The 925,137-nt window shown below is 35.7% G+C and overlaps 3 protein-coding genes and 1 pseudogene across 11 annotated transcripts; 3 read left to right on the forward strand and 1 right to left on the reverse strand.

The window, feature by feature from the left end:
* The first annotated feature begins 13,322 nt into the window (after positions 1–13,322).
* On the forward strand, positions 13,323–14,898 carry LOC150108761 (uncharacterized). Its single transcript, XM_090416219.1, has one exon. It carries the CDS (start codon positions 13,441–13,443, stop codon positions 14,722–14,724), a length of 1,284 nt encoding a protein of 427 aa, XP_090272345.1. The 5' UTR covers positions 13,323–13,440; the 3' UTR covers positions 14,725–14,898.
* A 24,940-nt stretch (positions 14,899–39,838) lies between these two features.
* On the reverse strand, positions 39,839–247,403 carry Orc1 (origin recognition complex subunit 1). 5 transcript variants are annotated; one of them, XM_090416224.1, is made up of 15 exons: positions 247,347–247,403; positions 230,623–230,728; positions 213,377–213,504; positions 200,045–200,223; positions 176,836–177,043; positions 161,328–161,823; positions 143,914–144,079; positions 132,923–133,008; positions 123,559–123,660; positions 108,077–108,248; positions 93,973–94,230; positions 76,802–76,921; positions 67,193–67,374; positions 62,193–62,317; positions 39,839–40,189 (listed from the first exon to the last, which is right to left on the reverse strand). In XM_090416224.1, the coding sequence occupies exons 3-15, from the start codon at positions 213,486–213,488 to the stop codon at positions 40,032–40,034; spliced, it is 2,364 nt and encodes a 787-aa protein (XP_090272350.1). In that variant the 5' UTR covers positions 213,489–213,504; positions 230,623–230,728; positions 247,347–247,403; the 3' UTR covers positions 39,839–40,031. The 5 variants fall into 5 exon arrangements, with proteins under 5 accessions (XP_090272350.1, XP_090272349.1, XP_090272346.1 ...); XM_090416223.1 differs by lacking the exon at positions 247,347–247,403 and adding an exon at positions 246,585–246,850; XM_090416220.1 differs by lacking the exons at positions 230,623–230,728; positions 247,347–247,403 and adding exons at positions 232,194–232,295; positions 246,585–246,850.
* Positions 247,404–305,121: 57,718 nt separating this feature from the next.
* LOC150108763 (protein O-linked-mannose beta-1,2-N-acetylglucosaminyltransferase 1-like) lies at positions 305,122–908,599 on the forward strand. 5 transcript variants are annotated; one of them, XM_090416229.1, is made up of 24 exons: positions 305,122–305,238; positions 486,523–486,574; positions 625,003–625,293; positions 634,165–634,261; positions 644,401–644,534; positions 663,016–663,081; positions 679,231–679,344; positions 686,938–687,055; positions 701,190–701,288; positions 716,302–716,429; positions 738,168–738,238; positions 755,378–755,453; positions 774,143–774,187; positions 790,617–790,697; positions 809,464–809,522; positions 823,236–823,308; positions 829,145–829,273; positions 833,804–833,994; positions 834,105–834,149; positions 848,128–848,191; positions 866,678–866,749; positions 896,690–896,731; positions 900,594–900,661; positions 907,633–908,599. In XM_090416229.1, the coding sequence occupies exons 3-24, from the start codon at positions 625,117–625,119 to the stop codon at positions 907,703–907,705; spliced, it is 2,022 nt and encodes a 673-aa protein (XP_090272355.1). In that variant the 5' UTR covers positions 305,122–305,238; positions 486,523–486,574; positions 625,003–625,116; the 3' UTR covers positions 907,706–908,599. The 5 variants fall into 5 exon arrangements, with proteins under 5 accessions (XP_090272355.1, XP_090272353.1, XP_090272352.1 ...); XM_090416227.1 differs by lacking the exon at positions 305,122–305,238 and adding an exon at positions 402,493–402,633; XM_090416226.1 differs by lacking the exons at positions 305,122–305,238; positions 486,523–486,574 and adding an exon at positions 534,330–534,523.
* On the forward strand, positions 799,429–799,739 carry LOC150108764 (HIG1 domain family member 2A, mitochondrial pseudogene; annotated as a pseudogene).
* Positions 908,600–925,137: the final 16,538 nt, after the last annotated feature.

Below are 925,137 nucleotides of genomic sequence, written 5' to 3' on the forward strand. Positions count from 1 at the left end.
AATCTCAGTTCAGAACCCACTTTAGTCATTCGTCTCTGGACCTTTATCCAATATCTCGTCATCCTTTTGAAAACCCAGGTAACCAAATTTGTGCACAGTGGAGTAATCAAATATGTGTGGAGTTATCAAACCATTCCGTTTCCACAATTCCTCCCAAGTTCCTCATCTCTACCACTTTCCCCCAGTTATTGCCATTAATTGTATATTCTGCATTACATCTTTGCTTTCCAAAATTGAAAACTTTACACTTTGTAAAATTGAACTCGCAAGCCCAAATACTTGCCCATTTAACCAGCAAAGGTCCTCTTGCAAAGTCACAACATTAGCTTCATTTATGATTATTCTCCCCCAACTCTGCATCGCCTATGAGGGTGATTTAAAAAGTTCTCGGCTTAACAATGAAAAAACGAATTTATAATTTCAAAATTATTTTTATTTTTCTACATAATATCTCTTAAGACTAATACATTTATTCCAGTGATGCTCCAGCGCCATTATCCCATTCCTGTGGTGGTTCTCATAAGATTTGCAAAATACCCCTCTACAGCTGCAATCACCTCTTGATTCGAAGAAAAAACGCTGACCAGCGAGGAAGAGTTTTAGTTTTGGGAAGAGATAGAAGTCAGAGGGAACTCCACCATTGCCGGTCTCCCTGGATGAGTCATCAGACTCCATATAGTTGCCCGTATAATGAAAATAATACTAATAAATCCCTGACATATTACCTCAGAGGAAATATAGGATCTTATGATGATACTACATTAAAAATTACATCATCATTACTAACTTCCTATAAACATTTTCATCCAGATTAGTCTGTTATCTGTCAACATTCCTATATTATCAAATCTTATATTTCTGTCTTCTAAGACAATTTTAGGTATCAATTCACCTTAATCTTGGTCTTTTTCCTGCCATCTTTACAAAGAACACTTATTTAGCTAGTCCCTGTTCTCTTGTTCCACCTGAGATTAGTTCTGCTAATACATTCCTGAATGCAAACAATTCGTTTTTAATATGATACTGCCATTGATGCAATTTTGGTGCCCTAATCTTTCTCAATACTCTCATATCTGTGGTCTCCTTCCGTAAATGATGACATCCATAAATTAAAATTGTTTTGAACATTGTCTTGTGTATAGCTAATTTAGTGTTTTGACTAATCGCTCTTTTATTCCATATATATTTATTCAGTTGTCTTCCTACTATACCAGACAAGATTAGAGGTCACTATGAACCAAATAGAGGTGGGGTAAAGAGGGGGAAGTGACGTCACTCATGATGTTCCTGGCTGTGGTTATCAGGTTTTGGTAAGTGACGTCATTCTAGCCTTGGGACATCAGCTGTTGGTGATATCATCTGTATCCTGGATACGAGTTGTGTGAGTGCCCCTTTTGTTATTTGGATTGATGCATTATGTTAATAGTTTCAGTATGAAATTCTAGATAATGATTTCAGTGTGGAATTCAGGCAAATGCCCTGGTGAAGCCAGTTGTCAATGACGTCACATTGTCCTTTGGTTCAGGTTTGCAATTTAGGATAATAGTAGATAAGTATGAAATGCACAGCGTTCCTTGTGAATCTCGAAACCATCTTAGCGGCCAGCGGGCTTCATTGAAATTATTTTTTATTTAATCGCGTTTTAATGTTAAATAGTTATGTTTTTCAAAATGGCCGGCAGACCATGGCAAAGAGCTACACAGTCCACAGGTGGCCCGCAGGCCATGCGGGCCATCTGTGGACTGTGGTCTTCAACGCATGGCCCGCAGGCCATGCGTAGAAGACCACTGACCTATGGTATTAGTTATTTAGAGAAACTCAAACCTCTGAACTTGTTAGTAATATCGGGTGTTGAGTTGAGTTTTTCGTGTTGAGCTTTACTCTCCGCTTCATAATGCTTTTTAAATGTTTGTGAAGGTGATGACGCTCAGTTGCTTTTTTTGGGGGGAAATAAAGAGTGTTACAGGTTAATATTTTTAATATGTTGGTTTACTTAATATTTATTTCATTTTTTATGCAAATTGTAATTGGAAAAAGTATACATCAGTCGGAGTTTTCTGTTTTGTTATTTAACTGAAATTCAGAATACTTTTGTTATTTACTAAAATAAAGAGCCAAAAATAGACTGACGATATTTCCTTGAGAGAAAAACGGGACATTGGGATGACAAAAACTGGATGGGGATTATGTAATATTCTGTGTTCATGGAAAAGTAAGACGTTAAAAAAGTTTTACTTTGACCAAAATGTATGGTGAAAAAACGTTGGTAATTATTACTTCTGATTTTTTACATGCTGGAGAAAATTTTGGCTCATAAATTTTATTGATCAATGTCGACAAGCAGTCACTTGCACATAAACTTTGGCCGTGACCCACAGTATGATAAGCAACAAGAGCTTCATTTGCTGCAATTTTATCACTTTCGCTATCACCATCATATCTTACCATAAATGAGCTGATGTTTTTAACTGAAGCCAGACTCTTTTCAGCATCCTTCAGTCTATGTAGATGTCGCTTCTCCTCCATAAGCAACGGGAAAATGGACATTTCAACGGTGGCATACCACTTTTATTCCACCACTAGACAGCTTGTCCAGTTTAACAAATTTGAATTCTTTCTGGAGATCGTCATTAAAACTGCAGTTTCGCCTCTTTCTATCTTTTTTGGCTTTAATGTTTCGTCTATCATTAATAAAACCCCTCCCCCCCATTCTGTCATCTCTGTCCTGCCTGAAAATACTGTATCCCTTACATTCAATCCCAATAACTATATCATTCTTGGTTAACCAAGTTTCGCTAATTCCTGTAGTTTTTGGCCAAGTTGTACTAAGTAATGACAAAAATTCTTCACATTTATTTCTAATACTTCGGGCATTAGTATACATAAACTGCAATACTCCCTTCCCCCCATAATCTCCCTGTGTGCGAATTACCCCACTTTGTATACTGTTAACATTCTGCGAACAATTAATCCCAATTTCACAGCAATTAATGACCTTAGTACTATTTACAGCTGAGTGTATCACCTGCCTCCCTATCAAATCCCAATTCCCTGTTTATGACACTTTACTCTGTCCTTTATCAATAAATGTTCTAAATGCCAAGCTCCTAATCCATTTAAGTGCAAACCATCTCTCTTAAAATACTCCTTCCTTTTATCAAACTCATCCCAGACATTCATAAAATGAATATTCAGTTTCATTTCTTTGCAAAACCTTTTACACAATCTTGACACCATTCCATTTACTATAATTGCCCTTCTGTTCATTTCATCACTATCAAATCGTGGTAGCACACTCATGATCTTTCCACTCTCACTCTTTGCATTCATTGCTATCATTAAATCCTTCAAATCCCGTCTTACAGAAAATCTTTCCCAACGTAGATCATTCGTCCCTATAACTGCAATAATCTCACTCACTCTATCTTTCTGCAATTTCACAGCCCCAGTTATATCCTTAATCGTTGACCCTGGATAACACGCTTTAATTACTCTACCATCCTTCACACCCTTAATTATAGAATTCCCATACAGCACAACATCTTTTTTGCTTCTTCCTAACTTGACATTGTTTACTCCCATTGGAATTCTAAAAGATAGAGTATACAATTTGGTCCGATCAAAATTATAAAACATATTAGTCATTTAAAAATGTCCGTTCATTTGTTTCAGGAGAACTTGCACAACACAGTCTACTCCACATGCTTCTATCAGATATATTGGGATATGGCTGTATAAAACATGTATGTTCCCTATGTGACTGATGGTAGCTAACTGCGAAGTCTTGATGATCACTTAAACTTGGGATATTAGTCAAACCAGATGTATCATCATATATTACATTAAAACTTCTGCGATCATACGAGTCAATTAATATAGGCAAAACATTTGATATATTAGAAGGTGTGGAATGGACTGCACAATCTTTCGTTTCTACCTTCACAACAGATTCAAGAGGGGGATACTATAGAAACACAAGATGATAGAGATGTTAAGTAATCTGGATTGACATCCCCAGCAACCACAGAAGAAATGGTTGACTCAGATGACATACCCAATATTGTGACTGGCAGGTGAGAATCAACCGTAGCATCACAAACTGACAACACACTGCCATGCACACATTCACCTGAATTGATGAAAGGACCGTCATCACCGCTAAAGACCATGACTGGAAGGTGAGAATCAACTGCAGCATCAGAAACCGACAACACACCGTTATGCACACATTCACCTGAATTGATGGAAGGACTGTTGTTATCACTACCCAAGGTTGTGACTGGTAGGTGAGAATCAACTGTAGCATCAGACACTGAACAAGACAATACACCCGTATGCACACTTTCACCTGACAGTTGGCCCTCAGCAACCAAGTGAACAATGATCGGTTTCCCTGCTTCTTGACGATCATAATCTAAAGCTCTCTGCTGTATGCCTTCCACAAAATCATTGTACTTATTAGCAACTTCCAAAAAATCTTTCATTTTTAGGAACTCTGCAGATTTTAAACAATGATGGAAGCATATCCCATGAAATATTAATTTCACCATGGTACATATACTGGATCATCAACCTTAAGTCGTTGAACTTCATGTCATTCAATGTCACAACAGGTTGACTACTTGGGTTCTCTAAAAATAAGCTGTAGAGAAGGGGGCTGATTGCAGACAGTACTATTTTGTGAGCCTTAAGGGTCATTCCTTCACATGATAATGTTACATCCACCAAACTTTCACTAGCAAGTAATTTATTAAAAACAGATAATATATTAGGTGCGTGATTGTGCCCTTTCAAACAAATTGTCTGTGATCTTGATACCATATTGAGTTCTGAACCAAGTTTAAAATAAAATACTCATATGAACACCACGTAAATTTGAACCAGGTGGTCATGGTTTATCATCTTTAATTTGATCTCGTATTGTCTCGGTTTGAAATAGGTTTTCATACAAATTTCTTCAACACTGTTTTCCATTGACAAGAAGGATAAAAATAAATGTCTGTTTAAAATATTCCTGGATATCTAACAACAAAACACAAGGAAGAAATTCTGCACTTATGTACTCGGATACAAGTAATATTTTGAGTATAATAAAATCACCCGTGTTGCTCAGAGCTTGTCCGACTTTAATTCCTGAACAAATTACAATCAGCGCGTGTGCTACTTAATCTTCTCTCATTCTTTATTCGTTAAAAATGCACGTCTATCTCTCGTTGCAGACTGCGTATAGGATCACATATATATAGGACTCTCTCTCTCTCTTTATATGACAGTCAAAGCGTGCTTTCAACTTAACTTCAACATTAGCCTTATCTGATTTACGGTAACTATGTGAAAGTCTTGATATTGGTAACAATTCATGATTGTATTTCAAATAAATAACTGCTCAAAAATTATCACTTTATGAATTTTCCATGTGTGCAGTGCAGACCTAGCACATTCGCAAAATACGTCCCTGATAGGTATCTGTGAAGACTGACTGTACTTCAGTACACAAAAGTTAGATCGGGTTACCTAATTAATCCGTATGGGAATTAAAACGCGTTAGGCGATTCCCTACGCCACACAATTACGTTTTCTTCTAGATATATAACTATTATTACTATTACAGACACCTCCAAGGATTCCAAAGACTCATCGAAGGAGGGAACCTACCCTACAACTATCCTTCTTCACCACTTCATCAACAACACTGAACTACTATTACTACCATCATCATTATCTACACTAAGGCCGTCTACTGTCCACCACCACCACTAGTATTTCTTTCTGTAAATTGCTGTGTTCTGAATGCCGATTTTCTGAATGCCGGAAGAAAATCCTTGCTACCGCCGTATGAGATCGGCTAACTCACCTTCAATCAGTAGCGGCCCGTACATAAGCACTGCAGCACCCCCAAGGAAAAAATTAAATTTTGTTTGTGTTTATAAATAATAACAATGCTTACAACAGACATATTCCGGTGATCACACCACATTTGTTATTATACAGTTATACAACATACTGAAATAATCGTTCCCGACAAGTTTCGTAAATAGTAGGATTTACATCTTCAGGGTAAATTGTTTAAACAAGAGAAATTAATAACTACAAATCTAACCGTCTGGATATTCATAAATTCAAATAACAGAATGCAGATATAAAATTATTGACGTTGAACAATACTGGGCGATGTCACGTGTTCTTGTTCTCGTTCATACAGCCCGAGCTCAGATTGAGGTAGATTTTTTATTAGAGCTGACCACACTTGATGGAGAATTAAACCATGATTTTTATTGCATTGGGTCGGGTTTTTCAGCATATTAGCAGCTTTTTTAAATTTTCTTATGTAGCAGTTGTTTTCTATGTATAACATCGCTGTTTCTTGCCAGAGTACATCATGTCCAGTGGAAGTGGTATGGAAAGCAAAACCTGTTTTTTGTTCTCTTTTGTATTGTACGCCTTTTTGGTGTTCAACCATGCGTATTTCTCCAGATCTTGCTGTCTGTCCTATGTAGCAAATCCCACAAGAGCAATGGATTTTGTAGACTCCTGGATTTTTAAGAGGATGATGAGGTGGTTTTGGTGGATGTAGGAATCTTGAGATTTTTTCCCATAGGAAGCAAGACTACTTTTACGTTGTATTTGTTCAATAATTTTGCTAGCTTATATGTAACATTTTTGATAAAAGGAAGCGAGATTGCGTTTTTGTAATCCTGTTTTATTGTTAATGAAGGTTTATTTTCTTGATCCTGAGAATTAGTAATAATATTTTTTGTTTACAGATCAAGTGTTGATCAATTTTATTAAGTTAACCAACTAGTTTCGCCAAATTTTAACTGTTGGCGTCTTCAGGGCACTTACATATATTTTGAAACAATCTCACAATTATGTTTAACTATAAAACGGACAAGAATAACTGCAAAAAACTGCTAGAATAATTACAAATAAAATAGTATCGAACGTGCGTGAAACACGTATCGCGTGTACAAGAATACTAGCCGTTACTAAGAAACTTTCTGTAGTTTGTATTAAAGTTCATTTCTTTTGTTTTTAAAGACTTGATCAGGGTTTTCCATATTTCTGGGAGTATTAGGCCTTGATTTCTGTTAAGGTTGACAGTAGAAAGGGCGACTGTGGCTGCATCTTTGAAAATTCTTGAATGGTAATCTTCCTCTAAGTAAGGGGAACAACTTTTGTCCCACTCGATGACATGATTAGTTGTAGAGAAATGAGACGATAAGCCAGAAATGTCCTGTCTGTTGTTTTTGACATAGCCAATGTGCTCTTTTTGCCTGATTTCAAGGCTTCTCGAAGTCTGTCCGATGTAACTAGAGCCACACGAGCATGGAATATTATAAACTCCAGCATATTTATAGTAAGGGTGGTTGTCTTTTGGAGATCTTAGTAGTTTGCGAATAGATTCTATTGGTTTAAATGTTACTCTTATTTTGTGTTGTTCGAGGAGGCTGGCGAGCTTGTAAGAGATACCACTTACAAACGGAATTGCAATAGTTTTGATATATTGAATATCTTCTTGTTCTTTTTTGCGGTGGTTCAGAGAAAAGGACTTTATTGACTAGTCTTCTTGGATAGCCGTTCAAGTATAGATTGTTGGAAATTAATGTTAACTCATCTTGAAGGGTCTCATTGTCTGTTGTGATGCGAATCGCTCTCTTCTTTAACATGTGTACAATGGTGAGTTTATGGAGGAGCTGATATGTAGGTAGCGACTGTATAGGTCGGTTTCCTGTACACCGATAGATTTATATTGCCATCAATTTGTTTTTTGATGATGCCTAAAAACGGTACTTGTTTTCCTCTTTCAAGTTCCAGAGTATTTTTAATAGAATGATGGAAGGAGTTGATCTTTTTGAGAAAATCATATAGATCATCTTTGTTGTTGTTGTTCCACACGATGAAGATATCTCCGCATATCTGAACCAAATTTTAGGTTTGGGAATAATTTGGGATAGGATTTAATTTTCTAAGTCTTCCATAAAGAGGTCAACACAAGAAGGTGAGAGTGGGCTCCGTATCGTCAAGCCTGTCAATTGTTGGTAGATCTTATTTTCCCACGAAAAGTAGTTAGAATTTAGGTAGTGAGCAAACAATGAGGTTATATCGTGTGGGAAAAAGGTACGTACTTAAGATGTCAATGACCTCCACTACAGGAATGTTTGTAAAGAGAGAGGTGACATCTAGGCTGGCAAGAAGATCATTATCCTATATGTTGATGTTTTTTAGCTTTTCCACGAAATGTTCGGAAATTACCTACAACTAACCATGCCATCGAGTGGGACAAAAGTTGTTCTCCTTACTTACAGGAAGATTACCATTCCAGAATTTTCAAAGAATAAGCCACAGTGGACCGATTTACTGTCAACGTTAACAGAAATCAAGGCGTAATACTCCAGAGATATGGAAAACCCTAATCAAATATTTAAAAACAAAAGAAATGAACTTTAATACAAACTACAGAAAGTTCCTTAGCAACAGCTAGCTAATCATGTTTATGCGATACGTGTTTCACGCACGTTCGATACTATTTTATTTGTAATTATTCTAGCAGTTTTTTACAGTTATTCTTGTCAGTTTTATAGTTAAAGATAATTGTGAGATTGTTTCAGCTTATATGTAAGTGCCCTGAACACGCCAACAGTTAAAGTTTGGCGAAACTAGTTGGTTAAGTTAATAAAATTGATCAACACTTGATCTGTAAATCAAAAATATTATTACTACTTCTCAGAATCAAGAAAATAAACCTTCATTATGAACAGAGTCAATGGTGACAGAAAAATCAAGGTACGCCGTTTTGAAATCCTAAAATGTAAAAAGCCGAGGTTATTAAACCATCTCACTTTTTTAAAACGTTGCCGAGATTATTCTATAATTCCTAAGTTTTTACTTCTCAAACCACTTTTCCGTACTAGACAACGGCTGAAAATATTTATTTCAAGACATCGATGTTACTCATTCGTGAAAGGTTACATCACACAAGATTTGTGCTTAGTCAAATTGACTCACAATGTTATGAACTGTTCATGGATCTCTCCAGCTCTTTAGATGAGGAAATTTGGCAAGTGTTAGATAGAATGATTAATATCACTTTCGCCAATACGAAACATTGGCGAAAGTGATATTAATTTCAACAAAAGTGATAATTTCAACAAAAGCAGACAGACCCAGAATAAAAAATTCAACTACCTTTATACCAACCACAATGAGTCTAAACCTTCTCTACCAGATAACCAAGTTATTCTTACTTTCTCAAACCACATCTTAAAGAAACCTAAAATCTCTATCGCAAGAAATGTTTCAACTATGCACTATCTCCTCAAAAGATTCGTAAGGTGGATTTCATATGTAGCCTAGAAAAAGGAATCGCATTATTACCACCTCAGACAGCAAATGATCTAAGACTAAAAAGTTGTATAATGCTTTCCTCTCCCTATTCCACAAAACAAAACTTCCCCTCATTGGATAGAAGAACTATTCGTAATTTAAAAAACACAAGGACATCATAATACTTAAAGCAGATAAAGGAAACAGTACGCTAATACTGAACCCTAAGGTCTATGAGGACAAAGTAAACCATTTACTATCCGAATTGTCCGTTTATCCTCTTTTAACGAAAGATCCGACATTAAAAAACCACCATGATACAAATGAATTACTTTGCAATTTATCCCACTGGCCAACAGACTTGATTAAAAAACTAAAATCCATGCATCATTTAACTGCGAGACTCTATGGCGTTCCAATAGTGCACAAAGATGGCATTCCTTTACGTTCAATCGTTGATGCAATAAACTATCTTACCTACGTATTGTCAAAACATCTCTCGAAACTCTTACAACACATCCACAACTCAGAGAGTTACATTAAACACTCCGAACATTTTGTGGATAAAAAACATCAACATATCTGATAATGATCTTCTAGCCAGCCTAGATGTCACCTCTCTCTCTCTCTTTACAAACGTCCCTGTAGTGGAGGTCATTGACATCTTAAGTACGTACCTTTTTCCCACAAGATATAACCTCATTGTTTGCTCACTACCTAAATTCTAACTACTTTTCGTGGAAAAATAAGATCTACCAACAATTAACAGGCTTGGCGATAGGGAGCCCACTCTCACCTTCATGTGTTGACCTCTTTATGGAAGACTTAGAAAATTAAATCCTATCCCAAATTATTCCCAAACCTAAAATTTGGTTCAGATATGTGGACGATATCTTCATCGTGTGGAACAACAACAACAAAGATGATCTATATGATTTTCTCAAAAAGATCAACTCCTTCCATCATTCTATTAAAAATACTCTGGAACTTGAAAGAGGAAAACAAGTACCGTTTTTAGACATCATCAAAAAACAAATTGATGGCAGTATAAATCTATCGGTATACAGAAAACCGACCCATACAAGTCGCTACCTACATTTCAGCTCCTCCATAAACTCACCATTGTACACATGTTAAAGAAGAGAGCGATTCGCATCACAACAGACAATGAGACCCTTCAAGATGAGTTAACATTAATTTCCAACAATCTATACTTGAACGGCTATCCAAGAAGACTAGTCAATAAAGTCCTTTTCTCTGAACCACCGCAAAAAAGAACAAGAAGATATTCAATATATCAAAACTATTGCAATTCCGTTTGTAAGTGGTATCTCTTACAAGCTCGCCAGCCTCCTCGAACAAAACAAAATAAGAGTAACATTTAAACCAATAGAATCTATTCGCAAACTACTAAGATCTCCAAAAGACAACCACCCTTACTATAAATATGCTGGAGTTTATAATATTCCATGCTCGTGTGGCTCTAGTTACATCGGACAGACTTCGAGAAGCCTTGAAATCAGGCAAAAAGAGCACATTGGCTATGTCAAAAACAACAGACAGGACATTTCTGGCTTATCGTCTCATTTCTCTACAACTAATCATGTCATCGAGTGGGACAAAAGTTGTTCCCCTTACTTAGAGGAAGATTACCATTCAAGAATTTTCAAAGATGCAGCCACAGTCGCCCTTTCTACTGTCAACCTTAACAGAAATCAAGGCCTAATACTCCCAGAGATATGGAAAACCCTAATCAAATCTTTAAAAACAGAAGTAATGAAGTTTAATACAAACTACAGAAAATTCCTTAGGATCAGCTAGCTAATCACGTGTACAAGATTGTACACGTATCACGTGTACAATCTTGTACACGTGATACGTGTTTCACGGACGTTCAATACTATTTTATTTGTAATTATTCTAGCAGTTTTTTGCAGTTATTCTTGTCCGTTTTATAGTTAAAGATAATTGTGAGATTGTTTCAGCCTATATGTATGTGCCCTGAAGATGCCAACAGTTAATGTTTGGCAAAGCTAGCTGGTTAAGTTAATAAAATTGATCAACACTTGACCTGTTTTATTGTGTTGTTAGTTCGAGGTATTTTAAGGATTCTCTTGATGGTTTTGTTTTGATACCTATTCTGTTGGAGGATTTGTGTTAAGTATTTTAGTTCTTCATTACATCTGTCTTGTGTGCTGGAGATATTCTATGCTCTGTCTCGAAGAGTTTTAATTAGGCTTATTTTTTGTGAAGGATGGTGGTGTGAGGCTGCATTTAGAAATCTTCCTATGTTGCTCGGTTTCCTATATACTGAGAAGGAGAGTTTATTTTCTTCATTAACGTCTAATAGAATATCTAGAAAAGGAAGTTTTCTATTTTCTTCTTGTTCTAAAGTGAATTTTATGGTGTTGTGCAAATTGTTGAGGTAATCTTTAAAATTGATAAGTTCATCTGATGTTCCATACCATATGATGAAAATATCGTCTACATGGCGTATTTTTGGTTTTTTGTGGTAATTCTTTAGAGCATTGTTTTCAAATTTTTCCATAAATAGGTGTGCTAATACCAGTGATAATGATGAACCCATGACCAGTCCTTCTTTTTGTTCCCAGATTCTGTCTTAATAGGTGAAAAAAGTATTGTTTATACAATGTTTAAAAAGATCTAAGATGTCCGGAGGGAAGGGGTCTTCTAGGAGATTCAAAATGTCTTGTATCGGGACGTTTGTAAACAAGCTGATGATGTCTAGACTTGCTAAGATGTCTGTGGACCAATATGTATATCTTTCACTTTTTCTATGAAATATGTACTATTTTTTTTTGAAGGAAGATGTTTTTCCTATATGATGTGAGATCACGTTGGTGAAGTATTTCGCCACGTTTGAAGTCGGTGAATCTCTTCCATCTACTATTGGTCTTAAAGATATATCTGTCTTGTGGATCTTTGGAGCACCATAGATTTTTTGGTATCAAAGTGTGGTTTAATCACCAAAATATGTCTTTTGAACAAATTAGCCACAGAAGTCTATGCCTGCAAATACTTACAACATTATATAAATGCAGTAAAACATGTTAAAGGTTAAAGGTAACAGCTTATGTTTTGACATTGATTGAATAGTTAATAATTGGAATTGTTCAATTAACGCTTTTAATTACGAACCAAATGCACTGCGATATAACGCCGATATTCGTTTGCTCTTGTCATTACACATTACGTCATTCCCAACTGTAACTGCTCAAAGGGCAGTGTGTTTTTAGTGTGCTTACGCGCCTTATTTCTGTGAGATATGAAATGTTAATTATTGGTGCATGTGCCTGGTGAACTGTTTTTTTGTAAATCTTATTTTATTTTGTTAAAATAACATATAATTATTATTTATTATAAATACAAGGCTGAATTATGACGAGTGTCACTGTTGAAAATATGAAAGGAATAATATGTTTTCAATTATCATTACACGAAACAAATTCACTGCGATCTAACGCCGATATTCGTTTGTGCTTGTCATTGCTATTGATACGAAACTTTTATTATTGGTGTTTGTTCGTGGTGAGAATGAAATATTTTTAATAAAGCAATTTTAATATGTAAATTTATTTATTAATAAATTCGTTACTGATTAGGAAAAAAAAAAGCGTTTTTTTTTTTTTTTTTTTTTTTTTTTTTTTTTTTTTTTTTTGTATATGCAGCACCCTCCACTTAAAATTTTCACCAGCCGCCACTGCTTTCAATAGAAACAACCCATCACGACAAGAATCAAGCTTAGGCCTTTTCCAATCGCAGGACGCCACGTACCGTCGTTTTTCCACTTGAGCTACGGAGGCTCTTTTCAGTAGTTATAGAAGTTAGTCTGATAGAAATCATTTGCATTTATTTCTGTTACAGTTTGTTTTGCATTTCAACCACCTAAAAAAAAAAAAAAAAAAAAATGCGAGTTTTTGGATCATTACAATGTTCAAAGTTGGCAACTGTGGCGCTGTGGTTATATTTCGGTATGTGTGTTTCTGCTTAGAGCTGGATCTATGTAGTGAAAGTATAATGAAATAGAGCAGCGTATTTAATGTTGAATAAGGAAACGAAGATATTTTGTATGGTATTTTTTTGAAGTACCTAACCATGTCTCTTCCACAGGAAGTGACTGTAGGGGTTCCTTTAGTGATGTATCAGATGATGTTAATCCAGGCATCGCGACGTCGTCGATTATTATATCGAATACAAAGACTTCGACAGTCAGATTACGGCCGAAGGCAAAGAATTCGACGATTTTATGAACGACAAGCACACGAAAGAATGCTATTCATGATGATGCTTTCAGCATGGGCGTATGCAAGTTGCGCAAGTGAAAGACGATTATTGATTTCACCTCCAAAATCAGACTGGTGGGATAAGATTGCCAAAGAAAGATTCACAGATCAGCAATGGCTCGAGCATTTCAGAGTTAGTAAAACGACTTTTCAATATATTGTTACCGAGTTATGTCCCTATCTTAGCAAATCAGATACAAAACTTCGGCGTTCGATCCCGCCAGATAAAAGAATTGCAATTACACTATGGCGTTTGGCTACTGGGAAAGATTACAGGACTATATCTGACTTGTTTAGCATTTCGAAAGGAAGTATTGGTGCAATAATAAAGGAGGTTTGTGAAGCAATTGTTCATGTCCTCATGCCCCAGTACGTGAAAGTGCCAACAGGAGATACTTTAAAAGAAGTGCTTGAAGAATTTGAGGCTAAATATGGGTTTCCACAGTGCACAGGAGCAGTCGGTGCTCTTTACATTCCTGTTGTGCCACCATCAGAGAATACAGCTGACTATATTAATAATGAAGGTGCATATTCAGTCATTTTACAATGTGTGTGTGATTCTTCTTGCCAGTTTTGGGATCTGAATATAGGTTGGCCAGGTAGTGTTTCCATGTCAAGAGTATTAACAAATTCTAGCCTTTGGTTAAAAGGAGAAGAAAGGGTTCTCTTCCCTGATATGACAAGGAAAGTAGAGGGTGTTGAAGTGCCTATATTAATTTTAGCTAATGCTGCATATCCACTCGGGGAGTGGATCATGAAGCCTTATCATGATATTGACCCAATGCCCAAGGATTTACAGAAGTTCAATGATCATTTTAATTGTGCATATTCCATTTGGGAGGAAGCCACAAAAAGATTGAAAGCCAGGTGGCAGAGTATTTTAATGCAGCATGACTGTATTGATACACTTCCAACTTTTGCTGCAGCATGTTGTATCCTTCATAATTTATGTGAACGATATAAAGAGCCACTGTTGGAAGAATGGTTTCAATGTGAAGGTGCTTCGAAAACATTAATGCCAGTACCAACAAGTTTAGTGTTGGGAGACAGAGCAGATAATATCAGAATGGCACTAACGAAATATTTTTTAGAATAGTCTCAGAAAATCATACGTGTTTCTTTAGACTCAGAGGATTGATATATGCCAGTAGATTAGTGGAAGTTTTGAGAAGAATGCATTTTGTGATGTAGTTTAATTGGCATTTATTACTCACTGCAATCGCATTCTAATTTTATCAGTTTTTATATAAAATCTGTTATTTAATTACAAGCGCATCTACTCCACAATCCATTTCATAATGTAAATACTTTTAATTGTGTGAAACTTTCAGATCATTTAGTATAGCAATTAAGCTTAACATAAAGTATTTTGAAGTTGTGCGATTTATTATATTACAAAAGTTCTTAATATAGGATAACCGTGGCTGGCCATACACACTAGCCTTTTTCGTTATTTATTAATGCAGTTTGTTTCTCTCAGAAATAATATAACATAACCTCTAACCCAACATTTTAAATACTTTAAAATATATTCTAAAACTTAAAATATCCTCTAAAAGCTCCATATCATAACAGTTCTTATAGTGTCTCAGAAACGACACATAATATTTATGCAGGCATTTCCTGAAATGTATGGGAAAGGGATCTACGAGCTTTTAATTTTCTTAAAGTGAATGGGTGATGGATCTTTATCATGATATTGACCCTATGCTAAAAGGGTTACAGAAGTTTTAATTGTACATATTTAGTTTGGGAAGAATCCAAGGAGTAAAGCATTGAAGTATGAACTGCATTGATGTACTTTTTTACTGCATTCTTCATAATTTATGTGAGCATTATAAGGAACCACTTATTATCTAAATTTGTTCTTTGTTTTATTATTATTCTACCATTATGCTCTGTGTCTCACCAATCAGTAGGTTTTTGAATCCTACTATGGCATGGATGTTTGTGAATGTCTTTTGATGAGAGATGATTTTCATTGCTAAGTGAGACTACAATCCTGCTTAGTGGAGCCCAAGTAAGAAGGATTGTAAGCAAGCCTATGTTTCGTCTATCAAGGTTTCCAGATTATTCAATTTTTAGCCTATCTGCAACAGTAATTTATGATATTTAAATTGTCATAATTTGGAACATGCTCAAAGAATGAAAACAGAAAGATTACCAAAACAAGCCTTAAAAGTACAAGCCATTAGGAAAAAGAAAACCAGGACGTCCTCTTAAATAATGACTTCTAAGGCCGGAACAGGCCATGCCAGGCCTAAATCCTTGATACGCATGATGATGAAATTGTCATGAGTGAGGTTATCATTAAACTCATAGCAGAAATTCAATCCTGTGACAATCCACCAAAATGATGTGTTCCATTGTTGACCTACTGATCTTTTGGAAAAAAAATCAGTATTTTATGTACACTAGGAACTGAGAGAAGGAGCTGGTTTTAGGAGCAGATAAGGGCAGCCAGTTTGGAAGCAGTACAGACAACCTCTGTACTGCTTCCAAACACCACTCAAAAGGTTGTATGAACTATATTGATACAGTTCACGTGACTGAAGTTCTAGCAATTATTATTATTATTTTTTTAGACTAACCACAGATATGAGGAACAGTGATAGCACTACTTGAAATTTGCACATAGCACTGACTGTGGATGTGGTGAGGGAGGATTTAGTACTTTGTTAATTCTTTCGGAATTGTAGCTATTATATCAGAATGATGGAATTAAGTTCAGCTGTGAGGAATGGCTATTGCTGCTTGTTTTCTCATTAGATCAGAGACTCTGTTGGAGTCAAAGTCCAAGCTAGGAAAAGCATCCAATACAGAGATTAGTAGAAAGCCTTGCTAGTTACAGGATGATGATGCCTAAGAATTACACAGGTTTCCCCATACTTTGTGTTACTACATTTAGAAGAATAAAACAGAAATAGATAGAGGTTACTGCTACTGGGTTATGGAGATATGGAGAGTTTTGAAAAATAGGCCACTGACATAGCTTCACTTAAGCCTTCCAGCTGGAGCTGAAATGTTTGCATGGCCCAGACACATCACATGCATTCCTCCTTTACCTTAAACAGTCTGCATCCAAGAATCCCATTCACCATAGAAAAAAAAGACAACAACAATAGTCTGGCCATATATATATATATATATATATATACAGAATCTACAATACATTAGCAGATAATAACAAATTTTTCCATCAATTTTCTCAAACAATATGGTATTATAAATAACTTGAACACAGTCTCTGATCTATTCAGAGTCTCTGAATGAGTATGATAATTGACATGAGGAAGAAATGAGCGAGAGAGTTAGTTGTGATTGTAGGGATGAATGATCTAACTCGACATAAGAAGGATATGAGGACAAATATCAGGAGGCTATTGAGAAGAGTGAAAGATAAGTGTAGTAGGAAAGATTGTCAGTGTGTTGCCTAGGTATGATGATAATGAGTTGTGACAGAGAGCCAAAATCATGAATGGTATGTTTGTGGAGCTGTGTGAGAAGGTAGTGGAATTTGTGGATGTATGGCATGTGTTTGAGGGAAGAATGAAATTATACAGGCGTGATGGGTTGCATTTAAATGGCTTTGGTGTGAGTGTGCTGGATGAAAGTATAGTGTGTGGAAGTACAGTGTGTGATGCGTGCCAGAGATCAGAAGGAAGAGAAAAATCAGGAGAGTGGTACTGAAGAGACAGCAGTGCTTGACAGTGGAAACAGTAGTAGTGTGTGTGAGAGAGGAAGAGAGAATGGGAATACAAGAGGAATAGGGAAACAGGGAGACATGGCATAGAGAGAGAGTGAATGTTGAAAGTGGCAGTGAATGTGTGTAAGAAGATGGAGTATATTGCAATGTGGGTGGAAAAGTGGAGACTGAGCAGGTATATGTGGTATGCGGTGATAAAGGTGATTTGCCAGGTGTAGTGAGGAAATCACAACCAACATATGGCTTGGATAGGACTGGCTATAGACCTAAAAATGAACTGTTGTGCTTGTTTATAAATGCCAGAAGTATCAGAAATAAAGGGGATGAAATGGTTTCAGTGATTGAGTTTATTTGCCCCCAAATCATTGGAATAAGTGAAACATGGTTGAATGAAGATGATATTGTAATAACGGGAATATAAATGGAAGGGTACAGTATTTTTCGTGAGGATAGAAAGGGAAGGGGAGTGCTGCTGATGATAGCAGGGGAATTAGTCCACATAAGGTAGACATGAAAGGGGGAAATAGTGGCAATGGTTATGAGGCAATGTTGTATAAAGTGGAGGTTGAGAGGAAGACATATTTAGTTGGATGTTGCTATAGGCCTGGGAATGTGGAAGGTGGTGGTGAAGAAATGTATAAACAACTTGGATTAGTGAACAAAGGAAGGGTAATTATTATGGGTGATTTTAATTATGGCAGTATAGATTGGAATGAAGAGATAGCATTTTGGAATAAAGAAAGTGAATTTCTCAAGTTCTTGAGAGATAACTATCTCAGGCAACAAGTAAAGGAAGGTGAGGATCAAGAGTTCTAGATCTGATCATTTCATCAGAGGATGTAATTGTTAAAGGGATATTTCACATTTTCCTCCAGTTGGTGAACGTGATCATGAAGCAATCACCTGTGTTGTGGCTAGTCATATGCAGGCTTTTGCGAGGAAAGGATATATATGGAATTTATATCCTGCTGGTGATTATGACAAGCTTAGGAGACAACTTCAAGCTATAACATGGAACGAGGAGTTGGGTGGTAAGGAAATAAATGCTGCATGGGAACTTACAAAGAAATACATAACAGCATCAATGTACGAATGTATCCAAAAGGCTGAATAAGGTAGGTGTAAAATGGATGAACGTGGAGTTGAAGCATGAAATCTGGAAAAAGAAAGCACTTTGGAGGAAGTACAAGATGAATAATGGTAATCAGTCACATAAAGAATAAGCCAGGAGAGTGACTCAGTTAGTAAGGAAAACAGAAGTAGAGTATGAGCAGAAATTGGCAAATCAGGCTGAGAAAAACCCTAGAGAGTTTTTTAGATATGTGGCAAGTAGAAGGAAGAATGATCATGGAAAGATGAAGTTAAGGGATGAAAGTGGTAGAATGGTAATAACTGCTGCAGTGATCAATTTATAAGTGTGTTTCATCCTGATCAGGGTGGAATCATGAGGAACTTAAGTGTAGAGGGTATAGGAGAGGATAGCTTAATTGTGAGTGAGCAGGAAATTTAAGGAAATAAATAACCTTGATGTTAATAAGGCGATAAGATTTAATGACATATCACCACACCTTAAGGGAATGTTCCAGGGAACTGGCAGTAGCATTGGCATGCCTGTTTAATAAGAGTTTTACAACAGCACAGGTTCCAAGGGAGTGGTAGGAGGGTAAACCACCGCATAAAGGCAGTGATAAGGCTGTAGCTTCAAATTATAGGCCGGTCTGTATATCTGGAGTTGTGGTGAAGGTCCTGGAGAGATTAGAAGTAGGATACAGAAATGGGTTGATAACAGCAGTATTCTCTGTGGTTATCAGCATGGGTTTGTTAAGGGTAGATCATGTTTCGCTAACTTATGTACTATAACAAGGTGACAAATACCTTGGGCAGAGGAGATGCATATACAGTGGTGTACTTGGATTTTGCAAAGGCTTTTGATAGAGTGCCACATGACAAACTCTTAAATAAATTGAAACCGATGAGATTGGATAACAGATTTCTGTTTTGGATCAGTGACTGGCTGTCAGATAGGAATCAGAAAGAAATATGGAGTGCAGTATCTCAAAAGAGAAAGGTCACCAGTGGTGTGCCACAGGGGTCAGTTGTTCAATTTGTATGTTAATAATATTGGGTCATTAACTAGTGATATCCAGCTGTTTGTGGATGATGCAAAACTGGGGAGAACAATGCACAGTCAGGCTGATGTTAATGCCTTACAAGAGGACTTGAATATATTGCATGAATGGGCAAGTAAGTGGAACTGTCAGTTCAATGTTGCCAAGTGTAAGGTTTTGAGATTTGGTAAGCAACGATGGGATGCAAAGTATACACTTGGTGGAGAAACTTTAACAGAAGTAGAGGAGATGAGAGATCTAGGAGTGATGGTGGATAAGGACCTGAACTTCAGGGGCCACATTGCACAAGTTGTGAAGACATCACATCGAATAATGGCAATGATGCGGAGAACCCTGACATGCAGAAATAGAGGTTATGATTCCATTGTATAAGGCCTTGATCAGGTCTCATATGGATTATTGTGCACAGATCAGATTTGGTCACCAGGTTTTCATGGTGACGAGGATATGTTGGAAAGGATACAGAGAAGATTCACAAAGGTAATCAGTGGTCTTTGGAATGTGGAGTATGAGGACAGATTGAGAGAATGTAAGTTGCAGAGCCTCATGAATAGGAGGAAGAGGGGGATATGATTGAGACATATAAGCTGGTCAATGGTTGTTATCAGGTAGACATGGAAGAGAATTTTCATAGAATGGGAGAGGGGGAGTAGAACAAGAGGCCATTGCTGGAAACTGTATAAGGAGGGTGTGAGCAAAGGAGTGAGAAGCAGGTTCTTTGCATGGAGAGTGGAATGCATTGCCTGAGTGTGTTGTGGATGTGGACACATTGAATCAGTTTAAGATGCAGTTGGATGAGTATTGTATGCAATAGTGAGTACCTCCCAACATGAGTCTCTGACTCCATGGAGGTCAAATGTTGATGATGATAATAATAATAATCTAATGAGAAAACAAGCAACAAAATTTAAAATGGGTCCTTGGACTCCCCGAAGGTTTCACATAATAATAATAATTTTATCTATTCCATGGTGATGTCTCACAGATAATCATAAAATGCTTTTGGATACAGAAGTAGTATCTGGTATTGCATACCTTTTTCAATATACAGTATGTGTATATAGCAGGCAGAGAGAAAACAAGGGATTTTATATATATATGGAAACAAAAGTGTGAAGTCCAATTTTTTTCTCATGACATATGGCGAATGGAGTTCAACTGTGTGTATGTGTGCACCATGTTGATTAAGGGGCTTAACATGATGAACTTTTTCAATTGAAGGTGAGTTAGCCGATCTCATATGGAGCTAGTAGTGATTTTTCTCCCGGAATCTCAGGATTTTCATCCTGCATACAGACAAATTGGCCTTCAGAACACACAATTTACAGATTAAAAATACCGTTGATAGTGATGAAGGGTGGTAGATGGCATTGATGATAGTAGTATTGTAGTGGAAAAATTAAGTAGTAGTTGAGAGGGTGAGATATATTTAGTGAGGCAGAGTAGAGTGCTGTCCTGTGATGAGTCCTTGGACTCCCTGGAGGTGTCACGTAATAATAATTTTTTCTATCCCATGGTGATGTCTCACAGATAATCATAAAATGCTTTTGGATACAGAAGTAGTGTCTGGTATTTTATACTTTGCACCCATGCAAAATTCTGCAACAGATGTTCTGGAATAGTTGGATCACTTGTTTTATTCCCTTGTTACTGCTTGATATCTGAGTTATTTATCCCTTATCAACTCTGTTACTTTATTTTTATGTGCTTTTTTTTTGCATTAATTCAGGATTTTCATAATTAAAATATTTGGTCCTAATTGCTTACGTTGTACACTCAGCTGATTTGTTTATATTATTATTATTATTATTTGAACTCCATGGAGTCAGACTCATCATGGGAGATACACACACAGAGCTCATATAACTGTGCCTTAACTGATTCAATGTGTCTACATTCACAACACACTTAGGCATTCCACTCACCAACTACTCTCGTAAAGAACCTGCTCCTCACTCCTTTGCTCACATCTTCCTTATACAGTTTCCAGGCCTCTTGTTCTAGCCTCCCCACCCTCTACCATTCTATGTAAAACTTCCATGTCAACTTGATAACAACCCCTGACTAGCTTATATGTCTCAATCACATCCCCTTCCTCTCCTCCTATTTACAAGACTTGGCAATTTACATTCTCTCTGTCTGTCTTCATACTCCACATTCCAAAGGCCACTGACCATATTTGTGAATCTTCTCTGGACCGTTTCTAATATATTACTCTGTTTATTCTCTATATCCACACATAAAAGTGACACTCTTTGGCTGAGGACTAGGCTCTAAATTTGAGATGAAATGTTTATAAGGGATTTTCAACTAAAAGGGGAAATAGGTAGTCTCACAGGGAGGTTGCAAGGATTTTTATCCTTGAAACTTGGGTTTTATATCCAACATACTAACATGAGAACACACAATGAACAGATATTTGCTTCATGACCTAAGTCATCTTGTTTTCTGTATCTTTCTCTCATGATGGACATACCTTATCTGTTATCATTAGCAGTACCCATTCCCTTCTGTCTTGCATTAAAATATTAGATGCATCATATTTTCTCTCTCTCTATGAGTATGTTATCTGTTAACCATATTTATCATAAAGCAATAATTTTAAGACAAACTGTACTGACCAGTTCTACAAACTCTTACTCTCATTCTGGCATTACCTAAAGCCTGAATTAATACATCAGAAGTTGCACATGCCTAGTTTCTTTCTGATCTTTCCTCTGTAATGATAATTCATTCACATTCTTCTTCTTCTCCCATAGTCCTAAATGAACCGTTGGGTCATTCATGGCTGGTAGGTGATACTCTTTGCTATCCTACTCCAGTTGTCTCAGTCTCTTGTTCTTGATATCAGTTGAGAAAGGGAGGAATTTGTCCATTTTTTGATGTTATCAGTCCATTTTAATCAAGGTCGGCCCTAACCCTTGATCCCGGAACGATTCATCCATATTAGGCACCAATTATTCTATATGCGCATCAAAATTTTTTATACCCCTCATTTCATAAGCTCTTTGCTCATTCACTTTTTTTTTTTTTTTTTTGTTAAAGACAATCCTTATAAACTCATGGAGCTATATAAGCTCACCCAAAGCAAGGTTTTACAAACATACATACTTGATGCACTTTTTAATGTTAGAAGCTAACAATAGTTTGCATGGGTTTTCTCACAGTGAGTCTTTGAATTTCATGGAATTGCCCATATAATACATAATCAATTTCCTGATATGTATCCTCAAGGGATGTATGAGATACTATGACAGTATTACATGATTAAGTTTCACTCCACCTAGGTCTTGGTCTTCCTCTGGGTCTTTTTTTTGTGCTGTCTTAACATCAAACACCTATTTTGCAAAACTGTCCTCTCCCATTGTGGTTAAGTGACCATATACCTTAGAGCTCTTTCTTCTTGAAAGAGCTCTAAGGTAGAATGGCCACCTGTTCACCCTAATTTTTTCAGAACTCTCATATATGGTCACTAGTCTAGCATCCATAACACTGGTTTGAAGACTGTTTTGTATACTGCAGTTTAGAATTTTGGCTGATTTCTTTCTTATTCCATATAAATTTATTCAACTGGCTCCTCACCCTACCGGCTTTTCTTATTCTGCTGTCTATTCAACTAATGCCTTCTATTCTTCCCCAAAGTGGGTAGATGAGGCTGTTTTAGCTCTGTCTGACTTGAAGATTGAGCATATCCCCCAGTCAGAGGTGGCTACACAAATTATCACTGACTTTAAATATATAACTGCTGCCACCTCATGCCCCCCCCCAATGCAATATGTTATTGTCTGAAACTGTGAGTTCTATGGCAGATTTTCTTGAGTTGTGGGATTAAAAACCCAAGTTTCCATTAGGGGAGAAAAACTACCTGCCCATGCAAGAGATCAACTAAGTAAGGAACCGGTCAAAGAAAGACTCAGAAAAAGTTCATCTAGTTGGTGACTATAATCAAACTTAGAATGATCTTCCTTCAGGTATCCTAGCATTATGCTCTCTATTTTTATATTCGATTTGACATCTTCACTAAAAAAAACTCATAAACAGCTAAAATATCTATAGATTCTCCATTGAGAATACAGACAAAGTTTTCTGCGTACGTATTTTTCACGGTTTTGGTCTTTTGCAAATTTACAAATTTAATGCCAGATTTGTTACAGCTGATTTAGTTAGAGAATCCTGGAGACTTGCACTGGATTTCTTTAGGAATGCAACACCATTTGCATAAAACAAAGAGCAAAGTTTTGATATCTCTGATTCAAATACCAGGTTTAATGCTACTTTCTTTCATAATGCAGTCCATATAGATAATGGATAAGAGTGGAGATAGTATGCAGCCTTGTCTTACACCTGATTTTACATCAGAACTTCCTGTATTTCCTTCAATTCTAACAAATGACTTACAATTAAATTATCCACAACAACAATGGAGCTGTGAATACCCACAGCTGCAGTTGTGGGTGTTCACAGCTCCATTCAGTGAAAGTGAGCCTCAACTCCCCACAAAATCATTCACGGTCATGCAGCATCCAACTCCACTCGAGCAAGGAATTTAACATTCCTTGCTCGAGTCGACTATGAAAGTCATGCAGATGCAACTCTTGTGAGGGGGGGGGGGATACCAGCTCTGTCTCCACCACTCATTCCACCAATGCCATCTACCACCCACCATCACCACTAGTATTTTCAAAGACAACCACTTTGGAATTCTTCCAATAAGTAGCAATCGAGAAGTTAGTAATGGCTGACATGTTATCATTGTTGGCAAAAAGAGAATGTCTTTACAATGAATGGCAAATATCACTGCACACTTAATAAAATGTGAATTACAATAAAAAACCATTAAAATAACTATAACAGTTGTTACAGTAATTTCAATGGTTTTTTATTGTAATATCTGGTAAGTACAATAAATCCGATTAATCAGTAAATTTTCATATCTAAATGATTATACATGGTTACACTAATAAAAGACTAATATAGAGAAATCCAGCTCTGCAGCCATATTAACTTGAAGTTTATTCATTTCTCCATATACCTCCTGCTCACTCACTAGGACTCCCCCCCCCCCCCCAATACTGCACTTTTGCTACTCTTACCAAGCTAGTCACCTTCCTTGTCTGCTCTTTGTACTCCTCATGCAACTGATTATTACTACTCATCTTGTGATGCCTCCATAATGCCTTCTAGATTTCTCGGCCAACCAGGCCAAGAAATCTAGAAGGCATTATGGAGGCAGTAGAGAATTACTGTCAGCAACTCTGCTGATAATTCTGCCTAACTTAGCATCATCATCAGTAAACATTTGAGGATCCTTAATCATTCCACATGAAATATCATTAACAAGTCAGTTAAACAGTAGAGACCTAAGAACAGAACCCTGAGACATGCCACTGGTCTTTCATTCAGAAAGCGAATCTTCAATCCACCTAACCAATCTATTATCTAATCGTCTCCTGGCATACACCACTTGTCATGTGGTAATTATTCAAATGACTTTGAAAAGTCCAAGAATATACTGTAAATGGATCTCCTTTATACGACACATTCACACCTAATAAAATGTAAGCAAATTGTTAAAATAAGATCTGCCTTTCACAAAATCATGCTTACCACCATAGAAATCATCTTATGTCCATCAGTTTCTCCAATACCTTGACCACAACTGCAAATATACAGACCAGTCTATAATTGGAAGCTTGTTCTAGAACCATGCTTATGGAATGGTGCTATTTTCATTGAATAACCAGGCTAATGGAATTACTGCTTTACATATTTCTTAAAAATACTTGGTGATATGTCATCCATTCATCTAGAACATACACAATTTACAGACAAAAAAATTGTGTTGTTGGTAGCAGTAGTGTCATTGTATAGTTAAGTAGGGGAAACAGATGTGTATAGTACAGTAGAGGGCCTTCCCACAATGAGTCATTTGACTCCTTGGAGGTGTCCCATAACAACAGTAGTAATAATTCCAGCAGTATGATATACACTGATAAAGTATTCATTAAACAACTCCACTATTTGTTATGATCACTTTGTTACCACAACTTTTTCTTGCCACATAACAGAATTCCTTTGCATAACATTTGATTTGACTGTTCAATCTCTCATTCTATTCCCCCCCCCCCCTCCCACCATGCTATTACCTTTCTGGCCTGCAGTTCATTTTTCTCACGTATCTGTTCAGTACAAACTGCCTTGTAACTCCTCCTAACATCTTTTCCCATAGTGCCTGTTTGATTTCACTCTTCATCCATCTCATTCCTATTATATTTGTTTACTTAACTCTTATGCATTGCTTGTTCAAGAGACCGCCTTATTTCCCATGCACTGTCCAATATTTTTCTGCAGAGTTCATCCATCCAACATGCTGATGCCAGTTGCTATTGAGCTTCTCATAATCACCCACCTAATAGTTCCATATATATATATACACCTTCTTGACAACCTTTTCTTATTTGACCACTTTCCATAACAGTACCTCATGGTGAGTGATCAGCAGATGGCATTGTTGATATCTCATTCATAACCACATCCTATGAGGATAACCAAATCCAATACCAGAACACTTCATACTGCTTAAGACAGTTATCCCTCAGAAACTCACTCTCCTTGATTCTATACATCTTTTCTTTCCAATCCACATTCCTATAATGGAAATTTCCCATTAGGATAATTTCCTAATGGGAAATTCCTTTTACATGCCCAATTAATCTGTTTAAACATTTCACAATCAGTGTTCTCCTCATTCCCTGGCCTATAATGACACCCTGCATAAAGAAGCTTAACATTCTGACTGGAATATCTGGTTTAATACCATTTTTTTCTTAACGTAGTTCATACAGATTTTTAACAACAGAGATAGTATACAACCAAAATGGTTGTATGCAGTCAGCACACAATCATTATTACTTCCACGTTTACATGAGTTTCTATATAAGTCTGTATTCTTTTTAGCTTTTTGTCCTTTCATTACTAAAAAAACACACACACATACTAACCACAGTGATAAGTTTTAATACATAAATATTTCATCCCAAGTATCTTGGGACATCCTCAGTACAGTAATTCAAACAATACTAGGAATAACATACTGTTAGGGCACATGATTACAATGGAATCTCAATATGCGTGCAGTAACATGTTATAGAAGTAAATTAAAATATAACTGAAAAAAAAAAAAAAAACATATAGACTATTTTACACAATTTTGTATGACAATTTCCCATATTTTAGGAATAGTAAGAATGTCATTGCAGTTTAAATGTGGTCTGTTTAGTAGGGCTTCAGCACTTTCTTTATATAAACATGAACGTTTATATAAAGATCTATGTAAAAGTTTCGACTTTCCCAATGGATCCTATGGTTTGGGTTTTCAACTCTGTATTGAAAGAGACCAGATTTCTGCGGTTTGTTAAGATGAATGTGGTCTTGATGTTCTGAGACTCGTTTCTGAACAGATCTACCTGTCTGTCCAAAGTAAGACAAATTGCAGGAGCATGAGATCTCATAAATGCCAGGTAACATCAGAGGTGAGAGTTTGTCCTTAGGAGAAGGTAACAAGTTATAGATCTGGTTGATGGTTTGTAAGTAGTGGCAAAATTGCATTTCTTCATAATTTTTGAAAGACGTTCGGCGATGCCTTTGACATAAGGTATGGGAATCCTATGGGCTTCTTCTTGTCTAGGTTGATGTGTGGGGAAGTGACTGATGATTTTTTTGAGTTGTTTTAAGATTATATCCATTTAGTATGGCTGTATTTTTGATTATTTCTTAGTTTAGAGATTCTTCAGAGGAGCAGAATGTGTACTCTGTTAACTAGTGATTTAATGATGCCAAATTTCTGAGACGGATGATGAGCGCGGAAGAATTGTGAATGTAGCAACCTGAAAATGTAGACTTGCGATAGACAGACGTGACAATGGAACTATTTTCTTTTCTTTGAATGTGTAAATCCAGAAAGGAATACCCTGGGGAGATTCTTTTTCTAGCATAAAGTTGATGTAAGGGTGAAGAAGGTTTATTTTATCTAGAAAAATTCTGCTCCTCTGAAGAATCTCTAAACCAAGAACTAGAAATAATCAAAAATACAGCCATACTAAATGCATATAATCTTAAAACAACTCAAAAAATCATCAGTCACTTCCCTATACATCAACCTAGACAAGAAGCCCATAGGATTCCCATACCTTATGTCAAAGGCATCTCCAAATGTCTTTCAAAAATTATTTCATAATTTTTGAAAGACGTTCAGAAATACAATTTTGCCACTACTTACAAACCCATCAACCAGATCTATAACTTGTTACCTTCTCCTAAGGACAAACTCTCACCTCTGATGTTACCTGGCATTTATGAGATCTCATGCTCCTGCAATTTGTCTTACTTTGGACAGACAGGTAGATCTGTTCAGAAACGAGTCTCAGAACATCAAGACCACATTCATCTTAACAAACCGCAGAAATCTGGTCTCTTTCAATACAGAGTTGAAAACCCAAACCATAGGATCCATTGGGAAAGTCGAAACTTTTACATAGATCTTTATATAAACGTTCATGTTTATATAAAGAAAGTGCTGAAGCCCTACTAAACAGACCACATTTAAACTGCAATGACATTCTTACTATTCCTAAAATATGGGAAATTGTCATACAAAATTGTGTAAAATAGTCTATATGTTTTGTTTTTTTTTTTCAGTTATATTTTAATTTACTTCTATAACATGTTACTGCACGCATATTGAGATTCCATTGTAATCATGTGCCCTAACAGTATGTTATTCCTAGTATTGTTTGAATTACTGTACTGAGGATGTCCCAAGATACTTGGGATGAAATATTTATGTATTAAAACTTATCACTGTGATTAGTACATGTGTTTTTTAGTGATGAATTCACCACAGGTTTCATTATATAATAAAAATAAATTGTCCTTTGTTTTGCTTTATTTGTTATATTCTTGTTATTTTCTTACATCTATGTACATTTATTGGTTCTGCATTTTCAATCTTATATATTATTTTCAGACTCGTTAAGTTCAGTATTCAGTACTAAATAAAAGAAATCCTTTAAGGAATCAAATTTCAAAATATGATTATTCTTCCCTTAAAGAATATTCTCTTTCAAATAAATTTTAACCATTTAAATGTAAGCTTATGGAATCAGCTCCTTTCTAAGCTTAACTCTTTTGTATAGTGTTAAAAAATTCGAGCTACATGAAAGTAATTTTCAGAAATTCAAACTATTATATAGGAATTAAAGTTCGCATTTGATGGTTTCTGCTGATGACAGCATATGGTGCCATCAGCCTAGGCTGCAATCACAAACCAACAAACAAAAGCAGAGAATATTCATTATTTTCATTGCATGCATTGGAATCCCAGTTAATCCATGACTGTAGAAAGGTTGCCTTTACAATCCATTTAGTAATAAGACTTTTTTTTTTTTTAAGGAATATATATGGCTTTTATTTCAGAAAGAGGATTCTTCAGTTGTTTCAGAATCATATATAACTTTAAAAACTTGTTAGCTTGGTTACTAGAAAGATAATGTCGTGTTCTACATTGTGGAGAAATATCAAGATATGAGAAATGTTTTGGAACTACAGAAAATTTATAACATGAGGAAGTTCATCTTATGTTAATGGACTGTTGGAAAGATTGATAACCCATATGTCAAGTTAATGACCTTTACAAACATATTGAAACATCAGCCTCTAGTTCTGTGATTGCAAGAATATTATCAGCTAAATCCTTTTTTTTGACAAATTCAGTTGACTGCAATTAAAAGGATGTTGAAAATTTATTTATCACTAGGTTAGACTATAATAGATTTAGTTTAATCCTTTATCCCAGTGAGAGCAAACAAAGTTTGCGCCTGAAAATATCTTCAGGACTAAATATAGTGTTGTACTATCTTATCCAGTAAGTAGTGCAACACCAAGGCAACTCGTGGCAAAGGTGGAGCAAGCTACCAGGCACTTCTAACCCAGTATCTCCCATAATGCAAAACACATTTCCTATGTGGATATGTATTTATCCACACTTTAATGCATAACAGTATACATATCCACATAGGAAATGTGTTTTGCATTATGGGAGATACTGGGTTAGAAGTGCCTGGTAGCTTGCTCCACCTTTGCCACGAGTTACCTTGGTGTTGCACTACTTACTGGATAAGATAGTACAACACTATATTTAGTCCTGAAGATATTTTCAGGCGCAAACTTTGTTTGCTCTCACTGGGATAAAGGATTAAACTAAATCTATTATAATTAAAAGGATGGTTTGGCTTTAAGGTAAATATATGATGGCTCCAGAAGTAATTTTATTTTATTTTATTTGCATACAGTATGAATTGTGGTAAAAGGTGTGCGTATACATACATACACATGTAACATCTTTAACAGAATCTTCTTCTTCAACCTTTTGGTTCTGTCCACTGCTGGATGAAGGTCTCCCCATGATTTTCCAGATCACTCGGCTTTCTGCCTCCCCCCCCCCCCACCCCCCCCCCCCCCCACCCCCCCCCCCCCCCACCCCCCCCCCCCCCCACCCCCCCCCCCCCCCACCCCCCCCCCCCCCCACCCCCCCCCCCCCCCACCCCCCCCCCCCCCCACCCCCCCCCCCCCCCACCCCCCCCCCCCCCCACCCCCCCCCCCCCCCACCCCCCCCCCCCCCCACCCCCCCCCCCCCCCACCCCCCCCCCCCCCCACCCCCCCCCCCCCCCACCCCCCCCCCCCCCCACCCCCCCCCCCCCCCACCCCCCCCCCCCCCCACCCCCCCCCCCCCCCACCCCCCCCCCCCCCCACCCCCCCCCCCCCCCACCCCCCCCCCCCCCCACCCCCCCCCCCCCCCACCCCCCCCCCCCCCCACCCCCCCCCCCCCCCACCCCCCCCCCCCCCCACCCCCCCCCCCCCCCACCCCCCCCCCCCCCCACCCCCCCCCCCCCCCACCCCCCCCCCCCCCCACCCCCCCCCCCCCCCACCCCCCCAGAGTTTAAGGCGAGGTATGATAGATACTGTATGAATGTCAAATAGTTGTGATGAATATGATTTGGGGCCTCCCTCGATGAGTCTAATGACTCCCTGGAGTTGCCCGTAGTAATAGTAATATGTTAGGACAGGAAGTATGCACTGGTCAAAAGCTTTCCTTTTTTAGACTCATAGGAATGTCTCTCATTTTCCCATAAGCCATCCATCCATCCAAGGTGAATTCTTCATTCAATCTCTTTTCTTTGGCACTCCTCAAAGGATAACAATTGGCCCAAATACACATATGAAGTAACTTGTTTTATTTCATGGTTTTTAACTTTGACAGTTCTATGGTTAATATATTTATCATTATTTTTGTTTTTTATCTATTTAATTTTAATCCAATTACTCTGGAGGCTTCATTTAGCTGATTTAGCCTTTCTTCCAGATCTTCAAGATTATCTATTATCAGGACAATATCATCTGCAAATTTCAGATGATGCAGCCTTTCTCCATTTATGCTTATTCCTTTTGTTTCCCAGTCAAGGCTTCTAAAGACTTCCTCTAGTGTAGCTGTAAATAATTTGGAGATATGGTGTCGCCTTGTAGGATGCCTTTTTGTATTGGGAACTTTTCATTGTTTTTATATAATTTAATTACAGAAGTTGCATTATTGTAAATATGTTTTAGTGTTTCAATATATGGTTTCTCAGTTCCCTGGGTTTCAAGTGTTTTTAGTGTTGCAGATGTAGATGTTTTAACTGAATAAAATGCTTTTTCGTAGTCTATATAGGCCAGACATAAGGGTTTATTGTATTCAATTAATTTTTCAATTTTTAACAGAATCTAAAACAGGCAAATTCAAATTATATGCAATAATTTGTGAGATCTGGCATGCTTCTTAAATTGCTGCTCATCTCTCTCCCCCCCCCCCCCCCCCCGAAATATGCTACATGCTTAAGGTGATTTCTTACTCATGCCAATCCAGCATGAGTAAGAAATGATGATCCTGCCAAATGCCAATCTGGCATAAAATTTTTCTGCCAAAATTTGTTCATGTTTCCATTACTGAATTTTTTTTTTCGGTTGATGCATATGAAATTTGAATATGAATATGAAATTTTGTCAAACAAGTTTGATAACTCTTTTATTGAATTTTTTTTTTTTTTTTTCAAAAAATTAACATCTCCTCTACAGTCAATTACACTTTTCACTATATAACCTGTCTGAAGTTCTTTAGCTCATTGAACTACTTTTTCCATACTTAAAAATATGACACTCATTTGGTGTAGAATTTAATGAAATGTTCAACAAACCATTATTTTTTAGACCGCTACTGCTCAGTTTAATTTAGAAAAGAATCTCTGTTGGTGGAACAAATTTACAAGAAAATTTTCTCTAAGTTATTTAAAGACAAATCGTTGTGTAGTTAATAGAAGAATTAATCAACAAAGCGAATACAAGGAAAAACATTAAATAACAATATATGGTACGGCTTACTGGCCTGGCTAATCAAATGTTTAGCGTACCTGCTCTCCAACCAATTGGTTATGGGTTCGATCTTACTTCAAGTATGGATGTTTGTAATTGTCTTTAGATGGGAGATGAATTTCATCTCCTGATGTGAGACTACTGCCCCACTTATTGGAGGCCTGAAGTAGCTCGGTTCCATGTTTGGTCTCCAGAGCAAGGTTATTACAGGACTATGGAAAAAAAAATCCTTAGCCCATACACGGTACAAAGTTATAATAATAACATTTCATATAAAAATGTATAATAATAATAAAAAAAAGACAATTTAAAGTGCTGGTAGAAACTCACGTTACTTACACAAAAAAAAAAAAAAAAAAAAAAAAAGTCAAACGTGGACAAAAGACTGGAGTCCTAACCAGGTGGGGTATCCTGTGTGGGCACCTGTTAGTGGCCTAGGATATAAACTGGGATCTTGAAGTATTAGTGTTTCTCATATTTCGGAATATTTAATACAACCACATTTATTTGAATTAAGCTGATTTCTGAGAGCAGCTGCTGATGCCAAAAACAGTCTCTCTCTTCTAAATTTACTGTGACGGAGCATGATGATCTTTTTCCAATCGATTCTATGAACGCTATTCAAAGCATGGTCTGAATGGCCTGATTAACCAATCAATAAATGCAGATGTATTTATTGTGATTTTCCATGCAGATGTTGGTTGATCCTGTTCCTGCAAGTATGCCAAACAGGGCACTTTATATACCCCAGGCAATGAGAGAGGTAGGGAACTGATCTTTAGTAGGGCTAGCAAATTTTCACTGGAGCTTCAAAGCTGTGCTGAGATTGTATTTCTTTAAGACTCTGGCTATTTTTTTTTTCCTGAAGTGCCTCAGACATAGGGGATGATAGCATTACTGCAATCTTTCTGAAGAATAGATACAGGATTGAAGACAGTTTGATTTTTTTTTTTTTTTGATACTGTGGGAGAGGGGAGTGGTAATGGGAAAGTTTGTGAACATATGCCTATGTGCGTGGGCTTCTTATGTATTGAAAAGAACAGGTTGTTACTCAGTAGGCATGTTATGAAAGTGCCTAGAAAGGCTAAACTATTATTAGTTTCCTTTTTCATAGTAAACTGGATTTTAAGTGAAGACTATTGAGGTGAGAGTAAAGAGTAATGTGTCTGGGTAATGAGGCCAAATGGAGAACATATCCAAATATCTTAACCAGATAGAAGGTTTGAGCAGGACGGAGTCAAGAACTTGATTTTCAAAATATTCCATAAAAAAATTGGCAAGGGAGGTGAAAACCCATAGAGGTACCCTTTATTTGGTTATATAAATTTTGTGTTTCCAAGAAAAAAAAATCCAGGATGTACAGTAAAGAAAAATAGATCAGTAATATAAGGGAATGTTGGTGAACTGTGAGGTGATATCAAAGCTAACTAAAATATCTATTATTTAACATTAAATTCTCAATAGAAGTTTAAAAATGGATAAATTTTTTTTATATAGGAAGTGGTATGACCAGTGAGGGGTAGGGGATAAGAGAGCTTGCTAACTGATTTGCCAATTTATAGCATGAGAAATCTGCAGCACCTAGTATAGGTCTTGGGGAGGGAGTGGGCAAGAACTGAAGGGTTTGAGTTTTATGCAACTTCAGTAGGCTACAAAGAAACTTCTTTGAGCAGACTTTTCAATTTTTTGATCAGAGATTTGGTGGGATCGTAATCTAAAAGTTTGTAGGTTGAGTGATCTCTGAGAATAATGTCCATTTTTCTGTTGTATTCACTGGTATTAAGTAGCACTCACCAAAGCTGATAAGGTAAGTGCTACTGTTATTCTTAATACCATTGAATACAATACAATCTCGGCACGGCATTCAACTACTGAAAACTTGTGCAAATTACATCTGCAGTCATGACTGTGGTCATTCGGGCCTTAAAGAACATGCTTTGGATACAGCTCATAGAATCAATCAGAAAAAGACCAGCTGCTCTCAGAAATCAGCATAATTTGAATAAATATGGTTGCATTCAACTTTCCAAAATATGGGAAACACTAATACTTCAAATTCCAAGTTTACATCCTGGGCCGCAAACAGGTGCCTACAGAGGACTTCCCACCTAGTTAAGACTAGTCTTTCATCCACATTTCACTTTGTTATGTGTCGCATTACAAGTCCTATAATGCACACCCTGACTATCTCTCAGTGACTGAGTCAAAATACCGGAAGAATTAAATATTTCTAATCCTTTCTCAATAATGTTTCACTTCATTAAGCCTCTAACATAAAGTAACACTGTCGATAACTCTATTTGCCTTTTGAAATAGCATTGCCACAAATAATTCATCAAAGGACAAATGATATTTGCATGAAAAATACTGTGATCATAAACACTACTTCAGATGCATGCTGGCAAAAAAGTATAAAGTGTTTCAACTTTTGCACAAGATTTAAAAAAAAAAATTTATTAGCATCTTAAAAATGGGACTATTTTTAAAATCTGAGAATATTCTGGAAAATTCAGATGTGCTTCTTCTGTTCCATTGCTGGTCTCCTTACAAGAAGTTGTTTATTTCACTCTCTCAAAGTACACTGCATCTGAGTTTTGGATTGGAATTATGTAAATAAGTGCCTCCTCCAAATTTTATCTATGTATCTCATATGATGGATGAGTTTCTCCTCATTTGCAATATCTGTAGGAGCACCTAGAAGAAGACTCACTACTGAAGGCTCTGATTTCATTAACTAAATTTTGTTTAGCATCAGCAGTAACTGGCACAAATTCTTTAATTTGTCATTTTGATACTTGTTTTGCTACTGGGCATATAGTTTTTGAAGTCAGTAAATTTTTTTATTGAAATTATCTTTATAACAGGCTATATTGAAAAGCACTTAAGGTTTTCATACTTTTTTGGAATTCGTCTAAGTCACAGAAGTGTTATTTTATTTTTATTTTTTTTGTGAAAATTGAACTCAAGGCCCCAAAAAACTTGTAGTAGTAATCTAGAAATTTCTGTCAGTAGTCCTAGGATATTTTTTTTTTATATATTACAGAATGAAATTTTTTCTTCCTAGCAACCACTTGAATTCCTGGAGCCATTTGTCCCCAGTGCTTTTAGTTGACGACACAACAGAACTTATTTCCCCAGGGCTTAAAATATCTTCTGGTCTCTTGATTAGTTTGGCACTTCACAAAACTAAAAAGTGTAGTTTCCATTCTTTTCATTTATTGTCCATAATGAAAGGTCAATGCTAGCAACAGTCAGACTAACTTTTCATGATGCAAAGCCAATAACGTGATTTGGTCTCAACTTGCCTTTGCAAGATACCATGTTTTTTAAATAACATTATTAAAAAAGCCTTTTCATCATGCAATTTATATATAGACAAAAAAATACTGTTGTTGGTAGTGATGGGCAGTAATTGTGTGTAGTGGAAGAATTAAGCAGTAGGGAGATGGGTGTAATGGAGTGGAGTTCCTCCCTTGATGAATCCTTGAAGATGTCACATAATAATAATAATGTATATTCAAGTATATACATTATAATTATAATTATTATTTTTATGTGACACCTTCAAGGATACCATTTAACTAAATGGTATCCTTGAAGATTAGATTCAATACATTACTAAGCTAATTCATTTAATTATGAAAATAAGCTTACGCCAATATCACTGCATAGTTTAGGGTTAAAGGTGTTGGGGGAATTACAGTTGGCAGTTAAATAAATGAAAATTGATCTCGTTAAATAAATTTTTTAAGGATGTTTTTGATTTTTTATAAGAATGGTGATAACTTGCAAGTTATGCAAAATAAAATGTTTGAGAACATGACTATTTAAAAATTAATATTCGGATGCAGATAAGACTTTACTTAATAACAGAGTAAGAGATAAGTAGTGCTACTTGTTGTCATAGATTGAATTACTTCACATTTGGGAAACATCAGCAAGGTATCTTCATACAAAACACTCTACAAAGGGAATTAATTTATTAAAATAATTACATAAGACACTATCTCCCAGTTGAAAATAAAGCTTCTTTATTAGATTCATTAGAGGTTGCCTGTGATCAAATAACTTAATGGTGATGAGATGTTTTAAAATGAAACAAAAAAAATCAATTATGTGAAGAAAATAAGGCAATACATTTTGAATGCATTTAGAATGAGGCTGAAAATTCACTTGTTTCTGATAACTTGCTGATTGCAAATGGATTTTTGGAGCCCTGATATAGGGTGATTCATATAGAACCAAACCCAAAGTTTTCATACATGGCTGCAAACGAGATAATTGAAAATGGAAAGCATTTCAGGAGACTTATATTACCCTGAGTGCCATGGCAATTTGCAAGCATGTTTCAAAATGAAATCATACCACCATTTCTGATTTATAACAGAATTTTTGGGTTTTGCAAAATAAAATGTTTTATATGATGTGTCCATGCTGTTTATATAGTTTTTTTTGAATCTCAGCAAAAGTGGAAATTAACTCGGAAGTACTGCATTATTTTAAAAAAGAAATCCTGGCCAACCCACATTCTTCAGATTCTATATACACCTCTTCTGTCAACCATCAATCCCAAAAATAGAATAAATCTCTATTAACAAAAGATCAAGGCATGTATAATTACATAAGATACTATCTCCTGGTTGAAAATAAAACTTTGTTATTACATTCATATACCCTATTTTGCTGAAGTACTTCTCCAATAAGAAATCTCAACCCAAAATGACTCAGAAATTGACTACTCTCCATATCTTCAAATCTGGATGAAATCCACAGAATTTTATCCTGATTTGAATAATATGTAGATGGCATAACATGATTATATCTTTGATATTTGTAATCCCCAACATCTCTAATTCATTTCCGTTAATTTGTTTCCATCAAATTAACAAATAAAATAAGAGATATAATAATAATAAAAAGAACTACATAGTGTGTTCTTATCTGTGGTGTCATGGCTTCTCAGAATGACTCTCAGTCCATATTTACATTGTAACAATACTTGAAAAGCGCTTCAGAACGTGCTGTGTATATTCTCAGGAAGTTTCAATTCATTACTACTTTCATACCTATCAACCAAATCCTTCAGTTGTTGCTTTCTCCTAAAGACAATCTAAGCTGTAGGATTATTGTCATTATTAGATGTTTATCAAGTTCCATGCTCTTCTAACCCATCCTACTTTGGATGAATAGGTCATTAAGTTGGAAAATAAATTTCTGAACACCAGCATTATGCTTGGCTGATTACACCTTTAAGTCTGGATTAGCCCAACATGGTGGTGAGACTAAGAGTTTTTTTTTTTTTTGAATATTTCAATATTATTCCAAATATCAGGAATATTTGAAATAATATTGCTTCAGTAAAGTATCTTCAAATATAGCTGTGAAGCTAAATCACATTATCTGCATCTTAATTGCAATGTGAACTATCTTTTCCTCAAGTTTGGGAAACTACAATTTCTAACTGCATACATACAACAGTTACTCCCCCCCTCTCCTAATAGTGTTATATAGTTTTAAATGTAGTACACACAACTGTGTCTAAACAAGATAATCACTGAATCACTGTTATAGCACAGTGTGATCTCTGTTGAAACCGAATTTCTCATTCTTCTTTTAGTTTTAATGCACTGATGGAGTTTAGTTATGCTTTAAATCTGTTAATTTAATTAAGTATTTTATCCTTTACATTGTGGTTGAATGTTTCTTTTCAATAGGGAAATAGAAAGAAATTTACAGCAATTAACAATAGAGAGGTAGACAGTATTCTAAGTAATAACAGTTGGGGTATTCATGTTAATGGAAGAGAAAAGCTAATATTAAAGACTACTTTGAATGGTATTATGTTCTTACACATTACTGCATGAAGCTGGAAAATAAGTTTATGCAGTTTAAATTACTACATAATTATGCCACACATTAGGAGGATGTCTCAGTTGTGGCTTAACGAGGATACTGAAATAAATAATGGTAATTAAAATGCTGTCGGAAAAGAATTTGAGAAAAGGGAGAGGGACATGTAATTACTTACCAAAAAAAAAAAAATTAAGACTATGGGATCAGTGATACAGAAAATTTTTTCCCTATTATTATATTAAAGATGCCAAGTAATTTAATAATAAGGTGATACAACTTTTCACTAGTATATGGGAAATATGACTTCTGCATTACTTCAAAAATATCATGCACCTATTATAAGGAAAATCAAAGTATTATTTACTAATAAGGAATTTCATGTAGGAGATGTTGACTGGAAGGATGAATTAGCTGATAATAAACTGGATAATAAATTTCTTGAACAACTTTATGATTGTTATCTGAAGTAACATGTGCTACTGGTGTGAATGGGCATGATAAAATCCATGAAATTAGTGATGGACTATGATAATTCCCCTGAGCTCTTATGTGATCATTGATACTGGAAGAGGATTTAAAACTAAGGTGAGAAGAGGTAATTGAAAAGGCATCAAAGATGGAATTTCAAGAAAGCTAACTTTGAAGATATGATAAAAGGCTTAAGTTTTTAAGTATTAAGGTAAACAAAATACTTTTTAATGAAAAAAGAAGGTACAGCCGTGGGCTTGCTGTTATATCCTCCACCCCATTCTAACTTTCATATGGAAGCTTTTGAGCAATGTGCTCTAGATTCCTTCACTTTAAAACCCAAAGACTGGCTTAGGTATGTTGACAATGTTTTCGCTATCTATCCCCATCGCTAAAAGACTACAGAACCTTCCTCAGCCATCTGAATAAACAACAAAATTCACAATTGAAATTGAAAGCCAGAACACACTTCCATTTTTAGATGCACTTGTCATTATGTCTTCCTTCTGGCAGTCTTTCCTTCACTGTTTACTGTAAGCTTGCACACAATGGCCAATGAGTAAGAACTTCAGCATGAATTAAAAGTTATCAATACTTTCCTAAAAATGGCTATAGCAAAAATACTGTCAACAAAATTCTTCACAAGACTGCTTCTGATAATAAAAATAAACTAGATTACAACAAAACTGTAGCCATTCCATTCATTAAAGGGATATCATATAAAATAAACAGAATATTACACAAATGCAACCTTAATTCCACCTTTAAACTTCCTGCTAAATTAAAGAACTTATTCAAATCCTCCAAAAGTCCGATCCTCCCCTGGCCCACCCTGGAGTATACTGTATTTAATACATCTGGAACCTGCCTTATATAGATGAAACTGGATGCACAATTCCTATCTGGAAAAAGGAACATAAATGATGCATTCAATTTAATAACTGTGGTAAATTTGGCCTTTCTGATCATGCCCTGAATACTCTATATAGTTGACTGAAAAAGGAACTGTTCATTACATTACGTCATACACAAACATGGTATGAGACAAATTTAAAGAGGCCTGTGAAATTGTAACCAACCACCCTAAGCTTAACAATAATGGTCTGAAAATCCCACGAATATGAATGGCACATATTCCACCAATATAATCCTTTGTTCTAAGAGGTCATTATAAATTAGAACTGTAGTACTCTAGGATCTTAGCCTTAATATATGTTATGCTAAATTATTGATTAGGCCACCATTATTGCTGTATTAAAAATATTAAAAGGTAATATGAATTTGTTTAATAATTATTAAAGACTGCAAAGCAAAATTTGAATTACAGCTTGCTAAGTGCAAAGATTGATCTGAAAGCTTTATAGATTAAAAAAAAAATGATAGAAATGAATTAAGCATAACCAACATGAACTTATTCTGTTCCTTGATTTAAGAATGAAAATCTTATGTTCATTTAGGATGCCATTACTCATTAGATACTCTGTTGAACTTATTTTCAAGAAAGTGTACATGGGTGTAGTAGAAAATCATATGAAAACATATGATTAATATAGAAATTAACAATATTTTATAATTAATACAGAACACTGGAGAACAGTTTTTAGAATATTTACTGAAAAACTTTTAATAGTAAGTAAGCCCATATTTCATAGTTTAAAAATATATGTACATAAAAAGGCACTGAGTGGGCAATTTATTTCATATACAATTATGATACAATATATAAATACATGCATGTGTGCTAAGTAGTTAAATTTTTATCTGAATAACTAACTTATTCCATGTTTAGAGAACTCTAAGAGCATAATTAACATCATCTACACTAATGTTTAATCTTATTTTCTGAAATAAATCATTTTTTCCATTATCTATGAGGAGGATTCTGCAACTTCCAAGTTGTCCACATGATGCAGATAAGTCTGATATAGTTGGAGGAGCAAAACCTATTAAAAAAATACTTTTTTTTACATAGATAAGAACTATTTTATCTGCTAAAATAATGCAGTATCTGTTCATTATTTAAAATATTTGATTCTATATAATCAATATATGTGTGTGCTTAAGAAGGGGAATAGTAAGCCAATTTGCAGCTCTTCTTGCATGGATAAAACATAAATACTGAAATATTAATGAAAATTGTCTATTAGAATGAGAATAGATAATTTGGATAATAGATCATTATCGAAACAAAGATTAAAATATTTGATTCTATATAATCAATATATGTGTGTGCTTAAGAAGGGGGACAGTAAGCCAATTTGCAGCTCTTCTTGCATGGATAAAACATAAATACTGAAATATTAATGAAAATTGTCTATTAGAATGAGAATAGATAATTTGGATAATAGATCATTATTCAAACAAAGATTAATTTATTTCATTTATAGCTAACATGATTATCTTGCTTTTTACAGCTGAATGGATTTGCCCAGGATGCATGCACACACACACAGAGAGAGGTTCAAATCCCTTCTGTGACAGTAGGAACTTTATTAGGTCTTTCTTCAGTCAACACTAAGTTAGATATGCTTATAAATGATGGAAAAGCTTCTCCTCCTGCAAAAAATGTGAATACATAACTGACAGCCACAGCATGCTATCTATAGGGTGTCCCAAAATTTACGCAAGATTTAAATTTAGATATAATACACATAGCAAACTGGAATGTAAGAGGAATAGCATATAAAGAAATAGAATTAGACCAGTTATTAAATGAAAGAAATTTTAAAATAGCACTGAAACAAAAAAGAAATTAAAAGGAACTATGAGAACTGAAAATTTTAATGTGATATACAGTGGAGTCGACAGAGACCAAAGAGCACAAGCAGGAGTCATGATTTGGATTCATAACTCCCTTTCAAAACAGTTAAAACATTATAAATTATGGAATGAAAGAATAACAGAAGCTAGAATAAAAATAGATAGAGGCTATTTAACAATAATTGGTTTATATACCCCAGAAGAAGGAAGAGAACAGGAGAATATTGATTTTCATAATCAGCTACAAAACCTATATAATAAAATAAATAAAAATGATTACATAATTTTAGCAGGACTTAAATGCATGAATTGGAAACACGAAAATTAATAATAATATAGGAATACATGGAGAACACACTCTAAACAGAAATGGTAAAAAATTGATTGACTTTGTAGTTTATAATAACCTAAAAATAATGAATTCCTTCTATAAACATAAAGACATACAGAAATATACTTGGGCAGCAAGAGGATGGAAATCAATATTAGATTACTTCATATTAAGTGAAAAGACATCAAAATTTTCACTAGATGTTAGAGTTCACAGAGGATATGAAATAAGCAGTGACCACTTCCTTGTTAAAATAAAATTAAGATTACCACCTAAATGGCTACAAGTAACAAGAACAGAAAGAAAAATTGAAACATTTGTTTATAAAACTAGACTATTGAATGACATAAATGTACAATGGCTATATGAACAAAGAATTAACCAATATCTAGATAAAATAAAACAAAATGAATAGAAATAGAAATAGAATGGCTTAATATAAAAACGATAGTAAATGCAGCAGCAAATAAAAGCTTAGGAAAGACCAAAAAATTCAATAAAAGAAAAAAACTGAAGATCTGGGATGATACAATCAAAGAAATAATCAAAAAGAAAAAAGAAGCCTATCACAAATGGTTAAACAGTAAAAGATTAGAAGATGAAATAGAATATAAAAGAATAAGGGCCATAGTTAAAAGAGAAGTCAGAAAAAGACAGAGAATCATGGAACAAATTTGTTTCTAATTTAGAACATGATTTATATAAAATAAGACCCAATGTATATAAGATTTTGAAACACTTAAATGCAGATACCAAAGAAAACATAAAATCAAACGCTGAATTGATAAAAGAATTTCTAAATTACTACACAGAACTGTGGACAGACAAATATTTTAAAAAAGACAACTGGCAAACAATTAACAAAAATGAAAAGGAAATAACTGAAGAAGAATTAGTAATCAGCCTGAAAGAAACAAGAAATGGAAAATCACCTGGAGAAGATAAGCTAGGTTCAGAACTATAAATACGCAGGAACAAGATTCAAAGAAAGACTCTTATTATTTTTAAATAAAATTTACTCAACTGGTATCCCCCCAATAGAATGGAAAAAAGCAATTATGATTCCTATCTTTAAGAAAGGTAATAGAGATGACCCTAAAAGCTATAGAGGTATCAGTATACTAAATTCCTGTTACAAAATATATAGCAGAATGTTAAATAACAAACTAATGAAATATTCCGAAAACTTTATTCTAGAAGTACAGAATGGATTTAGAAAAGGACGATCATGTATAGACCCAGCCTTTTGCCTAAAATTAATAATAGAGAAAAGAAGAGAATATAATTTAGAAACACATATTGCATTTATTGACTTTGAAAAAGCATTTGACAAAGCTAAAAGAAACATGAACATATTATTTAACATATTAAAAGAAAGACAAATACCAAATAATATCCTAAAAGCTATCACAAGTATATATGAAAATAATCAAATACAAATAAGATTAAATCACAAGCTATCATATACAAGAGAGATAAACCAAGGGGTTCAACAGGGATGTCCCCTCTCAGCAACTCTTTTTAATATCTACTTAAATGAAATAATAATAAAATGGAGTAAAAAATTTACATCAAGGAATTAAACTTTCACCCACAGTTAACTTAAACACTCTCCTCTTTGCCAACGACCAAATAATAATTACAAATTCTGAAGATAACTTACAGAAAGCTATTTTAAATCTAAATGAGATATCCAAAGATTATGGTATGATAATATCAATGGAAAAATCAAAAACTATGGCCTTTAAAGGACAAGATCCAGCAAGAACTAAAATAGTAATAGATAACAATATCTTAGAACAGGTGAATTCATTTAACTACCTAGGATGTATGATCACATATGAAAATGAAAAAGATGTAAACGTAAAAATTGCAAAATATTTAAAAATAACAGGTGAAATTAACTCTATATTTAAACCAAATCTAGTTCAAAAACAAACCAGGTTAAAAGTATACAATACATTAGCCCTACCGGTCTTAATGTATGGAAGCAAAATCTGGACAATAAAACAAAATGACAAACAAAGATTAACAACAGCAGAAATGAAGTTTATGAGAAAAACTGCAAAGTATACCCTATTTGATCACAAAAGAAATGAAGATATTATGAAAGAATTAAACCAAGAACCAGTAATAGAAAAAAATTAAAAAATATAAACATAAATGGATGGAACACGTTCAAAGAATGAAATCAGAAAGATTACCAAAACAAGCCTTAAAGTACAAGCCATTAGGAAAAAGAAAAGCAGGACGTCCTCTTAAACGATGACTTCTAAGGCCGGAACAGGCCATGTTAGGCCTAAATCCTTGATACGTATGATGATGATTTAAATTTAGCGCCATTTGTACGGTAAAGTGTTGCCAACGAGAAAAAAAAGACAGCGTGACAGCTGACAGTTCAGGGTTATTAAAAATGGAGCGCCACACGAAAGAACAACGCATTTTCATTGTTGAGCAATATTTTAAAAATATTGATGGTTTGGCAGCTACAGTTTGCAATTTTCATACGAAATATGGTCAGAATAGTGATTTAACTTCATCAAATGGGAGAAGATTAATTAAAAAATTCAAGGAAACTGTATCAATTAGTGATCTTATACACTCTGGCCGTCCTTCAACAGAAAACATCGAAGCAGTTCGTGAGAGTGTTGCTGAGAGTCCAGGAACATCAATTCGGCACCGTGGTCTTGAATTGGGCATTTCGAGAAGTTCTCTACAGTGTATTCTCACGAAAGATTTGCACCTTTATGCTTACAAAGTTCAATTGACTCAAGAACTGAAGCCTACTGACCACACACAGCGAAGAGAGTTCGTTGAATGGATTATTGAACAACAACAAGTGGATGGTTATTTTTCGAGCAAAATCATCTTCAGCGATGAGGCTCATTTTCATCTTCATGACTTCGTTAATCGACAAAACTGTCGCATTGGGGTTCAGAAAATCCACGAGTGATTGTTGAGAAACAAATGCATCCACAACGTGTCACTGTTTGGTGCGGATTTTGGGCTGGAGGCATCATCGGTCCATTCTTCTTCGAAAATGCGGCTGGTAAGACAATAACAGTTAATGGTGCTCACTATCGCGACATGATAATCCAGTTTTTTGTGCCTAAATTGCAAGATATGGATGCGGACGACATATGGTTTCAACAAGACGGTGCCACATGCCATACAGCCCCGAGAAACAATTCAATTACTGCACGAGTCATTTCCTGGTTGTGTACCCGTTTTGGTGATCAGAATTGGCCGCCCAGATCATGTGACTTAATGCAGTGGACTTTTTTCTTTGGGGTTTTTTTGAAGTCTAAGGTTTATGCCAACAAGCCCACGACCACCTATGCCTTGAAGGAGGAAATTAAGCGCTGTATCAATGAAATTCAGCCACATTTATGCAAAACGGTCATGGAAAATTTCGACAAAAGAGTGCGTATGTGCCAGCAAAGCCGTGGAGGTCATTTACCCGATATGCTATAACATGCATAACCATATACTATATACTTTATGAATCAATAAGAAATTACAATTTTTAATTAAAAACCTATGTTTTCTATCAAAATTACTTCTTGTGTGAATTTTGGGACACCCTGTATTTGGAAAGAATTAACCATCCTACCCTATTATACAAAAAGTTTGTTTACAGAGGAAATTAATTTGGCTGTGTTAGCCCATTTTGCTATTTCCATTCAGTAAGCCAATATTTACAAATGCATTATATTATTAGTTTCAGTGATTATCATAAACAGGGCTCGACAAATGCTCGCTCTCTTGCTGTGGCAAATACATTTTCCCAGCTAGCAAGTAGCTGCATGGACAAAATATACTTGTTTTATTTAATAAAAAATAACGTTTTAAAACAATCTTTTGGTGTTAAAAAACACAGATACAGCACAACTAATCACTTTATGGAACTTCTTATTTACTATTTTCAGACATGCGTTAAAAAAAATGGGGATCTTGGGCAATTACATTTTTTGCATGCCGAGTTGTATAACTTTTGAGGATTAACAAAGCAGGTAAATAATAAATTTCTGTGTGTATGAAGAACCTAAAGGTATAGGTAAATTACTGAATGCTGCATAACTGGAGAAAGATAGAGTATGGAAGTGGATGAATGAATGTAGTAAACATTAAGAAATCTTAAGGATTATAAATATAAAATAGCATGATTAAACAAGATAATATAATGTTTTACAGGAGTGTGTATGGAATGACTAGTACATTTAAATTCAGTATTTAATAAGACTTCTTAAGTAAGGCTCCACAAGAGTGGAAATAAAATAAAACTGTATCCTCCAAAACTGATGTAAAAATAAAAACATCAAATCATAGACCAGTGCCGTTATTTGAGTGGTGATTAACTCAGAAGGCAGCTGAATGCATAAGAATACAACTCTCTATGGAGAACAAAGAATGAGTTTGTTAAAAGACCTCCTTTAAGGTAATATGGTAACAAATTTTCTAGATGGCAAAGATGCAATCAACATGACATTACTAGCTTTTGCAAGAGCACTCTGTAGATCCACACTAGGCAAGGAAGATAACTAGTTACTCATCATCATTGGCTTAACAACCCTTTGAGAGAGTCCTAGCTTTCCTCAGAAGCTTCTGACACTCCTCTCTATTTTTTGCCTTAGTCATCCAATTACATTCCCAAATAGTTTTGAAGTCTTCTGTTGCATTATTTCATCATCATCAAATTAACTATTTGAGAGAATAGTTAATTTGATGATGATAATCGTTGGCTTTTGAGAGCTCCTGAAAAGATTAGTAGTATTTTGTGTAATAATTGGCAATTTTACTAGAATTTTATGTAGTATTGTTTGCGTTTGTTTCTTGGTGTATCTGTGCAATTTTTGTGTGTTTTCTGTGTTATTTTAATTATTATTTTAAAGATAAGATAGCGTACATATGGTACCGATAAAAAAAAAATGGTGCCAGGTCGCCATGTTTGTTTAAGAGTTTTGATGTAAACGAATTTATGCAATGTGCTGTCTGTGAGATGTATGCTTTGTGAAGAGCGGTGGGAGTCTGGTTAAATGGTGAAAGTGTAAGGAGAATGAGAATCTCAAGCGTGTTTCGGGTGGCGAGAGTGATATTGTTAACGATAGTCAGAATGTAGAAAATGGCGGTGTGATAGAGAATTGCGTGGTAGTGCCAGATAGGTGTGAGAGCGTCGGTGAAAGTGTAAATGAGGGTAGAAATACAGAACGAATGGATGATTTGATTGATAATGAAAATGGTGAGATAAATGCGAGTAATGAAATCGCATGTTTGAACAGAGCAATACACAGAGCAAAAAGACAACTGGAGCGTATGGAAAAATGTGTGATGAATATACCAACTAATAAACGGCGAAAGTCTGTGACAACAAATAATAGAATGTTCGTAAACGTCAATATAATGAAGGAACGAGTGCTGTATGGAGATTCGCCATTAAGAGGTGTGTTAGTTGAGAGTTTGACGAAATCATACCAGCCGGGTGCAAACATAAAGGACGTCAGCGAATCTATTCGAGTGCAAAAACAGAGGGTGAAAGAGATGATAATCGTGGCAGGAACAAATGATTTGAGGGAATTACTTGACGTAGCAAAAGAGAAGAATGAGAGAGTTAGGTTGGTGAGTATTTTATCGTGGTATGACAGTGAAGTGTTTAGAAGGAGGGCCATAATTGCCAATGACTTTATGCGTGGGTTATGCATGGAGAGTGGTGTGGAATTTGTGGATGTGTGGAGTGAGTTCGATGGGCGAAAGGATTTATATGAGATGGATGGGTTACATTTGAATGGAGTTGGTGTAACGGAGACTTGAAAAAGTGTTGATGAATGATGTGGAAGTGGATGTACAGACTCAGGGAAATGATTTATTAAAAGGGGTGAGAGTAGATATGCAGACTTTAGGGAGGCAGTTGAGTGTATGAATGAGTATAATATGCCCAAGCGAGTACAAAGGACAATAAATCAGAATGGGATAGTTAGTATAAGGCATCAAAGTAGTGGTGGGACTAATGGGCTTCTGCAATTCATGTACACTAATGCTAGGAGTATTAGGAACAAGAAGGAAGAGTTTTTGGTCTTGGTTGGCACTTCCAGGCCACAGGTTGTTGGTATTAGTGAAACATGGCTGACAGAAGATGATATAGCTAGTGGGATTGAATGCGACGGGTATAGCGTGATCAGGAGTGACAGGGTGAATAAAAAGGGGGGGGAAGGAGTGTTATTGATGATAGCTGATGAATTGCAGCCAAGGAGTATAGAAGTTGAACTGCAGGATAGAGAAAAGAGTACATTTGAGGCTGTTTGGTGTGAGAGAGAATCTAGCAGAACAAAATATACAATTGAGTGCTGCTATAGACCAGGTGATGGAATAGATGGTGGGGATAGTATGCATAGGCAAATAGAAGAAATGAGTGGAAGGAGGGTAATTATTATGGGTGATTTCAATTATGGTAACATTGACAGAAGAGAGGGCACATGGGGGGAAGGAATTGGATTTTATGTGGTTATTAAGGGACAACTATCTGCGGCAGCATGTAGCGGAAAATACCATGGGGCAGAGAGTGCTTGACCTAGTAATTGCAACTGAGAATGTGGCTGTAACGAAGATGTTGCCACCAATTGGTGAGAGTGACCATAAGGTCATGACTTGGGAGGTGGCTAAAGGAGTGGAATTTACAATTAAGACAGGGTACATGTGGAATTACCGGGCTGGTAAGTACGGCAAGCTTAGGTGTGTGCTTGGCTCAGTGCCATGGCATGTAAAACTGCAAGGGCTGGATGTTGATAGTGCATGGGAGGTGGTTAAGAAGTGTTTGCAGGAGGCAATGGTTGACTGTATACCAAGAGTCCGAATAATAAATCAAGTAGGGGTTAAATGGATGAATAACACTATTAAGCTTGAGCTGCAAAAAAAGAAACAATTGTGGAGGGAATTTAAGGAGAAAGGTGACCAGCAGGTGCAGGAACAGTATAAAGCTCAGGCCAGGATGGTAACAAGGGTGGTAAGAAAAGCAAAAGCGGATTACGAAAGAAAATTGGCCATGCAGGCTAAACAGAATCCCAAAGAGTTTTTTCAATATGTTGCAAGTAAAAGGAAAAATGTTCATGGCAGAATGATCTTAAAAAATGCTGAGGGTAGGGAGGTAACCGAATCAGTTGATATAGTGGAATTACTGAGCGAGCACTTTGCAAGAGCATATCATCCAGGTGGTGACATTGCAGGAATGGAAGAACCAAGAGCTTATACTGGAATTGTGATGAATGAAGTAGAGGTAACTAGTCTATTACAGAACCTCAATGTCAATACATCTGTGGGATTGGATGGTATACCAGCTCGTGTGGTACGTGAAGCAGCTAAAGAATTGTCAACACCCTTGACCATTTTGTTTAATTTGAGCCTCGGGTCTGGGTCAGTCCCAAGGGGATGGAAAGAGGGGAAAATAGTTCTGCTGCATAAAGGTAGTTCCAAGGCTGCTGTTGAAAATTACCGGCCAATCAGCATAACAGGACTCATTATCAAGTCTTGGAGAAAATAGTCAAGAGGAAAATGGATAGAAGAAAATGGGATACTGTATCGGGGACAGCATGGTTTTGCGAAGGGTAGGTCATGCCTCAGTAACTTGCTCATGTATTATAACACAGTGACGGCTGAACTGGATAAGGGTAATGGGTTTACAGTGATTCTACTGGACCTTGCTAAGGCCTTTGACAGGATACTACATGGAATTCTAATCAGTAAATTGCAGCATATGGGGATGGATATAGGGTTGGTGAGATGATAGGAGGATGGTTGACTGAGAGATATCAGAGAGTGGTTTATTCAGGAGTAGAATCCACAAGACGGCCAGTAACTAGTGGTGTGCCACAAGGATCTGTTCTTGGACCACTGCTGTTTAATTTGTTCATTAATGATATAGGAAAGGATCTGAGAGGATCAGTTTATTTGTTTGCAGATGATGCAAAGTTGGGTAGGGCAATAGTGAATGCAGACGATGTCAAAATTTTGCAAGAAGATTTGGACAGATTGGAGGTCTGGGCTAAGGAGAATGGATGTCAATTTAATGTGGCAAAATGTAAGGTTATACATTTTGGGGTGAAAAGATTAGCAGCAGATTACTACATTGGTGGAATTGTACTCTAGGAAATTGATGAGGCATGAGATTTAGGAGTGTTGGTGGATAAGGAGTTGAAGTTTAGGGGACACACTGCAAAAGTGGCCAAATCAGCTCATCAAATCACTTGGTTGCTGAAGAATACGTTGACAAGCAGAGACAAGCAGGTTATAGTTCTTCTGTCGAGCCTTGATAAGACCCCATCTCGACTACTGTGCCCAGATTTGGTCACCTAGGTTTCTTCTTGATGGGGAGGAGGTTGAGAGGATCCAGAGGCGACTGACCAAGATGATAGCATATCTGTGGAATGAACCTTATGAGAACAGGTTGAGGATTTGTGGGTTGCAAAAATTAGTTGATAGGCAGAGGAGGAGGGGAGATATGATTGAGACATTCAAATTACTGAAGGGTTTCTATAAAATTAATTCAGAAGATATTTTTGAGAAAAGGGCTGGTTGTGGGAGGACTAGGGGACATCCATGAAAACTGGGCAAAAGTGTGGTTAGTAAAGGTGTTAGAGCTGGGTTCTTTACTTTTAGAGTGGTGAATGAGTGGAATGGGCTGCCAGAGTTTGTGGTGGATGCTGTGACAGTGAATAAGTTTAAGGCGAGGTATGATAGATACTGTATGAATGTCGAATAGTTGTGATGAATATGATTTGATCCTCCCTCGATGAGTCTAATGACTCCCTGGAGTTGCCTGTAATAATAATAATAATTATACTTCCATCTAGTTCTTGGTCTTCCTCTAGATCTATTATCCTGGGTTAGAGTGAAAGACTTTCTTTACTGTCTTCTTAGAACTTCCATTCTTATTAAATGTCTAGCCCATTGAAGGCGACCAATTTTTATGAATGTAATAATATCTGGTTCTCTAAACAAATCATACAATTCATTATTATACCTTATTCTCCATTCATTTTTCACTTTAATGGAAGATTGGGCAAGTACATTTTTTGCATGACGAGTTGGATTTTGCATAATATGACGAGACCTGATCAGACTTTTGAGGATTAACAAAGCAGGTAAATAATAAATTTCTGTGTGCATGAAGTACCTAAAGGTATAGCTAAATTATTGAATGTAGTTCACAGTATTTTCCTTTCGAAAATACTTAATCTTCTTATATCCTGTTTGTTCATGCTCCATGTTTTCGATGCATATACTAATACAGATCGAATTAAGGTTTTATAAGTCCTAAATTTACTTTGAAGAGTTAATAGTCTTGATTTTATGTCTTAAAAGTCCATGATAACATCTATTTGCAATTGATATTCTTTTTCTAATCTCAAGGTTTGCATCATTATCATGACTGATCATGAAACCTAAATATATAAAGTTTTCCACATGTTCAAATTTATAATTTCCAATTGTTATATAAACCTAATAAATTCATGTTATTATTGTTGGGACTTGAAACCATGTATTTAGTCTTTTTTTTCATTAATTGTTAGAACCATTCTTTTTGCTGAGTTTTCCAGGGAGATGAATGCCATCAGCATATGCCAAGACCTGGACTGATTTTTAATAAATTGTATTTGTTCTCTGTATTCCAGAGTCCCTTAAAGCCCTCTCTAATGCTATGTTAAACAACAGGCAAGCTAATGCATCTCCTTGCCTTAGACCATTTGTTGTTTCAAATTCTTCTGACAAATCAGATTAAATTTTAATATGACATATAGTGGATTTCAATGTCATCTGAACTAATTGAATTAGTTAAGGTGGAGTATTCAATTCCATCACTGTCAAAAATAACTGTTGCCTACCAACAGTGTCATAGGCAGATTTAAAGTCCATAAATAAATTTTGAGTAGTTAGTTTGTATTCACATGTTTTTTGCAATATTTATCATAGCATGAACATTTGCTCTCATGTTGACCTGTTTGATCTAAATCTACATTGATAGCTTCCTATTTCTTTTTCAATATATTTGAACAGTCTATTATATAAGATATTAGAGAATACTTTGTATATTGTATATTTAAAAGGCTAATCCCTCTATAATTAGAGCATTCTAAGTGGTCTTTTTTTTTTTTAAATATTGGACATATGATACTAGTAGACCAGTCTTTCGGGAGAACTTCGTTCAACCTTACATAAGCCATTAACTCATGAATTTGTTTGAGGCATTCTCTTCCTCCTTGTTTCAATAGTTTTGCCTGCAAATTATCAGATCCGGGAACATCCGCACACGTTGCAGGAAGTACAAGTAGCATTCTTTAATTTAGACTGCTACTGTACTTCTTGCAACATGGGTGGGTTGTTTCTCTATACCGTTACTATTATGATTAAAATAGTGATATTCATTGCTACCATTATCTAAGATTGTTTCTTTAGATAAAATATTTTTAAAATGCTACTGTCATCTGAGCAATATATTGTCTTTATTGTTTATTATATCAACATTTTCATTCCTGCAATATTGTCAGTCTAGGCTTAAATTCTTTTCTAGTTTTATTTATCTCTCCATAAAACATCTCGACTTCATTCTTAGTTCTAAAATGCTCCAGCTCTTCCATCTTATGGTAATTCCTCTTTTTTAGTTCTATGTACCTTTTTCCCCTTTACTCTTTCTTCATGATACTCATCAAGAGCAGCTCTTGTAAAATTCTTCTGATGCATCCTGATATAACATTTATTCTTTTCTTCTGTAACTACTTCACATTCCTCATCATACCAATTATCTATTTCCTTTTTATTTTCTTTTATACCTAATATCTGTTGTGCTGACTTTTTAATCCCAGTTACTAAGCAAGACCATCTGTTTTCAATGTTTGACTATTCATTTAAGTCAGAATTCTTCAAATATTCATGTGGTTTATTTGCATATTCAGATGCAATTTTAGACTCCTCAAGTTTGTCACAGTATTATTTTTGCACTTCAGTGCCTTGAACTTTTCTAGCATTAGAAATACTGGCTCGTATTCAAGATAATACATAATGATCGGAGTCGATGTTAGCACCTCTATATGTTCTTATATCTATCAGGTCGAAGACATGTCTCTTGTCAATTAGGACATGGTCTATCTGGTAAAAATATAATTTATCTGGTGAGCTCCAGGTAACTAGTTGTCTATCTTCATGTCTGAACAAAGTGGATATATCATCATCAAATTCCTGATATATATCCTCAAGGTGTGTACAGGATATGATAGTACTACATGAGCAATTACATCATTACTAACTTCCTACCTACAATTTTCCTCCAAATCAGTCTGTTAGTTGTCAAGACTCCAACATTATCAGATCTTATATTTCTATCTTCTAAGGCACTTTTTACTGTATCAATATACCTTTATCTTGGTCTTCCTCTGGGTCTTTTTCCTGTCAACTTGGCAGAGAACACTTGTTTTGCTAATCTTTCCTCTCCCATTCTGCTTAAGTGACCATACCACCTGAGATTAGCTGTGGATGCTAATCTCAGGATGCATTCCTGGATGCTGGCAATGTCAAGTTCTTTCCTAATATCCTCATTTTTTAATATGATTCTCCATTCACAATGCAGTTGATATTTTCACTGTCTTTGTCTTTTTAATGCTGATCTTCATACCATATCTATTACAACAGTTATTTACTTTAGTCAGGGAATCTTGCAGACTTGTAGTGGATTTATTTAGAAATATAACATCATCCGCATAAAGAAAAGAGTTGAGATCGACATCTCCAACTTTGATATCAGGTTTAATACCACTTTCCTTCATAATGTGATCCATATAGATAATGAATAACAGAAGGGATAATGTACATCCTTGTCTGACCAGATTTAACATTATACCACCTTCCTGTACTTCCTTCAATTCTAACTGCTGACTTACAACTCAAATAAAGACTAAGTATTGCTTGATATAATGCTCCATTAAGACCATATAACTGTAGCGTTTCGAATAGCTTCTCTCTTGGCACCTTGTCATATGCCTTTTCCAGATCTACAAAACTTAAATACAGATCTTTGTTATATTTCCATGATTTCTCAACTATCTGTCTAAAGTGAAAATCTGATCCTGACAGCCTCTATTTGGCCTGAATCAAGCTTGCTTCAGCAAGCTTCTCTTCCACAATCCTTCTCAACCGCTTCTCAAGTATACTTGCATATATCTTACCAGGAACACTCAGTAGAAAACTACCTTTGTAATTCTCACATTCAGTTTTATTTCCCTTTTTTATATATGGGAGCTCTATTCCAATCATCTGGAATTCGTCCCTCTGACTAGGCCTTCTGAACTATGCAGTGCAGCCACTGTAAGACTTTTATACCTCCATACTTGAGCATTTCTGGTTGAATATCATCTACTCCTGCTGCCTTTCCACATTTCAGGCTTTTTATGGCTTTTTCTATTTCAAGTATGGATATGTATTCCTGATTGCATGCCTGGTCAGTGTTTTTTTACCACTGTGTTGTCATCACTGCTTGTTTCATTTAGCAATTTTTCAAAGTAATTACTCCATACTTCAAGGATATCTTTTTCTCCTGTTTTCATGTCACCTTTATCATCCCTAATTTCTTTTACAGCACTCTTTCCTCCACTTTTGCTTAGCTAGTTTTACACAGTATTTAGCTTTCTTACGTTTGTCTCTGTATTCTCTAAGTGCACAAGCTGACTTATTTGCCAGGAACTTTTGATATGCTTTCTTCTTTTCTTTCACTGCATCTTCAACTTCTTATGTACACCATGGTATGATTTTTCTATCCTTGCAGACAACCTCACCACATGCCTCTCTGGCTGAATCAATCAGTGTTTTCTTCAGGGCTTGCCACTGTCTCCAAGGTTTGGTCTCAAACTCTTTTATTTTTTCTTGAATAATTGTGTATTTTAGTCTTTTGGCTAGAGGTATCCAAAAATACACACATATCTCAGCATCTGATAAGGTTTATTAAACTAATTTTTTGTTATTATACAGAGTAACTCACCAAATTTTCATGAAGGTCAGTAAAGTTCAATCTGGGCACCTTTTGTAGCTCAACAGATGTCAAAAACGACTCGAGCGCTTGCTAAGTGTCTGCACCTGAGTCATTATTAGAGCAACTTCTACAATAATATGTTTCAAATCATCCAAATTTTGAACTTTTGTACACCAGCCTTTAATAAAGCCTAATGCAAAAAAAAAAAAAAGAAAAAAAAAAAGTCCAATGGAGTCATATCTGGAGATCTAGGCAACCAGACAGTTGGATCTTCTCTTCCAATCCAATTTCCAGGAAATGTCTTGTTCAAAAATGTAGTAACATTTCGATGAAAGAGTGGTGGAACACCATCTTGGAGAGTTAATGTGAAATGTCATACTTGGGAAATCTGTGGCAAAGCAAAGATATGCAGCATGTCAAGGTAAGTATGTCCCATCACTGTGGACAATGATGCCATATTTTGTGCACTCTGAATCAGACATTGTCCCTTTTGGTGTCCCTTTCACTTTCAATCACTTAGTGAGGATTCTCAATACCTCAAATGTGGCAACTGTGTCCTTTCCCACAAAAGTAAAAGATTGATTCATCACTAAATAACAAAAGATCAAGATAATTGGGATTGTTATCAATATGGCTGATTATCTCAGCAGTGAAATCAGCAGAGATTATCTGGCTGAATGTGTTGAAGTTTGTATAGATGCAAATGGAGATGTTTGTGAACAATGTTGTGAGCTGTTGAGCAAAGAATCTGCAATTCATTACTAGCCTGTCTAATTGACTTGCATGAGCCTTCTAGAGAATGACATACACAACCAATCCACAGTCTCATCAGTCACACACATTCATCAGTTTGTGAAACCAAACTTCCAGTCTCTTTTAGAGTTTTATCCCACTGAAGAATCGATTTCGATGTGGGAGGATCCACATTCCATTCCAGTTCTCATCATGCACACCACTGAACACACGTATCTGATTTAAATTCAGCTAACGAAAGCATTCACTGCACCTTCCACTGTGGCATCCACATCTGACTGAGACAATAGCCATTCTTATACTGTTTTTGCACATGTGCACTAGTGACCTTGAAAGTGTGACAAAACAAATCTTAGAGAGATTTCCTATTGACTGAACTTTAGTTTGAGAAAAGATAATGAGTAGTTCTTGCATTATAAGCCACCACATTTGGTTACTTCTAGCTGGACACTCAGTATTATAAAGATATGCATATGGCATTTTAAAAAAGAATATCTATAAAAAATATGTTCAGGACCTTTTCTTTTTTAAGAATATATATATATATATATATATATATATATAAATAAACAATTGAATACCCTTTAACATGTTCATGTTGAGGCAATTAGGACTCTTTTGCCACCAACCTAACCATCTGGCAGAAAGAGAGAGAGAGAGAGTAAAATCACTGTCCCATGGCAATTTTATCCTTGCATATTGGAAGATGTGTTGCACACTGTGATGGGTCTTCAATTGTAACTAAATGTGCATGCAGTAGTGGTGGTAGGAGGGAAACAAATGTGTTTGTTTTAGGATATATTAGAAAACAATAATTGAGGAGAATGCTTTATTTCTTTGATATATTTAAATTACTAAAAGATGTGGATATGTGAATCATTAATGGGCTATATGAAGATGGGAAATATAAGGTTGGGAAAGAACAGACATTAATAGAAATATTTTCATTACTAGAAACAAATTATTAATAATTAATATTGTAATATTATTTGTTCCCAAAATATAAATAACTAATCAATAATAAACAGCAGCTGTATGTTTGGTAGCTCAGTAAATAACTACAGGAAGGGACTAATCCAGTGATCAGATGATTCATCTAGGTGTGGCAGGAATACATGCGGGTTGACGGAGCAACAAATCATCTTGTAAAATTTGTTGTGCTTGTTACACGTATTTATTTCCATATTTATATTTCACTTGATTTTCTAAGAATTTTCCTTTGTTCACTGATGATCAGTATACACCATATATAGTATTATATCTAGAGTATACATAGTAATATATACTTAAATAATTTCCAATTGTCAGGATTACCTGACCTTATATAAATGTCCATTTATATATATATATATATATATATATATATAAATGTAGAAAGTATTTTAACTTGGGTGTACTATACATTAAAGATACCAAGAAATTTTATAAACTTGGTTTTAATCCTTTTTTTCCCAAGTAAGAAACAAGCAAGTAAGCTAAGTTTGCACCTGAAGTATTTTCAAGTCTGAGGCAACTCATGGAAAAGGTGGCATAAGCTCTGATCACTTGCCTAAGTATCCCATAATACAAAGCACAGCTCCTTATGGACATGTATTATGGGAAGGGTCACTACCTAGACCCAGAGGTGGTGATACCAAAGTTGAAGTAATGCATAACTTATATTTACGAGTTGCCATAAGGTGTTTAAACCTTATTAAATAAAAATCTCAGGATGAGAGAAAGATGTAGGAAGTTTTTTTACCTTGGGTATACTATATGTTAAAGATACCAAGAAATTTTATAATCTTGGTTTTAATCCTTTTTTTTTCCAAGTAGCAAGTAAGCTAAATTTGCACCTGAAGTATTTTCAGGTCTGAGGCAACTCATGGTAAAGGTTTTATAAGCTCTGATCACTTGCCTAAGTATCCCATAATACAAAGCACATCTCCTTAAAGACATGTATAATGCTTACATTCAGGTAAATATAAGTTCTGCATTACTTCAACCTTGGTATCACCACTTCTGGGTCTGGCTCCCACTAACGAGACCTCAATAAAGGTCTGGGTAGTGACCCTTCCCATAATACATAGCATTATACATGTCCTTAAGGAGATGTGCTTTGTATTATGGGATACTTAGGCAAGTGATCAGAGCTTATGCCACCTTTACCACGAGTTGCCTCAGACCTGAAAATACTTCAGGTGCAAACTTTGCTTACTTGTGAAAAAAGGATTAAAACCAAGTTTATAAAATTTCTTGGTATATTTAACACACACACACATGATATAACCGATTTACTCTGCTAAGAGATATATTTTTAAAAAAATAGATTAAATGACTATAAGCCAAGAGATAAAAATAGAAAGACTATTATAATTAAGTAGACTGCACAACTAAACTTCTTTGGGTGCATAACAAGAGGAAACTACCAACAAACATTGCGAAAGACAAAAAACATCTATACATTAAGCATTAATGTATTAACGTTTGAAGCTGTTCTGTGTCTCATCATTGTTGGGCATGCACATGCATTCAAGGTCTAACAACTTTGGTGCATATCCAACAATGATGATATACACAGAATAGCTTCAAATGTTGGGAAACAAGGGAGGCCTGAGTGAAAGAGAGGTTGGAGCTGTTGACAGGAGCTTTGATAAAACCATATTGCTGAGATGAGAAGGATGATGGGAAAAATTTGCCATAACCCCTCACAGAAAAAAATAGCCAGAACTCTAAAGAAATATAATTCCTACACTGCTTTCAAACCTCATCTGAAGTTGGCTGTCCTTATCTGCTTTCCTAAGGATGCACTCTCTCTTCTTTCTGTTGCAGGTGTTTTTACAAGGTTTCTTGTTTTTACAAATGATCATATTATGGATAAACTGGAAGATCTGCCAACATTTGCCTAGAATAACACAAGAAATACATCTGCTGCCATAACCATGGTCAGTTGAGTCTAGCTGACCACTCCTTGGATATCTTGCACAGAATCGAATGGAAAAAACTACTATGCTTCAATACACCGCAACAAATATAAATTTGAAAGACTTTTCTTAGAATCAGCAGCAGAAGATTTGAAAAAGCAACCTAATCTTAATAAATATGGTTGTGTTCAACTTGCTAAGATTTGGAAAATTAATTCCTAGGCTTCCTACCCAACATTCCCTCTCATCAGCCAAGAGCACCCATAAAGGTACCCCTCACAGGACTTCTTTTTCCAGCTCACTGAATAATTTTGTATGTACGAAATACAGGATCCATTAAACTTGTGCATGTTTCTCTGTGCTGTTTTCATTCCACTAAACTTAATGAGTCACACTCAGCCTATACTGAGTTCAAACAGCTACAAAAGTAGCCATTAACAAATTGAAGTTAGACTTTAATTAGAGAAGATTTTGTAGCTACAGTCTAGTTCAAGGCCAGTAGCTACAAAATCTGCTCTTCCATATCTACTTCTCTCATATCCAGATAGTACCATTGGAATATCACCCAATTACAAGGACAATCTTAGCAAATCTTCACCTTCTTCTTTTCAGCCCTTTTCTGTCCACTGCTGGATGAAGGCCTCCTCCAGTTCTTTCCACCTTTCTCTTTTCTTGGCAATGGTTGACCAATTTTCCCTAACAAAATTTGACAATTCATCACCCCACCTTCTTTTAGGGTGTCCTCGGCCTCGTTTCCCTTCTTATGGAATCCAGTTCGTTAGTATGGTGGTCGATCGCTATCATCTTCTCTTCTAGATAGATATCCAGCCCATTTCCATTTAGTCTCTTATGGTGAAGAATGATGTCATTGATGTGTCTGGCTTCTTATCCAGGTGTTTCTCCTCTTATCTTTTAATGCGATGCCTAGCATCAACCTCTCCATTTTTCTTTAAGTTGTTGCTAGTTTATTTGCCAATGCTTTTGTTAGAGACCAAGTTTCACAACCATATATGATTACTGGAAGTATACATTGGTTAAATGTCTTTCTTTTTAAACAGAGTGGGATATCATTGTTTTGAAAAATGCTTTTCAAAAATGCATTCAGTGGATTTTTTCTGAATGCCTGGAGTGCATTCAGAAAAATGCTTTTCTGAATGCACTCCAGGCAAGTTGAACTCTCCTATTTATTTCCTTTTGGAGTCCACACTTTAGATCAATGAGATGGCCTAAGTATGTATATGAAGAGACTCTTTCCAAGAAATTGTTTTCTATTATTATGTTTTTTGGTATTACAAAAATGATTAAAAATGACTTTAGTTTTTTCCTCTGTTTATTTTTAGACCAACTTTTCTGCTTTCATGATATAGGTCTTCTGGAGTGTTTGCAAAAAAAATATGATATCATCTGCATATCTTAGGTGTGTTAAGTTTAAGTTTCTTTATTAATTTTTATACCAAGTTTGTCCAGTTTATATTATTAAATATTTCTTGAAGGACTGCTGTAAAGATTTTGGATAATAGAGAGTCTCCTTGTCAGACACCTTTTTCAATCATCACCTATTACACCAAAAACAGTACAATGCATGGCTTCTCAGAAGGAATATATATAGCCTAAATTCCAACACAAATCATTTTCTCCTGATTTCTCTCCCCAAATGTGCCTGAAACACATGCAGCTAACATCCATCCTATATCACCCCTACACAGAATGTGTAATGTTTGGTCTAGCATCAATGCTATTCCAAAGTAGCAAAAGTTCAGCAAGTGTTGAACATTTGTATAACCAAGTAAGGTATTCCTTTAGTCCCTATGAGCTTACTTCATTTAGAGTTGATTGTTTCTTACCCAAAACACAAAATTTCACATAATTACACATTACTACACCACGCATTATATATGGTGTGACATTCGAGAGAAATGAATGGCTCCGTAATTAAAAGTTATGGGTTTCAAATTACCAGTGCACTAATGAATATGTCACATGTTCAAATAACAATAATTTAAAAAAAAAAAATCAGTAAAGAAATTTTTTATATTACACATATATTTATGCATATATATATATATATATGTTGTGAGGATTATAAACAATAATTATACTATTTCTCCATTTTAATGTGGGAACCCTGCTACCCAGAGACCAATCATAAGAGATAATTTGTTGTTTCAAAGATACTTGTGACATAAGACTGAATGATATAATCACGTAACCACAAGAAAGATATTTATTTAACCAAATATTTCGTTCTGGAAATAGCAGACCATCTTCAGTGGTATTACAAGAACAGTTTAAAAAATACAAGCTAGAATACTAACAATAGATCGTTAAAATTAGAACACGCCGCGTGATGTTATATCACTAAGTATGAAACGGAATATTTTGAAGTAGAAACATGATTGAATTTGCAATTTAAAAAAAAAATTAATTAATGAGTAATCTTGATTAGACTTTCCCAGATTTTTGATATAGATATACAGGCATTACGATTCAGGTTGGGGCATTCGAACCTATAACAGGATCTATGTAAGAGGCGAGTCCTGGAACAAAAGATGCTGTGGTCAGTTTCAATCCTGTGTTGAGCCAATCTAGACTTTTCAGGTTTGTTGTGAAGAATGGATGATTGATGTTTTTGGATTCTTTTTTCCTTGTACCTCTCAAGGAAACTTTAAAATTACTTGCTGACATCTTTCCTCAAGATGTTATAAAACTATTCAATTTCCTAATACATTCTGGATATTTCGTATGTCAAAACAAATTTTATAGCCAAGTAGAAGGAATGGCCATGGGAAGTCCTCTTTCTCTGGCTTTAGCCAACTTTTATTTAGAACATTTAGAAAAAGTCCTCTTTGCATCTATTTTCCCTCAACCATCTTTTTGGGTAAGATATATAGATGACATCTTTACTATTTGGCCTCACAGCAAAAACGCTTTACCTTCTTTTTTAAACAGTATTAATTCCTTGCATCATCACATAAAGTTTACTATGGAATTAGAAGAAAACAACCAGTTATCTTTTTTAGACGTTCTCCTCATCCAGTCACCTTCAAATATTCTTACAACTACAGTATACAGGAAACCAACATTCACAGGTCCTTATATTCTTAAAGAATCCACCCATCATCCATGTCAAAAAACAGGAATTATAAAATGCCTCATCAAAAGAGCCAAAACTAATTGTTCTACTTTTGATTATCTACAGAAAGAACTTTCTACTATCCAACAACATATGAAACTCAATGGCTTTTCTGAAAAAAGTACTCAACGTCTTCTCAATTCTTATAATCCTCCACAAAACAACAAAGTTTCAATACGTCGAGTGCCTATTCCTTATATCTCCAGTATTTCAGAACCTATCGCAAGAATTTTAAAGAAATATGATTTAACAACTACGTATTCACCTATTAACAAATTGTCTTCTCATTTTCCTTCTCCTAAAGACAAACGCTTAACTTTATCTCTTCCTGGAGTTTATCAAATTCCGTGCAACTGTGATCTCTCTTATTTTGGAAAGACTGGACGTTCTCTTGAAAAAAAGAATCCAAGAACATCAATCATCCATTCTTCACAACAAACCTGAAAAGTCAGGATTGGCTCAACACGGGATTGAAACTGACCACAGCATCTTTTGGTCCAGGACTCGCCTCTTACATAGATCCCATTATAGGTTCGAACGTTTGTTCAAGGAAAGCGTGGAGGCCTTGCTCCATCGCCTCAACCTGAATCATAATGACTGTATATCTATATCAAAAATCTGGAAAAGTCTAATCAAGATTGCTCATTAATTAATTAATTATTATTATTATTTTTAAATTGCAAATTCAATCATGTTTCTACTTCAAAATATTCCGTTTCATACTTAATGATATAACATCATGCGGCGTGTTCTAATTTTAACGATCTATTGTTAGTATTCTAGCTTGTATTTTTTAAACTGTTCTTGTAATACCACTGAAGATGGTCTGCTATTTCCAGACCGAAATATTTAGTTAAATAAATATCTTTCTTGTGGTTACGTGATTATATCATTCATAAGAGATAATTCTTATCTTCAGCCCTCAATAAGTTAGAATAGTGGTCACATACTAAGCAATGAAATAATATTACAAGTGGTAATCAAATACACTGACAACGAATGTTAATAATATATTTTCTAAAACTAATTCTTACTTTAGATACAAATCATGATAACTTACCTTCGAATCTGCAGAGAGCAACATGCTGTTGAGTAACTTGGGAAAAAGTTGCTTCTTCTAATCCAGACCTTTGAAATTCAGCAACTAAAGCCTTAAGAAACATCTGTTCTTGTTTAGAAGCTGATCTATAAAAATGCATTAATTATAACATATTAGATTTGTATTGTAGAATTTCATTTTTTGAAACACCATCAAATTCCTGATATATATAACTTCAAGGGATGTACAGGATATTATAGTACTAAATGAAAAATTTACATCATTACTAACTTCCTATCTACAATTTTCCACCAAATCAGTCTATTAAATGTTAAATTCCAATATTATCAGGTCTTGTATTTCTGTCTTCTAAGGCACTTTTTTACTGTATCAATCCACATCATCATCAAATTCCTGCCATGTACCCTCAAGGGGTGTACAGGATATGACAGTACTACATGAAAAAATTATATCATTACTAACTTCCTATCTACAATTTTCCTCCAAATCAGTCTGTTACTTGTCAAGACTCCAACATTATCAGATCTTATATTTCTATCCTCTAAGGCACTTTGTACCGTATCAATCCACTTATATCTTGGTCTTCCTCTGGGTCGTTTTCCTGCCAACCTGGCAGAGAACACTTGTTTTGCTAATCTTTCCTCTCCCATTCTATTTAAGTGACCATACCACCTGAGATTAGCTCTGCTAACACATTCCTGGATGCTGACAATGTCAAGTTCTTTCCTAATATCCTCATTTTTAATATGATATTGCCATTGATGCCATCTGTTCACGCCTCTAATCTTTCTCAGGACTCTCATATCTGCAGTCTCTAGTCTTTGGTTAAGTGTTTTACTTCTGACCCAGCTCTCATATCCATTAGTTAAAGCTGGTTTGAACACTGTCTTGTATACAGCTAATTTAGTGTTCTGACTAATTTCTCTCTTATTCCATATGAATTTATTCAATTGACTTCCCACCATACCAGCTTTGCTGATTCTGTTGTCTATTTCTATATTAATTTACCATCTTCAGAAAAAATCGTGCCTAAGTAGCTGAAATGTTTTACTTGTTCCACAGGTTCTCCATTCACAACACAGTTGACATTTTCAATGATTCTGCCTATTTTCATTGTCTTTTTATTGCTGACCTTCATACCATATCTATTACAACAGCTATTCAATTTAGTCAGAGAATCTTGCAGACTTGTAGCGGATTTATTTAGAAGTATAACATCATCTGCATAAAGCAAAGAGCTGACATCAATCCACCTATATTGTATCCACCTATATCTAAATCTAATCTAAATGTATCCACCTATATCTTTATCTTCCTCTGGGTCTTTTTCCTGCCGACCTGGCAGAAAACACTTGTTTTGCTAATCTTTCCTCTCCCATTCTGTTTAAGTAACCATACCACCTGAGATTAGCTCTGCTAATGCATTCCTGGATGTTGACAATATCAAGTTGTTTCCTAATAACCTCATTTTTAATATCATATTGCCACTGATGCCACCTGTTCATGCCCCTAATCTTTCTCAGGACTTATATCTGCAGTCTCTAGTCTTTGTTCAAGTGTTTTACTTCTAACCCAGCTCTGATCCATAAGTTAAAATTGGTTTAAACACTGTCTTGTATACAGTTAATTTACTTTTTTGACTAATTTCTCTCTTATTCCATATAAATTTATTCAGTTGACTTCCTACCATACCAGCTTTGTTGATTCTATTGTCTATTTCCATATTTAACTTACCATCCTCACTAAAAATCGTGCCTAAGTAGCTGAAATGTTTTACTTGTTCTATAAGTTCTCCATTCACAACGAAGTTGATATTTTCAATGTTTCTGCCTATTTTCATTGTCTTTGTCTTTTTAATGCTGATGTTCATACCATATCTATTACAACAGTTATTCAATTTATTCATGGAATCTTGCAGACTTGTAGTGGATTTATTTAGAAATATAACATCATCTGCATAAAGCAAAGAGCTGAGATTAAATCTCCAATTTTGATATCAGGTTTAATACTACTTTCCTTCATAATGTGATCCATATAGATAATGAATAAGAGAGGGGATAATGTACATCCTTGTCTGACACCAGATTTAACATTTAACCATCTTCCTGTACTTCCTTCAATTCTAACTGCTGACTTACAACTCAAATAACGACTAAGTATTGCTTGATAAAATGCCCCACTGATACCATACAACTGTAGCGTTTTGAATAGCTTCTTTCTTGGTACCTTGTCATATGCCTTTTACAGATTTACCAAACTTAAATACAGATCTTTGTTATATTCCCATGACTTCTTAACAATTTGTCATAAAGTGAAAATCTGATCCTGACAGCCTCTATTTGGTCTGAATCCAGCTTGTTCTTCATCAAGCTTCCCTTCCACAATCCTTCTCAACCATTTCTCAAGTATACTTGCACAGATCTTACCAGGAACACTCACTAGAGAAATACCCCCGTAATTCTGACATTCAGTTTTATTTTGCTTTTTATATAAGGGTCCTATGAGAGCTCTACTCCAATCATCTGGAATTCAGTCCTCTGTCCAGGCCTTCTGAACTATTCAGTGCAGTCATTGTAGACTTTTATACCTCTATACTTGAGCATTTCTAGTTGAATATCATCTCCTCCAGCTGCATTTCCACATTTCAGGCTTTTGATGGCTTTTTCTACTTCACGTATGGATATGTATTCCTAGATAGACTAAATAGTGATCACTTCCAATTTCAAATCCTCTGTACACTCTGGTGTCCTGCACCAGGGAGAAAACACCACTATCAACAATAACATAATCAATGAGACTTTTCTTATTCCTTGCCTCTTCTCTCCATGTGAATTTGTGCACATTTTTATGTTGGAACATGGTGTTAGTAATAACCAGTCCATGTCCTGAGCAGAAATCCAACAGATATTTGCCATTATTATTAGCTTTGCTCTTTTCTCCAAATTTTCCCAAAATATTTTTGTATGTCTGACAATCATTTCCTACTCTTCTATTTAGATTTCCAACAAGGACCAACTTTTCCTTTTTAATTGTCAGTTGCTTTCTCTAACGCCTCAAAAAATTCCTCCACTTCTACCTTAGTAGAACCTTCTGTGGGACCATAGGCACAAATAAGTCTCATTGTCCAGTTCCCCATTCTCATATTTGCCCACATTACTCTACTTGAGACTGACTGCCATTCAAGAAGATTAGCCTCGTATTTTGTGTTGAATACTATGGCTACTCCTTCTTTTCTTTGATTGTCATTGCCTGAATATAACATTTTGTATTTATTGCTCAGAAAGATCTCACCAGTTTTGGTCTTTTTTGTTTCAGTCACCCCTATTATGTCAATCCAGTACTTATCCAATTCCTCAGCTAGCTCCATTTCTTTGCCATTCAGACTTCTTACGTTGATAGGACAGATCTTGAACTCTGGTGATGTTGAGTTGGGGTAAGTTTTAGGATTTGTTCCAGTAGCTGACTTTTCGCTATTTGCCCTGGTTCCCTGGCAAAAACAACAGGGGCCTTGTTTAACAGGGCTACGCTCCAGCTGGAATGAAATTCTGTCATGTTGTATCATCATTTGAAATTTTAGTTTAAGCCAATAAGAATACAATTCGGTCGGCTAAATCTCAAATTGGCAGCCCATCCTCGCCCGTTCAGTATCCTGGTAGATACCCAACAGGTTGCACCATGAGACGGTGAGGATTGGATATTAGGTCAGAAGCCCTGGTAAGTTCTCCCATTCCTTTGAAGGCTATGTAGAGGTCTCCTCTCAGTTATATAGCTTTGACCCTTAAGCACCCCTTTTATGAAACACACACACACACACACACACACATAAAATAATTTTTTCCAGCAACTACTATATTAAAAATTTGAAGTTTCATTCATTGAAAACAATTAAGCATTTCTCTAATTCTCTTTCTTTCCTCCAATTCAGCTGTTTTATTTAAATAATTCTTTTCTTTTAATGATACACTCTTTACACTTTATATGTTTACATTGACATTTTTCTTGATATTACTTTATCTTTGACATTAATATCCCTTAAAATTTAATATGTTGTGTTTCAATACAGGTTGTAAGCTGTCCAGAAGATATTAACATGTGAAGAAGGTAAAATCATTTCACTTCGCTGGATCTGAATGTATTTTTTACAATTTATTCAAAATGTTCATTTCTTTAAAAGACTTTTCAACATATATAGTGCAGCTAAAAGAATAATAAAACATTGAGAAGGATGGAAAAGACCTATGTCTGAGTCTCTCAATGATATAAGCAATATAAAAGCTCTTATTTCATAAAATAAGAGCTTCTTTTTTTTTTTAATTGATGGTTAACTCAAATGGAAGTGACAGGATTTCTATTCCCAGAATTGCGATTTTCCTTCCACAGAGACAAATCAATCTGAAAACGTGAAGTTTTGTGTGTGTGGTGGGGAGAGGTATATAGTAGGCACAATATTTTTCCAACTTCCATTAATTTGAAAAATAATGCAAAAACACTTTTTCCCCCCACTGCAAAACCTGACAACTTAGCTTTTACACAGATTTGTGCTATTATGAGTTTTTTTTTTTTTTTGTATAGCTTTTTTTCAAATATACTATTTTTTGGTTGTGGCTCTGAATTTACAGGAAAATTAAGGGATAGTATGCAGGTGGGCCCAAGTAAACTTTGTGGAAATGTTCTTATAACTTAATTCTCAGTGTAATTCAAAGTTGATAATTACTTTACTTGGGACTTCTAACTAATCAGCATTTACTATAATATACTTTGAGGAAAATGAACTTAATGCAGCAGTTTCTCTATTGTCCATCAGTTAACTGACCATGAAATCAAATCCACGTAACTGGATAATTATATTACTAGTGTTTAATTTAAGGAATTTAATTTAATGAAAAAAAATCAATGCTTAAGAAATATTCTGGCTTCCATATTCTCTAAAACAGATGACATCAATGATGTTTTAAAGTTAAAGAGTATACTTTATCCTTAAGTCATATTTTTAAACATACCTTATTGCAGTAATCATTGGAGAAGAGAACATTTCCTGAAGTGCAATATCTACATGTGCCATACCAACTAAATGATTCAACCTCTTTTTTGGAGTAAGTTTCACAGATCTATCTTCAGCAATTTCAGCAGCTCGCCTACAAATATCCAGAGCTCTACGTGCATCCCCAGATACTGCTGCTACCTAGAAAAATATAAATATTACATATGTCATTTATTTTTGATCATTCTAGCAGACAAGCATAATTACAAGTGACAAAAACAGTACCTTGGATCACACCCAGTTGTTCAGTTAAAGAGAACTATATAGAATATCTGCTATTTAGCAATGGCAGATTTTTATTTAAAAAAAAAAAAAAAGGAAAGGAAGTTTCAAGAAACAAAACAAAGCATTACACTGAATGTGTAATGCTTTATTTTGTTTTGACAGTAATTCTTTAATAATATTCTTTTTTTAAAAAAAAAAAAAGCATAGCTTAGGCATATTGCAACCCCCCCACATTACATTTTTTGCATTAATATAATCACAACACAATTATGTCACGATATTCATTGGTATCAAACTTGTAAAAGGTCTCACCTCAAATTTTATTTTATTTTTGTAACCTGAAAAATTAAGAAAATACTGAACTTTTTCACAAAGTTTTCATGTTATTAAAGTAGTGTGGCATCATTTACACAATAAGCAATGATTTTGTTTTAGTTTCTACTGTCATGTTTTAACATGCCAAGCAGTAGTGATCTAGCACAAAGTTTACACATCAGAATGTGAAGTATGATATAGTGGGATAGAGAAAAAAATGAAAGCTGCTGATTAGAACAGAATACATTCTAGAAATTAGAAGCTTTAAAGAAAAAATATAATATAAAAAAAAAGGATTTTTTTAAAGCCAAAAAAGGTGGTAAAGAACATTAAATGGGGAGTGGAGAATTCCCAAATTTAACACATGAAATTTCTTTCAGAGGAAGCTAAGTAGAAAGTCTCGACAAAACTGCTAAGAAAGATCATAGAGTTTTTCCAAAATAATGGACAGTTCCTTTTAGATACACTGAGCAGCAAATTTGTCTGGTAAAGTTTTAAACACAGAAGAGATTATTATTATTTTTTTTATTTTGCTGCATGTTTCCAGAAGTAAAAAAAAAAAAAAAAAAAAAAAAAGGAAATTTTATAAAATTATCTTTGTCTTATATTTCCAGAGAAACAGAAGATGAACTGTTACATGTTAAAGGAGACATGAAGGATGAAATATGTTTTTATTTAAGTTTGGAGTTAACTAATTTTGGTTCTTTGTTCTCATCAAGAGAACAAAGATCTTGAAAGGAAAAAATAGAACTTTTGTGTGCTGGCACTTTCTCTTCAAAATCACAGGATTTGATGAGAACAAAGAACCAAAATTAATAATAACTTCATATTTCCATAATATTTCATATTTTACTTAATAATCACTTCATATTTCCAGAGAAACAGAAGATGGACTGTTATATGTTAAAGGATTTTTAAAACTTTTAAAACTTATAAGAAAACATTATGAGTTTTATTTTATAATGCTGATTAGCATATACACATTTTGCAAGACAAACATTTTATGTATACACACTGTTATGATCATGAACACCACAATTTATAATGATAATTGTAAATAAAGATATTAATTTGAATTTGTCTCTCACTCAACCTCTTGATTATTATTATTATTTTGCTTATTGTCATACCAACATCCTGTGTATGAATCTGTCTTATTAACTGAATAAAAAAATTAGTTAATAAACCAGTCATGCACACCTGACAGAAATGAACTTTAACCAGCTACTTGTAAAATCAGAAAATGCACAATAATATATTTACAAAAATAAAAAGCCAAAGGCTTCATTTTGGCAATGCAAAATTATATAAATTAAGTGGATATTAAATCCAACATCATTTCAAAGCCAAATACAGAAACTCTAAAAGTTTCGTGTGAAAATTGACCAGAGAGCTTGTGGGAATACACTGCCGCCATACTACAAGATGCCCTAGCCAAATCTAATAGGAAAAGCATGAACGTTAAAAGCACCTATATGTTGCCTTTGGTCAGTGTGCAAAGTTGTGCTAAATGGCTGTTAGTAAAGTAATAATAAAAAAATCTGTCTTGAATATTATATCAATTGTATAATATTCTAATAACACCTACAGAAAGGCTTAGGTGTTGATTATTCATAATGATGCTTCATGGTATAAACAACACCAAGAGAGGAAAAAACATTTATTAAACTCACAAATATTTTGTTAGTTTTCTACCCAGCATCAGAGCACAATTATAACTGTAACAGGCACACAGACTGAACTAAGTAATTGTGGAAAACAATTCAAATTGTAACTGAAAACAGTTTGGACATTAGTTCGATTTTCAGTTACAGTTTGAAATGTTTTTCCACAGTTACTTAGTTCAGTGCTGTGTGCCTGTCACAGTTATAATTCTGCTCTGATGATGATGGGTAAAAATTCAGTGAAATATTAATAAATTCAAAAACATATCCCCTCCCCCTCTTGGTGTTTATACTGTGAAGCATCATTATGAAAATGGAGGAGTGTTTGTCACAGAATTTTTTTGAAACAGAAATGATCCTTGGAAGAGAGCAGTTGTCTGATAAGATAAACACTTGGTGTCTGTTAAAGGATGGGCTTTTCTTTTGATCTAATATAAAATATACATTGAATGGATGCCTATTAGGTATATATCCCATCATCCATTACTTCAGAGGCAGTCAAGATGCCTCATCTTAGAAAAAAATTCCTGCGTTAAGACTTAAGAATTTTGTAACAACTGGGCCTAGGATCCTGACTGTTGCATTTCAGGAGTTGCTTTCAGATTTTGTAGGAACCCCTGTCCTAGACCTACTGGCACTTAAAGACTGTGCGTCCTGATCATTTTGAGCTCTATTTAAAAAATTTGTGCAGTATTTCTATTATTTCTTGTCTTTTAGTTAGCATCTTTGACAATTAATTGGAACAAAAATTTTAGTTATACACGTGGTATGGGCTCCAGAAACGGGTTCCAAGGTTTTTGAAAAAAAAAAAAAAAAAAGTTAATTGTTTATTAGTTTCTACTTATATTTACTTCTTTAGTGTTCAAAATTCAACAAATTCAGTCAAAATATTGCTATATTGCTTAGATGTTACATAAATAATGAAAATTATAAAGAAAATTTATATGTGTTATTATTAAGATGAAAATATTATTTTACATAGGGTGTACATCACTATACTTATCCACTATTGGCCACAAAAGTTGAGTGGAAAATTATTGAATTAGGCCATTCAGTTTTTGAAATGCCACGACCGTGCATGCGATCACAAACATGACTCGCTGGACGGCCTTGAATTTGGTCACCCCCTGTTTGAAGTTATGCGTCACTGTCGCTTGACTCGGAGCTCACATTTGTGGAGATATCTGCTTCCTCTTGTTCTGGATCACTGTCGGCCCAATTATCTAATTCAGATCCTTCGTTATCAAGTATTTGCTTGAGCATTTATTCTTTATTCTAATTCGTGAGAGAAACATTTTACACCCCTGCTTGGGGTACCACTGGATCATGGTCTGTCCATGGTGACAGAGAAATTCAAACTGATCTCTCAGGTCAAAGAAGAGCGTCGTGAATCCCTTATATTGTGTAGATTGGAGCAGCCAGAGTCATGACGACACGATGTAATATAAACATGAACACGTGAGATTGTACGTGATGCAGCTGATGGGTAGGAGTTACAATATACTAATATAAAACCCTTTTTTATTGATAAAAGTCAACCATCCTCATGGATAATGAAGCTGAAGGTTCAAATTTAACTACAGTACAGTCTGATAATGAATTTCAAGCATATTATTATTATTTTCTGAATTTTTAATTTAGCGATGTAAATATACATCGATGAGATTCTGGGTTCATGTGCGATTGATGTATATTTACATCGACAGGACTCAAAGTGTTAAATATAGACTACATATTGCTGGTCATAACATATTCCACTTACCCCATATAACTATAACATATTTAGCAGCATTTTTCTTGCACCATGTCTTATGCCTTTTCTAGACATATACAACTTAGAGATTCTTGTTACATTCCTGATTCCTCAACTATTTGTCTTAAAGAGAAAATCTGATCCCAACAATCCCTATTTGGCCTGAACCTAGCTTGCTCTTCTCCAATTTCTTCTGATATTAACAATGTTTTCTCAAGTATGCTTGCATAAATCTCTAATTCTCACATTGTTTTATTTCCCTTTTTTGTATATGAATGCTATGGGAGCATTATTCCCATTACGAGGATTGTTTGAAAAGGTTGGTAAATTTACAATGGACGGCAATATAATTCATTCATTCATGCCAGTGTCGGCACATATCATCTTTTTTGTGACCCCTGGCAAAATTTTAGCCGTGTACGATGCATAGTTCTCGTTTAGCAAACATTTAAAATGACCATGTTCACATTTTTCATAAAAATGGAGAAAAACGAGTTTCATGCAGTGGATGGCCCAAGCGGATCAAAGCTGAGTTAGATGCAGTTCATGGGACCCTGCACCAGCTTGGATAAATGAGTTTAAATGTGGTCGTAAGTCCATCGAAGATGAAGCGTGCTCCAGATGCCCAACTAAGGTCACTACAAAGGAAATGATTGACAAAATCCATGGTATCATTATGGAAGACCACCGACTGAAAGTGCATGAGATTGCTGAGAATGTAGGTATCTCAACTGAATGGGTGTATAATATCCTGCACAAAAAATTGCACATGAAAAGCTGTGTGCCGTGACTGTCGATCAAAAAGGCATGAGATTTGGCGATGTTTAATCACAATTTAAAGGATTTTTTTCATAGATTTGTGACTGTAGACAAAACTTGGATCCACCACTACACACCTGAGTCCAAGCAACAGTCAAAACAGTGGACAATGCCCAGTGAAAGAGCACCAAAAATGGTGCTCTTTCACTGGGCCACTGTTTGTTGGGATTACTAAGAAATTATCATGATAGATTAGCAGGGTAGTTATCTCACACTACGGAATAAAATTCATCTCCTTCCATAAGTACAAACATTAAGATCCATATTATTTTGAACCTCACTGTTTATTTTAGGTACATTAACCACCTGGCTAACTGGACTGAGTAATTGGTCTGTTGTTTTAATATGTACAATAAGCTTGTGATAATGACTATATTTATTTGTTGTGATCTTGTTACAGAAGTTATCCATGGCAGAATGAGGGGGCCTTCATTACTCACTGTGATCAAAATTCCCATCCTGTATCCAATTATGGTTTTCCAAAAAAAGTGCCAAGAAAATACAATAGCAGCTTATTGCAAAGTGTTATGGGCTTCAATTTAGGCTGTGAATGCTGGAGTTTTTGTCTAAAACTGTTTTGTTTTCCCCTTATATTAAAAGAGCTAGGTCTGACTTTGAAATGGCTAGATGTAGAGATTGCCACCTGTGCCAATGGCATTTGCACCTTTGGTGACATGTTAAAGCTGTTGGGTCCACCTCTTCATCACCCAGATGGCAGTATTTCAACATTACTTAGAGAAAAAGGCATAATTCTTTTCATCCAACTCCAGAATAGATGACCAAATCATCTCTGTCTTTACCTTAAACATTACACTGCATACCTTCTGGGACCTATTGCCAGAAAGACATCAGAAGAATTTTCAAAAACCTGGATACCAAAAAGGTTTCTGATTCTGATGGAATCCCACCAGTTGTGTTCCAGAACTAACACCTGTTCTTTATCATTTATTTATACACTGCATTATACTCAGCTGTTATCCATCCTAAAGCAGGGAAGCAAGCCCATATACAGCCAAAAAAGTGATGTGTCTACCTTCAAAATATCGACCTGTTGCTCTTGCTTCAGTATTTGTCTAAAGTAATAGAGAAGGTCATCGATAGTCCTGGTGAACTGTCAACTAATTAGTGACTTCCAATATGGGTTTCACTAATCAAGATCTGCAGCAAATCTCATCACCTACCTCTGGACATGTCATGGAAAGGTTTGAAGAAACCTGTGATGTTACACTTAACATTTTCAAAGCATTTGATAGAGTTTGCTATTGAGGGCTTCTCAGCAAATTGCCATCCTGTGGTTTACATGCTAACTTTTAGCAGTTGGATCGCCAATTTTCTCTCATATCATTCACAATGTGTAATGGTGGAGGATGGTCTCTCTCTTCAGATTTTCTTATTAATGCCAGTATTCCTCAAGGTTCCGTTATTTCACTTGCCTTCTTCCTCATATGAGGATTGTTTGAAAAGTTTGATAAATTTCCAATAAACAGCAACACAATTTGTTCATTCATACCAGTGTCAGCACATATCATCTTTTTCATTATCCTTGGCAAAATTTTAGCCACATGTGACGCATAGTTCTTGTTTGGGAAACATTTAAATTGAAGTGTTCACATTTTTCATAAACATGGAAAAAACAACTTTCGTGCAGTGATAAAATACTTTTATTTGAAGAAGTGGACGGTCGCACAGACTAAAGCCGAGTTAGATGTAGTTCACGGGGACTCTGCACCAGCATTAAAGACTATTTATTTTTGGATAAATGAGTTTAAACGTGGTTGTAAGTGCATGAAGCACACTCTAGATGCCCGACTGAGGTCACTATGAAGGAAATGATTGACAAAATCCATGGTATCATTAATGAAGCCCGCCAAATGAAAGTGAGTGAGATTGCTGAGATTGTAGGCATCTCAACTGAAAGGTGTATAATATCCTGCACAAAAAATTGCATATGAAAAAGCTGTGTGCATGATGGGTGCCGTGATTGTTGACTGCTGATCAAAAATGCATGTGAAAAGACATTTCAATGCAGTGTTTGGCAATGTTTAATTGCAATTTGTTTGTTTTTTTGCATCGATTCTTGGATGACTGTAGACAAAACTTGGATCCACTACTACACACCTGATTCTAAGCAGCAGTGAAAACAGTGGACAATGCCCGGTGAAAGAGTTCTGAAAAAAGCAAAGACCATTTTGTCAGCTTGGAAGGTGATGGCCACTGTTTTTTGGGATTCCCAAGAAATTATCATGATAGGTTATTTGGAAAAGGGCAAGACAATAACAGGAGTCTATTATGTATCATTATTGGACCGTTTAAAAGAACTGAAGAAAAAACGGCCAAGACTGGCACACAAAAAAGTGCTCTTTCATCAAGACAATTCACCATCCCACATATCGGCCATTGCATGAATTCCGGTTCAAATTGGTTCCACATCCACCATATTCTCCGGACTTGCCCCGTATGACTTCTTGTTCCTAAACTTAAAAATTTGGCTCGGTGGGAAAAAAGTTTCTTCGAATGAGGATGTCATTAAAGCTGTCAATGAGTGTTTTGCACAATTTGACAAATCCTACTTTTTAGATGGGATGAAAAAATTGGAAACTTGCTGGACCAAATGTGTAGACCTCAATGGAGACCATGTTGAGAAATAAAGGTGATTTTTTCCAAAAAAAAAATGTTTAACTTATTTTTTTACAAAATTTTCAAACAATCTCCTTGTATTTGGAATTTGACCTTCTGGCTATGCTCACTGAATTATGCAGTGCAGCAGGTAGAATATTATTTACTCCAAATGCCTTTTCACATTTCAAATTTTTCATGGCTTTTTCTAAAGCAGGGATGAATGGCATTTGTAGGAAAAAAAAGGTAAACCTCAATAATTATATTTAGCAAATTTATTGTTTTCGTGCACATCTTTTGCACATTCACTTGTTTGATCCTGAGACACCAAGCATTAGCAACAACAGTGCATCCAGGGTTTTGTCAGTCAGTTTACAATTGATACTCATGTGCTATGGAGCTGTGCATTGTGTTCATCCTTTTTGAACATTTGCAGTTTTGTACTTTTTTGAAAATTAAGCCTTGCTTTTACATTCAGTTACCCATCACAGTGCAAAAAAACAAAACAAAAAACAGATGATCATATTCAATGAACAGTGGGAAAATGAGTTATGTATATAGAGAATCTGTCAGGAAAATTATTGTGCATTGCTTATGAAAACACTTTCTCACAAAATAAAAGACATGATCTTAATAGACACTATAAAACACAACAACATAAAAACCAGCCATCTCAATGATCTAAATTTAAAACTCAGGGCAAGAACAAATTGTTTATTAGCTTAGTAAATGATATTAATGCATTCAAGATGAAGTTATAACTGTTTACCTCTCAGTTAGAAAATGAGGATTTGAGCCAGTTTCTGCACTTAAAAGAGCAGAGTGAATGTGCTGAAGATAATGGCAATTTTATAAAATACATTGTAAAAAATATCAGGTTATTGCAAGTGTCAATTGAAAGTTGTTTTTGTGATTTTGCTAAAGAAGAGGACTGCATACTTGCATTTATAAACCCATTTTCACTTAGTGAACAAAAAATCATGAAGATGCCTAGTAACATACAAATGGAACTTAATGACTCGAAAACAAATTCATTATTGAACATGAAATTTGATGAGCTTCTCTCAGTCCCAAATGCTTCTGACATGATTAATTTCTAGTGATCATTATTCTGTAAGCATTTTCGAATTAAGAAAATTTGCCAGAGTTATATCTGTCATTTTGGAACAAGCATTTTCAGTCATTAAATTGATTAAAAACAAAATGAGGTTGCAACTGACTGATTCAAATTTGAAGAATTCTCTGCTGCTTTCAGTGACTAATTCAATCCCAAACATTTTAATGTCTGGGGTTAAAAAGCTTGGCAAAATCAAAACAGACTCAAAAGTCTCATTAGTCAATCAAAAGTTACATGGGTTTAGCAACCGAAATTAATGACATATAACATGTATTTATACTACTACAAACATATAATAAATAAAAAGTTAAAATAACAAAAAAGTAAAATTTTAAGTGTCTACTGTCACAAGCAGAGAAAAAGAAACAATGAAATATGAGAGATTATGTTTATGTTTTCAACTGTCAAGCAAACCTAATACAATTGTGGCAATGTGTTCATTTTATTTAAATTGATAGTAGCGCAACTTTTGGGTAATTAGAAAACTAATAACATATAAAAATGTTACGTAAAAAATGCCTGCTAGCATAAAAACATTGACAATACATAAAAAAATGAAACAAACTTGCCTCGTTGTTTCTACAACAAAAACTGCACAAAGTTAAATTGGTACTGTTTACTTTTCAGAAGTGACAGATGCCATGATCTAACCTTAACACACTTACACAAGCTAAGTATTTATGTTGACTGCTGTACTAGTGTCGCCAGCTTTTTTCTTCGAAAGTCAGGGTTGAAACATCGATAATTTATCACTAACAATTGTGATTTTTTGACTATATCGGTGATGAGGTGTCGAATGCAACATCATTTTCTAATTGCCCCACATTGAGAAACACTGGTCTAATATCATTTACTCCAGCTGTAGTGCCAAGAGTCCCTCCCTGCTTAAACATAATACAGAACTTTTCTCCATCTCTCTCTCTCTTCAGAAAAATGCCTGAATGCTAAATCCATAAATAGAGCACTCTCTTCTCCTTTCCCAATAAAAATTTAAAGTAAAATAATCTGTTAAATATTTTAGGTGTGTGCCAAAATCTTAAAAAGAAGTGACTTTCAAACCTTTCTGGCCACCAACTGTACTGCATCAGGATCAAATGCTTGTAAACTCTGTATTCTAGAAAGTACTATTTCCTGCAACTGTTTATGGGTATATGGTTGAAATGTCATGCGAGTCAAACCCTGGAAATAAAAATGCACATTTTAGAGATATTAAAAAAACACATTATTTTATTTTATTATATATATGTAACAAAAATTCTTTTTTGTGCAGGAAAGTTGTTTGCAAATAATTTATAGCATTTCAAATATAAGAATTAAATTATATAAACCCAATAAAGCATGATTATATAGACAGATGAGGGTGTAAAACTTGCATTACCTTTCTTAGATAAGAACTGATCACAAAACTATATTTTCATAATAACAGCCAACACCATAAACATACACCAGGAGTGCATATTTAGGTTGACAATGCTAACTGCTGCAAATGAAGCATATTATTCAAACTATCTTTTTCTGATTCAAAAACAGAAAAAACAAAACAAAAGCTACATTAACTAATTAACCCAGAACAATGTATTTTAGAAAATACTGTCCTTTGTTGAACTATTAGCTGTACAATTGTAAAATCTCTCATGATATGCAACTTCATAACTTATCATGTTCATTTTTACATGTTTTTTGTTTAGGAGAATGTACTTAGAGAAATGTTAATTTTTGTAATAATCTTGTAAAGAGCCTTTGTTAAAATAATGTGGCTCATGGCATCATCATATAACGATATTAACTCATGTTAAATCAGGTCTAATTATAAAAATAGTGAAGAATTCCATGAATTGTCATAGATGGAAATTTCCAAAGACGAGCGAAGAATGACAATATGTCCAAAGGTCAATACATGACCATTTTCGAGAGAGAGAGAGAGAGAGATGCGTGCATGTGCACACGGGAAGTCTGAGCGTATATGAAGCACGTCATTGATGAGGAAGTTTGTCTTAGGTTTCTCAAACATTCTCTTACTTGGGTCCATCATCATAGGTTTTGCTGTCGGAAATCTAAAGAAAAGTATTGTGGGTTCTGAGACTTCTCCCTGGGTCTGTCGCCACGTGAGAAGTATTGTGTTCACTGTCTCGAATGGAAAGAGCTGTACATCGCTGCCAAGTTAAGGGGCCTATACTGCAAGGAATAATAGACGACTCGGACACGGAAGAAATTTTACGGGGAAAATCAGGAACGAGGCAGCAGATGCAAAAAGAGACAAGATGACTTACGTGTGAACAAAAGGTTAATGTGAAAGGCAGTACTGAACAAGAATTGTAAGTAGTTACAATACTGAACAAGAATGTATGTCAAGTGTTTATGTTTATGAGATAATGTATATTAATGTTGAATTAGGCATAAACAAGGTATGCCTTATATTCAGCTGATGTTATGCTAGATTGTGAATTAGCCTAGAACTAAGGTTAGATTAGAAAGAATTGAGACTAGCAAGAGAACTGTAATGACACTGTATGCATAGTGAATGTGAATCATTCTGTAAACATTTCTGTTTGACTTAAATGGTTTGTGAACAACACACTGGACTGATTCTGTCAATGCACTATCCTAAAAATTTCGAACCTGCATAAGATAGAAGTTTATGGGATTTATAATTAAGGCAGTTGTGCATTCATGAAGTTTTAAATAAGTAAAGAAAATAAAGACAAAGCATGGTAAGAAATAAAACAGAACGTATTTATAACACAATCAGAGCTAACCATTATTACAAGTGGGAGTAGAAAATTCCTCCCCCCCATGCGAATTTAGCTTTTTTTTAATTACATTACTGTGTTTACATTTATTGGTACATTTTGCCTCTTTGTGCAAAGCTGACAAAGCCACGACACTCATTAGTTGTTCAACTAATGAGTGCCATGGTGTATGAGGAGGCAGTATTAGAGCTGTTGAATAAACTGAATAAGAATTCAGCAATAGGGGACTGATGAGACATCAGCACAGGTGCTAAAAGAGTGTTCAGCTAAATTGGCTGAACTTTTAACCAGACTACATAATTTGAGTCTCAGAACAGGAAAGAATGCATGGTAATCCCATTACACAAGGATGATGCAAAGACCGATGTATCTAACTATCAACCAATCAGTATCTCAGGAGTGGTGGTAAAGATTTTGGAAAAGTTGGTTAGGGCTCGCATTCACAAATGGATCGACAGAGAATCTCTACTTTGCAATGAACAGCATGGTTTACTACAGGAAGATAATGTTTCAGTAATTTACTCACATTTTATAATAATGTTAACATCGAGTTAGACAAGGGGAATGGTACACCATGATACTTTTGGATTTTGCTAAGGCTTTTGACAGAATCATGGAAGACTGTTGCATAATTGGATTATAAATTATTGGCATGGATAAGAGGATGGCTGACTAACATATCAAAAAGTGGTATATAGGGAATGCGAGTCTGCAAGATTTAAGGTAACCAGTGGTGTACCACAGGGATCAGTCCTTGGTCTACTGTTATTCAACCTGTACATTAATGATATTGGGAAAGATTTGACAGGCGACATACAGCTATTTGCTGATGATGCAAAGATAGGTAGGATAATCAGGAATGCAGGTGATATGCAGTATATCCAATGCTGTATTATATTGGTGGGCTTATGATAGAAGAAACTGATCAGGTTAGGGATATTGGAGTGTTAATAGATAGGAAGTTAATTGCAATTAACCTCAGATGTTAACTGCAATGCTGAAATGAACTTTGACATGTAGAGATATGGATGTCATTTTGCCTCTTTACAAGGCCTTGATAACATCTCCCTTGGACTACTGAGTGCAGGTCTGGTCTCCCCCGGTTTCCATTGTAATTCTGATATAGTGGAGAGAGAGAGAGTGCAAAGGAGAGTGCTAAAATTTTATCAGGATTGTGGAATACTGATTATGAAGACAGATTGAGAATTTGTAGACTTCAGACACAAGCAATGAGGAGAAAGAGGGGGTGACATGATTAAGACTTACAAACTTCTGAAAGAGTCATACAGGATTTCAGTTGATGGAATTTTTTTATTTTATGAAGGGTGGGGAAAGGACAAGAGGACATCCTTGGAAGTTGAGAATGAATACTGCTAAGAAAGGGACGAGATCTAGATTTTTCTCTCATACAGTACATGATTGGAATGGATTTCCATTGGATGTTGTGTGTGTATATGTGTGTGTGTGTGCAAGCAGTGCGAATGAATTCAAGAACAATTATGACAGCTTGTGCGTGTAGTATGTAGTATGTATGTAGTATGTGTAGTATGAGTTCCTGGCTCCCTGGAGGTCTCTCTTGATAATCATAATAAATGAATTCCTTTACTTTAATTTTCTTAATGCTAATGTTAATAAAAGATGATATGGAAACTGAAAGCAAAGATATTCTGGATGTTTGAAGTAATTACTTGAAGATTGCTAAATGAAACAAAAAGTGACAGAACACCAGGTAGAAAATATTCAAAGAAATACAATTAGGAGTATATATATATCAGTAATAGAGGTAGAAAATGCCATCAGAAACCTGAAACGTAGAAAATGAATTGAAGTAGATGATATTCATCTAGATGCTCAAAGATGTTTGAAGTTTGCATAATTCAGAAGACCTGGTGAGAAGGCCAAATTTTGGATGACTGGAGTAGAGCTCCCATAGTACCAATCTTAAAAAAAAAGGGTGAGAATTTACAGAGGAATTCCCCAACATTTATGCAAGTATACTTCAGAAGAGGCTAGTAAAAATTGTGGAAGGAAAACTTACAGAACAACAAGAAGAAAAAGAACAAGCTGGATTATGCAATTGTAAAATTTGATGCAGTAAGACTTTACCTTTTTTTTTTAGCATTGACTTAAATACAGAGGTCACAACTTGTAAACAAGGTAAATATTTCTGTATTAACAATGTAAATTTTGTGAAAACCCATGTAGCTAACTCTAAGGAAAGTAACATGCAAGTTTGTGCAGAAACTGTAAATATCAAATAATGTTTAAGCTGTATGATTCAAGCCAATCGGCACAGTATTGATGTAGTTCAGTTTTGAAAGAAACAATGTAGGAATTGTATACACAAAGTAAGTGCTTCTAATTGTGCTCGGAGTCAGCCAGATGCAAGCTTCAAGGACAGTGTCATAAAAGGCGGTTTAGATCTTAAGCAGTTCCACTTTTTGTAAACAAGATCATGTGAGTGTTGCGTGAAAATTAGAAGTGAACACTACGGTTGAAGGTCAAGATCGTTTTGCGTGGGAATATTCGGAGCCTCGACCCTTAGTCCAGGGACCTGAGGAGTCATACACAGGAGGTCCTCTAAGTGACAAGGAGGAGGTATGCAGAGAATTCCAGATCCTCTCCTCTCGCCGTGTTCGCTGGCCCGTTTGAAGTCAGGAGAGTGTAGTCGTGGGTGGAGTGAAGCCATTGAAGGAGCAAGAAAGATGAACCAGCATGCCTTGCAGTGGGAGAACCTGCAACATACATCGGACATCTTTGGCTGACTCAGAAACGTTGGTAAAATGTGCTTCGAGCCCAGGGAGTCATCTACATGAGACGGCGGTAAAGACAGAACTGTATGGAAACTAAGCCTGAGACGGATAGACAACCAACGGAACCTGCAAAGGAGCTAGGAACTGGTATAGTGTTTACGAAGATCTGTGAGTACAATTTGTTGTGTTTATCTAAGATACGGAAAATTGACTGAAAGTCCACGGGACATTTTTTTTTTTGTTTAAACATAGTTCATTGTTCCGGACTGAAAAGTAAAACTAAAGATCAATTGTACAAAAATTAGAATAGGAGATATTTTGCCTTAGAATTTTTAGAGCATGATAATCTTAGTTTTGAGAAGGGTTGACAGTTTTCTTTATGTGTCATAATGTTGCATGACTCAGCATATATTCAAATATTGAAATGTTTCAATTATAGTTCTAGAATAGAGCTAAGAGGGAACCCTTTTAAAAGTGTATGAACTTGGATGAATTGTACCGCCTGATTTTTATGCAATGCACTGTTTCCAAAAAAATTACAGACCCCCGTGAATGAAAGTATTAAAGATTAGCCACGACTGATAAGCTTTTCGGATAATCTCAGAATAAACTCTACAGGAAGTTCTGAATATATCTAATAGCACAAAGAGAACCCTGGTGGCACAGTCAACTCTAAATAAATTTTCCAGAGTTCTCCCGATAACAGAAATAGCTAACCTGCAGAGATGAATAAGAAAAAATAAACACACACACAAGAGGGAAGATTACACAATACTTTGCATGTAATCATTCCAAATAGAGGCTGTCAGGATCACTTTCACTTTAAGAGGAAATAGTTATGAAATCATAGGAATATAAGAAGGATATTTTAAGTTTTGTAGATCTGGAAAAAGCATATCATCAGGTGCCATTCAAAATGTTATAATCACATTGCATAAATAGGACATTATACAGAGCAATACATAGTCTATATTTGAGTTGCAAGTCAACAGGTAAATTGAAGGAGATACAGAATGATAGTTGGATATAATACTAGGTGTAAAACAAGGGTGCACATTATCTATATAAATCAAATTATGAAGTGGCATTATGCTTGATATTAAAGTTGGAAATATTCAACTTTGTTCTTCACTTCAGTTGATGCTGTTATACTACTAAATAAATCCAGTGAAGTCTGCAGGATTCTTTAACTGAATTGAATAACTGCTGTAACAGTTTAGTTTTGGAACAAATTTGGCATGAAAATCAACAAGAAAAAGATAGACTATGAAAAGCCAAAGTAGACCAAAATATAATATTGGACAATACCAACTGAATATCATGTGAACTTCAATATTAACAACACTAAAATTTTCTTGTAGTATACTATTACAATTACACCTCTTGGGGGTACATAGGAATTTGATGATGATCATGCTAATGTCTGTATAATTGTTAAATGCCAACTGGTTGTATAACATTCCAGCAGAATTTAATTTGGATACATGATTTTCTTTTATTATGTAAGAATACAGTCAAGTCCTTCTTGAGGGATTTGACCGTATTGTATGTGACTCACAACTACTTGCATTTATGACAGTCATCCCATTAACATGTTCACCTCACTTCTGCAAATGATCAGAGTTGCTGCCTTCAATGCAATGTTTAAAAAATGCTTTTTCCCAGGCTATTGCTGCTACTGAGGGTGAGAAAATTCTATGAAAATTTTGGAAGCAATATAATATCTTGTATTGTACAAAGAATGTAGATGCAGCATAGAGAAGTTAGAGCAAAACTATGAATGGTGTTTGGAAGAAGCTGCTGAAAATATATATTCATACGTATATATTCGATAAAGCCTTACAAAAGGCTGGTGACAAAATAGTGCTGTTATCTAGAGTTAGAGTTGGTGGAAGCTAAGGAAGAAGAATTTGCAAATGAAGACCTTATAGTGTTAGGAGCAGAGAAAGGTGCAGAAGAAGAGAGGAAAAAAGGAAAAGAAGAACACAAATAAGCCGACCCCCCCATCCTCTCATTTCAATGTGTTCACAGTGAAAAAAAAGTGGCAGAGGCATTTGTTAATAAGGCAATTCGGTCGTTTGAGAACATGCAGAGATTTGGCAATGTAGCAAGAATGAATGATGCAATTGCTTGCTACAGAGAAATTTATGCAGAGTGTCTGTGAAAATACTAGTGTTGTGGTAGACGGCATTGGTGTAGATGATGATGGTAGTTGTGGTTTGTTGATGGATTGTGAGTGGTGGAGACAGAGTTGTAGAGTAGGTGCACTCCCTTGATGAGTCCTTGGATGCCCTGGAGGTGTCATGTAATAATAAGAAAAAGGCAAATTATGTAGATGAGGTTGGAAGTAACATACAAATTTTTAAAGCCCATATATTTCACTTATTTTCGTTTTTTTCACTACAAACAAACAAAGAGTAAAATCAGTTAAAAATATAACAAAACAGACCTACACTTAGCATTCGGATGTGCTAATTGTTAACATAGCATTCTGATTCATACAATGAATTCTGACATAATGACAGGATCGTTGGAAGAAGATATTGTCATTGTGGGTGAAGAGATAACATACATACTTTGTTTTGTTCCTAAAAAAATCAGAGAATTGCATTGGAATCCATTTTTAATATCTGACAATTAATTGTTTTTTTTTTTTTTTTTTGCTTTTAACTAAAAGCACTGTAAGCAAATTTTTAAACATGTTACTAAATAGAAAATACATGTAATCATTGTAACACAAAGCAAGGGTTTTCAATGTGATATTGAATTTTTTTGATATTTCAGAATTTTTTTTTTACTTTCTTAATCATTTTAATACATTTGACTCACTAGAGTAAACTCTTAGGAACTATAGAAAGTTTGTTCTAGTAGAGAGTTTGTCACAGTGAATTTTCTTTAGAATTTTTGTGTCTGTGGAAGCTTCAGTACTTTTTGAAGGTCTGTTACAGTAAGTTTGTTATAATGGTGTTTGCTATAGTGATAGTTGACTGAGTTAATTTTTGGAGGAGTCTCCTGTTTGAAACTGATTATTTAAATTGTTTATTTCTTTTTTTTTTCTTTCTATTTATTTTTATTTTTAGCAATAAGTTTTAAGAATATACAACTGCATTTATTTCTCTGATGTTCAAAGCCTGGTGTAATTAGTAGTAAAAGCAAAATTCCATATTCATAGATTTGTGAAACATTCCCAATTTAATGTTGTTATTGTCATGTGGGGTTCCCCCCAATTTTCCTCATCTGGTCCTTAAGACTGGTTGAAGTTGTGCCCTCTAATGAGGGACTTCTAAGTATGTATTTTTGACTGTAGATCTGTGTGTGTGTTCATGGGGCCATTTTGGCTATTCTGAGGGACGAAAAACCCAAGTTTCCAGGAGAAAAAACCCTCTACCTCCCAATTTAATACTATTGCATTTAAAAAGTAAGAAATTCAGAAAATTCAACTGTTTATTTTTTGTTCTAAAATTTAATCAAATATGGTCTTTGAAATTATTCATGATGTTATAAAATGAAGTGATCACTTTTCATTGTATATGTTTTTTTTAAAAAAGGATCCACTCTGCATTATGGCTTTATTATTATTATTACTATTTTTGATATATGGGCTTTAACACCAGAATGTTTGTTTAGGATATCCATGTGGATCAAAAATACAATAGGTACCCCAACTTAAAACACTATGCTTTATGACTAGCTGCTCATAGAGTTTTCATTAACTGTTTGTTTACAACAAACATTGCTTGCTGCATCTCTCTCTGTGTTTTGGTGTTTTCCTGTGAATTATAAACTGTTTATAACTATTATTTTATTCAATTGTTATTAGTAATGGTAGATAAAATTTAAAGTAAGAGTGCTGTTGCTTCCAGTGAAAAGAAGATGTGTAAACCTATTACATTAGACACAAATTAAAATGATTAGATTTAGCGATGCTGGTGTATCGAACTCTGAGACAGGCCAGGCTAAACTTATACATCACACTATTGTTGTTATAGTTGTCAAAGCCACGATTGTATAGCCACCGGTTCAGCAGATAACAATCTTGCCCTTAAAAACAATGCTTTATGTTAATTACATATTGTTTCAGTCTGCATGGTTAGCCTAGTGGCTTTGTGCTTCGCAACCATATGCCTGGGGAAGGAGTGTCCTAGGTTCGATTCCCATCAACGACGTGAAGAGCTCAAGGATCTTCCTCAGCCATAGCCAAGTTAGCCGGTCTTGGGTGTGGACAGCAGGGTTTTTTCCACCAGTTTATCTGGTGTTTTTCATCCTGCAAGCAGGCAAACTGGTACAAGGACACACACGGATTACAGTCAGAAATACTGACCCAGCCATAGGGTCTGATTCGTCATCCCCAGAGCCCAGATAAAATCTGGTGGTGGTGGGAACTAGATGGTACTGTGAACTCCTGTATAAAGGGGGAACACTGTATCATCACACGGAATTTATTTATTTATCTTGTTTCTAATATTTTACTTGACACATTCTCATGTTTTGGCTTTGTTAGATATTTGAATCTATTATCATAAAAGAATGGTATTTCAAATTACTCTTTTTTTTATTATTATCTTTGAATCAAATAGATATGTGTTACAAGTATAGTTTGAATAATCTCTTTCTCTCTTCTTTAATGCAAGAAGAGATTTCATCTAAGAGCCAAAACTAGGTAACTGGAAGAAAACTATACACAGTTCTCCATATTCTTCACAGTAAGGAATGTGGAAGAGCTGTAGGGATATCTTTTTGGATACTAAACAAACAAGGAGGGGTTCACATTCACAGACTTAGCTGACCAAATAAAATTCTTTGTTGTCGTAACCATGGCTAAACATGATGGTCTGGGCATTGCAACGTAAACAGTGTCTCCAGTTTACGTTGCAAACGTAAACTGGAGACACTGTTTCCAGTTTAAACCTGAATAAACAGTGAAAGCTTAGCTACCAGAACAACCTCAAATTCAACAGAATTGAGAGTAGAAGAATTAAAGAAATATATTGATAGAATTGGTGTTACTGGGACAAATATACCTAAAAGAGGTGAGATAAACGATACTTATAGTTATATGAGATTGTATAAGGGGAAAAGTCAAATAATTGGGAGGAGACCTCTGCATCACCTTTAAGGAATGCAGAGAACAGACTGGGCCTTCACCTAATGTCCAATCTTACTTTCATGTGGTGCACCCTGTTAGTAGATATTCACTGGGTACTAAACGATCTGGGACTTAGCAAACCAAACTGTATTCTCTGTTGGCTTAAACCAGAAATACATGTGATGGTATAACATGATGAGATTTCATGCCAGCTGGAGCATTACCCGGTTAAACAAGGTCCTTGCTGCTTTTGTCAGGGAATCAGGTTGAACAGTGAAAAGTCAGCTACTGGAACAAACTCAACATCTAGAAAAACAAACCCAACACCAGAAGAACTGGAAAAGCACCATGTGGACATAATTGGCACCAATGAAACAACAACAGCAATAGCATTCAACACCCAATACGATGATAAACGTCTTGACTGGAAGCCAATTTCAAGTAGAGATATGTGGGCAAACTTCAAAATGGGGAAATGAACAATGAAACTCACTTTGTATGGTCCCACAGAGGATTCTCTGGAGGAATTTTTTTGGTCTACAGAAAATCAACTCACACTAGAAGGTACATCCATCATTTATGAACACTATACCACTCTTATCATCATCATGATGCTATCAAAATCTTAGCAAATAGAGCTATCATCATCTACTCAGATCACACTAACTTCTCCATCAAAATTTATTTTAAATCTATTAATTTATATTTCTAGTATACGCTGTCAATTCCTTTAGTATTTAATAATCATGTTTAACCAGCGTATAAGCCTGTCAATTCCTTTAGTATTTAATAATCATGTTCAACCAGCGTATAAGCCTTTCTACAAAAACTATTCTTATACTATATTCTTATACCTGGCCTGAACTACAGGTATCTTGAAAAGCACTTTACAAGATATAATGATAAAATAATGCCCATTAGAATGTTAAACAACATGTGTTCATTAAGCAATGCTAAGCAAGGGATATTTAAATTATAGTTCATCAACTCTTAATATTTACTTTATCAGAACATGAATTTTGTTTGTGCATGTAAAATATATAGTTATTTGCTCCTATATATTTCATCCTTGCTACAAGGACATTGTCAGAGAGAGAAGAATAGAGATTTTTTATTTTTTTTAATATTGATCCTATACAAAAGAGGTTGAGGGACCTATAAGCATATCAGCGCATTTGTGTGGGGTGCAAATGAGGATTGAGATAGAAGTTTATTGATGTGGATGAAATACTAGGAAGAGGAGAAGCATAAGCTTTCCAAGTTTCCATGTCCTACTGTACGTGCTCTTTGCACCACTGAAGATGATACTGCATGTTGGTTAGGGTAATACCCCATTCCTGTCAACTGTGTTATTTTGGATATATGGGCTATTCATCCAGGAACATCAGGATCAACATCACATCATATGATAGCTATGACATTGGCCATGGAATTCTGTGGAATCAAACCAAGATGCCACCCTCAATTAGATTTAAATTTGATTGTCTCTTTCTGTAAATCACATGTTATGACTCTCTCAACTACTCTGAATGCATGCCTCTCTCAAATTTTTGGGAACTATGGTTAACTGTTCACCCCCCCCCCCCACCAACAATTTATATAACCATTGTATCAAATTACTATAACTAACCATTATTTCTTTTGAATTCTAATAGTCAGTTCCTCTGTTCACTTATTGTGACCAAGATGTGAATTACTAAACACGTCAATTTTGTTTTACTTGTTTTGTTTCATTCTCTCCCTGACATATCCTTGTAACAAGGATGATATATACAGTAGCAAATTACTCTATATATTTTACATGAGATAGAGTTCTAAGGGGATGGATGTGCAATATATGATCCTCTCAAGTAGGATTACCTAGTCTCTCCTCTCCAATCCAACTCTCACCTCCACATGGCAAACTCTGGAACTTGAGCAACTAAGTGAAAGATTGGTACTAACCCCCAGTGGAAAGCTTGAGGCCCTAAGGTGGCAGCCCCACCACCAAACTAGGCTGCGGATGGCTGGTAACCAACCCAGCTGAATCTTTTCTTACTCCAATGTCTTGAGAAAGAAGTAACTGAACTGTCACTCTGGAAAATGACTTAGACAGATTAATGGATATGAGCAGGATAAGGAAAGAAAAAAAAATGAAAATAACAAAAATACACTCGCCGGCATTTATGAGTTGCCCTAGTGCAGACCTTATAGGAGATATGATCGCTTGCCTAAGTGTCCATATATTTGCCTTCTATTGGTCCATTTTGATAAGGTCTATTTTCACTGACCAGCTGTTTTGTTTCGAACTGGTTGGTTCTCCTCAGATATCAAGCAGAAACCTTAAGAGAGCAAAAACTCTCATAAGCGAACTCTCGTTTAGTGCATGAACATTTACTAATAAAGAGCCAAAAGGCTTCATTTCAATGATGCAAAATTATATAAATCAAGTGGATAGTAAATGTGGTCTAATTTTGCATTGCCAGAATGAAACCTTTTGGCTCTTTATTTTAGTATTTTAGTAAATTATTTAACAATATTTGGCAGCAAGGAAAAATCCCAGAAAGTTGGAACAGGGCAATTATCATCCCAATATATATAAAAAAGGTGATAAGTGCAACTGTGAAAACTACAGCGGAATAAGTCTTCTAAATACTGGTTACATTATATGCACGGATAACTTCAAAACTTAAATCATATTGTAAACAAAATGGCTTTCAAAAAGAATGATTATGCATTGACCCAGCTTTTACATTAAAAATCTTAATGGAAAAACATTACGAACACAACACAGAATTGCACATAACATTCGTAGATTACCTTTGGCAGAGTCTTATGGAACAAACTGTGGGCCATACTCAAGAATCTAAACATTCTAAATCAGCTGCTTGCTGCAAAACTAATATGTATCAGAACAACCAAACAGCTGTAAGAATCAATGAAAAAAGTTACAGAATCAAAATCAATAAACAGATTAGTCCATCAAGGATGCCCATTGTCACCACTGTTATTTAATATCTATATAGATAATTCAGTAAAGAAAATGGAAGGAAAACATAAAACTGGCATTTAAACTGGATCGTGGAACTATACTTAATATTGTTATGTTGTGACAATTCTTTGTTTTATACTTTATTGTGTTCTCCCACTTATATCACTTATCTTAAATTATCACTGTGTAGTGTTATCACTTTAACTATATATTTCTATGGTCTATACACGCGCAAATATCAGAACATTGTACTCTCTCATCTACAGTAAAATCTATCCACACAATTGGCTGTTTCTTAGAATGATTAAGTATATTAAATAATTAACAAAGGGTAGACTTCTGAATAGAGTCAGATCCTCAGCAATAAAACGGTCTGAAGTCACCACCAAATCAGGTTCTGGCAATATTTATTTGATCAAGCCAGCCAGATCCCTAGGTTAGAAATTCCTCTTAACCAAGGAGTAACCTTCAGAAAATATACTAAGAATATATAAAATATAAAATATACAAAACAAGTTAAGATATTCAAGATACATTTATTAAATTCCTAAGATTACACATTTACAAGAATATACTCAGTTGGAATAGAGGTATGCTAAGTTTATAAAGTTAAATAGCAACTGTAATTCACACATCTCCAAACATAGGTTAATTTCACAGCACAAAATATTGTTAGCATCTTCTAAATATCCTTACTAGTCTACATACACTGGCAAAACAATCACATAGGTAACTTTATGGATCATTACTCACAACAGTTCAAACTGCAGTTCATTCGTACAAGTACTTGAGAAATAGCCTTTAGATTTTAAACACTGCTATCTAATATTCACTACAGTCCTACAAGTATAGAGTTCTAAAACATAACATCTCTTTTCTTCTATATTACAATATTCCTTTCTTTCTTAACAAAAGAATCATAAAAGGTTTTATATTACCATATTTCTGGAAACTCATTCAGTCAGTTAATTTTTCTTACTTCATCCCACAGAATGTTTAATTTTTTTCCTAGACGATTGACTCACAGGCTAGACTTGGACTTCATTGTTCTGCCTTTCCTTCCCATCATCGACTAGAAACAGCATGGCTCGGATCGACCCCATTGTTCTGCCTTTCCTTCCCATCGTCGACTAGAAACAGCATGGCTCGGATCGACCCATGTGGACGTATATAGAGCCCAGTTCCTTCAAGCTTACTCAGAAGGCTACCGATTCTCTCCTTGTCAATTCCTTCCGTACGACGTCGCGAACCAATGGCAGTGAATAGCTACATGCTATCGATAAGATTCCAAACTCGAACTCTCTCCGATTTCACAAGAAAATCCAAAGCAGACTAAAGACCTCAAGAAGAAAAAGCCTCTCACAAGGGGGCAAATCCCTTTTATACCTTCTACCCTCGGCACCCTCTTTTGCGTACGTCTCGTATATTCTATTTGCATCTTCCTGGAAAAACATCGAGCGTATGCCGTTCCACACGTAAACAATTTACCGTAGGCTACACCAATTCACCTGAAGTTTTCGTTAGTGGACTTTGAACTTCTGTTACTAAGCCCTAACATATATCTCATAAAGAATACTTCTTCAATTATAATTTCTTACAAACAAATGACATCGTTTACCTTTAAGTAATATTACAATAATTGTACTAGAATATGATTCTTTAAATAATTAGTATCTTTACTTATGTACATGCATTTTCGTTATTGTTTAGCTACACTTGTTGAATCTTGAACAAAATAGTCTTTAAGGAAATCTTTTCATTCAAGATCCAACAATACCCTTCTGTTTGCAGATGACCAAATAATCATAGCAAGAAGTGAAGAACTCCAAAAATCAATATATGCCTTAAACAAGTGCACAAAAATTTAGAATGCAAATATCAACAGACAAACAAAACAAAAATCGTGGCTTTTAGAGAACTGTTTCCTGTCAAAAGTAAAATCATGACTGAAAATAAAATTTTAGAATAAATTAACTGCTTCAAAATACCAGGGATGTGCTTTATCATATACAAAAGAAGCTGACATTAATATAACAATTTCAAATTTTCTAAAGAAAACAGAAATAATCAATAATATTTTCAAACCTAACCAAGTTCAAAGCATACAAGAATAAGAATTTATAAAAGTTTTGGCAAGACCTTCTCTACTGTATGGACCATAAAAACTGCAGAAATGAAATTTCTGTGGAGGATAGCAGGCTATACTCTCTGGGACAAAAGAAGAAGCAGCACAGAAATATGTAAAGAACTAAAAATAGACTCAGAATTGGACAAAGTATATAGATACCGAAAGAATGGACAGTTCAAGACTACTCAAAAAATATTATGATCCCATCCAGTTGGAGGATACAGAAGTCAAGGATGACTAAGTATAAGATGGAAGGAGACTGGAACAGGCCACTGGGCCTAAATCCCTGAAAGGATGATGATTTTACATGAGATCACATATTTATTTCACTATTCTACAATGCATGTTCCCTTAAATTTTCATGATTGTTTCATGATGAATAATAGTATAGATTTTATTAAACCCAAAGAATGAATGCTCTTCATCACTTGATGTATATATATGAAACCACTATCAGAATAGGACCATTAAAAATACTGTATTAATTAAATAACTATACCACAGTAGACACAAATGACATATTTAGGTTAGTTTGATTTCTTTGATAAAGTTATCAACAATTCCAGAATTCATATGTCATAAAGTTTCTCATACACAACACTATAAAATTAAAGCTAAGACAATACTTGCATATAGTTGCTGGTTAAGTACTGAATGTAGGTGACATTAAAACTAGATTCAAGACAGCATGGGCAGAAGATGAGAGGAAAAGATTGTTTAATGCTTTATTTGTTATCTATTTAGGATATAAATAAGAGTATGCTGTTTCTTTATCAAATGATTAGTTATTTTGAAGAAATGTAATCGTTAGGAATTAGACCTGGCAGAGGTTGCAAACAAATCAGTACACAACAAGTAAATGAAGTTGCTACTGCCATTGTGGAGCAGGCCATGAATAACAGCATTGGTTCTTGCAGTGCATGTGCTGTGTCAAGACACAGCACATGCACAGTTGGATAGTTGTGTAAGGCACATCCATGTGCCTTACACAACTGTCCGGAAAAGTCTATGGAAGATTCTGCATTTCTACCCATTCAAGATGATCCTGACACAGGAGTTGCATCTGAAGGACTTTCATAGTGTACTGACACATCTGCTTTAACATTCCTTGCTCGAGTGGAGTTGGATGCTGCATGACCGTGAATGGTTTTGTGGAGAGATAAGGCTCACTTTCACCTGAACAGAGCTGTGAATATCCACAACTGGTGAGTACAAACTACACAAAACCTGCATGCAATCCAACAAATTCCTTTGCATTCACCAAAGTTACTGTCTGGTGGTGGTGAATTTTGGAACTACCTTTTTTTCTCTCAGATACTACTTCCACAAGACACACAATGCATTCCTGCAAAGTTTCGCAGTATTTGGATCACTGGGTGGAACTCCACAAGGCAATTCATAACCAATCAGGGTTTACTAATGAATGAAATTACGTTTTTGATATTGCTTTATGGTCAGAAGTTTAAGCTTAACAAAATGTGATTGAGGCAAATGGTTCTAGCTCAATCTGCTAAAGTAATCCCTAGCAAGCTGAGCTAGAACCATTTGCTCAGACCCACTAGTCTCTACACAGAAATCAATCACATCCATGACACTTCAGCCAATGGCTTTCACCTTCCCAAATTCAACAAAACTTTCTGCTTATTCCCTCCATGACACTAAAATCCAGAACACAAAAAATTCCATTGCTATTCCCTACATCCGAGGACACCTCAGAAAAAAATTTCATGAGTGTTAAAAAGGTATGACGTACAGACCTCTTTCAAGCCATGCCAAAAATTAGCTATTCTTTCTGCTCACCAAAATCATCTAGACCATCCTGGAATCAACAGCATTCCTTGCCTTTGCAAACTATCTGACTTTGGACAAACAGGAAGAACAGCAAATATCCATCAAGAGGAACACGAAAACTATGTCTATTACCTGTCCTATCAATTCTGGAGTAGCAGACCATGGTATGGATATAGATTACTGGATCAAATGGAAAAAAACTTCTCTTTTATACAGAAGCAGACATAAATTCTGAGAGACTATTTCTAGAATCAGGCACAGTATTACAATATTTGCCAAATCTAAACAATTCAGTTGTTTCACTTTACCAAAGATCTGGAATACCATCATGAGACCTTCAGCATGATTCCATCACCACACTCATAGAGGGCACCAGTTAGGATTAGGATCCTCTTACTCAGTTTGCATTTGCCTTTCTGCTAGTGTGCCTGAGTGCATGTGCTTTATGCCCACAAAGATGCCTGTAGTAATTGGAGTTGAAGTAGTAAAATAAATTTAGATAGTGAGGCTTCTCCACTAAACATCAACATGATTGATAATCAATGTGTAACTATCCAGCTCAGTTATATACATATATTTAAAAAAAAAGAAAACTCGCTTTAATGAATATTCTGTTTAAGTATTTGGTCATCAAAAAATTAAGTATGGATTACATATAGCACTTTAAAATTACTGTCATACAACTTATACAAACAAACAATAAAAATTTAAAGAAATCAATTTTTTATATTCATGCAAAAAGTATACATACAAGTCTACTTGAAACTCTGTTCATCATAATTCTTTCTGGGAGATCCATGGTATTGGCAATAGCAATAACAATTAATCTGGAATGTGGTCTTGATGGCCAATCAAAAATGTTGTACATCACACTTTGTTTACGCGTCCACAAAAGATCTAACTCATCTACTAGAATCACAGTTGATTTTTGTCGTGGACCAGGTTTAGTAAACATTTTTTCAAGTAATTCTGCAGCAGGTACTGAAGAAGCTTTCTGTCCAGATATGGCCTTTAATTAAGAATAGTGAAAAATTATAAAAATCCAATATTTTTAACAATCTAATGAAATTTACTTTAAAAAAAATAAATAAAAGATTAAAGTTTTTTATTATTATTATTATTTGTCACTTCCAGGGAGTCCAAAGATTCATCGAGGGAGGGCATCTACTCTACAACTCTGCTTCCACCATTCACAATCCACCAACTGACCGCAACTATACCCACGCCATCTACTGCCGACCACCACCACTAGTATTTCCACAGACAATCACAAACATCCATGCCCACGGTGGGATTTGAACCCGCAACCTTTTGACTGGAGAGCTGACAAGCTAACTACTCATCCAGTCAGGCTGGCAGTTGTTGAAGATTAAAGGCAAACTGGATTATGAGAGAAAATTAGCTAAGGAGGCCAAAGTAAATCCAGAATTATTTTTCACTATGTAACTAGTAAGAATGATTATGAAAGGATAACTTTAATCAATGCTGATGTTAGAAACATGGCAGAAGCAGAAGAAACAGTTAAGTTACTAAATGGTCACTTTGCAAGAGTGTATCATCCAAGTGGAGATTTTGCAATGGCTGATGTGACAGACTGATCTGACAATTAAGGTAGACTAACTGGGGGGGGGGGGGGGGGGGGGGTGCTCAGCATATTAAAAAATATCAATGTGAATACAGCAGTGGGACTGGATGGTATGTCAGCCTGTATGCCTTGAGATTGTGGCAAAAGAACTAGTAGTGCTTCTTAACAAAGTTGTTTAATCGAAGTCTATCAAGGTACCAAGGGGGGGTAAGATAGTTCCATTATATAAAGGCAGCTCTCCAAGACAGAAGTAGCAAATTACAGACCAATTAGTATCTCAGGAGTGGTGATTAAAATATTGGAAAAGTTGGTTAAAGGCAAAATCCAGGAATGGGTGGAAAGGTATATGATATTCTATGTGGGCAACATGGTAAAAGGTAGATATGCCTTAGTAATTTACTCGCATTTTATGTGGCACTCTGTCAAATAAAAAATTATTACATATGTTGGAGCAAATGGGAATGGATATGAAGCTGGTTGTATCGATAAGGCGGTGGCTGACAGACAGATACCAGAGAATAGCATATGGTGGAGTGAAATCTAGGAGAATGAAGATGACTAGTGAAGTGCCTCAAGGCTCTGCACTTTTTTTTTTTTTTAATGTTGTGCCCATACACAAGAGGTTGGTTGATCAACCTATAGTACATTAGTGCTGTGTATGAGTAGTGGGTTGGGAAAGGAGGGACTCGTTTACATTTGATTTAAATTACTATAAATTGTATTCCTTGGGGAATACAGCAAGTGGGAGACTGTTCCATAGGTAGTAGTCGCATGGATGAAGGAGGAGGAGGAAAAGAAACTTGTTCTGTTTGTTTCTAGGTGTACTGGGAAGGAATGTTGAGCAGTAGCTGCACGTGTTCCAACGAGCTTAGTACTGAGTGGAGGAATTATTGATGTTATTTCAGATGAGCATTTCCCATGAAAATATTTGTAGAATATACATACTGCAGAAACCATACATCTGTGTGAAAGTGTGTGTGTGTGGGGGGGGGGGGGGGTAAGAGATGGGTCATTAATAAGTCTAATTGCTCTCCTCTGTATTGAGTCAAGCATTTTGAGAGAGCTTTCAGGGGCCCCACCCCATAGGGTAATTCCAAGAAGAGAAAGAGAGAGAGACCTCAAACTGTCTGGAAATTTGGGTATCGTCAAAAAGTATACTGGGAAAAAATGGTTCTGTTTTATAGGAAATAGTACAGAACTGGCTTTTATTAGCATTGAAATTGATGAGGTTGTTCAAACCCCATTGTAGGATGGCATGGAGATTAGAATTGAGGGTGGTGGTGGTAGTTGATGTTCTGTTGGTCGAGGTCAGCTTTGTAGGGTAAGGTTTATCAAATGCAAGCAAGGAGTGTAGTGTGCTGTCGTCTGCAAAACTGTATTGGGTTGGAGGTCAATTGCAGTAGGTCATTGATATATAGCAGGAAGAGGGTTGGTGAGAGAACGGAACAAAACCAACTTCTCCATGGCATTTGTCCAGAGATGGGTGACATGTGAGCAGATCTCCTGTTGATCGGCAGTGACGGAATCCATACTGGTGGTCATTTATTAGGTGGGTGTCTTCAAGTAGTGTAGGAGTTGAGAATTGAGGATTTTTTCCCATTACTTTTGACAGGACTGAGGTAAGCAAGATAGGGCTGTAGTTGGACGGCAGTGACTTGTCACCCTTCTTGGGAATGGGCTGAATACAGGCCAGGGGAATGCCAGGGCCAGGAGACTTTTTTGTGTCTAATTTGGACAGTATTTTTCTGATCTCATTCTGGCAAAAGGATATAGGGGGCATTGTATGTTAGTGTCTGGAATGGTTGGGGGGACATTTACCATCGTCAGTTACTATTTAATTTGTATATTAAATGATATAGGGACTGATTAAAGGGGATATTCAGTTGTTAAATAAACTGGCAATGTGGGCAGTAGAATAATGGTTGATAGCTTAATGTTGCAAAAATCTGGGGCTGTGCACCTCAGGATAAAAATATTACATGCTGTATATTGCATTAATGAAACTGCAATTCAGGAAATTGATGAAGCTAGGTATATGGAGTGATGATGGACAGAGTTTAAGTTTGGAGAGCACTGCAAAAGTTGACAAAATAGCTCAAAGACATGAGATTATCCCTCATTGTAAAGATATGATATTCACCTGTATATTGACACATACACAGATTTAGTCACCTGGCTTTCTTGATCAGAAGGTGGTGGAGAGGATTGGGAAAAGAGTACCCAACCTGATGACAGGTCTATGGAATGCTCCCTGTAAGAAGACTGAAGGTGTGTGGGGGTTGCAAAGTTTAGTTGATAGATTGAAAAGAGGGGACATGATAAAAACATGTAAGTTACTAATCAGTTCTATAAAATTGGCCTAAAACAATTTTTTTCAATATATGACACAGAGAGAGAGAGAGAGAGAGAGAGAGAACTAGGGGATCGCTGCTGGAAATTGTGTAAAAGTAGTAAGTAAGGATGTGCAGAGCAGATTTTTTACTGGTCACTCATGAGTCTCTCCCACGAGGGGGTCATTTGACTCTATGGAGATACCTGTATAATAACAATTTTATTAATAACTGACAGTTTAATGAAGCACAAATTACAATCTTAGATTCACAAAGGATTGATATTAAATGCAGGATTCCTTGAGATATTAGTGTATGAAGTGCCCTGTACTTGTGACCTGGCTTACTATGGACAGATAGGAAGAGCTGTTGACATCCGATTGGGAAAACATAAAAAATACACCTGGCACTATCATTATGGCAAGTTGGGTCTAGCAGACCGTGCCTAGTAGAATAAGCAGCAACTTTAAAACATTCCCCAAACCTCATAATTATAGCTGTATTATCAATTTACCAAAATCTGGGCGACAGTCATTTTAAGATCAAATTACTACTCCCCCCATCTGTTGTTTTATATATATATATATATATATAGAGAGAGAGAGAGAGAGAAAGAGGGTGACAACTAGGACTCCAATTTCTTGTGTTGTGTGTTATAATTTTTAAAACTGGTCTGACTGTTAAGTGAATTGTTGCTGTTCGTGTACTGTGACAAACTGCTTTTGTGCTCTGAAGATGCTGGATATAATACCAGCAAATAAGTTAAATACAGTAAAACCTCGATATAACAGACTAATTTGGGTAAGAGGGTGTCCGTTATATAATAAAGTAGATTTAGACATACATAAACCATTCACTGCGAGTAAACAAACGCACACCACTGGGCGTGGCTTAGAGCACATCGGAACATCAGCTGGAACGCATTAAAATTTCCACAGAAAGGCATGCCACGCGACAAACGAACCAATTACAGGGCGACTGGCGTGATCACGTGCTAATCATTCGGCGAACATGTTTTATGAGCAGTGACTCATTTATGTCGGCTAAATTACTACGGTGTTTTTTCAACATATGATGGCCTATTCGCCAAAATTTGTTAAAAATAACAAAAAATAACCCATTAATTTAATAATAAGCAAACCTTGGTTAAAAGCATTTTAAAATTAACAGGATGTTAATTTTCACACGTGACATATGGACCAGAAATTTTGTCCGTTAAATCCAAAGTCCGTAAAATCAAGGGTTTACTGTAAAGTATTAATTATTTTCTTATTATTCTTGTGTTGTGAATCAATACTGTTAAACAAATTGATATAGTTAATTACTAATACAATTACCCAACATAGCAAAAATGCACACAATGCATGGAGAGAAGACAAAAGAAATAAAGAAAAGTCTCATTGAATATGACAATATAACAAGGATTGGTGTAATTTATGTTCTACAAATCTGGAAAAGAGATATGACAAGATGCCAACATACAAGCTGTTCAAAATACTACATTTATAAGGTGTAAACAGGATATACTATACAGAGCAATAAGCAGTCTAAATTTAAGTTGTAAGCCAGCAGTTTAATTGAAAGAGGGTAAAGGAATATGGTTTGACTTTACATCAAACCATATTCCTTTTATTATTATTACCTTACACCTCCAGGTAGTCCAAAGACTCACCGAGGGAGGACATCTAATCTAGAACTCTCCATCTCCACCACTCGATCCATCAACTACAGCGAATCACATCATCTACTGGACACCACCACCACTAGTATTTTCACAGACAATCACAAACATCCATGGCAGGATTCAAACCCACAGCCTTTTGGCTGGAGAGCGGATATGCTAACCACTTGGCCAACCAGGCCGGAAGTGGTTAGCATATCCGCAATATCTTTACCTATAGATTTTATATGGATTATACTGAGAAGAAAAAGGGACATTAAACCTGATATCAAAATTGAAGATATTAATCTTAGGAATGCTTTAGGATCAAGGGATAACTTGGAGGAGACCTTAACTTTGTCTTTTAAGGAATTCAGTGGACCAAATCAGACTTGTGATCCAAAGTTCAATCCTCACCTTCTCATGGTGAAACTCCATTAGTATTTACTTAGATACTCAATGAACAAGAATGGACAGAAAATTTATAATTACATAGTGGTAGTGGTAGCAATGGTATATTAAAATAATGCTTGTGTTTAATTCTAATTAATGCCTGAATGACATTCAGCTAGCAATAAACATTTGAGGATGTTCGAAATACATGCAACACTGATTTTTGCTCATACCAGCACCACCACCAAGACCATCACCCTTCTGGTGGATGGTTAACAGATAACATATACGGAGGATGTTCAATAAGTTACGACTATATTTATACAGAAAACAGATTACCTTTAATCGTCATCATTGACATGGTCTTTTTCGAAGTAACTACAGTGAGACGCGATGCATTTGTCCCAACGTTGCGTCCACTTCTTAAACATGTGAAAGTCCGTTTTTGAGAGTTCTTTCAAAACCGCCTCTGCAGCTTTTACACATGCTTTGTTGCTTTCGAAATGGCAGCCTCTTAGTGGTTTCTTGAGCTGAGGAAACAGCCAGAAATTGCAAGGTGCGAGATCAGGATTGTATGGAGGGTGTGGTAGGATATCTATGTTGTTCTTCTGCAAAATGTCCACTACACCACATGCTTTGTTGCTTTCGAAATGGCAGCCTCTTAGTGGTTTCTTGAGCTGAGGAAACAGCCAGAAATTGCACGCCGCGAGATCAGGACTGTATGGAGGGTGTGGTAGGATATCTATGTTGTTCTTCTGCAAAATGTCCACTACACCACCAGCAATATGTGGCCTTGCATTATCGTGGTGCAATAAGAAGCCATTCTTCAGCAATGGATGCTTCCTTTTGACGTGCTGTACCATTGTCCGTAAAACATCCACATAGTATGAGCTGTCTACAGTATTTTCGGGTTCTACAGCATGTTGGTAAACAATGCCTTTATAGTCAAAAAACATTATGGTCATAACTTTACCAGTCAATTTTACACTTTTTGCTTTCTTGGGGGTAGACGAAGACGGATGCTTCCATTCACTGCTTTGTTGTTTTATTGTAGGGTCATAGTGATACAACAAAGCTTCATCTGCTGTAATGATGCGTTTTAAGGAGTTGTCGCCTTCTTGTTCCAGTCTTTCTTTCCATTCTGTGCACACATCCACTTGATGCTGCATTTGCTCCGGTGTCAAGAGTTTGGGAATTCATCGGGCACAAACACATTTCAGTCCCAAATGTTCAGCCATGATTGAGTGAACACTTCCCACAGAAATATTCAGGACAACATGCAGCTGGCGTACTGTAATTCTGCGATCCTCCTTGATGATAATCGCTGCTGTGTTGATCATTGTCTCTGTGATGGATGTTGAAGGTCTTCCCTCACGTTCAAGATCTTCCACATTTTGCCTTCCTTCCTTAAGTTTTATGCCAGCGTAAAACACTTGCCCCTCGACATTGCTTCATCGTGGAAAGCTTCGCGTATCATGTTAAAAGTGTCCAATGCCGATTTTTGCAAACGCACACAAAATTTAATCGCATAACACTGTTCCAAGGATGCTTCTTTTGACAACTGGTCGCGCCGAAACAAGCTTGCGTTTAGTCGCGTGACACTCTGGCACATCAGCCCGTATATGCCATCTATCAACCTCTTTTGTTAATACAGACAGCAACATTTCTTTATTCCACAGAAATTAATATTGTGATGAGTGGTTTTGCAACAGTAAAATTAGTCTTATTACTTAATGAACAACCCTCGTACACTGAACAGTATATGTTATCTGCTATAATTCTGTAATTAGTCATGTCAACCCTAAACTTCTACCTATTCCCAAATTGTCTTTTTGAGCAACTTTTCCAGTACTTTTACCACCATTTCTGAGATACTGGTTGGTCTATAATTTGCTACCACAGACTTGGGTCTTTCTTTATGCAAAAGAATTATTTTGCCTTCCATCTACTTTCTCAGGGCTTTGCCAGAGTTGACTTAAATTAAACAGCCCAGTCAAAGGCACATCCTCTTGAAAAGTGAGCCAACCAATCCCACAGCTATACGTATTTGCATTCTGATTCTGCAATATATTAAGTACCTCCAATTCTTCAATTTCTGTTCTCATATCAGTCCCTATCAAATCTGTCAATAACATCTTCACTTGGATGACATACTCTTGCAAAATGATCATTCAGTAACTCAATTTTGTCTACTTCCATTACCTCTCTATCATCTGCACTTATTGAAGTTATCCTTTCATAGTCATTCTTCCTCCTACTTGTCACATAATGAAAAAAAAAACTCTGTGATTTCCTTTCACCTGTTCGGCTAATCTTTTCTCACAATCCACTTTTGCCTTCCTTACCATACTGGTCACTTCACTTGATTGTTCCTTCTAATGTTCATAAGTTAGCTAGTCACCTTTCTCCTTATACACCCTGCACAGCATTTTTCTTGGTTTGCAGCTCATGCTTAATGATACTACTCATCCAACTCCTAACTGATTTGCTCTCCTGCCTTTGGGTGTACAGTGTGATATTGCTTCCTCCAGATACCTATCTTGACTATCCCCCATGCACCATGACAATCCTCCCTTGCAGATCTTTATGCCATGGTACTGCTTCAAGCTGCCTCCTAAGTGTATCATAATCACTTGCCTTGTAGTTCCACATATACCTTTTCTTAACTGGAATTTCCAGATGTTTTCCTACCTCCCAAGTCAAGACCACATGATCATTTTTCAATCGGAGGCAATGTAGCCACCTTGGTCATGGACAGGTCTTCTGATCTTATAACTAGATCCAACACTCTCATACTTCGAGTTCCCTCCGTCACATTCTGCTTCAAGTAGAAATTTATCTCTCAGTAGGTGTAGAAATTAAATTTCCTCCTTTCAATCTATGTCCCCAAAGTTGAAGTTCCCCATAATAATTACTTGTCTTTCACATCATCTTTGGCATCCTCTGGCCTATAGCAGCAACCAATTTTATATTTTGTCATTTATCAGTAGTTTTGAGTCAATCTCACACTAGACTGACTCAAAAGAAGTACTATCTGTCCAACTATCTCCTACTCTTGTTGGCTGCAATTCTTCTGCTATCATCAGCAGTACCTCACCTCCTGTCTACTCTATCCACCCTGAAAATACTAAATCCATCACATTCAGCCCCTGTAATTATGCTGTTAGCTAAGTCTCACTAATGCCTGTAACATTTGGTGAGCTTGCACTAATCAATGCCAAAAACTTCTCCCTTTTGTTCCTGATACTTCTGGAATTAGTATATAGAAACTGCAGTATCCCTTTAGGCCCCCAACCATCTTTACTTCCTGAACTGACTACCCTATTCAATATTTTTGCTTGAGAGACTAGATTCTGCTCTTGTTGGTCATTCTCACACTCATTTGTCCCATTTGTCTACATCCATCCTAATTTCTTTAGTTTTCCTTACTTTGCACTTCCACACTCTCAGTGAACAAAGCTCCCTCCAGATACCTAACTCCAAATCTATTTAAGTGCAATTCATTAGCATTGTACAAATCTTTCCGTCCAAACTCAGGCCATAGGTCCACAAACTCTACATTATTCCTTCTGCACAACTCGCTTATTGATTCATTAGCTATCATCGTCCTCCTTTTCAGTTCGCCTCTATCACAGCATGGCAACAGACTTAAAAACTTCACCCTCTTGTCCTTCTTCTTTGCTTCTTCCAATAACCCTTTGACATCTTTCCTCATGCAATAATTTTCACATCTCAGGTCATTGGTTCCAGACGAAACAATCAATTATTTCACATTCCCTTTCTGCATTCTGGCAGCATTACTAATATTATTAATTTTCACAACAGGAAAACAAGATTTTGTAGTGCTTTCATGAAGAACCCCTGCCCCCTCCATCAATTACTGTAAAAAATTATCTGCTTATGCTCATTCTCTCATTTATTCTTACAATTTTCTATTTGGCTTCAGACCTCTTGCTTTTTTCTCAGTTTGACTGAGAAAAACATCTCTTGCTGTTTCTGCAGCCTTTCAGTCTCATGCCTTGTCCTGTGAAGGATCACATGCAAACAAGCTATTTCTTTATTCAGGCCTTTTACGTTGTCCTGAACTTCTGACATTGCAACTTTTGTATATGCTATCCTACTGCTACTTTCAATCATTTATTTATATTCTCTTTCTCATTTCTTCCACCACCATTTAAATCCAAAACTCCATTCAGTTCAATACTTTGTTTCATGGCTTTCAGTACTAACTTCTGCTACTTCATTCTCTTGGTTTGACAACTCGCATTTCTGATCCATAAAACATGTATAACACACTCAATCTCTCTCCACTGCAACTCTCATACTACAATCCACTTTCTCTTGGCAATGAATACATAGCTCGTATGCACGCACACCACGAATAACACAATTTATTATTGTACATGGTGTAAATATATCAAAAATAAACACATCCAACCACAGTCATACACACGAATATTACAATCGATAATTATCAAAATATCATTAAATCAATATTAAAACAAAGAATTAGCTATGAGCTCATGATCACACAGTCTGTGCCATCACCTTGCATATCTAGGTGGTGTGTTGTTTGGAAGAAAATTCTCTCAAAATTTCTCAGCAAAGTTGTCTGGGAGAAATATTTCTGCCAGTGATAGTGATAAGACCAGATCCAACGCATCTTCATATGAAAAACTCTCATAATTACATTGATGAACAACAATAAACTGTCATTGTAGACTGCAATACTGAACTCCATGTGTGCGTGTGTTGGTGTCATGGGCTACAGCTTACAGAAGTTTTACCAAGAATTTAAGTTAGCTGATCATGAAAGACCAATAGGAAAAGTATAGTGATCAGGAAAGCAGACCAAAACTTGGAAATCTTTTGCTATTGACATGACATTTGGCCAAGTATCTCCAGGTCTATCATAAGTTGAGAGATGATTATTCTGTAATAAAGCTAGAAATGTTTGTGATAAAATATCATGTAAGCTACTGTATGTAATGTTTTTTAAATTTTTTTATAAACATTCATTTCAAAAACTAGACAACAACAACAACAGAATTGAAATAATAGTAATCTTAAGCAATGTAGTTAACACAAGAAAATATAATATTATAATTTAATACTAAATAATACATATATATTAGCAAATCAACTGAAAATAGCAAGGCTTTTATGTAATAAAGCTGTTCCTGTATTCCAAACAGGTTAAAAATTAAGTTTCACTGATTAAAAATTTATATTAGAAAGAGTATTAGTGCAACATACCTAGGTATTTCTGAAGGTAGGTATGACATAGTACAGCAGCTTCATGAATGATCCAAAAATAGTGTTTCAATAAGGAATTACCGTGAGTAGGCATATATTTAAATAATTATAATACCGGAATTAACTCACATAAAATATTATTTATTAGTATAATTTTCACCCGAGTATCACAGGCACCTTCAGTACAAAGCTGACAGAACAATAACTGACAATTCCAAAAGGTGCCACCAAAGTATATAATGTAAGATAACTAAAAAAGGTCATTAAATTTCCTAACTTATTAAAAAATAATATATATATATATATATATATATATATATATAAAGAATTGAATGACTAGAACCGAGATTTAAGTAAAAAGGTTTTGATATAAAAACACGACTAGTTTCAGCTTGTAACAGCCTTCATAAGGTGACATTATAAAAGAAAGAAAAAACACTAAACACCGAAGGTTAAAAGACTATGAACAACATAGAGAGTCTCTATACATAATTAGCATGAAAACGTTGTAGTTGTACAGCTTTAAATACAGCTACAACATTTTCATGCTAATTACGTATAGAGACTCTCTATGTTGTTCATAGTCTTTTAACCTTCAGTGTTTAGTGTTTTTTCTTTCTTTTATAATGTCACCTGATGAAGGCTGTTACAAGCCGAAACTAGTCGTGTTTTTTTTATATTAAAACCTTTTTACTTAAATCTCGGTTCTAGTCATTCAATTCTTTATAAAAATATGTATATTAACCGAGTTAATGATCATTCTTTCATATATATATATATATATATATGTGTGTGTATATCCACACACATACAATTAAAAAAAAAGTTAGGAAAGATTAGCTGATTTAAAAAGTACTATCTCCCACAAAAGGGATAGACATAGACCACCAGATCTGTTTAAGTTAGGAGAGTGAAGTAAAGTTTCACGTTTCTTTATAAAGCCGTTCCATAAGGAACCGACTTTTGTGAAGGACTTTGTCTTGTTCCAAAGAACTTTATGTCTAAACTTTATCTTTATGTCTAGTGTTGATGGCATGCCCTGCAAATCCAGACTGTTTTCAGGTTCAAAGTATTCAATATAAGATGTGTTCTTCTAGCCAAATAAAAGCAGATCGTCCTGTTTGTCCAAAATAAGATAACTCACAAGAGCAAGGAATCTGGTAGACACCTGGATGATTGAGATGTGGAAGCTTGTCCTTTGGAGAAGTGAGAAAGGTGGAGATTTAATATTGAGTGGTTTTAAAACTTTTCCTATGCGTTCACTAATGCCTTGCACATAAGGAATAGGAATACGAATCATTTCTTTTGTATTTGAAGAGGTAACGATACCAACCTGCTAAAAGCTCTTTTGATGAACGAATTCTTATAACCATTAGATTAAAAAGTTGAAAAAATATTTTGCAATTCTTTCTGTAATAACTCATCTGAAGAGCATAAGGTCATTGGACCCACTCTTTATGTTCTTCAGATGAATTCAAGATATTCAGATGAATTCCTTGAACCTGAACATTCTGGACTTGCAGAGTTCATTGGAACAATACAAGAATCCTTCACAAATTCCTCATGGAATGGCTTTATAAAGAAACATGTGAAACTTTACTTCACTCTCCTAACTTAAACAGATTTATGTCAGTGATGGCAAACCTGTGACACACTTGAGGGTTTCAGATAACACACCTTGGATGTTGAAAAATATTGGTATTCTGATGAAAAAACTGTGATAAATCATGTAAGATCGCTCTCAGTTAAGGGCGAAGGTAGGTTTGTTCATTGAAAGAACTTTCTACCAGTAGTCAGCAACAGAAAAGTCATTAAATGACTTGTCTGTATATGTAACGTATAATGTAACGTAAGTTTGTAATTTCAGTTTATTAAATTAATTGTATAATATGAATTCATAGATTTTATATCAATGTCCTATTAAATAAATAGCCTAATATGATATGTATAAGTCACCATCTATGATTATGTAGTTACATTTATAATGCATGTATGCAAGTGGCACATCAACAACGCCAATATTTAAAAAAAAAAGTTTGACACACCTGGGTAAAAAGGTTCGCCATCACTGGTCTATGTCTATCCTCTTTGTGGGGGATAGTACTTTTTAAATCAGAAAATCTTTCCTAACTTTTTTTAAATTATGTGTGCATATATATATATATATGCATATATTATTTTATTTAATTATTTATTTTAATATAATTTATTTTATTAGTTTTTAATAAGTTAGGAAATTTAATTACCTTTTTTAGTTATCTTACATTAGCTACTTAGGTGACGCCTTTTGAAATTGTCAGTTATTGTTCTATCAGCTTTGCTGAAGATGTCTGTGATACTCAGGCAAAAATTATACTAATAAATAATATTTTATGTGAGTTAATTCCAAAAATGAAATATCAAACATAGCAGAAATATTATGTGTGGAGTGTTGCCCTCTATGCAGCTGAAACTTGGACATTGAAGAAAGAAGAAATTAAGATTTTGGAAAGCTTTGATATGTGGATTTGGAGAAGGATGGAAAAAATGAAATGGACAGATAAAATAACTAATGAAGAGGTCTTAAAAAGAGTAGAAGAAGAAAGAAGTCTGTTAAGGAGGATAAAAAGAAGCAAGGAAAAACTGGATCGGACATATTATGAGAGGGGAATGGAATCAATCAGAGATGTCATCGAAGGAAAAATAGATGGAAAAAGACACAGAGGAAGAGTAAGGAAAACAATGCTAGATGACATGCTGAATGGAGACAGGTACACAACCTTGAAAGAGACAGCTCAGAACAAAAGAGAGTGGAAGGAAAGTTTCTGCTACTAAAAGAAGAACCTGCTCAATTGCAGAATACTCAAGATAATGAATAATAATAAAACTATAGATTTAAAAAAAAAAAATAAAAAAAAACCACCAGTAATACTAATACATGACAAAAACCAGCAACATGAATGAATAGTATGCTGGCAATTTTGTTGCATTTGTCACCTGATTTTAGACAGTGAAACCAACTATGAGCATGGTGTATGGTTCACGAAATAATGAACATGTGGTCATCTGATGATGAATCCAACAGAACAGCCAGCACTGTTGTTCATGCATATTAGTTTTTATTTCTATACTTTTTTTAAAGTGCATAGCTTTTTTAATTCGTTATCTTTAATTACTGAGTTTATTTATATGTAATAATTTCTGCTATTTGATATATTTTTCTATGATCCTTTGATTTTTCACAATCAACATTTTTTTTTCCATTCTCACTATTTTCAGCTTAATCATCTGACAGTGCAGATTCGTTGCATTAAAATGCTATATCATCCTACCCAAAAATATTCATGTATTGTAAATTAATACTCTATAATGAATTTTTAATTATTAAATTTTAGCCTATAGATTGAAATACAGGAGCAGCTCTATTACCATAAAAGCCTCGTTGAAAGTTTTTCCACTTAGTTATACTATAAATTAAAGATGCCATGAAATTATATTCTTGGTTTAATCCTTTATCCAATAATATAATTTCTTGGTAACTTTAATTTATACCATAAAAGCCTTGTTATTTTCAGCTGCTTTTCTAATATTCAGAGCTACATGAAAATCTCAGAAAATCCTAAATACTTATACTTTTTTTTTTTTTTGTTACCTGTAAGAGTTGTACATAGAACTGGTGAGGATCTGTCATTTTCATAGCATTAATGTCTATGAACTGAAATGTTGGAAGACTACCATTTTCTCTTTCTTTTTTAAGATACCGAATTACTTCAAGAACAGTTGCAGTCTTTCCTGTTCCAGGCATTCCTGATATATACATGCAACTAATGCAATGAAACAAATTAGTAAGGATAATACTGATTCATAAAGAAAATATATTTCTTGGATTTAGACAAATTAACCCCCCCCCCCTCTGTTGTAACAAGTAAAAAAACCAAATAAATGTCTTATAAGTACAACAGAATACTCCATACAGGTAAATGTCTATTTCAGCAATATTAGTATTTTTTAAGTGATCATTCAAGCTTTAACATGTTGAAAAAGCTCTGTCTCTTCAGCCAAAGGAACAGAGCTTTTTCTCTACTACTTACCAGGATTAATTGTGGGAAACAACAGCCGAGAATTCAAAACGGCAGGAGTATTACATGCATTTAATGCACTATAATTATAACAGATGATGCAGTCAAACTCTCAGCAGCAAATGTCATTACAATGAATTCAGTAAAAAAAATGCCATAAGTCTTGGTCAAAGCCCTACAGCTTCAATGATATTCTAAAAGATATAATGGAAGGTTTGATATAGTGAATAACAAAGTATTCTGTTGATCCCTGAAAGTTTATTATAGAGGGAGTTAATTGTATAATGAAAAGTAGCAGGTTCTTCAGTAAGAATACTGACATAAATATTATTCAGTTTCTCATTGCTAGCAAGCTTTACCGATACTGATTATATAGTTGAAAGTTTATAATAAATTTAGTTTAATCCTTTATCCAAGTGTGAGCAAACAAAGTTTGCGCCTGAAAATATCTTCAAGACTGGGATAAGGTAGTACAACACCGGACAACTCGTAGCAAAGGTGGACCAAGCTAACATCACTGCTATCTCAGTATCTCCCATAATGCAAAACACATCTCCTTGCAGATATGTATAATGTTATGAATGAAAGGAACGGCCACTACCCAGACTAGTTTCGACCTTTATTGAGGTCTCTTCAGTGGGAGCCATCTCCAGAAGTGGAGATACCAGGGAAGCAATGGCGAGGTCATCTTTACCTATAGGAGTTGCCAAAAGGTGTGCCACCTTTTTATTAAATTACTCTGGATTTAGAGAAAGATGTTGAATGCTCATTTTTCACTTGGTTAGACTATAATAAATTTAGTTTAATCCTTTATCCAAGTGTGAGCAAACAAAGTTTGTGCCTGAAAATATCTTCAGGACCGTGGTAAGGTAGTACAACACCGGGCAACTTGTAGCAAAGGTGGACCAAGCTCCTGTAATACTATAAAAAAACTTTATTTGTTATTTGCCTTCTTAATGGTGTCTCTAACTTGATGCAGTAAGAGGCTTGCATGAACAATGACCTCAACAGCAATGACAGGAGTCATTGGTAGCTTTACCAATTCTTGACCTGTCCAGCTAGAACACCCTACTAGTATAATGAAAATTATACTAGTAGGGTGTCCTGAGCTGGACAGGTTAAGAGGTAGGCATGTAGGTGCCAAACTAAGAGAGAGAGAGATGCCCTGATTGAATTCCTCCAGGTTGGGGTTTTGTATAAGGTTGGTTACCTTACCAATGGAAAACGACCAAGAAAGGATAAAGATAAATGATTACGAATTTTGGACATTTTAAAAGAGCCATATGGAATGTGTGAAGCATATCAACACAGGAATTAGAAGTAGTAAAACAACTAAAACAAAAGTGAAATTCTTCTTCTCCTCCTCAGGGATTAAGCATTTGCCTGTTTCTGCTTCATTGGACTTTCCATCATTTCACTGGTCATCCTCTCTCTCTTTCCCTTTGGTCTACCTCTTTTGTTAGCCGATATCTTTCCACCCTAGATAAATGTTCTTCCATTTCTCTCTATATTCCTTGATCTTTTCATTTATGTTACAAATATCTAGTTCTTTTCTGATGTCTTCATTTCTTATATGGTACAATTTTGTGCATCCTTCAAATGTTCTTAAAAAACACATCTCTGCAGCTTGTATTTTCCTTTCATCTTAACTGTCCATATTTCTGAACAATTTAATAGAGTTGGAGTGGCATTATTTTATAAAATTTCAGTTGGGTTTCTTGTCTTTTATTATTATTCAGTGTCCTTTTAATTGTTCTATAGATATTCTGAAATTTCTTTATTTTATTCATCTATATCTTTATCTTTTAGATATATTGTTATGGAGCCTAAATAATTAAACTGTGTCACCTGTTCTATCGTTTATTTTCTATGATTATTTTAGATCTAACATTATCTCGACTTTTAAATGCCATGACTTTTGTTTTCTTTTGTGAAATTTTTAAATTGTGTTGTTGGCTTATTTTGTTTAATTCATAAACTGATTTTTGAAGATCATCTTCATTGTTTTGTAATATAATCTGATCATCTGCATACAGCACTGTATTGACAACAGTTCTTCTGGTTAACTTGTTTGATTGTTTTCCATATTTTAATAATCTGATCAAAAAAAAATATATATATATATATACTGAATAGAGTTAGAGACAAGCTATCTCCCTGTCTGACACCCTGATTTATTTCCATCTCTTCTATTAATTTATTACCTAACTGTTATTGTATTTTTTGTATCTTTATATAAACTTTGTATAGCTTATATCAAATGTAATGTAACGGATACCTTTGTTTTTTCATTATATTTCATAGTTTTTCTCTGTGTATTTTATAAGAAAATTTCTCATAATCTATAAAGGCCATATGAGTCTCTAAAGTAAATTATCTTTTTTCAATAATTTGTTTTAGCACATAAATATTGTCTATACATTGTTGTGTCCCATTCTTGTATATTTATATATTTCCCTTATACTTTACTTTCCTTTATATACCTTATCCTTTTTCTTCGCGTATCGTCACCTCCGTACTAGAAATCTAAGCTCTGGCTCCCCTTAGTATTCTAAAACATTTATTTTTTAAAGCTGAACCATTTAGGATATTTAGTTTATAAAGAATTTTAAAACAAGAAGCAAATTCCTAAATAAGTCTAGAAGTGAAATAATCATAGTCGCAACCTCGATCTCGTAACTTAATGCCCCCCCCCCGCGCCTAGGTTCGTATGTTATAACAAGCGGTGCATTGAATGGCAATTTCAGACAACTGAATATTTGATAAGCAAAAGTTTATTAAACTCATGAATAAATACTAATTCAATACTAAGATGATACAATGTTAATAAGATAAGCAAAATACAAAATATGAAAATTTCACACTAGCACATGGGATAAACTGTTATGCCTCCACAAAGGACTCTTCACATACAAGATAAAAGGGCTTTCCCATCAATGATTAAGTTGGATTAAATCTTTCATCCTCTTAAGCACAATAATATGACACAATAATTCAATTAGACACTACTGGATTACACACATTAATTTACAAGAGTTATGTGGGCTTAGCAATTCCGTTGCTACAATGAGCACCACATTCAATTCTCTTGACCTTTCTCAGTTAAGGGTAAATTATATATACTAGCATCTATACACACTATCGCTCGTTCAGTAATACTGATAAACTAGTTCCCTCTTTCTCTATACTATTAAGTGAGTCATAGTTTAACTCTCATTCAAATCCTTCAACTGTTTAGTAATACGAATTACAATTACAGCCATATTAAAATGTTGAAAGTTTATTTTTCACTTGGTTAGACTATAATAAATTTAGTTTAATCCTTTATCCAAGTGTGAGCAAACAAAGTTTGCACCTGAAAGTATCTTAAGGACTGGGGTAAGGTAGTACAACACCAGGCAACTTGTTGCAAAGGTGGAGCAAGCTAACATCACTCCTATCTCAGTATCTCACATAATGCAAAACACATCTCCTTGCAGATATGTATAATGTTGTGCATTAAGGGAAGGGCCACTACCCAGACTTCCAATGCATAACATTATACATATCTGCAAGAAGATGTGTTTTGCATTATGGGAGATACTGAGATAGGAGCGATGTTAGTTTGCTCCACCTTTGCAACGAGTTGCCTGGTGTTATACTACCTTATCCCAGTCCTGAAGATACTTTCAGTCGCAAACTTTGTTTGCTCACACTTGGATAAAGGATTAAACTAAATTTATTACAGCCATATTAAATTAACAGAATTAACATAAAACAAGTAACGCCAAGTAACTACTAGACATTACTTGTCTACGATTCCTGAAGAAAATCTCCTTCTGTAGTGGGACATATTTGGGGTACTTCGGAACACGAAGGCCATCTCAGTTGTAGCATATCAGGCTTCTTCTAAGGAAACACGATCTATCTGCTGTTCTGCAGTCATCAGATTTGCCATGAAGATATCCACAAATTCCACCGATAGTCTCCTTCCTTTAGACTGGGGTTGGCTTAGTATGCAGTAAATACCTTTCTTCCCGACCATGTGGCGTCCTTTGTTCTTGATGGTAGGAAAACGGGACCTAAATCCCACTTACTAATAATCCATGTCGTGGCGGACGGAGGGGACTCCTGACCGTCACTCAGGAAACTGAATAAGGTAACCTCCAAACGAAAACTGGCAAAAGACCTTGTGTGTGTGTGGGGGGGGGGGTCCCTTACCCTTTTATATTATAACCCTACAGGCACCTCCTGCAATTAATTTTCTTCCCTCCCGACATTAGGATACGTTTCTCGTGACCTATTAGGGTGGTATCTCCCTGCTGAACTTTCCGTCTTTGGTGGGCTGTGTGCACGCGACTGACCCGCGGGAGTGTCTAAATCGGGAACCTTGACCTTGGACTTTACTTTAGTTCTAGGTAACCCTATGAGTCAGCTTTATCAAACTCTATCAGCTCACCCATCATTTTTTCTAAGAATTAGCACAACTTACAATCTCTTGTTTCAAGTGTATAACAAGTAAGCCTTTTACATGCAAAATTCTAGAGTTAATAATTATTCTTTTCAATATATTTATTTCATTTTATACTTAGATGCAAGCACAATTTTCTTATTAAGGTTTCTACTTGTAAAATTGTGATCAAGTAAATTCTCTTATGAAGTTTACAAAAATCACAAATTTAACAACATGATCTTCTATGCCTGAAACTATTTTGTACTTCTGAGAGTAGACCGACTGCCATAATTCAATCATTTTATATTTCAATATATTGCATAATGCAATAATTTTATTCAGGATTTTACTGTCGTTTGTAACCTGTATTTAATAAACTTATTCGTCTGTAATTTCCACAATCATCTCCTTTCTTAAATATAGATATAACCTTAGCTTTTGACCAATCTGACAGAAAACCTCATATTTCTTCCAACAGTTATTTATTAATTTTAAGAATCTGTGATGTAAATATTCTCCACCATATTTCGAAAGCTCTGTATTTATACCATCTAATCTGGTTGATTTTCTATTTTTTGATACTTTTATTACTTCTTTTAGTTCTTATAATTTTATTAGTTCAATATCAGTGCTGATTTCTTCATTATTATTTTATATTATTAAATTTGAGCCATACCATAAATTCTTATAATATTCTACCCATTGTTTCTCTTGTATTATGTTCATTTGTGCTGTATCTCTTTCTTCATTGCTTAACTTCCTTAATATTTTGTAGGCTATGCCTTCTCTTCCATGTATGTCTTCTATTTTATTAATAAATATCTCCCAAGAATCTTGGTGAGCTTTCTGTACTATGGTTTAACTATATTTCTTTTGTTTTTGTATATTTCTTCTGTTTCCTTTGTATGTTTTTGAAGGAGTGATTTGAGTGCCATTTGTTTTTCTTTTATTGCATTTTCTATGTTTGTGTTCCAATTTTTTAATGTTTTTCTTATTAATATTTCATTTTTCTAAAAAAAGAAATTAAAGGGAACAAAAGATATAGATGATAAATTAAAGATACCAAGAAATTATATACTTGGTTTAATCCTTTATTCAAGTGTAAGCAAACAAAGTTTGCACCTGAAGTATTTTCAGGACTAGGGCAACTCATATAAAGAAGCTGATGACTTCACATCCCTTGCCTTAGTAACCCATAATGCAAAGCACATATCCTTTATGGTATGTATAATGCTATGCATTATGGGAAGAGTCACTACCCAGACCGGTTTTGACTTTTACTAAGGTCCATTCAGCAGGAGTCAGACTCAGAGGTGATACTAAGGTGGAAGTAATGCAGAAGTCATATTTTCATATGCATTGCCAAAAGGTGTCAGACCTTATTATTAAATTACTCTGGATTAAAGAAAAGTCGTTGGAAGTCTTTTAGAAAAATTTTACCTATGACACAAGGTGCTTTGACCTTATTAAATAAAGATCTCAGAATGAGAGAAAGATGTAGAAAGTTTTTTACCTTGGGTATACTATATGTTAAAGATACCAAGCAATTTTATAAATTTGGTTTTAATCCTTTTTCCCAAGTAAGCAAACAGACAAGTCAGTCAAGTTTGCACCTGAACTATGTTCAGGTCTGAGGCAACTCGTGGTAAAGGTGGAGTAAGCTCTGATCACTTTCCATTAGTATCTCCCCTAATGCAAAGCACAACCCCTTGCAGAGATGTATGATCCATTAAAGGATAAGGTCAAAGCACCTTGTGGCAACTTGCATAGGTAAAATTTATAAGCTCTGATTACTTCAACCTTGGCATCTCTGGGTTTGGCTCCCACTGACGAGACCTCAATAAAGATCGAAACCAGTCTGGGTAGTGGCCCTTTCCTTTAATGCATAGCATCATACAACATCTCTGCAAGGGGATGTGCTTTGCATTAGAGGGGAGATACTAAGGGAAAGTGATCAGAGCTTAGTCCACCTTTACCACGAGTTGCCTCAGACCTGAACATAGTTCAAGTGCAAACTTGACTTACTTGTCTGTTTGCTTACTTGGGAAAAAGGATTAAAATCAAGTTTATAAAATTGCTTGGTATCTTTAACATATAGTATACCCAAGGTAAAAAACTTTCTACATCTTTCTCTCATCCTAAGATTTTTATTTAATAAGGTCAAAGCTTTTTTTCCAACTTAGATGGCACCTAATTAGGACTTTAATCTTTGTGTTGCATGCTACAATTACTCATACTAGTCCCACTGTTACACTAGATTGCAGTTGTCTCGCTACTGTAACAAACTTGGTTTGTGTGCTCTGAAGATGGGGGATAGAACACCAGCAAAATATTAGCAATTAAGTCAATAAATAGTTATTTTCTTATCAATCTCTGTTCGCATCTATACCGTTAAAATTCAACCAACATATTTATTTAAATTAGGATGATTTCTGGGAGCAGCTGTAGATTCAAAAAATAGTCTTTCTCTTCTAAATTTATATTCTGATTCTATAAGCCATATCTAAAGCATGGTCTGAAAAGACTGACTGACCATATTCATGAGTGCAAATGTGATTTTTGAGTTCTTCTATACAGATGTTGGCTGATCTTTCTGTCTGTCCAACTTACAGGAACAGGACACTTTGCATGCTCCAGGCACAAAGAAAGAACGAAAGAAAGAAAGAAAGAGAAAGAGAGAGAGAGAGAGCTGATCTCTAGTGGAACATACAGCGGTATCTCGACTTACGAACTTAATTCGTTTCTGACTGCAGTTCATATCTCAAAACCTGATTTTCCATTATATCTTATGGGAAATCAATTAATCCATTCCCAGATTCAAAAATTTAAAAAAAAAAAAAATTCAAGAAATGAAAAAACTATTCTCAACTAAATGAAGAAAATGGAAAAGAATGGAGGAGTGAGAAGGAACATCTTTACACTATAAACATGCATTTTGTATACAATTACATATTAATTTTTATTCATGAAATCTTTGATTTTACGATTAGTATGAACATCATCTTCCATTAAATTGTTAAAAAAAAAAAAAAAAAAATTTTCTTGTGGCTAGTTTTGTGGTTCAGGAGTTTTTGATTTGTTGTCATCAGTTGCTTCTTTTTGTATCGTAGGTGAGGAAGGTTTAAAAAACCTATTCAACATTGACTGAATCTGTCTTTTCCTTAATATCCTTCTAAAGTGATTAATGACATTGTCATTGAAGATATTGGTGGCTCTAGAAACAACACCTTGATTTGGTTGCCACTTGTTAACCAATTCTTGCAATTCGCCCCAGTGCTGCAAGATTTTTTTTTATGTCACTTGTTGGAATTGTTCCCTTTTTGTTGCCGTCTTCTTTGTCCTCTGAAGACATTTGCTTTTCCTCCTCATCCCTTTCATTTTCCTGCTCTTTTCTTAACTCCTGTAGCTCTTCAGTGATCAGCTCAACATTGTGCTCCTCTACGTCTGCTTCATCAACTTCCAAATGCATGGTCTTGTCCAGGAAGACAACTGTATCTACAATGTCAATTTCACTTTCAGGTCCTTCCAATGCAGTTCCTCGGACACAGTCGGGCCATAACTTTTTCCAGGCTGATTTTAGAGTTCTCACAGAAACATCTTCCCATGCCTGACTAATAAGACACAAAAAATGAAGAATATTGAAGTGATTCTTTCAGAATTCCCTGAGGGTTAATTCTGTGTCAGTGATAACTTCAAAACATCTTTGGAAAGGAGCTTTGGTAAAAAGCTATTTGAAGTTGGAAATAACATATTGGTTGTAGGAGTGGTGTGGTATTTGGAGGCAAGAACTTAATTTTGATGAAATTAAACTCTTCATCCAAATCTTCTTCCAACTGTGGTGGATGTGCTGGAGCATTGTCCATTATAAGAAGAACTTTCTCAGGTGGACCCTTTTCTTGTAGATACCGTTTCACTGTGGGAGCAAAGACCTCTGTCATCCACTCATAGAAGAATTGCCTGGTTACCCAGGCTCTGCTGTTATCTCTCCACATAACGCTGAGTTTGCGCCTGTTAACTTTCTGCTTTTTAAAGACTCTAGGATTTTCAGAGTGGTAAACCAACAGAGGTTTTATCTTCAGGTCACCACTGGCATTGGCACAAAAAAAGCAAAGTTAGTCTGTCTTTAATTGGCTTGTGTCCTGGCAATGCTATTTCCTTCTTAGTGATAAACATTCTCTTAAGCATTTTCTTCCAGAAAAGCCCAGTTTCATCACAGTTGAAAACTTGTTCTGATTACATCAGTTTCTGAAATTCCTTCACGAACCTTTCAGCGGCTTCTTTGTCAGCACTAGCACCTTCTCCATGTCTAACAACACTATGGATACCTGTTCTATTCTTGAATTTCTCAAACCATCCTTTGCTAGCTTTAAACTCTTCGCCAATGTCTTTGCTACTGCTAGTGGATGGCAAGTTCTACGAAAGATCTTTGTAAATAGTTTGAGCATGTAAACAGATCATGTTATGAGATACATTATCTCCTTTTAGTTGCATGTCATTAATCCAGACAAGTAGTAAAGTTTCCATTTCTTCTATAACTTTATTTCTTCGAGATGACATGATAGATACTCCTTTGGCCACATCCAGTTCCTTATAAAAATTTGCTTTCTTCACAACTGTAGCTATGGTGGATTTGGATAAGTCATACTGCTTGCACAGATCACTTTGCCTGACTCCTTTCTCATATTTTTCCACAATCTCTTTCTTAATTTCTATTGTGATTTTCTTCTCTTCTTTCTTAGTTTTCTTTGGCCCCATGTTGAAAATAATATACTGATCAGTGAAATTATGCTTATCTGGTAGATTACTCAGAAAATAAACGTGAAGCTATAATAAAACATGTCACTTATAGAAAGAAATACATACAGTACACATAATAAATACAAACCTAAAAAAAAATCTTCATGAAGTGTATTGTTTGTTTACACAAATACTGAAATAGATACACAAAAAAGCAAATACTTGCAGCATTCATCGTATTTCAGATAAATACGACATAGTAACAACAATCATTGCACTAGAGACGGTTCAGCATGCACTCAATTAAACGTGCATAAAAAAAGTATAATGTAAAACAGGCTTTAGTTCATTTGAAAAGAAAAGCATCACGGTTTGTATCTAGAGGTTGAAATGAGATATAAAAAAGTTCGTATGTCGAGGTACCACTGCATAAGGATAGCAAGCTTTCAGTGAGATTTGAAGGCTGGGCAGAGATTGTGTTTCTTTAAGACTTGCACTATTTTTTCTGAAGTGACTCACACATAAAGAGGATGATAACAACATTGATGACAAATCACAGATCAAAAAATTAAAAAATCTGACAAAAAAAATTCACTATGGCCTCCTGAAATTAATTATTATTTCGGTTAATTGACATCAGCTTATTGTTCACCAACATTCCCTTAAATTACACTTTATTACTTATAAAGTTTTTCCTCCTGATATTACTGATCTGTTTTCCTTTTCTATCCATTCTGGATATTTTTCTTGGAACCACAAAATTTATAAACGGATAGAGGGTACACCTCTATGGGTTCTCATCATGTCGTATTTCAGATATATACGACATAGTAACAACAATCATTGCACTAGAGACTGTTCAGCACGTGCTCAGCTAAACGTGCATAAAGTTAAAAAAAACTATAATGTGAAACAAGCTTTAGTTCATTTGAAAAGAAAAGCATCATGGTTCCCTCCTGTCAATTTTTTTTATGAAATATTTTGAAAAACTCAGCCCATCTCAAACCTTCTCGCTAGTTAAGATATGTGGATGATGTGTTCTCTATTTGGCCTCATGGCCTAGACACATTACTCTTTCCTCTCTCACCTCAATAGTCTTCACCCTAGAATTCGGTTTAGTTTAACACGGAAAAAGAAATTAATAATAGTGTAGCCTTTCTAGATACCTTGGTAACACCTACTGTCCTTTTCAGCATACAGGAGGCCCACAAGCAGATATATTCACAAACTTTCTCACTCCCTTCCCCATCAACATGTGGTATCATTAAAACACTAACCAGAGGAGCCTATAACTTCTGTTCTAGTGAGTCCTCTCTTACAGCAGAACTTAATCGTATATACCATACCTTCTTATCTGATGGCTACAGTTCCCAAGTATCAAAAAAATAATCAATACTTCCTCCAATCCTGGACTTTCTCTTCAGAAACATTTTAGCAATGTTACCATCATCCTCTATATCTGAGGCACTTCAGAAAAAATATCCAGTCTTAAAGAAATACAATCTCTTCACGGCTTTCAAGTCCCACTGAAAGTTTGCTATTCAGCCCCACCCCCCCACCCCCTCTGTGCCTGGAGTATACAAAGTGTCCTGTTCCTGCAAGTTGGTCTGCTATGGGTAGACAGGAAGTTGAGCAAACAACCATATGAAAGAACACAAAAAATACATTTGCACTCATGACAATCAGACCTTGTGGAGCATGCTTTAGATATGGTATAATCAGAAAAAGACAACCATGCTTCATCACAGTAAATTTAGAAGAAAGACTATTTTTATAATCTACAACTACTGGCAAGAGGGTGAGAACCATAGAACTCTTCACTTCCTAAAAAAATCTATTCCTATCCACAAATATGCCAAGATCCCTTGCCTCCTCAGTTTCTTGTAGCATAACTCACTAATATATGCTACTTTCCTCTAACCACGCCAACAGCCATTTTCGTTTGCCCAAATTTCCAACCTATTCATATAATTTTGTAAGTGCTAAATATCAGTAGTATCCCTGATTGCCCTGCCTATCTTTGTATCATTGAAAAAAAAAAACAATTGCACATCTGATGTTAGACCCTGTATGATGCCATTAATGTATAGATTGAACAATAATGACCCAAGGACTGAACCTGAAGTGCACCACTGGTCACCTTAAATCTGGCAGATTCACACCCACTGTATTCCACTTTTTTGATATCTGTCTGTCAACCATCCCGTGATCCAAGTCAAGAGTTTATATTCCAATCCCATATTCTCTAGTTTATGCAACAGCCTTTTGTGTGGTATCCTATCAAATGCCTTAGAAAAATCCAACATTATAATAGCATATCCATTCCCTTTGTCCAACTCGGCTGTAACACTGTTATAAAATATGAGCAAAATTGCTAAAAGATGACCTTCCAAGGAGCAGCATGTTTGTCTACCCATTTCTGTATATGAGTTATTACAAACTTCTCTAAAATCTTCACTAGAGAAGATTTTAGAGAAGAATCCACACCAGAGATACTGATAGGGCAGTAGATAGACACATCAGTTTTTGCACCCTTGTACGATGGAACTCTCGTATATTCCCGTGGTATCATTTCTGAGCCAAGACTCATATTATACAATTATGTGAAAGGGGTAACCAATTCGGCTGAACATTCCTTTAGCAAACATGCTGATAATTCCATCTGTCCCTTTAGACAAATTCTTATCCAGGTTATGCAAGAGTGCCTCAACTTCATTTTCATGAACCTCTCACTCTTCATCCAATGTAGCAGTAGCACTGTGCACCATGTTATATATACCTGGTTGATATATCTTAGCAAAGTGAGCAATTCATTAAATGAACAATCTCATTAGCTTCCCACACTCAATTACCATCAGCATTCAATAAAGTTATTCTTTCAATATCATTCTTTCTTTTGCTTGCAGCATAACGATAAAATTCTTTTGGATTTCCTTTAGGAAACCAATCGAGAAAATACATTAAGAATTGAGATTGGCAAGTTAACACAGATGCTGCATGATAATTATGTAACTCGTGTGGTAAGAAAAGCAGATTATGAATGGCTAAGGCCTTTGAGAGGATACCGCATGGAATTATAATCAGTAAACTGCAGCATATGGGGATGGATGTAGGGTTGGTGAGATGGATAGGAGGGTGGTTGATGGAGAGATATCAGAGAGTAGTTTATTCAGGAGTAGAGTCCAAATGAAGGCCTGTGACTAGTGGTGTGCTGAAGGGTTCTGTTCTTGGACTGCTGCTATTTAATTTGTTCATTAATGATATAGGAAAGGATCTGAGGGCAACTGTTCATTTATTGCCGATGATGCAAAGTTGGGTAGAGCAATAGTGAATACACATGATGTCAAAATTATGCAGGATGATTTGTGGATGGATTGGCAGACTGGGTTAAGGAGAATGGATGTCAGTTTAATGTGGCAAAGTGTAAGGTCATGCATTTTGGGGTGAAAAGATTATCAGCAGTATACCACATTGATGGAACCATGCTCCAGGAAATTGACGAAGCCAGAGACTTGGGACTGTTGGTGGATAGGGAGTTGAAGTTTAGGGGGTACATAGCAAAAGTGGCTAAATCAGCTCATCAGATCACTTGGTTACTGAAGAATACTCTGACGAGCAGCGACAAGCAGGTATTGTTCCTCTTTATCGAGTCTTAATAAGATCCCATCTTGATTACTGTGTGCAGATCTGGGCGTTGGAGTTTTTTGGTGATGGAGAGAATCCAGAGGGGAGTGACCAAGATGGTAGCTGGACTATGGAATGAACCTTACAAGAACAGGTTGAAGATTTGTGGGTTACAGAAATCAGTTGATAGGCATAAATGGGGTGATATGATTGAAACAATCAAATCACTGAGTGGTTTTTACAAGATTAATTCAGAGGAAAATTTTCAGAGCAGGTCTGGTGGTGGTGGGAGAACTAGGGGGCCATCCATGGAAACTGAGCAAGAGTGTAGTTATCAAGGGTGTCAGAACTAGGTTTTTTACTTGGAGAGTAGTGAATGAGTGGAATACGCTGCAGGAGTCTGTTGTGGGCCATGACTGTGAATAAGTTCAAAGCAAAGTATGATAGATACTGTGTGAATGCTGAATAGTTCTTGACATGTTTAGGACCTCCCTTGATGAGTCTAAGGACTCCTTGGAGTTGCCCGTAATAACGATAATAATAAATAATGAATTTCTCCATTACTTTGAAGTAAACACAAGCAAAACTTAATCTAATCATAAAGGCCTATTAGCATTGTCATACAAATATATTGGATATGGATCAATTTTGAAGCTATAGGATAAATCATCATCATGCGTATCAAGGATTGAGGCCTAGCGTGGTCTGTTCTGGCCTTAGAAGTCATCGTTGAATTGTTTAAGAGGATGTCCTGGGTTTCTTTTTCCTAATGGATAAATAGGTTAAATACCAATGGAAAAAAGTAAAAGAAAACAGGAGTTAAATTTGAAGCAGAAATTAGGATTAGAAAAGACTATACAAGATCATCAATGAAGGAATTTGAGGAAAACTAAGAAGCTAGAAGAATGTTTCCCCCCCCCCCCTTGAGTAATAATGCAATAGAATCATCAAAGTGCAAAAGAAATAGAAGCAGGACTGAACAAAGTTATGGCCAACATGGCCTAAAGCCAGTGATATGCTCTGAGAACCAAGTTTTAAATAACCTTGGTTCTCATTCCTTCAGATAAGAGAATTTAGGGTGTAATGAAAATTGCATCAGTGATCTGTTTGATGTAAATCTTTCCATCTTCCGATGGAAAGATTTACACTGAATCTTTCCAGTGATGTAAATATCTTTGCAATTTATATGCTTATAAATCACAAAGATCATCCCCACCTGGTATTCTTATAATGCTAAATAATATCAGGATAAGAGTGGCTGTGTTACATGAAAAAAAGTTGTGATCTGAATAATCTAGATCCCAGGTTCCCAACCTGTGGGTTGTGTCCCCCAAGGGGGTTGGAAAATGTTTTCTGAGAGGGGGGGGTGTCAAATGCAGCTTACAAATTCTATGTTACAAATAGTAATTTGAAAAAATAAATAAATAAATAAATAAATATTTTTTATGATTTGCATCATAGTGAATATATATATTTTTTTCAATTTACAATTCAATACCAAAATTCATTATTAATAGGTGTCTTGATGTTTGTATAACAGATTGTCAAATAAAGGTAAGCTGCTCTCTTAATTACATCATGTTTGCAATGATGTAATTCAATAATGTCCATGATGGGGCCATCTAATGCAAACTGATGCAACTTAGTTTGCAATAGTCAACCACCTTTAGTTGGTGCACCATCACATTAAATGTTAGGTTAATTAAATATTAGATTAGAATTATATTCTGAAAAATTTATTTTTGATATTTTTTATTTATTTTTTGAAAAATATTTTTTGATTTTTTCTTTTCCCTATTAAAAATGCTTTTTATGCATCATCTCTTTACCATTTAACCTCTGAATGAATGTTATACAATAATACTTGTTAACAAAATACTTTACCTTTCAAACATAATATTCTGAATGCAGCTTCTAGAATTATAGCAATTGACATTTTGCTTACAATTAAAATAAAATTCCAATTAAAGCTACAGTAAAACTGGGTGCATGATATTTGAGCTTTGTAGCAGAGGAAAAGGGGTAGTTAACTATTTTGATTTAACATGACAAACACGTTAAAGAAATGAATATATTATAGTTAAGAGATGCAACACCTCTCTACAATTGGGAGTCTGTAAAACTGTTATAAACTTACTTAGTTTAGCAAAGTAAGTCTCAATTAAGTTACTTAACTGTAGAGATATAACTATACAGATATATTACACAAAAACTTTTTTTTTCTTTTTCTTAGATTAGATATTTAAAAAAAAAAAATTATACCCTCCAGATGACTCTCGTAGTTTTCCTTCAACAAAATTACAAATATCCGCAAATTCATATTCTCTACAAGGAAGTGATTCTGGCACTGATGACACATGCAGCCTAATGAAATTTAATACTTTTCATTAAAAATAGAATTTTTAGAAGAGCAGTACAAATAAAATACATCTTGAATACTACATATATTTTACATGCACATATTAATATTGTATTAATAATTTTTTAAAGAATTAAAATTTCTGTATATATTTAGTATGAAATTTACAACCCACAAATTTAAACATCTTTCAGTTATCAGAATTATATTTAAGTTGAATTATTTAAAATTCTGCAAAACTGCTCTCCCCTTTTTTGACAATTCGCAACCCATGAAAGCTTAGTAATAATCAATTTCACATTAGTATCATGGACAGATCATGAATAAGGAAACAATAATTCTACACTAGAGACAAAGCAGTATTTTAACAGAGCACCTCTGGCCTTCATTAAGTAACACAGTGGTACATAATTGACATAATAGCATTCACATGCACAGCATATATATCATAATAATATGATTTACATTTAAATATTAATACTGTATCAATTAATATAATATTAATATGAGGATAATGTTCACCTTGCTATCCTTCAAAATTACATGAAATTAAAAAAACAAAAAACAAAAAAAAAAAACAATATTACAATACATATTCAAACAAATATGTTAGAATCTTGGCTGGAATAAACCACTAAAAAAAGTGTAAATTTAGAAAACCAATTTATCTGTACTTATTTCAGAATGGTTTTACACTTTTGCAAAAGGTGCTACAAATTCAGAATTTAATTCAGTTTTCGTTATCACCGTCAAACATTTGTAACCTAAATAGAAATTTTTGTGACTCTTTCATATCAATGTGTAAATTTCTGTTTAGGGAATACAGTTTATGTTTTAAAAAGTTTCCCCCTTAAGTGACCTGCAATAGTCTCACCATGAAGTCTTCAAATGCCTTGGTAGCCAGAAACTCAAACTACTGGTGACAAATAAGAGTAGAAAATGGCTTCTACAGATTTCCAAAAATGGGTAATACTAAGAGTTCCACTTACTCCCTTTAGAGAATAAAAAAAAAAAAAAAAAGACAGGTGACAAAAACTGAAGATATGCTAGTTGTCTAGTCTTTCCACCCTGTTAAATGAGATAAATATTGTCAGAAGACTATAGTAAACAGGAGTGCAATCAAGAGTGATTATCAATACATACCTAAGAAAGTAAAAGCCATCAGATATGTGAGAATTATAGGTGAATTTCCACAGAAGTTCATACGATTAATATAAGCATTCTTGAACAGAGGCAAAGAAAAATTGCAGAAAGTAAAACTTGAGGGAAAAAGGGACTGTCATAATGAGATTATGATTATACCTATTATAAAATATAATCACACTCTTACACACCCTTCAGGACTAACTCACTGTTCCCTCCTCTTCAGCCACACATTGAAAAATTTCTTTAACATCTACTCTATAAAGCTCTTTCAGTAACTAATGTTTCCATGATATGCCCTCTAGCCTATCTAATCTAAACTTTGTAATTCACAGACTTTCAGACTATCCTCATAGGGTACACTCCAAATCAAGCATCATTTTGGTTCCTCATACTTGAATCCTCTCCATCCTTCACCAAGAAACCCAGGTGATCAAATCTGTGCACAATACTCCACATGTGGTCATTTCAAAGTCTTATAAAGAAAAATAATAACCTCCTTATCTGTGCTTGTCAGCATTACTCTTATGTTTGTTATATGACTGAAGTGGGCAAAATAGCTCAAAGGATTCAAGAGATCCTGTTATCGGACCCTGCAGTGAGAAAAAAGTCTATGCAACCTCACTGTGTCCGTGTTGGAAAAGAGACCTGAAATGTTGATAACTATTTGTGGAATATATTAATAGCATAATATACTTATTTACCTGCTATTCACCGTACCCCCTGGGGGTACAGGTACCCCAGGTTGGGAACCCCTGATCTAGATCATATTGGTGCCTACAGCATCCCTTGCATCTGCAAACTTAAATACATCAGACAAATCTGGAGAAGAGCAAATATCCACCACAAGAGCACAGAAAACGTATCCATCTATACTTAAAACAATTCCAAGGAAGTTCATGCCATGGATATAGATCACCAAATCTAATGGAAAAAATCTCCCTCTTATACAGAAACAGATAGAAATCAGAGACTGTTCCTGGAATCCCCCCTGCAGCACAACAAAATTAGCTGCAACAAACTACCAAAAATCTGTTTTGGTCCACTGCCATCCCTACAGAGGGTATAAACCTTTTGAAATCATTTCTTTTAAGCTTGCACGGTGATCCGAATGCATTTTTGAAAATTATGGAGACAGCTACCGTGTTTGAATAAAAACTTTAGTTTAATATAACTAAAATCTACATTCGACGTTTTGACCTTTATGTCAAGGTCATCTTCTGGAGCATACAACTATACACAGAAAACTAGCTACACTACAATCAAACTGGTTTGTTAAAGTTACTGACCAACCTCTACAACAATTGTTGGCCTGACCTCTGTTGAAAAAAAAAAAATAATAATAATTATACATTTTATAATTATAAAAAGTATCCACTGTCTAAAGGCCACACACGCGCACATCTTGAGATATTGCATTCCTCATGTGCATTCAAAAATAGCATATTTATTTATTGATATCCTATATATCCAGGACATTTCTGAAAAGAAATGCTGATGAGCCACATAAATATAATCTTCACACCAAGTTCAAACACCACACATCAAATGTTCTTTAAAACGTTCAAGTCATGGAGATCGTCACTCTCTCACCATCAACCTAACTATATAAATTTTATGCTTGCATTTCAGCAGACATGCTATGTATCATGATACTTCTTTAACTGCAAACAAATCGATGTGGAGGAAGGAACGTGTTTTAGAATGTATTAGAAAACAATAGTCAAGGAGAATGCCAATTTTGATTGGTGTATATGTGAACTATCATTAATGAATTCACAAGTGTGAATAGAAATACTTTCATTATTAGCAAACAAATTATTAATAATTAATATTTGTGATATTATATGTATATCCTATACGAGGGTGGTCTGAAAAGTTCTCAGCCTAACAATGAAAAAACAAATTTATAATTTCAAAATTATTTTTATTTTTCAACATAATCTCTCTTAAGACTAATACATTTATTCCAGCGATGCTCCAGCACCATTATTCCATTCCTGTGGTGGTTCTCAGTAAGATCTGCAAAATACCCCTCTACAGCTGCAATCACCTCTTGATCCAAAGAAAAATGCTGGCCAGCGAGGAAGAGTTTTAGTTTTGGGAAGAGATAGAAGTCAGAGAGAGCCAAATCTAAGGAAAAGGATGGATGTTCCAACAATTCACAGTGCATATCCCTTAATTTTCCCATTACCAAAACACCTTTGTGGGCAGGCACATTGTTCTGATGAAAGATGATTTTTTTCTTCTGCAAACCGGGTCTTTTCTCACAAATTTTTTTGTCTAGTCTGGTTAAAAGATCGGAATAACATTTCCCGGTTATTGTTTTACCCTTTTCAAGATAATTAATAAACAAAATGCCTTCAGCATCCCAAAACACCGATGCCATGACCTTTACTGCGGATGGAACCAACTTTGTCTTCTTTGGTGCTGAACAACTGGCTTCTGTCCACTGTTTTGATGCTGTTTGGATTCTGATGTGTAATGGTGAATCCAAGTCTCATCCATAGAAATAAATCGATGCACAAAATCAGTTTTATTCTTGTTAAAACGCTCCAAGCACTGTTCAGAGATTTTCGTGCAAATGCATTTTTGATCTGCTGTGAGCAATTGTGGCACAAAGCTTTTTCAATTGCAATTCTTCATGCAAAATATATCCTACATGTTCTTTTGAAATGCCTATAGTCTCAGCAATTTCACTCTTTGACTCGCCGGTCATCCAATACCATATCGTGCACTTGATCAATGATTTCTGGTGTTGTTACACTTTTTGGATGTCCTTCACGTGGATCATCTTCAAGACTGGTACGGCCACCTTTAAACTCAGCAGTTCATTTCTTAATCGTTGAAAACAAAGGGGAAGAGTGCCCATAAACTTTTATGAACTTCAAATGAATTTCTTTTGGCATTAAACCTTCTTTTACAAAGAATTTTATAATTGCACGATACTCAATTTTATCCATTTCAAGGAATACGGACAATACTTTTGTTTCAGACAGCTGTATAAATCAAACTACTTGATAGAATGACTTGCAATTTCACATGGATGGTTATGACAGATGTACCAACTTAGAAAAAAAAAATCTTGCTGATAGCATTACCATCTATGGCTGAAGCTGAGAACTTTTCAGACTACCCTCATAAGTTGCTGGATGGAGCGAATAGCATGCAATCCTATATGCAATTCTAGACATGCATAAGTGAATTTATGATGATCTAATTAAAAAAAAAGAAAAGATTATTCTGATTTATGTATTTTTTCTTCAAAATTCTTCAAACACTTGGTGTTTGAAGAATTTTAATTTCTTTACTGAGGATCAGTATTAGGATATATAATTTCTACTCATCAGAATTATCCAATTTTGCAAATCCTACATTCATTACTTTTCTTTCTTTCTTCTGTGATATTGTGTGTGCAGAGTGGATTTATTGCTCCTGAAGGATAAGTAACTTTTTTCATATTTTATTTGATAATATTAGGTTAACTTAGATTTTGTTTTAAATGGGTGTGGGATTGACTGAGCCATTTAGTTTGTAAGTAAACATTGTATTTTTTTTTTGCTTAAATACAATATTGTTGAATGGCATCAATGCAACGAACAATGGCTGCAAAGACAACATTGTCATGTGATTTGAATTTGCGGGATTTTTTATGCAGTGCAGTGTGTGCATGAAATGTATTCATTGAGAAAATTAAAGAATATGTGTAAGGAAGTTGAAACTGGAAAGAGAATGTGTATTCAGCATTTCAAAAGTGACTGTCTGTTAGGTGACAAGGACACAGCAAATATTGGTAGAGTGGACAGTAATGATGGTAAGATGGAAAATGATATTATTAATGTTGAACATGTGATTGTGTAAACAGAGGAGACCAAAATGGACATTAATAAAGAAATAGCAGGCTTGAATGTTATCCTTCACAGGACAAAGCACAAAATTGAAAAATGCAGAAGAAAGCAAATGATTAGTAAGGCCAAGAAGAGAAAGAAGCAGGCAGTCTGCAGTAATAATAAAGATCGAGTGAACAAAAAAAAAAAAAGAAAAAGTTAAGGAGAAAATTATTTATGGAGACTCAAAGAAAGTGTGAAAAAATTCAAGATATTAGCCACACCATCCAGATGAAAAAAGGAAAGTTGAACAAAATGATTGTCTTGGTTGATACAAATGATTTGAGAGGTGAGAAGTATTCTATGGGGGGGGTCAAGGAGTGTTAGAAGAGGCAAAACTGAAAAGCGAAAAAATGAAGATTGTAAGTCTCCTACCACACTATGATAGAGGTGAAATGAGAGAAGGCGTTGGTAGCCAATGAGTCTATGTGTAGAAGGAATGATGTAGGATTTCCTTCTGCACAATCTATGGATCTGAGGGGGGGGGGGTCTGTGTTTGATGGAAAGAAGAATTTGTACAATGCTAATAGCTGCATCTAAATGGTTTTGATGTTAGGTGTCTAGAGAGAAGAAGAGAGGGCATTGTTCACCAAGCATTCTGAAGCACAAATTCAGGAAAATTTAAGCAATTAGGGTGGAAGTAACAATTGAATTTGTGTGAAGGCATCCATGAAGCAAGTGAGTGTGAGAATGACCAAGTGCACAATATAGTCTCTCAAGCAAAATTATTGAATAGGTTAGTCAATTAGGAAGTAAAGGTGGGTGGGGGGCCTAAAGGGATGCTGCAGTTTCTATATATTGATGCCAGAAGTATCAGCAACAAGAGGAAGAAGTTTTTGACATTGGTTAGTGCAATCTCACTAAAAGTTATAGGCATTAGTGAGACTTGGCTAACAGAAAATAATGTAGTTACAGGGATAGAATGTAAAGGGTTAGTATTTTCAGGGAAGACAGGATGTGGAAGGAATACTGCTGATGATTGCAGCTAAAAAGAATAGGAGATAGGTGAAAGGGTGAAGCATTCTGATGTGAGAATTAAGGCCATAAGACAAAATATACAGTTGGTTGTTGCTATAGGACAGGGAATTCCATAGGTGATCTGGAAGACATGCATCACCAAATTAGTACATTGAGTACAGGTTGAGTGTTTATTATGGGGGATTTCAACTATGGAGATATGGACTGGAAGGAAGAAACATTACATGGCAGGAAGGAAATAGAATTTATATACCTACTAAGAGATAATTACTTAAGGCAGCTTGTGATGGAGGGGGGACTATGGATGGGAGAGTATAGGACCTAGTCATAGGATCAGAAGAGCTATCCATAACCAAGATGACTACATTGTCTCCGATTAGTGAAAGTGACCATGCAGTCTTGGGAGATTGTAAAACATGAGGAATAATCTGTCAAGAAGGGATATATGTGGGACTACAAGGCAAGTGATTATGACAAGCTTAGGAAGAAGCTTAAATCTATGCCATGTCATAAAACACTACAGGCGAAGGATGTTAGTAATATATGGGATATAGTTAAAGGTCATCTAGAATAAGCAATATTAAATTGTATACCTAAGGTCAAGAAGGGTTAATCACATAGGGTGGGAGATGGATGAGTAATGCCATTAAGCACGAGCTGCAGAAGAAAATGTTGTGGAGGGGATATAAAGAGAAAAGTGATCAGCAGGAGATTCTTAGGATATTGCAGAATTTCAATGTAAATACATCTGTGGGATTAGATGGGATATCAGCAAGGTTTTGTGAGAATGTGTAAGGGAACTGGTAATGCCTCTGACTAGGCTCTTTAATTTATAAATTAAAGCTGCAAAGAAATTATATTCTTGGTTTCATCCTTTTTCCATGTGTAAGCAAACAAAGTTTGCATGTGAAGTCACTTCACGACTGGGTTACTTGTATATAGAAACTAATGATTTCACATCAATTGCCTCCTTAATTTACGTCTCAGCTCTGGTAGCGTTCTAAGGGAGTGGAAAGAGGGCAAAGGCCCTTGCATAAGAGAGGCCAGAAAATACAAAATTAACAAACTTAACTAATTCAGCCATAAATTCAATACAATTTGGTATTTAGGAGGCAAACAAAAATATGTCCACATAGATTAATTTTGTTTTCAAAACAAACAATTTCAATGGAAAAATATATCAAACAATATGAACTGATATTAATTCCACATGATGGATAGAATTTAATGAAAACTGCATTCAGGATCTTTATTAAAATTTCTTGAATCATTCCAATTTTAGCATTAATTAGATTATTTAGTGTGTAATCCAGTGAAACAAAATCTACATATAGATTATGTATACCAAAAATGAACTGAAGTTTCATAAACACATAAGTTTCGTAAAAGTACTGCTATTTCAGACTATCTGGATAATGTACGCTCTCAACAGCCAAGATACCATCTCTCTCACAAAACAAAAATGATATTAGGAAATGAAAATTCAAACTGTACTATATGAAAGTAATTATAAGAGGCTGCTAAATCTATGTGCATACTTTATTAGTGCATTAGTTTTTGTTTATGAACAAATCTTAGGTTCAAGATTGGCTGATAAATGATTCCCCCATCTCCTACTATAAGTGAAATTTTACTGGCAAAATTATTTAAAATAATAATAATTCTTCTCTGGCTTCACTCCTCTTTTTTTCCCTTTTTTTTTTTTACATTATGTTATGCAATAATGAGGCAATTGATATATATATATAATATATATATATATAAGCAAACAAAGTTTGCACATGCTTGGGCATAGGATTAAAGAAGAATATAATTTCCTGTCAAGTATAATAATTTAAATGATGTGATCATGAAAGGTGCCCTGTACAAAAATGCTACTATGAACCACATCCATTTTTTGTCTTTTAAACAGCTCTTTATTTGTTTATCTTTTACTAGTTTGGATTATATAGTCTGCAAGATAAACTTCTCAAGCTGATGAAAATGTACTTAAAGATATGTCATGTTCATCATCCTCTGAAGGTGGGGTGAGGCTATCAAATCTCTCAAATACTTTTATTTTGATTCATAGCTAAACACAGACACAAGCATCAAGACTGCATTTATTTTCATCATCTAAAGAGATGTAATCCTGCAAATTCTGCAGTCCAAACCAGTCAGAAGATGAGAATCCTATATATGTGTGCAGATACTGATTCAAAAAAATATTCAAGGAAAGTTGTAAAACTTTAATGATTAAGCTAATCTTACTAGAAATACTGTATTAATTTTTTGAAATTTTGAGAAACTGTTCTCCTGAAAATAAAAAAAATCAGCTAACGCCTTTTTATTCCCATATATATAGGGAGTAGGCGAGGCCGTTTTTTTTTAGCCCTATCTAACTTTTGGAGACTGAGCGGGCAGTTCAATCCTGAAAATTTAGAAGAGAAAAAAAAAACTGTTTCCATGATTTATAATTTTGCAGCATAGAGTTTAGTTCCACACCTAGTGAATATGAGGACAATATTTTCAAAGAATTCACTTTAGTCCTTATATGCTGAAAGAAGAGAATACCAGGCACTGTATGATTCAGAGGAGTCCTATAAATTAAAAAAAGAAAAAGAAAAAAAATGAAATGAAAATTGACCAGTAAAACAACTTGAAATTATTATAAAGTGATGGCAGAAGAAGGCAGTCACATAAAGATAACACAAAAAACAGGATTTATGAAAATTTCATTCCAGAAAATCTGTAAAACCAAATTACAATGAATGCAAATGGTTTGGAAATATCTAAACAAAAACAAAAAAACAGAGCAAAGGGGCATTATTCAGAAATGGAATGAGAGATACACATGAAATAAACAACTTCTGATACATGAAATGACAAAGCACATACACTGAAAAAACACACTGTTAAGTGTTGATAAGCAGAAAGCAATTTAATTCAATGAATGTGGTGCAACAATACTGTAAGAAAAACTGAAATGTAAAAAAAAAACTACAACAACAATTAGGGATCTCTTTCTGAAGAGTAATCAAGTAATCAATACTACTTGAAAACGAATAAGCAAATTATTTTCTGAAAAGTATATAATTTCACTACAGTATGATCACATGGCATGTTATTTTATATTCTAATTTAGTGCAAATCTCATAATTACATTTTATGCATGGTAAAGACATTTGGTTTGTAAATTTCAATTTCCACCTCTTCAAAAAATGAGAGTAAAAAGATATCAAAATCATAATTTATGAACAAATTAATATGAAGTTATCACCTATTTCTTGCCTCCTGCAATGTGCTCACAGGTGTATAAACTGTTCTTTTATGCAGTGGCATTGATGGTATGAAAGATTTCTTATGCTGCAATAAAAACAAATATTATTAATGAAATATTTTAATTTAATGTAAGCATGCTTACAATACTATATATATATATCCAAGTATATTTTGGAAAAGGCATTCCAGTTCTAACTGCATTTATTTACCAAAATATACAAGATACATCTGATGAGCATTAACTAAGCATGTTTAAGAGAATGAAAGTCAAATGAAAGCATTTTGAATATGCATATATGCAGTAGTATCCAAACAATCTGTATCTATCTTAGGAAATTTTGCACATTTCCAACAATTTGAATCTTCTGAATGCAGAAGTTGGAATCACTTCTTCAAAGTATATTGTATGAGAACTATTTCTGAAGACTGTTGGATAATAAGAATGGTGGTCCAACAGTTCCAGTCACTTCAAACTAATAAGCTAATCTGCTTACTATAAACCTGGCACTTGCATTTCATTCAGAATTTATCCTGAAATTAAGTACTCCACAAATCTGGTAAAACTCTTTTCCAGTACAAATATACACAGTTAGCTTGGCATTAGGAACACACCAACCACCCCCATCCCCCAATTTACATATTCAGTATGATAATGAAGTACCACATGATATCAATGTCAATGAGGCTACTATAAATGGGAACACCTATCCTCTGTATGTAACCAGTAAACATTTTCCAGTAATGGGGAAATGTGGTGACGAAAGCCAATTTGACTATGGACAGATAATTAAGGCCCGAAGGGCAAGTGCCAGTATTTTGGAAAGAATACTGGGAATGGGAGTAACCAGCAAGTTCTGCTGGTTGCTCTCATACTACCATATCAAGGGTGTATCAGGACTGGATTAACCATGAACAGACATCCAGCAGAAGGGCTCACATTGGTCAGATATACGTATCTCTGCAATGAAGTGCAACAGCCCTTCCACAAGTACAACAGCAGTTCAATCCATTTCTACACGCACCATGTGCCTACCTTGCTTCTCCTGGGGTTCCACAGCTGGAGACTGATAAGGGTACACATGATGACAACCAGGCACCGCAAACAACATCTCGCATGGGCCAAGAAACATTGGCAATGGATCCTCGACAGATGGAAGAAGGTCATCTGGAGTGATGAGTCCCATTTCTTGCTGCATCATGCTGATGGCTGGGTTCACATTTGGCATAAACAGCATGAAGCCTTATTCCCTGGTTGCACAGCTGGGGTTCAATAGGCCAATGGAGATGGTGTTATGGTCTGGGGAGGTTTCCTGGCATGTCCTAGCTTCATTGGTTATCATCCCACAAACATTGAATGATGAATGCTACACTGTTATGTAGCAATGCAACCTGTTAGCCAACAATCACCATCTATATCTGCAGAAGGTCTATCCCGACCACAGTGACATCTTTCAACAGAACGCAATGCACACCTTGTTATTGGGGTAGTACAACTACCGAGTGGTTGGAGGAATGTGACAATGAATTCGGCACATTGCCTTGACACTGTCCTGACTGTAACATAATTGAACAGCATGAAGCCTTATTCCATGGTTGCACAGCTGGGGTTCAACAGGCCAATGGAGATGGTGTTATGGTCTGGGAGGTTTCCTGGCATGTCCTAGCTTCATTGGTTATCATCCCACAAACATTGAATGATGAATGCTACACTGTTATGTAGCAATGCAACCTGTTAGCCAACAATCACCATCTATATCTGCAGAAGGTCTATCCCGGCCACAGTGACATCTTTCAACAGAACGCAATGCACACCTTGGTATTGGGGTAGTACAACTACCGAGTGGTTGGAGGAATGTGACAATGAATTCGGCACATTGCCTTGACACTTTCCTGACTGTAACATAATTGAACATGTGTGGGATATGCTAGAAAGGGGTGTGAGACTGCTGATCCTCCCCAACAGAGTTGCTGCAGCAGACATGGGTCGAGTTATGCATGGAGAATGTTTGACACCTTGTGGAATCTGTTCATACGTGTTTGTGAGCCATGATTGCACAGAGAGGTGGACCAACACATTATTAGGTGGGTGTTCCTATTGCAAAGCTAACTCAGTGTAATGTGCTGTACACACTATCATGCTCAGTACTTATTTCATGAAGTCACCAAATATGCCAGGGTGCTTAAGGGTCAAAGCTATATAACTGAGAGGAGACCTCCATGCGGAGAACCGACCAGGGCTTCTAACCTAATTTCCAATCCTCACCTTCTCATGGTGCACCCTGTTGGGTATCTAATTGGATACTGAACGAAAGAGGATGGGCTAGCAATTTGGGATTTAGTCAACCAAATTGTATTCTTATTGGCTTAAATCAAAATACAAAATGATGGTACAACATGACAAAATTTCATGTCAGCTGGGGCATCACCCGGTTAAAAATGGTCCCGTTGTTTTCACCAGGGAAACAGACTGAACAGTGAAAAGTCAGCTACTGGAACAAATCTGAAAACACACCCCAACTCAACATCACCAGAGTTAAAGATCAGAACTAACAATATAAGAAGCCTGAATGCAAAGAAATGGAGCTAGGTGAGGAATTAGATAAGTAACAGATCGACATAATAGGGGTGACTGAAACAAAAAAGACAAAAACTGGTGAGATCTATCTGAGCAAAAAATACAAAATGTTTTATTCAGGCAATGACAACCAAGGAAAAGAAGGAGTAGCCATAGTATTCAACACAAAATACGAGGCTAATCTTCTTAAGCAAGCAGTCTCAAGTAGAGTAATGTGAGCAAATATGAGAATGGGGAACTGGGCAATTAGACTTATTTGTGCCGATGGTCCCACAAAAGGTTCTACTTAGGCAGAAGTCCAGGAATTTTTTGAGGCTTTAGAAAAAGCAACTGACACAATGAAAAAGTGAAAGTTGGTCGTTGCTGGGGATCTAAATAGCAGAGTAGGAAATGATTGTTACACATACAAAAATATTTTGGGAAAATTTGGAGAAAAGAGCAAAGCTAATAATAATGGCGAATACCTATTGGATTTCTGCTCAGGACATGGACTGGTTATTACTAACACCATGTTCCAACATAAAAATGTGCACAAATTCACATGGAGAGAAGAGACAAGGAATAAGAAAGTCTCATTGACTATGTTATTGTTGATAGTGATGTTTTCTCCCTGGTGCAGAACACCAGAGTGTACAGAGGATTTGAAATTGGAAGTGATCACTATTTAGTCTTGAGCAGGATAAAATTGAATTTCATACTGAAAAGAATAACATGTAAGAGGGTTTTAAAGCGAATAAAAGTTGAGCAGCTCTCAGATGTGAACTGTAGACTAAACTACACAAAGATTATTGAAGAAAAAAATGAAAGAGTTTGAGAACAGGAACCAAACCTTGGAGATTCAGTGGCAAGCCTTGAAGAAAACTCTGATTGATTCAGCCAGAGAGGCATGTGGTGAGGTTGTCTGCAAGGATAGAAAAATGAGAACTCCATGGTGGACATAGGAAGTTAAAGAGACAGTCAAGGAAAAGAAGAAAGCATATCAAATGTTCCTGGCAAATAAGTCAGCTTGTGCTCTTAGAGAATACAGAGACAAATGTAAGAAAACGAAACACTGTGCAAAACTAGCTACACAAAAGTCATGGGAGGACTTTGGCAAGAACATATATTCTGGAGGTTGTTGAAGAAGCTTAGAAATGGAGGAAAGAGTGCTATAAAAGGAATGAGAGATGATAAAGGTGACATGAAAACAGGAGAAAAAGATATTCTTGAAGTATGGAGTAATTACTTTGAAAAACTGCTAAAAGAAACAAGCAGCGATAATAGCACAGTCGTAAAAAACACTGACCATGCATGCAGTCAGGAATACATATCCATACTTGAAGTAGAAAAAGCCATCCAAGGCTTGAAATGAGGAAAGGCAGCAGGAATAGATGATATTCGACCAGAAATGCTGAAGTATGGTGGTATAAAAGTCTTACAGTGGCTGCACTGCATAGTTCAGAATGCCTGGACAGAGAGACGAATTCCCGATGATTGGAGTAGAACTCTCATGGTATTCACATATAAAAAGGGAAATAAAACTGAATGTGAGAATTACAGAGGTATTTCCCTACTGAGTATTCCCGGTAAGATTTATGCAAGTATACTTGAGAAACGGTTGAGAAAAATTGTAGAAGAAAAGCTTGGTGAAGAACAAGCTGGATTCAGATCAAATAGAGGCTAAGGATCAGATCTTCACTTTATGTGGAGAAATCATGGGAATATAACAAAGATCTGTATTTATGTTTTGTCAATTTGGAAAAGGCATATGACAAGGTGCCAAGAGAGAAGCTATTCAATACCCTACAGTTATATGGTGTCAATGGGGCATTATATCAAGCAATACTTAGTCTTTATTTGAGTTATAAGTCAGCAGTTAGAATTGAAGGAAATACAGGAAGATGGTTTAATGTTAAATCTACTGTGAGTCAAGGATGTACATTATCCCCTCTGTTATTCATTATCTATATGGATCACATTATGAAGGAAAGTGGTATTAAACATGGTATCAAAATTGGAGATGTTAATGTCAGCTCTTTGCTTTGTGTGGACGATGTTATACTTCTAAATAAATCCGCTAAAAAGTCTGCAAGATGCTCTAACTAAATTGAATAACTGTTGTAATAGATATGGTATGAAGGTTAGCAATAAAAATACAAAAACAATGAAAATAGGTAGAATCGTTGAAAATTTCAACTGTGTTTTGAACAGAAAACCTGTGGAATAAGTAAAACATTTTAGCTATTTAGGCATGATTTTTAGGGAAGATGGTAAATTAAATATAGAAATAGACAACATAATCAACAAAGCTGGTATGGTAGGAAGTCCACTGAATAAATTCATATGGAATAAGAGAGAAATTAGTAGGAACACTAAATTAGCTGTATACAAGACAGTGTTCAAACCAGTTTTAACTTATGGATCTGAGAGCTGGGTCAGAAGTAAAACACTTGACCAAAGACTAGAGACCGCTGATATGAGAATCCTGAGAAAGATTAGAGGCGTGAACAGATGGCATCAATGGCAATATCATATTAAAAATAAGGATATTTTGAAAGAACTTGTCAGCATCCAGGAATGCGTTAGCAGAGCTAATCTCAGGTGGTATGGTTACTTAAACAGAATTAGCGAGGAAAGATTAGCAAAACAAGTGTTTTCTGCCAGGTTGGCAGAAAAAAGACCTATAGGTGGATTGATACAGTACAAAGTGCCTCAGACGATAGAAATATAAGCTCTGATAATGTTGGAGTCTTGACAAGTAACAGACTGATTTGGAGGAAAATTGTAGACAGGAAGTTTGTAATGATGTAAATTTTTCATGTAGTAGTATCATATCCTGTACACCCCTTGAGGGTACATGGCAGGAATTTGATGATGATGACCAAATATGCCATTTTTTTTTCTCTAAGTCTATAAGTTACCAGGTACCCAAACATCATGTATGTCATATTTTGGTAAATGAGCAGAATTAAAACTTAAGTGACTTTTAAAAAACATTTACCTACCTTCACAGGCTGCTACATACAGCAAGATTCAGCACATCATCCATCTCAAAAAAATATGCATCTTCAAATCTTTGCTCAACAGAGCAGGTATTATCTTCTCCAATTCCCAAGCTCTCCAACAAGAATTAAACACCATCCAATGCACCTTACTACAGAATGGTGTCACTTTAAGGAGGTTTAGCATCTTGGACTATTATAAGTCCATCTCCAAAAAACCCTGAACCTGTATGGTGAGTCCCCATTCTAATGGGAGATCTTCAACAAATGCAAGAAGGATATGCTGCTAAAACTGGTCAGTCAGGTCTAGCCAACTATACTTTGAAAACCTTGTACAGAATGAAATGGGAGAAAGAAATCTGCTATGATGCACTGCATATGTATTACAGGCATCTCTGAGACAATTGCTAGGATCCTGAAAAAATATAATTTAGATCCTAATTTTCTCCCTATCAACAAAATTTATCATCCATGAAAGATTAACAGCCCATCCCCCCCCCCCTAGCATTTACCAAATTCAGTGCGAGTGTCTCTGCTCATAAACTTGAAAAATCTGGCCTTGCTCAGCATTAAATGGATACTGACCATGATATCCTATGATCGAGTACTCGCCTTTTACATTGTGCACATTTAGGTTTGAGTGGTTATTTAAAAAGTGCTGAAGCACTTCTTCACCACCCAAATTTAAATCAGAATGACTGCCTATCTATTGCCAAGATTTAGGAGAGTTTCATCCTCATAAATGGCAAGCAAGAATGTTCCCCACACATTTTAAAAATTATTTTTTTAATTTTTAAAATTCAATTTAATATAATGCATGTCATTTCATTATGTAATTAAATTAAATTTTATTTCAAATCACTTAATTTTAAATTTAGGCCTTAATAATAATCACCCACTAAGTGGCATCAGACACATGGCTCAGCTCTGTAAATAGGATTAACATTCTTTATTGTAGCTTCACCTTGTGATTATGTTGATGCACTGGTGTTGACCAGTTAGTCTCTGGTAAAAATATTTATAGTAATAAAATTACTATATTCTTGTGAATTTGTGTGTCTAATAAATGCCAAAATAATACAAGTTTCATTAAAAATTCATTTTAAAACACCCCCCCCCCCCCTGTATTTTATGTTACTGAAAATTAGCTTGTTTGCAAAATTGAGCATTTATCAATAATCCATATGGAATATGGATTATTGATAAATTCAAAGAATCTTTCTAAAGAACTCTCACAAATATAATAAACCAGGATAATTAGATTAATTGTGGATCCACAAATTAGGTGATAAAATGAAATTTTATCACCTAAGATAAAATTCGTAGTAGCAAGGCTTATACGTTGGTTAGACATAACTGGTAATTAGTTTACGGAATTAACAACGCATATAAAGTATATTAATTAAAGGTAACTTTAATGAATAACTTCTATATTTTGGCAAAGTCACATTGCCATCTTCAGGAACATAAAGATATGGTATGTGCACGCAGGCACTAACACAAAGCAAATGAGGAAGAAAGCAAGAAACTAATATTGTTCCTAAAGTCCTAATGGTGCCCTCTTGCGGGCTAATTTGGTAGTCTTGGCAGTTGGGCTGAAGTTCTCATAATGTAAGTCTCCCAAATTTGGGGTAGTTTCATGCACCCAATTTGTTGAGGTTAGGAACGTTTTTTAGAGCTGCTGAAGATTCTTTGAATAATCTTTCGTATTTAAACTTGCTGCAATGAATTATTTTTGTTTTCTTCCAACGAATTTTATGGTGGGTATCTAAAGCATTATTGCCTTATTATGCCTTAGATACCCACCATAAAATTCGTTGGAAGAAAACAAAAATAATTCATCGCAGCAAGTTTAAATACGAAAGATTATTCAAAGAATCTTCAGCAGCTCTAAAAAACGTTCCTAACTTCAACAAATTTGGGTGCATGAAACTACCCCAAATTTGGGAGACTTACATTATGAGAACTTCAGCCCAACTGCCAAGACTACCAAATTAGCCCGCAAGAGGGCACCATTAGGATTTTAGGAACAATATTAATTTCTTGCTTTCTTCCTCATTTGCTTTGTGTTAGTGCCTGCGTGCACATACCATCTTTATGTTCCTGAAGATGGCAATGTGACTTTGCCGACATATAGAAGTTATTCATTAAAGTTACCTTTAATTAATATACTTTATATGTGTTGTTAATTCCATAAACTAATTACCAGTTAAGATAAAATTCATTTTATCTAGTTGTGGATCCACAACTAGATAAAATGAAAAAAAAAAAAGTCTACTCTTCAAAGATCTAAATATCATAAATGAGACATTTTAACTAGCTTTCATTGGTTGAGGCTATCAAATGCCATCTGACTTAGAAAAAAAAGTAATTGATTAATTATTTTTATGATTTGGTCAGACATCCTCTAACAACACCATAAGCTTTAATGGAACACCCAAATTGGCAACTTCTTTTGTACTTATAAGCCACATTCAAATCTGGTTTCAAAACAAAGTCAGAGAACAAGCTATGAAGTGCTTCGAAGTAAAAAAAGATGAGTACACACTCAACTTTCAGTATAGCCAAGTTTAAGGCCAAACACAGAATTTGTTTATAGCAGAAGATATTCTATAATGAAATGTTCTACAGAATAACATTGATGCATACTGCTTCAGTCTTGCAAGTGTCCTGTCAGTAAATATAGTGAGTGAGCGAGTGAAATCACTATAACAGTGTTTGGTATATCTTGGAACCTCCTCATAAAGAGCATGAGGACCACTTGTTTCAAAAGCATAAAAAAGTTGTTTTTTTCCCTCTAAGAGTGGTGACTTTGTGCTTTGCAACAATGTTAATCAACACTTAATTTCAAGGCTGCACATCTACATACTGAAAATACACATTCTAATAATATATGATAGTCCCATGAAGTAACTATAAGAGAACACAGATTTGTTTTTCTTTTAAATATATTGATTACAATGAATACAAATAAAATTGTGTAACCAAAGTAATAGCACTTTTTTTTTTTAATGGGCATGCAGTTAGGTTTCATGGAAATACTTTTGCTTTTTAACAGAGTTTAGGACCTATGAAGAAGAGTATTTGATATCCTCTTCTTGGCATCATGAAAATTTCTCTTTACTGCATCACATTAAACTTAGTCTAACGAGAAATTTCATCATCAAATTCTTGTGGTGTATACCTCAGGAGGTGTACAGGATATTATGATAGTACTATATGAGAAGTTTATATCACTACTTCCTATCAAACTGTACTCTCTACTGGGTTAAACTACAAATGCATATAATGATACAACATGATGAGATTTCATGTCGGCTGAGGAATCGCCTGGTTAAATAAGACTCCTGCTGTTTTCAACAGGGAACCAGGACAAACAGTGAAAAGTCAGCTACTAGAACGGTCTCCAAATCAACACCTAGAAGAAGAAATCCAACACCAGAAGAACTGAAGATAGGAACCATCAGTATAAGGAGTATTAATGGAAAGGAAATCAAACTTGCAGAACTAAAGAAAGAAACATGGACATAATTGACATTATTGAGACAAAGAAGACAAAAACAGGTGAGATCTTACTAAATAATAAGTACAGGATATTATTTTCAGGTAGCAAAATAGAACAGAAAATGTCATACTGAGCACTTGGTTTTAGTTGCATCAGATGCAATTCTAATCAACTAATGTTCTAATTTTTAGCATAATTTAAAATTTACATTATGCATAAACAAGTTCATTTGCTTGATTATTTTTTATGAGAAAAAACAAAATTCAAAGTTCTGTTTAAAGGAAAAGGTACTTGATAAAAATGATGATTATATCACAATCTAAGGATATGAAAATAACATGCAAACCAAGATATACAAAGCAAATGTAATTTTATTTGGTCAAACTGTAAATTTTTTAAATTAGAATACTCTATAAGAAAATGAAGTTTGGAAAAGATTACCTAACAAATGATGTTATACAGTAAAAGATAGAGAATACATGAAAAACTCACATAGTACACATCTAAAGATTACAATTCTTAAAGAGGCTCACAAAAAATAATGCCACCCCTATCCCCCTATGTGGTGTTTGACACTCATTGCAATGTAGGATGATGTTAATTTCTATTTGTCTTACTAGAATGTAAAACCTTCAAATACAGGTAACCCTTGTATAATGCGGTACTTATACAACGCGGTCTACAAATTGTTTTTATTTTTCACCGTGCGACTTAAAAATCAAATTTTATCTTTGTTAAATTTGCATCTGCCCATATTGTGCATGTAGTTATAAGTAGCAAATTTATATTTGAGGAAATGCCCCGTAAAGTGTTTATTTTGAAAATTGTCTTGTTTTCTGCCAGGAAAGTGCATTAAAAATCATAAGTGTGTTAATCTCAAGCTAAGCACTTTATTTTCTGGTGAGTTACATACAATATGTAATGCTTTTTTATGTAAAAATTTTATTTTTATAGTAATGGCCACTTAGAGGGCTTTTGCGATATGGCTGAAAATGAAATTAGTGAATTAATTGATGGGGAAATAGATTTAAATGAGGAGGAAATGGCACAATTAATAAATGACGTAGAATCATATGGCATGGAAAGTTCTGCCGAAGATACTGATTGTGATGAATCCGTTAAAGAATTCAGTTTAAAGAAATTAGCAAAAGGATTGGACTTGGTAAGAAAGTTAGGAAGTTATTTTATGGATAATAATCCCTCAATGGAGCACTCTGGAAAATTCACGAGACAAATGGATATTTGTTTAGCTCAATATTATGAGCTTTTATAAAAAATTGCAGTGTAGTAGTAAGCAAGGTCTTATTACTGACTTCTTGATAACTAAACCAGCTGAAGTATGCAATGAGAATTATATAAATGATCTTCAAGAGATTTCAAGTGATGACAACATCTGGCAACCTGTAAATAAAGAACATCTACGAAATATTCATTTTAAAGACAGTTATGACGATTAAAATATGCACTTTATTTTATTTTGCCTAAAACATTTATGCATTATGTGCAATGAAGTTTACGTAGAATTTGTAATTTTATAAGTTTATGCTATGTATTTGTTTCACAGTTTATATGTTTTCTTAACTTACATGAATTACCTGAATTAAATAAAAATATATTTTTGTTGGGTATGTCATTGTTGTTTATATAATTAAAAAAAAAAAAGTTTTCGGAACATAACCCTACTTTTTCTATGTGATCTGAGGCTCGCATAACGCGATTTATATAACGTGGCATTTCTACAGAACCTAACATCCGTGTTATACGAGGGTTACCTGTCTATACCTACAGATTACCAGTCTCTCATGTCTGTAGGTGCAATTTAAAATAAAATATAATTAAAATAGGTAAAATGAGCACACAAAAGAGATTGGTTACCTGGATCATGCATACTAAACATCACTTTTGAAGCTTATTATGGTACTACTTACCTGCACCTTCTTATGAAAATTTTGTTTGGTTTGTTTTAGTTTGTGCTTTTTTCTGCTAGACTTTCTTATGGGTTGATAGGTGTAATCTTCATCACTTGAGCTATTGTCTTCTTCTGGACTGTAATCACTTTCTGAATCACTAATATCACTCAAAAATCTATCAGTCCTATAACAAATATTTCACAATACATTTTTATTTAAAATTAACATGCAAAAAACTTTCTCTGTGTGCATAATGACAATCCTAATCAACAGTTTAACACAGAATAAATAATTTTATTTATTTGGGCCACTAATGGGCCTGTGAGACACAATATCGAGCATCTCCCTGTCAAGGCAACCCCACCTTCTTGAGGTGTGGTCCATTCCCATGAAAACAGGCTTTAGCGCTATCAGTGAAAATTCTTGCTGTCAAAGGATATCTTTCTAGTTTGAGGAAATGAAATTACCTGTAAAGTGGTAGATGACCTGAAAAAAAACACAGGAGAGTTCTGACATATCTGTTTTCAAAACTGGATCAAATAGTTTTGCCCAATTTCTGTCCTTCTGTGCTCACACATCCTTCATAATCAGATGGAGGCATTGTCACATTACTTAAAAATAAAGTATCCTTTTTTTTTTTTATCCAACTCCTGTGGATTACTAAGACAAATCATCTCCAACATTGCCAGAAATGTTGTATTGCATGTCTCTTGTGGCTTTCTGCCAGAAACTCATAAGATGAATCCTGAAGTAGTTTAAGTCAGGAGAACAATGTGGATACCAAAAGGATTTCAGGTTCTAAAAATATTCCACCAACCATGCTCAAGAGATATGTTCTAGAGTAGCACTTGTCATTTCTACCTCTACACTATATCATATTCAGCTTGCATTTTCATCATACAGCATGGATGTTAGCTGAGTCAAACAAGCAGCAAAATTGACCTAATGACCTTGGTACTGTCTAAAGTAATGGAGGTTGACAGTCAACTTCGACACTTGCATAACTGTCAACTAATTAGTGGCTACCAATACATATTCTGCCAGTTGAATCTGCAGCAGATTAACTGAATCACCAATCTCTGGAAAACATACCATGAAAGGTCTGGAGAAATGCGCTGTTGCACTTGATATTTCCAACATGTTTGCTATGAGCTGACGTCAATGCCTTTGTCTTATCTCACTTATTATTATAATAGTGATGAATGGTTAATATTACAGATTCGTATCCAGGATATTATCATTATAATAAGTTAAGAGATTGAGTGAGAGACAAAGAAAATTCAAAAATAATATACTTCTTTACATTTGTATATAGTGCTTGTACAGTAACATAAAATGTTACTGTACAAGCACTATATACAAATCAGCATTTCATATAAATATATCTCCTAAAGAGAAAAAATCCCCACAAACTTAACACAATTAAAGAACATAAACATAACATAAGATTTCTTCTCTTCAAAACCACAGGATTTGATGAGAATTCACAAATTTTAAACTGATAAGCTATAGTTTCTTCAGCTCTCAATAATGGTCATAAAATATAAATTTATTAACTTATATCTGTTTTTCCTCTAAAACAAGAAAATAATTTTTTTTCAAACTTACTTAAAAATATAACGTATTTCTTTCATATCTTCTCTGCAGTATCAGTTCATTTCCTATTTCCTTAAAATATGAAGATAATTTTAAAGTTCCCTTTTTCCTTGTGGAAGCTTCATCATTATCCTCAAATACAGAGAGTTCATCTCTTTCAGGTTTACAGCACTTATCTGGAATATGTTTGCTGCACACCGTATCAAAAAGGAACTGTCCGCTGCTTTGGGAGAAGCTATATTAATCACTTTTTTCTGTTATTACAGCAATGCTTCATATAAAGGAAATTCTTCTGTCAATTTTTGGATAACTATTTGCTTCCCTCATAATGCTCTTATCCACCTTTTTAGCTTAAGAAATATCTTAAAACTCTTTCTTCCCTAAACTTCCAACTCTTTTCTTATTCAAATGCCCCTACACCTCTCTCTCTCTTTAATGAACACAGCAGCTGTTCTATTATACTCTTTTGCTCATTAATTTAACTTCCTCTTTGGAAGTGCAATGCTCATGCAAGTGCATTACTGCCTGACATGGCAGTGAGATGAAGGTTGCTTGTAAACAAACCTGCAGTTCTTCAATGGCATGAAAACCTAGTTAGAAAGTTTAATATTTCTTCTCTAAAATTTATGTTACAAAAAAAAAAAAAAAAAAAAAAAAAAACTAATTTAGAGGTCATTTTTTTTTGCACATAAATATCATAATCAAAAAGTTTTTGACAGATTGTAAATATATACACAAAGATTTCCTATATATATTTCTAATTAAAAGAAATAATGCTTTTTTTTTTTTAAACATATATTTAGGAAATGTTTAACTACATGATAAATAATAAAACCAAAAGTTATCCTCTCCTGTTTTATTTAATTATTTTGTCCAAATCAGCTGCCACTAAAAAAATTAATGTAAGATGATCTGATATCGCTAAAAAGCAGATATCCTATAACTTCTCAGCAAACTGTTATCTGATCACTGGTTTTCTCTCACATCATTCACTGCACATAATGGAGGATCTTCTCTGATTTTTTTCCCCCACAGAGATCTGTTATTTCATCTATCCTCTTACTTATATATATAAGAACCTTCTAACACTGACCACAAATTCTATTCATATTGATGCTGATAATATCACTCGCATTGTTCCTATTTTTATGACAATTCTTGCAGTAGTCAATATCACAAGTTTCATTTTCTACAACTAGTGCTATAAATGCTAATAATAACCATATCATCCATCAGCAGAGAGATGACAACTAGTCACTTTCAATACTTCTAGAACACAGTTTTGTCTTCTCATATGAAAGACCAAAAGACTAGTTCTTCTCTCCTTTCCTTTGATAACATTTGGACCAGTAAGTCCAGATCACATTTTTTCTCAGGCTGACACCTAGCCTATTCTTAGCATCCTACAGAAGTGATGTCAAATTCCAAAAAAATCTGGCATTCTTTGCACTCGAGATATCTGTTTTCATCCATCCATTCAGCTGCTAATTCTGTCCAAATTCCAAATCTGCCCAATTTTGAAATATTGCTCTAACATTTGGGTGGTGCATCGAAAATCTCTTCTTACAGATGGTCTGTTTCTACAGTGTGCATTTTTTACAAACATTTCTATAAATATGTTCAGCAGAACTGGCATCTACCATGCTCCTTAATTTCTGGTAACCATACAATAACATGAGAATTGGTTGTTGCAAACATCCTTGCACAGTTCTCTGCTGATTCAGCAAACCAACTGCTCCCATTTGTCTTACATTTTGTCCATGTTTGCTGGAACATGCTTCTTTGTGAAATATTCCAAAGAATTCCACAACCTCCAGCTCTTCAAAAAGTATACCAGATTACTTTTCTCTTGATCCCAGCTACAGGTGGCATTGATTTGCTATTGGCTTTATTGATTGTTGTATTTGGAAATGATATGTAGAATATATATATAATTCTTGGTATAGCAGGTAGACTAAAGGCCCATTTAGCTGTTCCATGCTGAATGGAACAGCTAAAGAATTATGATATTATATTTTTCATTTGTGTATGAAAAACAGGAAAGATATTGAAATATTAGTTGGTCTGTTCAATTAAATTATTTTTAATGAGTGAAATAATTAGAAATTAATACCAGGTTTTCTAAAGGAGTTTACCAATCCATTTTTTTTTGGGGGGGGGGGGGGGGGGGAGATTACAAGAAGAAAGCTCATCCAGAGGATGTGGCTAGACTTTTGAACAATCAAATCCAAAGCTTATATGAAATTAAACAGATCAAGTAAAAAATCTTATTCTTACCAACTTATGTTTTAAATCATATTTATTATTATACTAATAATCCCACTCCCCCCCCCCCCCATGGATTCAACGACATTACAAGTTCACAGTAGATCCTACTCTCAATCTCTCTTTCCATGCCTCACTGGCATGGAACCCCCCCCCCCCAACTACTCTGAACTGCCATTCCCTAACTAAACCCTGTTTCTCCAAAAGATGTGCCAAACTACCACAACTGACTCAAATCAAGAACTCCATCCTCCTTTAGAGCTTATACTCAAGCCCAAAATAGATGCAAAAAAGCAATCAATGTTTCCAAAACAGAGCCTGAAAAAGCAAAAAGCAGGAAATTAGTAGCCTGTCCAAATGGCAGCTGAGCTTTTTGGTCTGTCGCCAAAGCAATTGGTAATAACTTCTGCCCGACACTATTCCCACCCCTATCATACCCAGATGACTCTATTGCATTATCACCCACAGAAAAAGCCAATCTCCTGGCTTCACTTTACTTTACAATCTCCTGGCTTCACTTTACTTTCAGGGCACGCATAACTGACAATGGTAAATGCCCCCCCCCCCCCCCAACCATTCCAGATGCCCAACATATGATGTCCCCTATATCCTTTTGCCAGGAAGACATCAGAAAAATACTATCCAAATTAGACACAAAAAATGTCTCCTGACTCTGATGGCACTCCTCCAGTTGTACTGAATATTTGTGCACCAGAACTGACTCCTATCCTATGTCTCCTGTACATACTCTCTTAGTCCACTGGTTTCCATCCCACAGTCTGGAAACTGGCCTATATTCAACCTATTCCCAAGAAGGGCGATAAGTCACTGCCGTCCAACTACCACCCTATCTCGCTCTCCTCAGTCATGTCTAAAGTAATGGAAAAATCATCAATTCCCAACTCCTACACTACCTTGAAGGCACCCACCTAATAAATGACTGCCAATATGGATTCCATCACTGCTGATCAACAGGAAATCTGTATATGTCACCCATCTCTGGACAAATGCCATGGAGAAGTTTGGCAAATCTCAAGTGGCTGCATTTGCAAACTATCATCGTTTGGTCTGATCCAGAACTTCTGTATTTGGATTGCCAACTTTCTGTCTGGACACTCACTACGTGTGGTGGATGGTTCCTTATCTTCCCCCATTCAACTAATGTTGGGGTTCCACAAGGTTCTGTCCATTCACCAACCCTCTTCCTGCTATATATCAATGACAGACTTCAGTTGACCTCCAACCCAATACAGTTTTGCAGATGACAGCACATTGCACTCCTCCCTTTCATTTGATAAACCTCACTCTACACAACTCAACTTAACCTACAGAACATCAACCACCACCACCTCCCTCAATTCTGATCTCCAAGCCATCCTCCGATGGGGTTTCAGATAACCTCATCAACTTCAATGCTAATAAAACCCAGTTTTGTCTTATCTCTCATAAAAAAAAAAAACATTTTCTCCTAGTATTATTCCCAAATTTCCAGACAATTTGAGATTTCTCTTCTTGGAATTACCCTGACATCAAGCCTCTCCCACCCCCCCCCCCCCCCACCCCCCCCCCCCCCCACCCCCCCCCCCCCCCACCCCCCCCCCCCCCCACCCCCCCCCCCCCCCACCCCCCCCCCCCCCCACCCCCCCCCCCCCCCACCCCCCCCCCCCCCCACCCCCCCCCCCCCCCACCCCCCCCCCCCCCCACCCCCCCCCCCCCCCACCCCCCCCCCCCCCCACCCCCCCCCCCCCCCACCCCCCCCCCCCCCCACCCCCCCCCCCCCCCACCCCCCCCCCCCCCCACCCCCCCCCCCCCCCACCCCCCCCCCCCCCCACCCCCCCCCCCCCCCACCCCCCCCCCCCCCCACCCCCCCCCCCCCCCACCCCCCCCCCCCCCCACCCCCCCCCCCCCCCACCCCCCCCCCCCCCCACCCCCCCCCCCCCCCACCCCCCCCCCCCCCCACCCCCCCCCCCCCCCACCCCCCCCCCCCCCCACCCCCCCCCCCCCCCACCCCCCCCCCCCCCCACCCCCCCCCCCCCCCAAGTGCGGGTGGAGAAATGGGTTTTTTACCGAATTCAAACTTACTATACAAAGCCAAATCAACTACTGGAGATTACCATGGGCAAATGAATTCTACGATCTTTGCAAAAATGGGCAGAAGAAAAACTGATTCCAAACCTTCCTAAAAATGCTATTGTTATAATTGATAATGCTTCATATCACTCTATTCGATTAAACAAAGTTCCAAATTGGTCTAATAAGAAGCAAGTTCTTATGGATTGGCTCTGCAAATAACATTTCTCATTCCCCAGATATGCGAAAAATCTAAAACTATTTAAAATCAACACGATGCTCAACGAGCATGGATTTCTAGCTTTGAGGCTACCACCATATCATTGTGATATTAATGCTATTGAGTATGTTTGAGCAGAAGTGAAAAGTTTCATTCGCCATCGCAACTTAACTGAAGATATTGACATGTCGAAACTTTTTAAGCTTTCAGAACAGGGCAACTGAAAGTATTACAGTTCAAAACTGGGGAAAATATTGCTCTCGAGTCACCTCATTGGAAAATATGTATTGGGACAGAGACGGAATTATCGAAGAATTATGTGAACCTTTGGTGATCAGTTTAAGTGAAAGTGATGGCGATTCAGACACTGATTCAGATGACTATGAAGATTAAAAGGATTTGATAATGGTATTTTTTTTTCCAAACTTGAATGGGTTTGTTAAAAGTCGCAAGTCATAAATAATTAATCAGTTTAGGACATTAAAGTGTCTCAGTTCTCTCAACTGTAAGTTTTAGAATATCTAAGTTCATTTGAAAAAAATTTCTGTTTTTCTGTATAATTATTTTTATTTTATAGAAAACTTTCTTAAAAATAAATATCGTTAAATTTTTGTTTTATGCTATACCTTTTTTTAATTTTGTTAATACTCTAAGTACATTTTTCCAACTGTTATACAAGCAAAATAGTTACACTTTAAAAATTACAATGTTCATAAAAGAAAAGCTAAATTTTCTGACCTGTAATAATAAACAAATTCTTCCCAGAAGACGGATTGATTACCCTATTATCGGAATGGATTCTCCCTTTTTTTTTGGGACATGCGCAGAAGTGTCTCTAATCTGTGGGCGAACTATAATGTCAACACTACAAATAGAATTTCAGGTCAGTGAGAAAAGGTCTTTTACACACACACACACACACACACACACACACACACACACACACACACACACACACACACACACACACACACACACACACACACACACACACACACACACGATCTGTGCCCATTTAGGTTGGGTGTGCTGTCGTGGCTTATGACCTACAACTGAATATTTATTGATGTATAAAAGTTTTAAGAGCATCAGCGCTCATCTTAATTGGTCCAATGCAATTAATTGTAGGATAACTTTGAATACTTTAATTTATCAATTAATATAATTTTAAATATGGAAATAATAAAGATCAAATGAACAATAGCTATGCATCATTTGCACCGTTTATGTGAGAAGCACAATGGATTTATGCTTTGTTCTGAGATTAGATTATCATGACAAATACTAGAGTGAGACACAGATAATTTGAATTTCGATACAATTTTTAAATACAGCCATATAATGTGCACAGAAATCAGAAAAAGTAATCAATTTGGAAATTATTTTTCCAATGTTCAATTGGATTGCTTTCCACAATAACCAATCACAGCCACTAATGATTTCTGAGTGCTATTGTCTCAGTGCACACCCTTCCTCACATTCTGAGCCATTTAAAACCCCTGGAATGCTAAGAATTCGACACACTGTGCCATCTGCATGTCTGTTTTTTAATACAGCCATATAATGTGCACAGAAATCAGAAAAAGTAATCAATTTGGAAATTATTATTATTTTTCCAATGTTCAACTGGATTGCTTTCCACAATAACCAATCACAGCCACTAACGATTTCTGGGTGCTATTGTCTCAGTGCACAACCTTCCTCACATTCTGAGCCATTTAAAACCCCTGGAATGCTAAGAATTCGACACACTGTGCCAGCTGCATGTCTGTTTAAAGGGCTCAAAGGTATCAATAATTGTGGAGTATTAATGAGGATGTAATGCAATGTTTATGCGTCAAAAAGTGTCCTCTTCATGAAACATTAATATACTGTTTAATTTTGGGAATCATACAAAGCCAGGAAACAATTAGGGGAGCCTTTAACAGGAATAAATGCAAAAATAGAATATCGACAATATTTGCTATTCCGTGGGAGTGCACCAGGAATATTTGTCCCCGATGCGTGTGGTATGTGAGGAAGAAGGTAGGTGAAATAACAGAGCCCTGTGGAACACCTGCATTAGTAGACAAATAAGAGAGAGAGAGAGAAACATCCTCCATTATATACAGTGAATGACTTCAGAGAAAACTGATTACCATATTACAAAGAGTAGAAGACAGACCAAAAGCTAGCAGTCTGCTAGGAAGTCATCCTATGAAATGACTAACCAGCCCTATGAAATGACTTGGAAATCTGCTGTCTCTATTGCTCCCTCAACACAACCAACCACCCTGAGCTCTTTAATTTCCTCTCCCTAAAAATTGACATTCTGCAATCCCACTTTCTCAAGAGCGAAATCATCCTCCTAGGAGATTTTAACGTTCACAACACTAGCTGGCTTTCCTCCTCCAGTTATACAGATCTTGCAGAGAGAGATCCAGAAACATTTACCACCACTAACAACCTTACGCAACTTGTCCAGATGCCCAAACACCCTAGATCTCTTCCTCACCAATGACCCCTCCAAATACACAGTGAAAGTAGTGAGCCCCCATGGGCAATTCTGATCACAACCTAGTGCTCATCTTCTCCCCATAGTAGTTTGGCACTATAACAGTGCCAAGTGGGACAGCCTCTGCAACTTCCATGCTGCATTCCCATGGTTGGATTCCGGCCTTCCAACCCAAACATATGCACCGAGCTTATTACCAAAGTAATCCTCACTGGCATGAATACATACATTCCACACAGCACTCTGAACTGCCATTCCCTAACAAAACCCTTTTGGTTCTCCAAAAGATGTGCCAAGGCTGTAGAGATGAAACACCAGACATACCACAACTGGCTGAAATCAAGAACCTCATCCTCCTTCAAAGCTTACACTGAAGCTTGTAATAGATGAAAAAAAAAAAAAAAAAAAAAAGCTTCCAAAACAGTTTGGAAGAGCAAAAAGCAGGAAACTAGCAGCCTGTACAAACGACAGCCAAGCCTTTGGTCTCTCGCCAAAACAATTGGCAGTAAATTCTGTCCAGCACTATTCCCACCCCTATCATACCCAGATGGCTCTACTGCATCATCACCCACAGAAAAAGTCAATCTTCTGGCTTCATACTTTGCTTCAAATGCATGCATAACTGACAATGGTAAATGTCCCCCAACCATTCCAGACACCCAACATACAATGCCCCCTATATCCTTTTGCCAGGATGAGATCAGAAAAATACTGTCCAAATTAGACACAAAAAAAAAGTCTTCTGGAACCAATGGCATTCCCCCAATTGTTCTGAAAGTTTGTAATCCAAAACTGACCACTATCCTATGTCACCTATATATACTCTCTTACTCTATTGGAATTTATCCCACAAACTGGAAATTGGCCTATATTCAGCCCATTTCCAAGAAGGGTCACTGCCATCCAATTAAGCGCCATATCTCGCTTACCTCAGTCCTGTCAAAAGTAATGGAAAAAAATCATAAATTCCGAACTTCTACACTATCTTGAAGACACTCACCAAATAAATGACCACCAGTATGGATTCCGCCACTGCCGATCAAGACAAGAGATCTACTCACATACGTCACTCATCTCTGGACAAATGCTATGGAGAGGTTTGGAGAATCTCAAGTGGTTGCACTAAATATCTCCAAAGCCTTTGACCGGGTCTGGCACAAAGGCCTACTAGGCAAACTACCATCATTTGGTCTGACCCAGGATTTCTTAGTTGGATTGCCAACTTTCTGTCTGGACTCACACTGTGTGTGATGGTGGATGGCTCCCTATCTTCTCACCACTCAATTAATGCTGAGTCCCACAAGGTTCTGTTCTCTCACCAACCCTCTTCCTGCTATATATCAATGACCTACTACAATTGACCCCCAACCCAATACAGTTTTGCAGATGACTGCACACTTCACTCCTCGCTTGCATTTGATAAGCCTTACCCTTCACAACTCATCTCAACCTACAGGACATCAACCACCACCACCAACTCTGATCTCCAAGCCATTCTACAATGGGGGGTTGAGATAACCTCATAAATTTCCATGCCAATAAAACCCAGTTCTGTACTGTTTCCCACAAAAAAGAACCATTTTTCTATCCTTTTTGACGTTACCCAAATTTCCAGACAGGCTGAGATCTCGCTTCTTGGAATCACCCTCACATCAAACCTCTCCTGGCATAAACATATCACAACCATTGCATCCTCAGCCTCAAAAAAACTGGGATTTCTCTTTCACTCAAGACGTTACGTCAACCCCGAACAGCTACTAACATTATACAAATCACAATCCCCCCAGCTATTGAATACTGCTCCCATATACGGGGCGGGGGCCCCTAAAAGCTCTCTCAAAATGCTCGACTCAATACAGAGGAGAGCAATTAGACTTATCAAGGATCCATCCCTTACCCCCCCCCACTTTCACACAGACGTATGGTCTCTGCAGTATGTGTATTCTACAAATATTTCCATGGGAAATGCTCATCCAAAATAACATCAATAATTCCTCCGCTCAGTACAAAGCTCATTGGAACACGTGCAGCTGCTGCACAACATCCCTTCACAGTACACCTAGAAACAAACAGAACAAGTTTGTTTTCCTCTTCCTTCATCCCTGCAACTGCTGCACTGTGGAACAGTCTCCCACCTGCTGTGTTTCCCAAGGAATACAATTTAGTCATTCAAATCAAATGTAAACAAATTCCTCCTTTTCCAACCCACTACCCATGCATGGTACTTGACCAACCAACCTCCTTATGTATGGACCCAACATTTAAAAAAAAAAAAAAAAAAAAAAAACCTTATCTGCAACAGCTTTGAAGATTCTCTTCAAATAAACTGGCAATGATTCTGATTAGGCCCTATAAGTTGCAGCTGTGGCAGAATCCGAAAAGAGTGGAAAGAGGGCATATAATTACTCTGCATAAAGGAAGTTCCTAAGAATGAAGTAGAAAATTATAGACCAATTAGTATCTCAGGAGTGGTAGTTAAAATACTGGTAAAGGTCAAAAAGATTAAGAATGGGTGGAAAAGAATAATATTCTTTGAGGGGCAACATGGCTTTGTGAAGGATCGATTATGCCTTACTAACTTATATTACTATACTATTAATTTACTAACTTTTCGTAATAGAGTATAATGATAATTGATTGAATAAATGGAATGGCTACACGATGATACTTCTAGATTTTGCAACGCCGTTTGATAGCATACCACGCGTAACTCTGTTACACTAATCAGGACAAATAGGAATGGATATGACACTGGTTAAGCAAATATGAGACTGGTTGATAGACATATACCAAAAAAAAAGTGGTATATAGAGGAGCAGAACCCAAGAAAAAGCAGAATATTGGTGTGCCTTAAGACCCTAGGACCACTACTATTTAATTTGTATGTAAAATATAGGAAGTAATCTGAAGAGAAATATTCAGTTGTTTGAAATATTCTGCAGGCTGTTGAAAAATCTCAGAAATGGAGAAATGAGTGCTGTAAAAGGAATTAGAGATGATGAAGGTGACATGAAAAGTGGTGAAAAGAGATCCTTGATGTACGAGTAATTACTTTGAAAAATTGTTAAATAAAACAATGAATGACAGCACAGTAGTAAAAAAACACTCAAGAGGCATGCAATCAGGAATACATATCCATACTGGAAGTAGAAAAAGCCATCAAAAGCCTGAAATGTGGAAAGGCAGTGGAAGTGGATGATATTTGACCAGAAATGCTCAAGTATGGAGGTATAAAAGTCATACCGTGGCTATACTGCACAGTTCAGTACAGCCTGGACAGAAGGACAAATTCCAGATGATTGGAGTAGATCTCTCATAGTACCCATATATAAAAAGGAAATAAAACTGAATGTCAGAATTACAGAGGTATTTCCCTACCAAGAGTTTCTGGTAAAATTTATGCAAGTATATTTGAGAAATGGTTAAGAAAGATTGTGAAAGGGAAGCTTGGTGAAGAACAAGCTGGATTCAGACCAAATAGAGGCTGTCAGATCAGATTTTCACTTTACGATAAATAATTGAGAAATCATGGGAATATAACAAAGATCTGCATTTAAGATCTGAAAAAAGCATATGACAAGGTGCCAAGAGAAAAGCTATTCGAAACATTACAGTTGTATAGTGTCAGTAGAGCATTACATCAAGCAATACTTAGTCTTTATTTGAGTTGTAAGTCAGCAGTTAGAATTGAAGTACAGGAACATGACTTAATGTTAAATCTGGTGTCAGAAAAGGATGTACATTATCCCCTCTCTTATTCATTATCTATGTGGATCACATTATGAAGGAAAGTGGTATTAAACCTGATATTAAAATTAGAGATGTAAATCTCAGCTCTTTGCTTTATGCAAATGATGTTATGCTTCTAAATAAATCCAGTATAAGTCTGCAAGATTCCCTGACTAAATTGAATAACTGTTGTAATATATTTGGTATGTAGGTTAGTAATAACAAGTCAAAGACCATGAAAAATAGGCAGAAGCATTGAAAATATCAACTGCATTGGGAATGGAGCACCTATAGAAAAAGTAAAACATTTCAGCTACTTAGTCATGATTTTTAGTGAAGATGGTAAATTAAATATGGAAATAGACAACAGAATAAATTTATATGGAATAAGAGAGAAATTAGTCAAAAAAGTAAATTAACTGTATACAAAACAGTGTTCAAACCAATTTTAACTTATGGATTTGAGAGGTGGGTGATAAGTAAAACACTTGACCAAAGACTAGAGACTGCAGATATGAGAGTCCTGAGAAAGATTAGGGGCATGAACAGATGGTATCAATGGTAATATCATATTAAAAACGAGGATATTAGGAAAGAACTTGATATTGTCAGCATCCAGGAATGCATTAGCAGAGATAATCTCAGGTGGTATGGTCGCTTAAACAGAATGGGCGAGGAAAGATTAGTAAAACAAATGTTCTCTGCCAGGTTGGCAGGAAAAAGACACAGAGAAAGACCAAAATATAGGTGGATTGATACAGTAAAAAAAAGTGCCTTAGAAAATAGAAATATAAGATCTGATAATGTTCTAGTGTTGAGAGGTAGCAGACTGATTTAGAGGAAAATTGTAGATAGGAAGTTAGTGATGATGTAAATTTTTCATGTAGCAATATCATATCCTGTACACCCCTTGATGGTACATGGCAGGAATTTGATGTTGATGATGATTCTGTAAGTTATCTTTAGAATTTGTAATTATTTGATCATCAGCAAAAAAGGAGTGTGTTTAAGTTCACAGTAGGAGAAAGTTTAATATCCTGATAGAAACTTTTATTCCATTCTATTATTATTTCATTTAAAAAATATTAAAAAATTGGTGAAAGGGGACATCCCCATTGGACTCCTTGGTTTCTCTCTCTCAGATATGATAGTTTGATAGTTCATAATTTAATCTTATTTGTATTTGATTATTTTCATATATACTTATGACAGCTTTTAGAATATTATTTGGTATTTGTCTTTCTTTTAATATTTTAAATAAAATACTTCTTTTAACTTTATCAAAAGCAAACAAAGTTTGCATGCAATGTGATGTATCTTCACAATTAGACTACTTGTATATAGAGGCTGAGTAATGGTGCGAAGTACACTTCCTTTCAGAACTGTATATTGCTATGCATGTTTAATGGAAGGTCACTACCCAGACTGACTTTGACTTTTATTCAGGTATGTTCAAGTGCAGGGATGTCACTCCAAAAATTCTGAGTAATCTACAAGATCACTCTAAATCTCACTAAGCGACCCTAAAGGATTGCTACTAAACTCATCACTCTTGACCTGTGAATCACTCAAGGACAGAAAATTCAATGGTGGCTTCATTCAGCGACAGGCAAAAACTAGTCACAAAGCTCCGCTGGAAGTAAACAACCAAGGTTAAATTAATGCACAATTCATATATTTTCCATATACAAGTAGCAAAAAAGTATATCACCTTATTATTAAAATACTCTGGATCAGAGATAGATTGGAAAAACTTTTTTGCACTTGGTTAAAAAGTAAATTATACTTGCCAAAATATTATATTCTTGTTTATTCTTTGCCCAAGTGCCAATAAACAAAGTTTGTGTGTGAAGTATCTCTAATGGTGAGACTATAATAAAGGTTCAATATTGCTCTGGATAGCGACCCTTCTCATAATTCATAGCAATATATGCTGAAAAATTTTACAGTATTAAATACTTTTTAAGTAACTAATCTGTATCATTAATTTAGTTCCTTCATGTCTAAATACATACCCTCCAGAGTTTCAATCTACTTCAGGTCTCCAATAAGCATGGTGTGGTCTTACACTAGATGAAAGTCATCTACCACTTATGGACTTGCATAAAAATTCATGTTACAGTGAGGCTGAAACCCACAACTTGATGGCTGTAAGCAGAGATGTTATCGACATGAATCCAAGGTAGAAAAGGAGTCTTGCTAGATAATATTCACTTCAAACTTTCCTTTACAGATATAGCTGGTGTTGAAGAATTATACTGTTGGAATTTGAACAGGGTTTCTTAACCAAGGGTCCATAAACTCAAGATGGGAAAAAAATTACTTCTTTATTTTCACTAACCTCTAACTGAAATTTAACATCTTCTTCAATTATGAATGTAGGCAACAAACAACAGTAGTCTTAGAAGTACCTGCAACTTTGTCATCAACAGAAATCAAGATATTTTCATATCACATTAAAGTTGTTGCAGTTATATTGATATATCATTTGCTCCCATCACTACTTTATAGACCTCAGTAGTTATTAGACCTGAGATGTGTGCGTGTTCTTATTCAAGCTAAGTAATAACAGCCTTCCACATGGATATTTCTTTAAAAAATAAAATTTAACTTTACTTTGCCTGTATTTTAAATATATTGTCTTGTTATTCAAAGCATTAATAAAAAAGCACATATATTATTATATCACAAACTTTTTTTAATATTTTGATAACTGTATTTTAATATAATTGGTTTCATTTGTAATCTATGTATGTTAGGAATTTAAAACATTATCCTGAGAAAAGGTGCATAGGCTTCAGTAGGCTGCCAAAGGGATCTATGGCACAAAACAGGTTAAGAATCCCTTAACCTTTTTTTTTGTGGCATCAATCTGAATTTTTTGGCCTCTGCTTTAGAGTAAAAAAACATAGCTGCATCACTTTTTCAAGGTGAATTTTTGTGTTTCCAAACATCTGACTGCATAGATTACAGTTTCTAATATAACACTCATTACAAGTAACTGTGAATGATTAAAAAAGTTTTGTTCAATGGATGTCAAATTTTTTCTCACATATATCTGCACAAAATTAGTGACAGAATTAATAGAATATAAAAAATAAAGTTATTAGAAAAGAGCCAGTCAGACATTTTATCATAAAGTATGCATATGCAGAACTCATTTAAGATAGTATGGTCACTTATACTGATTGAGATAGGAAAGGTTAGCAAAGCAAGTAGACCCCAAAAAAGATAAAAATCTAGGTATCTAGATGGAATGATGCAGTAAGAAGGCTAAAATATAAGATTTGACAATACTGGAGCACTGACAACCAACAGATTAATTTGAAAGAAAACTGTTAATAGGAAACTAGTAATAATGCAAAAATAATGTAATATTATGATACTATCTCCTATACCCTCCAGAGGGTACATATTAGGAATAATCTAATGAAGATACTTCTGCACAAGTTATCTTCGTTCAGCATGAATTCAGTGGGAGCCAATGCTGAAAACACGACTTTGTTTCATCTGACTGAACTGCCATTACGAATACTTTCTAATGACATGTTTCAACTGACAGATAATTCTTATTTTTAGAGACACCTGTGGCATAGTATAATTATTAAAAGAACACATAAGACCACAGTAATAACTATTTAATTAATAAGGTACAGATATTTCATAATAAAACTAATAGTAACAGTTATAGGAATTGGAATACAAGTAACAAACATTCAGTGGATCACCTATTAAAATACAACTGTTGCCGTGTGCTAGGAAATGATAGCAAATAATAATCAATTAATATTTAAGATAATTGGTTATACCAGTATTAGTCATACTGGTCTAACACAACACAGTATTAACACTTCTCATAATATCCAGCTATTCTCCTCCATAGATGCAGGTTCAAATATGAATGCCTTTATAAAGAAAATTTGAAGCTATTTTACACTGACCGAATTTGAATCGAAATGATTGTCTCTCTCTCTCGAAGATCTGGGAGACTTTTATTTTATGTAATCAATAAAAAAAAACCAATTATCTTAAATATTAATTGATTATTATTTGCTATCATTTTCTAACACACGGCAACAATTGTATTTTAATAGGTGATCCACTGAATGTTCATTACTTGTATTCCATTCCTATAACTGTTTATGTGACACTGAACATGTACTATTAGTTTTAGTATGAAATATCTGTACCTTATTAATTAAATAGTTATTACTGTGGTCTTACGTGTTCTTTTAATAACTAACAGATAATTCATATAACAATAATCTGCTGTCTTTCAAAAATCAATCAGTTTTCTTGAATAGTTACATGTAATCAGTACTTGGTCTTCCTATCCATGAGTCATCAATCTGAATTTTTCTGGTCTCTGAAATGCTTTCCCACCTTAATATCTTTGATCCTCCCCATTGCTTCTAATCTGTCATTTTGTAACATGTATAATATTTCTTAACCACTTTTCTTAGTTTCATATAATATTCTATAGCACATAATTGTCTTAAAATGTATTAAATATCACTTCCTTCCACAACTGAAAATTAGGTTTTGCATAACAGGTAAGAAACAAATTGAACATGTTAAACTAATGACTCATTGCATGCCAGGTCAGAGGTTGAAAGACCTACTCTTTTAGTTGAAGTCATTACAGCTGAGCATTTGCCAGACTCATTACTTTTCTTACATTCCTTAGTGTATATAAAATATAACTGCTTTTGTTCAGAGGTAAAAAGCAAAGTTTTATTGCTGGATCAGTCACGAGATGCTGGATTTCTTTTATAAATCTGGACTTCGAATTTTAAAATAGAAAGCAATTAATTTCACTTTTTATTTGAGTAGTGTAATGACAGATTACAAATAACCTCTGAAACAGATATTATTCAGCACCAATGCAAATCTGTTTATATTATAATACAGCCAGTCGTACTATTATGAAATAATAAATTAACAACTTATTTTTCAAAAACATTTATTGAAAAATTTGAAAAAATAAAACAAAACAAAACTTGAACATTTTTAATCTAAAAAGAATTAATGTTATAGAATGAAAATATGTTTTAATACCTTGAATCATCTTCAGCACCTACAACTGATTGTATTTTTCTTCTTGAATGATTTCCGTTCTCTCCTGATGTTGGAAATGTTTCCCAACTAAATTTCACCTTTTCTTTAATTGATGAAGAATTTTTTGGTGACACAATATTATGAAATAATTCGCTATCCAAATGTTCAATATTTACTTTTACATCAAATATTTTTTCTTTAAATGGTGAGAATGATGATGATGGCTGTGAAAGTTTTGTGTGTGTTTCTTTTGAAGGAGAATGAGAATAAATTTTCCCAGTTGATGGATATGATATACTTTCTGAGCAAGCATTTGTGTTAGATTCATCTGGAGATTGTTTTCTTATTTTTTCACCAGCTGAAGCATTTTGAACAGATCTCTTAATATCTTCAAATAATTTACGAGAAACAGCATGCTTCACTCTCTTTGTGGATTTAAGATTTTCTGATTCTTCAGCCTTAAGTGATGAAACTTCCCTTTTCTTCTCACTATTACCTGAATGGTATTATTACAATCATTAATAAAGCATACAAGTATTTCCATCCTTTAATAAAAACATTGAATTTTTTCTTAAAAATTTATGAACACATATCTTTTGGTTTGGTTATCCTGTACTAGGTTAGATTTCACAACTTAATAATGTTATACTACTCAATGCATAATTTTCCTGTTGTCGTTATTATTATTATTATAATTATATGTTTTTTTGCACTGCAAATCTTAATTGATCGCATTATTATTATTAATTTTAACATGTATGAGTGTTAATTATCATTTCCTTAAAATGATACATTTTTTTGTATCATTTTTGTATCACATATTTCATGCAATATGAAGTGAATGATAATTCCAAATGTTTGTACTTTATTTTATAGATAAAATAATACAAAAGTTATATTTGCTAAAAAGTAATTCAATTTCTTCCCTTTCCCCACAAATTTTGCAAAACTTAAGTATTGAGATATATCATCACTGAAAGTATGGCTAATTTACTAAGAACCTGTCTGTATGTGAAAGGAGTCAGAGTAGTGGCATGAAGGACATGGTATTTCAAATGTTGACAAAAATCGGTGCTTAAGGGTGTTAATGCTGTATAACTGGAAGGAGACCTCCATGTAGCCTTTTAAGGAATACAGAAAATCGACTTGGGCTTCTGACCTAATGCTCAATCCTCACCTTCTTACTTATGGTTCACCCTGTTAGGTACCTGGATACTGAACAGATGAGGATGGGCTAGCAATTTGGTATTTTGGAAGATAAGCCAGTACTGTTTTGTCTTCATTTCATGATGCCGGCTGGGGGCGTCGTCCAGATGAACAAGCCCCCCCCCCCCACTGTTTTCATCAGGGAATCATTGTGAACAGCGAAGAGTCAGCTACTGGAACAAATACCAGAACATGTAATGACTTAACATCAACAGAGTTCAAGATTTGTACTAGTAACATAAGAAGCATCAATAGAAAAGAAATGTAACTAGAAGAATTAGCTAAGTACTAGATCAATGTAACAGGTATGACTGAAACAAAGAAGACATAAAGAGATGAGATCTTTCTAAGCAACAAAAACAAAATGTTATATTCAAGTGATAACAATCACGGAAAAGAGGGAGCAAGTATTCAACACTAAATGTGAGAATAATCTTCTTGAATGGCAGGCAATATCAAGTACAGTGATGCAGGCAAATATCAAAATGGGGAAAGTGGATAATGAGACTTATTTGTCTTTATGGTTCCACAGAAGGTTCTACCAAGAAAGAAATGGGGGATTTTTTGAGGCATTAGAAAAAAACAGCTGGCTCAATGAAAAAGGAAAAGTTGGTCCTTGTTCTACACAGCAAAGTATGAAATAATTACCACACATATAGAAATGTTTTGGGAAAATCTGGAAAAAAGTGCAAAGCTACTAATGACAGTAAATGGCTGCTGGATTTCTATTCAGGCCACGAATTAGTTATTACTAACACCATGTTCCAAAAAAAATTTGTGCATAAATTCACATGGAGAGAAGAGGAAAGGAATAAGAAAAGTCTCAGTGACCATGTTATTGTTGATAACGATGTTTTCCCACTGGTTTTGGACAAGAGTATACAGAAGATTTGAAATAAGAAGTGATCACTATTTAGTTTTGAGCAGGATAAAAAACTGAATGGAATATTGAAAAAAAAATGTGTAAGTAAGTTTTAAAATGAATCAATGTTGCACAGATTTAAAAGGTGAACTCTGTAGACTGTAGAGTGTAGACTCAAATACACAAACATTATTGAAATAAAAATGAAAAAAAAAATTGAAAACAAGAACCAAACCTTGAAAATTCAATGGCAAATACTGCAGAAAACAAAAGAGTTTAAGCAAAAGAGCCAGGAGGAGAGGTTGTTTGTAAGGATACAGAAATCAGAACTCCATGGTCGACTCAGGAAGTTAAAGAAGAAAGTATATAAAAAGTTCCTGGCAAGTAAGTCAGCTTGTGTGCCTAGAGAATACAGACTAAAATGTAAGAAAGCAAAGCATTGTGTAAAACTAACTAAACAAATAGTCATGGGAAGACGCTGGTGAGAACACAGAAAATAAGGTGGCAAAATATTCTGGATGCTATTGAAAAAGCTTAGAATTGAAGGAAAAAGTGCTGAAAAAGGAATCAGAGATGATAAATGTGACATGAAACTGAAGATAACAATATTCTAGATGTCTGAATAATTACTTTGAAAGACTGCTAAATGAAACAAGCAGCTTCAGCATGGTGGTAGAAAACTCTCAATAGAAATGCAGTCATAAAAATATTCCACTTGAAAAAAACAAAAACAAACAAACAAAAAAAAAGGTGTTAAGGGTCAAAGTTATATAGCCTTTAAAGGAATGTGGAGAACCGACCAGGGCTTCTGACCTAATGTCCAATCCTCACCTTCTCGTGATGCACCCTACTGGGTATCTATTTGGATACTGAATGAACGAGGATGGGCTGGCAATTTGGGATTTACCCAACCAAATTGCATTTTTATTGGCTTAAACTAAAATACAAAATGATGGCACAACATGATAAAATTTCATGCTGGCTGAGGCGTCGCCCGGTTAAACAAGGACCCCGTTGTTTTCACCAGTGTGAACAGCGAAAAGTCAGCTACTGGAACAAATCTGAAAGCACACTCAACTCAATATCACCAGAGTTAAAGATCGGTACTATCAACGTAAGAAGCCTGAATGGCAAAGAAATGGAGCTAGCTGAGGAATTCGATAAGTACCAGATTGACATAACTGGGATGACTGAAACAAAAAAGAGCAAAACTGGTGATATCTTTCTGAGCAATAAATACAAAATGTTATATTCAGGCAATGACAATCAAGCAAAAGAAGGAGTAGCCATAATATTCAACACTAAATACCAGGCTAATCTTCTTGAATGGCAGTCAGTCTCAAGTAGAGTAATGTGGGCAAATATGAGAATGGGGAACTAGACAATGAGACTTATTTGTGCCTATGGTCCCACAGAAGGTTCTACTAAGGTAGAAGTGGGGGAATTTTTTGAGGCTTTAGAAAAAGCAACTGACACAATGAAAAATGAAAAGTTGGTCCTTGTTGGGGATCTCAATAGCAGAGTAGGAAATGATTGTGAGACATACAAAAATATTTTGGGAAAATTTGGAGAAAAGTGCAAAGCTAATAATAATGGCAAATATCTGTTGGATTTCTGCTCAGGACATGGACTGGTTATTACTAACACCATGTTCCAACATAAAAATGTGCACAAATTCACATGGAGAGAAGAGGCTAGGAATAAGAAAAGTCTCATTGACTATGTTATTGTTGATAGTGATGTTTTCTCCCTGGTGCAGGACACCAGAGTGTACAGAGGATTTGAAATTGGAAGTGATCACTATTTAGTCTTTGGCAGGATAAAATTGAATTTCATATTGAAAAGAATAACGTGTAAGAAAGTTTTAAAGCGAATAAAAGTTGAGCAGCTCTCAGATGTGAGCTGTAGACTAAAATACACAAAGATTATTGAAGAAAAAATGAAAGAGTTTGAGAACAGGAATCAAACCTTGGAGATTCAGTGGCAAACTCTGAAGAAAACATTGATTGATTCAGCCAGAGAGGTATTTGGTGAGGTTGTCTGTAAGGATAAAAAAATCAGAACTCCCTGGTGGACACAGGAAGTTAAAGAGGCAGTGAAGGAAAAGAAGAAAGCATACCAAAAGTTCCTGTCAAATAAGTCAGCTTGTGCTCTTAGAGAATATAGAGACAAATGCAAGAATGCTAAACACTGTGTAAAACTAGCTAAACAAAAGTCATGGGAGGACTTTGGCAAGAATATAGAAAATAAATATCAAGAAGGTGGCAAAATATTCTGGAGGTTGTTGAAGAAGCTTAAGAATGGAGGAAAGAGTGCTATAAAAGGAATTAGAGATGATAAAGGTGACATGAAAACGGAAGAAAAAGATATCCTTGAAGTATGGAGTAATTACTTTGAAAAACTGCTAAATGAAACAAGCGGTGATGTCAGCACAGTGGTAAAAGACATTGACCAGGCATGCAGTCAGGAATACATATCCATACTTGAAGTAGAAAAAGCCATCAAAGGCTTGAAATGTGGAAAGGCAGCAGGAGTAGATGATATTTGACCAGAAATGCTGAAGTATGGTGGTATAAGAGTCTGACAGTGGCTGCACTGCATAGTTCAGAAAGCCTGGACAGAGGGACGAATTCCCGATGATTGGAGTAGAGCTCTCATAGTACCCATATATAAAAATGGAAATAAAACTGAATGTGAGAATTACAGAGGTATTTCCCTACTGAGTGTTCCTGGCAAGATCTATGCATGTATACTTGAGAAACGGTTGAGAAGAATTGTGGAAGAAAAGCTTGGTGAAGAACAAGCTGGATTCAGGATAAATAGAGGCTGTCAGGATCAGATATTCACTTTACGACAAATAGCTGAGAAAGCATGGGAATATAACAAAGATCTATATTTAAGTTTTGTCGATCTGGAAAAGGCATATCACAAGGTGCCAAGAGAGAAGCTATTCAATACGCTGCAGTTATATGGTGTCAATGGGACATTATATCAAGCAATACTTAGTCTTTATTTGAGTTGTAAGTCAGCAGTTAGAATTGAAGGAAGTACAGGAAGATGGTTTAATGTTAAATCTGGTGTGAGACAAGGATGTACATTATCCCCTCTGTTATTCATTATCTATATGGATCACATTATGAAGGAAAGTGATATTAAACATGATATCAAAATTGGAGATGTTAATGTCAGCTCTTTGCTTTATGCAGATGATGTTATACTTCTAAATAAATCCGCTACAAGTCTGCAAGATTCTCTGACTAAATTGAATAGCTGTTGTAATAGATATGGTATGAAGGTCAGCAAAAAAAAGACAAAGACAATGAAAATAGGCAGAATCATTGAAAATGTCAACTGTGTTGTGAATGGAGAACCTGTGGAACAAGTAAAACATTTCAGCTATTTAGGCATGATTTTTAGTGAAGATGGTAAATTAAATATAGAAATAGACAACAGAATCAGCAAAGCTGGTATGGTGGGAAGTCAATCGAATAAATTCATATGGAATAAGATTAGCTGTATACAAGACAGTGTTCAAACCAGTTTTAACTTATGGATCTGAGAGCTGGGTCAGAAGTAAAACACTTGACCAAAGACTAGAGACCACAGATATGAGAGTCCTGAGAAAGATTATAGGCGTGAACAGATGGCATCAATGGCAGTATCATATTAAAAACGAGGATATTAGGAAAGAACTTGGTATTGTCAGCATCCAGGAATGCGTTAGCAGAGCTAATCTCAGGTGGTATGGTCACTTAAACAGAATGGGCCAGGAAAGATTAGCAAAACAAGTGTTCTCTGCCAGGCTGGCAGCAAAACGACCCAGAGGAAGACCAAGATATAGGTGGATTGATACGGTACAAAGTGCCTTAGACGATAGAAATATAAGATCTGATAATGTTGGAGTGATGACAAGTAACAGGCTGATTTGGAGGAAAATTGTAGATAGGAAATTAATAATGATGTAATTTTTTTTTTCATGTAGTACTATCATATCCTGTACACCCCTTGAGGGTACATGGCAGGAATTTGATGATGATGATGATGATGAAAAGCTGCATGTTGGATTTTCCCACCTATTTATAGAGGCAATTAACTGCTTCTGTCTAACATTAATGTTATTTTAATGCTATTGTCCATTCCAAAGACTACTTAATATTTATGCCTATAATGTTACATTCATGAAAGTTGTCTACATCAGGTTATCTGAGTGGGTACTTTACAAATATAAATATTACAAATATTAATCACAGAAACAATTCAGTGGAAAATTCTGCAGAAAAAATATCAGTAGAAATCAGTATTGTTTCCACTGTGTACTTGGTTGTAGTTCCTTGTTTCTGATGAATTCTTTTGTACACAGGAGATGCTGGTTTGGATTCAGCATAATATCAATCGAAAGGATATTCTTCACAATTTCTTCCATATGATGGGTGGTACATTTTATGCAGTTGATAGATCTGACATTCAATGCAACAGACTATCTAGAATCTCTTCATGATCGGCTCTAGCTAAAATTTTTTTGGCCACTAACAATTTGTTGTTCTTGTTTGAGTCTTTACCACTATCCAAATTTTGATAACCACTCTAATCTCAGTGATTATCTATTCCTGAAGGCTGATTTTCTACTGTAGTTAAATTTGTTTCCTTTCTCTGACTTCACAAATGAAGGTGGAAGAGATTCCACAGTATATGCTATTAGTAAATAATCTACCACAAATTCTCCATCTAACAACCAGAATAAACAGATAATTCTCATTCTTTTCCCAAACATCCTACACCATTTCTTAAACTCTTCCTCTAAACATAATGTATATGTCAGCTCTCCTGGTAGTAACTCATATCATAACCTTTTCTGCATTTTCTTTGTTAGAGATCAACCTTAACTCAACCAATCTCTGTGCTGAGTCATTTGGCATCATAACATGACCAACTGGAATTATCTCCATGATTTCTATACCTCTTTTCCATGGTCTGATTACTACTTGCTTTCTTAATCCTAACTCCTCTCCACCTAAATAAGTGAAATAATCCTCACCAGAATAAAAGCCCTCATTCACCAATTCACTTATATCCAAAAATGAATAAATGTGCCAAAGGAGTCCCAGGTAAAGTTCAGCAAAACCTAGTAGAAAATGTAGAAAACATACTCCTGATCAAAGAGCAGTCAAGGCTTAAGTGCTGGCTGTTTGAACAGGAATATTGAAGAACCTTAGGCTTCTGCATTAAAGCTACTGAGTGCGATTTTGCCCTTCCGTGCTTCAATCTTTCTTACACCTAACATACCATGTTAATATTACCCAAAAATAAGGCTAACTTCTCAGCATCAGTCTTCTCCTCCAACTCTTGTGCAGATGAAAATGGAGAAAAATTATCTCCCAAAAAAGCATGCTCTGCTAATCTTTTGGCAAAAAGATGCCTAAAAATCCTCAATAATCCAAATACCAATAAGACTCTTAGATTTGCAGTATCAAAATTTGTAATTGACAAATTTTGCCACTTACAAATTAAAAACAGTCATCCTATATCCAGTCCATCACTAAAAAAGGATAAAAATCAGTCATCAAACTATCATCCCATTGCCCACACCTTAATCTTCTTAAAAACAATGGAGAAGGTTATCAAAATCCAACTTCTTCATTGTCCACAGGCCAAACAATTAATGATTGACAAGGATAGGATTCTGTCACTCCACAGACCTAGCCAAACATATCCACATTTGGGTGTAAGGAATGAAAAGGTTTCGAGAAAAGTCATCATTTCATGGTCTGCTTTCTGAACTTCATGACTAGAACTAGAGAGGAAACAGGTGACCCTGTTTCCTCTCTAGTTCATTCACCGTGCATTGTGGTGAATGGTTTCCTAAATGAGGAAACCATTCACCGTGTGTTGTGGTGAATAGTTTCCTCATTTAGGATTTCTCTATCAATGCCAGAGTATTTAGGACCCCGTGCCTTAACACACACACACACTTGTCTTTCCACATATACAGAGTGATCAAAATTAAAGTATCCCTGTTTAAGGCCTTGTAGGGTGCCACCCAGCAATCAACTGCTGTAAAACTTTGCAGGAATACATTGTGTGTCATATGGAAACATATAAATTAAAAAACTACAAGCAAAGGAATAAACAGTTAACATTTCTAGTGAAGAATATTTGAAAAGGTTTAAACAATGGAAAGTGTGTGCATTCACTGTTTCACACGTTTCAAGAATAAAATCATAGAAATATTTCAAGGAAAATTTCCCATGGGACATAATGGATCTTTTTAAACACTGTATTAATAGTATTTTTTTTTTCAAATTTGAAGATTGTTTTTTTTAGTAGATAGAAGGATCAGCTATGGGCGTTCCATGTTAGCTGACATATTCATGGAATGGTTTGAAAAAATAGCCCTCCGGTATCAAGGGACACATCCAAAAATTTGGCAAAGATATGTTGATGATATTTTTATCATCAGACCCAGTTCTATTACCCAATAAGAAGACTTATCTTCCCGAACAACACCCATCCACAAATCAAATTCACAGTTGAATTAGAAAGAAATAAGTCTTTAATGTTTTTGGATACATTAGTTGAGATATTAGAGCAAAACACATGCAACTTCTCATCATCACACAGCACAAAAAATATGCATCCTCCATTCCTTATGCAATGGATCCTACAGAATTTCCAAGAATATAGATAAAAGAAACCAACGACTACAATAAATTAAAGATACCAAGAAATTATATTCTTGATTTCATCCTTTATGCAAGTGTAAGCAAACAAAGCTTGCGTAAACTTTGTTTACTTACACTTGGATAAAGGATGAAATCAAGAATATAATTTCTTGGCTTCTTTAATTTATAGTATAATCAAATGAAAAAACTTTCAACATCTAGATCTAATCCAGAGTATTTTATTAATAAGGTGTGATACCTTTAGATTACTTGTATATGGAAATATGATTTTTACATTATTTCAACCTTGGTATCACTTCTAGGTCTGGCTCTCACAGATGAGAGCTCAATAAAGGTTAAAACCGGTCTGGGTAGTGGCCCTTCCCACAATGCATAGCATTATACTTGTTGCTAAGGGTATATGTTTTTGCATTATAGGATACTAAGGCAAGTGATGTGAAGTCATTAGTCATACAATCAATCACCGATAAAATAGCAAGATTGATTTGCCACAATAATCTAAAAGTCGCTTTCTTCCCAATCAACAAATTCTCCAATCATCTGAAACCTCCTAAACCATTATACTCAACACTTAAAAAACCAGGTGTCTACAATATCAGTTGCAATTGTGCACTACACTATATAAGAAAAACTGGCAGATCTGGAGAAATATGCCAATCAGAATATATCAAGGACATTGAGAATGAAAGAAAGCACAAATTAGGGCTGGCAGCACATACAACAGACATAAAACATCTATTAGAATAATTAGAAGAAACACACGTATAAACCACAGTGAAAATTATTTAATTGTAAATATTTCATCCTAAGTATCTTAGGACATCATCAGTACAGTATTTAAACAAAAATTAGGAATAACATACAGTTAGGGCACATGATTACAATAGAATCTCATGAAAACGTGCTAAAGTAGTACACACACACACACACACACACACACAAAAAAAAAAAAAAAAAAACGTTCATTATTTAACACAGTTTTGTATGATAATTTCCCATACTTTAGGAATAGTAAGAACGTCGTTGCGGTTTAGGTTTGGTCTGTGTAGTAGGGCTTCAGAACTTTCTTTGTATAAACGTTCATGTTTAAATAAAGATCTATGTAAAAGTTTAGCCTTTTCCCAATGGATCCTATGGTTTGGATTTTCAATTCCGTGTTGAGAGAGGCCAGATTTCTGCGGTTTAAGAAGACAAATGTGGTCTTGATGTTCCGAGATGCGTTTCTGAACAGACCTACCTGTCTGTCCAAAGTAAGATAATTTGCATGAGCATGGAATCTCATAAACACCAGGTAACATCAAGGATGAGAATTTGTCCGTAGGAGAAGGCAATAAGTTGTAAATTTGGTTGATAGGTTTGTAAGTAGTGGCAAAATTGTATTTTTTCATAATTTTAGAAAGACGTTCTGAGATGCCTTTAACGTAAGGTATGGGAATCCTATGCACTTCTTCCTGTCTGGTTTGATGTGTGCAGAAGTGGCTGATGATTTTTTGAGTTGTTTTGGGATTATATCCATTTAGGATGGCTGTATTTTTGATAACTTCTAATTCCTGGTTTAAAGATTCTTCAGAGGAGCAGAATTTGTGTGCTCTGGAAACTAGTGATTTAATAATGCCAGATTTCTGAGATGGATGATGAGCAGAAGAATTGTGAATGTAGCAACCTGAGAATGTAGGCTTGCGAAAGACGGAAGTGGCGATGGAACCGTCATCTTTTCTTTTGATGTGTAAATCCAAAAAAGAGATACCCTGTGGAGATTCTTTTTCTAACATAAAGTTGATGCGATGATGAAGAAGGTTAATTTTATCTAGAAACAGTTGTAATTCAGGTTCGAGATGATTCCATACTGCAAATACGTCATCGACATATCTTAGCCAAATTTTTGGTTTGGGTTCAAAAGTGAATATTTTTTCCTCAAGGTGTTCTAGAAACAAATTTGCTAAGTTTGGTGATAAAGGAGATCCCATTGCTGTTCCTTCCTCTTGCTTGTAAATTTGACCTTTCCAGGTGAAGTAACCTGATGAAATAACAAACTTGAACAATTCAACTATATCAGACGGAAATTTTTGAGTTAGTAATTCTATTGTTTCTTTATGGGGAATGTTAGTGAAGAGGGAGACAATGTCGAAGCTGATTAACAAGTCAGTTTTCGATAGTTGAATGTCTTTAATTTTTGTGTGAAACTCAATAGAATTTTTGATTGAAGAGACTGAGTGGCCTATGTGAGGGCGGAGAAGGTTAGATAAGAATCTTGATAACTTGTACGTTGGACAGCCGATACAGTCTATGACAGGTCTAAGTGGAACATTAGTTTTGTGTAGCTTAGGTAAGCCATAAATTCTAGGAGGTCTTGCATGGTATGTCTTAAGTTTTTTGATTGTTTCTTCATCTAAGGAGGAAGTTTCATTAAGTAGCTTATTTAATTTTCTGAGTTGACGATTCGTAGGATCAAAATCCAATTTGGAGTAAGTATTGTTATTGCATCAGGTTACTTCACCTGGAAAGGTCAAATTTACAAGCAAGAGGAAGGAACAGCAATGGGATCTCCTTTATCACCAAACCTAGCAAATTTGTTTTTAGAACACCTTGAGGAAAAAATATTCACTTTTGAACCCAAACCAAAAATTTGGCTAAGATATGTCGATGACGTATTTGCAGTATGGAATCATCCCGAACCTGAATTACAACTGTTTCTAGATAAAATTAACCTTCGTCATCATCGCATCAACTTCACGTTAGAAAAAGATTCTCCACAGGGTATCTCTTTTTTGGATTTACACATCAAAAGAAAAGAAGGCGGTTCCATCGCCACTTCCATCTTTCGCAAACCTACATTCTCAGGTCGCTACATTCGCAATTCTTCTGCTCATCATCCATCTCAGAAATCTGGCATTATTAAATCACTAGTTTCCAGAGAGGGGGTGCTTAAGGGTCAAAGCTGTATAACTGAGAGGAGACCTCCACATAGCCTTTAAAGGAATGCGGAGAACCGACCAGGGCTTCTGACCTAATGTCCAATCCTCACCTTCTCGTGGTGCACCCTGTTGGGTATCTACTTTGATACTGAACGAACGAGGATGGGCTGGCAATTTGGGATTTAGCCGACCAAATTGTATTCTTATTGGTTATACCAAAATAAAAAATGATGGTAAAACATGACAAAATTTCATGCCGGCTGGGGCGTCGCCCGGTTAAACAAGGCTCTCGTTGTTTTCGCCAGGGAACCAGGGCGAACAGCGAAAAGTCAGCTACTGGAACAAATCTGAAAAAAAACCCCAACTCAACATCACCAGAGTTAAAGATCGGTACTATCAACGTAAGAAGCCTGAATGGCAAAGAAATGGAGCTAGCTGAGGAATTAGATAAGTACCAGATCGACATAATAGGGGTGACTGAAACAAAAAAGACCAAAACTGGTGAGATCTTTCTGAGCAATAAATACAAAATGTTATATTCAGGCAATAACAATCAAGGAAAAGAAGGAGTAGCCATAGTATTCAACACAAAATACGAGGCTAATCTTCTTGAATGGCAGTCAGTCTCAAGTAGAGTAATGTGGGCAAATATGAGAATGGGGAACTGGACAATGAGACTTATTTGTGCCTATGGTCCCACAGAAGGTTCTACTAAGGTAGAAGTGGAGGAATTTTTTGAGGCTTTAGAAAAAGCAACTGACACAATGAAAAAGGAAAAGTTGGTCCTTGTTGGGGATCTAAATAGTAGAGTAGGAAATGATTGTGAGACATACAAAAATATTTTGGGAAAATTTGGAGAAAAGAGTAAAGCTAATAATAATGGCAAATATCTGTTGGATTTCTGCTCAGGACATGGACTGGTTATTACTAACACCATGTTCCAACATAAAAATGTGCACAAATTCACATGGAGAGAAGAGGCTAGGAATAAGAAAAGTCTCATTGACTATGTTATTGTTGATAGTGATGTTTTCTCCCTGGTGCAGGACACCAGAGTGTACAGAGGATTTGAAATTGGAAGTGATCACTATTTAGTCTTTGGCAGGATAAAATTGAATTTCATATTGAAAAGAATAACATGTAAGAAAGTTTTAAAGCGAATAAAAGTTGAGCAGCTCTCAGATGTAAACTGTAGACTAAAATACAGAAATATTATTGAAAAGAAAATGAAAGAGTTTGAGAACAGGAATCAAACCTTGGAGATTCAGTGGCAAACTCTGAAGGAAACATTGATTGATTCTGCCAGAGAGGCATGTGGTGAGGTTGTGTGCAAAGATAAAAAAATCAGAACTCCCTGGTGGACACAGGAAGTTAAAGAGGCAGTGAAGGAAAAGAAGAAAGCATATCAAAAGTTCCTGGCAAATAAGTCAGCTTTTACTCTTACAGAATACAGAGACAAATGTAAGAAAGCTAAACAGTGTGTAAAACTAGCTAAACAAAAGTCATGGGAGGACTTTGGCAAGAATATAGAAAATAAATATCAAGAAGGTGGCAAAATATTCTGGAGGTTGTTGAAGAAGCTTAGGAATGGAGGAAAGAGTGCTGTAAAAGGAATTAGAGATGATAAAGGTGAAATGAAAACAGGAGAAAAAGATATCCTTGAAGTATGGAGTAATTACTTTGAAAAACTGCTAAATGAAACAAGCAGTGATGACAGCACAGTGATAAAAAACACTGACCAAGCATGCAGTCAGGAATACATATCCATACTTGAAGCCCTATATCACAGACCTAATTTGAACCGTAATGACGTTCTTACTACCCCTGAAGTCTGGGAAATTGTCATCCTAAATTGTGTAACATAATTTTATATGTTATCTCACTGTAATGTAATCATGTTTTTTTTTTTCAGATATATTTTAATTTATTTCTATAACATGCTACTGCACGCATAGAGGGATTCCATTGTAAGCATGTGCTCTAAAACTGCACTGAAGATGTCCTATGATACTTAGGACGAAACATCTGTCTCATCAAACCACAGAAATCTAGCCTCGCACAACATGGAATTGAAAACCCAAACCATAGGATTCATTGGAAAAAAAAAACCAAACTTCTACACAGATCTTCATATAAACATGAACGTTTATATAAAGAAAGTGGTGAAGCCCTATATCACAGACCTAATTTGAACCGTAATGACGTTCTTACCATCCCTGAAGTCTGGGAAATTGTAACATAATTTTATATGTTATCTCATTGTAATGTAATCATGTTTTTTTCAGATATATTTTAATTTATTTCTATAACACGCTACTGCACGCATAGAGGGATTCCATTGTAAGCATGCACCCTAACTGTATCTTCCTAGTATTGTTTGAATTAACTGCACTGACAATGTCCTATACTTAGGACGAAACATTTACTTATTAAATAATCTTATTACTGTGGTTACGTGTGATTGTTTAGTCATGAATGCTCCACAGATTTCATTATACAACAAATTGATTACAACTTTTACTCAAGAGAATTCAAAGAATCAGCTGAAAAATTGAAGTATCCTCTACCGTGTAACAAAACACAAGGGATGATTTTACATCAAATCTGGTCTTCCTTAATCCATCATGACACACTTGTATCTGCCAACAGTATACAGCAACCCATGAACCAGCAGCCAGCATAACAGCGAATGCACACTTTCCAATGTTCAAAAATGTTTTCAAATATTTTTTATTAGAAATATTAACTGTTATTACTTTGCTTATAGTTCTTTTAATTTATTTCTGCCATTTCATGATGAAGTAGAACAAAGTTGTTTCATGAAACTAGGCAAGTTAAAACAATTTCTTTTTGAGTCTGATCTGGAAAATAGCGATTCTAATATGTCCTTTCTCCACAGAAGCCTACATAATGGGAAAGATCAGATTTTTTTTTCTTGGGCTGACTTATTAATCCAGCCTTTTCTGCCATAAAACATATCACATTAGTAGCCTCTTCATTCTTAAAAACTTCTCTCCCATTCAAGCAACCTCTTACGAATAACTCTTAATTCTACCCAATCTGAAAATTCTCACACTTGGCACACCAAAAGATTCCTTAAGAATGATGTTATACAGAAGATGGTAGTCAGCTTAACTGGTCGTTATCCTCTCTTTCATCCCCAAACACTTTCTCATAAATGTTCTGTTTCTGGTATTGTTTTTTTCTATAGTATTTTCATGGATATTGCTCCAATGAATTTGCCAGTACTATTCCTCCTCTTCTGTCCAAACTTATTAAAACATAAGCAGCTAATAGTTGACATCTATATATAATTTGCTTTAATGAATCAACTTTCTGTCAATCGTTTTCAATCCATCTACTGCTGTTCTTTGAAACAGCTTTCCCCCAGATCATTTTCCCCAAGGATGACTCTCAGCTTGATATGCATGGGGTGGAGGGGAAGCTATGTATACATCAGTATGAATCAGTACTTACTTTCATATTCTAAAAAGAAAATAATAAAGAAAGCATTTCTAAAACAAACTGTATTTAATTTTCCTTAATTCTGTTAAGTCACTTACATCTATATTTATTCTGTAAATATTATGTCATTGCCACATGCATGAAGTGTCATGGAGAAATGCTTTTATCTCTACAGCAGAAGTCCTTATTTCTATTCTTAGTGTATTCCAAACATCAGTGTGTTATAAGTTTCCAAATTAGATGAAATGCCATAAAAAAGTACTAAAACTACTGATGTATATGTACTTATAATTACAAAATTTCTTAGCAGCTACTATTAAAAAAAAAAATTTTTTTTCTGCGTTAAATTTTGGATTTATACATCTCCTTGTATAATTTACCTTTTATCAAATCAGTGACTGGAGATAAATTCTTTTTATAGATTTGCTTCTTGACATTGTACTTTTTAGATGATCGTGAAGCATTGGGTATAACTGGATCAAAGGAACGTCCATTGAATTTCCATCTACAAAAGAATACAGGCAAATTTTGGTTATCTTCCAACTGACATATCATGTCAGATGTTACTTCTTCTGGAAGTAATATTACCTGAAATAATAATAATAAAAAAATTGGTTGCAATTTTAGTTTAAAGATTTACTGGGTTGAAAAATTGAATGATTTAATACTATACATAACAGAAACATGCACAAAGCAGTTAAAAATCTGCAAAATAAAATACTGAATTATTATTATAACAATTCTATTGTGAAAAAAATTTTTATTTATAGCCATATTCTGAATTATCTCAACTGGAGACCAACCAGTATGTATAACACAAGATTTACCACCCAGCATATAGCAGAAATTAAAGACACCGAGAAATTATATTCTTGGTTTAATCCTTTATCCAAGTGTAAGCAAACAAAGTTTCCACATGAAGTATCTTCATGACTTGGCTACTTGTATATAGAGGCTAATGACTTCACATCAATTGCTTCAGTATTCCATAATGTACAGTACACATCCTTTTGGTTGTGTATAATGCTATGCATTACAAGAAGGGCCACTACTCCTGAGAACTCCTCCCAAATAGCAGACAGATAGAAGAATACAATCAATTAAAACACATAATACACTATAATACAATAATAATATTACAAGTAGCCCAAGTTGTGAAGATAGTTCACATGGAAACTGAGTTTGCTTACATTTGGATAAAGGTATTAACCAAGAATATAATTTCTTGGCATCTTTAATTTATAGTATAACCAAGTGAAAAAACTTGCAACATCCAGCATATAGGTTGGCTAGTGTACAGCAATCCCTCGATTAGTGCACCTAATGCGTTCTTTAAAAAAGGCACATTAATCGAAAATGCACTAATCGAATATAATAACCTATGGGAAAATGTATAATTCGTTCCTCAAATTTCTTTTTTGAACCTTAATTTTTTTTATAAAAGAAATAAGGTATGTCCCAGGGCCTAGTTAAAGGAAAACCATGAAGCTGAAAGACAATAAAACATATTCAGAATATAAATTTTATTATTCTAATTCTTAACAAACAATTGAGCTAACGTAGTTTGGTGGGCATTTTGTTTCTTTTTTTTTTTCCCATACAACCGACGGTATGGCCCTATTACCTCTTTTACTCCTGCAAATTTTACTGCTTCTCTCTTCATCAGGGTCAGCCTCTAAGCATTGCTACTTAAAAACTTTGATTGTACGAAAAATATTTTCAAATTGTTTCTGTGAAATCTCTTTTGGCTATCACTGGTTAAATTTTCTTCATATTCTTCAGGATCTTCCCGCTGTGCTTCTAAATTTAGCAGGTCGGAATCACTCAATTCTTCAGAATGAGATTTAATTAACTCTTGGACGTTATCACTGAAGGGGAGAAAGAAACGTACGAATATGAAGTACGTACGAATTGGTTGCCAACACGCCAAACAAAGTGCATTATAGATAAAATTTCCCAACTGTTATACAAGCAAAATAGTCATCACTTTAAAAATTACAATGATCATAAAAGAGAAGTTAATTTTCTGACATGTAATAATATACAACACATCCCAGAAGAGTGATTGATTACCCTATTATCGAAATGGATTCTCCTTTTTTGTGACATGTGCAGAAGTGTTGAAGGGTCTCGAATCTGTGGGTGTACTATAGCAGATGACATAAATTTTGGTAGTAAAAATTTGGAACATAGCATACATAGTGTACATGGAAGTAGCAGAGTATACCATTAAAAATAACTTTGTAAAATGTTTTAAATCGGTAACTAAATTATTTTATTCTAGTGAGTGATTTTTTAAAATAGTTAGCCATAAAAATGTATAGATAGAAAATTTTTAAAATCTGTAATATTTATTTTTAAGATGTATATAGGCGCACTAATCGAATTTGTGTTTAAAAAAAAATGATGCACTAATCGGGGGTGCATTAATCGAGGGATTACTATATATTCTAACTCATAGTTTAACTTCTCCCTATCCTTCATTTTTTCCAATTTTTTTTTTTAAATTCTTTTATTTTATGATTATATTTATATCATCATCATCAAATTCCTGCCATGTACCCTCAAGGGGTGTACAGAATATGATAGTACTACATGAAAAATTTATATCATTACTAACTTCCTAACTACAATTTTCTTCCAAATTAGTTTGTTACTTGTCAAGACTCCAACATTATCAGATCTTATATTTCTATTGTCTAAGGCACATTGTACGATATCAATCCACCTATATCTTGGTCTTCTCCTGGGTCATTTTCCTGCCAACCTGGTAGAGAACACTTGTTTTGCTAATCTTTCCTCGCCCATTCTGTTTAAGTGACCATACCACCTGAGATTAGCTCTGCTAACGCATTCCTGGATGCTGACAATGTCAAGTTCTTGCTTAATATCCTCATTTTTAATAAGATATTGCCATTGATGCCATCTGTTCATGCCTTTAATTTTTCTCAGGACTCTCATATCTGCGGTCTCTAGTCTTTCGTGAAGTGTTTTACTTCTGACATAGCTCTCAGATCCATAAGTTAAAACTGGTTTGAACACTGTCTTGTATACAGCTAATTTAGTGTCCAGACTAATTTCTCTCTTATTCCATATGAATTTATTCAATTGACTTCCTACCATACCAGCTTTGTTGATTCTGTTGTCAATTTCTATATTTAATTTACCATCTTCACTAAAAATCGTGCCTAAGTAGCTGAAATGTTTTACTTGTTCCACAGGTTCTCCATTCACAACACAGTTGACATTTTCAATGATTCTGCCTATTTTCATTGACTTTTTATTGCTGACCTTAATACCATATCTATTACAACACTTATTCAATTTAGTCTGAGAATCTTGCAGACTTGTAGCAGATTTATTTAGAAGTATAACATCATCTGCATAAAGCAAAGAGCTAACATTAACATCTCCAATTTTGATATTATGTTTAATACCACTTTCCTTCATAATGTGATCCACATAGTTAATGAATAACAGAGGGGATAATGTGCATCCTTGTCTCACACCAGATTTAACATTAAACCATCTTCCTGTACTTCCTTCAATTCTAACTGCTGACTTACAACTCAAATAAAGACTAAGTATTGCTTGATATAATGCCCCATTGACACCATATAACTGTAGGGTATTAAATAGCTTCTCTCTCTTGTCACCTTGTCATATGCCTTTTCCAAATCGACAAAGCTTAAATACAGATCTTTGTTACATTCCCGTGATTTCTCCACTATTTGTCATAAAGTGAAGATCTGATCATTGCAGCCTCTATTTGACCTGAATCCAGCTTGTTCTTCACCAAGCTTTTCTTCCACAATTCTTCTCAACCGTTTCTCAAGTATACTTGCATATATCTTACCAGCAACACAGCAGGGATATACCTCTGCAATTCTCACATTCAGTTTTATTTCCCTTTTTATATATGGGTACTATGAAAGCTCTACTGCAATAATCAGGTTGTCCCTCTGTCCAGGCATTCTGAACTATGCAGTGCACCCACTGTAAGACATACCACCATACTTCAGCATTTCTGGTTGAATATCATCTATTCCTGCTGCCTTTCCACATTTCAAGCCTTTGATGGATTTTTCTACTTCAAGTATGGATATGTATTCCTGACTGTATGCCTGTTGAGTGTTTTACCACTGTACTATCGCTGCTTGTTTCATTTAGCAATTTTTTGAAGTAATTACTCCATACTTCAAGGATATCTTTTTCTCCTGTTTTCATGTCACCTGTCTCATCTCTAACTTACAGCACTCTTTCCTCTATTTCTAGGCTTCTTCAACAACCTCCGCAATATCTTACTACCTTCTTGATATTTATTTTCTATATTCTTGCCAAAGTCCTCCCATGACTTTTGTTTAGCTAGTTTTACACATTGTTTAGCTTTCTTACATTTGTCTCTGTATTCTCTAAGAGCACAAGATGACTTATTTGCCAGGAACTTTTGATATGCTTTCTTCTTTTCCTTCACTGCCTCTTTAACTTCCTGTGTCCACCACGGAGTTCTAATATTTCTATCCTTGCAGACAACTTCACCACATCCCTCTCTAGCTGAGTCAATTAGGGTTTTTTTCAAGGCTAGCCACTGAATCTCCAAGGTTTGGTTCCTGTTCTCAAACTCTTTCATTTTTTCTTCAATAATCTTTGTGTATTTTAAATAATAAAGTAACACGTAAAAACCACAGTGATATCTTTAATTAGTAAAAGGACAGATATTTCGTACGTAAATTAATAGTACATTTTCAGTATCTATAACAGTAATAGGAATGGAATACAGGCAAAACGTTCGGTGGATCACCTATTAAAATACAATTGTTGCCTCGTGCTAGGAAATAATAGAAATAAGATAAATGTTTTTTTACATAAGGTAAAAGTCTCCCAGATCTTTGAGAGAGAGACATACAGTTATTTCTATTTAAATAGAAATAACTGTATAATAGAAATAACATACAGTTATTTCTATTTAAATAGAAATGACTGTATGTTATTTTACTAATTAGTAATAATTTAATTAGTTTTAACTTTAATTAGTAATAATTTTACTAATTAAAGATATCACTGTGGTTTTTACGTGATACTTTATTATTTAATTACTATGCCACAGGTTCCACTAAAAATTATTTGTGTATTTCAGTCTACAGTTCACATCTGAGAGATGCTCAACTGTTATTCGCTTTAAAACTTTCTTACATGTTATTCTTTTTAATATGAAATTCAATTTTATCCTGCTCAAGACTAAATAGTGATCGCTTCCAATTTCAAATCCTCTGTACACTCTGGTGTCCTGCACCAGGGAGAAAACACCACTATCAACAATAACACAATCAATGAGACTTTTCTTATTCCTTGCCTCTTCTCTCCATGTGAATTTGTGCACATTTTCATGTTGGAACATGGTGTTAGTAATAACCAAACCATGTCCTGAGCAGAAATCCTACAGATATTTGCCATTATTATTAGGTATGCTTTTTTTCTCCATTTCCAAAATATTTTTGTATGTCTGAAAATCATTTCCTTCTCTGCTATTTAGATCCCCACCAAGGAGCAACTTTTCCTTTTTCACTGTGTCAGTTGCGTTTTCTAAAGAATCAAAAAATTCCTCAACCTCTACCTTAGTAGAGCCTTCTGTGGGACCATAGGCACAAATAAGTCTCATTGTCCAGTTCCCTATTCTTATATTTGCCCACATTACTCTACTTGAGACTGCCTTCCATCAAGAAGGTTAGTCTCGTATTTTGTGTTGAATACTATGGCTACTCCTTCTTTTCCCTGATTATTATTGCCTGAATATAACATTTTGTATTTATTGCTCAGAAAGATCTCACCAGTTTTTGTCTTTTTTGTTTCAGTCACCCCTATTATGTTGATCTGGTACTTATCTAATTCCTCAGTGAGCTCCATTTCTTTGTCATTCGGGCTTCTTATGTTGATAGTACCGATCTTTAACTCTGGTGATGTTGAGTTGAGGTGTGTTTTCAGATTTGTTCCAGTAGCTGACTTTTCGCTGTTCACCCTGGTTCTCTGGCGAAAACAACGGGGTCTTGTTTAACCGGGTGATGCCCCAGCCGGCATGAAATTTTGTCATGTTGTACTATCATTTTGTATTTTGGTTTAACCAATAAGAATACATTTGGTCGACTAAATCCCAAATTGTCAGCTCACCCTCGTTCGTTCAGTATCCAGGTAGATACCCAACAGGATCCACCACGAGAAGGTGAGGATTGGAGATTAGGTCAGAAGCCCTGGTCGGTTCTCTGCATTCCTTTAAAGGCTATGTGGAGGTCTCCTCTCAGTTATACAGCTTTGACCCTTAAGCATTTTATTTATATGTGTATGCTAAATTATACACATATAAATAAAATGTCAACCATATCTCAATAAATTTCAATTAACCCACACTCCATCCATAACCATCACAGTAAACATGTTATCCAGTCACTGACTGGCCATTCAACAGCTAGCTTGTAATATACACATGATGTACAAGGGTGGTCTGAAAAGTTTTTGCCTTAACAATGAATTTATAATTTCAAAATTATTTTTATTTTTCAACATAATCTCCCTTAAGACTAATACATTTATTCCAGCAATGCTCCAGCGCCACTATCCTGTCCTTTTAGTGGTTCTCAGTAAGGTCTGCAAAATACCCCTTTACATGTGCAATCATCTCTTATTTCGAAGAAAAACGCTGACCAGCGAGATTTTTGGTTTTGGGAAGAGATAGAAGTCAGAGAGAGCCAAAACTGTGGAAAAGGGCTGATGTTCCAACAATTCATAGTACAGATCCCTTAATTTTTCTATTGCCAAAACACTTTTGTGGGCAGGTGCATTGTCCTGATGAAAGATGATTTTTTACTTCTGCTAAATTGTAAAACCAGGTCTTTTTTCACAAATTTTTTCGTCTAGTCTGGTTAAAAGATCGGAATAATATTCCCCAGTTATTGTTTTACCCTTTTCAAGATAATTAATAAACAAAATGGCTTTAGCATCATTAAACACTGATGTCATGACCTTTCCTGCTGATGGAACCAACTTTGTCTTCTGAACAGCCGGCTTCTGTCCACTGTTTTGACTGCTGTCTGGATTCTGGTTTGTAATCGTGAATCCAAGTCTCATCCATAGTAATAAATCGACACACAAAATCAGTTTTTTAAACGTTCCAAGCACTGTTCAGAGATTTGTATTTTTGATCTGCTGTCAGCAAGCACGGCACCCATCTTACACAAAGTTTTTTCATTTGCAATTCTTCATGCAAAATAAATCATACAAGTTCTTCTTGAAATGCCTATAGTCTCAGCAATTTCACGCACCATGACTTGCCGGTCATCCAATACCATATCATGCATTTGATCAATGATTTCTGGTGTTGTTACACGTTTTGGACGTCCTTCATGTGGATCATCTTCAAGGCTGGTATGGCCATGTTGAAACTCGGCAACCCATTTCTTAATTGTTGAAAATGAAGGAGAAGAGTGCCCATAAACTTTTATGAACTTTGAATGAATTTCTTTTGGCGTTAAACCTTCTTTCATAAAGAATTTTATAACTGCATGATACTAAATTTTGTCCATTTCAAGGGATACAGAGACAACACTTTTGCTTCAGACAGCTGTATAAAACTAACTACTTGATAAAATGACTTGCAATTTCACATGGATGCTTATGACAGATCTACCAACTTAGAAAAAAAAAATCTTGCAATAACATTACCATCTATGGTCAAGGCCGAGAATTATTCAGAAGACCACCCTCGTATGCATTACAAAATGGAAATAATGGAATTTGGTTTAAAAGTGATGGTGGGAAAATGCGCTGAAAATGCAATGAAAGGGAGGGTAAAAAGTGTGAACAGGTTGTGAGACTGAAGAGGTGGGTGGAACTAAGAATACGTGAAAATGTGTGCGATGTAATAGCAAGATTGAAAAAGAGATTAAAAGTGACACAACTGTGAGAAAGAGAGAGTGTTGACCAAAACAATAGTAGTATGATGGATGTAAAGAATGAACAGTTGGCTGTAACAAGGAAGATAGCTTGGTTATGCAGAATGATGCCAAAACTAGCCAACTTAATTAATCAAATACTAGTAGACAGTTGGATACAAGTATCTCTCAATGAATCGAAAAGTAAATTCTTTAAGATTAAAAATGGCCTACCTCAGGGGTCAGTTCTTGCCCCATTGCTCTTTAACTTATATATTAGTGATATCCCAGAGACAACATCATGGAGATTCATGTATGCTGACAATATTGTCATTGCAACTCAGCATTCCAAAATGCTGAGAACATGTTAACTGAAGATCTGGCTGTATTTGATAAATACTTTAGATGATGGTGATTACAACCTAACCTGAACAAAACTGAAGTAGCATCCTTTCATTTAAGTAATATCCAGGCCAACTATATCCAAAAGTTTACTTCAGAAATAAACAGGTCAAATTTAATAATCATCCGAAATACCTAGGAGTTACCCTAGACCAGGGGTCTCAAACTCAAACGCAGCAAAGGGCAAGTCAATTAGATATATATCAGATGCAGGCCATATTCATTATTATTCTGTGAACCAAAACATAAACTAAAAAAAGAAAGGCCATAACAAAGGCCCTTTTGTTGCCAGGCCTTTATGCCTTACATAAACAGTTACACTACCATTTAAATTTTAAAGTTATAACCATTTTTATTTTTAAATTTTAAAAATATAACAAGTTTAGAAAATATAAGTTCAATTACATTTTATTCATACTTTAAGAAAATTATTTAAATACATAATTTTGACTTACAAAAATAAAGATTTTTATCTACGAGTCCTTTTTTTAATTTGATTTTGATCCTGAAACCTGACATCTTTTCCTCTGTATTAACATGTCAATATCTGCTTTTTCGTTTCGTGTTGCAATATCAAGTATTGCATTTAATCTAGAATCTTTTATCAGTGAGAGGAACTTTGACTTATTAAGTTTCATAATTGAAAATAATTGCTCACATATATAGGTGCTTACAAAGATTGACAACATTTTTGCACAATAAATTTTATATTTGGGATATTTACTGCTGAGGTCTTTATAAAAATTTGGCATGCCAACTTCATTATATTTATTTTTTAGTTCAATATTGCACTGGAGTTCAATCACTTCCATTTGTAATTCTTCGTCAACATTTTCAATATTAATTAAAAAAGGTGAACAGAATAATAATAATCCATTTTCAAACTGGTTGAAATCAGAAAATCTTTTTTCAAATTTAATTTTCAACTCTTCAATTTGAGGAATGTACTTTTCATCATCATTATTATTTCGAGAAATCGATTTAAGTGTAGGAAAGTGAGCTAAATTATTATTTGTCAACTGGGTTTGCCAGAAATGACTTAATTGAATCATACATATGACATATCAACTGTTCACGTCCGTGCAGAGCAGCATTCAAAGTGTTAAGTGGCTTGTTATGTCAACTAAAAAGGCCAAGTCTTTGCACCAATCTTCGTTGGTGAGCTGAGGAATCAATTTTCCTCAAGTAATCATGTTGGAGGCTTAATGGATTGTATACAGCAATCAGAAAGGATTAAAAACAGAATTTAATTCTTCCTATATTTCATCTCAGTCAATGAGACATGTTCAGGGATTACAAATAACTAATGCAATATAAAAACAAATGACAAACAATACTAAGCCCAACCACGTGGGTGACACTAAAGTCCTACCTAGGTGGAGCGGTTGTAGGTGGCCTGGAATGTAAAGTGGGACCTCTGGTGATAAGAGTTTCCCAAATCTTAGGAAGCTTAATGCAACCATATTTGTTAAGATTTGGTTGATTCCTGAGAGCTGCTGCTGATGCTAAGAATAGTCTTTCTCTTCTGAATTTGCTGTGGTGGAGCATGGTGGTTTTTTCCCATGAGATCCTGTGGGTTGTATCCAAGACATGATCAGCCAGGCCTGACTGACCATAGTTGTGCTTGCAGATGTGTGACTTATGTTCCTCCAGGCAGATGGTAGCTGATCTGCCTGTCTGTCCAAAGCACGCCAGTTTACAAGAACAGGATACTTTATAGACTCCAGACACTGAGAGAAGAGGGAGCTGATCTTTTGTAGAGCAGATAAGGGTAGCAAGTTTGCGGTGGGGCTTAAATGCTGTGTGTAGGTTGTACTTTTTTAAAATCTTGGCTATTTTTTCAGATGTGCCATGGATGTAGGGTATTGTTATGGCATTTCTAAACTCTTTTTGAAGAGAAGACCGGGGAATGGGGGAGGACCTAATTATTTTTTTAATGCTGTGATAGCTGTAGCCATTGGAGAGGAAAGTGTTGTGTATGTGGTCAAGCTCAGTTGTAAGGGCTGTTCCATTGAACAAAGATTGTGGGCTCTCTTGGTAAGAGTTTTAATAATGCCATATTGTTGAGCAGGGTGGTGGTGGTGGGAGCATTTGTGGATGTATCTGCCTGTGTGCATGGGTTTTCTATATACTGTGAAGGAAAGTATACCGTTGGGAAGGTGTGTAACTAAGGTGTCTAGGAAGGGTAAGCAATTGTTTTTTTCCTATTCCATCATGAACTGGATTCTTGGATGTAGGCTGTTGAGGTGACTGAGGAAGGCGTCTAATGTGTCTGGGTGATGAGGCCAAATAGAGAACACATCATCTACATATCTTAGCCAGATGGAAGGTTTGAGAGGGGCTGAGTCTATGGCTCGTTTTTCAAAATCTTCCATATAAAAATTGGCAAGAGGGGATAAGAGGGGGGGGGATCCATGGCGGTTCCTTCTATCTGCTTATCAATTTTGTTCTTCTAAGAAAAATAACCAGAATAGATAGCAAAGGAAAAGAGATCTAAGATGTCAGAAGGAAAAACATTTTTTTAAGAGTGTTAAGGTATCAATTAAGGGAATATTGGTAAACAATGAGGAGATGTCAAAGCTTACCAATATGTCTGTGTTATTTAAAGTTAAATTTTCAATGAGGGTTTTGAAATGTTTAGTTTTTTATATAGGATGTGGAAAGTCCAGTGAGGGGGGGGGGGGGGGTCAGAGAGTTGGGTAGCTGTTTTGACAGTTTGTAGCAAGGTGAGTTAGTGGCATATACTATAGGTCATACTGGGGAATTGGGTTTGTGGATTGGATTTTTGGTAAACCGTATATTCGGGGGGGTGAAACAGAAAGGTTTGAATTTTTTTGTGATTTCCGGGGGCCAGGAAGACACTTTTTTAAGTAAGTTTTTTAGTTTTTTAACTTGTGTTTTTGTGGGGGTTGTGTTCTAGCGGGGTGTAGGTAGAGCGATCTTGGACGATAATCTCCATTTTTCGATTGTATTCCGTGGCATTACCCTTATCAGCTCTGGTGATAATGATCCCTTTTTCTTTTTGTGATTTCGTGAGAGCAGTGCGTTGGGAGGATGATAAATTACTTTTTGGAGGCAAAGACTGGGCGAGGATGTTGGCGACATCAAGTCTGATGTTGTTTGCTATCTCCAACATTAAGCCTCCAACATGATGTCCTCACAGCACTTAAGCTTCTACACACGGTTTCCTCAAGTAAACATGTCAATTTCTTTTAAGAGTCCAAAAAATCTTTTTAAAGCGATGCCACGACTAAGCCACTAACCTCCGTATAATATAGCAAACTACTGTATTATGAATCCAATTCATCCAACAAATGAATTGTCGATGATTCAACGTGCGAGAGCGTATCCAGTTTACTGTTTTAATTACTACACTCATGACTTGTTCCACCTTTAGTTTTTTAGCACAAAGTGACTCCTAGTGTATTATGCAATGAAACGATTTAAGTTTGTCCTTGACAACATGTCCTTTTTCATCTGAAGTTTTGCAACAAGTCCGACATTAATAACAACCATAGTAGGAGACCCATTTGTAGTTGCACTTACTAATTTTGACCAGTCCATGTGAGCATTTTCAAGACTTTTCTCAATACACAAATATAAGTCATTTCCTGTTGTTGTTGTTGTTCCTGACATAGGCACTATATCCAATAGGTCTCCAGTCACATTCATATCGTCATCAATGCCACGAATAAATATTGCTAACTGGGAAGTATTACTAAGGACTGTACATTCGTCAACTGCAATGGAAAACCCTACAAAAACTCTTTATTTTTTTTCACACAATATATCTTGGAAGTTATGCTATATCTTCAACAAGCTCCACAACTGTATTTCCTGATAGGCTTTGAAATGCTTGCTTTTCAAAGATGATCTTTTTATTTTTTTATACTTTGAAATGCTTGCTTTTTTTCCAGACATGATTTCGACTGCACTTAAAATACAATTTTTAATAAATTCTCAATCAGTAAAAGGTTTCGAAGCCCGAACAATTTTTTCACTTATGACGTAACCACGTTTAACAGCAGCATCACTTGTGATAACATTCGAAAATATCCTCTGTTGAAACTTCAGTTCATTTTTTAAATCTTTTAAGTTTGTCATCACGCATCTTTTCTATATATTTATCACAGTTCTTATGGTTTGTTCCGTAATGGTGTTTTAGGTTATATTCTTTCACCATGGCGACACTTTGTCTACATATCAAACATGGAATATTTTTTGCTTCCACAAAGAAATATGCCTTCTTCCATTTTTCTTGAAAAGTTTTGCCTTCTTGATCTTTTTTTCTGTTTTTTAACTTTAAATTCAGACATTGTTATAGGGGCAAAAAAAAAAAAAAAATAAGTTATTCGGGTAACTTTTTATTAACACACTATCATATTACAATGGTAACCTGTAACTTATTGACATTGTATCACGTGGCTTAAAATGGCTGCGTGACAAGTAACTTCCATTCAGTTTTGTCAACATTTAATGATAGAAACATGGTACAAAGAATTGTAGTAATAAGTTTTTACTTTTGTTTAAAGCTGTCATAATAGAAGTTTGAATTTTTTTCTGTTTTAATCCCTGCAGGATGTTAGAAACATTGATTTTTAGAAAAGAAATTATTAAGATTGTGGGCCAGATAAGAAGCCTTCGCAGGCCATATCGGGCCGCCAGTTTGCAACCCCTGCCCTAGACAGAAGTTTGCCATTTAAATATCATCTAGAAAATATTGCTGGAAAATTAAAAACTCGTAATAATATAATGCATAAACTTGCTCGTACTTCTTGGGGTGCTGATGCCAATACACTGCGTACTAACGCACTGTCTTTGGTTTATTCTACAGCAGTATCGTGCTCCTGTGTGGCTGAACAGCGCACATGCTTCTTTAGTCTATGTCCAGCTGAATCAAACTATGTGGATAATCTCTGGAGCTCTAAGATCTACTCATGGCTACTGGCTCCCGACTCTCAGTAATACAGCCCCTCCCTCGTTTTGCAGGATCCAAGCCTTAAGCAAATTACGGACAAAAATAATTGGAAACAGTTTCTTGCCTATCCACCAAGACATTTCCTTCCACACCTTCACAAAGACTGAAATCCAGGTGCCCTACCTGGAGGAGTGCAATACAAATGAGCGACTAGAACTTTGACTTATGTGAGTCATGGGGAGGGTATTGGCTTCAACGCATCTCAATCTTCAAATTCCCATTTCAAATCCAACATCTCATCTGGAGGGCTTCGATCTCTCTAGACATGAATGGACCACTTTAAAATCAGATCAGAACAGGACATGGGAGATGTATAAATGCATAAATGGAACTGGTCCAATACTCCGAACTGTGAATGCGGAAGCAGCATCCAGACTATCAATCACATTGTGCTTGAGTGCCCTATCTACTCATTCTCAGGTACCAAAGAGGACTTTTTTAAACTGACTCCAGAATCCCTGGAGTGGATCCAGGATTTAAAAATTAAGCTCTGATTCCTGACTCTTAATTTTGATGTTTAATCATTTCAACTTATTGTACCCTTTTTAATATGATTTTTACCATTGTTTTATATAATATGTATGTATGTAACATCCTAAGACCTGTACATCATACACTAAATAAATAAATAATACACAGGACAAAGCGAGAGCTGCAAAGAATGCAGAAAAGTCTGGCGAGTGCATCAGCTGATATCAGAAAGAAAGAAAGAGGTGTGAGATAAGAGAAATAAGTGCTTGACAAAGAGAGAGAGCGAGAGAGTGAGAAGGAAAAATCAAGGAGCAAATCCTGTGTGGCATTTCTATTATAAAAGGTGTGAATGGCAAGAGATCGACAAAATCTGGGTGCAAAAATTAATGATATTAGTGAGGCTATTGGAGCATAAAAGGGTAAAGTGAAGGAGTTCATAGTTTCAGCTGGAAGGAATGATCTGAAATGATTATCCAGTATGGCATGAGAAAGGACATGAAAAAATTACTGGAAGCAGCAAAAGAAAACAGTGAGAGAGTTAGGACAGTGAGTTTGTCACTGTTGTATGACAGAGTAGAGCAGAGAAGTATAGCCATAATAGTGAATGACTCAATGCATAGGTTATACAGGAGGAGTGGTGTGGAGCGAGTTTGATAGGCAAAAGAACCTATACAAGTAGGATGGTTTGCACCTGAATGGATTTGGTGTTCAGAGTCTGGAAAGAGTGTTCTCGAATGAAGTGAAAGTGGATGTGCAAAATCAGGGAAACTAAAGATTTTTTTGGGGGGGTGGAGCTGTCGAGCAGATATGCACACATCAGTGAGGCAGTTGAATGTAAAAATGTGTATAAAATGCCTATGTTAGCACCACTGGTAAAAACAAGACAAATTGGAGGAATTTTTGGCACTGGTTAGTTCATCCTGGCCAAAGGTTATTGTCATTAGTGACACATGGCTGACAGAAGTTGATATAGTTAGTGGGATAGAATGCGAAGGATATAGTGTATTCAGGGAGAGAGAAGTGGGAGGATATTGGGTGGGAGGAGCTTTACTGATGATAGCCAATGAACTGCAACCAAAGAGAGCAGAAGTTCAACTGCAGGCCAGTGATAGCACATTTGAGGTTATCTGCTTCTATAGCCAGGGGATGGAAAAGATGATGGGAATAGCATGCATCAGCAAATAGGCCCAATGAATGGAGAGCAGGGATTTCACCTATGAGAACATAGATTGAAATGAGGAGAGGATTCAGGGGAGGAAGGAAATGGAATGTATACAGTTACTAAGAAATAATTACCTGAGACAGCATGTGATGGAATATACTAGGAGTTCAAGAGTGCTCGATCTAGTAAGTGCATCTGAGAATTTGTCTATAACCAATCTGACCACGTTGCTGCCAAATGGATAGAGTGATCATATGGTCTTGGCCTAGGAGGTGGCTAAATGTCTAGAATTTTCAGTTAAGAGGAAGTATACATGGAATTACAAGGCTGGTAGGTATGAGAAGCGTAGAAAATTGCTTGGATCAGTGCCATGACATATGAAACTGCAGGGGTTAGATGTTGATAGTCGTAAATGGTATATTAGTGTTTAAGGGAAGTAATGGCAGACTGCATACCTAGAGCCAGAAAGTAAATCAAGTTGGAGTTAAATGGATGAATATCATCATTAAGCTGGATCTGCAAAAAAAGAAACAATTGTGGACGGAATTTAAGGAGAAAGGTGATCAGCATGCACATGAGCAGTACAAAGTACAGGCTAGAAGGGTAACCAGTGTGGTAAGAAAAGCAAAAGCAGAGTATGAAAGGAAGTTAGCAGCAGTGCAGGCCAAAGATAATCCCGAACAGTTCTTTCGATATGCTGCAAGTAACAGAAAGAATGTATATTGCAGAATGATTTCATGAATGCTGATGCTGCCATCAGAGATAACTAAATCAGTTGAAATAGTAGAATTACTAAGTGAACAATTTGCAAAAGTATATCATCCTGGTGGAGATATTGCAATAACAAGGTAGGCATTTACCTCAGTTCCCACATAAGTAGGAACTGAGGTAAATGAAATGGAGGTGCACAGCATATTACAGAACTTAATGTGAATACAGCTATGGGATTAGAGGTTATACCAGCTCGAATTTTACATGAAGTGGCGAGGGAACTGTCAGTGCCCTTGACATATTGTTTAATCTAATTGTTTAATAACCATATTGTTTAATCTAAGTCTCAATTCTAAGTTAGTTCCAAAGAGTGGAAATAGGGGAAAATAGTACTCTTGCATAAAGGTCTCTACAAGACTGATGTAGCAAATTACCAACTGATCAGCATATCGGGAGTTGTTGTCAAGGTACTGAAGAAGTTGGTCAACAAAATACAAGAATGGATAGAGTGAAGGTTTGGTCATGCCTAGCAGGTTGCTCACATTTTATAATACAGTGATACTGTTGGACTTTACAAAGGTCTTTGACAGGATACCACATGGAATTCTAATCAGTAAACTGCAGCACATTGGGATGGATATAAGATTGGTAAGGTGGACGAGGATGGTTGATGCAGAGATATCAGAAAGTAGTTTATTCAGGAATAGAGTCCAGAAGAAGCCCTGTCACTAGTTGTGTGCTATAAGGCTCTGTTCTTGGTTTGCGTTTAATTTGTACATTAATGATACAGGAAATAATCTGAGAGGAACTTTTCAGTTGTTTGATGATGATGATGCAAAGTTAGGTAGAGCAATAGTTAATACAGATGTTAAAATTTGGCAGGATGATTTGGATAGACTGGCATTCTGGGAAAAGAGGATGTCAGTTTAATGTGACGAAGTGTAAGGTATGCCTTTTGTAGTGAAAAGATTACTAGTTTTATACAACACTGATGCAAATGCACTCTAGGAAATTGATGAAACCAAAGATTTGGGAGTGTTAATAGATAGGAGTTAAAGTTTAGAGGGCACATAGCCAAAGTGACTAAAGCAGCTCATCAGATTACTTGGTTACTGAAGAATACTTTGATGAGCAGAGACAAGCAGGTCATTATTCCTCTTTATTGAGCCTTGATGAGACCCCATATTGACTCCTCTGCACAGATTTGGTCACCAGGATTTCCTGGCAATGAAGAAGAGGTGGAGAAGATCCAGAGGCGAGTGACCATGGTGGTAGCAAGTCTATGGAATGAACCTTACAAAAACAGATTGAAAATTTGTGGGTTACAGGAACTGGTTGATACGTGGAAAAGGGGGTGATATGACTGATATAAATTACTAAAGGGTTTTAACAAAATTAATTCAGAGGAAAATTTTCAGAATAGATCTGGTGGATGGAGAACTAGGGACCATCCATGGAAATTGAGTGAGAGTGTAGCTAGCAAGGGTGTTAGAACCTAGGTTTTTTGCTTGGAGAGTGGTCAATGAGTGGAATAGGTTGCCGGAGTCTGTTGTGCATGGCATAACTGTGAATGAATTCAAAGCAAAGTATGAGAGATACTGCACAAATGTTGGATAGTGCTTGACGCGATGTTTAGAGCCTCTCGATGAGTCTAAGGACTCCATGGAGCAGCCCGTGATAATAATAATAATACAAAGAAGATGCAGAGACATCTTTGTAACTGTGTGATCAGGTGATCACACTGAGGCTAGCATTGATAGCACCTTATTTTCATTACCATCTTTTGCATGATTGGTCACATTGATAATCACTTTGTGGGAAGAGCTAGATATACTGAGTGGTTAGATAATTTTTTGCATTCTTTCTTAAAAATTATCCAAATTCATTCTTTTTATAACTTAATTGCTGAAGATTATTTAACATTTTGAGGTTAATTGTTTTTCAACTTTTGTTTGTTCTGTCAATTTTATTATGCTCTTTAGTAGTGTCTGGTTATATAATAAAAATATATTATATAATACAAATAAATGCCTGCTAACCACCTTATATATAAACTTTTTATGAAAATTCTGCTTATAAAAAGTGTGGATGAGCTAAGGGAATTCCTGCTCTAGAGATCAAACATCTTCAATAAGCAAGATGGTGGTCAACACTAAGCAATGAAAACATCTACTATCTAAAATATATTATCTATATATTTTCAGAAGTAGTTATAAATTTTCAGTTAAGTCTCTTTTTCATCCCTTATTCAATAAATTCATCAAATTACAGCTAAATTATCATAATATAACTACCCATGTGATTAGCCAATTCTCTAGAAACTCTTTACCAAAGATGTTAATTGTTAAGTTTTGGTTAGATCACAGAATTTTGTTAAGGTGATAATTAATGTTAAGGCGATAATTTGATGTAATTTAAAATAAAATATTTTTAAAAATTAGCAAAATTCAAATATGTAAATCTCTAAAAGTACTAAAAATAGTGCAGAAGCAAGCTATTTTCATAATCTTACTTCCCCAAAAAAGCAGTTATAAAAGCCCAATAATGTGCAATATTGCATTCTTAGTTGTTTAAAAGTTTATGGCTGTTATTATTCAGTTGAAAAAGACCTAGGTGCGATTCTCATTATGATATGAGGAATCTTTTACAGAGACTTTTTGAAATGAAGGCAATTTAATTGAGGTTGTTTCTCTTGAAAACAATGGAAAGATTTTTCTTGTTCAAGCAGAAAAATTAGCTAGGAACAACAGAACGACGAAAATACACGTAATGGATGGAATGGAGTTGAACCAAATGGCCTCTAATGACAAATTCTGGAACTCCACATGAATAATAATACTGTTAAATTCTGAATGAAAGAGGAATTATTCCATAATTAATTCACTCAGATTTAACAAGTAACTACATTCCTGGAACTAATAATTGTGCATCAGAGAACATAAAACTAATTGTAAATTACCGATAACATTTTAACTTAAGCATTTTTCTTTATCGTTTATACTCTTATTGGTCATTGTTAATTTTAGCAGAAGTTAAAAATATATGAACCTTGTGTTAATATGTAAGTATCTGAGTTATATTGCAAGCAAAATAATCAGATTAAGCATTGAAGACCTGAGGCGAACACGTGCACCAGAGTTGAGTTACGTGCAGAGGTTTCCGGCTAAGCACGCTAGGAGAAGTGGCGGCATTGGGTGCTGGAGGAGTTAAATGCGAGCGCAAGAAAGGAGGGGAAGACTGTGACGCAGGAAGGTGAACAGCAAGCCTTGGATATATAGGGCTTAGCGGCACCAGCTCAAGGCTTTATTTCTCTTCGTTCTACGGATTGGAGTTCCGGAATTCTTGAGGAATGTTGCAGGAGAGTGCGGACATGTCGTTGGGCAGCCCACCAGTCAACCAGTAGTTCAGCGAGTACAGACCTCGGCCCTGCGGAAGGTACAGCGCAGACCGACAAGTTATGCCGGACCACTTGATCTGATAGCAGCAAGCTAGAGTAGCTTACTTCGAAGGAGGCAAATTGTGTCCAAGCCCACCAGTTGATTCCTTTGGATGAAATCATGCAGACACATGGTCAACGAGATGAAAACACTCCAGAGACAAATAAGGAGGACCAAGTATTCCTACAGCCCCTAGTTGTAAATTTTTGTTCTATTATGCATTTGTACAAAGAGGGATAATTCGTGTTTGTGCAAGGAACTTTCTAGTTATTCAAGTTTCATTAAATGAAAGGACTCTAGGGCTTAAACAAGGAGAAAAAGGGGGAACCGTATGTTCTAAGAAAAAAAGATTGTGTAGGAATATGTTAATGCTATATGGGGTACTCAGTCTGTTAATGCATTAGCCTCTAGAAATGTTGATTACTGATTGGAATGTTAAGCTACTAGTTGAAGCTCTAATTTAGTTTCAATTGAGATTTTGAGATATGTTATAAAATTTAAGAGAGTCTGTATCACTTAATTAATTGAACTCAATCTGAAGGATAGTTGTGATTCTAAGCCAGTAACTGATGTTATCTATAATATATCTGATTTGATGAATAAATGTCTTTCCTTTTTATTAATCTAACAACTTGCCTGATTTTGATCTCTTTGCACCGCTCATAAAAGTCAGAACCAATGCAGGAGTTAAGACATTAGCTACGACTGCAATGAAATATAGGTTTTGTAAGATTTAAGTACTTAATGAACTTATTAAGGCATTAGTTAATAGTGTACAATTCTGAGTGTTAATTCTCTGATTATTGAGTTATTCCCTTGTCTAGTATTTAGAATGGCGCAGCATCATAATATAAATTTTTCCTAAATCCAAAAAGGGATTAGCACCAGAAACGAAACAAAAGAATTGGTGCTACTCGAAGGAAATCCTTTTGTCTTCCATACTTTGCACACTCTTCATTAGATTAATTGGCAGCCTAGAATTGAAAGTGTGACTGCATACGATTACTAAAGTTAATATAAACAAGTAGAAAATTATATAAAAAAAAGAGTAAGAAAATATTACAATACTAAGTAGTCTTCATTTTGGGTATAAAATTAGGCTGTTATGAAAACAAGTGACCCCTATACAAATCCTTCAGTAATAACAAGTACAGTTGGCTCTTGCTATAGACTAATACTACAACAAAACTACTGCAAAGTCACAACCAAAACTACATAGCCCATGCTAAAAGAAATTCACCACAGCATATTATTCACTATAACAAGCTATTCCTATAGTCCCTATGAGTTTGCTATAGAGCTGACTGTATATACAACTTCAAACTTCCAAACAAGCTGCAAATCTTATATACTAGATCAATGATTTAATTAATGCACATAAGATTAGTAATTGTAGGATAGCTTACAGTTCTGAAATGTCTGCCCATTTTAATTACATCAAAAAGGAAGCTAAAAGAAAAATAAAACAATAGTTGTTGGTAACAATTTTAAAGCTTCAGAAGAAACTTTCAGCACCAGACTGCTTTGAAATGGAATACCTAACCACAGAATTAATTCACATTATGAAAAACCGATACAAGTTTATACACCACTTGCATGTATGCATGCTGACAATTTCCAAAAAAAGCCCCCCCCCCCCCCCCCTTCCAACATTAGGAGAATATATCTATACAATGAATGGTTAAGCATCTTTGTAGCAAATTTCATTAGGTCCCAATTTTAATTATTGGAAAATGTAATGTTTGATGCAATGCAGGAATGTAGGCTTCAAAATGAGCAGTCAAACACCTTTGTAGGAACTTTGATTAAGTTACAATTTCTCCAACAGGAAAATAACACAGAGAATCCTATATTTATGTGCACATGAAAGGCTTAGCTATACACCTATAGTTTACATTAATTAATACACCGATATTAACAACGGAAGGCCAAGGAGTAGATAATCAAGAATTCACACTCAAGAATATTTTGCTTCTATGCTTGCAGATCAACTATTTTACATTCATAGAAAAAAAAAAAAAAAAAACTCTTCTGGAAGTACAGCTTCAGACCATTCTATGGAACAACTGACATGGTCTTCACTAAGTTACTCTTAAAGAAATGTCACAAACAAAAGCACCCACTTTTCATGGAGTTTATCAATCTAAACTAAATTTAACTCTTCACTATTAAACACTGAAAAATTCTGTCAAAGAAACTAATCACTGAAATGAATTTCGATTATGAGACTGCTATGACAACATGTTAATGAATGTGATCAGCATTCAGGAGATTTTTTTTTAGTGGTCACATGATAGTTTTTCATCTAAAAACTTCCTCTAGAAGTCAAAATAATTTATAGCATAGAGGAAAAACTTTTTCAACTATCAACTTGACAACTTTCTGAATAAAAATAAAGACAACCAAAACATCACTCATGGAACTCCAGTATGCTGAATTGATAACAATGTTATTTTTTCATTCTGAAATTGAACTTCAAATCAGTGCTGACATTTTCAAAGAAACATATAAAACAAATCTTAGTGTAAGCATCAAAAACATGCAAGTCCAACCTGCTCCAGGCAATTCAATCAAATGTTAATAATGATGAGGAAATTCAATTTTTTGAAATGCAATCATAGCCTTTGAATGTTTGAAGAAACAGGTGGCTGATAAAGATAAGATTCCTGCTATTCTTAGTTTAGCTGATACTATCATCTCAACTTTGCTACACGGTTAAAACATTGAAATGGAGAAAGGTGGATGTCTACAGGATCGCAGTATTTTGAAAGAGTGGAGTATAATAAGTTTAGTTTAATCCTTTATCCAAGTGTGGATAAAGGATTAAACTAAATTTATTATAGTCTAACCAAGTGAAAAATAAACTCTCAACAGAGTGGAGTATGTCACAAAGATAGAAAGGAATTTTAAAAAAATGTATAACAAGTTTAGTTTAATCCTTTATCCAAGTGTGGATAAAGGATTAAACTAAACTTATTATAGTCTAACCAAGTGAAAAATAAACTCTCAACAGAGTAAAGTATGTCACAAAGATAGAAAGGAATTTAAAAAAATGTTAGATCACATTGGGAAATGCTTCTAAACTATCAATATCTCCATTGTGACCTAACCCTCATTGGTAGATCAATTCTAGAAGACAATTATGCTTGCCTGGAAGTGACTGCTAATGATGATGAATAAGAAAAAAATGGTAGAAATAAAGTGTAAACTTTATTTCTATGGCTCACAATCAAACAACTGACTAAGGCAATAGTTTTAAACAGCCAACTCTCCCAAAGCAGGATGACCTCCTCCCATATCTGTTACCATCATAACAGTTCTCTGATAATTACTGTTGCTGAATAGATTAATTTAAAAATAAATGCACCTGAATTCAGTGAAGGGAGAGAGAAAACAATTTTGGGACAGAAATATATCTGCCAGTAAATAAAGTTCACAATTTTTGAACTTCCCACTGTTCATAATACTGAGCTAAAAATCTCACTGCTGTTATGAGACTTTACTGAAACTTTTCAATAATTTATAACAGTACATGAATTTGCAGGATAGCATTTTGTATCATACAGTGCAAATTGACTTTATCTCCTATATTATTTTCAAAGTCTTTGTATGCATTTTGTTAAATGCATGTAAAGACTTTCGTTAAAAAGAAGCTATTTTTAAATATAGATTTTCTAGATTTTTTTTCAGTATTCTTAAAAGACAGATAATAAGTTAGTTTCCATGTACTTTCCTCTTTTTTCAAACTAAGGTATCAGTGAGTATTTTTATTTCTTTTATTTTGTGGATAACAACACTTTTTTTTTTGCTTTGCTAAGTTGATTATTTATTTATTTCAGATTGTGATATTTGGTGACATATACAGTATTGAACACCGTTTCTTAACACTCAAAATTCAGTTACAGACAGGGAAAAAAAACAAAAAAACTTGAAAACTCTTCAGAATATCCTCACTATTCCAGCAGCTGTGTGCATATGGAATGGTTCCGTAAAAGATCCATGAGAATCAATATATCATTATAAAATGAAACTATAATGGTTTATTACTATCTTGAATTGGACAGCCATTTCTACCAACCTATGTCAAAGTATTTTAAAAAATAATATGTGCAATTCAGTGTAAATTAAAATGAAAAATCAAAAAGAGAACAGCTATGCTTAGATGGTTTTGACTTGACTTGTCCATTAATTGATAAAATAAGCTTCTGCATAGTATAACTTCATAAAACTCAGTGACTCCTTCAAATAGAACTTAGCCTATAAAGCATGAAGATTTAACTTGTGTTAAAGCGGTGCAACTAAAGGAACACTTTTAACCAGCACATTTACACTGGCTTATTGATAAATAAAATGATTTTTAATTACCTGACAGTGCAACACAGCTACACTATTTTAGTATATAATACATATATTAATTTTTCTTAGTTCATCAGTAGTTTTGCATAAATATTTTTTCACCAAGCAATATATATATTTTTTAAATATATAAATATGTTGGATACTCACTGAACATTTGCCATATATAGTTTCAGCATCGATATTTGCGGACCAGTAACTTCTATGCTCTTGAACTATCTCTAACTTGTAATTCACATCTCCTAAGAGTTTCTGTTGATGAGGAGAAAGTTCAGAGATACGAGAATACCACTTTACAATGGCCCGATAACAGTCTTCTGTACGGTCTCCTGAAGTTTTAGTTCAAATTAAACAATGTCAGAACTTACACCAATGAAAATATAATATACTCACAAAAAAGAATATATACTGTAATGCTTTGAAAGCACCACATTAATTTTTATCAAAAATTTTTGGCAAAGAAAAAAATTAATTTCTTTTCTTTGTAATCAAAATCGCAATTTTCTGTTATTTAAGTAAGAAACAGAATAAAATGCAAACCCTGAGGGTGAGTATATAGTCAGTCCTCGACTTATGCCTGGTTCCATTTCAACAATTCTGTCTTAAGATCAAAAAGGATGCAAGTTGGAAATCACTACATAAACTATAAGGATACCTTAACATGCCTGAATACTAAAATGTGTATCTGTTCAAATTTATTCTTCATTTATGTTGAAAAATTACAACATAAAATTACTAGAGTATACTGTAATGAAACATTAATAAAGAGTATTTCTTTATAATAATCATTAAAATAATCAGCTTGAAAAACATGAAGCAAAAGTATTTCTTCATAGCTGCTTTATTAATTAAACACTTCAAGGAGGAGGCAGGAAAGGCTAAGTGATCAATAATAAATTCTTCAAATTCAGAAATTGCAATTAAGCATCCCAATCATGGATTACCATAAGCATGATTTGTGGAAGATTTATGCTCATCTTCAGGTGGTGAAATAACAGTGGGCTTCTTTAAAATATGTACATTACATCCAACTTAATCTGAGCAGTTTTGCTTTCTTTTCTGAAAAAATTACTCTAAAATAAGTAGAGTTGCAGTATTCGACTACAATTTTTGAAATTGCAGCTTGCATCATTCTAACTACTTTTGCTAAATCTCTTCATGTTAGGATCTATTTCCTCCAAGAATGGAGATGACGTATTAACAGAGATTCTTCTACCAATTTTTTCAATGTAAACCTTTTTGGGGAACTCTAATTCATTGTTTCTCTTGAACCGTTTGCACCTTTGTCTTACATTGTACATTCTTTGTACAATGTAAGATATTATATTCCTTCCAAAGGTCTCTTTCCTCTTGTATGCAATTCACTATGAGTAAATTTGCTTTAATAATAAATAACCAGATTTTAATTCTTACCTGTTTTACATTTTTTTCATTTATACTAGATGTATTTCCTCAACGTGTTTCACTGTCTATAAGGCTAACAGCATCTTTAGGAGGTTGCATAAGTAAAATAGGTAATATAAGTAAAAAAAACTAACAAAAAATATAAACAAACATTTTCCAACAGCTGCTAATATCTATAAATTGAAAAAACCGGAGTGATAGTTTAATCACGAGTATCATTAGGCATGTTACATGCAGTATCTACATTGTTGTGCATGTGATTACTACATAGAAGAGATATCGAATGTTACACATATTAATTAATGACTTCCAAATGTCATAAATAATCCTTTCTTGAACAACCTGTAGAAGTAATTCTCTTCTAAGTAGGGCATGGAGGATGCTGTCAATTTAATGTGTGTGATGTTCTTTGATGATGATGTGTGCTACAAGTCCATTCCCCCCCCCCCCTTTTGTTTTCAACATTGCCTATATGTTCTTTGTTGCAGATTTCGAAACTTCTCCCAGTTTGACCAATGTATATCTTTCCACAAGAACACAGAATCTTGTATGCACCTGGACATTTATAAAATGGAATTTTGTTTTTGTGGGAACATAGAAAGCTTCGTAAGATGTTGACTGGTTTGAAGGGTGTTCTGATCTTGACTGCTTTAATATCTGGGCTATTTTTTTGATATATATGGTATGGCCCATGTATGGTACATATACTGTGCCTTTGCAATTAATTTCTGGGTTATCATGGGATGATTCATTAGAAAATAAAAGATTTTTTAGTAACTTTTTTTTTTTTGGAGTAGCCAGTTGAGTTCATAGTTTTTAGTGTTTTTTTAAAGTTCCATTTTTCAAGTTTTGATTATACCTAATTTTTGTTGAGAGTGATGGAATGAGCTTGCTTGTAGGTACCTGCCTGTGTAGGTTTCTTTCCTATAGACTTCTAATGATAATCCTCCAGGAATGATTTTTTTTTAGAAGGATGTCTAGGAATGGTAATTTTACATTCTTTTCCACTTTTAATGTGAATTTTATTTTTGGATGTTGATTATTTAGAAAATATAAAAAATCTTCAGTCTTTGTGGGATGTCACCAACATATCTGCACCATACATGTGGATTTAAGGTTGCCTATGCTATAGCTGATTCTTCAAATTTTTCCATGTATAAGTTGGCCATTGGAGACAACAGAGGTGAGTCCATTGCCATATTTGGTAGCAAAATTTTCCTTTCCAAGTGAAGAATGAATATTTTAGGTAATGCCGGAAGAGACATGTGATGTCCAGAGGAAACTGGTTTTTAAATAATCTTCCACAAATACATAAGCTAGTTTAGAAACTATTCTAAACTAGCTAATGTATTTGATGGGGTATTTAAATTTTTGAAAGTTTATCTACAAAATGTGTTGAGTTTTTGAAGTAGGAGTTTGTATGTATGATATGAGGCTTGAGGAGATTAGATGATATGTTGGAGAGCTTCTGCCATCAACTATTGGACTTAGAGGGTTGTCCATCTTATGAACTTTAGGCATGCCATATAATAATGGAAAATGGATGTTCTGATTTATATTATTATTTTTTTAAATTTTTTAAAGTCTTCTGTAAATTCAAAAGTGCTGAAGATTAGATCATTAGTTTTTATATGTGATGACCAAGTTGGATCTTGGTCCCTTTCTGAATATGTGGAAGAGTCCGATAAGTCATAAGGGTTATCAGGCTCTTCCACATATTCTGAAGTTAAGAATATCCTAATTTGTATCAATACTGGCATATTATTTTTTAAGAAAATTACAACAGACTAATTATTAATTATAAAAAATTTAATATTTTTGATATTTCAGCAAAGTCCAAAAACACTAATTTCAAAAATGACATATATTGCTTGATACATTACAAAGAATAAATATACCTCATATTTCTTACAGGCAAGTGAATATATATAAATATAAAAATATAAATAAATATAAATATATAGTGAATATATATATAAATATATATAAATAATGATATAAAAATAAATGAAAATATGTCTGAAAAACAATCTATAAACCAAGGAGTAAGACATTGATGCTCTCTTTATTCAATTTACATTAATGAAATACTAATATAGTGAAACATCTGTGGAATTAGGACTGATTATAGACCTAAAAATGAACTGCTGTGTTTGTTTAGCCAGAAGTATCAGAAATAAGGAAGATAAAATGGTTTCAGTGATTGGGTTTATTTCTCCCCAAAATCATTGAAATAAGTGAAATATGGTTGAATGAAGATGATATTGTAACAGGGATAGAAATGGAAGGAAACGGTATTTTTCGCAAGGATAGGAAGGGCAAGAAGGGATGGTGGGGGGGAGGGGTTACTGATGATAGCAGGGGAATTAAGTCCACATAAGGTAGACATGAAAGAGGGAAATAGTGGCAAAGATTATGAGGTAGTTTGGTGTAACGTGGAGGTTGAGAGGAACACATATTGGATGTTGCCATAAGCCTGGAAATGTGAAAGGTGGTGATGAAGAAATGTATAAACGGCTTGGATTAGTCGGTACACAATAAATAACGGAAAAAACTCACGTAGAAAGATTATTTATTAGTATAATTTTCGCCAGTGTGTCACAGGCATCTTCAGTACATTAAGCTCAAAATTAAACACTAACTGACAATTCCAAAAAGCACCACCTAAGTAGCTGGTGTAAGATAACTAAAAAGGTCAATAACTTTCCTAAAAAAAAAAATAAAAAAAATAATAATACAATAAAAAGTTAGGAAAGATTAGCTGATTTGTAAAGTACTATCTCCCATAAAGGGGATAGACGTAAGCCATCGGATCTGTTTAAGTTAGGAGAATGAAATAGAGTTTCACATGTTTCTTTATAAAGGCGTTCCATGAGAAACTGACTTTTGTGAAGAACTCTTGTCTTTCTCCAATGAACTCTGTGTCTAGTGAAGATGGCATGTTCAGAAAGTCCAGACTTTTCAGGTTTAAAGTATTCAATATAAGATTGGTGTTCTTCTAGCCGAATAGAGGCAGATCTTCCTGTTTGTCCGAAATAAGATAATCCACAAGAGCACGGAATCTGGTAGACACCTGGATGATTAAGATGTGGAAGCTTGTCCTTAGGAGAAGTGAGAAAGGTGGAGATTTTTCTAAACGGTCGAAAGGCAACAAAAATATTCAGTGGTTTTAAAACTTTTGCTATACGTTCACTGATGCCTTGTACATAAGGGATAGTAATGCGCATTATTTCCTCTGTGCTTGAAGAGGAAGACATATTAAAACTACTCAAAGTTCTTTTAATGAAGCAATTCTTATAACCATTAGATAGAAAGGAAGAAGTTATGTATTGTAGTTCTTTCTGTAAAAGATCGTCTGTAGAACAAAAGGAGTGGGCCCGATGAACCAGTGTTTTAATAGTTCCTGCCTTTTGACTGGGATGGTGATGAGATTCCGCATGGATATAATGGCCTGTATGAGTCTTCTTTCTATAAACTGAGAAATGTAAGTTACCATCTGGTTGGCGAAGAATTAGAAGATCTAAAAAGGCTAACTGCTTATTTGATTCTACTTCTAGGGTAAACTTGATCCTAGGATGAAATGCGTTTAACTTAGTGAGAAATTGTTGAAGTTCATCAGAAGAGCCATTCCATACAGCAAAAATGTCATCGACATATCTGAACCAATGCGTAGGTCTGGGAGAAATATTGTCAAAGATACGTTGTTCAAAATGTTCCATAAAGAAATTGGAGATAGCAGGAGAAAGAGGATTACCCATTGCTGTTCCTTCAATTTGTTGATACAACTTATTTTTAAAGGAAAAATACTAATAAATAATCTTTCTACGTGAGTTTTTTCCGTTATTTATTGTGTACCGATATGTCTACTCACGGTTTACCTCTTTTAAAACTTATTGCTAGACACGGTAAAGTATTGGTAAAGAAGGCCAAATGCATTAACAGATTAATATTCCTTAAACAATGTAAGATGGCCCAGGTTATTCCAACCTGTTGTAAAATAAAAGAAGTTTTTAGGTCCCCAAAAGCTCATCGGATCTACGTCAAAGCTAGTAAGTCTCTTTTAAATATTCAGCTACACGAAGCTAAAAAATCTCTTGGCATCATAAATAAAGAAATTATGGATATAAAAAATGCTCTGGAATCTGTTTTAACTGTTGCAACTTTTACTACTGTAATGCGCATATCTTCGAGTTCTTACTTAAAGGTCTTTAATGATTCTCGTGACAATCTAAAACACAAATTTGAATCACTAGTCAGCTTACCTAGATCCAGTAATAATACTATTGATATAGATAAAGTAGTCATAAATGTTTCCGGATGTCCACTAACAGACTGTGAACGTTTTGTTTTATCAAGAGGATATGATTTCGCTGTTACGCCGAATAAGGTGCCAATTATGGATTTTTTTCATAACATAGACAGGGGTATTCGATCCTTATCCCAAAAAACAGCCAACAGATTACGTTTTGAATGTGCACAAATTCTTTTTCATGCCAAGCCTCCTCGTCCTAATCTTTCTTACTCTGAGTTTAAAGCATTGAAATCACTGAAGAATAACAATAATTTAATAATTACGAAAGCTGATAAAGGGAAGGCTATAGTGATTCAAGATAGGAAGGAATATGAGAGAAAAATGTTTCTTTTACTTCGCGACTATTCAACTTATAGGCCTCTTACATCAGATCCTACCCGGAGTCAATTGAAGAGACTTAATTCTCTTATAGATAATGTATCTACATGGAATGAAGATCAAAAGAAAAAACTTAAAACCTTCTTCGGTCGTCCACCTAGATTGTATGGTCTTCTGAAAGTTCATAAACCAGGCATTCCGTTGAGACCAGTCGTAGATTGTATAGGTTGCCCCACTTACAAAATCTCACAATTTTTATCTAATTTACTCTCCTCTTCAACTAGAAGAACTGATACTTATATAAAAAATACTTTGGATTTCAAAAATAAAATTTCAGATCTTCATTTGGACGTTTCTGATATCATGATCAGTTTAGATGTTGTTTCTTTATTTATAAATGTGACTCTTTCGGAAAGTACTGAATTACTACAACAGGAATTTCCTTTGGACATTGTAAACATATTTGATTTTGTAATAAATTCTGGTTATTTTTCATTTAAAAATAAGTTGTATCAACAAATTGAAGGAACAGCAATGGGTAATCCTCTTTCTCCTGCTATCTCCAATTTCTTTATGGAACATTTTGAACAACGTATCTTTGACAATATTTCTCCCAGACCTATGCATTGGTTCAGATATGTCGATGACATTTTTGCTGTATGGAATGGCTCTTCTGATGAACTTCAACAATTTCTCACTAAGTTAAACGCATTTCATCCTAGGATTAAGTTTACCCTAGAAGTAGAATCAAATAAGCAGTTAGCCTTTTTAGATCTTCTAATTCTTCGCCAACCAGATGGTAACCTACATTTCTCAGTTTATAGAAAGAAGACTCATACAGGCCATTATATCCATGCGGAATCTCATCACCATCCCAGTCAAAAGGCAGGAACTATTAAAACACTGGTTCATCGGGCCCACTCCTTTTGTTCTACAGACGATCTTTTACAGAAAGAACTACAATACATAACTTCTTCCTTTCTATCTAATGGTTATAAGAATTGCTTCATTAAAAGAACTTTGAGTAGTTTTAACATGTCTTCCTCTTCAAACACAGAGGAAATAACGCGCATTACCATCCCTTATGTACAAGGCATCAGTGAACGTATAGCAAAAGTTTTAAAACCACTGAATATTTTTGTTGCCTTTCGACCGTTTAGAAAAATCTCCACCTTTCTCACTTCTCCTAAGGACAAGCTTCCACATCTTAATCATCCAGGTGTCTACCAGATTCCGTGCTCTTGTGGATTATCTTATTTCGGACAAACGGGAAGATCTGCCTCTATTCGGCTAGAAAAACACCAATCTTATATTGAATACTTTAAACCTGAAAAATCTGGACTTTCTGAACATGCCATCTTCACTAGACACCGAGTTCATTGGAGAAAGACAAGAATTCTTCACAAAAGTCAGTTTCTCATGGAACGCCTTTATAAAGAAACATGCGAAACTCTACTTCATTCTCCTAACTTAAACAGATCCGACGGCTTACGTCTATCCCCTTTATGGGAGATAGTACTTTACAAATCAGCTAATCTTTCCTAACTTTTTATTGTATTATTATTTTTTTTAATTTTTTTTTTTAGGAAAGTTATTGACCTTTTTAGTTATCTTACACCAGCTACTTAGGTGGCGCTGCCCTTTTTGGAATTGTCAGTTAGTGTTTAATTTTGAGCTTAATGTACTGAAGATGCCTGTGACACACAGGCGAAAATTATACTAATAAATAATCTTTCTACGTGAGTTTTTTTCCGTTATTTATTGTGTACCGATATGTCTACTCACGGTTTACCTCTTTTAAAACTTATAGCTTGGATTAGTGACAAAAGAATGGTAATTATAATGGCAGTATAGATTGGAATGGAGAGATAGCATTTGGGAATAAAGAAAAGGAATTTATTGAGTTCTTGAAAGATAACTATCTCTGGCAGCAGATGAAGGAGGGCACACGAGGATTGAGAGTTCTAGATCTAATCATTTCATCAGAGGATGTAATTGTGAGAGGGGTTTCACACTTTCTTCCAGTTGGTGAAGGTGATCACCTGAGGCATGACTAATCACATGCAGACTTTTGTGAGGAAAGGTATATATGTGGAATTATAAGGCTGGTGATTATGACAGAAGACTTTGTTGAGGTACTCAGTGATCAATTTATAAGGGTGTTTCATCCTGATCAAGATGGAATCATGAGGAACTTAAGTGTAGAGGACATAGGAGAGGATAACTTAATTGTGAGTGAACAGAAGGCATTTGAGGAAATAAATAAACTTGATGTTAATAAGGCGATAGGATTTGATGACATATCACCACACATCTTAATGGAATGTTCCAGGGAAGTGGCAGTAGCATTGGCATGCCTGTTTAATAAGAAGAGTCTTGCAATAGCATAGGTTTCAAGGGAGTGGAAAGGAGGGTAAAACTGTTCCACTGTATAAAAGTGGTGATAAGACTGTAGCTACGAATTATAGACCAATCTGTATATCTGGAGTTGTGGTGAAAGTAATGGAGAGATTGGTGAGAAGTAGGATGCAGAAATGAGTTGATAACAGCAGTATTCTCTGTGGTTATTAGCATAGGTTTATTAAAGGGAGTTCATGTTTCATTACCTTATGTACTATAACAAGGTGACAAATACTTTGGACAGGGGAGATGCATATACAAGGAGTGACAATTTAATTCCTGGAACACCCGCATAATGTCACCTATGTGGTGATTTGACTGGAGTCATGTGAGTAATCGTCTTTGTACATGTTTTAACTAATGCATGCATAAACTTCAAGCCAATAGAGCCATTTGCTAGTTGTCTATTGCAAAAACAATAAAGATCTGCTTGTAAACTCCGGTGTAAAAATGTGTGATCAAAATTTGGAGTAGCATGTTAACATCAAACATCAGTAATTACAGGTGATGAAACCTGGTGCTTCCAGGATGATCCCGGAGCAAAATGCCAAAGCATGCAGTGGAAAACCAGAATTTGCCATGTCCAAAAATGCACATATGACATGTTCACAGTTCAAGACCATGCTGGAGTGTTTCTTTGATCAGAAGGGGATAATCCACTATGAATTCATTGAACAGGGACAAATGGTCAACCAACAATGCTATTTAGAGGTGCTGAAAAGACCAAAATTGTGGCCTGACAAGTGGATCATCCATCACAATGCACCAAGCCATAGTGAGCTCATCATGAGAGAGTTTCTGGCCAAAAAATCAATTACCAAATCTGGTCATCCTGCTTATTAACCCAACTCAGCTCCCTGTGATTTCTGGCTGTTTCCAAAATTAAAGACTCTGCTAAAAGGATGAAGATTTTCTGACATTGCTGATATCCAGCATAATGTGATAAAGGAACTCAAGAGTATTCTGGAAAAAGAGTTCCAGGCCTGTTTCCAAAAATGAAACATAGTCTAAACCAGTGTATAAAGGCACAAGGGGGGCTACTTTGAAGGTGACAGTAGCCACTAATGTACAGTTCCGAACATAGGCTTTTGATAGACTGCCACGCGACAAACTCTTAAATAAATTGAAACAGATGGGATTGGATATCAGACTTTTGAGTTGGATCAGTGACTGGCTGTTGGATAGGTATCAGAAAGTTGTATATGGGGGTGCAGTATCCCTAAAGAGAAAGGTCACTAGTGATGTGCTGCAGGGGTCAGTTTTGGGGCCATTGTTGTTCAATTTATATGTTAATGACATTGGGATTGTTTAACTAGTGATATGCAGCTGTTTGCAGATGATGCAAAACTAGGGAGAGCAATGCAGAGTCAAGCAGGTTACAATTTTACAAGAGGTCTTGAACAGATTGCATGAATGGGCAGGTAAGTGGAACTGTCAGTTCAATGTTGAAAAGTGTAAGGTTATGAGATTTGGTAAGCAACGATAGGATGAGAAGTATACACTTGATGAGAAAACTTTCAAGGAATTAGAGGAGATGAGAGATCTAGGAGTGATGGTGGACAAGAACCTGAAACTCATAATGGCAATGATGCGGAGGACCTTGACATGCAAAAATAGAGATTATGATGCCATTGTATAAGGTCTTGATCATGTTTCACATGGATTATTGTGCACAGATATGGTCACTAGGTTTCATGGTGACAAGGATATGCTGGAAAGGGTCTCACAAAGGTGGTCAGTGGTCTTTGGAATGAGAGAGGGGGTAGAACAAGAGGCCATTGCTGGAAACAGTATATGAGCATAGGAGTGAGGAGCATGTTCTTTGCTGGAGAGTGGTTGATGAGTGGAATGTATTGCCTGAGTGTGTTGTGAATGTAGGCACAGTGAATCAGTTAAAAGCATGGTTGGATGAGCATTGTGTGCAACAGTGTGTACCTTCCATGATGAGTATCTAACTCCATGGAGGTCAGATGTTAATAATAATATGTTATCATTTGCAGATAATCAGGTAATAATAATAATAGATAAGGTAAACAACTGATGAAGAGCAATATATAATTTAGCATTATAGTAGAACAGTTTAGAATGAAAATATCTAAGATAAAACTAAAACATGGCTAACAGAAGATGATATAGTTAGAAGGATAGAATGTGAAGGCCAGTGAAAACAGCATAAATGAGGCTATCTGGTGTGAGATTGAGATCAGCAGAACAAAATATACAATTGGATGCTGCTATAGACCCCAGGGATGGAAAAGATGATGGAGATAGTATGCATCAGAAAATAGGCTCAATGAATGGAGGGTAAGTAATTATTATGTGTAATTTCAACTATGGGAACATAGATTGAGGAGAGGACACATGGGAAGAAAGAAAATAGAATTTATGCAGTTACTAAGGGATAATTACCTGAGATAGCATGTGATGGAATATACTAGAGGTTCGAGAGTACTCTATCTAATAACTGCACCTAAGAATTTGCCTATAATAACCAATCTGACCACTTTGCTACCAACTGGTTAGAGCGATCATATGGTCTTGACCTGGGAAGTGGCTAAATGTGTGGACAGTTAAGAGGAAGTATATGCAGAATTACAGGGCTGGTAAGCATGACAAGCTTAGGAGATTGCTCGGATTGGTGCCATGGCATGTGAAACTGCAGGGGTTACATGTTGATAGTGGTAAATGGTAAAAGATGGGAAGTGGTAAAGGAGTGATTGAGGGAAGTAATGGCAGACTGCATACCTAGAGTCAGGAAAGTAAATCAAGTCGGAGTTAAATGGATGAATATCATCATCAAAATTGGAGCTGCAAAAAAAAGAAACAATTGTGGAGGAAATTTAAAGAGAAAGGTGACCTGCAGGCACATGTCAGAAGAGTAACTAGTGTGTTAAGAAAGACAGATAATGAAAAGAAGTTAGCTATGCAGCCTAAAGAGAATCCCAAATATTGTTTAATCTAAGTCTCAGCTCTAGGTTAGTCCCAAGGGGGTGAAAAGAAGAGAAAATAGTTTCATTGCATAAAAGAGACTCCAAGACTGATTACCAAATTACTGACCAATCAGCATATCATAGTTGTTGTCAAAGTATGGGAGAAATTGTCAAGAGCAAAATATAGCAATGGATAGATGGAAATGGGATACTGCTTTGGAAGGCAGCATGATTTTGTGAAGGGTCTGTCAGGCTTCATTAACTTGCTAATGTTTTATAAGACAGTGATACTGCTGGACTTTGCAAAGGTCTTTGACATGATACCACATGGAATTCTAATTGCAGCACCTGGGGATGGATAGGAGGGTGGTTGATGGAGAGATATCAGAGAGTAGTTTATTCAGGAGTAGAGTCCAAAAAACAAGGCCTGTGATTAATGGCGTGCCGCAGGGTTCTGTTCTAGGACTGTTACCGTTTAATTTGTTCATTAATGATATAGGAAAGGATCTGAGCAGAACTGTTCAGTTATTTGTCAATGATGCGAAGTTGGGTAGAACAATAGTTGATCAGATGATGTGAAAATTTTGCAGGATGATTTAGATGGATTGACAGATTGGGCAAAGGAGATCAAAGTGTAAGGTTATGCATTTTGTTGTGAAAAGATTACCAACTGTATACCACATTGGTGGAACTGTATTCCAGGAAACTGAGGAAGCATAAGTAAATAGGAAGTTAAAGTTTAAGGGTAACATAACAAAAGTGACTAAAGCAGCTCATCGGATCACTTGGTTACTGAAGAATACTTTGACGAGCAGAGAGAAGCAGGTTATTATTATTCTTTATCGAGCCTTGATAAGACTCTATCTTGACCACTGTCACAGATCTGGGTGCCAGGATTTTTTGGTGATGAGGAGGTGGAGAAGATCCAGAGGCGAGCATCCAAGATAGTAGCAGGTCTATGGAAGTAACTTTATGAGAACGGGTTGAAGATTTGTGGGTTACAGAAATTGGTTGATAGGTGGAAAAGGGTTGTATGATTGAGACATACAAATTATTGAGAAGTTTTTACAAGACTAGTTCAAGAGGAAAATTTTCAGAACAGGTCTGATGGTGGGAGAACTAGGGTCCATCCATGGAAACTGAGTAAGAGTATAGTTAGCAAGGGGTTAGAACTAGGATTTTTTGCTTGGAGAGTAGTGAATGAGTGGAATAGGTTGCCAGAGTCTGTTGTGGGTGGCATGACTGTGAATAAGTTCAAAGCAAAGTATGACAGATAGTGTACAAATGTTGGATAGTTCTTGACATGATGTTTGAGTCTCCCTCGATGAGTCTAAGGACTCCTTGGAGTTATCAGTAATAATAATAATTATTGTGGACAAACTCCAGTTAGAAATAAAAGAACAGAATAGAAAAATACTTTTATCTTGGATCTGAAATATCATATGAAGGAGAAAAAGTCACACAATTAAAAACTTCAAAATTTTTACAGTTATAGGTCTGATAAATAGAATAATCAATCCAAATCTTGTACAAAAAGAAACATGCTTAAAAATATATAATACTATAGCAGTATCTAGATTATTATATTATATGACAGTGAAATTTGGCCAATAAATAAACAACACAAAGAATATAAGCAACTGAAATGAGATTCATGAGAACTGCAAAATACATTATTAGACAAAAAAAAAAAAAAAAGGAATGAAGATATTTTGAAAGAAGTAAAATCAACAGAAGAAAAACTATACAAATATAAACAAAATGAAATAAAATATGCAAACTGAATGATTAACATCTGATATTTATCCTAAACAATTTATAAATTATAAACCAACTGGGACGAGAAGGTCAGGTAGACAGAGCTATTAGATGATGATAATAAAATTAGACTGGAACAGATCATAATTTATATATCCATTATTAGAGTGATAGTGATGTTTTGCACTCAATAGCAGACTTTTCTTCTTGAAATGACAACCATATAATGAAAACTTATAAACATCAGCATTAAATTAAAAGCTACACTGCCTCTTTTTTATTTTATATTTCAATCACTGAAGAAAGTAAGAATGTCTTAACAAATTACCTGTCTCTTTTATAAACTGAAATATTACTTACCCATGTCAAAAACATCTATCACCTGTGCAACAAAACCATTATCTAGACATTCAGGATCTAGACAATCATCATTCCGGATTAAAACATAATCTTGAAGATTTATTTTTAGCATACCCAATGTAAATGATCTATGTAAAGAAAAACATGACGAAATGAATAATGAAATAAAACAATAAACCAACATATGAAGAATAGAATCTCAACTACCATCAATTCTTTTCTAACTGATGAGTGGCTCCAGAAAAAAAATTTAAATATTCTGGTGAAATCTTTCTTTAATACCAACTTTATACTAAAACTATTCAAAATAAGAAATGAGTATTCAAAGGAAAGGGAACTTCTCTATTTCAAATCTACTCTCATTAAGAAGTTTTATTTGATAATTTTTGTAACTAAGCATGCTTTTAAATTTATCCATGTATTTTAAAGATGACAAAATATCTTCTTCTTTTCTCTCTTCTATCATCTATGTGGATGATGATGAAGCCAAATGAACTCTTTCAACTTCTGTCTATCCCTGGGGAGTCCGAACAATTCTGTCCAGTTTGGTGTCACTTGTAATTTGGTTTTCAGGTCCTCTTTTATTCTGTCCGACAAAATATACTTAATTTTATCCAGCTAATTAGTAAAACAAAAACATTTTGCTGAAAAGGAGTAGTTTTACTAAGCTACACTTCTTTTCCTTCTACTTCTTTAATATCCCAACCTATTTTTTAAACTTCTTTCACCTCTCTCATACATCTATGAACTTTAACTTGGTGCTTGCTTCCTCTGTCTTGTAACTATTCCCTTCTCTCACTTTAACTTTAGCCGCCTGGTTGGCCGAGTGGTTAGCGTAACCGCTCTCCAGCCAAAAGGTCACGGGTTCGAATCCCATCATGGGCACAGATGTTGGTGATTGTCTGTGAAAATACTAGTGGTGGTCGGCGGTAGATGGTGTTGGTGTAGATGATGAACATAGCTGTAGTTGGTGGAGATGGAGAGTTGTGGATTAGGTGCCCTCCCTCAATGAGTCTTTGGACTACCTGGAGGTGCTATGTAATAATAACTCCTATACTTTTATCACTCATATGCAATTTCTAAAAAACATTTTTACATATTCTCACAATCCTTTCCTTTTTTCAACAAATTACACACTTTTGCCAGCCAATGAATATATTTTACAAGCATTATACTGAGTGAAATCATCCATACTGAATTTAACATCTATTATAATAGGTCCTGAACACTAATAATTGTTGTTGTTCAGGACCTCTATGGAGTGACAACTCACTGTGTGAGGCCCATCTTAGACAACATATAAAATCTATCATACCATTCCTTAAATTGTTCACTGTTTGCACTCTCACCATATCAGGCAATATATTCCATAGTTCATCCACACATCATGCCAAAAAGCCATTTCCCACCCTCTTTTACCACCTTCATTTGCATCTTCCAGGAATGACCCCTTGTCCTACAATATGAAAAATTTTTCAGTGTATAACTGGGAAGTTATAATCAACCAGTTGAAACTACCTTTCAACAGTTAAATGTCTCAATCATATCACCTTTTCATATTCTATGCACTAAACTCTGCAGTTCTATAACTAACACTGTATACAGTCCTGACCATTTTTTGTTATGACTTTGTATCGTGTCCAAGGCTAATTTATTCCGTTCATATCCTGTTGACTTGAAGGGAATAAATTAACCTTGGATCTGAGTACAACAATCCAGATGTGGTTTGATCAGGGCCTTATGCAATAGAACCACTATACTTATCTCTACTGATCAACACATTGTTCTCAATACTGCAGCAATCTCTTGCACACGACTGATATCTACGAGACAGCCCATTGAAAAAATAAAACCTTCACATTCTCACACAGATCATTAAGAGAATTTGGATGACCAGTTGCGTTATCTAAAAGCAATGTTCTGCTGTTATTTTTTAAATACAGCAGAACGATTGGAGCTTGTAATACACCCACTCTTAATGCTTAATGGGAGGAATGACATCATCATGCTCATGACGTTCTTTCTCTCGGCCTCTCGTTGAGGCTTGCATGTTTTTGCGTGGTAATTAAAACTCTTGTCGCGTATATAAAGGGATTGTCACAATTAATTTCGCTGTGTTAATCAAATTCCGCGTTAAGCAAGGGATAGCTGTAAATATTTCTTCACTAGCTTCCATGCACCGTCAATATCTCCCTTCTGCTATCCATGGAACTGCTCCAAGCTGATTTCTAAGATTATTATAATCACTTGCCATATAATTCCACATAAATTCCTTTCTCCTTGATGTCTATTCATTCTATAAGTCAAGACTAAATGGTCACTCTCTTGCCAAATGGAGCAAGGAATCTCAGTTACAACCAGATTCTCTGATGCTATGACCAAATCCAGAACTCATGTGGTAGAGGGAACATGAAACCTCTTGTTCCCTCTACTACATGCTACCCAAAACATTTGTCCATCCAGAATTCCAGAAAATTCCTTATTACTACATGCTGTTTCTTCTTCCTGATTTATATTATTATAGTTGTACATCTTCCATAATGATCACTCATTTTGCACTTGCCAAACTGAACTGCCTAAACATCTGCTCTTCACCCTTTGTGTTTCTGATCTATAGCAACATCTCACTGCCCTGCATCTGTCACACACCATATAAATTAAAGATACCAAGAAATTATATACTTGGTTTAATCCTTTATCCAAGTGTAAGCAAACAAAGTTTGCACCTGAAGTATTTTCAGGACTGGGGCAACTCGTGGTAAAGGTGGTATTACTTCACATCACTTGCCTTAGTATCCAATAATGCAAAGTACATCTCTTTGCAGACATGTATAATGCTATGTATTATGTGAAGGGTCACTACCCAAACTTTATTGAGGTTCTCTTCAGTAGGAGCCAAATCCAGAGATGATACCAAGGTTTAAGTAATGCAGAAGTCATATTTTCCTATACCAGCTGCCAAAAAGTGTCACACCTTATTATTAAATTACTCTGGATTATAGAAAGGTTGTTGGAAGCTTTTTTCACTTGCTTATACTAAAAATTAAAGATACCAAGAAATTATATACTTGGCTTAATCCTTTATCCAAGTGTAAGCAAAGTTTGCACCTGAAGTATTTTCAGGACTGGGGCAACTCGTGGTAAAGGTGGTATTACTTCACATCACTTGCCTTAGTATCCTATAATGCAAAGCACATCTCCTTGCACAAACTTTGTTTGCTTACACTTGGATAAAGGATTAAACCAAGTATATAGTTTCTTGGTATCTTTAATTTATAGTATAACCAAGTGAAAAAACTTCCAACAACACATAATATAGTTGCACTACATGTCTCACTGATTTTCACCAGAAAGATATCAGAAAAATCCTGAATAGGAACAACAGCCTTCTGGTTCTCATGTATTTGTTAACTGTAATCAGAATTTTGTTTCAGAAATAAGACTAATTCTATATTATTACTTGGCACTACAGCATGAAAGAAGCAACCCTCTATTCAAACCCTTCCAAAAAAAAAGGAGGGGGGATCCCCCACTTTGAGTCAACATTCAAATTATCATCCAATTAATCTCACTTCATGTCTCAAAAACAACAGAAAAGGTTATCAACAGATAACCACAACCTAGAGGCCCAATGATCAATTAATAAACCACCGACAAATTTTGCCATTCTTCATCCACAACCAATTCAATGTTTAGACACAAGCCATGAAAAGGACTGGAGAAACTAGTAATCACTTGACATTTTATTATTATTATGATTCAGGCCTCCATGGAGTCAAAAGACTCATCGTGGGAGGTCCTTCCTATAAAACACAGTCTATCATACCACTCCTTGAACTCACTGATGCTCTCTCACCACTCTATCAGGCAATGCATTCCACGGTTCAACTACCCTTCATGCAAAGGAACCACTCCTCACCCTCTTGCTCACAGCTTTCTTTCTTAACTTCCAGCGCCCCTTGTCCTCACTCCCTGCCCCCGTTCTACCAAGTGAAAGCACTCCCCCAGTGTCAACTCTGTAACTACCTCTCAACAGTTTAAAAGTCACAATCTATCACCTCTCCTTCTATCTACCAAACTCTGCACTCCACATTCTCTCAGCCGATACTCATAATCAACATTGTATAGTCCTGAAACCATTTTTGTTATCAACCTCCCACAGTTAATTTATCCCCTTCAAATCCTGGGAACCAAATTTGGTCCCCAGGGTTGATGATCTATCAATCATTGTCCCCAGTTCTCTTGTCTCCCCTACTTCCTCCAGTACAACTCCAACAACAGAGTATGCTGTCTCCTATCGATGTATCCCAAACATCAAGACTTTACATTTTGCTTCCTTAAACTGACATCTCCATTTATTTGCCCATGGAGTTCTGTCCAGTTTCTTCAAATCCTCTTGCAGGGCTGCCACATCTACACTATTACTAATAATCCTTCCTAGCTTCACATCATCTGCAAACAACTGAATATCTCCTTGCAATCTATTGACAATATCATTGATATAAATGTTAAACAATACAGGTCATAGTACTGAGCCTGTGGGACCCCACTTGTAACCTTCTGCCTCCTCGATATTGCCCCACCATACACAACTCTCTCTGGATTCAGGATTGGCTATCAGATAGCCAATCCTGAATCCAGTTGACTAATGACATCTAAACCCATGTGCTGCAACTTAAACATCAGCTTATAACGTGGCACCTGCCAAATGCCTATACAAAATCCAAAAAAATGGCAGTATATGCCTTTCCCTCATCAACTACCAGAATATCTTATTACCTTCTTGATATTTATTTTCTATGTTCTTGTCAAATTCCTCCCATGACTTTTGTTTAGCCAGTTTTACACAGTGCAGCTTTCTTACATTTGTCTCTGTATTCTCTAAGAGAACAAGCTGACTTATTTGCCAGGAACTTTTGATATATTTTCTTCTTTCCCTTCACTGCCTCTTTAACTTCCTGTGTCCACCATGGAGTTCTGATTTTTATATCCTTGCACACAACCTCATCACATGCCTCTCTGAATGATTCAATCAGTGTTTTCTTCAGGGCTTGCCACTGAATCTCCAAAGTTTGGTTCTTGCTTTCAAACTCTTTCATTTTTCCTTGAATAATATATCTGTATTTTAGTCTACAGTTCACATCTGAGGGACTCAACTTTTTATTCTCTTTAAAACTTTCTTAATGTTCTTCTTTTCAATATGAAATTCAATTTTATCCTGCTCAAGACTAAATGGTGAACACTTCCAATTTCAAATGCTCTGTACACTCTGGTGTCCTGCACCAGTGGGAAAACATCAATATCAACAATAACATAGTCAATGAGACTTTTCTTATTCCTTGCCTCTTCTCTCCATGTGAATTTGTGTACATTTTTATGTTGGAACATTGTGTTAGTAATAACCAGTCCATGTACTGAGCAGAAATCCAACAGGTATTTGCCATTATTATTAGCTTTGCTCTTTTCTCCAAATTTTTCCAAAATATTTTTATGTCTGACAATCATTTCCTACTCTGCTATTTAGATCCCCAACAAGGACCAACTTTTCCTTTTTCATTGTGTCAGTTGCTTTCTCTAAAGCCTCAAAAAATTCCTCCACTTCTACCTTAGTAGAACCTTCTGTGGGACCATAGGCACAAATACGTCTCATTGTCCAGTTCCCCATTGTCATATTTGCCCACATCACTCTACTTAAGACTGCCTGCCATTCAAGAAGATTAGCCTCGTATTTAGTTTTGAATACTATGGCTACTCCTTCTTTTCCTTGACTGTCATTGCCTGAATATAACATTTTGTATTTATTGCTCAGAAAGATCTCACCAGTTTTTGTCTTTTTTGTTTCAGTCACCCTATTACGTCGATCTGGTACTTATCCAATTCCTGAGCTAGCTCAATTTCTTTGCAATTCAGGCTTCTTATGTTGATAGTACCGATCTTGAACTCTGGTAATGTTGAGTTGGGGTAAGTTTTAGGATTTGTTCCAATAGCTGACTTTTGGCTGTTTGCCCTGGTTCCCCTGGCGAAAACAACGGGGGGGGGACTTGTTTAACCGGGCCCCAGCCCACATGAAATTCTGTCATGTTGTACCATCATTTGAAATTTTGGTTTAAGCCAATAAGAATACAATTTGGTTGGCTATATCCCAAATTGCCAGCCCATCCTCGTCTGTTCAGTATATAGGTAGATACTTGACAGGGTGCACCATGAGAAGGTGAGGATTGGACATTAGGTCAGAAGTCCTGGTCGGTTCTCTGCATTCCTTTGAAGGCTATGTGGAGGTCTCCTCTCAGCTATATAGCTTTGACCCTTAAGCACCCCCATGATTCAGTTTACATTATTATTACTCTCCTATCAACAATTTTCCTCCAAATTAGTCTATTACTTGTGAGCACTCTGATATTGTCATATATAACATTTCATACTTCTAAGGCACTCTGAATGAATCAACCTTGGACTTCCTTTGGATCTCTTTCCTATCATCTTAGCATGAAATACGTTTTGCAAACCTTTCCTCACTCATTCTATGTGTGAGCAAAACTAATCTAAGGTGGTATAACCATCTTAGATTAGTTTTGCTCACACATCTTGAATGCTAATAATGTCAAGTTTCTTTCTAATATCTTAGTTCTTAATATGGTTATGCCATTAATGCTATTTGTTCACTTTCTTAATTTTTATCATAACTCTCATATCTCTAGTCTTTGATCAAATGCTTCATTTCTAATTAACAAAAAAAAAAAAAAAAAAAAAGCTTTTCTTTTTGTTTCAGATCAAGGTCATTCCCAACACTTTTTTTTTAATGGAATGTATTTATCATTGTTCATCATGATGCTCCTCACAAGATGTGATCCGAACCCTTTGTATTATCTGCTATTCCTCTTTTGTCCAATTTGTATATTTCTTTCTTTATTAAGATTCAAGAGCTAATTCAATAGTGAATTGTTGAATCAGCAAAATTATTCTTCAAGATGAGTCATTTTAATTCCACTTACTATGAAGTGAAAGAGAACTGCATCACTTTTTCTAGTTTATAATTTTATTCACAACTATCAAATTCAGGAGGGCCTCCCACAGCTCTTTAAAAAATGTTATACTGCTAAATAAATTCTCTACAAATCCTCAGGGTCTCTGAACTTTGTAAAAATCAGAAATGTAAAAAAATAAAATTAGGCATTTTATTTTTATAGAGAACTTACAGAATAAGAAAAACATGTCAACTGGTTAAGCACAAGTTTTGGTCATCATCATCATGCGTATCAAGGATTTAGGCCTAGAATGGCCTGTTCCGGCCTTAGAAGTTATCGTTGAATCGTTTAAGGGACGTCCTGGTTTTCTTTTTCCTAATGGCTTGTACTTAAGGCTTGTTTTGGTAATCTTTCTGTTTTCATTCTTTGAAAGTGTTCCATCCATTTATGCTTATATTTTTTAATTTTTTCTATTACTGGTTCTTGATTTAATTCTTTCATAATTTCTTTGTTTCTTTTATGATCAAATAGGGTATACTTTGCAGTTTTTCTCATAAACTTCACTTTTCTGCTGTTATTAATCTTTGTTTGTCTTTTTTGTTTTATTGTCGAGATTTCGCTTCCATATTAAGACTGGTAGGGCTAATGTATTGTATACTTTTAGTCTGGTTTATTTTTGAACTAGGTTTGGTTTAAATATAGAGTTAATTACACCTGTTATTTTTAAATATTTTGCAATTTTATGTTTATATCTTTTTCATTTTCATATGTGATCATACATCCTAGATAGTTAAATGAATTCACCTGTTCTAAGATCTTGTTATCTATTACTATTTTAGTTCTTGCTGGATCTTGTCCTTTAAAGGCCATAGTTTTTGATTTTTCCATTGATATTATCATACCATAATCTTTGGCTATCTCATTTAGATCTAAAATAGTTTTCTGTAAATTATCTTCAGAATTTGTAATTATTATTTGGTCATCGGCAAAAAGGAGAGTGTTTAAGTTCACTGTAGGAGAAAGTTTAATTCCTTGATGTAAATTTTTATTCAATTTTATTATTATTTCATTTAAGTAGATATTAAAGAGTTGCTGAGAGGGGACATCCCTGTCAGACCCCCCCTCTCTCATATATGATAGCTCGTGATTTAATCTTATTTGTATCTGATTATTTTCATATATACTTGTGATAGCTTTTAGGATATTATTTGGTATTTGTCTTTCTTTTAATATGTTAAATAATATGTTTCTTTTAACTTTGTCAAATGCTTTTTCAAAGTCAATAAATGCAATGTGTTTCTAAATTATATTCTCTTCTTTTCTCTATTATTAATTTTAGGCAAAAGGCTGGGTCTATACATGATCGTCCTTATTACTAAATCCATTCTGTACTTCTAAAATAAAGTTTTCGGAATATTTCATTAGTTTGCTATTTAAGATTCTGCTATATATTTTGTAACAGGAATGTAGTATACTGATACCTCTGTTTTTTTATTAAAGATAGGAATCACAATTGCTTTTTTCCATTCTATTGGAAGGAATACCAGTTGAATAAATTTTATTTAAAAATAATAAGAGTCTTTCTTGGAATCTCTTTCCTGCATATTTATATAGTTCTGAACCTAGCTTATCTTCTCCAGGTGATTTTCTGTTTCTTGCAGGCTGATTTCTAATTCTTCTTTAGTTATTACTTTTCATTTTCATTAATTGTTTGCTAGTTGTCTTTTTTAAAATATTTGTCTGTCCACAATTCTGTGTAGTAGTTTAGAAATTCTTCTAATTTCAATTCGGTGTTTAATTTTATGTTTTCTTTGGTATCTGCATTTAAGTGTTTCAAAATCTTATATACATTGGGTCTTATTTTATATAAATCATGTTCTAAATTAGAAACAAATTTGTTCCGTGATTCTCTATGTCTTTTTCTGACTTCTCTTTTAGCTATGGCTCTTATTATTATTATTATTATTTGACACCTCCAGGAAGTCCAAGGACTCATCGAGGGAGGGCACCTGCTCTACAACTCTGTCTCCACTACTCAATCCACCAACTGACCACAACTACACCAACGTCATCTACCGCCGACCACCATCACTAGTATTTCCACAGACACTCACACACATCCATGCCCACGGCGGGATTCGAAACCGCAGCCTTTTGGCTGGAGAGCCGGCTTATTCTTTTATATTCTATTTCATCTTCTAATCTTTTACTGCTTAACCATTTGTGATAGGCTTCTTTTTTCTTTCTGATTATTTCTTTGATTGTATCATCCCAGTTTTTTCCTTTTATTGAATTTTTTGGTCTTTCCTAAGCCTTCATTTGCTACTGCCTTTAGTATCATTTTTATATTAAGCCATTCGATTTCTTCCTTTTGTTTTATTTTATCTAGATATTGGTTAATTCTTTATTCATATAGCCATTGCACATTTGTGTCAATCAATAGTCTAGTTTTCTAAACAAATGTTTCAAATTTTCTTTCTATTCTTATTACTTGTAGCCATTTCGGTAGTAATCTTAACTTTATTTTAACAAGGAAGTGGTCATTGCTTATTTCATATCCTCTGCGAACTCTAACATCTAGTGAAAATGTTGATGTCTTTTCATTTAATATAAAATAATCTAATACTGATTTTCATCCTCTTGCTGCCCAAGTATATTTATGTATGTCTTTATGTTTATAGAAGGAATTCATTATTTTTAGGTTATTATAAACTACAAAGTCAGTCAATTTTTTACCATTTCTGTTTAGAGTAAGGCAAGTTTTAGCGTAAAGGAAAAATTAAATATGAAAATAGATAATAGACTAAACAGAGGGTATGGTAAAAAGCCAGCTAAATAAACTTGATCAAATAATAAAGAAATTAGTCAAAATATTAAATTAGCAGTACACAATATTCAAACCAATTTTAACTTGTGGATTTGAAAGTAGAACTAGAAACATAACTGCCAATATAAGAGTTGTATGAAAAATTAAGGAAATGAACAGATGGCATAAATGGCTGAATCATATCAAAAACAAAGATTTTTTTTTTTTTTTTTTAGAAAGGGAAGCAATTTAATTGAATTCAAGAATGAGATGAGCAAAAGTTAAGGTAGTATAATAATTTAAACAGAATAACAGAGAGGGAGGTAACACATTTAGAAAAGATGGTGTTTGATGATAGGAGACCAGGAATATGATGCAGAGGAAGACCAAGATTAGGTGTAATCAGTGGTGAGCTATAAGGGGCTCGTGCAAGCCCTTTGTTAAATTTTTCTCAAATTTGCAAGCCCCTCGTTCTTCTTGTTGACTTTTTTATTTAAAAAAAAATAAAAAAAATTTTTGAAACATATTAAGCGACGGTAACCTAACAAAAAATTAGTCTATTCGGCAGTGTATAGATTATTTGGAATTATTGTTTCAACTCCTCTATAACAAATGCTTCCGAGTTTGAAAATAATATAAGTGCATGCGCTATCTTTACCCTTCTCCCTTCTGGTAGCCAATCGTATGGTAAAACCAGTAGCCAATCAAATGTTTTATAAAAGATTATAAAAGTTTTCATTCTTATTATATTTTGATAGTTAAAAAATGTTTTTCTTATGTAAGATAAATTAACACAGTTGATTGTGTGCAAATATTTCATGTTTAGATCATGAAATATTTGTTTAAAAATGATAGCCTTTAGAGGTTGATTGTCCTCTCATACTTTTTGATTGGAATTTGTACACAAGCTGTATTAATAAAAGTTTTGGTGTGAAATATGGCTGTTTTTTTTTTTGCTCGACGATGCGAGCCTTTTGTTAAAATTTTCATAGCTCCCCAGTACTTTAGCATATTAAAATGTAAAATCCAACAGTACTAGAAGCCAAAGAAATTCAAGATGAAATTTGGAAGAAATCTGTAAATAGGAAACTATTACTAATGCAAACTTAATTATGCAATGCTATCACAGTATCCTGTACACCCTTAAAGGTACAAATCGGAAAATGATGACGATGATGATCTGCAATCAAATAGAGACAGTCAGTAATATACAGAAGGAAGATAGGAGGTGAAAAAATGTTTTATACACCCTCTGTCCAAAAAGAAACCGAACTTTTTGAAAACAGAAGTGAGTGGTGCCACTTGTATCTTTTTGTTGTCAAAAGCGGCAACCTTCATTAGTGTCAACTATTTATGACATCTGTTTCATTAGAAGCCGAGTTATAGTGCCAAGAGTGACAGTGTGTTTTGACGAATGGGTGGAAAAGTTTCAAATGGAGAGTTGCGATTGACTTTTGTGTTAAACTTGGAAAAAGTTTTACCGAAACGCATCAAATGCTTCAAAAAGCATACGGTGATGAATGCTTATCCCATACTCAAGTTTATGAGTAGTTTAAGCAATTTCAAAGTGGTGGTTGTGAGACCCTTGAGGATGACGAAAAGCTGGGCCATCCCAAAACTGCACTGAGCAAAATTAACATCCAAAAAGTGCGTGATTTCATCAAAGAAAACCTGAAATTGTCCATGAGATTGATTGAAGATGAATTGGGGATTCCAAAATCAACTGTGCACAACATTTTGACAAAGAGTTTGGGCCTTCATAAATTGAATTTGTGATTTGTTCACCACAAGTTGACTGACGACCAAAAAGTGTATCGAAATGAACACTGCAAGGACCTCATTAAAACCACTCGTAAGGACTCAAACTTTCAAACATCCTTGAAATGATCATTACTGGTGATGAAACATGGTTTTGAGTATGACCTCGAAACAAAGTGCCAGAGTGATGAGTGAATACCACCAGAAGAGGGGCATCTGAAAAAAAAAGTAGCTTGGAGAATTCAAAAGTAAAGACAATGCTGATTTGTTTCTATGATTCCAAGGGCATTATCCACAAAGAATTCGTTCCACCTGGCCAAATGGTCAATTGTGAGTTTTATCTTGAAGTTTGAAACGATTGATAACGAGAAATTTGTCCAGTATGGCATGAATATCATGATGCAGGCAGCTGGTCACTTTTGCACGATAATGCACACCATCTCATTGTTCAAACATCGTGAGACAGTTTTTGAGCAAACGCCAAGTTTGTGTGTTGGATCACTTGCTGTATTCACCTGATCTAGTACCTTGTGACTTCTTTCTCTTCCTCCGACTTCATTTGATGATGAAAGGAAAGCAATACGACACCACTGAAAACGTTCAAGCGGCAGTAACCACGACCCTCAACCCAAAAACCGATATAAAAACTCATTTAACGAATTAATTGACCATGCCAAATGGTGTATCGAAACTGAGGGAGAGTATATTGATTGAAATAAATGATTTGAATAATTATAATTGGCCTGTATTTTATTTTCTATCAAAAGTTCGGTTTCTTTTTGGACAGAGGGTGTATATCAGCACTGGATGCAGAGGATAAGAATTTTTCCACCATCCTATTATCATCAGACCTCCATGAAGTTAATATCTTAAAGTAGGTCCCTCTGTCACTCACTCACTCACACATACACACACCTCCTCATCTCATGGTGCTTTAAATACACTCATATTCTCTGCAGTCACCATGCTCGAGTAATGCACTCCAATCATTTTCCCACTTTCTATGAGGGAGAGTATATTGATTGAAATAAATGATTTGAATAATTATAATTGGCCTGTATTTTATTTTCTATCAAAAGTTCGGTTTCTTTTTGGACAGAGGGTGTATATCAGCACTGGATGCAGAGGATAAGAATTCTTCCACCATCCTATTATCATCAGACCTCCATGGAGTTAATATCTTAAAGTAGGTCCCTCTGTCACTCACTCACTCACACATACCTCCTCATCTTATGGTGCTTTAAATACACTCATATTCTCTGCAGTCACCATGCTCGAGTAATGCACTCCAATCATTTTCCCACTTTCCATGCAAAAATCTGCTTCTCAAGTTCACTGCTCAAATCATCCTTTTATTGCTTCAATAGATGACCACTTGTCCCCCCCCCCCTGCAAACCCAAACCAAAACGTGATGTTATTAAAAACCTCTTCTACTAATTCAATAAAAAAGCACTTACCAAATTATCTATCATATTCCCACAATCCTTGCCTTTGTTTCCTATCCACTAGACTCAACAAAATACTTTTGCTTAACCTTTTTTCATACTCAACATTCGAGACATCAGAAACCACCTTAGTTAACTGCATCTGGATCGTTTCCAATATTTCTTCATCCTTTTGAAAACCAGGTAACTAAATCTGTGCACAATGAAACCAGAATCGCCTTCCTTCTACAAGTCAGTGTCCTCAGTATCATTGCCAGAATTAATTGTGCTGTCCTCACAATTTTAGTAGAATAGGAACCTAAATTTTAGGTTCCTATCCACTACCAAATCACCACAGATCTCTTAATTCCTCCACCTCCTCCAACATATACCCACTAATTGTATACTCCGTATTCCTTCTTTGTTTTCCAAATTTTAAAACTGCACACTTTTTGGAACATTGAAATTGCAACCCCATACTTATGCCCATTTACCCAGTCTATTTAAATCCTCATATAAAGTCATAACATACTCTACTCCTCACTTCTTCCCAACTCCATATCATCTGCAAACAATTGAATATCTGCATTCAAAGTTTACCCAATATTAACAAAAAACTTAAAGAGCAAGGGCCCTAAAGCACACCACTAGTGATTCTCCTCTTCTGGAATATATTGATTCCCCATGATGATAATAATATTACATTTTGCATAAACCCTCTCCAGACAAAAACATACCCTCTCAAATTCCAGGCCATTCCATTCCTTTCTTATCTATTTATACATTCTTTTTTTTTCTGGCATCCACATTTCTCATGCTGCACCCCCCCCCCCCATTCACCCAGACTATCTTGCACTCCTTTGCATTCTCCTAACTCATGCTATTCAGTTCTCCATTCATAAGCACTCCTTTAACACCTCCTTTCTTATTCATATGCTCCTCCACATCACTTTCTTAGACCCATTCACCCACAGTCATTACTCTTCCTTCCAGCAGCAACCTCTCCAGATGACACACACACCAAAACCATTCAAATGCAGTCCATCACTCTTGTACAGTTTCACTCATTCCACATGTTCACAAACTGTACCCCTTTTTTCTGTATACATTTCTACTAATATAGCAATCATAATCCTTGTTCTCTGACTCATCTTGTCACTGCATACCTAGGCAACACACTGATTACTTTTCCTATCACACTATAATCTTTTAAGTTCCTCAACAACCTCCTGATATCCAGTCTTACATTCTCTGGCTTTCCAATTAAGTCATATGTTCCTACCAACAGTATCAACTGTTTTGTTCACTTACTCTCTGCATCCATCACCTCAATCACTACTTATTCTACCTCTCAGGAAAACAAACCTTGTGCATGCATCTTCTCATCCACCTCACATTAATCTTCCATACATATCTACAATTCTCTTCATTTCACTCTGCCTCCACTCCATCTCTTACTTCATCTTTCAAATCTGAAATCAAACAGGAAATGCAGATAAAAAAGAAAATGTAGAAAAAAGGTAGAAAGCAGTTGCATGAGGAATACAAAACTCATGTTGAGAAAGTGAGTATAGTAATAAAGAAAGAAACAGAACATACATACTGAATAATCACCACTGTGGCTAAACTGATAGGAGACTTGTAGCCAATGTGTGGGGTGGCTTATGTATATTCACTCAGAGCTTATCTTTCCCTTGTTCTTAATTTTCTACATGCTTTAATTTTTTAAAATTTTTATATACCTATTTATACACAAACACATATGCATAATATTCTAGTTCTAGAACCTGATTCAGCCAAGTGCAACAAACTCCTATCTATCCACAGTATATCAGTGGGAAAAAAGATCAAAAGTGTCTGGAGATTGGCTAAGATTATCTAGAATTCTGGCAAGCATACAAATGATTGTTGTGCCAGGTATAATCCCTGACGCTTACTTTATACCTTAGCATAGCTACTTGAAGGATCAGTACTGATGAAAAGGTAAAGCCAGATTCAGTTGTGAGCATCAAAATCTTTGAAGGAGATAACTTCCTTCTTAGGAGTTGGATTAAAGAAAAATCAAAAGATTCAGAGCATCATGTGAGGCTAAGAGAGCAATACAGATAACAACAAAATATGATAGAGCCATTAGATTTTAAACCAAAAAAAAATATGGAGAGGAGTTTCTATGCAACTTTCTTAATGTAGCATGATAGAAAAAAGCATGAATGGTACCTTTGGGACAAAAAAAATTGTTCAACTGGGAAAAGGGTAATGCGATTGAGGAAGCTGAAAGTTAACTCTCATAAAAACACACGGTGATGGTGACATATTCAGTAAGAAAAGCAAAAAAAAAAGTGCAGCAAGAGCACTGCTTAGTCAAACAAGTCAAGAAAAATCTAAAGTAGTTCTTTCAATATGTGAACATACAAGTAAAGAATAATCGGAAGTTAAGTAATCAATGAGCATTTTATTATGGTATTATTACGATGTGATACCCCCTAGAACTCGCTGCAGGAAGGCATTTCATACCACACAACATGACATCTACACCACTACTGAATCCTCTACCTACATACTATATCATTTATTATCATCTTTTATATGGTTACTCTATGGAATCAAGACTCATTGCAGAAGACATGCTCTATCCATTAACACAATACTTATTATATATCTCCTTACACCTTCACTGTTGGAGCACTCACAATCACCTCTGGTAATTCAATCCACTCATTTCGCATTCTCCAAATAACGAACCTAGTCCACACACACACACCTCTACTAACTGCTCTCTTGGACAACTTCCAAGTGTGACCCCTTGTTTATCCCCCACTCCCCCATGTATTGAAAAATTTCTTCTGTGTTAATCTTATAGAATCATTTTGGTAACTTATAAGTTTCTATCATATTCCCCTCTCCTCCACCTGTTAGCAAAATTCTGCAACTCACACAACCTCTATCTATCCTCATAGGGAACATTCTGCAGACCTGTCACCAGTTTGGTCAGTCATCTCTAAATCCTCTCCACCACCTCCCAATCCCCAAGAAACACAGGTGACCAAATCAGTGCACAGTAGTCAACATGTGGCTGAATCATAGCTTTATAAAGAAGGATAATAACCTGCCTACCTTTACTTGTCAATGTGTTCGTCAGCATCCAAGTAATCCTCTGCACTATTTTGCTAACTCTTGCAATATGGCTTTTGAATTTCAAATCTCTATCCACCATTGTGCATTACCTTACATTTTACAACATTGAATTGGCAAACATTGTCCTTTGTCAACACTCTACATCATCTTTAGCAACTAATGCCCTCCCTATTTTTGCATCATTGACAAACAACTGAATATCTCCCTTCAAATCTTCTGCTATATTATTAATGTATTAATTAAAAAGTAGTGGTCCTAGTACAGGACCCTAGGGCACTCCACTAGTCGCCCTCATTTTCCTTGATTCCACTCCGCCATACACAACCCTCTGATGTCTGTCTATCAGTCACCCTCTCCCCCAATCCAAGCCACCAGCCTCATATCCCTTCCTATTTGCTCCAAGTTATGTAAAAGTTTTTCAAGCAGTATTTACTACATACTAATAATACTTCTGTGTGTGTGTGTGTTAGCTCTCTGGTTGATTTGTATGCCGCTTGCAAGACTAGTTCATGGGAGAAAAAGCCCTGCTACCTCCATATGAGATTGGGCTAATTAACCTTCATCTGAAAAATGTCCATATAAATATTCTGCTCATTGTAATGAGAAACTCAGGTCATTTTCAAATAAAATGTCAAGTAAAATGCAGACTCCTCCTTTCTTCTATTCCTCTTGCCCACACACTGCACTATTGTGCTATAGGTCTTGTGGCCTTTCGTGTGTGTAGACCAGATATAAAAAAATAAAATAAAATAAAGGATACAACATCCTATCATTCTTTCAACTACACTATGAAGACGATTCAGTTATTCATCCAAAACCTGAGTAAGGATGGAGCGGTAAGTATGACTACATACTTACTAATGAGCAAGTAACAGAAAAGGTTCATGTTGAAGGGAACTGCTAACTTCTTGGAACAGAACAGAATGCCAAAACTGAGGTTTTAAATTACAGGTCAGTCTGCATTTGAAGTGCCAGTTAATGGTTGGGGCTAGAGAGGTTGGTGAAGGGTAGAATTCAAGGCTGAATTGATACCAGTAGGATTTCTATAGAGGTTAACATGGATTTGTTAAACAAAGGTAATTTAACAATTTATTACATATTAGATGACAGTAATATAAGACAAGTAAAATGCATACACAGTTGTATACTGTACCTACACTTTGCAAAGGCTTTGGATATTAGATTAGCAAGTCTAAGAGGACCTGGCTGTCAGGAAGATTTGAACAGACTGAATGAACAGGAGAATGGCCTACTAATTCATTACTGCAAAATAGAAGATATTTTGTAATTAGTACATTGTCAGTGTGTGTTGTGTAAACAATGATTTTGTTGTATGGTAAGATTTAGAAATTTGGAAGACGAAGACAAATTATTATGTATTCACTAAGTGGCACCTTTACATAACTTAGCATTGATGGAGAATGAAGATCTAAAATTAATTATTATTATTATTATTTAGGCCTCCAAGGAGTCAAAAGAATCATCGTGGGAGGTCCCTCCTAGGAACCACAAAGTCTATCATACCACTCCTTAAAACTCATTGACTGTTCTCGCTCACACCACTCTATCAGGCAATGCATTCCACAGTTCAACCACCCTCCATGCAAAGAAACCACTCCTCACCCTCTTGCTCACAGTTTCCTTTCGTAACTTCCAGGAAGGGTCCCGTGTCATCACTCCTTCCTGCTGTTCAACCAAGTGAAAGAACTCCCCCCCAGTGTCAACCCTATAACCACCTCTCAACAGTTTAAAAGTCTCAATCATATCACCTCTCTTTCATCTATCCACCAAACTCTGCAGTCCTCATTCCTTCAACTGATCCTCATAACTAACATTGTACAGTCCTGAAACTGTCTTTGTTATCTGCCTTTGTACCCTTTCCATGGTTAATTTATCCCCTTCAAATCCTGGAGACCAAATCTGAGAACAATAGTCTAAGTGTGGTCTGATCAGGGTCTTATACAAAGGAATGATAACTCTTTTATCTCTGCAGGTCAGCGTTCTTCTCATTATTGCAGCAATCGTCTGTGTTACCTTCACCACCTTTGCAATATGTCCCTTGAATTTCAGGTTTCTATCAATCATCAACCCTAGATCTCTTGTCTCCCCTACTTCCTCCAGTATAGCTCCTCCAATAGGGTATGCAGCATCCCATGTGTCCCAAACCTCAAGACCTTACATTTTGCTGCATTAAACTGACCACATTTAAGGACTACATTTAAAAAAAAAAACTGTGAGGAAAATACAACAGACTATAGAAGAAATGATGAGGGGAAACACTAATATGCACAATTTCTGAGATTATGGTTCCGGTCTAGAAGCACTGAGTCAGTGCCTTGTACAGTCGAACACTTGTACACTGAGTCAGTGCCTTACTGCAGTTCCTTTGTTTTTGATGGGGGGGGGGAGTGATTATTTTTAACTAACAGCTGCAAAGTAGGTATATAAAAATGGCTTAATTTATAGACAAGGCCCAATTTCTCTCTCTCACATATAGTAGGGTTCTGATAAAAATATCTGATAGTTTTCTTTTCGAATTCTGTGAAATAAAGGTAGTTCTTCATTATATACATCTAGTTTAATGTAATTCAATTCAGTTTTTCACTTATAATTTATTTCAGATTTGTAATTTACATTATAACTTACACACAAATGCTCATTTACCTGGCCGAATCCCTGTGACCACTCATTCATAGCCAAATCATAAGAAAAATCAGAGATGACTTACTTGTAATGTAGTTCATTAGGCCGTCTTCTATCAATAGATCGTCCGTCACCGATCCATTGAAACGATTCTTTCATGTTGACATCAAAACGAATTTATTCTGTTCTATGGCCACAAAATGTATAAAAATGATTAAATGGTAAAACTATGCGAAAGAAAATGTAAACATTTTACAGTTATAAAGATTAAATAAAGCAAACAGATCATATCATTTCCGTTCAGTGACTCGATGTTATTGAATTAGAGAGGAAACCACATGGTTGAATAAAGCGGGAAATTAAGATAAGCAAAACGTGATACGAACTTCGAAACGGAAAAATGTTTACCCAGGCCGATCAAAAGTCCTGGAATGTTTGCTGAAGATCATCGTTTCCCATAGCTCGGAAGAACAGATTTTTTTTTTTTTTTTTCATGTATTTTTTTGTGGCGTCCATCACATTATATACATATACATATACATACGTGTGTGTGTGTAGTTTCCTGGAATAAATAAATAAATTTGTAATGCTAGCAAAAATAATTATATATATATATATATCAGATTTTATATATATATCAGATTTTATTTATATATATATATATATATATATATATATAAATAAAATCTGATGTATTTTACTGATATTTGGCTTTGTTTCTAGAAAACTCAGGTTTTTCATCCCGTAAAACACGCAGTTTAGAGAAAGTACTTGCTTCGGAAGTATTTCCAAACAACCACAACTGTTATCATAATATCGACACAGAAAAATCATCGCGTCTTGGCTAATCAGAACCTGTTGAGAATGTACACACTGAATAAGAAATCTCTATGCAAATGTACCACTAATCCTACCTTTATTCAACTTCCAGGGATGACCCCAAGTGCTAGCCAAGTACTGAAACATTTTCCCTGCATCAATCCTATAAAACCCTTTAAGCAACTTACATGTTTCTATCATTTCACCTCTTTTTCTCCTATCAACCAACTTCTGCAACACACACACACACACACACACACACACACACACACACACACACACACACACACACACACACACACACACACACACACACACACACACACACACACACACACACACACACACACCCTCAATCTATCATCATAGGGAACATTCCACAGCTACTCACTATCTTGCTCACTCGCTTCTGAATCTTCTCCACCACTTCCTGATCCTCAAGAAAACCAGACTTGAGCACAGTAATTCAGATGTGAGCGTATCAACGCCTTATAAAGAGGAATTGCAACTTCTCAATCTCTACGTGTTAATGAATCCTTCAATAGCCAAGTAATGTTACGGGCTATCTTAGCAACCTTAGCAATATGTCCTCTAAACTTTAACTCTCTGTCTACTCCACCCCCCCTCTAAATCTCTAGCTTCATTTATTTCCTGGGGTACAGTGCCATCAATGTAGGCTGACCATATTTCCTTGAGACAAAGACGGGACATTGGAATGGCAAAAACGGGACGGGGGTTATGTAATATTCTGTATTCATGAAAAAGTAAGACGATTAAAAAAGTTTACTTTGCCCAATATGTATGGTGATAAAACGTTGGTAATTATTGATTCTGATTTGGTACGTTCTGAAGAAAATTTTGGTTCATAAATTTTATTGATCAATGTCGACAAGCAGTCATTTGCGCAAAAACATTGGCCGTGACCCACAGTATGATAAGCAACAAGAGCTTCACTTGCTGCAATTTTATCACTTTCATTATCACCATCACGTCTCACCATAAACAAGCTGACGTTTCTAACTGAATCCAAAGTCTTCTCAGCATCCTTATGTTTCTGGTTAAGTAGATGTTGATTGATGTCGCTTCTGCCTTCATCAGCAGCAGAAATATAGACATTACAATGTTGGCATACCACTTTTGTTGCATCACTACACAGCTTGTTTAGATTAATAAATTTCAATTCTTTCTGGAGATCGTCATTGAAACTGCACTTTTCCTCTTTGACATTGCAAGGATAGACTTAAAGGTTTAAAAATTAAAACTTGAAACTTTTAAAATGATGAAATTTAAACCACCGGTATTGAATAAGAAAGCTACCGGTTAACATACAGGCCAACAAAAACTAACGCTACAGCAGAACAGACGCCGCGTCAGAGAATCGAAAGTGTTGCCAATATGCATTTTCACTGCAGATATCGATATTTAGTATCGAACAATGCGACTCCATGGTTATACATATTACTGGTATCCATGATATTGATTAATGATCGACCAATATTAAAGTATATTTATAGGTTTTATTAAAAACGGGACGAAATTGACATTTTTATTAAAACGACGTTTCGGCTGTGAAATATGAAAAAAAAAAAAATTGTACTGTCCCGTTCAAAATGATAAGTATGATCAGCCTACATCAATGTGATAAATGGCTTGTAATCCACTTTTCCCAAAATGCATAATTTTCCATTTCTTCACGTGTGTCTACAAATGTTCAATGGCATGTGTCCAATAGAGGATATGTATGTCTAGTTACTTCAGATGTTGATTTAGAGTAGTAGAATTTGCACAAGTGATCGATGATTAATTGGTGAGACTTTTGGTAGTAAGAAGTCAACTATTCTTGACCCGTTTTTATTATTTTGGAAAGAACTTGAATAGTTTGAAGGTACACTATTATCTCAATTTTGTTTGGAATAGGTAGAAAAGATGCTTGCTTCCATGTATCGAGATGAGTACCGGCTGAGTAGAAGATAGTGTAGAAGCGACATTGAACAGGTTGGTTGTATATATATAAATATCTACCAAATTGCGCTCAAAAGCTCAACTTTTGAGTGCAATTTGGGAGATAAAGTCAGAACCAAGACTTTCTTGGTATATAGTTTATTTAAGATCTGTGATGTATTTTTGGTGAAAGACCACATATGATGCACTGTTTCTGCTATGATAGGAGGTAATCTGCATTTGTCATCTATGCAGAAAGAGAAGAGGTGCCATATCAGAGGTCAGCGCTTTATTTTTAGGTGCGTAACAATAGTGCGATCTGAATGAGAGACGAAAGATAGATAGATAGATAGAGAGAGAGAGAGAGAGAGAGATGGAAGCACAGAAAGTGAGTAGTGAGTTTTTTGTTAGTCTTTTCAAGTTAACATTTAGATTTTCTGATAGTTGTTTTGCATTTATTGGGTGCTTCAATGTCAGGTTAGTGTGAACCTGAAGTTATTTTCCAAGTTGTATTTTTTTCCTGAACTTCCTTGGTACACCTGTTATTAATAATTAGAAAGTGAAAGTGAATTTGATTAGAGGAGAATGAATGCATTCATGCTAATGAGAATAACTTCTGAAATTCGCTCAGATAAGATGTTTGGATCGGAAGAGTGAAAAGTATTGTCTGACTGGTAAGAAGATCAATTCTAAAGGTAATCTTCCTCACTTGGGATTATGAGTGGATGGTGAGATAGAATTATAAGGGGGAAGGAAACTTGCACAGGAATATGGTCTGAGGTACTGGAAGGAGAGGCGACCTAAAGGTCACTTCTGATTAAGAAAAGATCAAGAGACGGTATTGGGGGACTGGAGAAGTTCATGAGGTATTCGGGTTGGTAATGCACAATTTTTATCTGATTTTCTCTTTCAGTCGTTTCCGACTGTAGGTGACTTGTAGGCATTGCACATAAAGTATTCCTGGTGAAGTTTTTACAGGGTAGTTCACCATTGCTTCCCCCACCCCCAATTATATCCGGGCTCCGGACCAGCATATGGTTAGGACTAGGCTTACCATATGTCCCGGTTTGATCCGGACTGTCCCAGTTTGAAGATATGATCCAGACGTCCCGGCCAGTTTGTCATTTTGTCCCGGTTATTTGGTAAAAATTTAAAAGTGCAGAATATACACGCAGTACAAAAAGTGCAGCCTCGGAAAATGGCGATTAAGCAACACGAATACCCCACTTTCACTCTGGCCTGTATGCTGCGTCGAAAGTCATTGTTGAGCATGTGCAATCCAGTGCTCCTCAGAATTTTCAGTGGCTCATGGTGGGCGTTCGGACATAAAAAATCACTTGACATGTGCGAAACATAAGGCTAGTCTAGCAGCGATAGGAACTTCCTCTAAGATATTGTCATATTTTAAAGGTGCCGATCCAAGTGACAAAGAATTTTTAATAGCTGCTAAAGAAGCAACATTTGCATTTAATGTTGCTATTCCCAATCTCAGCTTTAAGTCTGCCGATTGTTCATCTAAACTGATATCAAAGCTTTTTGAAAAAACAAAGTTTAGGCTGGGTTGAACAAAATGTGAAGCTGTCGTTGTTAATGTGATTAAGCCACTGTTGTTTCAGCAACTTTGTGAAGATTTAACAAAACAAATTTTGTGACGATATCAATTGATTCTTCCAACAGGAAAGAAATTAAAACTGTGCCATGTGTTGTGCGGTATTTTGCACAAGATTGTGGAGTAAAAGTTAAACTTTTAGACTTTCAGTCAGTTCCCAGTGAAACTGTAGAAATACTGAATACAGTTATGAAAACTCATAATATAATAAAAAAAAATATTGGATTTTGTGGAGATAACTGCAATACCAATTTTGGGGGTGTAAAACGGAGAGGAGGAAATAATATTTACAGTCGATTGAAGAAGGAACTAGGAAGAAATATTGTGGGAATTGGTTGCGGTGTTCACATCGTTCACAGCTGTCTTCAAACTACAGTTGATGTTCTAACTATTGAAATATTGAGCTTTAGTAGTCAAAATTTATAAATATTTCCACATTTATACGGTTCGAGTCACTCAACTAAAAGCGTTCTGTGAATTTGTAGATGTAGAGTATAAAAAGGTTCTTCAAATGGCAACACCCGTTTTCTTTCGCTACTTTCAGCTATTGACAGAATACTTGAAATCTATGAGGGACTGAAATCATATGAAATCATACTGAAATGATAAAACAGTTCTTTGATAATGATTGTGGTGAAATGTATTTATGGTTTGTGCACAGGCAACTCAAATTGTTTAACAAATCTATCTTGATTATGGAAAGTACAAAAGCGAGTGCAACAGATATTGTCATTGAACTTAAAAAAAATAAAAACAAATCTTGAGGAAAGGCGTGATAATAAATTTATACCTCAAGAAGCAAAAAAGCTTTTTAGAATACTGGAAAATAATGGAAGTATTAATATTAATACAATACTACAAGAGTTTACAAAATTTTATGACTGATGTCTTTCTTACATTGAGCTTTGGGAAAACAGTTTTGGTGGAGCAGAATCTTTTACTTGGATAAACAACAATGAATTAACTTGGTCGGAAATTGAAGCTTTAGGTGAAAAACTTAATGAAACTCTTGCAAATAATGCAATAAACATGGATGAATTGTTTGATGAAGTGGTGATTGCAAAATCTTTGTTCCCCAAACTATGACATTTTGAAAAATACAAGTTGCGAAGAAAAATGGATACAACTATTTAGTCATTTCAAAGAAAAGAACATTTCATTGCCCAATCTTGTGCAAATTATAGAATACATTTTCAGCCTGCTAGGCACATCTTCACCTGTTGAAAGGATATTCTCAATAACGAATAACATATGGTCTGAAAATAGAGGTAGAATGGCTGAATTAACAGTAAACGCTGTTTTGCACTGCAAACTTAATAGTGAACTAAATTGCAGCGAAATTTTCGACGCGATTAAAAATAACAAAGAATATTTAAAGAAAGTTCACGCTAGTGATAAATATTAATAAGTTTTTAATAATAAGTTATGTTCAGTTAAGAGTAATTAAAAATTATTACTACGAAATGTTTTTTGTTAACCACTCCGTTATTTAGCCTTTTGAATCATAAGTACTTAGCATAGAAGGCGTTGCTTTCTGTTTTGAGCAAACTCTCAAATATGTCCAGGTTTGATAAAAATATTTTATGGTAAGTCTAGTTAGGATGTATTCATGACATAATCCATGTGTGTTCACCGAGCAGGTTTGCCTATTCTGGAGGGACGAAAAACCCGAGTTTCCGGGTGAAACTCTCCCTACCACCATATGAGACCGGCTAAGTCACCTTTCGTCGAAACACCATCTCACTAACTCGCCTTCCAGATAAAGTTTCCTCACATCATTGACGGAATCCAACTTAAGTCTTTCCGAGCAAAGGGCTTCGTCTATACTGACTGAGCTACGGTGGCGCTAATGTACAATTTGCGTGAGATTATTGCTTATAGCAAATATTTCTTCATCTCTTCAAGCTTGGGTAGAAATTGGTAACGGAAAGTCATTTGGAGTTGAGTTCATTGAGGATAGCTAGCTAGATGACACGTTTTTGTTAACTAGAATGCAGAAAGTTTAGTTTCAGGAATAAGAAGTTTTAGAGAGCGGAATGGTTTTCAGAATTTGGGGAACAGTAAATACAGAAGAGAAGCGTTACTGAAGAGGGAAAGGTAACCTTAAGCCAGAAGAGATCACAAGCAGAAGATTCTAAATTTGATATTCTCCAGCAATCAATATCGGATCCCACACAGTAAGTAACATGTGTGGCAACACATGTTACTTACGAGATGACAGGATTATGATGACAGAACATGTTACTTATGAGATGACAGGATTATGTGCCAGCTGACCAAGTCACCTGTCTAGTTACTGTTATGTTCTGGAATGTGTAGTATTTACTGGCCATCGTGTGTGACCATTTTGCTGCTGTAAGCTCGAAATGGACAAGGTTTGGGTCTCTACGTTTCTGTAATTCACACTACATGGAATAAAAAGTGGTCGAAAAGGAATAGAAGTTGAAGCTCCCTACTCTGGACACGAAACAGAGCATTGTTTCACTTTAGACCTCCATTAGGTAGGATGGGGATGTTTCACTGGTTGATGAAGAGCAACTACCGCCTAGTGGGTACAGTTTACATTTCCTCAAACTAGGACGATATCATTTTACAGTATGATGCTCTCGTGTTTGTTTATAGGAAAATAGTGATAATAATTAAAAAGCGTTATGTAGTTTTTAAATTATAAAACCAAAATTCTGCCTTAGTAAACCAAGGCATTTTTCATTGGGCCAAAAATAAATGCTCTACACTATATATATACATATATATATATAGTGTAGAGCATTTATTTTGTATGGGGCGCAGTTGAAAAAGACACCAATCGCACTTCCAGTAATACAAAAGCCCAGTTAATGGATAAAATTAAAACAGTTTTTGCGGCCCTTCCCAGGGAGACTGTAGCATCAGCTTGTTCGAGGTTCCGAAGCAGAATTGAAGCTGTGATCGATGCTAATGGTGGTTATTTTGAGTAAATCTTGTTGATAGTATTGTAATTAACTCTGCCTGTAATGTTTTTTTGTCAATTCATTAAATTTAATAGATACAAAGAAGATTTTCTTTTTCCTTACGAAACTGTCAAATTTATCCCGAACACCCTGTATATATATATATATATATATATATATATATATATATATATATATATATAGTGTAGAGCATTTATTTTTGGCCCGATGAAAAATGCTTTGGTTTACTAAGGCAGAATATATATATATATGAGCTGAGTGCAACAGGCCAGATTCTAAAGTCATACGTGATATCCCTAAGGGTACAGTGATTGACCTTACTCTTTCCGTTGAAAATCTCAAAACGATTGTCTCCCTGATTCTAGGTAAGCAGAGGAAGCTATATTTGTTTAAATTCGTAGAAGGCTGTTGTACTCTGGTGGATTACAGGAACACTTCAGATTTTCATTTGCTTCTGTATATTAGGAAGATATTTATTTCCATTGGATCACTGCAGTGCTATTTGCTTGGAATCTCTGAAACAACATGGAGGCTAGTCTATATTCATTCCATCAGCTGGATCGTAATTTTGCACAGGCGCACGAGGTTCTAGCTGGGGATCCCGAAAAGTTAGGGTGAATTTAAGGACCAAAAATTTTGAAAGTGTAAGTATGGCCCTAAAGTGGGAGGGGGGGGGAAATAAATCCACGTTTGAATATACCGTTGAAATATGAAGCAACTCGTAGCTGTTCTTGACATTTGCAGGGAATTTGACCAGATACAGAATAGATGTCTGCTTACCAAAATACCATCATATGATCCCTTTTTCCGTTTTTGCATATGGATTGCTAGTCTCCTCTATGATAGTTCCCTCTCTTTCAAAAAATTTGAACCAATGCTGAAATACCAGAGGATTCTGCACTTTCTTCCTATAAATTAATGCCCATCTCTCACTAACCGCTCTATCCATGGTTTTGCTGATCCTTTTCTTGCTATCCACTAATGAAGTAAGAACAATGACGAAACAGTTCAGCTTATTTCTAATAAAAAGGACCTTACTACACATCACCTTACACTTTTTTTTATAATACTCACATATCCAGTCATATCCAGTAATGATCATATATATATATATATATATATATATATATATATATATAACCACAGATACGAGATCCCTCGACACTTCAGCGCATGTCAGAGGAATGCGATTCCATTCCGATAATAGGGTAATCAATGCGTTTCGTGGGATCAGTGGTTATTATTATACATCGGAAAATTAGCTTGTCTTTTATGAAAATTCTAGTTTTTAAAGTGGTAACTATTTTCACTGTACAACAGTTGGAAAATTTACGTGTAAAGCACGTGATTTTGCGTGTTGGTAACGAATTCGACTGACTGACTGACTGATTTTCCCTTTCAGTCGTTTTCGACTGTAGGTGACTTTGTAGGCTTTTTCCCACAAAGTATTCCTGTGAGATTTTTGCTGGGTAGTTCACCATTGCTTCTCCAACCCCCAATGTTATCCGGACTCAGGACTGGCAATGGCTGGGACGTATTCATGACTGTAATCCATGTATGTTCATGGGGCGAGTTTGCCTGTTCTAGGGGACGAAAAATCCGAGTTTCCGGGTGAAAAAACATCCTACCGCCATATGAGACTGGCTAACTTACCTTTCGTCGAGAGAGACCAGAAAAAGGTTCCTCTCGTCATTGACGGGAATCGAACCCAGGTCTTTCCGACCAAAGCTTCGTCTATATTTTATCTATGACTGAGCTATGGAGGCTCTTTAACGAATTTGTACATTGCCTTATTCCTTTCTCCCCTTCAACATATATATATATTTAATATATTTTAATATATATATAATATATTTAATATATATATATATATTTATATATATATATATATATATATATATATATATATATATATATATATATATATATATATATATATATATATATATATATATATATATATATATATAATTTACTATATATTAATAATATATAATATATAAATAATTTATAATATATAATATATATATAATAATAATATATTTAATATATATATATATATAATTAATTTTAATTAATATAATTTAATATATATATATATATATATTAAATTACATATATATTAAATTATATATATTAAATAATATTAAATTACATACACTTACCTTTTAAAAATATATTTTTCTGTTTAAATTTTTTTCACTATAAGTTTACAATTCACACTTCACTCAGTGACTCATTAGGCACAGAGGGCAAACCAACTGGTCACTGTTCACAAATCAGAAAAAGATGAACCAAAAACAGGAGCATGTGTTTTATTGCTGCAATAAAAGACGTTTCAGCAGTGGGCCGAAAGAGGCCAACCCATAATAAAATTTTAAGATAGACAAAGCGTCCCAGGATCGAGGGTGTAAGATTACACATCTCAATCAATTTTACGATTATAATTTGTGGAATTTATTAATCGATCCCGGGGGTAGTGTCCGTATCCCCCTCCCTGCGGACGCCCATGACCGTGTGATTGCATTTTTATCGATGTATGAAAGTTTTGAGAGTGCATAGAACATCAGCGCTCATCGTAATTGGTCCAATGCAATTAATTGCAGGATAACTTTGAATACTTCTGCGTAGAGTGGGGGGAACAATCTGTTTGTTTTGGGATTTATTAGAAAACAACAGATTAGAAAACAGCAGATAGAAAACACTATATTTGTTTGGTATAGTGGAAATACTCAAGGATGAAAATATGTGAACCATCTTTTACAAGACATGTAAGAATAGGAAAGAATAAGTGTTTGTAGAAACACTTTCATTAACGGTACAAGAATTATTAATAATTATCATTTGTGATATGTACGTCCTATAAGTTGCTGGGTAGAGCGAATAGCACGATGCTATAAAGTCTAAACAGGAATAAGTGAATTGATGGCATAATTAAAAAAAAAACTTATGGAGAGAGAGAGAGAGAGTATTGCAGGAATAAATATGGTTGGATGGAGCAGCAAATCATCTCATAAAATTCGTTGCACATGTTATGTGTATTTCTCTGATTTGTGTATATTTCGCTCCGTTTTCCAACAATTTTATTTTGTTTACTGAGACTCAGTATCCGTAACATCCGATCATCATCGAAATTATTTTCGATGATGATCGAATTTTCGGGAATCCTACATGCATTAGTTTTTTTTTTTTTTTTAAAGTAACAGCGGTTCTTCTGTCTTATCAATCTCACATATGCTGGTATTTTGTTGTAGATCAACAACATCTTATAATACACAGAATATTCATTTTTATTCAGATATAGATATTTTTTACTGGCTTTTGTTTCTTAAGACTAGAATAAAAATGTCTCTATACCGTTAAAAAACTTTGCAACTTCAACAGATGCTATACTGCAAACAAAAGAAAAAACAATTAGCTTTTTTCTCCTAACATCCACTTTCAAATTTTCAGTTCAAGAAAGCATGTGTAACAGCTGTTTGTAATACAACCATCGGATACAGAAAGCGCTCAACTCATGACAAGTGACAACATTCAATTGGATTGGTTGACACAATAGCCAATCACAGACGCTAGGTGATAGGTGAGCTCAAAATGTTAACTCACCCAACCTCACCTTCTCAGTGGTTTAAAAATACTAGAAAGCTAAGAATTTGATTCACTGCACCCTCTTTACATCTTTTAGAAGGGTTCAAAGGTGTATGCATTTTGAAAGCACACTCGGGATATTAACGCAAATGTGACGCAATGTTTATGCATTGAAAAAGTCTGCAAACAATTGGGGAAGTTTTAACGGGAATAAATACAAAAATATAATATCGGTGATACTAATATTTCGTGGATGAGCACCGCACACTTAGCACACCCGGAATATTCGCCCCCGACATATATATATATATATATATATAAAGAGAGAGAGAGAGAGAGAGAGAGATGCCGTTTATCAGCATTTAAAATCCCCATTTTCCTTTTACCCCTCTTCAGAAACTCCGTTCCTTACCATTACACCGGAACATGACGGCCTAAAGTATCGAGGAGTTTATCATCTTTGGTGTAACTGCAATGTGTGTATGTATATATATATATATACATGTATATATATAACCAATCCAACCTTGTTAACTTCGATGTATCAAAACATTGCAATACCTTTCTTGAGAGGAAGGTTTTAGTAATCTCCTCTTACTTGTGGTAGTGCTTATCTTTCAGACTAGAAAAGATTTATTTTCAGGAACTGACAACTAGATTGTTGTTCTTTCTCGCCACACATGACATCTATAGCTTCCTCACTAGCACCCCCCCCATAAAAAAGCTTAGTTTATTTTCAAAACTAAGCTTTTTTCAAAACAAATTCTGAAAACAATTACACATCCTACATTCTAATATTAAGTATCAAATAAAAATATTGATTTTATCAAGAAGAGTGTATTCTAGTTAACAGATGTCCCCTTTCACATAGATTCACTTCAATAATTTCTCATATATATTCAATTTTCACGTTTTGGGTGTTTTCATGGGTTCTTTTCTGCTGAAATGGCTACTTTCGTTCCCACGTTTTGTCCTATGTTGGTACGAACAGCTCTTGGTAGACTTCATCCACTAATCAACATTAAACCTACAGAACCAGTTTCTCTACCCCATCTTTCATTCTCTTTCATTAAATTTACATATCCTTTGGACCAGTTTTCTCACTGTCTTTCTCCAAAGGTTACAACCTCCATCTGTTGAATACTGTAGTATTAAATAATCTCTTGACAGATCATTCGCTAATATTTTGACTCTGGTGGGACTGTAGAATACAATAATATTGTTATAGGACGGAACCTTTCAATTTGGAAAATCTAATGTCCTAATCCCATAAATTAATACTCCAATATATTAAAACGTTTGCTAATTGATAAATCAAATAAGTAGTTACGTATCAAAAATTAGAGTGGATCCCTTCTATTACAGGCGAATGGAAGTAACTACTGTGCAACGTGATGATTTTATGAAGTACAAAGGAGAGATTTGTGGTTTTCTTAGAAGTCATTTCGATATTGCAGTACTCTCAAATGAACAATGAGTATTCTGAAAGCTATTAGCATTTTACAGTGAATAACAGTCTGATATCATTTAGAAAAAAGTCTGATAGTCCTAATCTGCCACAGATAAGTTAAACATTCCCAAGTCTACAATTGTAAATGCGCTGAGGAAATGGGAGTCTCCACGTAACAGTGAACTCAAAACTAGTCTTCTGAAGAGACATCAGTCACAACCAAAGTGACTTTGGTTGTCAGTGATGTCTCTTGAGAAGACTAGTTTGCCTCGACTTCAGAGCCTAGAGAATTTTGTTTTGAAGGTACAAGCAATTCCATAAGTATATCCACAACCAAGTCAAACAGAATGGGATTGCGGAGGAATGAAAATCAGTGCTGTGAGCAGAGGAAAAGTCTTCCATTCTAATGGACGCATTTCAAGACAATGAATGATTTCTGGAGAACTCCTTTTACTTTTTTTTTTTATATGAGTCCCACCCCAAGAAGGGCTGTTAGTTTATGATAAATTAATATTAATACCGATTAGGATAATGGTTAGATAATCTGGAAACGTTTTTGTTAACATCGAACATTTTTCAAGTTATCTCATTTTGTTGATATTTTTGATCTAAACAGGAAATTTTAAAAGTGTTATTACCTGGGTATGATTATGATGGTATGGAGAAAGAGCATTATAATGCACGGAATCATGACTCCAAGGCTCTACATTGATTTTCTGACAGTTGTGCTTGTTTTTTATTGTGACAGTTTTATAGTAATACACAAAAATTGTATGCTGCTATAAATATAGTAATACGGAAAGTATCGTTCTTCCAAGTCCACCTAATTTCAGAGAGGAATTTACATTATTTACAATTAAAACAAGAAAGTCAGCCAAGTAGTCCCATCCAGATTCCAACCAGCCTGTTTTCTTAGTACTTTTCTCGCTTTCTTACGCATGAGATTTTTTAATGACACACACACACACACACACACACACACACACACACACACACACACACACACACACACACACACACACACACACACACACACACACACACACACACACACACACACACACACACACACACACACACACACATATTAAAAGAATTGAATGATATAAATGACTCGGTTTATGTCATTCAATTCTTTTAAAAAATATGTTTAACAGCCGAGTAAATCAACCTCAGTATATATATATATATATATATATATATATTTAGTGAAGTGGAGTAGTCGAGGAATGACTGGTCGAAATCGATTGAACGAAGGGTCAGTAAGAGGTGTCTGCTGCGAGGCAGCACTAGAAGAAAGAGGAACAAGACGCACACGGACTTTTTGTTTGTTTGTTTGTTATTTTCAACGTGTTCCAATTGACTTGATCTAAAGCTTCATATTAATGAAAGAACTAGAACACGCTGTATGTGCTGCTGAATACCTCTGTCGAATGAAGTGACTGACCGATACTATTCGAATAAGAACCAAGTTAATTTGACCTTAGCGGTTCTTGTAATAAAAGCACGCAATGAGTGGCTGAGTTTAAAGTCGCCGACGTAATTTTTGATTTCTAGTACGTAATGCATTATTATTTTTTTATGAATTAACTTGATTTTTATATCTTAATACTTAGTCCTAAATGCTAATTTTTATTAATTTTAGATAAATAAAATTCTTATTATGATAATTATTTCAACATTTTATTTTATAGAAAAGGAAGAAAAGGAGACGAAGTGAATATGTTTCTAAGATTACGAAGCGAAATAAATATGATTTACGGAGAGGTCTACTATTTTTTTAACATTTTCATATTAAGAATACAACATCTTATATTTTCAAAATAGCGAAACATGAATTTTTAACTTACTAGAAGAGATGATTGGAAGAGGTGGAAGGCGTCGGAGAATTAATTGTAGCCACACGTTTCCTTATTTTTCAACAGGTAAAGCAGTGTGCTTGTAATACCCAGCCCAGAAGAGCCCTCTCTCTCCTCTTTTTTTCTCTTTCTCTCTCTCTCTCTCTTATTGATTTTTTCAAACTTACATCATGAAAGAAAGTTTGCAGAATCGACGAACTCTTTCCATAGTAAACAGTAAAGTGGAAGGTGAAACTGTCAAGAGAATGTTTATGCTTACCTTTTCCACTTTTGGAAACTGACTTCATACATCTTGATAGAGAAATACATTTCTGGAATAATATAGAGAAAACTGAAACAGTTTTGAACGTGTTCTGGTAAACGGAAATAGCTCGATTTCTGAAAGAGCTAGCGCATGGCGCTGTTTGCTACTTTCATCAATGATGTACATCTCCCTGTCCCTTTCTGTCTCTTCCTCACGCGATACACTCTCCTCCTCGACTTTATATTGTAATCGAGATCTGGGAGCGGTGTCAGGGAATCACACAGAAAGGAAGTGAGTTGACTCTGCCGGAAGCGGAAGCTATTTAAACTCTTATCTAAGCATAATTTTTTCCCCTCCTTCCTGAAGGTTCTCCACTTTGTTGTTTATCCCTGAGAAGCGATAACATTGTAAAACTGCTGGACTACACGTTGTTTCCACAGGTAACCACTTAATATAGCTCGGAGTGATAATATTGTATACGTTTACATCCTGGGATGCGTCATAAAGAAATACTGCTCTGCTTCAGCACGAAAATAACTTTGCTATGCTTTGGGCAGACTTTATTTTTTAGATTAATTCTCTCTCTCTCTCTCTCTCTCTCCGTCTGTGCACCTTTCAGTATCGTATAATACTGAAAGGTGTAAAATATGCTATGTGCCATGAGCGATTGAATTGAAACGTATATATTACTTTACTGTAACCAAGGGTTCCATTCACTCGGTGAGAAACAATAGCACTGGTTTAAGTTACCTGTCTTTACTAGAATTTTTCACTTACATTGCTGATGTTAATGTGAAACTGGGTCCGCGCGGTTAGCCTAGTGGCTGTGCGCTTCGCAACCATATGACTGGGGAAGGAGTGTCCTAGGTTCGATTCCCCTCGAAGACGTGAGGAATTTGAGGATCTTCCTCAGCCATAGCCAAGTTAGCCGGTCTTGGGCGCGGGAAGTAGGGTTTTTCCCGCCAGTTTATCTGGCGTTTTTCATCCCGCAAACCGGCCCCGTGAACACACACGGATCTACAGCCATAAATACTTAATTCCCCATGAGGGGGCTCAACTCGCCCCAATAGGGACGGGGGAGAAAAGGGAGGAAACTCCATATGAATAAATAAATAAAAAAGTGAAACTGGAATAATGACTGTTTGGTTGGGGGAAAAAAAAAAACACTTAGGTTCAAAGATCCCGTCGAGGAACATCATACGGTGGAAGGTATGTTGACTATTGTCATACGGTCATGTGATAGCCACAGACTTTTCCTATCAGAAACATGAATCGCTTCCTCATCTCCATAATGGACATCGAACCGTTTACTTCTGCATTAATAATTTAACACTAGTAAACAAATTTACTAATACTAAATTACCACAGTCATGTCACAACACTAACGAAGTGCGTTTTATTTTTTATTTGTTTATTTATTTACATGTAGTGAGTCGAAACACTTTTCATAATGTGATCAAGCGATCCACCACAGCGGAGTATCACGAACAGATATGTGCTGAAATATTTCATGACTGTAGCTACTGTTCTTTCAGTGATCATTTCAACAGTTACTGATTTCTACTTACAGTTTTTCATTTATATGTTGGGTTCATGAAATTCGTGTAATACTGTGATAACAATTTCTTAAAGGATCTTATATTCTTTTTAAAAAAACATGACATGGATTTAAATTCTGATGAGAAAGATTGCTGAAACCTATTCACTTTCCAAGGGATTATCTCAGCTACTAAAGACAATTCCTGGTTTATTGTATCACTAATCGATAATTATCAAACTACTAATACTCGTAAACTTCGCAATAAGCAATAATCTTTTTAAATCAGCAATAAGCTTGCACTTAACTCTTAAGTGAAATATTTTAATAAATACAGGCTGATAAAACTAGCGCTTTGCTATTCAACGAGATATAACGGAGCTAGGAAAATTATTAAACTAGGAAAAGATATATATATATATATATATATATATTCATTTTAATATAAACTGGCTAAAAACCCAAGTAACAAATTGAGATTTATTTGAAAACGCAACATGTTTCGTCGAGATTGACTTCATCAGGCGTTATCCAAACGGAGAAATCTATTCTCCTACGTCTCGAGGAGCACAAGAGAGACATTGCTTATAAGAGAACCAGAGCAACTGCCCTGTCAGGCCATGTCCTGTTTTCAATAAACACGAACAACGAAAGCCGCCAGCATGAAGTGTAAAATTGGACATCAACTTCAAACCTACACATTTGCTACGATGAGGTAGAATGCTGCATTGTCGAGTCAAAAGAAATCACCTTGGACCCTCTTCATATGAACAATAATCTCAGCTATAATTTGCCCGACTCTTTCAGCTCTACTATCAGATACTGGAGATCGCGTGGTTCCACACACGCACAAGTGTACAACAATAGAACTTTAACACGGACTATAGCACAAGTTCATAATAACTGTAATTTACACTTGAATATCATAACTTTATAATTGTATAGCTTTAGAGTGCCTCAATGTTTATTTCAGTGTCTTTTAATATCTTTCTATGTTCTTAACGCCTGATGAAGTCAATCTCGACGAAACATGTTGCGTTTTCAAATAAATCTCAATTTGTTATAATTCTCTTGTATTAATTATCTTATATATATATATATATATAAGCTTGGAGACAAATAATTAAAATCAATAAATTTTTATTTATATTTTATTTTTTTATATAATAAAAATTATAATAATAATAAATTATTTTTTAATTTATTATAATAAATTATAATAATAAATTACAATTATAATTTGTGGAATTTTTTACTCGATCCCAGGGGGGAAGGGGGCAAGTGCTCCGTTTGCCTCCCTCTGCGGACGCCCATGTATAATATATGTGTGTGTGTGTGTGTGTGTGTGTGTGTGTGTGTGTGTGTGTGTGTGTGTGGGCGTGAAATGTTTATATACACAATTATATAAATCTCATTTACGTAATGTGTAAAGATTTAAAATAAATAAGCTTTCTACGTCCTCTTCATTTCCCACAGAGAAGCCACTCTTTAAGACTCTTGAAATGGGTTAACGATAAGCCGTCACCAACCATCGCGATAGTTCAGTGCATTCAGTCAGCATATTTAAACGACGGGTGATGACAGAAAATAAGATGACTGCCACCATATTGTGTACCTAATGCTATCTAGGATTACTGCGCAGGCGATTTTTCTTTTTCTTTCTTTTCTTTCTTTTTTTTTTTATATAAGGAGATAAAATCCTATTTAGCATCAAAAATCGACTAATTTGAAAGCTTACTAAATAAAGACTCTATAAAAAAAAGAACGTATAGGCACAGTTGTAGTCACTGGCTAGAACCTTTGAGTCTTACTTCTGTTAATATAGCCCATTTGGAAGTTATCCAAAGGATACGCAGGCACCTAAGATACTGACAGGGCTCATCATCTATCTTGAATATGGAAATATTAAAGGTGAATGCTCGATAAGTGGAATTTAGGTAGTGTCAGATTCAAGATGGTTCCTTTTATCTGACTCTAGATCTCAGTGAAAGGCTTCATGAGCATGCGTTGACTAATTGCAATTGTAACACTACTATGGCCATCACAATCTTAAGTATATTATCAGTGTAAGAATTATTCGGAATAATTATAAATAAATAAGCAAAGAGTTGTAGAGAATTATAAAATGATACTTTTTGTAATAACATTCTCGTATCATTACAACAACTGAACTTGGAGTGTTGTCGTTGTTGTTGTTGTTGTTTTGATTTGTTTTAAAATGAATCTCATCCGTTTAAGGTCTTGAACTTATCGTATATTTAATACCTTTGGCTAAGGAATAGATAACGGAAACTCTTCTTTCAAGACCAAACAGGGAACCTTTTTTCAATCCACTTCATGTCTCCAATAAGCAAAGTGGTGTTTTTACTCTCGGTGATGAAATTCATCTACCAGCCGAAGACATTTGCAAAAATGAATGCCGACGGTGAGCTTCTAACATACAGCGTATTAGTTGAAGCACGAAAGAGTATTCATTCTGCACAACTTGAGTTTCTATAGATATAAATTTCATTTTGCTATTAAAATTCCTGACTTATAGAGAAAGAAAGAAAATTCACCAACCAGTCTTTAATCTAAGACAACGATCATTATACTATAGACATGAGCAAATTATCACATCCGTAGACTCAAATTTTGGGTTGATGACAAGAACTCATATGACATGTTTCCATAGCAACCGTAGATTAGTAGCTGAGTTAGTAAGATCCACGTTACTATTTCCAAACGTTTTGTGCGAGTTAAACTTATGTCAAATATATATTTCTAAATTTGGGACAGAAATGAAAGAATGTGTTAGGGAGAGAATAAAACGAGTAGTATTTTAGTGCGTGAGAGAGAGAGAGAGAGAGGGAGAGAGGGAGAGAGAGATGGCAACATTTACAAAAAGTGAAAAGAATTCAATTATATTAATGAAAAGAAGTTCGGGGTTCTTATCTTCAAACTTTATGGCGATCAATGTTTAAAGAGTTACTTTTGATTGTCAAAATTCCTTTTCCTTTCGTTTCCTTTTAAATTTTTGGCGTATTTCTTCGTTATGTTGAATTTTTGTTATTAACTCATAAGTAGTTGATAATAGTACGAGTAGTATAAAAAAAGGCTAAGACTTTTTTTCCGTACATCGGTTTCAGACTTCATGAACCGCAATCCCATGCTTACGCCACTAATTTGAATATATGATTAATAATTAGTAATACATGATGAGATGTTTCTGTTTTTTTTTTTTTTTTTTTGTCGTTTTATAGTTGACATAAAATGTAATTTGCTAAACTGCATGTGTCATATTTAAATTCATTTTAGTGAGAACAACTCACCGTCCCTAAACAGTTTCATTTTAGATATTACTTTAGGTATCCAGGATTAGTATGCTTGGTTCGAGGAAAGGAATGCCTACGCAGGGATGTTTTAGTATGCATTTGGTAAACTTTTATTTTTTTAACGATCTCTTTACTTTACGGCACATTCAAAAGTGATGTGGATGCAACTTTATCCCCACAGAAACTTAATGAGGATAACTAGATAATAAACATTTGGCCACTGAAAGAGTCTTCCTACGTATATAAAGAGTTTCGTCTAGTCCTCGTACCAAATCCTGGGGGATCTCAATAACAACATCAGTACACAAACGTGGCAACCTCCTCTACTGTCGTAATCGCTGGGTAAGCAAGAAGTGTCCTCTGGATGCAGCGGTTAATCAGGGATAAGCCTCGTGACCTCAGCTGATCTACCGAACCTTCTCCCCACTCTAGGGGAAAGTAACAAAGGCCGCTCGAAGTTCTGAAGGTACACTATTGGTTTTACGGCCACTGAAATGACTGTGAATTAATGAGGCGAGGCGTGCAGAAATGAACTGTACTGGAATGTAATGGGACTTCTTAACGGCGTAAAAGGATAAATCTTTTCGGAAGTCTGCAGGTCGAGGGACGGAGCTCGGAAATTGCCAAATATTTCATCGTGGTTGGGTGGTTGTGGTCATTGAAAGAGACAAGTGACTTGAATTCTCTTCTCTTCATTACTCTATATTTGCCCAATCTCGATTTCTTTTTTTTTTAAGTTTCTTTCTTGTTATTCTGTGAGTGATTCTAATCAGTTTTCCTTATCACCTTATTAATCACTTTCTTTGCATTTTCTACACTTTTAATATGTTTCGTATTAGTAAAAATAGCAGATTTTTGTTTTTCGTCACCAGTCAAAGACATGACGACAAGACAAAGGCTGAAAAAAGGCATAGAGACTTGTAGGTTCCTACTACGGTCTTTTTTCTGGCAGTCTAGCATTATGTTACCTGAAATGTTGTCACAAGGTTACACAGACACCTGAGAAGCGTGTTAAATCTTCTTAGAACTGCTCTTCAAGAATAACAGAACAGCAACAACCAATTCATATTGTGTCTACATGACACACGTCCATGGCGAGGAGGGAGGGAGGGACGAAACTCATCAAATGGTTCGGAGTGTTTTGAACAATTCCACAGGTATTTCCATTCCTTTGTGTTATTTTTCATTTTATTGGATTTAGATTTTTTTTCCCCTTCAGAATGAGGGAATACTTTTTATTCAGTTTTGATAATAATTTCAAAGTCAAAATTTAAGCGACTGCGGTTCACGTATTTAAATATTAGGACTGCTCCACAAATATCAAATTATGTCATATTTTTATGACATTTAGAACTCATATTTATAATGGAGTTCTATAATTTTATATTTTTAGTAGTAGTAGCAGGGCCGGCTCTGCCGACGGTGCAACAGTACATTTGCACAGGGCAACAATATTTTTGGGGAGGCAAAATTGGCCTAAACTATACGAAAAAAGAATCATAAAAAAGTCATTTTGCAACAAGACTTGACAGGATGTCGCTAGTTAAATTTTTATATAATAAAACTTCATTGTACTGTATATTTTTTTAAAAATCATAATCATTTAAGATAATTTAGAATTATGTTGCGTTTAATATCGCACTGTCAGTGTTAATTTCAGACGACAATAGCAGAACACCTCTATCTTGCATTTATTTTCTACTCCATTGTTGGCCGTGAGTTGACCTTGACCTGAGGTTAAATCTCATTCAATCAATGAGAACAAACGACCATTATGAGATAATTGGTTAAGCGTAAACCAATTAAAGAAATAGAATCAAAATACATAAATACAGTTGTGTAGTGATTGTTAAGAATACTTTTTTGATACAGTTGTAAAAGTGAAATTTTAATAAGAATTTGACTTTTAAAATAATTTTAACATTCCAATATGTCTGACGAAAGGAAAAAAAAACTATCAGGCGGAGAATATCGTAAAAAGAACGCAATATTCAGAAACAAAGCTGGACTTTGCATAAATTTCTAAAAACTGAAACAGCTAATGTAGCACAAGAGAAAATAAGCGAAAGGAACGAACCCCAAAATTCTGAGCACATGGCAAGTAGTTCTAAATGCGATCCCAGTAATGTCGATATTAGTAACAATCAGAGCGGAAATAGAGGAGAAGGGGCAGCAAAATATGCTACTGCACAGGATGACAAAATTCCTAGGGTCGGCCCTGAGTAGTAGTAGTAGTATTACGTACACCTCCATGGAGTGCAAGTACTCATCGCGTGAGGACATTTGACTCCACTATACATAACTCACCATCCTCTCCCCCCCCCCCCAACTACTACTAACACAATGCAATCTTACCAATACCAAGATTATTTTTTTCTCTGTAAACTGCATGTATTCTCATGGACACTTTGCCTGTATGTTTCATCCCGAATTGCGAGAAGATATGGTCCGACCAGTCAATAGACTAAAAGTAAATAAATCTGCCGTGGAGGTCGATGTAGTCTGTGGAATTGGCTTTGTTTTTGTAGAGCTAAATCGTCAGAAGAAAGACCGTTATAAAATTAATTCTAGTAACCGACCAGGGCTACTAGACAGGTTTTTAACATTTTTACAGCTAGTTCCCGAATTAGTCCATCACCAGCAAGTGGGTTTTTCCTTCAGGAAACTCGCGTTATTAACCCTATAGCTCAAGAAAATAGACCGCAGAACTCACGCTATGTCAGACTATATATAGTGGTCCATGTTTCGCTTCCGTATAGTAGAGTTGGAGTTGGTTTTGACAAGACATTATATAGTCTGATTCTAGTGTGATTTTGTACTAGGGATGGCTTAAATATATCATTTATTGTGCCACTTACTTTGACAAAGTTTGATATTTTAGTGTGTATATTTTAGACAGTCGAATATTATAGCTTTATAATTGTATTGCTTTAGAGTGTCTCAATGTTTTTTTCAGTGTCTTTTAATAACTTTCTATGTTCTTAACGCCTGATGAAGTCGATCCCGATGAAACATGTTGCATTTCAAATAAATCTCAATTTGTTATAATTCTCGGATTTGTAGTCAGTTTATATGAAAATGAACATATCCCAACTCCGAGTTAATATTAGTAGTCATATATATATATATATATATATATTAAAGATACCAAGCTATTTTAAATATATAAGCCTGGTATTAATCCATTTATTTTCCCAAGTAAGCAAACAGACAAATAAGTCAATTTTGCGCCTGCAAATAATGCAAGTCTGGGTGACCCGCACGTAGTGCAAGTCTTGTAGTAAAGGTGGAATAAGCTGTGATTACTATTCTTAGTATTTACCTTTAATGCAAAGCACATCTCCTTGAGGAGATGTATAATGCTATGCATTAAAGGGAAGGGACCGCTATCAGGCTCATAAATATTTAAATAGCTTGGTATCTTTAACGTATAGTATACCCAAGGTAAAAAACTTTCTACATCTATCTCTCATCCTGAGATTTTTATTTAATAAGGTTAAAACACCTTATGGTAACTTGTTTTTGGTAAAATATTTATAAGCTCTGTATTACATAAACCTTGGTATTTCTAAGCCTGGCTCCCACTGATGAGATCTCAATAAAAGTCGAAACCGGTCTTGGTAGTGGTGGCCCCTTGCCTTTAATGCATAGCATCATACATCTCCTCAAGGCGATGTGTTTGCATTAAGGGTAAATATTAAGAATAGTGTGATCAGAGCTTATTCCATCTTTACCACGAGTTGTCTAAGACTTGCACTACTTTGCGGGTCACCCAGACTTGCACTACTTGCAGTCACAAACTTGGCTTACTTGTCTGTTTGCTTGCTTGGGAAATGAATTAAAACCAGGTTTTTATTTAAAATAGCTTGATATCTTTAACGTATATTATACCCAAGGTAAAAAACTGTCTACATATATATGCAATATATATATATATATTGCAACTATGCTTTTAAGTCTCCGCTGTTGGAATCTGATTAAGTAATATGCATTCTTGAAACCATGAAATGTAAAATACGTGCTTTCGTCCTTCCTCGCTTATCGATAACTTCCTTCTTTGTTTATTCTCATTTAGGCAAACTATTCATTAGGTTCAATACTGGTCTTCAGTAGGAAAAAATATATAAAATGTGTGTGTGCGTGCGCGCATGAAAGACCGCAAGAAATTATTCCTCAAAAACCGATTTATAGAAAATTTAGAGTATTTTTTTGTGTGTGTGGTAATGAAAGAGAATAACTGAGACGGCGAAATCTTAAAAATGTATGTTGAAATGAGGACATTAAAGCGCGAATTATATTAAAATCTTCTTTAAAACATTCCCCGTGTGTGTGTTTTTCGCTTTAGGTGTATTCATATCTGTGCCTATCACCGGAACAAATCAATCGGCACGAACTAAGCGGTTCTTCCTACTCGGCGATAGCGTTGAAAGTAAATTTCTTCCACTATTTAGAATAACGACGTGTGCAGTCAGCTCCGATTTCTACAGACAACGCAGCGGACCCATCTGTGTTTCCAAGCTCATGCGGAATTGCATCCACGATTGAAGATGTAAAAAGGGGTAACTCGAGCAGTACCATCTGCGATCTTGGCATTCCGAAAACATTTGTCCTCCCTTGGGATTTCATTCTCGTGAAAGCAGGTGAACCTCCGCGCCGTGATCGTTGAAGCAGGGAAAACAGAAATTGGGCAATGTAAACAGTTTTCTTCCGCTGGCGATATTTTACTTCGCGACGTCTAAACATTCAGCTTTCTCGCCTCGAGGCCGTTTATTTTGGATCCGAACGGAGGAAATCACATGGAACTGAAAGACAAGAATAGATGGCACATCAGGACCTAGGTCTCATACTCCACAGTGCTAACGCCAATCGCATCTCACTGTTGGTCTTCCGAACAACTTATACGCATCCATTTACGAAATGTAATAATAATAATAATAAAAGAAAAAGGTTTTCACTTTAAGTATTTATTCAAGATATTTAACGCAAATTTCTTTGTTCTCTTGGGTTTATGCGATGGTATGAGAAGATTTCCCCAATGAACTCTTCAGAAGAAGAATAAAATATCGACATTCGTTATTATTATTATTATTATTTTATGGATTTATTTTAGTTTCTAATTGTACTCATCATAAATTTTAATCTCTCTCTATACATGTTGTACCTAAATAAGACCTGAAACGATTAAATAATATCCATTTAATATTCTTTAATTAAAAAGGTTACTAAAACATAACATAGCATAATTAAATGAAACTCTCGAAAAAAAAACGCTATAATAGAATGAAAATATACAGGAGAATAAAAACAGTAATTGAAAACTGGAAAAGATGAATAACTTTCCGTTGATGTAATTTTTAAATCGGAAGAGAAAGACTGTAGAAGTGTAAATGGGATTGAAGTGGATAAGATCGCTAAGCTTTGTGCAAGAATTAGGACAGAATAAATTGCACTAATATATCGTTTCACGAACGTCCATGTTCGTGATTGTGCTCAGTCTACTGACTGATTGTCTGTGTGTGTGTGTGGGGGGGGGAAAGGTGAAGGAGGGAGGGAGGGAGAGATAAACAGTGATCTCAAAAATGATGTAAATCTAACATAATTTACATTTTGCTGAATATCGTTTCTAAATACCTAACACATAATTTTGTATATAAATATAATTGCTCATTAAGTAGTCACAAAACTCACCCTTCAAGGAGAGACCACTTTTCAATCTCGTCCAGTGACATATGATTCCCTCCTTAGGCGAGACTGATTTACCAAGATGGAGATATCTGAATATTTTCCTCAAGAAAATTGAAATTTTTTCTTTCGCAGAACAAACTCCTACGAACCAACTCTGGCGAGAAACAGTTGGATGAATTCAGAACCAATTTCTTGCAGCTTTTTGAACGCTTTATCAACGAATACAGCGTCAACTCACTTTCTCAAATTTACGTCACAATTACTTTAATTAAGACATCATCACCAGAAAATATTCCAAAGCAATAAATATGTATCAAAACAACCATAAGAACGCCCTTTATGTAATAGTATACTTAAAGGATATGACAGCCAGGTTGGCCGAATGGATAGCGTACCAGCTTTCTAACAAATAGCAAGCGGATTCAAATCCCACCCTGAGCATAGCTGTTTGTGAATCGTTTAGATGAATGTTAGTGCAAGGAAGTGTGAAATCGCTGTCTTGTTGATCGGATTCCTGAAGCAGTTTGAAAAAGTTCCACGTTTGGTCTCTAGCGAAGAATTCTGTTTGCCTAATTCACATAACGCATATACCCCTATTCTACTATAAAATCGGGATATATGTAATTAATAAATTACATATTAATAAAATGTTGGTAGCCAGAGATGCTGCCTTAAATCGAAATAAACAATACGAACGAGCTCAAGTTGTTAGCAGAAGCAGTTAGTCGTCATTGACGAGTAACATGAAGTAAAACCACCAAATAAAAGTGAATCGACCCATTAAAGTAAAAGGATAAAACCACAGTAATAGAATTTCTTTTTCGTTTGCTTTCTTTCTTTCTTTTTTTTTTTTTTTTTTCTGGGAGATGAAGTCCTCAATAATAACAATGCAAATATTATAAAAAGAGAATTTGTTCCTACCGAACCTTGCCGTTTGATATTTTTACCAAAAAAAAAGCGTAAAAAATCAGAATGCTAATATTTGTGCTGGAATTTTAAATTTCATACATTTTAATTAGCATTTTATAATATAAAATTATATTTATTTAGCAATAATATGAGAGCCTCCGTAACTCATTTGGTTTCGACGTAGCCATTTGGTCTTAAAAACCTGGGTTCGAATCCTGTTCTACGAGGAACCTTTATCAAGGCTTTTGAGTTAAAGGTGAGTTAGCTTGTCTTATGCAGGGGTGGAGGGTTTTACTCCTGGATTTTTGCCTCCAAAGGCAAACCGACCCTTGAACAAGCATATCTATAGAAATAAAGTACTGTCTCTTAGGGGATGCAGCAGAGGAATGGCAAGCCGGCTGCATTAATTAACCGTCTTGGAACGACGAGAAAAGGATTTCTAATATGATGATTTTTATCCTGGAATTCCCCATGAAGAAGAGTTTGCGTCATCTTATTAGCGTCTATCGACTGCGCATGATTGTCTCCAAGGGAAGCGATTGATGCTTCTATTATGGCGCCGCTTGTCTGTTGTTTTTACTAATCTCTCTCTCTTCTTTTCAAATCTGCTGCGTATTGTGTGAACCCCAAAATCCGACTTTTCCAAATAGGTTTTCGAAAAACAGCTGAAATTATTATATGATTTTACACTTCTCGAAGATATAATAACGAAGCACTTTTCGATACATAAATTACTGTCGGTTCAACCTTACTAATTTAACTGGTAAAATATACATGTACAATATGCGTACTGTAGTCCCATAATTTAATGGACTTAATGGATCCTGTAAATTAATGCGTAGAAATTTGCATATTTAGTATAATATGTTATCGCATATTATTACTGTATGTATGAATAGGAATCAAGATCTGTGGAGAGTCTGTGCAGTATTGTCATGACCTCAAACGCCCAGATCGATATCCCTTCATTTAATTACCGTCTAATCACACAGTAATTACCCTGCTTGGTTGCGTCACGGCCCGTGCAGACTCTGGTCAGTGCCGACTACCATTGCTAGCAATCATCAACTTCCAGAAATGACGTTTGAATGGACGTATTATTACAGAGGAAAAAATACTATTTTAAGGGGGGGAGGTAGATCAGGGAAAGCGTTAAACAGTATTTAAACAAGGGCAAAATATTTTCCTTCTCTTCTTTTACGCCCAAACATAATCTACACTCACATTAAATTCTTCTTTCTGTTATCTCTTTTACAGCGACGATTTCTTTCTTTGTTTACCGCACGCAAGGACTAATTGAGAAAGTACAGGGGGCGCCCTCGGTTTACGCCTCACTTTCTTTCCTGAAAAAACGGGCGTAAACCGAATCGGCGTAAAACGAACCCAATTTTAACGGGAGACACAAAGTGATGTTCCGCGCAGTCAAAGAATATGCACATGAAGTATGTGTAATATTATTATATTTAAAGCTTTGATAATACATACATATAGATTTGTTAAAATAAAATTATTAATAACGAAAACAAAACAAAATTATATACAAAAAAGATGAAACTTCGAAAAGATATTTCATATTTCTATGTTGAAGTTCCTGGTTTCCGATCACCTGCATTTTTTTTTAAAGTATCCAGTGTTAACTGCTTAGATTTTCTTTTTCTTTCTTTAAGGAGTTTAGTGTAAGGTCGAATAGATGCGATTACACGCCTTTTCACGTTCGCACTCCGTTCCCAATCGTGGTCCATTTCGCAGAGTTCATCAGTCAATGTCTCTATGCTTGCAAGGATACGCTGTAAATCGGCTGTTTTCATATCTCTCAGAGGACCTTCGTTTTCTTTCTCCTCCTTTGGATGTTGACTTAATTGTTCGGCTAATTCTTTAAAGTCTTCATTGGAAACCGGTTTATTATGGCTCCCTAAGACTTCTGTCACATCTTCAGCTGTAATATCGTACAATCCCACCTCTCGCGCAAGCTTGGTAACATCTTCAATAACATTCTCCTCTTGCTCTAATTCCTTGAAGTCGTGCATAAATTCTGGAAGAGGTTTTCGCCATGCTCCTTTTAAACACTTTGCTGACACTTCGTTCCAAGCTTCCTTGATGTTGTTAATGCCCTTCAAAATATCGAATGACCTGCAATAGTCTTTAATAGTTTTTTTGAAGTGTCCAAGACCTTACCATTTCCATAAATGTTATACGGAGGTAGTAGGCTTTGAAGATTGACATAATCCCCCCTGATCCATCGGTTGCAAAAGCGATGTTGTGTTTGGGGCATGTAAAGAACCTGACATCCAATGGTGTTATTACTTCAGCAAGGTTTTGAGGATGTCCAGGGGCATTATCCAAGAGAAGCAATGCCAGACCAATAATTTGCCAGACCAGGCCTGGTCTGGCAAATTATTTTCTTTACAGAAGCGAAGCACGGTAGGACCAAAATAATTTGTGTACCAATCTATAAAACCGTCTTGTGTATCCCAAGCTTTCTTGTTCCATTTCCAATAGACTGGCAGCATGGCTTTTAGACCCTTGAAGGCGCGTGGTGTCTGTGAATGGTACACCAACATTGGTTTAAGCTTCGAAGTCCGGAGACAACATTTGCACCCAACAAAAGCGTTAGTTTATCTTTTGCAGCTTTAAAACCTGGAACGGAACGTTCTTCACAGAAAATGAAGGTACTTAATGGTAATTTTTTCCAGTAGGCGCAAGTCTCATCAACATTAAAAATGAGATCAGGAGGATAACTTCCTTGTTCTACACAGTCTTGAAATTCTTTAGGAAAAGCAGCCGCTGCCGCGCAACATCTGCATTTGCCGCCTCACCACATAATTTGACACCGTGGCACACTTCGAGACTTAAATCTCATGAACCAACCTTTGCTTCCTGAAAATATTTCTTAGCCTCCACTTTTTAAGATCCTCAAATATTGTTTTTTTTTGCTTTCTCAATTATAACAGCCTGCGTCAAAGAAATGTTTTTCTGATTCAAGTCATCCACCCATAATGATAATAATTTTTCCATTTTTCCATAAAGTTGACCCCTGCTAAAACTTACATGCTTTGCATTTAGTGCTGCCGTGGATTGTTGCGCAGACTGTTTTATTCTATCTGCATTTTTCGTAATTGTAGTAACAGTCGATGGAGGTAAGTTCATATTTCTACAGACATTAGCACGTGTCTGTCCATCTTCCATTCTTCGAATTATCTTCTTTTCAAGTGTGATTGATTTCCGCGCCTTCTTAACACCAAGTTCTGCTAACTTTTCTGCACTTCTTTACCAGACATGCTACGTAATTACTTACTTTATCAATTTAAATACGTATGGACGTAAAAAAAATGAAATAGAACAATTAGGTAGGTTCAACAGTAAAACTAAGTTTGATACATATACGTCGTAGTCGCTCGGTAAACACTCAAACACTAGAATGCCTGCTTGCATCGTTTCTCAGTCAGACCACACTACAGTAAGAAAGCACGCGCAGGCATCCGGGGGTTATTGTGAATCGGAGTAAAAAGAACCGTCGTAAACCGAGGGCTGCCTGCATTTTTATTTGAGAAACGATGCTGCCTAACAGCGTCTAACTAAATATTTCTGCGCCGGGGGGGGGGACTATATATGTACCCCTTGAAATGGAGAAGGCTGCTTAGAATTTAATTTTTGTTTAGAGACTGTTTCTTCAAAGCGAAATACATGGATAAACGTTAACAAGTAAAATAACAAAAAAAAAAAAACTTTAATTTCCTGTCCATTTTTGTATAAATTTAAGATATAAGTCTATCTGAAGTGACAGTTGTATGAAATATCCAATTAATAGCTTGGTGTACACGAGCTACTATCAAATATGCTCAAAGGTGGTGTTATGTTTGTGAAGGGGAAAACCCGAAAACATGTAAGGGAAATCAATCTCACATTTTGAGACCGACCCACTCGATTCTGAAATAAATAAAATGTAAAAAAAAAAAAAAAAAAGGGCAGGTAAACCAATAATCACTACCAAGTCGGTGTCGACGATGTCCTTAGGTTGGAAAGACCTAGGTTTTAATCCTGTGTAGGAGGCTAAGAACCTTTATAAAAGCTTTTCAAGTGAAGGTGAGCAAGCTGGTCTCCTACGGAGTTGAAGGATTTTTTCTCCTAGTAACTCGGATTTTTCATCATGCAAGATAGCCAGCCAAAAGCACGCACACCCACCCACCCACCCACAATCATAGCATTAGTTGCTTGACTTATCATGATTCCAGAATAAAATAGCAAAAGGCTAAAGACACACGTATACCACGCATATGTTGATATTGGTTGGCTTGTGTTTATTTACTCACAACTGTTAAGCTATGAGTAAATAAACACAATTTATAAAAATTTATGTAAACCATGCACATATATTTTCTTTTATTTTTAAATTATTTTGCACATATTTGTAACACATAACCATACTGACATGATTAACATTGCCTTCTTCTTCTTCTTCCTAACATGGAATTTAGGCCAAGTGGCCTGTTTCCGGTCTCATGCCATCTCTTTCTTGGTCTTCCGATTCTTCTTTTTCCACTTATTTTGTATCTATAATATTTTTGGTAGTCTTCTGTTGTCCATTCGATTTAAATGTTCTAGCCATTTTTGTTTATACTGTCTTATGTAGTAATTAATTGGTTTTATTTTCAGGGATTGTAAGATTTCTTCATTTGTTTTGTAGTCCCACTTGGTATACCCAGCTGTTTTTCTGAGGAACTTCATTTCTGCTGTTTGAATTCGTTTTTCATCTTTCCTTTTCATGGTCCAAGTTTCGCTTCCGTATAGTAGAGTGGGTTTTGACAAGATATTATATAGTCTGATTCCAGTGTGTTTTTGTACCAGGGATAGCTTAAATATACTATTTATTATTCCATTTACTTTGACAAAGTTTGATATTTTAGTGTCTATGTCTTCTTCTTCTTCGTATGATAGATCACATCCCAAGTATCTGAAAGTGTTTACTTGTTCTAGTATTGTATTATCTATCACTATTTTACTTCTTATTGGGTTTTCTCCTTTGAATGCCATTATTTTTGTTTTGTCTTTAGATATTGTCATATTACATGGTTTTGTGATATCATTTAATGATCTTAATGATCTTGGTAAATCATCTTCTGATGTAGCTAATACTATTTGATCATCTGCAAATAGTAGTGTATCTATCTTCATTTGCTGCGTCATTTGTATACCAAATGGGTTATACTTTTTCCAGATTGTTATAATTTTATTTATATATGTATTGAAAAGCAGATGTGAGAGGATACATCCTTGTCATACTCCTCTTGATATATCTTTCCATTCCGAGATATGTTCTAATTTAGCTGCTATTTTATTTCCTGTATATATTTCTTGAATGGATTAACATTGCCAAATTAGAAAATCTTTATACATTAATTTTAAAAAACCTGTCTTCCAGGTTTTTAAAAACAACTAATTTTTCTTAACGTAAAGCGACTGCTTATATCAATCTAATGCTGTAAGCAATTCCACATATTTTTTTACCCTGAGAGTAAACAGCAAACTTCAAATATTTGTTATCACTCACTTTCTTACTCGCTTTGTTATACAAGTAACATACAAAACATTAATTAAATATCTTTTCCGTCTTCTGATGGATAAATGCATCAAATTATAACCATGGCTAACCAACCAGTGATACGAACCTTCTGCACACTTGGTCGATTTTCTCTCAATATCATCGACTGTCTTGACATCCGTTAAAATCCTAGGTGAGTGAATCACAATCCAAAATTGGCGTGACTACAAATGACGGTGTCATAACCTCTTTTGATTAAGCAGTCTGCTCAGTTGATTGACTTACCAACGTTATTCCTGAAGTCAAATTCTCTATTTTGTCCCTTATTTTGCTAGGCAGAAAAGAATAACCACTAGTTTTGTCCTAGTTATGGCGCTTCTGATTAATATCTTTTGAAATTCGATTGGGAAGTTTTCAATGGGTAGCAGCTGAACGCCTCATATTAATTATGAAAAAACTTCTGAAAAGAATTAAGAAATGACTTCCATTAATTATGGAAGTTATGTTCTTCAAGAAAATTTTGAAATTTTATTCTCTCTAAACAGACAAATCACCAAATAAGTTCATCTCATCATCTCATCTCATCCACTTGATAATGGGTTGAGTCCACTTATCGCGATCTTTAGCCATTTCACTCATGACTCTATAGCTGGGTAGATGGGAATGTTCTTTCAGCAACTTTATCCAAGTACTTCTTGGTCTGCCTCTAGGTCTTTTTCTTCCTATATATTCATTCAAAGCTAAATATGGGAGTCTATGATGGGCCATTCTCTGGATGTGACCAAACCATCTCAGTTGATGCTTAATGACTGTGTCTATTATATTATCTGGGAAGTTTAAATCTTTCTGACTTGATCATTAATCTTGTGTTCCATCCAATGGGTGTTATTAATTTTTCTGAGGCATTTCATTTCAAATGCTTGAAGTTTCTTGATTGGTTGTTGAGTTAATCTCCAAGCTTCTGAAGCATAAATAGCCGTTGGGATAATAATTGTTTTATATAATTTTAATTTTAGACTCGTTGGGATTTTTTTATTTTTCCATATTTTGTTTAGTTTATTCATGTTGGTCCAACCTAGGTTTAGCCTGTGTTTTACTGTTTCCATATTGTTGAGGTTACTAGATATAAGATTGCCAAGATATTTATTAACTTGTTCCAGCAGATGATTTTCGAGATTTATAGAAATATTTTCTTCTTCTCTACCTATCTTCATTGTTTTTGTTTTATGATGATTTATTTTCATACCATAAGTTTTACAAGAGTCATTTAAAATATTTTATTTTTTTCTAGCTGTGGTTTAGAATCTGCTAAAATAATGATATGATCCGCGTATTTTATGTGATTAATGTTGGTATCATTGATTTTTACACCTGGTTCATCAGCTATGGTTTTACAGACTTCTTCTAGGAAGATGATAAAGAGTTGAAGTGAGAGAGGGCATCCCTGCATTACACCTTTCTAGACTCAGAAATCCTCGGTTTTAATGTTGTTCATTTTAACAAAAGCTTTGGTGTCTCCATAATAATTTGTAATAAATGTTAAAATATCTGAATCGCCATTTTTATGTTTTTTAGGACAGTAATCAATTTGTTTCTATTAACTAAATCAAAGGCTTGCTTAAAATCTATAAAACAACAGTATATGGGCAGGTTGTATTCCCAATATTTTTCTGCTATATTATTAATGGTAAAGATATGGTCTATAGTGGATCTGTGTGGTCTGAATCCTGCTTGGTTTTCTTCTATGATTTTTTTCTGTAAGCACCTGTGTTCTCTTTTGTATAATTCGAATGAATAGTTTATAACTATGACTTCAGAGTGTTATGGGTCTATAATTTTCACATATTCTTTTGTCTCCTTTTTTTGTGAATTGGTATAATAATTCCTGTTTTCCAGTCAGTTGGGATTACTTCAGTATAAAGAATTTGATTAAATAAATTCATTAAGAAATTAATAGCTTCCTTGCCACCATATTTTCATAGTTCTATAGATATTTCATCTTTACCCGTAGCTTTCGAAAGTTTCATTTGGTTTATTGCATTTATAATTTCTGCTGAGGTTATGGGTGGTGCCTTTTCATATCTCATCTTTTCTGTTATACTTTCCTCCTCCAGTTCTTTTTGAAATAATGTTTGATAGTAGTCCTTCCAAATTATTTTAATATTTTGTATTGACCCAGTTTCTAGATCGTTTTTATCTTTCATTGCTTATGGTTTATCTTTATAGATCTTAGTTAATTCTTTGATAATTTTGTATACCGTTTTATTATCATTTCTTTTATTAGCTTCTTCGCACAGTTTTGCCTTTTCCTCTAACCAGTTATTTTTGGCAATTGTGCACATTTTATCACTTTTGTTTTTAAGATTCTTATAATGTTGTTTATTTTCTTCTGTATTTTTTATATTTAATATATGCTTTGCTGTTCTTTTTTCTTCTAAAGTATTAAGAATTTCAGATGTTATCCATTCATGATTTGGTCTTGATGTTGTACCAAGTATGTTTCTTGCAGTACTTGTAACAATTTTTTACCTTGATTCCATGTATTTTCTATATTGTCATAGGTTAATCGTCTAATCTCATTTCCTATTAGTGTCTGATAGTTATCTCTTAGATTTCTCTTTCAGTTTTGACAGGTCCACTTTGTTGTAGGAGCTCGTGATTTACGATACTTGAATTTTAGTTTAATTTTTGCTGTTAGCAGTTCATGGTCAGTGTCGAAGTCTGGAGTTTTTAAAGTTCTAACATTCTGCACTGATGATTTCCAATTGCATTTGATTAGAATGTAATCAGTACAGTTCTTTATTGTACCATCTGGTGAGATCCACGTATATTTGTGGGAAGGTCTATGGAAAAAAAGGGTATTACAGATAAATAGATTATTTGCTTTACAAAATTCTAATATTCTTTCTCCTCTTTCATTTCTGTTATCAACTCTGAACCTGCCCATCACATCCTCCATGCCTGGGGTGAACTTCCCAATTTTGGCATTAAAATCACCCATCACTATTAATATATCTTTCTTATTGTTCTTGTCTATTAGATATTGCAACTTATCATAGAAGGTATCGATTTCTTCATCTTCATGTGACTGGTCAGTGATGTAGATTTGAATTATTATAAAGTGAACATTTTTTTCTTTACCTTTTAATCTGATAGCGATCATTCTTGGGCCATGTGGTTCTATGGCCATGCCTGCATTTTGTAGCCCATTGTTCACTAAAATGGCGACTCCTCCTTCTCTATGTATACTGTCCTCTCTGCCCGAGTAGAATAGTTTTCCTGAATTTAGGTTTATAACTCCTTCTGCTGTCCAATGGGTTTCAGCCAAGCCTACAATGTCCCATGTAATCCTAGCAAGTTCTTTTTCCATCAAATTTATTTTCCCAGGTTTTAACAGTGTCCTTATATTTAAGGTGAAGCGATTCGAAACTCTATTGGCTGACCACGTACTAAACTTCTCGGCTGCTCCCTGTGATCTAGGATCAGTCGCGTCGGTTTCCTCGGACGCAGTAATATTCTCTTGACACAGTGGAGACTCCTGATTCATAGGGTTGAATGGCAGAATAATGCAGCCGGCTTGCCACTCCTCTGCTGCATCTTTTGGTCCACGACTCCTTATTCTTTATTCGGAGCAACCCATTGGGGGGTTTCCCTCATCCGCCACCCAAGCGACGCGCCTGGTAGGAGTCAGGTCTCCCCCAGTCTCCCCAAATAAGTTATAAGAGAGAATATAATTGGTTCACGTCGTTGGTTGTTTGGTGTGATTCTATTTAACATGAAGCACGTTCCAATAAGCCTTACCGTTCGCAACAGCTCCTTCAAAAAAGAACAGACTAAGTATGTGTAATTTTCCTAGAGCACAACAGACTTTCTCTCTCTCTAGAATCGTTCACTTTTCCAAGCTTCTTTGGGTTGCTGTGTTCTCCAAATATGGCAATTATGGTGGTTAACGACAATGAGAAACGTTGCTTCATCACCAAACAATATTTTCTGAACAAACGAGATGTTATTTTCCATTCATATTTAAAAATGATTAGAAAACTAATCGTACGTGGGAGTCTTCTTCTAAAACAACATTTACTGGACTTGAATCATGCAAACTCACCGCTGTCATTTTGTTTCGAGAATTTTTGTGGACTGTTGCTCTAGGAAGCATTCCACTGAAGCTCGTTTCATTAATTTTCATGGACGCTTTGTCAAAACGTATTCTACATACAACACAGACTCATCTTTCCCCCGCCTATAAATGTATTAATTATCATTAATGGAAGAGACCTTTTAAAATTTTTTTCATCCATTTTGTGGCTCAAGTGTGGGACGCTTCCTTGCTGTGATGAGCCTTAAATTTTCTTCTGACTGCAGATACAAACTTTAGCTAGCTGGCAAGAAAACGAAACGGAGTTTTCTTTAGTTGAAGCTATACATCGTACTGTAGGGTTTGTTATCCGGCAAATAAAAGAAAGAAATTAAGAACCGAATTATCGTTAAAAGTTTTATTTATATCTTGAATAAATTCCCTCTTGCATTTTGGAATATTATTTATATCTCATATAGAAGCGAAATCATTAAAATTTCAAACTGCATAAGAGCTCTATACATATCTGTATGTATAGATTTTTTTTTTTGTGTGTGTGTGTGTGTGTGTGTGTGTGTGTGTGTGTGTGTGTGTGTGTGTGAGACTCGAATTTTAATTTTATTATGGAATAATTAAATTCTTTTACGCAAACAAGTAACTCATAATTGCTGAATAATTGGAGTGAATGAATTTCTGGCTAAAATTCCATCTTTCCACAATATTTTATTTGCTGTTTCATTAAATGCGTTGACGTTGATTTGTTAATTTATAAAGCGATTTTGACTAAATTACTTCTATAAAAATATTTTAAAAAATCATTTTCAACTAAATTCTAATAAGTTATTTATTATTTGCATGTTTTTTATAGGACGATTGGACTAACTTTAAACATTCGCATTATTTCTTACGATCTTATTATAAAAATGTTATAGAAAACATCGGTATCCGACCATCGTTCTTTTTTTTACAGCTTTGTCAGCAAAACTCGTTACCTGATCGAGAACTGTTCTTTATCGTAATCTGCAGACCGCTTCATTTTCCTCCTCATTTTTCTCCTTAGGAAAAACACCTTCATGCGTGCTTCATGGGCGAACAGGTGGCAATTACTACTGTCCGTTTTCTCTCTCCAATAGATAACAATGTATTGGAAAATACAAAAGCTTTGAACGTGCCCTTCGTGCAGTTCGAGCAAGCATTTAATGATCTGCATCGTTTTTTGTGTGTGTGTGTGTGTGTGTGTGTGTCGCTAGACTTTCAGACGTATTTGGAATTTAATGCGTTAGCAGCTCTTTTAGTGTTCGCCAATCAAATCATTTTTACAATTACAGATAATGTCTTGTTGCGATAATTTCCTATTTGTTAGTTTCCGAAAAATGAGCAAGACTTTAAAAAAACACGAACAGACAAAATGGAATTTATTTGTTAACTGTACAATCATAACTAAGTGAATAATGGCATTATTAACTTGGGCTAGTTATTACGAGTATGTGGGAAAGATCCTCTAGTTCTACTCTGCTTATAGGACAGATATGTCATCCTCTCCCCTCCCTCCCTCCCTAAATGCAATTCCTTGCTCCCTTAGCGTAACCCTAAAGCAGTACATTACACTACTGGCTCTTATGGGTTCACTGTACACCCGTGATATTGTTTACACTGAATTTCTGGATGTGTTCTCGAGTGGGTTTGTCTAATTGCGAGATGAAAAATCCGAGTTAAGAGGAAACCTTGCATATGAAACAGGCTAAAGCACTTCGACTGTAAAAACCTTTTATCTCAGAAAAATGCTTCGCACATCAGTTACAAAAATAACTCCGCTCTTTTCCGATAGAAGGGTGCATTAGACTTACCGCAATGCTAGTCGGCTCTACAAGTTAAGCTAGGTAGCATTCTGTAAAATTATGAAAATAAGGTATTATTTTAATCTTTCTAAGCATTATTTATCGAACTCTAGAAACGATTTTAAAATACCAAAGTATGCTTTGTGCAGGGTTATTCTGATGAGGAATTTTGAGGAAGCTTTTTTATCGTTTTTTTTTTCTTTCCTTCATATTATGCTTAAAAAACTACGCTTTTAAATGATTATTCTATTTTATTGATACTAAATTAAAATTTCTGTTTTTGTTTTAAAACTGCTTTCTGAATTTTTTCAAGCGCTTATTCTTCGTGTTTTGGATTTACAAGTTAAATGAGATGACCACTTTAAAAATACACTTACGGATAAGTCCAAGCTGGCAGCAGATCTGTTATGGTTCTGGGAAGCGCTTTGGCGAGGACAATAACGTGCTGTTGTCACGTAGCCTAACAAGTAGATCCGCAAACTGAGTGCAGTTTATAATGACAACAATTCTCTCCGCACAATCGAAGAGGTTTTCTAGATATGACAACCGCTGTATATCGAGCCACAAAGGTTCATAGAGCGTAGGAAGTTCAAATATACATGTCCTGTCCAACTCAATTTAGCGACCTCCCTGAATAACATCGAATTTATCATCAGGAGCGACTGATTACTTTACTCTCTGGCTTGAGAAATTTATTATCGGGACAGTAGTGAAGAATCTACCAACACGATCAATTTCGAACCCTACAAATGAACCCCACCCTACACTTTTAATGCATTCAAGTTCGCCTTATTGATAATCATTTTTTTTTCTTTTCTTTTGTGAATACTGATAAAGTTTTAATAGAGAATGACACGCTTACAAATGCAAGCCTGATGATTAATTCATATAAATGGTATTTGCGTACAAAAGGGCAGAGTAAGTTAGTAAGGGGGTTAACCGAGATGATTGTTCGTTGTGGAAAATTTAAAATTCTGTAAGGTTTTAGGACAAACAGATTATAGATTAAATAGTATAATTATAATTATTGAAATCATTTATTTGAATAGTTAAACAGTTTGAAATTTATCAGATTAAGTTATCCCACAAAAAGTCGTTTTCCTTAACCCAAGCAATAAATAGATTTCCTGCATTTTTGAAGAGAAATAAGTTACATCGTTAGACAAGCAAAATGTTTTCGACCGAGACCGATTCGCAGCAGAAAATATACGAAGATCGGATGTCGTTTGGAACGCATTCAAAATTGAAATAAATATTTTCTGCCTGTTCGTACTCTCATTCGTTAGCGGTTAACTTGGCGAAATTTTTTTAACAGTCTCTCAAAAGACTGCGGCTCTGCCAGCTGATGAATTTCTTCCGTCTCAGTTTATGCAAGACATGTTTCTAGACTTCCTTCGTGACTTCTCGTCTTAAAGTTTTTAATGGTTTACCTTAGAAAGTTTTCTTAGCTAATCCCATTATTTAATCTTTCAAATGTACTCTAAGGAATGCTTTTACATTTATCACTTGTCGCTACCCCTTTTACGATGCTGCACTCGTTTTATTATTTATTTATTTACTGTTTTTACGTTTGTTTAACAGATTACAATCTAACTTGATTTAAATCAAGAATTTTTTTTTCCATGATTTCCTTAGAACGTCGTTTTCTAAAACTCAGTTGCAACATTCACCAGAATGTAATTCTCTCTCTCACTTGTTATATTGGCATGCGATCTAGAAACCACATGACTTTTAGCTCTTGTATATAAAAATGCTGAAATTTCTTCTTCGTTTTCTCTAAGAAGTGATCAATGTTTTTAAAACGAAATTTCGTAGTTACCAGCTGCGCATATAAAAAGTTGCCTCTGCAAGAATCACAACGAGATCTTTATCTTAGTTATTATCTTAGACGGTTTAGTTATTTGATAAATGTCCAAAGAGTGTGACATCCTAACTATCGTACGCCTACAGATGCGAGACCCTTCGACACTTGTGCGCATGTCAGAAGAAGGAGAATCCATTCCGATAATAGGGTAATCAAACCTTATTGTGGGATGAGTTGTTTATTATTACACGTCGGAAAATTAACTTCTCTTTTATTGTTGTTTCAAAGTGGTCACTATTTTGCTTGTATAACAGTTACAACATTTCACGTATAAAGCACGTGATTTTGCGTGTTGGTGACCGATTTGTACATCGCCATGTTTCATTCTCCCCTTCAACATGAGTTGACTCTTCTTGGCAGTCTGCCAACGACAGCTCTTGCTTGTGTGGTCGGACTATGGCTTGCTTTTTTTTTTAGAAGCCTGGGGTGATCGGGAAACTTTCTCCTAAAACGACACCTCTTTGGAAGTAAAGTAGTTTCTGGCTTACCGAATGTTCCTTCATTGCAGATGATCCGCATTGTAAGCACGTTCTTTTTGTTTCATAGGATATAATGAATAAATAATTTCAGTCTGACTATCAAAAATGCATTGTTTCTTCGGAAACGTGGCATCGTCATCGAAATAAAATGCGTTTGAATTGCCCATCACACCTTGTCAATCACCCTCAATAACTCTACCAATTGATTAGTGTAAAGAGTATGCATATCAGCCGCATATAATTCTAGGGCTCCTTCCTGCGTTGTCTTCTGCTGTTTATCACGCTGGTAAACCAGTGCACGTGCCATGAAAACGCGCGTCCACTCAGAAATATGAAAAATACGTGGCAGACAATGGAAATTAACGAGCTGAGAAGCATAGAAATCGCAGAAGTCTGATAATTCTGTAACGCGAATTTCTCTCGTTCTGTATGCCCGACATAAGGCCTTTTTTTATTCAGTAAGAAATGGGGTCTCTAAAGCTGTTTTTTTTAATACAATTAACAGGAGAAACTGCAGTATTTCTAGGAGACCGGAGCGTCAAATTTTTATCAGAATGAATTCCAAAAACTACAAACTATAAAAGGCCGATTGAAGCCGAAAATTTCTTCGTTTTTGGTTTATTATTATAATTCTAGTTCCCTATAATGGAAGAATTTTCTCCTTATATCTTGGATTGTTTTCTATTTAAGAAGGAAAACAACTGTTTTTGGAAAATTAACAAAAAGCACTACTTAAACCCAAAAATTTCGGTTATTCCGATTTTTCTCGTCGGTGGCGCAAGAACCTCTGCATAAAATTTCATTTTCCAATAGCCCAAGGGAAGTAGTGCATAGATAAAGATATCATTTGCTACAATTTCATTTGCAATGGCAGTGCAAATAAAGTGGCTTAACTACTTTATTCCTGACGCTTCGAAAAAACAATTCTTTGATAAACGTTCTGTTTGGGTTTCTTCTCGTTGTTTATTTGTAAGTCCCCTCGCCTCCGCCAACGGACCTCACCGTTTGTATTATTCTTTTAACTGAGAGCAGTGCAATGAAAATTTGTTGTTTAGGCATCCCGTACTAGTAATATTAACCGATGGAGGTTAGCGGTACACTCCGAGTGATTGTAGTAGGCATTTTATAAATTTCTGGTGTCTGTTAAAATAGTTTGAGCATATCAGGAACGATCCACTGAGTTGATATATGAATTCATAGTCGTAGACATAAGTAAACTCACCACACTAACTAACTCCGCCGCACCGCACCCTTCTTCTACGAGAGGCGTTCCGAAAGTAATAGCTCTATCGTAATAGCGCCACCAAAAAATAAAAAAAATAAAAAATAATAATTTCCTACTTGACTTTCATACCCCATTTCTCCACACGATCTCTCTCTCTCTCTCTCTCTCTCTCTCTCTCTCCCTTTCAATATGCATTTTCTTTACAGCGTAACAAGATTTTCAAAGTTGTCATCGTAAAATTCCTCAGGTTGTTTACCATTTTCTCACTTCTGTTTGGATTCTATTTTTGATTATTTATAAAATGATCAAAACAAAATGAAAAAGCTGTCTATAGAAATGCAATTGGAATATCATGGCAGACATTACAAATCGTCTGAAGGCATCTGCGTTTTTTGAAATATCAACCACAGACAATATGCAACTGTGCTCATTGTACGTGGCAACTCTGTGTATGTTATTATTATTATTATTAGTAGTAGTAGTAGTAGTAATAGTAGTAGTAGTAGTAGTAGTAGTCTATGCTATTATCCTCCAAATCGAATAATAAACGGAAAAGAACACAACGGAGAGGATTCCATTCTGGAAATGTTAATCATTTGATATACTAAGAACCTCGCAGTGCACGCCGCCCAAAAAAACAAAAAAAAACTGCTGTCCCCCTTTCTCCCCCACTCTCGTATGACGCTGTGCAGTCAACCTTTGCTGTGTAATGATCCTTGGAGCAAGAACGGAGCGAAACTTGGTTGTCTGGCGTCGCTCTAACTTCCCGAGGAACACCCGAGCGCTTTATTAATGATCGTTACTGGGAAATTTCTAACGCTGATAACAGGGTTTGGGAATACGGAGGTCATGTCAGGTGCGGCCAGCGTGTGTGACAGATCATTAGCGTCAGATGCTGTGTGAAGTTGTCTTAGGTAATTCAAACGTGTTTGCGTATTTTCAAAATTCATTTCCGAAACGTTATCTGTCGAATGCCACATTCTTTCATTCGCGTTCAGTTCGTGGCCGCCTTTTCGAAACTACCAGGGATTTACTCAAGAGATCAATCCCTGTTCGATGGCACGAGTCTCTCTATGGGATTCGCACACGATTCTTTATTTCCCAGTCTTCTTTACGTGATTAAAATAAACGCAGTTTTAAATAACGTTTGTCATTTAACTCATTACCATTCGTGAAAGGAAAGTCTTGAATTCTTTCACGATTTAAAATAAGTAGTTTCAGCAGAATATATTTTTTTAAAACCTTGGCAACATAATTACCTTATTCCAAATCAATTATATTTGAAGCCGATGTTTATTTAAAATGAGCATTTTATTTCATTTTTCTCATTAATAAATCTAATTAAGCTTTCCTTCTCCTTGCCAGCGAATCTGTTGGAAATCACCATTAATTGCTTCAAGATGACGAAAGTATCAGAATTCACTTTTTTTTTTTTTTGAGAGGAACTTTTCGCTGCTGGAAATAAGAGATAATATTTCTGGAATGCTGAATAAGCACGCCTCTATCTATACATTAAAAAATAGGACCTTACTAAAACTTCATTAAATTACGTCATACTTAGAGTTTTACCGTTTTAGTTGTTTGAATTAAACTACGTATAACTAGCACGATTTTGTTTTTATATTTTGAGAAAAAAAAAAAAAAACTGAACCTCCAGAATAAAAGTTTCAGTCTTCGACTAACACTTTCTCTACCTGGGTGTAACATCCGTAACTAGTTTCTCATACTGTTGTTTGATCTTCCTACTCAACGACTCCATTTGGATTCACTTTGGGAAATATTCGCCCTCTAACAAGATGGCAACGCCTAGCGAAAAAAACATTCCGTGTTCTCGAGTGACGTAATCCCATCTACTTGGAAGGACCCTTTTCCCCAGTGCAGCAGGGGGGGGGGGGGAAGGTTAAGCACAAGTGAAAAAAGTCAACACAAATAAATAGAATTTTTCTCGTAAAAAAATTATATTATTCTTACAATTATTACAATTATTCGTCCAAGAGTAATTGCTTTCATTCATTCTTTCATGGGAATAAATGTCGATGAAATATGAAGAATACCATTGACATGCTAAGGATTCCCATTCAACTCTTGTCATTAGAGTCCTTAGCAGTTCACAAATCAATAACCACTGTACAATCTTCGAAAATTTTTCTGTTATTTCTGATTCATTTATTCCCATGAAAGAATGAATGAAAGCAATTACTCTTGGACAGCGATGCCTTTCATTCATCATTCAGTGGGACCAATTAAATGAATGAAATTCCCATTCACGTTTGGCCTCGGTGGAAACAGCTGAGACCAACGAAGCTCTTGGTGTTGTTGTTAACGGGATATACACCTGTTAACGATACTTTAGGACTACTAGCTTCCCATGTTTCCATGGCAACAATATGTTCTGCTGTCGTCTATTACATGGCGGAATAGTGAGTCTATAATTTCGCTGTCGTCCCAGTCGAATTAATATATTACGTCATTATCTTCGCCTTAACGTGTTACGTTCAATAGCCACTCGAGTCAACTAATTTCGCTTCATAAAAACCTAATTAAATGTATGATAGGACGATTAATCCTAGCCACGTACTCTTCTTTGTCTACCAAGTGCGTATAATTTCTGGTCTGTTTGCCTGGCTTGTAGGATGAAAAACTATCAAAGACTTTTGTTAAAAGTGACGCAAGACTCGTCAGAGCACATTAAAATAAAAAAAGGGTTCAAATGGGATTATCATAAAATTTAATTATCATTTAATCCACACAGACTAAACTTCTTTTATGTTAACTACTACGCTTTATGTATTGGAATGAACTATATAAATTACGAATCAAAATCGAAGACGTAAGCTTGACAATAGGCGCTAATTACCACACGAGCCACACGCTGTTATTTGTTTAATATTTGTATACTTTTGGACTTCATAAGAAAAACGTCCAAGTGTGATCTTTTAATAACTCATTTATAAGTGCTTTTTCTTTTCTCTTCTTTGTTTTTAATAAACGGATCGTCATACAGATTATTGTAAAATTATATTATTCTACAATAAATTCTAAATTTCTAGAATTAGTGTGGAATTATATTGCAGAATCATTTCTTTATCAATTTTCTCAAATTCATTAAACAGTTTAAGAGATGAAAGATGGCTGTAAGCTACACATTCTGCAGCTCACAGCCACGATGTTCTCTTCAAGATGTTCCACTGTCATCTTTGCTAGTAGATAACACTTCAAAACAGAAGATATTTTACAAACTCATGAAAACGTGCTGCTTAATACCGAGACATCTATGACTAACAGTTTCATTTTTCCAAGCAAAAATATGATCTGGTGGCATCTATTAGATGGCACAATAGTGATTACATAATTTCGTTGTCACTACATTCAAATTGATATTATTCCCCCCCCCCGTCCCCCATTTTATTTCGCTGTTAGTTCGCTACGGACATCAACGTTATGGATCAATAATAAAGGATATTGTAATTTCTGATTAATAAGGAATAAGATTAGTCTGTATTAATTAGAAGCTTGCTTTATAAATATTATTATTATTATTAAGAGAGACCTCCAGGGAGTTAGAGACTCATTGAGGGAGGCCACATACTGCACGCACCAGCTATCATGCTTATTCTTGAATTTATTCCCACTTCTTGCACTCACAACATCCAATGGCCATCCATTCCAATCACGTACCGCCCTGTGAGAGAAAAATCTAGCCCTCACCCCCCCCCCCTTCTTAGCGGCATTCATTCTTAGCTTCCGAAGATGCCCCCCCCCCCAAAAAAAAACATAAAAAACAAACATAAAATGAAATAAAACATCCTTAATGTCTAAGTAGAGTTGCTCGGTTGGTTTTGACGGAGCCCCTTGGCTGAAAAGATCTGGTTTCGAATTCCCCTCTAAGACGCGAAGAACAGGCAAACCACCCTGATTGAATCACATATCTATAAACACAGAATACTCTTCTTGGAGAAGAAAGGTAACAGGAACCTTGTTCTATAGTAATTCCCTGTAGTAAGTAGCATTGCCGTTTTGCACAATATCAAGATATAAATACAAAAAGCTTTCTTTTTGTATTTATATCTTGATATTGCTTTAACTGGAGATTTTACTGCAAGGATAATAATTTCTTAAGGACATTTATTACCACTTTATGGAGCAAGCAGAATTTTCCATCAGGTACACAAATCTATTTACCACTTTGTCATCCTCGAAGTCGACCACAAGCGGTAAAGCTTCATTTAGGAGGACCAAAATTACCCAATTACGAAACATAACCAGATAAGTCGAGCAGTTATCTTTTCTAGATATGTGAGCATTCAAATCGTCGATTTTGAAATTTAGTCGAAGCTATTGCAAAACCTCTAGAAACCAAGATATAAAAGTGCAATAGAATTTTGCGCTTGGTCTTCCAGACAGAATGGATGCCAATACTCCCAAGAACATCAAGTCGACTCATCATTTTAATGATGATTTCCGAACCTTTAAGGGTTTTTGTTTTTGTGTAACTGATTTGTCATATGACAATCATTATTACTTACCCGAAGTGAACTCTGTTTGGAGATGTGGTTTGAGAAATTCTCACAAATTTCTCAGCATAATTCATTTACGTCTTTACTTAATGAAATTTTCTTGTGTACGTTAAGTATTTTCCATCCATAGCGGAATATTGAAATTACCATTGCCATGACTGGTGGTTGATCTTGCCTCGGCTCATTCGCTAATGGGGTTTTCTAACCGCACGTGGTTGATAACGGACGACATTAAGTGTCATTACTGTCAATATTGGGTCTGTAGAGAAACGTGAGTGCACTTCACCAGCCTTTGGGCAAATGCCTGAATGCATTACAGCTCTTGTCAACCAGTTATAAGCATCTACGTACTGAGTGCTATCGTCATCTCAAAAAGAAAGTTATGCATTATTACAACTCAGTGTTTCAGTTACACAAACTCTCTCTCGTATTTTATTTGGTTTATTGTGCTTCTATGCCTTTATTTTGAATGCTTCAGAGCAATTCCCTACTTCCTTCTGTGTTTAATATTGTTCCTGAATACAGAGATGGAAATTTAAACCAAAATAGTTCTCAGTGAAGTAAATGCCACTTTCTTTATTCGAGGATAAGTCATTTGGGAGGGTGACGGTATTAAAGCAATTGATATAACCACAAGAAAGATCACATCTTAAAAACCTTTAACCCTTATGTTTCATCAAATCGAAATAATTTGTTCCTTTAGGATATGTAAGAAGACGTGTCCTTCATGGTGATTATCGCAACTTTTCAACACATCCTCGTGTTTATATATATGTATATATATATATCATTTATTATTATTATTATTATTATTTGTTGTATGAATATAATGTGATCAGCAGAGTGGTAGGGGGATGAAACTGTTTTTCATCCACTACCACGAAATTTCCACTTTCTAGGAAAGGGATAAAAATGCAATCTCTATGCTGCCAATATCTTTTTTATTAATTTTTTTTTTAATAAGCCCGTATATTCTCCACCCTTGGGTGAAGGCCCTTCCCATTACTGGAGGTTTGTGGGTCTACCTCTCCCATGCTGACCTAATCATCTATTTTGAGAGTATTTATTCACTTGTATGAATGAGTGTATGAAGGTGGAAGACAATCGCAAACCTCCATGCCACGGTAGGATTCGAATCTGCAGCCTTTTGGCTGGAGAGCGGATACGCTAACCACTCGGCCAACCAGGCCGGCACTGAAAATGCCTGAAGTTGTTTTACAAGTGTTCCAATGATTTTAGACGGGATTCGAATTGTATTCTTTCTTAAATGACACGTCACTTTATTTGTCAGAGTGTTGAATTGTTTGAAATCCCTGTCACAGCAGGGATTTCAGTTTATTCATCCTTCATCTAACCGTGGTATTCATTTTCTTAAGCGAGATTCGTATTGAAAAAGACAAAGCAGGTGTAAATATATATGGAGGGCTACTTTAAATATTCTTTAAACATATAATGTTTGTTTAATTTGTTTAAAGAATATTTAAAGTAATTATTACGATTATATATTCATGCGAAAGTTTAAAGAAATGTTTCTAAATAGACGTCTTTCTTCATCATGTAACGTACGCTGATCGATCCGTAAAAAACTATTCAGTTTCTGAAACTATGCTACAGAAGTTTCGGAAAGGTAGAAGGAATGCGATTTGTTGTTAAACAGATGGCCAATTTCTGTATTAAACCTATCGCTTAACTTACGTTATTATTATTTATATGTTTCCAACAAGTAGTTGACAATTCTGCCACGTCTTAAAACTTTCCACAAACCCACGAGTAAGAGTTGACAGAAGAAACAGCAGCGTTAGAGCTAATACATACCGAAGCACGAAATTAATGTTAACTGTGCAGGTTCTCCGTAGGAAGAAGGCTTGAGTTTCTCAAGTTTATAACCACCAAAAAGTGGCACAATCGTATAAATTTCGGCTTCCAACGCATTACTACCAAGAATAAGTGGTAGGAAATGATTTGAGGATCCTTCGAGACACGCCATCTCCCCATTAGCACAACCACATTGTCTCTTCACAGACACACCACATTGGAATGAATTCTGCTCGATATTGTAAAACTTTTCACAAATCTCTGTCTAAGCATTCTGATAGTCAGGAAAGAATGTTCCGAGGTGGAATATATTAACATAACCAACGACATCTCTGGTGCAGATGACGTCATCAATAATCCGTCAACTCTATAACGAGGAAAAGTAAACAATAAAACAAAACGCACACGCACATAGAGAGAGAGAGAGAGAGAGAGAGATCACAATAATCACGATATTCAACAGAAAATATTCTGCAAATGATGCATATTTCAAACCGTTCTTGAAATCTATTTCCCCCAAATTGATTTCTTCTTTATGTTAGCTTTCCTATTCAACTAGCATTTTTGTCCTACAGTTCTTACACATTCCTAAAGACACATTAACATAAATGAAGATTATTATTATTATTATTATTATTATTATTATTATTAGTCATCTCTCTTGCTTCTCTTCTTTCTAAAATTAGTGCGAAATCAACTGTATCACCTTCTACATCGAAACCGATTAAAAATCATCTATATGACACACACACACACACACCCATACAGAAAGAGAAACTTGAGTCGTTGCTCTTAACACATTCTAAGGTTTTAGACGAAGGTCTTGTAATGAGTAGTCATTCTATGGGCTTTCTGCTACCTTGTGCATGCAATAGTTTCAAATTTCTGCCCTTTGCTAGACATTAATACTTAAACAGCATTTTATTGATAGTCTCTATAAGTTCTCTACATGTATCTTCCCCCCCCCCACACACACACAAAAAAAGAAAACATTTTAGAACACTTACCAATTAAATATTGATCTCCCCATTATTGAGAAAGAGATACTTATCTACTTAAAAATTTAACTATTATCTCATTTCTAGCAAAACACACTCGCATTTTCTACTTGATTAGAAGCGAGGAAATTTTTATTCCTGGAATGAAACTAAATTCGACAGAATAGGGTGGTTAATCCTCATTCTCGTAATGTCTATATCTATTGCACGTGTTCTTGTGGCTGGTTTGATTGTTTTGTGAGATAAAACAAGTGTTTTTTGGGAGGACAAAAAAGAAAAAAAAAACTATGCCACCCTCCGAGTCCGGTTCTCGATCGTTGCAACCAAAGGGCATCGCCAAAATCCGCTGAGCTACGAAGGCTCATTAACATGAATGCACGTATCCTTTATACTTCACATTTATTATCTGTTTCTATTTTAGATGTTATTTTACGTTCCAATTTGGAACGCTGTTCTCATATTTGGTTTTAGTACCTTCATAAATGCCGAATACCACTTCAAATAAATAGCAGTTTACATTAAATACTTACAACTGCTAAAAATTAATACTTCTAAAACGAAGAATTATTGTGTTGTTCGCATAATATAAAAGAATTTGACGATGCGAGAAATTGGTGAATTTCCTCAGCCACGTCGTTAAAAATTTAATCGAAAGTAATGTCTAGAGAAGCAAATCGAAATATTTGTTTTAAAAAAATACATTAGTTTATTGAGTTGAATGTTGGTTATTTTCAATGCTGTTCATAATCAGATTGAGCACGTTCTCTAGAGATTGCTTGATTCGTCAAATTTTCCACGCAATATTTTTCCTGTTTACATCGAATAAATGCAATCGAATGCTCCATAAAGAAGCCCACTAATCAATACTGCAGTTTAGGATTGACATAATATGCATATTAATTATCTAATGGGGATGATTTAACCGAGTGAATCAACGGCACCAAAATGTGATGCAGCACTGAAACTCCTGAAATTATAAAACAGTAAAAATCCACAGTGATGTCGTCATTAAGAATTGTTCTGCAGTGTAAAAATATAAAATCTTCATTTACCCCCCCCCTTTTTGTGATTGATTCGGCATATAAAAATGTTTGTAGAATGAAATAGCGCATTACTGTGTCGTGGGATAAAGCCCAGAAAGAAAGAAAGAAGAAACAATCTGATGTTCTTTTAGAACAAGTGATGATTGTAGTTCTGGAACATTAGGCGAAGAAGGTGTTCCACAGAATAGAGACAGATAGAATGAATGAAATGAAGAACTGGTTCGTAGGTATCTTACTTGTACTGTAAAAAATGATGACCGGCTTTCGCTATCGTTCTCATTCAGGAGAGGTCAGCTTAGAGATGCAACTCTCATAGCACCTGTAGAAATGGCAAAACAGAAGGTGAGAGACCTTCGGAAAGCGTCTGTGAGAGGATTATCCGTTAACTAAAGTGTCTTCTTGTGGACAACAACAAGGACTTTTAGGGAGGGGGAGGGGGGGGATTAAGTGTTTTATAAGAAAACTAATTACTGTGCATTCGGATGACGTAATTCGAATGTTTTTTAATGAATTTAGTTAAAAAGAATTACTCCTAAAACAGTTTATTGTAAATTTAAAATAATCTTTTATACGCGCTTTAACTAGATGAACGCATTTCTATAATTATTTCGGCTTGGGATGGTTGAGTCTGGCCTAAACAACTCAGGCTATCAAGTCAGTAGATTAGACATGTTAAATGCGTATGTTTTTATGATCGGTTTGTTGTTTGTAAATGAAATACCGGATTTTCCGAAGGAAAAATCCTATCGCCTCCGTGCGAGAACCGGCTAACTCACCTTCAGATGAAACACCTTTATTCTAGACGGGATCTGAACCTAGGATTTTCCATCGAAAAATGTTGTCAATATTGACTGAACTAGAAGGCTCAGTAATTCTGGCGATGACATGCGTAATATCAGTCTTTGTATACATATTTTTCGAGCTTGTCCTCCCTCCCTCCCTCCCTCCTAATCCTCTGACGTACTTAAAAACGCAGCAGCAAATGCCATGAAACACGAAATTGTCTAGAATATATTGGAATGTTTTAAATGATAGACAAATGAAGTCAGACTGCTGAAGTTATAAACTGCTGGTCTTCAATCAGATTAGTTGCTGAATGGCTTATGATGGATAGAGGAGGGAGGCAGCTGGGCACAAGGAATTAGCTCTCATGAATTTAAGAAAACAGCATATGTCGTTTTTTTTATAGTATGGGATTGAAGTTGAAAGTGATTATGTGAATATCTTAGTCATTATCCTTTGCTACAGAATAAAACCGTGCAATTTAGGAGAAAAGGGACATTTTTATTGTGGCAGTGGGCCGAATAAAAATTTAACCTATTATTTTAAAAAGTAGAAATCATACACAGTACTTAACTAATAACATTGAGAACATGGCCAATCAGATCGAAAACTATTCCATAGTTAACACAGATTCATGTCGCGCAAATGAGACTCAATCCGTCAATAAGAATTAATGGAGGTTTTAAATTTTTCCAAGGATTTGCAGAGCATTCCGTATTTATTCTGATTAGTTCTGAGTCTAACAGTGAAAGAATTTTATTTTATGTGGATTACACCCACGTAAGTCCATTCAAAATTATGGGTGATTTGGATTCGGCTTCGTTTTTAGCCTTTACGAAGCTCGATTCGAATCAGGAAGATATTTTTCGTTGTTATGTTAATTGTTCTTATACTGGCAGCAGGCTTGGAACAATGAATATACGTCACTTCTCTCTGGCCAACTGGATCCAAGGAGGTCATTGTTCCAATGCTTGTGTGTATCTTAAACGTAACAGGGATTGATAGCAGGTTAGAACAAATATTGAAAAAAAAAAAAAAAAAAAAGAAAGAAAGAAGGATCAGGGGACTTACGTCATTCATCGCATTAGATACCGATAACTGACTTTTATGACCAAAATTATGCAAATCGCTTGACTACATTTCTCAGGTCAGAATATCTAATCCAATGAGGATTACAAACACTGAAAGACAGTCAAAGCAGTGTGGTGTCATATATAGACTCTCATTTTTTTAGTTGAAACTATGATGAAGATGAACATTTCCATAGTAAATTATGATAGATTTTGTAATGTGTTAAGTAATTTAGACTATGTGCTCATACACGTTAGCCTTTTAAAAACACACTCAAAAACATGTTACTTAAATATTCAAAGATATTTCTCGCTGTTTACGGATTTAGCGTGGAAGGAATGGTGTATGGAAAGCTTCTAGTGAATGAGATGATATTAAAGTAGGCCATGGAGCTGAATAGTCTGCGGTTTTGTTTTATTGTTACTGAAACAGTTCCACTTTTTTTTTCTTTACCCATAGCGTGTGCGAAGAGTTTAGATCTAATAAGTGGGTGGTCTGAAAAGTTCTCGGCCTAAACAATGAAAAAAAACGAATTTATAATTTTTAAATTATTTTTATTTTTCAACATAATCACCCTTGAGACTCATAGATTTATTCCAGCAATGCTCCAGCGCCATTATCCCGTCCCTGTAGTGGTTCTCAGTAAGATCTGCAAAATACTCCTCTACAGCCGCAATCATCTTTTGATTCGAAGAAAAACGCTCACCAGCGAGGAAGAGTTTTAGTTTTGGGAAGAGACAGAGGTCAGAGGGAGCTAAATCTGGGGAATAGGGTGGATGTTCCAACAATTCATAGTCAGATCCTTTAATTTTCTCATTGCCAAAACACCTGTGGGGGGAAGTGCATTGTCCTGATGAAAGGTGATTTTTTTCCCTGCAAACCGAGTCTTTTCTCACGAATTTTTTCGTCTAGTCTGGTTAAAAGATCGGAATAATATTCTCCGGTTATTGTTTTACCCTTTTCAAGATAATTAATAAACAAAATGCCTTTAGCATCCCCAAACACCGATGTCATGACCTTTCCTGCTGATGGAACCGAGTTTGTCTTCTTTGCGCTGAACAACCGGCTTCTCTCCACTGTTTTGACTGCTGTTTGGATTCTGGTGTGTACTGGTGAATCCAAGTCTCATCCATAGTAATAAATCGACGGTCATCTTTGACGGTCGACTTTGACTCGCCGGTCATCCACTACCATATCGTGCACTGATCAATGATTTCTGGTGTTGTTACATTTTTTGGACGTCCTTCAAACGTCCACTTTTTGGATCATTTTCAAGGCTGGTACGGCCGCGTTTAAACTCGGCAGCAATTTCTTAATTGTCAAAAATGAAGGAGAAGAGTGCGCATAAACTTTTATGAACTTCGAATGAATTTCTTTTGGCTTCAAACCTTCTTTTTTATAACCGCACGATACTCAATTTTATCCATTTCAAGGGATGAAGACAACACTTTAGCTTCCGACAGCTGTATAAAAAAACTACGCGATAAAATTACTTGAAATTTCAAACATCGATGCTTACGACAGATGTACCATCTTAGAAAAAAAATCTTGCCGATAGTGTTGCCATCTATGGTTGAGGTCAAAAACTTTTCAGACCACCCAAGTAAAATCAGATATCATAGCAGCAGGCATTCTTATTTCCGGTTTCCTTCTTAGCTCAATCAAAGAATCATTTGCTCGTTTGTCATTAAAGAGCTGATATATTATAAGAGCAGATGCTTCGAACTGCATTTTATCCTCATGACCCGACCAGACGTTTTTCGGACTCAGAATTTTTTTTTTTCGTTTGGCTATAAACCATTTCTATTTTACTATGCCGGTAGTTCCAGATGGTGTAACAAACAGTTTTTTTTTTAGAAAACTCTTAGTGTTAGCAAAACTTTTCTGAAATTTGAAACCACATAAAGTTTCACATGAAATATCGATTAAATCAAATTGCAACCTCAACGAATACTAATCTACTCTTTCAGTGTAAAAAGAAAACAGCTCCACCTTGTAAACGTCATAGATATTCGTGCCAGTAGATGGCGCTTAATAAGCTTAAGCACATATTCCTTGTAATGTCTCAACTGTGAACCAGAAGACGATCGTTCTACTCTGATGAATCTAACATTCAAGTTATCCAATGTCAAATGAAATATTTGCGACTACAAAACTCCATTGTGTACATCCAAACTATAGTAGATCATCTGATTTCTTAGATATGAGATGGATTGTCAGTTGTGTTGCCATCAACGGGGGTGAAAGTTTCTAATGTTCGAGCAATTCTAAATGACGCATTTGTACCATCAACGATAGTCGTGGTAAAATAGATTCATAAGCAGTCCTTTTCCCATAAAGCAAAGATGCAGCTTCAACTGCGCATCACGCAGGATGTCTGTAGATCCAATTCGTATATGTAAATAGTTTCAGAAGAAGATGAATAAATCAGTCTCATAGAGAGATGATGGATTTTCTCTGGAACCTAGGTTTTTGTTTATGTAAAACCACAGCTCTACGCCCTTCAGTGCATTCGATCTTCAGATGTAATGGAATACTCATAAAACAATAATCTGGTCGGACTACCAAACGACGTTACTGTAGTTAATACAGTCCCTCCACTGGGTATAAGTAGAGCTGAATTCCCTCAAGTCATTCGCCATTTATTTTAAAGTTGCAGCTAAGATTATTGAAACATTCAAATTGTCAAGCATGAGCATATGCTGCTGCGATCTTTGCTATTACCGTTACATCGAAAAGAAAGAGAAAAAAGGAAATATAAAATGAGAAAGAAACAAGAACAGAACGTGTGCATGAAGTTCTACTTCAGAGTGGGCAAAACTGCCACCTTTAAGATGTTAAAATTTGCTTTTGGAGAGGAACCGAAAATAAATGAAACATCTATTGGTTTCTGTGTACTTGCATGGCTGAATGAGTAGTTACAGCATATTCACGACGCAGTCAACGGACTGCGGTGTGAAGAACACCTTAGGCATGGATGTTCGTGATTGTCTTTAAGTGGGAGACGAATTTTATCACCAATGTGCGACCACTGCAACGCTTACTGGAGACCCGTAGTGGCTTGAAAAAAAATCCCTTATTTGTTCTCTTAAGTAGAGGTTATGGATTACATAAATAAAACAAAATATATAAAAATAGAATGAAACAAACCTTAGTCCAGACATGATAATAATGTACATAGTGGTAGGTTTGGAACTTTTTGTGAGTGGAGTCACATTAAAAAGAAAGTTTTTTTCTTTGATATTTGTTTATTTTTTCTTTGATAATATTGTACGAAACGTACAACGCGTGCAAAACTAATGAAAATGTGATGCAGATAAGGAACTTTTTCGTGAAAACAGATGGATCACCAACCGCTAGTTAGATAATCGATTGAGAAACTCATTTCGATCATGCTAAGACATTTTAACAGAAGATTGGATTACTTTGGCCCAATCTGCTCAGTCTGTGTAGGAATTTTTTTCAAAAAAATGCAGGCACACTGCATTTTTTTTTCTTTTAAGAAAACTCAAGTGTCCTGAAAGGAAGAAGATTTGAGAACATTATCCGAATTAAAAAAAATCCTCTTAGGATACATTTCAAAACACAGGATTTCTGCAAATGTCCTTGTCTGTCGAGTGAATATCTCTTCAACTAATACGCCTTGGATTTGAGGGAGGAGATACGGATGTTACCTAATGTTGATTTCATTGCGTGGTATGAGACGACTACTTTACTGAAAGCCTGAAGTAGTTTCGAAAATTTTCCGGGTTTAGTCTCTACGTGACGCCATGGCTTTGGCTGCTGTATTAAATCACAAAGCACCATTTTAAATTGAAACAGATGGAACAGTGTATATCATAACCTTGGAGGGAAAAAATATCGTCCTGACATTTTTTGAAAAACCGTCTGATAAACCATGTTATTCTTTCAACAGTGTCACGAGTGTATTCGTTCATAAAGTTATTACAATATTTTTATTTTGAAATACGCTATTTTAACGGGCATCCACAGACATGGAAAGATAAACGTTTTCCTTTTTTACTAGAATATGAAAAAAATAAAATAAAATAAAATACACGAACTACATTTTAACCTAATTTTCTGAAGGCAAACAGTTTATGAGATCGTTATGTTAAAAATCATTCTGTTAAAAAGTTTTGAACCCTGAAAATATCAAGCTTAAAATCATGTATAATTTAATGCATGCTCGGTGGTTTATGAAATCAAAAGTTGTCATAAACATAAAAAGTTGTCTCAGCACCGTATTATACAAATCTGAAAGTGACAAGAAACGCTGTAAGCATGCGCGTTCTTTAAAGTGCATTTCCTGTTGGAACCGAGACCTGAAACCCGATATACAGATGGAAGACAATGAAATATCTCCTAGAAAAAGGTAAAACTCACTCCCAGAAGATGACTTGAGGAATGTACTAAGAAAGTAAGCTTCATGAAGTGATCACATATATTTATTATACTTTTACCACTTTATATTTATTAAAAATGAATATTTTATACACAGAAACTTTCCCAAAACACATTTGTTTAGACTCTGCAAGACCTCATTGGTAATTGTTTGCCCTTTATACGTACAAAACTTTCTGCAGATGCACTTGAATATGAAGAATATACAGTCGTAATGAAAATGCAGCTTGGAAAGGTATTTTCATAAAGTTTTTAACTATTTATTTGCTCTGAAACTACGTGCTTGCTGCTTATTTTAATCTTTTCACCGAGAAGAATATTTTGTTTTCGAAGTCGCCTGCTGTAAAATGCTTACAAAAATAAAAAGAACAGCATGACAAAGCCATATGACGATTTGTTGGAGCCTCGCAACTTTTTAATGCGCAAAGTTTCTTCGCTTGGCAAAATATGAATAACATATTTTTCAACGAAATACTCAATTCTGCAATTATGGTGCAGTCTTCTTTCAGAATAACTCCCTTTTAAACTGTTTGTGTCTCCTTCTTTGTTGTTGTTTTCTGTTTTAGATGCTACGAGAGCCAGGAAAAAGATAGAAGTGAATTTGTACCGGTTTTGCCGAAGGGTTTCTTTAAAATCATCTTACTCTTTTTCCCTTTCTAACTATTCCGAAAGGCTAAACTATCACTCTCATTGTCCGTTTTCTTGAAGCTATCTCTGTCTGTCTGTTTGCTACTGGCATCCCATCTTTCCAGCTTAACTTATTGACGGCGTTAATAACATCGGCGCCCTACAATGCTACCCAGCACTGAAAAACGGAACGATATTTATCGAAATTAATCTCCTCGTCGTATTGAAGACACTGCAGGCGCCCATCCCCAAAATAAGTCTATTTTTGAGAAAGTGAAAGCCTTGTGCCAGCTGAGAACTTTGTCTCCAGGGCCGTGGATGACGTATGATAAGGGACTTAGGGACTTTACAGGGTTATCGATCCTGCAGAACGGCAAGAGGACCCACTGCTGTCGTCTTGTGTGCGAGGGTTATCTGAGGTAGGTCACATCACAAAGGTCCCTTTTGAGGAGTGAATGCTGGTGTGCGACGTCTCTGTAGCAACTTTTCATTATGAAGGCCACCAGAGGAAAAACCTGGCTTTTGAAATATGGCTTTTAGAAGATAAACTGCTAGACTTGCCATTATTCTTCTCTTGGTTTCTTTTCTACCTGAGTGTGATTTTCATACTTAAAGTGTAGTGCAGTTGAGATATAAAAGAAAGTCTACGTATGTACATTGTGAAAGAATTCGGCTTGGAGAAAGTGATTTTGTTTCATTTTTTGGTTTGTTCCTACACAATTTCTTTGACTCTTTAATTCAATTTTACATTTAGTTACCGCATTTAAATTCATTTGCATATTCATAAATTTTATTCATTTACGCAACAGCTAATGACTTACAAGGCATACAAAGTATTCACTTAGTCTTCGAGAAGGCTTACTTCGGAAAACTTATTATTCTTTATTTTGATAACCAATATGCGTTTTTATTTTTAATTTGACTCATTCCCTTCTTTTATATCTTGAATTTATACCTTTTGGTATTGTAGCAACAAATTAAAGCGAAATACTTAATGTGATAAGTAGGGCAACTTTTAAATGCTGTTAAGAGGGCGGAACCTGTTCACTGCTTTAGCACTCGGAGAGCGGGTAAAGGATAATAATACATATTTTTATTTTCTTTAATTTATATGTTTTCTTCTGTGTTTTGAATATAAATTTTAAAAGATATAAAGATTTAATGCACACCTGACTGCACATGGACTGCATTTTATTCTTATTGGCATCCTACCAGAGAGAGAGAGAGAGAGAGAGAGAGAGAGAGAGAGAAAGCATATTCAGCACTTATCACAAAGTTTGAGAAGTCCTCATTTGGACGGTTGCCTAAGTTACAGCGTTCCAAAGTGTAAACTTGCCAAATGTTCCTGAATTAGAAATTTTATTGCGAAAAAATAATTCACACCATAAATAAATTCTGATATTTATCGAGAATTAGAATCGATGAGTTTAATGTAAGTGGACGAATATTTTGATTAATGCAAACAGTGTCTAACTGCTTTAATTCTAATTCGGTTTGAACCGTTCGTGTAACTAACCCACTGTGTAAATAAAGTGTCTGATGCAAATGAAACTTAACTATTACTTTAATTTCTGGAATCTGAAAACTCGTCGAAGCATATGGTGTGAGTATAGATGCACACTAGAGGAATTGAAATAATCCTCGAAACTCCAACCAGTAGTGCATTTTAGAATCCTTTCCAAATATGAATTACACATATGAAGGGACGAAGCAGACATAAATACATCAGCATCACGCGAGTGACGGTGGTTGATTGAAACTTACTGATCGTCTTCTTGAATAAATGTAGGCTGCAATTTCTTTTCGGAATCTAATCTAGATGAGAAAGACTGTTCCAGAAAGGATGAATTGAGAAGATGAATAATAAAATGCTAGTTTGTCAGTTTTGGAGTTGGATTATGCATAAGTATTGATCTACTGCCTATAATGTCATTTGGTGGAAATTAGGGGAATGATGCTAGAGTGCAATTCAGTTCAGCACCACTCATGAAAGTATCTTTAGAGAAGACATAAAGAAGAAGAAAGTAATCACGTGTGTAATAATAGACGTTAGAGTGAATCTGCAATGGAGGATAAAAGACGAAGTCTCCATCTTTCTACACCATGCAGGGTTTTGATCCAGTATCAGAAATGTGAGAATATTCTGAGGGTTGGTTTTGATTTTGACAGGATAATGTCCAAAGAAGGAAAGAAAGCTATCCAATCATAAGGGACACTGAACAGCACAGCCCAAGAAGAAACTGTACACACAGAAAAGATGGAAGCAGTTTCCTGAGTGCCAGATGTGATCCGATGTCTTGGAAATATGAAAAGTGACAGTGCGTTTCTTGGACCTTTTTAATGAAAATGTCCAGGAACGGGTGACAGAAGCAAGTCGCGAGTCTTTGTTGAATCAATAGTGGCAAGAATTCATGCTAGTATTAACTAAGATTTCCAGGTATTGATGAAGACAGCGTTAGCATTTTCCGTTATTTTAGAGACGGCAATTTTTGTGATGATCTTTGAGTTAAATTCTAGAGGCGATAACAAACGTGTGGGATTTGGAAGAAATTTGCCAGTTTTTTCCTATTAATCGAGAAGGGTTTTATTTATCTGTAATAAAATGTTAAACGTGTTCTATTCTTTGTTTAATGCAGCCTAGCGATAACGTCAGAAGTGGTGTTTTCGTGAGGAACGATATAAATTTAACTAAGTGCTTGATTAATGATATCTGTTAAAATAAAAAAATAAAATAAGTAAAATATGTTCACGACTCTCGGATTAAGAAAAAACGAGAGATTGTAATGTCGCAGAATACATTACGACCACTATTTTATGAGTTCCAGTGATCAATTTTATTTCACTTCTGTTCCATTATTAACCTGCGTAGTAACCCTTGATACAATAAGGAGTACTGGATATAAGTTTATCCTGGACACACTTTCTCCGAAGCAAATATATTTGGTTTTATGTTTTGAGCAGGCTTTGATTATGTTCTAAATTTAGCCGTTGACAGATATTTTTAACGATATCAGAGTGAAAAGGCGTGTGAAACGGATGCCAGGAGATTTTACATCAATAAATAATACACGTAAGTATATCGTACTGCACTTAATAATAAAAGGCGATTTCAAAGAAAAAAAATTCCCTTTCTCTCCTTTTTTTCATTCAAGTTCCGTCCCCCCCCTTCTTTTTATGCACACCGAATTCAGAGGCAGCTATTCACACGCACTTCATTCATTATTGATAGAAAACTTGATCGATATAATAGTGGTACTTTGAAAATCTTCAACTTCTTATCTCGAAGTAAAATATCACACGAAGAAAGTTTGAGAGGAACAAGAGGTCTAAAATAACTTACCCGTAAGGGTCATAAATAACACAGTTCATCTTGGGACAACTGCTCCATTGCTCATACATGAGGTGCGTTTTTTTTTCATGGTGAATTTCAAGCCTGAGGATAACCACACACTGCTATTGTAAGACAAGTCTTTTACGTTCCTGTGCAAGAAATGTTGCAGTTTCTTTAGACTGAAGGGCTAAGTTTATGAACACAAATAAGCAGACTTAGTTCCTTGAAACTTTTTTGTGATCTATTACCTTTCTTTCTTTCTTTTTTTTTTTTTTTTTAAGGTAATTTCTTAAGAAAAATTCTTGGAGTCAAGTGCCAGCGTGTAAATTATGAAACATAAATACATAAAATGTAACTGAGTTATCTAATATTTAAAAGTGTCTGCATATGTTCTAAGCTAAACTTATGTACTTATGGCCTAAGGGGGAAAAAGAACGTTCACATGCAGAAATGGGAAAAATCAAAGCTCTGAAGTGATAAAGAAATAAAAAAAAAAACGTTATTATAGGATGATTACCTATGCAGTGCCAAAACTTCTATAATGAATTCCAGATAACATTAAAATCTGTTTCATTTCTAAGACAGAAATACAACCGTACATTCTTGTTTTGAAGAACACGATTCGCGTCCCTAGCAAGTTCAAGCATTTATTCTCTTCATCATTATTAATGCGAATAGAGAAAAGCTGACCAGCCCGATATGTTGTAGTGATTCATGAATATCTCCTTACGAAGTAAGAATTGAAAGATCGCATTTGTTTGAAATGCGATGAGATGTTTTAATTGTAAAACGATTTGTCTCGATGGGCGATACTATGTCACTAAATTATATATTCCATCTGGGAATTAAAAAATAAACAACATTAAATAAAGTATCATAGATATTATGCGAATTATTGAGCAGCTTTGCATATCCGTCTACGTTCATCATTACAACTGACCATTACAAATTCACTCCTAAACTTCACAGCTGAGATAATGCGCTTGAGTTCAACACGTATTCCTGGCATCTGTCGCAACCACATAATGGCCCATCCCATCCGAAAAGCATGTAACGTGATTTATTTTATACCATGGAGCATATAAGAAAACTTCATGGTTCCGTGGTTTATCGTTTTTCATGGTAACGTACTGAGTTAGTGATGTCGGAAAACATGAAATCTAAATAAGCATGAAGCGTGAATTCATATCTCATAAATGTTGCATATTTATGAAATATGAACAAAAACTATTCGTCCACAGAATAGCTTTTATTAACCGATTAAGTCAATCAGACTTTTTTTCTATCGAATCATTAGATGTAGTTTCATCGGAACTGACATCGTCACCTCATTTGTGCCAATTTGACTGCAATAATTCAGGGACCGCTAATGGCAGACGTGAAAATTACACCAAAGTGAGGGAAAGCTTAGCTAAGATGTATACTTTTGTGTATTTCACATAATTCCTTTCGTTTAAAAAGAGGCATTTTGATTTAATTGGGAAAAATACCGTGGAAATATTAGTGAAATTTACAAATAGCAAATATAGCGCTTGTGCAGTATTGCAAAAAATAATTAATAATAGCTATAAGCAGGGCTTTTTTTCAGCCTGAACGGTCCGGAACGCGTTCCTGTAAATATTTAGGACTTTAATGGTCCCCTAAACACATATTTCAAAACAGGACTGCCTCCATTTTAAATTCTCAATTATGGTCGTTGACAACGTAAATCAAATCTTTGGTTCGTCCAATCTAGTGCTGCCATCTTGTTTTGACACTGAACCTCGATGTTTTCGATTAGAATCGATAGTCGGCCGGAAGTTACGGTAGATACCGGAAGCTGAACTTCTATGTGAACAAGCATACAAGCAGACTTTCTCTACGCAAGTAGACTCGCACTTTTACAACGTAGTTGAGTGAGGTTAACGTGTTTGATGGCAGGTTCACTAGTTTTACGCGATGAATAGTAAAATAACACAATTTTTCTCTTCCGCTCCTTCAACTAAAACGTTAAAGCTCGAGAACAGTAAGTGTTTTTTTAGGTCTGTTTTTGCCCCATAGTGATGGGGCAAAATCAGACCCCCCGATGGACAGTGATAGAAAAACTGGAAGGATAAAACATGTGGCTGCTACAGTTGCTACAACGACGACTACGACGAGTAAAGACGCACAAGAAGATCTGCCCGACTGTTGGACTCTAGACCAAAGAGCTGATTATCGCAACAAAAAATGAATGGCTGTTGGTGGAGAATGAAAACATTGACTGTAAAAGATGTAAGGAAGTCGCAAGTTTGGGAGTAGAAAGGAATAAGCAAGGTATGAATATTTCAAAGCCATGGGCAAATATTCAAATTTCTGATTATGATAGGAATAAAAAAGAGCAAATGACTTCACTACGTAAAAAATTCCTGATCATAAGAACAGTTCAGCTCACATTGCTGCCTCTAAAATTATAGAATCTGCAAAAGAACGAAAACTGGAGGTAGCTTATTCAAAAGCATTTGAACACGAGAAAGAAATCACTTGTAGAATCTTCAGAACAGCATATAAAGTTGCAAAGAAAACCCCAGGCTTTCAGTGACTTTGAATCAGAAATTGACCTCCAAGAATTACATGGCAGTGACATGGGTCGAATTCTACATTCTACAAATTCTTGAATGAATATAACAAATCATATTGGAACTTAAATGAAAAAAATCCTTTTAAAAAATAATAGAGTCAAACTGTAAGATTTCCCTTTTGATTGATGCAAGCACACTATTAGCCAGTTGTCACCATTAATAATATATGTACGCACAATAGTACTTGATAATGGAGCAATACACAAATATTTTTATTGACATTGTAGAGTTAGAAAATGTATCCGCACAAGGTATTTTCCATAGCTTGATGAATACCCTTGATGAATTGGGGTTTCATGATGATTATTTGAAGAAAAATCTTGTTGCCATTGCCTGTGATGGAGCAACTGTGATGTTGGGTATGAAAACAGGAGTAATAGCTGTGATTAAGGAACGTTATCCTCACGTTTTGGTTTGGCATTGTGCCAACCATAGACTCGAGCTGTCTGTTGGTGATGTTCTACAAAAAGCTTCCCAGAACAAATCAACGACTTCAAGTCATTTCTTGACAAACTTTACTGTTTCTATCACCAGTCATCCAAAAATGCCAGAGAACTAGGCAAAGTAGCTGAAGATCTTGACAAGGAAATCTTCAAAATTGGAAGAGTTTAATTAAGTACACGCTGGGTGGCTTCTAGTTTTAGAAGCGTTTCTGCGGTGTGGAAAAATTATTAAGCACTTGCAGCTCATTTTACTTCAGCAAAACAAGATCAAAACAGAGACAAGTCTGAAAGAGTAATGTATGAAGGCCTTTTGAAGAAAATAACAAGTGCTGATTTTGTTTTGGATCTTGGATTGATGTGTGATGCTCTCAAAGAATTGTCAGAGTTTAGTGTTGAACTGCAAGCAAGGGATATTACACTCTACAAAGCTCATAGCAGTATATCAAGGCAGATTCGGCTGTTTGAAGACAGGAAAGTTAATGGCGGGCCTGTTTATCGTGAAGCTGTACAAGCAGTTGAAAATCTGAACTTTAAAGGAGTGACTTTGGAGAAGAGGGTAACCAGCCGACCAACATTATATTATATATATATATATATATATATATATATATATATATAATATCCATTTGTCAAAAGTAAAAGAACGAGAGCTTCAAAGGCCTGGAATGTTTCGATTTTCTTGTGTTATCAGATGAGATGGTAGAGTTCCGGTAAACTTATATTTAGGAAAAAAGCCCTGGATGTAAGATATTTTTTTATTTAAAAATAACAATCTTCTTTACAAAGATTAACCGGCTTTGGTTCTCTGCGGTCAGTCAGAGAGTTTAAAATGCTCTTTGATTGCTGAGTTAAGGTAATAACACAAGTTACATAAGAATAACAGTTGTTATAAGCCGATATTACACTTTTCATACCAACAATAGTTATTATAACATGTTACACGAAAATAATAATTAGAAGACAATATTACATGTTTACATGAAAGTAACAGATGATCATTATTCGCACTGTTAAACATGAAATTCTCTTTTCTCTTCTTCCTTTCTCTGGGAGAGAGCAATGATGTCACTTCTATGTTGGAAAGTGGACTGTGATGTAGTCGTCCTGCTCAGCCAGGAGTTGATTCCTCGGATTCCTGTCTTGGTGGAAAAGGTCCAGGGTGTTGCTCTGCTCGTTGCGAGGACGCTCATGTACGACTCCTCACCTTTTGTTTAAAGGCTGCAAGGAGATGGTCATTCGCCTCTCTCTGTGAAACTGTTGTGCTATCGGGTCTCGTGTGTCGAAGATGGAGATTGTATTTGACTGCTTCCTCAGTGATGAAGAGGTAGTTGCAGATCGGATGGTTTTTTGACTCTGCGTGCACAAGATTGAGATATTCCTCTTCTGTATGGCGACAACCGCCGTTTAAAGCTGCCGTTTCCTGAGACGAACGAATTAATTTGCTGTTAACGGGGCATTCAGATTGTTCCTGTTAGTTAGAAAAACAAACAGTTCTCAGAAGGGTTGAATTTCTGTAATATAGCTGGAGTGGGTAGGGCCTTGTGCCGCATTCTCCACTGAACTGAATATCGGCGTCGGCTTTGGTGGCTCTTGTGCGATATGGGAGGTCCCAGTGAATAACTAAGATAGATAAATAGATAAGAGAGATTTTTTTAAATTATTTAACTTCATAAAATATACATTGGAGGATAGGCAACAAAAATACTATTTACATATTATAAGTATAAATATTACAGAGAAAAAAAAAGTTTTCTTTTCAGATATACACTAGAAAATAAAATAAAAGAGTTAACATTACAATTCAGTATCACTCTTAGTTATCTTTTAGATGAAGTGTATTGTAGTCGGCAATCTAGAACAGGGTACCAGTTGGATTCCACTCCTCCATGAATTTCGCGACAGTTCTTGATTCTTCGTAGTAATCAAGTTTCAGTGAAAGTCTGCTTTGTAGAGATAGAGAGATACAGATAGATAGATACATTTGTAGAGAGATTTTTTTTATTTATTAAACTTGATAAAATATACATTGTAAGATAGACAACAAATAATAAGTAAATTCTATCTACATATTATAAGAATGTATATTACAGAGAAAAAAAAGGTTTTTCTTTTTTGAGATACGATAGAAATGAGGGAAAAAAGATAGATTAATGGTAGGCAGGATTTGTCTTTTCAGTAAGAGTCAGTGATACAGTTCAGCATCATTTTTATTCTTCAGCTGAAGTGTATCGTCGTCGGTAATTCAGAACAGGGTTCCAGTTGGATTCCACTCCTCTATGACTTCTCCGACAGTTCCTGTTTCTTTGTGATAATCAAGTTCCAGTGAACGCCTTCTTTGTAGTTTCAGCCGTAGGCTACACATGAGGGTTTGTTCCGATTCAGTGATGGATGGATGCTGGTTATTTCTTGTGTGCTTAAGGTAGAAGCTGTAAATGACGACCTTGGTGCAGATGAAGAGGAAATTGCATATTCTGTGTTTGTTCTCATCTGTATGGAAGACTAAATTCAAATTTAGTCCATACAGAAGAGTAAACAGGTGCTAGTTGAGGCTATATTCAGGGCGTAGATGATCATCGCTTTGTTTTCAGGACAGGTTAGATATGTGTGTTCCAAGGTTCCCGAAACTTCGCAGAATAGACACTGATCTGATTCTCTTAGCTGAAATTTGTGAAGCTTAGTAGGAGTTGGCAAGATGTTATGCCATAGCCTCCACTGTATGTCGGAATCTGGTTTGGCACACCTCGATTTATATGGAAGATCCCACTGAAAACTGGGTGGCATGTGCAGCTTAGTAAAGGAGAGGGTTAAGGATGAATATACGAAAGGCGAAGTTGGAGGCACTGATATGAGGAAGTGGTATATTTTCTTGTAGTTGGAGGGAAGAATTGGAAGTGAGGCTTCAGATGATGCAAGATGCAAGGTAGGCTCCTCACAGTTTCTACAAGAAATACGGATTCCTGAGGTGTAGCGACATCTGGGAAGACTTTTATAATAGCAGCTTGCATCAGTTGATATTGTTTTTCAATTTTTGAGTTTTTCAATGGTAGACATGTTAGTGTTTTCAGTTTAGCGTCTGGGTCAGGGGGTCCCCCTTTGATTCTTATTCCTGCCCAGTTCCATGTAGGGAAAATGAAGGACTGGCCAGTTGTGAGACTTGTTATGTTTCTGTTCGAAAACAGTGGTTCTGTTAGTACAGCTGACTCTGTTGATCCTGTCAGTGTGTGATGAAGTTCTGTATTTTTCCACCGCTGTAGCACATCTGTGTAAAAATTTAGGTAGTTTAGGAGGTGATGACACAGAACTGGCCATTCGGAGGATTGTGGAACGTGTAAGTCCTCTGGTGGATGATTTCATGATGTAATCGAAGGTGGTTACATAAGCATGATTGGACTGAAGTGTCTTTAGGAGAAGGATTATCCTGAAGGATGTGATCTTGTTTTCAAGGGAAATCAGATCTTGACCTCCCTTATCGAGTGGCTTGCAGAGTTCTGAGTATGTTGTCCAGTTAGTATTATTCCAGAGGAAACGTTTCATTGCGTTTTGAATATGATGGAGAAAGTCTTCAGGGAGTGTTAGTACTTTGAGGGTATGCCATAGCACACTCGCAGTCATCTGGTTGATTATTAGGACTCTTCCTCTGAGTGAAGACATTGAACGAATGCTGTTCTATTTTCCTAGCACTTGTTTAAATCGGTTGTGCAGCTGTGTCCAGTTCAGTGCATTATATATTGTACCAGGTACATTCAATCAGAGAATCAGTTCTGGCCTTCCATCTGCCTGACCACAAACCAATGGTTTTTGCAGAGTTTAATTGGCCCTTGAGGCTTGTGCATATAGTCTGTGTGCTTCCTCGGTTACTGTCATTTCTTCTTCATTTCGGACTATTACAGTGACGTAATAGTCCGAAATCGGCATATGCTGATAAGGTTATTTTTTGATGTGGCTCTATTATGCTGGCTCGTTTGGAGATGATAGTGTCGTGTACTCTTTTTAAGAAGGGTTCTACGGCCAGTGTGTATAATTGTCCAGAGAGAGGACATCCTTGCTTGATCTCTCGAGAGTATGACAAAGTGCGAGTGAGCCTGTTGTTGATTTTTAAACAGAAGAGTGCATCTCTGTATAGCAATTGCACTGTTTCAATGATGAGATGGCCATAGCAGAATGCCTTCGGGACTTCATAAAGGTACTTGTGCTCTACCCTGTCGAAAGCTCTCTCCTGATCAACGCTGACTAGTGCTAGGTTTTCATTTTGGCTGTTTGCAATGTGGATGAGATCTCTTATTAAATGGAGGTTATCATGTATTGATCTTCCAGGAACAGAATAAGTTTGGTGTCGGCCAATAACTTCAGGCAGTGTTGGTTTTAGTCGGTTTGCAATAACTTTGGAAATGATTTTGCAATCTGTATTGATTAGTGAGATTGGACGCCAGTTTCGGATATCTGTGTGGTCTCCCTTCTTTGGTGTCAATCGTGCTACTGAGGTCGTGACAGATTCTGGGAGCCCACTGAGGTAGGCTTCTTGCAGCGTTTTTAGGAGAAGTGGTCCGAGTTGATTCCAGAAGACTTGGAAAAACTCTGTTGTGAGACCATCAAGGCCGGGAGATTTATTCTTTGGCAAGGATACTTGAAGGATACAAGGATACAATCACTCTAGGAGAACTGAAAACTGCAATCAATACAGATTGCAGTTTGTTTATTAAGTACCTTTGTTTATTAAGTTCTTCTAGAGTGATTGGGTTTTCTAAGTGATTTTGATCTGTTGCAGAGATTCTTTTTGTTTCTTTTAGTATTTCGTGAATGGCATGATGGGAGGTTCGTGTGGAGCTGTATGCCTTCTTGTAGTATTGTAGGATTTCAGAAGTGATTTCACTTGGATCTTCTGTGATGCTGCCATCTTGAAATCTAATAGGAGATGCAGTTTGCTGCCTGGTATTTTGTTTTCCAAAGAGAAAAAATATTTTGTGGATGCATCTGAGAAATTTATTTGTGTATGCAGTGATCTAAGTAGGGCACCCTTTGTGGATACTTGTGTGTTTTTGCGTGGCTTGGAGGACTGAATTATATTCAGGGCTTTCTTCTGGTAGATACTGCAGCTGTCCTTCGAGTTATCCGATGCTAATGTTTATCTGTTGATTCTTCTGGTGACTGTAGATCTGTGTGAAGGATTTTATTAGTGATTTTAAAGTGGGGCCACCATGTTTTCATTGGTTCTGAATTCCTTTTCGAGTGAGTGAGGTTAGTTGTTAAAGCCTGGGTTTTTATTATATAATCTGAATCTATCAGAAGGGTATTGTTGAAGATCCAGTAAGCACTTCCTGATTTGGATGCTTCCAAAGTTAATGAAAGTTGCAGTTTTATGAAGCAATGATCTGAGATGTAGGAAGGAATATGCGAGATGTTTTTAACTAGAGGAACAGTGTGTTTGGAGATGTAGTATCTGTCCAGTCATGCTTAGTAGAGAGGCCTATTAGTTGCTGTGATTGCTGACCTCCATGTATAAGACCTCTTATCTAGATGCTGATGCGGAAAGACATCAATGAATTCATTATCGTTTACTAGTGTTTGAAGTTTGTTTATTAATAAGCTACGATGTCCCGCATATCGAAGTCTGTATTTCTCTTGGTCAAGAGTGCAGTTAAAAGTCTCCAGCTATTATGATATGTTCTTGGTCGATACTAGAAAGATGGTTTTGAACGAAGGCCAAGATTTGTGATGCCAGAACATCCTGCTGTGATATGTAGATATTGAACACATGCAGGATATTATGATTGGGTGCTTTTATGTGAGCATACATGGCTTATGCAATCACTTTAAGTTTGTAGGGGGATTGATGATGTACACCTAAGCTAACCCCCTGCTCCATGGTGTTGTTGGGTTGCAGAGTGATGTAGGTGTAAAAATAAGGATTATTTTCTGTTTTGGTTCGTTGTCTCTCGTTTGTAAAAATACTTTTATTTCTCGTTAGTTCGTTGTTTCTTGTTTTCTATTATTATCCTGGGATGCTTTACTTATATATATATTCAGGTGGTGCTGCGACAATGTAATTTATCGTCACTTAATTTTATACGTTCCCCTTTTTATACTCTAGATTCCTACTTTCTGTATTCTATACTCCTACCCGAGAGCAATGGAAATATTTATTTAGATTTTATGACTGCGCCATCCATGCCTCGATATGGTGCAAAAAATATAGTACTTCCAGTAGGTTATTAAATCTTTCACAACAAAATCTCTTTATCATCCCCAAGTTATCAATTTGCTTTGCAGTCCTGGCCCTTTTCTCACTTGCTATTTATATCAACGTTTCCCGCTTAGGTTCGACTTTTATTTTTTGAATCAGTGCATTGCAAAAGACAAGAAAATGAGACCAAACCATTATTTGCTAATATATAAACAAAATTAAATTACTGATATCTAATACTTACCATACAATACATGAATTCAAAACTTCATTCACACAAGAAATTCATTAATCTTGAATAATTACTCAAATGTAATACTTAGTGAACTCGCTTATTTTTTTTCTAATTAAATCTCAGATAACACATTCTATATCACAAATACTAAATATTATTCACACAGAACAAGAAATTTCTAGGTGCGCATGAAATTTCTTGTTCATGTAATTAGTTATCAACCATCTACCACACACACATTATGACTCTTAGATTCTCATCTTAAAGACTCAGTTAATTGACTGATAATCACATTGGCATATTTCATTCCCTTTGATTAAAACAGCTCTATGATGTGATAATAAGCAATTCATTAACACACCTTAATCAAAGGAAATCTTAATTAGCCCAATCTTTCTTAGGGAAATTAACTACGCTCACGTTAAACTCAATAATACTTTTTTCACAAATCTACGAGCGTTCATGTACCTTAAACTGCTATTTTTCTACATTAAATAGTTCAGCAGTTCCTTGAGGAGAATTCTCTTAAATCACAACCATAAAATAATTAACATTCAGACTCACGTGGGTTTCTGACTGTCTTGCATACGCCTTCCCTCCTTGTTTCTTTTCCTTTTCTTTTCTGGGGCTTCAGGGGGTTCTTCTCCGTTCCGTGTTTTCTTCTTTTCCTTGATGGGAGTCACAGGGCACTATTGAGGGATCGCGTCAGTCATACGGGACACAAGACTGGTATCTTCAGGCGTCTGGAACTGACCGGTGAAGAACTGCGTAGGCTGATGGGCATGCACGTACTCGAACAGAGCGGCAAGGCTTCAGGACCAGTAGCAGGAATTCTTCTTAGACTGTCGCCTCCGATTTTATCCTTGGCTTCGAACTGGAAATTCCCTTGGTGGACGGAACTCCGTCTTCCTCCCCCCCCCCCCCGGAACTAACGGCACTTCTTCCTCACGACCTCTCGTGGATAGCTCGCTCAAGATGGAAACAGGAAGCCCTTCTCAACAAAATTCCAAGCCGTATATTCTCAATACCCTTGCACTTTGGGTTAAGTTTATTGGACCCCAAATGTCCCTGTACATGTCTTGCGCGTAGTTACGAGAACCCCCGTACAACATCACGTGACAGGCGGTTCTCGAGCTTTTGCCGACAAATTCTATTCTTCCCCTTTGATGTCCTTAATCCGGCTAGGTGGCCTACGGGACTTTCCGACTGATGGAGGCCGTTCCTTTTCAATACTGACCTTGAAGGTCACCTGCTACAGGACTCGTAAATACGTTTCAAAAGGAACTGCCGACTTACAGACACTACCCTTGGCTTCAAACATCCTACTTCTGCTCTTAAACAATGAGCGAGTTAATTCCCTTTGGGTTTATTTTGATCCTTATACAAAGTTTAAACATACAAAACATAGATACAATAGAGCCTGTGTAGCTCAGTGGATGCGGCGTTTGCCACCCACGGCACTTGACCGCACGAAGGAAGACTTGGTTTCGAGTCTAGTCGGCGACCAGAGGAAATTTTTCTAAGCCTTTTTTCGACCGGTTCCCGAGTTAGTCGATCTCTGGCACGGGCAAGCAGGTTTTTCCTCCCGGAAACTCGGGTTTTTCGTCCTGTAAACTCAAGAAAATCGACCGTAGAACCCACATTATTTTTCAGACATTAAATATATTGTGTTAGGGTTAGGGACCACGAGATGGCGGCACATTTGAGCCGTCTCTCTTCACTGAGTACCGCTTAATTAGTGATAGCCTTGGGCCATCTATCTCTGATTGGTACCAGTGGAGACTGAACTGTCCACTCAGTCTCCAAAAATTAGATAGGGCTAAATGGCCTCGCCTACTCTCCGTATACGGGAATAAAAAGGCGTTAGCTGATTTTTTTTTTTAACATAGATACATTATATACAAGGTTTTTAAGGTGTGCTCTTAAAGTAAAAATCGATGTACTAGAGATTTTATTAATTTTCGTAACATAGTTTTTACACAGGTCATAAGGCCACTCTGCCCATTTTCTAGATAAATTGGATGAGGAGTTGATATTTGTTTCTTGCAGAAATATTAGGTCTATATGGTATTTCTGTAGCTGGTTAAGGACTATTCTATTGCGTAAAGCAGAGATACATCCTCTTGCATTGAGAGAAAAAGGCTCAATAGCATTATGTTTATGAAAGTTTGATTGTAAGTTGAATCTAATATTGGTCCTGATATTGTGTATGTAGCCCATTAATCAGGTAGTAGATTCGCTTACTCCTGTTAACCTCCGTTCTGCTCTTTTTACATTTCAATTTCGAGTGTAGATCCTGAAGTTGAGATATGGGTTCCGTGATATTTGTGGTGTATTTAATGGGCTATAGTTAATTTGTGAGGGGAGCCTCGCACTTTTTGTATGAAGGATGACAGCTGCTTCATGGTCAGAGGACCGTTGGTGTGGGGAAGTTCTCCATCAGCTTCTTCCTCCTCTAAGTCGTCGTGTGGAAGTAGAGTTTCCTCATCGTCTGGAAACTCTGTTCCTCCTTTACTGGCTGCAGGTGATGAAAGGCCATTCTGATTATTTTCTTCTATCGAACAAGGTTTTGAATTAGTAGGAACCTGGGTTGGCGATTCTGGTTGTCGTGTCCGGGGATTGCTTATAATTAGTTCATCCTGATCATCTTTGTTAGGAGGGTCCGTGTTTTCATGCTGTTTGTTAAGTGTTGCATGATGTGAGACTTTGTTATCAGAGCTTTGGATCTCATTACTCTTCTGGCATTCCAGAGCGACGTGAACCATGTCTTTTCCATTTCGGGATTTTCTTGGCTCTGAAATTCGTGATGGGAGAGAGGATTTTCGGTTTACTTTTTCCTATCTTTTGATTTTCTTCATGTACGATGTTGTTCTGTTCAACTGGTTTGTTATTCTGGACTGGGATATTTGTTGATGAATCGTTGGAAATATAGGGACATTGTTTCCTAATATGTTACCCTCTTCATGACAGAAGAAGCACTGTGATGAGAAGGATAAGTAGAAAGTGCAGGTGATTCCATTTATGTCCATGTTGATTAACTTTGGCAGGTTGTGTATTGTTTGGAAAGTGCATTAATGCTTGTCTTCGGAAGCTTTTCACATGGGCGAATTCAGGTTTTTTCGTGGCTGCTGAAAATATGCCTATTTTTCCTGTGAAAGAACCGTATCTTGATAATATGGATCTGATGAGTTGATGGGGAATTTCAGGGCAACGTTTGATACCGTTACTTTTGTCGGGGCCAGAGCTATTGGGGCTGCTTCGAAGTATGATCGCCTATATTGACGCCTTTTTGCAGTACCATTTGTGCCATGAGATGTGGTTGAAATACACCTGCACAGTACCAGCTAAGCGGGAGGCGTCAGTATTGTTTTTTGCAGGTACAATTTTGGTGATCGCCGTTGGATACTCTTCTAGTGCGATGTTTTCTTTGGTGGGAAAATAACAATTCCATTTTCTCGGGAAATGACGTTGCTAACAGTGGTAGTTGTTTTTGCGTTAATCGGTTTACTGTTGTGCCATTCGTGTGTGAGATCAGTGTTTTGGGGGATGATAGGATATTTCCATTAGATACAATATTAACATAAGATGTGGAATTGACTGGCCTGTTTTCCGTGTCTATAGCATCTGTGAACTTTGCCTCTTCCTTCCGGGTGCGAAGTCGTACGGGGCGGGGGTCTTCGTTTTGCTGAGTCAGTGGTAATACAAGAATGTGCGGTTGTCATGGCAGGTAATCCTTCGCCGGTGATAGCCAGAGGTGAGGGGTGCAGCTATTGCAGGTTGCGAAGAAGGAATTATGGCGTCGTAGTTGAAGTTATATAGTAACTCATACAGCAGGAAAAGGAAACTGTCATAAATCAATTATCAATACGCTTACGCGTACACAACTGGTGAAAAGTGAATAGCTCTCAGACTGAGGAATTTATCTATATAAAAGTGCAAGTCCCTATTTGTGGATAAACGTATAAAAGGTGGAAAAAGGCAGGAGCGATATGAACGCATGTACAACACCTTGGCCACCTAGCGGAGAGAGAGAGAGAGACTATTACCACGTCTGTTAAACCTTCTTTTTAAGTCATCACACCCATTTTGCATGTCATAAAGTTTGCAGTGAAATATAAAATGGATGCATTGCCCAAAAGAAACTTATATAAAAAAAGTAAGTTTTTTATTGATCATCTTTCTCTCTTCATAATGTATTTTATTCAAGAAAGCCAATATCTTAAATAAAGCATATTTTCCTTTTAATATAATTTTTACAATTATTCATTCTTAAATATTCTATCTGTAGATTTAAGTTGCCTTTCTTCATAAATTAACTTCGATCTCAGAGAAATGGCATCTCTAAATATTCAGTAACTTGGCATCAGATCACATAAGAGATTTGTTTTTCAGAAATTACTACTAATCACGTTTTGAGAATTATCATGGTTTCGAGAATGTCTTATGTGATATTTAAGTTAATAAGTCAAATATAAGTACACTCCTAATAAAAGTACTGCAATAAAAGTACAGTAGTTTAATATCTGATGACAATAATGAGGATCCCCCCCCCCCAACGATTAAACTTAAAAATCTTACATTGCATCTCATGCTGTTAGAAGCGTTGAAAATTTTCGGTATTCACTGCACGCGCGTGCCTTATGAGGATGAAACTGTAAACCCGCTTCTAAGCAATCGAATTTTAAATGAGATGATAATCGTAAAAGCGACAGTGGAATTCCATGGCTATTTATTACAAGACGTCACGAACTTTTATGATCTTCTTAGGAGGAGGATATGCATTCACAATATTTCGGAATGACTGAAATATCTAAGGCCAGGGAGTGTTAGTCTTCTTCCTGGATTCTTTTATTAAGTGAGCGAAATTTCTGCGGTGAATGTTTGATCTTTTAGGGTGCAAAATAGCTATCAGGTGGATTCAGGTTATGCCAGAAATGCTACTAAATGTCCAGAAACCAGCACTGAAATTACTTCCTGCAGAAAACAAGGAACAGGATCTTTAGCGAGGATAAAGAAATGTGCGTTCATGGATAAAGAAATGGTGAAAAACATATTCTAATTTCAAAATTAACTTTCGCCATAATTCCTTCACTAGAATATTTATTGTCGGGATCGCTATGGAATAATAATAACAATAATACACAGCATTACAGGCTTTTAAGGCATGCGATGTTTCCAAATCGCCTTTCGCGGCATTATTTTATGATGATAATGCGTAAATGCATATTTTTGTGTGTTTATGCAGGTTTGCCAGGATGAAAAATTCGATCACCTGCATATGAGAGTGGCTCACCTTTAACTGCGAAAAGGCCTGATAAAAGTTCTTTACCTCCTAGACGGGATTCGAACCCAGGTCTTTTTAACCGGAGGGCTTTGTCGAAATCGACTGAGCTGCGGAGGCCCTCAGGTGCCCTCTATTAGCTGCAGTATTTCGTGTTGTCGTTTTCCGATTTGAGCATAGTTGAAACGGTAAAGTGGTCTGAAGATCGCATTCGTATTGTATTGCAGGTTTGCGCCGCAGAGCCTCTTCCTTGCCAGCGATGCAAATTAAAAAATGACATACCTTGAGCGTTTTGGGATCTACGATCAGGGCGTGCATGAAAAGTATAAAACGTTAGTAAACAGTATTAAGCACCATTTATTTGGTAAAAAGTTAGTAAAGGGTATTAAGAACACGCTCTCTCTCTCTCTCTCTCACACTCACACACACACACACACACACACACACACACACACACACACACACACACACACAGATACTATAATTAGTATACATGACTTTCCTCTACTTTGGCTTAGCACTGGCTGAAACATGGCTTATCGTAATATAACATCCATTTCAGTTGTGGTCACTTTGCTCTGCCGAAGATTCAGTCAGCCACATAACACATCATAATCTACACATCTCGCAAAAACAGATAAACCTATCAGTAAAACTCACTCCATTTACAAATAGTATAATAGGCCAAAGTAACTAAGGCCTCATGACCTTAGTTACTTTGGCCAGTTGTAAAGAAAAAAAAAGGAAAATCTATTATCATATTACGAAGATTTTCGTTATCACCACATTCCATCGATCCTTAAATTTCTCTGTATGTAATTGTTTCAATATAAGAAGACATTTTTGAATCATTCAAAGCTGTAAGATTATTAAAAATATGTATATTAATAACCTGCTGACAAGGAAACAACGTTGAGAATGAATTGCCTGAGGTCGAATGCAATCCTACTCTGCAACCCGTTTCGCAAACAGATAACTCGTTTCGGACTGATTATTTGCAATAAAAAAGCATAGACTGAATAGAGTTGCTATGTCCCCCCCCCCCTAATCTTTATGATTGCAGAGAAGGATCCCATTCGACCTTAGGCAATTGATTTTCAGATTTATGTTAAACATACCGAATGTGCAATTTGCATAATTAAACTCTCTCCATCCCTGTTATAGTACTACGCCTCAAAAGCAAGCAGATTATTAGACTATGTTGTCAGAAACATTTCCGGTTTCGTAAACAAGAGTATCAGGACTGTTTCCTGCTTTATCGGCTTGGCCATGCTTATCATAGTAAAGATTAGGCATGTTTATGACAAAAATAAGAAGTCGTGGCCACAATGTCGATGCAAAAGTGAGGTTTTGCTTTCGTTCTTCCCACATCGTATTTTCGCTAACTGCTTCATTTACCACAGCAAGGCACTTGACAGATTGTTGGTCCTCGTGATCTAATTACCGCTGATTAGTATATTGTGTATATTTCTTACATGTTCAAAATATTACTGACATTGATTTGGTTTTTACAGTGCACTCGTATTCTAGTTTACTTTAAACTAAATTTAACATCATTATAAAGTTATTTTTACAGTGGCTTGAAGTATACCTATTTGTTTTATTTTAAAATTAGAATTTGTTTACTTTACTCAAGTTTTCTGGTTCTTTTCTCCCATGTACATCAGTTACCGTGTTACATGATAATGTAGCACATCAGATAATGTGTTACATGGTTATGCTAAGTTGGTAAATCGCAAACAGAACAAACGAGACGGCGTTCCACTGTTACCCCGTTGTATAATGAACTTGGATATCTACTTAACACATCTGTGAATAATTAGAGCAATGCATTCAAAACGATAATACGATTCTAAGCCTCAGTCTGTTTGTTTGAGAGAGGATATGCTATCCACTCTGCATGTCAAAATTTACGCGCGAGAATGTTCGCTGATATTGATACTGTTATGCAGTTTATAACAGCTGACATTACATGGCTGTGTTCAGAATATCGAATAATAGGGGAACTCATTCTTCTGGTACAGTATTTAAGAAAATACAATTTTCGGGATTTTTTTCCCTTTAATGTTTTTCCGAAATCATAAAATCGTTCAAAGTGAATCTACTTTGATTACTTTCTCCTTTTATGGTCCAACTAATCATTTATGATTAACAATCCCAGACTCCGCTCATGGTGTACTTTTTTAGTGTTTATCGTGTATTCTGCTATTAACAAATCTTCAATTCACTTGTCCTGTCTTGATGTGTCATCCAGGAGGATGACTATTATGGATTTCTAGCCGAGATCCATAACGTGAAGTAGAGAAAGATAAGATGGTGAGGCTACAATCTCTTTCACCTCGCACTAGTATCCTATGTTTATAGATGTGTGGGTGTGTTCACCGGCCGGTTTGCTTGTGTTTGATAAACGAAAAACCCAAGTTTCCTGGAGAAAAATCCTTCGCCCTCCGTATGAGACCGGCTAACACACTATTTGATTGAAAACACCTGATAAAGGTTCCTGCAGTCATAGAGGTCATTCGAACCCTGGTCTTTCCAACCAAAGGGACTCATTCATGCCAACTGAGCTAGCTGTGAAGGTTCTCATTGGCTCTGTTACTATTAATTAATCAATCACTGGCTAAGGGATTCGAACTTTCGAATACAGTATCATGTATTAGAAAGTTTGAATCACCTTGCCAGAAAATCAATGAAACTCAATTAGCATTTCGGGTCACTTTTTTTTTTTCATTTTCTTTTATTAATTAATACTGAATGTACTCACAGTATTTAAATTATATTTTAAAGTTAAGCATGAATTAATGTGTAAATAAACGGCATCTGTTTTCGGCTATAATTTTTTTCCAAATCGAATCCATCTCGTATTTTTTATCTTCAGCAACGTTTTAGATATATTTTGAAAATGCCTTATTAGATTCTCGTACGTCAGAAGATCGGGTGGTTGGCATGTTACTTCTTAGCGATATCTGGAAGGTTTATAGAAATTCTGGATTTTTGGTCTTCATGATATATTTTTGGGCTATCTTAATTTTCATTTCAACCAGATCATTCGCAGCCACACAGTTTAATAAACACGCTTCGAAATTATACCTCAAAGAGTAGCTTTGATCTGGCTGAAAGGCTTTTAATGATTGGCCGAATGGCTTTTCATGAGTTATGGAGATTTCTTTTGTGTCTCCCATCCACAAACGGTTGTATCCCATAGCATCAGTACCGTAGGTGGGTGGGATTTTTATCGTCATTTCTGCTGTTTTATTTATCTTTTAGTTTTTATTTATTTTCACATTGTCTGGAGACCTTGCTCTGAAGCAAGGCCCGGAGTTTGATAAGTTCCATTTTCGTCTCTAAAGACCAAACATGGAACTCATTCAAACTCCAGGCCTCCAATAAGTGAAGCGGGGGTCTCACACCGCGTGATGAGATTCATCCGCAAACAAGCCATCAACTAGACCGTACACAGATAATTTGCCAGCCAGCTTAACTGATTTCAATCGCACGATGCAGTGAGAATTGACTTCAGTCTGTGATTTGAATGGACAAAATTATTCGAAAGATAATTCTGCTCTGACTAAATGGAATTTAAGGATGTTTAAAATCTCAATCTCGGATCTCAATCTCAATCTAGTTTGGCCATTAGGTCTTGTCAACCTGGATGTAGTTTACAGTTTAGTGAACCAGTACACTAAAGCAGCGGTTCTAGAATATGAAAAAGCATCCAGACTTGGTATGTTTTCCTACGTCTTAAATTAATAAAACAGAAATTATTAGGGATGAAAATTTCTAAGTCATTTCACATAATAGGAGCGTGCAGGAATAGAAAAAAGAATCCGTTGTTCGGCCAAAATAACCAAACGGCGCTTTTCATAGTGTGACTGACTTTCCGGGATTTATTTACGTATGCAGATGGTGCGAGTGCTTCAGTTGCTCACAATCAGGAAACCACACCGCTTTTGCCTCGTGTAGGCCTATTACACCTCGATGATCGTGACTGTTTGTTACATTCCTAAGGTAGCTCTCGTGACCGCGATTTTTCGGTCCAGACCAGTTTGATCTCTGGTCCTTTCCTTCCTTCCTCCGCGTAGCCTTTCAGGTTTGACTGCTTTGCAACGGGGCTCGCTTCCGCTTCGTCTCCTCAGGCTTTAGGTCAGGAGTAGTAGAACTGCAGGCTGTTGACTGCTCATCACTAGTCGTCTATCTGAGCCTGGCATTCCCGTGGCTAAACTGCCTGGTGACCCGGGGATCCAGTAGCCTCTTTCTGTTAGTATTCGAAATCATCGACATCCGTTGTGGGTGGCGGACCTTTAAAGAAAGGATTTGCCTCGTATGTAAACAAAAAAAGTGGCGAGAATCTGTTTATTGGAATTAAGTTTGGACAGCGTTTTCTTAAAGACAACTGAAGTCACCGCACACCGTGGTTTCGCTTTCGGTTTTCCTGGACAGGCGACATCTGTTCCGAGGAGGTAAGAGCCAATCATGAGGGTAATTGCTTTTCATATAGCAACGCGAGCAGTTATTTCATTACTGTCATTATGTCGTCATTACCGACGACAGTGTTAGCAATAATACCAATGAATTCAGTTAAGATAAGCTTTTAGGAACTTCTGTGTTTCCATTAAACCGGGTATTCAAGTTTTTAAAGACCGGCGACAGATTTCATTATCAGGTTTATTTGGTTAAAGACTGTGTATTCAGAGTTGCTATTTTTATTTTGTTTAAAGTAATGCTAGAAGTTTCAGTTATTTTCCTCAATCTTCTTATGTTTGAATACGTTTTCAATTTAAATTAGACACTTATTACTCTTCTAAAAACTCCTAAAAATCCTAGCTTCGTTTTTAGGAGTAATTTTTCAATGATACTTGACTGTTTTCAGACCCACCGAATTTCCATTCTGTCCCAGTGTGTTTTGCCCTCCTTCATGCTGCATCCCAAATTAAAAATTACAAGGAATGATACGTAGTACTTTTGCATTTCAAATTTATACATAATTTCATTTCTATTTTCTCCCTTCAAAAATTAATGTCTCGGTTACCATCTTTAGCCATTAGAAATCAAATCAATAAGTGGGATCACTCGGCAGATGAAAAATTATCATCTGCCATCTGCTCGTCTGTTAACTGTTCGATTTACAGGTGGACGTAAGGATTGAAAAGGTTTATTTTTAAAATACGTTAAAGTTCTATTTTTGTAATCTCAACACTTCAAAGTATTGCTAAGAAAATGCTTTGACTTATTCGGATTTTTTTTTTTTTTTTTTTTTTTTTTTTTGTGTGTGTGTGTGTGCGTGTGTGTGTGTATAATGTAGAACATGACATCATTTTCGGAAACCTTTCGATGTTTTAGTACCAAAGTACAATTCTGAGTCAAGAAAACAAATGAACCCTTGAAAGATATAATGATTATTGAATAAATAAAATTAATTTAACTGTAATATTGACAACAGTTTAGAAACGTAACTTTCTTATATTTATAGGGGTTTTATAAGACATTTTTTAAAAGCCTGTCATTAGATTTTTTTTCTTCTTTCTGAACAAGGAGTTTCTCTTGGACATTTCATAACCAAAATGGTAACCAAAAGAAACCATATTTATACTGAAGCTAACATTTTCACTCGTGCTTTATGAAATCATATTCATAAACTGGATTATTGAAAGTACCTTAATTTAAAATAATAGGATTAAGGTACCATAAGAATTTCTGTTTCTGGTTACACAGAAGATGACGGAAATCATTTCTCAAATTAACTCCATGCGTAAAAATCTTCCTCCGTCGGTCTTCCCTTCTTAAACTCTGATGTTGAATAAGAAAAACTTGAATTTCCTCATCTGTTTAAGAATTAAAAACTCGATATCTTCATTTATGTATTCTCGACATAAAGGGTCGAATTTGGCATCACTTGTTTCTGTTAAGAATAATATCCGATAGTTTTCCTTTTACAGAATCTTTTATTATAAAAAGTGTACATATCTTTAAAATCTTAATATTCAGGAGAAGAAGATGATATTCGAGATGGTAGCGATGTTAAATAAGTGTACCGTATGGATTTCTTCTTATTATTAATTTTGGCGACTAATTATCATGATTATTAACAATTTAAAATTTACGAGTGGTCTGTATCCCCTTTCTACATTCCTCGATAAGAACAAATATTTTTTATGCTCGTTCAATATGATAGGATATAAATAGTTTTATTGACGGTAATTCAGTGATATCTAAAGGTAAAGGTCTAGTACAGCACTGATTTTGTTAATTCGCTGATTTCAAATTCTATTTCTTAATTTGGGAATCACCAATATTATCAAAAATTATAAACCATGGGAAATCGCTACTTCTTTCGTCTTTTAGATATATTTTATTTTATTTTGTTTATTCGTGTTTTGAACAGAATATTTTTAAATAAAATATATTCTGATGAATCTTTTCCTAGAACTCTTATCTTTTCCTAGATTCTTATAACGGTGTTCTCTCTCTCTCTCTCTATAGACTTATTAGGCATATGTTAATAGAAATGTGAAAAGTGTGATGAACTGATCGCTAATGTAAGTTATTTTATGTCTCCCACTCACGAAATGTTATAAACCTATAACATTTCGTGAGTGGGTATTTGCATCAATATCGTTGGCGGCAAAGGAATTTTTTTATAATTTTTATTTATTTTTTGTGTTTTTTAATATAATCTAGAAACCTTGTTCTAAAGACCAAACATGAAAAATTTCAAGCCACTTCCAGCAAACCGGCGAATGACATTCATTTCCCTCCTAAACACAATCACCAACAACCATGCTCAGGGTTCGACCACATTAACCACTATGCTAACTAGGCCGGAAATTATCGCATTATCAATATATATGAGGCTGGCTAATATATAGACTAATAACTAATATATAGACTGGCTAACATATGTGCAGATAGGAATAACATCCCTGTCGGAGCATTAATGGGGTTACTAAGAAACAGCTTTCTTGGTCGTGCAGGAGATTGAACATAACATGGATGGGAAAATCAAACAGAATATTTTCTAAAATGGGTGTCAGTTCAATGTCAGTAAATGTAAAGTCATTCAATTCGGCGTGATTAGATATCCAATGTCATATTATATTGGTGGGATTAGGCTAGAAGAAACTGATGAGACTACGGATCTTGGAGTGTTAATAGATAGGAAGTTAAAGTTTAGGGACCCATGTGACAAAGATTGCAAATACAACTCAAAAAATAATTGCAACGCTCAAACGAACGTTCATATGTAAAGATAAGGATGTTATTTTTCCTCTTTACAAGGCCTTGATAAGACCTCACTTGGCCTATTGTGCACAGGTCTGGTCTCCTGGTTTCCGTTGTGCTTCTGATATATTGGAGAGAGTACAAAGGAGAGTGTTAAAATGATATCAGGATTGTGGAATACTGATTATGAAGACAGATTGAGAATTTGTAGACCGCAGACACTAGCAAACAGGAGAAAGAGGGGTGATATGATCGAGACTTACAAACTTCTGAAAGGGTCATACAGGATTTCAATTGATGGAATTTTTCAATTTATGGAGGGTGGGGAAAGGACGAGAACGCATCCTTGGAAGCTGAAAACGAAGGCCACCAAGAAACGAATGAGGGCTAGATTTTTCTCTCAGAGGGTGGTTGCGTGATTGGAATGGATTGCCTTTGGATGTTGTGAGTGCAAACAGTGTGATTGAATTCAAGAATAAATATGATAGCTGGTGTGTGTGTGTAGTACGTGGTCTCCCTCAATGAGTCTCTGACTCCCTGGAGGCCTCTCTTAATAATAATAATAATAATAATAATAATAATAATATGCGAAAAATGGTATTTATGGTAAATCTGATGTGACGATGAATGCCCTTTTTTTTAAATACATTTCTGAAAAATAGAGAAGCACCAATACAGCAACATTCATTTTGTCTATCCCTGCGTCGATATACTGCACATGCTATTCTTCAGCTATGGCTGAACAAATGTTATCGAAATTGAGTCTTTGGAATCTACACAAAAATTGTGTGGATTCCAAAGGGTCCATGTGGTCATTGTGCAAGTTTAATCCAATCATTTGTATATGCAAACTTTGAAAAATGTATCGAAATTAAATCAAACCAACCACTCCTCTCCGGGTAGATGAAATATAATAAAATGTGGAAATTACAATATCCGATGAGAAATGATGGTTTCAGTGGACTATTTTATTGATTGTTCATTCTAGCTGAAGTAACTTAGGTGATGAGGCCAGTGCATTATATCGAAAAACTGCATGTTTTAGCAGGATTAAAAAAAAAAAAAAACGAATTTTCCGGAAGGAAACCCTGCCACATCCGGATGTAACCAGCTCATTTCATGTGAAAAACATTATAAACGTTTTTTCACATGAAATGAGCGGATATCGAACTACTCTATTTCATTAGTAAAATTTGGCAAATACTATTCGATATAGCAGTAATAAATTTGCTTTAGCTGTCCGTCTAATTTAATGAAGTTTTTATTTACTATCCTTCTATAAAATGTGTTCAATAGCCGCCGTTTTAATTTCATGATTTCAGTTCTTCTTTCATAACGAAAATTTTCAAAACAACTTCCATCTCAATCTAACACACTTGCAGGTCCAAGTTCAATTGTTGTGGAAATAAATGACATCAGCAGACAAGAATGTTATTACTAATTTTTTTCTGAGTCTCCGATCATTATGTTGACCAGCACTGAAAACGTTCTTACAAGTTTTGTGAAGGTATGGTGACGGCTCATTCGGTGGAGCAGCGGTCATGAAAATACCTTAGAAAATAGAATAATAAGAAACAGAAACAGAGCATCGCATCAAGGAGAAAATGATTGGAGAGAGATAAAGAGAATGAGAGAGAGAGAGAGAGGGGTCATCTGTTTTGCGTATTCTTCTCTTTGGGAGACAGCATCGAGCATTCTGAGGGAAGCTTCAGGCCTAGGACAACATCCAAATGTGAAGATAGTTTTCTAAGGTCGGACTGAGTTCATATTTCAGTAGTATTTTGAGTTGAAAAGCTCGAAGCAGCAGAGCCTTCGACGCTCAGTCGGTATAGACGAAGCTTTTTGGTCGGAAAGACTTAGGTTCGATTCCCGTCCATGGTGTGAGGAACCTTCGTCTGGTCTCTTTCGACTGAAGGTGAATCAACCTAAAATTGCTAAAGGTGAGTTAGTCGATCTCATACTGAGATAGGGTTTTTTTTTCACCCGGAAACGCGGATTTTTCGTCCCTAAGAACAGGCAAAGACTAATCGAAGTTAGTCAAACAAACTTGAGTTGTTGATATTTAAAAAGAAGGGGAAAAAAAAAACGTTTTCAGGATCCCAGATACTAGATTTGAATACCATGCATAATCAACAAACAGCATGAATACTTAAAAACTGAAAAAAAAAAACAATCATAAATAAATTTAAAAAGTAAACAAGGTAAGTAAGGAGAAAGTAGCGACTGCAATTTAAAAAGGAACGGCCGCTTGGCTGGCATTATTTTAATCGGGTTTTTGTAGGTCGCATTGTGGGGTTACTCATGTTATTGTGGCGCTGGAGTCTAAGAGAGCAAATCTAGATTCGTAGTAATTTAACACACTCGTGCTATCCAATTCAGTGCTGGTTGCTAACTTTTTTTTATTTTTTTTTCTGTGTGCTTAGTCTACTTTTCTGATCAGATTTTTTTTTAGTAACCATCTCTTTTTTTTTGGAAGCAGTCCTTACATTTTTAGAAGAACGTACCGAAATCATTAAGGCACTAATAATTTCGGTGCATTATCAATACAACCAACATTATGTTTAGGAAGAGAGAGAGAGAATGGAAGTTGAAACGAAGCTAATAAGTTCGTTTCATCATCCTGATTTGAAAGTGAACAAAGTTTAATAGGACGTTTTTTTCACTTTAAAACCACTCTGTTTCTTTAATTAATTGGGGTGAATTTGAAAAGATGAATACTTCCTTGCGGATCGATAATATTCATCTTAAAACCAGCAGATCGAATTTCTGCCTGCTGATTCTGGCAATAATTAGTGATTCAAATGTGAAAAGATGAATAGCAAATAGCATCTCTTGATCACTGAGTGAAGAGAAGAGTTTATTTTTAAGGATGCTCATTTTTGAGAATGGTAAAGATGAGTATACCATACGCTAAAAGCATGTTTTTTCAACGAAAAGAAACTTGCATTATTTCTTTAGCAATAAGCCTTGTATTGCTCTTCCTCCATAATGCAAATCCATCTTAGAATACTAGATAATAATATAAGAAAAATATATTATACTTCATGCCGTACTAGAACATTTCGCCGAGGATTTAATGAGGGTCTTGACTCGCGTTTATCGGCTGTGCGTTAAACAACTGATTATTCACACCACGTATCTTTGCAAAGAAAATTTCTTTACGCACATTTAAGTAACCAGTAGAATTACTTAAATGTTTGTTTTGTTGGTCGTTTAAACTTAATGATTCTTGTGAACAAAGTTCTAAAATGTTTTTGAACAGCTGTCGTTACAATTGAAAATTACTAATATATCTGTATATTAAATAAATTTATGATATACATCCATAAGAGGTAATTAAATTTTTAAAGAAATACTACTCCAGACAAGTCCTAAGATTTTAGGAAACTTTTTAGAAAATACGTAATATTCTTATCACGTAATCCAATAATTTCATCATAGTAACGTCTGATAAGAACTCCGATTCTTTTATTTCATTGTTAATTTGTTGTGTGTGTGTGTGAGAGAGAGAGAGCTTCACTATTCAAGTTAACTTTTCATCTATCAGTAGAAGCGTCTTTAGAGTATCTACCAGAGACTCATTAAGGAAACGCAACTCGGGACAACGAGAATTCCAGTCATAATCAGAGTTCATTTGAACAATTTCTCCTTACACTTGTTTAGTAAGTTTGGGAAGAGAGTTTTCCTTTGTTTTTTTCCTCGAAGGCAATTGCTCCGATGCTGTTTATTTCATTTTTTGTCTTTCTGGCGTCGTATTTGCCTCAAGAATCAACCTATTTGCCTATTTCGTTTCTCGATGGACAACTTGATAGAGACCTCGTTACCTAATTTCTCTTAGACTGCAGTGATTTTTCAACGGCAGTATAAATATACTCGTCGTGATGGAGCGAAAACTAGTAATTTTAATAAGAACCGGAAGAGCAGGCGAGAGAAGTCAGTTAGAACGAAGAGGAAATACGAACTAGGTGACGTCAGTAGCAGGTGCGTAATTAAAGGGCAGATGAGATTCAGGACTAACTCAAAATCTAAAATGAACCATATTTTTTTGAATGTGAGTTTCCTTCTGAATTACGAGAAGATGACTTAGAGACGTTTTCCTATCACAGGAGATGTTTTCTCTCTGACTCAAAAATAAGCTTAAGACGGAAGCTAAACGAAGTGGAACATGAGATAATTCGGACAAAATGCGTTATATAGGTTATCTGATTTAGCACACAAAGCACCGTAGGAGTGCACATAAAATATTCACGGCCCTAAAGGGTTCGTGGGTTGTTACACTTTGCGGGTAATCACCATTGACAATGACCTGATTCCGTCATTTGTGTTGTCTGGCTCTTGAACTCTATTGATGCAAGCAGTTCCTTTTATCTATGCCATTCAAGTTATCTTTTATGTGTCTAAAGGCTAAACAGATCAAAAGACCTGCCAAATACTGTTTGTTGGTATTACACGGGCACTAACAGCGACAAAAACTGTTTTAACTATCACCAGAAAATGATGCTTGTGGTTATTTGAGAATTTAGGAACCGTTAAGCCATTTTAAGGAGGTCAAAGAAAACACAGGCAAATTTTTATTACTTTTTCAGCTTTGTATGAGTAAGGCTTTCATTTTGGTGGGTGAGTCCAAATACTTTCCCGAAGGACTCACAATATTTCATGATTATCAGACTGAAAATGAAACAGTGCGATTTCAGTAGGATGTGCCAAACACATCTCTATTTCACGAGTGTGCAGTTTTAATACACACAACAGTGATATTCTAGCAGAAAAAAGATCACTTGCGACGATATTTTATCTCCGGTGAGAAGAATAACAAATCATTCTTTGGGGTTATCTCATTTTGGATGTCGTAGATTACTAAAAATTCCAAATACACAGTGTCAAATAAAATAATTCATTACTGCAAAGAATTATTATACATACATTACATATACTTGATAAATTTACAAAATTAAACAAGAAATATTTTGTTAATTTTAACCGCCTGGAGTAATCCCATCAGCACAGTAATAAAGAACATGACCATCATCGTCACTGATATCTTATAAAATGGCTCCAGCACTTTGGATGAAACAAATATTTAATATTAAATGTTTGTTTTTAAATGTGAACATTATGTTAAAAGTTTATTTTAAACATTAATGTTATGTTAAATATTAATATTCGTTAAATTTCATGTTATGCTATGTGCTTTATGCAAAATGTTAATATTAATATTATGTTAACTGTTAATGCTGCGTGCTTTATGTTAAATATCGATATTAACAATATGTTAAATATTAATGTTCATATTAGGTTAAACACTAAAGTTATGTTCTTCATATTAAATTTTAATATCATGCCCTTTATGTTAAATATCAATGTTAACATTCTATTAAATGTTTGCTTTTAAATGCGAATATTATGTTAAAGATTTATTATAAACATTAATGTTATGTTATGCGCTTCATGTTAAACGATAATGTTACAGTTATGTTAAATATTTTTATGTTAAACGTTTAACGTTAATTGTTAATGTTATGTGTTTTATATTAAATGTTAATGTAATGCTAAATGCTTTATCTTAAGTGTTAATTATACTAAACATTTTAAGCGAAGAGCTCAGGGTTTCAACGTTGCCCTTCGGTTGGCAAGATCGGGGTTCGCATTCCGTATGGGATGCAAAGAACCATTATATCAGGATTTTCACCTGAAGGTGAGCTAGTCGATCTAATTCGGAGCTGACTTGAACAAAACATTTTCCTCCCGGAAACTCGATTTCCTCCTTCGAAACAAGCAAATTGGCCAGGAGAACACACGAAAATTAGATACAAATGGCCATAGGACTAACCATTCTATCCTGGAAGGATAGGATGGTTAGTCCTATACAGGATGTGCGTAAACGCACATCAAAACCATGGGAAGAAGATGAAGAAATGTTTTATATTAATGTTATGTTAAATGTTAACATTATGTTAAATGTTAATATTATGTTAATTTATGTTTAATATTAAAAGTATAACATTTAATTCTTATATTGTTAAGCGCAATTTTAGAATTTAATATCATTTATTCTTCCTTGCATTCTTTATATTAGCGAAATAAGTATATAATTTGTTAATGTTATGTATGGGTACTGTGCCCATACGTCTTTTATTTAAGAGGACAGTCCTTTATTTCACTGCTCTGTCCTTTAGATTTTTTTTCTTTTCTAAAATGGCCATTTTGTCCTTTATTTTGTGAATTAATTTGAATGTTGTCCCGCAGCACACGGCCCATAGAAACATGAAAGTATCAATTCACTGGCGTTCGTGTGCGTGTGTACATGTTGTACTTGACTCCGTGTGCAGTGTAGTGTAGAAGCTGCGGTAGGAGTGAGTTTGAAGTTGCGACGTTGCGTTGTCACTGGTGTACTAAAAGTGTATTAAAAGTTATGTCACCAGTGAAAAGATCCATGAATGGCGACAAAGTGACGAGTCTTGCCAACGTAGATGGGTTGAAAATTTTAAATATTTCACAGATAAGCACGTATCTTTTAAAAACATTTTAAAAATCGCTGAATTTTGCTTATGTCTCCCTGGATCTAATGCTCCCCTGAACGAGTATTTTCACTAGTGAACGATATGCGGACCTGTGAAAAAAACCAGTTAAAAATCGGAACATTGAAAGCATGCATTTATACCAAATATAACTTTGACATGGATTGTATACAGTTTTATGAATTTTTAAAACACAAACCTGATTTATTAAAAAAAGTTCATTCTTGTGAAAACTATCAAAATTAATTTTTAAGTAATAATATGATTATTTAAAATGTTATGCGTATGCGCATATTTTATAATAAATGTTATAAAACTTTTTAGTTTTAGTGAAACAAATAAACACAACCAGCTTTTTTTATTATGAAACAATTTCTGATTTGTCCTTTATTTTCTCCAAAAAAAATAGGGTCACTTGTCTGATGGTAGTAAATACGACCTACATCGTTTTCTTTGTCCTTCAGTTGTCTGTATCCTCTAACTGCAATTGGGAAAAGCAAAATAGATGAATAGGCGAGTAAAAAAAATCGTTCTACCTCCATATGACACCGACTTAAAAAGATCTTCAGCTGAAACTCCCTCCTAAATGTGCTTCCCGTCCTGTATAAAATTCAAAGACACTTCTTTCGAACTGAAAGGAATTGTCGATTGCTGCGCTATGGGAAAGTTCTGACTGATTTATTTATTTTGCTTGCCAGTAGCCAGTTCACCTCCAAGGATTCCTCTAGGCAATCTTTGGGGATCTCTTGCTGCAGAACAAAACGTTTCAAAAAGACTTCTATAAATAGAGCTTGAGCTCTGAAGCGCCAGTCTTTAGTGTGATTTATGATTATTATTATTTATTATGTATGGCTTGATTTACTTAATGTCTTCATGTATGATAGTTTTTCTTCTGATTCATATACAGCATTCTTTGTCTGAAGAACTGATTTCATGTTATAAAAATAGACACTTTTCTTTGCTATCTGTAATTATTTCATCCCCAACAATAAGTTCTGAAGTCACTGCAAATTTTAGATGCAGTTAGTGGAAAGTATGTTTTCCAACTTTCGGGCTTTTAAAACAAATCTTGTATACTGACAACAGTTTGGATAATAAAAACGAAAGGTTAATCTTCGAGTGGGGGGGGGGGAATTGAAATTTCCAAGAGTAGCTCAAAGTTAACTTGTCGTAGTTATTTTCATAGTCGTGAGTACAGTGAATGAGTTCAAGGCGAAGTATGATGGCCATTGCGTGAGTAATGGTTAGTGTGGGCCTTCCTCGATGAGTCTTGACTGCATGGACATGCTCGGGTAATAATAATAATAATAATAATAGTAATTAATAAATCCCCTAAGGTCAGTTAGTTCCCAAACGGAACAGTCAGAGCTCTTTTGCTTTCGGAAGTCGGAGAGAGAGACAAACGATCTCCATAAGGTCACTTAAGGATCAAGCTGAATAACTGGAAGATGACCTCGTACAGCATTTAAGGCATATAAAGATTTTCCCTCACGCCCTTACTAGCTACACTTTTACACAATTTCCATGGACGACTTTTTGTTCTCTGCTTGTCATGTGTGGACCATTTCTTGTGGTAAATGCCTCACAAATGTTTCAATTATTTTTCTTAAGCATAGTGATACACAGTAAGCTGCAAACCCTTTTAGTAACTTATTGCGTATATTTCTATCATGTCTATTCACAAATTTTTGTACTCCTCAGGTCTTCAATCTGTTCTCATAAGAGTATTTCCCAGATTTGCTACCATCTTGGTCACTCTCCTCTGGATCCTTTTCATCGCTTCCTTATTCCCAAGGAATAATCCAGATGTCACAATGTTTGGCACTTATAAAAGAGAGATATTAACCTATTTATCTCTACTTGTCAGTGTGTTATTAAGCATCAAAGTAATCCCATGAGCTATTCTATCCACTTTTGAAATATGCCCTCTGAACTTTGGCTCCCTGTCTATCATCATTCCGAAATCGCTAGTTTCATAAATCTCCTACAGTCCATTTCCGTTGACGTAGTATTCCACCTTAAGTTGTCGGTATTGACGATGTATTTTGGATGGAAAGACCTGGGTATGAATCCCCTCTAGGAGATGAAAAAACCTTTAGAACGGATTCCCCCCCCCCCGAACGGTGATTTAACCGGCCTCATACAGAGGTGTCAGGGTATTTCATCTTACGAAGTAGGCAAACTGGCCAGACCCGTGTTCTGCTTGCAGACTGGCACATTATTCTAATAGCATTAGCCGCCTCGGCCGTAATTCTTAAACGGTATCAACAACAGACGTCAGTGTAGTACCCAGCTTGTAATCTTTTATTCTTTAAGTGCATAAACCGCACACTTTTTCTCATCCAATGGGCTACCATTATCCATTTCCTAAATTCTCAATTTATTTAAATCATCTGCTGGATCTTCGCATTATTAATTTACAAAATTACATGATCGGACAAAGTACAGAGCATTGTAGACCTTCGCTGATGACCTGCCACCTCCTGTATTCTACGTATTATACTATTTCCATCCGCCACCATCTTATTCATATCCCTCCTAATTTGCTTTACTTCAGTGAATCACTGGTTAGATCCTTCACAAGGTCAATTACAAGAATGAACAGCTTCGATAAAATATTAAAATCTCTAAATCAGCAAGCTGTTGAGTTAATTATGTAGCATAAGTCGCCTGCCAGACAAAACAACTTTTTAAGATGCATTTTCAGTAGTTCATGTAATAGCTATCGGGTATCTTATCATATACATACACGCTGACCTTATCGGGTACGCTGTCCACCTGCCAACCAGACCGAGAAATATTCCATGAAGCTTTTCTAACAACTATCCATCTTCTTCAGACAATGTAGAATAACCTACAACCAATTTTGAAATATTCTCGCCACCTAGTCTCTCAATTTTCAGTCTATTCATCGTCGTATCTAAGCTGTATTAGAACTTCTCCAGCACTCGCATGCTGGATAGAAGAGATTACACCTTTTTTTTCTTTTTTTTTTTTCTGGGGATAATCAAGAATTCTTCAGGATAAACAAGATTGATTGAAAGAAATAGTGCGCACCAACAGTTCTAACTGTGTAAAATGATCAACTCGCTAATGAGTACCTCGTTAAAGATCAACTCGCTAATAGTCGCTGATTAAAATAATGATTGTCATTCACAGTGTTCTTATCTAAGAAATATTAGCGAAAATGCATCTTAAAGATTGAAAGTTCTTTGTTTGGCAGGCGACTTCTGCTACATAATCAACTCAACAGCTTGCTGATTTAGAGATTTTAATCCTTAATTGGAGCTGTTCATTCTTGTAATTGACCTTGTGAAGGATCTCACCAGTGAGTCACTGAAGTAACCTTTCGGTTGTAGACTATCACGAGGGATTAGCGTCGTCATAAGTGCTATTGTGACACAAAACGTAATTTATCGTCACCTGGTATGTCTGTGATGGTGTTGTTCAATAGAACTGAAGTAAAATGAATTGTCGCTGTTTTTTCTGTGCAAGAACCATTTTCTTTTCATCTCCTTTTTTTTTTTTTCGAATCTCGAGAATTTTAATTTTCTTAGCCTTTAACATGTCATACATTTAAATTAATATTTTCTCGTTTTTTTCTTCCACAAACATATAACAACAGAAAATGTCATTTTGTCGTTTTTTTTTTTTTTCTTTCTCGGACATTTCATTTTAGGCGTTACATGTTGATTTTTTATTATTCAGCTAACAACAACCCTTTCTATTTTTTATTTTTATTTTTTTATTCTTGTCTTCTGCATCTCTTCCTAATCCACCGCAGCTTATTTCCAAGTTCTGGTGTTATTTATTAACTTAGTTTAATGAGCGTTACAACGAAGATTAATAATCCTTGTGCAATATTCATTAAAATGAGTCTTTCTCGGCATTCATTTTAAGTAATTAAATGCTATTAATTTTTAAGAGAGACAATAAAAGTAAAAATGGAAAACTTTCATCATTCGAGAAAGATATTAATGGGACGCAAGAGTGGGACAGAATCATGAGGGGATCGACACGCGAAAGTAAGCATCGTATTTGAAATTACAAACATAAATATAACGAAATCACTTTCGTTAATCGTTCTCGTTGCTGTCAACAGTTAAAATACAGCTCAGTTTTTTTTTTTCTAAATAGTTAATAATAAGGATTCCGAGGAAGCCAAACATGCGGAAAAAATAAAAGGTTCTCGTGAACTCGGAAGAAATTAAACGAGCTCGAGTCATAAGGATTTCGGCGAAATAATATCCAATTGGAGTGTAGTGTCCTGACGCTTGAAACGTTCCATGTTTCAAGAGCAGGGTTATCTAACTTGAAAGCCCATATTCATAGTCAGTGGTACACCCAAAGGGGGGGGGGGAGCAAGGGACTCTGCCCCCTAAGAAAAAGAAAAAAAAAACACTACAAAATTTTCTAAAAATCTTTCCTAATTAAAATTCATTTTTTAAAATTTATGTTATCGTGTCTTCTATTGCTATACTACTTATGAATTGGCGATCATCGCAGATGCTGAGTCATAGGTCGTATGCGATGCGTAGTGTGTATTCTCAAATCGTCTACTCAACTCCAAGATTAAATCCTGAGCGCGCTAGAACTATAAGATTAAAACCTTTTGTGGGTCTCTGCGTAAATTAAAGTTATTTGCATTTTAGTAAAGTTATATGTAGCACTGAACCCTCTCAGAACTAAGAAATCGTCCAAGGCCCTTATCCGGATGTTTAGCCGCACGTGGACAAATATAATATCTCCACGCTCCATTGACGGAATGTGGAAATGAGTATAAAAATTTATTCTGCTAACTAAAGGGCCTAATTATAGGCGTTTAGCGTAACAACATTTTTTTTTAATTCTTCGACAAAAAAAATGATTTTTTATTTTCGTTTTTGCATTAAGGCCACGGTCTTGATTTCATCGTATATTTGTCCATATTGTCTCTATAGTAGGCATGGGCTGTTATGCTATTAGTATAACCCTGCATTGTCTTATATAATACTCTTATATAATACTGCTAATGTTGCTGTAACCACATTAGTGGGGTTCTCACAATAATGTTATATAATTTATAACGTTAGCACCGGTGCCACAATAACACACATATCGTACCAGTTTTGCTGATAACATTACCATGGCTGTCACTATAACACACTTATCTTTGTCCTCGTGGTTTAGTTTTATTTGCCTGTTTCGCAGAGGTAACCGGAATGCAGTCATCGTACTGGTTATTCCCGCGCGTTGCTGATTAGCATTAAAAAGAGTAAGAAAAATAAAAAAATCCCCCTCAAACACGTAGACCTGCTTATCCAGTTTTGCTGCTATACAGGACTCGGGTAATCGAGTATCCTTTATGGCGCATCCGGCCTGTTCTTATCTTTAGTGTACGATACAAGAAAATCTTTTAAAAAAAGAAAGAAAAGAAAAATGAGTGTGTGTGTAGGGGGGGGGGAGTGTAGCTTTAAAGAGAAGAAAAATTACGTCTGTTCCAAATATTTCGTGATTTCATATAGCGTGTTACTAAGCCGTGGTGACTAATTGCAGTACACGAGCCATCGTTCTTCCGTTTGAGACAGTGAATGGCCATAAAAGCACGTGACATTATTGAAGCAAACAACATAACCGGAAATCTTGGAATTAAAATTTTTCTGCAAATAATCTAAGTTCAGTCTCGTGAAATTTTATGGTGCAAAATGGTGTGCAGAAAATGTACTTTAATTGCATAGAATACAATTAAAGTACATTTTCTTGTACTTTAATACAAGAATAGAATATATGGAATGCACTTAATAGAATAGATGGAGGTCTTTTATAATAATAATAATTGCTGTTATTTTTGTTCTCTTTTATGTCAGCACTATCCATAAATGTCTGAAAACATAACAAGCTAGTATCACAAACAATAAAAAAGCAAGGTTGTGTCACACCGTGTGAGGAAAATCATCTACGATTTTTGTTCGACTATAGACTTAGTTGATATGATGACTATTCAAATAAAGGCTCCCCCCTTCCCAATTTTGTTGGAGACTGTTATTATTGAAGTTTTTAATTACGTCCAAAGAAAAATAATTAAAATATTAGTCTAAGATTATTAACATATTAATTAACGAACAATTAGAGCAGGAAATCAAAGGATTAGCAAAAATAATTGAAACTAAATATAATTTTAGGACGAATTGCTGCCTAAAATATCAGTAGTACAGAATACAAAAACTCTTTAACACGTTCATTGCCAATCACGCGATATCGCGCCATGCGAGCCACCACCAAGCGGCCGATCACGCGTTATCGCGTGGACGTCGCTAACTAAATAAAAAAAGGGAAAAAAAATTGGCCACCACACGAAATTCCAATTTTCAGCTTGGCAATGAAAGTGTTAAATGAATATGACAAGTTTCACAGAGAAGTCAGAAAGAAAAGATCAAAGGGAAATGCAGGATCCTTTGGCGTGCTGTAGAGACCGCTCTACAAAAAGAATATGAAGCTTGCGAAGCAAATGTTGAAATTAATTTTGTAAACCTGTGACTTTGATATATATGACGATACTGTTGAATGCAGACTTCAACATTCTATTCGAGTGCATTCTTATTCTATTAACGTATTACATATATTCATTAAAATACTTTATAAGAAAAATATAACTTTAAACGATCACACACACACACACACACACACACACACACACACACACACACACACACACACACACACACACACACACACACACACACACACACACACACACACACACACACAAAGAGATTTAGGCAACTATTCGAAGACCACCTTTGGAGTCATAGGTCATTATTACATTTTTTTACATAATCATAATAATTACATTTTTTTAATGTTCTCGTCTCTGCAATTGCAGTGTCTTAGCGAAGTGAAGCACTTTTAAATCAGTGCATCATCTGCACTGAGTGCTTACTTCCAATTAATCTAACGAGTTAGAATACAAATTACACGCACTAAACTGCATCCCACTGTGAAGAAGATAAATTGTTCCCTGTTAGAATAACTCACCGGTTGCTCTGGATCCACACTGTCAAGTCGGTTAATGGAAGATCCTGTCTGTTAACCCATTTTATTTTGAAACTGGTGTCATCTTCATGATCTATTTACTTTTTTCCATTAGAAAGGTGCTTTCACTTCCTGTGTTACCGTGAAACCATATGTCTTATTCATAAAGGTTAGAGAATATTTAACCCTAACTCTTTTATCTTCCAGTTCTTAACTTAAGAATGGGAAGTTTTAGAGATTGAATGACTTTCTCAGATTTGTTTACTCCGTTACCATGATTGTGAAAATAACTATTGGTCATAACTCGATCAACAAATAACTCACACACACACACGCACACGCACACACACACACAGCCGAGTAGAATATGCAACTTCCACTACTAGCTACCGCTATCGATGGATATCCTTTCATGGGCGCGCCAAAATACTTCCTTTCTCAGATTAAGGAAATGGAACTGTTTGAGTTGAAAATAACACACAAGTGGCTGGTGCTCACAGGTTCCCTGTCTCGTAGTATATTCATATCGTATATTACAGCAACGTAGTATCCAAGAAGTCGGCAATTTCTGAAATTTTTTGTGATATTATCGCACTACCTATGAATATACTTTAGCATTCATAGGTTTCAACACTTTATTGATGCTTCATGAATAGAAGAAAGAGCATGGACGACCAAGCCATGCGGTACTTCAGCATTCTTAAGAAAATCTGAAGAAAGTATGCCATCCATCATGACATGCTGTGAACGACCAGAGAGGAAATTGGCAATCCAGTTGTAAAGGGTAGACTGTAAACCATAAGATGGTACTCTGAATGGCAGGCCTTTGTACTAGATTCTATGAAAATTCTTGGAAATATCTCAAACGACCACACGGGTTTCAATAAACTCTTTCAAAGCTCCATTCCACAGATGATGATGATGATGTTGTAAAGGAGATCTGCTGTGGACCGATCGTGGCGGAATAAACCGTGTCACTGATTAACTGGTGGCTTTCTAGGTAGTGAAAGAATTAATTGTCGATGACTTTATCCAATTATTTTCGATAGAATTGATGAGAGTAATGGGATGAGAGTTGGATGTTTGGATTTTTATCGGCTTTCTCCTGGATTAGTTGAACATTAGCTTGTTTCCATGTTTTAAAATAGATGCCAAATGAGTCTAAATGATTGCAAGATAAAATATAGGACGGTGTTAGTTTAAGAGCGCAAGTTCGGCATCAGGACTAGAAGATTTGTTGGTATCCAAGCTATTCAGGATTTTTCTGATGTCTTTCTGATGAAAGACTAGAGAAGAAATGCAGTGCGCAGTTGTTTGTAAGTGTCGGGGTTACTTTGTCTTGATCATCACGGCAGGTATTAGAGCCGAAGAATGACTTCAGGAGGTGGTAGATGACGCACCTAATCCTAAATAGCATACTTATTCGAATTTGTATACTTCGGTTGTTTTAAATTTCCAGTTCCTTCTCAAGAAAATAAATAAATAAAAATAATAATAATAAATAATACCAAAAATCAGTTAATTTAGGATTTTTTTTGAATAATGTTTCAACAAGTTTTCATTCCGAATTATATTACTTTCAATACGATAAAATGTAAAAGTCAATTAGAATATTTATATTTGCTCTTTAAGTGGTAAATTAAAATAACTTTCTGTTTCTGAATAATACAAATAATGCCAGAAATCCTTTTATCCACCCACTGCAATACACGTGAACAAATTTTAAATAACGCACTAACCGGAAATCGACCAATACGTGCAACTATTTGCTAATTATTCCAGACAACAATGTCCTTAACCTCTTCCCCGTCGCGTCAAATATCTAATTAACATAATAAAAGTCGCTTGAAGAATTCAGAAGGGGTGCACTGTTGTAGCCATATTTTTTTTTTTGGAAGTCAGATTACCTCTCGTCACATGATTGTTGCAGTTCAGCGCATTTCTCCTGCTGCTGCACACGAAATCGAAAGGAATGTTCCTAATCCTACCTAGTTTAATATTTATTTGTATCCGAGTGTTTCCTTTAAGTGACTCCCGCCAATGAAAGATTGTAAATCTATAGCATATTAATACCGTTGGGTTGGTTTTTTTTTTAGTATTTTCTTTAATCGTGCTCAAGGAAACCATCGTAATGGATGAAAACAAACCTACAAAAAAATTCCTCTAATTTTCCGTAACTAGAATCGAATATGGAACTAGTTTTCCGTAAAAAATTTTCCGTAACTAGAATCGAACCAATAAGATGCTTGTTCAGCAGCACAGCGTAATGAAAGCTACTTGTGTACCACACAGTAACTTTCATTACTGCTGAAGAATACTTGCAATCAACAGACATGAACCCTCGGCCTTGTTGCCTTAATTGGTTTGGTCGTAATTCAGAACGACCCAATCAGAGGAAACTCTGTAAAGCAGGTAAACGCATTGAAGAAAAGACAGAAAAGTACTATCCTCGGTTATTTTTGCTAACAAAAAAGTAAGCATGGATAGTAATTTTCTGTCTTTTCTTCAATGCGTTTACCTGCTTTACAGAGTTTCCTCTGATTGGGTCGTTCTGAATTACGACCAAACCAATTAAGGCAACAAGGCCGAGGGTTCATGTCTGTTGATTGCAAGTATTCTTCAGGCCGATTTTCCGGTTTGTTTTACAGGGAGAAACACCCCATTTTCGAAGGAAAACACTGCCATCTCATCACTTGAGAAAACTTTATTAAAGGTTTTTCAATTGATATTTAGGAGAATAAAGAGACTCCCGTTTCTTCAGGTAAATCTAATTAAGATGTTTTAAAAGTGTTTATTTATTCTACCAGAAACTCTTTAAAAATGCAACAAAACAAATTCTAAAAAATAACGAATAAATCCTACTGCTCAGCAGGAGTTCTATGGGATTTTTAAGTGACTGTTTGTTAAGAGAAAGGCCCCTTTCCCTCTCAATCCTGACAATTGATCTTGGCAATGAAAAAAACAGATTTAGAACCAGCGCGTAATATTCTGCCTGCAATGACGCACTCGGCAGCTAATTTAAGAGGCAAAAGCAAGTCGTTTCCTCCATTACAAAAATATAAATTTTAAGAATAATAAAATGCTAATCACACACACACACACACACACACACTGATAGATAGATAGATAAATGCTTGTATCTTAATATAGACGATATAAAAGTAAACAAAAGAAATAAAAAGAAAACAGAATTTGTCAAGTAATACCAACACATTTAACACGAAAGTCATTCTCGGCGTGGGTTGGCATATTTAGTCTACGCAGACAGGCGGCTCTCGAAGCTTTTCTGAGCGAAATGATTCTTCATGAAATGTGAAAAAGACTCGGCTGAATTTGTGATGCGAACTCTCTTTATATTTGAGCCGATTAGTGATCGCACCGAATAACTGTTGATAACATCTTAAAATCGTTCTTAAGATTAAATATAATAATAATTTGATAAAGAAGATATAAAAGCTTGAAAAACCATGTTGGCTCATTTCTGTGATACAGGAAATCAAAAATGTTGGTTTGAAAATTTAAAAAAAAAAAAAAATTCCAGAGGCGTATTTTAAATGAAATCTCTTAGTCCTCGATTTGTTATTAAAATGACTGAAGCGTATTTATTCTACAAGAAACAATTTCTTTGTATTTTGCTATTCGAAGTTTATTTTGTTTTCAGCTAAGTAAATTAGCGTTTTGGCTTTCTTTTTGCTCTTGTTTGTCTCTTATTTGTATGGTTCCTAATTGTCTTCTGTGGATTGGAAACAAAAACCTGACGTACTGTAGTTGCACACTGCTCCAGTGATATCATTTCTTCGGTGTTTGTTTTGTCTGCATCCTTTCGTAACGACAATTTCCCGTGACTCTAATTGCGTTTAATGGTGTTTAGCCGATTCTCAGGTGATATGTTTCCAATTAAAGCCCTTTATTCTACCACAACGCGCGTGCCTACCTCCAAACATCGAGTTAATGAGGGATGTCATGTAGTACGGACAAGGTCACAGCTAACGAGAGAAATGCTACCAGAACACAATAAAAAAAAAAAAAAAAAATCTCTGGTGCAGCACTTCACTTTTCTATTGAAGATTTAATTTTCGCTACTTGCGTGTGTATTTTATTTTACTTTTTTTTTGTTGTTTTAGTGACAATTTCAACGTATTATCACGTGCAATCTGCAGATGGATTTTTGACAACAGTAAAGTTGTCCATTTCAGAAAATATTAAATTTTAAAAATTTGACTTTGAAAGAATTAATACCTTTAAAATATTTCTTTAAAAATTTTAAAAGACACTTAACTGACTGCTGTTCAAATATACAGTCGGGTCTCTTTTTATGCGGTAGATACGTTCCACAGCAAACCGCATATAAAAAATCGCACAAAAAAGGCCTAACTTACGTTGAAAAATCAGGGATACGTTCCATAATTTCCTAAAACCGCATAAAACCGAAGCAATGAATTAAAATAAACCTAAAATCATAAAAAAGTTTATGAAAATTCAGGAAAATAAGAATGCCTAAGTTTGTTTTAAAGCTTTATTCATTTAATTTTATTGAAAATGACGATTTTTTTTTTAACATTTTGTCATCAGAATTATTATCTCTATTAGACAATATTCACCAACGTTTGGGAACTGGTGCGAAGTCACGTTCATCACTAGAAGAGATAGTCAGCGCATCCGATCTGTATGGTGAAGGCAATGGTTCTTCACAAACAGAATTAGCTTCACCCTCGTTCTGTGCCGATTTTTTTCTTCTGACAATGTAATCAGTGATTAAACTTTGCGATGATGATGATGATATGACTAATTAATTTTTTTATACAACTCGCGACATCCAGACATACAGTTCTTCAGCTCACGTTGGAATTCAAAGGCTCGTTCAGAATTTGTGTCATTAACAAGAAAATGATTTTCCAATTTATTTCACAGTTCAAGACCTTCTCGAATTATATTTGCAGTGAGGGGGGGGGACAGGTTTTTCTTCCGCTTCACTATCGTTTTCTAGATCTTCGACGATATCTAAAGTTAATCGATATCCAATAATATCATCGTCACTTAAGGCATTATCTACAAGCAATTCGTGTACATCATTCTGGCTAAAAGTATCAAAACCTTCTCCACCAATTTCATGTGCCAATGTAATGATTTCATCTGATAGTGTAGATGTTTGCATGGTTGCACTGTTTGCAATACATCCAGGCCAAGCTTCTTTCCAACAAGCATTTAAAGTTTGTGGTCTTATTTCAGCGATAGCAGATGCAACATGATTTAAGCAGTTCAAAATAGAAAATTTGTTTCCAAACGTCATTACTGTTAATAACTCATTTTCTAGTTTCTCCAATATAAATTGAAAAGGGTGCTTAACGTAATATTTTTCAAAAGTAGCAATTATGCCTTGATTCTAATGGCTGAATAATGCTTGTTGTATTGGGTGGAAAAAAAAACATTACCTGCACATTTGGATGTTCTAAATGCGGATGACTTGGTGCATCGTCAACGATTAATAAAACTTTAAAAATCGAGAGCGTTTTGTTTCATATATGTTTCCACTTCTGGTACAAAGCAATTATTGAACCATTCAGTAAATACAGCAGTTGTCACCCAGGCCTTTGTATTAGCCATCCAATGTACCGGTAGCTGTTTCAGATCTTTGCCTTTTAGAGCACGTGGTCTTAGAAATCGATTTAATAGGGGTTTTCAACATTCGATCTCCTGATGCATTGCTACAAAGTAACAATTACTCGATCTTTGCTTGCTTTAAATTTCTCAGGCTTTGTAATGTAAGTTCGACTAGGCATTTTCTTTCCAAACAATCCTGTTTCGTCAGCGTTAAACACTTGATCGGGACAATATCCGCCATCTTCAATAATTTTGGCTAACTTCTCTTGAAAATTTTTGGCTGCTTCTTCATCTACTGCTGCAACCTCGCCTGTAATCTTCACGTTATGAAGTGCGTTCCTTTTTAAAAACTCGGTTTACCATCCTTTGCTAGCCCAAAATTCTTTATCAGCCTGGGAAGCGGAAGTAGACGGCTCCAATTGATGATCGTCTTAAAACTCTTAAATAAAAGTTCAGTATTTCACCTCGCTGTACAAACCTCGTGAGTGATCCGTGTTGAGCAGAATGTTCTACTTCTTTGAGATTTTGCTCACTTTCACACAAAGATTTAGTTTTTAGAATGGGCTTAAACTCTTTATCCTGATAGCGGACTAAATTGTCTCACAATAGCCAAGTACATCTGGTTAGAGACAGCAATGATCCTTTCAACACTTTGTCTATTCACGCTTTAGGGAATTGACCACTAGACAAGAGATGCAGAAACCTTTTTTTATCTATGAAATTATAATGTTTCAAAAATACTCCACGTGCATACACAATAAGCCTTTGTTGCGCTCCTTGGGAATTTTTGTCTAGTATGCTGAGAGCTCACATTTTCGTCCAGTATTGCAGGGTTTTACCTATTATGGTAGTTATTTATTATTTATTTAGCGTATGGCTCACACATGGAAAGTTACATTACATTAATCGAGTTCATGTGTGCTGTAACCAGGAGATCGAGAAGCTAGTCTGGTTGCCAAGTCGCTCGAGCTCTTTAGCGTTATCCAGGATGCACCACGAGGAGACGAGCTAAGATTGCACCCCTTAATTATGGTAGTAATACGAGGTTCTCCCAAATAGAGTACACGTTCACACAGTGTCTGTATACAATTTTAAGAAAGTTCCCATAACTATATATTCCCGTAAATGTTTACAAGTCGATCTCATATTTTTATTTTCCGTGTGAGTGGTTTATTATTTTAAGAATAGTAAACACTCAAGGAGTTTTTTTTTTTTTTTTTTGGTGCCTGTTCTTAGAAGTACACTCGGGTCTCTTTTTATGCGGATTTGAAGTTATGCTGTGCACGCCCACAGATACGAGACCTTTCGACACTTCTGCGTATGTCAACAGAAGGAGAATCCATTCCTATAATAGGGTAATCCAGCGTTTCCCAAAAGTTTTCCTGCGACGGAACACTTCACAAATCCTGAAATTTTCATGGAATACCTTGGTTATATTGTAATGTATTCATTAATAATTAATTGTTAATTTAGCTGTTTTTTATTAATAATTATTAATTTATCATTAATTAGTCATTAATAATTAATTAAATTTGGCCGAATGGAGGAAAAAAAGCACCAAAAAAATTGCTTTTCTTTGGAAATGAAAATTGCAATTTTAGATCGCTTAGCAAAAGGAGAGGGATCTACGGAGATTGGAACATTTTACTTTAGGCGAATCTACTATAAGAGCAATTAAAAATAATGAATTTGCAATAAGAAAATCTGTGGTTTCTGGCACAAAACTAAGTGCCAAATTATCATCGTACTCAAGAGATACTTTATTAGAAAACACGGAACGAGCGCACGTAATTTGGATTGAAGAATTAACTCAAAGAAGAATTCCTATAAGTGGTTATCTAATTAAACAAAAAGCTCTTCGGAACAAAGAGCTTTCATGAACGCTCGGAATTATCCAAATCTGCATCACTATATTGCTTATATGAGGTCGGATTTTATGCCTTCAATGGAAATGTAGAGAAAACGACACATCTGCAGAGAGCTAACTCTACAACTACAGTCCGATTAACTCAATATTGAAAAAAAAAAAAAAAATCACGTGAACTGTATACCGAATAATCAGTACTGTGGCCAAACCGATACACGAAACACAAAATTCACCAGCCACGTATATAGGTTGCATTTTTATATACATATTTACAAATAAACGTTTTTCCCGCATACAGGCAAATCATCTGGAATACACGCGGGATTTACAGATACAAAATACCGTGATCGGACGGTAGATGGTGCTGCTTGCAAATGGAATTAAGCAAGATGGAGTGCAGATTATATAGAGATGTAACTTAATAATAGTTCTAATAATATAAAAATGCCAATATGCTTTATTAATCAACACATTAATTTGCTTTCCAGCCCTTTTTTTTTTCCTGTTTTGTTTAGCCTTTAGAGAGGTAAATAAAATGCGATGAGTGAACACTTTGAAGTATTTGTGGATTCAAACTTTGGGTGATTAACAGTCATAGTAAGTTTCGTTATTAGAAAATAAGAAAGCATTTTTCACGCATTTATTTATTTTTAACGGAGAGTACCAAAGTATATTTGGGAATTTTTGTTGCAATCATTGCAAATGTTATCTTAGCTCAACTTTACAGATGACTTTCACTTCAAGAAATTCCTATTTATAAGTTTTAAAATAAGTAGTTTGACAAAGAGGAGGTGCTTAGTTCATGTCCGATGGAATGCATATTGGAAACTCCACTAATCACGGGTAATGTGTTTTTGTTAGGTCAGTGTTTTATTAAAGCAATTTTGTTTCAAAAAGAAGTAAAAATCCATAAAGGAGAATTAACGTACTTTTTTAAAATTATTATCAATGTAACTGTCTATTGAAATTTTTATTTTCTTTAATCAGGGCGTGTCGTTCCAGTACGAGAATAACGTGCCGTTTAGGCATAATGTTCAGTCAACATTCTGGTTGGAAACCGGTACAATGGTGCATTTAACGAAAGGAAACTCTTTCATCGGATATTTTCTAATGCTTATTCAAATCGCAAAATTTATAGTATATTTAGTAGAATGGAGAAGTAATATAATCCAGTAATCCGAAAAAAACTGCTGTAAATACAAAATTTGCCATTTCAGGCTACTTTAGGTCCTTAATAGATGATGGCCACAAACCAAGCAGACGAATAATCTTTCACTTAATGACGTTCATTAACATCAATACCATAAGAAATTTTACAGTAGTCTCCACGGTAAAATTCGAAAAAGGAAGATCTTTTATTATGACAATCTGCCTTTCCAAACAATTCTTTCCTTAAGACAATGTTTTTTGGAGAAAAAAACTATTCGGACATTTTCCATAATGAAGTGTTTCTTATTTGACTTTAATCCTCCTTAAAACTGAAAATGCATTCAAAATTTCTTGTTTTAATGTTTTAAATAGATTTCACTACCTCCTTTTGGAAGTTTTGAAAATTTGCAGAATAATATTTTGGAATTATTCTCGAAACCAGTAAGCCCAACTCATATGTCTCAACTTCCAGTGTTCTGTCTGTTTACAGAAAAATCAGCTATAACTCGGAAGTTCATCTGTTTAGCCTTCCTTGCAAAAGATCTGTTAAATCTCTTTCTTGATGCGAATAGCATTTAATTTTAGGGCTTTTTCTTGCGCAAGTGGCGTGCGAACAAACCCAGCTCAACAGATTTGTAGGGGGTGAGAGTTCGGTTTGGCATTCCTACATGAAACTATTGTTCAATAACAATGATGTTTTTTATTTTAATTTAATTATTATATTTTTGCATAAGAATATGAGTGACACACAAGAATACATCGCGATACTAACTACTAAACAGAAGCGACACCAGTACATACTCGTACACTAAGCACAAGTTAATAGAATAGTTTACATAATTGTTACATAATTTACTGGTCGCAAGAGGAAGTATCCGGTATATATCCTTCTGGAAATTCGTATTTTTCATCCTGCAAAAACAAATAAATCTGTCTCAGAACCCACGGAGTTAACAGACAGAAAACATTCATCTCATAATGCAATAATTCTGACGAGCCCAATCATACCTAACATATTGCAGCTTTAAACTAGTTTGATTGTAAGAGAGGGCAATTATTGCGGAGCCCAGGGACCACAGAATCCTTAATCAGTCATTAACAATCTTCGCTTTTTTTTTAGAATTATTATGGCTATTTAATTGTCAAATTTCTTACAGCTTGCTGATAAGAAATTTCTCAAAGTGAGTGCTAATCTGTGTTTATTAATCGAAGAAAAATTATGAGATAACCATAGAAATGTTATCTAGTTAAACAGAAAATGCATTCGTTCTTTACTGGTTAATTTGCTACCTTCTCTCTGAGAATTTTAAAAATAACTGGCGAGCGAAATCCTGTTTACTAATCTGAACAAATTTATACTCCAAGCAAAGCAGTCGGAAAATTAGTCGAAGTAAGCGATGCAGACCACCAAATCACGTGATCACATCTAATTATTGTAGTTAAGTGAATTCAGTCCTTGGAGCTTTCTATAGCTAAATTATTATTAATAGAACTAGTTGACCCACAAATGAACTATATATAAATAATTAATCCGCCACTCTTTAGTTGTGGACGGGTGTGTAAGGAAACTTCGGGACAATTTAATTTTGATTCATTTCTTACTGTCCACCGAATCGTGGCCTACTGAGATGAACTAACTGGTAAATGGGCGCACTTTATTCTTTTACCGGCTTGTTTAGTTACTTTGATAAGGTGTTTTGTTTAGCAAACCCCACTGTATGAACATCTTATTTCATTTTATGTTCCCATTAAGATCGCATCCTTCCTTCGCTTCCCTTACTTCGTTATATAGCATCAAATATTGTCTCAGCCACACGTTGAAAGAATGTGTTGGGTTCCTACAAACCAGTTCGACAAGTTTTTGTCGGACAAGAAGGCATTACGAGCATGGACCGTGACGTCAGTCGACATTAGGAAGACCTGAATAGGTTACAGACAAGAAGAAAGGTTCCTTAACCCTCGAGTTTTACCTTGACCCATCTGCCGTTTGAATATGTGACGTTGTCCTTGAGATGTGAGTGATGGAGAGCGCGCTGCTCTTGGCTATAAGCTTCACAGTCCAGTAACTGCATTCTCAGTTAGCTGATTCAGCAACTCTCAAATGCATCTGCTGTGGCTGGGAGAGCTTACGGCCAGCGGAATAAAGGATGCAGAACAATCGAGTAATCTCGTTCTTCACGAAAAAGTTGAAACAATATGGGAGGCCGTAGATTTTCATTAAAGAAATATGTTTAAGAATGTCAAGTTTGGGGAAATGTGTGGTAGAAAAGACTCTTAAATAAACAATTTAAGAGTTTTTCTAAGTTTTAAGTGTAGGTGCGTTCAAAGAAGGATGGAGTCGTAAAATTTAATTATAGTTACTAGAAAAAAAAAAGTTACCCATACTTTGGTTTTTCGCTATTTTGTTTGCAGATATGAAAAAGGAGAGGTTTAATTTAATACAATTTACGAAACTTGGAGGTTAAATGAATACATGACATCAGGATAGAAATAATTCGCATGAAAGTTGGCGAGTGCATTCTTGCTTTCTTATGATAAAATATTCGAATTTGAACTGAAAGAGCAGGCAAGAACAATTGTCATTTATGACAGATATTCAACTCGCTGCTCCTCGTATCACCTTTTGCTGTCCACAGATGATGATTGTGCATTCTTATGCTATCATTTGCATAAATTCTTTCACGTTCAGATTCATAACAAGATCTCTCGTATTGCTTTCTTCAACTATTGACATTCTGATGGTTTGACTCTTAAACCATTTTATTGTTGTGTTGATAGGAAAAACTTGTTACATTTTTATGTGAATTTTACTTAAGAAACGTTTTACATTAAGAAGACGTTTCCCGGGTTCATGCGTGGATGGGTAAACGGTTAGATAATCCAGAAATCCTACACTAGCAAACAAACAAACATGGGATTTTTTCTAGTGACGTTAGGGATTAAATAAACAAAGCAATGTCTCTCAAGGGAAATAAAATTCACCCGTTTTAATTATCCCATTGTTTAATGTAATAATTAAAACGGGTTTAACTAATTAAACTAGTTAAACATTGTTTAACTAGTTTAAGAAAGCTGCCTTTATTTTTTACTCTGCAGATTTTCTGCACAATTTTTCATTGACGTCATAACTTCAGGGTTAATGACTATGTAAGCACATGAAAAAGTAACTGTTTGGTTTTGTGGCTTAAATTACGCTGTTCATTATTGTCCCCAACTTTCATTAATTCCATTTTCTAATTAATATTCCACGACTCCTGGAATGTGAAGAATGAAAAATATGTAAATAGACGTCGATATAATTATTGTAAATCCAACGAAGAAGCATTTGTATGTCATTGTCCTATAAAACGCATGCAGCATAACTCATAATTTTGCAATAATTACATAAGAATAAACTCTTCATTAGCGAGTACCAATTCCGTGTACAAATAGGTCACTACGCGATTGTGCATCCCGGAAGAATGACAATTATCTGCAAACGATTTCGAACATTTGAATCACTTATTCGGAAGACATATAACTTCGTGTACTGTACATTTCATATTCTGGTTGTCAATAAACAAATGAAAGAACCGACTGTGACCGTGATGCAGTATTAGTTCAACTCGATTAGAAAACGTTGACGAGACTACTTAGCAAGAAGATTCATAAATGACATGAATCTAATTAACATGTATCGACGATATTTTTACTAAATATAAATGAGAATATCCATAGCCATTTTTATTCAGGATTCGCCATTTCAAATAACACACATCGAAGTGTAATTTTGCATAAATAAAAAAAAGAAAATTCGAATGGCAGCAATGTTCTTGTTCTGGCTATCGCATAAAGTCTTCGATAGTTTAGCTGTTCATATATTAATTTTATATCTAAATTTCTGCTTTCATCTAGAAAAAGACTGCGTGCTTTACCGTTAATGATCCGAACGACATAATCGGATAACCATTAAATATTTTATGTGCCATTATCTGGCTTCTGGAGATGCTGTTCACTTCGTTAACGTACATGCCTCGGCCATTAGCATATTCCACAGCTTTGTGGTCGACAAACACGGAGACTGACAATTGTTAGAATGAGATAAGGTAAACGCCAGTACTTTCACTGCGGTTCGTTGTAGTGTAACACTATTGTCGCTATAGCTGCAGGTAAACTAACTCGATAATTAACGACTTTATGGTACGCTATAAACAGAATTTTATGCCTTTTCATATACATAAAGTAAAGCTGTACGGAAAGACTAGAGATAGGATAATTGTCAAAAGCATTTGGTGATAATTGATGGTTTATTTACAATACTGATGGAATTTACACCCTGAGATTAATTAGCACATGAAGATGTAACTGCCATTTAATTATCAAACACTGTGGAAATATGCTTTAATAATAACATTCATTGGGAAATTACTTGGTGGAGTACTCGTGCGGCGAAATGCTATCTACCCTGTTAAAATATAAAAAAGTTCATTTTTATATATTTTTAAAATGAACAAACGAACATAGATTTTACAGTTGATTAATAATTCCAATAAAAAGTACTAATTAAGATGAATATATTCGGGATTCTGGGCAAAGATCGTCCCCTTTTAAATTAGTGCAATACCAATTAATCTCAACAATAATAGTTTGTATTTCCTTCAGATTTTAATCAGTTTCGAAACTTTTTTTATTACAAAATTTTTATTTCATCACAAAATAACAATGGATATGTATCACCTGCGTGTTAGATAAGATAGCTCTGTAACAGGCCTACTGATCTGTTGCAGAGCTATCTTTAGCCCTTCTAAACCGTACCCGTCCCGAGGATAAGGTGGCTAGCCCCATGCCTCCCGGTGTGTCCTATGGCTATAGCTGCGTGTGTTCAGGGGGCCGGTTTCCCTGCTTGCGAGAGGAAAACCCCCAGATAAACCGGGGAGAAAAACCCTGCTGCACACGCCCAAGACCGACTAACTTGGCTATGTCTGAGAAAGATCCTTAAGCTCCTCACGTCGTCGACGAGAATCGAACCCAGGACACTCCTTTCCCACGTATATGGTTGCGAAGCGCATAACCACTTTCTTTTAATCAAGTTTGTTTTGTTTTTTGCTCATATTGTGCTCTTTTGTGAATCAAGTTGTTTTCTTTAAGGGGTTTAATTATTGTTATTATTATGGGATACCTCCGAGGGCCCTCAACTCCACTATTTAAACCTTTAACTTCAAACACACATTGTTCTAACTTACCACCTCCACTACTCCATCCTCCCACTACACACAACGACATTACTACCATCAACCGCCCTCTACAACCATCACCACCAACAACGGCATTTTTTGTCTGTAAATTGCGTAGCTCTCATGGCCAATCTGCCTGTAGGATGAAAAACCCAAGTTTCCGGGAGAAAAAACTCTGCTCCATTATGAGATCTGCTAATTCACTTTCATTCGAAAAAGCCCATATAAAGATTCCTCTCGTCACGACGAGAAGCGAACTCCGGTCTTTTCCAATAGAAGGGTGCAATGATCCGTTGTTCTAATTTTGCTGAATGTCGTAAAAATAATGCGAAATTCTAGCCCATAAGGTTAATTTTATAATGAAAATAAATCAAAAACTTAAGTAATTTCTGTGGGAAATAAATATAATAGTAAAATTAGTTGAATACATTCAAGAGCATTAAACTCGATTTAGTTTTCTTAATATTTTTAACATCAGAAATCAAACTGACTTTATCACTCTTAATTGGTACCAAAATTAATCTTACTCATATTGTTGCACATACCCTTAAAGGATTAGAAGAAAATTTCTCTGTCACTCTTGCTTACTGAGAAAGACTGTGCATAACCAATTCGAGACGCATTTAATTCAAGCCAGAATAAGTTTTTAGTTTTTCAGATTCATCCGACGTTGAGAACAGCTTTCGGTACTGTGGATTATTCAAGCAAATCTTCACCAAGCCCAATCATAACCATCATGCTGGGTGCACTGCGTTGGACTCTTCTGTCATCTATCAGTGAAGTGAAATGCAAATTCACAACTGGATATCAGAAAATTAGTTTGGTACATTATATACCACACAGGTGTGAATGCGTGTCAAAAATAGGAGTAAAAATGTGATCACAGTATTACGAAAGTATGCTACAACATGTTAGATACACTGCACAGTACAGTTTAAGAGAGGAGAAAAGAAAACAAGCTACCTTTTAAATGAAAGTGAATTTATTAATTCAAAGCATTGGAGGGTGTAAGAATGTGATATACCTCGCTTCTGTTTCATCAAAACGTAAGGGATCGAGGGTAACAAACAAGTAACGCTCTTGAATGTATTCAACTAATTTACCTATTATATTTATTTCCCACAGAAATTGTTAAGTTTCGGATTTATTTTCATTATGAAATGAACCGTATGGGCTAGAATTGTGCATTATTTTTAGGACATTAGCACAATTAGAACAACGGATCATTGCACCCTTCTATTGGAAAAGACCTTCTCGTCGTGCCGAGAGGAAGCTTTGGATGGGCTTTTTCAATTCAAGGTGAGTTAGCTGCTTAAACGATCTGGTAAACTTTGCCATGGATTGTTGATCTGGCTCGTGTTTTTTTTTTTTTTTTTTAAACTTACAACTCAACTTAAGTGGCCTTTTTTGTTTGTGTTCGATCGTATGGCCGAATGGTGCTGTTACAGCACTTAGCTTGTAAGCCAATGCGAACATAAAAAACCTACATTTAGGGGGGAAATAAAGGCAAAGTTTGCTAAGCTAAAATTTACAAAGTTTTGCTTTGAAAATTTTAGTATTTTGAAGTATGACTACTTCAGAGCAACAACGTGCTAGTGATGGGCGAAGAGCAATGGGGCCGTTTCATTTGTTGAGTAATGAAAACCAGTGCACACAGTAACTTTGCGATGCGACGCACTTGTTTACGTCAAGATGAAAACAACTGCCGACAGCAATTGCGTTTAACGAGTTAATGTTTGTTCGTTTTCTCCGCATCTGCGAACTTGATGAAGCCTGCTGGGGAAATTCTTTCTCCAAATGTCAGCTCAGTTTCCACACTGATCAGGTTTTGGTGCTTGGTGAAAACTCGATGTAGTTTTTTTTTTTTTTTTTTACCATTTGTTTTATATTTCTAAGTTTCTGTATATTTTTTCATAAGAAGAAAATTTAGGAAATATTTGCATTTAGGAACTACTTCATTGAATACTTCAGCGAAGTAGTTCCCAATTCAAGTACTTGAATTTCAGTAAACATATTTCATTGAATTAGTTCCTAATTCGAAGAAATGCTTCATTGAATTCATCTTGATTTCTTTCATATGACCTTTCCCTGCCCACTCTTCATATGCGATGAGATCTTTTCAGTGTTTAGCCATCTGGCGACGAGAAGACCGGGAATTGTTCTCAGCTTTCATCGATTAGTGTGAATTCTAAAAGAAGAAAAATCATTTCAAAAAGGTACAAAAACTTGAGAAGAAAATAAACGATTTTCTAGGAAATTAACTGAAGTTGAAACACGGTTCTTAATGTGCAAGTCTTATACCGTAAAAGTTCTTGGAAAAGAAGTTTTTCTGGCTGATTATTTGGTGCCTATTATTTGCTGATTATTTGACTTTATTTTGTTTGCAATCAAAAGTATCTGAAAAACAACTGTTGGGTAATACAAATGAAAGACTTCCTGGTAAGTTTTGAATCAGTAGGACAAAATATGGCGTAGTCTAAAATAGAATCGAACTAACATTCTACGAGTGTTTCGTACGTTTGTCGCAACATTCTGTTTTAATATTACAGTGAAAGTCTCATTAGCAATTAATCTCACTATCTGATTCACCTCAGTTGTACGACAAAAATAAATTCTCTAATATTCCAAATTGTTGCAGTGTCATTATTCAATACTTCATTTCATTATCCATATTGTTCAAAACATATTTTAATGACGATGAATGATTTCCGTATGAGTACTAAAGGTAATCAAAATTATCCTATGGACACTATTATGCAAAAATCAACACAAAATACGCAAAAGAAAAGCAGACGACAACTTTTGCTGAATGATGCAAGTGTATGTACCAAGCAACACGAAGATGTGCTGTTTCATGCTGGATCTCTACAGTGTTACTAGAAATAAGTGGAAAACCGAACTGCGTATCATCAATTCACAGATTTATCATTTCGTATAATGAGACTACCTAGTTATGTAAAGTGATACATCAAGCTGTCTAATTGGATCAAAATTGAATTTAGACGCAACGTCTTATTAAGAATCCTTAACACGTCCTATCAAGTCATTTGAGAGGTGAAAGTTGATGTAGACAGACAGCAACGGTCAAACCGAGCCGAACTCAAGCCTTGTTAGGAAAGAAATCTTCAAATTGCATTTCACAAGCCGTTAAAATAGTACTCCTGACGAGGCTGCGAAATGCGTGAGCACCGTCCAGTGCTGAATGTTTCATCGGCCCTCGGAGAATAATTTCCCTGTTAACATCAGAGAGTTTCTTCGCACTGATTTGTGTCCGTTGTAATTTGTTTTTATTTATCTGCCTTGCTTCTATTAGTGACTGTTCGTGTAGAATCTGGTACTAAAGGATTTTTCAGTCCCTTGTGGGTAGTTTGAGCGTTCTTCATACGAAAATTTCCTCATTAAAGTAAATGAAGTTCCGATGCTATTTAACCCAAAAGGATGGGCTTAGTAGTCGGGATTTTTGCCGCTACCTTCACCCTTCTGTGCGAATGTGGTTCTGGAAATGTTAATTACAGAGGTACCTTAATTGCTGCTATAAATTTTCTGGTGATTGCCTTGGTTTATATGTATAAAACTAATTACTACTTTCTTTAGGATGTTCGAATGCATTAAATGACTTCACGCAAGTAAGTGCTTTCTGGAGGCCAAACTTAATTTTGGTATTTGGCGTTACAATGGCAAATTTATAAAGGTGCATTGCCTTAAGATAATTTCATTGATTTTTCTGTTGTGATATTTCGTTTCAGAGCGTAGAGTTGCACAATGAAAAAAGATAAATGAGGAAATTCATTTGTTCTTAACTTCATCATCATCATCATGAAATTCCTGCCATGTACCCTTAAGGGGTGTACAGGATTTGATAGTATTACATGAAAAAATTAGTACCACATCATTATTAACTTCCTTTCTACAATTTTCCTCCAAATCAGTCTGTTACTTGTCTCAAGACTCCAACATTATCAGATCTTATATTTCTATCGTCTAAGGCACTTTGTACCGTATCAATCACCTGTATCTTGGTCTTCTTCTGGGTCGTTTTGCTGCCAACCTGGCAGAGAACAGATGTTTGGCTAATCTTTCCTCGCCCATTCTGTTTAAGTGACCATAACACCTGAGATTAGCTCTGCTAACGCATTCCTGGATGCTGACAATGTTAAGTTCTTTCTTAATATCCTCATTTTTAATAAGATATTGCCATTGATGCCATCTGTTCACTCCTCTAATCTTTCTCAGGACTCTCATATCTGCGGTCTCTAGTCTTTGGTGAAGTGTTTTACTTCTGACCCAGCTCTCAGATCCATAAGTTAAAACTGGTTTGAACACTGTCTTGTATACAGCCAATTTAGTGTTCTGACTAATTTCTCCCATATTCCATTGACTTCCCACCATACCAGCTTTGCTGATTCTGTTGTCTATTTCTATATTTAATTTACCATCTTCAGTAAAAATTGTGCCTAAGTAGCTGAAATGTTTCACTTTTTCCACAGGTTCTTCATTCACAACACAGTTGATATTTTCAGTGATTCTACCTATTTTCATTGTCTTTGTCTTTTTATTGCTGACCTTCATACCATATCTATTACAGCAGCTATTCGATTTAGTCAGAGAATCTTGCAGACTTGTAGCGGATTTATTTAGACGTATCATCCGCATAAAGCAAAGAGCTGACATTAACATCTCCAATTTTGATAACATGTTTAATACCACTTTCCTTCATAATGTGATCCATATAGATAATGAATAACAGAGGGGATAATGTACATCCTTCTCACACCAGATTTAACATTAAACCAACTTCCTGTACTTCCTTCAATTCTAACTACTGACTTACAACTCAAATAAAGACTAAGTATTGCTTGATATAATTCTCCATTGATACCATATAACTGTAGCGTTTTGAATAGCTTCTCTCTTGGCACCTTGTCATATGCCGTTTCCAAATAGACAAAACTTAAATACAGATCTTTGTTATATTCATAGGATTTCTCCACTATTTGTCGTAAAGTGAAGATCTGATTTTGACAGCCTCTATTTGACCTGAATCCAGCTTGTTCTTCACCAAGCTTTTCTTCCGAAATTCTTCTCAACCGTTTCTCAAGTATACTTGCATAGATCTTGCCAGGAACACTCAGTAGGGAAATACCCCTGTAATTCTCACATTCAGTTTTATTTCCCTTTTTATATATGGTTACTATGAGAGCTCTACTCGAATCATCAGGAATTTGTCTCTCTGTCCAGGCCTTCTGGACTGTGTAGTGCAGCTACTGTGAGACTTTTATACCACCATACTTCAGCATTTCTGGTCGAATATCATCTACTCCTGCTGCCTTTCCACATTTCAAGCCTTTGATGGCTTTTACTACTTCAAGTATGGCTTCCTGACTGCATGCCTGATCAGTGTTTTTTACCACTGTGCTGTCACCACTGCTTGTTTCATTTAGCATTTTTTCAAAGTAATTACTCCATATTTCAAGGATATCTTTTTCTCACGTTTTCATGACCTTGATTATTTCTGACTCCCTTTAGAGCACTCTTTCCTCCATTTCTAAGCTTCTTCAACAACCTCCAGTATATCTTACCACCTTTTTGATATTTATTTTCTATGTTCTTGTCAAATTCCTCCATAACTTTGGTTTAGCTAGCAGTATTTAGCTTTCTTACATTTCTCTCTGTATTCTCTAAGAGCACAAGCTGAATTATTTTCCAGGAACTTTTGATATGCTTTCTTCTTTTCCTTCACTGCCTCTTTAACTTCTTTGTCCACCATGGAGTTCTGATTTTTCTATCCTTGCAGACAACTTCACCACATGCCTCTCTGGCTGAATCAGTCAGGGTTTTCTTCAAGGTTTGCCACTGAATCTCCAAGGCTTGGTTCCTGTTCTCAAACTCTTTCATTTTTTCTTCAATAATCTTTGTGTATTTTAGTCTACAGTTCACATCTGAGAGCTGCTCAACTTTTATTCGCTTTAAAACTTTCTTACATGTTATTCTTTTCAATATGAAATTCAATTTTATCCTGCTCAAAACTAAATAGTGATCGCTTCCAATTTCAAATCCTCTGTACACTCTGGTGTCCTGCACCAGGGTGAAAACATCACTATCAACAATAACATAGTCAGTGAGACTTCTTATTCCTTTCCTCTTCCCTCCATGTGAATTTGTGCACATTTTTATGTTGGAACATGGTGTTAGTAATAACCAGTCCATGTCCTGAGCAGAAACCAACAGGTATTTGCCATTATTATTAGCTTTGCTCTTTTCTCCAAATTTTCCCAACATATTTTTGTATGTCTCACAATCATTTCCTACTCTGCTATTTAGATCCCCAACAAGGACCAACTTTTTCTTTCTCATTGTGTCAGTTGTTTTCTCTAGAACCTCAAAAAATTCCTCCACTTCTACCATAGTAGAACCTTCCGTGGGACCATAGGCACAAATAAGTCTTATTGTCCAGTTCCTCATTCTGATATTTGCCAACATCACTCTACTTGAGACTGCCTGCCATTCAAGAAGATTAGCCTCGCTATTTTGTGTTGAATACTATGACTATGACTACTCCTTCTTTTCCTTGATTGTCATTGTCTGAATATAATATTTTGTATTTATTACTCAGAAAGATCTCACCAGTTTTGGTCTTTTTTGTTTCAGTCGCCCCTATTATGTCGATCTGGTACTTTTCTAATTCTTCAGCTAGCTCCATTTCTTTGCTATTCAGGCTTCTTATGTTGATAGTACCGATCTTTAACTCTGGTGATGTTGAGTTGGGGTGTGCTTTCAGATTTGTTCCAGTAGCCGACTTTTTGCTGTTCGCCCTGGTTCCCTGGCGAAAACAACGGGGGCCCTTGTTTAACCGGGCAACGCCCCAGCCGGCATGAAATTCTGTCTTGTTGTACCATCATTTTGTATTTGGTTTAAGCCAATAAGAATACAATTTGGTCGGCTAAATCCCAAATTGCCAGCCCATCCTCGTTCGTTCAGTATCCAGGTAGATACCCAACAGGGTGCACCACGAGAAGGTGAGGATTGGTCATTAGGTCAGAAGCCCTGGTCGGTTCTCCGCATTCCTTTAAAGGCTATGTGGTGGTCTCCTCTCAGTTATACAGCTTTGACCCTTAAGCACCCCCTTCTTAACTTCTTAACTACTGAAATCTGTAGTGTAGAAAATAACTTAGAGATGAAGTTTATTTAATTGCATAGGAAGCGACTTACCTTGAGTGTTTTTTTCTCTTTTGTTCAATAGTTCGTCCATAGTGTTGTCCTTACTTTTTGAGTGTTTGTCCAACCAACTTCTTGAGTAGCAAATAATTCTTATCATCACCATTTCCTAACGTAGATATCGTGACTAGCATCTGATCAACAACTATTTTCTCAAATTGTTTTATTATCTCTCAGGTCTCTAATTTGATCAGCTCTTACTTCTAAAGCAGTCATATTACATTAGTACCCATATCATTCTGGGACATTTCCTACCAATTTTACTAATTTTTCACGCATATTCTGTTTAAGTGATCCCACCTCTTAGCTCTGCTTTTCTATGTGAATCACACACAAGAAAAGTTGTAAAGCTATAGTAAATTATTACTAATCTTGAAACCCTCTTAAAAAGAGACCAAATATACTGTGCGATGGTATTCATTTACCAGCTAAACAAATTCACAAACGTCTATGCTTATGGTAGGATTTGAATCTACAGCCTGTTGGGTGGAAAGCGGATACGCTAACTACTCAGCCAACCAAGCTGGCAAAATGGCTTGCGTGTTCATGAATACCATAATCTCAAGATACAATATCTAGTTCCCATCGTATGTTGTCTACTTCTACAACCGCGTTGTCAACTTTTTCGTCTTGATGCACATTACATGCGATGATGGATGGATCTTTATTCAAACTATGCAGTAGTTAGCACTGGTATTCCACAAGGTCCCGTTCTTTCACTCATTCTGTTCCTCCTAATATTAATTTCTTGCCCATTTGACTGCGAATTCAATGCTGTTTGCCAATAGACAGCACAGTACAGTGTACTCCTCTGTCTCATTTGACAAGCTTTGCACTACACAAATCACCAAACCTTCGAGAATATCAACTTCTATAATCCTAAATTCTGATCTCTACAAACATTTTTTTTAATACTAGTGAAAGGCAATCCTGTTTTATCCTCTTTCCGGAAAACCTTTCTTCCAGTCTGACTTTCAACAACACTCACATCTCTAGACAAGATGAAATTTCTCATTTTGAGATTACTCCAAGATCAAATCTCTGCTAGTATAAATATATAATATTGCTTTCTCAGCGTCCAAAAATTGGGTCTTCTCTTTCGCTCAAGGCTCCAATTTATCTCTGAACAAATTACAATTCACTAATCATAGATCCGTCCAACGATTGAATATACTGTTCTCACATTTAGGATGGTGCACCAAAAAACTCCCTAAAACTATTTGACTTAGTACAGAAGAGCTCATTTAGGTTGATTAATGACCCACCTCTCATCGACTTACACCATACTGTTTCAAATGACGTTAAGTTTCTGCTGGTTGCGCTTTCTACGAATATTTCAATGTATGCTGTTCATCAGAACTAACATCGATAATTATTCCCCTGCTCTATAAATGAAGAAAATGTTCAACGCCTTACTCAGAGAATATTTTTAGACATCTTCATTTATTTGTTTTCTGCTGTCTTTTGGAATAATCTTCCGTCTTATGTATTTCCTGAAGTGTGCGTGATTCTATTGACCTGCAAATCTAATGTTAAAAAGCTCTTATTTCTTATTATCTTTCTGCCCATCCAAGGTATTATAGGTTGAACAGCCTTTTATGGGCCGATTACCAAGAATATCATATATTATTAATTGATTGACTACTTATTTATACGCTAAATACATCGCGAATAATTTTTAAATTGATAATTTCTAGTCGACTTTGCGCTGCATCATCATACAATTATGTGCATGGTTGTGGACAACAACTACGTTTTCGAATAATAACTCTTGCAGCAGTCTCCAACGCTAGGATTTGAATCCATGGTTTTGTAGTACCTTAGCAATCATAACGAGAAGGCATATTGAAATGCGACAAACGTTCACAGAGGGGCATATTACAAAAACATCTTTAGGGTTCTCTTCGTGTGTATCTAAAAAGTTTTTATGCGGTAGATCAACTTTTTCAAAGTATGGTCAAATTGTCCCAGGCAATATCGAAGTAAGGTAGTCTAGCATCCTCGCGCACATATCTTTAGAAGGGGAAGCTTTCATTTAATGGTTTCCAGATGAACCAGCCTGTGATTTTAATAGAGACTATTAAAGAGAAATACTCGAGTTTCTTTTTCTTTCTGGCTTTTTTTTAAAGCATCAAGACAAGTGCTGCTGCTTTATAAAGGATTTCATTTCGTATCGGCCCTTGCAAAGTGGCGCCTTTGAACTGCCCGCGCCTGTAAATCCGACATCGCGAATCACTGATATTTTATAAGTTAGGAAAATAGTTTACAGAAAAACTGGTTATGATAAATTAAATGTATAATCATTTTTAATTTATTTATCACTAATAATTAGTGACAGTACATTACTTTATAAATACTAGTAATAATAATCAGATTTTTATATCGAGGATTTTTTCCTTCGGTTATAAAAACATCGCTAAGCTTCAGGGAGTGAAAAGACAAAGTTTATATGTTTGATAATCTTTTATAGATGACAATGAAAATTATTTTTGCAGAATGCAAATGGCAATTTAGATTCGTAATGCGTTTGAAGAAAAAATATCGATGATTAAAATGTTAGTAGGCAAAATTCTGTACCAACTTATATTAATACGGTCTTTCTATCAGGCACAACATATTTTATTATACTGAGAAGGGCTCGCTGAGAAAAATTAATAGTTGTATAATATAGTATGAAGAAATACTTAAACGAGGACTCAGCTTAGTGTTACGAGGGCATTCCTTCCTTTTGACAAGTCTTCTTCTCTTTCTAACTGGTACAGAATTCTCAATAGCTCTGTCAAGTTGGAAATGTCTCCAGTTATACAAAGTTTCTTAACTTATTATAATAACCTCAATAAATAACTGCTCGTCAATGACCATTCATATATTCGAAACCTGTTTGGAAAGCAAGTCTAGCTTGATGCTCTTTCCATACAAACGTGACTTCTGACAGAGGTAGATCTCTTTCTAAAGATAACTTCCTGACGCACGCCATTGAAAAATTCCTATCGCAGAAAATGAGAAACGTATAACATCGCACGTGCTTATTTGGCCAGAAATGTCTTTCCGAGTTCTGCTTTTCTCGTTTGAAATTGCGATCCGTAACAACTTGTTGACTTCCTCTGAATGAGGTATCTTTGCAAGACAAACAAATACCATCTTCACCTTGAATTAGGTCAAACAGAAAAATTAATCAACTCCCGTTTCTGCTACACTTCCTCACGTTGCTTCGCTGTCTCGCCTCTACACGTAGTCGGTTGCCTATCCAATTTCCTCTCTCGTAAACGCAGATGGTCCCAATTTACTCAGCGCGGCTTACGATGACTGTATCTTGCTTACCGTGAGTATGACGCATGAACGCTGATTAAATTTCCTGTTTGTTACCGCAGCAACAGGTCACCGGTGTTAAGTTTCACAGATGATGAGAACCACCTTGACGCTAACAGTCCGTGATTGGTGATTTTCTCCGAGTTAGTCGTAGGATTGGTTTCGGTAATACTCATCTACCGGTATATACCCTGCCATTTAACCTTGCTCGACGTGTAACCTTGACTTAAAGAGGATGTTTTCAATGAAAAGAAAAATGCGAACATACATAAGACCTATTTCTGAATGCTATTGCTTTGCCTCTTCCTAAATTGTTTAGATGGGTTTATGTTTTAAAAACATCTGTTTACCAATCATTTGGCCACTTTAAATATTTTAAAGAAAATGACTAACTTAAACTAGTAAATTACTGAGACAGTTATGAGTTCTAACGTTTTTATATAAAATAATATTAGAAACAATCAGTGAATCCTATGCAAATTCTTGAAGTACGAACATCTCATCACGGTTAAATGAATTTAGGATGCTAAAAAGGGGCAGAAAAATAAAGTGAGAAACTTTGGTAACAACTAAGTGGATGTCAAAAAGCTAGTCGTAGAACTGTTTGTGGATTGCTGAAAAGAACTGAGGTCCTGCCTCTCCTCAGTAGTTTTAGAAATTAAATCTGATTTCAATTTCAATTGGTAATTGCATTCCCACACCAGACAGACCTTCCTATACCAGGCCTTAGAACCTGTCGATGTATGTAATAGTTCAGACAGCGTTTAGACTAAAGGAGGCCGTTAAGAAGAAGCGTTTAATCTTCTAAAACCAGAATGCACTTTCGGTTCCTTAAAGTTGCCATGTTTTAAATTTACTTCACATATGAAGTTTGCATATAAATTTGTATGAAAGGTTGAAATGTAAAGTTTATGTTAAAAACAAAGTTAGAGAGTATTTCTTTATGCAGGGTAGATCTTTTGATTTCAAAAGAGAGCCTACGAAATCATATCATCGAGTATCTGAATTTCTTTTTTATTGGTTTTATGTAGGGCAGTTTTATGAAAAGAAGTTTTATAACCATTAAACAAAATGCATTCTATGAACTAAACAACAGAATAGTTAAAAAGAACACTCGTAGGGAAAAAAAACGTATATTTTCAAAGGGCAAAAATGGCATTAATCTTTCATTCCTGTCTTAGATTTCTTATATGTAATAACAGTTTTTATAATAGAAAGAAAATGATGTTAATGATGCTAAAGGACTGTCCGATCACAGATGCGAGACCCTTCGACACTTCTGCGCATGGCACAAGAAGGCGAATCCATTCCGATAATAGGGTAATCAATGCGTTTCGTGGGATGAGTGTTTATTATACGTCGGAAAATTAGCTTTTCTTATATGAAAATTCTAGTTATTAAAGTGGTAACTATTTTGCTTGTATAGCAATTGGAAAAATTGAAGTATAATGCGCGTGATTTCGCGTGTTGTTGACGAATTCGTATACATTCTTTATTTCTTTCTCCCCTTCAACAAGAATTGACTCTTCTTGGCACTGTGCTTCGCATCTGTGGTCGGACAGTTCATATGTATCCCTGGGCCGACCTACTTTATTGTGTAAAAATACTTCCATAACTAAATCCTGGTCGAACTGAAGGAAGAAATCCCTGAAATTATCTGAAATATCATCTCTCGTCACTCTGACTTCAGGAAATGATGAAGTCAGCGTGGCAAAGAAAAGACAGAACGCCTTTTCTGTCTTACCCTGCCTTCAGTGACATGTTCTAACATCCACCCCATCAACCAGCACTGCAAAAAAACACACTTTTCCACCTTATTTAGCTTCTGCTTAGCGATGGATTAAGAATATATCGATCGAAGGTATTTACTAGAAATATCTTCCTTTCTGTATATAATGAAACTCAACCAAGACGTTTTATTCAGAACGAAGTTATTAAGCTGTGCTCAAGGATTTGATTAAGAAAAAAAATCTCACATTCGATTCCCTGAACAGTGGTCAATACACCTTTTTTGAGTAGGAAGAGAATTTTTTTTTTTAATCATTTCTGAGTTATTCTACTGACCTGGTTTTTGCGAGTGTTTAGCATCTATACTCTCCGACTGACAGACTGTGGGTCGGAATTCCATGGGCATGGACGTTGGTGAAATTCTTTATGTGGTAAATGAATTTCATCGCCTGTAGGAGACCACATCTTGCCTAAAGTAGCTTGAGAAAAATGCATGTTTGGTCTCTAGAGTAAGGTTTCCGGGTTATGGAATCCTTAGTCCACCCAACCACTGCCCTCATATGATGCGCCATCGATTTATAGCCTTTTCACGGTTGCGAGTAAAAAAAAAAAAAAAGTTATTCTTTGGACTGTTGTTGTCCACAGTAGCTCACTGATTACCTTTATAATTAAGTTTATATTACCGGAAATAGATTTTTCGCAGTTTTTCACAGGTTGGATTTACTGCTCTACGATGGATACCGACGAATATTCGAGCTGGGAATTCTCATTTTAATGTATGGTTTCGGCATCTTCCAGAAAAATGAACGTAAAAATTTAGTTTGATAAATATGATAATCGAACCCGTTACTCGTTCTTTAGTGGTTTTTAGCATGATTAAAAACCACTTTTTAGGATTTAAAACCACTAAATAACGTGCTTGTTTCTTTTCCTTGAACAGGAAAAGAAACAAACAAATGAGGCCGTTGACTAAAGAACGAAACGCTCTTTTAAGATGCTCATCTTTTATTTAAGATTTTTTGCTATTAAACAAATATTAGCAATTGTTATAACGCTGTTTTGTGTTACGTATCTCAACGAAATGAACCCGGGGAAGAAGAGATTGTATATCCTACCTGCACAGCTATCGCAGTTTTTATTTTTTGCTTGTCCGATTAACACAGTTAAGTGACTTGACCGTCTGGGTCAAGGGGAATAATAAGGTAGACGACCGTCCATGAGCACGGGTGGGCGATCAGGAAAGCACTGATAAACTGGGGTATAACGAAGTCACGAACCCCACTTATTTAAAGAAACGAAAAATAAATAAAGGGTAAAGAAACATGAACAGCTATCCTGCATTCAAAAAAGAATTGAAATTTATAATCTACTTTGGCGTTATTTTTTAAATGATAATCGCACTGAGCAAAGTTAGAAAACATCAGTCAAGTCGGTTAGCCATTAGATTCTGTAATTATACTGGTGGTGAAAATCATCGGTCAACAAATATATCAGAATAGGATTCGAAATTGCAGGTTGAATAAAGTAGATCAACAGGCCATCTTATTGGTCAGGTTGCGCCCTCCAAAAGGTGGGGATGGAAATTTTTCTCTTCATCTCAAGAGTTTCAAACTTAAAAAGGATTACCAGAAAAAAATGACATTTTAATCCAAAATATTAAGGTAAGACCTCGTGGAAGCGTTCACGACTAAATTTGCAAGGGGGAAAAGACCTTACAGCAGGAGTGTCAAACTCAAATTGGACTGCGGGCCATTTGCTATAAAACTGTATCTCAAGTGGGCCGCAAAAAATTTTCGACTAAAAAAACCTGCACTAATTAGAATCGAAAGGAAGTGAAAAAATGAGTAGAAATAAATTGGAAAATTAATAACAAAAATTTTATTTATTCTAAGCATTACAAGACATAAAATAATAGTATAATGATTATGACAACTCAAAAAAATATATATATAAAGAATATTTTTATTATATTAATATTTACAATAGATAGCATTTAATCCAAATTAAAACGAAATTAAATTTTATTTAAATAAATCAAATATTTATATATTTATAAATATTTTATAAATATATAAAAAAAGTATAAACTCTCATTAATAACCATCACAAAAATTTACAGAGCCTCCTGCTAGTCTGAAATTTTTTGTGTTTGCGTTGAAATAAAATACTTCTATTTTTTTTTTTTTTGGGGGGGGGGGTACCTATATTTTGAATTTTTAAAGGAATTTTTAAATGTTACCGAAAATATTTTGGGGAAAAATTATAATATTTTCGGATTAAAAAAAAATATATATATATATATACTTGCATAATATAATTATAATAATTTAATTTCAGTATTTTTTTTTTTTTCCCAACACTTGAAGACGTTTATTATTAACCAGCCTGTCAAAATTTGGACTCAGATATTGTGAGCATACGACCTTCATTATGGCATAAAGGTTGATGTCGGTTAATCTTGATCTGTGGGCTGTTTTGTTACATTTCATACATAAGAATAATTGATCACATAAATAGGTGCTTTCAAAATAACATAGAATATTTCCTGCAAACTTTTTTATTTCCGGATATTTTTGACCTAAATAACTGTATATTTTTCGTACACCAACTTGGTATTTCGCTTTTAGAATGGAGTCATTTTGGAAATCGGTAAGTTCCATTTGAATACAAATAGGAGCTTTTTCGAAATTAAAGGAAAAAGGAGCCGTAAAAAGCGAAAAAAACTTCTTCTTGCTCCTTAAAATCTTTAAATCGCGTATCAAATTCTTCTTTTATCTTTTCTAGTTTGGGACAATATTGAGAAAAGGTGCATCATAGACGTGTGTTATTAACTGATCTTTCCCCTGAAGTTTGACATTTAAATCATTCAAATGTCCTGTAATATTAACTAAGAATGCTAATCTTGTCCCCATGTCTGATCATTAAGAAATGCAACATCATGATTTTTCATTTCTAGGAACAATTTGATCTCCTCTAAAATAAAAAAAAAAAGCTTTTTAGAACCTCATGACAAGACAACCAACGAATCTCTGTGTAATAAGGTACCCCTTCAAATTCACTCACCAAGTCTTTTAGAAATTGTGCAAACTGGCGGTGATTGAGGCCTCTGGATCGAATGAAGTTCACGGTATTTGTCACAGGCTTAAGTACGCTGCTCATTTCCAATATTTTGGAGAACAGGACCTGCTGATGAATAATGCAGTAGAAAGACTGCAGTTTTGGAATGTCTGGATACATTTCCTTTAACTTTGCTGGAAGTCTTTACACAAAACCTTTATTTTTGCCTGTCATTACAGGAGCACCATCGGTTGTCACTGCTACGAGTCTGTTCAAAGGAAGTTGATATTTTTCAAAAGTGGCCCACACGGCGTCAAAAATGTCTTCCCCTGTAGTGGTTCCATGGATGGGAATCATTTCCAAGAACTCTTCAGTAATATTCATATTGTCGTCGCAAGCCCGAAGAAACAAAGCAACTTGAGCCACGTCGCGAATATCGAAACTTTCGTCAAGTGCAATTGAAAAGCACTACGTTTGCGGATATTTCTTGCAACTGGTCACGCAGATTATCTGCCATTTCGGTGATTCTTTCAATCACAGTATTTTTGGACAAGGAAATATCGCGAAATACTTGCACATTTTTGGGACATACGTTTTCGACTGCTTTTATCATACATTCCTTAACCAAGGAACCGTCACTAAAAGGTTTGGAATGTTTCACCAATAAATAGCTGATTTCATAACTGGCTCTCACTGCTGATTCATTATCGTTCATATTCTTGAAAATACTTGTGTTGACTTTGAAGTGAATTCTTCATACTTCTTAATTTTTCTTCTCTCAGTTTAACCTCAAAGCGTGAATATTGTTCTTTGTGAATTTTAACGTAGTGCCTTTCTATATTATATTCTTTGGCGACATTAATTGTTTCGTTACAAATAATGCACACAATTTTGTCCTTTGTTTCAGTACGGAAGTAATTTAATTCCCATTTTTCTTGAAATTTTCTGCTCTCATCAGCAATTTTTCCATTTCTTGTTGGCTTGGAAAGCGACATTGCCTCGGTGAATAAATATATTATTAACAATTTTTGTAAAAATGTTTGAATAAAAATGCACAAAACTGTAGACCAGCACGATACTATTGCAAATAAAAAATAAAAAATAATAATAAAAGGGATTCTCTCACTGCTAGGTTGTCGTTGAATCGTGTTCGGTGCATCGACTTCAAAGATCACTGATTGACTGTAGAAGGCAATTATAAACTCATAGCTGAATTCCCATGAGTGCGTATACTGCACGTCACGTGAACAGCTAGTAGCCAATAGAATTCAACTTTTTCAGTACGCTACCAGCAGCGTGCTGTAAATTAACAATGAAAGCATAAATATAGTTTACGATTGATTAGGATCGGATCTAACATTGAAATTGCGATATAAATTTTTATTACTGCAATTATATTATAGCAGGTCGTTGCATCCATATTGTAACTATTAATGTCGTATGAAAACGAATAAATCCATACCGTATTTACTCGAATATAACTCGCTTTTTTCCCCAAAAAATTAAAGCTAAAAAATCATGGTGTGAGATATATGCGGGGAATTTTAGAAACTAAAGTTTTCAGAAAAAAAACTGAAAATGGGGATGACTTACCAAGAATCTCCTCTTCGTTATAGCTACTTCCGGCCTCGAGAGCGGTTTCCTTGTGTGCATTGTCAAAGTCATCTCTCCAAATAGCGTCATCTTCTTTTCCATTATTTCAAGTAAATATTACAAGTAATTTACAAGATTTTAGATACGTAATGAACACTCTTCACGAATGTCTGAGAACTGAAAGCAGAACGTGAATTAGGCAGCAATGGTAGGCCAATAGAGATAGAACAGCTATGAAGATGTGGATATGATTGACGCGGTATTAACAAAAGATCGCGTTACCAAAATACAAAGTCAAGCCGACATTTTTGAGCTGAAACGCTAATTCTTTTCAACCAAATTCCATAATATTTGAAACTGTCTTAACAACATTCACTCTATATGTCTTAGTTTTAACACGTTTACGAATTTTATTGCGGCTTTGTGTTTGAGTTAGTGGGGCACTCACACACATCTAACTAAAAACAATAGATTTTAGTCAGATGCTGTGTTTGCCTGAAACATATGGTTTTACTAAACAGCATGGTTAATGTGAGAGGGGGACATGTGATTCATTAGTTAGTGCCGTTTTCATACCAGTTGTGTCTAAATGCAGTTGGGGAAGGCATGTTGTTTACCGCGGGGAGCGAGTTATTGTTCCGACGTGAAAGTGTTAAACTTTATTTTCGTGTGCGATGTACAGTACATGCAAAACTTTTTAATTTCTTTTTTCATAAAGTAAAATCAGGGTACAGGGGTGTGAGTCACATGCGATGGCGAGTTATATTCGAGTAAATACGGTATTTCTGTTTTTTTTATAAAAATCAATCATCCTTTTTTTGAAATCTTTCCTTGAGGCGTCGGGTGCCGCACGAAATTGCTTTGGGAGCCGCACGCGGCCCGCGGGACGCCAATTTGACACCCCTGTCTTACAGGCTTGATTGTAGTCATTAAGTAGAACAAGTTTTTTAAGGTGTTTTTTACCTGTTTCCTGAGTTATCGTTGTTGACCCTTGTAAATAAGTCTCTCTCTTCTCTCTCTCTCTCTCTCTGAAATTCTGATTTTGAACCTTGGAACGCGCTCAGAGAATCGGCAATGCTTTTCCACAGTCATATACTAGTAAAGCTTACCAACAATATCAATAGCTATCCGCAGTTTTCTGTTGCTGTTTTCTCTGCATGGCAGCATTGAAGGAAGACTAATGAAAAGATGGTGCTGCCTACCCAATTTCCAATTAAACTATATAAAATTTACAAACAAACAAATGATTTTTATCAAAATTTTTTCTAGAACATGTTCGTGGTGTAGTGAAGAGAGGAAGATTGGATCTTCTCAGGCTCAGTACAGATAACTATTTTTATTATTTTTTATTTTTTTAATAGTCTGACAAAGGATTTGGAGTAAAAATTGCTGTTTTGATCTTGGCACTGCGACGCCATTGAATCTGTATTCCAAACTAACAAATCCCAGAGAACACACAATCATCGTAATATGCTGACGCTATTCTCACATAATATTATGTACTGACACACACACACACACACACACACACACACACACACACACACACACACACACACACACACACACACACACACACACACACACACACACACACACACACACACACACACACACACACAAATATACTGACATTTCCATATGTGGAAATGGCGCCTGCATCCTCTGTGCTAGGCCATACGAAGATAGACGTTCAAGTCTAGGCGCCGATTGGAGAAACTTATTCTAAGCTTTTCTTTGACCGGTTCCCGATTAGTCGATCTCTGACACTGGCAAGCGAGTTTTTTTCTCCAGGAAACTCAGGTTTTTCGTCCTGTAAACACTATAAAATCGACCATAGAACCCATATTATTTCAGACAAAATCCTATCCTGTTAGGGTTAGGTATCCAGAGACTTGCCAGTCTCTTCATTGGTTGCCGCTTATAATTTGTGATAGCCTTGGGCCAGCTATCTCTGATTGGCTACTAGTGGAGACTGAACTGTTCACTCAGTCTCCATAAAAGCTAAATAGGGTTAAAAGGTCTTGCCCACTCCCTATAAGGGAATAAAAGACATTAGCTGAAACAGTTCACTCTTGTTCACAAAAGATTAATCACTATCAATGATTGCAAGGAGGACATCAGTTGTATATATGAATGCTGCTATTTTTCTACAGTCCTAGTTGAAAGAGGTGTTAGAAAGTATTCGATGAAGTTTCCGCAAGAAGGTATTTAATGAGATGTATTAGAAAACTGAGGAGTTGTGTTAGAAATGCAATCAATTAGCATGAAAGAGGAGAGAAGAAAAAGATAGAATATGAGATCTCTTTAGCTATTAAGAACTGTTCCCATACTTTCAAAGCGTGGGTTGATATATTTGAAAAAAAAATGCAAGTTATGACAAGCTGTGTGTAGGGGTTGTGCCCTACAAGCTTCTGTAGGGTACAACACGCTGTTGTACCCTGCAGAAGGATATCGACCAAGCAAAACAAGTATGCAGCAAATAAATCCATGAATGAGTTTACGGGAAATTTTGTTGTGTTAATATTCACTGTTTGATGTTAACTAAATATGAATGCTCTTTACAAGTTAATTCTCACATTCCTTGATGACGACGAGTAATATTTATTTCCTTCAAGCACTAAGCTAATAATTAAAGTTCCTTCAAGCACTAAGCTAATAATTAAAGTGCTGTTATAGAATATTAATTTACTGACAATCCAACTTAGTTCTTTGGTCGGACGTGTGAAGCCTGAAGGTTCGAAAGTTGTAGTTTCTTAGAGTTGGATGGTGTATCTCGTGGCTTTTATTGGATAATTGTAATTGGTCATTTCTTTTTTAAGGATAATAGTACAGTGTTGGTGGAAATCGGATGATCTCTATAAAGATCTGTAAAAGGAAGAACCTTCACTCTGGCTAAAAGGTATAATTCACTACGCCTTTTTTGATTGAAATATTCAAAAGCAATTCTTGCTTCTATTATGAGATACGACCAAAGTCTCTTTACTGCAAAGCTCAAAATCCATTTAAGGGTGCAAACATTAAATTGCACTGAGTAGAGCTATGAATTTTTTTTTTCTTCAAAAATTTGGAATTTCAATGATGTTCAAGTAAATAATCCGAGGTAAACACGTATTCAACTTAAATTAGTCTTTCGCTATCCGAAAAGGTAAAAACTAATAACGACAAACGAACTGATCTATAACAATCAAGTCATTCAGCTTACTTTAACCTAATTTTTCTCCAATGGTGCTGTTAATCCTATGCTAAATCTGTTTATGTTTGTTAACATTCGTTTTGAGGCTGATTTGTATGCTTTTGGAATTTTTATCACTCCAAGAAAGAGAAAAACCTTAAAGAGAAGAAAATAGAAAAACGTTGGCATAGGAAGGTAATAGGAAAACCCTTCTGAGCTTAAAAACCTTTATAACATTTCCCATTTCATACATGATGGGACTGAACCCAAGTTTTACCACCCAGTGTACTTCCTATTGCACTACAGAGGCAGCTCCTTAATTTTTTTTTAAATCAAAATTTGCAATATATTTTTATTCCAATGTCTTTACTGTGTTCCGGAAAGATTTCCACTCAATTTGCAAAACTCGTTTCTTATTCTAATGCCCAAACAAAGAATTAACATTAAGGGCGACGTTACTTCCTTCAAAGCATCTTTGAGCAATCAACTTTTGCGTGTCACTGAAATAATTTTTTTTCCTCCACTGAAATACTCTTCGTGTGTGATCAGCATTTCTATTTCTTGCTGGTTTGCATTCCACACGAATAACCCAAATCAGTCAAAGAGTTGTCTATCCCGTTTGGTAAGTGTAACCCATTTCTCAATTCTAACGTCGTTGTTATTTTTTGTAATGTTAGTGTTGCAAGAAGTTACTTTATGTGGAATTTGCTCTGCGCTAACTAGAAGGTCGTGACCTTTCTTGATGCGTGGATGCATGGTAATGTATATCTGCACATCAAATCAAGTTTAAGTTACACCAGAAATCCTCCTCATCAGAAAGTAGTCACATAAAGTTGACGGCTATCTTCACTATTTGAACTATAAAAAAAGCCTGTTTTGGGTCATATGTTAAAATGATTTCTGAATAACATGAAGCATATTTAAAGAGAAATTTTGATGGGCATCTTAAATGTGGAAAAAGCTTTATAAAGTTGGATGGATTTGGGATTATATAATCTTAAAAGCTTTACAGGTGAGTAATAATGTCTTGAACAGGAAAGAACGAAATTTTTGGAGCACGAAGAGTCGGTTGTATATGTACAATTCAGTACGTGCAAAAATTTGGAGGGAGCTCGTGTTTCCCCTTGGGACAAAAATACCTAATCATAGCACTGTCTTCATATGAGCCGTGTTGCAAAAATTAAAACTATCTTAATCGTAACATATTCTGCGCACTCTTTTAAAATGTTGACGAATGAGAAAATTTATTCCGTTTACTTTAAGATGAAAAAATTGAGATGAACACTAAATTAGAAAAGGTTAAAAACAGAAATTAGAAAAGGTTAGAAAAAGTAATAAAGGACGATGTGGGCAGCTACATTATTTCAACACTTTGTTATTCCGTAAGCAACTTGGCATAAAAAAAAATAAATAAAATAACAAGAAAAATTAAAAATTAATAAGAAAATTAAGAAATAATATTTACATAAGTACAATACTCGTGAGGTGTTCAATATTTTAATGAGTTTTACCTTTCTACTTAACATTTAAGCTACGGTAATTTGAATTCTTCGTTAAATTTTAATTATTGTTAATTTCTTTCTTTTTTACTTATATTACTGACAAAATCTTAAAAATAAGGTTTTTTCCGATAGTTTCGTTAAATGGATTTAGGAAGAATTAGAAATGCAACGCAATAATCGGTGACAAAGATGTCCGTATGCTATCGCTTTTCTCGGTTTGTGAAGATATTTTATATTTTAATCTTATTTTTATTTAACTTGACACTTATTTATTTCTTCGCGTTTTTCTGGTAAGAAACACCATTAGGGAATCATAGCGTTTTTGTTGTTTAATCAGTGTTCCAAGAGCACGAATTTACCGGATTTAACCAACCGAAACGTTCTTTATTTTTCAAATAATCTCATCAGTCTTATGACAAGCATTAAGCAAGTTTAAAACGAAGATCTTAACCAATTACAATCTCAAAAGGCGAGTGTGTGTGTGTGTGTGTGTGTGTGTGTGTAAAAAACTGCCATTCAGAGAATATCGCCAAATTTTATCTAAGAACGAATCTGGGCAGAAAAAAAGTTTCCTGCAGCATATTTAATGGTAGAATGGGGTAACCAATAGCGTACCATTTATTGTCAGTAAAGGTCATATCTCAGACAGTAGCGATCTTAAAGATGATAAGGAAAATATCTGAAGTTCGAGATAGGAGAAGACTCATTTAATCCAAATTTAATGAAGCGTATTAAAGCAGAAGTAAGTAGCAGGAAGTAAACCATTTAAAAATTATCACATAATTGTGACATAACGGTATTATGTCACAATTAGAAGAATTAAAAACAGCATATTAGCAGTGATGAAATATTAGGATCAATACGAAAAGTAATGCTCAAATTAGCATCATTAACGTTTATAATACGTAAACTGATGGAAACCAAACGCATTTAATTTTGAAAAGATCAACCCATTCTTTTACAGAAAAAAAAAACAGAAAGAGAAATGAAGTGAACGAGGCTGTTTCGTGAAGGCTGTCTGACCATGACCATGACCAGGTCAGCTGAATTGTTGTACCACACAACACAATCCAACTGGAGATGCCGATGACTGATCAGAAAAAACTCCAGATAAATAAATTCTTGTAATCAATTTAAAGGATGTCGAAGTGTCATTATGTCCCATTCATGGCAAGATGAAGGATATCAATGGTACGAATCATTCTGAGTCTCTAACGCATGTTGCTTTAAGGATATTACGCGATATACGTGTAATAAAATATCGACTTCGACCTGTATATTGACATCCATTTTTCTCTTTCTGCCGTTCTCGCTGACCTATTTTTATGAAGAAATCGTTTCAAAGAGGCCTTCTCTATTCCGTTCACAATACGAAATGGGAATGTTCCACATGTCAAAACTTAAATTTCTGCAATTTCGTAAGTTATTCAAACATAAAAGACAGCCGAGGTTAAAAAAAAAAACATTCCAATACCTGAAAAATACTATAAAAATACGACAGGAGTGTGTTTCAGTATTCCTAATAAGAGTATTTGTATTACTGACTGAACAATATCTTGTAGATAGGAATGAGGACAAGTGACGATATTCAGAATATTTTAAACAAAGAATTACTCTTTGAAAATACAAGTGAACAGACTTTAAAGGCAATGCTTTGAGTGTAAATATGTCTGACATCAATGAGTAGTTCAGTTTACTGGAGTGACACGATTTACGTTCAAATCCTCCCTCCTTAAACTTGTGTGTAAAATGCAGTCGAGTATGTCTGATGACATCACTCCCTCGAACCGATTCATACATGATTTATTACATTCGTTTCATCCTTTTGATAAGCTCGCGTAAAGCAGTAAAATAAGCAATATAAACTAGTAAAATAATTCCTCTTTTACAGTTATTTTAAGACAAAGTTTAAAATCTGATTTATTCTAATACCGTTTAGATTAGACTAGCAGATGAATTGTAGAGTTAGCTCTTTATCTCTCTCTATCTTGTAAGCGACATCTGCTGGTATGAAGGAATACAAATTAGTGACGCGCGAAACTGCAGTGCCACATGTCCTTGCTTCTGTTATTAAAGCAGGATTAATCTGAATATTTTATAGATTCATGGAAACATCTTATTGTACGATACAACAGCGAGTAGCGCTGGCTTCTGTCATTCTCTATCGAGTTGTTCAATTTCATTCTGCTTGCATATTTATTGTAGTATTGTAAATAGAGATAGACATGTTGAGAATTAGAATAGTCAGTTAGGACCGGCTTGCACATTTATGTTTTTTATTTATTTATATTCACTTTTAGTCTTTCCGAACATCAATATTTTTGCCTCGGAGACTAATAAATCATCAATAATAATAAGTTATGGTTATTTATTAATGCAATTAATGTTAAGGGGCCACACGAGAACTGGGAAGTGTTTTTTTTTTTTTCATTTTGTTCCCTTTCATTTTATGCTGTTTTTAATTTTGCCCCAATAATTCTTTATAGAATTTGGGATATTAATTATTCACATTTTTCATTATCAAATTTAAGTGCTTTAAATCGTTATTTGCTTCTCTTTTGCTTCCAAGGATTTAAGAACAACAAGAATGACTGCTAGTGAATAAAACTATTGTCATAAAATATTCTGTGCGAGAAAGAGAGAGAGAGAGAGAGAGAGCAAATACGTTAATAGATTCACAGATGGTAACAAAAATGCTCTGTTGAAAAGAAAGAAAAATCCAAGAGTAGAATCGTGCCAAAATATATGCTATTAGTTTTTAACTTAGAAAAGAGAAACATAACGTAGAGAGGTTTCTGTGCAGAATTTATATATGCAAATCGATGCAGCAATTTGAACATTAAACGAGTACTTTCATTGGCCCTCTCCTTCTCTCTCTCTCTCTCTCTCTCTCTCTCTCTCTCTTCCTAAATTATTGCTCACCAGTATTGTCATTGAAAAACAGTTGTTGATCCATAAACAATAAAATATTAATAATTATAATGACTGATCAGGTGCCTTTTACATCTTGGTACAGCGTATTAGTAATGTAATTGGAAAACTCGGGATGCTGTATGGCTGAAAAGACCTGGGTTCGAGCCATTTATGTAGGATTTTCAAGTGAAGGTGATTTAAACAACTGGTCGTCTCTTACGGACATTTTTACTCCCAAAATTCTTGTGTTATACAGGAGAAAAAGAAGCGAATTCAATTAAGTGATGTATGAGCTTGATTGTCCTGCCATATTAATATATCATCTAATATAATTTATAGATACTCGAGCTATAAAGGGAGCGGCCGACTTGCGCAATGCCACTTGTTCCATTAATAGGTTTGGTTCTAGTCACTGATGAAAAGAATTTAACCTTAGCTTCAACCGATTCCAGAATTAGTCGATCCTTGGTGCAAGTGGCGCTTTTCTCCAAGAAGCAATTTGGATTTTAACTCCACCATTTGGCAAAAATTACCACAGAATATACACGTGTTTAGAAAAATAAATACTAACTAGGATAAAACAACGTTTGTTCTTATCTAGGACGTCTTGAGAATGCACCCAACCACTATGTGATAGGTGTAAACCGATTGGATACAGATTTCAAATAAAAAAATACTCTAAAAAGTGCTATATATATTCCCTATTGGGAACGAAAGAAGATTGACTTTTCTTTTATTTTTGTATTTTTTGAGTGAGTGAGCTGACCGTAAAGAACCGTTGAATCATTATAACGTTAAGCGAAGTTTGCTTCAACAAGATTTAAGTGAACATCCCTTGAGATGACTTTCTCAGCGTCAAAGAAAGAAAAAAGTGACGCTTAAGGAGATCGCATCTGTTGTTATATGAACACTTCTAATCTTTGAAAGTTATCGACAATAAAGATGAACGTAACCCAAGAAAAGCTTTCTTTGTAAGCTACAATTATCCACCTTGACATGTATCGTGTTCTTTAGTTCACGATGAAAAGATGGATGTGTTTGAAGAAATAGATTTGTGCCACTATCCATTGATTTTTAATTTAAATGTGAAAAATACAAGCAGATAAAGCAGTCCCCAAAGAGTTCCTGTTTTAGAGATGAAGTTCATTGTGCGAATTTAAGTGGATCCCGTTGTCTCCGTTTTTCTTTCACTACACATCAGATAGTGGGCTTAAAAATGGTGATAGGAAGTGATTTAGCTTCTAATCACCATATTCAATTAACGTAGCAATGAAATTTCGCTTTCATGGAAATCTTTTTTGTATCTACATGTATTTGTATCCATGTGGAAATCCTTATCACAGAAGCAGAACATCTTTTTGGCTATGTGTTGTCTCTCTCTCTCTGTCGTTTACAAAGAGTGTTCCAATCTGAAATGGATTTTGAGGAATTTTGCTGTATGCAATCGTTATTATCGTATAGGCCAACGAATCAGTTTTGTTCCCGACTAGTCAGTTAGTTTGTCATTTTACATGGATTAATCATTTTATGAAATTCCTCTGTTCTACAAAGCAGTTGTCCACGTGCCTGTATTTATTCTTTGCACTTAACATGCACGAGTAGATATTCCCCACGATGTCTTCTGCTACGATGCCATTAAGTAATTTTTGTGTTTTGTTTATGTGTTTTTGTGCTGCTTTTAGGAATTTATGCAGAAATTCTTTGTGCGACTTAATATTACTATTTGTCAGTGATTAACATGGAATGGGAGCGATGGAGTAAATAAAATTTATAAATCTTATCTGCTCTAACAATTCTTCACTAATTTTATTCTGCCATGAACTAACATAGAAACCTAAACTAAATGTGTTCTCCGTCGTTGGCTAAATTCATCGGATTACAACAAACTAACCTATTCTCATAACCATCACGATATATTCCCTATAAACACTCAGCCGGTCTTCTCTAACAACGCCCCCTTTTTTCTTAATTAAAAAATAATTAAAAACCTTGGTGTGTAAAGTTGAGAATTCAGTATTAGCATTACCTAAGCTTCTGTAATAGTATCATAACTTCCAAGAAGCTTCTTTTAATTAAACCTGCTGAGCTTTTGTAATTGTCTTGCCTGAACTTAAATATGATTCCCAAGTTTAAATTCCAAATTAACCAAAATATTTAAATCCTTTTATTGATCAATTCTTTCTAAAGGCTGTCCATTTAACTTAAATCCATTTAATATTATCTTTTTTTTTTCAATTTTAAGTTATTTTTCATAAACTTAATGAAAGACATGAATTTGTTCATATTTCGTTTAAAACTCTCCATTTCCCTTTCCATTCTTCCAATCTTTTAAGATTCCAATGTAAAGAAACTATTGAAACATTAGCCAAACTTTACTGCATCGGTAAGGAAAGAAATTTTAGCATTAATATTTGAACCCAAATCATTTATGAGCATATTAAACAACGAGAGCTCTAACACCTTATCCTGAGACACTGCCCTCCTAACAACCTATCTTTTTGAATACTCAAGATCTTGTCACATGTCTTTTATCGATCAACTAATTTCCTGTTCACTTGAATCTACGTAGCTCACTTGGAATCCGTTTGCTTGGAAAGACCTGGGTTCGAATCTTATCTAATTCTCGAAGAACTTTTATAAGTGTTTCCAACCGCAAGTGAGCCGGTCTGTGTGGACGTTGAAAGGCTTTTCCTCTCAGAAAATCCAAATCGGGATTTGCGTTGCGCAAAACAGGCACCATAACCTTAGTTGTTTCTGTCCTAATTCCAGACAACAACAACAATGTCCTATTCACCTGAGCAGGTGAATATCTGCCCTTGCTTTCATTCCTAGAAGCAATCAATAAAGCAAGAGAACAGTTGATTAGACAGAAGACTGTGATATTAGGATTAATCTCCCTATCATGACGTTAGATCAAGTTATCGAATTAGAACATTAAATGAATCGAAATAAATCTAATTACATTTATTATAAAATAAAGTTATTTGATAGCGATAGGCCATTCAATTTTACAGTGAAATTGTGTTAAAACTAACACGTCTGTAAATGTGTTAGTCCTAACGTTTCACAAAAAAAAAAAAAATTGGTGCAAATGTACTCATTGTCATCATCATCATCACGGACCCTTCGATCATTGCAATTTTCAAAACATGCGCTATTCACAGAATTTCAGGTGTAATACCGCCACACACACACACACACGCACACGCACACACGCATACGCATAGAAAAGTGCTGTCCATAACGAATATATCTTCGTCACTAAAAAAAAAGCATAAATACATAACGAGACTTTCTTTAAATTGAAAACAACACTTTGGTAGAAATATATTATTTTTTTATTAGATTTCTCTTGCTTTTTGTTTTTAAATTCTCTTTTATCCATTTAGTAAATATAGTTAATGTCATATCGAAAGCATACAGCTAAGAAGAAAGAACCCATTGCGGAAGTGTAGTTTCCTAGCAGGGATTAATATGATCAAATAAATGTTTGAAATTTGACAATTAATGTAATTAAATTATGGATACCTATTAGTTGAGTGGGAAAACTGTCATTCAGTTTAATTGACTTTTATCACTTAGGTGACCGTGACTTTCAGATACTTTTGGTGAACCATATAGTTATTTCAATATCCTTATCACCGACTCTGAACATGGCGCTCAAATGCTACCCTGTGATCATCGCTGCTTATAAGATGTGATTAAAATAACGAATTGAAACTTCAATGAACTATTGTCGACTTTTTACTTTTTTTAATCCGAATCCTACCCACAATTGCGTGTAAAAATATAATACGTTAATTTTAGCACTACCGGTGGGCTGAGACTTAGATAATCTGGAAACCCTACTTTAGAAACCGAACATGGAACCTTTTCATTCCGATTCTGACCTCCAATAAGGACGGTAGTGGTGGTCTCGCATAAGACGAAGCTAACAAATATCATGTCCCGGTGAGAATCGAATCCACAGGCTATTATATCAGAATGTGAATATATATCAGAATGTGACACTAAATGACACAGTTGTGCAATATATTTTGTCCTTGGGATTGAATAAATGCGCAAAACTTAAAAATGAAATGAAAGCCATGATTGCCTTCAGAGCACTATAAATTATTTATAAATTATTTATTTATAAATCTATAGATGACATTTATGCAGTTACTTTGCCGTATACTGATAATAAATTATTAACATAATGCATTTAACTGAAAGAGTCGAAAGATCGGGGGAAGAAAGAATTATAAAGCAACTTACTTTATTTATGTGAACTCTGATGTGAAGACAATGATAATAAAGTTAAGGAATATCAGCAATCAGTAAGAGAACGAAAAACAACCATTCACGAAATCCTTCCATCCATCGAATGCTATTCTCACATCTGAACTGTTTCTCTAACAACTTCTAAAACAGTTCTCGAGTCAGTAGCTTTCGACCGGTGTATCATAACAAAACCCTCAGATGACAGAGAAGGAAGCGTGTGAATTATAAAATGCAACAGCATTGCGAAAATGTTGAACAGTTATTATCGAGGAGCTACTTCGTTAGGGAAGATCTGTCGAGGAAGAGGCATGAATTTTTTCTGGGAACTCAGGTTTCTCCTGCGTAAAGCAGACAAACCAGCAAGATCACACACGCTCTTAATTCCAATCAATTCAACTCGGCGGTCATGAAAATATATCAAATATTGCATTACGTTTTTTTTTTAAATGTTTATTGTTGACTATTACTTAGTAAATTAGATTTATTTGTTTAACTTTTACTATTTTATGTTTTAACTTCATTGGTTTTTAATTACTAAAATCTATTTTACCTGATGTGCCACAACGCTATGAATCCAACACTGAATGTGTCATAAAAGGTGAATCCAACGCTAGGGAGGGAGTGAAGCTACATGAAAATGGTAAAGTGCCACTGGTATTAATGAGGCTGAGCAATGATCCTTTCTCTGTTATTTGTTCACTTCGTCACACAGACGACACAGACGTTCATCTTCTTCTGCAGACATTTTCTAGACATTTCTATAGCCATGATTAACAGAACTGCCATCTCCAGTTCTCCCACTTTCTTTTTAACCTTCAAAACACGCACAACAACCAGACTCTGTCATTTCACATCCAACTCTAAACTTGTCTAACTATCCCTCTCCTTCATTTATATTCTATGGAATTAAATATATTCTCTCATCTACATATCTTAAAAATTACAACCTACAATTATTCCAACCGAATATTAATGTTACTTCTTGCTCTAAATCCATCTGTGGTGACATACAAGTAGAACGTTGTTTGAGTCTTAAAACCGATCTGTTATTCATATGCAATTATAATTGATTAAAAATGCAAACTCCACGAAAACAACTTACTCCTACAATAAACAACGTTCTATTAATTCTTCGTGTGAATTATTCTTAAGGGTTCCCTGTTAATCTGAAGTATCATTGACCTAAATACTGAGAACGAGTTTTTAAGTTCTTTTTATAAAGCTTGTCATTGAATCAGTTTACTGCTTTTTAAGCCCACTCTTTAAACAGCGCCATTATCACGATGCATGCATATGCATCGTGATAATGACTGAGCAAATGTTAAGGTCTCTAAGAACTGTTATTTATGAATGACGTATAAGACAAATCTGGATAAAAACGAGTATTTGGAAAACTCTGTTTTAATTCATGTGAAACTTTTTCAATTCAGAAATGTTAAAGGATGATGTGTTTGCCTGTTCCCAATTTTGATGCATTAAAAGTTCATTTGATTCTGAACTAAAAAACAAAAATAATTGTTTTTCCTCCACATTAATGATCCCCAGTGAGTGATGAAATAATTCGGACTATCGGTTAACCAAATTCACAGTAGAATGCAACATTGTTTATTGGTCGCCACTGCATGCCATGATGAAATCGTAAATACAGCGGAACTCTTGTTATGAACTTATAGCTTCAACTGCTGGTCTTTTCCTGCTTATTCAAAAAAGAGCAGATCACTCGACAGACCAAGGTATTGGTGGTTATTGATACTGGCGCCGGTATCTCGGGAAAGGACGGCTATAACTTCCTCATAAATTTTCCGTCCTCTGCAGCAGACGTTTTTGAGAAGCCCTCGAAAAGAACTTAAAGAGCAGTGTCTTGTCGGGATGATAAGCATGACTCACGATTCTAAAACTCTGTACTTATCTGGAAGAAAATATTGCGTACTTGTAAGTCATAAAAAACTACTCCAATTGAAGTTGTTTGATTTATTATTTTCTATGGGTTGTGTTCAATGAACAGAGAGAGACAGAAAGAGAGCCCTTCTATCCAATATCTGTTGTTTGATGTCAATATGAACACTCGATTTTAGAATAATGATTGATTAATTAATTTGAATAGTCACATTTGAAAACTAAAATAAAATTATATCCTTTTATCCTATTTTATTTTCTTCTTATATTGAAACATTCAAAATATACTTTGTTTGACGTCATTGTCGCTGAAGTTAATTTCTAAATATCCAATGGATGTATTCTGTTAATTGCTAAAATAATTTTAGCCATGACTTTATTAAAGTATACAGAAATTTGGATCCAAGATAAAGTGGTTGCTTGGAACATTACATTTCTATATAAAATTCTATTGTTTTCATTCTATTGAGTTATTTATGGAGCGATTCTGTTGACAAATCTTGTTTGGAGTCGATAATTGTGTAAAGCGATCTTTCAACAAGTCATTGATGAGAACTTTCACCTCTTTTAGAAATTCATATTTGAAGCAGCCATTAGACTTTAGAATGTTGGATTTTTTTAATAAAATAAAGAATGTTTTATTTTAAAAAAGATAGCTTCCTGCTCACAATAGGAAATTTCGTTAAGATCGACGATGCTAATAGCAACTTTTTTTTTTCGAGTAAACGCTTACCTAAAGACTATAAAACTGCAATAAACCCTACGAAAGGAGAGTAACCATGTGTCAGCATGACTTTTAGTGCTGAAAAACGTAGGCTGTTTAGTTGCACGCAAGAGGGGATGCAGTTAACAGGCATTTCCTGGCAACGTTTTTTTGGTGTGTAAAAAAAGACTTTCGACTTAAAAGTGGAAGTGGTTCCACGGTTGCAGTTTCATTACTTGTAGAAGAAGAAAAATGTAGTAAACAACTTGCCTAAGGAAGCGAATCAGTCCTTCATGGATTTTGATAAAGAAAAAAAAAAGCAGTGGGAGTTATTCTTGTTTTTCTTTTTTTTATTCTCTAATAATGTTTTATTACCTTTGATTCATTTGATACTATGCTTATTTATTATTAGTATATCCCATATATTAGAAACAATATTACACTTTATCGAAATGTTTATTTTGTTCTTATTCCCAGTTCTACTGCGTTTTTTGGAATTAATCACATTTCTCTCTTGGATTCACGACTACACAGGGTGCTCATATCGACATCGAATGGTACTTCGTCTTAGAATTATACCAGCATTCTGCCCTTCAAGTTTACGTGAAGGCAAGCTAGAAAAGGCATTTTGCTGTCTGATTTTATACTGGCCGGCGATCTACAGATCAAAATTTGTTTTAGTTAGATCCAGGGGCAAACTGCAAACAAAGGCAACTGCTTTGCTTTAAGAACTAGATTTATAACGGTTTTTTTTTCTGTGTCCGTCTCGAGTAAAATATACTCAATACATAGAGATAACCCTTCACAGAAATATTAGTCTTCTTTTTGAATTTTTAGTGTGCTTCTACCCTCTCTCTCTCTCTCTCTCTCTCTCTCTTTCTCTCTCTCTCTATATATATATGAATGTATTTTCAATTTTCATTAAAATGATCTGTAGTGAAAATTCCTTCGATGGTAACTTCTAGGCTTTAATACATACCTGTAGGCTGTATATTTAATAGTTTATTTTAGCTATGTAAACTCATTTCAGAAAAATCATATTTATTTGTGAAATGGAAACAGTTTGACGAATCAAAATATCTTCGAGATTAATTTATGGGATGTGATAATTTAATTATAATATCAGGAAAAAAGTCCAGTCATCCCTCGACTTGCGTCCAGGTTCCGTTCCATCCGGCAGGACGTAAGTCGATATATTAAATCAACAGAGTTATAGGGGTTAGGGACTTAACCGTAATAAGTATACCGTCATTTTAATTTTTAAACTTTATTATAAAACTGCACTGCGTGTTACTGCCACCATAAAACAGGAGAATAATCACCCAGATCTTCCTTCACAATCACGTCTTCATTACCTGTGTGAATGATCTGGCTCTGGCTCTTCTGGTGCAACCTTTGTTTATTTGTTTTTTGATGAAAATGTCCGACGTGTTTTGCTTATTCCTCTTCTTCTTTTCATCATTAATTTGTTCATAGCAAGCACACGCATCACGTACTTTCGTTTCTATTATTAATTAACGTTCAACATTGGGATCCATGTCTTCAGCCATTCTGAGAACATCGCTAACTGCAAAGAACATTTCTGCAAGACCTTCACTGTGAATTGTTTAACTACCTCTTCCTACTATTTCTCTTTTCCCTCTTCCTTTTCACGTTTTGCCTCTTCTGCAACAGTTCCTCCAGTTCGACCAATTCTTCGTTGGTCAACTCTTCAGGGCAACTTTCTATGAGTTGAATGATGTTATCATTCACTTCGAAATTCAGATTGTTTGCTAGGCCCACTATTACAAACCTCCAAAATCATGCACAAACCTTTCTAATGTATTTTTCCATATGCTACTCACACATTGAGAGGTTACTTCGTCCCAAGCCACAGCAATATTTTAATAGCATGATAAATATTGAGTGTTTTCCAGAATTGCACGAGAGTCTGGTCATTTCCTTCAGTAGCAGAAATGGCTTGTGAAAAAGTTCTCCGTAGATAATAAGCCTTAAACATTGCAAGAACTCCCTGATCCATCGGTTGGATCAATGAAGTAGTGTTTGGAGGAAGAAACGATCTTGAATTTGGTGAAGATCACCGTATAAGACGCACAAGATGGATGACCTGGAGCGTTATCTAGAATTAATAAAATTTTAAATGCTGCTTTTTATTTCACGCTCATAACAGTTGACTGAGGCATCCTCAAACAATTTTTGAGTCATCCACGACTTCTTATTGCTCCGATAATGAACTGGTAGTATGCTTCCTAATGTTTTTGAAGATTCGTGGATCCTCACTGTGCCATATCACAAATGGTTTCAGTTTTAATCCTGCCACATTACCGAAACAGAATCGCAATAAGGGAATTAAGAACTTTGAAACTAGGTATAGATTTTAGCTTTTGTGAAAGAATGTCCACTCTGGCATTTTTTCTGAAACAAGGAGGTCTCATCCATATTAAATATTTGCTGTGGCAAATAATTTTCCTGCGTCATAATTTATCCAATTTTTCCACAAGCTCCTTGGCAGCCTTCTCAGCACTTACAGATTCCAATAATTTTCACATTATGCAGCGCAAAACGCTGCTTGAATCTCATGAACCAACCGGAAGAAGCGATGAATTCATAGTCATAATCGGGTTCTGCTTTCTCCTTCAACATATTGAAGAGCCTCAGTGCCTTAGCGGTTATGGTCACAGTGCTAAGGCGTATGTGCTTTTGGTTCAGGTCCTCTATCTATGATGATGCAAGTAGCTTTCCCATATCACCGATAGGACCTTGTCGTTGCTTCGTCACTATCGTCGATAGAAACAGATCGTTTCACAGCCTCTACGATTTTTTCCTTATTTTTCAAAATGGTCGCAACTCTAAAATGAGACCATCCGAAGTCACGTGCGATCACCCAGCTTCGCGTTGCTTTATAACTTGCAACTTCATTTCAAGATCAATTGCTTGCCTCTTTTTCTGTGATCTTTCTTCATTAGATTTTTTGATTGTGCGTGTAGCGGCCATGTTGCACAATATTTAACGATAAATACACAAATAATCCATTTCTCAAACACAAATTCAACAAATTACGTGCCGATGGCGAGGGAGGTTGCCGCTGAAAGCGCTGTTGCCCCTGTGCATACTGGGTCTTGTTCAAAGTATAGCAGAAAATGTTATTTATTCGCTTATGACAGTGTTTCTCAAAGTGTGGTACGCGGACCCCGGGGGTGCGCGAAAGGTCTTCAGGGGATCCGTGGCAATTTTCGGCTATGCATCATTAACGCATGGAATGAAATTGAAGTTTGAGATCGCAAAACGTTCCTATTGTATCACTGAATAAGGTACAGAGACATCTGCAGGTTGTGTAATATGTTTCTCAACAAACAGTGCAATTAGAGACAACTGGGATAAAAATGGAACTAATGAATCGCATGACCCCTCCCACATAAAATGCTTTATAGTAGACAATCAAAACCATATGGTGCACCGGCAACATATGGTTTTGTTTGAGTGAACGTATTAAAAACTAAGAAATATATAGTGAATGTGTTTCAGATATTATATAAGGAATTCGGTTGAAGAGAATTAGCATTTCAACTGAACTGTCGGCTTGCCTTTGTAAATTAGTAGCGCGATCTTTTGTTAATAAACACACCAATCATATGAACGTCTTCATAGCTGCTTTATCTCTACTGGCCTGCCATTGCTGTCTGTTTCAAATTCTGCTTTCACTAGCCATTTGCTGAAGGACTGTTCGTTAAACATGGTAATTTTTTTAGCTTTCAAATTCTTAAGTATGGATCACTGGTTAAAGACTGGATTTTTAAAATGCGCAAAAGAGAGAAACATAATAGATAAAAGTAGCTGTCGGCAACAAGAAAATGTTGATATTGTATCTGGATCAAGTGAAATTGATAAGTGTGTGGTCTGACATCTCTAAAGAACCAACTAGGAAGAAGATGAGAATTTATATCGTACTTCGTAAGTACGATATAAATTACTTGAAATGTGGATTTTCATGGACAGGAAATGAAGAGGAACCTATTCCATTATGTGTAATTTGCGGAGAAACTTTAAAAAATGAAAGCATGAAACCATGTAATTTAAATCGCCATTTTGAATCGAAACATAATGAATACAAGGACAAACCTGTCGAATTTTTTCAAAATAAACTAAAAAATTTAAAAGAATCTCAAAACGTGATGTCGATCGTGCCAGGAGGTGAAAACATGAAGGCTTTAGAAGCTTGATATCGTGTGTCGCTATTAATAGCAAAAAGTGGTGCAGCGGAAACAATTGGTGAAACTTTGGTCAAGCCTGCAGCAAAAATAATAGCGGAAATTATGATCGGAGATAATGCAAAAAGATCTTTTGATCGGATTTGCCTTTTAAATAGTACCGTTCATCGAAAAATCACTGAAATGGCTGAAAATATAAAACAAACATTGTTATCCGATATACGTAAAAGTCGTTATTATGCGTTGCAGGTAGATGAATCCACTGACATTACAAATTTTGCAAATCTTCTAGTGTTCGTTAGGTACGAAAAAAATCAAAAAATTCATGATGACCTTTTATATTGCCAACCCTTGCCAGAACATACAACAGGAGAAGAAATATTCAACAATATAAATAACTTTATGCTTCAAAACAAGCTTGATTGGAAAAGTTGTTTTGGAATAAGCACGGACGGAGCGAAATCCATGGTCGGATTTAAAAAAGGGCTTGTTTCAAGGATTCAAGCTGTTGCACCAAATGCAAAGTCGACACACTGCTGCATACACAGGGAGACTTTGGCTACACATATGATGTCTACAGATCTAAGAAAAGTTCTTGATGAAGCTGTAAAAATGATAAATTATATTAAAGGCCGTCCTCTAAACGCCAGACTTTTCTCTCAACTTTGCAAAGAAATGGGAAGCAACTATACACAACTTCTTTTCCATGCCGATGTTCGTTGACTTTCTCATGGAAAAGTCCTTACTCATTTATTTGAACTTCGGAATGAACTACAGGTTTTTCTTGACGAAAAGTTTGAATTGAAAAAGCATTTACATAGTTGTAAATGGCTCAGTCAATTAGCATATCTGGCAGATATATTTACTGTATTAAATAGTCTTAATTTATCTTTACAAGGCAAGGAAATTTCTATATTTCATATCCGAGATAAAGTGAACGCCACGTTGGCAAAAATGAAGTTATGGCAAAACCGGGTTGGTAATGGAGAATTTGGCGCGTTTCCATCGCTTCATGAATTGCTCGCAAGTTCAAATGAACAAATTGATGATGATGTGAAAATTACTATCATGCAGCATTTAAAAAGCTTACAAATGAATCTAGAAAAGTATTTCCCTGAATTGGACATTAATATTGAGTGGATAAGATATCCTTTCAATAAAAACAAATTTATGCCAAAGATTTTATCGTCAATAGAAGAAGAACAACTTTTAGAACTAGCTTCTGATACTTTCATAAAAAATAAATACAGCGAGAATACGTTATCATCATTTTGGCTACAAATACAGAATGAATTTCCTGAATTAACAGATAAAGCTCTAAGGTTCATTTTTCTATTTCCAAGTTCATATCTGTGCGAAGTTGGCTTTTCGGCCCTTGTAGATATTAAGACGAAGAAGAGGAATCGCATTATAGATGTCGAACCGCATCTGAGATTGAAATTAACAACTATAGAGCCAAATCTTGCTGAAATTTTATCTCACCATAAGCAATTTCACTCCTCTCATTGATGATAAATTATTTCAAGTAAGTAAAACTTTATAGTATCTTTATAAAGTTTGTTCTATTAAAAATAAATCATATTTTTTGTTTACATGAACATATAAATTCAAATAAATAAATAGATATTTAATCTTTTCATATTTTAAATTAATTTATTCGTTTTAATTAATTTTTAATTTATTTTTGAATTAATTAATTAGGGGTACTTGGTAACAATGAAAATTTAAGAAGGGGTCCGCGGATATCTGAAGTTTGAGAAACACTGCCTTATGGGATCACGGACGTATCTTCGAAAGGACGTAACTCGAACGGACGTAAGTCGAGGTATTTCAAATTAAGGGTCACGTAACCCATTAGCTGGTAGACAGCAATTGTGTATTATCAGGTCACCACCAAGATTACGTAAACAGTGTTATATGAGTCCTTTGCGAAACAGTGGTCGCCACGAGCATTGGCCATAAATCTTTCTTTAAGTAGCGAGTAGAAAAGTTCTTTTCTGACCGAGAAAAAGGTTGTGAGAAGAAGAACCTTCAAGGAAAATTAGGCAAATAGCTACCTTATTTGTCTTATTAGTGAATTTACTTTAATTTCCTCTATGCCTAACACCATAATATTCAGACAGTTATACCACTCAATATATAAATTTCATTTGATAGAATTTTAATCCAACTTGCCATTCGGTATGCTTATTGGTGTTGTTTTACTATTATGTTATTTCACCAAAAGGTGCCAGATTATTCTTCCTGCTGAGTAAATGATAACCCTTTAATTGATAACATTCTAATACTCTAAACAGTTTTCATATACGATTGAACAGGAGTGAATAGCTTTCGTACAGTAAGATAAATTTTAAAAATGAGGAGAAACACGATGAACAAACAGCACATTGTTGATGCGACATCGGTTGCGCTGGACACAACTTGTTTTAGATTCATACTTAATGAGAGGAGTAATCTTATAACTTTATGTTCATAGGTGTTAGCGCCTGGAACATTGAGTATATTTTCTACGGAACCGATGGTTAAAACATTGAATCCAAAATATCTGAAAAAGATAACCAACCAAATATAGGTTTATTGCATAAATAATTCTTCATGCAACTCGAGGGTAGATGTAATCGGATCCCTGCGGGCTCGATTTAATGATTCGTTTAATTATTGTAACGCAAACAGTGAAAGCGATAATCGTTTTCGTCTAGGTAAGATGCAGTTGCTCTCAAAAGATCGATACAGCAAAGCGTGCAATTTTTGCATAATGATAAGAAGAAGCCGAAAACTCTACGCGAGATTACAAGTTCTCAGCCGAGTCCCAGTTTAGTGGTGTTAAACGACTTGATCCTCGATGGAATTTGCTTAGCATACTAAAGGTGAAGTAACTGTTTCGTATTTTTCACAGCACAGACCAAAGAGCCACGAGACGTTTGTTTGTGCTGATAATGTTTCGCGGAAATTTTTTTTTGTCTTTTTCTTCTTTGATTACTTTATAGTTTTTCTGAAAGAAAAACTTTTCTGTAAGGGAATACTCGCATCAAGGGAAGAAACCCAAAGTCTATTAAATAGCGGCCATCAGCCTACCTTTTACTTATGAAGTCTCTTCGGATGTAAAAAGAAAAAAAGAAAGAAACAAACTTTTCTTAAAAATCAAATCTTTTCTTAAACCTTCTGTAAGCAGAACAGAATGTTCTGCTTACAGAAGGTTTAAGAAAAGATTTGATTCGTTATGCAATAAATACATTTTAGTATTTTCCGGTGGATTTTTTGGGGGAAGGGAAGAAACTTGAAAAGTTCTAATTTCACTTGATATTTCAGAAAAATTAAGGGTTTTAAGAGACTGATAAAATCTTATACAGTGAGAGTGAATTAAATATCAGCTTAGTAAGATGCAAATATCTACAATTTATCGACCAATAAGAATTGAAAGCACGACATTCACTTGTTATTTCTTTATAATGTATTACTTAAATAAGATGCACAACTATATAGTAGAAAGGGGAAAGAGCACCAGCACTACTACCATTTAGGTTTTAGGAAATAGATAAATTTAGCTTCCAGATTCTACACTTGTTTTCTTGTCGAAGTTAAAAATGAGTGACTTCATCTCCAGTGAGTCCAATTTTATGACAGTCCTATCCGCGAAGAGATGATAAGCCTCTAAGTCATTACTATCATTGGTGAAATAAAGGTTAGATAATCAAGAAACTCTTCTACGGAGAATAAACTTGACTGTTTTCCAAGTCTCCCCGCCCCATTCATGCCTGCAGTAAGCAGGATAGTGATGATTTCACAATGAAACATGAAAATTACCTACTTAAAGATATTCCATAGTGGACTTGGAATGTACAATGTGAGTCCGCAAACGGAAACGCTATTCGCTCGGCCGACCAGCCGCCGATATCTAGAATAAGGTGGAGAATTCTTCCTATTTTCAATGAGTTAAACAGTCACCAGCGCCTTCTGTGGTGACGCAGCTGCGGAGAACGGCACCTTTTCGTTGGAAAGTCCCGAGTTTGAATTTCACTTAAGATGAAAGAGACCTTTATGAATAGTTTCAAGCTGGAGGTGTTGGAACAGAGGTAGGATGGCTTTTCCTCTTAGGCACTCGCATTTTCCCCCTACAAAACGGATTTATGAGCAGCAGAACATACGTAGAGCCGTAGCAGACTATGGAGATTGACACAGCTGGACTATCTATCAAAATTAGGTTACCCAAGGTACCTAATTTGCTGTATTGAAAATTTGTATTGAGCTTAATATTTTTGTAATTTTGTATTTGAAAATTATTGAACTTAATACAGAAAAAAAAAAGTCACATTGAAGCTCGATGTTCTTATCTTTTTTTTTATGTTACTCCCACCTCCACGAAAGGTTTTAGTAAACCCACAGTATATTTACACCGAGAGTGGGTTAAGGATTATTTTCTATATTTTATTAATTTTATATTCTTTTTGTATTTTTTTTATTTGTTTTTACCTAATCGGAAACACTAAAGACCAGATATGAGACTTTTTCAAGCCACTTCAGGCTTCCGATAAGCGGAGAGGTTGTCGGGAGGTAAAGTTCATCTTCCACCTAAAGACAATCACAAACATCTATGCCCACTGCGACATTAGAACCCGCGATCTGTTAGTTGGAGATCGGATACTCTAACCACTCGGCCGGGCAATCCGTCCTTGATTTCCCTCGTGCTCAGATTGTGCTCATAATTCAGTTATCTCTGATGCTGTTCTCAAACAGCACACATTTTGTTAGCACATTAAGACTATTTGTTGATGAGAAAATGCTTGTGTTAATATTCAGAAAATTGCCTTCATCATCGTGTTTCAGACTTGTGCAAGATGATTTGAACCGTATACTCCTTCCAAAATTTGATTGCATTTCGCAGACTACAAAGCAGATAAATAAATTACTTTTCAGTAGGGTGTCAAAATTTATTTATATAATAATGATGAGTATTGCCGTACTTAGAAAATTAACAAGCGATTCAGTTCACCTAAATAACGGTTTGCTAGTTGGTTTAGTCAGCTTATTTCACTGAAAATAGCAGTGAGTTATGTTAATGACGAGTCATATTATCTCGCATATATTTAGTATCCAACAAAACAAAATAACAGGTTCTTTCCTTCGTTGTAACCATAATGACTAATCTTGTGTCTAAATAAATTTGAGAGGCTTCGCCAAGTGGATTTATAGAATCACCACAAACATCATCAGAATAACAGGATCTGTTGTAAGTTGATATTGCTAAATGGTAAAAAAAATAAAAAGAAATTTGATTCAGTGTGAATAAAGTTTTCTGTAAGAACTGCATAAAGAAAAACGAAAGGCTTATCCCTCTTCTCTCTCTCGCTTTTTTCAAGTTGCTATTTTGGCCACCATGAAAATGCACAACCATTGACTATTTGCAGTGTGAGCAGATGCCATTGTGTTAAAGCCTTTAATGTACAACTTCGTCTTCCAGTGTTTAATAAGCGAACATCTTGACTAGATGAAATGCCACATCTCTGCAGTCACTTGGCGTCTCCTGCAAACCGGAAACGATAGCAGCCATCGACACCGACTGTGCTGTGATAATTTACATTCCTCCTTTGTTTCGGATGAATGTCAGCTTCTCACTGATGGGCCTGGCTTCACACGATGCTAATTGGCTAGGAGGTGTGCGGTGCGTTACGGCCTGTTTAACTCTGTGCTAATGGAATTTAGCATGAGCTGCAGGAGGTGCTTACTGACTGAACATACGTACAGCATTGTTGACGGTAACGAGATGTAATGTGGGAAATAAGATTCGGATCGCGCATCCTGTCAAAGTTCGTTCAGAATCAGTGAAAGAATTGACTAGAAAACTGACTGTATGGTTCTTCAGAGAATAAATCGTTCTACACTAAACTCGGACACGAGATACATCTTAAATACACTAGTTAGCTACACCACTCTGTAAATGAGGGTAACAGATTCTGCTACTTTGATTCAGTTTGTAATATTAATAACACCTAAGAAATCACATTTCTTTACGAAAAATAACTGATCTAGCTCATGAGGGCATATAAAGAAACAATTTTTATTAAATATCTTCTTCCTATGGTTTTGGTAGACCTTTACGTGTCCAAATCCTCCAAGTACCCTTAGATTTCACTGCAAACTGTTCTTCAGGCTGGAGAACAGTTTTCATGTCGCCTCGATACAACAAAAGAGTTCCATTGATATAAAAGAAATCGCAGTGGAAAAGATGGTTACACTTCAGAACAGTTTTCGAAGAACCCAAGTTTTTGACTTACACATTCTTCATCACACGTTCGAGAAATCTCGACTTGTTTGACCCCTTTTCGGCACAAATCAGAAAACAGAGCTCACACATTAACCTCTCTGATGACACAATGAAAATCGGAAACCAGAAAGACATGTTTAGACTTTAGTCATTTACAATAAGCATTAAAATCTGCTGTGCTATTTTTATACCCTGTTTCCTAACGGGTTTTGCTTTCTCCTGGTACCTTATTCAAAATCATAGATTAATCAAGTTATTAAAGTTTCTCTCTCCGTAGAATGTTCAGTATGTTCATGCATTATTTAAGGAATTTGCATACATTCAGAGTATAACAGAAAGTGTAAGCTTCTCACCCGAGTTTGTTTAATTAGTGATATAACTACTCTCTTTCTTTTGAACGTTTTCCTAATTAAACTGGTCTTACTTTCAATCTACTTTCTCGAGGTTTTACCCTAAAATGTTGGTTGTTGTGAAAGCTTATCTTTTGCAATCACGAAGAACTCTTATTTCTCTTTCTAATGTCACACGTTCTTCGATTATAAAGAGCGGCTTGCCAATTTCAGTTCTACAATCTCATTCTGTAATTTATACGCGATGTGTTCAGAGGAAGCACAATGCGAGAATTGCACAATAAATACAAGGAGTGCATCCTCTTATCGTTATCACCAAAATTTCGTAAACGGATAAATATTTATTACAGCACAACATTTTATTTATGGTGTGTGTGTGTGGGGGGGGGGTGCATGATGTTATTTTTGTTTCAAAAAATGTCTTGGAATTTCTACTCGATTTTATTTCGATAAAGAATGTTTCTACTCCACAGATGAGGTCGTAAACAATTCTTTCCAAGAAGAATACACGACACATACACAACTGCTCTGCTTGCATTCATTTGAAGTCACAGTTGTTGAGTTCAAATAATGACATTTCTCGCTCACCACTACAAGATATTCTTTCGCAAGTTCAGTGACTGTTCTGAAGTGTGACCATCTTTTCCACTGCCGATTTCTTTTATATCAATGGAACTCTTTTGTTGTTTCTGGAAAAACGTGTTTCTTATTTGTAATATTTCCGAAATGTACTAGAGAATGGAACATGGGTACCCTAATTCCATGTATGGTACAGAAAAAAAAATAATAACTGTTAAGAAAATAGATTTAAAGGCTTTATTTAGCATTTATTAAAGAACGATTAGAGAGGTAAACTGAGGTTTTAATGAGGTAGAAATTTCAGAAGAAATTTTGAAAAATAATCGACAGCGTATGGAACACGTAATATTCGCCACCAGTTGCCTTGGTATTAAATAATTTGAACACACGATCTCCCAAAAGTTCGTGTATGTTTCATTTCTTTACGATATCTAAATGTTCGAAACTAAGTGCTAATTAAAGTATTAATAAAGCGGAATAATCCAGTCTCCTTGACGATCGCGACCATGTCAGTTCCGTGTAATATCGATCTCATGTCATTTTCTCTTTAACGTGTTAAGCTCAATGGCCCGCCACGGCCAGTAACTTGACTTCTCATAAATCTAATTTATGCTAAGATAAGGCAGTTGATCCTATAATCGTTGTGTCTGTTTTGAGGGAGAAAAATGCCGAGTTTCCGAAGGATAAAAAAAAAAAAAAGAAACTTACACTTCCTAAAAATGTTACTTTTTCCCTTAGATATAGTCCGAAAATAGGTATTAATAATCAAATGCCATCGTCTTAATTACTAATGTACGAAGTGTCGCATATACTATCAGTTTATGTTCGTTAACCTCTTCTTGAGTTTTAACGCAATTTTAGTAAACCTATTTAAATTCCCGTGACGTGTGGATAATTTTATTTCTTACTTTAATGACAAAAAATAAAACAAAATGCATCTTCTAAGGGGCTTATGTTTTATCTCCCAATGTAAGCAACACTCATTCATTAAGCTTTTTTTTTTTTTTTTTTTTTTTGAAATCGGTCGGCTGCGAGGGTTACCGCTAAGATTCAAGACATTCCAAGGGGGAATATATAAGAGGCGATTTTCTTAATCCAAATTTCTATTCACTTGTACGCATTGTGCACTCGTATTTTATGATCCATTTCGCTCAAAATGCGGGATTAACACTCCACGTTTCTTCCTAAATGAAATCTTTGAAAAATCAACAGAAACTGACCAACTGTGAAATTGGTTGAAAGAAGAAATTTTAGGAACTATTCCTCTAGTTGGTCGCTAGAATCGAACCTATTACGGTCGTTTTTCTTTTATAAGACCTAATGTCTTGACAGTTATCATCATAAACACGAAAATATGAGAATCTTAGTAAATTATATTATTCAGAATAACAACGCAATAATTAGAGAAATAGAAGTGATATTGACGTAATCAGATAAGTGTTGACCTTGCAAATAATTCTCCATTTAGGACATCTCGAAGTTTTCACTACATCTATTGATCTCACCCAGTGGCATATTGGTAGTTAATCGGCACTTCCAATAGCCAGTATGATATGTCAGGACTTTGTAGAGCCGATGATTGTTGAAGATCATCGAAATGCTTCCAATGCTCGGCGAGGCAATGCTCCAGATGAACAGTTCAAGTGAAATTGAATGTTCGGACATAACCGAAAATCGCAGAATTTTTCATTTTTCATTTATTGTTGTTTTACCTCTTGACATAACCGTAGTGTTTTCTTCCTGATATTTTGATCTCATAGCAGCCCATGTACTCTAAAAAACTCTCCATACATCAGAGGAATGCTTGATGTATCCTCATTATAGGGGCAGATGGGGATGCGTTTCATCGCCGTCTCACGGAGGTAGTTCGTCTTCTGAGAGCGACGAACAAGCGCAGACAGGAATGGAAATGAAATGTCATCAGTGAAGCTTTAGGGACTGACTACACCATCTTTGAAAACTGTAATCAGCAGAAAAGGTTTCTTAATGACCGAGAAACATCCGGGAACTAAATTTCGCTTTTAGTGGGAGTGGTTTGTGTGGAGCGAAACTGTTATGGGTCAACTTAGGTATCCAGGAGACCCGAGAGACTTCCGCCAGTCACGCTCTCCACCCCCAACAATATGAGGCAAAGTACTCTTCGATCTGTATCCACGTGCCGTACCGCTATTTCGGGAGGAAGTTCATACATTCATAGAACGAACGCCCACAGAAACTGGCTGTGATTAATCTTTTTGTAACCACGGCCAGAATAGCGTGACTTTTCACGCTGCCGCTCCAGGCCACAGAATTACTTTCACTATTGTCGTCAAGCGTGCGATCTATCTCGCATCTCTACGCATGGTTGTCGTACTTTATCAGTTATCTCGGGCATCCCGAGTCGTCTCGTTCTTAACAGCGGCGTGACGGGCTACAGGAAGCCGACTGTTCCACATGGGCATTTTCTGTGCGCAGATGGATCCCCGATAAAGTACACTTTGTGGACGGACAGTTAACTGACACGTGTCTGCCGTATTGAATACCGAAAACTATTTCATAGATGGAGTTGGTGTCAGTGAAGTAGGTAAGTAGGTTCCCCTTTTAATGAATGCAGAAGATGAGCGAAGATATGCTTTCATGAGTGGAGATTTTAGGGCTTCGTAATTAAATCGGATTCAGCTATTCGATACAGAATTCGGTACGCAATACATGCTGGAACAGAAGGGAATTAACTATTTTATTTCGGATATCATTCACGTATTAAAATTAAAGGCATTTCATTCTTCCCTCTCTCGCAATTTACAAATCGTGCATTTTTCAAGAGGAAGCATGTTGAATTTTACTTTCAGTTAAGTGGTCGAAACCTGCTGTCGCCTCCATATCCGGATTCCCTGAAGAAGCTGAATAGCAATCATTAGGTCGTGATTTTATTGCATGTATCCGCAAGGCCTGTTTTTTTTCCTCCTGCAACTTGTAGCGTAAACATTTCGTTTTGCAATCCAGAATTTCTTTGGTCTCCTTTGAGAAACGACGATGATGACGTCACCGGTATTGAATAACACATCCCCACAGGAAGAGTGTGACGTCACTGTGATATATGATTATTGCCCCCGATAGAAGCCAATTCTGGCAGTCGATCAAGTTCCTGAAGTAACAGGAAGTGTACTGAATAAACGAATACTTTTTTCCTGCTTGAAATTACGATGTCACCGAGTGAGGAAAAAACTGTGGATTTAAAAAAACAAAACAAAATGATAAGTTCAAATGCAAAAGTAAACAAGCAAACTTGTTGAACATAAAACTGATTGTTCTTTCAACTATCTAGTCGCATGACGATATAAAGAGATTAATGAAGAATGCAGCGATCAAACCATAAATTGCGTAGCACGTCTTCATTTTTTTAATGAGTGATTAAGGGGTCGCTTAAGACTCAAAGCTAGATAACTGAGAAAAGACCACAAGCATAAGGAATGCGGAGAACCGACAAGGACTTCTCCTTAATGTCCACCCCTCACCCCCCACCCGCACCTTCTCGTGGTTCATTTCACCACAATAATAAGTCTCTACATGGGTTTTTGAACAAACGAAAGTATAGGCTATCAATTTGCGATTTAGCCAGTTTGATTGCATTCCATATTGTCTTTAAAAGACAATGACGTATAACAAGAGGAATTGTCATGCTGGCTGAGACGTCACCCGGATAAACAAGACATCAGCTGTTTTCGGCAGGGAACCAGAGCGAATATTGAAATCTCAGCTACAAGAACAAATTCAAACTCACCACCAACAGAATTTAAGAGAGACACATCGACATAAAAAAGTATCAACGGAAAAGTGACGGAACTGGCAAAAAGGATTTGAGAGGTTCCACGTCGGCGTAATTGGTTTTACCGAAACAAAGAAGGCGAGATTCATCTAAACAGCAACTACAAGATTCAGACAATAATGATCAGAGGAAAGGAGGGAGGGAGTAGTTATGGTATTTAAGGATGAACTTTTTGATGCGGGAAAATATCAAAATGGAGAATTGGACAACGAGATTTATTTATGGCAACAGGAGATTCTAGTAAGAAAATGGAGGAATATTTCGAACGCTGGCAAGAGGAATAAGTTCAGGCAAGCTCAGGACTGGTCATAAATGCTTGTATAGTCTAGGCCAGGGGTCGGCAACCTGCGGCTCCGGAGCCGCATACGGCTCTTTGAATGAATAATTGCGGCTCTTTTCGTTATTAAACAATCTATTTTTGAATAATGCGAAATGAATTTTATTTATTAAATTAGAAACTAAAAACCCGAAATATAGCATTTGCAATAAATTAAGGACATTTTACATTTAATCAAGGACATTTTACATTAAGTCAAGGATATTTTACAATTGAAAATAGTACAGGTGATGTTGAAAAATTTAATACTTTCATGTTTGAGCTCTTTGAAATCATACGCGATAATCCTTCTTTACATTCGTCTTGGATTATCATGGATAATGCAAGAATTCATAAACCCACTGATTTGTCAAATATTTGTTTTAATTATTCATGCCAATTAAAATTACTTAAGTTATGTTTTATGTTGTTTTAATTTATTAAACCAAATACGTCACGCTAGGCTAGCACATGTAGCGTTACGGTAGCGCTTGCCCGTCTCAACGCGCCTATTGTCTTCGCATACAGTGCAGGTGTGGTCTGTAAACCTGCTCACTTCGTTAAAATAAGTAAAGGTTTTGTAGTGGACGTTGCAGTGCTTTCATTTACTGGTGATTGCGTTAGGTAACGTGAATATTGTAACATTAAAATAAATATTAACAAAAATAAAAATATTTTTATAGTATTTAAAATGTCAGCAAAGAAGAGAAAGATAGAACAAGAAAATCGGGAATTTAATGGACCGAAACCTACGCATTTGTAGCAGATACAGCATGATTTCCAATGCGTTTAATATGCCATGAAAAGCTTTCAAACAATAAAAAATCAAATACACTAAGACAGTTTTTAAATAAACACGATACATTTGACAAAGCATATCCACGGGGAGATGAAAGAAAAAAAGCAGTAGAAGAGCGGCAACGCAAAGTAAACCTAACTAAATGTTCATTTTCCAAATGGATAAAAGCATCAAGAAATACAACTATTGCTAGTGTTGTGGTCGCTCAAGAAGTTGCTAAACGAGGAAAACCTTTTGCGGACGGCGAATATGTGAAATAATGTTTTATTAAAATGTCCAAATTTCTCTTCTGCGATTTTAAAAACAAAGCGGAAATAATTAAAAAATAAAAGACACGCCATTATCTGCTAAGATTGTAAGGGAGGGAACTATACGAATGGCAGAAGATATAATAAATCAGCAGGTTACAGATCTAAATTCAATTTAGATCTGTAACCTGCTAAATACAGATCTCCATTGCCTGTGAGGAATCATGCGATGTGGATGACATTGCACAGATTGTACTTATTTGTAGATACGTAAACTCTCAAGGACCTCAGGAAGAATGACTCGATATACTGCCACTTACAGGACAAACTCGTGGAGAAGACATTGAATCTGCTGTTACCACTTGCTTGAAAAGTATTAATATTAACAAAATAATATCTATTGCGACTGATGGGGCGCCGAGTTTTGCATGACGTGTTGTCCTTTCACTGCATAATCCATCAAGAGATACTTTGTGCACAAACGTTTCCAAGAGAAATAACAGTAGTGATGGATTTGGTTGTAGAAATTGTTAACAAAATAATGGCAATACCGCTACATCATCGGCAATTTTGTGAACTTCTTAAAGAAATCAATTGCGAATATTCCGATCTTCTTTTGCATAACAGAATAAGATGGCTTTCCAGAGGTGCGGTGCTGATGCGATTTGCCACCTGCCTTGGAGAAGTTAAGTTGTTTTTAAGACAAAAAGACCTTGAATATGCACAGTTAGAAGATACTCATTGGTTACAAAAATTCTACTTTATGGTGGATATGACTTCCCATTTAAACGCACTAAATAAGAAACTACAGGGAAAGGGAAATACGGCAGTTTTGCTTTTAGAAGAAGTGATTTCGTTTGCACAAAATTATATTTGTTTGCGACAGACTTAGAGAAAGGCACATTATTACATTTTCCTACGTTGAAAAAATATCAACAAGAACAAGCTGATAATAATTCCATAAATTTAACCTTTTTCCAAGAAATTGTGGTAAATATGCGATCTGCAATTAATGGGAGATTTGAGGAGTTTAGAAAGAACAAGGCAACTATGTCATTTTTATTGCGACCACTTGAAATTAATCCTGCCGAATTAAATTTTTCACCTTCTGCTGGAATTGATGAGGCTGCATTTCAACTTGAGTCAGAGGACCTGAAAACCAAGGATTCGTGGAATTCAAAATTTAGAAATCTTGAAGCTGACCCGGAGGAGTTGGATAAATCTACCCTTGCAATACAACACAAATGGTCTGAAATAGACGATTTGTGTTGCCGATCTGTCTTAAAAAGCAAGATCAGATTGTATTTGACACGTGGAATTTTTTACCGGACACTTACATTCAGTTAAAAACATACGCATTTGGACTGCTATTGATTTTCAGATCGACATATTTCTGTGAGCAAATATTTTCTAATATGAATTTTATTAAAAGTAAGTTGAGAAACCTACTAATCTTTCGTCATGTTTGAAAATGAAAATTACGGCTTATTCGCTGCATATTGAGAAACTATCCCAAGAAGATCAACAGCAGAAGTCGCACTAAGAAGATATTTTAAAATAAAAAATTAAAGAAATAGGTATGTTATTGAATTTTATACATATGTTTTTGTAAGGAGGAGGAAATCTTTATTTTATTATTTAATATTTAAAAATATCATAAAATTTCGTGTGATATGCCACCCCTGTGTTTTACAAGTATGATAACGTGTTACTGTAAAAAAAAAAAAAAAATCGAATAAATATTTTAATTATAATTTTTTTTTAGTTTAGTTTCTAAATTTAAAGCAGTGATGAGCAATTAAATAGTAAATGAAATACTCGGTTCGATCCGCATAAAGAATATTTTCTTTTTCTTTGATAAGAAAGTATTAATTTCTTTTCCATTATTTCGGTATCTTTTAATTTTTTAACCTGCACAAATAAATCCACATGTAAAAATCAACATTCGTAAAATAGATTTTAATTAAAATATACTAATTCTGCCGTGCAAAACGAACTCCGTGAACCCCACAAAAAACCTGAGAGGGCCGCATGCAGCCCGCGGACCATTGGTTGCTCATCACTGCGTGCGGCTCCCTAAATTTTTTTTAAATATAATTTTAAAAATGGCTCTTCACTCCAAAAAGGTTGCCGACCCCTCGTCTAGATCATTGCAGCGTTGCTTTCGATAGAATTATTTGCTATCCACATGGTGGCAATGCTATAGAAATTCCTATAACTGTGTAATAATACTATAATGTGCTTTCCAAAATGAAAAAAAAAAAAGTGCGGCTTTGGAATAGGTAAGGATGAACTAAACCCGCCTTGGCAGGGAATTCACAATTACTTCCAAGAATTAAGGAAACAAAATGCCTGTTATCGCAAGGACCTGGAGTGTGTCCCAGGAGGGTCGTTACTTTCACTTAGGTCATTACTTTATAAGTAGGACTTTATTAATTTTCTGGGTAAACACGTGGCCCACTGGAACCCACTGCTGTTCTATTCCACGTGGGTTTAGCGTGAATTCATTTCTGTGCCCAACAGAATAATGTTTTTAAATTTCATACTGAATTTGTGTAAGAGAAATAATAATAAAAACGAAATGAATTATAGGCGGGATGCAGACAAAGAAAATAAAAATTTAATATCACAGAATAAGATTTAATAACTACTCTGTCATGTAGCCATTCCATGATTGTATTCTTAGCAAATGTAAAAACAACATTTATTTAAATTAAGGGGATATTAGATCCCGCATTGTTTTAAAACCGAATAAGAAACTCAAAGATTGGAATCAGAGAGTTTCATGCCGAATATAAAAAACTATAAAAGTATCGGCGAATACCAGCGTGAGCTAATGCAAGTAGTCCTAGACCGTAGTACAAACACGGGCAACTCGTTGCAAAGGTGGGTAAAGTTCTGATCGCTATTCTTGGTATTTTCCATAATGTAAAACACATTTCCTAGGAAATGTATGCTGTTATACATTACGGTGGGAGGTCACTACCCAGACCGGTTTCAGCCTTTATTGAGGCTTCATCAGTGAGTAGCTAGACCAAATTAATACCAAAGGGTATAGCGAAAAGAACTTACATACTCTGCTTGCTATATGAGTTGTCCAAAAGGTGCACGTGGCTCTTTATTATATTTAAGCAAAAACAATTTTCACCTTAGAGCAGATTTGGCCTTCGTTCACTATTTTGAGCCTGCAGCATAAATCTTTAGGTGCATCATTATCGGTGCAAATGAGTAAATATTTTTCTTTTAGTCAGTTTAGAATTCAAAAGTTAAAAAAAAAAACTTTAATTCTGGTTTAATCCTTATATTTAGCGATAATGTGACTTTTTTATTTTGTTTGCCAAATCGTCTATCATGCTGAAAAAGTGATCAATTGAAATCCTTTGAATCTTTGAAAATTATTTTCCCGTTGCTCCAATTAGTTGATACCAATGTATAACACAAATGCAAAGTTTGTTTTCTGGTCAATACTCTTTCTAAAATAAATTTTACTCAGTAAATAAAAACTGATTTTCGGTCATCGTGGGTTGGTTAAAGGGAAGGCAGTTCCTTTCCCATTAAGCTGTGCTGTTATCTTTTGTGATCTATTTGAACTGCTCCAAAATACAGCAAGCACGGAGTTACGAATATACTGTTGCAATTCTCCACGGTTAGATGCATCTTTTGATATTTGCATTTTGTCCATCACGCCTGCAGTTCGTAGTATTTTATTTCAACGTAATGTGAGCGAGAGTTACACTCAGATTCACATCTGGTTATGGATGAGCTCACAGGAATGTTGGTTGCTTTTCTTTAAATGAAACAGCTAATAAGTAAAGAAAACTAATGCTTTTTTTAAAATGCCAGAGAGAACGATAGTTACTGTAAACTTATTTGAAAATTTATCCTGCAGAAGCGATTTTTTTTTTTTTTTTCTGGATGTTATTGTATATCTCCTTTTTGTATATTATTTTCTTAAACAATAAATTGTCATCCGATATCTTCGTCTTAAAAATAGAAATAAACATTGAAAAAAAAAAAGAACCCATAGAATTATAAACTTTTATCGATCAGTTACCTTGGGTAGGATCAGCAGAATTCTTACTCAAGAATATTTGCTTAAAACGTGTATTTTTAGAGAAACCAATATTGACGCAATGTATGCACCGCAGACAAAATTACAATAATTTTTCATCTTTTCACTTAAATTGTAGTATATTTGATTTTATTTTCTTCTCCTTACTTTTTAATTTTAGACATTTCACGTAAGCAACTTTGTCATTGAATGTTGCTATTTATAGGAATTGGGTGAACGTCTGCGTACAGCAAAGAGCAAATAAATGCTTGCTTCGGAATGTCTCAATTTAGTGGATAATTAATCTTCAAACGTTTCCAGATTAATTGGGATCTCGCAAGTTTCTCATTAAATCCAAGGAAAATTAATGATTTAAAGTCATAGATCACAGCGCAAAGGCAACAAAGACTTTGACGAATCCTCAATGTGTCAATTCTTAAAATTCGTTGGGTTTACTTTTCTAGATACTACTTATGAGTTTTTAAACGAGAAAGTCCTACGACTTACGTTTCTCAGCGTATAACCGAGTACCAGAATGAAGAACTTCAGAAATAAACCTGCATACAAATTTCTTTATAAAGTTTTGAAGTTGGGAAGGCACACAAAAATTCTGCATTATGAATGTTCCTGAATGAAAAATATGAATAAAAAAGTCTTACACGTTTTCACCCGTTCTTAGTGCTAATTAATGTTGTTCCTAGTGAGTCGAATGAGTCCATTAAATAATCTTCTATTTCATAAAATGTCTCTTTATAAGGAAACGTCTTATGAAATGTCTCTTGATGGAGATATTTCTTCGACATCGGTTCACATATACGAAAACCCAGTTACACCGAATTACTCTGACAAGTTACTAAGTCACCTCTTCTACTGAAAAAACAGCAACCGTAGTTTAATCGCCCTTCAGATATCTCTTGACTGATTCCATCACGCACTTCGCTTTTAATTCTGAGCACGTCAACCGCTAGGAAAAGGAAGCAATCGTCAACAGGAAATGACGCTAAATATTTAATTCTGACATGTTATGTGTGTAATCGAATCTGACGTAAGAATTCATGCTGATGCTTCAGCATCTGGGAAAATATTTTTGATGTAAGATTTATTAATGATTTAGACCTTAACGTAGTCGCTTGTGATATCGCTTACTTTTCAGAAGCGATCAGAGTACGATTCAAAATCTACCTGGTTACGGAACATAGTTGTTAGTTACCAATACAGGTGTGCTTTCACGTTTGTGTGTGTGTGTGTGCGTGAGAGAGAGAGAGAAGAGTATTTGTATGAACAACAGGACATAATGTGTTTGTTAAAATAAATTATTATTTTATTATATTAAAATTTTATAAAATTTTAAATTTATTTTAAAAATTAATTTTAAATTTCATAATATAGATTTTATTATATAAATTCTTTATATAATAAAATCATTTCTTTTGCTTATTTGTTTGAGACGACGCAATGTGATGATTTCATCTTTCCATGATCACAAGTAGTTTTCTCTCTCTCTCTCTCTCTGTGCGTGTACCCGATGATAGAATTCTTATGCATCAACGACATTGATGTCAGTAAATGAAGTAAGCAATACTTCAGTGCTTAACTCAATCTGAAGCTCAGCTTGTATCTTGAAATACATTTCGCGATCTATCTCAGCAGCAAAACATTTTGCAAGCCCCTTTTCAAACCCCAGTCAATCTAATCACAGCTGCATAACAGAACGCTTTGGAATAAACGAACACTTGATGATGTTACTTACTGGATCTCAAACAACGAAATTCACTCGAACTTCTTTTTACGTGAATTACAAACTCGGAAGGTTGCAAACCTATCGCACTTTTGTATGTGGAGAGCCTAAGAATTGGATAATCCCGCAGCCTTGCTCTGGAGACCGACCAAGGTGTTCTTTCAAATCATTTCAAATCTCCAATAATAAGTAATGGTTTTAGAGTGAACGATTTTGTTTATTTAACAATTGAAGACATTCGTGGACATCCATGCCACAATAGGATTCGAACTATGGGGTTGTCGAAGAGCGGAGGCGCTATCCACTAGCCAACCAAGCCGCGAAGAAAAATTGAATGTAACTGTCTAAATTCAAAAACTCACACAAGGATAAGCGTATTTGAACATAGCCATTGGCATGCGTTGCTAGAGGACAGTACGCTTGCGTGTTACTAATAGAAACCGGCAAATACATGACCAACAGTTGAGAAGCACAGATAAGAAGGTCATGAAGTCTCGAGTGTTGTCAAAGTATAATATCGAGATTATAGTATGGTAAGACTTCTCTCTACCAAATACCGTTATTATTAGAAAAAAAATTAGATAGTAACTACCGTTCGTGTTTTCTCCCCTCGGGAGATTTCTAACCCTCCTCTCCTTTGGCAAAGGTTCAACAAATCAACTGCGATACTCTTGAACAACAAATTTAACTCACTCTAACATCCCACGGAGTGCACCGACTAGTTCACCTTGTCCCTGGGGTGTTACTTCAACGGCTCCCTCTACACGCTTGTCCTTCGTTCCCTTGGTTATTAAGCCCGGTCTCGGTTTGCTAAGAACAAACCCCGCATTCTCCCACTTTGTTAACTCTTTGGCTAATTCCTCTTCCGAATGCAAGCGACGATTATTTTGATTAGTTGCATCTCTGCGACTATGTTTACAAGACATTGCAAGCGTCGCAATATATATCAAAGGACTCTCCCGTTAATACAAGAAGTGGGGTAGCTTTTATTTGAGGCGGTGTCGCTGGCTTTATTGTTACACTGGCTGAAAGAAATGCGGACGACTTTTCGTTCTTATGTGAATGTTTACACTTGAAGGTATTTGAACATGCGTTTGAATTCATCTCGATATATTTACGGAACGAGAGTAGACTGTTACGACGTTGGAACAGTGATTACCAGTGGAATGTGACTTGAACTCTAAACAATATTTCATTGATATAATTTTATGGATGTAGTTCAGTGATTCTTTAGCCTACTAGGTATTTTTAAATCGATTGTGCTGAAGGACGATGTCTATTTGTCCATTTCGAGTCTTTTATTAAGTAGCTTTCAGTTAATCCCTCTTTATATCAGTTTCCCAACGTTTTTTGGATCATGCCCCACCTCAACGCTGATAGTTGAGTATATCAGTGATGAGGTGACGAATGCAACATATTTTCTAATTGCCCCCCAAAATATTCAAATCCCCCCCCCTGTGGGGCGTACGCCCCACGTTAAGAAACACTGATATATATATATAATAAAAATACCACCACTCCAGGCAATCTAACACCACTCCAGGCCTGCAGGTAGTGCAGGACCGGGCAACTCGTGGTAAAGGTGGATTAAGATTCGATCACTTTCCTTAGTATTTTTCCTCTAATGCAAAGCACATCCCCTTGCAGAGATGTATGATGCTATACATTAAAGGCAGAGGTCACTACCCAGACCGGTTTCGACCTTTGCATAGGTGAAGCGGGCTTTAAAAATAAGACGATCCCGAAAGATCACCCAACTCAGCGTTGTTTCACTCAGTGACAAGCTCACCCCCATTACCGAGAAGAACTTCTCAGCATTGGCTCTACTCAGTGGCAGGCTCACCCCACCACCACCAAGCAGAGCCATAATCTCAGCGGTGGCCCTACTCAAAGACAGGCAAGTCTTTGAGTGCCCCCCCCCCCCCCCCAGAGCCTCTCAAATCAGAGCCAGAGCCGCACCGTTTTCGACCTTTTTGAGGTCTCGTCAGTGGGAGCAAGACCTGAAATACGAAGGTCGAAGTGATGCAGAGCTTATATGAATTTTGCCTAAACAGTTTCCAAAAGGTGCTTTGACCTTATTAAATCTTATCTTAAACCTTATCTATCTCTCATCCTGAGATTTTATTTAATAAGGTCAAAGCACCTTGTGGCAACTTGTTTAGGTAAAATTCATATAAGCTCAGCATCACTTCAACCTTCGTATTTCAGGTCTGGCTCCCACCGACGAGACCTCAATAAAGGTCGAAACCGGTCTGGGTAGTGACCTCTGCCTTTAATGCATAGTATCATACATCTCTGCAAGGGATGTGCTTTACATTAGGATAAAAATACTAAGGAAAGTGATCTGAGCTTAATCCACCTTTACCACGAGTTTCCCGGTCCTGCACTACCTGCAGGAGTTGCCTCAGTCTTGCACTACGTGCAGGCGCAACTTGACTTATTTGTCTGTTTGCTTACTTGGGAAATGGAGTAAAAACCAAGTTTATAAAAAAATTACTTAGCATCTTGAATAACTAACAACTAATGGATTGAACACGCAAACCGAATGGCCAACACCCGACATCCTAAACAAATACTAAAATATAAGCCAATTGGAAAGAGAAGGCAGAGTAGACCTCAAAAAGGATATTGGGGGAATAATGAGACCGGAACAGACCAACATGGTCTATACCCGTAATTAGTGTTATGATGATATATAACTAAACCAATATAGGTTTTTAAACATCATCCACGATAATAAAGAAGACGTTATGAATTTCCAGGCTAGATTTTTGCGATGATAGGCAGGAAATTTACTGAAGTAGATCTGATGGAATGCTCGAACAAGTTTTCCTCCAACCATATTACTTATGTAAGATTATGAGGATCAGCTACAGCGATGTTACAAGGAGGTGGAGCAGAGGATTCGATGAAAATCTTTTCTCGCTGGTAGTAAGATTTTGGTGTGTAATCATTTTTGTCTTGTTTCTGAGGCAGTAATGCGGACGTCTTTCTTCTGTATAAATAACACGTTTTAATTGTGAAGAATTTTTTGGGGCTCTGGATGTTATCTCTTTCCTGTCCACAGAATCAGTTACCACCATTCCTGGTATAATAAAATAACAAAATAATACTTTCAGATGGGGATCAGCTTGCCACCCCTGGCATTTATCGACTTTCCTAATTCAACATGTGGGTGCTTTATGACGTGTGCTGCAAGTGGATGGATTTTCGCTGCGTCACTTTAAAATCCGTGACTGTGGAACTCTACCAGTGTACAATTTGAACTATTGCGCTTTAAATAACCGAGGTCTTGAGTTTCTATACAGAACTATTTAATAGAAAACGAGTAATTGTGAGTTACTCCTTGGATACGTGTCATTTAAGATCCGCCGCATTCTGGCAATTAGAATTAACATTACTAAAGATGATTGCCGAGATTAACCCAAGCTAGATAAAAGATTCAGTTAGAGCTTCAAAATTGATGGATAATCCAGCAACAAATCATGTCCCTTTTTGCTTACACAATGTAAACTGTTCGTTATTATCTTAGCACTATACGAAGGTCTGTTGCAGTTCTTAATGGAAATGTCCCCACTACGGCGTCTTGAAGAAACAGCGCTGTATGCTGTAATAACGACAATCGCATTCTACTGGAAGTTCCGCTTTGTTTCTTTTCATTAATGTGAGATGAAATGAAACATCGGAATCAAACACAAACTGAATTCTTTCGTTGTTTGTTTGTTTGTTCGAAGGATAAAAATCGAAAGAATGTCAGTCGAAAAATGTCCTGTAAATTTCACTGCTTATTGGGTATCAACAATTCTTATGGGCCGCAGGATCCGAACAACCTTAATTGAATGAGGCATGCCGTGAGCCACGTTATGGAACCTGCCCCGAGAAAATATCTCCCGCTCTTAATGGGATAAAAGTCAGCTTGGGGAGGGAGGGAGTTTCCCGTCTTACACAATTCTGGGTGGAGAATACAAGTCTCGTGAATGCTCCACGGGATTCATATACGGAGTTAGGTGAACGGTAATTGACATATAGATATCTGACTGAAGAAATCCCCCGATGACTGCTGCACAGTGCGGGCACGTGCCATTTTTGCTGTTGTTTCTTTATCTTTGCGCGATAGCTTCTGGAAAGGGTGGTGCATATCTACTCGTCACATGACTTTTATATGGATTCCCATCACTCCAAAAATGTGAACATGAGTTGTTTTTAACTCCGTGTAATTATTATTTTTTTTTTTGTTAAAAGAAAGTGTTAATATAATATTTAAGAGAAACATTATAGTACTCAAAGTCCTTGTTCCATCTCCATTTTATATATTTGCGAAAAGGCAACGATTCATCGTTCATTAAACTTCTGCTGTCTGTCTGTCTCACTGACTCTCTCTTTCATCTCTGTGTTCATAAATTATCTGGAACGGAAGCTCGAAACATTTATTTTATTATTATTTTTTTGCAATATGAGCCGCAGCCAAGAATGGGCAAATAAGTCAGAATTACGATCACAGTAGTTAGGCTAAAATGCCAGTGTAATATATCCATTTTATTTCGTGTGTCCTCCTGTCGAACTTGCTTCTTCTGTGGAACGGAGAAAACTAATTTCTGGCAGAAAAACTCTTTCACCTTATGACACAAGCTAAACTCGCATGAAAAACAATACCCTAGACAGGCGAAGGGCACGCACTTTCACAATACGCAATGCACTTTCTTGACAAATCGCCTCCAAAAGGACAATAACTCTTGGATGAAAATTCTTAGAACCGAAGTGACCTGAATATTCTTCCTCAACTACACTGCTATATTCGGTCCGATGCAATAATTGAAGTGTCCTGATTATTCTTAGCACTGACACGATTCTGTTGCGTTTCTAGCCATTGGTCTAGGGGTAAATAGACTAGGGGTTCTCAACTTTTGTTTGCTTGCTTTTTGTTTCGGTGATAGAGTACGTAGTTCGAAAAGTTCACTGCACATAAAATACATTCCATTGCCGTAACTATTCATTCGTAGCATCTTATTGTAATTAATTGAATAACATAAACCTGCCTTTCCAGAATTTTCACAGCTGAACTTTTACATTTAATTTTCCTCGCAAACCTAAACTTTTTTTCAGCTTTGGTTGAGTTAGCCATTCACAGAAGGAAGTAGAAAGGCTTTTATCTTCTCCCCCCCCCCCCAAGGAAGAGGAATTGATTGCGAACACACCAAGTACAATATGACGCCTAATGGCCAATTTTCAGTAATGATGACACTTTTGGTTAGAAAAATGTGAATAGCAATAACGAATAGGCTTATAATCTATTCATTGTAGTAAGTGAAGTCTGGCGTTAGTATTAGGAACAAATAAAGCAGCGCATATTTCTGGATGATACGATTTCCCAGGAGAGAGGACTACAGTTCTATACAAAGCTTTGATAATAACACGATGTGGAAGAGAATGCTTTATCAGAAAAAAGCTGTCTGATAAAGTCAAAATAGCAAAGTCCTCAGTTGAAGGATGTGTTGCTAGCAGGGATACGTTAACAGGCTCACATATTATCAAAGATATTTTTTGAAAAGAGCAGAATGCGTTTCAGCCATTACAGATACATGGCGAGAGTTTGCACATTTAAGAAAAGTTTGATTAGTCCCTATATTTTTGATATATCAGCCACTCTTACATTTATAATGCTGTGCGATGGTCTTAGTTTTAATATCCTTTAAACTGAGATGACAATCATCAAGTATAGTCCTGCTCGTTTTCAGTGAATGCTGCAAATTCTCCTAAAACGTGCATATTGCCGATCAGGAAACAGAGTATTCTATACATCGTCATTTGCCACTCGCAGCAAGTGCATGTCCTAGAAATAAATTTATTGTTATTTCTATTATAGACAAAAATTGACCATTTTCGATTCTCGGTGGAGCCAAAAATTAGATAAAATGAAATATGTTAGAAACGTCCGAACTTCCTTGTGACGACCACTTTTTTTTTTATTTTTTAACTAATGATGATTTTTGAAATCTCTTTGACCAATACTATTTTAAAACAAAAATAATTTCCATGAGAATATAAAAGTGTCAGTACTTTGTATAACGAATCTAATTTCCCAGTAACTGAAGAAGTGGATCTGAATACACACCGTGAATCAAGCTGGAGATTATTCCCAATGAATAGCAGAGAATAACAATCAAGAATACCAGGACTGTTTAAAAAAAATCTGTGGCTAAGGTGAGCGAATCGTCATTAAGCAAAGGGTCGAAGAAAGGATGCAAAGGAGTGATAGATCCTAGTTCGCATTTTAGGCGAACCAATGTGAAATCGTGAATCTGTCATGTTTAGTTACAAAAACATTGAAGGCGACAGGATGCTGCTGGGCTGAGAGCACGTTTTTCTGGCATATTTATTTCTCTTGATTCTAGTAGTGCATCCCTTCATGCTGACGATTTATCCTGCATGTCACTAGGATTACGTACCATAGAGGTCATCTATGGATGATTATAGGAACGTGATAGTAACTTTACCTTAATCTATAAGGTTCTAAATCACGTGATTTCGATCATCACCAGAAATGAGAAGTTAATGTCAACGTAACCACTGGGGGGGGGGATGCATTACAGGAATTTATCGTGTCTACCTGGAGTAGGATACCCGTGGAGTATTTTTGAAATTTCCCGAAGCCAATGCCACAAGGGATCAACGTACCCAAGATGGATTTTTTATTGATAGATTTTTTTATCGATGCAATGGATAAAACTGATCATACAAAAATGAAAATAAAACCAATGAAGCGATAATACCAGTGGTTCTCAACATCCGTGGGTGTATATACAATAAAAAGTCTACGAATTTGTGTCTCTCGAAAACGCAAGTTCTTTTTATAAATTAATTAGCATGAAAAAAATATATGCATATTGTCACTAAGGGTTCACATTGGTTTTGTTTATTCTGCCTTCATAATTCTTAATTTGCTCAATATCTATATAATGTAGGATTCCTCCTCCTCCGCTGTCTGGAAGAATCCTCTCATAGTTCTGAACCTTATGTTGAAAACATCTGAATTATGTTAAACAAACCGGTAATTTCGTTGATTATCGCATGACTTAACTTTGTTGCAAATACGTAATTATTGACCGCAAGAAATGCCTGTGTATTTGTTAGAATAACTGGTGATTTTGAATCAATCGTCACTAGTTTTCAGTTAATTAGAATCGCCACAAATAGGTAATGTTGAGTTGCACAATATTTTCATATCTTTTCAGTTGTTTTGTCGGGAAATATTTAAGCCATGAGATTGTCCCGAATATTGATAACAAAGACTAAAGTCCTTCGTGCGTGCGTGTGTTATTCCTTTTGAGTAAAACAGCTTTTCAAGCTCTTTGAGCGTGTAACATGCCTTGAAAAGCGGATTGCTGGGTTCGTCCCGACCAAGTATAGTTGGCGTTTATTAGAATGAATTTTTCCTAATCACATGGCACACTAGGATATCACGGCACTATGGGAAGCACTGAAGTAGAACACTTACAAGTTTCCGAGCATCTGAGGTTAATTTATCCTTAATATGTAGCTAAGAGTTTAATTTGCACGTGTTGAAGAAGTCAGTCAGATTGTCGCGTGCTTTTTCTGTTGGTTGTTTTCCTATTTCATCTCAAGGTGTTCTCTGTGGTATTACTTAAGATCCAATTAACTTTTATTTATCGCGGGCATCAAAGAAAAATTGGCTTCCATTTCATTCTCGGTATGCGATTCGTTCCCTGTTCTCACCCGCTGTGTAGTTGACTCTCCTGACTGTGACGTCACGACGCCTCTTGTCACTTCGTCGAGCAGTGGTGTGTCAGCCGTGTGAAGCGGGTTTGGTGACTGCCCGAAGGCTGTTGTCCGCACTAAAACGTGCATTGTCCGGATGAGGTACGCACGAATACTGGGAACGCAGAGAGCTAAGTAGCATCAAGGTGAGACTGACCTTGTTCGTGCAGCGGTCCAGTAGGCTTCTACAGGTGACGACTTCTGAAGGTAAGTGAGTGTTAATCGCAAACGTAGAAATAATAATAATTAACTAACAGTGAAATTTGTATCAAGATAACGAGTCAGTAAACTTGGAAAACCATTTCCGTTTGCTTGGAGGTGGTGCAGCGGTTGAGCCAGTGTGGATGGCACCGAAATAAATGGTTTGTTGGAAAATTCTTTGAAATTCCGTTCTGAGTAGAGGGGCCACTCTGTTTTGGTTTTTTTTTTTGCAGACATTGCTTGGGAGGCTTTTCGTAGAAGTTCGACATGTTAAACGTTTCTGTTGTTGTCTGAAAATAATACAAAAGTTGGAGATAATTAGAAATTCTATTTTAAAGATTTTAAAAGATGTAAAATGTATGAAGCAGATCTAAAAACTTTACTTAAATTAAGGGGATATTAAATCTCACATAGTTTTAAAACCGAATAAGAAACTCAAAGATTGGAATCAGAGAGTTTCTTGCCGAATATAGTAAACTATAAAGTATCGGCGACATTAGCGTTAGCCAATGCAAGTGATCCTAGTACGTAGTACAATACCGGGCAACTCGTTGCAAAGGTGGGGGAAGGTCAGATCGCTATTCTTAGGTATTTTCCATAATGTAAAAACACATTTCCTAGGAAATGTATTGCTGTTATCGCTATACACTTCGGTATTAGGTCTAGCTACTCACTGATGAAGCCTCAAAAAAGGCTGAAACCGGTCTGGGTAGTGACCTCCCTCCATAATGTAATAAGAGCATACATTTCCTAGGAAATGTGTTTTTACATTATGGAAAATACCTAAGAATAGCGATCTGAACTTCCCCCACCTTTGCAATGAGTTGTCCGGTATTGTACTACGTACTAGGGTCCCTTACATTAGCTGACGCTAAGTGTTCGCCGATACTTTATAGTTTACTATATTCGGCAAGAAACTCTCTGATTCCAATCTTTGAGTTTCTTATTCGGTTTTAAAACTATGTGGGATTTAATATCCCCTTAATTTAAGTAGTGTTTTCATTGCCGAAATGAAGCTTATTAGCTCTATCTAAAAATGTTTTTAAAATCTTATTTTAATATATTTTCAAGATTCACTCGAATAGATTAAAAATTGAATGCTAAAAATGAAAGCATACACGTGAAATAAATGTTTTACTAATGAGCTTGAAAAAATATCGGAATATGTGACGAAACCACGTGGTTAAATTAAGATCGGAATGTTTGTGTTCATTAAGAGACTGCGAGCTTGAACAGCTCGAGTCAATTTTGAAGTTTGCAGCATATTTGCAATAAATAAGTTGGAACGTGCTAGTATTTGTGGATTGTGTGTGTGTGTGTGTGTGTGTGTGTGAGAGAGAGAGAGAGAGAGGGAGAGATAATCCTAGTATCAGATAATGTAAGCCATTGTGCCAAATATGAGGTTTAACATTAAACATTACTGGGGGGGGGGGGACTTTGGCCTTAATTTGTTACCAGCGAAATATATTTGAATAATTAAATACTTATATCGGAACCAACTGAACACAGTTGTGTGCTAACATCATATACTGTTATGTGGATAAATTATATATTCTGCATCCGAATGGCAGAAACTTGGTTTCAAAACAAAAGTCAAGTAAATTCCCCAAAGTAAGCTTAAAATGCATTTCGCTGGCTTCATAAAATAAATCCACGAGTATAAAATAGCCCTTGTCATGCAATAACATTTGTAGATGTTGAGACAGTTGTAGGTGTCCTCCCGCGATGAGTCTTCAGACTCCTTGGAGGTATCAGGAATAATAATAATAATAATAATAATAATAATAATAATAATAATAATAATAATAATAATAATAATAACATGATGATGTCACAAAAGATTAAAATACGCCTGTAAGGTTCAATTAATTTAGATAAATATTTTGTATTTCCTTATAGGATCCGGAACTTGTTGACAAATAACTCGATTTCTCTCACATCGCAGGTATTTTTTTGATAAGACTTTTAGTCAGTTAGCATAACAAGTATATGATGTACACATTCAGTTTCTTTTAAAAAACATAAGAAAATTAAAACAACATGATATTTCATGGAATGGTTTAATATAATAGCGTTATATCATTACTAAAGAAATGGCTCAGGATCTTTCGAGAATGTAAATATTACCCGAGAGGTTTTAGAAGCTTAGTCTATTACTCTAGGATGTCATCAGAAAGAATGAAGAATTTTTGTTTCTTAAAGGGATAATCTAAAGATAAGGTTAATCACTCAGAAAAACAACTTTAGATAATTTATCTAATCAGGCTAACTTAAACATTATGCTCACTACATCATATTTAGAGCAGCAATATGACGTCAACATGCTGTATCACTTCTACCAATAAACTGACCTTTATCTGCGAAGTTCAAAATGAATAAATAAACCTACAAATAGCGACCGTAGAATGTTGAGGGAATTTTGATCCTGCTACGTGTGCAACAAATTCTACTTGTTAATAATACCAATGCATGCACATTTAAAAGCTGTTCTGTCGTTAAATAGTTGAACACTATAAGTTAGCCTTTAGCCCTTTAAATTATTAAAGGATTTTATTAGCCTTTAATGTTGTTGTTGTTACTTTTGAAAGCGTATACAGAAAGATTTTGTAGCAAATGCAGCACTGTTTGTCAATAGATAGATCGCAACCATTCAACTAAGTTGAGATCTTCTTTTAATTTTTAATACTTATGGTATTTGCAAAGCAGCCAAATCTACAAATAAACACTAGTTGGCAACTGAGTCAATGTGTCAACTTTTTCTATAAGCGGAAATTGATAGTTATTACAGCAACTCCACAGGAAACACACGCGACATTCCACTGCAGTTGTCAGCTGACGCTACCCTAGTATAAAGATTTGTGTGTACGATAACTTGATCCCTATAATTACTGGGTGTGGCAAATAGTTTTGGAGAAATCCTGATGGCGAGGTGTTATTAACTCTCAAGATTAATATTTGTTAAATTTTTGTTTACGCACTTAGAGGCTCTTCTCCAGCTTAAAAACTTGGACTGGGTTGTTCGCCAACCTAGTTTTTTACTTTGTGTGTGATATAAATAGTATTATAGGAATAATACGTTATAGGTGAAAACGCACTCCGATAAAAGTGGAAGGTAACCTTTAATAGTTCGTCGAACATCTCAGTATACGTGCTGCATTTTTTGCGTTGACTCTGCGTATAAATATAAGATCTACGCAATTTATGGAAGAAATATGCTAAAAGGATAAGAAAATATGGTTTTTACTGGATTCTCATTAAATAAACCCACGAGTTATAGAATTCGCGAGAGCTCACATGCAGCATATCTCTTTTGGGAATATTTCTTTTTGTCGTAATCGTGGGTGTTTGTGCGTGTGTTCATCTTTATGTTATCATTTTTGAACTAAGTTGCGCCCGACCTGGACTTGAAGGAAAACTTGAAAATCAGTATGAGGTCAAATTATGGATCATTTCTTATAGACCTTCGTTAGTGTCGTTCGGAGCTGTGTTGAATGCTTAGGAAAGCGCTGTTTTTACTGGCCAGTGCAGTGAAGTGCCCTTGGATTTGCAGTACTTTCCTGTAGAGTTTCGCAGCCTTCCCAAATATATAATAAAACGTGAGTTATTCGCGTTTCAAAAATAGTACACTTTAAAGTAAATGCAGAATTGATTTAGATTTAGGCAAAATAATATTAACGTAAGTACTATTTATAACCAATTTTAAAATTACTTAAAAATCCGATTTTTAGTAATGGAAGACCCCTTTTACTAACCAGCAGACTTAATCTTGAGGAATAAAAAGAGGTTAAACGGACACTGAAAATATTTTTTTGGCTGAATACCCGTTGACCCAAACCTTTTTTTGAAGTGAGGCGGGCAACGAGGGAAGCGTCATTGCTATTAATCTCAGCCGTTAGTTTTGTTGTCTGGAGCTGCATGCGATTTGTTTTTCAGAATATTCAAAGTAATTTGATTCCTAAGATCAGACCTCAGTTTTAATTTTCTTTTTTTTTATTGATTTATTTTTATGAATATTGACTCACTGTTTTCACGATTAAATCAGAACCTCTCCTTAATCCCATTGCAATAGTTCAGTACTTCGTATGCATCGATGTTGATTACTCAAACGTATTAACATAAAGCGACAGTCGTGAATAATTGTTGCATTCTCTTCGGCAGTTTTGATTCTGGACCAAAGCCAGAAAAGACCTTTCAGATACCTAACAAGCAGGGTGGGGGTGTCACAGTAGGAAAAGAAAATCATCGCTTTCCAACTAAAAACGTTCACAAACATAAATGCAATAGCTGGATTCGAACCCACGGTAAGTTCTCTGAAAACCGGAGGCGCTGCCCATTTATCCAAGTAAGCAGATAAGTTTTTTTAACAGTCGATCCATACACGTTAATTGGTGAGCCTTTCCGTAGAGGTAATGATCTTGATCCCGTTTAGAGGCGAGGAATATTTGTAACAACTTTACAACCATGGGGCGAGGATGCCGTGTCGTGAGGAAGCGACTGCTGTCCGTCCTCTCTGACAGAGAGACGCAACTGACAGACTGAAGATAGGATGACCTGTTATGTGTTCAGCCTCGTATCTCTCTCTCTCAAACAGACAAACCGGGCGGAGAAGAAGTACCGATAACGGACATGATACTGGTTTAGCTTTGTGATGCTCGTTCGTCAGTCCGATCAACCTGTCCTATTCCAGCAAGCGATTAGATTTCTACAGTCAAGTATGCTGGCCAATAACAGACATCGAACTTAACGTATGCTAATAGCAGATGAGATGAGATAACACGATTTGTATTTTTTTTCACTGAATATTTTTTGCATCATTATTAAGTTTTAACAAAAACTTGAAAATGTTTCACTCTCCCTCGTGCATTCGACAAGCCGTTGTTTATGCCGTACTCTGAAAATAATTACGCGCCATAATTATTTACTCCTTAATGACAGTTGATCGTCTATTTACAATTTGGTGAATTTCCGTGTTGCAGTAAAATGATTGGACTTTTCTCAATCAAATTGAAGATGTTTTTCTTAAGAGGATAACTTATGAATTTTTCTAATTATGGCGGAAGTAATTAAGGCTACGAGGTCCGTGTAATATGTGTATTAATCTGCGCTTGTTTTTGCGGCCGGTTTTTCTACTTTGCGAGATCAGATACCCAAAGATATCCGCTGTACAGTTTTGCGTAAGTAATTAGTCACTACTTTGAAGCATATTTCAAAGCCATGAAAACAGTTCCGTGTTTTATTACCTTTTACAACTAATACTCCAATCTACTATAATGAGTTCGTTTGTTATAAATGTATTTGCTATGCAAGAGCGGACAATATAAAACATTACTCACTAGATATGCTGTTTCTCCACTAAACCTGAAGCGTGGATCTTCTTTATTTGAAATGTCAATCTGTACATATTATTGACCAGAGCGATTTTAGGGATTGATAGTCAGTCCTAATTTGACTCGAATGTTGGAATGAGCAGTTCAAACACTACTTTGCTCTACTCTACTAGCACAAAAAAAAAAAAAAAAGGAACCTGTGTAGCTCAGTGGAAGTGGTGGTGGTTTGATGCAAGATGGTGTTGACGCCTGTGTAGCTCAGTGATTTTTTTTCCTTTTTTTTCCCATACACTAAAAAATAAAAGGTAAAACTAAATGATGGAGTTTAGAGAAGATAATATCATGGTCCCGTGATTTTTGAATAGTTTGGACGGGGACCTTGACGACAGTCCTGTATTGACATTAAGGAGAGAGAGAGAGAGAGAGATCTAAAGTTGGAAGTTCATCTCTCTCTCTCTCTCTCTCTTACGACATTGCTTAGTTTTCTGCAAAGCAAGCCTTCTAACCAATTAACTGGCTACCAGGCTTGTACAAGGTTTGATCCTCAAATTAGTTCGTTTGCGGATCAAAATTTTATGACATAGCCTTGATCGGCATGGCCTTAATCCTTTGGAATATCTATTGGGTCAGACAAAATCCAGTGTCAGGAACTACACAACAGTCGAGTATGAAATTGCCCTCTGTTTCGAAAGTTGAGTGGGAACAAAACTGATGAATAACCTTTCCAAGAGGGTCATGCCTGTTATTATGGACAAATAGAAGCCTACATATCATCAATTTTCTGAATAACTAGCATTGTGCTGGAATACTGTTGAGCATTAGTCTTACTACCCATGTAATTTGTCCTCTCCATCAGTCACTTGGGTTGCGTGTGACTATTCTTTTTCATAAATACTTTGGATGGAAACACAGAAGAAATAAGACGTGAGCGTACTGAAATTACTTCCATGTCTTATTTCTTTTTATTGTTGAACTTGACCCCATTTTCAGCCTATTCATATTGCCCGAGGGGTGCTCGAGACGGGGAAAGCTTCGTTAATTGTGGCACTGGGTCGCCGCTATACTTTCCCTGGATGCATTTACCTACAGGAAGTTCGTGACTGTACACAGTGGCTGTTACTTCCTGTAACCTTATCATAGATGTTTATGAGAGGATTAGATCAGGATGGGTGATGCTGAAGCACCTAATATGAATAGAGGATGCCATTTAAATCATCCTCCATCCCTTTTTATTGTAATACGCACTAATAGCAACCATCTTATTATTCGAGGGAAACGAACCTCCAAACAAATTAAAACCTGATTTTTTCTGTTCGTGTTGAAATGCTTGATCGAAAAGCACGATGATACGACAAGGCGGAGATTTAACATCCATGCGTATCTTTTGCAATGAACAATTTCTTCGTACACTGACGAGGACTCTACAAAGCGTAACTAAACGATCTTGAAAGTTGCGTAAGTGAAATGCAACATTCTTACTATGTTAGGTGCTTTTGGCTTCATTCGCCTTCGGCATATTTCAGGTGCGCCAAAAGTGTAGGCTTTTAAAACCGAGGACAACAACAACCTCTGAGTAATTACAACAAGATCTCTCGTTATTCCTGTAACTAGTTTTTATGATGGAAGAGTATAACCTTTTGAAGGTTTAACTGAAAGTCATTCGTTCTTTGTTTGTTTTCTTTATACTTTCTTTTCTGTTGTGTTTCTTGCTCACTGTGAGTTATGTAAGAAAATAATACCGCAGCTAATGCTGTGGAAGAATGCCCATTACCGAGACTTCTTGATCTACAAGTCAAGTGGGATGTAGTCAAATGAAGCGCTTTTGTTATTGTCCATGATGCGTACACACAAAGAGGGTCTCCAGTGCATTAGTGCCTTTTGTTAGAGCATTCTATTGCCGTAAATGTTTCGTAAAATTTAAATTGCCTATGTTTCAAAATTAACTGTCATCGTATATATATGCAACATTCTTACTTTCTGTGCCTAGCGGGGGGAAAATACCTTGATGACGTAAGAGTTAATTCCATTTTTGTTGTTAGGCTTGTGACAGTAAAAATGAGCGGTAACACACTGCAGATGATCAATATTTCTCTCTCTTTCTTTCTGATTCTTCTTCCATTTTTATTTCACACGTAATCGAAATGAGCTGATTTGTTACAGCAAATGCTTTTCAATTGTAAAGCGATTCCCTTCCTCACCTCCCCTTAACATGTTGAGCTCAATGGCTTGCTGACTTGGTTTCATATAAACGTAATGCCATAATAGGGAGGGTAATCTGTCTATTATACAAAGTCAGAACGTTATTATACGAAGCAATATATTCTGATGGCAGAATTTAGAACATAGTTTTCTATGCCTATCGAAGCGCTTAAGTTTCAGGCTAGTTTTGCAGGATGCAAAACCACAGATTCCCGGGAAAAAACCTTTTTCGCTTTATAAAACCAGCTAATTCATCTTCATTTGCAAATCCCTTACTAAGTTCTTCTAGAGAGTAGTAAATGGCATTTGAAGTTCGGGTGTTTTTCAAATATTCGAAAGACTTATGATCTAGAAGCTCTATATGTATGCGGGATGAAAATCCCGGAAACTCGGGTTTTTCATCCCGCATACAGACAAATCGGCCCTTCAGAACACACGCAATTTACAGACAAAAAATACTAGTTGTGGTGGGCGGTAGATAGCGTTGATGGAGATGATTCGTAGTAGAGGTTCGGTGTAGTGGTTGAGATAGTTATAGGTGTCCTCCCGCGACGAGTCTTCGGACTCCTTAGAGGTGGCAGGAATAATAATAATAATAATAATAATAATAATAAAGAATAAGTATTTAAATAAGTCTTCAGTCAGTACAAGACTCGGTTGGAAAGAGCTCAATTGATATTTTTATTATCCAGATTATTAAGTGCAGAATCCCATCTCTAAAAGTTGTTCTCACGTCACTAATCGAGGCAGAAAAACGGTTAACTTATATAATGTTGATCTTTAGAAACCGCATATAACAAAATTGGAAATGAATGGTAGAAAATGATAACTTTATGGGTAGTACTGCTACTAAAATTTTGGAATATCAGCAAAAGTTGGAGGAAACAAGTCATAAATTTTTGCGTTGCCGTACTTTTTTTAAGCTGAATTTCTCAATAACAGTAAATATCTATTAGATAGTTTTGTGCGTAAATACGAAAATAATTCCTTGTCTATGGCCAGATAGTTTTATTTTACTGAATTTTGATATTTAGAATCCATACAAAACCTTGCTAAGCCACCTCAGTTTTCATTTCAGCCGAACTATTTGCATACACAAGAGCCACCATAGCTCAGTCAGTGAGGAGGATGTCCTTTGGTTGAAAAAAATAATAATAAAAACTGGAGTTCGAATCCATTCTCGGACCCAAAGAACCTTTTATGTTTTACCTCCATCTTGAGTTAACCTGTTTCAAACTGGAGTGGCAGGAATTTTTATCCAGGAATCAGGCATGAAGAACACACACACACACCACTAACAGACATAATCCATTGGTCTCCCAACTTTCGTTGCATAATTTTTTTTTGATATGATAATATTTTTATTGATTGCTAAAATATTTACACATACAATAAACATCTTGAGTGACATTGCAACTTATAATTTTACAGAATTCAGCACAAAGTGCTACGCTACATTTTCTACGATTTCAACTAAAATTTTTAATAGTATTTTTTTGCCTCTACATTATGTATTTACAACACATGTTCTTCTAATATTAACAATAAAGATTATGCAGAATTTTTGAATATAGAATATACATAATAATAATAATAATTTATTTATTTATTTATTTAATTTATTTTTTTATGTCTCAGATAAATTGCATACATAGATGCTGTAATAATTATATATATATATAATATTTATAACACATTACAATCGTGAAATAACAGATACTTGCAAGTTAATAATTTTCTTCCTCGAAGCTTAGCAGAGGAAGATAATAGATGATAGATGGTGGTGGTTTCATGGTTATGTTCCCAAACTGGTCACAAGCCAGGTGTTGATTTTACTGTTTGTTGGCATGCTTGGAAGACTTCGACTGCTATTACAGTTTAACTTTTTTTTTGTGTGTGTGTGTGTGTGTGTGTGCAAATAGAGTTGGATTTAGACATGGTGTGTTTGTTTCTTTGTGTTCTTGTAGTGATGGTTTTTGAGAGGGGGGGTTTGTCATAGGTTTGCGTGTATGGGGGGGGAGAAACAGGAATTGCTCTAAATTTCATTCTCGCTATAATATTTATATAGCACCTGTTTCAGCTCTCTGTATGTTCCTAGGTTTCTGTTGTCGATCGGGAGTTTGTTTATCATGTCAGGTATGTAGAGGTTTCGGGTGGCTTGGCCATTGTGATTGTTGTACTTATATGTTATGTAGTTTGTTGACTGTGGGCTTGTTATTTGATATGTTGTTCTGGTTACTCTATATGTTGGGCTGTAGTAATGTTTTAACATGACTGTGTAGTGGCATAAGTGTTTCACCTTAAATATTTTGTGTTTTGTCCGTGCTTCCTGCATAAGAGTGGGTTGTTCCCAGAATATCAGTTTTACCATTTTATCTTGCAACCATTGTAGCCTGTTAAGTCTATAGTCTGCGCAGAATGCGTATGATGTGATTGCATATCTTAAAATGTTTTCACATAATGCTTTGTAGATTAGTATTTTTATGTGGGTTGGGGCAATGTCTTTTAATCTGTATCGTTTGCTTGCTATTATCCTAAGCTTGGTATGTAGGTAGTTTGTATGGCTATTCCAACTTTGATCAGCATCGAAGTGAAGTCCGAGATAGCGTGTTTTCACCTGTGTGATGGTTGTGATTTTAGATTCTGCGCTTTGTGTATAGGAGGATGGATGTTGGATAGTGAGATATTTAGTTTCTATGGGCAGGGTTTGGGGGTTTTTGAATACCATTAGCTTTGTTTTTCCAGGGTTTATATATATGCCGTTTTCAGTTAACCAGTTAGTGATTTGATTGATGTCATGTTGCATATTTGTGTAAGCGAGATTTGCGTTGTTGTGAATGGATACTATGGCCGTGTCGCCTGCGTACTGGAAGATTTTACTTTTTAGGGGGAATTGGCTTATGTCGTGTGTGTATATGTTAAATAGAATGGGAGATAGGACAGCTCCTTGCGGTACTCCACAGGTTACATGTACCTCTTTGCTGTATGTTGATCCTATACGTGTGGTGTGCTTTCTGTTTTTCGTGTATGCTTTAAACCGCTGGAGTAGACGACCTCCAATTCCGATATGGGTTAGTTTTGTTAACAAGGCTTTGTGTGTTAGTGTGTCAAATACTTTTGTTAGGTCAATGAATACCACTAATGTTATTCTGTTTTTATCCAATGCAGCGTTTATTAGATCTGTGAAATCTTCCAGGAGTGTTGCTGTTCCTTTATTTTTTTGAAAGCCATATTGTGTTTTGGGTATGATTTGAAATTTTTCAACGTATGTGGAGAGTTTCTGATGCACGATGCGCTCCATGATTTGGTTAATTACAGACAACGTGACGATGGGTCTGTAATTACTTATAATGTTTCTTTTTCCCTGTTTGTGTATGGGTGTGATTAGTGCAGTCTTCAGTGTTTCAGGTATGTGTCCCGTTTCGAAGATTTTATTTAACAGTTTTTGTATAACTGGAAGTAGGTTTGGTTGAGTGTTTCTTGATGTCTTTTGGTCTGATTCCGTCTATCCCCGGTCCTTTGTTAAGGTTAATTTGTTGAATTGCCAGTGATAGTTCTTCTTTTGTTACTGTGGGGAACCACATCGACTGGGTTGCTCGTGGACCTAGTGGAGAATGTTCGTTTGTGTGAGGAAAGGTTGTTTCTTGTAGTTTTTGGACAGTCACGAAGTGCTGATTAAAGTTGTTTGCCAACTGTTTGAGGGATTTGGAGTCGCATGCAAAGCTGTGTTTTATTGTTTCTGAGGCAGTGGTTCTGTGTATATTGTCCAGCATTTCATTAATCAGGTGCCAGGTTTCCTGTATGTCATTCTGAGCTGTTGTTAATTTATTGCTGTAATAGTTTCTTTTTGCCGTTCTAATCTGTGTTGTTAGGAGATTCCGTTTTCTTTTGTATTCAGCTTTTAAAGCGATATTGTTCCGCGACTTCTTAAGTTGTTTCCATAGGGCATCTTTTCTTTGTATGTCTGTTAGTATGTTGTCTGTTATCCATGGATTTTGTATCGTTTGGGGGCGTATTTTTATTTTTGTTAATGCTTTGTTATATATTTTGTTAAATGCAAGTTTAAGATTATTATATATAGCTTCAGCAGAGTCTAAAGATGCTATCTCCATCCAGTCTGTTTTTCTGATTTCATCGTTTACTATTGCTTCGTTTAGAATGCTATAATACTTTTTTGTAGTCTCTGTGATTTTTATGAGTTCTGGTTCAGTGTGTGTAACTGTAATGCTGTGAAATAATGGTCTGCCAGTTTGCATGTTATGACGGCTGCTGTGTGGCTGTTTGGAGTGGCCCTTATATTTATATGATCAATGCAGGATGAGGTTGTTGTGTTTCCGACTATCTCTTCTCGTGTATACGACTGTATGGATGGGGTTATGTTATATGCCGATAATAGGTCTAGGTATTGTTCTGTGTTGTTATTTATGTTCCTAATGTTTATATTCATGTCTCCTATTATTATCAAGTATTCTGAGGTGCCTACTTCCGTGGCTGAAAGCCATCTGTTTAGTTCTTCTAGGAATTTTGTGGTGCTTAAGTTGGGTGGTCTGTATATTGCGTTTAATATCAGAGAGTTTTCTTGTTTGATGTTTTTAATTTCGATGCATATGTTTTCTGCATATTCTAATTTATAGTTTATTTCTGTTACTTCTAGTTTATGTTTGGTAAATATTATTATACTACCGCCTCGTTTTGTTTTGTCTGCAGTGTTTGAGGCAGTGGTTCTGTGTATATTGTCCAGCATTTCATTAATCAAGTGCCAGGTTGGAAGTTAACCAGGTTGTTGGAAGTGTGACATTTGGTAGGTTGATGCCTCTTCCTTTGTCGTAGATACTTCAGTCAGTATTAAAATGTCTATATCTTCCTTCAGATAAGCTTGCAGGGTCAGCCAGTATTTTTGAATGCTTCTGATGTGGAGAATAGATAGCCCTTTTTTGGGATTGTCACTTGTTTCCATTCTGTTATTGATTTCAGAATGTGGCAATTATCATGTTCGGGGTGATTACGTCTGCTTGGTGGTCTGCATTCATGTTGGTTGTCAATATTCCTTTTAATGTGGCAGCCCGTTGAGGTCGTCTACGGATTTTATTTCGATTGGTTTTGCGTCTTGTGTCTTTCTAAGGAATATTTTGCTTTCTGAAATTAAATAATAAAATAATTAAAAGCGACTCCGTAATTTGTTCGGTAAATAAAAGCTAGATAAAACGCTGGAATTATACAAAGCATTATATAACTGCCGGCCTGGTTGGCCAAGTGTTTAGTGTATCCGGTCTGCAGCCAAAAGGCTGCGGGTTCAAATCCCACTGAGGGTATGGATGTTTGTGATTGTCTGTGAAAATACTAGTGGTGGTGATGGGTAGTAGATGGCGTTGGTGTAGATGACTGCGGTGGAGGCGTAGAGTTATACAGTAGGTGCCTTCCCTCGATGAGTCCTTGGACTCATCGAGGGAGGGCATTTTTACTCCGGCGGGAGGGCAAAGTTATTCCGAAAACGAAGAAATGTCACAGTCCAGTCCAAAATTCCACTTTAAAACCATCTTTACTTTTAAAAAAAAAAGGTTCTTTGTGTTCTAGACTGGATTTGAATCGTCTTTTCAACAGAAATGGAATTGTCAAGTGTGCCATCTTGAGTGTGCTAGGAAGATACTAAACATCTTGGTTCCACCATCATCCCTCAGACTTTCTCTCATAAACTTTCTTTTCTTTTATTTTTCTTATTATATACTGAATTTTTTTGTTCTAAAAAGTAATTTGTTAGTTTCTATAAACTGTAACGTATATCAAATGTCTGCGAGCCTAGCCTAGGTGGGCATCTCTTAATCTTAAATCTCCGCTCACCGAAGCATCCAAGACGAATATGTTAATTGCATCGGTTTTGCTTTTCGCCGAAGAAAGCAAAGCTGATGGATGTGTGTGTGTGTGTGTGTGTTAACGAGAGGGGGAACTCTAACGTCTGCGACCATTCTAACCCATCTATTTTTTTCTGACGTGATTCGAACCCCAGATCCTTCCAAAAAATGGTACTTGTCACCCTTTTGACGGTATCACGGGCGTTTTTATTGAGTTCACATAACACAGTTAATTTTCACTTGTTAAGATTGTTCATAGATTTGCAAGTTTAATTATTAGCTAACAATTACCAGGGATTGGGGGCAAATATTTCATCTGTAGTGAAAAACATCTCCTTAACAAGAAATGTCTGTTTTGCGTTTAACAATCCTGTAACATTTGATCCTCCCATTAAGCTTCCAACTGTTTTATTTTCCTCGCGCGCGCGCGCGCGTGTGTGTGTGTGTGTGTGTGTGTGTGTGTGTGTGAAGATGCAAAACATTAAGTTTTCGTGCCGTGATTAATAAAAGTATAATTAAGGCACTTACCTACTTTACACGGATGTTATTACTCCAATGATAAAGAAATCAAATTGTCACCTTGCTTTCAAAATAAACTAGTTTAACACGAGAGTCCTCTGTGAGTGATGTGTTTGTTTTCTTTTTCCCCTATTTCTTATAGACTGCAATTAATTATATCTGAACGCACGTGGGTTGGTCTAATAGACTTTTGTGTGTGTGTGTGTGTGCGCGCGCGCGTCTGCTAGATTTCTATCTTCGTTTCCCGAATACCGGTTATAAAGACAGGATCGTGCTATTACGTCCGCATAAAAAATGTCGGTAGTATTTCAAGTTCTGACCACGTATATATCGTCAAAATACTGCAGTGGTCTCGGATGTAGGTAGCAACGCTACTTGGACCTGTATCTGGCGTCTCGGGGGAGCTGTAAAATACACCACAATATTGATTCGTGTGCACACAACATTCCCAGATGTCGCGCTGAAAGTGACTTGTGCCGATGCCTGCCAGACGATAGAAACAAAGAAGAAAATCTCTCTACGGAGGGACAGAGGAGTTCCGGAGGTGTTTGGTAAGACGGAACGAGGTCTAGTTATATTCAGCTCACTCGCTTTAAGACGCAAAGCCACGGTCGGTGTTAATGAATGTGACAGACTCGTTGATTAAATAGGGGTGGTGCTATTATCGAGTCTCTAATGCCGTAAGGAAAAATGACAGATTGCTGGCGAAGCCACGAATGCGTTATACAGCACTTCATAATGCATCCCAACTGCCGATGTACATCAATTTAGAAAACATTGGAAAGCAATTTAATAATCTTGAAAGTGATTAAGGAGACAATGAAAGAGTTTCTGATCGATTACATTCCTGTCACTCTGGGCTATTGGTGAAAGCCACTGCCAAGTTCATTTACCTAACAACGTAGCAAAAACTTGTAGAAACGTGTTTGGGGAGAAGATGGCTGTCTGCATGGAAACAAGGTCTGCTGCGGTTGTCGCTGCTGACATGAGACGGTACCGTGAAGTTTGGGAACCACCTACTCCGTCAGCTTAACTTATCCATCTATCTACACCTGTCCGTCTAATCATTGTCTACGTACCGATTGAAGTTTTCATCTTAAGACAACACCGAAGATAATGTTTCTTTACTCGCATTGCATTAAAGCGTGAAATAGATTTCATAGTGAGCTGATCCAATGCGTTATCGGTTACACTCATTTTGTACGATTTTTGCTGTAAAAATCGTGAATTGGTGCTGTGCCAATTCACAGACTTTCATTCGCGTGAGTTATACAACTCTGGAATGTTCATTTAAGTTTTCTCATACACATATGGAATAGACGTTTTTTTTTTTTCGATGTATTTGATAGGCATATGTACTTGAATACATTACGTTTCAACATTCATTATTTAGAATGAAATCCTAGTTCTTTGCCTTATGGCATGGTTCAGTCGATTTTTCTTTTCGATTCCAGTTTTCTATCCTAAAATTTATCTCAAGGATCGAAGTGAAATATACTTGAGAATCACTTACTTACTATATAAAGACCGGAACTCTCAAGAATTTCAACCTAACTACACGAGTGTAGATTAAATTTTAATAATTGGGATAATGAATGTCCGTAGCTCAGTCTGTATAGACGAAGCCCTTTGGTAGGAAAGACTCTAAGTTCGATTCCCGTCAGTGACGTGAGGAACCTTCATCTGGTTTCTTTCGACGAAAGGTGAGTTGGCCGATCTCATACGGAGGTAGGGTTTTTTCGACCGGTTTTTTGTCCACAAGTGCAGTCAAACCGGCCCCCTGAACACACGCATCTAAAGACACACCGTGAGGCATAGGGCGAACCATCTTATCCTCTGGATGATGGTTTGGAAGGGCTAAGGACAGTCCCGTAACAGGCCCCCCCCTAGGCCTAATACGTAAAAAGGAAGAAGATAATTGGGATAATCGAAATTTATTGAGAGGTTTTTAGAAATTACGAATTCATCGCTTAAGAAAGCGAAGACCAAATCGAATGGTCGTTCGGCTACGAGCTTTTTTATCATTATTATTTATTATTCACTAATACAATAGAAAATTCTACTTTGAGACCGAACGTGGAACTTCAGGTCTCCGGTAAGCAGGCTGACCGATGAATTTATTTACGAATGTCTGAATGCATTCACAAACCTCCACTGCAGGATTTGAACCGCAGAATATTGTTCGGAGACGCCATAATAACTTCCCTGCCATCGTAAACTGTTCTTGTCCGACAAGTACGACAGAGTTAAAATACAAACTGAAATTTTAAAACTGAGTGAAAAGAAACATGACTTCTTTTAAAGATTAATTTTAATAATATAATTTAATGCAGCGTCGGTTATAAGGGATGCTCTGCGTAAATGCTTCATCAAATGCAGTTAAGCTCCATTTGAGTAACACGTGATATAAATAATAATAATAATCCGCGGTACTTACAGGCCCCTGACGTCCACGACCTGCCAAGTATGTTCAGCTTTCTTAACCATAATTTTAGGACAAGGCGGTTAGTCTTATGCTGTATATACTCCAAGGTACTTATATTCCTCAAATCTACAGATAAAATTCATATTGCACCTAAACATAATCACAAACATCAATGCATGTGGCAGGATTCGAACCTGTGGCCTGTTACTTAGGGAGCAGGGCGTTAACTACTCTGCTGGTCTTTTATTTATTATTATTTTTTTTACGGAATTTAGAAAGAATAACACTTCGCTAGTAGAAGCTGGTTGATAAGAGATGGTAAAATATCATTCTCGTTGTAACCTCAGTTCCGTACTTATTCTACAAGCTTTGGTGTTTCAAAAACATGAAAGGCAGTTGCAAATAAATCATTATGTAGCGGTCAAGCATGCGAGAGTTAGACAATTAAGTGAGCAGATAGAAAGGGTAAAAAAACTCACAAGCCACATCGAAGAGCGGAACAGGTTTGCTTCATGAACAACATCTCCCACTATAGATAGATATTTTTTTTTTCACTACTGGAACCGTCCTTGACATAAGTGTTTTATAGTGACTGCTTTATGCTACATATCCGGTTATATTGATACGAGATCGAAATCCCCACCCTCCTGCTATGAATGACACTATGTTCTCACAGAAACCTACTTGAAGTCCGGAACACTAACCCACTGTATTTTAAGAGCAGTATTATAGTGCGTCAGTTTCTCTATGACTGGTTTTTGAGCAACTTTCAAGTTTGCTTCGTGCGCTCTGAATGCCCACAGAGCATTCAGAAGTTTCCCAAGCAATAAGAGCTCGTTCCCCAGCTAAAGAGAAGGATCAGTTCATGGAATAATATTGACACAGAGCGTGTTATGGGTTGCATTCTTGTTCATGATCGTTCTTTTATCTTTCATTATTTCCTTTAAATGAAATAGTGATAGTTTCCTACAGGCATCAATACGTTGTATCTAGATTGGAGAGAACTGAAGTGACTTTCGCCAAGGGGAGGCAGCAAAGACAAAGGTTTATGAATATATTGTTCTAAATAAAAATTATGAACTAATAGACATTCTTTAGGTGAAGATGACGTGTGATTTAATATTGGATTTAGTCCAAAATTTTAGAAGTGTCGCATTTGGAAGTGAAGAGCAAAATAACATTTTGCTCAGAATCTAAATTCTTGTATTTTCCACGTAATTCGAACAACATTTGCTGGTTGTGACACAACAATATTTAATTATAGTGTTGTTCATTATGATCAATATATAACACGACTCACTCTAATTATTTGAATATAGCTTGACGCACGAACAAATAAATCGTATTCCATTTCAGGCAACATTCATCTATGTATAAGTAGTGTTTCTTAAGAAGTGTTCCGCTGAACTCTAGGGTTTCCCCGGAGCATAAGTCGTCTATAAATTAGCCGTTTATGTTAGATGTAGTTTCTAAAAAAACCTTTAGTAAATGTGGAAATGCTAAGTTTTTATTAAATTGACTTATTTCTACAATAGTTGGATTACTTTGTTATTTGTAACATTATGTATCGCATGTTTTCGGAGCTCAATGGTTGGTAGAATAGCAGTGCTGTCTTACTAGGCAATTATTACATAATAAGTGAGCACATACTGGGACAGTTTGACTGTTTGAGAAACGAAAAATCCAAGTTTCCGGGAGACTAACCCATTCAGCTCTGTATGAGATCTCGTAATTCACTTTTGATTGAAAAGCCCTGATAAAGGTTCTTGTAATAAACGGAATTCGAATCCAAGTCTTTCGAACGAAAGGGCTCCATCAAAGCCACGGAGGTCCATATACTATTTAGGATATTTTTTATGAAAATCATCATGGGTTTCGAGAAAAAGAAACATCTTTATGTAAGATTCCGCATTCTAAAAGTTAAAGAAAGACAACGATAGAAATAGACAATTCTGTGTTTTTTTCAGTTATCTATTTGTAATAAGAAAGGATGAATGCGACCATTCTGTTGCTCTTAAAGGCAGTAATTGGGAAAGAAAAGTCTTCGTCATATCAAGCGAGTAATAAATGGCAACCAACAACTGATCAGTTGTATTCTGACCAAAGTGTTTTGGCTGTAGGAGAAAGCTTGGCATCGAATCATTCCATTCGCTGAGGTGTTCTTCATCTTTCAACCGCCATGTCGGGAGGGAATAACATTTTGCACCTAAAACAGATGATAAATGCCATTTTTCAATGCTCTATAAAAATCCGATCATAGTTCTAAAATGTAGAATTCCTCCATAGATTTTCTGTCTAAAATTAGTTATATAGCTGCTTCTAAATATGTTTAGACGAATATATTTATAAGCAATTGTAATTTGGAAAACGGATCTACTTTGTTTGGATTTCTGACCAGTGCATTTGTAGAAAATCTGCTACCGGCTTTCAGGAAATTATCATGATGAATATCAGTGTAAGCATGTCTTATTTGAGCACGCCTCATTAGAGAGAACACAATGATCCCTCGTTGTTCCTCCTTAAGTATACAGTGTTCCTGTTTCTGGCTATTTGGAGGAACCCCGTAGAAACGAGTAATTCGCTGTGGGAAGATAACGAGATTTTTTTGTCGAGTTACGTCTAAAGGCGGAAAGCATGTCGAACAAGGTTGTAAGCAGTCACGGGTGACTTGCCATAAAAATGGACATGACGGATGTCAAAAGAAAAATAGGAAATAAAAAAGAAAAAAACGTACTTTTGCGATGCATAATTTTGGTATTGTACGCTCATTCGTCTGGAAAGTGTGGGAAAAAAGTGGCATCGCTGAGGAGATGCAAACCAAATTATCAACAATGGAGAAAAATGGTGGGAAAAGGCAACATCCTCAATTCTCGCGAAGCTCAGAGACAACTACTACTGCACGCGATGAAATCGGATATTCATTTTGTATGAAAATAGAGTATTCTGTTTGTTATTTTAAAAGTGAAAGTGCTATTATCGATATCAATGCACAACTGCGAGAAATAAATGCATGTGTAGAACGAATTGTATTATCTTGGATGCACAAAATAACTACTGCGCTTTCTAGCCTGCAATGAAAACATCGTAAATCACTGTGGATTTAAAGTAAGATACAAAGAATGCTAAACATTCTTGCGAGCATCTATAACAAAAAGAAGAAAAAAATAGAACTAGAAGAGCGCAAAAAAAAAGATAGTGGGTGGGTGGGTGGGTGGGTGGATGGGGGAATTTGAAGCTTCTGCGTTTGTCTTAGAGTGATTAATGGTAGCCACTTCCAGTGATGCTACAAAATCGTATCGGAATCTAACCGTTCTTGGAGTTAGCAGATGAACTAAGCAGCTCGACTAACAGCAACGTAAACAAAGGATGAGAAGGAAATTATGCTTCACGTAGAAAATAAGAAACTACAATTCAATTTATAATACAAACGTTTCATACAGAAACTGCACCGCAATTTTTTATTTTCACGGTAAATATCATTTACTATAAAAAATAGCAGCACACCATCGACATTCATTAAAAATATATTTTTCTATGATGAAATATCAAAAGAAGGTTGAAATATCCTGAAAACCTGAAGTATTTGAGTTGCTAAAAGACTTGAAAAAAGATTATGGCGATTTTTCGAATGGTAGCAAGTATTCGTTTATTTGTTATGCGAGTATGGCCGCATCATTTTCATTTTTGATAGTCATTTAATATGCATACGAGTGCATATTAGAACATGCATTACGCTCTCTCTCTCTCTGCAAATGCTCATTTGATTATCATGCATGCCATCTTTCCTTTACTTGTTATTATCACTGGATTTTTCTTTAGCTCTTATAAACAAACATGCTACTGGTTTTGTTTGTATTTGAAGTTTAATATTTAAAGTGAGAGGGTGAGCAGGGGAAAGTTTAAGTAGATATTTTGCACGCTGAATAACGTTTACGTTTTTTTCCCTTCCCTTAATTTCTTATCACTGCCCAGTCATAGACAGGACCGAAATCTCTTAAATGGATACGCATATGCATGTATGAAGTAAAAATGAAAAAGAGCTTCCATAGCACAATCGGTAAGCGCGATTTTCGAGTAGGAAGTACGAGAAGAAAAAACTTCTTCTGGGAAAGTCGGGATTTTCATGCCACATAACATTCAGAAAATACACGCAATAAGACACTCGCCTCAAAGTGGTTTTATCTACTTTGCCGCAATATGAACCACCAACCATCTTCACGGACAAAAGCTTTATCTTCGCTTGAACCAAAACTTGAATAATTCTTTCCCTTTCGAAAACGACCCCCATTCAAGATTGTAATTTTAGTTGGACTTAATTTCCGTTTTATTTCATCTGAATTACGAACTGCAAATTAAATTTTGTTTATCATCAAAACGAAATAAAATATAACTGCCAAAAATATCTTCCGTGATACTTAATAAGAATTTTACAGAGATTTCCTATCACATTTTATAATAATCGGAATATTCGCACGACGACGACGATCAACTTGGAAGGCTGCTAACGTTAGACTGACTGTTCATCTCATGCCGTTTGATTAATTTTAGTTTGCTAAAACTGCTCGCTCAGCTGTAACAACCGTGATGGGAAGAGTTAAAAATATGCCGCAGTGATTTTAATTGGATAGCTGTGTGCGTGCTCAATTTCACTCTCCTTCCGGGCTGCACGTGGGGATAGCATCGTAGGCTATGATCTCTGTAGAGATCGTTTCATGCTAAATATAAATTCGCTCATCGACTGTAAACAGTAATCACCTTAATAAAAGAAGGTACCTACTAAAGCTAAAAACCGGGTTCTTCAGTCACACACTTCAATTTATTAATTTTCGATTAGTTTTTTAAATATCAATTCCCTTCTTTTATATGCCTGTCCGAACTGATATTTTAACGCACCTCACTTAGTTAAATATGGAAACTTTCCAGAGGAAATAATTATCTGTTCATCAAAGTAATCATGCTTCATTTATTCATTAAAGATTTTGAATCACGTTGCTTTAATTTTGAAACTACTGACGCACGTAGAAGTTAAATTGACTGCATTCGATGTGAAGGTAATTTTGCCTTGTTACAAAATGCTTGTAGTGAAAACTGAAGAATTATAACCAAAGGATTTTAATGCTAATCCAAGAAAAAAACCCGCTTCATTTGCGTCTTCTTCCTTTCACCTTTGCAATACTAATTGGTCTTCTGATAACACTGGCCAACAAAAAAAATTTTTTTTTTCTGATGATTATGATCTGACACTTATTTTTTACTAATTTGGGTGCGCTGATTTCAAATATCGAACCCATTTTTCTCTATCACGTCAGGTTTTCACTCTATGGCATTTTCTTTTTGCTAATTTGTAAGTTTTTGATAGTTTTAAGGAGGCAGTACTATTTAGAGGATCAAAAAAATCGATTTTTTAATATTATTTTAAAAGTATGTACTTTTAAAAATCTGTTCCTAACTTTTTATCAAGAAATTCGAAAAATTCCCGAAGATATAGCCTATTATTCAAAGCGATGCGTAGATCAGAATCGGAGCGCTCACCGCTCTCGCTTGTTAGTAAACGAATAAATGCGTAAGAACCTGCAAACGGTACGTACTGGCGCTTTAAATGCGAGAGAGGCCGATAACCGACCTAATACATTTAGGTGATGAAAAGTAGGCGATGACAACTGCCTAAAACAAATGAATGCTATATGCGTCATAGCGGACAAAGAACGATCGAAATCAGTCAATCGTTAATTGATCGTGAAAGTATGATGAGCGCTTATAACGTTTCAATAAAGTCTCTGTTTTTTTTTTGTCTTGTTAATTGCATGTTAGTCGGCAGTGAAGAAAATACATCATGTCTACTACTCGAAATTGTGTCAATAGTGTAGATTCCTTCTGCTACATTTTTGGCAGCTTTACTGTTCCCAGTCAAAGGATAAATATTACTGATTTCGTTAAGAAAGTGTACTTTGCATACTTTGACGTAAAAATTGCAGATAAGGACAAGTCATCGGCTCCAAATAAAGTGTGTAAGTCATGTGTAGAAAATTTACGACAGTGGAGCAAGGAAAAACGCCAAAAATTAGCTTTTGGCATTCCAGTGATTTGGCGTGAACCGAAAAATCACGTAGAGGATTGCTATTTTTGTTTAGTTCAGACTTCTGGTTATAATAAGAAGAATAAGAAAAAAATTGTGTATCAAAATATCGACTCAGCAATTCGGCCAGTTGCTCATTTCAATGAAATAGCCATGCCAATTTATAAAAGACTTCCTTTACTTGAGAACGAGCATGATCGGGATATGCCAAATGTTCTTGAGGAGCAAGACCCGGATGTTGATTTAGACAATGAAAATTTAATTTCTAGTTCTGGGCCGCAACGTTTTACTCAAGCGGAATTGAATGACTTAGTAAGAGATTTGGGCTTATCAAAGGAATCATCGGAATTGTTAGCTTCAAGATTAAATGAAAAAACTTACTGGAGCAAGATACGAAGATAACTTTTTATCGTAGCAGGGAAAGTAATCTTGTACAATATTTTAAGCACGAGTGTGGGTTTGTTTACTGTAACAATGTGTCAGGTTTACTAACTGAAATGAGTGTTGTACAATATCATCCAAATGAGTGGCGTTTATTTATCGACAGTTCAAGCAGAAGTCTCAAGTGTGTCTTACTACACAATGGGAATGTATATGGCTCAATTCCTATTGGCTATTCAGTCCACTTAAAGGAAACACATGAGGACATTAAAAAGGTTCTGAAGTTATTAAAATATACAGACTACAACTGGATCATCTGTGTGGATCTTAAAATGGTGAACTTTTTACTTGGTTTTCAAAGAGGATATACAAAGTTTCTGTGTTTTCTATGCTTCTGGGATAGTCGAGCTAGAAACCAACACTGGAGTCAGAAACATTGACCTCTTAGAATATCCTTAAATGTTGGAGAACAGAATGTTATAAATCAACAGAGAAAGAGAGAGAGAAAAAAAAATCATTTTTCCACCTCTACACATCAAACTAGGTCTTATGAAGCAGTATGTTAAAGCTTTAGATTTGCAAGGTGACTGTTTCCAATACATATGTGAAAAATTTCCACGACTTAGTTATGAAAAAATTAAAGCCGGTGTATTTGATGGACCGCAAATTAGAACTTTAATGAGCGACCCAAATTTCATCAACTCTATGAACGAAATTGAGAAAGAAGTCTGGACTTCATTTACGATGGTTGCGAATAATTTTATTGGAAACAAAAAAGCGTGCAATTACAAAGATCTAGTGGAAGCAATGCTTGAAAATTTCCAGCGCCTAGGTTGCAACATGAGCATAAAGCTTCATTTCCTATACAGTCATCTTGATAGATTTCCCGAGAATTTAGGTGCTGTAAGCGATGAACAAGGCGAAAGATTTCACCAAGACTTAAAAACTATGGAAGATCGGTACCAAGGAAGATGGGATTCTCATATGATAGCCGACTACTGTTGGAGTATTCAAAGGGATTGCCAAAACAGAACACACAGCAGAAATTGCTACAAACAAAAATTTATTCCCTGAAACTCATGTGTAAGTAAAATTGTTATTTTTTTTTTATAAATATGCTTGTAATTTTTAATGAATATTGTTAAGTAGTTATCTAATTATCGGCTTCTCTCGCATTCAAAGCGCCAGTACGTGCCGTTGCAGGTTCTTACGGTTTTCATTCGTTTACTAACAAGCGAGAGCAGTGAGCGCTCCGATTCTGATCTACGCACCGCTTTGAATAATAGGCTATATCTTCGGGAATTTTTCGAATTTCTTGATAAAAAGTTAGGAACAGATTTTTAAAAGTACATACTTTCAGAAAATAATATTAAAAAATCGATTTTTTTGATCCTCTAAATAGTACTGCCTCCTTAAAACTATCAAAAACTTACAAATTAGCAAAAAGAAAATGCCACAGAGGAAAAACCTGACGTGATAGAGAAAAATGGGTTTGATATTTGAAATCAGCGCACCCAAATTAGTAAAAAACAAGTCTCATATAAAATTCAGCAAAAATTGTGTTGGACTGTGTAATTAGCGTAAAATGTTAGTAAACAACTAACTGGTGAATCTATAAATCTTCTCTTTTATGGAGAAACGGTTCCATTAAAATAGTGCTTTCGTAGCGCAGGGGAAATTGCAAAGAAACATGCAACCTTATGTTTAAAAAAACCTGCTTCGAATTCGGAACCTTTGTACTCTCTCTTTTTGCAAATCAGTCTGAGAACGCACACAGTTAACAGACCAAACTACATTTAACAGGTTTAATGTGGTCTAATATAAGAGTGCACTATTTTCTACAAATTGTAGAATATAGTGCACTCTGTGAGTACGTTTGCGACTACGTGGAGGTGCCAAATGATAATAACACGCCGTAAAGTTGCGCATTTTCCAGAGAACCGACAGAGAATTCGGGGACCAAGCGGACAGTGTCTCTGCTCCAGCCAGCAGGCAGTAGCGTAGGTTCTTATGAATGCTTATGGGTGATCAACAATTTTCATTGCCCATTTTGAGATCACCACCCTGTTTAATAAGCTTGAAGTAGTCTGAAAAAGTTCCATATTTATTCTAATAAAATATTCTCTAGAATAGGATTTTTTTGGTTATTTAATTCTTAGCACACCTAACGAAATGTGCGTATCATATGTAAAAGAAGGTAAGGAAAAAAAAAAGAAGTCATAACTGAAATGCCGTCATGATCAACGTCTTTCTTCAATCCAGTGCTAGACGATATTGAATAATATATATATATATATATAATTGGAAATAATTGCATACTTAAATATTGCATCTTCGATTATATATATATATATATATATATATATATATATATATATATATATAATCGAATATATATATATATACAGGGTGTTCGGGATAAATTTGACATATTTATAATTAATTATATTTTTCCGTAAGTTACATGTATTAACACACACTTCTCTTCATTTAAAAGTTTGGACCCTTCTTCATTCATATACAAGATGTCAGAAAGGATGGATAGCTGGAACCCACCTGAATCATGGAAGAGAATAACTTGTATCATGATGATTCGTGCCCGCCATCAAAATAAGGATATTACGACTGCTGCCCAATGCTCCCTGAATACAGTAAAAACAATCAGGCATGAACTAGAGACTTGCAATGGTGACTACGAGGATGTAGCAAGAAGAAAGATCCCTAGCAGACGATCTGATTGCGTTTGTACAGCAGAATTCCTCGCAAATCTGCAGGAACAGGTGTTGAAGAACCCTGGCATTGGAATTCGGGCTTTGTTCGTGGAGTTGCTAACTGTAGTCAAGCCCTGGATAACAAGGGTAGCCAATGGTAGGCCGTATGTATGGCAGCAGGATTCGGCCCCTTGCCACACCTCTGGGAAAAGTCAAAAATGGTTGTCTGAAAATTTCTACGACTTCACCAGTCCAAATGTTTGGCCTCCAAACTCCCCAGACCTTAACCCCATGGATTATTTTATATGGGGCGCAGTTGAAAAAGACACCAATCGCACTTCCAGTAATACAAAAGCCCAGTTAATGGATAAAATTAAAACAGTTTTTGCGGCCCTTCCCAGGGAGACTGTAGCATCAGCTTGTTCGAGGTTCCGAAGCAGAATTGAAGCTGTGATCGATGCTAATGGTGGTTATTTTGAGTAAATCTGTTGATAGTATTGTAATTAACTCTGCCTGTAATGTTTTTTTGTCAATTCATTAAATTTAATAGATACAAAGAAGATTTTCTTTTTCCTTACGAAACTGTCAAATTTATCCCGAACACCCTGTATATATATATATATATATATATATATATATATATATATATATATATATATATATATATATATATATATATTAGGAGAACTGTTCATCAATGATCCTTCTATGCAGTATGTATACAGGGACGCAGGACATCATTCACCACTGAACAAAAGTGTATTTGAGTATAATCCAACTGTTAATTGTTATACACTAGTTAATGTTACACCAACACAAAAACGGAAGTCTTAAATTGCTAGTTTGGTACTAGTTAATCGTTTTCAAGAATACAGTCTAATCAGAATTCTATTTCCTTCAGAGAAAGACAGGAAAATCAGAGTTACGAAACAAATTAATGTTTTCAGTGTAGGACTTTTTATTCATTGAATCTATTCGTTATTCTACATTAATATTCAGTACAGCGATATGAAATAATTGCATACTTAAATATTGCATCTTCGATTAAAAAAAAAGGCAATTATACCATAACTCTATGCGCATGCATATCCAAATAACTTTTGTTGTCCTTCCAGAAAAATTCTTATCTGCAATAGCGTTTGTTCTTGAGTATAAAATATTATGCAAGTTAGAAATTCGAGTGAAGAAATTAGGGCATCTATTTACATAAGTAGTTTTCAACTGAACCAGAGGTTCCTCCTAAGTTCGTTATAGTGGCTTTCCCGAACTATTCTACATAATGGTTATTGACGTGCATCTCACAGCTACAGCCACCACTACCACCTACTGTTGGTATGGCCAACAGAAATATCTGGAGATACTTTAGACAACACATTTCAGAAATACATTACCGCAATATTCTCTGTCTGTTTCTTTAGCGAGTACGTTTCTGGTATTGTGATGCAGACTTGCATTTTGAGAGAAACTTGCTTCAGTAATATAAATAATTGAAGTTGAGTGTTTTTATTGTTTTAATTCTTAAAAGAATATTAAAAGGAATATTAAAAGATATCTGCATGGAATATTCCTTGACCATTCGAATTAGAGGAAAAGAAAGCATCCCATACGCAAAAAAAACTTGAAAAGCAACATGTTTTGAGTTCTCTATAAGCTTGTATTATTTGTAAGCCGTACCTACGGTTAAAGATGAAGTCGGCTTTAGGGTTTACTGTGCATAGTGGTGATCATCTCAGAGGCCAGCAGTACATGTCTTCTACATAGAATCACTAGAGCATGTGCTAACCTTTCTAGTGTGGTATGGATCAGCTAAGAGGCGAAATTTAGCGCCACCTTACGTGTAATGAACTATTTTTGCTGTTGTTTAGTTGTATATTAAAGTAAATATTAAATGTGACACTTCACATTTAATATTTACGTTACCGCATAATATCCAAATTTACTTTAGAAACCATCAGCAGCGTAGCATATAAAAGTAACGAGTTTTAAATTTATGGTTAATTTTGCGCTTAAAATGACAGGTGGACACGCCCACGTGTGAGGATGCGAGTGAGTCTACTAAAATTAGGATGCGAGTTGTCTACTGTTATCATTACAACTGTCCACTGATACTTAGCTCTTATTTTAATGAACCTTCATTGTAGTATCATTTCCATTATGAAAACGTGATCGTTATTTTAATCATAAAAACCAAAGCCTCTGAAGAATTTAGATAAAAGATCGCCCATTATCATTAAAACGTGCCCGAGATAAGAGGAGAATAAAATAAGCCCTCTCCGTATCTGGAAGAACACTTTAATTCGAAGATTATGTATTGGCTGTTAAACTAAGTGCGTATTTTGAAGATCAAGGAGGGGTTGGGGGGGTTGCTAAAAAGGATGAGAAAGTCTAAACTGTCATTGCGATATCTACGGCTCATTTCAGAGTTTGTTTCCCTTGAACAAGCTATCGGAGCCAGTCATGCGTTCTCAACAGACCGTGCAATGGATGCGCCCGCAGATAATTAGAGAGCGATGACCTTCATTTTGAGAATTCTTTGTGTTATCATAAAATGGATAAATGCCCGACGAGGTCAAAGTTTTACTTTGTCCGTCTTGCTTATGACCTCTTTCGTAACTATCTTGTCCGGATAATCCCCTTATCGCAGAAGGTAGTCAGGAGGTTGAAGCAGGAACTAAATTATGTAGCTCAGATTAGTAGTGAGGTTTTGAGACGGACGGCAATCTACTTTCACGAGATCTTTTTCTTTCTTCCATGCAAGGAAGAAATTACTGAGTCATTCCCTGTCGGAAGAAAATGGAAAGTGGTTTCGACTAGCTCTAAGAGAGGGAGAAGGTTTTTAACACTTGAGTCGTCACAATTATAAAATCGTCAGTAGATTTCAACTTTTAAAAATTCGAAGAAATCTCATTTAATAAATAAGTTATTATTTTAATGACACGTTTATCGGTCACGTGATAATAGCCAAAATATTAATACCATTAGATTTGGAAGCTTCTTTGAGAAGAAGTTCGAGGTAACCAGTAAATGCTTCTTTCCTTCGCCATAAATATATTTTATATTTCCAAATGTTTGTGGACAGCGTTAACGTTGAGGTAAACGAAAAGCAGATCTTGCTTAAATGGCAGTCGCAATTCTTTGGGAACATTTCCGAGACGTTCTGGTAGTGGCTAGAATTTGTGGCATTCTTGCTTCACATAGAAACTGTTAGGGCAGCAATGAGGCTTTCAACTTGATACTCAGGAGTACCACTGCGATCTTCTATAGTCTGACGGAGCTCACTACGATACTCAAAATTTGTTGGGCACATATATATTGAGCATAGTTGTAAAATGTTTACCTTTGTTTTCATTTATTCTTAATTTGTTCGGATATCTTCTAAATTCTTCGATTGATAATATGAATGTGACGATTGGATACACGAATGTCGCTATGCCATTGGGAAGATTTAATGCTAATACTAAGATATCCGTAGCAATTCTCGAGCTGTTACTTCTGAATAATAAGCATTATTTGATGATCGCTAAACTAAAAAAAAAAAAAAAATACCCGGAATCCTGTACCAGTCATTTTCAAATTACGTGTAAAATTCCAATTGATGAAACATAAACTGGCGTGAATATTATGAATATTCAAGCGAGTGAATATTATCATGCGTAGCGTCATGAAGAATCAAATTCCATATAAATGCCAGCTTGCAGATATCGTAGAATTATTCAAATTGTCAACATGCAATACAATATTTAGAGCATTGAACACCGATCCGGTCAACGATCGCACAAAGTGGCTACTTATGTATATAGCTCAGGTCTGATCTGATTTTCCCTTTCAGTCGTTTCCGACCGTAGGTGACTTTGTAGGCATTGCCCACAAAGTATTCCTGGTGAAATTTCTTTTTTTTTACAGGGTAGTTTACCATGTCTTTCGCCAACTCTCCATGTGTCTTCAAGGGGCCGGTTTGCCAGTTCTGGGTGACGAAAAAACCGAGTTTCCGGGTGAAAAAATCCCCTACCCCCGTATGAGACCGGCTAACTCACTTTTAGTCGAAAGAAACCAGATACAGGTTCCTCACGTCACTGACGAGGATCGAACTAGGGCTTTCCGACCAAAGGGCTTTGTGTATATTAACTGAGCTACGGAGACTCTACAGTTCTGGAAATTATTGTTCACTTCTTAATTCATGTACACTTTTTATCGGACCACTCGCCTTCACTGGGTCCCGTCAAATTTCACTGCTGAGTCGTTTCAGCAGTGAAACAACAGGTAGCGTTCGCTGACCATTCTCCAAACCCAAACTCATTGCCAGACCTAAACTCATAACAATTTTCTCACATTAGAAATAGTTAGGTTTCAGTTTCTGAAACCTAACTAGAGAATAAAAATCGGTATTATCTGGAGAAGGGCTTTGCGATTTGTTTGTGGAGAGTGCGATAATAGCAAAGGTTCACATGGAATGACTGATCTTGTCTAGGACATCTCAAACACATACAGAACGCAGTGGACCAGTCATTCCATGTGAACCTTGGCTATTATCGCACTCTCCACAAACAAATCGCAAAGCCCTTCTCCAGATAATACCGATTTTTATTCTCTAGTATGTGTATGCGATGTTTGGAATACTCAGCTGTCACAAAAATCAAAGCCTGTGAAACTACCTAATAATAGATGCAAGAACTGTTGAATTCTAAAGCTCCAATCTCATATTTGGACAGAAATTTTCAGGGGTGGATTTGCTATGACTCTCCTTGACCTTCCGGGTAATGTTTTAATGACTTTATTAGCGTCGATCTACCCTGATTTAATCAACAGGCATCACTCTAGACATTATAAAAGGTCTAAACAACTGCTACACGCACACGCGCGTCGCCTTTCTAACATTATACAACAAACTCTTTGATAGGTTGAGTTTACAAGATCGACTCTTATGATCAATCGAAAATGTAGGAGCTCCAATGAAACGTTGAGGAACTTTTCGGAATAACACCATTGAGGACTTTCTGGAACAGATGCAATCAGTGTCCTAAATTGGGAAAAACTCATTGTACTGAACTGCCGAACTTTCTTACGATTTCGTAATAAAACTTATGGGAAACCTTTATTATTTTGACAATCTATATTAATTTGAGCGGTAAAATGCAGTCAATAAAATAAATTCTTTTTTGCTGATTTCCTATAAAATTTAACTCGTCAACATATCTTAAAACAAATAAAGTGTGTGTTTTAATTTTATTTTTTATTATCACCCCCCCCCCCGAAAAAAAATGATTTGCTGCACATCATCAGTGCGGTATGTTGCTGTTGTTTGGAAGTACGGTCGGAGCAACTAAGGCTATGGGGCAAATGTATTTGTCTGTTAAGTGAATGTGTTCTTTTAGTCAATGTACTTCTTTTTCAGGTGATAAAAAAAACCCATCGTTTCTTGGAGGAAACCTTTCCTCCTCCTCCTCCATAAGAGATCGCCTAACTTACACCTTGTTAAGCAGTGTGGGCTAATTCAAGTGTTATGAGCTGTAAAACCTCCATTAGAGATTAAGCATCATTTTTATGCCCAAGCGTCCAATAATCCTGCGATGAAAGTCATCTGCTACTTGGCATGTAATTCTGATAGCGAAAACAGAAATTAAACTTCGAACAAATATTGAATTGATTGAGTACGGTGGTTTTAAAAGTTCCTTTCTAGTAATAATCAAATATTATTGAAATACCTAAAGGATCTTCTAAACAAGCATTCGTTATCGACGTGTTCGCACATTTTTCTAAGAAAAAATTGCTCAGTGATTCTTATACGTGCTCCGAAGAAGGATTATTCTCTTCCTTTCGAAGAATTCTGAATGTTTTTCGCCTAGAAAATGAAAAATCCTAGATTTGTTTTTATTCCACGAGTTGCGTGAAATTTAATAAGTCCAGTTCGCAATTATATCAATGTTTGTGTGGAAATGTTCACTTCTGGAAACTTTCTTTACGATTCGGTGCATGAGAATAACGTAAATGAACTTGAATTCAAAGTAGGATGGGAATATGGAACTTTTGTATGCTGGCAAATAATATTTTCTCTTTGACTTATCATTTTTTTTTTTTTTTGGATCATTCGAAGACCAGGTGACGATATTTAGACAAATGCCTGTGGGCCAGATAAGTTCATGACGAGATGGGGAACTGCATCCCTCAGGGGTAGTGTGGTGCACGTGCCTGATAGTTTGAACAATTTTATACAACCAACTAGGAAATGGTGAATTGTAATTCGTCTCTGGCCCAATGACGGGAAGTCAAATCATAAAAACAATTTCAGAGAGCTGAAGTATTAATTTAAATATCAGATTAGAGGAAATACTTATCTTCTTATGATGTGTCGTCTTTTGCCCCCACCTACTGCATAGTCTAAAATCGTTACCGACTAGCCATCCTTGAACTCACGAATCATCTTTGGACGTTCAGTAGAAGGATGTGCACCTGAAATGTTACTGAAACAACGTATTACTTCGGTATGGTAATAATAAGTCAGTGCTATCGCACAGAGTACAAATTATGTTAATTGTTTTCCTGTCAAGAAATTGTCACCGGGCGAAGAATATTTCCGCCTATTGTCCGTTTACAACTAGTAATTTTACGTCAGCGTGATTGCACGCAGTCTTAGAGAAACTTGGGTACAATGAATTCTTCAGCTTTGCGTCGTGAGATTTCGCAGCCATCCCTCTTTCTTTTTTTTTACTTGGTTAAGTCCTCATTAGCCTCTTTGCCAACTGTAAGCCTTGGCCATCCTTTGGGAGCTTCAGTGACCCAATGGATTTTAATGTGACCTTCCCAGAGAGTCTCCTTTTACGTTTCTCTCGTCTTGCGAAATATACTCATCTCAAAAATTGGCTGTTCTCCGGAAGCGGGATGAACCAACTGTCACTCTTCTTGTGGTCTTTAGCCAGCTTCACTTTGTTCTCACCAAAGCAGTGAATGGCAGGAGGAACTGTTATTAGCCTTCTTCTTTTTGATTTGTTTTATTATTTTTTTAACACTTTGTATTTTTATTGCCACCATCTTCATTATCGTCAGACTTTTCTAGCGTGCGGACTACAAAGAAAACGAAAGATTTACATATTTCTCACATCAGACGGACACTTGTATAGTTTAGCATTTTGATTTACGTTTTAGAAGTATACGCAGTCTATGCAAAATGACCTTCTTGTAAATCATATTTCCGAATTTAGGGACACAAAACACACGTGTTGAAAAACGTTTTGTGTCCCTAAATTCGGAAATATGAATGCTGATCACAGCGTAACCTTAAAAGAAAGGACTTTCTTATAAGATTGTCTAATGAGAAAGATTTCCACGTCTTGTATGGTTACATTCATCTTAATGTGGTGATTAACTATTGAGTGTAATTTCAAGTTCGATTTAGTGTAATATGCAAGGAAGCTCTCAGAAGTAGCAGCACGAGTTCATAACAGAAATAAAAATATTTTATTTCTGTTATAAACTGCTCATGTATATATTGTAATATATCAATTAAATACTTGCACGTGTTTTTTATAACATAATATTTAAAAATATTAAATCATCATAGCCTAAATAGCATTCGTTAACTGCAATACTATAAAATGAAAGTAATTTGCATAACATTTTGTTAGCGAAGATGACAATTCCGATAGATCGAGTTCAATGAGCCAAATAATGAATAATATTCATTTAATAGGAAACATTATTTCTTGTATTTATAATGAACACCGTTTTGTAATATATGTTTAAAGGATTCGACAAGTATCTACTGTAACTATTTGTATATAAGCACATAGAATTCAATAGATATAAAATTATATAAAATTAAGTAATTACTAGTCGCGTGAAAGTATTTAAACAGAACCAAAATGGCCAAATCGCATCTTCAGAATGAATGGTTCTCGATTGGATACAAATACCAAAGAACAACTTGGTCATTTTAGACAAATTTCAGATTAAAATCATTAAAATAAAATCGAACTTTAGAATTCTATCATTTTCGGTATTTGCCTTCCTTCTAATCTTTGATTAAGAATTCTCAAACCAGATTATTAGTCTCATTTACTCCGGGATCCAAAACGACTTACCGATGGATGTCGTTTTTGGATGCATATTGTATAATATATGCGTACATTACGATTTATGATTACGGTACATCTTATGGTGCATGCATACTGATGTAACATCATTTCCACTCGCGTCACATCGTGAAGCACTTCAGCAGTGCAGTCCTTCCGCCTGAGTGCTGAGTTGATTTCGAGAGCAAAATCATTTCCAAATGAATCCACAGCTTGTTTATATCGTCACGTGAGAGATAGAATTTAACTGCGATGCTTATTTTGCATCAAAATGTAATTAATTTTTTTACAATCTTTAACATGGCGGGAGTGATTAACTTCCCGATGACATTCCAAGCTGTCATTAGAGTAGCCTGCTTATCTCCCGTGCTTTCAACTGTCGGTATTTTCATCTATGTAAACGTTAAATCATCTATGGGTGCCCAGTACAATTCCTGTAGAGTTTTTTTTTTTTTTTTTTTTAACCATGTGCTATTAGGATTTTGAACGTACCAATCTAGCATATATTTCGTTACGCGGATATGCAGAGATCGAAAATTTATTTCCGGAATATTTGGGAAAGAAGACAATAACTTATTTAATTGGCGTGTGGAACAGGGTAAAAATATTTTCTAAAAACAACAACTTATAATAGGTCTTTTTTTTCCGAAGCATACAGTATTCCACTCTTTTTTTTTTTCTGAGGAGAGAAAGGCCGACTTATGAGAAATGTCTATGATATCACTCGCTGCCTTTCATTCCTATAGTACTTCAACGTTAAACCTCGTGACATATGCTGTATTATCAGAATTTTAGAAAAAAGAAATGAATTTAGTTTATGGTTTATTATTATTCCCGATACCTCCAAGGAGTCCGAAGACTCATCGCAGAAGGACACCTACAACTGTCTCAATCACTACACCGAACCTCTACTACAAATCATCTCCATCAACGCCATCTACCTTCAACCTCCACCACAAACTAGTATTTTTTGTCTGTAAATTGCGTGTGTTCTGAAGGGCCGATTTGTCTGTATGCGGGATGAAAAACCCGAGTTTCCGGGAGAAAATACCCTGCTACAAATGGTTGAATTTGTATTTCCGTGGGCTTCGGTGATGCCCTCCGGTTCGAAAGAAGATCAGTCTTATACGGTGGTAAAAGGGATTTTTATCCCGAAAAGTCGAATTTTTCATTTCGTAATCGGGAAAACCAGCCAAGAGAACGTGCTATCTGAATACAAAGTACACTTATAAGCAAAGGGCTAACCACCGTATACTAGAATTAAGGTTACGAAATCCAAGGATATCTGAGTGGACGTGGGTGCCTGATAGAACTGCTGATGATAATGCTTTTGCAATTTTCCTGAAGTTTTTCGAGAAAAAGAATGCATGAAAAGGAATAAACCAAGCGGTATTTGTGATTTTAATTTATTTTGTTTTGGAGTCTTTTTAAAGATAAGTTTCAGAAATCACTGTTTATTTATTTATTTTTTAATGACAGAATAAAATAATCTTTATATCCGATTATTCCAGAAAATCCAATTTCGCATTCGTACGGGCGTTTTAAATATCGCTACTAAGACTTTGAGAAGTGTAATAACCGGAGATCAATGCGTTAGGAACCGTCTTTAAAGAAACCATGTTTGTTTAATCGCGTTTGAAATTAAAAGGACGAAAACAAACGTTTTTTTATCAACTCTTGCCATTAAAAACACGTGACGTTGCGCATAGATGTTCAGAGTGCCCGGACCAGGAGCGACTTCTGCCTACTTGAGACATGGCATTGATTACACGATAGGAGTGGTACGGAGATGGCAGTCATTAAGTTGTCAAGAATCCACTGGCTGTTTTGTCCGTTTTAGAAGAGCTCCTCCCTTAACAGCATCAGCGCCATCTGTTTCCTGTACAAACTCTCGTTAATCAGCCTTTGCTTTGGCTATTTATGCAATCTGATCGAATCCGATTGCATTGTTCTTGGTCTCGGAATCTCTTTGAGCCGCTACAAGAAATATTTTTAGACAAAATTCGCTCGTCTTTTGAACACCTGTGTACGGCATTATCTCATTTCTCATATTGGGCAATGTCTTGAAACTCTTGAAGAATGCAGTTGGATTTGATAGGCGAGTTGAATTTCATAATTTCTAGAGTTAATTACAATCCCAACTTCTTTTTTTCCCCGTAAAGCTATAAATGTCTGGAATATTAATATCATGCGCGGGAAGAATTTTTTCTTTTTCTTTTTTTAATTTTATATATTTTATTTTACATAATCCGGAAACTCTGCTCGTGAGACGAAACATGGAACTTTTTAATGACACTTCAGACCTTCAATTTAATTAAATTTGAATCGATTTAATTCAAATCGAATTAAATTTAATTCGATTTGGCCAATTTAATTCATCCGCTACCTAAAGAGAGTCACCTGCAATCATGCCCATGGCAGGATTCGAATCCACAGCCTAAATGGATACACTAACCAGTCGACGAATCAGGGAGGTAATTCATGTTAATACTTTTTAAAGTCCTCCTCCCCTTAAACTAGGCCTTTTCTTCTTCTTTTTTTTAAGTAGTATTCTTTCCGAGTCGTTGATGCTGTAGGAAAAACGTGCTTTCTCCGTTAATATTTTTAACGGCTCACAAACACGCACCAACTTCGAAAGAGAAATGGAATTTTCATTATTTTGTGATCAACACATATTCACTGCAGCCTTTTGAAGTGAACTAGAAAGACTTCCTAAAATGACAATTAAAATTCAGTACCGAAGTATTTAGAAGAAAACCTGTTAATCGTAATAATTCATATTAATATTGATATTGCTCAAATACTAAATGCAACGATCATGTCGTGATGATACGGCAAAAAAAAAATAAATAAAAATAAAAAATGTAATTAAAAATACAAAATTGATCGATTAATTAACAAAATAATTAATTAAAATATTTGCTTAATTAATTAATACACCTCTTGATTAATAAAATCAGCAAATGAATTGCTAAAATAAATAATAAAATACAAAATTTTAATTAATTAATAAAAATACAAAATAAATAAAAATAAAACAAGTACGGTCGCAGCATATAATCTGTTTGAAATTGGTTTCCTTATCGCTAGTATTCCGATATTACTTGAATACCCACGACTGGGCGATAAACAAACTTTTGAAATCATTCAGAATATTTATTTTTAATTTGAAAAGAACGTTTTTGTATCCTGATGTAATAATAATGATTTTTTATTTGGTTTGTGTATTTGTCTGGATAAAATCTCTCTCTCTGGTATACCTCACCCCACTCCTCTCTCTCTCTCTCTCTCTCTCTCTCTCTCTCTCTCTCTCTCTCTCTCTCTCTCTCTCCCTCGATGAGTAACTCCAAGAGAGTTGATGTAATAACAATAATAATAATTAAAAGGAATAAAACAAGTTCTTCGGTTTTACGTAGATATATTTCAAAGAATGCTTCCTTTTTTCGTCGATGATTTTCAATCCGTCTGATTTTTTTTTACTGAAAAAAAAATCGATAGACATAGGTTTATCCGCACTAAATGATTCCACTATAAGACCTTTGCTGGTCTGATGGACTGAGTGTCTAGCGTAGACACTCTCTAAACCAACAGCGTGATTGACTTTAGGTGAGGAAAGAATTTCCTCGTCCGGAGGGAGACCTCCGCCTAGTTTATTTGGAGGCCTGAAGTGGCTTGAAAAGATTTCCGAACCATGTAAAAATAAATGAGCAAAGAATATATAAAAATGAAAACCAATCCATGGTACAAACGTGAAATGCACTATAGGTTTACTAATAACCTTTCGTGCATGGGAATAACATAAAGAACCAAAAAGACCTCTTGCGGTTTAGGTTTGTACGTTGATTTCCGGGACTGTGCAGGTAGTACCGCGAACGACTGTTTTCCTGCATTATTATTGGGGTGTCCTAAATTTCTTTATTGCAAATGCATTCGGTGTCTTGAAATAGTCCGTAGTATTCCAGAATTGGATTCGCACGAGCAGATGAAACCTATCTGTGCATTATTCGTATTTGGGGTTAAAATAACCGACACCGAAAGAAGATTTTTCTTTTAATGTAGTAAGATTCGTTGTTCTCTGGGGTGTTTTTTTATTAAATAAATTTATGAAATACTAAGATCATTTGTGTTTACCCACTAAAATTTTTTATATCTTTATAAAAGAGTAAAATGTTTATATAAATTAACGTTATCAAGATACATGGCCAGAATATATTAGAAGTAGCAACACGGACTAAAAGAAAACAAAATTTAATGAGGGGGGGGGGATGACAGTAATTTTGATCAATATACCTTAGACGGAATTAAGGACGATTGTTGTACTGATCCGGGTAGAAATAACTCCCATAAATAGCTTCATCCATGCAGAAAAAGCAAACTTGTCTAGAACGTGACTACAGACCTCGGTTTCATGCACCAATGCTAATAGCTGCGACTTTCTTACGGATAAAACAGCCTCGGTGCGCCTTCGCCAACCTTCATTGCAATCACGAATATTCCTGGATGCACGATTTGCATGCAGTATACGTCCACCATTAGATTCGCATATTGTACAGCAAATCTCTAATATTTCTGTCACATCAGTAGTTTTGGCACTTTGAACCAAGTGATAGCAAAGTAGGATTCATCGAATGCAGCATAGAGAGATGAACAACTCTATATGACCAAATAACAATTCTTTTGCTCTTGACGGTTTGCTGCTTGCCATTAATAGTGGTGTATCAGAATTTGGTTCCGCTGTTGTCATTGTTTGGAATAACATCAGAAGCAACCCTAAGAATATGAGATCACTGTATTTGTTAATTGCGTCTGTGCTTCTGACCAGTTTGCTTCTTTTGTGGGATCAAAAATCCATAGTTTTCGGGAAACTGCCCTGCTACCTCCGCATGAGATTGACTACTTCGCCCTCGTTTGAAAAACTTTTATAAAGATTATTTTTGTCCTGGCGAGATTCGATTTGGTTCAGTACGAGCATTAACCTGCTATCTTACTATCCCACCTTCTTCAAAGGGATCAAGATATTTAACCGACTTATCTTTTGACGCCTCAGTAGTTGTTGTAGCAATGACCTCTCTTTTGTTGAAAACTCGGATTCGACGCTTACCATAGCAAAAGAGCAATAGTTATAAGCGATGTGTTAGCCAATACCAATATCTCAGAGAAACCCCATCATGTCCTTATAAGGAGATGATGGATTTTCTCTCAGGTTTTTTGCATCTCGCAAATATGCAACCAGCAAGTGAACCCCCATAATCGATTGACACAAGGCACTCTCCTAAATGCCGCAGTTTCTTCTGCGTGATCTAAACAGGCGCACAACTAATTTCGCTTCAAACTGTCTGATTCTGTGTCCTTTATGCTACCAAATGACTGTTTGGTTGAAGTGCACTTCGGAAGAGAAAAGACGAATGCGGTAAATTCAGACTACATCAGCGAAATGAAAGGTGATTGGTAAAGTGACATTTAATTAGTAAACCGTTCATGTGAATGTCGGGAGCTTTTTTTCTCTTAAATGGAGAAAATTTCGAAATTCGTTAAAAGGAGCAACACGCGATGCGTAAATAACGCATCGCGTCATACAGAGTTCAATAAAGGAAACTTATCATCGGCGATTGTGAGGCATTTTAAATACGTAAAAAAACTCTTATTTTAAATGATAATGTGCCAATATCAAGATTCAATAATTAATTTTACTCATATAAAAGTCTTTACGAAACTCACCATAGACGAACGCTTAAAACGCAGTGACGCTCATCTCATTTTGCACAGTTAGTGTACTTTCTTTTCCTCGCTATTAAATGAACATAAGATGCTCTTGTCTATTTATGGAATGCCATCTGCTTAATGCCGCGGTCAATTAGTGGCTCACCCTTCCCTCGTTACAATAGGTTTCTACTATCAGTTTCTTTTTTTTCCTTTTTTTAATTTTTTTTTTTTAATTTTCAGATGGGTTGTTGCTATCTGTGAGTTGCCTGAGATTTGTAAGCATATCCTGAATTTCCTTCGCTGTCACTTTCGCCCAGCCATATCGTTCGTGTATGAGTAATTAATGGTGTGATTGCAGTCTTTTTACCTCGCGCTCCACTTTCTGGTGCTGCGAACGGAAGATTAAATTGCGTGCCGACAGTCTGCTTCACTCTAGGGGGTCATTAGGTACGTGTGATCGTCAGATAACAGTTGGCCTCGAGACCGCGGTGGCTTCTGGCACTGCCGGCAGCCGCCTCAAAAACTTTACCGTGCGTAGAGGAGTTTTAGCGAACGATAAGGGGGGAAATGGAGGGGGGGGGGTCAGAGTTGATAATGGATCCACTACTTTTGTTTTATTATGAAAATAACGGGAGGCTTATTGGCGAAGCGTAAAGCGTGGAGAGACGGATACGTCATAAATCTGAGCTCTGTTAACACGAGGGATGAGATACGGGAGCAATAGTTCGTTGTGATGAGAACAAAGTGGCTGCGAACACTGGGGTGGAGAAGTAGAGATGCCTAATGGAGCATTGGATGTGAATATAGGGAACAAAATGACACGTTATCTCGGCGAGCAAGAGCTGCAGACACGTACAGGGAAAGCGCTATCTACATTAGGGTAGATTAACAAAAGGAAGTAAATTAAGGGTTCTGTCTGGGTCTAAGTTGCCGTTTGAGTTTTTCAACTTTCATCTTTCAACTTATTCGAATGTAAATAATATCGACATTTCATTTTCTTCGACTGGCTGCTCGTCAAACATTCTCGATTGCATAGGTCAACAAGCACTGATTCCGCACAACTGGATACGGAGGCCTGTTTAGGAAGAGTTTTGTAAGGTGACTTGAAAAAAATAAATAATTTTCGATTTTAGTGCCCCGGATTATCCGGTGTAATCGAAGCCCGGATAGAATGATGTAAACAGCAATTCTGTATGCAAGGCCGTACCAAACTTCCGACTGTGCACACAAGATCCGGGTCAGAATTTTTTTTTCTCCATGTTATTTTATTTTTTATTAAATTAATACTAAAATAAACAGAATACACAGTTAAAAAGAACATTATTATTATTATTATTGGATATACAGGGGGATGTATACCCAGTTTCATTAAATAACTCTCTTGACTTGATTATTTTCTGTTTTCAACACCGGAGTTTCTACAGAGTGGCCCACAAGTCACGAACGAGTTAAAATGTGAATAACCTTTTTTGATTATTAATGTTTTCATTTTATTTTTTTGAGTACTCTAATTGGGAAATGAATCATGGAAATGGAACGAAAATTGTGCAATTTTATGTTTTGAAAATCAGCATTCGATTATTGACTAGCGAATAATTCCTCGAAGATCTATAATTAATTGGCTATCGTGTTCTGACGGCTCCCAACTTCTTCCTAAGGGGTTACCTGAATAAAAAGGTGTGTGTGTGTGTGTGAACAAGCTCCAGACAATCCAACAGCTGAAGGAGAACAATCGTGCAGAAATTAGGGCGCTGCGGCCGCCAACATAAATAGCTGTCTTGGAACATGCCGTAGAAAGGGCCCGCTTTATAAAGCCGAAAATAGAAGCCATTTACATGATGTGGTTTTACATAACAAATCTCCAGATCTGTATTTCATTACAACAAAAAATAAAAGTAATTAATAAATAAGTTCTTAAATGTTTAAACCCTTTCGTGACTTGTGGATGTTCTGAATATTCATTTTTAAGATGTATTAAAATTTAATAAATTTGTTATCGGAAAACTTTCTAGAAAAAATACTATCATGGTTAATGGAGAATGTGCTATTACAATTTTCTTTTCTTTTCCTTTCTTTCTTTTTTATTGGTACAATAAGGAATATTGTCATTGCTTATGGGAGCTCTGAACTTTGCGGTTTCTTGAGAACTGAAATTAGAAGGGGGACATGATGGCTGAAATTAAAAGATCCAGAAGCATTAATATCACTCAGCTGCCGCAGTATTCCGGGTTTCAGAGAACCAAATGGTTCTCAAGATTACTGCGAATTATTAATAAAAAGCAATGAAAAAAAGTCCAAATAATCACCTTTGAAGTAGTACAAAGACACAAAAACTCTTGCTAAAGGTCATTCATGTTCAATAAGCTATTGTCTACTTTAGTAGCCAGCTTAGTCCATCGAGTGGGCAGTGCCTGCCTCTGTTCTCCCAACCGCAGTTCAAATTCTGGGGTATTCTTACGTATTTTGCATCCTGGAAGGCTTAAACTATTTCCGTGTTTTATCGCTAGAGTAGGGTTTTCTGATTATCTGGTCGTTGCTTGCAATATCAATGTACGAGAGAGTTACAACCTTTCATTGGTGAGATTCGCATTAAAATAATAGTTTATTCTCGTTCTGAAATAACTCTGAAAAGCTATTTTGCATGCATGCTCGACTAGTTATTGAAATCAACGGATACAAAAATAACTCTGCTTGTGATTTAGATTCCTGAGATGTTTGTTACGTTCAACTAATTCAGTAAATCTCAAAACTTTGCGTATAGTCTTGCCATTTATTGCTTGCTGTTTAACTAGATAAAAACCGCTAAACGGGTACGTCTGTTTGACAGTTTCCATCACTTCGATAATGGCTGCAGAAAGAGAAATCGCTGCTGAAACTTCGTTTTTGTTAGTTTGTTTTCGATATAATCAGCAACTTACCAGGAAAATATTTCTAATCCCTGGTGATAGAGGATTTCTATAAAATCTTATCAGTCCTTGAACGACCTTTATTCTCCATCATCCTCATCTTCGCTAAGAGACGTGACCAACATACATCGCATAGTTAGGCCGTAGATCAATTTCTTTCGGTCAGAGATTGGTATGTTTACAATCAATCGTACAGGAACGAGTATTCTGCTTCATCCTGAAAAATTCCGAAGGTTGCCTTTCGGGGAAGGAAAAGAGGAAGAAATTTTAATTGAAAGATTTAATTACAGAATTACATTTCGACTATGTTTAATTATAAATTGATTTAACTGAGAGCTCAGTGGACAAAAGTCACTACCTGCTCTACAGATGAGCTGGTCTTTAATTAATTATATGCTTTTTTTTTCTTCAACTTTCCCGATTTATTTTGTTTTCCAGAAATAATTACTTTAATATTTATGAATAGAAAGAATAAACATATTACAAAATTGTTTTTGTAATATGTTTATTCTCTGTGTATTTAATTGCTACTTAATAAAATAGTTTTATATATTTGATTAAGACAATGCGATGTAAACGTTCGTCTTCATCAACCAAGTGGCACGTGATGGAATAGTCAATGGGAGTTGCCGGGCAGCACAACTTTCCTCGCGTATTTCATTTGAAATACGCGAGGCAATGGCGAACATTGATATGTTTGTCACTACTTACAAATGTTTTCTGTTCGACTTCAACTTCCACCATGAATATTATATATCTCCCTTCTAATCGGTGGGCCAGCTATAAGAGTGACTTTGGTGTCTTACCTGAGATTGAGTATATCATACCCAAATTTCAGGTAAGATTCTCTTTTCTTTTTCCCATTACTGATGGAAAAAAAAAGAATATTCCATCTTACTTTAGTTCTTAGGATTAGTTTCCGGGACGACAATTCTAAATCGCAGAAATCATTCAGATAATATAATCGGAGCACTCTGATATATTTACGCGATTTTCCGTGGAATTTCATTCCTTTTCAAACCGACAGACAGATCTTAGCATGAATGCTACTTGAATGGTCGAATTTGACATTAGATTTATATCACACAGCACAAAAGATTTAAAATTTAATACAAATGGGTTTTCTTGACTCAAACTATTTTATGGATTTGCGAACAAAATACAGACAAAAGTTTTGAAATGACGATGAAATGGCCAAATACAAACAAGTTATTCCAAAGGAGAGGCTTCGGTTAACTTTGGAACTCCAAAAGCAAAGTAAAATTCATGATTCTCTTCACTTGACTAGAACAAAAAAAAGTTTAAGCATTTGTTGCAAGTGGCAGCATCCACCGTGCGTATTGAAGCGTGGATATATATCAGCAGCGAATTGTATTACCACTGAGAAATGAAACCAACTGGGTATCATTAGCAGGTTCCACTGACGACAGCCAATTACAAATACTTAACTTTCGTAAAGATAGGAGAACAAAGTCCGAGAGAATTTAAGCCTGTAGTATACACGCTATTATATATGCGATAAACTAAGTGTAGTAGAGAATTTATCAGAGTACTTTTGCCATCGTAATATTCCAAGATTGTACGATGCGTAGGTATCGGAACATTGCTTTCATTAAAGATAACGGATCTGTTCCAATTGACGAATTTCGAAACTTTCCTCTGAGCTGTGGAACATAAAATGAAATTTCGAAAAGGGACAAAATAGTGAAGTATTATTTATTATCTCCATTTATTCAGCTAAACGTAATGGTCCGAAAAAATATTTCGTGTTCAGTATATTTTCATCTCACCAAGAAATTAGACTGCGTGTGAGAGAGAGCTATAGAACTGCAAACATTAGCACTGAGAATCGTTACTCATTTTAGATCTGTGCTGCATCTGAACAATATTTTCTGATTTTTCCATTCAGAGATTAAGACAGAAAAATAGTTTCCTTATCTTATGTGTAATGACATCAAAACCACGTACATCCAGTCTTAAAATTCATGGAAAGCAGGTCTTTCATTGAAGTGTCATTTCACTGCATGTGCTGTCCTGATAGTTTCTTGATTTTTATGGGGGTTGGAAGAATCGGTCTGCGAGAACATCCTACCGAGTCTAGTGAGACCGGACTTACGAAAAGTCCTTGTACATGTTGCTCACCAAATGGGATTCGAACACGAGTTTTTCCTATTTACTGTGTTCCCCTGCTTATTTGTACCCAGTTTAATTGGGGGCAATTAATTTTATATGGTCTCTGTTTATTACATTATGTATGGAAGTAAAAAAAAAAACACCCTAAATTCTATTTGTGTATTTGCTGCCTATTTATTTTAAATACTTTTATTTATAGTTTAAACATATTCTTTCACGCAGAAGTGTTTTTTTTTTCTTAATGTTAGCAGAGTTCTGAACGGAGAGGCTTATAATTCTCAGAATTAAATATAGGATAATCATCATTTCAGGAATCTTTGTTTTCATCAAATAATATTCCAAAATTATTATTAAAAAATGAGGGTTAAGATTGAGTCTTACAGACAGCCGATTCACCAGACAATTCGCAATAGTAAAGTTCCAAGTCAGGAAAAAATGACTCGCTTTCCAGATAAATCTGAAAATATTTTTATTCCGAAGGTTACAGAATAAGCATCAGAGGCTAAACTCTTTTTCTTCCGGTATACTCCGTACAACAGAAAAACATTCTCCGACTTTTTTTTTACCACACATATTTTTTGACCCAGAGATTACAAAGAGGGAGTGCAAGCGAATGACGAAAACCCATTTCAGAGTAACACAGCAGACATACAGAGAGGAACAACGTTTCTATTACAAACGACTATCCTCAAATGACCATCCGAATGCACCACAAACATCGAAAGATGTTATCATCTGCTCTACGTCCATGCAGAAGCCGTACAAAGATTGGAAAGTGGGTTGGCGAAGAAGAAAAGAACGGTAACTGTGCAGGTAATGTGGATGCAGCGCTCTAGCTTAAAGCCACGTATTTATCACTACGTAGCGTATTGAATTCTCGTTATCGCCACTTCCTCGCTATACCGTACCTTATACATCACGTTGGGGGGAGGGGGGAGGAAGGACCATTGTGGTCGCACGCGCAGGCAGATCTGTGTTCCTGATAGGTGCGTCGTGAACGTAATATCGAGTATCCTCTGGTTTGTTCGTTAATGGACCGTGTCTGTCACCCCTATCTGAGACTCACATAGCGCACATTCCTCTGTCACTTACCGGCTTGTCTTGGCCGTGATGAAAATGTTTTGCTGGCGGCCAGTTTGTAGCTGATTAATGGATGCCTTGGAAGTGTCGTCGTCACTAGCCGCCGAAGGTGTCTGAAAGTGGGGAAAATGTCGGAAAATGCGTCTGACCTTATAGCCTTCGGCTATATCATGGGCATCCCAGCAACTTAATTGGAAGATCGGCCAGACCCTGATGGATGCTATTGAGTACCGCCCGAGACGTCAGGGTTATAAACTGCCTCGTGATATATGGATAACATGATAGGCGTGGGGTTAAGGTTCATGTTATTTCCAGTAGCACGAGAGTAAAGAGGATGTGGAGTGCACGGATATAACGTAGTAAATCAACGGCTGGAGTCGTCGCAAATATCCGCTTGCTCTCATGGAGAGCCGAGAGAAAATTCCACGATTGTAATTTTTCTTTAAATAAAACACGAAGTAGAAAAACGGATGTGTGGTTTGTATTATTGTTTAAAACGAAGCCTAGCGGTGATGCATCTTATAGATAATGCACGAGAATCTAGACCAGTAGGGAAAAAAGCATCCACACATTCTAATCAGAAATGTTATTAGCGTGCCTTAATATAGCAGGTTTCATTAACATTTGGCAATATTCTAATTAAACATTCACTTTAATTGATGTTTTGATTAGGTTTCAAATAAAACCTGATCAATACTAACGGGATAATAAGGCTTTTATTAATCTGCTTCAATGTGAGCTTTATTCATTTTAATCTGATACTTTTGCCTTAATCTACGATTTATCAGCGTCGATTCAGTTTACCATTTTATTTGATATTAAAAAGGGATATGTAATCGAAGATAATTGAAATATTCAAGGATATGTCTTTCTCAAACAGCAAGTTTTTTGAAACTCTAATATATAATTTGGTTAGCAAAATGAAAGGTATAACAAAACTATAGTAATATGAAGTGGGGCGATCTCGGAAAACCCACGACTTTACTAATCATTTAAATTCAAACGATTTAGAAATTTCATTATTGGAACACGAACATTTTAAAACTAATTCATATGTTTTACACAACCTGGGGCATTTTGATAGGAATTCTTGAGGGGAATTATTTTCATACCTATTATTATCGAATGTAGACCAGCTAGTTTTTTTTTTTTAATTCCAGATGAAATTTCATGATTTAATTGATGACTTTAAATTCAAGGAGTTTCATATTAACAAAATACCTGTTATCTGCTAATCTATTATTGAAGAACTTTTTGGCAGAAATTCCCGATCCCAGTGGGACTTGCATTTTGAGCTTTCTTTGATGAACTATAATTGAAGTTACTGTCAAGAGGTTGCAAAGCTTCCCACCCCGTTGATTTACTACTGGATTGAATACAAACATTCGAGAATTACTATTTAATCTGAATTGCAGGTGTAATATTCTGCACTGATAATTACTATGAGAAATGCGTTATATTTAAGAACATCAATTTCCAAATGTTTTATCAGCGCGTGGTCTGGCTGATCTTCCAATTAAGTTGCTCGGATGCCCATGACGTAGCCGTTCTATAACTAATATCTGTAGTAACAGAACCACATTGACCACTTCAGTTAAAGTGTTTGTAAAAGCAACAGATGATTTAGCCCAGAGAATGTTCACAAATTACTTCTGCGCACATATCAGTACAAACTTTTGCTTCTTCAAAGTGGTTTTTAAGGAGTGTACAAGAGGTCCTAAATACTAAGATTTTCTATTCCATTTTTATTTCGACAGTGCCAGTTAAAAAAGAATCGTCTTACAAATTAATATATGCGGTTGCTAGATGAACTTATATTGCAAAGTGTATAAGATAATTTTCACGTGTTAACTATTCTGCCTGTTCTTCCTGAGCACACTGGAAGGAGATTAATTTAGATTAAGCACTGCTGACATACGTAATAATGCGAACGTTAACAAAATTACAGCTTTGATTATATGTTGTAAACTTGTGTAATATTTAAGCTAATGAGAAACTTGGTGGATAGTATCGAGAGAAAGAGGGAAGAATTAATCACTCTCCAGATATTTATCAATGGATCTTAAAAATCTCATTAGTCGAGTCGATCCTCTCTCTCTCTCTCTCTCTCTCTCTCTCTCTCTCTCTCTCTCTCTCTCTCTCTCTCTCTCTCTCTCTCTCTCTCTCTTAATGAACATTACTCTCGAATATCAACGTTTAATCTTTGCAAACGTATATTAGATGAGTTAATGATATTTTGCTATAATTGCCCAAGAGGCATTCACGGTAAGTGAGACAGCAGTAGAATTTGTCTGGCAAGCTAGTTAAGAAAGCATCTATTAAGAAATGAGATCATCATTGGGTCTAAGGAAGCAGAAATTAGTATCATTCGCGGCTGTCTTGTTTTCTCTTTCTTAAAGCAGAGTTTAACGAAATTATTAAAACATGAAAAGCCAATCTTAATTGTTACTATCAAATAGTGTACATAGATTAATTAAGTTACAGAGCATTTATTACAAATTATTTAATTATTACGTTGAAAGTTAACGAGGAACAGCAGTATTGGTTTCATAAATCATAATTTAGTTGATGGTGCGTTGTTAAATGCGATTGTTTTGTCACATTCAAACTTGATTTTCTCGTTAAATGTTATGGAACATTTCTTACCTCTGTATTGGAATATTTACATCTGACAGCTTATGTGTAAACTATTTCATAAATAACTCGGTTTCGCAAACTTAATTTTGATTGCTGCGTTTCTGTATATCAAAACCAACATAATAAATTGATTAGAAAGGTACTTCGGCATCGCTGTGATATTCAAGAAACGATACATTGATTACTAAGAACGTTAATAGATCTCATTTTACCTATTAAGGCACTATGTTCATACGTCCAAGTAACCTGACTTTCCATTAAGCTAAATTATCGTAGGATAGGAAGAGTAATCCGATCGTCATAATCGATTATGGTTTTATAATCACGTATTTTCTTTAGTTCACGTATCTGTTTTGCAGACACTTGGACCCGGGAGGGAGAGATTGCCTCTGCAGAGTACAGCTACTTCACCGTATACTAGTTGTGTTAGGTGGGAAAGCAGCTTTCAACAGTTGATTAACTTGTAGAACTAACGGAATGAAGAAATTGTGGCGTGCGTCATTTTTTTTTGGTTTATTAAAGAATATAAAATAATAATACGATGGTCATTTAAACTGAAACTTTGTAAAATGTGGAAATTGGATAAGTGTTTCTGCGAACTGTAAACAGTGACATTGGAAGCAAATGCTGACCTGGTTGGGTCAAGTGGTTAATTAACGTATACTCATTCCCCAGGCTGTAAGTTCGAATCTCGCAGTGAACATAAATGTTTCTGATTATCTCTAGCTGGGAGATGAATTTCATTGCTGTGTATGAGATAACCGCCTCGCTTATTGGAATATTCGAGTGGCGTGAAAAAAATTCCATGTTGGATCTCTAGAGAAGGGTTGTTCGTGACTACGAGAATTTGGAGGTGCCAATATTCCAGGAAATTTATAATATAGAAACAGGAGAAGACGTATGGATTTGTGTAAATTCACAAAATTTCCATAGTGCTTTTGTTGGATAGCTTGATAGTTTGTTGTTGGAATAAAATGAAGTGTCTTTGGATTAGACATTCACCATTGTCTAATTCAAATCCTGTCTGTATCGGAACAAAAGCACCTCATGAAATCAACCTTACAAATACTATTAAAATAGGAAATGAGATGAAAAAGGATTGATTGCCATTGAAAACGTTGTTGTTCCATATCATGTTGAAGTTTTATAGTACTCGATTAGCTTTGACATTCTTCTTTCAGTTATGTAATAACCACTGTGATGGATATGTCTATAACAAGCGCGGTCATTTTCACATTAATTCGAAGATTTTTCTAAGAAATAAGACTTAGGTTCATATTCATTCAGATTTTTACAGCAAAATTTTTAATCTCAGAAACTTTTGTTGGATATTGTCTCTTCCGAAATCTCGAGATTTTTTTTATTCCAAACAACATGCAAAACGATCAAAAGACAATACGTACGCCTGAAAACATTAGTTGCTTTGGCTTAATGGAAACAACAAACTCCCTCTTCACTGCCTGTTATTTGTAAAAGAAAGAAAGAATATATAATAAGGATAAAAATCAATGCAATTAAAGCAAACCTAGAGACACGTGTTTACAAGTTCTATTTGAATTACTGAAATACTTCATTATACAAATTTTAGTTTTAAAATCCAAATACTTTGATGTGAATTCTCATTATTGCAATGGTTTAGAAGAGAAAGTTCAGTTAATATATACGAGATCACTTAGTCTTTTATCCCATATCTTTATTGTAAGGAAAGCGATTTCTGACCATGTAAGAGTGTTAACGTTTGTAGAGGGTGAACCTCCCATCCTAAATAAAACATTATGCTTGAATCTTTGCAGACATGTTGGTAAAGATAGCGAATGCACCTCTTTAGAGATGCATAGTAATTTTTCTTTGTATGTACATGATAATAAAATTTGGCTTATTTAGTGAATTATGGCGAAAGCAATCGAAGCGCCAATGTCTCATTTCTGTTAATGACATGGAGGTGTGAACCTACTGACTCACATTTATTTGAAAAGTCCTGAAGGAAACCTTGAATCGACAGATTATCTTAGCAGTAGCGAACGAAAAAAGGAATGCCATACCAAAAATGCTATTTATGACCACACTAAAGCAGATTATCTCGAAAACAGAGTCATTTAAGATTTGCTTCAGAGAAGAGTGTAGAGTAAACCAACATTTAGAAATCATAACGTAATCAAAGAATGTGCTACAATCTCCTATTTTGGAAGCACCACGAAATTTTGATGGTATAAAAGATTCGCAATATGTATCCTATAGCTTGCCTCAGTAATAATTTAAATATATATTTTAAGGAATGTTATTTTTTTACAAAGGTGCGTAAAATACCAAACAATCAGTTTCTTTAGTCTATATACTATTGCTTTTTTTTTAGAAATCTGGAAATTTAGTTTCAGCTAAATCATTATTAATTATTAAAGCGCTGTTAAGTGCAGTACTTGGAATGTCCGTTAAAACATTTCAAAGATCAAGTAACGGAATAATCTATCGATATTAATAAAGGAGGTTGTCATCAAAATCTGTGCTCAGTTTTCTGGGAAAAAGGTTGCGTGGTCTTACAATTTGAAGAAGCAGTGATCGAAGTCGTAAATAACACACGAACAGGTGCTTCATTTTACATTTTCCTGAGATTCAGGCTTCATAATAAGTCTTTTTTGCATACTGATTTTAAAATCACATCGTAATTTTTATCTAATACGATATTGCATTTATCAATAATTTAGTACAAGTTATGCTTGCATTAAGCACTGGAAAAAGATAGCGTTACTATTCCTGGTATAACTACTTTTTGGTTATTTCAGGAATAGAAGTAAGCAGAATGGTTGCCCATCTATTAATAAAAAATTCATATTTGATTTTTATTCTTGAAGATAGCTAGAAGCAATAGTTTAGGAATTCTACAATCAAACGAATGATAACATGAGAAATGATAAAAATTCTGCAAATGTAGATTATAAAACTCACCCTTTAAGAACCCCTTTTTTTATATTAAAAAAAACATCCATGATCGTATTTCTGTTTATTTTAAGTCACTTCAAATAAAAGCCAGATGCTCACAGTTCGCCACACCGTGTGCAGCTGAATGTTATTTTATTTCAAGTAGGCGTTTATCAGCGCTGATAAACTTCAAAGTTGTAAAACAGTTGTAAAAAATAGCGTTTATTTTTTTGATAAAAAAACGTATCTTACAGCACTTCGGGTGATGGAAATTTTATTTCCAGTAAGATATGCTCCAACAATATCTTACTAGAAATAAGTAAACGAATAAACATACTAACTTGAAAATACTTGACAAAATCATAAGGATTTTACATCCTTTATAAATTCATTTCTGTTAATGTTCAAACGAACTTTCATATTTTTAACAGATGTAATCGGCATGATTGTTTTCACTTCCAATCCACAAAGAATGAAACTCCCTGAGCGTAATATTGTATTATAGTGAAGGCTTATACTACTGCCCCGACAACAAATTACAATCTCTGGAATCATCTGGAAAATTATGGAATCATTGATCGACAGGTGTGTGATAGTCAGGTGTGTTCTGATCGTAACAACGGCCATCTTGTTCGAGATAGAAATGCAGTAAAGTGAAGGCAAGGTGTAACACGAAATATTGTTGAAGTGTATCATAGGATTTTGTTGTCCCTTCAGGAATACTTGTAATTCTAATTTGTGTCGTTTCCCATAATGCATCTGGAAAGAAGGGTAAAATGAATCCTTATAACCACGTAGTTTTTTTTTCAGAAGCGTCAAAAGTCCAATTGCATCACTATGGACACCAGCGGAATTATTTCCAGTTTTAGTCTTAAACCAACAGTTCGCGAACTTCCGACTGATCAATCTTAGTTACTGCATAGTTATCAATATCGACATTGCCTGATTTCTGTCTAAAACGAAGATATTAGTCAATTACTGAACAGCTGAAAGACTGTTCAGTAATTGACTAATATCTTCGAAGCGATCTGCCTTGATTCTGTCGCTTGCATTTTTCGTTTTCGTCCCAGTTGATTTCACTGAAAGTGGACATGCCAATTTTAATACACTGCGATGATCAAGTTTGAATTTGGACTGTTTCAGTACCTCTTTCTTTGGAATCTTCCATTTATCTGCGACAGTAGTAAAGGAATCTCGTCTGTTAAAATGCAACCATCTCAAACATCAAGGTTAACATGGAATTATCTCGGATGACTTCCTAATTTGCAAATGAGGAAAAAGAGGGATCAAATTTCTGATTTCTGACAAGGCAATGTATTCCGGAAGATAAAATTTGCATTATTATATTGCTGCCTATATATTTTGGCATAGGCGAAAGTAAAAACAATAATTAAAGACGTAAAGATATGCGAGAGTTGAAAGAGAAAAGTAATTCCAAGAGGCCTTTATTTAGTTTTAATTTACTTGATTTCTTGTACTTTGTTTACCACTATATGTACGATATTTTTTTTGCAAAAGTGGGTAATATCATGCGCACAGTATCTTTCGGAATATCACTGAGGAACAGTTTAATTAAATGGCTTCGGAAAGCGTCATATAACACAATGGGCGGAGTGTTTAGGAAATGTCTTGCATTTTAATTGCGGAATTAGCACATTGATATCTTATAATATAAAAATATACGTAAACGAAACAGCATTTATGGCATATAAAATGTCAAATATGTCCTTTTTGCAGTATCATCCACAAAGATAATGATTACGTGGAAAAATTAATCAGTATTAGTCGATTCCACAAGAACCAAAGTGCTTAAGAGAGAAAGAAAAAAAAAAAAGAAACTTAAACAACATATTTAGGAAGGCCTCAGTGGACAACTCCAATCAACACTTGCACGTCCTGCTAATGTAGCGGAACTGAGCACTGCATTCGCTCGCCTGCGGCGAAATATTCCTATGAACGAAGCAGTAATTCGGAACGCCATCAGTGCCATATCTAATCTCGTGCGAGACCTACTGGAAGCACTTAATAAAGGCCAACCTGTCCATATTACATTTATTAGACCTTGTACATAAAGCATTCCTTTCCTGAAAATAACTAGTTATTCTGAACGTAGCAGAGTTTTGCGGCTATTTTTGAGGTTCTCGTTATGTTTTACTTAGAAAATCAATTTGTGTTCAGAAAGCCAACATCGAAAAGTTTAGGATATTAGTAGGCATGAACATTTTCTTTAAAAGTCGCGAGTTTTAAAGAACTTCAAAATGACTAGTAGCGTAGATTAACCTCCAAGAAAACTTGATTTACTTCTGGATATTTCAAAGGTAATATCATCGATAAGAAATTGGTCATTTCATCAAATATCACTTGGCTTTGTTACATTAGAGAACTTATAATTGAGACATTGTATTATAGTCGCATCCTTCTTATCCCTTCCACATATAAAAGGCCATTTAAAATGATTGAAACTAAACGTATGTTGCAGTAATGGTTTCGACAACGTCCTCTTATATCGTCTTCTGAATAAACATGCGAAGCTTCCTTTTAAACCGAAATTTCCACATCTTCTTCCTTTAATCATTTCGGTTAACTGATCGTCTTTTTCGGAGGCCTTGTCAGGAAACCCAAGCAGTTTGTGCGGTAGAATAACGAGTACTTAAAGTATCGAAGAAGAAAGTAGATCGCATAATTAACATTACACGTTAATGTGGCTTTATATCATTATCATGGTAAAGCGGACGATTGTGCAGAAATATGCACCTCATTAAGTGAGGGACGCTCTTGGGAATGAAGTTTACGTGTGTCCTGTTTACCGAGACATCTTTGTTCTCTGTGGCACTTTGTGGGATAACGTATTAGTGGAAATATTGTTCCTCTGGAATCTCCGGAATTCTGAAGTGTAATGGGCCATAGGGCCGCTAATGTCGCTAAGAGAAAATTGCCCTCTTATGCTACAAGAGAGGGAGATTCTTAGTTGAAATTTTGTTCGGAATTAGATGGAATACATAAAGTAGTTGTTGAGGTGTAAAAAAAAAAAACTTTCTGCACTGGGTGGCCAAAATTAACCGATACCCCCACTGTGTTATGATGCCCATTTTTCGTTCCAAGAAAAGCGCCCATTTCAATAATTCTCACTGAAGATTAACGAGGCATCTAATTGCATGTGTTGATAGGGTAGATACTTAGAAGATAATCGACGATGTCTATTGCTAGGTCGGAACGATTCAGATGTACTAACCCAACACTGATTTTCCACTGAGCCCCCCCCCCCCCGTTAACGATAACAAAAACGCCTTCCATCAGATCAGAGGTCGAGTCTTCCTTGTTATTCTGCTATCATTGCATCTTGGTTGCACTGTTAATCTTGATAGCCGCAGTTTTATCAAGAATGTCATTATGTTGTAATTGCCTTATTCCGTTTGGCGTTCTGTTACTCTGATTTAATTGAGTTTTAAACTTTGAGGAGGTTTAATCCCAATGAGATTGCAGCTATCATTAATCGTGTCGTTTCTGCATTCACATTTACACCTAAATAAACTTGGCGAGAAAAAGGGGTTTTGTTGGCTAATGCGAGTTACTTAAATGAGGTTCTTGAATTTCACTTTTATAGCTCCAGGTTCCTTGTCTTTACGACCAGGATGAAGTGACATTTTGGACGCACACCTCGAAGCTTACCGGACTCTACACAACAGTCGATGCGCAGTAACTGGAGCCGAATGGTTTTGCGAGCTCGAAACTGTTATTAAGCGGAAACAAACTTTAAAAGCCGTCGTGTTTTAGACGGAGAATGAAAAGAAACACCGGTATTTATAATGCTAATGCTAGCACATAAACAAACAGCCTAGTTTTAAGGACATCCCACATCTGTTATAATACGAAGAACTGCATACGAAGAACTAAAAGAGAAGAGCTTCAGGCAATTACAATTTCGAGTAATGTGAAAACTTCAAAAGGACTTGCTCGTGAAAGTTCTGAGTTACTATGTTTAGAACTTGCAGGAAATGGGACAAACTAAGTTCGATCTTGCTAGATCTAGTTGTCAATATGTAAAGTAGCCTTGTTACGACTTCAAGATTTTGCTAGTGCATACAGGAGACGAGTTTTATTGGCTCTCCGAGCGCACCACTGGACGAAAACAATGCTATTTAGCACATGGAAATAATTAAGCAGATTTCGCATTTTTTTCTAATTTAAGACATTTCGAATAAGTGTTCTTTAACTTAGTATATACGCACTCTACTATCATCATATTTTGCAATACCTTCCTTTGTGATTGTGGATTGGCATTTATACTTCAACCCAACATTTGGATCCCCCAAGAGCAGGAGCTTTAAACAACTATTGGTTTCTTTCTTTATTAATTGTCGTTATTGAATTCAATTACATAAATGCTTCGAAAGAAGACCTGTTGAAAATTAATCTTTTTCAAGAAGCGATTATCTTATAAATATGGGTCTCCATCAATAAAAAAAGGACCAGTAATAAGACAAAAACAGTCTCTTTGGATCAGCGGCACGAACTGACGACTCGCATGACACAGAACTATTAGCAGTCTTGCAATTCGCGAATAGCTTGCTTCTGCGCGGTGTACTATCAAGGATGGTTTATTCTAGCAACTGATATTTGCTTTAGCAGTTGAAGTTCCGCCAGTCGCCATTTATAAACAGTATTTGATGGCAATTTATTTAATTTAATCCGCATTGTTTCTGTTTTTGTGTTTTAGTAGCATTGCGCTGATGTTGTCAAGAGTTTTTTTTTTTTTTTTTTTTTTCAGTTTTCTCTGTTTTCGGATCTTAACACTGTATAATGCATTTACCAGTTAAACTAAACGATTTCAATAAATTCAATATTGAAACCAAAGCTCTTGTGTTGCTCCTCGAGTGTGAAATTTACTTTTGCAGGACTTTCTGCACCAGTTGGAAATCCCAGAAATTCCCACCCCGACCCATTTCTCTGATGGCAGAGATGAACACAGTACGAGTAAAATACAGTAAAACACTCGTAGTAAAATAGAGTAATTTTTAACTAAATTAACATAAAGAAAAATATTCTTTTTATTTATTTAAAAGTAGAAATTTTCAGGCTACTGAAATTCTGTTATGCGAAACGAAACAAAACTCAAGTTTTGTTTCGTTAAAACAACATTTTTTAAAATTATTTAAAATGTATTTGTTTTAATTATTTAAAACAACATTTAAATAATTATTATTATTTAAATGTTGTTTTTGTTTTATTGACGTTCACCGTACTTTGTTTCACTGTACTTCTTATTGAAGAACAGTTCGGTCGGTTCAGTCCTGTTTTTTCCTCCGAATCAGAACTTGGAAATATTATCTGAATAGAAGAAACTTTTCAGGTAACTGATGGCATCCATAAGGACATTCAATCTGAACCTTCAACGTTTATCTAGCTTTCATTGAATTTCCTCTATTTCTGAAGTAAAGCTATCAAACACTGGGTTCCTATGGGCCTTAGTTCTTATTATTCAAAATGGATTCAGTCAGAAAGGATCCATTTTTCAGAAATACTCATTCTTGTGGAAATTGCTGAATCTCTGAATTTCCAAAGAAAAGTTCAGTTTTATTTTTATGACGAACTTGCCAACGTATATTGATAGAAATCATATTCACATGCAGAATGCCTGTGAATATGACTCACAACACACAGCAAAACATACAAAAATTGTGTGTTTTGCTACTTCGCATGTTTTTCAAAAATAAAAACTCTTCCATTTCGAATGAAATTTACTCACATTCAGCTGGGAAGCCATAATAGCGTTTCTGTGGTACTATCAAACTCCAGTCTATCCCAACAAATAATTGTTGCTACAGAGATGCTAAAAACAGTGCAGAAAATCACATCTAGGACTCGAGAGACACTTATAAGGGCTTTTCATCTGAAGATTGCTGGCCTGGTTGGCCGAGATGTTAGCGTATCCGTACTACAACCAACAGTCTGTGGGCTGAGAAATGAATCCAGTGGGAGACCACCGCCTCCACTGGTTGGAAGCCTGAAGTGGCTTGAAAAGTTCCATGTTTGATTTCTAGACTAGCATTTCAGAACTATGTAAAAATAAACAAACATACAAAAATATATAAAATTAATAATAAAAAAAAAAAAACCTTAGCCCTCCATGAATGCTTTATGGGTTTACAAAAATCTTGCGGGGATGGGAGTCGCACAAAAATCGGGTCAGTTAGCTGATTACACAGGTTTTTACTGGAATGGTTTCTTCTCTCTCTAAGATAGTAGCATTTTTGATTCCTCAAAATAGGCAATGTGGACTGGACTCATGGGCTCACGGCTTTGGTTAGTTTCAAACTAAACCAACGAAACATTGTATATAATATCAGATGGTTACATCTCCGCCTTCCTTTTTAGAGTATGAAAAGACGAGATTTTGGCGTAATTAATTTTAATGATTCTTTAATCACAACTACTTAAAATAAATAATGTCTGTTGTACAAAATTCAATTGGGATTATCACCCCATTTTAATTAAGGAGTATTCTGTATCAGTCATGTCCAAGAACTTGTTATACCTTATGGCTCATTTTCATTACGTGGGTGCGTTAAGCGTTCGTTCGTTAATCTAAGAATTTAGCTCCCGAGACCAAGCATGAAAATGCAAGCTACTTAAGGCATACAATAAGCAGAGTGTGGTTCACGTGGAAGGCGAAAATCCTTTTTCCTAAAACTTTCACAAACATCCATGCCGCAGCGAGATTCGAATTCACAGCCTGCTGATCGGAGAGTGCGGATGCTACTCACTCGGACAACCAAACAGGATGATGAACGTTGGGACCGTCTTTTAAGGGGATCTCCAACCTGTTTGTTTGATGTATTAAAGAAAACAAATTGGCACAATCAATAAAAACATTAGAAAATAAGAAGACATCGCAGTAATTGTAAATCACTCTGAAATTTATTAACTTTTTTATTTTGTTTTCGTAGTAACATTTTAATCCCTTTCATTTCAATTAAAATACCGGAGATAAATAAATCTCGACTATTTGATTCATAACAATGTTTCACTCGATTAACAACGTCATTATATTTTGAAGAGTGAATGTCTTCTTTCTCTTTAGAATCACAGGTTTTGTATATCGAAGTTACCGATTTACCAGCATTAGAAATACAGCATCCAATGGTACTGCACCTATTCATCTTTTTTTCATAAAACAGTTCGTCCGAAAGAGGAGATAAAGTGCTGGTGAAAACTTGAAAAGAATATATCTGGGTCCGGATTCACACAGAATGCATCTTTGGGGAGAGAGAGAGTCTTTAGTGTATTAGCTGTTTACAGTGGGCTATTATTATATGCGTGATGAAAACATGATCACAGACATAAAAAACAAACATTATAATTTAAATTTTACTTTCGCTATGCTACTCTTTTCTATAATCTCGAAATAGTTTACACTTCACTTTATATAATAATTTACGTGAAATGTTTTTAAAAAATTGCACTCTAACGTTTTTGTGACGACCGTACCGTTATGATGCTTTGAGGCAATTTTCAACGTCATCTCATAGGAAATCCGGCCCGGATGTATCACTTTTCTTCAGCTCAGAAATTTAGGAAATTAGTAAAGATCATAATCAGCAATTAACGCAACTTTCTACTAGATTTCAAAGAGTTTTCTAAGCTGATGCTTTTTTTTAACTGCGTAGGTTATTGTACTACGCTTGTTTTCTAAATTGAGAAGTAATAAAATCCATCTGAACATGACCGCATTTATGACTTTAATTACTGATTTTCTTTTTTGTGAGCGCAACTTTTACTTTTCTACATGGTTAGCGTATTCGCTCTCCAACGAATAGGCTCCAGGTTCGAAGCTCATTCTGGACCTGGGTGTATGTGATTGTCTTTAAATAGTAGATGAATTTCATCATCCGGTGTGAGACCGCCGCTATGCTGATTGGCGGCCCGAAACCGGGCTTCCAAATGAATGCATGTGAAAAAATATAAAAAATCAATGAAAATAGGAAAAAATATCCTTAGCACCGTCGCAATATTAATGTCCTATAGGTTTGCAACCTTTCGGGTGTGGCAATCATATAATAAAAAACCACCAGAATGCCATCTATGAGTTTCCTACCCTAACAGGTACTTAAGCGCCCACGACCTTTTCAAGTATTCTTGGACTTCGCAACCGTAACTCGAGGAAAAGGTGGTTGGCCCTATGTCTCCCGGGGTGTTATACGTCTGTCTGTAGATGCGTGTGTTCACGGGGCTGGTTTACCTGTTCTGAGGGACGAAAAACTCGAGTTTCCGGGTGAAAAAAACTCTCTACCTCCGTATGACACCGGCTAGCTCACCTTTAGTCGAAAGAGACCAGATAAAGGTTCCTCAAATCACTGACGGAAATCGAACCCAGGTCTTTCCGATCAAAGGGCTTTGTCTATACCGACTGAGCTACGGAGGCTGCCATCTATGAGTTAGAGGTCACCTTCAAAAAATGTCCGAAATATCGCACATTTTTGTAATATGAAAAAAAATGATGTAATCGCTGTGAACAGAAAAATAATGTTTACTGTCCATGAGTGAGACACAAACTATCTTAAATTTTTCTAGACGTACGTATCAATAGAAATATATCAGGTGAACGTGGTTTGACAAAGGTCAGCAAGCATGGAATAGGGAAGTTCCCAAGTAAATGATAGTGTCAAGAATATTATTTTAAGATTTCAAGTTTCCCAGAAAAATTTTTTGAGACAATCAGGACCCCCCCCCCCCCTACACACACACACTTAAGCGAATTCCAGCTCTAGGAACCTTTGAAGTTCTGGCTCTATCTTCAGCTCCGTGTACGGAGAGCAAGTTGTTTGCGCATCCATCAGCACGTAGAAGTGAACGGAGAACGTTAGGTTAGCATCAACTCTTGCTTCTTCGCTAAGGCACATGCGCAAGTATTTTATTCGCTGTGCTCTTCGATTTATTGTCAAATAATGTCTGTATGAAAATGCATGAAGATTATCAATATGAGTTCTTTAATCAATTGAATTGCTCAGATAGCTCTTATCCACAAGTATAAAGTGCTTTTAAATACAATTCCCAACATGTATGCACGTTTCTTGTTTGTAATCCTTTTTGAGTAGCTGGTTATTAAATACTTGAGCGTTCATTTCTTTCCCACTACAATCTTATTTTAATTGTTTTGATTTTTGTAATCTTTATGAAAAATAAAACTATATGGGCTCATACACGAAGATAAATATTCTCACACTTAACTTCATAAATATATCTAGATGAAATCAGTGAGACATTAGTATAATGAGTGCTCGCGCGCGTACACACACGCATAATAAAATGAATCTTGAATATTCTTGAATTAAAGAGCACTCACTCCTGCAATGAAGATTTCCTATAATAATAATAATAATAATAAAACTACAGAAACGTAAAGCGAGTGATAACAGAACGTTCAGCAAAACAACAAACCCATTCCTCTAATTCAGACTCATCGAGTAAATTTTCTCTTCTGATTAGTATGAAAGTGACAATGAAATAATCATCTTAGCTCCAATCAACAGCTGGATTAATGCAGGCGAGTATTAGCTAATGCAAATTAACCAATAATTTTTCATTTCAAGGCTGCGTTGCTAGTGCAAACCAAGCTCAAGAATTACTACTTTCTCTTTAAAATTTCACTCTACTCTTTTCTAGTTGGAGATCATACGATGCGGAGAAAAATGAATAAAAGGATGTACATCACCATACTTATTTCGGTAAATAATGTCTGGCACTTGTTTCTTTCTTGTTGATGTGCATTTTGTGGTGGCCCTTTCTCGTCATTAAAAATGAAGTGGGTGTTCCATGCCTAGAAAATGATTACAAGCATTCAAAAAAGCTGTATAGCAGTAGCTATATTTTCTTAAATATGTTAACATACCCTTATTTAAATTCTTTGTAAATTTAATGAAACTCCAACTTCGAAACGAGCGCCTTCCCCTTCTGACTTGGTCATTTATTTGCATGAAGTTACTATGACAACGCACGTGCTTCATTGGCATAGCAATCGCTTCGACGTTGTAAATAAGTGGTTTATAAGATATTATTAAAAGTAAATAAATTAACGCATGCAATGATAAAACAGAATAAAGAAAAAACGGAATAAAATGAAAACACAATTATGTAATCTGATTATACAGTTGCTCCCCCAAGTGACACTAATAAGAATTTTAATTCATTACTGATCTATTATACGTACCGCAACTTCCATCAAGATTTCGAGCTTGCGTCATTCAAACTCATTTCTGCATCTTTAATGAATTACGGCTGTCGTCTTAAATAATTTTGTTAATGAAGTTTGAAAATAAAAACGAAAATCAAATGCTTCCTTTGCCCTAATTACGTTATGTTTGTGTAATGCAGACGTCTACGGACTCTTGATGTGCTGTGAAATGACACATTCGCAGTAAGTACAAGAAAAGCGGCCATTAAGGAAGTAAGTGATACAATCAATAAGAATCTGTAATGGGACAACTATTTAAATAAGCCAATACGGTCAAATGATTGTAATTTAAAGACATTATTAGATGGCTACTGTTTTATTACACTCCAATTAACTTTGATAAATGGGAACTTAACATATGAAGAAATCCGTTTAGATAGTGGAATGCCATCTGTTAGGGACACGATGTCACTTCAGGAAAATAATTTCCCTCTTCTACTGAACTTTCTGTGCTATAGAATGACTAATTTTCTTTTTCTTTTCCTGTCAAACCGTTGGCAATTATTGTAAAATACTTTTGATTTTGATGCATTCTGAAGGTTTATTTCTATTTGAATTTATTGAAAATAGATCAATTTTAGGTTTATAGAATCGATTTTTTAACAGTTTATAGAAACCGGCCACGTTCGAATTATAGAAAATATTGTTACTGTGAATGAGTTGAACTCGATTTTAAAAATGATTTAAAACGTTATCAGCAGGATTCATTAATGCTAAAAATTTTAACACCAAAATTATGAACATTAAAATTCTTACAATTAACAAATACAGTTATTTTATTTCTCGTTCTAAGAACATTTGCGCCACTACATATATTTAAATATTAAGACAATGTATTAGTAAACAGTATTGAAATAGGATTGGAATTTGTCCTCATTAATGGTATATTTATCAGAGAATACAGGAAAATCATGGTACTGGATAAAAATAATTTTATTGTTGCCAGAGAATTAGTTTTATTCATGGGACAAATATTCCTTCTCTTTTTTTTCTTTTCTTTGTTTTTAATTTAAATAGTTATTTGCGATTTGCTGAATGTTACCTCGGATAATGCACCCTGAATGGAATGAAGAAAAATTCAACGCATACTGAATAATATATGAAAAATAAAAAGATGTTAACAATAATCCGAGTGGTAATAGAATCTCAAATACTTGCAATTTTGTAATTCTAATATCAATATATCACTATCGACAAAATGCTCTACGTATAGATATGCAGTTGATTTTGAGTTTAAAACGATTTATATACGTATATAAATGACTCAAAAAAGCATTTCATGAAAGAAGCTAAATAAAGGAATTTGACATTGCTGCTAAATTGAAGTTTCTTTTTGTTTACTGGTGTCAAATGTTCATCTAATTTCTCTCCAATCTGTCTAGTGAAGAGATGTGACCTGTTTGACTAAAGCCATTACTCTGCTGTTTCGAAACAGAATTCACTCTACTGATGAAATCCAGAAATAACTCTCTTAATGGAATTATTTTGAGTCAGTAATACGATACTAATGCGAATCAGCAACGAACAGTAATATGCGAAGTTGACCTGTTTGGAATTCATACGATGACCCCCCCCCCCTCATCTCATTGATATCGAAGAAGCCTTTAAATTTCCATGAGAACAATGACAACGGGAACAGTAATAAGTGGACTGTTGCACGTTAACGACCTGGGAACGATTAATCTTTTGTGCGAGCACACGTGACTTCCTTCGGAGACATATTATGCACATATACTTGCAGAGAAAAAGGAATTAAGTGTTTTTCTACAATATCCCAGCTCTGAATTTCGAACTCCAAGAGACTTCGTTGTGAACATCTCGAGCCAAGTGTGCATTTAAAACTAATCGATTATCAATAAGAGATAATGGTAGCGATTTGTGCAAGTTTTCTTGTCGCCACTGTCTTCACATGGCCATACATATTGAATTTTGTTTCTCCCTCTCTCTCTCTCTTCCTTTGGTTGGTTTCACGGAGTAGTTATGCAAATCCGATTCACTTGTGAAGACAATTTGGATATCGGTTATGAATGTCGTTTGGTTTTTCAAACTTTCCAGGCGCCGCGTTATTGAAATAATGATACATCCCGGTTATGGACAAGTGAACGGCTTCGCTATCAGCTACCGGAAACCGATAACACCTCTCCCGGAACTGGTTAAAATGGCTGTAGAGGAAATGGTTTATTGTTTACTGCTACTGGAGCATCCAAATCTTTTAACATTACGTGAGGATGCAGAGCCTGTAAGTGTGCATGCGTTTGTAGAAAAGATTTGTTCAAGTTTCACTGAGCATCTAACTCGAGCGAAAAAAAAAAAAAAAAAGAATTTCTTTTCTTTTAAGTGGGTTAAATCTGATCTTTGGATTCTACTGTCTAATGTCAAGTTAGTCGAAGAATTTGCTGGTTTTCTTTTATAGAAATATAATTAATCTATAAGTTAATATGAAAGAAATGAGAAAACATCTTGAAATATAAAAATGCAAAGAGAAAAAAAATGTAGGAATTCCTTATTACATTGACAATAAATCGCCGAAATGTCGGTTAGCTAAATGAAGGGGTTATTTTATTTCCCGATGCGATTTTGAATAGAACTTTAATGAATAAAAGGACAGTGCATTTTGAGCATCTTCTTCTCTCCCAACAGGCTGGATTTGAATCCCGTCGAAGGCCCAGAGTGGCTAAAAAAGAGTTCCATGTTTAGTCTGTAGAGCCGCGTTTCCGGACTGTGCAAAAAATAAATATAATAAATAAGTACAAAATATATAAAATTACTGAAAACGAAAAAAAATTCTTAGCCCACCCACGCTACAAATATACTATAGGTTTTTTAAAAAAAGCTTTCATGGGTGGGAGCCACATAATAAAAGAAACAAAATATATGTTAAACGCAAATTAGTAATTTTGATCATAAATGTATTAAAAAAAATCTGCTTTTCCGAAGACTTGCATTTTCTTTATATTTAACTGTTCAAGAATTTTGAAAGTTTAGTTTCCAGTTCTTCTCTTCCGATAATTCTATCTAATAAGAGGAGCGTCTATCTAACAGATGACACACTTTTAGTATGGGGTCACATTAACCGGTTCCTGTTGTAGTAAGATGTTCACTTGAATTAGGTAATAAGAAGCTCTAAACCGGTTTATTTTCCAGTCATCATAAAAACTCGTGTTTTTAATCATGTCACACTACGGCCTCGTGCCAAATGAAGTACTGAGGTCAAGGCTGTGTTGGTATCAATATTTTGTCGCTTACTATAATTTCGCTGTTTTTTTAATCGGGGTCACAGAACCTACAGTGCATTAGTAGCGTTGTGGAAAGTCACATCCTCACTATAATGTGATGACTTCTCCATTTAGTGAAGATATGACTTTGGCTTGTAGCAGAAATTAGTAGAAAAAAGAAAGAAAGAAATAGTAATTCCAGAACAGTTATTTTCCTTCGAGTTCTTTTCTGTGCTTTGAAATCTAATATCGCATTTAATCTCCTTCGAATTCGGGAATGTTTGACTTTTTTTTTTAAATTACGGAAATCATTTTATCACTATGCTCCTCGTTGCACGATGAGCCCTTCCATTTTAAGCCTCTAATGAGGAACAAGTAGTGTAAATTGAACCGTCATTTCCCCTTAATGATCTTTATAACTTTTTTCGCTGTCATCTTGTGCGTCACTCACGGACTATCACGCACACAAATTCATACTCACTCGCCTATTTATCGAAGTTTGTCGAGTGTGGGAGGACTTTTTGCACTTTGAAGCTATGCCGAAGCCTATCTAACTCTCGTTAACGCTGCCCCTGGTGGTGGAATATCTTTCTTCGCAATGGCCCAAGCACTAAAATTGTCATTGTAGATAAGGAGCTTCTGAAAATGCGATTAATTACCTCGAGCGGAAAAAAAAACCTCTTTGCAAGCACATTTTGAAAATCATCACATAAATGATTGGGGAGATATTTCACACAGTTTAGTTTCAGCAGCTGATTGTGATACGTAAATGAGAACTCATTGCTCTATATGCAAGCCACATACATACGCAAGTACGCATTTTTGTTCATTATAACCTACTCAATGAATTAATAAAGAATCTAATTAAAAGAAGCAGAATAATATTAAATCTCGACAGAAATCATTAGCCTAAGAGATACAGCGCACTTTGCTTCAGTTCCAGCTTAATGTACAATTGAAAAACGTTCTCGGTCTCTCTCTCTCGCTCTCTCTGGGTGTGCGCGTGCGTGCCTATATTTTTCTCAATCCCTTTTGTAGCGTGATTCATATTTCCGGATACTAAATATAACTTAGACCATGAAATACGTGGTCGTTATAATGACGGATGAGCATAATAAACGATGGACAATAGGTATTGCTCGTTAACAAACAAAGCTGAACTCATAATTTTAGTTGATGGGCGGTTCGTATCGTTAATGACACCTTGTTTAAATGCAAGTCTAACTGAAAAACATGAAAAACAAACTGCAGTCTCCAGAGTAGGATTTCTTCCGGTTATCCCGCCCACGGAGTGGGTTTACTTCCTAAGGTTACCCTCTATATAATAATCCCACCGGCGGTTGGCATGATTCCATCTACTTCATGGTAGATCAACAACATCTATAATGGGTAAGCGATCTATAAAAGGTTTCAAAAGTCTGAGCATGGTTCATAGCCCGGAACGTATACATTTTTTTTTTCTTACATTACTTGGCCGAGTAGATAGCATCTCTACTTCCTAACAGGTTGTAAATTCGAATCTCAATGTGGATATGGATAATATATGTGAAATGCCTTAAGGTGGTAAATAATTTTCATCACTATCCTGCTGAAGTCTGAATCAACTTGAAAAAGAAAAAAGTTCACCTACGATGTCAAAATGTATTATGGATTTACAACCTTTCTAAATGCATTTCGTAATAAAAAAAGCAGACAGTGTCTAGTACAATCCACAATGCAAATAAAAAAATAATTTTTATGGCTTTCAATGTTAAACCAGGTATTATTTAAATTTTGTAAACAAATAGAACTATATAACGATTTCACAACTCGAAATCATCAATTTACTTAGAAGACCCTTCCTATATTTTAGCCTTGCGGAAACGACATGTGTTTCCATTGCTGTAGACCAGTGGTTCTCAAAGGGTGCGCCCTAGAAGATTTCCGGGTGCGCCCTGTGGTATTCCAGAGAAATATGTGTCCAGATATAAAAATAAACATAGTTACTCTATTATACCTTTTCATTACGGATATATACCGCTCTTTTTGTCAACACATCATTATTATGTTAATTAACAGCGGTTTTTCTTGCAAAGAGAACAAGAATATGGTTTATTCTTGTTGTGTATATTACTTATTTTAAAAGTGTTGGAAGTGGATGTTATGTGCATATTACTTATTTTCAGATAAATACACTCAAATAAAATGGATAGATTTCTCAAAACGAAACGTGATATTGAAGAATCGGATTCTGGAAGTGAGCAAAAGTTAAGTGCAAGTAAGAAAGCAAAATCGCGGCCTACTCGCAAATATAATGAAAGTTATTTAAGCTTTGGTTTCACTTGGACCGGAAGTGAAGATCATCCTTGCCGCTATGTTTAGTATGTGGATGTAAAATGGAATGAGTCATTGCTTCCTAGTAAATTGAGTAAACATTTTAAAACTATACACTCTAATTTACAAGATAAATCTGTAAGTTTTTTCAAGAGATTGTCTGAACAGCAAACAAAAGCGGCAAATTCTTTTAAAAGTATAATGACTGTTTCTGATAAAGCTCAAATCGCTTCTTATCAAGTCTCAGAACTGATAGCAAAAAATATGAAAGATCATACTTTAGTTGAGTCACTTATTTTCCCTGCATGCAAAAAAATGGTCATGACAATGCTAGGAAATGAAGCAGCAATGAAGATAAGCAGGATTCTGTCCAACGATACAGTTCACAGGCATATTATAGAAATGTCTTCTGATATCGAGAAAAATGTATGCAGTAATAAACTTCAGTATTCAAATTTTGCATTGCAAGTCAACAGATATTACCAAAAAGGCGCAACTCTTAGCATTCGTCCGTTTTATTAACGAAGATCAAATAGTAAATCAGTTTCTTTTTTGCAAAGAATTAAGTGTGTCTACAAAAGGTGAGGAAGTTTTTAACATTTTGAATAGCTATCTTGATAAATGGCAGTTAACATGGAAGTCGTGTGTAGGCATTTGTACAGATGGAGCCCCTTCCATGGTAGGCTGTGTTAAGGGCCTTACATCTTTTGTAAAAAAAACAAAATGAGAATGTTATCGTAACTCACTGCTTTCTTCATAGGGAGGCCTTGATGGCAAAAACATTGGGAGAAAAATTAAGAGAAGTTTTAGATCAAGTTGTTCAGATGGTAAACTTTATTAAAATAAGACCTGTCAAATCGAGTTTATTCGAAAAGCTTTGTATCGATATGGATTCACAACACAGACGGCTGCTTTTATACACTGAGGTGAGGTGGCTGTCAAGGGGGGAAGTACCCGTGTACACGAGCTACGACAAGAACTTCTTGCGTTTTTTGAAGAGATGAAACAATTACATTTTTGTAACCTCCTTCGGTGCGAATTTTGGATTGCCAGGTTACAGTATTTGGCCGATATATTTCAGCAGCTCAATATTTTGAACACTAGCATGCAAGGGAAAGAAGAAAATATTCTCACATCCACTGACAAAATGAAAGCGTTTCAGAGAAAACTACAGATTTCGAAAAGAAAAGCTGTTGAAGGTAATTTGGAAATGTTTCCATTGGTAAGTAACACTTGCATAAATGAAACACTTCCAATAATAGTTGAACATTTAACAAGTTTAGGAGAAAAATTGAGTTCTTATTTTCCATCACTTAATACTGAACAATACGATTGGATTAGAAACCTATTTATGGAAACTTCAAGTGATTCTGGTTTAACATTAACAGAAGAAGAAGAGCTGGCATCTATATCCGCTGATCGTGGATTGATGATTAAACATAAGGAATTGTCTCTTGAAGACTTTTGGATTTCTATAAAAGAAGAATATGTGTCAATATCTAAAAAAGCTTTGAACATTTCACTACAATTTTCAACATCATATTTATGTGAATTAGGATTTTCTACCCTCACCACAATTAAGTGTAAAAAGAGAGGAACTCTTCAATGTATTGACGAGGAAATGAGAGTTTGCCTTTCAAATATATGCCCAAACATTGACGCAATCGCTAGGACACATCAGGCTCATGTTTCTCATAAACACAAGAATGAATAGACTTAAGGTATGTTTCATTTTATTTTTTTTATCGCATTATTTTTTTTTTTCTGTAATATTTGACTTAATTATTATAACATATTTCTCAGAAATTTGTATATAGTACGCCTACAATTATTTGTAGGATTTTAAATGCGCCCCGACTTCAAAAAGTTTGAGAACCACTGTTGTAGACTGACAGAAGAAAATAGTTTCAATTCTAATTGACAACTAGAAGGCTTTTTATAGGACTTTTATAGTCATTTACAGAGTTAATCGATATTTAGCACAGCAAGTAACCTCCTCCCAGAAACTGGGATTTAACACCCCAACTCAAAATAATAAATAAATAAATGAGGCCACGAAACTCTCACTGTTTCAGACAATAAGACATGCGTGGTAAGGCTTATGACTACGAGATGTTATAACGGGAAAAATATCTTACGATATAAATGGTAGTTCAAAAATACTTTTGCACGGTTTGACATAATTCTACCATTAATGTGTATTAAAAAGTTACTTCAGTTTGTGTGCTGCTTTTCGATAGACAATATTTATTACATTACATCCCACCAGCGAACATCTTCGATATTTAAACTATCCATAATTATAGTTTTTGGATATTTTTGAATATATCTCTGAGCGCAATATATTCATACCACCATTTAGTCGCATCTGAGGTGGCGACACTTCCTTTGTATGCTTTTCAAGGTTCACCGCCCATCTTCTCAGTAATGGTTCATAAACGAATTCCTGTAACTACATCATTACTTATAACCAACGTAAATATGTGTAATGTAACTACTTTATACAACAGATCAAACTTAAAAAAAATCACATTAAATCAAACACTTCATTTATTTATTAGGTGCTGAAGTTTTATTTCTCAAACAAAAAAAAATTTTTTTTTCCTTTGTATGGGCGTTGAGCAAGGAAGTTTAGGACACACGCCTGTTTACACAGCCAACTGTACCCTTGTGATATGCTGTATTTGGCAATGTTTAGTTCCTACGTAAGCGAAGAAGAATAATATTTCAAGTATCCGGTGTCGCTAAAATAAGTTCTATGTTTGGCAGTCTTCGGTGCTGTTACGCTCTTTGGAAAGCGAGGAAACTTAATACTTTAGTTTACCGGAAGTCACACGAAACCTCCGGAAAAATGATTGAAATGGGGAGGTTACTGAATCTCTTTCGTCCTAATAATTACAGCACTGCGTCGAACACCATCAGATTTGGGAAAGATTGGGAGGAGGAGAAATGTTGTTCTTTATGCTTGAAGTCATCTAAGGGAATAACTTTTTTTTTCCTCCAAAATTTAAGATCATAAAGTCATATCTGAATGAGAATGAAGTAATAATTGCCAAAATGGCTACCATAATATCTTAATATACTTAAGAATTCCTTAAGATCAGGAAATTTTTCATTAGGGTAGAAGAGATCTTCATTCTGAATGTATTTTTCTTTTTCTCTCCCAGTTTGCTAACTATTGGAGAAATCCCTGGAAGAATAAAAAAGAATTATGATTCAAAAATTAAAAAAAATTGTAGTTTATGAATGCTGTGTATTCAATATAAATCCAGATACCGACTAAATTAGGAACCTGCTGTTATATGAAACTCTGCGTGTGTGTGTGTGTGTGTGTGTGTGTGTGTGTGTGTGTGTGTGTGTGTGTGTGTGTGTGTGTGTGTGTGTGTGTGTGTGTGTGTGTGTGTGTGTGTGTGTGTGTGTGTGTGTGACAGAGAGTGAGATTAGATACCATAATAGAAAGGTCGCTTATCAATATTTCCCCTGTTGCAGGACTGTTCAAGGAACCAAAAGGCCGACTATGATGAAAGTACCAGAGAGACTTATTACTGGCATGAACTTAAAAATGCAGTAGTGATGTATAATAAAGGAAAGGTAGATTTAGCAGATGGACATCTTTTTTTGCATTTCTTTGGCAAAAACCGTTATGAAAACAGTTCATTTTAGTACACTCATGAAATGAACCTGAATATGAACATTTCATTCGTCATAAATGTAGTGTGCTCCATATCTAAGCGTGGTGATAATGTAAATGATAAAAAATACTACCGATTTAATCGTTGTTTTTTTAAGTAGCCATTATCACGTCATCGAATACCCCACCCCTTTTTAAATTAATTTATCTTTCGTTGTGTCTTCTTTATTTTTGTGCCCATCATTATGAAATAACTCATTAAGAAATAGTTAACAATTTTGCAAGGCTTAATCTTTATACGATAAAACTTATCATTCTTCTTCTAATTCGCATTAAGATGAAAGAAAATTTTATTGAGACTTTTCAACCTTCTTATAAGGCTGCGGTAATTTAGTTAGCATTTTTATTTAACATTTGGCTTGCTAAGGAAAGAAACACAAATCTTCATAACAGATCTTTTGTAATGGATGCTAACGAGGTGTGTTGTCATTTAGAGTTAATGGTACGGATCACGGAAACGCAGGACAACAACCCTGGAAAAGGAAAACTATCTTCGAATAATTTTACAGTTATATCACCATGTGTGTGTGCAGGCGCACGCATGCGTATGACAAGATGTTCAAGAACCGCACGCGCGTGTTTGCGTTTCTTGGAAAATCGTCGCTATCGAGACTGCATTCATATCGATTTTACGCGGGAGGACGAGATGCTTAAAAATGCCATTAATATTAAAAGCGCGGCTGCATTCTTCCAACGCGTACTATTCGAACCACATACTGAGAGGTAAACACGGTAATGAAAATCTTAAGTGCGCAATCTTTATGTAATTGTAACCCTTGGAGACCACTCTTCTACTTCATGCGTCACCTTATTGTGTAATTAAATTAGAAACATTCACAGCGCACTGTGGGGGCGCTCGGTTGAAATATTTGCTATCGTGATTATTTGCCCATTCTAGGTTGAAACAGCGTTTAGTTTGTTCATAAAGTTTTCAAAATATAACAACTAAAAGTGTTCCGTGATTAATTAATATAAATGAACGAAAGGGTTCTTTTCACTTTCTCGTATGATTACGAAAAGCATAAAGAAGTTTGTGTGGTAAACTGGGTTATTCGTGACACCTAAAGGGATATTTTCAGTTCTTTGGATCGCAGTATCAAAAAGTGTTAAGATTTAGTAATAAAGCAAGTTATCTCTAAAGATAACAAAAATGTTTATAATTCAAAATAGACGATGATTTGTTTTAGCTGTTGAAACCCAAAGAAGTAAACCATAAAGTAGCAGCCAACAGAACTATCTAGTTCTGTGGTCTTCAAATTTTCGCGTTCGCAAATCATTTACGAAGGTCATATTGTATTATTGTCATATCATATTGTAAACATGAAAATATTTTTTCGTACTATTTCATACTTGTTTCCCCTTTTCTTAATTTTTAATATTTCTATGGTGAAAACATTCTCGAAAGGCCATTAAACTATGTTTAAAAGTGACTTAGTAAGATAAGTAACAAACTGATATATAAGCATAAAATGATATACATTCTTGTTTCTAACAACCAAAGGAAAACAGAACTGCACTCATGAAACGCAAGCCCAGATGTGTTCGCAATACAAACGAGGAATGATGCCAAAGTTGTGATTATTATTTGAGAATACGGCCACAGCGATCTGGACTATGTGGCCAGTGTATTATGGCAGTTATTTGCGTTTATATATATATATATATATTTATTTATTTATGTAATAATTTTTTTATAACTTTGGGGATATTGTATATTAGGATAGCCAAGTTATTTTATAAACTTGGTTATTTTAACTTCTAATCCCAAGTATGCAAACAATTAAGTTTGCGCCTGAAACAAAGTTCAAGTCTAAAGATGGTACAACACCAGCGCAACTCATTGTAAAGGTGGGTTTATTTAAAGGTTTATTAAAAATAAAAACACCTTCTTGCAACTTCTATAGGTAAAGTTGATAAGGCTCCGTATTACTATAACCTTGGTATTTAGGGTCTAGCTACTCACTGAGGAGACCTCAAAAAAGGTTGAAACCGGTCTGGGTAGTGACTCCACCCATAATGCATTGCAGTATACATCTTCTAGTGAGATATGCTTTACATTATGGGAAAATACTAAGAATAGTGATCAGAGCTTTACCCACCTTTACAATGAGTTGCCCTGGTGTTGTACCATCTTTAGACTTGAACTTTGTTTCAGGCGCAAACTTAATTGTTTGCATACTTGGGATTAGGAGTTAAAATACCCAAGTTTATAAAATAACTTGGTTATCCTAATATATATATATTATATATATATATATTCATTTTTATATAAACTGACTAAAAAACCGAGAATTATAACAAATTGAGATTTATTTGAAACGCAACATGTTTATTCGGGATCGACTTCATCAGCCGTTAAGAACATAGAAAGCTATTAAAAGACACTGAAAACATTGAGACACTTATAAAGCTATAATATATATATATATATATATATATATATACAGTATATATATATATATATATATATATATATATATATATATATATATATATATATGTAGAAAGATTTTTACCTTAGGTATAATATATTTTAAAGATACCAGGCTATTTTAAACCTGGTTTTACTCTATTTCCCAAGTAAGCAAACAGACAAGTCAGTCAAGTTTGCGCCTGCCCGTAGTGCAAGTCTAGGTGACCCGCAAAGTAGTGCAACTCGTGGTAAAGGTGGAATAAGCTCTGATCACTATTCTTAATATTTACCCCTGATGCAAAGCACATCTCCTGGAGGAGATGTATGATGCTTTTTATTAAAGGCAAGGGGCCACTATCCAGACCGGTTTCGACCTTTATTGAGGTCTCATCAGTGGGAGTCAGCTTAGAAATACCAAGGTTAAGTAATACAGAGCTTATAAGTATTTTACCAAAACAAGTTACCATGAGGGGCTTTGACCTTATTAAATAAAAGTCTCAGGATGAAGAGATAGATGTAGAAAGTTTTTTACGATCAGAGCTTATTCCACCTTTACCACGAGTTGCCTAGACTTTCACTACTTTGCGGGTCACCTAGACTTGCACTACGTGCAGGCACAAACTCGACTTATTTGTCTGCTTGATACTTGGGAAATGGATTAAAACCCGGTTTAAAATAGCTTGGCATCTTTAACATATATTATACCCAAGGTAAAAAATCATTCTACATCTATATCTCATCCTGAGATTTTTATTTAATAAGGTCCAAGCACCTTAAGGTAACTTGTTTTGGTAAAATACTTATAAGTTTTGTATTACTTAACCTTGGTATTTCTAAGCTGGCTCCCACTGATGAGACCTCAATAAAGGTCGAAACCGGTCTGGGTAGTGGCCCCTTACCTTTAATGCATAGCATCATACATCTCCTTAAGGAGATGAGCTTTGCATTAAGTATAAATATTAAGAATAGTGATCAGAGCTTATTCCACCTTTACCACGAGTTGCCTAGACTTGCAACACTTGCAGGCGCAAACTTGACTTATTTGTCTGTTTGCTTACTTGGGAAATGCAGTAAAACCAGGTTTAAAATAGCTTGGCATCTTTAACATATTATATATATATATATATATATAGTGTGTGTGTGTGCGTGCGTGTGCTCATAGTGGAGTATTTTTGTATAATAGTGTACTGACAACGACTGATGAAGTGACAAAATTGCTCAGTCTAACAGACGATCGACAGTGAAATAACAGCACGAACAGTGATCTGTAGAAGAGCATATTGAAACTCACATTGCAACGAATCCTCTCACTGAATGGGGCATAGTAGTTTATATATGGTAGATATCCTCACTGAGTTCTACTCGTGTCAACTAAAAACATGCAAGCAGCTTAGGATTGACTGTAAGGAAACGACAACGAACAAAAAAGTTTTCAAACAGCACAGTGGAACAGGGCTGTCCTGCCAGGCGAATTCCGGTTTCAGTTTTATATACTGATGACAGGCTAAAGTATGGACAATAAATTATTGGATCTTAGTGTTAGGTGGCAACATTGAATGAGTAATTATTTGATAGCACGATGCTGATGGAGTAAAGTGGGAACTCTAAGATCCCTCCCGAACATTGTTGGCGATTGGTGCATTCCCATTCTCTGTTATCTATCTGGTGACAGCCGCTTCCATTAAGAAAATGCATCACCACAAGGAATAGATCGTTGGGAAATAGGCCTCGAAGCACGAGGGCGACTTTGCCATAATTCATTAGCCTGCTCTGTTCAGTTACCGATCTCAACTCAGTTGGATATTCTGTGACGAAACATTTCACTGAAGCCCACTTTGAAGTAAATGCGGAATGTGAACGAATCTGCAGGGATTGATACTTCTGTAGAACGCACCATTTGTACCTGAAGAATTCAAACTGTTTTGAGCTAAAACGAATCCTGTTAAAATGCGCTCCTGATTTACTGACCAGAAGTGTATTTATAAATTTCCTCGGTCCCGCGTGAGATCAACTCTCTGCTATTATTGGAGACGTGAAATACCACGTTTGCTATCTAGAACTGGGTTTTGGGATCATCTAACTCTTAAATCGAAAAAGAAAGCATGATATATGTATATATAATGACAAACAGTGCGTATGTCTAAGGACTGGAAATGCAAGGACACGAAAGTAAAGTTCCTGTGGTTATTTTTTTCTATAGAAAATAAAATCAACATTTTTTATTCGTGCGGCATGTTTCTATATATTTTTTGTTATTTCATGAGTTACCGGGTTAAAATGCTGCTGTAGATGGGATTCTGCCTGATATTCTCATTTTGGAAAGACCAATAGTCTAGTCGGTCGTATCGCATTGCAGACATAATGATAACACCCAATATGATCAATCCCATTACATTTAGGCTTCACTGCAGTAGTTATATAGAGAAATTGAAAAAGAAAAAAAAATCGGACTGGCAATTTAAACTGTGCCATCCTGCTAAAGTTTTTTTTTTTTTTTTTCATTCAATGAAATTCACTGGTAGAACTGACCCTCGGAATGTCCAGTATGTGTTTGATATTTTTTTTTCTTTACAGTGAGCGAAAGAAAAATACTTACTTTTAACCATCAAATCTGGCTTTGAGCCATTTTTATTCACAGTAGACAATCTGCAGTAGATTTGGGTTGCGACTGCCTTGGCAATAACACAAACATATAAATAAATGCCATCTCTCTCTCTCTCTCTCTCTCTCTCTCTCTCTCTCTCTCGCATTAGTTTTCAAATTTACAATCAATAATTATACCTCCTTTGTTCTTTTTTTTTATTTACGTTAGTAACAAATAATACGATCTTATGTTATGCAATAGAAATCATGCTCATTTTTTTATTTTGTTGGAAATGTTTTCTGTAGAATCGTTTTTTTCCCCTTACTGACTTGAAAAATGACACATCACCAACCCTCTTTGGGTAAGTTATTAGATGAAAAGTTGATTGTAAAAAAAAGAAGATCATTAGAAAACCATCTTTTGGCTACTTACTCAGATTATCGGAAGAAAAACATACGCAGGGACACATTACTTTCCTTCTGCTAGATAAATGCCTGTGAGCGATGAATGGGGACTAAAAGTTTTACATGTAATTTGCATTTTTCTTTCAACACTGACTATCGCAATTTTCAAGCAGATAGTTGCACTAAAGGTAACGTTTTCAATTAGGAAAATAAATCATATAATTTAAAACATTAATCAAACGTTTTAATGGACGCTTGGCTATGTATATGTATGAGCGGGAAAAAGAATAATGGCTGATAAGTCACCGAATGACTGCTTATCGTCTGTTTCCGAAAATTACGATATCCGCCGTCAGATGTCCTCACTAGGAGATAACCCACGATTTATCATCATTATGTTGGCCATGTGTAAGTTGTACATTAACATGTCAAGCCGCCATGTGACAGGAAATTATAATGGATTACGACCGACTAGAGACAAAGTATCCAGGTGAACGCGCGGATGTATCGAGCCACTTACAGCTAATAAATGTTATCTCTAGGACCGCACCACTTGCATGGTTTTGTATCGATTACAGTGGCGCCACTCTAGCTGATTAGTCCTGCACCTATTTGCACCGTACATTTAAATGTATATATAGCACAAAAGAACATATATTTTCTTTTGTACAAAACCGATAGCGCTTGTCATAAATATATGAAACTAATCATGCACTTGCGCGTGATATCGCCTTTGGATACGTATCTGCTTGGCAAAAAAAACCGACAAAGAAACGATACTAGCAACACTTTTATTGCACGATTTTAATCAGGTTATGACTGCACAGCCATCTAGACAATGAAAATTCTTTGGTTAAATGAGGTTTTGGTCATTGACTGCTTCTCTTTCCGCTTCCTGCGTGTTTCGGCAGGAAATAGAACCTGCTATTTTTTTTTTTTTTTCTCTCAAAACATTTTGTTGGTAAGTAGCATTGTTAACTATGGTTTTAGTGATTGGAGAGGAAAAAAACCATCTTTAAATCCTCGCTGGAATTAAGGTATTTACTGTCGACCGCAACATGTGATCAATCATGAAAATTAGAGTGGCAGGAGAGTTCTGCATGTAAATTCGATCGGAGAAAGATTTGTCACAGTCATGACTATTTGACTCTCTATACAACGCCGCCCCCAAGAAAAACGGTGGAAAAAAAGAAAAAGAAAAATTGACACACAGTCTTTAGCTGCTATATGTGACTATATTATTTTTCTTTCACTGCCATTTCAAGGCATTATTATAACATAAGTATGCAGTGCGCATGCTCTATGTTTGTTTACTGTCATCATCCACCTAAGCCTCAAAGATATTTTTCGGTGCATTATGAAACTTATGGATACCACTACCGTGTTAGAGTAAAACTTTAGTTTAATATAAACCAAAATATACACTCGTATATTTTGGTTTATATACTATACGTGTACACGTATACACTCGTACGAGTGTATATTTTGGTTTATATTAAACTAAAGTTTTACTCTAACACGGTAGTGGTGTCCATAAGTATCACAATGTATTCTGATCACCGTGTAAGCATGAAAGAAAGGATATTTTTCTAACATGTGTCAATATGTGTCACCCACATCGACGCGAGTCAAAAAATACACATATAGATCTTTGAATTTTTTTTTTTTAAATGTGAATCCCGTCAACGAAGTGTGTAAGCCTACAGTACTTAGTATCATGAGCTGGCTGAGGATTCATTTATCCGGAACCTGATCGAGAGACCAGACATGGAACTGTTTCAAGCCACTTCAGGAAATTTATCAACTTCCTAAATTACCAGGAACAGATGAATTACGTTTAAAAGAGTTTAAATTTATGAATAACTTAACATGACAAGTTAGTCAGATTTGCATTTATTATTATTAGGATGGGGACATGGAGAAGGCCTAATAAGTTTTTGTCGATTCAGAACTCCTATTTATCTTAAAATGAATCCCTTAAACTACAATGAAATACTGCGATGCAGCGCAAAATATTCAAGCGCCTTCATCACTACGGTTGCTATAAAACACTACGTAATGCAAATACAAATGAAAGGCTTTCTTTTTAAATATTTTTCTTCCACAAAACTTAAATTGTTAAAATTGTCAACAGAACATTAAAACTTATTGTTCTGTTGCATCGCTTTTTTTTCTGATGGGTCAATTCAGTTCAAAACATCCTTGCGTTCAATTTTATAGCAAACAATACTGGGAAAAAAGATTAAAAAATACATTTTGAGATTTCCTTTTATTCCCACTAGATCTTTCAATATATTTGATAGGTTTTCCGTGAATGCAAAGGATATTTGTTTTATGAAGGGAAAATGCACGAGATGGAACATCCGTTATCTTAAGAGACAACAGTAATCAATTCATGGTGATTTTATTTTCGAGATATTAGAGAGAGAAAAAAAAATGATCGGAGTAAAATATCAACTACTGATTCCATTTTAGCATGGTACTAGCTTGACAGAATTCCTATAGTGTTAGATTTTTTTTTAATAGAGGTATGCTGAGGGCGTATCTCTGAAAGTCACAGCTGACACGATCGAAGTTGATATCCGTGTGACTCAAGGTTTTATTTTTCTTTTTTAATAGTGGCACAATGTTTCGTAAATGGCTGGAAGTTGGTTCTTAAATAGCTAGTACTATTGCAATAGCTCGGTTATGTTTTAGGTTTTTGAATCAAAAAAGGGAAAAAAATCTGTTTCTCGAAATCCCTATCATCGTGTGATGGATTCTGTATGCAGTTTTGCATGTAACGTCAGTAGTCTGTTCTAAATTGCCTTGACTTATTCTTGAATAAGAATAAATAAGAAAACAATATAAGGTTTAGTTGTGTGTTAGGTCAGCTACTCCCTGTTGAAGTACTTTAATACTCAGAGGTTGCTTTAATGAATGCGAAGGGCCTCCAAATTTGTTCAATTAATGCTTGCAAGGGAAAAAGTATGAATCAACAAAAATGGGAACGGAATAAGCTCATAAGAAAAAAGTCCAATTTAGTGAATCTACAAAACCTCTACCGCTATAAAAGCTGTTATAGAGAATCACTCAAAAATGAACTAAAAAAGTTAAACACAGCTACTACCATCGATGATACTAATGAAATATTAACAAAATCTATCTTGGATTGTGCACTAGAAATAGAAGGTGTAAAAAGGCACCAAATTAGAGTGGAAAAACTAAGTCATGAAAAGAGATTTGAATGACACCAATAAAATAGAATATGCGGAAATTTGTAAAATTATACGTAAAAGGATGAAACATGAAAATAGATCGTGTAATCCTAGGAAAATTAAAGAAATAATAGAAAACAATAGCAATATGAAGGTCCTAAGACAATTGGAACAAAGGAAATAGCTTCTGTAAGAGGAAAAAATGGTGAACTTGTAAAAAATATAGATGCAATAATCAAATGAATTCAGGATTATTATACTGAACTCTATGAAGACAAAGACCGGGACATCCAAGAATCATCTATGGATAACTCGAGTGAGGAAGAACATGATGCCCCTGAGATCTTACAAGGGGAAGTGGAAATGGCACTGCAGGAAATGAACAATGGAAAGGCCCCAGGAGAAGATGGAATACTGGTAGACTTCTTAACACTAGGAAGAAGCCATGTCATCAAGCTGCTGACTAAACTCTTTAATAAATGCCTAAAACAGAGAAAAATTCCAAAAAATTGGAACAATTCACTTCTAATATTAATTTTTAAAAAGGGAAATAAGGAAGAAATTAAAAACTACAGATCTATAAGCTTACTCCCCACCATATATAAAGTCTTCACAAAAATTATAAATAATAGAATAACATCTAAACTAGAGGGAATGCAATCCTGTGAGCAAGCTGGATTTAGTAGGAAGAATTACAATACTTTGGACCATATTCACACATTAAGACAGCTCATTGAAAAATCAATTGAATACAATAAACTCTTATGTCTGGCCTATATAGACTACGAAAAAGCATTTGATTCAGTTAAAACATCAGCAACACTAAAAGCACTTGAAACCCAGGGAACTGAGGAACCATATATTGAAACACTAAACATATTTACAATAATGCAACTTCTGTAATTAAATTATATAAAAACAGTGAAAAGTTCCCAATACAAAAAGGCATCCGGCAAGGTGACACCATATCTCCCAAATTATTTGTAGCTGCACTAGAGGAAGTCTTTAGAAGTCTTGATTGGGAAACAAAAGGAATAAACATAAATGGAGAAAGGCTGCATCATCTGAAATTTTCAGATGATATTGTCCTAATAGCAGATAATCTTGAATATCTAGAAGAAAAGTGAAATCAGCTGAATGAAGCCTCCAGAGTAATTGGATTAAAAATAAATATACAAAAATAATGATGAATAAATATATTAACCATAGAACTGTCAAAGTTGAAAACCATGAAATAGAACAAGTTAATTCATATGCATATGTGGGCTAATTGTTATCCTTTGAGGAGTGCCAAAGAAAAGAGATTGAACGAAAATTCACCTTGGATGGATGGCTTATGGGAAAATGAGAGACATATTCAAAAGTAACATCCCTATGAGTCAAAAAAGGAAAGCTTTCGACCAGTGCATACTTCCTGTCCTAAAATATGGAGGAGAAACACGGACTTTAACAGAAGCCCTAAACAAAAAGCTGAGAACAACACAACATCTCATGGAAAGAAGTATGCTAAAAATAACATTAAGAGCTAGGAAGACAAATACCTGGATAAGATCTCAAACAGGTGTCATGGATATTGTAAAATACATTAAACAGGCTAAGTGGAGATGGACTGGCCATATTGCCAGATGCAGTGACGGGAGATGGACTAGAAAAATAACAGAGTGGAGACCAATGGATGGAGCAAGACAAAGCGGAAGACCGAGAAGAAGGTGAAGGAATGAACTGGAACAAATTGCAGGAGTGAGATGGATGGGAGAGGCAGAAAACCGAGCGGTCTGGAATACCATGGGGGAGACCTTCGTCCAGCAGTGGACAGAACCAAAAGGTTGAAGAAGAAGAAGAATGCTTGCAAATATTTTTTATGATTTGATATATCGTAGTATAGTTAAAATCAATTTGTGTATTCTCTTGTATAACAGCAGGGAATTAATTGCCTTGTCAAGGACATTTATACCATCGATAACACTGTTATTTTTTCTGAGTCAGTGTACTACGGGTGACCACATCATAAGATCGAAAAATGTCCCTAGAGTTCTCTATTGACATTACTTTATTTTCAGATTGATAAAAATATTTTTCATATATATTTGTATTGTATAACCAATATATTACTGCTGGTAATACGTAAATTATTGATAAATACATGAACTTGATTTTTTTAAATGTAAATCCACCAACTGCTTCGTTTTTTTTAAAAGAAATCTTCTTTTACGTACTAAATCTAAAGCATCTGAGCTTTTAAATTAATTTTTCTCTGTATAACTCACAAAATTTACTTTGGTCACTTTGAGAAAAAATATCCAGTTAATTGGTTTGGATACAAGACAGGGGACAGCATGGCTTTGTGAAGGGTAGATCATGCCTCAGTAACTTGCTCAAGTTTTATAACAAGGTGACAGCAGAACTGGATAAGGGAAATGGGTTTACAGTGATACTGCTGGACCTGGCAAAAGCGTTTGACAGGATACCACATGGAATTCTAATCCGTAAGCTACAACATATGGGAATGGATATAGGGTTGGTGAGATGGATAGGTGGGTGGTTGATGGAGAGATATCAAAGAGTAGTTTATTCAGGAGTAGAGTCCAAAAGACTGCCTGTGACTTGTGGTGTGCCGCAGGGGGTCTGTTCTTGGACCACTGCTGTTTAATCTGTTCATTAACGATATAAGGAAGGATCTAAGTGGAACAGTTCATTTGTTCGCTGATGATGCAAAGTTGGGTAGGGCGATAGTGAATGCAGAAGATGTCAACGTTTTGTAGGATGACTTAGATAGATTGGAGTTCTGGGCTAAGGAGAATGGATGTCAGTTTAATGTGACAAAATGTAAGGTTATGCATTTTGGGGTGAAAAGATTAGCAGCAGTATACCACATTGGTGGAACTGTACTCCAAGAGATTGATGAGGCCAGGGACTTGGGAGTGTTGGTGGATAGGGCGATGAAGTTTAGGAAGCACATTGCAAAAGTAGCTAAAACAGCTCATCAACTCACTTGGTTGTTGAAAAATACCTTGATGAGCAGAGATAAGCAAGTTATTTTACCCCTGTACCGAGCCCTGATAAGACCTCATCTCCGACTACTGTGCCCAGATTTGGTCACCTCGGTTCCTTCTTGATGGGGAGGAGGTGGAAAGGATCCAGAGGCGAGTGACTAAGATGATAGCAGGACTATGGAATGAACCATATGAGAACAGGTTGAAGATTTGTGGGTTGCAGAAACTAGTTGATAGGCGGAAAAGGGGAGATATGATTGAGACATTCAAATTGCTAAAAGGATTCTATAAGATTAATTCAGAGGATTTTGAGATCAGGACTGGTGGTGGGAGAACTAGGGGACACCTATGGAAACTGGGCAAGAGTGTGCTTAGCAGGGGTGTTAGAGCTGGGTTCTTTACTTCTAGAGTGGTAAATGAGTGGAATAAGCTGCCAGAGTCAGTTGTGGGTGCTATGACAGTGAGCGAGTTCAAGGCAAGGTATGATAGATACTGTGAGAATGTAATCGTATAGTTGTGTGGACATGGAGTTTAGGGCTTCCCTCGATGAGTCTAAGGACTCCCTGGAGCAGCCCGAAATAATAATCATATACCTGGGGATTTCCCTCCGACCACTGATGGCGCTTTCAGTTGTAATCGAGATCTGAACACGGTACGTTATCGTGCAGTAAACTTGAAAATCCCCCAAAAATGGCATGAATTCGAATTTCGATGAAAGTGTTCTTTGGATTTTTTTTATTTTTTAGAAAGTGGGCTTTTAATAGCAATATTGCACATCATTATATCTGCGCTTGTGACCGTGGTTATGTGACAGTATCGAGATACGGTGCGTATGTCCAATTTCGTATTACAAAACCAAAGCATTTTTTTTCTAGTTTTCATTTCCAGAGGAATTTACAGTGCTCTTGGATTTGGCAATCCGAGCTTGGAATAAACTTATAAATGCTTTTCATACCGCATTGCCATTTGGGAGAAGAGTTTCAATATGTCAGAATTCGCAATCCATGCGCAGAGTGAAATTACAAAACACTTTCGGATTTCTTCAGATATTTATCAGCTTACCTCAAAACTCCCCCCCCCCACACACACACATCAGTAGTGTAATATCAATTGACTAATGTTTCTGCATCTTAAATTTTAAACCAGTATTAGAAATGTTTAATCTCAACTCATACGTGCACTTGCAGACCCATAGCTTGATGGTTCAATTATTGTTCTGTGATGAACTCCGAATTCCTGCGATAATAACGAGATAAATGAAACTATGGAAAATTCGACTAAAAGAATAAACGAGAGGACCTAAGACAGAAGTTCCCTTTGTTAATTTTATGGAACTCGGCGATCATGCTGGAATTTTCTTGGTTTCCCATATCTCACTCTGGAGTAAATATTATTTATTTATTTATTTATTTATTTATTATTTACGTGACACCTCTAAGGGTCCAAAAACTCATCGAGGGAGGGGAACCCCACTCCACAACTCTCCTTTCTTCTCTAATTAGTTCAACGATCAACTAGAGTTCTACTTCTCTCTAATACTTCAACAACAAAAGAAAAAAAAAAACTGATCGATTACAGAAAGATGATTATAGAAAGATTAAGAATGGGTTGTAGGGGTTTTCAAACAGAAAATTTGGATTTTTCTCCCGGAAACAGATAACTCTGGTCGAACACATGCAAGTTACGAACAAAAGACAGTTTCCTCCACTCTGGCAAACGAAAATCCATCACAATCGTACATTACTGATATTTTAGCATGTCATTTGTAATTTTCTACATCAGTCAATATTTAAAATTTTATATTTACAATAAAATGAGATTTTAAACTTATTTTTGTTGTGATGAACGATTTTGCCTTATTGTTTATGATTTTCACGTAAGATTACTCACATGTCATGCTCCATTTCTTTTTTTTTTTTTTTATAGATACATCAAGAAATATCAGAGAAAGATAACTCCGTTAAAAGCCTTGTTCAGGGTAAGCATTGAAATCTTCGATTTAGTAAAATTGGATTTTTAACGAATTTTCTTAAATCAGTTCTTTTTTGATACACTGCATTTAGAGATTCTGAGATGTTATACCTAAAAAGATTTATAAAGCGAATGCAGCGACTGACGGTTACGTCCTGTAATGAGTACACATCACTTTATTCTAAACAACAGTAATTCCCGAAACAGCTAGTAACGACTTGATCTGCCTCAAGGCATTAGTTCAAACTACTTTAGTGGCTGGAGAAAGGGAACACGAAGATGCATGTTCTAATGTGAACTAGTTGATGAGAGATCTCGGGTAGGGCTGCTAATGCCTCGTTATCATGGACTCAGGTTTTCACCCTCAAAATGGATTCATACATGTAATTTAGAGAAAAGATTAAATTATAGGATCCGTTCTCCCAGTGCCTGTTTAAAACAGCTCAATTCAGTGCTAGTGCTACACAAGCTATTCTTGTCTACTGAGCTGTAACGTGTTACTATAGTAATTCGTGTTATATATAACTCATTACTATAGTAAAGCATTATTTATTATAAATATTAATTAAATTATTCGTTTACCTGAAATTATTTTTTTCTTAATTTTGTTAGCGAATAGTCGATCTGATGAAAAGAAAAAAGAAAGAAAGAAAATAAAGAGATTCGTGTGAATTAAATGTTTTTACATAAATATTACAAAAATATTAGTTTTTTTGGATAACAGAATTAATTTTGCAACATACATGTTAAAATAAGTTTTACTTGAGAAGTTCATATTTACGAGCGACATATACACATTATGTTGAAAAAATAAATGAGGTTCGTATACAACCCCCTTTTTTATCCTCATATACCAGTAACAAACCGCGTGATATAAGTATAAAGGCAAGATGATGGACATAAGTAGCCATACGCTGATGGAAATGGGGGAGTTAGAAGTAACAGCAAAGCATTTTCACATATTAACCATCGAGTGGTTTCATAGATTGTAGTACAATATGAGTTTCTAGATTGACTCTTTAGACGACGCCATTAAAAGAAGAAAATGTTGTGGTGGAAGACTCTCGAGGAAAAATAAAGTAGACCACGTAAGCTGACGGAAAGGGAGAGAGAGGAGAATGCTAAAAAAAACTCTGTGCGTTTCTTCCTGCGATGCACCAGTGGATTCTCTTCTGTTCTCTTAAACCAGAACAGTTGAAATAGTTTGTGGCAGAACATTGCGATCCTTGGCTTCCCTGAAAAGTTGAGCTGGAGTATTGTGTGGCGCAGAGTAAGTCGTGATTAGACAGTTAATGACCTGGAAGGAATGACTAATTACGATAACCAGTTTCCAAGTCAGATGAACATGTTAAGGTGTAGCGGCTGCCAGGAAAACGGTGTATACCGATTTCAAAAGGGATCCCATTTCAAAAGGCGATCCCTTTTGAAATGGGATCTTCGTGCTCTAAATGTGAAAGCAGATTATTCACTTTTAAAGCACGTTCTGCGGCTACTAAAAGGACTCTGTTAAGATAACCGGTAATACATATCCTTCTGCAAGGGCGATCTAGTTTGAGACAATTGAAGTGCAAACGTTAGACAAACCAGCATAAAACACTAAGGATAAAATCAGCATGTCGAACTTCATGCAATATTAACTGTCATTATAGTGATAAAATGAGTTAAAATACGAATGTTTTTGTCGCTGAAAAGTCTATTCAGGTGGCAGCATCTGCAATTGTGGCTAAAAGCGAGCCGTTGCAGTTTATGAAACTATAATATGTCTATATTTTTGCAGTGTAGTGTAGATGGTAAAGCGTCACAAACTCGATGGCCTTGGTAGAGAAATTAATAAACACGTAAATAACCATGAAGAATAAGCTTAGACATGACTTCACTTTCACAAATGTCCCAGCAAAAGAAACCTTCGCTATAATCCTTTTCACCTCGCATCACGGGCAGAACCCTGCCTGCATTATCGCTTTTTTAAATGGACAAACGAGACCTGCACACTATTTTTATACGATGCTTTCTCATATTCCATATTTTATGCATAATTTACTTCAATAACAAACATGGTGAGAAGCATAATTTTATATCCATGTGCTATTCTGGCTAGTTTTTTCAGAAACACAGTTTTTTTAATTTAATATATTTTAATTTCGACAATTTACTAATTAGAAATTAGTAAATTGTATAGTTTGAGAAATACTTTAAAAAAGTATCTTAATATACTTGCATTCGTATCGATTCGGTTTAATTTGGAGAGCCAACCTCAATTAGCGAGACACTCGGCGCCACTGAAATTTAAAAAAAAAAAAAAAAAGAAGACACCAAACTGACGATCTTTTCGAACGGAACTGTAATGAGCCAACTAATGTATTACTGACAATAGCTTTCATTTATCAAAGGGTAACGATAATCTTTCTTCATTGACTCTTTTACATCAATAAAAGGTGTTTTAATGAGTCATTGAAAGTTAAGATCACTGGAAGTGATAGAGTGGAGGGAATGCGATTAAGGACATATTTACTGGGATTATCTTAGATTCGAATCTCATCTGAAGATGATTAGCTGATCTCATACGTTGATGTCAAGGTCCCCCCCCCTTCAGGAAACTCGGCTGTTTTCATCCATCAAAACAGGCAAACCGGCCAGAAGAACACACGCAGTTTTTACAGATATCATTGGCCTCACAACATGAGCTGCTTGGGCCGTTCAACCACACCCACTTTAACTGCGATCATTCATGATTTTTATAGGATGGATTTTGATTATGCAACCATTGAATAGGGAACTTATTCAGAAAATTACCACCTTCATTATCACGGGCTCACCACTCAATACGTTATTGTTCCGAAATATTACATCGTTAAGATGAAATGGAAATGTTAACTTTCGGTATTACCAACACATTGTTCTGTGGCATAGCGATAGACACCCTGAAGTTTCCCTAAAAGCTGCGGAAGAGAATAAAAACAAATAATTTCTTTTGAAAAATAGCCAATTAATCTATGTTACAAAACGTTCTTCTAGTAGGTGCTGGATCGCACACGAGCTTTGCCAAACATAAGAACTATTTCTCCTTCTTTATCTTCCTTAGTTCACATTTTTGTTAAATTACACAAAATATAAAAGATTTTACTTGAATTAGACTTTGCTTTCGGGAGATTAAACTGTTCAGCATTTTTAGAATTCTTTAACATCCCAAAATAGCTGGTTTGTTTGTTTTTATCCGGGTCATTTAGAACGTGGTTGTGATAATGATAACTGCCTTCATCGTTTAGACCCAGTCATAGAACTGTGCAAACATTAAGACGACTGTGAACTTACAAATATTCCTCTACCTATTCAAGCATGAGTGCTTCGTGAACTCAACAATCAAAACTAAGAACGGATTTGGTTCGATGAGTCTCTCGATTATTCCAATTTGTCATGTTGGGGGATCCCATCAGGAGGGAGTAAAAAAAAAAAAAAGTCATAATAGTAAACCAGCTGAATCCTTAACCGTCTCAGTGAAGTGGAAACGCTCTTGTGTCCATTTTAACACCAGCAGTTTCTGAAGTAATCATTAAAATAATCGTTTCAAAACAAATATTTAAAAACTCAGAACGGTTCTTAATTTTAAAATTCTGATGTATACGGTTTGGAGCCTCCGTAGCTCAGTCGGCATAGACGAAGCCCTTTAGCCAGAAAGATCTGGGTTCGATTCCTGTGCAAGACGTGAGGAACCTTTATGTGGTCTCTTTCGTACGGAGGGTGAAAAAGCCTCCTACGGAGGTAGTTTTTTTTTTCACCCTCCTCGGGAGAAACTCGGGTTTTTGTTCCCCCCAGAACAGGCAAACCGGCCCCGTGAACACACGCAACTACAGACATAGGACACACCAGGAGGCACAGGGCCAACCACCTTAACCTCGAGACGGTCGCGGTTGTGAACTCCACAGCCAAGAACCTCAATGGTTCGTGAAAAGCTTAAGAAAAGACAAGATGTATTTTAATACTGGATATATATATCTTAACTAAGTGGTCAAAATCCTTCACCTCTAATTTCCTAAATGGTAAGAGATAACCAGATAAAATTTGAGAATGTGTTGAGTTTTTGATTCTAAAATGCAGTTGTCATCGAGCTAAGTGTGTGTGTGTGTGTGTAAGTGGCACTGTAAAAGTGATACAAGATAGACGTTGTTGTCTAACACACATGCGCGTACAAATGATATTCGTGATCCCATACAGAAAAAGTTGTGAAGTGCAGAGTAAGCGAGTACTATGGATGGATTGAACTGGAAAGGAATAATGAAGTTTATTACATTTAGCAGATTAAGGAATAGTATTAAAAAAAGGAGACTGGTTTGCGAAAGAAATTATACCTCGAGCATTGGTAATTTGAACAATAAGTGTTCAAAATGTGGATAGTAGTATTCGGTTCTTGTTCTTTATCAGGTTTCGAAGTAATAAAATCATGAGTCATGCAGTGACTCGTAATTTTAAGTTACTTAAAATTAAAAGCGAGTCTCTGATTACATAACAAAAAGTAATTAATTAATTAAGCCCAAAATTCAATCTGCTGTAACTCCGATTCAAAATTGAATATTGTCTGTCAGCCACTTTTATTCTATGGGAATAATTAATAGAAAATACAACTAACCATATTTAAATCCTTAAGTATAATAAAAACAGAAGTGACCCCCCCCCCCAGAAAACATCCTGTTTTTCCTTCTCCTCCTCCGAGACATTGTTTGTCCGATGTAGATCAAATTTGGAAGGATCTTAGGTCGCTTACTGCCTAACTGCCGTTTCTGCATAATCGGATCAAAATAGAATGCGGGACTGTAAGTAGTATGTGTGTGTGTGGGGGGGGGGGGGGATAAAGAAAAATTCTCAAGACACCTAGAAATCACATAGTTTATCAGATTTCGATGGGTTATTCGTCGATTATTTTATCTACTTCATCTAAAAAAATCTCATTAAAGAACATTTCATATATAAAATGGTGAACCAAGTAGAAGATTGGCCGTAATACAGAAATAGCAGAATTGGCCATGATAGTTTCATCGTTGTTTTAATTGAGAATCACAGAATGTTTTAAAATTCAGATAAGTAACAGATATTTATTTTTTGTAACTTCAATTTTCACCTCTAGGTCAATTTTGGTGCATTGAAGTATGTAACTGTTTTCCAGTCATGAATATACTCTACCCCAGTTAATGCAAAAGGTAAATGATTTCTAAAATTCGAGCAATACTGTACCGGCTGTAACAGCAATAACACTAATTAAAAATACAAAGTATCAATAAAGTAACCGCTACTAAATGTCAGCCAACCTCCTACTATATATGAGATATTTTTATGAGATTGCAGTCAAAAGTTGGATGAAACTTCTTATCTACTTGAATATAATTGTTATAAAGAGCTCATCCATGCATTTGTACAAGTCGCGACCCATTAAATCGCATTTAGACTTAAAGCACAATTGTTATTAGTGCCAGAATAACCTTCGCCTTTCTTACGTGCTTAATCACATTTCACACAACATTAATTAACAGCAACCTAAGCAAATCGCTCTCCAGAGCTGGTTTGCGTGATGGATTGCGTAACTTTGCATTGAAAGGTGTGGTCGACGTGACTCTTACACATTGCTTGAAGCGAATCTTTTTTTGAAATTACAATGCTGCCAAAAAAAAAAAAAAAGTAGATTTCGTATTACGTAAGCAACCGCTAATGACCTGAAGCTCGAGACTCTCATACTTAGAGAAGAAAAAATCTGGGTTAAGGGCCACACTATTGAGACATTGGGAATGACGTCATCAATGAAGAGGGTTTCTTTAAACTGCTTTTTAAAAATACATTTATCTTTGAGAACAAAAGAAAAAAACCAAAGCAGAATAATATAGAGGCCTCAGCAAAATATTTAATACTTCTGTAATAGTATTTCTTGGTTACAAGAAATACCAAACAGTTTCCTTCAGTGTATGGAAAAGGCTGTTAGAACGAACATATTTAACTAGTCATAAAAATGTTGATGTTAAAATGTGAGTCTCAACCACCGAACTGAAAATTAAAGAAAAAAGCTTGCGATAGTTTAAGAACAAACGCAAGCTGAAACAGGGAAGAAAAACAAATTATCACGATATAAAAAAAAAGCTTAGAAATTAACGAAACAAAGCCATTATATTATTTTGATTTCTTTATACCTAAAATGTAATGGAATATACTTATAAACGCACTTTCTTGGCAACCAAATAATGGAGCAATAAAAAGTATTGTGTTTCAGCAGGGCAAACTTTCACCTAAAAGACTTAAATCTTCTAACGGTCTGGGTTATCAATGCTATAACGAACAAGAAGATATTCGTTGATTCATCAAGATATTCTTGGGTCGTATGAAAATGAGTAATGACAGTGTATCCGATGATTCATATTTCTCTTCAAGAATATCTTGAAGAGAAATATGAATAACGTACAATGAAAGTTTGACGAATTATATCTAATAAAATAGGCTGAATGAATTGCAGCCATTACCGGTGAGGGGTTTTGTCGTTGAATGCTTTTCTTCGGAATATGAGCGGTTCTGCTTGGTGGTGGTGGTCGGTGGAAGGCCATCACTGAGTGGATTCAACGCTGAGATGGACGGTCTTTCGCCCACAATTGAGTGGCCTCGGGATCGTCCGAATTTTTAGAGACGGCTTTACTTATTCAAAAGGCTGAAACCGGTCTGGGTAGTGTCCTCCCACCATAATGTAATAACAGCATGCATTTCCTAGGAAATGTGTTTACATTATGGAAAATACCAAGAATAGCGATCAGAACTTTACCACCTTTGCTGCGAGTTGCCCGAGATTGTCCTACGTATAGTTCGCAGGTTCCCTAACTTACACTCAAGTCGTTCTAAACATTGGCCGAACGAGGATCTGTAACTCGGAGCATTAGCATTTGACTTTTCTAGAAAATCATTGAATATGTAAGTTATTTGTTGAAATATCTTTGTTTGGTCAGAACGAGCAACACTTCTGTTCTCGTATGCAAATATTCCTGTTGTATTTCTTTCTTTTATCTCGTCTTATTAGTGTTAGCATTTCAGTTCAAATATCTATTAAGTTAATTTGGGAAATTCTGTATTATTTCCAGCTGTTCCGGTATATGTTTTGGGAATCACAGTAAGCTTAACTCACCACTACATCAGAAACTATTAGTGAATTCACAGTTTTATCTAAGAAATCAGAAATTTTATCAAAGAAATGTTTTTAGCTGATGCTTTTATATAATTTTAGAATGGAAAACATCGAGAGAATGATAGTATACTTAGTGGCGAGTTAGATTAAACAGTATAAGTACTATGTATTTTTATGCTTCGCTTATTCTATGCCAGCACTCAGCCATAGTATAAACAGATGCACCAAAAAAAAGCTGCAATTAAGATTCTTAAAAGCACATGACGAAAACTCAATAAAATTATTCCGGGATGCGAAGAACAAACTTAGGAAGACCACCAATTTTCACAGTTAGAAGAAAACATTGCACAAATTCATATCTAATATTCGGTATGTGTGAAATTTTCAGCAAATTGCAAATAATGAATCTTTAAGAGAGACTGTATGTTACATGGAAATGTAAGTTTCGAGTTGGTGATTTCAAGATAGCCAAAGTTGATGCTGCCTCCTTCTACCAATAAACAATTTGCTATCCAAAAATAGATCTATTTAGAGATTCTTTCACCTGAAGGTTAGTTAGGTGATGAGAAGGAGGACCAAGGATTTTGACTTCCTCAAAATAGACGGAGGTCGGTGAATTATGCGCATTTAACATTTGGAATATATGTCTAATGACCTAAGTTACCTGTTCTGTAATTTCAACCAGTTAACGGATCTTATAATAAACGTATGATACAAAGCACGCTTGTATCACTGAAATAACAACGTCATTTTGAGGGCCCACTTTCGGTTTTGTGCCCCTCAGTGTGACACGTTATCCTTGATATTATAATGGCTTGTTTTTGAGAAGTGATTATTCTCAAGAACAAGTGCAACTTTTATTAGAAATTCTAGATCTGGACCCAACAAGTTCTCAGTCATATATAGCCATTCCTGACTAACCGAGTGGACAATAATTCCGCTGTTTTCAATGGATATTGGGTTCCCATTGTGGGTATGGATGTTAGTTAATCTCATCAGGCGGCAGATAAAGTATTATATCGCTCTGATTATTCGAAGTTGGAAGTGGCTTGAAAAAGTTTCATGCTGATTTTAGAATGGGAATGATTTTAGAGTCTCCAGATTATATAAAGCCTTAGCCTGCCCACGATACTAATGCTCGATAAACACGAGGCTTTTCTCTCTCTCTCTCTCTCTCTCTCTCCATGTCACGATTTTTTCCTCGCATTCTCTCCAACGCATTTTGCCCTTTTCTAACTGAAGAGTTATTTCTTGTAAGAAAAAGGGGTATAACAAGAAAATCATATTAACAAACATGGATACGATAAAAAATATTCGAAAAGAATCGTTCTTGTTCTTTTTTAGGAACTGGAAATAATGGTGAGGGATGAACAAAACAATTACAAAACAATCGGTCCGAAAAATGTTGTTCCATCTCTATAATTCCGAGTCCCTAAATTATTATTATTATTTGACATCTCCAGGGAGTCCAAAGACTCATCGAGGGAGGGCACCTGCTCTACAGACTCTGTCTCAACCAGTCAATCCACCAACTGACCGCAACTACACCAACGGCATCTACCACCAATGGCCTGCCTGACAAACAAATCAAAACAAATATTAAAAGAAAAGATAGAAATTATTATTAAAACTTAATTTTTAATCTCTGTTAGGAAGGGGAGAAAATTTTACAGTCCTCGCTATTTAGAAATCAAGGATCAATTTATATCTGAATCCATCAGAACATTTCTCGTCTTCCATCCAGTCACCTATCCAGAAGCTGGATTGGTTAAATTATGACCACAGCAAGTAAGGCTGAAGCCAGTGAATTATTTGTTAATTGCGTGTATGCTCATCTCGACTGTTTCGTGGGAACAAAAACCCTGTAATCATCGTATGAGTACTTATTCACCAGTGTTCTGTTACTAATAAAGTCGTTGTATATGTGCGTGTGTACGTTGGCTGGAAACTTTGTCGCCTAACTTACGGACACACCTGCTAGATCAGATGTATATTCTTAAGACGATTATCTATCCCTCGCAATCTCCACGTTTCCTGCCATTCAAAGGTGTCGGGATTAATATACCGTAGTAATAACATGATAGCCTACACATTGAAGAACATCGTTTATCTCACAAACTTTTTTTTTCTTTCTTTTTTTTTTCCATCTTATATACGAGAAACTTCCGTAGGTGTTTTGGCGGAACAGAATCCATCTCCAAATCCACTAATTATAGTTCTGCAACTTTAGTGTCGTCAGTTGTCTTTGGTGCCGAGTTACTGTTGTAACGATGTCCAGGAATCGCTCACATAAGAGAGGCTTAGATTAGACTGAGGCTGAAGCTCGCTACTGACGCAAAGTAAAATCTCAAGATCTTAAAGCATCCAAGTATGTAATTGCATAGCTAGTGATTAATGGGTGTACTCTGAAATGAAGCGTTTAACTACCTTACTAGGTCAGGCTAGCTACGGATACCTCAAAAGTGGTATTAAATTTCACGGTTGTACCTACTCGAACCAACGGTAGTTTCCGGTGTTTTTCCGTAACTTTTTTCCTTCCATTCTGTTCACTCTGGTGATTTTTGAAGAGGGTGTTTGTGGGTTGCATGCATATACTGAGAAGAAAAATACAAAGGAAGTGAATTATTTTGCATCCTTGATAGTCCTCAAAAAGCCACATTTGACTCTGTTTGAACTCGCTGAAAAAAACAGGTCTATTACTAAAAACAGTTGCAAGAGTGACTTCCCGTGTGTATCGAGGAGAATTCCATCATCAACGATATGATGATTCCGTTGGGCGAAACACAGTCAGCTGTTTTATCAATTTGGTGCGGACAAGTTCGGCTATTAAAACTCTCGTGATCCCATTTAGAAGTTGCGTACGATTCATTGAATAGAATCGAAATATCGATAAACTGTCAACTCCTTCACATAAAACAGAAATATGGAAAGAGTAAACCTTGGAAGGATTTGTGGCAAGACGACTTTCGTGTTCTTGTAATTTTTCGTAGGAAGAAATAAGACAAAGGAATAAATCCCTGGAAACCAACCTACATCTCAATGACTTATGAATGTGCGCCTACTTCAATTCCAGATATTTCTAACGAAATGTTTCTGAAAGCAGTTTGCTCTAAAATCTGCTCATAAAAGTGTCTCTGCACGGGCGCAATGAAGAAACCTCACCATTGTAGATCAAGAAATTAATCGTTATAAAAATTTAAATAACTGTTGATCAGAAAATTGTTCTTTCAACTCTTGATTCGGGAAATTTCCCAAGATTTTGTACTCTCTTCATTTCCAGAGTTCGGCAGTAAGGGTGCAGGAAGCTAGCGACGCTTATCTCTTGGGTCATTGTAATATTCCGACTTGTGTGCAAATCATGTCAAGCGAAGAACCGAAAAGATATCCCGATTTCTAATGATAGGGGTGTCTAGTTATGCATGATAACAGAATCAAAAGTGTGCGTCAGAAAATGCGGACTATCTGAACCTAATCATGTGTTAACTTGCCCCCCCCCCTCCAAATGTCATTAACAAGCTTTTGAGAGAAAAATTTAGCATATTTAAAAGACATTCAACCGATATTATCATCCTTGTTCTAAATAGTTTTTGTATTTGAAGAAGAAGAAACTTGTACCCACGTAACCCTCAAGTGATTTATCTCCTGGATTGTTACTTTTTCACGGTTATTTTAGTTCACAGAATTATAAATCAAAGATCGGTGTAGGAAAATCTGGCTTTTAAATATAGATATAATCACAGGCGAAGTAAATGCTGTTTTCGATAAACAAGATGGAATTAAACTGAATGACATTAAAATTACTGGTTATTCTCCCGACTAGAAAACAGAATGAAAATTGACATTCAAAGAAGCAAAAATGGCTCTCATTCTCAAAAACGTTCTCATTTTTTTCTGCATTGCAAAGAAATGACAACATAGTCTTTGAAGCTTATAAACAAATTTGCAAGAGCCTCCGTAGCTCATTCGGTATAGACGAAGTCCTTGGGTTGGAAAGACCTGGGTTCGATTCCCGTCAGTGACGTGAGGAACCTTTATCTGGTCTCTTTCGACTAAAGTTGAGTTAATCGGTCTCATACGGAGGTAGGGTTTTTTCTCATGCAAAGTGAACGACACACGGATCTATAGTCAAAAATACATACTTAGAAGTCCCTCATTGGAGGGCGAAATCTCATCCGGTCCTAAGGGACGGATGAGGAAAATTGGGGGAACCCTACAATACAACAACAAAAATTTGTGTGTTCCTAGTCATTTGTTCATTGATATATGGAAAGAAAAGTGCGTCTTATATACCATTTGTAATGACATTTTCAGAACATGGAGCCCATTCGTCAACGCACTTCCTAAATGGTAGTGTAGAAGCTAAGAACTAATTTCAAATGTAATTCGTTTAAAATGAAGACATACTCCCGTGTGATGGAAGTCTTATTTAGAAAGGCTTAATCGTTGAGATACCCTTAACGTAAAGAATACTCCATTTAGGAATAAGCCAGACACTGACTAATTTTCGAGAATGAGAATATATGCGTCGGTGGGAGATGAGGATGCAAAGAAAAATAATAGAAAACAGAGTTGGCTCTGGAGCATAGCTTTACTTCCCTCAGAACCGAGTAACGCTTTGGCGCCAGATTTAGATGCAACCTACGTCCGCTCGTTGATAAGGGTGACGTTAACCAACTGTCATTTTTAATGCGAATCCCTCCCACGAAAGGCTGTAAACCTATAGTACGTTAGTACGCGTGGGTGGTCTAAGAGAGCCTAGAACCACTCTCTAGAGATCAAATTTGTTAAAGCTTTCAGGCAGAAGACCATTTTATCCACCACCCAAAGACTTTCACCAACATCCGGTAGAATGTAGGATAGCATTAGTATACTCACACTAATGTTGTGCACATTACTGTGAGTATACGCAAAAAATACCACCCTTTATGATAGAATTATTAAGAGTAAATGATGGAAAAAGTTAAATGACAGAAACATGTTTCATTATCAATCAACTTGAGTAACGTATGTTACAAATAATATCTGTTTGAAATGTATTAAAACGGCATTTTAAACAAATTTCCTAAACAAATTGTAGTCTTGTCAGTATATAACTGGACTCTAATCCAGAACGAAAGCATGGAGATGAAGTCAAGATAGAGAACAAGACGCAGAAGTTATAAAAACCTGAAATGCGCAAAAGCTGCACATTACGGCTGAGTTTGAATTTTAGTGCTTAGCTTGACAGTAATTAAAGTTGTAGGCAGAAGACAGGATTTGGTCGCCATAGTTCGACCAAACATCTTCGAAGTATGAAATAATGTTGCTAAATATTCTGGTCTGGATTTTTGGCTAAATAAGCAGATAATCTATGTACATGCAGCTGTCTTCACTATTATATAGTATTAGATAAAGTACTCTCAAATAAAAATAATAATAATTTAAATTGACCTGCTAGTTCTTCGGTAAATTTAAAATAAATTGTGGTGAACTCTGTGTAGAAATTATACACGGAAGTTTCTTCTTTCAAATTGTCGTTTGGTAATAAATATGCACGTCAATAGAAATGAAACTGATATCCAATGTTTTTTAAATTAAAAAAAAAATACATCGTTACTCTTTGTTCCATTTTACTAACAGTGTTGAATCTGTTAATAAAAGCATCGTTAGGCCTTGCTATGACATCTCCAAAATTGTATCGAGGATATACTTCAATTAAAAAGAAAAACTTGCTACAATAATTTATGCTAAAACTTTCAGTTTTAGCATAAATTTAGTTTTAGCGTAAGATTAAAAAAAAATAAGTAAGAAAATTTATTTTAAAATTACTCATTTAGTTTTAACAGATTTTTGTCTTCAGTCGAAACTAATATTTGAGATGCAGTTTTAGTTTTTATCCTAGTAGAAAATAGCACAGCAGTGAATGAATGAATGAATGAACAAATGAGTAGTATATCTCACGAGAGAGAGAGAGAGAGAGAGAGAGAGAGAGAGAGAGAGAGAGAGCACTGATCTTCAAGATATGCAGTAAACTTACATGCAAAATAACGCTCACCTATTTCCAAATGAAGTTTTATTTGCTTACTGAAATCTCTATAAAGAAAAAAAATCTTAACAGATGCGTGTGACACGATTCCAGTGTACAGAATCGAGCATGACTTTTTCTAGGTTACTTAGTCGCTTTCAAGAAAACAGTCGATAGAGATCAGTTCTGATATAAAAGCCATTGAGGTGTGCCCTTGCACGAGGCAGACCTTCAATCCACGAATACACAACCACGCTTCTGAAATCGAGCCTATTAACGTAAGTAACTTATAATAAGTGCAACAAAGCCAACGTAAAATAAGTTCATCGACCTTCCCTGGCATTATCAGATGGATATTTATTCTAGGATACAAGGACATTTCTCAATTTTATTCTTATTAAAGAACAACTGAATAACAAAATTAGTAGAAAAAAAAAGTCCAGTTGGTCATTCACATTAACTCGATTGTTGCTATATTTAGTAGTAAGCAGTTCAGTTTCTGACATTTTTACAATGTCTTCATGAAGTTGTTTTGAAATATAATCCCTGTAATAAATAGAAACTTTAGCTATAGACGCCTCATTCGTTTGACACACACGCACACAAGCTTGACTTCTGCATATATCGCACATAGTTATCATCCAACTGAATGTTTACATAAGTCATGGCGCATGTCTAACAAAAACACCCTTAGTGACATATTCGTACACCATCCTCGGAAAGTTGTTTGCTTCCAAGAAATAAATGGACAGATACTACCAAGAGGGCCTTCTCTCCAATCTATGCAGTAGAGTTGGATAAGAGAGTTAAACACGCACACACACACGCTTGAAACGGAACATTTTTTAAAAAAGTAAAGAAAATTATCTTTGCTGAAGTTCATTTTTTGGTTAATTTGCAAGAATCTTTCCTCAGTGTCGTTATTTATTTAAACATCACTTTCAGTTAGTCGCATAGGAGGATATTCTGAAGTGATTACTTCATTTCAGACTGCTATTAGTCATCCGGGACCATCCCAAATGACTAATAATACGCCTTATTCACTCGATTCTCTCGGGCCAACTGAATATGAATAATACAGCTGGTAAATGAGAATGCAGAAAAAAAATTTCAACAGCCTCAGTGATTCAAGACACAGGCAAGGTTTCATATTAAATAGTTATAAGCTGCTTTTTATTCGAAATGGTAGTTTTTGGCTTTATTCCTTAAAAGGCCTCTCATTTCGATGTACAAAGAAAGTTGGAATTTTTTTTATGTGAACATCAGGAGAAAGCTACAGGAGAATTTCTACAGAGAAATCAGGTGTTTCACCATCCAAATATACCTCCAGTTCTTAAAGAACTTGCAACATAGACACAACACATATCTGTCGTTATTCTCTATCTTTAGTAATAAAATAACCGTATTTCCTTTGCAGTTTTATTTATTCTTATGGCTGCATCCTGCAAAGTGCACTTTTATCAGAATTATTAATTCCCAACGAGGTGGGATCGCTTGCGATGTCTGTCAATTAGGTGTGTTCTTCAATTAATTTATCTCTTCAGCGGAACCAAGAAAACCAGAGTTCTGAGGAGAAAAACCAGTTGCATTCATAGGAGAACCAGATATTTCAGCCTGTTTAAAAAATCACAGACAATTCCTGGCATGTGTTGTGGGGGGATGGATTTACACTCGGTCTTTTATACTAAGCAACTCACAACGAATCCCTTGCAACCTGGATTTTTTTTCACTTATCTAAAATAGCTCAACTTGACCATACCCATCTAATTGTACACACCTACGATTGTGTATGTATCATTTAAAGCTCTCGTTAAGGTAACATTTCATGCTGATGTTGTCTTTTCGCTATTCATAAATAGAACATCCCTTTCTGATATTTATTACCTAAAAAGAATTCTACTTCGGCAAACAGAAAATCTCACAACTCCTGTTTCGTTAGCGAGAGTCTCCGTACCTATTTAATCATCCTATTTGTCTCGTGCCTCACGTCTCTGTTATCTTTATTCCGCCAAGCTATCTTAACTACTTTCATTTGTCTTTCTCTCCGGTTCTACCGTTTTTATTAGACTCAAGATCCTTCAAGGAGGGTTTTTTGTGTTTGTTTATCTGTCTTGTTCCTGCTCGCTAATCTAAAAATATGTCTTTATGTATTGGTCATATCTTCCTTGCTTTTTCTGTTTTTCTTCTATTTTTCTTCTCTGTTCTTAAGAATTCAAGTTAAGAGATCGGCTTAGTAGTTGTGGTTTTGTGGCAAGTTTATAATTATGATTTAGTTGCCTAATTGTGTAGTCTGAAAAAGAGAAGAGGTGAACTTTTTTACCTGATGAAATACTGCTTATAAAAATAACATCCGATATTATTTTTAAACACAAATATTTCACACATTAGCATTCTGTACGAAGTATGAAAAATCTTTCATGTATAAACTATTGTATTCTCCGTCTGCTGAGTATTGGAAGTTAAACCATGCGACAGATCTTGATGAAATTTTGCAAGCATTAGAAACTAAATAATTTACCAGATTTTGATGAACTTCATTATGAGGGATTATCCTTCATAAATTTCATTAAAAAAAACTAAATAAATTCACTAGAGGACCTCTAGCATACCTAGAAATAAGTTGGTATTTTTATATTACATCCATGACAAAAAAAAAAGAGCTTGGCATTTATAACATTGGTTATATTTCGTTAAATATGATAATTACAGGGTTACAAATTTTGCTTAAATGCATGATTTAAGTTACCTGTTTGTCTGATGTATTAACATATCTGAGGGTTGCTTAATAGAATACAGTAAAGAAACACGTGAGTTAAATCTTCCGTGAATATTAGATTTCTGAAATACGCTGCTTGGAAGAAGAATCAGTGAACACCTCCATGGGAAAGGTACATCGTGCCGTTTAACGAGTCGCGTGTTTGTAGCCGTTATAAATTGGAGGAATGTGATGCTCTAAGTCGGTGGCTGGGGAAAATGACTACCAGATTGAAACTCACTGATTTTGAAAGAGGCCATGTTGAAGGCCTATCTGTTCGTAAATTTTTGACAGATTGGGCCATTCCAGGTCAAGAATCTGTGACACATACTGAGATGCAAGCGCAGGGAATCAACTGCAAGTATTACCAGCAGTGGACGACTCACCGAACGTGACGGGTAGGGTGCAACGAAGGATAAAATGTAAAAACCGCCATTCGTCAGTCAACACGTTGAATGCGGAGTTCCGAGCATCGACTAGAACTCTAATCTACACAAAAACATTTAGAACCGAGGCTCACAACATCGGTTTCCATGATAGTACCACAATATGCAAGCCCACATTGCCCGAACCAACATGCAGCATCGTCTTCAGTGGTACAAAGAGCGTGTACAGTAGGACGTGGAGCTTGAAAGCCGTGTTATGAATCGACGAATCAAGCTACATCCTCTAACGAGCAGATGGACGAGTGTGGCGGATACCCAGTCAACTACCAGAGTGTAACCCCAACTATTAAATTCGGAGTTGCAATGTGATGGTATGGTCCTGTTTTCCCTTGTTTGACCTCTGCTTGTGATGCCACGAACATTGAAGTAGTCTGAGAGATATCTGAACATTCTGAACAAAGCAGAGCTTTGATCTCAACCCTATTACACATCTGGGGGATGGGTGAGGTCATGTGATGGTCATCCCCTGACCATCACATGACCCCTTCCAGTCTAGGATATCATTACATGCCTATTGATCGCTATCGTACGCTTGTGGAAAGTATGTCCCGTATGGTTTCTGCAGTTATCGCAGCGAAAGGAGGTCTTACACTTATTAATGTGGGTGCCATGGCTGTTTGTTCCTGACATTATGATGCCCGTTGACTTCTTTCCAAGAAGTGTACATATGAACTATTCCAGAACTTCTGATAAAAACCAATCTTGATATACTCGACTGAGGATTTAACTTTTAAGCCTATATATTTATACTACACTCGAATAGTGTTGTATCAGTCAAAGTAATCCTTCAGTATACACGTATCTATAAACTGGATGCTATCAGTACAATACCATATGCTATACAGCTTGAGGTAATCTCGGGTATTGTTTTATGCAAAAATAAAATGAACAGATTATAGCGGCTTAGTTTTACTTACTTTCCAGTTGATTGAGCACAATCATACCCTGAAGTAATAAGAACACTGCATACAACTCCTTGAAAGAATTCACATAAAGGACCGGATAAAAAAAAAAAAGTGTTTCCCTCGATTTGTTGGCACTCAGTATTCAGACAAGGTGGACTTTGAGATTTTATAAGTTTTCTGGAGTTGCAGAGAGAGTGCGATCAATGAAGAATGGAAAATAGAGTGATTAAAGATAATTTTAAACCAAATTCTAAAATATAATTTTTTAAAAAAAATAATAATGAGTAAATTGGTTTTCTTAAATTAAAGGGGAACATTTTCAAATATTTCGACACCTTAGTTCTGATTTTATATTATCATTATAGTGGAGGTTTAAGCACGTAACGATTTCCAGGTATTTATATGAAAGTCCAACCATCTAATTTCTGTCGCATCGTAGATTATACATTTGCACACAGTTTTATATGGAAATAAACAAATCCTACAAATCCTTCATTTTTATTGAAAATTAGCAGAGTATCTTTGGAATTCCGATTTAAAAACATTCTACAGATATCTGGATTTCTTCTCATATAATAGTAGTAATTTATTTACTAAAACTTTTTAAAGAATCGAAGAATTTTTTAAATATGTATATATTTTATTGCTAGTTTTCTTTGGCCACAACCCATCCCCATGTTTTGAATATAAATTACGGTTTCCTGTTCATCTGAAAATCGGCTTCTGATTATTTTTCCCTTGCAGTTTGACTCCTCGTTCTCTTAAAGATTGGACGCTGCTGCTGTATTAGATTGCTGCATCTCCTTCCAGACCAAACAAGGAAAATAAACATTGTGTGCACCTCCCCCCCCCCTTCTTTTAAGCAAATAGTGATAATTAAGTTCCGCTATGGCTGTTATTTAGAATCTATCCAACTACCAATTTTAACAGTAACCAGATTACTCCACTGAAAACGAAAGAGAGCGACATCATTCGTGTTGAATTTCATGGTGAATCATGAAATAAGCATCTATTTCGGCGGTTAATTGTTTTCCGGATAGTTTTGATGATGAAGATACTGACGAATTTTTAATGGTTTTGCGCGTAACAAATGCGTAAATAAGAAAAAATCCCATCTGTTCGACGAAATTCTCTATTAACAAAACAGTAGACCTTCAACCCAGGACAGAAAAAAAAAAAGAAGCAGCCGCTGTTGAAGAATATGCAGCACTTGCTGAAGACATACCGTCAGCAACTGCATCTCCTTCATCGACGGGGCTTTCATGGTTAATTTTCCAATACATAACACGTGATATGAACAAGCAAGTACTTTTCTGATCTCGTGCAGGTTATTTCATCAAAAAACTTAGTAGATTATTTGAGCTGAAATATAATCCTTTTTTCCAATCGCATTAAGCCCATTTCCAGAAACACATTAGCATCGTCTGGGTTAATCTGCTTTATTTAGGTAATTAGTATAGTAAATGAACTATAAAATATAAAAGATTTAAAAAATCGTATACGTACGTCAGCAGTGTAGTGAAGAATGACTAGCACATATTGATACCGTAATAACAAGATTGGAATTACTATTGATAAGAATTAGAAGCGCTGATAAATGAGATTAGATGGTGGGAATCGATGTACTGATATTAACAGATTTTTATTGTGTTATCTCTCTCTCTCTCTCTATGTTCATCTAATTTATACACGTATTATGTTGCGAAAAATGTTAAATTAAATTTGCACGTCTGCTTAAAACGAAATATTTAAGGTAATTTTATCATCTACTAGATGATATTAAATATTTATTAAATATGATTATAATTTTTTTAGTTGTTTACACAAACTAAAAAAACTTGATTTTTCAAATCTTGGATATTTTTGCTCGCTAGTGTATAACACACACACACACAGTTTCTGGGAGCGAATTTCCGTTCCCTCAGCAGTCTACTTTATTTTGCATGTGGGTGGTTGTCTTAGATGTTATTACACGGTCCACAGCGGCGACTTCCTGCCAGCCGTCTGTTATCCTGAGCACACTGAGTAATTAGATACTCGCTGACGGTCGGGGTTTTCAGTTGACCTCGCATGTAATATGTGTGGATGCTCATCACTCTTTTCGCGCTCTCCGATGGGATACATCGGACGTTCGGAGAAGACGTGTTGAGATTGACTACCCCGTAAAGCTATAAAAGGTACGATATAATATTCTTGACCTTGCGAACTCTTCCAGTGTGAAGAGTTGATGAAAACCAATTCACTGTTTATCGTTTTACTCTCCCTTTTATATAACATTAATGATGACCCTGAATCATGATACTCCCCCACTCCTTGCCTCTTTAATGTTTATATACAAGGCAAAGAGGAAGTGCTTATGAATAAAAGTAAGTAGTAAGCAAGAATATGCAGGCATTTATGGGATACTTTAGTTTCATGGTATATCCTTGTTAGTGCAAATAGACATTTCTGCTCTTGTACTCCGACCATCTCTCAACGTATGTGAAAGAGTACACCTCACATTCTTCCTCAGTGAACAGAACAAAAAAAAAGTGTTTGCAGAGGAATTTTTAAACATCAAAGGATAGGAGTGTAAATTACTAGGTTAGGAATGTTTATAAAATGTGATATCTACAAGGAGCACTCTTTGAAGGTTGCCGGAAACACTTGCTAGTCAAGCACTAAATGTATACATTGAGACTAAGCAATATAGTTTTTTTTTTCTTTTCTTCTGAGGGTCTCTGCAACGCATTATCGACTTGAGTTTTCAAATCTCTTTAGTGCAGCATGCGGATTTGTAATATATTAACAAATGAATAAAGGAAACAGATCTCTGAACCTACAAATTGTACAGACACACTCTCATGTATCTGTACAATTTTAATCTCACAAAAAAAGCACGCTAGTGCTTAGTAATAGTTGTGTGTGATCTGTTGGATCTGTATTTAAATTACTCAAAAATAGACTTTGAACTCAAGACTGATGATAAGAATGAATTGAGGAGGGGGATAGTGAAAGCAGGGACCGGGATTTCGAGCTGATAAAAAGGGATCCGGAAAATGAAAGTGCAATGAACTTAAAACTAGAAAAAGCCTGAAGGTTGACATCCAACGTACAAGAAGCAGTCGGCCAGCAAAGCAAAGCTCATGGAATCATCATCTTGATATTATGGAAGCTCCCTTTGAAACCCTCTTAAAAGTTCAATCGAAGCTGAACTAAGCCGAGAGAGACAGTATACATTTCCCCTCATACGTGAAGCATGATTGCTTTGAGTATGAGGGTAAATGCCAAAATTAACTATAATACACTAGGGGAAACAGCAATCAATGAGGATGTTTTTCAATTACAAGCAGCCTGATGATATGAAATACTGCCCAAAATTCTTATTAACATTATTAAAACGTTTAGGGCATCGGACCAGTCTTCAGTCCCTCTCGTGCTTTCATCTGTTGTCAGTACACGTAGAGGATTTACTAGCTTACCATAATTTTACTTCCTTTTAAATCGGTGTTACAGTAGAATTCCACATTTGAATAAATTTTGATTCACGCACTGCAACTTAAGTGGTTCAACTAGTCTCTTAAGACAACGGTTTAGCGTATTGCATTCTTTATAAGCTAGCTGTGCCCTGAAGTTATTACGCTATGAGAATTTTTAATGAAATAAAGGAAGCGAAATAATAAAGAAAATTACAGTAAATAAAATAAAAATCATAAAGAAAGAGAAGCAAAATGCATTTTTCCCTTACATTGGAAACATTGTATTCAATTTTCATCTCGCCAATTCGTCTCTCCCTTGTACCGTATAAAGAAATTTGCTTACGAGCATAACTTCAATAGGAATTAACTCTTCAATATTGCTTGTTATAAGAGTTTAATTTCTTATAGCAAAAATTACTTACTTAAACATTTTATGATAAATGCGTACGTTCATTTTAGGAAACAAATTAATTCTCAAATTGGATAAAGTGACAAAAAGGTAGAAGATGAATTTCATTGCATCTAACCACCATCCCTCTATTGGGGATCTGAAGTGGCTTAAAAAATTCCATGTCTGGTCTCTATAGTAAGGTATATGACCTCAGCTTCTTAGTTGTTTTAAACTGAAGACTATGGCTGGTTCAGAATCTCGCTGGGTGAAGTAATTATCCTTTCTATGAAACCGATTATTTTCTTGTTATTTCAGTAACAATGTTATACGTTGTTAACTTGCGTCTTCTTTAGTAGGAAGGAAAAGTATTTCATAGGGATAAGAGAAGGAAGAGTATTTGATCAGTTTTTATGGACCTCAGGAATCCAGCGATGTGACACAGTTGACCGAACTTTATTCAAAGCCAGTCACGCTCTCCACTATTATCCATCTCACGTTGGTAGGATTCCCAATCACTTCGTTTAAATCTTCAGCAAAAACGCTGCTGGGTGCAACGTATACATAAATAATTCCTAGCTGTCTATCAACTTGGTGTGACGCTTCTTTAGAGTCAAGAGGTTATGCACCTAAGAGCAAATGACGCTCCTAGCGAGTACGGGGTGACCTTCATATTCGGCCTAGAGATATACTTCGGTTGTTGACCTTCATTTTATACTAATGTCGGCTCATTACGAGAGGGTGGCAAACTTTCACACACCAAGCGAGTTCACTTAACTTTTCAAGCAAAAACGAAGTCAAGAAAGCAAAGGCCACACGAGCGAAAATGTAACGCAATTACGAAAGGGTGAAATTCCTTTCGTCTCGACTAATCACATCTGCGAATTCACGGGGCAGTATACGAAAGAAAATATTTTCATTGCCATCGTTCTTTTACCTGTTGGATGTCTTTTAAGATTGGAAGCGCCATGCAGCCATCATAATTAAGTCTTATTCATGCAGACCTGAAAACTGCTTCTTCGCTCAATGTGTAGCGAAAGGATCTCTGTTCAATAGTTCGTGGAATTCGCGAATGAATTAGGGAAATTGGCGCCATTAGAAAAACGAATAAAATTTTTGAATCCTATTATTTCAACCAGCATGCAGTATAATGATTTATGTTTATTAATTTTGATGTTTGGGTAACATAATATTCATCTAAAGATTTATAAATATGATAAGTATTATTACTGTAAAGAAAGTTGCGGTTCTCAAGTAATAGAGTCGTATTGCTGGCACATTTTAATTGTCTGCATCGTGTTAAGCGCGCTGAAGGTCTCGATCCTATGTAGTATAATAAATATTAATAACTGTCTTTTAAAGTTCTCAATCTTTCATTTATGACGTACTTCATCCATTTGTTCCTGAACATTCGAAACATGTAGCTGATCAGTTCGACTATCTGCCCATAACTCTAATTGTTCCTATGTTCAGAAACAAAATACGTATAAAGTACGTCATAAATGAAATATTGATAACTTTAAAAGACAGTTATCAATATTTATTATACTACATAGGATCTAGACCTTCAACGCACACAACTGAATAATAATAAGTAATATTTATTGAAGATATTGTGCTGAATGAGCAGAAACATATTAAACTCTGCCACCCAACGACTGATCTATGAGGATCCTCGGCCTTCCTCTACTTGGTCTCGTTATAGACCAGTTAGCCGATGAACATGTGCTCCTCCTGGTATAGTTGCTACGTTGTTAATTTCAAACAGACCTAACATCTGAGTAAATCAAAATAGTCTGTTTCACAAAATGACTTCGTTTTATTTTTAAATGAGTAAAATTCTTAGCAGCAACAAAGTTGTGAAAAACAATCGATTATCTTGAGATATTCAAAAAGGCAAATGTGTCTGAATTAAGCAGAAACCATTTTAGTATTTGTGCTTGCACAGTCACCATATGCAAACACTTATTAATTTTGAAGGGTGGATAATATTCCCTGTTGTTAAAATCTTTTTTACATTGTCTTTCAAAGATATTAGTTTCTTCTTCTTTGTGCTACTATGTTGTGAGAAGTTTTTCCTTCAGAACCCATTATCTGTATTTTCACATGCGTATTTAATAAAGCGGCCCCAGAGCAACAAAAATACTTTAGACTACTTCTTGCCTTCCTCTAGAAAAGTAAGAAGCTAAAAAAAAAAAGAAAGTATACTTCCTTCGAAGACACATCTGTCGGAGACGAATCTCAAAGGTGAGAGGGTATTCTTTTAGTATGTGTGTGTGTGTGTGCGTGCGCGCGTGTCTTAGTGGCATTCTCCCCTTCCAAAGAAGTGGCAGCTTCTTAATGTAAGTAATTGACTCGTTATACTTCGAAGTGTAGCAGAGAAACAGAGCTCATTCTCGTACACAGCGAGTAGGTTGTTGAAGAGCGAAAGAGTGTCACTTGGTCGTAGCGAGGCGACAATGAAATCACGTCCTGCTACTGGCAGATGGTCTGCGAAGACCGAGTTAAGAGTCTCCTGCTTCTAGCTGGCTAATGGACAACAGAAATCCCCTTTAATTGGAGACGTCAGAGGCTGCAAAAGGCATGTCGGTGGAGGTATTGCCGTGATGTGAGCGGAGTGTCATTGTAGGGATATGACATTTTGTCCTGTCTGACAGCAGCAGGCGTAACCACGTTTTGTTCGTGTGATGGAAAGTGCTTGTCCGTACTTCGAGTCGTTGTGCCAGTTAGCTTGCAAGGGCAACTTCAGCTAATAAAGTATCTCGTGCTGTTAGCGTGCTGCTAATGACTTTGCTGTCAGGTGTCTCCTCTGTTGCTATCTCTCATTTGCAATAAGTGGTTCGAAATCTCAGAAAGACACACATTACTCAGAAATTTTGCTATTACGTACGGGATGCTTCTTGCTATATTATGATCACAGCTCTTTCGCACATAACTTCCTACTTTCCATAATTACAGAAATTTCCCCCAGTATCTCGTAGTTTTTAAATTTTTATTTGGAGATTTTAATTTTTATTTGGATTTTACATAGATAACACATTAACACATACAATAACAAAAACATATTTTTTTTTATTTTCATTGCATTTTGTTAAAAATTGTTGCACTCTTAATTTTGTTGCGTTCGGAGCGAGTGCCTCGCTTTAGTTGTGGAACTATGGGTTGAAGGTGAAGAATAGCTGCTTATCATTTGATCTCATGAGATCAAATGATAAGCAGATAAAGACACATTATTATTATTATTATTATTATTATTATTACTATTATTATTATTATTGTTGTTGTTGTTGTTGTTGTTTTCAGATATTAGTCCATTTAGGGCGGTTACTAATACTAACTCACAAATTAACAAATTACCCGATTGGTATTATGCATCGAAATAGACTTAATTCTAAAATGTGTTCAAAGATTTTTGTGTCCTTTTGAAGAGAAAAAATCAGAGCACCCGGAGACAAAATACTTCCATGATCGCAATTAGTTTCAGGTTGTTGTGATTAGTTAAAAGACATAAAAAATTTAAACATGAGTGTTGTTTAAGTCGTTGTTGCATGCATTTTAGCATTCAAAAAAAAAAAAAAAGAAAGAAAGAAAGAAAAAGTGATTACCTTCTGTGATGCGTAGAAGAGTGCTTTTCGAAAGTATATTGGCACGATTTCGTTCCTTCTCTTGGCATAAATTGGCAAATTGGCTTTCCAAAAACAACTTGCGTCATGCTATTTTGAACTATAAACTGCCAATATCATATGTATATGTGTGTGTGTGTGTGAATCTGAAAATTAAGAACATTAAGATATGAGGGACATTACACTAAAGTAGCGCATCCATCCATCCAATTATCGATCGTCCTTAGACAGGTGGAGTCCCCAAATTAAGAGGTTTTAAGCACTTTAATGCAGCCGGCTTGCCATTCTCTGCTCTGTCCCTCTATGGATAAGTATTTTATGGCTTCTGTAGATTTGTGTGTTCACGTGGTCAGTGTTGGCCTCTTTTCAGGAAAGAAAAACCTGAATTTCCCACAGAAAATCCTCCGCCTCGTACGAGACTGGCTAACTCATCACCTTTAAATGAAGGCCCTAATAAAGATTCCTTGCATCATAGATGGAATGCTAACCCAGATCTTTCCAACCAAAGGGTTATAGAAACTGCAGATCTACGGAGAGTCACGTAACGTATCTATTAACCTTGAATATTCTTATTTTAACTAACAAATCAGCAAACATACAGTACTCACTACATTTCAAGTTTTATAATTATCACAGTGGAAACCAAATTATGTATGTTAACCAGCAACTCGTTTTCGTTTTATTAACCCAATTATCAATTTTTATGCTTACTTTATTTAGATTAATTATGATCTTGGGCAGAATAAAAAAATCCAATCAAGCTTAGTTTGATTTTATACCATCTTAACCAATCTTAATATACGTTTCTTTATATATCAGTTTCTTGTGCATATTTTTAAATATTGTAATATCTCTGTATTTTTTTTTTTTTTACTTTTACTCTCTTTTGTTTCTTTATATAAATGGCTACAATTTGCACAAACAATAAATATTAATTTTCATGGTTGTTTTAACATATTTAGCTGATTATAATTAATCAGATTAGCCTGATTAATTCAAACTTTTGTAGCTATAGCAACGGATTTTAAATAGCCTGGTTGTGTATTGTTGAATTAGTACGCCATAATTATGTCGGTCAGCTGTATGCTTCTCCTATAAACAATTCGACATAAAAATAAGCCCTTCTTTAGCATTACATTTTACACAAGTGTCCGGGTAAGGAGATCAGAATTAATTAAATCTGATTTTTTTCCCCTATACTTGTTCTGGGATTCCTTAAGAACTGTTTACTGGAATACTAGAGAAAAATGTCTTGACAGTGAAAAGTGGAAAGCAGAATTGAATAGTTGAAATATGCCAAATTCCTACGAAAATCATAATTCAAAGAAAAAAAAAAAGTTGATTGAAATATTTCTTTTGCTCTTTGTCATACGAATTGAAGATTATAAGGGAACTATTACTGAGTGAGATTTTAAAACACAAATAAAAAACACGCGAAAACAGTGGAATAACTCCAAAGAGATCGAATATTTCAGAATTTTACCATTTTATGTATTACATTGATTGGCCTCATGACTACGCAAATTGCTTTTTATGAATTCAGTGTTTGCTACAATAGGACAATTAATCACATCCTCGTGTTTTACTATTAGTTGCATTTTTGTTAATCAGTTTGTTTTGAAGAATCCCAAGTTTCTTATAAGCAAAACTCAGATCTCCAATGTGTGAGATGTTTAACTATTCAATTATACAGTAAATGTCGCATTTCGAACCCAAGTCTTTATAACCTAAGGAAATTCTAACTCCGCTAAGGAGTCTTAGAAGTTTCTTAGTTTGTATTTCATTGCTGAAAACAATTTCATCTAATTGGTTGAATTCATTTTATTGTAGTTCAATTATTGTGCAGAAAGAGACTATAAAACATAAGTAGCTCTTACAATGGAAATTATTCATGTCTTAATTGCTTTATCACAGTCTCCATCACAGATATCATTCATGATTTTTGTACAAAAATAATTTAGCTTATCACCGTGATATAGTCTGGGAAGAAAAAAACATGGAAAGAAGTACTTATTTTCGCGAAGATTTGCGCTTTCGGAATAAAGGTGCTGAAGGTAGAGACATTTCAGGATGTCCAAGCAATTCATGACACCAAAATCACGATATTTAGAAGGAAAAGATTTATGTTTATTCACATTATCTTAATTAATTAACCAATTAGCATACCTAATGGGCCGTATATTGATCATTAATTTGCCGTAGGGAATTGCAGTAAATCACTTCCATGTACTCTAAAAGCAGCCTTACCACGTACCTAATTTTGTTCGCGTATTAGAGCTTAACCTACTAAACTTTTGTTGAAATCCAAGAACTAAATGGAGATTAAAATTACTGGAGTTCTGACTTTGATTTATGATTCGGAATTAAAATGGTTCATGTTTATCATTATTTTTTGCATGTGGTTTGCTAAATAGTAAAAGTATTTTATCTAAAAACCTTCAAAACTGACTGTTTTGATAAATACAGTACTTGAAGCATTTTTTCCACTTCAGATTAGATATTAATGTCCGACATTATCTTCAAAAAAGTATGTCAAATTACTATTTAATATCACACACACACACACACACACACACACACACACACACACACACACACACACACACACACACACACACACACACACACACACACACACACACACACACACACACACACACCAATTCCTTTCTGACACCCGAAAGCAGGTGTATTGAATAGATAAGTTTTCATCAAGATGAAATCCTACTTTCAAATCCTGATCTGATATTTCAAAAACAAGAAAAAAAAATTAACAAACGCAGAACTGATTAGTCCCGTGATTAGTGTAGCTGTTCTCCAACCAAGAAGCTGCGGGTTCGAATCTCACAGTGGACACGGATATTTTGTGAATGCCATTAGGTGGAGAATTTCATTACCCGTTGCGAGACCACCACCTTGCATGCTGGAGGCCAGAAGCCTCCAGTATGCAAGGTGGTGGTCTCGCAACACCTTTAATGGATGGGATTCACATTTATTATTATTTTTTTTAAAGTTCGTTAGCAGTTTTTAACCGACTAAGGAGCACTTTTATTTCTATAGCAGTCTTAGGATTTCAAATTTAATCCCTATCTTTTTTACGTCATACGACTATATAAATAAATCAAATTTTAGTGTCTCTTACAGATATCTACAGACTTTACGTTTTACTAAGTAGCTTAATGTTCTCAAAATGGTTTCAAGAGAAGTTATTTTTTTATAATAAAGTGATAAACCATTTAAATTGCAATAGATGAAACCTAATAGTTAGAAAATCATCCGTAACTTTTTTTTCATTATGAATAGCTGCACATAAAACTGAAATACAACTTTTATCCACCAGCGTCAAGTGCGGATAGATGGCAGCACAGAAATTAAAGTATTCTCAAAAATTATTTTAATATAACGTAGGAAATACATTCGCCTTTTTCCTCAACGTGTTATGTCCAAATGCCTGCGATGATGATGACCGAGTAGCTTGACTTTTCATAACCATTATTAATGGTGCGATAGAGTGGCTAATCCGTTCTTAATAGTTGGTAATGTGTGTCGGTTATACATGTTCTTGAACCTTTTTTTTTTTTTTTTGCAGGGTGGAAAAAAAAACAAAAAAAAAACGAAGTTTCTGGAAGGAAGAAAAACTCTTCCGCCTCCATAAGAGATAAGTTAATTCGCCTTCACTTGAAAGCGCGTATAAATGTTTCTCTTTCTAGATGGAATTCGAAATTGTCTTTCCAACGATGGCGGACGTCATCGCTATGGGCTGTGCTGCGGTTCATTCGGTAGAAATCTTACTTTCTTTTATTGAATTTATGAATACGGATGTAAAAGTGAATATTAATATTTCGATAATTGTGCATTAACGAGGTATTATTATTAATCTCTCTCTCTCTCTCTAGTCATGCTAGATCTCAGTCAGAATTTTACATGCTTTGCGCAAAGAAAATTCCGCGTAGACCACACTAAAAGAAGCATCTCTATTTCTTTTTTTCTTTCTCTCTTTACAATTTATTGTAAAATAATTACACGAACATAGCCTTTAGTGTTTTTGATGATCTTTTGATCTTAGACAGAAATTAATTCCACAGGCTTAACCCTCGGCAGAGACCTAAACAATGCATAGATGTGTAAATCCAGAGGCGGCTTTTAGTGCAGGCCAAACAGATGGCCATTTATGATAATCTATTATTGTCTGGGAGCTTCGCTCTATACATGCAATGTTTCATCCAAATAGTCCGACTAATGTCTTTGCAAAAGCTGAAATTAACCCCATATAAATATTTAACTACGTGTCGTTAATAGCTACTGCGTTCGAAATATTTAAAAAATTTTCATCTTCCAATAGGAGTGAAGAATCCTGTTGTACTGACAGATCTTCTGCTTGGATTGCAATTTTTTCTCAAAAGTAAACCATCAACAGTTATTGTGTAGTTTATTCTTTGCAACTCGACAAGAAGACATTAAAATTCCTAATATGCAATTAAACTACATTAGGGAAATACACTTCTGGCACCATTACACAAACACCAGCACACTTCGAAAAAGAGAAATTTACAAAACGAACTACAGTGCGTTAAACGTGTAGATCGAGAGTCGCATCGCTACTTTGAGTTAACTTCCAAATCTCTCTTTTACCGAGCCGATCAAAGTTTGAGAAGGTTGCTATCATAAATTAGGATTACATTTAGGCCTTCTGAGAATAGAGCGATTAATCTTGTGTGCAAATAGTGAAATCTTCTATAATTGCCTCGGCTGAAAACTTTCGCAGCGTATTCGGTGTAATTAATATATTACTTTCATTATATTCGCAAAACGACTCCCTTGACCGTACTTTTAGCGACTTAATTTGTCTCGTGGAAAATAAGCAAGCGGCATATTTTCACTGAGATAATTCGAATGTCGTCTGTTCTTATTAAATAGCACATTTTGATCTAACTGTACAAGACCATCCACCAACTGTAAGTGCAACTTGGATTTTGTAAAAACTTGAAAATAATTTTATTTTCAGGTTTTTCAAAAATAATCCATCCTCGAAATAGACTTAGAAAAGACATTGTAGAAAGTTCTGCACAGAATCACACGCTTTTTTTTATCAGTTTCTGGGTAGACGAAAGGAGATTCAGTTCACCACATACAAGGATCATAGTCGACAAGTTTACAAATAGCTGTGCAAGCAGAAGTGTTCGATTGTCACGTGGATTTTGGAATGAGAATCGAATGCTTGTTTGCTTCATGGACTCAGATGGATCGAAGTCCCTAATTTTGTATATCGCAAATTCGAATCGGTATGCGCATTATTTCTCCAACACTTAGTCAAGCTTTCAAGAACGACTAACCAGTTCAGCTCTTCTTGCTCCAAAAGAACCAGGCTGGCAATTTTCATTTCCACATTCGCTATTACATATCAGTTATTGTATTTGGAATGTTCTATAGGATGATAATGACAGCTAAAATTTAATTCAAGTGAAATTGATGCCACATCCTGCATAAAATGGTTATATAATATCTATGCATATAATTATGCTTATTTAATATCGAATACGTGGAGTCTAGATTCTGTCATTCCTTCAGTATATTTTGAAAAATGTATTAGATTTGTCACTGAATTAATGGAAGGACTTTCGACAGATTTCGTGATTGTATTGAATTCTATTTTTTAATCACCATGAAAGGTTGTAAATCTAAAGAACATTAGTACTGGGGGGGGCTAAGGATCAGGATTAAAGGTCCCCAATAAGCAGAATGGTGTTTGTAGTTTATATTAGGATAATCGGAGCCCACCCTTAGTGCCCTCTTGTGTAAGATATCGTATTTTTGAAGCATTTTAACATCCTTTTTCCTTCTTTTCTTTTCTGTTATATTTCTTCTGCTAGATTTATTTTACCGCCGTGATCAATACATGTAATAAAATTATTAAATCCTGCAGAGTAAATAATGGCAAATATTGCAAATTGACAACTTGAAGGAAATTCGTGAGCCTGGTTGGCAAAGTGCTTTAACGCGCCCGCTCCACAATGATACGGATTCAAATCCTTTTCGCTCACGGACTCAGACGTTTCTCATTGTATTTAGGTGGAAGATAAATTTCACCTAAACATTTCTTGAAGAAAAGGTCCATGTTTAGAGCAAAGTTTCCGGATTATGTGAAAGTTAATTTTTAAAAAAAATTAAAAAATAAACCCATCCACGCTACTTAGTAGTTTACAACATTTCGTGAATAGGACCACATAAAAATGAAGACTATAGTCGGTTTAATTAAAATTAATCCAAAGTTCAATAATTTAACGAATTGACAAATGGTTGGAAAACCGAAATGGAAAATGGTTTATAAAAGTCATTTCTCTAGAAACAAAAGGCTTAAATAGGAGATAGGTTTACTATCATTTATAACATTGCTGAAAAAAAAAATATAATGTTGCTGAAAAAAATCAACTGATCTCATTGATGACCGCAATACAAAAGTGCAATGGGAACTACCTCTGCTATCCAATTGCTACGAAGCCTCAGCGACTGATAGTTTTCAGAGAGACTGAAGTACTGTACAGGCAACTGCCATTAATAAGCAAGAAAAATCTGTAAAAATGACGTAAAGGTTTATAACTGTAAATATCAACGGAAAAAAGAATGCTGCAGTTAATCAGCGTGAAGTAGAATACGCGGTTAACTTATTTAATGCACACAAAATTACTCGAGTATGACAAATAAAATAAATGGACTTTCTATATAGTAATTATGTAGAAACAGCGATTACACGAAACCATTTTAAGAAAGAAATATCGATGTCGAAATTAAGTGCATGGCAAGCACTTGTAAAAGTTAATGACAAATTCTCTGAAGGGATATTTTGCCTTCATCATTTCTGCATTCCTTTAATCAGCCCATCGGTTAGTTGAGCTTGAGGTTATACATTTCGTATTTAGTTAAAAACAAACGATTAACTGAGTGACGGCGTGACATCGAACTGATGTAATAAGGAAATGGGAGCCTGAATACCATAATGTGAATAAAAATGGGTTAAATTAAAGGTTTGAAATGTAGTCATTGAACCAAAGAATTCGCGCTATATAATTGTAAGATCATTGTCTATGCTCAAATGGCACTGTTATGATTATGAACCATGAGCTGGAACCATCTTACTTTTCAAAAACATCAATTGTGGGCAGAAATTGATAGAATAGAGATAGAAATTTTCCGTGTTAGAAAACTTCATTTTATCCGAATATTCCTAAGGCTTTCGTAGACGTCAGGATATTTTTGTTTAAATGCAACTCGTTACTGAAATTATCTTCTCGAAAAAATTAGTCAGTAAAACGACTAGACACTTTTTTTTCTGGAAACACGAATCAATGAATAAGATTCGTAGAATTTCGATGTGATTTTATATTAAATTATACGTGAAGACAACTTTTTTAAATGTTAGTGTCCTTAATCCGTGAAAGGACTTTATCCACTTTCTGCCAACACGGGCAAGATATATTTTGAAGCGACTTCATTGTGATCGATTAATAAAACCGATATTAACCACTTTTAATACCATCATTCAAGTGTGACTAAAGCTTCCTCGTGCTCAACGAGATAATATATCGTTTATTTCGGAACGTTATTTATTTACCATATGTATAATATACTAATATATTCTGCCAGCTGGCATTCTCAAACCGAACCTACTCTTGCTATGGAAACAGTGAAACGCAACATCACATCCGTCTTAGTCAAACAAATCAAACTATTTATTCTATTATACAGCGAGACAACAGAAATAAAAGTCGGTACGGTAAAGTACAGGGGAGAGTAGGAAGATGTGCAGACCGTCTGACAAATGGTGGGCATGTTTATCCGCATATCTCTACCTGACTAGAATATTTTGCTGATAATAAGGGCTAAATATATGAGCTATGGGCAGAGTCCGTTTCTTTTAAGTAGTGCAATGTCAAGGCTTTCAAAGTAAAGTTCGTTTTCTTTTTTTCCTTAGTTGGCTGTAAAATAATGACTGATTTTACTATTATCCTTTCATGAAGTAACTTCTCATGCTAAGATAAGATGAAGCTGGATATTTCAAGGAAGGTAAGGCAGTTAATAGTTACCAGAGTGCTAATGTAACACATTTTATGACAGAATTAGACCGAAATCCTGAGATGTAAGTCGCATTACAGATGCACATAAACATGACCACCTCATAATTTGAAATTATACTTTGGAATTTTATCTTTAGTGTGCGCAAGCCAGAATCTCTTCGAGAGTTTTATTACGGAAACCAGATATTAAGTACCATGCAGTTCGCTTATGTGACTTTTTTTTATTTATTATCCTTTCGTTTATTATATTTTTTTAAATTATTTCATTTCATTTTTTTCCATTATATTTTTCGATAAAACAAGCATAAAATATGTAACTAGGCATAATTAATTCCATTTGCTGCTTGCAGTAAGTAATATTTTATGTTAATTTTTCTCTTAACGTAATGTGAATAGTGTGTGTGTGTGTGTGTGTGTGTGTGTGTGTGTGTGCGCGCGTGCGTGCGCTGTTGACTATGATGCGAAGAGTTGCACATAAATTTCAAATTTATCTGTCGTGCATTCCCACCACATTACTTACTGCATTAATAAGGAGAACCTGTAGCGCAACCTATGAATTTGAAATTGGTGTGGCGTTGGAATTTGTAACGCATACATTATCTGGAAATTCTCTACAGTTAATATCTGTAAAGGAAATAATTCTTTCATTCACAAATTCCTTCACAAATGAGGAAAACAATATTATTATTTTGAATTATGAAAAATTTCTAGATATGTTTTTTGTAAGAACAAGTTGGAGATTTTCTTCTCATCATCACGAAAGGATGATGATGATGATAAGGATTCTTTTAACTCATTCTGAGGGAGATTTAGCCCTCAGAAATAAAATTAGCTCAATCCCTCCTGAAACTGAAGTTAACAGAGTTTTCTTTACTCATTGGACATGCCGTTTTGTCCCTTCATGTGCCTCGCGAGGTTTGTCAAAGAAATGAATAAAAGGAACTGATGCCGTGTCATTCATCGGCAAAACTGCGGTTATGATTTATTGCATATAGAAGAAAAATAATAGATGGATGGTATGCAAGGTAATTATTACGGGATCGAAGCAACCAACGCATGAGGCAAGTATATTAAGTTTATAAACCGCGTGTGTTCTCCAGCTGGTTTGCCTGTTTTATGAAATAAAAAAATCTAGTTTACACAAGGGTGAAAAAAAACCCAAAAAACTACCACCTGCCTCTGAGACTGGTTAAACTCACTTGCTCTCAAAAGACGAGATTTGAACTGAGACCTTTCTAATACAACGATAAGTGCCCTCTCGTCTTCGTTAATATCCTACGGAAACACTCGGTCACATGAATGTCACTGATTCAAGCCGCTGTTAAGCATGGAACTGTTTTTGACAATTACATATGCTGAGAACATTTTTGCTTCTTCATGAAGTGAAGAATTCTTAAACGTATTTCAGAAAATAGATAAATCACTTGCAATTATAAATCTAAAACTTACCTTATTATCAAATGAATTAACTCGGCATTAAATGGCTTTTTTTAAATTCAATAAATGACGGCAAAAATTAAATTTCCTGTTTTTGGCATTACTGCAACACATTTGGCATACATTTTCTTCATGCTTTCCAACAGAAAAGGACTGAAACTAGGCTAATTAAAGGTTAAAGCGCTACTTTATCATCTGTCATCAGCGCATATCAGATACCGTTAACTCCCTCCTAACACATTGCACAACCGACTTTTCCTATAACAACTCGAACTGTCAACATGATATAAGACTGCCACCAGCATCCATAAAGTCGGTCTCTCCAGCTTACAGTGATAAAATTTATACACGCACGGTAGCATCCCTGCCCACTGCCATCTGCGTACACTCGGTAGCGGTTCAAAGGCCCATTATTCGCGTTTAAAGTAATTTCTCACAACCTTGTTACGGCCAATTTCAACCATGATTTATTGATCGTGGAGAGAAATATATTATACAGTTAGTCGTCATATTTCATTTTACATACTGGAAATGTATATTCACTATGTCCGCAATCGGATATGTATGCTTTTGTAATCTCTGATAATGATTCGGTCGAGACACTTGGATAGTACATTCTCTTCAGTACGATAACAATTTTGTGATACGTAGCTTGTTTAATCTATAGTGTAAAGAGCGCTTGTGTTTTTGTTTGCATGGTGAGTTAAGCGTTAAATGATGCAGTTTACAAATGCTATGTCGAATTTACCTTGCTCTCCAGTAGTAACATATTTTTTGCTTTTATTGTTGCTATGCAGGTAGCTTGGAGAAATCGACCAGAAAACACGTGCATTAACTGATATAGCAGATGATGAGGACAGTCTTTGCTATCAGAAATTAGGCCTGATATAAATAAAATTACTTGGCTGGCTACTGGGCTTTACTAGAAGATTAGATGGGAACTTTATACGTGTGCTTTATTTTGAGATCTAGCATGAATGCGAGAGGAAGAATTGCTGAAGCCTTTATGACAGAGGATCCAAAAGCAAGTGTGACATTTAAGGATCCGTTTGTCATTTCAAACTAACGATGAAACATCAAAGTGGCAAAAAACTTGTTGAAAGAAGTTGGCATTGTCTTTACTCAACAAATGTTATTTAAAATATAACAAATAAAAAAAAATAAATCATCTAGCGGTTTGCTTTTCCCAAAGGGAGTAGATGGAGCTCATTATCCTCAGCAACTCTGGTAGTTGAAGTCATGACTACTGACGATTTCAACACATTGCAGAAAAGTGTCGCCAACTTCTGTACCGAAACATAAGTGGAATATTATTGTCTGAAATAATGTGAATTTTACTGTCAGTTTCTCTGAATTGCAAAGCTAAAACCACGAGCTTTCGTAAAAAAATAAACCCAATTTGTTTGCTCGAGACATCATAAGTTCCTCTAATCACCATTCAAATCCTGTACAGTATGCGAAGAACCTTTATACGGACTTTTCAGCCGAAGGTGAGTTAGCCAGTCTCATACTGAGATGAAAGATCTTTTCATCATCCTCACTTTCTTAAAGAGCTCTTTCGGATCACTCCAGATCTCCAATAAGTAGGATAGTCATCTCTCATAAGACAATGAAAAGCATCTAACATTTAATGATACTCATCTATCGCACCATCATCAACTCACGGCCTCATCATCAGAATCGCTCAGTGCAATTCTTTATGATTTCGAATGTGATGCTTAGTATAAGTGACAAATCACTTTTACCAGCGGAATCTAAAATACAACAACAGTTCGCATAATGAACTTGCTCTGCCATACTTACTTTTTTCCATAAAGTATCTGAAATTAGCAGGAGTTTTATTATTGGAGTAACAATGTTTGGGGATTTTAACACAAAATTCAGAATTTTATTGCTGAAGAGACTTCATTTTCTTGGTACAGAAGTCTCGGAAATACATTTATGCTGGCGCTTATACAGCTACGTTTTTGGTACCATAGTGCTAAACCACCAAAAGAAAGACTCTCATAAGTTTGATTTTGCGACTAGAGGAATTTCTACTTGTTTTTCCAGATTTCTCAAGTTAATCGACCTCTGCTACAAGAAAGAATTTTCCCCCTTCTCAGAAAGTTTAGTTTTTATCTCTATCACAGAAAATTCGGCTATAGAATCACACGTTTATTTCAGACAATGCAAGAGTTAACGCTTAGAATCACGAAAGGATGGCAATTGCCTACCGTAATCTTGCCCCAATGCACCTAAAATCATCAGCTCAACAGCCAGGTGCTAAGCTATTAGTGATGCTTTCTACTGAAGTCCATAAATGCTATGACCTTTTGGAAGGAAAGAATTTAGACAATTTATTTTTTTATTTTTACTATACTTTTTCGCAGGAAAATTCACTAGTGTACTGCAGTAATATTTCTCTACTTTTCTCTAATTTCGGTTCAGATCAACGCCAGCGTAGATGTTATAAATTAACTCATCGAAAAAAAAAAAAAAAAAGAAGCTTGGATGATGTTTGCTGCAAAATGTCACTATTTTCTCTCCTGATTCCACTCCCTCCTTTTGTTTCTCCTAAAGGAGACATGACGATATTAAGAGAGTTTATTTCTTTTGACGTTGTGAATATAAAAACCATCCGATCATCTAGCGGTTTGCTTTTCCCAAAGGGAGTAGATGGGACTCATTATCGTCAGAAACTCTGGTAGTTGAGGTTATGACTACTGACGATTCCAAAAATTAACATGGTTCATTGTTGGAAATATGAAATATCCCTCCATGCTTCTGGAGGAAATCCCGTTACATGAATATGTAGGAGAATCTTCCTCTCCTTCCAGGAGACAGGCTGAGTGTCAAGAAACGTTTTTTGAAGTTAGACAAACCTAAGAATTTCTTGAATTGTCCGGTGATTATCTAAATATAGCATAGCTCGTTAATGAAAAAAAAATCAACCCACCTTATTTAATTAAATTTGGGGTTAATTAAATTAAAATTAATATATTAATTTGAAATAGTGTGGGTTCTAGTCGATTTTCTAGAGTTTACAGGACGAAAACCTGAGTCCGGGAGCAAAAAGCCGCATGACCATGGCAGAGGTTGACTAACTCGGAAAATGTCGAAGAAAGGCTTATAAAAAGCTCCTGTAGTCGGAGACTAGAATTGAACCCACGTCATTCTACGGGCCGATTAGTGCAAGCGACAGTTCCGCTGAGCTACATTAAACATTTTTTTTTTAATTAAATGAAGTAGTAAAATTATGTGGCAAGTCAATCTTCAGCTTGTTTTAATGTAAATTAACCAGTCTAATTTTTCACACTGAACTATGCAGTAAACACGAATGTTCCTTAGACTACATTTCTGAGGCTTCTCCCCACGCCCATACACACCAATAGAGAGAATAAGAAAACAAAAAGTAAATTTTGTCATTAATCTATTTCTTCAAATTCTGACTGCAATATTTGAGTTTTACTTATAAAAATTTCTATTTCTATAAGTAAATTTTTCATTTTAGGGAAAAATGCACAGAAAAAAAGTATTTTTGTGGCAATATGGCAACAACACAAAGTATTTCTGTGTTGTTGCTTTTCCACAAACTTAACGATTTTAAGCTTACCGCACATGGACTAAGAGTTAGACAATCCGGGAACTCTGCTCTACAGACAAAACATTGAACTCTTTCAAGATATTTGCGGACTCTAAAAAGCAGGATGATCTCACACTGAGCAGCGAAAAATCAATGCCAAGTGGGAGTCAAACTGGCATCTGTTTGTTGAAGAGTGGTGATGCATTTTACTCCGCCAACCAGCCCAGCCATGGCTAAAGTTTTATCATGCATAATCATAGAAAACTTCACTGATTTTCCACTGTGACCGTTTCTCAATAAAGCGAATGTAACGATAGCTTATAATAATAATAATAATAAAGCATATATAATGTTTACCTTAAATTACACTATCGGAATTGTATACTTATGCTGAAACATCTGTACTTTTGTGAAAAAAAAATTAATTAAAATAAATATAGAAACGTCGATATTTGCTTTTTATGTGAATCTCACACTTCGAAAGACGATCTTCCATTTTAATGTCTTCAATGGATTATAAGTTTGATATTCCGGCTCTAGCGAGCAAACTTTTTTTCAAGGCCTCAGGGTGGTAGGTTCAATACCTTCACCGATGAAAAACCTGTCATCTATTTAATAATTGTGCAAAGCAGGTCTCTCTCTCACACGCACGCACATACGTACACACTGAAAAACGAGGAGACCGTTCTTGGTATCCTTATTTCGGTTAGCTCTTGTAAAAGCTAACCTTTCTTATGTTCTGATAAGGTACGTCATGATCGTGTTACTTGATCAGTTATTACAAAACAGATCAAGTAACACGATCATGACGTAATAGCGAAGGGGGAATGCAGTGTTCAAGCCGCGATGTAAACAATGTCACCAAATATAACTAGTGTTAAAGAAAAACACTAGTTATATTTGGTGACATTGTTTGGTGATATGGTGACGTTAAAGAAAAACGTCCTGTTTCCATTTCCTGATCCCTAGCATGACTTGGTATTTTTCTTCCGCTTGACGTCACGTTTTTTGCCTCACTGTTTGTGTACAGACACATTTCTTGACTATCCAGAGCGCAGTTATCCAAGAAAATGCTTAGCAATAAAATCTAGTGCAGTTAGCAACCACCCACTCTTGCCTCAAAGAGAACTTTAGCCTCGCTTTCTGCTGACTAGCCTTTGTCGTATTGCTAATTAAAATAACGCAGATGAAACTTAGTTTCATGCGTGGGGGTAATTCTATCCTTAAAGGGTTTGTATTAAAACACAAGACACTTCACTTTTTCAAGCAAGAAGGCCAAGCAACACATTTCTCTATATACAATTTTTAATGCCGTTACAGGTTTCAGCTTTCAGCTTTTAAAGGATTACGTTACTGTCGCCAACTTATGCATGCATTTAACCAAGAATTTCAAAAATGTACACTTAAAAAAAGGGTCATTTTTGTCAAGTTCAATGAATGTTATTTGCAATATGAGTTTTGACCCTGTCCGTTTGCATTATGGTCGATCTAGATTATGGAATTATTCATAATGAAGGTTTCTAAAATAGACGATACAACTTTGTTAATGTAATATTTTAGTATTTGAATTGACTGTGCATGAAATAGTTATTTGTTTCCCCCTTTTCCATCCCACAAATCAGCGCTTCCCAAACTGTGGGCCGCGGTCCCCCTTGGGGGGGGCCGTAGGTTTCGCTGAAGGGGGCCGTGAAATAATGAAAACAAATTTAAAATGTTTTAAGACTAAGTAGTTTTTTTATAATCTTAAAAGAAACGTATTTAATTTCTATTCTTTTTTTTTGTTATTTTTTATATTTTAATGGAAAAAGTCACACATTGGTGTTGGTTCACAAATTTTGCTTCCTGTGTATTTCGGCGCTTAATGAATACTAGTAAATATATGCTTATACGAATAAGTTTCATTTCAAAGGTATTGATAAGAAGCACAAAAAAGCTTGCAAACGCAAAATCTTGAATATAAATTGTATTGAATATAAATATTATAATAATATATCTGTATTCAGGGGCGCGCCGGCCATATGTGCAATGTTTGCGACGCAGACAGGCGCCAGGATAGTAAAGGCGCCGAAGAAGAGGAAATATTTTTTTAAAAAAACGTTTTTTTAAAGTGATTTTTTTATTGGGGGGGGGGATAGGGGCGCGAACTAAAGTTTTGCACACAGGCGCCGGACACTACTGGCGCGCCCCTGTCTGTATTACGATTTTTTTTTCGATGGGGGCCGTGAAATATTTAAATTTTTCCAAAGGGGGCCTTTACATCCATAAGTTTGGGAAGCAGGCATAAATGACCAATCAACTTTTGGAAGAACTGGAATTTACATACCATAAGATGCATGCGCAATGACATCCCCCAAAGGTCGGATGTGTAATCGCCAGGCTGGTTTACTTGTTTGTGGGAGAAACAGCCAGCCATTCGGCATGCGACCTTACTTTTATTTGAAAAGCTCTAGAGAAGATCCTGACGTCATCGATGAAAATTCAAATCTGTGGATCTTTCCAAGTGGAGGGCAAATGCAGCGACATTCACGTGACTGAGTTACGGAGGTTCTAATTAAGAATTAGAATTCATAGAATCCACGCTACCGGCCAAGACGTCTATAGACGTTCACTTTATCATGGATGCGAAGTGCTTATTAAAATTGTAATACCATTGTTATAACAATGAAATATATGATGGATACGAAGCGTATGCGGATGCGTATTTGATCCACAACGGCCGGTAAGGTGGTTAACAGAGATACAAACAGAAAATCAATAAAAATAAAAGCAAGTAAATTTTTGCTTTTGTTTATTTATAAGCGTATAAAATAGAATAATGAAATCTCTTGAAGTCAATTGTTTAACCAACGTAGTGTTGTTGACAAAATAAGCCCAAGCTCGATGATGAGACCCTCCCCACTTCCACCCACTTGGTACTCGAGTGATTTGTGGACTCACATGCACAGAACGCTAATTTAAATCATCTGTTCATTCAGGCAGTAAATATTTCATTTTGTCATTCGCTGACATTAGATTGCAGAAAGCTTTACTAGTAGTTAATGACATAAGTCTCGTATACCTTTCGTTTCGCAACGATGTGTAAATAATTATCAAAATTATTTAGCCGAATGTTTATTTTATTTATTTATTTATTTTTTAATAACAATTCTTCTCTGACTGGGTGCATTTTATAAGTATTGAAATGCATGATTTCTAACGAATATAGTATTTGGATCTGTAGTAAAAATTGACAGGGCCACCTCAAATTAAGTCTCTCAGATTATTTTTAGCGATAAAATTGGCAAGTTGATTTCAAAACGATGCGAAAATGACTTCGTTGTAGAAGAATGCGAAACGCACATTTTAAGGATTTTCACAAGTGTTTGATTCGCCTTTCCTTTTCAAAATATGAAATAGAGAAAACGTTGCGCCTTTCTTGCTACCAAATATAAATATTGTAGCATGAATAAAATGTTTATCCTAAAGAATAAATATTTTATTTTTATATTTTTGATAATTTGATTAATTTATTATTATTATTTTTTATTTTTTACACAACGCGTTAAAACTAATTAGTTTCCTGTATTCACGCCAATGTAAGAAATTTTTGAAACCGAAGGAACTAAAACAGGTGCGACAGGAGACCAAGTGTCAAAGCGGCTAAGTCATTGGCGTTGATATCGCTAAGGCGTGCATTTCCTGGAAAATTATCTCTTACTGTGCTTTTTATGTAAATGGTGTCAGAATTTTCTGGCAGGTAACGATATTGATGACATCACTGTGCAGATGAGAAGGTCCAAACGAAACGGGAAATTTTGGTGTCATTACGTACATTCTGCCTAAGTTTGCACGGTGATTTAAAAGCAACTTTGAACTAAGTGTTCTAAAAAATTATTTCTTCAAGTGATGTCTTCGCATTAAAGATGCCAGCAAACAAACATATCTGCTAAACGAAAATATAGCTCTTTACTAACAGGAAGACAGCTTAACTATTCTCGGCTTTTACATTATTTGCGGTTTGTCGACTTTCAGTTTTCAAAGACACCGCATTTCCTTCTTTACGGTACTGCAACAATCTGTGGGACTCATATGTCTTGTAGTGTGGTAAATCCACAATATGGCGCCTTGTTATTGATGAGGTGTAAGAAAAATGGCAGATTTCGGGTACTTCTTTTGCAATAATTGGACTTACTCCAAACTGTCTAGCTCAGTTAGGTTAGGTTAGTTGTTATTCTCTAAGGAAAGAAAGAAATCTTTTGAATGGACAACGAAGGTCATCTAGTAATTCTGCTAGGAGTGTGTAACGTTGGTTTCAAATATGTTGTTTTCTTGCCTTCAGCTTATGTGGATGGCAAACGATTTTATCTAATACATGACGTTGTAGGAGGTCTACCTAAAGTCCACCTCATAAAAAATCATTTATCACTTCAACAAGAAGCGGATTACTCTGAAATCAATTCTGAGAAACACACGTATGTTAGATTTGAGATGTGCGAAGGTACTTTTATTTCAATGAAGCATCTTGCCTCTCTCTCTCTCTCTCTCTCTCTTTGTGTGTGTGTGTGGGGGGGGGTGGATTGCTAGTTACAAAAGAGAGCTGTATTATATTTTGATTCCACGTAGACAAATGCTATTGACAGTGTTTTTTATATATTATTAATCTCACACGAGAAAACTTGTAAAGTAAAACTTTGTAGATTTTCTTGTCAAGCTGTACGTATCGGCTAAAGGTTGAGAATTGAGAAGAAACCGTTGATATTCATCTTGAGGGTTCAGGTTGTAAGCCTTTGGGAATACTGATGAAAAGATTGTTCGAGAGAATAGAGAATGAAAGAAGAAGATTAAACAGAAGAGACGCCCTGTTTCGAGTTGGTTTCAAGTAATAGGAATGTGTATGAAGTTGACCAGTTGTTGCTCTTGTTCTGCAGGTTTAGAGCAACGCAGAATAATGACGGATGCCGGTTTTATTAAGAAGAACCCATAGAAGTATCTTTACAAAAGGTACAAGGCGGAAACAGGTGATTTTTGCAATAGAATTTGGAGTTAGCCTGTAAGAGTCAGATCATTCGTCAGTAGAATTGCGTTTTTTTTTTTTTTTATGGCATTGAAGATATTAAAACGCGCGATGAACACTGTTGGCCGAAAACTCCTACTTTCTCCTCATTTAGCAGTTGCTACTAAATATGTTCTCCTTGAACACATTTTAGTAGCAGCAGCAGTAGTAGTTAGTCGCATACTTTAAAGTATTGGTGTGTGTAATTCGTGCATTTCATGCTGTTGCTGCCTTGGATAACCTCCTTGGTCGACTGCTGATAATAATCACTGCACTTATGGTCTAGCCGGAGATTAAACACAGAAGAATGCGTAAAGTGAAGAAAGTATTGTGTGTGTGTGTGTGTGTGTGTGTGTGTGTGTGTGTGTGTGTGTGTGTGTGTGTGTGTGTGCGCGCGTCAGAGAGAGAGATTTAAATTCTTCGACAGGCTTATCATTGTAAACTATATTAATACATTTTTGTAAGTTATGATAGAAATATTCAGAAAGTTCGTTCAAACAACTAAATCTTTATTACTGATCGTCATCACTAGTACTTGCAGGCTTTGTACTGTTACTTTAGTACTGTTCATACTTACAGGCCTTGACAATCTACCAGTGGCCAAGTGTTCTTGGGTTTCCTAACCCTAATAATACATTAGGATAAGATGGTTAGTCTTAATGCCTATTGAATATATTTGGCTATAAATTGCGTACATTCTCCTGCTTGGCTTCTTTCAGGAGTGGAAAATTCTAATTTCAGGGAGGGGGAAAACTCTCCATTTATGAGACATGAAATCGGGCAATTAACCTTCAATTAAAAAGCCATTGTAAAGATTCTTCGCTTCCTACACGGGATCGAACTCTGGTCTCTTTCCATCCAAATGCCAACGTCAATACCGAGTTAGCTGCAGAGTCTGTGATTAGAGTAACCTGGTAATCGGTAAAGCTATGGAGTAGTTTGATCTTTCCTTTCGTATTTTGACGCAGAACAACAAATTTTTATCTTTTGCAAACTTTAAATAGCAAAACAAAATTCAATTTAATACATACATACATCTTCAAGACCCACCTTTCGTAACTGGGTTGTGGGGACAGCAGCTGCAAGAGGAACTTCCAATGGTCACGATCCTCTGCCACCAAGTTCAGGTGTTCTGGTTGGATTCCCAAACGTGTCCACCCAAGGTTTTGGATATAATCTATCCAGCGAGTCCTTGGCCTTCCACGTGGCCTCCCACCCTCTGGCTTGGCAAAGAGGGCCTGCTAAGGGAGCCTCTCTTGTGGCATTCTGACCAGGTGCCCGTACCAACGTAACTGTGATCTCTCAACACGGAGAAGCAGCGGTTGAGTATTGAGGGTTTCTCGAATTGCAGAGCTTCTGATTCTGGCCAGTTTTGTCAGCCCGCGCAACCCCTCGAAGGAACCTTATTTCAGCCGCTTGGATTCGTGTCCGCATTCTTTCAGTCATTACCCAACTCTCATGACCATAGGTGAGGATGGGGACATAAACTGTATTGAAGACAACCAGCTTTGCGTTCTGGCTTAACTCCCGCTTTAATACTATCGAACGGCCAAGCTCCCGCAATATTGAGCTTGCTGAGCCAATTCGCGTATCTAGCTCTGCGTCCCACTTTCCATCATGTGTGAATATGGACCCAAGGTATTTAAACTTCTCAACCTGCCTCATTGGGACTCCACTTACATGTAGAGTGCACTGGGATGGTTGTCTTGAGACCACAAATGTTTCAGTTTTGGCCACACTGATCTTCATTCTGTCTTCTGCACAAACAGCTACAAACCTATCCAGTGTCTGCTGGAGGTCATCTGCGGAAGAGCTAAGCAGAACTAGGTCATCTGCAAAAAGCAGACGTCCAATGCTACATCTTCCAATTTGGACACACTCGCTGCCTCGGCTGTGCCTATCAATCCAGTCCATAAATATTATGAAAAGGAGGGGTGACAGAACACACCCTTGCCGGAGGCCAACGGAGACTGTGAAAGGTTTCAGACTTTGTGCTGTTTACCGTGACACAAAACTCTGGGTATTCATACAGGGACTTGATGGTAGCTAATAGTTGGCCATCCACGTCATACTCCTGTACTACTTGCTAAAGCTTATCTCGAGGAACCCGGTCATATGCCTTCTCCAAGTCCACAAAACATGTGTAGACATTCTTGGCATTTCCCAAGATTTCTCAAAGACTTGCCTTAAAGTGAAGATTTGGAAGATTTGGTCAGTTGTGCTTCTACCAGGACGAAAGCCTCATTGTTCTTCCTGAAACTTTGACTCAACCATGTTTCTGCACCGTCTTTCCTAGCATATACTTTCCCAGACAGGCTGAGCAGAGAGATGCCACGATAGTTACTGCAAACCTTCTGGTCTTCCTTCTTGAAGACTGGTATTATTATGCCTGTCTGCCATTGCTTTGGTGCTCGCCCAGATATCCAAGCAGCCTGACACACTCAAGTCCGCCAGAGAATACCGTCTCGATTTAAGGCTTTTAGTATTTCGGGCCGAATTTCATCATCGCCAGCAGCCTTGCCCGATTTTAGTGATTTCAATTTAATAACTATTTTAAATTATCTTTAATGGGAATGAATCCGTTCTAAAGATTTCTGCAATTATGGCACTTGCAGAATAAGAATTTTATCTCAAACTTTTGTTTCAATCTCACATTAGAAAACTTTTTTCATAAATTGGGTTTCTTCTTTCTTATTAGAATATACTTGAATAAATTTCATTTGTGCGCCCGATATGTTCAGAGTGTGCTTTCTGAGCTTTAAGTCCTGCAAAGACATGCTATTTAATTCTTCCCCCAGCTATACGGATAATTTTTGTTTACTCCTTCATGTCAGAATGTAATAAACTGCCTGAACATCCTTTGCTAAGTAGAAATAGATCAACTGAAAATCATAGAGTAAGCATTTATGAAGGAGTTATATATTTTCTGCTCAACAGCAATATCGAGATGAAGTCTTTTAAGCGCTTTCCTTTTTTTAAAGGCAAAAATCTCCAACCAGTGGACTAGGAACGCTCTGACATTGTGGGAAGTTGCCTAGGCCCTAGGGCATCGACGTCAGAAGGGTGCCAGTGAAGAGATATTTTAACAATTGTCAAAATTATCACACTAAAAAAAAGGCGCATGGCCACGATTTCACCAAAACCTAGCTACTCTTCTGACTCCAACAGTTATTTGAGACAAAATTCCAGTATTCCAAACAATTTCAAGTTCGCCAATAATTAACTTGGGGTAGGGTTATGGCCTTAAATTTAATACTGCACTTCCCCAACTTAATGCTCTTTTTTTTTTCGAAAATAAACATAAACAATAAAAAGAAAGAAAGCAAAGGCACATTTATATTCGGTGCTACTTCAGATAAAGTAATAAATAAAATAAATCCACAGTCACTCGACTTTAAATTTGGCATTTTCTACAACACTCAAGTAAGTATATTATCCAGTCCTGTTAATGTATCAAAAAGTTTTTGTTCATGAACTTCGCCAAAATCATTACTATTACTATTAGATATGGGCACTTCCATGGAGACCGTCGAATCATCGCGGGTGGTCCATTATATAAACATTAACCATCAATACCTGTACAATACCTGTCATATTTGCCTTAAAATCATTCACCGATAAAACACATGATTGACTCTGGCAATCCATTCCACTCATTCACTACTCTCCAAGCAAAAAATCTAGTCCTCACGCCCTTGCTAACCACATTCTTACTCGATTTCCATGGATGCCGGCTAGTTTTTCCTCACATCATTCATGCACTGAAATATTTCCTCCACATCAATCCTATAAATCCCTAAGTAAGTTATGTCTCTGTCATATTCCCCCATCCCAGATGAATCAGCCTCTGTAACCCACAAATCTCCAATCTCTCCTCACATGGAGCATTACACAAACCTCCCAACGTCTTGGTCTCTCCTCTGAATCCGTTCCAGGTCATCCACATCTCCAAGCAACCCAGATCTGTGCACAAAAGCCAAGTGATGCCTTGTCAAAGCCTTATAAAGAGGAATAATAACTTCCTTATCTCTCCATGTCAGGGGTTCTTCAATAACCAGGTAATCCTATGAGCTGTTTTAGTCACTTTTGAATATGCTCTCTGAACTTCAACTTACTGACGACCAACATCCCCAAATCATGTCCAGCACAAGTCATATCAGAATGGTGTCAGTTATTCTGAACTTCGAAAGAATTTTATTAACCAAAACATTTACAAATAAATAAATAAAATCGATGTCAGTAGAGAGATGTTTATATTTACTCCTCCTCTTCGGAACTGAAAATTGAATAAAGAATTTAAAAATAAAAATTAACATCATTTTTTCTGTTGCATCGTGTTGACTTTTTTTTTTTTTTTTGTCAAAGTTGGGCATGTGTTCCTATGTGTAGTGGACTATTCGGAAGTTATAAAATGAAAGGAAATATATAATAAAAATAAATAAATAATAAAAATAATAAATAAATAAAAGGAAATAACTGCAATATTTGAAATGAGTGTAATATCGACGTAGACCGAAAGCGATGTAAATTGTATACAGTACAGTATATTTAGTTTTAATTTATTTAATTTTTTTATATTTTGAAAAGTATCGCTTGCATCTTTCACCCCTCCTTCAAAAAGGGATTGCCACTATTAATAATTAATTATTCAGTTTGCTCGATATTGGAGAATATTTAATTGCATTTTTTTTAAAGAAATGCAGTTGTTATCAGTTATATTTTGACTTGGTTCTTAGAGAATTTTCCCTCATTCCAAAAATCAAACAGACAACACATTTTTTCTGGAAATTCTCTTATTGTATAACGTGTCTACATAAAATGCCTCCGGCGCTCACTGGCATTCATTCATACTGCTTTCACTTCACCTATTTTCAAATGGGTTCGGCCACTAATGACGCCAGTGAGTATGCGCGTCCCTTGAAGAGGAACAGAAACGAGCCACATGCTGGGTGTTAGCAAATATTTTCGCTTGTCGCCGGGTTTGCTTCTCTGTAAAAGGTATGCAGAATGATGTCTTCATGACTTCGTGGATTTGGCTACAACGCTTCTAGTCTTTAAAAATGCTGTTTTTGTTGTGCGCTGCCCAATTTTGAGTAATATCGACTGCTCTTCGTGTGCTTCGAGGTAAGTTACCCATCGTTCCTACGCCACTTATCGATGAACTCAGGACGAGAGTCAAGTTAGCCATTTTGCTTTCTAAATAATAATCGAAGTGAACTGCAGATGGTTTCTAAAATACGCTTTTTCTCAGAAGTACATTAATATTTTGAATGGCAGTTTTAGTTAGCTTGTTCGATCCTCAAAAATTTTATTTCAAAATTAGTAAGTTTGTTTACTAAAGATGGCGCTAGCGTTTCTGACAAGCCATGTTGGAAACATCCTCGTGTGTAATCTGCCTCCACTGTCTTTTGATAGTAACCATGCTAACCGGAGATAAGAACCTAACTTAGTACTTTGCCATCTGTTTTAGAACTGCAAATGCTCTATATTTTACTACCATACGCCACAGATCAGTAAGACAAAAGATACTCGTTTACAGAATAACCAAACGTTTTTCTTTCATAGTTTTCATGCAGAAATAACATTTTTAAAGCTATAGTTGTCACTAGTTTAAATATGTTTAAGGATACGTTTTTTTTTTTATTAGGTTAAACAAAAAAAAATGCCAATTTTTACTGAGTGAGTGTATTTCAGAATCAGTGGGTCGTGTCTGGAAATTGTGTTAAACATTTTGTCGACGTTAAAAAAAAATAAGTTTAATCAAATTTTATAACTGACGGTCGTTATTCACAGTATCAATTTATCTTATGTTTGTGAGGAAACTTTTTTTTTTTTAAATAAGATTTTAGGAGTGAAGATATCATTATTATCATTATCATTGTCGCCGTCATCAGATCTTCACTCCTAAATAAGATTTTAGGAGTGAAGATATCATTATTATCATCATCATTGTCGTCGTCATCAGATCTCCATGGAGTCAAGTCAGTCATCGTGAGAGGTTCCAAGGTAACATTTTTAGAAATATAAAATATAACATCTTAAAGTAGTCTGGTTAAATCAGTTTTGCATTTAATCAAGGTTATGATATATACTTTTACATCACACATACACTAGAGGCTGCAAGGTTCACAGCAAATGTGTGTGTGTGTGTGTGTGTGTGTGTGTTATTCTATTTATAGTTAACACAGACTGTTAACTCATACATCGATTTTTATTAATTTCTTTTGCAGCATACAGCTGTCATCTTTCATATGCCACATTGCTCACCTACTTCACTAACCTGTTTCCTGTTTACATCACTTTGCGATCATGTGATAGAACTACATGATGCATTAAATGAAATAGACTAAAGCACTTTATGCATATTATGACATTCATTCAGTAGGATATAATGAAAAACAGTTCAGTATTTAATCCATTTTTCATTATAAATTTCTTCTAGTATTTCATCTAGAATTTTAACAATATATTTTTTTAAAAAATAATTAAACATATATTTATAATTATAGACGCGAGATGACTTTTAAAATTTCAACTCGTCACCCGAAAACCTTTGTGAAATAATTTCCAGATGGTCTAAATTTGGGAAATAAAAATAATCCGGGATATCCGTATTAATTTCTTTACAAAATCCGAAAGAAGGCTGTATGGTAGAGGGTTAGCTTTTGTTTTTGCATGACTGTCAGCTGAATTGGTTGATGTTGATAATGAAATCCGGTATCTCCGATTTGGGAGATAGGAATAATTAGATCGCGGAGGAAAAATGTTATCAACACAGTATGTAGCCTAGTGGACTAACATACGAATATATATATATATATATATCGCAAAGCAAATCTGTTTAATTTTCGAAATTCACACATGTGCGAAATTTTTGATTTTTCAAGAAGGGAAATATGTGAAAATATTTCAAAATCATCTGGCAGACAAAAAAACTTGAGTCAATAAGAAATTCAGCCGTCATAAATTAACTTCATTATATACCTGTATATTTTTGCATAATTATGTAATAGCTACATGCAATATTTGAATGATCCGACTGATAATTTCTCTGTAAGTAGCTTCCACATACATTGCAATAGTTGTAATGGAAAAATGTTTCTTATCAAAACAAGCAAAACTGATGTCCAAAACCCAAGGATGAACAAACACTGTTTCTGAAGATGACAACCGCAAATTCAGGGAAATTAGCTTGTGAACACTTTGTATAACTGACGATTTCGAGTAAAACGCGAGTACGCATTCAAATTTTCGAATCGGGCGCAAAGGGGTCACGTGGTAGCACTCAACAGGATAAAAGGCTGCGACTAAGCGAATTGTATTTGAAGGAAGCTTTTTTTCGTGAAGGAATAAAAGTTGCAAACTGGGATGTCTCAAAGACATCATCTAGATGATTTCACGCGAGGAAGAATTATTGGAAAGCTTGAAGAAGGCTGCAAAATTATTGATATCGCCAGAGAGTGGAATCTCACATAGCGTTGTATCCAGGCTCTGGGCAGCGTTTCAAACCAATGGAAAGTGTTCCGGACGTTTGCTAAGGGGTCGCTCTCTCTGCCACGAAGCATGAAGACAGAATGTTCTTGAAAGGGATAGGTACGGCGGTGCTGGGATCATGGTGTGGGGAGGCATTATGCTTAATGGACGCACCGAGCTGCTGGAAAAAGGGGGACTATGACTGGTGAACATTGTCTTATTCATGAGGCCTTGCGCTGAAGGATTAGCCGGCCAGTTTGCCTGAAGAACTGAATCACTTGGTGCTAAGTCTGATTCCACGTTGTGACAGCTGCATTGCAGTTCGTGGGGGGGGGGACATACTGAAATGTCTCTCCTCATAGTTTTCTGTAAGCAGTGTACATTAATTCCATAACTACGTCCTCAGAAAATTTGTAACTTTTGCCAAAAACGTATTGCAATTTAATTTGTACGAAATGTATAATACAATTTTGTGTAATATAATTTATATTCATAAAGATCTGTTTTATGTTTATTACATTAAGTGAAATTACTGCAGGCACTTTGTCCATAGAACTTTTATAGATGATAAACATGATAAAATATTCTAAAGCTGTTATAGCAAATAACTATATTTGAATTTGTTACCTCTTTGAATCATATCCAGTTATTGGAACTCGTAAGCCAAGATAATGTTAAGACTGGTGATGTCAACATAAATATGATATATCGGAACTTATTTGCAAGTAGACACCGAAGGAGAAGAAATAAAAGCGGGAAAATGAATAAAAAAAAATAATAAATAAAAAAAATCAGCTAACGCCTATTTGTTCCCGTACAGGGAGTAGGCGGGGCCGTTTACCCAATGTAACTTATTGGGGACTGAGTGGGCAGTTCAATCTCCACTGGTAGCCAATCAGAGAGATAGCTGGCCCAAGGCTATAACTGATTCATCGGTACACAGTGAAGAAGGCGGCAAGCTACTGCCGCCATCTCGTGGTCCCTAACCCTAACACAATATTTTTAATGTCTGAAAATAGTGTGGGTTCGACGGTCGATTTTCTTGAGTTTACGGGACGAAAAACCCGCTAGCCCGTGCCAGAGATCGACTAACTCGGGAACTGGTCGAAAAAAGGCTTGGAAAAATTTCCTCTAGTCGGCGACTAGATTTGAACCACCAAATCCTTTCTTTGTGCGGTCAAGCGCTGTAGAGTGCAAACGCCACTTCTACTGAGCTACACAGACTCTTTGGGGGGGGGGGGGGAATGAATAAGAAACTGAAATATACTAGTATTATAACCGTGAAGTAAGTAAGGGATATCTCTCGCTGTTTACTAATATGTGCCCGCTGAATAGTTTTATGGTCCATGACAAGCTGGAATGTCAGTTTTTTTTCCTTGTTTGTTTGTTTAAACTGGACTATGCTTAATACTTGCATAAGAAATATTTGAAATCCATAAAACCGTTTCGAAGCATTTTGTCTTTCAGCAATCAAGCTACTTGGTATCAACATTGTATTCAAACTGGGTTCATCTCGACGAGGTATGGCCTTTTTCCTACGAATCCAGATATCTATAAATCGTAGGTCGAAACTCTAGAGTTAACGGAAAACAGTAAACAGGATAGATCGTGTGACTTAGTTGACACCGAATTGGCAGAGAGTCTGCATGTCATACCGTTGATACAGTCGATGAGCTCTTCGAAGAATTGAAAGCTTCTAGGGCACGTGCACACCTCAGTATAAATAGGAACCTGGATTGGAATTACTGGACATCTATCACGCATCTTACGTATCACGCGAAATCCGTGATATGTAAGACATCTGCAAATTACGTTTAAACAACTAAGTTAACGAGACTAGCGCCTCTTAAACTTAAATTGTTGATGATGTGACACCGCTACTTCCATATGACAGACGGAATAACTTTAGTTGGAGGCTTTTAGATATTATCTCTCTTCTTTCGACGACATTCGAACATGGATCATAATATTTGGAAGAAATACCATCATGCAACTCTAATAACAGACCTATCAGCACGAAAAGACCCATGCAGATGACGCGCAACAGCGCACGCAATAGCGCTAGTATCATGTACGTGTACCTAGAAGAAAAACACAGGCTTGACGAAGGACTAGACACGCTGTGTAATACCGAAAAGACGCCGATCTATACGAATTTTATTCGGTAGTTCTGTTATTTATTTTGGGCAGTAGTTTATTTGGAGAATTTCCTAATAATACCGTAGTCTCTATATTTCGCATTGATTAGTCACTTCTATAAGTCTCGGTGCCGAAATTTATCTATGCTTTCATAACATTCATATGTTTCCTCTTCAAAATCATTTTAGCTGGTCTTACATGGCTGACCACTTGTTTCCATTAACTGATACTTTTTGTTTAAATTCTTAACGGCTAATAATTGTGTGTGTGTGAAATATAATTATGCATTTTTAATTAGGCTTTCATATTTCCCAAAAGTCTTCTTGACAGTTCCACCCAGTGGTGGCTGTAAATCAATTGCACGTTAGTAAATTAAGTGGACCATTGGTTACTTTCGGAGGCTTCCCCTAGAGACCAAATATGACTTTTCATTGCAGTTCAGACTGTCAGTAAGAGGATGGTGATCTCACACAGGACAATGAAAATCATCTATCACCTGAAGATATTTAAAACTTTCATGTTACAGAGGAGGTATTTTAGTCTACGAGCTTTTCTTGGTGGTAAAGCGCAGACGGTATCACTTAGCTAACCATGCTAGCAGTTGCGTCAACTTCTGCAGGGTCTGTTTATACCTCAGATATACTTTTAAATATTTCAATGTTTTTCCGAGTTCTCATTCTTGAAAATTTTATTTTCCGTAGGAAGTTTAAAGAGAGTGCATACGATGATCACCCTCTCAAGAGGTCGTAGACTTCTTGAGAGGGTGATCATCGTCCTACATAGGAATTCATGTAGGACGCGAAAACACTTTTCAAGGGTTTTTCAACTGAAGGCGAGTTTGTCTTTCTTATTCTGAAAACTGGGATTTTTCATCCGCAAACAGCAGATCTATTAATTACTTCTGAACACACGTCATTTACAGGCATCGTACCCTGATACCTGTGATTTCACAGCTTTAGTTGCTTCAGTCCGTAATTCCAATCAACCAAGCCACACTAGCCAAAAACTTCTATGGACGCTGACATGTAATTTAACAACGAATGTGATATTAACCCACGGTTAATTTACTCTTTGACATCGATTTTGAATTAACAACTGAATAGCCCCGCTATGGAAAGAAACATTCGAGGGAAAATCCTTAGTTTGTTTTGACTGTGTCACTCAAGTCTTCAACCTCTAAAGAACGCCTACGTAGCACAATCAGTAGCGGCAACGCTATTTGATCGCAAAGATGTTTGCTCGATTCCCATTAGTACGACAGGGACTTGTTCCGCTGAAGGTGAATTAGCTGGTCTCATATAACACGTACTTAGACAATGCATTCCTCTCTTAGCCATATTGTTTTGATACAATATACGTACTGTATCAACTTAACAATCCTCAAGTTTTATTTGATGGAAGAGAACGGTTTTCGATTTACTTTCATACTTTACGAATTCTTTTGAGGTGCTTTCTAATATCAGAAATGGCGTTTTCTTTTCAGGTGATTTTGGAGCTGTTTCAAATTGTCCCTACAAAATGTGCTACTTATCTACAGGTTATGCGTAATAAATAAACGATCCGTATCTTATATCATATATAACTTAATTATATAAGATACAGATCGTTTAAAAAATGCATAAAAACCTTGATATATTAAATAATGTCGTGACGGTTTTCCTTTCAAAGTGTGTGTATATCCGGAAAATTAAACAAAGAGTGGGTCTGATTTCACTTATCACCAAAGTGATAGCCGAGCGGCTATCGGCGTTAAATTTTGGGTCGATAACGGCGGACTTCCGGTAGAAAACATTGGTATTCTGTGAAACGGCAACGCACAATATGTGGAAATTGCAAGTAGCACAGGCCTGGGAAAAAAAAAAGGGTTAGTTTAAAGAAGCCCGGAATAGTCTGACATTAGCAAAGACTTCGCCGTTATATTACTGTTTTTGCTTCTACATAATCCAAGGCTCGGGGTTGTTGCTGAAGGTCGGTTCTAGTGTGTCCTAGAATGTGCAGTTTTCTAAACCTTCGCCTTCAGTAATGTCAGATGTTTTGCTATTTCCGTTTTATTATTAATAAGTGAGTTCTGCATCATTGCCGGGATAGGAACTCATTTAATATTACTCAAATAAGTGTATCAATAACATTATACACCTAGGATATAATAATAGCAATTCCAATTTGTTAAACGCCCTATTTCTGGTACTGTTCTCAAACTTTGTTCAGCTTAAATTAGTCTTACACTACAAATAGTCTTCTTGCACAAAAGACTTGTGTTTAATAGGTCTACTGAAATGTAGACATTAAAATTGCATATGGACTGCAAATTTTGAGTTACAGATTTACATTAAAAATGTAGTGTATATGATTATCAAGAGAAATAAAATCACTTGTAGATAAAACCACAAAGAAAGGAAAAGAGAATAACAAATGTTGAAGTAGTAACTGAATTGAAGAATGGGATATTGTTTTGATAAGACTGTTAATGCAATATTTTAAATCTTCATTTTGAATTTTCTAAAACATTCCTAATACATCCATCCACAGACACATCTCAGCCGTTTGCTGGGAATTTTCCCCTCTCCCCCTGTTTTTTTTTTTTTTTTTTAATTCAAACACTTGTTTTGTTAATCTTTCATACCTATTCTACAGTACCATTTTAGATTAGCACTGCTTACATATTTTTGAATATTAATATCACGTCTCTCTCTCTCCGGATATCATCTTTTTGAATGATTCTGCCATTAAGGACGCTGACATGTAATTTAATAATTACTGTCTTCATATCCATAATTTCGCTCAGAACTCTCATATCGTTGGTCTCTGTTCCCTGATGGACCGATTGTTTGCTTTTTAACACAATTCTCCGTTCCATAAATTACTTGCGTTTTGAAGACTTAACTGCCATTTACTACTTCTTTTGTCAAGGGCTATCAAAAATAAATCGTAGAAAAATCACCAAATTTTTCCAACTTGGAAAGATAATAACAATACTAACACGTGCGATTATATAATCCCGCTCCCCTTATCGCAAAAAAGATTGGGGAGTTTATTTACGAGTGTTATTTGTACTGTGATATAAGTTGCGTCTACAGATGAAACCTCCTTATTTGATATTTTCTGTTGTTTGGATGTTTATCAGTAATCAACCCTTCCTTCAACCTAGTAATGCCTCTTAATTTTATTTCGAGATAGTTTTTTCGAAACTAATATTGATTAACATTATTATTATTATGCACACTTTCATGGAGTCCGTAAACTCTTCGCGGGCGGTCCGCTAACATTCCAGAAACCGAATACTAAAACTTCATTGTCATAGTTTGCTTTGAACTCATTCACCGTTACAGCACTCACAACTGACCAAAATTGGCAACCCATTCCACTCACCGAAAAATCGCCATCACTCCATTGCTAACTAAACTCTTTCTTAATTTTCAGGGATGACCGCTAGTTATCGCCATACTAGTCGTGTATTAAAAAATTTCATCTGTGTCAATTCTCTAACAGCCATTAAGTAACTTTTATGTCACTATCATATCTCTCCTTTTCCTCCTATCCGTCAATTTTGGTAACCCACAAATCTTCGGTCTATCCTCATAAGGAGCATCCTATAGACCTGTTTCCTCCTTGCAGAGGAAGTGGAAAGGATCCAAAGAACACAGGTGACCAGATCTGTCCACAATAGTCATGATGGGACCATATCAGAGGCTTATAAAGAGGAATAATAACTTACTTATCTCTGCTTGTTAGTGTCTCTTCAGTAACCAGATAATTCTATCATCCCCATATCCCTAGCCTCCGTAATCAGTTTCATCAATGCATAACCTTACACCACTTTGCCACGTTGAACTGATAGTCATTCTTCTTTGCCCATACTGTTAGTCTACAGAAGTCGTCGTATATGATCTTCACATCATCCTTATTAACTATTGCTGTACCCAGTTTTACGTTATCAGAAAATAACTGAATATTTCCCCTCGGATCATCTCCTATATTATTAATGTACAAGTTAAATAGCAGTGGCCCGCTAGTCACACGCTTTCTCCAGACTCATTTCCTCCATAAACTACTCTCTGATATCTATCCATTAGGCACCAGTTTTATCCAGCTTCACATCCAAGCCCATTTCCTGCAGTTTATCTAACAAAGTTCCATGAGGCACCCTGTCAAATGCTTTTTCAAAATCGAGCAGATCATCGTGTAACCATTCCTTTTATCCAACTCAGATGTTACTTTATTATAAAAAGTGAGAAAATTACTTAGGCATGACCTCCCCCTTCACAAGACCAGCCGCCCGGCATAAAGCATCCGATTTCTATCTACCTATCCCTTGCATTTAACCAATAATTTGCTACTTCTGTCGCGCAGCCTCCTTTATGCAACTGATTATTTTGCCCTCTTCCATTCCTTTGAGACTCTCCCAGAGATGAGACTCAGCACATGCACATTCGTAATATACGAGCTGATATCAAGGTCTGGTAAGACCGTGTACTCCTCTGCTCCTTCTACTTCTGTTTTAATATTAACCCTTGTTGGCTGCAATATCTCCACATCTTTGCAAAGTGATCACTCAGTATAATTCAGCTATTTCATCTGTTTCAGTCACCTCTCTACTATCAGTATTCATCACAGTTATTTAACCACGGTCATTCTTCCTTTTACTTGCCAAATACTCAAAGAACTCCTTGGGATTACCTGAGTCGCTTAGTCAATTTCATCTCGTACTCTTTTTTTTTTGCCTTCATTGCTATACCAATCACCCTTCTAGCCTGTGCTTTATACTGCTCATGAGACTGTTGATCGCCTTTTTCTTTAAATGTCTTCTACAAGCCTTTCTTTTTAAGCAACTTATGCTTAATCTTACTCATCCACTTAATTCCTACTTTATTTATCCTTCTGACTCTAAGTATGTATTTTGCTATTCCCTCCTTCGAACACTTCTTGACCTTTTCCCGTGCACTAATAGGAGGGTGGTCTGAAACGTTCTCGACCTCGACCATAGATGGCAACACTATCGGCAAGATTTTTTCTTCTAAGTTGGTACATCTGTCATAAACATCCATGTGAAATTGCAAATCATTCTATCAAGTAATTTGTTTTATACAGCTGTCTGAAGGCAAAGTGTTGTCTGTATCCCTTGAAATGGATAAAACTGAGTATTGTGCGGTTATAAAGTTCTTTGGAAAAGAAGGTTTGACGCCAAAAGAAATTCATTCGAAGTTCATAAATGTTTATGGGCACTCTTCTCCTTCGTTTTCGACAATTAAGAAATGGGCTGCCAAGTTTAAACGTGGCCGTACCAGCCTTGAAGATGATCCACGTGAAGGACGTCCAAAAAGTATAACAACACCAGAAATCATTGATCAAGTGCACGATATGGTATTGGATGACCAGCGAGTCAAAGGGCGTGAAATTGTTGAGACTATAGGCATTTCGAAAGAAAGTGTAGGATATATTTTGCATGAAGAATTGCAAAATAAAAAGCTTTGCCCAAGAGGAGGTGAGAGAAGATGCACCTTGGACAATGTTGTATGCAGATGACATCTTGCTGTGTGTAGATTCAAGAGAAGAAGCGGAAACTAAACTGGAAAGATGGAGAAAAGTACTGGAAGAGAGAGAGGTATGAGACTGAGCAGAAGTAAGACAGAGTATATGTGTTGCGCAGTGGGCGGTGGCCAGGAGACAGATCTGGAGCTGGAAGGAAATGTCATCAGGAAGGTGAGAGACTTTAGATACTTAGGTTCAACAGTGGAGGAAGATGGAGGAGCTGAGAAGGAAGTGGGATGCAGGATACAAGCGGGTTGGAGGAACTGGAGGGAGATGGCTGGAGTGTTATACGATAAGAGGGTGCCGATCAATCTGAAAGGCAAAATTTATAGGACAGTAGTGAGGCCAGCTATGACATATGCTATAGAAACTGTGGCCCTGAGGAAAAATAACATCAGCAGGATGGAAGTAGCAGAGATGAGAATGCTTAGGTGGATGTGCGGTGTGACCAGAAAGGATCATCTGAGAAATGACTATGTCAGGGGAACAGTGAAAGTTACGAACTTAGGAGCGAAAATACAGGAGGCAAGGTTGAGATGGTTTGGCCATGTGATGAGGAGGGAGGACGAATATGTGGGAAGAAGGGTCATGCAGATGGATGTGCAAGGAAGGCGGAAGCGTGGGCGGCCAAGGAAGAGATGGAGGGAGCTGGTAGAAGAGGACTTGAAGATGAAGAACTTGGATGTGGTGACAGCCCAAGACAGGAAGGTGTGGAGGAGACTCATAACAAACAGTGACCCCACTTAAGTGGGAGAAGCTGTAGAAGAAGAAGAATTATATTAACTCAATATACTCTTATATTTTATATATAAAACCGAACTATTACCAAATGCATGGTATTTTTGGATATTTTCGCTAAGTCTAGTGGACTTTCTGAATACTTCTGGTCCTACTGTAGTTAGTTTGTTTGTTAAGAAATGTCCGAGTGAATTTATTTAACACACTATTGGTTTTTAAACACTGATTTCTGTAGGAAAAAAAAAATTCTCCTGTTGTAAAAGTGGTTTGGAAGATTAGGTAGAGGAAAGGGTGTGTTCAATGGAGTAGAGTACCCTTCCGCGACCCCTTGGAGATGTCACGTAATAATAATAATAATAATAATTATTATTATTATTATTATTATTATTGCTAGTATTCTTACCGCATAACATATCATGTCCTCGCTTCACAGAAGCCTGCGCCGATAAAAGTGATTTGTGTTCGATACTCCGTATAAATAGGAGCATGAGCAATAAGCATACTGTTCTTGAGTGAAAAAACATAATATAAAACTTTTCCTATGCCGTTACCATATACGTCGATAGATGCTTTTCATCAAATCAAAGTTTATTATTATGATGATTTTAGTGTGAAATTATTCGACTTCTTTTTGCATTGGTCAGCTTCAGTTGAACTTATAAATCGAAAATGAAACGTAGGAGTTTTCAAATTTGATGTTAAATTTTGATTGCATCAATTATCATAGTTCAATTTCTATAGACGTCTTTCAAAAAAAACAAACAAAAAAAAACGGGTGTTTGAATCCCGTCTATGATGTGAGGAACCGTTATCAGATTATTTTAATCAGATGATGAGTTATTCGGTCTCATAAGGAGGTGGAGGGTTTTCTCTCCCGGAAACCCGAGTTTTTCGTCCCAAAAATCAGATAAACTGGTCCCGTGACACAGATATAATTCCTAGTATAAATACGTTCCCTTAGGAGACGCATCCTAAAGGATAGTTGGGTTAATGATGGATGGTTGAAGGATGAATGGATTAAAGATCTTATCGCAGAATCATTTGGCGGTTTCGAACAATTTATGCAGTCGTTCGCATAAATTGTTCTGCAAACAACTACATAAATTGCAGTTGTTCGAACAACGCATGCAGTTATAATTTTTATGCCTGAGCCTGTGAACTTCAAAGCAAAATACAATTCCCAAAAAGAATGATAATCATTACAACCAAAACGTCCCCTCCTCTCTCCCATACTTAAAAATAAATATAAATAAACTCTAAACGAATGAGACCTTTTTTTTATTTTTTTAATGTCATTTCCGCCCGCGAAAGTTTTGTTTATAAATTAATGGTGGACTAAAGGTTATATAGTCCCAAATACCCTCCTTTACAGATGAAACATCGAACTTATTCAGGCTAACTCGCCCTCAGGGTGGTGGGGGGGGGGGGATCTTACACTGACGACGAAAATCGTCTCTCACGTAGACTTGCACAAACGTCCATGCTTCAGTGGAATTCGAACTACAGCTGTCTTGGCGAACTTCGTTTCCTACGTACTTGACGTTCGATTGGGCAGCTGCATGCTTGTGCAGTGGTGTTAATAAGATGATGTATTAGATTCAACTTACGAAAACATTTTTTCTTGTCGAATCTTCAGTCAGGATTTCTTAAGTCGAATTCTGCAAATTGTTTCGTTATAACTTTCGTATAAATGGTATTTCTGTTGGGATTCGATTATCAATATCAAAGGCTTCGTGTTCATATTTTGTATGTATATAGAAAGCACAAACTCGAATCATTACATTATTTACATTACGCAGGCGCTATCAGCCGGGGGGGGGACTTTTGGCCTCGACCACCACATGTCGCCACTGGGCACGGTCCTCTGTAACTGTCCGCCACGTTCTGGTCTCCAGCCCGACAGCCTGCAGGTCTTCCTTCTCCTGATCTGCCCATCTCCTCGGTCTTTCTGATCGGAGTCGGGCTTCCCACACTTGTCTCACAGTCCTTTCGGGGCCCATACGGTACAGGTGCCCCAGCCGCTGAAGACGCCAGGCTCGCAGCTCCATCAAGATATCAGCCGAGTTGTATAAATAAAGCGTGTATGGTAGCATTGGACCGCCTCCTCCAGACTCCGTCTGTCGTGACCCCTCCATAGATACGTCGTAGCATCTTGTTCTCGAATATTCTCAGGTGATCGGCTTGTCTTGTCATGAGAGTCCACATTTCAGCACTGTAGACGAGAACAGGCCTGATCAAAGTCTTGTATAGTCCCACTTTTGTAGTCCAAGACTGCAAGTGCGAGGCGAAAAGGGAATGCACCTGATAATAGGCCACATTCGCAGCATTTACCCGACTCTGTACATCAGCCTCAACTTTGTTGTCTTCAGTCACGAAAGAACCCAAAGTAGTATACCAGGCGCTTTGAACCAGATCAAGATAAGATATGGAATCGTGACGTGATTGGTTGTTGAGATGATGACGTCATGAGTTTGGAATGTTTGGAATTTCGCTGTGGGCATATGTGTCAGTGACGTCAGTTCTTGTGCTTTAGTTCGCGTATGGGATTATGGGTGATGGTAGGATTCGTGTCGTGATTAGTGGTGTACTTCTGACCAGATCAAGATAAGATAAGGAATCGTGACGTGGGTGTGTGTTGTTATGAGATGTAGATAAGTGACATAATTTGTTAGTTGTAAATTAGTGATGTTTTGTTTTGAATGGAAAGGAAGATATATTAGTGGATAAGGATTCGTGGTGATTGGTGGGACACTATGAACAAAATAGGGGTAGGGTGAATGGGGGAAGCTACCTCCGTGTCGTGGATGGGTGTTGTTATGAGTGGTAGATATTTGCATATGGCATTATGGGTGATGGATAGTGACTAAATAGAGTTTGGAATTTTTGGAATTTCACTGGGGGGCCCTCATCTGTCGGGGACATCACGTGGTGTGTTTGGGGAACGTATGTCTCTGTGATATCACGTGGTGTTTTGGTTTGCCTATGGAAGTTGTGGGCGATGTTTTTGAGATAACATATCTTGGAATTTTCCGAGGGTGACACACATCCGTCATTGTCGGCATGTTTTGTGTTTGGTTGTCTGTAGATGGCAATACTAATTTTCCAATATAACTTGGGGTATTTCTTTCCTGTTAAAACTATGGGAATTCTTAGAGTAGAATTCTTAGTATGGCAGCAGCTTTATAAAAAAAAAAAAAAACTATTCAGTATTAGAATTGCGCTTACCCAAACATACGACCAGCGGTTATTGTAATTACAAATCACTGTTATGTTTAAGTTTAAAAAAAAAAAAAAAAGATTAATTTACATTTCTTTCCAGAATGGAACATTTTGGAACTATCGAGGTTTTCCGAACATTCCAAATTGCTGATTTTAACATATATTCACAGCACAAAATACACAAACACAAGATCTGAAATACAGTTGACTCTTTTTTCATTATAACTTATTGGTGCTAACATATATTCACAGCACAAAAACACACAAAACATAGGAGTTGTAAATAACCTTTCATTATTTACAGAAATAATATTTCTGTAAATAACCAGAGAATCTAGTTGACTACTTAATTTAGATTACTATCCAATTGGTTCTCTATTAATTCCTTCCCACAGTTGCTCATGCTATGTTTTCACAAGCTTGGTGGGAAAGTCTATGCACCATTTTGTTGAGGATATGTATTTCCTGATTGGAATTCAGAGTGCTGTTAGAGTATGGAATTCTGGCAAGTCAAATAATTTTTAGAAATATATACACAAGAATTATATACACAAATATATATACACAAGAACGTTTGCACAAGAATAATGTTTAATTTTGCCAAATATTTTGGTCTGAATATTACAGACCATCTTCAGTAGCTACATAGGAATAGTTTTAAAAAACAAAGTGGAATACGAACAATTGGTCATTCACACATGGAATGAGCCATGTGATGTCATATCGCCAAGTATTAGAAAAGTAAACATTTTTAAAGTCATAATTAAAGATATTAATTCAGAAATTCATATAATTATCTTAAATAACATTAGACTAATATAGGAAATTTGCAAAAAAATAAAAAATAAATAAATAAAAATAATAACGTGTTATCCTGATTTAACTTTCCCAAATTTTTGATATAGATTTACGATTCAAGTTAGGATGTTGAAGTAAGGCCTCCACACTTTCTTTAAATAAACGCTCAAATTTGTAGCGACATCTGTGTAGGAGGAGAGTCTTCGACCAAAGGATGTTGTGGCTTGTTTCTAATCCATGCTGAGCTAATCCAGATTTCTCAGGTTTGTTGTGTTGAATTGATGACTGATGCTCTTGAATTCTTTTTTCTATAGAATGTCCAGTTTGTCCAAAGTAGTAAAGATTACAAAGAACTTGATACACACCAGGTAGAGACAAGGTTGAGCGTTTATCTTTAGATGAAGGAAAACGGGTGGATAATTTGTTAATAGGTGTATAAGTGGCTATTAAATCATATTTCTTCAGAATATGATTTAATAGCCTTGTCTCTACCTGGTGTGTATCAAGTTCCTTGTTATTGTAATCTTTCCTACTTTGGATAAACTGGACGCTCTATAGAAAAAAGAATTCAAGAGCATCAGTCATCAATTCAACGCAACAAACCTGAGAAATCTGGATTAGCTCAGCATGGATTAGAAACAAGCCACAACATCCTTTGGTCCAAGACTCTACCTCCTACACAGATGTCACCACAAATTTGAGCATTTATTTAAAGAAAGTGTGGAGGTCTTACCTCAACATCCTAACTTGAAATGTAATGACTGTATATCTATATCAAAAATTTGGGAAAGTTTAATTAGGATAACACATTAATTTTTATTTTTTTTTGTAAATTTCCTATATTAGTCTAATACTATTTAAGATTATTATATGAATTTCTCAATCAATATCATTAATTATGACTTTAAAAATGTTTACTTTTCTGATACTTAATGATATGACATCACACTGCTCATTCTATGTGTGAATGATCAATTGTTCGTATTCCACTTTGTTTTTTTAAAACTGTTCCTATGTAGCCACTGAAGATGGTCTGTAATATTCAGACTGAAATATTTACAAATTAAACATTATTCTTGTGCAAACGTGTATACATTTCTAATCATTATGTCACAAGTATCGTTAAAAAATCAAAATCATACATTTTTTTTTCAAATTGAATGGTTATTTTCTCTATTTTACTTTTAAAATTCAGTTTAACTACATATTCTAACAGAATAACTGAGCAAAATTAATAAATAAAAAAAATGTATGTGAATTTATTTTCTAACACTGAATTTCTCATTAAGTCTTATCTTAAATATATATGTCTCTTATCCAGTCACCAAATTGTTGTACCTAGGTGAGAAATCGTGTGTTTAGGTTGGAACTCTTCGTTCCTGTGGGAAATTGTTGTAGTAAATTTAATGCTTACATTTTATTTTATTTTTTAAAGCAATATGACTATTAACTTTACTTTCGATTCCTAGTGCTCTTAACCTATTTCTGTAACTGAAATTTATTTATTTTATTTATTTTTTTCTTTCGCATTAGTAATTTTAAGTAATGGATATGAGACAAACAAGGTTTTGAACTTTGCATTAGTGTTTTCTTTTAGAAACTTCTTTTGTCAGCACAACAAATAAATAGTTATTTCTTATTATTTCAAACGAATATTAGCTCTGTAATATATATACTTTGTTAATTTCTATGTTACCTTTAATTTGACTGTAATATTATTAACAAATTGTATTTAATGAATCTAACATATACAAATTAAATAAAGTGACAAAGACAGTATTTTTTTCTCTTTTTATTCTTCTGATTTAATTTGCGTTGATGTTCATAGTGTATGATTGGCCACCAGAGCTTACATGTAATTCACGTGATTTTTCTCCATGTGACATTTCAAAACAATCTGAGCTATGGTTTTTACATTGTTCAAATATTTAAAACTCATTTCCATTAGTCCCAATAGATATTCTATCCAATACAAATAAATAATTATTTATTCTTATTTTAAATGAAAATTAGCTCAGAAAAAAGGAAAGAAAAATTGTAAAGAAAAAAAATTTTTACCCTCAAATATTTATGATCACAGCAAACAAGAAATTCATCGGATTTTTCAAAGTTATGAAATTCATGCACATATTGTTTTCATCATTTGGTATCATTTAAATGAAAAATCGGTTTGGCTATTAAGTTCGTTAATGTGTTTTTTTTATTTTTCTCTTCCAATAACAAGTATTATTTGATATATGCATGTTGATTCACTTGATTTTATCTGCAGAAGATGATACCTCTTTTCTACAGCAATCTTTTTCAGAGTTTTAGTAATGTGTTGGGTTAAAATATCTAATGTCTCTGTAAAATAACCAAACTCTAACAGTCGTACTTTCAGTATGACTCTTTTTTCTAGTCTGTTGGAGGTATCTACAGATATAATAACAAAATTGTGACTTTTCGGGTGAAATCTTCTCAACTATAATTCTGGCTATTAATTTAATACCCGATTCCTTTTGCTTCCAAGAGTTGACAGTTTCTTCCAATATTTGAGAGCTTGCATGAACAAAAAGACTTTTAATTCACTGAGTGGATATTTTTTAAAAAAAAGTCTGATTAGTTTCTGGCATGAAATTTCACAAAGAAAAAAGAAAAAAAGGGTCTTAGTTAAATTTGTATAACACATCAACAACACCCAATTTGTTCATTCTAATTTCCACATTTTATTTGAGTGAAAATTTTATTTCCAATTGTATTTACTGAATTTAACATACAGAAAATAAATGAAGTGAAAATACAATCTTATTTTTTGGTCCTTAATTTGCTTATTGTTAATTTTCTGTTGTTGTTCAAAGATTCTTCCCATGGTTGAGGAATTTCCATCATGTGGTTTTCGACAATGTGACTCTCATCTGAAAGTTTCTTCATTTCCTATTGTTGGGAATTTATTACTGTTGTAAAATTAAGGGTCACATTTTTATTTTTTTGAAACCTATACATATAATTTTGAGCATTATTAAAAGCATGTGTTATGTTTTTACGTTTTGGACATCCAATTTCATTGAAATCAAGAACAGGTCTCTCTAACAACCTTGTTAATGTTTTTGATTTTTCTCTTACTTTGGCAAGTAATATTTGATATTTGCATGTTGATTCTATCATTGAATTTCTTAGTTTGTCCACAGATAATTTTGACCCCCCCCCCCCCCCACCCCCCCCCCCCCCCACCCCCCCCCCCCCCCACCCCCCCCCCCCCCCACCCCCCCCCCCCCCCACCCCCCCCCCCCCCCACCCCCCCCCCCCCCCACCCCCCCCCCCCCCCACCCCCCCCCCCCCCCACCCCCCCCCCCCCCCACCCCCCCCCCCCCCCACCCCCCCCCCCCCCCACCCCCCCCCCCCCCCACCCCCCCCCCCCCCCACCCCCCCCCCCCCCCACCCCCCCCCCCCCCCACCCCCCCCCCCCCCCACCCCCCCCCCCCCCCACCCCCCCCCCCCCCCACCCCCCCCCCCCCCCACCCCCCCCCCCCCCCACCCCCCCCCCCCCCCACCCCCCCCCCCCCCCACCCCCCCCCCCCCCCACCCCCCCCCCCCCCCACCCCCCCCCCCCCCCACCCCCCCCCCCCCCCACCCCCCCCCCCCCCCACCCCCCCCCCCCCCCACCCCCCCCCCCCCCCACCCCCCCCCCCCCCCACCCAAGTAATTTTAAGTAATGGATATGAGACAAACAAGGTTTTGAACTCCGCATTAGTGTTTTCTTTTAGAAACTTCTTTTGTCAGCACAACAAATAAATAGTTATTTCTTATAATTCAAATGAATATTAGCTCTGTAATATATATACTTTGTTAATTTCTATGTTACCTTTTATTGGACTGTAATATTATTAACAAATTGTATTTACTGAATGTAACATACAGAAATTAAATAAAGTGAAAAAGACAGTATTTTTTCTTTTCTTTTTATTCTTCTGATTTAACATTTGCATTGATGTTCATAGTGTATGATTGGCCACCGGTGCTTACGTGTAATTCATGTGATATTTCTATATGTGACATTTCAAAGAATTTGAACTATGGTTTTTACATAGTTCAACTATGTAAAACTCATTTCCGTTAGTCCCAATTGACTGTTGTCCTCTCAGCCCGACATTTATTTCACAGTAGGGATATTTATATATATATTTAACACAATTATTATATTAGATATTCTTTCCAATACAAATAAATAATTATTTATTCTTATTTCAAATGAAAATTAGCTCAGAAAGAAAGGGAAAAAAATGTTTACCCTCAAATAAATATTTATGATCCCAGCAAACAAGAACTTCATCAGCTTTATCAAAGTTATGAAATTCATGCACATATTGTTTTCATCATTTGGTATCATTTAAATGAAGAACGGGTCTGGCTATTAAGTTTGTTAATGTTTTTTTTATTTTTCTCTTCCAATGACGAGTATTATTTGATATATGCATGTTGATTCACTTGATTTTATCTGCAGAAGATGATACCTCTTTTCTACAGCAATCTTTTTAAGAGTTTTAGTAATGTGTTGGGTTAAAATATCTAATGTCCCTCTGTAAAATAACCAAACTCGAACAGTCGTACTTTTAGTATGACTCTTTTTTCTAGTCTGTTGGAGGTGTCTACAGATATAATAACAAAATTGTGACTTTTCGGGTGAAATCTTCTCAACTATAATTCTGGCTATTAATTTAATACCCGATTCCTTTTGCTTCCAAGAGTTGACAGTTTCTTCCAATATTTGAGAGCTTGCATGAACAAAAAGACTTTTAATTCACTGAGTGGATATTTTTTAAAAAAAAGTCTCTGATTAGTTTCTGGCATGAAATTTCACAAAGAAAAAAGAAAAAAACGGGTCTTAGTTAAATTTGTATAACACATTAACAACACCCAAGCAATTTGTTCATTCTAATTTCCACATTTTATTTGAGTGAAAATTTTATTTCCAATTGTATTTACTGAATTTAACATACAGAAAATAAATGAAGTGAAAATACAATCTTATTTTTTGGTCCTTCATTTGATTAGATAATTTTGCGTTGTTGTTCAAAGATTCTTCCCATGGTTGAGGAATTTCCATCATGTGGTTTTCGACAATGTGACTCTCATCTGAAAGTTTCTTCATTTCCTATTGTTGGGAATTTATGACTGTTGTAAAATTAAGGATCACATTATTATTTTCTTGAAACCTATACATATAATTTTGAGCATTATTAAAAGCACGTGTTATGTTTTCACGTTTTGGACATCCAATTTCATTGAAATCAAGAACAGGTCTCTCTAACAACCTTGTTAATGTTTTTGATTTTTCTCTTACTTTGGCAAGTAATATTTGATATTTGCATGTTGATTCTATCATTGAATTTCTTAGTTTGTCCACAGATAGCGAACCAATTTCCCACTTCAGCTGATGGTTATATTTTATTAACCAAGAATTGTTTTTTTAACTCTTTCAGGTAATTCTTTCCAACTACATGGTGATTTTGTCAATGCATATCTTATAATAATTCCATCAGAAATAAAAATTTCTTTAGGAAATAAATTTGAAGTCTTATTCAAAAGATATTGTATATCAATTTCTTTTGAAAAAGAAATTAGAATTTTGGTTATTATTATACCAATGATAACCGAAAATTCGTATTTTTCATCCACTATAGATTTTGCCTATTCGTTTTCCTTCATTCTTCTTACATTACATCATTTGGCACCACAAATAAATAGTTATTATTATTATTTCACTGATTATTAGCTCTGATCTTATATTTTATGTTAACTTTCTGTTAAAAAATATGAACAATTAGAACTTTTCACAAAGAAACTTTCAAAGAATTTTATGGCTCACCCATTATTTTTACTCTACAGGACACAAAACACCACAACACAATATAATACTTGCTATGGATGAACGATTACCTTAACTCCAAAATCAATCCCAACTCATTTGTTTTTCCTTATAGTACTGTTTACCCTACCCTATCCTGACCATTCCTTCAAAAATGAAACTTTCGTGCACATCACTCACAGACATGTTTTCACAAGTTGGTAAATATGCTGTTGATGTGAGTTTGTCTTACTTTGTGTGGGAAAAGCCAAAATTAGTATTTGTGTTATCTGCAGGGTATAAATCTATTTTCTATACCGAACTTTTTTAAGAGTTTAAGTTACGTTTTTTGGGTTAAATTATCTGCTATCTCTCTGTAAAAAGCACCAAATTCTAACAGGTCAGATTTTCGAGTATGTGAACGAAATGTTTTCAGATAACTCAAGCAATGTCAAATAGGTAGCATTAGACAATTTCCTAAAATAATTAATACAGGATATCAGTTTTCCTCACTTGTTTTTTTCCCTCCACATTCCTGGAATTAATTTCACAGTAGTGTTTTTTACAATAATTAAACAGAATTTCATTAAGGTATAAAGTTATGGAATTAAATATCAAATTCTAAACTGAATAACTGAGTAAAACTTTCACTGTGGAAAACTCAATGCATGCATCTTTGTTCATTTAAGTTTTATAAATGCATATTTTATTTTGCTGAAATAATATTATTTACAAAGAAAAATTCGAAAAACTTGTAATTACCTAAAAATATTTCACAATATTTAGTTTACACTCTTAACATTTTCCAAAGATTTCAATAAAGAAATGTTTGTTACTCACTGTTTCTTGGTTACATTACATCAAAATAGTTGGTCATGCAAAAGAGTTTTTAGATGAGGTACCATAGTTAGTACTGCTGCATACATTTGTTAGTGCATCAGTCTGGAATTAAACTATTTTCCCTCATTAAGGTTTGTGTATTCATTTGTCACCAGATACAAAAGCTGTTTTTGTAAAATGTTTGTAAATGTCCCAAAATAAAGAATCTTTATCGAATTGAATAAAATCTTGAAGGTCTAATTTTACCATTGATGAATTTAGATGATTAGCAATAATTTTCCCCATAATACAAATTGCTAGTAATTCAGTTTCCAAAAATAGTAAATGATTATTTACTATTTGATAGATAATGATTATCAATGTCATACATTTTTGGTGAAAATCTCTCAGCTTCTTCACATCTAATAGAGAAAACTTTACATCTACCAGCTCCTGAATCATTGAGCATTAATTCCCCATCTTCGCACTTCAGAATATAATGCTCAACTTTTCTTTGCAAGTAGCTGAGGATATCAGACCACTTCCTGCATAATTTTTCCCAACTGGTCCTGGATAAATACATTACAATGTATGTGTCTTCTAAAATATACATTACAATGTATGTGTCTTCTAAAATATACATTACAATATATATATCTTCAAAAATAATAATCAGTTTCCATTCTTTTAGAGCTATGTGAAGAGTTGTCTCGTGTTGTTTTCCTGAAGAAAGAAAATTTCAATGAATTTTGTGGCTCACCCATTATTTTATTCTACTTTACTGGGAACAAAACACCACAACATAATATGATGGCTGCACTGGATGAATGAATTAACATAACTGCAAAGACACTTGACTCATTGTTTTTCCTTATAGTGCTGTTTATCTGATCCTTACCCTGCTCCTTCCTGCCAAAATGAAACTTTTGTGCAGATGATTCACAGACATGTTTCTACATGGTATTGGATATGATGATAATGTGAGATTATCTTTTTCTACATGGTATTGGATATGATTATAATGTGAGATTATCTTACTTTATGACACATAGGGCCAAGTTTATCTCTGTGGGTCGAAGGGAATTCTATATTATTTGTCCTTATTATGTTAAGCATTTTATCCTAAAACAGCATTTTTGATGTTAGACCAGGTGACTAGTTCTCTCACTCATATGTCTGAAATTGTTGGGATGGGAAAAAAATAGCAGTAGGTGGTGGAAGTGAAAGGGTAGTCAAGAAGGTGACAGAGGTCTTCCCTGCAATGCTCCCTCACCCCACCCATCCACCCCTTCCTCCAGAAGATGTCTGCTCAGACTAGTGGAGATGAGTAAGCTCATTATTTGCAGATATCTTTTAGTGATGTCACCTCCAACTGATACTGATAACTTTGGAGGAAAAAAATAGCATTAGGTGGTGGAAGTGAAAGGGTAGTCAAGAGGGTGACAGGGATCTTCCCTGCAATGCTCTGCCACCCAATCCCTGAACCCTCTTCATGCCCTCTTCTCCAGTGAGCAATGGAAATTTTAATAAAGGGCTTGCATCGACGAAAAAAAAAGCCATATTTCACACAAAACTTTTATTAATACAGCTTGTGTACAAATTCCAATCAAAAAGTATGAGAGGACAATCAACCTCTATAGGCTATAATTTTTAAACAAATATTTCATGATGAAAACATGAAATATTTGCACACAACCATGTTAATTTATCTTACATAAGAAAGACATTTTTAACTATCAAAATATAATAAGAATGAAATCTTTTATAATTTTTCATAAACCATTTGAATGTCTACTGGTTTTACAATTGCTACCAGAAGGGAGAAGGGTAAAGATAGCGCATGCACTTATTTTATTTTCACACTTGGGCGCATTCGTTATAGAGGAGTTGAAACAATAATTCCAAATAATCCATACATTGCCGAATAGACTGATTTTTGTTAGATTACCGTATGAGTCTGTTGCTTAATATATGTGAAAAAAAATTTTTTTTAAATAAAAAAGTAAACAAAAAGAACAAAGGGCACGTTCGAGCCCCCACAAGTCCCATATAGCTCACCACTGCTCTTCTCCCCCTCTCCTCCAGAAGATGTCTGCTCAGGCTAGTGAAGATGAGTGAGCTCATCATTTGCAAATACTTTTAGTGATATCACCTCCAACCGATACTGATAACTCCGGATGAAAAACCGCGTATTTTTTTCCTCCAAAGTTATCAGTATCTTGGAGGTGACATCACTAAAAGATATCTGCAAATGATGAGCTTCCTCATCTCCATTAGCCTGAGCAGACATCTGGAGGAGAGGAGGGATGGGGGTAGGGTATGGAATGGGGAGTATTGCAGGGAAGATCCCTGTCACTCTCTTGACTACCCTTTCACTTCCACCACCTAATGCTATTTTTTCCTTCAAAGTTATCAGTATCAGTTGGAGGTGACATCACTAAAAGATCTGCAAATGATGAGCTTGCTCATCTCCACTAGTCTGAGCAGACATCTTCTGGAGGAGAGCGGGATGTGGGGGGTTAGGGGATGGGATGGGGGGCAGGGAGCATTGCAGAGACCTGTCACCCTCTTGACTATCCTTTCACTTCACCACCTACTGCTATTTTTTTCCCATCCCAACAATTTCAGACATATGAGAGAACTAGTCACATGGTCTAACATCAAAAATGCTGTTTTAGGATAAAATACTTAACATAATAAGGACAAATAATATAGAATACTCTTTGATCCACAGAGATAAGGTTTGCCCCATGTGTCGCAAAGTAAGATAATCTCACATCATCATCATATCCAATACCATGTAGAAACATGTCTGTGAATCATCTGCACAAAAGTTTCATTTTGGCAGGAAGGAGCAGGGTAAGGTCAGATAAACAGTACTATAAGGAAAAACAAGCAAGTCAAGTGTCTTTGCAGTTACAATAATTCGTTCATCCAGTGCAGCTATCATATTATGTTGTGGTGTTTTATGCCCAGTAAAATAAAATAATGGGTGAGCCACAAAAGTCATTGAAATTTTCTTTCTTCAGGAAAACAGTACGAGGCAAAATTCTTCAAAACTCTTCATATAGCTCTAAAAGGATGGAAACTGATTATTATTATAGAAGATACGTACATTGTAATGTATTTATCCAGGACCACTTGGGAAAAGTTACGCAGGAACTGGTCTGATATCCTCGGCTACTTGCAAAGAAGAGTTGACTACAAAATGGACCTCAGTGAGTGTTATATTCTGAAATGCCAAGATGGGGAATTAATGCTCAATGATTCAGGAGCTGATGGATGTAAAGTTTTCTCTATTAGTTGTGAAGAAGCTGAGAGATTTTCACCAAAAATGTACGACAATGATAATCATTTACTATTTTTTGGAAACTGAATTACCAGCAATTTATATCATGAGGAAAATTATCTCTAATCATCTAAATTCATCAATGGTAAAATTAGACCTTCAAGATTTTATTCAATTCGATAAAGATTCTTTATTTTGGGACATTTACGAACATTTTACAAAAACTAGTTGTGTATATCTGGTGACAAACAAATACACAGAAACCTTAACGAGGCATGGTGTCATTTCCAGACTGACGCAATATCAAATGTATGGAGCTGTACTATGGTATCTGATCTAAAAACGTTTGCGTCTCCAACTATTTTGATGTAATGTAACCAAGAAAAAGTGAGTAACAAACATTTCTTTATTGAAATCTTTGGAAAATGTTAAGTGTGTAAACTAAATATTGTGAAATATTTTTAGATAATTACAAGTTTTTCGAATTTTTCTTTGTAAATAATAATACTATTTTAGCAAAACAAAATATGCATTTGTAAAACTTAAATGAACAATGATGTGTGTTGTTGTGTTTTCCACAGTTAAATTAATACCAGGAATGTGGAGGGGAAAAAACAAGTGAGGAAAACTGATATCCTGTATTAATTATTTTAGGAAATTGTCTAATGCTACCTATTTGACATTGCTTGAGTTATCTGAAAACATTTCGTTCACATACTCGAAAATCTGACCTGTTAGAATTTGGTGTTTTTTACAGAGAGACAGCAGATAATTTAACCCAAAAAACGTAACTTAAACTGTTAAAAAAGTTCGGTATAGAAAATAGATTTATACCCTGCAGATAACACAAATACTAATTTTGGCTTTTCCCACACAAAGACAAACTCAGATCAACAGCATATTTACCAACATGTGAAAACATGTCTGTGAGTCATAAGCATGAAACTTTCATTTTTAAAGGAACAGTCAGGGTAGTGTAGGGTAAACAGTACTATAAGGAAAAACAAATGAGTCGGGTGATTTTGGAGTTAAGGTAATCGTTTATCCATAGCAAGTATTATATTGTGTTGTGGTGTTTTGTGTCCTGTAGAGTAAAAATAATGGGTGAGCCATAAAATTCTTTGTAAGTTTCTTTGTGAAAAGTTGTAATTGTTCATATTTTTTAACAGAAAGTTAACATAAAATATAAGATCAGAGCTAATAATCAGTGAAATAATAATAATAATAATAATAAATAACTATTTATTTGAGGTGCCAAATGAAGTAATGCAAGAAGAATGATGGAAAATGAATAGGCAAAATCTACAGTGGGTGAAAAATACGAATTTTCGTTTATCATTGGTATAATTGATGTACAATTTCTTTTAAATAACACTTCAAATTTATTTCTTAAAGAAATTTGTATTTCTGATGGAATTATTGTAAGATATGCATTGACAAAATCACATTGTAGTTGGAAAGAATTACCTGAAAGAGTTAAAAAAATAGAATTCTTGGTTAATAAAATATAACCATCAGCTGGTTATATTTTATTAACCAAGAAATTGGATGATAATATCAAAATGCAAATATCAAATATTACTCACCAAAAGAAGAGAAAAATCAAAAACATTAACAAGGTTGTTTTAGAGACCTGTTCTTGATTTCAATGAAATTGGATGTCCAAAACGTAAAAACATAACACATGCTTTTAATAATGCTCAAAATTATATGTATAGGTTTCAAAAAAATAAAAATGTGACCCTTAATTTTACAACAGTCATAAATTCCCAACAATCACAAATGAAGAAACTTTCAGATGAGTCTATTTGTCAAAAACCACATGAAGGCAATTCCTCAACCATGGGAAGAATCTTTGAACAACAACAGAAAATTAACGATAAGCAAATTAAGGACCAAAAAATAAGATTGTATTTTCACTTCATTTATTTTCTGTATGTTAAATTCAGTAAATACAATTGGAAATAAAATTTTCACTCAAATAAAATGTGGAAATTAGAATGAACAAATTGGGTGTTGTTGATGTGTTATACAAATTTAACTAAGACCCTTTTTTTCTTTTTTCTTTGTGAAATTTCATGCCAGAAACTAATCAGAGACTTTTTTTTAAAAAATATCCACTCAGTGAATTAAAAGTCTTTTTGTTCATGCAAGCTCTCAAATATTGGAAGAAACTGTCAACTCTTGGAAGCAAAAGGAATCGGGTATTAAATTAATAGCCAGAATTATAGTTGAGAAGATTTCACCCGAAAAGTCACAATTTTGTTATTATATCTGTAGATACCTCCAACAGACTAGAAAAAAGAGTCATACTAAAAGTACGACTGTTCGAGTTTGGTTATTTTACAGAGAGACATTAGATATTTTAACCCAACACATTACTAAAACTCTTAAAAAGATTGCTGTAGAAAAGAGGTATCATCTTCTGCAGATAAAATCAAGTGAATCAACATGCATATATCAAATAATACTCGTCATTGGAAGAGAAAAATAAAAAAAACACATTAACGAACTTAATAGCCAAACCGATTTTTCATTTAAATGATACCAAATGATGAAAACAATATGTGCATGAATTTCATAACTTTGATAAAGCTGATGAAGTTCTTGTTTGCTGGGATCATAAATATTTATTTGAGGGTAAACATTTTTTTCCCTTTCTTTCTGAGCTAATTTTCATTTGAAATAAGAATAAATAATTATTTATTTGTATTGGAAAGAATATCTAATATAATAATTGTGTTAAATATATATATAAATATCCCTATTGTGAAATAAATGTCGGGCTGAGAGGACAACAGTCAATTGGGACTAACGGAAATGAGTTTTACATAGTTGAACTATGTAAAAACCATAGTTCAAATTCTTTGAAATGTCACATATAGAAATATCACATGAATTACACGTAAGCACCGGTGGCCAATCATACACTATGAACATCAATGCAAATGTTAAATCAGAAGAATAAAAAGAAAAGAAAAATACTGTCTTTTTCACTTTATTTAATTTCTGTATGTTACATTCAGTAAATACAATTTGTTAATAATATTACAGTCAAATAAAAGGTAACATAGAAATTAACAAAGTATATATATTACAGAGCTAATATTCATTTGAAATAATAAGAAATAACTATTTATTTGTTGTGCTGACAAAAGAAGTTTCTAAAAGAAAACACTAATGCGGAGTTCAAAACCTTGTTTGTCTCATATCCATTACTTAAAATTACTAATGCTAAAGAAAAAAAAATAAATTTCAGTTACATTAATAGGTTAAGAGCACAAGAATTGAAGGTAAAGTTAATAGTCATATTGGTTTAAAAAAAATATAAGCATTAATTTACTACACCAATAATTTCCCATGGGAACAAAGAGTTCCAACCTAAACACACGATTTCTCACCTAGGTACAACAATTGGGTGACTGGATAAGAGACATTTTTAAGATAAGACTTAATGAGAAATCTACAGTGTTAGAAAATAAATTCACATTCATTTTTTTATTTATTAATTTTGCTCAGTTATTCTGTTAGTATATGTAGTTAAACTGAATTTTAAAAGTAAAATAGAGAAAATAAAAATCAATTTGAAAAAAAATCATTTCACTTGTCAGAATTCCATACTCTAACAGCACTCTGAATTCGAAACAGGAAATAACACATATCCTTAACAAAACGCCGCATAGACTTTCCCACCAAGCTTGTGAAAACATAGCATGAGCAACTGTGGGAAGGAATTAATACAGAGAACCAATTGGATAGTAATCTAAATTAAGTAGTCAACTAGATTTTCTGGTTATTTACAGAAATATCTTTTAAATCCAGTGGTTTGTGTGTTTTTGTGCTGTGAATATGTTAGCCCAGTAACCTATAATGAAAAAAGAGTCAACTGTATTTCAGATCTTGTGTTTGTGTTTTGTGCTGTGAATATATGTTAAAATCAGCAATTTGGAATGTTCAGAATACCTCGATAGTTCCAAAATGTCCTATTCTGGAAAGAAATGTAAATTATTATTTTTTTATTATTATTATTTTTTAAATTTAAATGTAACAAGTGATTTTTAATTAGAATAACCACTGGTCGTATGTTTGGGTAAGTGCAATTCTAATACTGGATAGTTTTTTTTTTTTTTTCATAAAGCTGCTGCCATATCTAAGAATTCTAGGAACTCTACTCTACTCTAGGAATTCCCATAGTAAGAATTCCAGCAGGAAAAAAATACCCCAAGTTATATTGGTATTGCCATCTATAGACAACCAAATTAGTATTGCCATCTATAGACAACCAAACACAAAACATGACGGGAATGACGGATGTGTGTTACCCTCGGAAAATTCCAAGATATCTTATCTCAAAAACATCACCTACAACTTCCATATGCAAACCAAAACACCACATGATATCACAGAGCCATACGTTCTCCAAACACACCACGTGATGTCCCTGACAGATGAGGGCCCTCAAATCAAACATTTGGAAGGTTTGAAATTCCAAACATTCCAAACTATTTTATCACTATCCATCACCCATAATGCCATATGCAAAGCATTTACTTATCTACAACTCATAACAACACCCATCCACGACACGGAGGTAGCTTCCCCATTCACCCTATCCCGATTTTGTTCATAGTGTCCCACCAATAACCACAAATCGTTATCCATTAATATATCTTCTTTTTCCATTCAAAACAATAACGTCGCTTATTTACATCTAACAATACGTCACTTATTTACAACTAACAAATTACGTCACTTTTCTACATCTGATAATAAACATTCATGTTACGATCGTTATCGTATTTTGATCTTGATCTGGTCAGAAGTGTCCCACCAATCACGACACGATTCCTTATCTCTAACCATCTCCCACAATTCTGTACGCGAACCAAAACACAAGAACTGACATCACTGACACGTATGCCCAGAGGGAAATTCCAAACATTCCAAACTCATGACGTCATGCACAGAATGACGTCGTCATCTCATCTCATCTCTCTCGGTTGTTGAGATGACAACGTCATCTCAACAACCGATCTCGTCACGATTCCTTATCTTATCTTGACCTTGATCTGATTCAAAGCACCTGGTATACTACTACCCAAGTACCTAAATACCTTCACCCTCTCAAACTGTGCAGCTCCCTCTGAATCTTGAGCAGCATGGCGACTCATAAAAAGCTGGTTTGTCTTCTCAGAGTTTATCTTCAAGCCAACTTTTTCTGCAGCTTCTTCAATAACAGTAACCAATGCTGTGGCATCGTCCCGTTGATGCACCATGATGTTCAGGTCGTTCGTGTAGCCAAGAATCCTAACTTGCACCTCCATGTCGACTCCACCTGCCACTTGCTGTGTGTTTCTAATTACTTTTTCCAACACTAGATTAAAGAGAATCGGAGAAAGCCCTACATCTTGCTTCACACTGTACTTGAAACGGGTCCGACAGGTCAGCTTCTGCTTTCACTCTTGCTCTCAAACCAGCTATGCACACCTGCACCATTTTTCGGAGTTTTCGAGGAATTTCCAGCTCTTCTAACACCCACCATATCTTTGGGTGTATTATTGAGTCATAGGCTTTAGAAAAATCTATGAAAATATGAACTCCCCGGTTATATTCCCAGCACTTTTCAAAAACTTGGCACAGCGTGAAGAGTTGGTTTATTGTAGAACGGTTCCTCCTGAAGCCCATCTGGTAGTCACCAAGGCACTCTTCTGCATATGGTGTGAGGCGCATTAGCATGATATTAGACCGCATCTTGTAGCCAGTCGACAGCAGTGAGATGCTCCTATAGTTGCCGTATTGAGCCTTATCTCCTTTCTTATATACTGGGTGATCAGTGACTCCTTCCACTCATCTGGCAGCCTTTCTTCTCGCCAGATCATCAAGATGAGCCGGTGCAGCTGCTCCAGCAGGACGTCCCCACCTTTCTTCAGGAGCTCAGCCAGTATGCAGTCCACTCCTGGAACCTTATTATTTTTCAGCATGCGGATAGCACGAGTAATCTCACTAAATGTCGGCCCTTCAATAAATGGTTCAGCAGTTTGATAAGGAGTATTATCCTCCGATATTGACGTTCCAGCATTGACATTCAGCAAGTTCGCGAAATATCTACGCCACCGAGCGAGAGCATCTTTTGAGTTTGTTAATAGATTTCCACTCTCATCTCTTATGGTTGCCGCTTGTGTCTGGGCACCTCGCATGACTTTGATCGTCCGATACATCTCCCATCCATTATTCGTCACCTATTTCTCTCTATATTAGCCACTTTCTCAATAAGATACTTTCGCTTTTCCCTGTGTAGTCATGTATTCACCACTCTTCTCACTCTCTCATACACAGCTTTCTTCCTGCTATCTGCTAGGTAGTTCAATAGTGCTTCCTTTCGTTTCGCTACAGCTTCTTCACACTCTCTATTAACCCGTGCTTTTCTGGACCTCTTTCTCTTTCCCACTGTTCTCGAAGCAGCTAACGCGATCGTATTTTTGATGGTGTCCCACATCCCATCCGGATCATCCTCTTCCTCCTGTAACTCCCCAAAAACGATTCTGCAACTCTAACTGGGAAGCCCGTATACCCTCCGCTGTTTTCAACTTGTCCAGGTCCCATGCCGATCGTATGGTAGGACATGCGGGATTCTGAACCGCAATTCTATGCCTGAAATCGTAGGCTACCAGATAGTGGTCGCTATCTCCATCTGCTCCTCTGAAACGTCTCACATCCGAGATGGAGCTGTGGTGGCGTCGATACACTAGTACATGGTCTATTTGGTTAGCTGTTCTACCGTCCGGCGATCTCCAGGTCTGCTTGTGGACGTCTTTATGCGCAAACATAGTGCTCTTTACAAGGCATCCCGTAGCTGCGGCAAAACTCGCAAGTCGGATCCCGTTATCATTGCACTCCGCATGTAGGCTCTCACTTCACACGAAAGGGCGCCACACACGCTCTCTCCCCAGCTTCGCGTTGAAATCTCCCACTACTAGCTTGACGTAATAGGACGGTAGATTAGCACAAGTATAGTTCGCCCACCGTTTGTAGGTCTCTCCTTGTCATTTTGCCAAGAATAGTCGATTCATGCTGAAGGGGAGAAAGAAATGAAGGATGTACGAATTGGTCGCCAACATGCGAAATCACGTGCTTTCTTGTCTGTCGCTGTACTAGTACTAGCTTGATTTTTGTTGTCGTTGTTTTGCATTATTTTCTTTTATTATTAATTTGTGTGATGGATCCAGTATAGTCAACAAGTTCTGTTGTTAAACGTTTCAGTAGCTCTTGCAAAAGAATATCGAATAATGTGCTGACATTCTGCGAAAAAGAATCGTCAGAAAGCCGTCTCCTTGTTCCCCTTTCTCAAGTCATAAAACGTGCAAGTGCAATTGCGGGCGTATCGGGGTCGACTGTTAAAAGAATTCGTAGGGAATCAAAAGGTGAAGGTAAGCCAAAATTTAAATCTCCTAAAAAAAAGCGCCAGAGAAACGAAACCATTGAAACCGTAGCTTTGAATGATTTTGATGTAGACGTTATAAGAAGGACTATTCACGAATTTTACGTGATCGAGAAAGAGTGCCAACTGTTCCGAAATTGATTCCTGTGCTTAAAGAAAAAATTAAATTTCCTTGGAAAAAGAGAAACTTTAAGGAAAATACTTCATGAAATCGGATTTTGTTTTAAAAAGTCCCAGAATAAAAGGAAACTTATCATGAAGCGAGGTGACATTGTTTTATCTAGAACGCAGTATTTGAGAGCGACGTTTCAGGGAGGAGAAAACACCGATTGTGTATCTAGATGGATTGATAGTAATTTCACTTATGGAAAATGTTGCAGGCTAAAGAAGAATGTGGAGTGCTACAAACCGGAAATGCCTCGCGGCGCATAATAATTTTGTGTGCGGGTGGAGAAATGGTTTTTTTTTTTTATCGAATTCAAACTTATTATACAAAGCCAATTCAGCTACTAGAGATTACCATGGGCAAATGAATTCACGATCTTCGAAAAGTGGGCAGAAGAAAAACTGATTCCAAACCTTCCTAAAAATGCTGTTGTTATAAATGATAACGCTTCATATCACTCTATTCGATTAAACAAAGTTCCAAATTGGTCTAATAAGAAGCAAGTTCTTATGGATTGGCTCTCTGCAAATAACATTTCTCATTCCCTAGATATGCGAAAAATTGAATTGCTTAATTTGGTCAAAAGAAACTCGCCCACAACTAAACTATTTAAATTCGATGACCATCACGATGCTCAAAGAGCATGGATTTCTAGCTTTGAGGCTACCACCATATCATTGCGATATTAATGCTATTGAGTATGTTTGGGCAGAAGTGAAAAGTTTCATTTGCCATCGCAACGTAACTGGGGATATTGGGACAGAGACGGAATTATCGAAGAATTATGCGAATCTTTGGTGATGGCGATTCGGACATCGATTCAGATGACTCTGAAGATTAAAAGGATTTGATAATGGTATTTTTTTTTCCAACATTTTTTTTTGCATGGGTTTGTTAAAAGAGTCACAACAAGTCATAAATAATTAATCGGTTTAGGACATCAAAGTGTCTCAGTTCTCTCAACTGTAAGTTTAGAATATCTAAGTTCATTTGAAAAAATTTCTGTTTTTCTGTATAATTATTTTTATTTTATAGAAAACTTTCTTAAAAATAAACTTAGTCAAATTTTTGTTTTATGCTATGCCTTTTTTAATTTTGTAAATACTCTACGTACATTTTATCAACTGTTACACAAGCAAAATAGTTATACTTTTAAAAGAGCAATGTTCGTAAAAGAAAAGCTAAATTTTCCGACCTATAATAATAAACAAACTCATCCCAGAAGATAGATTGATTACCCTATTATCGGAATGGATTCTCCTTTTTCTGACATGCGCAGAAGTGTCGAGGGATCTCTAATCGGTGGGCGAACTATACGCTAAAGATTATTTTTACTTCGTAGAAATAATCTTTAGCTTCTTCCGAGCTCTCTTCAGTAGGCGCATAACAGTTCACAATAGACACATTTTGAAAACGTCCCTTAACTGTATTAGCACACAGCCGATTGTTCACAGGTTTAAAATCTAAAATATTACAAAAAAATTTATCACTAACTAAAAACGCAGTTCCGAGTACTTTTCGTCCTCTGTCGTCACCACTATAGTATAACGTGTACCTCTGATTGCGAGTCGAGCCATGTCCCGGCCATCGCGCCTCTTGTACAGCACAAAGTCCAATTTTATACTGTCGTAAGACATTCGTCAAATTAAAAAGAGCTCCTTCTTTCACCAAACTTCGTATATTCCAGGTCCCAAAACGATTAATAATCATCGTCGCAAAGGCGTCCGAATTCCGAGGCTTCTATGTCGCCAACCCCCCCCCCCCCTTATATTAGGCTTCCTTAACTAAATTGTAGCGACAGAAATCCTTAAGCAGATGCATACAACAAAGTACTGTAATAAGCTTCTATTCAAATTAGGCTTAGTTGCTCGCACATTCTCTTCCACTACAGTTTCATAAAGTATACTCACTAAAAACCAATAGACAATTGACACAAACCTATATGCAATGTGTTCAACCTAAACATCATAATTTTAAAAGAAATACTCCTCAACAAAAATATTTCACTAAAACGTGTAAACAACTTTATACAGCTAAATCAACCACCAGCCACTCACCAAGCCTTTATTCAACAAACTTTTATTGTATTTCCTCTCCTCCCCCTGATCAATTGAGATTTCTTTCTCATGTCGTTAGGTTGGATAATTTAATTTCTTTCGAGAATATAGATAAAGAGACATACAATACAATTATACTTACTATAGTTCAGTACTCACATATTCATTGGCAAGTAGCTGGCCATCGATTTTTTTTTTAAATTTTCCTCCTAAAATGTATTCCTGTTTAATGAGATGTGCCGCATATGATTTATAGAATACTGAAACTGAAAACCATATCATGTAGACTGTGATTCCGTTTTATTGTTATCGTGACATAATATATATATATGTATATATATATATACATATATATACAAATGTTCTGTGAACATAACCATGAAAAACAATTCCGACATGATTGCTTGTCTGGTAGCGTGAGCAAGAATAGTTCGCAATACAAAATTGACTGATTATTCCTCACCTGAGAAAGGAAATGCGACCTTTCTTTAGACATTTTCATTCTTTAAAATAGAAATTTACATGAAGAGCGTAAGAGGCTTTTTTTAAAAAATATTTTTAATGCATGCGTCATTCACATCGTATTATTGATAGAGTATCTAATCTCGGAGTAAGGTTTCACCATCACGTATATTAAATGCATATTTACTTTTCATTTGGTATTCGGCCTTGGACTTCGCCTTTATTTTAATACAAGTATGCTGTAAACCGGGAACTTCTCTAGGCCAGAACAGAGGTTTTGAAACATACTCTTGAGCTGGATTGGTTGGAATTACTGTCGAAGCAGCAAGAAGTGTGAGGCCACTTTATTATGTCTGTTAATTGTGTACTCTTCGGTTAGTTTGATTGCTTTACAGGAGTAAAAAAAAAAAAAAAAAACTCTGCCGCTTCTACTTCTAAATCCTCGGGTAGTAAGTTTATCTTTTATTTTTCTTTCTTTTTTTAGGTGGTATTTCTTTTGCAAAAAAGTTTATAATATATTAGTTTAAAATTATTATACGACCGAAAATAAATGCAATGTTCAAGATGGGCATTGTTTTTATACTGCAGTTTTACTCTTAACATAAAAACAAAACATAACATAGTAAGATCAGTTATAATAAATAAATGATCGAAACGACCGAAAATAAATGCAATTGAGCATTGCATTTATTTTCGGTCGTAATACTGTTTAAAGTTTTGTCTTAAGTTGTGCAGTTGAGTGCCCAGTGCATTCATTGTGAGTTTGGCATATCAAATTTTAGTGTCAGCTCCATATATGTCATCCTAGATCGTACATGCCTTAAATGTCAACTTTGCTTCCCCTATTCATATGCCATATGATACTTATAGTATCATATGCCATATGATACTATAAGATAGCAGGTCAATACCTTGTGTATGTACTTTATATACTCCCTATTTCTTGACATTACTACACCGAGATATTTCGGAATCGTAATTCACTTCATACTTTCCCGTCGTCCTCTGATTCTCACCTCAGTGAGTCTTTTATCGCACGCGATTGGTCTTATTGGTTGGTGGAATTAAATTTTTTTGGCTTGTCTGCTTAAATATGTTTTTTAGGTTATTCTCATTTTCAGCTACGATAAAGGTGTCATCAGATATTTATCTTTTCTGTTATAATTTTGTAGCCGTCGATTTGTTTTCACAGCCTCAGTCCTTAAAAAAAAAAAAAAGGCTTTGAATCAACTTATTTGTTTCAGAGAAATTTTTCTGTGAATTGCACCTCATGAAAGGTAACAAATCTGTCATGCATTAGTACCGAAGACAGGCTAAATAATTTCGTAATTCTACTCTAGAGACCGAAGATGGAACATCTGCGTGATAAAAATCGTCTACTACTAGTGGTTCTATGTTTTAATTTTATTTCAGAAAATTCTTGGAGCAATTTTTTTTAATTGTCGTAATTACATCGTTTAATTTTAACTTCAAATCTATTCAATATAAATATTGAGGAGTTGAATTCTATTGAATTTTCCATCATTTATCTACGAATAGGTAGCGCCTCTACAGATGATCTTCAAAAATAACTTTGCGGTCATTCATAGTTCTACGCCAAGAAACTAAAGGCTGTTAACAGTTCGTGGTATCGTTGAATGTCTTCCTAAACATTTAATTAACAAGCTTTAACATACAATTTCGATCCTCTTAAAGCTGTAAAGCGTTGGAGATTTCGTCCGCTCTTACAAAATGGCCATTATTCTGGAAAGCATACAATATTAACTCTTTTTAGAGTTAACACTTCCTCGAATATGTTCTCAAACTGGAAACAAGTTTAAATTAGAACACAACTTCTGATTTCACTAAATCTTGACTTGTAAATTTGAACATGACTTGTTCTACCTATGCCACAAATGTAGTTGGTACACGTCACAATAGCGAAGTAAATTTAGTTTTCCTTACCTCGTAGTTATTAATAGTTCTACGTTCCGGTTGCCATGAAATATATCCTCCGTATCAGATGATCCCATTTTCGCTGCCTGTTGCGAAGATGTGTTGGTTGGAAAGACCGGGATTCGAATCCACGCCCAGTATGCGAGAAAGGGAAATTTCAGCTGTAGGGGAGTTAACCAATTTCACGTGGAAATGGCGGTGTTTTTTTCATTCCAGAAAAGATGTAACCTGCCAAAGAAAGCATGCAACCTGTCTGTCCTCCATGTGATGGCAGTCACATTCGTTGCACCACCAGAAAAACCAGCGGGCATTTTCATCGTTATTATTGGTATATCAGACGTGTCTTGAAAAAAAAAAAAAAATCTCTCACTATCTTATAATTCTTTTTTTTTTTTTTTTTTTTTTTGCATTGTTTCATTTTTACTTTTAATTTTGAAACTAATTTCTAGACAAAATTGAGGCACCAAAATCTCGTTCATATGTTTCATCAATAGTCGGCGCACCAATTTGTTAGAGCATTCACCGACGCACTTTTTAAATTTTAATTTGAGATTTATACATAATAAATATGTAGGGTGTGTTCTTCATGCTTTGCGAGTGGTATTTTCCACACGCATGCACGCTTATTCTGCTGAGTTCAAAACTTATCCTCGGATTTTTTTGTTTTTCCTGTTTAATTTGAAAAAAAAAAAAAACGGGGGTTCGCCGACGTGAGGAGCTTAAGGATCTTTCTCAGACATAGCCAAGTTAGCCTGTCTTGGGCGTGGACTGCAGGATTTTTCTCCCCAGTTTATCTGGGGTTTTTCCTCTCGCAAGCAGGCAAACCGGCCCCGTGAATACACGCAGCTACAGACATAGGAGGCATAGGGCTAGCCACCTTATCCTGGAACGGATACGACTTAGATGGGCTAAAGATAGCTCCGTAACAGGCCACTAGGCCTAATACCCGAAGGGAAGGAGCAGAGCACAGCTACTGCATTAATATGGGCCAGTCTCATTTTTATATCTGAAATCCCTCTTATTTGTTAACCTGCAGATCAGTGGCGGCCCGTACATAAGCACTGCGACACTGCAGCACCCCCAAGGAAAAAATAAAAAATTTAAATTTGTTTGTGTATATAAATAATAACAATGCTTACAATATTATATAAATGCAATACAACATGTTAAAGATACAGATTATGTTTCAACATTGATTGAATATTTAATAATTGGAATTATTCGATTAACGCTTTAGATTACGAAACAAATGCACTGCGATCTAACGCCGATAGTTTGCGCTTGTCATTGCACGTTACGTCATTCCCAACTGTAACTGCTCAAACGGCAGTGTATTTTTGGTATGCTTACTCGCCTTATTTCTGTGAGATATGAAACTTATTATTAGTGTGTGTGTGTGTGTGTGTGTGTGTGTGTGTGTGTGTGTGTGTGTGTGGTGAAGTATTTTTTTAAATCTTATTTTATTTTATTAAAATAACATAATTATTTATTTATTATAAATACAAGGCGAATTATGACGAGTGTCACTGTTGAAAATATGAAAAGAATTATATTTTTTCAGTTATCGTTACACGAAACAAATGCACTGCGATCTAACGCCGATATTCGTTTGCACTTGTCATTGCTATTGATACGAAACTTTTATTATTGGTGTTTGTTCTTGGTGAGGATGAAATATTTTTAATAAAGCAATTGTTAATATGTAAATTTATTTATTAATAAATTCGTTACTGATTAGGAAAAAAAAAGTTTTTTTTTTTTTTTTTTTTTGTATATGCAGCACCCCCACTTTAAATTTTCACCGGCCGCCACTGCTACAGATTCTTGTAAACGTGTTTTCACTGTAGAAGGTTTTGATTTGTCATTAATCCTGTGTATGGGAACCACCGAACCGCTCTGTGCTTCGCTTTAGTACTTATTACGACCAGGGGATAACCATCAAACAGTAAGAAATAACACTGCTACAAAGCACACTTAGCCCAGTTTGCGCGATTTGAGAGAAATTTGGGATCTAAGCTTACGAATGGAGTGTAGTAGGTAGGGGGAGAAATATGTTTTGTTTGTTTCTTCTTCTCCTCCTCCTCCTTCTCTCTCCCCCCCTGCAGTATTTCCCTGCCTGTTTATTGCTATTTATATAGAGAGTTCCTCTTCCGTCTTTTCCCTTTATGGCTTTCTGTAAACACCAGAACTGCTTTTTATCACAGAACGCTTGTAAATCACCTAAAAAATAAATAAAATGGAAATGTTCCAATCGGCATTACTTTATTTCGCAGGGCTGCTTCATATTAATTGTACACGAATACGAAACACTCGGGATAATTACAGTACAACTCGTGCTACTCATCTCCCTGCTCACTTCTCTTGGGGATGTCTCGTAATAATAATCGTAATATAATAATCTACTGGTATATGGTGGATCATGTAGTAGTGTAGGGTAGTCTCTCCTGCAAGGAGCCCTGAAGAGGTTAGGATGTTATGTAACAGTCGTTATTGTTAAATAGGCCTCTTTTGTTCGTGTCGCTTTTTTCTGAGTTAGAAATTCATGTTCTTAAGTCAGAAATCCATTATTCGAATTCCCGTGTTCTCGAAACATTGACCTTTTTGAAAGGTAGTTTGTAATGGGGTGGAGTAGCGTGACGATAGGTGTGGTGGGAATAAGTACGCGAGAGCATTGTTACGTCATGCTCAGTTTGGAATTTATGGACGGGAAGTGGCACGATCATGTCCGATGCAACTGTTGTGAAATGTCACACAGAGCCAATTTCCATTTGAATGAATCGAGTTATTATGCGCCACTAGCATTATTTGGACACAATCCTCTGGTGATGCTTTTAAACATTGACATTCACTCACTTCATATCACTAGGGTTGATACGTATCAATAGGCTAAGCGTATCTAAGATGGTTTGTGTGACACTGTAAACATGTTTCGAGAAAACTTAAGTTTCAAAATACTGTACATGTGCACTGGGCCTCTACTAACTACCAAATTTCATCAGAGTAAACTGCGTTTAAAGAAAATCTAACATTCTTGTATAACAATCTTAAGTAGTAATGTATTTCAGTGGCAGCTTGTACATAAGCACTGTGACACTGCAGCACCCTCAAGGGAAAAAAAAACGAAAAAAATAAATTTTGTTTGTGTTTATAAATAATAACAATGCATACAACATTATATAAATGCAATACAACATGATAAAGGTTACAGAATATGTTTCGACATATAGTTAATAATTGCAATTGTTCGATTAACGCTTTAGATCACGAAACAAATGCACTGCGATCTAACGCAGAGTCGGAATTATCACGTTCGGTCAGTTCCGACTGGACTCGCCGATATTAATTTGCACTTGTCACTGCACTATAACAAGTGAATCTGACACTGCTCATCGAGATACGAAAACTTTTATTATTGGTGCGTGTGTTCGTGGTGAGGGTGAAATATTTTCTGTAAATCTTATTTTATGCTGTTAAAATAACATATAATTATTTATTTATTTATTATAAATACAAGGCTGAATTATGACGAGTGTCACTGCACTGCGATCTAACGCAGTGTCGGAATTCCGAAACCGACGCTGCTCGTTGAGCAGCTACAGATAAATTGTATGCTTGCGCGCGTTATTTCTGTGAGATACGAAACTTTTATTATTGGTGTGTGTGTTCGTGGTGAGGGTGAAATATTTTTAATAAATCAATTTTTGTAATACGTAAATTTATTTATCAATAAATTGGTTACTGATTAGGAAAAAACGAATTATTTTTTCTTATTTTGTATATGCAGCACCCCACTTAAAATTTTCACCCTCCCCTGTTGTATTTCGATCTTTGGTTCCATCTCTAATTGATTAGGTGAGATGGAACTAATTAATAAAAGTTTTTATTTGTTATCATGAATAAATATGTATGTATTATATATATGATCAAAGATAACGGAAATTAGAGCACATATGCATTAGTATTTTCTGTTATGATTCCGCTGCTGTGTATTAATCTAACCATTTTGAACTTGACTGATGCCATCCAAGTTGCATCAAGAATACATGTGGCTATTAAATACGTTCTGGATTAGTTGTCTTGCAGACTGTGAACGGGCTAGTCAAGTAAAACGTCTCCTCTTCAGGTGTTTACTATGCAAGGCAATGTCACGGCGTGTGATGTGAACCATCTGAAAACCTCCACCACATCATGTCGCAATAGGAATCGTACTCACAGCTCGTTTACAGAAAAGGGGAGACGCGTTAGTCATCCAGCCACTCCAGCTTGCAAGATAATTAATCGCTCACGGTGCGTGTTATAAGTTTCTCATTCTTTTTAGCAGCCTTTATAGATCAACGGTATAGCTATGCCCTTTGGTTGTAAAGATACAGGCTCGGATCCCGCCTAGGACGGAAAGACCTTTATTAATTAGAGTTTCAGGCTAAACTCATCTGAGGGTGAGCTAGAGGGTTTTATATTGAGGTTGCAGGAATGTGCCTCCCGGAAACTTGCAAAAGATTATAATCGGCCGGAAGAACATGCGCAGTTTAAAGACATAATCACTGTCCTCATAGCCTTAGTAGCTTCAGCCATAATTTCAAACACAACTATTAATATTCTTCATTGGCTATATTATCACGACATGTTTGCAGAAGATGACACAACAGCAAGACATCATAAATCCATTGTTTGAAAGACAACCTGGGTTCAAATCCTGTTAAGGTTGGGATGAATTTTATTTAGGCTTTTTTTTTTTTTTTTTTTTGCTTATTGCAGAAAAGGCCTAAATAAAATTCAGGTGTCAGATTGAAGTAGTAGAATTCCTGGACATTTGAACGTGTGTGCTAACAAATAATATAATGATAGCCTCAGCAATAATTCTGATCACCGAACAGGTAATGCATCGAATAAACAGAAATAAATCAAATCCCAACACTATGGAAATAGTTTCGCTTAGCTGTGACACAACACGGCACGGTCAGGTGAACAGATTCCCCCCCCCCCCCATTTTAGGAAAACGTTTTTTGGATATCATGTTTTCTTTCTGTGAATAAAGAGAGCTTGGCTAGAGTGAGTATACCCTGAGTCATTTAATACATTTCTTTCTCGCTTTTACGCTATCATACACCAGTTCTGATATAGAATCTTCTTACATGTTTTTCATGTCAGTCATGACAATAATCCAAACTTACCTATATGTAAGATTATCTGCACACTGTTTGCAGAATTCGGCTGTGAGTGGCAAAAATTACCTGAGAGAAAGGAAACCTCCTAAAGAACGATCTGAGATAAACTAACTTATAACTAAATAAAAATTCGTAAAAGTTTCCACCCACAAAGCTAGAAATGAAACTGCATCTCTCCAAGCATTACTAGACCTTAAGATAAAAAGAGATATTTGCGTTACTCGTGCGCTTTTTATCTTGAAAAAAAAAAAAAAAGCATTGTAAATCCCGTAGAAATCGTATTGCAAATTTTTCAGATTTGTAAGAACCTTCTTGCATTTATTTTAAATAGTAAATTCATGAAATGTCAGTTTATGTTTTAAAGTACTTGGAATCACGAGTAAAAGTAGCCCTGGGGAACAATTTCTTGAACTGTGACAACTTACATAACCCTTATTTAAATTTTTTCATAAATATCCAATTCTGTTTTGTTAAGTAATCTTTTGGCAATTAAAAAAATGCGCATTCAAAGCTTTTTTCGATATTTTAAATATACTTTTACAGTGCTTCAATATTGAAAAGTCTATAATTTTATCTTAAAATGCCTTTCACTTGCAAATTGCTGATTTTGTTCGTAAGAGTGCGTGCCCAGCTGATAAATATTAAAGGCGCTTCTAATATGGAATCGCGTACGGAATTCTTAATTGGTATCTGTTGACGGAGGTGCAGAATATAAATGGCCTTGGTGAATAGCTGACCCAGTGACTGTTCGATCAACTTTCTTTTGTTTAGCTTACGCTTAAAGATCACTTTCATGTAGGGCTTTTCATCCTAATGTAACTGGAGATGTGCACTTAGTCGCCAAGGGTGTTTGGTTAGCCCTCTGCATAGCGTGTTATCTAACTTGTTTGTCTGCAAGTTCGTGTCTTGCGCTACGGCTGTAAAATGATTTTTGCTTCTCTCTCGTAACTCCACGCACTAGTTCATTGTCAATTACTGATTTCATTAAATTAGTTTGATATCCCTGATAGTTTAACGATTGATGTTTTCTTCTCCCCCCTTTCTTAATCATCGTTGTCATTTTTGTACCGCTCTTTACAGCCATCGGGCATAATGCGAATGTTAAGGTAGGTAATTGTGTTTAATATATGTGATATTTTATTTATAATTCTTCTATTGATCGTTACTGATTCCTAATAACTCTCGACGTTCATTTCGCTGTAATACTGATTTTTTCGACGTCTTTTTTTTTTTTTTTTTTTTGTAATTTAGCAATAAAAATAGACTATAAAAACGCCCCAAACTACACGCGAAGAGACTATCAGTGATCTTCATCTGAAAGTGAGATGAAAAACTCTGATTTTTCATCCTTCTTGCAGACTGGCTAGAAGAACACACAATTTACAGAGATAAATTGAGTGTTCGGCCGTAAATCCAAAACAACCAACCAGTCTCCGTAAACTTAGGAAAGCGTAGGAAACCCTAGCTTTCGACGTTGGCTTTTGGTTGGAAAATATCTGGATTCGGATCCCATGTAGGACGCGAAAAACCTTTATCGGGGGCTTTTTCAATTGCCTACATGCTCGTTCCATATATTGTAGCACATTTAAATGAGTGTTTCCCAAAGCGTTCAGTGTCGATTTCAACCATCGAGCGTAGGAAGTGAGACCGCGGGGTAGCATGAAGATTCTTAAGTCAATGAAGACCTAGGAATCGAACATAAGTTCATGAAATGTAGTGAGAAGAATTTTCAAATTATCCTTTTAACTCATAAGTTTAAATATTCTACGTTGTAATTCTTTAAGTGAGCTTTATTATAAAGGAGGAGTCATAAAAATGGGTTTATGTTCCTTCGTCTACAACTTCTTAATTTATTTCGTTGCGAACGGAGCAATCATCCCGTTTTCTGATTTTAGCTAAAGGGCGATGAAAACCTATAAGCTCATCAAGTATTTAACTGCCAGTTAAAAAGCGTAGGAAACCCTAGACATCAGTTATGTGTATTGTGATAATCTACCAACATTCTTTTACAGAAACAAGCTATCAGTTTACTGAGTATACGATCTTTAAAATTCTGTATCTTTGCTAATAACGATTCGATCAGACACAGCCAAAACATTATTGTAATTACAGTACAGTTTAAGGTGAGAAAATTGCATCTTAAAAACCATTCAAGATGGTCCAGCAATATTTACTATAGTAAATAAATTGCTGAGTTTAAGAAATTCTCAAGAATTCCTTAAGGTTGGTTCATCGATTGAGAATAACAAATTGCACTACTTCGATATGCTGAATACGTATTGTTTGGCTTTACGTCACTGGCATGATTTAACACGTAATTCTTCTCTATGAAGAAGAGAATTTGCCAATCTTTCTAACCTTATTTCAAAATTAGTTTCCTAATTTTGCCAAGTTATACTAAAAGGGACGTCACTTTGGAAAACATTCATCCTTCGCATAGTTCAGGAAAAGAACTTGACGGAACATGCTTTCCTTTTTATTTCACTCGTTGATAGATTAGAAATGGCGTCCTAAATCGGAAATTATTATTATTATCATCTGTCGATCAGTTTATTATTGGAAAATTTCCGGCATCTAGCTGGGATGTGGGAGGGCACAAATTTCATTCTAGTTAACAGCTGTGTTTCAACAGAACATTTCTTGCACAAGACAGTTAGTAACATTTCCCTAATTCGACAGACGGTTAATGACTTCTTGGGTTTTAAATAATTAGCACCAACCAGTCTGCAAATTTCATAACGACTTGAAAGTGTTTTATACTTATTAAAAGGATGATCGTTGAAATAACTGCTCGTATTTTAGACTGTCAACAAGTAGAGTGTCAACATTTAGTTTTCGTTATACACCCTCTGTCCAAAAAGAAACCGAACTTTTCGAAAATAGAAGAAACTAGCGGCGCCACCTGTTGTATCTTTTTGTTGTCGAAAGCTGCAACCTTCATTAGTGTTCTGTCAACTGTCTATGACATTTGTTTCATTAGAAGTCGTGTTATAGTGCCAAGAGTGACAGTGCGTTTTGACGAACGGTCGGAAAATGAGTTTCAAACAGAGAGCTGCGATTGACTTTCGTGTTAAACTTGGTAAACGTTTTACCGAAATGCATCAAATGCTTCAAAAAGCATACGGTGATGAATGCTTATCCCGTACTCAAGTTTACGAGTGGTTTAAGTGATTTCAAAGTGATCGTGAGACCCTTGAGGACGACGAAAAGCCGGGCCGTCCAAAAACTGGACTGAGCGAAGTTAATATCCAAAACATTCGTGATTTCATCAAAGAAAACCCGAAATCGTCCCTGAGATTGATTGAAGATGAATTGGGGATTCCAAAATCAATTGTGGACAACATTTTGACCGAGAGTTTGGGCCTTCGTAAATTGAATTTGCGATTTGTTCCCCACAAGTTGACCGACGACTAAAAAATGTATCGAATTGAACACTGCAAGACCTCATTAAAACCGCTCGTAAAGACTCAAACTTCCTTGAAACGATCGTTACTGGTGGCGAAACGTGGTGTTTTGAGTATGAGCCCGGAACAGAGTGCTGAGTGTAGACCACAAGAAGAGGGGCATCCGTAAAAAAGTCGCTTGGAGAAGTCAAAAGTAAAGAAAATGCTGATTTGTTTCTACGGTTCCAAGGGCATTATCCACAAAGAATTCGTTCTGCCGGCCAAACGGTCAATGGTGAGTTTTATCTCGAAGTTTGAAGCGATGGATAGCGAGAATTCGTCGCGTACGGCATGAATATCGTGATGCAGGCAGCTGGTCACTTTTGCACGATAATGCACCATCTCATCGTTCGAACATTGTGAGACAGATTTTGAGCGAAAACCAAGTTTGGGTGTTGGATCACTCGCCATATTCACCTGATTTAGCACCCTGCAACTTTTCTCTCTTCCCCAACTTCATTTGCCGATGAAAGGAAAGCGATACGACACCATTGAAAACGTTCAAGCGGCAGTAACCACGACCCTCAACAGTATCCCAAAAACTGATATAAAAAACTCATTTAACGAATTAATTGACCGTCCCAAACGCTGCATCGAAGCTGAGGGAGAGTATATTGATTGAAATAAATGATTTGAATAATTATAATTGGCTGTGTTTTATTTTCTATCAAAAGTTCGGTTTCTATTTGGACAGAGGGTGTATGTGAAGGTTCTCTACTTCATTGCCTTCACCGGACAAACCTACTGGAATTCAGAACAGTTGACTGTATTTTTCAGCTTATCAGTCTCGATTCCTTTCCCGCGGAAAGGGGCTTTGTATGATCCTAGACATATTTAACACTACTTAAGCTGCTGATTGATAATTTTTCTCAATTGTGAAAAAAAAAAAAAATACTTGCACTTAAAGGATTTGTAATTTTTGCCTCAGTGATACATTCATGATAAGATGTATTAATCGGCTTAATTTAATGAGATCGCAAATGTGCTCATTAAATCAGCTACTATTTCCATTCATTGTTATCGCAATTCACTTAAATGTTATTTTTTTCAGTTATAGTGTTGTTATAGTTCCAGTTATTTGGTCTCATCTGGCCTTATATACAGAGATCGACGCTTACATGCGAGTGGAAAGGAGAAATTTTAGTTCTTTCACTTAACATTCCACACGACGAATAAACTGTTAAAAAAAATCAGTAATTCACGACCTGCTGCTCTCGTGAATTCAGCAGTGATTTGCTCATTGTACACTGAATTGATTTGTTAGACTTCTGTGAACATTATTGAATTGACATCCAGACTAGTGCAACACGTTGAAGGTAAAGGAAATCCCAAAGGGAATGGATTTTTGTTTTTTTTTTTCCCGTGGATGAAGCGAACAGCCTAATCCACTCAATTTTAAGGCATAAGTGCACTTTATAGTTTGGTTTGCTGCATATTGCAGTAATGTTACTAACCATAATATAAATATATACAGAGCTGTAATATGGATGTCACTGATTTCTAACCTAAAATTACAGTAATTGGTGTAAACGGCATTCAGTGTCAAAAGAAAGTTTGTATTTTCATGAAAATTTGATTAATTCATTCATTAATAAGAACAAAATGAATGACTTCCATATATTGAATACGTATTGCTTGGATTTACCTTATTGGACTGTTTTAACATACCGATAACTAATTTAATACCGAGATGTATAAGGTTGAAGATATCATCAAAATTTTTAAAGAAAAGTCTTATTCGCAACAGGAGAGCCCTTAGTGACCGAGAAATTAACGCATTTAAGAAATAATATAGAATATTTATGAGTCGCTTAAAGTGCATACTGTGTTTTGGACTTCTCTCATGAAATTTTCAGCTTTCAGAATAAAACTTGTAGTTACAACAGATTTTCTTTATTCGAGATCTATTTCTGTACAATCGGTAATAAACCGGGACCTTTAATAAGCTTTATTTTCCGGATAAATCTATTCCTAGCTGATGGTAGCGGTGACTGTTTAGTTAGTGATGTTTGTCTCAGTGATGTCAGTGATGTTTGTTTCAGTGTTTAGTGTCACAGATGATTTTAGTTAGTGAAAAATTAATTCACCAGATGCTACTTTTGAACGTAATTTTTAAATTACACTTCTAAGGCACACAAAATCTTTAATATTAGAAATTAAAAAAAATTTCTATGTATCATGTATCCAAATGGCAAATAAACACCATAAGTTCACTACATTCAGTCATTTATTTAATCATTTCATATACTAATTTAAGCTACCAGTCGGATTATAGGGCCCCGTGAAACACGGTACTTTAAATTTAATAAGTTATTCTCATATTCTCTTGATACAGTAAAAAGTGCCTTAGAAGACAGAAATATAAGACCTGATAATATTGGATTCTTGACAGGTAACAGACTGAGATTTGCAGGAAAATTGTAGATAGTAATGATGTAATTTTTCATGTAGCACTGTCATATCCTGTACACCCCCTTGAGGGTATACATCAGGAATTTGATGATGAGTTATTCTCGAAAATGTAACATCTTGAATAGAAAAACTCAGTTTAGAATTTAGTAGCGTATTCTCATTGGCCATATTGCTCCTTTCGATCAAGTAACTGCCGGTCGCAACAAGTATCCTGTGTGCCTGCGTGTGGGTCTTCTCTATCCCTTCGATTTCCACGAAAGTTTATTCATGTAACGTATGGCTAGAATTAACTGTAGTTTTGGATTGAAATCGAAACAAAAACCAAATATGTTTTTTGCCTATAATCTGAGACACGCTAACACTGTTAATATTTTTATTTTATTTATTTGTCTTTGCAATATTTTTAATTCAAAATTTTTTAATTCCCATCTTTGAATTTGGCTGGCCCGTTTTCGTCAGGAGCATAACTGCTTTGTTTATTTATTAAAACTATTAATTCTAATTTTTTTTTTACTATTGCAGATATTATATACTCCATGCAAGGTCACTAATACATTGATATTTACTTGGATTTAACACATTGATATTTACTTGGATAAAAACAGACATAAATCTTAGAGATTTATGTCTGTTTTTCTCCATTCATACTGCCTAATACTCATTATACAGTAATCGGAAGTTTTCCTTAGGTGAGTCTTAATTGGCGTGAGTATTCCTCAAGGGAAAAAAAATCAAGAATGAATACCACTACATGACATTGATATTGAGTGTGTCCTTATACACCCTGAAGTTTAGGACATGAACAGCACTTGGCAGAAGTCCTTGGCCTGCGTTAACAAGTTAGAAGCTAATTTCAGCATTCATGAAGAGATGCGCTAAACATTTACTCGGCAATAGCAACTTCAACTTGCACTAAAATATACTTCACTTGGAGTTTTTTTTTTCCTCTTTCTATAACGAGGTTTAATTTTATACGCTTAGCTTTTCACTAGTCGTGACTGGTGATTGCACACTGGATCTCAGTGAGATCGTTCTCATTATTTACACCATAAAAATGTCATGGCGATGAGAGTGAATTTGGGAGGGATAGTATTAAAGTCACCTATTCGCTCATTCCTGAATACAGGTCGTTTCATGATCACTTTCTGCTTGTTGCATTTTTTATTCTTTTTTACATGACACCTCAACAGAGACTCAGGACTTACCGCGAGATGTCATTCTTCGTTGCACACTCTCAATCGAGTGGCCACTAAATAATGCAGCCATTCCAGACGGTTTTGTTTTTAATACTATATTTTTTTTAACCTTGAGAGTTTTAAATCTTAATGAAGAATTTTATTACATTTACTAAATGAAATTTTTAAACTGTGTCCAGTTTTTTTTTTTTTTTTTGATTAAAAGAAAAAAAATATTGAATCGAGACAATTTTAATCCCATTTTCTTGCGAATTTAGATTATTAATTATGAAGGTGAATGTGTGGCTAAAGACAGAACTGGAAAGTTAAGGAGGAGGAAGGCCTATATCAGCAGTGGATGGAAAGATGCTAAAGAAGAAGACTATACGAATTGTGTGAATGCGGTTCTGATACTCGAGATAATTTTTTAGAATTATTCGTACAGTTTCGAGTTTGTCCATTCTCTGCCGGGACAATAGCATGTCCCTGGTTTGTAAAACCATTAATTGATATTTTCAAAATAGGCATTTAAAACTCCATTTACAGAGACTAAATCATTAACGGGATTAGAACAATTATTTATTGAAAGTATTTTATCTACTTTGGACTCTCTGAAACAGGCAGTATGCTTTTGCTTGCAGGTATCGCAGAATTTATAGTAATCGTGAATCCACATAAATAAGAAATGCACTTCGCCAAATAAACTAATAGTATAAAAGTCCACTGTTTGTTTTGCGATTTCCTTTGTTTTGTGATTTTGGGAATTTGTAGGCTTCTGGGACCAGGGGATAGGAGCTTGGTTTTTGTCATTCCATAAAATAGACGGACCGACTCTTTTAAAATGTATTTCCTGAAGAGACGTGAGCTGTTTGTCTTTCTTCGTGCAGTATCAACCTTTATTTTAAACATCACTTGTCATGCAGTATCATTAAATACAATGTAGTATCAAAATTATTCGAAATTCGCCCATTTTGATAAGTGTTGACGCATTTACATTAAAAGTGACATTGAATATTGCAGAAATATTACCTGCTATCGTTTATTATTAAAAAAATAATCATTTGTAAATGAAGAACATTGAAAGATGTCTTTTGGTATGAACTCTGTCATGCGAAAATTTTTCACTAGCGAAAAAACAAAACAAAAAAGTAGATAAATCCTTTCATTTTCAGCATCTCAAATGAACGATGCGGCATCTCGTATTATTCATTATTATCAGATGTTATTTATCAATAGAGTGAGAGAAAAAACTCCTTATAAGCTAATCTGAGCTCTCCTTCGTATATTGCTGTATGCCTTTCTTTTGAACTTAGTTTTGGATTAAATTTAATCGGAAAGAGAGTCTAATAAAAATTTATTTCCAAATATGATTTTCTACCGGATCTGTTCATTAGAATTTTCACTTCTTTTAATATATACTCCTATAAGTGCAGTGGTTCTCAAACGTTTTAAATCTGGGCCCACCTGACAAGAGAAAACACTGTCAGCCCCCCCCCACCCCCCGCCGGTTTTATTTATCAAAATAGAAGTCATGCTAAGTTTGACGTGTTTTATTCAGTTTATTTTGTGTTTTCTACATACTATTTAACAGTTTTTGACACAAAATAATTAAGGTATCATAATATTAGGCCTACAATAAAAATTAGTTTTAACACTTGCAATTAACCAAAATATGTATCGAAATGAAACAATATTTAACTAACTAACAAGTATTTAATTTTTCTCTGTAAAAATAGTCAAACATTTAAATGTCAAAGTGTAATGTGATGGATGGGCCTGCTTTTGAGAACAAAATTTATCCAAACGTGGTGTAATATCAGAAATGGCCACTCTAAGTTCTTTGGCGATATTTAGTCTTGAACGATACTTTGACTTCATACCTGCCAAAGCAGAAAAGCCTTTCTCGCATAAATAAGTTGTTGCGAAAGGAATAAGGATCTTCGATGCTTTTTGGCTCAAAGTTGGGAATTCCCTGTCAATATGTATCCAGAACTCTGACAAAGACAATTCCTTAAATTTACTTTTCAGTAAAGTATCACTGATGAGATCGATGAGTTGTTCTTGCTCATTTACGTTCAGAGATGATGGCCCAGGTGCATTTCCCAATGGGTTTTTAATCCAATAAAATTCATCAAAATCATCACAAAAGTATTTTGTGATGATTTTGATGGCACACGCGTTTTATAAGTGCGAATGAAGAAAAATAATTATTATTTATTTTGAAATTCATGATAATTAAAACCTGTATCATCAAAAGTTTTTCTTTCTGTATTTTTATTTGTTGTTATTTTTAAAACTGATTTAGGGTAGTTTTAATTTTTATCTGTAGGAAAGCATGACGCGCCCCACAGTTTGAGAACCACTTCTATAGTGTATTAAGAATCCTACCGAGAGCTGTGTGTTTTCCATTCCTGGAATGATGTTTTCGTTCTTCTTATACTATAAAGTGCTTTGTATAGTTAAAGTATTCTTTTGCAATTTCCATATTATATATTGTATATGACATTCCCTGGTATCGTGTCCAACTTTAAGCTGTTTCTTCTTCTTCTTCTTCTTAACATGGAATTTAGGCCATGCGGCCTGTTCCGGTCTCATGCCATCTCTTTCTTGGTCTTCCTATTCTTCTTTTCCCACTTATTTTGTATCTTTATAATATTTTTGGTAGTCTGCTGTTGTCCATTCGATTTAAATGTTCTAGCCATTTTTGTTTATACTGTCTTACGTAGTAATTAATTGGTTTTGTTTTCAGGGATTGTAAGATTTTTTCATTTGTTTTGTGGTCCCACTTGATATATCCAGCTGTTTTTCTGAGGAACTTCATTTCTGCTGTTTGAATTCGTTCTTCATCTTTCCTTTTCATGGTCCATGTTTCGCTTCCGTATAGTAGAGTTGGTTTTGACAAGACATTGTATAGTCTGATTCTAGTGTGTTTTTGTACCAGGGATGGCTTAAATATATTATTTATTATGCCATTTACTTTGACAAAGTTTGATATTTTAGTGTCTATATATTTTTCTTCTTCGTATGATAGATCACATCCCAAGTATCTGAAAGTGTTTACTTGTTCTAGTATTTTATTATCTATCACTATTTTACTTCTTATTGGGTTTTCTCCTTTGAATACCATTATTTTTGTTTTTTCTTTGGATATTGTCATATTATATTGCTTTGAGATATCATTTAATGATTTTAATGATCTTTGTAAGTCATCTTCTGATGTAGCTAATACTATTTGATCATCTGCAAATAGTAGTGTATCTATCTTCATTTTTCAAATTACGCCCTTTTAAACAGATTTAAGCTGTTTAAAAGGTGTAATTCTGAGTACTGCATCCAGCTGTAAGCTGTCTCAGAACCACAAAAATCCTGGTTCATGTTGATGGGAGTTGTATGTAAATTGTTTGACAGGGAAGTAATCCCATCCTTCAATGCAAATCTGCACATAACAAATAATGCTTTTAAGATAATATTAAACGAATATTCCAATACTCGTCAAGACGGGCACTACACACCTATATTTAAAATTATTTGGAGGCGACTTTTTTTTTTTTTTTAAGCAAACACACTTTAATTCCAGAAGACTTGAATGAATTATCTAATTTCACGAAATCAGAATATCGTTCGATAGAAAATATGTTGCCTTGCACATGCGTGTTGATATTCCTAATTGTTATGGCTGTATTTAGATTATTAGCATGGTTGGTGGAGTGCTCGGTCTATTGGACTTTAAAATATTTTCTTCATACTTTCATATTTCCCTCTTAGATAAATATTTTTCTGTGCTAAATCTCCTTAATGAGTTCTGTAGCGAGCGAAAAACTTGATAGTTTTTTCGCTATTTTTGACCCTACTGCTCTGAGATTACTCACATAAAGCAGTACTCTCAATGATAGTTTTTCCTTTGTTCACAATTTAAATGAGTATAGGCTGCCTCTGATCTCATTCATTACTGAAGATGGCCTCCCCTCCCTAATGGGGTGGAAATTGGGTATACTTCTATGGTGACCCAATCCATCTTGAGAGAGTGCATATGTTGTATGTATGTATGTATGTATGTATGTATGAATGAAGGATATCCCAAACTTCAATGCCCAAGGCGAGTTCGAACCCGCAGCCTTTTGGCTGGAGAGTGGATACTCTAACCACTCCGCCAACCAGGCCTGCAATAACAATTTATACTTTACTGAATAAGTAAAGTATAAATAAAAAAAGTATTTCTAATATTTAAGAATGCGTAGATATTTCTAAAAGCACGAAATGACTGAACCATATATTCCAAGCAACATAGAACACGCGAACAAAAAATAAATAAATAAATAAATAATATTTCATTTGCATTATTACTTCGTTATGTTGTACATTTAACTCTACAAAGTATCTCAAATTGTACGTACATCTCATTACAATAGCTTTCACCAATTGATCGAAAATATCTGCGAATGTGTACGTTTTGTAGGGAAATTAAAGCACAAGTTACTTTGCGTTCTTGTACGATGATAGTGATTGTATGTAGCGATCCATCCATTGTTTACTGCTAATCCAGTAGGTATGCAAATTGCCTACAATCGCTGTATCGCGTTCAGTTGTATGCATTCGTAACGTCTTGAAGTCGTTCAGGATACCTTTCAGCCTGGACGAAAGAAGCGCTCCATCCCCAAATCCGGTGAATAGGGACCATGGCAAATAATTCTCTACTTGGCAAATAATTCTTGAATATTCAAGAATTCTTTAGTGCGTAGTATATAGCGCATTGTCTTGGAACATAATCTAGGTAACCAAAACCATTGCTAATACCTTTTCCAACGATCTGCATCTAAGGTATCCGAGAATTGTTCTGTAGGCAGTGTGATTTATGGTCTGACCGTATAGAAGAAATTCCTGATATACCACGTCCTTGATCTTACAGGAAGCAATCATAATTGACTTCACTTTAAGTTGTGAGAGCAGTGTGACATTGTAAGCTCTTTTTCAAAGTGAGTTATCCACTCTATTTACCCTGCAAAACAAGATATCCGAGTAACTCACTCAATTAATGAGCATAACAAAAATAGCTTTATGGCCTTAGATGTAATTCCATATTAGCTTCGCTTTCGTCAGTCGATGTGATGGCGGTCGCGTTTTCCATTCTCCCAGCATTTCTTTCTGTGCCACCAGGTTGCGGCACAACTTATCTGGAGGCTAATTGAGCTTTAGTTTAATAAAAATACTTGTTCAAATTTGTCCCTCAACTTCTTCGAAGCTTCTTGTAAATCCTTGATGTTAACGGATGAACACCATAAATGATGAATGGATAATAATTATATAACCAAATTCAATCAAACTGTTTTGCTTTTTCTTCTTTTTCATATATTTATATATAATAAATCACTAAAATATCTAAATATTTTTAGATATTTTTTTAAATCACTAAACATTTCTTTTTGATATTGGACACGCTTCTTATATGCAAGTTATAAAGATATTTCGTTTTTATTCAAAATAACAAATGCAACTGAGATATGGAGATGTGGATTAAGTCCGACCTGTACTAATAGCGGTTAAAAACTGTTTGACTTTAAGATTTAGTTTAGTTTAGGTTTACTTTAGTTTGAATTTTTATCGAAATGCATCGTGTTATGCCATTTATTTATTTTGTAGATAATATTGCAGACATTGTGCTTTCTTTATTGTTTAAATTAACGAAAATTGCAGTACATTCATTTATTTTTCACTTCTAGCACGAATTTCGTCGAGATCTTTATCCGAAAGTTATCCATTAAGATGTAGTTCTATATCTCTTTACTTTGCATACTAACTTGTCTGATCGAAACTATAAATCTTTACAACAGGCATTATGGTTGGCAGTACGTAATTAATATTAGATTGCTGTAGTCGTGTAGATGAGAGGAGGTGGGCTTTGAATTTCCCAGTAATTAACGAATAAAAGAAAGACTAGAAACTTTTTTTTTAAATCGTAATTACACGTAGGCACAACACGGATGCCATCAAATGAGAATTTAAATGTAAGAGGCTGCGGTGTATTATTAGTTGATTTACTGTTTAACAGTGACGGTCTTTGTAGTTTCTACAACACGTAGGTACTGCGCTGTCATCAGTTGAATATCCACGTTCAACTACATAATCTCTTCCTCTGACAACTAGCTTTGCTCGCTAATTTTAAATGTAAGAATGAAGTCTGTATAAATTAGTTTCATGTTTACTATATAAATTCCTGAACACTTTGGTTCCTGATGCACAGCATTAACATCGGAAATGGGAAGTTTAATTTGGTTTGTGTTGTTTCAGATTTGTTTAATCTGAATATTGTATAATTTGTATAATCATTTTTTTATAGAAGAAATAAATTTTGTTTACTTACTGAATAAATAAGACTAGAAAGATAATGAATTTGATTTCAGAGAACAGAAGTAAAACAAAATCAGATCGTAAACTTGTAGGGAAAGAATTTCCATTGTCTAAGTCAGTGCTTCCCAAACTTCTGGATGTCAGGGCCCCCTTTGCAAAAATTAAAATATTTCACGGCCCCCCTCGAAAAAAAATCGTAATAGAGAGAGATATTATAATAATATTTATTGTATTTATATTCAATACAAAGCATACACAGCGAATATTGCAAAAATCAAGTGCATATATTACATTTTTTGCTTCTTACCGTTTGGTTCTGAAGACGATACGGTCTGTTCTGGTAAAATATGAAATATTGTCCTTTTTTTGAGTCTGTTTCTGCTTCTTCTGATTGTTCGTGGGGATTTTTTTTATATTTTTATCAGCCACTTATCCATCTCAGGATTAAATTTTTTAACGTAGAATAGATCAAATAATATCACCACTTACCAATACTGGCACACCACAGACTGATAACATGAAATTAGTGAATATTACCTGAATAAGGGATCCCCGGACCAGGAACATTTTTCTCTTTTGTGGCTTTTCTCCCTTTACGGTAAATAAGCCTAACGCGAAACAGACAGCAAAGGCAGGTTATTAAAACTCTATATGATGGGTGCGGTATTAACAAAAGATCGCGCAACCGAAAGATAAAAGCATAGCTGACAATTGAGTTGAAATGCTAACTCTCTTCAACCGAATTCCATATGTGAAACTGCCATAACATTCATTATATATATATATATTACTTAGTTTTAACACGTTCAGTTGAATTTTATTGCTACCTTGGGAAATCAAACTCACACGCATCTAATTAATAACAATAGTTTTTAGTTAGATACTATGTTTGCCCATGCAACATATGGTTTTGTTTCAGTCTATACAGCATAGTTTCTATATGAGGGGACATGTGATTCATTAATTAGTGTGTTTTTATCCCAGTTGTCTCTAATTGCACTATTTGTTGAGAAATATATTACACAGACTCCTCATACCTTATTCACTGGCATAATAAAAGTACTTGTTTTTATTGCCTCTGCAGTATAGTGGCTGTTAGGGAGGGTGTTGTTTACCACTGCAAGCAAGTTACTATCTTCCCACATGAACTTGTTTAGGCTTTTTTTCATGTGTGAAGTATATGCAAAACTTTTATTGGTAACAGAAAACTAGCTCGGATGACAGTAATAATATAAAACGAGTTTTGATATGTATATAAAGTCAATATGAACAGTCCCTGATTACGAACGCGTGATGAAAGGGACAGGAAGATTTGGAGCTTCTCTGGAGAGCATTCGAAGTAAATACAATTAACCACTGCTTTGAAATGAAACATATGAATAACCAATATTTACTAATATTCATTAAGCGCCGAAATACGCAGGAAGCAAAGTTTGTGAACCAACACCAATGTGTGAATTTTTCCATTAAAATATAAAAAATTAAAAAAAATAAATAATAAAAGTTAAATACGTTTCTTTTAAAATAAAAAAAAAATCTTAGTCTTAAAACATTTTAAATTTGTTTTCATTATTTCACGGCCCCCCTCAACAAAACCTACGGTCCCCAAGGGGGCCGCGGCCCACAGTTTGGGAAGCGCTGGTCTAAGTGACAGAATTATAGTTTAGCGATGCCATTCCATTCTACAGGTGAAGTTTTACGGATTTTTCTAACCACTAAAACTAAATTAATATCCTGTACATGCTCCTAATGTGCCAGTAAGCACGGAAAGACTTGATGATGATGACATGTTCCAAATCTAAATCGTTTGTCTTCAGAATTAAGTGATTTTTGTTTTCTCGAAATAACTCAAGAGTCTAAAATAATGTGTGAGCGTTGCCGTTCCTTTCTCACATAGTAGCAAAGCTAATGAATTCCTTAAGGATATGTAGATCAGCATTTAATTGTTTGGATTTTTTTATCTCCAATATAACCGAGCATCAGTTGCATTTCACCATCAGATTGTCAGCATCGTTCTCATTGAACTGTTTTAAAGGTTAAAAATAGGTGTGTGCGCACCTATTTTTAATCTTTAAAAAGAGGTGCACACACATATACACACACGCGACACGAATGTTCGAGGTGTCAGAGACTAGCATTTCTTTCATTACTGCAGAATGCATTGTGAACGATGTGTCTGCAGGCATAAAAAAAAAGTCTGGGTTCAAAGATCCCTTCGTAACGTGAACTTTTATCGGAACTAATGTAGTCAGATGGGGCGATTCCTGTCAAACATGCTTTTAAACACAGTTGACAGGTATATCACTAGGGAACCTAATTAACTTTTTTCTTTTTTTTTTCCAGCGAAAACCAGTTCACGAATGCAAAAGTTACAATTGATTGCAATTGCAATAAATTGATTTCGTCAACGGAACAGACCATGAGAAATACTTGAATGGGAGATTGGAAAATTTGAAGGAAATCTTCACACGCTTCAGCAAAACGAGAACAAACCAGTAGAGACAAATAATGCATTTCAAAAATGACGGACTTCTCAGATTTCAGTCTAAAGTAATCAGTTCTCGTATTTCCAAGTCTTTGCTGCGAGGACATTTTTTCATTGGTTTACGAGGCAAGCACTCGTAAATGATTCTCGTAAAAACTCGTAAAACTCCACTCCCCCGTTTCGATTGGTCCAGTGGTGTACTGGCTTTGTGTTTTGTGTTCCATTAAGCCTGCTTGACGCAAGCTGCAAATGATCACCTCTTGCAACTTGGAAAAAAATGCTAGCTTTTTATAATACTTAGTCCCGTGTTAAACTCTGTACTACGTGGAAGCGTCACGCATAAATATTTGTCAGTTACTTTTCAAAAGTATATGTCCCCCCTCCCTGAATTCTTTCAACCGGTTCATTTAGATGGCAATTCTCTGAGGAAAAATCTTGAATAAAGAATACAAATTGAAAAACCATTTATTGGGACTAATGCTACATTAAATTCCCAGCTACTTTGCCCTAAACAAATGCTACTGTAAAAATTTCCGAAACCAATTTTTCCCTTTCGTATTTAGATCCTGTTAAATCAGTCTTCCTTAGTTCCGGAAACTAGTAGAAATCATATAGAATAAATACAGAATTATTTTTATTCTAGGATAGATTGGATTTTTCTACTATATTTTTACCAACTTTTCTGCCAGGTTAACTGCATGTCCGCTCTTAAGTAGTCGTGGGAATTTCTTCGCCCAGAGTGAGATACAAACCCACTTATTAGAGGACTGAAGTGGCTTGGAAAAGTTTCATCTCTAGAACAGGGTTTCTGGATTATGTGAAAACATGTAAATAATAAAAAAGAGAGACATCCCACCCACGGTAGTACTAACGCAAACTTAGGTTCACAATCTTTCGTGGGCAGGAGTCATAAAAAAAAAAAAAATAGCGGTAATAGCTCTTCAGAGACTTAGGTAGGTAATTACCCTACTGTTCTCCCTCAAAAGTTTTGCTCTTTTTCAATTTAAGGGAAAAACAAACTTTCCTCATTCGATATTCTTACTTGATTCTGTTTCAGTAAAGAAACTCTATTTAGTGAGCTTCTCGCAGCAAGATTTGCGCATAAGTGCTTTCATTGGGCTCCTCTCCGCACTGCGGGATTCCATGATACGGAAGTTCCGTCATGTTTTGTGCACGGTCTGTTCTATGTTGGCTAAACGTCGCCAACTTTGCTTTCTTCAGCCCGCGGAAACATTACACTAGATTTTGCTAGCTTGTACCACACGAGTACTGCTACTGTTAGTGCGCACGCATTTTCACGAGATTTAATGATGTTTAGCACTACTTTTGCGCACTCTTTTCCCTAACAATAAATATATTAACTTTTTTTTTTTTAATGTTATTTGAGGAGAGTTGCAGGTTGCATTTATTTCGAACTCGAATTCCACTCTTTAAGTGCATTTCGAGACCAGTTTCATTTTATAAGATTCAATATTTGGAACACCTAATTTTCATATAGGCCTTTATGTAGTTTATCTTTCGTCTTTTAATTACATTGACTGGAAATTGCCAGACAGTGTCATTCGTTGGCGATTTTTTTTAAACCACGAACCCACTCGATTACGCTTCGTGAGGCCAAATACTGTTGCAATACTCTAAATACTCTCAGGCTTCGATGAATTTCTTCACCTGCTACACCTTTTGTCCACAAAAATTGAATCTGCATGCCTTTCTCCTCTGTGGTCAGCAGCATTCACTTAAGTAATTCAGCAAAACAACGCCAAATACTTCGCTTAAATATGGCTGCCGGCATTCAGCGGTAGGATAGTCGTAGATTTTTTTTTTTTTTTTGGGGGGGGGGGTCCACTTCAGTGAAAATATTAAATCAAACTAAAAAATTACCTTGCATAACATCAATACACAGCATGTAGAATACGCAAATACCTAAAAATTACCACGTATGCGCAAATATGTATATATGCCTTCATTAAATTAAAAATGAAACATTAAAACCAAATATTAAACGTGTCGAGGTGTAAACTGACTGTTGAGCATCTAAACTGACATTTTTCTATACGTATTTTCCCAAATATATTGAAATATGAAAAAAAAAAAAAATCTTAAATCTGATTTAGAACAAGAAAAAATTCAGCTGTACGTACACAAGAATATAAATTAATAAAATGCAAAATATTCGACAAACTCGAATGCTAGTCTTGAACTGCGGTTAGTTATTTGGCTTGTTTGTCTTAGGCCTCAAGTATCCTCAAGGGCTCACTTTAGTGAGTACGGGCATGGCAAACCCGAGGTACCTGATGCTGGACCATGCCTTACTTCATGTAATATATATCTGTTATATTATTCTGTAGACTGGTCCCTCCTCTTCTTTCTTTGCTTCTTTCTCCTCTCCTTGCTCCTTCCCCCTGATGCTATTAGAGTATTCGAGGGCTAGGGGTGAGTCTTTCCTATCTTGCTAAGTCATTTCGTCTTATGCAGCCACCGAAGGAGGCAAGCTAGCCTCAATAGGTGCCGGTCCCAAGCCCGGATAAATGCGAGGGTTGATGTCAGGAAGGGCATCCGGTCGTAAAACTTCAGTGCCAACTCAAACTATGATTATGAGTCTAAGAGAAAATGATATAAAGGCTAGGGCGTACCCCTTAAGCGACGCGCAGCCACATCGCCCTACAGCTGTGAGAAGTGGACGAGGGCTACCGCATCAAGGGCGGGTGCGGTTAAAGAAGCGAGCCCAGCAGGTGGAGAGGATGTTGCGAGTGGGAACACTGAATGTTGGAAGCATGACTGGAAGGGGAAGAGAGGTGGCAGACATGATGAGGAAGAGGAAGTTGGACATTTTATGTGTGCAGGAGACAAGGTGGAAAGGGGGAAAGGCAAAGGAACTGGGAGATGGATATAAATTGTTCTACTCTGGAGCGAATAACGAGGGAAGAAATGGTGTAGGAATTGTGGTGTGTGGCAGAATGAAGGTGAAGTACTGGACGTGGGTAGAAGGAACGACAGCATCATGCGAATGAAATTGGGTCTTGGAGAAGAGCGGGTGGTTGTATTATGTGTATATGCCCCGCAAGTTGGTTGTACAGCAGAGGAAAAAGATGAGTTCTGGAACATGTTAGATGAAGAAATGAGGGAATTGGAAGAAAATGAGATGGTGATTGTCGGAGGAGACTTGAACGGGCACATAGGAAGACAGAATAGAGACTGTGAAAGGGTGCATGGTGGCCACGGAGTGGGAATGATGAACCAGGAAGGAGAGAGGGTTGTGGACTTTGCAGTAGCGTTTGATCTGGCAATTGTGAACTCGTTTTTCTTCAAGAGGGAAGAACATTTGATAACATTTAGAAGTGGTAACAACAGCTCACAAATTGACTACATTTTGACTAGAAGAAAACATCTTAATGTTGTGACAAATTGTAAGGTAATTCCAACAGATCAAGTAGCACAACAACACCGACTGCTGTGCGCAAACTTTAAATTAAGATCGAAGATAAGAACTTCTGGTTGCCATGGGATGAAGACAATTAAGTGGTTTCGCTTAAAAGAAGAGAGTGTGAGGAATCGTTTTAGGGAGAGAGTGTTAGAGAGGATTTCGGATGGACTGGAAAGTGTACAAGATTGGTGGAAACATAATTCAAAAGTAATCCTGAGCTGTGCAATCGAGGTGCTTGGTGAGACATCTGGAAAGATTAGAGAGCAGAAGGAGGGTTGGTGGTGGAATAATGATGTACAAGTGGCAGTGACAGCTAAGAGGAAGGCAAAGCAGAAGTGGGATGAATCAAGAGTGGAAGAGGACAGAGAGGTGTACAAAGAGAGAAAGCAAGAAGCCAAGAGAGTTGTGGCACAGGCGAAGGCCATGGCATATCAAGATCTGTATGATCAATTAGAAACAAAGGAAGGACAGAGAAAAATTTACCAACTAGCGAAATGTAGAAATAAAGCAGCTAAGGACATCTTACATGTGAGGCAGATCAAAGATGCTGAAGGAAGAGTATTATGGAGGGATGTGGACATAAGAAACAGATGGAAAATATACTTTGAGGGACTTCTGAATGAGGAAAATGCAAGGACTCACAGAGGAGATGGGCAGCCTTCTGAGGGGATGGTGCAGAACATCAGTAGAATGGAAGTGACGGAGGCCATGAAGAGGATGAGGAATGGAAAAGCGGTGGGCCCCGACAGAATTCCAGTGGAGGCATGGAAGGCACTGGGGGAAGAGGGAATTGACCTGCTGTGGGACCTGTTCATGAAAGTTTGCCAACAGGAAAATATACCCGAGGAATGGAGGGAGAGTACTCTTGTTCCCATCTACAAGGGTAAAGGGGATGCACAAGACTGTAAAAATTACAGAGGAATAAAATTGATGTCCCACACAATGAAGATCCTAGAAAGAGTTCTTGATGGTAGATTGAGGAAGGAGGTGGAGATTGCAAAGGAACAATTTGGCTTCATGCCTGGTAGATCAACAACAGATGCTATCTTTGGGTTACGACAGATGATGGAAAAATATCGAGAGAAACAAAGGGAGCTACATCTGGTATTTATTGATCTGGAGAAAGCATACGATAGAGTGCCAAGGCAAGAAGTCTGGAGGTGTCTGAGGGAGAAGAAGGTGCCGGAGAAATATGTCAGGTTGGTGCAGGAAATGTACAGAAATGTGAAGACGAGTGTTCGGACCTGTTTGGGACAGACAGAAAGTTTTCAAGTAACAGTTGGCTTGCATCAAGGGTCAGCATTAAGTCCGTTTCTGTTTAATATTGTGATGGAGGTGGTAACAGAGGAGGTGAGAGAAGATGCACCTTGGACAATGTTGTATGCAGATGACATCTTGCTGTGTGTAGATTCAAGAGAAGAAGCGGAAACTAAACTGGAAAGATGGAGAAAAGTACTGGAAGAGAGAGGTATGAGACTGAGCAGAAGTAAGACAGAGTATATGTGTTGCGCAGTGGGCGGTGGCCAGGAGACAGACCTGGAGCTGGAAGGAAATGTCATCAGGAAGGTGAGAGACTTTAGATACTTAGGTTCGACAGTGGAAGAAGATGGAGGAGGTGAGAAGGAAGTGGGATGCAGGATACAAGCAGGTTGGAGGAACTGGAGGGAGATGGCTGGAGTGTTATGTGATAAGAGGGTGCCGATCAATCTGAAAGGCAAAATTTATAGGACAGTAGTGAGGCCAGCTATGACATATGCTATAGAAACTGTGGCCCTGAGGAAAAATAACATCAGCAGGATGGAAGTAGCAGAGATGAGAATGCTTAGGTGGATGTGCGGTGTGACCAGAAAGGATCATCTGAGAAATGACTATGTCAGGGGAACAGTGAAAGTTACGAACTTAGGAGCGAAAATACAGGAGGCAAGGTTGAGATGGTTTGGTCATGTGATGAGGAGGGAGGACGAATATGTGGGAAGAAGGGTCATGCAGATGGATGTGCAAGGAAGGCGGAAGCGTGGGCTGCCAAAGAAGAGATGGAGGGAGCTGGTAGAAGAAGACTTGAAGATGAAAAACTTGGATGTGGTGACAGCCCAAGACAGGAAGGTGTGGAGGAGACTCATAACAAACAGTGACTCCACTTAAGTGGGAGAAGCTGCAGAAGAAGAAGAAGTCTTAGGCCTCAAGTGAGATCTATCAAAGGGAAAAAATTAATTAAATTATTGTGAATACCTTCTGATTTTTCCTTAGTATTTTGTGGAAGAAGTCTGGGGGGGGGGGAGAGAAATTTCTAGATAACTTTTGGTAATTTTATTTATTTATTATTTAAAAAAAAAGTACATGCATGTCTCTTACCAGTGGTTAGTAGCGTTTAGGAACTGATTCTCACCACTTAAATCTTGGTCTGACACTACAAAATTACATAAAGAGAATCTAAAATGTCATTATTGGAAAATGTTTTTAACATCTCATATTTGTTTTAAAAATAATTATTGCATTATACATCGAGAAACATTAATTTTTAGGTGCGGTTTGTCCCCGTCCATATCCAAGTTATTTTTGGACCCTGTCTATATAGATTTTATTGAAATATGCATTTTGAATTCGTAAAAATTTGTTGAGACCAATTTTTGTTTCAGTTGGACCATTTATCGGGACAAAAAAGACAAAATGTATCGAAATCATATACCACAAATAGATCTATTCTGGATAGATGGAATATAATAAAATTGGGGTCGAATTAACACAATGATGTTTGTATGTTTCAGTTTTGGTTTGTGTATTTGCATTGGACGCAAAACAATTCTGCCATGGCTTAGATTGAATTTAATGAACTTTTGATAATTAGGATCTATTTAGAATAATTTCATTTCACATCCCCTCCAAAATCTTCAGAAATAGAGACACTCGTTGTCAAAACATGAGACTAAAGAAAATTATCCGATACACGAGCCAGCAAGTAAGAAAATGATCACAAGCAATCGTATTATTATAATACAATAATCACACCTAGAGCGGATTTTGGCTATGTACTAGAGATATAATTTTCTTTTTTTTCTTAATTTTTTTCATTAAAATGATCTACTTCAAATGATTTTTTCAAATTTTAATATGAAATTTAAGTACTAAATTTCATTAAGCCCGGGAGAATTATCATTTTGAATTGCTTTGCCAATAAAAAGTCCAGCCGAAGAAAAAAAGTTGGGGGGGGGTATAATATATTATTATCCTTTAAATTTTGTCAGTAATAGGACTGCAGTGAAAAAGGAAAATCGAAATATTTCATCTATCGCTTTCGAATTTTAAGAACAAAATTTACTATCTTCTATGCTTACATGAAATGAGTCATAGGAACAGTCGTATAAACCATTTACATACAATATAATAATCAGCGGTTATTTACAAGCCTTTAAGGCTCAGGACCTCTCCAAGATTGGCTTTCATAACCATGATTTTAGGATGAGATACTTTATCTTATGCCTAAATATGTGTATGTGTTTGTAAATTGAATGTATTCTAGCCGGTTTACGTGGGTGCAGGATAAAAACCAGGATTTCTGGGAGATAAAACTCTGTTACTTCTGTATGATAATGGTATCTCACCTTCACTTGAATACTCCTAATAAAAGTTCTTAGCGTCCTAGGCGGGATTTTAACTAAGATTTTTCCAACTAAAGAGCTTTGCCGACTGAGCTACAGAAGTTCTATTTACGTAGAAATCCAGGTTGAAAATAGAATTTTCGATTGCCGATATTTCCGTTTTGAAAACTATCACGTTGCTTACGACACAGTTACGTTATTCAACCTAACACCGTATAGAGTAAAGTAAAAGTATTTTTGTAAAAATTCGACGAGCATATCTAAAGTAATAATGCGCTTTATCATATTTCTAGTTTATGGCTTATGTAGACATATAACATAGATTTCCATGTTCTTGTGGTCTACAAGAACATGGAATTTTGGATAGGTTTGTAAGTTACCCTGATATTATATCTCTTGAGTAGGGCGATCTTGATGGCAAGGTTGTGAGATGGAAACGTTATATGTACTGAAAGTTGGAAATTTTGGCTGTGAGAAGAATCAGAAAATAGTATCCTCTAGAATAATAGATGGTGTGCTTAAAACATCCGTTAAGTACGAAATGACGGAGAAGAGACTGAAACGATTTTAGTTTATCTTCATCTTTTAAATTAGAGATCTCTCGTTTTTTTTTGTTTTTTTTAGTGTTAATTATGCTTAATTTTTGGGATGTTGGCGAAGAGACGAAGAATGAAGAAAATGTTCAATATGGGCAGACTTTTGGAAAATGCCCCCAAAAATGTACCTATGTTATTATTTTTTTTTTAGATTAAAACATTATCTGCACTCTCTGATGAATCGAAATTTTGGATGGATTGAATTGAGAGAATGAATAAACTTTTTATTTAAATCGGAATATCAGATTTCGAAACTATGAAGATATTGGCAATGTGTCGCCACCAGATAACAGGTTTTGTATCAGCTTGAGTAAGGAAGATAAGAGAGAGAGATAAGATGTACAGGATGACCCATAAATCACGAAGGGAGGGATTTAAATATTTAATAACTTTTTATTTATTAATCATTTTTCATTCTGGAGATTTTCTGGAGAACCTGGAGATTTTTTAATAATCAAAAAAGTTATTCACATTTCACACTCCTTCGTGACTTATGGACCACCTGTATAATCTACCGGTGTATATTATTAATCTTAGATATTAAACTATCAACCCCAAATATTTTATCACTGAACTTGTAGTCGTAAATTCAATTTCAAATAGAGACTGCAATTTTGCCACTAAATTGATCGAAATCGAATCACATGGATATATTCTTATCCTAAATCTCAGTTTATGAAATTCCACGCAACCGATGCAGAGATATTGCGATATATAACTTCGCCAGATTTTGTCACTTTTGTGTCCTACAAATTGTCGGATTGAAATGAAAATTGAGATGACTCGACACGTTTTTATAAGCAATCCCTAAATTATTATTGTTGCATTACCTTTCCTGTTGGAGTCAAAGACTCATCGAGGGATTTCAAATTAATTTTATAAATGTACCAACGGACAGAATTAGTTTTATTTCTTCCTTATGCATTTTACAAAATTTCTACAGTGTCTTTTCGCATTTTGCAAAACAGCTTTATTTCTCGTGATTTTTAATAAAAGCATGAACATCCTATAGGTGGTTTGTGAGTCTATGATAGAATAACTGAACATCTTGTTGATGAAAAAAAAAAAAAATCCATCTTCACTGCTGTTTTTGACTCACGTGATGCAAATTATCCTTCACTTTCGGGAAAAAATATGGAAGTAATTTGGAGTTCTGCTTTTGTGCGAGCCCTTAGGTAGTAATTTTGGAATAAAAGCTGTTGCACTTCAGGAGTGAAATCGAGGAGTGATATGGTGCCATCAGCTTGAATACCCCTACATTATCCTCTTCCCGGGAAACAGTGAGCAGTCAGTACTACTACTTGAACAACGTCAATATAGTACTGAAGTTTAAACAACTCTTTGCTTTCAAGATTTAATTATTGAGAACTGAGTTTCCCTTAATTTTTATAATTTAATTCCGAAACAGTCACTTTTTAGAGAACAAACTCCAGTTCAGCTGCCTTTACACACACGTAAAGGCAGTTGAAACTGGAATTTTTAAATAGAAGCAGCTTCTGCTTTAAATAAAAATAAAATAAATTTTATTGAAGTTGTGATTTGTTTACGAGTTATGTATAGAAGGCTGTTAAAAACAGATATTCGAGAATTACTGGCAGATTTTTTTTCTAAATGTTTTGTTTCCTGCAGGGGGGGGGGGAGGCTGGGAGGGCGGGCAGAAGTCATCAAGTTTTATACGTTCCCATCTTGACACTAAGGCTAATTTTTGATGGTTTCTTGCGTTTCACTTCGATTGCGATTTCACTTCGATATTCATAAACTAACTCAAAATAAACAAAACCCAAAGAACGAAATTCGAAGGTATATATATATATATATATATATATATATATTGAAGTTGTATGAGAATTAGAACACACACACACACACACACACAAGCACCATTTTGTAATTGCTTTCTTTGTTTGCAGATTGCCGTTCAGTTTCCCTGTGTCATGCATCAGTATCTGTCCTTTTTCTGGCCAGACATGCTATATATAGCTCCTATCCTAGTATGTTCAAGAATGGATGTACACATTAAAATTTATGGGTTATCATTTTTGACCGTCACTTTTTCCTAAAGAAGCTATCTTTGAACTTGTTGCTTGAAGAGTTTGGATGACGTCATCCATTATCGTCCGGTTCCTTACTAAACTTGGTACGCATGCGTTCATCATCACCGAGTGGTTTTCTATGTACTTCACATTTTCGTTGAAAGAAATAATAAAGCACCCAATAAAAAAAAAAAAAAAAAATTACAATTATACGGTAGCCTCTCTATACTTCTTTTTTTTTTTTTAATGATTTAACATCTTCATCTAATGTAGGTTTTTTGAACTGCTTGCATGTGATTATGCTTCATCGATACAGTAATACTCACGGTAACTATTGGTTCATCTGGAGTAAAACATAACCCGACATACATGAAAATTATTAATGCAAACTTTCATGGACTTATTATGTGGTGTGCAATTTTATAATCTTAATTTCCCCATAAGTGTGTGTTATTTCTCTGACTTTGATTGAAATAAGTTTCGTTGCATGTTTATGCCCTACACAGTGTTGCCAGATTATTAGACACGTACTTCTGTGAGCCTTCAGGACAGTATACCGGGACATCGGTTACGGAAACAGTCCTCATATTCCGGGTGGACATGAATTTGTATTTCCATCAGATTACTTGGCTGCAGCACTTTTGTGGTGAACTTTCTGCTTCATAACCACATCCTCAAGATGCTCGAAAGAACTCTGCTCTGATTAAGAAGGGAAGTCCCATTAAGGCAATGTTTTCCAACGTTTTTTAGATCATGCCCCACCTCAACGCCTCAAAGATTTTGATGTCCCTCCTTCCCTCCTCTAGCATAATAGTCAGCCAAGTTCTGAAAAAGTATAATATAAATATGTATTTTAAATAAAAGGGGTAAAACTGTTTTTAATTTGACTTTCTTCAATGAATATAAATTTTATATTACACTTTGTATATTATGAAACATAAATCGAACTGAACTCGGGAAAATAAAATCCAAGTTAATGCGATCCTTGAGCTTGATGTCTGCTGCAAAGAATTTTTATTTGAAGTACTAATTTAGTCATTTTCAATCTCAAATCCCCATGGTTTGTGATATCCAGATGATTTCTGTTTTTCAATAGCAAGTCATTTACAGCACGAAAGCCACTTGAAACTAAATATGACGACGGGAAGGGTAACAGTATTTATTTTGCAAAACTAGTTGAATTTGGGTATTTCGTTTCTGTTTCGTGAGAAAGCCATGCCATTGTTCCTTTTATGTTGAATAAAGTTCTAATAGGCTCATCATTTTGCTTTTCTGAGAGTTCTTCTTGATACTGTATTTATGTTGACTGCTGTACTAGTGATGTCAGCTTTTTTTCTTGGAAAGTCAGGGTTGCAACTTGCTATGCAACATGGTGCTTTACTTTGTTTGGAAGTGTCCATTACATGTAGAATAAATGATTTTTTTTAGCTTGATTTTATCATTTACGGATTAAAGTAAGAGATCAGAAATTACTTTACCCTATTATCAAATTGGGTAAAGTAATTCGTTGATTTGGATAATGTGCGATTTTTTTAAAGATTTCACTTGCGTCTTTAAATCAATATATATTTAAGATATTTTTCTCATAACGTGAAACTGCTTTTGGTTAACGATAATCCTATTTGGCAAGTTCTTAATGCAGCCTTATTCGTTGATTTATTCTTTAGTGACGGCTTATTTTCTCAAAATGTGCATATCGTTATACAATGAAATTTTAAAATAATTTGAAACCGAAAAAAAAAAGTAAAAACTTTTATTCAAATGCATAATTGCGTGAGATAGTAAGCTTAACAAATACAGAATAGCTCTTTGTACAAAACGTTTCTGTACAATCCAGCAGACAGCACAAGATCGAAGAGTTGCAGAGCGGTCTCTAGGTTGATCAGAATAAAGTGAAAAATCACCGAACATAATGAAATCATTGAATAATAATATCAAGAGAAATGGTAAAATCAAGCTGGTTAAAACCAAATTAGTAGACCGACTTCATAAAGTTTCATCCTTTGGTCAAAAGCAGAATTGCTGGAAATCTTTTTTTTTTTTTTTTTGGTGGGAGAGGTTTACATAAAAACAAACAAAGGTATAGTATGTAGGGAATTATAGTATTTAATTAGGCGAACTAATTTCCTAGCATTCATTTCTTAGAAGTAAAATGATTCTATCTTAAGTCTTATTTACAAAATACTTTGAACAGTTGTAACCGCAGACTTCACTATTTCACGCCTCAACTAACTTTAGGATTTTGTACATGTCTTTTGCACATTTGTTTATATATATATATATATATATATACACTAGGGGGGCTACTCCCCCCCCTGGCGCCACGGCGCCCAACCTCCCCGTGTTCCGGACTGATAGGCCGGTTCCTCTTGAATTCTGATGACCCGAATTTTGAAGACTCGACACTCAGGGTAGCCCTGAGTTTCAAAACGTTTCAAAAAAACGTGACATAAAAAGGCTTATTATTATTATATATATATATAAATAATATAAATATATATAATTTAAATATAATATATATTATATATATATAGGGTATATGTTTTTTGTCAAGTTATTTGAAACGTTTTGAAACTCAAGGTTACCCTAAGTGTCTCTTCAAAATTCGAGTTATCAGAATTCAAGGAGAACCGGCCTACCGGTCCGGAATTCTGGGGGGGGGGATTTAACGCCGTAGGCGCAGGGGGGGGGGAATCCCCCTTTCGAGTTTCAAAATTCGACCCATCAGAATTGAAGGAGAACCGGCCTACCAGTCCGGAACTCGGGGGGGGGCGCTGTATGCGTCAGGGGGGGGGCGGATCCCCCTAGTATATATATATATATATATATATATATATATATATATATATATATATATATATATATATACTTAAATTTATAGACAATTATTGTAAATTTAAGCAAATATGAGGAATCCAAAATGTTGCTTGTATTTTACTTTATAAATTTCTAAGTCAACAATATTTGTTGTTAAGGCTTACTTGTCGCATTTCTTTCTTTAGAGGAAAATTTCAGTTTTAAAATATAAGATAAATTTATTGTAGACATCAGTAGTACGAGAAAAAAAAAGTTCTCTCAGACATATCGACTGCCGAAAACTAACTGTAATCTTTTGAAGTTTTTTTCCTTATATATATATATTTTTTTTTTTTTTTCCCCTTTCCACTTTTCGATAAATGTGTATACCATCACTAATATGAAAAACGAAAGGCCCTAACTTCCGCATGACTTAGCCTTTACCCGGTACACTGTGGCCTACATCCCGATATTTATGTTTCTGCTGAACGCTTGTGCTCACATACCTGCTACACCTAAGTCATGAAAGAATGTTCAGGCATAAGCGGCATGAGGATAGTATGTCCCTGTTGCCCAGAGACAAACATTGTAGCTTGAGCGCGTGTTATATCCAATAGGAATAACGCAGAATCGCTGAGCTGTTAATTCATTCTCAAGAATGTCACATAACCATATAATAACTCTTGATGTACGTTGTGATTCTTGCATATTTACCAGTTGGTCTGTGTGTTAAACACGATAATATGTGCGCACCACAGAGCACTTCATTATATATATATATAATATTAGTTATATAGAAAAAGTTATGGAAAATTTTTTTTCTTGTTAAGCTAGTCTGTTTCGACTTTCCTTTCTTTGTGTCGTTTCCAAAATCATCACTCATCTCACGGATGGAGAAACGTGTAGTCCGTACATTATCGACGATATTTCATACGTTTTTTTTATATCACCAATTGGTCACCATTTCAGTACTTCTTCATCGCTATCATTGTCTGTCATAAATTTGCCCATTTCTTGCTACCATATATTAATTGATCTATCCTATCATATGCGGTTTTATCTTTTTTTTTTTATTTGTTTTTGGTTAATTTTGAAAGCCCGTAATCTGCTTCCTGTATCATAATCTTTTTCAACAGTTTTTTTTTTTTTTTATCATATTCGATTAGCTCTGAATATCAGTGCTTTTTAAGTAGTACTTTAATCTCCTTGAGTTATTTAAATCTTGGAAATTTTTTGCTTCCATTCTACGAGAAGTCCATAAAGTGTAACCGTTACAGTATTTCCTTTATTTTAGTAGAGGGAAAAAGTTCATGCAATCTCTTCGCTGCTACTTTTCGGCTGAGCTTTGAAGTCTCCAGTCCTGAACGCCGATTTGCAGAGACATCAGTTATTAGCTTGAAATAATGTTGCTGTGTTCGTAAATTACGACCGACGCAACTAAAACTGTGAGGTCAGCGTATTATGTTTGCTAATTAATTGGGTGTATTCTTCTGCTCCATTGTCTGTTCTGCAGGATGAGAAATCCGAATTTCCAGGAGTTAAAAATCCCTGCCTGCCACTTTCGTATGAGACCGGCTTAACTCACTTTCAGTTGACAAACACTAAAACTCTTAGAAAGAGTCTTATAAAGCGTCCCAGGCGGGATTCAGCTTGGAATGATCAATTCTGATCATCACCAGGGTTACGTAACGCAATACAAACACAGGAAGATTTACACAATAAAAACACCCATTAATAATGATTGTGTCTTTTTTTTGTTGATTATATAGAACTTGGATGTAGAAACTCAGGTTTGCAGATCAGTTGGGCTCATTCTAGAACTGTATTCCGCTCGAAAAAACAACAAACAAACAAATAAAATTTCTGGTACAAGATGATGTGATTTTAAATGTTGTATCTTAAATTAAAAATAGAAAATTCATATCTATTTCTAATCGGTTGGGTGCCAATTTTCAAAAAAATTATTTAAGAGTATAGTTTGTCTCTTCCTTATATTCACGGTACCTCTGAATGTGCTGCTCATATCCGAAAGAAATTTCATCATTCAGTCATGCAGAAACTCATCAACGAAATCAGTTTCCTTTTACCTTCTCGAAAAAATAAAGTGCAACAGCTCTTAATACTGAAGTCTATCAAATTCCCTGTACCTGTAACTTATCTTATTTTGGACAAACTGGCTACTCAGCTATAAAACATATTTCTGAACACCAATCCTATACTCAGCTCAATAAACGTTCGGCTTCGCAGAACATAGAATAATTGATGATTATTGATGATTATAATAATTGATGATTGAATAACGCTAGCCACAGGATCCTTTGGTATAATGCATTGAAACACCTACAAATTCAAATTTAAAGAGTTAGCCAGTTTCATACGAGGGTGGCAGGGTTTTTCCTTCCTGAACCTCGGCTTTTTATCCCTTTCAGACAGACAAACCTGCCAGAAGACCACTTGCATTTACAGATATAACATACTTCCTTCATAGCCATGGTTGCTTCGGCCGTAAATCCAAAACAACCAGCCGACCAATCTTTTCAAAGAAAGTGCTGAAGTTCTTCATCGTCTGGTATTAATCTCATTAATTGACTTTCGTTGCCAAAAGAATGGGAAATTGTTGACAGCGACCCAACTTATTGGGGGCCCACAAGTGGTTTGAAAAATACCATGTTTAGTCTCTAGAGCATTTCTCATCTAATTCTTAGCACAGAGCCTCCGTTGCTCAGTTGGTATAGACGAGCCCTTTGGTTTGAATCTCTACGACGTGGTGAACCTTTATCATGTCTTTTCAATTGAATAGTAAGATAGCCGGTCTCATATTTAGGCAGAGGATTGTTTTCGGAACCTCGGGGTTTTCTTCCCGCAGAACAGATAAACTGGCCTTGTACACACACAGTTCTACTAAGAAATAAAAAATCTTAAACGGATGAGGAATGAATGGATTAATAGGAATTCTTAAACACCCCCATGTTAGTAATACAAGTGTTCTGCAGGCCAATAGCCAGTCAGATTGTTTATCTAACGATCTCTCCCCCCCCCCCCTCTCTCTCTCTCTTTCTCTCTCTCTCTCTGTACATTTAGTGCCATATTTATTCGTTTTCCTTATGTTAGCATTGGTTTTATTTGTATTCATTTCTTCCTTAGTTGCCTATTACATTCTGTGGTGGGATTTCCCCCCGGTTTTATACACTCGCTTTTCATTCATGTTTAATTCTCTGATTTTTTTCACTAAATTTTTAATTGAAAAAAAATAAAAAATAAAAAAATAAAGGCTTCTCACCAACTTTCCGACCTTTCGAAAGTTTGCATGGCGATTAAAATAACTATCTTTAGCATTTTCTATGTTTTCTATCATCGGTAATCTTCGGAAATAATTAATTAGACTTTTTTTTTTCTTTTCTTTCTGAAATCTTTCTTCCGTGGAATTCAGAATTGTCCGCAATGTTTAATCATGTGGATGAATATATACGTACTGAGAAATAGTTAGGGACGAACGATGGAGATGGTCTTTTTTAAAATTTGGGTGTGCGCGTGGGAATCGTTGCTAACAATAATCTTATGTGAAAATCTTACTGATCAGTGTGTGTGACACACACACACACACACACACACACACACACACACACACACACACACACACACACACACACACACACACACACACACACACACACACACACACACACACACACACACACACACACACACACACACACACACACACACACACACACACACACACACACACACACACACACACACACACACACACACACACACACAGCAGGAGTCATGATTACGTATTGATATATGCAGCTAGTATTAAATACAAGCAGATTTTCTGCTATAACAAGAGAGCTTGCGATCATTTTCTGCACTTTCTTTCTTCATTTTATTTTTAAACGTCTCGTTCGATTTCTGGTATAATTCAACAAAAATACATGGTAAGTGAAAATGTTTACGTATTTGCACCTATATCAGCCATGTAGAAGGGAACAAAGAGACAGATTGTCTACAGAGAATCCTAGGAATGTTTATACACTTCTGTGGCGGATAACGAGTCAGTTTTGTTTACAAACAAGTTGAGCAGCACAATTTCAACGGCTGACAACTGCAGTTTTCATTATGCACGCTACATCTAGAGGCCGCTGAATTATAAAATTTTATTTAATACCGTGTTGGACCGATCCTGTGGGTGACCTATAATACCGATCCTCTTCAATTCCTGCACATAGTTCGGTGAGATATGTCTAGGGGACAGCCTTCAGTAAATGCTGTGGTCAACTGCGGAACACAGGAAGATCTATTTATCTGTACAACCCTTCTCAGACGACATCAATCTCGGTCCTGACAAGACTGTCTTAGGACCACACTTATGTATCTTGGGCAAGCAATGCAGGTTATTTTTCCACTGATTAAGCACCAGAGATCTCTCACCTTTTGAGAAACCAGTAAGCTCTGCTGTTTTCAAAATCGCGGCTCTAACCAGACGGGCGCCCACAATAAGCCCTTTATCGAAAACCCCGAAAGATCCTTTTTTTTTTTTCATTGTGACCAATAGTATTGACAAGTACTGACCAGCAGCATTCTTATATAGTTGCCAAGAACACGTGGTGACGCACGTGACCAAGTATTTTGCATATATGCTGCGAGACGTTTAGCATATCTGCATAAAGGTTTCTAATTTAGTGGCCTATGTGTATATTGCCCCGAAATGTGAATTGATCTTTCTTGCTACTGCTCCCTTTCAATAAATTATAGCGTATTCATTTTACCGCTGAAACATTCTTTTATTCAGAATACGTTCATTTGATATAAGCGTGACTGTTGGTATGGATATGTAATTGCGGAAGAAGCAACTACAGCTATCACGTGTACTAATATTATACATGTGCTCCTTTGCTTAGTAAGATCTGTATAGACCATATTGGTCTGTTCCGGTCTCATTATCCATCCAATATCCTTTTTTGAGGTCTACCCTGCCTTCTCTTTCCATTTGGCTTATATTTTAGTATTTGTTTAGGATGTCGGGTCTTGGCCAGTTCAATCCATTTTTGTTTATAATTGTTTAGTTTTTCTTCTATTGATTTTGTTTTTATTTCTTTTAACATGTCTTCGTTCCTTTTTTAATCTAATAATGTGTATTTTGCAGTTCTTCTCATAAATCTCATTTCACTTGTTTTTATTTTTTGTTTATCTTGTTTGTGTGAGAGAGCCTAAGTGTAGCTCAGTGGATGTGGCGTTTGCACACCACGGCGCTTGGCCTCACGAAGGAAGACTTGGTTTCGAGTCTAGTCAGCGACTAGAGGAAATTTTTCTAAGCCTTTTTTCGACCTTTTCCCGAGTTAGTCGATCTCTGTCACCAGCAAGCGGGTTTTTCGTTCTGTAAACTCAAGAAAATCGACCGTAGAATCCACATTATTTCAGACATCAAATACGACTGTTAGGGTTAGGGACCACGAGATGGCGGCACCTGTAGAGCCGTCTCTCTTCACTGCGTGCCGCTTAATTAGCGATAGCCTTGGGCAAGCTATCTCTTGGGTACCATATGTTGGGTATCAGTGGAGATGAACTGCCCACTCAGTCTCCAAAAGTTAGATAGGGCTTAAAACGGCCTCGCCAACTCCCTATATATACGGGAATAAAAAGGCGTTAGCTGATTTTTTTTATCTTGTTTGTTTATTGCCCAAATTTCACTGCCATATAATAATGTGGGCACTGTTCAAGTATTGTATATTTTCAAGCGTGTTTCTTTTTTGTACTATATTTGGTTTGAGTGTTCTATTTATCAGGCCTATAATCTGTAAAAATTTAGAAGTTTGTAATTTTATGTCTTTTTCTCCTTCATATGATATTTCACACCCAAGATAATGGAAAGTATTTATCTGTTCTCTTATTTTATTATTAATAACTATTTTGCTTCTAAGTGGAGTTTGTTCACAAAATGCTATTCTTTTAGTTTTATCTATGGAAATTTTCATTCCAAACTGTTCTACTATAATGTTTAAATTATATATTGCTCTTTGTAAATTGTCTTCCTTATCTGATATTATTACCTGATCATCTGCAAATAATAGCGTATTCATTTTGTTATTCCGGGAAATTTCTATACCTCGATTGTTTAAGGTATTCCACTGTATTAATATTTCATTAATGTAAATATTGAAAAGTGTTGGAGACAGAGGCCATCCCTGTCTTACTCCTTGGTTCATAGATTGTTTTTCAGACAATTTTCATTTATTTTTATTTTTATTTCATTATCTTTATCATTTATATTTCATAATCTATCATCAACACGAAAAATCATAGGAATCTTAATTCTTAAAAAAACTAACCTTGAATCTAAGACTGCATATTACTGTCTATGCAACACAGATTTTGTTCTTCAGTCCCTCTCACTGGACGTCTTCATCCAAGTTGTTTCCTATTATTCCCATAATCTTATCTCGTCATTTCATTTTCTGGTTTTCCTTTGGATCTTTTGCTCTCTTTCTCTCTCTCTCTCTCTCTCAAAGATTCAGAACGTGAAATAAGAGCGGTCCATCTATCATCCTGTTCAAAAATGTCATCTCAACATTTAATACCGGATGACAGGCTGTTGACCGCTTGGTTGGCCAAATGGTTACAATATTCGCTTTCTGGGTTCGAATCCCTGTTGACATGGATGTTTTACAACTGTCTTTAAGTTGCAAAAGTTGTATCTTTTGTCTATAGAGCAGAGTTTCCAGATATAGCTCATCATCTGTTCATTGGCCATCCACAGATGCTGTGTAGCCCCCCCCCCCCGATGCTCGGTAGGATCATGTGGTCCTGTTGTATGCTTTTCTGGAGGCCTTAACTCGCTGAAGATCAGTCACTCCAAACACAGCATCCATCCATCTCATTGACGGTCCACTCCTTCCTCTTTTCCCCAGGAACTTTGCCTTCTATTACTGTTATGAGAGATCCTCCTTCCATCCTTCAATGTGTCCAAAGTATTTTAACTTTCTTCTGTCAATATCCTTAAAGAGCCTTAAAGTTCTGCTGATCTTTTCTAACACCCATTCATTTGTACACCTTTCAGCATATGATATACTCAAGAGCCTTTTGTAACACAAACATCTGAAAAGCAGCTATCATCTTCTTATCTGACTTCTTTAGGTTCCAAGTCTCACATCCATAAGTCCCTGTTGGAAAAACAACTACATGACTTGTTTTAGCATTTCAGCAATTCTTCACATTAATAATGGATCCCAGGTACTCGAACTTGCTGATGTTTTCAATTCTTTCTTTATTAAGGTACACTTGTTTCTCAAGAGCAACCCTGTCTACATTTCCTTTGAGAAGCATAATCTTTGTCTTGCTAGGATTGAGCTGAAGTCCTGTGTTCTTACTGATCTCGTTAAGTTTGTCAAGAATTTGTCCTAGTTCTTCCTTGCTAATGACAAAGCAGTGGCATAGCCTAGAGGGGGCGGTCTGCCCCTTGTGGCACTTTGAACCTTTTTGAACTTTTGCAGTTAATTCTAAAACACAGTCTTGAAAACTCAGTTCCAAATATTGTAATACTGCTGCGAATTTTCCTCAGAATTGCTGTGAGTGTTGCTAGTTGTGAGAGGAGATTTTCTAAATAAAATTTGATTAAGAATTACCTACATTACTACGAAATAGACTTCGCCAATGTCATCGACGATTTTGCTAACAGAAAAGCAAGAAAAATAACATTTTAGAATGTTGAAATTAAAGTTTTACTTCAAAAATAAATATAGTGTTTTAATTTATTTCCCTGTACGTCGTTTTCACTTTTTGTAGTATTTTTGGTGGTATTGAGAGGCGCGGCAAAATCAGAGATCGCCCCGGGCGGCAACAGCTGTAGCTACGCCACTGTTACAGAGTACTGTATTATCAGCATATCTCAAATTACGGATCTATCTACCATCTATTCTAATTCCTGTCTTGAGCTCATTCAGTGCCTCACGCATGTTGTCCTCAGCATAAGATACTAAGCAAGTTAGGAGAAAATAGACATCCTTGGCTAACTCCCTTTCCAACTTGAAGCCAATCAGCCAATCCAGCACCTGTTCTTATCGTGACTTCTTGCTCCAAGTACAAGTTAGCTATCAACTTGATAGTGTGTTGAGGAAAACCTATTATTTTCATTACTTCCCACAGTTTCACATGCTGAACACAGTCAAAAGCTTTAGAGTACTCTAAGAAACACATTACCATAGGAAGTCAAAATTCTTTATATTTTCTATGATCTGTCTAAAGCAAAGGATCTGATCTCTGGTACCTTACCTTTCCTAAACCCTGCTTGTTCTGCGGTCATCGTTGACTCAGCTATGGCCTCAATCCTATTTAGAATGATATTCAATAAAATCTTACATGAGATATTACACTAATAGTTCCATAGTTCTCTCAATCCTTCATAACTTCCTTATGTAATATGAAATCCGACTTCTTTTAATCTCTAGGGCCATGATCCTGTCTCCCATATAATGTAATCAATCTATGAAACATTCTAATCCCTCTATCCCATATATATATATATATATATATATATATATATATATATATATATATATATATATATATATATATATATATATATGACAGAATGATCATTGACTCGGTCAACATACATAGTTTTATGAAGAATTAAATGACTAGAACCGAGATTTAAGTAAAAAGGTTTTAATATAAACACACTACTAGTTTCGGCCTGTAACAGCCTTCTTCAGGTGACATTATAAAAGAAAAAATACTAAACATTGAGGGTTAAAAGACTATGAACAACACAGACAGTCTTTATACATAATTAGCATGAAAACGTTGTAGTTGTATTTGAAGCTGTTCTTTCGTTTGTTGCATTGTTGGGAGAGTGCGTGTTTGCTACATCACGTGAACGCCAGTACATGATTACAGCTGAATGACTATCTGGGAGGTTGTATATATTGTATATATTTAATAAGAATGTAAAAAATTGTATATATATATATATATACAATTTTTTACATTCTTTACCCAAGGAAGCAAAACAATGTTTTGCGTTTGAAATATATTCACTTCTGAGCTACTTATATATAGCGGCTAATGACTTGGCATCACTTGACTTAGTATGTATCCCATAATACAAAGAACGTGTTAACACGTTCATTGCCAATCACGCGATATTGCGCAACGCGAGTCCTCACCAAACGACCGATCACGCGTTATCACGTGTACGTCGTTAACTAAATGAAAAAATAAAATAATTTTGGTCACCACACGAAATTCCAATTTTCAGCTTGGCAATGAACGATATCACGCGATGCGAGTTTTCACCAAACGGCCGATCACGCGTTATCGCGTGTACGTCGCTAACTAGATGAAAAGATAAAAAAAAAATTTGGCCACCACACGAAATTCCAATTTTCAGCTTGGCAATCAAAGTGTTAAGTGTTATGCATAATGGGAAGGGCCACTATCCAGACCGGTTTCTCCCGAGTCTGGCTCCGACTGATGAGACCTCAAAGGTCTATATCTATCTATCTATATATGTGTGTGTGTGTGTGTGTGTGTGTGTGTGTGTGTGTGTGTGTGTGTGTGTGTGTGTGTTAAAGATACCAAGCTCTTTTAAATCTGGTTTTAATCCATTTCCCAAGTAAGCAAACCGACAAGAAAGTCAAGTTTGCGCCTGCAAGTAGTGCAAGTCTTAGTCAACTCGTGGTAAAGGTGGAATAAGCTCTGACCACTATTATTAATATTTACCCTTAATGCAAAGTACATCTTCTTGAGGAGATGTATGATGCTATGCATTAAAAGCAAGGGGGCCACTACCCAGACCGGGTTCGACCTTATTGAGGCCTCATCAGTGGGAGCCAGGCTTAGAAATACCAAAGTTTAAGTAATACAGAGATTATAAATATTTTACCAAAACAGGTTACCATAAGGGGCTTTGACCTTATTAAATAAAAATCTCAGGATGAGAGATAAATGTAGAAAGTTTCTTACGTTGGGTATAATATGCGTTAAAGATACCAAACTATTTTAAACCTGGTTTTAATCCAATTCCCAAGTAAGCAAACAGACAAGAAAGTCAAGTTTGCCCTTGCAAGTAGTGCAAGTGGTATTAAGAATAGTGATCAGAGATTATTCCGCCTTTTATTCCTACTTGCACCAAGTAGTGCAAGTAGTATTAAGAATAGTGATCAGAGCTTATTCCACTTTTACCACGAGTTGCCTAAGTCTTGCACTACGTGCGAGTCACCCAGACTTGCACTACTTGCAGGTGCAAACTTGACTTTCTTGTCTGTTGTTTACTCGGGAAATGGATTAAAACCAGGTTTAAAATAGCTTGGTATCTTTAACATATATTATCTCATCTCATCTCATCCACTTGATAATGGGTTGAGTCCACTAAGAAGAAAGGTTCTCCACTTATCGCGATCTCTAGCCATCTCACTCATGACTCTGTAGCTGGGTAGATGGGAATGTTCTTTCAGCAACTTTATCCAAGTACTTCTTGGTCTGCCTCTAGGTCTATTTCTTCCTATATATTCATTCTGAGCTAAATATGGAAGTCTATGAGGAGCCATTCTCTGAATATGACTAAACCATCTCAGTTGATGCTTAACGATTGTGTCTATTATATTATCTAGGAAGTTTAAATCTGTTCTGACTTGATCATTAGTCTTGTGTTCCATCCAGTGGGTGTTATTAATTTTTCTGAGGCATTTCATTTCAAATGCTTGAAGTTTCTTGATTGGTTGTTGAGTTAATCTCCAAGCTTCTGAAGCATAAGTAGCCTTTGGGATAATAATTGTTTTATATAATTTTAATTTTAGACTCGTTGGGATTTGTTTATTTTTCCATATTTTGTTTAGTTTATTCATGTTGGTCCAATATAGGTTTAAAGTGTGTTTTACTGTTTCCATATTGTTGAGGTTACTAGATATAAGATTGCCAAGATATTTATTAACTTGTTCCAGCAGATGATTTTCGAGATTTATAGAAATATTTTCTTCTTCTCTACCTATCTTCATTATTTTTGTTTTATGATAATTTATTTTCATACCATAAGTTTTACAAGCGTCATTAAAAATATGAATAGTTTTTTCTAGCTGTGGTTTAGAATCTGCTAAAATAATGATATGATCCGCGTATTTTATGTGATTAATGTTGGTACCATTAATTTTTACACCTGGTTCATCAGCTATGGCTTTACAGATTTCTTCTAGGAAGATGATAAAGAGTTGAAGTGAGAGAGGGCATCCCTGCATTACACCTTTCTAGACTCAGAAATCCTCGGTTTTAATGTTGTTCATTTTAACAAAAGCTTTGGCGTCTCCATAATAATTTGTAATAAATGTTAAAATATCTGAATCGCCATTTTTATGTTTTTTAGGAAAGTGATCAATTTGTTTCTATTAACTGAATCAAAGGCTTGCTTAAAATCTATAAAACAACAGTATATGGGCAGGTTGTATTCCCAATATTTTTCTGCTATATTCTTAATGGTGAAGATATGGTCTATGGAGGATCTATGTGGCCTGAATCTTGCTTGGTTTTCCTCTATGATTTTTTCTGTAAGCACCTGTATTCTCTTTTGTATAATTCGAATGAATAGTTTATAACTATGACTTCAGAGTGTTATGGGTCTATAATTTTCACATATTCTTTTGTCTCATTTTTTGTGAATTGGTATAATAATTTCTGTTTTCCAGTCAGTTGGGATTACTCCAGTATAAACAAATTGATTAAATAAATTCATTAGGAAATTAATAGCTTCCTTGCCACCATATTTTCATAGTTCTATATATATTTCATCTTTACCCGTAGCTTTCGAAAGTTTCATTTGGTTTATTGCATTTATAATTTCTGCTGAGGTTATGGGTGGTGCCTTTTCATATATCATCTTTTCTGTTATACTTTCCTTCTCCTATTCTTTTTGAAATAATGTTTGATAGTAGTCCTTCCAAATTATTTTAATATTTTGTATTGACCCAGTTTCTAGATTGTTAATGGTTTATCTTTATAGATCTTAGTTAATTCTTTGATAATTTTGTATACCGTTTTATTATCATTTCTTTTATTAGCTTCTTCGCATAATTTTGCTTTTTCCTCTAACCAGTTATTTTTGGCAATTGTGCACATTTTATCAATTTTGTTTTTAAGATTCTTATAATGTTGTTTATTTTCTTCTGTATTTTTTATATTTAATATATGCTTTGCTGTTCTTATTTCTTTTAAAGTATTTAGAATTTCAGGGGTTATCCATTCATGATTTGGTCTTGATGTTGTATCAAGTATGTTTCTTGCAGTACTTGTAACAATTTTTTTACCTCGATTCCATGTATTTTCTATATCGTCATACGAAAATTTTCTAAACTCATTTCCTATTAGTGTCTGATAGTTATCTTGCATAGATTTCTCTTTCAGTTTTGACAGGTCCACTTTGTTGATAGGAGCTCGTGATTTACGATACTTGAATTTTAGTTTAATTTTTGCTGTTAGCAGTTCATGGTCAGTGTCGAAGTCTGGAGTTTTTAAAGTTCTAACATTCTGCACTGATGATTTCCAAATGCATTTGATTAGAATGTAATCAGTACAGTTCTTTATTGTACCATCTGGTGAGATCCATGTATATTTGTGGGAAGGTCTATGGAAAAAAGGGTATTACAGATAAATAGATTATTTGCTTTACAAAATTCTAATATTCTTTCTCCTCTTTAATTTCTGTTATCAACTCCGAACCTGCCCATCACATCCTCCATGCCTGGGGTAAACTTCCCAATTTTGGCATTAAAATCACCCATCACTATTAATATATCTTTCTTATTGTTCTTGTCTATTAGATATTGCAACTTATCATAGAAGGTATCGATTTCTTCATCTTCATGTGACTAGTCAGTGACGTAAGATTTGAATTATTGTAAAGTGAACATTTTTATCTTTACCTTTTAATCTGATAGCGATCATTCTTGGGCCATGTGGTTATGACTGCATTTTGTAGCCCATTGTTCACTAAAATGGCGACTCCTTCTCTATGTATATTGTCCTCTATGCCCGAGTAGAATAGTTTTCCTGAATTTAGGTTTATAACTCCTTCTGCTGTTCAATGGGTTTCAGCCAAGCCTACAATGACCCATGTAATCCTATCAAGTTCTTTTTCCATCAAATTTATTTTCCCAGGTTTTAACAGTGTCCTTATATTTAAGGTTAAGCTATGCGAAACTCTATTGGCTGGCCACGTACTAAACTTCTCGGCTGCTCCCTGTGATCTAGGATCAGTCGCGTCGGTTTCCTCGGACGCAGTAATATTCTCTTGACACAGTGGAGACTCCTGATTCATAGGGTTGAATGGCAGAATAATGCAGCCGGCTTGCCACTCCTCTTTTGCCACTGCATCTTTTGGTCCACGACTCCTTATTCTTTATTCGGAGCAACCCATTGGGGGGTTTCCCTCATCCGCCACCCAAGCGACGCGCCTGGTAGGAGTCACGTCTCCCCCAGGACATATATTATACCCAAGGTAAAAAACTTTCTACACACATTTCTCTCTCTCTCTCTCTCTCTCTCTCTCTCTCTCTCTCTCTCTCTCTCTCTCTCTCTCTCTCTCTCTCTATATATATATATATATATATATATATATATATATATATATATATATATATATATATATATATATATATATATATATATATATATATATATATATATATATATATATATAATGTATAGAGAGAGAGAGAGAAAGTATTTTACCTTGGGTATAATAAATGTTAAGGATACCAAGCTATTTTAAACCTGGTTTTACTCCATTTCCCAAGTAAGCAAACAGACAAACAAGTCACGTTTGCGCCTGCACGTGTTGCAAGTCTAGCTGATCCTACACGTAGTGCAAAACCAAGGCAACTCATGATAAAAGTAGAATAGGCTCTGATCACTAATCTTAATATTTACCCTTAATGCAAAGCACATCTCCTGGAGGAGATGTATGATGTTTTGTATTAAAGGCAAGGGTGCCACTACCCAGACCGGTTTCGACCTTTATTGAAGTCTCATCAGTGGGAGCCAGACTAGAAAAATACTAAGATTTTACCATGAGTTGTCTTGGTTTTGCACTACGTGTAGGATCAGCTAGACTTGCAACACTTGCAGGAGCAAACTTGACTTGTTTGTCTGTTTGCTTACTTGGGAAATGGAGTAAAACGAGGTTTAAAATAGCTTGGTATCTTTAACATTAATTATACCCAAGGTAAAATACTTTCTACATTTATATCTCCTCCTGAGACTTTTATTTAATAAGGTTAAAACACCTTATGGTAACTTGTTCTGGTAAAATACTTATAAGCTCTGTATTACTAAAATCTTGGTATTTTTCTAGCTTGGCTTGTTTGTTTGTTTGCTTACTTGGGAAATGGAGTAAAACCAGGTTTAAAATAGCTTGGCATCTTTAACACACACACACACACACACACACACACACACACACACATATACAGGGTGTTCGGGATAAATTTGACATATTTATAATTAATTATATTTTTCCGTAAGTTACATGTATTAACACACACTTCTCTTCATTTAAAAGTTTGGACCCTTCTTCATTCATATACAAGATGTCAGAAAGGATGGATAGCTGGAACCCACCTGAATCATGGAAGAGAATAACTTGTATCATGATGATTCGTGCCCGCCATCAAAATAAGGATATTACGACTGCTGCCCAATGCTCCCTGAATACAGTAAAAACAATCAGGCATGAACTAGAGACTTGCAATGGTGACTACGAGGATGTAGCAAGAAGAAAGATCCCTAGCAGACGATCTGATTGCGTTCGTACAGCAGAATTCCTCGCAAATCTGCATCAACAGGTGTTGAAGAACCCTGGCATTGGAATTCGGGCTTTGTTCGTGGAGTTGCTAACTGTAGTCAAGCCCTGGATAACAAGGGTAGCCAATGGTAGGCCGTATGTATGGCAGCAGGATTCGGCCCCTTGCCACACCTCTGGGAAAAGTCAAAAATGGTTGTCTGAAAATTTCTACGACTTCACCAGTCCAAATGTTTGGCCTCCAAACTCCCCAGACCTTAACCCCATGGATTATTTTGTATGGGGCGCAGTTGAAAAAGACACCAATCGCACTTCCAGTAATACAAAAGCCCAGTTAATGGATAAAATTAAAACAGTTTTTGCGGCCCTTCCCAGGGAGACTGTAGCATCAGCTTGTTCGAGGTTCCGAAGCAGAATTGAAGCTGTGATCGATGCTAATGGTGGTTATTTTGAGTAAATCTTGTTGATAGTATTGTAATTAACTCTGCCTGTAATGTTTTTTTGTCAATTCATTAAATTTAATAGATACAAAGAAGATTTTCTTTTTCCTTACGAAACTGTCAAATTTATCCCGAACACCCTGTATATATATATTTTAAAAAATATAGATTTAATGACTTCAGAAAACCGAGATAACTTATAAAGATTTTAATGAGAAATACTACTAGTTTCGGCATATAACAGCCTTTCTCAGGTATTCATAAAGGAAAAGAATAGTAATAAACATTGAAGTATCTAAACAAACTGGAAATTACAGGTAAAAGTTGCCACACATGATTGATACATAAAAAACGTATTTTTTCAAGTTTTTCTACCAGGCGTGCCATTGTTTATTGCAAGTGTGCGTGCAGGCTCGCGTGAACGCCAATATTGAATAACTGCAGCATGGCTTTCTGGGATGTTATAACTCAAATTGTTGTTTAAGTGGACAGGGTTCAGCAGGATTTCCCTTGATTCTACAATTTTCCTCTCAAACTCATCATCACAGCGAAAAATATTTTCTGATCTATCCCAGCAAACGGAGTGTCTTTGTTGATCATCATTAGGATTATTTGAAAAAAGAACATGACTGGATAACGCAGTTGCATGAGATCTTTTGTAAGAGATGTCTCTCTTATGCTCTTCTATACGTTGTTCAATAGATTTGTTAGTTTGTCCAAAATAAGGGATATTGCAATCGCACCATAATTTATATATACATGGATATTTTAGGTTGTGATGAGTAGGTTTTGGATGGCTGATTAGAGAACGGATTTTAGGAAGTGTGGTGAAGATCGTCCTGATATTATATTTTTTAAGGACTTTAGCTAATTTTTTAGAGACTGTGCTAATGTATGGAATGGAGATGCTACCTTTAAAATGAATAGTTTCTGTTGTGCACTGCCTAGGAGGATCCAGAAGAAATTTTTTAATGTTTTTTTCAGAGTATCCATTTTGTTTAAAGATAATAGTGAGGTGATTTATTTCTTTTTCTAGTTCAACTTGTTCAACTAAGAGAGAATATATATATATATATATATATATATATATATATATATATATATATATATATATATATATATATATATATATATATATATATATATATATATATATATATATATATATATATATATATATATATATATATATATATATATATATATGTTTGTGTGTGTGTGTGTGTGTGTGTGTATATTGGTCTTGCACTACCTGTAGGATCAGCTAGACTTGCATCCCTTGCAGGTGCAAACTTGACTTATTTTTATTATTATTATTATTATTGTTCCGGGAAAATTATTATTGTTAGGGAGGCCCTAACATCCAGACATGATGTTAGGGCCTCCCTAACATGATGTTAGGGAGGCCCTAACATCATGTCTGGAACAACTATTCAACATTCACACAGTATCTATCATATCTTGCCTTGAACTTATGCACGGTCGTAGCACCCACAACAGACTCTGGAAGCTTATTCCACTCATTCACCACTCTCCAAGTAAAAAACCTAGCTCTAACACCCTTGTCAACCACGCTCTTGCCCAGCTTCCATGCATGGCCCCTAGTCCTCCCACCACCAGTCATATTTTCAAAAATATCTTCTGGATCAATCTTATAAAAACCCTTCAGTAATTTGAATGTCTCAATCATATCACCCCTCCTTCGCCTATCGTCCAATTTCTGCAACCCACATATCCTCAACCTATTCTCATAAGGTTCATTCCACAGACCTGCTATCATCTTGGTCACTTGTCTCTGGACCCTCTCCACTTCCTCCCCATCACGAAGAAACCCTGGTGCCCATAACTGGGCACCAGGGTTTCTTCGTGATGGGGAGGAAGTGGAGAGGGTCCAGAGACAAGTATCAAGTTGTTCCTCTGTTTCAAGGCTCGATACAGAGGAACAACGACTTGTTTCTCTCTGCATGTTAAAGTATTTTTCATAATCCAAGTGATTTGGTGAGCTGTTTTAGTTACTTTTGCAATGTGCCCCCTAAACTTCAACTCCCTATCCACCAGCACTCCCAAATCCCTGGCCTCATCAATCTCCTGGAGTACGGTTCCACCAATGCGATATACTGCTGCTATTCTTTTCACCCCAAAGTGCATAACCTTACACTTTGCCACATTAAACTGACATCCATTTTTCCTAGCCCAGTCCTTCAAACTATCCAAATCATCCTGTAAAATTTTGACATCCTGTGCACTCACAATTGCTCTACCCAACTTTGCATCATCAGCAAACAAGTGAACACTTCCTCTCAAATCCTTTCCAATATCATTGATGAACAAATTGAAAAGCAGTGGTCCAAGAACAGAGCCCTGCGGCACTCCATTAGTCACAAGACGTCTTTTTGACTCCACTCCTGAATAAACCACTCTCTGGTATCTCTCCTTTAACCACCCTCCTATCCATCTTACCAACCCTATATCTATCCCCATCTGCTCCTGTTTACTGATTAGGGTTCCATGTGGTATCCTGTCAAAGGCCTTGGCAAGGTCCAGTAGTATCACTGTAAACCCATTACCCCTATCCAGTTCAGCCGTCACTGTTATAAAAGGTGAGCAAGTTACTGAGGCATGATCTACCCTTCACAAAATCATGTTTTCCCCCATACAATATCCCATTTTCATCTATCCAATCCTGTATTCTTTTCTTGACTAATTTCTCTAAGACCTTGACAATGATTCCTGATATGCTAATCGGTCGGTAATTTACAACAGCAGTCTTGGAACCACCTTTATGCAGTGGAACTATTTTCCCCTCCTTCCACCCGCTCGGGACTAACCCAGACCCGAGACTCAAATTAAACAAAAGACTTGTTTGTCTGTTTGCTTACTTGGGAAATGGAGTAAAACCAGGTTTAAAATTGCTTGGTATTTTTAACACACACACACACACACACACACACACACACATATATATATATATATATATATATATATATATATATATATATATATATATATATATATATATATATATATATATATATATATATATATATATATATATCATATATATATATATATCATATATATATATCATATATATATATATATATATATATATATATATATATATATATATATATATATATATATATATATATATATATATATATATATATCATATATATATATATATATAATGATATATATATATATATATATATATATATATATATATATATATATATATATCATATATATATATATATATAATGATATATATATATATATATCATCACTAAATATCATTACTAAAAACTGCATATATATATATATATATTATGCAGTTTTTAGTAATGATATTCTAATCGTTGGAAAGCATGAATGTTTTTCTGGGTGTTTAATGAACTTGACATTTTATTATTTACATTAAACTAAAATGGTTAAAAACTGCCGTGGCAGAGCACCTGGTGCCGAATTATCACACGTTTGTGGAACTATAAAATTTCGAAGCAGTGGAAGTCGGGGACATAGCGCTAAATTGAGGTGACGTTGAGAAATATTTGAAGCAGTTTTACTGGACGTGTTTATGGCAGGCGTTAAATTGGCTTGTTCGTTCCTGATAGCGTTTTTTTTTATTTATTTTATTTCTCTTCTTCTTGTAAAGATGTTCCTCTCGCTCTTAATAGAATCTTTAAAGTGAAAATTAATTCACTTCTTATTCCAGTGTTTGAGTTTCACATAAACATAAAAGTGATATAATAATTGCATTTTCGACTCTTCACTTGGATGATAGTCCTTTACTAATGTAGAGTTCTGTTTTTGGACTTGGAAATCGTTATAGTATCTCGTAAGCAGAGGTGTCTGTGTGTGTGTGGGGGGGGGGGGGATTTTTGGTTCCTTCGTCGGTCATTCGGACACCTGACGCAAAAGAACACTACAATCATGTAAGTATATGATGTTATAAATTTCTTTAATTTTTCCGACGCTTCGTTAAGGATGCCTAGAATCCGAATTTGACTGAGGATTCCGGGTGGCGGCTGTATCCTTTTCACTCCCACTATCTCCACAGTCAGATTTTTTTTGTTGTTCTTGTTGTAAAGATGTTCCTCCCACTCTTAATAGGATCTTTAAAGTGAAAATTAATTCAGTTGAGTTTCACTTAAACATAAAAATGATACAATAGTTTATACGATAAAACTCGCGATAAATAGATCGAATGACATAATATCATTAGCCATTTTGATATCGTAAAAAAAAAAAAAAAGGTTAGACATAATGAAATGCATTGATCTCTAGGAAGCTAGCCCAAATGGAACTCGTTCTTGCAATGATCGCGAGATAACACTGACAGTAGCGAGTTATCTGACCGTCATAGCTTGGGTCTCAATTCTGCCTTTCAGTTGATCAGCTTGAAAGCGCTAGGAATGTCGGAAGGCTCAGAAGCATGGGACACTAAGACAGAGATAAGAAATGATAGCTGAGTTATTAGTGCCGACCAGGCAGCAGTTTTTCTAAACCACAGTAGTGATATATCTTTGCGCTTTACGGGTCAATCAATACAAAGAAACGCTTGTCAGAAAAGAACTTGATTAAGGCAATTCAGAAGACTACATATGGAAGTAACAGATAAAAGGAAACATACAAATTGTGAAGAAACTTGTCCAAATATTGGAATGGACAAAGTTTGCAATATATCATGATATTAGCGTAACTTGGATGGACTCTTTAAAAAAAAAAAAAAAAAAAAAAAAAAAATATATATATATATATATATATATATATATATATATAATTTATGTAGAAAGTATTTTACCTTGGGGTTGAGATCCCTTTAATTTAAGGGATCTCAACCCCATTGCTCATGTTTTCTTAGTTGCTGGATGTAGTAACTGCTGAACTAATTATTTTAGTTCCAAAAACGTACATTAAATATAAGAAAGAAATCCATAGTAGTTACGTTGTTAATAACATTTCTGAACATGAGTCATTTTCACTTGATAATATCTTTTTTCCCTCCTCCAGATTTTCCAGAAAATCACAATGAGGTCAAGAACAAATTTAAGATAGACTGATCATGTTTGGTAGTAGTGATGGTGATGGTGGCAGGAATGGTGATGGTGGTGGTGGCTGCTGCATATGTTCCTTTTTCCCATCTCCTTTCCATGTCCTCTAGCTGGAACAATGACAGCAATGGACAACTGGAAGCCTAACCCCAGAGCACAGCCTTTTGTTCCCAAACGTCACTCATCTGCTATTTCTGGCATTTACTTACAGCAGGTTCCTCATAGACGACTTCTCTCTAGGGTATTCCAGGTAATGATTGTAGACTACCTTTTAATATGGAATTATAATTTCACATTAAAGAAACAACTTAAGTAAAAAATAAAATGTAAGCCTATATTACTTCACATTTGTTTTACTTTGTTAATAAATTAAATTACATAGCTGGTATCTTAAGTATTTATATTTTATTATTAAAATTATTAGGGATGATCACATCAAACTACTAACAGTTCACATTATTTATAAATGCAATTTTTTTGCAGATATTAGTTTTATTTTTTACTTGACTATGAGATACTCTATTAAAATTAACTTTTTTGTTGGTTTCAGTGGTTAATTTGCATATAAAATTTAAAAATAAATAAATAAAATGTATTTACAGTAAAACCCCGAAGGTAGGTGGGACCAACAAAAACAAAAAAAAAACGCGTAAGTCGAATTCGCGTAATGCGAGGTATAATTTTGCATGTAATTTATATATACAAACATAAATTTTGGACCAAAGGTTTACAAAAACACCTATATTATTTTTTAAGAAATATAATCATAATTGTATTTTTTCATTCATAAAAAAAGAAAGTTATTTCGATGTCGATGGTTTCATAAAATCTAATAGATTCGTCTGACAGCATAATGTCTTTTTTTGTCACACAAAATTTCTTCATAGCAAGCTAATGATTTTTTTTATTCCTTGTCTTGTGGCTACAATTCATTCCTCGTTAGAATCTATTCCTCCAAAATCCGTAAACCTTTCTTTTATGATAGTTCTTACTGTGGATTCCTGTAGATCGAACTTCTTTGCTAGCTCACAAATTTTCATTCCGCCTTCAAAAATCCTTAATGTTGAGTTTTGTTTCCAAAGTCAATGTTTTTCTTTTCTTGCTAGCTGTAGAAGAATCGGACTTGCTTCTTTTGGATGACATTAATATCTTTTATGTGATAAAATTTTTATCAAGCACATAACATTAAACAATTGCAGGGGTTTGTAGACTATAAAATTCATGTATGAATGGAGACCGCGCAAAACACGTCAGTGCTTGTTCACAGCATGTGCGACACTGGCGAATACGGCCGGTGCGTGAAAGATGCGACTAGTGGTGAGGCGTGAATCGGGACGGGAATACGTACATATAAGAAACTGTGTAACTCCGGATTCGCGCCTCATAAGTCCAGGAATACTGCATTTTTAAATTTCACACACACAGACATTGAACTTAAATGAAGTAATCATCTGTGTAGTCAGTAGGCATGTGTGTGTGTGCCTTACTTAGAAGATAGCTTGGAGCAATAGCATGAAGTGAGGAACTGGATGGAAAGAAGACCAGTGCTGCTGGGACATTGGTCAAGGAATATTTAATGACTGAACATCTTTCAAAACAGCAGCATCAGATGCAAGGCAGTAAACAGTTAAATTTATAATGCTTTATATTTTTGTTTCATCCTTTATCCAAGTCTAAGCAAACAAAGTTTCCATGTGAAGTTGACTAGGCTACTTGTTGTATATAGAGGCTAGTGACTTCACAGTTAATTGTCTTAGTATCCCATAATGCAAAGCACACATCCCTTTGGGTGTGTATAATGCTACAGACCCATTTTGACCTTTATTGAGGTTTCTGTGTATAATGCATAGCATTATACACAACCGAAAGAATGTATGCGTTGCATTGTGGGATACTAAGGCAATTAATGTGAAATCACTGGCTTCTATATACAAGTAGCTTAGTCGTGAAGATACTTAACATGCATACTTTGCTTTTTCTTACACTTGAATGAAGGATTAAATAAGAATATAATTTCTTGGCATTTTTAATTTAATTTATAACCAAGTGAAAAAATTTTCAATGATAAACAGCTATATTAGTAGTATCAGCTAGGAAAGTAACATTATTTGCAAGGAAAGAAAATAGTAGTATGAGCAAAGCTTAGCCAAGAAAAATAAGTGAGATTTCTTTTGATATGTGGTTATGAGAAAGAATAATTACAGGAGGATAATTTTAGTTGCTGGAAATGGTAGATGAATAACCACTGTATAAGATATTTTAGATAGATGAGTAACCACTGTAGAGGATCACACCCAACAGGATATGCTGTTGAGTGTGATATTATAGTTTGAGGGAAGACTGAATGTTGGAGGAAGGCTTATAATGAATAAATAGGAAGTAAATGAGGAATTCAGTTTTTTTATTGTAAGAAGTTGCAAAAGCTATCGCACAATATGTATTCAATTCTATTTAATCACTTGTCCTATTCTTGGACAAGTGATTAAATGGAATGGAGTCTGTTGCTTTAGTACTTGAACAGCTGAAAGTCATTCCTTGGGAAAACAATGGGAATAAGTGTTTCAAAGAACAGAGGTAGAGATAATGAAAGAGGAGGTGGTTCACTACATTTGAGTTGAAGTGTGCATAGACTTGCTACTGCTTTTGTTTTTATATGCTTAGAGGAAAGTAAAGAAATGATAATGGACAGTTTAATGGAGTAGCACCTCATGAAAATGCCTGTGGAAAAGATATAAGATCATCCATCAGATGTGAGTAATGATCGAACATCTCAAAAAAAAAAAAAAAAAAAAAAAAGATTGAAGTGAGTCTGATGGAGGAGAAATGATCTTTCAAGTAGACTGCACTCCCATTGCTATTCAGGAGATTTTTGATGTGCTACCCCAAATGTGAGAATAGTATCTGCATTTGGATGAATTTGGGATTATAGAGCATTAGTAGTACAGATACGAAGCTGTGTCTTGAACAGCAAAGAATGCCAAACGTTTTTTTTTTTAAGTCTTGGAAGGTATGTGTAATGAGTTTTGGTCAGGAAAAGCTAGTATTATAGGATTAAAAGAAATTTGATCGTTACTGGAGGTCTGAGTATTATCAAAGGCAAGAGGAAATGAAGTGAGTGTTCTTAAGAGAAATAAGATAGGACTGTTTTTGTGGCATTGAAATTTACTAGGTTGGTTTCATTCCAGTGGAGAATTAAAAGAAGATTGGTGTTTATGATATTTTAAAGCAGGAAATCATTCAGATTTCAAGCTTTTTTAAGATTTGCTGATTTACTAATATTTCACTAGATTCAAAACCTGAATCTTCAGATCACAAATTATAACTGTAGTTAGACATGGAACATTCAATTTTTGTTGCAGAAATAATTCAAATTGTGACCGAATAGGAACTAATATCCTAGTGTGACATTTACTCTTGATAAATGTGGTCGTAGAATGATTTTCTCTCCTCTCTCTCTCTCTCTCAAATCTTAAGTAAATTAATGCACCCATTCTTATTTGAGGTTAGTGGAGTGGGGTGTTTCACACCTGATGATCAGGTGAAAAAATTTATTTAATCCTAGGTGAATGGGTATCCAGAGCATGGTTTGTAAGTACTGACCTGTCATAGAGATAATTCTGAACGTAGTTCTTATGTACTTCAAACCAGATGTTAACTGATTTACCAATCTGTCAAAAGCATGTTATTGCAGGCAAAAGGAACTGTATATACTCTTAAGGTGTGTAAGAGAATGAGGCTGATTCTTCAGAGAATTGATGAAAGTTGTTAGCTGGTTGAGGTTTTCAAGTGGCATGGTTAGATCTTAATTAACAAAAAATCTTAACCAAGTTCAGACATCATAATTAGCTTGATATTACGTCAGTATTTATCTTATATCATCTCTCTCTCTCTCTCCTGATACTTTTGAATTATTTGCATTTACCTTACACGTAGTTATGTGATCAAATATGTGAGGAACACTTGAATAGTAAAACATCATCATCATGCTATATACCCTCAAGGGGTGTACAGGACATGATAGTACTACATGAAAACAATTACATCATTATTAATTTTCTATCTACAATTTTCCTCCAAATCAGTCTGTTACTTGTCAAGATTCCAACATTATCAGATCTTATATTTCTATCGTCTAAGGCACATTGTACCATATCAATCCACCTATATCTTGGTCTTCCTCTGGGTCGTTTTCCTGCCAACCTGGCAGAGAACACTTGTTTTGCTAATCTTTCCTCGCCCATTCTGTTTAAGGGACCATACCACCTGAGATTAGCTCTGCTAACGCATTCCTGGATGCTGACAATGTCAAGTTCTTTCCTAATATCCTCGTTTTTAATATGATATTGCCATTGATGCCATCTGTTCACACCTATAATCTTTCTCAGGACTCTCATATCTCTGGTCTCTAGTCTTTGGTCAAGTGTTTTACTTCTGACCCAGCTCTCAGATCCATAAGTTAAAACTGGTTTGAACACTGTCTTGTATACAGCTAATTTAGTGTTCCGACTAATTTCTCTCTTATTCCATATGAATTTATACAATTGACTTCCCACCATACCAGCTTTGCTGATTCTGTTGTCTATTTCTATATTTAATTTACCATCTTCAGTAAACATCGTGGCTAAGTAGCTGAAATGTTTTACTTGTTCCACAGGTTCTCCATTCACAACACAGTTGACATTTTCAATGATTCTGCCTATTTTCATTGTCTTTTTTTTTATTACTGACCTTCATACCATATCTATTACAACAGCTATTCAATTTAGTCAGAGAATCTTGCAGACTTGTAGCGGATTTATTTAGAAGTATAACATCATCAGCATAAAGCAAAGAGCTGACGTTAACATCTCCAATTTTGATATCATATTTAATATCACTTTCCTTGATAATGTGATCCATATAGATAATGAATAACAGAGGGGATAATGTACATCCTTGTCTCACACCAGATTTAATATTAAACCATCTTCCTGTACTTCCTTCAATTCTAACTGCTGACTTACAACTCAAATAAAGACTAAGTATTGCTTGATATAATGCCCCATTGACACCATATAACTGCAGCGTATTGAATAGCTTCTCTCTTGGCATCTTGTCATATGCCTTTTCCAAATCGACAAAACTTAAATACAGATCTTTGTTATATTCCCATGCTTTCTCGACTATTTGTCGTAAAGTGAAGATCTGATCCTGACGGCCTCTATTTGGCCTGAATCCAGCTTGTTCTTCACCAAGCTTTTCTTCCACAATTCTTCTCAACCGTTTCTGAAGTATTCTTGCATAGATCTTGCCGGGAACACTCAGTAGGGAAATACCTCTGTAATTCTCACATGCAGTTTTATTTCCCTTTTTATATATGGGTACTATGAGAGCTCTACTCCAATCATCGGGAATTCGTCCCTCTGTCCAGGCTTTCCGAACTATGCAGTGCAGCCACTGTAAGACTCTTATACCACCATACTTCAGCATTTCTGGTCGAATATCATCTACTCCTGCTGCCTTTCCACATTTCAAGCCTTTGATGGTTTTTTCTACTTCAAGTATGGATATGTATTCCTGACTGCATGCTTGCTCAGTGTTTTTTACCACTATGCTGTCATCACTGCTTGTTTCATTTAGAAGTTTTTCAAAGTAATTACTCCATACTTCAAGGATATCTTTTTTCTCCTGTTTTCATGTCACCTTCATCATCTCTAACTCCTTTTACAGCACTCTTTCCTCCATTCCTAAGCTTCTTCAACAACCTCCAGAATATTTTGCTACCTTCTTGATATTTATTTTCTATATTCTTGCCAAAGGCCTCCCATGACTTTTGTTTAGCTAGTTTTACACAGTGTTTTGCATTCTTGCATTTGTCTCTATATTCTCTAAGAGCACAAGCTGACTTATTTGACAGGAACTTTTGGTATGCTTTTTTCTTTTCCTTCACTGCCTCTTTAACTTCCTGTGTACACCAGGGAGTTCTGATTTTTTTATCCATACAGACATTACCACATGCCTCTCTGGCAGAATCAATCAATGTTTTCTTCAGAGTTTGCCACTGAATCTCCAAGGTTTGATTCCTGTTATCAAACTCTTTCATTTTTTCTTCAATAATCTTTGTGTAATGTAGTCTACAGTTCACATCTGAGAGCTGCTCAACTTTTATTCGCTTTAAAACTTTCTTACATGTTATTCTTTTCAATATGAAATTCAATTTTATCTTGCTCAAGACTAGATAGTGATCACTTCCAATTTCAAATCCTCTGTACACTCTGGTGTCCTGCACCATGGAGAAAACATCACTATCAACAATAACGTAGTCAATGAAACTTTTCTTATTCCTAGCCTCTTCTCTCCATGTGAGTTTGTGCACATTTTTATTTTGGAACATGGTGTTAGTAATAACAAGTCCATGTCCTGAGCAGAATTCCAACAGATATTTGCCATTATTATTAGTTTAGCTCTTTTCTCCAAATTTTCCCAAAATATTTTTGTATGTCTCGCAATCATTTCCTACTCTGCTATTTAGATCCCCAACAAGGACCAACTTTTCCTTTTTCATTGTGTCAGTTGCTTTTTCTAAAGCTTCAAAAAATTCCTCCACTTCTACCTTAGTAGAACCTTCTGTGGGACCATAGGCACAAATAAGTCTCATTGTCTAGTTCCCCATTCTCATATTTGCCCACATTACTCTACTTGAGACTGACTGCCATTCAAGAAGATTAGCCTCGTATTTTGTGTTGAATACTATGGCTACTCCTTCTTTTCCTAGATTGTCATTGCCTGAATATAACATTTTGTATTTATTACTCAAAGATCTCACCAGTCTTTTTTGTTTCAGTCACTCCTATTATGTCGATCTGGTACTTATTTAATTCCTCAGCTAGCTCCATTTCTTTGCCATTCAGGCTTCTTACGTTGATGGTACTGATCTTTAACTCTGATGTTGAGTTGGGGTTTGTTTTCAGATCTGTTCCAATAGCTGACTTTTCGCTGTTCGCCCTGGTTCCCTGGCAAAAACAAGGGGGGGCCTTGTTTAACCGGGCGACGCCCCAGCCGGCATGAAATTTTGTCATGTTGTACCATCATTTTTTATTTTAGTTTAACCAATAAGAATACAATTTGGTCGGCTAAATCCCAAATTGCCAGCTCATCCTCTTTCGTTCAGTATCCAAGTAGATACCTAACAGGATGCACCACGAGAAGGTCAGGATTGGACATTAGGTCAGAAGCCCTGGTCGGTTCTCCGCATTCCTTTAAAGGCTGTGGAGGTCTCCTCTCAGTTATCTAGCTTTGACCCTTAAGCACCCCATAGTAAAACATTAATATTTATATTGTAAAATTATAAAAATAAAATGCTTCACGTAAAGGAAAATATACAAACAGCTAGAATGGAACCATAGTGGAGTCTCCCCCCCCCCCACCTAGTCAGTTTCTATATAGAATTTCTAGAAAACCAAGCACTCAATACTGTTGCACACAAACCAGATGTCTAACTAATCTGTATAGACAATGTGTTTGCTATTTGGTCTCATGGCACTGAAGTTAGCAAGGTTCTCCAAACTCCACTGAATGTTTTGAAGATCAGAATTTATGGTAGAAGTTAAGGTTCTGCAGATTGTGATTTGTTCATTGGAAGGTTTGTCAAACTATATTTGCAGTTATCTCTATCACAAGTCAAGACTTGCAGACCATGTTCTGGATATTCTCAACCAGGATTAAATGTAAGAAGATGACTGTGTTGCAGTGAGGTTACTAAGTTTAAGAGACTAGAATTGAGCAGTTGTGAAATACTAAATAAAGATTGGCTGCATTAATTTGCCTAAGATCTGGAGACAGTGATTTTTAAGACCACATTTAGCTTGATTTCTTAGAACTTAGTTTTTTCCTGATTTCAAGATGTTACAGATTCAGTTAGTTCGAATTGTTTTTAGAACAATTTAAATGCCTTGTTAGTCTTATATCAGTTAAAATTTTCACTCTAAAGATATTAGTTTGAAATCCATCAAAATGTTAGTACAGTAACTGAATAAATTATTGTTTTTTCAGTATTTTTTAAACTGTAAAGTATTATTATTGAATAGCCACTAACTAATACCTAGCCAAACATTACATTTTCCAAATGAAGTAGAGGAATGGAGTGAAGTGTCATTAGCAAAACTTGAGATTAGTGAGAGAAGTCTTTAATGTATAAGAGGAAGGGCAAAGAACACAGTCCTGGGGGTTACTCCAGTGTTCAGTGAGGAACTCTGAAGAGAAAAATCGAGTTTTTTCATTGAGCATGATATACAGTTAATATCCAGAGACAAAATTGACATAATTTGCAGAGTGAAAGACAAACCATACTATGGTGGTTTTAGTTGACCTCCATGCCAGCCTGACCAGATGAGCTGAAAATATCCAAACTGACCACATTGAATCCTCTGCATTGAACAATACCTTACCAAGCTTGTTTCGACAAAGTAATAAATTAACAAGTAATCGTGACATACTGTATCCTAAAGTACTGGGGTCTGTCTGTTTTGATCTCATTTATAAAATCATTGTTTGCTAGTTTAATCAAAGACAGGCCGTGCAGATAGCTTGCGATACAAATTTATATACTGAAGCCACAAACTGTTATTTGTTTTGGTGTGTGTGTGTGTGTGTATATATATTTTTTATTTTATTTTATTTTTTTTGCATAGAAAAAAAAAAGTTTCTCCATTTTGCCTTTTGAGACTGAATCAGTGCTTGATGGAAAAATCATGAAAGTTCTTGCCATTGAGGATTAAGAACATAAGCCTTATTTTTTCTCAGTTAGCCATTATTGCAATTATCATTATTATTACCCCTGGTTAGAAATACACATTCCCTAATTTAAAAAAAAAAAAAAAAGATAGCTGGAGTTTTTTCATTTGTAAATTATAGAATGAAATTAGGTGCAGAATCCTAACAAAATAATGTTAGGATATAATTTGAGTGATATATCACTGCTTCATTATCTTAAAATTATTGCTTGAAAGATAAAGTATGTTTAGAGTCTGGAATTTTTCCAAACTATTTTAACTTTAAATTATATCCAGTTTGAATTTCTTGCAGCATAACTCTTCAAAAGGATTTATATAAAGAATAGTTAATATAAATTCTTTATTTTTAGTTTCTTCTTCTGGTGGTGTTAATGGTAACTGTTGTTATCAATATACTATTTATACTGGACACCAGTCGTAAACTACAGGAAGAAATTCCATCATCAGGTAAGCTGTGTTAATGGTAAATATGATTATGTATTTTTATAACTTCTACAAATGTTGGCTGATGTCAGTGGTAATTACATGCATTTTAATTATCATCAGTTCCTGATATGTGCCCTCAAGAGGGGTGTTCAATGTTCAGGTTACTAATTACTCCCATTCATACTGCTAGTTCAATAATTTTCACTAATTTCTATTATAGTGAGCTAATGATCAGTATCGAAATAATTTCCTCTAGAATAACATTGTGCCTATGGGACATTGATCAGGACTTGAGTAGTTTGTCATAGTGAATTTACTACAGTGAGATTTGACTGTATTCCATATAAACTTATTCATCTGGTTCCCCATCATATCAGTCTTGCTTATTCTATTATATGTTTACAGAATTGTTTTTAGGAATATAACATCTGCATAAAGAGCTGCTTGTTTGAACGTGATTTCCATAGGTTGAACCAACCACCTGGCTATGATGGTTGAAAGATATTTATCTTCCTTCTTGTACTCCATGTCAGTGTTGTTTTGATGGTATTTCAATTTCAGTGACACATTCATGTTCCTATTTTTGTCAATGGATACACGACTTGTAGTCTCTAGAAAAGTTGATGTCACTTTCCTGGTGTATATGGATGATGAATGGTAGAAATAATATGCATCACTGCTTTCATTAAACCATCACCTTTCATCATTCAGTTTTAATCTGACAATTTAAGTTTAGGCTACCTATTTGCTTTTACAACATTATGTATAAACTACATATTTAATATTCCATTTACACCACATAATTGCAGTATTTTAGACAACTTTCTTTTTTGGCACACAGATTTATAAAAAACTTAGATTCTTTTTATTAGATTCTTATGCCCATGAATACCATGTGTCTAAGTATCAGTAAACAACTACAAAATAGTCTTCTGCTTTAAACTTTTTTTTAAGGTAGTTACTATTGAATTAGTATTTTAATTTTTAGTTGTCATGTACCTCATCAACTACCCTACAAGATGATATAACTGATAATTATGTCATATGATTTACTACACTGTTAGGATACTTGATAGTATCCTAACAGTGTATGAAAACATATCTTCAGACCATAACGTTGCCAACAACACTTGCTGTAGCTTTCTGACCTACATACAACATGAGTAAGTAAAACATAGAGAGAGGATTATCTTAGCACTAATCGTAGAAAAATGGCAATAAACTGCAAGGTATGCAAGGAAATAGCCTTTAATATTATTATTAGTAATAACACCAAACCTCAATGGAATCAAACAGCTCATCATAGGAAGCAGATACTGTTATATGCAAAGCCCATCAAACCGTGTTAAACTCATTCAATGTACCTACATTTACCAAAGTGTCAGCAGTGCATTCCTCTCACCATCCTAAAGATCTGCTCCTTATACAGCTTCTGGCTATGTCCCCTTTTTTTACCCCTTCTCCCAATCTGAAAAATTTCTTCCACATTAACTTGTTGCATTATCTCGATTTCACTCTGTCTGAAGCGTTCGTGAAACCAATGTGTCAGGCAGCCAAAAAAAGATCAACAGAGCATAGGATATATTTCTTATATACCCCACCACATCAAACTTAATAGCTTTTAAGCATAAAGCGCCAAGAGGCTATTTTTCCAGCAGCGTAAATTAAGTTAAGGGGATAATAAATCCCTCATTATTTTAAAGCCGGATACAAAACTCGGAGATAGAAATCTAAGAGTTTCAAATGCTCCATCTGAAACACACATAGAGCTTATATCTTCTCTATAAATTAAACTTTTTTCATTTTGTATTTTAATAACTATTAGATTTAGATAGATTTTGATCTCCAAGTTTTGTATCCGGCTTTAAAATAATGAGGGATTTATTATCCCCTTAACTTAAGCTTTTAAGCATGTTATTTGAGATGTCAGTCAAGAACAATCTTGGATCCAGTTTGTTGTTGATTAATCAAACAACCAGTGCAAAAATTTTATAGGATAAAATCTAGAAAATGAAAGGTAGATAGAGAAACAGCGGTTGAAATAAATATCCGAAGAATGAATCCTTTTTGATCCTCAGACAGTTATTCCAGAGTATAATGATATATTTTTTTGTAAATATATTTGTATCCTACTGAAACAATTAGTTTAGGTTCTAGGATATCAACCCCTCATTCTGTATTTATCTTTCATTTTCTGGATTTTATCCTATACAATTTTAATTTAATTCAGAGGAGTGAAGTTTTTTTTGCACTGGTAAATCGTTCTGGTTTGGAGCAAAAAAAATTTTCTCTCTGAGAAAATAATGCTCCATCTGAAACACACACACACACACAGCTTATATCTTCTCTATAAATTAAACTTTACTTTTATTTTCATTTTGTATTTTGATAAATTATCATCATCATCAAATTCCTGACATTTATCCTCAACGGGTGTACAGGATAGTACTACGTGAAAAATTTACATCATCGCTAACTTCCTACCTACAATTTTCTGCCAAATCAATCTTTTACCTTTCAAAGCTACAACATTGTCAGATCTTATATTTATCTATCTTATCTTCTAATGCACTTTTTACCATATCAATCCACCTATATCTTGGTCTTCCTCTAAGTCTTTTCTTGCCAACCTGGCAGAGAACACTTGTGAGATTAGCTCTGCTAACGCATTCCTGAATGCTGACGATGTCAAGTTCTTTCCTAATATCCTTGTTTTTAATGATATTGCCATTGATGCCATCTGTTCATGGCACCTAATCTTTCTCAGGACTTGCATATCTGCGGCCTCTAGTCTTTGGTCAAGTGTTTTACTTCTGACCCAGCTATCAGATCCATAAGTTAAAATTGGTTTGAACACTGTCTTGTATACAGCTAATTTAGTGTTTTGACTAATTTCTCTCTTATTCCATATAAATTTATTCAGTTGACTTCCTTCCATACCAGCTTTGTTGATTCTGTTATCTATTTCCATCTTTAATTTACCATCTTCACTAAATATCGTGCCTAAGTAGCTGAAATATTTTACTTGTTCTATAGGTTCTCCATTCACAATGCAGCTGATATTTTCAATGCTTCTGCCTATTTTCATTATCTTTGTCTTGTTATTGCTGACCTTCATACCATATCTATCACAACAGTTATTCAATTTAGTCAGGGAATCTTGCAGGTTTGTAGCGGATTTATTTAGAAGTATAACATCATCTGCATAAAGCATGGAGCGGACATAATCATCTCCAATTTTGATATCAGGTTTAATACCACTTTCCTTCATAATGTAATTCATATAGATAATAAATAACAGAGGTGATAATGCACATCCTTGTCTGACACCAGATTTAACATTAAACCATCTCCCTATACTTCCTTCAATTCTAACTGAATTTCACTAAAATTCAATAATAAATTATCAATATTCTTTTTCCTTGTTAATAGTAATAATAAAGAAATACTATTTTTGAATAATTTTTTTTTCGATACTATAAATTCTTAAATTAATTCTGAATAGTAAATAAATATAGATAGATAAATACATAAAAATTTATATAAATAAAAATAAGTAAATTATTAGATGTGCATGCATTCATACACACACATGCACATTTTTCAGCTAGAGCATTACTTTCTGGAAGCAAATTTTTTTTCTTTTCTCCAACTCAGAAATACATCTTCAGAGGAACAAATAAATTGTTCCAAAAAAAAAACAATTCTATGTGAGATTATTAATTCATGCAATTAGAAAAAAAAATCCTTTTGAATCATTACAAGAGAAACATTTTATTTTGGTTCAAAACCATTTCAATCCCTGTGCAGAACATGCCTTTTTGTCTACCTTAGACCATAATGGATGTGTTGTTGTTGCTGATCCCAAAGTTATTGCAGATGCTTTGGGAGAAACGTTTACCAGAATCTTAGCAGAGCTTCATATCTTTCTGAATTTTTAATATTGAAAGAGCAACAAGAGAAACAGCAGCTAAATTTTTCTACCAATGGGCTTGAGGCATACAATCAACCATTTGTTAAGGAGGGACTAAAGAGGTCTTATCCAGTGCAGTTGGTCCTGATGACATCCATTATGAAATGAAACATCTGCCATCATCTTCTGTGGATCTCTTTCTCTTAATATGCAACAAGTTGCAGAGGAAGAGTTTATGCATTCTTAGCATAAGTCAGTTGTCAGTGCTATCCCAAAACCAGGAAATGATCCAACACAAGCAAATAATTATCAACTTGTTGCCCCTGCATTTGTAAGGTATTAGAGAAAATGGTTAATGTCAGACTTCTTGGATATTTAGAAAGCAACAACCTTCTCTTCAGTACGCAGTGTTTTGTAAACATCATTCAACTTTGGACCTTTGGTCTGTTTGGAAACTTGTATAAGAGATGCATTCCTGAAGCAAGGACATCTGGTTTCACTGTTCTTTGACATGGAGAAAGTTTGACACACTCTGGAGATGTGGCATATTAAAAGACTTCTATAATCTAGATCTCAGGGATACCTAGTATTTATCAAAAACTTTCTGTCCAGGCAAGCTTTCCAAGTCAAAGTGGGAAGTACACTATCTTGGCAATGTCATCAAGAACAGTGTTCCCTAGGGAACAGTATTAAGGCTCTGTCACACTTAAGACAAAGCACTTTTTGCTGTCAAAATTAAATCAGTCACTAAATAGCTTCCTCCCACTGTAGGAGGCAATGCTCAGATGTTGAGGACTACAATTTACTGTCACTCTTATAACATGAGGATAAATGAAAGCCAACTTCAGCAAGCAGTCTCTCTTTCTCTCTCTCTCTCTTCCCCCCCCCATGGGTTCTTAGTAATGGTTTCAGGTTTTCAGCAGAAGAGAAAAGGGTCTGTGTACACTTCTGTCTAAAAGGCACTCTTCAGCCAGATTCTGCTGAATTAAGAATGGGACAAACTGTTATTTCAGTAGCAATAGAAACCAAGTTTTTGGGACTCATCTTTGACAGAAAACTTCCATTCCTTGCACACATTTGTCAACTAAGAGAAAAGTGCAAGAGAGCATTAAATCTCCTATGCACTCTATCCTCTACTGAATTGGGTTGGATCAATGTTCATTGCTTCATCTTTATCATTCACTTATACATTCAAAGCTGGATCATGGGTCTCAAGTCTATGGTTTTGCAAGGAAGAATAACCTGCAATGGTGGATCTTATCTATCTGGATGAGATTGAATATATGGATAGCTACTGGTGCCTTTTGTACATCGCCCAGTCAACCAGCTTTTAGGTGGAAACAGTTGTCTCTTAATTATGCCCTAAAAATAATGACACTTCCAGAGCATCCTATATGGACTAGTCTTTTCTCTGCATTGGAATCCTCAATATCATGCATGTCAGATTGACCTATCTTTTTGGTATGTGTTAAAGAGATTATGTAAGCTGTTGGCATTAATGTTGACAACATTCACCTGTACCAAACATAACAGCATTCCTCCACAGCAGGTTTGCAGTCCATTCTTCAGCCTCTAACTTTGTCACTACAGAAGTCTCATACTTCATCTGTCTACCTGCAATTGTTTAATGCACACAAAGCAGCCCACTCTGATTTCTTGCCCATCTCTACTGATTGTTCAAGATCAGAGTGTAAAATCAATATAGGTGAAAAATATTTATATTTTTCACAACAAGAGAACATTCAGTTATTCTAACATTATATTACAAAATTATTACATTACATTACATTAGGAAGAGAACATTCAGTTATTCTAACATTATATTACAAAATTATTACATTACATTAGGTTATATACACTCTTAATTATAAATATTTTATGGCCCATGTAAAATAGATATAGGTGAAAAATTATTTCTATTTTTTCACCACAAGAGATTTTACAAGAGATCTGTGGGCTGTGTTTCTTGACATTACTGTCTTCAAATAGATCCTACCTGATTGCAGTAATGATACAGCAGAGTTGCATGTCATTCAGCTTATACTGGTACATGTAAAAGAAAACTGCTACCAAAGGTCTGTAATTTATATAGACCTGCAGAGTTTTTTACAGGCTATCTCCCTTCTGTGTATAATTCACATCCAGTGCTGTGTGAAGTTTGACATTTTGATGTCCAGGACAACTAAGCATTTTGATATTTGGTTATCCTGGATTCCCAGTCATGTTGGAATTGAGGGAAATGAGACTGTAGATGAAGCTACTACATCAGCTCATAACTTTTTACAAATACTGTTCGACAGTACTATATACAGACAGTTTATAAGATCAAAGCTAATGTCTCAATGGCAGTCATGGCAGGAAGCACTGACAAATTCTTTACTGAGTCAAGGATTTTTGGAGTAATCTTTTAGGCATCACAACAAATGTTAGAGCTGTATTCAGTTGTTGAATGAATGAATTTGGGATTTGTATAGAATTAATAGTTGCTCAGAGATAAAATCTCTAAACTGAAAGAGAGAACCCAATTTCTTGCAAGGTACCTTGATCCCTGTCACAGGCAAAAAAAAAAAAAAAGTCAGACAATGAAAAATTATGTAATGTAGATTTTTTTTTACTTTATTATGCCAAACAGTGTATAAATGGTTGATACCAGAATGATGTTAGCTATTAAAAAAACAAACAAACTGAGATTAATAGTAAGGTCGTGATAACTAAATACTTAAGGAATTGACAGCCTACACTAGAAATATAAATTAAATCAATTTCAATATATACTTTCCAATATTTCGGCAACGTCACGTTGCCATCTTCATGGGAACTGAAGATAAAGACACGTGCACGCAAGTACTACATAACAACAAATGAGAAACGAAGCGAGGAAGCTACCATTTTCCTAAAGTCCTGATAGTATAACCTGTCGGGCTATATTAGGTGTTTTCTTGGCTTTTGGACTGAAGTTCTTCTGATATATGTTTCCCAAATTTGGGGCAGTCTCATGCATCCAAATTTGGTTCAGGTTTGGCATGTTCCTAAGGGCTGAGGCTGATTCCATGAATAGTCTTTCATATTTGAACTTGTTGCAGTGTATTACTGTGGCTTTCTTCCACCTTATTCTGTGGCGAGTATCCAGAGCATGGTCTGCAAGCCCAGAGTGGCTGTACTGGTGAAATCGGATGTAGTCCTTGTGTTCTGAGATTCTGGTACTTGCTGTCCTGCCTGTTTGGCCGAAGTAGGACAATTTACAGCTGCAAGGGACCTGGTATACACCAGATAGGTCTAGGGGAAGTGGTTGGTCTTTAGTGGAGCAGATAAGGGATGCCAATATTCTATATGGTCTGTGACAAGAGGTCAAGTCATGTTTTTTTTAGGATTTTGTTGATTTTTTCCTGAGGTGCCTCGGATGTAGGGAATGGTGGTGGATTTAGAGTAATCTTTTTTGTGAAGGGGGGGGGGGTTGTCGATAACTGGTTTTAGTATTTTTTGGATTTTTTTTTGTGGGGGAAGGTAGCCATTGGCTGAGAAAATGTTAAGGATGTGATTTAGTTCAGTGGTTAGGGCTTGGTCATTTGAACAGATTAGTTTTGCCCATTTGAATAGTGTCTTAACTCCATATTGTTGTGAGAGGCTGGGGGGGGGGATTGTTGGTGAATGTATCTGCCTGTATGGGATGGGTTTTCTATAAACTGAGAAACCAAGGTTCCATCAGGTTGGCAGGTGACTAGTGTGTGTGTAGGAAGGGGAGGCTATTGTTTTTCTCTTTTTCTAGGGTGTTGGTTGTTTAAGTGTGTTAGGATGGAGAGGAGTGTATCTGAGCCATGTGGCCAAATAGCAAACACATCATCAACGTAGCGAAGCCAGTAGGTTTTTGTGGGGCAGAGTTTAAGGCTTTCTCTTCAAAAGTCTCCATAAAGAAGTTGGCCAAGGGTGGGGAAAGTGCTGAACCCATGGCTGTCCCCTCTATGTGTTTGTAGAATTTTTCCTGCCAAACGAAATAGCCTGAGTTCATTGTAAACTGAAATAGGACTGAGATATCGGGAGGAAATTTAGCTTGGATTAGCTCTAAGGTTTCTTTGAGGGGGGGGGACATTTGTGAATAAGGAGGAGACATCAAAACTGTCCATTATGTCATTATTTTTATTGAGAGGCTTATACGCTGGTTATACATGATAACTAATAATTAAGGAATTGACAGCGTACACTAGAAATATAAATTAAATAAACTTTAATATATACTTTCCGATATTTCGGCAAACGTCACGTAGCCATCTTCTTGGGAACTTATTACAAACTGTCCTACTTTGGCCAAGCAGGGCAGGACAGCAAATATCAGAATCTCAGAACACAAGGATTACATCAGATTTCACAAATACAGCCACTCTGGGCTTGCAGACCACGCTCTGGATACTCGCCACAGAATAAGATGGAAGAAAGCCACAGTAATACACCGCAGCAAGTTCAAATATGAAAGACTATTCATGGAATCAGCCTCAGCCCTTAGGAACATGCCAAACATCAACAAATTTGGATGCATGAGATTGCCCCAAATTTGGGAAACATTTATCAGAAGAACTTCAGCCCAAAGGCCAAGAACTACCAATATAGCCCACCAGGGGGCACCATCAGGACTTTAGGAAAACGTTAGCTTCGGTTCTCATTTGCTGTTATGTAGTATAGTACTTGTGTGCACTTGTCTTTGTAATAAGTTTCCAAGAAGATGGCAATGTGACGTTTGCCAAAATATCGGAAAGTATATATTAAAGTTGATTTAATTTATATTTCTAGTGTACGCTGTCAATTCCTTAATTATTAGTTAATATGTCATTATGTTGGAGTGTGAGGTTTTCTATATTGGCTTTGAAGTGGGCTGAGTTTTTTTATGTGTGATGGTGTGTTGCCAGTATAGTTCGAGAGTGCTTTGGCTAAATATTTAGCTAGTTTGTAAGTGGGGGAATCAATGCCATCCACTATGGGACATAATGGCACATTTTCTTTATGTATTTTTGGGAGCCCATATATACGGGGGGGGGGGGGTCTAGAGTTATATGGTTTTAGTCTGTAAGTAATCTCCACAGGCTAAGAAGTGACCTTCTTAAGGAGACTATGGCATTTTCTGATTTGTGAGTTGATAGGATTGTATTCAATGTGGAGGTAAGTAGCTCGAACTAGCCCTAACCACTGAACTAAATCACATCCTTAACACTTTCTCAGCCAATGCCCCCCCCCCCCCCCCCCCCCCACACACACACAAAAAAAAAATCCAAAAAATACTAAAACCAGTTATCTAAATCCATCACCATTTCCTACGTCCGAGGCACCTCGGTAAAAAATCAACAAAATCCTAAAAAAACATGACTTGACCTCTTGTCACAGACCATATAGAAAATTGGCATACCTTATCCGCTCCACTAAAGACCAACCACTTCCCCTAGACCTACCTGGTGTATACCAGGTCCCTTGCAGCTGTAAATTGTTCTGCTTTGGCCAAACAGGCAGGACAGCAAATACCAGAATCTCAGAACACAAGGACTACATCAGATTTCACCAGTACAGCCACTCTGGGCTTGCAGACCATGCTCTGGATACTCACCACAGAATAAGGTGGAAGAAAGCCACAGTAATACACTGCAGCAAGTTCAAATATGAAAGACTATTCATGGAATCAGCCTTAGCCCTTAGGAACATGCCAAACCTGAACCAAATTTGGATGCATGAGACTGCCCCAAATTTGGGAAACATATATCAGAAGAACTTCAGCCCAAAGGCCAAGAACACCTAATATAGCCTGCCAGGGGCACCATCAAGACTTTAGGAAAATGGTAGCTTCATTTCTCATTTGATGTTATGTAGTACTTGCATGCATGTGTCTTTATCTTAAATTCCCATGAAGGTGGCAATGTGTTGTTGCTGAAATATCGGAAAGTATATATTAAAGTTGATTTAATTTATATTTCTAGTGTGCGCTGTCAATTCCTTAAGTATTTAGTTATCATGTTTAACCAGCGTATAAGCCTTTTATACAAGAATTAATAGTAAAGTCATATGCCAAATATTCCTCATTATCCTTATTTATATACTTCTTACCATTCATCATTTACAAAGTAGAAAATGATGAATGGTAAGAGCTATATAATATCTAAGGCTATGATGTTAATTGACCCTATACAGTTATTTTATTTAAACATATTCTGATTATTTTCATTACAAAAACTCCAGTCAGAAGAATGCTAACCTGAATTTTATGTTTCAGGGGATCATGGAGGGTTGTCTGGCTCAGAAAGGAGACACAACAGTTTTCGTTTGCAAGAAAGTTTGCCAAAGACATTAACTACCGAGGTCTTATCAAGTCAGTCAAAAGTATCTGTTTCTGTTGATGGCACAACGGTAATTTTTTAATTATTTAGTTAACACAATATAATTATTTTATTAAATTATGACTTTTTAGTAATTGACTTTTCATAATAATCCTATTTGAAAATTAACAATATCATATTTATTTCAGTCTTTAACATTCTTAATCTAGTGAATTTCTTCTGGCATATTTTGCCACTAAATTTAATGCAGCCATATTTGTTGAGATTCAGGGAATATGAGACCACATTAACAAAAATAGGAGCTGGATATTTTAAGACCAACTTCACTCCACTTTAAATGTAGCTCTAGAAGATATACTTATGTTGTTTCTTTGATAAGTTTTCTAGTTTAAAATCCAGCAAAATATCTACTGCTTGATAAATTATTTGTTTCTGTATTGTTAAATCCATAACATTTAAAAAGTTAATATGAATAAGCCTTTCTTTTTTATATACCTTTTACTCCACATAAGCTGCAAAGGATGGGAATGAATAGTATATTTTATGATGGAGCAGTGTCACAAAAAAAGGAGGGCAATCATTGGCATGTCCCAGGGTTCTGTTCTTGGGCCCGTGCTGTTTAATTTGTAAATGATATATCATTTATAGACAAGTTAATTAAACAAAACAACTTAAGAAACAAGTGGATCCTGAACTGACTGACCAAAATGGTGAGTGATCTGTGAAATGCTTCTTATGAGGATAGATTGAGAGTTTGTTGGTTTGCAGAAGTTGCTTGTTAGGTTGAAAAGAGAGGATATGAAACTATATGATACTTTTTCAAGCCACTCCAGATCTCCAGTAAGCAAGATGGCTGGCATCGCTACCCTGCATTTTGTGGTGAAATGCTTCTCTCCTCTAATAATGTCTTTAAACTTCCATTCCAGTGGGAATAGTCTACTTACCCAGGCTGGTTAGTGGCAGTAGTGAGATTTTCATTCCTTTAATTTTCTTAGAACTATGTTATCTACTCATGTTATTTTTGACTGTTTTAACTAAACACCAAAACATAAAAAAAAAAGATCAGCAGCAGACATAATTCAGCAGTTATTTTGTTGAATTCAGGCCATTATTTTCAGAGCTGATATTAAGCTTATCAGAGCTATGTAGGCACTACAAGTAAATGGTGGAACAATTCAGATTGATAATTGATTGTTAAGGTATTATCTGTCCACAATGCAGAGACTTCCCTATGTTTAACAATTTTTCAGCACAAGATTTCATGTTCACTCTCCCTAATTAGAAGCAGACTGTCTTCCTTGGTTATGGATATATCTTTTGATGCTGTTACCAGATCACTCTCAAACTCCTGTCCCTCTGTATGACATGCTGTTTCAGATAATTATCAGGTCATTCCAAAAGTAATGTCATTTTTAGCATTAAGTTTTGAAAGGATATAAAAGATAAATCACCTTGCTAATTTAATCAAGTATATATTCTATTTGAATCAGTAATGCTCTTCCAACATTGTGAAAGCTTCATAATGCCATTTCTATAGAATTCAGGAGATTTGAAGGCAAAGAAGTCATATAGGCTTAATTTCAGTGCCTCTATTGTATTGTTTTTCATTAATGAAATGTTGCAAACTTCAAAATAAGTGGTAATCTGAAGGTGCAAGATCAGGAGAATATGGAGGATGTGGAAGCTTTTCCTAGCTGACTTCCTCAGTCTTGGTACAGGTGATTCAGAGAACACCTCTTTTCTTTCAGTTTTTTTATTCATTTGATCAAGTTGTTCACAGTATACTTCAGCTGTGACTGTTTGGTTTTGTGACAAGAGTTTAAAGTGTATAATATTAGCCATATTCCATCAAACACTTAACAAAACCTTCTGAGGGTGAAGGTCTTGTTTTGGCTGAGGTTTAGCCTGTTCCCCTGAATGAACCCCACTGCCTTTGACGCTTAACATTCTTAGAAAATAAGGGGATAAACATCCTTTGTTGTTTTATAGCCAGTAAGCGAAACTAAAGATCGATAACTACGATCTATAAGTTTCGTGCCGAAAAACTATCGGCAAAGGCAATTCGAAGTAAAGATGGAGCAAGCTCCCTCACTATTCTTGATATTTTCTCATAATGTAAAACACAGCTCCTAGGAGATGTAATACTGTCATTACATTATGATGAGAGGTCACTACCCAGACCGGTTTCAACCTTTTTTGAGGTCTCATCAGTGAGTAGATAGACCTGGAAGATATCAAAGCTTAGTGAAAAGAACTTGCATACCTTCACTATACCAGTCTGGGTAGTGAGGGAGCTTGCTCCACCTTTACTTCGAATTGCCTTCGCCGATAGTTTTTCAGCATGAAACTTATAGATCATAGTTATCGATCTTTAGTTTCGCTTACTGGCTATAAAACAACAAAGGATGTTTATCCCCTTATTTTCTATATTAAGGTGCCAGAAAACTAGCCATTTGGCTTTTTATCTTAGCTTAACATTCTTGTCAAGTATCCACTTTTCATCACCAATGACTACACAACTGAAAAACAGATTGAACCTCTCAAGAATGAAGAGCAGTGCAGATGTTGACGCATTCTCTTCGATTGTTGTTTGTCAGTTCGTGAGGAACCCACTTGCTGAGCTTAGACACTTTCAAGTTCTTGCAAATAGCAATGGATGGTCGATGATGTTGAATTAAGATCTTTTGCTAAATCTTCAACAGTTGCATTGGCATTTCTTGCAATAGCGGCTTCCAGCATATCATTATTGAGAGAGACGGAGCTCCAAGAGTGAGGGAGTCTTTCAAGCTAGTCCCCTTCTTGAAATTTTTGGAACCATCACTAGCATTTTTGCACATTCAAAACATTATTGCCATACACTTATTGCATGTTTTACAGTGTTAGCAGCATTGTTGCCTGTTTTGAACTCATAAAGCATGATGTGCCTAATGTGCTCTTCAGTGATCTCCATAGTAATGAGTTATTTAAACAGTAACTTATGTACAATGTTCTTGCAAGGCGGAATTTCTTAGAATCAAGCTGCCTCAGCTTAGCAGTACTTATAAAGCTTTAAAAATTCATGATTAGACAAGCTGAAACATGTTTGAACAAGTACAGTATAAAAGTGATATTACTTTTTGGGATGACCTGATGTCTCTTAGTAGCTGTATAAATTTCACTTCCATTTTGCAATGCCCCTTTCCTCTCTTCAATTTGTATCTCCATAGTTGAAATTCCATATAATAATTTCTCGGCCTAAACTCACTGTGCTGATGTAGATGCTACGCATTGGCAGATGCATAGCATCTACATCTTAATGTGGACCCTCCCCCATTTATAACATATCCAACAATATATTTTGTCATATTGGGCTACAGAGCGCGTTCTCTAGGTGGCGGAAGGGGGGAACCCTGACTACCACTTGCTGGATATCAGGGCAGTCTGAATATGTTGAATGAAGAGCTGTGGACCATTGGTTTTGGGACTGGCGATCCCATATGAAAATATTGCTATTCACCAACCTGCACTGGGCCAGCATGGTGAGTTTATGGCCTAACCTTCCAAGATGAATCAGACAGAAATAAAATGGCTCTCATTCCATGGAGGCTGGATTGTTACCACCTATGGCAGCAGGCAGTTAAACATGAATGCAGAAGGTGCTAAGAATCCCTGGGTAACAAGCTCATGTTGCCATTGGAAAATAAACCTTGAAACATTCAACTGTAGGACTAAGCAGTGAAACATGGCTAACTGAACTAACTGAAGAGCTAAGCAACTAAATGGGACATTCTTGAACTGTGTGAAGTTAGACGTAATGGTGAAGAAATTCTTCAATTAAAAAACAGACATAATATATTATAGAGGCCAAGATAAGGAAAGAATCAGTGGAGTTGGTTTCATGATCAACAAAAAATTGATGAACAGCATAATAGAATTTGACATTATATCAGATCGAATAGCAAGCATTGTTTTTCAAATCTCAAAAAGATACACCCTTAAGATCATCCAAGTCTATGCATCAACAATAAGCCATACTGATGAAGAAATCAAAGCCTTCTATCATGACGTATCCCAACTCTGCAATAAAGAAAACATAATTTCAGAATTGTAATGGGAGACTTTAATGCTAGAATTGGTATACAACAATCAGATGAAAGCTCAATGGGAAATTTTGGATATGGCATGAGAGATGATAGAGGAGAGGTTAATAGAATTTGCAGAAAAAGAAAAACTTGTGCATCATTAATTCCTTTTTCAAGAAAAAAACACATAGGAAGTGGACATGGAAAAGTCCAAATGGAAAAACTAGTGAAATTGACTTTATCCTCAGCAATAAGAAAAACATCTTTCAAGACTGCTCTGTTATAAACACCTTCATCATTGGAAGTGACCATCATATGGTACGCAGTAAAATCCAAATAAAACTGCCAAAAAGAAAGAAGAAAAATGTTTCGAAGATCAAAGCAAAACTTAGATGTACACAAACTCGACATTAAAAGATATGTTCCAACACGAACTAAATAATAGATTTAAACATCTTATTATAGATGACAATGCTGATCTATCAGAAAGTAATGACATTATTACCCAAAACCTTTTACAATGCTCATTAGCTGGTACCACAGAACAGAAACAAGACAAAATTTCTGAAGAAACAAAACAGCTTATGAGGAAATGAAGAGAAATGAAACAATCAGTTAACCTACAGAATAAAATTGAATGCACTGAATTGTGCAAAATGATCAGAAAACATATTAAAGTCTAGCATTAAAGACTCCCATTACAATTCTGAATGTTTTCCTTTATTATAGAGTAGGGATACATCATGATAGAAGAAATAAGAAGCTTCAATTGTAAATTCATATAACAAACAATTGAAAACAACCATAGTCTCAAAAAAAGCCAAACAGCAGTTGATGAACAGCAATAAACAGATGGTTGCAGTCAAACTTCAAGATGGGACCATCACCAGAGATAAGTATGATATAGCAAAAAGAGTTGAAGAATTTTACTCAATATTATATCAGGATGATGAATTAAATGAAGAAAACTACAAAACAGCTGAAGTATCACAGATTCTACCAGAAGTTATGTGGAGCATTCAAAGCTTTCAAAATGGGAAAGCTGCCGGTGAGGATAGAGTTATAGCTGAACTTCTAAAAATAGGTGGAGAAATAATCTACAAACTCTTAGCAAAACTATTTACTTTATGCCTGAAGAAAAATGATGTACTAAGAACATGGAAGAAAGCTATTCTAATTCTGATACATAAAAAAGCTGAGGTTAGAAGACTTGACAAACTACTGACATATCAGTCTACTATCAGTGGTTTACAAATGTCTTAGCTCAGGCTTTGTATGACTCTAGACCTAGCACAACCAAAAGAACAGGCAGGCTTTCAAAGGGACTTTAGTACAATGGACCATATTCAAGTTGTACAGCAGATTATTGAACAGTGTAATGAATATCAATTAAGACTGTCTTGGTTTTATTAACTATGAGAAAAGCCTTTGATTCACTAAAAACGCGCAATACTTAAAACATTAAGAAACCAACAAGTGGAATAACCATACATCAGAACCATCAAATCAGCATACACCAATGCCACAGCAACAATTCATTTCAATGGAAATTCTTCTTCTGTAGCTTTTCCCACTTAAGTAGGGTGGCTGTTTGTAATGAGTCTCCTCCACAACCTCCTGTCTTGGGCTGTAGCCACATCCAAGTTCTTCATCCTCAAGTCCTCCTCCACCATCTCCCTCCATCTCTTCTTTGGCTGCCTGCTCTTCCTCCTCCCCCTGCACATTCATCTGCATGACCTTTCTTCCCACATACTCTCTTCCTCCCTCCTCGTCACATGACCAAACCATCTTGTCAACCTTGCCTCCTGATCACACTGCACATCCACCTAAGCATTCTCATCGCTGCTACCTCCATCCTGCTGATGTTATTTTTCCTCAGGGCCACAGTTTCCATAGCATACGTCATAGCTGGTCTCGCTACTGTCCTGTAGATTTTGCCTTTTAGGTTGATCAGCACCCTCTTATCGCATAGCACCTCCAGCCATCTCTCTCTCTCTCTCTCTCTCTCTCTCCAGTTCAAATTCATTTCATTAGAAACATCTCTACTGTGGAAATACAGAGAGGTATAAGACAGGGTGAAAAAAATATCTTCAAAATTATTTACAGCGAGCCTAGAAGAAATTCAAACTTCTTGATTGGGAAGAGAAAGGTTTGAAGATAAATGGAAGATATTTAAGCCATTTATGCTTTGCAGATGACATAGTTATCTTTACTTCGACTGTGCACAAATTACTCATATCCATGAACTCCAAATTACTAGCAAAACTGGCCTAAAGATAAACATTAAGAAGACCCAAGTTATGTTCAATAGCTATGTCCAACCAGAAATAATAAAATCAATGAAGGAATTAAAGAAGTAGATCATTACATATACTTAGGACAACAGATATCAATGGAACAAAATATCGTGAAAGAAATTAAGACGCATGATGCTTGGGTGGAAAGCATTCAGAAAATTACATTCAATATTCAAAAGCCAACTACTACCAATATGCCTGAAGAGGATAGTTTTTAATTAGTGTATTCTTCTTATATTGAAATATGGCTGTGAAACATGGGCACTAAATGCAAAGGAAAATAAGAACAACACAATTTAGTATGGAAAGAAGTATGCTTGGTATCACAAGACTGGATCACCAAAGGAATACATGGATAAGAAACCAAATCAAAGTCTCTGACATCATAAAGTGAAACATCTGAAGTGGCAATGGGCTGGGCATATTGTTCGAAGACAAGATCAACGATGGACAAAAGAAGTACTGGATTGGATTTCACAAGAGGAAAAACAACTACGAAGCTGACCTAAATCACTGTGGATTGATGATATCATCAGATTTACAGGAGTGACATGGGAAAAGAGAGCCAAGGACAGACAGTTTTGGAGTAATCTTGGAAAGGCCTTCATCCAACAGTGGATTGACAATGGCTGATGATGATAATTGGCCTCTATCTTGCATCACATAGCCTCAAATTAATCATCTCTTCCAGATCTAAAATCCTTCTTTTTTTTTTACTTCTAATTTTGTTGGTAATAGTTCTTCAGCTATCATTAGCAATACCCCACTTCTTGTTCCTTTTCCCTCTATCCTCACTGTACATTTTCTGTCAGTCAGGTCTCACAAAAATTATATACCTATAATTTTTAGCCAAGTCAAGCTGACTAGTGCCAAAAACTCCTCTCCCTTATTTCTGATACTACTGGTATTCATGTGTGTGCATTTTGACATCCTCTTGGACCCACAATTACCCTTGTGTAATGTCATTACTAACCAATTTGAATCTGAAACCTGTGAAATCGTATCCAGCATTGCATAATCGTTTCTGTACACACACTCATTCACTCGTCTCAGCAGTGGTGCCAGACACATGCTTGATTGCATCCCCTTTAATATCTCTGATTTCCCTTGATTTGCAATTCCAAACTATAACTATACAGTTTCTCCAAGCATCTAACTCATTTTGATATCATTCAAATATCAAGTCCTTTCATTCATCAAATTCACTCCATACATCTATAAGCAGCAACCTGTTCCTCTTGCAAAATCTTCTCATTGATTCATTAGCAATCATTTCCCTTCTCAATTCTGTCCATCATACCTAGGCAGCAGACTCAGTGTCATATTGGTTTACTCTCTTATTTTTTATTTTCACTTTTAGCATCTCTTTCATATCCTCTCTTATTGCATATTTCTTATCTTTTTGTTCCTGCCAAAACAATAAACTCCTGCTCTGCAGACTAAACAGCTTCACTAACATCCTTGATCTTTGCATTCACTTGTTTCACGTTCTCCAGAATGCTTTCACTATCTTTCCTTACATCATTAATATTTTATTAGTCACCTCATTCTCCCACTTTCTACATGATTTGTACTTCTTGCACAATTATAGAATTAGCTTTCAGATTTTTAAATATATGATTTGTTCTTTACTTTTGTATGACCTCTTCACACATGAAACATTTATGACACACTCTGATATGGACTAAAGCTCTTGTAGATATGTTCTGGAGTTGGAGATAGCCTTGACAGTTAAATTATTTGTCTTAAAATAGACCTCCAAAAATTAGCTTTCAGATATTTAAATATATGATTTGTTCTTTACTTTTATCACCTCTTCACTTATGTACAGAGTGTAGTCTGTTAGACCCGACTTGAAATAATAATGATAACATGTATGTGTTCTTAATGCTTTTTATGAAAACCTTTCAAAGAATCTTCAGTAAGTTTTTTTTCAACTAAAGGTATGTCTAATTCACACCTCTTGCCCTTTAATAATGGACTGGTCCTAAGACTAGATCAGAGTTTCCTTCTCAGGCTAACATTTAATTCCAATCTTTTGTTCTATAGACACGTTATACTCAAGCTTTCAGTCTCCAAAAAATATCCTATTTCATTTTCTCATGTAACTGCTATATAGATCCCAAATTCACTTTACTTAGAATGCTGTTCTTGTATTTAGAATGGTATATGGAAATCCTAGATGCTGCTATTTTATAGAGGATAATTGACTTCTACATTCCATATTTCTATCAGAAAGATGGTGATTTCTGCCAAATGCCACCACTACTGTCATGAGTGCTGTTCAACTTAGTTGAACAGCACTCATGACAGTAGTGGTGGCATTTGGCATATCCTATTTTTTACATGAAAATTTCTCTCAAGTTAAAATACAGTTGGTGTCTGGTCATCACTCATGCACAGTCCAACTTCAAATCTCCTGAATTAGTTTTTATTCTTTTCTAATTTTTTTTCCTTTCTAAATTTTTTTTCCAGCACAGTTTCATTTATCATCCAAAGAATTACAACCTGCAACTGTTTAAGAAGAACATAAAAGGATCCTTCTGTTCTCAACCTCTTGACCTGGTTTTACTGCCCTTTATTGTGTATATGTGGGCTCAGAAATCTCCAAACCTTTATGGAATATCAGAATTCATTAGGAGAAAATTGACTCTAGGGATGCACAAAAATAAGTTTGCATTTTACTAGCTCTTATCAACATTTTTCTTCTAACTGTTCTACTTTTTTGTCAGGTCTCCAATATTAAGTATTAATGTTTTTAATGGGTGATGTGCACTCAACATTGTAAAGTAACTTTACAGCTAACACATGTAGCAAAAAATTATATAGAATTTTATTTAAAAACTCCAGTATATTTCATCCAATATTATGTGGACTTTGTCAGGGAGACAGACTGTTAACTACATTCAAAAGATGAATCACAATAATGGTTTAAAAAGTTTAAAAAATTAACTGAGATGGTTGGTGTCCCAACCACCTCAATTTATTATTATTTTTTTTAACTGTTTGTCAGGGGTCTTGCTGACTTTGTTCAAAAATGGCATGAGCAGGGTACTTGACTGACTGATACCTGGTAAGGAAAGAGGTGGTAATGCATCCTCTGTGGATAGTAGAAAGGAGGACAGTTTACGAGCTGGTTTGAAAGAAGTGTATAGATTACTGTTTTGTGTCAAAATTCATAAAAGTCATAATTCATATGCATATTAGCTTCTGTCTTGGTTGCAGCTGAAGTACATGATATTACTGAGTTCAAAGGAACAATTTATGTTGCTTAGATAACAAAAATAATTTTTTAAAAATTTATGAACAGTTAATAGTGATCACTTCCCAAAACTTGGGTATCAGTATGCAGTTTAATCAGTTCAGGTTTGAATGATTTTGTAGGATTTCACTTCTTTCTAGGAAAAGATGATTGAATTTGAACTTGCTGGAATGAAGTTTAGTCTGGTTCCGAACTCTATGCATAGTACCAACCGCATGCAAAGCAAGGCAAAATAACAAAAATGGCATGAGTAGGGTACTTGACTGACTGACACCTGGTAAGGAAAGAGGTGGTAATGCATCCTCTGTGGATAGTAGAAAGGAGGACAGTTTATGAACTGGTTTGAAGCAAGTGTATAGATTGCTCTGTTTTGTGTGAAATGGTAATTGTCAGATTGTTCATCAGCCTCATCTCCAAAAAGAAGTTTGCTTTGTATTGCCAAACACTGTTTCCTTGGTCGTCCTCTCCCTCTGTATCCATTAGTTGACCTGTAGAGAGCAAGAACACTGAACATGGGTGAAGGTGGATGTCTAAGTTGGTGTCCCAACCATCTCAGTTGATTTTTTATTTATTTATTTATTTATTTTAACTGTTTGCCAGGGGTCTTGCTGGCTTTCTTCAAGAATGACAGACAAATTTTGATATTTGTGTTGATGAGATTATATTTCCAGATATTAGTTTAACTTTTATGGAACTGAAGAGCTTTGTATTTTCACTATGTCAATTGGAATATTGATGTAGGAACTAAGGTACTGAAAATCATTGGTCATTTAATGTGATTATTTAGCTTAATATTTCCTTCTATTCTGTTCTTTAGGACTTTAGTTTTATTGATATTGACTGCCAGCCCGATCAGTGTTGCATTTTTAATTAAATTATCTAAGTGGTTTTGGACAGTCTGGAGGTTAGTCGATTAATACAACATCTGTTTTATAACAATAAAACAGACTGTTATATTGTTATATGGATTCTCCCTAAAGAACTCCAGTGGAAATAGGAAAGCTCTCGGTCATCTCTCCATTAACCATTACTCCTGCATGATTGCTTTGATTATTTTCAAGGCTATGCCATAATAACTGAGAATTTTCACTATATAATTTAAGGAAATTACAACATACTAGGATATACATTAAATTAAATTTTAATATATTTCTATATTTCGGCAACGTCACGTTGCCATTTTCAAGAACTTAAGTACAAGACACATGCACGCAGGCACAACAAACAGTGAGTGAGGAAGAAGTAAGAAGCTAATTATTTCTCCTAAAGTCTTGATGGTGCCCTCTAGTGGGCAATGTTGGTATTCTTGGGCGATTGGGCTGAAGGTCTTCTGATGTAGGTTTCCCAAATTTGAGCAAGTCTCATGCAGCCAAATTTGTTGAGGTTAGGATCGTTTCTTAGGGCTGAAGCTGATTCCATGAAAAGCCTTTCATATCTATATTTGCTACGGTGTATTATCCTGGCTTTCTTCCACCATATTCTATGGCAGGTATACAGAGCATGGTCAGCAAGACCAGAGTGGCTGTATTGATGAAAACGGATGTATTCCTTGTGTTCTGAAATTCTGATATTTGCTGTCCTGCCTGTTTGGCCAAAGTAGGACAGCTTACAACTGCAAGGGACCTGGTATACACCAGGTAGGTCTAGGGGAGGAAGGTTAGTCTTTAGTAGAGCGGATAAGGGATGCCAATTTTTTTATATTGTCTGTAACAAGAAGTTATGTTTTTTAGGATTTTTGTGATTTTTTCCGAGGTGCCTCGGATATGGGGTATGGTGATGGATTTAGAGTAATCCTTGTTGTGGGGGGGTTGTGGTTTACTGGCTTCAATAATTTTTGGATTTTTTTGGGGGGATAGTCATTGGCTGAGAAAGTGTTGAGAATGTGGTTTAGTTCTGTGGTTAGAGCATTGTCATTCGAGCAGATAAGTTTAGCCCTGTTGTGTAGTGTCTTAATGACTCCATATTGTTGTGAGGAGGGGTGGTGGGATTGTTGGTGAATGTATCTGCCTGTATGGGTGGGTTTCCTATATATTGAGAAAACCAAGGTTCCATCAGGCTGGCGGGTGACTAGTGTGTGTAAGACAGGAATGCAGTCGTTTTTTTCTTCTTCCAGGGTGAATTTGATTCTGGGGTGTTGGTTGTTTAGGTGGGTTAGGAAGGAGAGGAGTGCATCGGAGCCATGTGGCCAAATAGCGAATACATCATCTACATAGCGAAGCCAAACGGTTGGTTTTTGTGGGTCAGAGTTTAAGGCTTTCTCTTCAAAAGTCTCCATATAAAAGTTGGCCAAGGGTGGGGAGTGGAGAACCCATGGCTGTCCACTCTATTTGTTTGTAGAATTTTCCTTGCCAAACAAAATAGCCTGAGTTCATTGTGAACTGAAATAGGGCTGAGATATCGGGAGGAAATTTAGCTTGGATTAGCTCTAAAGATTCTTTGAGTGGGACATTAGTGAATAGGGAGGAGGCATCAAAACTGACCATTATGTCAGTGTGTTTGAGTATAAGGTTTTCTATGCTGGCTTTGAAGTGGGCTGAGTTTTTTATGTATGAAGGTGTGTTGCCAGTATAGTGTGAGAGAGCTTTGGTCAAATGTTTAGCTAGTTTGTATGTGGGGGAATTAATGCCATCCACTATGGGACGTAATGGCACATTTTCCTTGTGAATTTTTGGGAGTCCATAAATACAGGGGGGGGGTATGGAGTTATATGGTTTTAATTTGTTAGTGATTTCCACAGGCCAAGAAGTGACCTTCTTAAGGAGCCTGTGGAGTTTTCTAATTTGTGAGTTGGTGGGATTGTACTGGATAGGGAGGTAAGTGGCCCGATCTAACAATAGAGATTTCAGCTTACCTGTGTAATCTTTTTGGTTAAGCAATACTGTGGCATTTCCTTTGTCAGCTTTGGTGATTATTATTTTCTTGTTTTTCTTTAATTCTAATAGAGATTTAATTTCTTTACTGGGCATGTTTGTTTTAGGTGGTTTAGCTTTGTTCAGAACACAAGCTACATCCAGTCTAATATCGTTGGCGACGTGGCCACATCGCTTGTGTTCTGAACAAAGCTAAGCTATTCAACAGTGCTTCTGTTTTTCAAGACACCTGCTTGATTTTGGAGTAGAAGATATGTTACATATGGTTCAGTTCATCCAGAAATCATACTAGGAAGCCCAGTCACTGAGGGCAAATTAGCCCATCTCGGTGCCAGTCCCAAGCCTGGATAAATGGGGAGGGTTGGCATTAGGAAGGGCATCCAGTCGGGGGGGGGGGATATGCCGAAACCAGGGATGAAATGTCGAATAACGGAGAAAGGACAACGGCTAGAGCGACATGCAGTTCTGTCGCTCAAGGACTGTGAGAAGTGGGCTTGGGCTACCGAACCAAGGATGGGTTCAGCTAAAGAAGCGAGTCCAACAGAAAGAGGGAGTGTGTAAAGTAAGAATCGGGTCACTGAATGTGGGTACAATGAATGAGAACAGTAGGGAGATGGTAGACATGATGAAAAGAAGGAAGCTGAAGATCTTGTGCCTGCAGGAGACAAGGTGGAAGGGCAATAAAGCAAAGGAGCTGGCGGAAGGATATAAACTTTTACAGTGGAGTGAATGAGAATGGAAGAAACGGAGTTGGAATCATCATCGACAAGGAGCTGAAGGGTGGGGTCTGCGAGGTGTGCCGGAAGAACGATCGGATTATGAGTGTTGAGCTTGAGATTGGAGGAAGCGTGGCTGTGATAGTGTGTGTGGATACGCTCCACAAGTAGGTTGTGATGAGGAAGAGAAAGAGGCATTCTGGAGAGAACTAGACCAGGTAGTAATGGGAATCCCTGATGGCGAGAGAGTGATCGTCAGAGCAGACCTGAATGGGCATGTAGGAAGGCGACGAAGTGGTGAAGAAAGGGTGCACGGGGGTTGGAGTAGTGGTGAAAGAAATGAAGAAGGTAAAAGAATCGTAGAGCATGCTGTGGCCTTCGACCTCGCTATAGCTAACACATGGTTTAAGAAGAGAGTTGGATACCTGATAACGTATAAGAGCGGGGATAGGATGAGTCAGAATGATTTATGTGCAGAAGGAAACATCTGAAGGAGGTGAAAAACTGTAAAGTGATTAATGGAGAAAGTGTAGCGGCAGCACAGGTTGGTTGTAGACTGTGATAAAAGGGGAAAAGAAGAATAGACGGAAGTGGTGGAAAGATAGAAAAATAAAGTAGTGGATACTGGAAGAGGAAGGTCAAAGGAATGAGTTTAAAGAAAAGGTATTGGAAGGAATGAAGTTACCAGAGGATGTGGAAGAATGGTGGGATGTAAATAGTTGGAATATTAGAAAAATTGGAGAAGAGGTGTTCGGTATAACATCAGGAAAGGGACCGCCCGAGGATAAGGAGGCATGGTGGTGGAATGAGAAGGTACAGTTGGAGATCAGGGAAAAGAAAGAGGCAAAGAAAAAATGGGACATGACTGGAACCAGAGCCGACAAGGAGGCATATAGATTAGTGAAGAAAAGTGCAAAGAGAGCTGTGGCAAAGGCGAGGGCAATTGAAGAGATTTATGAAGTACTGGAGAGAAACGGTGGTGAAGCTAAGTTGTTGAAAATAGTGAAAGCTAGAGATGAGGCCTCGAAAGACATAACATCAGTTAAGCAGATAAAGGATGCCACAGGAGTAGTACTACAAGAGGACAAAATCAGAGGAAGATGGGAAGAAAATATTTTCGTAATCTACTAAATGAGGAGAATCCAAGAGAGAGGTGTGAGGATGGAGAGGCAAACGAAGGATCGGTGCAGGACATAAGCAGAGAGGAAGTGTATTGGGCATGAGAAAAATGAAGAATGGAAAGGCTGTGGGGGCAGACCAGATACCTGGAGAAGCTTGGGCAGTGAGGGCATAGACATGTTATGGGATCTGATGAGGAAAATCGCCCAACAGGAAAAGATACCGGAGGAATGGAGGAAAAGCATTCTCGTCCCAATCTACAAGGGAAAAGGAGATGTTCAAGATTGTGGCAACTATAGAGGGATCAAGCTGATGTCACATATGTTGAAGATATGGGAAAGAGTAATTGAAGGAAGGATACAGCAGGAAACAAAAATTGGTGAGGAGCAGTTTGGATTTATGCCAGGAAGAGGGACAACGGATGCAATATTTGCGCTAAGGCGATTGATGGAGAAATATAGGGAGATGCAGGCAGAGCTACATATGGTGTTTATAGACCTGGAAAAGTCATATGACAGAGTGACCAGACAGGAGGTATGGAGGTGTATGAGGAAGAAGGGGGTGTCAGAAAAGTACGTGAGGTTGGTGAAGGAGATACATGAGGGAGCGAAAACTCAGGTCAGGTCTAGTGTCGGTATGGCAGAGGGGTTCCCAATTGTCGTAGAGCTCCATCAGGGATCAGCTCTGAGCCCCTACCTCTTTGATCTGGTCATGGATGTACTAGTGGAGGACGTCAAGAAGGAGGTGCCATGGAGCATGATGTTTGCCGATGATATTGTTCTCTGTGATTCATCCCGAGAGGCTTGAAAAGACCCTGGAAGAGTGGAGAAAGGTATTGGAGGAGAGAGAGGCATGAAAATTAACCAGGTAAAAACCAAATATATATCAACGGGGAGTGATGAGGATATGATCATACGACTCCAGGGTGAAAGGTTAACTTCAGGGAAGAAATTCAAGTACCTCGGGTCTGTCGTCGAAAGGAATGTGACCTAGATGAGGAAATACAGCACTGAATAACATGCGGCTGGATGAACTGGAGGAAGATGGGTGGGGTCCTGTGCGACAAGAGTGAGTTATAAGATGAAAAGAAAGCTGTATAAGATGGTGGTGAGGCTGGTGATGCTCCATGGTGCAGAGAAGACGTGGCCTATAACAAATTACAGGAGAGGAAGATGGAGATGTGGATATTGAGATGGATGAGTGGTGTGACAAAGGAGGACAGGATAAGGAATGACTACATCAGAAGGACGATCAAGGTGGGACCGATCGGTAATAAGGTACAAGAAAGCAGGCTGAGGTGGTTCGGTCATGTAGTGAGGAGTATGTTGGTAAACAAGTGGAGTGTGTGGAGGGAAGGAGGAAAAGAGGCAGGCCCAAACTCAGATGGAGGGATAAGGTGGCAGAGGATCTTAGGGAGAAAGGATGGAGTCGGGAAGATGCCCTGGACTGGAGAATCTGGAAGAAGATTAAAGATGGGAACGCTGAAACCTTTTAACACGGGATAAAGCATAGCGAAAGAAGTAGAAGTAATGTGATTTCTCTGTAGTTTTCTGGATTGTTCAGATTGCCTTTTTTAAGTGTTGGTATTATTAGGACTCTTGTCCATTGTGATGGAATGTTTGGATGTAGATAGAACTATTATAGATATTTAAGTTATTTTCAAAGCTGTGTTTCTCCATGTTTAATAGCTTCTGCTGTTATACCATCTAATCCAGGTGCTTTCTCGTTCTTTTAGGTTTTTAGTGCAGTTTCAAATTCTTGCATTCTAAAATGATTACACTTAACAGGAAGTTCTTTTTGGATTATTATTCCTAAAAAGGCATCTGTAGTGAAGTTGAATGATGAATTATGCAGTAGTTTTTCGAAATGATTCTTACATAGTAAGAGCTCTTCACTTTCATCTTCAGGTATCTTGCCATTTTTGCTTTTATTCGTAGGCTTTTGGCTTCCACTTTTTGGTGCATAAGGAACTAGCTACCTGGTACATTTTTCTGGTTTCATGGGTATTTTGATAGAGTTCTAGTTTTGATAGATAGCATAAATATGGTTTTCCTTTTCATTTCAAAAGGCCATGTGTACTTCATCATTTAGTTCTTTTAACTGAGTATGTAGATTGTGTTGGATCTTGAAAGGATTTCCTTGGAAAATTATTTTTTGTTTCAAGATCCAACAAATTTAGCTAAAACAATAATGAAAATGCTTGTAAATAAGTGAAGATACCAATTTTGTTTAAAGAATTATATTAATACAAATTTTGTAATATTAATTAAAGGTGAAAGATGTCATTTATTTGTAAAAGATTATAATGTAAGAAGTTTCTCTATAACATATATGTTAGAGCATAACGAAGGATCTAAGTCCATTAACGACAACTTCGGATAAATTGTATAGCCGACGGCAAATTGCTTACGTGCAAACGGCACGTGCACAGTGTTTTCCGGCAAGACGCAGCACGTGTAGGAAGGATTCCAGGAAGATAGGAATGAAAATAGGAGCCGGGTGCAAAAAAGAAAATGTGGGGCAGAAAGTTTTGGGTGAAAGAGGGCGCTAGAGACATTGCCAGATTTGTCTGCTGATATATAGATGAGTCCATGCAACCTGATGTGACTATTCCATTTAAAATCTGTTCTCCATCTGTGTTCTTGGATGCAGATTGAAACAATGTTTGCTGACTCTGCTGTGGTGCAAAGTTTGTGGAATTTTCTGGATTTCAAGAAGGTGTGAACATTGTAAGTGAATATAATGAGTGGGTTTCTATAGAGTTGATGTTTTGAGTGTCTACCTTTTTCCTGCTTCAGCTTGTGGGCTTCCATGAAGGTTTATCAACTGGCTTCATAACTTCTCTTTGAGAAAAAGGAGTGGAGTGGAGGGAAGTGCTGTGCCTACTTCCAGTAGACACAGGTTGGTAGGTTCTTTTTTGTGTATGTTTTAATATCTGAGTTTCTGAGTTCCTATAGTGTGTTTGGAATGATCCTGAAGATTTCTTCCTTTGCTCTAGCTCTCATTTTGTCCTGTGAAGGACGGCTTGTACGTACACTATTTCACTCCTTATTGTAACCTCGTCATCGACATTACTTTCAGCCACTTTTTTCATGCTTTCACTTATTTTGCATCACCCAGCCTATCACCCACATGGCAAAAAAAAAAAAAAAAAAGCAAGAGTTCAGGATGGATAAATAACAGAAACCAGAGAACTTGTCTGCAGGTATGAGACGAAACATAGCAACAGACATTTCTGGTCCCTAACAAGCAAGTTGGGAGTATCTCGCTGGATATTCTGAACCAGAGAGGGTAGACATTTATAGTAGAAATGTATTATTCCTCTCTCTCTCTCTCTCTCTCTAACACAACTTCAGTTTTGAAATGATCAGAGTTCTGACAAGACCAATTCAACAATAAGAATGTGGGGGTTAGCCTTGATAGAGGAATGGCTTATTAATATTAAGAACATCTCCATAATGCAGTCATGAGGATATGGTTGATCCCATTTATGACATAATGAACTTTTTTTTTTTTTTTTTTTTTGTGAGAACTTTCAACTAAAGCTAGCTGGTCTCTCATGGAGGCAAAAATCCTTTTCAGGAAATTCAGGGTTTTCATCTTACAAACCAGCCAGACAACATATGCTTAATTAAGACATTATGCACTTGTCTCCTAACTTAGTTGCTTTGACTGTAATTCTAGCTCTCTCCCAGTTGATATTGCCTATATTCTTCTCATAAGTGAAGTTTATTCTTTTTAGTATTATTAAGTCTATAGTTAGATCATTATAGCTCACATTATATTATATGTTAAACTAAAAAAATTTGTCATAATTAAATACTTCATTTGAATAAAATGTTGCAAATCAATAAGACTAATACTGTAGTTAACTAGTTAGACACCTCTAATGCAAAGGAAATAGTTTCACATATGCTGCTGTTATCAAATCTATTTTTACTGCTGAAACACGTAATGAAAGAAAAATCTGTTAGAAAATAATTTTATTTTCTGGAAACAAATCTTATACAAAATGAAAACATACTGTAGCAGTACAAACATGATTGATTTGCATATTTTATTCGATTTTGTTTCTGATATCTTCAAGATAAATAGGATTACTGGTGCACTTGTAATGTTGTCCCCCCCTCCTTTGTTTTTTGTTTAAAGCTTAATTCTGTGTTACTAAATGCATCTATTTATACACATGATGATAGATGTTACCTAGTTTATTTACTTCTTTAAAGATTCTTGAAGATGCAGAGGACAATAAAGGAAGAGGAATACATGTTTTAGTCCTCAACCAAGCTACAGTGAGTAAAATAACTAATGTGAAGTATAGTTTATAAAAATAATTTATTTCAGGTGATTAAAATTTTTATGAAAAAAACGCCATTTTATCAGAAATAAAATGTTTAATGTGGTACATTGCTCATACATGCAATATTATCTAGCAAAGCTATGTGCAATACCAGAAAAGCACACCAGTCTGAGAAATAAGTGAAAAATATTATGTGTGTGTGATTAGATATCACTTCAAATATGAACTGTTTAAATCTGTTTATGTTAATTTTTACTGAAGGCAAAAATAAACAAACATACATGATTAATTTCATAAATAATTTTATGCACATCATGCATCCTCCAGCTCTTGTACTTTCATTAATATAACCATTTTTTTTTTTTTAAATTAATTTCCAGACTAAATTTTTTTTCCTTCTTAGCAATATTTAATCGACATTCATTATCATCTGTGTATATTGTCTGTTTATATATTCTTCAACACTTTGTCAGTTGCCTTCTGTACTTTGCCCACTATTCACAGTAATAGGAAGCAACTATATAAATTTCCTTCAAGCCATTCTCATTTTACCTGCTTACTATGTAGTTGATCCTCTTCTGTCTGATGGTGTAGATACATTCCAAACACCAAGCCACTGCTTTCAATCTCCAGCTAGTAACATGGCATCATTCCATCCAACTCCTCTCTTTTAGTGAGTTTTGGATGCTCCTCTCCCATATCTGATTAAGTCTTGCTTTGTGTTAACTAGTCTTTCTTTGGATATCTCTTGTTTAGTTGTGTGTACAGAATGGAGAACATCTGAGTTGTGTTTCATGGATAAAAGTGCTTTAAGTGACTTTGTTCTTAAATTTGTTTTTATTGTTTGGTTTCTTATCTTGTCTTGCCTTCTATCTTCCAGAGAAATCTAATTTCTGTTGTTGGCACTGGGTGAATTGTTTGATTATTAATGGCCATTTCTAATGGTAGCTATAGGTTACCATTAGAAATGTTAGTATTATGATATAAACTATCCAGTAAACTAACAATTTTGTTTTCCCCTACTGATTTTTCTCCCCAAAAATTTCAGTTCAGTGTAATGTATAACCTTCCTGCTGACGTGATCTGCTGCTAAGTTCTGAGATTTGTTTTTTTGATCCTAAATATTCAAGGCTGCTACTTGTTCTAGAGTTTTATACTGAAGATTAATTACATGGTCTTTCCTCCCGAGCTATAATCATACTTTGTGTTTTGCTTTGGCTAATTCTCATATTCTTTTTCAGCATTTCTTCATTCCAAATATTTAAATTATATTGAAGGTTCCCTCTGATTTTGCAAATAGTAACACATCAGTGCAACTAATTCTGAGAATTCTGCTAGTGGTCTTATCGGTCAACTTCCTGGTTGAAATGCTTCAGTTTTTTTTCTCTACAAGTCTGGATGATATTGTTCATCAACACAGTAAATAACAGCAGACTGAGAATGTAACCTTGTCTTATACCCTGCTGTTGTCACAAATTTCTCTGATTTGCTATTGCCAGTTCTTGTATAGTTTTAACACTTCTGATAGACTGAATTCCTTGGATCAAATTTCTCTTTCTTTAACATTGTACTTTCCATCCTTCATTCCATGGTACCCTAACAAAGGCTTTTCAAGATCTAAAAAAGCACATAAGTAATTTTCTTTTCCATATTGTCTGAGAGATAAAATTTGATCCTGGGTACCTCTGTTTGGTTGGAAGCCACACATTATTCTTCTTTTCATTGATTTTCAGTTCTAATTCTCAGTCTGTCTTCTAGTATCCAGGCATAGACTTTTCCTGGTAGATTTTCAATTTCACTGGCACAAAAGTGAAAAAAAAAAAAAATTTGTCTAGGAGCAATCCAGTAACACTATTTATCCTCCTTTCTTTTTGAAGGGTTAAGGAAAGTTCAATAGAGCATTGAAATGAATGCACAAGAAAATTAAGTAGGAGTATAGAGATAGAGGTTACTGTGAGAAGGGTGTAAAAGAAGGTGAGCAGATATAATAAATTGCAAGTCGGGAAAGTTGAGTTCTAATAAGGAAAAAAAGAAATTAGAATGATATGAGAAAAGGCTAATGAAGCAGGCAAAAGGGAATTCCAGAGAATCTTTCCATTATGTAACCAGTAAGTAATTAAGATATATGATTATGAAAGGATTTATAAATAGAGATGGTGATAAAGTGAATGATGCAAGAGATAGTGTAATTGTTTAGAGATTTGTTTGTTAATCTATTTTACAATGGTAAAACAGTATTCTAAGTGAACTGATGATGATTGACATGAAATTGTATTTCTTGTATTGCCATGTAGTAGAAGAAAGGTCAATATCTGACCTTTATTGAAATTTCATCAGTCGAAATTAGATCTATGGAGATACTGAGAACTGAATCAATGGAGAAATCTTATTTGCCATATGGTTGAGTTATTGCAGCAGTTAGCTCCTCAAAAATTGGAAAATCACCGGGAAGTGATGGTGTCGCAGTGGAACTGATATGCGAAGCAGGTGACATCATCATAGACACCTTGCTAAATTTATTCCAGGACGTATGGAACACAGAGACTTGGCCTTCTGATTGGCAGACTTCTGTCCTTGTACCTATCCCTAAAAAGGGAAACAGCAATAAATTAGCAACTATAGAACAGTAAGCCTAATTAGTCATCCAAGCAAAATCCTGTTAAAAATACTATTGTCAAGAATCGAAAAGAAAATAGAAAGCAGACTATCAGATGAACAAGCAGGTTTCCGGAAGTCCAGAAGTACAATCGACCATATTTTTACAATACACATACTAGGTGAAAAATACATAGAACATAACAAAATAATCTGTCACAACTTCTTAGACCTTCAAAAAGCTTTTGACTCAATATGGCACGAGGCATTATGGAAAATTTTAGAACATTATGGTATTGACAACAAAATCATTAGGATTATTAAATCTCTTTATTCCTCATCTGATATGAGAATTGAAATTAAAAATTACACCAGTGAACCGTTCCGGGCAGAACGGGGGGTAAGACAGGGATGCATCTTGTCCCCCTCTTCTTTTTAATTGTTTTCTGGAATATGTCATAGATGAAGCTCTTTATGAATATGACACTAGAATAGTAGTTGGTGGACTAAGAATAAATAACTTGCGTTTCGCTGATGATATCGATCTTCTGGCAGAAAGTGAAGAAGAATTACAAGAGATAACCAGCCGTGTTTTCGGAACATTAAAAAAAATATGGATTATACATAAACCTACAAAAAACAAAAACAATGATAACTTCAAATCAGACATGGAATTCTTAAAGATACAAATTGGCAATAAGCAAATTGAGAATGTAAAGAAGTTCACTTATCTAGGAAGCACGTTGAGTCAAGATGGTTGTTCAAAAACCGACATTAAATACCGAATTGCTAAGGCAACCATGGCCCTACAGAAGTTAAAACCATTGTGGGGAGATAACAGAATAGCAATCAGAACCAGACTAAGACTAATTGACACCTTGGTGAATTCTGTCCTTTTGTATGGTTGTGAGGCCTGGACTTTATTGAAGGAAGATGAGAGGAGACTCCTGTCTTTTGAAATGAAAACTTACAGAAGACTTTTGAGAATTCCCTATACCGCTCACAAAATCAATGAAAATGTCCGAAAACTGATTGACTCAATAGATGGGAGAAAAAGGGAAAATATTCTGACAGTCATCAGAAGAAGACAGATGAAATGGTTCGGACATGTGGAAAGGGCTAATGGCATTCCAAAGCAAACCCTAGAAGGAATCGTTCCAGGATCAAGGGTTAGGAGCCGACCTCGATTAAAATGGACTGATAACATCAAAAAATGGACAAATTCCTCTTTCTCAACTGACATCAAGAACAAGAGACCGAGACGACGGAGGAGGCTAGCAAAGAGTATCACCTACCAGCCATGAATGACCCAATGGTTCATTTAGGACTATGGAAGAAGAAGAATGATTGATCACCAACCATTATTAAAATACTCTCTGAGATAGTTGTAGAAATGGATATTGGTAATCCAGTATCCATTTCCTTCCCAAAATCAATAAATATAAACTTGACAATGGTAAGCCCTTAGCTTCTTGGAAATTGGACAGATCTACAAAACCAAAAGAGTAGGAAAATTCTTGTTGAGGTTTCCACCAAACTAGTGATGTAAAGGTCCTTATGCAGAAACACAAACAGGCTGGTTTTTGTCTGCAGAGAGCATATTTAAAACCTAGTGAGGACCCCACCATACACCATTTCACCATTATTTGTAAGAACAGAACTGGAGATGGACCTGCTTGTGGTGGAGTTGCGATCTTATTGGATAACTATGCTCTTTTTCAGCTTAATACTGCTCTGAAAGCAGCAGCCATTTGTCTGTTAGTGGAATTTTTAATTATAATGTGTTCTATTTATTTCCTGCTGGGTTCAAAATTAAATCAGATTAACCTTGATAATCTTATACTGCAACTGCCTCAGCCTGTAATTCTTCTGGGAGACTGAACACAACATGTTGTGGGGGGTTTCCAACATGAATTGACCAGGATGTATATGATAATGACCAGGTCATTATCATAACATATGCTATGATAATGACCTCTGTTTTCTTTATAATGGATGTAATACCTTCTTTCACATGCCTACCTTATAACTCTAGACCCCCCCGATTATATGGACTCCCAAAAATACATAAACAAAATGTGCCATTACGTCCCATAGTGGATGGCATTGATTCCCCCACATATAAATTAGCCAAACATTTAGCCAAAACGCTCACACACTACACTGGCAACACACCATCACACATAAAAAAACTCGGCCCACTTTAAAGCCAGTATAGAAAACCTCACACTCCAACACACTGACATAATGGTCAGTTTTGACGTCTCCTCCCTATTCACTAATGTCCCACTCAAAGAAACCTTTGAGCTCATCCAAGCCAAGTTTCCTCCCGATATCTCAGCCCTATTTCAGTTCACAATGAACTCAGGCTATTTCGTTTGGCAAGGAAAGTTCTACAAACAGTTAGAGGGGACAGCCATGGGTTCACCACTTTCCCCACCCTTGGCCAATTTCTTTATGGAGACATTTGAAGAGAAAGCCTTAAACTCTGCCCCACAAAAACCCACTATTTGGCTTCGTTATGTGGATGATGTGTTTGCTATTTGGCCACATGGCTCAGATACACTCCACTCCTTCCTAACACACTTAAACAACCAACATCCCAGAGTCCAGTTCACCTTAGAAAAAGAGGAAAACAACACCCTCCCCTTCCTAGACACTTTAATCACCTGCCAGCTTGATGGAACTTTGGTTTTCTCTGTTTACAGAAAACCCACCCACACTGGCAGATACATTCACCAGCAATCCCCCCCCCCCTCACAACAATATGGGGTGATAAAAACACTATATAACAGGGCAAAATTAATCTGCTCAGATGACAAGGCCCTGACTATGGAACTAAACCACATCCTCAACACTTTCTTAGCCAATGGCTACAACCCCAAAAAAATCCAAAAAATACTAAAACCTATAAACCACAACCCCCCCTCCCCCCTCCAAAATAAAGACTACACCAAGTCTATCACTATCCCCTACATCCAGGGCACCTCTGAAAAAATAACTAATATCCTCAAAAAATATGACCTTACTTCCTGTTACAGACCATATAAAAAGTTGGCATCCCTTATCCGCTCTACCAAAGACCAACCACTTCCCTAGACCTACCTGGTGTATACCAGGTCCCTTGCAGCTGCAAATTGTCCTACTTTGGCCAAACAGGCAGAACAACAAATATCAGGATTTCAGAACACCAAGACTACATCCGGTTTCACCAGTACAGCCGCTCTGGACTGGCAGACCATGCCTTAGATACCCACCATAAAATTCGTTGGAAGAAGACAAAAATAATCCATCGCAGCAAGTTTAAATACGAAAGACTATTCAAAGAATCTTCAGCAGCTCTAAAAAACGTTCCTAACCTCATCAAATTTGGGTGCATGAAACTGCCCCAAATTTGGGAGACTTTCATTTTGAGAACTTCAGCCCAACTGCCAAGACTACCAAATTAGCCCGCAAGAGGGCACCATTAGGACTTTAGGAACAAAATTAGTTCTTATTTTCTTCCTCATTTGCTTTGTTAGTTCCTTAGTGCACATACCATATCTTTATGTTCCCGAAGATGGCAATGTGACATTGCCGAAATATAGAAGTGATTCATTAAAGTTATCTTTAATTAATTTACTTTATATGCGTTGTCAATTCCGTAAATTAATTACCAGTTATGTCTAACCAACGTATAAGTCTTACTACTAGAACTGCAAGGGCTGGACGTCGATAGAGCATGGGAAGTGGTCAAGGAGCATTTACAGGAGGTAATGGCTGATTGTTTACCTTGGGTCCGAATAGTAAAACAAGTAGGGGTTAAATGGATGAATAACACCATTAAGCTTGAGCTGCAAAAAAAAGAAACAACTGTGGAGGGAATTTAAAGAAAGGGGTGACCTGCAGGCACACAAACGGTATAAAGTGCAGGCCAGAAAGGTAACGAGTGTGGTAAAAAAAGCAAAAGCGGATTATGAAAGGAAACTAGCTTTGCAAGCAAAATAGAATCCAAAACAGTTCTTTCAATATGCTGCAAGCAAGAAAAAAAACTGTACACGGCAAAATGATTTTAAGGAATGACGATGGTAAGGAGGTCACTAAATCAGTCGATATAGTGGAGTTACTGAGCGCGCACTTTGCAAAAGCATATCATCCAGGTGGTGACATTGAAAAAGTGAAGGAACCATTAGTTTATACGGGAATAGTGATGAATGAAGTGGAGGTGACTAGTTTATTAGAGAACCTTAATGTGAACACATCTGTGGGATTGGATGGTATACCCGCACGGGTCTTGCATGAAGCGGCTAAAGAATTATCGATGCCCTTGACCATGTTGTTTAATCTGAGTCTCAGGTCTGGCTTAGTCCCGAAGGTGTGGAAAGAGGGGAAAATAGTTTCACTGCATAAAGGAGGATCCAAGACTACGGTTGCAAATTACCGACCGATCAGCATATCAGGAGTCGTTGTCAAGGTCTTAGAGAAAGTAGTCAAGGGAAAAATACCGGAATGGGTTGATGAAAATGAGATACTGTACAGGGGACAGCATGGCTTTGTGAAGGGAGGATCATGCTTCAGTAACTTGCTCAAGTTTTATAACAAGGTGACGGTTGAACTGGATAAGGGAAATGGGTTTACAGTGATACTGCTGGACCTGGCAAAGGCGTTTGACAGGATACCACATGGAATACTAATCCGTAAACTACAACATATGGGAATGGATATAGGGTTGGTGAGATGGATAGGTGGTTGGTTGATGGAGAGATATCAAAGAGTAGTTTATTCAGGAGTAGAGTCCAAAAGACGGCCTGTGACTAGTGGTGTGCCGCAGGGTTCTGTTCTTGGACCACTGCTGTTTAATCTGTTCATTAACGATATAGGGAAGGATCTAAGTGGAACAATTCATTTGTTCGCTGATGATGCAAAGTTGGGTAGGGCAATAGTGAATGCAGAAGATGTCAAAGTCTTGCAGGATGACTTAGATAGATTGGAGTTCTGGGCTAAGGAAAATGGATGTCAATTTAATGTGACAAAATGTAAGGTTATGCATTTTGGGGTGAAAAGATTAGCAGCAGTATACCACATTGGTGGAACTGTACTCCAAGAGATTGATGAGGCCAGGGACTTGGGAGTGTTGGTGAATAAGGAGATGAAGTTTAGGGGGCACACTGCAAAAGTAGCTAAATCAGCTCATCAACTCACTTGGTTGTTGAAAAATACCTTGACGAGCAGAGACAAGCAAGTTATTGTACCTCTGTACCGAGCCTTGATAAAACCTCATCTCGATTACTGTGCCCAGATTTGGTCACCTCGGTTCCTTCTTGATGGGGAGGAGGTGGAGAGGATCCAGAGGCGAGTGACTAAGTTGATAGCAGGTCTATGGAATGAACCATATGAGAACAGGTTGAAGATTTGTGGGTTGCAGAAACTAGTTGATAGGCAGAGGAGGGGAGATATGATTGAGACATTCAAATTGCTAAAGGGATTCTATAGGATTAATTCAGAGGATATTTTTGAGATCAGGACTGGTGGTGGGAGAACTAGGGGACACCTATGGAAGCTGGGCAAGAGTGTGGTTAGCAGGGGTGTTAGAGCTGGGTTCTTTACTTTTAGAGTGATAAATGAGTGGAATAAGCTGCCAGAGTCTGTTGTGGGTGCTATGACGGTGAAAGAGTTCAAGACAAGGTATGATAGATACTGTGAGAATGTAATCGCATAGTTGTGTGGATATGATGTTTAGGGCCTCCCTCGATGAGTCTAAGGACTCCTGGAGTCGCCCGAAATAATAATAATAAAACCAGAACATGCCTCCCCCCCTCCCTGAAGATGCAGAGTCTCGGGGGGGGGGCATCGTCTGGTTTTATCAAAAACTTTTTCTCTAGCCATATCTTCTAAGTCCAAGTGGGAAGCACGCTATCCAGTCCATTTAGCAAAGGAGAGGGTGTTCTCCAGTGCTCTGTCTTAAGTGTGACACTCTTTGCAATCAAAGCAAATGCAATTGCTGAACAGATTTCTCCTACAGTAGGCAATGCTGTGTAATTTGATGATGTCACACAGTATACTGTGACATGATATACTGCCATTCTTGTAATATGAGGGTTATTGAAATGCAACTTAAACAAGCAGTTGATTGTATCTCTTCTTGGATTCTCTGCAATATGTTTAAGTTTTCAGCAGAAAAAAAAGTCTGTGTACACTTCTGCTGAAAATGCACAGCTCACTCAGACCTAGAGTGATGGGACAAAATACTTTTCCAAGTTCAATAGAAGCAAAGTTCTTATGACTAATTTTCGACAAAAGTGCAAAAGAGCATTGAATATCCTTGCTCCATTTTGTCTATAGAATAGTGTGTGGATTGATTTTTGCTTGCCTCGATTTCAATCATGTTCAATCAAAGCTTGATTATCAGTCACACATTTACAGTTCTGCACACTTCAATGGTTATATCATGCCCATCATTACAGTGTATGAATAGCTACTGGTGGTTTTCACATATTGCCAATCAGGGTCTTTTTGTCAAGACAAATAGACGTGCTCTGCCACTTTGACAGAAGCAATTATGTCCTAAAATTAGTCTCATCCTACATTGACTAGTATTTTTTTCTGTACATTGTTTTCTGTACACTTGAGAAGCTCATTACACTTCAGACTACCATTTGCCTCTTTGGTATATGTGCAAAAGAGATCAAGCATGCCATTGACATGAATGCCAACAATATTACCTGCACTAAATGGCAGGCTTGCATTCCATCCTGGAACTTCTCGCTGTGTCAACTAAGCAAGTCATGCTCTGTCATCCATCTATTTGCAGGTGTTTAATGCATATAGAGTACAGATGTCTTGCCATGTTTCTTGATCTTATATCTAATTACATTCCACTTGGTTGCAATAATTAGACAGCAGAGTTGCATGCTATTCAGTTTGCACTTTAGCACATAAAAGAAGTTGGTCAAGAAGAAAATACAGGAATGGATAGATGAAAATGGGATACTGTATGGTGGGGCAACATGATTTTGTGAAGGGTAAGTCATGCCTCAGTAACTTGCTCATGTTTTATAATCAGTGATAGCTGAGTTGGATGAAAGTAATGAGTTTATAGTGATACTTCTGGACTTAGCAAAGGCCTTTGACAGGATACCACATGGAATTCTAATCAATAAACTGTAACACATGGGGATGGATATAGGGTTGGTGAGGTGAATAAGAGGGTGGTTGATGGAGAGATATTAGAGTAGCTTATTCAGGAGTAGAGTCCAGAAGAAGGCCTGTGACTGGCAGCATGCCACAAGGCTCTGTTATTGGGCCACTACTGTTTAATGATATAGGAAAGCATCTGAGAGGAACTGTTCAGCTGTTTGCTGATGATGCAAAATAGTTAATACAGATGATATTAAAATTTTGTAGGGTGATTTGGATAGACTGGCAGTCTGGGCAAAGTGTAAGGTTATGCATTTTGAGATGAAAATATTACCAGCTGTATACCACATAGATGGAACTGTACTCCAGGAAATTGATGAAACCATAGATTTGGGAGTGTTAAAGGATAGGGAGTTAAAGTTTAGAGGACACATGGCAAAATTGGCAAAAGCAGCTTATCAGATTACTTGGTCACTGACAAGTTAGAGACAAGCAGGTTATATTCCTCTTTATCAAGCCTTGATAAGACCCAATCTTGACTGCTGTGCACAGATCTGGTTACCAGGGTTTCTTGGCAATGAGGAAGAGGTGTAGAGGATTCAGAGGCGAGTGACCAAGATGATAACAGGTCTGTGGAATGAACCTTACGAGAACAGGTAATGATGAGTCATCAAATTCTATTGCCATATTGATATTAAGTTCATTATCATCAAATTCCTGCCATGTACCCTCAAGGGGTGTACAGAATATGATAGTACTACATGAAAAATTTACATCATTACTAACTTCCTATCTAGAATTTTCCTTCAAATCAGTCTGTTATTTGTCAAGACTCCAACATTATCAGATCTTATATTTCTATCATCTAAGGCACTCTGTACCGTATCAATCCACCTATATCTTGGTCTTCCTCTGGGTCGTTTTCCTGCCAACCTGGCAGAGAACACCTGTTTTGCTAATCTTTCCTCGCCCATTCTGTTTACGGGACCATACCACCTGAGATTAGCTCTGCTAATGCATTCCTGGATGCTGACAATGTCAAGTTCTTTCCTACTATCTTCGATATGATATTGCCATTGATGTCATCTGTTCACTCTTTCTTATCTTTCTCAGGACTCTCATATCTGCAGTCTTTAGTCTTTGGTCAAGTGTTTTACTTCTGACCCAGCTCTCAGATCCATAAGTTAAAACTGGTTTGAACACTGTCTTGTATACATCTAATTTAGTGTTCCGACTAATTTCTCTCTTAATCCATATGAATTTATTCAATTGACTTCCTACCATACCAGCTTTGTTGATTCTGTTGTCTCTTTCCATATTTAATTTACCATCTTCACTAAAAATCATGCCAAAGTAGCAGAAATGTTTTACTTGTTCCACAGGTTCTCCGTTCAAAACACAGTTGACATTTTCAACGATTCTACCTATTTTCATTGTCTTTGTCTTTTTATTGCTGATCTTCATACCATATCTATTACAACAGTTATTCAATTTAGTCAGAGAATCTTGCAAACTTGTAGTGGATTTATTTAGAAGTATAACATCGTACGCATAAAGCAAAGAGTTGACTTTAACATCCCCAATTTTGATATCAGGTTTAATACCACTTTCCTTGATAATGTGATCCATATAGATAATGAATAACAGAGGGGATAATGTACATCCTTGTCTCACACCAGATTTAACATTAAACCATCTTCCTGTACTTCAATTCTAGCTGCTGACTTGCAACTCAAATAAAGACTAAGTATTGCTTGATATAATGCCCCATTGACACCATATAACTGTAGTGTATTGAATATCTTCTCTCTTGGCACCTTGATCCTGACAGCCTTTATTTGGCCTGAATCCAGCTTGTTCTTCACCAAGCTTTTCTTCCACAATTCTTCACAACCAGTTTCTCGAGTATACTGGCATAAATCTTGCCCAGAACATTCAGTAGGGAAAGAAATACCTCTGTAATTCTCACATTGTTTTATTTCCCTTTTTATATATGGGTACTATTAGAGCTCTGCTCCAATCATCAGGAATTTGTCTCTCTGTCCAGGCCTTCTGGACTATGCAGTGCAGCCACCGTAAGACTTTTATACCACCATACTTCAGTATTTCTGGTCGAATATCATCTACTCCTGCTGCCTTTCCACATTTCAAGCCTTTGATGGCTTTTTCTACTTCAAGTATGGATATATATTCCTGACTGTATGCCTGTTGAGTGTTTTTTACCACTATGCTATCACTGCTTATTTCATATAGCAATTTTTCGATGTAATTACTCCATACTTCAAGGATATCTTTTTCTCCTCTTTTCATGTAACCTTTATCATTTCTGACTCCCTTTACAGCACTCTTTCCTCCATTTCTAAGCTTCTTCAACAACCTCCAGAATATCTTACCACCTTCTTGATATTTATTTTCTATGTTCTTGTCAAATTCCTCCATGACTTTTGTTTAGCTAGTTTTACTCAGTGTTTAGCTTTCTTACATTTCTCTCTGTATTCTCTAAGAGCACAAGCTGACTTATTTGCCAGAAACTTTTGACATGCTTTCTTCTTTTCCTTCTGCCTCTTTAACTTCTTGTGTCGACCATGGAGTTCTGATTTTTCTATCCTTGCAGATAACCTCACCACATACCTCTGTGGCCTGAATCAGTCAGGGTTTTCTTCAAGGTTTGCCACTGACTCTCCAAGGTTTGGTTCTTGTTTTATTTGCTTTTATTTTTATTTGCTTTAAATCTTTCTTACATGTTATTCTTTTCAGTATGAAATTCAATTTTATCCTGCTTAAGACTAAATAGTGATTGCTTCCAATTTCAAATCCTCTATACACTCTGGTGTTCTGCACCAGCGAGAAAACATCACTGTCAACAATAACATAATCAATGAGACTTTTCTTATTCCTTGCCTCTTCCCTCTATGTGAATTTGTGCACATTTTTATGTGGAACATGGTGTTAGATAACCAGTCCATGTCCTGAGCAGAAACCAACAGGTATTTGCCATTATTATTATTAGCTTTGGTCTTTTCTCCAAATTTTCCTAAAGTATGTCTGACAATCACTTCCTACTCTGCTATTTAGATTGCCAACAAGGACCAACTTTTTCTTTTTCATTGTGTCAGTAGTTTTCTCTAGAACCTCAAAAAATTCCTCCACTTCTACCTTAGTAGAGCCTTCTGTGGGACCATAGGCACAAATAAGTCTCATTGTCCAGTTCCCCATTCTGATATTTGTCCACATCACTCTACTTGAGACTGCCTGCCATTCAAGAAGATTAGCCTCATATTTAGTGTTGAATACCATGGCCACCCCTTCTTTTCCTTGATTGTCATTGCCTGAATATAACATTTTGTATTTATTGCTCAGAAAGATCTCACCAGTTTTTGTCTTTTTTTTTTGTTTCAGTCACCCCTATTATGTCGATCTGGTACTTATCTAATTCCTCAGCTATCTCCATTTCTTTGCCATTCAGGCTTCTTATGTTAATAGTACCGATCTTTAACTCTGGTGATGTTGAGTTGGGGGTGTCCTTTCAGATTTGTTCCAGTGGCTGACTTTTTGCTGTTTGCCTTGGTTCTCTGGCAAAAATAACAGGGCCTTGTTTAACCAGGCAACGCCCCAGCCGGCATGAAATTTTGTCGTGTTGTACCATCATTTTGTATATTGGTTTAAGCCAATAAGAATACAATTTGTTCTGCTAAATCCCAGATTGGCAACCTATCCTCGTTTGTTCAGTATCCAGGTAGATACCCAGCAGGGTGCTCCACGAGAAGGTGAGGATTGGACATTAGGTCAGAAGCCCTGGTCGGTTCTCTGCATTCCTTTAAAGGCTATGTGAAGGTCTCCTCTCAGTTATACAGCTTTGACCCTTAACCACTCCTGATATTAAGTTTATTTTCTCAAATACTTCCTGCTCACTCACAATTAAACCATCCTCTCCTATGTCCTCTGCTCTAAAGTTCCTCACTATTCCACCCTGATCAGGATGAAACACCTTTATGAATTGATTACTGAATACCTCAGTATCTTCTGCAGCAGTTACTGTTCTTCCACTTTCATCCATTAACATCATCTTACCGTAATCATTCTTCTACTTGCCATATGTCTTTAAAAAAAAAAAAAAAAAAAAACCCTCTAGGGGTTTTTCTTTGCCTCATTTGCCAATTTCTGCTCATACTCTACTTTTGTTTTCCTTACTGAGTTGCTCTCCTGGCTTGTTCTTTATACTCTTTATGTAACTAATTTATTACCATTATTCATCTTGTACTTCCTCCAAAGTACTTTCTTTTTCCAGATTTCATGCTTAAACTCCACATTCATCCATTTTACACATACTTTAATCTTTTGTCTTTTGGATTACATTCACGCATTGTTGCTGTTGTGTATTTCTTTGTCAATTTCCATGCAGCATTTATTTCCTTACTGCTCCACTCTTCATTCCATTTTATATCTCTAAGCTGTCTGCTAAGCTTGCCATAATCACCAGTCTTATAATTCCACATATATCTTTTCCTCACAAAAGTGCATATAACTAGCCACAGCACAGGTAATCACTTCATGATCACTTTCACCAACTGGAGGAAATGTGAAATCCCCTCTCATAGATACATCCTCTGATCAAATGATTAGATCTAGAACTCTCAATCGTCGCTTGCCCTCCTTTACATGCTGCCTGAGATAATTCTCTCTCTAGAACTTGAGAAATTAATTTTTCTTATTCCCAAATTTGTTCTATTTTTTTGTATGTTTTGCTAAATTAGCTTAATTATCCAAAGTTATTGATATATTTATTTCCCAGTTTTAATTTCATTAGTTTTGTTTATGGAGGAAGTGCTCATGTTTGTTTAGCATTTTAGGATGTCGCAATATCACCAAGTTTGAGAGCCCTCACCAGCGTATTTATATTAAACTGAAAGATCATTTTTTTTTAATCTCTCCTATGATCCATTAAAAAAAAAAAAAAAAATGTTTATACTCAAGTAATACAGTAAACCCTCGATTTAAAGGACTAATAGGGGGTGAGAGGTGTCCGTCAAATCGCGAATTTTTCATCATCATCATCATCATCAAATTCCTGCCATGTACCCTCAAGGGGTGTACAGGATATGACAGTACTACATGAAAAATTTACATCATTACTAACTTCCTATCTACAATTTTCCTCCAAATCAGTCTGTTACTTGTCAAGACTCCAATATTATCAGATCTTATATTTCTATCGTCTAACGCACTTTGTACCGTATCAATCCACCTATATCTTGGTCTTCCTCTGGGTCGTTTTCCTACCAACCTGGCAGAGAACACTTGTTTTGCTAATCTTTCCTCTCCCATTCTATTTAAGTGACCATACCACCTGAGATTAGCTCTGCTAACACATTCCTGGATGCTGACAATGTCAAGTTCTTTCCTAATATCCTCATTTTTAATATGATATTGCCATTGATGCCATCTGTTTACGCCTATAATCTTTCTCAGGACTCTCATATTTGCGGTCTCTAGTCTTTGGTCAAGTGTTTTACTTCTGACCCAGCTCTCAGATCCATAAGTTAAAACTGGTTTGAACACTGTCTTGTATACAGCTAATTTAGTGTTCTGACTAATTTCTCTCTTATTCCATATGAATTTATTCAATTGACTTCCCACCATGAATTTATTCAATTGACTTACCAGCTTTGCTGATTCTGTTGTCTATTTCTATATTTAATTTACCATCTTCAGTAAATTTTTTTGCAAATTTTTTAAAATAAAAATATCTATAACATTATACTGCAATTTTATCAATATTAGCACTAATAAAATTGTTTTGCACACAATTTTTAACACAATTTTCACACTTTTAGGTAAGTTAATGTTCGATGTTGAGGTGCTTGATTTAGATAATACTGCTTTGAAAAAATATCAAGTTTTTTTTTTTTTGAACTTTTGAATTCTGCTGTTTTTTAATAATTAGCTCCCTAAAATTATGAAAAATATGTGTAATAAAACTGCCTCAGAAAGTCACTCCACATGACAAAAGAACCAATTATAGTGCAATTGGTGTGATCACGTCCTAATCATCCGCCGAACATGTTTTATGAGCGGTGACTCATTTATGTTTGGCTAAATTACTACAGTGTTTTTCCAACATATGATGGCCTATTCTCCAAAATTTGTTAAAAATAACAGGAAATTAATAACAAAAAAATAATCTGTTAATTTAATTAAGCAAATCTTGGTTAAAAGCATTTTAAAATTAACAAGGTGCTGATTTTCATGACATACGGACGAAATTTTGTCCATTAAATTGAGGGTTTACTGTACTATTTTTTCCGAAAATAAAGTCCACATTGCATGCATTTTTTGCTACTGCTAATTTCCCTGATTATAAATGTTTATATTGTCAGAATACCAGGATGATGATTATTTAGTTCAGTTTTTTTTTTTTCCTCCCTTTAAGGGAAGTGTGATGGCTCAAAGAATGTTTGATACTTACTCGCCTCATGAAGATGAAGCTATGTCACTTTTCTTGAACATGGTGTCTGATGGTAGGATTCTTATTTTCACAATCAAGGTAATGGAAAGTTTCAGTAATTTACTTTTATATAGAAGTGTATAGTGTACATAATTTAGGTACAAATTATATAGATTATTATTCCAAATCTCAATGATAGGGAGAGACTTTCTAGATCTTTTTCGTATATGGCTGAGTAAAAAGCTGGTAGTGACAGGATTTTTCTTTTCCAAAATCAATTATAAATTAAAGATGTCAAGAAATTATATTCTTGATTTAATCCTTTATCTAAGTCTAAGCAAACAAAGTTTGCACATGAAGTAACTTCACGACTGGCCAACTTGTATATATGGAGGCCAATGACTTCACATACCTTGCCTTATTATCCCATAATGCAAAGCACATATCCTTATGGACATGCATAATGCTATGCATTATAGGAAGGGTTATGGGAAAGCAGATGAATTACAAAAATACCACTTGGATATAATTGGTGTCTTCCTAGAATCACTACCCAGACCAGTTTCAACCTTTATTGAGGTCTCATCAGTGGGATCCAGACCCAGAAATGATACCAAGGTTGAGGTAATGCAGAAGTCATATTTCCATATACAAGTAGCCAAAAAGTGTCACACCTTATTACTAAAATGCTCTGGATTAGAGATAATATTGATAGTTTTTCACTTGGATAAAGGATTAAACCTAGTATATAATTTCTTGGAATTTTTAATTTATAATATAACGAAGTGGAAAAACATTCAGCAAAATCGAGCATATTCAAGACCACATTAGACATGCTGCCACTGTCATCTAGATGTAATTGGCAAGAAATGGAAACAAGGTGAGGCTAGCAGATGAATTACAAAAATACCACTTTGATTAGGTGCTAGTGGGCCAAGCGGTACGGACGCGATTTGAAGAGCTCCTGATTCAGATAAGTTTTACTAGGAATAATTAAGTATATATGTGTAATTGTTCAAGAGCGGCTGTAAACGTTGTAAGCTACCGATATTATTAGTGTGGGGGTTTTTTCTTGCCTAAACTAAATACGAAATCGTTATTATTAGACCTAGTAACCTGTAGAGAAAAAAAAAAAAATAGCGGCGGCATTGTCATTCCATGATTTTAATTTAGATTTCAGTCATTTCGTTAAGTGTGAGGTCTGTTATATGTATTCCTTCGATTACATAAATGATTTGTGGATGTTTAGTGCGGATGGAAGAAGGGTGTGTACGAAGTGTGACCTGAACGAGGAATTGATGAATGCGAATGTGAAATTGATGACAGAAAGTTCTAGTACCGATTGTGTCGTGAGTGCACGTTTGAAAGAGGATGGTGAGAAAGAGAGGCGAAAAAATGTTAAAAAATCAGGAAAAAAGAAAGAGTGATTTGACAACCGTAACGGATGTTAAAAGGGACGAAAGTGAGGCGGAAAGAAACAAAATTGAGAGAACGAATGAAAGTAGAAATCGCAAGTAAAAAAAATCGAAAGAATGAATGATAGCGAAAAAAGAATGAATGATGGCGAAAGTTGGACGCATGTTGGAACAAAAGTACTGAACCAAAAAAAGATGAATGACAGTAAAAGTGAGAAGAATGATAGCAAAAGTTGGATGCATGTTAGTTCAAAAGTACAGAAACAAAGAAAGATAAATGAGAGTGAAAGCGAGAAGAATGATAGTGAAAGTTGGACGTATGTTGGAACGAAAGTACGGAAACAAAGAAAGATGAATGAGAGGAAAAGTGAGAAGAGGGGGGTGAGAGTTAGAAAGTTAGAAAGATTTAATGATAGAGAGAATGTGTCGCGAGGTTCGGAAGGTGAATTGGATTGAATGAAGCAAGAAATGAAATGGATGCAGAATGAAATTAAGAGAATTCAGGTCAAAACTATTAAAATAAATCATGATGGCATGAAAGAGTTAACGAAAGATGAGCGAGTGGCGTTGTATGGCGACTCCATTATTAAAGGTGTGCTAGGGGATAAAATGCACAAGGTATGTTTTCCAGGCGGTAAAATGAGTAGAGTGATTGAGGCATTGAATATGAGGCGGGAGCGAGCAAAAGAGTTAATTGTATTAATTGGTACAAATGATTTGAGAGAGAACAAAGAGCATGTCAAAATGAATGTCAGGAGACTGTTTGGAAAGATAAAAGAGAATAGTGTGACAGGAAGGGTAGTCAGTGTGTTGCCTAGGTATGATTCTAGTGAAATGAGGTGGAGAGCAAGGATTATGAATGATATTCTGGCTGAAATGTGTGAGGAGATGGGAGTACAGTTTGTTAATGTGTGGAATGAGTTTGAGGGACGAAGTGAGCTGTATGGGAGCGATGGACTGCATTTGAGTGGTTATGGTGCCAGTCGCTTGGAGAGAGACTGCTGCTAGAAAGTAGAGAAGTGAATACAGAGAATGAATCAGATCGAGAGGGGAGTGATGTGGAAGAGCAGGAGAGTAAGACAGGAGAGATTGAAGAAGTGGAAATGAATGGGGAAGTGAGTGGTATGAGTTAGAAAATGAGAGAATGGGTGTGCAAGAGGAGCAGTGAAACGGGAAGGCTCAGGGGGTACACAGCGTGAGAAAGGTGGATGCTCCAAGAGGAGGTGAGAGCATTTGTAGGCAGGAAAGTAATGGGATGATCAGGGATCAAGAGGAAACAGATGGAATTGCAAAGGGTTCTAAAATGAAGAAGCAGAAAGGGAAACGGCCCCAGTCCAGCATGGAGAGAGAGATCACATCGAGTGAGTGGTATCAGTGGAACTAGCTGTAGATCCAGAAATGAGTTGTGTTTGTATACCAATGCTAGAAGTATAAGAAACAAGGTGGATGAAATGGTTGCACTAATTTGGTCTGTGCACCCAGAGATTGTTGGAATAAGTGAGACATGGTTAGATGAGGACGACATCCTGACAGGAATAGAGATGGAAAGGTAAGAGGATGGTGAGAAAGAGAGGCGAAAAAATGTTAAAAAATCAGGAAAAAAGAAAAAGAGCGATTTGACAACCGTAACGGATGTTAAAAGGGACAAAAGTGAGGCGGAAAGAAACAAAATTGAGAGAACGAATGAAAGTAGAAATGGCGTGATGCAGAAATCGCAAGGGATTTCTGCATCACGTGTTTCGGGAGGATAGAAGGGGTAAAAAGGGAGGGGGAGTGCTGTTGATGATAGAGAAAGAGTTATGTCCATACAAGTAGAGATGCAAGAGGGAAATAAGGCCAGTGGTTTTGAGGCAGTATGGTGTGAGATAGAGGTGAATAGAATCAAATACTTGGTGGGATGTTGTTATAGACCTGGTAATGTGGATGGTGGTGATAGTGAAATGTATAGTCAAATAAGCCAAGCACATAAGAAAAGGGTGATCATTATGGGTGATTTCAATTATGGCAATATAGACTGGAATGAAGAGATAGCAACTGGAAGTAAAGAAAATGAGTTTCTTGAGTTTTTGAGGGATAACTACCTCAGACAGTATGTAACAGAGGGCACACGAGGATTAAGGGTCTTGGATTTGGTCATCTCATCGGAGGATGTAATTATCAATGAGATGTCAAATCATCCACCAGTTGGTGAAAATGACCATGAGGTGATTACCTGGGTGGTTGCCAGCAGTGCAAGGACCCCTGTGAAAAAAGGGTATATGTGGAACTACAAGGGGGGTGTGATTATGAAGAGCTCAGGAGACAGCTTGCAGGTGTAGCATGGAATGAGGAGTTAGCTGGAAAAGAGATCAATGCAGCTTGGGGATTTTCAAAAACTACTTAGTAGATGCAATGTCTAAATGTATACCATGGGTGAGAAGGTTAAATAAGGTAGGTATGAGATGGATGAATAAAGAGATTAAGCATGCAATACAGAGAAAAAGGGCATTGTGGAGGCAGCATAAGAGAAGTGGAAGTAACCAATTTCATGAGGTCTACAAAGACCAGGCATGGAGGGTGACTTGGTTGGTGAGAGTAGCTAAAGAGAGGTATGAACAGCAGTTGGCTAATGAAGCCAAAAAGAATCCTAGGGAGTTCTTTTGATATGTAGCCAGCAAAAGAAAGAATGATTATGGAAGGATGACATTGATTGGAGGAAATGGTATAAAGACAGCTGTTGCAGAATGTGTGGTGGAGATACTTAATGAGCAGTTCATAAAGATCTTTCAATCTTGTGAATGTGACTTCATGGAGAGATTAAGGGCAGTTGATGATGGGAGGAGAGACTGACTGTAAGTGAGCAAGAGGTCTTTGGGGAGTTGAGTAAACTAGATGTAAATAAGACTGTGGGACTTGATAATATATCACCGCGTATTCTGAAGGAATGTGCCCGAGAGTTGACACCTGCCTTGACATATTTTTTAATACAAGTCTTGCACTTGGTCAAGTCCCTAAAGAGTGGAAGGAGGGCAAATTGTGCCACAATTTGCCCTCCTTCAACATAGCATAGCCAAACCACTGGCTGAAAGTGGCTGTATTCATGGATAGCTTTTCCAAGTATTCTATGTAGAAATTGGCTAAAGGTGGGAGCCCATTGCTGTCCCATCTAGTTGTTTGTATATATCTTCCCTTTCCATGTAAAATAACCTGCATGTACTATAAATTTAATTAGTTCAAATATATCCAGTGGAAAATGTGACTTTAGTAAATCAAGAGTTTTTCAATTAACGGTACATTTGTAAATAGTGAAGTGTTATCAAAACCAATCATTACATCTGAACTTTTTAAGATATGGTTTTCTAAAATACTTTTTAGGTGAATAGAATTTTTAACTAAGGAGGGAGAATTATTTGTGAAGGTAGCTAGTGATTTAGGTAAATGTTTAGTAAGTTTGTATGTGGGACTGTTTTTACTATCCACAATAGGGTGTCGAGGTGTACCTCGTTTGCGAATTTTAGGTGCTCCATATATTCTCAGTGTTTTAGCATGAAAAGATTTGAGTTAACTGTTTCTTTTGGCCAGGAAGGGACTTTTTTCAATAATTTGCAAACTTGATTCTTTTGAGAGTTAATGGGATCACAGTCCATAATCTGGTATGCAGACCGGCCTTGTAAAAGTATGTGCATTTTGCTTACATATTCAGCAAAATTCATCACTGCAGTTGCATTACTTTTGTATGCTAGACATGACTTGCCATACCAATATTGCCAGATGTCAACAGTTCTTCCTGTCTGTAGTAAGCCCAGTCACAAGTACAAGGCTATACAAAAGAGCTTTACAGGAATAACCACATTGATATAACTAAGCAGACAAAGGGAATGCAACACATCCTATACTTATTATTCAGTAGGATTGTTTGTTTTAGTCTCCTTTGTCTCAGTAAAGCTAGTTATGTTGACATGGTACTTTCAGTCCTTCTGCAAGTTTGATTTCCTTTCTGTTCATACTTCTTATATGGGTGGGGATATTTCAACATGGGAAATTGGATAATGAGTTATCTTTGCCTATATGTCCTCTAAAAATCTTAGAACAGAATATGTAAAGGAATTTTTTTGAAAGTGTAGCTGATATAAACAAATTTGAAAAGTGGGTTCTTGTTTGGATACTTAATTAGTGCTAATAATAATGGTAAATACTTGTGGATTTCTCTATAGGACACAGACTAGCATTAATATGTTCTAACATAAAAATGTGAATAAATTGACAATTTTAGAGAACATACATGAATAAGAAAACTTATAGACTTTAATGATAGTGATATCTTGCTGATGGGTTTCTATGACCTCTCCACTTTTTACTTCAAATTTCTATCCAAGAAATCTGAAGTGCATTACTTTCTAGTAATGCACTTAAGATTTCCTGGAGTGATTCAAGAAGTTTATTAGTAGTATGAACTCTTGGAATTAATTAGATTCCTGCTTTAAATGTTTAACTTATGTGTAACACTGCAATATGAAATCAACCATGAACCAAAAGTGTTCGTGGTTGATCTTTATTTTGGAACAAGAACAAGATAATGATTACTGCTTCCACATTCCTTGACCTCTAACTTACTGTTAGGGAAAAATATTAAACAGCAGATGTTGTAGTTATATATAACAAGTCCCATCCATGAGGAGGCTACAAATGTATAATACATTGACCTGATGGATAAGCTCTGGTTAGCAAATTCAGAAACTGCTATAGAGGGAAAACAGGAAACTTTTTCCAACTGTTTCTGGCCTTCATCAATAAGCAGGGTGATAGTCTCTCACTTAAACAAAATTGGAGAGGAGTAATGTTTTGAGAAATCACCACTTTGACCAGACTGATAAGCGTAATAAAAGATTCACCACATATTATTATTACATCACACCTCCAGGAGTCCAAAGACTCATCGAGGGAGGGGCATCTACTCTACAACTCTTCGTCTTACTACTCCACCAATGCTATCTACTGCCGACTATCACCAATAATACTTTCACAGACAATCGCACATCCATGCCCTGCTTTGATTCGAATCTGCAGCCTTTTGGCTGGAGAGCAGATACGTTGACCACTCGGCCAACCAGGCTGGCAGCCAAAATGAACTAAGAATATTTAATTAGAATAAAAGATACCTATGTATAAGTTGGCTTGTGTATATTCCTGCTTATAACTCATCTTTTCCTTGAAATTTGGACAGTGATGATAAGAACTATATAATTTTTACAGTATAATAAATTGGGATTAGTAGTAGCATACGTAAACATCTCCCACTAGTGTGTTAGATTAAAGATTCTTATTAAAGCGTGTGTGTGTATTGGTATGCCAATATTTTTGCTTATCACTCTTGTATTCCTTCCTTTTATTCTAATACTGTTGTCTCACCAGTATGTTAGACCTGTTGTTGAACTTCCTGATTAGGTATCCTTTATTCTAATTAAATATTCTTAGTTCATTTTGGCTGACAAGCACTTTATGAATGACTAAATATTAGGGCTTGAACTACTTGGAAAGATTTTTATGAACTTCTTTAGTACACACTAGATAGTGAGTAAATGCTTATTTTAAAAATAAAAAAAAAAGTCAAAATATGGTAAAGGTTATTGTCATGAAGAAAAAAAAAATTCAAATCTTTAAAAATTAGATTATTTTATGTATTCATTTAAAAATGTCACTACACTAATATTTGAAAAACTGAACATAAAAAAAATCCAAAAAATTATGAAATTTAAATTTCCATTATGGCGGGGGGGACAGTAAAAAGTGCAAGCCAAAACACTTAATTTTTAATATCACAAAACCAAAAAAAAAGTTAGGGCTAATATCCAACAACATGAGCAATGTAAGTAGTACCCATTTGGGTCTCTGGTCATTGCTCCTTTCCAGCATGATATATTGATATATGATTGGGTTTTGAAAATATTATGCATTACAGAAAATTTCCTTTTTTTTTTTTTTTTTTTTACTTAGCATGTTACATGCTGAATTGAAGGTTTTTCACCATGATGTGCAATTTTATAAACAAAAGTCTGTTGCTTATTTTTAATCATATATAAATAAATCATAGCTTAATACTAATAGTGACCTCCAAGTAATCTGGTCACATTATTGGGAAATTACTATATGCTATCCACTTAACTGAACTGAGGTTGCTGCTATTTGTTAGATACAACATTTGTTTGTAGATAAAAGTAGATGATTACTTCTATTAATTCTTTTAATATGCTGTTAAAGATAACATAAAATTCACTTTAGTGTTATTTTTTGATTATAGGATGAAGGTACATTTCAGATGAAGCAGCCTGCCAGAGAGTTGCTAAAGAAACTGGGAAGTAAGAAAGCACATGTTATAGGATGGAGAGATATGTGGGCAATGGTAACACAAAAGGGAGGTATGGGAGGTTATCTTTGGATTTTTTTTTCATTATTATTTTAAAATTAGCTGATTTTATCTGTCTTGATAGATATTATACATCTAAACACACTATATGCTTATTAAGAGACATCGCATATCTTCTATCCTAGGACCTGACTCCATTCTCCTCAGCATCTTCATTCCTAGACAGCACATTGGACATAGAGATGAAGCATATGGATGTTAAATAGCAGCCTGCTACATAATATAGATTGCTTAAGAATTATAAACACGTTAACACAAGAATATTTTAATGTTTGCCAAATATTTCAGTCTGAAACTAACAGACTATCCTCATTGGCTTGATAGGAACAGTTTTTACAAGGTGGAATAGAAACAATTGATCATTCAAAAGTAGAATGAGCCACGTGATATTACGTTGCTAAGCATTAAAGAGAGGTAAATTTCATCAGAGTGATGAATAAATTATAGGTATTAATTCACAGTTTCATATAACAATCTTAATTTATAAATTCAATTAAAGATAACATTAGACTAATGTAAGAATTAAGTCTCAATTAAAAAAAAAAGTCTTGGTTTTTAGTGTGTTATCAGGATTAAACTTTCCCATATTTTTGACAAGGATATATAGTCATTTTGATTCAAGTTAGGGCGTTGAAGTAAGGCCTCAGCACTCTTTGAATAGGCGTTCTAATTTATAGTGACATCTGTGTAGAAGGCGAGTCTTGGACTAAAGGATGTTGTGGCTTGTCTCTATCCTGTGCTGTGCCAACGTAGACTTATTGGATTTGTTGTGAAGAATGTATGATTGATGTTCTTGTATTCTTTTTTTCTATAGAGCGTCCGGATTGTCCAAAGTACGACAGATTGCAGTTACAAGAAACTTGATATACACCAGACAGAGACGTAGTTGAGCGTTTATCTTTAGAAGAGTGGAAATAGGTGGATATTTTGTTAATAGGGATATAAGTGGCTGTTAAGTCATATTTCTTCAGAATTCTTGAAATTGGTTCTGAAATCCTGGAAATGTATGGAATTGGAACTCGACATATTGATTCTTTGTTGTTCTAGATTGGATTGTAGGAATCGAACAGATGTTTTGTAGTTTTTTTGGAAAAGCCATTTAATTTCATGTGATGTTTATGGGGAGTTGAGCAGTTAGTTCTAGCTCATTGAATTAAACTTTTTTGATTCCTGTTTTTTGATAAAGATGATGGGCAGATTGTTTGAGAATGTAACTTCCAGTAAAAGTGGGTTTTCTGTAAACTGTTGTCAGAATACCTGAAGGTGAGCGGATGAGGAGGATGTCTAAAAAGGATAACTTGTTGTCTTTTTCAATTTCCATGGTAAACTTAATACGAGGATGTAAGGAATTGATTTTGGCTGAAAAGGAAGGTAAGGCGTCTTTGTTGTGAGGCCACACTGAAAAGATGTCGTTTATATATCTCACCCAAAAGGTTAGTTGAGGGAATATAGATGAAAACAGGACGTCTTCTAGATGTTCCAAATAAAAGTTGGCTAAAGCAGGTGAAAGTGGACTTCTCATGGCTGTTCCTTCCACTTGGTTGTAGAATTTTTTTTGACATAAGAAATATCCAAAATGGAATAATTTTATGATATCTTGTGGAATGATGTCAGCAAGTAATTGTCAAGTCTCTTTGAGAGGTACATTGATATATAGAGATTCTACATCGAAACTCACCATAAGATCAGTAGGTTGTAATGAGATATTTTTTAATTTATTTAAGAAATCCAAAGAGTTCTTCAAAAAAGAGAGTGATTTGCCTATATGTGATTTCAATAATTTCGCTGAATATTTGGCTATGTGATAAGTAATTGAATCAATACAGTCAACTATAAAACGGAGAGGAATGGCCGTCTTGTGAATTTCATGTAGACCATAAATCTAGGAGGTCTTGCAAAATGTGTTTTTAACCTTTCTATTGTGTCTGCATCTAAACTTATCTCCTCATCTAGAAGGGAATTTAATTTCTTCAGTGGCCTGTTGGTGGGTTCGTGATCAAGTTCTTGGTATGTTGAGCGATCTTGAAGTAAAAGAGAAATTTTTCTTCTGTAATTTGAAGAATCCATAATTACCTGTCGCTTTATTGTTGTCTGCTTTTGTGATGACAAGGTGACTGTTGTTTCTTATGGAATGTAGTACTTTCTTTTCAGAAGGAGATATGTTGGAAGGAGGAAGCTTCGCTTTGAGTAGCATAGAAGCAACTTCTAGGTGGAGAGAATTAGCATTTTCACTGGAGAGATGACTAATGTTCCGTTCGATGTTAACTAGGAAATTTAAATAAGGAATCTTTTTAGGGACTATAGCAAAATCATCTCCTTTAGAGAGGATGAGTTTCACTACTCATTAAAGGGCGACCGGACATGTTGAAGACCCAATTATCTGGAACATGGAAAGGCTTGATTTGTCTAGATACGAGGATATCAAATTTGTGGTTTTGATGTAGATTCTGTTTTTTATATGAACGTTGTATAGAGCGTTTAGCCACATTAAAAACTGTGTTGGAAAGTTGTAGGTCTAAGTTTGTGGAGATAAAGGTACGGAGATCAGCAACTTGACTAATGTTAATAGCAAGATCATGTTTAACTGCTCTGAGTTGATTATGGATTAAAGCTAAGCTGGTGTTCCTGTAGATTTTTTGAGCTCCAGGAGATTTGATGGTTTCTTTTTATCTTAGTGAAATTAGGAATAATCTGATTATCGCAGCATTTTTTCAGAAAAATGATCCTCGCTCGTAACTTACCTTGTATTACAGATAGTTTACCTATTTTACCGTTTTTTTTTTTTTTTTTTTTTTTTTTTTTTTTTTTTTTTTTGGTAAAGAATAGAATAGATTGCTTAATCAGCTGAAAGAACTAAATCAATGCAATCAATCAATGAGTGCGATTAGTCTTGAAGACCACGCAGAAGTATAGCTATTAGTTGAGCCTAAGCAGGCAATCAGCTTTACTTTGACTGAAGCAACAGCAAGTTTATCACTATGACTTAGAAAAATATCAGTCATTGAAAACCATAATCATGTCTTATTTCAAAGCTTCTTCAAGAAGTGCCCCTAATAAGATCACACTGCAAAAACAATAGTAATCCATTAATATCTTTGATGGACAGCATGGATTTGCTAAAGGGAGGTCGTGTTTTAGTAATCTACTTACTTATTACAATAAAGTGACTGCTTCCTTGGACAGAGGAGAAGGATACACAGTAATATATTTGGATTTTGCAAAAGCTTTTGATAGAGTACCTCATGATAAGTTGACAGTCAAACTAGAGCAGATGGGGTTGGATATTGGATTGGAGACTGGCTATCTGATAGGTATCAACAAGTTGTGTATGGGGGTGCAATATCCAGGAAAAGGAAAGTCACTAGTGGAGTGCCTCAGGGATCTGTTTTAGGGCCATTACTATTTAACTTGTATATTAATGATATTGGCAAAGATTTGGATGGAGATATTCAGTTGTTTGCAGATGATGCAAAGTTGGGACGAACCATAAAGAGTAGTGAAGATGTTATGGCCTTGCAAGAAGACTTGAATAAATTGAGTGATTGGGCAAGCAAATGGGGATGTGAGTTCAATGTTGCAAAATGTAAGGTTTTAAAATTTGGAAAACAAAGATGGGATGCAGAATTTATGCTTGGTGAGAATATATTGTTGGAAGTAGAGGAAATAAGAGATCTGGGAGTGATAGTGGATAAGGAGCTAAAATTTAGGGGACACATCGCCAAAATTGTGAAGACAACACAAAGACTTCTGGGAATGATGAGGAGGACACTGACGTGTAGAAGTAGGGAGATTCTTGTTCCATTGTATAAGGCTTTGATTAGGCCACACATGGACTATTGTGCCCAGATTTGGTCACCTGGTTTTCAGAAGGCGAAGAGATGTTGGAAAGGGTCCAAAGGCGACTGACTAAGGTAGTTTCTGACCTCTGGAATGTCGAGTATGAGGAAAGATTGAAAAGATGTAATTTGCAGAGTCTAGTGAAGGAAGAGGGGAGATATGATAGAGACCTACAAGTTGGTAAGGGGTTGTTATAGGATCAATGGTGAAGTTCTACAGAGAATAGTGGGAGATCAGGGGAGAACCAGAGGTCATGCCTGGAAACTGTATAAAGAGGGTGTGAGTAGGGGAGTGAGAGGCAGGTTTTTTTCGTGCAGAGTTGTGAATGATTGGAATGCCTTGCCTGAGAGTGTGGTGTCTGCAAGGAGTTTGAATGTGTTTAAGACCCGGTATGATGAGATGTGTGTGAGATAAAAGGACCTCCTAGATGAGTCTTTGACTCCATGAGGTCTTGTTTAATAATAATAATAATAATATTTGTGCCCATTTGAGAAGAAAACAATGGAAGCATTATAAAGCCCCCCCCCCCCCCCCAACTCCACAAATGATGTCCACATGCCCACCTGGAATTGTTACCAAAACACACACAAAAAAATGACACATCCATCGATGTTATTGAATTTCTGAGCATATAAACAAGTAAAAAATAAAAGGGGGGTTGCAATAATGGATATTGTGTGTATCAGCTGTTTATTTGTAAAAGATCAAAAAGGAAAGTTGGAAAAGGATTTCAGCATATAAACTGTTCTTTCAGGGACAGAAAGCAAATGAATTAGAAAAATATTCCAATAATACAGTAATGAAAGACTGAGAAAGGAAATTGATTTAAAAAAATACACTTGCAAAGTCCATTATATCCATATGTTTATCCATATAGGACTTATTCGGTTGAAGTAAACTGAGGCATTCAGGAAAGACAAAAGAAATTTTATTGCCTTCAATATCAAATAGAAATCAGTCTGGTAACATTCTGCTTTGTGGATAATAATCTTTATTATATTTTTTTAAGATTCTCAGTTTGAAAAGCAGTTTGAAATTGTTTATGATATTATTTCTTCACCAAAGTTAGCCGAGACCTTCATATAGAAAGTAAATTCAGTTACTGAAATGTTTTTGAATGATGAAAACAATGTGCTGCGTTCCTTATTCTGTGATTAAAGATGCAAGAAAGGTTCATTTAACCTGTGTCGTTGTCTGACAGGTAAGATCAGTTTCTGTGTTACATTTTATCATGTTTATGTGGAGTCATAAGATTGAAAAAAATTACTGGAAATAAGAGACTGAAATTCTTGTGGGTTTAAGTTTTATTTAATTTGAGTCATCATTATTTCCTAGTGTTGCCAAATACCTTTCCAATATAGTTGGAAGAATTATGGGACAACATGCTCTACAATTGTTGGAAGTTTTTCTACTTGGTTATATTATAAATTAAAGATACCAAGAAATTATATACTTGGTTTATACCAAGTGTAAGCAAACAAAGTTTGCACCTGAAGTATTTCCAGGACTGGAGCAACTGATATATAAAAGCTAATGACTTCACATCACTTGCCTTAGTATTCCATAATGCAAAGCACATATCCTTACAGATATGTATGATGCTATGCATTATGGGAAGGGTCACTGATGAGACCTTTTATTGAGGTCTCATCAGTGGGAATTCTCACCAGACACACCATGAAAAAATGACATGGTGTCCCTAAGCCAAAAGAAATACTTAACAGCATTTCAAAAGAAACACTTAACAGCCAAAAGAAATACCTAAATGGCCAGTATGTGTCTCAGTAATTAACACAATAGTATTAATTACTGAGACACATACCAGCCCTGGTATGGTCACTTAAACAGAATGAGAGAGGAAAGATTAGCAAAACAAGTGTTCTCTGCCAGGTTGGCAGGAAGAAGACCTAGAGGAAGACCAAGAAATAGGTGGATTGATACAGTAAAAAGTGACTTAGAAAATAGAAATATAAGATCTGATAATGTTGGAGTCTTGACAGGTAACAGACTGATTTGGAGGAAAATTGTAGATAGGAAGTTAGTACTACATGAAAAATTTACATCATTGCTATCATATCCTGTACATTTATTGTGTGAGGGTACATGGCAGGAATTTGATGATGATGACATACCTGCCCTTTAGGTATTTCTGAGACACTAAGGGCCAGGAACTGAGAAAGTTTCATGGAATTTCTAGGGCACTCCTAACTTCATCAATCCACATAGATTGTAAACTTCTTGCCCTCAAACATATTTTTTTTTTTGCTAACTGTTCCTCTCCTATTCTGTTAAGTGATCATATTGCCTGAAATTAGCTCTACTCATACATTTCTGATTGCTAACAGTGTTACTTCCTAATATACACACACTGACCATTGAATTAGAAACCTTCATGCAGATGTACGTAAATGTTACTTATGTAGCATATGCAAAATGCTTGGTCACATGTTCTAGGCAACTATTTAAGAATGTTTCTGGCCAGTAATCGTCAATAGTGTGAATCACAATGGGAAAAACAAAGGACCTTTCAGAGTTTGAAAAAGGGCTTATTGTTGGTGCCCATCTGGCTTGACCCACAATTTTGAAAACATCAGAACTGATTGGTTTCTCAAAAGGTATCCCAGGTATTTAATCAGTGGAAAATGACCCACATCACTTGTCTAAGACATACCCGTGGTCCTAAGACAGCATGTGAGGAACAAGATCACCATCATCTGAGAAGGCTTACTGACAAACAGAGCTCCTACGTGCAGCAGTTGACCAAAGCATATTGTTGATGCTGTTCCCGACCAGTATCTCACTGAACTAGGCACAGGGAATGAAGATGATTGGTATTGGCAGTCGCATCCCTATATGGAAACCACTGATTTCTGCAAAGAACCAGAGAGTTTGTCTTCAGTGGTGTCAGAAATACCAACACCGGAGACAAACTCTCTTGTTCTTTGCAGAACCAGAGAATTTGTCTCCGGTCATGGTCTGAGTCAGACCACATGACTGTGTACCAACGGTACAGAAAGTCATTCCTTTTTCTGTACCAATGGTAGGCAGAGAGTTTGGTAGGATCCCCATGAAGCAATGAACCCAGCTTGCCTTGTAAACACAACTCAAAGTTCTGGAGGATGGTGTCATGGTGTAAGGCATGTTCTGTTTGTACAGAATGGGTCTCCTGATATTGCTAGAAGGTCTGGTATCCTCCTAAGTATATCTGAGCATTGTTGATGATGAAGTCTGTCCTGCAATGTTGATGCTTTATCCAGCAGGTGACAGTTGTTTCATGGACAAGAATGTTACTCTCCAACACAAGAATTTTCAGTAGTGGTTTAGCAAGCATGATGATGATGACTTCCACTGTCTTCTTTGGTCACCACAAAGCCTAGATCTGGACTCCATTGAGAATGTATGGGACATATTAGAAGAACAGATCTGGGAGCAAAGCCTCCTCTTCTGCCAAATCTGAATCAATGAAAGGACTCTTGTGAATGCCTGGTATGTTGTAGATGTTTCCATCACCTTGTGGAATCTATGCCAAAATGCGTATTGCTGAAATTCAGGTCAAAGGAGGTCCAAACTTGGTACTAACTAAAACTTTCTAATTCACTGACTGGTATGTGTATCTTTATATTTAATGATTCTGTCATTGATGGCAGAATCATTAAATTCACATCTTTCTTAGAACTCTCATCAATGGTCTCTAGTCTTTGATCAGGTGTTTTATTTCTCACCCAGCTTTCAGACTTATAAGGTAAATTGGTTTAACATTGTCTTGTATAGCTAGTTTAGTGTTTTTACCTGTTTCTCTCTTATTTCATATAAATGTATTTAGCTGACTTCCTACAATACCAGGCTTTGTTAATTCCATTGTGCTTTCCATATTTAATTTGCCACTTTGCTAAAAATTGTGCCTAAATAGGCAAAACATTTTACTTGTTCTACAGATTCTCCACCAAGAATGCCATTTGCAGTTTTCTGTGTTCTTAACTGTTTTCATAGTTTATCATTTTATTGCTGATTTTCATACTAAATTTGTTATAGCTGTTATTCAGTTTTGTTAAAGAATCCTGGAGACTCGCATTACTTGTTTAGATTTACAAGATAATTTGCATAAAACAAAGAGCTAAGTTTGATATCTCTGATTCCTGATATCAGGTTTAGTGTCACTCCATTTCATAATATGATCTTATTCATCATCTAGATGTTGATAAATAAGATCATAAATATAAATTTATGAATTCAGATTAATTTGCAAAGTCCAGCAATATAATAGTATAGCTATTTCCTTTTTCTAATTCCTCTGTCACTATTATAAAATGTGAGTAAAATGCAGGAAAAACCTACATTTTACAAAGCTATGCTGCCCTCTGTATCTTATTCCTACCCCCATTCCAGGATTTTATTGCTAACAGACTTTTCAAAAGACAACTCCAAGACAGAAGTAGCAAATTACAGACCTAACAACTACTCCTGTAATATGCTACTTCCCTCTTGGATCCACCTTTACCTAATCGAACTATCTTACCCTTTCCACTTTCTTGGAACCTCACCAAACTTGATACCTAGATTAAACAGCTTCATCAAAGGGACTGCCAGTTCTCTTGCACATTCTTGTATCTTATGGGCTGACAAGCCATTCATTCCCACTACTATATCCACGTTGATAATTTTCAATATGCTGAGCACCTCTAGCTTATCCACCTCAATTCTCACATTCTCTGTAACATAAGCAACTGCAAAATCACCACCAGATGATTACACCCTTATAAAGTAATCGCTTAGTAACTCAACTATTTCTTCTGCTTCTGTCATCTTCCTGCCATCAGTATTGATTAATGGCATCCTTCTGTAATCTCATTCACTACATGACATAACTTTTGGGCAAGTCAGGCTGACCAATAAAAAACTTTGCTCCTTTATTTCTGATACTTCTGGATTTCAATATTCTCTTGGGCCCACAGTCACCATTGCTTAATGTTATTACCATCACACTGACATTTGAAATCTGTGAAACTGCATTCAGCATTGCATAGTCATTGATGGCAGGTGTACACATGCTAATTTGTTCCAGAGTTGACTGAACCCACTCTTGACTGGGTTCCTCCTAGTACTTTTCCTTAATTTCTCTGATTTGGCACTTCCAACCTCTCACTCAATAACACTCTTGTCAAACATAACTCCAAAACCATTCATATGTAGTCCATCAGACACATACAAGGCCTATACTTTACTTTCTTTTCCATTCTGTGTTAAAATCCTCAGCTATACTGTAACTATTTTGGGTATGCACTTTTGCAGAGTTGGTGAGTAATTTCAAGCATCCTCAGGGATAGCATTGTTGATGCTGTGGATTCACATCAGTGTCAGAATGTTTCCATTTCTTACCATTATGTATTACTTGCCACTGCTGTGGCAAGTAATACATAGTGGTTTTAAAACTATGAAAAATATGAAAATTTTACTTTATTTTAAAATATTTAGATGATATTAATATAATGTCTCCTTGGCACAGTTGGAAGTGTGATGGGATATGTGCTCTTTCCACTGGAAAAGTCTTAGATTTGATTCTCATCATTACATTAGGGGTATAGGCTTTTTTTTTTTTATTCCAATTGAAGGTGAGTGTCAGTTTCATATGGAGATAGGTTTGTCCCCTCCTGTAAATCAACCCGTATAGCTCATTCAGTATTCATAATGCCTGTACAGCAATCCCTCGATTAGTGTGCCTAATGCGTTCTTTAAAACAGGCACACTAATCAAATATAATAACCTATGGGAAAATGTATAATTCGTTCCTCAGATTTCTTTTTTGACCCTTAATTTTTTTATAAAAGAATTAGGGTATGTTTCAGGGTCTAGTTAAAGGAAAACCATGAAGCTGAAAGACAATAAAACATATTCAGAATATAAATTTATTATTCTACTTCTTAACAAAGAATTGAGCTAACATAGTTTGGCTGGCATTTTGTTTCTTTTTTTTCATACAACTGACGGTATGGCCCTATTGCCTCTTCTACTCTTCTGCAAATTTTACTGCTTCTCTCTTCATCAGGGTCAGCCTCTAAGCATTGCTGCTTAAAAACTTCGATTGTACGAAAAATATTTTCACATTGTTTCTGTGAAATCTCTTTTGGCTGACTATCAGTGGTTAAATTTACTTCATATTCTTTGGGATCTTCCCGCTGTGCATCTAAATTTAGCAGGTCGGAATCATTCAATTCTTCAGAATGAGATTTAATTAACTCTTGGACGTTATCATTGAAATGAGGACGTACGAATTGGTCGCCAACACGTGAAATCATGTGCTTTATAGATAAAATTTCCCAACTGTTATACAAGCAAAATAGTTACCACTTTAACAACTACAATCATCATAAAAGAGAAGTTAATTTTCCAGTGTGTAATAATAAGCAACTCATCCCAGAAGACTGATTGATTACCCTATTATCGGAATGGATTTTCCTTTTTGTGACATGCGCAGAAGTGTCGAAGGGTCTCGAATCTGTGGGCGTACTATAGAAGACGACATAAATTTTGTCAGTAAATTTGGAACATAGTGTACATGGAAATAGTGTAGTATGCCATTAAAAATAACTTTATAAAATGTTTTAAATCGCTAACTAAATTATTTCATTCTGGTGAGTGATTTTTTAAAATAGTTAGCCATAAAAATGTACAGATAGAAAATTTTTAAGGTGTGTATAGGCACACTAATTGAATATGGGTATCGAAAAAAAATGATGCACTAATCGGGGGGCGCATTAATCGAGGGATTACTGTATAGTCTTTTAGTAATGTTTTTCTTCCATAAGGCTAAACCATCAGAAGGAAGACTATTATACATTTGGTTCTAGTTGCCTGCTAGAAGAGCTTTTTCTTTTTTCAATTGGTTTCTGAATTTCTTTTTATTTTTACAGCCAAGTAGGATTTTTTCCTCCCAGGAACTTTGGTCTTTTACCATGCAGGCAGATTCACCAAAAGAGCACACATAGCTTACAGATAAAAAATACTGTTGGTGGTAGATGTTATGTCAGTTGGTGAATTAAGTAAATAGTGGACACGGTGAGTTGTATACCATAGTAGACTCCCCTGATGAGTCCTTGGACTCCTTGGTGGTGTGACACAATAGTAATAGTAACTCGGTGCAAGTTGTATAGTCAGTTTTTCAGTGTTAGGTGGTATCTCGGGATAGCATTTATGAACCCAAGATGGTGGCCGAATCTCTACCATTTTGCATTCCCTCTTGTCTCCAAAGAATTTTGGGAATATTTTTTAAATTACTCTTGTCCTCAAAGACTTGAAATTAAGGGATATAATGCATAATGGACATTTAGTCACTCTTGATATTTTCTGCACATTACTGGTAACATTTTACTTCAGATGTAAAATTCAAATTAACTGCTATATGCAGCACTACAATTGTGCATGGAAAGCATAACTTATTCTTCATCAAGCATTATAATGCAAAGATCTGGGGCCACTGTTTTTGGAAATATGACATGTATGAGCACGTGTGTGTGCGTGCGCGGGCGCACGCACACACACACACTACTATGAGACCTGTTCATAAAGTATCTGGATTTGATGCACATTTCGGTGTTTGCTATGCACTTATACAGTGCAGGTCTTTATATCATAAAGCAAATTAAGCCACAATTTGCCAATGTGTCTTTTACTGTTAGTCTGTTGTAGTGAGCTAATAAAAATAAACATGTTTGTTTTGTGAAGATTTTTACTATTTCAGCAGTATGGAACAGTATATTTATATTAAATTCTGTTTGCAAATTAGAAAAATAATTGTAGAATAATGCAATATAATATAATATAAGCTATATAAGCAAAATAATGTATTGTCGTGACGTTCTATTTTCATGTTATGTTCTAAATCCGCCATCTTGGTTCAAGTCACTCTTATCAATATAACAACTAATTGCAAATTGATCACCGATCCAAAAGTAGGGAAATTTATAATTATACTGCGCCACCCTCTTTTTAGATTAGTCTATATAAAATAGTAGGATCAATTTTTAATTAAGTTAGCAGTCTCCTCATTTATTTAGGCCGAATTATTTACTATTCCACTTGGGGTTCCTGCAAGATTCGAATATTTATGAACGGTGCAATAAAAGGGAATTCAGGCAAACACGATATTTAGATTAACAAAATAAAACATTTAATATATGATATATATAACTAATACAAGAATTCTGCTTTAAAATGAAACAATACAATCAACTTAATACATCTTGCTAAGGCACTCATGCCAATTCAATGTTCTAAACTTTCACATACAATTCACAGTTTCAAAATCACAAGCTTTCTTAACTCAAGTTAGTAAAACGAAACTTCTTATTTAAACAGTCTCCAAATATCTATCAGCTGTACTTAATGTTTAAATTCACAGGAAGCACTAATCAAGGTAGACAATATTCCAAGCAATCTTATTTCGGACTTTGAACTTCGAAGATATGTTAATGTTAGAATAAACAAACAAGTATGACTACTCTTACCAGATACAATCTTCAATACATCAATTAATTGTGAGCACACTTATGAATTAACTTATTTACGTTAGCGGAACACATTAATAAAGATTCTCCAAAGATTTAACTGAACTACTGTTAATCGCGCTTCACTACTCTAAAAAAAAACATCAATAAGGCACTGATAATTCTCCTTGTTTACTTTTCTCAAACTAGTTAATTTCAATATAATTCTTCTCAGGGCAACATAGAATTAAGACGTAATCCTAGACTAACTGGAACTAATCAGAATTTTCCATTGAATGTCCAGTTCTTTATTTATCCGGTTACGGCATTAATTTTCCTTTACAACACAGCTGACTTCACTTGCAGCTAAGTATATGATTCACTATGTTTTGGCTCACTTCTAAACACTATTCTCATGAATTTCTGCCCTAGAGAACTTATAATTTTCTTCCACTTCCTTTGCTTGTATCCTACATTCCTTCCCGCTCCGCAAAAACTTTTTCTCTTCTCTCTAATTAAAAATCTTCTATATCTTATCCTCTCCTTTCAGTCCGAAGGTCACGCTCTCTTCGACTCGTGCTTGTTTATTTCATGCGTCTCCATGACAACAAATGAACGCAAACATTTCGCTAATGTAATACAATGCTCTACTACTACATAAGTGATTACATAACGTTAAATTTTCACAAATAAGAATAAACAGAATATTTGAGCTACTTAATTAGCTTTTTCATTACGTATAGAATTAATTATAATAATACTTTTTGTTACATCATATATATATTTTAGTTATTATAAATTCTGTACATATTATTGCTTAAATAATTAATAGTAGGTTAAGTTTAGAATAAATATTTAAATAGTAATCCTAAATTAAGAAATAATAAATAATTTTTATACAAATCATGATTAATACATAATAAGCAATGTTAAATGTGAATGAAAAAAAATAAATTACACAACATAGTTTCATTCACAATTTAACAGTATATTGCCAGAGGTAATGAAGATACTGGTAAGGATGCGTACCAGTTTTTGAGTGGTTCTGTCACCTTAGAGGATTGACACTGATATGAAAATTAAACCATGCTTTGGATAAACATCAGTGTTGAAAAATGAAAATCTGGAAAAGTGAGAATTTAGTTCAAAATGATTAACTGTACAACTATCAAAATCCATTTCCAGCATGTCCAAAAGTATCTTAAGTTCTACCTTTTGACCTCTGCGCCAAATCTGTAGCTCTTTACAAAAATGTGCAGCAGCATCTAGTGAATACCGAGGCTGCTATACCTGTGAGAGTGTTTGATGGGAAAACAAATTCAAAATGATACAACATATTGAAAGAAGCTAGAATTTTCATAGGCTTGTTGCAACTCAGTTTTAACTAAAAACTTGGAGCATGTTTCACCAAATGTGCTATATTAGCTACACCACAGAAAAAAATTTGTTTTCCCATCAAACACTCTCACAGGTATAGCAGCCTCAGTATTCACTAGATGCTGCTGCACATTTTTGTAAAGAGCTACAGATTTGGTGCAGAGGTCAAAAGGTAGAACTTAAGATACTTTTGGACATGCTGGAAATGGATTTTGATAATGCATATATTTCTGCCAGCCATAACAGAAACATATGATGCAGAGGAGGCTTACTTTGAAAGACAGAACTCTGAATTGCTTTTATTCTTTGTGAATCCTGTCGGTATGAATGTGACTTGAATATGCGTATTTGTTTATCTCTAGTAGATATCTGAATTATATGTATGCAGTTCATAAGAATATGTATATTCATATATACATAATTTATTTGTAGGGAAAATGTATGGTGAGTCATACAGTAAAAGTCCAGAATTTAATAGTTGGGGTGCACCAGTTCTTTTACGGGTAGAGGTTCCTTTAGTCCCAGTGGAAGGTAATTTTTTGTTGTAGTTTATATTTTGTTGTTTATTCTAGTGTTTTTTTCTAACTTGAAACATTTATTTCACTTCAGAATTTTTTTTCTCCAAAAATAGTTTTTTTTGAAAAATAGCATAGAAAAAGATTATTAATGCAATAATTTTTCAATTATAGTTTTATATCATGACTTATGTATGCTATTATTCACTTCTTTAATGCATTTCTTCATTCATAATTTTTATTTATATTAAGATGCAACATAGATGTACTTATGTTGAATTTTTTCTTGACAATTATTCATAAGACTATAACATACATCTATAAAATCTTTATCAAGTAGCTTTATTTTTATCCTCCTACATGTTTCGCCAATCTGTTTCTATTGGCATCCTCAGGGAATACAAATCAGTAAGCACAAAATGAAGGTTACAGACTAGGTTATAACCGATGGTTCTAAATCATACAAAAATTGGTATTGTGCATGTCTCGTTAACGTGATTTATTTGTGATGACTCATGACGTAATTGTTATGAAAGTTCATTTCTTTGATGTTTAATGATCTGACAAAAGTTTTCCAAATTTCTGGTAAAATTAGACCTTGATTCTTGTTTAGGTTTTCAGTTATACGGGCGACTGTAGCTGCTTCTTTAAAGGTTCTTGAATGGTAGTTATCTTCTATGTATGGCATAAGGCTCTTATCCCACTCAATGTGATGGTTAGTAGAGGCAAAGTGGCATGAAAGGCCTGAAATGTCTTGTCTGTTATTTCTGACATATCCTATGTGTTCTTTCTTTCTCGTTTCGAAGCTTCTAGATGTCTGACCTACGTAACTAATACCACATGAGCAAGGAATATTATATACTCCAGAGTATTTGTAGAATGGGTGAGGATCTTTCAGTGATCTTAAAAATTTCCGAATAGTATTGATTGGTTTGAATGCCACTCTGATCTTGTATGGTTTTAAAAGGTTAGCTAATTTTTTGGAAAGGTTGTTGACAAAAGGAATTGTAATTGTACTGATGTATTGGACGTCATCACGTTGTCGATGTGGTATATCAGTAAATACTGATAAATACTGATATACCACATCGACAACGTGATGACGTCCAATACATCAGTACAATTACAATTCCTTTTGTCAACAACCTTTCCAAAAAATTAGCTAACCTTTTAAAACCATACAAGATCAGAGTGGCATTCAAACCAATCAATACTATTCGGAAATTTTTAAGATCACCGAAAGATCCTCACCCATTATACAAATACTCTGGAGTATATAATATTCCTTGCTCATGTGGTATTAGTTACGTAGGTCAGACATCTAGAAGCTTCGAAACGAGAAAGAAAGAACACATAGGATATGTCAGAAATAACAGACAAGACATTTCAGGTCTTTCATGCCACTTTGCCTCTACTAACCATCACATTGAGTGGGATAAGAGCCTTATGCCATACATAGAAGATAACTACCATTCAAGAACCTTTAAAGAAGCAGCTACAGTCACCCGTATAACTGAAAACCTAAACAAGAATCAAGGTCTAATTTTACCAGAAATTTGGAAAACTTTTGTCAGATCATTAAACATCAAAGAAATGAACTTTCATAACAATTACGTCATGAGTCATCACGAATAAATCGCGTTAACTAGACACGCACATTGTCACGCACAATACCAATTTTTGTATGATATAGAACCATCGGTTATAACCTAGTCTGTAACCTTCATTTTGTGCTTACTGATTTGTATTCCCTGAGGATGCCAATAGAAACAGATTGGCGAAACATGTAGGAGGATAAAAATAAAGCTACTTGATAAAGATTTTATAGATGTACTTATTTTGCATCCATCATTAATAAGCATATTTTTGATATGCTTATTAATAATTGTAATTAATGTGACACAATGTCAAAATTAAAGTATTATTGTTACAGCTTCTCATTTCTTTAGGTGTAAAACAAGGACCTAGCTGTATTGCATCTAACCATGCACTGCTGCATGCCAAGATGCAGCTTAATGTTGTATTGTATTTTAATAATATCTTTTCTTACTTGCAGTGTCATCAGTAACATGTTACACTGACCACATTAACCATTAAAATTCATTATGTGAACACACACACACAAAGCTTTATTACTAATGTATATAGCTAAATTTTTGATCTAACTTACAGATCATCCTCAATTCAGAAAGGTGGAATAATAACAGCTTCCCGAGTGAGGTACAAATGCATGTTAGAGTGGTATAACATTTGACACACACACAAATTTACAATAATAAAAATAAGAGAATCCCCCCCCCCTACCCCAGCACACTTTGAATAAGCACTCAAATTTCAAACTGTATTCAGGCAAGTGGAGTGTGGTGTTTGATCTAACACTTACAGATCATCCTCAATTCAGAAAGGTGGAATAACAGCTTCCTGAGTGAGGTACAAATGCATGCTAGAGTGGTATAACATTTGACACACACACACACACACACACTCAAGAAGCTGTTATTTTTCCACCTTTCTGAATTGAGGATGATCTGTAAGTGTTAGATCAAACACCACACTCCACTTGCCTGAGCGTGTGGTGTCTGCAAGGAGTTTGAGTGTGTTTAAGACATGGTATGATGAACTGTGTGTGTGTGATAAAAGGACCTCCCAGATGAGTCTTTGACTCCATGAGGTCTTGGGGTAATAATAATTCTGTGTAAAAGATGGGTTTTTTGATCTGATGATTTTCTTGGTCCATTTCAGGAATCTTAATAAATATAACTTGGCACTTACTTTCTTTCCTGTCAATAAAGTCTTCATATTATCTTCATGTTTTCCTCCCAGATGTTTACCAGGTTTATTGTGATTGTATTCTTTCATATATTGGAGAAGAATCTATCAAGTGTCTCAAATTTCAGTTTTGTTGAAGACTGCAGAGACATCTATCCTACATCCTCTATTTAAAAAAAAAAAAAATTAATTCTGGTCTTGCATGATATGGAGTTGACATAGAATCTTCTGGGTGAAGACCCTCTTTTTTACACAGATATCATTTTAACTTTCAGAACTTATTCAAAGAGGCTGCTGAAGTGCTACTGCGTATCTTCCAAACTTCATCCAGAGTGACTGCTTTCCTACCAGAAATTTTGGAGTATTCTCATTATTCTTGTAAACATTAACTCGTGTGTGTCAGAAAATCTAGAACAAGATAGATACCCTAATGGTATCTATCTATCTTGTTCTAGGACCACATTATCTTTATCAAGATAACATATTACCATGGCTGCATTTACCATTATGGGCATGAGCCTCAAGCTGGGAGCTTCACTCTTTATGGGGGCCACATTTTAAAACCTCGCTCCTTGCAGAGAACAATAAAAAAAACAGTGTAGTTATAGTTGCAAAATAAAATACTTATTTTTAAATATTAAATTCATAATATAAAAATTGGAGGCCGCTGAAAAATTTGGGAGGCCTCCTGCTTCCATTTGAAATACATTGTTCTTCCCTTAGAATATAAAACTAACAGGAACTCCTGTATTCCATAAAATTCATGTATGTAAGCATACCATTTGCTGGACATATATACATGTACAGCAAACCTGGATAATATTCTGTCCACCTGTTGAAAGAACATGGATAAGAAGTGCAGTTTGACCGTCATGTCCATTAGAAGGGGCAATAATCCTTCATGCTGAAAAGAACACATAACTAGATTACCTGGCATATGTAGTAGCTATGTTCAGTTGCCTACAACAAGAAGCACAGTTGCTTGCTGTTTGCTTGGTAACCCGAATATAAGTTATACCTATGAGTTATATTCATTTTTTGTTGCTTGTTTTTATTGTATAATTATAGTTTTTAATGCCAGCGCAAAATAAGAAATCCTTTCATACTTTCTTCACTTCATATTGTATCACTTTGGAAGATTAATGTCACTATCAATATTTTTGCTAATTATTTTAATCACTAATACGTTTTTAAAATTCTCCCAGAACTTGATTGAAGATAATTATTTTTGTCAAGGGATTATTTTATAAATTCACGAAAATCCGAATCTGAAAATGAATACAGCCTCCATCTGTTCCAAATTAAGTTTTCTTTTTTATTCATAATCTTAGTTCAAAGGTTAGTTCAGATTGTGCGAAGGTTCACACTTTTAAATTTTGCTTTATAGAGAATCATACGTAAATCTTAAATCATATCATGTAATACAAAATTTTTATAACGTAATCTGTAGGTTTTTGCATTTCAACTTTCTTGGTTTCCTCATAATCACTCACTACAAATCGAAATAAATGGCAGTTATGAAGTCAACTGTTATGTACATATTTTCGGCTAATTTCAATATTATGCGGCAGTTTTGAAGTAGCAATATTTTCTCTACAGTTTATCTTTCGAAACATCGTAGGTGCATGCTTCAAAATGAAATTTTATTTCCAATATTTTCATAACAGAATTAATTCGCCTTTAATGGCAAATTCCCCCCCCCTTACAAAATTATCCCCCCACACACAAAATACTGCTAGATAACATATGTGCACTTTCTTTTTGTTTGAATTCGTTATTTTTCCAAAGTAATTATACCAGAGAACTTTTAATATTCTGATACCGAAATTAAATTGTGATTATTATAAATTAGCAAATTTTGTATATTTTTTCATTTATATTATTTCCTGATAAGTATAAATCATTTAATTATGTAATATTGGGGAAATTAGTGTTTAAAAAACAGTTTCATCCTGGTCGTGTTCGTTTCTCACTAATTTTCGTTAGCTTACGGACTGTTACACGAGCAGAAAGGAATAGGTCCATAACCCCCCCCTCCAAAAAAAAATCAAATGATTATGTAACACATATGCGCCTTTTCTTTTAAATAATTCAAATCTGTTTTTTTTTTTTTTTTTTTTCAAGATAATTGTATCAAATTATTTATAATTTTTCGATGATAAAAATGAAACCGATCACTATAAATTAAGAAATCATTTTGGTATAACTGTTGTATCAGCCTGTAAAAGATATGTCTGTAATCAACAATGGAAAATGAAACAAGACATTCTTATTGTATTCTGCACTACAGCTAGGCAATTTAGTGTGATTTCTGGGGGAAACTTTCTCTCTTGTCTTTCTCAATAGCAGTGAGAATAAGCTAAGTTTAGCTTTTTCCTCTAACTAAGAGGATTATTATGTAGTATTTCAAAGACATAGTAATATTTAGAATTTAAAAAAAATAAATAACAAAAATAATACTACTGAAATTTCAGCAGACCGCTGAACAACTGATTTCAGATTGCAAAGAAATAGTACAGAATTAGAAGCTTTGACAGTTCAACAATATTATTGCTTTATTTTACTTATTTATTATTTGTTTTTGTCAAAACGGTAAACTGAAATAACAGATTTTGAATACTGTCTGAAAACTTTCAAACCAGTAGAAATTTAAAGTAGTTATGTAATGCAGTAGAAAATCTTCAAAATGACATAAATTTTGAATTATTTCATATAGGATATCCTTCATATTATATTTTCAGCATATCTACAGTGGTTACACTGGATATTATAGTAATGCGGATCCTTAAAAAAAAAAAAAATCTGTTGCAGTTTGAAGCAAAAGACAAAGGCGAAGAGTCTCTGATAAAATACCACTGGATATAAATTTTTGATATTAAAAAGACTCGCAATCGGAAACTCAGAGTAATGCAGTTTAACATCATTTGTTGTTCATAAAAAAAAAAAAAAAGTCGTTTCTAAAATTGAAATGTGCGATATAATCTTATTTTGCAAGGAAAGAAAGCAAAATATCATATTTATTTCAATAAATGTTTTTTAAAATATATAAATATTTGACATTTCCAATGCAAACAAACATGATTATTTATTTTTGGCCATATGAAATTCTTTTTTATTTTGGGAAGACACAATAAATAAATTGGGCAGCAAAAAAGGGTCAAATATCGTAGGACAGTAAAAGAAATTCCAAGTAATACCGTGCACATAAAGACAATCTGTAATGGGGGGGGGGGGTAATTGCATTTTAACAGATAGAATGCTGATGAAGTTTCATTAGCATTCTACCTTTTTATTAGGTCAAAGGGGTTTTGAGTATATTTGCGAACAGATATATTTAACATAACTTAGCCAGTTTTGTTGTAAAAAGTGCCACATTTGAAGAAATATTAGCAGCATAAGAATAAAATAGCAAAATTGATAATGCTTCAGAATAACTTGATAATTTTGATAATACCAAAACAAGATGAGACACATCTGTAGTAATCTATTATTATTATTATTAGAGTCCTTTTAATTATGAACTCTATAAAGATATACTTAATAAATTGGTTGTATTTTTGTGTTTTTACTTAAATAAATGTCAGATGGTTTTCGCTTCTGAACTACTTGGATTTTAGACTATTGTTCTTATCAGTATTACTAAATTCCAATCTCCTTCTCTGAAAATTTTCTCTTTGTAAATGTTTGACTTGTGTTGACCAACCACTGAGTGACTTAGCAGTTTAATCCAGAGATTAAATATATGGTTAATTTAATCCATAATATTCTTAAGAATATTTCACCCTGTGATTTCCCAGAATCCTGTTAGGAAAGAACAGATCACTGAGTATTGAATTTGCGATCATTTTGAAACACATTCCTGAGACAACAGAGGTTTTTTTGTGTGCTACTGCTGCTATTTGTATTAATTAGTTGGGTAAGAGCAGTTTCTATATCACATAAACAGAGCATTTGATTTTCAAGTTTATTATTATTTATGAATTGATTTTTCAGTTAATTTTTTGTGCATCAAGATTCTAGTTATTTTAGGGTAAAATGTCGAGTAAAAAAAGTGGATGTTAGCGAGCATAAAAAGTTATCGTTACTATTTATTGCCTCTACGTTTTAACTAAAGCTGGAATTATTATGCTTATTACTGCAACTTAAAAATCAAAGCTGGAGTTGAATAAATCTTAATAATTGTGCAATAAATTTAGAACTGAATTAACCCTATATATATATATATGTGGCGATTAGTTTTTACTCGGTTGTTATACATTTCAAAAAATAGATTTAATGACTCCAAGACCGAGATAACATATAAAGATTTTAATGATATATATATATATATATATATATATATATATATATATAGCAACCAGGGAGGCATACTATGCATGTTACTGCAAACTGAAACGTTTTATATTTAGATCCATGTTGTAATTCCATAAGTTAAAAGATTACGTGAAACAAGGTGGTCCGCAAGAGCTGACACTATATTGGCTTTGAAATGTGGATATAAACAAATTAAAGATGCATTACTTGAACTATCCATTTCTCCTCATGAAAAACCTATTTCCAAATTAGAGAGCTCATCATTTTGACAAACCAGAAACGGCAATTTTAACAGTTGTGTGGGACAAAATTTTACAATGAATACATGCTACTAGTAAATCTCTACAAGATCCTGATATGGATTTGTTTTTAGCTAATAATTTGTTAGTCTTTAGTTGGTTTTATTTTAGATATAAGAAATAATTTTGCTGCTGTAAATGAAGAAGCAAATTTATTAACAGATGAGACAAAATTTAAAGATGAAAAGGAAAGAGTTAAAAAATGAAAAAAAATAAGTGACGAAGTTTTACAATCTAACAATGAGTTTATATTGCATGGGAAAGAAAATTTCGCTGTGAACACTTTTAATGTCATTTGCGATAAGCTAATTTTTAAAATTAATGAAAGAACAAAAAGTTATTTCGACATATTAGATATGTTTAACATTTTTTTTGAAGAAAGATATAGATCAAGACAAGTACAAGACTAGTATTAATAAAATTTTACAAACTTATGGAACTGATATTGATCCAGAAAAATTTACTGATGAAGTTAAGCAATTTTTAATAATGATAAAGGAAAAAAATTCTTCAATTAAAAATAAAAAAATGTAAAAATTTATAAACAGTTGGTTAAGGTCTACTTTTCCGAATGTAGAAACAATTTTAAAAATATTTTTGCCGATGTCTATTTCAAATGCAAGTGCTGAACGCTCATTTTCAGTGTTGAAATGAATAAAAAATTATTTAAGAAGCAACTTGCACCAAAATAAAACAAGTGACCTGTCGTTATTATGCATTGAATCAGATGTAATGGACTATTAATTATGATGACATTATGGATATATTTGCTAAACCAAAGCCAGAAAAAAAAAAAAATTAACTAAATTTTTTTCATTTAAATTTGAACTGATTTATTTTTATAAAATGCAAATATATGTATACCAATGTTGTATTGTTATTAAAATGAGTTATTATGGAAATGTTTGACTTTTATTTTCAATAAACTATAAAAATGCTTATTTTTGAGGCCTCATAATAATGTTGTGCCTAGGGTCTCCAAAAGTATAAACCGGCTCTGCATATTACAATATCCCAACTAGAGAAGTCAAAGTTTTGGACAAACAGAGTTGGAGGTAAAAAATCTAGAAGACCAAGGCTCAATTTGGGTTGTAGAGCCATAAGATGATTTATGGTTTTAATGGTGCCAGGACAGTCAAAGTACACAAGATATGTTAATCATAAACATCTATGCCTGTAGCAGGATTTGAAACCCCACGACCTGTTGGGTTGTAAAGTTGGTGTGCTAACCACTCAGCCAACTAGGCCGGCAGAGCCATAAGAGTGTATAAGCTCTATATCCACTCTACTTACAACACTGGCATGCCTAGTATCTTGCTGGCATAATCCATTGTTGCTATTTTAACTCTTTAAATCTTCAGTTATGCTGAGGATCTGTAAGTTTCAGGTTGAAATATTTGGTTATATACATTGGCAGTAAACCTTCTTGTGTCTGCCTGTTCATATATTGCTTTTCTCTATTACTAATTGCCTCTTAAAATGCATTTCTTAAAATTACAAATCTTTAAATTCTTTTTACAATTTTGATCTTCATCTGAACATAGTTGTTTGAAGTTATATGTCAATGACAAATATGATGCTACTTTAAGACTTGTGACTATTTGTCCTATTTCTTAAATCTATCCCAAAATAAAATATATACATTCATGGAAACATCAAACTAAATGTATATATCTATCTATAAAAAAAAAAAAAAAGAAAAGCTTGCACATAAAAATCCTCTATCTAGGAACCTGCTAATTAGTTAATCCTGCGAGATAATATCTACATCATCTTTATCAACTATTGCTCTCTCCAGTTTCTCATCAGCAAACAACTGAATATCCTCTCTTAAATCGCTACCTATATCATTTATATACAAATTAAAGTATAGTGGCCCTAGTAAAGAACCCTGAGGTACTCCACTAAGAGGGTGAGATACTTCCATTAAGGTAGCCTTAATGGAAGAATCTAGGAGAATGAGGTACTCTCATTCTCCTAGATTCCACCCATCATATATGATATCATTCTGGTGTCTGTCTGTTTGTCACCCTCCCTCTCCATGCTACCACTTTCATATCCATTCCCGTCTGCTCCATAATACTTTACCATGTGGTATTCTGTCAAATGCCTTTGCAAAGTCCAGCAGTATCACAGTATAGCCATTCCTTTATCCAATTCTACTATCACTTTATTATAAAATTTGAGTGAATTATTAAGGCAGGACCTAACTTTTACAAAGCTGTGCTGCCCACTATACAGTACTTTATTCCTCTCCATCCACTGTTGTATTTTACCTTTAACCAACTCTTCCAGTACTTTAACAACCACTCCTGAGTAATTTGCTATCTCTGTCTTGGGGCTACCTTAATGGAAGTATCTCACCCTCTTTCAGCTACCCTGGAAACCTAGCAATGCTGAGATTTAAATTGAACAACTTCCTCAGAGGCAATGCCAATTCTCTTTCACATTCACACAGTACACGAGTTGACATGCCATCCAGTTTCACTGCTGTGTTCACATTTGTATTTTTCAATATGCTGATCTCATCATTTCTCTCAATTTTGATATGCATCTCTGTGACATTAGCAGCTGCAAAATCTCCACCTATATACCTTTGCAAAATTATCACTCAGCAACTCAACTACTTCTTTTGCCTCTGTCGCCTTCCTACAATGACCATTGTTTAGTTATCCTACCATAGTCACTTTTCCTCTTACTTGCTACATAATGGAAAGAAACACTTTTGCGTTTACTTTTGCCTATTTCTCACATAATTTAATTTGGCCCTTCTTACCAAACTAGTCACCCTTCTGGCTTGCACTGTTCATGAGTATGCTGTTCATCTTTTTTTTTTTTTTGTATTCCTTCTACAAAGTGTTTTTTGCAGTGTTTGCTTTATATCTCTACTCATCCACTTAACTCCCACTTGGTTTATCCTCCTGACCTTGAATATGCAGTCTGATACTGCTTCTCCCAAACAATCTCTGATCACTTCCCATGCACTACTGGCATTCTTTCTTTATAGCTTCTCAAGCCATGATACTACTCCAAGATGACTCCAAAATTTGTCATAATTTCCAGCTTTATACTTCAACATATTCTCTTTCTTGACAGAGAATTCCACATTTTTGGCAACTTCCCAGAACAAGAATGCATGGTCACTCTCCCCAATCAGAGTTTGGATATATTTTCTGATGCTATTATCAGATCCAACACTTAAATCCCTTGTCTCCTTTATAACATGTTTCATGTAATTACTCCTTAGCAACTATATAAATTCCACTTCCATTTTGCCATGTCCCTTTCTCCAATCTATTTCTCCATAGTTAGTCTCCCATTTGACCTGCACACATTGTACTAATCTGCCAATATATGGCATCTTCCTGTGGATTCCATGGTCTATAGCAATACCCAACAATATTTTTGCTCTATTTGCAAGCAGCCTCAAATGAACCATATCTCACAGACCTAAAATCCTCTTTTACTACTAATTTTGTTCAGTGGGGTTCAAATTCCAGATAATTGAAGTAGAGCTCTCTTAGTACCATCTATAAAAAGCAAAATAAAACAATGTGAGAATTAAAGAGGAATTTCATTACTGAGTTCCAGGTAAGATTTACGAAAGTATTCTTGAGAAATGGCTAAGAAAAATTGTGGAAGGGAAGTTTGCTGAAGAACAAGCTGGGTTCAGAGTAAATAGGGGTTGTCAGGATCAGATTTTTACTTGAAGACAAATAGTTCAGAAATCATTGTGGTATAACAAGGATCTATATTTAAGTTTTATATGTATATGGAAAAAGCATATGACAAGGTGCCAAGAGAAAAGCTGTTCAAAATACTACAGTTGTATGGTGTAAATGGGACATTATATCAAGCAAACATCGTCTATATTGAGTTGTAATTCACTAGCTAGCATTGGAGGAGCTACATGAAGACGCTTCAATATTAAATCAGGTCTGAGACAAAGGCATACAATATCTCCACTGTTATTCATCATCTGTGTGGATCACATTATGAAGGAAAGTGATATTAAACCTAATATCAAAATTGGAGATGTTAATCTCAGCATCTTTACTTTATGCAGATGATGTTAAATTCCTAAATAAATCCAGTACGAGTCTGCATAATTCTCTGACTAAATCAGATAACTGCTGTAATAAATTTGGTATGAAAATAACCAATAAAAAGGCATTGAAAATAGGCAAAAACATCTTGAATGGAAGTCATTATGGAGGTCTTGTTTTGTGGCTTATCATTGATTTCATCATAATGGAATATATGACTAATGAGAGGATAGTACTGCCATCTTACTGCCAGTAACAATCAATTGTGACATGGCAACCTAAAATTGATATACAGCAGACAGCAGTAATTAGTTTATTTTTTACCAAGTGATGGCATATGCAGAATTTGAACAATTAATATTTGAACAAAGCACATCTCCTTGCGGAGTCTGCATGTAGATGTGCTTTGCATTATGGGAGATACCGAGACGAGGAGTGATGAGAGCTTGGTCCACCTTTGCTCGGAGTTGCCTGGTGTTGCACCACCTTACCTCAGTCCTGAAGATATTTTCAGGTGCAAACTTTGTTTGCTTACACTTGGATAAAGGATTAAACTAAATTTATTATAACAATTAATATTGAATGTTAAAACTAGGAAAGTTGAAAGAATTATTTATCCCAAAATATTTCTTTATATTGATTCTAACATAAATGGTTTTTTATTGTTTTCTGAGTTGCCAAAGCAGCATCATTAAGGATGCAGTATTTATGTTGCCATATATGGAAATGCATACGTGCTTCAACATATCTACTCTTTCCACCGATCTAGTTTTCCACAACTCCTGGTAATGAGACCTGCCCCCCAAAAAAGTAGAAACCACTCTCAGACAACAATATTATATACATACCCCAGTATGTATACTTTACATAAAGGGATAATACTGAGACTACTGGTAGTGATGCTGCTTGCTATCATTATGCAAGTAGCCAGTCATTTAGATACTCACATGCAAACTTCTGTTTGCTTATAAGGGTGGAGACGGATGAAAACAATTTTCTTTCAAGTATAATATGCATGCTTCAGCAGTATTAGAATTGCTTATGTGGAGAGTTCCCTGTTACAATAACTGATTTACAAATACACAGGAAAGAAATTCCACAAAAGTGACATGAAAACTGATGTCTGAGTAATTAATTTGTTAAATGAAACAAGCACTGGTGATAGAAAACACTCAGTAAGAAAAATGCAATCACAAGAAATACTAGAGGTAGAAAAGCCATGAAAAACTTTAAATTATCAAGTCATAACCTACCCATCACAGAGCTATACTATCTCCTAGAGTTTCATATTTTTATCCACTCATTCCTGAATTTTGTCATTGAATTTGTTTGTAATTCACTGCAACTGTCTTGAGGTATCCTTTGTACATTGGAACTGTTTGCCCTCAAATATTTTGGTACTTTACCAGAGCAGAGATTTAATTTAAATCTCTGCTCTGGTAATATAGTAGAGGTATATAGTAGAGGTAGTGATAATTCCTTTTGCACATTCTCATATGTGTGTGCTGATATCTCATCTAATCCAACTGCATTTACATTGAGATTCTGCTGTATATATACTGAATACTTCCAGTCCATCAGTCTTCTGTGTTATCAATTACTATCATATTTGCCACTGCATTGTCTTCACCTGGATGACATACCTTTTGCAAAGTGGTCACTCAGTAACTTGACTATTTTGTCTGCTTCAGTCATTTCTCAATCACCAGCATGCCTTAAAGTTATACTTAAGGTTATAGTCCTTCCTTTCTTGCTGCATAGTGAAAGAACTCTTTAAGATTTCCTGTGGCCTGCTTGGCTAATCTCCTCTCACAATCTAATTTTACCTTCTTTACTATGCTGGCCACCATTTTTGTCCTTTGTACTACTTAAGATCGGTGATCATCTTTCTTCTTATTACTCTCCATAGATTTTTGCAGTTTCTGCTTGATGATATAACTTATTCATCTAACTTTTACCTGATTTATCCTCCTTATCTGATATTGCTTCCTTTAGACATCTCCCTTATCCTTCTAATATCCTTCCTTTGCTGATTCGTATGCTCTCACACTGCATGTTTGGCAAACTTCCAAATCAAGACTTCATGCTCCAGATCCAGTATTCAGTGCATATCCACAACCTCTTTTGTACCTGCTAGGCAACCAAATATTTTGTCCTGTTCTCCACTTGTACCAGATTGCCTCATGTGCTGCCCTCCACAACAGTCTTTATGATGGCCTTCTTTTGGCTACAGTTCATCTAACATCAGCAGTATACACTCCTTACTCTATTTTCTCTATCCTCTCTGAAAATCCCATATCCTTGGCTTTCCATCCCTGCAATTATGTTATTTGCTATCAACCAAGTCTTATTAATGCCTAGTTTGTGAGGTTGCACCAACCAAAGACATACTTCTCCCTCCTTATTCCTGATAATTCTGGCATTACTACACATAAGTTGCAGTTATCTATTCCCCTTTGACCCTCACTGCCTGTACACCTTCTATTGATTACTCCATTATATTTAATTACTTGAAAAACTAGATTCTACTTTTTTTCCCTCATGGATGCCTTTATATGTGTGCACATACACTCACTCATCTTTACTCCCTCAGTTAACACTTGGGGATGGGGGGGGGTGAAGATGAGTGAGTGTATGTGCAATTTCCTTCACTTTGCATTTTCACACTCTCCATGAACAATGGTTTATCACAATACCTAACTTCAAAACCATTTAAGTGCATCTATCAGCTTTATATAAGGCCCTCCATCAAATTAGTCCAAAGGTCTACAAACTGCACTACCATTCCTTCAGCACAACTTACACATTGATTCATTAGCAATCATGATTCCCCTCCCCCCTTTCACTCCACAACTTGCTTCTCATAACATGGTAGCAATCTCAGTCTTGAATCTTTCACTCTTCTTTCTCACTTCTTCCAATAACTTGCATATATTCTCTTAGTCATTAATGTTTTTTGAAACAGTCAACTAACTCTTTCACTTTATACTTTTTCATTCTGACAGTCTCACTGATATCATTAATTTTTGCATCAGGTAAACAAGATCTAGTCATGCTGTCTTCAAGTATTCCTTTGATCATATAATCCCCATAAAAAAAACTTTCTCTCTTCTTTTGCTTTGTCATGCATTCCTTTTCTTATCTTTCACCTCTTCTTTTTTCTTCTCAGTTTTTTAATGCCCATTTCATGTTTTGAGTTTTTGCTTTCTTCTCTGAAGCACTCCATATAATCACACTATTTCTTTCATGATACATTTTGTTCTCCTGATTTTCTACCATCTTTCATCAAGAATCTTGCCAGTAGTTAAAATTTTTCACCTTTGAGTAAATGCATATAAAATACACTATAGGGGAGTGGAGAATATCAACATGCCACTTCAGGAGAATCATGTTATAATGGCTCACTTAGAAACTTACAACTGACTTATCTAAATCCATTTTTGCTATAGTCTATATGCTGACCATCATCATGAGATTATCACCTACATTTCTGAAAATTGAACAGTAGTAGTATTCTCATATTTCACAATAAATTTATGATAAACATAAATGATCTGATGTCTCAGACAAGATATGCTTATTTTCTTTTCTTGCCACTTAGAGAGTGAATGTGACTGGCCAGATACTGAAGAAAACAAGCGCCGTAGAGCATTTTGCAATCATATAGAAGGATATGGTAGCGTTTGTAGCTGTACGGATCCTGCACCTCTCACTTTTATTCCTGAATCAGTAAGTATTTATCTTAGTGAACTACTATAGCATTTAAATTTCAGTAGTAGCCAAGCATACCTAGTAATTTTACTTATGTGTAGGGCTCGACAAATATGCTTGCCAACTTGCCTTTAGCGAGTAGATTTTGTTAGCTAGTAAGTATCTGCAGACAGCATGAAATAGAATATTTTTATTTAATAAAAAAAAAATAACGTTGTGAACATCTTTTTAAGTTTAAAAAATAAATAAATATGCAGCACTACAGATCAATTTATGGAGTTTCTTTTGATTTACTGAGATATCATTAAAACAAATGGGAAGCTTGGGCAAATATTAAAAAAAAAAGTTTTTATTTATTTTATTTTTATTATTTTTTGCACGATGAGTAGGATTTTGAATAATTTATTGAGTCCTGATTTTATTATATATATATTCTGTTTTTATATATAAGTTCATTTTGATTTATAAACTGTCCTGTATGATGATATTGTTTTCATTACTTTCATGAATTTATAGCTCATCATAGGCCTCGTTGTGTGTTACCTACACATCATACCATGTCTCAAACCCATTCATTATCTCTGCATTTTTAAGCAAAAATCCTGCTCCTTAATACCTTCCTGATGTATTCCCAAGGAATGGCTTTTTTTTTCTCCCTCACCATTTTCTCACCACTGTCTGGAAAACTTGCTTATATTAATTCATTACAAATTCCTTCAGCAACATATAAATGTCTGCCATATTAGTCCTTTTCCTCATATCTTTCATGCTCTCATCAATTTATCCTCATTGTCAACATTTCAGAAATCTTGTATTTAAACTCCTCTCTGACCTCTTTCCAAAATCTTTTTTTTATATTTTTTACATGACAAGTATAATTTTGCATAATTTGTCGAGTCCTGCTTATATATAACCTCTTAGGTTGACCCCTTTCCAAAATCTTTTGGAAAGGGGTCATCTGTAAATCAAATCTTTGGACAAGTATCTTAAATATAGCTTAATGAAGGTCTTACAGCAGCATTCTCCATGCATTCGATGTAACAAATATGTAGATCCCATGGTTTTAGTTGCTTCAGATGATCAATTTATGATCAACTGAAGCAAAGAAACTCAACTTTCACTACTTTTACTGAGATTTTTCCTCATTCTTACTTTACTTCTATTTCCCCCTTTTTGTTGCTGTTGTTGGTACTTCTTCTAAAATAACTTGTATTTATTATTCAGATAAGCAAGTTTTTCTGCAATTCTTTTGCTCATTGTGCTTCATTTATTTATTTATTTATTTTTACTCTTTGTATATGAACAAGTTCGCTGCCAACTACGAATATACTCATAGTTGGTATATGAGCCTCACAAGCCAACTAGGAATATACTAGTATGTCGATTACCAACCTCCTATGCAAGCACGAGTTAATCCATGGTATAAGCACGTTAATTTGGCCCCTCATCCTCATCATCAAATTCCTGCCATGTGCTCTCAAGGGGTGTACAGGATATGATAGTACTACATGAAAAATTTACATCATTACTAACTTCCTATCTACAATTTTCCTCCAAATCAGTCTGTTACAAGTCAAGACTCAAACATTATCAGATCTTATATTTCTATTGTCTAAGGCACTTTGTACTGTATCAATCCATCTATATCTTGGTCTTCCTGTGGGTCAATTTAATGCCAATCTGGCTGAGAACACTTGTTTTGCTTTCCTCGCATATTCCGTTTAAGTGACCATGCCACCTGAGATTAGCTCCGCTAATGCATTCCTGGATGCTGACAATGTCTAGTTCTTTCTTAATATCCTCGTTTTTAAAACGATATTGCCACTGATACCATCTGTTCATGCCTCTAATCTTTCTCAGACTCTAATCTATCTTGCAGACGTAGCAGATTTATTTAGAAGTATAACATCATCCGCATAAAGCAAAGAGCTGACATTAACATTTCCAATTTCGATATCAGGTTTAATACCACTTTCCTTCATAATGTGATCCATATAGATAATGAATAACAGAGGGGATAATTTACATCCTTGTCTCACACAAGATTTACCATTAAACCATCTTCCTGTACTTCCCTGAATCCTAACTGCTGATTTACAACTCAAATAAAGACTAAGTATTGCTTGATATAATGCCCCATTGACACCATATAACTGTAGCGTATTGAATAGCTTCTCTCTTGGCACCTTGTCATATGCCTTTTCCAGATCGACAAAACTTAAATACAGATCTTTGTTATATTCCCATTATTTTTCTACTATTTGTCGTAAAGTGAAGATCTGATCCTGACAGCCTCTATTTGGCCTGAATCCAGCTTATTCTTCGCCAAGCTTTTCTTCCACAATTCTTCTCAACAGTAGGGAAATACCTCTGTAATTCTCACATTCAGTTTTATTTCCCTTTTTTATATATGTGTACTATGAGAGCTCTACTCCATTGGGAATTCATCCCTCTGTCCATGCCTTCTGAACTATGTAGTGCAGCCACTGTAAGACGTTTATACCACCATATTTAAGCATTTCTGGTCAAATATCTACTCCTGCTGCCTTTCCACATTTCAAGCCTTTGGCTTTTTCTATTTCAAGTATGGATATACTTGAAGTAGAAAACATTGACTGTATGCCTTTTGAGTGTGTTTTTACCACTCTGCTATCACTGCTTGTTTCATTTAGCAGTTTTTCGAAGTAATTACTCCATGCTTCAAGGATATCTTTTTCTTCTGTTTTCATGTCACCTTTATCATCTCTAATTCCTTTTAGCACTCTTTCCTCCATTTCTGAGCTGCTTCAACAACCTCCAAAATATTTTGCCACATTCTTGATATTTATTTTCTATATTTTTGCCAAAGTCCTCCCATGACTTTTATTTAGCTAGTTTTTGCACTGTGTTTAGCTTTCTTACATTTGTCTCTATATTCTCTAAGAGCACAAGCTGACTTATTTGCCAGGAACTTTTGATATGCTTTCTTCTTTTCTTTCACTGCCTCTTTAACTACCTGTGTCCACCATGTAGTTCTGGTGGACACAGGTAGTTAAACAGGCATGTGGTGGACAACCTCACCACATGCCTCTCTGGTTGAATCAATTAGGGTTTTCTTCAAGGTTTCCACTGAATCTCCAAGGTTTGGTTCCTGTTCTCAAACTCTTTCATTTTTTCTTCAATAATCTTTGTTCACATCTGAGAGCTGCTTGACTTTTATTCGCTTTAAAATTTTCTTTTCGATATGAAATTCAATTTTATCCTGCTGTGAAGACTAAGTAGTGATCACTTCCAATTTCAAATCCTCTGTGCACTCTAGTGTCCTGCACCAGATAGAAAACATCACTATCAACAATAACATAGTCAATGAGACTTTTCTTATTCCTTGCCTCTTCTCTCCATGTGAATTTGTGCCCATTTTTATGTTGGAATATGGTGTTAGTAATAACCAGTCCATGTCCTGAGCAGAAATCTAACAGGTATTTGCCTTTTTTATTAGCTTTGGTCTTTTCTCCAAATTTTCCTGAAATATTTTTGTATATCTCACAATCACTTCCTACTCTGCTATTTTGATCCCCAATAAGGACCAACTTTTCCTTTTTCATTGTGTCAGCTTTCTGTAGAGCCTCAAAAAATTCTTCCACTTCTGAGTAGAACCTTCTGTGGGACCATAGGCACAAATAAGTCTCATTGTTCAGTTCCCCATTCTGATATTTGCCCACATCACTCTACTTAAGACTGCCTGCCATTCAAGAAAATTAGCCTCATATTTTGTGTTGAATACAATGCCTATGCTTTCTTTTCCTTGATTGTCATTGCCTAAATATAACATTTTGTGTTTATTGTTTAGAAAGATCTCACCAGTTTGTCTTTTTTTTTTCATTCACCCCTATTATGTCGATCTGGTAATTATCTAATTCCTCAGCTAGCTCCATTTCTTTGCCATTCAGGCTTATTATGTTGATAGTACTGATCTTTAACTCTGGTGATGTTGAGTTTGAGTGTGTTTTTAGATTTTTTCAGTAGCTGACTTTTTGCTGTTCGCCCTGGTTACCTGGTGAAAACAACAAGGGCCTTGTTTAACCGGGTGATGCCCCAGCCGGCATGAAATTTTGTCATATTGTACCATCATTTTGTATATTGGTTTAAGCCAATAAGAATGCAATTTGGTCAGCTAAATCCCAAATTGCCAGCCTATCCTTGTTCGTTCAGTATCCTAGTAGATATCAAACAGGGTGCACCATGAGAAGGTTAGGATTGGACATTAGGTCAGAAGCCCTGTCTGGTTCTCCGCATTCCTTTTAAGGCTATGTGGAGGTCTCCTCTTAGTTATACAGCTTTGACCCTTAAACACCCCTAATTGGACCCTTGGCTTGTGAATAAAGCGGAGAGCACGTCTAGGGACTTTGTAGAAGGAAAATAATTTCAGCAAAAGTATAGTATATTATATGAGGTATTGTTGCATAAACTGTGTATTTATTAATGCAAATAAAACGATTTTTTGAAGTTTTTTCAACATATACAGTATATTTATATACGATATATCATCATCTGAGTCGTCTGTAGGATTAATCATCTTTGGAATTGGAACCAAAGAATTCATTCCATTCATCATCACTTATATTAGCGTAAGTTTCTAATTATTCATCAGTAAGCTTTCTTTTACCGGCCATGGCATAATTGAAGGTTTTTATTTAGATAATTTTAAATAATTGTAGGACTAGACGCAATAAACCTTACTGCACTGAATACTGAATGTTACTGACTCTGAACTCAAGTTACGTAGTCATCAGCACATGTAAGACATAGGTGGGGGGGGGGTGATATGAGATTAATTATAGTTGGCGTATGAAACAAAATTCTGTCTGATAAGCCAGCTACGAGATAACTCGTTACTGACCTTGTAGAAGTGAAAGTGCTTGGCGTGTGGTAACAAACTCTGCCTTAGGAGCATGGCAGCGAACATGTTAATTGCTTCATAGCTAAATTTTGACTCTTGCCCTGTTTGCTTATGAAAACAGCAGGACTTTGTTTCATGTTATGACCTAGTTAACTATGATAACTAGGTCATAACATGACCAAATTATCATAGTTTTTCATGTTTTCATTATGCATTATTATTATATTTTGCCATCATAATTTTAGTTTCATATAATATAGAATATAAGAAGTTAGTCATTTGTTCAGCCTCTCAAGGCACACTGTGTTTAGTAGATGTTCACCAAGTTGAAAATCAAGCCTTGACCATCCTCCAGTTTTTTGTATTCCTTATGTAAAACCATGCAAGTCTCTTATTATCTAATTTCAGTCCTTGATCATAAAGATCAGTACACAAACATGGGCTATGCCCTGAGTTATGATCCTTTTCAGTGTGCTAATATCCTGTTGGCTGTAATTAAGAGTAGACAGTCATTCATGTTTTCATATGCCAGGAGTTTCACTTTCTTTATTCAGATAGTTATATGCTGGTAATCTATCTCTCTTGCACATCATTGCTTCAACTCTAAGAAAGACTATGTTACATCTGTCACTTTGAAAGTGTCTTCTATAATAAACATGAAAAAAAAATTTATATATATTTTTTACAGAATAATTCTGTATAGAACATAAAATAGTGTATATATAAAATAGTAATAGTGTAAAATAAAAATAATGAAATAAAATATACTGAAATAATTGTAAATTGCAATAAACTCATTATGCAGAATAAAAACAGTGAGATAAAAAACAGATTGAGTGAGAAATTCTGCATAATTCAAAATAACATGCTGAATGGTTAATATACCTGCTTTCCAACCAGCAGACTGTGGGTTCAAATCCTGCCATGGATGTATGTGATTGTCTTTAGGTGGGAGATAAATGTTAGTGCCAAGTATGAGACCACTGCCCTGCTTATTGGAGGCCTGAAGTCCCTTGAAAAAGTTCCATGTTGGGTCCCTAAATCAGGGTTTCTGGACTATCTGAAAAATGCAGATATATAATTGATAAAAATAGCAAAAAATATATCCTTAGCCTACCCATGATATGATACATAATGTATTGGAGGTTTTAATGTCCTATTGACAGCACTAGGAAAGGATTAAAAACTAATTTTAATGCTTCCAGTATTTCATCTCAGTCACTGAGACATCTTCAGGGAGTACAAATAACACTTGTAACACACTCAGAGACAACACAATACTAAATGAAACACATGGGTGGCTCTAAAGTCCTATCTAGGTGGTGTACCACCTATGGGTGTTTGTAGATGGCCCAGGATTTAACTGGGAGCTCCTATGATTGTCTGTAGTCTAAATCCAAGAATCCAGTATGATGGAAAAGGAAAATAACAGTTTACACTTCCTAGACACCTTAGTAACACACCTTTTGAATGGTAACTTCTCCTTCACTGTATATAGAAAACCCATCACACAGGCAGATGCATCCACAAACTTTCCCACCACTACCCTCTCAACAATATGGCATCATTAAAATTCTAACCAATATAGACTATAATCTTTGTTCAAGTGGAACTTCTCTTTCAGCTGAACTCACCTATATATGCACCTTCCTATCGAATGGCTACAGTGATTATAGAATTAAAAAAATAATAATAATCAGTTCCTCTCCCCCATTCCTCTTCAGAAGGATTTCAGAAATGTAAATACCATCCCTTATGTCCATTGGCACATTGGACAAAATAGCCAGGTTTTTAAAGTACAACCTCTACACAGCTTTTAAGTCCCACCAGTACCTTGCTGCCCTTATTCTTTCTACCAAAGATCAGCTCCCTTCTCTCTCTCTCTCTCTCTCTCTCTCAATGCCTGAAGTATATAAAGTATCCTGTTTCTGCAAGTTGGCTTATTTCTGACAGATAGGTAGATCAGCCACTGTCCATTTAGATGAAGACAAATCTTACATCTGCAATAATGACTATTGACTATGGTAGTCAATCTGGCCTTGCAGATGCATTGGACACCACTCACGGGATCTTCTGGAAGAAAACCACCATAGTAAATTTAAAAAGGAAAGATTGTTTTTGGAATCTGCAGTGGCACTCAGAAATCAACTTGATCTTAACAAATATGGACGCATAAAACTTCCCAAAATTTGGGAAACAATAATCGTAAGAGGTTCCAGTTTACATCCCAGGTCACCTATTACTCTCTGAAGATGACTGAGATGAAATATTAAAAGCATTAAAATTAGTTTTTTATCTTTTCCTAGTGTTGTCAATACTCCATTAAATCTTTACTATGATGTTTTCTCGGCACTCAAGCCTTCACACATGGGTACATAATATACTATAGGTTGGTAAATAACCTTTCATGGGTCAGAGCAACATTAAAAAAAAAAAAAAAAAAAAAAAAAAAAAAATTGACAGTGATGGTAAAGACATTTGTTTACTTCATATTTATGTATGTGAGCATAATAATCGGTACATGTGTTTGAGTTCAGTATTTAAACCATAAATTACACTATAACCACAGTAATTAACTTTAATGAAATGAAAGTACAGATATTTCATACTGAAAGTAACAGTACATCATCAGTGTGTAGAAACAAGCAAATTAAAGAAATGGGAATACAAGGTACATACAGCAGTTGGTGGTTTACCAATTAAAAACTGTTGCCGCTTGCTAGAAATTAATATTAATAAATAATATTATTAAAAACTATTTTTGCTGATTTCCAACTTTTGGGAGAGAGAGACGATCATTCAGATTTGGTTGGTGTAAAAGGGCTTCGCAACTTTCTTTGAATAGGTGTTCATATTTAAACCTGCTTCTATGGAGAAGACGAGCTTCATCCCACTGGATACTGTGTTTAGTGTCGATACTGTATTGTGCCATACCAGACTTTTAGTATTGAAGTTTTTAATTGGTAAACCACTGACTGTTGTATGTACTTTGTATTCCCGTTTTCGTTTGATTTACTTGTTTCTACGCACTGATGTACTGTTATTTTCAGTACGAAATATCTGTACTTTCATTTCATTAAAGTTAATTTAATGAAATTAAATTTCTTACTGTGGTTATTGTGTAATTTATTGTTTATAGTCATGCCACAGATACCTTTTAAAGATTATCTGTATTTAAGTCCTTTGTTAAAAGGAATAGATTATGATTATTAATATAATTATATACACTCCATGGTGTCAGAAGACTTATCATAGGATGCACACACTAACCATTATTTATACAATACCTATCATGTCTCTTAAACTCATTCACTGTAAGGGAATTCATCACCATCTCTGATAATCCATTCGTGCCATTCACCATTCCCTCCAAGCCAAAAAATCTAGTCTTTCACAGTCTTACCTAACTTCCAGGGATGACCACCTACCCCTTGTTCTCTCTCTCTATTCATCATGTATTAAAAATTTCTTTCATATCAAACTTATAGAACTCTTTAATTTCTGTCTTGTCTCTTTTCATTCTGTTAACTATGCTTTGCAACCCACACACCTTTAATCTGTCCTCTTGGAAATAGTGCAGGAGATCCAAAGCCACTTGGCTTTGGATCTCCTGCACTATTTCCTTATCTTCAAGAAACCTAAATAACCAAATCTCTTCCCATTAGTTAAGATGCAACCATATCACAGCCTTATAAAGACGAATAATACCTTCTTTATCTCCACTTGTGTGTTCACCTTGAATCTATTTTGCCAGCTTTTGCATTGTCCTCTGAACTTCAGCTCTCTCCCACCATCACTCCAAATTCCTAGCCTCACTTTCCTGCAATCTAGTAATACTTAGCATGTAATCCATTCATACCAAAGTGTACAACCTTACATTTGAGGAATTCCAGGTGGCATATTGTGAAACAATTGTGTTTGAAGAGCTCCAAAAACTAAGCTGTTTAGTTTTTAAAAAAATAGCATTATCAGTTAAATTGTGTAGAATTAGACTGTATTTTGAAGTTAATTAGTTTTAAGTTAAAAGTTTTGTTTTAAATATTGTTAATTTAGTATTTTTGCACTTTAAGTTGCATAGCATAGCACATGGCACCAATGCAAAGCAGAACAATGGCATCCAAAGTGTTATTGAAAGAATTTAACCAAAGGAACTTTGCACTGCAAAAGGTATGCATTACTGAAGACAAATGGAATTTGGTTTGAAAGTGATAGTGGTGGGAAAGTGTGCCAAAAATGCTATGAGAGAGAGAGGGGATCAAGATCGAATGTGTCTCAGATCAACAAAAGAATAGTATGACTGACGTAAAAAAATGAAGAGTTGGCCATAAAATGTTACACAGAGTTGATACACAAGGTGGAGCTGGAGAGAATGCAGAAATGTCTGGCGAGTGGGTCAGCTGATAACAGAAAGAAAGAAGTGTGAGATAAGAGAACTGGCAGCTTGACCAAGAGAGAAAGAAAAATGAGTCTTACATGGCGATTCAATCATAAAAGGCACAATCAATGAGAGATTAACACAATCATACTTTCCGTGTGCAAAAATTAATATTAGTGAGGCTGTTATAGCACAAAAAGAATAGGGTGAAAGAGATGATCATCTTGGTTGGAACAAATTATTTGAAAGGAAAGTATGGCACGAACAAGAATTATGCAACTGTGGCAACAGATAGTGAGTCTGTTGCCACAGTATGACAGAGTAGAGCTGAGAAGAAGGGCCATAGTAGTGAATGACTCATTGCATATGTTATGCAGGAGTTGTGTGGAGTGAGTTTGACGGGTGAAAGGACCTATACAAGAAAGATGATTTGCATCTGACGAGGTGGAGGGAGTTGAGTGGATATGCAGACATTGAGGCCATTATCCTTTGCCCACACTGATAATTTATTTAAATCATTCTGCAGGATCTATCACCTTTATTAACTATTATCTTTCTAATTTTGCATCATTATCAGCTAACAACTAAATACTTGGGTCATTCCTATTTATTCTACAAATTAAATGGTAGTGGTCCTGATACAGAGTCCTGAGGCACTCTTCATGCACTACTCTCAGGATTAGCAAAACTCCTTCCTTCCCCCAATCTATGCCATCAGCTTAATATCCATTCCGATTTGTTTCAGCTTACATAATTTTCCATACACTATTTTGTCAGATGTCTTTGTAAAATCCAGCAGAATCATCATATAGTCATTTCCCTTATCCAATTCAGCTGTCGCTCTTATAATTCCCAGATATATGGGAGCCAATGTTTTATGTAATAACCGCCAAGGACTTTGTGAATAAAGGTGTGAAATATTTCTTGTATGTGAGAGAAGCAATGCATACAAGGAGCACAAGAAACTACATCACAAAGAAACAAATCATACATTCTAAATGCTCATGATTATAATAAATCAGGTATCACTCTGATTAAAATTATATTAAAAAGTTCACAAAACTAGCGGATTAGGATGAGGAGAAAGAAATGTTACGTTGCCATTGCAGAAATCCTAACAAATGGAAGTGAGTGTTTTGTGTGTCTGTTAATTTGGTAGATGCTTCCCGTTAATGGGAGTTATGTGCCACTTGATTTTAATTGTTTACTCATAGCATTGTTATTTTAAACTGTAATTGAAGACAGCTTAGTTGTTTAGGATTTATGGCTGAAGGAACTCAAGCTAAAAGGACAAATTGCTCATGGATGCTTAGATAAAAATGTATGATGTCACCATATTATTGTATTTAGAATGATAAACAGATTCTCGATAATAATAAAATAGCTTGAATTAGGAACATTATTTCCTTGAAATAAAGAAAAATGCTGATTTTGAAAAATCACAATGAAAACTTTAAAAATCACTGAAGAAATAATTGAAAAAAAAAAAAAAAAGAGTAATTTATTATTGCTAAATGGAAATCACTATAGGAATAATATTACCATAGAATTTCTCTGAAGTCTTGGGCTTCTCGTGGGAGGTTTACTTTAGGCACCATATAGTCTATAATCCATTCTTTAAACTCATCTGTTGTCTTACCACCATACTGGGCAATATATATAGATAGTAAGTGCATGAAATCTCCCATGCAATAAAACCTACTTCTTACTTACTACCTCTTGCACAACTTCTAAGGATGAGACTCTTGCCCTTCCCCTTCTTCTGTCCTTAGAAAAATCTCAATGTTACCTGAACATCATCAGGGAGTCGTCAGATCATTAGCTACATTCATAACATGAATCACAATAATAATCATAAAATATGCATATACTAGCTCGTGTTGCAGGTGAAGTATTTGAGTTCAAAGGAACAATTGTAAAAGTTGCGTAAATAAAAAAAAAAAAAAAAAAAATATTTTTTTAAAATTATGAACAATTAATAGTGATCACTTCCCAAAACTTTCAGACTGAGTGATTGGACAATTTTGTAGTATTTCATGTTTCAAGGAAAGCACAAGCAAATTTAAACTTGCTGGAATGAAATTTTGTATGGTTCCAGAAAACTCTGTGCCTAGTGGCAGTAGTGTGAGAAGTAAAGCCAGACATGTCAGATTTCAAAAATGTAATATATAGTCTGTATCGACTGAGCTATGGAGAGACCTGGGTTCGATTCTCGTCCCAGTCTCTGGTCTCTTTCGACGAAAGGTGAGTTAGCCAGTCTTGTATGGAGTAGGGGGTTTTTTTCACCGAAAACTCGGTTTTTTGTACCCAGAACAGGCAAGCTGGCCCCATGAACATACAGATTAGTCATGAATATTGCCCTTAGGGTATGCAACAGAGGAGTGATAAACCGGCTGCATTAATTCGTCATAAGCCCCTCATTGGGGGGGGAAACTGAACCTGTCCTAAGAGATGGATGGGAAGGATAGAGGATAGAATATAGTCTTGATGATCTTCAATTCTAATTAAGGAATGGCCAGTCTATCCAAAATAGCATGTCATCTTTGCTATTCTGGTCTTGCTTCTCATGCTAGACACAGAGTTCTTTGTAATCAGGCAAAATTTTTCATCCAAGCAAGTTCGCATTTGATCATCTTTTCCTTGAAATCATCCAAACCTCAACTTCTCGGACTGCATGCCAATCTCTAAGTTTAGAGAAGTGATCACTATTAATTGTTCATAAGTTTTTTAATAATTATTGAAAATTATTTTTTATATATGCAATTTTTACAATTGTTCCTTTGTACTCTAATAGTGTAATCATATACTTCAGCTGAATACATAATACAGTGGCCTAATAGCCTAAGTTGCTTGCGCTGTAAATCTAAATAAACCAAACTTCGGCTGTGATCACAACACAAGCCAGTATACGCATGCTTTATAGCATTGTGATTTATATTTTAAATGTAGTTAACTGTCTGTCTGATGTCTACATAAATTGGATGAAATATATGGGAGTTTTTGAATAAAATTCTGTATATATACAGGGTGGCCATAAAATAACTTTCCATCTTTGGAGGCATCTGTAGCTAAAACCAATAAACAGAATGAGACCAAATTTTATATTGAGACTTTTGAAGGCATGGGGAGATGATTTCTGCGAAAAAAAAGATTTAGTACCAAAAGTTGCCAATAGGGGAAATTTTGGCACTGGTGGAGCCAAAAACAAGTGGATAATTACATTAAAGGCAGATAAAATGGAATGATAACATTTCGACGGTGTGAGCGACAGCCGCATCACTCATTCCATTGTAACGTGCCACATACAATGTGGCACGTTACAATGATAATTAAACTAAAACAACTTCAGAACACATGCAATTTACTGATAAAAAAAAAAAAAAATACTAGTTGTGTTGGTGGGTGGTAGTAGAGGTTTGGTGTAGTGGTGAAGACGGAAAGTTGTACAGTAGGTGTCCTCCTGTGATGAGTCTACGGACTCCTTGGAGGTGTCACGAATAATAATAAATAATGAAATAACTTGCGAGAACACAGAAATTAATGTAGTGATTGAACTCGCAGGAAATAATGTTTTATTCATCAGAATCAGGGTCCCCTGGACCACATACACGATTTTCAATGTGCTGACCTTTCTTGTGTACAACAAATTGCATCCGGTGTGCAACATGCTCTACAGCTGAGCGTAAGGAGTCTGATTGGATGTTCATAACAGCCCGTTTTATGTTCTCTTTCAAGACATGCAAGTTGGGAACGGCACCAGTATAACGGATTTCAAATACCCCCACAGCCAAAAGTCGCATAAAGTGATGTCTGGGGATCGAGGTGGCCATACCATCGGAAAGAACTGATTACTGACATGCTGGCGTAAAAGGCACTGTACTGAATGTTCAATGTGTGACCGTGCTCCATCCTGCATAAGAATTATGGAGTCCAAACATTGTCTTTGCTGCAATTCAGGACTAACAAAATTTTCCAGCATTTGTCGATAAACCTCTTCAGTAATGGAGCAGGTTACAGGACTTGTAGGGGTAATATGCTCAAAAAAGTATGGTCCTGTTATGAAATTGGCTGTGAAGCCACACCACACGGTTTCTTTTGGAGAATGCAGTGGTACTTGCTGGATTGTTTGGGGATATTCAGATGCCCAAATTCTGCAGTTGAGTGTTGACTGACCCATTCAGATAAAAATGAGCCTCATCACTCCACAATATTCTCCAAGGCCAGTCATTGTCGACCTCCATTCGGGCAAGAAATGTTAGTGCGAAGGTCATGCGCTTATCATAATCTGCGGTAGTTAGTGCTTGCACACGACTGAACTTATACGGATAGAAGTGAAGCATTTTCCGTAAGATTTTCAAGACTGTACCATAAGCCATATCAAGTTGGTGAGCTATGGCACGAGCACTTGGACCAGTACTGGTCCCTGTGTCATCGAACACCGCAGTAGCAGCGTCTGTTACTGTCTCTTCTTGCACTGCTTTCCATCCTCTGCCAGGTCTAACTCCTAGTGATCCAGTTTCTTCAAACTTCTCAATCATAGCTCTCAGTGCTGCAGCTGACATAGGACCTGTACACAGGTTATGAAGCCTTCTAAATTCCCGAAGGGCCACTACGGCATTGCACTGTTTAAGGTAAAACAACTTAACAAGTAAAGCACGCTGAGGCAAGGTAGGACACATATTAAGCACAATATATTAGTCAGTCATTCGAATAACTGCCCGAACGTTCCCAATCTCTTTTTAAGTGGAATTGGTGGTGCTGCTGTCACATACTCGCCGTAAAATTTGCATAATCCTTTTTACCTGTTTACTGCAAATATTTGACTGCTTTCGGCTCTGCCAGTGCCAAAATTTCTCCTACCAGTGACTTTTGGTACTAAATCTGTTTTTCATGGAATTCATCTCCGCATGCTTTCGAAAGTCTCAATATAAAATGTGGTCTTATTCCTTGTATTAGTTTTAGCTACAGATACCTCCAAAGAGGGAAAGTTAATTTATGGCCACCCTATATTTTTTTTTTTTTATATGTGTAAGCCATGTGAGTTTAAGTATACCTAGTATACATGTTCCATTAAAATTGTTTATTAGAAAAATCTCACCAGTGTCCATCCTTTAAATACCCTTGAGCAGCTTATTGTCCATATCATCCTTCCATATTCTGTCTTTTTATCATTTAGTGCACAGATGTCCTCAATCCAAACTCATAGCTGCTTTTCACAGTCCTATTATTTTGTTACCTACTTTTTTGTAGGTAACAAAACAACTTAACATCTTCCATCCTTCAGACCTCATTTTAGTATGGGGATCTGAAGTTTCCATGTATTAATTAAATTATTAATTCTTTTCACTTTATTTTTGGAATCCCATAATTAACCAGTGTATTGGAACATTTTCTTGCCTTAGTCAACCCCCCCCCCCCTTCTCCACACACACACACACACACACACAGAAAACCTATGAGGCCTGTAGATACCTGCAAAACATAAATGCAACCTATTAGCCACTACAGACCTCTCCTTTAGAACCTCACATTTGATAAATCTTCTTCTGCTTTTTATTTAATTAAAAATATTATTAAACATAATTTTTTTTTTCTAAGAAAATGTTTGTGTTAATACCATACATTTTGTTAAGTAACATATACTGATGGATAAAATACTGAAGTTTACATAGCAACATGCTGGAAACAAAACTTGACTGTACACACTGCCTTTATAAGGTGAGAAAACTCATTGCAGGGTGGATTACCGATTTAGTAATGCAATTTTACTCATATTGCACTGTGTGTGTAAAAAAAAAAAAAAAAAAAAAAGCTCCAGTATGGCATTTGGAACAGCATATGCCCTTTGGCTAAAATCTGGGACATCAACTTTTTACTTAGAGAGCATCTCATTATAGAAGAGTGGCAACACTGTCCACTGAGATCTTCATTCTCCAACCTTTTAAGCTGTGGAATAAAATCCCTCTGTTAAATTGATCATTTCCTGGTGTAAAACTACTCTCCTGCTTATTGTAGGTCTGAAACATCAATTGGGAGGGGGGGGGGGGGATAATGATCACTGAAAAGAAGTAGCTATAGTATTCAACACTAAATATGAGGATAATCTTGAATAGCAAGCAAGCCACTCAAGAAGATTATCCTTGCATTTTTCCAAATCACTTAACTTGAATTTTAGAGTGATATGAGAAAATATGAAAATGGAGAACTGGACAGTGAGACTTATTTGTGCCTATGGTCCCACAGAAAGTTCTACTAAGGAAGAAATTAATTTGTTGAGCCATTGGAGAAGGCAGCTAACACAATTAAAAAGGAAACGTTGGTCCTTTTTGGAGATCTAAACAGAGTAGGAAATGATTAACATATAAAAGACAAAAATATTTTTCAAAAATTTGAAGAAGGGAGAAAAACAAATAAGTACCTGCTGTTCAGGTCAGGACATGGACTAGTTATTACTGACACCATCTTCCAACAAAAAAAAAAGGGGGGGGGGGTGCTCAAATTCACATAGAGAAGATGCGAGACATAAAGGTCTCATTGACTATTTTCCACTGGTTCAGAATCCAAGAGTATGCAGAGGATTTGGAATTCTAAGTGGTCACTATTTAGTTATGAGCAGGATGAAATTGAATATCATATTGAAAAGAAGAGTGTATCAGAAAGTTTTAAAACGAATTAAAGTTGAGTAGCTTTCAGAGGTGAACTGTAGACTAAAATACACAAATTATTCAAGAAAAAATGAGTTTGAAAACAAGAACCCAAATTTGGAGATTTGGTGGCTTACCATGAAGAAAACATTGATTAATTCAGCAAGAGAGGAATGTGGTAAGGTTATCTGCAAGGATAGAAAAATCAGAACTCCATAGTAGTCTAAAGATGTTTAAAAAAAAGTGTAGTCAAGAAAAAGAAAGAAGAAAGTATATCAAAAGTTCCTGCCAAGTGAGCTTGTACTCAGAGAATATAGACAAAAATTGAGAAGTCAAAGCACTAAAACTAGCTAAACAAAAGTCATAAGAAAACTTTTCTTTAGCTAGTTTGACAATATATAGTGGAAATACTTCAGAATGAAAACAAATTGAAATAAATCGGAGACAAATTGATTGAAATAGCGAATTCATACAAACATCTAGGACAATCATTACAAACAGCCATAAATTTGATAATACACTTTCAGCTAAGAATAAGCAGGAGGGAAAAATTTTTAACCCTTATCAAGAAATTTTTTAAAACAATTTGCCCAAAACTGCGCAAGAAGAAAGATCTATAACCAATGTGTAATACTTCTAACAATGATCTGTGGTAGTAAAACCTTAAGTTTGACTAAAACTTAAGAGAAACTGAAAACAACACAAAGAAACATGAAATGAGCCATTTTGGGAATAACCTGGTTAGATAAAAAGAATAATACTTGGATAGGGAAGCAAACAAAGGTAATGGACATTGCCTTAGTAATAAAATGCATCAAAGCCCTGTTCAAGACATGTTATGAGAACGTCTAACATCATTGACACCAAGAACTGAATATCAGAAACCAGATAGACTGGTGGTGAGATAGGATGATGAGATAACAAGATGTTATAGACATTTATGGTGGAGAGATGCACAAGATTGACTGAAATGAAAGAGGCATTTGTCCAACTTTGAACTGAAGAAAGCTGTTCATGGTGATGATGACATCTGGAAATGGCAATGATGAGATGCTGAGGGAAAAACTTTTCAAAATGCTACAGTTGTATGGTGTAAATGGGACATTATATCAAGCAATACTTAGTCATTTGAGTTGTAAGAGAGAAAGAGATATGAAGATGCTTTGATATTAAATCTGGTGTGAGACAAGGGTGCACATTATCTCCACCATTATTCATCATCTATATCGATCATATTATGAAGATGGTATTCAACTTGATATTAAAATTGGAGATGGTAATCTCAGCTCTTTACTTTATTCAGATAATGTTATACCTCTAAATAAATTTGCTACAAGTCTGCAGATTCCCTCACTAAATTGATTAACTGTTGCAGTAAAATTTAGTATGAAAATCATCAATAAAAGCACAGACAATGGAAATAGGCAAAACATTGACAATATGAACTGTATCCTTAATGTAGAACAAGTAAAACATTTTATCTACTTAGGCATAATATTTAGTGAAGATAGTAAATTAAATATGAAAATAACAACAGAATTATCAAAGCTGTATGGTCTGAAGGCAAATGAATAAATTTATATTGAATAAGAAAGAAATTAGTCAAAACATTAAAAAGTCAGTGTGGTCAAACCAGTTAACTTATGGATCTGAGAGCCGAGTTAGAAATTAAGCAGTTGATCAAAGACTGGAGACCGCAGATATGAGTGTTCTGAGAAAAATTAGGAGATAAAACCGATATCATTGGCAGCATCATATTAAAAATGAGAATATTAGGAAAGAACTTGACATTGCTAGCATTTAGGAATATGGTAGCAAAACTAAACTCAGTTTGTATGATCACTTAAACAGAATAGGATATGAAAGTTTAGAACAAGAACTTGTTTCTAGGTGGATTGATACAATATTAATTGCCTTAGAAGATAAAAATATAAGATCTAATAATATTGGCAAGTATTGACAGATAACATATTAATTTGGAGGAAAGTTTTTAATTGGAAGTTAGTAATGATGTAACTTTTCAATCTGGTACTATCATAATATTGTGTACACCCTTTGTGGATACATGTTAGGAATTTGACAATGATGATCATCATCATGTGTATCAGACTATTCTGGTAAAAAGAATCTGGGCGTGGTCTGCATATACCTGCAAGTTAACAAATGTAACTAGAACATCTGATCTCAGTTTGAGACCATGGTAAATAGAAGAAAAAAAAATGGATATCCCCTCCTTTAGTTCATGCATCTGTCATAAACTTGGAGGGAGAGGAGGAAACATCAAGTAGCAGGAGAAAAATGAGGCTTCTCTGAAAGTTGAATATGAACATTGATTAAAAAAAAAAATGTTTATATGGTTGGATTTTTACTATTACACTAATAGTCATGGGAAAAATGTTTTATATATAATAAATGTGTACACCATCCAGCTTTTGTTTTGTTCTTGTTCTTGAAGGAACTCTGACACTGTATGAGACCAGCTAGTTCATTTTCCATAGAAATGACTAGACTCAATAATTATTCTAACCAGATGCAGTTTGACTGGAGAGATTGGAAGGATCTCTCCAGTTCAAACTGTATGAGACATGGCAGAGTTCCTTCAAGTAAGAGGGGGAAGAAAAAGCTGCATAGCAAACAAGATTATTACATATAATACACTATGCAAGTCACAGTTCTTTGCATATTGGATGAGTGAAATGTATTACTAGAGAATACCAAATGAATTTTATTTTAAAAAATGTTTGACAGATGCGGTTAAAGGAGGGATCTTGCAGTAAATTTTGTGTTCTCACAAATGTCATGAAGAGATTGATTATTTTATTATTATTATCTGAGACCTCCGGGGAGTCAAGGACTCATTGAGGAAGGCTATAAATCACCCAAACCAGCTATCATACCTTCCCTTAAATTCATTCACATTAGATGCACTTACTATCCCTAAGGGCAAATTATTCCACTCACTCACTTCTCTCTGGGAGAAAAACCTAACTGTTATCCCCTTTCTTGACTGTGAACAAACTCAACTTCCATGGATACCCTGTGTTCTCTCCCTACCTTCCATATAATGAAATATATCATCAGTTGATATCCTATAACACCCATTCAAAAGTTTATAGACCTCTATCATATCACCCCTCTTTCTCCTGAATCCACATACTCTCAATCTGTCCTCATAATCTAAATCCCATAATCCAGATATAATCTTTGTAACTCTTCTTTACACCCTTTTCACAGCTTCTTTATCCCCTTGGAACTCAGGCGATCAAATCTATGCACAATAATCCAGCTGTCTTATCAAAACCTTACAAAGAGGCTAAATGACTTCCTTATCCTTACATGTCAAGGTTCACTTCAACATCGCAATTATCCTCTGAGTTGTATTTGCAACTTTTGCAATGTGACTTTTGAACTTGAAATTCTTATCCACCAATACACCAAGATCCCTTGCTTCTTCAGTTTCTTGTAGCATAACCCTGCTATAATATGCCGCTGGTACTCTAATCATGCCAGTGTGCATAACTTTGCACTTGCTAACATTAAACTGATAGCCATTTTCGTTTGCCCAAATTTCCAGTCTATTCAAATCATTTTGTAATTGCTGAATATCAGTAAGCATCCCTGATTGCCCTGCCTATCTTCACATCATCAGCAAACAATTGCACATCTGATGTTAGATCCTGCCTGATGTCATTAATGTATAGACTAAACAATAATGGCCCAAGGACTGAACCCTGAGGTACACCACTGGTCACCTTAAATCTGTCAGATTCACGCCCACTATATACCACTTTTTGATATCTGTCTGTCAGCCATCCTCTGATCTAAGTCAAGAGTTTATATTTCAATCCCATATTCTCCAGTTTATACAACAGTCTTTCATGTGGTATCCTATCAAATGCCTTAGAAAAATCCAACATTATCATAGTGTATCCATTCCGTTTATCCAACTCGGCCATAACATTATTATAAAATATGAGCAAATTGCTAAAACACGGCCTTCTTTGCATAGTATAGCATGATTTTCTACCCATTTCTATATGAGAGTTCTTACAAACTTCTCTAAAATCTTCACTACCACACCAGGGATACTTATAGGTTCGTAGTTAGGCACATCATTTTTTCACCACCGTTGTTCAATGGAACTATCATACGTTCCTTTGAACAATGGTGGTATCATTACTGAGCTGAAACTCGTTATACAAACATGTGAAAGACGTAGCCAATTCGGCTGAACATTTCCTTAGCAAATGGACTGATACTCCATCTGATCCTATAGACAATTTCTTATCCAGGTTTTGCACAGCTCTTCAATCTCATTTTCATGAACCTCTATCTTTCTCTATGTCTCTTTAAGACTATCTCTATAAGACTATAGAGATTATATAGCACTGTCTTTATAAGACTATCTCATTATCTTTTGACACTCAAGTACCATCTGCATTCAATGAAGTTGTTCTTTCATATTCATTCATTCATTCTTTTTTTGCTTGCAGTGCAACAATAAAATTCTTTTTGATTGACTTTATAAGCTTTCATGGCCAATTTCTTTTCATACTCCGCTTTAGTTTTCCTCATAATATTTGTTACTTTTCTGATCTGAGCTTTATATATTTCATAACTCCTCTCACTCTTATACTCATATTTTTCCACATCATCTTCTCGTGGATCTCTTGCTTAATAAGGTTGCACATCCATTTCCCTCCCAACCTATTTATTCTTCAAAGACTAGAGATACCACCTCATTTAAGTACTTTTTCCCCCATCAAAAAGATTCCCATGGATTGCTGATATTTTCCCCATTCAGTAATTGATAGTATTCTCCTAAGTTGATCATAATTTCCAGCTTTGTAGTTCAGCATATAACCTGTTTTAATTGGGTCATCAATACAATTAGATTCTTCCCAAGAAAGTACAGCATGATCACTGTCACCAATTGGTGTAAAATAGCCATATTCTTGACAGACCCCTTCTGACGCTATGAGCAAATCCAACACTCTTTGACCTCTAGTTCCTTCTTTCACGTGCTGCTTGAGAAAGTTGTCTCACAACAATTCAATAAATTCCTCTTCTTTCTTATCATGAGATTTCTCTTTTACCCAATCAATGTTTGGATAATTAAAGTCGCCCATAATGATAATTTGTTTGGTACCCATAAGGCTAAATTGGCGATGCATTTCTTCATCCCTGCAACTCAGCTGCCAGGTCTGTAGCAGCACCCCACCATATATTTCATTCTGTTAACCTCTTCTTCACACCAGATAGACTCAAACTCACCACTGCATGGTACCTTGTTACCATCATTGTTTTCTTGTGTTTCTACCCTCACTGAACTTAAGTCATCTGATTATCATTAGTAACACTTCTCTTCCTCTCCTTTCTCTTCTGTCATTCCTAAAAAATAGTATACCCATTATCCTCGTTCCCACTTACCATATCTGATTCTGATAGCCAGGTTTCACTAATGCCAACAATCTTAAGCCACATCATATTCAGTAAAGCAACAAACTCAACTCCTTTGTTTCGAATGCTCCTGGCATTTGTGTATAGACATAATAAATTACCACCTAGCCCATTCTTATAATTAGATATGCAGATATGCAATCTATTTAGTCTTGTTTTAGAATTTTTTCTTTTCCCTCCCCAGACATACTTAAAAGGTCCGAACCTAAAGCATATTTTCGTCCCCTTTTGCCGCATACATTAACCATGTTTGAAGACATATCTTTATCACATTTGCATACCATAGCTGAACTTTCGCACACATTTTTCCCATTCCTCCCTTGATGATCTTGTTTCCTGACTCTCTGCATTAGGTCTCATAAAATTTTATTTTTTATTTAGTATTAATTCTTTTACAGGTTATAAACAATAGGGTTTATGATGTTCCAGTAGCTATAATCGCAAGTAACAGACCTCATTATTTATATAGGTAAGTATTATAAAGATTTTTCAAATTCATTACATTACATTTATGCAGTCAACTCTCATTATAGCGAACACCATTATAAAAAAAAAATGGTCTTATTCACTATAAGAAACTCTCCACTATAACAAACTTCCTGTTTTGCCCCACAGTTTTGCTTTAGTGACAGTTTCCTGTATGTTGTGAAAATTTTATGTAGAAAACAGTTGTGGATTGATAATATTACTGTGACACAGTGAAACAACAAGCTGTGTACTTTTTAAATTATTAGCAAGAAAATAAAACAAATATAATTTTAAATCTTTCTGAGATCATTTGCACAGGTAAGCATTAATCATTTTAAGTGTGCTCACAAATTCTTCCTGAGTTGTTGGTCTTAAATTTGCAGGTGAAAATATTCAAACTTCTTAAAATGTTTGTTTCTGTAACAGTTTTGTGGTTTTTCATTTTGGGAATATACTATTTTGAGGCATTTCTTGTTTATCACTTCTGTTTAAAATCATTATTGGTTGATGCTTTTCATTGTGTAGGTATACACTTACATTAAAATGTCTAATAGTCATATTTTTTATTATGGTCATTGTATTGCATTGTATTAACTTAAGATGGTAACCAAAATATAAAAGTATTTTAGTCTTAACCAAGAAAAAATGGGATTAGGTTCTTAAACTTAATTTTTTTTTAAAAATTTAATTTAAAACTTTTGATACTCCTTTGTTAACATATAATCATAAATATTCCTTCATTGTAATGAGGATGTGATGTATATGTTTACTTCATTTGAAAAAAAAAAAAAAAAATACACACACACAGTGTTTCTTTTATTTGGATTATTTTGCTGTGCACATATACTTGACAAGAGGTCGTACTAGACGTCTTGGTTTTTAGAACTGTTTTTTATGGTATAAAACCAGAAACAGAGATGTTAAATATACTGTTATTTCAACTAGTTTCACTTCACCAGGAAATAACATGAATAAACTAAACACTCCAAAGCAAATAATAACAGCTAAGATCTCTAGTGAAAAATATTTGAAATGTTTAAAGAATAAAAAGCGTGTGCGCATTTGTTACTACCTTAGCTTGCTGGTTTGTGGATTGCTGTATACTATTGGTAGCTACAAGTGTGTTGTGATGGATGCAAAATCATCCCTTTTTTTTTTTTTTTTTTTGTTATGCTGTAGAGCAGTGTAACCCATCCCACTAACTGAGATTTATTTATTCAATGATTTGATTGTTTTCAAAATCGTACTTATTTAATACTTTTTACATAAATTGTTTGTCAATTTGAAATGCATGTTTCATTTGTTTTTTTAACTTAACCAACCTAGCCTGCACCAACTGCGCACTACAACTGTTAGGTGGGACCTATGTTCTGATTTTGGGTGTCATGGAAAAATCCTGATACACTATGGATGCTGTGAACTGAAAAAGATTGGGAAGCACTGCTATAGAGGATTTAGGCAGTGATAAGTAGTTGCATGTAGATTACATCCTGTGTTAATTAGTTTCCTGTAGAATGAGAAGTTGAGTAGAGGATGCTTCATTTCAGCTGATTCTATGAATGCTCCTGAGTAAAAACAGTAATTAGTGTGGAGCATTTCAGTTTGTTGCCATTCTGTTTTGGTATTTTGTTTCCATTCTATGTGCTTCCAGCCCTGATTTGTGCTCTCTTTCATTCTCAATGTCCTTGAAATATTCAGGTTGGTTTATCTCACCAGATCTGTCCTGTGTAGTGTAGACCACTACTACAACTGATCTTGTAGACATCTGAAATTTTAAGTAGCAGATGTTGGAGGTTTTAGGTATTCAGAAATTTTGTTGATTTGGTAGAAGTTGACTTGTAAGTTTTGTTAGCAAAGCAATCTTGTTATTGATTGTATATATGTGGAAGAATCAGTTCTTTTGTGTGTGTGTGTGGGGGGGGTTTAAATTCTGATTGTTTTGGAAGTTGAAATAGAATTTTTTTTTGACTAATGTGCTGCTGTTTTTAGAAGAAGAGAATTAAGATACTGTAGGTCTCGGTTTCTTTGAACTATGTTGGTAGAAATTTTGTAGGCACTGACACATAAGGAATAGATGATGCCTATTTTTTACTTTAAGCAGTGATAAGAAGTTGCATGTAGATTACATCCTGTGTTAATTAGTTTCCTGTAGAATGAGAAGTTGAGTGTATTTTGTTCTGATATCTCAACTAGTGTATCCCAAAACATAAAGATCTGTTTCTTTCTAATTCAATTGTGAATTTAATTTGAGGAGAATATTGTTCAGGAAGGTGGTCAAACTTCCTAATTGTGTAATAGTACCAGGCCAGTTGATTAAAAAAAAAAAATAAATAAATAAAATAATAATAATAATCAATATATCCTTGACAAATTTTTGGTTGTGTTCCAACCAATTTTTTTTTTTTTTTTTTAGCTCAGTTAACATAGGAGAAAGGGAAGAGCCCATTGTTAGTCCCCCCTTTTTGTTTAAAAAAAATTTTCAAATTAGAAAAGTATTATTGATGCAGTTTTTAAAGAGATCCTCGTGAGAAGATATCTTGAAGTAATTGTATAGTTTCTATTCTTGGAACGTTGGGGAAAAGATTTACTTTGTCCAGGCTTTTGTTATTCAGCTTTATTCCCACCTCAAGTAGGGTCACTACAGCAGATCAACCTCCTCCACTCAGTTCTGTCCAAGGCTATTTTCAGTCTGAGGTCTTCGAGGTCCCCTTTCAAGCTGTCCAGCCATCATTGTTTAGGTCTCCACTTACTACCTTTGTCTTGTGGCTTCATCTTCAGCACCCTACTTTCCACATAGCGCTGCATAACATGACCAAATCACCTCGGACTTGATTCCCTAATCTTTCCAGATACTCGAGTTACCTTCATTGTTCCCCCGATCAGTAAGTTTTGATCTTGTCTTGTTACACCACTTGCAAGTCAGCATTCTCATTTCAGCTACGTCCATTCTTTTCTTCCATTTCTTGATCATCTGCCAGGTCTAACTATTGTACATGTAGATCTTTCCTTTTAACTTGCTAGACACTTTTGTATCACACAAGATACCCGAAACCATTTTCCAGTTTATCCACCCTAATTGGTACACAAGTAGCTTAGTAAATGACTATAGGGAGCAGCATAATCCAGTTATCTAATATCACTCAGATGATTCATTTAAATGTACATATTCATGTCATGCCTAGATGAATCGTTTGATTGATGAAACACTAAGCAGGCAAATTGTCTTGTAAAAATTGTTGTGCTTGTTATGTGTATTTCTTTTTCTTTTTTTTTAAATTTATATTTCACTTTTTTTTCCTATGAAAAGTTTTCTTTTATTCAGTAATGAATGCTATGATCAGTGTTTACATAGTTAATATGTATATGAATAATTTTTTTGCATTTTTATGCAGACATTTTATTTAAGATTGGGGATCATTACACTGTTTTACTAGTTGTCAATTATGTCATGTTTATGCTAATATTTTGTTGAAGATCATAAGATGCAGTCCTATTCTTATAAAAACATAGGATTTATTTTTATTCACAGAAATAAACAGATTTTTTCTCACTGTGCCTATTCTTTTGAAAAACTGGAATAAAAATATCTCTGTATAGTAAAATACACTGCTTGGAAAGAAGTCAGTGGACACCCCATTGGGCAAGTTACATCATGCCATGTAACAAGTCGTGTTTATAGCTGGTATAAATTGGAGAAATACGATGAACCAGATGCAGCTTTGTTCTCAGGTGCAAACAGTGGGACGGAGCAATGAATCACATTACCTCTGAATTTCATAGTTGGCGGTATGATGGTATTGTTCTGGTTTTGCTTCAGATCGCTGTTTGTGGTACCATGAACATTGATCTCTGAGAGGTATTGGAGCATACTGGACAATGCAATGCATCCTACTTTGTGACATTTGCACAGATCTAACCATTGTCTCTTTCAGCAAGAGAATGCATGATACCATATGTTGTAACTGCATGGACATGAATGCCACCACATTTGACTGACATCTACAAAGCCATGATCTCAACCCTATTGAACATCAGATAAGGTCAAGGGGCATCTGCCACACAACAGTCCACAACCTCATTACATACCTACAGGAAGAGTGGCCTAAAATTCCCATTGATCATTATCGTATGCTTGTAGAAAGTATGTCCTGTAGGATTGCTGCATTTGTCACAGTGAAAGAAGGTCCTACATTTTATTAAGGTAGGTACCATGGCTGTTTGTTCCTCATACTATGGTTCTGTTGTCTTCTTTCCATTCAGTGCATCCTCTCCCTAACAGAATCATACTGCAGAAGAAAAACAAGTAGCTTTATTATCATCATTATTATAACAGTATCTTCATGAAGTTAGATGACTCATCACAGGAGATCTTACATTGATATGGTAATCATTATTCACACACAATACCTATCATACTTCTCCTTAAACTCATTCACAGACAAAGCACTCACAACCACATCTGGCAACCCATTCCACCCCTCCAAGCAAAAATCTAGTCCTAACACCCTTGTTAACTACAGTCTTACAATTTCCAGGGATGACCTCTTGTTCTCTCCCTTCCTGCACCGTGCAGAAAAAAGTCATCAGCTAGTTTTGGAGTTTCTCTTATGCCTATCAGCTAGTTCTTGGAGCCCACAGACCTTCAATCTTTCCTCATAGGAGACATTCCACAGACCAGCAACAACCTTTATCACTCGCCTTAGATCTTCGCCACTTTTCCTCACCAAGGAACCCAGGTGACTAGATCTGTGCACATAAGGCATTAATAAGTCCACATGTGGCCTTATTAATGCCTTATAAAGTGGAACAGTAACTTCCCTATCTCTGCTTCTCAGTGTGTTCTTCAACAACCATGTAATTTGTACTGTTTTGGCCACCTTTTGCAATAAACTTAAGTTCTTTGTCCATGATAACTCCTAAGTCCTTTGTATCATCAACTTCTTGCAGTTCATTTCCATTAATATAGTACATAGAATGTGATCTTGTCCTCCCATACACTTAGCCACGCTAAACTGACAGCCATTTACCTTTGCCAATATCATCGGCATATTTAAGTCATCCTGTAAGATATCTACATCACCTTCATTGACTATCACTCTTCCTAATTTTGCATCATTAGCAAACAAGTGGATATTTCCTGTCAAATTATTTCTAATAACATTAACTGTGCAAATTAACCAACAGAGAACCAAATATTGACCCCTGAGGTACACTACTAGTCACCTGCCTTCTCTTGAACTCATTTCCTCCATAAACCACTTGTTGGTATCTGTCCATCAGCCACCCTTTTATCCAAATCATCAGCTTAGGATCCATTCCCATTCGCTCTAATTTATGCAATAGAGTTCCATGTGGAATCCTGTCAAATGCCTTTGCAAAGTCCAGCAGTATCACTGAGTAAGGATTTTCTTTATCGAATTCCACTGTTAATCTTTAAAGATACCTATGGTATAACTATAAATAATAAATTACGTGATCTTCTTCTTCCTATCATGGAATATAGGCCATGTAGCCTGTTCTGGTCTCATGCCATCTCTTTCTTGGTCTTCAGATTCTTCTTTTTCCACTTATTTTGTATCTGTATAATATTTTTGGTAGTCTGCTGTTGTCCATTCGATTTAAATGTTCTAGCCATTTTTGTTTATACTGTCTTATGTAGTAATTAATTGGTTTGATTTTTAGGGATTGTAAGATTTCTTCATTTGTTTTGTGGTCCCACTTGGTATATCCAGCTGTTTTTCTGAGGAACTTCATTTCTGCTGTTTGAATTCGTTTTTCATCTTTCCTTTTCATGGTCCATGTTTCGCTTCCGTATAGTAGAGTTGGTTTTGACAAGACATTATATAGTCTGATTTTAGTGTGTTTTTGTACCAGGGATGGCTTAAATATACTATTTATTATGCCATTTACTTTGACAAAGTTTGATATTTTAGTGTCTGTCTTTTTCTTCTTCGTATGATAGATCACATCCCAAGTATCTGAAAGTGTTTACTTGTTCTAGTATTGTATTATCTATCACTATTTTACTTCTTATTTGGTTTTCTCCTTTGAATGCCATTATTTTTGTTTTTTCTTTGGATATTGTCATATTATATTGCTTTGAGATATCATTTAATGATTTTAATGATCTTTATAAGTCATCTTCTGATGTAGCTAATACTATTTGATCATCTGCAAATAGTACTGTATCTATCTTCATTTGCGGGATCATTTGTATACCAAATGGATTATGCTGTTTCCAGATTGTTAATATTTCATTTATATATATATATATATATTGAAAAGCAGAGGTGAGAGGGTACATCCTTGTCGTACTCCTCTTGATATATCTTTTCATTCTGAGGTGTGTTCTAATTTAACTGCTATTTTATTTCCTGTATATATTTCTTGAATAGATTGTAAAAGTTGGTTTGGTATGTTTAAATTGGTTAATATTTTAAACAATTTTTGTCGACTAATTTTGTCAAATGCTTTTTCATAATCAATAAACGCCACATGTGTTTCTTTTTGAAATTCTCTTCTCTTTTCTATTAATAATTTTAAAGTAAAAATTGGATCTATGCAGGATCGGCCTTTTCGGAAGCCATTTTGTTCTTCTAGTAATTTGTTTTCTACAATGCTGCTTAGTTTCTCTTTTAATATTCCTGCATATATTTTATATCCTGTATTCAGCAGGCTAATTCCCTATAATTATTGCAATTGTCTTTATTTCCTTTTTTATAGGTTGGGATGACCAGTGCTTTTTTCCAAGAGTTAGGGGTTTTTCTGGACATCCAAACCATATTAAAAAATTTCAAAAGTCTTTCATTAAATTTTTCACCTGCATTTTTGTATAGTTCTATATTTATATTGTCTTCTCCTGGCGTTTTCCTATTTATCATCTTCTTTATTATATTTTTCAGTTCTAACATTGTGATATTTTCTATTAGGTCATTCTTTGTCTTATAAAATTTTAATTCATTGTTCTCATCTGTCCAGAGATTTTGGAAATAGGTCACCCATTTTTCTAAATCTATTGTTTGTATTTTTATCTTTTCTTTTATTTCTTTATTCATGTATTTTATTACTTTATAGGTTTTGGGTTGTGGCTTAAATAAATCCTTTTCTAGTTCTGTTAGGAAATTGTTCCATCTTTCTCTGTTTTTTCCTTACTTCTTTTTGCAATTGCACTATTTCTTTTATACTCTATTTCTGCTTCTATTGTTTTGGAATTTAGCCATTTCTGGTAACTGTCCTTTTTGGTTTTTATTATATTTTCTATTTCTTTGTTCCAGTCTCGTAGTCCTCTTTTTCTAATCCATTTGTGCTTTATTCCTAAGGTTTCTGTTGCTGCTTTTGTGAGAATCTGTTTCAAATTTTCCCATTCATCTTCTATGTCACTTGATTCATGTGTGGTTTCTGTTTTTAAGTTTGTGCATTTTTGATATTGTAGTCTAACTTGAGGATCCTGTAATGAAGAAATTTTGTAGCTCGGCTGGTATGAATTTTCAATTCTATGTGTTTTTAGCCACTTTGGTTTAAAACGAATTTTTGCAGATACCATAAAATGATCAGAGTTTAATTCAAAGCCTCGATGTGCTCTTACATCTAAAATTAACTCCGCTAATTTAAAATTTGTGATAACGTAGTCAATTACTGATTTGTATCCTCTGGCTGACCAAGTATACTTATGTATTTCCTTGTGTTTAAACATTGAATTCATTATTCTCATATTATTATAAATGACAAAAAAATCGCGCACTCTGCGACCATTTTGATTACATGCATCTTCGCCAAATTTACCTATGTTTGTTTTGTATTTTTTGTTTCCTATTCTGGCATTTAAATCTCCTGCTAGCAGTAAATAGTCAGTTTTGTTTGTTTTATCTATGGCATTCTGTAATTCTTTATAAAATATATTACTGTCTTCTTCTTTTCCCTCTTCTGGTGCATATGCACCAATTATTGTTATGTGGCCTCTTAATGTCTTGAGTCTAATTTCTATTAGTCTTTCATTCAAATAGTTGTAATATACAATATTGTTCTTTAGGGATTTATGTACCATAATCATTATACCTGCTTTTGCTCTTTCTTCTTTTTTTACCCCACTGTAGATTTGTATATAGTTGTTTATTTCTTTTGTACCTTTTTGTTTTTTCTTTGTTTCTGTTACTATACATATCTTTATGTTAGCTTGGTTTAGTTGTTTATCAAGTTCTTCTTCTTTGTGTGCAATGCTTCTCACATTCCATGTTGCAATCTTCATTATGTGTTCCTTTTTCCAATTTCGTTTACTGTTTCCTGGGTTGTGGTCTTTTCCCTGACAGTCCGTCCGGCTTTTCTTTGCATGAAACTTGAAAGTATTTTGAATTTCCCTAGGGCAGGTTACTAACCTGTCGCTGGGTAAGTCCAGTGGTAGGGCTGCTACCTAACGCCTCTGGACAGGCAGATCTAACAACATTTACTCTGTTAGGGTGTTAAGGTTATACCGCCCATACTCGGTCGCCAGTGCCTCATTTGTTCTTTTAGAATAGGATAGACCACGGGAAGGTGAGGTTGACATTTGAGTGGGAGAGGCTATGTATTGCGCTTCACCACCCCTTCCACCCCCTTTACGTGATAACCACAGTAATTAACTTTCATGAAATAAAGGTACAAATATTTTGTACTGAAATTAACAGTACATCATCGGTGTAGAACAAACAGTTCAAAGGAATGGAATACAAAGTACATAACGGTCGGTGGATTACCAATTAAAAATTGTTGCATGTGCTAGAAATTAATATTAATAAAATATTATTAAATTATTAAAAACTATTTCTTTGATGGTTACATAAGATAAGAATCTCCCAAACTTTTGGGAGAGAGACGATCATTTTGATTCAAATTTGGCCAATGTAAAAGAGCTTCACAGCTTTCTTTGAAAAGGTGTTCATATTTAAACTTGCATCTATGGAGAAGATGAGCTTTATCCCACTGTATATTGTGTTTAGTGTCAATACTATGTCGTGCCAGACCAGACTTTTGAGGTTTCATGTATTCGATGTAATACTGATGTTCCTTTGTTCTTTTTTCCACAGAACAGCCTGTTTGTCCAAAGTATGTTAAATCATTCACATGGTATCTGGTAAATACTAGCTAATGATAGAGGTGCCAGTTTGTCTTTTGTGATGCACCTTTATTTCATTAAAGTTAATTACTGTGGTTATCATGTAATTTATTATTTAATTCCATTACTTTATTATAGAAAGTAAGTTACTACTTATGATAAGTAAGTTACGAGTGTGGTCTGAAAAGTTCTCAGCCTAACAATGAAAAAACTAAATTATAATTTCAAAATTCTTTTTATTTTTCAACATAATCTCCCTTAAGACTAATACATTTATTCCAGCCCAGCGATGCTCCAGCGCATTATCCCGTCCCTGTAGTGCTTCTCACTAAGATCTGCAAAATATCCCTCCACAGCTGCAATCACCTCTTGATTCGAAGAAAAACGCTGACCAGCAAGGAAGAGTTTTAGTTTTGGGAAGAGATAGAAGTCAGAGGGAGCCAAATCTGGAAAATTGGGTGGATGTTCCAACAATTCATAGTGCTTCTCATTGAAAGGCTTATATGTTGGTTGCACATGATTACTAAATAACTTAAGGAATTCACAACGTATACTGGAATATAAATTAAAGTAAGCTTTAATATATACTTCCTTTATTTTGGCAACGTCACGTTGCCATCTTCATGGGAACATAAGATTAAAACACATGCATGCAGGCACTAAAAATAACAAATGAGGTCGAAGCGAGGAAACTACTGTTTTTCCTAAAGTCCTGATGGTGCCCCCTAGCGGGCTATATTAGGAATTCTTGGCCGTTGGGATGAAGTTCTCAAGATGTGCGTCTCCCAAATTTCGGGCAGTCTCATGCATCCAGATTTGAGGTTTGGCATGTTTCTTAGGGCTGAGGCTGATTCTATGAATAGTCTTTCAAATTTATACTTGCTGTAGTGTATTACTGTGGCTTTCTTCCACCTTATTCTGTGGCGTGTATCCAGAGCGGCTGTACTGGTGAAATCAGATGTAGTCCTTGTGTTCTGATATTCACTGTCCTGCCTGTTTGGCCAAAGTAGGACAGCTTACAGCTGCAAGGGACCTAGTATACACCAGGTAGGTCTAGGGGAAGTGGTTGGTCTTTAGTGGAGCAGATAAGGGATGCCAATTTTCTATTGGCTTTGAAGTGGGCTGAGTTTTTTATGTGTGATGGTGTGTTGCCAGTATAGTGTGTGAGTGCTTTGGCTAATTTGTATGTGGGAGAATCAATGCAGTGGTGTAGCTAGAGCTTTTTGCCCCTTGGGCAATCCCTGAGTTTGACACCCTTCTCGATACACACCAAAAATACTCAAAAAGTCAAAACGACATATAGGGAAATAAATTAAAACACTGTTTATTTTAAAAGTAAATCTTTAATTTCAACATTCTAAAATGTTATTTTTCTTGCTTTTCTGTTAGCAAAATCGTCAATGACATTGTTGAAATCTATTTCATAGTAATCAGTTTTATTTAGAAAAACTCCTCTCACAACTAGCAACACTTACAGCAATTGTGAGGAAATTTCGCAATAGTATTACACTAGTTGGAACCGAGTTTTCGAGACTGTATTTTAGAATTGACTGCAAAAGTTCAAAAATGTTCAACATGCTGCCCGGGGTGGACTGCCTCCCCCCCCCCTCTAGCTACGCCTCTGAATCAATGCCATCCACTATGGGACTTAATGGCACCTCTTGTTTATGTATTTTTCAGAGCCCATATATACGGGGGGGTGTCTAGAGTTAAAAGGTTTTATTTTCTTAGTAACTTCCACAGGCCAAGAAGTGACCTTAATTCTTCTTCCAAATTTGGGAGACGTACATCTTAAGAATTTCAGCCCAATGGCCATGAACATCTAATATAGCTTGCTAGGGATCACCATCAGGACTTTAGGAAAAACAGTAGTTTCCTCGCTTCAACCTTATTTGCTATTTTTAGTGCCTGTGTGCATGTGTCTTAATCTTATGTTCCCATGAAGATGGCGACGTAACATTGCCGAAATATAGGAAGTATATATTAAAGTTTATTTTCATTTATATTCCAGTATACGATGTGAATTCCTTAAGTTATTTAGTAATCATGTGCAACCGACATATAAGCCTTTCTACGAGATTTACTATCATCCATGGAGATTCTATCGCACGCAAGGCCCACCAATACGGTAAGCTGAAGTTATCGAGACAACTGAATCATTTGATCTTCCTAAAAAAACTGTCGGGATAATCAGGTAATCCCAAATTCTGTGAAATATAAGCACCTTTTCTTTTCACAGAAGGCTCTCCGAATTTATAACTGCGTTAGCTTCGCTTTGCTACGAGAACAAATTGATGCCACTCGTGTTCTCCTAGCTGATGCAAACAAAGCTATTCAGGTGCTAGAGGAAGAGCTTTCCTATACGCGGAATTATGAACTTTGGTCTTTCTATATGCTGTCTCTTGCACTTCGGCAGAAAAAGAATTTGAGAAAATATGGAATCGACATAGCAAGAAATTTGATAATATAAAAAAGAACTCTACCTCCGAACAAACCAAAACTACCACTCAACACGGTAGTCAACTTTTCACCATTATTTTGAAGCCTGAAGCACAACGCTCTTGCACGTGGCCACAATTTTGCCATTGCTCCTAGAAAAATACCAGCCAAAGAAATTGATCCATATTGAATGTGGTATCCCCCACCTTCCAAACCACATCACCAACAATATTGGATGTAGCCTGTGTTCTCACCAAAGCAAGGCCACCAAAAACCAACATATCCAATAGTGAATATAAAGCTCTACTTGAAATGAAGAAAGTCAAAGAAATAGTAATCACCAAAGTGGGTAAGGGGAATGCCACCATGGTGCTCAACCATACTGACTACACAGGTAAGCTTAATGCTTTATTATTTGATCAGGCTACTTACCTCCCCATTGAATACAACCCCACCAGCTCACAAATTAGAAAACTCCATAGGCTCTTTAAGAAGGTCACTTCTTAGCCTGTGGAAGTTACTAACAAATTAAAACCTTTTAACTCTACGCTCCCCCGTATATATGGGCTTCCAAAAATACATAAACAAAAGTGCCATTACGCCCCATAGTGGATGGAATTGATTCCCCCACGTACAAATTAGCCAAACATTTAGCCAAAACGCTCGCACACTATACTGGCAACACACCATCACACACAAAAAAACTCAGCCCACTTCAAAGAAAGTGTAGGAAACCTTACACTCCAATATACTGACATAAGTCAGTTTTGACGTCTCCTCCTTATTTGCAAATGTCCCACTCAAGGAAACCTTAGAGCTCATCCAAGCCAAATTTTCCCCCCGATATCTCAGCCCTATTTCAGTTCACAATGAACTCAGGCTATTTCGTTTGGCAGGGAAAATTCTACAAACAGATAGAGGGACAGCCATGGGTTTACCACTCTCTCCACCCTTGGCCAACTTCTTTATGGACACTTTTCAAGAGAAAGCCCTTAAACTCTGCCCAACAAAAACCTACCATATGGCTTCGCTACGTTGATGATGTGTTTGCTAATTGGCCACATGGCTCTGATACATTCTTCTCTTTCTTAACGCACTTAAACAACCAACACCCCAGAATCATTTTTACCCTGGAAAAAGAGGAAAACAACAGCCTTCCTTTCCTAGACACATGTCACCTGCCAGCCTGATGGAACCTTGGTTTTCTCAGTGTATAGAAAACCCACCCATACAGGCAGGTACATTCACCAACAATCCCACCACTTCCCTCACAACAATTTGGAGTTATTAAGACACTATACAACAGGGCTACACTAATCTGTTCAAATGACAATGCCCTAACCACTGAACTAAATCACATGCTTAACACTTTCTCAGCCAATGGCTACGACCCCTAAAAAATACTAAAACCAGTAAACCACAGCCCCCCCCCCATTCCCCTTCACAAAAAAGATTACTCTAAATCCATCACCATTCCCTACATCTGGGGCACCTCTGAAAAAATTACCAAAATCTTGAATAAACATGACCTGACCTCTTGTTACAGCCATATAGAAAATTGGCATCTGTTATCCACTCCACTAAAGACCAACCACTTTCCCTAGATCTACCCTGTGTATACCAGGTCCCTTGCAGCTGTAAGCTGTCCTACTTTGGCCAAACAGGCAGGACAGCGAATATCAGAACACAAGGACTACATCCGATTTCACCACTACTGTCACTCTGGGCTTGCAGACAATTCTCTGGATACATGCCACAGAATACGGTGGAAGAAAGCCACTGTAATACACCACAGCAAGTATAAATTTGAAAGACTATTCATAGAATCAGCCTCAGCCCTAAGAAACATGTAAACCTCAACAAATTTGGATGCATGAGACTGCCCCAAGTTTTGGAGACATACATCTTGAGAACTTCAGCCCACTGGCCAACTATAGCCCTCTAGGGGAGCACCATCAGGACTTCAGGAAAAACAGTAGTTACCTCGTTTTGACTTCATTTGCTGTTTATGGTGTCTGTGTGCACGTGCCTTAATCTATGTCTCATGAAGATGGCAACGTGACATTGTCAAAATATAGGAAGTATAAATTAAAGTTTATTTTAATTTATATTCCAGTATACGGTGTAATTCATAGTGCAGATCCCTTAATTTTCCGATTGCCAAAACACCTTTGTGGACAGGTGCATTGTCCCGATGAAAGATGATTTGTTTTCTTCTGCAAACCGGGTCTTTTCTCACGAATTTTTTGTCTAGTCTGGTTAACTCCTTAACGTATCAATTAAAAATCAGAAAGCGGTCATTTTTCTGCCAATTTTTTTGGCGAGGGTGATTTGCTGGATCAAATCCATCATTATTTGAAAAATAATGATGAATTTGTGCAAATGCAAACGAAATAGCCATACGTGCCGTTGGCAACTTTTCTCGGCTGAAAGGAAATAGGCACAAGATTGTCTAGCATCTATATTCGGTTGTATTTATATGTGAAACCAAAATTCAAAATCAATTTTGGTGCAATAAACAAAAGACTTGTCACAGATGTCTTTGTATGTTAAGGGGTTAAAAGATCGAAATAATATTCCCTGGTTATTGTTTTACTCATTTCAAGATAATTAATAAACAGAATGCCTTTAGCATCCCAAAACACTGACGCCATGACCTTTCCTGCTGATGGAACAGACTTTGTCTTCTTTGGTGCTGAACAACCAGCTTCTGTCCACTGTTTTGACTGCTGTTTGGATTCTGGTGTGTAATTGTGAATCCAAGTCTCATCCATAATAATAAATTGACTCACAAAATCAGTTTTCTGAATGAAGCTGAGAATATTATTTCTTGGCATCTTTAATTTATAATATAACCAAGTAGATAAACTTTCAACATCTATTCGTAATCCAGTGTGACTAAATTGGTTATTGATACATTCTCTGATGCCAAGACGAGATCGAACATTCTCAAGCCTCTTCTGTCTCTTCCATTACATGCTGAGTCAGGTAATTATCTGTTGACAACTTTATGAACTCCATTTCCTTGTGACTATTCCTTCTCCCCATCTGTCGCCATAGTTAAAATCAACTTCATCTATCATTAGCAAAATCTCATACCCCCATTCTTTCCCCTCTGTCCTCCCTGAAAATACTTTATCATTCTTATTCAACCAAGTCTCATTACTTCCTATAATTTTTGGTCAAGTTGTACTATCTAATGCGAAACATCCCTCTCACTTATTCCAAATACTTCTTGCACGCTAACCACTTGGCTTCGTTGGCAGAGTGGTTATTATACCCGCTCTCCAGCCAAAAGGCTGTAGGTTCAAATCCTGCTGTAGGCATGGATATTTGTGGTTTTTTGTGAAAAATAGTGGTGGTGGACGGTAGATGGCGATGGTGTAAATGATGCAGTTTGCTGTAGTTGGTGGATTGAGTGGTGGTGACAGAGTTGTAGAGTAGGTGCCCTTCCTTGATGCATCTTTGGACTCCTTGGAGGTGTCATGTAATAATTATTTCATGATGCCTCCAGGGAGTCCAACGACTCATCGAGGGAGGGCACCTGCTCAACAACTGCCTCCACGACTCAGTTCACCACCACTAATATTTTCACTGACAATCAAAAACATCCATACTCATTGTGGGATTTGAACCTGCAGCCATTTGGCAGGAGAGCGAATACGCTAACCAGGCTGGTATAATAAAAATAAATACAGTATATAGTGACAGTTAATGTAATTAGACAACTGGAATGAAAATGATCCAGCTTAATGAAAAACAGCTGTTCTCCCACAGACTATACTGTATATATAAACCTTATTTGCACTACAATTTTTATATATAAACCTTAGATGACAATTGCATTTGAGATTTTCTGCATTGTTAAGACAGTTCACAAGTAATTTTAAGAATTCAATTTAACCAAAAACCTTCAAACTAACATGCCACATTTATCAAAAACTGTAAAAATTCACTTTCACAGCATGGAAAGGGCATGATATACTGTTCAACAAGTTTCTACTTGAAGCAGATCATATGGAAGAGACAGCCCCACATTAGTGTGTTAGTAAGCATATAAGCATGACCGAATATCAGTCCTTAAGTTTTGGGGCATATTATCTAAAATCATATGCAATAAAAATTGATTATTAGCAATGACCATAGTTGGTTTCTGTAAATAATTGTACTTGCATCAAAACTATCTTGCTTCAATAGAATTGAGTTTTAAAATTCTGTATTTCTACTCAGGTATAATTTTACAATTAATATTTTATATAAATATAATACAGCCTATTTTCTTCTAGTTATCAATTTTTAATAAATGGTATACTAATGTGTATGCTCCATTCAGAATTTAGTGCCTAATAATATATGGGAGAGAATCATGCTAGTAGCATAGTGACCCATTAGCTAGCTGTTGACAATTTTATTTTCATTCTATTATCGTTCGTTCCATGAATAATTTATAACAAGTGCTATGGTAAAATCCTGCCAGGTTCATGGTGTGATGAGGCTTTTGTTGCCAGAAAACAATAGTTCTGCAGAAATTCACTGACATTTGTGTAATAACAAGCCTAACATAACAAGTGACAATAAGCTAAGGCAATGATTTTGTTTGTTTAAAGAAGGGTGCAAGATGATGATGATGAGCACACCAGCCAGCCAAGTGTGGTGACAGTTGATTTGGTGGAAAGAGTGAACAGGAAAATTGTGGTTCCTTGCTGAAGAAAATTAATGAACAAGATCCCTTTTCAGTCCTAGATGACAGTGGGCATAATTTTTTTTTTTTTTTAATGACAATATCTTGAATTTTTTGCTTTTGGAGATGATGAATGGTGCCACTGTATTGATTTTTTTTGACTTGATTCTTGTGTATGAAATCCACGTTTTGTCTCCAGTCACAATACAAGAAAAAAACGTTTATTTTTGTAATGCTGCAAAAAATTTTCAGCTGATTCCAATCATTGCTGTTTATGAACATCAGCCAGCATTTTTGGCACCCATCTTGCACACAATTTCTTATACCCCAGCAATTCCATCACAGTTTCATGAATGAGCATGAAAAAACTTCCAGGAATTAAAAAGAGTTCTATAATTGTGAAATGATGAGTCACAAATTTTCATGTTCACTCTTTCCACCAAATTGTCTATCACCACACTTGGCCAGCCACTGCACTCTTCATCGTGAACATTGCATCCTTTAAACAAATGACACCATTGCTTAACATGACTGTCACCCATTATGTTAGGTCCGTAAACAACACAGTTAGTGAATTTCTGCAGAACTGTTGTTTTCTGTCAACAAAAACATATCATACCATGAACCTGGCAACTGGCAGGATTTTTTATCACAGCACTCATTATAAATTATTTGTAGAAGACAAAAAACGGTAGGAGAATGAAAGTAAAATGGTCAATAGCTAACTAATGAGTCATTCTAAGCTTACTATACATGCACAACCCCGCTTCCATATATTATTTGGTAGTATATTCTGAACATACCATACTTTCAAACGTGCCTGGTATTTAACACATTGTGTTAAATATGAGGCACATTTAAAGTGTTTTTTTAGTTTCAGTTAAATATAGATTACCGTTAATCTCTTTTGAATTCATTTATTTCTTTGTCAGAATGCTCCGGTCACTCCTTTCAGCCCATGGTGCCAACCCTGAAATGATAACCGTGTTCATTGATGGTTATTTTGAGGTGTGTTATGTTCTCCTTTGTAATATTTGAGAAATGGATTATACATTTGTTTTCACTTATTTTCTTTATTTTTTAAGTTATTTTATCATGAAGAGTTGAGATAATTCAGCTATTCAAAATTGAGTTTATTTTATTTCAACAGAAGATAATAGAGATCCATTATTTAATATCAAGACATCATTTACAAACAGCCTCTATATTAATGTGTAAACATTTATATAAAGGCTTGAAATATAATGTTCTAGCAACAAGATGAAAAAATTTTGCCATTTTCTTTATTGATAATTATTGGGATAATTTTATTGTATAAAATGAAAGAAAAATATTCATATTCTAAATCGGGGCTGTCCAAAGCACTGCCTGCAGGCCGAATGTGGCCACAGTGTAATTTTGTGCAGCCCACCTGTGGGTTTTGATTTTCACGAAAGAAAAAATAAAATAATTTGAATCGAATGCGTATTAGTTATTTTAATTCTATCACTAATCGAAAATCTCGATGTTGATAATTTTATTTGTTGTTTATACATCACTATATACCCACATGTTTTTCGAATATTAGATGTATCAAAGAAGCATTCTTATACTGTTTTGTTATAACGTGCATGCTCCGGGCGCTCACGGGGAATGTGAGCGTGCAATTAGTGTTGTTCATTTGTTCAGCTTTCGAGGTTGTGTCACTGCTGTTCACCAAATTACTAGATACGCATTGTGATGTGGACCTCGGATAATTTTTTTTTCCTGATCCGGCCCTCAGATTACATAAGGTTGGTAAACTTTTTAATTTATTTTTTCGAAAAATAAAATCAGGAGGTGCAAGTTATATGCAGGGGTGAGTTATATTCAAGTAAATATGGTATTTCAACTATGGATTAGTACATTGGTACCTTCTTTAAACGGGAAAAATTACTGTTCTAAATAATTGTTGTAGTTAGAACTGACATCCAAAGAGTCACTCGTTGTGGGAGATCTCTCATCAAGCAACATATTTATCATGTTGAATCTTAAACTCATTCACACTCCAAGCATTCCCATCGTATTATAGCACAGCATTACAAAATCTACGCTCCCCAATTCACTAAATTTTTTTTTGCACAACTTCCAGTTTTTTTTTTTTTTTTTGGTTCTCACTTATGAAAGGTTTTTGTAAACCTGTAGTGCATTTATACTGTTAGATCCTGAATGGAGAGCTTTACAAGTAAATTCTTTATTCAGGATTTAACATTATACCTACTACTAGATAAGGTGATATCTGCACATCAGCTAATAATTATGAAGTATTGTTTTATGTTTTGTAATAACGTGTAGTCCATATGTGCCATATATTGAGAGTTATTGTTAAGTTATTTGCAATTCCCAAGTAAGCTGTCTAGTACATTGCGAAATTCTGAGAAAAATTATAAGTAATAATCCGGAATAATTGCGTATAATCTGTATGAGTCGAGCGTAGCGATGGAGGCTATACCTATGCAGAAAAATGACGTCAGATCGGCTACCTAGAATAATGTAACCTGACAGGTTAGGGAGAGTGTAGGATCACCCAAGGGGCATGAACGATTGGGTTTGTGGGTGAAACCCACATTGAATAGAGGGCTCCTGAATAGGGCGAATAAAAGATGAAGCATGCCGTTTTAGGGGGCTTTTTAACCTTTTGATCTTCGTTTGCTGGATTTGAATTTTAGGGGCAGTTGGTTGGAGGATTCGTGAGAGAGCGGTGAGTCAACTACGGTAATGACGGATGGCAGGCTCTTTTCTTGAGAATGCTTGAAGATTTTCAAGCGGAGCTGATCGCGATACGACGGCCTATGTGGAATTGAGCCTTAGCAGAATGTCCCATTGGAGAAAGTTTCCTGCGGAGCGGTAGACAGCACACAACAGTCGGAAACGATTAGAAGAAAAAGCGTAGTACATCGCCAGGCACGAAGACGGCCAAAGAATATGCAGTAAGGTAATCCAGACCTACATGAGATGGTGGCATGAAATATGAAAAGATCCGGTAATGTAAAAGTTTTTGTTCTATGTTAAAATTCGTTTAGAAGAACAAGAAATTTGTGTATACTGTAACTAAATGACACTAGTAGAGAACTTTTAAGTGAGAATTTGACTGAATTAATTAACCCCTGTGGGACAATGAAGAGTTGTTAATAGGCAGTAATTTGTCAATGGCTAGACTTGCTTAAATGAAATTTAGAATTAAGATAATTATTGATAGAGTAAATTAAAGTATAAGTGTTCAATGCGTGTTCTGTGAATAACTTGTGAAAGGAATTATATACTAGTAGTATTATGCTTAAACCTGATCTTATCCTCTCATAATTGAAGGATTTAACTTACTCTCAGATTCATTGTGATTTAGTATAACCCTTAACTTAGAGTGAATTTTGATCCATTGAGTATTTAACTTACATAACTGTAAATGTTCTATGTTTTCCAATAAACATGTTTTGAACCTTATACCTGAGTTTATGCCTGATTACAAATTCAAACCACCACTTATGAAATAGAACCTTTTTGGCGGGAAGGAATTTAGATATAATTGCTTAAGTGAGATTCATTTACGATTGCTAACTGAATCTGCACAGTGCTAGCACGAGATAAAATAACCGTGTGTATCCCTTTTAGAATTTAGAAATATTTCCCTGAACAAGAGTCTCTTCTGTTATAGGATATTGGCTGGTGCAGCAAAAAATATAAATTTTGCCAATATCCGAAGAGGAGATAGATCTGAATTAATATCTTAAGGGCACGACAGTAGATTAGAAGAAGAGTTATTATAGAGGTAGAATTACGATAACAATAAAGCAGCTGGTAGGATTTTGATTGAATAAGCTTTTAAGTAAGCAAAAGGATAGATTCAAGAAACAGTAAATTAATGTAAAATAAGATTAAACTGACTATATAATAAGATAGACATTACTATTTAACAACAGACTATTACGATTTAACAATACTGTGAATGAGATGAGATTTATTTATTTTTCTGTTTTTAATAATTGTGTGTGTGTGGGTTTTTAAAAAAAAAAAATATATATATATTATTACATAGTCTGAAAACCTTGCTCTGGAGACCTAACATGGAACTTTTTTCAAGCCATTTCAGTCCAGTGGTTAAATTCAGCCAGGGCTCTCTGGGGGCCCACTCCCAGAACTTTTTTATGCACTGGATCCAGAACATTTTTCTGTTTTGTGACTTTTCTGCCTTTACAGTTATTAAGCCTAATGCAAAACAGACAACAATAGGAGGTTATTAAGACGTGCATATGATTGATGTGGTATTAACAAAAGATCGCACTTTTTTTTTTTTTCGAAGTTTATTTTGCACTTGGTTAGACTATAATAAATTTAGTTTAATCCTTTATCCAAGTATAAGCAAACAAAGTTTGCACTTGAAAATATCTTCAGGACTGAGGTAAGGTGGTGCAACTCCGAGCAAAGGTGGATCAAGCTCTCATCACTCCTTGTCTCAGTATCTCCCATAATGCAAAGCACATCTCCTTGTGGTACTATGCATTAAGGGAAGGGCCACTACCCAGACTAGTTTCGACCTTTATTGAGGTGTATTTAAGTAAAGACCTCTCTAAAAATTAGACGATCCCGAAAGATCGCCCAACTCAGCTTTGTTCCACTCAGTGATAGGCTCACCCCGTCACCAAGGAGAACTTCTTAGCATTGGCTCTACCCAGTGGCAGGCTCACCCCGCCACCAGACTGAGCCATAATCTCAGCGGTGGCTCTACTCAGAGACAGGCAAAAACCTACCCCAAGCAGAGCTTCTCATATCCAACATGGGAGGCAGACCCAAACATGGAGATACTAAGGCAGAAGCAATAGGAGAGGTCATATTTACCTATACAAGTTGCCAAGAGGTGTACCAACTTATTGAATTACTCTGGATTTAGAGAAAGATGTTGGAAGTTTATTTTGCACTTGGTTAGACTATAATAAATTTAGTTTAATCCTTTATCCAAGTGTAAGCAAACAAAGTTTGCTTACACTTGGACTGAGGTAAGGTGGTGCAACATTCAGGACTGAGGTAAGGTGGTGCAACACCACCTTACCTCAGGGTCTGGGTAGTGGTCCCTCCTTTAATGCATAGCAGTATACATGTCTGCAAGGAGATGTGCTTTGCATTATGGGAGATACTGAGACAAGGAGTGGTGAGAGCTTGGTCCACCTTTGCTCGGAGTTGCCTGGTGTTGCAGTACCTTACCTCAGTCCTGAAGATATTTCAGGTGCAAACTTTGTTTGCTTACACTTGGATAAAGGATTAAACTAAATTTATTAAAAGTGTGCACAACTGAAAGATAAAAGCATAGCTGACAATTGAGTCGAAATGCTAACTCTTCAACTGAATTCCATATGTGAAACTGCCATTAAAACATTCATTATATATATTTCTTCGTTTTAACACGTTTACGAAATTTAGCACGTTTGGTTGAATTTTATTGCTGCTTTGGGGCAGGTGAACTCAGACACATCTAATTAATAACAATAGTTTTTAGTTAGATACTGTGTTTGCCGGTGCAACATATGGTTTTGCTTGAGTCTATACAGCATAGTTTCTGTATGAGGGGGACATGTGATTCATTCATTAGTATCGCTTTTATCCCAGTTGTCTCTAATTGCACTATTTGTTGAGAAATATATTACACAGACTGCTCATACCCTATTCACTGGCATAATAGGAGTACTTGTTTTTCTTGCTCGTTCATGCAGTGTACTGTTGGGGAAGAACGTATTATTTACCACTGCAAGTTACTATCGCCCGTTGTGAACATATTGCAAGGTATATGCAAAACTTTTATTTCTTTTTTCGAAAAGTAAAATCAAGGGCGTGAGGTATATGCGAGGGCGAGTTATATTTGAGTACATATGGTATTTCAACTATGGATAAGTACATTAGTACCTTCTTTAAACAGAAAAATAGCCTGGATGACAGTGATAATACAAAATGGGTTTGTAATGACAGTTGGGGTGTAGTTTCTGTAGAGAAAGAGGTCTGTAATGAATCCCCAAAACACAGAATTCCCATCAGTTGCATTGCGATAATAATATGCTGAACAAAAGGAAAGATTTGCTGACTTGTTCACTCGCATTCAAAGGTAAATACAATTAGTTATTTCGTAGGAACATTTTTCTGTTTTGTGACTTTTCTTCCTTTACGATAATTATACCTACTTATTCAACAATTGTTTACAGTTTTTAATGTGTATATATAAAGTCAATATCAACCGTTGCCTGATTATGAATGCATGATGAAAGGGACGGGTAGGTTTTTAGCTTCTCCAGATAGGATTCAAAGGTAAATACAATTGGTTATTTTGTATAGGGCCCCGGAACTTATTCGTTTAGAATTTAACCACTCCTTCAATCCTACTATAAACAGTATAGTGAGCTCACACCAAGTGATGAAATTCATCACCCACCTGAAGACAATCACAAACCTTCATGCCCACAGTGGAATTCGAACCTGCAACTTGTTAGTTGGAGAACAGATATGCTAGCCCCCTCGGTCAACTAGGCCAGCACAATCAGGAATGGCATCTCATTCTCACCTTCTGTTCTATTTGTAATTCTCTGTCATGTTGCCCAATTTTTGCTTATCCTCTGAATTCTGCAATTTACATTTTCTCAGCTTGTTCCCATAATCAACATTCTAATTTCTGATATTGCTTTATTTCTTCATCGCTTGACCCTCTCAAAAGTTTCTTCCACATTGCTGCAGAAAGTAGGTGACCAAATTTAAGCATAATAGTCCATGTATGGTTGACCATTTCTTTATACATTAGCACAACCACCTCCCTATATCATGTGCCCCTTATCTTAGCAGCAAGGTGCTATGTAATAAATTTTGCTCCACTTGCAACATGCTACTATCTTTAAACACCTTCATATCCCAAAAGTCATTCACCTCCTGAAGCACTCACCATGACAGTGGTATATTGTCCTGAATCACTGCACTTGAAAGTGCAAAACCTTGCACTTCTTAGAAGTAACACTGCACCCCCCCCCCCAATCCTTTGTCCAAGCTTAGTCTATTGCAGTTTTCCTGAAGGGAGTTGACATTAGCATCATTCCTTGTAATTCTCTTCAAACTTTTCATTATAACCAATTGGATATCCACTGCTAATTCAAGAAATATCATTAACAAATTAAGCAGGGAGTCCAAGAACAGAACCTGCTGGTCACTCTGCTTTCTGGGATACTGCTTCTGGTGTACATAACTTGCTAGTATCATATCATTCAAAGTGTCAATCTCATATCAATTTGAATCTTTTATCCATCTCAATCTTTCTCAGCTTGTATGCTTTAACTTGCCATACATCGTCCTATTTAAACCCTTTGCGAGGTTCAAGAATATCACTGTATATGAGTTGGTTTTATCCAAAGCATTTGTCACTTTATTACAAAATAGCAGTGAATTACTTTTGCAATCACAGCCTAAAAATCATTGCATGTACTGTGCTTTTTTTTTTTTTTTCACTTTTATCCTAGCCAGCACAATTTGTTTGCCATCCTTAACTCTACCTCCCCCCCCACCTCCTTATGGAAAATTGCATATCCTTCCATTTGTATTCTTGATTGTACATCATTCTCAGTTAATTAGGTTTCACCAATGCCAGTTATACTTTCGTATACTAATTCAATCAGTTCTACAAACTCAGCTCTTATTTTTGAATACTCCTTGCATTAGTATACAACCATAACTGTCTTACTCTCTTTGTGTTCCAGTGAAACCATCTATTCTTACTATTTGCTATACTATACCCCCTCTCTCTTTCTCTTCGCTGCTAAAAACCTTGGACCTCATTTCCCTGTATGTACCTTGTTCATATTAACTTTCTCACTTTCATGGATTCTATCACCATGCCTTTTTGTAATTGCTTCCTCATCCTTGGATCATCTTTTTGCAGCCTGCTTATGTTTCTCACTGTTTTTGATTCTTAGTCACGTTTCCTTTAAATTTTCTTTTCTGGGATACTGTCTCTGATATATATATATAACTTGCTAGTATCATAGCATGCATTCACTGTGTCAATCTCATATCAATTTTATGAATCTTTTATCCATCTCAATCTTTCTTAGCTTGTATACTTTAATGCATCATTTGCCCTGTGCACCTTCTTTTTCATCAAAGAGCAGTCCAAAATGTCCAGCACCAAACCCATCTACATGAAGCTCATTCCAACATCCAGGTTCACTTCATGCATTCACAAATTGTGCATATTTTTTTGCCTTACACAGCTCAACCAACCATGCCATTCATTCTCTGCTCAACGCAGTCCCACTTTCCCTACAACACCAATATTCTTGACAATTCACAACAGCTTCCTTGAATTTCTCTCGACATCCATTTTTCACCTTTCAATGATTTGTGTGTTATCAACCACCACTAACTCTGACACCCGTTTGTTTTCCAAGCAAAGCCTCAGTTATATGCCTCATTGTCTCACTTTGAAAAACATGTATTCTGTTATTGAAAGTTTATTTTTCACTTGGTTTGAGTATAATAAATTTAGTTTAATCCTTTATCCAAGTGTGAGCAAACAAAGTTTGCGCCTGAAAATATCTTCAGGACTGGGGTAAGGTGGTACAACACCAGGGCAACTTGTTGCAAAGGTGGAGCAAGCTACCAACACTCCTGTCTCAGTATCTCCTATAATGCAAAACACATCTCCTTGCGGATATGTCTAATGTTATGCATTAAGGGAAGGGCCACTACCCAGAACATTAGACATATCCGCAAGGAGATGTGTTTTGCATTATAGGAGATACTGAGACAGGAGTGTTGGTAGCTTGCTCCACCTTTGCAACGAGTTGCCCTGGTGTTGTACCACCTTACCCCAGTCCTGTCAGGTGCAAAATTTGTTTGCTTACACTTGGATAAAGGATTAAACTAAATTTATTATAATGTATTGTTATTCACCATACACCTAATGATTGAATCCCATTTCAGTATGTCAATCATCCTTTGATAATTTCTTCATCTTGCTCACTTCTTCCTACTCATCCATGTCAGTTATTTGTTGCAATCATGTAAATAACCTCCATACATTTCTCTTCAATTGTTTGGTTCTGTCCACTGCTGGATGAAGGTCTCCCCCATGGTTTTCCAGGCCACTCGGTTTTCTGCCTCTCCCATCCATCTCGCTTCTGCAACTTGTTCCATTTCATCCCTCCACTTTCTCGGTCTTCCTCTTTGACTTGTTCCATCCATTGGTCTCCACCTAGTCCATCTCATTAAGATCACAAACACCTGTTTGAGATCTTATCTAGATATTTGTCTTATCTCTTAATGTTATTTTTAGCATACTTCTCTTCATGAGATGTTGTGTTGTTCTGAGCATTTTTTTAGGGCTTCTGTTCAAGTCCATTTTTCTCCTTCGTATGTTAGGATAGGAAGTATGCACTGGTTGAAAGCTTTGCTTTTTAGACTCATAGGGATGTCACTTCTGAATATGCCTCTCATTTTCCCATAAGCCATCTATCCAAGGTGAATTCTTCGTTCAATCTCTTTTCTTTGGCAGTCCTCAAAGGATAACATTTGGCCCAAAATACATATAAGGTAACTTGTTCTATTTCATGGTTTTCAATTTTGACAGTTCTTTTGGTTTATATATTTATTCATCATTATTTTTGTTTTTATCTATTTATTTTTAATCCAATTACTCTGGAGGCTTCATTTAGCCTTTCTTCAAGATTATCTGCTATGAGGACAATATCGTCTGCAAATTTCAGATGATGCAGCCTTTCTCCATTTATGTCTATTCCTTTGGCTTCCCAATCAAGGCTTCTAAAGACTTTCTAATGCAGCTGTAAATAGTTTGGGAGATATAGTATCACCTTTCCGGATTCCTTTTTTGTAATGGAAACGTTTCACTGTTTTTATATAATTTAATTACAGAAATTGCATTATTGTAAATATGTTTAATGTTTCAATATATGGTTTCTCAGTTCCCTGGGTTTTGAGAACTTGTGTTGCAGATTATGAATGCAGATTTTAACCGAATCAAATTCCTTTTTGTAGTATATATAGGCCAGACATAAAGGTTTATTATATTCAATTGATTTTTCAATGAGCTGTCTTCATGTGTGAATATAGTCCAAAGTATTGTAATTCTTCCTAAATCTAGCTTGTTCAGAGGATTGCATTTCCTCAAGTTTAGATTTTATTCTATTATTTATAATTTTTGTGAAGACTATATATATGGTGGGGAGTAGGCTTTTATAGGTCTGTAGTTTTTAATTTCTTCATTTTAGACAAATTATGGACTCTGCAACCATGTTATAAATAACTATTTTAATTTCCCGATGTCTCGACCTTCATATTAAGGTCATCATCTGGAGTATATACATATATTCAAAGATAGCTACATTACATTTTACACAGTAAAATATAGATATGATTTGATCAATGGTTATTCTACTGGGATGACCTCTAGTGAAAAAATAAATAAAATAAAATAAAATAAAAATTTTAATTAAAATAAATAAGGAAATAAAATAACTACATCAAAGCTATATTCTATTTAAGATAACAACAACAAAGAAACATTCTTCTTTCATATAGATCGTTTGGTAAAAACTGACGTAAGTGAAATCTGACATTTTATGTTTTTGCAAGTGGCATTTTTATCTCTTAATCCCTATTCTTTTTAATGACTATTTCTTCCAATGTATGATTTTAATTATTTATACGTATGCTCTTACATTTTCTGTAGTTCACACATGGGGGAAAAAAATTAGATTTAAATCCTGGATTATCTATCCTATTTATACTTGACTCTTAGGAAAAGGTTAAGTGGGTCAAATATGTGCCTTCCATATTCCTGGGATTTTTAGGCCATCATTATTGTTAAGATTAGAGTGGTTGATAATCTCGCAGGCCTCCTTCAATTTACATTCATACCATGTTTTGGTGTGGTGTAAACAACAGGTGCTTTTCCAGTCTATTTTATGTAAAGTGTTCAGGGCATGATCAGACAGGAGGATAATAAAAGGATTGTGTCAATGACACAATTCTTCTATTGCAGGATAAATTCCCTCCCGATATCACAGTGCTCTTTGCACATGCACTACGCCCTGGCTATTTCGTGTGGCAAAACACTTTCTACATTCAAAAAGAAGGCACAGCTCACCTTTATCCACCCCCACCACCACCACCAATTGCTAACTTGGAACATTTTGAGCAACGTGCTATAGGTACGTTGACAATGTTTTTGCTATATGGCCCTGTGGCCGCCAGACATTAGATGCTTTCCTCAACCACCTAAACAAACAACACAAACGCATACAATTGAGATTGAAACTCGGAACACGCTTCCGTTTTTAGATACACTTGTCACACGTCTTCCGTCGAGCAGTCTTTCTTTCACTCTTTACCAGAAACCGACACATACTGACCAATATATACATGTAAACTCCTACCACCACCCAACACAAAAACTAGGTGTCATTAACACATTAAAAATAGAGCTTTGAAGATTTTCTCCAATTTGCAAGCACTTGAAGATGAATTAAAAGTGATCAGCAATACCTTTCTAAAAAAAATGGTTACAGCCAAAATACTATCCACAAAATTCTGTACAAGATGCCACTTAAAAACAAAAATTAACCAGACTACAATAAAACTTTAACTATTCCATACATTAAAGGAATATCCGACAGAATAAACAGAATACTTCAGAAGTACAACCTTAAAGCCATCTTTAAAGCTCCTGCAAAATTAAAAAAACTTACTCAACTCATCCAAGGATCCACTTCCTCCACTGGCCCACCCTGGAGTATACCATATTCACTGCACCTGTAATTTGCCCTATATAGGAGAAACAGGATGCATGATTCCCATCAGACAAAAATAATATTAACAGCACATTAAATTTAATAACTGGTGAAGCTGGCCTGTCTCTCATGCCCTGAACACTTTACATAAAATTGACTGGAAAAGCACCTGTTGTTTACACCACACCAAAACATGGTATGAACCTAAATTTAAGGAGGTCTGTGAGATTATTATCAACCACCCTAATCTTAACAATAATGATGGCCTAAAAATCCCAGGAATATGGAAGGCACACATTTGACCCACTTAACCTTTCCTTAAGATTCAAGTATTAATAGGACCATAGATAATCCAGGATCTTAAATCTAATTTAATTCCTCCCCCCCCATGTGGGAACTACAGAAAATGTAAGCATTTTCTGTAGTTCTGCATTCGTATAAATAATTAAAATCATACTTTTAAAGAAATAGCCATTAAAAAGAATAGGGATTAGGAGAATACATATAAGAAATAAAAATGCCACTTGCAAAAATATAAAATGTCAGATTTCACTCGCATCAGTTTTTACTGTAACAAAACGATCTATATGAAAGAATGTTTCTTTGTTATCATAAATAGAATATAGCTTTGATGTAGTTATTTTATTTATTTGTTTTTAATTTAATTTAATTTTTTATTTTTTTCACTAGAGGTCATGCCAGTATAATAACTGTTGTATCTGTAGCTTACTGTGTGAAATGTAATGTAGGTTGTCTTTGTATATGTGTATATATTCCAGATGATGATCTTAATATGAAGGTTGAAACATCAGAAAATTAAAATAGTTATTTATAACATGGTTGTAAAGTCCATAATTTGTCTAAAGTGAATGCTGATCACTGTGTAACACTAAAGGAAAGGAGTTTAATTTCTTCCTTATTGCCCTTTTTGAAAATTAATATTAGAAGTGAATTGTTTAAAATTTGTGGAATTTTTCTCTGTTTTAGGCATTTATTAAAGAGTTCCGTCAGCTGTTCAATGACAGAGCTTCCTCCCAGTTTTAAGAAGTATACCATAATTCCATCTTCTCCTGGGGCCTTTCCGTTCTTCATTTCCACTTCACCTTGTAAGATCTCAGGGGCATCGTATTCGTCTTCACACAAGTTATCCATAGTTGATTCTTAAATGTCTCAGTCCTTGTCTTCATAGAGTTCACTATAAAATTCCTGAATTCTTTTGATTATTGCATCTGTTTCTTATAAGTTCACAATTTTTTCCTCTTACAGCAGCTATTTCCTTTGTTCCAACTGATAATGTTTGTCTTAGGACCTTCATATTACTATTATTTTATATTGTTTCTTTAATTTTCCTAGTATTATGCGATCTAATTTCATGTTTCATCCTTTTACGTATAGTTTTACAAATTTCTGCATATTCTATTTTATTGGGGTCATTCAAATCTCTTTTCATATCTCTTCTTTTCTTCATTAGATCTAAGGTTTCCTTTCTTGGTTTTTCCTCTCTTTGGTGCCTTTTTACACCTCCTATTTCTAGTGCACAATTCAAGATAGATTTTGTTAACATTTCATTAGCATCATCAGTGGCAGTAGCTGTGTTTAACTTTTTTAGTTCATTTTTGAGTGATTCTCTATAACAGCTTTTATTGTGGTAGAAGTTTTGTAGATTCACTAAATTGAACTATTTTCTTATGAGCTTATTCTGTTCCTATTTTTTGTTGATTCATACCTTTGCCCTTACTAGTCAGTGGTCACTTCCTATATTGAATCTATCAAGCACTTTGGTATTATTTATTATATATCTTTTGTTGGAGAGGATGAAGTCTCTTTCATTATAGGTTTGTCCATTTGTTGATTTTCTTCTTGAAAAAGCTGTTCATAATAAAGAGGTTATTTTCTTCTGCAAATTCAATGTCTTTCTCCTCTTTCATTCCTCTGTCCAAATTTACCAATGGAGTTCAGATGGTTATCTCTGCTTCCGATCTCGGCATTAAAGTCGCCCATTATAATTATGTAGAATTCTTTAGAATTATTTAATGTGGATTCTAATGTTTCATAGAAATCTATCTCTTCATCTGCATGGTCCATGGTTGGGGCATATATATATATATATATAATTTTCAGTTAGTATCATTTATTTATGAAGAGACTTAGTTCAGCTATTCTTGGTGTTATTTTATTAACAAATAGGACATTGTTCTTTAGTGTTGTATTTATTAGGAATCCTACACCACCAGTTGAGTTTCTTTCACATTCACAGTGGTAGAGTAGATGTCCATGTTTTAATTGCACGAGAGTTTCTTCTCATCTCTGATAGGCCCACAACGTCCCATTTTATATAGTTCAATTCCTTCATCAGTTCTTCCAGTCTATCATCATCCTGTAGAGATCTGCAGTTATATGTTCCTACTAATATCCTTCTGCTGTTGTTCATTATAGGTGGTCTCATTGTAGATACTGGAGACTGTAGCATATTTTTCGACCTAGACTCTAAGTCCAGGATGCATCCCTTTTTATGCTGGGCAATGGATGAGTGATTATGTAATTTTCCTACTTGTTTCATAATTTACATTGTCCTCGTGTGTGTGGAGGGGTATTTGGCCTTATAGCACCGTGGGTTGGTGCCTCACAATAGTGCAGAGAAGGGACCAGTCTACAGATAAAATAACAGATGTATATTACATGAAGTAAGGCATGGTCATAAGGTCATCCTAATAACGCCATACATTTCATTTCATTCTAATTTTTACCATATGGCTGATTTCTATTTTTTGAGATTTTGATTTTTAAGATTTGCAAGACTTTTCTTCCTCCATATTTGAGCATTTCTGGTCTTATATCATTTGCATCAGCTGCCCTTCTACATTCTGGTTTCTGATGGCCATTTTTACCTCAAGGATTGATATGCACTGCTGATTGCATACCTCTTGAATATTTCCAAGCACAGATTCTATGTTTACTCACTTAATAATCTTTCAAAGTACTTCTTCTAGGCTTCTAGAATATCTTATCTTTAGTTTTTAAAACAACTTTATCACTTGGCTCTATTCACTGTAGTCTTCCCTTCATTTCAGTAGCTCTAGAATATTTTAATACTCTCATGATATTTGTCTTCTATATTCTTACTACTTTACCCATGACTTTTGTTTAGTTGCTGTTATTCATAGCATAGCTCTCATACATTTTTCTCTGTACTCTCTCGGGTATCTGTAACTTAATTGTTAGGAAGTTTTTTTTTTCCTCCCATAACTGCCATTTTAACTTCTTTGGCCCACATTTTTTTGTTCTTACAGACATTGTGTCTCTAGCCAAATCCCTTAATGCGTTCTTTGGATTTTGCAGTTAAGTCTTCATGGTTCAGTTCTTGCTTTCATTTTTTCATGAATGATACTATTATTCAGGTCTCCAAGGAGTCAAAAGACTCATTGTGGGAGGTCCTTCCTAGGAAACAGTCTATCATACCACTCCTTGAACTCATTGACCGTTCTTGCGCTCACCACCACATCAGGCAATGCATTCCATGGTTCACCACCCTCCATGCAAAGAAATCACTCCTCACCCTCTTGCTCACAGCTTCCTTTTGTAACTTCCAGGGATAGCCCCTTATCATCGCTCCTTCCTGATGTTCCACCAAGTGAAAGAACTCCCCAGTGTCAACCTTGCAACTACCTCTCAACAGTTTGTCTTAATCATATCACCTCTCCTTCTATCCACCAAACTCTGCAGTCCACATTCCCTCAGCTGATCCTCATAACTAACATTGTACAGTCCTGAAACCATCTTTGTTATCTGTCTCTATACCCTTTCCACAGTTAATTTATCCCCTTCAAATCCTGGGGACCAAATTTGAAAACAGTAGTCTAAGTATGGTCTGATCAGGGTCTTATACAATGGAACAATAACTTTTTTTTTATCTCTGCAGGTCAGTATCCCTCTCAGTATTGCAGCAATCCTCTGGGTTACCTTTACCACCTTTACAATATGTTTCCTGAATTTCAGTTTTCTATCAAACATCACTTCCAGATCTCTTGTCTCCCCTACTTCCTCCAATCGAGTATGCAGCCTCCCATCAATATATCCCAAACTTCAAGACTTTACATTTTGCTGCATTAAACTGACACCCCCATTCATTTGCCCATCTGTCTAGTTTATGCAAATCCTCTTGCAGAGCTGCCACATTTGCACTATTACTAATAACCCTTCCCAGCTTTACATCATCTGTAAACAACTGAATATCCCATTGCAATCCATTGACAATGTCATTGATATAATGATTAAACAATACAGGTTCCAGTACTAGTCCCTTTGGGACCTCACTTGTAACCTTCTGTCTCCTTGATATTGCTCCACCATACACAACTCTGATACCTATCAGACAGCCGATGACTCTTTTATCAGCTTATGTGGCACCCTGTCAAATTTGCAAAATCCAAAAAAAGGCAGTATATGCGTTTTCTCTCATCAACTGCCCTTGTCACTTCATTATAAAAGGCAATCATATTACTAAAGCAAGAGTGCTCCTTAACAAATCCATGTTGACTCTCACAGATACCATTACCCTCATCTGCCCAATGCTGTATACAGTCCCTCACCAATTTCTCCAAGAGCTTAACAACTACTGATGAAATACAAATGGGCCTATAGTTACACATCCATTCTGCTACTGCCCTTATGCAATGACACTATCTTACCTTCCTTCCATTCCTTGGATACCTTTTCTGTAGCCAGACTTTCCACTTCTCCACTGGCCTGGCTTTTCATTGAAAAGCCAGGCCAGTGGAGCTGTCACTTTATCACATTCTCTCAAAACCCGTGGTGAAATACCATCCAGTCCCACAGCTTTACTGACATCCAGAGTACTCAGTATTTGGAACACACTCTCCTCTTGCACCTCTAAACCTCGAACCTGCCCTATCCCTTTAGTATTAAAACTTACTTCTCCAAAATGAAATACTCTTAATAAAGTATTTATTGAACAACTCCACTATATCCTCTGCATCAGTCACCCTATTTCCATTTCTATCCCACAATGTCATTTCTCCACAATCGTTTCTCCTCCTACTGGCCACATAGCTAAAAAATTCCCTAGGATTTTCTTTGGATTTTAGTGCCAATCTCCTCTTATTCCAGTTTCGCCTTCCTTACCATACGAGTTTTATATTCTTAATGCATCTGCTCTCCACCTGTCTCCTTATCTCTTCCATAACCTCTTTTTCACCTGCAGTTCCTGTTTGATATTGTTTGTCATTCACTTTACACCAAATTGTGTCCTCTTCTTCACTCATGGAATATAGCTTACTATTGCTGCTAACAAATATTCCTTCACAATTTCCCAAGCACTAATGATATTCTGGCCTTCCAGTTCTGCCCTCCATGGAACTGCCCAAGTTCATATCTAAGACTATTATAATCATCTGCCTTATAATTCCACACATGTTCCCTTCTCTTTTGATACTCCTGTATGTCTATTTCATTTTCCAAGTCAAAATCCCACATGGTCACTCTCTCCAACTGAGGGGAGGGATGTCATCTCAGTTATTATCAGCTCTTCTGATGCTGCCAAATACAAACCTCTTGTTCCCTCTATTACATGTTGCCTAAGACATCTCTCTCTCTCTCTCTCAAGAATTCCAGAAATTCCATTCCCTTGTTACTACATGCATTTTCCTCTTCCCAACTTATACTGCTGTAGTTAAAATCTCTCATAATAATCACTCTTCTTGCACTTGCCAAGCTCAACTGCCTAAACATCTCCTTGGCTTGTAGCAACACCCCACTAAATATTTGTATAGTTTAGGATACAGTTCATCTGTAGGTGCTGCTGGACTTTAATTCTTTACAAAACTTTTTACATATTTTTGTGTCAGTGTAAATATTCATTTTTATTTTGCTTAAAACCAAGTGATGATCACTTGCAATTTCTCATAGCATAATCAATAGGTTTTATGTTCTGTATAAATTTCTGCATATTTTTGTGTTAAAACATTTTGTTAATGATGACCTTTCTGTATCCTGAACAGAAATCTGGTGAGTACTTACCATTATTTGCTTTCCCTTTTCTCCAAATGTTCTCGAACACTTCTGTATGCCTGTGATTCATTACCTATTCTTGTTTTGATCTCCAACAAAGACTAGCTTTTCTGGTTTCTTTATTCCAGATGTCTTCTCTGACTTGATCCACCTCTTCCTTAGTAGAACCTTCTGTGGGCCCATAGGCACAAATAAGTTCATTGTCCAATTCTCTCATTTTGAAATTTGTCCACATTACTCTACTTGAAACTGCCTACCAGTTGAGAAGTTTACGTTTCGTGTTGATTGCTATTGCTTCTACTTCTTTTCCTGATCTCTGTTGCCAAAATATAACATGTTATATATTATTTAACAGGATCTCAGTTTCTCTTCAATTTTTACCCTACTTCCACGACAGAGACTGCAGTTTTGTTTAACTGTTCAACTCCAGCCGCAGTCAAATTTCATGTCATAGTCATGTTTGCATCAGATTTAAGCCAATACAGAATACTGTTTGATTAGCTAAGTCCCAAATTATCAGTCCATCTTCATTTGTTTTAGTACATAGTGGATATCTAATAATGGGATGCACCATATGAGAGTGAGGATCAGATATTTGATAAGTAGCTGCAATTGGTTTTCTACATTCCTTAAATGCTATGTGGAGGTCTCCTTTCTAGTTATCTGGCTCTGATCCTTAGTGACTCCTCAAGTTTCAGAGTAATGACGGTTACTCTGAAACTTGTTTTCTTCTGTGAGAAAGTGTCTTCTGTTTGCTGAACTTCAACTTTTCTTGTGTATGTTTTCACCAGATGAACTAGTTACACTTTTTTAAATAAATAAGAATAATTTACTCTATTTTTGTTTCTTTTGGCTTAGCCATATCAAACTCATAAATAATATTTTAATCACATAAGTGTCAGGATAAAGATCTTGAAGTTTTAGTAGATAGGAAGTTGAAGTTTAAGGCCTATATAGCAAATACTGCAAATACAAATTTTATTTACCTAAAATAATTTAGGTGGTAGATAATTTTTGCCCCATTGTGTGAGACTGCTGTCCCATTTATTGGATTCCTGAAGTAGAATTCCTTGTTTGGTCTCTAGACCAAGATGCCTAGCTTCTTTAACCCTTACTACCTGTGGTGCGCTACTTTTTCTATGCATTTGCCAAAAAAAATAAAGAATAAAAGATAATTATATTAAAAAAAAATTTAACTACAGTTGGTCAGGTCTTTACCATATTAAACATTAAAAACAGCCATACCTAATACATTCAAAGACTGATGCTTGCATTTTTCAAATTTCCTTTCTGATTATTAACAAAACATTTTCCTATTTTATGTTCAGTAGTTATTGCCCTCATCATTAATCAGGATTTGTTTACAATTAGTTTTATACTATATATATTGTTTTATCACAAATTCAGTTTTTTTTGTTCCCAATACTGCTTAATTTTCCTGTATCTGCCCTTAGCATACACTTCTCAGAATTCTTGTATTCCACACTTGGCTTTTGCATTTATAGTGTTGTACTTTCAATACCATCAGTGTTATCATCTTTAATATAATTTCTGGGGGATTTTTAATTTTACATTATAAACAGAATTAAATGATATACAAAAATTATGAGGAGAAAATAACTATTTTACACCAGAGCAAATGATCTTCTAAAAATTGCAAACATTTTTTTTTTTAATTACTCATGGTGAATACTCATGTTTGGTATGGATAATAGATTGACAGAATCAGATATTAATCATCTGCCTTACCTCTCAGAATGCTCAATCTCTTTATATGAAATATAGAACTATTACCACTGAAAACTTTTATTTCAAAAAAATAAATAAAAAAATAAAAAAAATCAGTGAATTTCATTTCAATATTTATTTACTCTCTCTCTTTAGGAGCCATTGGAAGTTACTAAACTTTTTGGGCTACGTGGTATTCAGGTAATGGTTACTCTTTTGTGTGTGTGAATTAATGTTGTGTGTGTATTTCTATGCTTATTTTAATATAATGGACACTATTTTTCTATGATATGAAGAAGAAAAATGAGGCTGTGCAAATTGTTATTCTGTTTTTGAGATGTGATAATACAGAATTAAGAAAAGAGGGGTGGGGGGGGGACTTGCAAGCTGTGTATGAGAAAATAGATGCGAGTTTTGGATTTGTGGAGTGAGTTAGATCCATTCAAGAGATTTGATTCTAGGTAGCATAGAAACTCTTTGAAAGCAATAATCGTAACAATATCTTATATATATCAGTGAATTTGACTCTTGTGTGAGCAGCTACTAACAGGATGAAATATGTGGTCGGGTGCTGCTACACACCTGGTAGTTCAGTTGCTGGGGGATGATGAAATCACCAAATTACCCTAAATGTGTGTAATCATTATGAATAACTTAAATGATCCAAACATTGATATAGCAGAGAAAACTGATGAAGGAGAATTTACTGAGTTATTGCAAGACACTTTCTCAATTAGCATGGGAAAGAGGTAACTTGTCAAAGAGTGTGTTACCAGTTAAGGATTTTGCCATTAGTTTGCACCAGAGATTGTGTTGTACTGACTGGGAAGTAGCTAAGTATACAGATATTCTAGTTAGGACTGATTACATGTTAACTACAAGCTGGAAATTATAACTCTCAGGAAAATACTATGTTTGATCTCAGTTACTGAGTGGGAAGGATATCAGCAGTGTACACCTTTTACACAACTTGCAGGATGACTTTCATTCTTTTCTTCACACCCTGCACTCTAGGTAATCTCCTCTTTATTAATCTGCTAAAATTCTCTCACTAACTTAGTCTCTATCAAATAACTTCTTTTCTGCCTGTCCACTACAGTCAGTAATTTTCATGTTCTCAACCTCTTCCCATAACATTCCAAAGTTCAGATGTAGCCATAGTTACTTGCTTGAACTATCTCCAATTTCTAGAACACAGCAAACTAGGTGACCAAATTTGAGCACAATAGTTCATATGTGGTCTGATCCATTGGCTTGTATGTTTGTACAGTTATTTCTGCTTATCATAGCATCAGTGTGCTGTGTACTTGCAGTGTGTGTGATTTATAAACTTGATCATTGTTAATTATTATCCTAATCCTGAATCTACCATCTCCTGAAGCACAGTTCCAGCAATAGAGTATACAGCATTATATCATTGCCTTTCAGAATGCAACACTTTGTGTTATATTGATATTAAAACTGTAACCAGTTATTTGTGCCTATGAACCCACAGAAAGTTCTAAGGAAGAAGTGGATTTTTATTTATTTTTATTTTTTGAGTCATTCGAGCAGGCAACTGACATAAAGAAAATGGGAAAGTGATTCTTGTTGAAGATCTAAACAGCAGAGTAGGAAATGAATCCCACTAGGCATACAGAAATATTTTGGAAAAATTTGGAGAAAAGGGACAAAGCCAATAATAATGGTAAACATCTCTTGGATTTCTGCTCAGGATTCAGACTAGTCATTACTAACACCATGTTCCTACATAAAGATGTGTGCAAGTTCATATGGATAGGAGATGCAAGAGAAAAGAAAAGCCTCATTGACTATGTTATGTTATTGGTGATATGCTGGTATAGTGCACAAGAGTATATGGAGAATTTGAAATTGGAAGCGATCATTTAGTTTTAAGTAGGATAAAAATCACATTGAAAAAAACAGTATGTAAGAAAGTTTTCAAAAGAACTAAAGTTGAGTAGCTTTTACAAGTAAACTGCAGGTTGAACTGTGCATACATTATTCAGGAAAATAAAAAAAAATTTGAAAACAAAAGCAAACCTGATGCCTTTAAAGAATAAGATTTTTGCAAGTTTACTTGAGAAGAGGCTGAGAAAAATTTTAGAACAAGGTGGGTTCAAGCCAAATAGAACAAATCAAAAATGTCAAATGAAATTCTACAGGCCAAATAGAGCTTGTCAAGATCAGATTTCTACTTTACCACAAATGGTTGAGAAATACTGGAAATATAACAATACCTGTATTTAAGTTTTGCAAATCCGAAAAGCATATGGCAAGGTGCCTAGAGAAAAGCTTTTCTAAATACTTCAGTTATGTGCAGTAAGTGGAACATTATACAGAGTAATACATAGTTTATATTTAAGATGTAAGTCAGCATCTAATAAGGGAAGTACATGAAGATGATTTGATGTAGAATCATGTATATATGAGTTGCATACTATCTCTGCTCTTATGCATCATCTATATAGATCGTGTTATGAAAGAAATCGGCATTAAACTTTTCATTAGAATAGAGATATCAAACTTAGCTCTTTTGTTTTACATAGATGATATTGTACTTCTAAACACATCCAGTACAAGTCTCTGGTGTTCTCTAACTAAATTAAATAACAGCTGTAACAAATTTGGCATAAAAATAAACAATAAAATGACCAAAATTATGAAAATAGGCAGGAATATAGAAAATGTCAGCAGAATTCTCGTTGGAGAACCTATAGAACAAGTAAAATATTTCAGAATGCACATGGAAATAGACAACAGAAAACACAGAGCTGGTATTGTGGGTAACAGTTTTATAAATTTTTATGGAATAAAAGAGAAATTAGCCAAAGCACTAAACTAGCAGTATACAGGACAGTGTTCAAACCAGTTTTAAGTTATGGATTTGATAGTTGGGATAAAAATAAAGCACTTGACCAAAGACTAGAGACCACAGATATGAGAGTATCTGTGGTCTCTAGAAAAAGATTAAGTGAGTGAACAGATGTCATTAATCACAGAATCATATTAAAAATGAAGATATTAGGAAGGAAGAACTTAACATATCATTCAATTATGCATGAGTACAACTAATGATAGATGGCATGGTCACTTAGAATGGAAGAGGAAAGGTTAGCAGAACAGGTGTGATGCCAAGATGGTAGGAAACAGACCCAGAGGAAGACTAAGATCACGATAGATTGATTCAGCCCGAAGTGCCTTAGAATATTGAAATGTTATTTAGAAAACAATAGTGCTGACAAGTAATAGACTAATTTGGAGGGGAAAACATGAGTTGCTAGATTAGTAATAACATGAACTTAATCATGTATTACTGTCATAGGGGCCTGTTACATCTCTTGAGGGTACATACAAGCAAATGATGAGGATGAACTATAACTATTCATTTATCCAAACTAAAAGCCTATTTCATTTTGAAGTTAGTTGGCAGCAGCATCAGAAGACTCAGTGATAGAAACTCAGTTCTCTTATTTTTCTTGTGTTAAAAGTTTTTTTTACCTTAGTTCTTCTATACATTAACGATACCAAGAAATTATATAATTGGTTTAATCCTTTACCCAAGGAAGCAAAATAGAGTTTTGTACATGAAATATATTCATGTCTGAGCTACTTGTATATAGAGGCTAATGATTTCACATCACTTGCTTTATGTAAACAGTTTTTTACCTTGGGTTTATTATACAAGGGATGTTCAAAAAAAGATCAAACTTTTTAAATAGCGTGCCAACTGGCACAGAGAGCACACTGTGACTACTGAGTACATCTAGCAGCAGGTTTTGACAAAAAAATTGTCAAAACCTGAAGTGAGCATGTGCACAAGCTGTTCATTGGATTACTGACAAAGTGTCAATGAAAGAACATATGTGTGAGTGAGTGAAACTTTGCAAACTTGGAAAAAAAATTTACAGAGCCATTTCAGTTGCTTAACCAAGCATACAGGGAGGACTGGATGAGCCAAATGCAGTGCTATGAGTGGTTTAAGCATTTTAAAAGGACAGCACGTCGGTTGGTGAAGGAAGGACGACCTTCCACATTAACAGACGACAACCATGTCGAGAGAGTTTATGCTCTGATTTGTGGAAATCATTTAACTGTCCAAGAAGTTGCTGATGAAGTGGGCATCAGCATAGGATCTTGCCATCAAATTTTGACTGAAAAACTTCAGATGTGTCATGTCAGTGCAAAATTCGTGCTGCATTTGTTGATTGACAATCAGAAAGAGAACTGTGTTGAAAGCAGTCAGGAACTGCTTGTCAATGCAAATTGTAATGAAAACTTTCTTAAGAACATAACAGGAGATGAGACGTGGGTTTATGGCTATGATCTTGAAACCAAGATGCAATCATCGCAGTGGGTGTGGAAAGTTTCTCCTCGACCAAAAAAGGCACCGATGAGTGAGTCAAAGTTCAAGGTGATGTTGGTTGTGTTTTTTGATTGGAAAGGCATTGTCTATTATGAATTCGTACCAGGAAGTTTTAGCGCATTTGAGGGATGCTGTGTGCAGGAAGAAGCCTGAATTGTGGGAAAACCAGACTTGGATGTTGCACCTTGACAGTGCACCGGCTCACACATCGCTCCTCATCCTCAGTTATATGGCATAACATCAGACATCTGTTGTGCCTCATCCACCCTATTCTCCAGACTTGGCCCCCCAGCAGACTTTTTCCTGTTTCCCAAACTTAAAACCACTTTGAAAGGACGTAGTTTCCAAACCATAGAAGAGATTCAGGAAAATGCAATAAGAGAACTGCATGTCATCACAGAAAGTGCATTCCAGGAAGCATTCGAACAATGGAAGAAATGTTGGGAACGGTGTATCTCCAGTAGAGGAGGGGGGGGGGACAATGCTTAAAATGTTGTAAAATGAGCAATGAAGTCTTTATAGCAAATGTTCGGTCTTTTTTTTTTGTTGTTTTGAACACGCCTTATATGTTAAAGATACCAAGAAATGATATACTTGATTTTAATCCTTTTCCTTAGGAAGCAAAACAATGTTTTGCACTTGAAATATATTCATGAGCTACTTATATATGTACGTATGTATATATATATGTGTGTATGTATGTTACGGTTAAAGTGATAAATCCGGTTATTATTAATAATTAGAATTAATCACTTTAACCGGTTAAAGTGAATAATTCGTAGAAGAGTCTGGTAAATGTAATAAAAACATGTTTACAGGTTTTATATATAGGTTTTCATAAAATTTCTTTGCCTAGGGGCATCAATAATCTCGCACCAGCCCCTAGGGGGCATCAATACTTTCGGACCGGCCCTGTAGATAACCATAATTGACAAGCCCTGGAAGAAGTACTGATTACTACGTTAATAGGAGAGGTTGCTTTTTTTCTTATTTACATCAGTCGCTACTGAGTGTGTACATTTCTCCACATTTCATTGATTTTATGTACCCATAAGCATAATGGGAGATTTAGAAATAATGAGAACATGATTTAACAACCAAGTTAATATGTTGAGATCGAAAAAAGGGACAAATAATCAGTTATTTACAAGAAAAGAGTATTATTCGTTTTTAGCGAAAGTTAAAAAGAAGAAAGATAAAGTTTCCGGCAAAACACCCGAAGATTATCAACGGTTATCAAGATTTGATATCGTAAAAATTGGAAATGTTGAAAAACTCGTAGTACCTGTTAAAAATGAAAGAGATCCGATTATGTATTACACTTTCTTGGAGGAAAATTTTAAGTTAATTCATGACACTCATATTGCCATCGGTCATGGAGGACGAAACAGAATGATGAAAGAGCTTAAAGAGAAGTATAAGAACATCACAGTTGAAATTGTTATGATATATTTGAATCTTTGTGAACCCTGCCAAAAGAAATTGAGCATTCCAAAAAAAGGGCTCGTTTTTAAACCAATTAAAAGCAGCGAATTTAATTCTAGATGTCAGATTGATTTAATTGAGATGCAGTCACAAGCTGATGGCGATTATAAATTTATAATGGTTTATCAAGACCATCTTACGAAATTTGTTCAACTTAGAGCTTTGAAAACAAAATGAGCTGCAGAAGTTGCACGTCATTTATTGGATGTATTCACAATATTTGGAGCCCCATGCATCTTTCAAAATGACAATGGCCAGGAATTCTCAAATAAAATTATTGAAGAAGTCCTCGGAATGTGGAATGAGCTTAAGATTGTTCATGGGAAACCACGACAATGTCAATCACAAGGCTCGGTTGAAAGAGCAAACCAAAGCATTGAAAAAATGTTATCCACATGGCTTGAAACAAATTAAACAACAAAATGGTCGGAGGGGGTAAAATTTATTTGGTTTATGAAAAACAGAGCACATCACTCTGGAATAGATCACAGTCCCTATGAAGCTATGTTTGGCTGTAAAGCTAAGGTAGGTTTGAAAACATACTTACCAGTCGATACCTTGTCAGAAATCATGAGTGAAGAAGATTTCGAGATGATATTAAAAGATCAAACTAATAAGGATGTTGAATGTGAGAAGATAATCTCAGAGAGGGAAAGCGGTATTAGGACAGAAAACGATGACAATGTGGAAGTGGAAATAGATGTTACGAGTGATGACTTATCTGTTGGAGATCCAAACAAAAACAGAAATAAGAGTGTTAGCCAAATCGAAAGAAAACTTTTTTCTGAAACAGGAACAATCGACAAGGAAGATAACAAAATAAAAAGTATAGCTAATGTTGAATTAGAAAATAACGAAAAAAGTAAGGAAAGTACTTCTTTTGCACCCAATGAAATTGCAGAAAAAATTCAAGAATCTCGAAACTCTGCTAAGCAGTCACTTAAGAAGCAAGTTGAAAAAATGTTAAGGCTTTCAGTGACTAAGTTTCCAATTGCAAATGTAGGAGAAAATATTCAGATAAGAATTCCAGAAGTAGACAGGGCTAAGATCGATAACCGGAATGTTATAGCTGTTATAATTTCTATTGAGAATGAAACCTATATAAATTAGGTACAAAATATGGTATTTTAAACCACAACTCTATTTGAGAAGCAAATTTACCATTTGTAAGGAAACTTTTACTTCAGTTAATGAAGTTCCTGGTATTTAGATAAGTCTAAGAGAATGTGCCAGCAAGAATTCTAATTTAGGTGGTCAAGGTTTCCAATATTGCAATTGTACAGCCCATTCTAACTCAAATTGCTGCAAATGTAAAAAGTCAGAAATCCTTTGTAATTCCAAGTGCCACAGAGGTCTTTCCTGCAAAAATAAGTAATTGGTTTTTTTACCAGACAACAATATAATGTATTTATCTCCTTTTCTCTCTGCTATTAAATAAAATATTTTTTTATAAAACATGTTTTTATTACATTTACCAGACTCCTCTAGGAATTATTCACTTGAACAGGTTAAAGTGATTAATTCTAATTATTCACTTTTCGGCCCAGCCTTCTTCAGCTGACATTATAAAAGGAAAAAAAAAGTCTTTTTTTTTTTTTTTCCATAGTCTTTTAACCCTCAATGTTTAGTGTTTTATCTTTTATAATGTCACCTGAAGAAGGCTGTTACAGGCCGAAACTAGTAGTGTGTTTATATTAAAACCTTTTTACTTAAATCTCGGTTCTAGTCATTTAATTCTTCATAAAACTATGTATGTTAACTGAGTCAATGATCATTCTGTCATCTGTAACCTTCATGACGAGGCTTCTATTATCAATAATAAAAGAAACTTCAACAAGACACTAAAGAGGATCGGACTAAACATCAACAGGTTGGTCTTCTTAAAACGTTGCAAATTCCATGCTGTCTTTCCTAAATTTATATGCTTTAAAGAAAACATAACAACTGAACGTGCGAAGAGAATCTATCATAAAGCTAAATTAGACCTACTGTCTGAAAGAATATCGGATGCTAAACGCACTCTCGCTTTTCTTTTCAATAAAAAAAGAACCATAGCTGAAAAACTGGAAGAATCTCTAGATAATGAAAGTTGGCATACCTTTAATACATACTGTGAATCTCAAGCAGCAGAATACAATATGATATTTACCAGACTTAACAAAGTAAATCTTATAAGTAAATTTGAAACATTAAAGAGATTACAAAATAAGAGGAACTCAAAACCACACATCAATAAGTATGAAAATTGTGAGAGTGTGAATGTAGAAAGTGTGAATGATAGTATAAATGGTTTCTCAGAGAACAAAAAAGATGAGATAGATGCATTGAGTGAGATCGCGTTGTTGAATAGTGCGATAGAAAGAGCAAAACAGCAGCTAGAGTGTATGAACAAAAGTAGACTGAATGAAACCAACCAATAATAAAGGTATGACAGGAAAAATAGACGTATGAATGTGAACATGAACAAAATGAAGGATAGAGTGCTGTATGGAGACTCGTTAGTACGAGGTGTGTTAGTAGAGGATTTGACAAAATCGTACCAACCTGGTGCGACCATAAAGGACGTAACTGCGTCTATTAGAGAGCAAAAGGAAAGGGTGAAAGAAATGATTGTTGTGGCAGGTACGAATGATTTGAAAGGAGATAAAATGGAAATGATAAAAGACCTGAATGAATTGTTTGAGGTAGCAAAAGAAAAGAGTGAGAGAGTTAGAATGATTAGTCTTTTGCCACGGTATGACAGTGAAATGTTTAAAAGGAGGGCTATAATTGCGAATGACTTTATGCGTGGGTTATGTATGACGAGTGGTGTGGAATTTGTGGATGTGTGGAGTGAGTTTGATGGGCGAAAGGATCTATATAAGATGGATGGCTTGCATTTGAATGGTTACGGTGTAAGAAGACTTGAGAAAGTGTTGCTGAATGTAGTGGATGTGCAAATTCAGGGAAACTAGATTTGTTAGGGGGGGGAGTAGAGATACAGTCCTTATGGAGGCAGTTGAATGTAAGAATGATTATAATATGCCAGAGCAAATAAGGACAACAAATCTGAGTGGGATAGTTAATATAAGGCATCAAGATAGGGTTGGGGCTAATGGGGGTCTTAAATTCATGTACACTAATGCTAGGGGTATTAGGAACAATAAGGAAGAGTTTTTGGCCATGGTTGGCACTTCCAGACCACAGGTTATAGGTATTAGTGAAACATGGCTGACTGTAGATGATATAACTAGTGGGATTGAATGTGATGGGTATAGTGTGTTCAGGAATGACAGAGAGAATAAAATGGGGGGAGGAGTATTGTTGATGATAGCTGATGAGCTCCAGCCAAGGAGAATAGAAGTTGAATTGCAGGATAGAGAAAAGAGCACATTTGAGGCCATTTGGTGTGGGATTGTTGCTAGCAGAACTAAATATACAATTGGGTGCTGCTATAGACCAGGTGATGGAAAAGATGGTGGTGACAGTATGCACAAGCAAATAGAAGAAATGGGTGGAAGGAGGGTGATTATTATGGGAGATTTCAACTATGGTCGCATTGATTGGAGTGAGGAGAGGACACACGGGAGGAAAGAACTGGATTTTATGCGGTTATTAAGGGATAACTATCTGCGACAGCATGTAATGGAAAATACTAGGGGTCAGAGAGTGCTTGACCTAGTAATTACATCTGAGGATTTGGCTTTAACAAATATGACCACATTGCCACCAATCGGTGAGAGTGATCATAGGGTCTTAACTTGGGAGGTGGCTAAAGGTGTAGAATTTTCAATTAAGACAGGGTACATGTGGAATTATCGGGCTGGAAAGTATGACAAGCTTAGGAGTTTGATTGGTTCAGTGCCATGACATGTACAACTGCAAGGACTAGAAGTTGATAGTGCATGGGAGGTGGTTAAGAAGTGCTTGCATGAAGCAATGGCTGACTGTATACCTAGAGTCCGAATAATAAATCAAGTAGGGGTTAAATGGATGAATAACACCATTAAGCTTGAGTTGCAAAAAAAGAAACAACTATGGAGGGAATTTAAGGAGAATGGTGACCGGCAGGCACATGAACGGTATAAAGCGCAGTCCAGAAGGGTGACGAGTGTGGTAAGAAAAGCAAAAAAGGATTACGAAAGAACATTGGCCATGCAGGCTAAAGAGAATCCTAAACAGTTTTTTAGATATGTAGCAAGTAAAAGGAAAAATGTACATGGCAGATTGATTTTAAAGAATGCCGATGGTAGGGAGGTAACTGAATCAGTTGAGATTGTTGAGTTACTGAGTGAGCACTTTGCAAAAGTATATCATCCAGGTGGTGACATTGCAGAAACGAATAAACCAGTAGATTATACGGGAATTGTGGTTAAGTGGAGGTGAGTAGTCTATTGCATAACCTCAATGTCAATACATCTGTGGGATTGGATGGTATACCAACTCTTGTTGTACGAGAAGCAGCTAAAGAATTGTCAGTACCCTTGACCATTTTGTTTAATTTGAGTCTCGGGTCTGGGTTAGTCCCGAGCGGGTGGAAAGAGGGGGAAAATAGTTCCACTGCATAAAGGTGGTTCCAAGACTGCTGTTGTAAATTACCGACCGATTAGCATATCAGGAATCATTGTCAAGGTCTTAGAGAAATTAGTCAAGAAAAGAATACAGGATTGGATAGATGAAAATAGGATATTGTATGGGGGACAACATGGTTTTGTGAAGGGTAGATCATGCCTCAGTAACTTGCTCACGTTTTATAACACAGTGACGGCTGAACTGGATAGGGGTAATGGGTTTACAGTGATACTACTGGACCTTGCCAAGGCCTTTGATAGGATACCACATGGAACCCTAATCAGTAAACTGGAGCAGATGGGTATAGATATAGGGTTGGTGAGATGGATAAGAGGGTGGTTGAAGGAGAGATATCAAAGAGTGGTTTATTCAGGAGTGGAGTCTAAAAGACGTCTTGTGACTAGTGGAGTGCCACAGGGCTCTGTTCTTGGACCACTGCTTTTCAATTTGTTCATCAATGATATTGGAAAGGATCTGAGAGGAAGTGTTCACTTGTTTGCTGATGATGCAAAGTTGGGTAGAGCAATTGTGAGTGCACAAGATGTCAAAATTTTACAGGATGATTTGGATAGTTTGGAGGAATGGGCTAGGAAAAATGGATGTCAATTTAATGTGGCAAAGTGTAAGGTTATGCACTTTGGGGTGAAAAGAATAGCAGCAGTATTTCGCATTGGTGGAATCATACTCCAGGAGATTGATGAGGCCAGGGATTTGGGAGTGTTGGTGGATAGGGAGTTGAAGTTTAGGGGGCACATTGCAAAAGTGACTAAAACAGCTCACCAAATCACTTGGCTTCTGAAAAATACTTTAACATGCAGAGATGAACAAGTTGTTGTTCCTCTGTATCGAGCCTTGATAAGACCCCATCTGGACTTCTGTGCCCAGCTATGGGCACCAGGGTTTCTTCGTGATGGGGAGGAAGTGGAGAGGGTCCAGAGACGAGTGACCAAGATGATAGCAGGTCTGTGGAATGAACCTTATGAGAATAGGTTGAAGATTTGTGGGTTGCAGAAATTGGACGATAGGCGAAGGAGGGGTGATATGATTGACACATTCAAATTACTGAAAGGTTTTTATAAGATTGATCCAGAAGATATTTTTGAAAATATGACTGGTGGTGGGAGGACTAGGGGCCATGCATGGAAGCTGGACAAGAGCGTGGTTGACAAGGGTGTTAGAGCTAGGTTCTTTACTTGGAGAGTGGTAAATGAGTGGAATAAGCTTCCAGAGTCTGTTGTGGGTGCTACGACCGTGAATGAGTTCAAGGCAAGGTATGATAGATACTGTGTGAATGTTGAATAGTTGTTCTTAACATGATGTTAGGGCCTCCCTCGATGAGTCTGTCGACTCCTTGGAGTTTCCCGGAACAATAATAATAATAATAATAATATTGACAAAGTCGTTATCAACAAATCCTCCTATATACTTTCAGATATAGAACAAAGCATCCTTAGTAAAGGTCTAAACTTTATTCCTTCCCCAAAATTAATACCAAAGGAGACACTACTTACAAAAATAGAAAAAGCTGCTTCTTTTCTCCCTCCACAAGATGCAAACTTCTACGTATTGAATCTTTATTATCAATAATGCAAAACCACCTGTAGACAACATTACTTCAACTGAACACAAAGCTATTAAAAGTTTAAAAAAACAACAGAGATATAATCATCCTCCCTGCAGATAAAGGAAATGCATCAGTCGTCCTGAATGCTGAAGATTACCAGAATAAAATGATTGAATTACTACATAATGATACCTACTCAATACTTGAGAGAGATTCAACTCGTGAACTTCAAAATCGTACAAACAACTTATTAAAAACAACAACTGAATTATCTCGAAACGTTCGTTTATCTCTACGCTCTCTCCATCCGTTAATTCCTCGCATATATGGTGTTCCTCAAATCCATAAAGAACACCCCATTACGCCCAATTGTAGAAGCTATCGATTCTCCTACATACAAACTTTCAAAATATCTTGCCAAATACCTCAAAAGTTTTTCAGGGAAGTCACCATCCTTTATCAAGAACACTACAGAATTTGTTACATACATCAAGGATATTACAGTTGATGAAAATGACATCATGTCTACTTGGACATAACTTCTTTGTTCACTAATGTCCCTACAGATGAAGTCCTAACATTACTCAAGGACAAGTTATCCAAAAAAATGTTAGCCTTGCTTACACATTGCATCAGGTCCGGTTACTTCAAATTTCAAGATAATATATACAAACAAAATCATGGACTGGCTATGGGTAATCCTTTATTCCCTGTACTCGCAAATATTTACTTAGAGGATTTTGAAACCAAGGCTATCTCTTCCTTTATTTTAACACCTAAAGTTTGGAAACGTTATGTGGATGATGTCTTCATTGTTTGGAGCCATGGACATGAATCCCTTATGGTTTTCCTCGAACATCTCAATAGCCGACATCAAAGTATTAAGTTTACTGCTGAGCTTGAAACGGATAATTCCTCCTTTTCTTGATGTCAAACTGACTCGCTCTTCTGGTAAACTAAAAATATCGATATATAGAAAGCCCACACATACCAACAGATATCTGCACAGTCAGTCTCATCATTTCCCTCCTCATAAGCTTGGAATAATTTCCACCTTGGGACATAGAGCCCGTTCTCTTCTTGATGACCCAAATGAACTGCTTACAGAAATAAACCATCTGAAAACTTCTTTCGAAGTTAATGGATATTCCAAGAAAATCATTGACAAATTCCTTCTTAATCCTCCTAGACATCACTCAGAAGAAACAAATAGATTCAAAGGCAATATATCTATTCCTTACATAAGTACTGTTTCACACAAATTAGCCAAAGTTCTAATAAAATACAATATCAGAACCTTGTTCACTCCACTTCTATTGATCCGTTCCTTAATTAGCCACCCAAAACCTTGTCATCATCAACTCAAATACCCTGGTGTATATAAAATATTATGCAACTGCGATATTCCTTATTTCGGGCAGACAGACAAATCTGTCGAAATGCGTATGGAAGACGAGCGAGTGCATTATCAAGTCATATCCTTTTCTTGGCTAATCCTAATGATGATAACCAAAGTCAAAGTCTGCTGGGAAAAATCTACTAACATCTTCCGTTGCAGTGATGAAATAGAGAGAAAAATTGTGGAATCTAGAGAAATCATCTTCAATCCTGTTCATCTAAATAACAACTTAAGCTACAACCTCCCAGATTGTCATTCAGCTGTAATCATGTACTGGCGTTCACGTGATGCAGCAAACACGCACTCTCCCAACAATGCAACAAACGAAAGAACAGCTTCAAATACAACTACAATGTTTTCATGCTAATTATGTATAAAGACTGTCTGTGTTGTTCATAGTCTTTTAACCCTCAATGTTTAGTGTTTTTTCTTTTATAATGTCACCTGAAGAAGGCTGTTACAGGCCGAAACTAGTAGTGTGTTTATATTAAAACCTTTTTACTTAAATCTCGGTTCTAGTCATTTAATTCATAAAACTATATATATATAGAGGCTAATGACTTCATAACAGACTCAATTAATGCAACCATTTCATTTGCCTTGTTTCTTACAGTTCGCATTTGTATACAAACATACCACCTCATTCCTGGATCTATAGCTAGTTCCACTGATACCACTTATTTGATGTGACTTCTCCATGCTTAACTCAAGCCATTTCTTTTTTTTTCCTTATTCATCTTGGAACCTTCTTCAAATCAAACTGTTTTTCCCTTGATCCTGGGTTATCCCCTTCCCCTTTTGTCTACATATGCATTCATATCCTCATGGAGCATCTACCTTTCTCACACTGTGTTTCTCTGTCCACCCTTATACTCCCCATTTCCCTGTCTTTCACACCTGTTCTCTCATTCTCTATACTCATGCTGCTCACTTCATTCATAACCACCTCTTCAATCTCTCCTGTCTTACTCTCCCATTCTTCCACTTCACTTCCTACTTGATCAGATTCATTCTCTGCACTCACTTCTCTACTTTCCAGCAGCAGCTCTCTCCCCAAGCGACTCGCATCAAATCCACTCAAATGTTCCTATACAGTTCACTTAAGCCTTCAAACTCATTTCTCACATTAACAAGCTGTGCACCTTTCTCCTCGCACATTTCTGCTAACATATCATTCATAATCCTTGTTATCCACCTTATCTCACCACTGTCATACCTGGGCAACATGTTTACTACCTTTCCTATCACACTTTTCTCTTTTATCTGTCTCAACAACCTCCTGATATCCAATCTGATGTGGATATCAGGAGGATATCCACATCAGATTGGATGTGGATATCCTCCTGATTCTTTTGCTTGCTTACTTCACATCTAATGCCTTAATCACTGTATTCATTCTTCCTCCAATAATACTTACTTTGTGCATCCTCTCATTCAGCACACCTATAATAATTGAATTGCCATACAATGCCACTCATGGGTTTTTTGTTGCCTCTTTTATACCAACATTATTTGTTTTCATCATTTTCACTCGTCCATACATATCTCGAATTCTCTTCATTCCGCATCCATTTCATCTCTTGCCTCATCTTAACCGACTCAACTTTCGAATCTTGTATCACATTTTCACTGTCATTCATTCTTTCAAATACACTTTTGCTCTCATTCATTCTCTCGGTTTTGTTGCCAGCCATACACACTTGTTTGCAGTCAATTTGAAGATCTGTAGCTATGACTTACCAATGTTATTGGTCTAAATTTTTCACACCTTCATGTATCTCCCTTTTTGAAAACTAGTATTTTGATGATGCCTGTGTTCCACTCATCTGGAATTTCACCAGTATTATAATATTTGGTTAAAAAGTTCAAGCAGGAAATTGATGGCTGCTATGCCACCATAGTTCAGTAGGAAGTTCATCAAAACCAGGTGATTTAGACAATTTTTTTTTTTTTTTTTTTTTTTTTTTTTTTTTAATTTACAAATGGTGCTTTTTTTTGTCATCATCTCTTCATTTGTGCTTTTTCAATCTTCTTCTCTCCAGAAAAGTATCTGATAATATTCTTTCCAAATTTATTTAATCTTTTGAATTGTTCTGTTTTCAATATTATTTTTATCTTTCATTTCTAGTGGTATATTTTGGTTAATTTTTTTTATAGGTTTATATACAGTCTTACTATCATTCTTTTTATTGGCTTCAAACATTTTTGCTTTTTTTTTTCCAACTTTTTTTGCAGCTCTTTTTTTCTTCTAAGATTTCCAAAATTTCTGTAATTTCTTGTTGTTATACCAAGTGTTTTTCTTGCAGCATTTACCATAACTACTCTGCCCTGTTTCCATCTCTTTTCTACATTGTTAAAGGTTATGTTTTTATAGTTATAACCTTTCACTTTTGTTATGTTAGTAGTATTGCTTAGGCTCTCTGGTTTGCTATTTTTAAATTTCAAAGTAATTTTGCACTAGTGTTTCTTTAGTGTTACAATTTGGATCGAGGATTTGCAGTTATTTTTGATAAGAATGTAATCGATACCATTTTTAATCATGCTAGCTGGAGATGCTCATGTGTATTTGTGTGATGGTCTACGGAGAAATAATGTTTGAGATTAATATATTGCTATGTTTACAGAATTCCAGCTGTCTTTCATTTCTCTCACCCACTCCAAATTTGTCTATTACAGCTTTCATCTTTGTTGTAAATCTCACGAACTTGGAGTTGAAGTTTCCCATCGCTATTTTGATGTCATTTTTGTTTGTTTTGTCAATAAGGTCCTGTAGTTGCTGATAGAAAGTATCTAATTCTTTATCTTCATGTGATTGATCTGGATCATAAATTTGGATAATTTTGAAAAAAAAACATCCTTTTTTTTTTCCCCTTTTTAATTTAATTGTTATAATTCTTGAATCCTGTGGTTCTATGATTAAGATGAAGTTCTGCAAGCAATTGTTGATTAATATTGTGACTCCATCTTTGTGGTTATTTTCTCATCCTGGGTAAAATAGTTTTCCATTCTTCAAATTTAGCACACCTTCTTCTGGCCAGTTACCACCATTTATAAAATAATTAAATTCTTAAAATGACTTTTCAATAATAACATACCTAACTTCTTATTGAATTTTGTTTATTTTAAAAATTAAAGATATTCACGTATTCTTGATTAATCAATGCAGAGTTGAAACTTGCTAGTAATTTATTGTTATAACTGTTTCTTTATTAAGAATGAAAAATATATCACAATTAATTTAACTATAGAATTTCTGAATTTCCAGCATACACCAATTGGAGTTAAAAATGCAAGGATATCTCAGCATTATAAGGCTAGTCTAACTGCAACATTCAATCTTTTTCCTGTAAGTGATAAATTCTTTTCAAATGTTTGCAAGTTATTTTTAGAGTATTTTTAATGATTTCTGTTACTTATTAAATTTGCAGAAAAGTAAAAAGTTCACTATTTCAGTTTCTTGTATTTAATATTCATTTAAATATGACTAATGAGGATATTAGGAAAGAACTTGATTGTCAGCATCCAGGAATGCATTAGCAGAGCTAATCTCAGGTGGTATGGTGACTTAAACAGAATGGGCGAGGAAAGATTAGCAAAACAAGTGTTCTCTGCCAGGTTGGCAGCAAAACGACCCAGAGGAAGACCAAGATATAGGTGGATTGATACTATTTTCACTATTTCAGTTTCTTGTATTTAATATTCATTTAAATATGACTAATGAGGATATTAGGAAAGAACTTGATTGTCAGCATCCAGGAATGCATTAGCAGAGCTAATCTCAGGTGGTATGGTGACTTAAACAGAATGGGCGAGGAAAGATTAGCAAAACAAGTGTTCTCTGCCAGGTTGGCAGCAAAACGACCCAGAGGAAGTCCAAGATATAGGTGGATTGATACGGTACAAAGTGCCTTAGACGATAGAAATATAAGATCTGATAATGTTGGAGTCTTGACAAGTAACAGACTGATTTGGAGGAAAATTGTAGATAGGAAATTAATAATGATGTAATTTTTTTCATGTAGTACTATCATATCCTGTATACCCCTTGAGGGTACATGGCAGGAATTTGATGATGATGATGATTAAATATGACTATCAGTAACCAAAACAAAAGTAGAAAATTTCCATTTGTTAAAAATTTATTATTATTCATGACACCTCCAAGGAGTCCAAAGACTCATCGCGGGAGGATACCTACTGTACAACTGTCTCCACCACTACACTGAACCTCTACTACCAATCATCCACAATAATGCCATCTACTGCCCACCACCACGACTAGTATTTTTTGGTCAGTAAATTGAGTGTGTTCTGAAGGGCCGATATGTCTGTATGCATGATGAAAAAATCCAAGTTTCCAGGAGGAAAAAACCTGCTACCTCTGTATGAGATCGGCTAACTCACCTTCGATTGAAAAAGTCCATATAAAGTTTCCTCCCATTATGATGAGAATGGAACTTAGGCTTTTTCCAATCGAAGGGCGCAACGTACCGTCGTTCTTCCAATTGCGCTACGGAGGCACTTATTTATATATATATAATGTCGCTATTGCATTTAAGAACCTAATACATGCCTAAGTGAACATTATTTGCTATCTAGCATAGTGATTACTGTGAATGTGAATCTTATTGTCATGCCTTCAGAAATCCACTTGCCCACTCACCACAGCGAGTTAATAAAGAGAAGTGCTGAGTGTGAATTTTTATCATCGATTAAAATGCATTCAAAACTTGGCAGCATTAATTCTCAGCTTCCAAGGATGCCCTCTTGTTCTTTCCACATCCTTCATAAGATGAAAAATACCATCAGATGGAATCCTGTATGACCCTTTCAGAAGTTTGTAAGTCTCAATCATATCACCCCTCTTTCTCCTGTTTGCTAGTGTCTGTAGTCTACAAATTCTCAATCTCATTCCTCCACTATCATGATATCATTTTTAACACTTTACCATCACAATTATCTTTTGAGTAGTTATTTGCAATCATTGCTACATGGTCCCTGAACTTCAACTTCCTAACACTCCAAGATCCCTAGCCTGATCAGTTTCGTTTAGTGTCATCCCATCACTCCAAAGTGCATAACTTTACATTTACTGAGATCCATTTTCTCATGCCCACAGTTCCAGCCTATTCAAATCATTCTGCAAGTACCACATTCCTGATTACTCTACCTATACTGCCTACAGTATACAGCAAATAGTTGTATACTGTCTGCAAAAAATGTTCTTTTTTCCCTGTATAATTTATACTTTTTTTGCATTTTTGAAAATTATGGAGACAACTACCGTATTTGAATAAAAACTTTAGTTTAATATAACTAAAATCTGCATTCGATGTTTCGACCTTTATGTCAAGGTCATCTTCTGGAGCATACAACTATACACAGAAAACAAGCTATACTACAATCAGACTGGTTTGTTAAAGATACTGACCAACCGCTACAACAATTGTTGTCCTGACCTCTGGCGAAAAAAAAAAATGAATAAATAAAATAAAAATGATACATCACCGCTAGAGTCCTGTTATTAGTGTTATCTGTTGGTTGTAGAAATACATTGGGCGCAACAACAAGTATCTATCTATATACATATATTAACATCATGATTATACTTGTACATTCCAGCCAGTTGGTATGGAATGGTTTCTAATACTAGCTGAAGATTGGCTAGAGTCCTGACTTATGCTGGATCTTATATATTAGGTAGGCTGAATGTGTGCCATCCAGATCCTTGGAATTTTCATGCCATCTTTGTTGTTGATATTTGGGTGGTTTATCAGGATTTCGCAGGCTTCCTTAAATTTCCTTTCATACCAAGTTTTTGTGTGGTGTAAAGAGCGGGTGCTTTTCCATTTGATTTGGTGTAAGGTGTTGAGCGCGTGGTCTGAGGCCTGCTTCACCATAATGGTTATATTTAATGTGTCTAACGTGTTCTTTCTTGCGTATAGGGATTGTCCGTCCTGTTTCACCAATGTACGGCAAGTTACAGGTGCAGCGGATGCAATAGACTGTAGATTTTAGTTATATTATACTAAAGTTTTTATTCAAACACAGTAGTTGTCTCCATAATTTTCAAAAATGCATTCGGAACACTGTGTAAGCTTAAAAGAAAGGATTATACCTTTTTTTTTTTGTCATTTTAAAACATCACCTCATTGACTGTCAAGTTATTTGATCACGAGTTGATCACGAGCCAATGAATTTATCAAGTTTTATTTCCAGAGAGTTGGAAATAAACCTTCTGAATCTGAAATCCTTAATTCAAACACTACAGCAGTGTTTCCTTTTAAAAAAAAAAAAAAATCGCAAAAAAAACCTTGCAATTTTATTGCTTTTTTTTCCCCTTTCTATATGAAAGACACTTCGTGTTTGAGTAGTGATTAAAAACTTAACCTGCCATTCTCCTTCTGACAATTGGTAACTTTAAACATTTTTCTTTCTATATTGAAATATGTCATAAATATCTGCTTTTGAGTTCCAAAAAAATCTCATTTCTTTTACAGCAACATTACAGGGTCTTCTGAATCCAATCCATGCATTTTCCACTGCACGAAACACTTCTGTTTTTTATTTCAGTCATGGGCTGCCATTACGTGTGTAGTTAGGGAGCTATTACTTGAAAAAATAAACTTACTAAGTAAACTGGAGACAATAGACTTGAAGTGTGCAAGAAAACATAAATATTTCATATTATATGCATTTAAATTAAATTGCAGTTATCATTTCCAATAAATAAATTTTTAATCAAATGAATGTATTCATTTAGAAAAAACCAGCTTATTCCTTTTTATTCCCCTATAGCATACAGGCAAAGCTGTTTTTAGCCCTATCTGTCTTTTGGAAATGAGGGGGGGGATTTCAACTCTACCAGTAGCCAATGAAAGATAGCTAGCCCAAGACTATCACTAATTATAAGAGGCATCTGATGAAGAGACAACTGACAATTCTCACTACCTCTTGGTTCCTAACACATTATATTATTCAATATAATTATTCCAGTTTTGTGACCACATCTTTATTAAAGAAAACTGTTTTTAAAACTAAACAAGTACTAAAAACAACACCCGACAAGTTTCGTTAGTCATCAGAATCTTCAGGGGTAAAGAGAACTAAAAGTTTAAAGCACAAACTACTAGAAATTACAAAAATTAGTTCATTTGTTGGTATTGTGAACATCAAAACAGTTCGTTAAAAAACCGAATAACAGATCTATGCAACCGTTAATGCGCATTAGCTGGAGACAATGCTATTTGTTGTTGCGTTCTATGGTTCACGCTCACTCTGTCCAAGGTCTGAAATTGATAAATTTTAATAAACGATGACCAAACTTGATTTAAAATCAAACCTTGGTTTTTGTTGCATTGCATTGGAATTTTAATCATATTTGCTGCCTCTTTGAATTTTCTTGTGAACCAATTCTTATCTATATAGGACATGTTTGTTCTATCCCAGAGTACATCATGACTGGTAGAAGCTAAGCCAGATTTATGTTCTCTCTTCTTTTGTATGCCCTTTTGATGTTCGCTCATGCGGATTTCCCCTGATCTCCCTTCTGGCCCACGTAGCAGATGCCACAGAAACAGTGAATATTATAAACCTCTGGTTTTTTCATTAGGTGATGTGGAGGTTTCGGAGGATGAATAGATCTTGATATTTTTTCAAGTGGCAGGAAAGTCACTTTTATGTTGTATTTGTAGAGAAGTTTGGCTAATTTATCTGTTACATTCTTGATATAAGGAAAGGTGACTGCGTTCTTGAAATCTTGTTTACTTAAGTGTCTTGTAGGTGCTGTATTGAGGTCCGCGCGGTTAGCCTAGTGGCTTTGCAATTTGCAACCATATGCCTGGGGAAGGCGTATCCCAGGTTCGATTCCCGTCGAAGACTTGAGGAACTCGGCCATAACCAAGTTAGCCGGTCTTGGGTGCAGGAAGTAGGTTTTTTCCCATCAGTTTATCTGGCATTTTTCATCCCGCAAGCAGGCAAACCGGTCCCATGAACATACGCTTCTACAGTCAAAAATATATCCCCCCAGTGGCAGGCTAGGCGACAGGTCGGTTGGGAGTGATACTAACAAAAGGTCTCATCTAAGTAACACGCAGACCCTGCATAGGAAGCGGGAATAATGTGTAGTGAAAGAAAAAGAAGTAGGTGCTGTATTGAGAATTTTCTTAATTAACTTAGTATTGAACCCATTCAGTTGTAGGATGTGTGTTAAGTATTGTATTTTTTTCTCTGTTTTTTCTTCTGTATTGGGGATGTTGTATGCTTTATCCCCTAAAGTTTTTATTAGGCCTATTTTTTGCTTGGGGTGGTGATGTGAAGTAGCATGTAGAAATCTTCCTGTGTTTTGTTGGTTTTCTATAGATGGAGAACGATAATCTGTTTCATTTATTTCTATAACGATGTCTAGGAAAGGAAGTTTTTTATTTTCTTCTAGTTGCAGAGTGAATTTTATGTTAGGATGTAAATTAAGATAGTCTTGAAATGTAGTCAGTTATCGTGCTGTTCCTGGCCAAATGAAGATATTGTCCACTTAGCAGAGCCATATTTTTGTTTTTTTTGTGCTAGTTTTGTAAAGCCTTATTTTCAAAATTTTCCATGTAGAGGTTTGCTAGAGCTGGTGAGAGGGGTGAATCCATTGCTAGTCCTTCTTTTTGTTCCCAGAGTTTGTCTTGGTAAAGGAAAAATGTGTTTTTTATGCAATGTTTGTAGAGCTGTACAATCTCCGGTGGGAAGAGATTTTCTAGTATGTTTACTGTTTCATTTCTTGGAATCTTTGTGAAAAGGCTGACTACATCTAAACTCGCTAATATGTCTGAAGGATCTATGTGTTTATCTTTTACATTTTCTATGAAGTCTGTGCTGTTCTTAATGAATGATGGTTTATTAAGAACAGCACAGACTGAATTTTTTGAATTTTAGGTACGCCATATATTCTATGCACTAGTGGGTGTTTGGAATGTAGATTTCTTTTGAGTTCCTCAGACCAATTTTGTATATTCTTGATAAGTTCATTGGTTTTGTTGTGAGTTCACCAAGTGGGGTCTCTGCCTAATTAAAATTCCTATGCAATGCAACAAAAACCAAGGTTTGCTTTTAAATCAAGTTTGGTCATCATTTATTTAAAATTTACTGATTTCAGACCTGAGACAGTGAGCATGAACCACAGAATGCGACAACAAATAGCATTGTCTCCAGCTAACATCCATTAACGGTTGTATGGGTCTGTTATTCGTTTTTTTTAACATTGTTTTGATGTTCACAATACCAACAAATGAACTAATTTTTGTGTTTTCTAGTAGTTTGTGCTTTAAACTTTTAGTTCTCTTTACCCTTGAAGATGTTAGTCTAAAAACAACACCCGACAAGTTAACGAAACTTGTCGGGTGTTGTTTTTAGTACTTGTTAATAAACGTGTGGTCACAAAACCGGAATAATTATATTGAACTTCTTAATGACAGAAACCTCCGCAACAAGACATTATATTATTGTCTCGAATAGTGTGTGTTCAATGGATTCATTTAGTTAAACATTAACCTTTCATGTATATGCAGCATGCACGACATATGCAATAGACATTATAGTTTGAAAACTTTAATACAGATTTATTGGAATTCCAAAAGGTTCTCTTTTTGCAAACTCTATTGTAACAACAGAATTCACAACAATTGAACCATATACAATCTATTCTTTTCTTATGTACAAATGAATGGGTGTTAGAAAAGATTAGTAGAACTTTAAGGCTCCTTAAGGATATTGACAGAAGAAAGTTAAAATATTTTTGACATTTGGACTTCTCAGAACAGTAATAGAAGGTAAAGTTCCTGGAAAAAGAGGCAGGGGTAGACCATCAATGAGATGGATGGATGACGTGTGTGGAGTGACTGATCTTCAGAGAGTTGAGGCTGCCAGAAGGGCAAACAACAGGACTACATGGCGAGGCCTAGTGTGGACCATCATCGAGCATCGGAGTGACCATACGGCATCTGTAGATGCCCAGTGAACATAGACAGATAGGATATAATTTCATTAACAAAAAAAAAAAAATGGTAATTATAAATGCACAATCTAATTAAATATTGTGGTTCATCTATACATATCTTACCTTTACACCTTAAGTAGGTGCACAATTGTAATATAGCATTGTCCTAAACTTCTTTTTTACAGCTTATAACATGAATTAGCTTAGTGTTGTTATGTCATTACTTTTTTCTATTATTTCCTTATCCATCTTGTGCATACTAAGCTTAATTCTTTAACCTATCTCTCTGGGGCCGTATCTCCTTTTGGAACTCTGACAAAATTTGTTTGATTTAGCTGCGCCAGTCAGAGTCCTAGAACAGAGGAATTCTTGCTCACAGAAACCTTCCCAGAGTTAATGCCTATAGAAATTTCAACATTGCAGTCATGGCCTTAACTTTTTTCATTTCCCCTTATTCATAGGTCTGAACTTTGACCACTCAAGAAAGTGGTAATCATGCTCCTTTCGTCCGTCTTTCTAGTCAGATGTCTTTCTGCTTTATCTAGTTGGGTCCATGTGGAGATTGCTTGGATCGACACAAATGGCCATTCCTTGCTTTTGCCAGACTAACACTTGTTTAGCGGATCGTCGTCGTCAGCTCTGCCGTCCTTCAGGGAGGAAACTTTCCACTGTCTCACATCAGTAAACTCTTACCGATTACCCAAGTTGGTGTGCCATCATCTCATGTATAGCATGCCTGACTCCTTCAGTTAGCAACTGGGAAGATTGCCGTCCGGCGTCGTCGATTGGTCAGCACTGCTGGTCCACACGAGAAAAACTGGAACAGGAAAAAACGGGGGGGAGGGGGAGGGGATTAAACCCGAGTGAACTCCTTTTATTGTCCTTCGTGGCGCCCTCTTGTCATATCGGAGGATCTCTCATTGCGCTCTCCTATTCGCCCTTACTTGGTTGCATCACACTTCTGCTCCTTGAAGAGCACTCTTTTCACAGAACACAAGTTCAGCTTGCCTTCCGCAAACACTTTCGCTTTGGGCGTTATGTCATCGTAGGCAGCTAGCTAGCAACTTTTTTTCGCACTTACACATGCATCCTTACACAGAGTATATTTAAAACACCAACATTTTCTTAACAATACAATTTTACTTAAACATATAAATTTCACTTCTACTTTACTTCTTTTTAGGGTAATTCTAACATGTTTTCCTTTTGCCTTTTTTGACTAAAAGTACTTCTAGTATTTCTAGTTCAGAATTTTGTTTCTTGTTAAATCCTGACTGAACGACCCTTTTGATAAAAAAAAGTCCTCATTCAGGACCTAACATTGTAATTAAATGCTTGAAATTATGTAACACAGATTCTTTTTAATACTGTTATTTAAAATATACAGTTATCTTACAAAGACAAGTCAAAGATGATATCATGATTGCATCATGAAAAGTGAGTCTGACTCCATGTTGAGTGCCACCTACTTTTTGGTTGTGAATTTTGTCTTTCCTGATAAATTGCTTATTGATAATTTACATAAATCCACCCTTCATTACAAACACATAATTACATGTAATGCATAGTGAGAATTAAAGAAGGTAGATTATGAGATACCTTGGGTGAGTAAGATTTTTCTCTGGATGGTAAATTTAAGTAATATTTCTGGAGCCCTGCTTATTTTACACCCTCTGTCCAAAAAGAAACCGAATTTTGATAGAAAATAAAACACAGGGCAATTATAATTATTCAAATCATTTATTTCAATCAAGCGTTTGGCACGGTCAATTAATTCGTTAAATGAGTTTTGTATATCGGTTTTTGAGATGCTGTTGAGGGTCGTGGTTACTGTCGCTTGAACGTTTTCGTGGTGTCGTTTTGCTTTCCTATCATCGGCAAACGAAGTCGGGGGAAAAGAAAGAAGTTACAGGGGGCTAAATCATGGCAAGTGATCCAACACACAAACTTGATTTTTGCTCAAAAACTGTTTCACAATGTTTGAATGATGAGACGGTGCTTTTTTTTTTTTTTCACAAGGCTTAAGGTGTGGGAAGTTCTGCTTCGTAGTTATTGCCACAGATGGTTCCAAACTGTTGGGGATGCTAATGTTTTTAAAATGACTCAAGATGACGATTATAATGACTTACCAGTTGATCTTGAATGGATACACATAAGAGAAGAGAATATACAACTGAAGGAAGTGGATTAAAAAGTAAACTAATTAGAAAAACTAAAGAAAATCCTTTTGTACCCATAAGAATTCTTGCTACGACAGCAGCAGCACTTGATTGCGGATTATGGACAATGAAAACCAGTAATTCTTTAACAGCGCAATACATGATGAGAGCACGAGTTATTGCTCATGGATTTACTGTAGCTGCAATTGTAGTTGGTATGGACCTTTCAGCCTTGAAAGGAGAGCGGTAAACCGAATAGATAGAAATTTTTTGTTTAAAAAGCCTTGCTGTGTATTATGAACCAATAGGTCTTTTGTAGTAACGATGTTCTAAAGAAATTACAAGGCTTAATGTTATCCATAATTTAAAGATTGTAGTAAATCTGCTGCTGGGAGCAGCTTAAAATGGTAGTATATGGAGAAAAGCTTTCTATAGATTTGTGGTTTTGTTATATATATTATCAGAAAAAAAAAAATACAAATGTAAATGCAAGCTTGTAAAGTCTGCAAACTGTACGACGTCGTTTAATAAATTGTTTGAGATGGTGCATTATCGTGCAAAAGTTACCAGCTGCCTGAATCACGATATTCATCCTGTATGCGACGAATTCTCACTATCAATCTCTTCAAAACTTCGAGATTAAACTCACCATTGACCGTTTGGCCAGGCGAAACGAATTCTTTGTGGATAATGCTCTTTGAATCGTAGAAACGATTTTTTTTGGATGCCCCTCTTCTGGTGGTCTCCACTCTGGCACTTTGTTTGGGTTCATACTCAAAACACGTTTCGTCACCAGTAACGATCGTTTCAAGGAAGTTTGAGTCCTTACAAGCGGTTTTAATGAGGTTCTTGCAGTGTTCAATTCGATACATTTTTTGGTCGTCAGAACTTGTGGGGAACAAATCACGAATTCAATTTACAAAGGCCCAAACTCTCAGTCAAAATGTTGTGCATAGTTGATTTTGGAATCCCCAATTCATCTTCAATCATCTCACAGACGAGTTCAGGTTTTCTTTGATGAAATTGCACACTTTTTATATGTTAACTTCGCTCAGTCCAGTTTTTGGACGGCTCAGCTTTTTGTTGTCCTCAAGCATCGCACGACCACTTTCAAATTGCTTAAACCACTCGTAAACTTGATTACAGGATAAGCATTCATTACCGTATGCTTTTTGAAGCATTTGATGTGTTTCGGTAAAATGTTTACCAAGTTTAACACAAAAGTCAACAGCTCTCTGTTTGAAACTCATTTTCCGACCGTTCATCAAAACATAGTCGCTCTTGGCACTATAACTCGGCTTCTAATGAAACAATTGTCATAAACAGCTGACACAACACTAATAAAGGTTGCTGCTTTTGACAACAAAACGATACGACAGGTGGCACCACTAGTTTCCTATATTTTCGAAAAGTTCGGTTTCTTTTTGGACAGAGGGTGTGTATGCAGTGAATCATTTTTTTGGTTACTGCTGGTATCTAGTGTTGACTTTTTTCAGCAGTATGCAGTTCAAAATTTTGAATTTTTGTGCACCTTGAGTTAAAAAAAAGATATATATCAACATTGTTTTGATGTGTGACTTTTGAAATCTCAGTTTCTTCGGTCTGGGAGATGTTTCACCAATCCATTCAGAACTCTGTCACTTTGATTCAGGATCATAGACAAAACAACTCTCATCTCTCATAATGATTTCATCGGCATCTGCCATTGTGATATTGTCCTGATAAAACATGTCTTTATCTTCTCTCTTGATCATGTTCAGCTTTCAAAGCATGTGGGACCAAACAAGTTCCTTGTTTGGTCTCTAGAGTGAGGTTTCTAGATGATGCAAAAAAAAAATGAAAAAAATTCCTTAGCCCATCCACAGTACAAAATGTACTATAGGATTACAAATAAGCTTTTGTGGGTGGGAGTAATATAAAAATTAAAAAAAAAAATAAATAAAAAATCGAAACACGGGGAATCAACTACAAGTGCTACCCACAGTTGACAACACAATCACTGAATATGACCATAGGATCCCATGAAGGATAATGTGTAAAAAAACTGCCATTTGGCACATTGAATATAGAGTTCTGAGTAGGAACACAAATCTGCACAAAAACATTCATAACCAAGGCTCATAATCTTGGTTTCCATGATAGGACAGCAGTATGCAGGTCCCATATTACTGGAACCAACATGCAGCTTTGTTCTCAGTAGTGCAAACAGTTGGACATCAAAGTTTGGCATATTGTGTTATGCAGTGACTAAGCATGCTACACCCTCTACTGAATAGATTGATGGATGTGGCAGATGCGTGGTGAACATCTCTTACAGAGTCTGTAATCCCAACTATGAAATTCGGAGATTGTGATGGTATGGTCCTGTTTTTCCTGGTTTAATCTCGAGCCTCTGTTTGTGGTGACATGAATATTGAACTCTAAGAGGTATCTGAATATTCTAGACAATGCAGTGCTTCCTACTTTGTGCCATTTCTATGGAAGTAACCATTGTCTCCTTCAGCAAGACAAAATTTATGATGTCATAAGGCTGTGACTGTATTACGGACATGAATGTCACCACACTTGGGCGGCTTCCACAGAGCCCTGATCTCAACCATATCGAACATCTGTGAGATGAACTGGACTGTCAGGTGAGGTCAAGGGACATCCACCCCACAGCAATTCCAGACCTCGTTGCATGTTTACAGGAAGAATGGTCCAAAATTCTCATTGATTGCTGTAGTGTGCTTGTGGAAAGTATACCCCCATAAGATTGCTGTAATCATTGCAGTGAAAGGAGGTTCTTCATCTTATTAAGGTGGGTACCATGGCTGTATGTTTTCCCTCATACTATATCAGTTAACTTCTTTTCAAGCAGTGTATGTATGTATGGTAGCATGATATAGTCAGTCTGAATTCAGTAAACCCACTAATTTAGTTAATGCGTGTTATTTGATTTAACATTTCTATGATGTTTTTATGATGGCATCTGTTAACTTCTTTCCAAGCTGTGTGTGTGTGTGTGTTTCCCTCATAGTCCAGAAATCTGCTCTAGAGATCAAACGTGGAACTTTTTCAAGCCTCCATTAAGCAGAGTAGCGGTGTTACAGCAGGGAATGATGTGAACCAAAAGATTTTTGGTTCACATCATAAGGAGAATTGTGCCCATTAACTTCTTTTCAAGCAGTGCGCACATGTTTATTTTATTATTTTTTTTTCATGGTTCAGAAACTCGCTCAAGAGACCAAACATAAACATTTTACAAGCTTCCATTAAGCACAGTAGTGGTCTTACACCAGGGAATGAAATTTGACTTCCACCTAACTTGCCGATATTAATACTCTACACATGAGTTGCTTCTAAGAATAGATACCAGATAAATGTGAAAGATTGTGGAGATATTTAATTGTTACTTTATGACATGTAATTACATTGAATAGACTTCTGTGGTGAAAGGACATGCTAGGAATGTTTTTGCCAGTATTACTCCACATTTAACGAATCAGATGGGATAGTAAACTAATTGTATTGCATATTCAACTAGTTTCGTGAAAATGTTTTGGTTCACATCATCATCACGAGAACTCTGTGAATTCTCGTGGCATTAGATCACATCCTTTTTATTGAAGTTCTGAAGTGACTTGAAAGAGTTGCCTGTTTGGTTTATAGAAGCAGGGATTCCAGATTATATAATCCTCTGCTCAGTGTTTTCAATTTTTCATGAGCAAGATTCCCATTGGGAAGGAAATGGTTCTTATTATTACTCGGCTGCCTGGTTGGCTGCCTTGAGTGCAGGTTCTGTTTTCTTTCTTTTCTTTTTGATACAGTTCCTTCTTTTCCTTATTTTTTCATAAGGTTTGCATTGTATGCTTATGTTTATAAACTGCAATTTATTAATGAATATAAATGTAGTTGCTGTGTGAAATAGACAGATAAACACATGTGTTTTGGAAAATTTCTTCAAATCACATAGATCTCATATATTCCCTGAGAATCAAATTATATATGGGTATGTATGTATGTATTTTAGATGGTATTTTATTAATAATTAATATATTAAGTATTACATTAAGAAATAGGAAACAGTCATATTTATTGGAATGCAACATTTATAATCTGTATGTTCATTATTAGTTGTTCCTCTTACATGAGTTCCTTCTAGTTAAGTGTCTAATATCAAGAAGTGTTTGCAGCAGTTGTTTAAATTCATTTGGCTCATGTACGGTAAAAAAACATTTGGCTCATGTACAGTAATAATAAAATAACAGTTAAATAAGAAACTTTTTCCTTCACACCCACAAGTCCAATCCAAATGTCCTTGTTGTGAGAGAGAGAGAGAGACGACGACAGAGACATATGGAAATGTCTGCTGGTGTTGCAGGTGCAGGGATTATTTGGGCCTTTTACCATTACAGTAGCCATGAAGGCCTTGTAGGATCCCTGAAAATCTAGCTAACTTTGGCACTGGTGCCAGAAACTTACAGGCATGATCAGAATAATTGTAATAATGCAAAATGGAAGAGAGTAAAGCCTCACCATTTCATCTTTCTGCTACACATTATGGATCACAGGTTCAAAAATTCGTTATGCAAAAGAACTTGGGTCATCTGCAATAGAATCTGCTGTATATAACTATAGGGAAGATGCCGAAAATGCAAATGGTAGGATAAACTCCAATATCATGGCTTATGAAGATGATGTCTCAGTCATCAGGACTATTATCATTGAAACAAGCTCATTGGAAAATTATTAAATAGGCTCTTACAAATAGCAGAAGAACTTGGGTCATCTGTGATAGAATCTGCCTTATATAACTACAGGGAAGATGCCGAAAATGGTAGTGGTACGATGAACTGCAATATCATGGCTTATGAAGATGTCTCAGTCATCAGGACTATTATCATTGAAACAAGCTCATTGGAAAATTATTAAATAGGCTCTTACAAATAGCAGAAGAACTTGGGTCATCTGTGATAGAATCTGCCTTATATAACTACAGGGAAGATGCCGAAAATGGTAGTGGTACGATGAACTGCAATATCATGGCTTATGAAGATGTCTCAGTCATCAGGACTATTATCATTGAAACAAGCTCATTGGAAAATTATTAAATAGGCTCTTACAAATAGCAGAAGAACTTGGGTCATCTGTGATAGAATCTGCCTTATATAACTACAGGGAAGATGCCGAAAATGGTAGTGGTACGATGAACTGCAATATCATGGCTTATGAAGATGTCTCAGTCATCAGGACTATTATTATTGAAACAAGCTCATTGGAAAACTATTAAATAGGCTGTTACAAATAGCTAGTTGAAATGTCAGAACATTATATAAAGTTGGTAAATTTGATAATTTAATGGAAATATGAATATAAACATATTGGGAGTAAGCAAGACAAGATGGACAGGAAATAGAAATAAGAAGTGAAGAACACAAATGAGGTTTTGGAATCATGATGAAAAAAATAAATAAAAAATAAAAATCCCAAAAGCATTCTTGAGTATTAGCCTATAAGTGACTGAATCAAACTTACAGGAAAATCTTTTCTGCGGGGATTTCCTCTAGGTATATGCTCCAACTGACAACCATTGATCTAGAGGAAGATTTTATGAGGAGGTACAAAAGATTATAAAACCAATAAAGAAAGATGATATCCTGATTGTTATGGAAGACTTGAATGCAAAAGTTGGATCCACAAGAAGAGGAATGTCCTCATTGGTAACTTTAGACTTGGTGATATGAATGACAGATGTTGAGGTTAATTGTGTTTTCTGAGCAAATTAATCTCATAACGAATACCTTCTTTCAATAACCAACCTAATTTGATTATACAGTGATTAGAAAAAGATTCTGAAATAGTAGCATGCAAACAAAAATGTACCCAGGAGCAGGTATAGATTCTGACTACATTCCAGTTGGTCCAAAAATAAGAATAAAAAATGCTAAGAGTAGGGTGGGGGGAAACATCTGGACTTCAGTTATCTTAAAAAAAAAAAAAAAGGAATTAATTAAAAATAAGTACACAAGAAAATATTAAAAATTGATTTGAACATATTAGAAAGTTTCATTTACAACATGAAATGGAAACTGATAAACTGAGGATAGAAAAAAAAATTGGAAAGTTTCAAGAAGACTGTTAAAGATGCTGCCTCTGATAGTTATAAGGAGATTCAAAATAGAAGAAAACTGTGAATGACTAAACATACACATGTAACCACAGTAATAGGATTTTTAATAAGTAAATATTTCATCCTAAGCATCATAGGACATCTTCAGTATAGTAAATTCAAACAATATTAGGAATTACATAGTTAGGGTGCATGCTTACAATGGAAATCCCTCTAATATGTGCAGTAGCTTGTTATAGAGTTAAATTAAATATATCTGAAGAAAAAAAAAATGCATTAAAATGAGTTAACATAAAATTATTTTATACAATTTAGGATGACAATTTCCCAGACTTTAGGGATAGTAAGAACGTCATTACGGTTCAAATTAGGTCTGTGACGTAGGTCTTCAGCACTTTCTATATTCATGTTTATGTGAAGGTCTATGTAGAAGTTTAGTTTTCTTCCAGTGGATCCTATTGTTTATGTTTTCAATTCCGTGTTGTGCGAGGCCAGATTTCTGTGGTTTGATGAGGCAGATATGGTCTTGATGTTCCAAAATGAGTTTGTTGATGGATCTACCTGTCTGTCCATAGGTAGGACAGTTTACTGGTGCATGGGACCTCGTACACAACAGGTAGCATAAGAGCTGAGAGTTTGTCTTTAAGAGAAGGTAACAAGTTATAGATCTGGTTGATTGGTTTGTAGGTAGTAGCAAGTTTGTATTTCTTCATAATTTTTGAGACGTTCAGAGATGCCTTTGACATATGGTATGGGAATCCTATGTGTTTGTTCTTGTCTAGGTTGATGTGTGAGAAAGTGACTGATGATTTTTTGCATTGTTTTTGATTGTATCCATTTTGTATGGCTGTATTTTTAATTATTTCCAATTCTTGGTTTAAAGAACCTTCGGAGGAGCAGAATCTGTGTTCTCTGACTACTAATGATTTAATGATGCCAAATTTTTGAAATGGATGGTGAGCTGAAGAATTGTGAATATAGTGTCCTGAAAAAGTCGGCTTATGATATACAGAAGTGGAGATGGAACCATCTTCTTTTCTTTGGATTTGTACATCCAGGAAGGAGATGCCCTGTGGAGATTCTTTTTCTAGTGTGAATTTGATGCACAGATGAAGAAGGTTGATTTTAAAGGGATTCCATTGTAAGCATGTGCCATAACTGTAGTTAATTCCTGAATTAACTGTACTGAAGGTGTCCTATGATACTTAGGATGAAATATTTACTTATTAAAAAAATCTTATTACTGTGGTTACGTGTATATGTTTAGTCATGAATGCTCCACAGGTTTCATTATACAACAAAACTGTGAATGAATGAAAGTGTATTAAATCTGTTCAAAAATATAATAAGGAAAAAATGCAGAGAGGCTGAAGAAACATGGCTTAATAATTACTGCAAGGAAATAGAAGACCTACAAATAAAATAAACTCGAGAGGTAAAAAAAATAAAAGAAATTATGAACAAGAAGATGAATAACCCACAGAACTTTTCAGTCAATGGCAATAATGGCAGAATGTTATTTGAAACAGAAGTTAAGAAAAGGTGGGTTGAATACATTTCAGGTCTTTTCAGAGATGAGAGAGAAATAATATTAGAGTTTAACAATCTTGAAGGTGGCCCTCCAGTAAATGAGCTATAGAACAAATAAAGACAGGAAAGGTGCTAGGTCAAGATGATGTTCATACAGAAGTGCTAAAGGTCGTAGAAGGAAATTATTTAACCTTATAAAAGTGGATAAGTTTCCTAATGAACTCAGGAATTCTGTCATTATAGATATCCCCCCCCCCCCAAAAAAAAAAGGCTTTGGACAGTTGAATTAAGATAGCAGACCAATAAGCCTAATGAACTATTTGATAAAATTCCTGTTACGAATTATATTGGAAAGAATAAAATCAAAAACATCAAATGAAATAAAGGATGACCAGAGTGGATTTATGAGAAACAAAAGAACGAGGGGGATATCTTCAGTATTAGAATATTAGAAAGAAACTTAGAAATGCAGAAAGATGTTGATCTTTGTTTTACAGATTATAATAAAGCATTTTATAGTGTTCACCTAAGAAATTAATATATAGGAAAGACTTAACTTATATCCTATACATATATATTTGGAACCAAATTACAAACATAAAAATCAACACTAAGCTGTCAGAAACTTTCCAAATACAAAAAGGTGTTAGGCAGGGATGTTTGCTTTCCTCTCTTTTGTTCAATTTCTGAAGAAATTTTTGAAAGTTTGGAGGCAGTAAAAAATAGAAGAACATACTATAAATAATCTTTATGTAGATTATAGTTGATTACTAAAAGAGAGCAGGACTTGCAAAAGTTAGAGCAAATAAATACAGAGTAAAAAAATATGGCCTTACATTAAATTCAAAAAAAAAAAAAAAAAAAACAGTTCTAATAGCAAAATTTGAATATACCCCAAAATTAAAAATCAAAGTAGAAAACCAAATTATAGAATAAGACAAATCTTACTTATTTAAAACATTTAATTGCAGAGGATGGAAAATGCAAAAGAGAAATTAGGGGAAGAATAGAAATTTCAAAATCGACTTTCATTGGAGGTGATGTGGTCACGTAAAACGGCAGAGAAATGATTAACAGAGCAGATGTTTGATGCAGAAAAAGACCATGATCTAGAAGGATTGATTCAATTGGAAGTGTATTAGAAGGCCAGAATAGAGCATCTGTGATATTCTGGCCTTCTAATCAAACTAGTCTAATAGATAAGACTAGTTTGATATAGAATATGATAGATATGTTATTTTCAAATATGAGAAACAGCTGGAAAGAGAACATGAAATATGAAATTTCACAACAATCAGGTTGCATTGAAAAATTGCTTTTTTGAATAGTTAACTTAATTTAACGAATATGAAGCTGCATTAGTGATATGTGCACTGCATATACTGACAAATTCTTTATTCATTAATGAATTCCATTTTTACATTGTTTTATAATCACAGACTTTCAATTAGTTCAGTATTCTTTGCATATTGTGGGGGTGGGGGGGGATATTGTCAAATAATAACTTTATTGAAAACAGAACCAAACCTTGGAGGCTCATAGCAAACTGAGGAAAACATTGATGAATTCAGCTAGGGAGGCATGTGATGAAAACATCCACAAAGATGGAAACATAAGAATTCCAGTGGACAAAAGAAGTTAAAGAAGCAGCCCTGAGAAAGAAGAAAGCATACTGAACGTTCTAAGTAAATAAGTCAGCAAATGATTTAAAAGATTACTGAGAAAAATGTAAAAGAGCTAAGCTATATGTGAAAGCAGTTAAACAAAAGTTATGGGAAGACTTTGGTAAAAAATATAGACGGTAAGTATCAGGAAATTGGCAAAATATTCTGGTTGCTATTGAAAAAGCTTGGAAATAGAAGAAAGAGTACTGTAAAAGGAATCAAAGATAAAGGTAACATGAAAACTGAGATAAAGATATCTTAGATGTCTGGAGCCAGGTGACCAAATCTATGCATAATGATTCATTTGTGGCCTAATCAAGGTCTTATACAATGGAACTAGAATCTCCTTACTTCTACAATTAAGTGTTCGCTCCATCATTGCCAGAATTTGTGTTGTCCTCTAAATTTTGGATCCTTATCCACCATCATCCCAAGATCTCTTATTTCCTCCACCTCTGAATTTGTAATAGTCCCATATTGTCATTGTAACTTTGTCTGTATAGCTGAAGCTTGAGGACATTATTTCATTTTTTATGTTTGCAGTCACTTCTCTGCTTTTGTTTAGATTTTATTTATTGTGTACTTGACAAAAATTCGAATGATGCTATTTAAAATCTGAAGAAAAATACCAATTTCTTTATAATATAACTGAGTTGTGTTTATTTTAGGATGCAAAATATGCTATAATTATTGAAGAAGATTTGGATGTTTCCCTAGATTTTTTCAGGTATTTTTTTTTTAATCACACTGTAGAGTATTGCTAACAGTTACTTCTTATGGTTTTATAAATTTCTTACTGTTGCATCACTGTAATGCAAAAATGACTTAAAAATTACTGCAGGTGAATAACATAAATGATTTGACTGAAATTTAATTAACATGATAATTAATGATGAATGAAATTATAATTAAATTAAGGGGATAAAAATCCCTTATTGTTTTTCAGCCAGTATGCCAAACTCTAAGATCAAAAACCACGATCTAAGCATTTCACTTATATCGTAGTTTTCGATCTTAGAGTTTCGCATACTGGCTAGAAAAACAATAAGGGATTTTTATCCCCTTAATTTATCAACTTTGCCAGAAAAAAAAAAAAAAAGCAGTTTGGCTTTTCATCAAAATTATAATTAGTTAATAATAATGTTAATTTCTTGGTTTTTTCTTTAGACTGAAAATAGTTGCAAAGAAGTTAAGTGCACAGATATTGCCATTTGGTAACACAGCTAAGAAAATAATTTTAAAATAAATAGTTAATTAATCTAATTTTATAGTTGGCACATTAAACTGAGGGCTGGATTGAAATGGATATTATCTCTGACTTCTCTGATTTTCTAAAATAGCCCCCTCCCCCTTAGTCTAAAACTTTGAATATAAATAAAATGGGTATACTGATTATACTACACTGAATTATATGTGATATACTGTGTCTTCTGATGTCATCCTTTTGATAAGGTATTTCAGAGTACTTTCCTGAAACTTAGTACAATCATTTGGAGTACAATAATTTTTAGTTTTATAACACTAACAGACACTTTAACAGCATAAATATACTTTAAGTATTAATCTAGTTTGGCCAATCCTGTGGTCAGCTCCAAGAATCTACTACAAATTAACTTACATTTGCAATAATTTAATTGCAAATATTGGTTCATACAAACATAGAAAAACTGGTGCAAGATGTTAAAAGGACCAAAACATGAGATTAATCAATGAGTAAACCACAGTTCCAAAAAATTCAACCTCTAAATAAAGAAAGGATCCATATTTACATAGATCGAACAGAACATATGAGGTTTGTCCAGGAAATTCCCAAACTTTTGAATCATCATGCTAACAAGTGCTACTAGCTGTGTGCTTCATATGCTGCAATCTAGCGAAAACATTGAGAAATAGCTTAGCCACAACTACAACATGATATTTTGCTATTTGTGTCGACATGTTTAGTGTGTCCGGGCGTTTTTTTGTTGTGCTTAAAATGAGCGATTTTCATGATCAATAAATTTTGTGAAGTCTTGTGTCAAATTGGGAAAATCTTTCATGCAGAAAGATTTTTGAGATAAATGTTTTTAATATTTGAAATGCTAAACCGCATTTGGCTATGAGGCTTTGGGCCAGACTCAAACATGAGTGGTGGAAACATTTCAAAGATGGCCGAACTTCAGTCGACTATGATCCCTGTTCAGGATGACCATCAACGTCGAAAATTGATGAAAATGTTTCAGAAGTTTGTGAAGTCATCCATTCTGACTACTGTTAAACTGTTTGTGAGGCAGCTGAAGAGGCAAACATTTCAAAAATCAATCATGAGATTCTTATGCAGAATTTAGGCATGCATTGCATTTCAGCCAAATTTGTGCCTTTTGACTAACGATCAAAAACAAATTTGAGTTGATGTGAGCCAAGAACTTTTCAGTTGAGCTTAACGAGGATGAAAATTTTTTTTAAAAAAACTTCATTACCAAGGATGAGGTGCGAGTTCACAGCTATGACATCGAAACAAATGCTCAGTCACGGTGGATATAAAAAGGATCACTATGACCTCCCCCCCCCCCAAAAAAAAAAAGACAAATGTGGTCAAATGTCAAAGTGATGAGTTTTTTTTTTTTTTTCAATTCTGAAGGCTTTGTTCACCGTGAATTTCTTTCACAAGGCAAGACAGTGAACAAGGAATATTATCTTGAGGTAATGCAGCGTCTTCGTGAGTCTATTAGATAAAAAAAAAACAAAAAAAAAGTATTATGCTTAGAGGGAAAACTGACGGATGCTTCATGATAGTGCACACGAACACACACACAGTACTAATCTGTAAATTTTTTTTTATGAAACACGAAACAATGGTCGTTCCACAGTCTACTTACTCGCCTGACCTTGCATACAGACGTTTTTATTCCCCAAATTAAAATTGATGTCGATAGGTCAACGTCAATTTCAATGTAAATTTTGAGTTGATTTACTCGAAGAAAAAATCGCCAGTGGAACTGCGTAGTATCCTGAAAGAAGTGTTCTAGAAATGTTTCAAAGGATGGAAGAAACGTTGGCAGTGGTCTATACAAAGTGGAGGATAGTACTTTGAAGGTGACAAAGCCAAATAGCTTCTAAGTTAGACAGGAAAATTTCTATTTAAAAGTTTGGAAATTTCCGAGACAAACCTTGTATGTTGAAAGTCATCATCATCAAATTCCTGACATGTACCCTCAAGGGGTGTACAGGATATGATAGTACTACATGAAAAATTTACATCATTACTAACTTCCTATCTACAATTTTCCTCCAAATCAGTCTGTTACTTGTCAAGACTCCAACATTATCAGATCTTATATTTCTATCGTCTGAGGCATTTTGTACCATATCAATCCACCTATATCTTGGTCTTCCTCTGGGTTGTTTTCCTGCCAAACTGGCAGAGAACACTTGTTTTGCTAATCTTTCCTTGCCCATTCTGTTTAAATGACCATACCACCTGAGATTAGCTATGCTAATGCATTCCTGGATGCTGACAATGTCAAGTTCTTTCCTAATATCCTCGTTTTTAATATGATATTGCCATTGATGCCATCTGTTCACACCTATAATCTTTCTCAGGACTCTCATATCTGTGGTCTCTAGTTTTTGGTCAAGTGTTTTACTTCTGACCCAGCTCTCAGATCTATAAGTTAAAACTGGTTTGAACACTGTCTTGTATACAGCTAATTTAGTGTTTCTACTAATTTCTCTCTTACTCCATGTGAATTATGTTGAAAGTCTACAGTATCAAAGTTGCTTTCAGTGCACTACACACAAGATCATGTTCATACTCATATTGCTAAAACCACCATGACTGCACCTATTAAAAACTGGTTGTGTACAAAATACAGTGGAGAGGAGAGTTAAGTGAGGAGAAATTAGACATAAAGGAATTCATAAAAGATCTTGAAAGAAAGAAAATGTAAGTCTGGCTTTATCTGTCTATGCTGCAAAGAAAAACATAATGTGGAATGAATTGAGATAAAAAGACCATTCTGTAGGAGCTATTTTACAAAATCAGAGAAGTCAAAGATAACAGCCACTTCAATCCATTCTTGGTTGTAGTCATAGGCAATGTTTTAAACACACTCTGACAAGTTATCCAGGTTACATCTATGTCAGTGGTATGTTTATCATCTGTACTCATGGATTGAAGATCAAATGCAACACACATCTTCTAATTCTCATTCAGCTGCTGCAAGCTTATGATGATTCAAGGTTCGATCACATTTCCATGCTACTTTTTTACCATTTTTAGATGTCTTAACTTTCAGTTTGGTTTCAGGAAGGGTAGGGGAACAAGAGATGAGATTGGACTGTTAAGAATAAATAGTAAGTAAAAGAAGTCTGGAAGTGAATAAAGAAGTTAATATCTGTTATATAGATTTTGAAAAAGCTTTTGACTTTGTAAAATGGGATAAGATGGTAGAAGTAATGGAAAATATTGGTATAGATTGGAAAGACAGAAGGCTAATTATTTTACTATATATGGGACAAACTGCCATGGTGAGAGACACATATATGGTACAACAGAACCATGTATCTCTGTCACCAATTTTGTTTAACACATGTATTCCGAAGCAATGATAAAAAGAAGCATTGGAGAATTCGGAAGAAGGAATAAAGATTGGAGGTAGACAGATATTTGCAATAATATACGCAGGTGACAAGGCATTACTATCAAATACTGAAACAGGACTACAACATCTGTTGAATAGATTACTGGAATCCTGTATCAATTATGGAATGAACATTCATCATCATGCATATCAAGGATTTAGGCCTAGCATGGTCTGGTCCGGCCTTAGACGTCATCGTTGAATCGTTTAAGAGGACGTCCTGGTTTTCTTTTTCCTAATGGCTTGTACTTTAAGACTTGTTTTGGTAATCTTTCTGTTTTCATTCTTTGAATGTGTTCCATCCATTTGTGTTTATATTTTTTAATTTTTCTATTACTGGTTCTTGGTTTAATTCTTTCATAATTTCTTAATTTCTTTTGTGATCAAATAGGGTATACTTTGCCATTTTTCTCATAAACTTCATTTCTGCTGTTGTTAATCTTTGTTTGTCTTTTTGTTTTATTGTCCAGATTTTGCTTCTACACATAAAGACCGGTAGAGCTAATCTATTGTATAATTTTAGTCTGGTTTGTTTTTGAACTAACCAGATTTGGTTTAAATATGGAGTTAATTACACCTGTTATTTTTAAATATTTTGCAATTTTTACGTTTATATCTTTTTCATTTTCATATGTGATCCTAGGTAGTTAAATGAATTCACCTGTTCTAAGATTTTGTTATCTATTACTATTTTAATTCTTGCTGGATCTATTTTTTAAAGGCCATAGTTTTTGATTTTGCTGTTGATATTATCATACCATAATCTTTGGCTATATTATTTAGATCTAAAATAGTTTCTGTAAGTTATCTTCAGAATTTGTTATTATTATTTTGTCATCGGCAAAGAGGAGAGTGTTTAAGTTTACTGTAGGAGAAAGTTTAATTCCTTGATGTAAATTTTTATGGCATTTTATTATTATTTCATTTAAGTAGATATTAAAAAGAGTTGCTGAGAGGAGACATCCCTGTCAGACCTATTTGTTTATCTCTCTCGTATATGATAGCTCGTGATTTAATCTTATTTGTATTTGATTATTTTGATATATACTTGTGGTAGCTTTTAGGATATTATTTGGTATTTGTCTTTCTTTTAATATAATAAATGTTTCTTTTAACTTTGTCAAATGCTTTTTTTTTTTTTTTTTTCAAAGTCAATAAGTGCAATATGTGTTTCTAAATTGTATTCTCTTATTTTCTCTATTATTAATTTTAGGCAAAAGGCTGGGTCTATACATGATCATCCTTTTCTAAATCCATTCTGTATTTTTAAAATAAAGTTTTCGGAATATTTCATTAGTTTGCTATTTAAGATTTTGCTATATATTTTTTATATAGCAAAATCTTAAATCTTTCTATAGTTTTTAGGGTAATCTCTATTACCTTTTTTAAAGATAGGAATCACAATTGTTGTTTTTTTTCATTCTATTGGGGGGGGGGATACCAGTTGAATAAATTTTGTTTAAAAATAATAAGAGTCTTTATTTGAATCTTGTTCCTGCATATTTATATAGTTCTGAACCTAGCTTATCTTCTCCAGGTGATTTTCCGTTTCTTGTTTCTTTCAGGCTGATTTCTAATTCGTTCTTTAGTTGTTTCCTTTTCATTTTCATTAATTGTTTGCCAATTGTCTTTTTTAAAATATTTGTCTGTCCACAATTCTGTGTAGTAATTTAGAAATTCTTCTAATTTTGATTCGATGTTTAATTTTATGTTTTCTTTGGTATCTGCATTTAAGTGTTTCAAAATCTTATATACAATGTGTCTTATTTTATATAAATCATGTTCTAAATTAGAAACAAATTAGTTCCATGATTCTGTCTTTTTCTGACTTCTCTTTTAGCTATGGCTCTTATTCTTTTATATTCTATTTCATCTTCTAATCTTTTACTGCTTAACCATTTGTGATGGCTTCTTTTTTCTTTTTGATTATTTCTTTGATTGTATCATCCCAGATCTTCAGTTTTTTTCCTTTTATTGAATTTTTTAGTCTTTCCTAAGCTTTCATTTGCTACTGCATTTAGTATTGTTTTTATGTTAAGCCATTCTATTTCTATTTCTTTATTTTGTTTTATTTTATCTAGATATTGGTTAATTCTTTGTTCATATAGCCATTGTACATTTGTGTCATTCAGTAGTCTAGTTTTATAAACAAATGTTTCAATTTTTCTTTCTGTTCTTGTTACTTGTAGCCATTTAGGTGGTAATCTTAATTTTATTTTAACAAGGAAGTGGTCACTGCTTATTTCATATCCTCTGTGAACTCTAACATCTAGTGAAAATTTTGATGTCTTTTCATTTAATATAATCTAATATTGATTTCCATCCTCTTGCTGCGAGCCTGTGTAGCTCAGTGGATGTGGCGTTTGCACACCACCGCGCTTGACCGCATGAAGGAAGACTTGATTTCGAGTCTAGTTGGCGACTAGAGGAAATTTTTCTAAGCCTTTTTTCGACCGGTTCCCGAGTTAGTCAATCTCTGGCGCGGGCAAGCAGGTTTTTCCTCCCGGAAACTCGGGTTTTTCGTCCTGTAAACTCAAGAAAATCGACCATTGAACCCGCATTATTTCAGACTTTTTTTTTTTTTTTTATCCTCTTGCTGCCCAAGTATATTTATGTATGTCTTTATGTTTATAGAAGGAATTCATTATTTTTAGGTTATTATAAACTACAAAGTCAATCAATTTTTTACCATTCCTGTTTAGAGTATGTTCTCCATGTATTCCTTTATTATTAAGTTTTGTAGCTGATTATAAAAATCAATATTATCCTGTTCTCTTCCTTCTTCTGGGGCATATAAACCAATTATTGTTAAATAGCCTCTATCTATTTTTATTCTAGCTTCTATTATTCTTTCATTCATAATTTATAATGTTTTAACTGTTTTGAAAGGGAGTTATGAATCCAAATCATGACTCCTGCTTGTGCTCTTTGGTCTCTGTCGACTCCACTGTATATCACATTAAAATTTTCGGTTCTCATAGTTCCTTTTAATTTCTTTTTTGTTTCAATGATTACTGCTATTTTAAAATTTCTTTCATTTAATAATTGGTCTAATTCTATTTTTTTATGCTATTCCTCTTGCATTCCAGTTTGCTATGTGTATTATATTTTGTCGTTTCCATTTTTGTTTTACCTTTTCCATTCCAGGGTCGTTTCCCTTAGATTCAATCCGATTATCTTTTTCTGTCAGCTTACAAGTAGAATTATGTTCTCCATGTCAGGGGACTAGCCTGACGATGGAATAGTTCAGTGGTAGGGCTGCTACCTTAAGGCTTCTGAACTAGCCTTCTTCTGAATTTAAACCCATAGGAGGTTTAGGGTGTATTGAAGGGGGAAAGAGTAGATTATAGAAGAATTATGGTAAGGTTTATAGGGAGGGCATAGTTGTAAGGCCAGAAATGAAAAGACCCCATGGCCCTCGAGTACTCCAGTAGGTCATAAAATAAGAAGAGTTGGCTGATAAGGCCTTATAGGAAAGATTAAAGTAAGTGGATCTTCCTCAAAGTAGAAGGAGGAGAGGATAGATCCAGCTAGGGGGGTCCATGGGAGTGTTGCTTCCCTTACAGTCAAGATGATTGCTCATTATGGCCCTGTTGGTCCACGAGTCCTTATTCAATATATTTGGACCACCCCCACAATATACACACATGCGCGCGTGCACACACACCCACATGTGGGCTTCCCTATCCGCCACCCAGGGGACGCGCTCTCTAGGGGTTACAGGGTCCCCCCCAAGAGGGAATTTTTGAGGGAATGAAAATTAACATCAGAAAAACAAAGGTAATGAAAATAGCAAGGAAAGAGACAAATATGGATATCAGAATAAATGGGGAAAAATTGAATCAAGTAAAGACATTTAAATATCTAGGAAGTGTTATTAGCAGTGATGGAAGATGTAAAAGTGACATAAAAGCAAGAATAGTGATTGGAAGAGATACTTTTAATAGAAAATGGAATTTATTCAGAAGTAAAATGGATAGAAACCTAAAGAAAAGACTAATAAAATGTTGTGTGGAGTGTTGTCCTTTATACAGCTGTAACTTTGACATCGAAGAAAGAAGAAATTAAGATTTTGGAAAGCTTTGAGATGTGGATTTGGAGAAGGATGGAAAAAATCAAATGGACAGATAAAATAACTAATGAAGAGGTCTTAAAAAGAGTAGAGGAAGAAAGAAGTCTGTTAAGGTGGATAAAAAGAAGCAAGGGAAACTGGATCAGACATATTCTGAGAGGGAATGGAATCATCAGAGATGCCATCGAAGGAAAAATAGATAGTAAAAGACCCCGAGGAAGAGTAAGGAAAACAATGCTAGATGACATGTTGAATGGAGACAGGTACACAACCTTGAAAGAGAAGGGCAGAACAGAAGAGAGTGGAAGGAAAGTTTCTGCTACTAAAAGCCTGCTCAATTGCAGAATACTCAAGAAGAACTTTCATGAAAATGTTTTGGAACAATGCTACCATCATTCACAACAAAAATAAATGAATAATCACACTTCGATTACTGCAGGAATCAAAATAGTTTTGAACCAAAATAAAATGTTCCTTCCAGAACAATTCAAAAGGAACTTTTTTTTTTTTTTCCCTAATTGCACAAATTATCCTTCATAGAAATGTTTTTGTTATCATGAATGTTTCATCTATCCAGACTGGAGCAATTTACTTGTTTCTCTGAAGATATATTTTTGGATTTGTACAAAAGGTTCTCTTCCATAAAATAATGCTCTATCTGAGGGGGGGAAGTGTGTGTATGTGTATATTCCATCAATTCAAAATAACTACAGAGGTATTACTTTATTATCAACCACAGTTGAAATTAAGATTTTCCAGCTTTTGTTTGATCTATTGCTATTTTTAGTTCCTTTTCAGTGATGTCTTAACAATTTATTGGTAGAGCAGTTGTTAGCAGTAGGTCTGCTAACTGGCTTGAATATTTCAGTAATTCTTGAAAGTAGTTTCTCCATTCTTTCATCAAGTTGGAATTTAATGATAGCTGCCATTAATGATCTACCATTTGTCATGTGTGACAATATTAAAGTGTTTCTAGTATCTCCAGTTTTATTGTCTTTCAATGTGTTCTGGAAAGATGCTGCAATTTCGGGGTTATTTAGTTTGTCCCAGTTGTATGGTTTTCTTGTAGGCCTATGGATGGAATCAGAACAGAAGCTTTCAAAAATGCCTGGTACAACAAATTCCAATCTCCTTGCCATAACAAATCAAGCATTAAAACACTGGAATAATACCTCAACAATGAAAACAAGGTCTCATAGTCCCTATACCCAAAAAGGGCAGTCTTAATAGAATGGATAACTACAGAGGTATTACTTTGTTATTAATCAGTTAAAATCTACAACAGGATGATACTCCATAGAATAGAACCTCATTTAACACCACTTCTAAGAAAGAAAAAAAAAACAAGCTGTATTTTTAAAAAAAAGATGTACGATAGAACAGATACATTGCATTAGGAGAATCATAGAAGGTTCACGTGTTAAAAACTAAGTCATTTTAACCTTTATATATTTGTCAAAAAAGCTTTTGACTCCATTAATAGAGAAACAATGTTTAAAAATACTCAGCTTCTATGGTCTAACCTTCAAAAATCATACAAGCAATCTCAGCACTTTATAAAGATTAGAAGGCTACAGTAATCTTTAAAGCAGAAACATTTGAATCCTTTCTGGTGACAACAGGAGGCTAGCAAGGTGTTGTACTATCACCTTATTTGTTCTTGGTATGCTTGGACTACATCTTATGGACCATCAACACAGAAGATCTTCATTTTACCATTGGAATATCCACCTGCATCATGCAAATAACTGAGCTTAGCTTTGCTGACGACATTGTACTTGTTGATACAGAACTAACAAATACACAAAAACATTTGTCTACTAGAAGCACAGGCTAAACTTATTGGTCTGCTGATGAACTCAATGGGTTATGAAAACCTTATACTTCATATCAACAATAGACTCTTGGAAAGAGTAAAGGACTTTCAATATCTTGGATCGTACATCAGCAATACAGAAAATGATATTAGGAAATGTAAACAGCTAGCTCTATTCTTCCATAATAAACTCTGTCCCATCTGGAAATCATCTTTAATGTCATTAAAGACAAAATTAAAACTGCTATGCAACCACCAGATCCATCTTCTTGTATGGTTCTCAAACCTGGACAATAAGCACTAAACAAAATCTACAGATCTAATTAACTCCTTTGGAACTACGTGTCTCAGGCTAACCCTTAGATATGCTTAGATGGACCGTGGAAACTAACTCTAATGTGCTATATTCTGGCTAAGCAAGAACCACTTGTCAATACAGTTGTCAAAAAATTACAACTCAGATGGCTTGAACATCAGCTCAGACATCCTGCATCCTGTACAAACCAGGAGGTGGCAATTGCATAGAGGAAGACCATGCAAAATCAATTTTTTGTCAATACATGTGTGAAACCATCAATAGACTGAACTGTAAAACTCCATCTGACACCTACCAGTTAGTTCAAGATAGAGAGAGACACTTGAAAGACCATATTTTGTAATCTTTAATTTTTTATATAAATCTTTTTTCACACTGTATCATATTGTGAATAAACTATGATGATGAGGATGATATATATATTTGTTTTCAGATGGAGCAATATTTTCTGAGTGAAATTTTTTTTGCTTTGAACCAGAACGATTTACCATAGCAAAAAATAATTTAGATCCCGTGGATTGAATCCTCAAAGATAGATATTCTAGAACTTAAACATCAATTGTTTCAGTAGGATAGAAATATATTTATTTAAAAAAAAAAAAAAATTCATTCCACTCTGGAATAATTGTCCATGGATGAAAAAGATTCATTCTCTGGATATTTATTTCAACTCCTGGATTACAGAATTAACCATGTCATAATTAAAACAAAGTGCATTACATTGAAACAATCTTAATAGCAATTGAATTTCCATTTTTTGTAATAGTGACCCTACCCATGAAATGTTAGAAATTGTAGTACATTTATGTTTTATTCTGTTTTAGACACTAAATAAAATATTTCTGTTTTAACCTGCTTCTTTCCAGTGAGCATGATGGTAGTTTCACCCCTAGCAGTGGACGAGGGGGGAAACAGCTTACCACTTACATTTCAGGATTCAAACACACATTTTATTGTTGTAAAGGAGAAATGTATTTGCTTAACTATTTGGACCAGCAGATTGCTAAATCTGCTGGTCTCATCAAGTGGGGGAGAAGGAGGGATGTGGAATCATGAACAAAATGAAGAGGATAAGATAAATTTCCTGAACTCTTTATATTTCATTGGATTCAAACTGGCATCCTTAGAGCACAGAAACATTGGTCGGAAAACATAAGGCTACTCAATCAAGTAATTGTTGGAAATAGAAACAATTCAAATTATAATGTTGGGGGTAATGGAAAGCTCTAACCCAACTGCTATCCAAAAGCTAAGGATGAACTATATTTTTACCTGTATATATGAAAAAATTTTCATGACTACAGACAAATATGGGCATAAATTTATTGCCAGCAAACTAATAAATTATATTGCACAAAAAGTTTGTTATAAATTTCATACAAATTAAATTGCAACATGTATTTGGCAAAAGTTACAAATTTCATAAGGACATAGTTAAGGAATTATGTACAGTGTTTACAGAAAACTATGCAAAGAGACACTTCAGTATAGAATATGTCCACCCTGAACTGCAGTGCAGTTCTCTCACAATGTCATACCATGCTTAGCACCAAGTTATTCAGGAGTTCTTGAGGCAACCTGTCCCACTCCTTCAGAGCAAAGATAAGGCCTTGTTTGTTATCTTGAGTAGAATTTTGAGCAGCAATGCATCTCCCTATTGTGTGCCAAATGCATTAAGGTTAAGATCTGTGGAGCATGCTAGCCACTCAATTTGATTAATATCCTCAGGCTTCAGAAGTATCTCCACTGCTCATGTACGATGTGGTATGGCATTGTCATCCATAAAATGAATTTCTTGCCTACAGCACCAAGGAACAATCGAACATAACATTGAAGAACTTCATTGCAATAATGTTCAACAGTTCATCCTTTTTCCAGCACTTATAGCTTAGTATGTCCATTAAGCATAATGCATTCCCACACCATGACCCCTAGTACAACCACATTTGTTGCTCTCAAGAACATTCTCACAGTGAGTAGTGCCACTTTCATGTCCGATCAAGTGTCATCTGGAATCGGAGGAAAGACTAAAATGACTCATCTGTAAAGAATACATTGGCCAATTGGTGTCTTGTCCAATTTTTATGGAAAATACAATACCACTGAAAACATGCTCTACAATGAGCTGTGGATAAATGGACTCATACTACAGGCCTTTTGGCATATAGGCCTACATGTTGCAGACATCTTGCCACCGTTTGTCGAGATATTTGTGTACCTGTGCTTGAATAGAGCTGACCTGCCGTGGTGCATCCATTATATTTTGCTGTTATAACCAAAAATCTCTTCATACTCCATGGTGGAGTGAAGGCAATCTCTTAGCGAACGTCTTAAACACATTCCATTGGTTTGAAATACCACCCAACATCTGGATACAAAGCTCTGTAAGATTCCAAATTGTCAATATCAGTAATTCTGTGGTTCGTCTTCAAGCTTACTAATAATTCTTTCCTGCATGAAATAATCTAGATAATCTCTTTGAAATATTATAAGACATCCAAGTTTGCAACTTTATTCCTTCACAAAAAGAGCTTCCTTCAAACATAATTTGCTTAGAACAGCCTTTTATCCTGATGAGTGATATCACGTGACCCCTTTGCATACAATTTGAAAATCTGAATGTGTTCCTACTTTCTAATTGAAATCGTTAGTTACACAAATTTCCAAAAGCTGATTCCTCTGAATTTGCAGATATAATCTTCAGAAATAGCATTTGTCCTTAGGTTGTGGACACCAGTGTATATATCATTTCTAGGACTTCTTACTCTATGCTATAATTGGAATCATTTCCATTGGTTTGTCATGTCTTGCTCTCTGATAAGTTTTTTTGTAATCAAATGATAAATTTAGCAAAATATTTGCACCTTAATTAACTTATAGTGTTCTACTGGTATTTTAACCAACACTCAATTTTTCTGTTTTACTGACTTCTGTCTGCACAACACAAAAGAAGATATAATCTTGAAGAGAATCAACATTAAATGTGTTTTCACGTCAAGATATTGTAGATACAGCCAGTGCATTCAAATTGCAAGGATATTAAACACAAACAGGCATGCACAGTGTGTTAAATATTTACTATTTTGATATGGGAATCTCCAAAGAGTGAGGTGCCATTGTTACTGATTCACTTACTTTACATGCTGCCTGTTATATTTATTCTTAATTCATTCACAGATGATGTATTAAGTACTTTCACCAACAGCATCTCCTACCAAGAAAAAATGCAATTGCACAGCTCCCAGGGTAACCTCTTTTCATATCAAGAAAAGTGTTATATCCACATCCACCCTATATGATGCTTTTACTAATGTATTTCTGTCATGTCTCCTCTCCTTCACCTGTTTACTAGAGTTTGTAATTCATATTCCCTAAAGCTTTCTTCTTACCTGTCTTCTGCAGTCCTGATTTTATTTTGGTTAACTACTTCTGTAATAATTTGAGAGATAATGATTTTCCAATTCCTCTGTCATTTTTATAGCCTTTATGACTTATGTCTCTTGGCAACATTACATTTTCTTCTTTTCTTGATGTATTCATTATAGTTTGCTTTTTTATTTAGCTGTATTTTTGATAATAGTTGATTTAAAAATTGATATAGTGCTTTCTTTCAGTTACTTTAGTCAAGCATTGAGATTGTTAGAAGAAGATGATTCAATCTATTGCATATCTGCTTGGAATGATCAGGTAATTTTTCATCCCTTATGATTGTGTGAATATTTGAGAATCTCATCGTTATTATAAACAATATCCCAATCTAGTACCTTCAAAAAATTCTCAACTACCAGAAATGGTTGTCTTGGAAGAACATCCCATTATAACTGTTGAAAGTTTTTCTGCTTGGTTATATTATAAATTAAAGATGCCAAGAAATTATATTCTTGGTTTAATCCTTTATCCAAGTGTAAGCAAACAAAGTTTGTGCGTGAAGTAACTTCACAACTGGGCAACTTGTATATGGAGGCTAATAACTTCACATCACTTCTCTTAGTATCCAATAATTTATGGACATTGTATAATGTTATGTATTATGGGAAGGGTCAATACCCAAACTGGTTGCAACCTTTATTGACATCCCATCAGTGGGAGCCATACCCAACTGATGCCATAGTTGAAGTAATGCAGAAGTCATATTTCCATATAAAAGTAGCAAAAAGGTGTCACATCTTATTAAAATACTCTGGATTAGAAATAGATGTTGAAAGTTTTTCCACTTGCTTATACTATAAATTAAAGATACCAAGAAATTATATTCTTGATTTAATCCCAACTGTGTGCAAACAAAGTTTGTGCATGAAGTTCACAACCGGACAAATTCTATATAGAGGCTAATGACTTCACATCACTTGCCTTAGTATCCCATAATGCAAAACACATCTCCTTACAGACATGTATAATGCACTTTGCATTATGGGATACGAAGATAAGTGATGTGAAGTCATTAGCCTCTATATACGAGTTGCCCAGTCGTGAAATTGCTTCATGCACAAACTTTGTTTGCATACAGTTGGATAAAGGATTACACCAAAAATATAATTTCTTAGCGTCTTTAATTTATAGTATAACCAAGTGGAAAAATTTTCAACATCTTTCTGTAATCCGGAGTGTTTTAGTAATAAGATGTTGACACCTTTGGCTACTTGTATATGAAAATATGACTTCTGCATTACCTCAACCTTGGTATCACTTCTGGGTCTGACTCCTGTTGATGAAACCTCAATAAAGGTTGAAAGGTCCAGGTATTGACCCTTCCCATAATACATAGCATTATAAATATCTGTAAGGAGATGTGTTTTGCATTATAGGATACTAAGGCAAGTGATGTGAAGTCACTTCACACACAAACTTTGTTTGCTTACACTTGGATGAAGGATTAAACCAAAAATATAATTCCTTGGCATCTTTAATTTATTCTCAGTATAACTGGTTAGGTTCATTCATAAAGCCACAATACAGCCTGTATTAAAAAGGAATCTTTTTCTGATTAAAAGTAGCCAAGATATTTCTAAAGTTATATTACTGATATTATGAAATATAAAACATAAGAATATATAGGTATTATTTCTGGGAAAATTCCCATGTTACTCCTCTTAAAAACTTATTTTTACAGTTATTTGCCTGCTTTCGTTTAGGAGTGCCCCTTTTTTAATGTCTGGCTTTTTACTCAAGAATTCTTAGGGCATTACAGATGTATTAGAGATAAATATATGCAGAATAAAAGAGGAAGGGAATTCACACATACATTTTTTGGATGTTGTTGGCTGTCTTCTTTCTGCGATGTGCATACTTCTGCTGTTAGGCTGTTAAAAGGCGGGGGGTGTTTGAAGCAATGTGGGAGAAATAATTTGAAAAAACCATAGATTTTTTTTTTTTTTTGTATATATATAATATTATTAAGGGTGGGCGGAGCACTTTTTTGGAGGGGGGGAGAGATGAAAAAAGGTTCTGAAAATAGAAATTATTTTTTTGAGGCAGGAGAAAGGTTTATGAGAGAACTGCCTCACCTGATCCCTTCTCCCATAAATCCTACTCTTTCCTCAAAAAAAAATTTCTATTTTCAGAACTTTTTTCATCTCTTCCCCCCCCCTCCAAATATAATAATATAATATATATACTATATAAAAAAACCTGAGGTTTTTTCAAATTAATTCTCCTATATTGCCTCAACCTCCCCACTTTTTCTAACGCCCCCCCCCCTTCCTTTTAACAGCCTAACAGCAGAACTATGCACATCCCAGAAAGAAGAGCCAAGAACATCCAAAAATTCTGGGAAAATGTATGTGTGAATTCTCTTCCTCTACACCCTCTGTCCAAAAAGAAACTGAACTTTTCGAAAATAGAAGAAACTAGTGGTTCCACCTGTTATATCTTTTTGTTGTCGAAAGTGGCAACCTTCATTAGTGTTGTCAACTGTTTGACATTTGTTTCATTAGAAGCAGAGTTATAGTGCCAAGAGTGACAGTTTGTTTTGATGAATGGTTGGAAAATGAGTTTCAAGCAGAGAGCTGCAATTGACTTTTGTGTTAAACTTGGTAAAAGTTTTACCGAAACACATCAAATGCTTCAAAAAGCATATGGTGATGAATGCTTATCCTGTACTCAAGTTTATGAGCGGTTTAAGCGATTTCAAAGTAGCCGTGAGATGCTTGAGGACGACGAAAAGCCGGGCTGTCCAAAAACTGGACTGAGTAAAGTTAACATCCAAAAAGTGTGTGATTTCATCAAAGAAAACCTGAAATCGTCTGAGATTGATTTAAGTTTGGGCCTTCATAAGTTGAATTTGCGATTTGTTCCCCACAAGTTGACCGACGACCAAAAAAAATGTATCGAATTGAACACTGCAAGGACCTCATTAAAACCGCTCGTAAAGACTCAAACTTCCTTGAAACGATCGTTACTGATGAAGAAATGTGGTGTGTTGAGTATGAGCCCGAAACAAAGCACTAGAGTGCTAAGTGGAGATCATCAGAAGAGGGGCATCTGAAAAAAAAGTCGCTTGGATAAGTCAAAAGTAAAGAAAATGCTGCTTTGTTTCTACAATTCCAAGGGCATTATCCCCAAAGAATTCGTTCTGCCTGGCCAAACGGTCAATAGCGAGTTTTATCTCAAAGTTTTGAAGTGATTGATAATGAGAATTTGTCACGTATGGCATGAATATCGTGAAGCAGGCAGCTGGTCACTTTTGCAAGATAATGCACCATCTCATCGTTTGAACATTGTGAGACAGTTTTTGTGCAAAAACCAAGTTTGGGTGTTGGATCATTCACTGTATTCACCTGATTTAGCACCCTATGATTTCTTTCTCTACCCTCAACTTCATTTGCTGATGAAAGCGATATGACACCATTGAAAACGTTCAAGCGGCAGTAAACACGACCCTCAACAGTATCCCAAAAACCGATATTCAAAACTCATTTAATGAATTAATTGACCATGCCAAATGCTGTATCGAAGCTGAGGGGGAGTGTATTGATTGAAATAAATGATCTGAATAATTATAATTGGCCTGTGTTTTATTTTCTATCAAAAGTTCGGTTTCTTTTTGAACAGAGGTTGTATTATTCCGCATATATTTGTCTCTATGATACATCTGTAATGCCCTAAGAATTCTTGAGTAAAAAGCCAACGACATTAAATAAGGGGCACTCCTAAACAAAAGCAAGCAAAATAGCTGTAAAAATAATAATACATATTCTAAGTAAAGAAATTACCGAATTGGCTTATATTGAAAATAAACATTTATTATGAGCAGAAGTTCAGTTCCAAGACCATTCTCAATGTAAACATTGAGAATGGTCTTGGAACTTTGTTCTGTTGTCTAATAGAACAAAGTTCCAAGTTAGACAATAGAACAATGAAAAATTATAGCATGTGATTTAACATTCATTGTTAGAAGATAGTTGATCTGTAACTATTAGAATTTGAGGAAAATGTCATTGAAATACTGAAAAAGAGAGCCAGAAGACTTCACTTCAGTGATATAAAATTATTCAAATTAAGTGTATATTTAATGCAACATTATTTCAAAGCTGAATAGAGAAACTACTAGAGTTTCATGCTGAATATAGATAGTATAAAAGTTTTGGGAGATCCAAGCATAAGCAAACCTTTCATGACAGGGGCAACTCGTAGTAAAGGTGGAGTAAGCTCTGATCACTATCCTTTGCATTAAAGTATTATACATTATGGGGGAGGGTCACTACCCAGACCGGTTTTGACCTTTTTTTGAGGTCTCGTCGGTGGGAGTCAGACCCAGATGTAAATACTCAGGTTGTAATGATGCAGAACTTATACTTTACCACGCGAATTGCTAAAAAAGATGTCGCATCATAAAAGGCACCAAGAATTACTAAAAAAGAGAGCCAAAAAGGCTTCACTTCAGTGATGCAAAATTGTTCAAATTAAGTAGATATTTAATCCTACATTATTTCAAAGCCAAATAGAGAAACTAAAAGAGTTTCATGCCGAATATAGAAACTATAAAAGTTTCGGCGGATCCAAGTGTAAGCAAACCTTTCATGACAGAGGCAACTCGTAGTAAAGGTGGAGTAAGATCTGATCACTATCCTTAGTATTTCCCATAATGTAAAACACATCTCCTAGAAGACATGTATGATGTTATACATTCAAATTATTTATGGGGGGGGGGGTCATTACCCAGACAGGTTTTGACCTTTGAGGTCTCGTCAGTGGGAGCCAGATCCAGTATAAGCATCCATGTGAAATTGCAAGTCATTCTATCAAGTGGTTTGTTTCATACCATTACACACCAGAATCCAAACAGCAGTCAAAACCGTGGACAGAAGTTAGTTTTTCAGTGCCAAAGAAGACAAAGTCGGTTCCATCAGCAGGAAGGGTCATAGTGTCAGTGTTTTGAGATGCTAAAGGCATTTTGTTTATTAATTATCTTGAAAAGGGTAAAACAATAACCAGGGAATATTATTCCGATCTTTTAACCAGACTAGATGAAAAAATTCGTGAGAAAAGACCCGGTTTGTAGGGGGAAAAAACATCTTTCATCAGGACAATGCACCTACCCACAAAGGTGTTTTGGCAATGGGAAAATTAAGGGATCTGCACTATGAATTGTTGGAACATCCACCCTATTCCCCTGATTTGGTTCTCTTTGACTGCTATCTCTTCCCAAAACTAAAACTCTTCCTTGCTGGTCAGCATTTTTCTTCGAATCAAGAGGTGATTGCAGCTGTAGAGGAGTATTTTGCAGATCTTACTGAGAACCACTACAGGAACGGGATAATGGCGCTGGAGCATTGCTGGAATAAATATATTAAGGGAGATTATGTTGAAAAATAAAAATCATTTTGAAATTATAAATTCGTTTTTTCATTGTTAGGCCGAGAACTTTTCAGACCATCCTTGTATATCAATGAAAAAACGAATTTATAATTTCAAAATTATTTTTATTTTTCAACATAATCTCCCTTAATACATTTATTCCAGCAATGCTCTTTTAACCAAACAATTAGAATTTTTTTTCACTTAAATTATTGTTTAATCCTTTTATTTAAGTGAAAAAAAAATTCTAATCTTAATCAAACAGACTGTATGCCTCTGAGTTTTGGGAAATAATTTTTTCCTGATCAAGACTATTTTAATAATATGATGCACCATTTTATGAGTTTTGTATTGATTCAAGCTCATTATCTTCCTGGGTTTAGTTCTCACTGATGAGACCTCAATAAAGGTCAAAACCAGTCTGGATAGCGACCCTTCTCATAATGGATATCAGTATACATATTATTATTATTCGTGACACCTCCAAGGAGTCAGAAGACTCATATCTGTGCATTATAATATAATGAGGCAACTGATGTGAAAATCAATAGCTTCTATAACTAGTCTAGTTATGAAAATTGCTCATCAACAAACTTTGCTTACCTGGGTAAAGAATTAAACAATAATATTTTTTTTTGTCAAGTATAAAATATAAAACAAAACATCCAAATCAGAATACTGGTTGGGAAAACATGTCAAAGCCTTAAATAGTCTGTTTTGTATTTAGGGATATGAACACACAAGTGAGGATGCAGGACTCTTATATAGGGTGGAAACAATGCCAGGTTTAGGATGGATATTGAAACGTTCATTATATAAAGAAGAATTAGAGCCTCGCTGGCCTACTCCAGAAAAGGTAAATTTCAGTTTTTCTTATCAGATCTTATAGAATCATATTTAAACTTCAAAGTATAATAATTTGTTGTGGATACTTAGATGTTGATTATCACTCATGTCGATGATGTTTAGTGGAGGGAAACATACATTTAAAGATAATTACTAACTGAATAAGGCTTAGGACTTGGGGATAATGGCATATAGAGAGTTTAAGTTCACAAGCATTTTGCAAAAGTTGGTAAAATCACTCAAAGGATTACTCTGATGTTGAAAAATACACCAGTAAATATAGGGAGGTTATTATCCTTTTTTAGAAGACTAGGATGTGGCTGGATCTTGACAACTGTGCACAAATCACATGGATATCTTGAGGATCAGGAGGTGGTGGACAGGATTCAGAGACAAGTGACCAAGTTGGTGACAAGTCTGTGGAATGCTGCCTATGAGTATAGGTTGAAGGTGTTTGGGTTGCAAAGTTTAGTTGAGGGGACATAATAGAAACATAACTTATTAAAGGGGTTCTATAAGACTGATACGAAGAAAATATTTTGTGGAGAATGGTTTGTAAGGGTGTGTGGACTTAAGTTTTTGTGTGGAGAATGGTGAATAAGTGGAATGGACTGCTGAAAGCAGAATGAGTTTAAAGGAAGTATGATAGGTTTTGTGTATATAAAAGTTAGTATGGATCTTCCATGATGATTCTCTGGACTCTGTGGAGATACCTGTATAATGATAATAAATTTATTCAGCTAATAGATTATCTCAGTATTTCACCTTGGTGGCCAAGGCATCTTCTTGGGCACAAAAAATATCTAATATCTGTGTGGAGGAACACAGAAGTTGTGCCCAATTACTTGCACTACGTCTGTTCTTGAGTAGGACCATGCCATATGTATTAGATCACCAGATCCAGTGAAACAAAACTTCCCTTTTATACAGTAGCAGATATAAATCTGGGAGGTTATTTTATCAGAGCATTATAATATACTCCAAATCTTAGCAAATTCAGCTATCTCACTTCTCCAAAATCTTGGAGACTGATCTTTAAGATTCTATCATCCATAGAGGACACCATTTAGGACTGTAGCAGGAAGACAATCCTGACAGTATGCCTGTTCCACTGCTTAGTGTATTTCTTTGAGCCCATGAAGAGTGAAATCGAAATATTGGTATAATAATCTGTTAGCTAAATAAATTTAGTTAGTGATTAGTTTTTAGTTAGTCATTTTCTGAAGGGATGAACTGGAGCATCAAGTAAGGTCAAGGGACATTCACCCCTACAGTAGTCCAGGACCTCATTAAATGCCTATAGGAAGAATGGTCCAAAATTTCTATTGATCGCTGTTGTATCTTGTGGAAAGTATGTCCCATAGGATTGCAGCAAAAGGAGGTCCTACAACTTATTAAGGTGACACTATGGCTGTTTCTTCCTACATTATGGTGTCTGTTGACCTATTTCCAAGCATTGTATGGACATTGTTTTGTAGTCTGTCTGAATTCAGTAAACCCACTTATTTAGTTAATGTGTGTTATTTGATCGAACATTTTTATAATGTTTTTGAATGCATTTACTTTCAACATTTGTAAAGAGCACTGATTGATTTTTTACATAAAAAGGTGATTCAGAATATAGTGTTACAACTGAAACTGTGTGTGAAAATGATCAAATATCAGTGATAAATGATAAACAGTAATCGATCATGATAAAATGTAAGAGATTTTTTCTTCATGTCTGATAGACTGATAAACACATTTAATATATTAGTTAATATATTTGCTTAAACATTTAGTAGTCACAAATGATACAAATTAGTCATTGCATTAACAAAAGCTTATAAATTGACCAGGTCCAATATAGGACCACATGACTGATATATTAAGCTACCATGGTACTCCACCCAGGCTGACATCTGATGACTATTGAGATATTTGCCTGACTGGTGAGGTTGCACAAAATTTTTCAAGCAGGGATCGCTCTAGACCAGTGGTTCTCAACCTTTTATGCTTCACATATCCCATGGAAATGTGTAACTAGTGTACCCCTTTTATAGATAAAACTGTAGTTATAGTATAACAATGGGAATAAAATAAAATATGTATATACATGTTAAATTTTGTATTCATAAATTACATATATTAATAAACACAGAATGACATAAACAATTTAACAAACATGTATAGACATGAACTACAGTGCTGCTCTTCATCACTCAGTTCTCAGAAATTAATCAGTATCAGTGTTTCCAACTTAGTGACTTTGTTACTAGATCTAGTGACCTTTGAGCTCTTAACATGTACCCCAAAAATTTTACCACATACCCCCAAGGGATACTCATACCACAAGTTGAGAACCCCCTACTCTAGACTATGCAAATTCAGACCTTGATATGAAGATCAAAATTTCATTGCAGTGATTTTATTATTTTTACTTCAAATAGTAGTTCTGAATGAAATAGTTGATTGTGTCCACATGTGAGATACCTATTTGTATCATAATCAGCTATATATTCCAAACTTAAAAACTGCTTTTTTAATTATATAAAAAATTTTCTTTGAATAAGTTATTATAAAGATGAGAAGGTGCGAGTTAATACTTTGGATTTAAAATTTATACCTGTTCATCTTGTCTGAACACACTAATTGTACCCTTACACCATCTCCAATGTCCACTAAATACATGTTTGTGTATGTTAATTGATTTCTGGAACAAATAAAATTACAACCTATTTATTTATTTCTTTTAATGATCTTTTTTATGTGAATCCCATCCATGAAAGGTTATAAAACTGTTTATGTTTAGTACTGTGGGTGAAATAAGCATTGGATAATCCTTATTCCAATTCCAAAAAAATCAAATCCCAGTGATTGTGAGAATTACAGAACCATCACTTTAATTTCACATGTAAGTAAAATTATGCTGAAAGTGAGCCAAAAAAAAAAAGAGGCTGGAACCATATGTGAATAGAGAAATGTCAAAAGAACAGGTAAACTTTAGGAACTAGAGACCAGATAGTGAACATGAGATGGATTATGGAAAAACAGTGGAATTTCAGAAGGAAATATTCATCCATTTTATTGACTATAAAAAAGCTTTTGACTGCATGGATTACAAAAGACTGTGAAATGTGATGAGAGCAATGGAAATACCTAGGTATTAATTATTTCTTTATTAGGAAACTGTATGACAACTAAAAAGCTTCAGTAAAGACGGTCTTTACAGATGGTATTTGAGTGAAGAAGGGGTACAACAGGATTACATACTGATCTGTCTTTTTAATATTTATAGTGAATACTAGAATGGCTGAATTAGACAAAACCCAGCAAGAATTAAGATTGGTGACAGAAAAATAAATCATTTAAGATATGCAGATGATACAGTCCTCATATCAGAAACTAAGGAAGATCTGGAGCAGTTGATTCTGTTGGTTAACAGGGAAATCAAAAATAAAAAGCTGGGCTTAATTCAGACATCAACAAAACAAAATGTTGGCATCTGCCAATTTGGATGAACTTTTGATTGGAGATAAATTAAAGGTGGTTCGAAGTTATGATTACTGGGTCCAGAATAAGAATTGATAGTCAATGCAGAGATGAAATTAAAAGGAGGATAGCCATGTTAAACCTGACAAAAATTATAAACGATAGAGATGTTAGTAAGGCTACAAAAATTAGAATTATCAAAGTAATGGTATTTCCAGTAGTGATAGATGGATGTGAAATCTGGATCATTAAGAAGAAAGACAGCAAATTAATTGACTCATTTGAATTATGGCCATGGAGGGAACTATTAAGAATCCCATGGACTGCAAGAATGACTAATAAGATTTTCAAGAATATAAAGACAGAATGCTCCAAGGAGCATTCTGCCTTTATGTTCTGTAAAATACATTTTATATTCTGTCTTTTACAGAATATAAAATTTCTATTTATAATATTTTATAACAAATATTTCTGTTTATATTCTGTAAAACAATCACAACTAAACAGAAATTAATGTACTTAGAGCATATTATGAGAGCAGATGAATAATTGGAAAAAGCAGTTATGTTGTGGATGATCAAGGGCATGCGAAGGAGTGGAAGACTGCAAAATAGAGTTGAACAGATAAACATAAAGGAACTTACCAACTTGAACTTGAACTGCTAAAAGAAAAGACAAGAGGCTGAGTGAGATGAAGAGCCTATATCCACAAGATAAAGAGTCTGATATGGCTGAATGGCACATAATAATTCTTATTCCATCCATCTCTACAGATCAAAGACAGTACTTTTTTTTTTTTTTTTTTTTTGAAGCCACTTAAGTCTCCTCCAGTAAGTACAATGGGTGGCCGTCTTTCATCAAATGATGAAATCATTTATGCCTTCATACCTTGTAACCACAACCTGTTGGTTGGCAAGCAGCGATACTATCCATTTGGCCAGCCTGGCTGGTAAGCTTTATTCATTATTTTATTACTTGAACAGCCATTATTCATTAAATTATTTTTCTGTTCTTAATTGTCATCATTGTGTTGAGGCTGCAAAATTTATATGTGTGACTTACTTTCTAGCTATGGGACTGGGATATGTGGATGAGGCTTCCAGATATTCGGAAAGGAAGGGAATGTGTAGTTCCTGATGTGTCCCGTACTTATCATTTTGGTTCTTCTGGATTAAACATGAATTCCTATTTTCAGGATGTGTATTTTAAGAAGCATGCATTTAATACACAATCATATGTTGAACTGAAAGATCTAGACAGGTAAATTTTAAAAAAGATCTCTGACTTTATCATGACTTAAAATTATAGTACATTTGCATTCTGACATATTTGATATGTTATGCTTAATTGAAACTTAAATTTTACTGTAGTGTAAAGCAAGAAAAGTATGAAGAAGTGATTCATGATCTCTTACGGTAAGTCATGTTTTTCATATTATTATTTTTTTTTTTTTACTTAGTATTTTTTTGTGTGTGTTCAGTCTTCTGTTTTATTTCAAAAATATTAGTAGTTTTTTTAGTATATAAATTATAGTATATTGAAGCTTCTGGTAAGACAATATGCAAGATTTTGGTCTCCAGAAAGCATAATATAGTTTATCTGTATAAAGTCATTGCTAAATAGAAATATCATTCATTCCTGCTCAATTTCGCTTTGATATATTTGAAGTGAGAAATATGATGCGGATGAACATTTTAAGATAGTGAGTCTGTTACCTCGGTATGACAGAGAAGAGTTGAGAAGGAGGGCCATAATTGCAAATGACTATGTGTAGTTTATGCAGGAAGAGTGGTATGAAGTTTGTGGATGTGTGGAGTGAGTTTGATGGGCGAAAGGACTTATACAAGACGGATGGTTTGCATCTGAACGGATTTGGTGTGCGGAGACTGGAAAAAGTGTTCATAAACGAAGTGAAAGTGGATGTGCAGAATCAGGGAAACTAGAGCTCTTGGTGGGGGGGGGATAAGCAGACATCAGTGAGGCAGGTGAGTGTAAGAATGTGTATAATATGCCCGAGTTAGTACGAAGGACAACAAATCAGGATGGAATAATTAGTATAAGGCATCAAGATAGGGGTGGGACTAACGGGCTTCCGCACTTCATGTATACTAATGCCAGGAGTATTAGGAACAAGAAGGAAGAATTTTTGGCCTTGGTTGGCTCTTCCTGGCCACAGGTTATTGGCATTAGTGAGACATGGCTGACAGAAGATGATATGGCTAGTGGGATAGAATGTGAAGGGTATAATGTGTTCAGGAGGGACAAAGAGAAAAATATGGGGGAGGTGTGTTATTGATGATAGCTGATGAACTACAGCCAAGGAGAATAGAAGTTGAACTGCAGGATAGTGAAAAGAGCACATTTGAGGCTATTTCATGTGAGATTGAGACTAGCAGAACAAAATGTACAGTTGGGTGCTGCTATAGAGCTGGTGATGGAATAGATGGTGGAGATAGTATGCATAAGCAAATAAACACAATGAGTGGAAGGAGGGTAATTATTATAGGGATTTCAACTAGTAACATTGATTGGAAGGAGGAGAGGACACATGGGAGGAAGGAATTGAATTTTATGCAGTTAATAAGGGATAACTACCTGAGACAGCATGTAATGGAAAATACTATGGGTCAGAGAGTGCTTGCCCTAGTAATTGCATCTGAGAATTTGGCTGTAATGAATATGATGCCACCAATTGTTGAGAGTGATCATAGGGTCTTGACTTGGGAGGTGGCTGAAGGTGTGGAATTTACAATTAAGACAGGGTACATGTGGAATTATCGGGCTGGTAAGTATGACAGGCTTAGGAGATTGCTTGGTTCAGTGCCATGGCATGTAAAACTGCAAGGGCTTCCGGTTGATAGTGCATGGGGAAGCGGTAAAGGAGCGTTTGAAGGAGGTAATGGATGACTGTATACTTAGAGTCCGGATAGTATATCAAGTAGGGGCTAAATGGATGAATAACATTATTAAGCTTGAGCCGCAAAAAAAGAAAACTGTGAAAGGAATTTAAGGAGAAAGGTGACCTGCAGGCCCATGAACAGTATAAAGCACAGGCCAAAAGGGTAATGAGTGTTATTCAAAAGGGTATAGGGGCTAAATGGATGAATAACACTATTAAGCTTGAGCCGCAAAAAAAAGAAACAACTGTGAAAGGAATTTAAGGAGAAAGGTGACCTGCAGGCCCATGAACAGTATAAAGCACAGGCCAAAAGGGTAATGAGTGTGGTGAGAAAAGCAGATTATGAAAGGAAATTAGCCATGCAAGCTGAAGAGAATCCCAAACAGTTTTTTCAACATGCTGCAAGTAAAAGAAAAAATGTATACGGCAGAATGATTTTAAGGAATAACCGATGATAGGGAGGTAACTGAATCAATTGATATACTGGAATTACTGAGCGAGCACTTTGCAAGAGTATATCATCCAGATGGTGATATTGCAGGGATGAAGGAACCAATAGCTTATATGGGAATTGGGGTGAATGAAATGGAGGTGAATAGCATATTACAAAGTTTGCACCTGAAAGTATCTTCAGGACTGGGGTAAGGTGGTACAACACCGGGCAACTCATTGCAAAGGTGGAGCAAGCTAACATCGTTCCTATCTCAGTATCTCCCATAATGCAAAACACATCTCCTTGTGGATATGTCTAATGTTATGCATTAAGGGAACGATTTGCAACGAGTTGCCCGGTGTTGTACCATCTTACCCCAGTCCTGAAGATACTTTCAGGTGGAAACTTTGTTTGCTCACACTTGGATAAAGGATTAAACTAAATTTATTATAGTCTAACCAAGTGAAAAATAAACTTTCAGCATATTACAAAACCTTAATGTGAATATATCTGTCGGATTGGATGGTATACCAGCTCGGCTCTTCGTGAAGCGGCTAAAGAATTGTCAGTGCCCCTGACCATTTTGTTTAATTTGAGTCTCAGGTCTGGGTTAGTCCTAAGGGCGCGGAAAGAGGGGAAAATAGTTCTACTGCATTAAGGAGGTTCCAAAACTGCTGTTGCAAATTACTGACCGATCAGCATATCAGGAGTCGTTGTCATGTTTTGGAGAAAATAGTCCAGAGAAAAATACAGGAATGGATAGATGAAAATGGGATACTGTATGGGGGACAGCATGGTTTTGTGAAGGGTAGATCATGCCCCAGTAACTTGCTCACATTTTATAACACAGTGATGGCTGAACTGGATAAGGGTAATAGGTTTACAGTGATACTGCTGAACCTTGCTAAGGCCTTTGACAGGATACCACATGGAATTATAATCAGTAAACTGCAGCTTATGGGTATGGATATAGGGTTGGTGAGGTGGATATGAGGGTGGTTGGAGAGATATCAGAGAGTAGTTTATTCAGGAGTGGAGTCCAAAAGATGGCCCATGACTAGAGGTGTGCCATAGGGTTCTGTTCTTGGACCACTACTATTTAATTTGTTCATTAACGATATAGTAAAGGATCTGATAGGAACTGTTCATTTGTTTGCTGATGATGATGCAAAGTTGGGTAGAGCAATAGTGAATGTACATGTCAAAATTTTGCAGGATGATTTGGATAGATTGGAGGACTGGGCTAAGGAGAATGGATGTCAATTTAATGTGGCAAAGTGTAAGGTTATGCATTGTGGGGTGAAAAGATTAGCAGCAGCATACCACTTTGGTGGAACTGTACTCCAGGAGATTGATGCGGCCAGGGATTTGAGAGTGTTGGTGGATTGGGAGTTGAAGTTTAGGGGCAACATTGCAAAAGTGGCTAAATCAGCTCATCAAATCACTTGGTTACTGAAGAATACTTTGACGAGCAGAGACAAGCAAGTTATTGTTCCTCTGTATCAAGCCTTGATAAGGCCTCATCTTGACTACTGTGCCCAGATCTGGGCACCAGGGTTTCTTCTTGATGGAGAGGATCCAGAGGTGAGTGACAAGATGATAGCAGGTCTATGGAATGAACCTTATGAGAACAGGTTAAAGATTTGTGGGTTGCAGAAATTAGTTGATAGGCAGAAAAGGGGTGATATGATTGACACATTCAAATTACTGAAAGGTTTCTAATAAGATTAATTCAGAGGATATTTTTCAGAACAGGACTGGTGTTGGGAGAACTAGAGGCTATCCATGGAAACTGTGCAAGAACGTGGTTAGCAAAAGTGTTAGAACTAGGTTTTTTACTTGGAGAGTGGTGAATGAGTGGAATAAGCTGCCAGAGTCTGTTGTGGGTACCATGACTGTGAATGTGTTCAAGGCGAAGTATGATAGATACTGTGTGGATGTTGAATAGATGTTCTTGATATGATGTTTAGGGCCTCCCTCGATGAGTTTAAGGACTTCTTGGAGTTGCCCGTAATAATAATATGTATAATTAATTGCATATATTGTATTTTCCTAAAGTCTGACTCCAATTTTTGTTAAGAGAAGGTGTTTTTTTTCTTATTTTGGGGGGATGGGTGGACTTCAACTTCACTCTATGCTATTATCTATTAGTATGCTACCAGATAATAACAGATTTATTCAGTACAGTGAATGAAATTTGCAAAAATGATAGTAGTAAATTCATTTTATACTAACAATTCAGCTCCTGTATGCATTGTTCTTAACATATTCATGAGTACATACACACATCTAAGAAAATCTGTGGGTGGGTGTGGGTGCATGTATATCATAACTTTCACTTTCTCCAGCTCTAAAGACCAAAAAACTTTTCTCAAGCACTTCAGGCTGAAATAAGCCAGGTTGACGTCTCAATGGATGATAAAATTCATCTACCACCCTGAAAACATTCACAAATATGCATGCAAAGTGCTATCTGCTTGGCTAAATGGGCTGGTATTTGAAAAACTGAAGTGTAGTTATTTTTGGCAATGGCAGCTGGATAATTGTATGGACATTCAAGCTGAATTGGAATTTCAATAAAAAAATTGAATCAAATTAACTGATACTGAAGTAAATGTAGAGGATACTACCAAATCAGAAGAAAAGCAGTAACAAAACTGTGCATTTTGGGATATATATATATATATATATATATGGTGAAATATATACAAAGATATAGAATCCCACTTTGACAAGAACTGTGCAACTTGCCAAACACTCCAAAAAGAGTTAAAAATGAGAAGGAGAGGGATAAACTAAAAATATTATTACCCCAAGATATCATGGAGTCAAAGACTCATCTGGGAGGTCCTTTTATCACACACATCTCATCATACTGTGAACAAGAACACTCAAACTTCTTGCAGACAACACACTCTCAGGTAAGGCATTCCAATCATTCACAACTCTGCACGAAAAAACCTGCCTCTCACACCCTCTTTATACAGTTTCCAGGGATGACCTCTGGTTCTCCCCCCCCCCTGATCTCCCACTATTCTCTGTAGAACCTCTCCACCATTGATCTTATAACAACTCCTTACCAACTTGTAGGTCTCTATCATATCTCTCCTCTTGCTCCTCTCCACCAGACTCTGCAAATTACATCTTCTCAATCTTTCCTCATACTCAACATTCCAGAGGTCAGAAACTCGGCTTTGGACCCTTTCCAACATCTCTTCATCCTTCTGAAAGCCTGGTGACCAAATCTGGGCACAATAGTCCATGTGTGGCCTAATCAAAACCTTATACAACGGAACAAGAATCTCCCTACTTCTACCCATCAGTGTCCTTCGCATCATTCCCAGAAGCCTTTGTGTTGTGTTCACAATTTTGGCTATGTGTCCCCTAAATTTTAGGTCCTTATCCACTATCACCCCCCATATCTCTTATTTCCTCTACTTCCAACAATATATTCTCACCAAGCATAAATTTTACATCCCAACATGACAAAATTTCATGCCGGCTGGGGCGTCGCCCGGTTAAACAAGGCCCCCGTTGTTTTCGCCAGGGAACCAGGGCGAACAGCGAAAAGTCAGCTACTGGAACAAATCTGAAAACAAACCCCAACTCAACATCACCAGAGTTAAAGATCGGTACTATCAACGTAAGAAGCCTGAATGGCAAAGAAATAGAGCTAGCTGAGGAATTAGATAAGTACCAGATCGACATAATAGGGGTGACTGAAACAAAAAAGACCAAAACTGGTGAGATCTTTCTGAGCAATAAATACAAAATGTTATATTCAGGCAATAACAATCAAGGAAAAGAAGGAGTAGCCATAGTATTCAACACAAAATACGAGGCTAATCTTCTTGAATGGCAGTCAGTCTCAAGTAGAGTAATGTGGGCAAATATGAGAATGGGGAACTGGACAATGAGACTTATTTGTTCCTATGGTCCCACAGAAGGCTCTACTAAGGTAGAAGTGGAGGAATTTTTTGAGGCTTTAGAAAAAGCAACTGACACAATGAAAAAGGAAAAGTTGGTCCTTGTTGGGGATCTAAATAGTAGAGTAGGAAATGATTGTGAGACATACAAAAATATTTTGGGAAAATTTGGAGAAAAGAGCAAAGCTAATAATAATGGCAAATATCTGTTGGATTTCTGCTCAGGACATGGACTGGTTATTACTAACACCATGTTCCAACATAAAAATGTGCACAAATTCACATGGAGAGAAGAGGCTAGGAATAAGAAAAGTCTCATTGACTATGTTATTGTTGATAGTGATGTTTTCTCCTTGGTGCAGGACACCAGAGTGTACAGAGGATTACTATTTAGTCTTGTGATCACTATTTAGTGATCACTATTTAGTCTTGAGCAGGATAAAATTGAATTTCATATTGAAAAGAATAACATGTAAGAAAGTTTTAAAGCGAATAAAAGTTGAGCAGCTCTCAGATGTAAACTGTAGACTAAAATACAGAAATATTATTGAAAAGAAAATGAAAGAGTTTGAGAACAGGAATCAAACCTTGGAGATTCAGTGGCAAACTCTGAAGGAAACATTGATTGATTCTGCCAGAGAGGCATGTGGTGAGGTTGTGTGCAAAGATAAAAAAAATCAGAACTCCCTGGTGGACACAGGAAGTTAAAGAGGCAGTGAAGGAAAAGAAGAAAGCATATCAAAAGTTCCTGGCAAATAAGTCAGCTTTTACTCTTACAGAATACAGAGACAAATGTAAGAAAGCTAAACAGTGTGTAAAACTAGCTAAACAAAAGTCATGGGAGGACTTTGGCAAGAATATAGAAAATAAATATCAAGAAGGTGGCAAAATATTCTGGAGGTTGTTGAAGAAGCTTAGGAATGGAGGAAAGAGTGCTGTAAAAGGAATTAGAGATGATAAAGGTGAAATGAAAACAGGAGAAAAAGATATCCTTGAAGTATGGAGTAATTACTTTGAAAAACTGCTAAATGAAACAAGCAGTGATGACAGCACAGTGATAAAAAACACTGACCAGGCATGCAGTCAGGAATACATATCCATACTTGAAGTAGAAAAAGCCATCAAAGGCTTGAAATGTGGAAAGGCAGCAGGAGTAGATGATATTCGACCAGAAATGCTGAAGTATGGTGGTATAAGAGTCTTACAGTGGCTGCACTGCATAGTTCAGCAAGCCTGGACAGAGGGACGAATTCCTGATGATTGGAGTAGAGCTCTCATAGTACCCATATATAAAAAGGGAAATAAAACTGAATGTGAGAATTACAGAGGTATTTCCCTACTGAGTGTTCCTGGCAAGATCTATGCAAGTATACTTGAGAAACGGTTGAGAAGAATTGTGGAAGAAAAGCTTGGTGAAGAACAAGCTGGATTCAGGCCAAATAGAGGCTGTCAGGATCAGATCTTCACTTTACGACAAATAGTCGAGAAAGCATGGGAATATAACAAAGATCTGTATTTAAGTTTTGTTGATTTGGAAAAGGCATATGACAAGGTGCCAAGAGAGAAGCTATTCAATACGCTGCAGTTAATGGTGTCAATGGGGCATTATATCAAGCAATACTTAGTCTGTATTTGAGTTGTGAGTCAGCAGTTAGAATTGAAGGAAGTACAGGAAGATGGTTTAATGTTAAATCTGGTCTGAGACAAGGATGTACATTATCCCCTCTGTTATTCATTATCTATATGGATCACATTATGAAGGAATGTGGTATTAAACCTGATATCAAAATTGGAGATGTTAATGTCAGCTCTTTGCTTTATGCGGATGATGTTATACTTCTAAATAAATCCGCTACAAGTCTGCAAGATTCTCTGACTAAATTGAATAGCTGTTGTAATAGATATGGTATGAAGGTCAGCAATAAAAAGACAAAGACAATGAAAATAGGCAGAATCATTGAAAATGTCAACTGTGTTGTGAATGGAGAACCTGTGGAACAAGTAAAACATTTTAGCTACTTAGGCACAATTTTTACTGAAGATGGTAAACTAAATATAGAAATAGACAACAGAATCAGCAAAGCTGGTATCGTGGGAAGTCAATTGAATAAATTCATATGGAATAAGAAAGAAATTAGTCGGAACACTAAATTAGCTGTATACAAAACTGTGTTCAAACCAATTTTAACTTGTGGATCTGAGAGCTGGGTCAGAAGTAAAACACTTGACCAAAGACTAGAGACCGCAGATATGAGAGTCCTGAGAAAGATTAGAGGCGTGAACAGATGGCATCAATGGCAATATCATATTAAAAATGAGGATATTAGGAAAGAACTTGACATTGTCAGCATCCAGGAATGCGTTAGCAGAGCTAATCTCAGATGGTATGGTCACTTAAATAGAATGGGAGAGGAAAGATTAGCAAAACAAGTGTTCTCTGCCAGGTTGGCAGGAAAACGACCCAGAGGAAGACCAAGATATAGGTGGATTGATACGGTACAAAGTGCCTTAGACGATAGAAATATAAGATCTGATAATGTTGGAGTCTTGACAAGTAACAGACTGATTTGGAGGAAAATTGTAGATAGGAAGTTAGTAATGATGTAATTTTTTCATGTAGTACTGTCATATCCTGTACACCCCTTGAGGGTACATGGCAGGAATTTGATGATGATGATGATGATGATGAACTCACATCCCCATTTCCATGCCCAATCAGTCAATTTATTCAAGTCTTCTTGCAAGGCCACAACATCTTCACTACTCTTTATGGTTCGTCCCAACTTTGCATCATCTGCAAACAACTGAATATCTCCATCCAAATCTTCGCCAATATCATTAATATACAAGTTAAACAGTAATGGCCCTAAAACAGACCCCTGAGGCAATCCACTAGTGACTTTCCTTTTCCTCAACATCGCTCCCCCCATACACAACTTGTTGATATTTATCAGATAGCCAGTCTCCAATCCAATGTACTAATCTAATATCTAACCCCATTTGCTCTAGTTTGACTGTCAACTTATCATGAGGTACTCTATCAAAAGCCTTTGCAACATCTAAGTATATTACTGTGTATCCTTCTCCTCTGTCCATGGAAGCAGTCACTTTATTGTAATAAGCAGATTACTAAAACATAACCTCCCTTTAGCGAATCAATGCTGTCCATCAAAGATAATACCATTGTTGTCAACGCAACTCTGGATCCTAGTTCTCACAAGCTTCTCCAACAACTTAACCACAACACCTGACACACAGATAGGCTTATAGTTTGATGCTTGAGTTCGATCATCTCCTTTATGAAGTGGCACAATCTTGCTCTCCTTCCACTCCTTAGGAACTTGACCAAGTGCAAGACTCATATTAAAAAAATATGTCAAGACAGGTGTCAACTCCCTGGCACATTCCTTCAGAATACGTGGTGATATATTATCAAGTCCCACAGCCTTATTTTATCTAGTTTACTCAACTCCCCAAACACCTCTTGCTCACTTAGTCAGTCTCTCCTCCCCATCATCAACTGTTCTCAATCTCTCCATATAGTTACATTCACAAGATTGAAAGATCTTTATGCACTGCTCATTAAGTATCTCCACCAATATATACAGTTATATTACAATATAAATGATTAGAAAAAAAAATGTAGTGGCTATTCAAATATTCACTAGGAAGTAATCAATAGTTCTTTAAAAAAAAAAAAAAAAAAAACTTTAAAAAGAATTATAACTGTCATTAAGTAACACCTAATAAATTGAATTTACATTTTCACTAGCTTCCTATCACTTAGAAATTAATCCTTTTTTTTTTTGGAGGGAAGCGGGAGAAGGAAGTCTCCAGTTTTTTTTTTACATCTCAGTTCTCTAAGGCACTATAAACTGCTTCAATCTTTTTTTTTTTTTTTTTACAGAATTTGCTCTTTTTCTTGGACATTTTTCCTGCTATTTTGGGTCAGATACCTGTTTGCTAATCTTTTCCCTAATATTATGTCAGATAAACATGCCACCTTAAGTTAGTTCTGATCACACATTCTTGAATGTATATAATGCCAATTTTTATAAATAATTTACATTTTTAATGAGGTTGCTGCCTTCTATTTGCTCTCTAATTTTTCTTAGAACTCTCATGATCTTTAGTCCTTGATCAATTGTTTTATTTCTAATTGAATTTTCAGAACCACAAGTTAAAATTGGTTTGATCACTGTCTTGTATACTATCTAGTTAGCACTTTGGCCATTTCTCTTATTCCATAACTTATTCTATCATACTAGCTTCCTACTATATCAGCTTTTCTGTCCTGCTGTCTTTCCATACTAAATTTGTTATCTTTACTAAAACTTGTGCCTAAATAGTTGAAATGTGTTATTCTTTCTATAGGCTCACCATTCACAATGCAAAGTAAAGTGACTTGAAAAAAGCACTACATTTTTTTTGTAGGTAGGGTTCTCAGATTATCCATCTCTTAGCACACCCACTAATATCTATAGTAAGTACTGATGTACTATAGGTTTTCAGTCACATATACATACAAACACTCATCAGTCTTTGTTATATTCCCATGATTTCTCAACAATTGGTCTTAAACTAGAAAATCTGGTCCTGACAGCACTTGCTGTTGGGCCTGAAACCAACATGTTCTTCTCTAAGTTTCCTTTTTCCTAATTTTTCTAGGCCCTTACATTCTTACATTCGGTTTTTTTTTTTTTAATAGATGAGTACTATGAAAGTTTTATTCCAATCATGTTATATTTCCACTCAGGAATTTAGCCTTTTGGCCAGTGTATCTGATGCAATGTAAGCATTGTAAAACTCTTAAGCCTATATATTTCAGGATTTCTCTTCACTTCAAATATCATCTGCTTCAGCAATCTTTCCACATTTCATATTTCTGACATCTTCTTCTAATAGAGAAATCTATTGATGATTGCATCCCTTCTAGATATTTTCTAGTATTGCTCTAATCAAATGATTAAATAACCATTACTTAAATTAAGGGAATATTAAATCCCACATAGTTTTAAAACAGAATAAGAAACTCAAAGATTGGAATCAGAGTTTCTTGCTGAATATAGTAAACTCTAAAGTATCGGCGAACACTTAGCGTGAGCTAATGCAAGGGACCCTAGTACGTAGTACAATACCGGATGACTCGTTGCAAAGGTGGGGAAAGTTCAGATTGCTATTCTTAGGTATTTTCCATAATGTAAAAACACATTTCCTAGGAAATGTATGCTGTTATTACATTATGGAGGGAGGTCACTACCCAGACTGGTTTCAGCCTTTTTTGAGGCTTCATCAGTGAGTAGCTAGACCTAATACCAAAGTGTATAGCGAAAAGAACTTATATACTCTGCGATACGATTTTCCAAACAGGTGCAACCATTAAGTTACTTAAATATAAAGAGCTAATAAGCTTCATTTTGGCAATGAAAACATTACTTAAATTAAGGGGATATTAAATCCCACATAGTTTTAAAACGAATATCCCCTTAATTTAAGTAATGTTTTCATTGCCGAAATGAAGCTTATTAGCTCTTTATACTTAAGTAGTTAAATAACCATATTTCGAAACAACTATTCCAAACTTCAAGAACATCTACCTTCGGTTTTTATAGCACCTTTATTATGTCTCATTCATCTTATGGTATTCTTTTTTATAATGTCCATGCTTTATTAATACCTTACAGAACATGGTATCACCATCATGATATTTATCTTATGTTCCCAAAGCCTTTCCAGTTTTAGCAAGTTGTACACATAATTTACCTTTCTTATATTTTTCTCTATATTCTCAAAGAGCATTTGCTGACATAACTTGTCTTCACATGCTATCCTTGCTGAATTTAGCATTACTTTATGATCTGATCGATGATATGTGAGATCATAGCTGATTCGGGGTAGCACTCCTGATAATCAGAGAGATCGGTTACCTGCTGTAGTTGTGGGCCATGGCCTTCCTTCGCTGTTTGTCACTGTTGGAACTAATTCCTCAGTCTCTGAACTGTGGAACAACTCACTCTGGCTACTTTCACATGACTTTAACTAACCTTGAGTCTTACAGTGGCTTGTCATCTGAATTCATCAGTTAAATTTTATGTCTTGCAACCATATCCAAGAATTTTGACATTATGAAATGTCTTGTTCTCACTCCAGACGTGAAATGAAAAACTCCACTTCCAAATGCCTGCCTTTATGTTATAGCCCATTATGCTGCTAACGGCGCTACTCATTTGTATACAGTAACCAGACTCAGCATCACATTTTACATAACATACCTGACTTTCAGATGTTTATCCCCCCCCTTTCCTCTGAGTTATCATGCTTTTTCTTTTTGTTTCTTAATTTATGGAAACTGGTGAGGGTTTCAAAAGTTGAGTGATAGGAGAAAATAGGATTTATGATATAAAAATTAAAGTTGCTAAAAGAACTTCATAGGATTGAGGAAGAGGAAATATTTCAACAATTTGCTAAATTGTGCAGAAATTGATGAGGTAGTTAGCAAGTGTTAGGATTAGATTTTTCATGTGGAGAGTGGTAATTGAGAGAAATGGATTGCTAGAAGTCAGCTGTGAATACTTTGTCAATGAATTCAAGAAGAGGTATGATCGATATTTTCTGGATAGTCCTGTTTCTCTCATGATGAGTCTTCGAACTCATGGGGGTACCTGTGCAATGAAAGATTGATAACTTAATATCTCTTTAGATGAATTAAGTATAATAGGTGTTGTATATATGCTGATCATAAATCACAAGTTAATTAATTGCTCAATAAAATGTATTTTAAAAAAATTGTACATTTTGTATTATTAGCATTTAAATTTTGTGACTTATTCAAATTTATCATTGAGAATATTAGAATAAAGTGGATGGTAAATTTGAATACGTCCAAAAAAATTGAAAATTATCCAAAAAGTTCATTGAATAAAAATGAATAAAATTGAATTTTAATTGTTAATTAACATAGGATTGTAATAAATAATTTATATATTTTATTAAATATAAATAGTCCGTGCGGTTAGCCTAGTGGCTATGCGCTTCGCAACCATATGCCTGGGGAAGGAGTGTCCTAGGTTCGATTCCCATCGGTGACGTGAGGAGCTGAAGGATCTTCCTCAGCCATAGCCAAGTTAGCCAGTCTTGGGCGTGGACAGCAGGGTTTTTCCCCCAGTTTATTCTGGGGTTTTTCATCCCGCAAAGCAGGCAAACTGGCCTTGAGAACTTAACACTACAGGCCATAGGATACACCGGGGCATAGGGCTTGACCACCTTATCCTGTAAACAGAGTGAGGTCCGATGATCAATGAACCTTCGACACCGCAAGGTAAAAGAGGGTATAAAGAAGATGAGATGAGATTTATTAAATATATTTGACCAGTGCATTAAAATCCATATATAAAATATAATAGGAAAAAACAAACATTTCAAGCGTTGATCTAGAACATAGGTTCCCAAAGTGGGTGGTACTGCCCCCCCCCCCAGTGGGCACTGAAGCCTTCTGGGGGGGGGCTATAGTGGGATCAGAAGCATTTGGGGGCGTTCAGGCAGTCTAGGGATCGGTGGCTCTTTATAGAAGAAAATAATATATATTTAAAAATTAATTATTTTTGTGATTTTGAGATTAGATAATCATTTAAAATTTAAATATTGCATTTTAATTCATCTTATGCCCATCTTACATGATCAATTTTTTTATCAATTTTCTATTTCAATTATTTAATCATTTGAAAATTTACCATGTCAGATAGAAATAGATGTCAGTTTTCTATGTCAATGAGAAAATAGTACATGTATATATGTGTGTATAATAGGTTATGTTTACAGTAGCAAATATATTAGTTATATTTCATTTCAAAATATATATAAAATATATAAAACCACTTTTCTAATTGATTTGTACAAAAATAAACCCAATTTTATATAATTTAATATTACGAGTAAAAACGTGGAAAACTGTTATAATGGGAGGCGTTACAAAATTTGTCTTGCAAAGTGGGCGGTGGCCCGAAAAAAGTTTGTGAACCTATGATCTAGAATAAGTTTTATTGTTTTATTATGTTTTATTGTCTTTCAAAATATCATGGTCTTCAGTAAGCTTTTTTTTTTTTTTTTTTTTTTGTTATTTATCTTGTTCTTTTCAGGAAGGCAGTAGTTCTAGACCATAGTAAATCACCTTGTGAAGAAAACTTCATTCCTGACACTAAGGTAAATATATATTAATAGTATTACTATTATTTCAGACCTTAGTGGAGTAACAAGACTCAATGTGTATGTGGTCCATCCACTCTACAAATTGTGATACCTGTCATAACCTCACCTTAAATTCATTTGCTTTTGGTCTTGTCTGTTTTTGTAGTACATTCTACTTACTCACTCGCTGCCGCTCTCCATACAAAATCAGTTTCCTATCTCCTTGCTTAAAAAGATATTTATACAGCTGCCAGACACAATCTCTTGTTTTCTCTCCTTCCTCTGATTCAGTGTAGTATCTTCTACTATGCTATGCTATGCTCCCACTTCATTGTAATTAATAAACATAATACATTGCTCTCACAACTTTGATTGCTTCAGTCATACCAAATCTTCAATCAGCCAGGTTATTGGCAATTACTATAAACGTAATTTTGCTCCATATTTGAGCATATCACAAAGGATTCTATCTGTCAATTTCTGTAACACATAGCCCCTCACTCTCCATCAGCATGCCTAACATTCCAGTCCTGAAAGAGTCTTGGTTACTTATCTGTCAATCCTTACAAGTAATTTCTTGTCCAAATCTCAATACAGCAGTCCATATGTGTCACTGATAATTCCTATACCTTGCTATATTGTTTATTATCATCAAATTTCTGATACATACCCTGGAGGAGTACAGGACTATGATACTATTACATGATTGTTTACATTTTCGACTTTTTTGTCAGCAAATTCCTACCAAATAAGTTGATTATTTTCAGGATTCCAATACTGTCAGATCTTACATTTTGGTGTTCTATGACACTTTTCTAAATGCATCAATCCACCTAGATCTTAGTCTTCCTCTGCATCTTTTCCTGACATCAGACACATGCTTTGCTACCTTTCCTCTCTCTTTCTGTTGTCTAGGATTGAGGCAGCAAATCTTAGATTTGCTCACCCCCACACATTCTTTGTTAACAGTGTCGGTTTATTTCTTAACATTATATTCTATATATGATTCTTCTACTGATGCCATTTATTTACTCCCTTAATTCTTTCATGAACTGTAAGAAGACAATGAATAAATGAATGGCACTTGATTAGAGCAGAAAGATAAGCAATTTTTTTCATAGTTAATAATATTAGGTTAATTTGGTTTTTTTTTTTTTTTTTTTTTTTGTTTTTTGGGAGTGTGTGACAGTGTGGTGTTTAGGTTTTAAGAAGAAACTTGCATATTATATATTATACTAAATATTGTTGGCATGGTGCCAATGCATAACTGAACAGTGGCTGTAAAAACATCTTTGTTAGGGGAGTTTAATATGCAAGGTTTTGTTCACTGCAGTTTGTGAAAGATTTGTGAAGAAAAAAATAACACTGGTAAGTGAATATGTATGAAGTGTTTTGAAAGTGATTGTTTTGTGATATATAAAGAGTGATTTAAGAAATGTCAGGTAAGTTGTAGAGCTGAGAAGAAAAAGAAGACATGGAAGATAAAGTAATATATGACAATGCAAGAGAAGGGGAGAATATTTTTTTATGATAATTCTAATTCTTTTGTGGTAATTCATGAGAGTAATATTTAGTGACAGTGTGGCTAATCCCCCCTCCCATTTAGTTTGAAAAGTAGTGATAGCGAGGCTGTCAGGATGCAGAGATGTACAATGGAAGTTTATTGTTTTGGCAGTCTCTAATGACTTGAAAGGTGAAGAATAAGGGATGAAAGAAGATATGAAAGAGTTACTGGAAAAAATAAAGAAGAGAGAGAGAGAGAGAGAGTAAAGATTGAGTCTTCTACCATGGCATGATAGAAGTGAGTTTTGAGGAGGAGGGCTATGATTGCAAATGAATGTGTCGGTTGTGCAGAAGGAATGGTGTACAGTTTGTAGACTGTACTGAATTTGATGGACAAAAGGTCTTGTGCAGAGTGGATGGATTGCATGGATTTACATGCATTTACTTAAATGAATTTACAGTTATTGTCTCAAAGCATTGTTCACTGTATTCCATACTCTCACTGAACAATGCTTTTTTGAGACAATAACTGTACTTAGGGTGTAAGTGAGTGCACATACACCCTAACTCATCTCATATACTCACCTGCACTCACTTAGATGCAGGTGAGTGTATGTGCAAGCAGTCATGAAGAGAGTAAATGTGTGTATGCCAAAAAGTTCATAATCTAGTCATTCAAGTAACAAAATTGAATGAAGTAATGAACATAAGGTGTAAAGATTGTGCTGGGCTGAAGAGGATATTGCAATTTATGTATATTGATGCCAGAAATATCAGGAATAAGAGGGAGAGGAGTTTTTGTCATGAGACATGGTTGACAGTAGATGATGTAGTTACAGGGGTATAATGTTAAAGATATAGTATTTTCAATGAGGTTAGAGAGAGGATTGGGGGTAGGGCACTGCTGATCATGGTAAATAAATTGCAGCGTAGGTCATCAAAAGTTAGAGATGCAGAAGGCAGCGTATATGAGACAATCTGATGTGAGATAGAGGCTAACAAGATAAACATTGTTTTTTAAGAGATACTTGCAGCATAAGATTTCTTCAATTCACATGAAATCACTAGGAAATGAGTGAATAATATTTATTTAAAGGCTATATATTTAGCCCAAAAATTACAGGCCATCATCAGTTGAAACATTAGTCAATTACAAGGTACAACACAAACAATGGTTTGATCTAAAACAGTGAGAGCAGTGTGATTGTATACCTTTGCATTGTTTTATGTATAACATCACATAGCTCTTACTCTTTCAAATCAATCTATTGTTGCGTTTTACTTCGTAATTAACTAAAATTGCTACTAATGTTGGCCTTTAAATAAATATTATTTATTTAAAGGACTTATTTCCTTGTGTTTTCATGTGAATTGAAGAAAAACCAGCATATAGTTGGTTGCTACTATAGGCCATGAGATACAAGAGAAGATCTGGATGACATTCATCAGCATATTAGCATGAGTTCAAGCCAAGTAATTATGGGGAACTTCAACTATGGAGATATAGATTGGAAGAAGGAGAAAGTAAATGTAAGAAGAAAATGAAATTTACTCACCATTCCAAGAAATAATTCTTGGAACTGCATGTGATGGAGAGGACTTTGAGTTTTGAGAGTGCTGGATCTGGTGATGACAGCAGAGGATCTGTTGGTAACCAAGGTAGCCCCATCCATTCTTATTGGGGAGAATGATCATCTAGTTTTGACTTTGGAAGTTGCCAAGCATAGAATTTTCAGTTAAGAAAGAGTATGCGTGGAACTACAGTGCAGGTGATTATGACTATCTTAGGAGACAGTTTGAAGCAGTACCACGACATAAGAATCTACCAGAGAAGAATCTTAGAATGACCTAGGAGATGGTCAAGGTATGTCTGAAGGAAGTAACATCAGACTGTATGCTGTATACCAAAGATCTGGAAGATAAATCAGGTTGGAGTTAGATGGATAAATAGTGTTATTAAGCAGGAGCTGCAAAAAACGATAAAAGAAAATGTTGTGGAGGGTATATGATGAGAAAAGTGATCAGCAAGCTCATGAGTAATATATAGCACAGGCATGACTAACATAGTAAGGAAGGCAGAATTTGATTATTAAAGGATATTGGCAAACTGAGCAAGCTAAAGGAGATCCCAAAGGGATTAGAATTCTGTGTACAGAGGCAGTTCTCAGGAATAGTATGATAGAGTGGATCTTCTTTGAGTTAGTCATTCTGTTGCGTTGATTCTTTGGATAATATCAAGTTATTGTTAAAGGTTATTGGGGCTAGAGCAGACATATGTTCTGCTGAGTTGTGCTGTCATGATCTCCATTTTTTGAATTAGATTACGTGCTGAGTCCTGTTATGTATCAGCCTATGAGGGTGGGTTTATAATATAATAAAATTGTTAGGATGCCAGATGAAGAGTGGGAGAGATGGATGTTCAGGAAAGCTGAATTTTCACACTTTTTCATGGTGAATTTGATATGCATGTATATGTGTTGGTATGCCCAGAATGATGGTTGAAGTTGTATGAAGGCAAGCAGTATTATTATTATATAATGCCTCCAGGGAGTTCGATGACTCATCGAGGGAGGGTACTCTCCATCTCCACCAACCGCAACTACCTTCATCGTCTACACCAATGCCATCTACTGCCGACTACCACCACTAGTATTTTTGCACAATCACAAACATCCATGCCCACAGCGGGATTCGAACCCGTAGCCTTTTGGCTGGAGAGCAGACACGCTAACCACTCGGCCAGCCAGGCCGGCAGTATACTACTAAGTATGTTCCACCTAGTATGGTAGTAGAACATACTACCGTATGTTCTAGGTAGTAATTTGCCAAGGAAGAGAAGAATGGATTTTCATAGTGCTACCCTCGATCTGCTTATATATTTTATTTTTACAATTAAAGTAGCCTTGAATGCATATACAATCAGATTATTTAGCTACATCTGGAGGGAACATTCTGACAATAATTGAACGGTTTCAGAGATGGTAAAATCTCTGAAACCAAATCTCAGTTTGTTAATAATATCAACAAATTGAGATCTCATTTTGGAAGAATCCTTTGTTTGAAGGGTCTACTTACAACATATAAAGGAGGTGTTCCTCTAAAAAAAATCAGATTACACTGAACCTTCTACTTACTGTAGGTGATTTGTCATCTTTCTTAAGCACTCTTACTGGTCAATCCCATTCATTTAGAAACAAAACTCATCCAATTTCCTGGTAACTATTTAAAACTTATCCTGCAACATGCAGATATATCCTCTTCCTAGCTAACAATGTCATCTAGTCACAAGTTAATTTCTTAAATTTGGCTCTTTGTGAGATTGTGTTCCATCACTTGATAAGTAGTTCTATTGTGTGAGAAGAGTTATTTTCCTGTTATAATTGGTGGCATAACTACTACAGCTTTTCCTTTGTTGGCTTTTGTAATAGCCATAATAGTCATATGAACATCTTGTAAACCAAATTGATCATCTCCACTTCCTGGAAAATTTTCATTTTTAGTCCTTAAGCACATGATTAGTGCTTTACTTTTCAGAAACCAAACAAATAACCTACATCTTAAATAATTCACTATATAATATTCATTTGTTCGCATATTATTATTATTATTCAGGCCTCCATGGAGTCAAAAGACTCATCGTGGGAGGTCCCTCCTAGGAAACACAGTCTATCTCACCACTCTATCAGGCAATGCATTCCATGGTTCAACCACCCTCCATGCAAAGAAACCACTCCTCACCCTCTTTCTCACGGTTTCCTTTAGTAACTTCCAGGGATGGCTCCTTGTCATGACTCCTTCCTGCTGTTCAACCAAGCAAAAGAACTCCCCAGTGTCAACCCTGTAACCACCTCTGAACAGTTTAAAAGTCTCAATCATATCACCTCTCCTTCTATCCACCTAATTCTGCAGTCCACACTCCCTCAGCTGATCCTCATGACTAACATTTTAAGCTGAATTTTAAAGACCAACGTTTATGACATCTTTTTTTCCTACTTTTTTATTTCATGGAGTTGGTCAGTTTGGCTTCTTGAAAGGCATTTAAGACAGTCCCAGCTTTCTGATGAGGGTATGAAGTTTTCCTAATGACAGATTTATGATTATTTTTATTATGGAATTTGTTATATTCGGATTGAATTTTATACAGTTATTGAACATTAATTTAATGAGTAAATCAGTCCCTCTAGAATATAAAGTAAAATTTGTTGTTGAGTAGGTTATTGATGTTAATAAGGCTGTGTGGCAGTACCAAGGCAGTGCCAGTACTTATTACTGCGTTGGTAATAAGGCACAGTACCAAGTACTTCTTGGTACTGTGCCTTCTTTGTGATTTTTTTCTATTAATTAATATATAATATAATATATCTTCTCTATTAATGGTTCTCTATTATATTATTATTATTATTCTCTATTCTTTATCATTTACTACTTATATTAATTTCTCTACTCTACCACTTTATCTTTACTTTCTATACCTTCTATGTTTCTCTTACTTTATCCCTCTATATCCTTCATTAACTGTACTCTACGGATTAGTATTTTTCCGATATTGGGAGAACTCTGGAAAAAATTTATTTAGATTTATCGACTGCCCCACCAGTGTTCTCATTATGATATTAGATATAATTATGCTTCCAGTAGAATATATTCTGAAACTATCCTAAAGCTTAACTAAACAGTCGTGACTAATATTTAATTCCTTCGCACACACAGGTCTGGTATTTGTTTGGAAACAGTACATTGAATAAAGATCAGGCAGCACACTTTGTAAACAAAACAAACATGTTTATTTAAACTAAACTGCAAGTATACCATATCATACAATAAAAATGGGTTCTCTCTTAATTTTCCTCTAAGCATAAAATTTCAGCAAATAAACATTGGTATATGCACAGTCATGCAAAATATATATATTAACACTCAAAGAAATCTATCAGCCCTTCTCATTTCCAGGATTAGCATGCTCTATAATTCATAACAAGTATTTCGAACTATATTTGTGAACAATTTATTCTTAGATTAACTTTCCAGTCCTGAACTATGAACTATATTAAGCACAACAAATGTGGACTTGTGAAATTGACTAAGTCCTGTGGACTTAGTCAATTTCACATATCTTAAGCAATCACAACAAAATGTACTCGCATATCTTCTTTAACGTTACTATATACCCGTTCCTAGTTCCTTTCTAGGTTTCTTTGGCTTCCCATCCGTTTCAGGTTTTGACGTCCGCGTAAAGATCCTGTTGTCACCGCCATCTCACATGGATGACTCCCGGGGCTTGAAGCACATTTTTACCGGTGTTCTTGAATCGGCCAAAGGCGGTCCGACGTCTGCTAATTGCCATTGCCAGTAGGACAATCTGCTAAGTGCCTGCAAAGGCACTTAGAAGATTGTCCTACTGGCAATGCATGCTGGTCCTGCTTCTCTTCTCCTTCGGTGGCTTCACGGCTCCCATGGCCTATCCCTCGTGGCTTCAACGGGCTGACGACATGCCATATAGACTGGATCTGAAGTTCTCTCTTCTCCTCTCCTTTTCCTCCTTCCTCTTTTTTTTTAGATGACCTCCTTTATACGATTTCACAGGTCCTGAACTGAGGGTCGAGGTCCCTGAACATTCCCGCATAAACAGTCTTAACCTTCATGTTAATGTTCACTTTTAGTTCTCCTGGAATACACACAGATAATCCTATTTTGCTAATTTTCAAAAAGTGGAACTACTTCAGAACTAAACTGCCTTTTATTACTGTCCTTGAATCCTGTATCTGGCTGACTCAGAGCACATTAAAAATCACTTACATTGTGTTCAATTCTTACATCAATACTGTGCCGATTTCTAAGGTTTTGCCCTTGAATCTTACTGTTTTGCACAAACTTGTATGATAATTTCTTGAAGTTAAATACATGGGCTTTTATAATATTTACAACGTTAATACAAAAATTGTTTAGTTTGTTTATGAGTTGCGACTTTTGTAAAAGTCGATGCAAAAAGAGGAAAAATCCTACTGCATCGAATTTTACGAGGTCACAAGACCTATAACACTACAGTGTCGTGTGTGGGTAAGTGATTAAGGAGAAATGTAGTGCCTGTTGATAAGTTTCTTAAAGAGTGGGAGTTGTACTCAGTGGGAAAAACAGTATGGGTGGTGGGGGGGGGATTGTTCCAAAGAATACAGGTAGATAGAATGAAAGAAGGTCCGCGCGGTTAGCCTAGTGGCTATGCGCTTCGCAACCATATGCCTGGGGAAGGAGTGTCCTAGGTTCGATTCCCGTCGGTGACGTGAGGAGCTGAAGGATCTTCCTCAGCCATAGCCAAGTTAGCCAGTCTTGGGCGTGGACAGCAGGGTTTTTTCCCCAGTTTATTCTGGGGTTTTTCATCCCGCAAAGCAGGCAAACTGGCCTTGAGAACTCAACACTACAGGCCATAGGATACACCGGGGCATAAGGCTGACCACCTTATCCTGTAAACGGAATGAGGTCCGATGATCAGTGGACCCTCGACACTGCAGGGTAAAAGAGGGTATAAGGAAGATGAGATGAGAATGAAAGAAGCTGATGAGAAGTTAGTTCAGTGTGTTTGAAGCTGGAGAGTATATGGATGTTGGCCAGTAGTTGCTCTAGTTCTATGGCTAGAAGAAAGTGGCGGAATTGGAGAAGCCAATTTGGAGGACCGATGCTATGAAAGTACCTATAGAAAAGGCATAGCGATGAAACAGAGTGCCTATGATAAAGTGACTGAAGAAGGTCTGTGAGGGAAGGGTCATCTATTAAGTGCATTGCCCTCTTCTGAAATCATCAAGAATTCTTGGAGAGGCCTTGGGTGCTCCACCCCAAATGTGGTAACAGTACTAAAAAGTTAGATGGATCTGAGACTTAGAGGAGTTGAAAGGAAGAGAAGTAATGTTTAGAACAGAAAAGAACACCAAGCTTTTTTAGAGGCTGAGGAGGTTATGTGAGTAATATGTTTGTGCTAGGATAAACTGGATATGACAGTCAACACAAGAAGAGAAAGCTGATCTTGAAAGAAAACTGGAACATTATCAAAAATGAAAGGGGATGACATAGGTTTTTCTTGCAGGTAATAAGGTAGGCTTGAGTTTTTTTCGCATTAAAACTTACTAATTTGCCTTCATCCCATTTCAGGATATTGAGGTCAGTGTTCAAGGTTATGGAAGATCTTGAGGCATCTGACATTAGGGTACTGCAGGGTTTATTGAATGTTGAAGAGCAATGAAGAGTGCTGTCATTGGCAAAGCAGTGAATAGGATGTGTAGTCAGAGAAAGGAGGTCATCGATGTAAAGGAGGAAAAGTATGGGTGAGAGCACAGAACCCTGAGGCACTCCAGCATTGATAGGGAAATCTGAGGAGAGGAAGCCCATCTAACATGACACACAATTAACAACCAATGAGGAAGATGGCATTCCAATCATAGAGTGTAGAAGGGAGGCTATAAGATGGTTGTTAGTTTGTTCAGGAAGCCTCGGTGCTAGACATAATCAAATGCCTTGAAAATATCAAGAGTGATAACATGAGTCTCTCCAAATCTTTCCATGGCCTGAGTCCAAAGGTAGGTGAGATTAGCTAGGAAGTTGGCTGTAAAAGAAGAATGCTGAAATCCATATTGGCAATAGCTAATTAACTAATGAGTCTCCAGTTGATGACAAAGCTGGTTGTTGATAACCTTCTCCATCACTTTTGAAACTACTGAGGTGAGAACAATAGTTATATGACTGACTTTTGTCTCCCTTTTTTGGGAACAGGCTGGATGTGGATTTGCTTTCATGTTGGGTGGATGCCAGTAGAATATTAAAGTTTATATAGACGATACAGAATGTGTGTCAATTCTGGAGCACGAGTCTCGAGCATAACTGGAGGAATACTATCTGGACAAAAGCCTCATTAGTATCAAAATTAATGAGGAGTTTTTCTGATGTCCTTTTGGAGAAAGTTCAGAGGAGGCATGCAGTGAGTAGTTTGTGGAAGTGCAGGAGGTGATTTGTCTTGGTCATCCAGGCTGGAGTTGGAGGAATAAACTGATGTCAAGAGGTCTGCCTCTTTTCCTTGGGTGAGGTTACTGTAGTGCCATCAGGATGCAAGAGAGATAGTAACATGGAAGGGTGAAGTTATGCCCAACAGCCTTAGCAAGGGGACCAGAAGGCTTGACTGCCAGTTGAGCAGGAAGAATTGTATCGTTGTCCTAGTTATTTCATATCTCTCTCTCTCTCCCCCTCCCTTGAAATCTTCCTACTGCAAGACTTATTGAAAACACCACTACATGAGAGCAGTGCCAAGACAGAGATTCTGCTCACAGAACAATCTAAAAATGCAATTGTAAGAAATTTGAGTGATTGTGTTTGATGATAGTTACATGTTCTTACTTATAACTGATATCCATATGAAGGACAATGAGCTTTTAATTGGGAGTTCTCTTCAGCAGTTTACTTGCATTTTATTATTATCCACAGACTACCATGGAGTCAGAAGCTTATCATGAGAGGTCCCTCCTGTCATATACACAGTTCATCATACTGTGCCTTAAATACATTCACATTCTCTGCAGCTCTCAGACCATGCATTTCAATCATTCACCACTCTCCATGCAAAAAAAATCTGCATCTCAGTCCTTGCTCACATCCTTCTTATACAGCTTTCAGGGATGACCTCTTGTTCATCCCCCCCCCCTCACTTCTCCCAGTATTCTATGAAAAATCTCATCATTAATTTGATAAGAACCCCTTACCAATTTATATGTCTCTATTATATTATCCCTCTTCCTCCTATCCACTAGACTTTGTAAATTGCATCTGCTCAACTGTTCTTCATTCTCAACATCCCAGAGACCAGAAACCACCTTAGTCAATTGCTTCTGGACCCATTCTAATACATCTTCATCCTTTTGAAAGCCAGATGACCAAATCTCTGTGCAGTAGTCCATGAATGGCCTAATGAAGGCCTTATACAATGTAACCAGAATCTTCTTACTTCTGTAAGTCGGTGTTCTCTACATCATTGCCAGAATTTTTCGTGGTGTCAGTTCTCACAATTTTAAAAATGTGTCCTCAAATTGTAGATGATCTAAATTTTAGATCTCTATCCACCATCACACCCAGATCTCTTATTTCCTCCACCTCATACAATATATACCTCCCCCATGAATGTCTACTTTGCAGAAATCTTGTTTTAAAATTTGTTTTCCAAATTTTAAAACCTTACAGTTTGCAACATTGAACTGGCAATCCCGCTCCTATACCTGTTCACTAAGTATAGGAGCATAGGGTATTCATTGAATGGGATATGAGCAGAATTATCAGTTCATTATTACAAAGTGTAAGGGTTTAAAATTTAAGATTTTAAACAAAGATTTCTGGATGATGACTTTGCATCATCATCCACAAATAACCGAATATCCTCATTCAAATTTAAACCAATATCATTAACATACAGATTAAAAAAGCAATGGCCTTAAAACAGATCATTGAGGATCATCACTAGTGACTCTCCTCTTGTGGAATATTGCTGATGCCTATCAGAGAGCCAATCTCCAATTCAGTGCACTAATCAAATATCCAATTCTAGTTTAACTGCCAACTTATCATGTAACAACTATCAAAAGCCTTTGTAAAATCTAAGTGTACTGTGTATCCATCTCCCTTTTCCAATGCACCTGTCACTTCATTGTAATAAGTAAGCAGATTAAAAACGAGACTTTTTTGTGGTTATGAGACCATAGGTACTTTATTAATATAATCCTACCTACTAGTTTCGCTAGTGACTGTCTAGCTTTGTAAAGGCTGAATGGTGCACACCAAAAAATATGAGAGAATACAGAAACGTTGCTAACTGCAGTTAAGTTTGAAACTATGCATGCATGTATGTGTTGAGAAGCTTCAGTCAGTATCATGGACAGTGTACCATTTTTAAAATATCCAAGTGTTTATAGAATTCCATGTACGTGCGGCCTTTCATATATTGGGCAAACTTAAAGAAGCCTGGAATCAGACAGAGCATGTTTGGGATGTCAATCAGAACAGGACAGTCTCCTCAGGCTTAGCACATCGCTTTTCTACTTCCAACCATGTAATTGACTGGGAAAATAGCTCTGTGCTGTATTTGGATGATGATTACGGTTACAGAATTTTCAAGGAAGTGGGGGTAACAACCTCAACAGAAATCAGGGTGCCATACTGTGAAAGATATATATGGAAAAACTTAATCAACTCACTCAGTTTAACAGAACTACGATACGCGAAAAATCATGTAACACGTGTGCATACAACACATATCCATGATACTGACTGAAGCTTCTCAACACATGCACGCATTGTCACGCATAGTTTCAAACTTAACTGCCTAACAGCAACATTTCTGTATTCTCTCATATTTTTTGTGTGTACCATTCAGCTTTGACAAAGCTAGATAGTCGCTAGCGAAACTAGTAGGCAGGATTATAATAATAAAGTACCTATGGTCTCATAACCACAAAAAGTCTTGTTTTTAAGTATTTTATGACCAAATACGTATAATTTAAGTAAGCAGATTACTAAAATGTGACCTTCCTTTAGCAAATCTGTGTTGTCCATCAAAGAGAGTACCACTCTTGTCAGTTGTCAACTTAGTTCTAGATCCTAGTTCTCACTAACCTCTCCAACATGTTAACCACAGCACCTGACATAGAGAGTAGTGTATAATTTGAAGCTTGAGTTCTGTCACCTCCCTTACGAAGCAGTATAATCTTACCTTCCTCCCACTCCTTTGGAACTTGACCCAGTGTAAGACTCATATTAAACAAGTATGCCAACACAGATGTCAATTCCCTGGCACATTCCCTCAAAACACGTGGTGATATATCATCACGTCTCACAGCTGCTAACTTCAAGGTTACTGAATTTCTCATAAACTTCCAGTTCACTCATAATCAGCATCCCTACCTCCATTCTCACAGTACTTTAGATTTGTGCAATGTCACATTTACAAGGATGTAATATCTTTATGAAATGCTCATTTAATATCTCAACTATATCCTCCTCATCAGATATCCTTTTCTCATTTTATTCAACCAATGTCATCCTTCCATAATCATTCTTTTTCTGCTGGCTACATATATAAAAAAATAATAAAAAAAACTCCATAGGGTAGTTTTTGGCTTCCTTAGCTAACTGCTACTCATGCTGCACCTTTGTTACTCTTTCCACCAAAGTCAACCTCCTTGCCCGTTCTTTGTACTCCTCATGGAACTGATAATAGCCACTCATCTTAGGTTACCTCAAATAATTCTTTCTTCCTAATCTCTTCATTCATCCATTTCACACCTATCTTATTTAATCTGGCCTTTAGAATATATTTAGACATTGCTTCTACTAGATAATTCTTAAATATCACCCAAGCAGCAATGATCTTCTTTCCACCCAACTCCTTATTGACAACTTGCAGCTATCTATGTGATAGCTGCAAGCTGTCTCCTGTGCTTTCATAATCACCAGCCTTGTAGTTCCACATATATCCTTTCCTCACAGTAGTCCTCACATGACTGACAACCATCCACGTAATAACTTCATGGTCCCTCTCACCAACTTGAGGGAGATTTGATATTTCAGTCATAATGATATCCTCTAATGAGATGATCAAATCCAAGACCCTCAATCCTTGAAAATCCTTGAGAGACAACCATTCAATCCTTGAATGGTTGTCTCTCAAAAAGAAATTAATTTTCTTTACTTCCAGATAATATCTCATCATCCCAATCTATATTGCCATAATTAAAATCATCCATAATGATCTAATTGCTTATAGATTTCATGGTCAGTACTTGCCCTCCACATTACAAAGTTTATAGCAACATCTGAGTATTTCATTCTATTCATCTGTGTCTCACACCATACTACCTCAAAACCACTTCCACTGTTTCGTGCCCCCAGTTATGCATGAGCATAACTGCTTTTTTTATCATCAGCAGCAGTTATGCTCATGCTCCACCTCCTTTTTTACTATTTTTATCTTCATAAAAATCTTATGTTTTCATCTTTACTCCTGTCATGATTATTCTAACAGTTTTTGGATGAATGAACTCAATCAGTGCAACAGTTTCATTCCTCTTGTTTCTGATACTTCTAGCATTTGTATACAAACATAATTCATTTCTGGATCTATAATGAGTTTTACTCATACCACATTGGATGCGACTTCTTCATACCTTCCTCGAGCCATTTCTATCTATCTCTCTCTCATTACCATCCCAGTACCCTCTTCAACCCCCCAATTTTTTTCTTCCTTACATTCGAGGCCATTCCTTTCTTTACTCACACTTTTGCTACTTTGATCATCGACCTTTCTCATGCCATGTTCCCCTGTCCACCCTGAGCCCCTCAGTTTCTGTGTCTGTCTTGCATGCTTGTTCTCTCATTCTCTACACATGCTACCCACTTCTGCATTCATAAGCACCAGTCCCTCCTTCAATCCTTCCTCCCTTACTCTTCTGCTCTTCAGCATTGCTTCTTACTTGCTCAGATTCATTGTTTGCACTTACTAGTCTCCCTTCCAGCAACCTCTCCAAATGACTCACACCAAAACCATTCAAATTGAGTATATCACTCTTATACAGATTAGCTTATTCTTCAAACTCATTACACACCACTAAAAAAAAATGCACTCTTTCTCTTCACACATTTCATTCATAATCCTTGCTCTGTCTCATATTTATTTCATGTTTCCATATCACAGATGTTTATATAAGGAAGACTCATATACAGTGGTATTTGAAAGCTAAGCCATTTGATTTACAAGTTGAGAAGATAGGGATGGGTGATAATAGATTAATGGAATGAATAGGAGATTGGTTGTCTGATGGCTATCAAGTTGTGTGGGAGAAGTTGGGGATTGGAGAGAAGAGATACCTAAAATTAAAAAAAAAAAGGGGGAAGGTAACCAGTGGCTTACCACAAAGCTCTGTTCTTGGGGCTGCTGCAATTAAACTTATTTAATGATTTTCATGTTCTCTGCCAACATCAATAGGAAACTGAAAAACTCAAAACAGAGAAAAGTTTAGTTATTTACCAATGATGCAAAGTTAGAAAAGCTATAAGAACTAATGTCAGATTTCTTCAGGAACACAGTTAAGTGTTGTTGCCATTTTAATATCAGTAAGTTTTTTTATAACATTCCCACACATGAAAGGCCATAAGCATATATAGCAGATTAGTATCATAGATAGGCTAAAAGTTAGATCATCTGTAAATTCTTCTGTACTTAGCAAATATGAACCTGCTTTATATGTCACTTTGCCTCCAAATCAATACAAACATTACACTTGTAATGTTGCGTATTGAAACGGAGGAACTCTGCTTCAGGAGGCTAGCGATATTAGGACAGAGGACACTTTGCAAGAGTAAAGAAACATACAACATATTGCTGATATGATAGAGGAGATGCTGACAAGCATACAAAATATTTATCTCTTTGATCAGACCACATTGGTTTGTAGTGCAAAAATTTAGTTATCTGGTTTCAGCAGTGATGAGGAAGAAACTGAATGGGGTGTAAAGTTTCCATATCACAGAAGAAATAAGAAGTTAAGGCAATATCCATTCTCGGAAATGTTGGGCTTGAGGAGGGGGGGGTGAAGAAATGTAATTATGTGGAGCTTGGGAGAGAGGTGATATGGCAGAGATAATCAAATTGGTAAAGGATTATATCAGATTAATATGGAAAGGATGAAAAGTCATGGAAGGACTTTGGCAAGAACATAGAAAATAAATATCAAGAAGGTGGTAAGATATTCTGGAGGTTATTGAAGAAGCTTAGAAATGGAGGAAAGAGTGCTGTAAAAGGAGTTAGAGATGATAAAGGTGACATGAAAACAGGATAAAAAGATATCCTTGAAGTATGGAGTAATTACTTTGAAAAATTGCTAAATGAAACAAGCACTGATAGCACAGTGGTAAAAGACACTGACCAGGCATGCAGTCAGGAATACATATCCATACTTGAAGTAGAAAAGCCATCAGAGGCTTGAAATGTGGAAAGGCAGCAGGAGTAGATGTTATTCGACCAGAAATGCTGAAGTATGGTGGTGTAAGAGTGTTACAGTTGCTGCACTGCATAGTTCAGAAAGCCTGGACAGAGGGACGAATTCCCGATGATTGGAGTAGAGCTCTCATAGTACCCATATATAAAAAGGGGAATAAAACTGAATGTGAGAATTACAGAGGTATTTCCCTACTGAGTGTTCCTGACAAGATCTATGCAAGTATACTTGAGAAACGGTTGAGAAGAATTGTGGAAGAAAAGCTGGGTGAAGAACAATTTGGATTCAGGCCAAACAAAGGCTGTCAGGATCAGATCTTCACTTTACGACAAATAGTCGAGAAATCATGGGAATATAATAAAGATCTGTATTTAAGTTTTGTCAATTTGGAAAAGGCATATGATAAGGTGCCAAGAGAGAAGCTATTCAATACGCTACAGTTATATCAAGCAAAACTTGGTCTTTATTTGAGTTGTAAGTCAGCAGCTAGAATTGAAGGAAGTACAGGAAGATGGTTTAATGTTAAATCTGGTGTGTGAGACAAGGATGTACATTATCCCCTCTGTTATTCATTATCTATGGATCATATTACGAAGGAAAGTGGTATTAAACGTGATATCAAAATTGGAGATGTTAATGTCAGCTCTTTGCTTTATGCGGATGATGTTATACTTCTAAATAAATCTGCTACAAGTCTGCAAGATTCTCTGACTAAATTGAATAACTGTTGTAATAGATATGGTATGAAGGTCAGCAATAAAAAGACAAAGACAATGAAAATTGATAGAATCATTGAAAATGTCAACTGTGTTGTGAATGGAGAACCTGTGGAACAAGTAAAACATTTCAGATACTTAGGCACGATATTTAGTGAAGATGGTAAATTAAATATGGAAATAGATGACAGAATCAACAAAGCTGGTATGGTAGGAAGTCAATTGAATAAATTTATATGGAATAAGAGAGAAATTAGTTGGAAAACTAAATTAGCTGTATAAAAGACAGTGTTCAAACCACTTTCACTTATGGATCTGAAAGCTGGGTCAGGAGTAAAACACTTGACCAAAGACTAGAGACCGCAGATATGAGAGTCCTGAGAAAGATTATAGGCTTGAACAGATGTCATCAATGGCAATATCATATTAAAAACGAGGATATTAGGAAAGAACTTGACATTGTCATCATCATCCAGGAATGTGTTAGCAGAGCTAATCTCAGGTGGTATGGTCACTTAAACAGAATGGGTGAAGAAAAATTACAAAACAAGTGTTCTCTGCCAGGTTGGCAGGAAAACGACCCAGAGGAAGACCAAGATATAGGTGGATTGATACGATACAAAGTTCCTTAGAAGATAGAAATATAAGATCTGATAATGTTGGAGTCTTTACAAGTAACAGACTGATTTGGAGGAAAATTGTAGATAGGAAGTTAGTAATGATGTAATTTTTTTTTCATGTAGTACTATCAAATCCTGTATACCCCTTGAGGGTACATGACAAGAATTTGATGATGATTTATAGAGAAAGAAGATGGAAGAAGAACAAGATGCTATCTCTCTAATTTGTATACAAGAATGTAGTGAACATGGAAATGATATTTTTTTTTTTACATGGCAAGTGATAGGTGAATAGAATGTGTTATTGGAGGAGGAAGGTATGAATGAAAAATGTGGAGCGAGTTTATGGTTAGGTAATATATGGAGATATCCAGTCCTAACAAAGCCTATTGTCCATTTCCTCTTCAACGTTCTGGTATTTTGGAAGCTCTAAATCCACATTGTCGACTTATTATCCCTACTTAGTTTCCATTATTTTTTCAGCCTTTGAATCCAGCTCCTACATTAGTCAACACTCTAAATCCAGGTTCTTAAATTCCTTAGATCATCCTTGAACTGCTGCTCAGCACTCAGTCTCTTATGGGTTCATTATATATCCTGATGATCTTGGAGAAATCTCAATGTATGCTCTCAGGCCAATTTGTCTGTTTGCAAAATTAAAAAAAAAAAAAAAAAAAAACCCTCATACAAGTAGAAAATCCTGCTACCCCTCTACAAGGTGTTAACCTTCACTTGTAAATGCTTTTATTTCAGAGAAATATCTTGTTGGTGAGGAGAATAAACCCAAAGTCTTTTCCAGCCAAAGGGCCTACATGTGTTATATTCTAACTTCGTAGAGATTTGATGGTAATGATATAGTAGGACGCCCACAGATACGAGACACTTCTGCACATGTCAGGAAGAAGGAGAATCCATTCTGATAATAGGGTAATAAATCCATATTGTGGAATGAGTGTTTATTATTACACTTCGGAAAATTGACTTCTCTTTTATGATCATTGTAGTTTTTAAGTGGTAACTATTTTGCTTATATAACAGTTGAAAAATGTTACGTATAAAGCACGTGATTTCGCGTGTTGGTGACCAATTCGTACATTGCCTTATTTCTTTCTCCGCTTCAACATGAATAGCCTCTTCTTGGCACTGACCCAACGACAAATCTCTAAAGTGTGGGCGTACTATAACAATATTATATTTTTAATAATTCTCATGTATCTATTAACAAATAGTTGACTAATTAATTTATTTTAGCAATATTTTCAAATAACCCAGTTGCACACTGGTTATGTAAGTATAGTAAATTTAACTGTATGTAAATGAAGGTTAGTCTCTAAATCAAAAATTCCAGACCCTTAGACCCTTTTCAGATTCAATCTTTCATGAATGGATTCACTTAAAAACATATATTTTCAAAACTTGTCAGGGGCAAATAAATAAATAAATAAATAAACATTTTGGTTTGGCATTAACAATGCATATAAAGGACTTTTTATCAAATGAAAATAGCAAGGATTTTATAGTAATGGTTTTATCAGTTGTGAAATAAATTTCGATAATGGAGCTTTTGCAGTTTGTATGCATTTTCTGGGGAGGAATATAAATTTGATAGTTTTTTGTAAATTAATAATCTTTATTTTTTATTAGGGAGAAGTATATGTAATGTTCATCAAAATGAATGGTCCTAGAGATTTTACAACATGGCTACAAGTAGCTAAAGTAAGTACACTTCAATCCAGAGTAGTCACTGCATTTAGTTTTTTTTGGAATGCATTATTGAACTAAATTGTTTTAATAGTGAAAGTAAGAAAATTTAATAAACGGCATCAGTAGCAAAAAAATCCTCAGTATAACGATTGTTAGCGTGCACATGTCACCGATAAGAAGGAAAACAACGGCGTCCAATTGCCATCTTTGTTCCAAAATTTTAACATAAGGGAGTTTCTTCAGTGTAACGTCTGCGAGATGTATGCTTTGTGGAGAGCAGTTAGTTTGGTTAGATAATGATAGTGGAGTGAATGTGTAAGGAAAGTGAGGATTTAAAGTGTTTCAGGTCGTGAGATTGATATCGTTGTTGAAAGTCAGAATGTAGAAAATAGTGATATGACAGGAATTTGTGATGGGGTACCAGATAGTTTTGACAGTGCATTGAAAGTGAGAATGAAGGTAAAAATACAGAACGAGTGAATGGTTTATTGGATAATAAAAATGATGAGTTAATTGCAATGAGTGAGATCGCACGGTTGCATGGAGCAGAACTGATCGTGTAGATAATATACATGAATATACAGGATGAAGTGGCAGGTGGAGCATCTGCAAAATTGTTTACCAAGCGCATCAGCTAATAAAAGGCAAAAGTATGATAAGAAAAATAAGAGTATGGTCGTGAGTGTAAGAAAAATGAAGGTGTGAGTGTTGTACAGAGATGCTTTAGTAAGAGGTGTAATAGATGAGAGTGTGTTAAAATCGTACTTACCGGGTGCGAACATTAAGGACGCGAGTCTATTAGAGCACAAAAGCAGAGGGTGAAAGAAATGATACTAGTGGCGGGAACAAATGACTTAAATGGTGATAAAATGGCTATGAGAGAGGACTTGAAGGTAGCAAAAGAAAAGAGTTATTAAAAGAACACGTAAGACCACAGTAATAACTTTTAATAAGATACAGATATTTCATACTAAAACTAATAGTACATCTTCGGTGTTACAAACAGTTATAGGAATAGAATACAAGTAACGAACATTCGGTGGATCACCTATTAAAATACACTGTTGTCGCACACTAGGAAATGATAGAAAATAATAATTAATTAATATTTAAGATAATTGTTTTTTTTTAATGATTATGTAAAATAAGTCTCCCAGATCTTTGAGAGAGAGAGACGATCATTTCGATTTAAATTCAGTCGGTGTAAAATAGCTTCACAACTTTCTTTAAAAAGGCGTTCATATTTGAACCTGCATCTATGGGGGAGAATAGCTTTATCCTACTGGATATTATAGGTAGTGTTAATTCTGTGTTGTGCTAGACCAGACTTCTGAGATTTGTTGTATTCAATATAATATCGATGTTCTTTGATTCTTTTTTCCACAGAACAGCTAATTTGACCAAAATAAGAAACATCGCATTCACATGGTATTTGGTAAACGTCAGCCAAAGATAGAGATGACAGTTTCTTTTGTAGAAGGCAATAAGGAGGAAATTTTGTTGATAGGAATATATGTGGGAATCAATTGGTACTTTTTTAAAATTCTATGTATAGGTTCTGAGATTCCTGGAATGTAGGGGATTGGAACTCTGCGGACTGTTGAAGAAACATTAGGTATTGGAACATAAGATTCAATTATCTGTTGGATTTGATTAGGGTGGTAATTGTTCAATTCTATTAACTTTTTAATGATTGAAAGTTCTTGTAAGATTTCTGGAGAAGATCAAACTTTATGTGCTCTATTAATTAGAGATTTAAGAATGCCAAATTTTTGTGATGTTTGGTGAGCAGACGTTTTAGGAATGTATCTGCCAGTAAATGTGTGCTTTCGAAAGATGCTTGTAGATAAGGTACCAGAAGAAGTTCGAGTAAGGAGGATGTCCAAAAATGGTCAAGTACCAGAATTTTCTTTTTCCATGGTGAATTGGATACGAGTGCGAAGGCTATTTATCTGTTGTAGAAAAGTGGAAAGCTCATCTTCAGTATGTGACTAAATGGCAAAAACATCATCGACATAACGATACCAAAGAGATGGTTGAGGATGAATGGGTAGACATTCAAAGACACTATGTTTTCATTCATTCATCCATCCTCAACCATCTCTTTGGTATCATTATGTCGATGATGTTTTTGCCATTTGGTCACATACTGAAGATGAGCTTTCCACTTTTCTACAACAGATAAATAGCCTTCACCCTCGTATCCAATTCACCATGAAAAAAGAAAATTCTGGCACTTTACCATTTTTGGACATCCTCCTTACTCGAACTTCTTCTGGTACATTATCTACAAGCGTCTTTCGAAAGCCCACATTTACTGTCAGATACATAGATAAAAAGTCATTAATTAAAAGTTATTACTGTGGTCTTATGTGTTCTTTTAATAACTCTTTTCTTTTGCTACCTCAAATAATTCCTTCAAGTCCACTGTCATAGCCATTTTATCCCCATTTAAGTCATTCGTTCCCACCACTACTATCATTTCTTTCACCCTCTGCTTACGTGTTCTTTTAATAATTATACTATGCCACAGGTACCTGTAAAAAAATAAAGAAAAGAGTGACAGAGTTGGGTTAGTGAGTCGGTTACCATGGTATGACAGAAGAGATGAGGAGGGCCATAATTGCAAATGAATCTATGCACAGGTTATGCAGGAGGAGTGGGTGTGTAGTTTGTGGACAAGTGCAGTGAGTTCGATGGGCGAAAGGATTTATATAAGATGGATGGTTTGCATTTGAATGGATTTGGTATGCAGAGACTTGAAAAAGTGTTGTTGAATGAAGTGGAAGTGCAGAATCGGCGAAACTAGAGTTATTAATGGGGGGGGGAGCACATATTCAGACTTTAGGGAGGCAGTTGAGTGCATGAATGTGTATAATATGCCCGAGCAAGTACGAAGAACAACAAATCAGAATGGGATAGTTAGTATAAAGCATCAAAATAGGGGTGGGACTAACGTGCTTCTGCATTTCATGTATACTAATGCCAGGAGTATTAGGAACAAGAAGGAAGAATTTTTGGCCTTGGTTGGCTCTTCCAGGCCACAGATTATTGACATTAGTGAAACATAGCTGACGGAAGATGATATAGCTAGTGGGATTGAATATGAGGGGTATAGTGTGTTCAGGAGGGACAGGAAGAATAAAAGGGGTGGGTGTTATTGATGATAGCTGATGAACTGCAGGCTAGAGAAAAGAGCACATTTCAGGCTATTTGGTTTGAGATTGAGGCTAGCAGAACAAAATATACAATTGGGTGCTGCTATAGACCAGGTGATGGAATAGATGGTGGAGATAGTATGCATAAGCAAATAGAAGCAATGAGTGGAAGGAGGGTAATTATTGTGGGGGATTTCAATTATGGTAGCATTGATTGGAAGGAGGAGAGGACACATGGGAGGAAGGAAGGAAGTGGATTTTATGCAGTTATTAAGGGATAACTATCTGCAACAGCATGTAATGGAAAATACTAGGGTTTCGAGGGTGCTTGACCTAGTAATTGCATCTGAGAATTTGGCTGTAATGAATATGACCACGTTGCCACCAATTGGTGAGAGTGATAAGGTCTTGACTTGGGAGGTGGTTAAATGAGTGGAATTTTCAATTAAGACAGGGTACATGTGGAATTACTGGGCTGGTAAGTATGACAAGCTTAGGAGTATGCTTGGTTCAGTGCCGTGGCATGTAAAACTGCAAGGGCTGAATGTTGATGGTGCATGGGAAGTGGTTAAGGAGTGTTTGCAGGAGGCAATGGCTGACTGTATACCTAAAGTCTGAATACTAAATCAAGTAGGGATTAAATGGATGAATAACGCCATTAAGCTTGAGCTGCAAAAAAAGAAACAACTGTGGAGGAAATTTAAGGAGAAAGGTGACCTGCAGTCACATGTACGATATAAAGCGCTGGCCAGAAGGGTAACGAGTGTGGTAAGAAAAGCAAAAGCGGATTATGAAAGAAAATTAGCCATGCAGGCTAAAGAGAATCCAAAACAGTTTTTTCAATATGTTGCATGTAAAAGAAAAAATGTATACGGCAGAATGATTTTAAAGAATGCCAATGGTAGGTAGGTAACCGAATCAGTTGATATAGTGGAATTACTGAGTGAGCGCTTTGCAAGAGTATATCATCCAGATGGTGGCATTGCAGGAATGAAGGAACCAACAGCTTATACGGGAACGGTAGTTAATGAAGTGGAGGGCGAATAGTCTATTACAAAACCTCAATGTCAATACATCTGTGGGATTGGATGGTATATCAGCTCATGTCATACGTGAAGCGGCTAAAGAATTGTCAGTGCCCTTGACCATTTTGTTTAATTTGAGTCTCGGGTCTGGGTTAATCCCATGAGGGTGGAAAGAGGGGAAAATAGTTCCACTGCATAAAGGAGGTTCCAAGACTGCTGTTTCAAATTACTGACCGATCAGTATATCAGGACTCATCGGCAAGGTCTTGGAGAAAGTAGTAGAGAAAAATACAGGAATGGATAGATGAAAATAGGATACTGTATGGGGGACAGCATGGTTTTGTGAAGGGTAGATCATGCCTCAGTAACTTGCTCACGTTTTATAACACACTGATGGCTGAACTGGATAAGGGTAATGGATTTACAGTGATCCTACTGAACCTTGCTAAAGCCTTTGACAAGATACCACATGGAATTCAAATCAGTAAACTGCAGCATATGGGAATAGATAGTTGGTGAGATGGATAGGAGGGTGGTTGATGGAGAGATATTAGAGAGTGGTTTATTCAGGAGTAGAGTCTAAAAGATGGCCTGTGACTAGTGGTGTGCCGCAGGGTTCTGTTCTTGGACCACTACTGTTTAATTTGTTCATTAACGATATAGGAAAGGATCTGATAGGAACTGTTCATTTGTTTGCTGATGACAAAGTTGGGTAGAGCAATAGTGAATGCACAGGATGTCGAAATTTTGCAAATTGATTTGGATAGTTTGGATGGCTGGGCTAAGGAGAATGGATGTCAATTTAATGTGGCAATCTGTATTGAGCCTTGATAAGACCTCACCTAGACTACTGTGCCCAGATTTGGGCACCAGGATTTATTCTTGATGGGGAGGTGGAGGAGAGGATCCAGAGACGAGTGACCAAGATGATAGCAGGTCTATAGAATGAACCTTATGAGAACAGGTTGAAGATTTGTGGGTTGCAGAAATTGGTTGATAGGCAGAAAAGGGGGTGATATGTTTGAGACATTCAAATTACTGAAGGATTGCTTTAACGTTAATTTAAGGTGGGGGAGTAGGGGTCATCCATGGAAGCTGGGCAAGGGTGTTAGAGCTAGGTATTTTACTTGGAAAGTGGTAAATGAGTGGAATAAGCAGCTAGATTCTGTTGTGGGTGCCATGACTGTAAACGAGTTCAAGGCAAAGTATGATAGATACTGTGTCAATGTTGAATAGTTGTTCTTGACATGATGTTACGGACTCCCTCGATGAGTCGTAGGACTCCTTGGAGTTGCCCGTACTACTAATAATAATAACCCAGTGGTTTTCCCATTTTTCATGTTTCATTCAATTTCAACATTTAAGTATTAGCTTTATAATTTTTCATTATCCTTCTGTGCAGTTTTGTTGTGTCATCCATCTTGCTAATTGATCCATTTATGTTGGTTAGTTGGATCTATTCTTATTTCCTTAAATTCCGTTTTTATTTTTTTTTAGATGCTGATTGATACTGATCCAAATATAAGAAAATTTATATTATATTGCACCACCATATTCAAATTAGTCTATATAATACAGAAGAATCAATCATCAGCTAACTTTTGCAATCTCACTTTATACAGGCCGAAGTTAATATTTTCAATTACGGCTTCCGCAGGGTTCGAATAAGTTTTATGAGCGGTGCAATGAAGAAAAATCAGGCAAACAATAAATTGAATTCAATAAAATAAACATTTAATACAGGGTTATAGAACATGTTCATTTAAGCATAATTTTCTAAGCAAGATAATCTAATTGAACAACATTCAAAATATCTCTGAGGCACTATTAGCCTCTCGGTTTGGTTTAAAGATTGAAGTTAAATTTATAGATCTTATTCTCCAACGCTTAAATACTATTATCACAACTTATCTCTATTCAATGAGATAATTCAATTCTTTTATACATCTACTTAGTTCAGATACTCATAACAAACTTAAACATTAGGCATTAAGCTGTTAATTCTATATTCTTCCGAATAATTGAAAATGGTTCACACAGTTCAATGTTCAGAATTTTACAATAATTATTCTTAAGGTAGAATTCTCTAATTCTCTCTTAGTCAACAAACACTTAATTTAATTTTGAGGCAGTTATCATTTCAAGGGGTTAATACTTTAAAGCTCCATATGTCGGCTATTTTTAGTAGAACGCCACAGTTAATGTTAAGATATATCAGGGGGAGCTAACTCTTATTTCTTCACACTGAAATACAAAAAGGACTACTCTTACCGGGTTACACCTTTTACACACTGGATTTACTATAGGCACACTTAAAATTATAGTTAACTATTACTTTGAAGTAACACTATTCAAAAGAAATCTTCACTATAATAACTGAAATATTAAACATAGTTTCACAAGTCTTGACGCACTCATTTTAGGTAATCTACTTATTCCTTATATTCTTCTATGCATTAATTTAAGCTTTGCACTATTCTTCCTCAAAACAATTGGAATTCGTAGTAATTTTAGAATTCCGTAGAAATATTCCGAATTGCCTATTAATTTCCCGGTCCTTTCTTAATCTATTTATGGCATTTCCCAAATCCCCTTACTGCCACCCATTACTTCACTCCTTGCTGTCCTGAACGCTTCTCTTCTCTCTTTACTTTTGTTTTCCAATTAAATACATTCATTCTTCCAGCCAAAATCTGGTTCTAGCCAGTTCAGCTTACATCTACTGGCTTCACTCCATATCACAGCCGTTCATGTTCTAAACATGCGCTGACTAAAAACAAGCTCCATTTCTCCTCCAGCAGCCAATCAAATTCAATCAGAAGAATTACATAAAATCACTCTTACATACAGAAACAAAATAAAAGGATATTTTACAATTCATATAATATACATTTAAATATGAATAAATACTAATTTTTATAATATATTTGCACGGCTTCTTATAATATTAACACAGGAATAAATAAAATAAAATGAATGACATGTTTATATAGTCTTTTCATTATTAATACCTATTCTAAGATTAAATAATTAATTAATAACAAAACAAAACTCTAAGCATTTATATGAATAATATATTACAAGCAAGAGGCTAACAACAAATAATATTTACAAGTATTGCTTATGACATGGTGGATTATGTTAAATGTGAATGAAGTATTAAAACATATAAAATATCTTCATTCAGAACTTAACAATTTCATGATTTCATACATGTTTGAGTTATTTAATATCCCATATGATTTGTTAATAAGATGATGATATCAAAATCTATCTATGTACAAAGAAAAATAAGGATTCAAATTCCCTGTTCTCTGAGGTGCAAATGTTAAAATTAGCATGAATCTTATGAATAATTATATGTGTGTGTGTGTGTGTGTTATGGTTAAGTGATAAATTCGGTTATTAATAATTACTGGTTGAAGTGAATAATTAGAATTAATCACTTTAACCGGTTAAAATGAATAATTCCTAGAGGAGTCTGGTAAATGTAATAAAAACATGTTTATAGGTTTTGTATATAAATTGTCATTCTCAATAGAAATTATAACAGGTTAGGTTAGGTTACTTTATGATGAAAAAAGTAAGGAAAGTACTTCTTTTGCACTCAATGAAATCAGAAATCATTATAAACTAACGTAAACTAACCCCTGGATGTCGCATGACGAACCAGAGTGTAGTCATAGTTTGTCGTGGGCAGATTAATGGGGTCGAAAGATAAACGTTGTTGTGAGCCTAGCTTAATGAATGCGAGGATAACAAATAAGTTGTTGTGGGCAGATGAATGGTGATAATAGATAAATCGGAGAGGAACTGATCAGTGTTTTTCTCCATTGATGAGGAAACAGGTACAGAAACATCCACGACGGACCTATACTTGGACATCTAACATTGATAGGTCAGGGCACCAGATTGATTACATCCTGGCTCTCCAGCGGTGGAAGACAAGCATCTGTGATGTGCATACTTGTCCTGGAGCAGATTGTGGTACAGACCATCAGCTGGTAAGAGCCAAAGTAAGACTCTGAAAACTTACAGGTGGCACATTCCACTAGATTGGATGTTAGAGTAATTCCTAGTGGATTCACAGAAGAAACATCAACTCAGCCGGATGATTTTTTGGAGACCAATGAGGAAATCTCACTAGAAATGCTTTGGGAAGGAGTGAAGATGATAATACAGGATACAGCGAAGACGTATCTCGGCCCAATAGGAAAACCAAGAGACCCATGGATATCAGATTCAACATGGGAACTAATCAAAAGAAGACAGTTGGAAAAGACACAGGGACTGAAGAATACAAGAGATTACATAGAGAAATCAGAAGAGCCATCAAGCAGGACAAGGAAAAGTTCTATACTAATAAATGTGAAGAAATAGAGTTCCAGATGAGAAGGCATAATTATAAAAGGATGTTTTATTTAGTTCGTGACTTAAAGCACAAGTTTAAGCCTAAATTGAATGTCATCAAAGACAGGAATGGATCATTACTAAGAGAAGAATTGGAAATCAAAAACAGATGGAAAGAATACTGTGAGGAACTGTACAGCAGAGTGGATAAAGAAAATGTGGAGTCCTCCCACCAAGAAAATTTTGATTTGGAACCTCCTCCACTTAGGCATGAAGTTGAAAGAGCAGTTAAGCAGCTCAACAGCAATAAGGCCCCAGGTGCAGATGAAATCCCAGCAGAGTTAATTAAGGCCACAGAGGATGGAGGGATAAGAGTGTTTCATAGATTGATTACAAGGATATGGGAGACAGGATCATGGCCTAGAGACTGGAAGAAGTCAGTTTTCATACCACTACACAAGAAAGATGATAAGAAGACATGCAAGAATTATAGAACTATTAGTTTGATATCTCATGCAAGCAATTTTATTAAAGATCATGCTAAATAGGATTGAGGCCAAAGTTGAGGCAGAGATGCCCGAGGAACAAGCAGGTTTTAGGAAAGGTAGGGGCACTAGAAATCAGATCCTTTGCCTTAGACAGATCATAGAAAAATATAAAGGATTCAGACTCCCTCTGGTAATGTGTTTCTTAGACTACTCTAAAGCTTTTGACTGTGTTGAGCATGTGAAACTGTGGGAAGTAATGAAAAGAATGGGTTTCCTCAACACACTATCAGGTTGATAGCCAATTTGTATAAGGAGCAAGAAGCCACAATAAGAACAGGTGTTGGATTGACTGAAAGAGTTGGAAAAAGAGTTAGACAAGGATGTTTACTTTTTCCTCACTTGTTTAGTATATATGCAGAGGACATCATGCGTGAAGCATTGGATGAACTCAGGACAGGAATTACGATAGGAGGTAGATAGATCAGTAATCTGAGGTATGCTGATGATACAGTACTCCTTTGTAATGACATGGAAGAACTAGGACTAATTCTTGACAAAGTTAACCAGATCAGTAATAACAGAGGACTTCAACTCAATTCTAGCAAGACAAAGATCATGGTTCTCAAAGAAAAAACAAACAGAGAAGCTCTTGAGAAACAAGTATATCTTAATGGAGAAAGAATTGAGGAAGTCAGCAAGTTTGAGTACCTGGGATCCATTATTAATGTGAAGAATTGCTGTTCAGAAGATGTCAGAAAAAAAGGTTAGGAATAGCTAAAACAACAGTCAGAGACCTGTCTAATATCTTGAAGGATGGATCTATCGCCATGGGAACAAAGTTGAGGATTTTAGATGAAGTTGTTTTTCCAACAGCGACTTATGGATGCGAGACTTGGAACCTAAAGAAGAAGTCAGATAAGAAACGGATATCTGCTTTTGAGATGTGGTGTTACAGAAGGCTGTTGAGGATATCATATACTGAAAGGCGTACAAATGAATGGGTGTTAGAAAAGATTAGTAGAACTTTAAGCCTCCTTAAGGATATTGGCAAAAGAAAGTTAAAATATTTTGGACACATAGAAAGGATGGAAGGAGGACTTCTCAGAACAGTAATAGAAGGTAAAGTTCCTGGAAACTCAATGTCAACACATCTGTGGGATTGGATGGTATACCAGCTCGTGTCGTACGTGAAGCGGCCAAAGAATTGTCAGTGCCCTTGACCATTTTGTTTAATTTGAGCCTCAGGACTGGGTCAGTCCCAAGGGGGTGGAAAGAGGGGAAAATAGTTCCACTGCACAAAGGTGGTTCCAAGGCTGCTGCTGTTGAAAATTACCGGCCAATCAGCATAACAGGAATCATTATCAAGGTCTTAGAGAAAATAGTCAAGAGGAAAATACAAGATTGGATAGAAGAAAATGGGATACTGTATCGGGGACAGCATGGTTTTGTGAAGGTTAGGTCATGCCTCAGTAACTTGCTCACGTATTATAACACAGTGACGGCTGAACTGGATAAGGGTAATGGGTTTACAGTGATTCTACTGGACCTTGCTAAGGCCTTTGACAGGATACCACATGGAATTCTAATCAGTAAATTGCAGCATATGGGAATGGACATAGGGTTGGTGAGATGGATAGGAGGGTGGTTGACGGAGAGATATCAGAGAGTGGTTTACTCAGGAGTAGAGTACACAAGACGGCCTGTGACTAGTGGTGTGCCACAAGGATCTGTTCTTGGACCACTGCTGTTTAATTTGTTCATAAATGATATAGGAAAGGATCTGAGAGGAACAGTTCATTTGTTTGCGGATGATGCGAAGTTGGGTAGGGCAATAGTGAATGCAGATGACGTCAAAATTTTGCAGGATGATTTGGATAGATTGGAGGTCTGGGCTAAGGAGAATGGATGTCAACTTAATGTGGCAAAATGTAAGGTTATGCATTTTGGGGTGAAAAGATTGGCGGCAGTTTACTGCATTGGTGGAACCATGCTCCAGGAAATTGATGAGGCATGAGATTTAGGAGTGTTGGTGGATAAGGAATTGAAATTTAGGGGACACATTGCAAAAGTGGCCAAATCAGCTCATCAAATCACTTGGTTGCTGAAGAATACGTTGACAAGCAGAGACAAGTAGGTTATTGTTCCTCTGTATCAAGCCTTGATAAGACCCCATCTCGACTACTGTGCTCAAATTTGGTCACCTAGGTTTCTTCTTGATGGGGAGGAGGTGGAGAGGATCCAGAGGCGAGTGACCAAGATGATAGCAGGTCTGTGGAATGAACCGTATGAGAACAGGTTGAGGATTTGTGGGTTGCAAAAATTGGTTGATAGGTGGAGGAGGGGGAGATATGATTGAGACATTAAAATTACTGAAGGGTTTCTATAAAATTAATTCAGAAGATATTTTTGAGAACAGGGCTGGTTGTGGGAGGACTAGGGGGACATCCATGGAAACTGGGCAAAAGTGTGGTTAGTAAAGGTGTTAGAGCTGGGTTCTTTACTTTTACAGTAGTGAATGAGTGGAATGCACTCCCTGAGTCTGTGGTGGATGCTGTGACAGTGAATGAGTTTAAGGCGAGGTATGATAGATACTGTATGAATGTCAAATAGTTGTGATGAATATGATTTGGGGCCTCCCTCGATGAGTCTAATGACTCCCTGGAGTTGCCCGTAGTAATAGTAATATTCAAGAGTTACCTTAGCACAGTCAACTGGCCAACTTATTGTGACGAAACTTGCATAGTTCTACATTCAGCTTTGAAATAATGCTGTATCTAATATCCACTTGAATTATGTAACTTTGCATCACCGAACTGAAGCCTTTTGGATCTTTATTTTAGTAAATACTTTTAAGCACTGACCTAGAGTTCATTACATTAGCCAGGCGCTATTAGCCCAGGGTGACTTTTGGCCTCAAGCACCACATGTCGCCACTGGGCACGATCCTCTGCGACTGTCCACCACGTTCTGGTCTCCAGCCTGACAGCCTGCAGGTCTTCCTTCTCCTGATCTGCCTGATCGGGACCAGGCCTCCCACACTTGTCTCACAGTCCTTTCGGGGCCCATACGGTACAGGTGCCCCAGCACTGAAGACGCCGGGCTCGTAGTTCCATCAAGACAACTGCCGAGTTGTGTAAAGCGTGTATGGCAGCATTGGACCACGTCCTTCAGACTCCACCTGCCACGACCCCTCCATAGATACGTTGTAGCATCTTGTTCTCAAATACTCTCAGGTGATCGGCTTTGCCTCGCCATGAGAGTCCACGCTTCTGCACCTTTGAATAGAACAGGCCTGATCAAAGTCTTGTATAGTCCCACCTTTGGTCCAAGACAGCAAGCGTGAGACAAAAAGGTGATGCACCTGATAATAAGCCACATTCGCAACATTTACCTGACTCTGGACATCAGCCTCAACGTTGTTGTCTTCAGTCACGAAAGAACCCATGTACCTAAATACCTTCACCCTCTCAAACTGTGGAGCTCCCTCTGGATCTTGAGCAGTATGGCGACTCATAAAAAGTTATTTTGTCTTCTCGGCGTTTATTTTCAGGCCAACCTCTTCTGCAGCTTCTTCAATAGCAGTAACCAATGCCACTGTGTCGTCCCGTTGATGCGCCATGACGTTCAGGTCTTCCGCGTAGCCGAGAATCCTAACTTGCACTCCATGTCGGCTCCACCTTCCACTTGCTGTGTGTTTCTAATTACTTTTTCCGACACTAGATTGAAGAGAAACGGAGAAAGCCCATCACCCTGCTTCACACCGGTCTGTACTTGAAATAGATCCGACAGGTCACCTTCTGCTTTCACTCTTGGTCTCGAACCAGCTACGCGCACCTGCACCATTTTTCAGAGTTTTCACGGAATTTCCCAGCTCTAACACCTGCCATATTTTTGGGCGTATTATTAAGTCATAGGTTTTAGAAAACTCTATGAAAATATTATGAACTTCCCAGTTATATTTCCAGCACTTTTCAAAAAGTTGGTGCAGTGTGAAGAGTTGGTCTATCGTAGAATGGTTCCTCCTGAAGCCATCTTGTAGTCACCAAGGCACTCTTCTGCATATGGTGTCAGGTGCATTAGCATGATGTTAGACAGCACCTTGCAGCCAGTCGACAGTGAGATGTTCCTATAGTTGCCATATTGAGCCTTATCTCCTTTCTTATATACTGGGGTGATCAATGAGTCCTTCCACTAGTCTGGCAGCCGTTCTTCTCGCAAGATCATCAAGATGAGCCGGTGTAGCTGCTCGCAGGGCGTCCCCACCATTTTTCAGGAGCTCCGCCGATATGCACTCCACTCCTGGAGCCTTGTTATTTTTCAGCATGCGGATAGCATGAGTAATCTCACTAAATGTGGGCTCTTCAATAAATGGTTCAGCAGTTTGATAAGGAGTATAATCCTCTGATATTGACATTCAGCAAGTTCGCGAAATATCTACGCCACCGAGCAGGAGCATCTTTTGAGTTTGTTAATAGATTTCCACTCTCATCTCATGGTTGCCGCTTGTGTCTGGGCACCTCCATGGCTTTGATCATCCAGTTCATCTCCCGTCCATTATTTGTCACCCTATTTCTCTCTATACTAGCCACTTTCTCATTAAGATACTTCCGCTTTTCCCTGCGTAGACATGTATTCACCACTCTTCTCACCCTCTCATATGCAGCTTTCTTCCTGCTATCGGCTAGGTAGTTCAATAGTGCTTCCCTTTGTTTCACTACAGCTTCTTCACACACACACACACACTATTAAACCATGCTTTTCTCCTCCTCTTTCACTTTCCCGCAGTTCTTGAGGCAGCTTATTGGCTAGGTAGTTCAATAGTGCTTCCCTTTGTTTCACTGCAGCTTCTTCACACTCTCTATTAACACGTTCGCTGCCAACTACGAGTATACTCGTAGTAGGTGAACCTGCTTCACAAGCCAGCTACGAGTATACTCGTAGGACGCTTACCGCCGGGAACGAGATTATTGTAGTGACCTTGAAGAAGCCAAAATGCTTGGCTTGTGGGGCTAGCATCAAAACTGTGTATTCTGATAGACCGTATATGCTCCGTACAAGCCAACTACGAGTATACTCGTAGGACGCTTACCTCCGGTAACGAGATTATCGTACTGACCTTGAAGAAGGAAAACTGCTCGGCGTAGGGGAACAGACCATGCCAAAGTAGCGTGGCAGCGAACGTGTTAAACCATGCTTTTCTCCTCCTCTTTCACTTTCCCACAGTTCTTGAGGCAGCTAACGTAATCGTATTTTTGATGGTGTCCCACATCCCATCCAGATCATTCTCTTCCTCGTGTAACTCCCCAAAACGATTCTGCAACTCTAACTGGAAAGCCCACTTGCCTTCTGCTGTTTTCAACTTGTCCAGGTCCCATGCCGATCGTATGGTAGGACACGTGGGCTTCTGAACCGCAATTCTATGCCTGAAATTGTAGACTATCAGATAGTGGTCACTACTCCATCTGCTCCTGTGAAACTTCTCACATCCGAGATGGAGCTGTGATGACGTCGATACACTAGTACATGGTCTATTTGGTTAGCTGCTCTACCGTCTGGCAATCTCCAGGTTTGCTTGTGGATGTCTTTATGCGCAAACATAGTGCTCTTTACAAAGCATCCTGTAGTGGCGGGAAAGCTCGCACGTTGAATCACGTTATCATTTCACTCCTCATATAGGCTCTCACTGCCCATAAAAAGGTGCCACACACGCTCTCTCCCCAGCTTCGCATTGAAATCTCCCACTGCTAGCTTGACATTGTAGGACGGTAGATTAGCACAAGTACGCTCAAGCACTTTGTAGAAACAATCTTTAGTTTCCTCCGAGCTCTCTTCAGTAGGCGCATAACAGTTCACAATAGACACATTTTGAAAACATCTCTTAACTCTAATAGTACACAGCCGATTGTTCACAGGTTTAAAATCTAAAATATTACACAAATATTTATCACTAACTAAAAACGCAGTTGCGAGTACTTTTTGTCCTCTGTCGTCACCACTATGGTATAGTATGTACCTCTGATTGCAGGTCGAGTCATGTCCCGGCCAATGCGCCTCTTGTATAGCACATAGTCCAATTTTATACTGTCATAAGACATTCGTCACATTAAAAAGAGCTCCTTCTTTTACCAAACTATGTATATTCCAGGTCCCAAAACGATTAATAATCATCGTCGCAAAGGCGTCCGAATTCCAAGGCTTCTGTGGTGCTTGTTTCGTAACCAATAGAATTTTTACTGGAGGGGTGGTTGGCCTCTCACTATTCTTCCCTTATATTAGGATTCCTTAACTAAATTGAGCAGCATAGTACTAGTGACAGAAATCCTTAAGCAGTTGCATACAACAAAGTACTGTAATAAGCTTCTACTCAAATTACGCTTAGTTGCTCATACATTCTCTACCACTACAGTTTCATAAAGTATACTCACTACAAACCAATAGACAATTTACACAAACCTATATGCAATGTGCTCAACCTAAACATCATAATTTTAAAAGAAATAATCCTCAACGAAAATATTTCACTAAAATGCATAAACAAACTTATATAGCTAAATCAACCCAGCCACACTTCACAAGACTAGAGTTCAATTACGAAAAATAAATCTCTCTGAACTTTCAAGTTCCTTAGTATACTGAATGAAAGTTTTTGCTCTCTTAAGGTTTCTGAGGAGATCCAACCAGTTCGAAACAGCTGTGAGGCCAGTGAAACCTTGTCAAAATTGACAATAGAAGGCGAATATATAGATGCCTGGGTGGTGCCTATGTCTACTAAAGTCTGCTTAAAGATTTTTCATGAGTGGAGCTTTGAATGAGTAGGTGTAAGTTTTTGCAGAAAGTCTTCATATTACAGCATTTCATGGTATTATCTATGCAGTATTTTAAGTTCTAGATACAGAACAGACTAAACAAAATAACTAAATTTTGCATATAAAATTTGGAATTGGAGTAGATGATATTTGACTAGAAATGCTCAAATATAGAAGCAGAAAAATGTTTTACAGTGGCTACAATGCATAATTCAGAGAGCCTGTTTAGAAGTTCAAATTACAGATTATTGAAGTAGAGCACTGATAGTTCCCATCCATTATTAGGGAAATAATGATTGTGATGAGAATTACAGAAGAATTTTTTCTCTATGAAATTCCAAGTAAGATTTATGCAAGCATACTAGAAGAGACTAAGAAAAATTGTGGAAGAGAAACTTGGATAAGAGCAATCTCTATTCCAGCCAAAATAGAGATTGTGATGATCAGATTTTCACTTTACAGATAATTGAGAAATCATAGAAATATAACAAGGATTTATATTTATTTAAGTTTTGTAGATCTGGAAAAGGCATATGACAAGTTGCCGAGAGAAAAACAGTTCAGAATGCTACAGTTATGTGACATAATCTGTATTTAAGTTTTTTTAAGTCAGCAGTTAGAATTGAAGGAAAAATAGGAAGGTGCTGATGTAACAAGACAGGATGTACCCATGCACAAGGGAAACGGGTACATTCTGTCTTGACTTTTATTCATCATCTATATAGATCATATGAAAAATTGAGTTTATTTGCCCCAATATCATTGAAATAAGTGAAACATGGTTGAATGAAGATGATATCCTAATGGGAATAGAAATGGAAGGATACAGTATGGTATTTTTCACAAGGATAGAAAGGACAGGAAGGGAGGGGAGTCCTGCTGATGATAGCAGGGGAATTAAGTCCACATAAAGTAGACATGAAAGATGGAAATAGTGGTAATGGTTATGAGGCAGTGTGGTGTGAGGTGAAGATTGAGAGGAAAACATATTTAATTGGATGTTGCTATAGGCCAGGAGAAAGTGGAGGGTGATAATGAAGAAATGTCTAAACAACTTGGATTAGTGAAGAAATGAAGGGTAATTATTATGGACAATTTTAATTATGGCAGTATAGACTGGAATGAAGAGATAGCATTCTGGAATAAGGAAAATTGATTTCTTGAGTTTTTGAGAGATACCACGAGTGAAGAAAAGGACACAATTTGGAGTAAAGTGGATGACAAACAATATTAAACAGGAATTGCATGCGAAAAAGAGGCTATGGAAGAGATATAAGGAGACAGGTGAAGAGAAGATGCATGAAGAATATAAGACACAGGCCAGAAGAGTGACTAGTATGGTAAGGAAAGCGAAACTAGAATATGAGATGAGATTGGCCCTAAGATCCAAAGAAAATCCTAGGGAATTTTTTAGATATGTGGCCAGTAGGAGGAGAAATGACTGTGGAAGAATGATATTGTGGGATAAAAATGGGAATAGAGAGACTGATGCAGAGGACATAGTGGAATTGTTCAATGAACACTTTATTAGAGTATTTCATCCTGGAGGAGTCAGTTTTAATGCCAGGGATAGGGCAGGTTTGAGGTTTAGAGGTATAGGAGGAGAGTCTGTTTCAAATACTGAGTACTCTGGATGTCAGTAAAGCTTTGGGACTGGATGGTATTTCACCATGAGTTTTGAGAGAATGTGCTAGGGAACTGACAGTGCCTTTAACCTGGCTTTTCAATGAAAGTCTGGCTGCGGGAAAGGTGCCCATGGAAGGAAGGTAAGATAGTGCCATTGCATAAGGGTGGTAACAGACTGGAAGTGTCTAATTATAGGCCAGTCTGTGTGTCATCAGTAGTTAAGATCTTGGAGAAAGTAGTGAGGGACCGTATACAGCATTGGGCAGATGAGGGTAATGTTATCTGTGAGAGTCAACATGGATTTCTGAAAGGGTGCTTTTGTTTTAGCAATATGCTAGCCTTTTATAATAAAGTTACAAGAACATTAGATGAGGGAAAGGCATATACTTCAATTTTCTTAGACAGTGAAGGCATTTGACAGGGTGTCGCATGATAAGCTGATATTTAAGTTGGAGCACATGGGTCTGAATGTCAGATTGGTCAATTGGATTCAGGATTGTCTGTCTGATAGGTATCAGAGTTGTGTATGGTGGAGCAGTTTCAAGGAGGCAGAGGGTTACAAGTGGGATCCCACAGGGCTCAGTTCTAGGACCTATATTGTTTAACTTTTATATCAATGACATTGCCAGTGGATTGCAAGGGGATATTCAGTTGTTTGCGGATGATGTGAAACTGGGAAGGATTATTAGTAATAGTGCAGATGTGGTAGCCCTGCAACAGGATTTGAATAAGCTAGATAGATGGGCAAATGAATGGGGGTGTCAGTTTAATTCAGCAAAATGTAAGGTCTTGAAGTTTGGGAAACATCGATGGGATGCTGCATACTCTATGGGAGGAGTTATACTGGAGGAAGTAGGGGAGACGAGATCTGGGGTTGATGATTGATAGAAACCTGAAATTTAGGGGACATATTGCAAAGGCGGTGAAGGTAACACAGAGGATTGCTGCAATTATGAGAAGGACACTGACCTGCAGAGATAAGAGGGTTATCATTCCATTGTATAAGTCTCTGGTCAGACCACACTTAGACTATTGTTCTCAGATTTGGCCCCCAGGATTTGAAGGGGATAAATTAATTGTGGAAAGGATACAAAGACGGATGACAAAGATGGTTTCAGGAATGTACAATTTTGGTTATGAGGATCGGCTGAGGGAAAGTGGACTACAGAGTTTGGTGGATAGAAGGAGAGGTGATATGATTGACTTCTAAACTGTTGAGAGGTGGTTACAGGGTTGACACTGGGGAGTTCTTTCACTTGGTTGAACAGCAGGAAGGAGTGATGACAAGAGGCCATCCCTGCAATACTGCTGCGGAAGACATTGTTGAGGTACTCGGTGATCAATTTAGAAGTATGTTTCATCCTGATCAGGTGGAATCACGAGGAAGTGTAGAGGATGGCTTAATTGTGAGTGAGTAGGAGGTATTTGAGGAAATAAATAACCTTGCAATCATTTACTGTTTATAAAAAGCCTGTTCTCATTAATAGACAATTACACCATCATACAGTCCAATAGTGTTATCTTTAAAACAGTAAAGATGTTTGTGCCAACAATGCAGCACTATCCACCGAATACAATTTTTTGTCACACTTCTGTCTGTAAAATAGAATATATTAAAATGGAATAAATAGAATAGAGAGAAATTATTTTTATAACCTCCATGGAGTCATAAGACATTGTGGAAGGTCACTACTAGAAATCACTACTCAATAAGGTCACTACTCAATAAGGCAATAGGATTTGTTGACATATCGCCACTCGTCTTAAAAAAAGAATTGGAAGGTGGTGAAAAGACTGACTTAAAATTATAGGCCAATCTTTATATCTGGAGTTGTGGTGAAAGTACTGGAGAGATTGGTGAGAAGTTGATAACAGCAATATTTGCTATGGTTATCAGCATGAATTTGTTAAATTTACTAAATTTGGGATTTTACTCATTTCTGGAGAGTGGAAGAAGGGAGGGTTGAAGCATACTATTGCATAAGGATGGTAGCAGAATGGGAATATCAAACAGTTTGTATCACTGTCTTTTTTGACTTTACAAAAGCATTTGACAGGGTGCCACATGACAGCTTGGTTTTTAAATTGCAACATATGGGTTTGGATATCAGGTTAGTGGATACATCTCAGTTGTATATGGAGACGCAGTATCAGAGAGTAGGGAGGTTACAAGTGGTGGTCTGCAGAGTTCAATCCTGGGATCATTACTGTTCAATCTTTGCCAATGATATAGTCCCTAGAATACAGGGAGATATTCAGTTGTTTGTAGATGAATTGACGCTTGGGAGGATTATTAGTAATAGTGCTGATCTTTTAACTCTTAAAGATAATTTGAACAGCTTGAAAGGTGAATAAATGAGTGGCAATGCCATTTTAATGCAACTAAATGTAAGGTTTTGAAATTTGGGATCCATAAGTGGGATGCTTTATACTCACTCGGCGGAGTTATGCTGGAAATTTGTAGTTCAGATGGCATCGTAAAGGTTATGAAGACAACTCAGAGAATTGCTACAGTATCAAGGAAAATGCTGAACCACGAAAGATAAAAGGATAATAGTTTCATTGTATAAAGCTTATCAGATGACAGGATTTCTCTGCTAAGATCTGGTCACCAGGATTTGAAGGGGATGAAATAACCTGGATATGGTGCAGAGGCAGATAACAAATACAATAACGAGACTATACAGTGTTGGTTACGAGGATAGATTGAAGGTCTTTAAACTATATGGTTTAGTGGATAGAAGACAAAGTGGGGATGGGGGGGGATATAATTGAGGTGGTTAACCATTGAAAGGAATTTAATGGATTGACACTGAGGAAATTTTTCAAGAGAGAATGAAGGGAAGGAACAAGGACAAGGCCATCCCTGGAAGTTGCAAAAGGAAGGAAGTAGTAAGAGGTCGAAGTTTTTTTTTTTTTTTTTTTTGCATGAAAGTTAATAGGAGCATGGAATGCATTGCCTAAGGGAGTGTTATGATAAACTTTGTGTTTCTAGTAGTGACCTTCCACAATGTCTTATGACTCCATGGAGGTTATAAAATAATTTCTCTCTCTTCTATTTATTCCATTTTAATATATTCTATTTTACAGACAGAAGTGTGACAAAAAATTGTATTCAGTGGATAGTGCTGCATTATTGGCATAAACATCTTTACTGTTTTAAAGATAACACTATTGGACTGTATGATGGTGTAATTGTCTATTAATGAGAACAGGATTTTTATAAACAGTAAATGATTGCAAATAATCTGGAAAACATAAATAAGATCGATTCTTTTTCTATTGTAAGGAGTATATTTTGCATGTTTTGATACATTTTTTTGTATCTAATTTCTTTGGACCATGAAGCTAGATTGAAAAACACAGCAACCTAGTACAACCAGGAGGATTTAAGTGTAGCTGTGGTGAGGGATCGGCTGGGGAATTGAAAATACATAGCAGTATCACTGAAGTGTTTGTTCATTTTACTCTAAAAAGTTGAGAAGGAAAGCTTAAGGGACTGCCATCTGCCAAGTCTGGTGGATAATATGAAGCGAGGCAATATAACAGACATAAGCTGATGTCTGAATAATCTCTTTTGTATCACCAAAGTGATACAGAAGATATTATTCAGAAAGAGAGAGAATTAAACTGAATATGTTGTTCTGACTGGTTGGCCTTTTTTTGTAAGATGAAAAACCCCCACCACTACATGTGACCAATTAATAATAATTAGTAATACCTTCAGTTATAAAAGACCATGATGGCCTCCTGTGACATGTTTTGCAACTCCTTTGATGTCTGGTTATAACTGAGATGAAATTTCATGGATGAATATTCCTTAATTATGACATTCAAGACAGATATAATAGTACTCTACCAATGGGACTTTTCAGAAGTTTTTGTAATTATTATACAGGGATCTCCATATAATATAAGAGACTCATCGTGACCCACACTAACTTTCATACACACACCTATCATTCAATTCATTCACTGTCAGGGCACTCGCAACTAATTCTGGCAATCCATTCCACTCATACAACACTATCCATGCAAAAACTCTAGTCCATATATCCTTACTAACCATGCTCTTATACAACTTCCATGGGTGATTCGTAGTTTGCTATTTGTCATATATTAAAAGAGTTCTTTTGTGTCCATCTTACATAACCCTTTAATAATTTATGTTTCTATCATGTCCCCTCTTTTCTGCCTATCAACTAAACTTTGCAACCCACACACTCAACCTGCCATCATAGGCAGCATCCTACAGATTCCACTGAATCCTCTCCAGCACCTGATCCCCAAGAAATTCAGGTGACCAAATATGTGACTGTAGTAAGTTGCAGCTAGATCTTAGCTTTATAAAGAGGAATCTCCTATCTTTACTTGTTAGTGTTTTTCAAGATCCAAGTAATCATTTGAGCTATTTTACCACCTTTTGTAATATGCCCTCTGAACTTCAACTCTCTGTCCACCATTATCCCCAAGTTCCTAGCCTCATCAATTTCCTGTAATTCAGTAGCATCAAAAGTGATACATAATGTTTTCAACCTGAAGTGCATAACCTTACGTTTTGCAACATTAAATTGACACAAAGGAAATCATCTTTATTAACTATTGCCCTATCTAGTTTTCCATCATTAGGAGCAAACAACTGAATATCCTCCCTTAAATCTTCCCCAATATCAGCAGTGGGTGAATAGGAATACAATACTCTATGGTAGACAACATGGCTTTATAAAGCTAGTTCCTGCCTTAGTAATTTATTCACTATTTTATAACAGAGTGATAGCAGAATTAGATAAGGGGAAAGGGCTAAACCCTGATACCGCTGGATTTTGCAGTAGTTCCATGTGTCATTTAACAGAATACCACATGGAAAACTATTACAAAAGTTGGACGAATGGATATGAAACTGGTAGCATGGATAGAGAGGTGTCTGACAGACATCCGAATAGTATATGCAGTAGTGGACTATATGAAAATGAGGGTGACTAGTAGAGTGCCTCAGGGTTCTGCACTGGGCCACTATTTAATTTGTATATTAAAAAGTAGTCGCCAGGTAGTAAAAGAAGCAGGTTATTGATAATCTTCATCACTTTTGAAAGTACTGGTGTGAGAGCAATGGGATGATAGTTAGATGGTTGATTTTGTCTCCCTTTTTGGGCATAGGCTGGATGAAGGCTTGCTTCCATGCTGTTGGGTAATTGCCAGTAGAATATGATAGATTACACAGGCTATGCAGGATGGATGTTAAATTCTGGAGCACAAGGTTTAAGCACAACTGGAGGAATCATCTGGACCAGGGGCCTTATTAATACCAAGATTAATCAGGGTTTCCCTGATGTCATTCTGGCATAAGTTCAGAGGAGGCATGCAGTGGATAGTTTGTGGTAGTGTGGGAGGTGATTTGCTTTGGTCATCCAGTCAAGAGTTCGAAGAAAATACTGATGCCAAGAAGTCTGATTTTTCCTTGGGTGAGGTTGCCATCAAGACACAAGAAATATGGAAACAGGGAAGGGCAGAAGTTACACCCACCAGCCTTAGCAAAGGACCAGAAAGCTTGACTCCAGTTGAACAGGAGGCAAGTTTATTGCATTTCATTCTTACGAAGTCTGCTATGAAGAATGGCTGGGGGGGGGGGGAAGGCTTTGATAAGATATGACTGCATGTGCTCCATGGAAATAAGAAAACAGTGAAAACTATTCAGCATTGAGTAACCAAAATAACATTTGGTCTGCTGTTCATATGAGGAGAGACAGAAAGAATGTGGTCTTATAAGTTAGAGAAACAGAAAGATACAAGATGACATAGGTTGTTAAGATGACTTACAGTATAGATACAAGGGAAATTTTGCAGCTAACTGTGGCAAAGGGCTTTCCTAGAAGTTGCTCCCACCCATGTTCCCTGAAACCTGAGTAAGAGTGTGATCAGAAAGAATGCAAATTCAAGTTTTCATAGCATGTGGTGAGTGAATGAAATAAATTGGCTATTTAATAAGCACACATAACACCACTGCAAACATAGGTTAATTGGCAATGGCTATCTGCTACACATTCAGGTATTATAACAGACATACTGTGCACTGCACATGCAATTAATGCAACAGAGGCTTACTGTCTGATCTACATCTAATAAATATGATTTGTGCTAGTGTCTAGCATTGACAGGCATGACCCCCATTAAACTATATATTAACTTTTGTCAAATAGCTTAAAGCAATATTTAAGACTATTTTAAACACTTATCTTAATGGTATCTCAAGATTCATTAAGTTCGTCTAATGTCTTGATTCTTGGTTCTCATTGGACTACAGCTCAGAGGGGGAAAAGAACAGTTCTTAGTGGGAGTATTGCTCAATGTGCATGGACAGTTCTGTTCATTGGTGTACCCAGGGAGAGGGCCAAGGGCCCCTTGCCACCCCAAAAGAAAAAGGAAAAAAACACTAGAAAAATTTCCAAAAATCTTTTCCTAATTACAATTTTTTTTAAAATTTAATTTATGTTGTGTCATGTCTTCTATTTCTTATGAATTAGCGGTCACATAAGGTGGGAATACCCTATAGCTCTTGGGAATCCTGGCTGCTGTGAATGCAATGCGAATGAAGTAGTGCTTGGCCTCTACTTCATTTGACCGAGCCGGGCCAGAGGAGATCACGAGTATCATGTATTGGCGATCACTGCAGATGCTCAGTCATAGCTCATATGCAATGCATAGTGTGTATTCTCAAATCATCTACTCAACTCGCTCTCCTGCCCCAAGATTAATCTTGAGTGCTCGACCCCCTCCAAGATTAAATCCTGAGTGCACCACTGGTTCTTTTGCATATTCCAGCATCAGGTGAGCTAAACAAAATCTCCAGCTGCTTTGAAAACACAACAGTCAGAATTATTCTCAATTCTGCTTACAATTTACTGTGTGTTTATTCTTTATCATTTCTAAACTACAATGCTAGACTTCAGTTTGCAACTACTTCCTTCACTTTTCTTCCCATCTTTTTCATGAATGGTCCTAACTACTACTTAAAACAAGAAATACATTCTAGTTTCTTTGATTTATGGTCTGTCAGTCCCTTCCTCTTTTTTTGTATTGCTATGTCTTACTCTATACACACATGCATATCATATGATTCTGATTTGCATATAACTATGTTCTTTCTTCATGAATGGTGCTACTATCGATTGTATGGGGCATAGGATTTTTTAACCTGAAAAAGTTTCCTAGCATGAAACTGAATTTTTACAGAGACTCAGGAACATCATGATCTGTGAAGGGGAACTTTCAATTAGGCAATTTCAATTTCGACACACAAAATATGTCATCTGATGGTGTATTTAAACAAAATACACCATTAGGTGATATATTTTGTGTGTGTTATGTAGTTATTAGTACTCCTGAAACATAAGTAATTTTTCATATTTTAGTTGATAATTAGGTTAACTAATTATAGTTTTGGTTTTAAAGGGTGTGTGATTGACTGAGTATTTAGTTTTTAAGTAAACCCCGCATTTTTTTTTAAATATTGTCGATTTGGTGCCAATGCACAATGCATGATAGAACAATGGCAGCAAAGACCAAATTATCTGATGATTTGCATTTGCATGATTTTGTGCTCTGTATGTGTGAGAGAGAGAGGTATTCATCATGAAAATTAAAGAATATATGGAATAAAATTGTAACTGGAGAGTGAGTATGTATTAAATATTTCAAAAGTGAGTGCCAGTTAGGTGACGAGAATGAATCAAATATTAGTAGAGAGAAGACAGTATCAACAGTAGGATAGAAAATATCAAAACTAATGTCAAATGTGCAGTGGTGGAATTACAGAAGAATGAAATGGTCATAAATAAAGAAATAGCATGATTGAATGTTATCCTTCACAGGATAACAGAAGATGCATTGTAGTCAACATAATGCATCCCTTTCATTTTGGAGTATATACGTACTTGGAAAATGTGTGTATAATTCCAGCACTTTGTTTCAGCTAAACCATCAATTTTTATTGGCCTCATACATGAGAGATCACAAGACCTATAACACAACAGTGTCTTGTGGAAAAACAGTATGGGGAAGGCTTTTCCAAAGAACAAAGTAGATGGAATGTTAGTTCAAGATGCTTGGATTTGAACTGAATATGGATGTTGACTAATGGTAACTCTACTCCTTACATGATTAGAAGAAACTAGAGAAATTATTGTAGCCATTTGAAAGTACCTACACAAAAAGCATGATATAGAAATAAAGTGCCTATGGGAAAGTGAATAGAAGGTACCTATTAGGCAGATTTTCCCTCTTCTATATATAGTCAAGAATTCTCAGGGAGATTTTGAGTGCATCACCCCAAATGTGGGAACAGTATCCTAGGGGTGGTTGGATTTCAGATTTATAAAGTGTTTGGAATTGAGGGAGATAAGTAGTGTTTTGAACAAAAAAAGTTTTTTTAGAGGTTAGGGAGACTATTGTGCATGAGGCACCCTGACAGTGCCTCATTCACTCTGCTATACTTAGACGTCCTCCCTCTAGGCTTGACCTGGCAGAGTAAGCAATAGCAGGATTATTTGCCAGCTGATCAGAGACGCCTCCAGCAGAACACATTTACCATTGGGTTTTGTCCCATGTACTTTGTAGTGGTCAGCCTGCAGAAACTGCTTTACTGCTGTACCCTTAAATGGAGGAAGTACTTGCTTCTTCAATAATTCATTAATAACAGTGTATTGATCCAGATGCAGATCCAGCAAGGCTACACACTGCATGAAAGAAAAAAAAAAAAAAATAGAATGCTAGTGTGAGTGAGTTGAATGGACCTCACACACTGATGCAACCCAAAGTTGCCTAAATTGCCTTCGTTATTAATGACCAAGTTTTTAGTAACAGTGTATTCATTAAAACTATTTCCCCTCTAAGGTGAGCATTCATTTTGAAGCATAGTTTGTGTGATACCTGTTTATTTTAAAATTCTTTGAGTATTAAGAGTCATTCAGTGAACTTGACTACATATGTTCCTACTGTAACTGACATCATTTTTCCTTTAACACACAGCTTGATAAATACTCGCCCATGATGAGTAGCTGCAGACTGAGCAAAATGAACTTTTTTATTCAAAAATTGCAGATGCAGCACTACTTGATTGATTTGAAACTCCTATCAACTTATTGATTAAAAAAAAAAAAAAATGGAGATCCTGGGCAGTAAACTTTTTGGGTGGCGAGTAGGATTTTGCACAATTTGTGGAGCCGTGTGTGATGTTGTTTGTAAATGATATATTTGTTTACATTTCATTTTATGTGACCTAGTTGGCTGAATGGATACATATCTACTCCAGCACAGACTATGGGTTCAAATCTCTCTATCGTTTCGAGTCTTTAGGTAATATGTTTTTTGTTTCCTAGTTCAGTGAGAGTTTCACCTTACTTATGGGAGACTGAAAGTGGCATGAGAAACTACCACATTTGGTCTTTAAAATTTAAAATTAGTTCTCAGTCTTTCCTGGTTGGAATTCACATAAAATAAAATAAAAAAACATTTTTTTTTTAAGTCAAGATATAAGTAAATATTTGTCAGCAATTTTTATTTCGCTTCTACCTAGAAAGACTAGAAATCTATGCCACATATTTTAGTCCAGTGGGGAAAAAGTTTATATCTGGGAACCTTACTCTAAAGACTAAACATGAAACCTTTTCAAGCCATTTCAGACCTTCATTAAGCAGGGTAGTGGTCACACATCAGCAAATAAGTATAATATAATGTAAAGACTTTCATAAACATCCATGCCACAGTGAAATATTTCAACCTGCATCTTGTTAAATGAAGAATAGAAACCTGTCCTCTTGGTCAACCAGGTTGAAAAACTAATAATACTTGCATTTCCAAATATGCTATTTACCAATAACAAAACATATTTTAAAAAATTCTACACTGCCAATAGTGCTGATTTACCATTGTCTCAAAGATGCAACAAACTGAAAAATGTGTATACAGGTATTCATTCATCAGAATATGATCAAAAGCAAATAAACTTAAATACATCTGCAGCCTCTCTTTTTATTTATTTTAATTTCTTGCATTTAAATCATAAACACTAATTTTTATTTGGCTTAATAAAATACTTCAATTGTCATTTGAGTTGGCAAATATAAAATTGTGATAAATCACCATCACTTTATTGGGCCATCATTTTGCATAAAAGTGGACATTTAATTTTGGATGGTTCAGAGCTTCAAGTAATTATCTTTGCATCCTGCATTGGGTCTGGCTTAATGACTGAATTAAACACTATTATATCTACATTTGAGAAACAGTGAGAGGCTGTTCATACTAGTAATGATAAATACATAGTCTTTCAGGAGATCTTGTATAATTTTATGTTGGTGTCCAAAAACTATATTTTTACCTCTGTATGAAAAAAAAAAAATTGACTACAGACAAATGGGGACATAAATTTACTGCCAGCATAAATCTAACAGATAAGCTTAGGTGTTGATGGTTATTCGTGACTTATTTTTCACAGTATTAACAACACCACACACACTTTTATCACAAAGATGTTTTTTGTGTTAAAAGTGTGTATGGTGTTATTAATACTGTGAAAAATAAGTCATGTCAGCATAAATTTATGTCCACATTTGGCTGTAGTCATGACAATTTTTGCATACAGAGATAAAGATTATTACACAAAAAATGTGTTATAAATTTTATACAAATTAAATTGCAATATATTTTTGGCAAAAGTCACAACTTTTCTAAGGACATAGTTAAGGAATTAATGTGCAATGCGTGCTTACAGAAAACTATGGAGAGACATTTCAGTATGGAATATGTCCATAAACTGATTCAGCTCTCACAATATCATACCATGTTTAGCACCAAGTGATTCAGGCATTCCAATTTTTATGCAGCACCACTGAAAATGTACTCTGCTATGAACTGTGGATAAAGTGACATAGCCTTGGGGTATATAGGCCTGCTTGTTGCAGATGTCTTTGCCACAGTTTCTCAAGATAACCATGTGCCTGTGCTTGAATGGGGCCACCTTGCAAGCTGACCTGCAGTACTCCATCAGTTATGTTTTGCTGTTATAAAAACTCTGTCTTCATGCTCCATGGTAGAGCAAGGGAATTAGCAAATGTCTGGAACCCATTCCATTGGTTTGAAATGCTGCCCAGAGCTTGGATAAAATGCTATGTGAGATTCCAAACTCTCTGGCAATATCAGTAATTTTGTGGCCTTCAAGCTTTCCAATAATTTTTCCCTGTGTGAAATCATCTAGTGATGTCTTTGTGACATTACAAGATATCAGAGTTTGCAACTTTATTCCTTCATGAAAAGAGCTTCCTTCAATTTGCTTAGTGCAGCCTTTTATCCTATTGAGTGCTACCACATGACCCCTTTGCACATGATTCAGAAATTTGATTGCGTACCCATCTTCATGAAATTGTCAGTTATACAAATTGTCACAAGCTGATTCATCTGTATTTGTGGTTGTAATCTTCAGAAATAGTGTTAGTCCTTAGGTTTTGGACACCAGTGTAGTTTAGCTATTTCTTGTTGAGAGAATTGAGATACACTTAACTGGTTTGAATATGTGCTTATCAGGCTTGGAAATTTTAACAATGTTTTTTTAAGAATTAGAAATAATATCGGTTGCATAATTAGAGGATAGAATCATGCACATTATTTTTGTAATTTACATATCTCCCTCTCATTATGCAGCCTGTTTGATTTTTAATTCTTTTGCATGATGCACTTTTATTGATAGAATGTGGAGCTTGCTTTTTATTAAGTTTGGGAAATAGACCTTTTGCTACAAGTTGATCTTATAGTTTACTTTGTTTTTAATCATAAATACAAGAATATCTCTTGTATTTATGATTTAAATAAATAAAGGAATCATCTTAAAAAGTGAACATGTGCTATTTTGTGACTTCCCCACTAGCTCAATCCAAGATTAAAATTATCGATAGTCAGGGATCAGTTTCATATAAAGTCAGGGCTGGTTTTATCATTAGGCAAACCTAGGCAATCGCCTAGGGGTGCTAAGACTTTGCTAAGATGTAATAATTTTCTTGCTATACAGATATTAGGAGTAATCATGTGTATACAGATTTATTGGTTTTGATTAATAAATTTTTTTAATGTTCATAATATTAATATTTATGAATATCCACATGTGTAGGTGTACATATGCTTGTGTGAGTATGACAAAATATATATAGAGAGACAATGTATAGGGACGCCTAAATTTTCTTTGCCTAGGGGCATCAGATACTCTCGGACTGGCCGAGAGTATCTGATGTATAAAGTACTGTATTACTTAATTGGATGGAAGTTAACAAACTTTTCAGAAGTTAATTCAACTCAGAGTATGGCATCATTACCATAATTTGAGTTGAATTCCAGTCTGTGTCTGAAACACGGAGAAAGTTTTTTATATGTGTATATATGTATATATTTAGATTTTAACAATATATTCCAAACAGTTAACATTCTTTTTTAACTTTAACATTTCTTCTTCTAGTGTTTTAAAATTTGGGATTTGGATGCGAGAGGATATCACAAGGTTAGTATTTAATTACACTTTTTTTTCTTTCCTCCCCTATTAAACAAAAAATTTCAGTATTATGCTTAAACAGCATAATATTGAAAAATTGTCATCTTTTTTTTTTCTTATATAATTTTTTATTCTTTCTATCATGGATTTTAGGCCAAGTGGCCTGTTCTGGTTCTATGCCATCACTTTCTTGATCTTCCAAATCTTCTTTTTCCATTTATTATTATTATTATTATTCGTGACGCCTACCATACAACTGTCTCCACCACTACACCGAACCTCTACTACCAATCACCTCCATTAATGCCATCTATTGTCCACCACCACAACTAGTATTTTTTGCCTGTAAATTGTGTGCGTTCAAGGGCTGATTTGTCTATGTGGGAGAAAAACCCTGCTACCTCCTGCTATTTATTCTATATATCTGTATAGAATTGTTGGCAGTTTGCTATTGTCCACTCAATTTAGATGTTCTATTTATATTTACTTATATAGTAGTTAATTGATTTTATGTTTAGGGATTGTAAAATTTCTTCATTTGTTTTATGGTCCCACTTGACATGTCGTGTTTTTTTGAGAAATTTAATTTCTGTTGTTTCAAACAGTTTTTATTATTTTTTATGGTCCATGTTTAACTTCTATATAATAAAGTTGGTTTAGACAGGATGTTATATAACAACTGATTCTGGTGTGTTTTTGTATCAGATGGCTTAAATATATTATTGACATTTACTTTAGGCATTAAAATATCAATTATTTTTTTTTTTAATCTTTTTTTTTATTATCTTCATATGATAAGTCACATTCCAGGTATTTGAAAGTATTGACTTGCTCTAATATTTTATTATGTATCACTATTTTACTTCTTATTGGGTTTCTCTTTTGAAAGCCATTATTTTTGTCTTTACTTTTGATATCCTTATATTTTCCTGAAATTTCATTTAATGATCTGTATAGATCATCTTTTGATGTAGCTAATACAATTTGATCATCTGCAAATAATAGTGTATCTTTATTTGATATGTGGGTTTATTTGTATACCAAATGGGTTATGCTGTTTTCAGATTGATCTTTCAATTCTTCTCTTTCTCTCTCTCTCTCTCTATATATATATATTGGCTAGAGAGCAGATACGATAACCACTCGGCCAACCAGACCGGCTATTAATTTTATCAAAATCTTTTTCATAATCAAAAAAAAAAATTTAATTTCGGAGTGAAAATTGAATCTATGCAAAATTGGCCTTTTCGGAATCCATTATTTTTTTTTAGCAGTTTGTCTGTTTAGTTTCTCTTAATATTCCTGCATATATTTTGTACCCTGCTAAATGCAGGAATATTACTGATTCCCCTATAATAATTGCAGTCATCTTTATTTCGTTTTTTATAAAGTGAGATGACCAGTGCTTTTTTCCAAGAGTTTGGAGTTTTTACAGAAATCCAAACCTAGAACTAAAAATTTCAGACATCTTTCATTAAATTTTTCGCCTGTATTGTTGTACAGTTCCATGTTTATAGAACTATACAAAAAAACTTGGTGTTTTCCTATCTTTCATCTTATTTATTGTACAGGGTGGCCATAAATTAACTTTTCCTCTTTGGAGGGGTATCTGTAGCTAAAACTAATACATGGAATGAGACCACATTTTATATTGAGACTTTCGAAGGCATGGGGAGATGAATTCTGCGAAAAAAAAAAAAAAGTACCAAAAGTCGCTGACAGGGGAAATTTTAGTGCTGTGGTGCCGAAAGTAGTGAAATATTTGCAGTAAACGCAGGTAAAAAGGATTATGCAAATATTACTGTGCATACATGACAGCAACGCCACCAATTCCACTTAAAAAGGGATTGGGAACGTTCAGGCAGTTATTCGAATGACTGATGAATTGTGTTCAATATGCATCCTACCTTGCCTCAGCGTGCTTTACTTTAAACAGTGCAATGCCGTAGCGGCCCTTCGGGAATTTAGAAGGCTTCATAACCTGCATACAGAGCCTATGTCAGCTCTAGCACTGAGAGCTATGATTAAGAAGTTTGAAGAAACTGGATCACTAGGAGTTAGACCTGGCAGAGGACAGAAAGTAGTGCAAGAAGAGATGGTAACAGACGTTGCAACTGCGGTGTTTGACGACACAGGGACCAGTACTGGTCCAAGTGCTCATGCCATGGTTCGCCAACTTGATATGGCGTATGGTACAGTCTTGAAAATCTTACGGAAAATGCTTCATTTCTATCCGTATAAGTTCAGTCGTGTGCAAGCACTAACTACTGCAGATTATAAGCTCATGACCTTCGCTAACGTTTCTTGCCTGAATGGAGGTCTACAATGACTGGTCTTGGAGAATATTGTGGGGTGATGAGGCTCATTTTTATTTGAATGGGTCAGTCAATACTCAAAACTGCAGAAATTGGGCAGCTGAACATCCCCAAGCGATTCAGCAAGTACTACTGCATTCTCCAAAAGTAACTGTGTGATGTGGCTTCACAACCGATTTCATAATAGGACCATACTTTTTTGAGCGTATTACCCCTGCAGGTCCTGTAACCTGCTCCATTACTGGAGAGATTTATCGACGAATGCTGGAAAATTTTTTCATTCATACATTGCAGCAAAGACAATGTTTGGACTCCATAATTTTTATGCAGGATAGAGCACGGCCACACATTGAACGTTCAGTACAGCGCCTTTTACTCCAGCATTTCAGTAATGAGAGGGTTATCGGTCAGTTCTTTCCAAAGGCATGGTTGCCTCGATCCCCAGACATCACCCCATGTGACTTTTGGCTGTGGGATATTTGAAATCTGTTGTGTATGTTGGTGGCGTTCCCAACTTGTATGAGAACCTCTTGAAAGAGAACATAAAACAGGCTGTTATGAACATCCAATCCGACTCCTTATGCCCAGCTGTAGAGCATGTCGCACACCGGATGCAATTTGTTGTACACAAGAAAGGTCAGCACATTGAAAATCGTGTATGTGGTTCAGGGGATCCTGATTCTGATGAATAAAACATTATTTCCTCTGCAGTTCTTTGTAAAAAGTTTTACAAAGAACTGCAGTGCATATGCTGTGATTATTGTTATGAGTCTAATTACTATTAGTCTTTTAGTCCATTAGTTATAATATACAATATTGTTCTATATTGTGTATCATTAACATTATACCTGCTTTTGCTGCTTTTTTTACTCCCTCTATAGATTTGTATGTAGTTATTTGTTTCTTTGATACCTTTTTAATAAAATGGATTTTTTTAGGTGGTGGGAATGTGATAGAAAACTTTTTGTTGTCATTTTGATGAGTATTTATCACTAACTTCCTGCAGATGAAAGCTAAAATCACCTGAGAAAATATTGCTTCAGTTCAACTGATTTTTCAACATCAATTCCTGATATTCTACCATTTTTAGTGCTTTCATAAGTTTTGTTTTCTTTTCCCCAGATTTTCATATATATAACATAATAGACCCTTGATCTACTCTCAAGAGATTGCCCTTTCCTAATTCCAAAATCATTATATATTTTATGGACAAAACCCTAATGCTGTTTTATTATTATTGCTCATTATACATATTCCTCCAGTGAATGCAAACCAGGTTACTTAGTATAGAAAAATCAAGTTTTTACTTTTTTTTTTTTTTTTATGAAGAAAGGTTAAGTTTTCTCTCAGTACAAGAAAAAACATAACTTGTCAAGAGAAGGCACAAGTTATATATCAAAATTTTTGTTATTCCTTATGGTGCAATATCAAGAATACTTAATGTTAAATTGTGTGATATGGTTAATTGTAAAAATAATTTTTTTCTTATGTGAATAAAGATTTTAATGAACTGTAAATCTAAGACTAACACTAATTTCTTGCTTTTCACATCTTAGAGTATGTGGAGACTATACATGAAAGGAAATCATCTGTTGGTAGTAGGAGTGCCAAATTCTTCATACTCGTAAGTAACATATAATTCCTTATCAAATTTCTGTTTAATTACATTACATGCATTTATAAAATTAAAAGTGCATGCAAGACTCCAGTCATCAATTCCTGATATGTATCCTCAAGGTGGGAAGGCTGCAGAATTCTATGATTTATCAGGTCTCAAGTATTGCTACATGTTGAATTTGATATTAAGGCAGTAGTTGGATTACCCAATAGGCGCATTGCGTGTGCCTAGGGCCTCGTCTCGATGGGTCTCAAAAATTACATAGCAAAAAGATAATATGCCTCTAAAAATTTAGTGAATGTTTATATTTATTTATTTATTTTCTAATATATTTTTTAGATAGCTAATATTTATTTTCTATTGCAAGAAAATTACATCCTTCCATTCACTGGTATGGAAGGATGTAATTTGCCTTCGTGTATGTAGGAGTTAAAGAAAAAAGTGATTCTAGGAAGTCGGCTTTTTCTTTGGGTGCTGTAACAATGGTACCATCTGGATGGGTGCACATCTTAGGCTAACATAAAGATAATCTGGATAATAATAAGCATTACCGACTGCCTTGTTGACATCCAACCACCCAATTGCCATCACCTCAGTGATGGCAATTGGGTGGTTGGACATCTTTTTGTCTCCCTTTTTTTGGAATGGGTTGGATATGTCAGTTTGCAGTAGGTGTTAACAGAGTAAAGAAGATTGAAGAGACGATAGAGGACAGGTGTTAGCTCTGAAGTACAGCAATTGAGCACAGTAAGAGAGATGTTACCGGGACCAGACAACTTCATAGTGTTCAGCTTTCTTCTGAAAGGTTACAGGAGACATATGGTGTTCATTTACTGATATGGAAGGATGTAGTTTGCTTTCGTCTATGTAGGAGTTATAGAAAAAAGTGATTCTAGGAAGTCAGCTTTTTCTTTGGGTGCTGTAACAATGGTACCATCTGGATGGGAGAGAAGTGGGAGCACATGTTAGGCTAACATAAAGACAATCTGGATGTCAATAAGGCATTACCCATTGCCTTGTTGATATCCAGAGTACGTGGTATTTGAAACACATTCTCGTGATACAATTTTATCTTGAACCCCTCCCCATTCCTGCAGTAATAAAACCTACTTTTCCAGAATGAAATACTCCAATAAAGTGATCATTAAACAACTCAGTGTTTTGCACAGAGCTGTTTGATGATGATCACTCAACTCCCATTTTCATCTAACAGTGTTATTATTCCACAATCATTTCTCATCATACTGCCACATAATGAAAGAATTCCTTAGGATTTTCCTTAGATCACAGAGCTAAACCCTTCTGGAATTCCAGTTTTGTCTTTCTTGCTATGCTAGTTGCTTTTCTGGCCTGAGTCTTAGTCTTCATGCAACTGCTCTTCCCAACCTTTTCCTTGTACTTTTTTCATAGCCTCTTTTGCATCTGCAGTTCCCATTTGATTTTGTTATCTACTTTACATCAAATTGTATTCCCTTTTTCACTTGAGGTACAACTTTCCATTCCTGCTAATAATATCTCTTCAGTAGTTATCATGCACTGGATACACATCAGGGTACATATCTTTCCTTTCAATTCTTCCACTCTTAGAACTTCTCAAAGCTGATTTCTAAGATTATTGAAATACATCAACAGGTGTTTGAAAAGAATCAGTTAAGCAGCTTTCTGAAATGAATGGTAGACTGTTACACAAATACAAGGGATAGTACAAAAGTAATGCCTCATAATTTTTTTTTTAACCCTCAGAAAATGTAATTTAACAATGCCTTTCATGTGGATTAATCCTCTGCCATTTCTATGCACTTTTGCCATGACCAGTGAAATATTGTACTATGCCAATCCCATGAATTATTCCATTACAACTCTTTGCTAACAGCATGTTTCAGCTCTTTGTCATCCACAAGATGGCATCCTTCTGATAGGGTGACAGATCCAGGCTATGAACAAGATTGAGATCATTTCAACCAAATATTGTAGTTGTATCCATTGTTTACAAACAGGTTTAAGTTGAGTCATTGTCCATTATACTTTCATCCCCTGCAGTAAGCATTTCATTCACCATAGCATGTACAAATTATAACAGCCATCATTTTGATCTACTTGTGTGTTGTGCCCATGTGAATGATTGCAACATGATCCACTATGTTGGAACTGGAGATTTCTAATTCCACTCAGCGAGCTGTAAATCTTCACCATGCTTGATTCAAATTAAAAAAAAAAAAAAAAAAAAAAAAAACTGAGGCATTATTTCCACCCACTCATTATTTTAAAAAATGTGAAAGTTTGAAAACAAGAATGAAATCTTTGCAATCTCAGTGTCAATGAGAGAAGAACACATTGATTGATTCAACCAATGAGGCATGGGAAGTTGTTTGCAAAGTTAGAAAAATCTTAACTTCGTGGTGGATTCAACAACTTAAAGAGACGTTAGGAGTTCTGGAAAAAAGAAATCATATTGAAACTTCCTAGCATGTTAATCAGCACATTTCCTGAGAGAATAGAGAAATTGATGTGTATAAAAGTAGCTAAACAAAAAATTAAGAGAAAAATTTGGTAAGAATCTAGAAGACAAATATCTCAACAATGGCATTCTGGAAGCTATAAGAAAAGCTGAGGGGAAAAAATGAAGGAAAGAGTATTGATTCATTTAGCAACTCTCGAAAGTTGTTAAAATGAAGAACGTTAAAATAGACAGTGATAGAAAGTGTTAAAGAGTGATGAAATCAAGAATGCATACAAAAATTCATTTAGATACTTATAATGTAGAAGGGCAGTTGAGTAGATGTTAGTTGACTAGAATTGCTCAAATATGGAGGTATAAAAGAGCTTTACAGTGGCTGCCCTGCATAATCCAGGAAGCATGGTCTGAAGATCTAATTTCAGATGATTAGGATAGAACTCAAAATCATTGTGAAAATTTCAGAGAAATTAGTGAGTAGTATTTCAGTAAGATTTATGCAAGCATATGTGAAGAAGCTAAGAATAACTGTTTGATACCTAAGCAACCCAAAGTAGTAGGTTAATATAATGGAAATCATGTGCCACTATCATAATGTCCTGTACATCCCTTGAGAATGCATGTCAGGAATTTGATGATGATTAATTTTAATGATTCTAGTAAGCTTGTTTTTTTAGGGATGGGGATAGATTGAGCAGATCATACCTGCAGTTTTCTTTCTGTAAAAAAAAAAAAAATACCTCATAGTAAAAAGGTTGCAAATTTTCAAAAAGAATAAAATGAAGTAGAAAAAAAAAAAAAAAAATCCATAGTACATCAGTGCCATGTGAGAGGTGCAGATGAGGGTTGAGAAAGAAAAAACCTATTGACATCTTAAAGAACTGAGTTGAAATTGTTGGGAAACACATCATGAGGAAGGCTGTTCCAGACGATAGAGGTAGATAGAATAAATGAGGAAGAGAAGCAGGTTCGACGAGTTTGCAGTTGTACTGTACAAGGATGTTGGACAGGAAGTGGAGGAATGACGTTTGCCAATTCACTGGCGCAGTGACCATGGAAGTACCTATAGAAAACACAGAGCTGAGATAGAAGTTGAAGTTAGCCAGTGAGGGAAGGGTCATCTATGAACTGAATTGCTCTCCTCAGGACAGCATCAAGAATTTTTAATGAGATTTTAGGTGCACTATCCCAAATGTGTGCACAGTACTCTAAGGATGGATGAATTTGGGATTTATATATGGTTAGTAGCTGGGTGGGTATAAAATAATTTCTTATGCAGAAAAGAATGCCTAGTTTTTTTGGAAGCTGATGTGATGTGTTTGTGCCAAGAGAGGGTTGAGGTAAATGTCAGTCCAAGGAGAGAGTGCACATTTTGTCTGGTGATGTGTGTATTACTGAGGATGAGGGAAGGTGAGCTGAGATCCCTTTTGTGAAAGAAAAGACATGATTGCATTTTGGCAGCATTGAAGGTGACTAGGTTATCCTTGCACCATTGAAGGATGGAGATCACTGTTTAAGGCACTAGTTACAGATGATCTTGATGTAAGGGCCATCTGGGAATCACATGGCTTGTCAAAGAAGTAGGTGGAGTGAAGAATGTTATTGTTAGTAAAGCTAGGATAGGATTTCAGAGTAGATCATTTATGTATAACAGAAAGAGGGCAGGTTACAGAACAGAGCCCTGAGGCACTCTTACATTGGTGGCAAAGCTTAAAGAGAGGATGCCATCCATTATGACATGCAGCAAATGACCAGAGAGAAAGCTGGCTATCCAGTTGCAGAGGGTGGCAGGTAGACCAAAGGAAAGAAGTTTGCAAAGCAGAACTTGATGCCAAACATGATTGAAAGCCTTGGAAGTGTCAAGTGCAACAGCACACACACACATTATTCAGAATCTTTCCATGGCATGTGTTCAGTATAGCGAGTGATATAGGCTAAGATATCAGCCCTAAATCTGGACTGGCAAAATTCATACTGGTGGTCATTGATTATTATTTTTCGAGAAGACTGAGGTGATGGGAATTGGGTGATTGGACAGTTTTTTTTGTGAATGGGTTGGATATGTCAGTTTGCAGCAGGTGTTAACAGAGTATAGAAGATTGAAGAGACGATAGAGGACAGGTGTTAGCTCTGAAGCACAGTAAGAGAGATGTCATTGAGACCAGACAACTTTGTAGTGTTCAGGTTGTTTATCTTTCTTCTGAAAGGTCACAGGAGGCATATGGTGCACATTCACTGGTATGGAGGGATGTAATTTGCCTTCGTATATGTAGGAGTTAAAGAAAAAAGTGATTCTAGGAAGTCGGCTTTTTCTTTGGGTGCTATAACAATGGTACCATCTGGATGGGAGAGAAGTGGGAGCACATGTGAGCAGAAGTTGCATCTCATGGCTTTTGCGAGGGACCAGAAGGCATAGCTGCAGTTTGGACAAGATAAGTTTTCTGCTAGTGGATTTTTTGAATGGACCTGGGTTTGAATCTCATTTAGGATGAGAGTAACCTTTATCAGGGCTTTTCATTTGAAGGTGAGTTAGCCAGGTCTGGGTTCCACTCCTATCTAGAACAAGAAATATAAGAACTTTTCAAGTGTGGTGAGTTAGTCAGCCTTATACAGAGGTAGCAGTGTTTTAAATTATGCAAAATAGGCACTGGCTAGAGAATACACACAATGACAGAGTAGACTATGCAGGTAATATTAACCAGGCTATCAAAATATGGTTTCTTTAAGCTCACCAGAGTGAAAGTATTTTTTTAAGAACTTAACCTTCTTTGTAATTTTCATGTTACCAAACCAGTTCATTCAAACCAAACACAATCCCTACCAACCAAAAAAAAAAAAAAAAATCATTTCCACATCTACTTCACAAATATAGGCATTAAATTAAAATATGAAAAATGGGAATTCATATTCATCGCCACTCACAGACATCGAAACCAGACCTTCTCTTAACAGAAACCCAAATTATAGCCATGTGAACCACAGTTCACCTTCAGTGACCAAATTATACTTTTCATGAATTCATTTTGTCACAAAGCTGGCACCTATTAATATTGCCTGCCAGAGAATGCCAAATTTAGAATCCCCTGCTTTTGACCACCTCTGGCTGAAGGTCTCCTTGCTCCACTTAGTAACATTCATCTGCTTACTGGTCCCCAAACTCTGTAAACCACAAAGACCCCCCTGCTCTTCATGAAACTCAACCATCTACAATTCAGTGACGTCATTGTCCAAGGTGACCTGAATGTTCACAACTCCAACACTACAAATCAAGATGGATGTGATGTGGAAGTTTTTGCTATAAGCAATGATCTAATGCAAATTGTGCAGCTACCTATACAAATTCCAGATAATCCCATCCACTCTCCCAATACCTTGATCTTTTTATTTGAACTAGTTCTCCTTCCAGAAACACTGTAGAAGTTACCTCTCCCCTTGGCAACTCAGACTGCTGAAGTTTCCAGACTCACAGAATGACCTGCCCTTCTCTGACCACACCTAACCTCATGTTCTCTGGCACTACAAAGTGGGATGATCTCTGGAACTACTCTTCTTTCCCATGGCATGACTATTGCTTCCACCCTTCTGACCTAGACACATGCACTGTTGAACCAATTCAACAATTTTTTTTGTTCAACAATGTTGAACAAAAAAAAAAGTTTTCCATCTCATAAACTTAGGATTTTTCACCTGAAACCCAAGCAAACTGGTTGAGAATATACACATAATTATTCTAAAATTATAGATAAAAAAACCAGTCTGGATAAGGTTATTGCCCTTTAAGGGCTTGTAAATAGTACAGATTATTTTTAATATTTTGTCATAAATTAAACCAGTTAATATTAGGTTTTCAGAGATTGCCTTAAACCCATGGTATGAGAATCTGATAATCAAAAAGTCTCACTGCAATAGGAAGACAAAGTGTATCAAAAGATAAACACCAATTAGGGAGTTACTTAAGCTCTGCAAATGAAAATGTTTCCAAAATCCCATTTTCAATTATTAAGTGGTGTGCACTTACTGGATATGGAATACATTGACAACACCTGCTGGTGATTGACATCCCACCAAAAAGGTACAAATGCTATAACAAAGTTTGCTGTTCTCACAGAACATGTTTCCTGTATTTTTAATCACAAAGTGCATTCATATATGTCGCTGAACATTGGAGTTGATGATGAAAAAAGTAATGTGATATAGCTGACTTAACAAATGATGTGGCACAAATCTCAGCATATATACATTTCTTCACTAATATCTGCTTAGCTTGACAAATAACTATTAATTATTGCTTGTTATAAAGTTATATACGTACATAGCAAATGAGAAACCACTAATTGTTCCAAAGTGGCAGGAAAATTATTAACAAAGCCACAATTCTTTTTAAGCGATATATAAAAAAATCTGAATTTTTTTAATTATTAAAATATCCAAATTACTTTCAGAGGAATATTTTGTTAATACAGGCATATAATGTTTTCATTTAAAACTTGTTCACTGAATGCAGATTAAATTCTTTGTTTAGGTCCTTCAAACCTGCTCGAGTAACACCTATCTATTTAGAAAATCAGAAAATTGACAAAGATAGACTTCGGTAATTCTGTGCCATAATGTGAATGACAGAATGATACCTAGAGCTTGACAAGTTCAAACACAGACAACTGCTAATCACATCACATTCAGAGGTGCCGTGCCAATAAACAGTGCTGGTCCACCTTCTGTGAAAAGGATTCTTAGCAACGTGGATGAGTTGGAGTAGAATATTTTCATTACCTCTTCATATGCACTGCTATGAAGTTATCATTTGGTAATTTGAGATTAAGAAGTCATTACATCTCATCTGTATATTTTCATACTAATTATTACAGAAACTTCAGAAAATAATTGCCATTGATAATATGCATCATGAAAGTAATTAATGAATGTCAGAACTTAACAATGTACACTTATCTTCATGTGTGAATAGCCAAATAATTTCAGCCGATATAGTTTCTTATGAAGTAAATACAAGCTATGTATGTTTAGGGAGTTTTGACAAGTGAAGACCAGGTTGTACATATTTTAAATTTTCTGTTAAACAGAGCATAGTGAGAAACGTTTTGGTTACTTATCAGCATATGTGTACATAGATTCACTGAAAAATAACATACATGAAAGAAATGCATCTTCAGCTCGAACAGAGAAAAGCAAAAATTCTTACCTTCCAAAAATACTAATTTCTGTTTCACTGCCTTATTCTATTTAATATACATATCACTAAAGCTAATCTGACATTCATTTTCATTTCATGAATAGTGGTTTGCAGCATGCAAAAGCATCTGTAGACTACAATCACTAAGACTGTTGTGATATACTCCCCATACTGGGGTGGTGTACAAAGAACCATGGATTTCATCTGTGCAATAATGTATGTTTTGTATAATAACTTCTATTACTGTTTCATTATAGTGTAATTAGTTTGATGCTGTGAAAATAAAGCTGTGCTTTTGTCATCTTTGTCTGTGTTTAATTAAACAGGACCAAATTCTTTTGAACCTCTAATTTCACGATTGGTCAAAATTAAGAGAAGTAAATGGTACTTAAATGAAGTTTAGCATCATGATACTTGTACAGCATATAGGTCTGTCAAGAAATTTTCTTATGTCTTATGTAAACTGTAAAAATCTTATGTAAAAATCTTTCTTATGTAAAATGTCTTATTTTACAAAAACATGTACTGTGGGATGGGACATTTTGTTAATATTTCTTGAACCTTAGATTTGATTTGATTTCACATTTGTACTTTACCTGCTAGTGGCATTTTTTCTTTCTCTCACAACTAGGAAAAAGGCAATGGTTATCATATTAATTTCTTATAAGCACATGAGACCCCTTTTGCACAGGGCTCTATCTATGATGCTCATAAACTAGGCATTATCAAATTATCTATTGGTAATTTCTTCTACTAATATCTATAGCGAGTTGACTATATTAGCTATCTCATAGGTACTACAGAAATCATTTTTGGTGGTGAATTAACCTTGCGGAGGTTGTGGTCGAAAAAATTGAAGTATAGATCGTGTGTGTCTGAGAGATACATTCATTACTAGTATGTGCCAAAAATGCGATAAAACTTAAGAAAAAAAACTGCAACTGTATAACTGAGAGGAGACCTCCACATAGCCTTTAAAGGAATGCAGAGAACCGACCAGGGCTTCTGACCTAATGTCCAATCCTCACCTTCTCTTGGTGCACCCTGTTGGGTATCTATTTGGATACTGAACGAACGAGGATGGGCTGGCAATTTGGGATTTAGCCAACCAAAATAAAAAATGATGGTACAACATAACAAAATTTCATGCCGGCTGGGGCGTCGCCTGGTTAAACAAGGCCCCCGTTGTTTTCGCCAGGGAACCAGGGCGAACAGTGAAAAGTCAGCTACTGGAACAAATCTGAAAACAAACCCCAACTCAACATCACCAGAGTTAAAGATCGGTACTATCAACATAAGAAGCATGAATGGCAAAGAAATGGAGCTAGCTGAGGAATTAGATAAGTACCAGATCAACATAATAGGGGTGACTGAAACAAAAAAGACCAAAACTGGTGAGATCTTTCTGAGCAATAAATACAAAATGTTATATTCAGGCAATGACAATCGAGGAAAAGGAGTAGCCATAGTATTCAACACAAAATACGAGGATTCTTCTTGAATGGCAGTCAGTCTCAAGTAGAGTAATGTGGGCAAATATGAGAATGGGAAACTGGACAATGAGACTTTGTGCCTATGGTCCCACAGAAGGTTCTACTAAGGTAGAAGTGGAGGAATTTTTTGAGGCTTTAGAAAAAGCAACTGACATAATGAAAAGGAAAAGTTGGTCCTTGTTGGGGATCTAAATAGAGTAGGAAATGATTGTGAGACATACAGAAATATTTTGGGAAAATTTGGAGAAAAGAGCAAAGCTAATAATGGCAAATATCTGTTGGATTTCTGCTCAGGACATGGACTGGTTATTACTAACACCATGTTCCAACATAAAATTGTGAACAAATTTACATGGAGAGAAGAGGCAAGCAATTAGAAAAGTCTCATTGACTATGTTTTTGTTGATAGTGATGTTTCCTCCCTGGTGCAGGACACCAGAGTGTACAGAGGATTTGAAATTGGAAGTGATCACTATTTAGTCTTGAGCAGGATAAAATTGAATTTCATATTGAAAAGAATAACATGTAAGAAAGTTTTAAAGCGAATAAAAGTTGAACAGCTCTCAGATGTGAACTGTAGACTAAAATACACAAAGATTATTGAAGAAAAAATGAAAGAATTTGAGAACAGGAATCAAACCTTGGAGATTCAGTGGCAAACTCTGAAGAAAACATTGATTGATTCAGCCAGAGAGGCATGTGGTGAGGTTGTCTGTAAGGATAAAAAAATCATAACTCCCTAGTGGACACAGGAAGTTAAAGAGGCAGTGAAGGAAAAGAAGAAAGCATATCAAAAGTTCCTGTCAAATACATCAGCTTGTGCTCTTAGAGAATATAGAGACAAATGCAAAAATAGAATGCTAAACACTGTGTAAAACTAGCTAAACAAAAGTCATGGGAGGACTTTGGCAAGAATATAGAAAATAAATATCAAGAAAGTGGCAAAATATTATGGAGGTTGTTGAAGAAGCTTAGTAATGGAGGAAAGAGTGCTGTAAAAGGAATTAAGAGATGATAAAGGTGACATGAAAATGGGAGAAAAAGATATTCTTGAAGTATGGAGTAATTACTTTGAAAAACTGCTAAATGAAACAAGCAGTGACGACAGCACAGTGGTAAAAAAAACACTCAACAGGCATGCAGTCAGGAATACATATCCATACTTGAAGTAGAAAAAGGCAGCAGGAGTAGATGATATTCGACCAGTAATGTTGAAGAATGGTGGTATAAGAGTCTTACAGTGGCTGCACTGCATAGTTCAGAAAGCCTGGACAGAGGGACTGGAGTATCCCGATGATTGGAGTAGAGATCTCATAGTACCCATATATAAAAAGGGAAATAAAACTGAATGAGAATTACAGAGGTATTTCCCTACTGAGTGTTCCTGGCAAGATCTATGCAAGTATACTTGAGAAATGGTTGAGAAGAATTGTGGAAGAAAAGCTTGGTGAAGAACAAGCTGGATTCAGGCCAAATAGAGGCTGTCAGGATCAGATCTTCACTTTACGACAAATAGTCGAGAAAGCATGGGAATATAACAAAGATCTGTATTTAAGTTTTGCCGATTTGGAAAAGGCATATGGCAAGGTGCCAAGAGAGAAGCTATTCAATATGCTGCAGTTATATGGTGTCAATGGGGCATTATATCAAGCAATACTTAGTCTTTATTTGAGTTGTAAGTCAGCAGTTAGAATTGAAGAAAGTACAGGAAGGTGGTTTAATGTTAAATCTGGTGTGAGACAAGGATGTACATTATCCCCTCTGTTATTCATTATCTATATGGATCACATTATGAAGGAAAGTGGTATTAAACAAATCAAAATTGGAGATGTTAATGTCAGTTCTTTGCTTTATGCAGATGATACGTCTAAATAAATCCTTTACAAGTCTGCAAGATTCTCTGACTAAATTGAATAGCTGTTGTAATAGATATGGTATGAAGGTCAGCAATAAAAAGACAAAGACAATGAAAATAGGCAGAATCATTGAAAATGTCAACTGTGTTGTGAATGGAGAACCTGTGGAACAAGTAAAACATTTCAGCTATTTAGGTACGATTTTTACTGAAGATGGTAAATTAAATATAGAAATAGACAACGGCATCAGCAAAGCTGGTATGCTGGGAAGTCAATTGAATAAATTCATATGGAATAAGAGAGAAATTAGTTGGAACACTAAATTAGCTGTATACAAGGCAGTGTTCAAACCAGTTTTAACTTATGGATCTGAGAGCTAGGTCAGAAGTAAAACACTTGACCAAAGACTAGAGACCACAGATATGAGAGTCCTGAGAAAGATTATAGGCATGAACAGATGGCATCAATGGCAATATCATATTAAAAATGAGAATATTAGGAAAGAACTTGACATTGTCAGCATCCAGGAATGCATTAGCAGAGCTAATCTCAGGTGGTATGGTCACTTAAACAGAATGGGCGAGGAAAGATTAGCAAAACAAGTGTTCTCTGCCAGGTTGGCAGCAAAACGACCCAGAGGAAGACCAAGATATAGGTGGATTGATACGGTACAAAGTGCCTTAGAAGATAGAAATATAAGATCTGATAATGTTGGAGTTTTGAGAAGTAACTGACTGATTTGGAGGAAAATTGTAGATAGGAAATTAATAATGATGTAATTGTTTTCATGTAGTACTATCATATCCTGTACACCCCTTGAGGGTACATGGCAGGAATTTGATTGATGTAAATATAATACATGGTTTATTCAAACTTAAGTGGATATTGAATACCACATTATTTCTTAGTGGAATAAGAAACTCAAAGATAGGAAATCTAATATAAGAGTTTCATGCCGAATATAGAAAACTATATAAAGATCGGTGAGTCCAAGTGTAAGCCAACACCTGGTAGTGCAATGCTAGGGTGACTCATAGTAAAGGTTGGGGTAAGCTCCAATCACTGTTCTTAGTATTTTCTCATAATGTAAAACACAGCTCCTAGGAGATGTATTACTTTCTACATTATGAGAGAAGGTCACTACCCAGACCGGTTTCAACCCTCTTTGGAGTCTCCTCAGTGAGTAGGTACACCTAGATGTAATACTAAGGTTTCAATGGTCAGAACTTATATCTTTACTGTACAAGTTTCCAAAAAAAAAAAAAAAAAGGTGCACAATACAATTACTGAAATAAGAGCCAACAGGCTTCACTTTGGCAAAGTAAAATTATTCAAAATTAAGTGGATATTGAATACCACATTATTTCTTAGCCAAATAAGAAACTCAAAGATAGGAAATCTAATCTATTAGTTTCATGCAGAATATAAAAAACTCCCTAACCACAAAAGCTTTGATGTGATCAAACAGAATGTGCACCAGTTGATCTTTGGATTGTAGCTGCGTATTTAGGTCATTCATATGCAATGATATGTCGGTCACAAAGGAAAAGTCTGTCATCCACTTCGGATTGTTGAATTCTGCAATCGGATTCCCCTTGGTTTGCATGAATTATTTCGCTCCTTAAGTCTAAGAATTTTAAGAACCTTTCCTCTGTCTAACCAATGCACATCACTATAATAAACCACATCGCCATGATCTGCTTTGAATCTTGGGTCAAAAACTCTTGGAATTGATGGATTCAATCCTCTGGCCCAGTAATGTTGACGGCAGTCACAATAACTTTCATGACATTTTCAAATCCGATAGTTTTCACGCACAAATTCTGCTGGTGGATTAAACACTGGTAATGGACAAAATCTTTTCCTTCTAGTTGTGGTTCTTTCCGTAGCAGCGCAACAAACTTCCACCATAGCAGGGGCACCATCAGTTACCACACTCTTGAGGTTGGTTAAGCTGAGGTCAAAACGCTGGAGCGTTTTCTTGGCGGCTTCAAGAATTTCAGTGCCTTTCGTCGTTCCCTTCATAGGTATGAGCACTAGCAGTTCTTCTATTACAGTGAATTGTTGATCACTGCCACGGACGACTGTTTTTTTAAAATTCCTTCAATGTCATTGGCAAGTTCTTCGACATCTCATGCTACAGTTATCTGAGACGAACTCGGTTTTTTAAACACTTCCTTATTATTTGTGCACAGAATATCCCCAGCAGCAATGAGACACTCTTTCACAAACTCGCCATTTTTTGATTTTGATTTTTTAGCAATTTTTTAAGCTATTGCATAACTTACTTTGACGCTTCGCTCTCTTCCCTCTGCCTTTTAAATGTACCCTGCTGGCATTTTAAATCAATAAAAAATGTTCACTTTGTCCACACGAAGCTGCCCTTGAAGGTGATTGAAATTGGACCATGCTTTGTCTCATAGTGTGGATTTATATTGCATTCTTTTGACACTGACTCATGACAAATTAAACACACTGGCTTATCGTCGATCAGTACAAATTGGTCCACTTTTCATTAAAAACCCAACAAGAATCACTTGATTTACTTTTTACTCGTGGACGCCATAGTGATGGAAGGTGAATCCAATAAATGACCCAAAATGAACATGTAATGGTCATTATCCACTGAATATGTCTCACACTAATGAAAAAAAAAATCTGGCAACATAAAACCACAATTAGCTATGGCTGACACAATGAACGTGTGTGCGCTTATTCACAAATATCACACTGTAGATGAGATCATCTTATATTTATATGAAAATAACGAAGTATCAAGAACCTTTGAGATGTATCTGGAAGGCACTAAACAGCGCACTCAAATGAACTACTGCTTCAGCCATCTACCTGCGACGTTAGTACTTAAGTACTGCTTGGTGCTGGTAGATGGCTGAAGAAGCATGTCTATTTAATATTTATTTTTATAGGATTTTATGTAAAGTATCAAATGCACAGCGTTCCTTGTGAAGCTGGAAAGCATAAATACTGCAGTATAGCTTAGTGGCCCACGGAAATTATTTTTTATTTAATTGTGTTTTAATGTTAAGTAGTTATTTTTTCAAAATGACCAGCGGGTCACAAACAAAAAAAAAGAAAAGAAAATTTTTGTCATACTTACGAAAATGTAGGTTTTAACCCAAAGAATTAATATAACTAAAAATATTAAAAAATGAAATGATGTAGACGTTCAAGTCAGTTATAAAAAAGCTTAATTATTATTATGGGAAACTCCAAGGAGTCCCTAAACTCATCGGGGGGGGGGGGGGGGAGGGAATCTAAACATCATGTCAAGAACTATGCAGCATTTGCACAGTATCTATCATACTTTGCTTAAACTCATTCACAGTCATGTCACAAACAACAGACTCTAGCAACCTATTCCACTCATGCACCACTCTCCAAGTAAAAAACCTAGTTCTAACACCCTTACTAACTACACTCTTGCTTGGTTTCCATGGATGGCCTCTAGTTCTCCCATCACCAGACCTGTTCTGAAAATTTGAACGCCTCAATCATATTACCTCTTTTTCTGCCTATCAGCCAGTTTCTGTAATCCACAAAACTTCAATCTGCTACCATCTTGGCCACTCGCACCTGGATCCTCTCTACCACCTCATTACCAAGCTCAAAGTAATATTCACTTCCATTTCATTATATAGCAATGAAGGTCTGCATGTAGTAGTCAAGATAGGGTCTTATCAAGGCTTGATAAAGAGGAACAATAACCTGCTTGTCAAAGTATTCTTCAGTAACCAAGTGATCTGATGAGCTGCTTTAGCCAATTTTGCTATGTGCTCCCTAAACTTTAACTCCCTATCCACCAACACTCCCAAGCATCTGGCTTTGTCAATTTTCCCAAAGTACGGTTCCACCAATGTGATATACTGCTGATAATCTTTTCACCCCAAACTGCATAACTTTGCTACATTAAACGACATCCATTCTCCTTAGCCCAGTCTGCCAATCTATCCAAATCATTCTGCAAAATTTTGACGTGTGCATTAACTATTGCTCTACCCAACTTTGTATCATCGGCAAACAACAGTTCCTTTCAGAACCTTTCCTCTATCATTAATGTACAAATTCAACAGTAGTGGTCCAAGAACTGAGTCCTGGCATGCCACTAGTCACAGTCCTTCTGGACTCTGCTCCTGAATAAACACTACTCTCTGATATCTCTCCATCAACCACCCTCTTATCTACCTCACCAACCCTATACCCATCCCCATTTACTGCAGTTTACTGAATAGAATTCTAATGTGGTATCCTGTCAAAAGCTTTTGCTAAGTCCAGCAGTATCCTTGTAAACACGTTACCTTTATCCAACTCAACTGTCACTGTATTATAAAACATAAGTTACTGAGGCATGACCTACCCTTCAAAAAAAATGTTGCCTCCATAAAGTATCCCATTTCCATTTATCCATTCTTGTATTTTGCCTCTTGACCAATTTCTCCAATACTCTGATAATGACTACTGATAAGGCAGTAGGTAAAGACTGGGGTTCCAGCAGTCTTGGAATCCCCTTTACGTATTGGAACTATTTTTCCCTCTTTCCATCCCCTCGGGACTAATCCAGAGTTGAGACTTAAATTAAACAATATGGTGAAGGGCACTGACAATTCCTTTGCTGCTTCACGTAAGACTCAAGCTGGCATACCATCCAATCCCACAGATGTATTCACATTGTTTCTGTAACATGCTATTCACCTGCATTTCATTCTCCATTGCTAATGGCTTCATAACTAAATATTCACACATATGCCACTGTAATTAACTTTTTAATATATAAATATTTCATCTTAAGTATCATAAGACATCAGTACAGTTATTAAACAGCAATAGGAATTGCATTCAAAACATTAGTGCACTAACTCGAATCCCTCTATGCATACTGTAGTGTAAAGGATTAAAAACTATTGGGCTGTCATTAAATTAAAATATAACTGATAAATTTATTTATTTATACAATTGAGAATAACAATTTCCCAGACTTTTGAAATGGTGAGATATTCGTTCCGATTAAGATTGGGTCTATGATACAAAGCTTCAGCACTTTCTTTATACTATAAAGTAGCTTGGTGTGTTGCCATTAGATCATGTTAGCATTTTCAACTCCATGTTGTGCGAAGCCACATTTGTGAGGTTTGATAAGGGATGCAGTCTTGATATTCAGACATGCATTTATTTACAGATCTTCCTGTTTGTCCATAGTAAGACAAGTTACAAGAATATGGCACTTTGTACATGCCAGGTAGCATCATTGGAAATTTTTTTTTTTTTTTTGGAGAAGGTAACAAATCGTTAATTTGGTTGATTGGTTTATAGGCAGTAGAGAGTTTGTATTTTTTTCATAATTTTTGGTAAACATTCAGAGATGCCTTTGATATATGGTACAGGAGTCCTATGTGAGCCTCCATACCTCAGTCAGTATAGACGAAGCCCTTTGGTCGGAAAGACCTGGGTTCGATTCCTGTCTAAGACACGAAGAACCTGTATCTGCCTCTTTTGACTAAAGGTGAGTTAGCCAGTCATGCGGAGGTAGGGTATTTTTTCACCCAGAAACTTGGGTTTTTTTTTGTCCCCCAGAAGAGGCAAACCGGCCCTGTGAACACATGCATCTACAGACATAGAACACTTCAGGAAGGCATAGGGCTAACCACAATTGAGAAATCCAAGAATAGTTGGAAGACCACTGATACGATATAATAGGAGGCTTATGGACTTGGTTGGGTTGATTTGTGTGAGTGGTTAATTATTTTTGGGGTTGTTACTGGATTCTATCCATTAGTAAGGCTGTATCTTTAATAATTTCCAATTCTTTTTTTTAAAGATTCTTCAGAGGAACAAAATTTGTGTGCTCTGGATACCAAAGATTTATGATGCCATATATATTTGAGATGGATGGTGAGCCCGTTGTATTGTGGATATAACAATCTGAAAAAGTTGGTTTTCGGTAGACAAGTGGAAATGGAACCTTCTTGTTTACGTGTTTTCGATTAACTGCTTATCGGTGAATTGCTTTTTCGATGAATTGTCTTTTGGTAAACTGTTTTTCAATGAACTCTCCGGGTACTGTACGTTGGATGTGTACATCAAGAAAAGAAATACCTTGTGATGATTCTTTTTCTAGTGTGGATTTGATGCAAGGATGTAGGTTGTTGATACTATTTAGAAATGATAGTTCTTGTTCTGTGTAACTCCATACTGCATCAACATATTGTAGCCATATTGCTGGTTTTATTTTAAGAGCGAAAATTCTGTCTTCTAGGTGTTCAAGAAAAAGTTGGCTAAGTTAGGTGATAAGGGTGATATAAAAAAAAAATTCCACAGATTTTCGCACAAGAATAAAAACATTAAACTTTCAGATACAGACATGTTAATAAGCTTAGACATTGTCTCTCCCATCACAATAGAATTGGTAATCCAAAAATTCCGATATTCTGGAATTATTCAAATTTGTAATCACATTGGGTAACTTCACATGGAAAGATAAAATATATAAACAAGAGGAAGGAAGGATTCTGGCATGATTTGTATGAAGTGATTGTTGCATTGTGTATTTTTTTTTTTTAATCAGAATTTCATTTATGAGGGAGATTCTTTTTTGCTGCACTCTCAATGTTTGTAACGTTCAACATTAGCTTGTTGATGTTAGATGGAAGGACATGCAGTGAGAGTGACCAGTCTCCTTGCCATAACTTGGCCTCAACAGTGCTTCCTGCATACCACTACTTGGACTTCTCTCTCCAGGCATGACCTGGTAGGATTATGCACCAGTTGATCAGGATGCCTCCTGATTTGACATTGACACATTTGGGCCTATGCACTAATTGGTGGCTGCTGGCCTGTGGCACCACTATTTTAAACTAATGTACCCTTGAAATGGTGGAGGCCTTGAATGGTATCACTCTCATTGCACGGAGAAGGGGAAAAACAAATACCGGAATCCCTGTTCTTGCGACCAAGCATGGCATTGTCCACTTCAGGTCACCAACAAAGGTGATCGCTAGGCAATGAAGGTCATCTCTTGAATACTACCTATTGGTCTAATTGGCATTTCCTCCAAAAGGAAGATTTTTACAGTAAGAATGTTCACTGCATGCCCCCAGAACCCCTTTAGTGGAAACAGGCCACACCAGGAGAAGGCAGGGTTGACTTGAAAGGCTGTATATTGCACATCACCTGTCCATTAGAAGCCCGATATGATCCATATAGATGATGAATAACAGCGTGGGATAATGTGCACCCTTGTATCACAAATGATTTAAAATCAAACCATCTTTCTGTACCTCCTTCAATTTTAACTGCTGCCTTACAATGCAAATATAGACTATGTATTGCTTGATAGGATCACAGAGTCAAAGCCAGATAACTGGGTGGAGAACTTTGCATGGAATTTACGGAATGCAAGAACAGAGGGGGACTTCTGACCTAACGTGCAATCCTCACCTTCATGTGGTGCACCCCTGTCAGAAGGTATCTGGAGAGGAATTTCAAGCAGTCAATGCATCTCCCTATTGTATCCCAAATGTGTTCTATGGGGTTGAGATCTTGGGAGCATGCTGGCCACTCGATTCAATTAATATCTTTGGTCTCCAGAAATATCTGCACAGCTTATGTATGATGTGGTACTGTCATTCATAAAAATGAATTCTTCACCTATAGCACCATAGAACAATCAAACATGATGTTGAAGAATTTTGTTGCAATATCATTCACCAATCATAGTTTCTTTTTCCAGCACTTGTAGCTTGATGCATGCACTAAGCATAATGCCTCTCCATCACTATCTATCCTTTTTAAGAACATTCTTGTGATGGTAAGCAGTACCACTTTCATGCCAGATTGAGTATCAACTAGAATTGGAAAAAAGACAAATGACTCATCTGTAAAGAGTACATTAGCCTATTGGTGTCTTGTCAAATTTTTACCACCGAAAACGTGCTCCATAATGAGCCGTGGATAAAGGGATGCAGAGATATGAGCATATTGTTGCAGATGTTTTCACACAGTTTGTCAAGATATCTGCATACCTGTGCTTAAATGGAGCCAACTTGCAAGCTGACCTGCCCATGATGCATTGATTGTTTTGCTGATAACCAAAAATCTATCTTGATGCTCCATGGTAGAGTGAGAGCAATCCCTTAGCAAACATCTTGAATCCATTCCATTGGTCTGAAATGCTGCCCCATGTTATGTAATGGATATAATGTTATGTGAGATTCTAAACTCTCTGGCAATATAAGTAATTCTGTGGTCTTCAAGCTTACCAATAATTCTCAGTGCAGAATCATCTGGATGTCTCTGAGACATTGCAAGACATCCAAGTTTGCAACTTTATTCTTTCACAAAAAGAGCTTCCTTCAAACACAATTTGCATAGCACAGCCTTTATCTTTTATCCTGTTGAGTGCTACCATGTGATTCAAAAATCTGAACATGTGCCCACTTTCTACTCAAAATCATAAGTTATACAAATTGCCACAAGCTGATTCATCTGAATTTGCAGTTTTAATCTTCAGAAATAGTGTTTGTTCTTAGGTATTGGAGACCAGTATATACAGTGTCAAGGTACATTTCAAACAGTAAATCAAAAAGAATTATTTGATCAACCAATATTCAACTGGCTTGACCTCTAGTGGAAAAATAAAATAAAAAAATTAGATCAAAGCTATATCCTATTTATTGGTTAGAGAACAAATTAATAATTTTAATGGGATCTAGCTTTGTTCTAGGTTTTTCTTTTTTTCACTAGAGGTCAGGCCAATAGAATACCGTTTGATCAAATCAAACTTTTGGCCTATTGTTTGAAATGTAATGTAGCTTGTCATTGTATATATAGGTGAATACTCCAGATGAGATGACTTTAATATGAAAGTCAAAATGTCAGGAAATTATTATTTTTAACATAGTTGTCTCCATAATTTATCAGTATGAATATAAAAGAATCATTTTTATTCATGGGAATAAAGTTTTGCTCACTGTACCTATTCTTTTGGAAGACAAATTCCCTGTATAGTGATAAGTGGGGTTCAACAAATACGCTCATCCACTTGCCTGTTGTGAGTAGCTGCAGAATGGATAAAATAATATATTTTTTTATTTAATAAAAAATAACTTTAATCAGAATCTTTCTAACTTTAAAAAATGCATAACCTCTGATCGGTTTAGGGATCTCTTACTTATTGAGACATATTAAAAAGAAATGGGTCTTGGGAGTACGTTTTTTTGCTTGGTCAGTAGGATTTTGCATAATTTGTTGAGCTCTGATAATAAATATCCTCTCCCCAACAGACATCATACTGCAAATGAAAAAAAAAAAAAAGCAGCTTTAGTGTACCATAAATAGAGTATGGACACAGTCTGTACTATATGCAGTGGAAATTGGAGACATCTTGAATAAATATGAACCAACTCTACATAACAATAAGCAACTCCCCTCCCAGACACTGTATATTATTGTTAAGACAAATTAATTAAAACTGCTGACTAGTGCTTACTAAAAGGCAATGTTCAAGTAGCTTTTGTGTAGTATATACATGATGTAGGTATAAAGGTCAAAATACAGACTCTAAAGTTATTAAACTCAAAACTGTAGGTGCGTTCATGAGGGGTTGCTCACCATTCTGCATTCAAAGAAACATCTGTTGATAGCAGAATAATAATCACACAAAATCTAGATAGGAGTATTGATTGATGTCGTTGATGAAAGCCAGAATGTGACAGAAAATAGTGATATGATAGGAATTTGCGATGTAGTACCAGATAGCGTTAAAAGTGAGAGTGAAAGTAAAAATACAGAGCAAGAGAACGGGGCTTAACGGATAAAAAAAATAAATAAAGATTTAGTTGCAACGAGGTAGATCGCATGGTTGCACGAAGCAAAATTGTTTACCGACTGCATCAGCTAACAGAAAGAAGCAAATGATTGGGAGTGTAAGAAAAGTGAAGGAGCGAGTATCGTACGGTGATTCATAAGTAAGAGGTGTAATAGATGAGATTTTGACAAAATCTTATCGGGTACGAAAATTAAGAATGTAAATGAGTCTATTAGAGTACAGGAGCAGAGGGTGAAAGAAATTATTATTCCGGGCAACTCCAAGGAGTCTACAGACTCATCGAGGGAGGCCCCTAACATCATGTCAAGAACAACTATTCGACATCACAGAATCTATCATACCTTGCCTTTAACTCATTCACGGTCGTAGCACCCACAACAGACTCTGGTAGCTTATTCCACTCATTCACCACTCTCCAAGTAAAAAACCTAGCTCTAACATCCTTGTCAACCACATTCTTGCCCAGCTTCCATGCATGGCCCCTAGTCCTCCCACCACCGGTCCTATTTTCAAAAATATCTTCTGCATTAATCTTATAGAAACCCTTCAGTAATTTGAATGTCTCAATCATATCACCCCTTTTCTGCCTATCGACCAATTTCTGCAACCCACAAACCTTCAACCTATTCTCATAAGGTTCATTCCACAGACCTGCTATCATCTTGGTCACTCGTCTCTGGATCCTCTGCACTTCCTCCCCATCAAGAAGAAACCTTGGCACCCATAACTGGGCACAGTAGTCCAGATGGGGTCTTATCAAGGCTCGATACAGAGGAACAACAACAACTTGTTTGTCTCTGCATGTTAAAGTATTTTTCAGAAGCCAAGTGATTTGATGAGCTGATTTAGCCACTTTTGCAATGTGCCCCCTAAACTTCAATTCCCTATCCACCAACACTCCCAAATTCCTGGCCTCATCACTCTCCTGGAGTACAGTTCCACCAATGTGATATACTGCTGCTATTCTTTTCACCCAAAAGTGCATAACCTTACACCTTGCCACATTAAATTGACATCCATTTTTCCTAGTCCAGTCCGCCAAACTATCCAAATCATCCTGTAAAATTTTGACATCCTGTGCACTCAATTGCTCTACCCAACTTTGCATCATCAGCAAACAAGTGAACACTTCCTCTTAGATCCTTTCCTATATCATTAATGAACAAATTAAACAGCAGTGGTCCAAGAACAGATCCTTGTGGCACACCACTAGTCACTTGTGGACTCTACTCCTGAATAAACCACTCTCTGGTATCTCTCCATCAACCACCCTCCTATCCATCTCACCAACTCTATATCCATCCCCATATGCTGCAGTTTACTGATTAGAATTCCATGTGGTATCATGTCAAAGGTCTTAGCAAGGTCCAGCAGTATCACTGTAAACCTTATCCAGTTCAGCCGTCAGTGTGTTATAAAACGTGAGCAAGTTACTGAGGCATGATCTACCCTTCATAAAACCATGCTGTCCCCCATACAGTATCCCATTTTCATCTATCCATTCCTGTATTTTTCTCTTGATTACTTTCTCCAAGACCTTGACAACGACTCCTGATATACTGATCGGTCGGTAATTTGCAGCAGCAGTCTTGGAATCTCCTTTATGCAGTGGAGCTATTTTCCTCTCTTTCCACCCCTCTCTGGACTAACCCAGACCAGAGACTGAAATTAAACAAAATGGTGAAGGACACTGATAATTCTTTAGCCGCTTCATGTACGACCAGAGCTGGTATACCATCCAATCCCACAGATGTATTCACATTAAGGTTTTGTAATAGACTACTCACCTCCACTTCATTCACCACAATTCCCGTATAAGCTATCAGTTCCTTCATTCCTGCAATATCACCACCTGGATGATATATTCTTGCAAAGTGCTCGCTCAGTAATTCCACTATTATATCAACTGATTCAGTTACCTCCCTACCATTAGAAAAAATACATTTTTTCTTACTTGCAGCATACTGAAAAAACTGTTTTGGATTCTCTTTAGTTTGCATGGCCAATTTCTTTCGTAATCCTTTTTTGCTTTTCTTACCACACTCGTTACCCTTCTGCGCTTTATACCGTTCGTGTGCCTGCCGATCACCTTTCTCCTTAAATTCCCTCCTAGATGAAAATGGGATAGATTAAATTCCTAGATGAAAATGGGATACTGTATGGGGGACAGCATGGTTTTGTGAAGGGTAGATCATCCCTCAGTAACTTGCTCACGTTTTATAACACACTGACGGCTGAACTGGATAAGGGTAATGGGTTTACAGTGATACTGCTGGACCTTGCTAAGACCTTTGACAGGATACCACGTGGAATTCTAATCAGTAAACTGCAGCATATGGGGATGGATATAGGGTTGGTGAGATGGATAGGAGGGTGGTTGATGGAGAGATATCAGAGAGTAGCTTATTCAGAAGTAGAGTCCAAAAGACGGCCTGTGACTAGTGGTGTGCCGCAGGGTTCTGTTCTTGGACCACTACTATTTAATTTGTTTATTAACGATACAGGAAAGGATCTGAGAGGAACTGTTCATTTGTTTGCTGATGATGCAAAGTTGGGTAGAGCAATAGTGAATGCACAGGATGTCGAAATTTTGCAGGATGATTTGGATAGTTTGGATGGCTGGGCTAAGGAGAATGGATGTCAATTTAATGTGGCAAAATGTAAGGTTATGCACTTTGGGGTGAAAAAATTAGCAGCATTATACCACATTGGTGGAACTGTACTCCAGGAGATTGACGAGGCCAGGGATTTGGGAGTGTTGGTGGATAGGAAGTTGAAGTTTAGGGGGCACATTGCAAAAGTGGCTAAGCTCATTAAATCACTTGGTTGCTGAAGAATACTTTGACGAGCAGAGACAAGCAAGCTATTGTTCCTGTGTATCGAGCTTTGATAAGACCCCATCTTGACTACTGCACCCAGATTTGGGCACCAGATTTTCTTGATGGGGAGGTGGAGGAGAGGATCCAGAGACGAGTGACCAAGATGATAGCAGGTCTATAGAATGAACCTTATGAGAACAGGTTGAAGATTTGCGGGTTGCAGAAATTGGTTGATAGGCAGAAAAGGGGTGATATGTTTGGGACATTCAAATTACTGAAGGATTTCTTTAAGGTTAATTCAGAAGATATTTTTCAGAATAGGACTGGTGGTGGAAGGACTAGGAAGCCATCCATGGAAGCTGGGCAAGAGTGTTAGAGCTAGGTTTTTTACTTGGAGAGTGGTAAATGAGTGGAATAAGCTGCCGGAGTCTGTTGTGGGTGCCATGACTGTGCTTGACATGATGTTAGGGCCTCCCACGATGAGTCTAAGGACTCCTTGAAGTTTCCCATAATAATAATAGGAGTATAAAGTCCTGGTTAAGTTCTTCATAATATTAACATTGTAAACTTATCTGATTAGTTCATGTCAAACTACAATTCTGTTTCTTCTAATTGCCAGAAACTGTCTTATAGTCATAGGATCATTTTCCATATTCTAAAAAACCCATTGCAACTATTTGCATTGAGATGGTGCATAGCAGTTCCTCAAATATCTGTTTGTGTCAAAATTCAATTCTATGGATAATGCTCAGTATTTTCCAGTCATTTTTTTTATAGAAAATAGTTTCCCATTTGGTTGTAAGTTAAATTAACCTTGCTAAGAAACTATA

Source organism: Typopeltis vanoorti, chromosome 3 (genome assembly GCF_054136105.1).
Source record: "Typopeltis vanoorti isolate ZY-2024b chromosome 3, IOZ_Tvanoo_1.0, whole genome shotgun sequence".
In the NCBI taxonomy this organism is placed as follows: Eukaryota; Metazoa; Arthropoda; class Arachnida; order Uropygi; family Thelyphonidae; genus Typopeltis; species Typopeltis vanoorti.

Excerpts from the sequence above, each read along its gene's own strand:
- LOC150108761 (XM_090416219.1), top strand. The coding sequence starts at position 13,441 with ATGTCTCTTCCACAGGAAGTGACTGTAGGGGTTCCTTTAGTGATGTAT.
- Orc1 (XM_090416220.1), bottom strand. The coding sequence starts at position 232,267 with ATGAAAGAATCGTTTCAATGGATCGGTGACGGACGATCTATTGATAGA. Across the intron at positions 200,224-213,376 it reads GATAGATGTTTTTGACATGG|GAGACCGTACAGAAGACTGT; the intron begins GTAAGTAATATT and ends CTAAAACTTCAG. Across the intron at positions 40,190-62,192 it reads TGCTCTCTGCAGATTCGAAG|GTTTTGCTCCTCCAACTATA; the intron begins GTAAGTTATCAT and ends TTTTTTTAATAG.
- LOC150108763 (XM_090416229.1), top strand. The coding sequence starts at position 625,117 with ATGTTCCTTTTTCCCATCTCCTTTCCATGTCCTCTAGCTGGAACAATG. Across the intron at positions 625,294-634,164 it reads TTCTCTCTAGGGTATTCCAG|TTTCTTCTTCTGGTGGTGTT; the intron begins GTAATGATTGTA and ends CTTTATTTTTAG. Across the intron at positions 866,750-896,689 it reads CATGGCTACAAGTAGCTAAA|TGTTTTAAAATTTGGGATTT; the intron begins GTAAGTACACTT and ends TTCTTCTTCTAG.